Raw genomic sequence first — 1,153,433 nt, forward strand, 5'->3', positions numbered from 1 at the left:
GGTCTGGGAGCCGATCCTGGCCTCCCTCTCCTCTTGAGCTCCATCAAGGGGTTTTTGGGTGGCGGGTGTTATTCTTAGGGTCCATTCCCGGGGGGTGCGCCTGGCCTCTGGAGGATATAGTATTTCCAGCAGCTGGTTCCCCCTAGGCGTGGTCGTGTGTGGGGCACTCCTTGCTCTTTATTGCCGGTAAAAGTTTCCCTTCTGTGTGCTGGGTCCTGTGTCTTTGGCCGTTAGGGCGCTCTGCATCGACTGTGTGCTCCGCCGGGGAGCGGGCTCAGTCACGGTAGAGCTAGTCGTTATATGTTGAGCATGAGCGCTCTTTGTGTTCTGCTTTTCATGCTGGGGGTAGTTGATTATGCCCAAGGCTGAGCCCCACATGAGCTGGCAGCGCGGCTGCGTGTCTGTAGCACTAATGGGAGTCCCTGCTATGCGCCAGACTTACTTGTGAGCCTGGGGTTCCCGCCGCCTCTCCATGTCCTCTCCCCGGGGCAATGTCACTTTCTGAGGATCTTGGTGAACTGGAAGGGACAGCCCTGGAACGGGAAGGACAAAAGCGCTAGGAAGACACTGAAATAGGGGGGTTGTCCTACCCTCTAGAATTCAAATCACTGCAATCATTCAATGCAGGTATATTTAAACCCTTATGAACAAACGCATCAATGGGACAATGAACCATTTGTCCCATTGGAGGTTAACCTGGAAATACACAAGAACATTCTGTTGTATTCATACAGCTTTTATTATTTAGCTGTTTGACTTATTTAACGCAACATATTATATAAACAATTGTGCCCATGGTGTGATGGTGAAACAAACAGTTTTGGAGCATGGAAAAATGAACATACAAATGTAAAACACAACTTAACAATAGGTTCACATTAGTTGAGTGACAAGTAGTAAGTGTCCACTTTGCGTCAATTTGTTTGTCATTTTCGAAAGATTTTTCATGGAAAGCCTTATGAACTGTCTATTTAACTAACAAGGAGCTGCATTAAAGAAATATTGCACTGGTGCAATTTTGCAAAAATTGCCCTAGTGCAAGTGCAAAAGAAGTATTCTTTTCATGCAGGTTTGCACCAGGGCACAATTTGTCTTGGTGCTAACAGAGTATGGGATTAGGGAATTAGACCATTACTGCGACCTCCGAAAATTTCAACTTTTTTTCCCGACCCCCTTAACACCACATATGGGGGGAGGGGTAATGGCATATAATGCAAGTAGAGGGGGGTGGTCTCCCCCGGATATATATGTGGTATAATGGGGGTCGAAATAAAAAATAAAGCCTGCAATTTCGGGGTCGCAGTGATGGGGGTTGCATTAATCCTATAGATTCTGGGGTTAGTACTTTAGCAAACATTTCCCTTGTGCAAAATTGTGGTTTTGCCCTAGTGCGAATCGTCTACAGTCATTAACTTAACGCTGGTGCAAAGTTTCTGTAATTAGGCCTCTGTTGCTCTACATTTACACATGTATTCTAGCACCCTACTTTGCTGCTCTTTGTAACAATCTGTCCAGCTGTTCATCCTGCTGTGTACCACGAGTAAGCCACTCGCCCAAGCAACCTAATTATCCAAACCGCCTCTTACGATAACTTGAAAACCAGGCTGTTCCAATGGCGCAGCAAACGAGTAGCGCCAGGTTCGGGGCACGCAGCGCAACTTGGCTTCAGAAGTCATTGGCCCATGGCAGTGGTAGTCAGACTTTATTATGCTGACCTATAACCGCTTATATGTGCTATTAAAAACAGCCAGCTAATCCCTTTTTAAAGATCCTCTTGCCCCCTGCACAATCAGGCCCACAGTTTTAAGACTGCTGACCTAAGGTGTTCAGCGTGGTGATTGGAAGCAAGCTCAACCAATCAAGTCTCCTACCGCCTACAAGCAGATGGTGTGCCTAGTGGCGAGTCTTAGAATCGGAAATCCATTTTGCACTTGAATATTCAAACTGATTGTTCAAACCACAAACCTACAATAGGGGCCCATTGTGCTTTATTCTTACATTGTTTGACAATTGGGGGAATGTATTTAAATCTTTGAGGCACAGGAAGTTTTGTTCTTCTGAGGTGTTTCAGTGCTGCTTTGATGCACACTCTGAATCTTGTGAAGACAGGCATTCATTGGGTGATCATGAATGCCGAGCGGCCATCTTGTCTAGTGACGCATGTACGGCATGAAGTGGAAGAGTGCAAAATGGTTCCATTTCCTTTTTTCCCAGGGAGCCAAGATTCGTGTGGTGTGAAGTACGGCGTTCCTTCTCCAGTTGGCGATGCCGCCCTTGCCTTGTTTTGTTTGTTTCTACCCTCTGCCGTTACTTTTTCATGATGGATGAGAGTTCTAGAATCATGCTCTGCGAAAAAGAAAAGATTTGAGTAAATATAAGTACTACTTTTGAGTAATGCTAAGACATACTGTGTAAAGGAAACACATAAAAACATTGTTTAAATTCAACATGGTTGCCTTTTTCTAAAAGCTGCAGTCCTAAAAATGTATCTTCTAAAAGCCAGTTAATAAGTGTTGCAGGTATGTGGCTAATGGTAAGAACAAGTAGTATTTTAAGTAAGTGGTATTTTAATAGTAGGAGGTAGTTAAATTGTTTTGCTATGGCAGGTCTGTCTGTAAGCTACAGCCAATATAGAAACCAACTACCGTAACTATAATGCCTTTTGGCTACTAGAGTGACATAAACGTGTCCCTGCTTCTTTCCTTACTCTTTTCTTGCTTTGTTGCTCTCCTTCGACTGTTACTGAGACACAATCTACACACTATGCCCTGAGCCCTCAGCACACCTCATAACCTCCATATCACACAGCCGGTCAGGTATGCAACACTGTTGAGCCAGTTGGGCTTCAGATTCTCTCTTCAAATTCTGGTCAGGGGCCCAAGGGACTCCTCCCTACTTCAGAGCTGCCATTAGGAGGACGAGGATGTCGGTAATAAACAGTGTCCGGAACACTTCCCTCTCACCACTAATTCCAAGGTCAACTATCAATGATGACTGCTGGGGTGCCTGACAATAAAAGGGTTCGCTTTTTTGTAAAGATTCTAACTGTCTTAACATCCTGTGTAAGCAGAAGCTACGTGTTTGTGCCAAACAATGACTGCAGGTCGGTGAGCATATCACACTTTCTTTAGTTGTGTGTCTTGCATCCTGAAAGTAAAATGTTCAGACTGCCATTGCTTTGCGTTGTAGTGTTCCATTCAGGATGGGGAAATTAAGGGATCGTCATACTCTCTGTGCTTAACACGTTTCTATGAACGTGTATATGCTGCCAGTTGCATTGCGGTGAATTACATACTTTGCAAGAAGACTCTATGAAGTAGAGTATTGTTGTGATGAAAGAACCAAAACATAACCAATGTTTCTTTGTATTATTAATATACATATAGCCATCATTGACTTTGTATATGACACATTTAATACAACAAAATTACTTAAAACATAAAACCTAAAATGTCTTTTCATAATACAAAATTAATCAATCTATATAGTATGTCTATTTTTCAAGCACAATCTCTCAACACACAAATCAGCGTATCCCTGCTGATAATACTTCCTGAATCTAAGATTAACATTGTTGTCTTGCAATAGCAGCACCCATAAAGAGGACACGTCATCACAATTTGACACATTGCTGTATGATTTCATATATTTTGCTCTAATAGCCTTCCGACTGCTGCAATTGCACATGGTATGTTCAGCTGTTTCTATTACGATTTCACTGCACAAACGGCATAATCGCTCATACCGCGCGTGGTATGCCCACTCTTGCTCCTTCTATTCCGAGTACCTGTGTGCGATTACACTTCAACACAAGATAGCTTCTTATTAAGGCTTCAATGTATTTCGGGACCATTTTACGCCTTATCCTGTATTCGATAAAGGGGCCGCTGTTAACATAAGATGCCAAGCATACAAGATCATTTTCCTTATTCAGGTTGTATATTTTTTCTTGATCCAACCGTTCAGCTTGGCCTGTGTGCTACCTATGTTATCGAGTGCAGATGCTTTTGTCATCGTGCCATGTTTAGTCCACAAGCCACCAAGAGTGCCAAAGCTCACACTCATGTATAGCCCACTGGGCCATCATTACATCAACCATGATTGTTTCATTGTCAAGGTGTCTCAATTTCTCATAGCCCATTACAAGTTTGTATTCAGTTACTCCAGTTATTTTCATGATATCAAATTCTAACAGGATATTTTCACTTGACAGTGATTTGGGCATTCTGAATAACAATCGCAAGATTTTGGCCTCAAATTTATTTTGTTCAAATCTAAGTTTGGTTACCCACACTTCCACACCATATATCATACAGGGGACTATTTTAGATGTGTAGAACAATACTATAGTTTTAATACAACATCCGCCCTGTTTACTGATGGAGCAGCTCAGAGCGTGTGCGATTCTCATGCAGTTAGCCTTATTCTCTGTCCATTGATATGACCATTTCAACTAATTATCGATTACGACACCCGATTACTTATAGCACTTCATGCATTCAACCACATTCTCATCACGCTTCCAAACTGATTTAGTGTTTTTTACTCTTTGTTTTTCCCATGAATGCCACAATCTTTGTTTTTTCGATGTTGATGCGGAGGCTTTTGTCGCTGGCATACTTGCCCAGGGCATCTACCTTGAGTTTAAACCCTTTTGGAGTGTAATCAAGGAGAAAAAGATTGTCTGCATAGCTAAGCCTGGATGCAACCCTGTTTAACGCCAATGCGTCATTGAGAAAACGCCAGACACTCGCCCCTCCCTGTTCACCCTCAATCTAACCTGTGTGCTAGTATGTAGCTGCCTGATCATGTTTACCAGGCCATGAGGAAGGTTCCATGAAACAAGTTTGTTCCATAGTCTATTCCTCATGACCGTGTCAAACGCTGCGCTAAAATCAATGAATGCACCATAAACCCTCGATTGGCATCTATTGCAGGCATATTCAATGGTGGTTATCAAGGTCAGGAGATTGTGCGTAGTGCTGAATTTGGCTCGAAATCCTGTCTGATTTGAGGGGATGATCTTATTTTCGGTAATCCACTCATTCAATTCATTCAGCAATACTCTCACAAAGAGTTTCGCCGGTATATCCTGCATGGCCAGCATGTGGTAGTTAGAAGGGATATTACAACAACCTTTTTTATAGACGGTGAGGATAGTACTCTCTTTCCAGGAAGCATGCAACTCACCATGGGTCCCAATCGATACAAATAAGGGATGTAATGCATTGTCCTAAATACACGGGGATAACTTCAGAAGTCCATTACACGTGCCATTGGGGCCAATCAACTGAGTGATGTCAGTGACCATCGATTTACAGACCCAGCTCTGATTAATGTGCGGATGTACCTCATCGCTGGGTGTCGTAGCCCCCAATGTCTTCTTGATATGAGTACACCAGCACTCTTCAGGAGCACTGTTCATGGGTAGGTTTTTCTTAGCAGCCCCTCACAATGGACCAAATACCTATATTATTATTAGTCCTGGCATGATGTGCCAAGCGCGTCCACAATTCACACTTGCTCCTAGCGTGGTGTCTTCTCAACCACCCACAATACTTTGTTTTAAGGGCTTTAATATGTCTGGGGATGTCAACAGTCATCATCTCTCAGACTCCTCCACGCAATGCCTGGGCGATATCCGGCCTCAGTTGTTTTTTCGCCACCTGTACTGTTGTGGTCATACTGTCATACTGTCGACTACTATTGTGATCCCTAGTTCAGCGCTCACTCGGGTGCATATAGCTGCGGTTTTTCTGTGTGAGGACATTTCGACAACTACTTTACCTTTCTCTAAACTAACGGGTTCCAGTATGTTCGATTTGGACCCTCATTTATAAAAATGTCCCGTTCAGTTTGAAACGACTGCCACTCACGAATGCATTCAACAACACACAAACAGGAAATCAGTCACTTTCTTCTTGTGGCAGTATAGCCATGTCCTGTACAATGCCAAGCCCTACCTCATCAACAAATTCATAATCAAGAGTGGAGGCGCTCTTCCCACTAATGTGAGTATGTGCTTTTGCGGCATAACCAATATTTGTATCACCTAGAATTCGGCCAAGTGCCAAATTTGCAGAGTTGGTTTGAATCCCAACTTCACCACTAAGCCAAATTGTGTGAGCCTGCAAATACTTTGTTCTCACAGTGCTTTATCTGAAAAACTTGGCAGCCTATAGGAGTTCTTCAGTCCACACACTGCGCTGTTTCAAAAATGGTTCACTTATTGATTTGATTAATAATATATCATTTTGCTAAATATATAACAATAAGTGACTTTGTAAATTGAACAGCAAGTTATTTGTGTCTTGGATTCCTCACAGCACCACCATAAGAAACCATGGCCCTCTTCTGACTGAAAACTGAAATAAAGGCTATATCAGATTGTAAGTATTCATACCTCTAAAACAAAAGTTCCCCGAATCCAAGGCTCAAGTCGAGGGTACACGCAGGTGGGCAGAGGCCCCCCACATTTTTCAGAGGGCATCTTGTTATGCTAATTTCTGGTGACGCCACATTCAATTGGGAGGTTAATAAGGCCCCCCACTTTCTTTTTAGGACTTCACCCCTGCCTGAAATTATTATTCAATCTAATTTGTTTGTGTCTCTTAACCTTTGCTGGATGGGCATGGAAGGAGGCTCTAACATATTTGTATTTTATTTGTTATTTATATAGCACCTTATGCTAAATTGCTGTACATATGCCAATTTACAGTACAATAATAATGAATACAAAATGATAGTCCATCAAAGTAAAAGAAGAAATGTATGACATTGCCATAGAAAAGAAAAAAGACTACTATACACAATTAAGATTGAAGAAGATAGCTTTTCAAGGAGGAACGAAATGAAGACTAAGAAACAATAGATCGAAGAGAAAAGGGAAGAGCATTCCAGTGAAGCAGAGCAAGCAAAGACAAAGAATGAAAACGCGATTGAGCACAGGGAGGGTGAGGAACCACTATGTAGACGAGGGGAAGCATCAGAGCAAGCACCAGCCCATGAAACTGCAAAAGTGTGATTAGATAAGTAAGAGTGAAACCATGAAAGCACAGATCCAGAAAACCCAAAAGAAGAGAGAGACTGTAAATGTAACGCCTGATCCACTGTGTCAAAAGCAGCAGAGAGATCCAAGAGTATGAAAATAGACGAGGGTTTAGAGTAACGAGCAGTAAGCAATGAATCACAAACAGAGAGAAGAGCAGTTTCAGCAGAGTGAAGAGGACGAAACCTGGATTGAAAATGGGGAAGAATAGAATTTTCAGTGACAAAAGAAGAGACCTGATAGTAGACAAGCCGTTCCAGAAGATTAGAAAGGTAAGGAAGAAGGAAATAGGCCAAACATCTGAGGCAGAAGACAGACCTAAAGAAGTTTTTTTATCAGAATCAGAAGGATAGAAGCATGTTTGAATGAGGGGGTGGGGAGAGTGGAGCTACAAAGAGAAATATTGAAAAGACTAGTAAAATAACAATTCAGAGAAGGCTAGATTTTAGAAATAAGAGATGAGGGATGAGGTTGTTAGAAGATGCAGTAGGGTGAGCCCGTGAAAGAAGCAGATAAGTATCAGAATTAGAAATTGTAGAAAAAGAAGAGATAACCATTGATGATGAAAAAGATAGAGGAGAAACATGAGAAGAAATAGATGAAGAAGGAGTTGCTTAGAGAGTAGCCACTCTGGAAGAAAACTATCTAGCGAAATGGAGTGCAGTTAAAGTAGATGTAAGTAAATGGTCAAGAGAAAGAGGAAAAAGAAGATGAGATAATGATTGAAAAAGACATCTTGGGTGAGCAGATTGAGATTGAAGAAGATCAGAATAGTATGTAGCGCCTTATATACCATTGGTATGGTCTGAAGGCGCTGGTAGGTTGAACGCCCTTGGGAACAGAAGTTCAGATCAATAGAGAGAGTAGAGGGAGTCAAAAGGTGCGTGTGAGCAGCGGGAATGTGTGCAGCTCATGCGGTATTCGTGTAATAGCTGCTTCTTAGCGGTAGGTGTGGTGGTTGAGAGATCAGGAGTATGCGTTTGTTCTGGCAGGATTTATCCAGACCGGATGGATGTGGCTGCGTTAGGCCTGAGGAGAACGCCTGGCTGGGGTGTGTGTAACCAGCAGTGTTTACTTAGAATGATGTGAAGTGAGCGGCGGATGTTGGTATGAGAACAGTTATACCGAATGGCGTCATAGTATCTCTGTGTTCTAGTTGAGTGGTGATGTAAAGGAGAGAGTAAGCGTGGTGGTGTGATATGATGGGTTATATGCTCTTTCAAACATTCTCAGCATTCCAAACCATACTATATACGTCACGCAATTCTATGCGCTCCAGTCCATTCCATGCACTCCTATCCACTCCATGCACCCCAGTCTGCTCCATACACTCCGGTCTGCTCCATGCACTCATGCATTCCAGCCCGCCCCGCATGCTCAAGTCCGCCCCGCGCGCTCCAGTCTGCCCTGCGTACTCCAGTCTGCCCCACGCATGCATTTTTGTCTGCTCCACGCATGTACTATTGTCTGCCCCATGCATGCACTCTTGTCTGCCCCACGCATGCACTCTTGTCTGCCCCACGCATGCACTCTTGTCTGCCCCACGCATGCACTCTTGTCTGCCCCACGCATGCACTCCTGTATGCCCCATGCTCTACGCATTCAGCACTTCTACGCACTCATCTATTCTATGCACTCATCAGTACTGGATGCAATCTGTGCTCGTTCGTTCTACGTACTCGTCTGCTCTACGCAACACGTCCTTTCACTCTGGGCACTCGTTCGCTCCAGGCACTCGTTCGCTCTAGGCACTCATCCGCTTTATGCCCTCACACGTACTATGCATTCACCCCCTCTACGCACTCACCCCCTCTACGCACTCACCCCCTCTACGCACTCACCCCCTCTACGCACTCACCCCCTCTATGCACTCACCCCCTCTATCCACTCACCCCCTGTATGCACTCACCCCCTGTATGCACTCATCCCCTCTACGCACTCATCCCCTCTACTCACTCATTCCCTCTACGCTCATCCGCTCTATACACTCGTCCGCTCTATCTACTCGTCCGCTCTATCCACTCGTCCGCTCTATCCACTCGTCTGCTCTATACACTCATCTGCTCTATACATTTGCCCGGTCTGTACATTCTTCTGCTCCAGCGATCTACACACTCGCTTCACTTCCGTATTCATCCACTATCCACACTCATGCGCTCTACTTGCTTCTCCTGCGGATACCTGCAAATACAACCTGGAGCTGTCACATGCTCTACATACTCATCCGCTCCACATACTCATCTGTTCTACACACTCATCCGGTCTACGCTCATCCGTTCTGCACATTCATCTGTTTTACGCACTCCTGCATTCTACTCGCTTCTCTGTATTTATGCACTCATCCGCACTACACGCTTGCCCGCTCTACACACCCAGCCGCTCTACACACTCATCCGCTCAACATGTTCCTCCATTCTATACACTCATCTGATCTACTTATTCATTCGATTTCCACACTCATTCGAACTATATAGTTATCTGTTCTTCCACTCATGCATTCTTCCACTCCACGCATTCATCTGTCCTACCTGCTTCATCCATTGTAACTATATCATCCACGCCATTCACTTTGTTCACTCCTCCTGCATTCTGTCCCATTTCAGAAGTTTAACTCTCTTTACTGTTTCCGTATGATTTACTCTTATTAACCATTTCACTGCTTTGATCTACTTTATACGTTTAATTCTGTTTGTCCTTCTAGTTTATATTAGGGGTTATTTGCTGTGCAATTTCTCGCATCAGGTAGTTTGTTGGATTGGTGTCATTGAGTTGCTGTTAGACTGTTTGGGTTAGTTTGGTATGGGTTGGTTTTAGGGGAAGAGCCAGGTTTTCAGCAGTTTGCAGAAAGACGTTAAATCCTCAGTTAGACGGATGTGGGGTGGGAGTGAGTTCCATAGCGTGGGGGCCAAGGCTGAGAATGATGATCCGCCTAACCTGACTGAGTTTGTCTTCGGTATGACTAGGAGGCCAGCTGAGCTTGATCTTAGGGTGCGTGGGGGGTGATAGGGTTTTAGCTTGTCTTGAAGATATTGAGGTCCGGTTTTATGCAGTGCTCGATGGGAGATGCATAAGGTTTTGAAAGTCACCCTTTGGGTTACTGGAAGCCAGTGTAGCTTCTTAAGTGCTGGGGAGATGTGGTCTCTTGGGCCAAGCGCAAGTAGCAATTTGGCTGCCGCGTTTTGTGCCCTTTGGAGTTTATTCAATTGTTACGCGTGGACTCCGAGGTATAGGGGGTTTGCGTAGTCCAGTCTTTATATAACGATTGATTGGATCGCGGAGAGTCTGTTGGGAAAGGAGAAATATGGAAAGATGCGCCTAAGGGTTTTAAGGTGGTAGTGGCAGGACTTTGAGACGTTGTTGACTTGGCGCGAGAGTGTTAGGTCAGAGTCAAGGGTGCATCCAAGATTTTTCACTGATTTGGAGGGGGTCGGTGAGTTGCCCATGGCGGATGGCCATGGTAGTGGGTGCGGAAGAAGTTCGGAGCTGCCACATACCATGATTTCCGTTTTGGAGGGGTTTAACAGGAGGTGGATTTTGGTCATCCAGAGTTCTATGTGAAGGAGGCAGGAGGCCAGGTCAGGTCGGTAGTTGGGTTTTGAGGTCAGGAGTTTTAGAATTAGTTGAGTGTCGTCAGCGTAGTTGTAGCACAGGATGTTGTGTGAACAAATTATTGGTGGGAGGGTGATCAAGTAGAGATTGAACAGGAGGGCAGATAGGCATGCTCCTTGTGGGACTCCCGTGTCGACTGGTCAGGCTTGGGAGGTATAGGTGGAGAATATCGTTATTTGGTACCTATCTTTGAGGAATGAAGCTATCCATTTAAGAGGGGTTCCACGAATTCCTAGGGAGTGGAGGCGGTCTAGGAGGATTGAGTTATTGATCGTGTCAAAGGCAGCGGATAGTTCGAGAAGGATTAGTGTGGCGCATCCCGCGGAGTCTGCCGTCATTTTAAGTTCATCCCAGATTGAGGTTAGGGTGGTTTCAGTTCTGTGACAGGCTCTGAAACCTGATTTGGCGGGGTCTAGGAGATTGTTGGCTTCGACAAAGGCATTTAGTTTGGAGTAGGTGGTTCGGTCAATGAGTTTGGCAAGGAACCTGGTGTTTGAGATGGGGCAGTAGTTTTTGGGCTCAAGAGGGTCGAGCGAAGGTTTTTTAATTAGAGGTTTGACATGAACCGTTTTGAATGAAAAGGAGGGGAAAACAAAAAATATAACTAGGGGGAAAAATTGAGAAAAACAAAATATGGTGATCAGACGAATAGACAGGATGCACATAAACTGCATATGTAGACAAGGATGAAGTAAAAATAAAATCCAGATAGGAGCCAGAGACATGAGATGGAGGACTAGAAAGAACTGAAAGAGGATAGGAATCAAGAACGACTACAAATGGAATAGATACGTGAGTAATGGTAGATGTGAGGCAGGGGCGTTACTATCTGTTAATGGGCAGAAGGAGAGCCTACGGATGGTGGGCGGTAAGCCCACGGATGCCATTGGAATGTGACCCAGTCCTCAACATGTATAAATGAAGCGGTAAGGTGTATTATGGATGGGTGCTCATTTGCAATGCACACCACAAGCAGAATTTAATATAACTGCTTGAATTATAGGTGTTACTAACTGTCACGGATAGCACAGAAAACACGCTGACAGTTCAAGGGTTTTTATTTGACCTCTCACTCTCGCCTTGTCACAACCTTTCTCCCTAACCCAAGCATCTGTAACTCTCGGTTAGTACTACTAAATATTGCATCACCCACCCCCAAAACCCCCAACTGTCTAAGCTATGTCGTCTTCTACTGGTGGTTCCTTAATGCAATTTAGCTAAACTCCCTCAGAGACTTCCTAACTCTCCCTACTCTAGCCAAGGATAAGAGTTCTAATGGGAGTTATGATAGTTCCTTGGACTCACTCTTTTAGTTTCAGGCTGGTCCAGTCCTTCCCATTCACTCCTTCACCCACTTTTACTACTGCACCCCTCCTTCTTACTCCTCCCACCAGTCCTCCATCCTCTCCGATGTTTCAGTCCTCCTATTCCTCAGCTACACCCTTTGATGTTACATCTCCTCCCCCTCTTCACTACTTCTCCCCTCCTCCACACTACTACTTCCCTCCTCCACACCACTCCTTGCCTCCTTGCACCACTACTACTCTCCTCCTTCCACCACTAATACTCTCCTCCAGCCACTACCCAGGCACCTTCCTTCCACTCTGTCCCATTCACTTCACATTCACTCTCTTTACTCACAAACATACACACTCATACTGCAGAACTACTATCACTCCTAAGCTCCTCACTCGCAACACATTCTCCTCTACAAACCGCTGCTCCCTCCTGCCTCCTGCTGGTCTCTTGGTCATTCTCCACCTCCTCCTCTGCCCTCACTCGAAAAACCCACACTTTCTGATTCCTGTTTCCTGCTTAAGTATTCCTGCCCCGGTGAGGACTGGACTGTTTTCCCTTAACCAATCTGTTCCTTTCCTCCCCTCCTAGGGCGTGTATGTGTAGGGAAAAGTCTTACAAAGGGGGCTTCGGCCCACCCACTTTCTCCATGAGGGCTAGACGCATAATGAACATGGCAGCCTAAGAAGTCGAATGACCTAGATTGTGTTTCGTGGCCCGTTCCTTTGGGGAATCCCAGTAAGTTTCGGGTAAGGTTGCCCCAACACCCAAATTCCCCTTTGTCCCGGGTGGTCTAGGGGCCCTTTATTGTGGATGTAAGCTGTCCGGCTGAATCTGCCATGCTTGCGACGCAGGATTCCGCTCTGCTTTAATCTGCAGCGAGGGTGTCTATCTCTCTGGTTGGGTCTAGGCGGTGCTTTTTGGCTCTCCTCTCCAGTTCGCAGCGTGGCTCGCTGATATTGACCCTCTTGCTTGGCCTTCTCTGTTGCATCTCAGCGTCACTCTGGGGTTTCCTAAAAGTAAAACCAAAAGCTGGCCAGTATTGAGACTAAGAGGCAAGGCTGGAGGTAAGGTTCTGCAAACACAGATGGAGGCACAAGGCGGCGGGGAGGAATTGGGGCGCTCTTTGCTGGGTTTGCCCTCAAGGCTAGGGCTGACTCTGGATTCCACCCTATACCTCCCACCACCCATGGAGAAGGGTTCATAACCCCTTCTGACAAGGTCAAGGACTTGACCTTGTCACATAGCCTATACCTTGATACTCACTTCATCAACTATGGATGGGTAAAAGTCATAGCCAGTCAGTACTCAATGCTTACCAGCAGGTCTGTTAGATTTCCGAAGCTATTTGCCTTTGCAGCCAGTAGCCATATACCGCACATAATGGAACAGTGTGCATACGTTTTGTTATTGAACATAGGCTGGCCCCACTGCAATATTTAATCTTGGAATATTATCTTATGGTGTACTTACTGATGTCCCGTGCTGCGATCCACTTTTAATACTGTCACCTCCACGTATGCCTGATTCCCCCTCAAGGGGCACAGCTCTCTATGTATTGTGGCCAAAAGCTGGGTGAAAACACCTGATTGTGTTTTTGGTGGGTGAAAGCCCATTGACTTATATGGGTGGGTAGGGAGCTTGCGGTGAGAGAGCTGCTTGCAGGGCATGTGACGACTGCCAAAAGCTTGTAACTTGAGATATATGCAAGGGATATCGATACAAGTGGGAATTATGGGGCCCGCTTGTCTTTTGCTGAATTAGGCCTTGCAAATCCTAGGACAAGCCCAACCGAAATGCATAGCAGGCTGAGAGCTTGCTCCTGTGTTGTGATGGCTAGCATCTGGGATTCACTCGCATGTAAGAGGCTCAGAGAATTCACTGCGTGCCGCCTTCGTCAAACCTCTGTGGATTTGGAGCCGGGCACTACAGATAATCAGGGAGGAACGCTGATCTTTTCAATATGATTGGGTTGGCAGATTGACCCACGACATTGAAGTGAGCAGGGTGACTATAAATAAAACCTCTCACCAGGACAAGCAATTTCTTTATTCTTGGTTGCTCCAGCCCTAGCCACAACGTCACTTCCTGCCTGCTGCTTCCGGCCTACTTAACTCTCCCTTCAACCAATGCTTTCGATCCAATCAGTCAGTGAGTCCTCTCTTCCCTCACGACTTCACTCTGCTGCTCAAGTGGGGGGGGGAGGCATGGAGTTGGAGTGAAGGCGGAAATAAGAGTGGCAGTGGAGGAAGGAAGGGTGACAAAGCAAGAGGACAGGAGACAAGAAGGAAAAAAATACAAGTGATGCCTGGGAAGTGAGTTGGGAAAGAGGTGCAGGCGTACAAGGAGGGGAGAAGAAAAGGGAGGGCGGAAGAAAGAGAGGAGCTAGAAAGTGAGAGGGGAGATGAAGTGGCCTCAATCATTGTGAGGCATTGAGGAACCACCAGGAGGACAGTGGCATGTCCAGGGAGTGGCCTGAGGTGGCTCGTGCTACCCCTGGAATCCGAGTGGTGACCCCAGGTGCCACCCCAGTATCCTAAACTATGATAATTATGTGTTTGTGCTCGTACTTCATGCCACCTCTGCATAAGTCAGTGCCCCGCGTGCCACCCCAGTCAAAAGATTCTGGACACGCCACTGCAGGTGGAAGCACACGTTGAGGGGTGAGGGAAGACCATGACAGGAGACAGTAGAGACTCACAGATATTCCCTCTGGACTCTGTGTCCAAATATCCAATGCAGGCAAAGACTCTGGCAGAGTCTGACAAGCCCTCCTGGGCAAGGGACGCTACCCACTTGCACCCACTGAGGTCAGGCGTTGCCTGGCCCAGGCACGGAAGCAAGATCTGTAGCTGAGAGCCCCTGACTCAAGGCTGAAGGGACGTACCTCCTGATAAAACAACGATGGAGCGGAGCGACCACTCGGCCAAGACAAGAAAGATGTGCAGGGGACATTTGAAACCCCAAAGATTGTGAGTAACTTTTATTAGACCCACCCGAGGTGGAGACCAAAGGAAAAGAGGGAAGGAATGGTGGATTAAGGTCCTCGAGCAAGCCAGAACTGCTCATCTTTGGTTTACCCCCAGTCCTACATCCAGACCACCCTAGGCCCTTGGCACATTTGTGGTGTGAAAATAAAACCTTTTGAACTAATCTACATGAGCCTCAGGTTGTCTTCCCCTGCAACGACAGCACACAGATTGGAATGTGTCAAGTAAGGAGGTAACACTTTAAATGGTGAGGGAGGGTCTACCTTTAGTGAATCTGTGGGGTACAGGCAAGGCTCCAGATAAGATTTTGAGGTGGGAGTACTCCCTATTTTTTAACTTTGAGAGTAAATGTCATTTTAAGAGAGTAAAAATTACTTTTTCTCCTTTACAAGAGAGTAAAATGTATGCGACATCCAGCCGACGTGCAAAAACGGTATGGAAATCATTACTATGCGGCAGCTTTCTGCATTGTGACAGAATACACCTTTCAGTATTTCTCTAAGGTCTGGCCATTTGATCTCACCTGTATATATTTAAATATTGAAAACACAAAAACCTAGCCAATTACATAGTAAAGCAAACATGAATTGTATTGTGTGTTTTGAGGTTCGATAGCAGAATTGTCTTTTGATGTTTAATGAAAGTCCTCGTTTCCTGGAGTGATTACTACCTAATGGTATGATACAACAGTGCAGAGGCAAGGACTCCATGCTAAATTCTATATCTGATCTCATGGTTAAATGGTTATATAGTGCTGTTGGCAAAGCACTGTACATAGAACATATTTATCAGAATTATCACCAAACCAAAGACAGTACTGCTTTATCGACCTTGAAAGGATGAAAGGCTGAGTTGGCCTTGCTGGGATTGGAACTTGCAACCTACAGATCACACACAGATCACAACAACGAGTGCTCAACCGACTGAGCTATCTTATTGGCTAACATCCTTCAGAGGTCGGTTAACTGAGTATCGACTGAGGTATAACAATCACAGTGCCTAAATGTTGGACTAACCATGAAGCGCTACAAAAAGTTAAATACCTATCTGGGTTTTCACTGCGACCAGTTTTGCTGAGTTTCTATTTTAATTACAAATGTAACTTTAATTTGTTTGTTTTTGAACAGCGCTTGCACTTCCTCGAGAGTCAGGTTTTGGATGTTTTCATTGGGCCTCATTAAGAGGCTGGTGGTAGCTGTGCCTGTAGTACAGGCACGGCTGCCGCCGTTATTAATTTTTTTCCGGTGCCCAGAAAAGGGCAACTACCGGGTCATGACGACCTTGCTGGACCTGGTAATTGCCCTTTTCTGGGCGCTGGAAAACATTTTCCCCATTCCCATTTGAGCCCCATAGACCCTTGCAATAGTTTTCAGGCCTCTTCCTCAACTCAGCACCAGAGTGGTGTAACTGAATATTAGTGTGCACAACTCCTATTCGCCTCTTTCTTGTCCCAGTACTAGAGTGGTTTGACTGAGTGGAAATAAGAGGACAGGACTGGCAACAACCTGTGATGGGAGGGGGATGGGAGGATTATTTTTATCACAATGGAATGGGGATACTCTGCCTCGCTCCTAGACATCCTCCTATTTAACCTCTCCCTAGTATCACTACATTGATGGCATTTTCCAGGGTCATCCTGGAAGGAAGAGGAGGGGAAAAGGATAACATCCCATAAAGGCTGCAGGGACGGAAGGTTCATCATGGAATGGAAATGCGAGATACCGTGTCTCGCCCAAGGACATCCTCCTTCCATTCCCAAAGTCTCCTCTACCCGGGTGATCCTCCCTCGCATATCCACCCCCAGGGTCAGGATCCAAGAGCGATGACGCTTCCCTGGCCAGCTGAGCAGAGGATGTCGAGGAGGAGGAAGTGAGGACGCCCTCAGATTCCTCACATTACCCAGAGATGCAGTGAATATGTCCCTCTGATGAAGCGTCAAAACTTGCTTAGACCTCCTGTTGATCACTCTCAGCCTTGGAAACCTTCCTTCCTACTTTCCAGAGTGAGGCCTGGAACATTGCTCATCTCCTCAGTCTTGGCAGGACTACTTGGGCTAAATTCCCAAAAGCTAACTCCTCGCCTGTTCACCAGCCTAGACTAAGCATGTGATTTGCCCAGGGCCTCATTAGCGGTCCGAAAGAAAATGGATAAGAGTTGTGAAAATGTAATCAGTCACTGAAGAAGAGAGTACAGGAAATGAGCTGACTTTTAAAACTGTGCCTTGTGGAGGGCAGGGATATCTGGGCCCCAAGATGATCATGTTAAATTGGAGCTGCACCACAGGCTTCCTTTCTTGGGTTCTTTGGAGATCAAGAGTTGAGAGACAGATCTGGGTCTGCTGCATTCTAAGGCGAGAGCTCACGTCTTCCTGTTTGATCACTGAGGTCTGAGCACACCACCCGAAAATCGACTGAGCCATGGTCCTCCTTTTGGGTCCAGTGGTTTCCAAGTCAGCATTGATGGGGTAAACCTAACAATTCCTGAGGAACAGGGGTTGGCAGAATCTCCATTAGCAATATTTGGTCTGAGCCGGGGGCCTGCTCCCTGAGAGACATGAGAAGAAGCTGCCGCTTACTGGTACCAAGCAGTGTGCTACTTGTGGTCGGAAAACTGTGACACTGGGTGGAGCTGAGCCAGGGGTTAAGCATGGTGAGGCTGGGCAGCAGGCACATCCCTGCGTCTAACGGCAGGTTTCTTATCCCTACATTTCTGTCCTACCTACATCTGGTAAACATCTGGACGGCATGCAGTTGTGAATTCAGAACCCAGTTCTGCTCCCCTATTTGGGTGTATGCCTATGACACAGTCATAATGCCTTTCAGAGATGGCAAAGTGAGGCCTAAGAAAGACATCTTTTTTACCCGCGGACCTCTGCTATCATTGAGGATAATAACAGAGAATCTGCAGCGATGAGAGGTTTAGCACCAACAAATGCATCCCTCATGATGGAAACTCTAAGAGAGTGGCAGAAGACAACCCGACATATCCATACAGAAGTGGCCATTTTGGAAAGCCAAGATGGTGGCGCAAAAACCTTCCAAACAAAAAGGAGGTGCAAGTGGCTAGTTAAAGAGTAGCCTATCCAAAACAAAAATAACCTAATATCCGAGGTTCCAGGGAAGTGCAGTTTCTTTTACATGGTACAATTGGAAGAGAAAGGCAAGAGGCTTGAGAATTCAGCAAGGATTCCAATTCTGTGAATTTAGGGTGTGCCTACTCGTAAGGGTAACAGATTTGTCATGAGGAGGCACTTCACATCAATCCATTGTGAAGCCACGTCCATGGGGCTCATTACGGGTTTGTCGGTTACCCGCCAGTAATTCCGGCGGGTTACTGCGAAATCCGCCTTGCTATTATCAGTACCTAATATCCCGGTATTACCGGGATATTATGGGTGCTGGCCACAGGGGTAAGTTCCCATTGCATGGAGTCAGTTAGGACTCCATGGAATGAGTTTGCCACAATCATCGACACCGGTAGTACCAGTGCTGGTGACTGCAGCAATGATTTGCCAGCAGGGGCCTGAATTACTGGCAGGTCAGGCCTGCCGGTGGATCAGAGCCCCTACCCGCAAACTTAGAGGGTGCTGGTCTGTTAAAAATGCCAGATCTGGTATTACCGCCATTTTTACCGGACCGGCACACTCATAATGAGCCACCTGCAAAGCTGTCAAGCTACCAACCCGAGGACCTGGGTTCAAATACACAGAGGAGGTTACCTTAATGGAGGAATTGGGGAACACCAAGAGAAGGTCCTTAAAATGCTTGCTAAAAGAATAGATAACTTGTTTCCAGAAAAAAAGTGCTAATCTTTCTAAAAATGTGCATGGAGACCCAGAGGAGATGCAAGGAGTTAAGGATATTAATAAGGACTTGTGGAAAAAGCAGGCGAGTCATCCATTTGGTAAAAATCTGTAGGACTAAGAAAAGGAACGCCCCATGGCTTTGCAACATAGGAGAGAAATTAAAGAGCCAAGCAAGAATTCTAGAAACCAAGTGGCATAAACATTACCTTGCCGAGGACAAAATGCCCTAAAAACTTGCCTTAGCTCAATATCATTAAACGCTGTTAAAGGCAAAAGCAACTGTAAATACCACCCAAATAAGAGAAAATGCAAAGAGAGCACAGGACTTTTTAAAGAAGCACATGATCTTTTATCTCTGTCAACTACTTACAGACTCTTAACATTCAGAATTTACTTTTCAATAAAATCGGTAAAATAAGGCTTCTCCTTTCAACACTTGAAATCCAGAAGGACCCACAATAGTCAAACATCAGACATTTTCTTCAGATAAACTGTTCTTCTTCCATGAGGGCTCTATGTTTGTTTTACGACCTGTTTTTTCCGATGGAATTTATTTGGACAAAATTCCATTGAAAAAAAACTCTTCGATTTGTGTTTGTTATTATTATTATTTGGGTGTTTTCCCCCAAGACCCTTTCCCTATATTTTCTAAACTACCACAACCCCGTCCATATTACTTTTATCCCCTTGCCACCTCCTATAGATCGATGAGTTTTTGTACGTCAAAATTCCATTGAAGAAAAAAAAGTCAACAAAAAAACGACAGTAGATATCCATGCGGTTTCTAGCACCAAAGTTGAGACTAAACTATTAGCTGTTCAACCTTCAAATTCTCAAGCGGATTCCATACCAACTTCAGTTATTCGAAAAAATGTCTAAACTCGTTGTTCCTATATGACTCACATGACCAATTCCTCCTATCAGGAGCAGTTATTTCCAGACTGCCTCAACCATGCTTTAATTCGCCCACTTATCAAAAAAATCTCATGTGGACCCAATCAACCCAGCTACTTATCAACCTTTTGCGCATCTCGCAGCCCTGTCCCTGCTCTACTCCTCTATCTCCTCTACTCTTGATGATCCTGCCTGTGTCATGAGGATCCGTTTGAAGTCCAAAGCCAAGTGTAATTCCTGGTATGATGACTCTGGCCTAGCTACACTTAAAAGCAAGTGTAAGACATCTGAGAGGAAATGGAGGGCTTCCTGCTCATCCTCTGACAAACTGGCCCGCCGCCTGCTCCAAAGGCAATACCGTCTCGCTGACCACTCCAAAAAGCGAGCCCACATTCAAGCCTGTTTCTCTGCGGCATCTAATAACTCGGCCGAAGTATTTCAAATCTGCAAGGAGCTGACCAACCCTGCTGCAGTCTCCACCCCACCACTCGCCTCCCAGGCTCTTTGCAACGCTCTTGCCTCTCACTTTAATTCCAAAACCCAGGACATTTTATCCACCCTCTCCTCTGCCACCCCGCCTCTCCCCTCTCCCTCATGGCTTGTTGACCCTCCTTCAGCTACCCACCTCCCCCTTTCTCCTCCTTTCCTCTTTTCTCCCCGGATGAGGTTTCTAGACAAATCCGATCTATGAAAGCCTCATCAAAACAGGTCCACCCCTGTTGCTCTAAAAGCATAGAGGACCACATTGATACCCTTGCTCCGGCCCTCGCCGATTTCTGCAACCATTCTTTTGCCTCTGGATCTTTCCCTTCCCCCTTGAAGCACTCCCTTGTGCACCCTCTCCTCAAGAAACCCACAGCTGATCCCTCTTGTCTGGCTAACTACTGCTCAATTTCCATTACTCCCTTTTTGGGGAAGCTCCTGGAAATGCTGGCCATCTCCCAGCTTAACCTTCTTTCTGGCTCTCTCCATGATCATCAGTCTGGCTTCAGAGCTGCCAGAAGCACGGAAACTGCTCTCCTGAACAACCTTGAAGACCTGCTCTCTAACCTTGACTCCAACATTCCCTCCGTCCTTCTTGATCTCTCCTCTGCTTTCGACACAGTCAACCATACTATCCTACTCAATCGTCTCTGTGACAACCTGGGTATCACCGATCAGGCTCTGGCCTGGCTGACCTCTTTCCTTTCTGAACGACCCTCCGAGGTAACACTTGGGTCCTTCCTATCTGCTATCTCCCTCTCTACCTATGGTGTTCCCCAGTGGGTCTAACCTCTCGCCCTGGCAACTCCCGCCAACTGCATCTCCATTTTCTGCTCAAACTTCCAGTGCTATGCTGATGACACCCAACTCATTTTCAGGCTTCCTTCAGCCACCTCCTCGCCTTCCCTCATCTCTGATTGCCTATCCGCCATTCAAAATTGGTGTGCTGCCAACAATCTCTGTCTAAATGCCAACAAAACAGAGATCCTCCTCATTGGTACACCTTCACCATCCTTTCCCCTCAGCCTCTGTCCGGCCTCCCTTGGTCCTCCTCCTACCCCTACCTGCGAGGCTAAGAACCTCTGGGTCATCTTTCATTCCACACTTTCCTTCTCCCCTTCCCCCTACCTGCGAGGCTAAGAACCTCTGGGTCATCTTTCACTCCACACTTTCCTTCGCCCCTTCTCCGCACACATCTCTGATGTCTCTAAATAGTCAAACTTCTTACTACACCTCCTTAGAGGTACTCTGCCTTTCCTCTCCTTACCCCGGAAGCTCACTGCCTTCCAAGCTTTGGTTCTCTCCAGGTTGGACTATTGTAACAGCCTCTTTCTAAATCTACCTGCCTCCACTCTTCACCCTTTACAACTTATCCAGAACAGGACTGCAAGATTTGTCCTCGGCCTCAAGCCCTGGGATCGTATCCCTCTGGCTCGGAAATCCCTTAATTGGCTCCCAGTGAATGCAAGGATTAAATTCAAAGCCCTCTGCTTTGTCCACAAGGCTTTCGGGGGCCTGAGTTCAAAATACCTTCAACTATCTCTCTGTAAATACCTCCCTTCTCGAGCTCTTCGCTTCTCTACTTCTAATTCCCTCAGGGTCGGTCGTTTTTCAAAGAAACGAGCCAGTGGCAGATCTCTGTCTTCGGCTGCGGCCTCCCTTTGGAGCAACCTCCCGACCATCCTGAAACTTGAGGAGAACCATCTCCGGTTCTGGAAGCACCTCAGGAACTTCCTCTTCACTTCTGCCTTTGCCCTCTTCTCCCCTGCTGATCTTGCACTGTGCACCTGGCCACACTATGTCCTTCGGGTCCAGGTACCTGCTTACCCTGCCTCCCTCCTGCACTGCCTCCGGGCCACCCCTGGCACTGGGATCTGTATCTGTACCCATACAGCCCCCACTCTTCTTCTGACCCTATCTGACTAATCATGCACTTGCCACTTGCCTGGCTGCACTACCGTTTTCACTACATTTATTTATTTATTCCACTTATTATTTATTCTGTTTCTCTCCTCTGTTCCGCACTTTCCACTTCTCCCCTTCTACGCACTTTCCTCCTTTTTCCCTTTTACATGCACTTGCGCGTTCTTAAAGTCACTGGGCCGAGTAAGACCGTATTTTTGATCTCCCCTGTTCCCCTCCCTTTGCTTGGTCACGCTCTGGAACACTTGTGTATGAGCACAATATAAATAAAATATATCATATCATATCTCCTGTTGGCAGCCAAAGTCCTGAAAGCCTTTGCCACCAATCACATGCAGAACGTTGTACTCATCAACACATTCTAAATGGTCCTCAGTCTGGATTCCGTCTGCGACACAAGACTGGGTCCACCCTCCTATACATCTGGGACTCCGCTCCTGAAGCAACCAATCAGGGACACTGTTTGATTGTCTGTGTTGTAAGGAAGGCATGGTATCAAAGTAAGGCAGACACCAGTGGCCTCAGTTCAAGGGTGTTTATTGAACCTTATCATGGGTGTGATAAATGCCTATCTAAACCTAAATCTAAGATGGGAGCAAGCTACGACCATCAAATAATAATAATGCAGTCCTAATGGAGTCTCGTCAAAATAAAAGGGCCTATACTAAAAAACCTATAGCCAATCATTACCGCTAATTTAGTGTGGAGAAATGTTCATAAAAAGAAAGAAATGTTACAAAATGATAAGTCAGGATGTTCAGGCCATTGGCCTCCCTTCCCCATGTTTGCAGCACGGGACAAGGCGGTTCACTCAATCATAGCACACTCTTAGGACTGCGTCCTTGTGCCGAAGAAGTCAGTTAAAAGCATCAGGGCCTTCTATGCCCAAGTCTCTTACGTAACCAAATTCTATTGATTCAGAGGGCCTGAGAAAAATATCCCTTCCAAATATTCACATAGGTTGGTGCTCACGGTTCACCCCGGATCTCTCTGAGCCGGGCTCCGGTCCCCTTCTCAAAATTAGTCTCCTTCAGCTGGGCTCGGACCAATTATAGTTTGTATACTTTTTTTTGGGTGACTCACAGTTCAACCCGGATGCCCCTCAGCCAGGCTCAGATCCCCTTTTCCCAATTAGTGTCCCTCAGCCAGGCTCGGACCAATTGCAGTTTGCTTTAGCCATCAAAGACTTTCGAATGTGCACAGGGTTTGGCTTGACCTCATTGCAGGACCTCTTCGATTTCCCAGTTCACAGTTTTTACACTCTTTGTTGGCTACCGTACAGAGACTTTCAAATGGGCACCCACGTGGCACTGGACCACTCTGTATACAGTATCTGCCTTGGCTTATAAAAGTGCAGGTATTCTTTGGATATTCAATTACATTTTCGTCACTCACCCCGCACGCTTTGTAGTTTGTTCTTTGCAAATTTCTTCATACAATGTTGCCGCTTGCAACCTTGGTTCTAATACAGACCGGTCTGTTATCAGTCTCCCCAACTCACCGGCTGTGCTGACTCTACTGGAGCGGCTTTCTTGTCAGAGCTAAGGACAGCACAATGACGGCAATAGCTTCTCCCCGCCTCGGCTGTCGAAGCACCAAAGCCCCGGGTACCTTCGACACACAATGCACAAACACATTTCAGATTTATCTCTGGGTCTAATTTTTCTTATCCTCGAGGTTTCATGAAAGTAGTGGTTTCTTTCCTCTGAAAAGGCCAAGGGCAATCCCCTCCTTGCAACCCTATCTGGTTTCGTCATTTTTCTACTCGTATTAAACTGCCATCTCGGAACTGCTGCTTCCTCATGTGTTTTGCTTTGCTCAGAGAGTGCTTTCGTGCTACGCTTTTTATGTGTGTGGGGAAGTGTGATGGAAGTAAGGTGTGTGTAATTATCAGTAATGACCTGACTCTGCCTGACCCTTGTGTTGGGACATGTCAGGTATACGGCTCGGGTGTTAGTCTGTTGTAGCTCACAGTGACCTGTCTGTGAGAAAGTGTTTGTCTCATGAAAGGTGGGGGGGTGAATTCCTAGGTATCCTACCTGGTAGGATATGGGAAAAGGTCTTATTGAGAAGGGGATACCGCGTCTATCCCTCCGGTGTCCCACTGGCACTCCCCGAGGACTCCTCATCCAGGTGATCATCCCGCACTAGTCCACTCCCAGGAACTGGATCCAAAAGCAATGGCCGTGTCCTGGTCACTTGGATAACAGATCCTGGGGACTAGTGGGTGAGACACCTTCGGGTTTCTCACAGTGTGCTCAAGCTCTCAACAGCTTTTGATACAGTTGACCACAGAAACTTGATCAAGAGGTAGATCCTACACTTTACCTAAAAAAAAGGCAGATTTACAGTGCAGTAATTCCACTGGCAGGTAATCAGCCAAAAAAAAAAAACGTGGAGTCACATGAACTCCAACAATGGGGAATTACCACCAGTTGTAATTTCTGTGGTAACCCTGCAGGACTAAGTGGTAGTAACGGTAATCAAGTTTGGCAGTAATTCAGTTGATTTAACATTGAATTACCACCAAACTGGTAATGAGAACCATGATGCAAATGGTCTTCAAAGTCCAGGCACAAGAGGAAGGCAGGCTTTTAAGGGAAGCTGGTCCACCATGCCCATCCAAGTAGATGATGTGTAAAATAGCATGTGTGTATGTAACTATTTTGTAGACAATATGGCAACTCGTTTATTTGTACATATGTAATTTGAAGAATTCGGACTGCATGATAGAAAGGACTCTATAGAAGGATTGGCGTCAGGTGTGTGTGTGAGAGTTTTTATTGGCTGCCGTTGCTGTCACTGTTATAGAAAAAGCTATTCAGCCTTCCGACGATGGTCCCTGCCTAGCTCTGGGGACAACGGTATTGTACCAGAATACTGAGTGAAATAATTCTGAGGACGAAAATGCAGAATGTCGAGGGATGCATTTTGTTGCATGTATATATGCGAGGGGATAAGCGTAATAATAAATGTGGGAGGATATAGGGGAGGTTGTGGAGCAGTGGCTTAACAAAATTTGGGGTCCCCAATGCGAGCCATGCGTAGGGCCCCTCCCCAATTCGGCAACAAATCACAGGTCGCGCCAGCCACACTCTGGGCCGGTCTAGATTACCACGTTTGCACAATATGGAAAAACGTGATGCTGCAGGGGTATGCCAGACACTGCACTTGGAAAAAGATATAGATATGTGTTTTAATGCATTATACACGCACTTTTTGAGAAAAATTGGCTAAAAGGCTAGAGCGTTTGTAATTGTTTTGGACGGTAACACCAATCCAAAAATCCAATGCAACATGCAAGTCACCAACAGTGCACAGGAACATTAATGGTTTAATTAATGTAATGCTTTGCTAATAAAAATGCCATGCCACAATGAAAACATGTCCAACTGACTCCAGAATGTAGATCAGTCTAGACGCGTAATAACGTATTACAGTAAAGCATGCCAGGCCACCTTTAGACATACCTAGACTGGTTGCACCAAAATGCCATTTGAAGCAATAACACTTATCATGGTTATTTTATCACAGATGTCCAGAAAAATATACAATGCTGCAGTAAGAAATGGCTAGACTGGCAGCACCCAAATGCCAATCTAGCCAGGTAATTACACTTAACAGGACTGCTTTATAAGAGATGGCCAGTTAAAAAAAGTCAAGCCAAACTAAGAAAAGACTAGACTGGCTGAACCAAAATGCCTCGCTGGTGACTAATACCACATATCATGCCTGCTTAGCCTGGACATGGATGTCCATTATGATTTATCGCACAATCCCTGTCTCACCCCAACCCACCCCCCACACATCCTCTCTCCTGCCCAACCCCCAACATCAGCTTCTCAGCCCACAATTACCTCCATATCACGTTTCCTTGTCCCAGTGCTTACGTATGAGGCTCCTTGCCTCATAGGTAAGTACTGGGATGAGGAAGAGTGGGACTAGGAGTAATGAAGATTACAGGTAACTAAGCCAGGCATTACCTCCATGTCCCTCTAACTCATCCCAATACTTGTATATGAGTCAAAGTGCCTCATACACAAGTTCTGGGACGAGGAAGAATAGGGCTATGAGTAATGAAATTACCAATAAGTAACCATGGGATTAAACACAAGTAGTGGCGCAACACCATTGAGCTGACTGGGCTTCAGCCCTCCCCTCCATCTCACCTGGAAATGTAGGGCTATGTTGACTCGACCTAGAGCCGTTGCCGGACAGAGCAGGACACAGATGTTAAACAGCACCTGGGTTTCGCTGTTAACAAAGGCCCAGCAATTACTAATGAAAGCATTTCACTGTTAGTACCTGCATTCAAATTCATGATTATTTAGGCAATTGAAATCTTGATGTGGGTTAGGTACTTGCCTGCCAGGGATGTGATTGGAAGGGCAGAGAGGGGACAGGAGACTGCTTATTCTCACAGCAGTCCATAAGTGGGTGCTTTCAGACTTGAACGGATAGAGTTAACTGCTTGTAACATTGAGAGCTGCACTAGAATGCATGAAGAAGTTAGATGCCCCACACAAATAAGTTTGCCCCTCCCCCACTGCCTGTGAGGTTAGCACCTCTCACAACTTTCGAAGGGTTACCACCCCCCCAAATGTAGGTTTTGTTGTGCCCCTGAACACAAGCACACACACCATTCACCATACACACACACATGCACACACAGCCACCCATACATTTAAGTGTGTACCCTTTCACCATACAGATACTCCCAGGCAGCCACCCATACATTTAAGTGTGCACCTTTTCACCATACTGGCACACACACCCAGGCAGCCACACATACATTTAAGTACACCCTTTCACCATACTGGCACACACACCCAGGCAGCCACCCATACAATTAAGTGAACACCTTTTCACCAGACACTCACACAGGCAGCCACCTATACATTTAAGTGTGCACGCTTTCATCATGCAGGCACACCCAGGAAGCCACCCATACATTTAAGTGTGCACCCATTCACCATACACTCGACATGCACACCCAACCAACCATATTTAATTGTGCACCCTCTCACGATACACTGACAGAGGCAGCCACCTATACATTTAAGTGTGCACCCTTTCACCATACACTCACACAGGCAGCCACCTATACATTTAATTGTGCACCCTTTCACCATACAGGCACACACACGCAGTCACCCATACATTTAAATGTGCACTCTTTCATCATACACTCGACACCCACATCCATACATGTAATTGTGCACCCTGTGCACGCATCATGGGGTTGAGGGGAGCCATATTACTTCAAAATGCATTAAAAAAGAAAGAAATTTGGCTTTTACAAACTTTTAAGTTTTTCCCCCGACATAATCAAATAGATTCGGGACAACTAGAGAGGGTGACCAAGGTTGCAGGGTGCCTCCCCAAGCTGGTAGATGGTGGGCCCAGCAATGGTATGGGAAAAATGACCTTGGCCCCCCTCACTTAGTCCTGAATCAGGGCCGAGACAGCCACATGAGCCCCGTTCAGAACGCTGTCCCCTTAAAGGTAACATCTCCCAACACTGAGAATCTGAAACCATACAAAACCAGTAAAGGGCCTCTATCAGGCACCTGACATATTCCTGCAGGAGGGGGTCTACAAATGCTGCCCCTGCAATCAAATTGAACACTGCAAGTGAATGAAAGCATGTGGTGAAGAGAATACATCTCTTCGTCATCGGTAGCAAACACAGGCTCAGGCATCCGACAGAACGCCCCTTTTGGTCTGCAAGCCCTCTCAGCCACCAGGGGCATATCACATGTTCCTCTGCCACTCAGTGAGCCGCACAGCCATCTGGGGAAAAACACGTTTTCCTGTCATACGCACACAGCACATCCACTACGGACACCTAAGCTTTTAAAAAAATAAAACATGTATTTTATTGTTTAAAGTGGGGACCTAGCTCGAGAGCAGCGGAGCGCTGTACAGTGTGTGGGTAGCCAGCATTTGGGGTAGCATCTTTTAACAGTTGTGCAGTACTGTGAGGTCTGCGTGTCGATATGTGCATCTATTGGAATTAGTCCTTGGTCAGGTGTTGTTCAAAGAGCCATGTTTTGAGAGCAACGCTGCATTCGTTTATCTGCAGTACAAGCACAGAGAGCTCCTGCAGAGGAATGGCGGCACATTCGCAAATTAATTTCATCTGCTTACCTTTGAGTAAAATACCCATGGAGCCAGGGTACTTGCTCCATAATCTTTCTACACCAGGGTCACACCACGAGGAGCCCAGGCCAATACAGGTGAGGAAAGAGAAATCCGAAATGGTAGATCTGTCTTGAAAAGGGTTGGCTTAGAACCAAAGTCTCAAAGCATACACAGGTGAACCAACTAGGCGCAGCCAATCAGAGCCCTGCACTCATTCGCATCCACAGGTACAGATCTCCCCAGAAGCCAAAATCCAGAACAGGGGTCAGAGGGATATTGAAACCCAGTATCAGTCAAGCATTGTTGGTGTTTGAAGTAGGTACTAGGTGCAGGAGACCCAATTGGAAGGGGTCAAGATCATCATAGGGCCGTCGGGACTCTACAACACTGAGATGGCAAAGCCGTCTTAAGCTACCTTGTGGAAATTGGGGAAGCCAAGCACTGTAGGCTCCGTCCAAAAGCAGAGAAGTTCTAATTTCTACAATTCACAGCAGAGAGGCAGTTTTACCTGCAGGAACTAAAAGGGGAAGCAGAGGCGGTTGTAACAAGCTGAGACATGCTGGAAGAAGTTCCTGCGCATACTCATGAGTCGGTAGGTGACGGGAAAAGTACCCCGAAACCATGGGAATGTTGAAGGGCCTTTGACAGTAACAGGAGTTTTTGCCACAGTACAATTCATCGAAGGAGAACTCATCTAATTATTTTGACTGGATTTTGGCCCGAATATATGTGGGGGGTGGGTTTAGGTGAATAAGGAATGGTGGGGGGTCAAGTGGAGGATGTTGCAGGGGTCTCCCTCACATTTAATTGCACCAAGATCGATCAGTAAAAAAAAAAAAAGAAAAAAGGATACATTCTCCATCTAATTCTTTTCGATAAAATCACAAAGAACCCTTTGACGCTGGTGGAACTGAGAGGAAGCTATCCTGATACACAAGCATTGGGTTTGAGCCAGAAGACAACCTTAATTTGTTAAAAATAATGAATGTTTTAACCTATGTTTCGGTGCTCAGCCTCTTTTTGGATCTCACTTGCTAGATGACAGTATAAGACTCTTTAAATTAATTCCCTCCCTGACAGTTGAAATATATTCGCGGCACGTTAAAGGAATAGTGCAGTCAAAAATATTATTGTCCCAACAGATGGGCAATAATGAAAAACATGCATTAAACATAATTACGTAAACATTTGAGCAAACGAGGCTCAAAACGTTTACATGGGAGCATCCATTTTGACATTTCAGGCAGCCTCCTCCGCTCATGTTAAGCTCTGCCCTGGCAGCACTAAACAAGCAGCAAAAGCCCCCAACTGGGAGCTTTTGCTTACTGCAGCCAGAGCAGAGCTGTACATGAGCTTGGTAGGCTGCCTTCACTTTCATTTTACGTTTTTGGTGCTCCCCAAGCCCAGGGAAGCACAGAAAACATCAAATGAAAGGCAAAAAGCAAAGGCGCAGCAATTAGAAATAAAACGTTGTTGTATTTCTGATTGCCGTGGTTGGAAAATAACGGCAATCACAAATACACCAATGTTGTATTTCTGACTGCAGCGGCTTTCGCTTTGAGTCTCCTGTACTCCCCCTGGGTTGGGGGAGTCCAGGAGACACCAAGTGAAAGCTGCTACAGTCAGAAAAGAAATACAACGTTGGTGTATTTGTAAATGCTGCGTTTTTCTTTCTACGAATACCGCAGCATTTACAGATACAACAAAGTTGTATTTCTGACTGCGGCGGTCTTTGCTTTGAGTCTTCTCGGCTCCCGTGGGTCGGGGGAGTCCAGGAGACTCAAAGTGAAAGCGACCGCAGTCAGAAATACAACGTTGTTGTATTTTTAAATGCAGCGATATTTGGAAATACAACTCGTACATACGGAGGACTTCTTTGTACCAGGAGGGATTCATCCCTGTGAACTTCAGCACCTTTATGCATTATGCCGTGACTTATGAGCTATCTATATAGCCTGGATTCGATAAAGGCAGCTCTGCCGAAACACGTGTCATCCACAAAGGCTCTAACATCACAAAAATAAAAGGAATTTATTAATCATCACTACTTGCCATTCCATTATTTTTCGGCGCACTATAAAGGGATAGCTCAACACAACCATTAAATGTTGTATTTCTGACTGCGGCGGCTTTCCCTTTGAGTCTCCTGGGATCCCCCAGGTCGCGGGAGTCCAGTAGACTCAAAGTGAAAGCTGCTGCAGTCAGAAATACAACGTTGTTGTATTTCTAAATGCTGCAGTTTTTTTTCTACGTTTCTCAGGCTCTGGGAACCGTAGAAAGAAAACCACAGCATTTTTAAACACAACAACGTTGTATTTAGGTTTGCTGTGGCTTCAGCTTTGAGTCTCCTGGACTCCCCCGACCCGGGGATTCCAATTGTGTTTCCAAAATCTGTGTTACCAGTAAGTCAGGGTAGACGTGCTTTAGAATGTCAGGGTTTTCTTCCCCTGCCCCTTTTATATAGCTGTTTGGACAGAAAATTAACATAGCTTGCATGTCCTTTAAAACTAGAGAGTAACACGTTTTGTAAAATCAAACTACCACATGGCGATACTACCACCGTGGTTAACTGGAACAAATTAATGAGGTTGATGTTTCAAAAACTGTTGTACCCCTTACTGGACATGGCAGCAGAGCGTGTATTCTGTGCCCTGCCGATGTCATGGTGACCAGCTATAAAATAAATGAGGGCCCTAAAGCTGTCAGGTGCTTGAAAGTATCCCGCTTTCTTTTCTGTTTCCTGGGACCCCCCAGTCTCTTCACCCTGCACAAATATCCCGAATGCCCCTTCACTGACCCAGACTCATCCACCCTGTGCTGGGAAGTGGGAAACAGAGAGAGCAGGAGATTGGCTACTTCCTTCCCATGCTTCGCCTCCATCAGTCCCATGAGCAGTGGCCAACGTGCATGAGAGCGGTGCTCCTCCACTTTTTTTAATCACGTTTTACTGTTCGTATACTTTAATTTGAAGAATAAACCATTCCGTAATGTTTTCGTTATAAAATAAAAGTGTAGGAAGAAGTTGAAACGTGCACTTTGAGTGCACTACACTAAACGTTCCCTTAAACAGCCACCACAGGTGTTTGGGGGTTGTAATGTGCGTGGGAGGGGGCGTGACGATGGGGTTTGTTAGGAGAAGGGGCAGGCCAGTAGAGAACATAGTTCCACTACTTCTTTTCGTACATTTTGTCCACTGCCCATGAGATGCCAGGTAGACGTGGCATGCACTCTGATGCCCGCACCAAGGTTCTGACGGCACGCGCTAAACATTGCCATCTTGTTCCTGCCGGGGCTCTCGCCCCCTTCAGGTAGCCCTGTTGGATGGTACATTCTCTTGCATAGTGGCCTGCAGGAGCATCTGCCCCTGCCAGGACATGGACGCATGCCACAGAGTGCCTCCACCACACAAGTATTGATGGTGGGTGCCCTGTATGCGCAATGGCTGCCGGCACATACAGGGCACCTCAGACATACCCGGTCATCGCACATCAGAGTTGCAGCTTCCTGCAGTAAAGTCTATTAGTCATGCATTGTGGCAGGCGCCCCGCAGCCCCAACCTTTGTTTTGAAAACCCAACAGGGAGTGTGCGAAATTAAATGTCAATGACGCCCCACAAATTGTAATCAGGGGGCTCTTTCTTTGGTTCGTGTAGAAAAGCAGATTCCTTGGACACATCTGTCAGGTTCCACAGGTAAGCTTTATTCCAGTTACAAATGAAGATGTTAACAGTGAACCACTGGGTCCCATCACCCGGGCTAGGCTTCTCCAACTGCTGACTCCCGGAACCTTCAGGACAGTCATTCCTGAATTCCCACACAAACATTCTCTCAGGCACAGCACCATTCTCTCAGCATCATCATGCACCTGCCTGCATTCACTCCAAGCGCAATACAACAGTTCCGATTCAGAAATTGCTAGTAGGCGGTTGCGGCTCTCTTTGGGGCTGCCTGTGGTTACTTCATTATTGTTGAAAAACAAGAGGCCTGGGAGTGCCCCTTTCATGGGGTAACCCACCTGATTCCTAATGTAGACCTTGGTCTTTGACGCAGCCAGCTTTGGCGAAATGCACACCAAACTCCATTAAACTATTTATTTCTCTGATCACATAAGTGTTACTGGTGTGTCGCGTGCCAGTACAAAATGTGGCAACGTAAAGGCATTATTATGGCTTGCCAGCCCCCACAGTCTATGGATGGTTCAGTTTCACCCCATAATTCTGCAGCAACAAATGCCCAATCCCGAAATGCCGACATTCGGATGCCCCATTTCACTGCATATATATATGTGAAGGGATAGGTACAATTAATAAAGAATGTGGAAAGGTTTGGGGGGAGGGTCTGCAGGGGTCTCCCCCGCATATATATGAGGTGAAATGGGGAGAAAGAAAAAAAGAATCGGCATTTTGGGATTCTGTATTTTATTTTCGAAAATATCACATAGATCCGATGGTTCACCTTTTCTGCAACAGAATCTGTTCTGGTCCTGCCGTAAGGAACAACTCGAGCCAAGAGCATGGGTGGTTTCATTCAGATTTTTATTGAGTACAGTGCACTGTGGTTATGGCACACACGTAAAAAAGGTACATATTTCCCCCATTCAAACATCAACCGCAACAGTGGACAGGGACCATGGCCATCAGCACTTTCAGGGTCAGGCTGAGGGGTTTTAGACCCAGTGAGTGAAAGGGGCTACCCTCCCTGAAAATCCTTCCTTACAAGCCTGGTGACCGGTAACGTTCCAATAGCAGCAGCAGATCAGAGGCAAATAACTTGAAAGCGAGGTAGGACTACTGTGTTAGGTACCAAAATAGAGCATTGTGGTGGTGTTGTTTTTTGGTTAAAGCAGACTGCAATATGGGGACTTTACAGCAATGAGTCCTTTATTAGGCTAACTCCATATTCATGTCTGCTAGCTTTCAAGAGCACATGGGTCTCTTCCTCAGGCAGCAGCACCTGAGGAAGGCAGTTTACTGGGTCTCTTCCTCAGGCAGTGTGTCCTGAGAAAGGTATTTTATTGTGTCTCTTCCTTGGGTAGAAATGCCTGAGGAAGGTAGTTTACTGAGTGGTCTTGAAAGCTAGCAGACAAATAAACGTATCATTGCTGCAAGATCTGCTGTTGTAAATAACTGGTTAATGCTTTCAGAAAATGTTAGGAACAATGGCTGTGTGCCCCCCAATCCCCCAATCACACTTTAAACATGTTTCCAATCAAAGTCTTCAGTGAAGGTTTTAAAAACACACGCTTCTTGACTTTACACTCCGTGATCAAGACATGTCAAGCTAAGTGTTAGAAGCTAACTCGACTATAACTTACCAATCTAAACAGGTGAAGTGACTTAACCAAATTCTCTGTACAGGGTGAATATCATAGAACCTGCGACTGCTACTTCCACTTCACTTGACATGTATTTATTTATTGTTCACTTATTAGGCGCTTATACAGCAAGTACATACTGTTTCACAGCGCCCACAGGGCAAGGGAGGTAACAAGGGAGTGACACATATTGACTACACAACAGAGGAGGCGAAAGGGAAAGGACGTACCTACGATGCCTTATGAGCATTCAAAACGTGGAAGGGCAGCAAGGACGAGGGCAGAGGGGGTAGGTGCTGGAGTGTCCGTGCTCCTGAGTGAGCAACAGATGAAGTGCGTGGTGAGGTAAGTGCTACACGACCAGGTGCTGTGTTGGGTGTAAGTGTGAGCCTCCAAGGCGGAGGAGGCTTGGTCGTTGGACATGGCTTGGTCTTTGATTCCCAGGCAAAATGGCTCCGCTGATTGATATTGCGTACGAGCTTCTCACTTCCTCTTTCCCAATGACATGTGTGCATGACACAGAAATACAGTGGTTATACCACTTGCCACCTACACATAACAGACATTTGAGGACACGTGTGCATTATAACCAGTGTGCACTGTACTATTAAACCACCGTTAGACATCTGAGAATTTCTTTGTTGGCTTAAGCATTCTCAGATCCTGATGACGTGTTTTGTTCAATACAGAACTGGGCATTGCCCACATTTTGCCTATGAGCTCACTACTGTCTGCCTGACGTGGTTCGATGTTATTTCACCCCCAGTTATGTTTTCAATTCGTTTTTTGCCAGAAATTAATTAACTAAAAATCTTGCTGACATTTTTTTTTATATTTGGGGGCGAGGGGGTGTTGCCCCAGAACTCCCCTCCCCTATCATGTACCCCCTATTCCCCTACCCCACTATATTTTTGATTTGTTTTTTCATTGAAACATTTTCACCCAAAAACTCGCAGAAAAATATACTTGCGATGTAAAAACGTCGTACACCTGACCTGTGTGTGAAGATGGGCAGTCTGATAGAGCATGCTTACATTTTGCTCAAGGGAGTAAACAGTGTGGTATCACAGCCCTGGGGGAGAGGAATGGAACAGGGGGTATAACCCCCAAGGTAAGGGATGATAAGCCCTATTGCATGGCTCTCATCAGGGCTCGGACACCATTGTAATAAGACATAGGCTGAAAACAAAAGAAAGCAGTGGCAAGAGATGCTTGGAACCTTAGCACGAGCATTGCCCATGTGCAATGCTGACCCGGGGAGACACAGAACATTGATGCAGAGTGTTGGTAGAGTAAGGGCAGGCCTTGTAGCGGCGATTGATACCCAATTCGGATACATTGATTACAATGCCCAGCCTACATTTGAAATGTTATCATTTAGTGGTAAACCCCCAAGGGGCTTGCTGTACCAGCCAGTAATAGCGTGACAGCCCAAGAAGGCAGACCGCAGAAGGCGAGTGCCATTGCTGAAGGCTGCCATCTGTTACCCCCGGTAGAGCCCACAGCTGAGGGCTTTATAGCAAATATCTCCCACTGATACCATCCAAAGTGCTAAGTGCCATTATTTTAAGAAAAAACTATGAATAAGATGCCCCCCCCTAGAAATGATAGCAGAACCTCAGGAGGAACCCCTTTTCATTTCCATGGCAGTAAGGAGCAGAGCATATGCCAGGAGCGCCCATCATAAAGGAGCATTGGCAGAGGCCACAGACGTGAAGGGGCATTCGCAGTGGCCACAGACTGTGTTGTTTTTTTACATTTTTGAGAATGGGGCGAAAGCAAAAGGGAGCAGGCAGCAGCAGGGGGAGGCGGAAGGAGAAGGCCAGAAGCAAGTCAAGCAACCAACTGCTTGCTCAGAACAGGCTTGTGCCGTTATGCAAAGCCTGGGATCGGAATGCTATGATTGTTGGCTGGCCCCTTGCGCGTGATAATGATACACGTGGACTAATATACAGCTACTAATATGTCATAACTTACCGGCTCAACCGGACTGGTGAGAAAATGTCAACACGGTTTAATGTGCTTGGCGTTGTAGGTCTCTGGTTCTGTCCGGAGTGCCCATGAGCGCCCTCCCGCCTACAGAGCCACACGCACACAGATGTAGTTGGTTCGGGCTCCCCGGCCGCTCTGCGGCAGCCGGGAATGCCTCCTTTATTTATACTGCATGCTGTGGAGTGCAACGTCACTCCGCCGCATGTGTGTGCCCTTAAAGGGGCAGCGCCACACTCCTCCTTTTTCATTACAAAAACAACTAACAAAGGATTGCTACCTATTAACCATCAAAGCACACTGCACACAAAATGACGAAGCCCTTTAATTACAGCCACCCTCGTCCCACACATCAATTGCAGTCTACAGGGTGTTCCCTCCACTTCCGGGGTCCAAAACATAGTCGTTGATGTGGGCAGGCTTTCCCTTCCCTGTCCTCAGCGGATACCTCCTGTTCGCCTCCTGGATCAGGCCCTCCTCACCTGAGCTCTCCTGAACCAGAGAGCCTGGCAGAAGAACCTGGCCACTGCCCTCGTCCGGTACATCAGTCCTGTCCCTTCTCTGTGCCGCTTCCAGGCTGGCTTCTCCCAGCCTCTTGAAGAAACTGGCATTGTGAATCACAGAAGCAGTCCCATCAGATGCCGTCACCATTGACCCATGCACTGCCACCACGTCCAAGGGACCTGGCTCATAGGTCAATGACAGCTTTACTTGAGGGTGGCGATTCCTCACCAACACCTCCTCACCTGGGACAAAGTGCTGGGGGCGGAGCCCTCTTCGGATGTTTTCCTGCTCAGTCCTTCCTTTCCTCTCTCTTTCCACCTGCTCATCGTTGGTGACTGCGGGCTCACGCTTCTGGTAAGAGGCCCCGCAGACATCGCCTGAACATTGCCTCAGCGGGCACCACCCTGGTAGATTTATGGGGGGTGGCACGGTATTCACGCAGAAATCTGTACATGGCCCTCTGCAGACTCTGACCCTGTCCTTGAGCAATGCGGAACACCTTGTTTAATGTCCTCATCAAGCGCTCTGCCTCGCCATTCGCCCTGGGCCACAACAACGTGATCTTCCGTTGGTGGACTCCAGACTCTTCCATCATGTGGGCAAAACTCTCCCCCTGGAAAAGCACTCCATTATCTGAGCAGAGCACCTTGGGCAGTCCGTGAGTGGTGAAGATCTTCTCAACAGCAGCCACCACGTTCTCAAACACCACTGACTCGACAAACTCCACCTCAGGGTTCCTGGACCACTCATCAATGATCACCAGAATGTGGGTATCTCTGCCTGTAGAGCCAAAAGCGGCATGGACCACTTCCTATGGCCTGGTGCCTCATGGCATGGTCTCTATAACAAGCTCCTTCTGAGCTGGCGACGCCGCCTGGCACCACACGCAGGCCGCTATGAATTCCTCAACCTGCCTCTCCAGATCCAGGAACCACACCTTCTGGCGCAGTCGGGCCTTTGTCTTGGCAGTGCCCTCGTGTCCTGGGTGCGCCAGTTCGATGATCAGCGGTATCTTAGCTTGCGGGATCACGATCTGGTTGCCCCTAAGCAGTAGACCGGTCTCAGAGAATGCTAGCTCATCCTTGACCCTCCACAGCTGTTCCAACGTGGTCTTCGCCTCCTGAGTCCTCTGGGCCAAATTGCCCAGCACCGACCTCCACGAGCCCTGCTGCAGGGCCGCCTTGAGGATGAGGAAACACTCATCTTCCGCAGCAGCTTGTTCCAGTTCACTAACGGGCACTGAGTTGGGAGTGGCCGCCTCCACCACAAGCCTGACGTGTTCATCGGCCTCCTGTGCACTGATGTTCAGCGGTCCTTCTGGTTCCCCTCTCGGATGTCGGGAGAGTTAGTCGGCCGCATTGTTGTTGCCGGGCCGATATGCCAGAGATACCCCGTACTCCACTAGGGCCAACATCCACTGCCCGATCCTTGCCAGTGGCTTGGAGGATGACCCTGCCAGTATGGGCAACAGGGGCTTTTGGTTGGTGACCACCATCACTGGTCTCCTCAAAACGTACAACCGAAAATGACGACAGCACCACAGGACTGCCAGGGCCTCTCGTTCTATCTGCGAGTATCTCTGCTCCATTTCAGACAGGGCTTTGCTGGCGTATGCGACTGGCCGAACCTCCAAGTTTGCATCAATCTGGGTGAGTACGGACCCCAGTCCATTCACCACGATCTCAGATTGGAGAGAGGGATTGAAGAATGCCATAGTGTACTCAGCCGTCAAAGCCCCTTTTATGTCCTCAAAAGCGGCCTGCTTCATCGGCCCCACAGCCAGGTGATATCCTTCTTGGTGAGAGCCCGCAACGGCTCCAACCGGGAAGCGAGGTTCTTGATAATCCAGCCACAATATGTGACCATTCTCAGGAAGCTTCGAACTTCAGAGATGTTTTCTGGAGGCTGGGCCTCCATGATGTCTTTCACTTTCCGAGGATCCGGTGACACACCCCTTTCCTTAAATACGAAGCCGAAGAACTCAATCATAGTCTTTAGGACTTTGCACTTGTTTCTATGTACTGTTAGACCAAGTGACTGGAGCTGCTCAAATGTCTTTGCCAATTTGACCAAGTGGTCAGCCTCCATCTTAAAAAAACACCAAAATGTCATCGCTAATATTTAGCACTCATCCAGGTCAGCAAGGACGCCATGAATTATGTTCTGAAACACCTCAGCGGCCGATGACACCCCAAAACTCAACCGCTTGTAGTGATAAAGACCACAATTGGTGGTAAACGTGGAATTTATCGCGACTCAGGGTGTAGCACCACCTGATGGTGTCCTGCCCTCAGGTCCAGCTTCGAGAAGAAACAAGCTCCTTGCAACTCAGCGATTATGTCATCAATGGTGGGACTCAGATGGCATTCCCTCTTGATTGCTTTGTTCGGAAGGCGCATGTCCACACATATTCTGACTGATCCGGGCTGCTTTGGTTTCCTGGCGATAACAATCGGAGAGACCCACACGGTCGGGCCCTCCACCTTCTCAATAATGTCCAGTTTGACCAGATTCCCCAACTCTTGGTCGACCAAGTCTCTCAGATGGAACGGGGACCTTCGATGTTACAGGGCGATTGGTTAGACAGACTCATCGATGTGGAGGCTCACCGGGTCACCTGCCATACGTCCAATGCCCTCAAACAGGCAGCTATATTTCTCCAGCAGTGTCTGGATGTCTTCCACGTACACAGAGTAGGCAAAACTGACAATGCCCAAGGCCTCCGCTGCGGCACAGCTAAGCAGGGTGTTACTGCTCACTTTGGTCACATAGAAGCGTGCTCTGTTCAACACCTCCCCATGTACCACATTGGCCATCATGAATGCACCATCCAGCGGGATAGGTTGTACCCCACCAAACTTGAAGAGGCGTGCCTTGGGAGCCAACACCTTCGGCGGACACTCCATGGCATCATAGTGCTCACGCGCCTTGACATTCAGCGATGCCCCTGTGTCCACTAGCACGGGAACTGATGTCCCGTTCACCTCCACACAGGATACAAAGAACACATTCTCGTCCTCTTCTTCGTCCTCATCCTCCGGCACGGCACCATCTTCCCCTTGATCCACTTGGGCCGTGTTCGGCAGGTGCTGTTGTTGAAAGAACCCCACTCTGACCGGCCCCCTTGGGACCACAAGCGTCAGTGGGACCCGGCATATCTGGACATAGTGGTCCGATGCTACACAGTGGCCACATGCTTTCCCCAGCGCTGAGCACTCTGCCGGGTGTGGAAGGTCAAGCCACACTTCAAACATGTGTCCACTGACCTGGTGCCTATGTCCCGCTGGTTCCCATTTGGGCACCTGGTACCTCTACCACGCAGGCCACGGCCCACTGCACTGACTTCATCTGCTTTACCAGGGCGCACACCCGCCTCCATCCGGGATGCTCTCACTTCCAACACCTCCTGACACCAGGTTGAGAGGCAATGAGAGGCCGGGTTCCTGCAGCACCTGCCTGCACAACTTGCCTGGCGCACACCCTTGGATCAGTTGGTCCCAGATCATTGTGTCAGGATTGTCCCACGCACACGGCACAGCTAGCTGGCGCAACCGTCTGTAGAAAGTGTCCAAAGTTTCATTGTCCTATTGGCGAGTGGAGCGCATGACAAAATATTCGTAGTCAAGTGGCAGGAAGTAATCATGTAGAGCGGCATTCGCTGCATCATAAGAGTTATTGGGGGGTTAAAGAGAGTGAAAAGCCTCATGCACCACAGGCCCGGCAGAGTACAGCAGTGTTGCCAATTTGCTGTCATCATTGTTATCTATGGTGGCCCTAAAGTACATATCCAGCCTGTCAATCCACATTTTCCAACAGGGCCCCTGGCTGGACGGGGCACCCGAGATGTCGAACTCGGGCATCGGCTTCAGAGCTCCAGGTGGTCTCATTCCCGGCAGAGGTTCGGGCATCAGGGCTGGGGGGGATCTGCACAGTGGGCACAGGAAGTGCTGCTGCTGCTTAGTCATTGTTATTGCTCATGATGGTGAGCGCACAGGCACCCCACCTAAATTATATGGGGCCACAACTCACCACCCGCACCCAGACGATGAACGTGCCAAAATCTGTGAGGCAGTGATAAGTGACACACACTGGGCGATACTGTCCTCCTGTTGTCACCTGATGACTCCTTCAACCACCAATCAAGCAGCAGGCCAGTGCATTTCCAAAAGCACACCAGAAAATGTCCAGAATGTCAAAATTCAGGGGCACCAAGCATGTACCACAGTCCACAGTGCATAGGAATGGCAGATGTAGCTGACAAGGGACTACCAAGCCATTCCAGTGGCTCCAAAAATGATGTTGAGCTGGGTGGGCCCAGGGGAACAGAAAAAAGAAAATTGCAGGCCTCCCCTAGCTCCTCACCTCAAACTCGACGAAAAACTGCAGAAATAACTTTACAGGCACAGCACGTGCAGTATCAGCTGTTCCGCTCATGGGATTTCCAAAAATTAAGGCTGGATGGTGCACTTTACAGGCACAGCACGTGCAGTATCAGCTGTTCCGCTCATGGGATTTCCAAAAATTAAGGCTGGATGGTGCACAGGCACTCTATGAAAGAGGCACGACCATCCCACGCCTATCTTACAAAATGGCAGCCAAACCACGTGGTTCCTACCCTTTCGGCGGCATTCAAGACAGTGAAAATTCAATCAATGAAGAAAAACAATAACACTGTCTTCACCGCCGTGCCTGGGTGAACAATCGGATGCTCGTCACCACTGTTGTAGGTCTCCAGTTCTGTCTGGAGTGCTTGTGAGCCCCCTCCCACCTACAGAGCCACACGCACACAGTTGTAGTCGGTTCGGGCTCCCCGGTTGCTCTGCGGCGGCCGGGAATGCCCCCTTTATTAATACTGCTTGCGGCGGAGTGCAACGCCACTCCGCCGCGTGCGTGTGTCCTTAAAGGGGAAGCACCACCCTTGGCCTTATGGCATTGCTTGTACAGGCTATTGGGGTCAATGGACGCTAGAGAACATGTCAACTCTAAAAACAGAAATATGTATCTAAACAATGTCGGTTGGGTTTGTCAACGACATCCTATCGTGTTGCTCTGAGGCCCTAACCGAAGAAGAGGACAGTTTCAGGGGAGAGTTGAACTCCCATTTGTTGCCGCCTTCTCTTTTCTTGTTCCACTTCCTTGCCGTCCTGCCCCCTAACTTTCGCATTCTTCTAGGACTACCTGTACTGTAAAAGACAATTGAACAATGAGCAAAAAAAACAGATATTAAAAGAGCAGTTAACGGTGAGATTTCTTTATCAATTGATTTTGCAATGCTATATTTGTACAAACTCTACCGGTGCATGGTGCTGATTGCGCAGCGCTTAGATGACTTGCCCTTGCTTTATGAAAAGTTAAAATAAGATCAACGAGGATTTGGAAACCCGCGGTTCCCTGACTGTGGAGGGCCAGCAGCGGAAGGGATACATTAATAAACGCCAGGCATGGAGGGCCCTGACTCTTTTGCCCATTCCAGTGCCATCAAGCAGACCCTCTTGAAGCTCTCTTACCTTAGGGTAAATGGTTTTGCTGAGTGCATATGGGGGGCACACTGCCCCCACGGACTGTGGTCTCCTGTCACGTGTTGGGCAATGCCCAGAGTGCTAGAGATTGGTCAGTTTTCTGACATTATATCTGTCCGAGATAATTCTCAGCTCATTTGGGAGGTTATACCGCCTTTTTGCAACAAAATACTGTGCAACGATAATGAGCACCAGAACCTGGTGGTAGGTCAGTGGAGGATCACACGCGTGTGCGTGTGCGTGTGCGTGTGTGTGTGTAATACACACATGCATACGCCCACAAACAGGCAATCACATCTACACATGCAGCATATGCACCTACACTGAATGCCTCCTGAAACCTGCCCCCCCAGCCTTATATGCCCTGCATCTCTGGATGACCCTAATCCTCATACCCATGCCCTCACGTGTACTTGGTCCTCGGGTGGCCCCTAGCTCTGCATGGCCCTCACCCTGCATGCATTCCCAGACCTGCATGCACTGTAATCTTCAGATGTCATGAAGACCGACAAACCCTACTGCCCTGGTTGCTCCATGGCCTCGGATTCCTCAGCCTCAAATGCCATCCAACACTTCAGGCCCTTAAGTCCACCAGACATGCATGCCCCTATACCCTGATCGGCCCAGCCTCAAATGCCTGGCCGCAATCTCCATGCCACCAACACTACACTCCCTCAATCCTCAAAACCCCCAACCCCAAATGACTCCCAACCCTGAATGCCCGTGAACTTTAGTTGTCATCGTTACAGGCGTGACTCCAGCTCCACATCTTTCACTTCTCACATGCCTGCCACAGCACTGTATACACATTTCCCTCAGATGTTCCAGCCTCAAATATCTCTCCAGTCCTGCATGCTTCTGACCCTCAGATGACCCTAGCCCTGGTTTCTTCCCAGCCTCAAATATCTCTCCAGTCCTACATGCTTCCGACGCTCAGATGTCTCCAGCCCTGGTTGCTTCACAGCCTCAAATATCTCTCCAGTCCTGCATGCTTCCGACCCTCAGAGGTCGCCAGCCCTGGTTGCTTCCCAGCCTCAAATATCTCTCCAGTCCTGCATGCTTCTGACCCTCAGATGACTCTAGCCCTTGTTGCTTCCCAGCCTCAAATATCTCTCCAGTCCTGCATGCTTCTGACCCTCAGAGGTCCCAAGCCCTGGTTGCTTCCCAGCCTCAAATATCTCTCCAGTCCTGCATGATTCTGACCCTCTGATGACCCTAGCCCTGGTTGCTTCCCATCCTCAAATATCTCTCCAGTCCTGCATGCTTCTGACCAGGGGAGTTGCTAGGTCTGGAAAAGACCCGGGGCTAGGCTGATGTCGGAACTGTTGGGACTGGGGGCTAGCTAGTCTTTTGGCTGTAGCTCCTGAGATTCTATCCGGGGCTACAACCAAAAGATCAGGGGCTATAGCCCCCTTAGCCCCCCCCTAGCAACGCCCCTGCTTCTGACCCTCAGATGACTCTAGCCCTTGTTGCTTCCCAGCCTCAAATATCTCTCCAGTACTGCATGCTTACGACCCTCAGAGGTCCCCAGCCCTGGTTGCTTCCCAGCCTCAAATATCTCTCCAGTCCTGCATGATTCTGACCCTCAGACGATTCCAGCCCTTGTTGATTCCCAGCCTCAAATATCTCTCCAGTCCTGCATGCTTCCGACCCTCAGAGGTCCCCAGCCCTGGTTGCTTCCCAGCCTCAAATATCTCTCCAGTCCTGCATGATTCTGACCCTCTAATGACCCTAACCCTGGTTGCTTCCCAGCTTCAAATATCTCTCCAGTCCTGCATGCTTCGGACCCTCAGAGGTCGCCAGCCATGGTTACTTCCCAGCCTCAAATATCTCTCCAGTCCTGCATACTTCCGATGCTCAGATGCACACAGCCCTAGTTGCTTCCCAACCTCAACTATATCCCCAGTTCTGCATGCTTCCGACCCTCAGAGGTCCCCAGCACTGGTTGCTTCCCAGTATGTCAAATCTCTTCAGTCCTGCATGATTCTGACCCTCAGATGACCCTAGCCCTTGTTGCTTCTCAGCCTCAAATATCTCTCCAGTCCTGCATGCTTCCAACCCTCAGATGCCCACAGCCCTGGTTGCTTCCCAGCCTCAAATATCTCTCCAGTCTTGCATGCTTCCGACACTCAGATGCCCACAGCCCTGGTTGCTTCCCAGCCTCAAATATCTCTCCAGTCCTGCATGATTCTGACCCTCAGATGACCCTAGCTCTGGTTGCTTCCCAGCCTCAAATATCTCTCCAGTCCTGCATGCTTCCGACCCTCAGAGTTTGCCAGCCCTGGTTGCTTCCCAGCCTCAAATATCACTCCAATCCTACATGCTTCCGACTCTCAGATGTCCCACAGCCCTTGTTGCTTCCCAGCCTCAACTTCTCCCAGCATCAGTTGTCCACAAGGCCATCATGGCTAACACACTGCATGACCATCAGGTTTGCAAATACAATCCTCTGATCTCGCCAGCCTGAATAATACTTATGTGATATGCCACCGCTCTGCATACCCCCCAGCCTCAAGTGCCATCAACTCTGCATGCCATCCTCTAGTTGTGGATTACACCAAATCTACCCATGCCCTGCAGCTCTGGTTGCTATACAGCCTCGGGGATTTCCAACCTCAAAGGCCCTCAATCCCTGCATAATGATTGGCTGGAAGGACTCTCACACGCCCCCCTCCACTGGCCCTGCATGCAGAGCTCTCAGCGTGTGCCATGTGAGGCGGGAGTACTCCGGCCAATCTTGTGTTTTTCGTTATAGTGAAAACATCAAAATAAGAGCACCAAAGAGCAAGGGATTACACATTCAATGGATGGACAGTGCTTGCCTGGCATGGGGCAAGTTGTAAGGTCTGGATGCATGCTGGCCCCTCCTTAGGTATAAACCCCAAAGAATGTGAAGGAGTGGGCACCACTATAGTGACTCTGAAGACCTCCTGCACTAGAAGGGCAGGAGTAGATCGCTCATTAATTCTGGCGGGGTTCTTGTCAGAAACTGGGCGAGCCCATCCTGTACCCAGTGCTCGATGGAGTCATGCCCTTACCCACAGAACCTTCAGTCTCCACTGCTCCCGAGCCGCAGAAGATTGGTCCCCAGGAGCCCTCGTCCATGCATCCAGCCAATCCGGCAGGCTCCATCAACTCCAGTTGCCCACCAGTCTCAAATAACCTAAGATGTATGTGACCCCCACACCCCCCCTACCCTCTTCTTCAATCCTGCATGACCAGTGGTTCCAAGTGTCATGTCATCCGGTCTGGTTCACTGTGATGTGAAACTTGGAGGTTTGCATTTCTGATTATGAATCTAGTACTACAAGTTCCAGAATGCAAAGGGAAAAAACAGCAGTGCATGAGTTACTTGTGCATGACGTGGAACACCTTGGGAGCTCTGCATTCCCCAATCCTGAAACACACACCAGCCTAACAGGCAGATGGGGGTTTGAATGAGGGGGGGGGTGGAGCAGCCCCTAGTCTTGGTTTTCGATTGGCAGTGCCTATTCTTTGTGCATGTGTTGACATCTTTACTAACTAGTCCGCACATGTTTGGCATCCTGGTCCATGCAGGCCAATGGAATTTTACGGGGCACGTCTAAAATTCCACATTTTGCCCGAAATGCCCCTAAAATAGTTTTTGATTTAAGAGATAAGAATCGTAAAGCAGAAGAGCCTGAGGAATAAATAAAAATAAAATGTTCCTTCCCCAATTTAAACAAATGTCTGACAGGAGAAATTCCCTCTGAAGGCCAGTTGCAATGTCACAATACAGGCCCATTGTAGACTCGGGAGGATAGCTCAGGGGCAAGGTGCTCGCTCGCCTTGGAAGCAAGACATGGAGCACCACGGGTTCGATCCCTGGGTCCGCGCTTAGAAACCTCTGGGTAAGAAGCGCGTTATAAATAACTTATTATTGTAAGGAGGTGGAGACCCCCAGCAGTTGAGTGCCTGCCCTGGCACTGATTGCGTGCCATACATGCCAACATGCCCCCATTCAATTCGTGAGGCGATAGTGGGGTCCTGTTTGTTACTCTACACTATGGGACTGAATTAATAATGAAGAAACCCAGGACTACAAGTCCTAGAATCCAGACCAAAAAAACTACAGTCTCCTGACTATCAAGTAGAACAGCGTAACCCATAGTTGTTTGCCCTGTGGACCTAAAACAGTTAAGCACCTCATTCCAGCAAAGAAAGTGTCGCACAAGTCTACATTTCGGATTTTTTTACACATTTAAAAAACTTTCCAATTTAAAACCATGTTTTCAAAAATACTATTTCTATTGACCGTAGCGTGTACAGAAAAGCAGCAATATATTTTCCAATCAAGGTCCAATGTAGTTTCCAAATACCGAAAGGCTTGAAGAATGGAAAGCGCGAAGTCCTGAAATATCGCTAGGCTTCGTGTGATGTATGTTTTCACGTCTGCATCCAAGAAGGCGCCTTATGATGGGCACGTGTAGCACGGGACCTGAGCAACCCTTGCCTTTCTCATCCACTGCCACCCAGGTCTGTCTTGGGGACCCCCACCATTGCCCAAAATGAACAATTTCTTGACCTGAACTCCACAAGGCAAACTATAATCCTGGGAGCAAAGACGCATTGCATATAGGTGACTGCAAATATGATTGCACCCTTCCCCCGCCCAGTGGCCTCCCGCACTCCCTGCATCTTGCTCCCTCCTTCTTTACATATAACTTTTAAGGTTAGCCTCCTCTGTTGTTCATATACCTCTTTGGCCCCCTCCCAGCCGTGCAGTTGCTCCTGCCACCATTATTCTGCTGTTACTTTGCCCCTATGCTCTTGTCTCCTTGCTCTGCTGTTCTTCAATTCTCCTATCCAACACAGCGACACTTTTCCTATCCACTGGTACCACACTTGTTCGGCTGATAGCTGCCCTTTGGGCTAGTTCCCTTCTATGCGTTCATCCCCTGCCTCTGATAATGTGCTTGCTGATTGTCTCCACTAGGTTTTGCTCATTGCGTTCACTCGGCTTTCATCCTTTGTCGCCACTATTCTTTTGTCCATTTCCTCAACTATACTTTTATACACTTGTGTCCCCTGCCATTCTTTTGTCTACTGTCTCCATTATGCTTTGTCCATTTCCCCCACTAATCTTTTGTCCATTTCCCCCACTAATCTTTTGTCCATTGCCCCTACTATGCTTTTGTCCATTGCCGCCACTATGCTTTTGTCCATTGCCACCACTAGGCTTTTGTCCATTTCCCCCACTAAGCTTTTGTCCATTGCCGCCACTATGCTTTTGTCCATTGCCCCCACTAAGCTTTTGCCATTGCCCCCTATGCTTTTGTCCATTGCCCCCATTATGCTTTTGTCCATTGCCCCATTCTGCTTTTGTCCATTGCCCCCACTAAGCTTTTGTCCATTGCCCCACTAAGCTTTTGTCCGTTGCCCCCACTATGCTTTTGTCCATTGCCCCACTATGCTTTTGTCCACTGCCCCCACTAAACTTTTGTCCATTGCCTCCACTATGCGTTCATCCCCTGCCTCTGATAATGTGCTTGTGCATTGTCGCCACTAGGTTTCGCCCATTGTGTTCACTCGGCTTTCATCCTTTGCCTCTGCTATTCTTTTGTCCATTTCCTCAACTATACTTTTATATACTTGTGTCCCCTGCTATTCTTTTGTTTATTGTCTCCATTATGCTTTGTCCATTGCTCCACTATGCTTTTGTCCATTGCCCCCACTAAGCTTTTGTCCATTGCCTCATTATGCGTTCATCCACTTCCCCCACTATGCGTTCATCTGTGCCTCCCTTATTCTTTTGTCCATTTCCTCAACTATGCTTTTGTCCATTGCTTCCACTAAGCTTTTGCCCATTGCCTGCATTATGTTTGTGCCCCTTTGGCCATTTTATTCAATCTGCTTACACCCTCCGCCTTCGCTATTCTTTTGTCCATTTGCTCAATTTCCTCGACTATGCGTTTGTCCTGCCTCCACAATCTCTTGACTCTTGTCTCCTTTATGCTTTTGTCTATTGCCCCCACTATGCTTTTGTCCATTGGCCCCACTATGCTTTTGTCCATTGGCCCCACTATGCTTTTGTCCATTGGCCCCACTATGCTTTTGTCCATTGCCCCCACTATGCTTTGGTCCATTGCCCCCACTATGCTTTTGTCCATTGCCCCACTATGCTTTTGTCCATTGGCCCCACTAAGCGTTTGTCCATTGGCCCCACTATGCTTTTGTCCATTGCCCCCACTATGCTTTTGTCCATTGCCCCCACTATGCTTTTGTCCATTGGCCCCACTAAGCGTTTGTCCATTGGCCCCACTATGCTTTTGTCCATTGGCCCCACTATGCTTTTGTCCATTGCCCCCACTATGCTTTTGTTCATTGGCCCCAATAAGCGTTTGTCCATTGGCTCCACTATGCTTTTGTCCATTGCCCCCACTATGCTTTTGTCCATTGGCCCCACTATGCTTTTGTCCATTGGCCCCACTAAGCTTTTGTCCATTGGCCCCACGATGCGTTCATCCCCTGCCTCTGATAATGTGCTTGTGCATTGTCGCCACTAGGTTTCGCCCATTTCATTCACTCTGCTTTCATTATTTGCCTCCGCTATTCTTTTGTCCATTTTCTCAACTATGCTTTTGTCCCCTGCCTGCACCATTGCCTCCACTATTATTTTTCCCTTCACCCCCTCTGCTTTTGCAATCGAGGTCCACATTTTCTGATGTCATGGCCCCACGATTTCTGGCCTCTGGCTGCGCGGTGCTGCTGCTTTTGGCCCATCTAGTCTTTCACATTCTGTCAGCAATGTTCTAGTGCCCCTGGGCTCCACTCGTCTTCCTTTCCCGGGTTACAATATTGCTTTGTTCCCTGAATCCCCTCCTATTTTGGTTCCACTCTTCCTTTGTCCCATGATTCTACTGTCCCTTTGTCCACTGGCAGAGCTATTTGCACCCGGCAAGTGAAGGCAGGCAGCCCCCCAAACTCCCTTGCAAATTGGGGATCTCCGAAGGCATGCGCTAACACACAGTGCGGCCCGCCTTTGGAGCCCCCCTCCCTGAGCAGCAGGAGGGGGCCACCTTTCCTCTTGCGGTATCAGCACTGGCCTCCAGCGGCCGACTCCTGCCTTCCTCCCTCTTCAGTGGCCGCGACTCCTGCCTTCCTCCCTCTTCAGTGGCCGCGACTCCTGCCTTCCTCCCTCTCCAGTGGCCGCGACTCCTGGCCCCTCCCCACCAACACCTACCTGCTCCAACTCCGCCGAGGTGGCACAATCATTTCCCCGCGTTATTTATCTTGCATCTGAATCCACTATTCCTTTGTGGCATGGATGGCACCATGGCTTACTCGCACCTTTCCCTGCGAGCCTTTTGCACCCAACTCCAATGTTTCAGGGTTCCGTTTTCATTTGTTCCATAACTCACCTATCTATGCTTTTGTCCCCCACAATAGAAGTCTACATTTTGCCAGCTCTGCTCGTATTGGGACCACAACCTTTCTATACATTTTCTTACCCACGCTATGGTCCCCAAGTACTCCCACTGCCATGTCTTCGGTCTCACCCGTTGCTCATGTTTTTTTCGGATCTACTTAAAACAACGGGGGGAAAAACAGAGGATGAAAACACCGAATTTTTTAAAATCGAATTTCGGAAAAATATTCTTTTTTTGCACATTTTTCGAAATGTAATGCGGGGGGCGGGGGTGGAGAGACCCCACGCAGCCTCCCCGTCCCCACAATCCCGCTCCTTAATGTATTTCGTAGCCCAACTCCCTATCTATTTATTTTAGAAAGAATTAGCGAAAATATCGAAACATTCCAATTAAAAAACGGGTGTTTTCAGCCTCGTTATTTTCCAATTCGTTTTTTCAGGCGATACCGTTTTTCTGACCTCGCTTCCTTCCCGCTCACCTGCTTCTCTGAAGACTGAAGGAAATGTGTGTGAGGGCAGATCTGAGTCATGGATTTTCTGAAGGGACCGGGAATGTCCTGCAAGGCAGCCTTGATGAATCCAGCATGTGCCTCAACACCACTGCCCCTCCCTTCTACCACTTGGCCACATAAAAGGAGCATACGTGGCTTGAAGCTTTGGGATCTATTGGGATTGGGCACATGCTGACACCTACCAGTTGCTCCGTTATCCCTCCTAGTCTCTCCACCCTTGCCCCAAGTGTTTAATGGTAAGACCACAATGCAGAGTCTACCATTGCCCCAAGTGTTTAAAGGTAAGGTCACAATGCAGAGTCTACCACGGCCCCAAGTGTTTAAAGGTAAGGTCACAATGCAGAGTCTACCACGGCCCCAAGTGTTTAAAGGTAAGGTCACAATGCAGAGTCTACCACGGCCCCAAGTGTTTAAAGGTAAGGTCACAATGCAGAGTCTACCACTGCCCAATGTGTTTAAAGGTAAGCTCACAATGCATAGTCTAGCATTGCCCCAAGTATTTCAAGGTAAGGCCATGATGCAGACTCTACCAATGCCCTAAGTGTTTAAAGGTAAGGTCACAATGCATAGTCTAGCATTGCCCCAAGTATTTCAAGGTAAGGTCATGATGCAGACTCTACCAATGACCCAAGTGTTTAAAGGTAATGTAACAATACAGAGTCTGCCAATGCCCCAAGTGTTTAAAACTATGGTCATAACGCAGAGTGTACCATTTCCCAAAGTGTTTAAAGATAAGGTCACAATGCATAGTCTACCACTGCCCCAAGTGTTTAAAGGTAAGGTTACAGTGCATAGTCCATCCCTGTACCAAATGTTTAAAGGTAAGGTCACAATACAGATTGTACCATTTCCCCAAGTGTTTAAAGGTAGAATCATAGTGCAGGATCTACCACTGCCCCAAGTGTTTAAAAGTAAGGTCACAATACATAGTGTACAATTTCCCCAAGTGTTTAAAGGTAAGGTCACAATACAGAGTGTACCATTTCCCCAAGTGTTTAAAGGTAGAGTCATAATGCAGGGTCTACCAGTGCCCCAAGGGTTTAAAGGTAGAGCCATAATACAGGGCCTACCAGTGCCCCAAGTGTTTAAAGGTAAGGTCACAATACAGAGTGTACCATTTCCCCAAGTGTTTAAAGGAAGAGTCATAATGCAGAATCTTAATGGAATGCTATCTGCACAATAAGAGATTATGGAGGCATTGCAGTGTACCCCAAGCTGTCAGGGTAAAACTGTTAAATGGCGGAAGCTGGGTAATATATGCATACAGCCTCGCATACTATCGTATCAAAAGTTGCTCTTCAAGACATGCAAAAGTAATTAAATGAAATAAATGTTAATTGGAAAGACCAACGCAGCATCTATTGAAGGGGTAAAGGGTTTGGCTGCAAAGCGTAGGCCTGGTTGTGTACATGTATATCCCTGGAAAAAACATCCTCCTAGTGTGGGGATGACTTTACTGAATGTGAGGCAGCAGAGGAATGAGGTTTAGTGGCAAAATGGGTTGCAGACCACAACATCACATTCCAATATGCACGAACACAACTGTATATTGAGGGGGTACACGTATAACGCGGTTATTGGGGCACAAAGGGAGGGCACCACTCTGTTTCTACACAAGGAGCCTGTAAAGGGGGTTTGGCTTAGATTGCCAGGCTTTACTTGCCATTGACATTCTGCGTCCGGATGGGGGCGGAGGTGTGATGGGAGGGCTGTCATCTCGCCTCTTAGATTCCGACCCTGAGCCGTTCCTAGAGTCTGAGCTCTCCGGGTCGCTGGCCAGTCTACCCTCAGACAGTACTCGAGACATGAAGCTGGTTTTCCTGGTGGTCTGGCTGTTGAGTCCGCTATCCATAGAGTCCCTACGCCCTTCCTCCAATTCTCGGCAGCTGCTCACCCTGCTGTACTTGCGCAGAGCAGAGGGGATCTCCACGTGGCTGGAGTGCAAACACGATTTGAAGGGGTAGGCCGTATTTATTTTTGGTTGGTCAAGGGACTGTTCGCTTTTGAGGCAGCTTTTCGACCCCAGGCTAGTCTGCTGCGTCTTGTTGTGGGAGTCCTCACTACTGGAGGACAGATTTCGCTTCTGAAGGGCAGGCAGAGACTGTTCCCGCCGTTGCCCATGGTAGCGATCAGTTTGGTTGGCCAGTCTATGGCATTCTCCATAGGTCTGCTCAGGTTTACAGTGAAGGTGGAGCTGCCCGTGTGGTTGATCTCTGCTAGTCTGGTCCCAACTTAACCGCTTCCTATCATGGCCAAGACCATTTGCATATTGGCCGTGCTCACCAGTTCCCTGAGCCATCTTAAATCCTTGTGCTGGTGGGAGATACGCAGGAAGCCCGCTTTGATCCATCTGCTGGCAATAACCGTTGGGAGACAAAGGTATGGTCTTCTGTGGGGAGGAGTGTCCCATGATGCAATTCGGTTGAACCATTGAGCTTTTCTTGGATTTACAAATACTAATCTCATCTTCTGTGACCTCGCTCCTTGGCCTCCCATAGAGTCCTTGCCGTATTTTCCTCATTCCCAAATGAAAGATTTCGAGAACGTTCAAGAATAGTGACACTGCGGCAATGCTGTGCATGAAGATCATGAAGATGGTCTTCTCTGTGGGTCGAGAGACGAAACAATCCACAGCGTTCGGGCACGGGAGCCGGGCACATTTGTATAGAGGATCCAGTTTGAAACCATAGAGCGCATACTGGCCAATCACAAAACCGACTTCCACAACCGATCTTGTTAGGATATGCAAGACGTATGTGCGCAGAAGGGATCCTCTCAAGGGAGCCTTGTTGACTTTCTTCTGTTCCTCCAGCTTCCGAAGTTCTTTCTCCAGTCGCCTGTGCTCCTCCAACATGTGCTCCACTTCCTCTAGTTCGGCCCGCAGGTGGGCTCGTCGCCTCTGCCTCAGCTTCTCGAGGGCTCGGAGTCTATAGAGAGCATGGCCCATGTACACCAGGGACGGGGAGGACACAAAGATGACTTGCAAGACCCAGTAGCGTATGAGCGAGATGGGGAACGCTTTGTCGTAGCAGACGTTCCTGCAGCCAGGCTGCTCGGTGTTGCAGACAAACTCCGCTTGCTCGTCGTCCCATACATCCTCGGCAGCCACCCCCAGGACCAGCATCCTGAAGATGAAGAGGATGGTGAGCCAGATTTTGCCCACGATGGTGGAGTGGACGTGCACCTCTTCCAGGATGCTGCCCAGCAGGTTCCAGTCTCCCATCTTCAGAGGCTCATTTCTGCAACACAGCAATGCATGGGTTCAAGTTACAAAGGCATGGCCAACTTCCATTCAGCAAGAAACAGATTGGAGGGGTGGGTGGGTGGGTACACTTTTGTTATCTCTAAGTTACAAACGGTGTGAGAACCATGATGTTTACATGCAACGCCAAGGACTGCAACCGATGCGCTTACACGCGAACATAACCAGAATCCCCAGGCTTTCATTGGTCTGAAACAGCCTAGCTTGGAACCAGCCGTGGCCTGCCACATCCGCCTCCCCATTGCTCGCACGCGTTGCTATGTTGCTAATCGAGTGATCAGAGCGCCGTTTTATGACCCCCCTTTGTTCATGTGAAGAAGAAATAAGCTGCGTACACGAAATGGCTGCTTAAAAAATATGTACACTACACTACACACAGACCACTCCCTTCACCAAACCGTCAAACCGTGCGCTGCTCTCCTTCCCCTCATCGGACATTTAACTGCGCGATCAGTCCATTCAGTATAGAATTAATTATCTGACTAAGAAAGTGTCCCCGTGGCCAGAGCTGGCGCGCGCTTAGAACATCTGTACATTGGTCCAATGAAAAGAGGGATAACAACGTCCACAGTAAAACTGCAATTACAATAGAAATGAATTGCAAGGCTCGGTGCGTTGCTTGAAGTAAAACTAACCAGCGGTCACTCACCCCCACTTTCTCTTTTCCCATTATAGCCTCCCCGCAACTGGTACCCACAAATGTGTGTTCATTCGCACTTACCTCGCAAACAAATGCCACTGCTTTCAGGGGAGCCGAGCATGGCGGGGGTGTCACTGTCGCTGCATGCTGTAGGCGGGGGAGCCTGGTGCGAAATGGACACAGGGTCTCTCTTCCAAGAAGCAAAGAGATAACCCGCCCGTCTGCGAGCAGAAGCGGCCCCCTCACAGTTCTAGGAACACTGGGGCTGGTATTAAAAACCAGCATCGACCAGACAGGGCCTGCAGCCAGAACTATCGAGCAATTATTTCAGGCCCCAGTGGCTCCCACTAAACCAAGTACAGGACTAGGGCGCGAGCTCCAGACTGCTGGGCCATGGCTCCAGAAATAGTTATCGACACATGCGCCATTGCGCACCTTCCTTAACGCAACTAGGTACATGGATTGCTGTGTACAAAAAAAAAAAGCACATTCTGTTCTGGACGACACAGATGCTTCCGCTTTCCCCGGGCCTTAATTCCTCTAACAGCCAATCAATTTCCCCGGATCAATGGGTCATGTCCGATTTCACGGTCGGCTGTACTGCCGGGCACTCAGCCCTCTGCTATGAGCTGATAGCGTGGTCTGTGAGACTGCGGCCCACTGGCGACCCACACGTCAGCCCAGTGGCCACCCACACAGCAAGTAACTCCACTGTGCACCCAATCCCAGCGCTGGTCTATGGGCCGGCTCTTGCCGGTACGAGTTCCGGCTTCTGATGTCTGGCCGGCTCTCGGGCCGACCTGCCTCCGCCCTGGCAAGGCGTTACAGTGCCCCCAGCTTTGCAGAGGGAAGCCGGCTCGGTCATCTAATCTGCGCTCCCCTCCTTTCCCCAGCCGTCACTCTCGCGTTTTTGCAGGCCATATTTGCCCTGCCTGTTTCTCTCTTCTGGCCTAAAAGGGACACCAGGGGAATACATGGGCCATGACTATCACTGGGGTGGAGGCCATCGCTATTGTGTTCCAAAGGTGCATCTTACTCTTTCATAGGGATACAAAAAAATTATCTCCAAACTCAAATGCTGCTTCAACTGGTACTCACTAGTTTTCGTTGAAATGTGTTTCATTTTTTTCCCGACGGACAACCACACAAATACCCTCTCATTTTTGTGACCCTTCCCTTGTGTTTTATCACAGGTTATATTTATAAAGATGTTATATGCTTTTCAAACTTATTAATCACAAATAAATGTCTCTGTTGTGGTGACAACAGTTATTAGGAAAATAATCTGTGGGTTCAAGGGCGCCAACTTTAGATTTTCATTACAGGGGCAGAAATACCCCCCACCTCTGCCCTAAATATAAGAAAGCGACCAGCCCAACCCTTCCCCTGGCCAAACACATTTGATAGCACGTGTTTTTGTATAAGCAATTGCAAAAAGTCAAAAGATTGACAAGCAGTTTTTAATATATAACATCTCGGCAATGATACCTCAACCTGCTGAGCTACCCTGGTAACCGTCTATACTGTAGAGGGTGTCTATGGATCCCTCAATGTACTAACAATCAACGCATTAGCAACAGAATCTTGGGTGCACCACTCTCATGGAAGTGATTTCAAGGGGAATTGACATACAGTGTGGAGTATTGAAAGAAGCATCATGAAAGAAATAACCCTATTTTTAAACTATTATTTTGAACATTTGCTTTGAGCAGAGTTCGATTGCCAACTCCACCCCCACCCTGGCCCTTGTGCGACCTTCTTTACATTTTTTCCATTTCCACCACTGCGCCAATGCTGCGTAAATACACTTGCTTCGGACTAATGTAATATGTCTGCTGTGTCCCTACGCTCCGGTCAGTTGGTCACTGCCTTGGCCCCTTATTTATTTATTTATTTATTTATTTATTTAAATTTATATAGCGCGCAAGCAGCCCAGGGGCATTGAGGCGCTGTTACTTGCAATAACTTAGTTACATGGTACATATGATAGCGATTGTTGACACATTATGAGTAGTACAGGAAATCATACTGTTGTTACAAATATAGCATTTGGGCTATAATTACAAACCTAAATGATAAGTATTTGTGCTGATGTGTCGGTCCTTATGTGAAGAGGGTAGTTTTCAGTGTTTTGCGGAAGGTGGTGAGGGAGTCCTCGCCACGGATGGTGGGAGGTAGGGCATTCCAGAGGGTGGGCGCGAGGTAGGGGAAGCTGGACCCACCCGCTTTTACTCTTTTCACTAGTGGCACAGAGAGCATGTTGGTGTACGGGGATCTGGTTGGCCTGGTGGTGGAGACAGGGTGGATCCTTTGAGAAAGGTAGGCAGGAGCAGTGAAGTGAATGCACTTGTGGGTCAGTGTTAGGGCTTTGAATACGATCCTTTCTTTTATTGGGAGCCAGTGGGCTAGTTTCCTGGCTTCAGAGATGTGTTCTCTTTTAGCAATGCCTTGGGCTGCCCGGAGAGCATTGTTCTGTATTACTTGTAGTCTCGCTAAGTTTTTGTTGGAGGTTCCAAGAAAGAGTACATTGCAGTAGTCTAGCCTGGAGCCGGTGATGGCTCTGGCTATGTTGGTGCAGTTCTTAGGTCTGGCACTGGACTCACAATTGTCCTATTGACTATAGGTGCCATTTTTGTAAGTTGTTCTGGTGGCACACCCTGCACCCACAATAAATGTATACAAATACACCCCCACAGGATTTACGTCCTTACTACAAGTTTGGCGGTGCAGGGGAAAAAGTGGCGGTAATTCTGTTTCCACCACAGTCCTTGTGTGCCTCCAATGATCTCTGCCTCAATGCCAGCAAGACAGAGATCCTTCCAGTAGGGACTCCTGTCCCCTCTTTCTTCCCCTCTCTACAGCCACTCTCTATGGGCACTCCCCTTTCTCCCTCATCTGAAGCCAAAAACCTTGGAGTCATCTTCGACTCCTCTCTCTCCTCCCTCCCTCATATCCAGGAACATGCCAAGAAGGCCTACTTTCAACTCCACTTCCTCAAGAGAATCCTTCCTTTCCTCACTTTCCCCTAGAAGCTCAAAGTCGCCAGAGCTCTGGTACTCTCTAGGCTTGACTACTGCAATAGCCTCTTCCTTAATCTACCCTCTTCCTCTCTACGTCACCTCCAGCTAATCCAGAATTTATCCTTGGCCTCAAGCCAGGGACCGCATCTCTCCAGCCCTAAAAACACTCCACTGGCTCCCGGTTCCTGCATGATTACATTCCGTCTGCATCATCCAGAAGGCTGTCTGGGGCCATGGACCATGCCATCTACAACTGGCTCTCACTAAATACACTCCCTCTGACACCAACACTCTGCGTGTCAAGCGATTCGCTAAACAGCGAGCTGGTGGACGATCTCTTTCCTCGGCTGGCTCCCTCTCAAGGAGCAGCCTTCCTCTTCGTCTTGAGCCGGAACTCCTCAAATTCCATAAGATCCTCAAAACTTTCCTTTTCACCACCTCCTTCCCCTTCCCTCCTTTGCCAATCCCACAGTCGCTGATATTGGTAACTAGAGCCCTTATGTGTCCACCTGGGTCCTGGCCTCACACACCGCCAATCGCCTTCAGCCTGCGTCCACTCCCAGCACTTGCCTTAGGCACCCACTGGGCTGTGCTATCACAGACAGGCACTTATTGGCAGCTGGGGCAAGGTATAATTGCAGAAGCTTGGGAGATGGCCTAGAGGTCATAAAAGCAGCCATATATATGTAAGACTCTACCTCGTCAATTACTTGCTGACCTATAATCTACCTAAAACTACGCTGACAGCGTTTCGACAGCGTTTTCGCACCGTCAGGTTCTGGAGTACGGAAAGATGTTAGGCAAGACACATTTTCCTGAACCTCTTCCACAGTAATGGTAAATGCCGGGGTGAAGACTGGAGCAGGAAGACCAGGGTCAGAGAGATCAGGACTCACAGATTTATCATAGAGGGATTCTATGAATATCAGCCCCTGTTCTTCATTGATTGGATTAATGTCCTTATCATTCCTATTTTGGAATAATCTAAACACATTCCAGAATGTTTTACTGTCCTTTTTCTGAAGGACTTTATACATAATTAACCATCTAGCAATAAATGCAGAGTGCTTCTTAGACCACATCCAGCTGTTATACCCGGTGCAATGTAATGCAATATAGGTTTTCCCTTCGTCCTCATCCATATTGACTCTCTTAACCCTCTATTAACAATTTTAATAGTTTGGTGTAAGAGTCTCTTCTTCTCAGCCACAGAGTGATCAAAAATATTGTTTCTAGCATATTTAGGCACAGGATGTCCCTAAATCTCCTTAGAACCAAGACTGTAGGCCAGGCCAGAAATGACAGCAATCAGTGAATTGATATCAGTGCCAGTTAATGCCATAATAATTGTGGGGTTGTAACGTAATCTGTCATTTAACCTATCAATTTGCTGTTCCGACCATAGAATCCTATTGCCTTGTAGAGAAGACTCCTAGTGGCCCTCAAAAAGACAAGGGCAAGATTGGGTATCAATAAGACAAGCATTTTATGGTCACCACATTTAATTGTTTCCATGTCCAATAAAATAGAATGGCCTTCCCCACGACTTCTAGTATATCTATATATCACGTCTGCAGAAAGAGTCACCCGTCTTATAGACATATGATTGGACAATTCATACTAGACAATCCAAAATGTTATACACTTATGTTTATTCTATAGAACCGACAACTACAAAGACTGGAGACTCTTCCTCCAGACGTGACATAAGTACAAAGCAATACATTGCCCATCTAAGGTCCAACTTGTGATTTCTAACAGGGTGACTCTTGTTTACTTTATTGAATTTATTGAATTGGATGACTTTTTTTTAAATTAATAATTTATCTTTATTAATAACTGACACACTCCTTAGAACATTTAGCTTATTTTGTAGCTAGGAGTTGAAGTTTGAAAAATAACAATCTCCATGAATCATTTGCTCCTGATGAAGGGATTACACATCTCGAAACATGCCGAGCTCCATTTTTTTATTACATATGGATTTATTTCTTCTAACTTTCACCATTATCTGAATTTTTTGTACTAAGAAATGTGATGTAACATATTATAAAATTGATACAAGTTGACTTGATGAAATTGAATACACCACTTATAAATTATAAAGGAGAAGAATTCTTAACTCGAATAGGTTTTGACTGACTATATCGTCAGTACTTGACGTGTGTAGGGGCCGCGAGTGTCCACTACTTTGGGACACTTTCTTTTTCGTGATTATGGGTTTCAGTGTAACCAGCTGCCTTATGTAGCACAAGCAGTTTATGGGCACCTAGCTTTAAGTCTCAATTCATACATCTCAGTATTTAAATAGTTATAGTGCCATATTTAGTGTAGCGGGAAAAATGCTTGGCCTGATTGCATAATTGGCGGTGTGTAATATGCTCGTACTCTGAGGCGCTGGCAATGAGGGGTTAAGCCCCTGGAGATATCGCAGCCAGTATAGGGCATCTGATATTATGATTTGCTAGTTACATTAATGAACGCACAATAAAAGTTGTTGTGGCGCGTATACGTCAATATACATGTGTTAGTCCTGTGGTACGGTGTCAGATATGCCTGGCCAGGACCACTGTGGTTCCCTGTTCCCTGTTCTAGTGAATGATAAAATTCAGGTCCCAATATTATATGACCTACTCGGCATAATGGAGAGTAAAAACTCTTTTTGGATAGAGCGTTAATTTCTGATGCAGACACTTCTGAGCATCAGAGTTTAATATGATGGTCCATGCTACACAAAGGTTCATGGTGATGTTAGGACATCGGGTAACGGTGGGGCTATTATAGCCATCAGATGATTAATGTCTGGCCCCACAGACATATCTTGGAGGTTCTCTCAATAGATAGGCCATGTAGACAAACATTCGCTGAAATGAGTATAGGTGTTTGCTTTTTGTTAGGAAAAATACAGACTAGATGGTAGTGAGGGTTTACCAATTTATTGGCTCATTGAGTCCATGTTGGTCAGTTTTAAAATGGAAAATCCACCTATGTTCCCTCTTGAGTAAGTGGGAATGTATGTCTCCACCTCTGGGTGGAATTGTTACCCTTTTCCACAATGGTCCAAACTAAATCACTTTCCCTGTGGCCTTTTTGTTGAAAATGTGCCACTAGTGGGGCATTTAGTTTTTTTGTACGTATGCACGACTGAAGTTCCTGAATTGTTTTCTTGATGGGCCTCACCGTCATTTCAATGTATTTTAATTCACATGGACATGTGATCAAATAGATTACATTACTAGTGTTTCAGTTAGTGAATGTAATTTGTCTCCACAGAGTGTGTAGGCCCAAGTCCAGTGTGATGGGCCTTGAGGTACAGGGACATACAGAACATTGGCCACGTGGCAAATGATTGACCGGACGTGTTGACTGCTAGAGGGTAGGTTGTATGCTAGGCCCCTGTGATGCTGGAAATGAATCGGAGGGACAGGGTCTCCCTGTCCTTGTCCTGTAGTCCTTTTTCATATGTGTTCTGTATTGTTTTCTACCTGGGAATCCAGGTGGGACTCCTGGCAGTGCAGCCCTTCCTATTTTCGGTTTGGTGTACAGACCCTTGGGATACCCCTATGGCACCCATGGGTGGGGGTACAACCTTGTGCCCCTAGTGTATGTTTTTGGGCACCTGTGTGTGGCCCACAGAGCAGGGTATGGGCTGGTGGCAGCTGGAAATGAATCGGAGGGACAGGGCCTCCCTGTCCTTGTCCTGTAGTCCTTTTTCATGTGTGTTCTGTATTGTTTTCTACCTGGGAATCCAGGTGCGACTCCTGGCAGTGCAGCCCTTCCTATTTTTGGTTTGGTGTACAGACCCTTGGGATACCCCTATGGCACCCGTGGGTGGGGGTACAACCCTGTGCCCCTAGTGTATGTTTTTGGGCACCTGTGTGTGGCCCACAGAGCAGGGTATGGGCTGGTGGCAGCTCCATGATGAATTTGACAGGTGCTCTGAGTAGCCTCCATTTTGGGCCCTGCCATTGGAATCAGTTGATTCCTGATAGGAAACAAGATGGCCCCTGTGGCCTCTTGCTTTCTATTGCCTGTTACCTTGTTTTTCCCAAAGTCCTGTGAAGCCCTGCCTCTGTCCCTTCCCACTGACTGGCTGTTGGGTGGAAGTTCCATATATGGTATTGTGGGGAAGTCCAGGCCAGACTGGTATGTTGTGGGTACACCCTTGGGGTGGGACCTGGGTGAATGGAGTGGATGACCAATATTCAGTTCTTGTTATGGGTGTCTAGTTTCTGGTATGTGACACAAAGGGCCTCATTACGAGTCCGGCGGTAGCTGTGCCGGAAAAACCGTCAGGCTGCCGCCGGACCCGTAATACCATTCCACCTCCGTGATTGCCGGAATCACCGGGTCATTACAACCCCGGTGACCCGGTAATTTCCGGAGGCGGAATTCCGTAAATTCCCATTCCCATGGGGATGGGGACCATGGAAACACTGGTTCCGTCTATGACAGAGCCGGTGTTTCCATGTCCGCCTGCAGGCAGGTGGTGTTACTCCCGCCAAGTCAGACCTGGCGGGAGTGACACCTCCCGCCTGCAGGACTCGGAATCAGCCGGTCTGGAAACAACGGTGGCAGCGGATTTACCATCACCATTGTTTCCGGACCGGCTGACTTGTAATGAGGCCCAAAGACTGTGACAGCCCTGCCCGAAACTGGTATGAATGCAGTGTGTAGTGCTGAATGGCTGGGTACTTGTCCCAATACACATTCCTTGTTGTGAGTTTCTGAGACGGAGTAGAATGGCCTGAATGCACTATAAGCCTGATTGGCTGCCTGACTGCTGAATGCCCATCTGAGTGATTGGTTGCCTGAGTGTGACCCAGCAGAATGAATGAGAGACAGAACAGTATATCTGGGGGCCTCTCACTGCTAGAATTCGTTCAGAAGCTGAAGTCGAAACTGATGCTTGATCTCGACTGCCGAGCCCGAAGAAGAAGGTGGACTGCTGTTACCTTCACTGCAATCTGAAAGCCACTGTTATGTCGAGATTGATCCGAGAGAGGACCTGGCAAGGAGACCTCTTCCCGAGCTACGAGGGAACATTGTGCACCGCTAACCTTTGCCGAAGCTCCCTGGAAGTCAGACCCACGACAGGCTGCCGACCGGAGGCTGGGACCACCGAGGAGAACGAAGAGAAGCACCGGACATTCCGTCCACTGTCGTCGACCATGGTTCGCAGGTTTGCTATAACCGCTGGAGGCCCATCAAAGCTGTGTTGCCCAGAAGTGGGACCCGCTTGACGCCGAGCTGCCGACGAGCTGCCGACGACCTGAGCCAAAAAGCTCCATTGATTTAGACATTTGAATCCAAGGACACTCTTGCCGCACCCCCGACCGCTTTGTCCCGCCGGAGAGAGTCAAGGCCGCAGACGCGCCAAGGCGTATCCGCTGGTGGGTTTCCCGCCACCTGAAGACCGCAGAGATGCTGGAAGACTTGACGCCCTTGCTGGGCCAAAGTTCTTCATAGGCTCTTTGCGGTAACAAACTACCGTCATCAAGGTGCCGCGCACGCCTCGTCTTCGCAGGATGTCCACGACCGATCATCGACGAGCACCGCCAGGACCGAAGCTGCTGCCTCAACGCCGTTGTTCACCATTTCTTCAAGGGACCTCGACAATCTGTGGCTCCTGCCTTAGAGGGAGCCGCTCAAGAAGGATCCATCGATGACCCAATGTCTAACTCTGCTGTTCCAGGTACATTGGGGTTGTAGAACTATTTTAGAAGGAAATAAGACTAATATTGAACAATATATGGACTAGGCTTGTAGTATATCTGTATTTACAGGTTGCCCAGGTGGGGGGATCCTCATACAGAATTGTGCCTGGTGGTAGGGGGCCCAGTGTTCTGCCAATTGTTCTAACCAACTGCTTTCCTCATATGTCTATTGTTGGTTCCCTTTATTAATTGATTTATATGACATTTGACCAAAGTACAGTTGATGCACTTTAATGAAATCTGATAGTAATTGTGGTACCACGTATAACTGTATATATATTTGCCATTGTAGATTAACTCAGCACAAAGTGAGTTGTTGTGATTGTGTATATAACCTTGAATCTTAATTATATAAAGACTGTGTTTTCACTAATACAGTGTGTGGACATTCCTTTGTGGGTGCTTGGGGACTACACCGTACCTAAGAACCAGCCTGCATCACCTCCTGAGAGCTAGGCCTTGATTTCTCGCCCACGTTTTACCAAATAGAGAATCTTGGCTGGGGTCCTCTGTGCCTCTCCTCTTCCATATAGAGAGCAGGAGTACAGACACCCCCTTCAGTTTTTACAGCCCAAATCCTGGATAATAAGATCTTACATGGGAGTATCTGATGTGTCTCCATTTGATTGTGGATCGAGGTGGCGGTAGAGATGCTGTGCCTACATTCAGGATGGGCCACAACTTCAATATTTCTTTTTTGACTCTGTTGAATTGTGAGGTGTAGCTAAGTACTGCTGTTATGCGTTGCTCCTGTGCTGGTCTCATATTCTGCTCTAGAGTCATGTCTCGTGGGATGTTACATCCATGATTTTTAGTGTGTCTCAAATGTTTTCTTGGATGTCCCCTGGCTTTCAGTCTGTTTGTGAGTGCTGTTGCTTGTCCTTCATATTCAGCAATGTCAGAACAATTGCGGCGGAATCTGTGGTACAGTCCAAAGGGTATGTTTTTCTTGACTGTCTTGGGGTGGAAGCTATTAAATTGTAATAAAGAGTTTCTATCCATTGGTTTCCTGAACACAGTAGTGCAACGTTTGCCATTGCTTGCCTTGATTTTCAAGTCCAGAAAGTGTAATTCATCCTTACTACTGGTGTAGTTGAATTTCATGTACCTGTTGTTAAGCGAGGTGATGAAGGTGTCAAGGTGTTCCTGGTCTCCTGTATAGATCAGTAGTATGTTGTCTATATATCTATATCAAAGCGCAATCTGGCCAAGGAACTGGTTGTTGGTGTAGATGTGATCGAAGTCAGCCACATATAAGTTGGCCAATGGGGGCAAAGGTGGCCCACATTGCAGTACCCGACATCTGTTCATAAAATTCATCTTTGTACAGAAAGAAGTTCTTTGTTAGAACAATTTCAACTAGTTGTAACAGGAACAGCCGTGGTATCTCTAAGGGAGGTTGTTGTTTTCCAGGATTTTGTCAATCACCATAAGTGTCTCCATCTGAGGGATGGAGGTCTATAGGGACTCTACGGGCCTCATTCCGAGTTTGGAGGTAAGTAACCGTCCTTATCGGCATGGAGCAAATACTGTGTCCGTGTAGTAAAGAGCCCGCTAATAGAGGGCTATTACGAGTTCGTGTGCACGAGCGTTGCACCATGCCGGTAACAACATCATCGCCATGCCGCTAAAGTCCATAAAATGGCCCTTAGCGGCCTCATCCAAAGCGCAGACAGCACTACCGGCATTAATGAACGCAGCAGCATAAATATGAGGAACCGGAAGTAGCGTCATCGCACAGGAACGGGAAAGATCACAGCGGCCATCTTGAAAAACACAATCCATTGCAATCCTCCATACACAGGACTTGCATCATCACGACAGCAGCCCCAACTTCATATACCACTACATCACCATGGCCAAGGCCCTGAAGAAAGGTGCTGCACACCTGCGCAAGGGGTGTTTTTCACAGGAGGAGCTAAACATGCTCGCGGACACCCTTGCAGAAAATGCGGATGTCGTGTTTGCGGCAGATATGAGTCGACCTGCCAATATCAGGAAGAAAGAGATCTGGGAGGAGGCGGCACGTAAAGTCAGTGCGGTCGGTACCACCCCCGCACCGTGAAGGATGTGCGTAAGCGCTGGGACGACCTGCGCCTACCTGTCAGGAACATTCTGGCAGTTAACAGGAGCCAGGGCATGGCAACAGGTGGCGGAGCAAGCTCACCAATCAAGATGACTCGCTGGGATGAAACATGTGCCAGGACAATTGGGATGGAGTCAATTGAGGGAGTGGGAGAAATGGAGTGGGGAGCGCCGTCATCGGCAGATGGAGGTGAGTGTCCACACAAACCACTGTAATGCAAAGCATGATGATGTCCCACAAATGTGACAGTGAAATGAGCCAATGCATGGGCCATCACACACACATGTACACAACCCTGCCTAAGGACTCCACCTTCCCTCCCACAGCCCCAGCTCCCCCCCCCAGGCTTCCTGATTCCTCCTAGTCCCGCCCACCCCCCCCGATTGGCCCAACACTCGTGTGTGTTTTGTTGCCATCCACTGCACCCCGAGCGTTTTTCCCCAATTCCATTGCACCCATCTGGTGAGTAGATCTCGGATTTCTGACCATCCAACCTCCATTTTCAGGCCTAAGGACTCCTTCATCCTCCCTCCCACAGCCCCTGCTCCCCTCCAGGCTTCCTGATCCCTCCTAGTTCCCCCCAATCACCCCCTGATTGGCCCAGCACTAGTTTGTGTTTTGTTGCTTTTGCTTGACCTGAGCAGGTAAGTGCTGCCCCCTCTCCTACCTCCATTTGGCCCATATTTTTTTTTAAATTGGAAAGTTTCCCCAGTCCCTGTGCCTGCACCCCCCATTCTCCCCTTCCTGCTTCCCCTCCGTCCCGCCTCCCAACCACCCCCCCCTGCTCCCACTGGTCCTCTCGGCCTTCATCACCGGTTCTCCCAAGGCAGCTCTCTGCCTGTGCAGCCCCCACGGCTAAGGGCCCCTAGGCAAATGGTGGCTCTAACAGAGGCTGCTCCAAGAAGTGTCAGCATGTGTCCACAAGGGAAGCAAAGGAAGGTAGCAGTGAACAGACACCAACAAAACGGTAAGTGTGGCATGGGTGGGGTGTAGAGCAATTACTCTACTCCAGAAAGCCCTCGCCACTCTACCTTACCTCTCCATAACATTAACATTGAGTGTGCCCTAGTAGCATCACTGTGTTAAAGTTGAGCTTAGAAAGTGTGCCCTAATAGCGTAACTGTAGAAGGTATTCCAACATCATTTATTGTGCCCTAATAGCGTTTCTGTGTTAGATTTGAATTTAGAAAGTGTGCCCTAATAGCGTAACTGTAGAAGGTATTCCAACATCATTGAGTGTGCCCAAATAGCGTCACTGTGTTATAGTTGTACCTAGAAAGTGTGCCCTAATAGCATAGCTATAGAAGGTATTCCAACATCATTGAGTGTGCCCTAATAGCGTCACTGTGTTAAAGTTGAACTTAGAAAGTGTGCTCTAATAGCGTAACTGTAGAAGGTATTCCAATATCATTGAGTGTGCCCAAATACGTCACTGTGTTAGAGTTGAACTTAGAAAGTGTGCCCTAATAGCATCACTGTGTTAAAATTAAACTTAGAAAGTGTGTCCTAATAGCGTAACTGTAGAAGGTATTCCAACATCATTGAGTGTGCCCAAATAGCGTCACTGTGTTAGAGTTGAACTTAGAAAGTGTGCCCTAATAGCATCACTATGGTAAAGTTGAACTTAGAAAGTGTGCCCTAATAGCGTAACTGTAGAAGGTATTCCAACATCATTGAGTGTGCCCCAATAGCGTCACTGTGTTAAAGTTGAACTCAGAAAGTGTGCCCTAATAGCATCACTGTGTTAAAATTGAACTTAGAAGTTGTGCCTTAATAGCGTAACTGTAGAAGGTATTCCAACATCATTGAGTGTGCCCAAATAGCGTCACTGTCTTAGAGTTGAACTTAGAAAGTGTGCCCTAATAGCATCACTGTGTTAAAGTTGAACTTAGAAAGTGTGCCCTAATAGCGTAACTGTAGAAGGTATTCCAACATCATTGAGTGTACCCAAATAGCGTCACTGTGTTAAAGTTGAACCTAGAAAGTGTGCCCCAATAGCGTAACTATAGAAGGTATTCCAACATCATTGAGTCTGCCCTAATAGTGTCACTGTGTTAAAGTTGAACTTAGAAAGTGTGCACTAATAGCGTCACTGTGTTAAAAGTTGAATTTTGAAGGTATTCCCAACATCACTGTTTGTGCCTTGTCACATACACTTTACTGATTACCACAATATCACACTACTATGCTTACTCTCTCCTATACACCACCATTCAACTAGAACACAGCAGTACTATGACATATTCGGTAAAGCTGTTCTCATACTAACATGACTTATCAAACTACCCATCATCCTAATAAACCACTGCTAGCTAGCACATACCGGCTAGCTTAGGCGTCTCCTCAGGCCTAACGCAGCCAGAACTCAGTCTGGATGTCCACCCACCAGACTGAACACATTCTACTGACCTCCTCAGCACCACACTTACCTCTAAGAAGCAGCTATCATGCAACAACCACACCAGCTGCACACATACCTGTTACGCCCATGCACTTTACGAATCTCTCTCTCTCAACTGACTTGAACTGCGGTTCCCGAGGGCGTTCAACCTACCAGCGCCTTGAGATCATACCAATGGTACATAAGGCGCTATACAAATGCAAAATAACATAACATAACATAGGCTGTCCCCAGCACCATCACATCGACATGCATCCAGCGCCTCAAAGCCCTGCCTGACACACATCTCTCAAGCATGTAAACGTCATGTGTCACACTGCACGCATTGCACAACTGGAAGGCACGTCACACAGCATACACCACCTCATACATGTGTGACCCAGACGTATGCCTGCATGACCCACCCATATGGCAAGCAACCTGTATGTCACAGCTCCAAAACCAAATACCCTCAAATGTGTAGAACTGCAACAATACCAAAATATGCATGATGCATGTAGAACCATCACTGATGCTGTTCCTCTCTCTGTCCCCCACAGGCTCACAATCTGACAGCGAGGGCCAGGACTCCGCGGTGCAGGCCACAACACCCAGTAAGAAGGCAGGGGCATGGTAGGAGGCAACAGGCCTTCTACATCAAGAGGCACAGCCAAACCTGGACTGTCACAGAAGGCCAAAGCATCACAGGATGCACTGGTATCGGGGCGGTAAAGGGCCACTGACACTGCGAAAGTGCCCACACCAGCTGCTACCACCGCACAGGAGCCAGTGGCAGATGGGTCACTGTCTGCTGCCAACAGTTCTGCTGGTGAAGCAGCTGCCACGGCATCCCTGACAGACGATGAGATACACAGCCAAACATCCAGACCACATGGCACACCCAGGCCGCAGCTGTCACCCCACCTCACCCCACATAACGCCAGCAGCCATGAGCAGTCTGGAGGGGAGTCATGGCCAGGGAGCATGAGCCCCACAGAGAGCACACATGACGTGGGACCCTTGCCGCATGCTGCATCCACATCCACTGGTGTCAGGGACGGAGAGCTGAGAATGGCACTCATGGAACAGTGCCAGGAGGAGCTCCCAACGCTGGTCAGACAGCACGTGACCGAAGGTGCCCTGACAAGGCAGGAGTGCCGCGAACACACTGCGGCCATTAAAGTTGAGATAGAGGCGAGTACGATTCGCATCTGCGATGAGTTGTCTGCTGTGAGGCAGGTCCTCGGCCGTGTTGCACATGCCATGGAGGCCCAGTGTCCCGCACAGGGACTGGAGCAAGCGAGTATGTGCTCCTCTGCCAGCTCCACGCAGACCAGCCCCCTGCGCAGGTCTGCACGGACCTCGCGCCGGTCAGTCATGCCACCACCCGAGGCTGGTAGAGGACATGGAAAGTAGAGGCAGTCTGTTAATGGCAACTGTTGCAGACTCAAGCTGCATTGAAATGCACACCATGTGTGGGGTAGTTCTGGGGGGGTGGAGAGGGTGTGTGGGGTAGTTCTGGGGGTAAGGAAGAGGGAATGTGGGGTGGAGGGTTAGAGCACTTTGTATATACTTCATGTTTAATACACCCGCTGTGTCAAGAAAAATCACATGACTGGACATTGGTTATTGTGTATGTGTGCTTTATTGGTTAACAGGGCACAGTGTCCATGTCCCCCCCACACCCAGTGCCCCGAGTCCCACCTCCATGGCACCCTCTGCATCCATGTGTCTTAGAGATATTGGTCTATCACATTCTGGCGCACAGCACATCCCTCCTGTGCATCGCCACCTGCCCAACGTGCAACCCCATCTTCTTCCTCTTCCTCATCCTGACCCGGTGCATGCTGGTCAATGTCAGGTGGCTGTGGTACATTTCTCCGGATGCACATGTTGTGCAGCATGGCACAAACCATGGTGATCTTTCCCCCCTACTCAGGCCCGTAAAGGAGTGCGCAACCAGACCTTCTGAAGCAGCGAAACCGTGCCTTCAACAGGCCAAAGGTCTGCTCGATCACCACACGGGTACAGATATGGGCACAATTGTAGTCCTCTTCGTGCCTGTTCTGCGGGTTCCGGACAGGGGTGAAGAGCCACCTCTTCAAGGGATAGCCAGCATCACCTGCATGGGTGCAACATTGGGTATGTAGCCCACCGATATCTCTGGACCATTTGCCTCGAGTGTGCTCAAATCGTTCTGATGAGTGTTTTACTTTTAATTTTGGTGCCCCCTGCCATCTTGCCTCCATCCACCTTTCCCTAGCCCCACATCCACCTGATTTGTCCCCCGCAACCTCTTCCAGCTCCCCGCTTCCTGGTCTGCCACCACCCGCCTCCCGACCTGCCCACCATGCCCTGATTGGCCAGCAGGCTGTGTGTTTTGTACTAAGGGTCTGGTTCTTCCTCGAAGGCCCCATTTGCCTCGAGTGTGCACGAATCGTTCTGGTGAGTGTTTTACTTTTAATTTTGGTGCCCCCTGCCATCTTGCCCCCATCCACCTTTCCCTAGCCCCACATCCACCTGATTTGTCCACCGCAACCCCCTCCACCTCCCCGCTTCCTGGTCTCCCACCACCCGCTTCCCGCCCCGCCCACCGTTCCCTGATTGGCCAGCAGGCTGTGTGTTTTGTACTAAGGGTCTGGTTCTTCCTCGAAGGCCCCATTTGCCTCGAGTGTGCTCAAATCGTTCTGGTGAGTGTTTTACTTTTAATTTTGGTGCCCCCTGACATCTTGCCTCCATCCACCTTTCCCTAGCCCCATATCCACCTGATTTGTCCCCCACAACCCCTTCCAGCTCCCCGCTTCCTGGTCTCCCACCACCCGCCTCCCGACCCACCCACCGTGCCCTGATTGGTCCCTGGACCATCCTACCGTGGCCATTGGCGACCCTCCCAGGGCAGCGCTCTGCCCGGCAGCCCCATTGGCTAAAGACCCCATTGCAAAGGACGGCTCCAACGAGACAGACCCAGTTCGTATCTGCAGGTATCCGCAGGAGAAGCAAGAAGCCAAAAATAAGTAAGTGTGGCAAGGGCGGAGACAGAAGCAATTACTTCACGCCATAGTACCCTACCACTCAACCCCGGAAGCTGAACTGTTGTAAACTATTCCATCAGTGGTCTAGTTTGCTTTTAGAAAGTGTACCTAATATCAAATCTGTGGCTTAACTGCATTTAGAAAGTCTGCCTAATAGCATATCTGTGGTGTAGTTGCATTTAGAAAGTCTGCCTAATAGCATATCTGTGGTTTAACTGCATTTAGAAAGTTCGCCTAATAGCATATCTGTGGTGTAGTTGCATTTAGAAAGTCTGCCTAATAGCATATCTGTGGTTTAACTGCATTTAGAAAGTCTGCCTAATAGCATATCCGTGGTGTAGTTGCATTTAGAAAGTATACCTAATAGCATATCTGTGGTGTAGTTGCATTAGGCAGTCTCCCTAATAGCATATCTGTGGGTTAGTTGCATTTAGAAAGTCTGCCTAATAGCATATCTGTGGTTTAACTGCATTTAGAAAGTCTGCCTAATAGCATATCTGTGGTGTAGTTGCATTTAGAAAGTCTGCCTAATAGAATATCTGTGGTGTAGTTGCATTTAGAAAGTCTCCCTAATAGCATACTGTGGTGTAGTTGCATTTAGAAAGTCTGCCTAATTGCATATCTGATAAGTAAGTTGGTGAACGGATGATGTATGTGGATGAACGGATGACGAATGAACGGACGAAACTGGGTATATGAAACGGGTCAGGGAGGTGGATGGAAGATGCATAGAGAACAGATAACGTGGAAATGAGCAGACCGGATGATGAACGATAACATGTATAGATCGGACGAAGTGCATTTATTAGAAGGAATACATAGAACTGATCGAACTAATTGTTTGCTTAGAATTGAGCGAGTACATACAACATAGAATGGTGGGAGTGCATAGAATGGTGGGAGTGCATAGACTGGTGGGAGTGCATAGAATGGTGGGAGTGCTTGAAACGGCTGAAGTGCATGGAACTACTGGAGTGTGCTCGATCTCAAGATATAAACCACCTTATCACATCTCCACGCTTACTCTCTCCTTTACACCACCACTCAACTAGAACACAGCGATACTATAACACTATTCGGTATGGCTGTTCTCATACCATGCCCTGCCTCATACTCCCCATCATCCTATCTAAAACACAGCTGGTTACACACCCTCCAACGTAGGCGTTCTCCTCAGGCCTAACGCATCCAGAATCGGTCTGGATAACAACCTGCCAGAACGAACACATACTCTTGATCTCCCAACCACCACACCTACCGCTAAGAAGCAGCTATCACAGGAATGCAACACCGCTGCACACATATCCGGACTGCTCACACGCACCTTATGACTCTCTCTCTCTCTACTGACTTGAACTTCGGTTCCCGAGGGCATTCAACCTACCAGCGCCTTGAGATCATACCAATGGTACATAAGGCGCTATATAAATGCAAAATAACATAACATAACATAACATATGTGTAAGTGATTTCATGAAATGACACCTGTACTTATCACTCACATGCCTGCAGTTATTTGTTGTGCACATCCACATATCCCTGCATGAATGGAGACATTCCAGCTATCCAAAATGTGTGAAGTCACATGGTCCACAGGTGTGGGTTGCATCGCCAAGTTGATGCATGGTGTTCACTTCCTTGCCAGCGTTCATGCACTGTGGTTGCCTAGGGTAGTAGTTGCTATGACCTACGTGATGTGTAGTTAATCGTATGCATTCATTCTGGCACCGTTGCCACCAGTCTCATCATGATCTGCCATTCCATGCTTGATGTTCTCATGCTGGCATGCTGCGCTTCTGTGGTGGTGTGCCAGTGACAATCTGTGTATTGGCGTTGTGTGATTCATTTGTGCGCACTCATGGACGCATGTCCGGTGTAGTGCTGTTCAGCGGTCATTTGCACTGGGCATACTCACAGCATGTTGCTGCATTGTGTTGCAGAGGGTACGGTCTGATGATGTGCAGTGTATGTGTTGATGGATATGGCATGGTTGCAGTACTGGCATGTTGTCAGTGCAGCTTACGTCTTTCATATTGATTTCCGGTGTCAAATTCAGTCTGGGATGCTTTGCGGCACAGTGTATTGCAGTATGGACATTGTCCAGTCGCACACCCAATGCCACCCAGGTGGGGTATGCATCTCTACCCCCGCACCCAATCTCACCCAGGTGGAGTATGCATCTCTACCCCCATTACACTGCCATGTGCTTGCCATGCAACTCACCAAGCAGCCAGGCACGTCGTCCAGCATGTCGGTCCATGTAACATGGTATTGATAGTTCCGCAGGACCATTGAATCATGGATTTATCTGGGATATCGGGGACAACAATGTGTGCTGATCTTGGTTGGGTCACATTCCATTTGCACATTGATGTAGTGGTATTGCTTGTGATTACGGTACACCACCTCCATGACATTGTGGGACCACCAACTCCACATGGGTGCAGTCAAGGGCACCAATAGAATTTGGCATGCCTGCCAGTGCATGGAAGCCAACATTTGTATGAAATATCTCCTGGGGAGTCCGTGGTAGGGATATGTAGTCACTTGTGTGCTTCAGGAGGGCATCCTGCACTTGGTTGAGCATGCGAGAAAATAAGGGTTGTGATAGGCCATGCATGTGCACCACTGTGTGCTGGTAGGCGCCGGTGGCAAGGAAGTGGAGCACTGACACTACCTTCAGTAGAGGGGGGGATGGCAGTGTGTATTTCAAAGAGGCTGACAATGTCGTCATGTATCATGTCCATAATGGTGGTGATGCTGTCCCGATCCAGACGGTACAGGGTGTGGATCTTCTCAGGGGTTAGGTTTAATGGACTGGCTCTAATGCAAGGGATTGGGGGCTGCCTGCGTGGTACCACTGGCTGCACTGGTGGGGCATGCTGGGCCTGTCTCACCCTCCATCTCCTCCTGCGTCTCGTCTGTGGTGCCTGCTGTTGTAGTTGTTGATGCTAGTGTAGCAATGCAAGCATGTCCTCCAGCCCCAGTATTGCTACTACTAGTGGAATCCTTTTGGTGTGGGAAGGGGTGTGGTGTGTCGGTGTACTCCTTTTGTGCTGGCCCTGACTCCATTGCCTCCACCTGTGCTGATTGTGTGCACCTGTGGCAGTTGGGAACACTGCACATAGCAGTTTACGGGTGGTTTGTGATGCCGTATTGCCGGCATGCCGGTATCCCCTATTAGCGCCTTCATGATGCCGGTATTTGCATGTCCGCCTGACTTGTGATGTCCTCCTGTTAGGGGCATCCCGGTATTGCCGGCCTGAAGGCCCACCTGCCCGCGCCCTTGCCGCTATTAGAGGCACCGTTATTAGCGGTGACTCTAATACCGGGTTCTTAGGTCGGAATAGCCCGGAGCGGTATGCGAAGCCGGTAATACTTTACCGGCATCGTTTTTCCATTACCTCCAAACTCGGAATGAGGCCCTATATCTAAAGGTCACCAGTATCTGTGGATCAAACTGTATATCTTTTATCAGATTTAATACTGCCATGGTATCTTTAATATAAGACTCCATCTTTGGTATTTCAGGTTGTTTTATCGACAAACTGTGAAAGCGGTTCCAGGATGGAGTGAATTTCTATTATATGCTAAGTGTTACCTCCAGAGTCGCCCCAATGTACAGTGTGTACTATTGCCCTGTGTGCTCCCGACAGCCGGGAGCTTAAACACTAAATGCCCACTGAAAAGCTATTAATCCTCGTCAGCAAGGAGGACAAACTGCAGTTAAATCTTACAGAGGGAGGTGACACCATAAAAAGGCTCCAGCATATGCAGCTTGTAATGTGCACGCTGCAAAGTGCAAATTTAAAGTCCTGAAAGGCCCCAACACCGTTCCTCTCTGAAAGTATTAACATGAAACTAAGGGTACAACACTACAGCGGCAAGAAAGGAAACCCTCAGTGTAACCATTGCTATGCTTTCTCATCCAAGTACTACATCGCTTTCCTGCACTATGAGCTGGGGAATAGTAATTAGGGAGGAAGCCTCGTTTATAGCTATCCTAGAATCCAGGCCCTACACTTTCCCCTCAATAGACATGTTTTATTTTTTTCTGTTGAGCCCAACATTTTATGCAGGCTGCGTTTAATAGTTTTTCGCCATTGGTGAGCTTGCGGTTTCTAACTGCCTGGCCTGAAAGGACAAGCTCGAACTATCTTGTTCCTGCATGTGGCACTGCTGGGCCTTAATGTTACGCACATCACTCATATTAGGCTTTGCACACTTGCACCTACTCAGACTCTCATCACCAACAGTCGCTGAACTCTCACAACCTCACAATCATCCAGGTCCTACTGGAAGCAAGCTTCGAGATCCCAGGATCTATAAAAACATGTCATCATCCATATGGCTACAGAAGATAGTGCTGTATTTGACCCACCGCCAAAACGAATGTCCCCCCCCCACTCCACTGCTTTGCTGGGAACGCAGACCACAGGCTTGTGTTCCACCTCCATCTTACAGACTCACATTCACACCAAGGGCCAAACATCTACTGCGCTTCTTCAAACAGCTGTAAGTGATTTGGTCGAGATTATTTTGCCGAATTTGTCAAATGTATTTTTTCTTTTTTTACATTTGGCCACAAATATATGTGGGGGCGTCCCCCTATCTTAATTATCATGATTACCCACCCCCACATATATTTTCGGCCAGATTCGATTAAAACAATTAGACAAAATGTACTACGTTGTAATCTCCATATCCCTCTTCAAACATCGGTAGCCGATGAGCCACCGGTTTACTAGCTTCCCAATGGCCACTGAGCCTGTACATCCTCCAGCAGCACTGCCATCCCCTTCTTGAGCTCACGGTTTATGCTTGTGGGGTCACAGTTCCCACCTAGCTACTTCCCCATCCAACCTCAGGCAGCGCTGTGAAGCCACAGAGCCACGCTACTTCGCTTCCTGCAAGCATCTATTGTCTTGCTGCATGTCAACTGTTCCCTGCAAACACATGGGGTCCCCCAGAATTGAGCATGCGCCAGAACCCGGAAAAAAAGATAGCCACTCCAGTGCTCAGCTAGCTCAATCCACCCCCTCAAATTGTCCTTTTAATGCTCAGTTGAATGATATGTCTCTAGAGGTGCAGCATTCTTTTGTATGGCACATGCTTTGGTTCTTTGACCAATATTTACTTGAAAGGACAAGGTTAATCAAAAAGTAGTATAGATTCTGAAAATCATTGGACTTCTGATATATGTAACTCACTCATTCCCGGTAAGGACTTGGTATTTGTAGTATCTGGTCTTGCATATTGAAGTTTATCTGGTACGGTGCTTGGGTTGTACCACTGGTCCTTGATGCATATCAGTAGAATGCTGGTGAATGGCGATGAATGAGCTCCCAGAGAGAGTGTTGGGAAAAGTGTGATGTGTGTACAAACCATGTGTGTCAGGGGGAGCACAGCTGGTGTGCCAGAGAATAGACTGGTGGATGTATCCCATGTAATCATGTAACCTGAAGAATACATGTAGTGCTGCACATCTTTTATTTTTATTTTTTATTAATGAATACAGTTTTAGTTACAAAACTATTTTTTCATTTGTTGAATCCAAATATTATAGTTTAATAATCAAACAGGAAAGGGAAACATAAAAAGCTGGTAAAAAAAGCTGAACAATACAATTATGAAATTGAGTTGGAGGTGTGTCCAAAACGTTCAGTTTAAAGAAATGTTCAGAATTTCCTATTTCACATAGTGAAGTGTCTTCTTTAAATCTTAAGAGGGTACAGAGAGGGCTGGCAGTCATTCCCAAACTCGTGAGATCAGAATTGGACCATTCTGAAAGTCAACTTCATATTTGTGACCGTCATCAATGTTGGCCATCGTTCTTGGGGCGTCAGTTCTGCCAGTGCCGCTGGGAGCAGTGCCGCATATAGTCGTATTGCCTCGTTCAGAGATTTGAAGTCCATGATAATGTGTCGCAATGATTCGATTTCGTCTTTAATTTGGCAGAAGCGGCAGTCGGAGGAAGTCAGCCCATCTCGTTTCCTTAGGGCGAATACTTCGTTGGTCGGTAGTATGTTCAGCCTTTTTCTTAGGAAGAGGTCTTGTTTGTCGACAAGGAAACTGGGCGAGATATGTGGATTGCTGATTTAGTGTTCTGGTTTCAAGTACTAACTAAACCCTCATGGGTAGTTAGTGATAGGGCCAGTTTCTTGACCTCTCCCCTCACCCTAGATAAGCTGCCCATCAGCGCAACCTAGGATTAGTGATCCCATGAGGGTTTAGTTAGTTCTGTGGGAGGGCAAGACAAGTTAGGTGAGTGTTACACTTTCGGTAACAGTAAAAATCTAAAATAATTGTTAAACATAACCTGAGATCCTTGTGTGTGATACAAATATTAGGGGAATCGACAGGTGTGAACCCACCAGTGAGTCCAAAACATGTGTTTCTGGTTTCAAGTACTCCACGTAATGCAAGTTTGTTTAAAGATTTCTTCTCCATTGTTTCGATCCAATCCGATCTTTGAATTTTCTTTTTGACTTCCAATGGTCGCTGAATTAGTATGTCCTTTGAGCAGTCCAAGCCGTCCAGAATTGTACTGCAGGCTTCTTTCCATAATTTCAATAGGGAATTATGAGAGGAAGTTGTTCTGTCTCTTAGGATCGCCAAAGGTGTTGCAAATATGTAAGAAAAAAGCTACATCTTTTGATGCTTCCTGATTCCTGTGAATTCCATGCATGCATGCATAGCCCAGTCTATGCAGACAGCGTTGAGGAGGCTGTTGGTCACCTGACCGGGCCCTGCCCATCTGCTGCCTCGCCCCCACCATCAGTTCCCCACCTTCCCAGTGGATGCCTTAGAACTTCACGCCCAAAACGAGCAGACCGCATTGAGAAGGCTGCTGGTCACATGACCAGGCTCTGCATTTCCATTTCCTTTCCCACAACCAGCTTACCACCTTCCCAGTTGCTACATTAGGTCTCTAATCTAGTCCTAGGCAGGCAGCAGTGAGGCAACTGGTCACATGACCAGGACCTGCCACAGTGCTGCTATGCCTATCAACTCCTACATTAGTGCTCCAGTTTGGCTCCTAACAGCGTTAAGGAATTTGTTGGTCATGTGACCCGGTCCTGCCATTCCCTTGCTCCGCCCATCACCAGTTCTGTGGCTTTGCAGCAACATTAGGTCTCTAGCCCAACTCCAGACAGGCAGTATCAAGCAGGCTGCTGGTCCGGTTGTCTGCCTCTGCCAATCTGTTGCCCCCACCACCACCTATTTCATCAGTCCTCTTAGGCATTCACATCACTGATATCATCAGCAAGAGATGAACCTCAACTGTTTGTACTTGTTTAGACCTGATTGGGCCAAGAGGGAGTTATTGTACCCCTCAAAAACCAGCTAGAGATCACTTGACAAGAGCAAAGTATTATTCGAAGGAGTCAAACAATACACCAATCCAGTACTCGTCCCCAAGGTGCTGGATTTACAATTAAAATGTGGCAGAATAAATATCTTCTCCATAAGCAAAATTAACAAAATCAGAACTCTCATCAACACCTCCAAGTTAGACAAATGTCTGCTTTCCATCCCCTCGCCTGCACCCCTTAACCCCCTTGGACCAACTTCACCCTCCTCTCCCCCAATGTTCGCTCGGATGCACTTGCTTCCATCAAAACCGCTTACATGGACGATGTGATCACAGCCTCCATTATCAAACAATGCACTGGCCCAGCTCTCAATGCACTCCTCTGCATTGTGGATATAGCCCTCAATGAGGGCTCATTTCCAGATGCAATCAAAACAGGTCTCATGCAAACCTTCTCAAAGAAGCCTATACTATATACCCAGAGGATTTAACTAAATGCAGACCCATCAAAAGCCTCTAGTTCATTGATTGCACTCATAGAAAAAGTTGTCATAGCCTATTGACTTAAATGTAACAACACTACCTTGTCCATGACTACCAGTCTGGCTTCCACCCAAAATGCAGTAGAGACTAAAACCGGTGGATGGTGTCATGACCCTTGCCCCTGGCCCTCACTGGCAAGTCAGCCTTCTAGTTAGGGCCAGGTTAAAGGCCTTAAAACCTCATCCAAGACTCTCTTGGAGTCTGTCCTGGCGCCTTTGGCGCCAGGCTCATAACCATCATGAAGACCAACATTGGAATGGGACTATTTACTTGGGACTATTTAACTTGGGGGGGTTCAGCCAAGATGGAGGCACACACATAGCTCAGTTACAAGGAACTGAGCTATGCGGTCTAGTCTTTTGGGTGTGGCAGACCTGGAACTACTTTACCTGGACTACTTTGGGTGTGGCAGGCCTGGGACTATTTTACCTGGACTACTTTACCTGAGACTATTTAAACCACACCCAAACAGCAGAACATGCTTTGCGTTAAGCCAAGGACCGACAGAGAGAGAAAGAACACTACGAAACTTACCTGGAACAGTATCCTGTCTTCAATCCATTGCCGACTTCAGTTCCACTCACCTGAAGGTACGAACTCCATCATCCGGCACCGCATGCATCCTGGAATACCATAACCTGGAAAGAGGAGAAAGAAAGACAGCATTAGTAAGAGTTTACTCACGTTTCCTTCCGAATGAAGAAAGCCACACAATTCTTACCTGGGTAGTCATTTCCTGGTCAGTATCATTGCTGGAACATTACGGCGCTCGGCGAGGAACATCGCAACCTGCAAGGAGAGAAAAGACACAGGTTAGCAATATAAAAGGGGAAATAGCGCCGCGCATCGCGCATTACTCACCGGACAGCATCGCGCACACCACGCTTTCGCCTACAGGCCCATGTTCATCTTGAAACTGCATGACAACTCCAAAATACCTTTTCATACCTAAAAGGAAAGAAGCAAGACATTATTATTCGAACTAAGAGGAACATAAGAACTGCATATAAAGACTGTAAAGCAGCAAACCTACGGAGTCGCAGCAGGCCTGGATTCCCACATGGGGGGCTTGCACCAGTGAAGTAACTTGGTCGCTGCTCGCCTCCCACATCTACGCGCCCCTGCCACAAGGAGCAGGACGGAGAATCCACCTTCTACAATATTAAGGTGAGGAGAGGGCCCAAGGGGGAGGAAGGAGTTGAGGCCAAGGGAGGTGAAAAAACATAAAGACAATCTGGTATTGACTCCAGCTCTCCTATATTACAGACCCATCTTTAACCAGAGGCCTTACCAAGGGACCGGGAAAGGGTTCGATAGTGCAAATCATCCAACCAGGGCTGGGTGGCGTCACCATGGATACCAGGTGAGCGTAACAGATGGCCTCTTAGACATCTAGGCTGCATTCAACACTAGCGACCATTAGACACTCCTCGCTGACAGGATGGGCTTCTCTGGTACCAACCAAAATGGTTTGCTTCCTACCTAGAAAACACTATTGGGAGAGGAACTGTACATTTATGTATTCTTTATTGATTGCCGTTGTATCAATAATTGTTAAAAACACAAGTGAGTTTGCATAGAAAGGAAAGAAAGAAAATTAAAGAAAACAAGGTAAATCGTTAGCAACAGAAGAAAGATGCAAGTGGGTGAGAGTCTTCACTTGTAAATCTGTTTTCCCGGTTATTTAATCTGGTGCGTGTTTGTAACATTCACGTATCTGTTGCTAACAATTTACCTTGTTTTCCTTTATTTTCTTTCTTTCCTTTCTATACAAACTCTTTTTGCGTCTCGTGTTTTTAACAATTATTGATACAACGGCAATGAATAAAGAATGATATTAGACCAGTTGTTACTCAATAGGGATAACCTCTCCCTCTCTTTCACCTAAATAAGCAATCCATCACCACCGACTAGGGACAGTACACCCTCACACATAGGGAAAGTTAGAGTCTGTGCAGGAACAGCCAGCTGTTTGTTAGGCTTATTAAATAAAGTTGCAGTTCCTCTCTCAATAGTGTTTTCATGATACAATTAGGGCGTCAGAAAGGTTAATGTGCCCAGCCCTTCGGCCTCTAAGTTTGTTTTTCACCGCTTCCTACCTATCCAGCAAACACAAAGCTGTACAGATGGGTCCAGTGAGATCCAAATGACTCCCAGTCACATTTTGGGTCCCCCCCAAGGATCCATCCTCTTCCCAATCATCTTGAATCTCTAAATGGGACCTTTGAGAAAGATCCCAACATAAACTTCCATCAATAAACTTGAAAAACCTCACTGTTCCTCAAGGTCAACGGCCTCTAGAACATCACCTGGCCCTGTGAGTGCCTGGCCACCACCCACACCTGAATGTTGAGCACCTACCTTAAGCGTAACCCCACCAATACCAAATTCCTCCTCATCCATCCCCCTGTCAAACAACAGCACGTCCAAAAGTGGCTTGGTAATATGAAACTGGAAAGATTTCCCCAGCAGCTGTCGGACTCCGACAAGTCTCTAGGCCTCATTCTCGACAGCAGCATTTCCTTCCAAAAGCACATAGGCAAGAAAGACACAGACTGCAAGACGGCGCAAAATCAAACCCTTCATCACCCTGTACAACATCTGCATGGTGGTTCGGACTCTCGTGATCTCCCACAAATGCAGCCACATCTCTCCCTACGAGGATCCTATTCAAAACTACTTGCATTATGGCAGCTAAACTGCATACCGCTAGAGACCCTTGCACTGCCTGTAGCAAATCATTCAAAAAGTTTGAATCAAAGCTTGCCTGCAAAGAGATGAGACACAAACAGTCCTTCTCATGCCACACCTTGACCCTCTAGAATTCAATCCAGCTATCGGTCCAGAATGCTCTCCCCATCCACCAGTTACACAAAATACTAAATACGTTGCTCTTCTACCAATACTTCCTGCACAACTAAACCCAAGTTTCCCACCCTTTCTCCAACAGTACTACTTTACTGTCTAAAAATGGCATGCTGAACACTGGCTTCCACACATTGTAAAGTGCTCTGATGCTCTAGATCTAGGTTTGCGCTATTAAAAGTTGAAAAAAACCACACACACCTTCTGTTACCTACTTCAGAAGTGACTTCTTTTAAAATGGAAACTTGCAATTTTCTTTTATTTTTATTGTGATATGGTTTACAATAAAACTTACACAAAGTATCTTTTTTTAAAAACCTTTATTTAAGTTTCATAGTAGACACCATAAAGCATTAGTACAGCAGGTTAATGTTAGCACAGGTAGTATTATATAAACAGTATACAGGCACATAAGATTAAAGAGCATTTACACTGTTCCAATTTTACTATTATCTGTATCAGCTCTGTTGCTCAGGTATTGGCGGAAGCCCCCCTCACCCCATATATCTTTCGGCCTGCTGGTGCGGGGAAGTACGCTAGAGTATACTTCTTCCTGGTCATTCGCCCATACCATATCATTTACCCATTCCTCGGTTGTTGGGGGCGCCCCATTCTTCCACCTCATTAATATGGCGCACTTAGCCAGTAGCAGTCCAATATTAATAAGCTCGTCTTTCGCCGCATTCATATTAAGTAAACAACCCATTACACACATTGATTATTCCCAGTCTACAGGCATGCTCCAGCATAGCCTCTAGTGCCTCACAGACCCTACACCAGGATTCAGAGAGCTTCCCACATGACCATAACATGTGTCTCAGGTCGGCATCCTCGCTCCCGCATCTGGGGCATTTACCGTTAGCTATCGCTTACATTCTCCTCAAGCGAGCTGTGGTGAGGTGTACTCTATTTAGTATTTTAAAGTGGTACTTCTGCACTCCCCAGCTTCCCATGCACCAATACATATCTGCCATGGGCGTCACTTTCCATCACATAGTTTGTAAAGGGAAGCGACCTGTGAATAAGAATCATGACCCCTCTGGCCTTAGTAGAATAGGAGGTGTAGTAGCAGCGCTCCCCCCAACCAGGGGCAAACCTGCATGCATGGTGATCGAGGAAATGTGTTTCCTGCAAGTACAGTATCTGGGCCCCCTGCCGATTTGCATATGCGGGCACCTTGCATGCTTTCATAGGGATGCGCAGGCTCCTGACATTCCAACTCAGTAATTTAATCCCACTGAACTTGGTGTCAGCCATCTCCTCCTACATATCAACAATTGTGCTCCGTCAATTTGTGCTTCTCTACACTGTGGTCATTACCTGTTGTTTCCTGTTTCCTGTCTGTGCAATCTTTTAACTTTTTCACACCAACTTCCCACCAACCCCCCATGCCCCACCCTCATAGTACCCCAAACTTTGACTATGTGATGCCCACCATTGGTTACCCCCTTACCCTCCAGAACAAAACTAAATTATGCACTCGCATTGGGGACGACTGCTTCCGTGGCGTCCGGGACTCCCGGCTGCTCCTCTTACGAAGAAAATAACTTTTTCTGGGATTACCACCTTACCAGCATAGTCCTGCATTTCAAAAACACATCATGTTATGAGTTACAGAATTCTTCATACATGGATACATTTACCAAGAGTCGTATACAATCTTCTGCAACCCCCTACATACTTAATGATCTGGTCGCAGACTGCAGTTCAGTTACTACTTTAGCGTCCGCAAGGGTTCCTCACTGCTACAGTACATTCTATCTGAACCTGTTGAACGCCGCTGCCGATGGAGTGCGCCTTTGTCTCGCCCTCATTCCGTCTCTCCAGAAGGCTGAGTATCTGGCAAGTTGATATTGTCCTCTACAAACAAGGCTGCCTCCTCCGGAAATGTGAAAAAATAGGTCTTGTTCTTGAACTGCCTACATGATCTCACCGGGTATAACATAGCATAGGAAATACAGCGTTCTCCCAGCAATTTCTTCACCCCTACAAATGTTCATCTCTCCTGTTGGAGAGCCAGTGTGTAGTTCGGAAAAATATGTATTACGCTGGATCCCAGCCAGCGATCCTGCTTGTCCCTGGCCACCCTCAATACCAGGTCTCTGTCCCTGTAGTTCATTAAGCGAGCTATGATAGGCCAAGGGAACGCTCCCGGCTTAGGCCTCGCTACGAGCAATCTATGTGCTCGCTCAACAGCAAACATCCAAGACCATCCTGGGTCTCCCAGTGTGTTCTTCAGGAATTCTTCTACTGCTTGTTCCATGGGGCCTTTCAGGGCATCCTCAGGGACCCCCACGATGCATATGTTGTTTCTCCTCAACCTCACTTCTAAGTCTTCGCTTTTCAGCTTGATGGTGCCCAAGTCTTTCGCCATACTAGTCGCAGTGTTTTGTTGGGTTTCTTCGGTGTCTTCCACTGTATTAATCTGCATCGTGTTGATGTTGATATTGATATTAATGCCTTCCTAATCGTCCATCGCAGCAAATCCCTGTTGCATGACAGTGATGACCCCATGCAGGTCAGTGGGAGGTGCTGCCGTCGCCATCTCTTGTCTACCAGTGTCGTCGCCGTTAGCACTCGCTTGCTTGGGAGTAGGTCTATTGTTCCCCCTTTTTTGAGGGCGCACCTTTAGGCATTATACTGTGATGTGTGGAGGGCTTGCAGTGTTTGGGCCAATCCCGTAGTCGGAAGATGCACCAGAGGGTTCAGGCACAGGTGTTGTGGAAGCCTCGCTGGTTCCTTGATGGTGCACAGTACACTGTTCCTCAGTACACCCTTTCATTTAAGTGATATGCTGGTGGTCGGGGTTGTGGGCTGGAGGGTCCCTGTTCTGGTCAACCTGTTTGAGAGTATCTCATTGGGAACACTGGAGGTCTTTAGCAAGCAGTGGGGCGATTGTATCTCTTTTTGTCCCGGTGGGAGCCTGCCACCTCACCGCTCGCACAAGTTGTTTCTCCCTTGTGACTTGCTCTACAAGTGTAACTAACCGCATTACCAATGCAAATGTTGTATTTCACCCCACGCTCATACTATCAGTTACGCCGTTCTGTACCTTCATTGGGGTCTCTCTCTGCACTTTGCGGGATTCGTTATGAGGAACCTGCAGTTAGTGGGTGCAGTTTCGTTGGTGGGTCGTATATTAAGCGCTGCATCGCTTATCTGCCACGGGTGCCATTGTGCTATTTCACGGCATGCGTCCATGCGTTGCTCCTTTGCTTTGCAGTACTGTGTATGCCCTTGATGGTGTGCCCGCCAATCCAGGGCATCGTGGTGCAGACCCTGCGTGCAACGCGGGCCACACCACCCAGAAAGCCGGCGGGTGCCTCCAGTCAGGGGCTGCTAATGAGGGATATTGGGCCTATTCGGCTGGTGTTCCTCCTTGTGCTGGGCCCCAAACGCAATGAGCTTTATAAGTGGGCGACACTGTGCTCCCCCCGTTTCCGATGGCAGCGATCCCCTCAGGGGCGAGTGTCCTCTTCTCACCAGCGGGTCGGAGGTGAAAGCTACAGGAGCTGAGTGTTATTTTGTGGCAACTGGGGCGGAAGAGCGGGATGATGTGGCATGGAAGCGCCTGGGACTGTGATCTCTTGGGCGAATGGCAGGGCATCTGCACCCGCCGCCGCCACCTCCTCCTCCACCCTTGGGTGGCAGGCAGATCTGGCCTCCACACCCAGCCGTCAATAGGGGGGCATGCCGTCAATGTGGCCTAGTGCGCTCAGCGGTTTCCTTCTCCTTCCCGACCGTTACCTTCCTGCAGGATTCTCGCTGCTCAACATTGTGTGTGCCGCATAATTCTAAAGCGCTGTGTTGGGCGAATCCAGCAATCCTGTCTCCAGTCCGTCCATCAGTGCGTGTCCGACCAGGTGGATGCCTCTTCCCACCTCGTTGTGGTGCGCGGGGGTTGGGACCCCCAGACCAGCACTGAGTCATGAACAGCCCACCAGGGCTATGCCAGTCCTTTCTGAGTCTTCAGGACGGTAATCCGCCTCACTACCTCCCAGACGTAGGATGTGGGGGCCTCCCTTCAGATCAGTAGGAGCTTTGTGATAGGGGGTCAGGGCAGCCACCCTCACGCCTCCAGGTTGCTGTGGCCTCAGGAGCTTAGCCGTGACTTCCTTCGCGAGACCAGGCCCGCCCACACAGAGAGCCGTGCGGTTCCTGGCGAAGGGGACGGGTCTATTCCGTTGTTTTTCTCCGGTGCTGGCGGAGCTAAGTTCTTGATTTTTGATAAGGATGTGCCTGCCTACAAAGTTCATGACGCTCTCCTCTTATTTTGGTAGCAAACCGGACCGCTTTTATACAGATATTATGCTGGACTCCACAGACTGCCAACAGAGCTCACACAGAGGCTTGCATGCTGCTCAGTGCGCAACAGCGCCCCCCAACTTATGCAAAGTATCTAAAAAGACAAATATATATTAAAGAAGAAATGCACTTATCTTACAAATTGTTAAAAAATATATTAAAAATCCTATAAAAATGATTGAAGTACAATTTCAATATCAGTTAAGAAATGACATAATTGCAATAATTAGGGAATCATTTTCCCCCACACCAACCTTGATCAAAATAAGTATTTAGTAATGTCTGTGCCAAAGCAGTCCCAGTTTTTATAAACCATGTTATTCCTACTTAAAACGAGATTTGGACATTCGATGACCCAATGGCATAAGGTTTCCAACAAGTCAGGAGACTTGCAAAAGCAGCAGGTCGTTGTCTGCGAGATAAGTCCAATTCCAATATTTGATCTGTTCTCTCGTAGAAAGCTGATTGAGTTTAAAACGCATATATAATGCGCATAGTTTATTAAAGGGAAAAATTGTTAAATGTGTAGGGAATTGGTCTCTTTCCGAGGAAATTGGGCATAATCGGAGTACAGGGAATACATTTTAAGCAGATCAAGTGTAAGCATCCAATCTTGGATTTGGCACTTCCAGGATGGTTAGTCTACAATAGCTCCTGCATCTCAAGTTTAAAAATGATTTTAAAAGTGCACAGAGTAGTCATTCACCAGTTTAGTTATATCGCCGTAAAGCGAATTCTCTGGGGATTGTTGAAATTTGGTATAATTCAACAGCTGCCTCCATAGATAGCTGGCCTGTAAGGAGACTAAAGCCAGTTCATGGTGAATGATTGCATTCAGTACTGAGGGGCCAATCCCAATACCATTTTCCATAGTTGACCTTGAAGAACATTCAAGTAATCACCAAAGTCAATGATGTAAATGTCTATCCCAAACAGTCGGACTGGCTCGATCTTCAAGTGGTAATAGCTGAAAGCCGGTATAATAGAAAATGTGCACAATTTAGAGAACAGACATTTCATGTGAGAGATGTACGGACAAAGCTTCTGCTTCAAAGTAGCCTTTCACATTACAATAGAAGAAGTATTAACAAGATTGTAACCTAGGTATCTTAAGGAGGGTACACTATCTACTCTCTCACTGCCCAACAACCACCACATAGTTTTTGGGTTCACATTGCTCAAGAATATCACCACTTTAGATTTAGATCCATTAGCCTATAAATAATTTCATGCAGCATATTGATGGAACAAATTCAACTTGTGCTGTAAGCCCAAAGGGGTTCTGTCGAAAAATATCAAGTTGTCTGCAAATGCGAGCCAGTGTAACCTTAAGAGACCTAGCCTCACAGGAAAGATGTAATTCGCCTTCCACGGGTCATCTATGTTGCTCGGTATCCAGTTAATATGTTGAATGCATTTTTTCGAATGTCAATAATGTTGAAAACGTTTGGGCGAATTTTTTTTTCCGTTTTCCGAATGTTTTATTTTTTAATTTAATGTTTTTTTTGGTTTCGTGAGTAAAAAAAGTGTTAAAAAAAGGGGGTGAGGGGATGCCCCATTTCGAACAGAAAATTAAAAAAAAAGTCACTTGAATTTTTTTTTTTTCGCCCAAATGTTTTTGACATTATGGCATTCGAAAAAATGTAATTCGAAATACTGTAGGTAAACCATGTTGCTCACATACACATTGAAATGTGTAGGGGTTAGTATACATCCCTGTTTTAGACCAACTTCCGAGAGAATGGGTCTGGACATAGCACCTTCCCGGGTAAGACGGATCGTCATAGAAGAGTTCTTATGTAAAAGTGCAATGAGTTGAACCAATTTGGGAGGGATATTGAATTTCAGCAGTTTGGACCACAAGATAGAACGCACAACACAGTTGAATGTGCAGGACATATCCAATGAAGCCATATAAATCCGTCCTACACGTTGGTGTTTGATGTTGTGCAATAAGTGGGCCAAGGTGGTAGCATTAAGGGGAGCGGCCATGTTTTGTCGAAATCCCACTTGGAATCGGGAGAGGATGGCTGATTGTCGCATAGCTAAATTGAAATATCTTAATAAGAGTAGGGAAAAAACCTTTAAAAAATGGGAATGATAATCGGTTGAGGCCATGATGGAGGAATAATACATGTCTCAAAAATGTAGTCAAAGCATGGCTTTAAAAGTGTCGACCAAAAAAGCAGGAGCATTCTTTAAAACAAAAGGTGGTAAGCCATCAGGGCCGGGGGGCCCTAGATGGTTTAAATTTGGCAATGGCTCATGAAAGATCTTCCTCTGTCCATGGCCATTGGCCAAACACTATCGGGCCCTCAGATGGGTCCTGTAATCCTGTGAACACATTGGGTAAATAAAAAGTATTCTTAAAGAACTCAACCCAAATGGATTCAGAAATTGGGCAGTCCATACTCGGATAGATGGATCCTAAACTGTTGTTTATACAAGCCCAAAATTGACATACATTATTTGCCAAAAGATGCTTCAACATAATTTGATTATCGTTCATATATAGATTGAATATCACAGATTTTAGAAAATTCTTGTGCCGTTGACAAATTGCTTTTTTAATAATCGAATACTCATTAGGAGGTAAACCCCTAAGTTTTAGATATCTTATGCTATTGCGATTTAACCTCTTTGATGTTACAATTCTTACATCAAACTGAAGGGGAAATGTCTAATTTTTTTTAAAAACCATCACAGTCCAAAGTGATGCATTTTAGACAACCCATAATGATCACGTTTAGGTCCTCAAACCTCCCACGAGATGTCTAATGCATCTCACATGCCCGACCCAAATTATCAGCTGCATCCAACAAAAGATGTGTGAATTTTTAGCACATTCTTTTGTTCCATCTGATAGTAAGACCGCCTCTGTCAGAAGATACACATGGCAGGACTGGGTTCAACTCATGTGCGGAATGGCCAAATTGAACTGCAAAGTATATAACAAGATGGTCTCCTACATGTGGATCATAAAACTGAAAGGCCTGAATTTAGGTTTTAGTTGAGAGCATACAAAGTAATCGATCCACGAAAATGCCGAACCCCTGTGCGATGTGAAAATGGGGGATGCAGTATGGGGCACCCCTTTCAGTTGTGCTAGTTCCCAATCGGCCAAGAAGGCATCCCACGCAGCACCCCTGGTAAGGCTCATCTGAGATACATGAAGGATAACGGTAGATGCATTCAACTTGGACCCTTCTGCACAATTGCAGTTGAAGTCACCCCCTACAATTATGGCATGCTCCTGCCCCTCCAATAGCCAAGCCTCAAACAACTCAGACAAAACCAAATGTAAATATACCATAGTTTGTCTGGCTGGATTCTAATATACTTTTACTAAAAGTAATTTGGATTTTGTTGTGTTTGCAGTGAGATGTACGGCCATAACTCCTTCAGAAGTATGGATCAATGCAGATTCTAGATGTAAGGTATCCTCTATGGCTATCACCAAACCTCCACTGTGGACGACCCATTTCGGCTCGAGTGGCTGGTGAGGTATAGGTCAGATATCCCTTAAAATCAGAAGGTGCCACTGTTTCCTGAAGCATAAGAATGTTAGCCATTCTCATGAAGTCCGAATTACAGAACATTTTATTCAAATTCACAAGCCCACGTACATTCCATGAAAGCACCTTAATTGAGGTAAGGTTAGGGTTGGATCAGGCCCTGTATTAGAACGCCAAAGGTTTTCGTTGCCGGGTCAATGCAGGACCAGCCCTGTCCCTCTTTAAACATGTTCGAAATTTGAGCTACCGACGTGAGAGAGAGTTGGCTTCGGTGGTGTTAGAATGTAAATGTTTTGTAACACTTTTTATTGTTTTCAGTAAGTAAATACAACAAAACAGAAAGACAGCGGTTCAGAGAATCAGCCCCCACATCTTTCCCCCATACCATATCATAATCTTGTTCCCTGTTGTCATCAAACATTGCGCTTCCTCACTTTATTTTCCGATATTATAATATGCACAGGCATAATGCTCTCCCCAATAGGTATTCACTCTCCACCTATGCAACAAACGCACACCAAGCCTCTTCTCAAGCCCTGTCATTGTGCATGCAAGGCATCTCTTCTTCAGAGTAGGGCTCATTGCCTTGAACCTGTTGGATGAGATATTGTTTATAAGGGCCCCAGATATCCATAGGCCTGGCACAGGGGTGAACTATTCTCCCATATTCCATTCCCATTGTGTTACAAAATAGGATATCTTCTTTCCACTGCACCAATTTAGGACTTCTCGCTCTGCCCCACACCACTGCCACGCTTCGTTTAGCCAGAAGCAGCAATACCCCAGCCAGCTCCTGCACCCGCCCAGCGATCTGCTTTGTGTACCGGGCTAGCACCACTCTCGGGCCAAACAGCACCCTTTCCTCTATAATATCACACAGTTATTCAAACACATTGTCCCAAAACTGAACTATTGCAGGACATCCCCATGCAGCGTATATAAAATCTGGCGGTGACCTGGCACATATCGGGCGTATTCATCTAGGGTATCAGGAAACAGCTTAGCTGGGATATAATAGAATTGATGATGATATTTAAAATTAATTAAATGAAACCTGCTATTAATGGCAATCTCCCTCGTCTGTGCACAGCAATATCTCCACATTTCATCAGGCACTGTGCCTCCTAGAGAGACCTCCCAGAGTCGTTGGGATGATTCTGCCCACTCCAATCTAATTTCCTGTGGTTTAATGTAGAGGTTGGACACAATTTTACTGGCATCCACCCTGTCTATCGCTCCGTCCAGTGTCGCGGCTATCTCTGGTTCCTTCAGAAAGGTGGAGAAAAAGGCCCTTAAGGGTGTCCCTTAGCCTAAAGTACAGAAATAACCCCAAAGGTGTAATGACCCTCTTGCTCCGCAGCCCTTCCAGTTAGGAAAAATTCGGGAAAAAATACAAAAACATGTAACAACCAGCCTTTACATGCAAGTACACATCCAAGCTCACTAGTTAGCGGCACCCCTGGAATGTGAGTGACCCAGAGCTTGGGGGAGTAAAGAACCTCACCTCTCCACTTTCTCTCAATGAAATCCCATGATTTGCAAGATAGATCTACCATATTCGTTACTTTAGACAGCCTTCCAGGGGCTGTCAATATTACCGCCCTTACTAAAGATGGCACTGCAAGGGCCTTTTCAATTTCCACATGTAACCTTTCTGCCCTTCCATCAAACCAGTGTGCCAAAAATCCTGCTTGACCCGCCTCATAATACACCTCAAAATTGGTCAATGCTAAACCCCTTTTATCTAATGGAGCCACCAGTTTCTTCCATGATATATGTGCCTGTTTCTCCATCCGCCCAGATAAACCGAGAAACCTCAGACGGCACTTCACAAAAATACATCTTCGATACTGCTAATGGTACATTTAAAAACACAGACAAATATAGGGAGAAGGGCCATTTAAGCAGTGATATTCTTCCGTATAAATGAAATGGGAGGTTCATCCACCTCCTCTGCACCATTCAGGTGTGTTCTAATACATTTTCATAATTTTGTTGGCACAAAATCTCAGGTGAGCGAGCAATATCTATCCCCAGATACCAGGTATGGCTCATATGCCACTGAAATCCAAACCCATCAGGGAACTGCCATGTATAGTCTGTGAGTGGGAAAAGCACTGACTTCGCGACTTCGCTACATTCATTTATAGACCGGAGAAATCCCCAAATTCCAACACATCCTCCAATCTCAAATTAACTTGTGGGTTACTAGTGTAGAGGAGGAGCCAAATGCCTCTACTGGAAGTCCCGCCCCTATTTTGCCTAAATTTTGGAAGATGGAAATTGCGACACTCTTGATGCCAATAATGGTACCTATCCCACGAAGAATTCTCGAAACAAGTTATCTATTGAGAAAGCCCTACATGATGTACCCGCAGAGAAATTACAGTCTCTTAAAGGAGGTCCCCGAAGAATTGCGACGTGGCAAAGGCAAGAGACTTGTGACATCACATGAAGCAGAGGTGACGTACCAAGAAGAAATGCTGAGGAAGAGAGACCTTATAGAATCTGATGACGAAGTAAAGAATTGAGTAACATTTCATGTGCAAAATGAAGATTGCACGTGCGAAGAACACTGAAGAAAATGCTAAATCGCTGTATAACTGTACAGATGCTGTAACGCAAGTAGGATAAGTAACCATGAAGGCTGGCTATATGTAGTGAATAGACTGCAGGCAGTGCCGCCAATATCTATATATATATATATATTACACAGCCACAGTAGTGGCTGTGTAGTTATGGTTAAGTTGCTGTTTCCATACGAAGAGCACTTTTTGGGCGGCTTATAACTCAGCTCCCCCTGGACGGATCCACACCAAACTTTGCAAAAAAAATATATATCCCAATGTGAATTTTTTTGCAAAGTTTGGTGGGCGGGAAAAGTTAAAGGGGGGGTCCCAAAACGTATTTTTTTCCCATAGACTGAATGGGGGAAAAACTTTGCGCACGCCTACAGCCCAAACCGCTGGACGGATTTTCTCCATGTTTGCGGCAGGACCAGGAGCTTGGTCCCGAAAGCGTGCTTTTGTAAATTTGGCGTGAATCCAGTAGTTTTCTTTAAAACGGCCAGAAAGTGTGTCTCAAAAATTAGTGATATCTATGTCCGCTCCGCGGACGCACTTCCCTGTTCGCTCCGCGGACAAGATACCGATTGGCTAATCCGTAGCGTCATGTCCGCGGACATGTGGCAGCTTCACTGATTGGATGTTGAATGGCATGAAGTGCATCAGATTCTTTCTCTGCGTCCGCCATCTTTCATTTGTGTTTTGGTGTACGCAGAGATCGCCGCTAACACATATATAACAACACACCATTGCACTTGTAAACCTCATTAAATACTGTTTCGGAAGGTGAGGGTTAATGAGGCTGGGATGGGATGTGACAGCTGGAAGTTAAAAAGTGGGGTTTATTGTCAGCAAAGTCATACAGTAAATTGGAAGTTGCTCCTCAATATAGTGTCCACTAAGTACAGGCAAAGATTTACTGCGTCTGTGTTCCAATGTATTTAAAATAATATTGCAGTCAGACTGGCATCCAAGAGTTTGAAATCTGAGGCAGCCACCTGCACTGTTTGATGGAAATAGCGGGTCTACAAGTGTATGGGAGTACCAGTTCTCATGCATGCATTCAGATATGTTGTTTCAAAGTCAGAATGTATTTTCATTCTGAGTGAAGGTCACTTGGTTTGCTTTTTTGGTTGCGAGCTCAGTATGCCCACGCATCCGACTGAACCCATAAGGGTCAATTGTTTTTTCACCTTGAGCCAGAAGGAAAATTCAGTAAGAATGCAGGGAGTGAAAGTTTGGAAAAAATACCATTTGATAAGGTTATGTATTCAAAACGGTTGTACGACTCATGTAATATTAGTTCAAGGAGAATCTTTGGTGCAAGTACATTTAACGAAGACAATGGAGACGGTAAATATTGTGTAAGTTTATTTTTGACGACTCAACACTGGAACGAGTTTTAATTTTTTCTTAACACACTACTAATTTAGCATTGTAACTGAGGTACTATCTTTCTGTGTAGTTGTCATTTTTTTTTCTTACTTATGGAGAGTGCAGATTCTCGCCATTTGTACACTAACACTAGGTTCCCCCATGTTCAACGCTATTATTTCTTTAAAATGTCATTTACGACAACATCGATTTGTGTATCTGTTTCCACGTTATTTTTGTCCTTTTTGAAATTGTATGATTAAGGTTGGGTATTGATACGTATTTTCTGTTACGTTTTCCGAACAGCTACATTCTGCCGTACTGTGATTGCCATGGATTCCAAATGCCAAGTGAGAGTTTCTTTGCACGCCAGATGCACATACTGATCACCGGCTGCCTAACCATTATGGTTTTGTGGGAACCATTTGTCCATACGCTGGAGTGGCTATTCGGAGTAACATAACATGTTTTATGGTGGTGTAGGCCGATGTTCATGCTGACGTCTTGGAAATCACTGTCCGACCGAAGCGGTTGCTTTATCGAAAGCAAATACTTTGCGTATGCGAAAAGAACAACGTGTGCATCACGATTAACATTTTCTAAGACGACCCAAGAAACAAAGTTACTATTTGATTGAAAATGGGAATAGTCAGATGGTCTTCAACAGTTTATTGTTAAATAAAAGTACTTTACACAATCTAAAATGTTAATGTTTTATTTTACAAAGCAGTTCATTATTTCAAAATGTAACGTGGTACATTGTAGGTAGCTGTGTGTTAATTTTGAGGTTATGCGTCACGGCACGTAGTTTTGCTTTTTGCAGGCTGCCATGGAAAGTGAAGAGGGGCCATGTATGGAACAACCGCCTTCCCTTTATATGGTAGCCATCTTGGAAAAGGATTTTGTTTTGTAATCCGGGACGCTGCAGGCGGTCCGGATTATAACTTGAAATCCTATCTTTTAGTAGCACACGTTACTGCTTTGGAAATCTAGATTGTTAATGGTAAATCTTATTGTGTCTATGTCCTTTACAGAGAAATATAAAGTAGATGGAGTGTATGCAACTTTTTAAAAAAAATATGTTTACACTGTGAAGGTGGTTCTTAAAGGAACATTTACTTTGTTTACAGATGGCTTCTTTTTTTTTGGAAGGACAGTTAATAAGGAAATTTGCAAACAGAAATGAGGAAAGAGCCAAAAAACAGTAATATGGGGGGGTAGGTGGATGGCGGACAATGTTGCACATTTGTTATTTGTAAGGTAGGGGCAGTGTTTCTCATGCTCCATCATACAGCAGTGGTGCTGTTTCTTGGGGAGGAGGGATGCCTTAGCTCATGTCGTTTTCAGATAACTAGAACTTTTGCTAAAAGTATGTAATGTGTACTACATAGCTAATGGCTGACTACGAATATGTGTTGGAGCTGTGCAAGGGAAATGTTGAAGGTGGACGTTCCTACATCAATATAAAATGTATTTCCACACTGTCCACAAAGCATACATCTTATTGTTAAGTGTGTACGGATTATCGGACACATCACCGCACTGTACGCCAGCATATGGTCATGTGGCATTCTCCGCAAGGTGTGTAATTAAGTCAGCAGTTACTTTACAATATGGTTACGTGCCACTACTACAAACCGATGACCTTTAGCAAAAATACTTTGTTACAGGGACGGGATGGTTAAGTTGCCCTACTAAAAACCTGTGAAATTGAGTAAAAAGCTAAGCAACCAGAACTTGCGCCACCACCGTGCACTGCTAAGACTAACACCAAGGACATCAAAGATGACATCACAAATGTCATTGATGACATCACTAATGACATCAGATGTGTATGTACTTTTCATGAAATATGTGTACAAGGGATTCTTATTATAATGTTGTGAAACAAGTGTCAAGGATCATTGCAATAAATATCATACCCTAATTAGTGCATTGAACGATGCATTGATATAAATAGCATTCTATTATGGGGTTCTATCTAGTAAACTAAGCTACTCATACAGAAACATAACATTGTGGGCAGCGTACAAGATGAAGGTATAATATTCGTAATGTTAATATGTTGAATAATGAAATGATAATTGTTTTCTTAATAGATTTTTGTGTACTGTGAAATATGTAATACGTAGCTAATAAAACACATGTATTACATAATTGCATTACTATAGACAAAACACAAAGACACAAGAACACATACCAATATGGGTATATACAGGGAAAGTGAAGTTAGCAAAAAAGCACAAGTAGTAGCAGAAACAATTAATAACTTAACTGATTATTTTCATGCAAATAAATGATTGCTCTGTTTCAAAGCTGCTATTTACCCTATGTATATGTATCACTTGATGTGATTGGACCCAAAGGGAAAAGTACAGCCATAAAAAAAAAAACAACAGAACTATCAGAAAGTACTCATAAGTCTATTGATTATCTTTATGCACAAAAAGTATTGCTGTCTTTCAAGCTTGTGTCTTCCCGTATGTATATATTTCATATGATGTGACTGGACTCTAAGGGAATTACTGTAAGAACCTACTTGAAGGATACGTCTACAAATAAAATAAAATGTTTAGTTTCTGACTGTTACTGAAGAAAACCATGTGGCCTAGATATGTCAGCAAAAGAAAAAAGAGTGAGCCAGACATGTGATGTCATCAATGACATTTGTGATGTCATCTTTGATGTCCTGGGTGTTAGTCTTAGCAGTGCACGGTGGTGGCGCGAGTTATGGTTGCTTAGCTTACCATAACTGGCGAATTTCAAGGGTTTTCCGGTTTTACTTGGAACCATAACGTCCCTTTGACAACGTTTTTTCACTGAATTTCATAGGTTTTTAGTAGCGCAACTTAACCATAACGTCCCTTTAACAAAGTTTTTTCACTGAATTTCATAGGTTTTTAGTAGCGCAACTTAACCATAACGTCCCTTTAACAAAGTTTTTTCATTGAATTTCATAGGTTTTTATTAGGGCAACTTAACCATAACGTCCCTGTAACATTTTTTTTAAACTAAATTTTAAAGGGTTTTATTAGTGCAACGTCACCATAACATCCTTTTCAATAGATGAAGACCACTAACATCTTATGTCCTCAAAGTGGGAATGCCGGGTGGTAAAAAAAAACAAAAAGATTTTCCTTCCTACACCGGGACAACCTGCGGCGTCCCGGTGTAGGAAGGAAAATCCTTTACCAAGATGGCCACCATGGAAAGGGAAGGCGGGGTGTATAAAGAACACAACAGGGCATGAGCGGCGGGTGGGGGGGAACAGGGGAGACACATGGGCATGAGCGGGGGTGAGTGGGAACAGGGTACAAACGGGGCATGAGCATGGGGTGGGGGGAAAAGGAAGGAAAAACGGGCATGAGCGGTGGTGGGGGGAACACGAGAGAGACACGGGGCATGAGCAGCGGGAGGGGAGGAACATGAGGGAGACACGGGGTATGAGCAAGGGGTGGGGAGGAACACGAGGGAGACACGGGGCATGAGCGGGGGGGTACAGGGCACACACTGGACATGAGCGGGGTGGGGTGAAAGGAGAGAGAAAAGGGGCATGAGCGGGGGGTGGGGGGAACACGAGGGAGACACGGGGCATGAGCGGGGGGATGGGGGGTAACACGAGGGAAAGACAGGGCATGAGCGGGGGGTGGGGGGAACATGAGGGAAACACGGGCATGAGCGGGGGGTGGGGGGAACACGAGGGAGAAACGGGCATGAGCGGGGGGTGGGGGGAACAGGAGACAGACACGGGGCATAAGCGGGGGAACAGAAGACAGACACGGGGCATGAGCGGGGGAGTGGGGGGCAACAGGAGAGAGACACGGGGCATGAGCGGGTGGTGGGGGGTACAGGAGACAGACACAGGGCATGAGCGGGGGGGGCAACAGGAAAGAGACATGGGGCATGAGCGGGGGGTGGGGGTCAACAGGAGACAGATACGGGGCATGAGCAGGGGGTGGGGGCAACAGGAGACAGACACCAGGCATGGGCGGGGGGTGGGGGGAACAGGAGACAGACACGGAGCATGAGTGGGGGGTGGGGAGAACAGGAGACAGACACGGGGCGTGAGCGGGGGGTGGGGGGTAACAGGAGACAGACACGGGGCATGAGCGGAGGGCAACAGGAGAGATACGGGGCATGAGCGGGGTGTGGGGGCAACAGGAGAGACACGGGGCATGAACGGGGGGTGGGGAGAACAGGAGACAGACACAGGGCATGAGCGAGGGGTGGGGGGAACAGGAGACAGACACGGGGCATGAGCGGGGGTGGGGGGAACAACAGGCACGGGGCATGAGCGGGGGGTGGGGGGCAGCAGGAGAGACACAGGGCATGAGCGGGGGGTGGGGGGAACAGGAGACAGACACAGGGCATGAGCGAGGGGTGGGGGGAACAGGAGACAGACACGGGGCATGAGCGGGGGGTAGGGGGGAACAACAGACACGGGGCATGAGCGGGGGGTGGGGAGAACAGACACGGGGATGAGCGGGGGGTGGGGACAACAGGAGACAGACACGGGGCATGAGCGGGGGGTGGGAGGAACAGGAGACAGACGCGGGGCATGAGCGGGGGGTGGAGGGGTACAGGAGACAGACACAGGGCATGAGCGGGGGAGTGGGGGGCAACAGGTGACAGACACAGGGCATGAGCGGGGAATTGTGGGGGGCAACAGAAGAGAGACACGGGGCATGAGCGGGGGTGGGGGGGAACAGGAGACAGACACGGAGCATGAGCGGGGGTTGGGGGGCAACAGGAGACAGACAAGGGGCATGAGCAGGGGGTGGGGGGCAACAGGTGACAGACACAAGGCATGAGCGGGGAATTGTGGGGGGCAACAGAAGAGAGACACGGGGCATGAGCGGGGTGGGGGGAACAGGAGACAGACACGGAGCATGAGCGGGGGTGGGGAGAACAGGAGACAGACATGGGGCATGAGCAGGGGGGTGGGGGGCAACAGGAGACAGACACTGGGCATGAGCGGGGGGTGGGGAGCAACAGGAGAGACATGGGGCATGAGCGGGGGGTGGGGGGGCAACAGGAGGGACACGGGGCATGAGCGGAGGGTGGGGGGAACAGGAGACAGACACGGGGCATGAGCGAGGGGTGGGGGGAACAGGAGACAGACACGGGGCATGAGCGGGGGGTGGGGGGAACAACAGACACGGGGCATGAGCGGGGGGTGGGGAGAACAGACACGGGGCATGGGCGGGGGGGTGGGGGGCAACAGGAGACAGACACGGGCCATGAGCGGGGGGTGGGAGGAACAGGAGACAGACACGGGGCATGAGCAGGGGGTGGGGGGCAACAAGAGAGAGACACGGGGCATAAGCGGGTGGGGGAACAGGAGACAGAAACGGGGCATGAGCGGGTGGGGGAACAGGAGACAGACACGGGGCATGAGCAGGGGGTGGGGGGCAACAGGAGATAGACACGGGGCATGAGCGGGGGTTGGGGGGAACAGGACACAGACACGGGGCATGAGCGGCGGGTGGGGAGTACAGGAGACAGACACGGGGCATGAGCGGGGGGGTGTGGGGCAACAGGAGACAGACACGGCACATGAGGGGAACAGGAGACAGATACGGGGCATGAGCGCGGTGGGGGGAGGGAGAGAGACACACGGGGCATGAGCGGGGGGTGGGGGGAGGGAGACAGACACACGGGGGATGAGCAGGGGGTGGGGGAGGGAGACAGACACACGGGGCATGAGCGGGGTGTGCGCGGGAGGGAGAGAGAGACACATGGGGCATGAGTGGGGGGTGGGCGGCAGGGAGAGAGACACACGGGGCATGAGCAGGGGGTGGGCGGGAGGGAGAGAGACACACGGGGCATGAGTGGGGGGTGGGCGGTAGGGAGAGAGACACACGGGGCATGAGCGGGGGGTGGTCGGGAGGGAGAGAGACACACGGGGCATGAGCGGGGGTGGGCGGGAGGGCGAGAGACACACGGGGCATGAGCGGGGGTGGGGGTGGATGGAGAGAGACACAAGGGGCATGAGCGGGGGTGGGGGGAAGGGGAGAGAGACACACAGGGCATGAGCGGGGGTGGGGGGAGGGAGAGAGACACACACGGGGCATGAGCGGGGGGTGTGGGGAGGGAGAGAGACACACGGGGCATGAGCGGGAGGGGGAGAGACACACGGGGCAAGAGCGGGGGTGGGCGGGAGGACGAAAGACGGGGCAAGAGCAGGGGTGGGCGGGAGGGTGAAAGAGACACGGGGCATGAGCTGGGTGGGGGGAGGGAGAGAGCCACACGGGGCATGAGCGGGGGGTGGGGGGAGGGAGACAGACACACGGGGCATGAGCGGGGGGTGGGGGGAGGGAGACAGACACACGGGGCATGAGCGGGGGGTGCGCGGGAGGGAGAGAGAGACACATGGGGCATGAGCGGGGGGTGGGCGGCAGGGAGAGAGACACACGGGGCATGAGCGGGGGTTGGGCGGGAGGGAGAGAGACACACGGGGCATGAGCGGGGGTGGGCGGGAGGGAGAGAGACACACGGGGCATGAGTGGAGGGTGGGCGGGAGGGAGAGAGACACACGGGGCATGAGCGGGGGGTGGTCGGGAGGGAGAGAGACACACAGGGCATGAGCGGGGGTGGGCGGGAGGGAGAGAGACACACGGGGCATGAGCGGAGGTGGGGGGGAGGGAGAGAGACACACGGGTCATGAGGGGGGGGTGGGGGGAAGGGGAGAGAGACACACGGGGCATGAGCGGGGGGTGGGGGGAGGGAGAGAGACACACGGGGCATGAGCAGGGGGTGGGGGGGAGGGAGAGAGACACACGGGGCATGAGCAGGGGTTGGGGGGAGGGAGAGAGACACACGGGGCATGAGTGGAGGGTGGGCGGAGGGAGAGAAACACATGGGGCAGGGGGTGGGGAGGAGGGGGAAAGACAGGGGGAAAGAGCGGGGGTGGGCGGGAGGTGGAAAGAGACACGGGGCAAAAGCGGGGGTGGGTGGGATTTTGAAAGAGACACGGGGCAAGAGCGGGGGTGGGCGGGAGGGGGAAAGAGACAGGGGGCAAGAGGGTGGGTGGGCGGGAGGGGGTAAGAGACACGGGGCAAAAGCGGGGGTGGGTGGGAGGGGGAAAGAGACACGGGGCAAGAGCGGGGGTGTGGGGGAGGGAGAGAGAGACACACGAGGCATGAGCGGGGGTGGGGGGAAGGGGAGAGACACACGGACATGAGCAGGGGGTGGGTGGGAGGGGAGAGACACACGGACATGAGCGGGGGTGGGAGAGACACACAGGGCATGAGCGGGGGGTGAGCGGGTGGTAGGGACGAGCGGGGCACGAGCGGGGGGTGGGCGTGAGGGAGAAAGACACACGGACATGAGCGCGGGGTGGGCGGGAGGGCGAAAGACACACGGACATGAGCGGGGAGTGGGCGGGATGGAGAATAGACACACGGACATGAGCAGGGGATGGGCGGGTGGGAGAAAGGCTTTGTGTGCAGGCGGCAGATCCCACTCCTCAGCCCTCCGCTGGCCACCGTGTGCCGATGGCGTGAGCGGGGGGCTGGAGGAAAAGGGAAGACACGGAGCATGAGTGGGGGTGAAAAGAAGGACACACAGGGCATGAGCGGGGGGTGGGAGGAACAGGAGACAGACACGGGCATGAGCGGGGGTGGGGGGACTTACTGTGCAGGCGGGATACAAAGCCTCTCATGCGAGGAACAAAGATGGCGGGCGTCTCTGAAGCCAGACACACTGCACGCTTTCACCGCATCCAATGAGAGAGCACGTCAGATGTCCGCGGACATCACGCAAGCTGCTTGCCCAATCACCGTCCTGTCCGCGGAGCGAACAGGGAAGTGTGTCCGTGAAGCGAACACAGATATCACTAATTTTTTTCACTTACATTTTTGTCAATTTTTTAAAAACTACTGGACGGATTTACACCAAATAAAGCAAAGCACGCTTTCGGGACCAAGCCGCCGCTCCTGCCGCAAATTTGGTGTAAATCCGTACAGCGGTTTGGGCTGTAGGTGTGAGCAAAGTTTATTCCCATTATGTCTATAGGAAAAAAAAGTTTTGGTACCCCCCCCCCCTATAGCTTTGCCCCCCCTGGACGAATCCTCACCAAACTTTGCAAAACAATTCAGTGACCCAAATACTTTTTTTGCAAAGTTTGGTGAGGATTCGTCCAGGGAGAGCGAAGTTATAAGCCGCCCAAAAAGTGCTCTTCCTATGGAAACAGCAACTTAACCATAACTGCATGGCCACTACCGTGGCCATGTAATATGTATGTATATATATATATATATTACACAGCCCGCGGTAGCAGATGTGTAGTTATGGTTAAGTTGCTAAACTCATAGGAAGACCACTTTTTCGGTGGCTTATAACTTCGCTCCCCCTGGAGGAATCCTCACCAAACTTTGCAAAAAAAGTATATGATTTTTCTCTGCAAGTTTGGTGAGGTTTCGTGCAGGGGAGGCAAAGTTATAGGGGGGGGTGCCAAACATTTTATTTTTTTCCATAGACTGAATGGGGAAAAACTTTGCGCACGGCTACAGGCTGAACGGCAGGACGGATTTTCACAAAATTTGCGATTTGCGGCAGGAGCAGGGGCTTGGGTCAGAAAGCATGCTTTTGTGTGTTTGGTGGAAATCGGACCAGTACTTTTGTTTCAAAGAACTGAAATGGACGTCTCAAAAATTAGTGATATCTGGCTCTGCTCCGTGGACCCATTTCCCTGTTCGCTCCACGGACAGAAGGCTTATTGGCTTGCAGTATGCCGTGCTGTCGACGAACTTTGGACTCTGCCGGTGGTAGGCTGCAGAGAAGCGCGCTATGCATCAAAGCTATTTGGGAAATGCCGCCATGGTGTATCGGAGTATGGTGTTGTGGTGTCTGTGCCAAGCCCCTAAGGCATTGTGTTCATGGGCCTCTTGTATGTAACAGTGTGGCAACTAAAAGTAGTAATATCTGCCTCTACTCAGCATCCCATTTCCCTGTTCACCGTGCGGCCAAAACTTTGATTGCACTGCAGTGTGCAGTGACGTGTTATGCATCAATAGTTGTCGATAACGCCGGCATGTTGTATCCGAGGACAATGCAGCGGCGAAAGGGCTAGGAAAATATAGTTTATGGCATCTGGTGGTGGGTAGAAGGGATGGAAAGGCGTGGGGAGTGAGAAGTGGGTTATGTGATTTATCTCATTACAAGAAGACAGTGGTGTGCCAGCGGTCTCCGTGCATACAGCGCCAATTCATGGTTACCGCAGCAGGCAACAACCTTGTGTGGTGATTGCAGGCAGCCTTCATTGTGGCATGACAGCTCCAGTGGCAATCTCTTTGTATGATGAGTGGTGGCAGGTTGAATTGCAGAAGGGGAGTGCATTCCACATGACATGAACCTTTAAACCAAGCATGTACTATGGTGTGTTGTGTGTGGTAAGTCCATAGCCCCTTCGATGCATGGCTGGAGCTATGTCCACTGGGTGCAAGTAGATGCCACATTGTTCCTTTGTGTGTGAGATTTGGCTGTATTGCAGACATTGTTGGTTGCATGGGTGTGGTGATTGTTAGCACATCGTACAGTTGTCGGTGTATGGGTGGAGATGCTGCAGTGAGCAGTCGTGCAGTGTATCCACTGGGTGCGCTATTGGAATAGTGTACATATAGACGAAGTTACGGTTGAACTGGTTCTCATATGTGCCTGGGTAGTCTTCATTATGCAGATTAGTAAGTGTTCAAGTGCACTATGCAGTATTGCTTGTGTGCACGTAGTAGAGTGTGGAGAGCAGGACCAATGTTGTGAAGATTGTGTTTGGTTGGCATTATTACAATGGTTTCTGAATGGAAGTGGGTAGCAGTGCCAAACACAGTGGTATGTTTGTGCATTACGGTAAGTGGCACATGTGTGCTTGCATTCCTGCTTTAGGGTGCAGAGGTTGGTTAGAAGTGCTGGTGCCTATGTTGCCTTTCTGAATTGTGGCATATATCTACAGGTTCTCCTGCATGGCTTTGGTATGTTGTGGTGGGTGTGGGCAAGGCCTAGACTGTTGGGTGCATGGCCGAAGGCTGTAGGCCATGCACCCAATAGCCTGGGCCTTCACCACAGCCTCAACAATATAATGCAGTCATGCACTTGTCAGTCTGCATGTATGTCAGGTTGGTCACTTTTACGCAATGGTTGTGGAGGACATTGTAGACTTGGTAGAGCAGCAGAAGTGAGCTGCTATGCGTACATTAGCATACAGTGCACAACATTGCCCCTGTTGCATAATAAGGAGCCACATGTCACCATTTGCGTTTGCTATGGTTAGGCCCTTATACAACCTTTGCTTTAGGAAGTGCTGTAAAATATTGCAGCATGAAAGGACGTGCTCAGCAGCACACATGTAAAATATGGCCAATTTACACAGCCTCCTACATACCGTTCACCACACCTGCCTAGGCCTTCATCACAGCCTCGACAATATAATGCAGTCATGCACTAGTCAGTCTGCATGCATGTCAGGTTGGTGACTTTTACGCAATGGTTGTGGAGGACAGTGTAGACTTGGTAGACAAGCAGAAGTGAGCCGGTATGCGCAAATTAGCATATGGTGTACATCATTGCCCCTGTTGAACAATAGGGAGCCACATGCCATCATGTATATTTCCTATGGTTTAGCCCTTGTAAGCCCCTTGCTTTAGAGAGTGCTTTAAGATATTGCAGCATGAAAGGCCGTGCTCAGCAGCACACATGTAAACTATGGCTAATGTACACGGTCTCCTACATACCGTTCAGGGCACCCAACGCAAGGTTATGCAGCCATGCATGCAAATATGTGCCTTGGGTGAAACCTGGCAGGCTCAATTGCAGATGGGAAGTGCAATGCACATGATATGAGCATTTAAACATAGCATGTACTATGGTGTGTTTTCTGTGGTGAGGGCCTAGCGCCTTGCATGCATGGCTGGAGTAGATAGGGAAACAGGAGCGTCCCTGCTTTACTGAGGCGCGGCACTCACTGTAGCTGGAAACGCGCACGTGCCACATCCTGCCCTTTTAAGGATGGTGGGCATGGAAATGGAACAGTGCAATTTACCCAATCAGGTGTCGAGGGTGTGGTTGACAGGAAGGGGCGGTGATATCATTCCCCAAAAGTCGATGCAGTGAGGTTGGTAGAGATGGAGAGACGCAGAGTGCTCATCGTGGGTGATACCTTTGTGCAAGATCTGCACAGGTATGCCGTGGAAAGACGCTTTGCTGCTAACTTTTAGTTGGAAGGAGTGGAGGCTTTTCGGGGCACAGTTTATGAGTGGGGTTTCAGTGCAATGCTTCTCCTTTGTACATGTGTGGCCTCTGTCGGTACTGTTGATGTAGTCATCATGCAATATGGAGGCCTACATTTGGGGTACATGTCGTTCTCACGTTTCCTCCGTCACCTCAAGAAGTTGATGACAGCAGTGTATGCAGATTTTTCCCACTGCCAAGTTGATTTTCTCAGCCATACCACCAAAGAAGAATGGGACCATGCTGGTGTAATTTGTCTACAGCCAGAGGTCAGGAGGTGTTTCATAAACAGAAGCATGTGTGACTTTATGTGCAGTGTTGGGATGTTCTGCACCGACTGTGACAGCATTAACGAGCAAGAGTTGCAGTGGTTGCAAGGAAATGGTATTTTTTTACCTCCATTGGCAACATTGTTTTGTTTGCCACTATGCACGAAGCGTTGCAGAGAATCTTGCAGAAATGTCAGAGAAGCGTTCACCTTCAGTCGGTAGGAGAAGCAAACAGAAACGCATCGAAAGAGATAAAAAAAATGTAGGCAAGCACATACTTACCAGAAACAGGACAAAAAAAGAAGAAAAAAACCCACATCTTTTCAGACACCGTACTAAACATCCAACCTCCCCCCGATCTCCTAGCACAAAAACTCAGCGGATTCTGTAGTTTCAGAATTACACGTGCCACATCCAGCTATTTGCAGGATGGGAGCCATGGAAATGGGACTGTGGAGACTAAGGCATTGCTCAATAAGGTTTGGATGGGAGCCATGGAAATGGGACTGTGGAGACTAAGGCATTGCTCAATAAGGTTTGTGGTTGTAGTGTGTAAGCAAAACCTGTGGCAGAAGATCCCTTTGTATAAAGAAGTGCAGAAGCCTATGGCGGAAGTGTGCAAGGTAAGGGGCAGGAATCCTGTTGTTATGAATGCAATGTGTGCATGATATGATGTCAAATTGTATGATATGCCATTAACAGTGCGCCTATACACTAGCTGTGCAAGGTGCAACGAGGCAAGGGAGGGGGAACAGAGGGGAGACAGAGACAACAAACCTACTAGGCCAGTTGGCACTCAGATCGCCCAAGTGCATGGGGAGGGGGAGGCGAAGGTGCAGTACATGGGAAGAAGAAAAAATTATAAGAAGTGAAAATACGGCTTGATGGTGTCATGGCTTTAAGGGAGTTGGAGGCGGTGAGGGAAGAGCTCGAGCACGCACATATTTACGAAGTGACAGTTGCAGGTATTGAAGCCCCAGGGCCCAGAAGGCCATGTGCATTATGAAGAGGGTTTTCACCGTATTGCTCGCAGGTACTGGGAGCCAGTGCAGACATTTCAGTTCCAGAAAGTTACCATTCCTGGGCTTGAGGCCAAGGACAAGGTGCACATTCCGCTCCTGGTTGAGTTGCAGAGGGTCTAGAGTGGAAGGAGGCAAATTTAGACCGAGGCTGTTGCAATAGGGCAGCCTACAGAGAACCACAGCTGTGGAGACAGTGAGGCTTTCAGACCTTTCTTTACGTTGCTAATATACATTCAGTTTTGGTTTTGAAGCTACATTTTTGCAATTTCTGTAAAACATGGGTTAGTAGTGAAAAAAATGTGTACTGTTGTCGGAAGGAAAGAAGAGAGTTCATGTTACAATATAACAATGGGTGATATGGGTAAAAGGAATGCTGCAAGCATATGCAATTGATGTGGCACTTCAAGGCAGTGGATGGGAGAAAAAAACATTTTTACGAACGTAATGGACGCTCGATGGCACGTACCATGCGCACAGGAACTTATAACTGACTTGTACACATTTCGCAGAAATAATATTCGTACCTCCAGTTTGTGGTGATGGGTGATCACGTGGATGAATGTTGATGCACATATTTTGCATTATTTTATTGAACTTTCTACTGGACGTGCTTTACAATGACATGCCACATGGAGGCTTAATGTGCAACGGTACATGTGAAGTGTTGTACAGAAGGGACAGTGTACGATGCTAACGTCTTGAATGCCATTGGTGGATGCATGTGTGACTATTTAACAGTCCCCAATGAGGTAGTGATGGCCAAGAAATAGTGCAGAGGGAAGAAGGAGTCCTCCTGCTTTACTGGTATGCGGCCCTCGCGGTACTTGGCCAATCTTACGTGTCACATTCTGCGCTTCTCACCATGCTGGCCAATGAGAATGGAACTGTGGGCATTGTCCAATCAGGTGCTCAGGGTGTGCGTCACAGGCAAGGGCACCAATAGGGAGACGGACTCCTCCTGCTTCACTGGGGCGGTACTTGGGGAAGGTCACGTGCCACATTCTGCACTCCTCACCTTGCTGGCCAATGGAAATTGGACTGAGGGGATTGTCCAATCAGGTGCTCAGGGTGTGCGTCACAGGAAAGGGCGGCAATCATTTTTTTCATTACTTTGTGTAGTGCAGTTGGCAAACATGGCAAGACGCTCAGTTTTCGTCATGGGTGATGCCTTCGTGGAAGATCTGTTTGTGTATGCCCTCCAAAAAGGTTTTTGTGGCAATTTCAATTTGGAGGGAATGGAGGCTTTGTGGTGCAGTGTCGAAGCGTGCTGTTTCCGCGGAGTGCTTGTAGAATGTGGATGCATGGCCACTTCCGCAAATGTACATATTGTGGTTGTGCACTTTGGAGCCTTCTTTTTGGGTTCCATGCCTTGTTCCCGTGTGTATCGTCAACTGAAGAAGATGATGAAAGCAGTGCAGTGCATTTTTCCCACTGCCAAGGTGCTTTTCTCATGTATACCACCGAGAATAGTATGGGACTATTCCAATGAATTCTGTCACCAGCCAGAGGTCGGAAGGGGTCTCATCAACAGAAGCATGTGTGACTTCTTTTTTTAAAAACTTCTTTTTATTAGGTTTTTCAAACAAAGAAAACAGAGTGAGTACACATTAGCAGTAGGAGGCTTAGCAGCGAGAACATAACATAATACATGACATTACATTGGTAGTGCATCTCCCGGTATGTGGAAGGGCTTGGTTCGATGCTCCATACGGCCCTTCAAAGCGTCCGAGCTCCCCCAGTTTCTTGATACTTTACCTATTCCTCCCACTTTCCCCATATTTTCTGAAACTTCCAGGGGCACCCCCTTGCTGTATAGATGCGCCTCCCTGGAAAGGCGAATCTATCCATTTCATTGGACCATCGGTCAATGCTTATCTTGTCCGCTGAGCCCCAAGTGGTTGCCGTTAGTCTCTTCCCCACACTCAGAAATGTCTTTTCATGTTTAGTGAGTTCAGTTTCGCCCCCTATTCCCAATCGAATGAGTTTGGGGTCTCTTGGAATTGAGGCGCCTATTATTTTGGAGAGGCGCGATAAGCACGTTGTCCAAAATTCCTGCAGCACCCCACATTCCCAAATCATGTGGTAGAAGGTGCCCTCTGCCCTTTTACAACAGAGACAGGTCGCGTCCTCATATGCCTACCATCTGGACATTTGTGTTCTGGAGTAGTATGATCTGTGTAGGATTCGGAGCTGTATCAGTCGAATCTTGGTGTCTATGCCAATTTCTCGCAGGGACATCAGTGCCTCCGCCCATTCTTCAGCTTCTAGTGTTCCCAAGTCCTACTCCCATTTTTCTTTAAGGTGAGTGAGTTCCTTAGAACCAAAGGAGTTGATTGCTTGATAGAGGGTGGAAGTCACTTTGAAGGGATACAGTGTGGGAGAGTGTTTGTCTCCAGGGGGGAGCATGCAGGTATTTTGGTGTGGCTCTGAAATTGGGCACTGATAGCATGTATAAGTTGGAGGTACCTAAATCGGTCTATAGGCTGTGTGTTGTTCTCAGCACTTCAAAATCCATCAACCATCCATCATGAACAATGTCTGCCAGGGTGGTTATTCCTTTCCTTTCCCAGGTGTCAAAGTGCCCCATTCTCTGAATCTCGGGGAGGTATGCATTGTGCCATAAAGGTTGGATCAGGGTTGGTCTGCCCTCCCAGCCTATGTGTCTATGTATTTCCTTCCAGATTCGGTGGATGTGAAAGTACCCTCTCGGGACCCCCTTTAGATTCTTGTCATTGTACAGCATGCATAGGGGGGGCGGCATGCCTGTGTCTCTTGTTTGACCCGGATGTGTGGGAGTGTTGGGTCCCCATGCAGCCATTCGTTTGCCACTCCTGCCTGTGCAGCCCAGTAATATATCCAGATATCGGGCAGTCCTATGCCCCCCTCCCACACCGACGGGCGGAGTGTTCTGAGCGCGATGCAGGGTTGTTTCCCTCCCCAGAGTAAAGTATGTAGGGACTTATCAATGTCTGTGATGTTTGCAGCCGGGATTGGGAGTGGGGCGTTTTAGAGGACATACAGAAACCTTGGGAGTGCCAACATTTTGAAAATTGCCGCCCTGCCCAGTAGTGAGAGTGGGAGAGAATGCCAGTGGGAAACGTCGTTCACAAATGTATCCATTATCGGGTGCAGGTTTAGTTTGAGGAAGTCACCTGCTGTTGCACTTATCCGTATACCCAGGTAGCTAAAGCTCAGTATCGAGACAGAGTATGGACAGGGTTCTGGGATTGCTTTGTTCCCCCCTTAGACAGGGAAATATATCATTTTTTGTGTATTTACGCAAAGTCCCTCAAAGTGTTGGTATTCCTCCTGGGTCCTGGTCACTACCGGGAAGGAGATTGTTGGTTTGCTTAAGTAGATCAGGAGGTCGTCTGCATATAGTGAGATGCGTTCCTCGCCTCCCGTTGGCCAAGCGAACCCTGTGCATTGTTTATCAGTGCGTAGCCTGATTGCCAGAGGTCCAATGGCTAGAAGGAATAGTAGGGGCGAGAAGGGGCAGCCCTGTCTAGTCCCCCGGCCAAGTGGGAATGTTCTGGATGATTTCCCGTTGACCCGCACAGAAGCTATGGGGAGGGTGTAAAGAAGCTTGCCCCATGCCATGAATTGGTGCCCAAATCCCATACGGTCCATTATCTCCCATAGGGCATCCCACCCCACCGAATCGAAGCCATTTTCAAAATCGACCACAAGGAGGGCCAGTGGGGCTGGAATTTCCACCGCCCGGTCGAGGGCCACCCGGACCCTGCGGAGGTTCATTCGTGTAGATTTATCCGGCAGGAATCCGCACTGATCCGGGTGGACGAGGACCCGATCACCCTGAGCAGCCTGTTTGCCAGGACTTTGGCTAATATTTTGGCTTCCCCATTAATTAACGATATGGGCCTGTACGAGGCACAGCATTCTGGGGGCTTCCCTGCTTTGGGGATCACTACAATGTTCGTTCTTCGGAGATCCGGGGAGGGGGGCGGCCCTGTTCTCTACTGCGGAGGAACATGCTATGTATGTGTTTTGTCATTATTTCACTCAGTCTCTTCCAGATCTCTACCGGTAAGCCGTTGGGACCAGGGGTCTACCCGTCTGTAGCTGTGAGAGGGCTTTCCCTATTTCTTCTTCAGTGATGACTGTGTCTAGTCTTGCTATTTGTGATCTGGAGATTTGGGGGATCGTGATCAGATCTAAATAGTGTGGTCTGCTTGGTGTGGTTTCCTCTGCTGGTGGGGAGTATAGCTGTTCATAGTAGTTTGCGAAGGCCTCTGCTATATCGGAGTCGCCCGTTAGTATTTCCCCCGCCTGGGTTTGAATGGCCCGTACATGCCCCTTGCTCTGTTCTCGTCTTTCTAACCAGGCCAGGGTCTTGCCGGGCCTTATCCCCCCGCATATATATCTGGCTGCGAACCTGCCACTGGGCAGTTCAAGCATTGTCTAAGGCCCTGTCTTTCAGGATTGCTTGGGCTGTCACTAAGGCGTCTTGCGCCTCACGGGTTCCCTCTTCTAGCAGTTGTTCTTCCCGCCGGGTTACTTGGGTCTCTGCTTCAATGATTGCTTTATTGTGTCACCTGCGGTGAGCAGCTATCAATGAGATAGCCTCCCCGCGCAGAACTGTTTTGTATGCTTCCCACCTCACCGCTGGGCAGGAGACTGCCTCCTCATTAGGTCGAAGTATTCCGATGTTTTGTTGGTGAGTGTTACGCTCACCTGGTTCCCACGGGGGCGTCGACCGGAACTGGACCGCTGTTGTTTCCACCAGCGTGACGTGTACCGCCGAGATGACTGACTGGACTGGCCCGCTCAGCCTAGTTCGTCTGGCTCGCAGGAATATTCTTCTGCAAAGGAGAAGGGGAATTAACCACCCGTGGAATTGAGTGTTAACCCACCTTCCCCACTCCCGTTGTCTTCCCACAGATCACTCTTGATGTCCCCTCCTTAGTCTCACCTGATGGTTTGGAAGGATGAGCTCTCCATCCTCCGGCGACCGCAGGGGCGCGTTGATGACCAGTTACTTCACTGGCGTAGAGGAATTGGTGAGTTCCAGTATTGACTCTAAAGTCCAATTGTTCATAAGAGTTCAAATGTCTGATCTTCACTCTGTCCGATTCCTTGCAGGTTGCCGATTAATCCACTCGAAGATTTCCAAATGGCAATTGGTAAGATTCAGGTAAGTATATTGTGGTTTTCCCCTTAGGGGCCGGGGTACGGCGATGAAGCAGAGTTGACTGCGCCGACCCGAGATGAGGTGAGACCCCCGTGGTAAATCAGGTAAGTTTTGTGGGGGGTAACTTGCATTGTCTTTGCTTTCTCCCCTTAGGGGCTGGGGTACGGCGATGAAGCAGAGTTGACTGCGCCGACCCGAGATGAGGTGAGTACCCCCGTGGTAAACCAGGTAAGACCTTGGGGGTAGCTTGTATAGCCTTAGAGAGTCCCCTTGCTCACCTTGCTGTCTTTGTCTCCTTAGGTGTCGGAGGGCGGCCGCGAGATGGAGAGAGCGTGATGGAATGCTGAAGTACTGCCAAGCAGGTGAGTTTAGCGCGGCGCCGCAGGGATGTGAAGCGATGCTTCAAAGACTTCTGTCTTTCAGCTCCGTGGCGAGATGGATCAGGATTCAGGCAAGGATTAAAGCTAAAACTCCTGTTCTAACCTTTATCCTTCTTTTCTTCTTGTTTCAGGAGTCCCAGGACTGAAGCGGGCGTGGCTGAAGACTGGAGCTGCTGAAAACACGGTGAGCGTTACGCTGCAGCAAGCAGAATAACGCGAAGCACGTGTGGCTGTCCGGGCGTGGTTTAAATAGCCTTGCAAGAAGTTCCAGGTAAGTATTCTTCCACAGCCCCAACCAAGTAACAAAATAGTCCCTTCAGTAAAATAGTCCCTCCTAAGCCTCATTTGGCTTGAGTCTTCATGCAGCATGGTCTGTCTCAGGTGAGTATGCAGCATGGTCTGCTTCAGGTAAGTTATCAATAATGAGTCTGGCGCCCATGGTGCCAGGACTGACTTTATCTTTATGAGCCTGGCGCCATAGGCGCCAGGACTGCACCCAAACAGCCCCTAACTGGGGCTTTTGGGCATGCTCCAAGTGGCATGATGCAATATGGAGGCCTACATTTGGGGTACATGTCGTTCTCACGTTTCCTCCGTCACCTCAAGAAGTTGATGACAGCAGTGTATGCAGATTTTTCCCACTGCCAAGTTGATTTTCTCAGCCATACCACCAAAGAAGAATGGGACCACGCTGGTGTAATTTGTCTACAGCCAGAGGTCAGGAGGTGTTTCATAAACAGAAGCATGTGTGACTTTATGTGCAGTGTTGGGATGTTCTGCACCGACTGTGACAGCATTAACGAGCAAGAGTTGCAGTGGTTGCAAGGAAATGGTATTTTTTTACCTCCATTGGCAACATTGTTTTGTTTGCCACTATGCACGAAGCGTTGCAGAGAATCTTGCAGAAATGTCAGAGAAGCGTTCACCTTCAGTCGGTAGGAGAAGCAAACAGAAACGCATCGAAAGAGATAAAAAAAATGTAGGCAAGCACATACATACCAGAAACAGAACAAAAAAAGAAGAAAAAAACCCACATCTTTTCAGACACCGTACTAAACATCCAACCTCCCCCCGATCTCCTAGCACAAAAACTCAGCGGATTCTGTAGTTTCAGAATTACACGTGCCACATCCAGCTATTTGCAGGATGGGAGCCATGGAAATGGGACTGTGGAGACTAAGGCATTGCTCAATAAGGTTTGGATGGGAGCCATGGAAATGGGACTGTGGAGACTAAGGCATTGCTCAATAAGGTTTGTGGTTGTAGTGTGTAAGCAAAACCTGTGGCAGAAGATCCCTTTGTATAAAGAAGTGCAGAAGCCTATGCCGGAAGTGTGCAAGGTAAGGGGCAGGAATCCTGTTGTTATGAATGCAATGTGGGCATGATATGATGTCAAATTGTATGATATGCCATTAACAGTGCGCATATACACTAGCTGTGCAAGGTGCAACGAGGCAAGGGAGGGGGAACAGAGGGGAGACGGAGACAACAAACCTAGTAGGCCAGTTGGCACTCAGATCGCCCAAGTGCATGGGGAGGGGGAGACGAAGGTGCAGTACTTGGGAAGAAGAAAAAATTATAAGAAGTGAAAATACGGCTTGATGGTGTCATGGCTTTAAGGGAGTTGGAGGCGGTGAGGGAAGAGCTCGAGCACGCACATATTTACGAAGTGACAGTTGCAGGTATTGAAGCCCCAGGGCCCCAGGGCCCAGAAGGCCATGTGCATTATGAAGAGGGTTTTCACCGTATTGCTCGCAGGTACTGGGAGCCAGTGCAGACATTTCAGTCCCAGAGAGTTACCATTCCTGGGCTTGAGGCCAAGGACAAGGTGCACATTCCGCTCCTGGTTGAGTTGCAGAGGGTCTAGAGTGGAAGGAGGCAAATTTAGACCGAGGCTGTTGCAATAGGGCAGCCTACAGAGAACCACAGCTGTCGAGACAGTGAGGTTTTCAGACCTTTCTTTACGTTGCTAATATACATTCAGTTTTGGTTTTGAAGCTACATTTTTGCAATTTCTGTAAAACATGGGTTAGTAGTGAAAAAAATGTGTACTGTTGTCGGAAGGAAAGAAGAGAGTTCATGTTAGGATATAACAATGGATGATATGGGTAAAAGGAATGCTGCAAGCATATGCAATTGATGTGGCACTTCAAAGCAGTGGATGGGAGAAAAAAAACATTTTTACGAACGTAATGGACGCTCGATGGCACGTACCATGCGCACAGGAACTTATAACTGACTTGTACACATTTCGCAGAAATAATATTCGTACCTCCAGTTTGTGGTGATGGGTGATCACGTGGATGAATGTTGATGCACATATTTTGCATTATTTTATTGAACTTTCTACTGGACGTGCTTTACAATGACATGCCACATGGAGGCTTAATGTGCAACGGTACATGTGAAGTGTTGTACAGAAGGGACAGTGTACGATGCTAAAGTCTTGAATGCCATTGGTGGATGCATGTGTGACTATTTAACAGTCCCCAATGAGGTAGTGATGGCCAAGAAATAGTGCAGAGGGAAGAAGGAGTCCTCCTGCTTTACTGGTATGCGGCCCTCGCGGTACTTGGCCAATCTTACGTGTCACATTCTGCGCTTCTCACCATGCTGGCCAATGAGAATGGAACTGTGGGCATTGTCCAATCAGGTGCTCAGGGTGTGCGTCACAGGCAAGGGCACCAATAGGGAGACGGACTCCTCCTGCTTCACTGGGGCGGTACTTGGGGAAGGTCACGTGCCACATTCTGCACTCCTCACCTTGCTGGCCAATGGAAATTGGACTGAGGGGATTGTCCAATCAGGTGCTCAGGGTGTGCGTCACAGGAAAGGGCGGCAATCATTTTTTTCATTACTTTGTGTAGTGCAGTTGGCAAACATGGCAAGACGCACAGTTTTCGTCATGGGTGATGCCTTCGTGGAAGATCTGTTTGTGTATGCCCTCCAAAAAGGTTTTTGTGGCAATTTCAATTTGGAGGGAATGGAGGCTTTGTGGTGCAGTGTCGAAGCGTGCTGTTTCCGCGGAGTGCTTGTAGAATGTGGATGCATGGCCACTTCCGCAAATGTACATATTGTGGTTGTGCACTTTGGAGCCTTCTTTTTGGGTTCCATGCCTTGTTCCCGTGTGTATCGTCAACTGAAGAAGATGATGAAAGCAGTGCAGTGCATTTTTCCCACTGCCAAGGTGCTTTTCTCATGTATACCACCGAGAATAGTATGGGACTATTCCAATGAATTCTGTCACCAGCCAGAGGTCGGAAGGGGTCTCACCAACAGAAGCATGTGTGACTTCTTTTTTTAAAAACTTCTTTTTATTAGGTTTTTCAAACAAAGAAAACAGAGTGAGTACACATTAGCAGTAGGAGGCTTAGCAGCGAGAACATAACATAATACATGACATTACATTGGTAGTGCATCTCCCGGTATGTGGAAGGGCTTGGTTCGATGCTCCATACGGCCCTTCAAAGCGTCCGAGCTCCCCCAGTTTCTTGATACTTTACCTATTCCTCCCACTTTCCCCATATTTTCTGAAACTTCCAGGGGCACCCCCTTGCTGTATAGATGCGCCTCCCTGGAAAGGCGAATCTATCCATTTCATTGGACCATCGGTCAATGCTTATCTTGTCCGCTGAGCCCCAAGTGGTTGCCGTTAGTCTCTTCCCCACACTCAGAAATGTCTTTTCATGTTTAGTGAGTTCAGTTTCGCCCCCTATTCCCAATCGAATGAGTTTGGGGTCTCTTGGAATTGAGGCGCCTATTATTTTGGAGAGGCGCGATAAGCACGTTGTCCAAAATTCCTGCAGCACCCCACATTCCCAAATCATGTGGTAGAAGGTGCCCTCTGCCCTTTTACAACAGAGACAGGTCGCGTCCTCATATGCCTACCATCTGGACATTTGTGTTCTGGAGTAGTATGATCTGTGTAGGATTCGGAGCTGTATCAGTCGAATCTTGGTGTCTATGCCAATTTCTCGCAGGGACATCAGTGCCTCCGCCCATTCTTCAGCTTCTAGTGTTCCCAAGTCCTACTCCCATTTTTCTTTAAGGTGAGTGAGTTCCTTAGAACCAAAGGAGTTGATTGCTTGATAGAGGGTGGAAGTCACTTTGAAGGGATACAGTGTGGGAGAGTGTTTGTCTCCAGGGGGGAGCATGCAGGTATTTTGGTGTGGCTCTGAAATTGGGCACTGATAGCATGTATAAGTTGGAGGTACCTAAATCGGTCTATAGGATGTGTGTTGTTCTCAGCACTTCAAAATCCATCAACCGTCCATCATGAACAATGTCTGCCAGGGCGGTTATTCCTTTCCTTTCCCAGGTGTCAAAGTGCCCCATTCTCTGAATCTCGGGGAGGTATGCATTGTGCCATAAAGGTTGGATCAGGGTTGGTCTGCCCTCCCAGCCTATGTGTCTATGTATTTCCTTCCAGATTCGGTGGATGTGAAAGTACCCTCTCGGGACCCCCTTTAGATTCTTGTCATTGTACAGCATGCATAGGGGGGGCGGCATGCCTGTGTCTCTTGTTTGACCCGGATGTGTGGGAGTGTTGGGTCCCCATGCAGCCATTCGTTTGCCACTCCTGCCTGTGCAGCCCAGTAATATATCCAGATATCGGGCAGTCCTATGCCCCCCTCCCACACCGACGGGCGGAGTGTTCTGAGCGCGATGCAGGGTTGTTTCCCTCCCCAGAGTAAAGTATGTAGGGACTTATCAATGTCTGTGATGTTTGCAGCCGGGATTGGGAGTGGGGCGTTTTAGAGGACATACAGAAACCTTGGGAGTGCCAACATTTTGAAAATTGCCGCCCTGCCCAGTAGTGAGAGTGGGAGAGAATGCCAGTGGGAAACGTCGTTCACAAATGTATCCATTATCGGGTGCAGGTTTAGTTTGAGGAAGTCACCTGCTGTTGCACTTATCCGTATACCCAGGTAGCTAAAGCTCAGTATCGAGACAGAGTATGGACAGGGTTCTGGGATTGCTTTGTTCCCCCCTTAGACAGGGAAATATATCATTTTTTGTGTATTTACGCGGAGTCCCTCAAAGTGTTGGTATTCCTCCAGGGTCCTGGTCACTACCGGGAAGGAGATTGTTGGTTTGCTTAAGTAGATCAGGAGGTCGTCTGCATATAGTGAGATGCGTTCCTCGCCTCCCGTTGGCCAAGCGAACCCTGTGCATTGTTTATCAGTGCGTAGCCTGATTGCCAGAGGTCCAATGGCTAGAAGGAATAGTAGGGGCGAGAAGGGGCAGCCCTGTCTAGTCCCCCGGCCAAGTGGGAATGTTCTGGATGATTTCCCGTTGACCCGCACAGAAGCTATGGGGAGGGTGTAAAGAAGCTTGCCCCATGCCATGAATTGGTGCCCAAATCCCATACGGTCCATTATCTCCCATAGGGCATCCCACCCCACCGAATCGAAGCCATTTTCAAAATCGACCACAAGGAGGGCCAGTGGGGCTGGAATTTCCACCGCCCGGTCGAGGGCCACCCGGACCCTGCGGAGGTTCATTCGTGTAGATTTATCCGGCAGGAATCCGCACTGATCCGGGTGGACGAGGACCCGATCACCCTGAGCAGCCTGTTTGCCAGGACTTTGGCTAATATTTTGGCTTCCCCATTAATTAACGATATGGGCCTGTACGAGGCACAGCATTCTGGGGGCTTCCCTGCTTTGGGGATCACTACAATGTTCGTTCTTCGGAGATCCGGGGAGGGGGGCGGCCCTGTTCTCTACTGCGGAGGAACATGCTATGTATGTGTTTTGTCATTATTTCACTCAGTCTCTTCCAGATCTCTACCGGTAAGCCGTTGGGACCAGGGGTCTACCCGTCTGTAGCTGTGAGAGGGCTTTCCCTATTTCTTCTTCAGTGATGACTGTGTCTAGTCTTGCTATTTGTGATCTGGAGATTTGGGGGATCGTGATCAGATCTAAATAGTGTGGTCTGCTTGGTGTGGTTTCCTCTGCTGGTGGGGAGTATAGCTGTTCATAGTAGTTTGCGAAGGCCTCTGCTATATCGGAGTCGCCCGTTAGTATTTCCCCCGCCTGGGTTTGAATGGCCCGTACATGCCCCTTGCTCTGTTCTCGTCTTTCTAACCAGGCCAGGGTCTTGCCGGGCCTTATCCCCCCGCATATATATCTGGCTGCGAACCTGCCACTGGGCAGTTCAAGCATTGTCTAAGGCCCTGTCTTTCAGGATTGCTTGGGCTGTCACTAAGGCGTCTTGCGCCTCACGGGTTCCCTCTTCTAGCAGTTGTTCTTCCCGCCGGGTTACTTGGGTCTCTGCTTCAATGATTGCTTTATTGTGTCACCTGCGGTGAGCAGCTATCAATGAGATAGCCTCCCCGCGCAGAACTGTTTTGTATGCTTCCCACCTCACCGCTGGGCAGGAGACTGCCTCCTCATTAGGTCGAAATATTCCGATGTTTTGTTGGTGAGTGTTACGCTCACCTGGTTCCCACGGGGGCGTCGACCGGAACTGGACCGCTGTTGTTTCCACCAGCGTGACGTGTACCGCCGAGATGACTGACTGGACTGCCCCGCTCGGCCTAGTTCGTCTGGCTCGCAGGAATATTCTTCTGCAAAGGAGAAGGGGAATTAACCACCCGTGGAATTGAGTGTTAACCCACCTTCCCCACTCCCGTTGTCTTCCCACAGATCACTCTTGATGTCCCCTCCTTAGTCTCACCTGATGGTTTGGAAGGATGAGCTCTCCATCCTGCGGCGACCGCAGGGGCGCGTTGATGACCAGTTACTTCACTGGCGTAGAGGAATTGGTGAGTTCCAGTATTGACTCTAAAGTCCAATTGTTCATAAGAGTTCAAATGTCTGATCTTCACTCTGTCCGATTCCTTGCAGGTTGCCGATTAATCCACTCGAAGATTTCCAAATGGCAATTGGTAAGATTCAGGTAAGTATATTGTGGTTTTCCCCTTAGGGGCCGGGGTACGGCGATGAAGCAGAGTTGACTGCGCCGACCCGAGATGAGGTGAGACCCCCATGGTAAATCAGGTAAGTTTTGTGGGGGGTAACTTGCATTGTCTTTGCTTTCTCCCCTTAGGGGCTGGGGTACGGCGATGAAGCAGAGTTGACTGCGCCGACCCGAGATGAGGTGAGTACCCCCCGTGGTAAACCAGGTAAGACCTTGGGGGTAGCTTGTATAGCCTTAGAGAGTCCCCTTGCTCACCTTGCTGTCTTTGTCTCCTTAGGTGTCGGAGGGCGGCCGCGAGATGGAGAGAGCGTGATGGAATGCTGAAGTACCGCCAAGCAGGTGAGTTCAGCGCGGCGCCGCAGGGATGTGAAGCGATGCTTCAAAGACTTCTGTCTTTCAGCTCCGTGGCGAGATGGATCAGGATTCAGGCAAGGATTAAAGCTAAAACTCCTGTTCTAACCTTTATCCTTCTTTTCTTCTTGTTTCAGGAGTCCCAGGACTGAAGCGGGCGTGGCTGAAGACTGGAGCTGCTGAAAACACGGTGAGCGTTACGCTGCAGCAAGCAGAATAACGCGAAGCACGTGTGGCTGTCCGGGCGTGGTTTAAATAGCCTTGGAAGAAGTTCCAGGTAAGTATTCTTCCACAGCCCCAACCAAGTAACAAAATAGTCCCTTCAGTAAAATAGTCCCTCCTAAGCCTCATTTGGCTTGAGTCTTCATGCAGCATGGTCTGTCTCAGGTGAGTATGCAGCATGGTCTGCTTCAGGTAAGTTATCAATAATGAGTCTGGCGCCCATGGTGCCAGGACTGACTTTATCTTTATGAGCCTGGCGCCATAGGCGCCAGGACTGCACCCAAACAGCCCCTAACTGGGGCTTTTGGGCATGCTCCAAGTGGCATGATGCCTGTTTCCGGGGCTGCTGGGCCTGGTCTGGTCTTCCGGGGGCAGGCATCATGACAGTGAGCCCTTCCGGTATCCCCAGATAATAAGCATTTAAACGCCAGGAGGGTTCTCGCCTATGTTGTATCCCTTTAACTTTGATCAGTAGTGGGGAGTGATCCGAGATCCCTCTTGCCAGAAATTATGCAGATAGTAGTCGATGGGCCATAGTCTTCGGGGTAAAGATATAGTCAAGTCTGGAGAGGGATCTATGTGCGTTGGAGTAGAACGAGTAGCCCTTTTCTGATGTGTGGATTGTCCTCCATGTGTCAGATAGCCCCATTGCATCAGTGAAGGTTCGCAGCTTGGTTGGGGTGTCTGCAGCCCTGTTGCCCCTGTGTGTTCTATCCTGAGCGATCTCCTTGACCTTGTTAAAGTCCCCACCTATTGCCCACGAGTCCGCCCGCTCTTCTAGCATTATGGTTTGGAGCTCGGTGAGGAGCTCACCGTCAGCGTGGGGGGGGTGCACACTGCGATAAGGCCCCAGGTCTCCCCCCACAGCTCCCTGAGTACCACCACAAACCTGCCCCGAAGGTCTGATCTCACTCTTTTGGTCTCGAATGGGACTCGTTTATGCAAGAGGATCATGACTTCCGTGGAACCTCTAGAGAACCCCGCAAGATATGTGTGTGGGTAGTTGGATTTACTGAAGAAGCCGCTGGTAGTGCCTATTAGCTGTGTCTCCATGATAAATTCGACGTCTGGGGAGTGCCGGTTGAGGTATTGGAGTAACGGTTTTCGTTTTATACCCAACCCCAAGCCGTTCACATTCCAGGTCAGCTGGGAGATCTGTCTCATTTGTGTTAGGTCTGCGTGTTTCCTACTGTAGGGTGATTCTGGAGGATGTGGTGCGGCTTCAGTATCTCTGTCTTGTGTGGTGCCTTGCTTTGTTCCGGGCCATGGTGCCCCTTTGTTATCTCTCTCCCCGTATTTCCGCTTTGGTGTACTACATATGCAAACCATAAAACTGTGAACTTAAGGCCAGGTCAGTTTGAGTGTGAGTGGGAGTGCATAGCCCACTAAGGGTAGCCTTCCGACTCCTCTTACATCTGTTGCGAGGATAGTTGCGGTTTGTTATTCCCCTGGTCCGGGGTGCTTTTTGTGTCCTTGCGCCTTTTCCCTTGATAACTAGAACTCCTGAACTCCCCCCACCCTGCACTTCCCCCCAACCAGAAGCACCTGTCGCCCAAACCAAACAAACCATAAAACTAAATTGTGCAACCTTTAGCTGCTCTGGGTTTAGTAGAAAATCTCCCCTGAGAAAGAAAAAAGGAAAAAAGAGGTGGGGGTGGGAGTGCTACCTTCTCCTCATCCCCGCCAAGGGCCGCCCAACTTCAAAGTCTCTTTCCTGGTTGTTTTGGGCCTTGCTCTGTGTAGTCAGGTTTTCATGTTGGCTCCGTTTTCGGCCTGTATCCCGGTCATCCCGTTCATCCCGCGGGGTGGTGTGGGTTGCTCCAGGGGTTGACTGCCGCTTCTGTTGTTCTTGCGGGGTGTGCTACCTCTTGGGTTGTCGGGGCACGGGGCAGAGAGAACCTGTGTTTCAAGCCATACCCAGGTCTCCCGTGGGTTATGGAACACCTGGACCACCCCGTTGTAGTACAATTTGAAGGTTGCCGGGAAAAATAGTGCATACTTAATGCCCAAGGACGTCAGCTTCTTCTTGACAGAGTCATTTGATTGCCGTGATTTCTGGACCTCCCTCGTGTAGTCAGGGAAAAGGCCAATCTGGTTACCATTGTGGGTGATCGGGCCAGTCGCTCTCGCCATCTGGAGGACTGTATTCCGGTCTCTATAGTTCCTGAGTTTGGCAATCTCTGTGCGCAGGGGAGCCCCGGGAACCGGTCTGCCTGTCGGGACCCTGTGTGCTCTTTCAGTGGAGATGAATTTTGACAGTTTTTTAGGGGCCATCAGGTCTGCTAACCAGTCCTCCGGGAAGAGTTCCATGGAGGGCCCCGCTTCTTTCTCAGGGAGGCCAAGAATGAGAAGGTTGTTGCGGCGGGACCTTCCCTCGCTGTCCTCGGCTCTGTTTTCCAGGACAATGATTTTTCGTTCCATCTGTACCAGGCGGTCCCCTAGGTTTTTAACAGTGTCCTCCGTGTCGGATATTTGTTGTTCTGTGTCCCCTACCCTACATGTTAGATTCCTCAGGTCCTGTCTCAGGAATGACACTTCAGAGGTTAGGCCGTCTATTTTGGCCTCCACCAAGGTCTGGGAGTCGCTGATAGCTGCCATGATGTCTGTGAGCGACAGCGTCAGGCCGGTGCCCCCACTCATGGCATCGTCCTCCGTCTCCCTTATCGGTCTGGTGACCTTTGCTGGGGTACTCGTCGTGTATTTGTCGATTTTCTTCTGCATCGCCCCTCTGCGGGGTAGGTCCTTCCCCATTTTTGGTCCCACCGTAGTTTCTTCTCTCAAGTTGTTCTCCGGGCCGTAGGCCATTGTGTCCTGGCTCCCCTATGCTGTCTGGTCTGGTCTTTGCTTATCTTCTGTGTCCGGAGGGTTCCTCATTCAGGGTGTGTACCCTATCCGCAGGCCTGTTTTGCTGGTGTTTCCCCCGCCGGGCTGTTTGCAGGGCCGTAGGCCGTTATGTCCTGAATCCCAGAAGGGGGCGGGGGGTATGGTCTCTGCTTGGCTTCTGTGTCCCGAGGGTCCGGAGGGATCCCTGTTTGGGGTGTGCACCCTGTTTGGGGTCTGTTTTGCTGGTATTCCCCCCTTCGGGTAGTTTGTTGGGTACGGGTCGCTGTGTCCTGGTGTCCCCTGTGGGGTGTGGCCTCTGCCTTGTTTTGGTGTCTAGAGGGTTCCCTGTTCGGGGTGTGCCCCCTATCTGCAGGTCCGTATTGCTGGTGCCTGTGGCTGCGTGGGCTGATGGCTGCAGGTCCTCTCTTGTGTGAACGGGACCTGTCAGGGCCAGGGGCGGTGCGTCAGATTAGCCTATGCTGCTGGTATGTCAGACATGCGCTGCTGTGCGGTCCCCGGGTCGGCGTATCCAATGCCCCAGATTTGTGCCCTGTCTGGGGTGCAGACCACGTGTCCCACAGGTATGGGGTAGTCTTTTGCCCTTGTGGGTTACACCAATGTTTAGCCGCTGGGGCCCTGGGCCCAGTCCACTCCCCCCATGGTCACCCGTAGGTGTGGTTGGCCCCCTTGACGTACCTTCTCAGCTGTCAGTTGTGCCAGCGGGGCACCCCTCGACCCGGGCGCCCAACTCCTCGCACACAGCGCATACGTTAGTCCCCGGGGAGCCCTGTGTAGTGGCGGTCTGCTGAGGCTCGTGGGCTGATTGTAGCTCTGCAGTCCCGGGTTCCAACCCGTTTGTGGGCCTCTTAAGGGCCGGTTGTGGCTCTGCAGTCATGGGTCTGATGTGCCCCTCAAGGCTGCCGGTGGGGGGTGGGCAGCGCCGTCTGCTAGTTTGGTGTTCCTCTCTGGGGGTTGCGAGATCCTCCGATTTTGTCGGTGTGAGGGGGGTCGGGGGGGACACGTGCTTGTTGCCCTGGGCTGCTGCAGTCTGGCGCCGGATGGGTCGCTCTTAGTCGGACTGCGCCCTCCGAGTGTATTCGCCATTTTTCCCCTGTGTTTCTCACCTCTAGCCTCGGCGGATCTTGAGGACGGCGCCGGAGGCCTTAGGCGGGTCCGATTTTTGTCAGGGTTTCGTGGAGGAGGACGTGGGTACAGTCCCCTTCACAATTATGGTAATTTGAGCAGTTTCTGCTCCAGGAATACGGCAGGATATTAGAGGATGCGGGCGGCCCCGGCGGAGCGACAGAAAGTTAGACCAGCATCCAACGCCCCCTGGTGGCTCCTCCCATGTGTGACTTCTTGAGTGCTGCTGGGATGTTCTCCTGTGAGAATGAGAACATTGTTTCTCGATATATACATCTTTTCAAAGCAAATGGCATGTCTTTGCCGACCAGTGGCAATGAAATTTTGTTTCACAATCTACAGGCTGCACTGAAGACCCTATTGGAAGAATGTGAGCTGACGTCCAATACACAAAAAATACTTATGAAACACACAAAAAAAGGCATTTCTATGGAAGCACCTTTAAAAAAAAAAGGCTCTTTTCAGAGCCGCCACAACTAACGACGTCCCTGTTAGGGAGAATTCTCATTTCTGGCTGATATCCCTTGCCTACAGAGTCCCTCAGCAGCTTTGCTGGATTTCTGGGGTTTATTTTTTCCACCTGGTAAGAGTGTGAGCCTTTTTCCCACTCTTACAGTGTATTTTATTGTGTGTCTTGTACTTTTTGTGCTCATGGGCTATGGAGTGTCACCAACTCCCTAGGCATCATCTTTTTACTTGTGTGTCACACAGCTACTTTAGTGCAGTGACACAGGGATGTCTTTTAGGCTTCCCTTGTGAACTCCATTCCTGGGGATGACTACTGTCCCCCAGAAACATGTAAAGTCACCATTGGCTTTACTAGTCCTTTCAAATACAGATCCAGTACCAACCATCTTACAATGGAGTACTGGAGGGGAATATCCTTCCCCTGTCCTTCTGTACCTCAAGGGGCACTTTGTGTCCCCCTTCCCGACTCGGCATGGCTGGTGGCAGTGGTAACTATAATTTTAACATGGATTCTCGTGTTAGTGTTCTGGCTGTAGTGACAGACGTGGACATAAAACCTGCTACCCCATATCATTTTTATTTTGGGTCCTAGCGTGGTTTGTCGCCATTTCGTGTTGGAAAGGTCTTTCTTGTTGTTTGCTTTTCGCACCAAACCAGGTTTGGTTTTCTTGTTCTCCGTCCTTTGGCGGGCTTCTGTGAAGAAGCCCTCCTTTGGTGTCTGGGTGTCTAGGTGGGCTGAATGTGAGGGAGGGGTTTAGTCACCCCCTGCACAGGGTCTCCTTGGAGACCCAAGTCGCACTTTGTGTCGATTGGCTGAGGTGGTTGTCCGGGCTGGACAACCCCCCTGCTGTGTGATTGACAGCCAGGCTGTGTGAATTCGGGGAGTTTGGCATAAAAGGCAGGACTCTTGGGCTGGAAGTCAGAGTTGCCACTGGAAATACAAGAACCGAAGAGAAGTGGAGAGGAAGACGGCTGCTGCAACTCCTGTATTCCGGTGAAGCCCTGCTGCAGTCCTGAGCTATCTACCCTTCAACGTCAGAGAAGATCCAGTCCAGAGTCTTCTTCCCTTGAGCTTGGTGGGATCAACCAGCTAACCTTCTACAGCCAGAGAATCCTTTTGTGGGCCAAAATCACTGCACTGGTCTGTAGTGGTCCGGATAGCCATCAGAAGAGCCCTCTCCTGTTTTTAAGGAGCGCACCTTTTATTCCTCGTTGCTTTGCTGCTGCTGGCCTCATCCCTGGGTAGTGCAGATTGCTCCAGACGTCGTCCTTCTTGTCCCCACGACTGAAGCTTCAGGAACCGAGAGTCTGCAGGAACTACCAGGAACAACTGCCATAGCACCAGCTTTCTTCATCCGAATAAGGTACTGTGTCCATTTGGTCGTTCTCTATGTCCGACCTTGAGGAATCTGGGTGAATCCTTTTCCTTTCCGAAGGCTTGTCCTTTCTTTTGTCTTATACCTTTTGCCTCCCTTTGACAATATCCAGTACTCCTGGCAACGTTAATCTTGAGCTGTTCTTACTGTGTGATCCTCGACAACAGAGCCCCTGCTCCATTTGACACTGGCGCAGGCCTATTGACCTTTATCTGCCTCTTAGAACACGTCTTCTGATTCTATTGCCTTGACAAAAGTATTGCATATGATTTTTATCTATTATTCCCTTGTTTTATTCTATGTGCTAAGTGTGTTTGACTATGGTTACATTTCTTCCCGCGGGTACGCTTTTCTTTCGTAAAACCAAACTGTCATTACTGTCAAAAAGTGATTGCGTATTAACCCACGGTATCGTCTTTGTTTCAAAACACTGGTCTGTCAAATCCTAATGTACTTCCCTTGAATTGACCTAAACAAGAGGAATTGGTTGTGTGTAGTATATTTAGAGTGTGGTTTTATCTAATAGAAGTGAAGTGGTTTGTGAACAGATGGTTTCAAAATAAACGCACTTATATTTTTTAACCAGAAACCTTGAGTCAGTGTTTGCTTGAGTCACGGTAATTGTAGACCTTTGTGTACTTTGTGTAATCCCTACTACGGCTCATTTGCTCTTGAGATAAGTCTGGCTGCTCAGCCATCGCTACCACTTTACTGCGTAGTACAGGCTTGTACCAAAGGTGAAATTGTACTATCACTTGTAGTCTTAATGGTCTGTAGTGTTCCCAAAGGGTACTGCAGATGATTCTGCCTAACAGTCCCCTATCCTGGTTGAAAATGATTCCCCCCACTCCTGCGCACGCACAGCACCAAATGTCAGCGAATATCGCAATAGTTGCAGGGTGGCACCTGTTAGATATACCCCTTTTGCAGATGACAGCCATAGAAATGGGCCTGTAGAGGCTACGGGATTGGTCAATAAGGCTTCTGGGTGTGGTGTGTACGCACAGACTGTGGTACACAGTGTATTTGTCGACAGAAATGCAGAGGGTGCGGTTATGTCTGTGTGTTTCACGAGCTACAGCATGCAGGTTTTGGGGGAGTTTGAAATACATTCATTGAAAGTGAATGGAAAACACTGTGCAGTGGCTGCTCATTTTGGATTCTATCATGTGGAAGTGTAGTGCTATGGAGTACCTAAATGAAGTGACTGATTTTGGTTTGTCTGTGTGTCACTTTGGTGACGCGCAATCATGCCGGCATTATTGTTGTTCATTGTTGAGGGAAATTTGCACAGCATTTTACACGAGTTTCAGTGCCATTTGCGATGAAGGAGGCACTTGCCCGGGTCATTCGTCCGTTTCCGATCTTGTGCACAACTTTCTATCGAATTCCACAGACTCCGATGTGGCTGCATTATTTTTCATTTGGTCCGCAAATGGAGAAAGCACGGTACATTGCGAAGAAGTCTATTTGTGCCTTTCTACGACATGTGCCAATGGTGTACTTCACACACAGGAATATGACGTTTCACAGCACAAACAGTTTTCCCCAGCAATAACGTTCATCTTACTATGCCTTCCATCCCGATTTCTGCACATCCCATCCAAATTGCCTTGCTGCCCCTTTGAAAGTAGTGGAAGAATTTTTGTAGTAAGTGTTGCGCACTGAAACTCTTCAAAACGCTCTGCAACACGTAAAGAACCCTCTTTCTACAGTGAACCCCTTTCAACCTGATTCAACTACAGTGTTTTGCACAATGCCACGCCTCCCGCCCTGCATCAGTTCATTGGCAATTCCATTGTTCATCTCTGAAAGGTGCTTTCTTTATTTCCCTTTTTTCCTTTCCCAGTTCATTTCCATTTATTTTGGTCTTCTAACACATGCCACAGAAGGAACGGCAGGAAAAGCCTGGTATGGAAGGGGCAGCACCTGCTTGGATACCATAGGGGACGTGCCCAGTGACAGAATTATTGGGTGGCCCACACCTACATAGGTGCCAGTCATTGTCATGCTCTCAGACAGACCCTTCCCACGCACTTCCAAGTACCTTCCCACTGTAGAGTAGCGCGTTGCAGTACACGCACAATATAATACCCTTTGCCAGGTAAGGGTCTGTAGCGCGACATATGGTCTGCAAGGATGTTTTAAAGCTCTGCTGCCCTACAGGAGTGCCCCTGTTGTTGGTGCAGGAGATGTGGAAAATGATGTGCATGAAATTACCCTACTGCATTGTTGGAAGAGCAGTAGACTGCCCACTGGTCCCTTGTGTTTCCATTTCAGTTGTCGTCACATGCAGTACAAACACTTCCTGCTACACCATTAGCTGTAGGAGTAGCATTCACGGAGATGCATTCATTCTGGAATACAAGAATGTTTACAACAACGTGAAACACAGCTTCATTACGTGGAGCTGGAAGACAATTATTCAGCGCGACCCATGCAGCTACAGCACTTTTCTAACCACCACTGACATTGTTTGCGCTCTGAACATTCTGCTGTTTGCTTACTTGCCTTTACATGCACTAGTATGTGTGTGACCAAGCCGCACCAGCTTTGCCATTTTGCAGCCTCACTACAAACTGTCCCAACTGCAGTTACATGTTTTCTTCAACTCTATGACCTGCATGCGACCTCTTGACACTTTCCGTCATAGTGCTCAGTGCAGAGATGGTGTGTCTCTTTCACGGGCCATGGAAAGGCAAGCAGCACATCAATCAAATTAATGCACCATTTAACACGCCCACGTTACACTGCAGGTTGCTGTTCCTTGTTTACCAGTGGGCCTCATACAGCCAGGCGTGCTGCAGCCATACATTGGTAGGTTTGCAGAGCCACCCACGTAGTCGGCAGGAGTACTTGAAATGCGGTAGCCTACCACATGAATCCATAGGGCTGGCAACAGGGGCGGTATTACCAGCACACAGAATGCCCTACGCATGGGTACAGCTGTGCAACGGATACACGTGCACTCCCACAACTATTTAAAAGTGCATTAGAAGATGCGGATATGCAGCCACTAATGGAGTCCTATGGATACTTGCAGTTTGAATGCACATACGCTGGCCCAGTGCAGTCTCCCTAGGAAACATCCATATTGCTCACCTGCAGTCATCTCGGCCAGTACTGTGCGGCACAGATTCACCATGCAATGTTGACACAAAAGAGAAACCACTCAAACACTCACCAACACTTACCATGTACATCAGTAATTACTAAGATACACCAACACTATTAGGAAAAGGAAGGGGTAGCACAAATGGATACATACACCAGAGACTTTGGCCTTTCCGCACGCTCATCATGAGGGCAGCCAAGGAATCAGTGACAAACCGTTGTTAACGGGACGTTATGGTTCCGTTGCAGTACCAAACAGCTATCATCTTTACAGAAAACACTATGCTAAAGCAATGTTCCGGTTACAGTGCCCTACTAAAAACCTATGAAATTCACTAACAAAAAACATTGCTAAAGGTACGTTATGGTTAAGTTGCACTACTACAAACCTATCCCCTTTGCTGAAAAAAACTATGCTAAAGGAAGTGTCTGGTTACATTGGCCTATTAAATACCTATCAATTTCAGTGCAAACATGTTGGTGAAGGGACGTTATGCTTCAGTTGGCCTAGAAACAACCTAGCAACTTCAGTGCAAAAACATTTGTTACATGAATGTTACAGCTACTTTGCACTAACAACAACCTATCCATACTATGCTTACAAGTAAAACCGGAAAAAACCCAGAAATTCACCAGTTATGGTAAGCTAAGCAACCATAACTCGCGCCACCACTGTGCACTGCTAAGACTAACACCCATGTCATCACAAAGGTCATTGATGACATCACATGTGCATTTACCTTTCATGAAAAGCCTCCACAAGCGATTGTCAATATAATGTTGGGAGGAAACTATCAGAGGTCATTGGGAGAACTATCATGAGATGCATAATTCATTACACAGTGCATTGCTGTAAACACCATTTCAGTACAGAGTTCTTTCCAGTATAGGAAACAATAAATGAAGAAACATAGGCATTGTCTGCAGCATGCACCATAGAGGTGCAATAAGCAATGTTTTGCAATGTTGGATAGCAAAATGATGAATGCTTTAATGTCAGAGTTTTGCGTACTATGAAACATGTGATAAGTAGCTAATAACGCCTCACTTACTACAAATTTGCACTACTACACACACAACATAAAGAGGCCGCACCAGACACAAATAAGCCCATATACACGGAAAGTAAAATAGGTGAAACAGCAGCGGTATTACCAGAAAGTGTTCATAACCTAACTGCTTATCTTCATGCACACAAATGATTGCTGTGTTTCCGGCCCACTTCTTCCCTTTTCTATATGTATCATATGCTGTGACTGAACCCTTCGGAAAGTGTCTACAAACATAGTACCTTTTCAATGTTCACTTCCTGTCTGTCAGTGAAGAAAACCACCTGCCCTACATATGTCTGTGAACAAAAAAAGAGTGAGCCAGACATGTGATGTCATCAATGACATTTGTGATGTCATCTTTGATGTCATGGGTGTTAGTCTTAGCAGTGCACAATGGTGGCACGAGTTATGGGTGCTTAGCCTACCATAACTGGCAAATTTCTGGAGGGTTTCGGTTTTACTTGTAAACATAGTATGGATAGGTTGTTGTTAGTGCAAAGTAGCTGTAACGTTCCTGTAACAAACGTTTTTGCACTGAAGTTGCCAGGTTGTTCTTAGGGAAACTGAAGCATAACGTCCCTTCACCAACGTGGCTGTTCAACCAGTATCTGGCACTCCTTGGCCACCACATCGCCACTCTCTGCCCCAACTTTCAGTGCTATGCGGACGATACCCAGCTTATTTTCAGGCTACCCTCTGCCTCCTCCTCTCCTTCCCTCATCTCTGACTGTCTGTCTGCTATCCAGGAATGGTGTGCCGCCAATGACCTCTGCCTTAATGCCAGTAAGACTGAGATTCTACTCATCGGCACACCCACTCCCTCCTTCCCTGCAGCTCTCTGGCCAGCCTCTCTTGGCCCACTTCCTGCTCCTACTTGCAAGGCAAAAATCCTTGGGGTCATCTTTGACTCCACACTCTCCTTCTCTCCTCATATATCTGACGTCTCTAAGAAGTCACACTACCAGCTGCACCTCCTCAGAGGTGTTCTTCCCTTCCTCTCCTTCCCCCAGAAGCTCGGGGTCTCCAGAGCCCTGGTTCTCTCAAAGCTGGACTACTGTAAAAGCCTCTATCTTAATCTGCCTGCCTCCATTCTCCTCCCTCTGCAACTCATACAGAACAGGACTGCAAGACTTGTCCTGGGCCTCAAGCCCAGGGACCGTATCTCTCCAGGACTGAAATCTCTACACTGGCTCCCAGTGGCTGCAAGGATTAAGTTCAAAACCCTCTGCATTGTCCACAAGGCCTTCTAGGGTCTGGGGCCTAAATACCTTCAACTCTCTCTTCCTAAATATCTTCCTTCCCGAGCCCTTCGCTCATCTGTCTCCAACTCCGTCAGGGTCAGCCGCTTCTCGAAGCAACGAGCTGGGGGTCGATCTCTCTCTGCGGCAGGGGCCTCCCTCTGGAACAGCCTTCCTGCCTCCCTGAAACTTGAGGAGAACCATCTCCGGTTCCGGAAGCACCTCAAAACCTTCCTCTTTGCTTCTGCTTTCTCTCTCCCTCTCCCCTGCTTTCTCTATCCCTCTCCCCTGCTAAATTCTTCACTGAAACTGCACTGAACCTGCACCTGGTTCACTCTCACCGACCTCGATCCTTGGCCCAGCCACTCTGCACTTGCACTGCCTCCCTGGCAACCCCTGCACTGCGGGACTGTCTCTGTATCTCTACAGCCCCCCCCCTCCCTGCACTTGTCTGCACTTACCTTGCACTTTCCACCAGCTGTCCCTATTTATTTATTTTTTATTCTACTTACCCTGTTCTGCACTCCCCCCCTCCCCTTCCCCTTGCACTTTTCCCTTCCCCCTACCCCTGCACTTGCGTGATCTGAATGACACCTGGCCTAGGAGGATCATTGTCTGTCCTCCCCTTGTTCCCCCCTCCCCGCCTCGTCGCGCCTTGAAACACCTGTGTATAGGCGCGTTACAAATGCCATATCATATCATATCATAACGTGTTTGCACTGATGTTGATAGGTTTTTAGTAGGCCACTGTAACCAGACCCTTCCTTTAGCATAGTTTTTTCAGTAAAGGGGATAGGCTTGTAGTAGTGCAACTTAACCATAACGTCCCTTTAACAATGTTTTTTTGTTAGTGTGTATATATATATATATATGTATATATATATATATATATATATATTCACTAAAAAAAACTTTGTTAAGGGGATGTTATGGTTAAGTTGCGCTACTAAAAACCTGTGAAATTCACTAAAAAAAGGTTATAAACGTGACATTATGGTTCAAAGTAAACCGAAAAACCCCTGAAATTCACCAGTTATGGTAGGCTAAGCAACCATAACTGCCCACACCACTGTGCACTGCTAACACTAACACCCAGGACATTAAAGATGGCATCACAAATGTCATTGATGACATCACATGTGCATTTACTTTTCAGACGAGGGGTTGTGAATGTAATTTTAGCAAAAATGTATCAGGGATTATGGGGACATGTGTAATAAAGTACATACTTCATCACGCAATGTAGTGTTCTGAGGAAAATTCCATTGCAGTGTTATTTCTAGTACAGGAACCTACACATACAGAAATGTAGGTATTGGCTGCAGCATAGACCACAGAGGTGCTATGTTTGTACTTTCCAAAGTTGTATAATAAAAAGGTGAATGTTTCTGTATCACACTTTTCTGGTCTGTGAAACATGTACTAAGTTGCTAATAATGCATCACTTACCACATATTTCTACTAAAACACACAAAACATAAATAGACTGCAATGCATACAAATATGGGGCTTATATATGGAGAGTAAAGTAAGCATACAAGACGCAGTATCATTACCAACTATGTACAAGCTACATGATTGTATTTACGCACAAAAATGATTGCTGTGTTTCAGGCCTGCTTCTTCCCCTATATATGTACATCATATGATTTGATTAAATTGTAAGGAAAGTATTGTACGAACATGTGAGAATAGAAATATCTATAAATGTAATACCTTTTGAAAGTTTACTTTCTGACTGTCAGTAAATACACCCACCTGGCCTAGATATGGCAGTGAACAAAAACAAAGGGGCTACACATGTGATGTCATCAGTGATGTCATCAATGACATGTGTGATGCCATCTTTCATGTCCTGGGTGTTAGTGTTAGCAGTGCACAGTGGTGCGGGCAGTTATGGTTGCTTAGCCTACCATAACTGGCGAATTTCAGGGGTTTTTCGGTTTCACTTTGAACCATAATGTCACGTTTATAACGTTTTTTTAGTGAATTTCACAGGTTTTTAGTAGCGCAATTTAACCATAACGTCCCCTTAACAAAGTTTTTTTTTAGTGAATTTTACGGGTTTTTAGTAAGGCAACTTAACCAAAACGTCCCTTTCACAACATTTTTTTTACTGAATTTCACATATTTTTTGAAGGGGAACTTAATCATAACATCGCGTTAATAAAGTTTTTTTGCTGAATATACACTTTCATCATGTGATCTTAGGAGATATGTAGTATAATTTACTTACTTTACATACATGTAACATAGAACATACAGAACCCCCTCGCTATTGATATTTGAAAGGCACGGACTGAGCGCCTGTCTGCGGACTGGAGCGGACGAGGTCCACAGTACCCAAACAGTCAGGGGCTATCTGAAATTGTACTATTGTGTTACACAAAAAATGCTCAACTTTGAAAAAGGACACATAAAGACATTATAAGTACTAATAAATAAATAGGTAAACCTAAATGTCTGAAACAATAACCATGCATTTAATGACCATGTAGAATTAAATGGATTATACCATAACAAAAAAACGTATGCCTCCAACATAATTACCTCCCAGAAACTCTGCAGGACCGAGAGTAAACGCACGCAGTACAACGAAGACAAATTACAACAAAATAGTAAGTGAACTTCATTTTTCTTACATGTGTGTGTACTTTTTTTGTATAAGGGGCAGAAAAAATAATTTCTTTCTGTTGTTTTGACACAGAAATGTGCAGTACTTTGGAGTGGATGGAGGAGAATTTCCGCATGGGGAAATGTCCGAAGATAGCGATAATATTGGTACACACTGCTCTGCATAAGCAATATAATGGTCAGTATTTTATGGGCATTTAACATATATATATTTATTTTTAACAGACCAGGAAAAAAAAGAAGAAAGGCCAACAAACGACACAGAGGAAGACAGGCTGAAAAGGATAGAACTGAAAATGGACACACTTAATGACAATTTTAACAGTTTAAGGCAATTTGTGGAGGAATTTGTGAGAGAAAAAATACGTTATCACTGTCCCACCTGTACCTGCCCCCCTTCTCCATTTCCTACTGAACCATCCCCAAACCTTCAAGAAGAAAATAAACGTTTTGATGAAACGTCCATCCCTTCATCCCCTCACAAATCATCCCCTCACAACCAGCCCGTGTTAAACCCTAATTCCCCTATATTCGTGTCAGTATCTGCTTCCCCCTGTATTTCTGTTGATTGATGTGTGTGTGTGTTTTATGAAAGTTATTTTATATTAGTTGTAGTCGAAGGGTTTGAGGGATTTTTTTTTAAAAAGACTTAAAATGTCCGCGAACAGCGCGCCTGTTCGTGCTAGCCGTAAGCAATAGAATATGGATGTTCTAATGGCAATACACCTACCCGTACCAATGGCAACCAAGATGGAACTGATCGTAGAACGCACCATCTGTTCAAGTTGTGCGTATATGAACAGAATGGGGCATCCTAAGGACATTATACCTCTCCGTACTGCTCACAAACGAGATAAAACATGTTCTTAGTACACACCAGGTGTCTGGGATGTCTGTAAATGAGCAAATGGGAGTGTCCTAAGGACACTATACCTGTCCGTACCATCCGCAGCCAAGATGGAACCGTCCGTAGAGCAGGCACAGTGGCCGGCATGTTCGTAGTCAAACAAAATGGAGGTGTCCTAAGGACACTGTACCTGGCTGTACAGTCAGCAGATCATGTACGCACATGCGCAGTACACCCATAAGTACTGCAAACGTCGTGCCTGTCCCTAACTGTACGTCTGCACTTTTAATTAGTTTCAGGACCCGAACACTGTCCGTAGAACACTTGCGCGCATGCGCACCTTTGTTAGTCTGCATTTGCTGTCCAGCGGGCACCCATTTCCCTCGCGGATGTGTTCAGGACATCATCATGTGACCGCACCCACGCTGAGCGTGTGGACTAATTTGCTTAGTTTGTCTGCTTCCGCAACATTGCAAAAGAACTTATACACACATGGGAAATTATTTTACAGTATAAAATCACCATTTCACATGTCCCATACAATAGCTGTACTTGTGAACGTATTGTTTAGAATTTTTGAAACGCTTTTGAGTGATCAATATGGTCACGAGCCGCACCCCTCCACTCCTATAAATGGCCACACCCCCAAGCTCATCTTCATTGTGCTTCTAGCTATAGCAGATTGAGTTGTGCTGCCTTTACTGCCTTTACTGCTATAGCGGCCATTAGGCAACTAATACTTATGGCATCCATGGCTACTGTTGCTTCATTAGGGTCAGCACCACCCTAAACTCTCCACCGCCACCACCTCCCCAAGGGCCTGCAGAGGGATATACGGGTGAGGATGTAGAGATCAAGGAAGAAGAGGAAGAAGAGAATGAGGTGGAGGAACTCCGCACTACAAGCACTCGCCGGGAGTCATGGGTGTGGCGGTTGTTTTCCGTTTTTGGGAACGTACCAAAAGCACGTGCAAACCTGTTCAGGTGTAACCAGTGCCAGTTGGTGACGAGTCGCGGGAGACCTGGTGCGTACAGCTTTGGTATGACAACCATGAAGCGACACCTAACTTCGTTCCACAGTGCGGACATTCGCAAGGTGGTGCCATGTGAACAACGTAGTAGAATGAGTTCCTCCACAGCATCCTCTGTGTCCGATCCTCTCACCAAAAGAGACACTCCTGTGGGGGAGTGCATCCCTCCAGCTGCCTCACAAGCCATTCGCAATGCTGTTGACCCTTACCTTTCGAAGGTCACAATATTGTGTATGTACTGCGATGCAGTACTCTGCAGGGGGGAGAGTCTTCAAAGTACATTTGAGGCTACGGTCACGGAGCACCAGAAGAACTGCCCCTTTCCTAAGTAAAGCCCACCCTATATCTTTCTCTCTCCACCTGCCCCTTCTTATACCTGTGGTTGGTGTTTCTTCCTTACCCTCCTTTGCCCTCCTCTCCTAGTCTGTCGTGTGCTCAAAAGCAGTAAACTGGAAAACAACAAAAATTACAAAAAACGCTCTTTTCAGAGCCGCCTTTCTCAGTTTAACAATAGAACTATCAAGTGACCGTTGTAGCCCCCCACGCATTTTTCAAAAAGTCAGCGGACAGTCGTAGGACACACAAAAATGGAGGGTGCAAGCGTAGCAAAACCAATGGACCTTTCGCTGGGAGTAAGTGGTGGCTCTGAAAAGAGCCTTTTGGTGGTGTTTTGTGTGCTTCAAAAACTGTAGATTGGAAAAAACGGATTGTCAAATAGGTGACTATGAATCCAAATAAGGTCGCAATGCATTTTGTACATTGCGAAGAAAAATCTGATTGCTAGCATATGTGAGATGGACTCCATCTCTGCGAAAAATGAAAGAGCTGCGAAACAAAATGTTTTCATTGTGGAATGAGGACATGCCAACATCTCTTAGAAAGGCACAAACAGCCTTAATCCCATTGCGCCTCGCTTTCTCCATTTGTGGACCAAATGCAGAAGAACGCAGCCATATTTGTCTTTGTGCAATACGGGAAAAAACTATTTGGCAATTTGGGAACATGCCCATGACCTTCGCAAGTCCTTCCTTCATTGCAAATTGCAAAGAAATTCATTCCAGAGACATGGCCTAAACTGTTTACTCCGCAAAGAATGATAAGTATATCAGGTTGACGCTCTGTCTGTAAAGTAGCACAGAGAGGTACCAAGTCCAGCCACCTCATTCCATGCACGCCATGACAGTGCACTTCCACATGAGGAAATCCAAGACCTGCACATAGGCTGCAACTTTCTGCATGCACCTTCAACCAATGTATCCATGAGTCTCCTAAAATCCAGATAATCTGTTTTCGACCACACAGAGCCATGGCTGTCTGGTCTCTTGTCAGGGAGAAGACCTTCTCACTAAATTTCTCTGTTCAGAACACACCCACTGAACTTTACTGACCAATCCCTACCTTCCCACATTCTCATTTGCATGCATCTCTACCCCAGAATCCCTGTTGGTAATATGCGCTGCCTGCAAACTACCGCCATGTCCGCGAACACGTACAGGATCAGAGCGTGACGACTGTACATTTAAATATTATTCCCCTTTTCCCCTTTCGAAGGTGGGATCAGAAAAGAGGCATTTTTTTTTGGGACAGATGCCTTACAGACACCTGTTATTTTGTTTTTTAAAAATATTTTTTCTTCTTACTTTACTCCTACAACCATTACAGAACCTTCTCCAAAGCAAGCCTTACATTCCAAAAGAACATGGCATTTCCCAAAGAAGATAACGCAACACCATCTCCTTCAAAATAAGCCGTATTACTGGGAACAATGTTCTCGTGGCTGAAGAAAAACATACCAGCTCGTAACATGAAAGCATGCATGCTGCGATTGATGTTACACCTCCCAATACTTTGATCAGGACAGAAAACAGAACTGTTGTCCCATTTTCCTCTAGGGAGTAACCCAGAAAAAATTACTTTCGCAGTTGGAAAGATTTTCATGACTGCTTGAACCAACTGTTCCAAATCTTCCAACAAAGTACGTGAACTCAAGTAGCCCAAATGGCAAGCACCGTAGTGCAAAAGTACCGCATGAGGAGTGGTCATCGTACGCATGTCTCTGCAAACTTGGAGAATTGCTGTAACATTGCGATCAGTCTCAGCGCTCCACACCACCTCCACTCCTCTCACATCGAAATTGAGTGCCACATGCCTACTCTCGGCATTGTGCTGTAAACCATGGACAAAACTATCTCCAAGCACCAAAACCCTGACTCTCTCCACCTCTGCCATCTTCAGTATACGCACCGTCTTTTGACACAAAAGAACAATGTGAACATCTGATTGGCTGATGCCTACAGTCGCCTTTCCATGCTGGATTTGCTGTAGAAACCCGTATGAGACACGCCCTACCCGCGGACAAGCGTTGTGTACATGCGGCACGTAACTCTTAGCCAGTCCTTCTTCCCTTTCCACATCACTCGCAAATCCATTCCCTCATTGGACACAGCTAAGCAGTCACACAACCATCCACCAATCACATGCACATCTCTACATCTAACTCCGTCATCAAAATTTTGCACTTTAAATGTACTATTGATCACTCTGAATGCAAGTCGCATGTCATTGCAAAGCACCTACTTCAAAAACTACTGTGCAAGTGTCACGGATTTCTACGTACAGCTCCATGCATGCACACATAGATGAGTATAAAGTACAGGTATGCATATTTTAATCAGAGAACATGTGCAACCCTTATGATTTCATTTAAACAAATTAATGCCACTAAATGTGCATAGCCAATACATACCAACGCTCCCCCTTTAAGTGCAAGATGTCCGATTTTTCATTGACAAACCGCACTATTTCTTACTGTCTCCCGCCTAACCTATACATATGTAACAACCCTCCCTATTTAGCGCGAAACTCGATTTTCCATTACAAAATGTCACAATTTTTTACTGTGTATCGCCTACATTAATGCTACTTCCAATGCGATCGTATGAGAAAAATAAATGCTCCCGATTGCTGTGGTGACATCTCCCTCTGAGGGTCTCATGATTTTTCGGATTCGTACTTAAAATATGAAAGTAGTGACATTTTTCCCATCTACTATAATGACCTATCGCTTACAAACCTCTCTGCTATAGATAACACAGCTTAAAAAAAACAAGGCATTTTCACAACCTAAAAATTGGACTCATTTCTGAATCACGTGCAACTAACATACTGAAAATAACATACAAAGGCAGCACATAGTGAAGTGAAATGCACACATGCACTGTGTTGAAATGTCAAAGGAGAATACTCTGACGAAAGATGCAAAATTAACGTGTACAGTAACATCACTGCTTTAAACACATAAAGTTACTAACTTCTTCTTTTTACAATCGCAGTGAAAACTACTCTCCTGAAAATCAACAGCATCTACACTGCAAACGACATATCTGAAGAAACCTGGTCATTCCGCAAAAAAAGTAAGTACAGTACTACCTTTATATTCTAACTATTCCTCAAAGAGACTGTGTGGGTTATTTATTTAATTTGCGCACCAAAGCAAACATTGATTTCTGAACCATTCTACCCACAAATCCCCATTTATTAAACAAAGAATAACAGGCAGAATGGCTCACAAATCCCTGTGTGTTTGGAACTCAAATAACATACAGAAGCTTTAGAATCTTAGTACTAGAAAACAAATAGCTGTTTCAATGTTATGCCATTACGTTTACTATTAATGCTTCTCCTCACCACTAGCCCACTTTGTATTCTCATCTGAAGCACATTGTAGTAGCATACAAACAGAAAAATAGCCTTCCCAAATCATTATAAGAGGCCAATGCACATTCACACACCACCACAAAGAGCTTCCCCATCAATCTCATGCACGCGTGCACACAGCACACATACATTGTACAACAGACCAAACCATGCCTTCTTTTTTTCAACAGACCCCAAAGAATGCCTACCAAAAAGCAAGTCCATAGAAAGGAACGCAGAAGTAGAGCAAATCAAAATAAGTGTCCAACCTAAGCATCCATCTGTAGCAGAGTTTGTAGAGAACGTTGGAACAAAACAGCTAATACAGTCGTTTAGCAAAACATAGGAAGCTTCAACTACTGAAACGTTACCTCCTCCATCAAAATGGGGCACAACCACAAAGCTTTTCACAAACAATCGGCTACCAGTACTGCTAACAATGCTCCTATTAATGCTGATATAGTAACATGAACCCATAATAAAAAAAGTATTTTAGCAAAAATGTTTCGCCACAGTCCTTCAGAATCTAATAAGAAGAGGACCGAAATCATCCTCAACCCTTAAAACCTACCGTAGAAAATTAATCCTACAAGCTCTCATGGACAGTGCAATCCTTCTCCAAAGGAAGTTGTTTATATTAGTGTTAAATAGGATGAAACCACTAACAAAACTAAGTACCAAACTACAAAAGAAACTTATCAATAAACGGAATGTGAACAAAAATAACTTCTTACATATTTGTTGAGGTGAATGGAGTCACACAACAACCACAGAACCATATTTTAATGAAGAAGCATACAAACAAAATCAAACAAATACAATTGCCATCCATAGCAGTGGACGAGGGTATGAAAAAATTAATAATACCATAATGGAACAAGAAACACTGCTTAGAAAAGTATCCCCTGAAAACTCAGAATCACCTCTCGATTCGACTGAACCAGACCATCCAGTATACAAAAGGCTGTGCACGTAAATGTGTGCCATTCCTAACAAATCTTTCAAATCTTTACGTCAGTTCCTCAATCAGTATGTGAAAGGTAAAGACACATTTAAAATGAAAGTGCTGCAAAATATGGATATCTGTCCAGTGCGCAAATACACAGGACTACAAGGACATTCATTAGCCTGCATTTCAGGACCTATTTGCAAAAGCACCTTCCATGATATCAAAAGGATATCAATACATCATTCAAATGTAAGAAATCTAGTGTATAAAATATACTATGCTAAAAGTCCAGCTTCAGAATTAGCCAATTTAAATAACACTCTTCTGCATGGTACACCCAAATACCTACAAGAAGAAATTGACCGTATCCAGAGAAAATATTTTGGAAGTGAAAGCCACTTACAAAATGCAATAGTTTTAGAACAGACTAGCAACAATTCTGCACATAGCAACCTTCTATTAGACACATACAAAAAAGAAATACAAAAATTTAAAAGTGCATCGGCTGGAGTACCAAACCATGTGTGTGTGTGTTGCCGCAGAACGTTTTACAAAAGGAACACAAAAAATATAGACATGGCATACAAAATAGAAGACAATGAAGATTCCAAATAGTTTGAATTAGCTCTCTACCTTTTAACAGAAAACAAATATCAAATAAGTGAACCCCTAATATGTTGCAGTTACTGCACTACAAAACTGGACAACAACCAAACTCCTTCACGTGCTATCACAAATAATTTGGAATTGTTCCCACTACCAAAAACCCTATGACGACTCAATTTATATGAGAGCATCTTAATTCAAACAGTTTACCCATTTCAAGCAATTATACGCCTTCACCCAAAAACAGCAAAATTACCTCCCTCTGAATTGGTGAAAGGCATTCGTGGCAAAGTAGTTTATTTGCCATTAGATCTAACAGAAAATGTACACACTATAGGAGTGCAACGTTCAATAGAGCATTCTTTAATTGTCTTGGTAAATGGTGTACCAACAAAAGACAAAAAAATTTGGCAACAACTGGTGGACTTACATAAAGTTAGACAAGCTTTGCAATATCTAAAAGACAATAACGAACACTAGAAGGAAATAAATATTGAAGAAAGCTTAAGGGAAACAACTGAAATAATTCAAGAGTCATCAGAAACTGGAAAATTTGAACTTCTGGATACTGCTGCAGTATCCACTCTTTTGGACCAGTACACAATTCACCCATTGCATTCCAAAGAAAGCATAGATGATGCACTAGAAACTTACCAAATGCGACAAACCAAAAGTTCACCAATGAGCATATGGGAAAAAGTATAGAAGCATGTGCTTTTCCACTGCTATTTCCTACTGGCAAAGGTGGAAGATACGATGATAGACCCACTCAGATTACGGCATCAGAATGCCGCTAATTTCAAATGTATTCGCAAGATCCCAGATTTAGACAAAATGTGGAATACATATTCCACCTTCTCTTTTTGTTGCACACATTTTGAAATCTGGAACCCACTTTCAAAATATGTCAGCTACGCAATTAATACAAAAAGTACAAGAAAAAGATGAGGTTTTACAATCAAGTATAATAAATTTGTTTGCAAACATGCGTGGTACAAAAGAATACTGGTTCCGATGGCACGGAGACGTACGTTGTATGATCAAAACCTTGGACCACCGACTTGGTTTGTTACACTAAGTTGTGCAGAATATGCATGGGAAGATTTACATGAGTTCCTACGCATATCAAACAACAACATAACCAACGTAGATATATTAACACCTGGAGAACTTTGCTCTCTAGATCCAGTTAATGTGTCAAGATATTTCCATCATTGTTTCATTGTTATGCTACACTTTATTTTCAATAAAACTGTTCCTCCCCTCTGAGAAGTGCAACACTTCTTTTGGAGAAAAGAATACCAAGCGAGAGGAGCACCATATATTCACATGCTTTTATGGATCAAAGGTGCACCTAAATTTGGTCACGCCACTGATGCCACTGTTTTGCAGTTCATCCAAAAATATGTCACTTGTGAAATCCCTTCACAACGGACACATAGTGACCTGCATGGGCAGATTTTACAATTTCAAAGACACAAATGTGGCAAATATTGTCGTCGCAAATACAAAAACAAAGGGAAATACTACACCAAATGCCGCTTTGGTTTCCCTAGACCAGTTGCAGAAACAGGTGAAGTGAACAACTTCATGTCTTCAGTTCGACATAGTGTTAAAGGTAAATCACCTAAGAGCACGTATTACATAAAAAAAAACAGAAGAATCGAAATATATCAATGATTACAATGCAATCATTGCCCTCTTATAGAATGCAAACCTAGATGTGCAGTACATTGCAGACAATTCCACTACTGTTGCACATTATGTTACAGCATACTTAACAAAAGCAGAAAAAACAGAGCTTTAAGACCTCTGGGATGACCTATCATCAAACAAAACACTATCTCAGAAATTGTACAGCCTAGGCATAAAAATGCTCTCTCATAGAGAATGTGGCGCCTATGAAGCAGCAATTCGTTTAACCGGTACTGCTATGTATGGAAAATCAGACAACATAGTATGGCTAAGTCTTGGTCCTGCTAAATCTAGAAAAAGAGTTCTGAAATCATATGAGGACATAGAAACAATTGCCAGAAATGATACCAACAGCCAAGACATTTTAAAAAAACTATTTACTGGACACATACTATCTGAACAGGAGTAGCACTTTGGAAAGCATTTGTCTATACCACATAGCTCAAAACTTTGCATACAAAATAATATAAAACCCGATGAAAGCAAAGGTAGATATAGAGTGACAGATTGTGAAGGCAGCTTAGTAAAACTTACCAAACGAAGCTTAATTAATCATGTTAAATTGTCATTAAAAACTCCTCAACAGAAATAACTATATTACATGTCTCTGCTACAACATTTTAAAACATGGAGAAAAGAGGAAGAGATACTAGATAACTATGACTGCTATGAAGATGCTTTCAAAGCAAATGAAAGCGCTATCACCGATGTGAACTTTACGCAGTACAAAACAATGTTGCACAATGAAGAGCAACATGAAGAAGAACGTCAGGCCCAACTAGATAAGGACTCTTCTGACAGTAGTCCACCTTCTGTAACAGGAGGTCAATAACCACTAGGACAGCCACTAATAGCAAATGAGGCAGAATTAGCTATGACAGAAGTGGAAAAAACCATGGGCCTCATTACAAGTCAGGCGTTAAGGGTTTTACGGCGCCTTAACGCCTGATTACAAGGTCCCTTTACGAGATGGTGATTTTAACGCCTGCTTTTTGCAGGCGTTAAAAACCATGCCACAAAGGGACTTTGGTGCTAAGTACGGTGCCGCAATTTGCGGTACCGTACTTAGCGCCTTCCCCATTCCCATTATGCACTATGGGGCAAAAATGGGAATGGGGAAGGGGCCATTGGTGAATGGGGAATTACCGCCCCACTCACCTTGGAATGGGGCGGTAATTCCGCCATCCACCATGGCGGAGTTGGGACCTTAGCGGCATGGACCATGGTGGTAATAGCGCCATGGTCCTCCGCCAAGGTCGTAATGAAGCCCCATGTGTGACTATCAAGAAGATATAGAAGACTTAACTGTACAACAAGCAAAACTTAACAAAGATCAGCGCACCATTTTTGAAGACATAACAAAACAAATTGCACATGGTGTACAACATGAAAATAAAGAATGTACCTACCAACATTACAAACCTATACTGCTGTACGTCAGTGGTGAAGCTGGGTCAGGAAAAACATTCTTAATCAAAATCATCAGCAAGTTCCTTCAACAATTGACAAACAACAAACTGTCAGCTGTTGTAACTGCCCCCACAGGTTTAGCTGCCTACAACATAGGCGGTGTCACTTTACACCGATTACTACTCCTTCCAGTAGAACACCAAAACAAATCAGACTATTACAAACTTTCTGCAGAAGCTGCAATGGAACTATGCAGAGTATTAAAACAAATGAAAATGCTACTAATAGATAAAGTGAGCATGGTCTCCAACATAATGTTGGCTTTGATTCACCTCAAATTGCAAGAAGTACTTAAAACAAACTACGAAGAACTATTTGCAGGGAAACACATTATCGTTTTTGGAGATCTTCTACAATTGACACCAGTGAAAGGTGAACCTATTTTTAAAACCTTAGGACACAAACTCTGCCGTAAAACTGTTAGCAGCATAGGAAATGTCAACCGTTGGCAACATTTCCAATATAGAGAATTAACAGAAAACATGCGGCAATCTGCAGATCTCACTTATGCCAACATCTTAAAAAGTATTAGAGTTGGTGTACTATCTCAAGAAGCAAAGCAATATTGAAAAACCGGCAATTTCATGCACTTTATGGCGATAATGCATGTCCCACTGATGTTATGGAACAATTAGCGCACACAAATGTCAATTGTATGGCCTTAATGCCAACTCTTGCAAGCTGGTTCAAATTCAATGAAACAATGTTAAATAAAGGAATGCAACCAATAATGGAAATTTGCGTCACAGACAAACTAGACGTACATGGTATGACACTACCCATGTGTGAGCAAGCCACAACCAGACTAAATAGCTCAGAAAATTCAATCTCCAACACAGCTGGGTTGGAAAATATATTAAAATTATCCTTAAATTGTAGAGTAATGCTTAAACGTAACCTTGACGTGGAGCAAGGGCTAGGTAATGGGGCACTGGGTACAGTTGTTGGCTTTCAATCATACCCACGTGACAACATTCAGTTTGTCAATATTCGCTTTGACAAACTTTCAGAAGTGAAAAGGATAGGGCGCTCCACTGCTCGATTCCTTCTCTTCAAAGACATGTATGTACGTAGAAAACAATTTTCTCTAACTCTTGCATATGCAGTCACCATTCATAAATCCCAAGGTCTTACCCTAGACAAAGCATTGATAAATATAGGAAACACAGTCTTTAAAGAAGGCATGAGCTATGTAGCACTATCACGCTTATGTACACTTGACGGTCTATTTCTAATCAACTTTGATGCAAGTAAACTGAACGCTGATATTCCTTGCATTTTAGAATACAATAGACTGTGTTCACTGTACAACCCCCATCTGAAACAATATCCTGTTCCAGAAAAAGTAAAACGTGGTAAAAGAAACCTAATTCAAACAGAAATGCAACAGAATCTGACAGCAAATCCTTCAAAGAAAACAAAAGAAGCTAAAGCTTCATCAATTACCACAAGCAAAGAAGAACCTATTAGGGAAAGTAAACCAGGTACTTCTTCAAAGAAGGAACAGAAACTCTGAAAAAAGCACTCAGATACGTTCTATATCTGAGTGCTTTTTTCTGAGTTTCTGTCCATTCAAATTTTCAAATGAAACTTTTGTAAATTGCTATGCAAATGTAGCAATGAATATTCTATTTCAATTGGCACCAATTGTTAACAATATTTACTTACACAGTACAGACCAAATTTGTTTGCAAATGTTAGTTCTTCATAGAAACGCAATAAACAATCCTGACAACACTTAGTGTTCACAGAATAAGACAAGAATTGTACTGCTGTGCTGGAATGGTGAGATTCACTATAAACTCTCAAGAAGATCCACAAGAATTTCTAATGTAATTACTACTACAAGTACTGTAAAACAAAAGCATACCTATAAATTAAATCTTCCAGATTTCATACATGTGGAAAAATACATGCACTCTCTGTAGCAATGTGGTACAGGAACAAATTCCAAATGAGCGATTTGTGTATGTATCCATTCCATTTCAGCAACTTGTACAGAATGCAAACCGTGGCAGATTATGTACTATGTGCAATTCAGATAATCGCTCCACCTTACTGATACAAACACATAGTAACTACATAATACTTATGCTTCTATGTTATAATGCAGATGGTACCAAAAACAACTGCAAGCTGACTAGATTCACACACGGTCAAGTGTCACTTGGAAAGAAAACCTTTACAACAATAGGTATAATCTACCACGCAGGAGCTACAACCAATGCAAGTCACTACACTGCATACATTAAAAAAAAAATGTGGATGGTTGGAATACATATTTCAATGTATGGGTGTGAAGTGGCTCATAACTCCAGTGCTTGATCGATAATGAATACTACAGGTGTACCCATTGCTGTGACATGCTGCGGTGGTTGTGGCCAGGGCCTAGAGTCTTGGAAGTATGGCCTACGGCCTATGGCCATGCACCCAAGACTCTAGGCCCTGGCCACAACCACCACAGCATATTACACCCACGGTTGCTTATGAATCAGTAGCACACCCATTGAATGAAACATTGTAACTTTAGCATGTACTCAATTTGTACCCAAGACTCTAGGCCCTGCCGACACCTACCAGATACATAATCGATTGTATGGGTGTGATGTATGAATGTGATATGCTGCAGTGGTTGTGGGCAGTGTGTACATGCTTGGGTGTATGCCATACAGCCTGCCGCCATGCACCCAAAAGTCAACGTCTTGGCCACAACCACTGCACTATATAAAACCCATTTGGCTTATAAGGTAAAAGGTTATAACTTACTAATAACTAATAGCGTACAGGGCCTACCCACAACCACCTGGGTGATGTGTGATACTACGGGTGTATCTATAGGTGTGGTATGCTGCAGTGGGTGTGGCCTGAGTATAGACTCTTAGCTGTATGTCCATAGATATTGCAATGTATGGGTGTGCAGTAGCTTATAACTCTAGTGCTTACAACTTTGTTCTTGGATGCATGGCCTTTGGCCATGCACCCAAGGCTCTACACACTCTCCACAACCATCTGATCCATAAGCAATACTAGCGGTGTATCCATTGCTGTGAAATGCTGCGGTGGTTGTGGCCAGGGCCTAGAGTCTTGGAAGTATGGCCTACGGCCATGCACCCAAGACTCTAGGCCCTGGCCACAACCACCACAGCATATTACACCCATGGTCGCTTATACATCATTAACACACCCATACAATGAAACATTATAACTGTAGCATGTACTCAATTTGTACCCAGGACTCTAGGCCCTGCCCACACCTACCAGATACATAATCAAATGTATGGATGTGATATCCTGCAGTGCTTGTGGGCAGGGTCTACACTCTTCGGTGTATGGCCTACAGCCTGCAGCCATGCACCCAAAAGTCTACATCCTGCCCACAGCCACCGCACTATGTAACACCCATGTTGGCTTATAACTTTAGAGCTTATAAGTTTGTTCTTGGGTGCATGGCCTTTGGCCATGCACTGAAGAATGCAGGCCCTCCCCACAACCACCTGAGTGATGTACGGTAGTACAGGTGTATCAATAGGTCTGGTATGCTTCAGTGGTTCTGGCCAGAGGCTAGACTCCTAGCTGTATGTCCATAGATATTACAATGTATGGGTGTGCAGTGGCTTATACCTCCAGTGCTTATAACTTTGTTCTTGGGTGCATGGCCTTAGGCCATGCACCCAAAACTGTACACACTCCCCACAATCATCTAATCGATAATCAAGAACAAAGTTATGCCAGAAAAAGTCACGAGTCCACAGCGCTTATACAGTGATTAAGAAAATAAACATCAAGGCTGCGGGTATCTGGGCGGTGTGGGTGTACTGCCAATACACATCCACAGGAATAGTTGAAGAAAAACAAAGATGTTCCCAGTCTCACTGCGCCAAGAAATTACAATTTGTTGTTTGTGCAAAGAGAAGCCTTTATTGTTAGTGCGAAGAGAAGCCTGACAGGTGTTTCAAGCTGTGTACAGCTTTTCATCAGAGGCTTAGGTTGCAGCAATAAGAACTCCACATTTAGAGTAGGACAATGCCAGATACAGTTCTCGAAATGCCTCGCAGTTGCGGAAAGCTCAATGACCGTTTGTTTCAGTCTACTCGTGTTACCATTGCACCAATCAATACTACAGGTGTATCCATTGCTGTGACATGGTGCGGTGGTTGTGGCCAGGGCCTACAGTCTTGGAAGTATGGCCTTCGGCCTACGGCCTATGGCCATGCATCCAAGACTCTAGGCCCTGGCCACAACCACCGCAGCATGTCGCACCCATGGCGGCGTACTAATCAATAGCACACCCATAAGAAAAAATTATTTAATTACAACATGTACTCAATTTCAATGTTCGCTAACACCACGCGTGTCCTTAGAACAGTTTCAAGTTGCCTGCGCACAGCACGGACTGAAATACTGAAACATCCCGAACAAGGCGGGCATAGAGAATACATCATTAACACCTACCACTTGAACAAATATAGTTTTTCACCCATCTCTTACTGTCTGAACCTCCCCAAGCACTATGACACAGCAAAAGAGTTTTCAAAATAGCATGTTGCTGCTGGTCGCCGCTGCGCTGTCGGCGGATCCAAGATGTCGGGCGCATCCAAACAATCTGACGCAGAACACGTCTCACTGCAGCCAATCGGCAGAGACGTCGCGTGTCCGCGGTCATGATGCCAGCCCCTTAGCCTATCGGTATCTTGTCCGCGGAGCGAACAGGGAAGTGTGACTGCGGAACGGACATAGATCTCACTAATTTTTTTAGACCTACTTTTTGGTCATTTTAAAGAAAAGTACTGCACGGATTGTCACCAAATTACAAATATATATGTATAGAATCTGGATGTTCCATGGCGCATTTTAACAAACCAGGACCCCATGAGAAAAAAGGGCTGAAAGTGTGGCACAACAGAAAGAGACAGCTAACTTGGGGGGAAGAATTGAGAAGGCTTGTCTGGCCCAGTGTCAAGGGTTGAGGCAGCCAAGAAACTGGTTATCTATTCGAGAAGATACAATGAACGTGAGAAGCAAGGCAAGCTCCTGTTGAGGTGCAATGGAAAAACACTAGGAGTGCAAAGTTTTATTCATTTAATAGTATTAAATGCAAGGAAGGAGCTAAAACATGGTCTCCTGTCACATGGGGTAGATGGAATTAGACCTTGGCAAGCTACATCGAGACTGAAGATAAGAATGTGCTCTCACTCCCTTCTATTCTCAGGTGCAGTGATACTTTGCAAGGACGAGTTCAAAGACAATTTGAATGGCAGACACCACGAGTGATGATGGATGATGGGCTAATGGGTGGGAAGGCATGGTCAAGTCCACCCACAAACACCTGGGGTACCAGCTTGCGTGCTGCTAGCGAGTGGAATATTCCACAAGGGTACAAGCTTGCCAACCAATTGTAGAGGGCCACGTATCAAAGAGCCCTATAGTTTGAAAGCCAATGAAACGTTGTGTATTTGATGACAATGAAGATGACTTGCACTAGGGGTGGGCATATTTGTCCACCTGACTCTAGGGATCCAATCATAATCCTATCCCCCATAGAAAGTATACCTAGATGTTCCCCGTAGACCAACCACAACCCCAAGTAGGTTTTCTTACTTTGCCACGTAGTATGACGTCAATGATGATGAGTTTTTGCTATAAATGTGTATTTTTTCATGAAAAATATTGAGAGACTTGAGCGAACGTCCGTTGAGGTCTGATTTACTCCCTGTTTTAGACAATTGCAAATAAAACAGCTAAGTTTTGCCAACTTCCTGAGTTGGTCTTATTATTGGTGTAAGAGTAAATTCTGCATCCCGTTCCATTCACTAAAGCGCTACCTCGCTTAAAGGGCCTACAGGTTCACTAATGTATATCACCATATCATCTGCACATAGGGAGAACACTGCCCTATGTCTATACAATTGTATCCCTCTGTGTATATTCTTATCCCAGTAAAGTGTCTGTCAATGCCTTGTGCCTCTCTAGCAGAATTACCAATGCAAACTGGCCATTTACCCTGATTCTTGCACTGGACAAAGTGTATAGCAATAAGATTAAAGAGAGAAACTCCTTCCCCATCACCATTTTCCACAACACCACAAACAGATAGGGCCATTCTACTGAATAAAAGCACTGTTTTGACGTCCAACAGCTCTGCGACTATGGAATCCTCCAGCTGGACGGCTGGCATCAACCCAAATATTAGCCGCAAGCCCTAGGACATGGACCGTCCAGGAATGAATCCAGACTGATGGACTTCACACATTTATGCATCGGGGGTGCCAATCACATCGCTAATAATTTAGCCAAAATGTTGTTATCCAAGTTAATAAGTGAAATAGGTCGACATGAAGTGCACTCTTCAGCCCCCTTACCGGGGTTCAGCAGTACAGTGACCACCGCCTCCCTCATGGAGTCTGGTAGACTGCCATCCCGCAGTGACTTCTGAACACTTTTAGGAGATCTGGCGCCAGTTTCCCTGCAAAGCACTTATAAAACTCGGCTGTGAGGCCATCTGGTGCCAGAACATTCCCGGACGACAGTGATTTAATCACATGAGTACTTCCTGTTCTGTAATGGGTTCACATAGCTATTCCCTCTCCTCATCACTACACCAGTCCAGCACCACCCGATCAAGAAAACTACCTATCTCAGATCATGAAACCTGCATCTGTGTGTAGTAAACGCGTGTATAGAATACCCAAAATTCATGAAGGATATCTCCATCTGTAAACTTCAATTCCCTGTGCGCGTTTTTGATCGACAGGATATCTTCTCTAGGCACTCCAGCTTTGGGGGCTCACACCATAAATCTGCTAGGTGCTGACCCTCCCCATACTGCCAAAAGGCAGCCTTTCCCTGTATAAAAGTCACTTCCCTTTGTGTTTCAGTTTTAAATGTGTCCAACTCCTCCCTAATCTCCTTCTGTATATTGGGATCCGACATACATCCCCCAGCAGCCTGCAAGCCTTGAACACCTGCTTCGCTCTCCATTAGTTCCCTCCAAATCTGTCTCAGTATCTCAGATTCCCTCGAGATACACTCCCCTCTTGACACACATTTACAAGTTTCCCACAATGTTGAATAAAAAGCCACAGAATCCACATTTTCCCCAAAGAATTTATCAATCACCTGTTACCTCACTGCGGAACCCTATCTGAGATCAGAAAGTAATCCAATCTAGATGCGGGCTGGTGGAACATGGAAGTAAACTTGTAGCCCTTCACCAACTCATGCCTAGCTCTCCATATGTCAATCAACCCCCATGTCCAACATAGATCCTGCAGTGTCTGGGCTGATTTTAAATGCAATCTAGGTGTCCCCCTAGTTCTATCCTTATCTGGATTCAGCGCTGCATTGAAGTCATCAGCCCATATAATCATTCCCTGGGGGACTTTTTCAAGTTGCCGCGATATCCACTCCATTGTATCCACAGTATCTTGGTTAGGGCCATAATAATTAACCAAGGTAATTGCCTGACCATACAAGGCACCCATCACCAGCAGCACCCGCCCCTTCTGGTCCCAGACCACCTCTGTCAATTGGAAACCCACTGAGCTATGTATCAATATACAGACCCCTCTGGAGTACGAAGAATATGACGATAAATAACAGTGACAGCCACACCCTTGCCCAAATCGTGCCTCACTCGATTACGCTAGGTGCGTCTCCTGGAGAAATGCTATGTCAATATGATGCTGTTTCATGTACAGCAACACTTTGCGGGATTTGGAGGGGCAGTTCAAACCCCTAACATTTTCCATGTCATACTTCGGAGTGCTTTACCCATAGTCAGTTATATCATGCTCATTAACTTCCCAGTATTCTCCCATAAACCTAATTTCTCAGTGCATCTTTTGAACAGAACAACAGAAAACCAAAAATCAATCGAGGGCAATTCCCCGAATTACCATCCCCTCCCACACGAAACCTCAACATGCCAGCTATCCCCTCCCCAACCTGGTAACTCTCATATGCTTTCGCACAAGGGCTGCTTCTGTGCCCAACTGTCCCAGCCCCCCAATAAAAATATATATCCCTTCCCGCGATCACCAACACATCATCATATGACCAACATCCAATATCAGCTCATAACCATATTTCACGGGAAGTCCCCCCCCATGTTCATTATTTTCCTTGTGTCTCGTGGCTCTCAGCAGCGACTCAAGGAAGGTGCTGGCTTTGTCTGTGGTTTGGACAAATAGCACTCGCCCCTCATGCTCCACTGTGGGTTTAGCAGGAAAGAGCATGGGGTACTTCATGCCTCTCTCTCTCTCTCTCTCTCTCAGTCATTTCTTAACATCAATATATGTCTGTCTGGATGCCTGCACCTTATCCCAAAAGTGTGGAAAAAGCCAGATCGAGTTCCCTTTATATGTCAATGTTCCTTTCGCTCTGACTTTTCATAGGGCGAGGTCTCCGTCTCCCACCGGGGATTCGGGGCACTCCTTCTACAATGAATACTGCAGAGCAGTCCTCATCTTCAAGTGCTTAACGTAGGATGGACTTGACCAGGGGCTCCATAAGCCTCTGGTCCACAGACTCTGGGACACCCACTATCCTCAGGTTTTTCCATCTGGAGCGCGACTCAAGATCTGACTGCTTTGCAGCCAAATTCTTAAAAGTTTCTTAATCTGGGCAAGGTCGCAGTCGAGGATACATCCTCAACAGTCGAAACCCGGCCATCAATCTCATCTAGCTCTCCCATGCTTATCCAAGCACACCTGCATGTGGTCCACTTTACATGTCAGGGTGTCCATCCTCCCATCTAATGATTGTATACCAGCCTGGAGCTGGTTAAACATGGCCTTAATGTCATTAAATGCACCATTTGGGTCCAGAGATGAGGATTGAGAACTTCCAACAGGATATTCCTCCATAGCTTTATGTTTAGCTTGGCTGGGAGTCTCAAATTGCAATTGTGACTGTTGCTTCCCCCCGTTTATGCGATTTAGACATACTGCTGCGGCGGCGGTCTTGATCCTAAGCAGCTCTCTCACCGCTCACAGAGCACCTTGTGGCACTATTGCCAAAATATCCATCCAGCGTCAACTGTTGCTGCACCCCTGTGACTCGGCAGACCTAAATAGCTGACTGTTCAACTCCACCAGTGCCCCACTCCAACCATGGGGAGGGGGGTGATCAGGCAGTGCTTACCCAACATTAACCAGCACATCAGGTGACTATGGTTCTGTGACACAGCTTCTCTGTGCCGTTCAGAGTCTATTCCCACGTTCCCCACACCATAGGGGACACCGCCTAAAGACACCAATGTAGGCCTAGATGGTGTGGCCCCCTCCTTCAAGCCCCCCCATTGCGTAGACTGCTCTAATCTACCTCTGTGGCCTGAGCCCACTATGCATCCACAATGAATATTACAAATGCTACTGTACTGGCCCGCCCGTCCGGCAATCCTACGATAATGAGGGCTCAGCAGGGGTATCTAATCCACACAGGTTGCATAGTCAGTCTGCAGGATCTCTCACTTTAAAAAGGCCGTACTTCCAAATAAAACAACATTGTGGACGGACGTAGATACATAGATGGCTCACCTTCTACCCAGTGGTGCAGTTCATTGATCACTGCCAACTACTATAAATGTCCTGCATGGCTTTTCTTTTCCTCACAAGACCAATGGCAGCGCCTTCACCCACGTATATCGTAGTAACCAAGCTCAAATATTGCAGCAGCACTATAGTCACAGCTTGAGAGTGAACACTTGTATCATATGCAGCAGAACCCTGCTATTTGAACCCAAGAGCCTGCATTGTGTATTTCCCCTGGTGATCACTCTCGGTGAGTGTTAATTCAGTGCTTAACTGCCTGTGTAGGCACTGAGGGAGCCGGCGAGCCCATCATCACCTTCCCGAACTTGGATGCTTCCCTCTTCACACCAGGGGCTGCATCGCAGCCACCTCTCCTCCTGCACTGCGTCCCTCAGACACAGAGGCCACACACAGTTCCCCTCAGCACCAGCCCAGGAAGGGGAAGGAGGACTCTGAAGCCTCATTTGTGGCACCACGCCGAGACTTCTCAATCAGGGCCCGTTTTCACCACATTGCTCCGGCACCGCTCACATATCACCCCGAGCCTCCAAACTTGCCAGGGACTGCCCACTCTGCTTACCCAGCCAAAGAGCTGCAAGGTTCTGTACTGGTGCTGCAGTGGATACCAGGATTGCATCCAGATTGATGAGCTGGCTGGGAGCTCACAGCCATTTTGGTTGTGCGCGTTAGCGACCTCCGAGAATTTAAATTCCACCCCTAAGTCTGCATGGTCCACCACCACTGGCGGAAGGAAACCTGTGAGCAATCCGTTCACGGCTGGAGTAGATTGAGCGTCAGGAGGCGGACATGCACACCATGGCAGAAGAACAACTCTGTGACAATACGTGACTACATGCAGGGAAAGGCCTGCCACATGGCTCGCTCCCTGGGACATTCCACTGCTACTATGGTGATACTGGGCCAAAGTGTCTGTGAACACACAGATGCCACACCTGCTTCAGCACAGGCCGTTACCCAGGCCATGCAGTTGACCCTGCAGTACATACATGCACAGGGATCAGATCTCTCCACCTCAAACACACACTAAGGGCTCGTTGGAGAGCACACAAATGCACTGTTCAATGCGCCACCTCACCTCAAGGAAGCAGGAACAGGACGCAAAGCCAAAGTGTGCACATAAGTGAAGCATGGACACATTTGGGTGTAATTGTGCTATGCTGGGGTGAGTGATTGGGGAGGGTGTTGTTGGGGTGTTTGATTGGGGAGGGTGTTCTTGGGGTGGTTGATTGGGGAGGGTGGTGTTGGGGTGGGTGACTGGGGAGGGTGGTGTTGGGGTGGGTGACTGGGGAGGGTGTTGTTGAGGTGGGTAATTTGGGAGGGTGTTGTTGAGGTGGGTAATTGGGGAGAATGGGATGTTCATTCCATGTACAGTACGAGTTGCACTTACATAAATACTTATCACTTGCCGCAATGATTGGATATTCGTCATTGGGTGCATTTCTTTATTGTGTGAAATTACTAGTGAAGGGTGCATGGATAGAGATAGTGGTTGTCAACATCAGAAGAAGTTCTCAATGAGCTCCTGGTGAGCAAGTCGACCCAGCATGGCCTCTGTTCTCGCAGTGTGTTCATGTGTGCCACCCGCAGGCATATCGTCATCATCTTTAGGGAGTTAGGGGGGCATGCCCACATCTGGGGGCAGTGGTATGTTTGTTCGGATGCATATGTTGTGCAACATGGCGCATGCAAGCACAATCTTGCCCACCTTGTCCGGCCTGTACATTAGCACACCTCCCGTCCGAGGTAGAGAACTGAAGTGTGCCTTCCACAGGCCAAATGTGTGCTCAATTGCCATCCTGGTCCAGATGAGGGGCCCAATTGTATGCCACCTCCTGTGGCATCTGGGGATTCCTCAGAGGAGTTATCAACCAAGGGAGCTGTGGATATCCAGAGTCACCTGCAAGGGGGACAGACATGGAGCATGTCTTTGGGTACTGTGGATGAGTGCATCATTACAGCAGTTACACGATAGTCAGAGTTTCATGACATGCCACAGGTATCGTCCCACTACACCTATACATATTTTGGCCTTTGCATGTGGAGTGTACTATGTATTGGGGTGGGAGGGGCTACAGGCATGCCTAATCTTGTTCAGACCCACCAATAGTAGCAGCCAGGGGTGTGGCCTCACAGGACTGGTCTGGTACACATGCCATGTCCATTGCTACTGAGGGGTCCGTCTGTAGAAGTTCATCTGGTCAACATGTCATGTATGGCTGTGTGATGCACTCAATGACACAGTGTTCACCCCATGTGTTCGATTACCATTAGTGTGACGTGGGCCTATTCCTTACACGAGTCCATCCGCATGCACAATGGGTGTCTGGGGCTTGGCAGCCCATGATGATGTGCAGTATGCCATAAAGCAGATTAAATGACTTGTCAACAACTTTGATGTGTGCTTCTGCTTACTGTGTCCGGTGACATTGGTGCTTGGGTGTTCTGTTGCATGTCGATGGCCCTTGGCGCCCCAGTATACATACTTTGTACACACCTAGGCAACCATGCCAAACCCCTTTGCAGGCCATGCATTATGTGGGTTTTGCACTGCTGCATTATGGTACCTATGGTCCACTGTGTGTGTTCTGGTCTGTTGGGGTTGAATGCTTTGGCCATTCACTGCTGCTTTGTGTGTCCTATCCCATTACGGTGGCCAGCAGCCTCAGTGACTGTGTGGCCTTCTCATGGCATATATTATTGTTGTGCCAAAATCCCCCCAACCCCTATGCATGATGCCCAGTGTGCTGGGACTTGTACTCACCCAATTCCCAGGTACGTTGTCCTCTGTGCCCCTCAAGGAACGCTGGCAGCGTGCTGTTGCACAGGACCATGGGTTGAGCCAGGGAACCGGGCACAGCAGTGGGTGATCGGGAGGTCCACATCCCAGGTGACTTGGACGTTGAGTGAATGGTACTGCTTCCAGCTCCCTTAGACTTCCACCAGGGCTACAAGCGTGATGTGCGTGCAATCCAGGGCAGCTACCACCATTGGGCATGCCTGCAATGGCATAGAATCTTACCCTGGTGGTGTTCACCTGTACCATGGTCGTTAGGAGTGCAATATGCTGTCCCACATGCAGCAGGAGTGCGTCCAGCACCTCCAACATCAGTGTTGAAAATGTAGGCTGTGATAGGTTTACAGTGCTTTGGAATGTGCCTGTTGCATGGAAGTGCAGAACCGACACCCGCTTTACCAGTGAGAGTATGGCTGTACGGATGCCAATCCTTCTCACGATATCTTCCTGGATCATGCTAAGGACATATGCTATGCTCTCCCTATCAAGGCAGTACGTGGTTAGGGTTTACATGTCAGTAAAGGTCCATGGTGTGCCCGAACATGGGGTATGGGTGCAAGTCTTGCATGGTGCCTCCTCCTCACATTCCTCATCCTCCTGTCCACTGCCTCTTGAGCCCTCTACTCCAGCCTCTGCAGTGCTATGTTGGCCTGGAGCAGCTGCATGTCAATGCTGACTACAGGCAGTGGCAGCATGGTGGTGTTTGGAAGAGTGTCTGTTGAAGGTGTGGCCTTTTTCAGGCTCCTCCATGTTGCTATGGGTGCACTTGGATGCATTGGGTGCACCTGTGGCCTCATTTCCCACACCTGCAGGCATTTTCTGCAATTTACCACCTTTCAGGTGGAGGTTTCACCGCCTAGCATTTGCTGGTGTAACCAGCATTATTTTGGCAGCAATACAGGAAGGGACTGCCTCGTGATGTGCCGGTGTTGCCGCTGTGCTATTAATACCAGCCCAGGTTACGGCGGAATATGGTACTTTGCAGCGCCAGATTCACCAGTGCCTTTATTTGCAGATGTGTTTTTACCGGTGCCGGTGTATCCGGCGCTTGTGGTCCGCCTCACACATAGTTGGCTGGTCTGGTGTAAGTGCTGATATCCGTTAATGCCAGCACATTTTTACCAGACCGGCCGACTTATAATGAGGCCCATTGCTATTAATGTAACGTTGCATAATGGAGTCCAGCGAATAAGCCTTCCATGTGATTCAGCAGTAACTGCCATAAGGACTGTCCAAGAGCTATAGGCTGAATGCTGTAGGGCTGTTAACAAAAAAAGCCATGTCGTCACTGTGCAAAAGACAATGCCTCTTAGCATGGAGGAACAAGGTCGGCGTGCTGCGCTCTACATTGTGCTACCAAATAGTGCTGTCTTTTGAACTGTGGAGCTCAGGAACCCCCCTCTTCAAAGAATGGTTCCTCCCTAGCATATGGGTCCACACTCACTGCCCACCTAACCTCAGACTGGGTGATCTGCCCCCCACACTTGTTTTCTCCACTAGTTGCTTGTTGACCCCTTGCTGCCAAATTGCACGTCCTCACCCGTTTTAGCTCCGCCCTCCCTTCTTACTCTGCTTCCCTCACTGTGTACTTTGTCAATTTAATTGAAAAATACTCTGTTGCTTCCCGTAGCTGTTATATCCGCCTTGTGCCCCGCTACGCGTTGACGCAAGGCGTTCTCAATAAAAGCCCCGCCCCCGCTCCGCGCGAGCAGTTCAGGACAGGACACCAACCCACGTGTGTCTGTGTATCCCCTGCTCCCGCTGGAGCTGCGCAGCGGGGCCTTGCTGCCCAAGGCCTTCATCTCCATTCTTCCTATGGAAGCAGAACACGCAAAAGGAAACTGCAAAGGCGAAAATGCCAAGTAGCGATCCAAGGGCAAGACACGCAAATGACTATAGACACAGGGGCGTCCGTCAACGTCATGCCACTGACCGCATTCAGAAAACTACGGCCCCAACCTGCCCTGAAATCGACGGACACGCTACTGTTTGCATATGGGTGAGACTCCACTGCCCATAGTAGGCAGATTCCGAACCACACTCAGCAAGAGTGGAAAATCACTGCAATCAAAAATGTACGTGGTGAACGCAGGCATCGAGTGTCTTCTGAGCGGAGACGCAGCAGAGGACCTGGGACTGATAAGCTTCATATGCGAAGTGACCGACTCACAAGACGTCGACAACATTCTCAAGAAATACCCGAACCCCCTCAAAGGGATTGGATGCCTCAAAGGGAAGTCAATCAAGCTGCATATCGATGAGTCTGTCCAACCGCGAGCAGTGCGACACCGAAGAACGCCGTTCCACGTACGAAACCAGGTGGAAAAGGAGCTTTGGGCACTTGAGAAAGCGGACATCATCGAGGAGGTGACTGGGCCTACGCCGTGGGTGTCACCCATGGTTGTCACCAAGAAGCCCAAACAACCCGGGAAAGTGAGAATATGCATTGACATGCGCCTCCTCAACGTGGCGATAAAACGGGAGCGTCACATGACCCCGACCCTCAATGAAATAGTAGCAGACCTCACAGGATCCAGGATATTCTCAAAGGTTGACCTGAACGCCGGATATCACCAACTGAAACTACACGACATTCTCTACTCACATCGGCCTACGCAGATACAAACGGCTCAGCTTTGGAATCTCCTTGGCGGCCGAAGTTTTTCAGCAAACCATCCAGAAGGTGATACGCGACATTCCGGGGGTCCTAAGTGTCAGTGATGACATCCTCATTCATACAGAAAATAAGGAAGAACACGTACGAAGGCTTCACATGCTACTCAGCAGGTTAGAGAGTGCTGGTTTGACAATTCACAAAGAGAAATGCGAGTTCCTAAAGGAAGAGATCTCCTTTTTTGGGTACACTTTCAACAGCGCTGGCATTTCGGCGGACCCCCAAAAGTAGCGGACATCCAGGCTGCCTCACCCCCCACCACACCAACGGAGATTTGCAGTTTCCTAGGAATGGCTACCTACTGCGGAAGGTTCATCCCGAACCTGGCCACACTATCAGAACCCCTTCGAGAACTCACGAAGGCAAGCACGAAATGAATGGGCTTGGGGGCCGGCCTGCCAAGAAGCATTCAAACACATCAAGGCATCACTCTCGGCAGACACAACCATGGCATATTACGACCCTGCACTGGCAACCGAACTGTATGTTGACGCCAGCCCCGTGGGTCTGGGAGCCATCCTCATACAGGTGGCTAACACAGGAGAATCGATGCCAATTGCCTATGCATCCCGCGCACTGATACCGATGGAGCAACGGTACTCCCACATCGAAAAAGAAGCAATCACAGTACTGTGGGGCTGCCGCCATTTTCATCTATATCTATACGGCTGTAACCACTACTCCAGATCTTCACAGGCACTTCATCACATCCCCCTGCGAGGATTGCAAAGTGGCTGTTACATCTACAACAATATTACTTCGAGCTAGCATATCAGCCAGGCAGTGGTAACCCGGCGGACTTCCTGTCGAGACACCCAAGAGCGGCCACACCGGGGGAAATACACGTGGCGGAAGAGACGGAGGAACACATTTGCCAGGTGGTGCACACTATGAAGCCAAGAGCCATCGGAATAGAAGACATCGTAGAGGCCACGCAAAGTGACCCATGCTGTGATCTGGTGAAAGACAAGATCATCTCGGTTGATGGAAGTCTTTCCTACGAAAACATCCACAACAGAACAGCGGAAGCCAAAGAATTCCTCACGGGGATCTTCACAGTCAGACAGGACCTATCCATCACAGAAGAGGGGCTGATCCTACGAGGGACCAGGATTGTCATCCCTGCAAGCCTACAGGACAGTGTAGTGGCGCTGGCGCATGAAGGCCACCAGGGGATGGTGAGGACCAAGGCCTGGATAAGGCACCGCGTCTGGTTCCCCCACATAGATGGAAAAGTCAAGCAGCTAGTCAACACCTGCCTCCCATGCCAAATAATGAGGGCGCCGCCCAGTCCCGAACCCATCCTATCAGCGGAGCAAGGGTCCGCTAGATGGGACGCCATCAGCATAGAGTTCTGCAAACTACAGGAAGGCACATACCTATTGGTGGCTATCGATGACCACTCCAGGTACCGTGAGGTCGAAATCGTCAACTCCACGGCAGCGGAGGCAGTCATACCCGCAATCGAGAAAAGGTTCGCAACACATGGACTTCCAAGGAGGATTAGGAGTGACAGCGGCCCACCGTTCCAAGGCGAGGAATTCAAGAAATACCTTATGGAACTCAACATCCGCTTCACCACATAATGCCGATATGACCGCAGGCCAATGGCGACGTTGAACGTTTCATGCGAACAATGAACAAAGTCTTGCACCTGTCGAGCGTTAACGCAAGCCCCTGGAGAGTGGATTTATACCGATTCCTAAGGAACTGCAGGGTAACACCCCACAGCACAACGAGAATACCGCCAGCAGACATGATGCATGGAACGATCATCAACTCATCCATCCTGCTCCATCCAAGCATGAGCACAGACACGTTTGACCACGAACGCACCGAACTAAGGAGGACCGTGGCAAATGCACACATGAGTAACAAAAGGAATGCCAAGAGGTCCCACCACTGAGTTGGTGATCAAGTGGTCATGGTGAGGAACCCATCGAAATCTAAATTTGACACCCAATACGACGCCATCCCATGGACTGTAAGCCAGAGGCACGGCACCATGATAACAGCCAAGAGGGGACAAAGACAAGTAACGAGAAATGCGTCTTGGTTCAAGGCAGTACCAAAGGATCCATGAACGGACGGCAAGCCGCAACCGGAGGAAGAAGAGGACCCGCCCATGGGGGAGGGACATGACCACCTGGAAGATGAAGTGACCATGGACGACAGAATGGAGGAGCCGCCAAGTGAACCAGAACTGGGTGAGCTGAATGATGAAGGTGAGCAACCCGATGGGAGCCAGGGGTTTGCACCCAGGGGTGGACGATATAGTTTAAGAACTGCACCCCTGCCCCCGGCCAGACTCAGAGACTATGAGTGGTAGAAGACCCGACTGAGAGACTACCTAACTCCCTAGCTAGAACAGTTTGTCCAAGTAATGTTTATTGGTTAATGTTTTGTTTAAAATAAAGGAGGAATGTTATATCCGCCTTGCGCCCCGCTACGCAGTGACACAAGGTGTTCTCAATAAAAGCCCCGCTCCGCGTGAGCAGTTCCGGGCAGGACACCAACGCACGTGTGTCTGTGTATTCCCTGCTCCCGCTGAAGCTCCGCAGCGGGGCCTTGCTGCCCAAGTTCTTCATCTCCATTCACCCGCAGACACCTCGGTCGGGAGTTTGGAACACAACAGTAGCGAGGACTGCAGTCAATAAATACTATGAATGTAAAATAAGACAAAAGGGCTCAGGAGTTGTACTGGGAATGGACAAAGCAAGATAACTTTTAATATAGGCTTGCAAACCGCATACACAAATAGTACCCTATGAGGCCACTGCTCAAATCAACCCAACCTGCCTCCAAGTCACCTTGCCCTCATATTCCCTCATGGTCTGGCCTCTCATAATATCCTTCACATCCGCTTTACCTCCCCCTGCACCTCCAGGGTATACAATAGAATCAATTGTTTACATCCACAGTCCCTCTTTGGTTTCCCTGTCGTTATATGATCTTCCTCTTCTGGGTCGGTCGGTCTGTTCTGACAACATCCAGTGTAGTCCTAGTTTTCGTTTGCACAGGGAATTCTACTCTGACCTATATCTATCAATGGTCCAGTCCTGCTTTTCATTTGCGCATGCAAACAATTTACTTTCTCAGATTTACTTTTCAATACATACAGTCAGCATCAGGATTTTCAGACGTTTGCAACAATTTCCCAAGCTCCTGTTGCAGCAATTCACTTTCTTGGTGTATTTCTAAAATAACTAAGGCAGGGCTGAGGTCAGGGCCAGACCAAAGAGGAGGAGAGCTGGAGTTTTATATAACCATGGCTCCCGACTAGAAGAGAAAGTTTGGCGAGACATACTGTGGTGTTAATGTAAGGCTGATCAGAAACGTCCGTATTTACAGCACATAAAGCATCTCCCTCCATGCACACTGCGGCCGTTCGATGGGCCACCTCCAACGTTTGTTTTCCCTGTTATATAACGTCTCCAATACCTGCATGCCTTTTGGTCATATCCATCACATGTCCTACTGCCTCTTCTACTCTTCTACTACCTCTAAATCCTTGAATCTTTGTGGCACCAGTGTCGGCCACCCTCTTAAAAATTCTACAAACATATTTACCATCCTTTTCTCTATAGCGAGCCAGAAAACAGTGAACTGCTTAGTACTTGTATGAATAGTAAAATGTGCATCTGATTCTGGTGACGTTATTAACTCTACACATCAATCCTTTCCACAAAACAGCCTTCTCCCTACCAAGCTATATCTTGCTCCTTCACCTTCCCAACACACTATTTCCAACTAATACTATTTGACTCTGACTTAACCGTCAGGCATTGGACAGTGGGGGCTGTACAGGCCATAACTCCCAATTTGGCCCAATACTGAACCACAAATCAGGTGTCACCACCCGGGCAGAGATCAGGTATCTGGAGGCACTAGTAGGTAGTTTAATTTCCTATACACTAACACTCCCTCCGTCCTCATTCTCCTTGACCTCTCCTCTGCCATTGACACAGTCAACCACAACATCCTGATCGCACGTCTCCATGACACCCTGGGAATCACAGTTCAGGCACTGGTGTAGTTAACCTCCTTTCTCTCCGTCAGCCCATCCCAGGTGGAACTCGGAGGCTTTCTCTCGAATATAGCTCTTTCAACCTCTGGCGTTCCCCAGGGATCTAACCTATCCCCCTGGTTCTTCAACATCTATATGGCTGCCCTGGCATTTGTGAATGCCACTTTCACCTCTAACTTCCAGTGTTAGGCGGATGACACGCAACTATCCTTCAGAATACCCTCAGCCGCCTCCTCTTTCACACACATATCTGACTGTCTGTCCGCTATTCAGTCATGGTGCGCTGCAAACAACCTCTGCCTCAATGCCAGTAAGACTGAGATTGTTCGCATTGGGACCCCTGCTCCCGCTTTCCCACTTTCAGTCTGGCCGGCCTCCCTTGGCCCTGCACCCCACACCCACTTGCAAGGTTAAAAACCTTGGGGTCACCTTCGACTCCACTCTCTCCTTCTCCTCTCACATAAGGGAAATCTCTAAAATAAAATCTATCAGCTACACCTCCTCAGAGATACTCTACCTTTTCTTACTTTCCTCCAGTGGTTCACTGTCTCCAGAGCCCTGGTTCTCTCTAGGCTGGACTATTGCAACAGCCTCTTCCTCAACCTCCCTTCTTCTGCCCTGCGCCCTCTACATCTCATCCAGAACAGAACCGCAAGACTTATCCTTGGCCTCAAGCCCAGGGACCGCATCTCTCCGGTGCTGAAGTCCCTTCACTGGCTTCCTGTGGCTGCAGGGATCAAGTTTAAGACCCTCTGCATTGTCCACAAGGCTTTCTGGGGACTGAGAAACTACCTACCTGCAACCTTTGCCTACCTAAGTACTGTCTCTCACGAGCCCTCTGCTCATCTACCTCCAACCTTCTGCGAGTGAGCCGGTTCTCCAAGCAGAGTTTTGGTGGGAGATCCTTATCCTAAGCTGGTGCCTCCCTCTGGAATAGCCTCCCATGCCGCCCTCCGTCTTGTGCCTGATCTTCTTAAATTCCAGAAAATTCTCAAGACCTTCCTCTTCTCCTCTTCCTACTCTCTCCCTCTACCCTGCAAACCTAGCTCTCTGCTCTTTCCGTTCTCTCCCTCCTCCTCCTTACAGCTTGCTGACTGTCTGCCTGGTGTAGCTCAGAGTGTCACACGTCCCGGGCACCCCCGCCAGTCCTCTCTCGCACTTGCCTCGGGTCCCTACACCCCACCCACCTTCACTGCACTTAGAAATAACCCAATGAGAGTGGCTCTCTTTGCACTTACCCCAGTCTCCACCGACCGGGTACACTTGGGCCTCCCCCTCCCGGTGACCGTCTGTGCACTTGCACGATCCAAATGCACTATGCCTGAAGATCGTCTGTTTGTTCTCCGTCTTCACCCCCTAATTGCACTGGTAAAACTACAGAATCGCCGTCAAGCCTCATTGCTGTGTCTTCAACTGTTAAATGTATTATACGCACTTACTCTGCCTGTGCAGACTATTATCGTCTCAGAATTTCAAAGGCTCTGAGCGACTGCTGTCTTTTCCCCATGTTCCCACCCTCCTTAAGCGCTCTGAAACACTTGTCTGTGTATAGGCGCTTTATAAATAAACAATACCTACCATACCATACATCATGGTGAGTTATCCACACCCAGTTGCAACCTGCCAACGGCCTGGGCATTATTTTGCTGGCCAGTGCCCAAAGTCTTCTTATTGGCCCATATGCTGTAAACGAACACTCTTTGTCTTCACGATATCACCCGCTGTACTTCCAGATGTTTTTCCATTGCCATAGGCATTTAGGTATCCCAAAGTCATTCTTCAACAGCCGTGGCCAGCTGTTCTATTGCACATCTCCCCCATCAGTAGGGTATTCAGACAGTCTTGCCCCTTTTCGCATGCCATGTCCCATTCAAGTTTCGTCTGGCTTCCGACACACCGTCCATCATTTTCCATTTTCTGCAGGGCATCTTTAGCCAACTGACTCAAAACAATTATGTGATGCTCACCGATCTGTGCCTCAGTACCTGCCAACTCTGCCCCTAATTGACCTTCCAAAATTCTGCATTTATATATCGCCCACGTTGCAAGTGCTGTATTAGACCCACTCCACATTTTGTCTAATACTTCCCTTTTCTGTTGATCATCTGACAACTCCTCCTGTTGCTGAGCCAGTCACATGTCTGTCCCACGGCTCTATTTATGGTAGTGGTCGTCACCTAGAAGGCAGACAAAGGAACAGTTAACAAAACCGTCGCTAATGTTGCTTTTGATACCATATATCTCTATCAGAACTCCACACTGAATTGTACCATAGCCTCTTTGTATATTTAAAAAACATTTTCTACCTCCATCTCTGGTGATTGCAAATGCTGAATCATAGTACACGTTCTATTTTCTAAACACCCTGAAAACTGGAACAGGGCATTGGTAGAATTTGAACACACCTTTACTGACCTAGTACTATTCTTTGGATTCACTATTGTTAACAAATAACATTCCAGTCGCACTGGCCATTCCTTCCCTTTTCCTACAACACTAAGATCTTCCATTTTACAATGCCCTGGCACAACCACTCGGTGCACAGCCATGGGAAAGTTTAACAAGTCCCGAACCACACTTGCATTACCACCCTGTTCTATCTGTGTTGCCACCACAGTGGTTCCTGTCCATTTTTTTTATACCAACAGATGATTTTAGAAACCCTTTTGTTTCGTCTCCTAGAAATGGAACAGAATGACAATAACACATTAGATCAGATACATGTGACGGTTCTGGATACAATACCATCGGTTTATTAGTTACTGTCATAGGTATATTAGTGGCTGCACTAGTTTCTCCATTTCTAAGGTTAGGTACGATGTTCGCTGTGGCACTTCCCATTTAGAGTTCAGAACTTTCAGATAATCTTCACTCACCCAATTTGGTAGAGCCTCAAAGAGAGATGGTACTACCCCCACTGGACATTCAGTTGGCCACGGTATAAATCCCAACTAAAGGTCTATTCCACATTCCCAAGATCCATTTAGATCACATGGCCCCCTTTGCCAAAGCACAAAACTTTTTTTATACCATGGACGGGCCCTATGTCATAACGTTAGTCAAGTTTTTCATTGTTAAAATAGTGTGCACAAGAGTGTCTTGTCCCTCTACACATCCATTAGTGTAAGCCAATACACATAAACACATCAGTCAGCCCAGCCAATATTAACTGCACTGCTTGCAGTGGCTCACGTGCACCCATGTTGGGTGCCCCTGAACTTTAATAACCGAGTTAGGGGCCCCAACTCGTCCTACTCACCTCTTTCCCCTGGGGACCCGAGCCGTCTTTCTTTGGTGGACCATTATCAGGACACTGTCACCGGGCTGTAAGGAATGACCTGGAGAGTCTGTTTCCCTTGGCAGCTCAAACCCGATTGTGAATAAGACTGACAGAGGACATTAATGTCTTGACATATTGCAACACTCTTCAGTTAATTACAGGATTTCATACGGACTTAATCCAGTTTTCTTGGTAGGTGTACTCGTGCTAAACAAAACTAGTGGGAGGGCTTCTGGCCACTTCAACCCTGTTTCCTGACATAATTTGACCAATGTGTTTTTCAATACCCTGTTTCTTCTCTCCACTGCACCCGCTGACAGGGGGTGGTGAGGGCAATACAAATTATGCCGAACCTTCAGTGTGGACAACAGTGTTTTAATGATGTTATTAACAAAGTGGGATCCCTGGTCGCTGTTAATGCATACATGTATCCCAAATCTGGGTACTGTGACCAATTGAGGGAACTCGCCACTTGTCACCAATGGGGGAGCCCTTCCTGTGAGGCTAGGGAGGTGAGCCCGCTCTGCTATGCCCTCCCTATGGATAGAGGCAATTGAAACCTCACTGGGAGAGAGTCCCCCTTTGCGGACAAGGACTCCTGTTCCCATGAGGAATTCCACCCGGCTGCACGCATGGCCGACATGGGATGTGTTAAAACATAAGAACAAGGATGAAGAAACCCCTAAGGGATGTTGTTATCTGGAAAGAAATAGTTTGTTTCCCTTTAACAGAAGACGTCCACCCTACCAGGACGAGAGCGAAGAGAGAGAGGATCACGGACCTATGCAGTGGGAAGCCCAACTCCAACAACACTGAACGAGAAGGAGAAACAAGGAAACCACGAGTTTCAAACTCACATGCAGACGCTATTCAAGATGCTAACATTGCTGAGATCCAAGAGAACTAAAGGGCGGAAGACTAAACCAGAGTGAAGTGGTGTCGAGACCACAGAGGATCACAGACCGTTCGTGAAGCCAGGCAAGCACTGCGACCCTACGATTAGGAGAATACATACACCGGGGAGAAGACATCATCTGCAATACTGCAAGACTGTGAGAACCCCGAAAACCTCTGACAACGTCCCCCATAAGGACAGAAGATAATAGGGAGAATGGGACGCACTAGGAGATAAAAAGGAAGCAATGTAGCGGAACGCTAACTCGTTACAGTGGAAGACATGAAACAAATTTAGCTTCAAACCTAATCGAATATTAAGATTATGAAACAAGAGGAGACCATTATAACATACTGCTAACTCGCCACAGTAGTGACTATTAAAATATGTTAGCCATGAACCCAAATGACCATAAGGATTGTGAATCAAGAAAAAGTCTTTATAACCCTCAGTTAACTCAGAACAGTAGAGGAAATTAAACAGAGTTAACTTTGGAGAGAAACTGATACAGAGGTGGCAACGTAAGTGGAAGGGCCAAAGAAAACTTGAATAACAAGAAATAATCACTGAGAAAATACCCTGTGAAGGGCAAAAAACCGATTGCTATCCTGAACAAAAACAAGTTAGTGAAAAAGAAGAGGAAAGAAAGGGCGTTGACCCTATATATATGTATATAACCCAGAGGCAAAACCCTGTGAGGCAGGATACATTTAACTGGTGTAGTGTGAGAGGACAAATGCATGGAAAGTATACTCCTTTAAAAGGCTCCAACCAGGTAGGTGACCAAAATCATAAACCAAATAAGAGCAAACCAAGGAGAATATGGGAAGATGAGAAAAAGCGCAAGATCCCAATTGGGGAATTAAAAGAACTAATCAAGAAAGTCATGAGAGACTGTCTATGGATTGTATATTAAAAGGCTGGTACTAGCCGTACCCTCAGGAGAAGGGAGTCATTCTCCTGATTTAAGTTAGTTTTCGCTTATTGGTAAAGTCAGATAGGATGGATTTGGACAGTGCACTTGTTATTTTGGGCATTCACGACTGACATACAAGCACCTTAAATAGTAAAATAGGCAGGGACCACTGATAGTCATAGGGAATACTATACATCATTCAATAAAACAACATTATATGTTAAGGTCCACAAAAAATGGATCAACATTACCTCCTAAAAATCGAAAATGTTATAGAAAAAACATTTTAAAGTACCTGACAGCATCCCAACTAGCACATTTGACACACACTTAAAACCTGATTACTACAAGTGGTAATGATCCTCCTCCTAACGAATTTAACCAAACATTCTCAACCTCGATCCAGGCAAAATTATGAACACATTTCCCAAACATCAAAAAACATTGTGATTAAAATGTAGGGCATAACAATAAAAGATGTTTCAAATGTTCTAATACAACCATATTCTTGCAATATCTACAGAAGGCTAATTCCCTTGGTAGTCCACTTCGTATACATATAACCTCATTGGTTGCTAAAACATTAACATAGGGTTCAGCTACCCCCACTCTCTTCTGGAGTGGGTACAGATGTTATATAGTTTAAACGTCTTTAGCTGTTCACCCATAATTATCCAATCCCTAAGACGTACTTCCATTTTTACGTTCCCGGAATTTACAATCAAAGCTTTCATGGTTAGATCCAAAGTGGCTAACTGCCTCACAGAATATTCTGCAAACTCCCTCGCTGGGGATCCAGTAGATAACTTTGCTTTATTCCAGATGTAAAGGTACATCGAATCAGGGATAGAACACGGCAATTTGCAGAGAAAAGCTAACTCTCTCCACAATACTCTGCTCTGGAGTGATTGAAGATCCAGTTCCTGCGTAAAGCCACCAATGGAACACAATTTGGCAAACAGTATAAAATCTCATAAATATTATGGCTTTGAATTGTTATAATTCATTCATCAGCCAAGTGTGGGATGCCTTCATCCCATAATGCAACTTTGGGACGACCATTCCATTAAAAAACTTTATAGCGGCCTCTAAAGAGAATTTACTGTTTTTTCTGTCAATGTTTTTCATTTGTGCCGCTACAAACAGAGCATTCTTTTTTAAAAGATACTCATAAAAACGTTTAGATTGGTGTGCTAGAATCAGAAGACCCAAATATATGAGATTTTGAATCGTTTCTAGACGTACCCCATTGACAAACCAAGTCAATTTACACCTCTTACTTTTACAACTGAATTTAAGCACTTGTTATGCTCACCTGGTCTCTGCGGAGGCGTTGGAGCACGGTTGCAGCCCTCCCTAAACTTGAATCACCCCTTTCAGGCCTCTCCCTCAGTAGAAAAGCTGTGAGCGGTGGTACATGGTGATACTGCTCCTGCGTGTAGATAAGAGTGTGTGAGTGCGCCAATCTGTGATTGTTGTACCTCTCGAACCCTTCACCCCAAAAGTACGGTTTCTGTGAGCATACGCCGGCCCATAAAGCTCACCTGTGAATTATGGAAGATAAGCTCTCCGTCCTGCAACTTCTGGCTGGAGCGTGTCGAATGGGATCTAGTTCCTTCACTGATCCCTGATAAGGATTAGTCCAGTCCAGCTGCGACTATGCTTCTCCTTATGAGTGTGAGTGCGCCAATCTGTGATTGTTGTACCTCTCGAACCTTCACCCCAAAGTACGGTTTCTGTAAGCATACGCCGGCCCATAAAGCTCACCTGTGAATTATGGAAGATAAGCTCATCGTCCTGCTACTTCTGGCTGGGGCGTGTCGAATGGGATCTAGTTCCTTCACTGATCCCTGATAAGGATTAGTCCAGTCCAGCTGCGACTATGCTTCTCCTTATGATTGGTAAGTCTTTCCTGAGCTCTTGTGATGCTGTTTGTTCTGTTTAATGTCTTTATATGTTGCTCCTATTTATGAACGCAATAATGTCTCTCTTCTGTTTTCTTCCCTTAGATGGAAATGCGGCCTCAATGCAGCTGTGGGACGCGAGACGCGGCCGGATGGAAGATGGATGCTACGGCAATGTTTGACAGCAGGTAAGTGATGGTTTAAGGAAAAGCGCGAAGTATGGCGAGGCGCAACCTTAAACTGACAGATTTTTCGATGTCTAACCTTGGCTTCTGTTTTTCCTTGCAGGCGCTGCTGTCGACGATGGAGCGTTTCGTGCTGCGGTGCTAAGATAAAGATTTCGGCGTTCCGGAAAGTGTAAAGATGAATACTTGCTTTGCCAAAGAGATGTACAGGTAAGAACAGCTTCCCCCAGTTTGTAAGTACGCTGGCAGGAAGCAGGATGTCTAGGAAGCAGGATCTTCAAAGGTAAGTCTGACCTCAGACGACGGTGAGCGTTACGCTGCTTGCAAGTGCAGAATAACATGAAGCGTCTGTCTTGAGGATCGGGGCAGCTTATATAGCTGAGATCGTGGGTACGCCCATTAGGGCTGGCTTACCAGCCACTCCCTGCCACTCCTAGAGAGTGAGCATGTGCGAAGGCATTCCATTAGCAGCCACACCCAAGAATACACTTGGGGCTGCTTAATGGATGGAATGTTCAAGGTTAATGCATCCTGCATAATGGATGGAATGTTCAAGGTTAATGCATCTGAAGTGCTATGTCCATAATAAAAGCTTTCTGGTGTTAAATGGATGTTCTTGTTTACCTTTGTTCATGAACCTGGCGCCAAAGGCGCAAGGACAGTGTCCACCCAGGTCTCCTGTGCATGCGACCCCTGCATGCCTGTGCCCCTGACTTCATGACCATGACAGCACTTTTATCTTTAAGAGGCTAATTTTCAATTTAGGCCATTCCAGATGGAGGCACCTGCAGAAGAGAGAGATATACCCCTATGCTCTCTCCCTGGCCTCTCTGACTCTGGCCACCACCTACAGGCCCCCTGGCCAGGTCTCCCACGTCCTCTCTCAACGGGCAGACAGCACCTCCTCTTTTGTGACCTACCTCTCCAAGCTTCTCTTCAGTGGAGACTTCAATATTCACCTCGACTCCCATGATGCGGCCTCTGGGTCTTTCTGTAACCCCTGTGACTCTTTCCCTCTCCATTCTTCCCTCTGGTCTGACACACTCTGCCAGACACACCTTGGATGCTCTCATCTCCTCAGACCTCATCTCCAACCCTCTTGTTACTCCTCTCTCCTGGCCGTATGACGCCCACCTTTCCTCTCACCTGGACCTCGTTGGTCCTCTGGCTAAGCCTTCGCCCGCACTGCCAGCTTCCTCCTTCATTTGACCGATTAAGCGGGTGGTCAGCTGCCACTTTTGCCACTACCTTCATTCTCCCTCCTACTTCCTCCACTGACTCTCCCTCTGACTAAGTCCTCTCTAACCTTCAACTGTCCATCTCCAACACTCTGGATTTCCTTGCCCTTCTCAGTATCTGCCTGAAGCCTGCTTCCAAGTGCAACTCCTGGTATGACTCCACCTGGCAGCTCTGAAACGCAAGTGCAGAGTTGCTGAGCGGAAGTGTCAGGCTTCAAGCACATCATCTGACACACAGCGAGGACATCTAGGCCAAGGTCCTAAAGGAGATGGCAGATGTCAGAGGAATCTTTGACGGCAGAGCGAGAATTGAGGGTAGCTAAGTGGAGCAGGTTGCCACTTTTGAAGGTCTTTCGAGGGGGGATACCGGAGTGTGGTATACCCGATGGAGATGGCAGAGAAGCCAGAGGGATGACAGAGAGAGGAGAGGAGGGAGAGGGGAGGAGGAAGTTAGTGAATGCCTATCTAGAAGGAGGAGGTTGGGCTGAGAGCCCAGATCCATGACGGTGCCATTCTGATAAACATTGAGGAACCTGGAGGAAGTATGCCAGGAGTGCCTCCCAACAAGTGCCACCATTAGTGGGAGAGGAAGAGAAAGGGGAGAGTACAGAGACCATGTGAGTAATCCAAAGGGTCGGATAGGGAATGAAGAAGAGGATATCAGCGACTGTCTGCCTGGAAGAAGCATTGACATAGGTGTCAGCAATGGGCAGGCCAGGGTTGGAGACCAGGAAATCCTTCGTGAACTTTTTCATTCCAGTCTTAGACAGAGGGGTAGGATAGATGATGGAGAAACAGTTAGAGAAGATGGGGAGATTGAGAGCACCATTGTGGAGACTGGGGAAGAAAAGAGGGGCGGGAGAGGCACTGCAAAGCACTACCTGCAGGGCAATACAACGATCAGGCCAAGAGACAACTTTGATAGTCACATAGAAGAGGCAAGAGCATACTTTTTAAAACACAACCAGCAATTAGCAGATAGGCAGATTCAACTTTCCTACAGGCAAGTAGAGAGCATACTTTTTAAAACACAGCCAACAATAATAGGTGGGCAGATTTGACTTTTCCTACAGATGAGTAAAAAGAGCATGGATTTGCCTTCTAAAAAAGGTTGAAAAATAGGTTAAAAAAGGCCTAGCTTTTAACATATCTAAAAGTTTTTGGACACACAGATATGACATTCAAAGTAGAGGAGAAAAAACAACAATTTGAACACAGCAGACAATACGTGAGTGACACACAGCTAAATATTGCCAGCCTCAGTGACAAGTTACAAGCTGAGGTTAGGCAGCCAATGCAGAGGGAGGTAGGATAGACATAGGAACACTTAGATTACGTAGATTCAGGTAGCGTAGTGTGGAGAAAAAATAAAAAGTTCATATCAGGCCAGTAAACACACCGAGTGAGTGCAGACCAACAAAGGAGCATAGGAGCACTTTAGGCAAGAGAGGACAGGATGCAAAGTGATTTGTGGTAAGGTAATGGTTCTGCGCAGGTTGCTTTAGAAACAGAATGCTCGCATCCTGTGAGGTGCAGGGAGCGAGGTGAGGCTGCAGAGACGTGGTTGTTCAGTCAGGCGTAATATGAGCTCATGAATGAAGGAACATAAGGATTTCTGCAGTGGTGACGAGGGGTGAGCAAGATAGATTGTGGCGATGCCGGGGGTTCAAAGAAGACAGTGGCCGCATCCAAAAAGGATGGGGGAGCACTTTACAAGAGGATTTAGGCCTAGCCACAGGGGCTCTGTAACATACAGACAACACAGGCACATGGAGATTGGGGGGGCTTACCCATAGCCCACGGCCGATGGCAAGTGGAAGATCAGAATTCAGAGGTCGAAGCAGGGGGGCCCTCCCAGGCCTGGACAGGGCCAGACCGGGACAACACTGGCCCGTATATGAGGCCCTTCGATTGGGCCACCGTCGCCTGCCGGCTCCCATGCCGGATGGAGATAAAAAGCCTTAGCCCACCAATAAGGCGCACCTACCAGACTGTATCAGCTGGATTCTGTAATGCAGGCAGCCATGAGGGAGGCAGCCGTGCCGGCACTTACCATTGCAGCTCCACGTTCTGATCAGGAGCTCAGGGCAAGATGTTGCAGCCAAGGGTAACACTGTAGATCAGAGGGCCAGACAGGGAAAACACTGGCCCTTATAGGAGACCCTTCGAGGGGGCCAGCGTCAGCGGCCGGGTACCGGGATGGATGTTGATAAAAAGCCTTACCTCACTTAATAATAAAAAACACATAATTAAAGCATTAATGTTCCTGTGCACTGTTGGTGACTTGCATGTATTGGATTTTTGGATTAGTGTTACCCTACAAAACAATTGCCTACGCTCTAGTTTTTTAGCTAATTTTTCTCCGAAAATATGCTGTAAAAAGCATTAAAACACATTTATATCTTTCTCCTAGTGCGGAATGCAGCGTACCCCTGCAGCAGCACGTTGCAGCTAGCCCAGAGAGTGGCGTGACCCATGATCTGTTTCTGACCTGAAGGCATGGGTGGCCTACTCAGCATTGCTCGCAAAGGGGCCCCCCAAATTTTGTGCTGCGCCACTGCATGCTCAGCAGAAAAGTCTAAATGCCAATGAGTATCTGCTTCCACCACAAATTGTTCCTGTAACTCTCCATCTCTCCCACATAATTTGTGGAAGCGTTGCACCCATTCTGCCTCTGAAATCGCGTTCCACTGGACCTCTTCCTGTCGTACTTCCATATTGTTCACAATATCCCAGAAATTGGCTTCTGTCTTACTAAAAACTATTGCCAGCATAACTTCTCCATCCTGTTGTATACGCCAATGTCTATGGTCGTTGATGCAATTTCTCAACCTGTGTTTAGAAATTCTCATTGAGGTGCCACCAAGTCAATCTTCCTGAGATCTCTAATCACTTTCCTACTTTTCTTTTTCTGCTCTTGGATTATCTTGTCAAACCTATGCAAATGTTGTCTGTACACCAAAACTTTTACCTTACGTTGTGGCAGAGACTGTGTACACCTTTGTATGACATTACCTATGTCATTCACACTGAACAGATGTAGTCTCTCTTCTACAGTAGTGTTAATAAAAGTAAACTGTACTTGACTATTAAAAGAGACTTATGTAACAGTTCTCTTAGATTCTTGCCTTCTTGCTTTTCCTCTTTCTTCCTGTTCTCTCTCCCGACCCTTGCTCACTTTGACATCCTATTCTTTCCTTGGATATTTCTGTTACTGTTCTTGTCCTCAATTGTGGTTGTGTAATTTCTTTGTTCGGAGTTTGGCTGCTGGGTTTCCCAGCAGGCAATCTCTGCCCCTTTCCTATCTCACGTTTCAGTATTGTGCATTGTGCCAGATTGTTTACAGTGTGCTGGTTCCCATTTCAGGAGGAAGTCACTGTTTAGTTCCTGCTGGACCCATACAGGCTTCAGTCTTGTTAGTAATGTTTTCCTTGTTCATGCATTAGGTCCAGACACAGACACCCACTCCTGCTATTCCTTTCCATGAGCATTGAGAGTGGGACCCTGTAATAGTAACCAGGACAGAAGGCTAGAGTTTCCCCTCACCCTATGGGAAACTCTTTCCCCATTCTCTGTACACCACAACTGGGAACCTAACGTGTTTGTCATACTTGTACTCCCTGCCCCTTTCTATTCACTGCCTTTGTTGCCTGTCTGTGGTTAGTGCCTATCCTTTCTTGTCTGCAGGATTCCTTACACTCCTATCTCTTGTGCGCTTTACTCCTCTCGGCTTTTTGTGCACGTCTCTGCTCTCAAGACTGACAATCAGTATAAATGGTACTTTGTTGAGCCACCAGCTGGCAGGCTCATGTCAGAGCTACGAGTCTGGCCACCTGTGCTGATAACACTTGGGGCAACTTGCCAGTCTCCACCACTTATCTGGGTGCACACACCATATACCCTGAGACCACCTGCTCTTCCTGATGACTAAAACAAGACCTGTCAACAAAGTAGTCAGGATCTGGGTCTGACAGTGGTACATCAGAGAGGTCTGCGCGGGGCATCACCAAACAATCCGTTACACACAATTATGTGGGGCGGATTCCTGGTGTTCCCCCCCTCCTCTGGGGTGGGTAATAATGATATATGATACGATAGGTTATTTATAGCGTGCTTAATACCTAGAGGATTCTAAGCGCCGACCCAGGGATCGAACCTGTGGTGCTCCGTGTCGTCTTGTTTCCAAGGCGAGCACGTTGCCCCTGAGCTATCCTCCCAAGACTGGTAATTATGCTGGCTTTAGAACAGAGCATATAGTCAAAATAATGTTTGATGAATGATGTAACAGTATTTCATATTTACTACCTCTCGAGACCGGCATGTGCTGTGTTTTTGTTTTCAATAATGAGACCACGTGTTCTCAGTTTGTTCCACCACCAGAGCTGCAGCAGCTACAGATCACAGACAGGGCAGCCTTCCTGCTGCGGCTGGATCCAATTGTTTGCTATAATAGGCTACAAGTCTATGATCAATCTCGTGTTTCTGGGTAAGTACAGCTAAAGCAAAACCCTTTCTCTCATGTACAAGGTAAATCCATTTTTGTAATCTGGCAAACCCAATGCGGGTGTCTCAGCTAACATACTTTTTATTCTTGTGAATGCCTTTTCTACCTCTCGTGTCCACTGCAGTGGTTCGACAATGTTCAATGGGGTGTAATCATGGGGTGTAATTTTGGAGAGGTTTAACATTTTGGGCAAATTCAGTGATCCATTGCCAGCAGTAGCCTACTTCCGCTAGAAAAACTCAAATTTGGGTTATGTTCTGTGGTTTGAGCCTATTAGAAATTGTGTCCTTTCGAGAAGCCGATGTCAACTGACATCCCTTTGTAATATGTCCTAGGTAATACTGTAGCTTTATTTTCAAAGGCATGTGCCCTTTCTCTGCTAGTTCTGTTAGAAGGACCTTTGTGTCTTCCTTACAAGCGTGGAATGAGGGAGAGGCAAATACATTGTTGACGTAGTGTATTAAAACCAACTTCCCTGGCAATTATATATCATCCAAATATTTCTTTAATTGTTGTGAGAAGAGTGTTGGGGACTCTGTATAGCCCTGGGGCAAACGGGTCCACATGTACTGGACCTCCTTATGCAAGATTGCAAATATATAATGACTGTCTTTATGTATAGGAACTGAAAAGAAAGTCGAACACAAGTCAATCACTGTGAAATTCAAGGCTTCTGATGGAATACACAGCAGTTTAGTTGCCAGGTTCGGCACCATGGGAAAGGACGGTGTCACTACGGCATTAATAGCTCATAGGTCTTGAACAAAACAGTATACCTCCTTCCCTGGTTTCTTCACTGGAAAAATCAGAGTGTTGCATATGCTGCTGGTCTGGACTATTATTCCCTGACTTAGGAACAATTCGATGAACTGGAGTGCTCCCTGCCTCTGCTTCAGGGAGTATTGTGGTGTGCAGGGCAATCTTTTAAACAGATCGACTTTTATCTTTACTGGTGCAGCCAAGTGTATGCATCCCATCTCATTGTCGCTGGTAGACCACAGGCACCCGGGTATAGAATTGATCAATTCACATATGTCCTCCGACCATTGCTCATATAGAGGGTAATAATAATGTGGGGTGAGCATTTACCCAGTGCCTAGAAGCCCATCTCAGCTGTTGTGTGAACGTTTGCAGCAGTGAATGGAGACATAAGATTTGAAGCCTTGGAATTAGTGGGCTGCGGTTTGCCAGTTTGACATGTAGCATGCTCCTGAACTGCTGTTGCTACCATGGATGTAAAGTTGCACTCATGTTGGTCTGTGAAGGGGATGGCAGTGGTCTCTGTTATTGACAGTTGGCCTGGCTAAGGTGTGCCCGACTACTGTACACCTTGGAGCCCAGGAGCATCTGATGACCACAGGAACATTGTGGCTGAAGACAACAGATTTTTCTCTGGATGGTTCTGCTAAAATGGTGCGATGGTGAATAATGTTCTCTGTTACTGGGGGAAACAACGTTGTGGAACAGACTTACAGCTGATTGGTTGTGAGGGTTTCTGCACTAGATGACACTATATCCTGATAGACTGATCCAACATGGGCCAGGAATTTGTGACCAATACATCTGTATTCTTGCGCGTGTGATTGACGCCTGCACCTGTATAACACACATGGTGCGATGGGGGAAATCTGTGAGGATGTTTGTCCCTTGGACTAATTGTGAGAGGTTCTCTCATAGTACAAGAGTTTGGCCTGTCTGAGCCTTATTTTGTCAAAGGACATCGGAAGCACTTCTTTGGATTGTTCAAAGGCTGTAAACGACTATAGAGTCAGGGGCCATTTAGTGGTATAGTGATTATGGGCTACTTTGAGAACTTGCAGTGTGTTGAGATATGTTGTTTCACTGCCTAATTTAGTTTTAGAAAAGTGAATAGCGGTAGGCTCCATCCTTGATTGCTGTCAATTATATACTTATACACAATCAGTGGTATTTGGCCGACATCAGCTGACCGCATTTGCAGACTGAAGGTTTAAAGGATCAGAAAAAAAACACGGAAAACATCCCCAATGCTGAGGGTTCTTTCGCTGAAATCTGCTCCAATTATACATCCATGATATTGCTCTAAGAAGGCACAAGTTACTTACTTGTAACTCCTGCTCTCAAGCATTGGTATCTTTCATAGATTCACATGATGTTTGAATATTCCCTGTCGTCATGCTGGGTATCCTTGGTAACATAAAGGCAGTGAACATTTCAGTTTGAAACTGCATTCACGTTTGTGTTCTCTTAGAGTCGTTTTGGGTCATACTGTCCCACAGCCAATAAGCAGAGTCTTCCTTAGCTCCACCCCTGGAGGCCATAATTTAGCATATTGCAGGTGAACCTGCCAATATGAGACGAGAAGATTCATAAGAGTAGTAGGTGCGTGGGCTGCATGTGAATCTATGAAAGATACCAATGCTGCAGAACAGGAGTTACAGGTAAGTAACTCGTTCCTTCTCCAGCATCGGATCTTTCATAGATGCACATGCTATTTGAATAGACTATAAAGTAGTATACATATATGCATACAATGCAAGAACTGGGCATAGGCATCAAACTCACCTTCAGGAAAAGCTCACCTAATGCGAACAGATGATGGAGCACTGCTTGTCTGACCCTGGAGTACTCTGTGGAATCCCTGTCAACACAGTAGAATCTTGTGAAGCTGTGGGCAGAGCTCCAAATGGCAGCCTTGCATATATCCAACCGCGAGACACTGAGAGGAAGGCAGGAAACTGCTTTTAGAGTGCACCCGAGGCCGAACAGGAAGCAGCCTGTCAGGGATGCAGTGGCAGTAGGAGATGCACGTCGATAGCCATTGGGCAATGGAGGATTAGGAGAGCCCCTTGCAAACAAGTTGTCACTAGTCTCTCGCCTTCTCACCTGTTTTTGTTGTTTGCTTGAGACCTTCTTTGGTGACTTCTATCGCACGGTCCGGGATTTGTATAAACCCGTGGGCTGGTCTTTCGGATTCCAGCGTGAGGATAACAATCCTACTTCAGGATACGTTCAGATGTGTAGGACGAAGACCAGGAAGGAACAATGTCGGAGGTCGAAGATACAGAACGTCGTTACCCGCGCGCGGCGAAAATCCAGGAAAGTCAGAGGTAAGTGTTGAGGAAAAGAAGGAAGGAAGGGGGATTCAAGGAACCGGGAAACAGAATTCAGAAGGAAACCCCGAGCGAACTCCGGCAACAAACGTCCAACTACAGCAAGCGGTAGCGTTGAGACGCGCAAAGCTGCGGGGGCATGTCTGTTTAGTAGAACGTAGAGCATGGAGCACAAGGACTGGTAAGCAGCGTTCCGTATCAGGCGGCCATGTTGGAAGGATTACTGCATTCAATCCCCTATGGGTCAGGGACCACGAAGTCCAGAAAGGACGTAGGCGACGGTTCATGACACAAGTCATGAGACCAAAAGCCATGAACAACTGAGGGGACTTGCAGAGTTGCTTAGTGTGGGCGACATGATACTTCAAAACCCGCATGACACCCAATGAATGCAGCAAGCGTTCTGTGGTAGTAATAGGTGAGGCAAAAAAGACAGGCAGGATCAATGGTTCATTAAGATGGAAAGAAGAAGGCCCCATAGGCATGAAAGTAGGATTCCGCTGTAACACAACCTTGGACTTGTCGAACACCAGGTAGGGTGGATTGCATGATAAAGCCTGGATCTCCCAAACTAATCTAGCAGAAGTGATGGCGGCCATACAAGCAGTCTTCCAGGAGAGGAACCTCACATCCGCCCTGTGCAAGGGCTCGAAGGGAGGACCCAGGGTTTCAAAAGAACAGCATTCAACTCCCACACTGGGACCATTATCCGCACAGGGGGAAAGCCAGAAGAAAGACCTTTCAGAAATTCTTTAACAAGGCGATGGGACCGGAGAGATGGTGTGGCCAATGTGCGGTTAAACCTGGAGATCACTACCAGGTGGACTTTGATGGAGGAATGCAAAAGACCACTGCGGGCAAAGGACAGAAGGTATGGTCAAATGTCCCGAGGTAGAAAGCCAACAGGATCAACCTGATTGGCAGTACACCAAATCATGAAAAGCTTTCACTTGTGGTGAAAGCAAGAGGCCGTGGAGGGTGAGTGACCACTAGTCAGAAAGTGTCAGCAATACTGTGGCATAGGAGCGTGCCCAAACTCTAGGAAAGCAGAATCCAAGCTGCCAGGTTGAGGGAGGCTGTGTCGTGTTGCAGGACCACACCTTTTTCCCTGGAGAGAAGGATGAAGACAGGAAGGAGACAGATTGGAGGTGCAGATGAGAGGCTGAGTAGTTTTGAGTATCAGAATTGTCTCAGCCAGACCAGAGCTACCAGGATCAGTCTGCACTGCTGCTGTCTGTAAGCATGCTGGACCTTGGTGATCAGAGGCAACGGAGGGGATGTGTAGAGAAACCTGTCCATACATGGGAACGTGACAGCGTACCCAAGGCTTCCATCTTGGGGAATGCTGCTGGCGATTGCTATGCAGTTGGCATGCTTCCTGGTGGCAAAGAGGTCTATCTCTGGAACCCCCCACAACTGAATCTCGTGATGAATCGAGTCATGGAGGAGCTCCCACTCGTGGCAGCCATGCAGTTCCCTGCTCAGGGAGTCTGCAATCAAGATATGGATGGCTGGCAGATGAAAGGGGGAGGAAAGGAACATTCCGTGGGACAGGGCCCACTTCCAGAGGCAAGCGGCTTCTGCTAAGAGGAGAAGTGATCCGGTGCTGCCTTGTTTGCCTATGTAAAATGTTGTGGTGGTATTGTCCATGAAAACCTGAACCACCTTCCCCTGGAGAATGAGGCAAAAGGACTTAAGAGCCCAGAACAGAGCTCTCAGTTTGAGGATGTTGATGTACATCAATTTGTCAGATTGCGACTAGAGGCCTCTCGCATGATGGTTGCCGGTGTGCGCTCCCCAGTCGTCCAATGAAGTGTCAGTGGTGAATGTGACCAGGTATGTAGGAGGGTGGAATGAGGCACCCTGGATATGGTTGGCAGGCACTGACCAACAGAGCAGTGTGAGGCGGAAGGGACGTGTAAGTGATAACCTGTTGTCCCATTTGCCATCACTTGCTTCAACTGGTGTGGTATCAAGGAGATGCAGGAAGATATCATCCTGAGGAGAGATTTCAACGAGTGGACTGAGGCCTACTGTTTCTGAGAGAGCAAGTTGGCCTTTGACAGGGTGGTCACACCCCTGTCTGCAGACGAGGCAGCTATGCAGGAAACAGTGTCTAGTTGTATCCCTAGGAAGGCCATCTGCTGGGAGGGAGCAACGCAGGACTTGCTGGAATTGATGGAAAATCCAAGAGAGGAAAAACAGCACATTGTTGCTCTGGTGTAATGTATGGCCTGAGGAAGGGAAGGAGCCCTGATCAACCGATCATCGAGGTAGGGGTTTATGTGGATGGGCCCACACTAAAAGTGGGCCACCACATGGTCAAGGCATTTGGTCAAAGCACTGGGGGCAGTCTTGAAGCCAAAGGGTAGCACCTTGAACTGATAGTGCTGGCCTGCTGCTGTGAACCGGGGGAACTTCCTGTGGCACCGGTGGATTGAAACATGGTAGAATGCATCTTACAAATCAATTGAAGTCAAGAAATATCCCTATTGAAGTTGAGTAAGGATGTGTTGAAGTGTAATCATCCTGAAAGTCTGAACATATTAATTGGTATTCAATCGTCTGACTTATTCTGTACCAGGAAATATCTGGAATAGATGCTATGTCCCCAGTAGGCAAGAAGAACGTGTTCTATGGCTCCTTTGGAGAGGAGCGCACAGGTTTCATTTTGAAGTGCAGAAAGATGGCGTTCCACCTTATTGGTTAGAGGAATGTTGGGCAGTTTGCTTTAAAATTCCAGGTTGTGTCCATGCTGAAATAAGGGCAGTATCCATTTGTTCAGGGTGATGTCAGCCCACTCGGTGAGGAAGTGGGAAAGAGAACCTCCAGAGAGGTTTGGAAGTTGGGGGAGTGGGCTCACTGCCTTGTCGGGCTTGCTTACTGGCTTGACCACTTGTCATGGAAGAACTATGTCACAGCTGGTTGCTCATGTACGACTGGGACTTGTTTGTGTCAGTGTCTTTGGAGGGATACGTGTTGGAATTGATAAGACTGATCAATAAGACTCTCGATAGTCTCTGTTAGATCTTGAAAACCGAGACTTTCCTGAACGCATTGACTGCCAGTTTTACTGCAGGTGCCCAAAGACTGGGCAGAGTCAGTCTTGATGTTGCCTGGAGAGTGTCATCAAACATTTTGCTAAGGAGATCCTCACCATCAAAAGGCATGTCAATGATTTTAGCTTGCACTTTAAGCTGGAAGGGTTCTATGTGAAAATGTCTCCAGGAAAATGTAGTCATGTGAAAATATAGTCAGCAAAACATAGTTTGAAAATGTAGTCAAACAATAGAAGCAATCCAAAATGTGAAAATGTTGTCAGTAATAAGGTTGCCAAAAAAGCTATTTTTAGATACACAAAAGTCCAAGGCTGTAACCCTAAATAGGACCCAAACCTCTAACACAACCTTCACAATCACCCTAACTCCATTCCTAGATCTTCTCCTAACTCTAATTACAACCCTTATTCTACCTAAGACTACAAGCTAACACTATCTCTTCAGCGCTCAAAATAATTTTATTTGCATGCTAGTCAATACAAAAAAATAGAACATAAACCGTGAACATATCTCAAACCCCATAACCAACTCGCCGCAAAGTGCATAGCCCTTGCTCTAATACTAACCTTATCCTAAATGAAAAACTACCACTTACCCTAATGCTTGCTTTACCCTAACCACTAGGTTTATCCTAACCGCTATCCTACGCCAACATCATTAGCCATCTTCAACCTCCCTATCCCTTTATTTAACACTTACCCTCACCATTGCTATATTAGCCCTAGCCTTACAATAACCCCACCCTAACACTGACCCTGACACTTAATCTACCTTAATGACTAACCAAACCCCTATTTCTTTACTCTCACCCCTATCCTTACCCCAACCCCTACCCTCACCATAAACCAGGCAATCACAAGCCCACTAAACCCTCCTTAACCCTACAGTTTACCCTATACCCTAGCAGCATTACATTTTTTACTTCTTTTCAGCTACATTGATTGACTACTTTTTGCTTGGCAAGTTTTTCACTGCAGAGGTATTTTCACCACAACCTTTTCACCAACTACTTTTTTTGGCTACATTTTCACTGCATACCGCTGGAAGTTGGTAGCCTTCAACCATCCCAGTCGGTGTAGCACCACACCCATTTTCCAAAAACGGTTGTCAGCGATGTCCACTGCAACTGAGATGGCATTTTTGGAAGCAGCCTCACCCTCATGAAGAAGCATAAAAGCCTCCTCTGTCTTGTCGTTCAGCAAGAAATCCAGAACGGGGTCCAGCTTGTATCACATTTCTCTGTCATAGCAGGACAGAATGGCCAAGTTAGCGGCTTTAATCGTCAAGGATGGAGTAGAAATAATGAACTTACCAAAAGTGTATGGCTGCCTCCTTTATTTGTTGGGTGGAGCAGCACACGGAGTAGCCACGCAGACCACAGAATCCGGGCTGGGCTGAGTTCACAGTAATTTGTGGGAGCCATCTGGGTCCTTGTTTTTCTTTTTGAACCTGTCCTTTTTCGGAGGGGCTGTAAAGGGATTTTTCATATTTACAAGGCCATCCTGCCAGATGTCATTGAGCACAGTGATGGAGACACCTATCTTGCGTGACCGTTTCCTACGCTGGTACAGGAAACTTTCCTTCCTCTGTTCTTTAGGCAGCAGATAAAACATTCTGGTAGCCTTTAACATAAGAGAATGAAAAGTACCAATCTTTTCAGGTAGGGAAGCTCTGATGGGTTCCTCATCAGGTTCGCCATCCACTGGTACAAGGTCATCAAACTTATCAGTTCTAGTGTGAGTGTAGCCTCCACCTTGAGAAGCTTTGTCCTCAATCCTGTAATTGGAGATAACAACAGGAGGGTGGAAAGGTAACGGGGACATGGTTGCAGTGTCTAGGAGGAGCTAAGGGAGCAGGAAGCTCTCGTAAAAGTGGCAGGACCAACAGTACCCTGTGCTGCAATTCTGACACCAAAGTCTACAGCGTAGACAAGATGTCTAGTGGTAGTGAAACGGAGGCACGTTCTCTGAGGCCAGATACAAGCTGCGGAGTAGCTGGAGCATGAGAAGTACGTGACGGCTGCATGATGGCCGGTTGCATTGGTAGAGGCTGCATAGGCGGTAATGACAAAAAGTCTTCCTCCTCATATGAAAACAAGTGGGCCCTCAAAATCAGTCTCTATGACATGTTCCAGGATGTCCTGAGGGGGCACCTCAGAAGGGCCGGGTGGAACAAAAGGAGCCAGTGTAAACCGAGGCTGCTTGAATCAAAGGGAGACAAAAGAAATGGATGGAGCCCAGGGTCGGGTGTCAGCAGATGAAATGGCAGATTTCACGGTCAACGAAGTGGTGACTGTCGTCAATGGAGGTCTTTTTGTCATTGACGAGGTGGAAGTCTTGATCATCTACAAAGTAGTCCCAGACAAGACCATCAATGGAGTGGTGGACAGGGACATAGATGGAATGGATGCAGACTTGCTGCACTTTATCGACGATGGGAGCATCGACAGTCATCTTTGTGTACAAGAGTGTCTCAGGTGCTGAGGGTGTCACCGTCGGAGCCGCCATCTGCAAAGCCTTCACCGCAGCTTCTTAAATGGTGGCTTAGGTACCTTGACTGCCGCATCCTGGGCAGAATGAGTGTGGATGGCATGATCTCTCCTCGCCCTCATCCCATAGGAAACCTCCTCCTGGTACCTCTACCTGTTAGAAGAGAGACCACGCTCCTGGGGCCTGTTATGGCGGAGTGAAATGTGACTCCGAACAAAAGCAGAGTCTGAAGCCGCAGTACCCACATCAAGCAAAGTCACCAACCTTCTTTAACAGTCCCAAAAGGTTGTGTTCGAGAAAGAACAGTAAATGGACGCAGGTTCATGTCATGTTCTAGGTACAGGAAGTAGAACTACTCTACATGCTGGTCTTCCACGTAGATATTCTTAAAGTGATAGGTGGAGCATGCCTTGAAGAGACTTTTCTAAGCTAAGCGTTTGGTTCAGGATCAGCCATGGTGGGGTGCAGAGGAAGCTTCCAACAGGCCTCAGCTCTGAGGTGGCAATGGCTTGCCTAACAGGTAATCCCTATAGATGTAGTCAATGTCAATAAGAGTGACCACAGACTAATAATATGTTGTGCCACCCGTGTTTAGAATCGATGGAAACTATAGTCTATACATTCTGCATACCTGATGGTATTGGTTCTATCTTTCAGAGGAGGGATTTCTCTGCATAAAGGGTCACAACAAGACCTATCAAAAATGTTGACATATTTGTCATTTTATAAATGAAGAAGAAATAAATATTGTGTGACAATCTTGAAGCTGCTGAAGAGTGTAGGGCATCGGTCTAAACCCAATTCATGAAACATGATATGTCGAGCTAGAGGGCAACGGAAACTTCATTGCCTTAAATGTACACAACCTTTTAACTAACCCCATGGTGGGAGGCCTAGGACAGTGAAAAGAAATTGGTCATACCTTGTAATATATTAAGATTGACGGGTCACTTTGGTGCTGGAATCACGCACTTTAAGTACTAATACAAGCACTTAGTGTGTATGGTACTTTTACAAATGGTTTTTGATTGATTTTTGTATTTTTGTAATATCGTATTTTTTCATAAGTAAAAATGAATAAATAATTTAAACATTATTATTTAATTCTCCTTTTAAGGAAACAGCCAATCCACTCACTTTACTATATGTACTAGATAGTGTTTTTGAGTCCGGGGAAAGGTTGGAGGTTTCTGAGTGGCCCTCACTCAAAAGAACCCGGTATTCCCTAGAGGGTCTACACATTATATTAGTGGCAGCTGTTGTCACAGGAATCAAATCCAGTAAAGAAGGATCTGACAATAGAGCCCCCCCAATAAGCCACCTACTTACTGTATACTTGCCTCCATAAAATGGCGAAAGAGAGATTCTTTGCATATAGTGATGACTATGCGGCAGCCTTAATGGCTGCTGCATTTATCCTTACAGACAATTAAAATTCTCCATTTACGTCAACTCCTAATGATTAGGATGAAGTATTTCAACTCAGAAAAAGGCTCATCAGAACAGAGCTCCACAGGGCTTTCATGTTAGAGTACCTAAAAAAACAGTCCCTCCCAAAGGGATTAATAGTCAAAAATGAACCATGTCTTTATTTGGATGACTCCAAATTCAAACTGCAATGGAGCTATATTGCTAATAGATTTGGGAGGGACTGGTTAATTCTTATAAATCGACAGACCTAAAGAAACCTCACAAATAATCGAGATCAACCTACATAAAATAGACATTAAGAAATTGGTCTCTAATAGATGATGAAATGAAAGAATTTAAACAGGTCACAACAATGAAGAGGATAAAATGGATGAAAAAAGATTTGGCATCCTTTAAAGATGTTTCCCCTACATTCTTTTTGTGAAAAACAATAACATCACTATAAAAAAGGCTGACAAAGGAGGAAGTATTGTCATTCGAAATACCACATACTATATGGCTGAGTGCCTTAGACAACTTAATGATATTAATTGCTATGTGTTAATTTCTATTTCAGTGCAGTCGAACAAGAGCCATTCCAGCATCATGGGCCAAAGCAGTGGTGGTACCGATTTTCAAAAAAGGAAACAGGGAAGAACCAGACAACTACCGCCGCATTGCACTGCTTGATATAAAAGGAAAAATCTTTGCAACCCTCCTACTAGGCCACTTTCGTAATTGGGCCAGAATGTCACCAGCCAATAATCCATTCCAAAGGGGATTCCTAAAAAAGGGAAACACCACAGTCAACATCCTAATGCTAAACCTCATAAAATCAAAGGTCAAGCAAGGTTCCCCCACAGTCTTCCTGGCATTTGTAGACCAATCACAGGCCATTGACAGAGTGGACAGGCAAATACTGTGGACCAAAATGGAAAAATGGAAATGCCCGAGAGAAGTGCTTGACCCATTGATGGCCCTTCACACGAACACAAAGCTAAGAGTGCGTCTGAATAATCAAGGCCTCCTATCTAGAGAGATACCCTCGGAACGCGGAGTGAAGCAGGGCTGCCCTTTGGCCCCAGCGCTGTTCATTGCCTTTTTGGGGGACCTTAAAGAAGCTGAATTATCTATCAGATTGTTCTCGCCCAAGCTGGAAAATGTCAAAATATCACATCTATTATATGCAGATGATCTGATTCTCTTAGATCAGACCCAAATTGGCCTGCAACGCCAACTCACCAACTTGGCTCGATACATGGAACAGAACAATCTAATTATATACAAAACAAAAACCAAGATAATGATACTTGGAAAGCACCATTCGACAAACAAGACAAACTACAAGTGGGCTCTGGACAAAGTCAACATTGAAGTAGTACCGAACTTCAAATATTTAGGAGTGTTTATTGACCAGTCGGTGAACGAAGCAAAGTTGCAATCTGCACTATGGGAAAAAGCAAAAAACCTTGCAGCCCAAATGAAGACAATCGACAGAAAATATGGCACATTTTCAGTGACACCAGTGATACAGTACTACAAAGGAAAAGTAGTTCCAACACTTACCTACGGGATGGGAGCAACCCTGAACATGCCTACAACAATCTGGCAGAAACTAGAAGGTTACCTATGGAAATCTGTACTGGGTCTACCAAATTTGGCGTCGATGGAGAGCATTAGGCGAGAGCTAGGGCTGCTTTCCCTGCAAGCAACAGTGCTGAAAAGGGCAATGCAACTGTTCAGTAACACCCTTCTAGATGACACTCAGCCAATTTATAAGATCATTGCGAGAGAAATAGCATTCCGTCACTTGACCATTCTAAATGTCTGGGTAGATAAGCTAAGAGAAAAGCTGGCCGAGATTGCTTGCACGGAAGAGGACTTGAAAATAAACCCGGTAAGAGTAAAATCCAAAATGGAAGCTCAAGATTCACACTCTTGAGAAAGCACAGGCAAACAAACTTACCAAGCACCGCTCTCCAAGTTTTAACAGGTTAAAAGTGCCCCTGACCTACTGCATCAAATTTCTGAATAAACAGCTAAGGAAAACATATATGAGAGCACGCTTAAACCTGCTTCCAACGCGTGAAATACAGGCTATCAGGATGCAATCAAACACCAAAGAATGCAGACTATGTGGCCAGATAAATCAACCTGAAACAATAGGACATCTCCAGCTACAATGCTTAGAGCTAAGAGATGTAAGAGCCGCTTACCTGAACAGCCTGTGTACAGACTTTCTGGGAAAGACAGAAGAAGAAGAAGAAACAACATGGTGGAACAGGCTGATGTCGGGGGAAAAAACAAATTGGACAATAGCCACGGTCAAAATTCTAGAAAGCGCCTTTCAAAAGATTGCCACACAAACGGACACTTTGAACGACGGTCCAACAAGGCCGACGGCAGAAAGACAACATCTGAACTGATAGACCCTCCAGTAAGGGTGTCATTGTCTTTGACTTTCTCTGCATCTTCTTCCTGGCGTTTGCTTGGCGCATTTGGTCTTTTATGTCTCCACTATGCTTCTGCTTCTTCCTCTTTTCATCTTGTCCTCTTTTCCCCTTGGCTCTTTTAGCCCGACTTGCATCGTTCTTGTCAAAATTGCAAATGCAATTATATACAAGTAAAATAAAAGAATTATTAAAAAATAAATAAAATTAATTTCTATGTACAACTGGATACTGATCCCACCAACTCGCTTAAAGAAATAATAAAAACTAAGTTAGCAAAGCAGAAGAAGGAAAGTGGATAAGTAAACATGTAGCAGATTTCTTAATTAATGAAAAACCTGGAATTCCCAAATTTTACTACCTCCCACAGATCACAAAAATTTAGAAAGACCACTGGGATGACCAATAGTCTAGTCCCGGGTATAGCTTCAGTTCTAGAACTGCTATCTAAATTTGGTGACTATTATTTAAAAGGGTCTGCCATTGAAATGTTAGTATTGCGCTGAGTGAAAATGTTTTTCCTATCTTGAATGATCTACCTACATGCGAATGTGGCATTTGAGGTTATACGTACCCATTTCGCGTCATTTATTTATTTATTTATTTATTGCAATAGTTGTACGCCCAAACCCTGAGGTAGCACGGCATAGTTACAGACATCTTAATCATTATTTGGCAGAATTCAAAATACATACATATACAAGAAAATAACAGTAGTTTACTTATTAGGAGCCATTGGTTATAGTTGCATAGATCATGATGGCTAATTGCAGTCTGGTGGCGGTCCTCCTTTAATAAGTAGCCTACTAGGGCGGAAAGTGGCTGACTCTTGTTGGCTGTCTAAAATTGGTTAAAAAGCCAAGTTTTTAGGAGTTTTTTGAAACACTGGAAGGAGTCTTCATTTTTGATGTTTAAAGGGAGGGTGTTTCAGTGTTTCGGGGCCATGACTGTGAAGCTACTTCCCCCTGCTCTGGAGCTTTTGTACAGTGAGACCACAAGGAGTGAGCTTTTGTTAGATCTGAGTGTTCTGTTAGATTCTTTTTTGACTATTTAGTTATTGATGTATATAGGTGCTTTCTTGGCGAGACATTTATGGGTAACACACAATGATTTGAAGATTATTCTAGCCTTAATGGGTAACCAGTGGGTCTCCCTTCTGATGTTGGAAATGTGGTCTGACTTTTTCAGCCCTAGGGCTGCTCCTAGTGCTTTATTTTGCATAAGTTGTAGTTTGTCTAGGTTGGCGTTGGAGGTACCTAGTAGGAGTACGTTGCAGTAGTCTAGCTTGGATAATATCAGTGCCCTCGCTGCTGACTTGTAGGCATCTGATACTGTGTGTGCTGGCGAAAATGGTGTGTGCAGTCTACACCATGTCACTATCTCATGTGGACTGAGAAGATGTTCCCACCATGGCAGATTCCTTAAATAAAACAAGGCCAGCTGATGGAAGTGCATCCAATGTTTCCCCATTTCATTGCAAAGATTAGACAATCGAACTTTAAGAATTCCATTTAAACGCTCCACAATCCCGTTATCCAGAGCGTGGTACACCAAACACAACCTTTGCTTGATCCCCAAGAGCAAAGTGATCTATGAGAACAAGGCATTAAAGAAGTAGGTCCCATTATCAGACTTCACAAATTCCCCGCCGTGGAAACACTTCCCGCACCAAAAGCTTTGCTACAGACTTAGCATCAGGGTGTACACACAGGGACCAGCCTCACGCCATTGGAAAATGAGCTAACCACTACAAGATAACAAAAATGGCTGCACCTCTGTGTCCTATCCAAAAACCTATGTGGAGCTCACGAAAGGGCCTGAAAGGTAGAGGCAAAATTCCTCGTATTGTCTTCATTGTGTTCCCAGGGTTAAATGCTCTATATACTAATGTTCTCACCTGCTCTTGTACATTGGGTATAAATCAATCCTCCTGGAGCTCTGCTGTGATTTGTCGCTGTACAACGGGTAATGTAGTTGCTCCAGAGCCACAAGAAGTAGCTGTACAGGATCACTACCTTTCCCATAAGCCCCTGTCTTCACAGCAAATCCATGGGCAGGAGGGCACATCCCCTCTTTGCCTGGAGCTCCTTCTCATCTTTTAATGTTCTTTCCTGCATCTCTACAATTTGAAGCAAAGGGACCCCAGTAAACAAGGTTGGCAACTGTACCTGCTGTGGCACGGTTTCCATTTTCTGTGAATCTCTAAATGGCAAATATGCAGCTTCCTTTGCCGCTTTGTAAGCGGCATAGTTTTCCAGCACTATTGGGTCAGTACGGTGAGTATGTGCAGTTAATTTAACTATTCCCACCTCTGTTGACAGTGTTAATGCTTCGATTAGTCGGAATGACAGCGCAAGCCTGAATGCACAGTGGAGGTTACATATACAGAGTCAACGTGAATAGTGACCACCTTCCCTCTTGCCAATGCCTCTATGAGTGCTACTAATTCCACCACTTGCGAGGAATAATGTGAAGGTAACTGTTTCTACATCCTGAACAGGTATTCCCCATCCACGAGGCCCTCAATGGCTGCAACCGTATGCCTCTCACTACTGTCCTGATTAATTGTTGAGGAACCATCAACAGAGTACTTCATCTCCCTCCAAGGCATCCTCCTAAACATTTGTCCTCTCCTCCGCCTCTCCTTCGAAAGTTGCACAGTCATGGACAATATCGTCAGGTTTCACTGGTTCAACTACAAATGTCGCAGGACTGACTAGGTGACAACTTACTAGATGTATGGAAGCATTTGATAGAATAACTTCATACCCGGAGGTTCTCTGTGTTGTAAGAGTCGATTATGACTTTTCTAGAATCGCAAAAACTTCACGCTCTACATACAGTGTCACTGGGCAACCCATAGTAATGGTCGAAGACTTTTGTATCTGAAAAGCCACTGCAGCTAGAGCTTGCTCACACAGAAACTGGCCCTGCATAACTGGGTCTAGGCATCCACTGTAATAAGCCAAGGTTTTATGACCTAATGATGTTTTCTGGGTCAGGACCACTGTCATCACCTGGCCATCAAAATGCAAAAATAAATAAAATGGCTTTTTACAATCTGGGGTCGCCAAGACCGGAGCATTGTTGATCATAGCCTTGTGCTCCCAAAAACAGGTCACCATTTCTTCTGACCATTCAATCAGACCGTTCACCTTCTTTTCTCTCTTAAGTCCTTGCAGTAATGGCTTGTGTAACTAGAGTAGTCAAAGATCCATGATCTACAATAGTTACAGAGTCCAAAGAACTGCTGCATCTGTTTCACAGTAACAGATTGGGGAGTACTCTGAACTTCAGTGGCTCTCTCAGGCATTACCTTCCTTCCTGCAAGCGATATCACTTGCCCCAAATACACTACCTCTGTCTGGCAGTATTGCAATTTTTTTTTGTCCACTTTGGACAAAAGTGGTCAAGTGGCACAGCGAGTAGAGCGCTCGCTTTGACATCTGTACAGAGCCTGCGAACGCAGGTTCGAATCCCGGCAGGGCCAAACTCAGCCTTTCATCCTTCCGAGGTCGATAAATGAGCACCACACACCGTGGGTAATAATAAGCAGCACCCAGATACCTGAGGGTTTGTAGCGCTATATAAGTGCCAAATTACCTCTTCTCCACAAGCAGGGTGAGGAGTGTTATTGAATCTCCTTGACACTGCTCTTTTGTGATGCTACAAACAAATACATCATCCACGTAATGGATTACTGTACTGGACACATGTAAATTCCTCAAATCCATTTGAACCACCCTGTTGAAGATACTCAGAGATTCACAGGCTCAAATCTCAGATGACAATACGTGAACACAGTAGGGTACTGAGAATCGGGGCTTAAGGGGACAGAGAACAATTTCTTTTTCAAATCAATCACAGTAAAGCGGGTCGACCCAGTATGGATGTTACAGATAATGGTAGCGGGATGTAGCACCACTGAAAACTCCACCTCAACAATGTTATTCAAAGGTCACAAATCCTGAACCATCCTCAAATGGGACCCCTTTATTTTCTTTACAGGATAGATGGCCATATTACATGGAGACATGTAAGATTGTATTATGCCTTGCGTCCACAATGCCATAATGGTCTCATAAATCCCTTCACCAGACTCTCTGCACATGGAGTACTGTCTCACACATGAAAATATTGCACTAGGTTTCAATGTTATCTGCACTGCTCCAGTAATCTTTAATAACCCCACTTCATGAGGATTGCTGGTCGGCAAATGACCCAGCGCCTTCTATAGATCTTCCTTCCAATATGACGATGTAGTTTTAACAATAAACATAGTCTGTGGTACCTCCCTATGGCCTATCGTTATCTGGAAAGGCACCCCAATCTCATAAATCATTTCACCTGTGTCTTCGGCATCCTCAATCAATTGTTTGTTGGACACTTCCCTTAGTGAATAGGTTGGATCGATGCACAAGACTGTGCGCCACTCTCCGTCTTTCTCATCAGTGCCTGAGAGAACCCCCCGTCCTTTTTAATTACCACTGTTTCCAAAAGAATTGTAACCATAGTGCCTGGTGCCATCTCCTGTGACTCAGCAGACCAGAATGAAATTTCAATTGGTATCCGCCATGTCCGGTCTCTGATCCCCGGGACCCAACACAACCATCACTCCATAAAAGAACAAAGCTGAATGTACAGGCACCCCACCTTATCATGCTGTCATTATAATATGCACACAAAAGCGCTGATTCTCTCACTGGAGGCAAACTTGAAGTCATGCATACTATACCTTTCTCCGGAAAGCAATCATCATGTTCAATTTTCTTAGGAGATCTCAGCCCAAGAGATTCTCCGGGGTATCTGTGCACTACAACAAAGGAGCAGATACATTTTGTGTACCTACCTTAATACGTAGATCTTCGGTGTAAGAAACCAACATAATAGCCTCAAATAATCCCTGTGTGTCCATCGTTTTGCCTGAGAAGAGGAACTTATCTTCCTTGATGCAAAATTGTGTTGCTCTGGTATGAACCATGAATGAAAACATTCATTCACCTACCTTTATACCTATCCGGGGTTCCTCTCCCAGATCGGCAGTAACAGACTGGACAATTTAGAGATCTCTTTGGGTTGTCCTACTCCGGATACATGTTAGTACCTGGGAGCGGGAAAGGATTCCCTCCAAAAACACTTGCTCCAGTATAATGGAGTAAAGGATTCTTCTCCCATATTTGCACTGGTGCCTGCGCTGGCACAGTTGGCTGAAACGTGTTGGTCCATGCAGTCTCAGATGCTGGGTTCTTTCCAACCCGTACTTGCTGTGGTTGCACATATGCTGGGGCATATGGCATGGTCGAGGGTTGCATTTGCTGGGAAGGACTATATGGGAACCTATTTACTGGTTCACCTAGGTTAAAATACTGTGGCCTACTCTGACAATCTCGTGACACATGTCCCATTCTCCCATATGACCAACACTGGATTCCATACAGTTCTCCATAGTTACCTCCTATTGGCCTGCAAAACCAGGGCCTCATTCCTCGGAACCTGCCAAATGACCCACCCCCTCGCAGAAATCCTCCTCTTCTCACCGGAAATCCAATCATTTGCCGTTGATCACGGGCATACCCGCCCATACAACCCTGTGCCATACTTGGTTCAATATGTCCCGGTTGTTCCAATTGGAGCTGGTAATTACTGCTCCTTCTAAACTGATTTTAGAAAATTCTTTCTGAACAAGCTTTGCTTCCGCTTTTTGTGTCTGTTCAGTACTCTGCTTTTCCTGCCTTCTTTTACAAAAATGCACAATGTGCGTCTGAATTTTCGGGCAACCCTTGACCACCATTCCCACCATCTTATCCAAATCATGCTGAACTTCTTTGGGAAGTCTCTTTTTTAACACGTGGTAGAAAATAGCCCAATTTTTATCCAATGCTTCTTCTGTTTCTGTTCTCCACATTTCCTGAAACAACTGAATATGTGCATCAGGATCATCATCCAACTTCATTGTTTTAGCCAGATTTGAATTTATGTCTGGCATATCAGGATACACAGGGCTCCCCATACCTATGCCCTGTAGTTATTAAAGGGTCCCCCATCATGGGTATTTTTATCTAAGTGGATTCCCGAATACCCTGCTCGCCTCATCTGACCGTTCCCCCTTTAAAGCCGTGAATAAGCTTTTCATGTACCCTATGGCCATCATAACACTGGCACTCTGTTTTTCCAATGCATACATCTACTTCCCTGCCCCTGCAGTGAGTGAGGGGAGTATATTCATCAAATTATTCCGGTCCATGTGACATCATATGTTCTCCCATGTCCCTTCTGAAGCAAAGGAAATTGAGTTACTCTCGTTTTAACTGGGGCTTTCTCCATCTTTCCCTTACTTCTTACTACAGCCATATGAGCACCACAACATGGCCTAAGACCCCATGGTGTACTTTCTGTAGCCGCTGCTGCTGGAGCAGAAGGTGGGTCTATGCACCCTGTTCTCCCTGCTCAGTATCTGTTTCATATTTCTCCTCCTCGTTCTCTTCCCCTGCTATCACAGAAAAGACGATTAGACAAACTGCTTAGCTTGGGAGGCAGAGAGTTCCACAGCAAAGAGGCTGCAACCCAGAAGGCCCGGCCACCAATCCGGCTGAGTCTACAGCGAAGGACTAACAGCAAGCAAGCATCAGCAGAGCAAAGTGCATGGCCTGACACTTAAGGGTAGAATTTCTCCAGGAGATATTCCTCCCCCGGACCATAGTGTACGAGGCACCAAGCAAGTTGCTTTAAATTTAATAAGCTGGGAAACAAGCAGTCAGTGAACTTTGCGAAGTACTGGCATGATATGAATATAATGGAAGGAAGACATGGCTAAGCGGGCTGCGGAATTCTGAAGAACTTGGAGGCGCTGCAGAAGATAAGCAGGCTGTGCCAAGTACAGAGACTTGCAGTAATCGACAAAAGAGATCACCAAGGCCGATATCACCGGGGATCGAATCTTGACCGGAATTAAAAGAAGAACCTTTCAGAGGAGCTTCAGCTGGAAATAGCCCCATTGACATATGCCCCCTACCTGGGGCTCCATAGACAAAAAAGCAGATAGTTTCACACCCAGATTTTTTACAGTGGTTTTTACAGTGGTGGAAGGAATAGGCAGAAAACCTAGAGAAGGAGGCCAAAAAAGCAGCAGTCAAGAGAGAAGAAGCAGAAGGGGGGCCCACCACCAGCACCTCAGTCTTCTTACTGTTCAACTTGAGCCAATTAATGCCCATCCATTCCTCCACGGCCTCAATGCAGGCCCTGAACCTGGTGGCTGACTCAGTTACCATGAGATTGGTAAGACCAGGATCTGGATATCATCTGCATAAGAATCACAAACAAAGCCGTGGGAGAGGATGAGCTTGGTCAGAGGTTGAATGTAGATGTTAAACAAGATGGGCGAGATGCCGGACCCTTGAGGGATACTACAAGTGAGGGTCTTACCCTGAAAGTGGAAAGGGGCGAGAAATAACATTTTGTGATGATCAGAAAGAAAGGAAGAGAACCAGGCCAGGGTAGTCCCGGCAATACCGGCTCCGGACAGACACGTCCTCTATTCTAGTGGTAGGAGGCACGGTTCTTCCTTTTTCACCCATTCTCAACCCTTCAACTAACCTTTCTGTTGACGGCATCCCTCTCTCTCGCTCCTCCATCCTTAATCTCTCTGCTAGCCTAGCGGTTGGAGGAGTTATTCTTCTTTCACCCCCGTTCTCAATCTCTCGGTTACCCTAACCATTGAGGCAGTTACTCTTCCAGTTTCCTGAGTATCCCATCTTCCAGAAACTGTAGCTGAAGGAAACATTACCCATCTTTGTCTCGCAACCACTGGAGTAACCGCTGAGAATGATGGGGGTTTGAAGTTGGAGTTAGTATACCCCTCTGTAGGTGATAAAGAATAACATCCACATGGTGGAGGGATGGAAGGACTCTCTGCACCCTCCTTTCTTTGTTTTCTGCCCTTCTCATACATCCTCCATAATTCAAAATATTTAGGCATTTCTCTAACTTTGATCCCTTGTACCTAGTAACTAAAAAGGTATACTTGTTGTTCAACATTCCCAAATCATATGTCTCATCTTCAGGCCAAGAATGTAACATTTTATCCTTAGTTTTCCACACCCATTCTTAATGGTACTATGAAATCTTCACCCGATACCATGGAAGCACCTGACGCAAGTGATCAAGTGGAGTCTCCATACTCCAAACCAGTCTTTGTACACAACTCTAACAACCTTATTCTGGAAATCAACAATCTAAACACGGAAGCCGAACCCGCGGCACAACATTTTAAACCAAAAAAACACCTTTCCCCTCCCCAATTTCTTAAAACGTCCCCACAGCCACTCGCTTATTCACTTTCACCACGCTCACCTCACTAACTAATCACTAACTAATCACTTTTAATTATACTTTTAATTATACTTTCCACTCTTACACAAATAGACAGCATACCATCCAAAATAAAACACAATACCATGGTGCAAATCTTCTTTACTTCCCTCCTCATCACTTTTACAAACATGTTTACTACAATGTTGTCTTTTTCCGACTACAGAAAGATACCATTCACTACTAACCAAGAAAAGAGAATAATAAACAAGGTAAAAATATAGATCAAAAAGGACTTGCAATAACATCACAGTTAATCCACTCCTCCAGAAACACTCACCCTTAAAACCCACCTAACCTCATCTGACTCCACACACCTTATTAACCTGCCATAAAAATGCAAATCAAAGAAGACCCTCTTTCCCCCCCCCATCATCCTCTTGATTTTCCTACAAAGTGCACTCACGTAAAACATGCTCCTTCAACTCGCCCTTCACAGCTCGACCACGACACCAAGCTTTAGGGAGCAGACAGGCCTTTAAGCAATATGGTGCATGTACACTTCTACTTTGAGCATGCATGAAAGACTGGTCCCAGCAGAGAAGTGCCGAAGCCAATTGGTGTGGAGAGGGAACTTTCAGCGCCTCAGAAATCCTGGAGATCCCATCAGGGCTCCCAAATGTTAGCGCGGGCCTCATATCTCTTTACTCCACCTCTCAAAAAGTGAGTGCACATTTGTCAGTAAAGCAATTGGTGGGTGGGGGCAGGAGGCAAGACGACTCCTTAGAGACCGAACTAAACCACACTTTATATACATGTTTGCAACATTTAACGCACTCCTGCATATTTCGTTACAAAGTCATCTCCCCACATATGATTGGCTACCCCGTACAAGGAAATCTAATCCCCCTAGATTCCTATGCTCGCATCAGATACATTCACCTAACGACCATCCCCTTCAACGCACATTTGCATTAGCTCATATTTACAGTGAAACCCCTTTTTGGGCTATTTCCATAGTCGGTATTGACATCATCACATGATTACATATTTGCCTACGACAATCCTAATTTATTACAAGTTCCATCTGGTCGGGGACCTCTTAATCCCGGGAGTGATGCACATGGCTTTTACAAGAACACTTCATCAACATGAGGAGGGAGAGAAATAAACAAGCTTCCTTTGAACCTGTGACAAACATCGTATCCACCCAGACTTGCTAGCGTCCCTGGTATTTCTCGTTTCACAATAATCTATTACAACTACCATTTCAGCTCACATGGCCTCTGGCCACATCCTGGCCATTTCCCTGAGAACCTAATTTAAACCCATAAACTATTTGCCACCTCGGCCCTTAAGCACTGGGTTTATTACCTGGCCTCAAGTCGACCCTGCCGTGTGGCCAGACTTCCCTGGTAACTGAATAACAAACTCCTATGTTCCCAGGAAGATTAGATCTCTTAACCACAACAGCACCCCGTCATTAACCTATGACACACTAGCACATAATTTCGTCCTGGCTGCAACTGACCATTTCATATTATCGCAGCTGGCTGGATGCAGGGAGCCGCCTTCCCCCATCCTTCAACCTCGATCAACCAACTCTACAGGTCACCCAAAGTTTATCTCCCCCAAACCAGGTTTCTGCGGTCTAGACAAATCTCATCTATGAGGGATCACCAGTATACAACCTTACCATGTATTTGGGTATTCACCATTTACCCCTTATTCTCCAACTGTCCCAAACACATTTCCTTGAAAATCCCCAGTGTATATACGTCTATGCATGTGTGTTCAAGACTACCGCATCCCTTCACAGTGGCCTCCCCATCCACGAATATATGTTCTTGCGTGCGCGCAGAAAGCTCCTCACTTCCCATTTTTAGGCACTAAATTGCATACCACACAACTACATTGTGTTCACACTGTATCTGCATACTTGTCGATATGTTGCTACATGTATGCAAATCTAAAATGTTTCAACCATACATAAAATAACACTAGTAGTAACACTCACCCCATTCCCATTAACTATACTAGATACATACCAGATTGCAACATCGCATTAACATCCCGTCTACCTCTGTCACCAATATGGCGCACGCAACGCAAACCCTTCTTTCCCATTGAAACCATTATCGACCATCCCAACAGATGATGGTTTTGATAGTGGAACGTTGACAGCTTTTCAGTGAGTTACATGTTAGTTATGATTTGGAGCAAAGACAATTCCTGACATATGCAGCTTTGACTAACGTTGCTGGGAAACAGTGGCCGTCTCTGCCATCTCAACCTATGGCCCATGACTTATTGTCTAGGATGTGTCATGTAACAGACGAAGCAGGAGCGGCGATGCTTTCCCCACGCATTTAGATGTCGCTCACTTTGGGCTTCGATAAGTAGATTGTTTTTTTTTTTTATTTCGGAGGCCATCAGTAGAGCCGTGGAGAGCCCGTGTGATGGAAATTACAGGCTGTGGAAGAACTAATATGTGCCTTACAGGCTCAATGTTGGTGTAGGCCTGGTGATATTTAGTGCATCTGCTTGTATCTGGCCAATTATCTTGCAAGTAAGAGTGTTGCTGTTATTTCTAGTTCGGTTAGTGAGTTACGCGTGAAGCATTTAACACAAGGCGTTTATGAAAATAAATATATATTTAATATGCCCGATGGGTGTTTATGATTTATGATACTTTGCTTGTAATGTTAGGAAAGCTGGCCCTAGGATTTTTGTCATTGGTGCAATGGTGTATCTGCTGCTTGTGCTTGCCTGAGTGGCTTCCATTGCGGTGCAATCTGTGTTCCTCTGTTGATGAGTGGGGTACTTGGTTTTGTGGCTGCGAGTAGTGCATACCATACTTGTCAATGTCTATCTTTTGGTTGGTGTCAGGAGGCCGCCGTGTTTGGGGCGTTGCCTCTGGTCCAGCACCTCTGCTGTGTATGTCGGCAAGACCTTTCATGGGTGACTGATGGCCTGCTTGTTGCATTTGATCCGTATTCTGAGGTTGTTTTGTAGCCAAGTTTCTTCTAGAGTTTGCTGGTTCTGGGAGTATAGTTTCTTGCAGGTGTGAGTGCGGTCAGAGCAGTGGGCTGCCATGTTTGTTGTGGATCAGGAGGCTAACAGACGTCAGGGTTTAACGTGAGGTGGGCGTGGACATGATCTGTTGTGGTCTGGTGTTGCACACATCTGCTATTCTTTTCATGCTGGGGTTGGTTGAGGATGTTTTCCCCGTGCTTGCTGGATTGCCAAGGGACTCTGCTGTGCACACACGTGCCTGTACGCAACCCAGTGTGTGCACTGTCGTGACATTTGCTGTGCTTTGTTCTTAGAGCCAAACATCAACCTGCTTATTCTGCTGTCAATGTGTGCACGGGCGAGTGTCTGCTTTTGGTGCTCGTTGGTTGGTGGGGGTGCCTAACTCGTTTCAGTCTTGTAAAGGGAGGCAGCTGTGTTGTGTGGAATCTTGAGTGCTGCGGTGTATATGCTGTGTTGGTTGTATTGTCTCACTAGACCTGCATGTATCTCAGCGGAAGGTTGGTGAATGCGGATGCATGACAGCTCAAAGAATGTTGGGAGATTGTAATGTGTGTAAGATTCCATGAGTGTCAGTTCGAGCGGAGCAATGGACTGGTGGGTGTCTCTCCTGACATCATATAACCTAGGAAACATATGTCAGAAAAAAGATACATCTCTTGATACTTTCTGGCTCATGCTGGTACCTGCTTGAGAACATGATATTGCAGCACCGTACAAGGGTGAGACAGGGACAGGGCATGCACAGGCAACCCTAATCACCTGGCCATTGTTAGTCCCAATCATTACGTCAGAATCAGTTCTGTTACTCATGCTGACCAGGACCAGGAGTCCTGGTCCAGGAGCTGATAAGGTAGTATTGCTACCTAGACAGGTTTGAGGTATTCAAACTCTGGGCTGTGCCTGGGGTTGTTTGTGGAAAGGGTGGGGGGTCCTTTGAGTTGTTTTTGGAGCGTGTAGGGGAGCCCTACGGTTGTTTTTGGAGCAGGTGGGGGGACTGGGGTAATTTTTGGAGCGGGTGGGGGAGCTGTGGGGTTGTTTTTGGAGTGGGTGGGGGCCCTGAGATTGTTTTGAGAGTGGGTGGGGGAGGTCTGTGGTTATTTTTGGAGAGTGTGGGGGGCCCTGGGACTATGTAGGGTGTGGGTCAAGGGGAGCCCAGGGACTATGCAAGGAGTGGGGTAGGCAGGAGCAGGGCAGGGGTGGCTCATCCACAATGGGCGAGGGGGCATCGGCCCAGCGGTCCCCTCATCCATTGTGGAAGAGCCAGCCCAGTGAAACACTGAGCGCACCCGCAGCTGCTTTTTCCAGCTGAGGGAGAGCTCCAGGGCTGGCTGACCTGTCAAAGGGAAGTTCACTTCCCCAGCTGCACATGATCAATGAGCCATGCAAGGCTGGGGGGCGTTTTGCTTCACCAGCTTTGCATAGCTCATTGGACATGTGCAGCTGGGGAACTGCATGTCTATATGTGTGAAGGGGGAGCTCCTGCGCCTCCTCGCGCATACAGACAGAGCAGGCTGGAGCGGGATGTTTCAGCACCTACACTCAGGACCCTGCACGCATGTGCAGGAACCAGGAAGCTCTTGCTCCCTGATTCCTGTTTATAATGCAGGAGGTGGAGCGCTGGGGAGGAAACTTCAGGACCAGGGCAGAAGGTAAGTTTATGTTCATTTATTTTTTATTTAAATATGTGTGTGTATGCATGTTATTAGTAAGTGTATGATGAGTGCTTGCTCTGTGAATGTGTGTGTGAAGTCTGTGAGTGTGAAGTGTGTGTGTGAATGTGAAGTGTGAATTGTGCGAGTGTTGGTGTGTGTGTTGGTCCGTGGAGCTGATTTTGTCAAGTGGGAGGGGAGAGGAGGGTTGTACAACAATGGTATTTTAAAATGCCTTTGTTGCAGAATCCCCCTACCCACCTGCCAAAATCAGCTCTCCTTCTGAGGCGGTGTGGAATCCAGGGGACAGGGATAGTATTTATTTTATTGGACATCTATTATAGATGTCCAGTAAAAAAAAATACTGTGCTTTCCCTCTGGACCCCCGAGCACACTGCATACACACATAATCACTTTGATTGTGTGCATGTGTAGGCGCAGTGAGGCCCAGGGGAAGGGATGGCATCTTTTTAATGGACATCTATCATAGATGCCCAGTAAGAAAATACCATGCCTGCCCCCTGCGCCCCCCAGCTGCAAACTGTTTGGCTGTTTACCTGTGAACCCCTGCAAACTCCCCTTGATTGGTTCAGGCTCCCTGGCTACACTTGGTCGCTATAGCATATCTGGAGGAAATAGTTATGCCCCTCCACTTAAATTCACGAGCTGCCACTGGCCCTGGCACTGTGATGGGAGCAGGGTGCGGGAGCCCAGGGACTGTGGTGGGGAGAGGAGTGGGATGAGGGAACCCAGAGACTATGATGGGAGCAGGTGGGGGAGTCCAGGGCTATACTGGGAGTAGGGTGCAGTGACAGCGCGCAAAAGCTCATAGCCATTTGGACTTGCTGTCCATTTGGCATTTTGGGGGGCGGCCTACCCACATTTTGCTCAGGGGGGCCCGGGCCAAAAAAGTTTGAAGACCACTGCCCTATGATAAAGATGCGTGTAATAGCAGGTGCAGCGATGGAAGCCTATACTTAACTGCAAATGCAAAATCTATTTAAATTGAGGCACATTCATGAATGAGTCAAAATATACTGCGTCACACCTTGGATTCAGGTTACTAACGGTTGTACCAAGTCTATTGAAATGCAGATGTATTTCACACATAAATTGCATACATGCATTATTACAGGGCATGTATAATAACTACGGACACAGAAAATGAGGTTTCGGTTAATGTGCTTTCCACTTGCTCCATGCTGGAAATTTGATCAGGTGCTGAAAGGTATTAATTCACCATACACACCCCACAACCCTCCTTTCATTACAGATCCGCCAGAGCGCAGAGAGACCATGCACGTGGCGACAGTGCGCGGTACAAGACCCATTAACATTAGAAATACAGTGGGTGATGCAATTCCCTGGCCTATCACGTGAAACCTTCATGGCGGGCACCAACTGCTGTAGGCCAGGAATTCCCCTGTAACTCATAGCAAGTTGGCTTGTTCCTAATCCAAGAGGTATGACGTCATATAGGAGTCAGTCAGTCTTTCGCTCTCTCTCTTCACTGGGCCCTGTTCTAGGATGGCTGAACCGAAGGAGGTTGCCTTAGCCCTGGTTTCGTAGTCTAGGCTTTGCAATCAGACCTGCAGGCCCAGGGTCAGGAGCCCACAGTAAGTCTCGGGCTGCCCAGCCTGTGCATCCCTGCCAATGCTATGGAGTTGTCAGAGTAAAAAACCAGCGCCCAGGCTAAATGTTGGGTGCCACACGGTGTGCCTCTCCAGAGCCCTGATGCTCTGTGGCAACCCAGCCAGTCCAAGGTTGCGGATCCCGAAAACATGAAATCTACAAGAAAAGATTTCAAGTGAAAAATATGCATTGCATGTCATGGTTTATTCTAGTCAGATCCCACCAGAGGTTACAGCTCCTTGTAGTGAACCTATTTGTTCTGTCATGACTTTGAACTGTTGTTCTTCGCATAGGGCAGCGCACTGCTACATCTACGCTTCTCAGGGTCCGTAGTGCGATGCATTCTGGGATTTGCAATTCACAGAGTCCTTCACTAGAAGGAGTTTTCCCTGCATAGACCCTGACCAGGTTGAGTGGAGGCACTATAATCATTTTCTTTTAGAGTTGGCTACTAGGCATCATCTATAAACCAAAACTATTGCCTTAAAGTACAGCCAGAAGAAAGATGACATGTGAGGAAGGACACGCAGCTTGTGCTTGTTTGGTATTTAACGACCCATTCAATGCCTATGGTCTACTAGTCCCTATGACCATTCCAACCCACTACTTGTCTCTCCCTCACCCCCCACCCAAAACACACCATCCAGGGATCTCTTTAAGATAGCTTTATCAAACAGTAATATCAAACTTTGGCCTGCCAGTGTTCTTCAATCTGCCGAGAGTTAATGGCTGAACTGCAGTTATACATGCAGCACTGGTATAAGCAAAATGTCTTAACCAAGAGTTCCTTCAGCCACTTGATTTCTATCTGTCCCTTGGACTGAAGTCCTGTTAAAAACAAGCAATGTCAAAGTCAACAATTTTGGCATTTGTGTGGATATTAGACAGACATTAGGCAGACACAGCTATTGTATGCCCAGGTAATCTCAACATTTTCCAGCTGCTGCAATGTTATGGCCAGATAGTGCCATTGTGACAGTGCCTAGCAAATGCAAACGTAGAAGCCAAAACTGTTCGCTTTGACAATACTAATTTTTTCTTGTTGCGTAACTTTGGGTGCTATACACTGCAAGGATAATGCAAGCACACTCCAGTTCACCAAAGGTACAGCATCAACATGTGTTCCAATGTTACATCCCTGTGAATAAAAGGGTTGTATTTTTTTTTGTATTGTTAACTGTGTTTAATCGACTGATTTTTAAAAGGGTTATATTAAATATTCGTCCGCTACCTGGTGGCAGCCACCCCCACCTCTAAAGTCCTCCCGTAATCCTCCTCTCCACACATCAATTACTCAACCTAGCAACAGACTGACGTGCATTGTGATCAGTGCCAGATCTGTTGCAAAAAACTGCCACAACATTTATGACCTAAATTTGTCTGAAGGCCAGGGAATCGCCTTCATCTCTGAAACCTGGTCCTCCCAAGACTTCCGGCCCATCGCACACAAGGCCTTCACCTCTGGCTATACTCTTATTCTGCATAACAGAACCAGCAGGGCAAGCGGCATTGCTATCCAACACAAATCCCACATCTCCATTTTGCACTCTGAGTAACAAGTCCACAACTCAGACTGCAACTCCCTTCTAGTAACATTTCTCCTCGCCCCCACACACACTCACAGCTTTCTACTCATATACAGACCCCTAGATGCATGGACAGGAGTCCAGTCTAGTCGCATGATACGATCTGCATAACTTCATAGCAACTAGATATCAGCCTTGATTCACTGGTAAATATAACACTTCATCACAATGGAACTTAGCCGTATCCCTCCGGGGCACGGCCACTCACCCGCATACATCTGCAATAATTCACTACTCAACTTCATAATGCACATCAACTCTGCCATTAGAATGCAGCTGAGTCCCACAAAACAATTACGCCTACTCTTCTGACAGTCTATCACAGCACGTAGTTACAGCTCATATATCCATTGGTCGGCAGCAGGGATTTAGGCACCCCTACCTACCATCATGCTAGCTAAAGTGCACACACGCATTCTAAAATCCTCCTTCAAATCTCATGCCTCGGTCCTCCAAGGGCATTCCCCCCACAGGCATTTGAGGGCCTACCAATGGCAGTAGGCGCTATACAAATTGCATATAATATAACATATATACTACTTTGACAGAGATTTTAAAAAACGTTTTCTTTGCCCTGCAAATGCAACATGTGACGTCTTACTTTCAATCGCACTAAAATTGAGCAAACCATGTGTCTTTATTTTATCTGCTAACCTTTCTGAAAGTGAGTTTTGCTGAGGGCTTTTTGTCTAGTTACTTTTAAATTGCTGATCGCCACACAGTTTCTAGGATGCATGGTGCCTGCCTGCCTGCATACACACGTATAGTATCACAGTCTATCGCAGTGTTTTGTGGCGCAGTTCTGCAGTTTCCTTAAAGGCTGCCCAACATGTAAAAGTGTTATGGCATTGCACGAAAAATGTAAAAGATTACTGTTCCACACTGAGCCAGAGAAGAGGGGGACAAACCCAGAAGAGTCATCGTGGTTGAAGGCAGGGATGCACCACTTCTTTTGCTGGACGGCTGGTTGTACCACACAAGTTCCATACAATGGGACAGAATATCCATGGGAATGAGTTGGTGGTAGAGGCATCAGTGCACAAATTGGAGTTAAAAAAAAACACATGGGTTTTAAGGTGTACATTTTATGTTACTTTTCTACTGTAACACATCATACATAGCCGTTTAATTGTATTACCACTTTGATTTATTTGTATTATGGGGCTAAAATCATCTTCTTAAATAGAAGTAAAATTGCATGTATGTGACTGATTTCCATTTGGCAAGGGAGAAGGAGCCCTGGTTTGTTTTGCTTTTTACTCATTTAATACACTTATTCAGGTAATTCCACCTCTGAAAGGGAAATCGGCTGATCAGATTCCCATTTGATAAGCTCTGTGCCAAAAGCATAGTGTGCATTAGGCCATGCTGCATCAATACCCTGATCTGCAGCACCTGCTCTACCAGTGGCATGGAGCAGGTTCAGAGGTCGCAGGTGCCCATTTGACAACTGCAGTGACGACCAAGTCTCTGCAGCACAGGGGCTGTATTTTAGATATGCACGCTGACGTGTCATCATTACTCAGGTAAGTTGTTCTAGAGGTAAGGATGAGGCAGGAGGCGTGAAGTACAAAAGGAAACTTCTTTATTAAGTTGCAGGTTAAAATAAAGGTATTAAATAGGAGAGCTGCAGATGTAGGTGTTAGCATCCATCCAGTTTGGCTCGCTCCTGTAAAGTCCTTTCAACTGTCTCCCCTAGAACCTACATCACGGGTAGGCTCGATTATACACATAACATTCTAGTTATAGGAAAGACACTGCAATAAGTTGCAATAAGTGATGCGAATACTACACACACCTATTCCAAAACCCTATAATTATGAGTCTACCACCTCGTGGAAGAATAATCTTTAAAAATAAGACCTACATGAGTTCTGGTATGGTGGATGGTATAATTATTACAGCCACAGCAATTTGATATCACACATATGTCAGACCCGTGAGCCCATGCTTAGCTGTGGAAGGATTATGCATATTCTCCCCAGACAGGCTGAACTTTGCTACTCCAAGCAGGACTATAGCCTTGGGGATTGCCTCTCTCTTTACCTTTGTAAGGGTAGGTAAAGCCTTCCCAGAACACAGCCACTCCAGAGGAATCTGCCCAGGGAACAGGAATCAAAGGGCACACTCATTCATAAAAGGCTTGGCCTCACACCAGAGTGCTGCATTTCAAAGTGCCTTTGACCCTATTGGAAGGGAAGGGGGTGGGGTTAGTAGAGACCAGCTGACCTCTGCACAGATGAAGAATGATTCTGCCATCCTATTTCTGTCTACCTCTATCAGTCCTTCCTGACCCCTCCACTTCCTTCAGCACAAAGCATTTTGGGTGTGATGTTAAAAAGGGCTTGGTCTGTTTATTTTAAGAGCAGAGATTGGACACCTAAAGCAGGCTAGCTTTAGTCCAATCACCTGTGGACGTTTACCTTTAAAAGAAGGGGTCTCACACCACTTCTTTGATTACTCTGGAACAATACCTGGAAAGGATTCATTGGACATATTTTGGGAGAGTTGCACTTTTCAAAGCCCTCAACTGCTCGGGTAAAGGAGGAGCAGACCAATGCAGAGGAGAGATCTACCCAATCCCAGGGCACATTGGGGTTTACTTTATGTGATCCAGGCCATGCCACTCTGCACAAGAAGCTCCCAAAGTGGGGGTTGCAGGGGAGTTGGGGGTGAGACCCTGAAAGGACTTGCCCTGTCCTCGAGCCCCTGAAGGTGGGACTCACAGATCTGGATGCCCAGATCAGCTAAGACTCCCTGTTCTGCGGGACTGCAAATGGTCGAACTGCTATCAAAGCTGACCTTGATACCATTGAAGCAGAGGGATCCTGTTGATGCTGCTTCCTGGCACTCCTTCGAACCTTTGAACAAGTACCTGCATCTTGAGCCAGCTCAATGCTGCACCATTCTCTTTCTGAGCCTGTCAACTGCTAGGCTTGAATCAACTGCTTGAAACCAGGACCTGACTTGAACCACTGTAGAGTCACATGCCAACTCAAACCAGGGTTTATGCCATGACTCGACTAGATTCACTTTGGAATTATCGCTTTTCCGAACTGGACATCGGAGGAATAGGATAACTGTTTTGGCAACTGCCACCTGGAACCACTGAAGCATCACTCATCAACCTCAGCCAGTTATTGCAACTCGATTCCACCAGGCTTAAATCGGGCTAGCAGAGATAATGACGGGGTCAGCCAAGGCATTCAGGAGAGAAGGATACCCGAAGAACGTAGTCACGGATAATGGAGTACAGTTGGTCTCCAAAGAAATGAAGGAGTACCTGCAAAAGAATGACTTGAGTCATAAGAAGTCTCTGCTATATCACCCCCAAGGAAATGTACAGGTGGAAAGAATGAACCGCTATGTGGAAGTTATAAAACAAGCAGTATACAGAGGGGGATTGGCCTGTCATGAAGAAGTGAGTTAAAGTATAGCAGCACATCAGATGACTCCGAACAGCATCACAGTTGTATTGCTGTTCTATATGATAAGAAGGAGGTTGGCAAGTATGAGGTGGTCTTCGCAATGGATAAAGAATGAAAGACTGATAGAAAGGAAATTGAAAGAGGGAGAAATAAGAGTGAAGGAAATTCAAAAAAGCAGAAAGGAAGTGCATGATGCGAGGAAAAGCAGTCAACGGACATGGCATCAGGCGAGGAGATGGGTGAAGATTAGAATGCCACACAAAGACAAATGGACAATGTCCAAGTATAGTGCCCAGATAGAGGCCAAGAATGTACATGAGCAGTACATTCAGATGGTGGATGGAAAAAAATGGAACAGGGAACGAATTGCACTGTAAAGTCGAAAAGGAGATGAGGATGACTCGAAGGGAACCAAAGAAATCCTGGTGAGCGCCCTGACCTACTTCACCGAATGCTGCCTTCAACCTTCAAAGAGCTACCACATTCGAACCTGATTGATGCCCGCTTGCTGATTGGGCCCACAGATGATCCACCATACCCGAACTGAGCTTGATCCGCTCACACCACTGCTCAAAGCCAGGTTCTATGCCGTTGAACTGTGAAGAACCGCAAGAAATTAGTATTGACTATTAACTGCCATTGTGGTCCAGTTTTGGGCCCAAGAGACTGGTTAGGACACCAAATCCATTTTTTCATCCAAGAAACATATCCTTTTTAAGAACATTGTGGTTCTGACTTGCCTTACATCCCTGATTGATTACTTAGAGTGCTGCATTGTGCTAACTGTTCTTATTCTGTGTTCTTTTCACAGGGGTAGGTTTTGTATAGTTTTTTTAATTTAGTTATTTTGCAAATTGTGCATTTTTTATGAAAGTATATCTATTTTTATAGAACCTTGATTGGACACTCCCTTTATTTTGCACTGTTAGGCTTTGCTGTTTGGGTCACTACTGAATCACATCCCTATTGAGAGCATTGCCTTCCCTCTGCCCACATTACAACAACATTTAATGTACGTAAAGTGGTCTTACGTAGCGTTGCCCTGCCTATAATATTGGCCTCACTGTGCATGGCTCTGCAAGAAAGGAGGGCAGGGTGCGTTTGTCAGATAGGAGGAAGGCGAATGCAAAAACCATTGGTCTTGATGGAGGCATGTCGGAAGTACCGGTTACCTGTTTTCAGATATGAACATCTCAATGTTGTTTGTGGTTGGTACCAACTGGGCAGGTTAATCATGTGGGCAGGGTTTGGATTGTGGAGTGCAAACATTAGTAGCATGGTTGTTGAAAGACGATACATAAGGTCTGAATCGGTTACCTACACTAGCCCTAGGAGGTCGTCTGTAGATGTGTGGGAGGTGTAAGAATGCATGATTTTAGCGATGAGGAGTTAATTGAGGGATGAGGGAGGTGGAGAGGGGGCTGAGGGTGTGGTCACTTCCTGGCTCTTGGTGGTAGATTTCACTGAGATCAACGGTGCAGCCCATTGTCATGCAGGAGAGGTACCATGAGTCAGATTGGTTTCCTGCAGACGGTTGTGCCAAGAGTTTCGAAAAATGCGTGTTGTAAATCAGCACAATTTCTGGTGCACAGGTTTTGGTCGGTTGCTATTATTTATCATTTCTTTCAACATGGTTAGTCGAAAAGCCAAGTCTTGAGCTGTTTCCTGAAAGACAGGTGGTTCTCCTCCAAGTGGAGAGGTTTGGGTAGGGTGTTCCACAGTTTCATGGGCAGAACTGAAAAAGAGTATCCTCTTTGCCTTTTCTTGTTGAAGTTGGGTACTAGTACTAGCGCTGTATTGCTGGACCCAAGTGTTCTGGAAGGAGTGGTGTTGAAACCTGTTTCTGAAGGAGGAAGGGCCACCTCCATGGTATGACCGAAGGACGATGCTCAATGTTTTAAAATTAACCCATTGCTGATGGGTAGCCATTGGAGACTACATAGTGCTAGTGTGATGTGTTCAAATGGCTTCATTTTGAGAAGTTGTTTTGCTGCTGCATTTTTAAATCTTTAAGTTTCCTTATTTGGTAATCTGCAATTCCAGAATAAAGGCTGTTTTCATAGTCTAGTTTGGATAGTATTAGAGAAATTATGGCTATGGCTCTGTGGGTGAATGTTAAGTAAGGTAAGATGCAACCTAGCATGTGCAGCCGGGAGAAACAGCTTCCGATTATGGCTTTGACCTGTGGATCAAGAGTATGGGTGTTGTCCATTTTTGTTCCAAGATTTCTTACTATGGTTAACGGATTTGGGCAGGGGCCCAGCTCATTGGGACAAGTGATTGTGGTGGAGTTAGAACCAATAGGGTTACAGAGCATCCACTCGGTTTTGCTAGGGTTGAGTTTTAGCCTTTTTGCTGTCATCCATGTGTCCACCTGTGCAAGGCAGTTTTTAATGTCTGGGGAGTTTGGTGATAGGTGGTTCACAAATAGGTAGATTATTACCAGATTTATTGATGACGTCTGGTAGGGGTGTCATCTAGATGTTGACGAGTAGAGGCGAGAGCGCAGATCCTGGGTGTACTCTGCAAGTAAGTGGACAGGGCTGGGAATTGTAGGGGCCCAAGATTGTGGTTTCCATTCTACCCATGAAGAAGGAGGCGATCCATTGTAGAGCTGATTCTTTAATATCATTATCTTCCAGTCTTTTTAGGAGGATCTCATGACTGACGGTGTCAATAGCAGCTGAGATGTTTACCAGGATGAGTGCACGCTCTGAGTTTTCACCCGCATGGTTTTTAAGTGTATCCCAAATGGAGCACAGAGCAGATTCTCCACTTGTAGAAGCTCTACATCCATACTGTGCCTCATTCAGGAGTTGGATTGTTTCGATTAAGTCCCGGAGTTTGCAATAAAACATTATCCAGATGTTTTCCGATGAAATGCATGTTTGAGATGGAGCAATAGCTGGCTGGGTCATATAGTTCTGCTCTGGGCTTTTTGAGCAACGGCCTGATGTAAGCAGATTTCAACTGAGCTGCAATTCTTCCAGTGCTGATGGAGTCATTGACGGGGGAAAGGAAGATGGGCTCCAAGTCTGGAGATTTCATGATTGATTTGTAAAGAGCAAGGGGAGGCGGGAATGGATCACATGAGTCAATAGTAGCTTGTATGTCCTCTGCCGACAGAAGGCAGAAAGAAAATAGAGAGGAGGTGTTGGTGGGATCCCAGTGATGTGTGGGTGGGAGCATCCCTTATTGTCAATGTAGCTCTTCTGCGGGGGTAAAACAAAAAACAAAAGGTATCGGATAACCCGGTGCGAGAGCCGCACAGGAGATCCAGAAAAAAGGTTGGATTAAAGGACCTTCATGGGTGGTCATGCAATGTTTCTTTTACTCTTTGGGTGGGGTGCGTTGAGCCGGTGCGAGCGGAACACCGGGGACAACCGTTTCAACCCTCTACGGGTTTTAGAGGTGCTCCACTCAGCGCCCAGTTAACTGCACTGCCTGTAAGCACGCTCTTCACAGGCAGGGGAGTGCTTTGAGCAACGCCACCCCCGAGTGGCCACCAATCACCACCGGGCATGGTGCTCCCCAAAGCAGGGGAGCGCCCAATGTTTCCAGCACTCCTGGGCTGGATATAAGTAAAGGGGCCACCCCCTTGACAGTGGGCCATCAAGACTACCTGGGCCATAGCTGGCATATGTGGCCCAGGTGTAAAAAGGTTCTGCTCTCCCCACACTCTGCATCCGATTGCTGGGCTGCATCTTGCATATGCAGCCCACTTAAGGTTTTTGCCCCCCCCCCACACACATTGCTGCTGCTGTTGCCCACGGACTGCCAGGACCACCCTAAAAGAGTGTGAAGGCCGAGACCAAGAAGAACATTGATGGAAAAGCAGCAAAGACCTTGGGACAGCCCTTAGCAAGCTGTCTCAGAAGTAATGTGTTTATATATTGTTTTAGATGGACTTGGTGTGTACTTTTTAAAGACTCTTATAGTTATAATATTTAAAAGGACTTTTTAAATATTTTTTGTTTAGATACGCAGCTGCTTAGGATATTATACATAGTGTCTTGTGATTTCCCCTTTTTGTAAAAAAAAAATAAGGCATGAGGTGTATATCGGGCGCCCGCCTACACCAGTCTCCCAATAAGGAGCATAATACAATCACCCCGATACATCAAGGTGATCCTGGATGTCTAGAGTCTTTTGGCTGAAGTATGCAGCAATCTGGTCACAGAGCTTTTGTGCAGGGGTAAGGGTTGCATTTTTAATTCTCTGATTATCTTATACATTTCCATTTTGCTGTGATGCACCAAATCAATGCGTTTGGAGTAGTGTGCTTTCTTTGCTTTGAGTACTTCAGCCTTGTGAATGCAATATATTGCATAACTGTACCCGTTTTACCTTTATGGTTGTGTTGGCTCTTGGTTTGTAGCAGTGTGAGGCAGAGTGGGTATGTTGGCCTCTACTCTTCTTTGTACCTCCGCATGACAGAATCCAATTTTTCACAATGTATCATTAGACCAAGACAAAAACTGGACCGCAGAGGCTTCACACGCCTGACATGACAGACTTAGTGACTGACTGTAGGCCAGGCAACCCTTCATCATTAAACACATGTGACTTGGAAGGCCATAAATGATGTCCTGAAGGGCAGCATTGGGCCCACGAGTTGCATGCTGTGCACCACTAGTTCAGGGGGTCCTCGTGGAGTTGCCCACAATGCAGCTCGTAGTTACGCTACAACTAGTTAAAGATGAAACCAGCACCATTAAAGCTTTTAGAAGAGTTGATGATAGTTGCATGAGAATGTGGCAAGTTTTATACAATGAGACAAATGATGTTGATGAATCCTGTCTGCTCAAAAACATGTGTGGGTGAGGCAATCAGGAATAACTTTCCTAGTCAATAAGTGAGTTCCTTGTCAGACACAGGCAGCTGAAGAGAAAGACCTCACAGTAACCACTGTTGTAAATCCCCTTCATCTGGCAAGAAAATAACTGACCTCAACCTCCAGTGAACACAGTACCTATGCAAGGCTGAAGCCACTTTTCAGGGCAGCTGCATGTGCTGAAAGGAGAAGAGGCGATCAAGCTACCCACGTGTTAGGTCAGGGATCTGCGACCCTTTGCTCTTCAGATGTTTTGGACTACGACTCCCAACAGCCCTGGCCAACACAGGAAATGGCGAATGTAGGTGGCAGGAAAAAAGAAGCAGCTGGTGGCGAGTCTGCGGGTAGCTGCTTTGAAAATGGTCCACTCCAGCCTAATCCCTATTCATAGCCTGACATATCGGCTGATGGCGTAACAGACATTCTGGAAGGTGTTTTGGGCTTCACAGTCTGCGTTAGGAGCTTTCGATCAAAATCCCTGCCACTTGCCTAGAACCAGAAGAGAAGATTTTGTGGACCAAGTTCAATAGCTCCTGCGACTGGTGCATCAGAAAAGGAGTTGCTGACAGTGGCGTGAACGTCTACTGCCAGCACCAGGTTAGGAAAGGCACCAAATCCACACCATTGACTATTGTGCACCAAAGACACAACTGAAAGGACACCGCCCATCAAGGCTCTGGTGTATGAAATCAGAGTGCTTGAAGAAGATGGACATGAAGATCAGACTGCTATCACTAGGGAGCAATTGGGGAGGGCGCCCTCAAACCCTCAGGGGGGCCTCAACCATCAGATTAGTTTATTACAACAGCAGCAGGAAAAGAAAAAGGTTACTTAAACTGCACCAGAGCAAGGGTGAAGGAACAGGGGAAGAAGAGATGGTGAGACACAGATATTCTGCTGAACGATGGAACCGCACAATGCACAACTTCATGCTCGACTTCCTGGTTCCATACAACCATTGAGATTTTGCCTGGTGTAGTGTTGCAGATTAGCTGTGCCAAAAGAGTGAGGGACGCGGACTAGCCAGTCACTGCGCAACACACGTACAAGTGACTTCAATGCGCTGGGTGGGAAGGCAAAGCCCACGAGGAGATCATGGACGGCAAGGAGACCAGCTCCACTTCCGGCTGGGCCAAGGCATGTGTCTGCCCACACAGACACCTAGGGCACAGTATTATGGCTAACTGTAGCTTGTATGTAGAAGACCTTCCATAGTAAAAGAACCAATTGTGACTTCTGCCCGAGTGGTGTGAATGAATCCTTGACCCGAATTCCCACAATGGCGACAAGAACTCGCTAATTTGTTCAGCAGCTGAAGTTTAAGGTGAAGCAAGACAAAGCTGTTCCCTGGAGCCTAGCTGGAGGAAGAAGTCTGCTGCTGCATTTTGTTCAATTAATCCGAAAGCTGCTGTGTTCTTCAAAGGACTGATCCAAGAGAGGACCTGGTTAAGAGACCTCTTCCCAAGCTAAGAGGGACCATTGTGCACTGGCTACTCTTCTTCAGAAGTACCCTGGAAGCTAGTCTTATGTGCCTGCTGTCCAGAGAAGGGGTCTTCGTGAGTTCAGAAGAAGAGTGCTTGGACAGCTTGAGTCGAAGAAGTCCAGTTGTGTCACCCAGGGTTCAAAGAGGTGTTTGTGAGCGCTGGAAGCCACATTGCTGTTTACCGCCCAGAAGAGGGGGATACACTAGCATAGTGCTGCTTGACAACCAGCGCTGTGAAAGTTTCACCTGAACAAAGAATCTTTCAAGGGAAATCCCTGACACCACATTTGACCATGTTTTCCCACCCAAGATCCCATCGCTGTGGGCAGAGGAAGGTCTGCCGGTGGGTTTCCCACCACCAAAATCAGAAGAAGATATCCCGAGGGTCCATCCTTCATGAGGGTCCGTAGTCCAGTCCAGTGGTCCAGTCCAGGTCGCCAGAAGACATCCAAAGGTCTGTGCTGTGGCACCAAATATCCAAAAGTCGTGAACCATGAAATCCTGAAACCGACAAATACTTGTCTGCCACTGCACCTGTCACCACCGAAAGTCATCCAAGGTCTCCAGGGGTCTTCTTCAACCAGGCCTTTTCTAAGTCCATAGTAAGTTACACCTTCCTCTGTCCCCCATGACCGAAGTAACACCTGTTCAACGGAGACCACCACGAAGACCGAAACTGCTGCCTTTCCGAAAGCGCCTGGTTCCTCTTTTTCGCTTGGCCACGGCATCCCAGCGACTCCTTCTGGCAAAGGGGGCCCATCCTTCAGAGCTCCCGTCAAGTGAAACCAAGAAACTCTGCCACTTTGCCTGCCAAGGCACCAAAGGTAATGTGATGAGGAAGAGCATCTTCCAGCCTCAGGAGTCATCCTGGGTCCCAGGATCTTGGATAATGTTCTCCCATGGCTTTTCTGGTACATTTGGGGTGGAGGAGTTTTTTTTTAGACCCTGTAGACAGAAAGTAGAGCATTATTGAACATTTTTTGACTAGGCTGTAAAAGACAAGATAGGGTACCCCCTAACTTTTCAATTACAGGTTGCCCAGGTGTGGGGGGGGGGGGTCCTCATACAGTAGTACTATTTGATGTCTCATGGAAGTATACTGCCTATGTTCTGAAGCTAACCTGCCTTTCTTCCTTGATCTATGAAAGTATAACTTACTTGACAATTTACATGCCTGTTTAAAACTGTAAGCAGTTGGTGCATTTTTACTGAATTTAAATCTAGTGTGGTAACACAGAGTGTGTATATATTTGCCATTACTTGAATAGAACTCCCTGAGTACAAAGTGTCTCCTGACAGCTCAAGCCTTGGTTGCTCATCCATTGCTACCATGTAAAGAACCTTGGCCGGGGTGCTCTGTGCCTCTACCACAACCATATAGAAGGCAGAAGTACAGATGCCCCGTCCAGTCTTTACAGTAGAAACACCTGGATTTGGGGTACCTGGATAGAGGGAGAAATGCCCAAATGGGCACAAAAGTAAATGTAGAAATACCTATATTTAGGACAGCTGGATAAAGGGAGAAACGCCTGAAATGGGCGCACAACAGTACATGTAGAAACACCTAGATTTGGCATACCTGGATAGAGGGAGAAACACCTGAAATGGGGGCACAGCAGTAAATGTAGAAGCACCTAGATTTGAGAACGGTGCATAAGGTCGGGACCCAAGAGTTAATTGAATGGTACTTAACGGTTGGAGTGCAGCAGTGATAGGTCTATTACTTACCAGCTAGCAACCTTGGTAAGCTATGTTATGAAGCTGAGAAAGGCAGTAGAGCTTTAAGGAATACAGTAATTGCTGTATTTCCACCCAGACCACTCTTACCATGTCAGTTGCTGCTTCCGAGGCGAACATGGACAAACACGCTCTGCCAATGGGGGCGGGAAACAGGGACAAGGCAGGAAGCAGGGTAGAGGGCAGGATAAGAGAGAGAGAGGGGGGGGGGCAAAGGCCCAAATGGATGGAGAGCACTCACCTGAGGCAGGCCCAGGGACGGAGCAGCAGGGCTCGCTTTCACAGGCCTGCTGCACTGATATGGCTATCCTGGGCCTTGCAGAAGCAGGTAGTGTGGCTGCAAACCCAGGTGTACCATTCACGGGCAAGGGGAGTGGTGAGGGGGATCTGGGCGGCAAAGTCCATCGGGTGTGGGTTAGGGAGGCCGCCAAAGAAATGAGGAAAAGGAAGGCAAGGAAAAACAAAGAGGAGGAAGCCCTTAAGGATGATGGCAGTCTCAGGATCAGGACTCACCATAATTGCAGGGGAACAGTACGAACAGAGATGGAAAAAAGAGGTACCTATATTCAAGAAATAATGATCAAAACCAGGAGTCTACGGAGGTAAAGAATTAAGATACTATGATATTTTAAGACAGACATACAGTTCAAGGATAGAAAGATCATAGGAAGAAGATACCTCACGGATGTAGGCGACACACTCCTGAATGGCCGTTCCAAACTAAATTGGATATCAAGCTGGATCTCAACGCCAAAGAACAAGTGATGGCACTAACCCATACAGAGGAACAAGGCATACTAGAAAGACATGCAAAGATATTTGATGGCATGATAGAAACTCTAAAAGGGTACATGTACCATATCAAGTTTAGAGAAGGCGCCACCCGGTCATGGAATGGGTGAGACCAATGCCAGTCACACTGAGGGACGAACCGCAAGAGTTGTTGAAGAGACTTCTGGAAAAAGGCGTCATTAAAGCAGTTAAAGTCAAATAAGGTCAGACGAATGGTGCAGAGAATGAGAAGAGGATGAAAAGATAATGAAGGCGTTGGAGTATACTCAGAAAGGGTACCTAGGAGAAAGAACGCTAGTAACAGAGATGCCAAGGTACTGGAAGATACAAACCACACTACATGAGCAAAAAGGAGTCCTGATGAGAGGAAATGTGTTGAAAGCTCCCACCAGCCCCAGGGGCAATATAATATGGCTGGGTCATGAAGGAGACAGGAATGACATTCACCATAAGGGAACAATATTGGTGGCCTCAAATGGACACAAAACCGGGAGGACCCTAAAGCACTGCACCTTCTGCAAAGAAGGCAACAAGCAAACGGTGACAAGAGTAGCACCGCTGGGAAAAGTAGAATTGCCCAAAAAAGTGCGGGCCCAACTAGGAGTGGACTTCATAGGACCGATGGAGCATGTGCCAGCCAAGCACAAATGTTCTGCAGTCATGGTGGACTACGTGTCCAGGTGGTCAGAGGTTCACTTCATCGCGGAGGTAACAACCAGGTCAGCCATGACCTGCTTTGAAGAGGTATTCAGGAAAGAAGGATACCTTATGACCATAGTCACCAACAATGGAGTACAATTTGTCTCTGAAGAAATGGAGCAGTCCCTGCAAAAGACTGACGTGAGGCATAAGAAGTCCATGCTATATCATCCCTCAAGGAAATGGACAGGTGGAAAGAATGAACTGCTATGTGAAAGGTTTAATACAAGCAGCAGACAGGGGGATACTGTACTGTCATGAAGAAGTGAGTTAAAGGGATCTACGTGATCCGACCGCGGCTGATTTTACTGTGGCCGGAAAGTTAGAATGAGAAATGTGCGAACCACAAAAGATTTGCACATTTCCCATGCGAACACATGTTAAAAACCCCTACATACCCACACCCCCACCCATACCCACAACACACCCACATCACACCACCATCCCACACCCTCAACAAACCCCCATGCACACCCCCAACATAAACAACCCCTACTTACCTTTTTCTTCACGCTGAGTCACTGCAGCGCCAGTTCCCTTTCACATCCGTGATCGGGAACCGGCGTTGCAGGGTCTTTTTTTTTTACAGGGGCTGCAGGGGTTTCCCTGCTTACTATACTGTAAAGTATAGTGAGCAGGGTGTTGTGGGGGACACCCCCGCAGCCCCTGTTTTTATTTTTTCAGGGGTGTGCTGCGGGAGTGTCCCCCGCAACACCCTGCTCACTACACTGTACAGTATAGTGAGCGGGGTGTTGCTGGGGACACCCCCGCAGCTCCTGCAGTGTTTTTTGTTTTAAATGCATGCCACCAACGTTTTGAACTTCGGTGTTCGAACCTTTGGTGGCATGCATTTACAACCTTTTTGATAGGTCGGACTTTTTTATTCAATCATTTTGGCCTATAACGAGTTGGATCTACGTGATCCGACCGCAGCTGATCTTAAGTATAGCAGCACATCGGAGGACCCTGAACAGCATCACAGGAGTATCGCTGTTCTACATGATGAGAAGGAGATTAGCAAATAGAAGGCTGTCTCCACAATGGATAAAGAAGAATGCAAGACTGATCAGGAAATTGAGAGAGGCAAAAATAAGACTGAAGGCAACTCAAAGAAGGAGAAAGGAAGTGCATGATGCAAGGAAAACAGTGAAAAGATGGAATCAGGCGAGGAGATTATGTGGCATTTTAAGCTTCACCCAAAGACAAATAGACAATGTGCAAGTACAGGCCAAGAAGGTACATGAGCAGTACATTTAAATGGCGGAGTGAAAGAAATGGACCGGGGACATGGGTGAGGGTTAGCGACCAGCTGTCATATTTTATCCCATGCCAACGCCATGGTGGCCGCTGGATTGGGCACCCCAGGATCTTTCACCAGTGGGGTTGGTACCAAAGAGCGAATGTCACAGGGCCCAGTCAGGTGTCGCTCGATCTTTACATGTGGGAATGGAGGGCCCTCAGTAAACCACTAAGCTGCATATTTAGCTTGGGCCGCTAGTCAGTATTTCTCAAAGTCTGGGGCAGCCAGCCCTCCTCGGCTGTATGGTCTCGTAAGCGTGGCCCTTTAAGTTTAACCGCCCCAGCATGCCACAGAAAGACATTTACAGCGACCCTTAATGCATCAAACAGTGCTGCACCAGGCCATTTCGAGACATTTAGAAAGCGGTACAGTAGTTGCGGCAGTACAATTATCTTGAGGAGTGACAGGAAGTTTTGCCCAAATACGCACTGTTACCAAATGTTGTTGCAGGTAGGACCCAAAGTTTCGGTCATACAACGAGGCATGATGTCTCGTGATTATAATCCCGAGATACTTGATCTCAGTGGGAGACCAAGTGAACCCCATGCGGTCACAAGGGGCTGCAGTTGCGTCTGTCAAAGGAAACAGTTCGGACTTTCCACAGTTGACCCAGAGTCCAGATAGGAGCCCACAGCAGAGTATATCATGCATGATGGGAGCGAGATTATCCTCCGGATCTCTAACGCACAGCAATGCGTCGTCTGCATATAACAATATAATCTCGGGAGAGCCTGATTTCCTCCTATGTGCATGCTTTTGACGCATCAGGTCGGCCAGAGGCTCTATGACTACTGCAAAAATGAGTGGGGAAAACAGGCAGCCCTGTCTGGTCCCCCTGCAGATGTCAAATGGGGGCGAGGACAGGCTATTGGTGCAAACCCTGGCCGCAGACGACAACTTGTAAAGTAGCTGTATCCATGAGATGAATCGGGGGCCGAAATTGCACTTTTCGAGTACAGCCCAGAGGAAACGCCAGGATACCAAATCAAAGGCCTTCTGAGCGTCCAGTATCACAGCCACCGGCCCCACATATGGATCCACTTGGGCTACGATATTAAAAAGGTGCCTCAGGCTGAGGGCCATGGAGAGGCCAGCCACAAATCCAGACTGGTCAGGGTGTATAAGATGTGGTATATAGGGGGCGAGTCAGAGGGCCAGCACCTTTGCAAATATTTTAACATCGCTATTGATGAGTGAAAAGGGCGGTATGAGCCATAGTGTGTAGCAGGTTTACCGGGTTTGAGGAGCGCGGTTAACACCACCTCTCTTAGAGTGGGGAGTAGCACCCCCCTTGCACAGGATTTGTCCCATAAGGCAAACAAATGGGACGCAAGGCAGGGGCTTTAGTTTTTATAAAAGTCCATGGTGACACCATCCAGACCGGGCCTTGCCAGAGGGCAGAGCTTTGATGGCTCGCGAGATCTCCTCAACACACATCAGACAGTTGAGAGCCTTCCTAGCCTCGTCAGAAAGTACCGAAAGCGGAAGTCCATCTAGGAACGTGTCATAATGTGCTGCGGGTAAGGCATTGGTGCTGTGGAATCCTTAGTGAGTGGAATGTTGGTGTGGAGTGTGGAGCTTGGAGTGTAGAGGTTCCAGGGTGTCATTTGGTGATGGACAGTGAGCTGGGTGGATGGACCAGTGTTAGTTCCTCCTTAGTACTTGTGAGATTACCTGTACAACTGGCACAATAAACGACAAGTAACTTACCAGGTTCCTGTGTGCTGTGAAGGACCCCACTCAAGTTATATCACTGGCGACAAGGATTTGTCTGCAGGCCCAAGGAGCTGCTGTCGGGGTGCAGCGGATGGAAGACACTGCCCCAAAAGTTCCCATCCACCGGCTATCCCAGCTCAAGGTACCTCACAGGCCGGGCGGTGTAAGGAGGTGTGGATGGTCAAAGCAGGGTCTGCAGTCCCAGAGCACATGTCCTAGGTCCAAGGGGCACCGCAAGGACAAGACCAGCTGTGGTTGGCTGGTGCTATAAGAAGCAGGAGCGGTGCTAGGAGCAGCGCTGTGAAGGAATCTGTACAGCTATGGACCGGGTGGCGCTGCAGCAGGTTCCCCTGCATAATTTGGCGCTTTGTCATTTGTGGACAGTGTAGGGACACGGTGCCCATGTCAACAGGGTGGAGCCCTGTGTCCGGTGGCACAGTGGTGCAGAGGCAGCCTGTTCGGAGCCCAGTGACTGGGCGGTGCAGCGCCAGGATCCCCTGTTGTGTAGCTGGAGGTGCAGCAGCATTTCAGTAGTTTGGTGCAGGTGCCAAGCGGTGAGGAGGAGGAGTGACCTCGGTCCTAGAGGGCACATCAGGACTTGGCAGCAGATAGCGGGAGGTGTTGCATCTGCAGAGCCGGCAACTGTTGTGATGAGCTGAAGGGGCTGGAACGCAATGTTAGTTTGGAACACGTGTCTTCTGGTGGGTGAAGTGACTTGCAACATTGGAGCTTCGGGTCGTATGCGTAAGGAAAGCGCTTCACGACAGGTGGCAAAGGAGGCACTAAGTGTATCGATGGAGGAAGGAGGGTCTGGAACAGCAACGGTACATCCTGGTGTTGCTGTTTGGAGGTGCAATGTGGAGTGTGTGTGTGTGTGTGTGTGTGTGTCCCGTTGAAGGCGGTCACAGCAAGATCAGGAACTGCGAAGAATGGGGGAGCAGGTATTACAGCAAAGGCAGGAACTGCGATAGGTGGAAGAGGAGCGGTTATTGACACGGTGGAAGGGGCAGTGACAGCTGGGCCGGAAACTGCAACGGAGAGAGGAGCAGTTATGGATACAGGGGCAGTGACAGCAGGACCAGGAACAGCAGTGGATGGGGGAGCAGTTAAGGTTGCGTTGACAAGGGCTGCCACCGTAGGGTCTGCGCCATTGATGGCGGGATCTGGTATTGCATCAAGTCATTTAAAGGGTGCTCCTGGAGTGATTGTGTGTCCGAGGATGGCAGTATGGGTCATGGGAAAAGACAGCAGTGTGCATTCGAGGAAGTTTTGAGTGACGTTGTGTGCTCCATCTGCGCTGTGGGGGTGGTAGCCCAAGAGGAGTTTTGTGAAGGGTGCAACTGCGTGGTGAAAAACCTGATGGAGCTGGACCCGGATCTATGGGCTTTCTACATGCAGATCAAGGGCCTCACTTTGGCTTAAGACTGACTCGGGTAGGTGTTGGGGGAGGCCAGTGATTTTATGTTGTGGCATTTTGTGTTGTGGCCTCAGGGTTAGTGCTTGTGTGGGGGTGGTCGTAGTGGGTGGTCATGGGTTGATGTTGTATGGGCCGGTTGTTTGAGTATGAGTGCACATGTGGTGGCTTGGTTACCCCATATTGTGCCCACTAGGTTGTTTTGGGTATGGGGTTTATGCTTTGTTTTGCTAATGGAACATGTATTCCCCTTTAGGGTCTGGACATTTTACTGTATAGTATTGCCTGCAGGTGTTTTCTTGTTCATTTTGCATGTGGGGGAAGGGGAGCGTTCTTCATCTTGCGGGACAGTTGTAATGGGCTCCTGCATATGTTAACACAGTGTTTTTTTTTTTACAGGTGCACCCGGTTGGACTTGCAGGGGACGGGGTGGGGGGTTGGTGGGGTCGGAACATTGCAACCTTCCGGCAGTGACCTGCATTTTCTTGGTCATAGGGGAGCGGGATGTATTTGGGTCATTAGTGTTGATTATGTTTAATGTTAACTTTTTTTTTCAGGTGGGCAGTTTGGTCATGCATGTGGGGTGGGTGGTAGGGATATCCCATTGCTCCTTTTTTATGTATAGATCTGTTAGTTCTGTTTGTGAGAGTTGTGTGTGTGCGTAGTTGGCGTATAGGGACTGTTGGCTACTGTCAAGGTTTTGGCTGTTGGTCACAGTCAGTTGGTTGCTGTTGGTTACAGCAGGATTTGGGGCTGTTGGTATATAGCCAGGTTGTTGACTGATGGATACAGTCGGGGCATTTGCCTTGGGCCTTGTGAGGTGCATGGCACTGGTTGACTGTTGGTTACAGTCGGGGCATTTGGTATGGTGCCATGGCAGGTGCACAGTATCGTTTGACTGTTGATTACAGTCAGGCCATTTGGTATGGTGCCACAGGAGGTGTGTGGTGCCGGTTGACTGTTGGTTACAGTCGGGGCATTTGATATGGTGCCACAGGAGGTGAGTGGTTCCAGTTGACTGTTGGTTACAGTCGGGCATTTGCATTGGGCCGTGTGAGGTGGATGGTATCGGTTGACTGTTGGTTACAGTCGGGCATGTGCATTGGGTCGTGTGAGGTGCATGGTATCAGTTGACTGTTGGTTGCAGTCGGGGCATTTGCGTTAGGCCGTGTTAGGTGCATGGCATCGGTTGACTGTTGGATACAGTCGGGGCATGTGCATTGGGCTGTGTGCGGTGCATGGTATTGATTAACTGTTGGTTGCAGTCGGGGCATTTGCGTTGGGCTGTGTGAGGTGCCTGATATAGGTTGACTGTTGGTTGCAGTCAGAGAATTTGCGTTGGGCCGTGTTAGGTGCATGGTATCAGTTGACTGTTGGTTGCAGTCGGGGAATCGCATTGGGCTGTGTGAGGTGCATGGGGAAGGTGTTGGGGCCTGTTGGTTGTTGGCTGTTGTGGGGTGCATCTGAGGGGCGGCCAGTGTTTTTTTGTTGGGTGTAGTCAGTGAGAGAGTGTTGGTGTTGATATTGAGGGTGACTGCGGCTTGCTGTTGGTCACAGTGTAGGCGTTAAACTGGGATGCGTTGTTCATTGTTCATTCTGCTGGTAGCTGTGGTGGGCGTTTCTTTTGCGGTCAGTATATAGCGGTACCGATCGGAGAAGACGGGTTGTGCTGGGCAGCGTTGCATATCACCTTTTCTATTGCAAGGGTGTTTTGATGACAATTGGCAGTTCTGGCATATCTCTGGGTGTTTTAGTAGTTGTAGTGCAGGGTGTTCTGTGCATTTGTGTTTTCAGGCATTGGGGGATGCGTTGTTTCATTCTGCTGGTAGCTACTGTGCATGGGGCAGTGGGCTGTGTAATGGGGTGCCGTGGACGTGTGGTCTGAAGGTTTGCTTTGCTGGTTGCAGTCTGCGGGTTTGCTGGATGCAGTTTTGCATTCTGCGTGTTCAGGGGTTGCACTGTGTTCCTTATAGGTTATATTGGGTAAGCTGTGTATTGGGTGCGTTGGATGTTAAATTGGCGCATGCACTATGTTTAGGAGAGAGGATGGTGTAGGAGTTGTTTTGGATGGTGTAGGAGTTGTTTTCCGTGGAGGTGTGTATCTGGAAGGGTCGAATGTAGGGGTCGAGGTGTCGGTGTAGGAGTTGTTTGGATAGTGTAGGAGTTGTTTTCAATGGAGGTGTGCATCTGGAGGGGTTGAAGGTAGTCCAGGGTGTCGGTGTAGATGTTGTTTTCTGTGGAGGTGTGTCGGTTGGTGTAGGAGTTGTTTTCCGTGGAGGTGTAACTGGAGGGGACGAAGATAGTCTAGGGTGTCTCCATAGTTGTTTCCACTGTTGCTTGTAGTTGTGTAATGGTGTCCTGGGTGCAGTTTTAGGAACAGTGTGCGGGTTGTGACTTTTAGTGGTGTTGCCTTTGGGACACTGTTCCTGTTCTGTCCTCATTGTTGGGTTAACTAACGAGAGGAGAAGTGTCATAATGTGCTGGCGGTAAGGCATTGGTGCTGTGGAATCCTTAGTGAGTGGAATGTTGGTGTGGATGTAGAGGTTCCAGGGTGTCAGATGGTGATGGACAGTGAGCTGGGTGGATGGGCCAGTGTTAGCTCCTCCTTAGTACTTGTGAGTTTACCTGTACAACTGGCACAATAAACTCCAAGTAACTTAACAGGTTCCTGTTGCTGTGCTGTGAAGGACCCCACTGAAGTTACATCAGAACACTTCTGTGGCTGAGCCGGGTGCCACATCGTTATTGGCATAAAGTGTTGCATAAAAGGATCAAAACACCTCGTTTACATCTGGCACAGTGTGGACCAAGATAATATAATCACTTTTTCTCTGGCAATTCACCCCCCCCTCCTATGCAATGTAAGAAATGGAAGGAGAGCACACAGTCGTCAAGAATCCCAACAAAATGCAATACGAAACGCAGTTCCCCCCCCCCTAGCAAGCTTAGAGAAAAACAGGTATGATTTTAAAACACAGGCCCAAAATGCTTTGAATGTGGTGGCAATGAAGTGAAATGATGCTAAAATTGATTTTAATTCACTGTAGAGGTTCAGGGTGAGTGATAGCTAGTTGGTATTAGTTCAGGCTCACTTTAGCAATGCTCTATGAGTAACTAGCAGGTTAAAATTAATTTTAGCAAAGGAAAGCAAAGAGCTGCTGATTTTTACACGTGGCTGAAATTGTGCAAAATGCCAAATTGCGGCAAATTTAAACGCGCGCGTCAAGCGTAATTACGGAGGCACTATAAGGAGTAGCAAGTCGGTTCTAGGTTCGTTGGAAATTTCGCTCCTAGCACAAACGGTTCTGGAGATACGGCCGATTTAGTCAAGGTAGTTTTTCGGATTTGAAATTTTAAAGCTCAGAATGACAGATGACAGTTTTCAGTTTTAAAGATGACAGAATGACACGATTCTAGGAGGCAGTTCTAATAGGCTAAAATAGTTTGGATTAGATTATTTTAAACTAAGAGATTGGTTTTGCACAGTGAGTACTCACACTATATTTTTGAAATAAGCCGTCAAGGTCTGGTCAGGTTGGACGGGACTTCCGGCGGGTGGTTCTGAAGTCCCGGCTATATGGGTCAGCTCTGCTCTCTGGGTGTGTCAAGCACCGGTTCTGGTCTCTCTGGATCTCTGGTCTCTCTGGATCTCTGGTCTCTGGAGGTTGATGGATTTGAAGTCTGGAGTCTCCCGGCAAAGCGTCCCGCAAGAAAGTGGAAAGTGAATCTCCCCACCTGTCCTGCACTGTCTGCTTTTATGTGTTGAGAAAATGGGTGTGTGTGTGGCATAACTGAGCCTGCCCCTCTCTACTTGTCATTGGCCCACTTCTCCCCTCTCCCATGATTGGGGGAAGGAAATGGATTGTCATCATGATGAGGTCTGTTTATGGGTCAGAGGATCCTCCCCTGGTCAATTTGCCCACAAATCTATATTTGATTCAAATACATATTTCCCAGATACACAAGTGGTTGACATTACATGTACATATTACAGATGAATTAAGACAGGTCTGTGTTCAAGCCCCATGTTCCTGCGAGCTGGGATTCAGAAATGACAACATTTTGCGCTTTTTGGTTGGTTTACCAATATCGGACATTTACCAAAAATTACACAAATGTGCGCAAGGAGTATGGACATTAATTGATGAAGTGTCAGATTTTTAACATGCAGACATTTGGAGTAAGACCCTATTTTCTGCTAGCAACCCCCCAGAATATACCACAGGGTCCTAACACCTCTTAAAACGTGCACAGAAAAATCACAAGAAGAATGATATTACTTATATAATTTTGACCAGTCCGCACTAGGAGTTATCTAACCTTTTAAAATTATGCCCTGGTCAGAAAGGGGTGTGGCTTCCCACATCACATGGTGGAATAACTGGTTTATCCACTTCCCCCATGCTTAGCTTGCTAGCAGAGGCACTGCCCCTCCCATTTCCTTCCAAGAGGAAGCCATTTTACGACCCCCCTAATTTAACAATTGCCTGAGCCAAGGACAGGGCTTTGTTCAACCTCCTGCAGTCTGCAGGTACCCCTCCCTTAATTCAATCAGAGAGGCGTGATCTCCTTTTGGATTGGGCAGCAGGATGCAGCCAGGCCTGGGAAGAGTAGCTGAGCAGGTTTCTCCTGTCGGGGGTAGTTGCCAGGCAGAATTCAGCTAAATGTCACTTTAGCTCCCAGTTTTCTACATTCAAATCCAACTTACATGCAGCTATTTTTTATATATACATTAAATAATTACTTCCTTCAAGTCATTTCAGAATATAGTTTTACATTGTATCCACCTCTTAGCAAGTCTTTCCTTGGCCTGGTTTCGGTTCATTTGTTCAGTTTTACACAAAAGTCTGGTGGTTTTAAAACGCCGGCTTTCTGATAGTGGTGAGCACCAGTACTGCATCCATTTTTGACATTAAGAAAATTAATTCCCCACAGTTCTGGGTTGCTTTTGGCAATCAGCATTGCCATTCCCAATGGTTTCAGGCTACTGTGTGTGTAGCCCAATGGTGGTTTTAGGCAGTGCCCTCCTGTGCTCACAACATAGGCAAAAATGGGTGGCAGCCTATTCTTCATGTTTTCCCTGTGCACTCTCTGGGGAGTTCTGGCCATCATGATGTTTTCAATGCCAGTAACGCACAGTTTTATGGTAGGGCTTGGATGCATGGGTAAAAACATCCCACACGTTCCCTATCAGCGTGGCCTCTGAAACTGTCCAGTGCATCTTTTATTTCACCTATAGTGGGGGCAGCCGGGTTTGCTGCATATTGTGTTTCAAGTAACTTGAGAGAGGCTTCACTGTCTCGGATGTTTCAGCAGATGGCCTTAATGATCCCTGATTCTTTAGTCAGGGCCATGCCACGGATATAGGACTTAAAGGCATCCCAAAGGGTAGTAAGGGAATCCATGGTACCCACGTTTATTTTGAAATAGTTGTCAACACACTCGCCCAGCTCGGCCTCAAATACCAGATTTAGTAGTGCCTGAGGCTTAAGCCTCCAGAGGCATCCCGTGACTTGCCTCGCAACCCAAGCTAGAGACAGGGTGACTGAGGAATGATCCGAGTATGTCCTGGGCAGTATGTCTGCTCCCACCGTCCAGTTTATCCATGTCCCAGATACCAGCCACCGGTCGATCCTGGAGTGCGAATCATGCACTGTTGAATAAAAGTAGAACCCTCAAGACTGTGGGTGTAAATCTCCAGGCATACTCTGCCCGAGCCTGGTCTGTCCTTCAATTACGGTCCGGGGCGGCTCTAGACAGCTACCGTGCTCTGCTTCCGGACCTTTCTAGATTAAGATCAATGATGGCGTTAAAGTGCCCGACCCACAGGACAGGCACAAGAGGATACATTGCCAGTAGGTCTATCATCTGAGAGTAAAAGTCGGGGTCATCGATGTTGGGTCCATATATGTTCAGCATTACCACCTCTAGACCAAATAGTAAACCGTGCACCTGAACATAGCGCCCAAGGGGATCAACGCGAGTGGCCTTATGTACATATTGCAATGATTTGTGAATAAGGATCATGACACTGCAGCTTTGAGTGGAGTAGTGTGTGTAAAAACGATGCATACCCCAGCTTTTAGCAAACCTATCGCAGCCCGAAGTTAGTGCATGTCTTTCCTGTAAGAAGAGAATGCAGGCCTTGTGCTGTTCAGCATAAAGCTGTGGCTTCTGCATCTTAACGTGATTACCCAGAACCCTAATATTTCATCTCATGCACATCAGCATGTCAGCTGCCATCAGACCATTGCAAATAGTAGGTCATGTGCCCAATGCGGACCAGTAAGAAACACCTTACCACAAAATCTTCAAAGGGTGGTCACCCACCAATAGCCCTATCACACATGTCAAGCATTTTCTGTTTACATTTTCCCGGCCCCCCAAAGCCCTCCCAATCAGAGGAGTGAACAACCCAACCAAAAACATTTGCAATTTAGCATGGGGGTCTGTTCGCATCCTACAGCCCGGCCTTCAACACAGCAGTGTAGTATGTAGCAAGTGTTATATGCACAATACCAGATGGTTAGCACGGTCATAGGAGGTCAACAGTAGCCAAAGCTGGGTAAACCCTGGCACCAAAATGCATATAGGGTGTCCTGCGTAAGTGTCCTAACCACGGCATGTAGCAACAACCAACAGCAAACTGGAAGGATAAGCAGGTTCACCCAGGGAAGTGCTGATCCAGAAATGTCATTGCTTCTTCAGGGATCGTAAAGAAGTGAACTTTCTCAGAGTGTTCAACCCTGAGCTTGGCTGGAAACAGCATAGCGTACTTAAACCCAAGGTTGCAGAGTCTCCTCTTCACTGCCATGAAGGACCTCCGTTCCCTGCTGCATAGTGATGGAGAAATCGGGCTAGAGATGAATTCTGTTAGATCCCAGCAGCAACTCCACTTTGGCCCTGGCAGCATGCAGCAGTGCATCCTTGTCTCGGTAATTTGGAACCTGGGTAATAATTGGGCAAGGAGGAGCTTCTGGTTCAGGCTTTGTGGTCAGTGAGCGGAGAGCATGTTCTATAGCGTACTGGGGTGACAGCTTAGGACCATCCAGCAGGGAGGGGAGAGTGCCTTCGACAAAGTCTTCCATGGGCCCTCAGGAACAACAATTATGCGCAGGTTATTGTGCCAGGACTTTAAATCCTCATTTTTCTTGCCGACAGCCGGCACCTGCTTAGTGAGGGAAGTCAGCTTTGAGCGTGGTGATGTCCTCCGCCAGCACAATTCTGGTCTCATGCTTGGTGACCCAGGTGTCAATCTTTTCCATGCGGGCCTTTACAGCACTAATTGTGCCACTCGTGTCATCGAGTTTGGTATTGAGCGGTGTGAACCCCTCCGGCATGTAGTCCATCATTCACTGCATCTCTGTGGGTTCCCAAGCTGCAGGTGCGGAAGGGCCCACCCTAGACTCCTCTGCTTCCCCCCGGTTCTTTGGAGGCAGTCTTGGTAAATATGTCAATGGAGCTTTGTTTTTCTCCCCTCCTTTGGTCATGGCTGCACCCCATCCTTAGATGGCAGGTAGATGACAAAGTAATGCAATAGTTGTCGGTGAGAGGCTGGAGAAAGCAGCAGGTGTGGTGGGTGCTGTTTTCGGGGTTGCGCCCGCCAATTGGTGTTTAGCAGGAATATCTTGTGGTATCACTGCCTTAAATGGTGTTAATATATGGCCAAAAGCGCAGGGGACCACACAGGGCCATGCCTGGGAGTTTTCAATGCTCTCTTAGTGCGTGGAGGATTCAGCTCAGCTGGCGGCGCAATCCCAGCCGCGACACTGTGTTCGCTTCAATAAATGAACCACCGGGAGCGAGCACAAAAACAGGAAGAGAAGTTGACTACCTCTGGGCGTGCAACACAGTGGCTCAGTGATGTCAGGAGCAAGGTAGCCGCCAAGAGCGAAGTGCGTAGGAGGAGCAGGTAAGAGCAGCAAGACGGTATCGCAGGCAACAAGGGATAAGGGTGCATAAGCGCGCAGCAACCCACCAAGTTGGTGCTCACACAATGAGACGGTCTGCCCGGATAGCTCCGGGTCACAGAGCCCAGCAGGAGCCAGATAGTTCAGTGCGCACAGGCACCCACAGATGTCAACAGTAGCGGGCAAACCTCTGCGGCCCATGCACATGCCGCTCTTACGACGCCTATGTCTTCAGGCACCTCCGCCAGCCGAGTGCGCGGTGTAGGCGGGCAGGGCAGGGCACAGCAGTCATCGCACCGTCGGGCGGCAGACAAAACGCAGACCAGTTGCGGTATGAAGGGGCTGACAAAGCCCAGAATCGGCAAGGGAGGTGACGTACCCCTCAGGTTCAACAATTTGCCATTTTCGCTTCATGAAGTGCACACCAACGATGTGTGCGGGTCTCTGCGAAGGTCTCGAGCTGCAGAGCCACTGAATCAAGCAGCCATCTTGCTTTGCGCGCAACATCACCCCCCAGTCAGGCCAATCTTGACCTCCTGGCTGGTCCTAGAAGTGTGTCGATTTTCAGGGACCCTATGATGCCGATAACTGGGGCAGAGACTCCCAAGCACAGTACGGTGAACATGGAAGACAAACAGGCATTACATGTCCCCCATGGAATGGAGCGTAGTTGTGCTCTGTTCATGTGGTTACCTGAAAAATTGCACAGCATGCCCTCTCAATGTAGTTTGAAAGCTTCCTTTAAACAGATTCTAAGAATGAATCACGATTATCTAATGTCTGCACCTGCTAACATTGCCCACAAGATGGCAGTAGATATCTACTTTTAAATGACAACGGCAGTAACTTGTATTTCCATACAGGATTGTGACATTATCAGCGTACATTTACATTGTATGGCTTCTGCATCAAATGTTGGTAGTGAATCACAAGTTGACCCATGCCTGTGGTTAAAGTAAGTGTTAGGAATATTATATTCCTTTCGGAATGGATATGCCTAGAATGAAGCAAGACCGACCGCAAAGTAATGTACAGGGGGTGAATGTACCAAAATATCCTCATGAGAGATCTATTGTTTTCTTCCACTATCCAGCATTTTACCCACATGTTTTAGGATTGGAGTTTGCTTAAATAATCAAGATGGCAAAAGTCCTAGTCCTAGAATATGGTGAGATTGCAGTTTGCTAGGAGAACAAAAATGGACCGTTCGTGCCAACGATATATATTTAAACGATAAAATAACATGGAGAACCTTGGGGCTGTCAGTTCTCCAAAGGGGCAAAATGTTTAAGTTACTGACCTGTAACTCTTGTTCTCCAGCATGGATCTTGCATGGATTCACATGCTCATGAAGTTTCCCCGTCTGCAGGCTGGGAATCTTCAGTAAAAAGAAAGCTGTTGCGCTTTATTCTGATAACGGCTTGTCTCCTCTATACTCATTCTGCCCCTGGTGGCCATCTTCAGATTTGGCACAGCACGTAGAGTCTCAGTATGGACCAAGAAGAGCCAGAGGCGAAGGAGTGAGGATTTGCATGTGAATCCATGCAAGACCCATGCTGGAGAACAAGAGTTACAGGTACGTAACTTAAGCCTTCTCCAGCATGGGGTCTTGCGTGGATTCACATGCTCATAAATATGATTACACAGCTGTACATATAAACAACCAGGGCAGGTAGCAACAAGGCTCAAAACAAGCAACAAGCAATACACTTAAAGGCATGGTCTAGTAAAACATTTTATTTAAAAAATAGATAGGCAACATAAAAAAAAACTAGCATTCTCTTTTTTAAAACTTCCTATGTAAAAATTTGAGCTATTCAAGCTCAAAATTCGCAAAAGCAAGCACATGGGCGCATCCATTTTGTGAAATGGATGCCCTCCTGTGCTGGCTTTTGCTTTTGCGGCACTAATGAAGGAAAAGCCAGCCAGCTGTAGTAAACAAAAGCTACCGCTGGGTGGCTTTCCCTTCATTAGTGCTGTACGCGGAGGACGGGGACCGGAGACCAGAGCAAGAAAGCTGCAGCTGAATTAGAAACTCGGAAAGAAAAACCGCAGCGTTTTCCAACACAACCGCGTTGTGTTTCTGCCTGAATCTGCTTTCCCATTTGGGGCTCTCTGGCTCCCTTGAGAGCCCCAAATGGGAAAGCAGATTCAGGCAGAAACAACGCAGCATTTAGCATTTCCCATTTGGGGCTCTCCGAGAGCCCCAAATGGGAAATCAGCTGTAGGCAGAAACACTACGCGGCATGTAAACACAACCGCGTTGTGTTTCTGCCTGCTGTGGCTTTCACTTTGGGTCTCCGCTGCTCCCCTGGGAGCACCGGAGACCCAAAGTGAAAGCCACAGCAGGCAGAAATACAACGCGGTTGTGTTGGAAAACACTGCGGTTTTTCTTTCCGAGTTTCTCAGGCTCCTCCGAGCCAGAGGAACCTGAGAAACTTGGAAAGAAAAACCGCAGCGTTTTCCAACACGATAACGTTGTATTTATGTTTGCGGTCGCTTCAAAAGCGACCGCAAACATAAATACAACGTTTTTAAAGCTGCGGTTTTATTTCTAAGTTTTCCGGGCTCCTCCAGCCCGGAAAACGTAGAAAAAAAACCGCAGCTAGTGCTTATTTTTTTTTTTTAAATAAATAGCACTTACCGAGATTCAGCTGCAGCTTTCCTGCTCTGGTCTCCAGTCCCCGTCCTCCGCGTACAGCACTAATGAAGGGAAAGCCACCCAGCGGAAGCTTTTGTTTACTACAGCTGGCTGGCTTTTCCTTCATTAGTGCCGCAAAAGCAAAAGCCAGCACAGGAGGGCATCCATTTCACAAAATGGATGCGCCCATGTGCTTGCTTTTGCGAATTTTGAGCTTGAATAGCTCAAAATTTTACATAGGAAGTTTTAAAAAAGAGAATGCTAGTATTTTTTTTATGTTGCCTATCTATTTTTTAAATAAAATGTTTTACTAGACCATGCCTTTAACCCTGGAACAGAGTCACCTCAAAAAAACAGGTTGTGTACCACCGCTTGGCAGACCCCAGGACTCCTGCCTGGAATCGCTGTCAGTGCAGTAGAATCTCATGAAGGTGTGCATGGACCTCCACGTAGCAGCCTGGCAGATGTCGAGCAGGGGAATACCAGAGAGAAACGCTGTGGTTTCTGCAATGGCTCTGGTGGAGTGGGCTCTCTGCCAGCCTGGAAGAGGTCTGTTGGCCGTGCAATGACAGTGCATGATGTAGCCGAAGAACCACCTGGATATGGAAGCTTTAGACAGGGACTTCCCGTGTACCACAGGTCCATACACTGGCATTGGATGGCACATAATGTTGCACTTATCATGTGATGGCAGAAACTGGAACTGCCTCTTAATTGTTGTGACTGTCTCATGCATATGTGACATTAGCTGACATTAGGTGGCATTTCTCAGGTGTGTGGTGCTGCACCTGGCATTTAATAGCAGCATTTGCACATGTGAGGCTGAACTTCACATATGGTGACTATACCAGTGATATGAGACTTTAACTGGAATTTGATAACATGTCTGAGGAAATGGAGGTGGCACTTGACAATAGCACCTGTGCATGTGAAGCTGTACCTTGTATATTATTAGATTAGTATCATAATGGTATTAATTGAGCGTGTACCTAGCTTCGAGAAGCAACAGAGCGATTTACAGATATATGCACCAAAACAGATACATAACGGAGCGCTTTACAGAGGTGTACAACATTACGGATGCATAACGAAGCACTTTTCAGAGGTAACAACAGAACAGATATACAGCGGGGGTAGGATACAGGGGGGGACAGAGGAGAGGTACAGCTGTACCGGGTGGTAGGGAGCAGATAGGTGGGGGTGTCTAGAGAGTCAGGTGGCACGAGGGGCAACGTGATGGCCTAGGTGCTGAGGAGGACAGACTCCATGAAGAGGGGGGTCTTGAGTTAATTTCTGAATTGTAGGAGCATAGGGGCGAGTCTGATGCCGACGGGAAGAAGGTTCCATAATCTTGGGGCATAAGCAGAGAAGGCTTGTTTTCTGGTCCTTTCCTTTTTGCAGCAGCAGATTTCAAGTCTGCACGTGTCCTGGCTTCTGTGGTGCGCTGTATGCCAGAGACGCAGAGTTTCTTCATGTGGTAGCTGGGTGGCTTGAGGGTGACGGCCTTCTAGATGATGCAGCAAGACTTGAAGGTGATTTGAGTGTGCAGTGGGAGCCAGTGAAGGTCAAAGAGGGCCGGGGTGATGTGATCATATCTATGTAGACCCTTGATGCATATTGTGGCTAAACCAGTTATACAGTGCATAGAGTGGTGTTACTGGAGCATTTGATGCTACGCTTGGCATGCAATGACAGCACCTAGACTGGAGTCTTTTTTCTTTATATATTAAGATTATACTATGCTTGGAATTTGAGGTTACAACAGGCCTAATATGGTGGTATCCATACTTGGCATTTTATGGGAAGACGTGGGAATGTGGGTCTGTATTCAGCACATAAGAACTATACCTGGCATAAGATGGCACTGCTGATTTGAAGCTGTACTGGCCTATGAAGGCAGCGCCTCTGACAAGTGTACCGTTGTCATTTAGTGACCATACCCACAGCACATCAATGCAGCATCCTAGTTGAAATCTGAAAAATAAATAAAATAGTCTTTTGTCTGCTTTAATAACTATCTGCTACTCTATTTACTATTGGTATTGTTTTTCTTTTACATTTGCAACATAATGCATGTGATGTCACATGTCCTGACTTCCTGTGAAGTCATCGGGCTTATGATGTCACTTCTGGTGCCACTGGTATTTTAGTGAATTCAGAGGCCTGCGCACAAGACAAAGTGAAGATAGACTTTGTTTTTCCTTTGGATTGCATCAGTTGTACTGAATGACACAGGGAATTCCTTGTGCACCTGATACATTCCAAAACTTAATGGCAGAGCTATTGAGCAGCAGGATTTGACTTCTGAAGGTATTATATCATTTAAAATCCCAAGATCTTTACATGGGAAAAATGTCAGTTCTGCAGAAGCAGTGTGAAGTACATTGACCTCACTGCGTCTACTGACGCAAGCGGTTGATCCATCGAACTCCGAGCACTCTGTAATTGGCTAATGATTCAGACACTTAAAGAAGTGAGGGCGCAGCATTTAGGCTGCCTACGACCATGAGCAAGCGCAAAGATGGGTACTCCACATCAGGCTTAGCGATTGGTTTGTCTCATTGGGCCCACTCCCCACCCAGCAAAGAACTCCTAATTGTCATAGTTGGGCGTTCAGCTCCATGTGCCGAACATGGGACCAAGGCCACCAGTTGCCGTGGCATGAGTTTGCAAGGAAGGCAGGAAGAGGAAGAATAAAGCAACATTTTGAGAAGATTCCAGAATTTAAGGACGCCCAGCTCAAGCCTAAGAGTGGCAGGGAGGCTTCTCCAAAGAGAGGCACCAGCAGAACAGAGACTTGCCTACTGCTCTCCGTTTAAAGAAACGCTTCCCAAGCAGAGAATTCAAGTTACAGGACCAGGTGCTCTAACAAGGGAGTATTTAGGCAGACAAAGTTAGAAAAGCCTGGTCCGAGGCCCCAGAAATCCTTCTGTATGATGCACAGGGTCTTGCATTTCATCTTTGCGGCCACCAGAAGCCAGTGTAGAGATTTCAGGGCTCCAGAGATACTAGGGTTGAAGCCTAGAGAGGACGAGGGCTCTAGATACATTGAGCTTCTGGGGAAAGGCGAGGAAAGGTAGAATGCCTATAAGGAAGTGAAGCTAAAAGTGGGCATTTTTTACAACGTCCAAGATGCGAGCAGTGAAGGAAAGATAAGAGTCGAAAGTGACCCTAAGGTTTTTGGTCTCACAGGATGCTGACAGTAGAGGGCCTAAGGAGAGCGGTGGAGGGTATGAGGGAAACAGGGCACAAGTCTCCCAATAAAAAGGATCTTCATCTTACTGGCATTGACATAGAGATTGCTAGCCGCACACCATGCCTGGATTGGGGCCACACTATCTGGGATGACGCAGAGGAAGAAGTAGTACAGGGAAGTTTCAAGGAAAGCTTTGTGTCATCGGCATAACACTGCAAATGACCAGAGAATGAGATCAGGTGAGCAAGAGGGACGAGGTAGATATTAAAGAGCCACAGCAAAAGGATAGAACCCTGGGAAATGCTGCAAGTAGAGAGTGAGGTGGTGGAAGAGAAACAGCCCAGTTGCAGCTGGAAAGGACGGTTAATGATGGAAGAGATCAGCCAGTCCATTGCCTGGTCATTGATGCCATCGGTATCATGGAGCAATTTAATAAGGATAGAATGGTTGACCATGTCAAAGGCGAAAGAGAGATCGATGATCACTATCTTCAATTGTACTACAATCATAAATACCATATACACTTCAATTATATAATTCCACCATATTACAAATATGGTATACTCCCCTTATAGTTCCTATACAAGCAATACACATATTACTATAGTGCATCTGTTCAGTGGCCAGATTCTTGCGGGCATGGCCTATGGACTCACTCACACCCCCCAATCCCAATAACGTCCACAAACAGAAAAATTCACAGCACACACACCAGCACAACATTTATTCACCTACAAAAAGAGCTCTGTGTCAACTTTTTTTCTACTCCCCTTCACCCTTTCCAGGCCCCCTTTCATCAACAAAATAACCCCAAATATATTTTCCAGACTTCTTTTCGTCAATGCAATGTCCGCGGACAAAGGCAGACAAAAACCACGATCCGCCTGTCCAACATGGCCACCGTTTCAAAAATGACACAGCTCACGTTTTGAAACATCCAATCAGCATGCGCCTCTCTACAAAGTTTGGTAACCATTTGTCCAATGGCACCAAAGTTATAAGCTGGCCAAAAGATACTCTTTCTATAAGTTGAGTATCTTAAACAATAATATAATCACCATTCATTATATAAACATCACTCCGTTAAATCCCCCAATGACGACTGTATATAAATTCTCCCATTTGTGTCTCTCATTCTCATCCCCAATCACTTTGATAAATACATTTTTTATACTATAAATATCTTCTATACTATTCGGTTAAACTTTCCTTTTTTTTTAAACCCCGATTAATAGTCAGCGGACTGCACGACTATTTGGGGTCTGTTTACGAAATAGGATGTCTGCAGACATCACGTTGTGTATGCACATGTCCGGTATCACATGGCAATTTTAATTAGTCCACAGACAGCACGCTCATTTGCGGACATTCATGTGCAGACACCCGGCATTTGCCGCTGAACAGGTTCTGCGAACATCCTCTGCCGCCGCTGTTGGGAAGACATGGTATCACAAGTATTGACACTGACACAATGAATACAATTTGTAAAACCTTTATTGAAAATGAAGGGGTTGGAGAAACTCCTATTTTGCCCTATAACTAAGATGGGAGTAGTCTCAATCATCAAACGATAAACAAAACAGTCCTTGTGGAGTCTGTCAAATCAAAATGGCCTATGTTAACAAAATCCTAATTCCTGTCCTATTTCTTGTACAAAAAGTGTAAAAAGGAGAAATGTATGCAAAAGGAAAAATCAGTGTTCAAATGATAATGGGGCTGAACCAGCTCTCCTCCCCAAGTTAGGCCTCAATGGGTCAGGCGATCCTTGTAGGCAGGATGACACACTGTGGCTCGGTTTCCAACACAGTACACAGTGCAAACCTGTGGATCAAGGCCCGTCTGGCCTTCCACGTTAAAGTTCCTTTCTCTGACTTCCAAAATAATGTTTCAACCAAAACGTTCACAAAGGCCCCCCTCTCCCAGGCTTAGACCTTTCACCACACAGTTCTTGTAGGTCCCCCTCTGGCGGACTCAGACCTCTCACAATTCAGTTCAACACAAAGTTGCAAGGGGGGCTCCCTTTCCCAAGCTTAGTATACTAGGGGTCTCTCCCTCAATCTGGCTCGGACAACTTTCAGATAGAAAAATCTTTTGAATGTGCGTGGCTTTCTTTGCAGACCACCGCATGACCAATTCGAATCAACGTTCACTCTTTACTTTCACTCTTGCTGTTTGTTCGCCCTTTAGTGTCTAACAATGCACCTTTCACTGAGACTTTCGAATGGGCTTCTTCCTATCACCGGACTAGTGCGTTATGTAGTATTGCTGATCTCACAGCTACATGTTACTTTAAATTTCATTCACAGGTCTGCCTTTGTTCACGTCAAATACACATGCGTGCAGCCTTCACTAGTGATATGATGCTGTTACTTCATTCACTTTAACACACACCCGTCTCTCAGGTCGCTTGTCAACTCACCGGCTGTGTGCGCTTCTATCTTGTTTTGTGTTTTCTGACATTCAAGTCAAGGTTAGTACCACAGGTTTGACCACGCCTCCCCAACTCTGCTGTTCACCCGGGTGGGTCACTGGCATCCTTGAAACACAATGCAATCTTCACTTGTGGAATCTGGCATTCACCATGTGTTTTTGCGTTCTGTCTGAGGCAACAACCACCAGTAGGGAAGCCTTGGGGGTTTCAGCCTGTTGCTATCGTCCCTTGGCCTGTTGCTCTGCTCCAGTAGGTGTGCCTTCATCCCGGAAGTTCTGCTCATAGTCGTGTTCCGCCTTGCTCAGAATGTGTCTTTAGGTGTTGCCCTTAATTCGTGTGAGGAGAGCTAAGTGGTATCAGGTGCATGCACTTAGGGTAAAGTGCCTGACTTTGCCTGACCCAATTAACGGGACATGTCCAGTACGATATGAGAGAGATAGTCTGGTTGCTCTCAGTCATCCTCTTCCTCAGCCCAGTGTTTGTGTAAAAAGGGGGGAGTTGGGACTTTGGAAAATTCAAAAAAATAGGATGCGGTAGATGAACAAAAAAAGGGGGGGAATACCGCGTCTCACCATCAGCTATCTCACCCCCACTCCCGAAGACCCCTCACCCAGGTGATCCTCCCGCACTGGTCCATCCCCAGGAACTGGATTCAAAAGCGATGGCCGTGGCCTGGCCACCTGGATAGCAAGTCCCTGGGGACTAACGGGTGAGACACCCTTTGGTTTCTCACACCGCACACGTCCCTGGATGTCATCATGTGACCATGCCCGTGCGGCGTGATGGCATGCCCGCAGACGGTGTCCATCACTGCATACATTTTGAAAATAAACTGCAATTTTGGCCAATCTACAATGTTTCAAGTTGAAAGTTTACCCTTTCAGAGCTCATAGACGCATTCTTACTTGCTCTAACACATTTTTACAACTTTCCAAGGACTAGTCTCAGTTCAGTAGTCTGCGGACAGTTGCACAGTCCACAGACGGTTCCTATAAAAGGACCCACCCATTACTTTTAGTCATTCTTAATCGGGCACATCAGGAGAGAGCATCTTCCAGGAGAGCTACTTCCAAGAGACTAACAGAAGTTTGACAATGGCATCACTCATGGCCATCCCTCGTTCCCAGAGGCTACAACCACCACCAAGTGGAGGGCCTGGACAGGGCAACAGGCTCAGTGATTTGGATGATGGCGAGGAACATGAAGAGGAGGTAGAGGAAGTGCCTACCTCAAGTGCCCAGAGAGAATCATAGATGTGGCATGTTTTTACCGCTGCTGGGGGAGTACCGGAGGCTTGGGCTGCCCAGGTGAAATGAATTGAGTGCAGGGTTGTACTTAGTCATGGACAACCTGGCCAGGATTCCTCCGGGACCACATCCATGTGCCGCCACACCAGATCTAACCACTCGGGTGCTCTGAGAAAGTCTATTCCTTTCTCATGGAGAAGCAGTTAACGTCCTCTACCCAATCTTCCTCAACCACTCCTGCCACCACACAGGCTACTCCTGTGGGGCATAGGATCCCGCCGGCTTCCTCGCAGGCCATACAGGAGGCTGTGGGAACAATTCCATCAACTTTGAACATGTATTCTTCATTGTAAGCTGTAATGAAATTCTGGTGGCATAGCCCAAACTGTTGCCACCACAGTGAATTACAATGATGTCCGGATGCTTCAAAGTAACCATACTCTCACAAAATGGGAGCAATTCCTCCCACTTCACTCCTCAAAACTCCAAACCAGGAAACTTAAAATTCTTGAAATCCACAATTCCCAGGTAATCCACAATGCTCACAGTACACCTTAAGACAATGGACCCAATAATCACCCACCAACCAGACACAACTCAAAGCCATAGCCATCTTCACTGCACACAACAAAGATAACTCTTTCTGCCCAGTCTTCCTGTACACCATACCCACAAAACCAGTCCCTTTTCAATGCCTGGCATCCTTAAAAGACCCGGATGCCACGTGTGGTGTCCGCGGACTCCCGGAGTGTCTGCGGATGGCATTGTCAATTAAAGGGGTGGGTTTAAACCCAATTTAAATCATTTATTGTAGAATGGTGGCTCTTTAAAGGGTCTTTTTTGGGGGGGTCCAATTTTCTTTTGTTTTTCTCATTTTTGTGTCCTACTCCCACTAACAAATGCATTAGTATACACTCATCTTCCCTTTTAACTTGTTCACATGAACTTTTCCAAAGCATTTTGAACATTCCAAAGAAAATTCTGATTGCCAACATCAGTCAAATGCACTCCATCGCTCTGAAAAGTATTTACACCAACCAACTTGATATTTTCATTCTCAAAAAATGGCATCCCTAAATCATATTAAAAATGTACATACACCTTTAATGACATGGTGCCTAGCTTCTTCCATTTGTGGACAAAACCAATTTGGACATCTCCATATTTGCCTTGCATTGATTTGAGAACAAATAATCAGTTCCATTAGGCTTCTCAATATATCCTTCAGGGCAAGCTGCAAAGATACTGGAGTTATGTAACCCAAACTGTTGCCTCCACAATGCACAATAATAATATCTTTCAAGTGAGCCATACTCTCACAGAAGGGCAATAAGGTCGCCCAGTTTAACCCACAAACTGCATACCACAAAACCTCCACTTCTTCCAATCCAATTGTAGTATAGATGCCACAAGATTCAGTGTAACCCTCCAGTTAATGCATCCAGGAATCTCCCACCATCCACACACACTGTTTCCTCATAGCTATAAGTACAGACATCTTCACTGCACACAACCAAGAAAACACCTGCTACCCTCTCTTCCTGTACACTAAAACAACAGCACCTGATTGGATGATCCCCCGATGTCTGTGGACATCATGGCTGTCCGCTGTCTCCTTTCCATGCCTGGCATCCTTAAAGAACCCGGATGACACAGTCATGTTGTTTGCGGATACTGTAGCACGTTGCAGCAATTCTACCTACACTGGCCACAACCACCACAATATAATTAAACCATTTAACAAATACATAAAATACATATTCAAAGAACAAGACTCACCCTGGACCTCTCCACTCCCAGGGACAGTAAAAGTGACTGCGGACTCGGCAGCACCTGCATACCTTTTTCCACTTATATAAACAGCTCCATATCAACTTTATTCCACCCCCCCACCATTTCCAGGCAATCTTTTGGCCACCAAATAACACCAAATTTGTTTCCACACTTTTTGCTCACTGTGGTGTCTAAGGTTGGTGGCGGCTGTCCGCGGGTCCAACATGGCAACCGTTTAAAAAATATCTGATGCACCTCATGTTTTAATTGAACAATCACCGGGTATGTATGTTGTCAGCAGACATCACGCTGCCTCCTGATTGGTCCAGAGGCATCCATGGACTTTGAATCAGGAAATGAGTCCTGGGACCGGACCCAGATATCACACTTTTTTTAACCTATTTTTGGGGATTTTCTTTTTGAAACTACTCCATGGATTTACAGCAAATTTACAAAAGCGCGCTTTCGGGACCAAGCTGCCGCTCCTAGTGCAGATTTTGTAAGAATCCATCCAGTGGTTTGGGCTGTAAGCGCAAGCAAAATGTTTTTTCCATTGCACCTATGAGGATTTCCTCAAATTTTGGGACCATCCCTATAACTTTGCCCCCCCCCCCCTGTCGAAACTGCACAAAACTTTGCAAAATCATTTTGAGTTGGACATATACTTTTTTGTAAAGTTTGGTGAGGATTCGTCCAGGGGGTGGGGTGGGGAAGGAGGGAGCAAAGTTATAATCCGCTCAAAAAGTGCTCTATGAGCAGAGCAACTTAACCATAACTACAAGGCTGCTACCGCAGGTGCTGTAATAAAAATAAATATATATTACAGGGCCTGCTGTAGCGGCCCTGTAGTTATGGTTAAGTTGCTCAACCCATAGGAAGAGCCCATTTTCGTGTGGTTTATAACTTTGCCCCCCCACCCGGACGAATCCTTAGCAAACTTTGCAGGGAAAGTAAATGGCTGAAATGAAGCGAAGGGGTGTTCCTGTATAAATAAGGTTAGGCAGTTGATTAAGAGGCTGCCAGCAGTTATTTAACTGGTAGCTATCATGAATAAATCATACAATTTAATAAAAAAACAATATCACCTATCATACTTCGCTTGTGTCGTGTGAATTGTTGTTGACACAAACCACAAAGACACAATAGTACAGACAAAAATATAATTGTTTATAAGAAAGGAAAAAACAAATTGGTTGATCTTATATAAACAGTTTTTGATTACATCATTCCTTCTAGAGAAAATGATAAAGAATTTCACAGAAAAATGACAAATATTTACAAAACTTCGAACATAGAAATCACATCTTGGTAATACACAAATACATTTTTTTTAAAAAAAAAAACAGAGGGGGGGAAGAAAGAGAGAGAAAATGAGTTTAACCAATTACGCTCAGTATGACAGCAGCCTTGGTCTGTCTATAAGGCTTAATGTGCTGAATAGGAAATGAACCAGACTATAGTTAACTGTCCCTAGCTCAGTTTAGGCTAGTATATTTGGCCTTTTTATGTGGCTAAGTCACCCCAGAGTGTAAATGAAAACTGGGTGGGATTTAGTTGCAAAGCAAATGGCAGTTGAGTTATAAACCTATTCAAGTTAAGCAAGAAACTGAAGAATTGTACATAAGGCTGAAATAGAAAGTATATGGCCCCATCAAGTTGAATCTGCAAAGTTTGGTGAGTTTTCAACAAGGGGGATAAAGTTATAGGGGGGGCGCCTATAATGTCTGTTTTTTCCACAGGCGCAATGGAAATATAATTTTGCTCACATCTACAGTCCAAACCGCTGGATGGATTTTCACCAAATTTGAGGCAGGAGCGGCAAATTAGTCCCGAATCTGTGCTTTTGTCAATTTGGTGTAAATCCATCTGGTAGTTTTTTTAAACGGCCCAAAAGTAGGTAAAAAACAATTAGAGATATCTGGGTTCGGTCCGCGGTCTCACTTCCCTGTTCGGTCAGCAGACGGGCTGTGATTTGTCCAGAGGCCAATGTGAGGTCCGCGGACATCGGGCAATCACGTCGATTGGTTAATAAAAAAAACATGAGATGCTTCATATTTCCAGAAAGGCCCGCCATTGCGTGTTCTCAATGTCACTGGGCCTAGTAAGATCGCTGTTTTAGTCTCCCCTGTTCCCCTCCTTTGCCTTGCCTTGTCGCGCTCTGAAACACTTGTGTACGAGCACGGTAGAAATAAAATATCAATATCCGCGGACAGCCACAGTGACCGTAGATGGATTGGTGGGGGAATAAGCCTGGAAAACACACTTTGGATCATTTGGTGTTGGAAAGAGGGGCTGGGAAGGGTGGAGGAGTGGAAAAAAGATATGGGACTCTTTGTACAGGTAGAAAAAGGGTGTACAGGTGGTGCAGCAGTCTGCAGACTCTGCGGTAGTCTGCAGACAGAGTCTTGGGCAGACAGCTTGAGACACACTTTTGGGGTTATTTGATAACTGAAAGAGGGCTAGGGCAGTGGAGTCGAATATAGATGATATGAGGATGTTCTCATAGGTTGGCGGTCCATTTCGATGTCTGCAGATGTCATTTGAATTGGGAGGTTCAGGGCGAGTTGTGTTGTGGTGGTTGGCCACAACCATTACAATAATGTGTATAGAAATTGAATCTGGCCACTGGATACAACCATTATAATAATATGTGTATAGTAATTAAAGATAGTGTATGGGCAGTACACAATATTTGTAACATGGTGACATATTACAATTGTAGTGCAAATAGTAGTTATGATTGCTGTACCATTGGGGGGTACAGGTTGCGTTTGTTGGACATGGTAATGAAGGAGAAATATTTGCTTCTTTCTCTGTGGAAAAAACACAGTATAATATGTTAGGCAGCATAGTTTACAATGTCTTATTGCATACAATCTCACATATTCATGTACTTTTTAGACCCTCATAATCTGTACATTCTAAGTACTATGTTTGAAACAACACTACAGTGTGTTCTGCACAGTTGCTGTTTCTGTTTGCATAATCATTGGGTCATTGGGAGAAAAAAGTCAACACAGGATAAAACAAAAACCCACTAAATGTTTGTGAGTTTAAGTTTCACAGTATGTTTGTTTGAAGTGTGCAGTACTTAAGGGAATGTTTAAAGTGCTCAAATAAGTGTATTTGTCATTAGAAGCAGTGTTGCAGTAGGAAGAATCATAATGGTGTATTTGCAATGAACTGTACTGAAGGGTATTTCTGAAGTAGTTAAATACATGTAGGTGTATTCTAACTGTTTTCCTTTTCAAAAGTACTGTTGTACTCTTTTTTTGTTTTAAAGGTATTTTGAAGTACTTGGATATCTATTGGCGTAGTGAAACTTTTTTGCATTTCAAAAGCAGCACTGCAGTACTATAGATGTAGTTAGATACCAGTTGGCGTATTGTAACTGTTGATAGTTTTATAGTTCTGAAGGGTATTTTTTGAAGCAGTTCGATACCTGTTGGTGTATTCTAACTATTTTGCTATTCAAAAGTAGCAATGTAGTACCATGGATCCAGTTAGATACTAGTTGGCGTATTCTAACTGTTTATAGTTCTACAGGTCAGTGACTACACTTTGTAGACCCTCATAATCAGTACATTTTAAGTACTATGTGTGAAATATTACAATGTTATGCACAGTTGTTGTTTCTGTTTGCACAACCATTGGGGAAAAGAATATACAGCATTTAAACAAACGACTACATTTATATGAGTTTAACTTTCACAGTTTGTTTGTTTGAAGTGGGCAGGATTTAAGGGAATGTTTAAAGTGCACTAACTGGTGTTAGTTTCCCAGGTCAGTGACTAAATTTAGGTTTGAGGAATATTAAGTAAGCATTTGTTAGATTTGGTGGTAATCCCTGTTTTACAGTAACAAAGTGGCATTGCATTCAAACCAACCACATCTTTTTTAATGTATGCAGTATAGTGGCCTGCAGTGGTTGTGGCACCAGTGTGGTAGATTATGCCTACTGTTGTGAAGGTTTTCTTGCCAAGAGTTACTTGCCTGTGTGTGAAGCTAGTAAACTTGCAGTTGTTTTTGGTACCATCTTCGTTGTACCTTAAAAGCATTAGTATCAGATATTGGCAATGTGAGTTTATGTGCAAGGTGGAACGATTGTCTGAATTGCAAAAAGTGCATTATATGGCATGATTTGCATTTTGCCCCAGCTGATTAAATGGAATAAATTCACAATTTGGCACAGATACATACACAAATCGTTCATTAGGGATGTGCTCATGGATGCAGAGACTGCATGTATGTTTCCACGTGTATGATATCTGGAAGATTTCATTTATAGGTATGTTTTTGGTTTCCAGTACTTGCAATAAGTACATTAGACATTCTTATGGATCTTCCTATGTGTTTATGGTGAATTTCACCAGTCCTGCACAGTACTCCAATTCTTGCCTTATTCCTGAGACACTAAGTGTTGTCAGGATTATTTTTGGCACTTCTAAGAAGGACAAGCATTTGAAAACACAACTGGTCTGAGCCGTTCAAGGAAATGTTTTGAATAATTGGGAGCAATTGGAACAGACGATTCATTGCTACATTTGCATAGCAATTTACACGAGTTGTGTTGGAAAATTTAAATGGGCCAGAGAGTTCTGTCTCTGTCATTTGCTGGACCTCCACTTTTCCCAGAAGAAATATTTCTCTTTATATCTGCTGATGGATGTGCAGTTGTGTTTGCACTAGATAGTTTTGTGGTTGTACTGCTTGATGGAGTCGCAGTTGTTTTTTGTTTCTTTGGTGGTGCTGTTGGGCGATCGCTTATAAGTTCTGTTTGCATTAATTTTCTTTTTTAAACGTTACCTTTTTGAGGAACATGCTACATATGTTTATGGGGTGTGTAGAGTGCACCTACTCTGTTGTACTCTAGGATGCAAATAATGTCAGCCTTGACTTTGTTTGCATCAAAATTGACTAGAAACAGTCCTTCGAGTGTACGTAGACGTAAAAGTGCTACATAACTCATACCTTCTTTAAAGACTGTGCTGCCAATGTCAATCAATGCCTAATCTAGGGTTAGACCTTGCAATTTGTGAATAGTGACTGCATATGCAAGAGACAGAGAGAATTGTTCTCTGCGTAGATACATGTCTTTGAAAAGAAGGAATCGTGCTGTTGAGCATCCTATCCTTTTAAATTCTGAAAGTTTGTCAAAGTGGGTGCTGGCAAACTAAATGTTGTTGTCATGTGGATACGTCTGGAAGACAACAACTGTACCAATTGCTCCATTGACTAAACCTTGCTCCATGTCAAGGTTACGTTTCAGAATTACTTTGCAGTTTAAACACAACACACATTTTCTCCAATCCAGCTCTTTTGGAGATACATTTTTCTAAGCTATTTAGTCGTGCTGTCAGTTGTTGACACATAGGGAGTGTCATGTCATGCACTTCCAGTTTGTCAGTGGAGCAAATATGCAATATTGGTTGCATTTCTTTTTTCAACATTGTCTCATTAAATTGACTACAGCTTGCTAGGGTTGGCATTAGGTACATGCATTTTTAAAATATTTGTGCAAATTGTTCCATGACATCAGGAGCAGATGTGTTACGCCCATATAGCTCATGGATGAGTCTACTATTTATGATGGATTGTGCATATTAAAGCCCAGTTCAGATTCCAAGATGGCCGTCGACACTAGGTAGACGTGTAGCTGGCAGCTCCCGAGCACGGGCCAAGCACGAGGCGGTTCCACCACCCCTAGAATGCAGGCAGACCAACACTGAAGCAGAGTGGATGCCCGGGAGAGAACAGTGCAGGCAGGGAGAGCAGCGATGGCAAGGAGACAGTCAATGCCAGGCAAAAGGAAGCAAAGGTGCAGAGGCCACGAGACCCAGCGTGGCCAGGAAGGGGAGAACATGACCCGACCCAGTGAGGGTTGGAGAGCGGTGGCTGAAAGGTGTTAACTGGCAAGGAAGAGGAGGTCGCGATACGCCAAGAACAGGAGGACCGTGGGGGAAGCAGTGAGGCGCTCACCGGCTGAGAAAGGAGGAAGGCGAGCACCCGACCCAGCAACTACAAAGATCGGGCTGACACAGAGAGGCAGATGAGCTGGCCTGGAGGAGCAGCGTCAAGCAGATGGAAGAAGGGCCCCCGCAGTGGAATGCTAACATGGTGAGTGGGGGAGGGCATTTCCGAACCCAGTCCCAAGGGACCACAGCACAGAGTAGCGCCCTAAAAAAGGGGCATGCACAGTACCCCAGAGGCACAGGCCCGATCACCTCAAGCCCCCTACACAGGGAAAAATAGCAGAGAAGGAGGAGAGGAGAGACCAGGGCACCAGAACAGGACTGGGCCCCATCAGCAGAGGCCTCTCTAGACACCGCGGACAGGGGGCAGCTGGCCGCCTACACAGCAAAGGCACAGAGCCCTGAATTGGAGCGGAAGAACATACCAAGCCCCGGGCCCAGCCCCCAGGCATTAGAGAATGGTGCCGGGGGGCAGGTGAGAAAGAGGGCACAAGGATTGGTAAGAGAACTGGGCCAGGCCCACGCAGGCAGAGAACATACCGGAAGCCAGAGGACATCACTCCCAAGGCAGGAACGCCTAGGACCACAAAATAAACAGCCCAGAGACAGGGTGAAAGAAAAGGGACAAAGTAAAAGAGGGGGTGAAGGCCCTCACACTTTAAAGAGAAAGGGGAAACAACTGAAAACAGCATTGTCTACGAAGCCCACGGCCCAATCTAAAAGGATAACACAGGAAGGAAGTGGCAAGGCTCAGGGGCATAAATGACTTCCAAAGCAAAGGGCAGAGGTACGAAAGCGGCCCTCTCCATGGGGGACACACCGGACAACCTTCCAACAATCTGGCCAACCCTAGAAGCAAGTGACTTGAGAAAGAATAACCCAAACTGCCCGATAGAGCACAAGGAACCCACAACAGGAGAACTATCAGCACCGATATCCAGACAAGACTTCCATGGGGAAATGCTTTCCCTCCAGAAAACTTTGGCTAAAACATTTCAAGAACAATTCCAAATAATGCGTTCCGACCTCAACTCAACCCTGGTGGAATAGAGGCAGGATGTGGGCCAGCTAGGGGAAAGGAGGGACATACTTGAAAGAGGCCTGCAGGAGGTGGACAAAGAGACCACAGAAAATAGCGAGGCCATAGAATGCATAAACGTAGCAACGCAGAACTTGGAGTTGCAAATGAAGAACTGCTGTTGGTACAAGATAGAGAACTGAAGGAGGAGACACAGAGGATCTTTGCAGACTTGCTGGGAGGAGTAGACTCAGAGATAATTGAGCTGGATCAAATCCATAGGGTTGGCTGTCAAAATAAGGGCCCCAATGGGAGGCCCCGGGACGTCCTGGCAGCTTTCGTGAGGTACGGCCAATAAGAAGTCCTCCGAAGGGCAGCTAGGCTACAGGAGCCGGTACTCTATAAGGGCCATCAGATTTCATCATACCAAGACTTGGCAAATAGCACACTAATTAAGCGACGCCAGATGGGCCCAATTGTCAAGGATCTGACCAAACGAGGAATCAGGTACAAGTGGACCTTTCCCTTTGGACTGGTGTTCGAGTGGCAAGGGGAGACCTAGAGAATCAATTAAGGCATGTAGGGAACTGCTGGGAAGATTTGGAGAATGATCAGGTTTGCGGGTTAACCTCAACAAATCCAAATTGCTTAACTTAACGGTGGGGAGGGAAGACATTGCTGAGTTAAATGCATCATCACCCTTGATATGGAGTCCGGGGGGATCAAATACTTGGGGGTTAAAATAGCACCAGCATTGTCGGGGTGGTATGGGACCAACAATGGCAGCAGGACAGCAGCTACTCGACAGGTAATCCCATTTGAGACATTTTTGTTAACACATGATGGATCAAAAGGCCTTATATCAAACCTATATAGGATACTAGAGGACGCCTCCCCCCGAGCCACTTGGCCGTACATGGTGCATTGAGAGCAGATGGCGGGCAGGAAATTGGCAGAGAGGAGTGGGAAAGACTCTGGAGAAGAATACCCAAGGTGGCAAGGGCGACAACTTCAGGAAACATGGTATAAGATCTTATAAGGGTGGCACTACACTCCTGCCCACCTACACAGAATATACACAAAGCATTCAAGGACTGTTGGAGGAGGTGTGGGGAAGACGGTACGGCATCCCACATATGGTGGGAATGCCCTAAAATGGAGCCGTTCTGGAGGGAGGTGTTACAGGCACAAGCTCAAGCTTTTGTAGAAGAGGCCGGAAGACCCCCGGAAAGAGTGTTGCTGGAAATAAGTGAGGCAGGGGGAGAAGGGGACAGTAGGGGTTGAGGCAGGGCAAGGGTGGTATTGACATTGGCAGAAATGACCCTTATTGCCCAGAAATGGAAGGAAGCAATCATCCCCACGGTACAAGAGTGGCTCTGCAAGGTATGGGAATTGGTAGCGCTGGAATGAGCCACATATGCAATGAACAACAACTTGGAAAACTTTGCGAGGGACTGGGGCGGGACTCTGCAATTTCTGAAAGATGATCATAGGGCTCAATGGTGTCCCCAATGTCTAAAACATCTGGACCTGCACTAGAGGAACCCAGACAAGGAAACCACGCAGGAAGAAGGGCTTACAGGATCCCTGAGGGGGGAGCGGGAGGTGGTAGGGGGCTACGTTTAACTTGTTGTAAAAACAATAAAGACATTTCTTTTTTAAAAGAAAGAAGACCAGTTCTAATGCTTTTTAAAATGTTAGCATAGGTGAGGTCTGCAGACTGATGCATGTTTTCAGTTAGTTCTCTGTATTGGTATGGTATGGTAATGCTTATTTGTAAAGTGCCTATACACAAGGCAAGTGTTTCAAGGAGCTGAAGGAGGGAGGGAACAGGGGGGAAGAACAACAGTCATTCAGAGCCCTTGAGCTTCTGAACGATAACCAGTCTGCCCAGGCAGAGTAAGTGCCCATAATACAATTAACAGTGGAGATAATAATAAATAGGTCTGAAAACAATTTTTCCAGTTTTTCCACGAGCATAGAGGGGCCATCATACAGGAGGAGAGACAGGGAGGAAAAGATAGATGATCTTCAAGGCATGGTATGTTCAGACCGTGCAAGTGAACAGACAGTACAGAGGAAGGGAGGGGGAGGACGACGAGTGCAGGGTGTGGGGAATCCAGATGCCCCAGTTGGTCAGAAACTAGATAAGTGCTGAGAGATCCCATTCTCAATGGGTAATTGACCGAGTGCAATAGCAATGATGCAAGTGCAGGCCCTGAGGCAAGTGCTGGAGGACTGGCAAGGGTGCTGGGGACCTGTGAGACTCTGAGGTACTCCCGGCAGCCAGTCGGCATGCTGTGTGGAAAAGGAGGGAGAGAGGGATAGAGTGGAGAAGAGGTTAGCCAGGTAGAGGGGGAGAGAAGGAAGAGGAGAAGAGGAATGTCTTAAGGAGTTTATGGAACTCAAGGAGATCAGGCTCAAGACGGAGGGCAGCAGGGAGGCTATTCCAGATGGAGGCCTCTGCTGAGGATAACAATCTCCCTCCAAATCTCTGCTTAGAGAACCGGCTCACTTGCAGAAGGTTAGAGGTAGATGAGTGGAGGGCTCAGGATGGAAAGTATTTAGGAAGGCATCAGTGAAGATAGGTGGGTCCCAGTCCCGAGAAAGCCTTGTGGACAATGCAGAGGGTATTAAACTTTGTCCTTGCAATCATGGGGAGCCAGTGGAGGAATTTCAGTGCCATAGAGATGCAGTCCCTGGGCTTGAGGCCAAGGATAAATCTTGTGGTTCTGTTCTGGATGAGTTGCAGAGGCAGGGAGTTTCAGAAAGAGGCTGTTGCAGTAGTCAGCCCTTGAGAGAACCAGGGCTTCGGAGACAGTGAGCCTCTGGAGGAAGGTGAGAAAAGTAAGAGTTCCTCTGAGGAGGTGCAGCTGGTAGTTGGAGTTTTTAGAGAAGTCCGAAATGTGAGTGCAGAAGGAGAGAGTCGAGTCGAAGATGACCCCAAGGTTTTTTGCCTCGCATGTGGGTGCGAGTGTAGGGCCAAGGGAGGCCAGCCAGAGTGAGAGTGGGAAGGCGGGAGCAGGAGTCCCAATTCGAATGATCACATTCTTACTGGTGTAATTGAAGACAGTCTGATATGAGTGAGGTAGAGGAGGTGGCTGATTGTAGCCTGAAGGACATTTGCGTGTCATCCGCATAACATTGTAAATTAAAGGGGAAACTGGCAATCTCACGTGCCAGGGAAGCCATGTAGACATTGAAGAACCAGGGAAAAAGGTTGGAGCCCTGGGGGACACTGCAGGTTGAAAGAGTGATAGTGGAGAGAAAGGGCCCAAGTTCCACATGGGATGGGCGGTCAGACAGGGAGGAGGTTAACTACGCCAGAGCCTGACCCGTGATTCCTAGGGTGTCACAGAGACGTGTGAGCAGGATGTTGTGGTTTACTGTGTCAAAGGCAGAGGAGAGGTCAAGAAGAATGAGGACAGAGGGTTCCATATGATAATGTCCCCTCAAAAATATCACCATGCAAAAAAGAAAAATCGCTGAAAAATTGCTGTTTTTGTGGGGACATTATTACATGGAACATGCGGGGGACACCCATGCAAGCCCCAAACCCTTTTAAATTTTTCATGGGAAGCGGGGGACACTCCTGCTGCCCCTGTCCCTATATATATGGTCACCTATATGATGTCACCATGACATTTTCCCGGCGGCATTATATAGGGTGACCATATATATAGGGATATTATTACCTGATAACGGACAGAGGGAGTGTTAGTGTCAAGATTTGAAAGCAGATCTTCACGGGTGTTCAGAAGAGCAGCTACCGTGCCTCTGGATGCTCTAAAAACCAGACTGATGGTCGTGGATGCAACCAGCAGATTCAGTGTGGAGGGTGAGCTGAGAGACAGCCAGCTTCTCCAGGAGTTTGCCCAGGAAAGGGGTGATAGAGATGGGGCGGTAGTTTGCCGGAATGGAGGGGTCGGCAGAGGGTTTCTTTAGCAGAGGGTGCACAAGGGAGTGCTTAAGAGAAGTTGGGAAAATTACAGTGGCAAAAGAGAAATTGCAGAGATCAGCAAAGGCTGGGGAGAGAGAGTCAATGTTGTCAATGATTTTGGAGGGGGATGGGTCCACCTGTTTGATGAGGCCTTCATAGACCGGTCTTGTCGGGCGACCTCATCAGGTGTGATGGGAGTGAGAGAAAAGAGAAGTGGTGGAGGGGCCGAAGGAGGCTCCAGGGCTGTTGGTGTAAGATGCGGTGTGGAAGTGTGGGAGGAAATGATGTCATGGGTTTTTGCGGTGAGGTGAGAAGCCAGGGTCAAGCAAAGGTCCTGGGTGTCTGTGACAGAAGAGGAGGCTGCTGCAGAATTGGCCAGTTCCTTGTCGACTTTGAAAAGTTTGGTTGTGTTTGATGCCGCAGACTTCAATAAAAACTCTTTTCTTGGTGTGGATGCAAAGTCGATATTGCCTTAGAAGGAGGCGGGATGCCAGTTTGTCAAAGGGTCCGCCTGACACATTCCATTTCTGTTCAGCTGCCCTACACTTGCATTTAAGGGCAGCCAGATCAGAGTTGTAAAAAGAGTTGTACTTTTTGAAAGGCTTCAGTCGGACCCTCATGACAGGGGCAAGAATGTCAAGGGTGTTGGAGATAGAGAGAATGAGGTTAGCGAGGGCTCTGTCAGGGTGGGAGTCACCTGCAGGAGGAGGAGGCAGAGAGTAGGTGGCGGCAAAGGCAGCCACTGTCCCTCTTTTTATGGGTCTGGTGACTTTGAATCTGAGTGGCCGCGCCAGGTGTGCCGGTGGGAGAGGGGAGCTTTAAGTGTAAAGAGAGAAGAGAGTGGTCCATCCAAGAGAGAGAGGTAGTGAAAGGGATAGAGAGAGGGATGTCAGTAGAGATGAGAGCATCCAAAGTATGGCCCGCTATGTGCGTGGAGCCAGAAGGTAAGATAGAGAGGGAGATGGAATCGCATGGGTTGCGGAAATGTCCCGCGGAGTCGGGAGAGTCCAGGTGGATGTTGAGGTATCCCAACAGGAGGAGTTGAGAGGAGGAGTAGAGTAGAGAGGAGGCCAGATCAGCCCATTCTGAGAGGAAGACAGTGGATTGGAAATGTTGCCAGCGATTAACATTTCCTATGCTGCCAGGTGTGTTGCAGCACTGTTTGTGTCCTAAGGTTTTAAAAATAGGTTCACCTTTCACTGGTGTTACCTGTAGGAGATCTCCAAAAACAATAACGTGTTTTCCTCCAAAGAGTTGTTCGTAGTCTTTTTTTAGGACCTCTTGCAATCTGAGGTGAATTAAAGCCAACATTAGGTTGGAAACCATGCTTACCTCATCTATTAGGAGCATTTTCATTTGTTTCAGAATTCTGTGTACTTCAGCAGCAGCTTCTGCTGATAGTTTGTAGTATTCTAATTTGTTTTGGTGTTCCACTGGAAGGAGTAGTAGTCAGTGTAAATTAACACCTTCTATGTTGTAGGGAGCTAAACCCTTTTGGGGCTGTTACAACAGCTGAAAGGTTGTTGTTTGTTAAGTTTTGGAGGAATATGCTGATGATTTTAATTACAAATGTTTTTCCAGAACCAGCTTCACTACTTACATAGAGGAGCAGAGGTTTATAAAAATTAGTTATATATATATTTATTAGGTTTTACTTCAAAATACATTTTCAACATACATGGGTTCATTAACGTATCTCAATTATGATTTATCAAAAACAGTAATATCTTATTCTATCATAACTACAATACCATCTATGTAACTCCTTAACTATATCAAACCCACAATTTAAGATAACAACTTATTACAAATCCCATGTGAAAAAAGAAGAGATAAAAAAAACTATACTTCACACATGGACACAACAATAGACAAAAAAAAGGATCTCCCCTCCCCTTACTCATATAAAGCATTGAATGGACCCCATAGTGAAAGATATACATCTTCTTTACCTCTGCCCTTCAAAGAAATGTTTTCATATTTAGATAAGATATGTAGTTCTACTAGCCAATCATCCACACTGGGCTTCTTCCTAGTCTTCCAGACTCTACAAATCAGCTTAATTGATACCACCATGGCCTTATCAATCCAAGTATTATGTTTTCTTGCAGTTAAGCACCTCTCCATATGGATAATCAGAACTACATTGGCAGATGACCCCTGAATGGTTATACTAAAAATCATATAAATTCTGTCTATAACTTCTTTCCAAAAACCTTGTACCCTTGGACAACTCCAAAGCAGATGCAACAGAGTTCCCCTACCGTCACCACAGCTCCAGCATTCTTCATCCGTCATCAACTTCAACATCTACACAGGTGTCCAGTAAATCTACCCAACAACTTTCTGCCTTAACAAACGTAAACTCATATGCATTCCTGCACTCGCTCCAACCCTTAGAAGATCCCTCCATTCTTCATCCAATATAGTCATGTTAATGTCCCTAAACCAAGTATTTTTTAGCTTACTCCATGCCCCTATATAGCCCAACCCCATAGGCATAAAGTGCATATAAGAGCGTAAATTGTATTCTTGTCCGACTAACAGTTTGAAAATCTCTGGCCTTCCTTCCAATCCCTTATCAACCATATCTAATTTTTCACTCAATGAAATAAATTCTGTATACCGGCCTAGTTCTCTCCTCTCTAAACCAATCTTGCAACTCCTCAAAGCTCATTATCCTATCGCCATCTAACAAATCCCTTAATCTCAATATACCCCTCCTGATCCAACTCTGCCAATGTAAGCATCTGTTACACAATTGTAGTGCCTCATTATGCCATATTGATGCATCATAACTAAACCCAAAACATTGATCATTCTCCTTAAGCCATGTCATTAAAACCTGCCTAGTAGCCACTATCGATTGTATTTTTAATCTTTTTCCTGACAATTTTCCCTCCCATCGTATAGAGATTATCCAAGTGATAAGGGCTACAAATTTCTCTCTCTATCCGTAACCAAATAGGACCTTTGACATCATTATTATCAAAATAATGTGAACTCTTTTTAAGTCAAAATGCTCCATAGTATTTTATCAAATATGGATAGCCAAATCCACCTTCTTTAACATCTCGCAGCAGAACATATTTTGGGATATGCAGCCTCTTACTTACTCCCCACAAAAAAGATTCAAATACTTTATCAATTTTCTGCAATAATTTATTTGAAACTAGTAAAGGTAATGATTGTATAGTATATAGTACCTTAGGTAATAAAACCATTTTTATTGCGTTACATTTTTCCCATACATTTAAATGGAGCCTTTCCCATTTTTTAATAGTCATCATTATTTTGTCTATTGTTTTATCAATATTATATTGAACAATTTTTTTTAAATCTCTAATTATATGTATACCTAGATATTTTACTCCACTGGGGGACAAATTGCAATTCCAGGATTCTAATACATTCCTATCACATGTCCCGGATAGAGGAAAGATTTCAGTTTTGGCCCAATCTACTTTAAGTCCTGATAACCTACCAACTTCCTCAAGCATTTGTTTCAACAGTGGTCCACACACCTCCGGGTTTGAAAGAAGAATCATCATATCAATCGTATAAGTTAAAATCTTGACCTCAGTATTTCCAATACAAATTCCCTTAACTTCCACACACTGCCTTATATATGCCCCGCCAGTGGTTCCAAAGCTAAATTAAACAAAAATGGCGACAGTGGGCATCCTTGCCTGGTACCTTTTGACAATGGAAAGGATTTGGATATCAATCCATTAATTAACACCTTCGCTGTAATGTCCTTATGAATACAATCCACCATTTGCATAAATATAGGACCAAACCCCATTTTCCTCAATCTGTATTAAAGAAACGTCCAATTAACTCTGTCAAAGGCCTTTTCAGCATCAAAAAACCTATAACTGTGTCTGATCACCTATTGCTGTGCGCACCTATAACATCTAGTACCGTTCTAATGTTATCATACCCGAATCTTCCCGTAGGAAAACGTGCCTGTGATTCATCAATTAAGCCTTCCACACATTCCATCAACCTATTTGACCATATCTTAGTAAAAATGTTCAGCTACACATTCAACAATGATATCGGCCTATAGTTTCCACACTTCTTATGGTCCTTGTCTGGTTTTGGTATCACAACTATCGAGGCTTCTTTCATTGATTCACATAACGTCCCTGACATCAGAAAATCATTAAATACCTCACACAGAATTTGCAATGACTGAGCCACATACAATTTATAAAACTCAGAAATCCGGCCATCTGGCCCTGGTGACTTCCCATCATTCAGTTGTTGTATTGCATTCTGTATCTCATTAACATCCATCTTTGTTTCCATCTTAATTTTCCCTTCAGAAGATAATTCTGAGATATATTAATCTTACTAAAGAAGTGGTTTAGATCTTCATCACTAGGAGAAACTTCCTCTTTGTATAATCTTGAATATAAATCCAGGAAATAATCACATATTTTTACATTTTCAATTAAGGTTTCCCCTCCATCAGTTTGTATGGAAGTGATACATGTTTCAGTTGTTATTCCATTTGATCTATTGGCTAACATCTTACAATTTTTATATCCAAATTCTCACAATTTTTCGTTAGTTTAAAATATTCCTTTTTCTGTCATTGTATGTACTTGGTTCATCATTTCACCTTCCAACTTCCTATTATTTGACTCTATTTTAAAAATTGCACAAGTCATCTGCAACTCTGTAACATCCTCTTCCATCTTTTTAATAATCTCCAAGTTTTTCCCCTTAGCGTGTGCTGACCTACTGATCAGCTCTCCTCTCAACACCGCTTTAAAGCAATCCCATACAATTTTAATGTCTGCCGAGCCCTTGTTTTCATTAAAGAAATTCTTGTTTCTAGACCTGTAGTGACCGACTGATCTTTAAGTGCTCCTGCCTGTAATATCCATCTTTTGGATCTCTCCTTCATATCCTTCATATTTATTTGTATATCAAGTAATGCATATTGTCTGACTAACCAGTCTACTACTAACAAGCCAATAATCAATCCTGGAGTATGATTTGTGAACTGGGGAATAGAAAGTGTACTCTCTCTCTCCTTGATGCATTTCCCACCACACATCTACTAGCTTATATTTATATGCAAAATCACAAAACTCTTCACTAATTCTCTTACTGCCATATCCACAATCTGATCTTCAATCTAATTTACTATCCATTACCACATTACAATCCCCACTAAGATTATATTTTCTCCCCCATTTCATTCAGTAGATCACTCAACGTAGCAAAAAACGTACATTTGGAGAGCATGGAGCATACACATTTCCCACTGTCACCTTCTTACCATCACTAACAGATCTATTTGCAATATATGACCCTCATCATCCTTTATTATTTTCTCTACTTTGATTGGTAACCCCTTTCTAGTTAATATACTTGCTCCTCTCGATTTAGAGTCATAACAGTTAGATACAACTTGCGAAAACCTAGAGTTAGTTAAGATATTCAGATTGCCTATTTAAATGAGTTTCCTGAAGAAATATTATGTCCCCTCTATTCCTCCAGATCCTTGCCATAACTTTCCGTCACTTAAGAGCACAATGTATACCTTTCACATTCCACGAAACAAAATTCAGTGGTTTCATACTTTAGTGTTCTATATTGACTTGTCTATGAATATAGCTTGAGTATACACACATTTCCAATTTCACTAAACCAACTATCAATATGGTAAGGAAGGAGAGAAGAGAAAGAAAGGAAAATAAAATAAAAGCTAAGAAACCCCCCAAAAAGAAAGACAACAAACACAACACCTTCACACAAACAGTCAGAAATCCAAAACAATGTCAAAACCTGCAAAGTCAGAGAACCATCCAACCTTGAATGAGCACATTTATATACAACCAACACATCGTTCCGAACTATACTTACCAGTAGATCCATGCCCATTTAATACAATGTATTATCATCAGTACTTTCCCCATCTTTCACCTCAATTATTAATCCCCCCTTTTTAATCTCCTTCAATTCCTTCCAGCCTAGCCAATACCTCAACCACTGTCCTCACCAATACGTTCTAACTAACCTGGCCTAATACGTTTGTAGAAAGTCATTTCCATCCAAAATAAATATATATTTGCACATTCGGATATAATAACCATCTAATATGGAGCCCTGTCCCCAGTTTACATATAGTACATGTAATACATTGAACTAATACTATTCCTAATAAAGCCTATGTATTCTATTTCTTCTTCAACATTATACAAATATGACATAAACCTATTTAAGTTCTATACATCACATACACTAACCTATTTTAGATATTATTCCCTTCAACCATCATAACTCCCCCTGAACCCTTGTGCGCTATATCACAGCACATGTAGTCACGTTTAGCCCTAGCAGTAAATAACATATCATAAAGTGGCACCCCCCCATCCCTCTCTCCCCCAAACCCAAATTAAAATATCTCGTCCCTCCAATACATCAATGTATCAACATCTTGCTCAACATTAGACAAAAGGAAGAATTCATCATCAAAACAATTCAACAATTTTTAGTGTATACTCTCCCTCATAAGGAGTAAGAGTCATGTCCCATCTTCGCCTTCTCCAAGGATCATACCCCTTCCAAATGTCTGTGTCACATGTATATCCTCATGCTTGGCTGCAGTACAGAAAATGTGGTCAGTCAATATTGCAGTCTTATTCAAACTCACACTTCCTTCCCAATATTTTCAAAGGAAGCCCAATGGTGTACACTTCCCTCCACCACAAGCCAATACTGTCTCAATTCCAATTCCGCAATCCCAACCCTTTATCATATTCGTAACTTCCACCAGAAACCCATCATATCATTTAACCTTGAACCAAAATGTCATTCCTTCACAAAAAAAACACTAACGGTCTGGTTTTATTTGACTCCATCCGCTCCTTATATTCCCATCACAAACGCATCTAGCTAATGCTCCACACTAAAAAGGTCAAGCAATAATAAAGGCACAAGGGTAAAAAGCAATGTACACGTGCTGTAGCGACTTATGCAGAAGCATTCACCAAAGCCTTTACCAATTATTGTGGGGAGTTAGTCTCAACATGCTTCTCCTTATTGCACAGTATACATTCCAAGACAAGATCCTCTCCATGTGTATGGCCTGCATTGAAAAATCTGTTGCATATTGAATGCAATCCTATCTCACAGAGGGGCACAATTAGGGACATCCAGGCAGTGCCCTTTTTTCCAAAGTACCAAATCTCAAACAATAAATTGGAGGTGATAATTCACTAAATTAGCTTCGAGAAATATTCTCCTGGCCCAATTGTACACACAGAACGTTTTATTTCCTTGGCATTTTTCTTCAAAATTATTGTTATTGTGTGTTTTCAGAGGAGTAACATAACGTTCAGCGCCCGTGAATATGTTTTATTGGAGAGCACTCCCTGTATAACTTTATTGCATCTTGGCGAAATGGCAGTTTGGTGATTCCTCCAGGCTTTCCTGTGAGAACGGATTGGTCTTCAGTTTTTACCAAAAGACATTAGGTGAGTCTTGTGTCTTCCAGGGGGATAGTGAGGAGGCAGACAGTAGTTGCAAAGTAGTGCTGTTTGGTTTGGTCTTGCACGTTATGATGATGAATAAGCTTTCAAGGTCACTTTTTCCACACACAAAAACAGCGCTTCACACACAAAAGACGGAATTGCATCGTGTTGTCCGCACTGCATGAATTGGACTGAAGTGCACCCAGAGTCTTTGGTGCTGCAGAGGTCAGTAAAGCTGCTGGCATACGTGCTGCTGCTATAGAGGTTCACTGAGGTTTATAATTTTGACAGCTCCAAGTTTTACTTTCATGCTTCAAACCACGTTTACTTTCTTCAGTCACTCCTAGGTAAATGCTATATTGCTCATCATTTAGCTGTGATTTCGGCACTGACAAGTTTTCTTCTGATTGTTTAAATTGATACATGGTATTTTCTACTTCAGTCATGGCTGTTTCCGCTTCATTTAGAATGAGTGGCTCTCCAAGTGGTTCTCGCCTTCCTGTAATTGAAGGTTGACTGCCCTCAGAAGTGTCTTCATCTAATTGTGCTTGAACTTCTTCCTCTTGTTGCATTCATTGTCCACATTTTTTTTGTATTCCTTGAAATTGACATTTGTTATACTGCTTTCATTTGCATTGAATACAGCTTCAAATGAGCCATGGTTACCTAATAATTCCTCTTCCTTTCTCCATGGTTTAAAAGGTTGCCGTAGGTACATGTAATAAAGTTCTCTATGTTGAGAAGTTTTAAATGATAATTTTATATGATTAATTAGCCTCGGTTTGCTAAATGTGACGAGGCTTCCTTCACAAGCTGAGACCACATATTTTCCAGTTTTTCATCTGGTTTGACATTGTTTGTGTAGGAGTAGTTTTGGACTATGTGGTATAGGCACACGTTTTCCAAAGCAGTACTTCTGTTTGGGTAGAATGTGTCTAATAAATTGTTCTGCAGCTTCGTAGCATCCACATTCTCTAATGGAGAGCATTTTTATGCCAAAGCTGTACCATTTTTGTGACAGTGTTTTGTCAAATGATATGTCATTCCAGAGATCTTTTAGCTCTGTTTTCTCAGCTTTGGGGAACTCGGCTGTGACATATCTTGAAACAGCAGTGGAATTGTCTGCAATATATTGTATATCTTTGTTTGCATTCTACAAGAGGGCAATGATTGCATTGTAATCATTGATGTACTTTATAGCTTTGTTTCATTTAATGCTGTATGTGTTTGTAGGTGATTTGCCTTTCACACTGTGTCTAACAGAAGACATCAAGCTGTTTACTTATCCTTTTGCGAAACTGGTCTAGGGAAACCAAATCGGCATTTGCTGGAGTATTTACCTTTTGTTTGTTTTTATATCTCTGTCAGCAGTATTTGCCACTCTTAGGTTTCTGGAAGCGTAAAATGTGTGCCCGTAGCTCACTAGGTGTGGTTTCTTAAGGGATGTGGCAGGATATGTATTTGTGAGTAAACTGCAAAACAGTGGCATCATTGTCATGACCAAATTTAGGAGCATCTTGTATCCACAAAAGCATGTGGATGTGTGGTGCTCCTCTGGACTGATATTCTTTTCTCCAAAAGAAGTGTTCCACTTCTCCAAGGAGAGAGGTACTTTTATTGCAGATGAAGCGCAGCATGGCAATAAAAGCGGTGGTGAAAGTATCTTGATACATTTACAAGGTCAAGAGAAAAGAGTTCTCCTGGTGTTTTTATGTCTATTCCTTTTTTATTTTGTTTTGCTAATGCGTAAGAAGCCGTGCAAGTCATTTTATGCATATTCTGCACAACTTAAAGTAACAAACCATGTGGGTGGCCCGAGGTTCCTTACCATACAACGTACATCAGTGTGACGTCGGAAACCAGTATTCTTTTGTACCACACACGTTAGCCAAGAGATTGTGATACTTGACTGCAAAACATCATCTTTGTCTTTTACCTTTTGAAGCAGTTGGGTAACAGACATGTTAAAAAAATAAGAACCTGTTTTCAATGTGTGTGCAACTCAGTAACATAGAGTTGCTAGTTCACTTTCAAAAAGTCGGTGGAGTATGTATTCTACATTTTGCCTGAATCTGAGGTCTTCAGAATACATTTGTAAAGAACGATATTCTGATGCTATTATTTGTGTGGATCTTTCATCATATCTTACTCCTTTTCCTGTAGGAAAGAGTAGAGGAAAGGAACGTGCTTATACACTTTTCTTCCACATGCTGATTGGAGATCCTTTGGTTTGACACCTTTGATATGTTTCTAATGCATCATCTATGGTGTCTTTGGAGGGCAGTGGGTGAATTTTAAACTGATCCAAAATATTGTCTGCCGTAATAGGATCTATACATTCAAATTGGCCAGTTGGTGATGAATCCTGAATTATTTGGGTGGTTTCTCTTAATTTCTCTTCTATGTTTATATCTTTGTAGTACTCATTGTTTTCTTTTAGATATTGTAGGGCTTTTCTAACTTTGTTTAACTCTTCTAGTTTTTGCCACATGTTTTTGTCTTTTGTTAGTACCATTAACTATGATAATCAAAGATTGATCTATTGGCTGTTGCACTCCTAGAGTTTCTACATTTTTATTAAGATCTAATGGCAAATATACTACTTTGCCACGAAAGCCTTTTAATAATTCAGAAGGCGGCAATTTACCTGTTTTGGGTTGAAGGCATATTATAGCTTGAAATGGGTGTACTGTTTGGATTATAATGCTCTTATACAAATTAAGCTGTTTTAGAGCTTTTGGAAGTGGGAATATTTCCAAGTTAGTAGTGACAGCACGTGATGGCATTTGGTTATTATCAAGCTCTGTATTGTAGTATGTGCAAAGAATTGAGGGGTCACTTATTTTGTATTTATTTTCTGTTATACGATATAAAGCTAATTGGGACCATTGGGATTTCTCATTGTCCTCTGTTTTGTAAGTCATGTCTACAATTTTTGTGATCATTTTATAAAATATTCTGTGACAATAGACACATACTTGGTTTGGTACTTCAGCAGATGTGCTTTTAAACTTGACTATTTCTTTTTTGTATGTGTTTGTTAGAAGATTGGTGTTTGTAATGTTTTCTAAAGTTATTGAATTTTCTAAGTCATCTTCACTTCCATAATATTTACTTTGGGTGTGTTCTATTTGTTGAAGGAGTTCTTTGGCTGTTCCATGTAGGAGAATGTTATTAAAATGTTGCAGTTATAAAGCAGGACTTTGTGCATAGTACAAGTACAGTCTCTGCAGAGGATTCCGTATAGTGGAATGGTGTGTTCTTAACATTTTGGTGTGGTGGAAGGTGCTTTTGCAAGCAGTTCTCGAAAGGCAGGGTAATGAATGTCCTCACAGTCCAATGCATTTGCACACTGGACAGAAGTACATGGTTTGTAAAGCAGGTGCATCTTGTGAGGGTGATACAGGGGGCCTGTGTGATGGTCTATGTGTGAGTGGTGGATGAATGTGGTTTGGGTGCAAGGTCTATGTGGATGTGTGCAACCAGGTTGAAGGGGGGGGGGGCGCCAGCAAGGTTGTACTGGCGTTGGGCACAGCATACTTGACATGTTTGACTACTCTATTGGGCACAGGATACAAGGTGTATGATCTGACATTGGGGTTACGGGTACTCACCAGCCTCCTCCGATGTCACAGCTCCAGCCTCGGCTGGACCAACTCCCTCAATAGCCTCTAGGTGCAGTACGCTACTGCATGTCTCCTCCCATGGCTGCAGATGGATGGGAGATGCAGGGCCACCTCCTGTGGCCATGGCCTGGGTGCGCTGGGCCGACAGGAGGTTTTGCATGCGCAGATGTATGTCGTCCCACCTTTTGTGGCGGTCCCGGACTGTTCGGGGGTGTTGTCCCCACTGCCATGACCTTCTGGGCCACCTCCTCCCAGATTGGCTTCTTTCGCAACTGTGCCGGCCTTCTGAGGTCACTGATGAAAACTTCATCTGCATGCTCAACGAGGGTGTCAGCCAGCATGTTTAATTCAGCCTCGCTGAACCACGGCTTATGCCTCTGTGTTGCAGGTACCCTGGTAGACATGTCTCCTGTTAATAATCTGTGCTCGGGATGTGGCTGTCACTCCTGTGCACAGAGCATTGTAATGGATTGTGTTTTGTTAATGGCCGCCGGTACATTTGCTGTTCCGGCGATCATATTTCCGGTTACGGTAATAACGGCACCGTTGTTTCTGGTGCCGGTGAGTCCAGTAGCGTGGAGCTGGATTCAGAGTCACCGGCACCAAGGGTGCCGGTGTGTTTTTTTGGGGGGGGCAGGTTGGTGGTATTACCGGCATGCCGGTGCAACTGTATCTGGCCTGCGCATGCACGCTAACATGGAATCAACTGTTCATTCCGGCAGCACTGGCATGCTGGTAAATGCAATTTTTTTTTACCAGCGAGGAGTTGTTGGAAAGAAGTTAATAACATTGGGCCTCATTACGAGTATGGTGGTAACCCTGCCATTTCTGCAGATGGGTTGCCACCAGATTCCTAATACTTTTGGGCACCTAGCTTCCCGGTGCCACCAGGACATTATAAGTCCCGTTGGCCTGGAAAATCAGGTGCCGGAAAATGTTAGTCCCTATTCCCGTGAAGTCCCATAGGACTCTACGGGAATGTGGACATGGGAGCACTGACTCTGTTGCTAATGGGGCCATTGGTGACATAAGTATGCCTAATGGGGCTGCAGCAAGAAAGTGCAAAATTTGTATACAATGCAAAAACGAAAATGCAAGCGTTTAAAAAGCTGTCCTTTTGGGAGGCTGCACATGAAGGTTGAAAAATGGTTTTGTGGATTTATAGCAGCACTGCTTTCTTTTAATGAGCATTTTCATAACAGTTTCAAAACAGATATTTGCAGTTTCAGCAGCACTCTGTCTTTTTTTGCAAAAGAAAAGACAACCACATTTAAAACATTTCCACAGCAGGTTTAAGTGCCAGATCCTGTGTCAAAGTTCAATATAATACCAGTACATGCATACGTGTCAATATGACCCATTACAATCTACCAAGTGTTTTTTTTCATTCATTCTGTCACTTTTAAGACCACTTCTCCCACTAACAAAGTTAAACTAAAACTCCCACTAACAAAGTTAAACTAAAACTCCCACAATGTAAACTGAAAACGAAAACTGCATGTATGTTAACAAAGCATGGCATGTACATGGAATGAAAAATGGCAAAATGCAATGTGTTTACAAATATTTATTTCAGCACCATTTCAAGTAAAATAAATAAATGCATGTATACATTTACAAGTGTTGTGTGTAATTTTTAATAAATAAATGAAAGAAAATGGAAACTATGTCTCCAACATATTGCAATAGCACTCAGTGTGTGCAATTTCATTAACGTTTCCACACATGCATACTTGCTAACATTCCCCTTTGTTATCTGTACATGCTTATTGGCTCCTCGATTTTTCTCTTCATTCTGGGTCTTGTGCACCTTTTCTAATGCAAATAGTACAACCACAACTCCCATAATACAAACAAAAGAACCATCATTTAATAAGCAACTACACATTACAATGCATCCCATTCGCAAGTATACATGTACTGACAACACAACAAACCTTCACACAAGTGCCACTTAAAAGTGTTCAACAAATATTTTCCATCTCCATTTCTTTTTTCAAGAAAGAAGTTACACACACAGTGCTGCTATAAATCCACAAAACCATTTTTTAACTTTCATGTACAGCTGCCCAAAATGGACAGCTTTTTAAACACTCAGCATTTTCCATTTGAAATTGTATAAAAATGTCACACTTTCTTGCTACGGCCCCGTTGGGCATACTTATCATGGAACCACCGGCCCCATTAGCAACGCTGCCAGTGCTCCTGTGTCCCCATTCCCATAGAGTCCTATGCAACTACACAGAAATAGGGACTAACATTCTCTGGCACCTGACTTTCCAGGCCAACAGGACCTGTAATGTCCTGGTGGCACCAGGAAGCTAGCTGCCGAAAAACTATTAGGAATATTGTGGCAACCCGTCTGCAGCAATGGCAGGGTTACCACCATACTCGTAATGAGGCCCAATGTTTTTAACTCTTCTTCCCAACAACTCCTCCTACATTCAAAAAGAATGCCTTTATGTACTAAAATTACTTCACCATTAACAAACTTACCCACTAATTTTCTTCTTTCCCAATTTAGTGAAGAGCAACCTCCTGAAAGACAACCTGAAGAAAACTACTCTTCACATCCTACAAAGTAAGTGCATTGCTGTGGTAGTATCCTTTGTTACTCATACAGTACAGTGCAGACGCATAGTAGCCTACAAAATTACTTTCAAACAACATTTACTTCACACCTATTCATTCCACCTCTGCATGTACACTCTTTATATTCTCATCTGAACACCACTATCATAACACCCACTATTATCCTGAAAACATCATAATGTCCTTACCTATTCATTCACACTACCACTCTCTTACGCACTAACCCAAAACCCTTCACACACCTACACACGCAGCTACTCCTTACAACCTTCCCAACCGGAACTAGCAGCCCATTGCCAGGGACGTCATTTCACCAAAATGCCAGGGGTAGCGGAAGTGACATCACACAACCCTTGACCCCCTGATGACATCACAGGAAGTGAGGTCATTCAACCCCACCCCAAAGTGATATCGCGGGAAGCGATGGAACACGACCTTTCACCCGTTGACAAAACAGGAAGAGGCATCACATAGCATTGTACACTATGAAAAATATGGTTACGATATCACTATAATGTGATGCACATTTCATACAAGAATGGATCGCCATATGTATCATTAAGATCAGTGTGTATAGGCCCATATTACCAAATTACTGTGAATGCAAGCAGACGTCCATGACCAAATGGTAATGATGTGTTATTATATACCACTTACCCTTAAGCGCTTTGTATAGAAAAAATATGCACCCAATATCACCCAACCTGTGTTGGTACTCATTTATCGACCTCAGAAAGATGAAAGGCTGAGTTGAGGAGTTTCAGAACAGACTAAATCAGTGACTCACCCCCTGAAGTGTGCCTGAAATAAACCTTTAATTAGTCTAGTAATTATTGTATAGAATTCCAGAAAGACACTTTATTTGGTATTCCTATTCTTTCTTATTTAGGGTCAGTGCTGAAAGTGTAAGACTTGTGGCACTCCTCTTCTTATTTTTCTTCTTTTTTTTAAGGGGCTTGAACAAGAAAGCCAGCCACTCCAGAAGTAAAGAGTCACATGGCCACATGGTGCTGGCCACAGCCCAGGAGCTCGCATAAAAAAAAAACTTTCTTTATTTCTTTTTATTTTTTAGAGGTCGCAAGGGAGACCTCGGAGGTCGCAGTTGCGACCTCTGGCGACCCCTAAATGACGTCCCTGCCCATTGCACAATCACACAGCCCTACATTTATATCTGCCCTAATTTTCCCGCACTCGTGCACAATACTATTACACAACTTTCAAACCCACAATTTCCTTTTTTCTCCAACAGGCAGAACAGAATGCCCACTAAAAACCAACTCTGTAGAAAACAAAGAAAAAAAAGAGTAGATAAAAATAAAAGCATGCAAAATACTCATCCATCTCTAGCAGAATTTATAGCAAAAACTGCTAATACAGTCACTCAACAAAACTAAACCATCTAGCACTAAAAAAACTAGGGCCACTCTTCCAAAAAATAAAGAGATGTAAAAAGAAGAATAAAACTGCTAATAACCCTACCAGTATATCTACCAATGTTAACGTAGCCACAGTTAAGCAATCCAAAAAATTAATTTTACAAAAAATGTTCCACTGTCAAGTACTTCATAATTTTATGAAAACAGGGGAAGCTCTCATTGACATCGCAAATCTTCTCAAAAGAAAATTGTTATATTCATGTTAACCAGAATGAAACCACTAACAAAATTAATCAGTAAACTACGAAAAGAGCTTCTAAACATGCGCAATGTCAACATAGATACCTTTTGCAAACTTCTGTGAAGGTGAATGGATTCATACAACCAGCACAGAACCATATTTCAACGAAGAGGATAATGAACAAGAACAGAAAAACCCAATTGCCATACATCGTAATGGCCGAGGGTATGAAATGCTCCAAACACCATTATGGCACAAGAAACCCTTATTGAAAAAACGTCCCCAACAAACTTGCAATGAACTGTTCCTTCCACCCAACCAATCCCTCCAGTCTACAAGTGGCCATGCAGCTCAATGTATTACATATGGAAACAATCCTTCAAATCTTTACGACAATTCCTCATTCACTATGTGAAAGTAAAAGACAAAGCGCCCAATTCATAGAATCCAGCGCAGAAGTAGCGCAAGCACCGCACGCCAAGAAGGAACTTGTGCCACGCATGTGCCAGCCGTAGCACAAACCAGCAATTGCGCGGCACACATATTCATGGATTTTCCAGGGCCTCAGTAGATGTGGCACAATGAACACCAAGCAGCACCAGTAACGCCCCCAACACGCCCCGTGTGCAGGAAAAAGCCAGTGAAATGCCAAATATAGCGCAAGGCGCCGCGCCGCGCCATCCATGGCCCAGCACACAGCCCCCCCTCTGTAATCGCGTGAAGAATCAGAGCGTACCATGGTCGCACCAGCCAAATCCTGTGGAAAGGCCTACACGTACCTCGTCCGCACCCCTGCGTAATCGCGCACCCTGCTCGCAACAGCCGAATCGCGTGGAAAGGCCTGCGTGAACCCCATCACACCCCAGCGTAATCGCGTACCCCACTCGCACCAGCCAAATCGCATGTAAAGCCCTGTGCGTTCCCCGTCCGCACTCCAGCATAATCACGTACTCCGCTTGCATCAGCCAAATCGCATGGCAAGGCCAGCGCGAAACCCTGACCACACCCCAGCGTAATCACGTACCCCGCTCGCACCAGCCAAATCGCATGGAAAGGGCTGCGCGAACCCTGTCCGCACACCAGTGTAATGGTGTATCCCGTTCGCACCAGCCAAATCATGTGGAAAGGCCTGCAGATACCCCGTCCGCACCCCAGCGTGATTGCGTACCCTGGCTCACACCAGCCAAATTGCGAGGAAAGGCCTGCGTGATACACGCACAACACCCCTGGAAGCAGACGCCTCCTCACGGGACAGCCAGTCCCCAACAGCCATCACCCGTGGCCATACCCCGCAGGCAGCCCACACCACATGGCCCCCCATCACCGGTGACCATACCCTACAGGCAGCCCACACCACATGGGACCCCCCCACCACCCGTGTCCATACCCTGCAGGCAGCCCACACCACATGGCCCCCATCACCCGTGACCATATCCCGCAGGCAGCCCACACCACATGGCCCTCCATCACCCCTGACCATACCCCGCAGGCAGTCCACACCACATGGCCCCCCATCTTCCGTGTCCATACCCCGCAGGAAGCCCACACCACACAGCCCCCCTATCACCCATGAGCATACTCCGCAGGCAGCCCACACCACATGCCCCCCCATCACCCATGTCCATAACCCACAGGAAGCCTACACTACATGGCCCCCCATCACCCGTGACCATACCCCGCAAGCAGTCCACACCACACGGGATCCACACCATCATCCGTGAACATACCCCGCAGGCAGCCCACACCACATGGGCCACCCCATCACCCATGCCCATACCGCGCAGGCAGCCCACTCCACATGGCACCCCATCACCCGTGACCATACTGTGGGATATATTGACCCAACTCAGCTGTGCTTCCTCACATCACAAATCTGCATTTCAGCAGAATCAGCAAAATATCTGTGCTGTGCTGGCCTCTGTGAGCTCCATGGTCTCAAAACTGCATTTTGCAGCAACAAAAAGATGCCAAGCACACATTGGGCAGGATGGAACAAGGGGACACACTGAGGGAGCGTGCCAGTGTGCTCTGACAAATACAAATGGAATAAAGTGAAAAAGCAGCGTTGCTTTGCTACCAGCCCAAAATCCCCAGTAAAAAGGAAACTTTTTCACCTTTAAAATAATGCTGCTGACGCCATTTTCATCTGCTCTTCCTTAAACTACTGTTATTAATAAGGCCCTGCCATGCCCAGTATATCCCATTGTGCTTCAGCAAAACCAAGCATGATTTCTAATTGACAGGCCCTGTCAAACCAACTCCGTGAAAAATCAACCAAGGAACTTCACTTTTTACACACGGGAAAACGCATTAATTTTCTTCACAAAGGATCAAAGATCAGTAGTTCAAAGGAACGCCAGCTATCTGGGCCATGTCAATTTGAATGCATCTGTGCTTCAAACCAAACTCTGGCATACAAGAAAATTACTATGGCTGCAAAACAGTGTGGGAATCTGATGGAGATTAAAAACTGAATGAAAGCCTGCCATTACCTAGCCATGTGAAGGGGTTAGTTGCTGGTGAAAATACACACATGGGCTATTTTATTCCACAGGCTTGTTTTAATTCAGGACCAAATATAAGAAAATAAAGGTTTTAAACCGCTGGGCTGGGTTTTGCAAGCTCTCAAAAACAAGTTATTTCAGTTGGCCGAGCTAAGGCTTCCCCCAAATAAAGGGAACCACCATAAACTCTCAGCAGATACCAACACCCCAGTGTCATGGCCACTGGTCAGTAACCCCAGGTCACATCCCCTAAAGGGTCCAGTTGGACCCAGTCCTGGCGCCTTTGACGTCAGGCTCATAAGAAAGTGTATGAGCTCTGCACCCTTGGGCTCGTGTCATTCCATCTCACATCAGTCAACCACGTGCATTTGGGCCGGGCGTGGCCATAGGAATCAATGAAGCTGCAAGTGCTTCATCATTTGGGAGTGGCAGGGTGGAACCATCTAGCAGAGCAAGGGGGCCGCCTGTGAAGCATCTTACCTGTTTACCAGTGCAACCATCTCGGAGAAGCCTCTTACCTGTTTTCCAGCAAACCATCTCAGAGGAACATCTTACCTGTCGTCCAGCGAAACCATCGCGGGGAAGCAACTTACCTGTCATCCAGCGAAACCATTGTGGAGAAGCATTTTACCTGCATAGCCAGCCAAACCATGCGGAGGTGCTACTTACCCGTTTTCTCCATCTGAACCAGCTGAATCTTCGTTGAAGATACTCTTACTAGCTCGCATTGACTCCATCCACGTTCTTCCAGGGCGTACTTACCTGGCTCGTGGAATACAATCACCGACTGCACGCCTTACCTGACCTTCAGCTCGGACACCAACTCCGACGTTCTACACGGCCGGTTTCATCGCGGTCGCAGGCATCTTTCACACGCCGCCAGGACCACGCACCGCAACTCTTCTCCAAGCGCCGCCAGACAGCACCTGCAGGAGGAAAGAACAAATAAGGTTAGAAGCATAATAGAGACATTCGCTAAGGTCGCACTCCATCGCATCTAGCGCTTACCTTTGGATCCCAACTGGCTATCTTCTTGGGAACACTTTGAAGTCCTCCACCGGCGCAACGGCTCTGCTGGGCTGCCATCACCTATAAGAGAGAAAGAGACATTATTAAGAGTACAAACTTAAATTATGTGAAAGACATTAATACTTATATGAGCAATAATCATCATAAAGACTCCTACCTTCAAAGTTGTTCGGTCAAGCCGGCCTGGGCCACCACATCTACAGACCAGTGATGCAACTCGGTCTTCTTGAAGCACCCCTGCTGATGAGAAGCAGGACAGAGAGCTCACCCTAACTATATATCAGGTGAGCATATACGGGTAAACGCTTACTTAACTCATTTTGGCACGAAAGGTCCGAGGGGAGTGTCAATACCTCCACACTCTTCTCAGTGCCTCTCGTGTTCCTGCAGGAGCAGTACCAGCATCCAGAACAGTATACTTGGCAGCAGCTGGGGGTGAGAACCGATCTCAGGGAGCTGAATCCAGGGAGGGCTCCAACCATGCCCCAACGTCCCCGCAGAGACCAAGTGAGCGTAACACCCAGTGATAATTCCTAGGTTGGACAGAATCTGGTCTGGGTTGACGCCCCTGACAATGGAACTCCCAGGACAAGGAAGTGTGAAGTGAGGAAGAGGCAATAAACCTTCAATCAAGCTGGGAAACCCCCATCTAGCTCTGGAAGAAATTACAGTTGGTGGCAGTTGAAGAGAAAAGAAAATGGCCCAGTGACGGACAAAGGACTGCCATTTGTTTCCAAAGACTATTGATTAATAAAAATGTAAAGACTTATCTCTGCAGCAAGACTTTGCAAAAATGTAAACATTTTGCAGTTTAAAAGTGATTTTGTGGGGTATAATTTGAGACATTGTAGAATTCACTGATACCTTGGGTACAGAAATGGCAAATAATAGATAAGAAAAGTATCCATGATCCCATGGCGAATTTTCATACTTATTTTTCATACTTACCTCCCTTATGATAATCCACACACATGTATAAAGTTACAGAATTCTGGGCCAAATCTTTCATACTCAAAATTACCAAAAAGTATTAGAAGGGCATAACAATGTCTCACAGATTTCAGAGTTTGAGTGAAATGTTCTGCATAAAATTTGTAACCTGTTTATGTAAATTGCGAAGAGACTTCAACTGTATAAATGTACCATTTGTGCCAAAATCGGATTTTAGCTAAAGTAACTGTGGGAGGTTTTTGAACATTGTAAAACTCACATCATAAAACTGACATTCTGCCTTGAAATCCAACTAGTTTAGAGCGAGGCAGGGACTAGCACCCCGGACCAATCCAGTCGGTTAGAGGTGTGCTTAGTTAAGCCTGCCCAGCCATATACTTTGATGATGTCACTATGGATTATAAACAAGAGCCCCTGACAAGACTCTAGATAGACACTATTCCTGATTTTCCTGTGCCAGCGTTCCTGTTCCATTCATCCTGCTGAGTCCAAGTTCCAACTACAAGGCCTAAGCATTGCTGACCTTTCCAGAAAGGCCTCAATTCTAAAATCCCAAATAACCAAAAGGAGAAAGCTGTGGTATTCTTTGGGAAGTATACTGATACCACTAATTGCTGCCCACTAACTGCATCCAGCGGTACCTGTGCCATCCAGCGACCAGAATTACCATCCGGTGGCCCGAACTTGCCCAGCTGTCCTTTGCCCAGCTGTCCTTTGCCAGGCGTGTGGCAACCAGAACCTGTTGACGGTCCAAAAATCCCAAACTAAAAGTGGACTGTAAGTATAATCCATACCCCATAGAAATCCATAGTCTATCTTGTCTTGCATTTGTCCTTATCCCACACTCTCAGCCATCCTACCCTTATCCTCATAACTTGTTAAAACTGTCCTAATTATCCGTGCAACCCAGCCCTTGATTCTAGTGCTAGCAACATCTCTCTTTTCATTTTTGTCTGGTATAAACTGTAAACCCTTAGTTATATTTCGAGTAATCCAACTAATTTCCATATATTTTATTGTTGGGGTTGAGCACTGGTTTGGTACGGTTGACCGCGCGAATCAACCTTGGTGCTTACTGTGTTTCTCTTCAACAATATAGTCTAGCTAATTAATTTCAAGTAACATTTTCCTTTCTTTCAAAACTGAAGTCTTCATTTTGACCGCTTTGTTTTCAGAAAACTGAACTCCATTTCAACCTGAAAATCTCATTCAAAACTGCAGCTACCCCCATTCTTTCACTTCTGTAATATCCCTGTGATGTACCTCTGTTCCCCAGACTAAAAATCGCATCATGATTTGCAATATTTCACCCGTTTTTTTAAGAAACCGTTTGAGTAAATTTACACGGAAATTGAAAGGAAAGGCAACTTTTACACGTTTCATTTGGCTGAAATCCGTTTTGAACTTTCCACGCGTTTTTCGAATTGTATGCTCTTGGTAATCCATTGTTTGTGACTGTTAGCATCTTTGCATTGTTGCTTTAGTGAGGAATTGTATTTGTTTCAAGGTTTTTAACACACATTAATTATTGATTTGTCAATTTCCAACTGTCATTTCATAACATTGCAAGGGGTTTACAATTGCTTACATTCTCATTGTAATTATCACCCCATTGGTGATTGCTGCCCATATTAAAAATTGTATGATTTCTTTTGAATTTTAAAATAAATAAATACATATTGGATTTCACCAACCAGCCTGGTTCATGGTACATTGTGACCCGGGGTATTTGAAAAGGCGGTGTGATATGAGTTGTGTACCATCTCAAATTGAATCTTCATAAAATAAGGAGAAAAGCATCTCAGTTATGCGCTACATACTAGGCCGAGACCAAGGTGTGTGTTGCCTGATTGAAATCCTTAACAATGCCCCGCAGGCAGCTCACACCACATGGGGCCCCATCACCCGTGACCATACCCCGCAGGCAGCCTTCACCACAGGAGACCCCCATCACCCGTGAACATACCCTGTAGGCAGCCCACACCACATGGCCCCCCCCATCTCCCATGACCATACCCCGCAGGTAGCCATGCCACATGGGAACCCCACATCACCCGTGACCATACACCGCAAGTAGGACCCGCCTCATGTTGTCCCCCCCCACCTGTGACGGTAACCTGCAGGCAGGACCCGCCTCACGTTGTCCCCCCACCTCTGATGGGAAACTGCAGGCCGGCCCGCCTCATGTCCCCCCCACCTGTGGCAGTAACTGGCAGGCAGGCCCTGCCTCATGTAGCCCCCCTCGACCTGTGACGACAACCTGCAGTCAGGCCCTGCCACATGTCCGCACCCCCACCCCCAACACACTGTGGACCGATAGACATAAATGCAGCAGATGTGAAATGAAATGCCACCACACGCTGCACACTCAAGTGCAACTTAACACACATCCATTAGTCATGCACACCACAACATGCCACATGCCATTTGAAGTCAAACATGACACATGCATGCATGTGTGCACAAACATGAACAACATAGGCCAGCATCGTGGACATAGATCAGAGTAAGTAAGAGTGAATTTTGGCCGAAACCATCAAGACCAAACACCACTTTGATTTTCAATCAAAATATATATTGTGAAAACAGTAATGAAGTCATACTCATAAAACAAATAAATGAAATCAGCATCAAATGATCCAATAAATAAAATATCATCAAAAAGAAAAAAATGGTAAGTCAAACAAATTAAGATGAAAGTGAAGATGTGGTCCATGTCCATAAAGCAGTTCTATATGAAAACACAAATAAAAAGAAAACCATTACTCCATGGTGAACTGAAGATGATCCATTGAAAAGAGAACTATGTACAAAAAACAAGGGTCCATTGTCCCAAACCATGTCCAAAAATGATGAAGAATAAAAAGAACAAAGTACTATATACAAAACGTGGAGTAAAGTCCAAAAACTCCAAAGAAAAAAAAAACAAAAGGAAACTTACACCTAAATAACTATGTACAATGGCAGCGGGCTAGTCCTTTGACTCACCATTTCCCCCCAAGCTCTCGGCCAGGGCATCATCGAACTCTGCATCGATTTCCAATAGGTGGGCCTGTGTTCTCCCCTCGAGGGCTTGCACAAACTTCAATGTGCACCACTCAAACTCCCTGCAAGACTCCTTGAGTAACTTGTCCTGACGCAGGGTATTCTCTGCTCTGGCCATGGTGAGTCATGCCCCCTATGCCTGCTGCCGCTCTGCTCCGATCTGATCACCAAATTGCTCCAACACAGAAGACATCCTTGTTGAAAGGTCCACGGGTGTCTCCTGCCTGATGGCCGATACCTGCCTCCCCTCCATTGGAAGCCCTGAGTCCTGTTGCCTCAAATGCTGAGCCTGCTGGCGCCAAATAGCCCGGTGCCTGCGCCTCTGGGACAGCCTCTGGGATGATGACAACCCTCAGGGTTGTCGTGCATGTGCCCTGCTGCTTGGTGCCTGCTCTTCCACCATTGCCACATGTCCTGTCGCAGGACGGATCTCCGTGGTAACCACCTCTGCTGATCCTCAGACTCCCGATCCTGGCAGGGATGTGGTCTCCACCAGAATGGCTGCCGGGGATAGGGCAGGTACACAGGGGGCCCTCGTGGTATGTGGGCCGGAGGATGCCAGGGAGGACGACTGGCGCACAGAAGAGGCCGACAAGGAGGGGAGTCACATTAGTGGCCAGCCCATGCACCCATTGCGATACCAGGAAATGTGCTAGCCAGTTCACGAGACGGCAGATCTCCTCGTGATGACATGTAAGCCCCCGATTGAAAGCCTGCACATCATCACGGATGGAGTCTGCCCGCCTCGTGCTACCAGCCAGCTGGGTGGAAACATCCACCACCTGCGGATGAGTCTGGCCTGGGGCATGCCTGCAGGTGCATACTGGTTCAGTCACAGTAACCGGGACAGGATTAGGCACAGGCCCCTCCATGGTGACCTGCACTAGTCACGCCTACGTCATCACCCCACCGGGCCGCATGGGCTGGGCTGATGTGGCCGCCTCCTCCTCTCCCTCCCCCGCCAACCTGGATGCCTCCCCACTTTCTTATGCAGTATCTTGCCCCTGTGAGGGCTCACCTGTCCCTCTCACTGCTGAGGAGTCCTCCACCACCTTCATCCTCTTGGACATACCCACAGCAGCTGCGGCCATTGACTTGGTCACGGCACCAGTCTCCTCGCTCCCGGAGGATGGCAGTACCTGGGAGGCAGACTGGGCCTTCCGTCTACGCCTGATGGAGGCATCCCTGCTGCCGTGCTCCACAGCGCCTTCTCCGCCCTCTTCTCCCATCGTCACTGTGGATAGGGAAACATAGAGCACATACATCAGGGTACTGAACATATGTGTGTTTGTCACAATGCAAATGCACATCAGTGGCACTGTCAAAGGTCACAACCATCATCACTGTCCACTACACACAGGGAAGTGCCGTTCACACACATGCACAATCATGTCTGTAATTCACAACAGACATTCGCATCCTTGGACAAGGCACTGCCAGCTAATCAGAATTGTGTATTCAGCTCACACGCATCTTGGGAAATACACATCTCATTCACACACATCACCTGACAGTCATGAGGCAGGCCATGGAGTTATCACGTCAGAGTGCCCTCGAGATCAAATTGGCAGCGTGAGGCAATCAGACAATCAAAAGCTCAAGTAACATACATCACGGAGTGTTGTCCAGTCACACACTCACTACTCAGACACATGCACATGTACACCATGAATGTTCATGATGTTGGCCAAAGCACCCATGTCTCACACCTCTGGCATGCCATAGTCCAGACTCAGGGAAGCAAAAATGTACATGTCGTTACATGCTGGCGCGCATCAAGCATTTAAACACAGACAACATTGATGACGCACACACTTGAATGGACTCACATGCAACAGTGTCTGGGACATGCACACAGACATCTGTACAGGAGATATGCCAGACATGAGGCCAAGGTGCACCCTCCAGCCACACGTCAACATGCACATGCACTATGGTGGACAAGAACACATAGACACTTACCAGTCGACTCCAGATGAAGCACCAACTCCAAGACATGGGCGTACAGCGCTGGATAGAAGCACTCCAGGACCCGCATCTCATCGGTGATCAACCGGCCCTGGCGCCCCTTTGGTCATCACCAGCTTTGTGGAAGCGCCAGGCCTTGTTGTGGGTCCTAGATTTGAAGTCTTCCCAGCGCTTGTGGACATGTGTGTAGTCGCGGGGTGCCTCCCCCTCTGTGTTGATGGCACCCACAATGTCCGCCAAGATATTCTTCCCTCCTTCATTGCCGACTTGCGATGGTCCAAGGAAGAGGGCATCATAATGCTCCAGGACTTGCCCCACCAGGATGCCAACTTCCCTGGGTGAGAAGTTGACAGCCCTCTGCCTCTCTGCCGGGGGGTTGCCACTTGCCTCAGATGGTGCTGTGTCAGACATGGCAACCCCTGAGGCAGGTGTGGCTGGGCAAGGTGGTCCTGGGGCTGGGCTGTGGAGCGGTGGTATGGCAGTCGGGAGTCTTCAGGATCAGCAGAGGTGGTCACAATGACAGGCTCACTGGCAATGGCTGATGAGCAGGCACAAAAATGCAGGGCACGTGGGCAGCAGGCACACAGAGTGGGCAGGCAGCAGCAGATGGCTCGTAGGAGGCTGCTCGAGGCAGTTGGAGGCAGGTAAATTGGCTGGTAGGCAGGAGCGTGGGTCTTCCATGTTACTCACATGGCCAGTCGGAAACAGAGTGACTCTGCACGTGCAGAACCAGCGAGTTAGCGTGGATTCAGAGGAAAGGCCCTAAGCGCGTAACTTATGTGACACGCGCTGAACGTTGGGCATGGCATTCAGTAGCGGGATAAAGTAGTGCATAGGAGAGCGTCATACGCTTGCTGAGTTATAGCGGACGGATGTGTGGACTTCGTTTCCATGCAATCTCTTCACTGCATGCAAGCCTCGTCTTTTGGTGGGGGATTGCCTCCGCGCGTGTACTGTGGGTGCCCCTGTGTGTCGCGTAACCCCTTTTTTACATCACTGTAGCTTATGTGTCCTTCGCGCATGTATTTTTTGTGTTACTGCGTTAGGTTTTTTCTTTACATGTGGCCTGCAGAGGGGTCGTGTATATGTTTTTTTTCATATTTGGGGTGCCTGTGCGTTACGTGGCCCATTTATTTTTTTCCCCAGGGGTTACATTGAGCCTTGCTGGGGCACACTGGTACGTTTGACATCATGTACACTGCCCCCTCACTCAAATTGGCCAGGACAATCGATACCTGCACCTCCCATTGCACCAATCCATCTGTGCCATGACTGGGAAGGCAACTAGTGGGCAGGGAGGCAAAGGTGGCCGGGGTGGCGGAGGCGACCCAGGTGATGGAGGCGCCCCAGGTGGCAGAGGTGTGTCAGGTGGCAGAGGTGTCCAGCCCGTGCAGGGAGAGCCATTCCCCCACCCAACAGGGTCAGGAAGCTGCAGGGGCAGCTGTAGCAACCACCACCCAGCCTCCAGGTCACTCAGCCATGCCGGTGGTGCTCCCCGCCCCACAGGGATGCAGGGGCAGATGCTATGCGTGCATCGAGGGGGAAGGGACATGCTGTGCAGCGTCATGGCAGTGGCAACCAGGTACAGCCACCTGCAAGGGCACCTACAGTCACACCATCAGTGTGTGATGCCACAGCCCAGGCCATCAGTGCTCCAGTCCCTACTGAACCAAGTGGTCCCAGCCACTCTGGGTGTGCACAGTCTCATAAGAAGGTAAAGCTTTCATTAGGCAAACAGGCTCAGTCCTAAGGCACGGCACAGGAGACCTGCACGTTGAGGAAGAGGAGCTTTAGCAATGAGGAGCTCCAGGTCCTCGTGGACTACTTGCAGGTACACCAACGTGACATGCTTGTGCAGGCAGGGAGCACACATACGCCTGCCCAGCGTATGTCCCACTGGCAGTGTGTCATTGACCTTATTAACGCCTTGGGCCATGAGAGTCGCTCAGCTACAGACGCAATGAAGCATTGGTATGACCTGCGGTGCCGAGCCAAAGGTAAGATGGGTGCCAACTACGCCTCTACTCTGGTGACTGGAGGCGGGTTACCAGAAGAGGATGATTAACTCACTCCACAGAAGGAGATCATAGGTGCTATGATTGATGTGGAGCCGATCCAAGGTGTGGGAGACCTGCCAATCTATGAGGCAATGTCTGTTAAGTGGTGATGCGTGTGTGTCCAGGTCATTTGGATGAAGTGTGTTGGTTGTCTGGCAGTTCTAGCTGCATTTGCATTACTGCAATGGGTGAACCATGTCATGGTGGACTGACACATGCTCGCTGACCTGCAGACTGCATACGCACAATGTGCTGCACAGCGTGATGAACCCCATCACCACACCTGCTCACTCCTTCCATGCCACTCTGTCCAGGCTCTCTTGGCCCTCTTCCTGCTCCAACCTGTGATAGCGGATAGCCTGTGATAATCTTGCACTCCACACTGGCCTTCTCTCCGCACATCTCTGACGGATCACCCTGCCAGCTGCACCTCCTCACGGGGATTCCTCCTTTCCTCTGATTCCCCCAGTAGCTCAGTGTCTCCAGACGACTGGTCATACTTATGGTGGGGTAATGCAACCGCCTATACCCAGTTTCTGTGCCTCTACTCTCTTCCCTCTGCAACTCATCCTGACCTAGACAGTGGCGAGAGTCCTTTTGTCTTGGTGCCAGGCATTGTGTCTCCCTAGGACTGTGATGACGACACTGGCTACGACTGTTCAATGTCAATCGCTCTGCATTGTCCACAGGGCCTTATGGCTCCTGGTGCCGCAGTTCCTTCAACTCCATCTTCCCAATTTGCATCCTTCTCATGGTATTTGATCATCCCTTTCCTACTCCCTCTGGGTCAGTTACTTCTTAGAGCAATTTGTTTGTGGTTAATGTCTATCTTCGGCTGAGGCTTCCCTCTGCTACAGCCTCCCTGCCTCAATGGTACTGGAGGTGAACCTTCTCTGGGCCTGGGTGCTCTTATGATCCTTCCTCATGTGTTCCGCTTTCTCTACCTCCTCTCCCCAGCTGGAGTCCTGGATGACTGAGAGAATGCACTAGTCACCTGCCCACACTATGATCTCTGACACAGGACTCTGAGCCACCAGTTGTACCCATGCACTGCCTCCCTGCCATACTCCGCACTCGGTGGCTGTTAACTGTATCCCTACAACCCTCTAGCAGCTATTGACAGCTGATGTCTGCACATACACTTCCACCAGCACACCGCATTTTCATTGATGATAATGTAGTTGTATTTATTTGGTATGCCATTCCCATGTACGGCACTGCCCACTCCCACTTCCATTTCCATTTCCAACCACAGGTCTCACCTTCACCATGCCTATTCCCACACGTTATGTCAATGTGAGCTGGCCTCATGGGATGGGTGTGTCTGGCTTCACTCCATTCCATCACCCTTGCATCGTTGCACCGTTTGTGATTTATATGTCATGTCATATCCATTGTACATGGCTCTGGGACAGTAGTCAGCAAGTCACATCTAATGCAGTGTTACAGATCAGGCATGGCTATGGTACGTGGTATATGTGTTTTTGCTTCTGTGATGTTCGTGGATGAACTATGCCAGTCAGGTACTCATGTGTGTAGCAGGTGCTATGCACCATGCACTACAGGTTGTATTTAGCCCTTCCACACAGGTCCATGGATGCTTTAATGCTAGCCTTCACTTGCATTGACACTGCGTACGTGCAGGAGTTTGTGACATGGCAGGTTGATGTGTTACATGACGACATTGTGATGCCTATGTGTGCGGTCTATGATATTTACATGGCTATTCATTTTCTTGCTGTCCATGTGCAGGTGATGAGGCACTGGGTGCAGAGGAGGAGGTGGAGGAGGAACAGGATAGTGTGCCACGACCGAACCACCAGTGGAGGACCTGGTGTGGTAGCCCATGAAGTTCCACTGTTGCTTCAGGCCATCCTGGCCCAGACTTAGTCTGAGTCTGCCTCCGAGGAAGCCTTAGGCTGTGGTGGTGAATCAGATATGGATACCTCTGTGGTGTCGCAGGTGAGTATCGACTGTGGGTGCTGTTGCATCCCAAACTTCGGGAGTGGGGGGGGAGACCCCTCACAGGGCCAGTCAGTGTCAGGACATCCATCTGTGGTGGTTACAGTTGCAGGGTCACGCTCCACAGTATTGACTCCTGGTCCTGGGGCAGCAAATCAAGGGAGGGATGCAGTCCTGCAGCCACAGACAGTTTAATGACATCAAGGGCCAGGTACCCTTGGACTAGGCAGGCATGCAGTCCGCCAACACGGTGACCGTGTGTTAGCTAGCGATACTGTGTGGGAGCACTCTGTATGCTGTTCCACAACAGGCTGCTTCACATGAGATGTTGGCTCAGGGCATGGATATGGTTGGCAATTCCACGGTACCCCCAGCAAGACAGGTGGAGCACCAGCAGCAGCCATTGTGGTCCACATGCTACTCACACAGGCTGAATATGGTGGCCAGCAACAGGAGCCGTCCCTCAAGACTACACTGGCTGCACTCGAGGCAGCCAGCAGTAGATGGCCTGAACAGCAGATACCTCGTTCCATCATGGAGGAACTGCATGCATCCCGTGAGGTGTTGCATGGAGACCTCCAGGCCATCATGTTGTAGATGCAAGCATCTCACTCCCACATGGCCACTGCCATGGAGGACCAGACCAGGGATAGGTGTGGTTATTCTCCCTTTTCACTACCACATTCTGATTGTTAGGGAGAATTCTCTGTTAAGGCTAATTTCCCAAACCTAGTGAGTCCCCCAGCAGCTTTGCTGGATTTTTGGGGTTAATTTTTTTCTCTCCTGCTAAGAGTGAGACTCTTTTTCTCCCACTCTTAGGCATGATTTGAGGTGTTCCTTTGACTTTTAATGTGTTTTATGGGCTATGGGGTCCTTTACCCCATAGGGCTTCATGTGTTTTTCGTATGTGGGTCACACAGCACCCTCTGTGCAGTAACCCAGGGGTGTCATAGTGACCCCCAAACATAGACTCCATACCCTGGGACTGACTATTGTCTCCCAGGGCACATAAAGTCACCATTGGCTTTACTAGTCCCAAATTATGAACAGAAACCAGCACAAACCATCATATTGTGGACGTACTGGTCGGGGCAGTTCGATTGCCCCGGTGTCTGTTGTTCGAGGGGGCACGTCTCCATCCCCCCTAATCGAGTTTTGGCTGGTGGCAGTGGATACTACTTTTTATATTCGACCGCAAATATTTTCCTATGGGATTTTCCCATTGTTCAAGGCTACCACTTTTTAATATAGCCTCGAACATACCACCGGTTTATTAAATTAATATAAAATCACCGGTTGCCGAAACTCGGTTCCAAAATGGCATTTGTGTTCGCTTCTGTGACTCCAACCCAAGTCGGGCCCTTTGTTCCACTTTTTGGCGGGCTTCTCCACAGAAGCCCCCAAAAGTGGTGCCACTCTGTCTGGGTACCACAAGGAATGTGGGAAGGGGTTTAGGCACCCTGGACTGAGTTGCCTTGGCAACTCAAGTCTCACTCTTATGTGATTGGCCCAAGTGGTGAGCCGCTCAGCTCACCACTTAGCATGTTTGATTGACAGCTAGGCTGAATGAATGGGGTTTGCTGCATAAAAGCAGGGCTTTGGGGACTGGAACTTCAGAAGTCGCCACAGGACCTAAAGAATCCGAAGAGGGAGAAGCTGAGCTGACCTGCAACGATGACACCACCGGTGGAGCCGTGCTGAACCGTCTCACCACTTTTCCCGACGACAGAGGAGATCTCCAGCCCGGAGAGTCTTCTTCCTTTGACTGGTGGGGATAACCAGTTTGCCCGTCTTTTCGCCTTCCCGGATCATCTCATGGCCGCCTTGCCTGTGCCAAGCACCCCAGCAACCGGGATACCACGGTTTTTCCACTACCGCAAATAAAATGGTCTTACCTTTTAACTGGAGAACTCTGCGGCTGGTTTCTTCCCTGGCAGTGCAACGACCTTTAGCTTTCCTCCACGTCGAGACCATCTCTTCCTCTGGACGACGCCATGACTTGCACCTGCTGCCAGAAACACCTGCCCCTGCTGGAGGATCCTCTCCACTTTGAAGGTACTGTGTCCGCCTGGCCTCCCTCGCAACGGTCTGTGTGGGGTGACTCTTAAAGCCTTCACTTACCACTTGGGTTGGCCCTAGGTTGGCTAACTGAAATTTTCTGAGCTGACTTAATTCTTTTCTGAACTCCCAGCAAGACTTTTCAAGACTTTTTAGCTGTGTGATCTTGGGCGCATTGGTGCTCTGTTCTCTCTAAGAGGGAGCCTGGCCTCTGAACTTTTTGCTCACAAGTAGACTTGACTTTCCTGCCTTGTTGGGTGCTTCTAAAGTATTGTTTTTTGTGCTTTTCCTAACTTCTGCCTTTTCCCTCCCTTTTTCTTAACTTATTGGAGTGCCATCTTTAGTTAAGGGCTCACCTCTGTCTGGAAATAAGTGGTGTTAACTAAGACTTGTCTAATAAGGAATAAGGGATGTATATCTAGTAATAGTGACTGTGGGTTGAATTTACTTACCTCTTTTTGTGCTAGTGTAATTTACAAGTGTGTCTTTAAATAAATAATTATATACTTTTACACCAAAGCTCTGGTCAGTGTTTGCTTGTACTACTGTGTCTCTGTACCTATTGTGTATACTCTGCATACGGCCTAACTCATCTTGAGAGAAGTCTGACTGCTCAGCCACAGCTACCAGGTAAATCTGGGTGGTAGAGACTGCTACCAATTGGGTTTACTGCCAACCACCTGTAGCCCTAAATCTTTTGCAGTGGTCCCTAAGGAAACTGCACAGGTTTCTGCCTAAAACTGGTGGCAGCGGTGGGATTTGTATTGAGTGTACATTTTAGTGTGCTTACAGATACCTTAGTGCAACTAACCACAAAGCTTAGCACTAAAGAAGTTATTTTCTAAAACATGTCAACTATGGAAAGTTATAGTCAAGAGTCCCTTGCTACAAAAACTGCTGATTGTTTAAGAGTTCTCTGTAAGCATAAGAATCTCCTGACTAAAGGCAAGAAAATGGAGCTAATAGAAAGGTTGTTAGCAAACCAAAGTCTGGATGGTGGTTCAGAGGAACCTACCATTCCAGCAACTGTAGATAACAGCAAGGATATTGATATGAATGTTAGTATTGATAACTTTGAGTCAGAAGCAGAAGAGGAGGTGGAAGATGTTAGAGTTGTCTCCCCTGGGCCTCTACCTGCCCTGCCAGATGTACCTACTGGACCCTTACCAGGTCCCACACTTAATCCTCAATATATGGAACTAGAAAAAATGAAGCTTGAATTAGATTTCAAAAGAATTAATGCTCAAACAGAACAACGGCACCAAGAACTAAGGCTCAGAGAAATGGAGATCAACCATGAGCTAGAAATGAAAAGATTGTCTGTGGAAAGTGCTTCTCTCTCCGAATCCTCTAGGAGTTCCAGTCCCAAAAGGCCCCGGATGCATAAGGAATTGGTGGGTATGTATGAGCCTAAGTTGGATGTGTTGGACTGGTTGAGTTTGTATGAATATAATCATGGGCTCCAGAACATTACAGGAAATGAGTTAATTTCCTGGTTGTTCTCTAGGTTCCCCCCTGTTGCAACTGATGTGGTAATGGAGTTGGGGGAGGAGGATAAGAAGGATTATGAATGTGTGAAACTAGCTTTGATAGCTAGATTTGGGAAGACCCCTTCCCAGTACCTTAAGAGGTTTAGGACCCTCAAAAAGCATGATGATACCCTTTGGGCTACCTGGGTGAGTGAAAGTTTGAAGAACTTAGAGGGATGGATTAAGGGTTACAAAGTGAACACTTATGAGGGAATGAAGAATCTTGTGATGTTGGAGTCAATTTATGATGACTGCTCTCCTGAGCTCAGACAGAACTTGGCTGATTCAAAGGACTTAGATTCCAGAAAACTAGCTAAGGCTGCTGACTTGTGGGTTGCCAACAGGGCTACTCACAAGGACTCTGGGGTAACTCAGAAAAAGGATGAGGGGAAACAGCCAAAAAAGGACTCCCAAGAGAATTCTAATAATTCCAATCCCAAAGAGGGCCCCAAACAAAACACTAAGGGTAAACCACAAGGGAAACCAAATCAGAGTAGTGCACCTTCTGGCGGTAAACCAGGAGGAGGTCAGAGCAAACCACCATTCCAGAAAGCATTTGGTAAATGCTATGTTTGTGGCTCGCCTGACCATGTGAAAGGAGATCCCAGATGTAAGGGTAAACCTTCAGGGGTCTAGCTTGTCTCCTTAGCCTTTGCTCCAGAGGAGGAAGTACAAATGGCAAGTGGAAACTTTCTACTGCTGGCTGATGAACCCATTGGAGTCTCAGCCAGTGTTTCTTTATTGTCTCTGGGTCTGTGGGAACAACAGAATTTAGATGTCTATAACTCTATCCCAGATAATACTAAAGAGTATTATAAGGACAGGGTCCAGGTGAATGGTCAGGAGACTCCTGCCATTAGGGACACTGGGGCCAGCATAACTGTGGTAGATAAATCTTTTTTTCAGGCTGAGGTTGTTGCTAAGGCACCCAAACGCCTCACCAAGTTAGCTAGAGGGCCTGTGCAGATGCTTCCCCAACTACCAGTTCTCATCCAGTGTAATGACATGATTGTGAAGATACCTGTCAGCATACAAAGTGAGGTACCAGGAAGGGTTCTGTTGGGTAATGACCTGAAAACTCTTGGAGTAGTGTCACATACCCCCAGACCTCCTAGTAAAAGGTTACAGGAGCTCACCAGACCTGCAAGAGAGAGAACCATGAGAGGTACTCCCCAGGAGATGATGAAGAAAGATATCACTCCTACTCCACTGGAGTTACAACTTGCTATCACTGAACAAAGAGAAGCAAAGGGGAAACCCAAGGCTTCAAGGAAACAGCCAACAGTAAGCACTCCAGTACTTCCAACAAGGACTTCCCCTAGGTTGTCCAAAGTTACACCTGTAACTCCACCTCTTGTTGAGGCTGAGAGGGAGGTACAACCCTGTGTGGTTGAACTAGACTCTGAAGAGGAGCTAGTGGAAGGCCAAGAACTCATTGGAGATCTGGACCCTGTTGACCATCCTGAGCTGCAGTCTTTACTGGCAGAAGGTGGACCCAACAGGGCAGACTTCAGTAAGGGACAGAGAGAATGTCCAACTCTGGAAGGTCTTCATCAACAGGCAGCTTCTCAGGCTGATGGGCAAGAGCCTGGGAAGTATAGGTTGCACTGGGAAGATAGCCTCTTCTACAGTGAACCAACTGAGTCTGCACCTGGAGACTACAAGCGGCTTGTAGTACCCCAAGAAAACAGACAACAGTTCTTGCAGCTGGCCCATGAGATTCCTTTGGCTGGTCACTTGAGTTTCAAGAAGACCAAAGAAAGGCTCTCACTCTACTTTTATTGGCCAAAGATGGGGGCTGAGGTAGATAAGTTTTGCAAGAGTGCCATACCTGCCAGACTTCTGGTAAGGTTGGATCCAAGAATGTGGCACCTTTAGTGCCTCTCCCAGTTGTGGGAGTCCCATTTGAGAGGGTAGGGATTGACATTGTTGGTCCCCTTGATTCCCCAACCTCCTCAGGCAACAGGTTTATCCTTGTTGTAGTAGACCATGCTACTAGGTACCCTGAGGCAATTCCTACGAGGACTGTTACAGCTCAGGCTGTGGCTAAGGCCCTCCTTGGTATTTTTACCAGGGTTGGATTTCCTAAGGAAGTAATCTCTGACAGGGGGGCAAATTTTATGTCCCACTACATGAACGCCATGTGGAAAACCTGTGGAGTTACTTTCAAGTTCTCTACTGCCTACCACCCTCAGACAAATGGGTTGGTAGAAAGGTTCAACAGAACCATGAAGAGCATGATAGGTGCTTTAGAAGATCCCCTTAAAAGAAAGTGGGACCTTCTATTGCCATGCCTTCTCTTTGCTTATAGAGAAGTCCCTCAGGAGGGAGTAGGTTATTCTCCCTTTGAACTCCTTTATGGCCATCCAGTCAGAGGTCCATTGGCCCTGATTAAGGAGGGGTTGGAGAGTGCTCCTTCCCCCTAGCCAGTCAGAGTGACTGACTATGTGATAGGTCTCTGGAGGAGAATGTCACAAATGATGGCAGAAGCTAGTGATAACCTGAAAGCTGGACAAGCTTTGGTCAAGCATTGGCACGACCAAAAGGCTAACATGGTTGAGTTCACTCAAGACCAGCTAGTTCTAGTTATGATCCCAACAAGGCAGAGGGCCTTGCAAGATAAATGGATGGGACCCTTCAAGGTTGTGGGTAAACTTGGAGAGGTGAACTATCTGGTGGACTTGGGGACAGCATGACATACTCACTGCCAGTCAAAAGCAGAGGATATAGAATGTCAGAGAATGTAAGAACCCACATCAAAGGGGAGGTCAAGAAGATGCTTGATCTCGGGGTAATAGAGCCCTCTACTAGCCCATGGTCTAGCCCAGTTGTGTTAGTACCAAAGGCAGGATCCAAGGAGTTGAGATTCTGTGTGGACTACAGAGCTCTGAATGCAGTCACCAAGACTGATGCCCACCCTTTGCCAAGGACAAATGAGTTGGTGGATAGACTTGGGTCAGCCAAGTTCCACAGCACGTTTGACCTTACGTCAGGCTATTGGCAAATAGCCCTGACAGACCATGCCAAAGAGAAAACTGCATTTTCTACCCCAGTTGGCCTATACCAATTTAAGGTTATGCCTTTTGGACTGAAAAATGCACCTGCTACATTCCAAAGGATGGTGAACCAAGTTCTGAATGGGATGGAGAACTTCTGCATGGCATAAATGGATGACATTGCAGTATTCAGCCAAACCTGGGAAGAACATGTGAACCACTTAGGACATGTTTTGCAGGCTCTTGGACAAGCCAATCTGACCATAAAGGCAAGTAAATGCCAGATTGGACAGAGTAAGGTAGTCTACCTTGGGCATGAGGTAGGAGGTGGAGAAATAAGGCCTTTGCTCAGTAAGATTGAAGCTGTGCAAAATTGGACAACACCTACTACTCAAACCCAGGTGAGAGCCCTCCTAGGCCTCACTGGGTATTACAGGAATTTCATAGAGAACTATGGGACCATAGCTTCTCCACTGAATGTAATCTCCTCTCCAAAGTTCCCTAAGAAGGTCAAATGGAATGAGGAGTGCAATCAGCCCTTTGAAAACCTGAAGAAAGCTCTTTGCCAAGCACCAGTATTGAGAGCTCCTGACTACCACCAAACTTTCATTGTGCAGACAGATGCTTCTAATGTATGTATAGGTGCAGTTCTTAGCCAACTAGATGAGAAAGGTAGGGAGCACCCCATTTGCTTCATCAGCAGAAAGCTGAAGGATCCTGAGACAAGGTGGGCAACAATAGAAAGAGAATGTTTTGCTATTGTGTGGGCACTGAAGAAGTTTAGGCCATACTTGTATGGTTCTACTTTTGTCATTCAGACTGACCACCAACCCTTGAGATGGTTAATGCAAATGAAAGGGGAAAATCCAAAACTATTGAGATGGTAAATCTGCCTGCAAGGGTTTGATTTCACCATTGAGCACTGGTCAGGATGTCACCACCAAAATGCTGATGGTCTCTCTAGGATGTATGTCATCGACTAGAGTTATGAGATTCATCCAGGAGTGGATTATGCCCTTCCGTAGTCCCCTTTGGTTAGCAGTGCCATACGAATTTAGAAGGGTGGCATGCACAAGTCACGACACATTGAGGCACATGTGCATTTGGGTATGGTCACGGTCAGACAGATTAACTCTGGGGTCCTATGTTTCTGGTTTGTTGTACTGGCCAAATCATGTTCCTGTGTACATGATTATATTGATGAGTTATTTCTGGACTTTTTAGGTTGATGATTGCACGCTTTGTGACAGTAGTGTTATGTGTTGGCCATTTATTTCTCTGTTTAGACATTGCATGCCATGGCATGGTGTGTCAAGCAGGTGACATGAAGTGTGGGAGGGTTTAAGTGACATAGCAGCATTTAGATGTATACTTTGTCATACCGTTTCTGGCATACTCCATCTTCCATGTGTTCCTTTTGTGCACACCAGATTGATATACTTTTAGTACTAAGGGATGCACACAATGTAGCAGTTCTGAGGACACATTTTCAGTGTGTTAAGGTTCAGAAAGATGATTGTCCTTTTGTCATCATCGATTGTCACCTGGAATGTGCCAGGCCTGTGTGCACTCCGCAGGGTTTGGATTTTAGGTGACAAATTATGCCACAAGCTGGGTACAGGCAGCCTCGCCATGTGCCCTTTCCCCTCCCATGCGCAGCCGCAGTGCATGTGGTTGGGGACATGGGGGCACCACCATGTCCACCGGTAAGCCACGCCTGTCATGAACCGCTGAATTCGTCCATTTTGGACTTCATGGTCCATGACGCACCGCGGTATGAACTCTGTAATCCACCCAACATGGTCGACGGTTTAGAAACACTGGACACCAGCCCTTGCACGTTACGTTCGACTTCCTAGAAAACAGCCACACCACCGCAGCGCCGCATGTCTCAACGCTACTGCTTGGAGTAGTTAGACGTGTGTTGTCGCAGTCCGCTCCGTGCTCTTTTTGATTCCTTGTTTTTTTCCGCCTTCCTATTCCTGCTACCCGTTCATTTCCTTCCTTTCCTCCTTCCGTGGTTCATTCCTGGATTAATCTTGTGCTCGATCCTCTGACGCTTCGGTTCCTTCCAAGCCTGGACTCTATCTCCCTCCTGGTTCCACGTCCTGGATACTGAACGCTTGCTAGCAAAGGGCAAGCAAGAACTCACGCTGGAATCCGAAGACCCGCGCCCAGGCCTATACAAGTCTCAGACAGTACGAAAGAAGGAAGCCACTTCCAAGAAGGTCGCAAGTAAGGAGAAACCGGTGAGAAGGGGAGAAACTTGTGACAGATTGAGACGCCTCAAACCTGATACAAGGGCAGATATGGAAGCCGCAGTTCAGGACCTCATGAGACGTATGCTAGAATTAACTACTGAAGTCCAAAACCTCAAGGCTGAGAATGCGGCATTAAAGCAGTTAGTCTTATCTTGTGACTCTGCAGCCAAAGAAAGTGTCCTTTCAGGGAGAGTAGTGGACAAATACGACGGATCATCAAAAACCCTACGGGCCTTCCTTGATTCTTATTTAGTACATTTCACCTTCAAACCGTACTATTTTTCCACCCCACAAGCAAAGTTTGGATTCATGATATCTCATCTCAAGGGCAATTCCCTTAGTCAATGCGGGTGATGCTCTCCTGGATGATTACGATGGGTTTGTGGAAGCCCTTAAGGCCATGTTTGAACGCCCAGAACTCGTTTACAGTGCACAAGAAAGACTGCTTGAAATTCAACAAGGGACTCAGGATATGCTCACTTATGTGACTTGCTTTAAACAGCTAGTAAAAGAAGCTGATTGGTCCCAAGAAGCCAGCTTCACCCTCTTTCAAAGGGGTTTAAACAAAGAGATAAAGGATGAATAAGCTAGAGTAGCTCGCCCAAGTTCCTTCCAAGCTCTCATGGACCTCTCCCTACAGATTGGTTTCCGGATCCAGGAAAGAAAGGCAGAAAAAGGGAAGTCTAAGTCCACATCCCCAAAGACAGCCACAGGTTATCCCTGCGCAAATGAAACGCCTGTATCGCAATCCTCAGATCCAGAACCCATGCAACTAGGCGCCTTCCGAGGACCAATCTCTCCCCAAGAAAGGATCAGTCGCATTAATACAGGACTGTGCATGTATTGCACCTCTGATAAACACCCGGTAAGAGAATGTCCTATAGCGCCACCTCGGCGTTCGGGAAAATGCAGGCTCCCGATCCTAGGCGGAGCACAGCTTCGGGAGAAAGATGTCTGCTCCTCATCTCTTCCTTCCTTGACATCTCCAGGACAGAACACTCTTGTGATTCTACAGATATTCGTGTCCCCTTCCAAAGAAGAATCCTACCCCCATCCTGGCCTTAGTGGACTACGGTGCCATGGGCATTTTCATAGACCATGACTGGGTTGTCAACCATCACATACCTCGAGAAACCAAAGAGATAGTATAACCTGTTGAAGCCATTGATGGCAGACCTTTGTCTTCTGGACCCATAACTCACCATACCAAGGATTTACTACTTTCAATAAACAATCATCAGGAAATACTTAGATTTTACATCATTAAATCTGCTCACTACCCCATGGTTTTAGGCTTGCCATGGCTACAGAAACACAATCCCTACATCAATTGGGCAGCTGGGTCCTTGTTTCTCGGTTCAGAACATTGCATGTCCCATTGTTTATCTCTCGGCCCATTGCCAAATCCTTCAACGGACTTCCAGGAGCTGAAGCAACCATCCGTAACTGTCTCCAACATTTATCCAAATCCCACAGGCATACCAAACATACGCAGATGTGTTTTCAACAGCCATTGTTCAAGCTCTCCCACCTCTTGATACAGACCCATCTTCAGTGATTCCCTTCGGAAGAATGCTCATTTTGTCTGAACCAGAAAAGAAAGCTCTCCGAGAATATCTGGACACCAATTTGACAAACGGTACTTCCCTCTTCTTCGTTCCTAAAAATGACACCAAGGAACTTCGACCATGTCTGGATTACCATGGCCTCAACCAATGCACACTCAAGGACCTCTATCCATTACCACTTATTTCAGACATTCTGGAGGCAGTGAGGGGTGCTGTCATTTTCACTAAGCTTGATCTCACGGGTGCTTACCATCTCATTCGCATAAGGGACGGCGATGAGTGGAAAACAGCCTTCAGAACTCCCTCTGGCCACTTTGAGTATCTGGTAATGCCCTTTGGTCTCGCCAATGCCCCAGCAGTATTTAAACGCTTCATGGACCAGTTTTTTCTGACATGCTGTTCCTTTTTGTCATTGTACATCTGGACGATATACTAATTTACTCCAAGGAACCTCAGGCCCATCAAGAACATGTAAAAGCAGTTTTACAACGCCTACGTGAACACAAGCTCCTGGCCAAACCTGAAAAATGCCTTTTCCATGTATCAACCGTTCATTATCGTGGATTCGTACTTAGTTCCAAAGGTATCGGAATAGATCCTTCCAGTGTTGATTCCATCCTGTCCTGGCCTGCTCCCACTACTGTAAAAGAGATCCAATCCTTCCTGGGACTTGCTAATTTCTACAGAAAATTGATACCCGCGTTTTTTGACATATTACATCCTATCGTAACACTCTTAAAGCAGGACACTCCATCTCAATGGTCCTCGGCTCAAGAGACGGCCTTTCAACAACTGAAACAGGAATTCACTCGCGCTCCAATCCTAGCTCAACCTGATATAGATCGGCACTTCCTGGTAGAGACAGACGCATCCGACTATGCCATTGGAGCAGTCTTAAAACAAGAACTTGAGGGCAAGATGGAGCATCCTATTGCATATTTATCCCGCACCTTGACTCCCAGTGAGACTCATTATTCTGTCCTGGAAAAGGAGCTGTTAGCCATCCGTCAAGCCTTCACCGACTGGCGTCATCTTCTTTTGGGTGCCAAACACCCAGTACAAGTTCATACGGGCCATCGAAATTTACAAGTGCTACAATCCCTGGAGTGCAGAAACAGCCGTCAGGCCCATTAGGCCTTCTTTTTTGCCCAATATCAAATTCACCACTTTCCTGGAACACATAACATCATAGCTGATGCCTTGTCCAGACGTCCTGATTATGAGCCCCTCGAAGCACAGACCTTTCCTAAGATGTTTCCTAACACCATGTTTGTAGCTCAAGTGTCAGGAATAAGGGTGGGCACGGGAGATCTGGACCAAGGAAAAGGCAGAAATGATGGAAAAATGCAGAACGACTACATTTCCCAGCAGCACTTGGGAGATCGAGTAGTCTTTTGCCGTGCGCATGTGTGGCCAGGTGATCTTAAAGAACAACTGTTTATTTAGGGTCCTATGACGCACGGCAGGTCTGGCTTATTCAGTATCCAGGCGTATGCTGTGTCGGAGAAAGAGGAGCTGCTCGCTGAGGTACCAGCGGGCGTGATCAGGAGGAACAGGATTCGGCGGTGATTACATGCAACGTCCTTCAACGTCCGGGTAGGGGCTGGAGCCTCCCGGACCAAAGATAAGTGCGGGCTGGGGGCCGCAAAGGGGCATCCATGAGTCGCACGCATACTGAACTCAGATATTATCAGTGGGGAGCGAAAACAAATGCTGTAACTTCTGTGCAGGGAGGGGCCAGCTCCCGGGGAAAAATGAACTGGCTCTACGTTCTGGTGGGAACGAAAAGGCATTAAGGAATGTTATGAGAGGCCTCAGTTGTTTTGTTTTCCACATGCTAAAAACGGAATGCATCTGGGGACAAATGCATGTTTGAAGTAGGCTAAAGAGCCAAAATCTGTGTTTCATGTTACTGCTAATTCTATGTTCTGGTGTGTCAGTGTTGCTTACGCCAGCCCAGGGGGCCATGTGTCTTGTTTCTTCATAACGGGAGCATTTCCCGTTGTACGTTTCATTTTATGTGCTATGCATTCTGTTGGAGCTACATGTATTAAGGTGTCCTAGCATGTGTGCTATGTATTTTGTCTGGAGGGGCATGTAGTAAGGTGTCCTAACAAATCATGTGGTGAAGCTAACAAGGAGTGCTAGTGTGTAAGTTAAGGGTATCAAGGTATAAGCTATGCTAACAGAATACATACAAATTGTGGTGTTACAAGGTTCTAGTGAGTGCAGTTTTATTTTTCCTGTTTCATCCCCCAGTCCCATCCAAACTAGGCTCTCCCTCACCCTCTATCCGGTGTTCCTAATCTCCCCTACCCTGTCCACAACCTCTTCCTAACCCTCTTCCCCCCACTGGCTGCCACGTGGTGTCCTGTTCATCATATATCAGGTAACTGTGCCAACCACAGTTGGAGGGTCGACTTCATTCGGCTTCCGTGGTTCGGGGGAGAGTGTCAACCTCTCTTCCCCCCCATGATCGGTTGTATCTTGACATAATAAGCCACCCCCATATTGGGATACTTACAACCACCCAAGCCAAATGGAAGCGACTCCTCCGCCTTTGGCCGATGTGCTAAAGGCTCTCCAAGATATCCAGGTGGAATTAGCTCATGCTAGACAAGAATCTGATAACTTGGGGGGCGTGGCCAGTGGGTGTACGATGAGGACGTGATCATTCATCGCTCCCGGCCGCCAGCCTAATCGCACACCCATCCTACCTTCAAAAAGTATGTGAGATGCCTGAAAAATACTGCAGCGATGTACGAAACTCTGTCGCACCGAATCGAGACATAGTGGACCGGAACCGGTGGGGGTTTCGAAAGATACGGCTCCCAGCAGACTCAGGCAGCAGGCTGCGGAGGATATCTAAGATGGCTGCCGATAACATGTAGGAGGTGGAGAGCGCGGCAATCCTGTAAGGCTGCCAGCCTGAGGACAGAATTGATCGAGTGCAGCCGCCTACCCTGCAGCTGTGGAAAGGGGACAATCGACCGGACCCAACATACGCCCGCTCTCCCTTGTGCCGGGCCACTACGGCCGAGAGACAATGTGGAGATTACACCTCAGCGCACGGCCGAACAAAGAGACTCCTCCTCCGCACCCAAGCAGCGACGAAGGGCCGCCCACAGCAGGCATACAGAGCTTCATGCCCAGATACCCAACAGCATGATAGCAGTGAAAAGCCAGCGAGGAATCACCCTATCACTCCTGTGGTGCCTTAAGCTAGGAAAGAATCACCACTGCCCCCCGTGGGCAAAGTCAACGCAGTGCTGTGACCGGCCTGGACTGCTGCCTGATCTCACATCACGGTCGCGAGCGCTCCACTCTCGTAGAGCACCTGCTGGACCTTCGCCACTGCAGCGCCGGCACACACACCCGGAGCAAGCAGACAGAGCATTGCAGTAAGGAGAAAGGAAGGAGGGGGACGGGAGGTGGCGACAGTGGGCGCGGACCCTTGCCTGCCCTCCCGACACGTCAGCACAGCAGTAAAGACCCTGCGGGTCCCGCAGTGGCATCCAGAACAGCACAGCTGAGAGCGGGCACGGCGATACTCCAGAGCGCGGCTGCTTAAGCACCCCCCTGGGCCGTGCGGCGCGGCTTGGGTGAGGAGGGGACATCGCTAATAGTGGGTAGCAGGGGGGTACCCCTCAATTCTCGAACCTACAACACTGGGGCGAAGTGTTACGCTCACCTGTCTCCCACAGGGGCGTCGGTCGGACCCGGACAGCTGCGTTCTCCACTCACGTGATGCGCAGTGCAGCGATGACTGACTGGATCTGCCCTCCTAACCTTGTCTGGTTAACCCATAGAAATATTCTCCTGCAAGTGGAGAGATGGATTCAGCCACTTGTGGATTCAAGTGATGGCACCCCCACAGTCCTCCCCAACTAATCACCTCCGAAATGCCCTCACAGCAATCTTACCTTATATTCTTGAAAGATGAGCTCTCCATCCTGCGTGGATTTGCAGGGGCACGTCGATTCCAGTTACTTCACTGGTTTGAAGGCTCGGGAGAGTTCCGGAGAGTATTGACTCGGAGGTTCCTGGTGAGGACCAGTAAGTATTAAGTTCATAGAGTTCAATATGTCCAATGTTCACTCTTGTTCCCCCCTTCCTTTCTTGTCTTGCAGCTGGCTCGTGAAAAGATGCTCTTGTGGCAGCTGGTGGCGCTCAGGTAAGAGTCTGTATTACCCGGCGCTGTCCAGTAAATGTTGCACGTGGAAAACGTGTTGTTTTGTCTCTCTTTACAGATGCGGCACGTGAAAATATGGAGAGTCACAAAAGGATGCCTCCGGTGGTAAATCAGGTAAGTCTATAGTGGTAAGAATTATATTTGTTGGTTCCCTCGGCTCACCTTGTGGTTTTCTTTTGTCTCCTCGGTGAAGTTCGGCGAAGAAATGGCGGAGGCAGCGCCGACCCGAAGGATGCTGTGAAGACTGGCGAGTATGTCGCGGCGCTGCAGCTGGAGGTGCGGCGCGCGTAGAAATTATGTTCTTTACAGTTCCGGAGACGAGATGGATCCAGAATCAGGTGTGGAATAGAAATAAGTTTGTTTTCTAACCTTGTCCCTTTCTTTCCTCTTTGTTTTAGGAGCTCCGGATTCGAGGCGGGCGTGGCAGAAGACTGGGTGCAGGCTGCAGGCACGGTGAGCGTTACGCTGCTGGATGCAGAATAACGCGAAGCGTGTGTTGCTGGTCGGGCGTGGTTTAAATAGCCTCAAAAGTAGTCCCAGGTAATAAGTGCCTAGAACCACACCCGACTAAAAAATAGTCCCTGTTGAAAAATAGTCCCTTTCAGGCTTCATGTTGGATTGGAGTCATTTGCAGCATGGTCTGCCTGAGGTAAGTAATGACTATGAGACTGGCGCCTTAGGTGCCAGGACTGATTTCTACTATGAGCCTGGCGCCTAAGGCGCCAGGACTGAACCCAGATAGCCCCTAGCCGGGGCTGCTGAGGTTTTACTAAATGTCTAGATGCCTGCTCGCCGGGGCTGATGGGCTTGGTCCGGATGCCTGGGGGTAGGTATCATGACACGAAACGCGCGGGCGCCTGAGAGTGCCCCAGAGGAACGGACATAACTCGCAGCAGGGGCAAGAAACGACAGCAAAAGAAGCAGGGCCCTCCCAGCCCCCCACGGTGAGGAGTAGACGGGGGACTGCGCACTACAATTGCTCCACCTGCAGAGCCGGTGTCCCAATACTGCCGATTTCTGCGTGTGAATAATAGACTTATACCGCAGCATACCGAGAACACTCCAGACCTGCTCAAAACGAGTGAAGCATACATATGCGCACAAACATAGCAAGTACTGCGGCAAATGGAGACCTGCCTCTTGTAGTCACTCTTGTCAGCTGGAGGGTACAGTGGAGCGGAGGCTCACGCCGGGTGGTCCTGCAGTACCACCCCCTACTGGGCTCTACGTCTCAGGAGACAACAAACCTAACCTTCCTCGAGTGCCCTCACGCGCTAGCGTGGTCGCCCCTCCCCCCCAGAACTGAAGTAATCTCCCACGACTCCAAGATGTGCAGACAATATGGGGAAAGACAAGCCCAGGAAAACCTCCACACAGAGTAGGATAGAACAATACGCGACCACACCGATGTCCCGCTCTCCGGAGCGGTTGACATCAACGAACCCAGAACAGGTGGAGGATGACATCTCCCTCAGGGACGTGATGAGTGCCATTGCCATCTCCAGAACATCAATGGAGAAAAGAATGGACAGTATTGGCGCCGATGTATCATTACTGAGGCACAACCTCCAAAAGCTGACTTCACGCACTGGGGAGGCTGAGGCGTGCATCTCAGAGACTGAGGACAACCAACACATGGCTGGCATGCTGGACCGTATTAAGACCCTGGAAGCAAGAGTGGACAACATTGAGGGCAGATCCAGACGCAATAATATCTGCATACTCTGTATCCCGGAAAAAGCAGAAGGGGCAAGTATGGAGCTGTTCTTTGAACAATGGCTCACTGACATATACGAGGCAGAATCCTTCTCCAAGTTCTTTTCCATCGAGCAAGCGCACCGCATTCCAACGGGTAAAGTCATACCAGGTGCACCACTGCGCACAGTTATCGCAAGATTTTTAAACTACAGAGATAGGGACGCCGTGCTGCAGATGGCAAGAGCGAAAGGGCGCATCACCTTCGACGGATCTAAAATTGCCTTTTTTCCCCCCGACTTCATTAGAGAGGTGCAAAAAGCGCGCCAATCATTTGATCCACTCAAGAAAAAGCTACATTCAATGGGAGCTAAATACGGCCTAATCTTCCCTGCTCAACTCAAAATATTCCACAATGGCACGACGGTGCATTTCACAGACCCCAAAGAAGCATGGAACTGGGCAGAAAGACACATAGAGGGAGACTGGAATGCAAGAAAGAAACCAGGGGGGGAACGCAATAGACCACATCCAGAGCGACCACCAGACATCAGGCCCCAACAACTACAAGAAGAGAGGCCGCAACGGGGAAATGAATAATAGAGAACAGCAACGCCCAAAACCATCGTAATAGCTGTAAGCATAAATGCAATGGAGCCTCCGCTCCGAAAAGGAAACGTGAACCACAAAGCACTCAATGGCTGGCGGCCAAGCTGGAGTCGCCCCCCCGACGAAGAAACAAACACACAGCATCAAACAAGAGCACTAGACTGCTTAGCTTCAGTGTCGACACACAACGGCGAAGCTCAACTGGTGCAGAACCGATACATGCGATTTGAAGTTTAATTGTTTGACAAGTTAGGATGGGACGACAGATGCTTCAGTTGGGGTTGGAGTATAGGGAGGGGGGAGCTTGGGGAGAAAGTTTCTATTCACTGATTAGTGTACAGTGGCACCTATACAATTGCCACGGGTTTCTATTGTTTCTTGTTAGTTGGGGTTACAGCATGTCCAGACAGCATTCCAACCATCACCCTCGGCACGACCCACATCACAGCACCCAGAGCGGGGCCCTTGACCCCGCAGGTTCTCCGGCCAACCCCTAAATGGCACCGACTCAAACCCAGTCGCCATCGACTGATCACCCCAGGTCCCTCAAAGTGTTCACCTGGAATGTAAACGGGATGGTATCCGCGATTAAGAGACACCTCATTAAGCAACTACTGGGCAGACACTCCCCCGATGTGGCCCTGCTAACCAAAACACACCTAGTGGGAACACAATGTACCCTCTTCCAGAGAACGAACTACAGAGCCGTCTTCCACGACGGATACATTATGGGATCCAGGGGTACCCTCATTCTCATACATAAACGCATCCCATTCTCTCTGCAGACTCTAGAACAAGACCCTCGGGGCCGCTACGCTCCAATTTTGGGAACACTTTGGGGTGAAACACTAGCTTTCGTATCAATATACTCCCCACCAGGACTGGGGCAGGAGCTATTGGATGAACTAACTACCCTCATGGGCAAACATCAACCCGATAAGTGGTTTTTGGGTGGGGACTTTAACAACGTCATGTCCAACACCTTGGACCGTACCCACCTCAGACAACGCAACCTGAATGCATGGCATAACCCCCCTAAAACATGGAGACTAAACAATTACTATCTTGGGTTCCCAGAATGGTGGACCGCCTTACTGAAGCATCCACCGAATACTTTGAGATTAATAACATTGGGGTGAACAACCCGGTAACAATATGGGAGGCCTACAAAACTGTGCTGCGGGGAGAGATAATCTCCTGGATAGCAAACAAAAAGAGGGAAAGGCTCCGAGAGATAACAGAGGCAGAAGGGGAGGTGACCCGGTGGGAGAATAAACATATCCTAGACCCAACCCCCCAGACTCGGGGATCCCTCAAACGTGCCACTGAGCGCCTCGCAACTTAATGCTAGACAACGCCAAACAAGCTCACTGGGATTCCAGGGCGAGAATATCTGAGCTTGGGGATAAAGCCGGCAAAATGCTGGCTTGGCTGGAGAGGAGGGACGAGGGCCAGCACTGTGTCCGGGAGATCATTACCCGGGGGGGAGGCACCAGTCGGATGCAGAAATTGCCCTGTTCTATGCCACACTATACCAGGCCCCAACCTCCTCACTGGACCCGACCCTACTAGACTGTATAACATTCCCTTCCCTAACAGTGCAACAGCAAACGGAGCTAGACTCTGACCTCTCAGAAGCCGAAATTGCAGCAGCCCTAGCGCAACTACAAACAGGGAAAACACTGGGCCCCAAAGGGTTCCCGGTCGAAACCTGGCAAAAACTGGGTATGAACAACATGGGCCCCCCCCCCTTCATAAAATGCTGCTACACGCTCGGGAACAGGGCACCCTCCCATCAGATCTGTGCAAAGCTACCATTGTAGTTATTCCTAAATCCGACAAGCCCCCAGAGAGATGCACCAAGCTATTAGCTGTAACGCTCACCTGGCTCCCACGGAGGCGCTGGTCTGGGTTGCTGTGGCCTCTTCAAGCGTGATGCGCAGAATTCGGACCACCGATTGAACAGGACCCCCAAATCTTGCTTGTCTGGCCCATAGGAATATCCTTCTGCAGATGAGAAAGGGGATTAACTGTCTGCTGAATAGTGTGCTTGCTCCCCCCTTTCCCCCCTCGTTCTTCTCTGACTTCCTCCAAAACCCCCGGTTTAAGCTCACCTTATGGTTTGGATGGATGAACTCTCCATCCTGCTTCTGGTGCAGGGGCGCGCGTTCGTCCAGTTACTTCACTGGTTTTCAGAATGGCGCTGGCACATCCACTTGACTTTTCTGAGCGATACGCCGTAAGTATGAAGATGCAAAAGTTCAAGTGTGAGCCTCCTTTTATGTTGTTTTTTCTGTCCTTTATTTCAGGTGCAGAACAAAGGTGATGCGTTGAGGGGTTAAATTGCCGGTGGTAAATCAGGTGAGTTAGGGATGGGGGCGACCCCTCTAAATGTCTTTATAATTCCCCAGTAATGTCTTTTGTCCTTTCCCCATAGGGGCGGGGGTGCGGTACCTGCCAAAGATGCGGCGCCGACCCGAGATGTGGAATGATTCACCAAGAAAAGCCGGTAAGTGATATGGCTGAAAATTCAGCTTTCCTCTTGTGTTCCCTTGCGCACCTTTTGTCTCTTCTTCTCTCCCCTAGGTGCAGAGATGTGGCGACCGGTGCTGAGAGCCGCGATGGAGCCGGGCAGCGTCTCGGGAACAGGTGAGTGAAGCGCGGCGCTGCAGCGAGCAATGCAGTGCTTTTAAATGGAAGTCTTCCTTCAAGAATGCTGGCGTGAAGATTCCGGATGCAGGTAAGAAGGTTGAATAAGTTCTTGGTTTTCACCTTTCTCTTCTCTTATTCCCTTACAGGTGTTCCAGGTTCGAGGCGGGCGTGGCTGGAGTCCAGGTGCAGGCGCAGACACGGTGAGCGTTCAGCTGCTGGGAAGCAGAACAACGCGAAGCACGTGTGGCTGTCCGGGCGTGGCTTAAATAGCTTTGGAAGAAGTTCCAGGTGAGTATTCTTCCACAGCCCCACCCAAGTAACAAAATAGTTCCTTCAGAAAAATAGTCCCTCCTAAGCCTCATTTGGCTTGGTTCTTCATGCAGCATGGTCTGTATCAGGTGAGTGTGCAGCATGGTCTGCTTCAGGTAAGTGCACCAAACACTTCCCCTTATGAGCCTGGCGCCTATGGCGCCAGGACTGATGTCCAACATGAGCCTGGCGCCAATGGTGCCAGGACAGAGTCCAAAGAGCCCCTACAAAGGGCCGCTGGGCTTTTACCCGGGGGCGTGATGCCTGCTCCCAGGGGTGCTGGGCCTGGCCTCGTGCTCCGGGGGTAGGCATCATGACATTAGCCAACCGATTGCAACCGGTGGTCGACACTCTGATTCACCCGGACCAATGTGGCTTTATGCCACACAAGTCAACTCGAATGAATCTGCGTCGGCTTCATCTCGCACTAGAACGTGCCCCCATTATCGACACACCACTTGCCCTCTTGGCAATTGACTTTGAGAAGGCCTTCGACTCGATCAGATGGGACAGCCTTTGGGAAATCATGAGGCGTATGGGTTTTGGGGAGGGATTCCTGGGATGGGTTAAACTACTTTACACCAATATTCAGGCACAGGTCACGGTGAACGGGTGGACCTCCCGGCCCTTCCCTCTTGGCAGGGGTACGTGGCAGGGATGCCCCTTCTCTCCCCTTCTCTTCGCCCTCGCGATTGAACCACTAGCCCTGTGGCTTCATCAGAGTGCAACATGGGCGGGATTCAAATGGCCAGAAGGACACGAAGACCGAACCTCCCTATATGCGGATGATCTCCTGGTGTATCTAGGGGACCCAGCCCGGTCCTGTCCCATAGTGACACAGATTCTCGTCCGCTACGGTGGGTTTAGTGGGCTTAAAATTAATTGGGGAAAATCGGTCCTCTTTCCGGTGAAGGGTGGAGAGCTGGCTGACCCACTGGATTGCCCGTAGCGAACGGAGCGGCAGGGCTTCCGATACCTGGGAATTTGGATCACAGCAGACCTTACTAAATACGCAACACACAACCTCCAACCAATCATAGACCGCCTCGTCAGGGATGTTCACCACTGGAAGCTTCTCCTCCTGACGCTCATGGGTAGAGCTGCACTCTTTAAAATGATGGCTCTTCAACGACCCTCCTCAGGGAACTCATATCGGGTGGAGGCCAATCACGCATAGCACTGACCACACTTCAGAGATCGATCTGGGAGGGCGGGATAGGGGTGCCCCGCCTTCAAACTTACTACTGGGCCTCACAGCTTGCGGTAGTCAATTACCTGCTTCATGGGGATCGGGAGTTACCCCATATAAGGGCCGAGCTGGCCGCCTTGCATGACATGGACCCGCTACATATACTATACCAAAACCCCCGGAGACCCCCCCGTCCAACAACCGCGACCCATATCACTACGGTTTGGAGACAGGCACATGTGTTTGTGGGTTGGAAAAATAAAATAACTGCGGCGCAACCCTTATGGCACAACAATAACTTAGTGGAAACCGAGAAGCTCGAGCCATGGCCACGCTGGGAGAGGGTGGGGATCCTGAGAATAGAACACATCCTGAAGCAGGGAAACATAGCCTCTTTTGAAGACATGCAATCAAAATTTCAACTTCCAGGTACTGAACGGTACCACTATATGCAACTGACCCACGCCCTGAAGGCCAACATACCAACGGACACCAATATCCCGGATTTCACACCAATAGAACGTAACATGTTACCGACGTTCATTCCCACCAAATGTACTTCCATCCTATATAATGCCATTACATCCTTCGCCACTCCTGAACTGACGAGCCTGAAAGTTAAATGGGAGAGGGATGTAGGGCAGATAGACCCCGAGGACTGGATCCAAGTCTTAATGCACACACAGGAAGTAGCTATCTCCTCCAGGATCCGGCTGGTGCAACTCAAAATTCTGCATAGAGTGTACTACCCTAGAACATTGCTACACAGCTGGAAGAGGGCAACCAACTCAAACTCTCTCTGGTATGGCGAGGAAGAAGGAACGTTCTTTCATATCCTCTGGGCATGCCCCCGAATTCGCACCTTTTGGAACGCTTGCTGTGGTGAACTGGCTAGGATACTCACTCGTACTATACAACCAGATCCAAGAGTGTTAATCCTGGGTGTACCAGAAGAGAGTGATCCTAATAAGTGGGAAAAGCTGCTACTGAACACGGCGGCGGGCCTTATGAAGCGCAATGTTGCCCAAAAATGGGGAGTTCCAGAACCCCCAACGCTGGAACAATGGGCAATGGACATGGATGTCTGCGCTAGGATAGAACGTTGCATATACAATGCAAGAGGCTGCCCTACTAAAGCCTCTAAAATATGGGGGAGGTGGGAAGAGGGGGGATCCTAGCACCCACGCAGGTTGATGATGTGGGTCTGAACACTTGCCCAGACAGTTATGAGAAGCGTTATTTTTGATTGGTGATGATGGTATTGATATCAACTAAAAATGGGACATGCTGGTCCTCGATTGTTGGCTGTTGTGACTATGCTATAAAACAATAAAAAATGTTTTATAAAAAAAAAAGAATCCGATAACTTGAAAACACAGGTCCAGAGTTTGGTTGCACAAAGGACTCTGTTAGAAGGAACTAGTGCGATGGGAGCTTCTGCAAGTCAGAATCCTACGGTAATCGTCCAACCTCCCAGTAGTGTTCCGTTAGCAGCTCCAGAACGCTTTTCAGGGGATCCTAGGAAATACATGATGTTCCTTACCCAATGTAGATTACATTTTCTGTGTAAACACACAGCGTTAGAGACCATTCAGGCTAGGCCAGCCTTCGTGATTTCTTATTTGACGGGAGATGCAGCAGCATGGGCGATGCCATTGGTGCAAAAGCATGATCCTCTGCTATATAACTGGGACAGGTTTTTAGCAGAATTTGGCAGATTATTTGACCGACGAGAGGTGTCATTAGCACAGGATAAGGAATTACTAGGTTTAAAGCAAGGAGCTCGGGATTTGGTGACATATGTAACAGAGTTTAACAGACTGGTAAATGAGACTGAGTGGCTGGTGGCCAAACAAACAGTGTTATTTTATCAAGGTTTACGTGAGGAACTTAAAGATGGGATTGCTCAAGTGGAACCGCAGCCAAGAAACTGTACTGCCATGATAGATTTGGCCTTGAGGTTGAATCACAGAATGAATGAGAGGAAGGGCGATAAAAAGAGATCAGAAGCAGTGCCATTTATGCGCTTAGATAGACGTAGAGGAGGACAGACAAGTGAAGTGGAACCAATGCAGATTGGGAGCATAAGGGGACCATTGTCAGCAGCAGAAAAAGGGCAAGGCAAGATGAATAAGTTCTGTCTGTATTGTGGGCAAGCGGGGCACTTTATACGAACATGCCCCAGTACCACTCAGAAAGATGGGGGGGAGAAAAGAGTACGAAAGAAGCGGGAAAAGAGTTGGGCCGGCCTTAGGGGGAACACAGGTGACAGGCCCGAATGATGTAGGTTTCCCCAGATGGATTGCTAACACAGTGGGGGGTAAAATGTCACACTTATACATTCTGGTACTGTTGTGCTTTGCTTTGACAAAACGGGAAGTGAGGGCAATGGTGGATTTCCGGGCTACAGGGATTTTTGTGGATCTTACCCTTGCGGCCCAGTTAGGATTACCATTAGTGGATAAACAAAAAGTTGAAGGAGTACAGTTAGTAGACGGTTCACCATTGGTATCAGGACCCATACAGAAGCAGACTCAGAATTTGGAAATGATTTGTGTAGGTGCTCAGAGAGGACATTACTTTTGATCTGATTGCAGCACCTCAGTTTGGTCTGATTTTGGGGATGCTGTGGTTGAAAATACATAATCCCTGGATAGTTTGGGAAATGCAGACAGTATGGTTCGATGAGGAGAGGTGTCAGGAACACACATTCCCGGAGGTAGGCCCCGCTGCATTGTTACTTGAGAAGGGAGCGGTGGATCAGGTGGTGGGAGCATTGGGGGAAGGAAGCCCAGCACCATACAGGGAATTTGCTAGAGTGTTTGACAAAAGAGTTGCTGAGCAGTTACCCCCTCATCGGACTTATGATTGTGTAATTGAACTAGAAGAGGGAGCCAAATTACCATGCAGTAGAATTTATGCCCTTACGGAAAATGAAAATAAGCATTTGCGAGAGTATCTAGATGAGATGTTGGCTAAGGGATTTATTAGACACTCTACTTCCCCCGTTTCATCACCACTGTTTTTTGTTCCCAAGAAAGAAGGAACATTACGCACATGCATTGACTATCGTGCATTAAACAAGATCACCATAAAGAACAGATTTCCATTACCCTTGATTTCGGTCCTTTTAGATCAGGTGAGGGCGGCCAAGGTGTATACTAAATTGGATTTGAGGGGTGCTTACCACCTAATACAAGTAAAAGAGGGGGATGAATGGAAAACTGCATTCAGGGCGAAATTTGGGTTGTTTGAGTATCTTGTGATGTCTTTTGGTTTATGTAATGCCCCTGCAGCTTTTCAGTTTTTTATGCAAGAAGTATTGCATGAATTCATTGATGTTTTTGTCATCGTCTACATTGATGATATTTTGATTTGATTTCAGATTCCCTAGAACAACATGTAAAGCATGTTAGAGAGGTATTGAAGAGATTATACGAGTATCAATTGTGTGTTAAATTGGAGAAGTGTGCATTCCATGTGACGCAAGTGGAGTTTTTGGGATTCATATTGACTAACACAGGGATTGTGATGGATCCAAAAAAGTTCAGGCAGTGATGGACTGGCCTTCCCCTCAGTGTATAAAAGACATACAATCTTTCTTGGGGTTTGCCAACTTCTATAGGTGCTTTATCAGCAATTTCTCTAAAATTGTCACTCCTATCACACAATTGCTAAAAAAGGCGGTACGATTTACTTGGAGTGTCGAGGCAGAGAAAGCCTTTCAGGAGTTAAAGATAGCCTTCACTACTGTCCCGGTGTTAAAACATCCAAATACCGATCAAGCGTTTCAAGTAGAGACGGATGCAAGTAATGTGGCGATAGGAGCAATTTTATCGCAAAAGGATGAGAAGGGAATATGGCATCCGGTGCCATTTTACTCCAGGAAGTTGTCTGCTTGTGAACAGAATTATTCTGTCATTGATAAAGAATTGCTGGCCATTCGGTTAGCATTTTTAGAGTGGAGACATAATCTACTAGGAGCCAGGCATCAAGTGGTAGTGGTAACTGATCACAAAAACCTGCAGTATTTCAAGACAGCACAATCACTCAGTCCTAGACAACTACGCTGGTCACAGTATTTCAACGAATTTGATTTTGTGGGTACATTCTGACCTGGTAGCAAGAATGGAAAGGCGGATGCTTTATCCAGGCAACAAAATTTAGACACTGCAGTAGGTGAAGTAAAGGCTATCATTTCACCCGAAAGAATTATTGGTGCTATCACTAAGCAAGTTATTGATCTGGTCAAGAAAGCTTTACCCTTCCAACAATTGAAGGAGTGGCGGAAAAGTCACCCATCACGAACAGTACGAGAAGGACTGCCTTATCATCAGGGTCGATTATATTTGCCAACCAAGGAATTACATGATAAAGCTCTGTACTGGTGTCACAAGTCGCCACTAGCAGGACATGCAGGCCTGAGGAAAATGCAAATGATGTTGGAGAAATATTTCTGGTGGCCCACATTAAGACAAGATATGGAAATGTGTGTGGGGTTGTGTGAAAATTGTGCATGTAACAAGGCAGAGCATGTGAAGAAGAGGGGTTGTTACAACCATTACCCACCCCTGTTAAAGCATGGACTGATATTTCTATGGACTTTATCATGGAGTTGCCTCCTGATAAGCAATTTGATACCATTTGAGGAGTGGTGGAATTTTTGTCGAAACAAGCCCACTTTGTTCCTTGTGTTGGAATTCCGGGGGCAGGGAAGTTGGCAGAATTATTTTTACAACATGTAGTAAGGTTGCATGGGTTGCACAAAAGTATTGTCTCAGAAGGAGGCTCGCAATTTACCTTCAGATTTTGGCATGCTTTTTGTCAGATGCTGGGAATAAACTGTGCGCTCTCTATCAGTTATCACCCTCAAACAGATGGCCAGACAGAGCGAGTGAATCAAACACTCAAGCAATATTTACGAGGATATTTGGGTGATGGCAGAGATTCATGGGTGCAGGCATTATGGTTGGCGGAGTTTAGCTACAATAACACCTATCACACTTGCCTGGGAATGGCACCCAATGAATGTCTATATGGTCACGAACAAAATATGATACCGGAACATTTGCCAGAAGTAGAACACATGCCAGTGTTACAGGAGCGAAAACAGTTGCTTCTTGAGGTCTGACAAAAGGCACGGGCAAATTTGGAATGAGCCAAAAGACAGTATAAAGTCCAAGCGGATAAGCATCGACAGGAAGTAAGTATGAAGTGGGGAATAGGGAAATGAGAAATGTATCTGATAGGTCCACGAAAATGTTTACCTCGCTTTATTGGGCCATATGAGGTTATTAAAAAAGTGTCTACAACTGCTATGAAATTGCGTTTACCGAAAATGTTACCTATCCACCCGGTAGTCCATGTGTCTTTACTTAAACCCACAGCTCCGGGAATGATCCATAAGAGGCCTCCGGCGATCATGTAAGAAGGTCAGATGGAGTATGAAGTTAAAGGTATTCAAGACGCCAAGAGAATGAATCAACAACTATGGTATTTGATTCAATGGAAAGTCTATGGACCTGAGGATTGTTCTTGGGAACCGGCGGAGACGGTGCATGCTCCGAGGTTGGTCAGACAGTTTCATCTGCGACATCCGAGTAAAGCAGGTCCTGGGAAGGGCCCTGGGAGAGGAGGTAATGTCAGGAATAAGGGTGAGCGTGGGAGTTCTGGACCAAGGAAAAGGCAGAAATGAGGGAAAAATGCAGTACGACTACATTTCCCAGCAGCACTTGGGAGATCGACTAGTCTTTTGCCGTGCGCGCGTGTGGCCAGGTGATCTTAATGAACAACGGTTTATTTAGGGTGCTACGGTGTACGGCATGTGTGGCTTATTCAGTATCCAGGCGTATGCTGTGTTGGAGAAAGAGGAGCTGCTCCCTGAGGTACCAGCGGGCGTGATCAGGAGGAACAGGATTCGGCTGCGATTACATGCGACGTCCTTCAAAGTCCGGGTAGGCGCTGGAGCCTCCCGGACCAAAGATAAGTGCAGGCAGGGGTCTGGAAAGGCGCACGCATACTGAACTCAGATATTATCAGTGGGGAGCGAAAATGAACGCTGTAACTCTTCTGTGCAGGGAGGGGCCAGCTCCCAGGGAAAAAAGAACTGGCTCTAAGTTCTGGTGGGAACAAAAAGGCATTAAGGAATGTTATGAGAGCCCTCAGTTATTTTGTTTTCCAAATGCTAAAAATGGAATGTATCTGGGGACAAATGCATGTTTGAAGTAGGCTAAAGAGCCAAAATCTGGAGAAATATTACTGCTAATTCTATGTTCTGGCATGTCAGTGTTGCTTACGCCAGCCCAGGGGGCCATGTGTCTTGTTTCTTCATAACGGGAGCATTTCCCATTGTACGTTTCATTTTATGTGCTTGCATTCTGTTGGAGCTACATGTATTAAGGTGTCCTAACATGTGTGCTATGCATTTTGTCTGGAGGGGCATGTAGTAAGGTGTCCTAACAAATCATGTGGTGAAGCTAACAAGGAGTGCTAGTGTGTAAGTTAAGGGTATCAAGGTATGCCAAGGTATAAGCTATGCTATCAGAATACATACCAATTGTGGTGTTACAATCTAAGGAACCTTCTGATGAAGGTCGGATATCTCTTCAAGGGAACACGGCTGGCAATACCCACACAAGAACTGAGAAATAAGATTACAAACCTGTATGTAATCTGATGAAGGTATGCCATGATACCTTCCAATCAGGACATCGAGGCATCACCACCACCCTCCATTTTATACAGAGGCAGTTCTGGTGGCCAAGGATGAAAGACGACATAAGAACCTATGTCCAATCCTGTGCAGTTTGCAACCAGAATAAACATGATAACAGAAGACCAGCAGGTCTCTTACACCAACCAGCAATGCCAACATGACCTTGGGAAATCATTGCCACAGATTTTATCGTGGAATTGCCCCCATCTAGAGGATACACGACCATAATGGTTACCATCGATTTGTTTACACATATGGCTCACTTTACACCCTTGTTCAAGCTACCATCCTCATCTGAATTGGCTGAGATCTTCCTGGAACATATGTTTAGGCTTCATGGACTACCTTCCAAAATCATCTCCGACAGAGGACCCCAATACGTATCCCAGTTTTGGAAACAACTATGTCAAATATTGGGAATCCAGCGCGCGTTGTCCTCAGGATACCATCCACAAACCAATGGAGCAACTGAATGTGTCAACCAGACCCTAGAGCAGTACCTTCGTTGTTTCGCCACCAAAGTCCAGGATGATTGGTCACTTTTGATTCCTATAGCTGAATTCGCTTACAACAATTCGGATCATTCAGCCATCAAGACCAGTCCATTCTTTTGTAGTCAGGGATTTCATCCTTCAGTTCTACCATCTGTTCATCCACATCCTACTCCAGTCCCTGCAGTCGATTCCTGGATTGAAACACTGGTCAACGTACACAAAGACGCCAAGGAATGACTGGAAAAGGCCAGGAAAGTTGTCAAATGATATGCAGCCACCAAAAGAAGACCAATCCCTTCTTACGCAGTGGGAGATAAGATTTGGCTCTCTTCGAAACTTCTTCCTCGACATCTGCGACAAAATAAACTGGCCCCCAAGTATTATGGGCCCTTCTCCATAAAAGAAATCATTAATCCAGTGGCCTACCGACTCCAACTTCCAGAGTCCTGGAAAAGGATTCATCTAGTCTTTCACACTTTCTTGTGAAAACCGTTCATACAATCCACCCGAACTGCTCCAAGACCCACTCCAGTAATCATCAATAATCAACTTGAATTCGAGGTCTCCAGGATATCTGATTCCAGATACAGACGTGGTCAACTCCAGTATCTGGTTGAATGGAAAGGATATTCTCCCAGCGAGCGCACTTGGGAACCTGTCTCAAACATGAATGCCCCCCGTTTAATTCAAAGATATCATCGGACCCACCCAGGCAAACCCGGTGGTGTAGGGCTTAGGAGGAGGCATACTGTCATGAATCGCCAAATTCATCCATTTTGGACTTCATGGTCCATGATGCACCGCGGTATGAACTCTGTGATCCTCCCAACATGGCTGACAGTTTCAAAACACTGGACACCAGCCCTTGCATGTTACGTTTGACTTCCTAGAAAACAGCCATGCCCCCGCGGCGCCGCACGTCTCAACGCTACTGCTTGGAGTAGTTAGACGTGTGTTGTCGCAGTCCGCTCCGTGTCCTTTTTTGATTCCTTGTTTTTTTCAGCCTTCCTATTCCTGCTACCCGTTCATTTCCTTCCTTTCCTCCTTCTGTGGTTCATTCCTGGATTAATCTTGTGCTCGGTCCTCCGATGCTTCGGTTCCTTCCGAGCCTGGGCTCTATCTCCCTCCTGGTTCCACTTCCTGGATACTGAACGCTTTCTAGCGAAAGGCAACCAAGAACTCACGCTGGAATCCGAAGACCCGCGCCCAGGCCTATACATGTCTCGGACAGTACGAAAGAAGGAAGCCCCTTCCAAGAAGGTCACAAGTAAGGAGAAACAGGTGAGAAGGGGAGAAACTTGTGACAACGCCATGTTGCAACGCTGTGCAAGACAAATGCTGCCACAATGATCCTGCACCCTACTGGTGGCGCATATAGTAGCTCACCACCAGAGTGGTCAAGGGAGCGGAAGTGTGACTTTAGCACTCCGAATGTGTGCTCCACTATGCACCTAGTTGCAATATGAGCTGCGTTCTCTCTTACCTGGGGTGGTGTGGTGGGATTCCGTATTGGCGTCATCATGTAGGTGCTCAGAGGGTAGGCACTGTCCCTTGTAGAGGTGAGATGGGTTGTCAGTGGTGTGGCTTTGTCTGTGTGAGACATGCATGCATTTGCAGGGCCATTTGTACTCACCAATGAGCCATGTGTTGCCATGCCTCCCAGCTTCCAGGGCCCATTGTAGGGGTGACATTCTGAATATGAAACTATCATGGGTGGACCCTGGATAGTTGCCATATACAGAGGTGATGATTCCCTTGGCATTACATACAACCTGCACGTTGATGGGTGCACAGTGGGTGCAATCAATGGCACGAAGCACATTAGGGAAGTGCACCACCCTGTAAAAGTCCTGGACCATGGCCTGCCTTTCTGTGGGTGTTCTGGGCATGTATATGTGCCTGCGGACTGAGGGGCGTGCAGTCTTGATTGTCAACACCTGGTGTAGGCAGCGTGAATGCATGGCCTGTGAAATGCCCCCGACAATGGCAGTTGTCCGCTGAAATGACTCAGTGGCAAAAAAATGCAGTACATTGAGCACCTTTTCCAAGGGGCTCAGTGCTTGGGAGCACAGGGTGGGTGATGTGAGGTCATCTTCCCACTCCGTGACCAGGTCTAATATGATATGGGGTGGAAACCTATACCTGCCATAGACCTGGTCATCAGGCATCCCAAAAAGGCTGGCCCCGGGTAGAAAAATGCATGCCCTGCTTTCCTCCTCCTCCTCCTTCTCCTCCTCCTCCTCCTCCTCCTCCTCCTCCTCCTCCTCCTCCTCCTCCTTCTCCTCCTCCTTCTCCTCCTCATCCTCCTTCTCCTGTGGTGTCCTGCGATCACGGCTGTGAAAAATGGGACATTCATCGTAGCTGTATGGTACATTGGTTTTTCGTGCACCCTTTTTATGCATTGTTTTTGATGCGTGGTGACGCTTACGCCTGCTTTCGTTTGGCGGACATGTTTCCGGATTAGCGTGTCTTTTTCCACGTGCAGGAGAGCCCTGTTCAATTCCATGAATATGTGTTAGAGCACGTGTGGGTATTGCAAGTATTTTACTGTGGTACTTCCCACGTAACGCCCACATTTACGCTTGTTCCCCATTCCACGAGTTCCGCCCCCTTTTTAGGTGACTGCGCTAGACGGAATGTGCCTTCACTGGGCATCTCACGCAAGGTATTCGTGGTGTCGCAGTGACATGTTGGACACGCGCGGATTCAGCGCAAGTCTCCGGTAAGCCACGCGCTATGTGTTCCATGAATCAACAAACGGGTGCTTGCACACGTTTTGCACACCATTTTATTCTATGAATCAGGCCCAAAATTGGAATAAAAACTTTACAAACCATGGACTCCTCTCCAGGGTGCAACTACACTGGACTGCGAGGCATTAATTTGCCTACATTTCGGGACCTGCTTGCAAAAGCACCTTCCACTACATCAAAATGTTAGCAACTCACGATTCCACTATACGGAATCTTCCCCAGAGACTGTACTATGCAAAAAATCCTGCTTTACAAATGCAACATTTTAATATCATTCTCCTACATGGGGCAGCCAAAGAACTCCTCCAACAAATAGACCACATCCAAAGTAAATATTTTGGAACTGAAGATGACTTAGAAAATTCAATAACTTTAGGGAACATTAGCAAAAACCTTACAAACGCCAATCTTCTAATAAACACATACAAAAAAGAAATAGCAAAGTTTAAAAGCACATCTGCTGAAGTAACAAACCAAGTATGTGTGTGTTGTGGCAGAACTTTTTATAAAAAGAGCACACAAATTATAGATTTGACTTACAAAATAGAAGACAATGAGGAATCCTAATGGTTCCAATTAGCTCTATATCTTATAACAGAAAACAAATACAAAATAAGTGACCCCTCAATACTTTGCGCATACTGCAATACAAAGCTTGAAAATAACCAAACGGCTTCACATGCTGTCACTAATAACTTGGAAATATCACCACTTCCAAAACCTCTTTAACAGCTTAATTTGTATGAGAACATTATAATCCAAACAGTACACCCATTTCAAGTTATAATACGCCTTCAACCCAAAACAGCCAAGTTGCCTCTTTCTGAATTACTAAAAGGCATTTGTGGCAAAGTAGTTTATTTGCCATTCGATCTTAACGAAAATGTAGAAACACTAGGAGTGCAACGGCCAATAGCTCAATCTTTGATTATCCTAGTTAATGGTGTACCAACGAAAGACAACAACATTTGACAACAACTTGTAGACTTAAAGTTAGAAAAGCCCTACAATATCTAAAAGAAAACAATGCCTACTTCAAAGATACAAACATTGAACAGAACTAAAGGGAATCCACCCAAATAATTCAGGATTCATCACCAACTGGCCAATTTGAACATGTAGATCCGATTTCTGCATCCAATATTTTAGACTAGTATACAATTCACCCACTACACTCCAAAGACACCATAGATGATGCATAAGAAACATATCAAATGTGTCAAGCCAAAGGATCACCAATCAGCATATGAGAGAAAAGAGTAGAAGCACAAGCCTTTTATTTACTCTTTCCTACAGGAAAAGGGGGAAGATATGATGAAAGATCCACACAAATAACAGCATCAGAATACTGCTCTTTACGAATATATTCTGAAGACCTCAGATTTAGACAAAATGTTCAATACATGTTCCACCTCCCGTTTGAAAGTGAACTAGCAACTCTATGTTACAGAATTGCACACACATTGAAAACAGACTCCACTTTTTTTTAAACATGTCTGTTACCAAACTACTTCAAAAGATAAGACAAAGATTAAGTTTTGCAGTCAGTAATCACAAATCTCTTGGCAAACATCTGTGGTACAAAAGAATACTGGTTCCGACATCACGTTAATGTACGGTGTATGGTAAGGCCCACCCACATGGTTTGTTACTTTAAGTTGTGCAGAATATGCATGGGATGATTTGCACAACTTCCTACACATAGCAAACCGAAACAAACAATTAATAGACATAAAAACACCAGGAGAACTCTGCACTCTTGACCCTGTAAATGTATCAAGATAATTTCACCACCGCTTTATTGCCATGCTGCACTTCATCTGTAATAAAAATATCCTTCCCCTTGGAGAAGTGGAACACTCCTTTTGGAGAAAAGAATATCAATTTAGAGGAGCACGACACATCCACATGCTTTTGTGGATAAATGATGCTCCTAAATGTGGCCATGACAGTGATGCCACTGTTTTGCGGTTTAATCACAAATACATAACCTGCGATATCCCTTCAGAAACCACACACATTGAGCTACGTACGCAAATGTCATGCTTACAAAAACAAAAGTGTGGCAAATACTGCAGATGCAGATATAAAAACAAAAAGGTAAATACTACACCAAATGCTGCTTTGGTTTCCATAGGCCAGTTTCAGCAAAAGGACAAGTAAACAGCTTAATGTCTTCTGTTAGACACAGTGTGAAAGGCAAATCACCTAAAAACACATACAGCATTAAAATAAATGAAGCTTCAAAGTTCGATACAATGCAAACATTGCCCTCTTGGGGAATGCAAACATAGCTATACAATACATTGCAGACATTGCCACTGCTGTAGCAAGGTATGTCACAGCCTACCTAATCAAAGCTGAGAAAACAGAGCTAAAAGACATCTGGGGTGACATATCATCTGACAAAATACTGTCACAAAAAGTCTACAGCTTTGGCATAAAAATGCTCTCCCATAGAGAATGTGGATGCTATGAAGCTACAGACAGTTTATCAGGCACAGCCTTATATGGGAAATATAAGCCTTGGTCCAGCTGCATCCAGAACAAGGGTGCAGAAATCCTGCCAAGACATAGAAACAATAGCCAAAAATGATCCCAACAGCCAGGACATTTTACAAAACAATTTATTAGACACATACTACCCATACAGAAGTACTGCTTTGTAAAACATGTGCCTGTACCACACAGCCCAAAATGTCTCCTACAATAATCATGTGAAACCAGATGAAACATGTGGAAAATATGTGGTCTCAGTTTGTGAAGGGAGCCTCGTCAAACTTACCAAACCCAGCCTAATTAATCATATGAAGTTATCATTTAAAAGAAGTTATGATTTAAAACTCCTCAACATAGAGAACCTTACTACATGGCCCTACTGCAACTTTTTAAACCATGGAGAAAGGAAGAGGATTTATTAGGCAACCATGGCTCATTTGAAGCTGCATTCAATGCCAATGAAAGCAGTATAACAAATGTCAATTTCAAGCAATACAAAAACATGTTGTACAATGAATGCCAACAAGAGGCAGAAGTTCAAGCACAACTAAATGAAGACACTCCTGAGGGCAGTCAACCTTCTGTTAGAGGCAGCCAAGAACCACTTGGACAGCCACTCATAGTAAATGAAGCCGAATTAGCCATGACTGAAGTAGAGAACACCATGTATCAATATGAGCAATCAGAAGAAAACGTGGCATTGCTCAAATTGCAACTAAATGATGAGCAACTTAGCATTTTCCTAGAAATGACAAATGAAATTGAACATGGTTTGAAGCATGAAAGTGAAACTTGTATTGGTCTATATTATAAACCTCTACTCCTCTATATAAGTGGTAAAGCTGATGCTGGAAAAACATTCTTAATTAAAATCATCAGCAAATTCATACACCAGTTAACAAACAACAACCTTTCTGCTGTTGTAACAGCCCACACAGGTTTAGCTGGCCACAACATTGGAGGTGTTACTTTACACTGACTACTGCTCCTTCCAGTAGAACACCAAAACAAGTTAGAGTACTACAGACTATCAACAGAAGCTGCTACTGAAGAACACAGAATTCTGAAACATATGAAAATGCTCCTAATAGATGAGGTAAGGATGGTTTCCAACTTAATGTTGCCTTTAATTCACCTCAGATTACAAGAAGTCCTTAAAGCGGACCACGAAGAACTCTTTGGAGGAATACACATTATTGTGTTTGGAGATCTCCTACAGTTAACAGCAGTGAACGGTGTACCTATTTTTAAAACCTTAGGACACAAACAGTGTCGCAACACACTTAGCAGCACAGGAAATGCAAATCTCTGGTAACATATCCAATACAGAGAACTAACTCAAAACATGCATCAGTCTGCAGACCTCACCTATGCTAACATTTTAAAAAGCATTAGGACTGGTCTTCTTTCTAAAGATGCACAATCTATCTTAAATAGAAGACTCATCCATAAGATATATGGGCATGACACATCTGCTTATGATGTCATGGAACAATTTGCACACACACATTTAAAATATATGTCCTTTTTGGTGATTTCGGTATGTGGCCATTCAATGCCTTGTAACTTTTTTGTTACATGAGATATCTTGGCCAAATTTAATGCCTTTTTTCCCCCACATGTAGGTGGTCGTAACGCCACCCAGGAATTCTAGGTTGCTGTAGGGGGGTGAGAGAAAATAACCAAAAAGGGTGAAAATGTTGTGTTTTTTCAAAAAATGATGTACAAAGAAGCCTGCGGTTTTTTCCTTATAAGAGCTAGGAACAAATGGTTTGCTGTGCTGAATTCCCCGATTTCCTGGCTTTCAAGAACAGGTTGAGTGGAAACAAGAAAACATTATTTTGATGTGGTTATCAACCTTTTTGTGAGAGGTAGGCAATTTTGGAAATTTTTGTCAATTGGACATGCATGGATGGAATCAAAGAAAAGGGTAGGAAAGCCGAATTGGAGGACATAAAGGCATATATTTCTGAAAAGTAGACAAAATTCCAAGTTCAAGAAGGGGTGATTTGCGCAGGTCGGGCAACAACTAGGTAGGGTAAAATGCCATATATTGGGGGTGAAGTGGGAAAATGACTGAAAAAAAAGGCATGTGGTGGACATGGTTGGCTTGGTATGGCAGTAGCTTCTATGAATTTTGAGAAAAACAATGCTCCAATACATTCCCCCGACTCTTGCAGTTAGGAAAGCACACATTTTTTGTAGTGCTTCACAAAACAAGCAATACCACAAGCCAAACACTGAGCCATGGTACACAGGGGTTTTATGCTTACGGCCTGAACAGACGTACTTAGCATGTGTAAATCAGGAAAACCAATGTGGTGAGGAACGGCAAGCATACATTTTGAAATAGCACAGGCAGACCTTTTCATGGGTAAGTGACTTGTGCAGGTTACGAACGTGTATGGTGCCTAAAGCAGCGACTAAATGTAGGGCGCATTTGGGAAATGCAAGGGTTGTGTGACAAAGGGCACCATGAAATGGGTCAAAACTTTATGAAAATCACACAAACACAACAAATGTCCTACCTTTCTGCGTTCCCACACGTGTCCTGATAAAAATGGTACCGCACATGTGTGGGTGCACCTACCTGGGCGCCAAGGGGAACGCCTAAAACACAGGTAACCCCAAGTCTGTTCTGACAGCTGAATTTCACACTTTTTCCAGACGGGCACGCCATACAGATTTGGGTCTCGGGTGTCCAAGCCACCAAGGAAAGCAGGGAACCCCATGCATTTCCGTAAAGAGGACACCCGTGGGAATCCGCAGAGGTCTGACTTGCGCAAATCGGCCCAGAATTTATGACCCAGAAACCCTGGCAAATTCCGAAATTAGGTGAAAAAACACCCATTTTCTGCACATTTCACTCGGCTCACCCACCAAAACACAGCGCCACCAACACATGGCCTACCGTCCCACGTTCCCACAGGTGTCCTGATGAAAACGGTACCTCAATGTGTGGTTGCACCTACCTGGGCACCAAGAGGAAAGCCTAAAACACATGTAACCCCAAGTCTGTTCTGACAGCTGAATCTCACACTTTTTCCAGACGGGCACACCATACAGATATGGGCCTCGGGTGTCCAAGCCACCAAGGAAAACAGGAAACTCCATACATTTCTGAAAAGAGGACACCCGTGGGAATCCGCAGAGGTCTGACCTGCGCAAATCGGCCCAGAATTTAATACCCAGAAAACCCGGCAAAGTCTGAAATTAGGTGAAAAAACACCAATTTTCCGCATCTTTTCACTCGGCTCACCCACCAAAACACGCTGCCACCAACACATGGCCTACCGTCCAGCGTTCTCACAGGTGTCCCAATGAAAACAGTACCTCACATGTGTGGGTGCACCTACCTGGGCGCCTAATGGAAAGCCTAAAACAAAGGTAACTCCAAGTCTGTTCTGACGGCTGAATTTCACACTTTTTCCAGACGGGCACACCGTACAGATATGGGCCTCGGGTGTCCAAGCTACCAAGGAAAACAGGGAACCCCATGCATTTCCGAAAAGAGGACACCTGTGGGAATCCGCATAGGTCTGACTTGTGCAAATAGTTCCAGAATTTATTACCCAGAAAACCCGGTTTTAGGCTTTCCCCTTGGTGCCCAGGTAGGTGCACCCACACATGTGAGGTACCGTTTTCATCGGGACACCTATGGAAACGTGGGACGGTAGGCCATGTGTTGGCAGCATGTTTCGGTCGGTGAGCCCAGTGAAAAGTGCAGAAAATGCATTTTTTTGCCACATTTCGGACTTTGCTGTGGTATCTGGGTAATAAATTGTGGGCCGATTTGCACTAGTCAGACCTCTGCGGATTCCCACAGGTGTCCTCTTTTCGGAAATGCATGGGTTTCCCTGTTTTCCTTGGTGGCTTGGACAGGCTGGGCCCAAATCTGTAGGTTGTCCCCCCAAACCCTTTGGGGGTTCCAAGTGGTGTAGCCCTTTTCCTTTTGTGCCCCCGAAGGTGCACCCACACATGTGAGGTATCGTTTTCGTCAGGACACCTGTGGGAATGCGAAAGGTATGACATCTGTTGTTGGTGGCGTGTTTCGGTGGGTGAGCAGAGTGAAATGTCTGAAATTTGTGTTTATCCCCAAATTTAGACTTTGCTGGGGGTTCTGGGTATTAGATTCTAGGCCGATTTGCGCAAGTCAGAACCCTAGGCCCAGATCTGTAGGTTGCCCACATGAACAAAATGTGCTGTGCCGAAAGGCTTGGGGTTACCAGTGGGTTACCCTTTTCCTTTTGCGCCCCGGTAAGTGCACCCACACATATGAGGTGCCGTTTTCGTCGGGACACCTGTGGGAACGTGGGAAGGTATGACATCTGTTGTTGGCAACGTGTTTCGGTAAGTGGATAGAGGGAAATGTCTCTGAAATTGGCTGGAAATAAAGACAATTCTCAGACATTTTGCTATGGCTCACCAATGTGCCCCTCTGCGCCAAGGCAAGTTTAGTAAACAAAGAAAATAATTTAAAATGGCAGGCTGACCTTTAGCGGGGCTGAGGGGCCCCCTACCCCGCTGGGGAATTTTCTAATGTGAAAGGGGGGTGCACATCTGCACCCCCAACCCAATTGGAGGGGCAGCGCATCACATATAGCCCTCCCCGGGGGCAGTTAAGGGGGGACTGTCCTGCGCTCCTCCCTGGGCTCAGGCGTCCGTTCCTAGGAGCAGATATCTGATCCCAGGGAGGGCTGCAAGACATGGCACCCACTCCGTTGCAGGTGGGGGGAGTCAACGCCTCATCCCATTAGAAAATTCCCCATTGCTTTGGGGTAACCCAACTCCTCTTGGCGCAGAGGGGCACATTGGTGTGCCAATCTGGCCTCGGGGTTCCCAAACCTTACTGCCCCACCCACTGGGGGGGGCCTGTCCCACCATTTTTGGGGGCCCTCTCCCCCTTCACCCCAAATGGGTGGTGGGGGCACCTCATGCAGGCCTCCCTGGGCCTCCTACAAACGGCTGTGTGAGGTACAACCCCTCTCCATTTGGGGTGGGGGGAGAGGGCCACCAAAAATGTGTGGGACAGGCCCCCCGGGGGATGGGGCAATAAGGTTTGGGCACCCAGGGACCAGATTGGCACACCAATGTAAACAAAGGAAAAATGGACAATGGTACACTACACTTTTCTAATGTAATGGGGGGTGACCCTCTACCCCCCCCCCCACACCAAATACAGGGGGGCATCTCATGCAGCCCTCCCTGGGGTCAGATACCCCTTCCTAGGAGCAGATATCTGCCCCGAGGGAGGACTAAAAAGGGTGCCCCCATTTCCCCTTGGGGTGAGGGGGAGAGGGCCATCCCCCTTTTCTGTAAAATAAATCCCTGGTGGCTAGTGGCCCCCCACTCCCACCCAAAATTCCTTTTTGCAATTTATTTGTTTTAATTTTGCCCTCTTCCCTGGAGGCAGATGATCAGCGATCTAATCCCAGGGGGGCCCTAACCTGCAGGCCCCATCCTTTGGGGGACCTGCACACTTATTCCTGGTGGCCCTCCTCCCACCCCCCCAATTGGATGGGGGGCCACCTCATGTACAGCTGCCTGGGGGCATAAATCTGCCCCCAGGAAGGGCTACAAGGGGTGGTCCCCCCTTTTCACTTGGTGTGGGAGGGGGAGGGCCACCACCACCATTTCAGGGGGGCAAAAAAATCCTGGTCACCCTCCATCCCCCATCCCTGTTGATTTCCTTTTTTTTGCCCCCTTCCCTGGGCGCAGATGATCAGCTATCTGCCCCCAGGGTTATACACATGTGCGCCCATGCTTTGGGAGCCTGGGGGTGAGAGCTGCAGCCCTCACCTCCCCCCCGCATTCAAAGACATCCCTGGTGTCTAGTGGGCATTGCTGCCCGTGGATCAAGCGCCCTGCACCCAATCCGCAGGCAGCAATGCTGTCACAAAGGGTGTCGTTGGAAAGGGGAGAATCTCCCCTTTCCAACGACACCTCCCTCGATCTCCGGCTTGAAATACAGCCAGAGATCGAGGGGGAGAAAGGTGGACACTCAACTTTTATTTTCACCGCAGCAGCCCGAAATGGCTGCTGCGTTGAAAATTACTTTCACGTTGGCATGCTTTACGCACACCGATGTGAAACTGAAGGTAATCCAGCCCCCTGGCAGTGAGGGGGGACCTCCCCCTCACATAGCCAGGGGGTTGGATTACTGTTTTGAGCGATCCCTGCTTTGCAGGGATCGCTCAAAGCAGAGTGCCAAAAAGGATAAGCTATCTCGTCCTTGGCATTCTGGAGGGAATTCCGAGGATGAGATACCTCTCCCTTGGCACTTAAGGGGTTAATGCCAACCCTAGGAAGCTGTACGCAATTCAATGACACAATGTTAAAAAAAAACACAAGCAATAGCCCACATTAGCTCCACAAACAGGGAGTTCATGACGTGCACTTCTAATGTGTCAACAAGCAACAGCACGACTAAATATCTTAGAAAAATGTATCTCCAACACAGCTGATTTGGAGAAAATGTTTGTGTTGTGCTTAAACTGCAGAGTAATTCTGAAACGTAACCTTGACGTGGAGCAAGGTTTCGTCAATGGAGCAATTGGTACAGTTGTTGGCTTCCAGACGTATCCACATGACAACAACATTCAGTTTGTCAACATCCACTTTGACAAACTTTCACACGTTAAAAGGATAGGACACTCAACAACAGGATTCCTTCTTTTCAAAGACATGTATGTACGCACAGAGCAATTCTGTCTCTTGCATAGGCAGTCACTATTCATAAATCGCAAGGTCTAACCCTAGATCAGGCACTGATTGACATTGGCAGCACAGTCTTTAAAGAAGGTATGAGTTAAGTAGCACTTTCACATCTATGTACACTCGAAGGACTATTTCTAGTACATTGTTATGCAAACAAAGTCAAGGCTGACATTCCTTGCATCCTAGAGTAAAACAGACTATGTGCACTCTACACACCCCATCTCAATGTGTACCCTGTTTCTGAAAAAGGTTAAGTTTTGAAAAGAAGATTAATACAAACAGAACTTATAAGAGATATCTCAACAATACCACCAAAGAAACTAAAAACAACTGCCACTCCATCAAGTAGTACAACCACAAAACTACCTAGTGCAAATGCAAGTGCCCATCCATCAGCATATTTAAAGAGAAATATTGCTTCTTAAACAAGTGGAGGTTCAGCAAATGACACAGACGGAACTCCCCGGTCCATTTAAATTTAACAACACAACTTGTATAAAATGCTAAGCAAAAGTAGCAATCAATCTTCTGTTCCAATTGCCACCAACTGTTCAAAACATTTACTTGAACGGGTCAGACCAGTTGTGTTTACAAATGCTCGGCCTTCATAGAAATGCCACAAATAATCCTGACAACACAGTGTCTCAGGAATAAGGCAATAATTGGACTACTGCGCAGGAATGGTAAAATTCACCATAAACACACAGGAAGATCCAAAAGAATGTCTAATGTACTTACTGCAAGTACTGGAAACCAAAAACATACCTATAAATGAAATCTTACATTTTTCATACACATGGAAGCATACATGAAATCTCTGCAACCATGTTGCACAAGAGCACATCCCTAATGAACGATTTGTTTATGTATCTATACCAAATTGTGAATCTATTCCATTTCATCAGCTGGTGCAAAATGCAAATTATGCAATATTATGCACTGTTTGCAATTCAGACAATCGTTCCACCTTACACATAAACTCACATAGCCAATATGTAATACTAATACCTTTAAGGTACAACGGAGATGGTAACAAAAACGACTGCAAGCTTCCTAGCTTTACACACAGGCAAGTATCTCTTGGCAAGAAAATCTTCACAACAGTAGGCATAATCTACCACACTGGTGCCACAACCACTGCAGGTCACTATACTGCATACATTACAAAAAGATGTGGTTGGTTTGAATGCAACACCACTTCCATAACTCTAAAACAGGGATTACAAGAAAATCTAACAAATGTCTTCTTAATATTCCTTAAAGCTAAATTTTGTCACTGCCTTGTGAAACTATCAACAGTTATTGCACTTTAGACATTTGTGTAAGTACTGCACACTTCGAACAAACAACCTGTGAAAATATATTTCTATTTAATGCTGTATAGATTTTTTTCCCAATGACCCAATGATAATGCAAGCCGAAACAACTGTGCAAAACACACAGTAATATTGTTTCAACCATAGTACTTAGAACGTACTGGTTGAGGGTCTACAAAGTTTAGTCACTGACCTGTAGAACTATCAAGAGTTAGAATACACCAAATGGTATGTAACTGCAGCCAGACTACTCCAATGCGACTATTGAATAGCAAAATAGTTAGGATACACTAACAGGTATCGAACTGCTTCAAAAAATACCCTTCAGAACTATAAAACTATCAACAGTTAGAATACGCCAACTGGTATCTAACTACATCCATAGTACTGCAATGCTGTTTTTGAAATGGAAAACAGTTTCAATACGCCAACAGATATCTAAGTACTTCAACAATCCCTTAAATAAATAAATAAATAAATAAATAAATAAATAAAAAAGAGTCCACCAGCACTTTCGAAAAGCAAAACACTTACAATACACCAACAGGTATCCAACTACTTCAAAAATACCCTTCATTTCACTTCATTGTAAATACAGAATTACGATTCTTCCTACTGCAACACTGATTGTAACAACAAATACACTTATTTGTGCACCTTGAGCATTCCCTTGAGTACTGCACACTTCAAACAAACATACTGTGACACAACGTCAAATAAATGTAGTAATTTCTTTTGTAAATGTTGTATGGATTTATTTTTCCCAATGATTATGCAAACAAAAAGAGCAACTGTGCAAAACGCACAGTAATGTTTCAAACATAGTACTTACAATGTACTGATTATGAGGGTCTAAAAAGTACATGATTATGTGAGATTGTATGCAATGCTACATTGCAAACTATCCTATCTAACATATTATGCTATGTTTTTTCACAGAAAGAAAAGCAAAGATTTCTCCTGCATTACCATCTACAACCAACTCAACCTGTACCCCCAATGGTACATCAATGAAAAGTACCACTTCAATTATATTGTGTAACCATGTTACAAATACTATACACTGCCCACACACTATGTATAATTACTATATACATATTATTATAATGGTTGTTTTCAATGGCCGGATTCAATTTCTGTACACATATTATTACAATGTTTGTGGCCAGTTGCCAGATACTTGGGTGCATGGCCGTATTATGCTGTGGTGGTTGTTGCCAGTACCCAGATTCTTGGGTGCATGGCTGTAGGCCGTAGACCATGCACCCAAGAATCTAAGCACTGGCCAAAACTACCACAGCATAATATAGCCATACACCCAAGAATATGGCAACTGGTCACAACCACCACACAACTTGCGCTGACCTTCCCAATTCAAATTACATCTGCAGACATCTAAATAGACCGTCAACCCTACTTTTCACCTATGCAAATATCCCCAGATCATCTAGATTCCACTGCCCTACCCTGACCAAGCACTCTTGCAGTCCGCAAATAACCCCAAATGGGTTTCTCAAGCTGTCCACCCAAGCCCTCTTTCAGTCACCAAATAACCCCAAATGTGTTTCTCAAGCTGCCCGGCCAAGATTCTGTCCGCGGCTCTTCTTCCACCTAAACAAAGAACCCCATATCTTTTTTTCACAAAAAACCCCACCCTTACCAACCCCTCTTTCAAACACCAAATTACCCAAAATGTGTTTGCCCAGACTTTTTCCCCACAGCGGACAGTCGCTGCTGCCCACGGATATATCATGGCGGGCGTTTCGGGAAAACGTGACACACCTCACGCTTTTCACCATCAAATCACCTGGCGTGCCTGATGGTCGTAGACATCAGGTCAGCCTTGGGGCCAATCAAAGACCCGTCTGCGAAGCAAACCCAGCTATCACTAATTTTGTTTCACTTATTTTTCGCCTGTTTTAAAGAAAACTACTGGACAGAGTTACACCAAATTTACAAAAGTACGCTTTCGGGATCAAGCCACCACTCCTGCTGCAACTTTGGTGAAAATCGTCCAGCAGTTTGGGCTGTAGATGGGAGCAGCATTTTGTAGGGCAGGTGCTTTTCTTCACTAACAGTCAGGAACAAACTATTCAAAAGGTTCTATATTTGTGTCCGGCACACTTCTCATATGTTCTTACACTACTTTCCTCACATCATATGATACATATGCATATAGGGGGAGAGGAAAGTGTAAAACACAGCACTGGTTTCTGTGAATGAAGATAATCCGGTATGTTGTGAACAGTTTCTGGTAGTACTGCTCCTTTTTAGCTTACTTTAATTCCCTTGTATATGGTGATGTTTGTATGCATTGTGGTGTCTTTATGGTTTATGTGCAGTAGTGCAATTATGTAGTTATAAAGGCAATGGTAGCTACTTCTTACATGTTTTACAGTACCCGACACTCTAAAACGAATGCATTCATGACCAAACTGCCTACTCCCAAGTAAATGCCTTTGTCGAAGCCAACAATCAACTAGACCCCACCCAATCAGGTTACATAGCCCGTCACGGAACTGAAACCACCCTAACCTCAATCTGGGATGACCTTAAAATGACGGCAGACTCCGCGGGATGCGCCGCACTAATCCTTCTTGATCTATCCTCCACCTTTGACACAATCAATCACTCAATCCTACTAGACCGCCTCCACTCCCTAGGAATTTGTGGAACCGCTCTTAAATGGAGAGCTTCATTCATCAAAGATAGGTACCAAATAACGATACTCTCCACCTATACCTCCCAAGCCCGACCAGTCGACACGGGAGTCCCACAAAGAGCATGCCTATCCGCTCTCCTGTTCAATCTCTACTTGATCACCCTCCCACCAATAATTTGTTCACACAACATCCTGTGTTACAACTACGCCGACAACACTCAACTAATTCTAAAACCCCTGAACTCAAAACCCAACTCCCGACCTAACCTGGCCTCCTGCCTCCATGACATAGAACTCTGGATGACCCAAAGCCACCTCTTGTTAAACCCCTCCAAAATGGAAATCATGGTATGTGGCAACACCAAACTTCTTCCGCACCCACTACCCTGGCCATCTCCAACTCAGTGAAAAATCTTGGATGCACCCTCGACTCTGACCTAACACTCTCGCGCCAAGTCAACAACATCTCAAAGTCCTGCCACTACCACCTTAAAACCCTTAGGTGCATCTTTCCATACCTCTCCTTTCTGAACAGACTCTCTGCGGTCCAATCAATCGTTATATCAAGACTGGACTACACAAACCCCTTATACCTCGTAGTCCACGCGTACCAACTGAATAACCTCCAAAGGGCACAAAATGCGGCAGCCAAATTGCTACTTGCACTCGGACCAAGAGACCACATCTCCCCAGTCCTTAAGACGCTGCACTGGCTTCCAGTAGCGCGAAGGGTGACTTTCAAAACCTTATGCATCTCCCATCGAGCACTCCATAAAACAGGACCTCAATATATTCAAGACAATCTAAAACCCTATCACCCCCCATGCACCCTGAGATCAAGCGCAGCCGGCCTCCTAGTCATACCGAAAACAAACTCAGTCAGGTTAGGCGGATCATCATTCTCAGCCTTGGCCCCCACACTATGGAACTGAAACCCACCCCCCATCCGCCTAACTGAGGATTTAAGGTCTTTCCGCAAAGTGCTGAAAACCAGGCTCTTCCCCTAAAACCGTCCTGTACCAAACTAACCCAAACAGACTAACAGCATCTCAATAACATCAATCCAGCAAACTACCTGATGCAAGAAATTGACAGCTAATAACCCCTAATATAAACTACAATGACAACCAGAATTAAATGAGTAAAGTAGATCAAAGCAGTGAAATGGTTAATAAGAGTAAATCATACGGAAACAGTAAAGAGGTTTAAACTCCAGAAATGGACATAATGCATGTGGAGTGAACGAAGTGAATGGCGTGAATTAAATAGTTAGAATGGCTGAAGCATGAGGAATAGATGAATGCGCTGAGTGGAAGAACAGATGACTATACAGTTCGAATGAGTGTGTAAATCGAATGAGTATGTAGATCGGATGAGTGTATAGAAGGGATGAACATGTTGAGCGGATGAGTGTTTAGAGCGGCTGGGTGTGTAGAGCGGACGAGCATGTAGCGCGGATGAGTGCGTAAATACAGAGAAGCGAGTAGAACGCAGGAGTGCTCAACTGGACCCACCCTGATTGGGTGGGGTCTAGTTGATTGTTGGCTTCGACAAAGGCATTTAGTTGGGAGTAGGCGGTTCGGTCATGAATGCATTCGTTTTAGAGTGTCGGGTACTGTAAAACATGTAAGAAGTAGCTACCATTGCCTTTATAACTACATAATTGCACTACTGCACAGAAACCATAAAGACACCACAATGCATACAAACATGACCATATACAAGGGAATTAAAGTAAGCTAAAAAAGGAGCAGTATTACCAGAAACTGTTCACAACATAACTGATTATCTTCATTCACAGAAACCAGTGCTGTGTTTTACACTTTCCTCCCCCCCTATATGCATATGTATCATATGATGTGAGGAAAGTAGTGTAAGAACATATGAGAAGTGTGCCGGACACAAATATAGAACCTTTTGAATAGTTTGTTCCTGACTGTTAGTGAAGAAAAGCACCTGCCCTACAAAATGTTGCTCCCGTCTACAGCCCAAACCGCTGGACGATTTTCACCAAAATTGCAACAGGAGCGGTGGCTTGCTCCCGAAAGCGTGCTTTTGTAAATATGGTGCACCTCTGTCCAGTAGTTTTCTTTAAAATAGGCGAAAAATAAGTGAAACAAAATTAGTGATAGCTGGGTTTGCTTCGCAGACGGGTCTCTGATTGGCCCTAAGGCCGACCTGATGTCTACGGCCATCAGGCACGGCAGGTGATTTGATGGTGAAAAGCATGAGGTGTGTCACGTTTTCCCGAAACGCCCGCCATGATATAGAGAAGCGAGTAGAATGCAGGAGTGCGTAAAACAGATCAGTGTGTAAAACAGATGAGCATGCAGAGCGGATGAGTATATAGAGCGCATGTATAGATGAGTGTAAGGATGAGTGTATAGAGCGTACGAGTGTATGGAGCGGACGAGTGGACGAGTGTATAGAGCAGACGAGTGTATAGAGCAGAGGAAGGTATAGAACAGACGAGTGTAGAGATGAATATATAGAACAGGATATTGCGGTTGAATGCGTGGAAAGCACGAGTGCATAAAGCGGATGAGTGCGGGGAGCGGATGAGCGCGGGGAGCGGATGAGCATGGGGAGCGGATGAATGCGGAGAGCGGATGAGTGCGGAGAGCGGATGAGCGTGGAGAATGGATGAGGGTGGAGAGCGGATGAGGGTGGAGAGCGGATGAGGGTGGAGAGCGGATGCGCGGCGCGGGGAGCTGTTGAGTTCAGGGAGCAGGTGATTGCGTAAGTTTGGTGAATGCGTAGAGCAGATGAAGGTGTAGTGCACGCGAGGGGTTAAAGTGGACAAACGCCTAGAACGGATGGGTTACTTAGACCGGGTGAGTGCACAGAACGGATAAGCATGTAGAACGGGTGAGTGCAGAATGCATGCAAAGTGCGGGGAACGGATAGATGAGCGGAGCGGGATGGATGAGCTGAGCGGAAGAATGTGTAGAGTGGAGGACTGCATAGAACAGACTAGTGTGTAGGGCCGGCATATATATAGAACAGACGAGTGCATATGAGCGAATGACTGCATATGAAAAAAGGGGTACATAGAGGGGACGAGTGCGTAGAAGGGACGAGTGCGCAGAGGGGACGAGTGCGCAGAGGGGACGAGTGCGCAGAGGGGACGAGTGCGCAGAGGGGTTGAATGCATAGTATGTGTGAGGGCATAAAGTGGGTAGTTGCCTGGAGTGAAGGAATGCCTGGAGCGAAGGTGCGCCTGGAGTGAAGGAGTGCCTGGAGCGAAGGAGTGCCTGGAGCGAACGGACGTGCTGCGTAGAGCGGACGAGTGCGTAGAGCTGCTGAATGCGTAGAGCATGGTGCAGACAAGAGTCCATGCGGGGCCAGACTGGAGCGCGCAGGGCGGGCTCGAGTGCGCAAGGCGGACTGGAATGCATGAGTGCGAGGAGCAGACCAGAATGTGGGGAACAGACTCGGGTGCATGGAGTGGATAGGAGTGCATGGAACGGACTGGAGCACATAGAATTGCGTGACGTACATAGTATGGATTGGAATGCAGAGAACGTTCAAAAGACCATATAACCCATCATATCACACCACCACGCTTACTGTCTCCTTTACACCACCACTCAACTAGAACACAGAGATACTATGACACCATTCGGTATAACTGTTCTCATACCAACATCCACCGCATACTCCACATCATTCTAAGTAAACACTGCTGGTTACACCCCCCCCGCCCAGCCAGGCGTTCTCCTCAGGCCTAACACAGCCACATCCGGTCTGGATAAATCCTGCCAGAACCAACACATACTCCTGATTTCTTAACCACCACACCTACTGCTAAGAAGCAGCTATTACACGAATACTGCACCAGCTGCACACATACCCGGTGCTCACACGCACCTTTGACTCTCTGTACTCCCACTACTGATCTGAACTTCGATTCCCAAGGGCGTGCATAAATGCAAAATAACATAACCTAACATTTTACTATGTAACATGGCAAGATTTTCAAGGTTACACTTCCATAATGCATGGTGCAGACAATGGCTACATTTGCACACGAGTTCCTTCATGTACAGTGAAGAAGTGTGTAATACAATGGTGTGTATAGCAATGCATTCGTCCATGACCTACTTCTCTCATGATAGTTCTTCCAATAATCTTTGATAGTTTTCTGCCACCATTACAATAGCAATCCCTTGTGGAGACTTCCTATTAAAATTATATGCACATGTGATGTCATGAGTGATGTCATGAATGAGATTTGTGATGGCATCTTTGATGTCATGGGTGTTAGTCCTTGCAGTGCACACTAGTGCCACGAGTTATGGTTGCTTAGCTTACCATAACTGTCGAATTTCGGGGGGGTTTCGGTTTTACCTGTAACCATAACATCCCTGTAACAACATTTTTCCATTGAATTTCATAGATTTTTGCTAGTGCAGCTTAACCAGAACGTCCCTTTAACAATGTTTTTGTTAGTGAATTTCATAGGTTTTTAGTAGGGCACTGTAAGCAGAACGTTGCTTTAGCATAGCGTTTTCTGTAAAGAGGATAGGTATTTGGTAAGTGACGGAAAGTATCAAGCGGTCGCCTACCGGTCGTACAGTTCAATAAAACATGTAACTGAAGGTGGGACAGTTTGTAGTAAGTCTGCAAAATGGCAAAGCTGGTGCACCTTCCTCACGCACATATTAGTGCAGGTAAAGGCAAGTAAGGAAACAGCAGAATATGCTGAGCGTGAACAATGTTAGTGGTGGTTAGAAAAGCGCTGTAGCTGCATGGGTCGCACAGAATAAATGGCTTCCTGCTGCACGGAATGAAGCTGTGTTTCGCATTGGTGTAAACATTCTTGTATTCCACAATGTATGTATTTCCGGGAATGCTACCCCTAACACTAATGGCATAGCATAAAGTGTTTGTACTGCATGTGACAACAACTGAAATGAAAGCACAAGGGACCAGTGGACAGGCTACCCCCTTCCAACAATCACATAGAGTACTTTCATGTACAGTATTTGCCACACGTGCTGCGGGCAAGAAGAGGAGCACTCCTGTAGGACAGTGGAGCTGTAAAACAACCTTTGCAAACCATATGCTGCACTACAGACTCTTACCCGGCAAAGGGCATTGTATTGTGCATGTACTGCAATGTCCTACTGTACATAGGCAAGGTACTTGGAAGTGCGTGGGAACGGGCCTTACGGGAGCATTACAATGATTGCCGCCTATATAGGTGAGGGCCCCCAATAATTCCGTCTCTCGGCACGTCCCCTATAGTATCCAGGCAGGTCCTGCCCCTTCTGTACTGGATATTTCCTGCCGTTCCTTCTGTGACATGTGTGAGAACACCATAATAAATGAAAATGAACTGGGAAAGGAAAAAAGATAAAGAAAGCACCTTTCACAGATCAACAACGGAATTGCCAATGCACGCATGCAGGGCGAGAGGCGTGATGGTGTGGTGTGGTGTGGTAAACACTGTAGTTCAATCGGTCAGAAAGAAGGTTGCTGTACAAAGAGGTTTCTTTACGTGTTGCAGAGTGTTTTCAAGAGAGTCAGTGCGCAACACGTACAAAAATAAAATCTTTCAAGAAGCGCACCAAGCCAATTTAGATGTGGTGTGCAGAAATCGGGATGACTGGCATAGTAAGATGAACGTTATGGCCGGGGGAAGTGTTTGTGCTGTGAAACGTCATAGTCCCATGGGCGAAGTATGCCGTTGGCACATGTCGAACAAAGGCACAAATACACTTCTTTGCAATGTACTGCTCTGTCTGCATTCACAGCCCAAATAGAAAATGACGCTGCCACATCGGTGGCTGCACAATGCGATAGAAACGTATGCAAGAGATCGGAAACAAACACGTGAACTGGGCGATTGCCTCCTTCATTGCAAATGGCACTGAAACTTGTGTAACATGCTGTGCAATTTTCCCTGCACAATGAACAATCATATCAGCATGATTGCGTCTCGCCAAAGTGTCATGCAGAGAAACCAAAATCAGGCACTTCATTGTAGCTACTCCATAGCACTACACATGCACATGATGGATTGCGAAATGAGTAGCGACTGCACAGTGTTTTCCATTCACTTTCAATGTATGTCGGAATTCCCTAAAATCTGCACGATGTGCCTCGTGAAACACACAGCCATAACACACCCTCTGCATTTCAGTCGACAAACATACCATGTAGCACAGTCTGTCCGTACACACCCACAAACTTTATTGCCCAATCCCGCAGCCTCTGCAGGCCCAATTCTATGGCAGTCATCTGCAAAAGGGGCGTATGTAACATATGCCATCCTGCAACTAGCGCGGTAATCAGTGACTTTTCGTGCTGGCCACGCGCATGCAGGAGTGGGGGAATAACTTTATACCAGGGTATGGGGAGTTTGTGGTAAGGGGTGGCTCTTGAAAGAGCCTTTTTTTTAGATGCTTCTACAGAAAACACCTTTTTTCGGTCTTTATTCGTTTTTGCGTTTTCTTGTGCTCACATTAGTACAGTAAACTCTTCACCACATCCTGTAGATGAGCAAACAAAACTGCATTGCCAATGGGTGCCAACAAAATGCCATTTTCTTGGGGGAGGTTGGCAGGGTAAACAATATCAAACTGGATAGGGGATTCGGTGTTCCATCGTAGATGTATAAAGGTTCTCTTTCTTTTTTTTTGATGTGCGTGCTAGCAACTTTTTTTGTATTTTCTCTTTATATGCGTTTCTGTTTACCTCTCCTCTACTCACATTTTTACCACATTCTGGTCAATGCTTCTTGCACAGTGTAAAAGAAAACGGCATTGCCAATGGCGCTCAAATAAATGCCATCTCTACGGAACCATTGCATATTTTGCGACCTCATGATCTCATAGTGGGTGGAGAACATGCCAGCAGTCTGCATAAATTCACGCATAATTCTGTTCATAGCACACCTTCCGACCTCTGGCTGGGACAAAAAACACTGTCATGGACCCATACTCCTCGGTGTTATGCATGAGAAAAAGACCTTGGCAGAAGGAAAAATATGCATCACTGCGGTCAGCAACCTCTTCAGGTGACAGGTTAATCGTCCACATGACATGTAACCCAAATGTAGACTTCCATAATGCACCACTACAAAGTCAATGTTCGTGACGTAAGCCACATATCTGCAAAGGCGACCCATCCCACCGAAATTGCAGTCACCCTGACAGGCCCAGAAAGTGTCCACTCCTTCCAACCCGAAATTACCAGCAACGCCTTTTTGCACACAACACCTGTGAAGATGGTACACAAAGGTATCACCGACGATGATCACTGTGTGTCTGTCCATCTCGACCACCCTCACGACACAGTATTGGGATGAAATAGTACCACCCCTTCCAGTGAACCACACCCTAAACTCCTAATTGCCCATTTCCCACAATTCCATTTCCCTTTCCACCCTGCTCATAATGGCAGGATGTGGCACGTGCGCTAACCCATGTACAGTGAGAGCCACGGCCCAGTAAAGCGCACACAATACTTCTTCCTTTTGCACAGTCATTTTTGCAGCACTACCCCATTGGGTACTGTTAAATCTTCAAACACGCATCCAGCAATCACATACAAAACCTCTGCATTGCACACTGTCATTTCTATACACCACTCCATATTTACCGTTAAACACTCTCAGTACACGTTCCGTTTGATTGGAAAACCCCTCCACCAGAAACTTCTGCTAAAGAATACACGATTGCAGCATCCACAAACATCCTAAAACGCACCCAGCACACCTTTGGCCATGCACACAACAGTGCAGCCCTTTCCACACCCACCACTAGACTATATATCCACGCAAGCGACCGTGTGGGCACCTAACATTATGCACAAATGTAACATACATAGCTGCACTTCTACCCAACTCTCCCACACCATAAAACACCCATGGTGATGTGTCACACTTAGCAGCATCCACAAACATACCACAGTCTGCACCACCCCAACGCACTGCCATTCACAAAGTATTGGGTCACTGGCAACCTATGCACAACAGCTTCACAACATTGGGCCTACTTCAATAAATCTGCACACAGCAGAGTAACCAACCACATATAAGCTGCACTTCAACCATACCCACATCTATACTCACATTACGCACACACTGCACCCTGTGGCCACACTACACAACTTCACACTGCACCATTTCCTGCCACACACCAAATAATGTAACATGTTGCAACTTTCACCACAACCATGGAATGCATAATACACACTTTGCAACTCACTGGTGGTGCTGTAGCACGTCGACAATGCGCTCCACACCCATTCTCCAAAGATCACCACCCTGTGCCTCATGCACTGTCAAACCTGCATTGCTCCAGTGGGTGTGCTCCTTGCACACATTCCCTGCACCGTAATGCAAGCATGCATGTCAGTATGTCACAAACTACCACTATGCACATATGCACCACTGGCACCAGCACTCCTAACCAACCACCACACCGCAATGGACATGCACAGCATTACATGCAAAAGTTACCATAAAGTATAAATATTACACTGTCTCCGGCACCCCTACGCCCTTTCATTCACATACTATTGTCTTACCCACTTCTACTCAGAAAGTATTGTGTCAGTGCCAACTTAACCACAAAATGTTTACAACATTGCCCATACTGCAAGCATTGTGCACACAGCACACTATCCAAGCACATATAAGCTGCCCTTCAACCAGACCCTCTACCATACTGACAGTATGCAAAAACTGCACCCAGTGCCCACACTGCGTAACTTTTCACTGCAGCATCTCCAACCACAACGCACCGCCATGGAGCTATGCAGCAACAAATTGCAACAGTTACCATAATGTACAAACAAAACATTCTCTCCTGCACCCCTGTGCACTTTCAATCACATACTATGGGCGTACCCACTTCCATTCACAAAGTATTGTGCCACTGCCAACCTACCCACATTCTATTTGCAACACTGACCTATAACGGTTGAAATGTGCTCCACAACCATTCCTTACATGTCACTACCCTCTAACTGATGTAGTCAAAAATGCATTATTGCTGTGGGTGTCCTCAAGGCCTAGGCTCTTGAGTCCATGGCCTACAGCCTATGGCCATGCACCCAATAGTCTAGGCATTGAACACACCCACAGAAACGTAATGCCACCATGCATGTCACCATGTCAGCAACTACGACAATCCACATACACACCACTGCAACCAGCACTCCGACCCAACAGGTGCACCACCATGGAGCTATGCAGCAACAAATTGCAACAGTTAACATAACGCCCATGTGGGCAGGTAACATTATGCACAAACGTAACATATGTAGGTAGCGGCACTTCACCCCAACTCCCCTACACCATAAAACACCTCTTCACGAAAACAGGTTGCAATTAGCAGAATGCACAAACATACCAAAGCCTCCACCACCCCTACCCAAGCCATTCACAAAGTATTGTGTCACTAACCACAAAATGTTCACAACATTGGGCCTACTTCAACAAATCTGCACACAGCATAGGCCTTGAACACACCCACAGCAACGTGATGCCACCATGTAAGTCACCTACTATGATCATCCACATATACACCAATGCCACCAGCACTCCTACTCAACCTGCGCACCGCCATGGAGCTCTGCATTAACAAATTGCAACAGTTAACAAAATGTACAAACAAATCACTCTCTCCTGCACACCTGTGCACTTTCATTCACGTACTATGAGCGTACCCACTTCCATTCACAAAGTACTGTGTCACTGTCAACCTACCCACATTCTGTTCGCAACAATGACCCTCCTGCAACCAATCTGCACACACCACACTACAAGCATCACCCTCTACCGGATGCAGAGTCAAACATGCGTTCCTGAAATGGGTATATTGCAGCCCTACGCTCTTGAGTGCATGCCCTACAGCCTACTGCCTACGACCTTTGGCCAAGCACCCAATAGTCCAATCCTTCCACAGACCCACCGCACCTTCATTCATCCATGCATGCCACCATGTACCCAACTACCGCATTCCATCCGCAGCGCACAGCCACCCGCGCTCCCATCCAAGCTATGTCATGTGCAATTCACTCCCCTTCTGCAATTGACCTGCCACCACTCACCACGAAAAGAGGTCGCTGCAAACAGGCAGAGACAGAAGCTATGGGGCTGTTACGACAGCTGCCTCCAATCACCACACAAAGTACTCGCCTACATATGTCACATGAACCACTTCTCACTCCCCCATCCGCTCCCTCTCTTATTGCCGCCAACACGTTGCGTATGGTACATTTTCCAGACCCTTCCACCGCCGCACTGTCCTCCAATACACCATGCCGGCTTTCCCAAAAAATATTGACGCACAGCACGCTTCCCTCCAGCCAACCACCGGCTGCATCCAAACTTCTCTGACAGCACGCCGTACCGCGAGCCAATGACACTTCTGCCACGGAGCGCACACCCAGATAGCACACATTTTTGGGGACATGCATTTCAGTATTTTGCAAAAAATTACTGGTCGGATTTCCACCAAACACACAAAAGCACTCTTTCTGACCCAAGCCCCCGCTCCTGCCGCAAATCTGGTGAAAATCCATCCAGCCATTCGGCCTGTAGTTTTTCCCCATTCAGTCTATGAAAAAATTCAGAGCAGACCATATACTTTTTTTGCAAAGTTTGGCGAGGATTCGTCCAGGGGGAGCGAAGTTATAAGCCGCAGAAAAAGTGCTCTTTCCTATGAGCTTAACAATTTAACCATAACTACACGCCCGCTACCGCGGGCCGTGTAATATATGCACATATATATCTAGTTAGACTTTTCTTAAGAATGAGTTCTATAGTAAACTCTTAGATGATATACAGGTAAGTATGATATGATATGATATGGTATTTGTAACACGCCTATACACAAGTGTTTCAAGGCGCGACGAGGCAGGGAGGGAGGGAAACAAGGGGAAGACAGACAAACGATCCTACTAGGCCAGGTGTCATTCAGATCGCGCAAGTGCAGAGGTAAGGGGAAAAGGAGAAAGTGCTGGGGGGGGGGGAGGTGGGGGGGGAAAGTGCAGTACAAGGTAAGTAGCGTAAACAAAAAAAAAATAATAATAAATAATAAATAATAAATAAAAGGGCCAGCTGGTGGCAAGTGCGAGGTAAGTGCAGAGCAAGTGCTGGGAGGGGGGCTGTAGGGATACAGTGACAGTCCCACAGTGCAGGGGGAGCCAGGGAGGCAGTGCAAGTGGAGAGTGGCTGGGCCCTGACCGAGGTCGCTGAGAGTGGCCCAGATGCAGGTTTAGTGCAGAAATTCAGTGGGGAGTTAAGCAGGTTTAGCAGGGGAGAGGGAGAGAGAAGGCAGAAGCGAAGAGGAAGGTTTTGAGGTGCTTCCGGAACCGGAGATGGTTCTCCTCAAGTTTCAGGGAGGCAGGAAGGCTGTTCCAGAGGGAGGCCCCTGCTGCGGAGAGAGATCTACCCCCAGCTCGTTGCTTCAAGAAGCGGCTGACCATGAGGGAGTTGGAGACGGATGAGCGAATAGCTCGTGAAGGAAGATATTTAGGAAGAGAGAGTTGAAGGTATTTAGGCCCCAGGCCCCAGAAGGCCTTGTGGACAATGCAGAGGGTTTTGAACTTAATCCTCGCAGCCACTGGGAGCCAGTGAAGAGATTTCAGTCCTGGAGAGATACGGTCCCTGGGCTTGAGGCCAAGGACAAGTCTCGCAGTTCTGTTCTGGATAAGTTGCAGAGGGCGGAGAGTGGAGGCAGGCAGATTAAGATAGAGGCTGTTACAGTAGTCCAGCCTTGAGAGAACCAGGGCTCGGGAGACAGTGAGCTTCTGGGGGAAGGAGAGGAAGGGAAGAATACCTCTGAGGAGGTGCAGCTGGTAGTGTGACTTCTTAGAGACGTCAGATATATGAGGAGAGAAGGAGAGTGTGGAGTCGAAGATGACCCCGAGGTTTTTAGCCTTGCAGGTAGGGGCAGGAAGGGGGCCAAGGGAGGCCGGCCAGAGAGCTGCAGGGAAGGAGGGAGTGGGTGTGCCGATGAGTAGAATCTCGGTCTTACTGGCGTTAAGGCAGAGGTCATTGGCGGCACACCATTCCTGGATAGCAGACAGACAGTCGGAGATGAGGGAAGGAGAGGAGGAGGCCGAGGGTAGCCTGAAAATGAGCTGGGTATCGTCCGCATAGCACTGGAAGTAGGGGCAGAGAGCGGCGATGCGGTGGGCAAGGAGTGCCAGATACTGGTTGAAAAGCCAGGGAGAGAGGTTGGATCCCTGGGGGACACCACAGGTGGAGAAAAAGATGTCAGAGAGGAAGGAGCCCATTTGGACCTGGGAGGGTCGACCGGAAAGGAAAGAGGTCAGCCATGCCAGAGCCTGACCAGTGATACCCAGGTTATCACGGAGACGGTTGAGCAGGATGGCATGGTTGACAGTGTCAAAGGCAGAGGAGAGATCGAGCAGAATGAGAACACAGGGAGTGTTGGAATCGAGGTTCAGGAGCAAGTCCTCACGGATGTTCAGGAGAGCAGTTTCCGTGCTTCTGGCCGTTCTGAAGCCGGATTGATGGTCATGAAGATTAGATTGAGTAGCATTCAACTTTGGCAAACCACTTCTTATAACGAACATTTAAGGTAAGCAACACATAGACTGATGAGTACTTTTATGCAACCTATACTTTAGAAAGTCCAGCCTCATCTGGGAATGATATCTCAAAGTCAGTTGGGACACTGGGTGAACAAGGCTCATAGGCGAAAGAAAAAAGAAAGACAGACACTGACAAAGATGTCAAAATAGCAGGTTTCGTTTATGTTGCAGGTAGGTAAAATGTTTAGTTAAAAGGTGGTTCAGGGAGGTCAGGCAGACCCCTCTGGAGGATTGTAGACCAACGGACCAGTTTTCCTTAGGCCTGGGAGACCACAGTTGGGTTGTCCACCCCAATGTATCTCAGCTCAGGAGGGTATGAATTCAACACAGCAAGCACCCATGTAAGTACCTTGGAGCGGGACAGTAGCTTTTCGTGAAGAAAGAAGACTGTCACCGGCGGGTCCTCAGGCGAGGCGACAGCAGCTCCTGTTTGGATTCTTGTCCTGGAGGCTGAAGAAGGGTCAGCTTCTTGCAATGAGACGCCCAGCAGATCTTCACAATATTGGCTTGTTGGGACTCGACAGAGACTTTGGTTTAGAGATGGTTGTCACACGACAGGCTTCTCTCTGTTTCTCGGTCCCCAACTTGAAAGGGGAGACTTCTGAAAGCAGGAAAGAGTCACTGTAGGCCCAGCAGGATGCCCATGAAGTTCCAGCCTGAACCACGCTTCATGAGACGATGGAGAGCAAATTGTACCAGGTACCATGGTATTGGGAACTTGCAGCCCAGGGCGGTTGTAGCTCTTCGAGCGACGGCTCAAAATGCAGGTTGTCTAGACACTGGTTAGGCCCACCATTGCAGGGGATTAAGTCATCTGTTCTGGATCTTCCCTGTTGATCAGAAAAGGAGGTTGAAAAGGAAGAGAGGAGAAAAGGAGCAGCAGCGGTCCCTCAGCCGACGGTCGCTGAAGGTGGCTGCAGACGTCCTTCCTCAGATTCTTCTATCCATGGGTCAACTCTCTCCGATTCAAATCCAGGACCCTTGCCTTTACACAGGGACCCAGCCAATCAGCAGTTATGTCACATGCAAACTTTTGGGTGGTGGCTTTCCCAGGTGGGCAGCCAGCCTCTCAATCAGAACTGGATTCAAGCAGACATACTGGAGGACAAAGACCTGCAGAGTTTCAGTGTACTCCCAGCTTCTTGTCCTGCCCGACATGCTGGCACCCTCAGGCGGGCTTCCCAAAGGGAGCATAGCAAAGACAAAAGCATGAACAGGACCTCCCCACACCTATGATGGCAGAAGCAGGCTTAAGAAAGGACAAGTCATCAAGAGTTGGTGAAAAAAGAATCCAGGCACCATCATCCATGTGTCCTTTACCACAGCTGCAATAGCAGCCTGCGTTTAAAAATCACAAAAAGTCGGTAGAAAATATCCACTGCCACCAGCAACTCAGATTAACATTTCACTGCAACTAGAGAATTACAGGAGAAGTGAAAAAAGGGATACAGTGTGTCCTCTCAGCACTCCTGGGGGGTCTGGGGGAGGGTGATTCAACACAAAGTTATGTAGGATAAAAAGTATCCCCTATCCTTGGAAACAGTAGTTATCACAAGGAAAATAAGAAGGGTAGCTCAAAAAGTGCTGTGTGCGGCAATAATACATTGCGGATGCCTTAGAAGATTGAGGAAAGCAGGACTCCTAAAAAGATAAAACCAAAAGGGTTGAAAAAGGTTTCCAAAGGTAAAGTAAAAGACAGCAGGAGTGTGGAAAAAGGTTCCCACTCACTTAGAAAAACTGATCAAAAATCCAATAGTCCACCAAAAAGTGCTGGGGAACTCACAAGTGGGAAGAATTATGCACACACATGAAATTCTACCTCTCTCCCCTTGCCCATACCCTGAGAGAATGGGTTCAGGCCAATCTAGACAAGTGCTGCTCCCTCCTAAAGGGAGTCAAGCACACTTCATGTTTATGTGCAACTCGCCACAAACATGCAAGCACCTAGAACAATGGCATGAATATACATAAATCGAGTCATCTAGATATTTTCATGAGGAAGGCACATTTGATCTAGACAGAATATTGAACTTGTGGACAGCATTAGAGAAGAAGGGCTCATGTGTACACCAATGCCAGAGGGATAGCTACCTTGATTTGTATACTGAAGCCACTAAGAATAACCAAATGTAAGAGCCGGGCACTAAAAGACTTGCAGATGAAGTTCTAGGAGCAAATAAATTCCATGAAGAATGAATGTGCAAATCTGCAGGTCCAGACCCACAAAACCGGATATATCCAGTCCTCCAAGGAGGGCCCCCCCCCACAATAGAAAGCCTGAAGACATTCTGGAAACTCACAAACCAGCCACTTTGAACAACGCACGAAAGCAGCGAGTCGGTAGCCTTGATTCCTCACAACCGCCTACCTACCACCAATCCACACCCAGACAACCAATGGAGGGCCCATTCACCCCTGAAACGAGAGCTCAGATTTCTAGGTTATTTTACTGTCCTCTGGCACGTTCGAAGGCTTCATAGACTCTACAATAAACTCCAGCACTGGTGTATTACCACTGTAAGGAAGGCATGGTATCAACAGTAAGACAGACATAAGTGACCACAGTTCAAGGGGGTTTCAAATCTACAGATGCGAGCAAGCTACGACCATCAAATAATAACACAGTCCTAGTGGAGTCTTGTCAAAATAAAAGGGCCTATATTAAAAAACCTATTGCCAATCCTTACCGCTAAATAAAGTGTGGGGTAGTGTTCGTGAAAAAGAAAGAAATGTTCACAAAATGATATGTCAGGATGTTCAGGCCATTGGCCTCCCTTCCCCATGTTTTCAGCACGGGACAAGGCAGTTCACTTGAGCATAGCACACACTCTGGCTTCTTTGGCACAAGGATACAGTTCCATTACCAACATCAGGGCCTTCTGTGCCCAAGTCTCTTTACTTATCAAAGTCTCTCGATTCAGAGGGACTGATGTATCAAAACAAAACACAAAGTTCCTTTCCTCTATAATTACTCAATTCAGGTGATTCACCCTAGATCCTCAGCCGAGCTCAGATTCCATTATATCACAATTGTTACTGTGGATCCCCCTCTGGCAGGCTCAGATCCCCCTTTATACAATGTTCAGTGACTATTCATTCTTGGGTGACTCACGGTTCACCCCAGATCCCCCTCAGCCAGGCTCAGATCCTTCCTCTTATACAATTAGTCTCCCTCACCCGGGCTCGGACCAATTTCAGTTTGCATCAAACCATCAAAGACTTTCGAATGTGCAGAGGGTTTAGCTTGAACCGTTGCAATACCACTTCGATCTCAAAATTCCCTTCTCACAGTTGTCAACCAGTTTGATACCTTTCAGAGACCTTCGATTGAGCACCAAGATGACATCGGACCACTGTCTATGGTATCTTTCTTGGCCTCCAAAGTTCAATCACTCCTCTGGGTTTCAGTTATATTTGTGTCGTTCGTCACATACGTTTCACACACTGTTCTTTTTCGATTTCTTCATACAAGGTTGCTGCTTGCAACCTTGGTTCTTACAAAGGCTGGTCTGGTATCAGTCTCTCCAACTCACCAGCTGTACTGTCTTTACTGGCGCTGCTTTGTTGTTGGAGCCAAGGACAGTACCACAGCGGCAAACGTTCCTCCCAGCCTTGCTAATTGACGCAGGAGAGCCCCAGGTACCTCCGACACACAATGCAGGTTTCTTCAGCTTTAGTCCCAGGTCTTAGGTTTCTTACTTTCCATGGTTCACGAAAGTAACAGTATAAAAAGTGGAAGGGTACTTCCCTCCTTGCAACCCTTTCTGGTCTCGCTGTCTTTCTCCTTGTATTAAACTGCCATCTTGGAACTGCTGCTTCCTCGCGTGCCTTGCTCAGTGTGCTTTCGTGCTACGCCTTTTATCCGTGTGGGGAAGTGTGATGGGATTCAGGTATGTGTAATGATTTGTAATTGCCTGACCATTGTTTGGGGACATGTCAGGTATATGGCTCTGGTGTTAGTCCGTTTTCGCTCACGGTGAGCTGTCCGTAAAGTGTTCATGTCGGGACAGGAGGAAGAGGGGGAATTTGAGATCCTAAGTATAGGATGGGGAAAAGGTGTTACAGAGAAGGCGATACTGCATCACACCATCCGATGTCCCACTCCCACTTCGCAAAGACCCCTCATCCAGGTGATCCTCCCACACTGGTCCACCCCAGGAACTGGATCCAAAAGTGATGGCCATGTCCTGGCCACCAGAATGACAGATCCCCGGGGACTAGTGGGTGAGACACCTTCAGGTTTCTCGCACCATGCAGATAGCTCCCGGGAGGCAGCAACACCCTAGTCACAGTACAAGCCCCTTGGAGTGCCACTTACTTGTTTAACATGGTCCAGAGATTTCTCAAGATATGAGAAGACAACTGGAAGAGCTCCAAGTAATAATAGGCTGTTACCACCTCACTTGCGTAGACTTAAACTAGCTACTGCAAGCAGTGTTACCCCCGGACATGTTTGCTCTGCTTAAAGCATGGGCAGTTGCCCAGCTTCGCCCAGAGAGTTAAAGACCTCTAGTGGTAAACTGGTGCAAACCATGCTTCCAATTTGTCCTTGGAAAAAACTGATTTGGTCAAGATTAACTTGTGCAAACAGGCCAAGGGAGAACCCCCTGCGGAGTATCTTAAATGACAGAAACAATGTTTTGAACAACATTCAGGGATTGTGGATGCCGCGATTTCCACACCACAGGAAATAGTGACACAGTTCGTTATGGGGTTGCAACCCAAGGTAGCAGAAGGGATAAAGGCTGTAATGATTGGATGGGAAGGAAAGGGGTTGGTCGAGATTTTGTTGGCTACACAACTTTTTCATGAGCAGGTCAAAGGCAGAAATAAATGACAGATGCCAAACTTATGGCACTACAAATACAGAGCTTACAACCCTCTCAAGGAAGAGGAGGGTTGTGGGGCATGGTTGGGGGGCTCCACAGTCATTTTAGGGAGGACAAGCTGGCAAAGGATATTACCCAAACACAAACGTCAACCAGTGCATTTAACAGTCCGGGCACTGGAAAGCGGAGTGCCCAAATTGGCCTCAGTATAACGGTTGTGGTGGACAGACGAGCGCCCCAGGAGGGGCGGCATGAGGTCCAACCCTGCAGTCGCTACATATTACCAATGTATAGGATTGCCAAGGGGTCCCAGAGCTTGTTGCACGGCTTATTTCAATTGATCCTGCTGTCCCCTTTGTTGAATGTAAAGTGGCCGGCCAAAAGGTTTCATGTTTGGTGGATGCAGTGGTTTCACACGCCACTCCAAGAGCATGCAAGTTTGCTGAGGCACCCCATTCAGAAGAGACCGTAGATGCTGTGGGCATAGGAAGTACACCAATACCCCACCCAGTGTCCGCCCCCATGATGGTCACGTTAGGACCTATTTCCGAATGGCATGCATTTTTACTATGCCCCTGTTCTCCAGTGACTTTGTTTGGATTAGATGTGGTGTGTAAACCGAGTTGTACCCTTCATTGTTCCCCCGATGGTGTGTATTTGGATATCTGCGTTCATAGAGAACATGAGGTGATTGCTATGTTGCAAGAAGTAGCCCACTGGAAACTTGATGATCGGATCAATATCCCCTGTCTGGGCTAGGGGCTATTGGAACTGGTCATGACCTGATTATGGTCAACCCATGCAAATGACACTGGGAACATTTTGTTTGCGGAACCAGTTAAAATCACCTTATATCCTGGCAAACCATTGCCATGTGTGCCCCAGTCATTTCTCGACAAGCAGAAGAGAGCATTCACCTGGTAATAGAATCCTTGCTTCAACAGGGTATCATTGTGCCAACCCGCAGTCCCTGTAACACCCAGATACTGCCTGCGAAAAAGCCTGGGGAAAAAGTTTACTATTTTATTCAGGACCTGCGCACAGTGAATTGCACTGTGCAACCATCTTTTCCCATGTTACCCAATCTTGCTACAATCTTGACATGTATTCCCTACACCACCAAGTATTTCACTGTTGCAGATGTGTCCAGCATTTTTCTTTATACCATGCACCCAGAGAGTCAGTATCTTTGCGCTCACATGTAAAATGACACAATATACGTTCACTCATCTTCAATGGGTTATGTAGAGAGCCCCACACTGTTCTCCGAAATAAATAAAAAAATACCTTGATTAGGTGCAGTTCCCAGGAGGGCCGATGCTACCGCAGTAAGTAGATCTGCTCATAGCCTCGCCCTCCTTGGAAGCATGCGAGGTAGACACACTGGTTCAGTTCAAAGCATTTGCTGAGCAAGGTCACAAGGCATCTAAGGACAAGTTACAGTTATGTCTGCTGCAGGTGTGATACCTGGGCCATGATGTTTCTCTTTTTTTTTTTAATATGTTTATTTTAAATTAAGGCAGGGTGACAATGGTACAACATATTTCAAGATAGAGTGATCATCATATAACAAACCCATTCAATCCCCTCCCAGCATCCCTCCAATGACCGCCAGCTAGTGCTGACATTTTATTGGTCTGTGTTCTCTACGTCCAGTTCGGCCGATGTTCCCCTTGGAGGGATGCCCCATCACCCAGGGCCCATCTGCCATCTGGCGTTACGAGGCTTATAGGTTAGGGCTGGAAATTTTCGGTCATAGTCTAGAAACGGGGCCCAGATGTTCTAAAAGTGGTGAAGAAGCCCTTCCCTATCGGCTGTTATTTTTTCTGCAATCAATATGTCCCATATTTTCTCCCACCAGTGGAACATGAGGGGGCTGTCCGCAGATTTCTAAGAGCGGGCAATCGCTATTTTTCCTGCCAGAAGGCATTGCGTTAGCAGTTTGGCTTTGTTTCCGGAACGTGGATAGATTCCTGGGATCGGGGTACCCAAAAGGATAGGCTCAGGCTCTAATGGGAGCGCTGTCTGGGTGATCTGTTCAATGGTGGCTAGACATCGTCTCCAGAACTGTTGGATTCTAGAGCATGCCCACCACATGTGGAAAAAGAAGCCTGGCAGGCCACATCGTCTCCAGCAAGTGGGGTCAAGTGTCTGGTTCATGTGGTGGAGCCCGAGGGGAAGATAGTACCAATGTAGCAAGATTTTGTAAGCACATTCTCTATTGGTAACACAGAGGGATGATTTATGCGTTCGGGTCCATATATCCACCCAGGCCTGGCCCTCTATAGGATGTCCCAGATCTGCCTCCCAGTGAGCCATGGATAGAGTTTTTGAGGCCAGGAAGTCTCCTGGAAAGTGTTTGTATAAGGTGGAGGTCCTGCCTCGGGCTGGGAGATCACTGAGAGTCAATTCGAGGGATGTGAGATTGCGAGTGGCAGCCTGAAGAGTTTGAGGGTGAGAACACCAGTGGCATAGTTGGATGTAGGAGAATTGTCTCTTTCCTGCAGCTGAAAGGATTCCTTACATTGTTCAAAGGTGCGAGGTAGGCCTCCCACAAATAGTTGACCTAAGGTTTCAAGGCCTCCTGCAATCCAGTTCTTAGAGTTATGGGGGTTTGCTCCAGGTGAGAAAGTCGGGTTGAGGCAGACCGGGGATAGGGGGCCTAGCACCCTCAGGATTCTCTTATGTCTCAGGTTCCAATCCCAGGAGTTTATAGTGTGTTTAGTAGCTAACAGGAGTCCTTCCTATTGCCTTAGCAAGGGGGGGGGGGGGTGGAATGTATGGGAGAAACCGCAAGGGGAGGGGGAGGCGTGATTGTTCCAATTCAACCCATCTGGGACGGTTACCTGCCATGCTTGGACGTGTGCCAGTTGTGCTGCCACCTGATAGGCCTGGAAGTCAGGGACTCCCAGTACACCCAATCTTGCGCTACCTAGCATTGCCTTTTGGGGATCCTAGCTTTCTTCCCTCTCCAGATAAATTGGCGCATTTTCCTCTGCAGATTACGGAGGGCAAGAGCCGGGATTGCAACAGGGAGAGATGAACAGGCGTATAAAAATCTGGGGAGAGGGTTCATTTTACAGGCAGTAATACGTCCCATCAGTGAGATTTCCTGGGACGTCCAGCGTTTCAGATCACCTTCTAGTTCTTTGAGGAGCCTGGGCCATGATGTTTCTGCTGGGGAAAGACACCTATACCAGGATCAAATTTCCATGATCAAGAAAGTCCCTAAACCCTGAAGCAAAACAGATAAAGGGGTCCATCTGTGTGGTTTGTTACTATAGTCAATGGGTTCCCAGGTTTGTAGCCATCATGAAGACACTACACAACCTCATCCGAGCACCCCTGCTAGGGTCCCAGGAAGCCGAAGAGGCCTTTGTCACCATTAAGCCGGCAGCTCGCAACAGCTCCGGCTTTAGGTCTGCAGGATTATAGCAAGCCCTTTGTCTTATTTTGCGATTAATGCAATGGGTTTGCTCAAGGTGCGTTGCCCCAGTTGCACAGGGACAAGCATCAACCTGGATCTTACCACAGCATAGCCATCAGCCTTGCAGCCTTGGGGCTTCCAGCTTGTCTGCGGCTGCCGCATCTGCTGCCCTATTGAGAAAACAGACTCCCTGGTCCAACAGCATGCTGTTGCTTTTTCTGTCCCCTATGCTGTATTATCATTATTGCTAAAAGGTAAAACCCAGCATGTATCTAATTTCGTTTTACGAGACACTGCTCATTTCCACTACCAATGTGACCCTAAGTCGCTGTCCTGTCCTTTGCCCAGCCTCATTGTTGCCAATACCTGGAGATGGGGAGTCTCATGACTGTCAGGTGGTCATAGAAACACTGTCTTCTCACACTGATTTGGTGGATGTGCCCCTGTTGAATCCAGGGCCCATTGTCTTCGTGGATGGTTTGTGCACCTGCATTGCAGAGACCAGTGAGGTGTGCAATGCCGTATGCACGCCTCACTCAGTCCTATATGCCTACAGACGGCTCACTGAAAAGATGGCACAAGTAGCCGAGTTTGTGGCCCTCATCAGTGCGTAATGATCTACACTGACTCCAGGTACGCCCGCAGGGTGGTTCACGACTTCGGTGTCCTCTGGAAACAGCGTGGATACTCGACATCCACAGGTACCCCAATCCAGAAAGGAAGATATGTGGCAGTCCTTTTAGACACACTGCCCCTCCCTACGGCAGTAGCCATAATGAAATGCAGAGGGCAAGGCCCGTTGCAGTCATTTTCCTTTACCTCTTTAGGAAATGTGTTAGCTGAGATTGCAGCTCGCTCAGCGGCCCTCTGGCTCCTAAGGAATGTCTTCTTTGTGTTGCAGTTCCAGTCACCTATCACAGCCCTTGCAAGCCTAGCAATCCTCCAAGATCAAGCTTCAGAGAATGAGAAGGTGACCTGGACTCAGAGTAGGTATGCCATGGTGACAGACTCCTTCTGGTGCTCTCCAGACAGCCGCCTGGTGGCACCCAAAGTACTGCTCCCTTACCTAGTCTGCCATGGTAAAAACACCATGATCACGTTATATCAGAGAGACTGGATAGCACCAGGGTTCACTTTGGTGGCCCAGCACTATTGCACACACTGTGGGACATGTTTATCACATATATCGAGAGAGCAGTGCCCACGATGCTATATGCACGCCTGCACCAGAAGGCCGTTTTGCACGTGCAGATAGATTTCATACAACTCCCCGCCTGAATGACTTATCTGTACTGTTTAGTGTTAGTAGATGTGATTTGGGGGTTGGTGGACGTCTACCCGTGTAGAAAGGCAGATGCAATCACTGTAGTCAAGTAAATGATACCTCGGTTTGGACTGCCCCTTTGCATAGACAGCAACCGGGGTACCCACTTCACCGGTCACGTTATTCAGGAAGTATTGCAAGGTACTAACAATAGCACAGGAGTTGCATTGCGCGTACCACCCACATTCTAGTGTGCATGAAGAATGCTGCAACAGCGACCTTACATTGAGATTAAGCAAGGTTTGTAAAGAAACCAGGCTGAATTGTTCCCAGGCCCTCCCGTTAATCCTGTTGGCCATGAGAAATAATCCACAGCGGAAGTATAGACTTTCCGCACTTGAAATCCTGACAGTACGCCCAATGAGAATGGGAACTGCTCCACCCGCAGTTCACCATACCCGGAGTTGAAGGCTAGAGGATGAAACATTAATCCAGTACTGTCGCACATTGATTAAGACTGTTTGATGTCTCCATGCACAGGAAGACATTGCTTCAACCAAGGTAGCGTGGCCCCTACCAGATCCTCCTCAACATAAATTCTGCAGTGAAGTGTGATGGGATCCTGGCCTGGATCCATGCCACGAATTGCTGCATGGTCCCTTATCCATCCGATGACATCACCACCAAGACCACTGATCTTCCTCAGATAAGCTCTGGAACTGCCAAGATCACAGACACACCATCTGTGATGCCTCCAGCGCTGTGTCAGTATCAGAATTATCCTGTGTTTTTTTAGGAGACCGAACTGTACCGGCGAGCAAGAGCCCACCACATAATCAGCCAATACGTTCACGTGCTGAGGCAGAACCAGCAGATGCAGAGTCTTTTTCCCAAAATCAGGGTCCTGCTGGAGCTACTGCTAAAGCTCCTCCAGCAGGTGGTCACAGTGCCAGAGGGAATTACCCCAATACATGTTCCTGTGCTGGCTCACCACCTGTGCAGCACAACACCCCTGAATCTCACAACACAACCAGCCAGCGGTACGCTGTGTGATCCCAAAGAAGAATACCAGAGGTAACAAAGCTTTGAGCAAAGTTGTAACTGGACCGGATACTCACCAACAACGATCTAACTCGCCAACGACGATGAATCTGCTCTTATCGGCCGGGGCGGTTCCCGAACAGAGAGTAGATGTCATTGCAGCTATGGCCCCGGAATCTATGAGTTGTTGCCCCTGATCATATCACGTGTTGGTTATCTTCTTCGGGACCATGACCCTCCTCTTTGTCTGGCTCTGGTACTTACAAATGTTGTAGTGCAAGTACTGGTAGAAGTAGCCTGGAACTTTGGAACTGTTGAATTTTGGCACTTTGCCCCACTCTCAGCATTCACCTCAATGCATCTGTTATTCAGAGTAAAGACACTGGCCTTAACCACACCTCTCCTCCTGCACTCTGCCTCTCACCAGGCCTGACCAACGGAACAGGGACCCATCACCTCTAACTGGTCACCCGGAAGAGCCCGAAGGACCTCAGAGTCAGACGAGCCCACAGAAAGCCCCAGTGAGGTCACTATGTCTAGATATCTGTCCGTTATCGTAGTAATTTTAAGATTAACAATGGTATCCAATGTAAGTGTCTGATTCTTTCTGCACTTCTTGTCATAATAATGAGGGTCCCACTGCGCACCACTGAGCACACAGTGCAAACACCTACTTGCCCCTCTTGTGGCAGTATACCTGTATTTTCAACCTTACCGAATGTTGGGTGTGCGCTCACATGCCTCACAACATGACTGCCCAGTTTCTCATTGCCCCAATTCCTTTCTGTTAGGGAGAATTCTCTGTTTAGGCTGAATTTCCTAACCTAGTGAGTCCCCCAGCAGCTTTGCTGGATTTTTGGGGTTTATTTTTTTCTCCTGCCAAGAGTGAGACTCTTTTACCCTCACTCTTGGGCATGATTTGAGTGTGTTTCTTTGAATCTAGATGTGTTTAATGGGCTATGGGGTCTTTTACTCCATAGGGCTTCATGTGTCTTTGTGATGTGTGTTACCCAGCACCCTCAGTGCAGTGACACAGGGTTGTCATAGTGACCCCCCAGTAAAGACTCCATACCCTGGGACTGACTACTGTCTCCCAGGGCATGTAAAGACACCATTGCCTTTACTAGTCTTAAATTCTGAACAGAACCAGTACAAACCATCATATTGTGGACGTACTGGCTGGGGCAATTCAATTGCCCCGGGGTCTGTTAGTCGAGGGGGCACGTCTCTGTCCCCCCTGATCGAGTTTTGGCTGGTGGCAGTGGATACTACTTTTTATATTCAACCGCGAATATTTTCCTATGGGATTTCCCATTGTTTTAGGCTACTATCTTTATTTAATTATTTACGGTAGCCTCAAACATATCGCCCGTTTATTTAATTAATAGTAATTCTCGGGTTGGTATTTTTTGCCAAAACTTGATTCTAAAATGACGTTTGTGTTCTCTTCTGTGGCTCCAACCCAAGTCGAGCCCTTTGTTCCACTTTTTTGGCGGGCTTCCCCACAGAAGCCCTCCAAAGTGGTGCCACTCTGTCTGGGGTACTTAGGAGGGGTGGAGGGAAATTTAGGCACCCTGGACTGAGTTGCCTAGGCAACTCAAGTCCCACTCCATCCTGATTGGCCCAAGTGGTGAGCCGACCGGCTCACCACTTAGCATGTTTGAGTGACAGCTAGGCTAAGTGAATGGGGGTTTGCTGCATAAAAGCAGGGCTTTGGGGACTGGAACTTCAGAAGTCGCCACAGGACTTAAGAATCCGACGAGGGAGAAGCTGAGCCGACCTGCCACGACACCACGACCGGTGGAGCCCTGCTGGACCGTCTCACCACTTTTTCCCAACGACAGAGGAGATCTCCCGCCGGAGAGTCTTCTTCCTTTAACTGGTGGGGATAACCAGTTACACCGTCTTTTCGCTTCCCGACGTATCTCGTGGCCGCCTTGCCCGTGCCAAGCACCCCGGCAACCGGGATACCACGTTTTACCACAACCGCGAAACCAAGGTACCACCTTTAACCGGAAAACTCTGCGGCTGGTTTCTGCCCTGGTAGTGCAACGACCTTCATCTTTCCTCCAAGTCGAGATCTTCTCTTCCCCTGGATGACGACACAACTTGCACCCACTACCAGGAACAACTGCCACTGCTGGAGGATCCTTCCCACTTAAGGTACCGTGTCCCGCCTGGCTTCCCTTGCTACCGACTGTACAGGGTAGATTTAGCCCCCGGCTTTTGAACCTGGGTTAGCCTGGGACACCTTGGCTAAACTTTTCTAAGCCTCTCTAAACGCTTTTCTGAACCCTCTGCAAGACTTTCTAAGCCTTGTGTAACTGTGATCTTGGGCGCATTTGTGCTCTGCTCTCTCTAAGAGTGGGCCCAGCGTTTCGACTTTGGCTCACCAGTGACTTTTTGCTCTCTGCCTTGCTAACAGTGTTCTGGAATCGTAGAGTGGTGTACCTCTTCTTATTCTGTCTTTTTCCCTCCCTTTCTCACAAACTTATTAGAGTGCAACCTAGTTAAGCGCTCACCTCTGGATGAAAATAAGTGGCGTTTTACTGTGATTTTCTAATAGGGAAAAAGGGGTGTATATATCATAATAGTAACTGTGTTTAGAATATTTTACAATAAGAGTGCTGGAGTGTTTCAACTGTGTGTTTTTAAATAAATAATTATATACTTTGATACCAAAGCTCTGGTCAGTGTTTGCTTGTATTATTGTATTTGAGTGCCTATTGAGTATACTTTGCATACTGCCTAACTCTTCTTGAGGGAAGTCTGACTGCTCAGCCACAGCTACCAGGTAAATCTGGGTGGTACAGACTGCTACCAAGTGGGTTTACTGCCAACACCTGTAGTCTTAAATCTTTTGCAGTGGTCCCTAAGGGAACTGCACAGGTTTCTGCCTAACACTTTCCAGTGGGGACACCTCTGCCTGGACCTCAAGATGGCTACTCAGTCCTTAGGCCCCAGGCCCTCCCGGAATGCCTAGTCACACATGGGGTGCAAGTGGCTGCCAACATTTCCCACCCCAGAACAGCTACATACCAAACCCACTGCGATCTTCTTGTCCTCTATGGCAACTGGGCTCCTATGCTAAATAAATTAAGGGCCTTTGTATATAGGAATGAGCCATTTCAGCATTACAGGTCCATCCGTGCTTGTGTAGTAATCAATAATATTCAGGTTTGCGTTTGACCCCGGGTTCACATTCACTCAATCCAGGTACATAACATATTCCAAAACTTACTTCATTTGTGGGGATAAGGCTTATGCATGGTTGCTCATCAACTGGGGAGGGAGCTGTTACCTGGGATATATCAACCTACTGTGCACTGCACACCCACTTTCCCTGCTCAAGTAGAAGCACTGATTGGAAGTCTTTTGTTGCAGGAGTGGGGTACCCGATACCAGCCCTTGGGGTCAAAATAAACTGCAACCGCTTGACTCTGCTATCCCGGTTAGTGGAAGACATTGCCAATGCCACCACTGCATCCCTGTCTTTGCTGTACTGTGAACAGCTGTCCATCTGCAGGATGGTACTGCAGAACCGTATGGCTCTAGATATTATATTAGCCTCCCATGGGGGTACCTGCACAGTCGTAAAAATTGAGTGCTGTAACTTTACACCAGATTACGGTAGCAATATCACAGACATCTAAACGTACTTCCATAATACTGTAACAATCTTACACAGTGGCAACGAGTTTGCCTGGTCGTTTGGGTCATGGATTGAAGGATTAGTTGGTCAGTTAGTTGCGTCTATTGGACAGATCCTGCTCATAGCTGTGGTCATACTTCTAGGGTTGTCCTGTCTGTCCATGGCATGTAAATGCTTTTGTCAATCTGCTCCTGTAACGTACTGTCAGGTTACTGAAGATACAATTTGTTAGGACATGCCTGGATGCGAAATGTGCACGTTTAAAAATGTCTGTAATAAGACTGGAGTGAAGGTCTCATAAGAGGGGACTGTGAGGGGAAATTATATAAGGCATGATCATATAAGTACCGCCCTGTTACCCTGCTACTGTGTGACAGTATATACTGCTCGTCTTTACGCCATGTTTGAACCACTGCATCAGGCCTGCATGAAGGGTAAATGGTACACTGTGCATAGAACCCTTAGAAAAGTGCTTCTCATAACACAAGAATGCTCGCCTTCACTGTTCCCGCTTCCGACATATCCATTTTGGCATAGCTAAGCGTGGTCCCTGCTCTCGCCTTTTACTGAAAGGCTGCTTTAGCTGGCGGATGTCATATTACTAGACCTCTTGCCTACCTCAAGGCGAGTGTGAATTATTAGGGAATGGGAAGTTGAATTAAATTACCATATCAAAGGAAAGCAATTGTATGCACACATTTTTGGACATTGCTATGTATATGAAACTAGTCCACTGAAGTACACACTTGAATTGATTGCTCCTGAAGAAGAGGGACTAACTCAAGAAACGCGTTGAGCTCCTTTTTAGAATTTTTTGAATGTTGGAGCTTTTTTTTATTTTTTGGTATTTTGGAATTGCTTAAAGGAACAGTTTGTTCAATTGTTTGTGTTAAAATCTTTGATATCTTGTTTAAATTTCTTTAGAGTTTGAAATCAGATGGAAATTAAACTTTTGGTTTAAAGTGAACTTTATGAAAATAATGAGATCAATATAGAAATATGAAACCAAACTAGTAGGCTGCTTATTTCCTAAAAAAGTGATGGAAATTAAATTGTCAAAATAGTAATTCGTGAATGCACTGAACATTGAATCTATTTAATGAAACTATGATGCAAATATTGACTGGACATTATTGCCAGTATTTATAGGTGTGCAGGGGACGGGGGCACCCATAATTTATGGGTTCTCCACTCGCTTAATTAATCTTTTGACTTTTGATACCAGAGTCATTTTCTTCTCCCCCACACTCTTGATTTGTACCGACTACCAGTGAGCCTTTGGAGCTCCAAACACCATAACACTTCACGCTCCAAATTTGTTTAAATATATGGTGTGCTTGTGCTCTCCTCTGTCAAATAGAGTGTTTTGTTTAGTTCCAGGTTTCTTCATATGGTGGTCTTGTTGGCAGGTTTCCTTGCTGCTCTCAGGATGTGTGGTGTGCTCAGTAGGGTCCGTTTCATCATTATGCAGATCGGCAAGGTTTTGTATTGGGCTCCTGACTTCTTCCGATTCCTTTTCTGTATCTCGTTGCAGTTGCTGTAGGTGCCCTAGAGTTCTGGCGCTATATGGAGGGAGGGTGTCGTTTTCCCTCTTGTTCCTTCTGGGTGTTTCAGGTCTTTTCCACTGTGGTCTTGGTTTCTTGCTGGAGCATCTAGCATCGTTGGTGGTTGTGAATTGTTCTGGTTGGAGCTCCGTCGCAAGGTACTGTGTTAGGTATAAAGATTGTTCCTTTCTCTTGGAGTTTGTTCTATTTTCTGTCATGCTTTTGGGTGTGTCTTCTGTTGTCATGTCTGTGTTTATCGGAAGGGTGCCATTGTGTAGTTGCATTTGATTTATTCTTTCTTCTAGTTTTCTCACACATCATCCCATACTGTGTTTTGGCACATTGCAGTCCTTTGGAATCCATTAGTTTAGTGAGTTTGCATTATGCTGGTTGTTGAACCAGGGGTTGAAGGGTCCTTGCGATTTGGATGTTCACTGATATTTCCTTTGTGTTTCCGGTTTGGTTTTTGACGTTTACCTTGGGGTCCTTTTGGTTGTGGTTGTTGAACCAGGGTTAGTATACCCTCGCAGTTCGGTCGTTTGCAGGTACTTCCTTGCTGATACGTTTTTTTCACTTTGTTTTTTCTTCGGGGTCCTTTGGTTTATATTTTAGGAGGGGGGTTGTGCGGTAGCTAACCATTGAGTTGATAAAGACCTGGTGGTTTGAATGCAATGGGGGAAGGCGTATGGGATAGGGGGCACTGCCGATGGCTGAAAGGCATCCATACCGTGGATTTGCGTGAAATTACCGAATGGAAAAGTCTGAGTCACAAAAGTCTGCCCCCCCCCCCCATTTGTTTGCATATATATGTGGGGGAGACCCCCCCACAACCCCCACCTTACCCCTATACATTTTTATTAACTGTACCCCCTCACATTATATATATATATATATATATATATATATATATATATATATATATATATATATATAACAAATAGGGGTCAGACTTTCCCGCTTCAGACTTTTTGCCCTCTGTCATTTTGTCCTATTCCGGAACCGTACCTCCCACGGGAACGAGAATGTGTCACCCATGCTCCTCGGTTGAGGGAACCTGCTGGCGACCTTTGACAGAAAATCCACCTGGTCCTGGCCAAGTTCCCACTTGTGACAAGAATCCAGTTCCCAGTTGAGCGGGTCTGTGATGGTGTTCTCGACTCCTGCTAGGTGAAACGGAAAGAGGAACATGTCTTGATGAATGGCCCAGCGCCACAGGTCCTGGGCCTCCTTGGAAAGCGCTGTTGAGCGTGTCTCCTCTTGTTTCTGGATGTAGAACATGGTGGTGGTGTTGTCTGAAGATCCTCACCACCTTGCCTTTCAACAACGGGAGAAAAGACTTGACGGCCTAGAATACGGCACGAATTTTCAGGACGTTCATGTGCAGGTCCTTCTCCTCTGGTTGCCAGAGGCCTCTGGCGTGCAACTGTCTGGTGTGGGTGCCCCATCCCTCTAGAGAGGTGTCCGTGGTAAGGAGGAATCTGAAATGGAGCACCCTGGACGAGGTGTGGCCGTACACTCCACCACTGAAACGCCTGATGGAACTCCTCATTGTGCAAGATCTTGTCCGCAAAGTTCCCCGACACCTGCATCCACCTTGCATCCAGGAACACCTGGAGAAGTCTCATGTGAAGCCTGCACAGGCAAACAAGGTAGATGCAGGAGGTCATCATGCCCAGCAGCGACTTGATGGACCGAACTGTCACCCTCTGCACGGACGACAAGCGCTGTATTTTGTCCTGTATGGCTCTCACCCTCTCCTCTGAGGGCGATGTCACACACGTCACTGTGTTGAGCAAGGCACCTAAAAACAGCACATCCTGAGAGGGTGTCAAGCAAGACTTTGGGTAGTTTATGGAGAACCCCAACTCCGTCAGCAGATGTATGGTCTTCGATGTGCGTTTGAATGCCAGCACGCAGGAATGCACCAACTCGTCATCCAGTTAGGGGTATACGTGGATGCCATGTAGATGAAGATGCGCCGCCATCGGGCCAGGCACTTCGTAAACACCCTCGGGCGGATTTCAGGTTGAAAGGCAGAGCCCTGAAATTGTAATGTTGACCTTGAACTACGAACCGTAGGAACTTGCAGTGTTTCTTGTGAATGGGGATGTGGAAGTAGGCGTCCTCCAGATCCAACGTCGTCAGAAAATCTCCTTGCTCCAGCTGGCTGAGCACATGTTGCAAAGTGACCAGCCAGACCTTTTGGGAATTCCAAGTTCTTGTTAAGATGACAAAGATCCAGAATCGGCCTCCACCCCCCTCTTTCTTTCGAACCACAAAGTTTCTGGAGTATACTCCGGAGCCACTGAGAAGCTGGGGGACGGGTTCTATTGCCCCCTTCTGTAACATGACTCGCACCTCCTGTAGAAGTTGTTATCTGTGTTCTTGTCACTGAATCGGCAGAATACAAGGCCACCTGCTTTTGAACTCAAAGGTTTGCCCCTGTCAGAGCATCCAGCACACATGTCCGTGGTGGTCTTCTCCCACGTGCTGACGATCATCACCAGCAGGCCTCCCACCGGGGTGCCTAGGAGGGGGCCCAAGGCTACAGCCGGTTTAGGCCTGCTGGGGGGGTCGGAGCTCTAGCCTGCGGGTGGCACTGCTGCTGTCCTCCACTGCCTTGAATGCGACCCCTTTATGCTTCTTTGAGGAGGAGGAGTGTGGAGGCTGTCCGTACAGTGTATTATAACCTTTGAAGGGTCTTCCTGGTGTTCCTCTGGAAGAGTGAAAGGACAGCCGTCACAGCTGCAAAGTTCCCAAGAAGCGTGCCATCTCTGTGTCTGTCTTTATTGCTTGCAAAGACTCGTCAACCGCCTTTCCAAAGAGGTTCTCCCCGTCGAATGTCATCCAGTACCTTCATCTGAACGTCCGAGCAGAAGTTAGTTGCCTTCAACAAACCTTGACGACGTAGGGACACCCTGTTCCCCATCTGGCGGAAACCTGTGCCCGCGATGTTCACATCCACTCTGATGGCGTAATCCGCGGCCACTTCCCCTTCCTGCAAGAGTTGCAGTGCCTCAACCTTCTGTTCTTCAGGCAGGAAATCCAGAATAGGACCCAACGTGAACGATAGTTACCGGTCATAGCAGGACAAGATGGCTAGGGTGTTAGCTGCCTTGATGGTAGAGGCTGGCGTCTAAGGTATTCTCTTGCCCGTTGCATCCAGCTTCTTCCCCTCCTGGTCCGGAGGTACCATGGCTGGCGACAGGTTCAAAGATTGCTTTTTGGCTGCTGCAGAGACCACCAAATCGGACGAGGGCTGAGACCTTAAGCACCTGGGGGCTGAATCTGGAAACCTGTACTACTTCTACAGCCTGTCCCGCTTGGCCAGGCAGTATTTGGGTTTTTCATGAGCGCCAGGCCTTCCTCCCAGATGTCATCCAGGAAGGGAACAGACATGATTATCTATCTTCTCGACTTGCGCCGTTAGTATAGGAAGCCTTCTTTCTTGGTCTCCTCAGGGGCTAACTATAACAGTGCCGAGATCCTTGAAATGATGGAATGAAAAGATCCAACGTTGTCGGGAGGGGAGGCCCTTTCGGGCTAGTCCATGTGCAGCGTCTCCCAGTGGACCGCGATAAAGTCAATGCCCTCTGTGCCCATGGCAGCTGTGTCCATGCCTGTGTCCATGCGGGGTCTTTTCACGACAAGGTGGTGGTGGCGGAGGAGTCCGATGTTTAGGACCAGTGCCCCATTTGGCCTTGGGGGCTCCTGCATGTTCTGTGAAAGCATTTGTCCTGGATTTCGGTGACCGGTGTGTGCAGGGTCATTAGAATATCCAGACACACGTCCCTAGGTCTAGGGGCGAACAGAGCCAGCAGAGTAGGGTGTCTGCTGACGTGCCTCTCTTGCAAGCAGGAGAACCCTTGTGATCCATGTAGCAATCGTCCTGCAGATTATTGTCCTTGTCGATACTCGAGTAGTTCTGCTCCGATCTCGAACAGCCTGCTGGTCCACATACCGGGGGAGTTCCACCAGATGGACCATCTCTCTCTCCTTCTCAGGAGGGTGCTGGGTCTGTTAGGTCGCCGGGTCCATTCCGAGGGCCGAGTGGCCGCCGCCTTCGTCACTGCTTCAGCAGCCATATCTCACCTCGGGGGCGAGGACACCCGTGGAATGGCCGCCACCACCTATGCCCACCCACTCTCCTTCAGCGCGATCGCAGCAGTTATTGCTGACTTGGTCGACGATGAGCTTGTTGCCGCTTTTGTCGACTCCGTTGCCCTGGCATGCTGCGAGGTCCTTGCCAGCTCTGACTAGTCCTTTCTGGATTTATCCTTCGTCAGCTTATCCACAGACACACAGAATATTGCCGGGTTTGGAGACTTCCTCTTTCAAGGGGACCCTTTCGTTGGTAGGCTCACTGTAGAGGCCGATGGTGATAGCGATTGCCTTTTGCCCGACTCAGGACCTGCATCAGTGGCGACCCCAGCAGCGCGAGCGTCATGGAGTTTGGCCTTCTCTTGGAACCCCGTGAGTGGGGTGTCCTCAAAGGCTCTCAACCTCCTCCCGAGTGAGTTTTCTCCTTGGACCGGCCAGTCCTAGATGAGGCTTGACTCTACCCAGCGGCTGAGTCAGTGACCTTGCTCGACTTGAGGCACGCTGACAGTCTGTAGTAGCAGTCTTTTTTGGTTTTCTTTGAGAAACCATGGCACACCTCGCATCCCTCCTCATCGTGGTCCACATGCAGGCAATATAAGCATTTATGATGCCAATCTTCCACAAAGACATTCCTTAATCCAAACTTTGCGCAGAGTTTGAAAAGGCTTTGACTTTCCTTCTTCTCTTCACTCATGGTTCAAAGGCGTGAAGAATACCCAAGGCTGGGACCTTCTTGAAACTTCGATGACGATCCGACGGTGGATGAAGATCTTTGCGCTAGCGGATCCCTGTCGAAGCTAATTAAGGGGAAAAAAAAATGGTCAAACTATTTTGGATACAAATCCAAAACACACTAAATTAGCTTGGATAGGAACTGGAGGACTGCCAACACTAAAGCGTGCTGTGAAAATCTGAAGATGGTCACAAGGGGTGGAGCAAAGGGAGAGGACGGTCATTGGATGGGGGCAGTATGATTCAGAGCTGACAGATTGCTTTAGAGGAGAAATACAGTTTTTAAGTGAAACCGTTTTTTCTTTACCGAGGATTCCCAGCCTGACGACGGGGAATTTTCATGAGCATGTGAATCCATGCCAGACCCCACACTGGAGAATGTTTATTTCACTTATGCACTGCTTTGTTGTGCATTAAGGTTATTCTTTCCTTTGCCATCAGGCCCAGCACCAGAAGTGGAGGCAAAGATAGAGAACATTTGGCTTCTGCTGGGGTGAGCAAATGGTAGTCTCCCTAATAAACGAGTGGCAGGAAACAAACAAGCTAACTCTTTGTTGTGGTTGCGCTGTACGTGTTTATGGTGGGGAGTGATCATCTCTGATCCTTTCCACAGGTGAATCACACATTGGTCCCCAAATGTGGTACACAGACCATCTACACATTCATATTGTGAACCAGCGTTGTTTCTCAGGAGTGTTCACTGTCAAGTATTTTGTCTCTGACAGTTTCCAAGGGCTTAACAATATCACATCATCATCACCTTTGTCCTCCAGTCTCTTCTTTACCTCAACCCTCTGCTCCTTCAAGGCTCAACCATCTATGTTGTGTTGTGTTGTGCATATCCCTCCAAGTCACACTTCTAATCTTGCTCCATCACGGCTTTGTCTATGAAGGAGAGTAACCACACTGGTCCTTTGCTAAATGGACCATGTTCTGCTTCCAGTAGGTGCTGCAATGTTGATGTTCCTGGGAGTGGGACTGCAGTAGAAGTGCCATTAGGAAACAATGCCGCCAACACCCCCTTGGTACCTGGGAAAAAGGAAATATAGATGGCGGTTGGACTTTTCGGATGATCTACTGCTTTTGTCAGTAAATATTGTTGGCAATCTTCTAGGGTCATGTTATTTTTCGTTATCAAAAATGAAGAACAAGAGCATAAAGACACTGATTGAACTAGCACCGATTTTATAGTTATACTTGAGCGGTCTCTATTCTTTGTAACCACACGTGGAACAGAGCAGTGGTTGAATTGTAGCTGATGTAATGACAGAATGACAGAAATGTGAATGCTGGTGGTGGTCCCTTCGGAGGCAGTGACTTTTTCCATCACATTGGAAGGATGCCCTTCCGGTGTGGGATGTGCATTGATGTGAGGGGGGAAAAAAAACCCTTTCCAGGAGTTCATCATTTCGCCAGCGATGACCGGCTATTCACCCCCACTGAGAAACAAGGGGAGGAGGGGCACCGGCCCAAGTTTCTGCCAAAATCAGCTGGACCTATAACCCCAAGATGATCCTGACCAACAGTCATGTATTTTGCAGTACTGTCCCGCTTTGGAGGACTTTGCCCCCATGCGGCATGGGGAAAAGTCCCCACTCTGTTCATTACGCAGTCTCGACCCAGGCCTTCTGTGTGTGCGTGCAGATAGAGCGTGCTGCTGCAGCTTTGAAAAGTCCTGCCGATTGTTAATTCTCCAACACCCATTATCAGTCATTCACCAACTACTTAAAACCAATTCGGGAGGGCCAAAAGTGAATAATGCTATGACCTCATTGCCACCATCTGTGCAAGTGTCTGCAAAATTATGCTAGAAAGCTGCCCACCCCACTACATAATGACGTGGAGATCAGGTGGAGCGACCGTATGCCGAGCCTATAGAGGTAGCGGGTCGTAATACACCCGATTTATAGGACTATATTTGAAGTTTATACCCGCACATGGGGTCGTCTCTATCAGTTACATTGCCCCGATAATGACCTTCGTAGGTTCAAACACGTGTAGGCTGTCTTTGGAGCTTTAGTGAATCAATACACATAGCGACATTTCAAGAGACTGTTCTTTGCTCATCTTGGACCACAACATTAGCTATATATTCTACACAAACAGTGCATGGAGCACACCTTAGATTCTGCTAGTGCCTGGTGATGCAGGGCCACAGTCACTCTCAGTCTCCATCCCTGCAGCTTCTATCTTTCACTATTGCCTGGCGGCCCAGCTCGAGCCACGGAACAGCCCTCGTTGGTGACCTACCTACCACATCATAGTATATGCTAGAGTATGAGAGGTAGAAATGTATGCAGCACCACAGTGACATAACAGCACAGTGTGAGAGGCGACTAAAATCAAGCAGTAGTACCTGTGATTTGAATGACACCGTGCATGTATGGTAAAGGTTCAACAACCCGGAACCTCAGGGTGTACATTTATGAACTCCCTTTCAAGGCATGTTGCAGAGATCATCATCACAGACTAACCTTCTTATGCCAGATCATGCCCTTGTCCCATGGGAGGACTGGAAGCAAATGTTCAATCTCCATCTGACCGTTAGATGGATGTGAGGTATAATGACAGGAAATATGCGACGCTGATGACCTGTTCACCCACAGAAGGCTTCAATATTGCAAACAGATGCCTGAGAAGCAAGTGTCTCGTATCAACACAAGGCAAGGGAGATGCTAAAGAAACGATCTCAGCCTGAAAATGTCACAATAAGCTCCAGATGCATGATTGCCAGAAAGCAAATGTGGTGCTTGAGCATTACACAATGTTTTCCATTGCAGTGGGCAACGGAGTCTGTGGATCACATGGCAGTGGGCCTTTGGCCACCACTGGCTGAATGTCATTTCACGGGTCAGGAGGAACAGTACATTTCAGATCAGATCACGAGGAGGGTGTTGAACAAGAGAGAGTTTATGGTTGGCCAGGTGCAGGAGGCACGGACAATGGCGAGGTGTAGAGTTCGCCACTAAATACGTAACCGATTTTAGCATTAACTGTGCCAACGTGGCACACCTGTATACATCAGTGTTAAGGGCCAGACACCTGGGAACGGCGTGCAGGAAAAGGTGCTTCATGTAGGTCTTACTGGTGATAAACATGGGCTGTCAGGGGCATCTTGGCCAGACAGCATTGTCAAAAGTGGGCTTGGTCACCAAGGGTATATCCCAGACACACAAAGGGTGGGGCCATTATGCCCAGTTGTGCAAACGAGGAAAGAAAGAAGCAGAGAGAAAAATAAATAGTGACCATCACGTGTGACCAGGGAGAAGTCAGAGGATGCAGCCAAGTAGTTCTCCACAGTCACGGAGAGCATTTTAGAGCACATATGACAGACCTGCTAATTTAGGGCGACAAGACGTCTGAGTGTTGACAGGAGAATTTGGCTTCTGTCCCCCACCCCTGTGCCTAGAGTTTTGTTTATTCAAAAACCATGTCCTGGGTTTTGAGAAAAGTGAGGGTGAAAGTCCTAGGTTTTGAGGAAAGGCTGGGTGACAACTCTATTGCCAACAATTCTAAACTTAAAGGATATTTTCACAATGATGCCATCTGAGAATGGGTTTGAAACGCCAAACTCCAGCTACCATCCACATGCATTAACTGATTGTGGCACAAAGACTGACTGAGAAACCAATAACTATAGCAAGGCATGTAATCAGTGCTGAGCCGAGGAATGGCCAGATCGTGTAGTGTCCCACGGCCCTGTAAGCACCAGTATCTGCCTCAACTATACCAAGAATATTGTTTTAAGGGGGAATGTGCGGCTTCCATGTACTAAGCTTGCGTGAGGCCACAGTGTCGCCTCCCAACTTCTTGTGGCGCTCTAGAAACTAACACCCACTCCCAGCGGCCCAAAATCACTTTTTTTCCTTCAAGCAGAGCATTTCAAGTGAGGGCGATTTACAAGTGATAGCCCATTTAAGAGACCATTGTTCTGGAGGAGATGTTTGTAACATGTCTGTGTTAAGAAATATAAATAGGCATTGTCCTTCTAAAAGCGCACACAAAGCAGCAGTAATCTGCCTAACTCTACGCTCTCCTGCAAGTCAATTACAATATATCACACAAAACAGTTTTAAATGTTCAGATGTTCATATTTAACTAACCAAAAAGTGTTTATTTTTGGTAGAATGTGACATTTTCATCACATCATATATGAACTCTGCATTTGTCAAACACTGAAACAAACAGCTAACATTTTCACACATTGCATGTTATACGTCTTGAAAATACAAAGCCAATTCATTTATCTTTTGATGAATTGCATTCTGGTTTTTGCAGTGCGAGAAACCTAGGGGTATTCTTCCATGTAAGCCCCGAGAAACCCTCTATTCAGGTGGAATCGGGAGTCCGGGGTTGTTGTTCAGATGGATTTGTGACCGCTGACCTGGTGGGCAGAGGTTCAGAAGGCCAGCCTAGTTTCTTGGAACAGGGTAACTTTCTAGACAAGCCAGACCAATCAAGGTAGCACTGGCAGCGGTCAAGGTTAGGTCTCAGGAGGGGTGAGAGTGATCGAAAGTCCACAACAAGCACACACAGCAACACCACCACAAATGACTCTCAGTCAGGTGTCTATATCAAAAATACATATACATTTATCAAAGGCCTTCTAAATCAAACAAGTGAAACCACAGTAATATTAACAAAACCAACACAACACTATACTATGAAACATATACAGAAACTCTTTGCCTAAAGGAATATTGAACGAGTAGAGATCTACAACCTGAAACAGAAAGGGCTCACACAGTGCAAATATACTTTAGGCAGTCCAACAACTCAAACCCTAACTAATAGGCAGTCCAATCCCTAAGAAGTGTGGAGTCTTGTGCTCAAAAGCACGTTCTGTGCGGCAGCACTCGATCGTGCATTTAAAGTACACACAGGGTCTCTTCAAGGGGCTGTAGTGAAGCAGGAAGGGGGGTAAGGTGATGATGAATAAAGTTCCACTATTCAAGGAGGGTCTCCACAAGAGGGCAGAGCGATTTCCAGGAATCTGGAACAGGATGGTAGCGCAGGCTACCCTAACAAAGGAGAGTGGCCCTCAGGGGACACTCATGCGTAAAAGTATATGGATGCGCCAGGTGCCACTGGTAAGTGATGCAAGTACTCACCAACCCTCGGCGCACTTCGGACCAAACTTCGCCAGTGAAGTCCAGTTTGTTCGCAGGTTCGAATCCCGCAGTTGCGCGTCTCTTTGGCTTTCAGGGGCTGCGTTCCGGGACCTCAGTCTGTGGCGGGACAGTGACGATTTCTCAGCTTCTGGTGAAGGGATCAGGCCAATTCCACTGCAGCTTGTTTTAGGACTCGGGGGCACAGCAGCAAGGCATCCACGAAGATAGTCACCAAAATGGGGCTACATGGGAACTGCGTATGCTCGGGTTCAGGCAGACTCTCCTAATTCCAGAATTAGGAATGCTAGGTTTACGAAACTCAGCGGGAGAGTGCCTTCTATGAAGAGCTTACAGTCCCCAAAGGCTCCTGTCGAAACTATAGACGGCAGGGGTTCCAGAGCAAAGGTCCCGTACGAGCTGGTCAGTTCACTGGGCGATCCAGGAACACTTCCGAAAAGGCTCATTTGCAGGTTAAGCAGGATGGGCCAAGAATAGTTAGTCCCACTCCTCCAACGGGTTCAAGCGCCCTTGCAGGCATTCTGTGATCGAAGAGAAACAGGGGCTCTGATGGGACAACAGCGGGGTCAGGGTGCCAAACCTTCCAGCGGGTCACCAGCGGTTCCACGGATCTGCTTCTTCGGTTCCGGATACTTCGCTCGACATGGAATGGGTGTAAGGTACCTTCTCTTATTCAAAATCTCGTTCACGCCAAAACCAAGAGATCAGCTCACATTCAGCCATCCCAGACGTGGACCAATCCCGGTCCACGGTGGTCCCAGTCATCCCAGCACACCAGACATCCTGGCACCCAGGATGTGTATTGGAACTAGACGGCTCCAGACCACATCCTGGGCGCACACACAGAAGGCATGCAGAAGCCTGTGAAAGCTTCGGTTTGCGTGGGGGTCTGCATGACCAAATAAGGAAACTCCCAGGTCTGCTCGACCTGGGGAAGGCAAAGCGAGACAATGGCCAAAGGACAAAACAAAGGACCTCGTGGCATGGCCATTTTAGGCACTGGCCACTGCCCTGGGCCAACCGCGGTAAACATGGCTTGGACCATAGAAAAGAGTCAAAAAAGCTTTAAAAGTAACTGCTGCCACCAACTCTGTCCTGACTTGTACATTACCAAAAATCCTTTGAGGTTGTCTAGGACCTTAAAAATGAAAATGAGACACCAGAGCACTGTACTGGAAGGTACATTGTGCACTGATAAAATGTTGCTAAGAACTGGCAACATAGTGAAACACTAAGGGAAACAAAGTCTCCCAGTACTGACAGTCTAGAGGGCATGTCGGTTTCCCCATAACAAAATGAGCAAAAGCCGAGCGGAGTACAGCAGAAGTCTGGGCTCCACTGGTAAAAGTCAGGCTAGGATGGTCAGAAAAAAGCAAAAAAGTTGGGGGGTTCACAACTCGAGGGAAAATTACCCATAATGAAAATCTTTCCCAACACTTGTCCTAGTGGGAATATCCCAGACGAGATGCAGTATTCTGACGGGACAGCAGACGAGGGAGAGGAGGTCCCAAACGCCTTCATGGGATATGTTGATTCCTGCGACTCTTATCCAGGTGTCATGGCCTGTGATTCCAATCATATCATTTATGACCCAAGAGGGGGAAAGAAAGGAGTCAGGTGCCCAATATGGGGAAGGGCAAATAACCAAATAAAACAAGGACAGTGTTCTAAGGTTGAGATCCATGCATCCTCTACCTGTCCAGGATGCAGGGAATACCATCAGGGCCCCTTTTTGTATAATCAACCAGCAGCCATAAGGAAGGGGCAACCATCCTCTTAAGTAAAGACAAGATCAGGGGATTGTCATACAATCAATACCGACTGCCTAATAAAGTAACAGGAACTTAATCTAATCTCCAATCCTGCTACACCCCAAAACGTTCTCCCTCAACTTCCATTGGGTATTTCCAAACCCATTCCATCTCCACCCTCCCCATTTCCAACCAATAATGGGAGGAAGAGGCAACCAGGAGCAGTGAAGATTTCCCCATAGGAACAACATGGGGAGTGTAAGGGAAAGAGGCTAAACAAGGAACTCAAACTGTCCCACTGATAGTCAGGCATTTACTAATTATCACTTACACCCGACTCCACTTGTCTATGTTCACAACTATAAAATGTGTGAACCTTTTTCCAAAGAATGAGCGAGCTGGGGATGTTGTCTGGAACAGAAAGGCCAAGCAGCAGAGAGCAGCAGGACCTGAAACCTGGAGGAGAATGGTGTGCCGAGATGCTGGCCTGGTGTTTGGGGGCTGCAACGTGGCTAGGGAGCTGTGTCTCCAAGGAGCTGGAGCGAGGCACCTTGCACTCCGCTGTTGGCAGTTGGAAAAGTGCTTGTTCCCTTGGGACTTGTGCCCGTCTCAAGGGTGTCTGAGGGGCAGGTAGGGAGACCCCCGATCTCAACCCTGTGCATCCAGAGGGACTGCTCTTCAACGCGACGCTGCCCAGTGAGTTTCATGTCAGAGAGAGAGAAACTCGGGAGCGTGCTGGAGCGGAGCAGGTGAAAGACGCAGTTGGTAAAGCGGCACAGAGCGGAAAAGTGAAATAAGCCAGATAAAGCTTGTAAAACAGCATGGAGCACAAGTCAAAGAAGTGAGAGAAAGCTTGTAGAGCGGCAAGGAACAGAAAGAGAAAGGATAAGTAGTACAGAAAGTGTGAGAAACAACGGAAATAGGGAAAACAAAGAAGGAAAAGGCTCTAGCGGCGCTGAAGGGAAGTAAAGCAGAGTAAAGGCATGTGAAGTATGCAAGAGGTATGAGAAATAAGCAGACCGGTGCAAGTGCACACTATAAAGAAAGGAAAGTGTGCGAGAGGCACGATATAAAGACAAGAAACCAAAGGAAGGTGCCAGTGTGCATGGTGAAGAAAAGAGTGCAGGTGTGCACAGTGAAATAAAGGAGAGCAAGGAGTGCAAGAAGCACTTGAAGGTGAAAGGTTAAAAAGGAAGAGCAAGGAATAAAGAGAGGGGTTAAAGATCAGAGTGATCGTGCTTAGGAGGAGCAAAGAACCTAGCATTTTCGAAAGTCTCTGATGCTGCCACATGAAGTGAATATATGTGAAAGAACTGTATATGAGAGAAAGGTACATCCTGACCAGCTGAACTTGTGTTATAAACTGAAAAGGGCCTAAAGTTTGGGGAAGGGAACCCTGAAAGGCCTACCAAAGGTGAACGCCTATTTTGTGATATTGAAGGAATTGAAGCTCAGGGAAGAGGGGCCTGAGCTCGAGGAAGGGAACCCTGAGAGACATAACAAAGTTGAATACTTATTGGGTTTTGATGCTAAGGGGGTTAAAGCTTGGGAAAGGGAAACAAGATAAACTTGAACAAGAACTGTGCATATTTCTTTTGGTTATATTTTGAACTTGGAAGAGTTAAAGCTTGGGGAAGGGAATCCCAAGGAAATTAAGACATTGAACGTGTTTGAGACTGCTGTAAGAACTGTGGAGAAGTTCTTATGAACAGCCCTTTTTGATTGAACTAATTTTTGTGAAACTGTCCAACTTGCAGCTGTTGAGAAGACCACCTGAACCCAACCTTGCTTTCCTATTTTCTGTTGAATCACTATATTTTTCTTTTAAGAGGCTTCTCAACACTTTTTGTCAAAGAGTGAGGGCAAGCATAGGTTTAGACACGGGCAGATTTTTATTTAACATCAGTTAAGGGAATCACCCCTTCAGTGTTGGGGCCAGTTAGGCATTACACCAACCTAGGAACCTTAGTAAATAAAGGTTTTGAAAATAACATCTTTGAGTCTGTATCTCTTGATACCATGCCCGTCTCATAGTAGCCTCCCAGTGAAGATGTGGGAATAATGCCACAATTGTAAACTTTATGCTTAACATATTTCTGTCAAGATTTATATATTTGAGTAGGTACCTTACTAGGGTATGTGTACTTTTCAAGTCATCTTAATAAAGCAGACTATTGTTGAAAGCCAGACATTGTGTTGAGGAAGGCAAATGATGAGATGGCAAGTGAGTCCTGAATATTTGCCCAGGATGTGGCAAGAGAGGTTACAATCCTGGAGACGGGTGCAGTTATTTTTCCCTAATTGTTGCCATGTACTCTTTTTCAGGGCACACGTAAAGGATACATGTGGGTGGATAGTAACATTTTTCAGAGGGAGGATGCAAACCTGAGGTCTGCAAGCTTTCTCAAGCATTTGGCTACCAGGATTTCACCCAGGTTGTCATGTTTCCAGTGCAGACACATAAAATTATTGTTAGGGAGAATTCTCATTCTATGGCTAATTTCCCTTACCTATAGAGTGCCCCAGAGGCTTTGCTGGATTTGAAGGGTTGGTTTCTTTTTACCTGCTAAGAGTGCGGCTCTTTTTCCCACTCAGCCATTTTTGCTGTGTGTGTTCTAGGCTATTTTTGTGCTTAATGCCTATGGGATTTTCTCTTCCCATAGGAACCATCTTTATTCACATGTGTTACACAGCACCCTCAGTGCAGTGACGCAGGAGTGTCGCAGTGACACAGGAGTGTTGTAGCGACCCCCAAACATAGACTCCATACCCTGGGACTGACTACTGTCGCCGAGGGCATGTAAAGTCCCCATTGACTTTACTAGTCAAATCCTATCAAGTAAACCAGTACAACCCATCTTACTATGGAGGTACTGGGAGGGGTTAATAGTTTTTCCCCTATGTTCATTTTTGAGAGTGTACCCTACAGTACTTCTCTCAAAAGTTTCTGGATGGTGGCAGTGGTTACTACCATAAATATTTGACCGCAAATATTTTCCTATGGGATTTTCCCATTGTTTGAGGTTACCACTTTTCCTGACACCCTCTAACATACCGCTGGTGCATTTTAATATTAACTTTGCTCCGGTACGTTTTATTTGCCAGAACTTTAATATAACTTCATTCTCGTGTCTTTCTCTACAATCCTAACCCAGGTCGGGGATCCTTTGTTCGTCCGTTTGGCGGACTTCTGCCCAGAAGCCCTCCTTCCGGTGCCACTGAGTCTGGGGTGGGTCCATTGTGTGGGAGGGGGGAGTAGGACCCCTGGACAGGGTTGCCTCAGCAACCCATGTTGCACTCTATCCTGATAGGCTGGAGGGCCTCCCGCCAAGATGCCCACTCCACTGTGTGAGTGACAGCTTTGCTGTATGAATGGGAAACTTTTTGCATAAAAGCAGGGTCCTGAGGACTGGAAGAGCAAGACGTCGCCACTGGAACTAAGAAGCCGAAGAGGAGAGAAGCCAAAGACATCTGCAACGACTGAACCACCGGTGAAGCCCTGCTGCAGCGTCTCACCACTTTTCTCCACACGACGAGAGAAGAGCTTCACCTGCAAGAGCCTTCTTCCCTTGAGCTGGTGAGGCCAACCAGTTTGTCAATCGCCTTCCCGGACCTGCCTTGGTCGAATCTCCCATACCCTGTACTCGGAGGCTGGATAGCCAGGCACCAGTCCACCCGGACCGCGATTTAAAGGAGCGTACCTTTTATTCGTCGGGCAGCCCCGCGGCTGGTTTCATGCCTGGGTAGTGCAGTAACTCGAACCTTCCTCCACGACGAGAGCATCTCTTCCTCTGCTGGATCTCCCGAACTGCAGGAACTACCAGGAACAACGCCACCGCAGGAGCCACTTCTTCATATTAAGGTACATTGTTCCGCCAGGCCACCCTTTCTTCGCGGTAGTGCTAAAGGTGTTTTAAATCCTTTACCTACCTGTTGGGTTGGCTGCCCCTCTCTCTTAACATTGTCTTGTCAACCTTGGCAACCACCTTATCAAAAAGCGTTAACCAAAGACTTGACTGCAGCTACGAACATTTTGCTCCTGGGCCCTTGCCCTGTACCACTAACTCTGGCACAGGCCTATTGACTCTCGTCACATTTGTTAGACCTACCTTCTCGAGATTGATTCTCCATTCGAACTGTGTGGTGCACCCCTCTCTTATAACCACTCTTTCTTCCCACTGCATAATCATTGTGAAATGCCATTTTGCTCAGTTTTCATTCTAAGTATTGCTTACACTGATGCACTGCCTTGCTGAACTGGTTCACAACTGATGGGAAGTGTTTAGGGTGTATAAGAACCTATTTCTGAATAACTTGCGCTTTCTCTCCATTGTGAGGAATTTTTAGAGGATCCCTTGTGTGTCGTTTTCACTGTGCCGTTTTGCTCAGTTTTCATTCTGGTTCACTTGGTGTACAATTCATATAGGGACTGTGTATATTTTTCCTTGACTTAATTTAACTTGCTTGAGACTTGTGATACATGTGTTTTTTTTTTAAATGTGTTTATTTATAAATCAACACACAGGAGAAATTATACGAACGCATTACATGAGTCTTCTCAAATCGTGCAAACCCAGAGTCCCCTTCTCCCATCCCATGCTTTCCCCGGCGAGCATAGTTCTCAGGCCTTAATCGGACTGGTCTGGTGGCGGTAGTGGGTCGTCCATAGCGTGAAGGGCTCTTGCAATCAAGCGCCGTTTGTGGGTCAGGGCTGGGTAGTTCAGGTCATAGTCTAGTACTGGCGCCCAGATGTCTCGAAATCGGTGAAGCAGTCCCGATTTGGCCGCTGTGACCCTCTCGGCTATCAAAATATCCCAGAGTTTAACCCAGCAAAGGGCCATCAAGGGTCCGTCAGCAGTCTTCCAGGTGCGGGCCACCGTTATCTTAGCCGCTAACAAGAACTGGGACACCAGGGCAGCTCTTCTCCCCGACCGCGGGTATGAACCTGGCAGTGGAATCCCTAGGAGGACCTGTTCGGGCGTGAGCAGAATGGTCACCTGGGTGACATCCTTTATGGTAGCATGGCAAAGAGTCCAGAAATCCTTCACTCGGGGGCAGGTCCACCAAATGTGGAAGTAGGATCCTGGAAGGCCGCAAAGTCGCCAACAGTGGGGGTCTAGTGCCGGTTGGAAGTGGTGAAGGCGTAGAGGGGGATATTACCAGCGCAGGAGTATCTTATGGGCACACTCCCGGTTGGTAATGCGGCGGGATGTCGTCCGTGTTCTTGTCCAGATGTCCACCCACGTGTGGTCCTCAATGGTGTGTCCGAGGTCCGTTTCCCATTGAGACATGTAGGAAGGCCTAAACTGGAGGGGGTCCTCCTGCAGCAGTCTATATAGGGCAGAGACCCTTCCCCGGGCCGGTAGGTCGTTCACAGTCAGCTCTAGCAAGGTGAGGGGTCTCGTGGCCGCCGCACGGGTCTGCGGGTGAGAGAACCAGTGCCTAAGTTGGGCGTAGGAATACCTATCAGTTTCCGCTAACTGGAAAGTCATCTTGCAGCGTTCGAACGTTAGGGGAGAATTCCCCTCGAAGAGTTGTCCCAGAGTGGTGAGGGCCCCTGCGACCCAGTTTCTAAAGTTTTTGGGATGAGCTGGGTTGAGGAAGATTGGGGAGAGTGCACTCAGGTCTCCTGGGACACCCCGGTGTCTGCAAGCCCACTCCCAAGCCTTTATCGTTTGTTTTGTGGCTGTTAGAGTGCCCGGCCAACTTCGACGTAAGGCTGTAGGTAGGAACGGGAGGAAGCGAAGGGGGAGAGGGAGGCAGGATTGTTCGATTTCTACCCATTTCGGCCAAAATGTAGCAAGCCCCCAAGCTTGGAGGTGGGCTAGTTGCGCCGCCATATGGTATTTACAGAGGTCGGGTACCCCCAGGCCTCCCAGTCTCGTACTGGCCATCATTGTTCTCCGTGGGATGCGCATTTTCTTCCCCCTCCAGATGAAGTCCACTATCTTTCTTTGGAGACGCTGTAGGGGGGGGGGGAGCGGAATGGTGATCGGGAGGGCGGCTCAGGCATAGAGGAAACGAGGAAGTAAGTTTATTTTGCATGCCGTGATGCGGCCTAGGAGGGAGATCTCTTGTGATTGCCAGCCGGTCAGATCCTTTTCTAGTTCCTCGAAGAGTGACGGGAAGTTAGCCCGATAGACTTTCGTTGGATGTGCAGGGATCTGAACCCCCAGATGGGGGATCGATTTGATGCTCCACTGGAAAGGGCCTCTCTCCTCCAAGGACTCTCGTTCAGCCGGGGTCAAACCCACTCACAGCGCCGCTGACTTTTGGAAGTTAATCGCGAATCCCGAGACCATCCCAAAGTTATGGATTTCAGTTAAGGCCTCCCTCATGGATCCCTCAATGTTTGTAATGGTGAGCAGAGCATCATCTGCATAGAGGGCCACTTTATGTTGCGCAGAGCCAGTACTCAGGCCACTGATTCAGGGGTTTTTCCGGACTCGTTGAGCCAACGGCTCCATGGCCAAAGCAAAGAGCAAAGGGGACAGAGGACATCCCTGTCTCGTTCCGCACTTGAGGGAGATCGAGTCTGATAAGCGGCCGTTGATTCTCAGCCTAGTCCTAGGAGCCTGGTAGTTCGCAAAGATCATTTTCTGGAAGGTCGGGCCAAAGCTAAAGACCTCTAGAGTGAGGCGCAGACAAGACCAGTCCACCTTGTCGAACTCTTTGGTTGCGGCCAGCGCCAGTAAAGCTAGTTGTTGGGAGTCCCGAGTGGCAATCTCAATTCGGTCCAGAGCTCTGCGGATGTTATCTTTCGACGACCTATGGTGAATGAAGCCTGTTTGATCCGGGTCTATGATGTTCGGGAGGATAGGTGCTAGACGATTGGCCAGAATCTTGGAGTATATATTGGCATCCAGATTCAGCAAGGCAATGGTTCTATACGAGCTAATGTCGTGGGGGTCCTTCGCAGGCTTGGGGATAAGGACTGTGATAGATTCCTGCATTGTTGGGGTGACCGTTCCAGTGGCCACGAATGAGTTGTAGAGGCGGGCCAGGGGGGCCACCAATTGGGGCCGAAAGATTTTGTAGAAGTGAGTGGAGAATCCACCTGGACCTCTAGATTTTAGGCTCTTAATGGCTGCCTCCACCTCCTCGGTCGTAATCGGCGCTTCAAGGTCTTCCCTGGCCTCCGAGGACAGGTGCGGGAGGGCCGCCTCTCGATTGTATGAACGTTACTTGGTCGGATCCTTTGGGTCCGCCGTCATTATTTCCAAGTGGTGGGCGGTTGCCAAGCATACTTTCTCGTGGTCCGCATAGTGGATCACCCCATGCGGATCACGGAGCCCCAGGATGGCATTCCTACTCTTCACCTTTGCCAGTTTGTTCACCAAGAGTTTGTTGGCCTTATTGTTGTGGGCGTAGTACCATTGCTTGGTTCTGGTTAGCAGATTCGCCGTAGCCTCAGCGTAGTGAGCTACCAGCTTTTTCCTAGCCATTTGTAGGATCCTGTAAGATTTGGGGGCCCAGCCCTTCCTTTTGTGAGTAGCCTCAGCTTCACAGACCACAGCCTCCAGGACAGCTCGAGTCGCCTGCTTTCTTTTGTGGAATGCGGCACCTTGGGCGCTCAGCTCTCCTCTAAGGACTGCTTGCTACAATGCTACAATGTTCAGCATGCGAAATAGGTGGAGCAGGCCAGCGACCAACTTCAGGTCTCTGGGCGTCGGGGGTGGGACCTGTCCTTGAGGGGGTCCCGGGCCCCATTAAAGTCTCCTCCCATGACGACATGCCCTTCAATGAATGGAAGGAGGGAGTCCTCTAGGTCCTGGTAGAAGCCCTCCTGGTATTCGTTCGGAGCGTACACCGAGATGAGGGTATAGAGCTGGCCATGTGTGGTGCATTTGAGTGCAATGAAGCGACCATCTTGGCATCGTCGTGAGTCAAGGATCTGGCGCTTCAGGTCTTTCGCAAATAAAATAGCAGTGCCTCCCTTCTTAGTTCTGTTAGAGGCGAGGAATTGTAGCGGAAAGAATCTGCTTCGTAAGCGAGGAAAGTCTATCGGAATCAAATGTGTATCTTGCAAAAAGGCAATCAAGGTCCCGTCGTCCTGTACCTCTGTAGAATTGATTTCCTCTCCGAGGGGGTGGGGGGCTGGTGGAAGAGTTCAGGCACCTAACGTTCAAGGTGGTGAACTTAAGTTTCAGATGCGAAGGTTGGTCCGGACTATCCACTTGCTGGGGGGGACGGGTGTCGTGGGGGAGTTGGTCAGCCATGAATGTGAGAGCGTAGTCGTTTCGGGGTCTCCTGTGGTTGAGGGTTTTTAACTGGTCTAACTGGCCTCCAACGGGAGGAATTCACATTCACGAATGACCTCCAACGGGAGGTCCGAATTGCGGTCGGGGGGGGGGGTCGATTTAGAACTATCGACATGGCCCCTACGCGCCAAGGCTGTCATCTGACAGCGCCAACATGGTTGAAGGTGTCTCCAAAGGTAGAGTGATGGCATCCGCCTTGGAGGGGGTTATGGACCGCATGGGGTCCGCGGCTAGATGTAAAAGCTTCAGGCATTTCCAGTCCCATGTGTCTGGTGCAGGCATTATAGCGCTTTATTTAGGTTTGTGGTTCCTCTGCACCCTTGACCATGGGGTCCGTTTTGGCTTTGGGGAGGTTGTGTCTAAAGCCGGGCTTGTTCAGCTCGGAGCGGAGGGGTCTGAGGATCCAGGGGAGTCCGGACGAAGGATTGACGCTGCATCGTCAAGGTGGCTGATGGTGCGCGGGGTGCCCTTGTACAAGAATTTTAGAGCCGTAGGAAAAAGCCATCAATAACGGATATGCTGATCCTGGAGAAAAAGGCCGGAGCATCCTGCACTTCTGAAGAGTCAACGGGGAGAGGTCTTGGAAAATCTGTATCGGGATTCCCTGGAATGAGAGCTCGACCTTTGAACTGCCAATAGCTGCTATGGCCTCCTTGGTGGTGTAGAAGTGGACCCTAGTGATCACATCCGGGGGGGGGGGTCCGTGTCGATACCCTGGCAAGGGCGCAGCCCGTGGGTCCGACCCAGCAGGAGTTGGGTCTCATCCAAGTCTGGCAGGAGAGACTGAAAGAAGGTGCTGACATATTCAGGGAGCTCCCGATCGGAGATTGTAGCGGGCACCCCGCGGAGGCGCAGGTTGTTGCGGCGAGAGCGGTTTTCCAAGTCCTCCTGCTTATGTTCAAGGATTTCGGTTCTCGCCACTAGCGACTGGACGGCGTGTTGAATTTCCGTTAGCGAGGTGGAGTGGTCCGTGGTTAGGTCCTCAACCTCGCCAACCCTCTGTTCTATGCCGGCGACTCTTTGTTCTGTCTGTTCCAGTTTGGCGGCGAGTTCTGTCATGCAGGCTCTAAATTCCGATTTAATATCGCTCATGAAGGCTTGGAGATCCTCCTTGGTCGCAAGTGTCCCCCTGCCGTCGGCCGGCTTCTGGGGAGTAAGTTTGGGGGGGGGTCTGCTTTCTTACCCCTCTCCGAGGCTTGCAGCATGGTAGAGATGTCGTTCGATTTAGGGAGCTTTAGTGCTTTGGTGATGGCTCCGAGGGGACGTCGCCCAAGGGTGAGTCTCGTGTCCACGTTCCACGGAAGGCAGAAGAAGGCAGCAAATTAGATGTATGGAATGGGTAGGGCGTCCCAGGCGGTGGAGCTGAAAGGTTAAGTTTTCAGAGTCTCACGAAGCGGCACAGTTCCTTGTGATTGAGCAGTCCGGCAAGATGGGCGGCCGCCTAGGAAGATGGCGGCGGAGACCGGCACCCCCAGCAGGTGGCAAGGAGACATGGGCAGGGGCGCCCCAGGAAGTCGAAGGGGGTGACACACTCTGCATGGGGTCAGGGCTAGTGGGCTCGAGGGTCCTCTGACCAAGTGGGGTCTGGGAGGAACAGTAGGCTCACGGGGGGGGGGGGGTGTTGCAGTGGGCCCCAGAGCGACCCCGGGAGAGGGTGGGAGCAGGAATGCTGAGGGGCCGCCAATCTTACCTGGGCGATGTGCGTAGCCCCCACACGAGCCTGGGTCATGCTGTAGCTGGAGGGCCTCCGATGGTAGCCGGGGGAGACAGGGCCTCACCCCCGGGAGCAGCAGGCAGAAGGCGGGCAGGGGCGCCCACGAATCGAAGAGGGCGCTGGTGTAGGGCGGGGGAAAAGCCCCCGCAAGGGTCCCGCAGAGATAACAGGGACACCAGCGGGCGGTGGGTAAGCCTCCGGCTCCGAGATCAGTCCAAGGCCCACGGGGCTGCAGCCACTGGTGGTGCAGCAACGGGCAGGAAGTCCCCGGAGCTCCAGCAGCAGGCCTTGCAGCGTCAAGGATCAAGCCCAGGGGGTTGGGGCGTCCCGCAGCAGGATGTCGGGTGGTGCAGGCCTCATACGTGGGCCCCCGCTATCAGATGCGGCTCAGGGCTGATGATCAGTCCCAGCCGCCAGCTTGCGATGAGTCGCGGAGATGCGGCCGCCATTTTGGGCCATAGTACGGGTGCAGGCGTCCAAGCTCCTCGTCATGTTTTCACCGTTGACGAGAGCGTTATGCACTCAAAAAGCTGTCATCTGTAGTCTGGGACCTCAGCAGCTAAAGGATCCATGCGGAGGCCATCAAGGCGCTCCAGGCCACAACCCTCCGTGATACATGTGTTTTATTAGAAGTGTATAAAATCAATATATATATATATATACTTTTTAACTACAAAGCTTTGGTCAGCGTTTCCTTGTTCCATAGTCTAATGGGCCTAATGTGTAAACCCTGAATACTGCTCATCTCCCTCTTGAGATAAGTCTGACTGCTTAGCCACAGCTACCAACTAAATCTTTGTGGTACAGACTGATACCAAAGGGGATTTATTGCTCTCACCTGTAGTCCTAATCTGGTGTAGCGCTCCCTAAGGGAACTGCATTGGATTCTGCCTAACAATTATCATCAAAGCACATGCTCGTATTGGGATTTTGTTTTCCAGTGAATATTTCACTGCATATAGCTGGACTTAAAAGGGGAGTACCTTTCATACTTTACCAGCGTATCATTGGAAAATATCCTCTCTCATGTTATTTTTCTGGTGTTGGTTACATTTTTTGACAGGCCAATGTTCTTTTGTTGAGTGCACTTTCTTCTAAGGGGAAAAGCCAATTGAAGTAAATTTGTATCTTTCACTTTAAGATATGTTCATTTACTTTGCATATATTCTTGGGTGCTAGCTTTTGATTTTAGCTATAGAGGCAAAACTTCCTAAACTCAGTGAAGCAAGGGAGCTGTACTCATCCCCATGTCAAAACACCACATTTTACAGCACGTTACTGCAGCAATAGGAAAGAAGACATACAATTTAGAGGAAGGTCTTAACGTATAACATCTCAGCAACAGTCTCCTAACCAGCTCAGTTGCCTTTGTAACTTTCTGCTATAGGATTCCCTACTATTCTACACCGGGAAAACAGTTTTAGGCTGCTCACCCCCTCCAATCAAGGCTCAAGGGAAACATTAATGAGGCCCCCTTCTCATTTTGAAGTGAGCAGCACTTGATAAACAGTTATTTGCTCCCCTTTTTACAGTCAAAATAATCCTTATCTGTAGCTTCTGAAATAAAGGCATATTGCTAATTTGGACCCTATTTATTTTTCTATTTATTTTTACATGTAAAGCACACTAAGCCCGTAGGCATCTAGGCGCTTAACCAAATATACCCAAATATACACACAATGAAAATAAGAACAATCATGAAATTTCTGCAAAAACAGCAGTTGGTTTCAGTTGGGAAAACATAATCACCATATTTTTTAAAGGCCTTCCCCAGATAGTGTTTTCAAACCAAAGTTTCAAAAAGACGTTTTGCAAACCATTCTACCAATTACATCTGGGAAGAGGTGTGTTCAAGTTCCCGAATTGTAGACTGATCTCAAATCAGGGCTTCACTACTTAACCAAAGTGAATGCTACCAGGCAAATTCTTTTATTACACTATGCCTTATCTGCCAAAATTAGAAGTCTGTACAAGGTATTCAGCCGTCTACTACTTTAAAACAAATGCCTCACTCCTGATATTGCCACATTGACAATTCATATATTGGATGTCAGTGCATTTGTCTACTACCTTACGCGTGGCAACATGTTTCTAAGCTAACTTCCCATAATACTGGTGCGTATTAAAGACTCATTGTGAGATATCAGTGACGTCACTATTTATGCAAATTAGGGGGACCCACACATTTGTTGCCGCCCAGAACCTGCAAATCCTAGGGCCGGCCCTGCATCTAATGTCAAACGAAGCAACAGCTCTTTTGTCATTAACGTGTTTACAACCATAGACAAAACAAAAGATACTTTTGAATGGGGGGTTTGAAGGGTGAGGGAGGAGGGTCGGGTTAAAGGGAGGAGGGAATGGGATAGTCCTTTTTTGTTGGTTGTCCCATTTTCTTGTCTTGAAAATGTGGTCACCCTAGCTAACGGCCAAACAAAATCCAATGTTCTGGTGGACTCCCGAGTCAGCACACTGAATAATCCCTGCTGATGTTTATGAAAAGAGGTGTAATGGAAAATCAGGACACATCTAGTACACATTTAAATACAATAGCTCACATATGATGGGCAGAAAGTTCACATTTGCATCTCATGTGGAAGTTGGATTTGTGGTGTGCCATGTACCCAGTTCCTGACTCCCAGTAGCAGGTTTTCTCTCTGCTCATGGAATCATAATTTCAAACCCTGCATCTGCATATGGAGAGTTCCTATGAAAATGATGGTTCAAGGACAGAACAGAGGGAAAAGCATAGGTCTGTCTAAATGGGGTGAGTTTGCTAGGGTGGATCACCATGCTGAGTTGTGAATGGACATGAGGCAAGACATACAGGGCCAAGTACAGTGTGTGAATGAGGGGGCGAACCCTAGTGAGATGGGTGCATAGTAGCCTAAGGTCTTCACAACAACAATTGGGCAGCTGATGGGCTATCAGCATAGTATTATATTTAAATAGAACAATCAGCTCAGTGTTCATTAAGTTTGGTCCATTTCTAATTCTATAAAAGATACATTTAGGAGATCAGTTAAACAGGTTGAGTGCTGAAGAGGCTATCAAAACCACTGAGAAGTAAATGGCTGATGAAACCTGGTAAGTGCATTGGTTTGAATATTGACTTGAGGGATCAGAACAATGCCATATGGGTCAATCACCACACCCAATCCCAAACACTGATAAACCGTTAGTCATCAAAGGAAAGGCAAGATGATTTACAATCACCGATTTGCCATCCACTTACCAGCAGACTATTGCACGTGGAGTCATGTCCACTGACATTGTTTGTTGCCCTGGCGGGGACATATTGACAGTCAAATATGTTTTTCTGACTGGCATCTGCCTAAGCAATGTTCGAGCAGGCCCTGAAAATCGATTTGGGAGCCTAACAGAGGTGGTCAAGATGACATATCGTGTCATTTAACTATAGAGAAACACAAAGCTTTGTTTTATTATAAGATGATGAATCTGGAATTGGTAGGAAAGACAGTGAAAAGAGAAATGTCAACTCAAATTTCTCTACATATCTTATCTAGGCCAATGCAGCAACAGTAAAAGAGGGTTAAACCAAAACCTAATATGGTTCATGCAATGCTGGATGCCAGGGAACCTACCAATAAGGAACAGCTGCATTCATTCCTGCGTTTGGTGGAGTTATTTTATACGTTAGTAGAGAATTATGTTGAGAAAATAGTCCCTCTTAAAGAACCTCAGGCATAGTGTGAAATTGGCTTTGTCTAACGAGTCTGTGGTCATTTGGTGGCTTGAAGAGGGACCTATGCACAGTAACAACATGGCATGGCTTGGTGATGCAAGCCAAAACCCTTATGACAGATGCATGGGAGAATGGTGTTCTGACAAAACAACTGAATGATATTGAAGTCGCAGTCACCCCATGAACATATCACAAATTTAAATCGCAAACAGAGGCACAACACAACAGAACACCCAAAGTGAGGCAGGCACCACTTTGTGTCAGAGCACATCGATTTAACCAGAGAGCAGGAAAGTAACCAACCCGGGAAGACGCCTGCACCTGGAAAATACCGTAATCCAATTTCAAATCCAAAACTGAGGCTACGACTTACAACCCCAGCGAGGCAGACGCCACTGCGTATCGTAACACATTTACCTACCAATGACCTCAGGAAAGAAAGTCACCCAAGAAGGCACCCGCTCCTAGAATACACCACAAACCCAAATCCAGGACCAAGACCTCCAGACCACAAACACGCCACGATACAAGGAGGACAAAGAAACAAGAATGGAAAACAGAAGTAAGGAGGAAATCGCACCCCCGGGTACGGGAGCCACCTACCAGAATTCACAATACCTCAAAATCCTCACCAGCCACCACTAAACTGACTAAGGATACAGACCAAGACAAGAACAAAAACAGAATACATCTCCCGCTACCTCTCCACCTATGATCATACCTCAACAAAAAGCAACCCACAAGCAAGGACTCAAACAATCCTGGACACCAACAGACTAGAGGAGGTGGAAACGCAATAGCGCACAAAGACCACGCCACTTCCCCCAACTGGCATATAAGACGGCAAATCACACTTAAATCAACATCATTGTCCTGGGGGACTTCTACATATGGTTCGAAAGAAAAAAAGAACACCACAGCTAACTCCCTCAGCGTCCTACTAGAAAACCTCCACTCCAAACAATTTGTAAACTGGCTCACTCACTTTGCCGGTCACGCCTTACATGCAATGTTCTGCAGAGATGGACACTCTACCACTGCCACGGCAATACCAATCCTATGGAGTCATCACCACTTGATCCCATTCACCGTCAAAATCCCAAACCCATAATGCCCAAAAATGCAATACTCCACGCTACTAACAAAGAACAACAGGGAGAGTCTTGACCTGAAAACCCTAGCAGAGCTAATGGAATCAACCAAAACAAACAGCTCTCAGTTAAACACGACTTCGGCCTCAGTGAAAGAAAAACTTGACGCCTGGATCTCAGAAGCCCTTGACCAATTAGCACCTGCAAGGCTCTTCAGAGCCAATGCAAAAGAAACAGCAGCAAGATGGTTCACAGAAGAACTGAGGGAACAAAACAAAAATAAAAAGGAAAGAAAAACAATGGAGAAACCATTACAACCAATCAGACAAAAACAAATTCCAATGACAACTCTGAACATATAAATCAAAAATAAAAGCAATTCAACAAAGCGAGATTATCCTCATCGGCACACCTGCTCCCCCCTTTCCTGTCGCTCTCTGGCCGGCCTCTCTTGGCCCTCTTCCTGCTCCCACCTGTGAGGCTAAAAACCTTAGGGTCATCTTCAACTCCACACTTTCCTTCTCTCCTCACATCTCGAATGTCTCTAAGAAGTCACACAACCAGCTGCACCTTCTCAGAGGTATTCTTCCTTTCTTCTCCTTCCCCCAGAAGGTTACCGTCGTCAGATCCCTGGTTCTCTCTATGCTGGACTACTGCAACAGCCTCTTTCTAAATCTGCCGGCCTCTACTCTCCGTCCTCTGCAACTCATCTAAAACAGGACTGCGAGACGTGTCCTTGGCCTCAAGCCCAGGGATCATATCACTCCAGGACTGAAAACTCTGTACTGGCTCCCAGTAGCGGCAAGCATTAAGTTCAAAACCCTCTGCATTGTCCACAAGGCCTTCTGGGGACTGGGGTCTCAATACCTTTAACTCTCTCTTGCTAAATATCTTCTTTCTCGAGCTCTTGGCTCATCTGCCTCCAACTCCCTCAGGGCCAGTCGCTTCTCCACGCAACGAGTTGGTGGTAGATCTCTCTTCTGCTTGGGCCTCTCTCTGAAACTTGAGCAGAACCATCTCCGGTTCCAGAAGCACCTCAAGACCTTCCTCTTTGCTTCTGCTTTTGCTCCTCTCCCCTGCTGATCTCCTGGCTGAAAATAAAACTGCACTGGTTACCTGGCTACCCTCTGATCTCTGGCCCATCTCCACTCCCCGCCAGTTGCACACCTGCACTAACACCCTGGCAACCCTTGCACTCGGGGACTGTTTCTGTACCCGTACACCCCCTACCAGCACTTGACAACCGATGTCTGCACTTACCCTTGCACTTGCCACCAGCTAGTCGCACTTTTATTTATTGTCTTTTTTTATTTTACTGTTATCCTATTTACTGCACTGCCCTCTCCCCCACACTTTTCCCTTGCCCCTCTCCTGCGCAATCTCAATGTCACCTTGCCTAGTAAGATGGTTCTCCGTCTTCCCTCTGTTCCCCCTCCCTTGCCTCGTCGCGCTTTGAAACACTTGTGTATAGGCGCGTTATAAATGCCATATCATTGATGCAAGCCGCACTACGATAAACAAATCCAGAAGCGCCAGAAACCAGCGCACCACCAACCATCAAAACACTCGACCGATTCGAACTTATAAATGAAATTAACCTTCAACACACTAATAAAACACACCAACCTTGCTGGATCCCTTAGTGACTCATGCCCACCAGGCATCTTCAAATAAATACTCAACCACAGCAGACCAGCATCATTCTCCCGGCTTCTAATGAATCCATACCTAAACACAGGAATAGTAGCCAAAACTTTCAAATCGGCATACATCAAAAGCCCCTCCTAAAAAAGAAACAGGAAATGTGGAAGACCCAGGCAACTACATCGAACCTACCCTACCCAGTGAAACTTCCTCGAGAACCACATCTACAAAATACTACTCAACCATGTAGAAAGCAACTGAACAAATCAAAGAACAGAGCTGACTTACTGCAACCAAGACACAAGGGAGACAAAGAGGAGTATCCACTAATCTACCTATCTTAATACTCACAACAGTGTTTGCAAATTAGAAAAGTACCAACGAAAAAATGGAAAATTACAAGATTGGACCAACAATTGAGAGCACTATTCCCTAATCAACCGCTCATGGCATATAAGCGAGGGCGTAATCTGAGAGATTCTTTGGTAAAAGCAGAAAGAATAGAAAAGTCCAAACAATTGTTTCTTGCCAAACCCAAGAAAGGAACATTTCCCTGCTTGAACTGTTGCCATTGCAATAACGTACAAAAAGGCAAGCATATCAGACATCCATATACTGGACAGAAAATGGAGCTTCATGACTATGCAACATGGGAGAGCAAACTGGCAATCTATGCATTCTTCTGCCCATGTGGACAATACTATGTAGGGCAAACCACTAGGAGAGTAAAAGACAATCACAGAACATAAATCCAACATACGGACAAGAAATGAAAAATCTCCAGTGTCGAGACACTTTTTTTTTAACAAACATCAAACGATTTCTCAGTTAAGATTTGTAATCCCTGAATTAGTAACCAAACCACCACGAGGGGGGAATCTACAAAAGATCCTGTCTCGTAGAGAAATGTTCTGGATACACAAGCTAGAGTCCCTTGAACCACGAGGGATGAAGAATTTTCTTTGAATGTATTTTTTTGATGGATGTCATCAAATTACAAAGACATGTTGTGTGTTAATTGAACAGAATTTCACTGAGGATACAACCACTTGACCGTCAACGTCTAATTATATCTACCGTGTCGTGTTGATGTGAATAGCCTCTAGGAGGACCTAATGGTGATTGCAACAAGTATGTCCTTCAGTGATAAAGAGCAACCAATAGTGAATGCTTAGAAATTGTTTGACATCGCATCTCTCTAGAGAACTCATTGGCTGGAATGTAATTTCTGTTGGAACAACGCTAATTTGGATAATGCTGTTTTCGTGACATCAGTGTGGAATAATGGTTACAATATAGAATGCATAACCAGACATATTGCAATATTAATACACCTGAGCCATTTCTTTTCTAACATAATAATGGCCCTTTAGCACAAAATAAGGGTTCAAATATAATTACTGAAAAACATCTGCACGATCAGTCTCTCCCATCTATTGGATGGAGACGGATATTAACAAGATGGGATGACCAGAATGCTCGAGTGAGGAGTTTTAATCCACACAATCCTAGAGCCTCAGAGGTCAATATAACACAGAGCTCCATGAGTCTAGTAATCTAATTCACTACACTTCCCAAGAGTCTCCTCAATGAACGTGATCACGTCCGTCCAACTCGTACGCTGTGTATATAATGCTGTTGTTGCCTAGCAACAAGCATTTGTTTGCCATCGTCGGCAAGGCAGAGCAGTCCACTGGTGTAAAACACGAGTTCCTGAATTTACCTTGAGTAATATAAATGGACTGGTAACTTTAGGACACTAATTTGTGCGACCACGTAGTAATTACTATGCTCTTCCCCATAGAATGGGAAAGAATCTCACCACGATCGCTATTACAGTGTATGAACACAACTTGAATGAAGCGCAGGGTTTTACAATCTGTCACTAACCCGAAAACTACTCAGAGGTGAGCATTCTAAACAACTGCTTTCTTTATCAACTTGAATATACAGAGCATGCATCTCGTACTCACTATTAGCAATTACTTAATTGGTTTAGCAGATAAACGGACTGATCTAAATATGCGATTGTAATAAATTGTTATGCACAAATTGATATAAACAGGTATTGATGAACACATACCTGCATTACAGGACAAGGTTTCATCTTACATCAGCTAAATACGGCTTCCCTTATATGAAAGTTTGGACATCTTGAATTATTTATAACTTAGTGTTATTTGTATTAATTGCAGGGGACACCTCATTACTCCACAAGAAAAAGAATAACCATAACTTCACATTGGGACATGATCTTATGTTAAAGTGATGTTGGCATATGGAACCACTTCCACACAAGGAAAACTATAAATGAAATCATTGTTTTGAATTGCGTATAATAATGTGCTGCTCCTGAACAAGAGAGATGAACTCTCGAAACGCGTTGAGCTTTTCATTTTTGAATCTTTATAATCTTTGTATTGTGAACCAGATTGACAAAACCATTTTGTATTAGGAGTATGGTATGAGATATATGTATAAGAACAATACATACACATGTAACCAAACCGTGATGATCATTTCTAAAAATGTGTATTCAATGAATCCATCAAGGATAACTAATTAACCAGTGAAATACCTATTCAACTAATTCACTTTCGAACCAATTATGACTGGATATTATTGCCAGTGCTTATAGGTGTGCAGGGAACGGGTGTGCCCATATATTATGGTCACTTCACTTACCTCACTCCCAAGTTGGCGTCAGACTCATGAGAGGAACTGAATCTGCACTTCTATCCATGTGGGACAACCTAGAAATAAACAGACAACAGCACCCGATCGGCCCTCATACTAATAGATATATCAGCCACCCTTGACACAATTAGACACACAAAACTAATCCAAGAACTGGAGGAATGCAGCGGTTAGGGAGAATTCTCTGTTTAGGCTGAATTTCCTAACCTAGTGAGTCCCCCAGCAGCTTTGCTGGATTTTTGGGGTTTATTTTTTTCTCCTGCCAAGAGTGAGACTCTTTTACCCTCACTCTTGGACATGACGAGAGTGTTTCTGTGACTTGCTATGTGCTTATGGGCTATGGGGTATTTTTTCCCCATAGGCTATCATTGGTTTTTGAATGTGTGTTACACAGCACCCTCAGTGCAGTAACACAGGGGTGTCATAGTGACCCCCAAACATAGACTCCACACCCTGGGACTGACTACTGTCTCCCTGGGTCTGTAAAGTCGCCATTGACTTTACTAGTCTTAACTTAGGAACTTAAACAGTACAAACCATCATACTGTGGAAGTACTGGTAGGGGCAATTAGATTGGCCCTGGGTCTGTTGTCGAGGGGGTACTGTCCCGTCCCCCCTCGCCGAGTTTCTGGTTGGTGGCAGTGGATACCATGGAAATATTCCACCGGAATATTTCCCAATGGGATTTCCCATTGATTTTAATGCACCACTTTTTGGTGCAATGTTAAAGATACCGCCGGTTTATTTATTTAATATAAATTCACCGGTTGGGATTTTTTGCCAGAACTCGCCGCCAAAATGGCGTCTAGGTTCACTTCAGTAACCCTGAACCCGAGTCGAGCCTTTGTTCCACTTTTGGCGGGCTTCTGCACAGAAGCCCTCCAAAGTGGTTCCATTCTGTCTGGGTACCACAGGGGGTGTGGGAGGGGGTTTAGGCACCCTGGACTGAGTTGCCTTGCCAACTCATGTCGCACTCTGGTGTGATTGGCCCAAGTGGTGAGCCGCCCTGCTCACCACTTAGCATGTTCGAGTGACAGCTAGGCTGTATGAATGGGGGTTTGCTGCATAAAAGCAGGGTTTTTGGGACTGGCTCTTCAGAAGTCGCCACAGGACCTAAGAAGCCGAAGAGGGAGAAGCCGAGCCGACCTGCCAAGACAACACCACCGGTGGAGCCCTGCGGAACCGTCTCACCACTTTTCCCAACGACAGAGGAGATCTCCAGCCGGGAGAGTCTTCTTCCCTTGACTGGTGGGGACAACCAGTTTCTGCCTTCTTTTCGCCTCCCTGAAGCATCTCGTGGCTGCCTTGCCTGTGCCAAGCACCCCGGCAACCGGGATACCACTTTTTACCTCAACCGCGAAAGAGGGGTAACATTCTTTTAACCGGAAAACTCCACGGCTGGTTTCTTCCCTGGTAGTGCAACAACCTTCAGCTTTCCTCCACGTCGAGATCTTCTCTTCCTCTGGACGACGCCGCATCTTGCACCCACTACCAGGAACAACTGCCACCGCTGGAGGATCCTTTCCATTTTAAAGGTACCGTGTTCTGCCCGGCTTCCCTTGCCACCGATTGTACGGGGTAGATTTAGCCCTCGGCTCTCGAACCTGGGTAAGCCTGGGACACCCTAACTAAACTTTTCTAAACTTGGTAAAACCTTTCCTACTCACCTGTAAAGACTTGTGACATTGTGTGATCTTGGGCATCTTCTCGCCTGGCTTTCCCTAGAGTGGGCCTGGCAACCGAACTTCCTTGCTCCACAATAGACTGCCTTTCTAAACTTACCGTGAATCTCTGAAAAGTGTTTCACCTTGCTGTTTTCAGTACTTCTGCCTTTTCCCTCCCTTTTAACTAACTTGTTGGAGTGCCATCTAACGTTAAGCGCTCACCTCTGTTTGGAAATAAGTGGTGTTAACTTAGACTTGTCCAACAAATAACTAGGGATGTACATATAAGTAATAATGACTGTGTTTTGAGTTACTTACCTTTTCTGTGCTAGTGTAATTTATGAGTGTGTCTTTTAAATAAATAATTATATACTTTTACACCTAGCTATGGTCAGTGTTTGCTTGTACTACTGTGCCTCTGTACCTATTATGTATGCTCTATATACTGCCTAACTCTTCTTGAGGGAAGTCTGACTGCTCAGCCACAGCTACCAGGTAAATCTGGGTGGTACAGACTGCTACCAAGTGGGTTTACTGCCAAACACCTGTAGTCTTAAATCTTTTGCAGTGGTCCCAGAGGGAACTGCACAGGTTTCTGCCTAACAGCAGCATAAAAGGTTCAGCTCTCCAATGGCTAGAATCTTTACTCTCCAGCCGAAATGAAAGAACATACTTACCGCCATTTACATCTAACACCAAGAAAATTACGATGCAGCGTACCACAAGGATCTAGCCTCACCTCAATCTTCTTCAACATCTACATGTCCCCTACCTAATGAAACTTATTCAAACCCATGGACTGACCTCCTACAACTATGCAGACAATACCAAATTCATCTTCAAGATAACCTTAACCCAAGACCCAAACAACATCCTCACCTGGATGACAATCTCAAACTAAACTTGACCAAAACAGAAAAAATTATCCCCCCCCACCCCCCCAAGAGTATAATGCAACACACACAAGCCTAAGCTGGCCACCATGCCTGGGAACCCAACCGGAGGCATCTTTCATGATAAAAAGCCTGGGAATACTCATGTACAACAGACTCTCACTAGAACCACAAGTCAAAGCAATAGCAAAGAAATGCTTCTACCTTCTTTGACTAATTAGAGGGATACTCCCCTTCCTCTCCTTCCCGCATAGAACTCGCAAAACTATCTCCTTTGTATTGACGAGACTAGACCATGCAAACAGCCCCTACGTTGGAATGCCAGAGCGCCACACAAAAAAACTCCAATGCCTCCAAAATACTGCAGCAAGACTACTCCCGAGACTAAACAGAAGAGACCACATCACACCAGACCTGTGAAACCTACACTGGTTTCCAGTAAAAAAAAAAAAAAAAAAAAAAAAAAAAAAAATGCATTCACTTAAAAGTCCTCTGCATTACTCACAAATCACTTCACGGACAAAGGGCCAAATTACTCCAAGCCAAAATCAACTGCTTCCAACCAGGACAAATAAACCAAGATCAAGGAACGACGTCCAAATCGAAAAAACAAACACTACGAGAAAAGGAAATTCTGAGAAAACACATTCTCCCGTTTGATAGCCAAACTATGGAACTCGTTATCGATGGAAAGAACGACAGATGAACAATCAAATCTTCAGAAAACTACTGAAAGCCTGGCTATTCAAATCACTCAGACGGGCATTAAAACAGGCACCCCCCACAACTCATACCCAGGGCCCAAGGCAATCATGGGACAGTGTAGATCCTGGAATAGACGATAAAACAACCACACTACTAACTAATAACCACCCCTGCTCCTCTACCGCATACCTCACACGTACCACATGCCGCAAAGGGCTATCCTTACTACACAACACAGAAGTAACACATCCACCACAAGAATAAACAGCAGCAAACATCAAAATCTTGCGCACTAAAAGCACTCAGAAAGCCGACACACATGCCAGTTTCACCAGGTTCTGCAAGCTTTAACAGAAGAACACAACCTCTATCCTATCCATCTTCCCTCACTAACATACCCCACCCACTTCCTTACAGATCAACGTGAGCGCCTGGAGACTATGCAAATGGTAGCGGTGTGTGGTACAAACCACTATTGCATCAGATGGTCAGATATCAGGATACCCCGAATAGCCAGTTGGTTGGCAAACCTACAGGAATTCAATTTCAGGTTGGATTTTGTTGAAAATAGTTGCAATAATGTTGCTGATGGTCACACAAAACAATTCATTGCAAAGATGGAATGGCAGGGTGTAGTGCTAATGTGTGTGGCCAGCATGTAGGAAAAAAAATAAAAAATACAAAAAAAAATATGAGGCCAAGCATAGTGCAAGGAAAATTGAAGATATGGTTAAGTTAGAATTTGGCGTCCTCACAAGGCAGTCATGGGACAGTATTCATACCAACAAAGGAGACAAAGATTTTTGTTGAATGTGTCAGGTTGGAGGAGTGCAAACAACATGTCAGAAGGCGGCAGGCGTTGAGGAAAAATGGGTTAGCCAGGAGAGACAATGTTATGTTAGCTTGGGACACCTGACCACATTTTACCAATTCGCCTATATTCTGATTTATCTCATTTCGAGATGAGGGTGGCATTCTCATGGAAAACAATCTGTCTCTGATTAGCAAGTGTCTGTATGCAGCAGGAAGATAACATGTGTTTATGGTCACACAAACACACCTGTTTCATGCTGAACCGAAAGGAAACATTTAGAGCATGTACCCTGAAACCAGGCAGAGCCGGCCTTAGGGGGTGAGCCGGGCGACCGCCCGGGGCACCACGCACCCCAGGGCGCCATAAGCCCCCAATACGCCAGCTCGGGGGAGTCTTTCAAGGGCTCCCCTGAGCTGGCGTTGTGGGAAAAGGCCCGGGAGGCAGCATTTTGCTGCTGAAAATGCCCACCACCGCGGGTGCCTTTAACAGCAAAAAGGCACCATTGGCTCCCCACCACGCCAGCTCGGGGGAGTCTTTCAAAGGCTCCTCCGAGGTGGCAGAAGGCGTGGCAGGCGCCTCATTGTCATTGAAAGAACCCGCGGCGGCGGGCTCATTCAATGACAACGGGGTGCTAACGCGCCCTATTCACACGATTGCCTCCTCGCCGGAGCGAGGAGGTTTAGGGGAAAAAAAAGAAGAAAAAAAAAGTGGCCCCTCCTGGCCCTGCCCCCCTTCCGCCCCCTGCTAACTAGGGGCACGCAAAGGGCGAGGGGGGAGCGCCAATTCGCCCAGGGCGCTGCTGCCCTTAAGGCTGGCCCTGAAACCAGGTACCCATGTTTTGCCTATATGAAAGCAAGTGCTACGCACTCAAAGACGCACACCCATTTCTTCAAACACACAATCATTGTTCAAATATCTTCTGCTGCCAAAACCTTTCATTTAGTTCAGATAGGTACATGCTGGCAACTCCAAGCAGTAGAGAATAGCTTTGTAGAGCTTTGCAGCGTTTCCCTTATAGAGAGAACATTCTGAGCAGCAGGAAGTTCTACTAACCTATAGGACATTACCTGTACTTTAATGGTGATGTAAACTGGACATGCTACTACTGTGCAGCCTACTTCCAGACGTTCCTGAGGAGAATTAAAATGGACGGACCTTAATAAAAAAGAAATGTTAGTTTTACGGATAGCAATAAAAATAATTTGGAGGAGAAACCCGTTCTTGGCTGTACAAAGACATTGTTGTAAATGGAGAACGCTCTTTGCAAACAGTTTGAATTTTCACATGAGGTAACGCAAGTCAATGATCAATAATATATTTTACGAAATTTAAATAATTTGAACTAAAGCTGTATTTACAAATTGTTACGAAAATAATTCTAACTCAAAGCATATTTAACAATAGTTCAATCCCAAGAGGCTTGTTCAGTGACCACATCAAGTACTGGCTTCTACTCCCCACTGAAACCGAATAATGTGAAAGGTTTACGTTGGAAGACCTGTATGAATGTATTTACATCTTGCCTAATCAACTGGCAGACCTTTACAAATGTATTCACATTTTGTTTAATCAACTGAACTGAATGGTTCTTTTCATTTTTTCCCTTTTTGTTCTTGGTTTTCATTCGCAGATGTATCAAATGAAGTAAGTTTTTTGTTTTATTTGTCAATTTTATATCTTTGTTAAAAGCAATGAATTTTATGCACTTGATCAATATGCTCACCTTTGTGAAATAAATGAGCAAAACTCATGAGAAAAAAAGATGTTTTCAGTGTGCCACTATATTGCTCTATGCTTCTCATGGCTACCTTGGGTTGTTTTAAGTAAGAATAATCGGATATCCCGTATCGGATACCATGTGAATAGTTATCATAACTTTCTAAATTTAGTTTTTACAGCTTTTGAAACTTTGTTGTGTGAATATTCTACTCCCCACTGCACAGAGAATGACAACTAAACTAATGCTGGTGTATAAAGACTGCCTGACGTCACAGGAAAGAAGCATAGTGGCCTGGCAAGGACAGGCAGCGCTGTTGGGATGGAAAGGGAAATAAAAACATTCAAAAAATTCAGAGGCCACAGTTGAATTGTTGAAACATGAAAAAGATGTTATTCTGACAGTTTAAAACTGCTGCCGCGAGGTATGCTGTGAACTCTGCCTTGCGTTTCACGCCACGTCTTCCACCAGTATGTAAAACATCTGCTTTGAAAACAATGACTGCAAAATGATGGAAAATGCAAAAAACATCTTTATGATTTTTTTTTTAATCTTTGCATCACCATTACAGTAAGCAAACAGGTTATTTATACAAAATTAAACAGGCATTTGAAATGTACTATACAGTTCTCAAAATGTATTTCAAAAACAGTTATATACAGAAAAACGTGTTTTTTTTACAAAAAGAGCAACCTGTACACATATTTACACCGCGGGTTGCAAAAAGGAGCCCCTAGTGAACCCACAATTTGCAATCACGTGAGAATTCAAGGTGGAAGCAGAACAAGCAAAACGACAATATTAAAGACAACAGACACACATGAAAGAGAGGACATGAAAAAACAGGACAATGTAGAAAACCTGACAGTGTGTGGGCCCAGAGTACTGAAAATGGGGCTCACGAGGAGAGACCCGGATCAGTCCGTAGTACAAGAATGGCTCACTAGTAAATGGCCTCTTCCTGGTTATGCAATGGAAAATACATAGTGTGAGCTTATTCCCTTTACTTCAAGGCCAATCGGCATCTAGTTACAATATAAATACTATTTGATCAGAGTCTACAGTAAAAGGTTCAGGGAACCCTGGTAGTCACTGAGTTGCTAAGGATTATAGTGGGGTAGAGACCTAGCTCGATGGCTTACGGTTAGGGGGAAATGAAGCTAAGTGCACGGACATTGGATGGAGATTGAGGAGGACATAGCTGAAAACATTGGCTTTGATATGATCACGGAAACCCTGCAGACCTACGGATGCCCTGAGGAACTGGTTAACCACTGCATGATAATGAACGGTGTACGTCTTTAGGATATATCTTCCCATTTACATAGCGGGCAGAAGGGGATACATTTTCTAAATGTAACATAATACATCAAATGTATCGCATGTTATAAAAAACGAAAAGGGTCTCTCCAAAATAGGATCTATTTCAAAAGCCTAAAGCAGGAGACAGAAAACGTGTGTGGAAGAGCCCAACAAACATGGCAAGGGGAATGTCACACTGTGTACGCCAGCGGGGAATATCCGTAAATGACAAACCAAGTGTTATGCAGGTCAAGGAGCATGAACATTTTGACCTAGTTGGCTATGCCAGTGTATACGCGTCATGGTTTAAGGTGGAGCACAGAGTGGTGATTTATAAGGTAAAATTGTGACCCAACCCCCGAAGGGTCAATTTTATTTGAGAATCAAATAGACATTCTAACCCGAAACACCGCTTTGCAAATTACATCATCTTTCCGTTGTGTTGTTAGGCTCAATGCAACAACAAAAAACCCTGCTAGCCTCTGCCTTTTTGCAGTGTTTTAAGTTCCTTATCGTAAACCTCTAATGCCACAAGCATGTTGAAACGTGGGGAGCTTATATGAAGACTTTGCTGTTGACCATGATCATACACCAATTACAAACAAAAATGAGTTTGACCGAAGCATGCACAGTTAAAACAGCGACAAGCAGAAACTACACAAGTAACTGCTTAGTATGAACTGCCACTGCTCCCAAAAAAGGGTCGGTGTTCAGTAAATGTAACTGTAAAGACGAGTATATCTTACAAAAATAACAGGTTAGGAGGGACAAACAGTTCATGCACCAAGAAGAGGGTTAGTGCAAAAGTAAGGAAGCCTAATAGTACGGTGCAGCGGGGAGCGTGCACTGGCAATTCGCACGGGGCGGCTGCTCCATGAAAATAGCGGTTCCACTTTCTGGTGCGGATGTAAAACCTCGCAACTCCCACTAGCAACGCACACCAGTACATGCAATTGGTTGTCTTGCCGCTGCTGCGTTCCCTTGTACATATCTTGAGCCAGGACAGGTTTCAGAAGGAAGACTGTAAACAGTGACAATGGGGAGTGGGTTAATAAATTAAGTCACGTTTTCCAGTAGAAATGGGTTGCTTTCTAGTTACATTTTAAAACTATGATTTTTACACAGGTAAAACGCCAGTGCGTCTTAAAACGAAGGGTCAAACACCTTAAATAAACTGAAATGTCAAAAAGTGACGCAGGAAGGAACAAAGCTACACTTTACCTGGAGCACTGTGCAGATGTGGCCACTTGGTGGCAGTGCAGCGTGTGAAAACCTATGAAGTAAGGAACTCGCACTTTGCTTACAGTCGGCATTAAAATTCGTAACCCGACAGGAAGTTGTTTGAGTGGCAAATTTAAAACACATATCTAAAGGGTTATACCTCTTTTTCGGCCAAAGTTAATGGAATAACGACTGAAGGTGTGCATGCCGCCCTTAATTTAACCCCGCCACCCCCCCAGAACAAAGGTTCTAACATAAATGGTGAGAATGTGCTCTTAGGATCATCACGTTTAAAACAAGAGGAAGAAATAGAATTTGAAAGCAATTCTGAATAATATGTTTGGGCGTAATAACCCAACATTTGGATGCGTACTTTTAACAGCTGTTTATCACTAGACAGTGCGAAGTGTGCCATTTAAATACTTTTTCTAAAGGCAAGCAAACTACAATTATGCTGCCTTTTCAAAAAAATGAAATTTCGAGTAGACTATATACTATTTTACAGATCTTTTGAGTAAAGATTTCAATGTCCACAAAAAAGCTTTGTGTTCATGTTAGTATCACATGTCCTTCATAAAACAGCATTTTGATCCACACAAACCATACGCATTTTATCAGTTGTGCGAAGGCCTCTTGGGAACCATGCCATTCTGTAAGGAGGAGAGTTACATATCCCCCTCAAATCGCACCCATGCGCTTATTCAACAATTTGAAACAAAGAATATGCCCCCGTCCTTGGCTACCTGGATACCTAAGGATAAACTAACTTTATCCTTAGGTATCCAGGTTTGCCTCACACAGCAATAACGCACACCTGTTCGGTACTGATGGTTTTCACGTCAAAACTAACATGGGCAATAGGCCGTTGTTTAGTAGGGACAAGTAGAGGACGACTGCCAAAAATGCATCTGTTAAAATGGCAGCAGCCCACTGCGCCCGAGGTCCCAGTGGCAGTGGCAGTAAAGCAGTTTAGGCAGCGCGGCAGAAAGGTGGCAGTGTCTGTTGCTGTGTTTATCGGCCAGGAACTGCTTTCAGTGTAACTACTCTCGCATGTTTGCCAATTTGAAGAGTTACCATACACCCTAAGGTGGTTTGCCTGGATCGGGAAGGCACCACAGTCCCGTGACACAAAATGATGTTGCCGTCATCCAGTGGCCAGTTGATCGGCTTCATGCTTTAGATGCCAACCTGCACCCCTCACTCAGAAACAGGCAATTGTGTGAACGAGCAGAGAAGTTGGCCGAGTTCAAGGAGCTGTGGTCTTGACCCAAAGACTTAGGTACACATCTCGTAGTGAACTAAGTGCTGTGGCTCGTGGGGGCTGCAGTCCGTGTATACACATGTGTTTTCCCGCAGACGATGGCTGCAAACAGTTGATCCACCCTCAGCTACTTGTATTTGCAGATTTTTTGAACAACTTCATTAACAGTTGGAATCTTTGGGAAACCTGCACAGAAAGAAAGTCAGTCAGATTAGATGTTCAGCATATTGGCAGAAATGTCAACCAACTAAACAAACAATTCCAAGGAACAACATGTGATGAGACTTTTGTAGAACATCAATAGCAAGATTCACCAACATTTGGAATCCAGAGGGTTTGTGTAATTTCCTCCCCATATAAGAACAAACAGATTTAAAAGTATTTAACAAGGATGAATGGAGACCATGAGAGGCACTACTTTACGGCACTGGTTTTGAAAGTCATGTTCTAGAGTTAAAATCAAAGTTTTCATTTCAACAAAAAAAACATTTTAAAATAAGATGCATGACATAACAATCAAATCACAACATATATGTAATGTCTTCTACTTTCAGGTTCCAGAAGCTGATTTTGTTCAGTTCAATAGTCTGCTGCTACGGTACAATATTTACATACCTAATTTCTTGTTTAAAGAAGGGAACCTATGCAAGACCAAATTTCATTAATGTGGTCATTTATATGATTTTTCCTTTATAATTTTGTTAAACCATATAATTACTTTTTCCATTTTTTATCGGTAAGTACTTTGCTACCAATTTTGATCCATACAATTATTCTCCACCTCATGATGCATGCAGTAAGGGCATTATTAATAACACCCTCTGGACAGAAACAAGAGATCACAGACAAGCACATGATGAAAAACAGTACAGATTTAAAATGTAAACTGATCTTGGGGCCAGGATGCCTGGATTAGCCAGTCCTTTAAAGAAAAGGAGGCAAGATAGCTCAGTGAGTGAAGTATTCCCCATATGGGTCCCTTCTGAGCCTGCAGCATGCACCACAGGTTTAAATCCCAACAGGGCCGAATCAGCTCTTCACCCATCAGAGGGTGATAAACAGAGTACCATTAAATTGGATAATACCTATTGTTACAGCAGTTGGAAGAGGGTGAAATCCAGCACGAAGCGCAATGTAAAAAGTGAAACAAGGCTGCCCACTGGTCCCTGCACTTTTTCTGAGCTTCATAGGCGATTACAAGGAATCAGAGCACAAGGTTAGAGCCTTTCCACCGCAACTCGGAAAGGTTAAAATATCAAGAATCCTGCACGCGGATGATATTATTCTCGTTGATCAAACCGCCATTGGTCTACAGAGATAGCTAACCAACTTCGCCGAATACATCTCAGAAAACTGCCTCGAAATTAATAAGTCGAAAACTAAAATTCTATCCTTTGGAAAGGTGCGTGGAAAAGGAGACCGCTTTGCCTGGTACATGGAAGGCAAACGCATCGAGAAGGTGCCCGAGTTCAAGTACCGGGGCAATATGCTTGACAGCTCGCAACATGAAAGTGCCTTGCAAAAACACCTGCTAGCAAAAACAAAGTCTGACCTCACAGGCCAAAGCCATAGACAGGAAGTACGGCCGCTTTTCCTTAGCACCTGTCATAGATTACTACAAAGCCAAGGTTGTTCCATCACTTGTTTATGGTGCTGAAGCCATGCCAGGGATACCCAAAAAGATGTGGCTCACACTAGAAAGCTACTACTGGCGGAAAGTCCTGAACCTGCCCAATTCTACGCCTAGGACCATAATAAGACGTGAATTGAGCCATCTCTCACTACAATTGGTAGTTGAAAGAAACACTATGTTGTTGTTCAGGAAACTTTTGCTGGAACATCGGCCCGAGCTACTGGTAGCAGTTACTAACGAGCTGGAGGGAGGCCGATGTACCGTCCTAAATCAATGGTCTGCAGAAGAAGAAGCCAAATTGGAACTGATCCAATGCGCCAAAAAAGAGCTATTTGAAAATCCGACAAAGAAGATTCATAAAAAAATGAACAAACTCGACTGGGCTAGCACCTGTGATCAGGCAGCAACCTACAAACTGGTTTCGCACATCCCGCATGTGAATCATAAACTCCATGTTCTTCAACCATTTGTGGCAAAATACCCTAATCGGAAGCTGAGAAGTACCCTCCTAAGAGAACGTCTAAACCTGCTACATACCAATGAAATCCTGGCTATTCGAGGTATGGCAACCTCGAATAAATGCAGATTTTGCAAAAATCCAAATGAGATTTGAAACTAGGCATCTCCTATCATGTCTAGGAGTAGAAAAAAAAATCAGGAAGCTCTACTTGAAGTCCATCCTAGCTGCAGCCCATATTTTTGATGAGGGGGTTTGTTGGTCAAGACTAATTGCGGGTGGAAAAACAACTTGGGTAACGGCCACAGCGAAAATACTGGACTTGATCCTAACAACCACTGATAAAGAAAAGTAGACAAAGGATCTGAAAATCAAAGCAACAAAATCTTTTAAAAACCCTTCGGGTTAATAAAGTATTACATTTTTTTTTTAAGTGAAATTAAAAAAGGGGCAAAAGCCCATCTGGCTGTAACAGTATATTTGCAGCTTGCACATGTTACGGTGCACATGTGCATAGGCTGCCATCTTGTGGTTGGTCTGGAATATTACAACAGGTTTACAAATGCTCTTAAGGGGGGGAGCACAATCGGAAATAGTAGGAGTAACTAGAAGTCAGTAGGACATTCATGATCCTCCATCATTGCTACCGCAAATTTTATTGTAGTTGTCATTTATATAGTGCCCTTTACCATTATTATAGCCTCAATGCGCTATTGATGGGAACGCCCTCTGGGACCGAAGTCCCAAATGTGGGAAATTACAGAGTGGGTTCAGAATGCCAGTGCGCTTTTGGCGATAATGCTTAGGACGGCTGGCCGTGCTCCGGTAAAAGCAACCCAGGGGATCAGGCATGTGAATGGGTGCTGAGAGAAGTCAGGAGAAAGAGTGAGTGCAAGAGACTCGTAATGTGTTCAGCTGGCCGGAATTTGTCATAGGTCTTCGCTGCATACTGATGGCAGAGGTGTTGAGGCGAAGTCTGGTGTAGTGTACGTAGGCGGAACTATTGTGCCCAGCGAGACCACATTTGTTGTATTTGCTGTATTCTAATGTGTGCAGGTAGTCTGGCGTGTGGCCAGTGTCCACTGGAGTGGTGGGTTTATATTTACCTAGAAACTCGGATGGAGATTAGTTGTGGATGCACCGGTTTGATCAGGTAGTGCCATTCTCTGTTGATTCCCAGTGCAATATTTTTCATGTCCCAACAATCGATCTAACTGCAACACATTTTCTACCCCTAACAATCCATCCAAGTGCGATACATTTCATATCCTCACCTATGCATCTAACAGAGCAGACCCCAACCTGGCATCAATGTTACACAATGCTTAAACATGAGGTAAGTCGGAGGTAGTTCCCAAAACCCTATCTATCTCTGTGTGGAGCAGGTAATATATCCTAGATATATTACCTATCTCTGTGTGGAGCAGGAGGCCCATCTCTGAATGTGGCCGGGTGCAGTCAGAGAGTGTAAATACGACACACTGCTTATCAACTATTCCAGCAGGGAGCAGGACCCAACAATACAGATGTTACACAATGCCTACCTCAGGGCGCAGCAGGCAGCCTATGGCTAACTAACACAAATAGGCTATGAGGCAGACAGGTATATGATATTGGGTAATAAATAAGCTTGGTGGGTTTTTACTGGAGTACAGTAATGGCTGCAATCCCTGCCCGCACCACACATCTTTACTGTCGCTGTAGGTTGTCTGCGTCAGGCGTCCTGGGCTAACACTAGCAAACACGGAGTGGAGCTGCCCTTTGTCGCCACCCATAGCCAGCTACCCTGAGAGGACAACTGCAGCGAGCAGCGACCAATCAGGGAAAGGTAAGGGAGGGAAGGAGGGGAAGGTCAGGCACAAGGGGCTGGGAAAAAGCAAAAAGGTATAAGAAAGGAGAAAAAAAGGGGTTTAAAGGCCCCGAGGAGGACCAGGGAGCTTACTTGGCAACAATATGTTCATCTAAGAGGGCCGTGAGCAAAAGCAGCAACTAGATTCGGTATTCAGAATATATTATTTACAAGTACTAAAAGTATTTTGTTTTAAAACCAAAAAGTAGAATTGTACTCCATCTATATTTAGGAACATGCTACAGCTAATTGAAAAAATAATTTCTAAGGTTTACTATCTTCATACTGCAACAGTATGCTTTAAAAGGAAACAAAACTAAATGTTACCCCCTTCTTTTTCCAAAACAATGCCAACCACTCATCAAGATAGGGTAACGTGAATCTAAAACCAAAACAAGCTTTATAATTACTGTTACAGGCAAGTAATGTTTGCCTTTTACACTGTGAAGCTCTTTTTGATTCACAAGTTGTGTATAGAATATCCAACAGTCCAGTTTAGGGAGGTGGGTGCACATTTGGCATAGAAACACATTATTTAAATGTAGTCATAGGACTCTTTTCCACCAGTGACTATTTAGCTAGTGTGTAACATACATGGATGTAATGTAGTATACATCTAGTTAAAGTATTTCAAGAAGCAGACAACCAACCTTTGAACACTATAGGACACAAAATGGACTGGGTTTTCTAATCTCCTTTGTCATGTGCAAAGAATACGAGATCCCTTCTTCACAGGGACATATTGTGAATCTTGAAAGAACACTAACATGTCAATAATCTAGTTTAAATTAAATTTAGAAATCAATATAGGAAAGCAGCATTTGTGAATTCTAAATACCACTTTATGGTTATGACCGATTACAAAAAGCTTGGCAACTGACAAGGATTGTAATTCACTGCTCCTCCTCCTAGAAGTGAAGGCTATTAGGAAGGTTACCATTATGGATATATCAAAGGGTTGAAGCATTAGCCTATGTAATACGACACTATGGTGCTATTTTTGTTACAGGCAGGCTTAGTCTTTCAATCCGCTCCATAAATGCAACAACTACGGGTAATAGTAAAATAAACAATGGTTTGCAAGGTGAATCAAATAAAACAGTTTTGTGAGAGATAACGTAGAAAGAATGCAACTGTTCACTAGATTTAAAGACACCGTTTTTATATTGGCTAACACTAAGTATTTAGTTAGAGCATCAATTATGTGAAAGAAAAGAAATCAGTAAGGCAACACTGAGGGCTTATATTCGAGCAACACCCATGTAATCAAAATGGCTTTATTTGCAGTAAGTATACTGCTAAATGTCAATCTCCTCCCTCCTCCTCCTCCTCCTCCTCACCCCCCCTCCTGTCTGTGTTGGATAGTTGTGGTCGAAATCAAGTACAGGCGACCAGACCTCTAAGAACGTATCGAGTTGATTCTCCAGCAAAGCTGTCACTTTCTCCGCGACTACTATATCCCACTCTTTAGCCCATCATATTGCTACTAGCGGGCTGTCTTCGTCTTTCCAAAATCTAGCAATTGTGATTTGGGTCGCCACCAACAGGTAGTTCAGCAGTTTGGTGGCCACACCCTATTTCGGATATATGTCCTCACTAGGAGCCCCTTATAACACTATCATCAGATCCATCAGTAGTTGGACCCCAGTTAGGTCTGAGATGGCTGCTAAGATTTTCTCCCAAAAGGTTCAAATGAATGTACACTCCCACCAAATGTGAAAATATGAGCCACTAAGGCCGAGTTTACACCAGCAAGTAGGATCAATGGATTTCTTGATTCAATGTAATATAGTAGAGGTGGGGTAGAGGGGGGTTGCCATCTGTGTGTCAACTTAAAGATACATTCTCTGTTGGTAAAACACATCAAGGATGAGTGATTTTGGGGTCCATATATCTAGCCAGGTGTGATCTTCAATGGGGTGTCCCAAGTAAGTTTCCCAGGTCATCATGTAACTAGGCCTCGTCACCAGCAGGTCTATTCTCATAATCCTATACAATTTGGAAATGCATCCCGTCCCCCATAGTAAGCTCTAGGGCATTGGGAATACACAGCGCCGCCTTTTTAACCTCAGAAAGGACAAACCCAGTGCCCAATTATTGAGTATCTGAACCTTTCACTCTCTGAATTGAGCATTTTTCCCTATAGTCAACAAAGGTGAGGGGTTTAGTTTCTTTAAATAATTGTGAAATATATAGTAGCCCCCCACCTGTGACCAACTATTAAAAACCCTTGATCAAAGCCCCGGGGGAAAGTCTGGATTATTCAGAACGGGGGGATGACGGGCCCAGGCCTGCAGTGATTCTGTTGATTCTCAATGCTATACTCCAGTAAGTCTAATGTTATTTTTGTGAACAATAGTAGTGGGGACCAATGCACTCAGGCCATGTTTGACATGTATGAGAAGGCCTGCAAGGACACCTTCGCCCTAGTCTGTTCCAGTCGAACCCATTTAGTAGAGGGGCGGAATAGGGGAGCCGGGGCGGGGGGCTGGAGGGTCTGCAGTATTCCATTTAGGATCATACGATTTCCGTAGAGCTTGCACTTTGCGGCCTGTGACCACCGGAATTCTCTGCCAAACAGAAGCACGCCCTTTTCCCTAACCAGACGCAGAATAAGATCTCTGTCCCGATACTTAAGTAGTCTAGCCAGGATGGTGCGAGGGAGGCCCCTGGCTTGGGGACAGGAGCCAGAATTCTATGAGCCCTCTCCGCAAGGAAGTGTGATGAGAACTTTGAAGGATCAAACATCGATTTCAGCAGGTTTTCGACAAAAGGTTCCATCGGTCCCTTGCATGCCGCTTCTGGAATTCCAATTATAAGGATATTGTTCCGTCTGTAGCGTGACCCCAGGTCCTCGCACTTGTTAAAGATTTTATTGACCTCCTGCTGCAACTGCTCTATGTCGCAATCGTGTTTATCGACCTTGTCCTCCGTGCCACCAATCCTTGTTTCAGCTTCAGTTATGCAGGAATTAACCTTCTCCAATTTAGATTTCAGAGAGCCAATCGTGGACACGATATTGTCAAGTTTCATGTTGACTGCCATGAATATATTCTGCATTGCCTCTAATAAATGGTCATCTCTAGAAGCACACGAGGCTGAGGCTTGGTCATCAACTGGCGTTCAGTCCACAAACCCAGTGGACTTGGCGGGGGTATTAGTGTAAGAGTCCATAGGCCTCTTTCTTGCCACCAGAACACTTCATCATCTTGCCTCTCTGTGGCGTCGGATGGGAGACACTGTGCGCATAGGGACTGTAGTGAGATCCAGGGACAGATGGAAAGAGTCCTGAAACTAGGGGGTATGATGCCACAGTTAACCACCAGCAAGAGGTCACCCTATCTGCTTCTCAAGCGTTTAGTCCACTGGAATTCAATTGGGAGAGCTGTGTAGTCCGATCTTCGTACAGAGAGGGCACCAGTCCCTTAACAAGGCTAGGTAGCAGGCTGTGTCAGCGTTGCAGCAAAATGTTCTGGGCACGCACAGACGAAGGGGTCAAGGAGGAACCCAGTCATCCCCAGGCGCCAGCCCAGATGCGTATAATATGGTGGAGTACTGGAACAATATTGTCACAGGATCAGGCATCCCAGCTGACCACGCCAGTCACAGCACAGAACTCACTAGGCTCCAATGCGGGGGCCAGTCGCACATCACAGCGTAGGTATCGATGTCAGTGCCCCACGATGTTGTAACTGCTCCACCTCCACGGGCAGCAAGTAGGGTGAGCACAGCAAGCAGCATGAGCACAGCAAGCAGCGTGACTATATTGAGCCTGCAACTGGAGGCGCAGAAGCCTGTTGTCAGGATAGACCACAATCCGCGGGCCGCAGTTATTCATAGTGGCCCTAGAAATTCAGGGTCCCATCAGGGCGGTGAGCAAAAGGTCTGTCCAGCGCAGTGCCCAGCACACGCAGCCACATCCAGGTGCCCAACAGCAGAGGCATGCCAGGATAGCAGATGCCAATGTAGGGCCGCCCGAGTTTACGTATTAACAGCCCCGCGCAGCAGACCAAAGGCCATCCGGGTCCAACAAGGATCTGGGGCACACAGCACTCACCGGGTGCCTCACCGCAGAAGGGCGGCAATCTGCTGTTGGAGGTAGGCTGAAAGACAGGCAGCTGCTACGGCGGAGACGACCTCGTCCATGTGAGCAGCAGAAGGGCCAAGGAGGCACGTGTAGTGTAGTGGCATCCTGAAGTAGGGTAGTCGAAGGCCCAGCTGTCAAAGTTTCACCTCAGTCCACAATGGGGTCGGAACAGGGCATTCCCGTCAATAATGTAGGGCCCAGCCAGGAAATAGCCACGTAGTCCAGCCACACAGGCTACAGAGTGCACCTCCGGAAGGTGTGCAAGAGGGTCACGGAAGTGGAGCAGAGAGTAAGCACTGTGGAGGATGATTTGCAACTCCAAGAATCAGGTGGCGGATTTGGTGGGGCGACCAGACATTGGAATCCAGGGCGGAGGACGCAGAGGGACAATTGTGACGGTGTAATATCAGACTGGTGGGTATCCCAGAGAGAGGAGGGACCCAGTACGGAACTCTTTGTGGAACACCTTATCTTGGGCACCCTGGGAGTAAAGCGATTGTTGAAACTTCACGTTGGAATGCGCACATAGGGTACTGGGCAGAGCCCCACCCCCTGGAGGCCCACCGAGAGTCATAGTGGCGAAAATCCTAAACTTCAGAGACAGAGATGCCATCCTGCAGGAATCCCAAACAGTAGGCTAGTATGATGTGGGGAATACAAAGTTACGTATCTTCGTGGATTTCACACTGGAGGTGCAACCTCAACATAAGACCTATGATGCAGTGAGGCTACGCCTCGGGGAACTTAATATTAAATATATGACGTTATTCCCGGCCAAATTGAAGGTGATCACGGGTGGGAAGGGAATAGTTTCTTACCTGTAACTCCATTTCTCCAGCATTGGTATCTTTCATGGATTCACATGCTTAGAATATTCCCCGTCGTCAGGCTGGGAATCCCCGGTACATTATATAGACCCTTTCCCATAGGAAAACTTTTTCGACACTTATGCGTCCTATCCACCTCGTTTTGTATCATGCGTGCCCGCGCCATCAGGACGCCATGATATAAATACAGGACCCGCCCCCGCGCTCCCTCAGATTTCAGCCCCCAAAGTAGTGGGGGAACCAGTTTGCATGGCCAGGGGAGGCAGGCGGGCGCATGTGAATCCATGAAAGATACCAATGCTGGAGAAATGGAGTTACAGGTAAGAAACTATTCCCTTCTCCAGCATTGGATCTTTCATGGATTCACATGCTTAGAATAGATTACATAGCAGTACCATCCCGAAAAGAGGAGGCGTGCATGCAAACTCACATACTTTCCTCACAATGCCCGTTCCCTATGGTCGTGTACCCACAAGCAATTGTTAACATAGAAAACGAACAATATTCAGTCATAATTGCAACAAGATCTAACCCCTCAACCGGGGCTTACCTTATTGGAATAGGTGTCGAAGCACCGCCTGTCCCATCCGAGTATCTTCGGCATGTTGTTGTGACAGGCAGTAATGGCGGGTAAAAGTGTGTGTAGCCGCCCAGGTAGCCGCCATGCAGATGTCCCCCAGAGGGACTCCAGACCACAGCGCCGTCGATGATGCCGCCGCTCTAGATGAATGAGTTCTTGGGCGTCGCAGAAGAGGCTTTCCAGCCTTGGAATGGCAGTACGAAATGGTAGACGATACCCATCTTGACAGTCCTTGCTTTGAAATGGCTTTGCCTTTAGCACCCAAACCATAGGCCACGAACAATTGCCTGGTTTTCCTGAAAGGTTGCGTGCGATGAAGATAAAACTTGAGAGCCCTTTTCACGTCTAATGTGTGTAACGTGCGCTCCGCTCCCTAGCATGGCTCTGGAAAAAACGTAGGTAAAACAATAGAGGAATGTTTATGGAACACTGAAGGAGCTTTCGGTATGAACTGTGGGTTAGTGGCAAGGACCACCTTGTTCTTGAAAAATCTTAAGTATGGTGGGTCTACCATTAGAGCTTGGATTTCCGAAATACGTCGGGCTGAAGTGATGGCCACCAGGAAGGCCAATTTCCACGACAAAAACTTTAGAGACGATGATGACATTGGTTCAAAAGGAGGTTTCATAAGAGACGCTAACACCAGATTGAGGCTCCACACCGGAGGAAATCTCTTCTCGGGAGGGAAACTCCTTAACAAACCTTTAAGGAAGTGCTTAATCAGGCGGTCGCTGAATAATGGTGCGGAATGCCGTTGACGCGTAAACCTGGAGATGGCGGCCAGGTGTACTTTTATCGACGACACCGATAAGCCCTTTTGAGCTAAGAACAGCAAGTATGGAAGGAGCTGTTCCGGCGTAATCTACTGCGGAACCAAACCTGGTTGATCCACACACCACTGCCAGAAACTCCTCCATTTGTACGAGTATGAAGTGTTTGTGGAAGGTGCTCTTGCCGCTTGCAGAATACGACGATACTCCTCCGGAATCGTTAGCTGACCAAATTCGGCGAAGTCAGGAGCCAGGCCGTCAACTTGAGGCTGTCCGGGTCGTGATGCCAAACGGTACCCTCCTGTCGAGACAGAAGGTTGGGGATCTTCCTGAACCTCATTGGCTCCGCCGCCGCTATGTGCAGCAGGTCTGAAAACCACACCTGTCTGGCCCAATACGGGGCCACCAGAATCATCCGACATGGGTACTTGAGGATCCCTTGCAACGTCCTCCGGATAAGAGGAAATGGAGGGAATGCGTACAGGAATTTGTTCGTCCATGGGAAGGAGAACGCATCCCCCAGTGAGCCCTGTTGAGGCCATCTGCTTGCATACTGCAGGCATTTCCTGTTGTCCTTCGTCGCAAACAGATCGATGGAAGGATGTCCCCACTTCTTGAATACATGTTGAAGTTGCTGGTCGTTCAGCACCCATTCGTGAACTTCGTTCATTTCCCTGCTGAGGGCATCTGCCTCCACATTTCTCACACCTGGCAGGTGGAACGCCAAGATTAGCATGTTGTGTTGCAGGGCCCAATGCCAGATTTTCTGTGCCTCCCTCGACAGGGACCTGGAACGTGTTCCTCCTTGTTTCCTGAGGTAAAACATTGTAGTCGTGTTGTCCGTCATGACACGCACCACGGAGTCTCTCAGTTGAGGGAGAAAAGATTTTAGAGCCCACCGCACTGCCCTCAGTTCTAGTAGGTTGATATGCAGGGAGGACTCTTGTAACGACCACCAGCCTTGTACCTGTAACGTATCCAGATGAGCTCCCCATCCGCTCAGTGATGCATCCGTCACCACCGTCTTCTGGAACTCCGGTTCCACCAGAGGCATTCCTTTCGTTAAATGAGTAGAGACTCTCCACCAACAGAGTGCTTGTACCAGTTGTTCGTCGATGACCAGTCTGTCGGACCAGCGACCTTGGCTCTGCGCCCAACGATCCGCTAGAAATTCCTGGCAAGGCCTCATAAACAGACGGCAGTTGTTTATCAACGGAATGCAGGATGACATGGTCCCTAGCAGGGACATGTATTTGCGCACCGACACCCTGGTACCGCATCTCCATTCCGACGCCTTGCTTTGTAGCTTCTGTATTCTTTCGCTGGATGGTCTTACAAGGCTTGTGTGCGTATGAAACTCCGCTCCTAGAAAGACCAAGGTCCTCGAAGGCTCTACTGAGGACTTGCTGAAGTTTATCGCGAAGCCCAGTTCCTGTAAGAGGGACATCGTGGCCCCCAGACTGTTTCGTGTTTGTTCCATGGACGAACCTCTGACCAGCCAGTCGTCTAGATAGGGATAGACATGGTGACCGTCCTTCCTTAAATGGGCCGCTATAGGGGCCAAACACTTGGTGAACGTCCTGGGGGAGGACTTGAGACCGAACGGGAGGGCCTTGAACTGAAAATGCTTTCGCCCGACGACGAACCTTAAATATCTCCTGTGTCGTGGACGTATTGGGATATGAAAATATGCATCTTGAAGGTCTAGCGACGACAGATAATCCATGGGTTGCACTGACCTGATAACCTCCTGGAGCTTTAGCATTTTGAATTTTGAGCTCTTTAGCCATTTGTTGAGTACCCTCAGGTCGAGAATGGGCCTCCATTTTCCATTTGGCTTCTTGACAACGAAGAACCGGGAATAAACTCCTTTTCCTTCCTGTGCCACAGGAACCCGTTCTACCGCTCCTTTTTGCAGCATAAGTGCCACCTCTTGTCTTAGAACTCGAAGGTGGGGCTGGGTCGAAAACACTGGCGGAAGACTTGGAGGCTTGTTTTTGAATTGCAGCGCATGACCCATGCGAATCGTGTCCAGAACCCATCGATCTGTGGTGATGCATTTCCATTGGTCGATATGGAGAGACTCGACCCCCCAGGACGTTCCGAAGGCCGTCATTGGTTGCTGGTTTGCTTGTCCTTCGTCGACGAGGGACCCGAGCCGCGTCGTCTGGAGGCTTGATAATCTCTTCCTCTACGTGCCGACTGGGATGCCCGTCTGTAACCTTGTGAGGAGTATGAGGGCCTGTTAAACCCACGGTCCCTAGAGGCTCCAAAGCGGGAGTTTCCGGAAGCACCCCTGAAGGGGCGAAAAGAGCGAAAACTTCTACCTGTCTGGAGGGCGCCGAGAGACCTAGCGGTATCCGTGTCTTCCTTCATCCCCTTTAAGGCTTCATCTACCTTGTCTCCAAACTGATGTTCTCCTTCACATGTCATCTCTAGGACTTTGTACTGGACTTCAGGTCTAAAAGTAGTACATTTGAGCCACGCTTGTCGACGTAGAACTACGCCATGATTGATTTGTTTGAACCCAGACTCGCTAGGTCCACCGCAATATTAATTGCATGGTTCGAGGCCTCCTCACCATCTCGTACTAGCAGCATGGCTGCTTTTCGATGTTCTTCCGGCAGATGTTCTAGGATAGGGGCTAGTTTATGCCACATCTCCCTATCATATCGTGATACAATCGCCAAGGAGTTGGCTGCTCTTACCGTTGTGGCGCCGACTGAGAGCACCTTTTTTCCAAAGGCGTCCTGCCTCCTGGCCTCGCTTTCTGGTGGGGTTGAACATTTTTGCTGTACTCTGGCCTTCCTAGCCGCCGCCGCCGAAACCACAGAGTCTGACAGAGGCTGTGATGTTAGGCATTTTGGAGTGGACTCCGGAGCTTTAAACTTTTTCTCAGTACGCCCCTTAATAGCCGGTTCCGAGAACGGATGACGCATCGTCTTGAGGCCTTCTTGCCACACGTGGTCCAGGATTGGGATGGCAAATACCGATTTTCTCCTTTGACCCATGTGATCAAAAAGAAAACAGTCTTTCTTTTGCTCCTCAGGAATTAAGCCGAACTCGGAACACGCTTTTCCCATCATTGCATGGAAGGCTCCCACATCATCCGGAGGAGATGGTTGTTCCTGGCTCCTCGTAGACTCTACCTCTACATCCGAATTCCATGTTGGGTCTCTCGACGGTGACAGGGAAATGTCCGACCCTGAGTCACCTCGTATAGAATCGGACTCCGATAGCTCACCCTCCTCCTGCGCTCGAGGACGATCCTTCACCACCTGGGAGGCCGACGGGCTTTTGGTTGTCGAGCGAGCTGCTTGAGCTTGTTCGTCGACAGAAGGTGCAGAAAATACCAACGATGAAGTGCCAGGCTGAGGGATCTGCGTATCCAGACGCTGCAGGAGCTTCTGAAGTGTATTAAGCACATCCAGAGACAAAACCGTCTGGGGGGTCAGCAACGTCGAGGATAGAGGGACCACACCCCCACTCGCACTCGTCGTCGACATATTGGAAGGCCGTAAGCCCAAGTCCGACGGCTGCATAACCATGCCACATTCTCCTTCCACCGACGACACCGACAAGGCCGTATCTAGCTGCAGTAGGACCTCGGGGGGGGGGGGGGGGGGGGGCCGGGTCGCAAACCTCCGGCTGCCAGGCCATAGACTGAGTCACCGTCGACGAAGGAATCCCCACCGCTGCTGCCTGAATAGTAATAGGCATCGTCAGCGACACCGGGGTCGACGAGCAAGTAGCCGGCACCGAGCCTTTAGACTTCGTAGCTGATTTTATTGCCGACTTCCCTGCCGAAACGTCTCGACTCACGGAAGACCTAGGACGGTCCCCTGAGGAGGATTTTGATGCCGCTTGCCTCTCCGTCTTAGAGGAGGAGGAGGACTTTTTGTGTGATGAGGAAGACCCAGCATGCTTCCCCGTATGCTTGTCCGCAGGGCATTTTTCGACGGGCCGCACCTTCTTCGAGGGAGGTTCCGACTTGCTCCTGGAGGCCGTGGAGCCAACTTCTGATGCCGGATAGGCACCCGCTCCGTCGTTAAGCCAGTCGACCAACCTTCTTTTCCGGTCTTTAAGGGTTTTTTGGGAGAAACCCTGGCATATCTCGCATGTATCCGCCGTGTGGTGCGGGTGGAGACAGTAGATACAATCCATGTGGGCATCACCTTCATAGACTTTTTTGAGTCCACATGTCGCACAAGGACGAAATAAAGCTTTTCCGGACATATTTTTTCCAGAATGTAACGTCGCCGAAGCGACAATACAACCTAATTTCGATTAGCAGTAACCACGAGGATCCCACTACTTTGAAAGACGGTTGAAATCTGAGGGAGCGCGGGGGCGGGTCCTGTATTTATATCATGGCGTCCTGACGGCGCGGGCACGCATGATACAAAACGAGGTGGATAGGACGCATAAGCGTCGAAAAAGTTTTCCTACGGGAAAGGGTCTATATAATGTACCGGGGATTCCCAGCCTGACGACGGGGAATATTCTAAGCATGTGAATCCATGAAAGATCCAATGCTGGAGAAATCGTAGTTCTTTGCAATACCGCAAGAGGTGTGGCCTTGGCTGGATACGCAGTCGCAGGGGTTGAATTTTCAGGAAGAGGGGAAGAAGGAGACAGCGGTCAGGGGATTGAGACAGGAGAAGGGTAGGGGATTGTGAATGGCAAGAGGAGACCTAGAAAGAGGTATGACACCATCTTATGAATAAGGGTGGGAAAGTGAAACATGCTTTCATTGACCGGTGGGATGGAAGCTGTGTTAGGGAGAATTCTCATTCTATGGCTAATTTCCCTCACCTAGTGAGTCCCCCCAGCAGCCTTGCTGGATTTCTGGAGTTTATTTTTTCCACTTGGAAGGAGTGTGAGCCTTTTTCCCCACTCTGACATGTGTTTTGCTATGTGTATTTCTACTGTTTGTGCGATCCTGGGCTCTGGAGCACAGCACTCCATGAGACCCACTTTTATGTGTGTTACACAGCGCCCTCAGTGCAGTGACACAGGGTTGTCTTTTAGACCTCCCTCGGACTCCATTTTTCTGAGGCCGACTACTGTCCCCCCAGAAACAGGTAAAGTTGCCATTTACTTTATGTAGTCATTTAAAACTACAGACCCAGTACACCCCATCTTACATGGAGTACTGGAAAGGGTTAATTCCTATCCCTTTTTGTCTGTGCCTCTTTGAGCTTTGTTTCGCTCTTTTACCATTTAGACTTGGCTGGTGGCAGTGGCATCTACCCTAACCTTTCTACCACGATTATACTATATAAACGTGGTATTGTTCCAGGCTATTATAGTAGCCTCGAACATAAACCCGCTTGACCAAATACTCTTTCTTTAGGCTCCGGTCAGGTTTATTCGCCATTTCTTTTTGTTAAAGTCCTTCTTGTGTTTTACTTTGCGTGGCAAACCAGGTTTGCTTTCTTTGTTCACCGTCTTTTGGCGGGCTTCTGCCAAGAAGCCCTCCTCCTGGCGCCTGGGTGTCTAGGTGGGCTGAATGTGAGGGAGGGGTGTAGTCACCCCCTGCACAGGGTATCCTAGGAAACCCAAGTCACACTTTGCCATGATTGGCTGAGGTGGTTGTCCTGTCCAGACAATCCCCCTGCTGCGTGATTGACAGCCAGGCTGTGTGAACGGGGGATTTTCGCATACAAGGCAGGACTCTTGGGCTGGAAGTGAGAGTCGCCACTGGAACTGCAAGGAACCAAAGAGAAGCGGAGAAGAAGACAGCTGCTGCAACTACCGAGTCCCGGTGAAGCCCTGCTGCAGCCCTGAGCTATCTACCCTTCACCGACAAGAGAAGATCCAGTCCGGAGTCTTCTTCCCTTGAGCCTGGTGGGATCAACCAGCTCATCTTCCACAGGCAGAGGATCCTCTTCTTGGTCGAAATTGCTGCACCCTGCTGTAGTGGTCCGGATAGCCATCTGAAGAGCCTCTCCTGTTTTAAAGGAGCGCACCTTTTATTCACTGTTGCTGCTGCTGGCCTCATCCCTGCGTAGTGTAGCTCACTCCAGACGTTGTCCTTCTTGTCCCCACGACTGAAGCTCCAGGAACTGAGAGTCTGCAGGAAACTACCAGGAACAACTGCCGTGGCACCAGCTTCTTCAAAAAATAAGGTACTGTGTCCAGAATCGAGGAACTAGGGTGAACCCTTTCCTCCTCATCCAAGGCTTACCCTCGTCTTCCTTCCCTCTTATTAAATTTTACTTCCTCTGTTGACAATATCTAAGTACTCCTGGCAACGTTGAATCTTGAACTGTGACTGTGATCCTCGACAACAGGAACCGAGTTCCACTTGACATTGGCACAGGCCTATTGACTTATTTCCTGTCAGCAAGTCTTCTCTGATTTTGTCTGCCTTGACAAAAGTATTGCCTATGATTTTTGCCCCCAACTCTATTTTGTTAACTCAGGTGCTAAGTGAGTTTTTACCCCGGTAGCATTGCTTTCCGTGGATACGCGTATCTTTAGTAAGACCGAACTGTCCTTACTGTCAAAAAGTGATCGCATATGCATTCCCAGTAACGTCTTTTGTTTCACAACAACGGTCCGTCTAATCATAAGGTACTTTCCTTGAGTTGTCCTACACAAAGAGAATTGGTTGTGTGTAGTGAATTTTTCGTGTGATTTTAGTTTAATAGAAATTAAGTGTTTTACCAACAGATGGTCTAGAAATAAATGTACTTTTACTTTTCAACCAAAAACCTTGAGTCAGTGTTTGCTTGAGTCATAGTAATTGTGGTCCTGTGTGTAATTTCTACTACTGCTCATTTGCTCTTGAGATAAGTCTGGCTGCTCCGTTACTGCTACCACTTTAACAGTGTAGTCCCGGCTTGTACCAAAGGTGAACTTGTATTACCGCTTGTAGTCTTAATTGTGTGTAGTGGTCCCTAAGGGAACTGCACAGGATTCTGCCTAACAAGCTGCAGGGGGGAACTCCTACACCACCGGCAGTTCATCCACTGGGGGGAGAGGAGGGTGGGGAGGGGAGGGGATTGGTTTGAAGGTCAAGAGTTATGGGGAAAGGGGATACAGACCTTGGTTGGGAGAGGTCCAGGGGAGGGAATAGGGTACATGGGGGGAGGGAGCTGAGGGGTTAAGGTGGGGTGGGGGAAGACCTAGGAGGACAGATGGGAAAGATGAGGGGTCTAGACAGGAGTTTACAAAGGGGGGGGGTCTGGGAGGAGAGAGGAGGAATAGGGAGGAAAGAGGTTGGGGGAAATTGGGAGCGTTAACATTTTGGGCACAGTTGGTAAGGGTGGTAGAATGAATTGGAGCAGCATATACGGGACAGGGGAGTGGCGAGGCGGTGGAAAACGAACGGAGATGTCGATGTTGAAATGTCAATGGGTTGGGGGGTTTCTGAAATGTCAGGGGATACAGCAGGCCCCGATACAAGAAACCCATATGGTGCATAAAGATTTGGACTTACTTAAGAGATGGTGGAGGGGAACAGCAGTAGGTACATCTTATTCAAAATACGCAAGAGGGGTGTTGATTTGGGTTGAAGCAGGGATACCCCTACAGATAGGCAGGGTGGTAACTGATGAGGTCGGGAAAACAGTAGCACTCCAAGGTGTGCTGGAAGGTAGAGACATTTGTGTGATCAATTCTTATGGTCCCAATCTGGATAAGGATTACCTTCTATCAGCGATGTACTTGGTGGGAGGGTATCATTATGTTATGTTACGTGGCATTTATATAGGGCCTTATGTATCATTGGTATGATCTCAAAGCGCTGGTAGGTTGAACACGAGAGAGAGAGAGAGAGAGAGAGAGAGAGAGAGAGAGAGAGAGAGAGAGAGAGAGAGAGAGAGAGAGAGAGAGAGAGAGAGAGAGAGAGAGAGAGAGAGAGAGAGAGAGAGAGAGAGAGAGAGAGAGAGAGAGAGAGAGAGAGAGAGAGAGAGAGAGAGAGAGAGAGAGAGAGAGAGAGAGAGAGAGAGAGAGAGAGAGAGAGAGAGAGAGAGAGAGAGAGAGAGAGAGAGAGAGAGAGAGAGAGAGAGAGAGATAAGGTGCGTGGGTGCACCGGATATGTGTCGCTGTGTTCTAGATGAGTGGTGGTGTATAGGAGAGAGTAAGCGTGGTAGTGTGATATGGTGGTTATCAGTAAGGTGCTTGAGATTGAGCATTCCATCTGTACCATCCATTCTATCCGTTTTATTTACTCTGTCCATTCATTCCACTTCATCTGTACATCCATTTCGTCCATTTCATCCATTTAATCTACTAGTCCTTCCATCCACATGATCTACTCCATCCATTCCGTAGACCCATTTCATCCTTCCCATACGTTTAATGTGTTCTAACCGTTCCATCCTTCCTTCCTATTCATTCAATCAGTTCCATGTGTTCTACCCACTCATCTGTTCCAACCGGTCCATCCACTCCGCCCGTTCCATCCACTCCGCCCGTTCCGTCTACTGTGTCCGTTTCATCCACTGCATCTGTTCCATCAACTGGATTCATTCCATCTGTTCCATTCATTAAAACTACTCCTCCTTTCCATCCGTTCAATCCACTCATCCATTCTACCCGTGCCATCCCTACCATCTACTCCGTCTGATTTTTCCACTACGTCTGTTCATTAGGGATTGTTTATATGGGAGGGGATTTTAATTGCCTTCTACATCTCAATTTGGACAGCACAGGGAGCTCAGGTTTACTGAAACAACATGCACCGCCGTCACTGTGGAAGATAGAAGATTGGGGCCTGGTGGAGTTATGGAAGGGATCTCATGGGCAGGATCATGGTTACTCCTATTTCTAAGGGGTGCATGGAACTTACGACTGTATTATTTGTTCGTCGGGCAGAACATTTCTGCAGATTTATTGGTATGGAATACCTAGGAAGGATCCTCTCGGATCACTCACCCCTGGTAACAAACATAAGGTGGGGGATATGGAACAGACCCCTGCTGTATTCCTGGAGACTCTCAATCGTGGCTTTGGAAGATGGGGCATTTTAAGAGTCGCTAAAATAGGAGATGTTGAATTTCTATGAAAACGAGGGATTGGTGGACAGCTGGGGAATCCTATGGGAGGCGTTCAAAGACACGGTTAGGGGAATCAGTATAGCAAATCGATTGGGGTCAAGAGAACCCTTGAGGAATTTACGAAAATTGGAAGGGGAGAGGACTACCCTGGATCAGGAAGTGCTGACAAGGCAGGACAGGGGCATGGAATTAGCTGACATTTTGGCATTGCATCAGGAGACACAGGACTCGCTTTCAAGATTTGATGCAATTCAGAGGGACATACAGATTCAGGTGGAGGGAGATAAGGCAGGGCGATTATTGGCCTGGCTGATCCGGCGGGAGCAGCCCCGGCACACCTTTACGCAGATTAGAGGAGATTACAGGGACTTAACCGCCACCCAAGAAGGCATCAATGCAGCCTTTCAACATTTCTACCAATCCTTGTATACGAGTGAGGGGACATATTCAGAAGAGGACGAACGGGAACTCCTAGATATGACAGATTTCCTGGTCCTCACGGGCGAAGTCTGGGAAAAGCTAGATGGACCAATCGAAGAATAGAAAATACGAAGGTGTTACGGGTGCGGGTAATGGGTAAATCTCCAGGAGGGGATGGACTCCCGGTGGGGTTCTACTGTAGATTCGAGGAACTATTGGTCCCCCGGCTTAAGAAGGTCTACGACGAGGCCTTTGAGACAGGGATTCTCCCAGAATCAATGCAAGAAGCAATAACTGTCCTATTAAAGGAACATAGAGACCCCCTCGAGTGGGCATCCTATCGCCCGAATTCGTTATTAAATGTCGATGCAAAGATGCTGCGAAAGGTATTAGCTACCAGATTTTCCAGAGTGGATCCATGTCTGGTACACCCGGACCAGTGTGGGTTCGTAGGGGGGCAGAGCACCACAATGAATCTTCATTGGTTACATCATGTGACGGACCAGGTTAGGGACTCTCAAGAGGACATGGTGGTGGCCTCATTCGACACCATGAAGGGCTTTAACTCCGTGGAGTGGGAATGGCTGTTTTGGGAGCCTGTGCGTTGAGGGACATCATATGTCGCTGGTTGCGACTTCTGTGCAACAAACCAATGGCAAGAGTGAAAATAAATGACTGAGTGTCACAGCGATGGACATTAGGCAGAGGGACGTGGCAGGAGTGCCCAGTCTCGCAGATTTTGTTTGCGATGGTGCTGGAACCATTGGTAACATACCTCAGGAAAGAAATGGGGGATGCAGGCATCCTGGTGGGAGGGGTACGACGTGATCTCCTTATATGCTGATGATTTGTTGTTATACGTAGGGAATCCGTTGAACAACCTACCAATCCTACTAATACAACAACTTCCGAAAGTTATCGGGATATCACATCAATATAGAACAATCAGTGTTGTTTCCTTTGGGGGGTCTCCGCGATCGGGACCGGACGACCCTCCCGGACTGGGGACTCAGATGGGAGGGGGGACTAGTTTCGCTATTTGGGTATCCATACTTTTCAAAGTATCGAAGAGACTTTTGTATACAATAGAGGCAGAGCATTCTCGGGGATATGAGACTCAGTCCAGTTCTGGAAGACGTTATCGCTATCGCTGATGGGCAGAGTAGCTCTATGCAAAATGGTCATTCTCCCAAAACCCCTATTATTTTACCAACATCTCATATACAATTAAGAAAGTCTTCTTTAAGATGTTAGATGAACGAGTTGTTATTCTGGAATTCGGGGAGGAGAAAGGTCTCGCTAGCAACGAAGGGGATCTCAACCCACCAAACTATGAGCGATATTTTACGGCAGCTCAGCTACAGCCGATGTTAATGTGGGTGGATCCTGGGGGAGGGGGGGGGGACTGCTGACTGGCTACAGGGGAGTCACCCAGTTCATCAAAGTGGAGTGGAATTACTGTGGGGAGCCATCGGGGAACACAAATGTTTCACAGGATGTCTGGAAGAAGCTTTTCAGAAGTAGGCAGGTACTGGGCTCTATAGTGCAAACTTACCATGGAGTGCAGACTCTGGGCTCTGGTCGGCAGCACGGAGAATGGGGTTCTCAGGGATGGTGGAGAAGGGGTGCACTATGGTAGGGACTTTGTTTGAAAGAGGTAAAGTGATGCCATTTCAGGAATGAAGACAGTGATATGGGATTTCTAGGGGACAGTTTCTAGCTTACGGGTCAATGGTTAAGTGCTTAGCAAGAATATAGGGAGGACATCACACAGGAACCCGCTACAAATTTGTTAATGGAAGTGCTACTGAGGCAGGAGGAGAGACGACCCAGGATCTCTAGGATTTATCAGTCAATAGGTGAGCTGTTCCCGGGGGAGGAGCTAGCAGTTAAGGCCAAGTGGGGAGAGAGAGATGCAGGGGAACAGATACCGGAAATAGACTGGGTGACAATGTGGGACCAGATCTGGAAGACCTTGATACAATTTAATGTCCTACATGGAGTATATGTAACCCCTGTGAAACAACACGCAATGAACAATACTTCGAGTGCAGACTGTCCGAGATGTGGGACAGGGCAAGCAGGGATCTGGCACATGTTGTGGGGGTGCTCGTTGATTGCAGACTTCTGGCACGCAGTAGTATCAAAAATCAATGGGCTACTGGGCTCCAGTTTTGAATGTGTCCCAAACGTATTTTTATGGGGATTACTCCTGAGTGGGAAACACCCCAAAACGTGAAGGCGGCAGGCCCAATTTATGCTAGTAATGGCCAAAAGGAGAGTGGCTGTTGCATGGAAGAAACCCCAGGGTCGATCCTTGAGACAGTTGATGGATGACATCTGTAGGTGGGGGATGGCGGAAGTAGATATTCTAAGGAGGTAAAGAGAACCCGAGACCTGATGTTGGAAGATATGGTGGTGGCAGATTGGAGCCAGCTGTTAAATGAGTCACACTCCTCAACAGACTTGAAGCCCATGTGGGGAGGGGAAGAGATGACTGGTGAACTGGGGAGGGGGGGTACCTGAAGGGAGGGAGATAGGTGATGCGGGAACAGTCAAACAGGGTGTATGAGAGAGTGAAGAAACCGGGATGGGGAATATGCATGGGTGTGCCCCCACTGTGTCATGATGCCTACCCCCGGAGCACCAGGCCAGGCCCAGCACCCCCGGAAGCAGGCATCATGGCCTCGGGTAAAAGCCCAGCGGCCCCTTATAGGGGCTCTTTGGACTCAGTCCTGGCGCCATAGGCGCCAGGCTCATAAAGGGAGGTGTTTTGTGCACTTACCTGATGCAGACCATGCTGCACGCTTCAGGCCTCCCTGAGACCTGAAAGGGACTATTTTATCACTCGGGCGTGTCCAGGGAAGGATACATACCTAGTTGGGGAAGGATACATACCTGGGATTTCTTTGGAGGCTATTTAAGCCACGCCCAGACAGCAGCTCATGCTTCGCGTTGTTCTGCTTCCTGCAGCTTAACGCTCACCGTGTCTGCTCCTGGACTCCAGCCACGCCCGCCTCGAACCTGGAAGACCTGCAAGGAAGGAAGAGAAGAGAAAGGTGAAAACCAAGGACTATTTCAAACTTATTACCTGCATCCGGAATCTTCTCGCCAGCATCCGGAATCTTCTCGCCAGCATCCCTGAAGAAAGACTTCCATTTAAAAGCATCGCGTTGCTCGCTGCAGCGCCACACTTCACTCACCTGTCCTCGAGACATCTCCCGGCTCCATCGCGGCTGTCAGCATCGGACGCCACATCTCTGCACCTAGGGGAGAGAGGAAGAAACATAAGGTGAGCAGAAGAAACACAGAAGGAAAGCCTGATTAACAGCCATAATACTTACCAGCTTTTCTTCCACATTTCGGGTCGGCGCCGCCCCGTTGACAGGTACCGTACCTCGGCCCCTATGGGGAAAGGACAAGAGACATTTCTGGGGAATGATAAGGACATTTAGAGGGATCGCCCTCATCACTACTCACCTCGGCAGTTTAACCCCTCGATGCATCGCCTTCATTCTGCACCTGAAATAAAGGACAGATCACAGGTTAGAAAGACAACATAAAGGGGGCCTCACTTGAACTTTCATACTTACGGCGCATCGCTCAGTAAAGTCAAGTGGATTTTGCCAGCGCCATTCTGAAAACCAGTGAAGTAACTGGACGAACACGCGCCCCTGCACCAGAAGCAGGATGGAGAGTTCATCCTTCCAAACCATAAGGTGAGCTTAAACTGGGGTTTGGAGGAAGTTACAGAGGAACGAAGGGGGAAGGGGGAAAAGGGGGGCGCTAGCACACTATTCTGCAGACGGTTAATCCCCTTTCTCATCTGCAGAAGGATCTTCCTACAGGCCAGGCAAGCACGATTTGGAGGTCCTGTCCAATCGGTGTTCCGGGTCCTGCGCATCACGCTAGAAGAGGCCACAGCAATCCAGACTAGACCAGCGCCCCCGTGGGAACCAGGTGAGCGTTATACACTGGGCTTGTGTACCCTTGAACTAATGGCAATGTTTTGTGACTATTAACTTCAAATGGGGAACCCTCTCAGCCTTTACCCTGAAACTGTATACAGGCTGCTCTGCCTAGAGAAGGATATGGAATTGACAATCATGTTCTGCCGCATATGCTAAGTTATGTAATTTCTCAGATCTATGTTGCACTGGTTTGTACTATGTTAACCAGTTTAATTAAAAGATTTACAAAGAAAAATGTTCTGACTATCGATTAAAGGACCAGGATGCTACAATGACCACTATTCCGGAGTCAACAGCGACCTAAGTCACCTTTCAAGTACATTTCTTTTTTAATAATCCTTCAGATGCGACTATACAAAATATGCATTTGTTCAAGTTCCACCTAAAACATATTGATTATTGTTATGTATAATGTTAACTTTTAGGCTTCTTTGTCAATACCAACCTTTTTAATGTAATTCTTTTAGATTTTGCTTTCACATCTTACTTGTTTCAATTACCATTAAATAGCCGGTGCCTGGAACTTTGACAACGTGCTATTCGTCTACTGGAACCGGTGCAGAGTATGAGGTAAGAGAAGTGAAAATGTATTGATTTAAGCTAATGGTTATAGATTAACTATATGTTTTTGACATTTAAGTTGCCATGTTCTGGGGTGATTTGCAATACTGTCAGCAAATTGCAAAGCATTACATCAACAACCTTAATGTATTTATCGCAGAAATGCATGCAACAATAAAAGTAAACCTTCAGAAAAATGTACTTTGTCACTGAATAACAGAGCCTTTCACCATATTATTTGTGTTGGTTTTAGTTCATAAACTTTAGCTGCTTACCGAAAAATTGAATAGATGAAACAAAACAACATTACAATGCATTAAAGGGGATACAATTTAATCAATATGTTTTCCAGGGTGATCTCAAACCAACTCCCTGCGACATCTCTGAAAGTTATCAGATACAGTTTTCATATATGTCTTTTTAAAATTTTACAGATACACACACTGTTCGACTATGTTGTTATTAATTTAAAAATGTTAATCGAGGATGACACTTAATTTTTTAGATAGTTTAACTTATATTGCAAGGTCGACAATCATTAAAACTACTTTCTCAAGATGCACTTTGAGATCGAAAGGTTATAACAGGACATTGTTTAAAAATGTATTCAATGTTCTTTTAAATTATTATGTACAAGAACTGTGCTACTGAAGTGGTCGAAATTGAAGAGACACATGCACATATACGTATGCAGGTATACGCAACATTGTAAAATATAATTGATCATCCATTTGAAAAGTAATATAATAGTTAATATGTTTTAGTTTCTTCCGTAGTGACATTTTGTTATATTTGGATATAGGAATATATGATTCTTTAGGTAGAAGAGAACATTTTGACATTTATACAATTTAACAAAATGTTTTTCAGCTTGGTCTGGTGGTCGGCAAATCTAATTTGACAGTTTCAAGGAAAATCTGCAAAACAAGGGTACATAAAGGTGTTTTTTTAAAAAAATGATTTGTTTAGGACTTACTCCATTGATGTTACATTTTCAAATTGTTATTGATCTATTCTGTACGTGTGCTATAAATTAAGCATGTTTGTTTTTCTCATACATTAGAGGCCTAGGACGAAGAGGAGCATGAAGACTTAGCCAACTACAATAACCAATGATGTCTTTTGCCAAACAGACGTGACTTGAGAGCAGCTACTGTTGAGGCTGAACATGGTTCCCACAAGATTTAGTGTTGTGATGCAGCAGCCCAGTGGCCGGAAAATGATTGCCAGCAGTGACCCATGGAAAGTATGCCTGAATCTTTGTTACACCACACAACGTCAACCCAGAACCGACAGACGACACATCAGATGTTTCTGAATTGCTTGCAGAACCGCTCACACAAACAATACCCTTCAAATTCTTTATAGGAACCTGAAAATGTTCCCCATTTCCCCAATACATGTTGTGAGAAACCAATGGGTGTCTCACCCGCTAGTCCTCTGGGACTTGTCATGCAGGTGGCCAGGACACGTCCATTGGTTTTGAACCAGTGTGGGAGTATCACCTGGGTGAGGGGTCTTCGGAGAGTGGGGGTGAGACAGCAGACAGCGAGATGCAGTATTTCCCCCCATTTTGTTTATCCAACCCATCTTTTATTTTAGGATGCTCTCAAGTCCCAACTCCCCTTTATACACAAACACTGGGCCGAGGAAGAGGGTCTCCGAGTAACATTTTTTAAAAAAATGTTTTAAATTTGTATTAGTTTAGTACAAAACTTTTTAACAAAATGAAGAATCTTTTATTTTTAGTATACATTCGTCGTAGCCAAAGACAAAAGGTAAAAAAAAAAAAAAAAATGAACCATAAGAACTTGACGCGTCCGTCATTTCCAATAACTTAAAACCAAAGGATAAAAGGAGGGAAACAAAGGACAATCATATGCAGCATAGAAGCATTGCTTGATATCAAAATGAGGCCTGAACTGAGGGATCCGAGTTCGATATTTCAGTGTAAACAGTCATCAGTATATCAAAAGTCTATAAAGATAATCAACAGTGGGAGACATCAGCATATCATTGTGGCCAGATAGTAAGGTAAACCACCAATCGACCATGTTTCCGTTGATGGGGGCAAACTTTCCCAAAGCCACCATCCATTCTGCTTTTAAAGCGAAGCATTCTGCCACTAGATGTTGCAATGATTCAAAATACTCATCAGAAAACCAACATGAATTGTTGGTAGTGTCTTAATCATATTTTAGCAGAAGCATCTCTTTGGTCGGTAGCAGGTTTAGTCGCATTCGCATAAACTGGCCACAATGGTATCTTGAGGGAATTGTCGCAGGTACCTCGGGATTTGATTTACTGGACGCACGTCTCCAAATGTTGTTAAACAGGATTTCAGTTGCGAGCGATTATTGAGTGTCGAAATCCAATCTCACTGGCTAACTTTTTATTTATTTTTTATTTTTTTTTAACTGCACATTGATTTTTATGGAGCAGTTCGACAGAAGCACCCACATGGGGGTCAGGTTTTTTAGAATTGTCACGCAGACTTTTAGTAGTCCATTGTATGGTCTTTCAGGAATTTCTTTCAAAATTGTGTACTGGACGACATTATCGGAAATCGACATCTTTCTAAATAAGGCGAGAGATTTCCATAGTACTGTGGCGTCGAGTGATTGCAGCCCCAACTCATATCTAATTGCTGAAATTGAGACATTTGGCAGGAGGCAGAGAACTTTCCTCCAAAACTTACCTTCCAGCCGATTCCATATGTTGGAGTCGATATTTAGGCCTGCTTCACTGCCAAAGGTAATTGCTGCTGCTACTTTTGGTGCTAGAATTTTATCACCGGCAAGAGTGTGAATTTGCTGTATTTGCAATGTATCTTGGAGCCTTGTAGGGAGAGGTCAGTCATTTTTGCTTGCAGGTCTTTGATCCATTCCCACTCTTATCGACTTGTTGAATAGAATCCCCAGGTATTGTATGGTGTTTCCCTGATGCAAGCCATTTACATTTTTTCCCCTCGCTTCCCTAACTGGGTCCCAAAAACACCGACTTTTGATTTCTCAACGTTGATCGCCACACTGTTCGTCTTAAGATATTGATCCAATTTTGTTAGCAACTGCTGGAGGCCGATTTGCGCAGAGTCCATTAACACTACATCGTCCGCATACATCGCCCAGCTCAGATGATGACCATTAATTTTCGGTGGGAAGATATTACAATCCAAAAGGGCTTCAGGCATATCGGTGATGTAGAGCTTGAACATTAAGGCAGCCAGGGGGCATCCCTGCTTGACACCGCTTTCCGTCATGATCTATTTCGATAGGTCGCTGTTGGCGGTTAGTCAGACTTCCATAGAAGTGTTGGAATGGAGTTCAATTACCATCTGCAACAAGTCAGCAGGGCATTTCCATTTTATCAGTTTGTTCTATAAGGACGCCCTGTTAAGCCTAACGAATGCCTGGCGTAGATCTATGAATGCCAAGAAGAGAGGTTTGTTATTTTTCATGGCTTCAAGTTTTAGGAAGTTAAGCATGGTGAGATTCAATTCAACAACGACACCGCTTGTGAACCCGGTTTGTCGTTCGTCAATGATCCTTGCTTCACTGGCCCATTTGGACATTCGCTTCTGTATCTGCCAAGCAAAGATTTTCCCGATTACATCCAACAGGGCAATCGGACGGTAGTAGGCCGGATCTTCTCGGTTTCCTTTTCTGTATATAGGCACAACTACCGCATGCCATGAGGAAGGAATTTTTCTAGCATCAGCTATCTTCTGAAACAAGGTTTCAATGAAAGATGCCCACAGCGTTTTGTTCTTCTTGAGTGTCAAGTTCGTCAAACCGCCAGGCCCCGGTGCACCACAATTTTTAAGCTTAGTAATCAACGCCTCTGTCTCTGTTCTGCTGTATCTAAAATCCCAGGGCACAAAGGGGTTTATATATTGCACAGGGTAATAGACGGCAGTTGCTTTAAAGACCATTGAGAAATGATGTATCCAGACGTTTGTGCTTACGCCAACTGTCATGTTAGCCATCTGTGTTTCCGAACCAGCATTTGATGGCCCAGGTTTTGCGGCTCTTACGAGAGCAGATCAATCTCAACATGGTTTCTGCTTGTTCCTGTTCACGGAAACACTTAAATGCCATCAACCAGTTTCGGTATTGCTGTTGTAGTTTCTTCTCATTTTCCAGGAACGTAGCTGAATGGCAGGATCGCTTGAGCGACTTAAGGTCCGCCTGTAATTCTTTCTTCATATTGGCCGTTCTTTTGCTGAAGGGATGTTTGTGAGTTTGATGGATGGCACTAAAACCACTTCTGAACGAGACAAACTGGGACAATAAGGGAGTGTATTCGACAATAACGTTGCCGTCCAGAGAACCTATGCCCAGTTTCGTGGTAAACTCAGCAATCTCTGTGGGTCTAATGTTGATCCGGTTTAGCCCTTGATTTATCTCGAGAGGAGCATAGTACAGCAGGGTTTTTTGTGTTATTGTGGAGGTCCAGTGTAAATAGGTCCAGTGTAAATTTGCAGCTTTGTGGTCGCTATGTCGCAGTTTTAAAATTTCCAAGATCTTAATTTTTGCAACTAAGTTGCGGAAAGCCCATATAGAATCTAGTGTCTTGAAAGAGTCATTTCTTTGCCAGGTTGCACGGGCTGGTATATCACTGTGCGTTTGTCCGTTCAACATTACACAGTTCCTGCTCGCTAGTTCATCGGACCATCGCTTTGCCTGATCTGCTTAGATTCACATGCTGTGCATAGGTCCGACTTCCAGTGGTCACTGCGGAGTATTGCATTTTGTTTTTCGTAGTCGAAAAGGGGACGTTGACAAGGCGTGTCTAACACTATCCCTATAGTGACGTGCGTTGTACCCACAATCCCTCACACGTCGAGGTCCCTCTGTTTGTATTTTATCTGCCCTGAGGGAGCCTTCTATACGTGAGTGAGTACAGAAAAGAGATGTAGAAAGATGTCTATGTTCCTTCCATCCGAGCGGGGAGGAAGGGTGGGCGCATGTGAATCTAAGCAGATACAACCATCAGAAATGCTTTCACGGTAAGTAATGCATTGTCTTCTGATGTTTGTTAATCTGCTTAGAATCACATGCTGTGCATAGACTAGCAAGCAGTACCCGGAGTTGGCGGTGGGTTATGAGAAGGAACAGTAGAGAAAAGATGTCTTAATACTGCCTGTCCCACCTGGGAGTCAGATCTAGAGTGGGCATCTAGACAGTAGTGTTTTGTAAAGGTGTGCACAGAACTCCAGGTAGCCGCTTTGCAGATGGACTCAAGGGGAACATTTGCAATGAAAGCTATGGAAGCCCCAGTGCCTCGAGTAGAATGTGCTCTTGGCTTGAAGGGTATTTCTCTCTTAGCAAGAGTGTAACAGAGTGATGCATTGAACAATCCATCTAGATAGAGTGGACTTTGAGACTGCATCTCCTTCTCTTCTTGCTGCCACCGAGACAAAGAACTGATTAGTCTTTCTCAGTGGCCTGGTTCTTTCCTTGTAGAACATGACAGCTCTGCGTACATCCCGTGTATGCAGACTTTTTTCTCCCAAGTTGGAAGGGTTTTGGAAGAACGTTGGTAGTTCTATTGACTGGTTTACATGGAATTTCGAGATGAATTTCGGTGCAAACCTTGGGCGTGTATGTAGAACCACCTTATCTTTGTGAACTGTTAGGAAGGGGTCTAGAACAGAAAGAGCCTGTAGTTCACTTACTCTCCTAATGGAGGTGATAGCTATTAGGAAAGCAGTCTTAAGAGTGAGGTCTTTAAGAGTTGCCTTGTGCATGGGTTCAAATGGCGAGCCCATGAGTCTGGAAAGTACCACATTTAAGTCCCATCCGGGAGCTGGGTTAGCTATCGGAGGGTGTATTCTCTTTACCCCCTCCATGAAGGCCTTGATAACTGGTATCTTCCACCACGACACTTTGATTTGGGAAGTGGTGTATGCAGAAAGTGCCGCCAGGTGGACTTTAATGGAATTGAACACTGGACCTGAATCCAGTAAATGGGTCAAGTACAGAACAATATGTGTGGGAGAGCAGTCAACCGGGTTGATGCTCTTACCTCTACACCAGATGACAAATCTTCTCCACTTGCTAGAATAGCAGTGGCGAGTATTAGGTTTTCTGGCTTCCCGAGGATGTCCATACATCTCTGCGGAAGTTGTAGATGTCCAAATTCTATGATCTCAGGAGCCAGGCTGCTAAGTTCATGGTCTGAGGGCATGGATGCAGTGTCCTGCCCTTGTCCTGTGACAGCATGTTGTACGGGTAAGGAAGTTTCACTGGGGGAGATAGGGACATCTCCATCAAGTGAGCGAACCATGGCTGTCGGGCCCACATTGGGGCCACTAGTATCATGGTAACTTGTACCTGGTGCATCTTGTGCACAACTTTGTTGAGAAGGGGAGTCGGGGGGAAAGGTGTAAACAAATTTCCCTGACCATTGAATCGACAGACCGTTCCCCTTGGACTGGTTCTGGGGGTACCTGGAGGCGCAACTTTGGCATTGTGAGTTCTCCAGAGTTGCGAACAGGTCTATTTCCGGGAATCCCCATTGCGTGAAGGCGTCTAAGACGATGTCTTTGTGCAATCGCCATTCGTACTCTTCGGGCAGGGGGAAGTCTCTGCTGAGTTCGTCTGCTAGCAGATTGAGTTCCCCTGGTACGTGTTGTGACAGTAGGAACATGTTGTGTCTGAGAGCCCACTTCCATATATTCTGGGACAGCTTGGATAGTCCTGGAGAGTGGGTGGCCCCCTTCTTGTTGATGTAGTTCATGGCTGTGGTTCTGTCTGTAAGGACCATCACCGTCTTCCCTTGTAGGTGTTCCTGGAAGGCTTTTAGTGCTTTGAACACCGCCAGTAGCTCCAGTAGGTTTATGTGCTTGGATGCTACGCTCGGAGTCCACACTCCGTGAGCAGTCTGATGGGATAGGTGAGCCCCCCATCCTGTGAGGGATGCGTCCGTGGTTAGAGTGGCCTCCACCGCGGGTGTGGCAAAGTGTTTTCCTATTATCAGGTTTTCCTTTGACCACCACCGTAGCGAGAGAACCAAGGCCTGCGAGACCACCACTAGATCGTCCCATTGTGCGCTGGCCTGACACCACTGGCTGTTGAGCCACTCTTGCATTGGGCGCATGCGCAGGCGCGTGTGAGGTACCAAGTAAATACACAACGCCATCATTCCTAGCAAGCGCATCGCTTTGCGCAACGTCACCTCTCGACCTGCCATATATTGGGGGATCTGAAACAGCATGTTTTGGACCCTCTCGTTGGAGGGGAAGACAAGGCAGTCCTTTGTTCGAATTAGAGCCCCCAGGAATTGTTTGACTTGGCTGGGGTCTAAGCTGGACTTCTTCTCGTTGATGGAGAAGCCCAGTTGTAACAAAAGGTCTACAGTCGTTTGGGTGTTTGAGAAGCATGTCTCGTAAGAATCCCCTGTTATGAGCCAGTCGTCGAAGTAAGGGAATACTGGGATGGATAACCTGCGCAGGTGGGCCGCTGCCACTACTTTCGTGAATACCCTTGGTGCAGATGCTATGCCGAAGGGTAGCACTCTGAACGGGTAGTGTTTGCCCTCTATCATGAACCTGAGGTATTTTCTGTGCGCTGGCAACATTAGAATATGAAAGTATGCATCTTTCATGTCCAGTGTTGTCATGTAATCTCCCTGTGATAGCAGTGGGATCACGTCCTGTAAGGTCACCATACGAAACTTTTGGGGTTTGACAAACTTGTTCGCTGGGCGCAGATCTAATACAGGGCGCATGGTTAGATCCTTTTTGGGTACAAGGAAGTACACTGAATAAATACCTTCCATTACCTGAGATAGAGGCACGACCTCTATGGTTCCTTTTTCCAGCAGTTGGTCCACTTCTTGGAGAAGGATGGCAAGGTGTTCTGGTGTCATGCGGCGTCCCCTCGGGGGTCTGTATGTTGGGGAACTGTTCAGCTCTATACAGTAGCCGCGGGTTACGGTGGAAAGTACCAGGCGGTCTGATGTTATTCCCTCCCATGCTGGAAGAAAGGATGTTAACCGGCCCCGACCGGCGTTGCATGGGAGGGGACGCGAATCTTCACGTCACTTGGTGGTGTTGGTGGCTTGGGAGCCTCTGGGGGTGGAACCCCGGCCTCTTCCTTTGCCACAGCGTTGACCCCTCTGATTGTACAGGCTGCTATTACCCTGGTAGCTGCTGGCAGAATACTGTTGTTGGTTTTGTTGCTGGCGTCCACGAAAAAAGCGCTTATTACCAAATCCCCGCCTGTTAGGGGGTTTTGAAATTTGGTCTAAGGTCTTTATTGTGTCAAATTCTTTCTTCGCATTCTCCAGCGCGTCATCCACTGCTCTCCCAAAGAGGTTGGACTCCTCTATGGGTTTATTAATAAGGGAGGCTTGTGTTTCCGCCTTAAATCCGGAATTGCGAAGCCAGATGTGACGCTTCAGTAAAATTCCTTGTACCAAAGTGCGGCCAGCCGTCTCTGCTGCATCGAGGGTATTCTTGACGATGCTTTGATTGACCAGAGAGCCCTCGTTACCTGTAGCCAGTAAACGAGTCCTTAGGGGTTCGGGAACTTCTTCGATGTCCTGTTTGAGCTTAGCCCATTGAGCATCGGTATAGCTTGCCAATAGGGTATTATTGGCGATTCTGGTAGAGAATGCTGCAGAGGTGGTGATTCTCTTGGCTAGGGCATACAGCTTCTTCCCCTCTTTATCTGGGGGTGCCTCGCTGGTAGATAGTGGGACTCCTGCCCTTTTCCTGGTGTTGGTCACGACCAGGGAGTCCGCGATTGAGTGACCCTTAATATATAATGGGTCTGATTGAGAGGGAGACAACAGTTTCTCAATCCTCGGATTGACCCCTCTCACCAATGCAGGAGTGGAAAGAGAAGGTGTAATACGTCTCTTAACGGAGGCGAGGATGGGTATAATTTGGCTAGTGGGGGGGGGGGGGGGGGGTTCCTTGATAATCCTCTCCACAAAATCGGTGTCTGGGGTGACTTCCCCAGTTTCAATTTCGAAATGTGCTGCTGCCTTCTTCAGCAGTGCATTGAAGGTGGGTTGATCATCGACAGGCGAAGGGTTCCTGACTGGTGTAGTTTCAGTAGACCTGATGACTATACTGCTACTGCCTGTGTCTGTCGACCTAGCCGGTGACTGCCAGGGATTTGGGTCTCCCTCGCCTGTGTCCTCCTGGAATCCCTCCTCACATAGGTTAGTTTCCTCGTGAAAAGCTTCCTCTTCTTGTTGGTCTTCAACATAGATGAACTCATCTTCCTCCTGGAAGAAGGCATCTTCCTCAGTGGGATTGTGAGAGTATATGTCCTCCTGTATGGGGTCCTCCTGTATGGGGTTATAAAACTTCTGGTATTTAGCCCTTGGACTCTCCAGGGGTGCCTCCCTTGGTCTCTTGGGTGTCCTGGCTTCTGGGATGGACATGAACCTGTCTAGTTTATCCATACAGGTCTGGAACCTTTGAAAGGTCCACTGAGGTCGGCCAGGACGGTCTGGGAATGAAGAAGGAGTTTCTTCCTCCTGTAATTGTCTGGTTCTGTCCCATAACGTCGAAAGAGAGCCTTTGCCCTGGCTAGGGCCTTCTGTCGGCGTCGGGAACTGGCCTGATCTGTTTTCCGGCGCTTTCGTCGTATCTTTGGCCTTGTGTGCGGTTTTCGGCGTCTCACTCGCCTTACGTCTCTGGCCGTCCTTAGATGCTATGCGCGCGAGGCTCTCGGCGATCATTCTCTCTTCCGAGGGATCGGTCGCCGTTGCGCTATGTAACGTCGAGCCTTTGCTTGTCGAGTCCTTGCTTGTCGAGTCCTTGCTCGTCGAGTCCTTGCCCGTCGAGTCCTTGCCCGTCGAGTCCTTGTTGGCAACGTGAGCGTTCTTGCGATGCGCGTCGCCTGAGGTTTTGGTGTTAGCCCCCTTATTTTTAGAATGCCCAGTCGCCTGTTGCGGAAGCGGGGAGGGCTGACGACCCTTACGGTCGGCGGAAGACACCGGTGGGCCTGGCGTCCCCGTTGGCGCTATGGCTGCCTTCGTCTTTGACGAATGCGTGCCGGGGGTATGTGCTTTGGTGTTTTTCCGTGTGCGTCCTTGTCGCCGGGGTGTTCATCCCCATAAGCTGGGCGTGAGCCGGGCTTGTCGGGGAGCGTGAACGCTCCTTTGAGAGGTCTACAGACTCCGTTATGGGGGCCGTGTAGTCACTGTCCTCGTCACACTCGGCGGCGGTGGCAGCGGGCGAGGAGTCAGGCTTAGACATGGCGTAGGCCGCCCACCTTTTGACCCTGCGGTCTTTTAGAGTTTTGGGCTTTAGTAATTTACAGGCCGCACAGCCGCCGTCCTGGTGATCGAGGGGTAAGCAACGGTTGCACCGTTTGTGCTTATCCTTCCAGGTATATTTACCCTTGCAAAGCGGGCAAAACCTAAATGGCGTCCTCTCCATAGCTGAGGGCAATAAGTGTGACTACGACCTCGAAAGAGAGGCAGGGGAAAGAGAAAGGCATTCCTAAAGAGAAGAAAGAAAGACCACAAAACCCCACTCTCCCTACTGTGTATGGCCGGCGAGGCCTGGCCACGTGTTCGGCAGCGCCGAGGGATCCCCTCCGCTCGTCCTTCCGTCGAAGATCTTGCTCGGTGGAGAAACAGCTCTGCGTCGAGGGGGGGGGGGGGGATCTACGTTATTGATATTAATGACAAACGACCAAAGGTCGAAGAAACTATTTTGCAATGTCTCTCTAGGAGCTCCGCATAAAGGCGACCAGTAGCTGGGCGGAAAAAAACAATGAGGGACCTCGACGCATGCGGGATTGTGGGTACAATGCACGTCACTATAGGGATAGTGTTACAGACATGCCTTGTCGACGTCCCCTTTTCGACTACGAAAAACAAAATGCAATACTCCGCAGTGGTGACCACTGGATGTCGGACCTATGCACAGCATGTGATTCTAAGCAGATTAAAAAACATCAGATATATATATATATATATATATATATATATATATATATATATATGGGTTTTGGGGGGGTTTGGCATTGGGTGGGGGGTTGTGGGGGGTTTCCCCCCACATATATGTTACAATTGACCTTCACAATTCGGTCAATTGTGAAAAGGTCAATTGTAATTCGAACAGTTGTAAAACGAACAATTCGTATACAACCCAGAAAACGGACGACCAGACACATTTTTCAGGGTAGGAGTGAAGTTCCTAACAAATCCTTTGCATACTGGCACAGTTCTCATCCAAATTTCTTGGAGGCAGATTATGGTGTAATCAACCTTGTTCAACTCATTGTCTTGGAGTAAGTGCAGGAATCCTCTCGTGTTTCACGAAATTAGGGATCACTCTTGTGCTTGACTTTTGAAAAAGGGCTATTGGCACTTTGTCTGTGAATTTCTGTCCTGCGATGATCTTTTAGGCTCATTGTCCTCTCTGCCGTTCCCAAATTGCTTCTGCAAGAATTGTCTTCACATTTCACTAGCTGTAAGCAGACACTGCCCTTGCAGTTTTTCTGTAAAGGGCATCTTGTGAGATTTGGACTCCGGGCTTTTGTAGTCCGTCAGTTCATATCTGAATATTAACTGGGAATCAACGTGTAGTACAAACCAATATGAGCGCTGCTCAGGCATATTCAACCATTTTGATGTCGTCCGATTGGATGGTTCTGAGAGTTGGCACACAATTTCATGATGTTTCTTCGTTTCAAATTAACTCCATCGTTGTCTTGTAGTACATACTCAAGTTGGAGTTCTTTTTGTGTATCTTGTACTTTCAGCCATACTGCTGTCCACAGACTTGTCTAAATACCCAGTTCTTTTCTCCACCTGAGAGGTGATGTATTTCGGGTTCAACTTCGCCCCAGATGGTATAAGCTGCTTTTGCATTGGCTTCTTGCTGGTTTCGGTTTTCAAAGTCGAAGATCTTTTCTTCAAAGGACTTCCCACGTCTAGCATTTGCTTTGTTACTTTGGTCATGCGAGTTGCAGGGCCATCATTGTTCTGTGGTGATGGAGTGTTGCTAATAGACTCAAGAGTCTGAACTGAAGTTGCCTCTACCATTGGAGCAGATTCAGCGCAACTTTGGTTTTCTTCATCGTCAATCGAGTATGTGGAACGATTTGCCAAATCTTCAGAGTTGAAGGAGTCATTTTCTTCTTGTTCTTCATCTTTAAGTCTTGGTCGTTTGGTAGGGTGACTGGCCGTTTCCACTGTGTTGGCCATGGGTTGACTAGGTCTTGGTGGCATCTCGGGTGGAGCTTTTCTTGCTAGGCATTTAAAATGGCAATCAGAGGAGTTGTTAAGTTCCTAATGAAATTCTTCGCAGTATTGGATTTGTTCTTGCAACCTTTGCCTGCTCTCAGGTCTCCCGTTTTGGTGCTATCATTCATTTTCGTTTTCTTGTTTGTATGACCAGTGAAGCATTTTTACAATCCAAAAATACTCCAAAACATTCCAGTTTTAGATGTACTTTTAGAGTTGAGTGCAGAGGGCACTGGCACCTGAGGTTCTTTTGGGACCAAGCTGGTGAATATGAACCCGGGTGGAATTGTTGTGTCTAACATCTTCAGCTCTGAGTCTTTTGTGTGTTCTTCAGAGGTTTTTGTAGCACTTAGAAGTAGCACATCCTCATTCTCGACATCGGGTAGTGGCATCATTACTGCAGCTTCAAGTGCTGCAGTGGGGGTGCCCGTCCTTCGCGCTTTGTTTTTCAGCAGCTCATGAGGAGTCTTGAGGCCTCCATTTCCGGAGACCAATGGTGGCAGTCGACTCGATTCAGTGTCTTTAGTTGGAGTTCCCTTTGGCTTGTGAGGCATATGGCATTTACACTTCTCGGTAATACCAATTAGTGGTGGTTTGTGTTGTGGACATGGTGACACATCCATTTTGTGTATTCCAGCACCGCTTCCATGAGTTCATTGTTTTGCGCGAACTCCTTTCTTGTAATGTCACTCAGCCGATGTTACCATTTGGTAGAGGTCTCTGCTGCGTAATCGAGTTGTTTGTGGAGGTAAACTGACGGCGTCTCTAGCTCACTGATTTTAGTGTTAACAGCCGTTAGTAGAGCATTTTGGTCTTTTATTGTATCATGTAGAGATTTGTACAATTTCGTGAAGGGAATGAGGGCAGTCGAGAAGGCGACCAGCACATTATTATAAATCTGAAGGTCAGCTGCTACTAATAAGTGCTGTTTATTTGCCTGCTCGCTTCCAGTTTCAGCTTGAGATGTTATGTTGGCTGCTCTTGTTGAGTTATCAGGGTTGGAGTCTATCTCTCCACTTGATTGAATGATGTCATTCAAAGAGTCTTTGGACTGAGACGCAATTCCTTGAGTTGATTTTGAAAGCGTGGATAGTTTGCAAGTCCTAGGAGTACTAGTAAAGTCAATTGTTTTTTTTTTGTTTTTTATTTAATTTGTTTAGTCGTAAAACAACTTTTCAAATTATTTACACAGTACAAATTATCCTTTCTTTTCCTTTTTAAAAAAAAAACATTCTTTTCGAGTTCATGATACATATCATTTTCATTAACATCATCCATGATTAAGACAGAACATAAATATAAAATACCACATAATCACAAATTAGATTAATGAAAAACAGTTAATAATAATACTTCCTGATGAATCAACCAAACTAAAAAAAAACGAAAATACTAAAATATGAAATATGAAATCCTACATCAAAGGCAACACAGTTAACTCCCTCATCCCTAGAATGAAATTAAACCCCAACTGTCGTTTTATGATTTACAAAAAAACAGTTCTCATTCTCACTCAGGAGGGTGTCCGGCAATACCATGTCCAAAAATTGGACAACTGCTATTTGTATTGAGGTTCTTTGATTGGAGAAGAGTGTTTGGCATTTTTGAAATTGGGTTAGGTGATTCTGAAACATCAATTTATCCTTGAAGCATCCGCTTCTTGCCTCACCTACTGCTTCCCAATCTATCAGCAAATGTTGCATAGTTACAATCTGATATATGTTCTCACAGTACCGACAATAGTTTTGCTCATTTGAGATAATTTTCCTCCTACATAATATATGTCACAAGTAATGTGTAAATTTAACCTAAACCTCATATACTTCCTCCTAATGAGGGGGCACAGAATTTTTCAAGATAAGATGCCATTATCCCATGCTTTTTCAATCCAAACAGGAGGACATTGAAGTCTTTATGTTTTGTACATTTTATTATGGTTTCTGCCCAATCATACTGAAATACTTAAATTTTTTCTCGTTTGGGATTCCATATGAGTAAATCAATGGTTATGGCTGCGTCACTAAAAGCATCTAAAACATGATTACGCCATTTCCGTGGAAAGAGGTTGTTTGACGTAAGTAAATTGTGAGCTAAAAAAAAGCGCATTGTTTCTACACCACCTGTGAATAGAGAGATGTGAGGCCCAGCTCAAAGCAAATCAACTCTATGGGTGTGCAGTGTGGGAGTTGTATTACTTGCTTCCAATATGAGGACTCTATGCCATCCCAGAATATACGATCTTTAGGGAGGCAAGCTTCAACACCATATAATAAGACGGGTGTAACCTTCATCTTATAGAACATAATGAAGTGTTTCATTGAGAACTTCCCAAACTTGCGAAGAAGTATTCGCGATTGAGATACCAAAGACTGTAGCTTATTTCTTACTTCCCACTTATACTGTGCTAGTGACTTTTTGTGTTGTATAATTACACCTAGGTATCGATATTGATCAACAATATGAATTCTACACTGCTGCAGTTGCCATTTGTGATTGCCTACCTTAACATTTCTCTTTGGGTTGCAAATAACTATTTGAGTTTTATGTGTATTGATGTTTAGGTTATTAATCTGAGCATAACTGCCAAGTTGTTCTAGCATGTTTTACAGTCCTCTTGGTGTCTGTTATAGTAGAACTAAGTCGTCCGCATATAATAGTTACAGGACTTTTTGCACACACTTGGTCAAAAATTCACCGATTTCTACTATATAGAAATTAAAGTGGAAGGAGGCCATGGCACATCCCTGCTTTACGCCCCTTTGAGTGACTATCCTTGGTGATAGCATCCCATCAAGGGTTATGCGTACTTGCATTGATGTGTTTGAATGGAGCAGTGTTATTAAGGATATCAAGATGTGAGGACAATCATGTTCTCTGAGTTTGATAAAGAGACGCTCACGATCAATTGAGTCGAAAGCGGCTCTGAAATCAATAAATCCCAGATATAACAGTTGTCCTTGCGCTAGTTGTTGAGCTTGCACCATGGTAAGCGCAAAAATATTGGTGATAGCCCCTAAACCTCTCACAAAACCTGACTGGAACGGATCTCGCAAAGATTTCTTTTCAACTCACTCATTCAATTCTTTCAGTAAGATTCTACAGAAGATTTTTCCTGGGGCATCCAATAGTGAGATAGGGCGATAGCCGGTCACTCTTTTTATAAACTGGTACCGTTATTGCTTGAGTCCATGTAGATGAAAGTTTTTGATGATGATTGATCGCGGTAAAGATATGGAACAGAATGGATGCCCATAATTCAGGGTGCCTTTGCATGGCGAAATTGGACAAGCCATCCGGGCCAACTGCTTTGGACTTACTGGTAGTTGTTATAAGTTGAAATATCTCTGCCTCATCAAAAGAAAGGTTGAAGGGGGCTAAGCTGTCAGATATATGCGAGAGGGTACTATTAGTTGGTGCCACAGAGTTCACTGAAATGCGAAACCCATGTGTGTGTATCAACGGCAGAGGACTGAATACAGACCTGATGCTGTCCAAGAGCTTGGTTCAGAGTAGCCCACATCTTGGAGATGTTTTTACTAGCAAGTGTTTTTAACATTTCAGCTCCATCTTTCTGATAAAGCAATCCTTGATGACACTTGACCCAGTTTTTAAAGCAGTTGCGCAACTTCTTTGCCAAATTCGTTCTGATGGCGGGGGGATGCAAGACGAGCTTCCTTAACTCTGCCCGATAGGCAGTTTTCCTCATCCGTACCAAATTGTCAAATGTGTGCAAATGACACTGTTGCGAATTGGTGAGGCTTTTTGTCTGCTGAAATGTTTGGAGCATATTACTATACACAATGCCAGAGCTATCTGGCATGTTACCCTTGCTCATGTTTGACTCTTTAAGGAGCTTGTTGAAATACATTAAGGCATCCTCCGACCATCAGAGACGACAACTGCCTGAGTTTGTTACTAAACATCCCTTAGTTTTCTTTTCAACATGATCACATTGCATTTGAACATCTAATTCAGTGCTCAATATGTTATGGTCACTGGCTTCTGAAGTTATGACAGTAAAATCCTGAACATTTGGCCACAGAGCCGCATTTACATAGATATAATCTATAATTGACGACACAGGACCTCTGTGCCAAGTCGGAGCAGCTGGTATGTCAGATGTAAAAGCTCCATTCAAAACATGCAGACCTCTCTGTTGTACTTGTGATCTCCAGCATATATTTCTTTGACTAGCTTGCTCATTCACGCTTTCCAACCATCTTAAATTTAGATCACCAGCGAGGATGAGAAATCTAGTTTGCCGATCACCAGTCACAACGTCCAATAGGCCATTCAGATCTTTGAAAAAACAGTCATCACTTATTGCCTCCGAGTTCCAGTACAAATCTAGCACGGCATAGTTATCAACAGGAGTGCAAACTTTGATCAATATCATAAATTCATTGGGTATCGCCCACAGTTGTGAAGAAAGGTCATTTTTTTCCCCTAACAGCTGTGAGGAGTCCAGACATTGGCCTACCCATTGTCGTTTTAATAGCTGGATTCAAAAACACCTCATAACGATCCCAAATCGAAGGTGCAGTTAACCAGGTTTCTTGCAGAAGCACCAAGTCATAGCTGTTTAACTGATGTTGATCATTATTAGCTAGATGCTTGTGGCCCCTAGTATTCCAACTGACCAAGGTAAGCATCTGCACATTTTTTGGGCTTAGCTATCTTCGATCAGTATTGTACGAGCAGGAGCAAGGTATATTAAAAGTGACATTACCTTTTGTTTTATTGGGCATTGGATGTTTCGACTGATCCAAATTAGTTTGTGGTCTCTGAGGTAAGGGCGCATAGGGAAGTTGATTACTCTCAATTAAAGCTCCTTGTGAATTAGAGTGATCAATAGTAAGATCAAAACCCAGTGCAGCCAACTGCCAAATAAGATTTTGCACCACCCTGGATTGTATCCAGAGTCTCACTGTATTTAAATTCTTGTTCTCCACAAACTCCACCAGTGCTAAGTCGGCAGATACAATGTCTTCCAACTGTGGAATGAGAATATCGCCATCACCGCTCTCCGATTTCTATCGTATTGAGTGGTTGGGGAGGTTTACAGGCCAGGATTAACGAGTGAGGTGCTGGTGTCGCCTTAGTGGGAATACTTTTATCAGCCAAAGTCTTTTTACTGGATTTTTTAGTTTCAATTATCTCCTTACCCATTATGGGGGTAGATTGTAAGTTCCCCAGTGCACCCTCAATTAGTCATATGATGGCGCATGACAGATCATTTGAGGGCAATGCGTCATTCACTCGTGCATCAACCATAGAACATTCATCTGAACAGACATTTCCTTTTTAGAGGTCTCAAATGCTGTTTTGTTAGGATATGAGGGTAAGTTCATCTTGTCTAACATGGAGTATGACACCTGTTCCTGCACTGAATTCGAGTTGCTCTGACTCTGAGTAGCTCTACTCTCGATGCATTCATAGGCTCTCTTAGGTGTTTCAATTTGAGGTTGAACATGACTAGACATATAAGCATCAACCGCTTTCCTGATTTCCGATCTATCATGGCCAGCACTTGACATAGTCTTGCTATTAGAGTTCATACTCACGTTTGGTTTAGGATTATTAAAATTTACTAGGTCACATGGTGGAGGGGGGCAAGTTGTACTTTGAGACCCTAACGCCTGTAGGAGCTCATTCAAAGGAGGATAATTCAGTGCTTGAACAGGATGGAAATTGACTATCTCCATTTTCTTTTTAGTGTACATTTGCAGAGCATACTTTTTCTCAATAGCCTGAGAGGTGAGTATTTGGTTCTTTTTAGGGAGCGTAATAGCTTTCAAAAATTGTTTGGTGGCAGAGCCTCCCGTTGTTTTGTAGAGAATTCATTTTTAGATAACTTTAAATTTGCTTTCTTGGTTTTCTTAATACCCTTATTCACTGATTGAGGCAATGACTCCTCACAGGAAGTCATTGCTTTCATGTTTTTCTTATTTTTTTGTTTGCATACCTCTGGGATCCCCGGTGTAAACATCGGGTCTAATGAACATTTGGGAACCACATCTGATTTATTCAGTGGATCTGTATCTGTCTCTTTAGACAAATTCTAAATGTTTGCTGATGGGTCATATATAAAGCAATGTATGGTAAAACACTGGTTGTTCTTCCACTTTCACCATTCTCCACGGTAATCACACTGAGATTGCCTTGCTCAGAGACTATCGGTCTGGCATGCTCTAGAATTAGTGACGATCAATAGTGACAGACTCTTGTAGTTAAGAGCCACATGCAGTTGAGTTTCACTTTTTAGCAATTCATATGAGAACATTTTCTGCACAAGTGTTTCTTGCATTGTCATTCGATTATCTATGGTTTGATATAATTTCCATAGTGCCTGAATAGCTAAATTCATAGCCTGTTACGTAATGTTTATAGATGACTCACTTTTTTCCAAGCATATTGATGTATTAATTCCCTGTGAGTTGGTCTGTACGACACTTGTCTCTGATAAAGAGATGGAGGAAACAGTTTCTATGGAGGTGTGGGTCACCTCGGAAAACATTATAGGGGACTTAGATAGATTTTCAGACATCATTTTGTTGGAAAAAACCGAATCATTGAGATCCAGGTCAATTACCGCTACATCTTTAGCAGTCGGGGTCAGATCGATGGATGCAATGGGTTGGACAGTCGCAGGTATATTTTCAAGTAAAGCGGTGTCCAAGATAGATTGACTCGACAAGGATTTCAAGGGCTGCACTCTTGGTGTGCCTTCCAAGGCATCTGGTAACATAACCATTTTTTTAGGCACAGGGCCAGAGGATGCAGCACCAGGAACCTTCTTTTCCTCTGTAAGCTGTTCATTCTCCAATCTAGATTTTACTCTATGCGCTGATAGAAAACCACTACAAAACAACCGTATGTCCATATTGGGCAACCCCCCTTTGGTGCCTTTGGTTCTGATGGGTGTCGAGTTCAAATTCGAGGAGGTTTGCTGCAGACCTCCAAGATTTTCAATTGCCGTTGCTGTGCAGAGAGATGGCGGCATTCCAGTTTTTAAACTGAATGCTTTAATTGTTGCAAGCGTATCAATGGTGAGCTAGGCCACGCTACCCGCGCTCATTTGTACTATTTGTCTAGTTTGTACAAGATAACACTAAGAATTTAAGTACCAGAAGAAAAACCTCCAGCCTCGGCGACGAGGCAAAGAGGTACTTGTGGTACTTGCTTGGCATGCGCGCACGTCTGTATTTGTGTGGCAGGATAGTATTAGATGCCAAACAAGTAAATTTTCAGTGAAAGTCAGTAATATCCTCAGCGCTTGTACAAAGAGTTTTAGTTAGCAATAAGGCAGCAGGTGTCTCGAGGCGTGTGGGTGGACTGCCAATCCACTACCACGTTAATGAGATACAGAGTAAGAATTGTCAAGACACACTGCGCCAAAAGATGCAAGGATTTTTTATCAAAATACAGAATTGTATTTATTGAAATGTAGTAGTCAGCCTGACACGTGTTTCGAGCCAAACCCGGCTCTTCATCGGAGGCTGATAGACATTAGATTTAAGTAACGCATAATGCAACAAACAGTAACACAATAAATCAACCATTCATAATTATCATGGCAACAAAAACAAAACAGCACAGGGGGGAGTAAGTCAAACAAAGCAATTGAAATTTCAAATGAACATCAGGTACATGGATGTAATAATGCAACCAGCAAATTAAACAACAGATTGAGATACCATTGGTTGATCGATTCAAAGGCAAGGTTCAATTATAAAAGGATTCAGAAGAAGAAAAACGAATGGAGGGAAAAAGTGGGATAGACAAACAAGTAGGGAAAAGAAAAAAATATGAAAACAAAACAATCCATTAGTAAAGCATAAAAATACAGCGCGAGAAGTATCATTTAGTGCCAAGTACCCAAGAAATGTGAATAAGTAAAATGTCCAAGGTACCTTATTGGAGGAAGAATGAATCCATTCTTCTGCCACCAAACAATTATTGAAAGCTATTACGCTCCCTAAAAAGAACCAAATACTCACCTCTCAGGCTATTGAGAAAAATGAATCCATTCTTCCTCCAATAAGGTACCTATGACATTTTACTTTTTCACATTTCTTGGGTACTTGCCACTAAACGATACTGCTCGCGCTGTATTTTTATGCTTTACTAATGGATTGTTTTGTTTTCATATTTTTTTCTTTTCCCTACTTGTTTGTCTATCCCACTTTTTCCCTCCATTCGTTTTTCTTCTTCTGAATCCTTTTATAATTGAACCTTGCCTTTGAATTGATCAACCAATGGTATCTCAATCTGTTTAATTTGCTGGTTGCATTATTACATCCATGTACCTGATGTTCATTTGAAATTTCAATTGCTTTGTTTGACTTACTGCCCCCTGTGCTGTTTTGTTTTTGTTGCCATGATAATTATGAATGATATGATATATGATATGATGTGGCATTTATAACGTGCCTATACACAAGTGTTTCAAAGCGCGACGAGGCAAGGGAGGGGGAACAGAGGGAAGACAGACAACGATCTTACTAGGCCAAGTGTCATTCAGATCGTGCAAGTGCAAAGGAAGGGGGAGGGGGGAAAAGTGCTGTGCATGGGGTAATAGAACAACAAGATAAATAAATGGTCAGCAGGTGACAAGTGCAGAGTGAGTGCAGAAAATAAGTGCTAGTGGGGGGGGACTCTCGGGATACAGAAAACAGTCCACAGGTGCAAGGGTTGCCAGGGTGGCAGTGCAGGCGTGCAACTGGCAAGGCTAGGGCCCAAGATAAGATGGGTGGCCAGGTAACCAGTGCAGTTTCAGTAACAGCCAGGACATTAGCAGGGGAGAGGGGGAGAGAAAGCAGAAGCAAAGAGGAGGGTTTTCAGGTGCTTCCGGAACTGCAGGTGGTTCTCCTCAAGTTTCCGGGAGACTGTTCTAGAGGGATGCCCCAGCCGAAGAGAGAGATCTGCCACCAACGTGTTGCTTGGAGAAGCGACTGACCCTCAGGGAGTTGGAGGCGGATGAGCGAAGAGATCGGGAGGGAAGGTATCTAGGAAGAGAGTTTAAGGTATTGAGGCCCCAAATGGTTGATTTATTGTGTTACTGTTTGTTGCATTATGCGTTACTTATATCTAATGTCTATCAGCCTCAGATGAAGAGCTGGGTTTGGCTCGAAACACGTGTCAGGCTGACTACTACATTTCAATAAATACAATTCTGTATTTTGATACAAATCCTTGCATTCTTTTGGCGCAGTGTCTTGACAATTCTTACTCTGTAGTATTAGATGCCTGTCACGATTTTGCTCGTGAGGATTAAGGGATTGTCAAAAGGGCGAAATGGCCGACAATAGTGGCTTCAAAATCATCAGGTAGGTGAGTAAAAGGGTTAATACTGCATGATATTGATTATTTTATATTTAGAAAGTCGGCCTTTAAGGGTGCCGGAAGCCTCGCCTCCCGTGCAGCAGCATCCGCAAAATGAAATCTAAGCGATCCCACATCTGTTCCTCTTACTCCAGTAGATGCCCTTGACACCCAGTAGTCGCTAATGCGGTTTCCAAGAGTTCGAGCGCCACAAGCGCTCACACACTGAGGCTCTATACCGCCAGGTAGCAGATTCCCCAGCAGAGATCTTTTTCAGTCCCGTTTGTTCCATTTTTAACGCTCATAGGTATTTTTTGCTTTACAGAAATAGCGCTGTTTGCACACTTATTTGTTAGGTCGCCTTTAAGACTTTCAGCCTCAGTTTCCTTGCAAGAAATGTCTAACACTTTGTTGGGACAGAGTTACAGGCTGCAGACTCTGTGAGGTAGATTTCCTCGCCTCGAACAGTCTCAAGAGTCCCGTCAGCTTGGCCATCGTGATTGTATATTGACGCAGCCTTGGCTTTGCCTGAAATGTTTGTGGACTTTCCCAGTGGAGGTGCTTAGTCCTTCGTCGGGTTGGTCCAACTCTTCTTGGACATTATCAGAACAAGAAGACAAGTTGACACATTTACTGGATTCCAATAGTTCAGAGTCGGTGAGCTCCACCTGTGTTTCACCGTTCTTGCCAGAGCAGGGGGCTGCGATTTCAGGTGTGGTTAAGGAGTTGAGTAGCAGAGTATCGTGTTTCGGTCTGGTAGTTGCCACTTCAATTTGTAAGTCAGGCTCACATATGTTGACATCCGTGTCCTCAGCACTAATTATAAGTAGCCCCATAGTTTGTGTTCACCATCAACACCTTTATAGGAACACAGTCAGCCCTGGACAGTTTAGGGGTTTGAGAGTTGTTTTGGGGTGAACAGGGAGGGTGCAGGTTATTACAATTCGCAGCGCCGCCAGACTCACCTGGGATGCATGTCGGAAGGCGAGGCTAAGCCTGTGGTACTAACCTTGACTCGTGAATTGAAAATAACAAAACGAGAAAGAAGCGCATACAGCTGGTGAGTGGGCAAGTGACCTGAGAGACCAGTGTGCGTTAAAGCAAATTAAATAGTACCATTGTATCACAGGTGAGGGCTGCATGCCTGGCATGAGACGCAAAGAAAGGCAGACCTGTGAATGAACTTTGAAGTAAAAAGCAGCTGGGAGATCAAAAGTAAACAAGCCCATTCGAAAGACTCTGTGAAAGGTACATTGTTTGAAGCTATAAAGCAAACAGACAGTGAAAGCAAATTAAGCGACAGTAACCATGAATTTTGAATCAAAGTGGTCCTGCAGTGGTCTGGTAAAAGCGTCACACACATTCTAAAGTCTTCGAAAGGGGTCCAAGCCGGATTGAGGGAGACCTGAAGTACAATAAACTTGGGGAAGGGAGCCCCTTGCAAGTTTGTGTTGAACTGTGACGTGAGAAGTCTAAGCCCGGCAGAGGGGGACCTTCGTCAACTGTGCGCTGTAAGGTCTGAGCCCGGCAGAGGGAGACCTTTGTGAACTTGACGTTGGAAATATAATTTCCAGACTAAAAAAAAATACTTTAACGTGGAAGGGCAGGCTGGCCTCAATCCACGGTTTGGAACTGCTCAGTGTGTTAAAAACTGAGCCAGAGTGCGTCATCCTGCCTACAGGGACAGCCTTACTCCGGGAGGTGTAACGTGAGGAGGAGAGCTGGTTTAATTACCTTTATTCTTTTGAACATTGATTTTTTCCTTTTACATAATTTCCCCCTTTCTACACTTTTTGTATAGGAGATGAACAAGTTAGCTACCCCTGGTAACGTTCTTTCGACTGAATGTTCCTCCCACGTATTCCTCATCTTTGATATTCGATATCCAGCTTCAGTTGCTTTGGAATTTTTTTTTCAGTAGAGGGCGCTCTGCGTCAATGCAGTCGACTATGTCCCTCGAGGGCCTCTTTCTCAAGGATGATGTCATTGAAGGTATATATGGCACGCGCAGCGCCCGTTGTCTTCAGTTCTGTTTTTGTTACAGTAGAAACTATCCGCATAACCACAGGTTTGACCGTACTAAACTTTGAAGGAGCGAAAGCTGTAATAGCATGGGAAAATTCTACTGTGGGGTAGGCTGGGAGGGCAATGAGAAATATGTGGGAGGAACATCCAGTCAAAAGAACGTTACCAGGGGTAAGTAACTTGTTCTTAGAATGGTTTGTGTCCTCCCACATATTCCTCATCTTTGATAGACTCCTAAAGCAGTGTTTGCTTTTGGTGGAGGGAGTAAGAATTTAGTTTTCAATGGTTTTCATGAACCAAATGGAAGACAGCTTTTCCAAAGCTTCCATCCTAGCCGAGGGAAGAATCAAGGCAGTAATGTTTTGTGAAAGTGTGAATAGTAGACCACGTTGCTGCCTCACAAATGTTTTTGACCGGTACACCCCTTTGCAGGCTGTAGAGGTAGCCATGCCCCTAATGGAATGGGCACTTAATCCTTCTGAAAGATCCTTCCTCACCAGCCTGTAGCATTCCGAAATTGCCAGAATGATCAACCTAGATAAGTTCTGTTTCGTCACAGCATCACCCAGTTTGTGACCTGTATAGCCTATAAAAAGCTGATCGTCAATACGAAGCTTCGATAGTCTAGACATGTAAAAGCTTAGAGCTCTGCGTGGATCCAATCTACGTAATCTCTCCTCCTCTTTGCCAGGATGAGGTCGAGTATAGAACGTGGGCAATACCATTTTCTGCCCTACATGAAAATCAGAAATGATTTTGGGTAAAAATGTAGGCTTAACCCTCAGAACAACCCTATCCTTGTGGAAGATAGTAAAGGGTAGCTTGGATGATAGTGCCTGCAATTCACTCACTCTACGGGTTAAGGTAAATGCTACCAAGAGAATGGTTTTAAATGTTAACCTTAATGGACGTGAATGTAAAGGTTCAAAGGGTGCACACATGACACATTTTGTACCAGATTAAGGTCCCAAACTGGAACCTGCGACGGAGATTGGGGAGCAGGGACAATGGCGAGTCCCTTTAGGTATTGTGTCACCTGTGGGATTTTTAAATGTGAACATTATTCTGATGAGCGCTTCAAGATAGATGGCGCCGCCAAATAGCCCTTAATAGTTCCAACCCGGAGACCCAGATTGGTTACGGATAAAGATAACACTTCTGGTGTTTTGCATAGAAAACGGTCTACATTCTAGTCTTTGCACCAGCTGCAGAATTTGTTCCAACCGCAACGGTACAAGGAATATTTTGCTGGCAAAATCTCCATTACGTCATCCGGGAGTTCCCAATCCTTGTATCTCAGCCTTTCAGAAACCATGCGTGAACCTCTGGTTGGAGAACCTGACCCTCCTCTCGCGAGAGAAGATCCTCTCTTAGTGAAAGACGTATTGGAGGGCAGATGGACATGTCCAGAAAGTTCAGGTACCACATCCTCCTGGGCCAGTCTGGGGCAATTAGGATCATGTGTTTCCCGAACTTTGTCAACCTCCTGATCATGTGAGGAATAACGGAGACTGGAGGAAACGCGTACAGGAGTGGAAACTCCCAGTTCACTACGAACGCCTCCCCTAGAGCTCCTCTTGGGGGGGGAATTCCCTGGAGCAGTACAGTTTGCACTTCCTGTTGACACTGGTCGTGAACAGATCCACTTGTGGGGTTCCCCAAAGGGTGAAGATCTCTTGAAGGACTTCCTGAGCTAATTCCCACTCGTGTTCTGTTCTCCGGCTAGGTGCCTTGCCTCTCTGCACAGTGGTAGTGACCCTACACCACCTCCCTTGTTGAGGTAGTACATGGCCACTGTGTTGTCTATCATTATCAGGACATGCTTTCCCCACACATATGGCAGAACAGCCTTCAGCGCAAGTCTGATTGCCCTCAGCTCCAAATGATTGATGTGTAGTTTGGACTCAGATGGAGTCCAATGACTGCTGGTTGTCAGATCGTTGGCGTGGGCTCCCCACCTCATGAGCGAAGCGTCAGTCACTACTGTTCTCTCTGGCCAAGCATTAGTAGCACGTCCCACAAGGTAAACCTTCAAAGCAAGCCCCTGCCAGGCAGAGACCTAACGCAGGGGGATCGCAACAGACGAACTCAGCAGAAATATCCCCCGCGGACAGCGCAGCATGGAGGAGCGGCTGCCACGGAGCTCCAGCATGGACTCACAGGCAGCGGCTTCAGTACCGACAAACAAGCAGACATCGAGGACACCCCCGACACACCTCTGACACACACACTCTCAGGAAAAGAAGGGAAGGACAGAACGCATCCACAGAGCTGGACCGGTGAGCAGCAAAAAACGCAGAGATTCATGGAAAGTAGCCTCAAACATGCATCAAACCCCCCCAACCCCATCAGCGCATTTACGCTAAAACAGCGAAGCTGGGGATTATTGACCAGCAGCTTATAAAGGGGGCATATTCCATGGGGCAAGCACATCAACGGAACCCGCCAGTCATCCTTGACCCCTCACAGGAAGAGTGAATACGCAAGGCCTCTCAAGGCGACCCATTAGCAACGGAGCCGATTACCCCCAAGCACACACATAAAACGATAAGGGACTTACGCGCCAAGGCCCAAAATGCACCCAACAAGGGAAAGAAACAACCTCCTCTGGGTGAGGAGGCAAAGCGGGGACCCAGAAAATAAGAAAGGGGAACCTCCTAAGCTGTCAGAGGACACACAGAGGAAGGATTAGACCATACCTCCAGGCTCCCCCACACATCACCCTAACAAATGGAGAGAGGGTGAGTGCCCTCACGGTCGGAAGAACCTCTGGGAAAGGATGAGACGATAACCACAGGCCACTCCACGATCATCAGACAGGACTCCGACCCATGAATACAGAGCAACGTAGGCCCACACAGGGTGCTTGAGAAGCTCTGAGGGCGACCCAGGGTGGGGATAAGAGACCCCCTGAGACGCACAACACGATCAGGAATCAGGTCTAACGACATATCTAGGGGAGGTAGACCACACCCGCTGTAGACCCAGCACAGAACCAGGGCACACAGAGGTTCACCCTAGAAGCTAACGGAATCCACATGGTTGGCACACATGTCAAAATACAGGGGAAGACAGTCACAACCCGCTGCCACAGACATCACAGACAAGGCAGGAACCAAATATAGTACAACTCTGGGGAGCTGACCCCGTGACACAAGCAAAATGGAAATCACACACAGCCCGAAGCGCAAGTACAGACCCAGCAGACATTCCGGCAGAGATGGCCACAAAGGAGGCTATAAGGCATGGTTTGTGGAATTCCAGACTCAGTTTATGACCTCGATGCACACAATTTGAATGTATGAAAAGTGAAATAAAAATGGCGGTACATGAAATGAAAACAGAGGTGGTGAACCTGGGGGAAAGAACGGACACCCTGGAGAAAGATTGTGCAAAACACAGGAGGAGACACAACAAAGTGCAGAGATGCAGGAACACCTGGTCCGATTGACCCGCAACCTCGAACTGCAATGCGAGAACTTAGAAAGACCAGCCAGGAGATTGAAACATTAGGAAAAAAAATATGGTGGAATCAGTAGAGGACAAAGACCTTGAGGACGCAGTACCACAAGCGTTCAAAGACATTCTAGCTACAGAGGAAGAAACAGAGGTCCCTATAGACTGGATACACCGGGTGGGTCCGCGGAGAACGGGAGAACCGGGAACCCGCCCTCACGTTAATAATAATAATATCCTGGTGGCCCTCATTTCTACTCCCAAAAGGAGATGATCCTTCGGAAAGCAAGAACAATGGACCATATCTGGATGAATGGAGTGGACATATACCTCTACCAGGACTTGGCACGGTCGACACTGCAGAAATGGCGAGAAATGAGCCCAGTAATAAAAGAATAGCAAAACAAATTAGTTAGTAGTGGACCTTCCCCTTCGGTCTGCTCTTCTCGTGGGAGGGGAAACAACAAAGAATAACAACTTGTGAGGAGGGCGTACAGATAGTGAACAAGACGACCACCCGGGACACAGCAGAGAATGGGTAGGCATGAGGAAGACCCCTTGGGAATGGCAGACAATGAACAGACAGACAAGACGCCTAAACAAAAAGAAGTAGGATATACCAGACCCTTGGCTGACATCACTCAGGGGATAGAAACAACTCCAGCCTGACCCCCACCACCCCGAAGACGTCAGGCCACTAACGGAGCGAGAGTCCAGTAATCAGGTGAGGGGAGGGGGGACTCCACCCTGGACACCACTTGAGGAATCCACGTGGGGTTTAGGACTCCCCAAAAGGTTATCCCCGAGTATGAAGAGGGCATGGCGCAAAGGGCTCCACACCTGAGCGATTATAGGTTCCAGAGCCCTCCTCAGGGCAGTTATTGGGGGTAGGGGGGATTTCCAAGTTGGGGGTTGCGACGTTCACTAGAGGGGGATGAGCGGGGAGCGGGAGGGAATCCGGAAGTAAGCAGACCTCAGCACTTGGAGGCCGAGACACAATAGAGAACTCCCAATACACGAAGGAATGGGGATAAAAGTGTTAATATATAAAGTCCGAGGCATGAACTCCCCAGTAAAGAGAAAGGAGGATCTCTTCCTACAAAAAGGGAAATATGAAGTCATACTGCTCCAAGAAACATATATTAAGGGTAAGGAAAAAAGGGAAGGTGCGTCTAAAAGGTTACAACCAAATCATTCAGGCAAACAGACAAGAGAAAAGAGTGGCGGTCCTGATAGCATTCCATAACTCCCTAAACCTTCAAATTCACAACACGTACGCAGACAAACAAGGGAGATACCTCTTTGTGAACACCCAGATTGAGGGCTACCCCCTGACAATAGCAGCAATATACAGCCAAAACTCTGGATAAAATGGCTTCATAAGGGATTTCCTGGATAAGCTCGAAAGGTTTGCCACAGGGGAGGTGATTTGGGGGGGTGGGGGGATTTTAACATTGCATTGGAACCCCAATCTACATGGATCTGGCACCAGACCACAAGGACAAGGCACACCTTACGAGCTAAAATGGGAAACCAAGCACTAGAAGATGTGTGGCGGAGTGCCAACGGGTCACAACCGGGCTACACACATTTCTCACACGTCCACAACACAATGTCTAGAATAGACTATGTCTGGGTCTCCACAGGGCTCTTGGGGAGGATCCAACACACGGGGATCGGAGCGATGTCACTCTCCGATCATGCCCCACTTTGGGTGGAACTCTCGCTATCCCACCGTCAGACAGGGCTCTGGAGGTGGAGAATCCCATCAGAAATAATCCAAGACCCGATCCTGGGCAACTCAGTCAGGGAAAACATAGAATACGCCACCAGCAATAACCTCCCAGAGACATCTAGGGAGGCGCTATGGGAGGCATTTAAGGCAGTGACAAGGGGGCATCTTATCGCACTCAAAGCAAAGAGGGACAAACAAGACCGCCAATGGGAAGCAGAGCTAGAAGAGAAATTGACAGAGATACAAAAAGAGATGGTCCAGAAACAGAAACACAACTAAATTAAAGAAAGTGTTCAGACATGTCCAAGGCCAGCTAGAGGCCATCGGCACCAAAAGGGCAGAGATAAACCAGCTGCATCTGACACACTGGTATTATGTAAAGGCGAACAAAGCAGATAAATTCTTAGCCAGGCAACTCAAAGGGAAACAGTGAAAGGCCTCATAGATGATAATGGGCAAACGGAAACCCAAACAGCGGACATAGGGAAAACATTTTTAATGTTGTATCAGAACCTATACACCTCAGACCACCCCAATGGTGCGGCTCAAGAAACATATCTTGACAATATCTCCCTCCCGACAATTTCAGAAGAAGAAAAACAATACTTAGATGGGGGCAATAACCGAGGAGGAGGTAAAAAAAGCAATTTGTTAACCACCTATGAACAAAGCCCCAGGCCTGGACGGATACACCGCACTTTTCAACAAAACGTATCCAGACATCCTGTCCCCAGTCCTTACAGAGCTCTTCAGCACCTTTAAAGAACAAGGCAACATAACCCAATCCATGAATGAGGCTAAATTATCAGTCTTCCACAAACAGGGTAAGAACCCGGCGCTACCCAGCTCATACCGCCCGATAGCGCTAATCAACCTAGATGCTAAACTGTTTACGAAAATATTGGCCAATAGACTATCACAAGTCCTCCTGAAATGATCCACCAAGATCAGTCAGGATTTATCCCCAACATACAGACCCACGACAATATAAGGAGAATAATCGACCTGACAGAAAAGACAGGGATCACCCACTCACCGGCAATACTATTAACCCTTGACACAGAAAAAGCGTTTGACTGCATCGAGTGGACCCTTCTCTTCCGTAAATTGGGGAAAATGGGCATGGGGAAAGCCTTCATTGACATGATCTGGGCCAACTATAATTCTCCAAGCGTTTGAACAGTAGTGAACGGAGAGCTATCCGAAAGAGTCCGAATAGAGAGAGGGACAAAACAAGGGTGCCCCTTTATCCACTTCTTTATGCGATCTTCCTGGAACCCCTCCTTGGGTGAATAAGATACCCCAGCTATAATAGGCATAGATATGGCAGGTCATTCCCACAAATTACCGGCATACGCGGATGACATGCTAGTGCTACTGGGGAACCCGGAAAAGAATCTACTGCTACTAATACATGAGATTGAGACATTTAGGGCTATCTTGGGGCTAAAAATTAACACACAAAAATCAGAAATACTTATACTAGCGGGGAATAGGGACCAAATCCAACAGCAGGCCACTGCAATACATCTGAAGGTAGCAGACAATGGGGTCAAATACTTGGGAAATCCGCTAACTGGAGGGATTGATGAACTATATGGAGAAAACTATCTGCAACTACTAGAAAGGAACAAACGGGATGTGGAGAGATTAATCCCCATGTGGTGGGGCCGCATCACTGCGGTCAAAATGACCGTCCTACCCAGAGTCCTTTACCTGTTTCAGGCATTACCAATTAAAGCCCTGACTAAAATAATAATGGCTTACATATGGAAAAATAAGACCCCTAAAGTGTACAGATCAGTGCTCACGCCACCGAGACAGAACGCTGGCTGCGCACTTGCGTAAATATTACGAAGCATCTCAACTCTGGGTGCAGAAAGAGTGGATCCCAGAAGGGTCACAGAAAACAGAGCGGTAGCAACAACCCATCTTCAACATGTCCTCTGGGAAGGGAAACAACACAGACACCCTTCTCCTCAAATCAGCACGGTAATGAAAGTGACACTTGGTATATGGGACAAGGCTACGAAAGAAGAGACACTAACGAGAGACCCCGCCGCATTTAGGCCAATGTTTGGTAACCCAGAACTCCCCCCGTGCATGGAAAAAGAGTACATACCAGAAATGGGAAGAGGCCGGCAACAAGATAAGACATGTTCCAGGTCCATGAAATTAGGTCATATGAAGAATGCGTAGTACAGTTAGGACTAGCCCCCAAAGATAGATATGAATACGAACAGCTACATCATTGGCTATAATCCCCACAGATCGAACTAGCAGCGACAAGGGAGCTGACCCCATTCGAAACGTACATCACGACACACACAGGCACAAAGAAATTTGTCTCGTCGCCTATAAATTCCTAAATGCCCAGACAGAAGTTAAATGGCTATTTATGCAAAAATGGGAGAAAACCCTAGGGGGTACCTCTTTAAAAGAGCACTGGGAACACATATGGGAGGCAATACCCAAAGGCAAAGAGCAATTCAGACCGGGAAATGTGGACGATGGTCTTCGTACAATGGCACTACACCCTAGAGAGGCTCCACAATATGTACAAAACATCGAATAAATGCTGGAGGGAATGTGGAGTGGTGGCAGACTGGAGACACGTTTGGTGCGACTGCCCGTCTATACAGCAGTTCTGGGCGATGTCAAAACTCAAATACAGGAGATGTATGTGGGTACGGAGGGACTGGGGGAAGAAGTGTGGATGACCCCCGAGAAAAGGGAATGTCAAAGACACAGAAGCAGAATTTCATGGGGCTTCTGATAGCGGCATGGTTGGCGATAACCCAAAAATGGAAACAGAGATCCCCACCGCCAATATATGAATGGCTACAAAGAGTGTGGACACATGTCGCAATGGAACGGATGACCTACAATATTCAAGGGGAATGTCAGAAATTTAGGACGGACTGGGGCACAACCCTTAACTACCTACAGGGAGATGTCAGTCTAATGTTTCCTCCTCCTGAGTCTCCTCCCCGGGTCTTCTGTGGAGCTGTCCTGAATAAATGTCTTTTGTCTTCTCCTCCTGTCTTTCTTGGTGTTCTCTGGTTCGTCCTCTGCCTTTGAATTCTTTTGTTCGTAGAGATAGGGACAGTCTCCACCAGAGGCCACCTTGACTGTGATTAGGACAAACAGTCAGGGGAACTCGGGGGAGTCAGCCCCTTAAAACAGGGAAAAAGCCTATTGAGGCATAAAAAACCCTGCATGGTCGTAAGATGGAATCAAAGGACTAACCAAAAAGTTGAAGAGGCTGGTTGACCGTTGTAGCCCTGGTACCAAGATGAATGATCCAAAAGAAGAGTACTAGGACCACAGCGATCCCCTTGTAAATGTCGAAGTCCTTGCAGGTACGTATGGGATGGAATCAGAAGTTGCCTATAGATCCTTGGGGAATACTGGAGAAGCTGCAGCAACAAGCGGGGAACTCTAACAGAAATGGTATTGGCACAGAGAAGGATCCAGGTACGAAGCAGGCAGAGAAGGAGAAGGGACTCCTGTTCCTAAGGGTAAGAAAGACCAGAGTTATGTGACAGCAAGAGAGTAAGTGAGAGAGAGAGCGAAAGGATGAGAGCGAAGGAGAGGGCGAGTGTGTGAGCGAGAGAGAAGGAAAAAGAGCTCGAGGAAAGGCAGAGCACTTAACGGTGCGGTAGAGTAATCTGGTTCCACAGCGGCGAAAAAGGATGCAAAAGTGAAAGCACTACCACAGACAGAATAAGAAAAGGACGCAGAAATAGACCCACAACACAGAAAGATAAAGGTACAGAAAAGCAAGTATGATACCCGACACCGGTACCGGAAACACAGAGGAGGCGGAGTCAGGAACAATGACACAGGCTCCTGGGAGAGAGAGATAAGAACTGGAAAGGAAGAAAACAGCAGAGGACTTAACGAGGCTTGGAAATGGAGGAAAGCCGAGAAGGGAATTTACAGGAGGGTAGAGAAACAGAGGTAAGCCAGGCAGGATAATCACAGGAAGGGTAGCACTGCAACGCGAATGAGAGTCACAGAGACCAACAGTAGCAAGTTGCAACGTGACTCGCTGGGGGCGTGGGCTCCTTAAAAACCTACAGTCGAAATAGACTGGAGCGTTACACTGACCTGCTGCATGGTCCTAATAGAGCCTCCACAACTTCCACGGCTGCAGTGTGACAGGAGACTACATGGAACAATGGTGCCCACATAAAATAAGGATTCTCAACATGTTCAGTTAGAGGATACCGGGACGACGGTCAAGGCCTCTTGACAAGTATAGAGATACCTTCCACAAGGGGGGGAGGAGGTGGAGGCGGGTGGAAGGGAGACGAGATGTTGGGGATTTCAAAGTTGTAATTATATGTATGATGTAATGAAAACCCTAATAAAAACATGTTAAATACAATAAAAAGAATGTCCTTGGAGGCCCACCACACGAGAGCCTGTGCGACCCTGCTTGGAACCTGAAGTAGGTCTGACATGTTTCCTGAGAACTGGGACCACTGTGTCCTGAGGGCCCATTCAAGGGATCTCATTCTCAGGCGAGCCTCTGGCACCAGAAACATGCAGGAAGCCATGAGGCCAAGCAGCCTCTGAAAAACAAAGGCTGGGAGATGCTGGACACTCAGAAATTCGGAGACCATCTGTAGAATGTCTTGAGCCCTCGGGTGGTGAGCTCTTTCGCCAGGATGAATCCAGTCAACCCCGATGAACTGGAGATTTTGAGGAGGTGTCATATGGGACTGCTTGTAATTGAGGAAGAAGCCCAGTCTGTGAAGTGAGTAACAGGTGATGTTGAGATGATCCAGGACTTGTTTGGGAGAACGCGCCCTGATCAGCCAATCGTGCAGGTACGGGTAGATGTGAATCCCCCCCCCCTTTTCCTGAGACTCGCTGCCACCACCGCCATCAGTTTGGTGAAAACCCTTGTGCGGAGGATAGCCCGAATGGCAGAACTCTAAACTGATAATGGGAACCGCCAATGGAAAACCTCAGGGGCTGGGTGTTAGCAAGTGGCCACGGCTAGGAAGAAATATTTTGCCTGCCCTTTCCGGTGGGAGAAATATTAATTCCAGTCACTTGCTAGTACCCAGCCCCACAGTAGAATGGCATGCTGGCAGATCGCCTTTCAAATGTTCTTTCCTTCTCGTGATTCGCGAGAAGAAGGAATATTCGAAATGCCCTCCACAAGCAGGCTATGTTATTACTGCAGGCCTGGGGGCTTAGAAAGTGGCTGGAAATAATATTTCACCCGCCCGAACGGATGGGAAAAATATTATTTCTGCCATTTTCCAAGCACCCAGGCCTGCAGTAATAACGTAGCCTACTTGCAGAGGGCATTTTTAATTTTCTTTCAGTCTTGTGATTAAAAGCGCTTGTGGCACTTTTAATCACAAGACTAAAAGAACATTAAAAATGCCCTCTGCAAGCAGGCTATGTTATTACTGCAGGCCTGAGTGCTTGGAAAATAGAAGTATACAATATCTCACCCGCCCAAATGGGGGGAGAAATATTATTTACTGCCACTTTCTAAGCACTCAGGCCCGCACTAATAACAGCCTGCTATAGAAGGCACTTTGCATTTTTTTCAGTCTAGTGCTTAAAAGTGCCACAAGCGCTTTAATCACAAGACTGAAAGAATATTTAAAATACCCTCTGCAAGCAGGCTATGTTGTTGGCCTACAGTGACCAGACGTCCAGGTTTTGCCAGGACTGTCCCAGTATTTGGTGCTCTGTCCCCCTTTCTCAAGATTATATTCCCATTGGGAACTGCAGTGGTCTCGGTTTTTTGTAGTAGAGCTTTATAGCTTGCAGGCAGGAATGCATAATCTCGCACAGAAGAAATGCTTTACTTTACAAATTAAGATGGTGCTAGTTTGTAATACATTTATTACAATATGTGTTTCTTTGAACAGCAACACCCCCTTCTCCTCCAAACTCTACTGAAGTGTATTGCCTTGACAGCCACTTTCAAGAGTTAGTCCTACTTTTGTGTTAGTTGCCATGTCCCAGTTTTTTACTTTTTAAATTTGGTCACCCTATGGTGGCCTGATGGGCATTACAAAGACGTTCCATTACGGATCAGGGTGCAGTGGAACCCTGGCTTTCAGTCTCGTGATTAAAGTGCTTGTGGCACCTTAATCACAAGATTGAAGGATTATCTAAAGGCCCTCTGCAGCACCATGCTGTTATTAGTGCGGGGCCTGGGCGCTAAGAAAGTGGGTGAAAATAATTGCACTTTCTAAGCACCCAGGCCCGCACGAACAACAGCATGGTGCTACAGAGGGCCTTTAGATATTCCTTCAGTCTCGTGATTAAGGTGCCACGAGCATTTAATCACGAGACTGAAAGCCAGGGCTCCAGTGAAACCTGATCCATTTTGGAACGTCTTTGTATGTCAGATAACTGCAGTTTTAAAGCACACTGTTATTCATCTAGATAATCTGATAGAAGACTGACATGCCAACATTATGGGACCAGTTTCAAAAAGATTAAGTAGCATATGATGACATCACAGTAGATGCCACATCAATTTTACCCAATGAAATGACAAAGACATAATCTGGGGGGTTAACAGCCGCCGATTATCACTAAACGGCCAGGCAGCAGGAAGTTGAAACAATAATACCCAATGAAAAGCTATAAATCCTATATAAAGCCTATGTCAGCAAGTGCCTGCTGTGGAGGAACCCGTGTGAAAGGCGACTAGGTGTTAACACTTCTATATACAGCCAGAGGAAAGTGACGGCCGGAAGGGCTCCCGCAAATGCAGCTAAGGCATTAAGCCCCATAACAAAAGTATATATAAATTGCTGTGTTATTATACAACACTGCAAACTGGCAACATGGGGTATTTTCTGTGGACATTCCTGAGGCTCATGGCCCTTATCAAATGAAAAGGCTGAAAGGCCCGGATGCTCTCCCTGATTGCAGGGCTTATTGTTAGCAAGTGGCTGGCAGTAATATTTCTCCTACATGTTCCGGTGCGACACATTTCCAGCCACTTAAGCACATTGCTGTGGGTAATCAGTTGCACTGTGTCTGTTTTGTAGCCATTGGAATGTGTCTGTAGAGGACGATAACAGGAAAAAATGAACCTTCACACTGACAACAAACGAAGAGTCACCAGAGGTAAGAAAAGTGTAGCCCATCTTTTTATACTAAATAAACATCTTTTGTGTTGTTGCCATAGGCAGCGCCTTACTAGAATTGAACAATATTTAAAAGGCCTTTTGCAAGCAGGTTGTGTTAAGGGGCTGTCACTTGTAGTCTTATATTCAGGGTGGTGCAAATACTCCCCCAAAGGTGGTTGCTACGAGTGATTTGTGTTCTTTGCAAATAAACAACCATTTTGTGGTTCTTGAAACACAAAACAAATGTGTACTAATTAGAGCTTGGAAGGTATGTGGTAAGTTGCTGGCAAATTCTGGCTTCACTGCTTAACCAAACTGTGTGATCCTCGGCAAATCGTTAGATCCAACCCAGCCACACCAGTGTGCTGGCAAGAACAGAAATGTGCATTATTTATCCTTAGGCAGTGTTGGTGGCCTGATGGGCATTACATTGCACAATTTGCTGCTAACTTGCCACTCAGTACTTCAAACAATGCTGTGGAGTCACAAAATGCAGGGCCTGTGCGCCATAGGTTTAGAGAATAGATTTATGACCTCTTGGGCACCCTGATTTTTCTGTTGGCTTTTGGGTGTCTGGGTCGGCACTCCCTCTTCAGATCATTTATTTTGATCTTTTAAATCATCAGTTTTTGCTGTCTTGCAATAAACCAGACCACAAATGGATGATTACATGTTAACTTGCTGGGCCCATTTGTCTTTCAGATGAAACTTTATGGCCCTAGTAACTGGTAGGTGCTGCGTCAGGGCCTCAATGACCTGGGCGGACCAAGAGACTGGCACCTAGCCATTTGGTTCTGCAGAATAAGATAACTAATGTCCCCAATTTGTCAAACTCATTGTAGCTGCTGTCTTCATCTTGGGCAGTTGCTTGTGACTGTTTTATGCCAAACACTAGTTAAATGAAACTTGCTAATAAAATAAAAAGGACACATGCACAATTGAGTCTTTGTTGATGCCTTGTTGAGATGGACACTGCACTATGCACCACTAACTACTGCATGACCCAGCTGCACAGAGCCTTGAACTGAAAAATGTTCTTGGAGCTTTTTTTTTTTTAAATCAGATATATTTATGTAGTCCATTCATGCAGTGAACCTTTACATTTTACACTCATTGAACAAATGTATTACTTCAGAGGTACATAGAAATGCTGTATTCTTGCTAATTGTTTGTCTTTGGGTAAAACTAACTTCTGGTGACATTTAAAATAGGAGTACAAAATTGCTAATCAAATTGGTTTATTTGCTAACCAGAATTATTTTAATTAGCAAATTCTGCTAATAATTTTTTTAAAACTACTTTATACCTTGCAATCCTTCTTGGGTATTAGGAAATATGGAGCGTAGCATCCCTTGTTCCTCTCCGCTACAAGATCCGGTTCTATAGTGCCTTTCTCTAGCAGGGTCAAAATTTCCTGCACAAGGAGCGGATCTGTAACCCTCAAAGAGTGGCTCCCCGTGGGATGGTTGTGAGGTCTCTGAATGAAAGGAAGGCAGTGTGGAATACATGGGAGGACACAATCCATTTGAACGGGCAGGCAGTAGGTTTTGTTAGCATAGGCCATTATGATTTCACTGATGCCACTAGGGCTGTTTTGTTTATCGTTTGATGGTCGAGACTACTCCCATCTTAGTTATAGGGCAAATTAGGATTTTCCAATGTGGGCTATGGTTTCCATGCCGAAGCATCCGATGTCTCGCCATTCTTTAAGATGCTGAGAAAGTCTGCTTCCCACTGGTGTTTTGTGACTCAAGAACTCAGAGGTTTTGAGGCGGCTGATGCGGTGGCTGTTAAATTACCTCTGCTTGAGCAGGCTTTGCACCTCTGCCTCGTCCACCACGAGGGAATCTTCTTTGAGGCCTCTTTGACCAGCCATTCTTCTCGCTCTTCCAACCGCGGAGTAGTAGCGAAGGCTGTCAACTGGAGCGAAAAGGTTGAGGCTGCCTAATGGCGCACCTACGGATTTGGCTGCCACCCTTGAGGCCTGCAACTTCTCAAGGCTTTCATCAGCCTTGTTGCCAAAAAGGTGAGACCCGTCAAAAGGCATGTTGAGAAGTCTGGATTGCACATCCTCAACTACGCAAATCTGCATATTACAGTACTTGTTGCCATGGCTCTGGTGATGATGTCAGCAGAATACAGACCCGATAGAAGAGACTCACACATGGCTTTCTGCCTTCTCTAACAAAGGCCAAGAACCAGTCTTTTTCCTCTTTCCTCCCCCATCGGGAATGTGCTCTGCCACCATGGAAATACAGTACCATAGACTGAATGATAATTTTGCTAGGGCACATGTGGAGTTGGCTGATTTACGAGCCATGCTCCCAGCAGAAAATACTTTCTTGCCCATCCATCTACTCTCTTGTCATCCCTATGTGGAGGGGGTAGTTGGATAAACTGCCTGCTTGGAAGTTGCGGTAGCTGCCTGTACCACAGACTCTCTGTAGTGGGGTGTTTAGACAAGTAGTCATGGTCATTACTGGAAGGGCAGTATTTTTTGGTCAGGTTTTTGTTTTGTGTCGTATTAGTCTCTGGCGTCTCCCAATTTGCCACCACACTTTTCTGGCAAGCGATCTGAAATGGTAAAACAGGATCCATTTGCAGACCCTTATCAAGGATGTCTGTCAGATCATCCTGTTCAAAGGGAATGGTAGACCTACTCCACCCTATATAGTCAACAACGTTAGACATTAGTTGTCTATATGCAGCATCTGTATGCTCACCAGCTTCAGGTCTACCAACATCCAGCTCTGGTGAGGTGTCTACCCCACTGGCTGTTTGTAAATCATCATAAACGATCTTTCAATCTAGACTCTTCCAAAATAAAGCTCTCGGGCACATATGGCATACCAAATCGATGACCAAAAGGCGCATCATTGTCTGATGGCTCATTTTCCTCATCTAGTAGGATGAGAGATTTGAAATAATCTTCCCTTGGTAAAGGAATAAAGCTCTTGTCTGGGATAGGCATTGAAGGCTTAAGAAACTGAACTTGACGCTCGAGGAATCGTCGAAATCGTATTCGGCTTTGATAGAGCCATTGGTTTATATGGCGCAGTCGGGAGTTGACTGTACATCTGGTGTTGATGGTGCAACCGATGTCGAGGGCGTAGCTGCCATCGAGAGCGCAGCTGGCGTCAATAGCCTCGACTTAGGTCTGTATTTAGGCTCGAAGGATCAGTCGATGCTCTCGATGAGGATATGGCTTTTTGTCCCAGGCTTGAGGGTGCCCGGGATTTGGCTCGAGCCCTTTCCTTACTGGCTTCTTTGTAGGAGCATAGCTTGCCGAGGGTTTTTGTTTTTGAAATATTTTTAGCATTTCAGATCCAACTGCTTCCCATTCGGCAGGTGTGGAGCTTTTCGTGGGACAAGTTTCCCTCTCAGGGGAGGTGTCTGAAAACCAAGTCAAAGAAGGTGACCTGTGGTGCCGCTTTTTTGACTTCCTCGACAACGATGAGGAGTTGTGGGAGCAACTCCTCGACCTTGATCTTTTAACCTTTTTCCTTCGAGTAGAGTCACCTCTCGGTTCCGACCAAGGTTTCTTCGACAGGGTAGTCGATGGGGATTTCTTGGGGGTTTTTACCTACCGCCAATTTCCCAATTCGCTCTTTCAGAGCCTTTCTGGTCATTGACTGGCACTTCGAGCAGGCCAAGGTCTTATGCTCCACCCCGAGACACCACAGACAAACTTGGTGTGGGTCGGTAAACAACATATTGGAACCACAGACACAATACTTATTGAACCCGGTCTTCTGGGTAGTATGTGTCGAGGAACAAGACATTATTGCGAAGTCCAAAAGAAGCGTGCCATAGTTTCTCAAAGTGTTAGCTATCTCGGAAAACCAGAACTGAAGCCAACGGGTGCTGCGTGTGCCATTTATACCTTCGATGACATCATCCTCGACACAGAGGCCCTCGAGGGACATCGAGTCGACTGCATCGACGACGCACAACGCCACTTGCTGAAAAAAATAATTACAAACCAGCTGAAGCTCGAATATCAAAGATGTGGAATACGTGGGAGGACACAATCCATTCGAAAGGTCGGGCATTAGGTTTTGTTAGCATAGACCATTTTGATTTGACTGATGCCACTAGGAATGTTTTGATTATCGTTTGATGGTCGAGACTACTCCCATCTTAGTTATAGAGCAAATTAGGAGTTTCTCTGACTCCAACATTTTCAATAAAGGTTTTACAAATTGTATCCATTGTATCATTGTCATACTAGTGATACCATGCCTTCCCTACCATGTGGACATATCGGAAGTATCACACACAGAAATAACAAGCATCTTCGCCACTAATTGACGATTGTGCTTGTGATGTGGACTTCACCCTTTCTAGTGTTGAGAACTTATCCACCTCAATGGAATCGCTATCCACTGTACCTCTGGATGATTGGCTACTAAAGGAAGCAACATACATTGTATTCGACCGCTGCCTGATCAAAATCATGAAAATGGTTAAATGTGATCATGAATTGCGTTGGAGGATTTGTGGGGAGCCATTAGTGGAGTTTACTCATGTAGTTAAAGGCACCAACGTTCAGATAAAGGGTAGCTGTGTACACCACCATAGCTCATTTTCATGGTCTGCTCAACCTATACTTGGAAAAGTGTATGCCGGACATGCACTTTGCTCATCTGCATTGTTGTTTATTGGATCAACTTTCAGTACACTTTCAAGTTTTTCTAAATTTGTGGGACTCCAGTTCCTTTCAAAAACCCAATACTACAAATATCCTCGCTATTAGCCAGCCATGGACACTCTAAAAGTTGTCAATAGACAATGCTTTAGCTGGCAAAAGGCTCTGGCTGGCTGGTGATGGACAAAGCGACAGTCCAGTTTTTTCTGCTAAATACTGCACTTACCACTTCCAAGCCATGGAAACCAAAAAATAGTGAGTTTGGTGGTTGTGCAAGACTGAATGTACATCTTCTGTTGCCAAGGAAAAATACGCTTTCAACTAATCCATTCAACTTCTTCAATCGAGAGGAATGCACATAGACCTGATAGCCACTGACCGACACGTTTCAATTGCAAAGGCAATGCGACAGCAGTTCCCAGACAAAGCATCAATGTGATGTGCGGCACGTTGCAAAACCGATTTTTGAAAAACTTACAACTGCTGGAAAAATAAAAGGCCACAGAAAACATTTTAAATTGGCCACAGTCTATAGCAACCATTGTTGGTGGAGCTCAAAATCTTGTCAAGGATCTTTTGATTTTCTGCTTGAAAAATGGTATTCAGTGATGCACCATTGTTCCAACGGTTCCATGTCATTTCATCGTGGGATGTTTTTTCGTGGGGTTCTTTACCACAGATTTTTATTTTTTTATTTTTGGGGGGTTACCCCCCCAAACCCCCCCATCCCCTTTATTTTTATATCCCCGTAACACCCACACTCAATTTATATACTTTTTTTAACCCCCCCAAAAAATTCGATGATTTAAAGAAAAAAAATAATCTGCGATCAAAAAACCCTGCGAAAAAACATCCGGCGATGAAATGACATCGTACCGTTACAATGTAGAAGCAAAAACATTTCCATGAATGTGCACATTGAGCAGGAGCGTAAGAAAAGGTAGTTGCTTCCAGGCTTCCCTCCTCACACAGCACAAGAGAAGATGGTTTTCAACAAAACGCTTTCAAGAGACATGAGGGGACTCACCGAATTCTGCCACACCGGAGATTTTTAGATAGTCCACAATATGTGCCTAAAGTACAGGCTAGACGGTATGGGGGCCAAAACAAGACTGGCTGTACTTGCACACAACACGAACTTGGAAGGGAACAAGAAAAACTGCAGGCATTTTTGGGTTGCCTCGTTGCAACAAGGCATTTACCAAACAAAGCAAACAGTGGGTGGCAAAGCCAATGTACCAGCAGATGGATTTTGAATGTGCTGGCCATGCAAATGCATGGAATTGATCCCGATTTTGTTTCTAGCCCCAGACTGTGCCACGTAACATTGCAAAAGAGGTTTGCACTCCCAAACCTGAACTTGTGGAAAGGTTGACTGAGATTTAAATGAGGTGTGACACTCTTTAAAATGTTTAACAAAGGCAGTTTCAAGCTCTCGCATAGTGCCTGCAAAATTGTTTTCATTGTACAAAAAATGAAAAAGTATGTGACTTGAGATGCTATTGATTAAAAAAAATAGCTTTTTAATGATTTACTGTTGGTGAAGTAATGTCTCTAGATGGGCATAGAAATGTCAAATTTCGTTGCTTTTTCCATTTTTTAACCATCAAAATAAATGATTTATTTTTCAACAATAAAGGCTGGTATGGTTATTTCAAGTATTTCACTCAACTATACTCAATGCCAGCAAGTCTGAGATCCTTTCTACAAAATTAAAATAAAAAGGGGAATTTTTCCATGGTTCACCCCCACCCACCCTTCTACTACCCAAGTAGGATACTGCTCCAAAGTGAAGATACCTCTGTGTGGTTCGGACAGTGAAATACAAAAGTGCACATTTAGCTAATCTGTAGCTCAGTGTTGATCCCCCCCACCACACTTCAAGGGAGGGCAGACTTTGCACCAGTGTTGTGAGAAACCTGAAGATGTCTCACCCTCTAGTTCCGGGCATCTGACATCCAGGTGGCCAGGACACAGCCATCGCGCTTTTGGATCCAGTTCCTGGGGGTGGACCAGTGCAGGAGGATCACCTGAATGAGGGGTCTTCTGGGAGTGGGAGACCGGATGGTGAGATGCGGTATCCCCTTCCCTGTAAGACCCGATACTTAGGAGCTCAACCCCCCACACCCATTTCCTGATACTTTCTCAAATACATCTCACCATGAGTGAAAACGGACTAACACCAGAACTGTATACATGACATGTCCCAATACAATGTTCAGGCAATTACAGATCATCACACACACACCAGACTTCCATCCCACTTCCCCACACGGATAAAAGGCTGAGCACCAAAGCACACTGAGCAAGGCAAAGCATACTAGGAAGCAGCAGTTCCAAGATGGCCGTTTAATATGAGGAGAAAGAAAGCGAGACCAGAAAGAGTTGCAAGAAGGGCAATATCCTTGACCTTTTCAGACCATTACTTTTGTGAACCTTGGAAAATAAGAAACCTGCGACTAAAGCTGAAGAAACCTGCAGTGGGTGTCAGAGGTACCCGGGGCTCTCCCGCATCAATAACCAAGGCGGGGATGAGAGGCTGCTGCAGTGGTACTATCCTAGGCTTCTACAAGAAAGTAGAGCCAGTAAAGACAGCAGACCTGTTGAGTCCGAGAGACTGATACCAGACCAACATGTGTTAGAACCAGGGTTGCCAGCGGCAACAAGGTATGAAGAAATGTAAAGAAAACGGTATGTGAAACGTATGTGAAGAGCAACGCAAATGTAACTGGAAACCAGAGGAGTGACTGAACTTTGGAGGCCAAGAAAGATACAGTAGACAAGTGGTCCGGCACCACATGGGTGCTCACTCGAAGGTCTCTGTTAGGTATCCACAAAGCTGCTTTGCCACCTGCGTCAATAACTCAGAAAGAGAAGATATGGGAGTAGGTAGAAGAGAAAGCCTGAACCCTCTTCTCACCAAAGGCAGAGCTCAAGAGTACCTTCAAGCATGAATATTAGGGACTGGAGTAGAATGCTTACCAATAGTGGTTTGTAGGTGGTTTGTTTTGTTACTTTAAATATGAACATCAGGAGCAGGCAAAAGTCCTTGAAAAACTTCAATGTTTTATCTGCAACCTGGAGTGGCATTAATGTCCAAAAAAAAATCAAGGCTGCCAAGTGAGACACTGCCCTTGTCGGATATGAAGGGGTTGTGAGATACCTTGAGTGGAGGTTAGTTTTAAATAATGAAGAGCACTTTCTCAATGTATGGAACATATTGGCCCCACAACTCTCAATTTAGGTGTTCGAGAAAGAGCCCACACATCACAGTGGAGGACTACCACCTTTTCCAGAGTAAAAATAAAAGCGTGCATTTAAACAGACCTGCTTGCAGGCTGTCAATTCAGGCTTAATACTGGTGGTACCAACATGATTGCAGGCTGAAATCGACATGTGCATCTACACTTCTCAGCCATCTGCCAGTGTCCTTGATTATTCTCCTGGCAAGCAACAATTCAGAGAGGGTTCCATATACTTCTGCAGCCCTTGCAACATCCACTGAATGCATTTAGTGGGGGCTGCTACTGCGTTTGGCTCTCTTAAGAAAAGGGCATGGACTTGGTTAAATTTCGTCCTTCTAGAGACACAGGTTGTCTCATCCAAAGGTCTTGCAATCTGCTAACTATTTTCTCAGCAAACACGCCACGATAGACAATGAGCATAGATTATTCAAGGCATATGAACCTGCAGAGAAGCCTTTGAATGCTCCCTCTTCAGAGATCTGGTCATTAGTTTAGAGAAGAGAAGAGGAAACGCAAGAACTCCCTTAAGAAATTGGGAAATTGCAGAAAGAACCAGAAAAGGTCCAAGAATTTCTACTAGGAAAGAGAGGTATGTAATAAGTAACATACAGCGATACCCTTTGAGGGATGAGGGTGTGATTATATGTAAATAAAGATTTATACCTGATTGATTACTAATAGGGTGTCCTTTTTTGATTAACAGGGTACTCTCCCCTATCAAAGAAGATTTTAATATCGACACAAGACATACTCCCTGAAGAATGTCCTACATTATTGTATATCAAGGACAGAAACCTGTACAAGTCGGGTCCTTTTAACAGGAAATAGGCTGAAAGCAGTGAGGCATAGGAATCAGAGTGTTATTTCTTTACACATTTGAGATCCTTGAAAAATTATTGCAATGTGACTCTCACATTGTGTTTCTACTTGTGTTGTTTTAACATATTGTATGTGTTTTATGTACTATGATCATTTTTATGATTGTTTTATGAAATTGATTGATTTATGATTAACAACATTTTGTGATAATTGATTCCACTTGATGTGGGAAGAGTGTAAGGTGACAACGGATAGAATATAGGACTTTCTTCTTGTATATAGAACATATATGCTCACAGAGCAAGAAGTCTGTTGATCCCTACCTGTGATTTAGAACCGTTTTGAGAATACAGTTGATGTATGAAAATATTTATTAAGTTATTGTTATGTTGGTGAAAAACTGTCATTTGTGAAACAGCAGAGGTGAACAATTGCTCCAATTTGAAACGGAACAAAACGTCTTCTTCCAAGATTTCATATACGCGCTACTGAGCTGTGAAATCCCTACAATCTTCCATCCATTTTTACCAGAAAACTAATAGAAAGGCATACCTGATCAGAGTCCTTTTTAAGCTTTTTTGATAATGACGCAAATGCTTCTTCCGTCGGTCCTTGCTTTTGGCACTGCAGAAGAATTTCCCGGTCATCGTCTCTGTAAAAAAAGGCTAAGTGCATTAAACGTCAAGATAGCCCAACGTACAAACATGCAACAGATCAAAGTCACAGCAAAACAAATGTCTTTCAGCGAATAGGAATATATAATGATTTCTATGGAAGTCTAAATATATTAGATATCAACACAGATCCATTCTGACTAGGTTATGCGGAGGCTACATGTCTATTATGTATGAAAAAAGGGCAGTCATCAAATGAAAAAACATTAAACATGAAAGTAGGGGTAAGGTGGTTAGACGACCATACATACATCTCTACGATGTGGGTGCTGTTGAGTTATTTACCCTGGAATAGTAAGTGTACAAAACTGTCTGATCTTCAAATTCAGAGACTCAGGTTGTGTGCGTTACAGATAATGTTTTTAAAAGGGCCGAGAACAAAATACCCTAAACACTTTCAAGAAAACAACAACAAAAAAACAAATAAAGGTCTTTGTACAAGTTTTAACAAAAGCAGGTTTGCTGGTTGTACATTCTGTCAATATTCATATGCTCATTCACTGTATGAGTCTGTATACATCAGACAGAAATGCGCATCTAAGGGTGTTCCCTTTTATATGGGCTGAGGGCTTATCTACGGTCAGTAAAGTGGAAAGTTCCCCTAAACCCCACCACCTCTAACAGTGCTACTGCACTGCCTGGGAACTTGTTAGACGCATTCAATTTTACTACACTTCAGAGAAGAGAGTGTATCAGCACTGTAGAAAGACTCCAGCTTAAAGTCATCCATCAGCAGTTGTTCCTTCATCGGTCAGAACATGCAACAGCTTGCCCAGTATGCCAATATCCCTGTTCCTCGTGCTCCAAAGCGAGATTGCTGCATGAGGTAATTTGGCAAGGAATCAACCTTCACCCACCAGCCATGCACTGTACTCTCCAGTCACCGAGATGGGAAAAGGCAGACTGGCACAGACATTAATGATGGATAAGGGATGATGTGCCTTCCGTGTCATCGCAGAAGACTGGGGAATGTAACGCCCAGCACTTACTGACTCATTAGGGCATGAGGGAAGAGCCCATCAGCCGCACAAGAAAAAAATAAATTTTGTCTAGATCAAATTTACTGATTCACCTTGATGCCGCACCCCGCCAGCATTCGTGTTCTGGCTGCACCTGCACTCCTATAAAGGAGGCTGCATATTCCCAACATATTCCGTACATAGAAGAGAGTTACACTGGCTTCCTGTGGGAGCTAGAATTTGTTTTAAAATAAATACGACTGTACACAAGTGTTTATATGGAAAAGCCCTGCAATATATAAAAGACTGACCGTGGAAAATGTAACTAGAGTTACTCGATCTAAGGACTTGATGCGCCTGGCGCAACCAAGATGTAATAGAGCACCAGGCAATCAACAGGCTTTTGCCTCACAGGCAGGCCTAATGTGGAACAAACACCCTGTGGAGATGTGCCGGGAAGATTATCCGGTTGTTTTTAGGAAAAGCCCTAAGACATTATTGTTTGCCTAGACCGTTGTCCTCTGTTATTTTGTATTTGTTTTGTGTCTGCGCCATGATGCCTGCGGTCTCCGGCGCAACATAAGCCAATAAACATTGCTTTCACCCAGTAAGACTTCATTATGAAGTGTGCCTTCAGCTACTTTGTTTCTAACAAGTACAGCATTCAAGCACAGAATTAATGTACTTGGCTTATCTCGTTTTCTTTAATTTTGTAGAGCAGGATAAATAACAGCATTCCCCTGCTATTCATTTCATTTCATTGGGAGCATGTGTCGAAAATTGAAATGTACTTTTTTATTGTTCATGTGTCGTGATGCATGCCAAAGGTGGCCTCGGAGCGCAGGAGCAAGATAAGAACAGGAGGCATCAGAAAGAAAGTTTACAGAGGGAAGTGAAAGGCTTCAAGGGCCTTTCAGAATATAGCATGTTATGTTGCACATTCAGGATGATAGGAGGAGCATGAGGGCTCCTGAGTTTAGCGCCTAGGTAAGAGTGATTTTCTGGCTTTGGTTTTCTTATTGATTTATGGGAAGTGAAGTAGACCTGCTTTGGTAGGGCATAGAGTCCTTATGGGGGATTGGGTGGTAAACTTGGTGCTGAGAGGGGGTGGGGGTGCTAGAGAGCCTGCAGCCAAGATGGCTGCATCTTTGTGAACTCTGCATTGGACCTTGTATGAGTGGAGGAGGATCCGTGACCCATCGAGGACCATGTGAGTCAAAAAGCTGTTGAAACCCTGTAGGTCTACCCCACAGGCGATGGCCCGAGTTTGGTGACCAGGGGTGCTCCAGAACCATTGATAAGAGGCTAAGGCGTTGCAGGGGAGGGTGGCCTGGATGCTCAGCTCGGTGCAGTCTTTACGAGAGTGCCTGTGCGCAGCCCGGGAGCTGTGCCGGAGGCTGAAAATAATTTATGTCGGACGGGGAACCAAGGGAGAGGGATCGACCCACAGTCGAGAGGCACCCCTCCACTGAAGCGAGTCGGCGACTCCAAGGCAGCTGACGGAGCAACACGACAGCCCCGAAAGCAGGACCAACCTATGGAGAAAGTGCATGCCAGTGGAAGGAGAGAGGGTGGCTGGGGCTTGCGGCCCGTTGGAGGACTTAGGTAAGACTAGTCCGAAGTCCCCTAGAACAGCGAGGGAGCCTGGTGCCCTGATAGCTGAGGTGGGAGACAGGGTTGAGGCAGAGGGACAGCCCCACCCCCCGGTGTACTTTGCCGACACAGGTGGGACGGGAGCACTGCGCGGAGACTGGAATGCACCCGTTTGGCTCCCCTCCAAGTACAACGGCGCCAGCGGCCCCAGAGGGAGGGGATAACCCCCCCACCACGTTTGCAGTAGCGCTGCCAGCCCCCACCGGCACAGTGAGGGATAAGCGCTGCAGTCGGACGAGGTGAGGTGGGAAGCCAGAGGAGTCCCTGCATACTCAGCACAATAGCTAGCGTCTACTTTAATACCAGCGCCGGCCCCTTGTGACTACGAGGGAAGCAGTTGCCAACCACTTGAAGTACACTGGAGCCCTTCAGACAATTCCAATACTCAGAGGCCCCGTGAAGTGAAACTGGATGCCAGGAGAACAGTTCAATAAACAGCATAACGGTCTGTGCCCAAAGCCTGTCCGCCATTGCAACACAATTTCTCTGGCTCCTCAGAGACCACAAGGTGAGGTAGCAGCCAGCCATCCGAGCTGCGTGGGAGCCCAGCAACACCGCTGCTGGCGAGAATCCTGTTGGCCTCAAGGACATAATTCCATACTTGGCCTTAAAAAGCTCTGGCAGGAGGACTGAACACAGGAGGAGGGGACAAACCGCTGAAAGTCGGCGGGGACACTGCGGTTGGGGCTGCAACCCTGGGTACACATCGGGAGTCATCCAGAGAGGACCTGATAGACACCAACCTGAATCGCCCCGACAACACCAAGAGCTAAACGTAAATACAAACAGTAAAGACTGGCGTTCAAGGGAAAAACCTGGGACAAGGGGCTGAAGCAACTGGAGGCCGTGCACCTCTGTGGCACACGACAGCTCCCTGGGCTGCAACACGACCAGGTGAGGAGGCCGTGCTGGTGACATTACCAGAATCAAGCAAGAGGGAGAGTGTAGTGCTGTGCATAGTACAGAAAATATTCGAGAGAGGGCCCAGAGCCACACAGTGGCAATAGATAGGGACCTGACCCAGCTCTTGAAACAGCCCAGGTTGCGCCCCCCCCCCCCACTGCACGGAACCTGTGCCAGGGGGCAATTGAAGAGAACTCTATCAAAAGCTATACGACGAAGGAAAACAAGAGGCAGTCCCGCTTGCCATTTACTAAAGAAAAGAAGGACTACGCAAGGAAAGTAACAGACGACAGCGTCCCAAGAAGTTCCTGCTATGCTGTCCACAGAGCCCCAGGCAATGTGACTGCCGGACCAAGTGAGAGCACTCCAACGTCGGAGCTGGGTCAGGTGCTGGTGGAAATGCGATCGGGCTTCGCCTCCATTAACACACAACTGTACGGAATGGCATAGAAAGTCGACAGAATACAAGAACGCATACACAAGGAAAGCAGTAGAACCTCTGAGGTAGTGCTGCGGGTCAACGCATTTGAGGATGCCAGTAATGAAACGACACAGGCAATGCAGGAGCTGCATAGGGAGGTGAAGGCCGACAGACAAAAATGAAGGCGAGGTCAAGAAGAAGGAACAAGTTACTTACCTGTAACTGTTGATCTACAGCATGGATTCCCATGCTCATGAATATTCCCCGTCAGGCTGGGAATCCTCGGTAAAGAAAAATCAGTATCAGTTTCGTTTCTGATCTGTCTTTCGTAGTAGTAACCAATCACTGATCTCTGCGTCATACTGACCACAGCCAATGACTGCCATCTCCCTAAGCCCCGCCTCTGGCAGCCATCTTCAGATTTGGTAGCACGTGAAGTGGCAGTATGACCAAGTGAAGAGCCGCAGAGAGGTAGGCGGGAGGGTTCGCATGTGAATCCATGCCAGACCCATGCTGGAGAACAACAGTTACAGGTAAGTAACTTGTTCCTTCTCCAGCATGGGGTCTGGCATTGATTCACTTGCTCATGAATAAAAGAATTCATAGCAGTACACACATGCACAACCACGGGAGGTGGCAAAGGCCCAACATTAAGCATTACATCCAAAACTCAACATTAAGCAATTCTTACCTCCTCACCAGGCTCACCTTAGGCGAACAGGTTGCGCAGCACTGCTTGGCCGACCCTGGACTCCTCCCTGGAATCCCGATCGACGCAGTAGAATTTCGTGAAGGTGTGCGTCGACCTCCACATAGCAGCCCTGCAGATGTCCAGCAAGGGCACACCAGATAGGAACGCCGTGGTAGCTGCGATCGCTCTGGTGGAATGGGCTCTCGGGACGGCCAGGCAGCGGTCGGTTTGCCAACCGATGACAGTACATGATACAGCCGGAGAGCCATCTGGAAATGGAAGCCTTCGAGAGAGCCTTCCCCTGATTGACAGGTCCAAAGTTCACAAAACGTTTTGACGTCTTCCGAAAACTCTTTGTGCAGTCCATGTAGAACTTCAGCGCTCTAGCCCCATCCAGCGTGTCCAATTTCTTTCCCTCGCCGTCCGGTGGGGAGGTCGACGTAGAGGCCGAAGCCCCCCCCCCCCCGCTTTCTTCCTGGCCGCCGCGGAGACGACCAAGTCCGGGGTCGGCTGTGCCCGAAGGCACAAGGGGGCCGCGTCCGGGACCCGGTATTCTTCTCGTACCGATCCCTTCTCGCAGGCGTTGTGGATGGGTTCTTGAGGAGGGTGAGACCCTCATCCCAGATATCGTCCAGTAGAGGTACAGCGAGGACCGTCTTCCTCTTGGTCTTGCGCCGTTGATAAAGGAAACCTTCCTTCTTCTCTTCCGGGCAGAGCTGGAAAAGCTTGGATGCCCTGGCGATCATGGCATGAAACGATCCAATCTCGTCGGGCGGGGAGGCCCGGGGAGGAGGTGACGACAGAAGATACTCGTAAACCTTGTCGTCTGTATCCGTCGCGCCCGTGTCCACCCCCGTATCATCCCCACGGGTCGTGGACGGGGAGGAGGGCTGAGCAGGGCGCGATGGTTGAAAAGGAGGTGGAGGATGAATCCTTCTCTTAGGAGGAGGGCTCCCAGAAGCGCCTGGCTCTGGCTCCGTCGGGAGCGGTTCCTCCGTTGGTGGTAACGGCAATCTCGTCCTTATCTCCGAGCATAAGGACTGTATAGCCAACAAAATGGCAGCCGAGTTGTCTTGCGGCACTGGTTGAGAGGATTTAGACGGGCGGTCAGGAGCCTCGTCGGCACCCTCGACGTTCTAGTCGTCTCCTACGTCGGGATCCCTCCCGACGGGCTGGTCTTCTTCCACGCCAATGCCATGGCTTAAGACTTCGATCAGCTCCTCTTCATAGGTTGAGGCCCTCCTGCCCCCCCTTTTTCTTCTCCGTCGGAGATTTCACGGGGGTCCTGTCGATGGGCTTGAAAGAGGACTCCCTCCGTGGTGGCAGGGAGACTCTGAGCCCCGAAGTCGTCTCCACTGGTGTAGCCTCCACAGGCTGAGCCAGGGCCGCCGCGACTGTCTCGATAGAGGCCTTGGCAGGGTGGATCAAGGCTTTCACCACCTTAGGTGCGCTCACCGCCTTCTCCTTGGGGGGAGGGTCACCGCCTCTCTCCCCCTCCGATGGGGCCTTCGAGCTCGACCGGGGTCTCTCCAGGAGCGTCGCCGGGTCTCGGCCTTCCTCTAACCCGAGCCAGAGCGTTGGCTCGTGGTTGATGGCGCCGGGGAGGATGCGCCCTGCCTGGCAGCCGTAGAGCCCGACCGTTCGGCGCTCCCGGTGCCAGCGGACTCGCTGTGCTTGGCCTTCTGTTGGACCCCCGTCGCCGGGGCGCCCTCAAAGGTCTTAGAAGACCGCTCGGACTTTTTCTTCTTCTTGCCGGACGGGCTTTTACCTTCCAGCCAGTTGGCGAGACGCAGTTGGTGGTCCTTCATGGTCCGCTCTGACATATTGCCGCAAAACGCACAGTCCTTCTCCACGTGCGTCTTGTCCTCATGCAGGCAGTAGAGGCAAAGGGAGTGTTCGTCCTCCTTAAAGACATTCTGAAGCTGGCATCCAGGAAAGACCCTGAACAGCTTTCCGAGCGTCGAGCTTCCCTTCTCCTGGGCCATGACCGAGATGGGAATGAGAAACTTCTGGAGTCCTCCAAAAGCGTGGCTCGACGAAATCTTCACCCTTGGGGGGCGTAGAGGAATCCGACACGGGTCCCCGTTGATCGGATAAAGAAACGGTGGAGCTTGAGGCTCTTTTGACCGAAAAAAAAGAGAATTTTCATATGAAAAAGCGCGAAAACGCACTACAGCTCGAGAGCAATAGCACGAGGATCCCAACACATGAATGTGCGGTAAAAATCTGAAGATGGCTGCCAGAGGCGGGGCTTAGGGAGATGGCAGTCATTGGCCGTGGTCAGTATGACGCAGAGATCAGTGATTGGTTACTACTACGAAAGACAGATCAGAAACGAAACTGATACTTTTTCTTTACCGAGGATTCCCAGCCTGAGGACGGGGAATATTCATGAGCATGTGAATCCATGCCAGACCCCATGCTCGAGAAATAACATCCGAGTAGTGGGGATTCCGGAGTCAATCCTGCAACAAAACATGGAGGTCTTCATGGAGAATCTTATTGAGGAAGTGCTACAGGGGCCACCACTGTCTTCCCAATTCCTGGTGGAAAGGGCGCACCGGGTATCACAAATCACTCCAAGAGCAGGCCAGAACCCCAACCTAATAATCGCACAAATTCTGAATTATCGGGACGGAGATACTATACTTCGTAGAGCAAGGGAACTCTAGGACCTCACATACGAGAACGCTAGAGTGTCCTTTTACCTGGACTTCACCCCAGCAGTCCAGAAAGCTTGTCGGTCCTTCCTGGCGGCGAAAAGAGCGCTCTGAGACCGAGGGATACAATACTCAATGCAATACCCCTCCAAATTAAGAGTTCAGAACAATGGTCAGACCCAGTTCTTTACTGACCCTAGGGCAGTGCATGACATCCTCGAATCCCTGCCAAAGTGAACTGCTGGGGCTTGCAAAGCATGCACTTGGGAAAGGGCGATGAAGGGGCGCTGCTCCAGAGCTCTCCCAATCCTGGATCAAAATGGTTATTAGTCAAATAGATGCTGTATGCAGGATAACTGATGGGCTTTGAAGTTTTTTTGGCAGAAAATGTAATGAATAAGTCTGGCTGAATTTGTAAGAAATATTTTTGAGGTCCTTCCCTCGTGGTCCGAGGTGATGGAGGTCACGTGGGTGGCTTTCTCCAGCGCCCTGGTCCGTAGCCCGTGGTAACGTGGTTGTTGAGGGATATTAGGTGGGGGGGCTCGAGTTATTGCAGGTTGGGGGTGGGCAGTGTGGGTGGGGCGCGGTCAGGATGGGGTTTGTTGGGCCAGAAGAGGCAGGGGGAGGCGGGAAGTTATGGGGGCAGTTGGTTTAAGTTACTTGAAAAAGATTCCATGCATCATGGAATTGGTCAAAATTCAGATCTCCAGCTGGTTGAGCGGGTGGGGTGGAATTGCTTTTATTTATAGCCCTCACCCCAGCTATGGCGAATAAGGTAATTAGCTGGAATGTGCAGGGACTTAATCAGCGCAAGGCCCGTAAGGTAGTACAGTACTGTGGGCGACATGGGGCCAGAATAGTCATGCTACAAGAAACCCACCTTGTGGGGAAGGTGTTAGGCGATCCTCTGCACACCAGGCCACGACACATCAGAACACTGCTCACATTCCCCCAACATCTCCTCCCAAGCTTCGAGGCTCAAGTGATTCGGTGAAGCCACAGAACCGAAAGCTCCGTACCGTTGTACGGGCTCGATTGCAACCCTTTCTGCATTGGCAACTGCCTTGGAGAACGTATAGCAGAAAGGGCGGCCTTACGTCTCCACGCCGGTCACGTGATACGCTATGGCGTTCCCCATGTGATCTTGGTGGACGTCACATGATCCAGAGAAGTCATGTGACCCAGGGGCGATCAGTATAAAGGCCTGAGAGACAGAACGCTCATTGCTTCTCAGCTGGCTTCGGACACTGTTTGGCGTTACATCTTGCTCCTTGTTACCTTGATCACGGAACTCTATCTCGGACTCCCTTGGACACCCCTTGGTACTTTTGCTTGGAACTGTTTACCTGTTGCCGGATATTTGGACTGCACCTCGACTTGTCTTTGGATCATCCCTTGGTACCTTGCTGATCTTCTACGCCTTTTCCCTACTGGGGATTCAAGTCAAGCCCTGACTCCCACAGGTGGCTACCCTTCATCCACGCTAACCTGCGGTTCTACTATTCCAGGGACTGCCGCATCTAATGAGCCTCGAACCTCCCTACTAGGTTACCTGGGTCTCCCTTACACCAGATAGGTAAGACACTTTAGATTCTTTTGTTTACCTGCCTGTATTGTGATTGCCTGGTGCTTAACCTCCTTCCTTCTTGACAGCAGCATCGGTGTTCCAGAGGCTCCGTGGATCTGGGAAGACATCTCTCACCTGTGGCCTCAAGGGTCGCACAGCGGGTTTCTATTTCGTTCCCCTGTGCGTCACTTGGGGACGGAGGTCTCATCGGTCTACACGACACTCAAGTCAGAACAGAAGGGGAATGAGGGGGTTGTGTTACGCTAACCTTGTCTCTGCGGGGTCGTTGGGCGTGGAGCGTCTACTGGGATGCTGCACTGTCTGGGATGCTGCGTGCACTTCTGGGGATCAGCTCCTATGGCGGGGAAACAAGGGTGATTAGCGAGACTGCTGATTACATTCACCCTTAACCCCCCCCCCAGCTCCTTCAAGTGTGGGTCACCCTTGCGAGGTGCTCTCACCTGGGATTTTGGTTTGGTGGGTTCTCCTTCCAACGTAATTCCAGCAGGGACACACGTATTGCAGGATCCAGTTGCTTCACTGATTCCTGCGTGTCGAGTAGCCACCCAGGCCAGCTGTGGCAGCCTCGTGTTGCTCGGGCATTCTGCTTCCTGTGTGCAGTTCTGTCTGCCCTTGTTCGTTTTCTCCTTTGCTCTTTATCTCTTACTTTAATGTTTGTTTTATGGTCCTCCTATTGTCCATGGTCACATCACGTCACTCTGTTGTCCGTATTTGTTTTTTCCTCAATGTTCTTTTCTGTCTTTCCTTTCTATTATCTGTGCAGTTCGTTCCGGGGCGTGTGGGGAGAGAGCCGTGGGATTGGGAGCAGTGTCAGCGCGTAAGCAGCGCAAGCCCGGGTTGAATAAGGCTTACACTAACCTCCTGTTCTTTCATTTCTAGGTGCCCAAACGATCCACGGCAAGCGCTGTCAGGATGATGGCTGAACGCCGGGAGCCTGCAGCGATGTCTTTGTCCGTTGCTGAAGCCGGCGGGTGGTGGCTTGTGAGTTCCAGGTAGGTGTCTCAGGTAAGCGTTGGTTTCTTAATCTTCCCTTTGCAGTTGCAGATGTCTTGAAGATGAAAGCGGGTCGCGGGCAGGAGTTCCATGGGAGCGTTACGCTGCTAACTCAGCAGATTAATGCGAAGCATGCTTTCAAGCATGGGAGGGGTTTAGATTGCCAACAGGCCTGCCACACCTTGTTCATCCATGCCCAGTGCCTGATCATAGAAGCTAATGGCAGGATGCTTCTTCCAGTGATTTCTGAGCCTTACGTCATGAGCCTGGCGCCAGGACAGAGTCCAAGTGGTATTTCCTTGCCTACCCAGGGACTTGATCCAGCTAGGGCTACAAATCTGCCTCAAGGCCCCCAATGTTGTGCTGAGAGTAGATTTGCCCAGACTGGCAACACTAATCATGACAGGTCACCAGAAGCTGGTGGGATGACAAATACTATATACCTCATACTCGGCAGACGTAATGACACTGGTGCATAAGTCGTTGGGATTATGCCCAAACGATACAGTAGTCAACCCACAAGGAAGAATTGTTATTGTCTCAGGATGCTGGGGTAACACGATGTTCACATTCGTCAACATAAATGGTCCAAACGTGGACAATCCTGAGTTTAACACCCTGGTGAGGCAATGTCATAAATACTTACATACTAACATTGTGTGGGCGGGGGACCTCAACGTGATAATGGACCCAAGGAGAGACAAAACATTGGGGGTGTGGGGGGGCGGAGACGACGATCCAGGGCAGCGGAAGCGGTCCTGAGTGGCATGAGTGAAATAGGCTGGAGGATGTCTGGAGGCTGTTAAGGCCGGAAGGGAAGGAATTCTCACACCATTCAACAGCCCAGAACACCTTGTCCCGGTTAGATTATATTCTTGCCTGCCTGTATCTTGTACACTGGACGGATGACTGTGTGCTGCTCCCGAGGAGACACTCTGATCATTCCCCAGTGTTGTGGTCCCTGCAACTGGACCTGCTAACACTGCGCCCCCATTGGAGGTTTAAACCTGCGGCAATGTCAGATGTTAGGCAAGATTGTATGCAGTACCCTTTGGGAACACTACAACAATCCTGACTACAGACAATAGGAAACCCAACCTTTGGTATAAGCTTGTACTACACAGTTTTGGTAGCATGTTGAGCAGCCAGGCTCATCTCAAAAGGGGTCAAGATGAGCTGTAGGGGAGTTACACAGAGATTCACAGTGACAAGTGTTCAAATAAACTCTTACACACAAGGTTTCTTGAATGAACAACTATTAATGTATTTATCAGTCAGTTAGAATAAGCCTTCCTCAGATGGGAGCAATATAATAGTAACACAAATATACTCCAGTACTGTACACAATTAGTTTCTAAATCAGTAAAGACCCTTTTGGGATGGCCCACAAACACAACCTACACCCTCAGGTGAGTACAACAGCTAGGAAGCTGGGGACATTAATATCTTACGGTTGGCATTTAGAACACTCTTAAAGTTGGTAAAAGGAAAATATGATTAGAACAAATAAGAGACCACAAATATTCTTAAGCAGGCAAATACCTCTGGATCCCCTAAGCAGAGACATTCAGTATAATAGGCTAAGCCAAAGTCAACGGGCAAAAGTCTTAAATAGGATGAAGCACCTCTGGTAGGTAAGTAGAAAAAGTATTTGTATAATGTTTGAGAAGTCTTTGAAGAAAAGAAGAATCAAATGTAGGGCCACAAGCCGTTAGACTTGTGAGTAGTAGAAGATACAAGCAACTCTACAGCAAGAGGTAAGTTCTCTCAGACTTTTTACAGTACCTTTGTATTGAAGAACAAGTGCAGCAGATGACTTCTGTTCCTGAGCAGCTCTGCAGATCTCACTGTTCCTGGGCCTCAGTCGTGGGGACAAGCGGGAGAACTTCGGGGAACTCCTGCACTGCAATGGAACGGTCACCGCTCGCAACCGGCAATCTTTAAATCAGTGGCTGTTCAGTGTTTCAGCGCTCGCGTCTACCTCAAATAGCAACACTGCGGTTCCTGGCTTTCGAGATGGACTTTCCTTGCTTCTGGGCTCCCGCACTCTGAGGGGGCTCAGGCTCGGTCAGTCCTGCTTCCTGGGAGTCCGGATGATCTTCCTGGAACTCTAGGCCAGCTTAAAAGCAATGCACCCAATCTGGTGTTCGTCTCCCTGGCTATACGGTTTCCAGCAGCAACTCTGTGGAAATTCAACCAGCTCCAAGAAGGATATCCAGGTGGCTTACTTTAGAGTTGATTGCCCCTGCCAACTCAAGGGGAGAAGTCTTACTTGCAGGGGCTTCTCCGTTGATACGAATTTGGAGTTTCAGCAGGGCTTCACCGGGAAAATCAACAGCCCAGGAGTCGCAGCAGGCGTCCTCTTCACGTCGTTCTTCTATTCCTTCGTCCAGTGGTCGACTGCCTTCCAAGCCAAAAGCCTTGCATTTTATTCAGTTCTCTCCCATCCAGCCTAGCTATCAGTCACCCAGCAGGGTGGCTGTCCTTGCCAGACAGTCAGCCGGCCAACCACTACAGAGTGCATTTGGTTCTCCTAGGAGATTAAGCACAGAGTTTTGGGAACCTCCCTCACTTCCTGCCCACCCCAGACACCCCGGAGCCAGAGGCGGGCTTCACTCGTGAATCCCACCAAAGGCAAAGCGAACAAAGGAACCAAACCTGCTTTGGCACGCAGAGTAAATCTCAAGAAGGACCTTTTCACAAAGAAATGGTCAAAAAAGAAGACCGGGCCATTCTGACAAAAATGGCACTCTTGTGTGCTTTACAGCAGTTGCGAACACAGCCCGCGTTAAATACACACCACAGTAGTTAAAACTAAAACACTGCCACCAGCCATTCAGTGAGGAAAGGGTAAAATACAATTGTTACAGGAGAAGCTAGACATGGGGATACTAGGTAACCCCTCCAGCACCCTATAGTAAGATAGTGTGTCCTGGGTCTAGCAAGTTACAAATCTAAGTGATATGATATATGTTATGGCATTTGTAACGTGCCTATACACAAGTGTTTCAAGGCGCGATGAGGCGGGGGGGGGGGACAAGGGGAGAGACAACGATCCTACTAGGCCAGGTGTCATTCAGATCGCGCAAGTGCAAGGGTAGAGGGGAAGGGAAAAGTGCATGGGGGAAAGGGAGAGGGGAAAGTGCAGTACAGGGTTATTAGCATACAGGATAAATAACAAGGGCCAGCTGGTGGCAAGTGTGAGGTAAGTGCAGACAAGTGCTGGGAAGGGTGGCTGTAGGGATACAGACACAGTTCCGCAGTGCAGGGGTTGCCGGGGAGGCAGTGCAGGGGAGAAGTGGCTGGGCCAAGGACCGAAAATGGTGAGTGGCCCAGTTGCAGATTGCAGATTCAGTGCAGTTTCAGTAGTATTAGAATGGGAGAGGGGGAGAGAAAGCGGAGGCAAAGAGGAAGGTTTTGAGGTGCTTCCGGAACCGGAGATGGTTCTCCTCAAGTTTCAGGGAGGCAGGAAGGCTGTTCCTGAGGGAGGCCCCTGCAGCCGAGAGAGATCTGCCCCCAACTCGTTGTTTGGAGAAGCGGCTGACCCTGAGGGAGTTGGAGGCGGATGAGCGAAGAGCTTGAGAAGGAAGATATTTAGGAAGAGAGAGTTGAAGGTATTTTTGCCCAAGGCCCCAGACGGCCTTGTGGACAATGCAGAGAGTTTTGAACTTGATCCTCGCAGTCACTGGGAGCTAGTGTAGTGATTTCAGTCCTGGAGAGATACGGTCCCTGGGCTTGGGGCCAAGGACAAGTCTTGCAGTCCTGTTCTGGATGAGTTGCAAAGGGTGGAGAGTAGAGGTGGGCAGATTTAGATAGAGGCTATTACAGTAGTCCAGCTTCGAGAGAACCAGGGCTCTAGCGACAGTGAGCTTCTGGGGGAAGGAGAGGAAAGGAAAGATACCTCTGAGGAGGTGTAGCTGGTAGTGTGACTTCTTAGAGACGTCAGATATGTGAGGATGGTATGGTTGACAGTATCAAAGGCAGAAGAGAGATCAAACAAAATGAGGACACATGGAATGTTAGAGTCAAGGTTCGAGAGCAGGTCCTCACGGATGTTCAGGAGAGCAGTTTCCATGCTTCTGGCAGCTCTGAAGCCAGACTGATGGTCATGAAGACTACCAACAGATTCAGCATGGAGATTAAGCTGGGAGATGGCCAGTTTCTCCAGGAGCTTGCCCAGGAAGGGAGTGATAGAGATTTGGCGATAGTTAGCTGGGCAGGAAGGGTCGGAAGAGGGTTTCTTAAGAAGGGGGTGCACAAGGGAGTGCTTGAGAGGGGATGGGAAGACTCCAGAGGAGAAGGAGTGATTGCAGAAGTCAGCAAGGGCAGGAGCCAAGGAGTCGATGACGTCCTTGATAGTTTTGGAGGAATAGGGGTGGACCTGTTTTGACAAGACTTTCATAGATCGGACTTGTCTTGAAACCTAGTCAGCAGAAAAAAGGAAAAGGCAGAGAAGGAGAGAGGAGGGGTGGCTGCAGAAGGGCCAGAGGAAGGGCAGAGAATAGAGGGGGGGAGGTGATAGGAGAGTGAGGACAGGATGTCCTGAGTTTTTTAAATGAAGTGAGAGGCCAGTGCTGTGCAGAGGGCCTGGGAGGGGACAGGAGAGGTAGAGACTGCAGCAGGGTTGGCCAGCTCCTTGCAGATTTTAAAGAGTTCAGCCGAATTGTTAGATGCCTCAGAAATGCAGGCTTGGATAATGGCTCTCTTCTTGGTGAGAACGGAGAGCCAGTATTGCCTTTGGAGCAGGCGACAGGCCAGTTTGTCAGAGGATGAACATGAAGCACGCCATTTCCTCTCTGCCACCCTGCACTTGCTTTTAAGGGTGACGAGATCCGAGTCATACCAGGTGTTACATTTGGCTTTGGGCTTCAGGCGGATTCTCATGACAGGGGCAAGGATATCAAGAGTATCAGATATAGCAGAGTGGAGAGTGGAGAGGGCTGTGTCAGGGTTGGAGTCAGCCGAAGGGGGAAGAGGGGGCGAGAAGGTGGCAGCGAAAGCCTCAACTGACACGCGCTTCATGGGTCGGATGACTGAGAAGGAAGGTGGCAGTGACGGGGGTGGCTTTGCCTGTGGGGTAGGGAGGGTGAGGTGGGAGGAGAGGAGAAAGTGATCACTCCAGGAGAGAGGAGTGGAGAGAGGGACAGAGAGGGGAAGGTCAGAGGAGATCAGGGCATCAAGAGTGTGCCCAGCAGAATGAGTCGGCCCAGACGGGAGAATAGAGAGTGAGAGCGAGTCACAGAGGTCGCAAAAGAGTCCAGAGGGGGGACAGGAGGCATCCAGGTGGATGTTGAAGTCTCCAAGAAAGAGGAGTTGAGTGGTTGAGGACAGGAGTGAGGAGCAGAGGTCCACCCACTCGGAGAGGAAGCAGGAAATTTGACCAGGTGGCCGATAGATAGTAGCCACGGTAAAGGAATGGCTAGGAGAGAGAGAGCGAGTCGGCAGACAAGACATTCAAAAGAGAAGTAGGTCTGCGTGGGAGTAACAGTGGCAGGAATCCACTCAGGGAAGATAAGCGCCACACCCCCCCCCCAGCACGGTTGGGCCTGGGCACGGAGAGGATCTTGTAGCTGTCGGGTAGGAGTGTGACAAAGCTGGTGACAGAGCTGGCCGTGAACCATGTCTCAATGAGACCGAGTACGACAAGGTCAAGTTCCTCAAGAAGGCGGAAGATATCAGAGGAATGTTTGACGGCAGAGTTAAGGGTGGCAATGTGGAGAAGGTTGCCATCTTTGAAGGACTTCCGAGGAGGGGTACAGATCAGAGGTACACCCTGCGGAGGTGAAGGAGCATGAGAGGGGGTCGGGAGGGAGGGTAGAGGCAAAGTAGTCGAGGACAGAAGAGGGGGCACAGCAGGAGAGGAAAGGAAGTTGATGAGGCGCGGAAAGCGTCTATCGAAGAGGTGAAGGTTGACCTGAGGGCCTTGGACCAAGACGGTCCCATTAGCGTAGACATTAATGATGGCCTTAGAGGAGTGGAAGGGGGCCAAGAGGACATCCCAGCGGGTGCACCATTAATGGGAGAAGAGGAGAAAGGAGAGATCACAGAGACCATATGAAGGGTCCATAGGTCAGGTGAAGGCACGAAAAAGAGGATGTCAGTGAGTTTCCTTGGAGGAGGCACTAGTGTGGGTGTCAGCGATAGGGAGGCCTGGGTTGGAGATCAGGATTTCCTTTTTAAACTTTTTCCTACCAGATTTAGTGAGGAGAGCAGGATAGTCAATGGAGAAGTATTTAGAAAAGATCAATTTCACTTTACTGCTCTGGGAAAAAGTAGTTTATCCCAGAGAAGGTATTTAAACCTTGGGAAATCTGAAAGACTTCCCTGCGCCACTGCACTGAAGGTGCTGTGTAACATAATGTAAAGGATGATGCCTATGGAGTTTGTCAGGCTCCATATCAAAAAGAAACACAAAGCTCAGAAATCACATGGGAGAGGAGGAAAAAAGGGTCTCACTCTCTCCAGGTAAAACAATTAAGTCCTCAAAATCCAGCAAAGTTGCTGGGGGTCTCTAAGGTAGAGGGAATTTGCGCATTTCTAAGAATTCTCCCTAACAGATGTGCTGTTTAAGAGCGAAGTCCACAGCATGGTCAAGAACTACTTTTGCGAGAACTTGGGTACGGTATCCGAGATAGGCTCTGTGTGGGAGGCGTCTAAGGTGATGCTTCGTGGAGGTGTGCCTGTCCCTAGAGGGAGTGTTAAAACAGATACGGAGGCAGTTGAATGAAACCAAGCTTGAAGACAAAAGGTGGGAAGGGCCGGTAGACAGGGGAGACACACCGGGCTCACTCGCCAAACTAAGGGAAGAACTGGACCGCTTCAACACCATAGCTGAGCGGGAGGTCAAATATCTTGCCCGACCGGTAATGGCCTCTAGATATGGAGAGGAGGGAAGACCGGGCAGGCTTCCTGGTGGCAATGGTGAGGCACGAAAGAGGCTACAGGGAAATAACGGCGGTGAAAACGGCAGAAGGATAGGTGGTTGTGAAGCAGAGTGCGACTGCGGATGCTTTTCACCATTATTATGAGTCCCTGTATGCTTCACGGGGAACAATGCCGAAAGCGGAGCTCGAGGACTACGTTAGGGAATAGTTTCTTACCTGTAACTCCATTTCTCCAGCATTGGTATCTTTCATGGATTCACATGCTTAGAATATTCCCCGTCGTCAGACTGGGACCCTCGGTACACATATATAGCCTTTTCCTACAAGAAAACTTCTGACACTTTTGTGTCCTATCTACGTCCTTTTAGGACCCGCCTACGCATGCTCCGTAGGCCGTCCCAGTATAAGAGGCCCGCCCCCGCGGTTCCCCTTCAGATTTCGGCCCCTCCAAAGTAGGAAGGGTTAAACTTATCACGCAAATACATTGCATTCCGGGGAGGTTGGCGGGCGCATGTGAATCCATAAAAGATACCAATGCTGGAGAAATGGAGTTACAGGTAAGAAACTATTCCCTTCTCCAGCATTGGATCTTTCATGGATTCACATGCTTAGAATAGATTGTATAGCAGTAACACCTGAAACGGCGGTGAGAATGTAATGTAATATACCCTCACCATAATACACAATGCATATGTACAGCAGGAATAAGTTTACTCATATAACCTTTCCCACAAAGTATACTGTCATAAAAAGGTAGACAACAGACTCTCTACAGCGTGGAGCTTACCTTACTGAAACAGATGGCGCAGGACAGCTCTTCCCATCTGCACCTCGTCCGCATGCTGCCTGGCAAGGCAGTAGTGGCGGGTAAACGTGTGGGGCACTGACCATGCCGCAGCCTGGCATATATCCGTTAGCGGAATTCCTGCCCATAATGCTGCGGAGGAGGACGTTGATCTTGTAGAATGGGCTCTAGGATGCCCTTGCAGCGGCCTTCCGGCCTTGGAGTGGAAAAACGCAATCGTCGATGAGACCCATCGAGCCAATCCTTGTTTAGAGATCGCTTTTCCCCTCGTCGACGGACCATATGCGATGAACAGTTGTCGAGTAGACCCGAGTTCCTGTGTACGATGTAGGTAAAATTTCAGAGCCCTCTTAACGTCCAAGGTATGAAGAGCTTTTTCTGCTGCCGATGATGGGGTCGCGAAGAAAGTAGGTAGAACAATGGACGAGTGTTTGTGATACACTGTCGGAACTTTTGGGACGAACGTGGGATTAGTTGCCAGGACCACCTTGTCCTTAAAGAATCTTAAGTATGGTGGGTCTACGACCAGCGCTTGCAGTTCTGAGATTCTCCTAGCTGATGTGATGGCAATTAAGAATGCCAACTTCCACGATATGAATTTCATGTCCGACGTGGCCATAGGCTCAAAAGGTGGTTTCATTAAGCCTGCCAACACTGTGTTGAGACTCCAAGTTGGAGGGAAACGTTTTACCGGGGGAAAAGTTCGAAATAAACCCCCCATGAAGTGTTTCACAAGTCTGTCGCTGAATAGAGGAGATGACTGTCTCTTCCTCGTGAACCTCGAGATGGCCGCCAGGTGCACCTTTATCGATGTGAAGGATAAACCCCTCTCCGCCAAGAGAAGCAGGTAAGGTAGAACTTGTTCCGGCGTTACCGTCAACGGTTGTAGGCCTTGCTGTCCTCCACCAGTTATAGGTGTAAGATTTGTTGGTAGAAGGGGCTCGAGCCGCCTGCAGAATTTTTTGACAATCCTCCGAAATGTCTAACGCACCGAACTCCGAAAAGTCAGGAGCCAGGCTGCAAGGTTGAGACTGTCCGGGTCGTGATGCCACACCGTGCCTTTGTCCCGGGATAGTAGGTTCGGGACTCTCGGAAACGCTATTGGATGTTCCAGCGACAGGTGAAGCAGGTCGAGAACCACGGTTGCCGCGGCCAGTACGGTGCCACTAGAATTACCCGGCAACTGTATCTGCGTATCCACTGTACTGTCCTCCGTATGAGGGGGAACGGAGAAAAAGCATAAAGGAACATGTCCGTCCATGGGAAGGAGAATGCCTCCCCCATGGAACCCTCCTGAGGCCATCTGCTTGCGAATTGCTCGCATTTCTTGTTGTCCTTGGTTGCGAAAGCGTCCAAAGGGGGTGACCCCATTTCTCGAACACTTTCATCAGCTGAACTGTGTCCATTTCCCATTCGTGTATCTGGGCCACGCTTCTGCTGAGGGAATCTGCTTGCGAATTCCTCACTCCTGGGAGATGGTGAGCCACGATGGAAATCTCGTGCTTTAATGCCCAATGCCATGTTTTCTGGGCCTCTATGGAAAGAGTTCTTGATCGCACCCCTCCTTGTTTTCTCAAATAAAACATGGCCGTCATATTGTCGGTCAGTACTCGTACTCGCGATCCCTTGATGTGTGGTAGGAATGCCTTCAAGGCCCATCGTACTGCTCTGAGCTCTAACACGTTTATGTGTAGGAGTGACTCCGTTGGAGACCAGTGACCTTGCGTTTGAAGAGTACCCATGTGAGCTCCCCATCCGGTTAGGGACGCATCCGTGACTATGGTTCGCTGAAACTCCGGTTCCTGTAGGGGTACACCGTTGTTCAGATTGTGGAAACTCTGCCACCACTGAAGGGTCCGAAGCAGTTTGTCGTCGTCGATGGTTATCTTGTCTGACCACGATCCTTGGGCCTTCGTCCATCGGTCCGCGAGGAATTCCTGGACTGGCCTCATGAATAGGCGACAGTTTGCCACTAGAAGGATGCAGGCTGCCATGGCCCCTAGGACCGAAACGTATTTCCTCACTGAGAGCCTGTTGGTTTGTCGTAATCGGCTTGCCAGCTGTTGAGCTTTGAGGTTCTGTCGAGAGAAGGCTTCACTAGCCCTAACTGGGTCTCGAACTGTGCCCCCAGGAACGCCAACGTTCTTGATGGCCGCAGAGAGGATTTTTCGAAGTTTATGGCAAATCCCAGCTGTTGTAGAAGCTGCATGGTGGCTTGCAAACTTGTGTTGGTCGACGCTGGGGAGGATCCCCTTACCAGCCAGTCGTCGAGGTATCGGTATACGTGGTGGCCTTGCTTCCTTAGCCAGGCCGCTAATGGGGCCAGGCATTTTGTGAACATTCTGGGGGAGGTCTTGAGCCCAAAGGGAAGAACCGTGAACTGGTAGTGAGTCCGCCCTATTACAAATCTCAGGAATTTCCTGTGTTTCCGACGCATTGGAATATGGAAGTACGTGTCCTGTAAATCCAGGGACGCTAGAAAATCCCCTTCTTGAACGGCGCGGATCACTTCCTGCAGCGTGAGCATTTTGAATTTTAGGCTCTTTAAAGACTTGTTCAGATCGCGTAAGTCTAAAATGGGACGCCATTTGCCGTTCGGCTTTTTTACGACTAAGTATCTTGAGTAGACTCCTTGACCTCTTTGTGATGTTGGAACTAATTCTATCACACCCTTTGCTAACATGAGAGTTACCTCTTGTTGCAGTATCCTCAGATGGGAATGAGCGATGAACGCAGGTGGAATGTGCGGAGGGCTGTGCTTGAATTGTAGAGAGTGCCCGTTCCTTATAGTGTCCAGCACCCATTGATCCGCCGTTATTCGTTCCCATTCGTCGACATATGTTGACACTCTTCCCCCCCAGAACGGTGTGTTGTCTGTCAATGCTGATCTTTATTTTGCTTGTCTCTCGACGACGACGGATAGGATGGTCTCTTCCTGGACGTCTGGAAGTTCCGGCGTCGGTTTGCCGTTTGAGAAGCACGCCTGTATCCCTGGGAGGGGTAAGCCGACCTGCCAAAGGATCTGTTTCCAGACGCAGAGAATCTGGAATTACCTGAAGCCCCTCTAGAGGGACGAAAAGACTTGTAGCTTCGGCCACTCTGGAGGGCACCCAATGAACGTGCCGTGTCCGAGTCCTCTTTCATTCCCTTTAGGGCCTCGTCTACCTTCTCTCCGAATAGAAGGTCTCCCTCAAAAGGCATATCTAATACTTTGTATTGTACCTCTGGTCTGAAGTAGGTACACTTAAGCCATGACTGTCGTCGTAATACGACCCCATTATTGACTTGCTTGAAGCCTGACTCAGCGAGGTCCACCGCAATGTTTATTGCGTGATTGGAGGCTTCCTCACCCTCTCGGACAAGCAACATCGCTGCCTTCCTATGCTCTTCCGGAAGATGATCCAGCAACGGCGCTAGCCTGTGCCACATCTCTCTGTCGTACTTGGCTACAATAGCCAGAGAGTTTGCGGCCTTTACTGTGGTTGCTCCCACGGAGAGCACTTTTTTGCCAAAGGCATCCTGGCATCTTGCTTTGTTTTCAGGCGGAGTCGTGCACTAGTGCTGGGCCTTCGCCTTCCTCGCCGCTGCCACCGACACCACCGATTCCGGCGTTGGTTGGGAGGATAAACACTTGGGGGTAGACTCTGGAGCCTTAAACTTTTTCTCGAGGCGTCCTTTCACTGCCGGTTCCGAAAAGGGGCGACGCATTGTCTGCAACCCCTCCTTCCACACGTGGTCTAGTATTGGTATTGAGAATACAGACCTCCTTCTTTTACCCATGTGGTCAAACAAAAAACAGTCCTTTTTCTGTTCTTCCTGGGACAAACCAAATTCCTTACACGCCTTCTCCATCATAGAATGGAATGATGCAATGTCGTCCGGAGGGAAAGGTGAGCTGGTCTTCTAACTCCACCTCTGACTCCCAGGTTGGATCCCTGGAGGGGGATGAGATATCCGACATGGCTCCCCTGTCAGACTCCGAATCTGGCAGCTCACCTTCCTCTTGGGGTGCCAGTGCTGAGATTGGCGTGCGTAAGTGCGTCGGTGGACGGGACGGGCCCGGCTCGTCGACGGGTGATTGTGGCAGGTTTGCCTGAGGTAGTCTCTGGTCCAACGACTGCACCAAAGACTGAAGCGTGGACAGAATTTCCAACGACAAAACAGATTGAGAATTGAGAAGAGGGGCAGATACCGGTATAGCGGATCCCCTCGTCGACGACTTGTCAACCACTCGTAGCCCTAGGTCTGCCGGGCCAGCTATTCTCCCGCTCTCGTCCTCCCCCGAGGACAGCGACATAGCCTGTTCTTACAGTAAAGTATCCGGGGGGATCGGATCAAAAACTTCAGGCCTCCAGGCTTCCTGTAGAACCCCCGTTGACAAGGCCACCGTCGCAGTCGTTGACGGTGGGACGGTGGATACCACCTGCGTCAGTGGCAGGGTGGCCGATGACCGGACCGCCGTCGACGACGGTGACTTAGCAGGTGGTTTAGGCGGTCCCGCCTTTTCCACACTTGGCCTGCCTTTACTGGACTCTCGACTCGAAGTCGATCTATGGTGATCGCCCAAGGAGGATTTCGGCCTTTCCTTGTCATACTTTTTTGATGAAGACGATTTTTTCGACGAGGACTCTCTAGCTGAATGACTCTGAGATAACTCTTTTTCCGTCGCTTCGTCGGTGGTTCCGACGAGGCGGCGCGGTGTGATGTTTTCACCGATTGTGTGGAGCCTACCTCCAAGGGGGGTATGCCCCCGTGCTCCATCATTCAGCCATGCCACCAGCCGACGATTTCGGTCTTTGAGGGTCTTTTGAGAAAACTCTTTGCATATGTCGCAGTTATCAGCCGAATGATGAGGGTGGAGGCAGTATATACAATCCATATGTCCGTCCCCCTCGTAAACTTTTTTAAAGCCGCACGTCGCGCTTGGACGGAATAGCGCTTTTCCTGCCATGGGAAAAATTTTCCTCGAACTCCAACTCCAGGCACACAACCTTGTACAAAATAGTAAGACGACGCGAGGAGATCCCACTACTTTGGAGACGGTTGAAATCTGAAGGGGAACCGCGGGGGCGGGCCTCTTATACTGGGACGGCCTACGGAGCACGCGTAGGCGGGTCCTAAAAGGACGTAGATAGGACACAAAAGTGTCAGAAGTTTTCCTATAGGAAAAGGCTATATATGTGTACCGAGGGTCCCAGTCTGACGACGGGGAATATTCTAAGCATGTGAATCCATGAAAGATCCAATGCTGGAGAAGAGTGGCAACTCTTCCAAAACTTAGCAGTGAAGTGATAGAGGCCCTGGCAATACATGTTACGGTCGATGAGATTCTCTGTGCAATGCACGCCCTCCCCTCCTCTAAGGCGCCGGGCACAGACGGGATAACTGCAGAGTTTTACAAAGAGTGCGGCTCTGAGGTAGCCCAGCATATGCTTGCGAGCGTATGGGAGGACGGGCTGAGGGTGGGGCACCTCCCTCTGACGATGCGCGATGAGTGATAACATTGATCCTTAAGCCGGGTTAAGGACCCGCTTGAATACTCCTCGTATCACCCGATATCCTTGTTGAACCTTGAGACGAAAGTATTTGCAAAGGTCCTGGCGGACCGACTGCTCCCATACGTTTCGCATATAACACAAATGGACCAATCTGGGTTCATCCAAGGGAGGTCAACCTCCTTAAATCCCCAGCGACTGTTCGCAATACTAGCTCATATCGATCCTAAAACACAAGCAGTGGCAGCGTTGCTGGACATGGAAAAAGCATATGAATCTGTGGAATGGAGCTACTTATTCGAAGTGCTGTATCAGTCAGGGGTCCCAGACTATTATCTCTCAGCAGTGCAGCTTCTGTATGCAGGCTCAAGCGCCCAGATAAGCATTGACGGCACGCAATCTTGTATCTTCAAGCAGGGGAGGGGAACCAGACAAGCTGCTCGCTCTCGCCCTTTGCCATGGCAATCGAGGTGCTGGCAGCCCGACTGCATAGATTTCATTGTCATAGGGGCCTGGCGATGGGAGGGCCTAGGGAACTAATATCACTGTACTGTGACAACGCAATTGTATATATCAGAGATCCTGCATGCAACTTCGCTCTGCTGACAAGGAAGTCCCGAGGTTCGGAGAGGCCTCTGGCCTCAGAATCAACAGGGCCAAACCCTCCCTATTTCCCCTAAATGAGGGTACTGTGCAGCCTCCAAACACTGAAGGATACGGTCGGGACCAGCGTATGGTCATATAACAGGGGTTGCAGGTGAGTAGAGACGCTCAAACTCTGCTAGAAGACAACTCCAATAAATATCTGAAAGCCCTAAAAGCCAGCATGGCTAGGTGGTGCAGGCTTCCCCTCTCTCTCACGGGTAGGACTGCGGTTGCCAAAACGATAGTGGTCCCCAAGCATCTTTACATTTGCCAGAACATTCTGGTGTGGACAGGGGGGGTGGGGGAATGGGCTATTTCAGGGAGGTGCGATCCCTGCTGATTAACCTAGCCTGGCATCCGGAAGAGCCCTCGCATTAGTTGGATTAGTTGGGAGACACTGACCCTGCCCTGGGAGGGCAGGGGAGTCGGTGCACCTGACATTGAACTGTATTTTTAGACACTGACCCTGCCCTGGGAGGGGGGGGGAGTCGGTGCACCTGACATTGAACTGTATTTTTTGGCGGCACAACTGTTCTTTACAATGTTCTGGATGCCGGGAGCCTGAAGGACTCCTCATGTGCGCATAGAACGACGCTCAGTGTATCCGTCCTCTCTCCAGGGAGTGCTGATCTCTGGCAAGGTTCCGGACAAATGCAGACTTGACCCGGTTGTGTGTACAATGCACGCTTGGAAGAGAGCCCTGAAAAAACGAGGGGTGGACCGCCTGTTTGACCCGGGCATCTCACTCTGGAATATCGAGATCTTGGCGCCAACCTGTGATGAAGCTATCATTCAGGATTGGAGACGAGCGGGCATCACCCGTATGGAGGATATGTATCCGGATGAGACGTTTGTCACTCAGGAATTGGTTGTAGAAAAGATGGGAGGTGGATTTCAGCGCACACTGCAGTATTTTCGAATGAAATCGGCTTTTAGGGAGTGGTTCCCAGTGTTCCCGGAAATCCCCCACACTACTGTGCTGTTGCAACGCATTAGGTGGTTCACCCGGGTGTAAAGGGGTGGTCTCTGCACTCTATAAGCTAATTCAGACTGATTCACCCCGGGAAACCCTTAAGTGTAAGAATAAGTGGGAAGAAGACGACTCTGGGGTATCCCTCACAGACAAACAGTGGGCAGCGGTTGGCGGCACAACACACAGGGGGGCATTTAACTCTCGGCTACAACTAATTCAGCTCAAGACGCTGCACACAGCGTACATCTCCCCGGCACGCACGCACCAATACGACAACACGAGAACCGCTAAATTCCCCGAGATGCAACGCTGAGTCGGCTTATCTATTACACATGTTGTGGACATGTGTCAAATTGCGCTCTTTCTGGGAGGGAGTGGCAGGAATCATGTCACAGATGTTGGGGCAAGCAGTGCCTTGTAAATTACTGTGTGGTATGTTTGGGTGCCTCCCCCCCGGGGTTGCCGAAACAGTACCAAAGGTAACTCTTGACCTGCTTGATAGCTGCAAGGCGGTGTTTCTTGATGAAATGGACAAGTGCATCCCCCCACAGGGGTGAAAGTATGGCTGAAAGATCTGACTTGGTTAAGCGATACAGACAAAGAATATGCAAATCTCAGCGGGTTGCAGAATCGGCCAAAAAATATTTGGAACCCCTTCCCTGCATACTTACTAACCCGGGAGTACACCCCGGATTGACCCCTTGCTTGGGTGGAAGGTGTATTGGGATCCCTGGAGAGTGAAAGGTTCCTCCAGCGCACATTAATTTCCCTGCCATGCAAAACATGTCTCCACAATGTTCAATCGCTTGACTGTATGCTATCTCTGGCAATGTGAAAGTTTTAAGATGCAATCACCACACAGTACTCAATGTTGTATTGTAATGTAACCATGTTTGGCTAATGTGAAGAGACGCAAATCGCTCAATAAAGAGTTATAAAAAAAGTTTAAAAACTTGGTGCTGAGAAAGGTTGGACCAAAGCCATGGAGGGCTTTCTGAATGCAGGCAGCTTTGAATTGTATTCATTCTGTGACAGGGAGCCAATGAAGTGAATTGAGTGCATGGGGAATGTGATCTTGGTGGTTGAGGTGGAACACAAGTTGGCCTGCAGCATTTTGTATCCACAGTGGGGGCAGGGGGTGAGTTGGTTGGAGTTGAGGCCAAGGTAGAAGCTATTAAAGTAGTCTAAGAAAATGGAAATTAAAGAGTTCAAAGCAATTACTTAGCTGGGAAAAAAGAGAAAGGGGAGTGTGCAACGTAGGAGCATTAACTGGAAGAAGCATGTTTTGAAAACAGCAATGACTTGAAGTGAGAGGCAAAAGTTATGATCGACGAGGCCCAGATCCCTCCACTTGGATAAAGGGGGAGGAACATTTTTCAAGTGCTATCGGACAGTCGTGTTCACTCCGATGTTTAGGGCTATTTCCCAAGAGTAGGGTGCCTGTTTAAGGGGTTCAGCTTCAGCAAGTTTAGGCCCATACAAGTGTTTATAGCCTGAAGGCAAGTTACGGGTCCAAAGGAGATCATTTTTTATCTAGGCAGTGAAGGATCAGTGTGTCATCTACATACATGTCGGAATTGAGACCCAGTAAGCGAATGAGGCTAGTGGATGAAAGGGCTAATTAGTAGGGGACAAAAGACAGAAGCCTAAGGAACTATGCATTTTAATGGGTGAGGTTCTGAGAGGTAAGGAGAGAGTAAGACGTGTTAAGATGTTTCTTTAAGGAAAGATATGAGCCAAAGTAGGACAGTGTCTGGGGTGTCTGATGGATTGGAGTAGTTCTAATAGGATCTTATGGACGACTGTGTCAAAGACAGTCGAGAATTTGAGGAGTATTAGGGCGGGCGCCATCAACATAAACTGCCATGCATAGATGCAGTAGATATACCAGTACAGACTGTGTGCCCCTGCCTGGGAGGAGGTCCGCTTGGTGAGAGTCAAGAATCGAGTTGTTCTCAATGTGAGCTTGAAGTTATTCACAGGCAGAACATTCAAGTAATTTAGCTCGGAGTGGTAAACTAGAGATGGGTCTATAATTGGCTAGACCTGTGAGGTTTAGGTTTGGTTTCTTCAGCAAGAGGACGACTGTATCCTTCTGGGTAGATAGGATCAGGTCTGAAGAAAGGGGGTGGTTCACCAGGATTTTGATGGAAGAATGCACGCCATAAGATAAGAATATTCTTGAAGTTCAAGAGTCGATCTTAGAACTTGCATTTTGAAAGTAGCGATTCAGAGGTGAAGAGATGCTGATGGTAGAGTCTGGGGTAAAAGTGGAAATGAGGTTGCCAATATTTTGTATAATGGGAGGTTTTCTGTAAATAAGAATGAAGGCAGGTCAAATAATTTCAGTGACAGTGCACTGGAATTGACTGTCTACGGGTTTGGAGAGTTCAGCTGAAACATTTGAAGAGTTCTGCTTGAAGGCATATGGCAACAAAGATGCTTTCAGAATAGTATGTCTTCTTGTCTTGACGTGGTAATCTATAAAATCTGAAGAAAGAGGTAGCAGAGTTTGTCTTGCAAAAGCTGTGTTTTTCTCTAGCTTCTATCGAAGGCACAGCCTTTCCTTTTAAGGATTTGGAGTTGAACCATTGGGTTCAGGTATATGGTTTCAATTGGGAGTAGTTTGTCAAGAACAGATGTCAGCCAAGAGTAGATGTCCAGTGTGGGACCAGCGAGGATAGGGGTAGTTTCTGGGAAATGTTTTAGTAGGCGTTGAGTGTTGAGATTATTCCAGAGATGAAGTTTGTATGAAGGGGGTTTGGTAGCCTGGTTGACGGTAGGGGAGTCGAGGAATATTGTGAAAGGTATGGCGAAGTGGTCAGCCCATGCAACTGGGAAAGATTTGTTAAGTAGCACTTTGTCCTCTCGTGAGAGATCTAGGTCACTGACGTTGGGAAGCCTCTAGATAAGCAGAAAGCTGCAGCCATTATTTTCGCTTGGGCAGCATTTGTGAGAGAGATGTTCAAAGGAGAGAAAGGCCGAAATGTTGACTGGTAGATGATGGAGACCCCACCATCAGAAGGCTGCTTCCTATTTGTTCGAAGGATGCCATATCCTGGGAGAGTAAGATCTGCAAGGGCAAGTTTGTAGTTGGCAGTGACCCAGGTTTCGGTGAGGCAGAACATTTTTCTCTGTGGACAAGGTCAGCAAGGCAACTGCCATGTTTTACAGCAGATCTAGTGTTCAATAGCAGGCATTCAGGTGGGGGTGAGGATATCTTAGTTTGGAGCATGGACCGTCAGTATGCTGTATAGGTTTAGTTTCTTCATAACGTTTCGAGATAGTGTACTTTGTGGTGAGTCAAATGTGAGGAGGGCGTCAGGAGAGTAGATAAGCATGTTGTTAAGGAAAAAGATCCTGAGGGGAATGACTCGCTTTGAGAGGGCTAGGAGTGGCATAGAAATTAAACAGAAAGGTGTACCTGATTAAGGATTCCAGAGCCATAAAGTAATGAGTATGTTGGCACACTTTCAGTGGACAGGTGGGAAGGAAAAGTCCCAATGTGCAGAGAGACGAGATAAGTTAGAAAAGATAGGGGCCCATTCCAAGATGGCCGGCAATGTCCCCAATCAAAGATGGCCACCAGGACAGAGAAGAAAAAAAAGGTGCAGTGGAGAGTTGCCCTTAAGTGTTGTGAGAAACTTGTGAGGATGTGTTCATTCTCTTCATTTGGTCAGTTCACCAGGGAAGGGCCATCGCTCTGGGATCCCGACCCTGGGGACAAGAAAGGGAGGCTCACCTGAGTAGGTGGTCCTTGGGGAGTGAAAGGGGTATGTCTCAGCGTAGGAAACAATATCCACCCCTTCTCAATTATCCATCACCTTACTCTCCCTCGGCCTATATGGTTCACTACCATTCCTATCCCGTTCCCCACTCCCCATTTCCAACAAAGACTGAGACGAGGAAGATGCAAATAAGATCAGCGCAGATTTTCCATAGGAACAGCATGGGGAATACAAGGGAAAATAACCATAGAAACAACTGCCAATGTCCCACTAACGAAGTCAGGCATTGATTAAACAACACTTTCACCTCAATCCACTTGACTCTCTGTTCAGGACTAAAGAACAGGCATGTCTTGGTAATTGGAAGATTGGCGGTCTGGCAAACCCAAACCTGACCACACACCTGCAGCCCATTGATACACCACCAGGATATAAAAGGAGACTGCTGAGAGAGCACAGAGAGAAGCAGTTGGGAGAGCAGGAGGGGTGGGGGAGGCGGGGCTGCTGCATGGCTGAGTCCAGCAGGGTATCCCTTCTTAGTCGCAAGCCAGATTTTGAAGTCAGGGCAGAACAAGCTAGAGAGACATTTTGTACTAGAGGAGCCAAGGAGCAGGGAGCTGCTGCAGGAGAAGCCTGTGTGATCCGAAGGAGAACGGCGTGCCAAGAGGCTGGCTCCCGGCTGTGTGCGGGGCTGCAGTGTGGCTAGGGAGCCATGTCTCCAAATAGCCGGAGTAAGGCAAACTGTAGCCTGCTGGCTGTGTCTCAACAAATGCTCATTCCCTTTGGACGTATGCCGGTCCCAAGTGTCTGAGGGGCAGGTGCCGAGACCCTGACCTCGACCTAAAGCATTCCGGAGTAATTGTTTACCAGTGCTACACTACCCAGTGACCTTGTGACAGAGAAACTCCAGAGCGTGTGGGTGGCTGGAGCGGAAGAGGGAGGAGAAGCAAGATTGTTAAAACAGCAAGAAACAGAAAGCAAGTGATTGGTTATAAATACAGTCCTCTATTTGTCCATAAATAGAAGGGCATTGTGGGACTTGTAGGAGAAAGCCAAAGGGTTCTGGGACCCACGAGGTAAAGAAAACTATTAAAAAACAAGCATTGCCTCAGCAAAAAGGAAACCAGTATTGTTTCAGACAGGAGGCTATTTGATGCTGACAGAAAGCAAAGTGATTTAAAGAGCAGGCAAAGGGCCCACATGTAAAATTGAAAGCGGACACTAATGCCAAAGTAAAAGAAAGTGTGCAAGAGGCATAAGGGGAAAACAAGGAAGCACAGAGGGTGTCAGAGACATGAGGAGTAAGCAGAGTCCAATGTGCTAGAGGCATCGCAGCAACCGCAAGCCAGAAGAGAAGGGAGCCAAATATCAGAGTGATTGTGCATAGAAGAAGTAAAAAGATATGCGTTTTCAAAAGCCTTTGATACAGTCCCATTGTTACCTAAAAGAAAGCGGTAGCTCCCCTTGAAATGGGTGAAGTGGGAGCAAAATCCTTAAAGTGATACAAACGCTGTTCTTCCCTAAAGAGAAGAAACAGTTGAATTGTGTGCATCGTGAACGTTTGTGTGATATGAACTTGAAGTGAAACCATTTAGACTAGAGGGGTCACACCTTGGGGAAAGGAACCCAGAGAGGCCCATTGAAAAGTAGAACTATTTGAGTTTGTGAACTATTGATGATTTGGAAAGACAAGTGTACCAACAGAGACTTGGTAAAGCCTACAACCCATTGCTGCCCAGCGAGAAAGGCATTGTGGGAGTTGTAGTACAGAACCAGCCAGAAGGGTATGGTTGATTTGATATTGAGGAAAAGACAAAGTGTATGAACTTGGTGCTACCAAATCACGAGGAACTTGAGTGAAACTATTGGGAACCTAAGATAAATACTGTTCCACCCCTGGGAAAAGGGAGAGCCCAGAGGAGCTTGAGGCAAACTGTGATTAATGAACTGTAACAACTTTTTGAACTGTGAAGTTTCCCAAGTGACTCCTGTTACGGAGAATTCTCATATATGTGCTAATTCCATTTACCTTAGGGACCCCCAGCAACGTTGCTGGATTTTGAGGACTTGATTTTTTTACCTGGAGAGCGTGAGACCCTTTTTCCCCACTGTCTCATGTATTTTAATGTGATTGTTTTGTATTCTATGTTTCTTTTGGTTGTAGAGTCTGACAAACTCCATAGGCATCATCTTTTACATTGTGTCACAAAGCACCTTTAGTGCAGTGACACAGGGAAGTCTCTTAGATTTCCCAAGGTTTAACTACCTTCTCTGGGATGAACTACTGTTTCCCAGAGCAGTAAAGTGAAATTGACTTTACTTACCTTTGCAACTTTCTAGACCCAGCACACACTATCTTACAATAGGGTGCTGGAGGGGTAATCTAGTGTCCCCTTTGTCTAGCTTCTCAGGTAACATTTTTTATGTTACCCTTTCCTCACTGAATGGCTGGTGGCAGTGGTTTCGTTTTTTTACTACCGTGGTGTGCATTTACTCAGGGCTGTGTTCGCAGCTGCAGTAAAGCACCCAAGGGTGCCATTTTTATCAAAATGGCCCGGTCGTCTTTTTTGCCATTTCTTTGTGGAAAGGTCCTTCTTGAGATTTACTCTGCACGCCAAACCAGGTTTGGTCCCTTTGTTCGTTTTTCCTTTGCCGGGATTTACAAGTGAAGCACGTCTCTGGCTCCAGGGAGTCTGGGGTAGGCAGGAAGTGAGGGAGGTGCCCGAAACTCCATGTGCTTAATCTCCTAGGAGACTAAAATGCAATCTGTGATGATTGGCTGGCTGACTATCCTGCAAGGACAGCTAGGCTGGAATGAAAGGGAGAGAACTGTATAAAAGGCGAGTCTTGTGGCTTGGAAGGCAGAGTCGACCACTGGAAGAAGGAACCGAAGAACTTGAAGAGGACGCCTGCTGCAACTCCTGAACCGTTGTTTTGCCTGGTGAAGCCCTGCTGCAGTGCCGAAACGCCAAGTTCGCATCGACAGAGAAGCCCCTGCAAGGAAGACTTCTCCTCTTGAGTTGGTGGGACCAATCAACTCCAAAGTAAGCCACCTGGACATCCATCTCATAGCTGGTTGAATTTCCACAGAGTTGCTGCTGGAAACCGTAGAGCCAGGGAGAGGAACACCAGTTTGTGTGCGTTGCTTTTAAGTTGGCCAAGTGCTCCAGATCCTCCAGACTCCCAGGAAGCAGGACTGACCGAGCATGAGCCCCCTCAACAGAGTGAAGGACCCCAGAAGCAAGTTAAGTCCACCTAGACAGCCAGGAACTGCGGTGTTGCGATTTGCGGCAGACACGAGGAGCTGAAACACTGAACAGCCAATGAAAGTGAAGTTTGCCGGTTGCGAGTTTTTTTTGGTGTAACTTTCTTTATTGGCATTTCATATAAAGACAACTCCAACCCAACACCCACCCCAGCTCACCCCGCCACCCCTTACAGGCACGTGAATCAACCCTTCCCCATGAGTCGAACCCAAACGCAGGACCAGCAAACCACGTTATGCAATAATGAAAAGCGACCAGCATACAGCGACCAGTCATGGAAGTCCAAGCAGCCCAAAAAAAAAAAAAACAAACCAGGGGGGCACATCCCCATGTATGTCCTCTCTCTCCTCCAATGTTCCAATCCTCCGGGGACACAATTATAGTAAATGCCATGCAGCGTTTGGGCCATTCAGTCCGGCAACGACGGACTTGAGAGTTGCCGCGATAAGCAGGGGCCCAATGCTCCGCCACCTGATTGGTCGAGGAGGAGGTATGATGTATATGCATCCCACATTTTAGTATCACCCCATCCCCTCCCCTGCATAGCACCGCATCTCACTTCCTTATTATTGCAGTACAGGATGTCCTGAGACCATTGAGCAATCGTCGGGGCAATCCTCCTACCCCACCCCATAGCAACCCCGCACTTGGCAAGGATCAACAGCAGACTCCCCAACTTCCGGGACCTCTTTGGTACCTGAGCAGTATACCCTAGCAAGCCCATTACCGGATCCGGGGATAACCGTTGACCCACAATTCCGCCAATCACGGCAGACACCCTCCCCCACCCCCCAGAATTGGTCAAGCAGTGCACATTCCCACGCCACATGGAGAAATCATGCAGGCTCATACCCACATCTAATGCATACTGCAGACTTTTGAGGGAAGTACTGATGCAGCTGAACCGGGGAATAGTAATTTTGATGTAAGAATGTAAAATGCATGAGCATGGTGTTAATTGCCCCCTTTCTAATACCCTCACAACAGTACGTCCACACATCCGCCAGTACCTCCCTGCCCAACAGCTTTCCCCACTCCTCCCGTGATGACTTTGCAGTCGACAATTTATCCTCCAGGGCTATTGCATACAGCTTGGAGAGCAACCTCCGATCCAGGTCCCCCTTTACCACCTGGTCCAACAACCGTGCCACCGGGGGCTGCTCAGGGAAGGACGGGAAGAGCTGCTGCAGCGACACTCGCAGCCTGAAGTAAAAAAATACGTCCAGCGATGATAGGGCCCCCCTGTCTCTCAGCTGATCAACGGTGCTAAACGTACCACCCGGGAACAAATCTGCAAATTTGGTAATCCCCACCCGCTTCGTCATGGCAACGTAACCCGCCTCGCTGGTCACAGGTAACACAGGAATAAATATGACCGGGAGTTCAGGCAAAAAAAGTAAACTACCCCTAGGTTTACGTTCCAGAAGGGACCAAGCCCTACACGTCAACCCAACCATGGACCGGGCCCCCGGGGGGCAAACCCGAGCCGTCAGAATAACCGACCTCAGCAACGCCGGGGATGCTATTGACCGCTCTATCTCAACATGCCTGTGTCCAGCTGCCATCCCATACAAGTACCTTAGATAACTAGCTTGGGCCACATGGTAGTATAATTCAAAATCAGGCAGGGCCAGGCCTGCCCCCGGACAGGTGCAGTGAGCCTGTCCCACGAAACCCACGCCTGCTTTCTAGCCCAGAGAAACCGAAGCACTGCCGACCTAAGATCTTGAAAGTATTTTCTAGGTATCCGAAGGGGAACATTAAGAAACACATACAAGAACCGAGGGAGAATGGACATCTTAACTACCAAGACCCTGCCAAATAAATTAAGCGGAAGTGAAGTCCACCTCTGCATTGCTTCCTTGGCTAACTGGAGCACCACCCCATAATTACTGCGGAACGTATCCTGAAAGCGGACCTGGCTGTCCGTCAAGGGAAATATCACTGACTTCCCAACATTCACTTTTAGCCCCCAGAGCTCCCCAAATTGTTGAACATCTGGCATAACTGGGTCCAGATTAACCTCAGGGTGGCGCAGGAACATGACCATATCATCCGCATACAACGAAATCACCACTTTGTGGGTGAACAACTGAATCCCCCGATGAATATGTAGCTCCCGCACTCGCTCAGCCCAGGGCTCTATCGCCAGAGCAAACAATAAGGGGGACAAAGGACACCCCTGGCGCGCCCCCCTCTCAAGCGGAATTAATGCAGTCGTCTGCCCATTGATCCTCACCCTAGCAACCGGCTTATCATACAGAAGTGACACTAAGGACAAGAAACCCCCTCCCCTCCCCCCAGGCTCAACCTAGGCAAAACCACAAACAAAAACGGCCATTCAATAGAATCAAAAGCCTTAGCGGCATCTAACAAAACCCCAACAACCGGATCTGTCTCGGTAAGGCGGCTAGCAGCCCAAACATTCGCCTCAGGCCGAATGACGTCGACCGCCCAGGAATAAAGCCTGCCTGATCAGCCCTAACTAGCGTTGGCATCAACGGCATCAGGCGTGATGCCAAGATTTTGGCCAAGATCTTATTGTCCGAGTTGATCAGGGATATCGGGCGGTATGAGGAGCAATCTCCCTCCGGTTTCCCAGATTTCAACACCACCACCACCAAAGCCTCCCTAAGAGACTGCGGCAGCCGACCCTCAGTCACCGCCTCCTGATATACCCGCAGCATATAAGGCGCCAGTTTGTCAACAAAGCTCTTGTAAAATTCAGCAGTGAAGCCATCCGGACCCGGGGATTTCCCAATAGGTAAGGACTTTATGGCCTCCTTCACCTCCTCTAATGTCACCGGCCTGTTCAACCACTCCCTCTGTTCCTCCGAGCACCAAAACAGACCTACCTGATCGAGATAAGCTTCAATTTCCGCTTGTGCGGCGCGGAATTGGGTAGCATACAGGCGAGTATAAAATGTATGAAACTCGGAGTATCGCCTCATCCTCAAAATGGTCCGTCCCCCCCTCGTCCGTAATTACCGCCACCCTGTCACCCGAAACATTCAAACGCGTCATCCTGGCTAGTGAGCGGCCCGGAGCCTGACCCTCACCATTCTTCCGAGGGGCCGATCTATCCCACATGTACTTAATCTCCCGCTGAGCCAACGCATGGAATTCCTGAAGGCTCTTCATTATTTCGCCTTGTTGAGCTTTGGAAGGGACAGGAGCCGCCTCCTGCAAGGAGCGTATCTCTGCTTCTTTCTTCATTAAATCTTTGCGTATTCTCCTCAATATACCCGCCTCCTTAGCTATGCACTCCCCCCGCACTACACATTTAAAACCTTCCCATAGGGTGTCCGCCGAGGATACCGACCCCTCGTTCAGCTTAAAGTAACTATCGATGGCTTTCCCTAACTCCCCCCTAAAGACTGTGTCCCTGAGCTCATCACTCTTGAATCTCCACGGGGCACTTCCCCCGGACCGCCCCTTCAGGCGAATAGCTAATAAAACCGGGCCATAATCAGAAAGAGTACGGGCCAAAATCTCCACCTCAGTTGTCTGCCCCATAAGGTCTTCGGACACTAAAAAGGAATCCAAACGTGCGGCCGAGTTGTGCGGTGCCGTGTAATGTGTATATTGATTAACCATAGAGTTCCGCACCCTCCAGATGTCCGCCAACCGCCACACCACCATCATGCCCCAGAGTTTAACAGAGCTCTTACTACACAAAAGCGGATGAGGGCCCGTCCGTTCGCAAACAGGGTTTAGCACTGTGTTAAAATCCCCTGCCCACAAGATCTCCCCTGTAGGCATGCCCGCCAACTGCCTCTCCACCCACTCCAATGGCTCAGCCAAGTCCCGGTTAGGGCCGTAGTAGCAAATTAACGTATATAGCCTCCCTTGGATAACTCCCTGTACTATGAGCGCTCTCCCCTCCTGGTCCTTTAGTAACCTAATCATACGAAATCCCACTGAGCAATGCACTGAAATACCCATGCCCCTGGAAAAGGAAGAATACGAAGAAAAATACCTATGGCACCCCCAACATTTGCCAAACGTAGATTCCGAGTCCACCGTCAAATGGGTTTCCTGGAGGAAGGCCACCCCTATTTGGTGACGCCGCAAATATTGCAACACCTTTCGGCACGTCGGTGGACTATTAAGGCCCCTTACATTCCAGGGTAGAAATCTAAGTGCCGCCATCATAAAGTATCCCGAAGCCTACTGCCCGCGTACCAGTCCCCACCGAAGAGCCGCATTCCCCGTGCCATTAATCCAACACCCCCCCACCCCTACCAACAACTCCCCAACTTGTCAGGGCACCACCGCCCCTCTCCCTGACCCACCCCCCTGAGCGTCCACCCCGCACCCCCGCCGGCAACCCCAACTCTCCAGCCTCCTAAACACCCTCAACATGCACTCAACTAGCTTGCGCACTGGGGGTAGCTACCAGCCCGACCTTCCAGCACCCATCCCCGAGTATTCTGATAACTGCTCCAAGGATCAAAAACCAAAACATCCCACAGGACCCTGCCCGGGGCTTAGGCCCCATGCTCCTCCCCACATCAAGTGTCATTGTCACCCAGCTGCCTGGGTGACGCCGGCAACATATCCAAAAAGGATGCAGCCTCCTCTGGGGTCTGGAAGAAGAGCGATTTGCCTCTATGCTCCACCCGGAGTTTGGCCGGGTATAGCATCGCATATTTCAAATTTTTGTCCCTCATCTGCCTTTTCACATCCAGAAACGTCTTCCTGACTGCTTGCACCTTGTCTGAGAAGTCCGGGAAAAACTTAATAGTGTCCCCCTTATAAGCGACATTCCCCTTCTCCCTTGCCTTCCGGAGCACAGTGTCCCGGTCCCTGTAATTCAGCAGACGGGCTATCAACGGTCTTGGCGAGGCTCCAGGAGCCGGCCTCCTTCCACCGGGAATTCGATGCGCCCTCTCCACCACACACAAGGGGGAAAACCCCTCTGGGCCCAGTGCCTCCTTCAGGATTTCTTCTACCAGAGCCTCCTTATCTCTCTGATCCGCCGATTCTGCCAGGCCTAACATTCTAATATTATTTCTTCTTGACCTCGATTCGAGGTCCTCCAGCTTTTCCTTGAGATCATTCAAGGCCTTCCGCATTCTAGCCATTTCACCCGACACGGAGGCCGCCACATCCTCCACTCCGGATATACGACCAGCCACCTCATCCAAACGTTCCCCATGTTTATCCAGGCGGACCTGCACATGATCAACCTTACATGTCAGTGTGTCCAACTTCCCATCAAGAGACTGTATCCCAGCCTGTAACTGCGCAAACATGGCCGTAATATCCCGAAAAGCCACAACAGGATCCGACTCAGACTCCGGGGTTTGCAGCTTAGGTGCGTCCATTATCACCCCATAGGTTTTAGTCTGAGCAGACACGTTGAAATGCAGTTTAGACTGATGTTTGCCACTCTTACCCGCCTTCGACATGGTCCCCCGAGGCAAAAGAGGGGCAGAGGGCCCCAGGCACCACACAGCACTGGTAGGGAGAATTATCTGTTTAGGCTGAATTTCCTAACCTAGTGAGTCCCCCAGCAGCTTTCCTGGATTTGTGGGGTTTATTTTTTTCTCCTGCCAAGAGTGAGACTCTTTTACCCTCACTCATGGACATGATTTGAGTGTATTCCTTTGACTCTAGATGTGTTTAATGGGCTATGGGGTCTTTCACTCCATAGGGCTTCATGTGTTTTTGTGATGTGTGTTACACTGCACCCTCAGTGCAGTAACACATGGGTGTCATAGTGACCCCCCAGTTTAGACTCCATACCCTGGGACTGACTACTGTCTCCCAGGGCATGTAAAGTCACCATTGACTTTACTAGTCTTGAATTCTGAACAGAACCAGTACAAACCATCATATTGTGGACGTACTGGCTGGGGCAATTAGATTGCCCCGGGGTCTGTTAGTCGAGGGGGCACATCTCCGTCCCCCCCTGATTGAGTTTTGGCTGGTGGCAGTGGATACTACTTTTTATATTCAACCGTGAATATTTCTCTATGGGATTTTCCCATTGTTCGAGGCTACTATCTTTATTTATTTAATTACGATAGCCTCGAACCTACCGCCGGTTTATTTAATTATTATTAATTCGCTGGTTGGTATTTTTTGCCAAAATTCGGTTCTAAAATGGTGTTTGTGTTCTCTTCTGTGACTCCAACCCAAGTCGAGCCCTTTGTTCCACTTTTTGGCGGGCTTCTCCACAGAAGCCCTCCAAAGTGGTGCCACTCTGTCTGGGGTACTGGTGGAGGGGGATTTAGGCACCCCGGACTGAGTTGCCTAGGCAACTCAAGTCGCACTCCGTCCTGATTGGCCCAAGTGTTGAGCCGGCCGGCTCACCACTTAGCATGTTTGAGTGACAGCTAGGCTGAGTGAATGGGGGTTTTCTGCATAAAAGCAGGGCTTTGGGGACTGGAACTTCAGAAGTCGCCACAGGGCCTAAGAATCCGACGAGGGAGAAGCTGAGCCGACCTGCCACGACGACACCACCGGTGGAGCCCTGCTGGACCGTCTCACCACTTTTCCCAACGACAGAGGAGATCTCCCGCCGGAGAGTCTTCTTCCTTTAACTGGTGGGGATAACCAGTTACACCGTCTTTTCGCCTTCCCGACGCATCTCGTGGCCGCCTTGCCTGTGGCAAAGCACCCCGGCAACCGGAATACCACGTTACCATGACCGCGAAATAAAGGGTAATACCTTTAACCGGAAAACTCCGCGGCTGGTTTCTTCCCTGGCAGTGCAACGACCTTCATCTTTCCTCCAAGTCGAGATCTTCTCTTCCCCTGGACGACGCAGAGACTTGCACCCGCTGCCAAGAACAACTGCCACCGCTGGAGGATCCTTCCCACTTAAGGTACTGTGTTCCGCCTGGCTTCCCTTGCCACCGACTGTACGGGGTTTCGAACCTGGGTTAGCCTGGGACACCCTGGCTAAACTTTTCTGAGCCTCTCTTAACTCTTTTCAAACTCTCTGCAAGACTTTCAAAGCCTAGTGTAACTGTGATCTTGGGCACATTTGTGCTCTGCTCTCTCTAAGAGTGGGCCCAGCCTATGGACTTTGGCTCACAAGTGACTTTTGCTCTTCTGCCTTGCTAAAAGTGTTCCTAAATCTTAGAGTGGTGCATCTTCCCATATTCTGTCTTTTTCTCTCCCTTCCTCATGAACTTATTGGAGTGCCATCTATAGTTAAGCGCTCACCTCTGTCTGGAAATAAGTGGTGTTAACTAAGACTTGTCTGATAAGGAATAAGGGTTGTATATATTGTAATAGTAACTGTGTTTAGAGTGTTTTACAATAAGAGTGCTGGAGTGTTTCAAACAGTGTGTTTTTAAATAAGGAACAAGTTACTTACCTGTAACTGTTGTTCTCCAGCATGGGTCTGGCATGGATTCACATGCTCATGAATATTCCCCGTCGTCAGGCTGGGAATCCTCGGTAAAGAAAAAACCAGTATCGGTTTCGTTTCTGATCTGTCTTTCGTAGTAATAACCAATCACTGGTCTCTGCGTCATACTGACCACAGCCAATGACTGCCCTCTATCTAAGCACCACCTCTGGCAGCCATCTTCAGATTTGGAAGCACGTGAAGTGGCAGTATGACCAAGTGAAGAGCCGCAAAGGGGTAGGCGGGAGGGTTCGCATGTGAATCCATGCCAGACCCATGCTGGAGAACAACAGTTACAGGTAAGTAACTTGTTCCTTCTCCAGCATGGGGTCTGGCATGGATTCACATGCTCATGAATAAAGAATCCATAGCAGTACACACATGCACAACCACGGGAGGTGGCAAAGGCTCAACATTAAGCATTACATCAAACTCAACATTAAGCATCTTACCTCCTCACCAGGCTCACCTCAGGCGAACAGGTTGCGCAGCACTGCTTGGCCGACCCTGGACTCCTCCCTGGAATCCCGATCGACGCAGTAGAATTTCGTGAAGGTGTGCGTCGACCTCCACGTAGCAGCCCTGCATATGTCCAGCAGAGGCACACCAGAAAGGAACGCCGTGGTGGCTGCGATCGCTCTGGTGGAATGGGCTCTCGGACGGCCAGGCAGCGGTCCGTTTGCCAACCGATGACAGTACATGATACAGCCGGAGAGCAATCTGGAAATGGAAGCCTTCGAGAGAGCCTTCCCCTGATTGACAGGTCCAAAATTCACAAAGAGTTGTGACGTCTTCCGAAAACACTTCGTGCGGTCCACGTAGAACTTCAGCGCTCTAGCCACATCCAGCAAGTGCAAAGTCCTCTCAGCCGGCGACGAAGGCGACGGGAAGAACACAGGCAACACCAAGGGTTCGTTGAGATGGAAGTCCGACGGTACCTTGGGCATGAAGGAGGGGTGCGTCCTGAGCACTACCCTTGTGTCGTGAAAAGTCAAGTATGGGGCCTTGCAGGAAAGGGCCTGGATCTCTCCCACCCGTCGTGCGGAGGTGATGGCCACAGGAAACGCTGTTTTCCACGACAGAAACTTCAACGGGGCCGAGTGCAGAGGCTCGAACGGAGGTCCCATGAGCTTGGTCAGCACCACGTTGAGCTCCCACGCCGGGGCCGGAGCCTTCACCGGCGGGAACGATCTGAACAGTCCCTTCATGAACTCTTTCACCAGACGATGAGACCACATGGACGTCCGGCCCGTGGTCCTGGTGTATCGGGAGATCGCAGCAAGATGAATCTTGATGGACGCGTGTGCCAGTCCAGCTTTGGCTAGCATCAGCAGGTACGGCAGTACCTGGGGAGCCGTAATCCGTAGAGGGTTAATCTTCTGTGCGTGGCACCAGACAGAGAACCTCTTCCATTTGTGTCCATAGCATTTAAGAGTCGAGGACGCCCTGGCCTTTGCAAGAACCTCTCTGCAGTCGGCCGGTATGTTGTATCCTCCAAACTCTAGCGCTGCAGGAGCCAGGCCTGCAAGTTCAGCGATTTCGGGTCGTGGTGGAGGATGGCGCCTCCTTCCCTGGAGAGTAGGTCCGCGTCCACCGGCAGCCTGATTGGCGGGGACGCTGACAAGTCCAGAAGGTCCGGGAACCATATCTGCCTCGGCCACGCAGGTGCGACGAGGATCATCCTGCACCGTGACCTCTTGAGCTGGTTGACGAGCCGGATTAGCAGTGGCAAAGGAGGGAACGCGTAGAGGAACAGGCCCTCCCAGGGGAACGAGAAAGCATCGCCCATGCTCCTCGCCTGGGGAAACCTGCTGGCGAACCTCCGGCACTTGGAGTTCGTCGCCGTCGCAAACAGGTCGATCTGGGGTGTGCCCCACCGTCGGAAGAGGCGATCCACTAGATCCTGCCGTAGTTCCCACTCGTGGCACAAGCGCAGCTCCCTGCTGAGTGAGTCGGCGACGGTGTTTTTTATCCCTGCCAGATGAAACGGCACCAGAAACATCCTTTGGGCGACGGCCCAATGCCACAGGTCCTGCGCCTCCTTGGACAGTGCTGGGGACCTGGTTCCGCCCTGTTTCCTGATGTAAAACATGGTGGTGGTGTTGTCGGTGAAGATCCTCACCACCTTGCCCTTGAGGGACGGAAGGAAGGACCTGAGGGCCCAGAATACTGCACGGAGCTCCAGGACGTTGATATGGAGGGACTTCTCCGTCAGGAGCCACAGGCCTCTCGCGTGCAAATTTCCGGTGTGCGCTCCCCACCCTTCCAGGGAGGCATCCGTGGTCACTGTCTCCTGGTGGTCTGGGGTCTGGAAGTCCATGCCCGCCGTCAGATGCGCGCGGGTGCCCCACCACCGGACCGCTCGGCGGAAACTCTCGTTGAGTGTGATCCTCTCCTCGAAGCCGCCCGTCGTTTGGATCCAGCGCGCGTCCAGGAGCTCCTGCAACGGGCGCATCCGGAGCCTGCACATGGGAATGAGGTAGATGCAAGAAGACATCATTCCGAGGAGGGACTTGATGGACCTCACCTTGGCCGCGTCGGAAACCAACATCCGCTGTACCTTGCCCAGGATGGACCTGGTCCTTTCCTCCGACGGGGAGGCCAGAAGGGACACTGTGTCGAGCCTCGCTCCCAGAAACAGTGTGTTTTGCGCGGGTACCAGGTGGGACTTGGCGTAGTTCACGGAGAATCCCAGGTCCGTGAGAAGTTGGACGGTCCTTGCCGTGTGCTCCATGGCGAGCTCCCTCGTCTTGGCTCGGATGAGCCAGTCGTCCAGGTAGGGGTAGACGTGGATCCCCTCGCGGCGCAGCTGCGCCGCCACCGGTGCAAGGCACTTGGTAAATACCCTGGGTGCCGACCGTAGTCCGAAGGGGAGGGCTTTGAACTGGTAGTGACGCCCTTGGACCACAAACCTGAGGAATTTTCGGTGCCCCTTTAGGATGGGAATATGGAAGTAGGCATCCTCCAAATCCAACGACGACAGGAAGTCTCCTTCCTCCAGCTGCCCCAGGACGTGCTGGAGGGTGATCATCCGGAACTTCTGCGCCTTGATGAACTTGTTCAGCCGTCGCAGATCTAGGATGGGGCGCCATCCTCCCGTCTTCTTCTTCACGAGGAAGTATCTCGAGTAAACTCCGGAGCCCCGAAGCCTCTTTGGGACGAGTTTGATGACGCCCTTCCTGAGCATCGCCTTTACCTCCAGGAGAAGCTGAGGGACGTGAAGTTCTTTCCTGGCCACGCCGGGGACGCGCGGGCACCTTCTTTGAAACTCGAGCACGTGGCCCCGGGCTAAGGCGTCCAGCACCCAACGGTCGGTGGAGATGGACTCCCACACGCTGACGAAGCTCGCCAGCCGGCCTCCCACCGGGGTGCTTCGGTGGGGGCCCCACCCCACGGCCGGTTCAATCCTGTTTCGACGAGGCTTTGCCGCCTTGACCTCCTTGGCGACGACGGCGGGGTCTGCCAGACTTGCCTCGTCCTCTGTAGGCCTCCTGAGACGACGAGCGGGCCGCTTGACGGTAGGTGGAGAAACCGCCGCCGGAACCTTTGGGGGCGTCCTTGCCTCCGCTGCTCCGAAAGGGCGTCCGTCGTTGCAGAACCCAAAGGGCCCGGGCCGTCTCAGTGTCCGCTTTAATGGCCTGGAGGGAATCGTCCACTGTTTTCCCAAACAGGTTGTTCCCATCGAACGGCATGTCCAGGACTCTGGTCTGTACGTCTTGACGGAAGTCCGTAGCCTTGAGCCATCCACGCCGCCTAAGGCACACGCCGTTGCCCAACTGGCGAAACCCAGTGTCGGCGATGTCCGTGGCAATAGTGATGGCGTGGTCCGACGCCACCTCGCCTTCCTGTAGGATCTCCAGGGCATCCGCCCTCTTGTCGTCCGGTAGGAAGTCCAGCAGGGGAGCCAGTTTGTACCATAACTCCCTGTTGTAGCGGGCCACGATAGCCAAGGCGTTGGCCGCTTTAATCGTCGTCGCTGCCGACGAGATGACCCTGCGTCCCATAGCGTCCAATTTCTTTCCCTCGCCATCCGGTGGGGAAGTCGATGTGGAGGCCGCACCCCCCCCGCTTTCTTCCTGGCCGCCGCGGAGACGACGGAGTCCGGGGTAGGCTGCGCCCGGAGGCACAGGGGGGCCGCGTCCGGGACCCGGTACTTCTTCTCGTACCGGTCTCTTCTAGCTGGCGTCGTGGAAGGGTTCTTGAGGAGGGCGAGGCCCTCATCCCAAATGTCGTCCAGTAGAGGCACCGCGAGGACCGTCTTCCTCTTGGCCTCGCGCCGTTGATAAAGGAATCCTTCCTTTTTCTTCTCCTCAGGGCAAAGTTGGAAAAGCTCGGATGCCCTGGCGATCATGGAGTGGAACGATCCAATCTCGTCGGGCGGAGAAGCCCTGGTGGGAGGTGACGACGGTAGATCCTCGTCGTACACATCGTCGTCCGTACCCGTCGCTGCCATGTCAGTCCCCGTATCATCCCCTCGGGTGGACGGGGAGGAGGGCTGGACGGGGCGCGACGGCTGAAAAGGAGGTGGAGGGTGAATCCTTTTCTTGGGCGGGGGATCCCCCGACGGGAGAGGTTCCTCCGTCGGCAACGGTAGTCTCGTCCTTATCTCTGAACATAAGGACTGTATAGCCAACAAAATGGCCGCCGAGTTGTCTTGCGGCACTGGCAGAGGGGAATCCCACGGGCGATTAGGAGCCCCGTCGGCAACCTCGACAATGTCGTCGTCGCCTGCGTCGGGATCCATCCCGACGGGCCGGTCTTCTTCCACGCCAAGGCCGTGGCTTAAGACCTCAATCAGCTCTTCCTCTGAGGTTGAGGCCGAATCTACGACGACGCCCTGCCCCCCCTTTTTCTTCCCCGCCGGGGGTTTCACGGGGGTCCTATCGATGGGCACAAAAGAGGACTCCCTCCGAGGTGGCAGGGAGACTCTGAGCCCCGAGGTCGCCACCACTGGTGTAGCCTCCACAGGCTGAGCCAGGGCTGCCGCGACAGTATCGATAGAGGGCTTGGCCGGATGGATTAAGGCCTTCACCACCTTAGGTGCGCTCACCGCCTTATCCTTGAGGGGGGGGGGGGGGGACACTGCCTCGCTCCCCCTCCGATGGGGCCTTCGAGCTCGACCGGGGCCTCTCCAGGAGCTTCGCCGGGTGCTCGCCCTTCCTCTTACCCGACCCAGAGCGTTGGCTCGTGGCTGAAGGTGCCGGGGAGGGGGCGCCCTGCCTGGCGCCCGTAGAGCCCGACCGTTCGGCGCTCCCGGTGCCAGCGGACTCGCGGTGCTTGGCCTTGTGTTGGACCCCCGTCGCCGGGGCGTCCTCAAAGGTCTTAGAAGACCGCTCGGATTTCTTCCTCTTCTTCTCGCCTGACGGGCTCTTCCCTTCCAGCCAGTTGGCGAGACGTTGATGGCGGTCCTTCATGGTCCGCTCCGACATGTTGCCGCAAAACGCACAGTCCTTCTCCACGTGCGTCTTGTCCTCATGTAAGCAGTAGAGACAAAAGGAGTGTTCGTCCTCCTTAAAGACGTTCTGAAGCTGGCATCCAGGGCAGATCCTGAACAGCTTTCCGGGCGTCGAGCTTCCCTTCTCCTGGGCCATGTCCGGGCCTGAGAAACTTCTGGAGTCCTCCAAAAGCGTAGCTCGACGAAATCTTCACCCTTGAGGGGCGCAGACGAATCCGACACAGGTCCCCGTTGATCGGATGGAGAGTCGGTGGAGCCTGAAGCTCTTTTGACCGAAAAAAACCGAAGTTTTTGAGAAAAAACGTGAAAAAATAGCACTAACGCTCGAGAGCAATAGCACGAGGATCCCAACACATGAACGTGCGGTAAAAATCTGAAGATGGCTGCCAGAGGCGGTGCTTAGGTAGAGTGCAGTCATTGGCTGTGGTCAGTATGACGCAGAGACCAGTGATTGGTTATTACTACGAAAGACAGATCAGAAACGAAACTGATACTGGTTTTTCTTTACCGAGGATTCCCAGCCTGACGACAGGGAATATTCATGAGCATGTGAATCCATGCCAGACCCCATGCTGGAGAAATAATTAACTACTTTGATACCCAAGCTCTGGTCAGTGTTTGCTTGTGCTATTGTATCTGAGTCCCTATTGTGTATACTTTGCATACTGCCTAACTCTTCTTAAGGGAAGTCTGACTGCTCAGCCACAGCTACCAGGTAAATCTGGGTGGTACAGACTGCTACCAAGTGGGTTTACTGCTAAAACCTGTAGTCCTAAATCTTTTGCAGTGTTCCCAAAGGGAACTGCACAGGTTTCTGCCTAACAAGCACTACTCGCCCGGTAGCACAACCGCCTCCAATCTGCAGCTCCCCATATATCTGACTCCACTAACAGCAAGGAGCAGGGGCAGCATGGAGACCACAGTCAGACCAGCAGTGCCACAAACTTCCGGAAATATAGCGCTATCCCGCAAGTATGGCTCCGCCGCGCCGATCAGTAAGCAAGGTCCCCCTCCAAGGGACAGCACCAGGTCAACACCGCCACCGGCGCGGCCTCCGTGTCCCGTTGCCAATTCCTTAGCAGGGGATCTGGCTTCTTCCATTCCAGGTGTAGGAGACAACCAGAGGAAGTCCATAAATCACTGCCACAGCCTGAAAAGCATTATACATAAGGCACAGTATGTTCCGGAGTCCACACAGCAGAACGGGGCCCTCGCCGGTCCCCGCCCCAGTCACCTGGCAGGAATGCGTAGGCCAGTCCCCCTCCAGGCCGTGCGTCCCACTGCCTGCACAAGGACGCTGTCAGACCCCGAGCACCTCCGACTCGCGCCCGGCGTCACCTCCTCACTCTTCGGCAGCTCCAGCCCGCGGGGACTGCACAGGAAAGCACACGGGGAGCTCCATCACGGGCCAGCAGGTGCCCTCAGGAGACCGCCGCTCCTCCTCGGATCCTCCCAGCTCACCAGAGCTATGCTGCAGGAGCATCGCCACAGCCGTCCCACGGGGCCGCACCACCACACAGCCGCCGGGCGAGCTCCCCCCTCAGATCGAGCACCGGAGCCTCCCCACCAAGGGCTGCACACTCCTCACCGCTCCGCCGCTGGGGACAGCGAGCCCCCTGCCTCCGTGCCCCTTGCTCCTCCGGTCACCAGACCTCCGCTCTGCGGTCCAGCCCGCCGCTGAGGATCCCCTCCTCCACTCCACGCGGCGACTTACAGCTGCCGGGGATCACCGCCGCTTGTCCCCGGAGAGGCACCGCTTCACTCCCCCCGAGGCTCGGCACCATCCGAAACCAAGTCAGAGCAACAGATGGCTATTACAGAGCGATTATCTGCAGAGTAAATGTCCGAATATTCCCAGGCGCTGGAGAGCTTCACAGATCTACGGCCATATTGGTCAGGCTCTCTAGCGCCCCCCCGCCGGTTGTGAGTTTTGACCGTCCCTGTGCAGTGCAGGAGTCCCCCGACGTGATCCCTCTTGTCCTCACGACTGAGGCCCAGGAACAGTGAGATCTGCAGAGCTGCACAGGAAAAGGAGTCATCTGCTGCGTCTTTTCTTCATTTTAAAAGGTACTGTACAAAATCTAAGAACTTACCTGAGTTGTTTGAATCTTCTACTACTAACAAGTCTAACAGCATGTGGCCCTGTCATGGATTCATCTTTTTCTTCTAAGACTTCTGCAACAATGTGCAAAGACTTTTCTACCCATCTTCAAAGAAGTACTTCAGCCCATATAGACTCTTGCCTATTGACTTTGGCTTAGCCTGTTTTAACTGAATGACTCTTATTGGGGGATTTGAAAGTATTTGCCTGCTTAAGAAATATTTGTGGTATCTTGTTTGCTCTAATAATCTTTCCCTTTTTACTTGGTCGTAACTAATTGTGAATTCCAACAGGAATACGTTATTGTAAACATCACCCTAGCAATTGAAGTCACCCGAGGGTGTAGGTCTCTGCTATATGCCATCCCAAATGGGTATTTACTTATTCTGAACTAAGAGGTTGTGTAATTTTTAAGTATATTTGTGTGGTGTTTTAGAGTGCTCCCTTCTGAAGAAGGCTTATATTAACTGACTGGTAAATAAATTAATAATTGTTTTATCAAGAAACCCTGTGTGTAAGTGTCTGCTTGAATACTTGTCACTGTGAACATCTGCGTAACTCCCCTACAGCTCAAACTGACCCCTCTTGAGATAAGCCTGGCTGCTCGTCCATACTACCAACCTGTGTAGTACAGACGTATACCAAAGGTTGGGTTACTACTGCCAAGAGGTCAGGGTTGTTGTACTGCACCCTAAGGGTACTGCATCCAATCTTGCCTAACAGTAGTTTATTGACTGCGGGCGGTGCCGCCAACATATATGTATATAGAATTCTGAAGATTCGAGATCACAATGTTAGTAAGCGAGTCTCCATGAAGAAAGATGGATTGAGAGCTATGCGTGTGTCGCATCAAAGAATAGATTTGCACCAAAGAGGTTGTCTGGCTTGATGTCAAAGGCTGGAAGCAGCCAAGAACTGGTCATCAGCCTGCTTAGAACAGCATACCTGAAAAGCCGAGGAAACCCTTGCTAAGTTGCAAAGAAAGAACACCATGAGTGCCAAGGTTCTTCATTAAAGACGATTAAATGCTATAATATGGGCCGATTCACGGTCTCCGATCACGTGAGCTGAGGATGAAAATAGATGAAGAGCTCCCTTAAATTCCCAGAGACGAGAAACTACTACAAGGCTGAGTTCAAAGACAATGTGAATGAAAGACAGCATGAGTGATGAAAGATGTTGGGCTAATTGGGTGGGGAAGACATGGTCAAGTTAACCCACCATCACCTGGGGTACCAGCCTACGTGCTGCTAGGGAGTCGAATGTTCCAGAAGGGTACAAGCGTGCCAACCAATTGTAGAAGGCCGTATAACGAAGAGCCTTATAGTTTGAAAGCCAATGAAGTGTTGTCTTTCTAATTACTGTCGAAGAAGACTTGGACCAAGTGAGGGCATAAATTGCCCACTTGACTATAGAGACCCATTCACGATCCTATCCCATACAGAAAGTATACTTATATAGTACCCTTAGCCAAAGCACAATCTCCCGTAGGTTTTCTTAGTTTGCCACATAGTATGACATCACATATGACACATTTTTAGTATACAAATGTGATTTTTTATGAAATGCTTCCAGATTATGCTGTGCGACGTATGTTGATGTCTGTTGTACTCCCTGTTTTAGACAATTGAAAATAAAACAGTTATATAAACAGAGTCGGTTTTATTGCTTAAGTATGAGAGTTATCCTCCGTCCTATCCATAGTACGATGTGTTACCTTGATTAAAAGGGCCTTTAGGGTTCCCCCTTCTTTCAGCTAATTGTGGGGCAGCAAATATGGTTAGAGATTAATGAAGTTCAAGATGGGTCTCATGTTATGCAATCCTAATGATCAAACCAAGACAATCACCCACTGCAAAGTTTATTAGGAAACATTCTCCATTAAAAAGGTTGCACCACACAGCTGCCTCCAAACCAAAGTACTTTCCATATGCTGGACAGCGCACTGAATTTCGTCTTCTCCTTCTATATATTCTATTAACTGTAAAAAAAATAAAAATGTGTTCCTGCGATACAAAACTGCCCCAACTGAAATAGATTGTGCACAATAAAAATGCTTCATTGTTTCACTGCCATTTTGCCCATGTAATGCACTGAGCATTGATCTTGATCAATCACAAAACTAACAAGTTTGTTCTCCCCGATAAAATAGCAGACGGGGGGAATCTTCAATTCAGTGTGCTCAGTCAAAGTGCTGCTCATGGCAAAGGAGCTGATGGTTCAGAATCCCCGATTCATTCATGGCGATGGGCCATGAACAGAACTCAAATATGGTTTACGGACAGGAACGCTCTACAATGACAGGATAGAATGATTATAGGGTCACGGGCCCAACATCCATAAAGCACAGACCTTCACTGTTGTTCGGCAGGTAAGTATCAGTAGAAGTTATAGAACAGATTTTGCTTGAATAGCCCCTTCCTCACCAGCAGACTACTTACTGGGCAACCAAAATATAAGGACTGCTGCAGTTTGACGTCTCACCTACTGAGAACTTGCATATGGACTTCCAGTCGCGGATGATATATGACTGCAAGGTTACAAACACTCGTCCTGCTTTTGTAAAGGAATTTGAGGAATCCTGAAACAAAGTCTGAGCTTTAACATTGGCCTCATTTTGAGCATGGGTCCTACACCTACCATAGTTAACGGCTCAGTATCAGGACTAGTATCCAGCTACACACCCATCACATGTGTGTCCATTTCTTCCATATTTCAGTCCACCATGAGCCTAGAGGGTCTCCGCCGCCCCCGCCCCGCCAACATGCGTCCAGTCCCTGGGATAGCACATTGTCTGCTATCTCGCCTTCAAAACACACAGGAAAACAGGAAAGAAAACGCAGACAGATTGGTACCATTCTCCTTTGTGCATAACCAAGCTTTTCCTTCCAAACAATACAGGCCCCATGGCCTTTTTCACCCGGATAGAAAAAATGCCCCAATCATGGGCCTACCCACTTCCACCCTGGCACGAATAAGAAGCTTGCTGCATGCCACAGCGCTGTCTCATCAAATGATTCCACAAATGCAACAGTATGCCCACACTAAAACTCCATTGGTTGCCCTGACGAGCATGCATCGTCTTCCAGGCTATCCAGGTTAACCCTGCCTAGCTGACAAGGTCACCATCTGAGTCATGACTCGACGTGAAGAGGGCTGAAATAATAAACACAGGAAATAGGCATTCTCGGTCTATGGCTCCAGGCTGTGGAACCTCATACCCATCGACATTAGAACTACATCCACCCTTATGCAAGTCAGAAAGGATCTTAAGACCCTCTTCTTCCTTTTTCAATCACCTTAGACATCCCCAATCCTGCCTGTCAGTCGACCCCCACCTCACCCCTAAATGACTGCCCCTGTTCCTTAATTGCATGTAGCATGGCCCTCCCGAAACTTGTGCCCCCTTATCTGTACTCCTTATTAACCTGTTAAATAGTGTAAGGGGTCTGTGAAGCGTCCCCATAGATTGAGTCCTGAATGAGGGCTCCATAGTGGCCACTGGGCAGGGGTGAAGGGAGCACAGCATGAGCATTAGGCAGGCTGCCCAGGCGCATGACATGGAAGGAGGAGGTGTGGCAGCGCAGCAGCGGGAGAACGAGACTCGAAACAGGTGCGAGTACTAGTCAAGTGTGTTTTCATTCTTCCTTGACGGCTTCAGGGAAAACAGCAGGCGGAGACAGAGGATGTGACTGAGCAGAAGGGAACGGAGTAGAACACCAGAGAAGTGGCGTTTGTCTGGGCGTTTTGGAGAATCACGCGGGGACTCACACAGAGAGAGATCAGCAGCTGTAGGAAAGCCCGATTGCCTCCAACGTGTCAACAGGCAAAAATCAGTCGGGGCCGGCCTATCACAAAAGTAGGAATTAAGAACATTGGCGGTGGTACACTATTGAAAGACATGCTGACTAAAATGTGTATGTGTCACAAAATTGGAAAGGATTGACCAAAATTGCGAATTCCGGTCCTTTTATTGTCTCTTTTAGATTGGAGGCTTGAAAATAGTTATTTATCAGCCAAACATATGACTTCCTGCAGATTTAACGCTTGTCAGTTCAAATTTATGTATACTTTCACTTTCCATGTGATTGCGCCTTTATACTGGGAGTTACGGCAGATGAAAAAAACTTGTAACAGGCAAAAAGCACCTCTATTCTGTGAAATACAGTAAGATTAACAGCACAGGCCAAGATGTCCGGACGACATACATTGAAAGTAAACACAAGCAGGGTTAAAGGAAATCACTCACTTAATTGACCTTGACTGGCGTCGCTGGAAGTCGAGTTGATTGTAAGTGGAGCGGAGCGGCCACAGCTTTTATGACAGCTGCAGGGCCTGCTCACGCACATAAATCACGGCTGACAAAGCGAGCGTCGAAGATGGTAGACAGATTCAGGTAAAATGAAAGCCTGGGGCACACCAAGGGGCGGTGGGGCCTGAAGATCCTCGTCGCCACTTGAAGTGACCAAATACACGCAGGAAGACGTGATTGATTAATATGCTATTTATTTACATTAATAGCTAAGTGATAGTGATTTGGCCCCACCGACCGCGGAAAGCAACTGACATGAAGCGGGTTTGAAACTCGCATTCCAAACATACATCATTGTATTCTATTCACCCTTCCATCACGAGAGCTCGTGCAAGTTCTCGTGATGAAATGATGAAAGGATATTACAGCCACCATCAGGAGAGTGAAGCAAACCCTGGAGGATTTCCAGGCTCCGAAGTGCCGGTGAACATAAGGGGGCACGGGAGGTAACACAGAGCCTCCCTATGAACTGGGAGAGCTTAAAGGTGAAGCGGATCGCCACCCCGAGGGATTTCAAGGGAGCCTTGGAGTTTTACAGGCCCTGCAGGGCCACTGAGGAAGGAAACGGAAACACGAGAGGGGGATACCGAGCCTGCACTTTTCAATGAGGGGGAAGGGGAAAGACTTCACCACCCAAGCGGAACGCCGCCCACCAGGGAGCACCGGATAGTCTTCTTGTTTTTTAAATGTATGTTCCAGGACCGAAAGGGGCGTAAAAGTAACACAGCAAAGGGAAGACCGAGAAAGACTTTCCCTCACAAGCTGTGGATCTGACGGACTTCAGTGTTAAAAGACCAGAATTTCGGAGAGTAGTGGGGACTGAAGAGTCAGAGCTAGGGTGCAGTAACCACGGCCGTGACAGACGGAATTGTTTGGGTAAAGCTGTGTGAATGCAAGATGGTTATAAATAACCGCACCTCAAACTTACCTGACCGTGTCAGTGTGTTCCTTTTCCAATAACCCGCACTGGTGACAGGGGCGGAGTAAGGAGACCGACACTAGGTTAGTGGTTTCCCAAATGCTTTTATTTAATTAATAAAAAGGGATAGGAAAAATGCCTCCCTGCCTCAACAAAAATAACGAATGAGACCGTCAGGATGTCAAAATAATGTTCACTGTCCTGTGTCCAAAACCTAATCTCACCCTCACACTTTAAATACTATAAAATCTATTAAAAGGGTAAATAAAATGTACTTGGCTGTTTTCCTGCAGTCTTTCTCCACTTGGTCATGCCAAGTTCAAATTAGAAAGTCGAGCAACTGAGAATCCCAAAACAAAGTTTCACAAAGTTGTAAGATTGCCTTACTTGTCAGCTCGCTCATTGTTTGGGTAAGTGTCTTCCTTCCCTTCTAGTGGGTCTGTTAGGACCAGAGGGGAAATCCCCATACCCTGGTATTTCTTTTATAGCTTAATTAATGTTTTTTTTGTCTCGTGAAATAGTCAGGATTCTCCCCTTCCTTGGACAGACTTAAAGGAATAGTACGCTCAAATATATTATTGTCCCGAGCGTTCGGGCATGTGTTTTTAAGCATACGTTGATTGATCGCACAAACATTTCCTGGTGGCACTAAATCATATCCCCCGCCCCTGAGGCCGACATCATTAGATGCGTACGGCCCATTTCACAACGCCAATGCACGTCTCGTGTCAACGTTCTCTGTGCTCCTGCTAATGACATGTCTCCATGGAAATGGCAGGACTGGTCTTTCCTCAATAAGTATAAACAGACCGCTTCTCATCAGACAACATCAGATTTGCTTTTCCAATCGTTTCACCGTCTTTTTTTGTGTATCCTGTGGCTTGTTTCTGCTCAGTTCAGCTATCTTCGTTGCTCGTAGCCCATGCGAACAGATACTGGTACTATCATTACTATCCGTTTTAATTTCGTTGCATAATGGCAACAATACAGCCCTACCAGTACGAGCCAGTGTATTCTGAGGCAGAATTACTTGAAAGAGAAAGATGCGGAAACGATGGGGCTTCAGATGACAGTTGGGAGGACGAATCATCAGATCAAGAGCCTTAGCCTAGTCGCATGGACGATGTCTTCACCTGGTGTACCTGCATTTGGTGCAAGGTAATGCCAAACCGAGGAGGAGAACTGCTGCTGCCGAGAAAACTCTGCTTGTCCTACATATTGTAAGACGAGACACAGCTGCAATGAGTTACCGAGCTGCATGACTTCAGGGCAGCCTGCCTCACACGGTCCGTGTTGAGGATTAGGATGGTGCTTATGCACGAACTTCGCGCAACAGTTTGCCCTCGCAATCCGAGTAAGTGTACTCCAGATGTGAGGTCACTTAGGCCACTAACATTTCATGTTTTTCTCCTATATTGTCTTAACTTTGATCCATCACTGCCAAATTAATGTAGTCTGGCCATTCAAGACATCTCTCGCGATTTGGGGAAATCATAGTGGTCATTTTATGTGTCTTTCATGTACAACCAAGAAACAATATTTCTGTGTCCCAAATGTAATGGAATGCATAGTGCACTTTTGTAATGTGTCTACACTGTAAAGCCCAAGTTGATTGATCTGTGAAGTAACATTTGTACCGGCAACAATGCCAGAGGACACAGGATTGCATTTTCAACTAAGGTTTGATCCACGTATCCTGTTCATTTAAATACAGTTTGTATCTTTCTCTTCCACAGGTGGTTCTGGCTGGTGGCCTATCTTGCGTTTACATGGTGGCTTCATGGGAGGCTTGGACACAGCGTTCAACGAGTAATACCGCCTGTGTTGTTGGTGCCATTAGAGACACATTCCCCAGTGACAGCGGTCAGTACAGGGGATTTTCCCACACTGTGCTGCAACCCAAAGTATATAATGTGTAGTACATTTGTGCCATCAACATCAGCAAGTAAATAAAATACAACTGAACGTTTGTGAATGAATTGTTGTTTCAATTTTTCAGTCAATCAAGGACGCGCTCACTTGTCCTGGCAGGGCTGACTGTGTGGGAACAGCCGATGTGCCAAACACCATGTACACTTCAAAGGTATCTTCCGCGCAGGGGCCATTGTACACATGGCATAGCCAGACCCGGTGTCTCCAGGCAGGCTCCCCGGAAGCTGGCCGTGCCCCTGCAATCCACATAAGTGTGTCTCTCCCTTCAGCGGGGTTCCAGGCATAGTCTGCACACCTCATGCCCTTCCATCCCCTCTCCATTATCAACGGCAGTTCGCACCACTAGATGTGCGTTGTGAAGGGGGCTGGCAGGTATGGGAACGGTCAAGGTGCCAAACACCATGTACATTTCAAAGGTATCTTCTGCGCAGGGGCCATTGGTCACATGCCCCCCCCTGAGACCCAGTGCCTCCAGGCAGGCCCCCCTGAAGCAGGCCGTGCACCCTGCAATCCACATACGTCTCTCCATCGAGCAGTGTTCCGACCCTTTCCTGCATGCCTCTTGGCCGTCCACCCCCCCCTTTACCCTATCAATGGCAGTTCACACCTGTGTCCTTGCCTTCCCAAGAGGGCTCTCAGGGTGGGAACAGCCGAGGTGCCAAACACCATGTACACTTCCAAAAGGTATCTTCCGCGCAGGGGCCATTGTACACATGGCCTAGCGAGACCGAGTGTCTCCATGCAGGCTCCCCTGAAGCAGGCCGCGCCACTGCTATCCACATAAGACCACACCATATACACGTCACTCATTCACATACACACCCGCTTTTCTAATTCTTTATAAAACCCTTGATATTTATCGTGAGAAAATCTGTGAAAAATGTATGATCTAATTCCATCTTTCTCACGCATTCATGCAAAATAATTTTAACGATGTGGACTTTAACAGGTTTTTCAACAATGCCTGCTTGTATGGTTTACGGTTGCCGTTCTAAGAGCCATACCAAACCGAAAGGCACAATAATGCCAATATTCCAAGGAATATATATCTAATAAGAGAATGGGTCAGATATTGTGGATTTGCGCCGGAAGAGCTTGAAAGTAGAGCCCAAGATGTCTTGGGGGACTTGAGGGGTGATCAATTCTGCATCTGCAGCCTGCACTTTGGCACAAATATGTACGACAAATCGCAGTCCAGAAAGCAGCATTGACTCAGAACGTCTCGTAAATTGCTTCCAAATGCAATTCCAACTCTATTCATGCACACGCTGCCTCAGGTGAGTCACGGTTCATGATTTAGCTGTAGGCCTTGGGGTACTGAACAAGTACCTACATGGACGGATTGGTGTTTTAGGTGTAAATGTTTCTTACTAAACTTTGTATATTTACCAGATTGTATTGCTCTATAACTATACCCCATTTTGCTAGACATCTGTCCCTCATTTTAGGAGCATCATAGAAACTTATTTATGAACACAGAAAAACCATGCCATAGTGCCCTTCAAAATAAGTACAATCTTTTTGTAATCGGTTGCTTCACATGTCAATTTTTTGTAGGTGAGCATATTCATTGGAGCACAGGCTATCATCCACTATAACAATGATGAGCCATACAGACTTGTTGAAGTTCATATTCTTGCGAGTTGGATCTTCCCACATATCTAATGGAAATCTAAATGTTCCCTTTACCACTTCGTGACAATGCACTGAAAATGAAGGAGCAAGATTCTGCATCCATTTCTTTCCCGGAGTCAACAGCTTTGAGCGCCCATCAGGTAGTTTTATTTCGCTATTTGATTACGGAAATGTAATATGCATGGAATTTTAGATATGAAATAGTTTACGTATCCTGTTTGTTTACATAATGTTTCATTTATGGGTTTTTATTGATGTGTACCATTGACTACATCCGATTTTGTCTGTTCAAGTTCACTGTTTTCATCCATACTAAAACAAGTACTGTGTTACAGGGAGATACAGGGACTTTGACTACAATTACATCATCCTTTGGAGCTGGTCCAGAGCATGAGTTATGCATACTGACAGTTTCGTTGAATGAAAGAAAGTATATCATACATCTGATACCATTAGACAGTAACATCATTATAAACAAGCATCTTTTCAAACTTTTACCATTTCAGTTCTAACGTTACAATTCCTACCCTAATGCCGAATACAATGCAAAATGCTTGAGTGCAACATTACAAACAGTGGGTTTCGCAAAGTGATCTCTAATCAAGTACAATAGCCATCAATCAGTTGAAACATATATTTTGACTAAATGACGTACACATTTTACGAGGGTATGTAAGTAAGCGATTGTCATGGCCACAGGCGCCACAACACAAAAACCACACCATCTAGTTATGGGGGAAATGGGTCACTTGACTAAGTTATGTCCCTTTGGGACCTATAAACACAGGGGCCCTGGCTGGACTCAGTCCTGGTGCCTTTGGTGCCAGGCTCATGTAGAGATGTGAGTAGGAACACTTTATTTCAGTGCAGGAGTGCTTTTATTTTACAAGAACTTTTCCAGGAGGTGAAAGCCTTTTATTCCAGAGAACATCCTCATGTGCTGACTCATTGGGTGTGGCTCCCTAGGCCTGGTCTTCATGTGCTGACTCATCGGGTGTGGCAGGCAGGCTGAACCTGGTGTGCGTGGCTTCCGAAGCTCAGCTATATAAGCTGCTCCATTTTTAAGGCCCGTGCATCGCATTACTGTGCACTTGCGTGCAACGTGACGCTCACCGCCGCTTGGACCAGTTTACTTACCTTTGAAACCAGGCGTTCTACTGCATACTCACCTCCAGGAAACCGGTGCTTGATCGCTTCATCTGCAGACTCATCTCCTGACATCCAGTGATCTTGATTCCAACGCCGCAGCACCACACTCCGCATCCACAAACTCGGACCCTGTGAAGAAGAAAAACAAGGTTAAAACATCCGTCCTATGGCCGCGCCGCATATGAACCCTGCGCGCCCCCTAGTTAACACTTTACCAGCTACTGTACCACTGCAGCTTCGTTCCTCATTCCCTCCGGCTGTCGCCTCGAGCTACGCAGCTTCTGCCGGGCCGGCAACATCACCTGCAAGGGAAGAAAGCAAAAGAGCAAACATCAAAAGTGGAACGGACAGCAATACAAGACAACAAACATTACAATACAACAAAAACAGACGAACAAAGGCAAACAGGAACACTTACCTGAAGTATAGTGGCTTAGTCGCAGCAAGACTGGACTACCACGTGCAACGGACCATTGAAGGAACTCGGTCCAGATCATACAAGCGGCCCTGCCAGAAGCAGCAGGAAGGAGTGCTCGCCGAAACTAATCAACAGGTGAGCTTTCCAGGGACAGCGCATCCCACAGGTACCACGGTTTGGGAGAAGGGGTCTGGAAGGGGGATCAGGCGCACAAGCTGGCATACTCATGCCCCCTATTCTCCACACCGGAGCAGTCCCGAGCAGCATCACCTATTACCACCAGTCACCACATAAGTGCAGAGGGCGAAGTCGGACCCGAGCGACCTCACTGTTATGCTCACCTGGCTCCCACAGGGGCGTCAATCGGACCCGGACAGCTGCAACCTCCTCCAACGTGAAGCGTAGTGCAGAGATGACAGACTGGACCGCCTAATCTCGTCTGCTCGACCCGTAGAAGTATTCTCCTGCAAGTGGAGAAAGGGATTTAGCCACCCGTGGATTCTAGTAATGGCACCCCACTGTTCTCCCCACTAATCACCACCGATATTCACTTTCAGTAAGCTCACCTTATGTTTTTAAATGAGCCCTCCATCCTGCGTGGAATGCAGGGGCGCGTAGATACCAGTTACTTCACTGGTTTGAAGGCGTTGGAAGAGTTCCAGATGAATATTGACTCCGAGGTTCCAGGCGAGAACCCGTAAGTATAAGTTCAAAGAGTTCAATATGTCCAATGTTCACTCTTGTACATTCCTTTCTTGTGTTGCAGCTGGGTCCAAGGGAAGATTGTCTTGTGGCAGCTGATGGTGTTCAGGTAAGAGTCTGTATTACCCAACACTGTCCGGTAAAAGATGCGTGTATTTAAATTGCTGGTTTCTCTCTCCTTACAGGTGCGGCGTAAGAAGTTGCGGTTTGTTACAGAATAATGCCTCTGGTTGTTTTTATCGGGTAAGTCTATGGTGGAGAGGTTGTATTTGTTGGCTTTCTCGGCTCACCTTAGGTTTCTTTTGTCCCCTAGATGTTGGAATTCGGCAAAGAAAATGATGGAGGCTGCGCCGGATCGAAAAATGCTGCGAGAACTGGCGAGTATGGTGCGGTGCTGCAGCTGGCGATGCGACGCATGTAGAATAGTGTCCTTTTCATGTTCGAAGACGTGATGGATCCGGAATTCAGGTAAGGATTGAAATAATATCTCTGTTCTAACCTTTCCTTCTTTCTTCTTTTGCTAGGAGCTCTGGATTCGAGACGGGCGTGGCTGAAGACTAGCTGCTGACTGCAGGCACGGTGAGCGTTATGCTGCTAGATGCAGAATAACGCAAAGCAGGTGCTGCTGTTCGGGCGTGGTTTAAATAGCCTCCAAAGTAGTTCCAGGTAAGAAGTCCCTAGAACCACACCCGAGTAAAAAATAGTCCCTGTAGTAAAACAGTCCCAGCCAGGCCTCGCGTTGGCTTGGATTCATTTGCAGCATGGGCTGCATGAGGTAAGTAAAGTCTATGAGCCTGGCGTCTAAGGCGCCAGGACTGAACCCAGACAGCCCCCAGCCGGGGCTGCTGGGATTTTATTGAATATCTGGATGCCTGCTCCCGGGGCTGATGGGCTTGAACCGGATACCCGGGGGTAGGCATCATGACACTCATCCCGGGAGGGCTGCAACCGTGCCCCAACGCCTCCGCAGAGACCAGGTAGCTGAGCGTAACAGCGATTTGTGTGAGGAAAGAATTTGATTTAAAAAACAATTGACTTTTTTTAATGAATATTCTATTCAAGGGGTGTATACAAGGTTGGGAATTAGAAGAGGAGGCACATGGATCAGAGGTGGCGAACCAGCTTGCGGGTGCGGTTGTTACAGTGAAGATCACGGTTTCAGAGAAAATCAAGAGAACAAGGGTAACAAAATTTTGTTTACAAAAAGTGGTTTGTGCTGGTGTTGTCTTCATAACATGTTTTTAAAAAAAAATCTAAAGTGTTGTATACTGTATGTTGGACTTACATTGAATATGTTTTTACAACCCATCTCCTAGAGGCCCAGAAGAAAATGAAGTATGAAGACACAGACAACAAATGAAACCAAAGATGCTGCTTGCCAAACAGATTTCACCATGGGGACACTACTATTTGAGGCATGGCGTAGTCCAATCAATAAGCAGACTCGAGATGCTTATGCCCAATGGCCAGAAAATGAATGGAATGTATCCGGCGAAGCAAGCAAAGTGTTTTTGGACCATTACTACAATGTGAGAACTCGACAAGACGAAGAAACGGAATATAAGGAAGATGCTTTTGAATTACTCAGTGACCACTTCACACAATCTACAGCCGCACAAAAAAGACCACCCAATAAACAATCGACATGATGGTTTCTCCAATTTGTGTGCAAATAACACAAGCTGAAATAACAGACGCTGAAGCCTCAACGCAACTGACTGCGGAAATAGCCAAAGATCTCGACCTCAATGTGTCCCGTTCGGCCGATATGTCAACCACAGTTGAGTCACAAACCTCATTCATGCAGGACGATATTCAAAGAAACAAATACATTGTATTCGACAGCTGCCTGGTACAGATTATACTGATGCTGAAATGTGTCCATCCAGTGAAGGGGAAAGTATGCGGGGAGTCATTGGTGAATGTGACTCGTGTATCTCAAGGCACAAACCTGAAAATCCAAGCCACCTGTGCCCTGCTCCATGCTACATTTTCATGGTCAGCTCAACCAATGCTGGGCAAAGTGCCAGCTGGAAGTCTACTGTGTGCAGGAGCTTTACTTTTTTTAATAAGTTGTCCAGCTTGTGTCAATTTGTGGGACTTCAGTTATTTGCTAAAACGCAGTACTATAAATATCAAAGACATTTTATTCCCCGCTATTAGCAAAGCCTGTAAAATTGAACAAATGTCAACTGAAAGGACATTCTCCGACAAACGGTTCAGGCTAGATGGCGATGGACAGTGTGACAGGGCCGGATTTTCAGCAAAGTACTGCACATACCACTTTCAGGACATGGAAACTAAAAAAATTGCGATTTTGGTGGTCATGCAGGTGTCCGAATGTAAATCCTGAGTGGCCATGGAGAAACATGGTTTTATAAAATCCCTGGAAGATCTCCAATCGAGGGGATTGCAAATAGACGTCATAGCCACTGGCAGACATGTTTCAATAGCCAAGGCCATGCGAGAGCAGTTTCCAAACATCTTTGGTGGAGCTCCAAAAATAATTCTACTTGAACAATGGCGCTCATTGATGCACCACTGTTCCAACGTTCACTCATGGACAGAGAACCAACATTTTCACCAATGTGCACATGGACCTTTATGGGAGGAGCAGGAACGCAAGAAGAAGTGGTTGGTTCCATCTTCACCTCCACACAAAGCTATTGAGAAGATAGATTGTGTTGGATAAAACTATCAAGAGATCTGAAGGGACCCTCAGAATTCTGTCGCACAGGAGATTTGGAGGGGTTACACAATATGTCTCTAAAGTTCAGGCCCAAGAGATTGCATTTCGGCATAGACTGGATACAATATCAGACATTACTAGCACATAACGGGAGACGTAGGGAGAGAACAATCTAGGACTGCGGGAAACTTTGGGATGCTTCGTTACACAAAAGCCTTTACAAAAAGAAGCAAAAAATGGGTGGTCAAGCCAATATACCAGGAAATGGAATTCGATTTTGTGAAAGATCTCACTAGTCAGTGTTGGACATACATACTCATGGAATCGCTCATGATTTTGTTCCTAGGACACATACATTGCCTCAAAACAAAAGCAGACCTTGTGGAACAGGTCAGTTCCCGGTTCAAATGTTTAGCAACTATTTATTTGTTCAACAATGTTTATATAAAGTGTCCAAATAAAGCGTCCAATTTGTCTTTTGAAATGTATCCTCTTTTTTTTTTGCAAGAAGTTCCTTTTGGAGGATTCCATACAATGTAACGCTGTGCTTTAACACTTCTGTCGCGCTCTTGTGGGTCCTTCACTGATTGGGGGAGGGTCAGATGGATATCAGCATGAAAGCAACTTTGGGGTTCTGAAGTTGCCTTACCATGCACGTGTATAAATAGCGTAATAAATACGCGTCCCACAAAGGAATGAGACCTAGGCTACAGAAGAAACTTGCCATGCAAGAACTACAGACTGTAAGCAAAACAACGCATCAAAGTGGGTTGTTGGTGAGAAATAGGTGCATTCTGACCTATATTTTTATGGGGGCATGCGTCAGGGGTCGTTGCTATCGGATGCCTCATCAGAGGGGCCGATCTATGATTTGCAGCCTTCAGAGTCTTATTTCAAATGAAGTGGGGATAGGTGTCAGTGTCACCAAAATATATGACCACTCCTGATTAGGTATATGGGAGGTAAAGTTGAGGTGGTGCGGGGGTAGGTTCTGAGGACCAGATGCGTTCAAAGGGAACAGGGGTCGTGGATTCAGGGGACCACGGCCTGGCAGGAGGGGGTTGGAGATGGCATGAGTCAGTGAGCAGAGACGGATTGTGCACTAAGGTTGGAGCAGTGCCTGCTCTGACATTCTCGTGCGAGCACATTTTGTCAGGGCTCGAGACTCGCAAAAATGATTAGCTGATTTGCTTTGAGAACAGGAGACGGGCTGAGCCGACAGGTATTGGGTGCTTGCTGTGCGAGGCGCTGGGAGAGTGAGATGTTAGAGGGACACTAAAAATAAGACATTTGGAAGGAAACGAAATACCTGTTTTCATTTAAAAAGTAAATCACTAGAAATTTCACGCGGCATTGTTGGATGCCAGCAAACAATCTTTTTCAAAAATATTTCAGATGCCACTGTGGTCTGCAAGGCTATTCGCTCACATTGGAAGTGAAGGTCACAGCGTTTGAATTTTGCTTGTGAGCTGTGCACACCCACGCATCCTACACAGTATAAGGTTTGATTGTTTTTCGTCCTTGGAAGAAAGGGAGGATTCCGAATGAAAGAAGGTGTGTAATACCGTGAAATATGTTGAGGTTCACCATTCCAAAACTGGACAAAGGAACATGTAATTTCATTTTATGAAAATTAGTTGATCTGAACGGAGTCTCTGCGTTACGCCGAGAGAATGGAAATGGCGAATATTATCTAAGTGTTACTGTAGACGATTTTATAGACGAATGAGTCAAGGTTTCATTATCTGACTGTTATTGCTGGCTTATATTGTAATGGGTTGTTGATTGTGGCATATTGCAACAACACGCAAAACCAACCTGTGCATGTACTTGTCTTTGTCCTGCGCAAATGGGCAGTCCAGCACCAAAATGCACGTAGTCCAGATCGGGGTTCCCCCAGGTTCCACCAACACCAAATTCTATGCTTATATTCCGTTAAAATGCCGTCTATGTGTTCTTCGAATTCTTCCGTCAACTTCTGCATCCCATTGTGAGCTAAACATACTCCATAGCACCAACCTCAAGCACATCGTAGACTCCAACTTTCCTCAATGTTTTTTCTGTGTTTCCAACGTTTGTGTCCATCATTAGTTTTCACACGGTGCAGAATGGGTAAATCGATACATTTGACTAAAGAACGGCCACTGAGACACATTTCTGTTATGTTTTCTACACAGCTACATCCTGCCTTTCTGCGAATATCATCGATTCGACATACCAATTGATGGCATCTTTAGCCGGCAGCTGCAGATGCACTTAAATGGCTGAATCACAATGACGCTGTTATGGGCCGATCACCCCGGGCCGATATGCTCTTTCGCGGTACCAGCTATAAGGAGCAACCTGACATTGTTTACGGTTGTCTAGCGCCATGCTGATGTCGAAGCCTTGCAATTCACGGATGCGTCCAATGCGCTTCATATACCCAAAAGGAACACCGTGTGACTGCAATAAACATTTGTGGATCGAGAACAAAGAAAGAAATTACCAATGTGGTTGAATATGGCAATCGCCGGATGTTCTCAGAGCATTTATTGTGAAATAAAAGCACATTATAAATTGCAGAGTATTGCAGTTTCCTTTAAAAATGTTTTGTATTCAAAATTGAGACGCGCTGTGTTGCGAGAGGATTGTGTTGATATCCGGGTTCTGCGTCAACTGACGTGAACATGTAGGTGATATCTGGGTGCGTTTGGCTACGCTGCCAGGTAATGTCATGGAGATAGGCAGAGAATATCTATAGGAATGGTGATCTCAGCCTCAGGGGCTGGGGATATGATTTAGTGCGGCCAGGGTAATTCACCTTAGGGCGATGCGGCAACAGATAAGATTAGCACAAGATGGCTGCGCCATGCTGCCTGATTTCGCATGTGTAAAAGTGAGGAAAACTACAGTAAGGTACATAGGAAATGTTTGCACGATTGATCAACGTTTGCTTAAAAACACATGCCTGAACACTCAGGACAATAATATTTTTGAGCGCACTGCTCCTTTAATATCCTTGTCTGCCAAGTTCTGCCAACTGTTATTACAGAATCACTGGGACGAGGAAGAGTGGGGGTTGAAAGGGCTTAGGTATTTCTTTTTAAGTCTCTCTCACTTATTCCACTCACCTGCTAAACAATGTCTTGGTTTTTCTGATAGCATAACAGTCTGTTTTCTCCTTGCTGAAATACGGTTAGTTTTTTGTTCAGTTCATGGATACGAGCGTGGGATAATTATTTAGGTTTGTCAATACAATCTCGCCTATTCCCCACCACTTTCCAGTTATCTTTCTCTGCTTCACCACAGCACGCCTTGTATCGGGTTGTTCCTCGGTTACCAGCGTGTTTACTGGGAAGGTGGCTGCTTTCTCCCAGCCCTGCACTCTCCATACCAGCCAGGGAAGGATGTGTCTTCTGGGCTTATTGGGAAATCCCACAGCCTAGGAACCACGGCCACGCCTATGCGATCAACTCTCTCCGCCTGCCACGGCATCCCAATCTGCCAAGAATCACCGCCTGATCTATGATGTCAGCCCATTGGATAACGGTATGGTTGCCACTCGTTCTGCTAGGGAATTCCGCTCACACTTCCAGGTTGATAGTTCCTGTTTGCCTCCTTCCACAGCGTCCGGGTCCGCTAGGGAAGCAGTGGTCTCGCTGTATGAGCCCATGTTCCGTTGGGTCAGCGCAGGTGCTAGGTTCCCTGATTTGTAGTGTACAAAGAAGGCGGCGGCACCACTGAAGAAAACCCTGGTTTGTACCGGCTCTAGGGCTTCTCCAGTGTGTACACGCCGGTCTTTGGAATACTGTTTGTTTCGCTGGCTTTCCTTGTGCTCTGGTGAAACCCTTTAGCAGCGAGGCACCGGAAATCTGACCCGAGAGACGTTTCCTCTTCCACAGGTTGTGAACGCCACCTGCGTTCAAGGGGAAGCCTTCCGCGTTTCACAACTCTTGCGGGCTGCTTATCTCATGAATGCTATCTGCAATCAGGCAGGAGAAATTATTTAAACATTTTCCCACTTCCTCTTTCAGGATTTCTGGCTCCTTAATCTACTTATTGCTCCTCTGCCTTCGCGACTTCACCGCTTTCAATAATTAATGCTACTACTTCCACGACCAATGCTGCGGTTACGACTGCTACTACTACTACAACAACAGTATTCTAGTGCCTTCTTGCTTTTTATGTTCCGATTGCTTTCGGCCAACTCAGAACTAGACTGTTGAAAGTAGTTCCGTGCCCTCCTGTGGCCTCGTCGTTTCCGTGCCTCCTCCTGTGGCCTCATTTCCGTGCCTCTTTCTGTGGCCTCCTAGTCTCAGTACTATCTTCTCCTAGTACTGGGGCCGTGCTTAATTGCCAATAAAAATGGGTGATGCCTTCAGTTTCATCACAATAGCCAAATTAAAATAAATGAACTTTCCAAAGACATTGCATCCTAGTAGATAGAAAAAAAAACCTAACACACCCATAACTACAAGGCCACATTCTAAACTGCACCAACAGAAATGGCTTGTGCCCCAAAAACATTTACTTTTTTCTACTGAGCAACCATCTTGATAAGTGTGAATCACCCAAAAATAGCCGATGGGGAAATGTTTTTAGTTGTGCACTTTATTTAACAAGATCAGTGTAGTCTGTAAAAGGGTTGCCCATGGAACTGGCAGACTGTTCAGTAGACGTTATAATTCATTAGCAACTTTCGATCTGCCAAACTAGGTAACCAAAGCTCTTAGTTCACGTTTTGCTTTTTCAGTTTACATGAACATGGGTCAAGAAGACAGAATACCACTCAGACCTTTTGAAACCTTTTTTTTAGTTATAAACTATACAGTTATAATACCAGAGTGGGGGCGTTCCCTTATTTAGGGGAAAAGCTTAGTTATCAGGCACCTAATTAACAATTTATTAACCACTTGTTGGGTACGCTTTTAGAAAGTCCAGCTGATGTGGGACTTTGTTAGAACAGTTTTTCTGAAGTCCAACTAAGGGCCTAGTAAAACCATTCAGCTGAGACAGTAAAAGACGCCACTTTTAGTATAAGGCTGTACCACCTGAGTACATGGTAGAGTATACGTTTCTGACAAGTGAAACGCTCATTCAAGGAACAGTAGAAACCTATAACCACATTCAGGATAACAGTGTTATACTAGGCAAGTAAGACCTTTTGGTTTAATATACAATTACAGTTGCTTTTCAGCTCAGTGGAAAACAGACTAAGGTAAACAAGAACTCTACACTAATTAAGGATTGCACCAGGCAGACCAAGTTCATCTACCTCTTCAGAACACTTTTGAAGAATGGCACAGCTATTCTAGGCAGGTAAAACCTAATGTTGTAATATACTATTACAGTTGCTTTTCCGGTTAGTGGGACACCGACTAAAGTAAGCCATAACTTTCTAACGTATTCTAGGGTGGCCCAAGGGAAGTTGAACCCATATACTTTTTATAGGAGCTATCAGCAATTTAAAGGTAGGTATAAACCTAAGACTGTTTTAGCATCTTTAGAAATGACTCAATGTTATTCAAGGTAGGTCAAATCCAAGGAGGACTTAGCTTAGAAAGGCTATACAGCAAGGTCAGGGGAAGCAAGACCCATTTGGTGAACCTACACACTAATATTCTGGAAGAAATAGTTAAGTGAGGCCAACAGCATTACTTTTGGGAAGAGGCACAACCAATTCACAGGTGAGTAAAACAACCTTACATATACTTTTCAGAATGGCACAAGCACATATTCAAGGTAAGTACGAACATTTGTAACTGTTCACTCTCAGAGTTACAGTTACCAACTAACTCTTTCACACTTAAGTACACTTTTAAACATGTGTTATATTTTTCAAGGCAGAATCCTTTTCTTATCCAGTCCTTCCATATTCTATTGCATAAGTTCTCTCAGAGGCAGAAGAGGGACGCTAGTGGCCTAGGTACCATCTGTAGGCAGGGTGAGAGAGGGTTCAGTTGCAGAAACTTCAGATTTCCTGTGGAAGACTGTTCGAACAAGTAGTTCACTTTAGAGATATTTGGGGTTCAGGGACTTCTGAGAAGACACCCTAGGAGGATTCCAGTAGTGGGCCTGGGAAAACTGGATGAGAGGACTCCCAATCACAGGAAACACCCCAAAGGTGTTCGGGAAATCACACAAGCTTAAGGTAGGTAGATACCCCAGCCAACACAGTACCTCAGCACAGAAGTAGTCACAGTAGGAAGTCTTTAGGAACTGCAGCCAAAAACCCAGATGTTTTCCTTTGTCATGAAGATAGAAGACAAGGCTTTGGAAGGGAGGATTAACTGGGAAGGCTCAAGGCAATAGTTTCTTTGCGGCTGGATGCAGCTTTGTGGTTTTGGAGCCCTTTTCAGGAGCCAGAAGACGACAGAACATCACTGATTGGATTTGAGTTGCTAATCTGGTCCAGCACTCTGGTGACTGGACTTCAAGGACTGGAATCATGCCTCTGGTGGTCCAACAAGATGCCACCAAAGTTTTAGCTCGATTCAGAAGACCATTTACTGCACTATGGCTCGAGGTCCCAGGGTAATGGGGTATTGCAGCCCAGCAAGGTAGCAGCACAACATGGGATGCCTCAAAATTCATGTCTTCTTGTGTCTAGTGGATCTCAGCAGGCTCCGAGTCAGGGTCGTCGTTTTCAGAGTCCCCAGGTCGCTTGGAAAGAAGAGTAACAGCAGGCTCTTGTTACACAGCAGGCTCTTGTGTAGCTGGAAATCATCCCAGCCACGGTTTCTTCATCTTCCTCTTCGGATTCAGGTCCAGTGGTCAACTACCTCTTCAGCTCAGCTCAGCTCAGCTTCCAGGATCAGACTTTTAGGCAAGAACCCTGCCAATCAAACTTGGGGGGGGGTGGGGGGGTGTTGGCAGTCCATTCAGGATAGCCTGCCTCCCAGTTTGAACTGGATTCTAGCAGGCAGGCTGGAAGACAATGGGCTGTCGAGTTTTGTACTCATCCCTCGCTTCCTGCCTTCACAGACACTCTGGAGCCTGGGTGGGCTTGGCCGAGGTCTCCCGTCAAAGATAAAAATCACACACAAGAATTTCCCACCCTGGAGGGCAGGGAAAGATCTAAGAAAGGACAAGGAATGCTAAAAATGACTACAACAAAAAAGAAGACAGTGGCAATGTTGATCAAATGAGCACCCGTAGGTGCCTTTAATGCAGCTGTGAAAACAGCCTGTGGTAAAGGTGCACCGAATTAGTATAAAGGTGCACTGCCACCAGCCATTTAAGGTAAGCTTGTCCCTGTAACATAATTGTTACAATGCTAGTGAGAAAGGGGATTCACTATCCCCCCAGCACTCCACATAAGGTGGGGGGTGCTGGTTTTCACCTAACAAAATGTAGGAGGGATAGAAATATTATTTTTACCCATGGGAACTGTAGTTCTCACAAGGTTAGCTAGAGAAAGTAAAAGGGGAGCCCGAAGAGAAACCCTATAACAATAAAAATGTTATATACCAAAGGTTGTCAAAGAGGATAAAATTAAAAAGACACTTTGGTGAGTCTTAAAAATGACACCCATAAAAAGAATAACAATCTGTGAGTGTGGAAAGATGTTCCCACTCACTGAGGCATAGGAAAAAGTTATCTACCGGTCATCAAAACGTTGTGGGGTTCTCACAAGTGAGGTATGTGTAGCACCAAGGTTAAAATCTTACCTACCAGACTTCACAAGACATCTCTTGGTATTAGGGAACCAATGTTAGGGAGAATTTTCAGTTTAGTGCTAATTCCTCCCACCTTAGATCCCCAGCTCTTTTGCTGAACTTTGGGTGTGCACTTTTAATCCTATGTGTTTTTCTGTGTTTCTTTTGACTTTGGTTTTGGAGTCTGACAAACTCCATAACCATCATCTTTTTACATTGCGTCACCCAGCACCTTCAGTGCAGTGACACAGGGAAAACTTCCAGATTTCGCAAAGGTTTAAATACCATCTCTTGGTTAAACTACTATTTCCCAAGAGCAGTAAAGTGAAATTGGCTTTATTTACATTTTGTACGTTTCTAGACCCAGCACACACTATCTTACAATAGGGTGCTGGAGGGATTACTTAGTATCCCCTTTGTCTAGTTTCTCATAACATTTTTATGTTACCCTTTCTACAATTAATGGCTGGTGGCAGTGGTTTACTTTTTCCTACCATTGTGTGTTTCTAGCACGGACTGCAATTGCAGCTGGAGTAAAGCACCCATGGGTGCCCATTTTGTCAAAATGGCCCCAGTCTTCTTTTTCCACTATTTCTTGCTGGAAAGGTCCTTCTTGAGATTTACTCTGCGGGCCAAGCCAGGTTTGGTCCCTTTGTTCATTTTGTCTTTGGCGGGATTCACCAGTGAAGCCCGCCTCTGGCTCCAGCGTTTCTGGCAGGGCAGGAAGCAAAGAGGTGCCCAAAACTCCCTGTGCTTAGTCTCCTTGGTTACACGAATGCACCCAAAGGTGATTGGCTGGCTGTCTGTCTGTCTGTCCTCAGAGGACTGACACCCTGCTGTGTGATTGACAGCTAGGCTGCGAATGAATGGGAGAAACCTGAATAAAAGGCAAGGTCTTTTGCTTGGAAGGCAGAGTCGACCATTGGACAAAGGTATTCGAAGAAAAATTTGAGACGATCGCTGCAACTCCTGGACCGTTGCTTTGACCAGTGAAGTCCTGCTGCATTGCTGAAGCTCTGAATTCGCCTTGACTAGAGAAGCCCTGCAAAGGACGACTTCGCCCCTTGGGTTGGTGGGACCAATCGACCCCAAGACAAACTCATCTGGAAATCCTCTCGGATCCTCTAGGAGCTAGCTGTACTTTCATTGCTGCTGCAGGAACAGATTGCCAGGGAGAGGAACACCAGAATCGAATGTGTCGTCTTTAAGTCGGACCCGAGCTCGAGGAAGATCCTCCGGACTCCCATGAAGCATGACTGACCAAGCCTGAACCACCTCAACAGATGCGAGGAAAGTCCATAAGGTATCCGAGAACCGCAGTGGTGCTATTTGCGAGAAGCTGAAACCGCAAAGTGCTGCTGATCTAAAGTTTGTCCATTGCTGCCGCTGACCTTCAATTCGTAGTGCAGGAGTCAACAGAGGTCCTCCCTCTTGTCCCCAGGGCTGAGGCCCAAGAACAACAGGATCTGCCATACTATAACTGGAACAGAAGCCAGCTGGAACCAATTTTTTCAAGCCAAAAGGTACTGTAAAAATAAGGGTTTGCTTACCTCTTGTTGTGCAGCTTTGCCTAGCTCTCAGTTGAGACTTGTCTTGATTGCTCTTGCAGAGTTGCTTGCAGGCTTGCTCCTCACAAGCCTCCCAGCTTGTGGCCCAACAGTGATTTCATTTTCTACAAAGATTTCTAAAACATTGTGCAAGACTTTTTACTTAACTTAAAAAAATGCTTCAACTTACCTAGACTTTTGCTCAATTGACATTGGCTGTCCTGGCTCCCTGAAAGACACTTCTATCCTCTGACTTTGTGCTTCAACTATCCCTCAACAAAAGTCACACATTCCATAACTTGTGTAGCTGGGAAAGGGTTAAAAGTACTGTCCTGCTTTTAAGAATATTTGTTAACTATCGTTTTATTCCCTCATCTTTTCCTTTTGACACTAATCTCAGTATTGCTCTAAATGTGCCATTGATATATCAATGTCCACAGTGTCCTATTTATTTAAGTTATCTCCGGGTGTGGAAAGTATCTGTGTGCCATCCCAAATGGGTATCTACTGATTTATTGAAACTGAGAGTGTATTTTTTAAGTATATTATTGTTACATATTTTGCTCACGTCTAAGGAAGGCATATTCAACTGATTTAAATTAATAAATAATTGTTTAATCAAGAAACCTTGAGTGTAAGTTTATTGGGATACTTGTCACTGTGAATTTCTGTTACAACCCTACAGCTTACATTGATCCCTATTGAGATAAGCGTGGCTTCTCAGTCACTCTACCAACTTGTGTTTTACATGCTTATACCAAAGGTTGGGTTAACTATTGCCAAGAGGGCAAGGCTGGAGCAGTCTCCCACAGAGTACTGCATACAATCTTGCCTAGCACCCAACTTTTAATATAGGTCTCTACTAAACAAGTTGGTAGAATGGCTGAGCAGGCAGGCTTATTTTAGGAGGGAGTTACGTGAGCTGTAAAGCAGTACAAAGAAAATCAGTACATACAGAGACCCACAAAAACACTTACACACTTAAAGTTATATTAAAGTATTTACTTATATATACACAAAGCAAGATTCTAAAAAGCCAGTAACAAGAACATTGAATTAGAAATGAAATTAAATTATACATGGAACAATAATGCGGGTGAGCAACTTTTGGTTATACTTTTCATATCCAGCACACAGAGTGACATCAGTGAAGGTCAGTAATGCACGTATAAGTATCACCTTTGCTAAATTGAGGATGAAGGGAAATAAAGGTTATACAGTACATAGTTTAGCAACGGTTAATATCATGTACACTTTCTGAGGGATTATAGGCAGTTTGGATCCTAGCAATACAAGTTTTAACAATTAAAACCTATGGAGATCCCCGCATTGCCAAAGCCAGCAGGATCAGAACATGGATCTTTGGGGAACAAGTACAGCCAAAGTCAAATGGACAGTTCCAGTTCTGATGAAGATTTTCAGAGGAAAGGTTATTTAGACAGTCAATAGTTCATGAAGAAAATACATGAGCTCAAGGGGAGCCTACCTGAGAGTACACATGCTGCCAGGCCTGCACAGAGGAGTTGAGGTCAACCCTTACGAAGAAAACAGCACTTCCGAAGTCAGGAAGCACCAGAAATGGCACACAGTAATTACACACCAAGCCCCACAGTACCTTAAATATGAAAACATTGTAGCAGGCTTCCTTCTAGGTGCAATGTTGCAGACCCCAATTCATGCTCCTTGGTGGTGGTGACGAAAGGGGGACCTTGGGCAGGCTTGAGCGGCAGCACTCGGGCAAAGGGGTTGGCAGCAATGGATTCAGCTCACTTCAGCGAATCTCTAGTTTGTTGCCTTTTTCTCAGCGCCAAGTATAAACTAATCTCTCTGGTTGGATTCTCTTTGATTACTCGGTCCTGAACTCTGGTGAGGGAACTTTTGGTGAAGAATTCCTGCCTCTGGAGGTCCACACTGATGCCTCCAAAGTATCAACCAGATTCAATCATGGTCCAGGTACCCCGGGTATTTGTGTTCTGCTGCCCGGGAAAGTCGCAGGATGTCGGTGGATGGCCCACAATGAAGAAGGTCTTGAGGCTAGTTGGTCCCACCAGCCTAAGGGAGGAAGTCTTACCTGTCGATTTGAAAATGGGGTCAGCAAACCTGCAGGGCTTCACCTGTGCTTCTGCAGTCCTGGAAGGTACTGCTGGCGTATCTGCTAGTCTTCTACTTTGGATTCTTTCTTCCAGTGGTTGACTGACTGTTGTCCAAAAATCCTCACCTTATATCCTGCAACCCATCCATTCACTTCCATGCATCTGTCACTCACCTGGGGGGAGGCTGTCCTCTAGGACAGCCAGCTGCCCAGTTAGAACTGATTTCCGTCAGGCACACTTACAAAGGGGAGTGAAGCTTCGGGCTCCTTCCACACGCACTGGAGCCTGTGTAGGCTTATAGGATGAAGCCTGCCAAAGGCAAAACACACAAAGGACTCAAATCTACTCTAACGGGTACAAGAAAAGCCCAGAAGGAAATGACAAATGAAAAACGGCAAAAAAGACGACACAGGCCGTTTTGAGAAAATTGTCACCCATGGGTGCTGTGTACTGGAGCTGAGAAATCAGCAAACCTGCACAAAAGGTAGTAAAAAAGAGACCACTGCCACCAGCCATTTAAGTTAGTCAGTTGCAACACAAAGTTACATGAGGAGTGGGAGGAGTTACAATGTAACACCTGAGCAGCCCACATATGGTGGTGTGCACTGAACCTACAAAAAGAAAAAGGAATCTAATATATCTTACTATTTTTTGGGAACTGCAGTTCTCAAAAGAAACATTTAAATATAAAGAGAAGTCCAAGGACTACTCGGTGACACTGCACATAGAGTGCTGGGTGTTACCAGGCCAAAAGAAGATTACTGTATTCCCATATGGAGGTTACCAAACTCCATAAAACAGAGAATAAAAATCCCAGTCAGAGAAAAAGAATGACTGAGTGGCAAAAAGTGCCACTCACTCAGGAGTTTAAAATAAAAACAGTCCAGAGTCCAGTAAAAGTGCTCGGGGTCTCTCAGATTAAAGGGAATTGGCACAAAAACTGAAAAGCCTCCCTAACTCTGCAGCTAGGAAAGATTTCTCTTTACTGAAACTTTTCTTCCATTTTAATGGACCCCCAAACCTTTTGCATTTATTTTTTATCCCGACCGTACTTTTTACAGTGCCTGTCCTTTGCTCATCTGTTATGGGGAAACTGACATATCCTTCATGCTGTCAGTACTGGGAAACATGGTTTCCCTTAGTCTTGCGACTGTGTTACTACTTTTAGTAACCTATCACTTGTGGTAACTTTTTTAATCATTCTACAATGCATCTTACAAAGCAGTACAATGGGGTACACGTTTTGCCCTAGACTAAAAGGATTTTTGGTTACTCTAGGTGTGCTAAATGGACAAACTAGTGGCAGCAGTGACTTACCATTTTTTTTGGTGCTTTTCGTTTAAGCCTTACCACGTTTGGCTACTAACTGTGGCTAGTGTCCAAACATGGCTGTGCCACATGGTTTTTCGCTTGTCCTTTAGCCATCTTTTTCTTTAGCCTTCTTCCTGGCCTGTGAGGCCAGGAAAATCCTTATATGGACTTCTAGTGGCTGGGAAAGCAGATGCTTTTGGCGGGCTACTGGAGAGCTGTGTGTGTTTGCTTGCAGGATGTGGGCTAGTAGTGTCTGGTTCCAATCCACAAACTGGTTTCATTGTGTCTAAGTGGTATACACGAGTGTTCCCGCCAGTGGTCCGTATTGGACCACCCAGGGGGTTGTGTGTGTGGCTAGTCCTGCTATTGGCTAGTGGATGTTTCGCTCTTACTTGGCTATTAGGTTAAGAAGAGGACTGTGATGCTGGAAATGCATCTGAGGGACAGGGCCTCTGAATCCTTGTCCTTTTTCTGTTTTTACCGTGTGTTCTGTTATGTTTTCTGCCCCGGAGTCCATGTGGGACTCCTGGCAGTGCAGCTCTCTCTTCTTGGTTTGGTGAACAGACCCATGGGATACCCTTATGGCACCCATGGGTAGGGGTACAACCCTGTGCCCCTAGTGTATGTTTTTGGGCACCTGTGGGTGGCCCCAGAGCAGGGTATGGGCTGGTGGCAGCTCCGTGCTGAATTTGACAGGTGCTCCGGGTGTCCTCCATTTTGGGATACCCTGGCCCTGCCATTGGGATCTGTTGATTCCTGATAGGAAACAAGATGGCCCCTGTGGCCTCTTGCTTTCTATTGCCTGTTATCTTGTTTTCCCAAAGTCCTGGGAAGCCCTGTCTCTGTCCCTTCCCCCTGACTGGCTGTTGGGTGGAAGTTCCATGTATGGTATTGTTGTGAAGGCCCAGCTAGACTGACTGGAGCCTTCTCAGTGACTGTATGTTGTGGGTACCTCCTGTGGGTGGGACCGGGGTGAATGGAGTGTGTGACCAATATACACTTCTTGTTGTGGTTGTCTGGTTTCTGGCATGAGAGACAAAGACAGACAGCCCGGCCCGAAACTGGCCTGAATGCAGTGTGTAGTGTTGAATGGCTGGGTACTTGTCCCAATCCGCATTTCTTGTTGTGAGTGTCTGAAAGGGAGGAGTGTGGCCTGAATGCACTGTGTGCCTGATTGGCTGACGGACTGCATGAATGCCCTGCAGTATGATTGGCTGCTGAGTGTGTGCCAGCAGCGTGGATGAGAGAGAGGATAGTATATCTGGGGACCTCTCACCACTGGAAAAGTGTTCAGAAGGGACCTTTGGTTGAGAAGCGACCATTGTGCTCCTGAAGCAGCCAGGGAGCTGAGTCTCCACTGTACGAGTAACTGGAACTGCTGATCCTCGACGTCCAGCTGGAAGAAGAAGACTTGCTGTGGCATTTGCTTCGACCGATCTGAAGGCTGACGAGATCGTCGAGGGCTGACCCGAAAGAGGACCTGGTAAGGCACCCTCTTCCCGTGCTCCGAGGGATCATCGAGCACCGCTCCATCTTCGCCGAAGCGCCCTGGAAGGCAGACCCTCGAAAGGCTGTCGACCCGAGACGGGACCGCTGAGGAGATCGAAGTGAAGCACCCGGACATCGACGCCGTCGAAGTCCATTACCGTCGACCAGGGTTCACAGGTTTGTGAAACCGCCGGAGGCCCGTCGAAGTTGTGTTGCCCAGCCGTGGGAACCACTTGACGCCGTGCCGCCGACGACCGGAGCCGTCCGCTCCTTTGCCTAAGAACATTCAATCGAAGGACTCTCTCGACCGCCTCGTCGACCGCTTATCCTGCCGGAGAAAGTCAAGGCCGACCAACGCGCCGAGGAGAAACCTGCCGGTGGGTTTCCCGCCACCCGACGACCTCAAAGACTCGGACGACTCGACGCCCTTGCTGGGCCTCCGTCTCTACAATCTTTGCCGTCCAGAACTATTGTCATAGATGTGCCCCGCACACCTCCGCCTTGCAGGACGCCGACGCCCCGACGCCGACGAGCACCGCTCGGACGAAGCTGCCGCCTCTTCGACATCGTTATACCTCGTTTGTCGATGGACGTTCGACACCCCGTGCCTCCCGCTTGAAAGGGAAGGCATTCAAGAAGGGCCGTCGATTCCCCGTCGCCAAACAGCGAGTTCCTCGACGTTTGTCGACGCCTCTTCGAGGAGCTCGACTCCACCAGGTACATTGGGGGGGTAAAAACATTATGGGAGAGAATAAGACTTGCAGAGCAATATATGGACTGGGCTAGTGCTATATCTTTCTTTACAGGTTGCCCAGGTGGGGGGATCTCCACACAGAACTGTGTCCAGTGGTAGGGGCCAGTATTCTGCCTATTGCTCAACCATCTTATTTTCTCTCCTCTCTCTATTGCTGGTTTCGCTCTATTGGTCTGTGTGACATTGTACAGTATTGTTCATGCACTTCAATGAGATCTAGGGTGGTACCACTTTAGGATTGTAAATATTTGTCATTGTAGATTTTGCCAGAGTACAAAGTGAGTTATCATGATAAATGTACATAACCTTAACTCTTGATTATATAAAGACTGTGTTCTAACCAATACAGAGTGTGGATATTCCTTTGTGGGGGGGCTTGGGGGATACACTGTACTTAAGAACCAGCCTGCATCACCTCCTGAGAAGCTGGGCCTTGATTGCTCGACCATTGCTACCGAATAGAGAATCTTGGCTGGGGTCTCCTGTGCCTCTCCTCCACCATATAGGGAGCGGAAGTACAGACACCCCCCACCGGTCGTTGAGGCCCGTCTCTCACAAGGACCGCTGCACCCATTCTTCAGAGATCCTGGAAAGCCAAGAGTCCTGTCCAGCTGTGGAGCCCCGTCTTACTTGTGATCTTCAGCAGTCCTGCGATGGAGCTGCAACCCTTAGAGTGGAGGGAACATCCATTCCCGATGTCTGCTCGGTGCCCTGCGAAGAAGAGCCTTCGGAAAAGTCCCGGGACCGTCCTGTTGCTGACCAGCTCAGAGTTTGGGCTAGTGTGCTGCCGTCATAGCGTTCCGAGTTGCAACCTGCAACTTGGGGGATCCTCAGCTTGTAGCTTACCTCTGCGAAATTTCGGAGTCCTGGCTTCAAGGAGACCCGAGATAGGAGGGGGAAGTCTGACCACGACAAGTGTGGCCCTTTGTGTCACCATGCTGCGGTGATCACTGTTCGAAACAGCTTACCTGACCCACGTGCAGTCCCGAGAGGGGTCCTGCATCGCGTTTTGCTGCATTGCTCATCCGAGAGTCCTTGCACCAGCGAAAGACACCAACAGGAGATCAGCTCAACACTTGTGCATCGAGGACTGCGGCAGACAGTGGGAAAAGCAACCTCGGATCTTCTTCTATTGGCGTGCTAAGTGCTGGGGAGAATCCGAGTACAAGGGGTATAAGTTACTGTGGTTCTTACCTGCCGCTAGACTCCCTTTAAAGGTTTTCCTAACTTTTATTATACTTTGGTTTTACCATATCTTGCAAGCGCAAGCATTCCGGAAGTTGGGGACACTTCTATTAGTTAGAATACTCCGTCCTGTAACCCTTGGAACTGTTCACTGGACCCAGAGACCCTACTTCCATTTTTTTAAGCTTCACAAACTTTGTCTGAACTTTCCTGAACTTTTGGGCATAAGGCCCCAGACAACTTAGGGAAGGACCTTTGAAGTTGGGGTTAACTCTGTGGACCTTTGGTGCATAATATAATCTGTACTTTCTCTTACAGGGGTTAGATTTGTATTATGCCCTCGACCAGAGACTGTATATATGTAATCTATTATTAGCGTTTTGTGATATTTCTACCTGTTCGTAGCTATTGCTCATAGTGATATTTGGCCATAAATAACTATTTTATACATACTGTCTAAGTGTAATCTGAGAGTCCCATTGTGTGTACTCATGGTGCACCCTTTACAAGCTCACCACCTCTTGAGACTTAGCCTAGACCCTCGTCACTGCTACCTTGAACTGGTTTGGCGACAGCTCTCCAGAGCTGTCCCTGTCACAATATAGGTTGGCCTTCTATACATCTGTCGACCAGGCTACAGTATAGAAAATCAGTTCTAACAATTGCCATCTTCCATTTCCAGTAACATTAATGTTCCGCTAAGGGAAATGTTGGATATCTACGTTGTGAAGGCAGATTGAGGTTACAGATGTCTGAGTGCCAGTCAACAGAGCACAAGGCCAGGAAGCTTTGTTGCTCACCTTTTTTGCTCTGGTTTCTGGAACTTTGTCACAAGGTTACCCAGCAATCAGTTCCCAGCATATCTTATTATCTGGCACCATTTAGGTGCCCATTGTCCCGAAAACAGCTTTTATTGAATTCATGCATCACCCTGTATTCTTATATGCCCTGGTACTGTGAGAAACCAAGTGTATCTCACCTGCTAGTCACCAGGGGGGGGGGGGGGGGGGGGATATATATCTATATATCTATATATCTCTCTCCCTCTCCCTCTCCCTCTCCCTCTCCCCCCCTCTCCCTCTCCCCCCCTCTCCCCCCCCCCCTTCCCCCCCCCCCTGGGGGTGGACCAGTGCGATAGGATCACCTGGGTGAAACTGCTTCAGGGAATGGGGTGACAGTCGATGGGGAGATGCAGTATTCCTCCCTTTCCCGTACCCACGATCCCTCCTATTTCATAGAATTCTCTGATCCCACCTCTCTCCCCCCACCCACCTTTTCTACACAAACACTGGCAGAGGAAGAGGGTGACAGAGTAACAATGCTAAATCTTACACATCGCATTGGACATGTCCCGCTAATTGGGTCAGGCAAATACAGGAACTTGACTCCAAGTGCATACATCTGATACCGATTAGCTCTCTTCTAACGGATAAAAGGCAGAACATAAAGAGACACTCTGAGCAAGGTGGAACACGAGTAAGAGCAGAACTTCTGGGGAAACGTGAACCTACTGGAGCAGAGCAACAGACCGAGGGACGAGAGCCACGGGTGGAGTACCCCAGCAGTTCCCTGCAGGAGGTTGTTGCCTACAAAAGGCTGTGAAAGACATGCAGGGAAGGCCGAATCCCAAACGAGAAGGCTGCATTGTGTTTCAAGGAACCAGCGAGCCTCCTGGGTAAACAGCAGAGTTGGGAAGGTGAGGCTAAGCCTGTGGTACTAACCTTGGCTCGTAAACTGGAAAACAGTAAACAGTAGAAAGAAACGCACACCGCCAGTGAGATGGCAAGCGACATGAGAGATTGGTGTGTGCTAAAGAAAGATTGAAGTGGCAACATCATGTTGCACAATTGAAAGCTGCACATTTGTGGATGAGACCCGAAGGAAGGCAGACCTGCGAATGACCCTTGAACTAACGATGGCTGTAAATTCAGCGATACTGAATAATGGAATAGTTTGTCTAAAGAAAGTAGCCCAAACCAAAGCCTCTGTGAAAGGTGAACAGTTTGCAGTGATAGAGTGAATGAACTGTAAAAGTGAGGTAATTGAAAATAACCCCAAAAAAGGGGAGAGTAAAAAGGTGAAAGTTGAACTTTGGTGCATAATACAGTGAACTACCCAGACCAGAATGCACCGGGGCAAATAACACAGGAGTGTGAGTTGAAAGCAGGAAAGTCCAAGTGGTCCTGTGGAGGTCTGTTGAAAAAAGCCACGCACATTTGAAAGTCTTCGACATCAGGAAACAGTCCGAGCCCGACTGAGGGTGACCGGAGGTGTAATAAGTTAGGGGAAGGGAACCCTTAAAGGATGTGAGCTTTTGCTGTGAAAGGTCTGAGCAAGACTGAGGGAGAACGATGTGAACCTTTGCTTTAAGAGGTCTGACCTTGACAGAGGGGGACTGACGGGAACATTTTGGTGAACTGTGTTTTAGAAATTGGAAATTAAGACTTTAATGTGGAAGGCCAGGCGGGCCTTTAATCCACGTTTTGAACTGCCTTTGTGTTAAGAGCTCGAGCGTGTCATCTTGCCTACAGGGACCGCCTTACTCTGTGCTGTCCAACGTGGGGAGGAGAGCTGACTCAGCCACATTTATTCTTTATATTTGAACACTGACTTTCCTTTGCATACATATTTTCCTTTTCACACTTTACGTACAATATATAGGGCAGGCATTAGGTTTTTGTTAGTATAGGCCATTTTGATTTGACGGCCTCAACTGGGACTTTTTATTTATTATTTGATGGTGGAGACTACTCCCACCCTAGCTACTAGGCGAAGTAGGAGTTTCTTCAAACCCATTGAAACTTCAAAGGTTTTACAAATTGTACATTTTGTGTCTGTGTCATACTTGATACCATGCCTTAAGAGTTGACCTCGACTGTTTCACCCCCAACTACCACTAAGTGAGCCCAGGAAAGCTTCAGGATAACCAGTTTTCCTAGGTTGAGGGAGGTAACCACATATCCTGAACACAGGGCAGAAAGAATCCTCCAACTATAGTCTAGTTTGTAAACTTAGAATGAATATGAATATCAACATTTTTGTGTGTGCACACATACACACTTACTTCTATCTACCTTTAAAAAGGAAAATACTTAAAACTGTCAAAGCACAGTCTCAATCCTTACCTGGTCCATGCAACAACCACCTCCCCCTTTTTCTTAACCACATTTTTGGCATAGAGGTTTTGGGGCGAGGTGGACGAAGACCCAGCTTGAAGATCCATCTTTTCCGGGGATGCTTTTTTGCTGGATGATTTTCCTTTGACAAAGAACTCACTTTCTTCCGCCTTCCTGCTTCTTCTTCTCTGCCGTTTTGTTTCAATGACCAGCTCAGGACTAGGTTTTGATTTCTTTGGACAAACACCTGCTGTTGTGGCCTTTTTTCTCTTATTGCTGAGGTTAGCAAAGCCTACTGTCCCACAGTCCAAAGAAACAGATTTAGTTGCAGACTTTGTCTGAGAGTGACCATGATTTTGTTTACTTTCATCATCTGTCTCTTCAGTCAGATCCACAAACGAAGTTTCCGTAGAACTCACAGAGGTTTGGGGATTTGAAGACTGAAAACAAGCTGTATTACTGGAGGGAACGTCTGTGGCATTATTGTAGGTTTCAACAACAACTTCTGGTGCTTCTAACTCATTCACAAAGATTAGATCAGAAGAACTTTCGGTTGTATTACCACTGCAGCTGCTTTCCGGTTCTGAAGATTCCCCAGACGTCTCTAAGGAAGCAGGAGTAGACAAACCAGGAAGTAGGAAGCGAAGCCGAGAAGTGTTAGGGGATCCACAGACTAATCCAGTGGTCTTGGAGGGAACAGGAGATGATATATTCGAATCCGGTCTAGTATGCCGAGATTGAGCCCGACAAGGTCCACTTGGTTGAATAGAAACATTAGAAGATTTACTCCGGCGTGGAAAAGGTCTTTGGAGAGCCGGAGTAGGTTTTGGGGGCTCTTTGGGATTTGGAGTGGACTGAGCAGTGCAAGGTCCAGTTGGCCCAGGGGCAGCCACAGCAGCCTTTGGTGGCTTTGTGGATGATTCAGATAAGCATGGTGTAGTGGAAGCAGGAATAGGTTTAAATGCCTCAGGTGTGGTGCAATGAAATTGAGTTGGACAGGGGTCACAATGCTCTGGGGAATGGCAAGATGTTTTTGCTTGGCATTGTGCAGGTGCCTTAAGCGAAGCTGGGCCTCCTACTGTTTCTGGTGAAGTAGTGCAGGGTTGAGTCGGGTAGGGATCAAGTGGCTCTGGCGGACGATTATCTGGCTGAATCGGGTATGGTTCAGAGGGAACTGGGGGGGCTGGCTTAGTGTGAAATACCTCAAGGGGATCAACAGATGATTGAATCAAGTAAGGTCCAAGGGGTAGCGGGGAAGGTGGCAGAGAGTGGGTAGAGGCTGATCCCAGTGGCTCAGGTGGTGTTGGGGATGATTTTGCCAAGCCTGGGACAGGCATTTTACAGATTACGCTAGTCAGCTCAAGTGAAGCAGGGAAAGCTCTTTCAGTAGCCAGCTCAAATGCAGCAGAATGTGATGCAGCCTTATCAGGCAAATGTTTGGAACATCTTGCCTCTTCTTGGAGTTTATGAGGTAATCCACCTGCCTCAAGGTTGGGAGGAGTCTGTCTAGCCAACTGAGATGACATAGCGGATGATCCCTCTAGCTCAGGAGGAAGAGAGACCAGTTCTTTTAACAGGTGCTCATCAGCAGAGTTTTGTTTAGGTGAACAGGTTTTTGACTGAAACGCCCTCAGTGTAGCTGTGGAGTTTAGAGATTCTGCATCTGTCAGTGATATCTCGTCATCAGCAGAAGCAGCAGGCAATGCCCTCCTAATCTTGACAATGAAGTGATCATTTGACTTCTCCATGATTACTGCCTGCATTGGCTGTTTGGGATGATATTGGAAACCAGGCGGGACAGCCCTATTGGCCCACGAAGAAGAACAGCTAGAGTGGCTGCTTGAATTATCTGATTCTAAAGCCAGATGAATATCCTGCTCAGTAGCATCCTCTTCATCCAGAAGAGCATCTTCACTATAATGTGCATTAATAACCTCTTCAGGAGTTGGAGCCGTCCCAGTCTGTAAAAAACTAAGGTGACCATCAGACTTTAGTGGGGATGGGACAGTTAATGAAACAGCTAGATCTTCAGCAAGCAGCGAGATGTAGGATTTATCTCTTTCTTCAAAGCTTGCATTGTCCTTGTTGGCATATGAAAAGGTGGGAATCTCTAGCATACAGCTTTCATCTAATATATCTGGGTGAACGGGCATTTTCAGCATGGAGGATAACGACGGGGACTTTTTTAAGGGAGTCACTGGTGAGGAAGAGCCATCTGGTGTTCCTGACTGCAGAAAAGCCTCTTCCTGAACAGTGTCTGCTGCAACAGGCACACAGATAACATTTTGTACATTTACTGCGCTTGTTTTTTCTGATGCCACAGGTTCCAGCTCGCTTTTTTCCAGACTACTAGTGTTTTCTTCTATGAGATTTTGATCTTTTAACAATCTTCTAAATATTTCACCCATATGAGCATCACTCACTAAATCATATGTTAAGCTGGATGTTTGCTGGTCTCTAAGCAGTTCACTGGTAACATCAAACTTGTGAGCAGACCTTTCTTTCTTGAAAGCAGCCTCTTTCTCATAGCGCGTATCGAGTGCTTTATCTGAGCTGCTAGGACTATTGTCTTTTTCACACTGGGATAAATTAGTTGCAGATTCTTCTATCCTGTTCAATAGAGGCCTATCTGTTTTGAAAGTACTTTTTGATGCATCTTGTTTTTTACTATTTTGGAAAAGTGGAATTACTCGTTGACACTTCTCCGATTGCAAGTCTCTAATTTTGGGTGCAGAAGACTCTTCACCGTTCTGGGACTTGGTTTTGTAGACCTTTGTGGTGGCTTTCAGTATATCGCCCATATAAGTTATTGAGCGCTTCTGCTGCAAAATGGGAAAGCAGTCCTCACTCCCACTATCTCCTTTTGCTAGGTCACACAATTTAACCAACAACACTTTGATCTTTTCAAACAAATAATCAAGCTGATCGTCAACAAACTTCCACAACTTCTTTTTCATATCTAGTACATGCTGCCCAAAAATCCTATCCACAATGCCATTGCTCTTAACGTTCCCCAGTCTAAATTCTATTGTTTTAGAGAGTTTCTGTATCAGGCACTCTGAAGATGAACACATCCGGGACCAATCTACATCTTTAAGAAATAAGGTAAAATGCACAACGGAAGTTTCTATAAATCCATGAAACTGTCGAAGTGAAAACTGGACCTTAAACTTCATGTATTTTTTCCTTATGTCATTGCGGATTATTCTTAGCATCTGCATAACCTCACGCACAGTGAAAGGCACAGTCAATTTCTTAACTTCACCAGTGTCATGGCTAAGTACCATTTTAGCACTCCCCATTTCCTTGGGGGTTAACGAAATGTCTCTTGGTGCAATATTTGCCCTGGTCTTGCGTGCTGGACTCTTGGGAGAGGTCATTTTTGCACTCTTCTCTATTGGATGCGTTTGCGTCCTCCTCTTTTTCAGGTCCTGCTGGTGTTTGACCGAGGTATGCTCATCCGAGGAATCTTTTCTTTTAGATGTTCTTCTACCTGCATTATTGTTAGCTGAGCTCTCTGTGCTTGGCTTCTTCTCTTCATTGTCATCGCTACTTAGAATTTCCCCTTCCTCTAGCTCCTCAAGCAGCCCCGAAGTAGACTCTGCCTTTTCAGGCAGCCAAACAGGATTTTGGTTTTCTTTATTTAGTTCACTCAGTGTTTTAGAGGATACAGGAATAGCCGGAAGATCAAGCGATAAATCTGAAGTGCAGAAAAGAAAAAACATTAAGTATCTTATTCACACAGATTAGAGAAACGGTTGCATTGTTTCAGTAACCATGAAAAAAGCATCTCTCATAGTACAAGCATGCAAAATTCCACAATTATATTAAACTTAGTATAAAGGTTTCTTTGTGAATTATGCACATCAATCACTGTAAATGACATTATTAAATCCAGTATGAAAGATGCACAGTACACAACTATCCCCTGACCATGGAATGTACTCCACTGTAATTAAGAGTTTTGAAAAAAAAAGGTTCCACCTCATTCTGCTACTTCACTTGGTTAGAAGCGTAAAATAACAAATGGGGAAGAAATGTAGGTCTACCCTGCCCCATTACACAGAACAGCACCATGTAACACAACTGGTCAAATTATGTCGTAGTCTCTCCTGCGCATGATCCCTCATCCCCAATGCAACATGTATTGCTGTAAAAACAGAGCAAACAAATCAAGGCGGGCAATAAATCACAGTGGTATAACGTTTAGCAATGTTTCACAGACAACACTACCTTGTAAAATTGCATAAAATGACTAATCTCAAGTTAATGCACTGCACTCCTGCCCTCTGGTGTCTGCCATATGTAGACAAACAAGTCACGTTAATACAAGCAGTAACAATCACTTTTTTCTTGCCTATCAAAATCACCTTGAAAAAATGTCTGGCCTGCCACCACTGCAACTTTTCAGACAAATGCTTTCTCACACAAATAAAGAAAAAAAAACATGTCACGCAATGGACCACATGGTGCTTTTTAATTGTGCTGGGAATTTAGGTGTTAAGACTGAGTGTATGCTGCATCTCTTGCACAAATTGCAGGAGGATGTGGCACCAGGGAGTTGCTAATATGACCTTCTTTAGCTAGGGGACCTTTATCTCATCCAGACATGGTAGCTGGATGAGACTTTGAATGGGTGGGCCTGATGTACCCCTTAAGCCCCAAGCAAGGTTTCAGTCCAGAATCACGGAAGACAGGATGATGCGAACAGTCACTTTACAGAATGTGCTTCTTAGGCATGGCCTACCACATGAGGAGAAAAGACAACTGATTTAATGGTTTTGTTTGTTGGATTATCTCTAGGGTAAAGTCACCAAGAAAGATGAAATTGGAGCAGGACACCAACAGTTAATGAGGTGACAGAATTATGTTGTAGGTTCGGTCGTGTTGGGAGTGGGAGAAGGGATTATTGTGGACGTGAGGAAGAAGGTGCTTTATTGGTTGAGGAAGTAACAGGTAACAGCGGGAAAGGACTTCAAAGCAGTTTATGAAATAAATGCTAAGCGGGTAGACATATGGCTAAGCCAACCTTGTGTGTATGTTATCAGTCTTCTGTATTCCGCATGTCTGGAAAGGCATGCCCTTTCTTTTTTGCAATTCCGATTTCAAACCTGTCAATGTCCTGACTCCTGGCATTGTATTATCCTCCAGGGATGCCAAGTTCCTCTGCCAGGTAGCATGTTTTGAAGATAATGCAAGCCTGGGATGGTTTTTAAAGTAGAGAAATCAAGGTGAATGGTATTGAGATGGATTTCTAGAATCTGGCCTCGTGGACAGAATTTAGAAGGCCACCCTAACTGTAGTGAAAAGGGGAATCTGAGGTTAGCCAAAACCCAATCAAGGTAACAATGGAGAGCAGTAAGGAATGTGTGATTAGGGCCAGGGGCCTTCAATGAGTACACAGTATGGCGCACACACACATTCCATTTAGACAGTAGTACAAAGCATACCGTTATTTAATATAGTCTCATAAGACTGGGTCGCCGCACCTCCAGAGGTGGAGGTCTTGCTATAATTGTCAAGAACAATCCAACGTTAAGACTCTCCACACCCCATAATACAAACTCCTGTCTCCTGTGAATCCCTCACTTCCAAACTTACCATCTCCAATACTCAAACTATTACCATTCGCTTGATATACTGTCCACCAGGCCCTTTGGGTTCCTTTGAGGAAGACCTCACACACTTACTATCTGATAACTTTAAAAACTCATCACAATGCCTCATTTTAGGAGACTTCAACCTCGGATTCAGTGACCCACTTGACCCCAACGCTTCACAGATTAATAATTCCCTAGAGAAACTAGGATTTACCCAAAAGATCACAGAACCCACTCACAATAAAGGAAGGACCCTTGATTGGATTGCCGAACACAATTGCCCAAATATCATCACCTCTATATTTCCTCAGCCCTGGTCCGACCACTACTTGATATCCTTCACGTTAGAGCTCACATCTCCTACAACTACTACTAGCATAGCACCCGCCGTTCCCAACAGAAATAATAGAAATATTACCCCTGAAAATCTTATCGCCCTGATCCTTCCTACACTGAATTCCATCCCAGACCAGACTGACCCATCCACCATGATAGAAATGTACAACAAAGTGATGCTTGCATCTCTTGACGTTATTGCTCCATTGAAGATTAGAAAGAGCAAACCCCGCCAACATTTAAACACATGGTTTTCGCCTCACCTAAAAGCAATTAGACAAGAGAAACCTCTAAGATAAAAAAAAACCTGGAGATCAGACCCTTCAGACTTCAACAAAAATAACCTGAATAAACTAGCCACCCTCTACAAAAAAGAAATTATCTTAGCCAAACAAACTTCCTACAACCCCCGAACTTCCCAAGCCAAATCTAATAAAGAACTGTTTGCCATCCTTAAAGAAGTAGAATCACCAATTCAAGCTCCCGACTCCTGTCTTAAGGATAAAAAACTGGTGTACGAGCATTCAAAATGCCTTGGCCAACAAGATAACAACTCTCCAAGTGAAAATCAACAATAAAAAAAAGACACCCTTACTGCCTCCAAGACTGGCACCAATGCTACTATCTCCAAGACTGGTACGAACGTCATACCTCCACCTATACCAATGACCCCCTGTTTCGACTTTCACAAAGTATCTATTAAAGAAGTCGAAAAAGTTATCCTTACCCTCAAACCGTCTAACTGTCATGGTGACCCATGTCCAGCTCAAATCATAAAGGGCGCTGCCCGTGAACTGTCCCCCTTCATCACTAAACTCAAACGCCTCATTCACATTAGGCACCATACCTAGCAACCTGAAACACTCCTGTGTCCTCCCCCTTCTGAAAAAACAATCCCTCGACACATCCATCCCCACTAACTACCACCCCATTACCACAGTGGATAAAATAGCATACCCACAAATCCAGCATCATCTGGAAGAAAACCACTTACTAGGAGTTCGACAGTCTGGCTTTAGACCTCAACACGGTACTGAGACTGCGCTCAGACCTCAATGCAGAAATGGACTCACTGAGAGACGAAGGTAAGAGAGCACTCCTTCCACTCCTTGATCTCTCAGCCCTGTTTGCCTTGGTAGACCATTCTATACTTTGCAACCATATGGTCTCTGCGGCCCACTTCTCTCAGGAGGCAGTCGCCTGGATCCAGTCCTTTCTTGATAATAGGACAATGCGAGTTCTCTCCACTTGCAGCTGCGGACCCCACACCCATTTCGTGCGGTGTACTCCAGGGCTCCTGTGTTTCTCCTACTCCAACATCTTCACAAAGCCCCTTTACGATGATCTAGGTATCACCTACACAAATTACGCAGATGATACACAGATCCTCATCCCGTTGACGAGCGATTATGACAAGGATTTGGCCTTTGTGAACAGAGTATACCTCATCATCCAGGCATGGATGGCATCTCACGGTCTATGCCTGAATGATGATAAAACAGAACTTCTCATTCTAGGGACCCCATCTAACATCAAGAAATTAGGACCGTTCTACTCATCCTTCATAATTGAAAACAACAACATTACTGTGGCCAAGGTAGTTAAAACCCTAGGCTTCTACATAGATTCCACGCGTACCTTTGGTAAACAAGTAAATGCCATGGCCTCAGCCACCTCATACACCTGTAAGCTAATCAGAGCAGCCAAGCCCTTCCTCTCGCCCAACAACTGCATTACTCTAGCGAGAGCCTTTATCCTGCCCAAATTGGATTATTGCAATGCAGTCTATATAGGTGGCAACAAATACATCATGTCCAAAATTCAGACCCTTCAAAACAATGCCTTAAGAGCTGCTCTAAGCCTCCCCAAAAGTGCCCATTTATCTGACCTCAGGAGATCCGTCAACTGGCTCTCTACAAAAGACAAGATTCTCCTCAAAACTGCATCTTTGACACAAATGTCTCAACCAATCAGCTCCACAATACCTCATAACTAGATTCACTAGACAAACAGCCTCTCGACCCCTACGAAAAGTTCATTCTAATCTTCTACTAGTACCCACATTTAAGCGTACTAAATCCGGTGGGAGTAGCTTCCCCGTTAAAGCAGCAAAATACTGGAACTCCCTCCCCCCTGCCTTAATGGAAGATCTACCCTACCTACAATTTAGATCCTGTCTCATTCACCGGCTAAAGGAACAAGACATCTGACCTCTCCTCTCCTGCAACTTCCCAGTATTTATTGTATATATGTGACCCCAATGTTCTCGTTAGACATATGTGTCTCACACTTACTCTCTGTATTTATTGTACATACCTATCTGCCTTGCCTGTCGCTCATGCATAAATTATTGTAACCACAGCTGTATTTGTTATACTGTCTAATATGTAACCTAAGCTTAACAACCCTCTTTATGCCTTCGCGCCCGCATACCTTTGGGTCTGGTGCGCAATATAAATAATAAAACAAACAAAACCGTCCTTCTGAACACACTGGAAAAATTAATTTAACAGGTAGTATTATCCCACAATGCTGTATGATACAACTATATTCATTTACCATAGGTTCATAAAGATACTTATTCAGCAAGCAAGTAAGTAGACTAAATGCAGTAAATGATAGAGCCAAGTCATAAGTTAAAGCAGTCCAAACCCCAAGAACGATGTCTTGCGGCCAAAAATCACAGGAACCATAATGTTTCACCCCTGAGGGTAGTCTCTGCCAGTCAGTTGCAATTCACTTGTGCTGGTGATGGCTCCAAGAAGTTAGTCCAACCCCGATTCGAGGGATTTGCACATTGCATACTTGCCAACCTTTATGATATTAAGGAAGCCCCCCCTTTCTTCTCCCTCAGGGGTATGATCAGCTGCCTTCGCAATCACATCCCACAAAGTGTGGGTGAAGTTAGCCAGAGCACAATTGGCGTTCATCAATTTAAGGGCCATGGCCGAAAAAAATAACTTTTGCCAGGGTGTCACAGCGTTTGTCGGCCCAGTCGGAAGAATGGTAGAATGCACTGCTGCCCTAGAGGTGGATGTAGCAGCCTGCATAACTAGGCCGTCAGGTGTAGGAAGTCAGGTTCTATACTGGAAGGTTTGTACTTCCTTGTCAGATTTGTATTGATTGTTGGGTTAGTGTTATGTGACTCCCAATTTGCCACCACTCTCCTTTGTAATGCTGTATGACATGGCAAGATATGGTCTTTTTGTGGACCTTTTTCTAGTACCTCCATTAGGTCGCCCTGCTCATATGCAGTAGTTGATCTCCCCCACCAAAGGTATTCTGTGACCCTGTTCATTACTGCCTGCATGATGCTTCCCAATGCGCAGCAGGGTCAGATTCAGCAAAGTCAACCTCAGGGGAGGAGTCTAGTCCACTTGCGCTCTTCAAATTCGGATACAGATTTTCCATCCTGAACTCCTCATACACCAATGCCTCTGGGTCATTTGGTGCCCGGTACTCTAGGCCAAAATGCAGTGTGTATTAGTCTGAGGGCTCTGCCTCTTCAAAAATAGAAGACTGGAGTCATTTTTGACCAAGGGCTTATAACTCTTTTCCATTTCCTTCGAAGACTTTGATGGCTTTGACGTCAAAAGGTATGGACTTCGACGAGCTTGATGGAGTCGACCCACGACTCTGAGTCGTCAAGGGAAGAGGGACAGAACTCTCCTCCACGCCTCGACAACTTTCAGCTTGGGCTCAATGGCGCACAAGCTTTATCCTATTTGGATACCCTATCTGCCATAATAAGCGGAATGGAGTCGTGGCCTTTCAATGGTTCTTTCGAACAGGCCGAAACCATCTTATTGAAAATCATCATCTGAAGACCGCACGTCTCCCATTCAGCTTTAGAGGCTGACCTACCTGGGCAGGACACCCTGCGGTCGGGAGAGGAATCTGAGGAGGAAGACTGATCTATCATGCCTCTTTTTTGATCTTCTCCCCAACGACAAGTTGGAGTGACGAGAATCAGTCTGAGAGTGAGAGCGTTTTATAGTACGCTATCTCAGCTGTGACTCAACCCTCGAACTTGGTTCGTCCGATGATATTTTCTTCAATGGCGTCATCGAAGGGGACTTATGATGGTGCTTAACTGCTGCGAGTTCCCCCTTTCTTTCCTTTAGAGCCCTCCCTGTCATAGACTGACCGGAACTGCAGTCTGCTGTTTTATTTCCAATCCTGAGGTATCATAGGCAAACGCGGTGTCGGTTGGTGATGGACTTCTTCGACCCACACTCTACACACTTTTTAAACCCTGTCTGGGGGGTTAGGGGGTGGTCAACATTTTCGCAAAAACAGTCGAAACTCGCAAGAAACCGTACTGTATCCAAAGCAAAACCAGCGGAAAGACGGAATTGAAGTAACGAGCGCGGAGCGTGCTATATATGCCATGGGTGATGTCAGCCTCAAGAGCAGACGGAGGCCGTTGAGGGACAAGTCTACGACGCATGGCACCCCTAATGCAAAAAAAATGCCAAACATCTGACGCTGGAAGGAGATCTCACAAGATGAGGAATACGTGGGAGGACACAATCCATTTGAATGGTGGCGTTTCTCTCTGTTTTGCCATTATTAGTGTGCTTGTTCTTTCTTGTTCCTTCTACTGCCTTTCTGGGTGGGGGAAGTGGGTGAAGTTTTGTCTTTGTCAGGAACCCTTTGTGTAGACCGGCGAGGTTCCAGAGTGTCCCTGAAGGCAGTCTGGACTCTGCAGCCCTTTGTCTTCTGGTGTGCCTGAGTAAAACAAGTTCCTACCTGGGGGGGGGGGGGTCTGTCCTGAATGGACAGCCACCCACCCCTTTCTGTAAACTGCAGGAAGAGTTTGCAGAAGGTGTGTGTGTTCCTGTATAACTGTCCTATTCTGGAAGCTGAAGACAAGTTGACCACCAAGCTGAATCTGAACAGGAAAATGAAGAGAAAACTGGTGTAGCCGATTCCAGTGACCGGAGATGCCTGCTGTGTAACCAGAGCCTGTTCTGACCCTTTCCCTCCATGCGACCTGGGAGTCCCAAAGTTGACGATGGTGCCAACCCTTGGACTGGTGGGACCAACCTGTCTTGAAAAGTCCTACATTGCGAGCTATCCCACAACGAGCTGTGCTTTTCCTCGACTACAAACCGCAAATACCCAGGGACCTCAAGGCTCAGTGCTGTGCAACGTCTTCTGAAATCTGAGTCTCGCTGAAACTTGGGTGGACTCCTGCTGGACCTCCAGAAGCAAGATTACACTCCTTGAAGTCCCCTCACCAGAGTGCTGGACCGAGATAGCGAGGTGAATCAGATCGGTGATGAACGTTCTTCATCTGGTACATTGTTAAGGGCGCCAAATTCACAAAGCCGCGAGAAGCATCAAAACAATCCTGTTAGGAGCCTTTTCTGTCGACTGCCGCTGCAAGCACCGATCCAGAATCTGTTCTTTCGTCACCACGACTAAGCATCCAGAAACTGGGTCCTGTGCTGCTGCATCGTGAAGGCGCCTGTCTGCAAGCTCTTCTTCACTGCCGAGGTACTGTGTGGATGAGGGTAGTACTTACCAAACGTCTTGTGTAGCTGAGTGGGTGATTCATGTATTTGAGAGTTACCTCATACCGTTCGCTAGGCTCAACCTTCTTGTCCCTGAACACTTTCTACTATCTCCAAAGTCTGTACTTGTTGAATCAGAAATCCTCTGGAACTCAGACTTTCCTGCATCTGAGCCTCATCCAGACTGGCCTACTGTTGGGTCACTAGACCACTGGTGTGCTCTTTCTGCCTCTGAGAACACATGCCTTAGAATAGGGAAGGACTCAAAAAGATAAGGCCTTTGACTTGAAAATATAATAAGTGTTGCAAGTGCTTACTTGTAAAGATGTTAGTGTGTGACCGATTCCTGAAACAGAATAAGTTACAAAGTGTCACTAATTTCTCACTTATCCTAGAGTTGCATTCTGTGCCTCTGAAAAGTAGGCACAGTTCTTTACTTACCTTAGAACTGTGTTACACTCTTTGAAAAGTATCATTGGTTTAAGTACATATTCCTGTAATAGAAATAGTGTAAGAGTTTATGACCAATAAGATTGTACTCATCTTGAATAGATTAGTGCCTTTCTAAATGTGTATCCAGAGTTCTTACTTATCCAGGAGTAGCTTACAGACCCTATGGAAATTATATAAGTTATTTACTTACCTTTAAATTGTGTTCCACTATTCCAGAAAGTATTGTTAATGGTACTGTATCCATTCCTGACAGAGGAATAAGTTACATATGTTGCCAGGTGCTTAACTGTTTGGTAGTGCAAGTGTATTATTCCTGAAACAGAATAATGTATACAGTGGCCAGATTTACTTGCAATAGTGTTGGTATAATTATAGTATTCCTGAAACAGAATAACAATGTAGGTTATTACCAGTAGGGTCTACTTCCCTTTGTGTCATTGTATAAGTCTAACTACTGTGGTTTTACTCGCCATGAATAGCATTCTGCCATTCTAAATGTTTAACACTAGGTTTTACTCACCTTGAACTGTATACTGCTATTCTAATTAAGGTTTATACTTTGGTCTGCATACCATAAGTATTGTGTTGGTTTTTATAATTGTGTTTATGAATAATGATTGTACTTACCTTTCTAAAAAATTCTCTTTGCCTGTGTATATATAAAATAAACCATTCTTTTTACAATATACCAGTGTTTCATTGGAACATATGTATGCTAGAGGTTCTTTGTTCCCATCTACAGCCCTCACTCCCTCCATTATCTCAGGTGGTACAGCCTTATACCAAGTGTTGGAGCTTCTGTATTGCCCATGGTACAGTTTCATAAAGCCCCTGGGTGGACTTTAGAAAAACTGTCCCAACAGTCCTAGGCTCGCAAAACACCTGGTATACTCTCCTGCCAGGAATTTAGGTTGCAATCTCCGTTTCTCATTCAGTGCAAGGGAGTATGGGTCTTCCCCAAGTCACTTTTTGGAAAATTCCTGCGACTATGAAGATGATCGTGATTCCAATGAGGATTATTCTCTTCCCCACTCTGCTGCAATAAGTTCATTCTTTGAGGGTTTCTTTGCCTCAGTTTCAGCGCCCCCTCCTTTCCTCTGGGTTCACCGGCAACATACAGCCTTTCACTCCACTTGTATGTATTCGGGTACCCACCTCTTAGTATTCGCTGGATTTGAGCGGTTTTCCACAGTTAACGACACAGAGCATTCTTGCTCTGCGAGTCGAAAAGAAGCCAGCCCTGGCTTCCAATTCCCATCGTGACTTCCGTCTTCCGCAGGCGATTCTGCAGCCAACCAGCGCCGCTTCCCTACATGGCCATTCTGGCGGAGTTCACTTCTGCACTTCTCATCTCACCGGCAGTGCTCGGCAACCACGACTCGGTTCCCCTCTGCTTTCAGGTCTGCCCAACCGGCCAAGAATGCTTGGGTCAGCTCTCTCTCAACGCCTCTACTCGACTGCCTTCTGGGTTCCCTCCCAGATTTGGATGCCATCTGTTCCGCACCGCAACCTGCATCTCCCGTCAGTTTCCCAGTTGACCCTTGGAAAAGGGAGCGGTCTCATCTTTCAGCAGTGGCTGATTTAAATTCCCCGCTCGAGGCTGGGAAATATCTTGGGCCAATCACATTCTTCACAACTCTAGACTGTGCATTATGGATCACACTCTCTCATGGAAATCCTCTTCCACTCCTCAGTACATGTTATTTTACTAGGTGTAAAATGTTCATTAATTCTGTCGGAAGGTTTTGTATGTTGTGGAAGGGTGTTATCACAATATGCCATCAAGGCATGTGCAATGGAGGGCATATACCTTAAACGAAAGGGGGATAGCATGTCTCATCCAATGAAGCCTGTCCATCCCTCTGAGGGTCACCTTTCCTCATGTGATCCTCCCTCACATAGCCATCCCCAGGGTCAGTATTAGGTAGTGGCTGCCGACCCCATGCCACATGAGGAGAGGCTACCTCTGGAAAAGGAGTGGTGACATCAGATTCATCACACAACATTTAGTTTATCAGCATGTTTTATTGAAAGGCCCCCCCTGACTTCCTGCTGGCTATCAAAACATTTGCTTCTATTCCTCTCCTTAATCCATTGTCTTTAACTACCATTCCACCATTAATTCCTGTCTATAGCAGTTGTCTATTGTTTCCAACCTCTGCCTGTATATTTTTTAATAATCAATTAAATAATCAAATTAACAAGCTTAATAAACCAGAATAGTGTGATCAAAGGTGGCATTACAAGGTCTTCATAACACATCATCAAATGAGTTTCAAACTGAAAACAAAGAGCATGCAGCGTGGTCTTAAGAGAAATTGAATTACCCTGTACAAATTAATATTTAACTACAAAAAACATTACCTTTATTTAAACTTCTCACGACTGAAGCCATGGCGGAACTCTCCAACCTATGGATTTTCACCACCGGCCTTATAGGACTAGTTAATGGACTAATCACTTGCGGAATATTTCTCAAGTGGTTGAGGTCAACACTCAAAACTGAGCTTTCATCTTCAGAAGCTGGTATAGTTTCACTTTTACCAGTCTGTAAGCTGTTCACATTTTCACCCAGTGACGTTACTATATTTATCTCCGATTCAGTCAAGCTTGGTTTTAAGCTGGCAATGTTTACAGCAACATTTGCACTATGTGGCTTTGATTTTAACATACCCGCTTCACAAACCGTTTTGAAAACAGTTTGCACACCGGAAGAGTTGTCAGAGGTTTCCCTGTCAGTACAACCATTCCATAGGTCACTCTCCATAGAAGACCCCAATTTAGAGCCTCCTGTATCATCCACCATGCTACGGGAGTCAAGCTCCTCAGAACTTACAGTTTCCAAATCATCATCTATGGCTGTAATCAGACAATGGGCTTCCTGTAACACATTTGATGTATGGAGGTCTGTTCCGTTTTTGTCCATCTCTGTTGCTAGAACTATATCATCTGTGTTCTTAACTGATGATTTGAGAGGCCAGGTGCAAACCACACCTTTTTCCAAAGATTTAATTCTACTGGAAGATGCACCATTGGGTACCTCTTTTTCCAAGATTCTCTTTTCAATGCTCACAGGCTGAACTGTGCATTCAGTTTGTTCTTTTGAATCCGTAACATCTACCATGGGCACTGGCAACTTCTGTGCCCTCGTAGCACCTTCTTTCCGGGCCTTATGAAGAACGGCTTGGAGCTCCTCTATTTCAGCAATAGATTTTCGTTTTGTGGGTGAGAGGGTCAAATTTAACTTTTCCATGAAACTTAATTTTGGATCTCTGCACATGTTTTCCACATTCTGTGGGGAATGTAATGTGTCACACACCTCGATAACTGGAGAACCAAGTGCAGTAGTTTGTGAGTTTATAAAACCTTTCCCCGATTTGCCTTTTTCCTTTTCTGGAGGTTGCTCAGTTTCCTGCCTGTTTTGCAAATTATCACTGGTCTCTTTTCTTTCACTTCTAGAATGTCTAGTTTCTTCTCTAGTTTCTTTGTGTTTTTTGTTTTTGTCTTCACTTTTGTGCTTTTCTGATTTTCTTTCATGTTTGTTTCCACTCTGTTTGGGAGATGTGTGCCTATTCTCTCTGCTGCATGTAGAATGAGATTTTCCATCTTTAGAACTGTAATTCAATGATCTCCTTTTGCTTCGGTGCTCTTCTGCCTTCCAATTTCTGGAATCATTTGCAAGGCACTTAGTAAACTGATCAGGTGTCTTTGGGTCACTTCTTGAATGCAAACTGTTAACTCTACTTGATCGCCTTGGTTCTTCTTGCTCCTTTTCAATAGGTTTATCTTGATGTTCAAATATTTTCACTTCTTTTTCAGTAGGTTTGTCTGTAGTTTGAGATGTTTTAAACTCACTTTTGGCAGTTTTGTCCTTATATTCATTTTTTCTGGCCTCCTTTTCGATTGGTTTGTCTCTAGATCCATAGATCTTCTCTTTTTCCAAACGTTTCTCCTTCTGTTCAGACTTTCTCACCTCTTTTTCAGTACGTTTGTCCTTGTGTTCATACTTTTTGGGCTCTTTCTCAGTAGGTTTGTCTCTAGGTTCAGACTTTTTCACTTCTTTTTCAGAATTTTTTTCTTTAAGTTTAGAACTTTCTCCCACTTTTTCCATTGCACTGTCTCTAGACTTAGACCTTTTCTCCTCTCTTTCTGTTTGATAGTCTTTAGGTTCAGACTTTTGTGCCTCTTTTTCGTTAGTTTTACCTTTAGTTTCACATGTTCTTTTCTCTTTTTCGGTAGCTTTGTCACTGGTTGCTGACGTTTTTGCCTCTTTTTTGGTTGGTTTGTCTCTGGGGTCACACACTTTTGCGTCTTTTTCTTTAGGTTTGTCTTTAGCTTCACACCTATCATCTTTTTCAGTTGGTTTGTCACTGGTTGCACACTTTTCTGCCTCTTTTTTTGTTTGTCTGTCTCTGGGGTCACACACTTTTGCATCTTTTTCATTAGGTTTGTCTTTAGCTTCACACCAATCCTCTTTTTCGATTGGTTTGTCACTGGGTGCAGACTTTTTTGACTCTTTTTCATTTGGTGTGTCCATAGGTTCCGACATTTTTACCTCTTTTTCATTAGTTTTCTCGATGGTTTCAGACCTTCTCTCTTTTTCAGATGATTTGTCTGGAGTTTCAGATATTTTTGCCTCTTTTTCAAGAGGTTTAAATCTAGAGTCCAACTTTTGTACCTCTTTCTCTGAAGGTTTGTCCCTTGGTTTGATCATTTTCAATTCTTTGAGTGCTTGATGGTCTTTCTTGTTAACAGCGTCTGAGTAGTCACTTATTTTTGCTAATCTTTCTTCTTGATAGAATCCTCCCTGTGCTCGAGACCTTTCCTTACTTTCATTTAGTTTGCCATGGGTAGGGTCTTCCAAGTTATCACATGGATTGAAGCTGTTAATTTCTAAATTCTCTGAGCGGGGTCCTGCTGTATCAATACTCCCTGGTACCAAAGCCTTGCAATACTCAAGTCTTAGGTTACAATCAGTACGTTTTTCTATACACTTTTCATCCCTTTTCTGTTTGCCAACATTCTCCCCACTGTTACCAGCAACAACTTTTGTTGCTTGCCTTCCTCTTTTACCGTCCTCGCTTGAACAGTTCTCAGTTGCTAAACATGAGTGCACACGGTCAACGCAAAGCTTTTGATGGGAGATTTTAGTTAACTGCAAAGTACTGTCTTTTTCATGATCAGACGCTGTGCTCTTTTCTCCATTTTGAACCAAATTGGTGTGATGAACATCTTTGGAGAGGGTGGCTTGCTGTCGAATATCTGTCTTCGGGCTGTGATCAGTTTCCCTTGACTTCAAGTCTTTTGTTTTGGATACATTGTAGGGTTTCGCATGAATATAACTCTGCACATGATTCCTATTATGGTTACTTCGAACAGTCGGAAACCCTGTCATCCTGTTGTATTAAATGAAAAAAACACAACAGTATTGTTAATGATATGCATTACAGATCAAATCACTAACTTTTAAACCACTAATCTAACCAGGTAACAAGGTATAAAACAATATATTGGGGAAATAAAACCTGCCACATTGACAAATTTACAGATACAGCAAATCCTCACTTTTACATTCATGTTAAATTGTTGACATGCAAATTGGTGATATATTTGCCAAAAGTGAGAGACCCCCCTACTGAGAATAAATAAGACAAAATAACCTGTTTCATCGGATGGAGCCAACGCTGGAGTTTTACATTCTCCTCTGAACAACCCTTCACTAAACCGTTAAAGTATCAGCCTGCTAGTCATTCACAACCCACACCAACACTCAGTAAAAAGTAACTATTGCTCAGTAACAACTGGGAAATGGTTCATCACCAATGCTATTTTACTGATTATCTGGAAAAGGTACTTACCCCCTCCCGATTGTTAACTCAAAAGGGTGTCCTATTAGCTAAAATAGGTGAAGAACAGAGCTACATTGCAAGTTCCAGTTCATTTTCTGATGGCCCACTCAAAACCTGTATGCATATCATCCCAATTTAAAAATGTTTGTATATGGTTGAAAATAAATGGTCAAACAAATATGTGCATTGATAACAGTATTTATAAATGTGTGCATTTATAAAATGTGAGTGCAGCATGGACCCAGTGGTACTCCACATAATTATTGTGCCTACATTTCAGGAAATTGTTCGGTTCCGAGCACACACTACTCATTGTTAATAAAATGTCACAGAAATGCTTCCCAACAAATCAGAGGCAATTCTGGGCAAGAATTCCCAAAGACAATCCGTCAACCACACACCTTTGTTCCCATTACACTGCTGCCAAACTACATCATGTATCTGGAATTCAGTTGCTACAACTACCGGGAAGTATGATCAGCATGTGGCATTAACATTGCATATGTAATTGAGATAAATAAGTCACTTTGTGGGATTGTTTTACTTACAACCTCTGAAACCATTTGTCGCATGTGCATCCTACAAGATACCGAAGACGAGTGAGTGACATTGTAGAGTACATGCTAATTCCCCTTTTCTTCCTTTGCTCGAATCTTTTCACCTAATTACCCTACTCCCCATAACACAACTCTGGGTCTTTTCTTGACCTCATCTTTCCTTCTACTGCTAATGTACCTTTTATCAAAGCAACTTCATTTTACTCCCCTAAAAACTGTTTACGTTCCTCTTCCTTATCCCTGTGCCTCTTCCTACTGTTCTCAGTGTAATATCAAAACCTTTAACACTTCTACCTTCATCTCATATATAACCCCCCACTACCAACCCTCTCTCGCGTCCTAATCTTTTCTTTCAACCAACTCGCCACTCTGTCTTTAAAGTACCCTTTGTTCCACACTCTTGACTACCTCTAGTACTCTGCCCATTTTCTCCCTCAGACAAATCTTCTCCACCTTGGCACCACCCTCAACTTCGGTCCTCTATACGCGCGCTGATCAACGGTGGAAAAAAATGTCATTCCCTTTCTGAACTTAACCTATACTTTTCTCAGCATTCCTCTTTTGACTCCACTCTCATTGCGGACAAAAAATACTTTTCAAACTGGTCTCATATTCTGCTCACACCTGTTGACTCCACAAACTTAATAGTCTTAGATCTCTTCTTACCTCTGATCGTACGCATTCTTCCCAACTCCATCCCTGTGATCTTGCTATTTTTCCTCTAAAAATGTTCTCCAACTATGTGCCTACCTTTTCCCCCCTCTTTAAATTGCCCATTATCTGCCCATTATTTTACCGCTCAGTCTCTCTCCTCCTTTTCCCACTTATCTGATTCTGAAACTGCTCTTTCCCACTTGTGCCTATCCTATACCCTCTCCCTTGCATCATCTTTTTTCCTCTCTTGTCCCTATAGTTTTCCCCAGATCATATCTTTCTAGACCTATTTCTTCAATTCTTCACTTCCTAAATCCACCTCCACCCCTATTGATTTCAAACATGATGTTAATCTTTCCATCTTAAAAAAGCCTGCGAGCCCTCGCTTCCCTCTAGCTTCCATTGTATTTCCCGTCTTCCATTTCTACCTAAAGTATTTGAGCACAAGGCTTCACCTACCTTGACCATTGAAAAGCAGATTGATGTAGTGGGTGGAAAGAATTTTCCACCCACTACAATCAATCTGCTTTTCGTCCTTTACACGCCACCAAAACTGCTCTTCTCTAGGTGACATTCTTATTTATCCAATTGGCTTTTTCTGTCTGATGGGCCGGTGACCGTTCTTTGTCACATGTTTTTCAATGCCCCTGTGTGGTTTTAATATTTTCTGAATTACCTTTTCCCTATGCACGACATGTCAACATGTCACAGAAGAATGGTAGCTGACCAGCAGTTCTTTTCTTAGCAATTCAGTTTAGGGATTGGAACTATTTTCCAAAGGATCATGCATACAATGAACAGCCTAACGATAACAAAATTAATTTGTCAACCCTACCCACTCCGGAGGCCAGACTGCTGGAAATTCAATGATTGACAAAATAAACGTGGACATGTATACATTCATGTCCATAGGCAAAGTTCAAAACCAAACTAAAAGCCTACCTCCTCTCCTCCAAGTTACCTACTTACCTGCCTGCTAGCTAAAAATGTTCCCTCACCTAACTTGCCTCTGTCCCTTACTTCCTTTGACTCCTCTCTAACACTTCACCCATCATGGTCACATCAAAGCACAGCTGGCCGTACCGCCTAACTGCACTTAATAATGTGACTGTCCTTAATCTATGTATGTCCACTTCTGTATTGTCCCCGGTGACTGTTCTATTTCCCCCCTCCACAAACTGGTCAGAATGTCCCTCAAATTCAGACAACTCTAAGAAGCTCACTGCTTCCGGTCAGATCTAATTTCTTATCTATAGTAAGTTCTTTAGTAATCAAAAGAACATTGTTCCTCCGGTATATAAATAAATAAATAAATATCTTCTAGAAAAACACCAGGTGACCTGGGCATGCCAACTGTTCAGTAGATTGTCCATTTTTATGCCAAATCTCCTTCACCTGCGCGTCCCCCAACACTTTTTGCTGGAATCGTAGATTCTTTCTCTATGTTCCTGGCTGAGTGGGAACCTTTTCACCCACCCACCCATTTTACTCTGGCTATGGGAGTCCTTTTTGTGTTTCTACCCACTTTATTTTTGGAGTCATGCTTTCCTCCAACTCTTATAGGCATCTGTAATTTACTTTTGTAGCACTAAGCACTTTCTGTGCAGTGTTGCTGTGGAGGCCTTTGGGCTTACCTTTTTAGTTTATTTTCCTTGTAAGAACACATGTTCCCAAGAGTAGAGGGATACTTTTGATCCTTTCTATATTTTATATTGTGAGATCAGCACACATCACCTTATGTGGAGTGGTGAGGGGCTACATTGTATCCCCTTTCTCACTGCTCCTGTACATTTCTGTTAAAGTGACAAACATACTTGAATGGCTGGTGGCAGTGGATGTGTTCTACCGACTTTTGTGTCATTTATACTTGCAGGCTGTGCTCACAGCCGTGGTAATGCACAGAAGGGTCACCACTGACGCAAAATGGTGGCTATTCTTTTTTTGTCATTTCTTGTTTGCTTGTCCTTTCTTTGTACTTCTGGGTTTAGGAGGTCCTGGTTTTGCTTTTGTCCTCGGCAGGAATCCTTTGTGAAGCCTGCTAATGGGGTCGGGGGGAATGGAGAGGGGTGTGTGTTTGTGTGTGTACAAGAAACAGGGGAGGATCCCGAAGCTCCGCTGGTCTTTGTCTTCCAACATGCCTGCCTGGAACCAGTTCCAACTGGGAGGCTTGCTGTCCTGAAAAGACAGCAACCCCCCGAAAGTTTGAACGTGGCATGACTGCTGATTAGCTGGGTTCCTGGATAAGAGGCTGAATTCCTGGTGCACAGAGTCAACCACTGGAACTAAATCCAAAAGGGAAGAAGGGAAGATGCCAGCAGCTACTTCCAGGGACCGGAGATGCCTGCTGAGCGCCAACTGCTGTGCTGCCCCTTTCTTCCATGCGACAAAGGAACTCTGAAGATGACGACTCCGTCCTTTGGTTTGGTGGCCATAATCAGCCTTACGACAACCTGCATCTTGACGCATCTCAACAATCTGCGACATTCCTGACCTGCAAACCGCCAATACCCTGAATAGTCTAAAGATCAAATTCTCCCCCTTACCTCCCGAAACCTGCTGCACTCCTTCCGGATCTCCACAGACAAGATTCCACTCCTTGAAGTCCACTCACATGAGTGATAGACTGAGAAATCGAGGAGAATCGACCAGGCGCAAAAAACAACAGAGTCACGAGATGGTACTGTAAGGAACTCATGGTGGCAACAGTAAAGACCGACACAAGTGATCACAGGTCAAAGGTGTTTATTAAACTATATGAATGGGTGTGAAAAATGCCTAATCCAAAGCTAAGATGGGAGCAAGCTACAACCATCAAATAATAAGGCAGTCCTAGTGGCGCCTTGTCAAATAATAAAGGGCCTATATTAAAGGAATTTCACATAACATCCCGCAGTGCAGCTGAGAGAGCTTTAGCCCACCTTACTCAGGGAGAGCAGGGGGCAGTCTCTAGTCATAGACCAGCACCTGGTGCCCCCAGGCCACAGGGGCCAAGCGAACGAGGTAAAGGAAGTGCCAACAGGAAATTTGACATGAAGGGCAGATGGAGAGGAAAATGAGACGGATGGCATGTAGTGGTAGAATGTTGGTCGCTGCTAGAAAATGAAACGAGGAAGGTTTTAGACACTGCGCTTTAGGGTGATCCAGTGAATTAGGCCGATGGGATGATGCGGGTGACTGTAGAATTGAAGGCTTGGATAAAGAAAAGAGTATTGTGGGATCGGGCTTGGGGACAGCAAGAGATACCAGAGTGGCCCTGATTGAGTGTCAGGACATCTCAATAAGGGAGGGTTGGTTTTTTGGGAAAGGGGGAGGGCTGGGGAGAGGAGAGTTAGGGGGAAACAGGATGTTGGTGTCCATGTTGGACACATTTACAGCTTTGGATGATGTTTCACATGTTGGTATTGCTTTGGCTTTTTCAAAATTACATTGATCTCCTCCTGTTTAGTGGTGAAGGAAGTTTGCCATTCGGTGTACTAACACGCATCCTGTCACCCATATTGCAAAGGCCTAAATGGAAATGGGCAATGCTGACCACTATTTCATCAAGAACCATTACATGTGCTCTTTGTACATGAAAGGGTCTCGGTACCCTGGAAAAAAGGAGGAGTGGGTATATTACGTAAGAACCTCGGGTTGGTGGTGGAGCACGTAAAGTGATCTGAAAGGTTACTGGGCGGCAGCGAAATTCACAATTGGAAATCAATGCTTGACGGTTTGTGCAGTGTATGTCCCCAACACGCCTCAGATTGGGTTTTGCATGAACACCCTGGGGCGGATGTTGCATTGTAACACCAAAAAGGTCATCAACAGAGTAGGCTGGCAATTTATGTTTGCCACACTGAGGATAATGGAGATTGAGGTCCTGTATCGAGCACGCACGACTTTCAGTGAATGGTGTGTCATCGGATAAGTTTACTCTTGAGAGGGGAACGAGGCAAGGCTGCCCGCTCTCACCACTACTGTTTGCTCTATCAATAGAACCTTTAGAGTTAGCAATTGGAGGTAATAATGATCTTCAGAGATTTATGGTAGGAGACTGAGTAACAACTGTCCCTCTTTACGGATGCTATATTGGCATGCCTGAAGTGGCGGAAGATTAGTTGCTGAGATCAATGGGGTTATTTGAGTTATATTGGAAACTCCAGATTCAAAATACATTAGAATAAGTCACGAGCCTTACTGTTGGGAATAGTTCTGCAGCAGTTCTAGAACTGTTGTCAGAGACGCATATAAAAACATGCACGGCAAGGATTCACTATTTGGGGGTTAATATAACGAAAAAAAGAACCGACATGTATGAGGCTAGCTATCCTGATCTATGGTCCAGATTTGTAAACGACATGCAGTGATGGGGAACCCTTACCTTCTCCAGGGGTGGGAGGCTGCATACGATTACAATGAAAGTACTTCCCAGATTGGTATTCCTGTTCCAGATGTTACCGATATGGATCCCACTGGCATTCTTCAAAGAGATCAAAAGGACAATGATGATGTTCTTGTTGCAGGAGGAAAAAAGCTAGAATAGCTTTTAGCACTCTGACTTGTAGCAAAGAAAGAGGGGGGGGGGGGTGCTGGGCTCCTGCATATGGAAAACTATTTCAAGGCAGCACTTAAATGGAATCCTCAACCTAGCCTGCGTCATATCTACATAGAACTGTGAATGTTAGCATGTGCATACATGGGGGGAATTCTCAAACCTGGCATATGCCACATCTAGATGGAATTATGAATGTTAACAGGTGCCACACATAGATGGAATCCTCAACCTAGCCTGCGTTGCATCTAGACAGAATCACAAATGTTAGCATGTCCACACAGAGGGACTTCCGAAGCTTAGCATGCACCACATCTAGATAGAATTGTAAATGTTAGCATATGACGCACTTCGATGGAATCCTCAACCTAGCCTGCGTCGCACCTAGAAATATAATTCAATGATTGTTATACGACTCTCCTGCCAAGCTTGGAGCAAGCGTGCAATCATGAATCAATAACCAACCCACTAACAATTTCACTCCATACACCTCTCAAACTTGAACCAAACACAACCACAAGCCTTAAACGCAGCAAACCGCACAAACTTCACTACACTGCAACACCAAAACAAACCGCACATAGAATTGCACAACAGCACACGACGACTGCCGACCGTAAAACACCCCAAGCACAGCCAACGGACCCACCGGACTGAGGCTGCCAACAGCACAGCAATGCTATCTTGCACTTTTCCAGCTCATTCCCACTAACCACCCCCCACTCCCTCTTTCAGAGCCGCCAGAGCGCCATGGGACCACTGAGGTGGTTATAGTGCGCGGTACAGGTATCCTTTAACATTAAAATTAACAATTGAGGGTTCTGGTAAACCACATTAGGAATAACACCGAAAAGCAACTGGCATCACCAGAAAATTAGGTGCTGCAACCAGTGAGTGGGGCGGGAATGGCAATAGGTGCCTCAGGTACAGATCTCGAGGAAGATACGTAGTCACCCGGTCCTGGCAGCAATCTGGGTGGAGAGAGGGGGCATGAGAAGGGTGGCAACATGGCCATTGCGCCAGAGTTGTATATGGGCACCCCTTTAAGACTTGACTCACAAACCGCTAAGATTCCAACAATGGTACGAAAGTGGCCTTGTGAGAGGAGGTCAGTTGTGGAATGAGGCTAAATAGCTCTATTTTGCACAATTTCAGATGGGCTTAGACCGAGGCCCCTTATCCCCATTCATGCTTTTACAACTAAAGGGAGTAGACTAAGGGTGTTGATAGGATAATGACACAAGAGTAATAAAATGGTTGGTAGACTTATTTGACAACAAAAACAGTGTTTGAATAAAAGTCCTAACTTGCCACAAACCTGAGGGGTTTCTCTGCCTCAACAAAACTAACTAGTGTTAGTGTCAGAATGTCCAAAGTAAAGTCCTTTGCCCAGTGTCCAAATCCTAATCTGATCCTCACATGTTAAACACAAAATACATTGAAAAGGGAATTGTCTCAGCTGGCCACTCGCAACTCTTTCCACAGTTTCAACAAAGTTCCAAAAGAAAAGATGTGGAAAAAGATCCATAAGTATCAGGTGGTGTCTCCCTTCCCCGGAGTCTCTTCAGGTTTCTGATTGTTCACAATCAAAGGGGTATGGCACTTCCCTTGGGCTTTCTCAGGCTTTCAAAATTCGCAATGCCAAGCGATGTTGTTGGGTTTATTCACGTGCCAAGCACTATCTTTTTCCCAACCACTGGAACGAAGAAGAGTGGGGCTGGTATCCTGCATCGTTATCCAATTCTTCCTACAAGTCTCTCTGATGGCCTGGGTATACTCTCCTGCCTGGTTCCATCTGTCTTGTTCACCGTTGTCACAGATCTAAAAGGGGGGAGGTGGGGAGTTTGCCAGAGTCCCTCTCTGGGGTTTACATCACCCCCCCCCCCCCAAGATTCAGCCTGCACCCTTTCTAGTCCTCCTCTCTCCCCAGGTGAATACCTTTTTGGGGGTTCCTCTCGACCCTTTTCCTGGTATCCATTGGGCTCTGTGTTAGAGGGACCCGTGGGGCTCTGCCTTTTTCACATCGGCAGCAGCACCACCCAGCGATGCTCTGGGTACGAACACCTACCACGTCCTTCCAGGGGCCTTCCGTCTTCCCCCGGAGAACACAGACCGGCCTGCGTCTGCTTTACAGGGCTGATTGCCTTGTCTTGCTGCCGTCGGGCTACTGGGTCGCGTCATTTGCAAGGCTCTGGTGTCTCACCACGCGTCTACGAGGCCTCTACCTGAGCCCATTCCTTTAAGGAACGCCTTCTGTGTCTATACCCCAATCCCTCGTTTGTTTTGGAGACCACGAATCGAACAGAGAGGCTATGATTCATTTTGGGCATCTTTGTGGCGTTCCTCCAACTCTCTGCAGTGTGTCGCCTTTTACAACTCCTCTGCAGCTGACCACTTCTGCTCCCCGGGTCTAGTCCTTCCTCTTTTTATCCGGAGATTATTTTCAGTCATTGGGTAAAGACTAAAGCACCGCTCATGGTCCTCACGTTGACTCGTTGCATCCCCACAGAGCTTCCTCCTCTAAGTTGGATTACCTTTACTCTCCAAAGGATCTCCTCTGTTCTTCTTTGTCCCAGTCTTGTTTCCTTACATAAATGGCTCTGCCTTACTAAGATACATGGGTTTGTTTGTTATCGGAGTGGTTAAAGGCGGTGGAACTGGGGAAACGTTATAGTAATGCCCTGTCTTGCCCAGAGCAGAAGGGTTCCTCCCAACCCCCTCCCTATAAGAAAAGGGACTATATCCCCAGATTCGTGTCACAGAGATAAGATGGAAGGGAAAACTGGAAAGGCCTTTAACAGTTTTTGAGACGGTGCTGGACAAGCAGGTGGAAACGAAGGAGATGGTGTCGAACATATATAAAAAGCACTGTTGGAAGCTTGAAAGACTAAGACAGTATCTGCCAAAAATAGATTGGAAAGGTATATGCAGTCATACAGAATGGGAACAGATCTGCTCGAAGACCTGGAAGGGATAATTATCCATACAGTATAAAATGCACAATTACATACTGCTTAATAGGTGGCAATATGCGCCACAGAAACTGGTGAGAATGTATGTAGGGGTGAACCCAATGTGTTAGGGTGGCTGCAGTGAGACAGGGGCACACTCGCACATATAGTGGAGCTGCCTGAGTGTTCAAACGTACGGGAAAGAGGTGCTAGGCTGGATAAAGCAGGTAGATGGATTGGAGAGACCCTTAATGCCACTATTAGTACTGACTGGGGTGGAAAGAGATGAGGATAGCTTAGCGTTGAGGAACCGGTTAAACAGCGAGAGCGTGTCTCACCATACATTGGAAAAGGGCCCAGTTACCAATTTATAGGGAATGGGTGGGAAAGGCATATGAAATCTACAAAATGGAAAACCAAACCACCCTGCTGCAGGAAAGGTTCAATGTTTTGAATGGCTGACCTTTCTATAGAAGCATGCTGGAGGAGGCATGTGGAGAGATGTAGACAATGGTGAGGAGGCAGGAATTATATCTTAGTTAAATGGATGTCGAGCAGAGTTGAAGGTTTAATGTGACAGGGATAGGAGATTGTGGGCGGGGAATGAAGGGCGGGCTAAGTTGGGGTACTAGGATTCTGTAATATTTAAGTTGATACTCCACAGAAGGGGAGGGAAGGTGACAACGGGCTAAAATGTGTGTGTAACTGTGATGGCTGCAAAAGGTTGTCCCGCAAGTTATTATCAACCCTCTGTGAGGGGGCTGTTTTTTAATGTGAAGTGATTTATTATTGATGAAAACGTAATAAAAAGATGTTTTTTTAAAAAAAAGAAATTATTCAAAAGCTGAGCACAAAATCTACATGGATTACTTTTAAAACAATTTGAAATATTTTGGGCGTTTCCCCCCAAAAACCCTTTCCCCTCCCGATCCCCCTTTGACCCCTTACCCCACAAACATATGTAAATTTCAAAGTGTTTTTGGTGTAATTTCCACAAAGTAAATTACATCGAAATAATTTGCTTTGTGGAAACCATGGGATACCCTTCCACTGTAGTGATAAATGATTCTTCACGAGTAACAAATGGCGAGCTATGCGTATAATTGAGGTAGCAAGTGACAGCTGGCTAGTTGCTTGCCACTTGATATTTTGGTCTCCAGTCACTGGTTTTGTAATGGCAAATTAATTCCTGAATGTGCACTGTACATTTTTATGCAGTTAACAAGACGCAATGCATAAATTAATCTGGGCAAAGACATTACCTATAAAGTCCTTCAACTCTCTACCTCAGAAGGGGATTTACCGGTTCCATCCTTACAAAGATGCTCGATTGCCACCCAGATTAGCCAAGTAATGAGTGTCCTATTGACAAGGGTGGAAGGCAATTAAGCAGGAGAGATATGTGAAATCTTTGGCCCATCTGAATTTCTTGTCTAGAGGAGCAAGGTCGAAAGTGGGGAATGTAATTACACAAAACTCATTCGAATATTCGGCGGCTGCTTGTGGACAAATAAGCAAAAGGCGATGTAGAAGCCCATTTACCCCCACAACGCAAAATCCTGATTTTACCCCGTGCGAAGGTCATACATAAGCTGGGACACAAATCCTTGACCCTGGGCAAATTATACATGGGTGACTCCCCCCCCCCCCTTATTTACTCAATGCAAAAAACAGTTCCGGTTACGAGAGACGAACCAGTTACTTACCAAATGTAACGTTCTTTTGACTGGATGTTCCTCCCATGTATTACTCATCTTAGATATTCGCATCACCAGCTTGGCTGCTTCTGAAAAACAAATTCCAAACCAGAGGGTGTTATGCTCGATGTTGTGGCGTCGATGTCCCTCGAGTGCTGCCATAGAGAGTCAACGCCATTCGTAGTATAAATAACTCGAGCCGTGCCCGTTGGCTTCAGTTGTTTTTTTTCAATATCCTCAACTGAGGAGTTGATAAGGCATACCCTTAGACTGTAATCTCCTAGGAACAGAGAGTAAAATACGTAAACTGTACGGTGGGGTAGGTTGGGAGGGTCGATGAGGAATACGTGGGGGGAACATTCAATCGAAAGAACTTTACAGTTGGTAAGCTACTTGTTCTTCGAATGGATTGTGTCCTCCCACGTATTCCTCATCTTAGGTAGACCTCCAACGCAGTGAGAATTTGGAGCTGGGAGTACCAATTAAATTAGTAATGGCCCGTGTGTAGAACGGCGTTAGCAAAAAGATCTCCTTGGAATGAGGTAGAATATAAACAATAGTGTTTCACAAAAGTTTGTATAGACTACCAGGTAGCCGCTTCACAAATCTCTTGCACCAGGACACCCCTCTGAAGAGCTGTTGAAGTCGCCACGCCTCTAGTAAAATGAGCCCTTAGCCCATCTGGGGGTTATTTAACTGCCAACCTGTAACATTCAGCAATTGCCAGAATGATCCATCTGGATAAGGTCTGTTTTGTTACTGCCAGGCCCAATTTGTGTATATCCAATGAAAAGTTGGTCACTTTGCCGAAATTTTGCAAGTCTAGAAATATAAAAGCTGAGAGCCCTTTTTGGGTCCAGCCTGTGGAGTCCTTCCTCCTTACTTGCATGGGGGCGGGGGAGAGAGATAGAAAGATGGCAATGTGATCTTTTGAGACAGGTCAAAGTCAGGAACTATTTTTGGAAGAAATGAAGGTTTGACTTTAATTATAACTTTGTCTTTGTGGAAGATGGTGTGAGGAGGCTTACAAGAGAGCCTGTAACTCACTCAACCTGCGGGCTGATGTAATAGCCACTAGTAGGATTGTCTTCAAAGTGAGAAGCCTTAGCGGACAAAAAGGCAAAGTCTCGAAAGGAATGCATGTAAGATATTTTAATACTAAATTTAGATCCCAAATGGGGACTTGAAAAGGAACTGGAGGGTACACGTTAAGGAGACCCTTTAAAAACTGCACAATCAATGGAATTTTGAAGTAAGACACCTCTTCCGAGCAGCGCATAAAAATAGAAAGCGCTGCTAGGTATCCTTTTATTGTACTAATCTGGAGCCCCAGATTGGCTAAATGTAATAGGAAACAAAGTACCATAGGTGTACCACCTAGGAATGGATCCACATTCTTATCCTTCCACCAGTAACTGAACTCGTTCCAACAACACTGGTATAATGATTTAGTTGGTGGCCTTCTGGTCGAAAGCAAAATCTCCATTAAGTCGTCTGGGAGGTCCCAATCCTTATATCTCAGCCTCTCAGAAACCATGCATGAAGGCCGAGTGTCCTGACCTCTGGATGGAGAACCCGACATTCCTCTTGCGAGAGGAGATCCTCTCTTTGTGGAAGACGTATTGGAGGGCAGATGGACATGTCCAGAAGGTCCGGGTACCACGTTATGGGGTACATTTACCAGCCCAGGAAACTTCCCCTACATCACCAAACTACATTTTCAGCAGTTATAGAAATAATGGCTGCGCCGTGTCTGCGGAGCACATATTCGCTAGCACCAAAACTGCGTTTTGCAGTTACAAAAATAATGGCTGCACTGTCTCTGCCGAGCACATATGGGGCAAGATGGAAGCTGGAACACCCAGAGAATGGCTGCAAGTATTTTCTTCATGTGCACCAAAGAAAAGAATTCTAAGGCAGCACTGCTATGCTGCCAGCTCAAAACCTCCCACTGAAAAAGAAAATGTTCTGTGTTTAAAAGGACTTTGCACCGGTGCCATTTTCATCTTTTCAACATTACACAGTTTGGTTCCATTAAAAGACATTCATCCCCATCTATCTTCAGGATGAACACCATCAAAGGAGGGCAATTCCTCCCTAAAAGGCATTGTGTGTTGAGTAAAATCTAATTTCAGGCCGTACGGCAAGCGTTTACTCTTGCAACAATCTAACACAAGCCAAACTCTTCACGAGAAGCTCTCTCTCTCTCTCTCTCCTTTTGCTTAGGTCAGTTGAAAAGAGCCCTTGTGTTGAACCGATTCCTGTTTATTAGAAATTGACCAGGGCTATGGAAATGTTGAGAATAAAGATGCGAGGAAAACCGCATTTGTGAAGTGGCATCCAAGAAAAATTAACCCACGTGCAAAACAGTGCTTTTGCCAAGCAGGAAAATGCCTTTTGAAAATGAAATGTCAAAATGATGCCCTGTGCTTGCACCGAAATGTGATGGAAGATGGGGGTTTGCTCTAACATGTACATGATATTTATTCCCAAAAAGACTTGGTTTCTGTTTAAAGAAAGGGAAAAAAATAACAGAACAGGTTTGGCAGGCACTGACTTCAAAGGTGCCCTACCTCCCAAGGGAACAGAATTACGTTCCCCAAGTGGACCAGCCCCCGGGGCACATGAAAGGGGCCATTATGGAGAATCTAGCGGCTTCATCAGACTGACTGGCATTTCTTCAGCCAGGAACAATGGATCAGGCGAACTGGCCTAGTCACAGGCAAGTGTGAACTCCTCTGACACCTCTCCTCAGCTTCAACTGCCTAGGATCAAAAGCGAATCCAAGGCAACCCTGGGCAAAGCTGACCAGAGCATAACATTTGGCTGGGGGTTTGAAAGGACTGCCTACTTTTGGGAACAAAGCCGGCCCATACGATTGAAAAGACTTCATAAAAAGACATTTATTTCAGTAATCTAAAGAAGCAGTAATGTAATATTTTGACAGCTTGAATGTAATTTGTGCACCATTAAAATGAGACGAGGTGTGTTTTCCTAGCATGTGGGGGACGCGAATGACAGTAAAGTGACATTTTTGGAAAAAGCGTACATGACACGGTTATGAAACTTGAATGCAAATTAGGCTCATTTGTATCTATTTTTAGGATATTTGATAAAATATTTTCCATAGAAATTGCAAAAGAATGCCAGGAGAACAAAGCAATATCACACAAACTTTGCATTTGGACAGGAATATTCCTTGTGAAATATGGAATCTGCCCATCTAATTTTCCTGAAGATGACATTTGTGAATAAGCGTTTTGGGTCATAACTGATTTTGGAAAAGTAACTTTGGTAGAACAAGACACATTGTAAAAAAGACACCCACACTAAAACCGAGTCACTTCCTTCAGTCTTATTTGCTTACAGGGAAGGCAGCGACATCCATAGACTGGCCTATCCCTTCTTAGAGGTATGTCTAGCTTAGTTCTGCCCATATAATAAAATTCCTCTGATGTCATACGGTTTATAAAAGGAGGAACCTTAGGGGGCGGGGGAGTCCAGGCATTCAAAAATATCCAACATTCAAGAATCCTTCATTCAAAAATCAACATCCAGAGATCCAGACATTACACATTCACCCTGCAAGATTCCAGATTCCAGTGCCTGGCCAGAGGTAGCAGGTCCAGGCAGAACCACTGATCCAGAATTAAAACCCTACAAAATCCCAATCATTCAGGGAGAGCCCAGATGAAGCACCCAGTCTACTTTGACAAGGAACCGGTTGCCCCGCTGTGTCCCTAGAGAAGAGCCCAGCTGTTGCCCAAGTGACCAGATCTTTGTCCCTTGTCCTGAGGCCTGGCTGGCTGTCCAAACTACCCCATTCAAGTGCTTTTTATAAGTATTACCCCTTCCCCAATATCAAAACGCTGCATCCTTAGCTCTGTTGCCTTACAATTCGCCCAACCCTATAAGAAACCGTATAAAAAAAAAATCATATGAGTGTCCTAGTAACTTCTTTAAATTGTTAGAATCCTCTGTGTATCCTCTGTGTATCCTGGACTTAGAAAAACCTGAGTTAGGCTCTATGTGTTAGTGCAATTCTTTCCAACTTATTGAGTTATCTGTGTAAATCCCTAGTATTATAAAATAATCCAATAATAAGTTGAAAATTCACTTTCATTATTGTTGCTATTCAAAATAACAGTTTTGTCCACTGTTTTTACTAATTATAGTCATTGAAATGGTCACTAAAATAGTCTCGGTAAACAAATCATTTTGCTAACAAAACCGAGTTTGCCTACGAAATTGTTTCCCTTTTAAAAACTGATTTCCTTTCCTTTAAAGAAACCCATACTGTCACCCATCAAATGTCACCCTTTCACTTTCATATCATACCTGTTATGTGCCTTTGTACCTTAGAATGAAAACCACATTCTGATTTTGTCTGTTTAGCTCGTTTTTCAAGCCGTTTTGCTATTTTAAACCTGTGAAACAAAGCAATTGCAATTTGGCCATGTGTGATTCTTGCTGCACTGCTTTTCTTTCCAAAGTCCATTTCCTAAACTGTATGGCTGTGGTTTAGAACCTTGCCTTGTAGCTTGCAAGTTTTCTTGCTTCTTTGGTATAGCCACACACATTCTTGCCTTCTCAGTTCAACCGCACATGTAAAATCCCAATTCAGTAATTCCGAGTGCCAAATTTGCTCATTTTTCAAGGTAGCTTAATCCTTTTTACATAGTATATACCCGACTCCCTGCTACTCCTCTCCACACACAAAAAATGTGTGCAACAGAGGTTTGAGGGAGTGTTGCAGGGGGAATGCTTAACTGTTGTGCCATTTAAAAGCACTACCCAAATCTTGCTTTCATTAATTTGTGCATTGTGTATCTTATGCTAGAAGGTTAAACTAAGTGTATTCTAACATTTTACTGTGTAATTGCTGCCCTTTATTGAATGTGTTTGATTTGTATTCAAAATTAAAATAAATAAATATTTCAATATTACACACCGGCCTGGTTCATGGTCCATTGCGACACGGGGTGTACGTTAAGGGGTGTGTGATACGGGTTGGCTGCCTTCTGAAAGATTGAATCTGAATGAAAAACTTAAAAGCGTTTTAATTGTGCGCTGCATCCCTGGCCAGTATAAAGAGCCCTGGTCTGGAGGGTGCTGCATCTTTAAAATCCTTAACAATGTCCTCCTGGCCCAATCTGAGGCAATTAAGATCACGGTTGTCCTGAACTTTCTCAACCTCCTGATTACGTGAGGGGAGACTGTGCTCTGCCTGCTCACAGCGTCCGCCGCCATGTTTTTCTCTCCGGCTAGGTGAACTACCCATGGAGAGATTCCTTCTTGTAATGCCTAGAACCAGAGCTGCATTGCCTCTCTGCACAGTCGTAGTGATCCTACACCTCCTCCTTTGTTGAGGTAATACATGGCCACTGTGTTGTCTGTCATTATTAGGACATTCTTTCCCCGTACATATGGCAGGAAGGCTTTCAGCGCAAGTCTGATTGCCCTCAGCTCTAAAAGATTTATGTGTAGTTTGGACTCCGATGGAGACCAATGACCGCGGATTGTCAGATCGTTGGTGTGGGCTCCCCACCCTGTGAATGAGGCATCCGTCACTACTGTTATCTCCTGCCATGATTGCCAAAAAGATTCTCCCTTGAGAATATTGTCCTTGCAAGCCAACCAAACTAGGTCTTGAGCAACTCTGCTCGGAACTTGCAGGTGGTCCGACATATTCCCTGAAAATTGGGGCCATTGAGTCCTGAGAGCTCACTGGAAGGATCTCATTCTCAATCGGGCTTCGGGCACCAGGAAAATGCAGGATGCCATGAGGTTGAGCTGAATGTGTAGAGCTCTCACCTCGGGAGGCGAGGCTTTCCCTGAGGAAGTATCCAAGACCGCTCCAATGAACTGGAGTCTTTAAAATGGTATCATATGGGACTTCTTGTAATTGAGGGAGAAGCCCAGTCTGTGTAGGGAGTGGCAGGTGATGCTGAGATGTTCCTTGGCCTGCTCGGGTGAACGCGCCCTGATCAGCCAATCGTCCAGGTAAGGGTAGACGTGAATCCCCCCTCTCCTGAAACTCACTGCCACTACTGCCATCAGCTTGGTGAAAACCCTCAAGCGGTGGTCAGTCCGAATGGCAGAACACTAAACTGATTGTGAGAACTGCCAAGCGCAAATCTCAGGTACTTCCTGTGCTTGAGATGGATTGGCACATGAAAGTAAGCATCCTGATGGTCCAATGATACAAACCAGTCTTGGGAGTTGGAGAGCCTGAAGGATCTGAGAAAGGGTAACCATCTTGTACTTGTCCTTGTCCTTCCTGAGGAATTTGTTCAAATTTCTGAAGTCCAAGGTGGGTCTCAATCCTTCGTCCGTCCTTTGGGATGAGAAAGTAGGGGGAATACCAACCCTCGTTCCTCACTGCTACAGGTACATGTTCTATTGCACCTTTCTCCAGCAGGGTTTAATTTCCTGCAACAGGAGCGGATCTGGATTTTGACAGAGTTGTATCTCGGTGGATGGTCCCAAGGCCTTTTTTGAAAAGAAAAGCAGTAACCTTGAGCCACTGTTTCCAGTGACCAGGCATCTGAAGCAATGACCCGCCATTCGTTCAGATGCAGAGAGATCCTGCCTCCCACCGCGGTCTTGTGGGTCAAGGCCACAGAGTGGCTTAGAGGTGGCTGCAGCAGCAGCTGAGAGGACAGTTGCCGCTGCTGGGGCTGATCTAGCACCCTTTCCTCGTCCACCATGAGGACATTTTCTTTGTCCTCTTTGACTGGCCTGTCCTCTTCCTCTTCCAAATGAGGAATATAAACAAAAGGGACGACCCCTCCAGGAAGATGAGCCCGAGTCGGAGTGTTGTTGAGGTTGACGTATGGAGGCGCTAAGTGATTTAGCTGCCGTCTTAGGGGTCTGCAGCTACTCCAAGCTTTCATCCGCCTTGCTGCCGAACAACCACAAGCCATCAAATGGCATATATAATCTAGCTTGCACATCCGGTACAAAGCCTGATTAGCTCAGCCACGCAAATCTGCATAGCACTGTGCTAGAAGCCATGGACCTGCTTATGCTGTCAGCAGTGTCCAGTCCTGACTGGAGGCATTCGCCACAGCCTCCCTTCCATCTTTTACAATTGCCAGGAATCTGTCACGTTCCTCGCCCTCAGGAATGTGCTCAGCCGCCGCACTTATACAGTCTCACAGGGCATATGTAAACCTTGCAAGGGTGCAAGTCGCATTTGTTGACTTTAAAGCCATACTGTTCTTAGAAAAAATCTTGTGAGACCAGGTTTCAATTCTCTTATCCCATCCCTATCTGGGGGAATAGAGGGGTACACAGATTGTCTGGTGGATGTAACTGCCTGGACCACTAAGCTTTCAGGTGTATGATGCTTAGTTAAATACTCTGGATCAGAGGATGAGGGTCATTATTTTCTAGCAAAACCTTCGTTTACTGCTGGTCCAGTTTCATGCGGCCATAACCTTCCTCCAATGTGCTGTATGAAAGGGAAGAACAGGATCTTTTTGAGGACCTTGACTAAGAAAGACCGTCATGTCATCCTGTTCGTAGGTGGGTGAATTTCTGTTCCAGCCCATGAACTACCCCACCCCATTCATAATATTTCTATATGCTGCATCAGAATGATCAGCTGGGTCAGGTTTGTCTAATTTCAACTCAGGGGACGTGTGTATACCACTAGCTGTTTGGAGACAGTCATAGAGGTCAGACATTTTTGTCTCCGGGTCAATCAGTTCCTCGGGAACATTCTTTGTATCATATCTTATCCCAAAAGGGGAAGTCTCCTCCTCCGAAGATTGTTCTTCCTCATAATTAGAGGCCATAGAGTTGAAAAAGTATTTTCTTGGTACATGGATATACATTTTACCCGTGGATTGTGAACGCATCAACCTTGGTTTTGACAATAGCAACGATAATGGTGCCGGAATCAACAATGGCGTCAATGCGGTCGACGCTGGCTTCAATAAGGTCGAAGGAGCTTTACATGGAGGCGTTGTCGACAAAGGTGTTAATGCCACCTTCGACACTGGTGTCGAGGAAGTCTTCGACAGAGGTGTCGAGGAAATCTTCGACACAGGCTTCAATGAAGGTTTGGAACCTGACGCCATTTTGTTTGGTGCCGCCTTCGGTTTATACACCAATATGCCTGTCTTGCTCTTTTAATGAGGCATCAGAGGTTTCTCTCGACAACACCCTTGATAATTACTCATCGGATTTAGAGTGGTTAGACTCCGACTTTCCTGTCATCCGTAGAATGAGCTAAGGGATGGTCTTCACGTGATTTCTTCGAGGGGGTCGGGCAGCGTTCTCGAAGATTCACATCATTGAGGCTCTAAAAGCCTCCCATTTTCTAGGGGAATCATGTTTAGACGGACAATAGACAACCTCTTTATCAGAAGACAAAGATGATGATGAGGGAGATCACTGATGTCTCTTCTTCTTCGAAGAAGATTTTTTTGACCGACTCCTTGATCTAGCTTTCTTTCACTTACACCGGGACGAATCCCTAGACTCTGCTGTGTTTTTCTTCGAAGAGGCCTTCGAAGATTCCTCCCCACCGCCAATTTTCCTAGTCGTTCCCTGAGAGCTTTACCCGTCGTAGCTTGACAGGAACCGCATTAGTCAACTCTATGGTCGGTACCCAGGTAAAAGAGGCAAACTAGATGGGGATCAGTTATAGGCATTTTCTTTGCACAATTCTGGATTTTTTTAAGCCAGTTTTAGGAGAAGGATTAGATGATGATATCTCGAAAGATTGAAGTGCCGTTTTCATACACACGAAGCAAAAGTTTTTGGAAAAACGGAACTGAAGCCAACGGGCACAGCTCAAGCTATTTATACTACAGATGACGTTGACTCTCTACGGCAGCCCTCGAGGGACATGGACGCCATGACATCGAGCACAGCGCCCTCTGGTGTGGAATTCTTTTTTACGAAGCAGCAAAGCTGATGATACGAATATCTAAGATGAGTACGTGGGAGGACACAAGCCATTCGAATGAAAGATTTAGGAACCTACAAGTGAGACATTAGATAACAAACAGCAGTGAGGGAAATAAGCAACAGGACCCCCAAGTTACTAGAAACATTGGTAGTGTAGGGTATAGAAGTTAAGAAAATATCACTGGGTTATAAACTCCTAGACCCACTCAAAAGATACAAGCACATGGTACCAAATTTGGGACTGGATGCAAAGAACCTCTAAATGCACGACTTTAAAAGAAAGCGCATACAAAGTATGCTAGCGCCGGTACATCGGCTACATAAAATCTACCTTAACTCACTGTACCAATGCTTGTAGGGATGTGGGTAAATAGGAGATTTGATCCATATGTGGTGGCTATGTCCAAAGATGCAAACATACTGGAAAGAAATCCTTGCCAAAATTAAAGTCATAAGAGGAACGTAACACCCTCTAGATCCATTGTTGATCATTCAAGAAGCTACCGAAGAGGGGCCATGAACGAGTCTGATCACACACCTCCTAGATGCCGCCTGTCTGACCGTGGCAAGGTTCTGGTAAATCTCAGAGCGCTCGCCTACATGCTGTTGGTGGATGAAAGTGTGAGAAATACAAATGAATGGAGAGGACCACAGCCTTTCAATCAAACACTTGCGCCCAAGTGCACCTCAAGATCTGGTCCCGGTTTAACGAACATGTCAAAGAGCATGAATATGAACCTCTCCTTACTATAACTGGAAAAAGATGGGGGATACTCGCCCATAGACTAGCCAATTGCGGTTCCTGACGACTTTATGGTTTTAACAGAGGTTTCTGCCTATATGTATGATATGTACCTTGCTCCCAGACACTAGTATGTTATTTACAGCCAAGGTTATATGTGAATTTGACCAATTTGAAAAACGTAATCTCAGTCAATGCTATTTTAGGTTATTTAATTATTCTTATGTTGTTTACAATGTTTATATGAATTTTTAAAAAAAATGTTTTTAAAAGGTTTGGAAAATAAATCTTAATGCAATTAAATATTTATCCTTGGAGGCCTCCATGAGGTTCAGGCAAGAAGGCTGCCTGTTAGCCGAGCTTCGTGACCCTTCCTGAAACATGGTGGTGAGGCAGAGAGACTGGATTGCGACGAGTTTTGATGGCGGGGGAGTGGAGATGACACACAAGTGCATCCCAGAAGAACTGAGGGTGAAGCTTGCCTCCTGGATCCCAGTACGGAGCTCTGAATAGGAAGGCCGCCGGAGGGGTGGTGCGTCTGTGGTCACAAAGTGAGGATGGGGATGAGATGCAGACGAGGCCCAGGTGGAGACAGCCTTAAACAGCAGTGAAAGCAGGTGGGCTGTGGGGGGCGGGGGGAGGACAGTGATCTCCTCGCTGGACCCCCCGCCCCCTCCTGGACTTGTTCCAGGTGAAGATAGGCCTGGTTGTGTCAAGGGGAGAGCAGACAGAGGCGACCCATAGCACGGTGGAGAAAGGGCAGGGGCTCTCAGTGGTTCGTGCTGCGAGGAGGACGTGAAGGGCATCACAACCAATCACAGGCAGCTCAAGGAGTCGAGGGCACAGAGTGTGCAGCGCTGCTACCCCAGTCCAGGAAGCTCTGCCCTGGATGAGGAAGAGAAGGAAAGCTTGCAGGTCCAGCAGAGAGAAGCATCAACAAGAGGCACAGTTGGGGACCCCCATGAAGGGGACCTGGATGTGTAAGGATACCACGGATTGGCGCTTCCAAGGAAATAACCACAGTGGCAATAGAGGAGAGCCCAACAGTCATGTAATGGCACCCAACGGTATCCTCTGATGGTGAGAGAGGGGTAGGAGACTTCTTTACTTTACACCCCAGTCGAAGAGTTGAATGAGCTGGAGGGTTACGCTGCAACAGTATTGTTACCAATCTCAAGAAGCACTGGTAAAGGTAAAAGAAGACCAGGCCATGAGCTTTGCACCCAACACGGTGGAAGGGGCAAAGAGAGTGACATTAAGGCAATTTGAGGGAATTAGGGGCATGAGAGCCGACATCAGAACCAAAGTGGCAAAGCTCAATGAGAAAGCTGGGCGAATGAAAGCGATTGCTAGGACTGGAAAATAACCAATATTCGGTGGAAATCCTCAAAACCCAGATGGATATAAGACTCAGGTGGGGAGCAAGAGCTATGAACTACGCCTTAAGTTGGATGACATGGAAAATAGGGAGATGCGCAATAACCCAAGGTTCTTTGGAATATAAGAAAGGGAAGGAGAATCCCTGAGAACATTGAAAAGACTAATCAAGATATCCTCGCTCTTGTCTTCAAGGGAGAAGAAATACCAAGAAGTGTCATTGACAAGGCCCATAGAGCAGGCAGTGGAGGGAGGGGCCCCTGCCCTTTCCTGGTTTCATTATTACCCAGAGAAGACTTGGTTCCTGACGAACGCAAGCAGTCTCTGATTTTTTTTAATATGGTAACACCAAGGTTGTGATCTATCAAGACCTCTCTTCCTACACTGTTACGCATCAAACAGTGTGCAACCCTCACGCAATGGTTGAGAGCTAGAGGGACGAGATACAGGTGGGGCTACCCTTTTTGTTATCTTGAGAATGGGGAGGAATGAATTATCAACTTGTGACCGAGGATGCCATTCAAAGTGTTACGGAGGAACTGACAAGAGGGGGAGAGGGTTGGAAACTTCTCAGCATACAGCGGAAGGAAATGCCTAAGGAGAGTGGAAGTATGGAGACAAAATCCTGGGAATGAGGAAGTTTAAGAACCTGAATACACCACACCTAGAAAACAGAATCTGAAATGCCAGGGGAGTGCTATCCGTTAGCACATGGGTACTGTTCAAAGTTCATGGAAGCCTTAAAGAGGAGGGCGGGAGTTTGTGTTTGAGTTGGAGCCCTCAGGTTTGAAGGTAAGGGGTGGCTCTGTGTTGGAATAGGGTGTGGTAGGATTTAAAGCCTTCTCCGATGGTTGGACAATGGAGATCATAAGGAAGGGGTCTCAATCCGAGGTCTCAGAAGGCTGGATGGGGTAGGGGTTTTTATGCGTCAAGATCCCTCTCTTTGCTAAGCTCCTATGAGGACGTGCTATGTTGTTTCTAAGGGTGTAGGGAGTTGTTGGTTGTTGACAACGAGGGGGGAGTTTTACCTGGTGGTTCGTACCTGTAGGGTGGGGTGTAGACCTGTCCGAACGCCTTATGGAAAAAGTAGGGTATGCACGAACATGATGTTTTAAAGTTTTTTTGTTGCACAATAGTTTACTGGTTATAACTCTTGCTGTTTTTAGGTCTTCTCCTTGCCTGGTGTGTTCCCACTCTTTCGTTACGGGGGATGTTACGGGTTCAGAAATGATCAACCTGCAGGTTAAAAGGAGTGCTGGGGATAGAGTATGGTTGTGAGAATACGTGCCATTTGGAAACGACAGATTGGGGGATCACTGGTGGGAGGAGATCAAGTCAAATTCAATGTAATTATTGAGGCGTTGGCGTACGTAAGAGAGGCTGATGCCCAAACACATATGGGTGTACACCCCCGTCCCCCATTTACTTAGCATTCCGTATTGCACACGTCTTTCTCACATATTGTCATGGCCCATACCCCTGGCCTCCACTGGCTCAGCCTTCCAGTTAGGGCCAGGTCAAAGGCCTTAAAACCTCATCCAAGACTCTCTTGGAGTCAGTTTTGGCACCTTTGGCGCCAGGCTCATAACCTGTAACGCTCACCTGATTCCCACGGAGGCGCGGGTCTTGGCAGGAAGCTGTCTGTGACTCGAAAAGTGATGTGCAGGACTCGATTGGCTTCTGGGGTCGAACCTCTTCGCACTGTGTGTCGGACTCGAAGAGTGAGGTTTCTGCAGGTGAAAGAATATGGGGGTTAATGGTCTGGGTTGTTGAATGTCCCTCTCTCTCTCTCTCTCTCTCTCTCTCTCTTACCAGCTTTTTCGTAGAGCCCCCAGGTCAACGTGCTCACCTTATATAGGTGATTGCTGGGCTCTCCATCTGCGTCTGGTGCAGGGTGCCGTTGCCAGTTCCTTCACTGGTGAAACACAGGCCTCTTGAATTCAGAGGATGGTTACCGTCGTTATCTGCACGAGCGGTGAGTTTCTGGACACCTTTTGTCTTTATAGTCTTTACATGCGTGGCACGTTTATATGCAGACTCTGTATAATGCTTTTCCCTTATGTATTGCAGGGCTCTTGAGATGAAAGATGAAGTGAGGCGCCTTTTATTGCGACGAGCGTGATGGACGTAAGTAAATACCTGCTTAATGTCTTTTCTTTTGCCTTTCAGATGTTGGGTTGCAGCGCCGGAGTCCGCGGAATGCCAGTAAGTTGTTAACGATACTTTGTCTTCAAAGGCGGCGATGCAGAACAAAGAAATCCGGAATTCACAGCGTGCCGGTAAGTATGGCAATGCTTTTGTTTTTGCAGGTGGAGATGCGGCGTGAAGAAACGGCCGCAGCCGATGGATCAGGTAAGTAAGCACTGCGTGTAAAGTTCGCCTTGCTAACCTGTTGTTTCTGTTCTTTGCAGGTGCTGATGATGTCTGGATACTGAAATGGTAAGTAGGATTCTTGCAGGTCCAGGATCGTAAGAAGAAAGGCCGGAGCAGACTCGGTGAGCGTTCTGCTGCAGATGCAGAATAACGCGAAGCACGCTTCATCTATCGGGTGTGGTTTAAATAGCCTTGGAGTGATGAGGCGTCTTCTTCCACGGCCCCGCCTAGGTAAGAAAAGAGTTCCAGTTTCCAGAAGAGTTCCAGTGCTGTATCCAGGGAGTGGAGCTGCCCCACCCAGGTAAGAAAGTAGTTCCTGTTCTCAGATGGCTTCTAAGTGGCTGGTAAGTAAGCAGCATGGTCTGCTGCAGGTAAGTCCACCCAAGCATCTTCACACCTATTATGAGCCCGGCGCTTCCAGTGCCGGGACCAATGGTTTTGATGAGCCTGGTGCCACCGGCGCCAGGACAAGGTCTAAAAGGTCCCAGTGGGGACCGGCGGTGCTTAGGATTAGGGTTAGGGGCCTGCTTCCAAGGACGTTGGGCTGGTCCTGGCTCCTTGGAAGCAGTGATCATGACATAACCATCATGAAGACCAACATTAGAATGGGACTATTTACTTGCGACTATTTAACTTGGGGGGTTCAGCCAACATGGAGGCACACACATAGTTCAGTTACAAGGAACTGAGCTATGCGGTCTAGTCTTTTGGGTGTGGCTGGCCTGGGACTACTTTACCTGGACTACTTTACCTGAGATTATTTAAACCACACCCAAACAGCAGAACATGCTTCGCGTTATTCTGCTGTGGGCAGCGTAATGCTCACCGTGTCCAGTTCTTTGATGCCAGCTTACCTGAAACCAAGGACCTGCAGAGAGAGAAAGAACACTACGAAATTTACCTGGAACAGTATCCTGTCTTCAATCCATCGCTGACCTCAGTTCCACTCACCTGAAGGTACGATCTCCATCATTCGGCACCGCATGCATCCTGGAATACCATAACCTGGAAAGAGGAGAAAGAAAGACAGCATTACTAAGCGTTTACTCACGTTTGCTCCCGATCGAAGAAAGCCACACAATTCTTAACTGGGTAGTCCTCTCCTGGTGGTCAGTATCATCGCTGGAACATTACGGCGCTCAGCAAGGAACATCCCGACCTGCAAGGAGAGAAAAGACACAGGTTAGCAATATAAAAGGCGAAACAGCGCTGCACATCACGAATTACTCACCGGACAGCATCGCACACACCGTGCTTTCGCCTACCGGCCCATGCTCATCTTCAAACTGCATGACACCAAAATAACTTTCCATACCTAAAAGGAAAGAAGCAAGACATTATTATTCGAACTAAGAGGAACATAAGAACTGCATATAAAGACTGCAAAGCAGCAAACCTACAGAGTCGCAGTAGGCCTGGATTCCCACATGGAATCTGGCTTGCACCAGTGAAATAACTTGGTCGCTGCTCGCCCCCCACATCCACGCGCTCCCTGCCACGAGGAGCAGGACGGAGAATCCACCTTTTACAATATTAAGGTGAGAAGGCCCAAGGGGAGGAAGGAGTTGAGACCAAGGGAGGTGGGAAAACAAAGAATCTGGTATTGAATCCAGCTTTCCTATTTTACAGACCCATCTTTAACCAGAGGCCTTACCAAGGGACCGGGAGAGGGTTCGAGAGTGCAAATCATCCAACCAGGGCTGGGTGGAGTCCCCGTGGATACCAGGTGAGTAACATACATATACATTTGGTATTGGTGGACTCCAATAACCTTAAGTCGGGAAGACTTAAACAGGTTCCGTACCATGCTCAGATCACGATTTAGTAACGTCAGTGATAGGAGTTTGGGAGGAGAGAGTAAATAGGGCCAGTTGATATTGTAATGACTACCTGCTGAAGGATAAGGAAGTGGGATGGCCATTATCACAAAAATAAAGGAATACTTTGAATTCAAGGATACCGGTGGGGTCAGTTTAGCAAAGCTATGGGAGGGAGAATTGATTGAGATAGGCGCTCGAACAAAGCGCAACCACTTCTGTTAGGGAGAATTCTCAGAAATGTGCCAATTCCCTCTACCCTAGAGATTTTTTAGATCTGGAGAGAGCGAGACCCTTTTTCCCCACTCTGTCGTGTATTTTAATGTGATTTTTGTACACTTTCTTTTGGTTGTGGGGTCTGACAAACTCCATAAGCATTATCTTTTACATTGTGTCACACAGCACCTTTAGAGCAGTGACACAGGGACGTCTCTTAGATTTCCCAAGGTTGAAATACCTTCTTTTGGAAAAACTACTGTTTCCCAGAGCAGTAAAGTGAAATTGACTTTACTTACATTTGTAACTATTCTGGACCCAGCACACACTATCTTACAATACGGTGCTGGAGGGGTTACCTAGTATCCCCTTTTTCTAGCTTCTCAAGTAACATTTTTATGTTACCCTTTCCTCACTGAATGGCTGGTGGGAGTGGTTTCGTTTTTACTACCATGGTGTACATTTACCGTGGGATGCGTTCGCAGCTGCAGTAAAGCACCCCAGGGTGGCATTTTTGTCAAAATGGCCCCGGTCGTCTTTTTTCACTATTACTTTGTGGAAAGGTCCTTCTTGAGATTTACTCTGCGCACCAAACCAGGTTTGGTCCCTTTGTTCAGTTTGCCTTTGGGGTATTCACGAGTGAAGCCCGCCTCTGGCTCCAGAGTGTCTGGGGTAGGCAGGAAGTGAGGGAGGTGCCTGAAACTCTGCTTAGTTGTGATGCTGGGAAAGCATTGGAGGAACAGAGCCTCCCTGTCCTTGTCCTGTAGTCCTTTTTCATTTGTGTTCTGTATTGTTTTCTGCCCAGGAGTCTATGTGGGACTCCTGGCAGTGAGGCTCTTCCTGTTTTTGGTTTGGTGTACAGACCCATGGGATACCCTTATGTCACCCTTGGTTGGCGGTGCAACCCTGTGCCCCTAGTGTATGTTTTTGGGCACCTGTGGGTGACTCACAGAGCAGGGTATGGGCTGGTGGCAGCTCCATGCTGAATTTAACAGGTGCTCTGAGTAACCTCCATTTTGGGATACCCAGGCCCTGCCATTGGAATCAGTTGATTCCCGATAGGAAACAAGATGGCCCCTGTGGCCTCTTGCTTTCTATTGCCCGTTACCTTGTTTTCCCAAAGTCCTGGGAAGCCCGGACTATGTCCCTTCCCCCTGACTGGCTGTTGGGAGGAAGTTCGATATATGGTGGTGTTAGGGAGAATTCTCTCTTTAGGCCGCATTTCCTAACCTAGTGAGTCCCCCAGCAGCTTTGCTGGATTTCTGGAGTTTGTTTCTTTCTCCTGCCAACTCTTTCTCCCACTCTTGGACATGATTTATGGTGTTCCTTTGACTGTTAATGCGTTTTTAATGGGCTATGGGGTCCATTACTCCATAGGGTCTCGTGTTTTTACTATGTGTGTTACACAGCACCCTCCGTGCAGTGAGACAGGGGTGTCATAGTGACACCCCACCATAGACTCCATACCCTGGGACTGACTACTGTCTCCCAGGGCATGTAAAGTCACCAATGGCTTTACTAGTCCCAAATTATTAACAGAAACTGGTACAAACCATCATATTGTGGACGTACTGGTCGGGGCAATTCGATTGCCCCGGGGTCTGTTAGTCGAGGGGGCACGTCTCCGTCCCCCCTGATCGAGTTTTGGCTGGTGGCAGTGGATACTATTTTTATATTCGACCGCGAATATTTCCCTATGGGATTTTCCCATTGTTCGAGGCTACCAACTTTATTTAATTCTCATAGTCTCGAACATACATCCGGGTTTATTTATTTAATATTAATTCGCCGGTTGGTATTTTTTGCCAGGACTCGATTCTAAAATGGCGTTTGTATTCTCTTCTGTGACTCCAACCCAAGTCGAACCCTTTGTTCCACTTTTTGGCGGGCTTCTCCAAAGAAGCCTCCAAAAGTGGTGCCACTCTGTCTGGGTACCACAGGGGGTGTGGGAGGGGGTTTAGGCACCCTGGACTGAGTGGCCGGCTCACCACTTAGCATGTTTGATTGACAGCTAGGCTGAGTGAATGGGGTGTGCTGCATAAAAGCAGGGCTTTGGGGACTGGAACTTCAGAAGTAGCCACAGGACCTGAGAATCCGACGAGGGAGAAGCTGAGCCGACCTACCACGACGACACCACCGGTGGAGCCCTGCGGAACCGACTCACCACTTCCCGACGACAGAGAAGATCTCCCGGCTGGAGAGGCTTCTTCCCCTGACTGGTGGGCACAACCAGTTTACCTTCTTCTCTTCGCACCCCAGACCCGTTTGTGGTCGAATTGGCCATGCCAAGCACCCCGGCAACCGGATAGCCACTTGCCACTGGACTGCGAATCAACAGACCGCTCCTTTTACCTGAGACACTCCACGGCTTGTTTCTTCCCTGGCAGTGCAACAGACTCCGGTCTTCCTCCCCGACGAGATCCTCTCTTCCCCCGGACGAAGCACCGACTTGCATCCGCTGCCAGGAACAACTGCCCCCGCTGGAGTATTCTCACCACTTTAAGGTAGCGTGTCCGCCAGGCCTCCCTTTCTAAAGATTGCTACAAGGTAATAATAACCCCTTAACCTTCTGGACTGGGCTGGCCGCCATGACCGTCTAACTGGTCCCTTTCTTTGGTCCAACTCCTTTTTGAACCGTTACAAGACGTTTGTGCACTGCAACCGTGTGACCTTGGACACATTTCGTTTTGATCCTCTTAAAGCGGATCCGGCCTACTGACTCTAAACTCACGGTGTTACTTTGCCTCCCTCTCTTGTTGTGTTCGTGAAAAAGTGTTGGGATCTGTTTCAATTTATTCTCTGCTTTTCTCTCCCTTTTTAAAAATGAATTATTTGAGTGCCATCTACGTTAAGCGCTCACCGCTGTCTGAAAATAAGTGGGGCTTTACTGAAGACTTGTCCAATATTCTTCTAAGGGAGTGTATATCTTTTAGTGACCGTGTTTTTGAATTGCTTACTATTAGTGCCTGTGTGTTTTTCTAGATGTGGTTTTAAATAAATAATTATATCTCTTTTACACCAAGCCCTGGTCAGTGTTTACTTGTTCTATTGTGTTCTTTTGACCTATTGTGAATACTCTGTATACTGCCTAACTCTTCTTAAGGGAAGCCTGACTGCTCAGCCACAGCTACCAAGTGGATCTGTGTGGTACAGACTGCTACCAAGTGGGTTTACTGCCAAACACCTGTAGTCCTAAATCTTTTGCAGTGGTCCCAGAGGGAACTGCACAGGTTTCTGCCTAACAGGTGGTGTTGTGAAGTCCAGACCAGACTGGCTGGAGTCTTCCCAGTGACTGTATGTTGTGGGTACACCCTGTGGGTGGGACCTGGGTGAATGGAGTGTGTGACCAATATACACTTCTTGTTGTGGATGTCTGGTTTCTAGTGCTTGACACAATGACAGCACTGCCCGAAACTGGTATGATTGCAGTGTGTAGTGTTGAATGGCTGGGTACTTTTCCCAATACACATTCCTTGTTGTGAGTGTCTGAGAGGGAGGAGTATGGCCTGAATGCACTGTATGCATGATTGACTGCTGAACGCGCTTCTCAGTGATTGGTTGCCTGAGTGTGACCCAGCAGAATGAATGGGAGATCAACTAGTATATCTGGGGGCCTCTCACTGCTAGAAATCGTTCAGAAGCTGGAGTTGAAACTAACATTGAAACTGAATCTGAATCTCGAAGCCGAGCCTGAAGAAGGTTGACTGCCGTCTCCCTTCGCCGAAATACGAAAGAGGAAAGCCGTTGAGACTGATCCAAGAGCGGACCTTGTTAGGTGCCCTCTTCCTGTTCTCAGAGGGACCATCTAGCACAGCTAACCTTCGCCGAAGTGCCCTGGAAGTCAGACCCTCGAAAGGCTGCCGACCATAGACTGGGACCACCGAGGAGAAGGAAGATCAGCACCGGAACATTCCGTCCACCATCGTCGAGAAGGGTTCGCAAGTTTGCTGTAACTGCTAGAGGCTCGTCGAAGCTGTGTTGCCCAAAAAAGAGGGGACCGCTTGACGCTGTGCCGCCGACGACCAAAGTCGCACATTCCTTTGCCTAAGACTTTTGATTCACGGATGTGCTTGTCCGCACCGCCGCCCCCCTTATCCCGCCGGAGAAGGCCAGGCCGTTGTTAGGCAGAAACCTGTGCTGTTCCCTTGGGGACCAATGCAAAAGGCTTAAGACTACAGGTGTTAGCAGTAAACCCAATTGGTAGCAGTCTGCACCACCCAGATTTACCTGGTAGCTGTGGCTGAGCAGTCAGACCTCTCTCAAGATGAGTTAGGCAGTATATAGAGTATACACAATAGGTACAGAGATACAGTAGCACAAGCAAACACAGACCAGAGCTTTGGTGTAAAAGTATATAATTATTTATTTAAAGACAACTTGTAAATTACACTAGCACAAAAAGAGGTAAGTAAATTCAACACACAGTCACTATTATAGATATACAACCCTGATTACTTATTAGACAAGTCTTAGTGAGAAACACCACTTATTTTCAGACAGAGGTGAGCGCTTAACCTAAGATGGCACTCTAATAAGTTTAAGAAAAAGGGAGGGAAAAGGCAGAGTTATGAAAGCATACAATTTCAATACTTTTAATAGAACCACAGTGAGGCAGGTTAGGCAAAGTCTACTGGAGAGCAAGGAAGTTCAAATGCCAGGCCCATTCTTAGAGAGAGCAAGCGAAATGTGTCCCGGATCACACAGTGGGGTTATGCCCAAAGAGTCTTTGTAGATAGTTCAACAAAAGATGAGATCTAGTCAGAAAAAGTTAGTTAACAGGCCCCAGGCTAACCCAGGTTAGAAAGTCGAGGATTTACTGTCACCCCGAACGATCTGTCGCAAGGGAAGCCAGGCGGGACACAGTACCTGAAATGGGAAGAACGCTCCAGCGGGGGCAGTTGTTCCTGGCAGCGGGTGCAAGTCGGTCTTTCATCCAGGGGAAGAGGAGTTCTCAACGTGGAGGAAAGATGAAGGTCGTTGCACTGCCAGGGAAGAAACCAGCCGCGGAGTTCTCCGGTTGCAAGGTACTACCCTTTTCTTCGCGGTAGTGGTAAACCGTGGTATTCCAGTTGCCGTGGTGCTTGGCACAGGCAAGGCGGCCACGAGGTGTTCCAGGAAGGCGAAAAGACGGGCAAACTGGTTATTCCCACCAGTCAAAGGAAGAAGACTCTCCGGACTGGAGATCTCTGTCATCGGGAAAAGTGGTGAGACGGTTCAGCAAGCCTCCACCGGTGGTGTCGTCGTTGCAGGTCGGCTCAGCTTCTCCCTCCTCGGATCCTTTAGGTCCTGTGGCGACTTCTGAAGTTCCAGTCCCCAAAGCCCTGCTTTTATGCAGAAAACCCCCATTCATCAGTCCTAGCTGTCACTCAAACATGCAAAGTGGTGAGCCGGGCGGCTCACCACTGGGCCAATCACACAAGAGTGCGACTTGAGTTGCCTAGGCAACTCAGTCCAGGGTGCCTAAACCCCCCTCCGACATCCCCTGTGGTACCCAGACAGAGTGGCACCACTTTTGAAGGCTTCTGTGGAGAAGCCAGCCAAAAAATGGAACAAAGGGCTCGACTTGGGTTGGAGTCGTAGAAGCGATATAAACGCCATTTTGGAACCGAGTTTCGGCAAAAAATACCAACTGGTGTATTTATATTCATTTAATAAACCGGCGGTATGTTCGAGGCTATTTTAAAAAGTGGTAGCCTCGAACAATGGAAAAATCCCATAGGAATATATATCCACGGTCGAATATAAAAAGTAGTATCCACTGCCACCAGCCAAAACTCGGTCGGGGGGGACTGGACAGTGCCCCCTCGAACAACAGACCCCGGGGCAATCGAATTGCCCCGACCAGTACGTCCACAATATGATGGTTTGTACTGGTTCTGTTCACAATTTGAGACTAGTAAAGCCAATGGGGACTTTACATGCCCTGGGAGACAGTAGTCAGTCCCAGGGTATGGAGTCTATGTTTGGGGGTCACTACGACACCCCTGGGTTACTGCACGGAGGGTGCTGTGTAACCCACATACCAAAAACACATGAAGACCTATGGGGTAAAGGACTCCATAGCCCATAAAACACATACAAAGTCAAAGGATATCTCAAATCATGTATAAGAATGGGAGAAAGAGAGTCTCACTCTTAGCAGGAGAAAAAAATAAACCCCAAAAATCCAGCAAATCTGCTGGGGGACTCACTAGGTTTGGGAAATTAGCCTTAACAGAGAATTCTCCCTAACAGCCGTCGATGCGCCGAGGAGCATCCGCCGGTGGGTTTCCCGCCACCAAATGACCGTAGAGGCGCCGGACGACTCAACGCCCTTGCTGGGCCACAGTTCTTCAAACTCTTTGCAGTCCTGAACCATCGACATCGAGGTGCCCCGCACACCTCTTCCTTGTAGGACGTCTTTGAACCGTCGTCGACGAGCACCGCTAGGACCGAAGCTGCCGCCTCGATGCCGAGTTCACTTTCTTCTAGGAATCTCAACGATCCGTGGCTCCTGCTTTAAAGGGAGCTGCTCAAGAAGGATCCATCGATGACCCGACGGCAAACTCTGCTATTCCAGGTACATTGGGGTGGTAGAAACATTATAGAAGGTAATAAGACTTATAGAACAATATATTGACAGGGCTTGTGATATATCTTTATTTTACAGGTTGCCCAGGTGGGGGGGAATCTCCAAACAGAGCTGTGTCTAGGTAGCAGGGCCAGAATTCTGCCTATTGTTCTAACCAACTGCTTTCCTCCTATATCCATTGTTGGTTACCTTTAAGTGATTTGTGTGACATTTAACCAAAGTATAGTTAATGCACTTTAATGAGATCTAATAATAATTCTGGTACCACTTAGAATTGTATATATTTGCCATTGTAGATTAACTAAGCACCAAGTGAGTTATTGTGATTGTGTACATAACCTTGAACTTAATTATATAAAGACTGTTTTAACTAATACAGTATGCAACATTCCTTTGTGGGGGCTTGGGGACTACACTGTACTTAAGAACCAGCCTGCATCAACCACAGAGAAGCTAGGCCTTGATTGCTCGACTATGTTACCAATAATAGAGAATCTCATCTGGGGTCCTCTGTACCTCTCCTCTACCATATAGAGAGCAGAAGTACAGACCCCACCCTCCTGTCAAAATCGTCCTGATCTTTTTTCACCATTTCTTTGCCTCTGGCTCCAGGGTGTCTGGCGTAGGCAGGAAGTGAGGGGGGTGCCCGAAACTCTGTGCTTAGTCTCCTAGGATACCCAAATGCACTCTGTGATGATTGGCTGGCTGATTGTCCGGCAAGGACAGTCACCCTGCTGGGTGAGTGACAGCTGGGCTGGAATGAAAGGGAGAGAACTGGATAAAAGCAGAGTCTTTTGGCTCGGAAGGCAGAGTCGACCACTGGACGAAGGAACCGAAGAAGAACTTGAACGGAACGCCTTCTGCAACTCCCGGACCGTTGGCATGCCCGGTTTGCAGTGCCGAAACGCCAAGTTTGCATCGACAGAGAAGCCCCTGCAAGTTCAACTTCTCCCCTTGAGTTGGTGGGACCAATCAACTCCAAAGTAAGCCACCTGGACATCCATCTCGGAACTAGTCAAATTTCCACAGAGTTCCTGCTGGAAACCGTATAGGCAGGGAGAGAAACACCAGTTTGTGTGCGTTGCTTTTAAGTTGGCCAAGAGCTCCAGGAAGATCTTCCAGACTCCCCGGAAGCAGGACTGACCGAGCCTGAGCCCCCTCAACAGAGTGCAGGACCCCAGAAGCAAGGAAAGTCTATCTCGACAGCCAGGAACTGCATTGTTGCTATTTGCAGTAGACACAAGGAGCTTAAAACACTGAACAGCCACTGAAAGTGAAGTTTGCCGGTTGTGGATTTTGACCGTTCCAGTGCAGGAGTCCCCCGACGTCCTCCCTCTTGTCCCCACGACTGAGGCACAGGAAATGTGAGATCTGCAGAGCTGCACAGGAACAGGAGTCATCTGCTGCATCATTTCATTTTAAAAAGGTACTGTACAAAGTCTAAGAGAACTTACCTCTTGCTGTAGAGTTGCTTGCATCTTCTACTCTCAAGTCTAAACAGCTTGTGGTCCTACATCGATTCATCTTTTTCTTCAAAGACTTCTGAAACATTGTGCAAAGACTTTTCTACTTACCTACAAAGAAGTGCTTCAGCCTATCTAGACTCTTGCCTATGGACTTTGGCTTAGCCTGTTCTAACTGAATGACTCTTATTGGGGGACCTGAAAGTATTTGCCTGCTTAAGAAATGTTTTTGGTAACTGGTTTGCGCTAATAATCTTTTCCTTTTTACTTGCTCTTAACTAATTCTGAATGCCAACAGTAATACATCAATGTCAAAAGCACCCTAGCAATTGAGGTCCCCTGTGGGTGTAGGTCTGTGCTGTATGCCACCCCAAATGGGTATTTACTGATTCTGAACTAAGAGATTGTGTGGTTTTGAAGTACATTTGTGTGGTGTTTTACAGTGCTCCCTTCTAAAGACTTACATTAACTGACTGGTAAATAAATTAACAATTGTTTATCTAGAAACCCTGTGTGCGTTTGCTTGGATACTTGTCACTGTGAACCGCTGTTTAACTCCCCTACAGCTCACATTGACCCCTCTTGAGATAAGCCTGGCTACTCATCCACACTACCAACCTGTGTGGTACAGACCTATACCACAGGTTGGGTTACTACTGGCAAGAGGTCAGGGCTGTTGTAGTGCACCCTATGAGTACTGAATGCAATCTTGCCTAACAACTTCAAAAAAGGAAGTTCTCCGAGAGGGACGAACAAGAGGTTGCAACCAAAAGGGGGAATTAATACGAGTATTAGCGTTATGAGGTGTGTGAAATCCTGCAGAGTTATCACTTAAGTCTCCTCGCATGTGGCCAGCCGCTTCCCGATACTAACCCTGGGCGTGGCAACATTAGGGAGGATCATATGGGAGGAGACAGCTGCCACGAGGAAGTGGCGACTGTTAGGAGGGACGCAATATTCATCCTCTTCCGAGGACGAGATTACCCTTATACCAAAATATCTAATGACATGCTGTCAATGTACGGTTCCCTCTCCCAGATCCACCCAAAGCACAAAATATGAAAACTCTGCTAAACAGCCTAAGATTGATACATTGAGGGTACAGCATGTAAATATCACAACCTCTAATTATTATGAGTCTACCTTAGATAGAGGTCCAAAACCCAAGGTTAAATCATCAACTGTTAACCTCACATAAATTTGGCAACTCTCAGTTCACAAATCAGTTTAAATTAATCATGCTTTAAACGGTAAGGACTTCAGGCCCCATAATGCCTTTGATAATGAAATGCATAAGAGGGATTCAGAGTTTAAGTATCATGAGCGTTCCAGTTGTTGTATGGGACCTTTAAAAGTAGGAATGAGTTTCTGTTGTGGGAAGAAGGAAAAGCTGGCAGTGTAACAAAGGCGGCAGCAGGACTATATGCGTGAGAGTCTTGGGAAGCAGCAGCTGAGGCCACTGTGGTAGAAGAAGCGTGGCCATGCAGAGAATGCGCAGTTGGAAGCAGCTCTGAGGCAAGGCTCCCAACAAGCTGCGACTCTCTCCAGTGAAGAGGTTAAACCGGAGATCCCACAGAGCTGTCAGCGCCCTCCTAAAGGGCTACCCGTACCGCAGCAGTCAGACCGAAGCTTGCAGCAGTGCAGAGGGACGCAAGGAGTTACGCTGCAGCACCAGTGAGTCCAAAGGAGACGCAAAGTAAGACCCGCGAGTTGGCCGTAGCAGGTGACCACAGGACGCTCCGTAAAAAGAATGCTAGGCAGAACTGATTATGAATACCAAACTAATGAAACAAGGCAGACTGGGTGCAACTCTCCTAATAAGGGACACCAATTAGGGAGATAATTGTAACCCACATTGTCAAGGCCACAGAAGAGTGATAAAAGGGCATCCAGAGCGCAACTCGGATGTTCCGTTGATAGCAAGAAGAATCAGTGGAGCTTGAGGCATGAGAATTGACAGAAAAAATAAGAGTAAACTCTTTGAAAATACGCAGTAAAAGCTCAAGGACTCAACAGCGATTGGTCATTAGTAGAAATACAGTTCAGAAACAAACTGATTTTTTTCCTTAACCGAGGATTCCCAGCCTGACGGGGAATATTCATGAGCATGTGAATCCATGCCAGACCCCATGCTGGAGAAATGTGGTTTAGCTTTTTATGACAGAAGAAAAGGGTAAGCACAGCACATGAGACCTTGATGCTCCCTAAGGGGGGTGGGCTTGGCTTCCTGAATGCTTTTCTGTATTATAAGGCAGCCCAACTAGGGTAATGTTGGAACACATGTCGGAGAAGTTGAGAACCTATTGGACGTATATGGAAGATTGTGGGACATTTTATGATCACCAATCACACTCATCCCCCGGGAAGGTATGCGTACACCCCACTTTGGGAGTCCTGTGGGCATTGTGGAGGAACAATAGGCCGAATAGAGAACCTCTCCTCGAGGCCATCCCCCTTGAGTTCTTTATGGGGCCTCTCCGTTTGTGCTGTGCCAATTAGTGTTTAAAGGGACTGTGGTGAGTCAGAATTAAGTCAGACTCTGAGGTGACATTGTCAGGGTGATTGGTTGAACTGCCCTACTGGACCAGGTGGACGGTAGAGAGGGGGCTGAGATTGTGGAGATCTTGTATTTGAATATGAGAGAATCAGCAGGAAATAGGGCAATAGGAGAGATAGGAAGTTTGGAGGATGTAAACCGTGCTACACAAGGAAACCTGCCAGTGAAGGGAGGGGGGGTGAGTGAAGGTGTATTCAGGGTCATGAAGGGCAGAAAGGGTTACAGAGATCCAGGTTTCAGTAAGTGCAATGCGGTCGAGAATGAGTTAAAGGAGATTTTATTGCAGACAGACTGCATTTTAAAGAGCAATAGAAAGTGAGTGAGATATAGAAGCAGTTGATGTTAAGTCGGAGAAATAGAGGCGCTTTGGGGGAAGATGCGAGAAGAGCATGGTAACGGAAGTTAGGGTTGGAGTAGGCTTTGTAAATACCAAGAGTATTTGAGCGTGAAGAGTGCTGCAGTCGAGGAGAATAGATGATGGGGATGGGGAGTTAAGATGGTTCTGAGCACAGGAGAGTGAAGAGGGAAATAGAAGGGCAAGGAAGGATAGCATGAGAAGTGCACAGCAAGGGTGAAGCTGAGAAGAAGCATTTAAGGGTACTTACAGACCAGTAGAACAATGATACAATTAGTGTGTAAAGTAATTACTGATGTCACCAGGGAGGTCATCATTGTGGTCTGAGGGGGCGCAAAGTTAAGGTGACTTGCTTGAAACCAGAGTGCTGAATTTCGGAAGGGATGGGGGTTTTCTGCTTTAAATGCCATCACTTTAACTCTCTCTTAACCAAGGTTTTTTTACTGTGTGTATATGGCATGCATTACTCACCATAATCGTATTTATGATGCTTGTATCTGCTTGGATCACATGCTATGCATAGATTATCGAGAAGACCCTTGAGAAGGAGGTGGGTTGTGAGAAGGTACAGCGGCAAATGGATGTTTTAATACCGCTTGTCCCACCTGTGAATCTGCTTTAGAGTGTCTAGGCAGTAATGTTGAGTAAAGGTATGAATGGAGCTCCAAGTAGTAGGCATGCAAATTGCATCTAAAGGAACAGTTGCAATAAATGTTGAAGTAGTCCCTCCCTGTGCCTCGAGTAGAGTGGGCTCGTGGTGTAATGGGTAAAGTCTTCTTTTACAGTGAGTAACAAAGCTGGATGCATTTGTCTATCCATCTAGAGATCGCATTTTTAGAAACAATATACTTCTCTGCCAATAATTATGGAAAAAAAGTTGTTCAGTTTTCCTTAGCGGCTTAGTTTTGTTGATGTAGTACAAGAGCACCCTCCTTACATCTAGGGTATGAAGGCTTTTCTCTACTGAATTTGAAGGGTGTTGGAAAAAGTAAGAAGTTCAATAGATTGATATGAATTTTGGGGAAAAAGTAGCATGTGTTCCAAGAACCACCTCGTCTTTGTGAATGATAATGCAGTCTTGGACTGAAAGTGCTTGCAGATTTTACTGACTCGCCTTATAGAAATGATAACCTCTAGAAAAGCAGTCTTGTACGTTAAATGCTTCAGACTGGCTTTATGCATAGGTTCAAAGGGTCGACCCGTGAATTTTGCGAGTACAACATTGAGGTCCCAACCTGGTGGTGGATTATAAATGGGAGGATATAGTATTTTCACTACTTCCATGAATGCTTTGATAACTGGTACTTTTCACAATATTTTGTTTTGAGTTGTAGTGTAAGCAGACAGAGCTGCCAAGTGTACTTTGATGGAATTAAAGACTAAACTCAAGTCTAGTAGGTAAATCATACAGTGAAATGTGTGCAATGGAGAATGGTCAATTGGATGTATGTTTCGTGACCTGCACCAAATGATACATCTTTTCCACTTGTTAAAATAACTGTGTATAGTGTTAGGCTTTTATGCTTCTTTAAGGATGTCCATATACCTTTGTGGAAGATTTAAATGTCCAAACTCTAGGACTTCAGGAGCCAAGCTGCCAAGTTCAGAGTCTGAGGGCATGAATGGAATGTCGTCCCCTTGTGTTGGGACAGCATGTTGTTGGGCACGGAAGCTTGACTGGTTTGCACATGGCTAGTTGGAGTAGGTGTGTAAACCATGGTTGCTGAGCCCACATTGAACCATCAGAATTAGCATGACTTGTTCTTGGTGCATCTTGTGGACTATTTTGTTCAGGAGTGCTGGTCGGTGTAAAAGTGTAAGCAAATTTCCCTGACCAACTCATCCACTGGGCGTTCCCCTTAGATCCTGGTTGGGGAAACCTGGATGCGAAGTCTTCACATTGTTTTTGCTGTGTTGCAAACAAGTCTAGAGGTGGACGGCCCCCATTGGGTAAAGATATTCTTTAAAATATCTGTGAATTTCCCGCTCGTGTTCTGCGGGTTGCTGTAGATTTCTGCTCTGTGTGTCTGAATTTTGTTACCCTGGAACATTTTGTGACACTACTTAAATGATTAATTTGACAGACCACTTCCAAATCTTTTGGGCTAACCTGGACAGACTGGAGAGTGTGCTGTAAGGCATGGCATCAAGAGTAAGACAGACTCTAGTGAGCACAGTTGAAGAGGGTTTATTGAACTTCGAAAAGGGTTTGAAAAACACCCACCTAACCCCAAATCTAAAGATGGGAGCAAGCTACGACCATCAAATAATGTCCTAGTGGTGTCTTGACCAAATAAAAAGGGCCTATACTAATAAACCTATTGCCAAACCCTACTTCTAAATACAAATAGTGTGGGAAACAATGTTATGCAAAAGAAAAGTGTTCAAGAAATGATATGCCAGGATGTTCAGGCCGCTGGCCTCCCTTTTCAGCAAGGGACAAGGCGGTACCCTCGAGCTTAGCACAGTCTCTGGCTTCTCTAGCACGAGGATACAGTTCTATCATTAGCATCAGGACCTTCCGTGCTCAAGTCTCTTTGCTTTTCAAAGTCTACTCTTTGAGGGCCTGATGCAACAAACAATAAGTTATTTTCCTCTTAGGATTTCAAGTACTCAATTTCTCAGCCGATTCCCTATTCACCTCGGATCCCCCTCAGCCGGGCTCAGATCCTTTTAACAATGTTCAATTAGTCTCTCTCGCCAGGCTAGGACTAATTCAAATTATTTAACACAAACTTGCTTTAACCAAAAAGCTCAGCTGATCTCCCTCTGCCAGACATGGACCAACTTCAGTTTACTTTGTCATCAACTTTCTTTATACCATTACTATCAAAGACTTTCGAATGAGCACAGGGTTTTGCTTGACCTGTAGCAGGAGCACTTCGATTTCACAATTCTTAATCACTCTCCACGTTTGCCACCTTTCAGTTGGATATCCAACAGATACTTTCGAATGAGCGCACATGTGGTGCCAGACCACTGTAAGGTATTGCATCTTGGCTTCAAAGTTCAATCAATCACTCATCTGTTAAATTGTGTCTGCGTTGCTTGCCACACACGCTTCATACACTGTTCTCTTCAGCTTTCCCTATACAAAGTTGCCGCTTGCAACTTTGGCTTCAACACAGAATAGCCTGGTATCAGTCTCCCCAACTCACTGGCTGTGCCAACTTCACTGGTGCTGCTTTGTTTTAGGAGCCAAGGACATTATCACGGCGGCAACCGATCCTCCCCGCCTTGACTATCGACATGGGAGAGCCCCAGGTACCTCCGAGACACAATGCAGGATTATTCAGCCTTGATTCCTGGTCTTACTTTAATGACCCTTCAAGAATAAGAAATGTAACAGTATTTCGTTTAAAAGGTCAAGGGCACTTCGCTCCTTGCGATCTTCTTCGGTTTTGACGTCTTTCGTCTTAAACTGCCATCTTGGAACTGCTGCTTGCTCGTGTGCTTTGTCTTGCTCAGAGTGTGCTCTCGTGCTTCGCCTTTTATCAGTGTGGGGGAAGTGTAATGGAAGTCAGGTGTGTGTAATGGTCAGTAATTGCCCGACCCTGCCTGACCATTGTATTGGGACATGTTAGGTATACGGCTCAGGTGTTAATCCGTTTTTTCTCGTAGTCAGCTGTCCGTGAGGAAGTGTTCGTGTTGTGAAAGGGGGGGGGGGGGGGGTTGAGTTCTTAAGTATCCTGTCATGGTGTGTGCTCCAAACCCCTGTAGCTGTTGGGCCCGTTCCAGTCCCCGCCAACCAGAAGGACTTGGCAGGCCCCAAGGAAGTGCCTCAGAGTCTCATGGACTCAGTCCTGGCGCCGTTGGTGCCAGGCTCATGAAATGGGCTAAACCTATGGAACTACTTAAGCTGCCTAGTGAGGCTGAGCCTTCTGTTTAATCCAGGGTGTGGCAGAGGGACTATTTTTCCCGAGAGACAGGGTGTGGTAAAGGGACTACTTTACCTGGAACTACTTACAAGGCTATATAAGCCACGCCCTGCAAGCAGAACACGCTTCGCGTTATTCTGAACTCCTGCAGCGTAACGCTCACCTTGTCTGCTCTGCCCTCGAGCTTCTTCAGCCACGCCCGTTAGTGCTTTCCATCCATCGGTGCCTGGAACAAGATAAGGAGAAGAACAGGAGTTACTACGGCGACACGCCCTTACCTGCAATTCCGGCCATCGGTCTCATCTCTGGCTGGTTCTCTGATCGCCGCCCCTGTTGGAAAAGGACTTCCACGCAGATTCCCCGATACTCACCTGGGATTCTGCATTCCTCTGGGTTTCTTCGGAGCGGTTCTTCCATTCTTCATCTTGGGGCCGCCCCGTGTTTGCAAAAGGGAACAGAAAACTGCAGGATAGTCGTGCACCATACAAACAAACATTTACTCGGTCATCCAGCGCCACTCATTCGCACCTATACTCACCTGGAGGCAACCAGTTCAGCATCCAAGTAGGGCCGAATCTTCTCCCGAACGACGCATGAAACTGCATCTGCAAGAAAGACAAACACGTTTAAAGCCTTGGGATAATATGAGCATCTATACCAAGCTGTTATTGAGATATAGAGACTCACCTGATTGTCCAAGCATTCCGAAAAAGCAGCGACAGCACTCTGGAACAGTGAAGTAACTGCGCCCAGAGAAAGACTGAGCCTACCGCGCCCCTGCTGAAGGTCAAGCAGGACGGAGCGCCAACCTCACCAAACTCATAGGTGAGCAGGAGAGGAGTCGGGCGCTAGGTTGTGGCAGGTAGTGGGGCCAATCCAACCCACTCATAGCCAACTTCTTGTTTCAACATTACAGGCTAACGCCTTCTGGGGAGATAACAAGGGAGAGAACACCGCTATACCATCAACACTACGCCAGTGCAGTTCCCGGTCATACGACTACGTGCTATGCCCCCGTGAAGACCAGGTGAGCGTGACACCTACCTGGTGGGATGGGGTAAAAGTATTACAGGGAAGGGGATACCATGTCTCCCCATCCTGTGTCCCACTCCCCAAAAACCCCTCACCTAGGTGATCCTCCTGCACTGGTCCGCCCCCTCCACCCCCCACACCCCCAAGAAATGCATCCAAAACTGGATGACAGATCCCTGGGGACTAGCGGGTGAGACACTGTCAGGTTTCTTACAGTGTTCCGCCCTGTTTGTTCAGACAGAACATTGCAGCGGTGCTGTATGCGAGGACTAGAACTGTTTGCCCTGCTAAGTGTTGCTGAAAGGCTTGCAGGGCTGTGAGGCCTGCTAGCAATCCTAGTAGGTCTATGTGGTTTTTGGATGTTATGTCCACACGCTGTGTGCAGTATGAAGGTAATGAGGTCCCCATCCAGAGTGTGGTATCTGTTGTAAGAGCGGCCTGGTGGGCTGCAAAAAGGTTTCCTTTTTAACATGTCTCTTGTCCACCAGCGTATATAGATAGTACCAAGGTTTGCGAAACAACCAATATGTCGTCCCACTGACCACTTGCCCAAGACCATCGCCATACTAGCTACTCTTGCATCAGGCGCATGCGCTGCTGTGTGTGTGAATCAAGATGAATGCATGAAGCCATCATCCCAAGCAGGTGCATTACCTTGCGCACAGTTTTCACACAACTATGTAGTGAGGTATTTGAAATGGCATGTTTTGTACCCTCTTGTTTGAGGGTAAAAGCAACTCCTTGAGTTTTTATAATTGCTCCCAAGAAGTGTTTTACTTAAATGGGGACAAGACTATTTCTTTCTTGTTGATGGAGAACCCCAATTCAAACAGTAGATTGATTGTTCTTTGCGTGTTTTAGAAAATGTGTGGCGTTTCCCCTGTTATCAGCCAGTCGACGAGATAAGGATACAATGGAATTGATTCTCTGCGCAGGTGCGCTGCTACTACTGGTAGTACCTTTGTGAACACCCTTTACACTGATGAAATGCCAAAGAGGAGGATTTTGAATTGCTTGGTTTGAAATCTTCAAGCACAGGTATTTTCTGTGCGCTGGCAACATTGAAATATGAATGTACACATATTTCATGTCCAATGTTGCCATGAAATCCCCTTGTTTTAACAGCGGGATCACCTCATACAGTGTGGTTATGATGCTTGATATACATGTTTGCTGGCCGCAGCTCTAGTAAAGGGAAGTACACTCAATAGATACCCTTGTTTACCTGGTGTCCAAGGACTAGTTTGATTGTGCCTTTTTTGAAGCAGGGACTTGGATTTCTTCTAGAAGAATAATCCTAACTTGTGGCGACATCTTCTGGTGTTTTGGAGGATGTGTCTGGGGTTTGTCTAAAAATTCAATGGAGTATCCCCCCTGCCACTGTGGATAACACCCACTGATCGGATGAGATCCCCTCCCATGCATGGGTGAATTGGCAAATGCGACCTCCAACTGGAATTGCATGGGAGGGAACCTTTATTGGGCTATCATTGTTTGGAGGCAGGGGAGCCTCTTCTTGCTCTTTTATATCCTCTTTGAAAAGTGGGTTGATAACTGGTGGACTCACCCTGTGTATTGCCCCAGGAAGAGGATTGTCCTTGATTATATCCCATAGAGCATGGGTAACTTTACCCACGAAACGGGTGTCACTTATTGAACGCCCCAGTTGAATAAACGGTCGTTTGGTGATTTGGCCCAATGATTTTAATGTCTCATATTCCTCTTCAGCACTCTTTAGTGCATAATCGACTGCTTTCCCAAATAGCACATTGGGTTTTATTGGCATGTTTAGCAGGGTAGCCTGGTCTCTAATTTAAACCTGACTGACACAGTCATGTGTGCTGTTTTATCAGTGTGCCTTCTGCTACAATGAGTCTAGCATTATCTGCTGTGTCTACATTATTCTTTATGATGCAGCTTGCAACGCGTTTACCCTCTCAGATGGTTTTCATAAGCAGTGGCTTTAAGGGCTCAGGAACAGTGTCAATCTGTTTCTGTACTATGTCCCAGATATGGCAGCTGTAACTGGCTAGTCGGGTGGTATTATTGGCAATACGGGTTTGATATGTCACAGAAGTTGCTACCTTCCTTCTGAATGTATTTAGTTTTTTACTCTCCTTGTCTGGGGGTGCTTCCGCAGAATCTGTTCAATGCAAGGATTATCTGCTCTTATTAAAGTGGGAGTAACCAGGCACAGTTGGATTTATCTCTGCACAGATTGGAGTAAGGGAATACACTGTTACAGATTTGTGGTCTCCAAAAATGTCATCCACGAAGTCTGTATCTTGAAGTGCCTCTTGGGTATCAATTTTAAAGTGCTAGGCAGATTTAATGAGCTGTTCATTGTACTGCAGTTGATTATCAGTTGGGAAGTCAGCAATAGGCTGGTCCTGGTCTCTTGGGCATGGCATCATATCAATATCTGGATCATCATAGAATTGGTGTTGGGTTATATTTGTCATCTTGTGAGATCCGATTACCTTGATGGGAAGGGTCAATAATGTACAGGTCCATCTGAGGTGTCCCAAATGACTAACAAAAGCTTGGTTTGGGGGAAGTCTTAGGTTGAGAGCCGTCTAGTCTCTGTACCTTAGAAGGTGGTTCCCCACTTGCCTCACCACTGACCTGTGGTCTTCTAGTACCCGGTGGGTGTAAGAATTCCTCTGGGTGCCTGTCTGTAAAATCAACAAAGCATGATATTATTTTCATAACTTTCTGTGGTCCACTAGGAGGATCTTGAAAATGGGTCTGGTCCTGGGGTGAGGGTTCTGTGTGCGAGGCATGTTTACCATGGTGTAATGCTTCTGTTAATGTGTCTTGACTGTGTGTATAATGTTTCTTTAGTGGCCTCTCTTTCGGGCATCAAAATACTGGAAGATTTTGACATTTTCCCTTTAGGAAGTGTCTTGGAGACATGTTTAAGTCTTAACTTGCATTTTCTACAGGCCTTATGAGATGAATCTGTGACGATTCCACCAGAAAACCTGGCCTGGGACCCTATTCATGTGGCCACAGAAAGGCAAAGGCTTTCTGATCGCGACCCTGGGGTGGTGTTCTGCGGGAGGTTCACATGAGGAGGGGGGGGGCGGCTTCAGGAAATGACCCCCCCCCCCCCCCCAACTCCCCAACCTGCTAATGGCTTATTGCAAAACATTAGACGTTAGAAAAACAAGGTTTTCATTAGACATTTCAAGTCCCATAATTCCCAAAGTACTGGGGAAAAGAAGAGGGCTAAAGAGGAACAAGACTAAAGAGTGCAGCTTGTTAATGGGAATGAACCACACCGGAGGGAGACTTGAAGGCTCAAAAAAGTCCCTCAGGTGCAGGCCATAAGTGAGCAGGCAGAGCAGTGTAAGCTCGATACAGGTGTTTTCAGATTAGAAAACACGTGTGTGTGTGTGTGTGCGCGTGTAATTAATAACAAAGGCATTTTTTAATACCAAACTATCCGAAACCAGAGAAAACATTTTACTAAACTAAATGACTGTTTCTTTAAACAAGCAAATGTGTTTAGAACCCTGCAACAAGATGGGGCAAAACTCTTAAAAACCAATGCAGACAACCATTACCCAAGCCAAAAGAAAGCCAAAGCAAGACTATTTAAAACACAAAATATTGTCTAAGGCAGGAGGGGACTAAAGAAACTTCCAAAAGTTATGAAGCTTATTGCCCCCTTTTCAACAAGTACATAACCAAAGCTGGTGTAAACCCACATTGCCAAATCCAAGGAAGAAGCAGAAATAAACCATATCCTTGTCATTATTGGTTAATAACTCAGTGGGGTGAACAAGAGTCGCAAGAAGATTGCCCTTCGGGAAGAGGTGGTTCAGAAGGTGAGGAGCATAACTTGCAGAGGTTTTGGAAAATGCAAAAGAGTACTAAAAAGCACCCAAGGGAATTTTGCTTTCTCTGAAGAATCGCATAAAGCTCGATGTTGTAAAGTAATGAACACTGTAAAGCTTTTGTAAGTTAATATTAACCACAGAAAAACTTGTTTGTAAACCTACTGCTCGGGCAGAGAAGTATACCTGAACAGCGATCATTTGAAGAAGTAGGCCTGGCACGGAAGCAAAGCAGGTAGAAATTGATGTAGTGCTGTGAAGTGGTGTTGACAAATTATTCTGACAAACTTTCATTGATAAGTAAGAACGGTATAAAGCTGCTGTGTAAGTGTTATATCGCTTCAGAAATAATCAGTTGTTGCAAAATCATCCTGACAATTTGCATTAAAACTGGTGAAGGAACAAGTTACTTACCTGTAACTGTTGTTCCCCGGCATGGGTCTGGCATGGATTCCCATGCTCATGAATATTCCCCGTCAGGCTGGGAATACTCGGTAAAGAAAAAAAATCAGTTTCAGTTTCGTTTCTGAACTGTCTTTCTACTAGTAACCAATCACTGGTCCATGGGTCATACTGCCCCAAGCCAATGACTGCCCTCTACCTAAGCCCCTCCTCTGGCAGCCATCTTCAGATTTGGTAGCACGTAAATTGGCAGTAGGACTGTTAGGGAGAATTCTCTTATAAGGCTAATTTCCCAAACCTAGTGAGTCCCCCAGCAGCTTTGCTGGATTTTTGGGGTTTGTTTTTTTCTCCTGCTAAGAGTGAGACTCTTTTACTCCCACTCTTAGGCATGATTTGAGGTACGTCTTTGACTTGTTATGGGCTATGGGGTTTCTTTTTACTCCATAGGGTATCATCTGTTTTTCTGTATGTGTGGTACACGGCACCCTCAGTGCAGTACCACAGGGGTGTCAAAGTGACCCCCAAGCATAGACTCCATACCCTGGGACTGACTACTGCCTCCCAGGGCATGTAAAGTCACGATTGGCTTTACTAGTCCAAAATTGTGAACAGAACCATCACAAACCATCATATTGTGGAAGTACTGGTAAGGGGTAATTCGATTGCCCCTGGGTCTGTTTTCGAGGGGGCACTGTCCCGTCCCCACTCGTCGAGTTTCTGGCTGGTGGCAGTGGTTACCACGCAAAATATTCCACCGGAATATTCTCTATGGGATTTTCCCACTGATTCTAAACGCACCACTTTTTGGTGCAATGTTAAAGATACCGCCGGTTTATTTATTTAATATTAAATCACCGGTTGGGTCTTTTTGCCAGAACTCGATTCTAAAAATGGTATTTGTGTCCGTCTCTGTAACTCTGACCAAGGTCGAGCCCTTTGTTCCACTATTTTGGCAGGCTTCTCCACAGAAGCCCTCCAAATGGTGCCACTCTGTCTGGGCTCCACAGGAAGGGGGGGGGGGGGAATTGGCACCCTGGACTGCATTGCCTTAGCAACCCAAGTCGCACTCTACTGTGATTGGCCCAGTGGTGAGCCGCCCGGCTCACCACTTAGCATGTGTGATTGACAGCTAGGCTGATGAATGGGGGTTTTTCTGCATAAAAGCAGGGCCTTTGGGACTGGAACTTGAGAAGTTGCCACAGGATCTAAGAATCCGAAGAGGCAAGAGGCTGAGCCATCTGCAACGACGACACCACTGGTGAAGCCCTGCTGCAGCCACCTCACCACTTTCCCGACGCCAAGAGAAGATCTTCTGCTGGACAAGTCTTCTTCACCTGAGCTGGTGGGATCAACCAGTTCGCCCTTTTCGCCTTCCAAAGATGTCTCTTGGTCGAATCGCCCGTGCCAAGCTCCCCGGCGGCCGGATAGCCAAGCTCACTACTTTTGACCGCAAATAAAAGGCCGCACCTTTTAATCGGGAACTCCGCGGCTGGTTTCATCCCTGTGCAGTGCAACGACTCCACGTTTCCTGCTCGACGAGATCTTCTCTTCCCTTGGTCGGAACCACGAAATTCAACCACTGCCAGGAACAACTGTCCCCGCTGGAGCTTCCATTCTCTTTAAGGTACTGTTTCCTGCCTGGCCTCCCTTTCTACAGATTGCAAAAGGTGACCCTTAAATCCTTGGCTTCTAAACTGGGTTGGCTGCAGGCCTTCTAACTGTATCTTTTGAATCACCCCAACCTCTTTTGAACACTCTGCAAAGACTTTCAGTGCACTTTAAACCGTGTGATCCTGGGGACATTTCGCTTTGCTCCATTTAAAGTGGGCCTGGCCTATGAACTTTGGCTCTACACTATAACCTGCCTTTCTCCCCTTGCTCTGAACTCTTAAGTGTTGGGAACTGTTTCATTTCTATGCTTTGTCTTTTTCTCTCCCTTTAACTGCATTATCAGAGTGCCATCTTGTTAAGCGCTCATACCTGTTCTAACAAATAGTAGTGTTTTAACCCTGACTTGTCTGATAACTATTACGGGAGCTGTGTATACTTTACCTGCGTTTTAACTTGCTTTTGATTGAGAGTGCTAGTATATGCCATAAAGTGTGTTTTAAATAATTATATACTTTTTATACAAAGCTCTGGTCAGTGTTTGTTTGCTCTACTGTGTGTTGGCCCTATTGTGTATACTCTGCATACTGCCCTACTCTTCTTGAGAGAAGTCTGACTGCTCAGCCACAGCTACCAGGTAAATCTGGGTGGTGAAGACTGCTACCAGTTGAGTTTACTGCTTACTCCTGTAGTCTTAATCTTTTTGCAGTGTTCCCCAAGGGAACTGCACAGGATTCTGCCTAACAAGGACGAAGAGAAGAGCCGCAGAGGGGTAGGAGGGAGGGTTTGCATGTGTATCCATGCCAGACCCATGCTGGAGAACAGTTACAGGTAAGTAACTTGTTCCTTCTCCAGCATGAGGTCTGGCATGGATTCACATGCTCATGAATACAAGAATGCATAGCAGTACACACATGCACAACCACGGAGGTGGCAAGGCTCAACATTAAGCATCTCTTACCTCCGCCCCAGGCTCACCTTCAAGCGAACAGGTTGCGCAGCACTGCCTGGCCGACTCTGGACTCCTCCCTGGAATCCCAGTCGACGCAGTAGAATCTCGTGAAGGTGTGCATCGACCTCCACGTAGCAGCCGTGCAGACAAGAACGCCGTGGTAGCAGCGATTGCCCTCGTCGAAAGGGCTCTCGGACGGCCAGACAACGGTCGGTTTGCCAACCGGTGACAGAGCATGATGCAGCCAGAGAGCCATCGGAAATCCGGAAATGGAAGCCTTCGAGAGGGCCTTCCCTTGGTTCACAGGTCCAAAGTTTGCAAACAGCTGTGATGTCTTCCGAAGACTCTTTGTGCGGTCCACGTAGAACTTCAGAGCTCTAGCCACATCCAGTGAGTGCAAAGTCCTCTCAGCCGGCGACGAAGGTGACCGGTAGAAAACAGGTAACACCAAGGGCTCGTTGAGATGGAAGTCCGACGGCACCTTGGGCATGAAGGAGGGGTGCGTCCTCAGCACTATCCTCGTTTCGTGGAATGTCAGGTATGGAGGTTTACAGGAGAGGGCCTGGATCTCTCCCACTCGTCTTGCAGAGGTGATGGCCACAAGAAACACTGTCTTCAATGACAGGAACTTCAACAGTGCCGAATGCAGAAGCTCGAATGGTAGCCCCATGAGCCTGGTCAGCACCACGTTGAGCTCCCACGCTAGGGCCGGAGCCTTCACCAGCGGGAACAATCAGAACAGTCATTTCATGAACTCCTTCACCAGGAGATGAGACCACAGAGATGACCGCCCCGGAGTTCCGGTGTAGCGGGAGATAGCCGCCAGATGGATATTGATGGAGGCATGTGCCAGCCCCGCCTTGGCCAGCGATAACAAGTACGTCAGCACTCGAGGGGCCGTAATCCGCAGAGGGTTAATCTTCTGAGCACGGTACCAGACAGAGAACCTCTTCCATTTGTGTCCATAGCATTCGAGAGTCAAGGACGGCCTGGCCTTTGAAAGCACCTCCTTGCAGTCCGCCAGGGATATCGTACCCTCCGAACTGTAGTGCTGCAGGAGCCAGACCTACAGGTTCAGCGATCCTGGGTCCTTCCCTGGCGAGAAGATCCGCGTTCGTCGGCAGTTTGACCGGGGGGACGCGGACATGTCCAGAAGGTACGGAAACCAGATCTAACTCGGCCATGCCGGTGCAACGAGGATCATCCTGCACCGGAACCGTCCGAGTTGACTGATGAGTCGCAGCAGCAACAGGGGGGAACGCATACAGGAACAGGCCGTCCCAGGGGAATGAGAGGGTATCGCCCATGCTCCCCGGCTGGGAAAACCTGCTGGCGAACCTCCGGTACTTGGCGTTCGTCGCCGTCGCAAATAGGTCGATCTGGGATTGCCCCATCATCGGAATAGGAGATCCACTTGATCCTGCCGAAGTTCCCACTCATGGCACAAGCACAGCTCCCTGCTGAGTGAGTCAGCGATGGATTTCTTTATACCTGCCAGATGGAAGGGCACCAGGAACATCCCTTGGGCAATAGCCCAGTGCCACAGATCAAGTGCTTCCTTGGACAGGGCTGGGGATCTGGTGACCCCCTGCTTCCTGATGTACAACATTGTGGTGGTGTTGTCGGTGAAGACCCTTACCATCTTGCCCTTGAGGGACGGAAGGAACAACCCGAGGGCCCAGAACACTGCTCGGAGCTCCAGGACGTTGATTTGTAGTGACCTCTCCTCCGGGAGCCAAAGGCCTCTTGCGTGGAGATCTCTGGTGTGTGCTCCCCATCCTTCCAAGGAGGCGTCTGTCGTCACAGTTTCCTGATGTGCCGGGGTGTGAAAGTCCATGCCCGCCGCTAGTTGCGCGCGGGTGCCCTACCACCGGATCGCTTGGCGGAAAGTCTTGTTCAGTGAGATCCTGTCTTCGAAGCTGCCTGCCGCTTGCATCCAACGGGTGTCGAGGAACTCCTGCAGTGGTTGCTTCCGCAACCTGCATAGGCACACGAGGTAGATGCACGAGGACATCATGCCGAGTAGGGACTTGATGGACCTCACCCTGGCCACGTCCATGGTCAACAGCCGTTGTACCTTGCCCATGATGGCCTTCGCCCTTTCCTCCGATGGCGAAGCCAATAGCGCCACTGTGTCAAGACTGGGTCCCAGAAACAGGGCGTCTTTTAACGATACCAAGTGGGATTTCACGAAGTTGATCGAGAATCCCAGATCTGTACGCAGTTGGACGGTCTTCGTTGTGTGATCGACGGAGAGTTCCCTTGACTTTGCTCGGATGAGCCAATCGTCCAGGTAGGGGTCAACGTGGATGCCCTGCAGGCGCAGTCGCGCAGCCCCTGGTGCCAGGCACTTGGTGAAGACCCTGGGCACCAACTTCAATCCGAAGACAAGTGTTAAGCGGAAAGCTGTGCAGTTCCCTCTGGGACCACTGCAAAAGATTTAGGCCTACAGGTGTTTGGCAGTAAACCCGCTTGGTAGCAGTCTGTACCACACAGATTCACTTGGTAGCTGTGGCTGAGCAGTCAGACTTCCCTCAAGAAGAGTTAGGCAGTATGTGGAGTATACAAAATATGGCAATTTACACAGTAGAACAAGCAGACACGGAACAGAGCTTGGGTGTAAAGATATATAGTTATTTATTTATAAAAACACATCTATGAAAAACACACTGGCACTAATACGGAAAACAACTCCAATTACAATTACTATAAGTATCTCACTCCTCTAACAATATTTCGACAAGTCTATGTTCATCGGTACCACTTATTTGCAGACAGAGGTGAATGCTTTAACCGAGATGGCACTCTAATATTCGTTAGAACGGGAGAGAAAAGGCAGGGTATGAAACCAACTCGGTACCAACTCTTTTACAAAGCAAATGCAAGGCAAGTAAGGCAGGGTCTACTGTCGATCACAAAGTTCAGAGGCCAGGCCCACTCGGAGAGAGGCAAGGCAATATGTCCCACAAGTATCACAGTGGAAATGCACTTCGAGTCTTTGTAGCAAATTGTCACAGAAAGGTTGGACCAGTTTAGAACAAAAAGTTACGAAGGTCTGGAGGCGACCCAATGGAGAGGCAAGGATTAAGACACCTCACGCTAACCGTCACAAGGGAAGCCAGGCGGACACGGTACGTTGTATGTGGAGAGACAGCTCCGGCGGGGGCAGTTGTTCCTGGTGGTGGATGCAAGTCGAGGCTTTGCCAATAGATGATGAGATCTCGTCGTCTAAGGAAAGTTGAAGATCTTTGCACCACCAGGGAAGAGACCAGCCGCGGAGTGCTCCGTCACAAGGCACCACCTTTTGGTCGCGGTACGGGCTAGTGGCTATCCGGTTGCCGGGATGCTCAGCATGGGCAATTCGACCAATACGCCTTGGAAGCAAAGAAAAAGCAAAGGGACTGGTTGTTCCCACCAGTCAGGGGAAGAAGACTCTCCAGCCGGGAGATCTCCTCTGTCGTTGGGAAGTGGTGAGACGGTTCAGCAGGGCTCCACCGGAGGTGTCGTCGTTGCAGGTCGGCTCAGCTTTACCCTCATCGGATTCTTAGGTCCTGTGGCGACTTCTGAAAATCCAGTCCCAAAAGCCCTGCTTTTATGCAGCAAACCCCCATTCATTCAGCCTAGCTGTCAATCAAAACACGCTAAGTGGTGAGCGGGGTGGCTCACCACTTGATATGATATGATAAGGCATTTGTAACGCGCCTATACACAAGTGTTTCAAGGCGCAACGAGGCAGGGGGGGAACAAGGGGAGACAGACAACGATCTTACTAGGCCAGGTGTCATTCAGATCGCGCAAGGGTAGAGGGGAAGGGAAACGTGCATGGGGGAAAGGGAGAGGGGAAAGTGCAGTACAGGGTTCTAAGCATACAGCATACAGGATAAATAACAAGGGCCAGCTGGTGGAAAGTGCGAGGTAAGTGCAGACAAGTGCTGGGAAGGGGGGGCTGTATGGATACAGACACAGTCCCGTAGTGCAGGGGTTGCCGTGGAGGCAGTGCAGGGGAGAGTGGCTGGGCCGAGAACGGTGAATGGCCCAGTTGCAGATTCAGTGCAGTTTCAGTAGTATTAGCAGGGGAGAGGGGGAGAGAAAGCGGAGGCAAAGAGGAAGGTTTTGAGGTGCTTCCGGAACCGGAGGTGGTTCTCCTCAAGTTTCAGGGAGGTAGGAAGGCTGTTCCAGAGGAAGGCCCATGCAGTGGAAAGAGATCTGCCCCCAACTCGTTGTTTGGAGAAGCGGCTGACCCTGAGGGAGTTGGAGGCGGATGAGCGAAGAGCTCGAGAAGGAAGATATTTAGGAAGAGAGAGTTGAAGGTATTTTGGCCCAAGGCCCCAGACGGCCTTGTGGACAATGCAGAGGGTTTTGAACTTGATCCTCGCAGTCACTGGGAGCCAGTGTAGTGATTTCAGTCCTGGAGAGATACGGTCCCTGGGCTTGAGGCCAAGGACGAGTCTTGCAGTCCTGTTCTGGATGAGTTGCAAAGGGCGGAGAGTAGAGGCGGGCAGATTAAGATAAAGGCTGTTACAGTAGTCCAGTTTAGAGAGAACCAGGGCTCTAGAGACAGTGAGCTTCTGGGGGAAGGAGAGGAAAGGAAGGATACCTCTGAGGAGGTGTAGCTGGTAGTGTGACTTCTTAGATACGTCGGATATGTGAGGAGAGAAGGAGAGTGTGGAGTCGAAGATGACCCCCAAGGTTTTTTGCCTTGCAGGTAGGAGTAGGAAGAGGGCCCAGAGAGGCCAGCCAGAGAGCAGCAGGGAAGGAGGGAGTGGGAGTGCCGATGAGTAGAATCTCAGTCTTACTGGCATTAAGGCAGAGGTCGTTGGCGGCACACCATTCCTGGATAGCAGAAAGACAGTCAGAGATGAGGGAAGGAGAAGAGGAGGCCGAGGGTAGCCTGAAAATGAGTTGGGTATCATCCGCATAGCACTGAAAGTAGGGGCAGAGAGCGGCGATGTGGTGGGTGAGAAGTGCCAGATTGACTTGGGCCAATCACACCAGAGTGCGACTTGAGTTGGCAAGGCAGATCAGTCCAGGGTGCCTAAACCCCCTCGCACCCCCCCTCTGGTACCCAGACAGAATGGCAGCACTTTGGAGGGCTTCTGTGCAGAAGCCCGCCAAAAGTGGAAAAAAGGGCTCAACCTTTGGTTCGGAATTACAAAGGCGAACACAGACGCCATTTTAAAAACCGAGTTCTGGCAGAAAATACTGACCGGTAGATTTATCTAAGACAAATAAACCGGCGGTATGTTAGAGACTAACAGGAAAAAGTATTAGCCTCCAACAATGGGAATAATACCATAGAATTATATTCGGGGTCGAATATAACAAGTAGTTTCCACTGCCACCAGCCAAAACTCGAGGGGGGAACGGGACAGTGCCCCCTCGAATAACAGACCCAGGGGTAATCGAATTACCCCTACTAGTACGTCCACAATAGGATGGTTTGTACTAGTTCTGTTAGTAAATTTAGGTCTAGTAAAGCCAATGGTGACTTTACATGCCCTGGGAGACAGTAGTCAGTCCCAGGGTATGGAGTCTATGGTGGGGATCCTCTAGGACGCCCAAGTGTTACGGCACGGAGGGTGCAGTGTAACACACATAGACCCTATGGAGTAAAAGACCCCATAGCCCATAGAACACATTGACATTCAAAGGAATTAACCACATTCATGTCCAAGAGAGGGAGAGAAGAGTCTCACTCTTGGCAGGATGGACAAAAACAAACTCCAGAAATCCAGCAAAGCTGCTGGTGGACTCGCTAGGGTAGGAAATTCAGCCTAAACAGAGAATTCTCCCTAACACAGGGCTTTGAACCGATAGTGTCGCCTTTGGACCACGAATCGTAGGAACTTTCGATGTTCTTTGAGAATGGGGATGTAGAAGTAGGCCTCCTCCAAGTCCAACGACGATAGGAAGTCGCCTTCCTCCAGCTGTGCCAGCACGTGCTGGAGGGTGACCATCCGGAATTTCCGGGACATGATATATTTATTTAGACAACGAATGTCCAGGATCGGTCGCCAACCGCCGGTCTTCTTTCGAACGAGGAAGTACCACGAGTACACTCCAGTGCCCGGGAGCATCTTTGGGACGAGTTCTATCGCGTCCTTTTTCAGCATTGCTCGTACCTCCAGAAGTAGCTGTGGACGCGGTTTTCCTTCCTGGCCACAGGTGGTAGACGGGGACACTTTCTTTGGAATTCCAGAGTGTGCCTGTGGGCCAGTGCGTCCAGCACCCAATGGTCAGTGGAGATGGACTCCCACACACTAGCGAATTTCGCCAGCCAGCCTCCCACCGGGGTGCTTCGTTGGGGGCCCGATGCCACGGCCGGTTCAATCCCTCTTCGCCGAGGCCTTGGCGCCTTGGCCTCCTAGGCGACGGCGACGTCCTACGGCCTTGCTGCAGCCTCTGTAGGCCTCATGCGACGAAGAACGTGCCGCTTGGCGGTATGGGGAGGAAGCGCCATCAAATCCTTTGGAGGCACCTTGAGACTTGACTCCGGAGGTACGAAAGGGCGGCCGTTGTTGGTGGTGAGAACCCAAGGCCCGGGCCATCTCAGTATCCGCCTTAATGGCCTGAAGTGACTCGGCCACTGCCAGGTTGTTCCCGAAGGGCATGTCCAGTACCCTGGTCTGCACATCCTGACGGAAATAGGTGGCCTTAAGCCAACTGCGTCGGCGAAGGTAAACGCTGTTGCCCATCTGGCAAAAGCCGGTGTCGGCGATGTCCGTGCCCACCGTGATGGCGTGGTACAAAGCCACCTCGCCTTCCTGAAGGATTTCAAGGGCTTCCGCCCTCTTGTCATCTGGGAGGATGTCCAGGAGGGGACCGATCTTGAACCACAGCTCCCTGTCGTAGCGCGCCACTATAGCGAGGGCGTAGGCCGCTTTGATGGTCGTCGCCGCCGACGACATGACGACTCGTCGCCCCATGGTGTCCAGCTTCTTCCCCTTGCCGTCTGGTGGGGAAGTGGAAGTTGATCCCAGTCGCCCCTGACGATTACTTCTTGGCCGCTGCGTAGACCACCAAATCCGGGGACAGCTGAGCTCTGAGGCACATCGGGGCAGAATCTGGGACTCGTTACTACTTCTCATACCGGTCCCTCTTCGCAAGCGCTGTGGACGGGTTCTTGAGTAGCGACAGTCCTTCATCCCAGATGTCGTCTAGTAACGGTACTCAGAGGACGGTCTTCCTCTTGGCCTCCCGTCGCTGGTAGAGGAAACCCTCCTGTTCTTCGGGACAAAGTTGGAAGAGCTCCGAAGCCCTGGCGATCATGGCGTGGAAAGAGTCAATTTAGTCGGGAGGGGATGCTCGGGCACGAGGTGATGGGAGATACGTCCCGTCGTCATGACTATCGTCGTCCGTCCCCGTCTCTGTTCCCGTCTCATCCCTTGGTGGAGGGGAAGGAGGTGAAGGCTGGAAAGGAGGGGGGGGGAGGATGGATTTGCCTCTGCTTATTCGGTGGGCTTCCAGGCGGTCCAGGCGCCGCTGGATGGTCCGCTGGGGTTAAGGGCAACCTTGTCCTCATCTCCGTACACAGGGCCTGGATAGCCATCAAGATTGTTCATGAGTTGTCCTGTGGCATAGGCACCAGTTGCGACGGGAGCAACGGCTAGGGAGTAGGGTCCTCTGTCTCCTCCGCGGTCCGCGGCTCCTCGTCGGCTGTCGCTTTCTACGTCCGCCTCGTCGGGATCCCTCCCGTAGGACCGGACTTCCTCAAACCTCTTTGCGACGCCACCCAGCACATCTTCAGAGGTGGTATCTGTGTCCGTTATGGCTACCGTGCCCCCCCCCCACGTTTCTCCACCCGGGGGTCTTATCGATAGGCTGAAAAGAGGATTCCCTCTGGGGTGGCAGGGAAACTCTAGCCCTGGAAGTCGTCTCCACTGGGGTAGCCTCCACAGGCTTTGCCAGGGCCGCCACGACTCCTTCAATCGAGGCCTTAGCTGGGTGAATCAGGGCCTTCGTGACTTTGGGTGCGCCAGAGGCCTTCACCTTGGGGGGGTAGGGTCGCTGCCTTGCTCCCCCTCGGCTGCCGCCATCGGGATCGACCAGGGCTTCTCCCGAAGCATACCAAGATTCTCTGACTTCCTCTTCACCGAACCAGAGCGTTGGCTCGTGGTTGATGGCGTTGGTGACATCGCGCCCTGTCTGGCAGCAGAGGAGCCAGAACCATCAGTGCTCCCGGTGCCCGCAGACTTGTAGTGCTTTGCCTTTTGTTGGGCCCCCATCGCCGGGGCGCCCTCAAAGTTCTAAGAAGACCGCTCCGACTTCCTCTTCTCACCTGCTGCTGGGCTTTTCCCCTCCAGCCAGTTGGTGAGTCAGGTACGACGATCCCTCATTGTCCGCTCAGACATGTTCTTACAAAACGCACAATCCTTCTCCACGTGCAATTTGTCGTAGTGAAGGCAGTAGAGGCATCCAGAGCGCTCATCTTCCTTGAAGACATTCTGTAATCAGCATCCAGGGCAGCTCCTGAACAGCTTATATCCGGGTGTCGAGTTTCCTTTGTCCTGGGCCATGTCCACACGGGGTAGGCCTCTAAGATCTTCCAGAATCCTCCAAGAAGCGAAAACTCGCTGAAAATTCGGCCTTGAGGGGCATAGAAAATTCTGAAACGGGTCCCCGTTGATCAGAAGTAGAACCGGTGGAGCTTGAGGCTCGATTGACTGAAAAAAATAGTAAAATCTTCGAAAAAATCGCAAAACGCAGTAAAAGCTCGAGAGCTATAGCAGGAGGACTCCCAACACTTGAACGTGCGGTAAAAATCTGAAGATGGCTGCCAGAGGAGGGGCTTAGGAAGAGGGTAGTCATTGGCTGAGGGCAGTATGACCCAGAGACCAGTGATTGGTTACTAGTAGAAAGACAGTTCAGAAACTAAACAAACTGATTCTTTGTTTACCGATTATTCCCAGCCGGACGACGGGGAATATTCATGAAGATGTGAATCCATGCCAGACCCCATGTTGGAGAACTAAGGAAATAGTCACTGTGTATGTGAAGAAGATATTGCAGGAGGAAGAGAAAGAACCTTTTTTTGAACCCTGGATGGTTTTACATTTTTGTTGTCGGGTTGGCGTTAGAAAGTACTGTGTTGGAACTTTGTTGCAAACCAGGATTTTCTTGGTTCCATTTTTTGTTAAAATGGCCCTGGTCGTCTTTTTCCGCCATTTCTTGTTGGAAAGGTCCTTCTTGAGATTCACTCTGCGCGCCAAACCAGGTTTAGTTCCTTTGTTCGGTTTGTCTTTGGTGGGATTCACTGGTGAAGCCCGCCTCTGACTTCAGCATGTCAAGCAGGGGCAGGAAGTGAGGGAGGTGCCCGAAACTCCCTGTGCTTAATCCCCTTGGTTACGGGAATACACCCAAAGGTGATTGGCCGGCTGGCTGTCCTTTGAGGACAGCCAGCCTGCTGTGTGATTGAAAGCGAGGCTGCGATTTAATGGGAGAAACCTGCAAAAAAGGTGAGGCTTTTGGCTTGGAAGGCAGAGTCGACCACTGGACAAAGGAATCCAAAGAAGAACTTAAAAGAGACGCTTGCTGCAACTCCTTGACCGTTGGTTTGCCCGGTGAAGCCGTGCTGCATTGCTGAAGCTCTGACTTCGCTCAACTAGAGAAGCCCTGCAACGGACAACTTCTTCCCTTGGGTTGGTGGGACCAATCAATCCAAACGCAAACTTGTCTGGACATCCTCTCGGCGCTGGCTGTACTTCCATTGCTGCTGCAGGAACCGATTGCCAGGGAGAGGAACACCAGATCAAGTGCATCATTTTTAATTCGGACCGAACTCCAGGAAGATCCTCCGGACTCCCATGAACCAGGACGGAGCAAGCCTGAGCCACCTCAGAGTTCTTGGAGACTCTTCTTGCCTCTGACTCTGTGCCTTTATACTTTTCCGCCAGGAAAGGATTACATTTATTTGACATTGGAAGGTTTTTAAAAATACTTACCCGTTTATGAATTATTTGTTAACCTTTGTTTTATTCCCATATCTAACTTTTGCACCAAACCCTGTATTGCTATAAATGTAGCAGTGATAAATCAATGTCCACAGTGTCCTAGCTATTTAAGTCACCTGAGGGTATAGGAAGCGTCCGTGTGCCTTCCCAAATGGGTATAATCTGATTTAGAGAAACTAACAGTGTGTTTTGAAGTGTATTATAATTGTTACATGTTTTGCTTCCTTCTGAAGAAGGCTTATATAACTGACTGTTAAATTAATAATTGTTTAACCAAGAAACCTTGAGTGCAAGTGTTTATTTGAATACTTGTCACTGTGAAACTCTGTGTTACAAACCCTACTGCTCACATTGACCCCTCTTGAGATACGCCTGGCTGCTCAGCCACACTACCAACCTTTTTAGTACAGACTTGTACCTAAGATTGGGTTCCTATTGCCAAGAGGCAATGGTTGCTGTAGTGCACCCAAAGGATACTGCATACAATCTTGCCTAACACCCTGGGCTCATCCCTTAAGGCAGTGCAGTGTTGCTTCCCATTTAGGTTCACGCTTTATAAAGCCTAAACACACATGCCACCCATGGCTAATTAACCTGCTGTCAAAATCAATCTTTCAAGAGTCTACATTTCGTCTTAGTCTACATTTCTTCTTGCACCAGCTGATTAAAGGGCACAATTGAATTTCACACTTACAGCATTTAAAAACTTTTCGGAAATAGAAATGCTACATAAATGCCAATTGTATCAAATATATATCTTTCAATGACTGATACAGGCAAGAGAATGTGTGTGTTTCTTTTTATTGAAGACTAATGTATTGGCACCAAAAGGCCCACATTTGTCTCCACTATGCTCTTTACAAAGGTGCATGACAGACTACAAATATAGCATTATTGGGCCCCTCTGCACAACATAATACACCATATCCTCTGCATTAAAAAATACAAAGAAACAGGACTTTTCATAAACAAGGGGTTTTATTTTTCATGGAAAACATAATTCCACATCAGGCTGAGTAGCACAATAGTACCAAGATTCAGTAGTGATAACGTTGAATGTCAAAAGTTAAAATATGACCAAGCACACTAATAAAGAACATTGAAAAAAAAAATACTCATCATTGGAATTATGGTGAAGCAGCACTCTTGATGGTATTCAAGAAAAGATTATGTTCTTTGAGGAGAATGTCGCTGGTCCCCAATTTCCCCTGTATCCTTTGCAAAGCATCAACAAGTGCAAAAAGATACAAGAAAATGCAGTACCTTTGGCTAAGTTTGTTGATTTGTTCATCTTTTCGAGTGATTTCCACTCTGGCTGTTTTGATAAGTGCAGAGATATTCTTTTTCAGACATTGGTTCTCAGTCTGTAGGCCAGAGTTCTGTAACAAAAGCATACAAGAGATGTGCTTTGAAATGATATAAGTGGATGAAAAGGGGGTTAACAAATACATATATTGGATACATTACTCACCGTACTCTTATTTCTGATTCTTGAATCTGCTTAGATTCACATTCTTTAAATAGTCCTACATCTAGTGATAGTCACAGTATTACAAGATTTGTTTTCGAAACTAAAAAAAAGGATATCAACTGGGCGTGTTAGTAATACTATCCCTAGTATGTGACATCTACTGTACCCATGGTCCTTCACGCGTCGAGTTCCCTCAGATTGTTTGTTTCTGGCATGAGGTTGCATGAAGTGTAGCACGAGTACAGATATGATAAAGCAGATGACCATAAAGCCAGAAAGACATCTATGCACCTTCCACTCCAAGGGTGGAGGAAAAATGGACGCTTGTGAATCTAAGGAGATACAAGCATCAAAAATATAATTACGGTGAGTAATGTATCACTACTGAGGCTTGTGGATCTGCTTAGATCACATGCTCTGCACAGATTAGCAAGCAGTATCTGGAGAAGGCGGTGGGATGTGAGAAGGCATAGCTGCAAAGAGGTTGTTCAGCACAGCTTGTCTCACCTGTAAATCTGCTTTAGAGTGAGTTTCAATGCAATAATGATGTGTGAAGGTATGAATGGAACTCCATGTAGCTGCTATGCAAATAGCATGTAGGGGGAAGTTTGCTATGGAGGCTAAGCTAGCTCCTGTACCTCTGGTAGAACGAGCCCTGGGAGTAAAAGGTAAAGCTCTTCTTTTGGATAGGGAATAGCAGAGTTGTATGCATTTGACTATCCAACTGGAGATTACTGCTGCAGTGTGTAGCCCCATGATGAAGACTGTCCACATTGTTTGAAACTGGGGGAGTGTTGTGTGCCTCGTCCACGAAACCTCCTGAAGTTAGAGGAACCCCATTGAACTAAGGGGTGTTGGTTAACTGCCTGAGGGACTTTAAGAGTATAGTACTTCTCTTCGTACTTGATGGCATCTTCGACTGCCGTGCCAAAGAGGGCATTAGTTTCCACCAGCATGTTAAGCAGGGCGGCCTGAGTTTCCAATTTGAACCCAGACTGTCTAAGCCAGGCATGGCGTTTGATAAGGGTGCCCTCTGCAATAACACAACTTACATTATCTGCAGCATCAAGGTGGTTTTTAAGAAGGCAGCTAAATATCTGGTTGCCTTCTGAAATGGTGCTTAATAGATGGGACTTTAAAGGTTCTGGAACCACCTCAACCAGGTTTTCCAACTCGTCCTACTTAGGACAGCCATAACTAGCTAGTAGGGTGGTGTTATTAGCAATTCTTACCTGATGGGCTGCTGCTGAAGACACAACCTTTCTGCCGAAGGTGTATATCTTTTTACTTTCTTTATCTGGCAGGGGTTCAGCTGTTGCTAGAGGAGTGCCAGCTCTCTTTCCAGTAGTTGTGACAAGTGAGTTGGGTTTGAGCTGGCCCCTAATGTACAGGGGGTCTGTAGGCGCTGGCTTGAATAATTTTTCAGTGTGAGGGTCGACCACCTTTGTAAGGTTAGACATAAGCAGGGGAGGCTGGATATGCCTCTGGATGGATTATAAAAGGGGAATGAACTGTGTGGCAGACCTCTTGTCAATGAGAAAGACCTCCACAAAGCATTTGTCCACCTGAGTTTCAGCAGCAGATCATTATACTGTACTCGATTGTCTACTGGAGAGTCTGCTACTGGCTGGTCCTAGTGGTCAGGAGATTGGATGACCATTCCTCATTGGCTTCATCATAGTACTGATCTTGGCTGTATTGGTCTCTCTGATCTCCTAAAAAGCTGGAATCTTGATACGCTGAGAATTCGATAGTGTACATGTCCTGAGAGGGGCCTTGATAAAGGGAGGCTGGCAGGCCCTGGGACGAAGTGCTAGGCTGCGAGATGTCAAGACGTGGCTTCTTATCAGGCAGTGGTTGTTTTGTAGCCCATGTCTGAGAGGAGTGCCTAAGGGACTAAAGTTCTTCACAGTGACTGTCCATGAAATCTACAAAGCAGGACATCCTCTTCATTATTCTGTTGATTTGTTCAGGGGTTCACTCAGTGAAAATTTGTAAACCTGAGGGGGTAGATGTGTGTTGAGAGGGTCTCCGATTGTTGTGTTCTATTGTCCCTTGAGTGCATCTACAGGGGAGGAGGAACCAGCATCTTGCGAGACAGTGGGCTGGAGTGTCAAAGGCATAGACTTGGGAGGGCGATGATGCACCTTTCGTGCTTGGAAGTGTTTGTGCTTGGGCAGCCGAGTGTAGTCTCCGTCATAGAGCCGCGGCCTGCTTAGGAGTTGGGGGGGCCCGCACGTGGGGTTCTGACAAACCTCGGTGGCCTTTGGTGTCACTATGGACACTGATACTGCGCTCACTGTATTCCCCTGTCACGTCGATGGAGGCTTCACCCTGCATGACATGGACAGCCCAGTGCTTGGTTCGTTGGTGTTTTAGTGTATTAGAGCGGAAAGGTTTGCAGGACTTGCAGACCTTTTCTGGATGGTCCATAGGAAGGCAGTAGTTGCACACTCGATGCTTATCCTTCCAGGGAAATTTCCGATGACAAGTAGGACAAAATATAAAGGGGGTATTGTCCAAAATAAATAGAACAACAAGTTACTTCTTACCTTGTAACGTTCTTTCGACGGGATGTTCCTCCGATGTATTCCTCATCTTTGATACTACGTTTCCAGCTTGTTGGCCTCAGAATTTTTTTTCTTCTGTAGAGGGCGCTGCGCGTCGACGTCCGCCGAGTCGATGTCCCTCGACGGCCACCGTATCGGCACCAACGTCACCATGCTCATAAATAGCCACGCGCGGTGTCCGTTGCTCAGTTCCGTTTTGTAGCATAAGAAAAGTCATGCCTGAATGGTTATTGACCTTGAAGGAGCGTAAGCTGCAACCACAAGGGAAGTATTACTGCTGGGATGGATGGGAGGGGCGATAAGGAATACGTCGGAGGAACATCCCGTCGAAAGAACATTACAAGGTAAGAAGTAACTTGTTCTTCGAAGGGATTGTGTCCTCCGACGTATTCCTCATCTTTGATAGACTCCCATAGCAGTGGCATGTAATTGGAGGTGGGAGTAAGAATGTTATGTATCCCTTTAGGGATGGACCGAATGTAATACGGCCTTGCCAAATCTGGTCTCTTGACTAGTGGAGGAATCCAGGTTGTAACATTTTGTGAAGGTGTGTGCGGACGACCATGTGGCAGCTGCACATATGTCTCTGACCGGTACCCCTCTTTGGAGAGCCGAAGAGGCTGCAATACCCCTGGTTGAATGAGCCCTAAGATTTTGGGGTGGCTCTTTCCCTGCCAGTTTGTAACATTCCAGAATGGCCAAAATAACCCACCTGGAAATGGTTTGTTTTGTTATGGGTAGTCCCAACTTGTGACCCGAATATCCTACAAACAGTTGGTCTGCTTGCCTGATCCTAGCCATTCTGCTGATGTAAAAGCTGAGAGCTCGCCTTGGGTCCAGCCTATGTAACCTTTCTTCCTCTTTCCCTGGATGGGGAGAAGGGTATAGGGTATAACAAAGGTAAGGACATTTTCTGAGTAATATGAAATTCAGAAACCACCTTTGGGAGGAAATTAGGCTTCACCTGTAGGACAACTTTGTCCTTGTGGAAAATTATATGTGGGGGTTTACAGGAGAGAGCTTGTAGCTCGCTCACCCTCCTAGCAGATGTTAGTGCTACCAATAGAACAGTTTTAAGCGTGAGAAATCTCAGCAAACAAGAGTGAAGTGGTTCGAATGGAGTGCCCATTAGGAAGTTTAAGACTAAATTTAAGTCCCATAAGGGAACCTGGAATGGTTTTGGAGGATAAACATTAGTTAATCCTTTGAGAAATTGTATCACTGGAGGTAGTTTGAAATACAATGGTTCCTCCACAGTGCGCTTGAAGATAGAAAGCGCTGCGAGACAGCCTTTTACAGTGCCAACTTGAAGGCCTGAGTTTGCCAAGTAGAGTAGAAACGATAACACCGTTGGTGTACCACATGAAAAAGGGTTGGTATTCTCTTCCCTACACCAGCTGCAAAATTTGTTCCAACGGCAGCGGTATAAAGACTTTGTTGCTGGCCTTCTGGCCGAAAGCAACACCTCCATGACGTCATCAGGGAGATCCCAATCCTTGTTCCTCACCCTTTCAGAAGCCAAGCGTGAAGTTTGAGGGTTCTGGTGTCTGGATGGAGAACCTGACCTCCCTTCTGCCAGAGAAGATTCTCTTTGAGTGGAAGACGGATTGGAGGGCAGATTGACATATCTAGAGGTCCGGGTACCACGTTCTCCTGGCCCAGTCTGGGGCAATTAGGATCATGGTTTTCCGGAATCTTCTCAACCTCCTGGTCATTTGAGGAATAACAGGGGCTGGTAGGAACGTGTAAAGGAGTGGGAACTCCCAGTCCACTACGAACGCGTCTCCTAGAGCTCCTCTCGAGGGAAATTCCCTTGAACAGAACAGATCGCACTTCCTGTTGGTGCTTGTGGTGAACAGATCCACCTGAGGGGTTCCCCAAAGGGCGAAGATCTCTTGAAGGACTTCCTGAGCTAGCTCCCACTCGTGGGAGACTGCTCTGCCTGCTCAGAGCGTCCGCTGTCAAGTTCTTCTCTCCGGCTAGGTGGACTGCCAATAGAGAGATTCCTTCCCGAATTGCCCAAAACCAGAGCTGCATTGCCTCTCTACACAGTGGCAGTGATCCTGCGCCTCCTCTTTTGTTGAGGTAGTGCATGGCCACCGTGTTGTCCGTCATTATCAGGACATTTCTCCCCTGTACTGATGGCAGGAAAGCTTTCAGCGCTAGTCTGATCGCTCTCAGCTCCAATAGGTTGATGTGTAGTCTGGACTCCGATGGAGACCAACGACCGCTGATGGTCAAGTCGTTGGCATGGGCTCCCCACCCTGTGAGTGAGGCGTCTGTGACTACTGTTATCTCCAGCCATGGTTGCCAAAACACCATTGAAGGTCGCGGGCTACTTTGTCCGGAATCGGAGATCTGTCATTCTCCCTGAGAATTGCGACCACTGACTTCTCAGTGCCCACTGAAGAGACCTCATTCTCAGGCGAGCCTCTGGCACAAGGAAGATGCAGGATGCCATGAGGCCTACCAACCTCAAAAAGTCGAAGGCTGGGAGACGTTGGGCATTTTGAAACTTGTTGACCATCTGCAGAATATCTTGAGACCTCACCTCTGGCGGCAAGGCTTTTCCCAAGGAAGTGTCCATAACCGCTCCAATGAACTGGAATATCTGTGATGGTATCATCTGTGACTTCTTTAAATTGAGGGAGAAGCCCAGTTTGTGAAGGAAGTGGCAGACATAATCTAGCTGGGTCTGAGTTTGTTCCGAAGATACAGCCCTGATCAGCCAATCGTCTAGGTAGGGGTAGACGTGGATCCTTTCCCTCCTTAGACTCGCAGCCACTACCGACATTAGCTTGGTGAAGACCCTCGGGTCGGAGGTCAGCCCAAATGGCAGAACTCGAAATTGATAATGAGAGTCGCCAATTGCGAACCTCAGGTATTTCCTGTGTTTGGGATGGATTGGCACATGGAAATAAGTATCCCGAAGGTCCAGAGATACCAGCCAGTCCTGGAGCTGGAGGGCCTGAAGGATCTGAGAGAGAGTTACCATCTTGAACTTGTCCTTCCTGAGGAACTTGTTCAATTCTCGTAAGTCCAGGATGGGTCTCAGTCCTCCTTCCTTCTTTGGTATGAGAAAGTAGGGGGGGAGTACCAGCCCTTGTTCCTGTCTGCTACAGGTACCGGTTCTATGGCACCTTTCTCTAGCAGGTCTATAATTTCCTGCAAGAGGAGCGGATCTGGAACTTTTAGAGAGCTGTTCCCCGGTGGATGACTGAGGGATGTGTAGAAAGGGTAGGCAGTAACCCTGGGCAACTGTCTCCAATGCGCAAGCATCTGATGTTATAGCCTTCCATTCCGTCAGATGGTGAGTTAACCTGCCCCCTACAGGTGTCTTGTGTGGAAAGACCTCAGAGTCGTTTGGGGGCGGCTGATGCAGATGCCGAGGGTAAAGAGGCACCTGCTGCGGCTGCGGCCTTAGTACCTTTGACCCGTCCACCTCGGGTGGATCTCCTTTGGCCTCTGAGCCGGCTGTCCTCTGCCTTTCCCGAATGCGGAATAATAGCGAAAGGACTTTCCTCTCCCAGAGGTTCCTGAGGGGCGAAAAGGAGTTTGGCGGATAGCAGCTCCTAAAGATGTTGCTGCTGCTTTAGATGTCTGCAACTTTTCCAGACTGTCCTCAGCCTTTTTTCCGAATAATGAAGAGCCGTCAAAGGGCATATTCAAAAGTCTGGCCTGTACATCTGGAGCAAAGCCAGACTTTCGCAACCACACATGCCTGCGGATTGTTGTACTTGCCGCCATGGCCCTGCTGATACTGTCAGCGGAATCGATGCCAGTTTGAAGTGACTCGCACATGGCATCTTTGCCATCTTTAATAATGTTAAGGAAGGCTTCCTTTTCCTCTCCTTCGGGTATGCAGTCAGCCGCTGATTAAGCACACTCCCACAGTGTGTGACTGAACCTGGCGAGCGTACAGGTGGCGTTGATGGACTTCAACGCCATACTACAAGCAGAGAAGACTTTCTTTGCCATGGAATCGTACCTCTTGTCATCTCTATCCTGTGGTACAGTAGGTTAAGCGGTCCTGCTGCTTGATGAAGTTGCTGCTTGGACCACCAGGCTCTCTGGAGTCGGGTGTTTCGATAAGTATTCAGGGTCAGCAGCAGCTACCCTATACTTGGCTGATAATCTTTTATTGACAGCAGGGATAACCTCAGGAGTTTCCCAGTTAGAGGCAATTTTTCTTTGTAAGGCTGTATGGAAGGGGACCACAGGATCCTCCTGTGGACCTTTGTCTAATATGTCTGTCAGGTCATCCTGTTGAAAAACAGGCAAAGGTGCACACCAACCCATGAATTCAATAATTCTTGCCATCAGGGTTCTATAGGGTGTTTCGGCATGTTCCCCTGGGTCTGGCTTAACAAAATCCACTTCTGGGGAAGTGTCCAGCCCACTTGCCTCATGTAATGACTCGTGTAGGTCTTTCAACCTTCTTTCCTCAGAGGTGAAGTCCTCTGAAACAGGTAGTGTGGTCCTCTGCAACTCCAAGGTTTCCTGGTCAGAATCTTCCCCTTCTTCATAAATTGAAGATAATCCAGGGTACTCCGACCTCTGAAATGGTATAAAACCCATTTCTAAGGCAGAAGGAGCCAAATTCGTCATTATTGGGCGAGAAAACGTCAATGTCGTCGACGCCGATGTGACAGGCTTCGAAGGCGTCGAGAAAACCGGAAGAGGCCTCGAAGAACTCGAGAGGATCGGGATCCTACTCGAGGACATCGTTGGCGGTCTTGGCATCGTGTCGGAGGCTCTTGGAATCACCGTTGGCTGTGGAGTAGCCGTGGTCTTCTCTTTCATCGGCGTCGATGTTTGCGTCGACGATGGCGTCGAGCCGATCAAACGATGCGTTAAAGACCCTTCGACAACGGCGTCGATGGCGCCGATCCATGCATCGAAGGGATCTTCGCCGACGGCGTCGAAGACGGTGCCTTCTTACCCGATGGCCCGTGACGCTCTCGGGATAGAGTGTTTCGCCGGGTGCTGCGACTTGCGGCGTTTTGATTTTTTGGGTTTTTCACCTGGGGTATCACCCTCAGCTGTCTTCGAGGGGGACGAGGCCGCTTTCTCGAAGACTCAACATTTTCTTCCTGAATTCCTCCCACTCAGCCTGAGAGCTGTGTTTTGTGGGGCAGGAGACTCTTTCTGGGGAAACAGAAGACGAGGAAGGGGATCTTCGACGTCTCTTCTTTGAATGTCTTGATCTCGACGAATGGTGGGAGCTACTTCGCGATCTAGAATGGGAATGTTTGACGGCGAGGAGACGAATGCCTCGGCCGAAGAAACTTTCGAGAAGGTTTTGACTGACTTACCTCTCTCGAGCTTCCCCTTGCGCTCCTTCAAGGCTTTCGCCGTCATGGACATGCAGTCCTCACACTCCGAACAATGGTGCTCGGCTCCCAAGCACCACAAGCAGATCCTGTGTGGATCCGTTATCTGCATTTTTTTTACCGCAGTCTCGACATTTTTTGAAGCCGGATCGCAGCGTTGTCAGTTCCGATGAAGATGCCATCGAGAACGAGTTGGTATTCAAGTAAATGTAGATTAGATTATCTGACTGAACTGAGCAACGATGTTCCGAGGCCCCACGAAGCGCAGAAAAACGGAACTGAGCAACGGATGCCGCGCGTGGCTATTTATGGGCATGGTGACGTCGGCGCCGATAAGGTGGCCGTCGAGGTACATCGACTCGGCGGACGTCGACGCGCAGCACCCTCTACAGAAAAAAAAAATATTCTGAGGCCAGCAAGCTGGAAACGTATTATCAAAGATCAGGAATACGTCGGAGGACACAATCCCTTCGAAAGGGCAGTTCAGCGACAACAGGGAAACTAGGGTTGCAGAATAGGCATTCTCTAAAGGGATGAGACTACATGAAACCTTCCCCCACTCTCCCAATTGTAAGGGTTGAGGCCTGTGAAGGCTGCAGTGCCTTATCGTCAAGTCAGTCAGGCGTCACAGACGATGGGGCCGTCCGCCAAAGGGCGTTGAGCAGAAAAGATGCAGTGGCAACAGGCGGACGGTAAAGGATAGAAGAGAAAGTCTACGAATAAACTTTTAGTTAGTCAAAAGGCATCACTCTGCAACTTGCGACCGACCACAGCTAGCGGAAAGAAACAGTCTGAGGGACCTCGACACATGAAGGACCATGGGTACAGTAGACGTCACACTAGGGATAGTTTTACAAACACGCCCAGTCAACGTCCTTTTTGAGTTTTGAAAATAAATCTTGTAATACTCCGTGACTACCACTAGATGTTGGATCCAAGCAGATCCACAAGCCTCAGAAATAAATATATATATATATATATATATATATATATATATATATATATATATATATATATATATATATATAGATAAATAAAATGTGTGAACTTTGTTGTTGTCATTTTAGAAAGGATTTCAGTGCAAATACACATGTATGCAAGTGATAATACAATTTAAAAAAGGTACTTTAGTCTTGTTTTTATCTAAGAGAACAATGTTTATATTTGGAGCATTATTCTAAATTATTCTAACCACTAAACATAATGGGCATCTCTGTTTGAAAATTCACCCTTCTAGTTACAGCCTCAAAATGCGAATAAAAGGATATAAAAAGGGAGACGAGATCAAAACATACATTAGATTTTACATCGATGCTTGAAAACTGCTCTTTTCACTCAGACTGCATATTACTTCCATACTACTTGGAGCATGAAGCACATACTTACGCTAATTATAGGCAGCACGAATACCTTCAAAGTTTCTAGTTCGATTCCGAAAACTGAAAATGAAGCTCTGAAAAGGTAAACTATTCTTATGAAATACTCCAATGAGAAATAAGGTGTGTGTCTGCCATAACATTTTAAACCTAGCCCAAGTATGAAATGTACCCAATAATTAGGCATGAGTGATCCGGTTCAGGCAAAACTCTAATCTCCTGAATTTCACAGAACTCCATTAATTAATCATTCTAAAAATTCAAATGTATTTAAAAGGAAAATAAGTTCAAGCTGATAGAAAGAGTAATATGTTCAAAACTGGCATAACAACCGATAACCATCTGTGCTTAAACGCAGCAAAAACAGGTTATTAACTTGGGCATGAAAAGCCGTGTGCTTTCCCTTTTGTTAGGCAGAATTGCATGCAGTACCCTCTGGGACCAGCACATAAAATTAGGACTACAGGTGTAAGCAAAACCAACCTTTGGTATAAGTCTGTACTACACCGTTTTGTGGTAGCGAGCTGAGCAGCCAGGCTCATCTCAAGAGGGAATGTGAGCAGTACAAGAGGTTACACAGAGGTCTTAGAATTACAGTGGTTCAAGTAGACACACTGAATGTTTCTTGGAAAAACACTTATTAATTTATTACACAATCATTTAGAAAACATTCACTAACGAGGCAACTTATTATATACAAACACACTTCAATAATAAACCAATGAGTTTCTGAACAAATTAGGCTCCCCTAAAATAGAAGCAAAATGGCATTTCAGTTACTTTCAATGGGATTAAAAAGGCCCAAGTTAGCAGAATAGATCACAAATACTTTCTTAAGCATTGCAAATAGTTTTAGTTCACTAGAGGACTTGATTCAGTTCAATAGGCCTAGGCCAAAGTCAATGGACTAGTGTCTTGGATAGGAAAGAGCAGTTCTTGAAGTAAATGGTAAAGTCTTTGCAAAAGTTCTCAGAAGTAGTTTGTACGAAAAAGAATCATATGTTGGGTCACAAGCTGATTAGGCCTGCAAGTTGGGAAAGTTTTATGAATTTTCACCACGAGAGAGGCGTTCTCTCTATCAGTTTGGCACAGTACCTTAGTATGAAGCAAAATATGCAGCTGAAGATGTTGGTTCCTGGCAGTTCCTGCCCATCTCACTGTTCCTGAGCCTCGGTCGTGGGACAAGAGGGAGGACGTCGGGGGACTCCTGCACTGCACGGGATCGTCGGAAAACGCTGACAAAATGGAGTCACTTTAGTTCGAGTAGCTGTAATTCAAGCACACAAGCTGTTGTCCTTCCCCCTGGTTAATCCTAACCAGCTTTGAGAATGGTATCCAGGTGGCTTGCGAGTTGATTGGTCCCACCAACTCAAAGGGAGAAGCCATCCTTGAAGAAACTTCTCTGTTGAATGGAGTTTGGCAATTCGGACCTGCAGCAGGGCTTCACCGGGCAAACCAATGGTCCAGAAGTTGCAGCAGCTGTCCTCTTCAAGCTCGTGTTCGGTTCTCTCTTTCCTGTGGTCGACTCTGCTTTCCAGTCCGAGACTCGCCTTTTAAACAGTTTTCTCCCATTAATTCCAGCCTAGCTGCCACTCACCCAGCAGGGGGGCTGTCCTTGCCGGACAATCAGCCAGCCAGCCAATCACGCCAGAGTGCATTTGGGTCTCCTAGGAGACTAAGCACAGGGAGTTTCAGGCACCTCCCTCACTTCCTGCCCACCCCAGACACTCGGATGCCAGAGGCGGTCTTCAGTCCTGAAGCCTGCCAAAGGTATAGAAACAAAGGGACCAAACCTGGTTAGGCACGCAGAGACAAACACTTTGTTCCAAAAAGAAACGGCGAAAAAAGAAGACCGGGACCTCTTTTAAACAAATGGGCTTAAGGCGCCAGCTTAAAAAAACATGGCTCCCGCGATTTTTAGCTACCAGTGTTCGCGGTCGGAAAAATCATGGTAGTTCATTGTAAAACTACTGCCATCAGCCATTTCGATAGAAAAGGGTAGCATTTGACTGCTGCCTGAGTTTCTAGACGCAGGGGACACTAGGTAGCCCCTCCAGCACTATAGGAAGACTGTGTGCTGGGTCTAGGAATTTAAAAAGACTAGTAAAGTCAATTTAACCTTACATTCTCTGGGAAACAATATTTTATCCCAGAAAAGGTATTTAAACCTTTGGGAAGTCTAAAAAGACATCCCTGTGTCACTGCACTGATGGTGCTGTGTAACACATGAAAAGATGCCTTATGGAGTTATCTTAAAACTCCATAATCAGAGAACACAAGAGTAAAACGTACATCAAAATACATGAAAGTGGGAAAAAAGGCGCTCACTCTTTCCTGGTAAAAACATCAAGTCCTCAAAATCCAGCAAAGTTGCTGGGGGTCTCTAAGGTGAAGGGAATTAGCACATTTTTGAGAATTCTCCCTAACACTTTTCCTGGGCTACATTCCTAATCTAGATTCTGAATCTAAAGAAAAAAAGCAGGCATATTCTGCAACAAACTCTCCTCCTGCAGACAGGTCCTGGAACTGTCTAAAGCTTGGCTTTTCCATTTGCAGATGTTTACATGGATCCTGCCTTTCTTGAATATGCTCCATCTCCTACCCCACATCACTACATTCTGGCATATGTGGTAGGTCATAAGGAGGAGGCATACCAGGTTCTGGCATTCTAATAGTGATTTATTAAAAGAAAGAAAAGGCATTACAATCCCTAACTCTAGGATACGCTACCTAACAAAACAAACTAATGTGCTCGTCATCAATAGCAAAGTCTAAAAGTAATCAGTCAGTCCTCCGTCCCAAAGCTAATCTGTGCTGTCCCTACCACTAACAGAAAACTAAAGTCCAGCAGAAGGACTCCTGCCTACTTGATAGGCTCCCCCACCCTCAATAGATCTTCATATACTTCTTGGCTATTAATTGTACTAACTGTTTAATTGAAGGGGGCTCTTCCACCCTTAAGGTGCAACGGTCCTACGGTTTAACAAACTTCCTTTTAATGCTATTTCAGAGCTTAGCGCATGTAGATTTACACTCTCTTTTGAGGGCTCAACCCTCCTTTATAGTTCAGTCTATATACTGGGACAAGTCTGAGTAGCCCCAGAGTCTTCCTCACTCCTTGGTATTGTTATTTTGCATTTATATAGTGCCTTATATACCACTGGTATGGTCTGAAGGCGCTGGTAGGTTGAACACCCTTGGGAACCGAAGTTCTGATCAGTAGAGAGTCAAAAGGTGCGTGTGAGCACCGGGTATGTGTGCAGCTCGTGAGGGATCCGTGTGATAGCTGCTTCTTAGCGGTAGGTGTGGTTGTTGAGAGATCAGGAGTATGTGTTCGTTCTGGCAGGATTTATCCAGACCGGATGTGGCTGCGTTAGGCCTGAGGAGAACGCCTGGCTGGGGGGTGTGTAACCAGCAATGTTTACTTAGAATGATGTGGAGTGAGTGGCAGATGTTGCTATGAGAACAGTTATACCGAATGGTGTCATAGTATCTCTGTGTTCTATTTGAGTGGTGATGTAAAGGAGAGAGTAAGCATGGTGGTGAGATATGATGGGTTATATGCTCTTTCAAATGTTCTCTGCATTCCAAACGATACTATATACGACACGTAATTCTATGCACGCGGTCCGTTCCATGCACTCCTATCCACTCAGGCATCCCAGTCAGCTCCATACACTCCGGTCCGCTTCACGCATTCATGCATTCCTGCTCGCCCCGCATGCTTAAGAGTCCACTCCGCGCGCTCCAGTCCGCCATGCGTACTCCAGTCATTTCTCCACATGCACTCTTGTCTGACCCACGCATGCACACCTGCCTGCCCCATGCTCAAAGCATTCGGCAGCTCTACGTATTCATCCATTCTACACACTCATCAGTATTGGATGTAATCTGTGCTCATTCGTTCTACGTACTGGTCCTCTCAACGCGACACGTCCGTTCACTCTGGGTATTCGTTTGTCCCAGGCACTCGTTCGCTCCAGGCATTCCTCCGCTTTAAGTCCTCACATGTACGTTGCATTCACCTGTTTTACGCACTCATCCCCTCAACGCACTCACCCCCTCTATTAGTAGATGGAAGAATACTCATCCCCTCTACGCACTCATGTGCTCCTCGCACTCATCTTAAGCAATCGCGCTTTCACGCATTCAGCATCAGTATCAGTATCATGTTCTATATATTTATTTCTTCACTCCTCTGTACTATACCTTCATCCGCTCCATCCACTCGTCAGCTCTATCCGTTCTATCCGCTTCTATCCCCTCATCCGTTCTGTTCCCTCATCCGTTCTGTCCCCTCATCCGTTCTGTCCCCTCATCCGTTCTGTCCGTTCCATCCGTTCTGTCCGTTCCTATCCCCTCATCCGTTCTGTCCGTTCCTATCCCCTCATCCGTTCTGTCCGTTCCTATCCCCTCATCCATTCTATCCTCCTATCCCCCTCACCCGTTCTATCCCCCTCACCCGTTCTATCCCCCTCACCCGTTCTATCCCCTCACCCGTTCTATCCCCTCACCCGTTCTATCCCCTCACCCGTTCTATCCCCTCAATAATAATAATAATTTGGCATTTATATAGCGCTACAAACCCTCAGGTATCTGAGCGCTGCTTATTATTATTACCCACGGTGTGTGGTGCTCATTTATCGACCTCGAGGCCGAGTTTGGCCCCGCCGGGATTCGAACCTGCGTTAGCAGACTCTGCACCGATGTCAAAGCGAGCGCTCTACTCGCTGTGCCACTTGACCGGCTATCCACTCATCCATTCTATCCACTCATCCTCTCTATCCACTCATCCTCTCTGTACGATCCATACACTCCTCCGATCCATACACTCCTCCGATCCATACACTCCTCCGATCCATACACTCCTCCGATCCATACACTCCTCCGATCCATACACTCCTCCGATCCATACACTCCTCCGATCCGGCTAATTTCCCAAACCTAGTGAGTCCCCCAGCAGCTTTGCTGGATTTTTGGGGTTTATTTTTTTCTCCTGCTAAGAGTGAGACTCTTGTTCTCCCACTCTTAGACATGATTTGAGATATCCTTTGACTTTGTAATGTGTTTTATGGGCTATGGGGGTCTTTTACTCCATAGGGTCTCATGTATTTTTGGTAAGTGTGTTACACAGCACCCTCAGTGCAGTAGCACAGGGGTGTCATAGTGACCCCCCAAACATCGACTCCATACCCTGGGACTGACTACTGTCTCCCAGGGCATGTAAAGTCACCATTGACTTCACTAGTCTTAAATTGTGAACAGAACCAGTACAAACCATCATATTGTGGAAGTACTGGTAGGGGTAATTAGATTGCCCCTGGGTCTGTTTTTCGAGGGGGCACTGTGCTGTCCCCCCTCATCGAGTTTCTGGCTGGTGGCAGTGGTTACCACACGAAATATTCCACCGGAATATTTCCTATGGGATTTTCCCATTCATTTTAAACGCACCACTTTTTTTTGGTGCAATGTTAAAGATACCGCCGGGTTATTTATTTAATATATATTCCCCGGTTGGGTCTTTTTGCCAGGACTCCGTTTTAAAATGGCGTTTGTGTTCGCCTCTGTAACTCCAACCCAAGTCGAGCCCTTTGTTCCACTTTTTGGCGGGCTTCTGCACAGAAGCCTCCAAAAGTGGTGCCACTCTGGGTCTACAGGATGTGTGGGAGGGGGGTTTAAGGCACCCTGGACTGAGTTGCCTTGGCAACTCAAGTCACACTCTTGTGTGATTGGCCCACTGGTGAGCCGCCCGGCTTACAATTTAGCATGTTTGAGTGACAGCTAGGACTGATGAATGGGGGTTTTCTGCATAAAAGCAGGGCTTTGGGGACTGGAACTTGAGAAGTCGCCACAGGACCAAAGAATCCAAAGAGGGGAGAAGCTGAGCCGACCTGCAACGACGACACCACCGGTGGAGCCCTGCTGAACCATCTCACCACTTCCCAACGACAGAGAAGATCTTCATCCCGGAGAGTCTTCTTCCTCTGAACTGGTGGGGATAACCAGTTTGCCCTCTTTTTCGCTTCCTGGATCGTCTCGTGGTCGAATCGCCCATGCCAAGCACCCCGGCGGCCGGATAGCCACGCTTCAACACTACTGCAAATAAAAGGGTAGTACCTTTTAACCGGGAAACTCTGCGGTTGGTTTCTTCCCTGGCAGTGCAACGACCTCCAGCTTTCCTCCACGTCGAGATCTCCTCTTCCCCTGGACGAACCACCGACGTTGCACCCGCTGGCAGGAACAACTGCCCCCGCTGGAGCTTTCTCACCATTTCAGGTACTGTGTCCCGCCTGGTCTCCCTTGCAGCAGACTTTTCAAGGTGTCCCGTAAATCCTTGACTTTCTATCCTGGGGTTACTTGGGACCTGCAAACTAACTTTTCCTGACTTGATCCAACCCTTTTTGAACTATCCGCAAAGACTCTTTAAAGTACTATTCAACTGTGTGATCTTGGACACATTCCGCCTTGCTCTCTCCAAGAGTGAGCTTGGCCTATGACTTTATTGCTCCTCAGAAGACTCTGCCTTTTCTGACATGCTCTGGTTCTCTTAAAGTGTTGGTATTGTGTATTTTCCTAATTCTGCCTTTTTCCCTCCCTTTTTAATTAACTTATTGGAGTGCCATCTTAGATTAAGCTCTCACCGCCGTCTGAAAATAAGTGGTGTTTTAACTAAGACTTGTTCAATAAGTAATCAGGGATGTATATATATTCATAGTGACTGTCTTTGAACTTGCTTGCCATATTAGTGTTAGTGTATATTGCAAAGTGTGTTTTAAAATAAAGAATTATATACTTTTATACCCAAGCTCTGGTCAGTGTTTGCTTGCGCTACTTTATTTTGGTACCTATCTTGCATACTCTATATACTGTCTAACTCTTCTTGAGAGAAGTCTGGCTGCTCACCCACAGCTACCAGGTAAATCTGGGTGGTACAGACAGCTACCAATTGGGTTTACTGCCAACACCTGTAGTCCTAAGCTTTTTGCAGTGATCCCTAAGGGAACAGCACAGGTTTCTGCCTAACACCCACCCTATACACCCTATACAATCACACGCTCTGTTCATTCGCCAGGTCTGTACATTCATCTGTTCCAGCAGTCTACACACTCTCCGCACTTCCATATTCATCCGTTATCCACACTCATGTGCTCTACATACTCATCTGTTCAACACATTTATCTGGTTTACGCACATTCGTTGTGGACATTCATCTGTTTTACGTACTCTCGCGTTCTACTTGCTTCTCTGTATTTGCGCTCGTCCGTTCTACACATCCAGCCGCTCTACACACTCATCCACTCAATCTGTTCATCCATTCCATACATTCATCCGATCTACATATTCACACTATTTCCACTCATTCGAACTATATAGGTATCTGTTCTTCCACTCGTGCATTCTTCCACTCAGCGCATTCATTTGTTCCACCTGTTTTATCCATTCTAACTAATTCATCCACGCCATTCCCTTTGTTCACGCCACGTGCATTCTGTCTATTTCAGGAGTTTGAAACTCTTTACTGTTTCCTTATGATTTACTCTTATTAGCCATTTCACTGCTTTGATCTATTTTATTTGTTTAATTCTGTCTGTCCTAGTTTATATTAGGGGTTATAAGCTGTCAGTTTCTCGCATCAGGTGGTTTGATGGATTGGAGTCTTTGAGTTGCTGTTGGTCTGTTTGGGTTTAGTTTGGTACGGGTTGGTTTCAGGGGAAGAGCCAGGTTTTCAGCAGTTTGCGGAAAGATGTTAAATCCTCAGTTAGGCGGATGTGGGGTGGGAGTGAGTTACATAGCGTGGGGGCCAAGGCTGAGAATGATGATCCGCCTAATCTGCTTGAGTTGTCTTCGGTATGACCAGGAGGCCGGTTGAGCTTGATATTCGGGTGCGTGGGGGGTGGTAGGGTTTTAGTTTGTCTTGAAGATATTGAGGTCCGGGTTTGTGCAGTGCTCGATTGGAGATGCACAGGGTTTTGAAAGTCACCCTTCGGGCCACTGGAAGCCGGTGCAGCGTCTTAAGGGCTGGGGAGATGTGGTCTCTTGGGCCGAGCACAAGTAGCAATTTGGCTGCAGCGTTTTGTGCCCTTTGGAGTTTATTCAGTTGGTACGCGTGGACTCTGAGGTATAGGGGGTTTGCGTAGTCCAGTCTTGATATAACGATTGATTGGACCGCGGGGAGTTTGTTGGGAAAGGAGAGATATGGAAAGATGCGCCTAAGGGTTTTAAGGTGGTAGTGGCAGGACTTTGAGACGTTGTTGACTTGGCGTGAGAGTGTTAGGTCAGAGTCAAGGGTGCATCCAAGATTTTTCACAGAGTTGGAGGGGGTGGGTGATTCACACATGGCGGATGGCCAGGGTAGTGGGTGCGGAAGAAGTTCGGAGTTGCCACATACCATGATTTCCGTTTTGGAGGGGTTTAACAAGAGGTGGCTTTGGGTCATCCAGCGTTCTATGTCAGGGAGGCAGGAGGCCAGGTCAGGAGTTGGGTTTTGAGTTCAGGAGTTTTAGAATTAGTTGAGTGTCGGCGTAGTTGTAGCACAGGATGTTGTGCGAACGAATTATTGCTGGGAGGGTGATCAAGTAGAGATTGAACAGGAGGGCAGATAGGCATGCTCCTTGTGGGACTCCCGTGTCGACTGGTCGGGCTTGGGAGGTATAGGTGGAGAGTATCGTTATTTGTTGCCGATCTTTGAGGAATGACGCTATCCACTTAAGAGCGGTTCCACGAATTCCTAGGGAGTGGAGGCGGTCTAGGAGGATTGAGTGATTGTGTCAAAGGCGGCGGATAGGTCAAGAAGGATTAGTGCTGCGCATCCCGCGGAGTCTGCCGTCATTTTAAGGTCATCCCAAATTGAGGTTAGGGGGGTTTCAGTTCCGCGACGGGCTCTGAAACCTGATTGAGCGGGGTCTAGGAGATTGTTGGCTTCGACAAAGGCGTTTAGTTGGGAGTAGACGGTTCGGTCAATGAGTTTGGCAAGGAATCTGGTGTTTGAGATGGGGCGGTAGTTTTTGGGCTCGAGAGGGTTGTGCTAAAGTTTTTTAATTAGAGGTTTGACATGAACCGTTTTGAATGCGTCGGGAAAGATACCAGAGGAAAGGGAGGCATTTATGATGGATCTTGCGTGTTCTCCTGCGCAGGTGGAAGCAAACATTTCTTTGAGGGTTGTGGCTGGGCAAGGGTCCAGTGGCGAGCCAGATGGTTTGCAGGCAGATAAAAGTTTGAGAAATTGCTGTGGTGATATTGGACTAAAGGATTTGATCGTTGGTTGCGTAGTGGTTGCAGCTGATGAGCCGGCCGGTAGGGGGGGAGAATTGCTTGGTGGATGTAAGAGGGCCAGTTTGGTGGCTAGAGTATTTGTTCTTTCGAGAGCCGTGGTGTAAAAGTGGAGGGATGGTGAGTCGCACAGTGATTGTGAGGGAGTCGGGACAGTCGTGTTGTAAGTCGAATTGGTGAATTCGGAGATGATTTTGTCAAGTTCTTTGCTTGGGTTTTTGCAGTTTAGGATTCGGGAGTTGTAGTGGGCTTTTTTTGCTTTCCGGATTTCGGCCTTGTACCGATAGATGTGTCGGGCCAAGGTGACCCTGCTCTCCTGGGTTTTTTCTTTCTGCCATTTGCGTTCTAGGTATTTATATAGTTGTTTAGTGATCTTCAACTCAGGAGTGAACCATCTGAGGAAGATGCCACGGCGGGTTGATGTTTGCAAGGGGGTGTGAGCCGCATCAGAGATGCGTTGAGCCATGAGTCAAAGGCATCAGGGGTTAGTTGTTTGTTGAGTTGGCAGGTAGGTGGTGGAGACTGGAGGAGTGCGTCGGCTAGGTCCGGGACGATCATTAGTTTTTTCCAGCATTTGCGTAGATTCGGAGGTTCAGATTCGAGTGCGGGAAGGGAGTCAGGTGAGTGAATGGCAAACGAGAGAATGAAGTGATCGGACCAGATAATAGGGTTGGGGGGCTTTAAATGAATCAGGGTGTTGGAGCTAAAGATGGCATCAAGAGTGTGTCCTTTATAGTGAGTCGGACCCTTTATATGGGGTTGGAGGTTCATTGCGTCCAAACTGTCAACCAGAGAGTGTGTCATGGGGTTGGTGGGGATGTCGAGCCATATGTTGAAGTCTCCAAGAAAGGTGAAGTTGGGATGGTTTAGTTGAAGGGTGGCAATTGAGTCACAGAGGTTGTTTGCGAATTGTCTATCGTAGCCAGGGGGCCTGTAGACTATTAGGAAGCTATGTGAAAGCGACGGGGAGAGGGATAGTTTAACGGGGAGAGATTCGCAGGAAGGAGTGGAAGGTTGGTTGTCGATGATTGAGGTGTGGAAGAGAGACTTGAAGACGAATGCTACTCCTCCTCCTCTGGAGGGACGGTTCAGTGGGATGAGGGAGTAGTCAGGGGGGGAAGGCTTCATTAGTGATTGGGGCAAAGTCGTCGGAGAACCAAGTTTCGGTGATGAAAACCAGGTCTGGTTTGTCAGAGGCGAGGAGGTCAAAGATGCAGTGTCTGTTTTTTGCTACGTATCGGGCATTAAATAGGATGCAGTTCACATCGGCAAGTGAGATTGTCTCGGAGCGGAAGGGGGTGGTGGCGGAGAGAGTGGACACTGGGGAGGGAAGGGCTGGGGGGGTGGCGCTCGATGGGAATAGCGGGCGAGCAGAAAAAATGGCGGGTTTCGGGCGGGATTGGGTAGCTGAATGTGATAGGATGATCTGATTTGGTTCGGGGGATTTGAAGGTGGGGTGTGGGTGGTTAGGAGTTTCAGTTGCAGATGATGAGAAGTCGAGGGAGAGGGGTTTCAGGAAGGGTGAAGCCACGGGGGAAGGAGGTGATTGTGGGAATGAGGTGATGGGTCGAGATTGGGGAGGTGATGAGTGCTGAGAGATTGAGGGGGACCAGGTACGTTTCCTCTTTCGTTTCTTTGTAGCAATTGGAGTGTGAGAGTGGGTAGGGGGTTCAGAGGGAGAGAGGGATGCAGCTTCGGTTCTTGCTAGGGCTAGGCGTGCAGTTTTTAGGGAGGGGAAAGGGTGCGGTCGGGGGGGGGAAGGTGGTGGGGGTTTCTGGGCAAGGCAGGGGGTTGAGTGCTGGGCGGGGTGTGCCAGTTATGATAGTGAGGGGCGGGGCATGGATAACATTGGCTGGTCGGTGGTTGGGTTCGGGGGAGGAGTGGTCTTAGGGTGGTTGGCTCGCCATCGTGCCCCTCTGGCTTGGTGTTTGGAGAGGGGAATGGTGGGGAATGCAAAGGGGGGTGGGATGATTTGGGCAGGGAGGGAAGGCATATCGGGGAGTGGGGGCGGTCCACAGTGGTCGCTTCCGACAAACTCTGGTGGGGTGGGTGTACTCCTGCTTGGTACAAGCTTTAGGTGGATTTTAGGAGGGTTTTCTAATTGTAATTCTAAAATCAGTGGGGGCATGCTTTTCGGCACACGTCTAAGTTCAATTTGCACAGGGATGATATTAGACTATTAGGAGCACTTTTAGGTTTGTCTGTACACAGAGGTGATATTGGGCTATTAGGTCCTATTAGGCACACTTCTAGATTCAATTGTACACAGAGATGATAACAGGCTATTAGATACTATTAGGTACACTTCTAAATTCAACAGCACACAGGGATGGTATTGGGTCTACCTCCTGATTCAATTTTGTATAGTGTTATTAGGTCTATCTCTAGATTCAAATTTAATTTTTTTTTGTACAGGGGATATTAGACTATTAGGCACACTTCTGTCAATTCGACTTTATACAGGGAGGATATTGGGCGTGATTCTAAATCAACTTTGTATAGAGGCTCAATTAGGGAGATTAGTCAATTCAACTAGGCACGGTATTAGTCTAATAGGATATTGGGCCCACTTCCAATTCAACTTACACAAAGGGGCTATTGGGGCACTTCTAGATTCACAGAGGTTATTGGGCACACTTCCAAGTTCAACTTCTAGTGCACTTCTAAATTCAACTTTCACGGAGAGTCTATTGGGTGCACTTCTGAATTCGACCTTCGCATAGAGTCTATTGAGCACACTTCTAAATTCAACTTTTGACAGAGAGGCTATTGGTCACACTTCTAAATTCGGCTTTCACAGAGAGGCTATTGGGCACATATTCAAAATTCACACAGGGCTATTTGGCTCACTTCATGGGACGAGTGGAAGGAACTTCAGTGTACTCTTCAATATTGCATATCCTTAACCACGGACTGGGACAAGTATACGTAATCCCTGTATACTCTCTTCACATGTTTCATCCAAGGTCTCCCGCTGTTCCCTTTTCCCTTGGTCTGTAAGGGTATGTGTCACTGGGTCTGTGTGCCGGGTCGGGAGGACACTGGGAGCCTGAACGTCCTTGGCATTAACTCAATTGTTCCTTGCTTCTGCATAGTCCATGTTGTAGCGGGATCAGTGTAGTACAAGGGCTGCACAGCCCATGCCCCTTTTGAGTCACACCACGCTTTGCCTTTCTTCCTTCCTTCTCTTGGGGCCGACATCCCCTTGCACCGCTCAGCACCTTAGTCTCTCCATGCCTCCAGCCTCTTCCAGCAGGCTGGTTCTCGACGGAGGGTTTTCCGCTCTCCTTCAGCTTCTCCACCTAAGCCGATTTGAAACTGCTGGGTTTCAGGACTCTCTTCCTAGTCCATCTTCACTTTTTATATCGTTATTCGGCTGGTCCCTCCCCAGCGGACGCTCATAGACCTTTCTCTCTCATGAGCTATTGGTCGGCTGTTCTTTGTTACAGTGTTTTCCACATGTCGCACATTGGCGCTTATGTTACAATAACAAATAGCAGCTGGTTATTTCGGAGTCGCATGAAGCCCTGAGGTTAAAACTGGTCTAGGAAAAAGTGATGTAGAGCGTTCCTTCACAGAAAAGGAGGCGCTATCCCCAGAAAAAGACTCTTCCTATGAGGTCCCGCTTGCCGCCAACCCTAGGGGTAATGTTAAGTAGTGGGCTCACCTCTCCCTAGCCTCACAAGGAAAGGCCCCCCCCTTTGGGGAGAAGTGACTGAATCCCACAATTCATCACACCTATTACTCGGGCCATTACCACCAAGAACATCCAGGGAAGCCAGTTATTGCTTCAAATTAAGTCTGCAATGGCGGAAAAATCTGATCATGTGCATACAGATATGTAAATAGACATTGGTACACTGCGCAACTGGAAGCACCAAGAATTTTCAGTGAATCATGTTGTCCTTTCAGGATGGTATATTGATGACATTTTACGAATTTGGGCTGGAGACTTGTTGCATATTCATGAAAAGCAGGATCTGAGCAAACATGTGCAAAGGGAAATGCCATGCATTCGGGAAATGCCATGCATTCCAGAATTCCCAGACTTGCTTGCTGGACGGGATTTAGAATCTAAAAAGCAGCCTACATTTTTAGTTTCAGCGACTCCATTATGGATGGGGCCCAAGGAGGGGAGGGAACAGGGGTCTGCACATCCAAGATAATGGCACGTTTTTGATGCATTTAAGTATAGATTGCAATTATTGCTGTTAGCACACCAAGTTAACGTCATGGGATGCAAATAGCAACGTATTGGTTTTAAACAATGGGTTGTGCAACCCGATGTTTCAAAGAAATAATCAACATGGTCGCGATGGAAAACAATGCTGCGAATGGAGCCTCTCACCCATTTCCATGGCGGCATGAGAGGAGATGTGCGGGAAGGCCTAGAGGTAAGTGGGAGGTGGGAAGGGGAGAGATGGAAGCAGCAGGGAAACATAGGATGAAGGTGTGGGGTTGAGCAGCGGTGAGCTTGATCAGAAAGCAGGCTTGGATCATGTGATTCAGGCCACGATCCAAGCAAACTAGTTGGCTGCCTCTTGCCCCCAGTTGCTAATTGACCGTGTGTTCCATAATAAATACAGAAAATGTAAGACATTGGCATGGGTGCCCATCTAGAGTGAAGCGACAACAAGCTTCCCTAAACAAAAGTTGAGACAGTGGTATATTCTCATTACGACACAATGGGGGTAATTTCACTGCACACGTTTGCACGTAAATGCTGCTGGATCTCATGCATGGAATAATTTTCAACTTTTGCAAGGTCGTGTACAAATGTAAAGAGTAAAACCAGGTAAAATTGCCTTTACCCTTACTTTTACAATCCATCTTGTAAAAAAAGTAAATGCCAGTTGAGTCATGCGAGAATGGTTTACAGGCATCAACAGTGGACACCTGGGATTCCCTGCTGGCGAAAGGGGAGCTCTCGACGAACCCCTTTCCATTTAATTGTTTGTTTCAAAACCCAGTTTTCCCAGTGTTAGAGGGAGGTTCCTTTAGACAGTGGTAGATTGTAGGATGCCTTAAATTGAAGGACATGATGTAGGAGGCAGAGATCAAATCTTTTGAAGAATGTAAAAAGAAAATGGGGCTGGGAGAAACAGGATGACCTGCATTACTTACCGTAATAGCATTTCTAATGATTGTATCTGCTTAGATTCACATGCTGTGCATATGGTCCGACATCCAGTGGTAACCGCAGAGTATTGCATCTTGTCTTTCGGGGACGTCGGCATAGGCGTGTCTGTAACACTATCCCTTTTGTGACGTGTAGTGTACCCAAAATCCCTCACACAACAAGGTCCCTCCGATTGTATTTTTTCTGCCATGAGGGAGCCCAAGGCTATTGTGAGTGAGTACATGAAGAAGAGAGAAAGTAGAAAGACGTCTATGTTCCTTCCACCCCGAGCGGGGAGGTAGGGAGGGCGCAAGTGAATCTAAGCAGATACAAACATCAGAAATGCTATTATAGTAAGTAATGCGTGTCTTCTGATGCTTGTTGATCTGCTTAGAATCACATGCTGTGCATAGACTAGCGAGCAGTACCCGGTGTTGGAGGTGGGTTGTGAGAAGGAACAGTAGAGAAAAGATGTCTTAGTACTGCTTGTCCCACCTGAGAATCAGACCTAGAATGAGTGTCTAGGCAATAGTGTTTTGTAAAGGTGTGTATAGAACTCCAGGTGGCCACTTTGCAAATGGACTCAAGGGGAACATTTGCAATGAATGCTATGGAAGCCCCAGTGCCCCGAGTAGAATGTGCTCTAGGCTTGAAGGGCAGTTCTCTCTTAGCAAGAGTGTAATAGTGTGATGGATTTGACAATCCACCTTGAGATAGCTGATTTAGAGACAGGATACCCTTCTCTACCAGCTGCCACAAATGGAAAAATTGGTTTGTTTTCCTCAGTAGTTGTGTTCTTTCCAGGTAGAACATGACTGGCCAGCGCACATCTAGTGTGTGTAGGCTTCTTCCGGCCATGCTAGTGGGATTCTGGAAAAGGTAGGTAGTTCAATCGATTGGTTCACATGGAACTTCGAGATGAATTTGGGCGCAAATCCGGGGTGAGTGCGCAGAACTACCTTATCCCTGTGGACTGTAACAAAGGGGACTAGGACAGAAAGTGCCTGTAGTTCGCTAACCCTTCTAATAGAAGTGATAGCCACTAGGAAAGCCGTTTTATAGGTCAGGTCTTTCAGACTCGCTTTATGCATTGGCTCAAAGGGAGCTCCCATGAGCCTGGTCAAAACTAGATTTAGGTCCCACCGAGGAGCTGGGTGAGAAATGGGAGGATAAATCCTCTTAAGCCCTGCCATAAAGGCCTTAATCACTGGTATCTTCCACGACTACACCTTTTGTTGTGATGTGGTGTAGGCTAACAGAGCAGCCAGATGAACCTTTAGGGAATTGAAGACCAACCCAGTGTTCAACAGATGGGTTAGGTACAGCACAATGTGTGTGGGTGAGCAATCAATAGGATTGATGCCCTTAGAATTACACCAGATGACAAAACGTTTCCATTTGCTGGCATAGCAATAACGTGTGTTAGGTTTTCTAGCTTCCCTGAGTATGTCCATGCACCTCGAGGGACCTGTAGGTGTCCAAACTCTATGACCTCAGGAGCCAAACTGCTAAGTTAACAGTTTGTGGGCATGGGTGTAGGGTCTCCCCCTGTCCTGAGACAACATGTTGTATGGGCAGGGTAGTTTTTACTGGTGTCGAGAGGGACATTACCATCAGATGAGCGAACCAGAGTTGGCGATCCACATGGGGGCCACCAGTATCATGGTGACTGGTTCCTGGTGCAACTTGTGCACTATCTTGTTGAGAAGGGGGCATGGGGGGGAAGCGTAGACAAATTTCCAAGACCATGTTATCCACAGACTGTTCCCCTTGGAGCGGTTCTGGGGGTACCTGGAGGCGTAGTCTTGGCATTGGGCGTTCTCCTGAGTTACCAACAGGTCGATCTCTGGGAAGCCCCATTCTGCAAAGACGTTGGACACAATGTCTTCGTGCAGGCGCAATTCGTATTCTTCGAGCAGAGGAAAATCGATGCTGAGCACGTCTGCCAGAAGATTGAGTTTCCCTGGAATATGTTAGGACAACAGAAACATCTTGTTTCTGAGAGCCCATATCCAAATGTTTTGGGACAGCTTGGATAGCCTAGGAGAGTGAGTGCCCCCCTGTTTGTTCAGGTAATACATGGCTGTAGTGCTGTCTGTTAGAATCAGCACCATCTTACCTTGTAATTGCATCTGAAAGGCCTTTAATGCCTTGAACACTGAGCTCCAGTAAATTTATATGGTTGGACGCTAATTGAGGGGACCACACTCCATGTGCTGTCTGCTGAAGCAGGTGAGCCCCCCACCCCGTGAGAGATGCGTCTGTCGTGGGAGTGGCTTCCACTGCAGGGGTGGTGAAGGTCTTCCCTTTCAAGAGGGTTTTCTCTTGACCACCACTACAGAGAGAGAACGAGGGATGGCGAGACAACTACCAGTATATGCACCACGCCATCATTCCTAGCAAACGCATGGCTTTGCGCACCGTGACCTCCCGACTGGCTACATATGGAGGGATCTGAAAAAGCATGTTCTGAACCCTCTCGTTGGAGGAGAAAACGAGGCGGTCTTTCGTCCGGATTAGAGCTCCCAGAAATTGTTTTTTTTGACTGGGGACTAGACTGGATATTTTCTCGTTGATAGAGACCCCAGACTGAACAGAAGGTCTACGGTCTTTTGTGTGTTCAAAAACATGCGTCGTAAAAGTCCCCTTTTATGAGTCAGTCGTCGAGGTAAGGGTAAAACGGGAAAGATAAGCTGCGCAGGTGTGCTGCCACTACTGCCAGGACCTTTGTAAACACCCTTGGCGCTGAAGCGATGCCAAAAGGGAGTACCTTGAATTGGTAATGCCTGTCCTCTATCATGAACCTTAGATATTTCCTGTGCGCTGGCAACATTGAAATATGAAAGTATGCATCTTTCATGTCCAATGTTGCCATGTAGTCCCCCTGTTTCAACAATGGGATCACCTCTTGTAGCGTTACCATGCAAAAGTTTTGAGGTTTTATTAACTTGTTCGCTGGGCGCAGGTCTAGAACGGGGTGCATTGTGAGGTCCTTTTTGGGTACAAGGAAGTACACTGAATAAATACCCTTGTTTACCTGAAAAATAGGAACGGTTTCTATGGCGCCCTTTCCCAGCAGCACTTCCACCTCTTGATTCAGGATCTCCAGATGGTCTGGTGAAAGGCGCTGTCAGCGCGGTGGTCTGAATTGTGGAGGTCGGGCAAATTCTATGCAGTACCCGTGGGCAACCATTTTTATGACCCCACAGGTCTGAAGTTATCCCCTCCCATTCCGTGAGGAAAGATGTTAAGCGCCCCCCGACCGGGGTGACATGGGAGGGGACCTGGATCAGATGGTCATTTCTGACCGGAAGCTGCGGCTCCTCTAGGATTGGGGCCTCTACCTCTGGTTTTGCCACATCGCTGAACCCTTGGTGGGTAGTATGCAGGGCTTCCAGATGTTTGTCCAGTATTAAAGATTCCCATGCCACAGTTGTTCTGACTTGCACGGGACTGCCCTCAAAAGGACCGACGAGAATGATTTCCTCTCTGGGGGGGGAAGGTCTTTGAGTGATTTGTTGCAGGGACTTATGAGTCTCATGCTCTTTTTTGGCTGTTTCTAGGGCCTCATCGACCACTTTTCCGAAGAGCTTAGCTTCTTCAATTGGTTTATTGATGAGAGAGGCCTGTGTTTCAGGCTTAAACCCTGAGGTACGAAGCCAAGCGTGCCTTTTAAGTAAGGTTCCTTGGGCCAGAGATCTTCCTGCTGTTTCAGCCATGTCCAGAGTATTCTTTATTACATTCTGGTTCACTTGCCTGCCTTCAGCCACAATAGTGAGAAGCTTGGACCCGATGGGCTCTGGGACCTCTTGGAGACCTTGTACTAGGTTTCATTGAGCGTCAGCCTAACTCACCAGTAGCGTAGTGTTATTCGCTATGCGCGTAGTATATGCAGCAGCTGAGGTAGCCCGTTTACCTAGGGCATATAACCTTTTGGATTCTCTATCTGGAGGTGCCTACCCTGTAGCAAGGGGTACTCCTGCCCATTTCCAGGTGTTAGTCACTACCAGAGAATCTGGGGTGGCGTGCCCTATAGTGTATTGAGGTAACTTTTCAACTCTCGGATTCACTGCCCGGGTTTGAGCTGGTGACACTAGGGAAGGAGCCAATCTTCTCTTAATAGAATTAAGGAGGGGAATGGCCTGGCTAGAGGGAGGTTTCGCCTTAAGGATATCCTCTACAAAGTCCTGCTCAGGCACTGCTTCTTGCGTAGAGATTTGAAAATGCTCAGCTGCCTTCTTTAACATAGTATTGAAGGCCATTTGGTAGTCTATAGGCGATGCCTGGCGAGCCGGGGTGGAATCCAGGCACGATACATCAGTGACCTGATCTTGATGTGGAAGCGTCCATGGGTCTGTCCCCACTTGCTGGGTTTCTTCCCAATTGTCTTTGGCATCCGCCTGGTCCTCATCGTAATTCTGTAGTAAGGAAGGTTCTTCATCCTCACTGTTGATGTCCCTATAAGTATCCATCTGGACTTGTCTTCATGATTGACGGGGACAGAAGGCTGATCTTCTTGGAAATGTGAAGCAGATTGAAGAGTAGGCTCACCACGAGATCTTTTCGGGGAAGAATGGTCAGAAAAGTTGATAATTCTGGGTCCTCTAATTCTCATTTAGAGGACCCAGAAGGGCCTATGGGTGGAAAAGCGTTGTCTTCCGCCCTTCGGCGCAGAAAATTGTCTCTCAGGATGTTGGAAAGAGGCTCTTGACTGTCCTCATTAGTTATTGTGAGAATCGGGGCACCCTGACGTATCTAAATATTTGTCCGCGGCCTGCCCCATGATTTTTGGTGGAACAGGAATAAGCCCAACCGCCGAAGTAATGGCGATGCTCTGTTCGATTACTGCCTTCCGCAGCGTTAGAGGGCCTAGCGGTTGGGTTTTTCCCCTTGAGGCCTATATGTGATTTTTGAGCCTACCGCGGCCTTCGGAATCGTAGCGTCGGATTTACGCACTTCGACGTGTTTTAGGGATAGCGCCCTTCTTTGTCTTGGAATGCCCAGTCGCAAGACGCTGCTGTGGATGCAGGGAAGGCTTTGGATCTGAACGATTGAGGAATCCGCCGAAATTTTTGACGCCCCTGTGGGCGCTTTTACCTTCTCGAAGGAATCCGTCAAAATAGATGTAGGGGTTGTGTGCTCAATGTAATGCTCTTGTACGCCCCGGTCGCTGGGTGTTATCCCTGAAGCAAGACCAGAGTCGGGCCTTAAAGGATCGGGGACGGGCGTGGCAGACCTAGAAGTGTCTGCTTCGAGGTCTACCACATCCGCAACGGATGTTTGGTCATCGGAGGTGCCCCCGTCACTTTCGGCAGCTATGGCGGTAGGGGAAGGGGTTTCCACCCGCGACATACCGTACGCAGCCCACCGCTTTACACAGCGCTCCTTAAGGGTTTTAGGGCAAAGTAGTTTGCAAGACACACACCGTTTTTGTGATCTAAGGGGAGACAGGAGTTGCAGGTCCTTTGTTCGTCCTTCCTAGGGTATCTAGTCCTACACTTAGGACAGGACCTAAAAGGATTCCTTTCCATAGCCAAAGGGGAAGATGACCAGACCTATAGGGTAAGGAGGGGCAAAGGGGAAAGACATACGGGAAAATATGGCCACACCGACCCCACTCTCCCTACTGTAAAGGCCGGCCAGAAGGCCCGGCCACATGGATGCTTCAACCGCCAGATCGTAGGCACCTAACACCACCGCCGTAGACAAGTCCCCTGTAGTCTTCGACAAAGTTGTTATTTGCGTTGAAATTACTTTAGGGGGAAATAACCGATAAGTCAGTTAGCATAAACAATGTCTCTTAAATAAGAGCTCGGCTAAAGGGCGACCAGTTATCTGGGCGGAAAAAAACAATCTGAGGGACTTGAGGGACTTTGGGTACACAGCACGTCACGATGGGGATAGTGTTACAGACACACCTATGCCGACGTCCCCTTTCGGTCCCCGAAAGACAAGATGCAATACTCTGCGGTTACCACTGGATGTCGGACCATATGCACAGGATGTGATTCTAAGCAGATTAACAAGCATCAGAAACGATACTACCAACTGCATCAGAAACGATACTACCAACTGCATCACTGGCTGTCGGATTCTCTAATTAAAGCAGCGGGCAGTTAACCCCATTCAAACTGTTTATAACTATACAATTGGACTTGAGAAAATTGACCTCATCGCTATACAAGATTCTCACGCAAGAAGGGACACAAGAGCAATGGCCCTATATGAAAAATGGAGAGCATTGCTGAATTGTACGATACTTATAGAGGGATGGGAATATCTATGGGGTAATGAACCAAAACTGGCGCTATCTATCCAGATTAGGGATATGTGGTATACAATAATAATGCAATGAAACTACACTCAGGTGGCACTTCATGCTATGTTTCCCAATTCATCCCCAAGTGCTAATGATGGAGTTCAGGGAGAAGTGACTGGGCTCACATCTGGTGGGACTGTCTGGTGATCAGGCCTTTTTGGGAGAATGCAACTGCTTATCTAGGGGAGAGGCTCTCTGCGGTCAAGGGAGTGGGTATAAAAGTATTGCTATGCAGACTATGGGACCCAGTGACTAGCTTGCCATATAAAACTCGGATGAAAGCATACTTGACTTCTTATTGCAGCCTGCCTTGTTCTGACAATATCCACAGCCTCTGACAGAATTTGACAGGTTGCAAAAAGTTTGGAACTTTGTGGCTTTGGAGTGGGTAACGTACAGCTTGTAGGGGGATTGTGAAGGCATTATGAAGTAAGACAGACAACAAATTCAATGTCTAAATCAAATGGTTCATTTTTCTTTCATGTCAGGATGGAGTAAGGCCTAACTTGCCCTATGCGAAGGTGGGATTTCCCTACCTAAAGAAACTAAGGATAGTCTGTGCCAGTACCTATACTTGCCCTCACAACTAGAGATACAAAATGTGGAGGGATGTCAGCAATAGAAGAAATAGCGTTCAAAACAAAGTTCCAAGCTTCTTCCAGCTCTTGGCTTACTTTCCAGCTTCCCCTTGCGCAAGTTCAAAACAGTTCTAAAAGATTTTGGGGTTACCTTCCCCAAGAGTTCACCACAGTTCACAACTTCTCGGGTTTCCCTTTCCCAAGAAGTCAGTTCTTCCAACTTCAAAAGTACAATCAGTTCAAATCTCTTGGGTTTCAAAAACAGTTCCAGTTAAACTTTGTCATCTTCCAGGCTTTCCAAAAAGTTCATACAGATTGCTCTCTTTCTCAATCACTTCAGCAACCTGTGACAAAATACGGTTTCTGTAACGTTGCTTTTCTAGGCTCTTTCCAAGCAGGGGTCACTCGGTCTAGGCACAGTTGTCGGACCACACGGTCCACCCATTACAGATCACCCAACCGATAATCCTTGTCACTTTGTTATGCTTCTGAATTCGTTGGGCTTTCTTGCCAACACAGGTTTTCTTTCTTTGGACCTGTGTCATTTGACAACACCCCTTTAGGATTCTATGTCAAGACCGGAGGCAAGCATTATGCATAACGCTTCTCTTTCTTTTAACATTAACATAAATCACTCAGCAGCAAGACTTTAGCAGACTTGCTTGGTTGCTGAAATCCTTGAAGAAAAACGTTCCAAATCAACTGAAAACAACCTGGAGCTTTCTGAATTCCATTTCCCAAAGTCCTTAGTAACCATGAACTATAACCGCCAAACATGCAACCCAAACCAGCCAATCCTTATTCACATGGCCCCTTAAGTAACTGCAGCTCTCCCTGCACTTTCGTTGCTGCTCACAGCAAGAAAGGGATAAGGGCACTTTCATTTGTTTGCTGTATTTCTAGATAGCTAGTTTCTATGATTCTAGTGTTAAACACTATTGTATACTGCCAGATAGCATGTTGCTATAACAATACCATAGAGGAACAGGTTACTTACCCATGGTAACGTTTTTTCGACTGGATGTTCCACCCACATATTCCTCATTTTATGATATTGCCATATCCAGCTTCTGCTGCTTTGGAAATTTTTCCACCGGAGTGCGCTGCGCATTGATGCCCGTCGACTTAATATCCCTCGGAGGCCTCCGTCTCAATTTCGAGGTCACCGATGGTATAAAGCACCCACAGCGACTGTTGGCTCCAGTTCCGTTTTTAAAGCATGTATAGGAAAGCCTTCACAAGACAGTTACTTCTGAAAGAGCGAAGACTGCAATCACATTGAAAATTATACTGCAGGGCAGACTGAGAGGGGTGATGAGTACGTGTGAGGAACATCCAGTCGAAAGAACGTTACCATGGGTAAGTTAATTGTTCTTCGAATGGATTGTGTCCTCCCACGTATTCCTCATCATATGATAAACTCCCAAAGCAGTGCAAGTATTCCTGGAGGAGGGAGCCTGAATTTTTAGGCTCATAATAATTTAGGAGTTCCTTCATAGGTCTTTGTGCACAGAACGTAGCACTGCCTTTCCAAATAAACATTCTTGGCTTGAGGAAGATTCCAGATTGCCATGTTTGGTTAACGTTTGTACGGACGACCATGTGGCAGCCGCACAAATATCCCTAATTGGGATGCCCCTCTATAATGCAGAGGAGGTAGCAATGCCCCTGGATGAAGGAGCTCTTAGACCCGCCGGAGGATCTTTTCCTGCTAATCTGTAGCATTCAGTTATTCCCAAAATAATCCACCTGGACAAGGTTTGTTTTGAAATTGCCGTACCCAACTTGTGGCCCGTGTAACCTACAAAACGTTGGTCATGGTGTCTTAACTTGGACATCCTGGAGATGTAAAATGTTAGTGCACGCCTTGGATCAAGCCTGAGTAAGGAACAAGTTACTTACCTGTAACTGTTGTTCTCCAGCATGGGTCTGGCATGGATTCACATGCTCATGAATATTCCCCGTCGTCAGGCTGGGAATCCTCGGTAAAGAAAAAACCAGTATCAGTTTCGTTTCTGATCTGTCTTTCGTAGTAATAACCAATCACTGGTCTCTGCGTCATACTGACCACAGCCAATGACTGCCCTCTACCTAAGCACCGCCTCTGGCAGCCATCTTCAGATTTGGAAGCACGTGAAGTGGCAGTATGACCAAGTGAAGAGCCGCAGAGGGGTAGGCGGGAGGGTTCGCATGTGAATCCATGCCAGACCCATGCTGGAGAACAACAGTTACAGGTAAGTAACTTGTTCCTTCTCCAGCATGGGGTCTGGCATGGATTCACATGCTCATGAATAAAGAATACATAGCAGTACACACATGCACAACCACGGGAGGTGGCAAAGGCTCAACATTAAGCATCACATCAACTCAACATTAAGCATCTTACCTCCTCACCAGGCTCACCTCAGGCGAACAGGTTGCGCAGCACTGCTTGGCCGACCCTGGACTCCTCCCTGGAATCCCGGTCGACGCAGTAGAATTTCGTGAAGGTGTGCGTCGACCTCCACGTAGCAGCCCTGCATATGTCCAGCAGGGGCACACCAGATAGGAACGCCGTGGTAGCTGCGATCGCTCTGGTGGAATGGGCTCTCGGACGGCCAGGCAGCGGTCGGTTTGCCAACCGGTGACAGCACATGATACAGCCGGAGAGCCATCTGGAGATGGAAGCCTTCGAGAGAGCCTTCCCCTGATTGACAGGTCCAAAGTTCACAAAGAGTTGTGACGTCTTCCGAAAACCCTTCGTGCGGTCCACGTAGAACTTCAGCGCTCTAGCTACATCCAGCGAGTGCAAAGTCCTCTCAGCCGGCGACGAAGGCGACGGGAAGAACACAGGTAACACCAAGGGTTCGTTGAGATGGAAGTCCGACGGTACCTTGGGCATGAAGGAGGGGTGCGTCCTGAGCACTACCCTCGTGTCGTGGAAAGTCAAGTACGGGGCCTTACAGGAAAGGGCCTGGATCTCTCCCACTCGTCGTGCGGAGGTGATGGCCACGAGAAAAGCTGTTTTCCACGATAGAAACTTCAACGGGGCCGAGTGCAGAGGCTCGAACGGAGGTCCCATGAGCTTGGTCAGCACCACGTTGAGCTCCCACGCCGGGGCCGGGGCCTTCACCGGCGGGAACGATCTGAACAGTCCCTTCATGAACTCTTTCACCAGACGATGAGACCACAAGGACGTCCGCCCCGTGGTTCTGGTGTATCGGGAGATCGCAGCAAGATGAATCTTGATGGACGCGTGTGCCAGACCAGCTTTGGCCAGCGTCAGCAGGTACGGCAGTACTTGGGGAGCCGTAATCCGTAGAAGGTTAATCTTCTGTGCGTGGCACCAGACAGAGAACCTCTTCCATTTGTGTCCGTAGCATTTAAGAGTCGAGGACGCCCTGGCCTTTGCAAGAACCTCTCTGCAATCGGCCGGTATGTCGTATCCTCCAAACTCTAGCGCTGCAGGAGCCAGGCCTGCAAGTTCAGCGACTTCGGGTCGTGGTGGAGGATGGCGCCTCCTTCCCTGGAGAGTAGATCCGCGTCCGCCGGCAGCTTGATCGGCGGGGACGCTGACAAGTCCAGAAGGTCCGGGAACCATATCTGCCTCGGCCACGCAGGTGCGACGAGGATCATCCTGCACCGTGACCTCTTGAGCTGGTTGACGAGCCGGATTAGCAGAGGCAAGGGAGGGAACGCGTAGAGGAACAGGCCCTCCCAGGGGAACGAGAAAGCATCGCCCATGCTCCTCGTCTGGGGAAACCTGCTGGCGAACCTCCGGCACTTGGTGTTCGTCGCCGTCGCGAACAGGTTGATCTGGGGTGTGCCCCACCGTCGGAAGAGGCGATCCACCAGATCCTGCCGTAGTTCCCACTCGTGGCACGAGCGCAGCTCCCTGCTGAGTGAGTCGGCGATGGTGTTTTTTATCCCTGCCAGATGAAACGGCACCAGAAAAATCCCTTGGGCAACGGCCCAATGCCACAGGTCCTGCGCCTCCTTGGACAGCGCTGGGGACCTGGTTCCGCCCTGTTTCCTGATGTAAAACATGGTGGTGGTGTTGTCGGTGAAGATCCTCACCACCTTGCCCTTGAGGGACGGAAGGAAGGACCTGAGGGCCCAAAACACTGCACGGAGCTCCAGGACGTTGATATGCAGGGACTTCTCCGTCGGGAGCCAGAGTCCCCTTGCGTGCAGATTTTCGGTGTGCGCTCCCCACCCTTCCAGGGAGGCATCCGTGGTCACAGTCTCCTGGTGGGCTGGGGTCTGGAAGTCCATGCCCGCCGTCAGATGCGCGCGGGTGCCCCACCACCGTATCGCTCGTCGGAAACTCTCGTCGAGCTTGATCCTTTCCTCGAAGCTGCCCGTCGTCTGGATCCAGCGCGCATCCAGGAATTCTTGCAACGGGCGCATCCGGAGCCTGCACATGGGAATGAGGTAGATGCAGGAAGACATCATCCCGAGGAGGGACTTGATGGACCTCACTTTGGCCGCGTCGGCCACCAACATCCGTTGCACCTTGCCCAAGATGGTCCTGGTCCTTTCCTCCGATGGGGAGGCCAGAAGGGACACTGTGTCGAGCCTGGCTCCCAGAAACAGTGCGACTTGCGCGGGCACCAGGTGAGATTTGGCGTAGTTCACGGAGAATCCCAGGTCCGTGAGGAGTCGGACGGTCCTTGCCGTGTGGACCACGGCGAGCTCCCTCGTCTTGGCCCGGATGAGCCAGTCGTCCAGGTAGGGGTAGACGTGAATCCCCTCGCGGCGCAGCTGCGCCGCCACCGGCGCGAGGCACTTGGTGAATACCCTGGGTGCCGACCGTAGTCCGAAGGGAAGGGCTTTGAACTGGTAATGACGCCCTTGGACCACGAATCTGAGGAATTTGCGGTGCCCCTTTAGGATGGGAATGTGGAAGTAGGCATCCTCCAAATCCAACGACGATAGGAAGTCTCCTTCCTCCAGCTGACCCAGGACGTGCTGGAGGGTGACCATCCGGAACTTCTGCGCCTTGATGAACTTGTTCAGACGTCGCAGGTCTAGGATGGGGCGCCATCCTCCCGTCTTCTTCTTCACGAGGAAGTATCTCGAGTAGACTCCGGAGCCCCGAAGCCTCTTTGGGACGAGTTCGATGGCGCCCTTTCTGAGCATCGCCTTTACCTCCAGGAGAAGTTGAGGGACGTGAAGTTCTTTCCTGGCCACGGGGGGGACGCGCGGGCACCTTCTTTGAAACTCGAGCGCGTGGCCCCGGGCCAGGGCGTCCAGCACCCAACGGTCGGTGGAGATGGACTCCCACACGCTGACGAAGCCCGCCAGCCGGCCTCCCGACGGGGTGCTTCGGTGGGGGCCCGACCCCACGGCCGGTTCAATCCTGCTTGGACGCGGCCTTGCCGCCTTGACCTCCTTGGCGACGACGGCGGGGTCCGCTAGACTTGCCTCGTCCTCTGTAGGCCTCTTGCGACGACGAGCGGGCCGCTTGACGGTAGGAAGCGAAACCGCCGCCGGAACCTTTGGAGGCGCCCTTGCCTCCGCCGCTCCGAAAGGGCGTCCGTCGTTGCAGAACTCCGAGGGCCGGGGCCGTCTCAGTATCCGCCTTGATGGCCTGAAGGGAATCGTCCACTGTCTTCCCAAACAGGTTGTTCCCGTCGAAGGGCATGTCCAGGACTCTGGTCTGGACGTCCTGCCGGAAATCCGTAGCTTTGAGCCATCCACGACGTCGAAGGCAAACGCCGTTGCCCAGCTGGCGGAACCCGGTGTCGGCGATGTCCGTCGCCACGGTGATGGCGTGGTCCGAGGCCACCTCACCTTCCTGCAGGATCTCAAGGGCCTCCGCCCTCTTGTCGTCCGGCAGAAAATCCAGCAGGGGAGCTATCTTGTACCAGAGCTCCCTGTCATAGCGGGCCACGATAGCCAAGGCGTTGGCCGCTTTAATCGTCGTCGCTGCCGACGAGATGACTCTACGTCCCATAGCATCCAATTTCTTTCCCTCGCCGTCCGGCGGGGAAGTCGATGTGGAGGCCGCACCCCCCCCCGCTTTCTTCCTGGCTGCCGCGGAGACGACGGAGTCCGGGGTAGGCTGCGCCCGGAGGCACAGGGGGGCCGTGTCCGGGACCCGGTACTTTTTCTCGTACCGGTCTCTTCTAGCTGGCGTCGTGGAAGGGTTCTTGAGGAGGGAAAGGCCCTCATCCCAAATGTCGTCCAACAGAGGCACTGAGAGGACCGTCTTCCTCTTGGCCTCGCGCCGCTGATAAAGCAAGCCTTCCTTTTTCTTCTTCCTTTTTCTTCTCCTCAGGGCAGAGTTGGAAAAGCTCGGAAGCCCTGGAGATCATGGAGTGGAAAGATCCGATCTCGTCGGGCGGAGAAGCCCTGGTGGGAGGCGACGACGGAAAATCCTCGTCGTATGCCTCGTCGTCCGTACCCGTCGCTGCCGTGTCAGTCCCCGTATCATCCCCTCGGGTGGACGGGGAGGAGGGCTGGAAGGGGCGCGACGGTTGAAAAGGAGGTGGTGGGTGGATCCTTCTTTTCTTGGTAGGGGGAACACCAGAAGGTCCCGGTTCTGGATCCCCCGACGGGAGAGGTTCCTCCGTCGGTAACGGTAGCCTCGTCCTTATCTCGGAGCATAAGGACTGTATGGCCAACAAAATGGCCGCCGAGTTGTCTTGCGGCGCTGGCAGAGGGGAATCCGACGGGCGAGTAGGGGCCCCGTCGGTATCCTCGACGATGTCGTCGTCGTCACCTGCGTCGGGGTCCATTCCGACGGGCTGGCCTTCTTCCACGCCTAGGCCGTGGCTTAAGACCTCGATCAGCTCCTCTTCTGAGGTTGAGGCCGAATCTCCGACGACGCCCTGCCCCCCCTTCTTCTTCCCCACGGAGGGTTTCACGGGGGTCCTATCGATGGGCACAAAGGAAGACTCCCTCCGAGGAGGCAGGGAGATTCTGGGCCCTGAGGTCGCCACCACTGGTGCAGCCACCACAGGCTGAGCCAGGGCCGCCGCGACCGTTTCGATAGAGGGCTTGGTCGGATGGATCAAGGCCTTCACCACCTTAGGTGCGCTCACCGCCTTATCCTTGAGGGAGGGGGCACTGCCACGCTCCTCCTCTGCCTTAGAGCTCGACCGGGGCCTCTCCAGGAGCTTCGCCGGGTGCTCGGCCTTCCTCTTACCCGACCCAGAGCGTTGGCTCGTGGTTGATGGTGCCGGGGAGGGTGCGCCCTGCCTGGCGCCCGTAGAGCCCGACCGTTCGGCGCTCCCGGTGCCAGCGGACTCGCTGTGCTTGGCCTTATGTTGGGCCCCCGTCGCCGGGGCGCCCTCAAAGGTCTTAGAAGACCGCTCGGATTTCTTCTTCTTCTCGCCAGACGGGCTCTTACCCTCCAGCCAGTTGGCGAGACGTTGATGGCGGTCCTTCATGGTCCGTTCCGACATGTTGCCGCAAAACGCACAGTCCTTCTCCACGTGCGTCTTGTCCTCATGAAGGCAGTAAAGGCAGAAAGAGTGTTCGTCCTCCTTGAAGACGTTCTGCAGCTGGCATCCAGGGCAGACCCTGAACAGCTTTCCGGGCGTCGAGCTTCCCTTCTCCTGGGCCATCTCCGAGACCGGGCCTGAGAAGCTTCTGGATTCCTCCGAAGTGTAGCTCGACGAAATCTTCACCCTTGAGGGGCACAGATGAATCCGACACGGGTCCCCGTTGATCGGATGTAGGATCGGTGGAGCTTGAGGCTCTTTTGACCGAAAGAATCGAAGTTTTTTGTGAAAAAAAAGCACGAAAAATAGCACTAACGCTCGAGAGCAATAGCACGAGGATCCCAACACATGAACGTGCGGTAAAAATCTGAAGATGGCTGCCAGAGGCGGTGCTTAGGTAGAGGGCAGTCATTGGCTGTGGTCAGTATGACGCAGAGACCAGTGATTGGTTATTACTACGAAAGACAGACCAGAAACGAAACTGATACTGGTTTTTTCTTTACCGAGGATTCCCAGCCTGACGACGGGGAATATTCATGAGCATGTGAATCCATGCCAGACCCCATGCTGGAGAATCTCTCCTCATCCTTTCCAGGAGGAGGATAAAACAAAGATAGAATTATCTTCTCAGTTAAATGGAACTCAGACACTATCTTGGGCAAGAAGGTTTTTTTCACCTTAAGGACTCATCATAGAAGATTGTATAAGGAGGTTTGCAGGACAAGGCCTGAAACTCACTCTCCCTTTGGGCTGATGTAATGGCCACTAACAGGATAGTCTTTACGGTTAATAACCTTAAAAGGACAGGTATGTATAGGCTCAAGAGGAGCACACATTAGAAAGCTCAATACTAGGTTGAGGTCACAAGTTGGGACTTGGAATGGCACTGGTGGAAATGTATTAGTCAGTCCTTTTAAGAATTGTCTCACAAGGAGAATCTGCAAGATACCCCTTGATTGCACCGACCTGGAGCCCCAAGTTGGCCAGTTGTAATAAGAAAGGTAACACCATAAGTTCACCATATGTAATTGGATCTTCATTCTTATCCCTACACCAGCTGTAGAATTTATTCCAACGGCAGGGGTACAAGGACTTTGTTGCGGGCCGTCATGACCCCTGCCCCTGGCCCTAACAGGCAAGCCATCTGGGCTACACCATGGCCTTCCATCATGGCCCCAAGGGCCTTACCATTCCGCCCAAGGCTCTCCTGGAGTCAGTCCGGACGCCTTTGGCGCCAGGCTCGTATGTGAAGCCAGAGAACTTGAGAACTGGGACTTGCAATGGCCTTTGGGCAACATGGATGCCCCTGCATAGCTCAGTCCCAGATCTGAGCTATGCAGTCTAGTGTTTTAGGTGTGGTCAGACCTAGGGGCACCGGAGATACCCTGCAGGCTATATAAGCCACGCCCAAGCTGAGGAACATGCTTCGCGTTACTCGGCTAGCTGCAGCGTGACCATCACCACGTTCTGTTCAGATCCTCATCTGCATTCCTGAACCTGTTACCTGCAAGAACAAGATCATTAGAATACACTTACCTGCGAGCGAATCCTGCTTCTGTCCCCCGCTCCTGGGTCCTGAATATACACCAGCTCCGCGAACACTCCTTCGATCTCGAAAGCCGCACATGAGAAGAAAAGAGAACGGAAAAGCAGCATTAGTAAGCGTTTATGCTCCAATATAGAAAACAATCAAAATAAGCGCACGCTTACCTGGGGTTGACTCGTCCTTGGCCCACGTCCATTCCAGGCCATTTGAACGACCTGCAAGAGGGAACAAAACACTTATTAGCACACAAGAGATCAAGAAGGCAGCAAGTGCTACGCTTTACTCACCGCTCTTCATCTTCTCTGCAGCACCCATTCCAGGACATCGCAGCGGCCTGTAAGGAGAGAACAAACAGGTCAGCACAAGATCAGGCATAGCGCTTTCACTACCATCTCGAGCACAGCCCCAAGCAGCACGGCACCACCAGAACTCCATTCGCACCTAAGGAAGGAGGACACATTAATTGGGGCAATTTCAAAGTAAAGAACAAACTTCCAAACCAGCAGTCTTACTTGGACAAACAGGAGTCGCAGCAGGTCTGGACTCTGAGGGCCCGCACCAGTGAAGCAACTAGGTTGTGCCGCGCCCATCCAACAACACGCCCCTGCACAGAACAGCAGGACGGAGAGCACACCATATAATAAAACAAGGTGAGGAGAGCATCAAGGGGGTCGATGGGACCACAAGGGGGGTGGGCTTAGGGCCGGAAGAGACAAAGCTAAACCCAAATTCCTGTGTTTTCAGACCCGGTCCTCGGCCGAACAAGAGTCCAAGGGAGGGGGTCAAGGTTGGAAGTGGTTCAACCAGCCTGAGTGGCGTCTCCGTGGATATCAGGTGAGCGTTACAGAAAGCAAAGCCTCACAAACTATAATCCACCTGGGCTTCATGGAAATGTCGAAAACCGACCAGTTAGCTCAGATGCTGGGACAGTTACGTGCTGAGGTGCATTCAGCTAGACAGGAGACCAACGCCCTGCGGAGGGAATAGTGGCTAAGGAACGCACCGACGACTTGAGTAGACAACTCCTCCAGTCACAGGCCGGACAAGCCCCATTGCCTGGGAACGTCTCATCAATGCCAGCGCCACCAACCAATCCGGTACAGATCACCATGCCAGGAGCAGTTCCTTTAGACCCACCTGAGCGCTTCACGGGAGATCCTAAGAAGATCCTAAGTAGTATGCAACATTTATGAACCAATGTCGCCTCCATTTTCTTTGCAGACCTGGGGCCTTCCCTAATGATCAGTCGCAGGTTGCCTTCGTACTATCTTATCTGAGTGGCAGTGCTGCGGACTGGTCTGTACCTTTCGTTAGTCAGGATGATCCACTGCTACGTGACTGAGAGCTTCCAGCAGGAGATGGAAAAGATCTTTGCTCGTCGTTATCATGGACAGGCACTAGACAACAAGCTGTTCCTTCGTCAAGGAACCTGAGACTTATTAACATATATAGCGACCTTCAACAGGCTCATAGTCGAAGCAGGGTGGCCTGTGGAGAAGAGAACTACGCTATTCAGCCGGGGCCTACGGGGGGAGCTAAAAGATGTTCTTGCCCAAGTGGTTGATCCACCGAAAGACTGTGTAGAGTTTATTAACCTTGTGGTTCAACTAGATCACAGGTTGCAAGACCGAAGGGCAGATCGGGGTAGACCGGACACTCGCCCCATGTACATACGGTCAAGGGACAATGCGCCACGGGTGGCAAATAATTCGGTGGAACCAATGCAACCAGGAGGGGTAAGACCCCCTTTAACCAAAGCTGAAAGAGACAAGAGAAGAGAGCATCAGCTATGACTTTCCTGCGGAAAAGCAAGTCATTTCCTCAGGGAGTGTCCCGTAAAACCGCTGAGGAGAATCGTAGGAGCTACGGATAAGGAAAACACAAATGAAGAGCCGGAAAACTACCAAGCCTGGCAAATCTCGGGGTCGATTTGTCGAGCGAAGAAAGTGAACTACAGACCTCCCATTTTGCGTTGCCCGTGATCCTAATCAATCACCAGCAACCGTCTAGGATGCATACCGTAGAAGCATACATCAACAGCGCAGCAGTTGGGCATTATATGAACCAGGATCTTGCAGCACGGATGGGGCTTCCTCTGTGCCCCAAGTCAACCAGCGAAACAGTCACCACCATTGATGGTACGGAAATAGCTTTGGCCCAGTAACCCAATGCACAACAGTCTTAACCCTTCTGTGTCAGGATGGCCACCGAGAGTCTATTGCCTTCGACCTCATCAAAACGCCTCACTTCCGGTTGATCTTAGGGATGCCGTGGTTGGTCGCGCACAATCCGCATATCGATTGGCGTGCAAGAGAATTGGTCTTTTCCGAAGGCTGTACTCACACCTGTTACCATAAAGGAAGAAAGCCAACGAATACAAGCCCAGCTGCCCATGGAACAGTAACAATGACTCTGGGTGTGACCGGTACCTTACCAAGTGAATACCAGGACTTTCAAGATGTGTTTCAGAAGGTACAAGCTAATACCTTGCCACCGCAAAGGCCTTATGATTACCAGATCAACCTGGTACCTGGTGCACAAATACCTTGTGGTCAGATCATTGCACTCACAGAACCAGAGACCCAGCATTTGAAGTCCTACTTAGATCAATACCTGGCTAATGGATTCATCCGCCCCTCGAAGTCACCAGCAGCATCTCCCCTATTCTTCGTGCCGAAGAAGGAAGGAGATTTGAGGACTTGCATCGACTATCGCGCATTGAGCCAAATCACCATTAAAAATCGCTACCCCCGCCACTTATTCCAGAACTGTTAGACCAAGTCAAAGTTCCTCGGCTTCGTCCTCACCCCAAAAGGAATCTGAATGTATGTGCATAAGGTCGACGCCATTCTAAACTGGCCAGCCCCAAGCTTGTTCAAAGGAATCCAGAGCATGTTGGGTTTTGCAAATTTTTACCTCCAGTTTATTCCTGGATTTTCTCAAATCGTGCACCCGATCACATCACTATTGAGAAAGAGCAACAAGAGGTTCCAGTGGATGGAAGAGGCAGAAAAGGCCTTCCAAAAACTCAAGGTGAGGTTCACTTCCGCCCCAATCCTACGTCATCCTCGCCCAGATCTTCCATATGTGGTGGAAACAGATGCTTCGAGCATGGCGATGGGTGCTGTTCTCTCGCATAGGGACCCAAAAACCAGTCAGTTACATTCTGTAGCTTTCTGGTCGCGCAAGTTTTCACCACCTAAACTCAACTACGCTATCACGGACAAGGAGCTCCGAGCCATCAAATCAGCCTTTAAGGCCTGGCGACACTATCTTCTAGGGGCCAGTCACACTAGAAGATAGTGATAACTGACCATCGAAAACTACAATATCTAAAGACAGCAAAGGCTCAATCCTCACGTCAGCTACGTTGGGCCATTTCTTTGCAGAGTATTGATCATGTGATCATGTTTTGACCAAGAGTAAAAAAAACGGGAAAGCTGATGCCCTTTCCCGTATGAGTATTGATGAAAAGGTGTATACAACCCCTGACCCCATGGCCATCATCCCAAGTGACAAGCCCCTGGGCATCACAACCACGATGACTCAGGACGAACTACAACGAGAGATTTGACGTGTGATGATTCCCAAGCTGTTACAAGAATAGAATACACGGGGAAAACACTATACTATCAAGGAATAACTACCATATTTCAGGGATCGTTTATTCTTGCCCAAAAAGGAACTACAGGAACAGGTCATCTCTGGGTATCATGACTCTTTAATTGAAGGCCATCCTGGAATTGCTAAAACTCTAGCCAAGGTAAAACGAAGCTACTGGTGGCCAACGTGGCGTAAGGACGTCATTCAATTCACCCTCTCCTGCGGCATATGTGCGGAAAATAAATCAAAACAAAAACCAGCTGGACTCCTTAGACCATTGGAAATTCCACCGGTGCCCTGGCATACTTTATCTCTTGACTTTACCACCAATCTACCGCCCAGTCAAGGATACAATACCATTCTAGTGGTCGTGGACTTATTCTCTAAAAATGGGACACTTACTGCCGTTTAAAGGTCTCCCGAATGCATCTAGCCTGGCAAAGGTATTCCTTGAACATATCGTACTACTTCACGGATTCCCTTCGGTGCTAATCTCTGATCGAAGTACCCAATTTGTATCCAACTTCTGGAGAAACTGCTGTTACATGCCTCAAATCGATAGACTATCCACTAGCAACCACCCCCAAACGGATGGCCAAACTGAAAGGATGAACCAGACGCTCGAACAGTACCTGCGCTCTATGCTACATCAAGTGTAAGGAAGTTGGAAATACTTGCTGTGGATAGCTGAATAGGCCTACAATAATTCCTTACACAGCAGTAGGGGACAGACTCCGTTTTACACAATATATGGCAGACATCCACGCACCTCCGAACTGGACGTTCCCACTACTCTGGAAATGCCGGCCATTAAAACTTTGCACACCTTAATTACTCAGGCTTTCACAAAAGCAGTTGAACATTTACACCAGGCTAAAGATCGCCAAAAGAAATATGCTGACCAGCGCCGTGAACCGGCTCCCAACTACCAGGTTGGAGAAAAAGTCTGGTTAACATCAAAACATGTGCCTATAAAAGGAACCTGGACATTTTGCCCACGATATTTAGATCTTTTCGCCATTGAATCCATTATTAACTCAGTAGCAGTCAAACTGGCCTTGCCTTCCAATATGGACATTCATCCTGTGTTCCATGTGTCTCTTTTAAAACCTGTCCAACCTGGAACTCGAGTCAATTTACCACCCGAACCAGTAATGGTCAATGGAGAACCGGAATTCGAGATCAAGAACATTTTGGACTCAAAAGTATGTCAGAGCCAAACTATATGATTCAGTAGATTGGAAGGGATATGGCCCGCAGGACAGGACATGGGAACCCTGTGATTATATCCATGCACCACGTTTGATACAGCGTTCATCACGATCATCCCACCAAGCCAGGGCCAGACGGAAGAGCTACCCTGAGAGGGGCTTTGGGGGGGGGGGGGCGAGTGCTGTCATTACCCCTGCGTCTGGCCCAAACAGGCAAGCCATCTGGGCTACACCACGGCCTTCCATCATGGCCCCAAGGGCCTTACCATTCCGCCCAAGACTCTCCTGGAGTCAGTCCTGGCGCCTTTGGTGCCAGGCTCATATGTGAAGCCAGAGAACTTGAGAACTGGGACTTGCAATAGCCTTTGGGCAACATGGATGCCCCTGCATAGCTCAGTCCCAGAACTGAGCTATGCGGTCTAATAGTTTAGGTGTGGTCAGACCTAGGGGCACCTGTGATACCTGCAGGCTATATAAGCCACGGCCAAGCTGAGGAACGAGCTTCGCGTTACTCTGCTAGCTGCAGCGTGACGCTCACCACATTCTGTTTGGATCCTCGTCTGCATTCCTGAACCTGTTTCCTGCAAAAACATTGTTAGAATACACTTACCTGCGAGCAAATCCTGCTTCTGTCCTCTGCTCCTGGGTCCTGAATATACACCAGCTCGGCGAATGCTCCTTCGATTTGGAAAGCTGCACCTGAGAAGAAAAGAGAACGGAAAAGCAGCATTAGTAAGCGTTTATTCTCCAATATAGAAAACAATCAAAATAAGGGCACGCTTACCTGGGGTTGACTCTTCCTTGGCCCACGTCCATTCCAGGCCATTTTAATGACCTGCAAGAGGGAACAAAACACTGATTAGCACACAGAGATCAAGGCGACGGCACGTGCTACGCTTTACTCACCGCTCTTCATCTTCTGGGCAGCATCCATTCCGGGACATCGCAGCAGCCTGTAAGGAAAGAACAAACAGGTCAGCATATAAGGCACATAGCGCTGCGCATTGCGCTTTCACTTACCATCTCGTGCACAGCCCCAAGCAGCACAGCACCACCAAAACTCCATTTGCACCTAAGGAAGAAGGAGAGACGTTAATAGGGGTAAATGCAAAGTAAACAACAAACTGCCAAACAAGCAGTCTTACCTGGACAACCAGGAGTCGCAGCAGGTCTGGACTCCGAGAGCCCGCACCAGTGAAGCAACTAGTTTGCACCGTGCCCATCCAACAACGTGTCCCTGCACAGAACAGCAGGACGGAGAGCACACCATATAATAAAACAAGGTGAGGAGTGTATCAAGGGGGTCGTTGGGACCACAAGGGAGGTGGGCTTAGGGCCGGAAGAGACAATAAAACTAAACCCAAATTCCTGTGTTTTCAGACCCGGTCCTCGGCCGAACAAGAGTCCAAGGGACGGGGATCAAGGTCGGAAGTGGTCCAACCAGACTGAGTGGCGTCTCCGTGGATATCAGGTGAGCGTTACAGAAATTGAAATCTCCATTACATCTTCTGAGAGGTCGCAATCCTTGTATCGCAACCTCTCAGAAACTATGCGCGAAGATTGAGAGTCTTGACCTCTGGATGGAGAACCCGACCATTCTCTCTCTCGAGAAGGTCCCATCTTTGTGGCAGACGTATAGGAGGGCAGATGGACGTGTCTAGAAGGTCCAGGTACCACGTCCTCTTAGCCCAATCTAAAGCAATTAGGATAATGGATTTCCTGAACTTTCTCAACCTCCTGATGACTTGACTAATGCCAGTGATTGGAGCAAATACATACAGGAGAGGACACTCCCAGTCTACTACGAACGCACCGCCTAGAGCTCCTGTTAGGAGAAATTCCCTTGAGCAATTCCGTTCGCACTTCCGGTTGACACCGGTCGCGAACAGATCCACTTGAGGGGTTCCCCAAACGGTGACGCTCTCCTGAAAGACTTACTGAGCTAGTTTCCCACTCGTGGGAAACTGCTCTACCTGCTCAGAGCTTCCGCCGTCGTGTTCTCTTCCCCATCTTGGTGAACTGCTGATAAGGAGATTCCTTCTTGAATTGCCCAGAACTAGAGCTGCATTGCCTCTCTGCACAGTGGTAGTGACCCTACACCTCTCTTGTTGAGGTAGTACATGGTCACTGCGTTGTCTGTCATTATTGGAACGTTCTTCCCCCACACCGAGGTCAGAAAGGACTTCAGCACTAGTCTGATTGCCCTCAGCTCCAACAGGTGAATATGTAGTAGTTTGGACACCAATGGAGACCATGGACCGCCGATTGTCACGCCGTTGGTATGCGCTCACCCCACCCTGAGAGTCAGATGTCCGTTACTACCTTCATCACCGGCCATGGTTGCCAAAAAAGTTCTCACTTCAAAATGTTGTCCTCACAGGCCCACCACAGGAGACCCTGAGCGACTCTGCTTGGAACCTGAAGGAGATCTGACATCCTGCCTGAGAATTCAGACCATTGAGATCTCATTGTCAGGCGCGCCTCTGTCACCAGAAAAAGGCAGGATGCCATGAGGCCAAGAAACCTCAGAAAGTCGCAGGCCGGAGACGCTGGGCACTCCGTAATTTGGTGACCATCTGCAGAATGTTTTGAGCCCTCACCTCTGGTGGCAAAGCTTTTCCCAGGGATGCAGCTAGGACTGCTCCAATGAAAAGGAGCTTTTGAGACGGTATCATGTGAGACTTCTTGAAGTTGAGGGAGAAACCCAGTCTGTGAAGGGAGTGACAGGTGGGTCAGAGATGTTCCAGGGCCTGTTCAGGGGAATGTGCCCTGATCAGCTAATCGTCCAGGTAGGGGTAGTCGTGAATTCCCCCCCCCTCTCCCGAGGCTCGCTGCACCACTGCCACTAACTTGGTGAAAACCCTCGGGCTGAGATCAGCCCAAATGGCAGAACTTGAAACTGAGAATGAGAACCGCCAACAGTGAACCTCAGGTACCTTCTGTTCTTGTGATGGATTGGCACATGAAAGTAAGCATCCTGAAGGCCCAATGCTACCATCCAGTCCTGCAGCTGGAGGGCCTGAAGGATTTGAGAAAGGGTAACCATCTTGAACTTGTCCTTCCTGAGGAACTTGTTCAGGTTTCTAAAGTCCAAGATGGATCACAATCCTCCGTCCTTTTTTGGAATTAGAAAATACGGGGAGTACAAACCCTTGTTCCTCTCTGCTACAGGTACTGGTTCTATAGCACCTTTCTCCAGCTGGGTTAGTATTTCCTGCATAAGGAGCAGATCTGAGACTTTAAAAGAGCTGTTCCCCCGGTGGATGACTGAGGCTTTTTTAGAAAGGGAAGGCAGTAACCCTGGGCAATTGTTTCCAATGCCCATACATCAGAAGTAATGCCTCGCCATTCTTTCACATGCAGTGCGAGTCTGTCTCCCACTATGGGCCTTGTGAACTAAGACCTCAGAGGTTTTGAGGTGGCTGGGGTGTGGCTGATGGTAAAGCAGCCGCACTCTGGGTGGTTCTAGTCTCTCTTCTCCGTCCACGTCTTTCCTGACCTCTTTGATTGGACTGTCCCCTCCCCCTTCCAACTGAGGAGTAAAAGCAAAAGGACATACCCCTCCAAGGTGTGCCAGTTTTGCGTCGGTCTAATAGCAGCACCAAGAGATTTTGCAGCTGCTTTAGAGGTCTTTAGAGGTCTGTAATTTCTCCAGGCTCTCGTCAGCCTTGCTACCTAATAAATGTGTGCCATCATGGGGCATGTTAAGTTATCTGGATTGCACATCTGGACAAACCCAGATTTTCTTAACCAGGCAAATCTGCGCATAACTGTACTAGCCACCATGGACCTGAAGATGCTGTCAGCGGTGTCAAGACCGGTCTGTAGGGATTTGCACATTGCATCTTTCCAATCCTTGACTAGATTTAAAAATCTGTCCCTTTCCTCCCCTTCGGGGATATGATCACCCGCCATTGCTAGACATTCCCAGATAGTGTGAGTGAATCTGGCCAACGTGCATATTGCATTTGCTGACTTTAGGGCCATACTTCATGCAGAGAAAACCTTCTTGGCCCAAGCATTGTAACGCTTGTCATCTCTGTCTGGGGGACTAGTAAGTGCGGGTTTGTCACACAGTGTACATAATAGACCGCATACTTGATATAAGATCGATTATTTGTGTTCCACTACTCCTTTAGCTCCAGCACTTCACCCTCCTGGTTGTAGGTCTCCAATCTCATATTTTAACATTTTCCTTTTTTGTTGTTCTGTTTATTGTTACCAGTGACACTTTAAGTCCATGTGAATGATGTGCACTGATCGGCACTGTTATTCTATGCTTCTATGTGATCATTGCTCACTTGTGCTTTTGGATCATTGTGTTGATGGAAGGGTCTAATAAAACATTAATTGCAAAAATGCAAAAAAACGAAAATGTATATAGTTATTCTAGCTTCTGATAATGTACTTTGCTGAATAATACAAGTGTAACATTCTTATTATGACCAAAATATTCACTAGTAGGGTTCATTAGAAAATAACAGGCAATGTTTTAAAGAGAGACGCTTTTCAATATTCCTATTAAACAGCACAGTTTCACCGGTCAAACAGCTGTCAGCAACGGCTAGGGTGGGTGGCTATTGCAAACTCGCACCTGAAAACGTGACTCACCAACTGTTAGGTGGAATCCTGTGCAGTTCCCTTGGGGAAAACTACAGAAGATTAAGACTACAGGTATATGCAATAAATCCCCTTTGGTATCAGTCTGTACCACAAAGATTTAGTTGGTAGCTGTGGCTAAGCAGTCAGACTTATCTCAAGAGGGAGATGAGTAGTATTCAGGGTTTACACAATAGGACTACAATACTATGGTACACGGAAACACTGACCAAAGCTTTGTATTAAAAAGAATATATATATTTATTTTACACACTTCTAGTTCAACACATCAATCACTCTTATTAAAGCAAGTCAAAATAGTCAAGAAAAGTATACATAACTCCCTATTTAAATTGTAGACAAGTTTGAGCCATAGTGAAAACTGAGCAAAATGACAGTGTAAAGTGAGCAGAAATGGCACTCTAACAATTTCTCAAAAGGGAGGGAAAGTACAAGTTATACAGAGTTAACCTCTTAAACACTCTAGCAACACTTCCCAAGTGGATTGTGAACAAGTTAGGCAAGGTAGCACTTTAGCAATGGTCATACATTGGTGAAAACCGAGCAAAATGGCACTTCAACAATACTTAAGAGGGAAGGAAGAGTAGATATAAGAGTTTTTGGTGCACCAACACAGTTGAGGGTGAAAGGCAATCTAGTGAAGGCAGTTGTAACAGATTTAGCCAAAGTCAATAGACCTGTGCCAGAGTTAGTGGTACATGGCAATGTGCCCAGCATCAAAATGTTCTAGTAGCTGCAGTCAAGTCTTTGGTTTAACGATTCAAAAGGAGGGTGCAGAAGGTAAAAGATAATGTTAGTCGATAGGGGCGGCCAACCCAGGAGGTAGGTAAAGGATTTCAAACACCTTTAGTAGTACCCCGCAAAACGGGAGGCCTGGTGGAACAATGTACCTGAAAAAGTAGAAGGGGCTCCTGTGGTGGCCATGGTTCCTGGCAGTTCCTGCAGTTCGTGTTGTCCAGCGGAGGAGGAGAGGCTCTCGTCGTGGAGGAAGGTTCAAGTTACTGCACAGCCCAGGGAAGAAGCCAGCCGCAGTGATACCGAAACGGATTAAAAAAGGTACGCTCCTTTAAATTGCGGTTGTGGCGGACTGGTGCCTGGCTATCCAGTCTCCGAGTGCAGGGCACTGGCGATTCGACCAAGGCAGGTCCTGGAAGGCGATTGGCAAACTGCTTGGCCCCACCAGATCAAGGGAAGAAGGCTCTTGCAGATGAAGATCTTCTCTCGTTGTGTGGAGAAAAGTGGTGAGATGCTGCAGCAGGGCTTCACCAGGGGTTCAGTTGTTGCAGATGTCTTTGGCTTCTCTCTTCTTCAGCTTCTTAGTTCCAGTGGCGACGTCTTGCTCTTCCAGTCCTCAGGACCGGGCTTTTATGCAGAAAGACCCCCATTCATACAGCCTAGCTGTCACTCACACAGTGGAGTGGTCATCCTGGCGGGAGACCCTCCAGCCTATCAGGGCAGAGTGCGACTTGGGTTGCTTAGGCAAACCTGTCCAGGGGGCCTACTCCTCCTCCTACGCAATGGGTCTACCCCAGACTCAGTGGCGCCGAAAGGAGGGCTTCTTGGCAGAAGCCTGCGAAAAGGACGAAAAAAAACAATCCCCGACCTGGGTTAGGATCACAGAGAAAGACACGAGAAAGAATTATTATAAAAGTTCTGGCAAATAAAACCTACCGAAGTAAAGTTAATATAAAAAATAAACCAGCAGTATGTTAGAGGCTGTCAGTAAAAGTGGTAGCCTCGAACAATGGGAAAATCCCATAGGGAAATATTTGCAGTAGAATATTTTTGGTAGTAACCACTGCCACCAGCCAGAAACTTTTGAGAGGGGGACTGTACGGTACCCTCTCGAAAATGAACACCAGGGAAAAACTATTAGCCCTTCCCAGTACTTCCATAGTAAGTTGGGTTGTACTGCTTTAGTTCATAAAGATTGACTAGTAAAGTCAATAGGGACTTTACATGCCCTGGGAGACAGTAGTCAGTCCCACGGTATGGAGTCTATGTTTGGGGGTCACTAGGACACCCCTGTGTCACTGCACTGAGGGTGCTGTGTAACACACATGTAAAAAGATGATACCTATGAGGGTGAGAAAAACCCCATAGACCATGAGTACAAAAATAGCCTAAACCTCACATAGCAATCTGCCTAAGAGTGGGAAAAAGTCTCACTCTTAGCAGGAGAAAGAAACAAACCCTTCAAATCCAGCAAAGCTGCTGGGGGACTCTATAGGAAAGGGAAATTAGCCTTAGAATGGGAATTCTCCCGAACAACACCACAGTCTGCAGAAAGCAAAATAATGACAGGATAGAGCAGAAGATCATTTTATTATGCACTCAGTCATGCATCAGTAGCAATTTAAGGATTTGTGTCAAGCTTGAAAGACTATGCTTTGGGCAGCGCCTGCTCAATTGTATTAATCTCTTAATTTGTGCAGTTATTACCCTTTGCTGAAACCAGCCAAACGGTCAGTGGGGAAATGGGAAAAAAAAACATACCTGAGTTTGCAGTTCTTTCAGTTTATGGATTAAGTCTTTCAGTTGTCGTTGGCACTTTTCATATTGTTCATGCAACTATAAAAATAGGTGAACAGTGCATAAATAAACTAGAGCACAAAACTTTATCAGAAAATGCAATCCATGTCATTTTAATGCAAATCTTGCTGCAGCGTTAACCCAACATGACAAAGGGCATTCATGAGTGAAAACAAAACTCCCAACTATGTAAACATTTAAGTTATCCTGTCAAATACAATCCAGAATTTCCCTCTGTGCATAACAAGTTTTTCAACAGGGGAGCGTAAACTGTCTAAACACTAGGTGAACAAATCTTGGGTTGTAGCTGGCACCCTTCAATCAGAGCTGGAAAAAAATGAATTTTGGCAAATTAAGCCATCTAAAAGTTCCTGTTGAATGGGCCACTAGCACCCCCTTCCTCTGCCCGGAACTATGCTGATGGAGAAGTGCAATGAATGACGGGGGAGTGACGAAATAACAAAATCATACAGATTCTGCTCTCACCCTCCTTCCCTCCCTCACACACGTGCTACAATGTGAAAAATACTTTGGTTTCTTGCGACTTTCAAAATGCACAACTTATTCCGCCACTGAGCCTACTTTCCCAGTTCACCGTCAGACTTCTCAAACCCCCTCTAAAATACCCACTCGGGCCAAAAAATAATAATCATGTTATTTTAACTAGTTTAAAACAATGTATTTAAGCGCATTGGGTTAAAATAAATCCTTTTGCACTAAATAATCACTGTTTCCTAAGAAAAAACACATGCAAAAAGAACAGATTTATGTCAACATAAACATATCAAAAAATAATTCTTTTGTCTGAAATTTTGGGCCTTACAATCACCATACAAAAAGAATAAAAAGAAAAATGTAGCTAAAAACAGTAACAGATTAACAAAACATTTTGATTATTTAAGAATCAATACATTTTCATTAAAAGCCCGAACAAGAAGTAAACTACTTCAAATAAACGTATGTAAAATATCAATATCCAATATAAATAAAATGAGATCTAAAATTAAAGTGAGCTGTTGACCACTAAAAATAATCGCCCACACTTTCGCTTATGTTAAAATCACAAAGTTATTAAAATGCTTAACCAGATATTACTTTTAACTACTAAATTGGGACAAGATATCAATATATGTCTTAACGTTTCTGCCTCAGACCATTACATAAACGACAGTTCCTTTGAGAGATAGGCCAATTAGCTCTCGTACCCAACAACTCCTGTGTCGCACATACATTAAAAAGTCTCAAAAAACAATTCCATTATCTGTGACAGGGAAATTTCACAGGGACTACAATTAAACGCCTTATTCTCCCATTGAACATTAAAAAAAAAGTTTGGATCCAGTCATGTCACCACAATTTACACACTGCTCTGTCGAGTGTTAACATAAGAGAATCCATATGAACACTCGCAGCCTCCATCACCTGGTAGAAATCATCCCTCCATTTATGAGCCCATCGATTTGATTTAGCTGTAAAAGATCTGCTACAGTGGAGAAACTCCCATCGGTAATTACCAAAAAGCATTCCTTAGAAGAATCCAAGCTTGGCACCTCACCATCATAGCAAATGAAAGAAGGCACAGCTCATATCGAATAATTCGAATTGGGACGCCTGGAGCTAGGGCAAGTATCGTCTTCCAGCGAAGACCTTCAACTCTATTGCAGTTGATATCTGTCAGCAATAATTTAGTTTCTGCGCCATGTATCAACGTTGGGACTACTTTGTTTATAATACATAAAAGGAAGACACGAAATGGAACAAGTTACTTACCTATAACTTTGTTCTCAAGCAGGGGTCTGGCATGGATTCACATGCTCATAAATATTCCCAGTCAGGCTGGGAATCCTCGGTAAAGAAAATCTCAGTTCAGTTTCATCTCTGAACTGTCTTTCTCCCAACAACCAATCACTGAGCTCTGGGTCATACTGCCCACAGCCAATGACTGCCCTCTAAGTAAGCCCCATCTCTGGCAGCCATCTTCAGATTTGGTAGCACGTAAAGTGGCAGTAGGACCAAGACAAGAGCCGCAGAGGGGTATGATATGATATATTTTATTTATATCGCGCCCATACACAGGTGTTTCAGACCGCGACCAGGCAAAGGGAGGGGGAGCAGGGGAGAAAACAAAAACAAACAATCTTACTAGGCCCAGTGACATTGAGAACGTGCAAGTGCATGGGAAAGGGCAAGGGCAAGGGGGGAAAGTGCAACAGAAAAGGGAGGGTGGGGCAAAGAAGTGCAAGGCTTCGGCGGGAGGGTTCGCATGCAAATCCATGCCAGACCCATGCTGGAGAACAATAGTTAAAGGTAAGTAACTTGTTCCTTCTGAAGCATGGGGTCTGGCATGGATTCACATGCTCATGAATAAAGAATACATAGCAGTATACACATGCACAACAACGGAAGGGGGCATGGCTCAACATAAGCATCTCTTACCTCCTCACCAGGCTCACCTTCAAGCTAACAGTTTGCGCAGCACTGTTTGGCCGACTCTGGACTCCTCTCTGGAATACGTCAACGCAGTAGAATCTCGTCAAGGTGTGTGTCAACCTCCACGTAGCAGCCCTGCATATGTCCAGCAGGGGCACACCAGACAGGAACGCCGTAGTTGCAGTTATCGCTCTGGTCGAATGTGCTCTCAGGGAGTCAGGCAACTGTCGGTTTGCCAAACAGACAATGGGTGATGCAGCCGGAGAGCGACCTGGAAATGGAAGCCTTGGAGAGGGCCTTCCCATGGTCCACAGAACCAAAGTTCACAAAAAGTTGCAAAGTCTTCCGGAAACTCATTGTGCGGTCAACGCAGAACTTCAGCGCTCTAGCCACATCCAGCGAGTGCAAAGTCCTCTCAGCTGGCGTCAAAAAATAAATAAATAAATAAATAAAATCGGAAAAAATACAGGTAACACCAAGGGCTCGTTTAAATGAAAGTCAGACGGCACCTTGGGCATGAAACATCAAATAATGTGGCGTACAGGACAGGGCCTAAATCTCACCTACTCGTCGTGCAGAGGTGATGGCTACGAGCAGCGCTGTCTTCCACGACAAACTTCGGTGGGACTGTCTGCATAGGTTCAAATGGAGGGCCCATGAGCCTAGTAAGTACCACATCGAGTTCCCACGCCGGGGCTGGCACCTTCACCGGCAGGAATGAACGAAAAAGTACTTTTACAAACTCCTTAACCAGGCAGTATGACCATAACGACGAATAGCCACCATATGAACTTTGATGGAGGCATGGGCCAGTCCTGCTTTGGCCAACAGCAGCAAATACAGCAGCACATGCGGAGCCGTGACTCGTAGAGGGTCCATCTTCTGTGTACGGCACCAAAAAGCAAACCTCTTCCATTTGTCCGTAGCATTTAAGAGTAGCCTATGCGCTGGCCGTGGCAAGTACCTCCTTGCAGTCTGCTGGGAGATCATAAGCCCCGAACCCTAATGCTGCAGGGGCCAGTTCTTCAGGTTCAGCGATCCTGGGTGGTGGTGCAGAATTGCGCCTCCCTCCCTGGCGAGAAGATCTGCAACCACCGGAAGCTTGACTGGAGGTGACGCTGACATGTCTAGAAGGTCCGGGTACCAGATCTGCCTCACCCACGCCGGTGCAACGAGGATCATCCTGCACCGGGACCGACTGAGTTGATTGACTAGTCGAAGAAGCAATGGAGGGAACGCATACAGAAACAGGCCGTCCGAGGGGAATGAGAACGCGTCCCCCATGCTCCCCGACTGGGGAAACCTGCTGACGAATCTCCAGCACTTGGTGTTCGTTGCTGTCACAAATAGATCGATCTGGGGATTGCCCCATCTGCTGAACAGGGGATCCACTTGATCCTGCCGAAGTTCCCACTCATGGCAAGCGCGTAGCTCCCTGCTGAGGGAGTCAGCGACTGTTCTTCACTCCTTCACATTCTCTGTCCCCACAGGTCATCCCCACACTCTCTGGTCCCCCGTGTTGTTCCCTTGTGCCCCCCCCTTTCCCGCACACAGGAGTCTGTCCTGCTAGATTCTGGTTTCAGCATCACCGTCTTGTGGCCAATGCTGGATTTTACTTTTATGGACTTCATTGATTAATGGTGCGTTACCCTTTCTCAACTCTCATGCTTGACTTCCTTTGCATCTTGTACTCATGGTAACCCTGAATAATGTTGTTCCCATTTTCATCTTGTATCCTGGCTTTCAACATTATGTGTTACTACCGACTACTGCAGTTGTATTTGCCCTCCCCTCTTGCTTCTCCACTCTTTTTGACTGCTTACTCTCTGTTCTCTCCTCTCCTCTCCCTTTTCCCATCTCCTCCCATCCTCCCCTTACTTTCCTCTACGCACTTACTCCATCAGAATTGTCCATGGACTTAGTATGATAGCAACCTCGTCCATCGCTCCCCCATCCCCTTACCCCCCCCCCCCTGTCCCTCCAGCACTATCTGAAACGTTGTCAGGACTAGTACGGTAGTCACTTGTTTTGTTCCTCCTCTCCCTTTCTGCACCCCTCTCCCTCACCTTTTGTTTTTCTCCGGCTCTACCAGAAATGCCGTCAGGCCTAGTACTGGAGTCGCCATTCTGTTTCCATTTCCTTCCCACTCTCCCCCTCCCTTCCTTATCTATATCTTAGCTCTTGCACTATCTGAAATGTCATCAGGCCGAGTACGATAGTTAATTTCACATCCTTACTGTTCATGGCCTGTAAGAATGTCATTGTATTTTCCCTTGTTCCCTCCCTTGTCTTACATTGTGTATAGGCGCTATATAAATAACTATCATATCCTGCCAGATGAAACGGGATGAGGAACATCCCCTGGGCGACGGCCCAGTGCCATAGGTCATGCACTTCTCTGGAGAGCACTGGGGATCTGGTGCCCCCCCCTGCTTGCTGATGTAAAACATTGTGGTGACACGGGGGACAGGGACATGCCACTGTCGGGGAACATGGTCCACCTGAGCACACATCTGCTAACAGTGGCCAAAATAGCTCTCGCCCGACTTTGGAAGCACCCCGAAGGACCCTCTATCCCGCTATGGTGGGCTAAGTGCTGGGACGTCATCACAGCGGAAAAGATTACAGCACTTCGCATGGGCAACCTAAATCCCTTCCGAAACATCTTGGCACCATTCAGGACCTATGCAGAACATTACCCAGGACTCACTCACAAACCCCCAATCACCTGCTGGATGGATTGATTCCCGGGAGGATGCACTACCACCTGGCGGAGTGTTCCACATTCGCCGACGGCACCAGACGACACGTAAACCGAACTGTGCGATGCATCCTAGTCTGCTAATTCTGGCGTTGACTGTTTTATAGTTACTAAATGTAATACATTTCTATTGGGGGAGTATGCATAGATGAGGGACTGCGACTGTTACCACGCATGGATCGCATTTCCGCTGGGAGGGAGAGTCGCACTCACCCAACTCCTGAACAATCCGAGCGCCATGCCAAGCAGATAATGAATTGTGTCGTATTATGATTTGCCAAGGTCAGTGTTTGATGTCTACCATGTTTAAAAGCTCAATAAAGACACGCACCACCTTGCCCTTGAGGGACAAAAGGAAAAACGTGAGTGCCCAAAACAAAGCCAGCAGCTCCAACACATTGATGTGCAACAATTTCTCTTCCGGCAGCCACATGCCTTTTGCATGAAGACATCCAGTGTAAGCTCCCCATCCTTCCAGGGAGGCGTCCGTTGTGACAGTCTCCTGGTGTGGTGGGGTTGGGAAATCCACGCCTCCAGAAAGATGAGCGCAAACACCCCACCACCGTATCGCTCGACGGAAGCTCTTGTCGAGTGCAATCTTGTCCTGGAAGCTTTCCGACACTTGTATCCAACGGCATCGAGTAACTCATGTAGTGGACGCTTCCATAGCCTGCATAGTCCGATAAGGTAGATGCATGATGACATCATAACAAGCAGTGACTTGATGGACCTCACTGTGATGACGTTCAGGGCCAAACGCCGTTGTACCTTACCCAAGATGGCCGCTATCCTCTACTCCAACAGAGACGCCAGGCATGACACTGTGTTGAGTCAGGATCCCAGAAACAGCGCGTCCTGCGATGGAGTCAAGCAGGACTTTGCATAGTTCACCGAGAACCCCAGATCCGTCAGTAGGCGAACGGTCCTCGCTGTGTGGTCGACGGCAATGTACTTAGAATGAGCCAGTCATCCAGATAAGGGTAGACGTGGATTCCCGCAGTCACAGCTGCGCCGCTACCGGAGCCAGGCACCTGGTGAAAACCCTTGGCGCCGACTTCAATCCGAAGGGAAGGGCCTTGAATTGATAGTTCTTCCCTTGAAACACAAATCGCAGGAACTTGCGGTGCCCCTTGTGAATGGGAATGTGGAATTAGGCATCTTCAAGTCCAGCGACGACAGAAGTCCCCCCTCTTCCAGCTGTCCGAGCATGTGCTGAAGAGTGACCATCTGGAATTTTTGGGACTTGATGTACTTGTTTAGTCGACAAAGGATGGGCCTCCAGCCTCCGGTCGTCTTTTTCACGAGGAAGTACCCAGAGTACACTCTGGAGCCCAGGAGCCTCTTTGGGACGAGCTCCATCGAGCCTTTCCTTAACATGGCCCGCACCTCCAGCAGCAGGTGAGGGACATGGTTTTACTGCCGGGCCAACGGTGGTATTTGGGACACTTCTGTCGAAATTCCAGGGTGTGTCCGTGGGCGAGAGCGTCCAGCACTCAACGGTCGGTGGAGATGGTCTTCCACAAGCTGAATAAGTTTGCCAGCCAGCCTCCCACTGGGGTGCACGGGTGGGGGCCCAAGGCCACGGTCGGTTCATTCCTGCTTGGACATTGAGGATGGTCTTTTTCTTTGCCTCGTTGCTCTGATATAAGAAGCCACCGCCTGGGAGCCCAGGCCCTCGTCGCCTTGCTGCTCTTCCTCGACGGTGTCCTCACCATCATCACCTTCGTTGTCGCCTTCCTCAGCGCGCTCGCCGTGGGGCCTGCTTCCAACATTTTCCTCCTCCTGGATGGATTGCAGAACGGTGAGCTCCTCCTCAGAGGAGATATCTGTACCCTGGAGGCCCACCCCACCTCCCCCCAACCATCTTCACCTCCAGAGGGGAAGGCCTCGGGGAGATGACCGACTTCTTCTCTAGGGTTTTCTATATGGGCCGGAACACATCCTCCCTCCTGGGAGGAAGGGACACCCTCGTTTTCGGGGTCGCATCATATGAAGCCGTCTCGGCGGCCATTCGCAAGCGAAGCCGCCACACCCTCCATGGAAGGTTGGCCATTCGCCAGGTGTACCTGGGCCTTCACGGGCAGGGCCGGCACCTTCTCCTGCTTGGCATTCTCCTTAAGGGGTGGGGGGATCCGCGCCCCGCTCCCCCTTGGCCTTCTCCAGTAGGACGGGCTTGGACTTCTCCTCGAGTTTGCCCGGTAATCCAACTTTCTCTTGGCCAGTGATCCTGAGCTTTGACTGGTGACGGAGGCTGGAGACATTTATCGCACCCTGGCAGCCGAGGAGCCCGCCGCAACAGCACTCCCGGTGGCAGTGTACTTGCGGTGCTAAGCATTCTGTTAGACCCCCGCGGGAGGGGTGCCCTCAAAAGGTCTTAGAAGCCTGCTCAGACTTCTTGGAACTGCGAGAGGCATGCTGCTGGGACCCACCTAGCAAAACGCACAATCCTCCTGCTTGTGCGTCGGTTACAGGCAGTAGAGGCACTCTGAATGCTTGTCGTCCGAAAAGACATTCCGCAAGCCGCAGCAGGAACTAATCCTGAACAGGGGAGTTGAATCCTTATCCTCCGACATGGTCCACGCGGCGTAGGTCTGAGAATCTTTTGGAAGCATCCACGAAGAAACTCTGTGGAATCCACACTTGAGGGGCGCCGAAGAATATGAAAAACGGGTCCCTGTTAATCGATGGAGCACAAGGCCCGATTGACTGAAAAATAGAGTAATACTCTTCCAAAAAGCGCAAAACCCAGTAAAAGCTTGAGTGCTAAACACAAGGACTCCCAACACTTGAACGTGCAGTAAAAATCTGAAGATGGCTGCCAGAGGAGGGTCTTAGGAAGAGGGAAGTCATTGGCTGGGGGGGGGGGGGTTGGGGAGTATGACCCAGAGCTCAGTGATTGGTTGTTAGGAGAAAAACATTTCAGAAATTAAACTGATTTTTTTCTTTACCAAGGATTCCCAGCCTGACATGGGGAATATTCATGAGAATGTGAATCCATGCGATACGCCATTCTGGAGAACTTTCGTTATCTCCCATGTATAATTTGGCCGTGGGCAGCCGCTGTCTTTGCTTTCACTCTCAATTTCTCAATATAGGGGATCTCTCGAATACTGTCATTGGTACAGACCCACAAATATCTATACTTGTGTATAAGTCGCAAAGATGCCTTATTCAAGCCCAAGTAAATGATAGTCCCCCCCCTTGCTTTTTTGTGGATAAAGTCATAATATCCGATTTATTTACATTTACTGGAAAGCCATTTTTACCTGATCTAATAAAAACGAAATCATCTGCATATAAAAGCCACGCCAATGACAGACCACCCAGTCTTGGAGGGAAGGAGCGCACCGGGTTTAGATAATCACCTAAGTCAGCAATCAAGAGATTAAATAAAGTTGGGGCCAAAATGCACCCTTGCTTTAGTCCTCTATAGGTGGGAATAGATTTGCTGGTTCAGCCTCACCTGGATTGAGATTTCCGTATAAGATGCTTGTATTATGGGTAAAAGATTTAAAGGACAACCCCAGTTATTCAACTTGGTAAACAACAATGCTCGGTCTACTGACTACAAAGCCAATTTAAAATCTATAAATGCTAAATAGGCTGGTTGACCAGAGTTTAAGACTCTTCTTTATCGAGGAAAGGGCCATCAAATTAATAGAGGTCCTTACACCTGCCACAAAACCAGATTTTTTTAGAATCAAAGACTCCTTGTCCCATCCGAGCAGATCTCTCAGAAGTAGCCTGACCAAGATTTTGCCTGGGGCGTCCAGAAGGGCTATCTGGCGGCAACTATGTGGATCCTCTCAGACCTTTTTTGAAAATTTGAACATGTATTGATCTTTTCCTTGAGAGTGGCAAAGAGAGTGTTACAACTACCTTGGAAAACAGCAATTAGTATTTCTACTCAGGCCTCTGGTGGGACAAACATACGTTGGATAGACCATCAGGACCCGGGCTGTGGAATTAGCAGACATCTTAATAAAATACAGCAAATTCTCCCGGTCAAAGGATAACTCCCAAATACACAAGTCCGTCCACAAATTAGTTTCATCCGAAGATGTCAATACCAAAAGTATTAGAGAAGTAAGAGACCCAGCCTTCTCCGTCAATCGGGTTCATTTGCAGAGGCAGTTCATCAACCTTATTTGAATTCAGAATGGACCAGATTTCCACATTCTTTTTAGAACTTAGTGCCTGCAGCATTTTCTAAGCATCCCCGAGTACCAGCCTGGCACAGTGTCCTCTACAGGAATTCTTATATTTCTGTTTTAGTGACTAAAATTCACATGAAATCGATTGGCTGTTTCTAGCCAGCAAGGCCCTCATACATCTCAATTTACTTTTCTTGGATTGCACTTCAGCATCAAAAATACGCTTAATAGAAAATGCATTTTGAGAAAAGGGGACACTCTTCACTACAAAAAGATTAAGACAGGTAGTATAGTCTACATCGTCCTCAGTCATCACCCCTTGAGCATTTCGTCGCCCCTTGAGCATTTGAATATAGATTGATCATCAATGAGTGCAAGGCAGACAACGACCCCTGTGTCCACATAAAACGATTTCTCCCGGACAAGACAACACATACTGCTGATTGAAATCCCTTGTTTGAATTGGAGCTAGGTCAGCCCATCTAGTGACTGAAACTGTGATCACTATTTGTGGGGTTATAGAAAATTCAACCATTGTCAAAAACCCACAAGAAACAAAGAAATAGTCAATAATGGAAGAACCGGCCGAACACTGGCTTGTAGGGTGTGCCAGAATAACGCCCTTGATGTTTTTGTTCAACATGCGGAAAGCCCTGTCGTCCATTAAGGCTAACCACCTCTTAGCGCTTGGATTTAAGTTACGAGAGTCATCAGAAATACATCTTATATTGAGATACCCTGCTATAATCACCGCCAAGAAGTCCATGTCAGCAGTTCATATACTCAACCATTTTGTGACTGCCTCAAAAAAACGTTACATCACCTATACCCAAGTGATTCCAATAAACATTTAACAATGCATAGTACCATGGTGCCATACCCTGTTTGTTAAAAAGAAACAGTTTTGACAAATGAAAAAAAGGATTTGGTGCAACCAAAGTTCTCAAACTAAACCCACTTCCGCTCCTACATGACGTCAGCAAACAGAAGGAAGGACGGCCACTTCCCCCTTTGAGGCTGGATAGAGAATTAGCGAATACCCATTCCAGCTAGGGGTTGCCCTCAACCAGGTATCCTTCATAAAGAGCCCACAAAAGTCTTATCTTTCTTAGAAAAAAGATGCGAGGCCACAAGTGTTCCAAGAACCCATTGTAATTTGAGTAAATGCATAATTCAGAGTTGAGTATTGGTGAACAGATCTAGAAATGAGTGCTCCAGACAACCAGGCCCAATCATCCCCTGAATCAATCCAGGGTGTGGTTGTCATTACTTCAATGTCACAAGGCTTATTAAGGGACGACTAAACAAGTGACTCAGAGGCAAAAAAGTGGCTCGCCTCGTCTTTGAAGGAAAGTGGAGCACTGCCGTTCAACCCTGCAGAATACGCTGGGTTGTAGGAACTTCAGTCTATAACCCCCGAGACCCAAGTGGGTCTCTGGATGCCAACAATACTTGAATAACTAGATTAGATGGAACATGCAATCTCACTCAGTCCAGTTCCCATGGGGTAAGAAATTCAGCCTGGGCAATAACCCACAACGGTAAAGCCCTTAAGGATTGAATCAAATCAAATAGCCTCAATACATTTAGCCTATTCAGCGTAAACATATCCAGACAATCCCCAACCCTTTCCAACATAAGGGTTCGAGCTGACTCTCGCCCTCCTCCCAAAAGAGTCATTTTTAATGATCCCCACAGCCAGCTGAGCCAACTTCGGTCTAAAATCTGATCTTCCAATTGTCCGCTGCCGCCCCAATGAGGATAGATATATATGACCCCTTTCATTGTAAACTGGTTCTTTTCCAAAGCCATGTGCTCAAAAATCATTTGTCTGATGAGAATTCATAGAATAATGGGATTTACTACACATTAATCTCTTCTGTTCAAGAGTCTTAAAGTCAAAGACCTGTTGATCTTGGGCCTTATCTAGTATAATTGCTTTCTTTATACAGTGATCTATTGAAGCTAAAGGAACAGTATTAAGTGATTCCCTCCACAAGGGGGAGTCGATTCCACCGTCAGCCCACTTGTTTCAATCGGCTGATCATAATGATTAACCTCTGAATATACAGAAACATTCAGAAGTTATACATTATCAAATTAGTCATGAGTAGAGTCTAGAAGCGACAGACCAACCTCCTCCCGAAGGTCAGCAAGTTCAGTCATTACTGCTTTCACAGCAAGTTTCTTTTGAGCAGCCTTGTTCTTTTTCCAGGAGTAGAAAAGGTGCAGAAGAATTTCCTGGCGCCAAAGGTTTTAGCACCTGTTCCCACTTTGTTTTTTTTAGTTTTTCTCCAACTTTGGCTCTCCCCCTGCTTATGCCAGAAATCGTAAAAACTTGCTGAAGGGGATCATCGGCCAAAATGTATTCCGGTGCAACAACCTCATCCACTGCGACGTGTAACCCCTCTTCCTGCAGCTTAGAAAAAACATCAGGCACTAGAGATTCCTGCACTGAAAGGGGAGACTCTACTAGCGCAGCCACCAGTGACTGAGCCAGAAGGCTCAACAAGGCTTGCCTTGCAAAGTGTTCCGTTGATATCAAGTACCCCTCAATGTATACAACTTCCGTATTAAGAGACGCCAACAGGGAAACTTGATCCACAATCTTCGTGTTCAGAGATTCGTAGAGTTTTACTAGAACCAGCAACGTGGTGTGCATAGCTTAAAGTGTCTCGTAAGAGTGGCTACAGTCAGTAAGCCAAATGACCAACGCAAGGTCGGCTGAACAGAAGACCCTGAAGAATTAGTCAAGGAGTTTGGAGAATCCACATATAGAACTGGGGAGCCGGAAAGGTTCATGTCCATAGCCAAAGGCAAATCCTCATCAATGGGTTCTTTAACTATGACCCCCCCCACCTCACTCCCGAACCCCCCGTTAGGACAGTTTTTCTCAAGTTCAACTAAGGGTTTACTAAGATCATTCAACTGAGCCAGTACAAGACCACACTCTTAGTATAAGGCTGTACCACCCGAGTTCAGGGTAGCGTTGACAGAGCAGCCAGGCTTATCTTAGGAGGGAGAGCGGGCTGTAGAATCAATACAAAGACATTTTAAAACAAATGGTCCAAAAAAACACTGAAACCCTATGTATTGTAAAAAAAACGGTTTATTTAAATACAAGCAGGCCGAGATAATTCTTGGGCGAAATAAGTACCATCACAGATCATATGAACACATTATAGGAAACAACACTATTCTTGAAGTCACACAGACCAAAGCTTACAACCTTATTTGGAGCACCGAACAAGAGTTCCAGGGAAGTCAAACCAATAGTTACTTTTTGGATTACTTTCAGCAATATAAGGGTAGTAGACCCCTAGCAGTTGTACTGTGATACTCAGCAAGACATCACTTAGTAATCTCAACTACACAATATAGTTTGCAGAATAGTGACAAGCTTATTCTAGGAACAGTCAAAACCTATACATTATTTTGTGATAACCCACAGTTATACTAGGTGTGTTAAACCTAAGGATGTAATATTCTAGTACAGGTACTTTTGAGATCAGTAAAACACAGATTGAGATGAGGAATAACTCTTGTACCTCATTTTAGAATGGCAAACCGCTCCATCAAGGGAAGAAAAAAACCTTAACGCTTTTAAAAAGGAGCTACCAGCAACTTAAAGGCAGGTATAAACCTCAGACTGTTTGTGTGTCTGTCTAAAACAGACCAGAGAAAGCAAAACCCAGTGTTACACTTTATGAATGACTCAAGGTTATTCTAAGTAGGTAAAACCTCATGCAGACTTATTCTGGACAGGTTCACAGTATGTCTGGAAGCAAGACCGAGTTGGGAAACATATACACCTATTCTCTGAAGGAAATAGTTAGTGAAGCCAACAGCATTACTTTGGGAAAGAGGCACAGCCATTACAGGCGAGTAAAATAACCTTACATCTACTTTTCAGAATGGCTGAACTATTTCTAAGGTAAGTAATAACTTTTCTAACTGTTACAGTTACCAACAAACATTTTTGCAATTAAGTAACTTTTAAACACGTATTCTCTTTTCTAGGCAAATGGCCCAATCCTTAGAGGTCTTTCACTTATTCTTGGAGCATGATTTCTCAGTGGCAGAAAAGGGGGGGCAGGGGTCTCTAGAGTCTAGTGTCCAACGGGCAGGTCAGGAAAGGTTCTTAAGTAGCAAAAGTCAGAGATCATATGGAAGACTGTTAGAACAAGTACGTACTTTAGCGTTAGTTGTGGGTCCAGGGGCTTCCCAAGGAGGATTCCAGCAGTGGGACTGGGTGAAATGGACGAGAGGCCTCCCAATCACAGAAAAAAACCCATAACTATAAAGGAATCACAAGAGACTTAAGGTAAGTAAATACCCAAGCCAGCAAAGTACTGCAGCACAGAAGAAGATTTTGCAGCAGGAGACCTTCAGGATATGTAGCCGAAAACCTGGTTGTTGAATTCCTTCATTAAGGGGACAGGACACTGGAGGGACTTTTGCAGAAAGGATCACAGTGTCATGATCTCTGCTTCCAAAAGGTCAGGGTTTTCCCAACTCCCTTGGAAGCAGATCCATAACCCAGGTTCCGAGTGCCAACCAGTCCCAATTGGGACCTTTTGGACCCAGTCCTGGCGCCAGTGGCACCAGGCTCATAAATATGCCCAGTCCCAGCGCTGGAAGCGCCGGGCTCATAATGCTTGGGTGGACTTACCTGCAGCAGACCATGCTGCTTACTTGCCTGCCAGTTGAGCCTCTGATCCTCTTCTGTTTGGAACTACTTTTCCTGTTGGGTGGGGCAGGAGCCACTCCCTAGGTTCAGAACACTGGAACTCTTCTGGAAAGCAGGAACTCTTTTCTTACCTAGGCGTGGCTGTGGAAGGAGACACCTAAGCACTACAGGAGGCTATTTAAACCACACCCGATGGATGAATCTTGCTTTGCGTTATTCTGCATCCTCTGCAGCAGAACGCTCATCGTGTCTTCTGCATCTGATCCTGGGCCTAAGGAAAAAGGCTTACCATCCTGAATCCAGTCTTCAGCAACACCTATAAAGACAAGAAAGAACAGGTTAGCATTACGGTCTTCAGTGACAGCTCTTCACTTACCTGGTCCATCGGCTGTCACCAACGCCTCGCGCTGCATTCCGGCATCTGAAAGACAAAGGCTTACCTACTCTTCGTGCGCTCCGGAGGTCTTCACACTGCATTCCGGCATCTGAAAGACAAAAGCTTACCAACTCTTCGCACGCTCCGAGGCCTTCGGCGCTGCATCCCGCATCTGAAAGACAAAACAAGGTGCGTTTAAAGACATTGGGGAACTTTAATACTCACGTGCCATTACTCCTTTCCACATCTAACCCAGTGGGTATTCCGGCACCCTGCAGCCGCTCCGAACTTATACCTGCAAAATAAAAAGACAGAGTGCATCGTGAAGCAGGAAACAAGCGCTTACTTACGTGCTTCCAGGCGCTTCTATTCATCACACGGGCTCCATCTTCAACTCACTTCAGCCCGTCATCTGCCATCGCCGGAACCCTGCAAAACAAGAAACATCATTACTAAAGACTTTAAAGACATTAGAATTACTTGAAGCTTACCATTCGTGCAGTAAACGACGGACAGCAGTCCTCTGAAGTCAAGAGGCCTGCTCCCCTTATCCAGTGAAGAAACTGGTTACAGCACCCTGCCCCGCGGCAGATGGAGAGCACGGCGTTCACTTACCTAAGGTGAGAGTGTTAACCTTTGGGGTTCTACAGGAGAAGAGAAAGGGAAGAAGAGAGAGACATTCAAAAGCCCAGTTCCTTAATCCCATATTTTCTATCTGCAGACATCTTACCCTTCGTGTCAGATATACCGTGCACAGAGGTCCAGCCCAAAGAGCCAGCCGTGTGTTACACATCACCTGTGAAGATACGGTATACGCCCAGTCAAGACCGGCGCCTCTATGGGAATCAGGTGAGCGTTACACACAGAGAAGGTTCTAGACAAGGTTTTCCTCGCGGCTGGGTGCGGCTCTGTGGATTTGGTGCCTTTTTCAGGAGCACAGAAGACAGAATATCGCTGGTCGGATTCTCGTCGTTTGCAAGGCCGGCAGTCTGGTGAGGGGATTTTCCAGACTGGAATCATGCGGCTAGCAATCGAGCAGGATCTCCACAAAGTTTCTGCAAGATTCAGAATTTGGAAGACCCAGGTCCAAGGGTATTGCAGCCCTGCAAGTTCGAAGCACAGTGTGGCATGGCTCAAAATGCAGGTCTTCTTGAGTCTAGTGGGTCTCACCAGGCTCTGAGTAGGGGTCATCATTTTCAGAGTCCCCATGTCGATTGGAAGGAAGGGCTAAAGCAGGATCCGGTTACACAGCAGGCTCTTCGGTCGCTGGAAATCTATTCACCCGCAAATTCTTCATCTTCCTCTTTGAATTTGGTTCCAGTGGTCGATTACCTCTTCAGCTTCCAGGATAGACATTTTATGCAGGAACCAAGCCAATCAAACAGCCTTGCTATATTCAAAATTGGGAGGCTGGCAGTCCTTTCTGGACAGCCACCGTTCCAGTTCGAACTGGATTCTCGCAGTCAGGCTGGAAGACAAAAGGCTGCAGAGTTTTGGACTCCTCCCTCACTTGCTGCCTTCACACTCTGGAGCCTGGGCGGGGAGTACACAGGGCTCCAGCCGAACATAAAAATCACACAAGGAATTTCCATAAGGAATTTCTCGTCCTGGATGTCAGGGGAAGGAACAAGAACGGACAAGGAACTCTAAAAATGGCAGAAAAAGAAGACCAAGGGCATTTTGGTAAAAGCAAACCGAATTAATAAAAAGGTTCACTGCCACCAGCCATTAAAGATAAGTTTGTCCTTGTAACATAAATGTTACATTTAAAATGATAAAGGGGATACTCAGTATCTCTCTGCACTCTACCATAAGGTGGAGGGTTCAGGTCCCACCTAATACAATGTAATAGGGATCCAAAGATCTTTTCTACCCTTGGGAACTGCAGTTCTCACAAGGTTAGCCAGAGAAAGTTAAAAGTTGAGCCCGTAGGGCAACCCAGCAAAAATAGGCACTTATTGCCAAAAAGTTGTCAAAGAGGATAACTTTTAAAAGACACTATGGAGAGTCTTAAAAATGACGGCCATAAAAAGAGTAAACGATTCTCTTAGTGTGGAAAAAGGTACCCACTCAAAGAGGTATAAGGAAAGATAATCCACCAGTAAAAGCAAAATATTCTGGGGTTGACCCAGGTCAGGAAGATTTACCATTGCTATGAAAACCTTACCCAACACCCCCTCTGTGGGCGTCAGTTGAGATTATGCAGGATCAGAAATAGTATCCAGAATAATGTCCCTCAAGATGTTACAAGCCCCTTGTTCGTTCAACCGGGGGAAGAGACCCTGAATGAATAGGGTTTTCTGGAGAGAGGACATTATCTCGGTTATCCATAGATACCAATTCACCATCCAGTGAATGAACATGTGCGCTAATTCTAAAAGGCTCCACCGGGGGAGCGGACTGTCGATTTTGAAATGTTCAAATAGGCTGGTATGTCCAGGGGTCTGGGAGCTGTGATTGCTCTCCCGTGGCAGAGTCAAGGATGGAGGCTTATTGGATTTCCCCGCTTGGGACATCAGATAAGGCAGACCAGCTCCCTTGGGCATTTTAGATTTAAAAGTATAAGCATATGACATTGGATAGCCCATGTATAATCAAAACAAAGACTGCACAACTCGCCTGACGTCACCGCAAACAGCACTCTGTATGTACACCGTGAGGGCCCACGCACAAGTGCGCGTGAGGCTGGGATTTTATAGGACTTGCTGCCCCAGGTGGGAATAGGGGCTGCACAGCCAATGAAAAAGCAGTGAAAAGAGTCAAGTCTTCTAAGTCCAATAGAAATGTAGGAAGGAAACAAATAGTTTCAGTATTCTCGCAGCCTCGCCAAATAGCAGAATTCCCCACCCGCAAACAGCACTCTGTGTACACACTGAGTGCCAACAAATAAAAATATGGGATACATTACTCACCGTAATCGTATTTCTGATGCTTGTATCTGCTTAGATTCACATGCTGTGCATAGGGCGACATCTAGTGGAAGCTGCAGAGTATTACAGTTGTTTTCGAAACTCGAAAAGGGACGTCGACAGGGCATGCCAGTAATACTAACCCTAGTGCGACGTCCACTGTACCCATGATCCCTCACGCGTGTAGGTCCCTCAGATTGTATTTTTCTGACACGAGGTGTAGCTTGAGTACAGTTGTATACAAGCAGATACTTATCAGACACGCTCATAGGTATCCATGTGCCTTCTCTCAGAGGGGAAGAAGGGTGGGTCGCAAGTGAATCTAAGCAGATACAAGCATCAGAAATACAATTACGGCGAGTAATGTATCCCTTCTGAGGCTTGTGGAATCTGCTTGGATCACATGCTGTGCATAGATTAGCGAGCAGTGGAAGAAGCGGTGGGATGTGAAAAGGTTCATGAGTGAAGAAATGTCTTAGAACCGCTTGTCCCACTTGTGCATCGGTCTTGGAATGAGTGTCAATGCAGTAGTGCTGAGTGAAAGTATGTACAGACCTCCATATAGCTGCCTTGCAAATACTGTCTAAGGGGACATTTGCTATGAAAGCCAGAGTGGCTCCTGTACCTCTTGTGGAGTGAGCCCTGGGCATAAAAGGCAGTGTTTTATCTGATAGGGAATAGCACAGTTGGATACATCCGACTATCCACCTAGAGATGGCATTCTTAGAAATGTGGTCACCTTCTCTGCCTGTCGCTATGGAGACAAACAATTGATCTGTTTTTCTTAGCGGTCTGGTCTTGTCTACGTATTAGAGGACCGCTCTTCTCACATCTAGTGTGTGGAGTTTTACCTCAGCTGAGCTGTTGGGTTCATGGAAGAAAGCCGGTAGCTCAATTGACTAGTTTACATGAAATTTGGAGATGAATTTAGGTGAGAACCTAGGGCGAGTACGTAAAACCAGCTTGTCCTTGTGTACAACAAAGAAAGGATCCTGCACTGACAATGCTTGAATTTCACTGACCCTTCTTATGGAAATGATAGCCACTAAGAAGGCAGTTTTATAAGTCGGGTGTTTGAGACTAGACTTGTGCATAGGCTCGAAGGGGGGTCCCATGAGATTAGCGAGTACAACATTGAGGTCCCACACCGCCAGAGGGTTAGAAATCGGAGGGCGGAGTCTGTTTACTCCTTCCATAAATGCTCTGATGACTGGTACTTTCCACCATGAGACCTTATTATAAGAGCTCGTGTAGGCCGACAAAGCCGCTAGGTGGACCTTTAGGGAGTTCAAAACATTCTATGGGGTTGATTTGTTTAGTCTGACAGCAAATTACAAATCTTCTCCATTTGTCAAATTAACAGTGCCCTATGGTTTGGTTTTCTTGATTCTTTCAAGATATCCATGCATCTCTGTGGCAGATTGAGATGTCCGAACATTATGACCTCAGGAGCCATGCAGCCAAGTTCATTGAGTGCGGCTACGGGTGCACGGTTAGTCCCTTGTGCTGGGTGAGTAGGTTGTACTGGCACATGAGTTTGATGGGATCGCACATCGCCAGTCTGCGCAGATGTGGGTACCATGGTTGTCTTGCCCACATAGGACCAACTAGGATAAGCGTCATCGGTTGCTTGTGTATCTTGTTCACCACTTTCCTCATGAGAGGGGTTGGTGGAAAAGCATAGGTAAATATCCCTGACCAGTTAATCCTCATGAGAGGGGTTGGTGGAAAAGCATAGGTAAATATCCCTGACCAGTTAATCCATAGGGAGTTCCCCTTGGAGCCTGGCTGGCAGAACCTGGACGCGAAGTCTGGGCATTGACTGTTTTCGCTTGCGGTGAATAGGTCTATTGTGTGGAAACCCCACTGAGAGAAGAGGTGTTCTACGACGTCTTTGTGTAGTCACCATTCGTTCTCCGCTGGAAGGGGATCTCTGCTCAGAGAGTCTGCTAGCGAGTTGAGTTCCCCCGGAACATGTTGCGCTGACAGGTAAATCTTCCGTTTGAGTGCCCATTTCCAAATTTGTTGGTTCAAGCATGGACAGATTTTGAGAATGAGTGCCCCCGTTTGTTTATGTAAAACATTGCAGCTGTGCGGTCTGTAAGGACCTGCACTGACTGGTTCGATAAGAGGGGTTTGAATGCCCAGAGCGCTCTGAATACTGCTAGAAGTTCCAGCAGATTGATGTGGTTCTGAGCAACCTTGCGAGACCAGAGACCCTGAGCTGTGTGGTGAAGGTAGTGAGCTTCCCACCCTGTTAAGGAGACATCTGTTGTGACGACGACCGGAACCTCTGGGTCGTAGAAGGGTTTCCCTTTTGTTAGATTCTCTCTCGTCCACCAGCGAAGATTCTGTACTAGTGTTGGTGAAACGACCGCTAGATGGTCCCACTGACCACTTCCCCGAGACCACTGTTTCGCCAAGCAGTCCTGCATGGGTCGCATGCACAGGCACGCGTGCAGAACCAGGTAAATGCAAGACGCCATCATGCCTAGCTAATGCATTGCTTTGTGCACCCTTATTTGGCGATCGGGATGATATTGAGGAATTTGCAGTAACACATTTTGAATTCTTTCCTACGACGGGAATGCCAACCCCTCTTGAGTATTTAGGACAGCTCCTAGAAACTGTTTCAAGGTGCTTGGCACCAGGCTTGACATTTTCTCATTGATGGAAAAGCCCTATTGAAAGAGGAGGTTGATGGTTCTTTGGATGTTTTGTCTGCAAATTAGGGGGGACTCCCCTATAATGAGCCAGTCGTCCAGGTAAGGGTACACTGGGATTGCCTCCCCATGCAGGTACACTGTCACCACCCCCAGTACCTTGGTGAATACCCTTGGAGCGAGGCTATTCCAAAGGGCAGCACCTTGAATTGGTAGTGCTGGTTCGCTATTTTGAAACGCAAGAATCTTCTGTGCGCTGGGAACATTGAAATATGAAAATAGTCATCTTTCATATCCAGTGTTGCCATGTAATCCCCCCCCCGCCCCCCTTTTTAGTAAGGGTATTACCTCTTGTAGCGTAGTCATGCATAATTTTTGTGGCTTGACATACTTGTTTGCAGTGCGCAAATATAATACTGGGCGCATTGTGAGATATTTCTTTGGCACAAGGAAGTATGTTGAATAAATACCCGCATTTACCTGGTTGGCCGGGACAACCTCTATGGCGTCCTTTAACAGCAGAATGGCAATCTCCTCGAGGAGGATCAGCTGGTGTTCCCAAGAGTGTACTTTTTGCCGTGGAGGGTGGCCGCGGGAGCGCTTGAGTAATTCGATGCTGTAGCTGCCGGATACTGTGGACAGCACCCATCTGTCCGAGGTGATTCCCTCCCATGCGTGGGTGAAGTTGGTAATGCGCCCCCCTACTGGGGAAGCATGGGAGGGGACCTGAAGCGCGACGTCAATGTTTGGAAGGTGATGTACCACCTCTAGCGGGGCTGCCTCTTGCCCGCCCACAACCCCTGTGCTGCCCTCTCGAGTAGCCCTGGGAAGACTGATTAGTTATTCCCCCATGATGAGTTCCGATTCAGGCTATAGCTAGACCCTCTTTGGGAATTTTGGCCTCGAAAGCTCAGAAAATTACTGCTTCCCCTCTGTCCAGAGGGTTGGTTAGTGAGTTGACCAAGGGATTTTAAAGTGTCATACTCATCTTTCGCCGTTTTGAGGGCATTTTCAACAGCTTTGCCGAATAATACGTTAGGCTTGACCGCATTGTCCATCAGTGTTGCCCGAGTTTCAGGCTTAAATCCTGATTGTCTCAGCCATGCATGCGTTTTAATGATCGTACCCTCAGTGATTATTCTACCGGCATTATTAGCCGCGTCGAAGTTAGCCTTAAGGAGGCAGCCAGACACTGCCCTCTCTGTCAGCTACCACTTGAGCTAACTGGGTTTTTAAAGGTTCTGGTGCAGAGGAGAGTAAAGCAGAAACTTCCTCCGACTTGTGGCAATTATAGCTCGCCAAGAGGGTGGCACTGTTGGCTATCCTAGCAGAGGAGGCGACTTTCCTACCTAGGCCTTAAATCCTCTTGCTTTCTTTTTCCGGGTGGAGCTTCTGAGGAAGCAAGTGGGGTGCCCGCTCTCTTCCTCATGGTGGTGACAACTAGGGAATCTGGTTTTAGTTGTCCCCCAATATATAAAGGGTCAGAGGGAAAGGCACAAAATAACTTCTTAACACGTGGATTTACTGAACGTGTGAGGTTAGGGGTTTGTAGAGATGGCTGAATTCTGCGCCGAATAGATTTTAGTAGCAGGATGGACTGAGTTACTGCCTTCTTGTCCCCGAGGGTTTGCTCTGCAAAATCCTTGTCCTCTTGAACTTCACGAGTATCGATTTGGAAGTGTTCAGCAGCCTTGGCCAACACCTCGTTAAGGAGGGGTTGGTATCGACTGGAGAATCATTTAAAGGAGGGTCCTTAAGAATTAGGGAGTCTAAGGGTCAGCCTCATCTTCAGCCTCCTGGGAGGTGTAACCTTGGTTTTAGGGGCAGGTTGAGGTTCTTTAGATTTTATTTCAGCCTCGTCATCTCCTTGCTTCTCTTTAGGAGTGCGGGGATCTTTATGGTGTTTACGCCCTCACCCATGGCCAGAAGTGGTTTTTCCTGAATTTTTGGGGCCTTCCGGAGGCAGGATCCGATGCGGAGCATCGAATTTCGGATGTGGGATTAGATGCGGAGCGTCTAGTCGCGGAAGAGGGTTGGGACACGGCATCCTCGTCAGACGACCGGGTCTTGACGTTAGTTTTATGGACAACACCTTTTCCGTCCGAGGATGGCTGGGCCCTGTCGTGAGGCGACCGTGAGCAGGAACGCCCAGAGGACAGGGATTTGGTGGACTGCTCCCTAGGTGTCCATCGTTGCCGATCACTCAACGCGCGAGTCGAGTCCCGGCCGGGGCTAATGTGTTTGGTGGTGGGTGTACGTGTTGCACTCTTGCCGCAGGGTGTGGTCCTCACAACATGGCCGCCAGCATGTCCTACTGGGTCGGGGGCCTGCGCATGGGTAGCTGAAGCTGCCCAGTCGCCCTCGCCGTCCGATTCGGTGGAGTTGCTGCCATCGCTGAAAGCGCCCTCTACGTCCATGGCTTCGAGCTGCCTGGCGTAGTGGGCCAAGCTTTGTGGAGTGGTCCTTTAGGGTTTTAGGCTTGAAGAGCCTACAGGCCTGACAAGATGCCTCAATATGGTCTCGAGGGAGACACAGATTACAAGTTAAATGTTTATCTACCCAAGTGAACTTTATGTTACATTTGAGGCAGAATTTAAAACTCTCCATATGGTCAAAGCATGGCAGTGGGGCAAATAATATGTAGGAAAAGGGGAATATAATCTCTATGGCCTCCCCCCACTCTCCCTACTGACTGGGCCGAGGCCTGGCGTGGCCTTCCAAGGCCAAGGGTCCGTTGCAGCATTCTCCGACAGAGGTCTCTCCGATACTCACCGGCGTCGTTCTTCGGCATTCGGTGGACAAAGGATAGGAAGAAATCTAACGTAACTGAAAGTAGATAAAGGCTTTATGCCAAAAGGAACTCTGCACACATGCGTCCAACTAGTTTGGCGTAAAAAAACTATCTGAGGGAGCTACACGAGTGAGGGATCATGGGTACAGTGGACGTCACACTAGGGATAGTATTACTGGCACGCACTGTCGACGCCCCTTTTCGAGTTTCGAAAACAACAACTGTAATACTCGCAGCTTCCACTAGATGTCGGCCTATGCACAGCATGTGATCTAAGCAGATTCCACAAGCCTCAGAAATACATATATAGAATAAATACTCTGTCTACTGCAAGATGTGCCAAATTCATTGCATTAATATAAGGCACAGTATTAACATGTTCTAAAGTGCAGTGTCAAAAAGAAGTAAAACTTCTCTCCATACATAAGCTGCAATCACAATCACGAATAGGTCCGCTCCAAAAATCGTGCTCCAGAATTGGTGGGACTAAAATCCAGCCACATTGGTTATAAATTTCAAATAGCCCATCAGGTATTTAGTTTGCAGGCTGTGCACTGTGTCAATATGTGTCGAATTGTTTATAGTTCTGAATGACAAACTGAAGTCGTGTCCCAGGTGCAATACCGTCCCAAGATATTCATTGGTTGGCAGGATATTAAAACTGAGATATGTAATAAATCTCTGTAGCTTGGGAGGAAAGTATTTAATAAGATAGGAACAAAGTGTGATCCGTGAAGCCCTGGGCACGGTATTCTGCATACCGCTTCTCGACTTGGGAGTGCCCAGACTTGCACAACCGGCCTAATCCCCCGTTTTGTTTTTTATTATAATGTGCCCATTGGACAGAGTAAGTGCACGTTCGGCAAGTGCCGAATTGTGCAAGTCACAGATTAACAGATTTTTTGTATCCATAGCAAAGTGCAACGCTATCAAACCTAGCAGTGCATCTCCAGTAGTGCCCAATTGGAGAAGCCAGAGGTAGGATTTTGTACGCTGGAGCGACCTTCATGATTTAAGAGATTGTAACCCAAGCTCTAGACGTAGTGCCACCAAATAAACAGTTTTTTCTTTTATAGAGGATTCCCGGCCTGACAGGGAATATTCATGAGCTTGTGAATCCATGCCAGACCCCATGCTGGAGAAGTGTTAGCCTCTTTACACTCAGTCACCTTCTTCCTCGGCACAGTGTTAGTGTAGAAAGGGGGGGAGGGGAGGGTTAGTGGGCAGTTGGGAAATTGGAGAATCCTACTATAAATAGGATGGGGTATGGGCACAGGAAAGTGGGGAATACCACATCTCACCATCGGTTGTCTCACCCCCCCACTCCCTGAAGATCCCGCACCCAGGGGATCCTCCGGAACTGGTCCACCCCCAAGGACTGGATTCAAAGTCGATGGCCGTGCCATGGCCACCTGAGAGAGACATCCCCGGGGACTAGCAAGTGAGTCACCCTTTGGTTTCTCACAGAACACAATATCTTCAGGGTCTACACTTTCTTTTGCTATGTAATGACTTTGACAAAGGAGAAGTGGCTCTAGAATATTCTCAATCTTTTTGGGATGTTGCTATAGAAGTGGAGAGTTCTTAAGACCCTTCTGTGTGTTTTCACTTTGAAATAGCCTGGTTTGGGAATTCCGACTGTAGTTTCAACGTATGCGAAACAGGATCCGCTGGGGGGTTTAAATTGCACAGCAATCAACACCTTTTTGTATTTGACACTGCCATGAGCTGGATGCATGAGTGGAAGCGCAGCAGGCTTATGGCGTGTGGGTTGAGTAGGCCTCGAGATGCCTTCAGCTGACGTGTGGCTTTCTTCCACCTATCAGTTGAAGATCGGCTGGGGGATGTGTGTTTTGGATGTTTGTGCGCCCCATGAGAAATAAGTGAGGGTGTGCCTTCCATCCAAGGCTGGGGACAGACACGCAGAAGTCGGTTCACTCCGCCAAGTCGTTTGCCATCCTAAATCGAGCCATTGCTGCATTGGCCTTCTATATCCGAGTCGAAAGCGCCAGTGCGGTTCTGAGATTCGGCCATCATAGCGTGGCCCGCTCATCGTTTTGTCCTCTCTCTTTGAGCATTTTAGGCTTAAAGAGTTTGCACAACGCCTTTCAAGATAGGCATGGGGAAGGCAGTGGCTATACACTCGAATGCCTTTCCACGGAAATGTACAGTTACAGGAGGGGCAGAACTTAAAAGGAGTTCTTTCCATATTTGATCAAAAATGGAACGTTAGCCAGACGAAAGTAGTATAAAAAGTAAAAGGATGCATTCTCTAAAAGAGATAGTAATAATAATCAGTCCCCCCACACTCTATTGCAAGGCTGAGACCTTATGTAGGCCGAAGCCCATCATTTGTCGAGCCATTGAAGAAGTCGTAGAAGTTTAGCTGCTGCTGTAGAATACTGATCGAACAATGAATGTGCCTATGCAGAGGCACTGTGTTTGCACAACTATTGTAATTTGAATATTTAAGTAGCACACTCTGCATTAATAGAGACCGACTACGATGGTGGGAAAAAGCAATCTGAGGGACGTCGACGCGTAAAGGACCATGTGTATAGTCCAAGTCACACTAGCAATAGTATTACAAACACACCCAGTCAACGTCCCTTTTCGAACACGAAAACAAATCATGCAATACACCACATCTACCACTAGATGTCAGCTTATGCAAAGCATGATTCTAAGTGCCACAATGGAAATTAAATGGAAAAGGTCTATTTAGAACATAGCCATAAGCCAGCTTTGTCCAAGTTACACAAGTACACCATCCACAATAATATATACACTCTCATAGCAGTCCTACTTCAGTGTATGTATACCACCCATGGAAATAAATAAGGCAGCCATCTTACAATGGACAACACAATAACATGAAAATTGCAAAACCAACAATAAAATCACAAATACGAGTACAGATATCCATTCTAGCTACTACCATAGGAGTATTCTTTTTAAAGGTTTTTAAAAAGGGATTTTTTTTTTTAGGAATTCTTTGAGGAATTATTTGACCTCACAAAAAAGCACAGGGATAAATATAGAAATAAACACAATGAAGGTATGTATCATGACATCATTCTATAAGCATTTAAACATTTTCATATAGCCTCAAACTGCCCACAGCTTAATAGTGTTTAGACTTTGAGAGAGTGTGCCTCCCTGCTTGTTTATGTAGAACACGGTAGTGGTGTTGTCTCTAAGGACTTGCACTGTTTTACCTGTAAGATGTTGCTGAAAGGCTTGAAGAGCCTTGAGAATTGACAAAGGTTCCAGGAAGGTGATGTGTCTTTGGGCTGTAGCACGTGTCCACTGGTGGTGGGCTCTGTGGTGGAGGAAGGGAGCCTCCCCCCCCAATCAGGCAAGTGAGGCATCTATAGTTGGGATTGCTTGTGCTGGTGGAACGCAGAAGGGTTTTTCATTTAGCAGGTTGTCCCTGGACCACAAGCGAAGAGCCTGTACCAGGGTTAGTGAACGTCCCACTGACTGCTTGCCCGAGACCATTGTTTCACTAACCATTCCTGCAGTGGGCGCATACGCAGGCGCGCGTGTGGAACCAAGTGAATGCATGAAGCCATCACCCCGAGCACGCGCATTGCTTTGCGTACCGTTATCTGGTGACTTGCCTTGTAGTAAGGTACTTGGTAACAGCATGTTTGTACTCTCTCGTTTGACGGGATGGCCAGCTCCTATTTTTGTGTTTAGAATTGCTACCAGAAATTATTTTATTTGGCTGAGGACTAGACTATTTCTTTTTGTTGATGGAGAAACCCAAATTGAAAAGAAGGTCTATCGGCTTTTGTCTATTTTGTTTGCAAATTTGAGGCGATTCCCCAGTGATTAGCCAGTCATCCAGTTAAGGGTATCCAGGGATTGACTCTGCGCAGTTGTGCTGCCACTACTACGAACACCTTTGTGAATACTCTTGGCGCTGAGGCAATACCGAAGGGGAGTACCTTGAACTGGTAGTGAACTCCCGCTATCTTGAACCGCAGATATTTCCTGTGCGTCGGGAGCATTGAACTATGAAAGTATGCATCTTTCATATCCAATCTTGCCATGTAGTCCCCCCGCAACCCTGTTTTAATAGGGGAATTACCTCTTGAAGCGTGGACATGCGAAACCTTTGGGGCTGGTCATATTTGTTTGCATGGTGCAGATCTAGTACTGCGCCGGCGTATGGAAAGGTCTTTCTTTGGCACAAGTACGATGACTAAATACCCTTGTTTGCCAGTTTTGCTGGGACGATCTCTATGGCGTCCTTTTCCAGTAGTGCCTTTACTTCTTCTAACAGTATGCACCGCTTTTCTGGCGTCATTTTCCTGTGTATTGGGGGACGGATGGGTGGCTTTTGTAACAGTTCGATGCAATACCACGGTGGACAACATCCACTTATCTGACGTTATCCACTCCCATGCATGGGTGAAGTGTGAAATTTTACCTACTGGGGGGACCTGCAGCGGTGCGTCATTGTTGGGGAGGGGCTGGAGCCTCTCCCAGGTGAGATTGAGCCTCTTCCTCTGGATCTTTTATTTCCTCTTTGAAAGCCAGAAGAGGAAGGATTGTCCTTGAGATGCGCCCCAACTTAAAAACTGTCTGCCCTGAGTGTACCCGGAGGAGCGTTGTGAACCCTGACCCTGAAACTTTCTTGGTTTGAGGAGCACTGTTGTAAGTAGGGCTTGTTTGTTAATTGGCCGAGGGATTTGAGAGTGTTATAATCCTCCTTTGTCCTCTTGAGTGCGTCCTCGACAGCCTTACTGAAAAGTACATTGGGTTCCATCAGCATGTTAAGGAGGGTGGCCTGAGTTTCTAACTTAAAACCAGACTGTCTGAGCCAGGCGTGGCACTTGATGAGTGCCCGCTGCGATGATGTAGCCTGCATTGTCTGCTGCATCAAGATTATTTTTGAGGACGCAGTTTGATACCTGCTTGCCCTCTGCAATGGAGATTAATAATTGAGATTTTAGGGCTTCTGGAACTGCTTCAACCTGGTGTTCCAAGTCATCCGACTTGTGGCAGCCATAACTAGCTAACAGTGTATTGTTATTTACATTACTAGCTTGATATGCCACTGGGGCGGCAACCTTCCTTCGTAAATTGGAGATTTTATTTGCTTTCTTTGTCCGGCGGGGCTTCAGACGACGCCACAGGAGTGCCAGCCTTCTTTCTGGTGGTGGTGACGAGTGAATCAGGTTTTAGCTGACCCCTAATATACAGGGGGTCTGTGGGCGCTGGCCTGAATAATTTTTGATTTAAGGGTTCAATGCCCCTTGGAAGGTTAGGTGCAAGTAAGGAGGGCTGTATATGTCCTTGTATATACTAACAGTGGGATAAACAAGGTGGTGGACTTCCTGTCACCAAGAATGTCCCCCACAAAGTCCTCCTCTACTTGTGCCTCTTGAGTGGCAATACTAAAGTGACAGCAGTTCATTGTATTGTAGTTGGTTGTCTACCAGAGAATCTGCTACGGGCTGATCCCGATGGTCAGTCGACTGGAAAAGACAGATGTCATCATAGTATTGGTCCTGACTGTATGTGTCCCCTTGAGAGACGGGGTCTTGTGACCCTGAGAGATCCACACCATACATGTCCTAAGAGGGTTCTTGTTAAGTGGAAGCTGAGGGCCTAGGGCAGAAGTCCTTGGCTGTGTGTCAAGACAAGGTTTTTTTTGGCAGGGTGTTTATGTTTTGCAGCCCCTGGCTGTGAGGCGTCTAAGGGACGTTAGTTCCTCTGGATGCTAGCCTTCCTCTTTATAATTCTGTTAATTTGTTCAGGGGTATAGACACATGAAGGTGGGGGTAGGGATGGCTTGGGAGGGTGTCTGGTCCTTGTGATGCATAGCCCCTGAGAGTTTGTCTACAGGGGAGGAAAAATCCATAACCTGGGTGCTTTTGGAGGACAAAGGCATCAAAGATTACTATATTTTCTGTGACTATCTTTAACAGGGTAGCTGAGATGTGTTTATTTTAATTCGTTCTTGCATTTTTGGCGTGGGTTTAGGGGACGTTGATGCGCTGTTTGCCACCTGTTTTTCAGCACACAAAAGGATGGTTTTTTTGTGCTCTGTGTCCGAACCGACTTTGGGGGCAGGTTTCGGAGGCCTGTCTGGCGAACATGTAACCGATGGCTCAGGGGACCGGGAAGATCTAGAGTTTTTTTCCACAGACACTGCGTGGGCCTCGATGCTCGACCGTGGGCTATGTGCTATGCATGGGCCGACATCTACTGGTAGTCGCAGAGTATTACATCATTTGTTTTTGAAACTTGAAAAGTAACTTCGAGAGGGCGGGCCATTAATACTATCCCTAGTAGTACGTCCACTGTACCCATGGTCCTCCATGCGTCGAGGTCCCTCAGATTGTTTTGTTTCTGACATAAGGTAACATCAAGTGCAGCGGGAGTTCAGATGAAATAAAGATAAGAAGCGATAAAGCCAGAAAAACATCTGTGCACGTTCTACTCCAAGAGGGGAGGAAGGGTGGGCGCATTTGAATCTAAGCAGATACAAGCATCAGAAATAAGATTACAGCGAGTAATGTATCCATTCTGAGGCTTGTGTATCTGCTTACATCGCATGCTATGCATAGACTAGCAAGCGGTATCTGGAGAAGGAAGTGGGTTGTGAGAAGTTACAGCAGCAAATAGATGTTTTAGCACCGTTTGTCCCACTTGTGAATCTGCTTTAGAATGGGCGTCAATGCAGTAATGCTGAGTAAAGGTATGTATGGAACTCCATGTAGCTGCTTTGCAAATGGCGTCTAGAAGGACGTTTGCAATAAATGCCAAGTAGCTCCTGTACCTCTGGTAGAGTGAGCTCTTGGGGTGAAAGGCAGGGATTTCATTGATAGGGTATAGCAGAGCTGTATGCATTTCACTATCCATCTGGAGATGGTGTTCTTTGAAATGTGATTACCCTCCCTGCCGGGTGCTATGGAGACAAACCGTTGATCTGTTTTTCTTAGCGTTTTTTTTTTTTTGACATAGTAAAGCACTGGGTTCCCCTGGAACATGTTGGGACACTAGGAACATGTTCCGCTTGACTGCCCACTTTCACATTTTTTGGGTTAGCCTGGACAGACTTGGAGCCTGTGTGCCTCCCTGCTTGTTTATGTAGAACATGGCAGTGGTGCTATTGGTGAAGACTTGCACCGTTTGGCCGGTTAGATCCAGCTGTAAAGCGGCTTTCAGTACCTCTAGTATTTCCAAAAGGATGATGTGGCTCTGGGTTGTGATCTCTGTCCACAGGCCATGTGCTCTGTGGTGAAGGTAATGGGCTCCCCATCCAGGAGAGTGAGGCGTCTGTTGTAAATATCGCTTGGACTGGAGGATTGTGAAAGGGCTTTCCCCTTGAACAGATTTTCCTTTGACCTCCAGCGAAGTGCTTGTACTAGGGTTAGTGAAACAACCACTAGATCATCCCATTAACCGCTTGCCTGCGACCATTGTTTCGCTAACCACTCCTGCATTGGGGGCATGTGCAACCGTTCGTGTGGAACTAGATTAATGCATGAAGCAATCATCCCGAGCAGGCGCATTGCTTTGTGTACAGTTATTTGGCTACTGGCATAATGAGGTATTTGCAGCAGTATGTTCGGAACCCTTTCGTTTGAGGGGCAGACTAGCCCCTCAGTTGTTTTTATGATAGCTCCTAGGAACTGCTTGGTTTGACTTGGGACGAGGATTTTTTTCTCATTGATTGAAAACCCTAATTGGAACAGAAGGTTTACTGTTCTTTGTGTATTGTGCTTGCAAACTTGGGGGGAATCCCCTGTTATCAAGTCAGTCGTCCAGATAACACTGGGATTGATTCTCTGCGTAAGTGCACCACCACAAACACCAATACCTTGGTGAATACCATTGGAGGTGAGTCTATGCAGAAGGGCTGCACCTTCAATTAGTAGTGTAGATTTGCTATTATAAAGCGCAGGAATTTTCGGTGCGCTGGGAACATTGAAATATGAAAGTATGCATCTTTCATATCCAATGTTGCCATGTAGTCCCCTTGTTTTAGCAGTGGTGTTGGACAAGATTGTATGCCGCACCCTATGGGTGCACTACAACAACCCTGACCTCCTGGCAATAGGAACCCAACCTTTGGTATAAGTCTGTACTACACAGGTTCGTAGTATGTTGAGCAGCCATGCTTATCTCAAGAGGGGTCAATGTGAGCAGTAGGGGAGCTACACAGAGATTCAAAGTGACAGCTATTCAAATAAACACTTACACACAAGGTTTCTTGATTAGACAATTATTAATGTATTTAACAGTCAGTTTGAGTAAGCCTTCTTCAGAAGGGGGCAATATAATAGTAAGAAACAAACACTCCAAAATAAACACTCTTAGCTTCTCTAAATCAGCAAGTACCCATTTGGGATGGTACACAGACACTTCCTACACCCTCAGGTGACTTAAATAGCTAGGGCACTGTGGACATTAATATATTACTGTGGCATTTAGAGCAATACTTAGAGGAGTATGTCAAAGAAAAATGTTATTAGAACAAAACAATAGATCTCACAAATATTCTGAAGCAGGCAAGTACTTTTGGGAAACCCCCAATGCAAAGTAAGCCTGAAAAGGAAGGCAAAACACAGAGTCAGAGTGAAGAACAGTCATTCAGGGAGCCAGGCCAAATTCAATTGGGCAAAAGTCTAGGTGAGCTCAACCATTGAGCTGTAAGCTATATTCTTGCAGATAGGTAAAAGTCTTGCACAATGTTTTAGAAGTCTTTGTAAAAAAGACTACATCAAAGCAGGGCCAAAAGCCGATTAGACTTGTGAGGTAAAGATGCCGATAGCAACTCTACAGAAGCAACCAAGACATGTCTCCACTGAGAACAAGTGAGGTTACACAACAAGAGGTACGTTCTCTTCGATTTTACAGTACCTTTGGTTAGAAGAAAAACAGTTACAGCTGGCTTCTGTTCCTGTGCAGCTCTGCAGATCCTGTGTTCCTGGGCCTCAGTCGTGGGGACAAGAGGGAGGACGTCTGGAAGACTCCTGCACTGCAACAGGGCGGTCAGTGACAGAAAAGGACCTACTTCTATTCAGTACCACTTCGCGGTTTCCGCTTCTCACGTCTCAGCAAATAGCACCACTGTGGACTCTTGGCTGTTGAGATGGGCTTTCCTTGCACCAGGAGTCCAGCACTCTGTTGAGGAGGCTCAGGCTCGGTCAGTCCTGCTTCCTGGGAGTTCAGAGGATACTCCTGGAGCTCTTGGCCAACTTAAAAGCAACGCACACAATCTGGTGTTCCTCTCACCGGCTCTTCCGTTCCAGCAACAACTGCAGCGGAAATACAACCAGCTTTGAGGATGTCCAGGTGGCTTACTTTGGAGTTGATTGGTCCCACCAACTCAAGGGGAGAAGTCGTCCTTGCAGGGCTTCTCTAGTCGAGACGAATTCAGAGTTTCACGACAGCAGCAGGGCTTCATCGGGCAGCCCAACGGTCCAGGAGTTGCAGCAGGCATCTCTTCCAAGTTATTCTACGGATTCAGTGGTCGAATCTGCCTTCCAAGCCAAAAAGCCTCACCTTTTATGCAGGTTTCTCTCATTCATTCCAGCCTAGCTGTCAGTCACCCAGCAGGGTGGCTGTCCTTGAAGGACAGCCAGTCGGCCAATCACCTAGGAGTGCATTCCTGTAACCATGGGGATTAAGCACAGGGGGTTATTAAGCACACTGGGTTTTGGGCACCTCCCACACTTCCTGCCCCTGCCAGACATACTGGAGCCAGAGGCGGGCTTCACTCGTGAAAGCCGCCAAAGACAAAATGAACAAAGAGACCAAACCTGGTTTGGCACACAGAGTAAATCTCAAGAAGGACCTTTCCAACAGAAAATGGCGAAAAAGGAAGACAGTGCCATTTTGACAGGCACCCATGGGTGCCTTACGGTGGCTGCGAACGCAGCCTGTGGTAAAAACACACAATGGTAGTTAAAAGTAAACCACTGCCACCAGACATTAATTGGAGAAAGGACGTACATAAAAATGGTTCATGAGAAACTAGACAAAGGGGATACTAAGAAAACCCTCCAGTACCCTATTGTAAGATAGTGCGTGCTGGGTCTAGAAAGTTATAAAATGTAAGTAAAGTCATTTTCACTTCACTGCTCTTGGAAACAGTAGTTTCACCAATAGAAGGTATTTAAGCCTTTGGGGAATCTAATACTTCCCTGTGTCACTGCACTGAAGGTGTTATGTGACACCATGTAAAGATGATGCCTATGGTGTTTGTCAGACTCCAAAGTCAAAAGAAATAATAAATCACATTAAAATTACATGAGAGAGGGGGGCGTGGCTTGGAAGCCATGTGAGAGGACGCGCTCCTGGAAGAGCTCCTGAAGATCCTGCATTTATCCTGTGTAAAAGTGCATTGAGACTAACTTTCGCGAGTCAGGAACGAAGGAACCCATCCATGAATGTATGCTGCATAAATATTGAGGAGCTGAATCCTTCGTAAGCCCGGCAACAACAGAAAATTGCGATCGAAGATCCGGGAGTCACGGCCCGGACGGAGGGAAAATGGCGGCCATGCCGGACAACGGAGGAGATACATGCGGGGCGAAGAAGAGGCATTCTCGTAGTGATCGGTGGCAAAGTAAGCTGTGAAGTGTGAGAATGGCCTCTGGGAGAGAACCGGCGAGTCTCGGTGGGCACCGATTACTTATCAAGGGCTTTGGACAGTGACGGTCAGCGGTCGGCACTAGGACCCACCCGAGCTGACCAGTGAAACGGACCATCCACCTTAGGTGCCGGAGTATCGCGTGCTGGTCACGCGGCAGCCTTGGGACGGAGGGCCCACACTGTGTAGGAACTCGCTGGTAGGGACCCAGTCGAGTGGCGGAAGGAGTGGCTGCGGAGGTACACTTGGTGCGGGTGAAGCGACTCGCTCCATTGCGAGCGGAAGGTGGGCTCCTCTCTCCCGGGGTGGGGGTGAGGCGGGAGTGTACGGGCCCGCGACATACAGTGGTGGTGGAATGGCGAATAAATCCGTCAGACAGAAAGTGAAACAACCCACATTGGATGAGTTTACCAAGACACCACCAGGCCCAGAAAGTGCTCGGAGCAAGGAGAAGCCATCTGCAGGCGGCATGGCCGCCGCTAGCCCAAATCAGGACGTGTTAGTTGCGCTCGCAGAATTGAAAGCGGATTTGAAAACCGCTTGGGAAGCCAAGCTCGAAATGGTGGTGGCGGACCTGAAAACAGTGCTTGACCTCAAAGTGGGAGAAGTTCGGGAGGAGGTGAACCTACTTCGACAAGATATGAGGACTCTGTCGGAGCGCACGGAGAGCCTGGAAAAGGAGGGGAGCGCCAACACGGCAGATTGCGCCTCACACAAGGCCGACCTGCATGTCTTGGAACAGAAAGTGCGCAACCTGGAGAACAGGGCCGAAGAAGCAGAAGGGCGTGCCCGGAGGAATAATATCCGTGTAGTGGGCATCCCGGAAGGATTGGAGGGTCATAACCCCACGGACTTCATTGAGAATATGTTGCTCCAAGAGATCACTGGGGGTGCGCTGTCGCAGGGTTTTGCGGTGGAGCGAGCGCATAGAGCATTGGCCAGGAGGCCTCCGCCGGGCGGTCCGCCCAGGCCAATGATAGCCAAAATCCTTAACTACCGAGACAGAGAGAGGATTTTGGAGCATTTTCGCAAAGGAGGAACCATCAAGAGGGGGGAGGCCACCATAACGGCCTACCCAGACTACACCATGATGGTGCAGAGGAGTCGGATGAACTTTGCAGCGGTCAAAAGGAGACTTAGAGAGGCGGGGAAGAAGTATATGCTCCTCTACCCGGCCAAATTGAAGGTGATCCACAACAACAGATCCTTGTTTTTCGAGTCGCCTGAGGAAGCCATGGGTTGGTTGGACATGCAAGGCAGCCCCCAGGAGCCGGAGGTCCAGACTGATGAAGGTGGCAATAAGAGTTAAGTGCGCTACGACGATAAAGAGTGCAGCCAGAGACTATGGGACTTGAATATAGTTACTGTTATGGCCGGGGGAGGTCGGGCCTGGAACTGAATGATCAATGCACTGTTTGCACCGTACCTGTGGTTATACGAAGGAGCCTTTCGGGGCTAGTCCATTCACCCCCATTTAGTGTTTTTTAGTTAAGTGGCCGTTAGGGCGACTTTACCCTACTGGGCTCTGTGTGTAACAGCCAGAACTAGATGTGGGGGGGCCTGAGTTCCCGAGGTGGAGCTGGGCAACAGTTGGGGAGGGTGTTGGGGGGACGGGTGGGGGGAATGGGGGGTGTGGGGAAAGTTGGGGTGTACATAGCGTTGGGGAGTTTAAGTTTGACCGCGAGCCCTGGGAGTACATTTTGGATGAGATATCCGGACGGCACGGATGAGCGGGGTGGGTTGGGGGGGAGTGGGCAGGATACCAGTGAATTATGGGGGAGCTAAAATTGCTAACATGGAACGTCAGGGGTCTCAATAGCTATCTAAAACGGAATAAAGTCATGCTATACTTGAGAAGGCAAAAGATAGACATCGCATTGTTGCAAGAAACGCATTTGACCCGAGATAAACTGGAGCTGGTGAAGAAAAAGTGGGGTGGAACGGTGGTGGGATCCACGTACTCGGCTTATGCCAGAGGTGTACTGATCTGGGTGGCGCCACATGTCCCGTTTCAACTGAGGCAGGAAATCTTGGATACTGAGGGGCGCCTGGCTATGGTAAGAGGGACAATCGAGAATAAAGAGATGTGTGTAGTGAACACGTATGCCCCGAACCAGGGCACGGCAGAGTACTATCGGACCATGAGTGCCAGCCTGAGCCGGTGTGTTGGGAGTGCGGTGTTCTGGGGAGGGGATTTTAACTGTGTATTGGATCCGGGGATGGACAGATCCGACGATAAAGTGACTAGGCCCACCCCGGCAGCCCGGGCGCTGCGGACGCTGCTGCGAGACTTCGAGCTCGAGGATGTGTGGAGGACTAAGCACCCCAATGTGAGACAGTACTCACACTACTCGGCCCCGCAGCAGTTGCACACCAGGCTTGATTATATCTTTGCCACATCGGATGTCTTGATAGAGGTGTCCAGGGCGGAATATAAAGCGAGGGTCCTATCGGACCACTCGCCATTGGTGGTGGGTTGGCAATATGGCCGCCCCAGAGCGCGGATCCCGACGTGGCGTCTGCGCGCAGAGGCGCTTAAAGACCAGGTTTTCAGGGAAGATATGCGGGAGGAAATAGCCAGTTATTTCGATATCAATACTGGCAGCGTTGATTCGGCGGGAACTCTGTGGGAGGCTTTTAAGGTTGTGATGCGAGGGGTGGCGATTGCCAAATCGAAAGGCTTGCAGAATGGGGTCCTGGTTGATTTACAGAGGGCAGAAAGCGAGTTGGAACGGGCGTTGAAGAGCGAGCCCATAGACAACGAGCTGGTGCTTAAACTGCAACAGCAGTGTACGGAACATTGGGGGAGGCTCTGTAACCTAAACTATAAAAAATATATTGAGAGACAACACGCGGGAGGAGACAAAACGGGCCGTCTCCTGGCATGGCTATATAAGAAAGAAACCCCGAGACCCCCGATTAGGACGATTACTAGAGAGGATGGGAAACAGATAGATACCCAAGAGGGCATAAACGAACAATTTGTGAATTACTATAGGGAACTGTACGGGGATCCGGGGGGCGGTGACCGGGAGGATATGCTGGAGACCCTGCAAGATATTGGGCTGCCCAGGATAAGCACGGAAGAAAGAGAGGAATTAGATGCCCCGATAACATTGGAAGAGTTGGAGGCGGTTGTCCGGCAACTACCCACTAGCAAGACCCCAGGGACGGACGGCCTGCCCAGCGAATTTTACAAAACCTTTGGAGCGGAAGTGCTCCCCCCGATGCTTGATATGCTCAATGAGGCGTTCGAGACGGGGAGGTTGCCGGAATCGCTCAGAGAGGCGGTCATTGTACCGCTCCCTAAGCCCAATAAACCCGGGCATAGTTGTGGGTCGTACAGGCCAGTATCTATGCTGAATCAGGACAGCAAGATACTAACGGCTGTCCTGGCAAACAGACTGCGGAGGGTGATAGGCAAACTGGTACACCCGGACCAAACAGGGTATGTCCCGGGGAGGAATATTACCCAAAACCACAGACGCCTCCACCGGGTGATAGAGATGGGATCCATTAGCGACGAGGAAATGGCGATAGTGTCGTTGGATGCTGTAAAGGCCTTCGATTCGGTTAATTGGGGGTGGCTGCTGACGGCCTTGAGAGAATACGGACTGGGTCCAGGATACGTTAGATGGGCGGAGCTGCTGTATAGTGCTCCACTGGCCAGGGTCCGGACGGGGGCAATCATATCCGAGAGATGGCAACTCAGCAGAGGCACTAGACAGGGGTGTCCTTGGTCCCCGATGCTGTATATCCTGGCCCTGGAACCCCTGGCACTGTACCTGCGGCAGCAGTACGACATCGTGGGTATTGAGATTGGGAGGGAAAAGCATCTGATATCCCTGTATGCGGACGACTTGTTATTGTACCTGAGTCACCCGGAGGAGAATTTACAGTATATCCTGGACGTGATGGGGAGATATGCGAGGTTGTCAGGCATAGCGGTCAACCCCCAGAAGTCGAACATTTTCCCATTGGGCTGCTATAGGGGTGTCCCCATAGAGAGGCTGCCGGTGCTACAGGTGCCCTGGGCAGTTAACACGTTTCGTTACCTGGGAATAGATGTCTACCACACGGTAGAGAAAGAACATAAGTGTAACACTGAGATGGCTGTTGAGAAGATACGCGCATGCATGAGTTTCTGGCAGAAGTTGCCCCTGGCGATGATGGGGCGTGGAGCAATGATTAAAATGGTGGTTCTGCCTAGGCTGCTACACTACTTTAGTAACATCCCATACATGATCCCTAAGGGTTTTTTTGCTAAAATAAATGGGGTTTGCAGAGAGTTCCTGTGGCATGGCACTCGAAACAGAGTGGCACTCTGGAAGTTGCAGAACTCTCATGAAAAAGGGGGAGTTAGACTCCCAAACTTTGAGGCTTACTACATAGCGAGCCAACTACAGTTTGTATCCAAATGGCTTTCCGACGAAGAGACCCCAGAACTTAGATTATTCGGGCATGATTGTGCCCCATTTTTCCTGAAGGAAGTCATTTGGTTGCCCGAGACTGTTACGAGAAAGTACCCGGCGATGGTGAGGCTGGGATGGAAGGTGTGGAGACGAGCATGCAAACTGATGGGAGACCCACTTCCGTGTTCTCCGCAGATTCCACTGGTTGCCCTGGCGGGGGTAGACGGACAGCTAAGGGGGATTATTAGGACCTATTGGGAATCGGTGGGGTTGGTGACATTGGGTGATGTGTGGCAGGAGGGTGCCATCAGAGCGTTTGAGGAACTTAGCGGGGAGGTTGGATTACATGGTGGCCAATATGTAACATACCACAGATTGGGGAGGAAAATTCGGGAACTATGGCCTGAATTTACCTTGGCAGACGAATCGGAGGTTACGCTGGAAGGTATATACGACACGACGGAAGGGGGACATGAGATCTCTAGGCTGTATGAGATGGTGATGTTGAAGGTTGGGAAGGAATTGACAGGCCTACGATCGGAATGGGAGTGCGAGGTGGGGACCCAGATGGGAGATGGGATGTGGGAACGGGCTCTAAGATATCACAGGAAAGTATCTCGAAATGCCAGACTGCAGCAGGTACAGCTATATGTCACGCACAGAGCGTATATGACCCCACTGCGGATATCCAAATTCCGGAATGCGGGCAGACAGGCGTGCCCTAAATGCGACGAAGAAAATGCGGACATGACGCATATGTTCTGGGCATGCCCAGTGATCGAGGGGTTCTGGAGGGAGGTGGCACGCAAGCTAGGAGAGAAAGGGGTCACGCTTGCCATAGACACCGCCTGGGCATGCCTGCTGGGTGGGTTTTCCAGACCTAGGAAGCAGAAACATGTGTGTAAACTGAAAGACTTGGCGTATGTGCTGGCCAAACGGAGAATAGCCATGGGCTGGAAAAAATGTAGCAAGCCACGGGTTGAGGTGTGGTGGAATGACCTACAGAAATGGGCGGAGGCCGAGACAGCAGTGTGGCAGGAGGCGAGTTGTATGTCTTGGGAGGAGGAACTGGCCTCTTTGATGGCATGGAGGACTTTGATATCTTGCATATTTGGGACAGGGATGGCTTCGGGAGGGTCGGATGACAACGAGGCCCGCTCATGTGCGGCAGATACGGAATGTGACATGGAAACTGGCTCGCGAGGGGGGAGGGATCAGGGAGGTAGTGCGCACTAATGATTAAATGCTTTATTGTAATATTGTTAATTGCACTACGGTTTGGTTTGTAGTGTTGTTTGTGTTGAAAAATCAATAAACTTTTTTTAAAAAAAAAAAAAAATTACATGAGAGATAAAAAGTCTGAAAGTCCAGCAAAAGAGCTGCGGGTCTCTATGGTAGAAGGGAATTTGCACATTTCTGAGAATTCTCCCTAAAATGCGTGCTGGCACAAATAAATCCTCAAGCCAAGGCGGTGGCTACGTCATTCGATGCAACGAAAGATTTAGATTCTGTATCCTGGCGCTATCTATACCAGGTCCTCTGCCGATTTGGAATGGGCCTGTACTTTGCACAGTGTATCAAGTTGCTATACTCCAACCCATTGGCTAGGGTATGTAACAACAATAACCTTTCTGACTCATTTACACTTAGGCTTAGCAATCGGCAAGGTTTCCCAACTCTCCCCCTTGTTATTCCCACTCACGATTAAACTGCTTGCGGCATTGGTACGAACACTCGTGCAAATAGGGGGATAAGAATTGTGGGACCACCTCAATTGATCTCCTTGTATGCAGACGATGCACTGCTCTTTATCCGCGACCCTGATCACAACGTGGGCCAAATTATGCATGATGTTCACAGATTTGCACAATACTAAGGGTATAAAAACAATGCTAAATCCCTTCAACACCTACCACTGTACAACCTACTTATATTGGGGGATTTCGATGGACACCTCCGAGGTTTCGGTACCTGCGGATTGTGGGGACCATGGACCAAATGCACGCTATACGCAAACTCCATTTACAGCAACTGGCGGCTAAACTTCCTCTATGGGCCAAGCTCCCACTCTCCCTTTATGTGCGCACATCATTAATTAAGATGGTGGTTCTCGTTAAGTTATTTTTGTAATGTCCCTAAGGTGCAGATGCTAGCTTCGAGATTTATATTTTGGGGAGACAAGGGGGGTTGGGATTGCAAGGATAAGCAGGGACAAGATACCCGAACCATACAAGTGTGGTGGCCTTGCACCGCCACACTTCGAACTATTATCTGTCGGCCCAGTCCCATTTCGCTGCATATTGGTAGGATCCTGCTACAACGGCGGTACACCTACCGCTGTAGCATGCGTTACGGAGCATCCCCCACCGACCTCAGGTCGGTAATATTCTACGACCATCACAGATTAGAACCCATGTTAATACCTTGTCTAGGATGTTTCACAGGTTGGGAATTCAGATGCCCCATCATAATGCGGTGCCGCTCTGAAACTTCTCGGGCATTGCTCCTACTTTCTACAAGGACCTACAAAATGCTTGGGACCCAGCAAAGCAGCGGATGATGGGGGACATGTTCCCTGAGGGGAGATGTGTCTTGGGAGGCATTTCTCAGCAACTGGGTGGGGTTCCCCTCCGAATCCTCCAGTATCATTGTTTGCAGGGGGCGTTCCGAGTCGTTGGCCTTCCTTCCAAGTTAAACCGGAGTCACATGTGTGCAATGGTTTCTTCGGATGGGCCGTGCAGTGTCCAGATTATATGGTCTACTACAATCGCATATACAGTCATGCAATGTGTGAGGGCAGTATGGGAGACAGGCCTGGTTATCTGATTAGGGGATGAGCAATGGCAAAGATGCTGTCAGTTGACTAAAGATGTCTCCTTGAATGCTGGCTTCTACGGCTGATTCAATTTAAGATGCTCAAACCCTTACATTGCACGCAGGCCTGAATGTCCAAATTCTCCCAGGACACTAGTTCCAACTATGTGAAATGCAGAGGTGTACAGGCTGACGCCTTCCACATTTACGGACCTATACCCCTTGTTCTCGAGTGCTGGCGCAGGGTGGCTACAGAGCTCGATATTATGATGTATATTCCACCGTCCCTCTTGCCTATTAAGTACTTACTTGGGGATATAGGGAAAATGTCTAAAATCTCAGCACCTGTTTCATGTGTCGTGGCTAAGAAATCAAGGCACCCTCTTAACAGTGTGGAATGGCTATGTGTGCTTGTTAGTGTGAATGATCGAGAGGAGACTTGTGTGCAATCAGTACCGACGATGAGTCGCCCTAAGGACATCTGGGGCCCGCTGAGGTGCTATCTGGCAGACATCGACTCAGAAGACACCTGGGGTAAGGTGAAGGAACCGCTGGACTAGGCCCTGGCTGACAATTGATAGGGTGCAGGGCTATGTTGATTAACACTTGTTTCAGGGTACACTTGTATGTGCTCTTATAATCACACATTGTATCTTTTTGTGATGTACATGTATGTGATTGACCTTGTAAACTGATTGCACCATTGCTGGGTCATAAATAAAGGTTTTTAAAAAAACAAAAAAAATCAATAAGGGCTCTCAAAAGGATGACCTGGCAAGGTGGCACATGTGTTTCTGAATTAAGAATGGGGGGGCGGGGATGTGTGATACAATGGGCAGCAACCGGGAGAGGGATCCTTTTATGAGGGGGGAGGCAGCAGAGACGTTAGCAGCATGCGAATTTAAGGTACACAGGGGGCCTGTGGGGCGGGGTATAGTTTAAAAAGAGTGTGTCAGGTAGGGGTTTAGTCCAGGCAAAAGTCAAGGATGTGTGGGCAGTGTGTCAAGAAGAGGAGGGAGTCTGATTAGGGGCCCATAGAGCCCATGGCCAAGGTTGGGGAAGAGAAGTTGTTGAGGAGCACTGACCACCGACATCGATCTTTACAGGTGCTTGATTGGTAGGTGCAGGTAGTCCCTCCTCGATTTCTATCTTGAGGATTACATAGATGGCAAAAGATGTGCTGCCAACCAGCTTCCTTGTGTTCCACAGCATTGATTAGAACATCAGTCTACTTATGCTCCTTTCTACAAAGTTTTAAGAGACATTCATGGTTCCTTTGAAGGGGCAAAGGGCGCCTACAGCTGTAGTTTATAGTACATACAATGCATGCATGAGCAAGGCTTTGGGGGCAGCTGTGCAGGTCCCAAGCTCTTATTCAGACACACAAAATGACCTCTGCTGCATTGAAAACAACCTGCCGTGGTTTGGGGTTATCAATTTCTACGACCCCACACACACCCACACAGGTAGGCACATTTCTTCACGTTGTACGCAGTACAGTATGGTATGGTATGGTCGGATAGAACCTTACAAATATGCGGTGCATCAGCCATGTTTACTCCCCAACATAAAACATAGGAAGTAAACTTCCAAAAAGGCACAGGAAACTAAGGACACAGAGGCTACTGTCCCCTGGTTTTGCACACAGCTTCATGGATGCATTCATCAGAGTAGTGCCACAGTAAAGAGATCTAACATTATCAGAAGAGGACATTTGCAGTAAAGAAAAGCTTCATTTGTAGATGCTACTAAGTGCAAAGATATAAAGATTATAAAAAGGATACCCATTTTAGAGTTAAAATACAATTCTACCTGTATGAAAAATAACCTGTTTTGGCATGGAAATTACTTTTTAAAGTTCCTTTTAAAAAAAGAACATAAGATCTATAAATGCTCCCACTTCGAAATCTTATCTAGAACACTGACTTGGAGTGTACAGCAGGGAATGAGGGAAGAGGCAGGAAAGTTGCATACTTTACAAATGTGACTTTGTAAATACCATCCTCGGGGGCTGTAAAGACTGAGCGTTTTTAATTTATAGTCTATAAAATGATACTGGTAATTCTCAATCTCAAAGAGAGGCTTGCTGATCAAATACCCTTTGTTAGAACAGTTTTTCTTAAGTCCAACTAAGGGCTTAGTAAAAGCATTCAGCTGAGGCAGTACAAGACTCCACTCTTACTAGAAGGCTCGATCACCTGAGTTTATGGTAGCGTAGACAGAGCAGGCAGACCTATCTTAGGCAGGAGAGAGGGCTGTAGAATCCGTAAAAAATGAAATTGTAATACAAATGAACCACTGAAACACATGTATTAAAAAAAATGTGTTTTATTTAAATACAAGTAGGCCCAGACAAATCTTGGGGGAAATAAGTACTATCACATTATATATAACCACAATTATAAAAACACAACACTAGGCTTGAAGGTGCACAAACACATATAACCTTATTTTGAACACATAACAGGAGTTCTAGGGAAGTCAAAGCCAATAGTTACTTTTAGATTACTTTTAATAATACCAGGGTAGTAGAAACTATCAGTTGTACATTTGCTGCTCAGCAAGAAATCACATAGCAACTCCAACTGGACAATATACTTTACTGTTATAGTGAAACACAGATTCCAGGAACAGTATAAACCTTTAAATCTAATTCAGGATAAGTTTTTCTGGGGGGGGGGGGTGGGCCTTGGGTGTAATATTCAATTACAGTTGCTTTTCAGTGAACAGACTGAGGGAAGCAATAACTAACTTACTTTAGGATAACACAGTTATACTCAAGGTACGTAAAACCTATACACTTTTTACAGAGGCTGTAAGCAACTCAAGGCTGGTGTAAACCTAAGACTCTTTTTTGTCTGTCTAAAATAGACCAGGGAAAGCAAAACCCAATGTTACACTTTATGAATGACTCAAAAGTTATTCTAGGTAGGTAAAACCTAATGCAGACTTATTCTGGACAGGCTAGCAGCAAGTCAGGGGCAGCAAGACCCAGTTGGGAAACAAACACTTTTCTGAAAGAAATAGATAAGTCAAGCCAACAGCATTACTTTTGGCGAAGATGCACAACCAAATCCCAGGTGAGTAAAATAACCTTATATCTACTTTTCAGAATGGCAGAACATGTCTAAGGTAAGTAATAACTTTTGTAATTGTTCACTCAGAGTTACAGTTACCAACCAACTCTTTTACAAGTAAGGACATTTTAAACACGTATTCTCTTTTCTAGGCAAAAGGCCCAATCCTTTAATAGTTGTTCCCTTATTCTTGGAGCATGAGTGTTCTCAGTGGCAGAACGGGGGTCACTAGGGTCTAGTGTCCAAGACGCAGTGTCAGGATAAGTTCTTAAGTAGTAAAGGTCAGAGTTCCTAAGCAAGGCTGTTCAAACAGGTGAGTATTTTACTCTGGAGTTAGTTGAGGGTCCAGGGGCTTCACAGAAGACACCGTAGGAGGATTCAAGCAGTGGGCCTGGGTGAACTGGACGAAAGACCTCCCAACTGCAGTAAATACCCCAAAACTACACAAGAATCACAAGAGACTTAAGGTAAGTAAATACCCAAGCCAGCACAGTACCTCAGCACAGAAGATGATTTTGCAGCAGGACTACTTCAGGATCTGCAGCCAAAAACCCAGTCGGTAGTTCTCTCGTCGTGATGACTGAAAACAGGACCTTGGAAAGGACTTTGCAGCAGGGATCAACAGGGAAGGTTCTAGGCAAGGGTTCCCTCGCGGCTGTATGAGGCTCTGTGGATTGTGCACCTTTTCAGGAGCACAGAAGAAGACAATATAACGCTGGCTGGATTCTCGTTGTTACAAAGGTCCAGCACTCTGGTGAGGGGAGGTTTCAGACTTGAATCGTGTCTCTGGAGATCTATCAGGATGCCTGCCCACGAAGTTTCAGCCAGATTCGGAAGACTATGCATCGCACAATGGCTCAAGGTACCAGGGTATTGCAACCCCGCAAGGTCGCAGCGCGGTGTGCAATGGCTCAAGATGCAGGTCTTCTTGAGTCTAGTGGGTCTCACCAGGCTCAGGGTCGTCGTTTTCGGAGTCCCCAGGTTTATTGGAAGGAAGGGCTACAGCCGGCCTTCGTTATTACACAGCAGGCTCTCCAGTCGCTGGAAATCATATCAGCCGCAAATTCTTCACCTTCCTCTTTGTTTTGGTCCAAGTGGTCGACTACCTCTTCAACTTCCAGGTTCTGACTCTTATGCAGAAACCCAGCCAATCAAACAGCCTTGCAACATTCAAACTTGGGGGCTTGGCAATCCTTTCAGGACAGCCAGCCTTTCAGTTTGAACTGGAATCTCGCACTCAGGCTGGAAGACAAAGCGCTGCAGAGTTGTGGACGCCTCCCTCACTTCCTGCCTTCACCGGAATTCTAGAGCCTGGGCGGGGAGTCCACAGGACTCACGCCGAAGATAAAAATCACACCAAGGAATTTCCCACACTGGATGTCAGGGCAAGGAACAAGAAAGAACAAGGACCACAAATGGCGAAAAAACAAGACAGGGGTCATTTTGGTACAATGAGCACCCATGGTGCCTTTACCGGGGCGGTGCAAACAGCCCACGGTAAAGGTGCACCAAATTATTAAAAGGCATCAATGCCACCAGCCATTGAAAGCAAGTTTGACCTTGTAACATAATTATTACAGTGTTAGTGTGAAAGGAGACGCATTGTATCTCCACATAAGGTGGGGTGTGCTGGTTTCACCAAATACAAGGTAAAAAAGGGGACCGAAGAACCTTTCTACCATTGGGATTTGTAGTTCTGACAAGGTTAGCAAGAGAAAGTTAACAGGGGAGCCCCTAGGGCAACCCAGCAACAATAGGCACTTATTGTCAAAAAGGATCCTTTTTAAAACACTATGGAGTCTTAAAAATGACACCCATAAAAAGAGTAAAAGATTCTGTGAGTGTGGTAAAGGGTTCCCACTAACAGAGGTATAAGGGGAAAAATAATCCACCATAAAATCCAAAAGATCTGGGGTTGACACATGTCAGGAAGGTGTATCATTACTATGAAAATCTTTTCTAACACCCTTTCTTAAATGTGACCTGATAAAGCATAGTATACAGATGTGACGTGCTAGGGACAATCGCCTGCCAATGTCCAGTAACAGCTTTGAAGTGGCAAAGTGAAGGTCAAACGGTCATGTGTGTCAGGTAAAGTTTGTATGCAGTACCCTCTGGGAGCACTACACACAACTAGGACTACAGGTGTAAGCCAACCAATCTTTGGTATGAGTCTGTACTACACCGTTTTGGGAAAAATGCCATTTTGAGTATAGCATCAAAAAAGTATAGCATCAAAAAAAGATACATCAATACCAAATTCCTCTGTCCTGACGAAGGTCTGTTTTCTAACAAAAGGGAAGACCACTGCATGGATGTGGACTATCTCATTCTTAAAGGTCGAAACGCAGTGCGTCGACAACACTTTAGTTTATCCATTGTCTCACTCTAAGTGAAAAGGAGGGTGATAATCAATAAGCAACCCACGGGGACAGTGCTAGGTACCTAAAGAAGACTGTGGGAACACACAGACATTATAAAGCTCTAACAAACACAACTGTGAAGTGGTATCACAAATAATCCTGGTCCAGTAAGACTCAGGCAATAGTAGTAGATGTGATTCCATCTTTTGTTTTAGGGTACACTGTGTTACGACACCACTCCGAAAAAGAGGTTCTTACACCCACTTGAACCTCTATAAAAACAGATGTGAGGGTATGAAAAACCTCATGGTACAATACTGTAGGCCAAAAATGAACTAACCCAGAATGAATGTGATTGTGTACAATGTAGATTGATTTGTTTAAGTTTTTATATGTTTATGAAATAGTATGTATAGGCAACCAGAGTAACTATGATCTTTTTGAATAAAATATGTCTTTTGGATAAGAAACAGGTGTTTATTATGTAAAGTGGTTCATTTGGACTGGCAGTAGTTAGCAACTCCCGATGTATGTGTTTTGCTTGGATCTGACTATTAGTCATAAGAGCAACAGGAGCAGGAGGAAGCTTGTGGTTCATATTTTGTTCACCAATATTTTGAGTTCACCAGAAGAGTCAATTCATTAGGCTAGGCCAAAGTCAATGGGCTAAAGACTTGGATAGTATAAAGCGGTTCTGGTAGTTCAACAGAAAAATCTCTGCACAAGTTCTCAGAAGTACTTTGTAAAAAGAAGAAGAATCAGATGTTGGGCCACAAGCTGATTAGGCCTGCAAGTTGCAAAGGTTTCAAGCACTTTCACTGTCAGAATTAAGTACTTGCAGTAGGATTTCAAAGTACCTTACAATGAAGAAAAATATGCAGCTGGGGACTTCTGTTCCTGGCAGTTCCTGCAGATCTCGCTGTTCCTGGGCCTCAGTCTTGGGGACAAGAGGGAGGATGTCGGGGGGACTCCTGCACTGCACTGGGACTGGTCAAAAAGCTTGCAACTGTAAGTAATGCACACAAGCTGGTGTCCCTCTCCCTGGTTATACGGTTTCCTGCAGCACTCTGAGGAAAATGCAACCAGCTCCAAGATAGGTGTCCAGTTGGCTTACTGTTGAGTTGATTGGTCCCACCAACTCAAAGGGAGAAGTTATCCTTAGCAGGGCTTCTCTGTTGAGGTGAACTTGGCGATTCCGACCTGCAGCAGGGCTTCACCAGGCAAACCAACAGTCCAGGAGTTGCAGCAGACATCCTCTTCAAGCTCGTCTTCGGTTCTTTCGTTCCAGTGGTCGACTCTGCCTACCAGCCAAGAGACTCGCCTTTTATTCAGTTCTCTCCCATTCATTCCAGCCTAGCTGTCACTCACCCAGCAGAGTGGCTGTTCTTGCCGGTCAGCCAGCCAGCCAGCCAATCACACCAGAGTGCATTTGGGTCTCCTAGGAGACTAAGCACAGGGAGTTTCGAGCTCCTCCCTCACTTCTTGCCCACCCCAGACACTTGGGCGCCAGAGGCGGTCTTCACTCCTGGAGCCCACCAAAGGGAAATGAACAAAGGGACCAAACTAGGTTTGGCACGCAGAGACAAACTCTAGAAGGACCTTGCCACAAAGAAATGGCGAAAAAAGAAAACCGAGACCTGTTTTTACAGAGGGGGCTCAGGGGCCATGTTGAAAAACATGTCTCCCGTGATTTAATGTTACCGGAGCTACGAATAGTTCGCGGTCGGGAAAAATCATGGTAGTTCATTGTAAAACCACTGCCACCAGCCATTCTGAGAGGAAAGGGTAGCATTTGACTGCTACATGAGTCTCTAGACACAGGGGATACTAAGTAACCCCACCCCAGCATTCTATTGTAAGATAGGGTGTGCTGGGTCTAGGAATTTAAAAGACTAGTAAAGTCAATTTCACTTTACTTACTCTGGGAAAGAAGGTATTTAAACTTGGGGAAAGCCTAAAAGGCTTCCATGTGGCACTGCACTGAGGATGCTGTGTGACACACATGGAAAGATGATGCCTATACAGTTGTTTAGACTCCATAACCAAACAAAACACGACTAAAACACACATCAAAATACATGAGAGTGGGGAAAAGGGTCACACGCTCTCCAGGTAAAAAAAATAAATTCCTCAAAATCCAGCAAAGTTGCTGGGGGTCTCTAAGGTGAAGGGAATTAGCAGATTTTTGAGAATTCTCCCCAACAACGTGCATTCCCTGAATGTAGTCTGCTGCAGCCCATAATTCCAGCAGGTGAGGGGATCATATTTCTTCAAATTATCACGTTGTGCCCTTGTGGCATATTAATCTCCGAATACAAGCAGTGGTCTGGTTTGACAGAGTTGCTCAGAGGTTACAGTTACACAACCACCAAACTTTCATGTCATTTTAAATGATCAACGCGGTGACCAATGACTCATTCATTGCAATGTTTTGTGTGGATTCAGATCTAGGCTACGCTTCACAAATAATAAACCTTTTGGGTGTAGAAGGAAGCCTTCCCTTTAATTCCCCAGAGATGGTTTGTTGCATTCCTCTTGGGAACAGGATGTCTACCCAGGAAACAAGGCTTCAAATGCAGCCTGGCAGAATACAATGGGTATTCCTCACCAGAGTGCTGATTACCAGAGGCTCTTTGACATAGCCAGAAAGAAAAAGTGTGTGGATCTAGACAAGCGTGGGCGAAAGGCACAGTAACAGAAGGGTTCGACCACCTTGGATCTTGTGATTGCTTCTCAAACTTCCTGCCCTCTACCCCCACTTCTTGCAGACACTAATGTGGCCATAGCATCACAGGACAAAAGGACATTTGTCAGAGCAGGTCAGAGTGGTGAAAATCAGCTGTGGCATTTTGCATATAAGGCGGTGAGAACCTCCCCTTAGTGAATTCATCTTTCCACTCTCAGAAGATGAATTTACCGAAACCTGGTTGGGAGTAAAGGCTATTCCAAAGTCCTCGTCCAGAGAGGTGAAGACCAGAATCTGCAAAATAAGGCCTTCCTGCTGCTCCATCACTGGAACTAGGGTCCTGATCACGGAAGGTGAATTTAGCCAACTTACCTCGAGTTGAAGGGCATAATAAAGCACTTGCCTTGTGCCTGGAGACTCTGGAAAACGCCCTTCACCAACACAGATGTCGAGAAACTGGCCTGGTCCCCGTTTCCTGCCTCGAGCCGTTTGAGCTATATTGAATCAGACATCACCTACCTGAGCCAAGCTTCTTTGTGCCACATGCTGTTGCTACTAGTGAATAGCACTGTTCAAAACCCAGCCACCCAGCACACCAACCCACTGCCTCAAAAAGTGACTGGAGCCCTGACTTGAAGCTGTTGAGCCACAAGAACAAGACTAAAATATATGTGTAGTCATCCTGTAACCCTGGCCAACCATCAAAAGCATTAGTGAATGAAGATTCCACTGCCTTCCTAAATCCAAAGACATTCTTTATTCACAGATTGCTGCAGAACTGATTGCCTGTCACTAAAAAGGTGTGGTGTTCGTATTATTATTGCCCCACAATCGCATTCGCAGCATTTGACTTTGCCGTTATTTTCGGGAAACCAGCGTCTATGGCACAACCGTGAACGTAGCGATTACACAGCGCTTCTTTCATGCAGGAACATATTTGCAATGCAAGTCACCGCCCGGCTGTATTTCAAGCGGTCAACATGCTCAGCCCATTGCTAAACATTAGCGGCCAGTTAATGAGCACATTTCTAGCTCCTCGGCGTTTATGGCATAATCGTTTACCAGCGAATACACCACGTTACTTTATGCACGAACACATTTAAATGCTATTCACCGCACGGCTGTATTTGCGGACTTCACCACGTGAAATCCATTGTTACACACTGTCAGTCGGGTTATGAGCACACATTTTTCAGCGCTGCTGTACCCGCAGCCTTTTTGCTTGCACAATAGCCCATTCTTAACAAATGGTGCCTCTACTGTATCAAGACTAACATCAACTTTATAGTTATGTCTAAAAGAGTGATACTATAATTTAATCCAACCTTACATCAGATACTAGGAGTAAATCCCATGCTTTTCCACTGATGGCTAACTCGGGGTTTTGTGGTACCCTTTTTCAACAGGGGGATTCATCCCGTGACTGTTTTGTTTCAATAAATTGCAAATCTAGATTTGGAATATAGGTAAGGCCCACTACTTATATTAGTACTCTACAAAGGATCAATGATACCCTGCATGTAGGATATACATTTTTGTTTTGAAATAACTAATAACGTATTGTTTCTATCCCATTTTTCTACACTGCTCTTTTGTACTTGCCTTCAACCTCCTCCCAACTTTCTGTGATCATAACACACCATGATTATCTTATTTTCTATTATTATGCTTTGTGCTTATATGTGCTTTATTTCTACATGAATGATCTAAAATATATGCCTCTTTCTCTCTTTTCTTGTGAATTTCACAACATGAACAATACATTCATTTTGCTTGTGCTTTTGCTGTGCTATCAGCCCTGATTTGAAAAAGACACTGGTGTGTCAAAACACACGTTTTCCATAAAGGGCAATACAATAAAGATCAACTATCTCACCTGCATTAAAAATGTGGCGCAGTCTTCTAAAGTGTGGAGCAATACCGTAACGGTTTTCTCTAGGGGCTGAGGACTGAAAGCCCCTTTTCTGCCCCACACTAGCTGCGACATTTGTTTGAATTGCATGAAAAACCAGGCGAATGGAAACCTTTTCAGTTGGCACAAAACTCATCCCCAAACTTGTGGTATAACTTTGTATTATTCATTGCTCGCATTTATTTACTATAAAAAGGTTACTATTTTTTAGATCTTTCTTTGCACATTTTTATTTTGGGTCATTGTTCCATCGCTGTTTGGGTTGCTACTGTGTCAGCTCAGTGTGCCATGAGAGTGTAACCCGCACTCAATTTACACTACCCAAACAGGTATAGAAGGCATACAATTGTGAGCATTTTTCACATTTATGATTGGGATCACTTCTGAGTTAGTAGTAACATGAGGCTGAGTAAGCGCTTCAGTTACTACTCATCATTGTATGCCGATGGCGCAGTAATAATTTTTTCACAACAAACGAAAATTACTTTGCTCTTATAAGACCCTACTAAAACTTTTTCAATTTAGGGGACTTTGTTCTCAGTGGTCTTCCTTTTCAAGGTATTCACTTCATTTCCCAAACCCGATTTTTCGAACAACTTCCGCTGTTTGCATGTCATGGTAATCTTAAGTAAAGGTAAAGACCTTCTTTGCCTCCTTTTAGAGGTTGGTGGTGCTACCAGATTAGGTCTTGACAAACTGTGTTCAGACTTGAGCCTGCAGTGATGGGGCACTTTGGAATATTATCCTCATTTTATGTCACTAGAAGGTACCACTATCAATTTAGAAAGCCTTCCATCCAGCAAACTGTTGAATTTTGCATTGAAGGACTGTCAGGTTGCCAAGATACTGCAGGTGTATTCACCTTGAAGACACAGTGGAACGCTGTGCCCGTTAGGGAACATTGTGTCCAGTACCCTTTGGGAGACTACAGCAACCTTGACCTTCTGGCAATAGGAACCCAACCTTTGGTATAAGTCTGTACTACATAAGTTAGTAGTGTGGCTGAGCAGCCAGGCTTATCTCAAAAGGGGCCAATGTGAGCAGTAGGGTTGTAACACAGAGTTTCACAGTGACAGGTATTCAAATAAACACTTACACTCAAGGTTTCTTGATTAAACAATTCTTAATTTATTTCACAGTCCGTTATATAAGCCTTCTTCAGAAGGGAGCAAAAAGTGTAATAATTATAATTACTTCAAAACACACTCTTAGTTTCTCTCAATCAGATTATACCCACTGGGAATGGCACACAGACACTTCCTACAATGTCAGATGACTTAAATAGCTAGGACACTGTGGACATTGATTTATCATTGGTACATTCAGAGCAATACTGAGTTTGGGATGCAAACGATAGAATAGGGGAATGAAACAGTTAACAAATAATTCATAAACAGGCAAGTACTTTTTAAGCTTTCCAATGCAAAGTAAATTAACCCTTTCCTGGGGGAAAGGCAAAAGCACAAAGTCAGAGGTAGAAGAGTCTATCAGGGAGCCAGGACAATCAAAGTTAGTTGAACAAAGTCTAAGGGAGCTGAACAACTTTGCAGGTAAGTAAAAGTCTTGCACAATGTTTTTAGAAAAGTTTGTAGAAATAAGATTCACTTGAAGGGCCAAAAGCTGAGAGGCTTGTGAGGGGCAAAGCTGCAAGCAGCTCTACTGCAATGGCAACCAAGACAAGTCAACTGAGAACAAGCAAGGCTACACAACATGAGGCAAGTCCTCTAAGGTTTACAGTACCTTTGGTTATAAGAAATTGTTCCAGCTGGCTTCTGTTGCTGTGTGGCTCAGCAGATCCCACTGTTCCTGTACCTCAGTCGTTGGGACAAGAGTGAGGACTTCTGGGGACTCATGCAGCACAATGGGAAGGTCGGCTGCAGCAAAGGACAAACTTCAATTCAGCAGCACTTTGCGGTTTCAGCACCTTGCGTCTACAGCAAATAGCAACACTGCAGTTCTCTAACACCACTTCAGACTTTCCTCGCATCTGGGATCTCGCACTCTGTTGAGGTGGCTAAGGCTTGGTCAGTCCTGTTTCAGGGAAGTCCGGAGGCTCTTCCTGACGCTCTGGTTCCACTTAAAAGTGAAAAACTCAATCTGGTGTTCCTCTCCCTGGCACTTTGGGTTCCAGCAGCAGAAGTACAGCCAGCTTCGAGAGGACGTCCAGACGAGTTAACTTTGGGGTTGATTGGTTCCACCAACCCAAGGGGAGAAGTCATCCTTGCAGGGCTTCTCTAGTCGAGGCGAATTAAGAGCTTCAGCAGAGCAGCAGGGCTTCACTGGGCAAACCAACGGTCCAAGAGTTGCAGCCGTAGCCTCTTCTAAGTTCTTCTTCGGATTCCTTCCTCCAGTGGTCTACTCTGCCTTCCAAGCCAAAAAGCCTTGCCTTTTATACAGGTCTCTTCCATTCATTCCAGTATAGCTGTCAATCATACCGCAGGGTGGCTGTCCTCCAAGGACAGCCAGACGGCCAATCACCTTTGGGTGCATTCCTGTAACCAAGGGGATTAAGCACAGGGTGTTTCGGACACCTCCCTCACTTCTGGCTCCAGTCCTGCCAGACATACTGGATCCAGAGGCCGGCTTCACTCCTGAATCCCGCCAACGACCAAACAAAAAAAGGGACCAAACCTGGTTTGGCACGCGGAGTAAATCTCAAGGCGGACATTTCCAAGAAGAAATGGCGAAAAAAGAAGACCAGGGTCATTTTGACAAAATGGGCACCCATGGATGCCTTACTGCAGCTGCGAACGCAGTCTGCGGTAAAAACAAACAACGGTAGTAAAAAGCAAACCACTGCCACCAGCCATTAATTGTAGAAAGGGTAACAAAAATGTTACATGAGAAACTAGACAAAGGTGATACTAAGTTACCCCTCCAGCACCCTATGGTAAGATAGTGTGTGCTGGGACTAGAAAGTTACAAAATGTATTTAAAGTCAATTTCACTTCATTGCTCTTGGAAACAGTTTCACCAAGAAAAGGTATTTAAACCTTTGGGAAATCTAAGAGACTTTCGGGTGCCACTGCACTGAAGGTGCTGTGCGTCACAATGTAAAGATGATGCCTATGGAGTTTGTCAGACTACAAAGTAAAAGAAACTCACAGACCAAATCACAATAAAAATACATGAGAGGGTGAGAAAAAGGCCTCGCTCTCTCCAGGTTGAAAATTAAAAGTCCTAAAGTCCAGCAAAAGAGCTGGGGGTCTCTAAGGTAGAGGGAATTAGCACATTTCTGATAATTCTTCCTAGCAGTGCCAGTTGCAAATTCATGTCCACTTGGAATGCAAACACAAATACCAAGTGCTGTTGATGGTTGCTGTAGGAGAGTGGCAAAGTTCAACAAGAGGACCTGAAAACTCCTCTTCAAAGACCATCTCTCCAATTACGGATTGTTCTACTGAACTTCATTTGTCTCGCTCTGGGGTTTCCCTTCTCCCATATACCCATCCTAGCTGCTAACCCAGAGTCCTACTTGTAACCCCCATGGTGAAATTTCTTCCAGGAATCGTGCCAAAATATCTAAGAGTGCAAATCCAAAACATAGGGACTTGATCCTACGTTTCAGACTTAATATCTTAAGAACAAAGCAAAATTTAATGAAATATGGGCTGGTAAGCGACAACATATGCCGTCTATGTAATCAGGATGAAGAATCACTACGGCACCTGATCCTGTTCTGTAAGGAATTAAAAATGGAAAGAACAAAATTGTTACATAAAGGTGCTAACTCCATCTTGCACCTGGATTCGAATCTATGATGAGCAGCTGTGTATGACGACCCAAATCAGAAGACAATTAGAGCACTGGGCATCTTCCTAGAAACGTTGCTAAAGAGACTCTCAGGTGAAGATACAATAGTGAATATTGCTAAAATGAATGTGAAATCTTTTTATAGCGAAGCCTATCGCAATTTGCTTTAGTGTACCAATGAGATTTCCAAATGGGAAATCGAATAGAACAAAGACATTGGAATTTGGAATAGGATTTCTCGCAAGACTTGCTTGGTTTGGCTATGTTTTTAGGGTGGGAAATTCAAATGAAAAGTTTGCATATATTTACACTAAATGCTTATAAAAAAAAAATATCCCATACATAGGTGTGGGCATGTTACCTGCCTGGCCACATTAAACACTGGAAAGCAGGCAATTTAGTAAGAAAAGATATTAAATCAATAAGTGAAACAAAGGAAAAAGCAACCTTTTACAACAGTGCATACTAGACATTCACAAAGATAACCCAACCGGAACACTTAGTTAGGTAGATGGCCGGGGTGCTGTACTGGATTAATTACAAACTATCCCCTCCCTCAATCACTTGCACCATCTCCCAACATGCCCTATTCCATTCAGTCCAACAACTGCAACTTCCGATTAGCCCATTATAAAACCAGTACGTGCCAAATAAAGAATAAAACACAAACCAGAAACATCCACCGAATAATAGTTTGTGTAATATGGTTTGCAGAAAACAATATCTGTGTTGGTAGGTAGCCAAAAAGGGAAAGCAGCTGCAAATAGTGCAAAGGTGACTGCCTAAGGCTACCTAAGGGCTTTGATGCCTACTATACTGAACCATTCACTCAATCTCAGAAAAACCTTTCAGTAGCATTTTAATGATATTGGACAGAGTAAAAATATTCCTTTGAGTGTTGAAATACTGCACGTAGTCCTTGAGCAAGCTACAAGTCTTTCTTCTTGAGAGCTCCCATCGAGTACTGAACATGCCAGAGGCCCATTATACCAATACCATAAAATTCACATTCCAACAGGATATGAACGGCACCACATGCAATTGTTAACAGGCACACAATAACAGCTGTTACAAAGACACAGTTTTGAACACTGCTTTGCACGGGGGGATGCTTTGAAAAATGTCTTTTGCTTTCAGCCGCAAGCACTGCTCTGAATGTGTGGAGTGCATTTTGAGGCCTTTTGTTTTAACTAAGAAACCTAGTACTGGTACTGTTAAATCACTCAACGCATTCATTCATAAATGCCATGCCAAGAACAATGTTAAATGAGTGTGTTTTTACAAAGCCATTAAACAGACAATTCTTCATTTTACATATAACATGTTCTCCATTGATGTTGCAGTAATGAATTGCTAACAATGCATTACAAGACACAGCAGAATCAGGAAGCCAATCAAGTGATTGTGCTTAAAACAAAAATTGTGAACCAAGCATGTCAAGGTTAGGGGAGTTTTCACAAATCCCACTTGGAGGCAAGACTTTAGTGGTAATACGTTCAAAAGGCCACTTCTTAGTTGGTAGTTGCTGGGCGTGTACAATTGTTACAGGAGTGGACAGGTCTACCGTACGAACGGTAATAACACGCATCCACAAAGTAATATGGTAATTGCATTTAATCAGCATACACATAAAAAACAGTGATTTATGGGTAGGAAAACAGTTGGTTATTGTGATCCTAGCAGAGCTTCAGGAACTAGAGGCAGTTTCTATGCACAGCAGGTCTTAAAGTCCAAAACGCAACCTTGCTGAAAGGCAGTTTGGAGAGGCTTAAAGTCTTGAAAAGTAGCAGAAGCCAAATGTTCTTGTGGATACTTTCTAGTCTATAGGAAAGAAGATACAAGAAGAATTAACCAACGTTGGATGCCCTGTTAAAGGACACGTTAAAGGGACACAAGTAGCAGCTTGAGTCCGAGGTAAGAGGGGTTGCCTTGGACATCTCAACGTGCACTTCAACGCTCTGGAGCGACGCTCAGGGATAAAACGAGCAATACCTTTTCCCCCCACAGTACCTTAGGTTTGAAGAAAACGTTTGTGGTAGATTTAGGTAAGAATTGTGCAGTCCAACTGGTGTGGCACTACACAAGACTTAAGTCTTGGTATTAGGTAACACACCTTTTAATATCGGCCTCTACTACCCTAATTGGTAGTGTGACTGAGCAGCCAGGCTTACCTTAAAAGGGGTATTGTGAGCTGTAGAGCTGTACATGAAATCAGTGAACACAAGTATCCAATTAAACATTTAGTTATATAATACATTATTTATACACATCTATTTAAAGCATTCTTTAAAAAGCAGTAATTAGCTGTAACACTAATCCCAAGGTAGGATTCAATTAAAAAGTGAACAATAAAGCAGGTGAGTAATTCATTCATATGTTACACATGTTCCAACACCTGGAGGTGACGTCAGTTGAGGTCAGTATAGCATTTATATACTATGACCTTTGCAGTATTGAGTTATTTAAGGAAGGATAGGTTAGGGTTAGATCAGAACAAAGCGGTGGGTTATAAGAACAGTTAGATTCTCACAAAGGGATGCAGGCAGTCTATTATCCCAGCATTAAAGTGTTCAACAATTAAAACCTGTAAGGGAACAAGCACTGCCAAAGCCAAAGAGCCAGGACAGCCAAATTCAATGGTCAAAGTCAAAGTTCAGATGCTCTTCTTCTTAGAAAAAACATTCTTAAATAGTCAATGTTCAAAAGTGAAATCACAGCAACTCAAGAGGAGTCACCTTTAGGAAGCACAAGCTGTAAGGCAAATGCAGGTAACTGAGGTCAACTCAGTTTAGGGTTAAATCGCAATCCCAAAGACAGGAAGCACCCCAAATGGCAAAAGGATAAAATACCCCCGTTAGGGAGAATTTTAATTTCTCTGTTAATTCCCATCAACCTTAGAGACCCCACCCCTCGCTCACCGCTCTTTTGCTGGATTTAGGGCTTGTGATGTTTTTCCTCCTGAGTGAGTGGGGCCTTGTTCTCACTCCCTCAGGTATTTTTCCCCGACTATGATTTTGGTGTTTTCCTGTTTTATGGATTGTGACAAACTCCATGGGCATCTGCTTTTGCATGGTGACACACAGCACCTTAAGTGCAGTGCCACTAAGTAGTCCCTTGGACTTCTCTTAATGTTTAATTACATTCTCTTGGGTGAACTACAGTTCCCAAGAGTAGTAAGATGATCCCCGTCTTACTTACCTTTCTCTTTGAGACCAGGACACACCACCCTATGTGGAGTGCTTGTGGGTTACTTAGTAATTCCCTATCCCACTTCTCACGTGACTTTTTTTGTTAAACTAACATACTTTAAATGGCTGGTGGCAGTGGTTCCATTTTACTACCAGTGTGCATGTTTTACTGCAGGCTTAATCCTGAGCTGCAGTACAGCACTTATGGGTGAACATTTTCCCAAAATGGCCCATCTTCTTTTTTCGCCATTTCCTGTTTGTTAGTTTCTTCTTGGCTTTCACTCTGTTAGTTGAAACCGGTTTGAGTCCTTTGTGTTTTGCCTTTGGTGGGTTTCAGCTCTGAAACCTGCCTAGGCTCCAGTGTTTCTGGAAAATTGGCCGGCTAAGGCAGTCACCCTGCTGTGTGATTGACAGCATAGGCTGTGAATTAATGGGATAAATCACATAAAAAGCAAGGTTTTTGGGCATAGAGGCAGAGTCGACCACTGGAGAGGAACAACCGAAGACGACGTGACGAGATGCCAGCAGCACCACCCTGGACCGCAAAGTGCCCAGTGAACCCTGCCGCTGTGCTAACCCAGTTTTCAAATCAACTGGGAAGATCCATACGAGACAACTTCCTCCCTTAGGCTGGTGGAACCAACGAGCCTCCAGACAAGCTTTCTTTTGGCACAACCCCCTACTTGCTGTGCCACACCAGAGCTGCAGAATCCCAATTCCAGGGGTCCTGTGACCATTGAGGAGTACATCGTCTTGCGATGTCTGAATCCGTCCAGATCTTCGTGAGCATCCAGAGGACACCATCGAAGCAGGAAATCTTGATCCAGAGTCCCCTCACCTGAGTCCAAGACCGAGAGAGCAAGCTTCTTCCAACCAGAGTTTTCGTCCTTCACTGATGCTGAGGAGAAGGCACCAAACACAGAAGTACAGCTGAAACAAAAGAAATCCATTCCTGGGGAGGAGTACTTCTCCAGAGTAGTGCCACAGGAGCCCACCAGACGGCCTCCCTTTCGTCACCACAACCAAGATCCAGGAACAAGGGTCTGCCAAGCTGTAGCAAGGAGGAATCCAGCTGGCAAATGTTTCTTCAAATCACAGCTACTGTGGGGTTTGGAGTTTTCACCTTTAAGCCATAAATTGTGCTCCCTGTCTTGCAAAGTACTTTTTAGAGTTGATCTAAACTCACCTGCCCTGGTCTAACAGCTTGTGCTCTCTGCAAAGCAGCTCACTTGAGTTACAGTGATTTCTTCTGAACTTACTAACTTTCTCAAGACTTAATCTAAGAGGTGCATCAGAACTATTGGCTTCAGCCGTACTTGTTCCCTCATAGGTTATAATTGTTGACACGATTATTGCTGGGATAAATATTTACCTGCCTCCCTTTAGGAGATTGCAATTATTTTACAAACTGTTGAATGTATGTTCTAAATCTTATTCTAACCTTTCCTTCTACAACTCAATAACTGAATTGGTAACTGAAATACATGCAATACTGACCTTTCCTGAATAATGACCTTCCCTGAAGTCACTCCGTATGCTGGAACATGGGTTAGCATAACAAAAGTAATTACCAACTTTTATTGTCTTTTAAAAACTGAATCCAAACTTTGATTGAATGTTAATAGAAGATAAAGCTTTTAAATAATGCTTATTTAAATCTTGTGTATATTCAAAATAAATATGTATATATAACTTACTTGGCTACTTGTACTTACTGATTTCAATTGTACAGCTCTACAGTTCACATTACCCCTCTTCAGATAAGCCGGGCTGCTCAGTTACACTACCAATTTATGTAGTACAGGCCTATATTAAAAGGTGGGTTACCTAATACCAAGATAAGTCTTGTGTAGTCCTCACCAGTTGGACTCCACAAATTCTTACCCAACAACCCCCAAGGACCACAGTACCTTTGAAATGAAGGTTGTTCCAGCTGGATGCTTTCAGGATGCCATGCAGTAGACCCTTGTACCTGGTTCTTGGTTGTGGTGACAAAAGGGAGGACGTCTGGCGGGCTCCTGCGGCTGCACTCAAGAGAGGGACTCGGCAGTAATGGATTTCCATCGATTCGACAGCTCTTTGTGGTTTTGGCACCTTTTTCCCAGCACCAAAGCAGAATGAAATGCTCTGGTTACGATTTCCTTGATCCCTCGGACCTGGACTCTGGTGAGGGGACTCTGGACGCAGATTTCTTTTTATAGTGTCCTCTGGATGCCCATGAAGATTTGGCCGGATTCGGACTTCGGAAGACAATGCACTCACAGGTGGTCGAGATACCCCGGGTATTGGGTTTCTGCAGCCTTGGAAAAGCTGCAGCAAGTCGGGGGTTGCACCAAAATAGTTTGTCTCGTGGCTAGTTGGTCCCACCAGCTAGTCCTTTGTTGGTCTACCCTGTTGATTAAAAAAAATGGGGTCAGCACAGCTGCAGGGCTTCACCGGGAACTTTGCGGTCCAGGACGGTGCTGCTGGCGTCTTCTGCTTTCGGATGTTGTCCTCCTGTGGTCGACTCTGCTCTTAGTCCCAAAAACCTCACTTTTTATGCAATTTTCCACTCATTCACAGCCATAGGCTGTCAAATCACCCAGCAGGGTGGCTCTCAAGGACAGACAGCCGGCCAATTAGAACTGGTCTCACCAAGGCACACAGAGACTACGGACAGGGAAGGTTAGGGACCCCACCCTCAGTTCCTGCCTTTCCAGGCACACTGGAGCCTGGGCGGGATTCAGGGCTGAAGGCCACCAAAGCAAAGCGCACAAAGGACTCAAACCTGATGCAAACAAGAGTAAAAGCCTAGAAGAAACTAACAAGAAATGGTGAAAAAAAAGACAGGGACCATTTTGAGAAAATGGCCACCCTTGGGTCCTGGAATGCAGCTGAGGTGATCAGCCTGCAGATACATGTTACTAGTTAGTAAAAAAGAAACCACTGCCACCAGCCATGCAAGTGAGGTAGAGTAACAAAATGTTAGACGAGGAATGGGTTAAAGGAGTTACTATCTAAACCCCCCCCCCCCCGCCAGCACTCCACACAGGGTGGTGTGTGCTGGACCCATAAACTAAAGGTAAGTCAGACAGACAGGGATCATTTTACTATTCTTGGGAACAGTAGTTCATCCAAGAAAATGTTGTTAAACATGAAGTCCAAGAGACTTTTCAGTGGCACTGCACAAAAGGTGCAGTGTGTCACAATGCAAAAGCAGATGCCTATGGAGATTACCAGACTCCATAAAACAGTAAGGAACACAACAAATCATAATAAGGAAGGAGAGTGAGTGAGTGAGTGAGTGAGTGAGTGAGTGAGTGAGTGAGTGAGTGAGTGAGTGAGTAAAAGGTCCCACTCACTCAGGAATAAAAATGAAAAAAAAGTCCAGAGTCCTGCAAAAGAGGTTGGGGTCTTCAAGGTTAAAGGGAATTGGCACAGAAATGAAAATTCTCCCTAACAGCGGATACACTGCGATGTTGCAGCTCTAGACCAGAACTCCAGATTCCTTGGTCTGGTGCAGGACAATGGACAGTGTCTCTCAGCAGCAGTCTCGAGGAAGGACCTGCAGCACGACTTTCAGCAACTTCTTGGTTCACTCTGCGGCTTTGGCACCCAGGGCCGAACTGGGAACAGTGGCCCTGAAATTTTTTTTTCATATTGGCCCCATATTTCAGTAAACGAGCAAGCACAGTGCCTTAGCCCAACCATTCAATGAGGGGATTGGGAGTATCCCCTAAAAAATAATTTTGAATACAATTAGTCCACATTAGTGCATGTAAAGCATGTTTTTAACGTATGGATTAAAAAAGTAGGTTTTAAATAAATTCATGATCTCTCAAAGTAGCTCTTCAATGATGGAGCGATCTGGGACATTACACATTTTGCAGATGAGAAAAACAAATTCATCCATTATTAAAGGTGACCAGACAACATGCATCCCTAATCCATTTCATCATATTCCCATGCTGGGAAGGGTACACAGATAAAAAGGCATTCTTAAACAAGCATTGGCAATGCCAAAAGGTTTGCTTTTGTGTAGGCATGGGAAAGGCATTTGCCAGGCACTGCCATAGTGGTATTAACTGGATTGTAGCACCTGCAAAGTGGGGAGAGTACCTGGGCATATAATAGCAGTGCCTGGTGAATGCCTAATATTGATAAACAACCTCAAACTGCTGGCTTTGCCAATGCTTGTTTTTAACAGGACTTCAGTGAAGGATCGGCATAGTGCTTTTAAATTGAGTGGCTGAAGGCAGACCTGGTTGACATTTTTACTACAACAGTAGCACTTAGTCATTAACTCTCATAAGACAGCTTTGAGAAAGCACTGGCAGGCACTTCAAGCACAAAGTTTGACGGCAAGGCTTTAAACTAGCTAAAAAACATCCCAAGAGGATGTGCTTTTGGTGGGGAGGGGCAGAAAGCGGGTGGAAATGGCCACGGAGGTTAGCATGGCAATGGGCAGTCAATGCGTGGGTAAATAACCAAACAACATGTACAAGCTTTGTGTCCCAAAAGGCACCATAGAGTCAGAAAATGGACAGTAGGATTCAGGAAGTTGATGTTGGGAGGGTGAGAAGATCGGCCAGATAGGATCTGTGAATAACACTTAGAGGCAAACACAGTCATTTTAAATATATAAGAAATGCCATGGTACGCACACTGCACATCTCTACACATATATAATGGGCAACCACACAGTCCACAATGTAAATCTCAGTAACAAATATCTGAAATCAAGACTATTTTCAAATAAGGACTTATCCACCTACCAACTGTGAAATAATTGTCTCTCCACCAAGGTCCGGCACAGGCCGAACAATGCTACAATCATGGACACCACCAGTAGTTTTGGCCTTCGCCAGCCTGCTGAGCTAGGCCGTCCATGATGGACTATTGGCACAGGCTGGTAATGCAATGATGGCGGCAGAGGTTGGTTCAACCATGCAAGAGCAGCAAGACCACGGGGGATAAGCCCAAATATTATACATTTTCTAGCAGAGTGAGACTGCGCTTCACGGTTGACGAGAGACTGAATAAGAGAGAGCGAGAGTTCCGCAAACATCTCTACTATCCATTACAGATTTTTATATTTAAGCATTCTGCAACTCACAGAACCCTCCCTATGACTCATATTAAACATCATTATTTGATGTGCTTTATGCACCGTATATGATGCTTCATCGTTATAAACTTTTAGAAACATTCATTGCTCACTGCACTCTTCTCAGATACATATTATATATTTTTTTTAATAATCTTTCAGGCCCTCACTCAGCCACAGTGTGCGTTGCAACCAGGACACACTTCAGAGGGAACTTTGAAATTAATGTCAGTTCATTTGCGGGCAAACAAGCTCAGGGGGTTTAAGAGTTTGTGCCAGAAATCCGTATTCAGCCTGTTCAGAACTAGTAAGTGGCCCCTTCATCCTTCCTGAGTCACTACATCGATAAGTAGAGTGAAGCTCTCTATAAAAACACGAAGCTAGAGAAATTAAGCAGTATAAAACATAGGTTTTTATTGAAGGTGTGATATATATTCCATGAGTTGAAAATCATAGCAGGGGAAGGGGTTTAGGGGGTCGAGAAATGTAAGAGGGCACAAAGAAATGGGGCTACTGACCAATAGAGGCAAAACCAAAGAGTGCAAAATATATTTTTTAATACTTTCATATTTAAGAGCTCACTTAACCGCAGAGCCATTAACAGCCTGCAACCTCATTAGGTGAGATTGGCAATTTAATAGACAGTAGTCTATTTAATTGCCAATATCACCTAATCACACAGCCACTGTGCACCTCATATACAGGCACCTGGCCCGACCTCCTCCTTCATAGAGGACATATCATCTATCTTAGCCACTAGCACCAAGTATAATTCTCAAATTATTATACTGGGAGACCTCAATCTAGGCTACCAGAATGCAAATGATACTAAAGCCACTGACCTAGAAAGTGTCCTAGAGGACTTCGGCCTTATCGAACATGTCAGCAAGCCCACCCATATCATGGCCCGCACTCTTTACTGGATTGCAGACACGAACTGTGCACTCAACGTTACCTCTGCGTCTCCTTGTGCGTGGTCTGATCACCACAAAATATTCTCTATTAATGCCAGTCCACCTACAGATAAACCCAACCTTGCCCCTCCCACTTACACAGGCAACAAAAAGGATATTACGTCTGAGAAAATTCTCCCTCTTATCCTCCCCCTACTTAATCAAGTGTCTTCCCCTTGCACGGACCCCACTGTATTGGCAGATACTTATAACCGTGTTAAGTTAAAAGCCCTCAACTCCATCGCCCCCCTCAAATTGCGCAAACAAAAACCACGGCCCCACCTCAATTCATGGTTCACTCCACACCTACGCGACCTACATGAAGAGAAAAGAAAAGCTGAGGCTCACTGGAAAAGTTTACCCTCTCTATCCAACAAAAATAACCTTACCTTAGACTCATTACATACAAAGAAGCTATACTAGCTGCAAAAAAGGAATTTTATAATAAGAGGATCATTCAAGCCCAATCTAATACTAGGGAACTCTTCAGGATCCTCAAGGAACTAGAGTCCCCAGTTGCCCCACTCGTTACATGCACACCTGACGCTGAATGGTGCTCTAACATACAAAAGGCTCTGCTTGATAAAATTGCCATGCACCAAGCCAAAATTAACATTAAAAAAAATCATCTCATGGATTCAACTAGTAATCCCCCCCTCCTACAAAATTGCCTCACCCAAACATTCATTCAAACCCTTTCTGCTTCTCACCACAATGGAAGTTGAAAACATCATTACGAAGCTCAAACCTTCCAACTGCCATGGTGATGCATGTCCTGCACCGGTCATTAAGGATGCTGCACGTGATCTCGTCCCTTTCATTAGCTCATTCAACAATGCCTCCTTCGAATCGGGCACCGTACCCGACAACCTCAAGGATGCCTGGGTCATCCCCCTAATCAAAAAACCTACTCTTGATCCCAGTAATCAGTCTAACTACAGATCTATTACCACAGTGCCTTACCTCCTCAAAATTCTTGATCGAGCAGCCTATATCCAAATCCAGGCTTACCTTGAAACCAACAACCTACTAGGGCTCAGACAATCTGGATTCCGTCCTAGACACGGCACTGAGACAGCCTTAATTGATTTGAAAACCCAAATCGAGGTTCTTAAATACAAGGGCAAGCAGGCACTCCTGCTCCTCCTCGATCTTTCAGCAGCTTCTGATTTGGTCGATCATCAAATCCTCTGCCATCACCTCAAGAATGGTGCCCACTTTTCAGACACAGCCACATCTTGGGTCAGCTCATTCCTATCAAACAGAACTATGAGAGTTTTCTCCTCTCTAGCCGCAGCTGACCCGGCCCATGTCCCGTCCAGAGTCCCACAAGGTTCTTGTGCATCTCCCACTGTCTAACGTGTTTACCAAACCGCTTTTTGATATACTTGACTATCTGGGTGTCTCTTACACAAACTATGCAGATGACACCCAGATACCCATCCCTATCACTAGCGACTATGTAACCGACGCTAAAGCTCTCAATGCAGTCTACACCGTCATCCAGGCCTGGATGGCACATCATGGGCTCTGCCTCAATGATGAAAAAACACAGCTAGTCGTTCTAGGCTCTCAACCTAAACTCACAAAACTTGACCCTAAATACACATCCTTCACTATTGACGGGAACGATATCAAAATCTCCAACGTTACAAAAACTCTTGGAATATATCTAGACTCCACCTTATCTCTCAATCGACAAACCAACGCAGTTGTCTCGGCATGATCCTATAAGAGCAAATTGATTACAGCTTGCCGTCCCTTTTTGACACCTGGGAACTGTCTGATTCTCGCCAGAACCCTCATCATGTCTAAGATCGATTATTGCAAGGCCCTCTACCTAGGAACTAGTCACAGAAACCTTGATAAACTCCAGGTCACGCAGAATAACGCTAGAAGGGCAGCTCTTAACATACCCAGGCGCTCCCACATCTCCAACACCAGACGTAACCTACATTGGCTACCCATCACGCACCGTATATCCCTCAAAGTACTCAGCCTCACCCACAAGGCACAGAACGACGCAGCCCCTGCCTACCTATCCTCACGTTTCACACAACATACAGCAACCAGACCCCTGAGATCTGCTCAGGCTCACACACTGACTATTCCTAGCTTCAAGCTACGAACAGCAGGGGGGTCAAGCTTCCCAGTCCTCGCCGCCAAGCTTTGGAACTCCCTACCCAATGCTCTCAGAAACATTCCTTTCTTTCATTCCTTCAAAACTAAAACTAAACGGTGGTTACATGAACAGGATGCCTCATCCGCCTCTCTTTAATCCTACTATTGCTTTCTCACTCATACCAATTGTTCACTGTTTTGACTGTATACACTGTATATTTTGACCTGCGGCCTTCCTCATTATGCAAATATTTGGAAATGTAAATTTTATCCATTTCCTGTAAACTAAGTTTTCTTAAGCATGCGCCCAGATGTCCCGGGGCAAGGTGCGCACTACAAATAAAATAAATTCAAATATGTCTATTTTTATATATTCATACATTTCCAACTGTGTAGAATACAAAAGTGCCACCAAACCGTTGCTGTATTTCATGCTTTTATACTTTTTAACAACACTGGGGCATGGCTCACATGTATTGTTGCCACTGCATTGCCGAGTAACAATCCCTGCATTCCAGTGTGCCGCAAAGGGGGTTACAAGAGGCTGTGTCCAATGGTGCTAGACCATGTGTGCACCTGTGACCTGCAGTGGACAGCAAGTGATGGGGGGGCATGATTGCAGTTTAGGACCAGAGTGCTGAAGTTAACCACCACAGTAACACACTCAGTACGTCCCCCATTCCGCTGTTACCTCCATAAAGAATCATAACCAACAGTTCGGCATCTCCGACCACATACAGACAGGTGAAATCATTACCAGACAGAAAGCCTAAGCAAGTACAGAAAAAATGTAAAAAGTCGCACACAAAAACCCCAATCCAGATGCCACATGAACTTAATGTTCAATTTATTTGAGCATTGAAATAAACAACTACGTTCTAGCTGCGGCTCAAATGTGTACCATTTATTTATCACACTGTCATATCGGTCATTAAAAGGAATGCATCAGCACTGCACAATCATTGTTTCTCAAGCAGCTGCCAGGTGAGAGTGAAAGATTGATTAGCCCACCCATCGCAAAATGAAAAAAAAAGAAAATAATGGCACCTGAATAAGTGAATATATAGTAGCAGCAAGGGCAGAAAGCGCCTGAGCTTACCTCGCCCTCGGACTACGAGCACACTGTCTCAGCAGGTTGGCAGACTCGGCACGGGCTTCCAGCATGGTGCACATGCGCATGTCAGTTCACATGCAGAATGTTGATGCCCAGCCCGGGCCTTTCCCCACAAATACGCTGGTGCGAGCCACGGGCCGGCAGAGCCCAGGCCCCGCAGAAAGGCAGCAGGCTGAGCCAGCAGCAGGCTGCAGCCAGTTAAGAGCGAACCACCCAGGCTGTCCAAGATCCGCTTCAGTTTCCCCAATATATTCTTGTATCCTTCCGCAAAGAACCCCGCAAGCAAGAAAAGAGGCCCTTTACACAGAGGCCTAGCGGGGAACGTCCCGGTGTCCCGGTGGGCCTGTTCAGCCCTGTTGGCGCCTTTTCAGCAGCACCAACAAAGGACACGGATCGCCAGGTCAATCTTCTTCACTTCCTGCAGTCTGGCTTCAGAGCGGCCCGAACCACGGAAACTGTTCTCCCGACGACCTGCTCTCAAACCTTGACACCAACCATCCTTCTGTCCTCATCCTCCTCGATCTCTCTAATGCTTTTGATACCATCAAACATTCCATCCAGCTCAACCGGCTCCGTGACAACCTAGGTATCACTGATCCGGCCCTGGCTTGACTGACCTTTATTTCTGACCAATCCTCCCAGGTCCAACTCGGGTCCTACCTTTCCTCTATCGCTCTCTCTACCTGTCGTGTTCCCCAGGGGTCTAATCTATCTCCTTGCCTGTTCAACCACTACCTGGCACCTTTCACCCACCGCATAGCTGTTCTCTGCTCCAACTTTCAGTGCTACGCGGATGACTCCGCTTGCTTTCAGGCTCCCCCTCAGCCGCCTCTTCACCCTCTTTCATCCCAGATTGTCTGTCCGCAATCCAGGAGTGGTGTGCCAACAATGATCTCTGTCTTAATGCCAGTAAGGCGGGGATCCTCATCGGCTCGCCAGCACCTTCCTTTCCTCTCACTCCCTGGCCGCCCACTCTGGGCCCTCTCCTGCTCCTACCTGTGAGGCTAAGAACCTCGGGGTAATCTTCGACTCCACACACTCCTTTTCTTCTCACATCTCTGATGTCGCTAAGAAGTCAAACTATCTGCTGCACCTCCTCAGAGGTATTCTTCCTTTCCTCACTCCCTCCTGCCCTAGAAGCTCAGCATCTCCAGAGCTTTGGTTCTCTCTAGAATGGACTACTGCAACAGCCTCTTTCTAGATCTATCTACCTCTACTCTCCATCCTCTACAACTCATCCAGAACAGGACTGCAAGACTTGTCCTTGGCCTCAAGCCCAGGGATCATATCTCTCCACCACTGAAATCTCTTCACTGGCTCCCAGTGGCGTCAAGGATCAAGATGAAGACCCTCTGAATCGTCCACAAGGCTTTCTGGGGCCTGGGACCGCAATATCTCCAACTCGGTCTACCAAAATATCTTCCTACTCTAGCTCTTCGCTCCTCCACCATCAACTCCTTGAGGATCAGTCGCATCTCCAAGCAACACTTTGGGGGCAGATCTCTTTCCTCAGCTGGTGCCTCCCTCTGGAACAGCCTCCATACCTCTCTGAAACTTGAGCAGAACCATCTCTGGTTCCAGAAGCACCTCAAAACGTCCTCTTTGCATCTGCCTTCTCTCTTCCTCTCCCGGCTGATCTCCTGTCTGATACACGCACCTGGAAAACATCTGAATTCGGGCCCAGGCCCCTGCCTGTTGAGCTGCAAACCCGCACTGCCTCTTGGCACCCCCTGCACTTGTAGTCTGTATCTGTAACCCTACAGTTCCCTCTCCTGCACTTATTAGACACTTGCTGTCTGCACTTCTAACACCCACACTTGCCACCCGTTGGCTGCACTACTTGTTTCCTGATTCCTTGTCCTGCACTTGTCCATCCTCCCAAGCCCCCCCTCCCCTCCGCACTTCTCCCCTTCCCGATCCCTTTGCACTCGTGTGATCTCAATGTCACTAGGCCTAGTAAAATGTTGTGTTTGTCCTCCCTCCATTTCCCCTCCCTTGCCTTGTCGCATCTTGAAACACTTGTGTATAGGCGCGCTATAAATGTCATATCATAACACACTATGGTGAGGGGATCTGGATAGGACCTGTAGTTGGATAGGATCTCTGTAGTGTTGTTATGGTTTCAGCAAAGATTTTGACAGATTTGGCCTTTCCACGACGATGCACTCGAAATGGGGAGCAGCACTCGGACCTCGGAAGATGGCTTGTTTCAAAGTTCTTCTTAGGGCTGGTTTTTTCCCCACCAGCCAAAGGGAAGGGAGTAGTCTTCTTCGGAGCTCCTCTGTCGCATAGAAAACTTGGTCAGGACAGCAGTGGTCGCTTCATGGTCTTGCAAAGGGTCTGCCTGCAGGTGTCTGTGGTCGTCTTCTTCCGTTACTTCTGTTTCCTTTGGTCGACTTGCTTTACACTCCAGAAGCCTCACCTTTTATACAGCTTCAGCACACACTCCTCTGCAATCTTGCTCAGCATTTTACAGAAAGAGGCATTTGGTTGACCAATCAGGACAGCCAGACCCCGCCCTGTGGGAGCTGGACCCATTGAGGCACTCTGGCAGACAAAGGACAGGGGGGGTGGAAGAATCCTCCCCCACTTTCTGCCTGCCCAAACACTGAAGCCTAGACGGGGATACCTACTGGTTCCCGCTAAGGCAAAACACACACACACACAGACCTCCCCCTCTCTGAATGGTAGAAGGGCTAAAAAAAAAAAGAACAGCCACACTAGTAATGGTGGGAAAAAAAGGGAGGCCCCAAGTTGGTACTTGGGTGCCCCTGTTGTGCTCTACCGAGGCTATGGACATAGCCTGCGTAAGAGAAAATGCACAATAGTTGGGAGAACACGCCCTCTGCCACCAGCCATATTTAAGTGTTTGTCTATGTGACTAAAACATCACAGGAGCAGAGGGAAGGGAGAAACTAAACATCCCTTGGCACTCCACTGAAGGTGGAGTGTGCCAATCTCTCAGACTATAGAGTTTTGGTAGAGATACTAAGTATCTCTCTATCCTAAGAACGGTAGTTAATTGACGATATAGAAAAATAATATTAAATGAGGACCCTAAGGGTCCCCAGCAACACTGCCCCTAAGGTGCTGTGTGCTGCAGTAGTAAAACACAGATAGCTTTAAGAGGTATGGAGCAGACAGACTCCATATTACAGGTAGAATACGAATAATAGAGTTCCAAAAGACAGAGCCCCTAAGAATAAGTGGAGAAAAAACTACTCATTCAGAATTTAAAAAAAAGGTCCAGAAGTCCAGCAGAAGCTGCTGGTGGTGGTCTCAGTAGGAGAGGGGATGAAGCACAATAGCGATAAATCTCCCTAACACTGAGTGCCATCCTAAAATAAGTTCTTGCTTAGATTATTCTGTGTCCCACTGACCTGAAAAGCAACTGTAATAGTATATTACACCATTAGGTTTTACCTGCCTAGAACAGCTGTGTGCCATTCTGTAAAAGTGTACTAGAGGTGTAGCTGACCTTGTTCTGCCTGGTGCATCCTAAATGAGTGTAAACAGTTATTGCTTTCCTTAGTCTGGGTTCCACTGAGCTGAAAAGAAACTGCAATTGTATATTACAGCAATAGGTATTCCTCACCTAGTATAACTGTTATCCTGAATAACAGTAATAGGTTTTTACTGTTCCTTGAATGAGTGTTCCGCTGTTGAGAAAGGTATACTTTCAGGTTGGTTTACTGTGCGATTTATTTGCAGAGTGTCACTGCACAACTGACAGGGTCTACTACCCTTGACTTACTTTAAAGTAATCTAAAAGTAACTGATGGTTTTACTCCTCAAGAATAGGTGTGGCCTATACTAAATGTGTATGATGGTGTCCGACTTCCCTAGAATTACTGTTAGGTATTCTGAAGGTGGTTTATGATTTGGTCTGTGTACCTTTAAGCATTGTGTTGCGATTTTATAATGCGTTTTTGACTATGACAAAGTACTTAGCCCAAAACTTAACTTGTCCTAATTGCATCTATAATACACCTTTATTTTTTATAATACTTCTAGTTTTAAGTGTTTCTATTGAATCCTTGGTATACAACAGTTTCCATGTACTTTCCTACAGCCCGCTTTCCCTCCTAAAATAAGCCTGACTGCTCGGTCTACGCTAGCATATACTCTGGCGGTACAGCCTTATACTAAGAGTGGAGACTTGTACTGTCTCAGTTGAATGGTTTTGCTAAGCCCTTAGTTGGACTTCAGAAAAACTGTCCTAACACTACCAATAGCTAGTTGGAAAAAACTGGACTTTAGGGATGCCTGGTTTAGGGCAGAGGGATCCCACTGGTGAGTCAGAGAGGTAAGCCTATTAGTGGATCCCACAAATGCCCCGACATACACCCCGAGCAAAAAACAAACGATTGCTGTATTAATCTGAAAATAAACCATTGGTATTGAAAGCTTGGAGAGGTCCAAGTGGGTGCAGGTCTCCTCGGTGCATTTGATAGATGCATAACAGTTGATCTACATACAGATCCAGACATCTAGTTTGTGTTTTTAACTATTTGAATTGCTTCAAACCTTGTCTTGTGTAGCACAAGACAACACTTAAAATGTTGTGTACATATGTGAAAAGGCTATGTAACAGACTAGCATCCCTGTATTGCAAACTACGCGGCACGCTTGATCAAGAACCAGACAGATTTTGGACATTCATACACTTTTAACAAAAGGTAGTCAGGCGATTTGCTCAGGAGACTGGAGTACAGTATCAGCTTGGTTTTATACAGCCACTACTTGGTCTATGATCCATAAGGTGCAGCAAAGATCAGGCAGACACACAAATTGTTTAAAGGGTATGCTTGAAAGCAACAGGAAAGAAAACCATACAACCCCGGCCACAACATAATATTTTTCTCAAAAATGTCTCTCGAGATGGGCATCAACTGCATTAGTTTGGGAGATGAAGTGGTTTTTATTCTCTACCAAAACCGCCACAAGTTAAAACATTATTTCAATGTTGCAACCCAACTGCACTGCAATGACATATTTGCTATACACTTGCTTCATTGGCTGCACAATAGGTTAGCCATGTGAGATGTACTTTAATTAATCTTGTTAGTCTTGTAACTATCAGCTGTGTAGATACATACATTTTTAAATGAGGATTCCTTCGCAGCGCCCTCTTCAGTTAGAAGTTCCTCATAAAGATCTAAATCTCTGGATGGTGTGCTCTGCTTGGGAGTGTTACCTGGGGAAATAATCAATGCATCAATGAGGGCTTAGTCAATATTTCAAACAAAATTGCTCTTAACATTTCACCCTTTCAGTCTTAGTCTTAAACATAAAGAAGGGTAGGGGAGACAGTAGAATAGAAACAGATTTTAACAGCAGATAAAGATACCAGATCGCCCATTTAATGACTCCTGCTCTCCAGCATTACTAATTTATATGCTGTACAACAATAGACACAATTGGAAACAAACAATATAACATTTTTAAAAAGACAAGCAGGTTAATTCAAGTAAGTTTAATTAATCAGACATTACTCACCACGGTTCCATGTAATGTTGCCTAAAAAAATTACTTTGAGGTCATTTTTTTGTTTCCTCCCCATTGCCCCCTTCACCTACACTACTACCCCAAACCGATCTATAGCACACATTACTTACTGTAATCTTATTTCTGATGCTTGTATCTGATTATATTGACATGCTTTGCATAGACCGACATCTAGTGGTAGGTGTGGAGTATTGCACATGAAGTTCAAAAAGGGTTGTTGACTGGGCGTGTTAGGAAGGTTTTTCAGAAGTCCAACTAAGGGCTAAGTAAAACCATTCAACTGAAAACGTACAACACTTCACTGTTTTTTTTTTTTATAAGACTGCGCCACCTGAGTATATGGTAGCGTAGACAGAACAGCCAGGCTTATCTCAGGAGAAAGAGAGGTAGGAAGGTACAAAGAACTTGTAGTATACCAAGGGTTCAACAGAAACACTTACAACCAAAAGTATTATAAACATGAAAGGTTTATTATAAATAAAATTAAGCCAGGTTAAGTCTTGGGGTAAATACTTTGTCATAAGAGTCATAAACACATTATACAAACACAACACAATGCTTGAAGGTACACAGACCAAAGCATAAACATTCTTCAGAATACCCAACATTAATTCTAGGGAAGTCCGACCTTATCACACACATTTAATATAGGCCACAACTATTCTTGGGGAGTAAAACCATCAGTCACGTTGATTACTTTCACTAATACAAGGGTGGTAGACCCTAGCAGTTGTGCAGTGACACCTAGTTAAGAAATCACTTAGTAAACCAACCTGAATGTTTACTTTTCTGAATAGTGGAACACTCATTCAAGGAGAATTAGAAACCTATAACCACCTTCAGGATAACACACAGTTATACTAGGTGAGTAAGACCTTTTGGTGCAATATACAATTACAGTTGCTTTTCAGCTCAGTATAAACACAGACTAAGATAAGCAATAACTCTTTACACTAATCTAGGATTGCACAAGGCATACCAAGGTCAGCTACACCTATAGAACACATTTTAAGAATGGCACACAGCTATCCTAGGTACGTAAAACCTAATGTTGTAATATACTATTACAGTTGCTTTTCAGGTCAGTGGGACACAGACTAAGGTAACAAATAACTTTCTAACTTATTTTAGGATGACACAAGGCAGACCTAGGTTAGTAAAACCCACAGTGACTTATTTAAGAATTGCACACAGCTAGTCAAGGTAAGTAAGACCCCTATGCATTTAAAGGAGCTACCAGCAGCTTTAAGGTAGGTATAAACCTAAAACTGTTTTAGAAACTGTATAAAACAGACCTGGGAAAGCAAAGCCCAGTTAGTGAACTTACACGATAGTAGTCAGTGAAGCCAATAGCATTACTTTGCGGAAGAGGCACAACCAATTCACAGGTGAGTAAAACAACCTTAACAGAATGGCACAACACGCATTCAAGGTAAGTAAGAACCTTTGTAACTGCTCCCTCTCAGAGTTACAGTTACCAACTAACTCACAAGTAAGTACTTTTCAAACACGGAATTTTCTTCAAGACAGAATCTTATACTTATCCTGTCCTTCCCTAGTCTATTGCAGGAGTTCTCTCTGAGACACAAGAGGGATCCTAGTGGTCTAGCTGCCAGCTGTAGGTAGGGTGAGATAGGCTTCTGTTGTAAGTCAAAGTCAGAGTTCCTGTGGCAGACTGTTCAAACAAGTACGTAGTTCACTTTAAAGTTAGTCAGGGTCCAGTGACTTCTGAAAAGACACCCTAGGAGGACTCCAGCAGTGGGCTTGGGTGAACTGGATGAGAGGACTCCCAGGGACGTCATTTAGAGATCGCAACTGCGACCCCCTAGGTCTCCTTTGTTACCCCCAAAACAAAAGATATAAATAAATGTATTTTTAATGGACACTCCTGGGCTGTGGCCAGCGCCACGTGGCTCTTTGCTTCTGGAGTGGCTGGCTTTCTTGTTCAGGTCTCTCCAAATCATAATATTTTTAAAAAGAACAGGGGTCCCACAAGTGTAGCACTTTCAGCAGTGACCCTAAATAAAAAAAGAATAGGAATATAAAATAATGAGTCTTTCTGGAATTCTATACAATAATTGCTAGACTCAAAGGTTTATTTCAGGCACACTTCCGGGAGTGAGTCATTAATGTACTCTGTTCTTACACACCTCAACTCAGCCTTTCATCCCGCTAAGGTCGATAAATGAGTACCAACACACTTTATGATACATATGGCGACCCATTCTTGTATGATATGGGCATCACATTATAGTAATAGCGTAACCATATTTTTCAAACTTAGGAACAATATGTGATGCCACTTCCTGTTTTGTCAAGGGGTGAAAGGTCGTATTCCATCACTTCCTGCAATATCACTTCAGAGTGGGTTCAAATGACATCACTTCCTGTGATGCCACCAGAGGTCAAGGGTCATGTGAGGTCACTTCTGCTACCCTTGGTATTTTGGTGAAATGACGTCCCTGAGGACTCCCAATCACAGAAAATACCTCAAAAGCTTTACGGAAATCACACAGGCTTAAGGTAAGTACCCCAGCCAAAACAGTACCTCAGCACAGAAGATTTGCAGCAGGAAGTCATCAGGATCTGCAGCCAGAACCCAGTCAATGTATTCCTTTGTCATGAAGACAGGACTTTGGAAGGCTCCAGGCAAGAGTTTCTTCATGGCAGGATGTGGCTCTGTGGTTTTGGCACCCTTTTCAGGAGCCAGAAGACTGAATATTGCTGGTTAGATTCTCGTCACTTGCACCGTCCAGCACTCTGATGAGGGGACTTTTCGGACTCGATTCACATCTCTGGAGGTCCTGCAGGATGACACCAAAGTTTTAGCCTCATTCAGAATTGGGAAGACTGCACTGCACACTGGCTCGAGGTTGCAGGGTATTGCAGCCCGGCAAGGTTGCAGCACGATGTGGGATGGCTCAAAATGCATGTCCTTCGAGTCTAATGGATCTCAACAGGCTCTGGATCAGGGTCGTCCTTTTCTGGTTCCCCAGGTTGCTTGGAAGGAAAGCTTAGGCAGCAGGATCTGGTTACACAGCAGGCTCTCCATTCGCTGAAAATCACTAAAGAGGTCGTTTCTTAATCTTTCTCTTCAGTTTCAGCTCCAGTGTTCACTTGTCAGCAGCTTCCGGGTTCGGAGTATTTATCAGGAACTACAGCACAATTTCTGGATTTTCTCCCTGCATTTTACAGCCAGGGGTGGTCCGACTGTCCAATCAGGACAGCGTAGCTGCAACCCCCACTAGTTGTTCCTGTCAGGCAAGGTGAAAGAAAGGACTGCACAGTTTTGGACTCCTCCCTCGCTTCCTGTCTTTCCAGACACACTGGAGGCTGGGTGGGCAATACACAGAAATCCTGCAGAAGACAAAACAGCCACTGAGGTCGTTCCCGCCTAGAATGCCAGGGGGGGGGGGGGGGGGGGAGACCTCAGAAACAGCAAGCACACAAGAAATGGCGAAAAAAGAAGGGGGCCACCATATTAGCAAAATGATGGCCCTTCTGAGGCCAAATGAACAGCATGCGATAATGAAGACTAAAAAGTCATAAATGTAGTTACACTTGCAAGTTTCCTTGAATGGTTGGTGGCAGTGTTGCAAAATGTTACTAGGTAAGAAAGGGGATACATTGTATCCCCCTGCACGCCACTTAAGGTGGGATCTGCTGGCTTACTATATAACATGTAAATGGGGATGAAAATTCCTCTTTACTACTTGGAAACTGTAGTTCACCCAAGTACATGAAATAGAAATTAACAGGGGAGCAACCCAGCCTAAGCCCAAAAGTTGTAGGAAACTATAACTTCAACTATACTCTATGGAGAGACATAAAAAAGGGTTATTTCGATATTTGTGGGTCACCTAACCAAAAGACCGATTTTTTCCGGCGGCTTAGAAAAATGGAAATAATGACATTCTGCTTCCCCTGACTTCCTGTTAGCCTGTCCAGAATAAGTCTGCCTTAGGTTATACTTACCTCCAAGTTGCACATAGCTCCTTTTGAAAAGTGTATAGGTTTTTACTTACACTGTGTTAGCTTGTACCACCCTAAAACACGTTAGAGTTATTGCTTACCTTAATCTGTGTTGGACTGATCTAAAAATCGAACTGTAATAGTATATTACAACATGAGGTTTTATCTCCCTAGAATAGCCGTGTGCCATCCTTGAAGTGTTCTATAGGTGTAGCTAACCTTGGTCTGCCTTGAGCCATCCACAAATAGTGTAATAGTTCAGACAAATGTAAGTGTAATTGTATATTACACCCAACAACCCTAGAACAACTGTCATCCTGACTCAGAGTTATAGGTTTATACTGCTCCTGGAGCAGGTGCCCAACTATTCTGTAAAGTATAATGTCCAGTTGATTTACTATGTGATTTCTTGCTGAGAGTCATGGTACAACTGCTAGAGTCTACTACCCTGTATTACTGTAAGTAACCCAAAAGTAACTATTGGGTTTGACTTCCCAAGAACAAATGTTAGGTGTTCCAAATAAGGTTATATGCTTTGGTCTGTGTACCTTCAAGCCAAGTGTTGTGTTTTTGGTAATGTGTTTGTATGATCTGTGATAGTACTTATTCCCCCAAAGATTTAACTGGGCTGGCTTATATTTAAATAAACCGTTTATTTGTACAATACATTGTCTTTCCACCATATTTTTATTACAATTTATTTGTACTGATTCTACAGTCCTCTCTCCCTCCTAAGAGAAGCCTGGCTGCTCGGTCTACTACTACTACAGGTGGTACAGCCTTATACTAAGAGTGGAGTTTTGTACTATCTCAGTTGACCAGTTTCGCTAAATCCTTAGTTGGACTTCACAAAAGCTGTTCTCACAGGGATACATTGTGTCCCCTCAGCACTTCCCTTAGGTGAGGTGTGCGGATTCCACAATATAAAAGTCAGCATTAGGGAGAATTCTAATTTCTGTGCTAATTCCCTTCAGGCTCTTTTGCTGGAGTGTAGGACTTTAAATTTTTATCCTGGAATGACAGAGACCTTTTTCTCACCCTCATGTATTTTTTATCTGATTTGGACTCGTTCTTTTGGTTTTGAGGTCTGACAAACTCCATCGGCATCACCTTTTGTATTGTGACACACCGTACCTTCTTCAGTGCAGTGTCACAGCAAAGTCGTTTGGATTTCTCTTAAGGTTTAAACACCTTCTCTTGGGTGAACTATTGTTCCCAAGAGTAGTAAAGTGAAATTGACTTTACTTGTAGGTCCAGTACAGCCCATCTTAGGTGGAAGTACTGGGGTGTTAGTAGCCCCTTTTCCTACTTACTCGTGTAACATTTTTTATGTTACCCTCACTACTTTTAATGACTGGTGGCAGTAGTTTAATTTTCCTAGCACTGTCCATTTTTACCATAGCAGTATTGCAACCATGGGTTCTCTTGTCAAAATGACTGCAGTCTTCTTTTTTCGCCATTTCTTGCTTGCAAGGTATTTCTTGGCTTTTACTCTGCGTGCCAAACCAGGTTTAACCCTTTTGTTTGTTTTGCCTTTGGCGGGCTTCACTGCTGAAGCCCGCCTCTGGCTCCAGTGTGCCTGGCAGGCTAGGAAACAAGGGAGGTGCCTGAAACTCCCTGTCTTTAGTCTCCTTGGTTACATAACGCACCCAAAGGTGATTAGCTGGCTGTCCTTGGAGGACAGCCACCCACCTGTGTGAGTGACAGCTGGGCTGTGTTTGAATGGGAGAAACCTGCATAAAAGGCTAGGTCTCTTGAACAGAAGGCAGAGTCGACCACTAGACGAAACATCCGAAGAAAGAAACTGGAAGAGAAGCATGCTTCGCCCTCCTGGACCGTTGGTTTGCCCGGTGAAGCCCTGCTGCAGTGCTGAAGCTCCAAATTTCGTACTGACTAGAGAAGCCCAGAACAGACGACTTCTTACTTGGGTTGGTGGGACCAACTGACCCCAAGACGCACTTTGCTGGAACCCCTCTCACTGCAGGCTGTACTTCCTTGCTGCTGCTGGAATCGAGTGCCAGGGGTCAGTAACACCAGAAACGAGTGCATCGTCTTTAAGCCGGACCGGAGCTCCAGGAAGATCCCAAGGACCCTCTCAAAGCAGGACGACCCAAGCTTGAGCCATCTCAACAGAGTGCTGAACCCCAGAAGCAAGTGAAGCCCACCGCGGCTGAAATCGTGAAGTGCCGCTGATTTGGAAAGAGCCCATTGCCGCTGCTGGCCTTAAAACTGCAGTGCCGGAGTCCTCTAGACTTTCTAAAGAAGGCTGATTTAAAACGGACTGTTAAATAATTATTTTACTAGAAAAACTTGAGTAGAAGTGTTATTTGAATACTTGTATTTGTGAATCCCTATGCTACGTCTCTACGGCTCACATTTACCCCTCTTGAGATAAGTCTGGCTGCTCAGTCACTCCCAACATGTGTAGTACAGACCTACACCAATAGTTGGGTTACTTATTGCCAAGAGGACAAGACTGGTGTAGCCTCCCACAGGGTTACTCCATACAGTCTTACCTAACAGTCTGGTAGGATAAAAATTATCCCCCCCCGTCCTGGGTAGCATTTGTTATCACAAGGAGCTCCCAGCAATACCTCACAGAAAGTACTGTGTGCTGCAATAATACATTGTGAATGCCTTAAAGTTGGAGGAAAGCAAGACTCCAAAAAGATGCTACCAAAATGTCCAGCAAAAAGTGCTAGGGGACTCACAAGTGGGGGAAATTGCACCCAAAAAAGGAAATTCTACCTAACAGCTCCCACTAAAGTGTTTCACCGACTCCTTCAGATACCTTGGGGTAATGGTGAATGCAGACTTCCACTGGGTGTTTTTTATCAATCTAAAAAGCATGCTGCTTAAGCGAAGTATAACGGTTAAATTGTGGGCAAGCCTTCTGTTGTCTTCGATAGGCAGAATAGCAGCTGCAAAGATGGTGCTACTCCCCAGACTTGTATTTAACTTTCCGGTTAGACCCATAGATATACCGGCAACCTACTTCCAAACTTTAGAGTAGTTGCTACTGAAATAACTGCAGAACATCTACTGCAAATTGCTTTGGCTGCGCAAACTACAGATTGATGCTGGGGTGCTTGGCACACCAGACTTAACTACAGCACAGTTACAGTGGGTAATGGATGTGCAACAGATGCCAGATAGGATACTCCATAATAAGGATTCTCCACAATAGGTTAGGGGACTGCAGCTTGCCAACACACTCTAGTCAGGCACAAATGCATTTTAATCATTGCCCAGTCCATCATTAATATATGGGATGGAATTGGAGAATGGGACAAAGGTACAACCATAATGGCACATGACATAGCACCATGGGGAAATAAAGTTTCTTTTGGAGGCCCGCTAAGTGAGGTGCGACGCCGGGAGTGTGGCAGGCAGGGATGTAAAATTAAATTCTAAATCGACCTATATGATCAGGTACTGGTTATGCCTTTTCAGGCATTTTTTTTTACCGTGTGGCGGGTGATAAGTGGTTTCTAAAATATGCAGCCACCATCTCCATTTTTTGCAAGAGTTGGGCATGCTTCCTGGCTCTTCCCCTGAGAATAGCTTGGTTAGCACAATCTAATCATTAGCAGGGACGGGAAGAGAGTTTAACTATTGTTTAAAGCACTCAGTTCAGGTGACCTGTGGAGCACTGAAGGCTAAAGAAAAAGTGGAGAGAGTGAGATTTCGATGTATCAATATCTGATACACAATGGAGGCAATATTGTTTATACAACAATGCAGTCTCTACTAATGTCCGATTCAAACTGAATCAGTAAACATTTCTGCACAGGGTATATCTTATGCCCGTAGGAATCCATACATTTACATCAGAAAGGTCACCTTGTTGCCCCAAGTGTAATGCACAAAACGCAGATTTCATACATATGGTGTGGAGTATCCTTGCAGACTAACAGCAAGTCATGAAAAGTCTATCGAATCTGACAGAAAGGTCAGTGACTCTCGACCCTGTAGTATATGCCTGTGGGGCAAAGTACTGTCAAGGTAAGGTCCCCAGGTTCATTGCTCTGGGGTCAATTCTTATGAAACACCGCATAGCAATACATTTGGCGGGTACTACATGGCCATTTTACAATGACTGGAAACAGGATGTAGTAAGGTGGTCCACTGCCGAAAGACATTTATACCCAAAGGGCCATAAGAAACTGAGCTGTTAAATAACACTCAATTTGAGAGAAAGCTCTGTCTCAGAACGATTACACATCTGACATAAGTCCGCCTTGAGCTATATTTGTTTGTTAACAATTATTGCATGTTGTGCCTGTATTCTGGTGGAATATGTAGAGTCGATGTGTAGTACTTTTGTAGCCTCATTGCGATGGGACGGAATCATGTATACGTCCCTGGTTATGTAGAGTTGTTGTAAGCATTTATGTACTCCTGGTTAACTAGATTAACTAAGAGAAACTTTGGGTAAGTATACTCTAGGTCCTGTGAGGAATCCCAGGTCCATGCTCTTATGGGGAAGCCCCTTCCCATGAGGCCAGGGAGGTGGGGCATCTACCCGATAGTCCCCATGAGGGTGGTACTCAGCGTGTGGATCTCATGGGGAGGGAAACCCTCTATGGGACCAGTGACCTATCTTGGGAGAACATGGTATGCACCCCCTCCATCTGTGTCCCCTCACCCTACTCCATCCTCTATAGTTCCCCACAAGTCTATATATTTCTTTAAGACAGTAGAACCCATCTACACAGAACCTACTGGGACGATCAAGAATGGAAACTACCCAGATGGAGTGCCTTTACCTACTGACACGAAGATTGGGCAAAGAGGAAAAAGCCTGCACATGGAATCGCCATATGCGGTACAGTCAATCAGAGTGAAACTTAAAGATAAACATGTAAGGACTGTGTGGAGAGGCGAATCCTCCCTGGAGGAACCGAGAGCTGACTGGAGAACAGGGGAGACTGGCTGAGCCTCGCTTAACACATGCAGTGTTCAAAGCTGTCCTGCCTCGAGAATCGCAGGTCTGTGAGCAATGGGGAGCGGGACCATGTGGTAGTAAGAGATGTGAACCAAGAGGGACCAGACAGCGAGGCGACGCATAGCGCGCAGGAAGGTGCCCGGAAGCCCACAGCAAGCAGAGACGGTTCTGCAAAGTCACCCAAACATGTCAGTAATGCAGCAAAAGGTATCTGGGTTACAGTAGCGGGTGGCAGGGATTACGGAGAACGAAGGAGGCGGTTGGAGAAAGTCAAGGACCCCTTTTCCCTCGTGCCAGTACTTGGGGACATCTGCAAAGCGAACATATAAGAAACAGTGCCTGGCTAGGATACAGCTTTCATATATCAGAGGGGTCTAGGACCAATATGAAACCAGGGAAGCCTCACAAGAACAGTGCATCAGAGTCTGGGACCCACATGAAGTTGGAGAAGCCCCTCAAGAATAGTACAGAAGGGTCAGGGGCCCATTACAGTTTAAGGAAGCATGCAAATAAGGGGATGAGGTACACAGCAAGTAGGGAAATCCCTGGGGAATCCCAGAGACAGCATAAAGGGGACGGGACCCACATGAGAGAAGGCACGGAGCAAGACTGGGAGACCCCGAGATATCTAAGTGGGGTCTGGGAACCACACAAGAGAAAGAAAGCAATACAAGAAGCAGTAACAAAGTCGAGGGCACATTGCTAAAAGACAATACAACTTCTGGAGAAAAGACAGCAAGAGTTCCAATCAAGTCTATCATGAAAGTAGGGGCGTGGCTACGAGAGCCATGTAGGAGGACGCGTTCCAGCGGAGCTCCCGAGATCCTGAACAGATCCGGGCAAATCAGTGCAGTACGACTGCTTATTGAATACCGACGATATGCATGCCAGCGTGTGAAGGTGCTACCGAAGTACTGTGAACTTTTGGAGGTCATAGTAGCTACGACGGCTGAGATCGGAGAAGAAAAGTCGAGAGACGCTGAGAACAAAGGGCGACTCAAAATGGCCGACATAGACCTGAGACGGGATTGAAAAGAGTTGCGGGAAGACCTAACCAGGTCAGCGTGCAGTGCGCCCACTCATCATTCGGTAGACCTGCACATCCTCAGAACCATGTCCAGTAAGGCAGTGCGACCTAAGGCGAAACAGCCCACGCTGGATGACTTCACCAAAACGTCCCCGGGCTCGGACGCCACCAAGAATAAGGATGCACCGGCCGTGGGTAGCGCGACGACTTCGAGCTCTAACCAAGAAATCCTAGCAGCGATTGCGGACCTGAGAGCGGCCTGGGAGTCGAAATTAGAACAGGCTGTCTCTGAATTAAAAACGGCATTGGACCTCAAAGTTGGGGAGGTCCAGGAAGACGTCAATCTACTGAGACAAGACGTTAGGGTTCTGTCGGAGCGCACAGAGTCCCTAGAAAAAGAAGTTGGCCCGAATACGGCGGACTGTGCCACCCACAAGGCAAAACTGCACGCCCTAATCCAAAGGGTGGGCAACCTGGAAAGTAGAGCGGAGGAGGCTGAAGGACGGGCCCGTCGCAACAATATCCGCATTGTGGGCCTACCGGAGGGGACGGAGGGCCGTGACCCTACTGACTTCGTTGAGACCATGTTGCTGCAAGAGATATCCGGAGGGGCCTTATCCCAAGGCTTCGCAGTGGAGAGAGCACATAGAGCCCTAACGAGGAGGCCGCCTCCTGGAAACCCGCCCAGACCCATCATTGCCAAAATTCTTAACTATCGTGATCGGGAAAGAATATTAGAACATTTTCGAAAAGGAGGCACGATCAAGAGAGGAGCAGCAAACATCACGGCGTATCCGGATTACACCCTAGCTGTGCAGCGGAGCCGCATGAACTTTGGGACTGTGAAACGGAGGCTGAGGGAGGCAGGTTACAAATATATGTTGCTTTACCCTGCAAAACTGAAGGTCATACAGGCGCATAAAACTTTATTTTTCGAGACCCCAGAGGACGCCATGGAGTGGCTCGACGCACAAGGGTGCCCTCAAGAATCGGCGGACCGGCCCCAGAAGGACTCGGAGGAGCTGCGGAAGACGTAAAATGGCGTCGCAAGATGGCGCGACTCATGGACCCTAAGACTTGATTATAGTCGGTTCGGAACCTTCGGTATGGAAGGTCAGTTGGTTGTACTGTTTGCCACAAACATTGAGATTATTACTGAACGGGAGCCCCATGGAGCGATACTCTCTCCCCACAATAGCTTAGGTTAGGTGGCCATTAGGGCGACCTCACCCTACTGGGCTCCGTGCACGGACCGGTGTTTGCGGAACCAGATGTGGGGGTGCCTGAGCTCTTTTGTTGAAGCTGGGCAACAGTTGGGGTGTGTGGTGTTGGGGGGAGGGTGGGAGAGGGAGGGGAAAGGGGGTTGGAGTTTGGTTGTGTGTGTGGTTTGTTTGGGAATGAGCTTATTCGCGGAGTGGCTGCAGTGGGACGCTTTCTGTGTCATGAGAACTGCTGGAGGTTCCCGTAAGTGGGGTGGGAAGACACATAGCTGCCATGGGTGACCTCAAGATTGCCACCTGGAACGTCCGAGGCCTCAATAATTACCTGAAAAGAAATAAAGTCATGTTGTATCTTAAACGACAGAAGATCGACATTGCCCTGCTACAAGAAACGCACCTGGCCCAACATAAACTAGACCTTGTAAAGAAAAAATGGGGGGGTACAGTGGTGGGCTCCCCGTACTCGGCCTATGCCAGAGGTGTGCTGATCTGGGTGGCCCCGCATGTCCCACTTAGAATTGTACGAGAGGAGGTAGACACGGAGGGTAGGCTGGTAATACTGAGGGTACTGATTGAGAACAGAGGACTGAGTATTATTAATACATATGCCCCCAATCAGAATACTGCTGTATACTTCAGGACTCTATGTACACGCCTGGGCCCGTGCGCAGGGGAACCGATCATCTGGGGGGGGGACTTTAACTGTGTTCTTGACCCCAAGATAGATAGGTCCGACAGGAAAGTAGACAGGCCCACCCCAGCGGCCAGGGCTCTACGGGTACTATTAGACGACTATGGACTAGAAGATGTCTGGAGATTGAAACACCCCACGGCCTTGCAGTACTCTCATTATTCGGCCCCTCAACAGTTGCACACGAGACTAGATTATTTCTTTGCTACGCCAGAAGTGACGATAACAACTACACAGGTTGAATACAGAGCGAGGGTCCTGTCGGACCATTCGCCCTTGGTGATGGCCTGGCAATACGGCCGCCCCAGAGGGCGGATTCCAACATGGCGCCTTCGGGCGGAGGCGCTCAGAGACCCGGTCTTCAGAGAAGATATTAGAGAGACGATTACAAGGTATTTTGAGGAGAACACGGGCAGTGTGGATTCGGCTGGTACACTTTGGGAGGCCTTCAAGGTGGTAGTGAGGGGCGACGCTATTTCTAAATCAAAGGGCCTTCAGGGGGGGGTTTTAGCTGAGCTGGAGAAAGTGGAGAAAGAATTGGAGCGTGAATGTACCAGAGGGGGAGGGGACACAGACCTAGTACTCGAATTACAACAACGATGCTCAGAGCTTTGGGAGCGGCTTTGTGACCTCAATTACAGGAAATGCGTGGAGAGGCAACATGCAGGAGGTGACAAAACTGGTCGCCTACTGGCATGGCTTTATAAGAGGGAAACCCCCAGGGCCCCGGTCATGATGATAGAAAGGGAAGACGGAGAGGAGGCTCACACTCAGGAAGAGGTTAACGCTGCTTTCTTAGATTATTATAAAGCGCTGTATGAGGACAAAGGGGAAGATAATCTGGATAAAATCAGAGACACACTGGAAGATATAGAACTGCCCAGGATTAGTGCAGAGGAAAGGGAGGAGTTAGATGGCCCCATTACGCTAAACGAACTGGAAGAGGTGGTGAAACGGCTGCCTACTTGCAAGACCCCGGGCACTGATGGACTCCCGAGTGAGTTCTACAAAACGTATAGCGCAGAGATACTCCCCCCTATGCTGGAGATGTACAACGAATCATTCGAGGGAGGCCGATTGCCAGACACGCTCAGAGAAGCGCTGATCATACCACTGCCCAAGCCTAACAAGCCGAGACAACACTGTGGATCGTACAGACCGCTGTCGATGTTAAACCAAGACAATAAGATCCTGACAGCGGTCTTGGCGGATAGGCTGCGCAAGGTCATCGGCAGGCTGATACACTCGGATCAGACAGGTTATGTCCCTGGCAGGAATATAACTCATAATCACAGGCGGCTCCACCGAGTGATAGAAGAAGGGAACAGAAGAGATGAGGAAATGGCAGTGATCTCCCTAGACGCAGTTAAGGCGTTTGATTCGGTGAGGTGGCCATGGCTGTTTGCGGTCCTGAGGGAATATGGGTTTGGGCCAGGCTATATCAGATGGGCTAGACTACTGTATAGCCAGCCTACGGCTAGGGTGCGCACGGGATCAGTGATATCCGATAAGTTGCACCTAAGTAGGGGTACTAGGCAGGGATGTCCTTGGTCCCCGATGTTATACATACTGGCCTTGGAACCCTTAGCGGTATACCTTAGACAGCAATATGACCTGGTGGGCATCGAGGTGGGAGGAAAGAGCCATTTGATATCCTTATATGCCGATGACTTGCTGCTGTACCTAAAGTATCCGGAAGAGAACCTCCAGTATGTTTTGGAGGTCATGCAGAAGTATGCCGAATTGTCCGGCATAGCGGTTAATCCTGACAAGTCGAGCATGTTCCCCCTAGGGTACTATTCGAGGGTCCCCACGGAACGCTTACCGGTATTGCCCGTGCCTTGGGCAGCCGAGTCCTTCCGATACCTCGGAATAGACATATATCACACTGTGGGAAATGAACATCTGCATAACACCGAGGTTGCTGTGGATAAAATCCGTGCGTCTATGCGATTTTGGGAAAAGCTGCCGCTAGCGATGATAGGGCGAGGGGCGTTGCTTAAAATGGTTGTCTTGCCTAGACTGCTGCATTTCTTCAACAACATACCATACTTAATAGCTAGGAAGTTCTTTACCAAACTCGACAGTATGTGCAGGGACTTCCTATGGCACAGCACTCGCAACCGAGTGGCGCTGTGGAAGCTACAAAACTTCTACGATAAAGGAGGGATTAAATTACCACATTTTGAGGCCTATTATGTAGCGAGCCAATTGCAATATGTTACACAGTGGCTCTCTGATGAGGAATCTCCCGAGTCCAGGTTGGTTGGGACAGATTGCACCCCGTTTTATTTGAAGGAGATCATCTGGGTCCCTAGACAAGACTTAAATCTTTGCCCTGGTATGCTGTTACTTGGGTGGAAAATGTGGTGTAGAGCATGCCGGCTACTGGAAAGCCCGGATCCGTGTTCGCCGCAGGTGCCACTGGTTGCCTTGACTGCGGGGGATGGTCAACTTAGAAAATTGATCAGAATGTACTGGGAACCGGTTGGGTTGGCCACGTTGGGAGATATATGGCAAGATGGGGCCATCAAGGATTTTGCAGACTTAGAAGACGAAGCTGGGTTACATGGGGGCCAATATGTTACATACCTCAGGTTGGTACAGACTATCTGAAAATCTTGGCCTGAGACGGTGTTAGCGGAGGATCCGGACGCCCTGATTGATACAATATATGACATATCGGAGGGCGGACACGAGATCTCCAGATTGTACGAGGTGGTGATGTCCCGAGTGGGAAAGGACTTGACAGACTTGAGACTAGAATGGGAAATGGAGGTGGGGGTTCAGATGACTGATGGGATGTGGGAACGGGCTCTGGGATATCATAAAAAAGTGTCCAGAAATGCTAGATTACAGCAAATCCAACTATATATCACACACAGAGCGTATTTGACCCCCAAGAGAATAGCAAAGTTTGCGAACTCGGGCAGGCAGGCATGCCCGAAGTGTAACGAGGAGAATGCGGACATGACGCATATGTTCTGGTCCTGCCCAGTAATTGAGGTCTTCTGGGGAGAAGTGTCACAGAAGTTGGCTGACAAAGGGGTCCCGATAAGCATTGACACGACCTGGGCTTGCCTTCTAGGGGGGGTTCTCCAGACCAAAGAACACCAGACATCTGGGGAAACTGAGAGACCTAGCATATATACTCGCTAAGAGGAGGATAGCTATGAACTGGAAGCAATGCTACAAACCTAGGATAGAGATGTGGTGGAGGGATCTCCAAAAATGGGCGGAAGCCGAAACCATGGTCTGGCAAGAGGCATGCAGTAAATGCGGGGAGGAGGATGTGGGCAACCTAGTAGCCTGGAGGTCATTAGTCATTGGTCTGTTTGGGGTACGAGGAGAACCTACTGCCTCGGAGGAGGAAGCCACCCGGCCACACCAGGTCGATACGGAACTACCCTGTGGATGAGCTCTTGGGGGGGAGGGGGGGAGTGTAGTGTTGTGTTTTGTTAAGTGTTTATTGGTTTATTGTGTATAATGTCACAAGTTTGTTTATACTGTTTTCACTTAAAATAAAATAAAAATATATTTAAAAAAAAAAAAAAAAGTATCATGAAAGTAAACCAGACTTTTGTATTTTTTTAACAGATCATTTTTATTGAGTTTCCAAAACATGAACAGACACTTGTCATACAGTAAGACATCTTAACATTACCCCCATCCCCTACCCCCACACTCCCACTGCTGAATGCCCGGTCCCTCCTCAAACAATTCTGGTCCCTCACAGTTACTCTTTATTGATCCTCGCCTCTGCCTCCCGACCCACCCCCCTCTCCTTTCCTACCCCCTAGACTTCACCAACCAAACCCATCTGATCCCTCAGGGAGATTGTAGGTCCGGATTAAAGTTCAGTTTGTCCCATATCTCATGCCACACCATGTAGCCACCCTCCGTGTCCTCCCAATTGCTCAGTTGATCTTTCATGTCCCTTTCAGCCCTCACCCATTTATGCCAGGCCCTGCCCAGTCTCCCATTTTAGGTCCCTCCTGCACCTTCTAGGCCATTGCTACAGCCCTCCTGGCCAGTACCAGACCCATTGCCATAACCCTGCCCCCTACCCCTTGGCTCACCTACCCCTCCCCACAGTTGTCAGCCCTAGCTAGCACCGTTTGATCGAGGTCTGGACACTTGTTCCAACAAGTTCAGTCAACTCCGAGCAAACGTCACTCTAGAAACCGGTTCACCTGCTCGCACCCCCACCACATATGCAGGAATGTCCCAACCTCCTTTCTGCATCACCAACAGGTTAGATTAGCCCCCACCACCATCTTAGTCACCCTTATCGGCGTGATATATGCCCTCCAGACTAGTTTATACTGTATCCATTGAAACCGGGCGTTCCAACACACCCTCTTCGTATGTTCGAGAACCCGTGCCCACTCCCTATCCATAAGTTGTTCCCTCACATGAAGTGCTGCCGCTGTTGTGTCTCATTCCTCCCGGTTGGCTGCATAAAGTTGACACTCCCAACCCCAGTCGCAACAGTGTCACTTTCATGGCAGGCGTGCATGGCCACCCTGGAAATCCCTCCCAGGCTTCCCTCACCCCGCCATCAATGGTGAAAATTCCAGAAACGTCAAGCTGGCCGGGAGTGAGGAGGGGGTGTGGAGCCCCCCTAAATTCAGCATATGTGATTGCTCTGTCCTCCACATACAGTGCGTCTTGCGTCCCTCCTCCCCACAGTCACCCCAGGTCCCCACCAGCTGCCCCCAGTCACAACCTTCTGCCCCTCACAATCTGTTTCCCTCCACCATACCTTAAGGATTGTGTGTGCAGGCGAGAGAACATGCCGGAGCTCCCAGTGATTGCCCTCCCATTGCCCCAACATATACAGCACCACCTCTCTCTCTATACAATCCGTAATGTGATCCTCGTGCAGTTGGATAAACCAGTCCACCATATGTTGCATTATTGACACCCAATAGTATGCCCTGAAATCCGGTGCTCCAATACCCCCTTGCCTGCCGGTAACTGAAGCGTGGCCAAGGCGACCCTCGGAGTCCCATCTTGCCATAGAAGCCTGTTAAGTATGGTATGCAATGAATGATAACAAGGAGCTCCCAACCCCATAGGAACAGCCTGGAGCATGTATAACAGTCTTGGCAACATTACCATTTTTGCCAGGGCCAAGTGTCCCAGGCAGCAAGATGGGAAACCTGCGCCTAAACTGATCCGCAAAAGCTGTAATCAACCCTTTAACATTCTGGGCGTGCATTCAGGCCCAGTCCGGACTTACCAAAATGCCTAGGTATCAAAACCCTGCTACCGCCACCTCCATTCCCAACTGGTTCAGATTCACGCACGCACCGCCTACACCACCGATTTGGCCTTAGAATAGTAAACCAGACTTGATGCTACACTGGCGAACTTTGCTTTTTGGTGATTGTTAAAAGAAGAAGATCCATAGTCAAGTCTGGCAGGATAGTGTGATGAATCTTGAAGAATCCTCACAAAGACCCTACCTAGAGTCTCCTCCCAAGTGGCCAGGGAAAGGCAGACACTTCCTGACCCTAGGGGTGCTATTAGCAGGATGTAGTACCTAGGAGGAGAAGTAGTCCAGGGCAAAGGGAGGACTCCGTTGGATGAGACACAGTATTTGTCTTTCTCTAAGGTAGAAATATCAGAAATACCAAATTATGTAATGGCTCAATGTCGGAGAGAGCTGTTAACTTCTCAAGTTGAATATCTTAATGTGGGTGAAAACATTCATAACCACTTACAAATTGGGAGAAAAGATTACCCTTTTATAACTATGGAGATTTATAACGAGGAAAGCTCTACTGATTCCCAAAGGAAGTTTAATGATAAGTCTGTAAATAACACCAATTTATACTCTATAGATCTTTTTTCTCTATAGAACCAAGTATTTCAATCAATTCTTATATTCCTTTAGGAAATGCAATTAAGGAAAGAAATTAGCATATTAATATTCACATGAGTAAATCGGATTCTTACATTATGGACTCCCATCATCCCCAAGGTACTGGGAAGAAGAAGAGGACTGAAGAGGCACGAAATTGCAGAGTGCAGTTTATTAGTGGAAATGACACACACCTGAGGGAGACTGGAGGCGTAAAAGGCCCCCCCGCAGGTGCAGGCCATGAGAAAGCAGTAGGAGCAGAGCAGTAGTCGTAGTTGGAGTTATGTACGCTCCACGTTGCAGCAGAAGCAGAATCTGGAGAGTGAAGAAGACTGGTACCACTTTCGAGTGTTGAGCAGTTAGGCAGTCCCAACAGGGTCGATTAGGCAAAGTTTGTATGCAGTACTCTCTGGGACCACTACACACAACTCTGACTACGGGTATAGGAAACCCAACCTTTGGTATAAGCTTGTACTACACAGTTTTGGTAGCGTGGTGAGCAGCCAGGCTTATCTCAAGAGGGGTCAATGTGAACTGTAGTGGAATTACAAAGATTTACAGTTACAGGTATTCAAATAAACTCTTACACTCAAGGTTTCTTACATAAACAATTATTAATGTCTCAGTCAGTTAGAATAAGCCTTTTTCAGAAGAGAGCAATATAATAGTAACACACAAATACACTTCAATACTGTACACCCTTAGTTTCTAAACCAGTAAATATTGTTTTGGGATGGCCCACAGACAACCTAAACCCACAGGTGACTTCAATAACTTGGGTGCTGGGACATTAATATCTTACTGTTGCAATTTAGAATACTCTCAGAAGTTGGCAAAAGGAAAAGGTTATTAAAACAACAAGAGACCACAAATATTCTTAAGCAGGCAAATACTTTTAGATCTTCCAAGAAGAGTCATACAATTCAAAAGGCTAAGCCAAAGTCGATGGGCAAAAGTCTTGGATAGGATGAAGCACTTCTGGTAAGTAAATGGAAAAGTCTTTGCACACGTTCTTAAGAGTCTTTGATGACAGGAGTCAAATGTGGGGCCACAAGCTGATTAGACTTGGGAGTTGTAGAAGTTGTAAGCACTCTACATTAAGAGGGAAGTTCTCTCAGACTTTTTACAGTACCTTAGAAATGAAGAAAAAGATGCAGCCAATTTCTGTTCCTGAGCCTCAGTCGTGGGGACAAGAGGCAGGACGTCTGGAGGACTCTTGCACTGCAATGGGACAGTCAGCGACAGAAAAGGACCAAATTCTATTCAGTGGCACTTTGCGGTTTCAGCCCCTCACGTCTCAGCAAATAGCATCACTGTGGACTCCTGGCTGTTGAGATGGGTTTTCCTTGCATCTGGGGCCCAGCAACCCATTGAGGAGGCTCAGGCTCGGTCAGTCCTGCTTCCTGGGAGTCCGGAGGATCTTCCTAGAGCTCTAGGCCAGCTTAAAAGCAACGCACACAATCTGGTGTTCCTCTCCCTGGCTATACGGTTTCCAGCAGCAACTCTGTGGAAATTCAACCAGCTCCAAGGAGGACGTCCAGGTGGCTTACTTTGGAGTTGATTGGTCCCACCAACTGAAGGGGAGAAGTCGTCCTTGCAGGGGATTCTCTATCAATGCGAACTTGGTGTTTCGGCACTGCAACAGGGGTTCACTGGACAAACCAACGGTCCAGGAGTTGCAGCAGCCGTCCTCTTCAAGTTCTTCTTCGGTTCCTTCGTCCAGTGGTCGACTCTGCCTTCCAAGCCAAAAGACTCACCTTTTATTCAGTTCTCTCCTAACGCTTACCTCTGGAGCCCTGTAGGAGTGCCTGGTCCGGTCTGTCGGTGATCACTGGTCCGATCTGTGGTCTTCGTGGAATGTCCAGAAGCACTCCCTCCTCTCTGCCCAATGACGGCTTAATTACCCAATGGGCAGAGAGAGGGGAGTGATTTGAATTATTGTAGGTTCCATGTCCCTGGGCGTTGCTGGGTCCCTTGAATCCTGTGGGCTATTGCCCTTTATTGTCTTTCCAGTTCCTTCACTGGAGGTAGGCGGGTCTTCAATACTAGTCCAAGTTCCTTCACTGGTGCCAGGTGGCCCAAGCCTGCTGCAGCGCACCTACCTGCCTTGGCGGCACACACTTACTGAGGATGCAGGTTGGTGTTGGTAGTGTGCCTCTTAGTGGCACTGATGAGTGTCTCTATGGTCCCTGAGGGTTTATCAGGGCACCAAAACCACTACACGTTCTGTATGGGGGTAACTTCTCCTTGGTCGACTTCTGCTTGTATTCTTGCAGATTTTGTGATGAAGAGTCTGCACACTAGTCTGCTGTAGGAGCAGAGCGTATCTAGGTGAGTTGCTACTGGAGGGACACGGTCTTGTTTAGTGTCTCTGCTTACCCCGTATGTTTTTATCTTGACAGGAGGATGGGGCTGGGAAAACCGATGCAGGAGGCGCCAACGAGCTGATCAGAGCTGATTAGCTGTTGGAGTCCCGCGAAGCGAAGATCAGCAGGAGTCCCGCGATGCAGATGGAGCCGACAAATGGATCAGCTGCTGGAGTTTTCCGCGTGCAGAATAAGCCGTTCCCTTTAGCTTGCTGTGGAGTTCGGAGGGGCCGCTGCATATGCAGAAGCTGGACCGTGACAGGGAAGCGTCACGCTGCTGAGCAGGAGAAAACGCTAAGCGCTGGGTCTGGCCCAGGGTGGGGTTTATATAGCCCTGGGCCCATCCAGCACTGCAAGACCACCATGGATGTTCATGTTGCAGGCTGTTTTGGGGGCCATGTTGAATTCCATTACCGGAGCCAACCCGGGGGCCATTTTGGAAGGGGCAGCTGTTTGAGGCACGCACAGTAGTCTGTTCCCACGCCACGCAGCCATCCTTCTAGTCCAGATTTCCCCAATGTTATTGACTGGAGCTTGCGTGGTCATGACATCTCCCATTAATTCCAGCCTAGCTGTCAGTCACACAGCAGGGTGGCTGTCCTTGCCGGACGGTCAGCCCGCCAATCACCACAGAGTGCATTTGGGTCTCCTAGGAGACTAAGCACATGGAATTCCGGCCACCTCCCTCACTTCCTGCCTACTCCAGACGCTCTGGAGCCAGAGGCGAGCTTCACTCGTGAATCCCGCCAAAGTCAAAATGAACAAAGAGACCAAACCTGATTTGACGTGCAGAGTAAATCTCAAGAAGGACCTTTCCACAAAGAAAAAAGAAGAACGGGGGCCATTTTGACAAAGATGGCTCGCGGGGAGCTTTACTGTAGCTGCGAACGCAGCCTGTGGTAAATGCACACCATGGTAGTTCAAACGAAACCACTGCCACCAGCCATTCAGTGAGAAAAGGGTAACATAAAAAAATGTTACATGAGAAGCTAGACAAAGGGGATACTAGGTAACCCCTCCAGCACTCTATTGTAAGATAGTGTGTGCTGGGTCTAGAAAGTTACAATGGTAAAGTCAATTTCACTTTACTGCTCTGGGAAACAGTAGTTTATCCCAGAGAAGGTAGTTAAACCTTTGGGAAATCTGGAAGACTTCCCTGTGTCACTGCACTGATGGTGCTGTGTGACACAACGTAAAAGATGATGCCTATGGAGTTTGTGAGACTCCACAACCAAAATAAACAGTGTACATAATCACATTAAAATACACGAGAGAGTGGGGAAAAAAGGGTCAAACTCACTCCAGGTTAAAGAAAATCAAGTCCTCAAAATCCAGCAGAGTTGCTGGGGGTCTCTAAGGAGGAGGGAAGTAGCAAATTTCTGAGAATTTTTCCCAACAGGGTCTTTGCCTCCAGAAGTCTTAACTGCACAAGTCGCGCAGCGGGAAGACTCTGAGAAGGACGGTTTATACTGGTGAACTGGACTACAAAGACGGTGCAGCGAGAAGCAAAGTTTTAGAAAGCTTGCTCCATGCTAAGGCTGTATCCGGTGGCAGGTGAGCAACGGAGAGCCTTTGGAGGAGAGAAAGCTCAGTGTGCGAGCGGTGCGGGCCGCAGAACACAGATAGCAGCCAGTGGCCGGATCACGAGAAGCAGCTGAGGCAGAGGACCTGGGAGTAGCGAGGCGACGGCAGACCAAGTGAGTTTACTAAGATATTGTGATACCAGAGTACTCCGTAACCGCCTGCTCGCTCAGGCCAGTGCTTTAAACACAAACATGCATAGAGGGAAATACAAGAAGAAAATTACTTTTGAATAACAAACTGACAGAAAGCAGATAAAGCAGTATTTTGTAAACCAAAATGACTTTGAAGGGAGCAAGTGGAAGTATAAGAGTTTGATTATCAGACCAAAGAGGTGCGAGTACATGCATGTGGGGCAATTTAAAAGCCAGCAACAATATAGAGCAATAATTGCAGAACTTAATACAAACTACCAATGCCAAAGCCAAAAGAAAGTTATAAGAATGCAATTTGAAAACAACAACCATTGTCAAAGTCAAGAGGTGGCAAATGAGAATCCAAATGTTTTTAAAACCTTTTGCCCAGGTTTGAATAAGTGCATAAAAGGAACTAGTTGAAACCCACACTGCCAAAGACAAAGAAGAGTCAGGAGGAGATAGAATTAATGTCAGTATCTGTTTGATAAAGAAGTGGGTAAACAAGAGTGCCAAGAAGGCTGCCCCTCTGGTAAAGGATATTCAGAGGGAGTGGAGCATAACTCGCAGTGTGTGGAAATCACAACTGTCTAATAAATAGCAACAATGTGAACCTTGTTTTCTTTGAAGAAATCCTCAAATGTCATGTTGTGAAGCAAGAGACATTGCTACATTATTGGAAGCTGATATTTGCCACAGAGGTACTGGTGGTTGACAGTTTGTTCTGTTCTGGCATGAGAGTACACCAGTACAGAGATCATTGAATTAGTAGGCCTTGGGGTAAACCAGGTGGAAGTTGATGTAGTACTGTGACGTACTGCTGACAAGACGTAAAGAAGAAGTAGTACAACCAGTAATATGTTTTGGTGAAATATTATAGAATCCTCCTGACAAGCTTTCAGTGCTGAAGAAAATGTTGTGTAAACTGCTGCATAAGTGTTTAACATTTTCAGAACAAGTACGTTGTTGCAGAAAAATCCTAATACTATTTATGTTAATCCTGATGAACTAAGGAAGCGTTCTTGGTTTATGCAAAGAAGGTTTTTTTATTTCTTAATATCACAAGTGGAAGAAAAAGAAATCTTGTTGAACAATTCTAAAGTGTGGAAACCTTTGTCGTCAAGTTGGAATCAACAGGAACTGCATTGGAACTTGTTACAAGACAGGATTTCCTTATTCTTTTGGAACTGTTGAACAGAATCCTGCTGGAATCTGGGGGAAGGGGTCGTAGGGAGAATCCTCAGTTCTGTGCCAATTCCCTTCAACCTTAGAGACTACAGCTCTTTCGCTGGACTTTGTGTGTTTCCTTTGTTTTTGGAGTCTTATATAAGCATCTACTTTTTGTACGGTGACAAACAGCACCTTCAGTGCAGTGCGACAGGGAAATCCTTTAGATTGCTCTGGAGGTTTAAATACCTTTTATTGGATGAACTACAGTTCCCCAAGAATAGTAAAGTGAATTTGACTTTACTTACCTTTTTCTCTTTGTAGATCCAGCACACCCCATCTTATGTGGCGTGCTGGGGGGGTTATGATATGATATGTTATTTATAATGCGCTTAACACCGAGGTTTCTAAACGCAGACCCAGGAATCGAACCTGTGGTGCTCTGTGTCGTCTTGCTTCCAAGGCGAGCACGTTGCTGTTGAGCTATCCTCCCGAGAGGGTTACCTAGTAGCCCCTATTCCTACTTACTCATGTAAACATTTGTATGTAACCCTCACTACTTTAAATAGGTGGTCGCAGTGGTTCAATTGTACTAGCATTGTTCTCTTCAACCGCAGGCTGAATCCTCCGCTGCGGTCTTCTTTTTTCGACATTTGTTTGTGAGGTCTTTCTTGGGATTTACTTTGCGTGCCAAACCAGGTTTAGCCCATTTGTTCATTTTGCCTTTCGCAGGCTTCAGTACTGAAAACCGCCTCTGGCTCCAGTGTGTCTGGCACAGCAGGAAGTGAGGGAGGTGCCTGAAAGTCTGCTGTCCTTAGTCTCCAGGGTTACCTGAATGCACCCAGTCCCGATTGGCTTGCTGTCCTTGCAGGACAGCCACACTGCTGTGTGAGTGACAGCCAGCTAGGCTTTGCATGAATGGGAGAAACCTGCATAAAAGGCGAGGCTTCTTGGACTGAAGACAAAGTCGACCACTGGGAACAACACCCCGACGAAGAAACCGTGAACAAAGCTTGCTGCATTCTCCTGGACCGTTGAACTGCCTGGTGAAACCCTGCTGCTGTGCTGAAACTCCTGTTTCTAATCAACAAAAGAGAAGTTCCAAAAAGGACGACTTCTTCCCTTGGGTTAGTGGGACCAACTAACCCCAAGACGAAATTTTCTGGAAGGCCTTCCCCCAACTGGCTGTACTTCTTTGCTGCTGCTGGAAGAGTGCCAGGGGTCGACAAATCCGTAGTCGAGTGCCATGTCGGTAAACCGGCGAAAAGCTCCAGGAGTCTCCTGAGGAACCTCACGAGTAGGATGACCCAAGCTCGAGATTCCTGCTGGACTCAACGTGTGAACGAAGCCCAACCAGCGTCCAAGTTTGCAGTGGTACCATTTACTGCGCGCTGAAACCACGAAGTGCCGCTGATCCGAAGAACGCCCGTAGCTGCCGCAGACCGTTGATTTGTTGTGCAGGAGTCCTCCAGACGACCTCCCTCTTGTCCTCATGACTGAAGCCCAGAAACACAGGATCTGCATCACTGCAAGCAGACAGAAGCCAGCTGGATCCCCTTCTTTTAACAGAAATGTAATGTGCCGACTTTGGGGTACTTATCTCTTTGTCTGTAGTTCTGCTCTTCTAAGTTGAGACTTGCAGTAACTGCTTTTCTAGAGTTGAGTTCAGCTCTAACTTTCACAAGAGTAACAGCTTGTGAACCTACAGTGATTTTTCTACAAACAACTCTCTAATTTTGCGCAAGACTTTTTACTATCTAAGAAATGCCTCAGCTCAATAGACTTAGCCAAAGTCAATTAGAGCAGTCCTGGCTCCCTGCAGACTCTTCTGGTCCATTGACTGATTCTTACTGTCCCTCATAGGTGATGCATTGATTTTCACTATTATTGCTGGGAAAGGGTTTTATCTAGACTTAATTGGCAGATTTAAAAGTGCTCACATGCTGTGAGAACCGGTTTAACCTTTTTCCTTCCTTTAACCCTTCCTTTCTATCAACCACAGAATTTTACAAAGTACAAAAGTGATATATAAATGCCAATACTTACTAATTAGTGAAGTCACCTCAGGGTGTAGGAAGTGTGTATGAAGCATCTGTAACAAGATTATCAACTTGCTTTGCCTGGATTCTGATAAAGTATTTTGAGGTGTATTTTTATTGTTGAACATTGCCCTTTTAAAGAAAATGCATATTTAAAACTGGCCGTAAAATAAATAAATATTTTTTTTACTAGAAAACCACAAGTGTAGGTGTTATTTGGATACTTGTATTGGTGAATTTCAATGCTACAGCTCACATGTACCCCTCTTGAGATATGTCTGGCTGCTCAGTCACACTACCAACTTGTGTAGGACAGACCTATACCAATTGGTGGGTTACCTAATACCAAGAGGCCAAGAGTTGTGTAGCCTCAGACAGGGTTGCTACATAAATTCTTGCCTAACAAGGGAATTCACCCAGATTATAAGGAGAAATTATTATCATACTGGGGACGTAAATGTTACATGTGTTGCTTTTGAACAGCCATATATATTATCTTTTTGAATTATTGTAAGTATAAGTGAGGGACATAAAACTTTTGTTAGGGTAGTTTAGGCAGAGAAAATCTCATCCGGGTAGGGATAGTGAGTCATTTATCCAACCATTTGAGTTAATAAAATGGCATCTTTTGAAAAACCTTCACAAAGTGGTCCTCCTCACATTTCTGACCCCTCACAATAGTGAGCCAGAATTCTAAGACATTTGTGAAGTGGAGGAAGAACAAGGGAAGGGACCCCACCACCCCTCCAACTTTGATACTTGGGAACTGTGTTTTTCTCTACAAGAATTGAACATTAAGAATTTAACATTTTAGTTGGAATCCAGAGAGGAGCCTCCTTCTGGATCAACAAGACCCCAGGTTTCCTTAATTAATATAAGGTGTAGGGGTCGCGGAAATAGGTTTGGACACAAGACGGTGGACACTTGTTATCGGACATCCTGACAGTCCTTAGTGTTTTGCGGTGGTAGGGAAACCCCTCTTAGAAATAGAGCCGGATAGGTTTTCTTTTTCCTTTACTTTTAATAAAGGTCTTTGCCAACAAATATGCCTCCTCTGTGGCATTAGGCAGAATTGCAAACAGTACCCTCTGGGAACACCACATACAATTAGGACTACAGGCGTAAGCAAAAACCAACCTTTGGTATAAGTTTGTACTACACAGTTTTGTGGTAGTGAGCTGAGCAGCCAGGCTCATCTCAAGAGGGAATGTGAGCAGTACAAGAAGTTACACAGAGGTCTTACAATCACAGTGGTTCAAGTAGACACTTGCACTCAAGGTTTCTTGGTAAAACACTTATACATTTATTACACAATCATTTAGAAAACATTCACTAGAAGGAGGCAACTTAATATTATACACCAATATACTTCAACACAAAACCAATACGTTTCTTAACAATTTAAGCTCCCCTGAAATAGGAGCCAAAGGTAATTTCAGTCCCTTTGAATGGAAAGGCAAAGGCGCACGTTAATAGAATAGATCACGAATACTTTCTTAGGCAGTGCAAATAGTTATAGTTCACTAGAGGACTCAATTCAGTTCAATAGGCATAGGCCAAAGTCAATGGACTAGTGTCTTGGATAGGAAAGAGCAGTTCCTGAAGTAAACAGTAAAGTCTTTGCCATAGTTCTCAAAAGTAGTTTGTATGAAAAAGAATCATATGTTGGGTCACAAGCTGATTAGGCCTGTAAGTTGGGAATGTTCCACAAACTTTCACCGCAAGAGAAGCGTTCTCTCAATCGGGTTGGAACAGTACCTTCGTCTGAAGCAAAAGATGCAGCTGAAGATGTTGGTTCCTGGCAGTTCCTGCAGATCTCACTGTCCCCGAGTCTCAGTCGTGAGGACAAGAGGGAGGACGTCGGGGGACTCCTGCACGGGATTGTCGGAAAACGCTGACAAAATGGAGTCACTTCAGTTCAAGTAGCTGTAATTCAAGCACACAAGCTGGTGTCCTTCCCCCTGGTTAATCCTAACCAGCTTCGAGAATGGTATCTAGGTGGCTTACGAGTTGATTGGTCCCACCAACTCAAAGGAAGAAGTCGTCCTTGAAGGGTCTTCTCTGTCGAGATGAACTTGGCAATTCGGACCCGCAGCAGGGCTTCACCGGACAAACCAATGGTCCAGGAGTTGCAGTAGCTGTCCTCTTACAGCTCGTCTTCAGTTCTTTCGTTCCAGTGGTCGACTCTGCTTTCCAGTCCAGGAGACTCGCCTTTTAAACAATTTTCTCCCATTCATTCCAGCCTAGCTGCCACTCACCCAGCAGGGTGGCTGTCCTTGCCGGACAGTCAGCCAGCCAATCATGCCAGAGTGCATTTGGGTCTCCTAGGAGACTAAGCACAGGGAGTTTCGGGCACCTCCCTCACTTCATGCCTACCCCAGCCACTTGGGCGCCAGAGGTGGTCTTCAGTCCTGAAGCCTGCCAAAGGCATGGAAACCTGGTTTGGTATGCAGAGAAACACTAGAAGGACCTATCCAAAAAAGAAATGGCGAAAAAAGAAGACCAGGACCCGTTTAAACAAAGGGGCTTACGGCGCCATATTGAAAATAGTGAAAAACATGGCTTCAACGATTTTCAGCTACCGGTGTTCGCGGTCGGGTAGTTTGTTCTAAAACCACTGCCACCAGCCATTTTGATAGAAAAGGGTAGCATTTGACTGCTACATGCGTTTCTAGACACAGGGGATACTAGGGAACCCTTCCAGCACTCTACAGGAAGATAGTGTGTGATGGGTCTAGGAATTTAAAAAGACTAGTAAAGTCAATTTAACCTTACATTCTCTGGGAAACAGTAGTTTATCCCAGAGAAGGTATTTAAACATTCGGGAAGTCTAAACAAGACATCCCTGTGTCACTGCACTGAGGATGCTGTGTAACACACATGAAAAGATGCCTATGGAGTCATCTTAAAACTCCATAAAGAACAGAAGAGTAAAACACACATCAAAATACATGAGAGTGGGAAAAAAGGCTCACACTCTTTCCAGGTAAAAAAAACCAAGTCCTCAAAATCCAGCAAAGTTGCTGGGGGTCTCTAAGGTGAAGGGAATTAGCACATTTATGAGAATTCTCCCCAACACGTGTCACTCGTACTTTTACACCCTTACAGTACTTACAAAGTGTGTTCAAAAGATGAAAAAAACAAGATACAAATCTGTATCAAGAAAACAGTATGAATAAAGCTTGATGACGAAAGGGGAAGACTTAAAACCACAATAAAACACAGCAAATCATAAAATGTTGGTCTAATTTAATTAGGTTACTTGAAAATCCACATACCAGACTTCATTTATATACTAGTTTAGTTTATTAATTTGATAATGCGCACCAAACCCTTGGGTAGCTGGGCGCAGCAGTACAAGAAGTCTCAAAGCTTAGTTACAGTGCAGCAGAACAAGAATTATTATGCAAACGATTGCGGATTGTGCCAAAATATGGGCCCATGTAATGTTTTATTCTTTAATAACCTTTAATAAGTAAAAAAAGAAAATCCACATGATGTAATCGGTCAACTTACCTGACACATATTGGACACTGTCTAAACCGTCATATATATCCACCGAGTTATCGTCATCTGCCTTAACAGGGGAATCTGTCAACATAAACAGAAAACAGGTTTGAACACAGACCGGCCTGGTTAAGCGCCTAATAATGCTTTAAGGTTGAAAGATGAAGTACCATTAAATGAAACCAAGTTAATACAACGCTTGGAAGCAGGGAGAATCTGGCATGAAGAGCTACATAATAGCATGATATTATTACTAGCACTATTACGATTTGGAATATTTTTTCATGTAGCAAGTAGGAAGTTGTGAATAGACTCCAAGCTCCAGTTAAGACTCTCACAGCCTCTATTCTTTTACATGAACAAACCATTTTCAATGGGCATAGCTATAAAGACCTCACTCATGGACAACTTGTTCCCATTTTATGTTTCCCCTTGAACAGGCTGGGGTGATGGATTCCAACGTCTCTGTGCATATGTGTTAACAAGTAATCCAGATCACTATGCCTGAACACACAAAGATATTAAAACAACGTCTCTGGGGGCAGGAAGGTCAGAAATTGTGAAATTCCTACAAGCCTCTGGCGAATGATAATTCACACTTCACGACCAAGAAATAGTATTTTCAATTGATGTGGATAATGGGCATTCATGTCAGGGGGTTTGTAGTTTATATGCCTGGCTAGTGGCTTGGCTTGCAATTTCACATTTTTCACTGCAGGACAGGGGAAGGTTGTCATACAGCCACCCTCCAAAATGGCTACATAGCTGACCCATGATCTTGCAGCCAATTCTTCTTTTGCAATTGTTATAATAGCTCTCCTAAACCGATCCAGGTGGCTGTTGGTACCTCCTATGGAAGCTTACTGTGTAATTCACATCTTCACATTCCATGATGCTATGCTACAGCATTCCTGCCTCCCGGTACTTCTAAAGACTCTGCCACCACACTGGTGGCTGGGGAGCCTGGAGTAGCATGGGCTGTTTTCCTGTGCTCCAGATATCGATGCACTTTTCACCATTGTTAGGACTGATTTTCTATACTGGAGGTGGTGGACAGGTGTATAGAAGGTCAACCTATATTGTGACTGGTACAACTCTGGGAGCTGTAGCCAAACCAGTTCAAGGTAGCAGTGACGAGAGGTCTAGGCTAAAGTCTCAAAAGATGTTGAGCTTGTAAAGGGTCCACAAAGAGTACAAACAATGGGAATCACAGATTACACTTAGAAAGCATGTATACAAATACAGTTATTTATGGCCAAATATCACTATGAAAAATGACTAACAGGTAGCAGTATCACACAACACTAATAATCGATTACATATATACAGTAGGGTGTTAAGAGGAGTTTTCTTAAAGTCCTACTGGAAGTAAGACTTTAGTAAGCTATCCCAGTGGTTTGTTGATCCAACTATTAGTATCAGTCTGTACTAGCTCAGGACCTTGGTAGATTGGCAAAGCAGTCAGGCTTATGTTGAAAGGAAGTGTGAGCTGTAGGTTAGTACAATCATAGCTAGCCAGGCACAACAAAGAAGCACTTAAACTTATAGTTATATAAAAAGTATATATTTATTATATTTACACCAGGATCACTTTAAATACTTCAGACGTTTATAGTAAAACACTTAGGATTACTTGATAATACACGTCAAAGGGCACTTTCACTTTTGTGCTTGTTCGCGGTTACATTTGTAGCAATGCTAGAAAGGGAAAAGACAATGTTATTGTATTATCGGTTATTACGCACTCATGCAGTTCAACGGTTTATACAGTAATACATTTACTCTGCAAACACATAGTAAAGTCACTTAAAGGAAAGAACATGGTTAGTGCAACATTATTAGTTCAAGGTTCTAGAGACGGTTCCTTCGCCTAGTAAGTATTTCAAGTCCAAAAACACAACCCTAGCTAAAGGCGGTTCAGAAAGGAGCTGAAGTCTTGACAAGCAGCAAATTACTAGGTGAGGATACCTAGGGGTTCCCGCCAAAGGGGACACACACACACAAACACACACAAACCCCTCCCCCTCCGGGAGTGGTAGAAGAAGGGCTATCAAAGAACATCCATGCTAGAAATGGCGAAAAAAAGAAGTAAGGCCCCAAGTTGGTACTTCAGTCCGCCTATTGTGCACTATTGGGGCTATGGACATAGCCTGCGGTATTCAAAATACATAAAAGATGGTAGAACACGTCCCACTGCCACCATCCCTAGCTAGGGGATTGTCTATGTGACTAAAGTCACAGGAGCAGAGATAAGGGGGATACTAGGTATTCCTGTGGCACTCCAATGAAGGTGGTGTGTGCCAATCTCTCAGACTATAGTGTTTTGGGAGAGATACAAAGTAGTTACTTTAGGATATAGAAAATGAATGTTAAAGGAGGACCTTAAGGGTCCCCAGCAACACTGCCCATAAGGAGCTGTGTGCTGCAGTAGGAAAAACACAGATGCCTTTAAGAGGTATGGCGCAGACAGACTCCATAGTACAGGTAGAATACGAAGAATAGAGTTCCAAAAGACAGAGCCCAAATGAATGAATGAGAGAAAAAAGGGTCCACTCATTAAGTATTGAAAGAAAAAGGTCCATAAATCCAGCAAAAATTGATGGGGGTCTCACTAGGAGAGAGGGTGAAGCATGAAAATGATAAATCTTGGCAACCTAGGCCATAATACAAATAAAACCCCTGCAAAACAAAGTAAAGATTAGTTTATGAACTACAGATCCACAGAGAATTAACCCTCGCTTCAAAAGTCCTTCTGTAAATTGTCTGGGGCCTTATGCCCAAAAGTGCAGGAAAGTATCTGACAGTTTGCGATGCAGGAAAAAAACAACTTTCGGAAGGCTTGCCTGAGAAAGCAATACCAAATCCAAAGTATAGTCAAAGTTTTATAAAAGTAAGCAAAATATTGAAGGGAGTTTAGGGGCAGGTAAGAACCACTGTAACTCACCCCCCGCCCTCCCGTTCTTAGATTCTTCACAGGACTTGGCAGGTCAATGGAAGAAGGTCAGAGGTTGCTTTTCCCACCTTCAGCCTCAGTCCTTGATTCGCAGGTTTGAGCAGATCTCCGGTCGGTGTCTTTAGCTGGTGCAAGGACTCTCGGATGAAGAATGGGGAAAAACAATGCAGGATCGCTGTGGAAAAACAATGCAGGATCGCTCTCAGGACTGGACTCAACTCAGGTAAACTGTTTCGGATGGTGGTCACTGCAGCACGGCGACGCAAAGGGACTCACTTGTCGCGGTCAGACTCCACTCCCATCTCGGACCCCTTGATGCTAGGTCTCTGAATTTCTGCTGATGTTAGCCTTGTACGACAAGCTGGAGATCCCCCAAGTTGCAGGCATCAACGTAGAACGGCGGCGTCGGCAGCGTGGTAGCCCCAACTCGGAGCTGGTCAGCCACAGGATGGTCCCGCAACACTTCCGACGGCACTTCTTCGCAGGGTACCGAACAGATGTCAGGAATGGATGTTCCCTCCACTGCACAGGTCGCAGCTCCCTCCTCACAATCCTGCTGAAGATCAATAGTAAGACAGGGCTGCCTTCTACAATGATAACAAGTAACTAGATGTTATGTAACCTTTTGGAGACTACACCAGCCTTGTCCGCTTGGCAATACGTAACCCAACCTTTGGTATAAGTCTGTAATACACAAGTTGGTAGAACGACTGAGCAGCCAGGCTTATCTGTGAGTTTAAGGGTTGCAACAGAGTTTGAGTGACAAGTATTCAAATAAAACTTCTACACAAGCTTTCTTGATTAAATAATGATTTATTAATTTAACAATCAGTTTTAAAATAAGCATTCTTTAGAAGCGAGCAATTGGCAACAATAAAAACACACTTCTTCAGTTCAATAAAGTAAGTAGATACCCTTTTGGGACAGCACACAGATATTCCTACACCCTGAGGTGACTTCAATTGCTAGGACTCTGTGGACATTAATATATCACTTTTCACACTTAAATGGTAATGCTGAAGTTGTGGCAAAGAGCAAAAGGTTAGGGAAGGAATCAATGGTGAACATGTTTCTCAAACAGGTAAGCACTTTTGAACCCCCAAATGCAATGTAGATTAATCCTTTCCCAACTATCCAAGTAAGGTATGTATTACTTTTTGGAATTAAAGTTAAAACACAAAGTCAGAGGTTAGAAGAGTCTTCAGGGAGCCAGGACAGCCAATGTCACTTGAACAAAGTCTAGGGGAGCTGAGGCACTTCTTCAAGGTAGGCAAAATCTTGCACAATGTTAAAGAGACTTTTGTTAGAGAATTCAGTGTTGGGCCACAAGCTGGGAGGCTTGTGAAGGGCAGAGCTGTAAGCAACTCTGCAAAGGGCAGCCACTGTAAGTCTCAACTGAGAGCAAGCGAGCTACACACACAAGATGCAAGTACCCCTTAGTTCACAGTACCTTAGGTCTGAAGAAATTGTTCCAGTTGGCTTCTGTTCCTGTTGTAGTTACTGCAGATCCTACTGTTCCTGGGCCTCAGTTGTGGGAACAAGAGGGAGGATACGATTCAAAGGTTGGCGGCAGCAATGGGCAAAGTCCAGATCAGCAGCACTTCGTGGTTTCAGCTTCTCGCAAATAGCACCACTGTGGTTCTTTGACACCTTGTGGACTTTACTTGCTTCTGGGGTCCAGCACTCTGTTGAGGTGGCTCAGGCTTGGTCAGCCCTGCTTCGAGGGAGTCCGGAGAATATTCCTGGAGCTCGGGTCCGGTTTAAAACCGATGCACTGGATTCTGGTGTTCGTGTCCCCTTGGACTCAGTTAATGCAGCAGCAATGGAAGTATAGCCAGCAGAGAGGGGTTTCAGTCGAGTTTGTCTTGGGTCGATTGGTCCTACCAACCCAAAGGGCGAAGTCATCCTTTCCGGGCTTCTCTAGTCTATTTCGAACTAGGAGCTTCAGCACTGCAGCAGGGCTTCACCGGGTCCATGAGTTGCAGCAAGCTTCTCTTCCAGCTTCCTTCTTCGGTTCCTTCGTCCATTGGTCGACTCCGCCTTCCTTGCAAAAGACCTCACCTTTTATGCAAGTCGTTCACATTCATAAGCAGCTTAGTTGTCACTCACAGCAGGGTGGCTGTCGGTGGCTGTCCTCGAAGGACAGCCAGCCGGCTAATCACCTTTGGGTCCATTCCTGTAACCAAGGAGACTAAGCACGGAGTTTCGGGAACCTCCCTGGTTTCCTGTCCTGCTAGACACGCTGGAGCCAGAGGCGGGCTTAACCAGTGAACCCTGCCAAACATAAAACAAACAAAGGGACCAAACCTGGGTTGGCGCGCAGAGTAAATCTCAAGGACGACCTTTCCAACATGAAACGGAAAAAAAAGAAGACCGGGCCATTTTGACAAAATGGGCACCCATGGGTGCTATACAGCAGCTGCGAACGCAACCCGCCGTAAAAACACACAATGGTAGGAAAAAGTAAACCACTGCCACCAGCACCCTATATTAAGATTAAGATAGTGTGTGCTGGGCCTATAAGGAAAATGTAAGCAAAGTACATTTCACTTTACTACTCTTGCAAACAGTAGTTATCCAAGAGAAGGTGTTTAAAAGGCATGGTCTAGTAAACATTTTTATTGTCCCTACGGGTCGGCCATGTTTTTTTAAGCCTAAGTGGCTCAATTTTAGAAAACTTTCCTATGGACCTTACCCGAGTTTTCGTCCATTAAACGCACGCGAAAACAAGCACCAGGGAGCTGACATTTTGTGATAATCCGATCACTTGCCCCATCGCCCTGGCTGACCTGCTTCTGCGGCACTAAATCAAATCCCCCGCCCCTGAGCCTGTCATCAGCAGACTCGTACCGCCCATTTCCCAACGCCAAAGCACGTCTCGTGTCAACAATCGCTGCGCCTCAGCTAATGACGTGTCGCCATGGAAATAGCAGGACGCCTCTTTCCTCAATAAGTATAAACAGACCGTTTCCCAACACACAGCAGCAGATTTTCGATTCCATTCCTCTCTCTGTGTTACTTTGAGTATTCTGTGACTCGTTTCTGTGCTCTGGTCAGCTACCTTCACCGCTTGTAGCCCGTGTGAACACCTGTACCATCTCTGTAAATTATTTTACTTTGTTTACCACACAATGGTTACAATAATGCCCAACATGTACGAACCCGAGTACACTGAGGAACTACTACTGGAAAGGGAAGCACGCGAAAACGATGGGGATTCGGGCAGCAGTTGGGAGGACGATTCAACAGATGAAGAGCCTGGGCCTAGTCGCATGGACAGCGTCTCCACCTGGTGCACATGCAATCGGTGCAAGCTAATGCCAACCGAGGACGAGAACTGCTGCTGCCAAGAAAACTTGGGATGCCTGGCCTACATTTCGGAAGGCGAGCCACGACCGCAATGCATCACCGAGCTGCCAGACTTTAGGGCAGCCTGCCTCACACGGGCTGTGTTGAGAATAATGATGGTGCTTATGCACGAACCTTGCGCAACTGTTCGTCCTCGTAATCCGAGTAACGAGTAAGTATACTCTGCTTGTCATGCCACTCCTATTTCATGTTCTTCTACTATATCCAAAATTATATATTCATATCATAGTAACGCATGAAAGTCGTTCAATAGTGTGCATGGTCTAGATAGCATTTGTCCGTGCAGAATGCCATTAGTTACAAGAATTGTCATTGACAACAAACGTTTATTAAACTTATCTTGGTCATTTAAAAACAGTTTGTTTCATTCCTTTTCACAGGTGGTACAGGCTGGTGGCCTATCGTTCCTTTACATGGTGGCTCCACGGGAGGCTTGGACACCGCGTTCGAAGAGTGATACCCGCCTGCGCCGTTCGTGCCATAAGAGAAACGTTCCCGAGTGACAGCGGTACAGGGGATTTTCTCTCGCTGTGCTGCAACCTGACCTGTATAATCTTTAAAGTCTTGTATTTTTGTGTCATGAAAATAAGATACAAAATAAAACACCACATATATTTTAACAACGGTTGTTTCGATTTTTTAAATTAATCAAGTGTGTCTCCATTCAAGGATGGACGTCGGACATCTGTGCTCCGAATGGGTGAAGGTCTGGTCGCTGTGAAGCAGGGTGGTCACTATCTATCTAAGCTAACATAAAATATTCTCGATAATGCATGCACTAAATAACACTTGTTCAAAGTCTTTCAGTAGGTTATGTCTCTATAAAAGTCACACACATATATATATATATACGAACAATTACCATTGGATTATACAGGCCTTAGGTTAAGGGTCTTAACCACTATAATACACAGGTTGAAGTGTGGGTCTGTGCTCACAAGAATCTCCGGTACGTGGCATTTGTTATTGATAACAACGATATACTATCAAAGGCGTTTCGCACCCGGGGATGAGCCAAGGTGCCAAACAGCATGTACACTTCAAAAGGTATCCCACGCCCAGGGGTCATCGCTCACATGGTCTCCTCAGACCCCCTGTCTCCAGCCAGGCCTCCCCTTGAAGCAGGCCGCCCCCCTAAAACCACGACATACATACGTCATTCATTCACAAACACACCCCTGTTTCTAATACTTTATAAACCACTTGATATGTCTCATGAGAACATCTTTGTGCTTTGCAAGTCACCTCCTGAACGTGCTACCTGGCAACCACCGAGATCTACGCTAATTTGCTAGTCGTCGTGCTATCCGTGAACTTCTGTGACCGCTTAGAGCAAACCCATCAGTGTGCTACCTGTGGCCACCAACCTATTCTCCTGCAACATACTGCTCTGCTTGATGAATCCAACTGTTTGTTAGTCAAGGTAAGGCCATGTATCCTAATCATATTTCACAGATTTTTAAATTTCTATCTATTTGCGAGTAGAGTACACAATAGTGCTATGTTCATTGGTCTCATTGCTATTGACTTGAGTTTCCATTGCTATGCTATCAATAGATCTATTTATTTTCATCTTTGTCTATTGTTATCGAATTGCATCCGTCGGGGGTCCAGTCTATAATGTAAGCATGTTTCCTTCTCGTGCAAGACAGAACATCCAAGGGACGAGTCACATGTTCAGATTTTAGTCACATCATTTATACATTTCTGCAACTTATGCAAATACTAAGCCGCACATAATGAACTGGTATAGTTCCTGCGACCAAAACAAACCTTGCATTGATCATTGTATGATTCATTTACTTTTGTATCAAATCTTTATTCATGAAGATTGTATAATAATGTCGATATTTACTTTTCAGATGTATCAACAATGCCTGCCTGTTCGATTAGCGGTTGCCCTTCGAAGACCCATGAGAAATCTGAAGGCACTACAATGCATGTATTCCCGAAAACTGTTGATCTAATAAGAGAATGGGTCAGACATTGCGGATATCCACTGGATGAGCTGGAAAGTAGAGTCCAACAAGTCTTACAGGACAAGAGGGTGATCGATACCGCATCTGCAGCCGGCACTTTTCCTTGGACATGTACACATCTTGGGTAACAAAGAAGAATAAATGGCGAACAACAAGGAAATTGCTCGAAAATGCTTTTTCCACTCTATTCGTCCACATTCCGCCACCGGTGAGTCAAGTGTCCGGATTTAGCTTTAGGCCTTGCGGTAGTGTGTAGGTAGCCGAATGGATTAATTTATATTGTAGGTGTTCTATCCCTTGTAATAATTTCGATGTTGATATGAGTGTATAGCTTTTTGAATAATGACATTTATCAATATATTCTTTTTCGATTTCATAACCCACAAACGAAATGTATATATATGGGAACAGGGAACTGTGCTGTATTGGGCATTTTTCAAGTATTCTGTCGCCTTACATGGCTATTTTTAATATTGGCATTTCATTATCAATCATTAATTTACCTTTACAACTTCTTGACTATCCCTTGAATCTGAAGCAAGAACATTCTACATCCTTGACGTGGTCGCAGTTGTCAACCTCTTCTAGCGCGTATCAGGTAATCTTACTAGGCTAATCCGCTACAGACTTGTTTTATGCATGTCAAGTAATAGTTTTATTCTATCGTGTAATTATTTTACCGAATGTTTGGTTAGTGCTTTCCAATTGATATACACCTTAGTTATCGTCCACTGGTGTTTGTTTTCAGTTATAATTAGTGATATCCATACTAATGCAAGTACTGTCTATCAGGGAGATGCTGAAGTGTCCGCCACATCTACAACATTTCTAGATGTTCTTCACCAGCAGGAGGTATGTATACTGAACGCTCCATCGAGCGTCATCATCAGAGCTGGAATTCTTGTTGCTTGATTGTTCTACACAATGTTTCATTCGTGGTTAGCCGTTGATATGTACCTGTGCCGTCGACCCCAGGTGTGTGTTATGTTTTCACTATTGTAATCCTCACTAATGCAAGTACTATGTTTCAGGCAGTTGATGAGCGTCAACCCCTGCACTTGATGCGGAGCCTGACATTCAAGTAATTCCAGGGGAAGTGGAAGCGGGACCATGCGTATACGAATCGGCGCAACAGCTTTCGGAAGTGCGCACTACATTTGCAACATCCATAGATATTCTTCAGCAGCACGAGGTATGGATACTGACAGTTCCCTCATGCGTGATCATATAACGTGTCTCCATTTGCTATACTTTCTTCCCTATTAACACAAGTGCTGTGTTTCAGGGAGACGACGGAGCTTCCACTACAATCACAACATCCCATTTAGATGATGCAGATGTAAATAAATCGGAGAAATAAGTCGATGAAATGTGATCATATTTAGATTTTCCTTGATTCTTTTACACAATGCATCATTTGTGGTTATCTCTTTATATGTACCTGTGCCGTCAACCCCAAGTGTGTGTTATGTTTCCAATATTGAAAACCATACTAATGCAAGTACTGTATTTCAGGGAGATGCTGATGCCTCCTCTCCAATACAACCATTCATGGCAGTCCATGCAGAGCCAGAGGTATGGATACTGACAGTTCCATCGAAATAGATCATCACAGGTCGAATGCTTGTCGTTTGATTGTTTAACACAATGTTTAAATTGTGTTTGGCTATTGAGATGTACCTGTGTGTTCGTCCTCACGTGTGTTTTATGCTAACAATATTTTGATACATAGTAATGAAAGTACTATGTTTCAGGGAGACGATGGAGCCTCATTCCGTGCTGTCTATGCGAATACAGAAAATATAGTCGTTGCAGCGCAAGAGGAAGGGAGGACATGCGGAAACGAATCAGAGCTACAGCTTGCAGATGTCGAAGGTCGAGTCAAAAAAGTTGCAAAGAAAAAAAAACAAAAAAAGGTTACAAACAGTTCATAACTTTAAAAAAATGTTTGTGCTGGGGACTATTTTATGTTTTTTTCCAGTCAATTGTACTACACTTTATCTTGTGTTTAAATTGAACATCCCTTTTCTAATCTCTCCTCTAGTTAGCCGTGGGTGTCAGAACTATACATACACAGACAGTAAAGCGAATGAGAGATGTTGCTTGCCAGACCATGTACACTATGGAGGAACTATTAATTGAGGCGAGGCGTGTTCAGGCTCGAGATGCTCATGTCCAATGCCAGAACATGAATTAACTGTGTTTGGAGGATACAGCAAAGTTGCATTGGACCATTGCTACAGTGCGACCGTACCACCACAAGAAGATGATATTGAATGTATTGAAGATAACTCAGAAGTAGTTGCAGATCAATTCACACAATCTACACCCGCCATAAATTGCCACCCAAAAACATGTCGACATTGTGTTCTCCCATCAATGTTGAAGTAGCAGATGTCGAAATGGCAGAATGAACCAGCCGCAGCATTCATAGACGCATCAGAACTTGATAGCAGCGATATTACTTTCCAATGTGTTGAAATCTCCGCAACGTCACAGGCCGAAACAACGTTGACGCAGGATGACAGTCTAATGAAAGAGAGCAAATACATTGTATTCGACAGTTGTTTGATGGATATTATAAATATGCTGAAATGTGGACATTCAGGTAGAGGGAAAGTATGTGGGAAGCCATTGATTAATGTGACTCGTCAAATAAAAGGCAGTAACGTCAAAATAAATGCCGCCTTTCGATTAAATCATAGGTTCTCATGGTCTGCACAAACTATGCTGGGGAAAATGCCAGCAGGCAATCTACTGTGTGCAGCTGCATCACTTTTTAGTGGCTCCAGTTTTAGAAAGTTAGAGGCTTTCTTTCAGTTTGTGGGACTCCATTTAATTTCTAAATCGCTGTACTACATATACCAACGTGATTATCTGTTTCCGGCCATTAGTGATGCTTGGAAAATTGAACAATTGTCTCTAGCAAGTAAATTCGAAGGGAAACGTTTCAGGCTAGCCGGTGATGGACAGTGCAACAGCTCTGGATTTTCTGCCAAGTACTGCACCTACCACTTTCAGGACATGGATATTAAGAAAATTGTGAGTTTGGTGGTCGTGCAGGTAACACAATGTACATCCTCAGTGGCCATGGAGAAACTAGGATTTATAAAATCAGTGGAATATCTACAATCAAGGGGAATGCATCGACCTCATAGCCACGGACAGACACGTTTCAATTGCCAAGACAATTAGAGAGCAGTTCCCGCTTATTAATTATCAATTTGACGTATGGCATCTTGCTAAATCAATCAGTAAGAAAATCTCGGCTGCAGGGAAAAAAAAAAAAGGTTTTGAAAGTATTTTGCAGTGGTCCCAGTCTATCACCAACCATCTTTGGTGGAGCTCAAAAACTTGTGAAGGGTCAGTGGAAATTCTACTTGAAAAATGGCGGTCACGGATGCACCACTGTACCAACTTTCACCGCTGGTCAGAAAACCTACATTTTCACCAATGTGAACATGACCCTTTGTCCCCAGAGGAGGCAAGGAAGAAGAAGTGGTTGATTCCATCTTCACCGACACACAAAGCCATTGAGAAGATTGTTTTCGACAAAACTATCAAGAGATTTGAGAGGACTGACAGAATTCTGTCACACAGGAGATTTGGAGGTGTTCCACAATATGTGCCTAAAGTACAGGCCAAAGCGCTTGCATTTTAGCTTTCGGGGCATGAAACATCGCACTCTACTAGCATGCTTGGACCATAACAGCAATGTCGGACGTGAACAATCTAGGACTAGGGGTAAAGTAAGGATGCCTCGCTACACTAAGGTGTTTTCAAAACGAAGTAAGCAATGGGTGATCAAACCAGTCTATGATGAAATGCAGTTCGGCTTTGTGAAAGGCCTCATTGTTGCTGTGTTAGAGAAGGAACAAGTTACTTACCTGTAACTGTTGTTCTCCAGCATGGGTCTGTCATGGATTCACATGCTCATGAATATTCCCCGTCGTCAGGCTGGGAATCCTCGGTAAAGAAAAAACCAGTATCAGTTTCGTTTCTGATCTGTCTTTCGTAGTAATAACCAATCACTGGTCTCTGCGTCATACTGACCACAGCCAATGACTGCCCTCTACCTAAGCACCGCCTCTGGCAGCCATCTTCAGATTTGGAAGCACGTGAAGTGGCAGTATGACCAAGTGAAGAGCCGCAGAGGGGTAGGCGGGAGGGTTCGCATGTGAATCCATGCCAGACCCATGCTGGAGAACAATAGTTACAGGTAAGTAACTTGTTCCTTCTCCAGCATGGGGTCTGGCATGGATTCACATGCTCATGAATAAAGAATACATAGCAGTATACACATGCACAACCACGGGAGGTGGCAAAGGCTCAACATTAAGCATAGCATCAAACTCAACATTAAGCATCTTACCTCCTCACCAGGCTCACCTCAGGCGAACAGGTTGCGCAGCACTGCTTGGCCGACCCTGGACTCCTCCCTGGAATCCCGATCGACGCAGTAGAACTTCGTGAAGGTGTGCGTCGACCTCCACGTAGCAGCCCTGCATATGTCCAGCAGGGGCACACCAGAAAGGAACGCCGTGGTAGCTGCGATCGCTCTGGTGGAATGGGCTCTCGGACGGCCGGGCAGAGGTCGGTTTGCCAAACGATGACAGTACATGATACAGCCGGAGAGCCATCTGGAAATGGAAGCCTTAGAGAGAGCCTTCCCCTGATTGACAGGTCCAAAGTTCACAAAGAGTTGTGACGTCTTCCGAAAACACTTCGTGCGGTCCACGTAGAACTTCAGCGCTCTAGCTACATCCAGCGAGTGCAAAGTCCTCTCAGCCGGCGACGAAGGCGACGGGAAGAATACAGGCAACACCAAGGGTTCGTTGAGATGGAAGTCGGACGGTACCTTGGGCATGAAGGAGGGGTGCGTCCTGAGCACTACCCTCGTGTCGTGGAAAGTCAAGTACGGGGCCTTGCAGGAAAGGGCCTGGATCTCTCCCACTCGTCGTGCGGAGGTGATGGCCACAAGAAAAGCAGTTTTCCACGATAGAAACTTCAACGGAGCCGAGTGCAGAGGCTCGAACGGAGGTCCCATGAGCTTGGTCAGCACCACGTTGAGCTCCCACGCCGGGGCCGGAGCCTTCACCGGCGGGAACGATCTGAACAGTCCCTTCATGAACTCTTTCACCAGGCGATGAGACCACAAGGACGTCCGCCCCGTGGTTCTGGTGTATCGGGAGATCGCAGCAAGATGAATCTTGATGGACGCGTGTGCCAGGCCAGCTTTGGCCAGCGTCAGCAGGTACGGCACTACTTGGGGAGCCGTAATCCGTAGAGGGTTAATCTTCTGTGCGTGGCACCAGACAGAGAACCTCTTCCATTTGTGTCCGTAGCATTTAAGAGTCGAGGACGCCCTGGCCTTTGCAAGAACCTCTCTGCAGTCGGCCGGTATGTCGTATCCTCCAAACTCTAGCGCTGCAGGAGCCAGGCCTGCAAGTTCAGCGACTTCGGGTCGTGGTGGAGGATGGCGCCTCCTTCCCTGGAGAGTAGATCCGCGTCCGCCGGCAGCTTGATCGGCGGGGACGCTGACAAGTCCAGAAGGTCCGGGAACCATATCTGCCTCGGCCACGAGGGTGCGACGAGGATCATCCTGCACCGTGACCTCTTGAGCAGGTTGACTAGCCGGATTAGCAGAGGCAAGGGAGGGAACGCGTAGAGGAACAGGCCCTCCCAGGGGAACGAGAAAGCATCGCCCATGCTCCTCGTCTGGGGAAACCTGCTGGCGAACCTCCGGCACTTGGTGTTCGTCGCCGTCGCGAACAGGTCGATCTGGGGTGTGCCCCACCGTCGGAAGAGGCGATCCACCAGATCCTGCCGTAGTTCCCACTCGTGGCACGAGCGCAGCTCCCTGCTGAGTGAGTCGGCGATGGTGTTTTTTATCCCTGCCAGATGAAACGGCACCAGAAAAATCCTTTGGGCGACGGCCCAATGCCACAGGTCCTGCGCCTCCTTGGACAGCGCTGGGGACCTGGTTCCGCCCTGTTTCCTGATGTAAAACATGGTGGTGGTGTTGTCGGTGAAGATCCTCACCACCTTGCCCTTGAGGGACGGAAGGAAAGACCTGAGGGCCCAAAACACTGCACGGAGCTCCAGGACGTTGATATGCAGGGACTTCTCCGTCGGGAGCCAGAGTCCCTTTGCGTGCAGATTTTCGGTGTGCGCTCCCCACCCTTCCAGGGAGGCATCCGTAGTCACAGTCTCCTGGTGGGCTGGGGTCTGGAAGTCCATGCCCGCCGTCAGATGCGCTCGGGTGCCCCACCACCGTATCGCTCGTCGGAAGTTCTCGTCGAGCTTGATCCTTTCCTCGAAGCTGCCCGTCGTCTGGATCCAGCGCGCATCCAGGAATTCTTGCAACGGGCGCATCCGGAGCCTGCACATGGGAATGAGGTAGATGCAGGAAGACATCATCCCGAGGAGGGACTTGATGGACCTCACTTTGGCCGCGTCGGCCACCAACATCCGTTGCACCTTGCCCAAGATGGTCCTGGTCCTCTCCTCCGACGGGGAGGCCAGAAGGGACACTGTGTCGAGCCTCGCTCCCAGAAACAGTGCGACTTGCGCGGGCACCAGGTGGGATTTGGCGTAGTTCACGGAGAATCCCAGGTCCGTGAGGAGTTGGACGGTCCTTGCCGTGTGAACCACGGCGAGCTCCCTCGTCTTGGCGCGGATGAGCCAGTCGTCCAGGTAGGGGTAGACGTGGATCCCCTCGCGGCGCAGCTGCGCCGCCACCGGTGCGAGGCACTTGGTGAATACCCTGGGTGCCGACCGTAGTCCGAAGGGGAGGGCTCTGAACTGGTAATGACGCCCTTGGACCACGAACCTGAGGAATTTTCGGTGCCCCTTTAGGATGGGAATGTGGAAGTAGGCATCCTCCAAATCCAACGACGATAGGAAATCCCCTTCCTCCAGCTGGCCCAGGACGTGCTGGAGGGTGACCATCCGGAACTTCTGCGCCTTGATGAACTTGTTCAGACGTCGGAGGTCTAGGATGGGGCGCCATCCTCCCGTCTTCTTCTTCACGAGGAAGTATCTCGAGTAAACTCCGGAGCCCCGAAGCCTCTTTGGGACGATTTCGATGGCGCCCTTCCTGAGCATCGCCTTTACCTCCAGGAGAAGTTGAGGGACGTGAAGTTCTTTCCTGGCCACGGGGGGGACGCGCGGGCACCTTCTTTGAAACTCGAGCGCGTGGCCCCGGGCCAGGGCGTCCAGCACCCAACGGTCGGTGGAGATGGACTCCCACACGCTGACGAAGCCCGCCAGCCGGCCTCCCACCGGGGTGCTCCGGTGGGGGCCCGACCCCACAGCCGGTTCAATCCTGCTTGGACGCGGCCTTGCCGCCTTGACCTCCTGGGCGACGACGGCGGGGTCCGCTAGACTTGCCTCGTCCTCTGTAGGCCTCTTGCGACGACGAGCGGGCCGCTTGACGGTAGGAAGCGAAACCGCCGCCGGAACCTCTGGAGGCGCCCTTGCCTCCGCTGCTCCGAAAGGGCGTCCGACGTTGCTGCAGAACTCCGAGGGCCCGGGCCGTCTCAGTATCCGCCTTGATGGCCTGAAGGGAATCGTCCACTGTCTTCCCAAACAGGTTGTTCCCGTCGAAGGGCATGTCCAGGACTCTGGTCTGGACGTCCTGCCGGAAGTCCGTAGCTTTGAGCCATCCACGACGTCGAAGGCAAACGCCGTTGCCCAGCTGGCGGAACCCAGTGTCGGCGATGTCCGTCGCCACGGTGATGGCGTGGTCCGAGGCCACCTCACCTTCCTGCAGGATCTCCAGGGCCTCCGCCCTCTTGTCGTCCGGCAGAAAATCCAGCAGGGGAGCTATCTTGTACCAGAGCTCCCTGTCGTAGCGAGCCACGATAGCCAAGGCGTTGGCCGCTTTAATCGTCGTCGCTGCCGACGAGATGACTCTACGTCCCATAGCATCCAATTTCTTTCCCTCGCCGTCCGGCGGGGAAGTCGATGTGGAGGCCGCACCCCCCCCCCGCTTTCTTCCTGGCTGCCGCGGAGACGACGGAATCCGGGGTAGGCTGCGCCCGGAGGCACAGGGGGGCCGTGTCCGGGACCCGGTACTTTTTCTCGTACCGGTCTCTTCTAGCTGGCGTCGTGGAAGGGTTCTTGAGGAGGGAAAGGCCCTCATCCCAAATGTCGTCCAACAGAGGCACTGCGAGGACCGTCTTCCTCTTGGCCTCGCGCCGCTGATAAAGGAAGCCTTCCTTTTTCTTCTCCTCAGGCCAGAGTTGGAAAAGCTCGGAAGCCCTGGAGATCATGGAGTGGAAAGATCCGATCTCGTCGGGCGGAGAAGCCCTGGCGGGAGGCGACGACGGAATTGGATCCTTCTTTTCTTGGTAGGGGGAACACCAGAAGGTCCCGGTTCTGGATCCCCCGACGGGAGAGGTTCCTCCGTCGGTAACGGTAGCCTCGTCCTTATCTCGGAGCATAAGGACTGTATGGCCAACAAAATGGCCGCCGAGTTGTCTTGCGGCGCTGGCAGAAGGGAATCCGACGGGCGAGCAGGGGCCCCGTCGGTATCCTCGACGATGTCGTCGTCGTCACCTGCGTCGGGGTCCATTCCGACGGGCTGGCCTTCTTCCACGCCTAGGCCGTGGCTTAAGACCTCGATCAGCTCCTCTTCTGAGGTTGAGGCCGAATCTACGACGACGCCCTGCCCCCACTTCTTCTTCCCCACGGAGGGTTTCACGGGGGTCCTATCGATGGGCACAAAAGAAGACTCCCTCCGAGGAGGCAGGGAGATTCTGGGCCCCGAGGTCGCCACCACTGGCGCAGCCTCCACAGGCTGAGCCAGGGCCGCCGCGACCGTTTCGATAGAGGGCTTGGTCGGATGGATCAAGGCCTTCACCACCTTAGGTGCGCTCACCGCCTTATCCTTGAGGGAGGGGGCACTGCCACGCTCCTCCTCTGTCTTAGAGCTCGACCGGGGCCTCTCCAGGAGTTTCGCCGGGTGCTCGGCCTTCCTCTTACCCGACCCAGAGCGTTGGCTCGTGGTTGATGGTGCCGGGGAGGGTGCGCCCTGCCTGGCGCCCGTAGAGCCCGACCGTTCGGCGCTCCCGGTGCCAGCGGACTCGCGGTGCTTAGCCTTATGTTGGGCCCCCGTCGCCGGGGCGCCCTCAAAGTTCTTAGAAGACCGCTCGGATTTCTTCTTCTTCTCGCCAGACGGGCTCTTACCCTCCAGCCAGTTGGCGAGACGTTGATGGCGGTCCTTCATGGTCCGTTCCGACATGTTGCCGCAAAACGCACAGTCCTTCTCCACGTGCGTCTTGTCCTCATGAAGGCAGTAAAGGCAGAAAGAGTGTTCGTCCTCCTTAAAGACGTTCTGCAGCTGGCATCCAGGGCAGACCCTGAACAGCTTTCCGGGCGTCGAGCTTCCCTTCTCCTGGGCCATCTCCGAGACCGGGCCTGAGAAGCTTCTGGAGTCCTCTGAAGTGTAGCTCGACGAAATCTTCACCCTTGAGGGGCGCAGACGAATCCGACACGGGTCCCCGTTGATCGGATGTAGGATCGGTGGAGCTTGAGGCTCTTTTGACCGAAAGAATCGAAGTTTTTGTGAAAAAAGCGCGAAAAATAGCACTAACGCTCGAGAGCAATAGCACGAGGATCCCAACACATGAACGTGCGGTAAAAATCTGAAGATGGCTGCCAGAGGCGGTGCTTAGGTAGAGGGCAGTCATTGGCTGTGGTCAGTATGACGCAGAGACCAGTGATTGGTTATTACTACGAAAGACAGATCAGAAACGAAACTGATACTGGTTTTTTCTTTACCGAGGATTCCCAGCCTGACGACGGGGAATATTCATGAGCATGTGAATCCATGCCAGACCCCATGCTGGAGAAGCACAGATATGGAATTTTGGACGTTTCTGTGAAGAGCAGTGATCCATTGCAACTGTGCCATGTCCACCCGAAGCACAGCTGTGAAGTACAAATCCCGGTTTAAATAATTGCAATACGATTGTCTTTTTGTAAATAAATGTTATTGTACAGTGTACCTGTAACCCTAACCCCTACCTTCACCATCATGGGTGGCGAACAAGCTGGGCGTCATCTTTGAATTCTCTCTATTCACCTCATATATGTGTAGGTATATATTTTTCTCATGTCTCATCTCATGTAAATGTACATGTTGCGCACTGTTAACGGAGGGGAGGCTTGCGTATTGCAAATAATAAAACAATAAATCTCACTTTTAACTCAACTCTTGTGGTACTTTATACTTTCCCTGACCTTCCGGCAAAAATTAAATGTCTCCCTAGTTCTGATTCTTTGGGGCTGCAAAGCTCGCAGACAACGGGGACAAAATTGGGGGCCTTAGAACGCGCCAAGCGGGCCGTGACATTTGGGAGAGAAGCCAGTTTGCATTTGCACATTGTGGCGCACTACATAGAGGGATTCTAAGTTCTCTCAGATGCCTTTACTACGGGATGTTGCAAATAAAGAATGCGAAGGACAGCGGCTTTGATTTTCAGCTCGCGCCCAGAAGAGGCCCACAAGTCGCACTGGAAGTATAAGGGTCTATTGTTTTTTGACCTTGAGACAGGGACCATGCCGAAAGAACTTCATTTGAAGGGGGTGCGCTATAACGTAAGACGATAAGGCAGAAAATTCAGAAACTATACCGAGTTTCATTTTAGTTCAGTATACGAAAAATCGTTGTCAAGAGCACAGTCGGATTTACAGACTGCATTACACAGAGACACAATGGAAATTTCAAATATAATGTGAGTAAATCTTTAGACGCTTTTATACCGGAATGAAGAATTAATGAATGGATGCATGAATAAATGAATGAAGAGCTAGGAAAAGCAAGGAAAACGTGTTCGTAGTGGGCACATGGGCATGCAGGTCCACAAGTCTCACCGATCTCAGTCCTTGGCCCAGCCACCTTTCCCTGCACTGCCTACACTTACGGACTGTCTGTATCATTCAGCCCCTTCTCCCGGCATTTACCTTGCACTTGCCACCAGCTGGCCCTATTATTTATCTTGTATTCTACTAACCATGTACAGCACTTTTACCCCCCTATCCACTTCCCCTTGCGTGATCTGAAAGACACCTGGCCTAGTAGGATCGTTGTCTGTCTGCCCTTGTTCCCCCCCTGCCTCGTCACGCCTTGAAACACGTGTATAGGCGCGTTACAAATGCCATATCATATATCATATCATTCCACACGCATGTAGACAAACTGTCGTTTCTCATTGTGTGTTGGCCTCGATTTATTTTGTTACTTTTCGCATTGATTTTAGAGCCGAACATACTCCATTGAACTATCCTTGCAAGCAAATAGTTTCTGATCGGCCGTAATAAATAAAATAATTTTTTTGTTTTCATAACAGGTATTTGATCCCGTTCTGCTACGGTCATCGGTTTGAGACACCGGCAGATGGTTTTTTCAACAGACACCTGCAGCTTCGTGTGAACAACTGGAGCACACTGACAATTTTATGGGACGATCGCCAAGGGCCCACATGCCCTTACACTGTACTAGGGCTTGAAGCAACATATCAACCTTTACGATGGACTAGTGCCTAGTTGATGGAACAGCCTTGCGGTTCACCGTGCTTCCAAAGTGCTTCTTTTAACAAAAACCAACACCCTGTGTACCATAAAGGAACAGCGCGTGACTCAATATAAACTTATACGTATTTGCGGATACAGATAAAAGAAAATAAATGGCTTTCGGAGTTCATACGGCAATTGCTGAATATTCTCTGACCATTTAATGTCAAATAAATGTACTTTACCAAATGTACTGTGTTGCTGTTTGATTTTAAAGTACAGTTTCAAATTCCGAATTGTGGCGCGCTGTGTTGTGAGATGGTCTGTGTTGGTTTCCGGGTTCTGTGTGGAGTTGCGTATAAGACGACTGGGCGCGTTTGCCTACACAGCACAGTAACGTCACGGAGGGAGGCGGGGAATATGAATGTTTTGATAATGTCAGGCTCAGGGGCGGGGTATTTGATTTAGTGCCGCAGAAGCAGATCAGCCAGGGCGATGCGTCAAGTGATAGGATTATCACAAAATGGCAGCTCCCTGGTGCCCGTTTTCGCGTGCGTTTAATGGACGAAAACTCCGGTAAGGTCCATAGGAAAGTTTTCTAAAATCGAGCCACTTAGGCTTAAAAAAACATGGCCGACCCAGAGGGACGATAAAATTTTTTACTAGACCATGCCTTTAAACCTTAGCAGAAATCCAAAGGAGTTCTCTGCGACACTTCACTGAGGGTGCTGTGTGCCACAATGTGAAATGATGATGCCTATGAGTTTATCAGACTCCAAAACCAAAAGAAACGCAGTGTTCAAGTCAAATAAAAATGCATGAAAGAGTGGGGGGAAAAAGGTCTCTCTCTTCAGGATAAAAATGTAAAGTCCTAAAGTCCAGCAAAAGAGTTGGTTGTCTCTAAGGTAGAAGGGAATTACACACATTTCTGAGAATTTTCCATAACACTAGACTAAGGGAAACAATGTTTCCCAGTACTGACAGCCAGCAGGACATGTAGTTTCCCCACAATAGATGAGCAACAGACAGTGTTGTAGTGAAGCTTAAGGCTTGACTGCACTGTAAAACGTACAGGCCAGGATCAAAAATAAAAGCAAAAAGTTTGGGGGTCCATAAAAATGGAAGTAAAGGTGCAGTAAAGAGAATTCTTTCCCAACAACCATCACAGAGCAAACCGCTGTTAGGAAGATTTATAATTTCTATGCTTTACCCGCTCTCCTAGGGAGACCCACAGGAATTTTTTCTGGACCTTTTTCTGAAATACTGAATTCCACTCATTCATTTTCATGGGCTGTCTTTTGGAACTCTAATCTTTGTATTTGTTCCAGTCCTATGGAGTCTATTTTCCTCCTTAACACTTCAAGGAATCTGAATTTTACTATTGTAGCACAGAGCTCCTTAGAGCAAGTATGGCTGGGTACCGTTGGGGTCCTCCATTGAGACGCTTTCCTTTATTCCTTGAGTAACTACAGTTACTCAGTATAGAGAGATACTTGGTACCTATCCCAAAAACGTTATTGTCTGAGACTCTGGCACAAACCACCTTATGTGGAGTGCCAAAAGGATACTTCGCTTCCCCCTTCTGGTAAGAGGGGAGTGGGAGGAAAGGGGGCGGGTGTGTGTGGGTTTTTTTTGCCTTCAGCGGGAACCCTTGGGTGTCCCAGCCTAGGTTCCAGAGTGTCTGGGAGGGCATGAAGGGATGGAGGAATTTTCCACCCCCCTGTCCTTTGTCTACCAGAGTGCCTGAATGGGACCAGCTTCCATTGGGGGTCTGGCTCTCCTGATTGGACAGCCAAATGGCCCCTTCTGTAAACTGCTGAGGAAGATTGCAGAGGATAGAGGGCTGGAACTGTATACAAGATGAGGCTCCTGGAGTAAAAAGCAAGTCGGCCATTGGGAGCTCAAGTAACCGGCGAAGACGACCGAGACGCCTGCAGACACTTTGCAACACCGTGAAGCGACCACTACTGTCCTGATCCCATTTTCTGTGTGAAAGAGGGACTCCAAAGAGGACGATGCCTTCCCTTTGACTGGTGGTAACAACCAGTCCCAAGACTTAACTTTGATTTGAGGTCCGGCGAGTTTCCAGCGCTGCGGAACCCCAATACCAGGAGACCTGCTGCCCATTTCGAGTGCATCGTCGTGGAAAGGCTGAATCAGTCCAAATCTTTGCCGAGCCCTCAAGGATACTCCAGAGATCCGATCCAGCTCACCCAGACCCACTCAGCAGAGTGTGGGACTGTAGAAATTGACTGGGCCAATCATATCCTTTGTTGGTGCTGCAGAAAAGGTGCCAAAACTGCAGAGTGACCAGAGAAATTGATGAAAGCTGTGCCAGAGGTCCTCCCTCGAGACTGCTGAGAGATACCATCTATGGTCTTAGCTTTCTTAATCAGACCAAGGAATCTGGAGGTCAGGTGCAGAGCTGCAAAATCTCAGAGCATCCAGCACAAACATGTTCTTCAAACCTAAGGTAGTGTGGGGGAAAAGGGTATTGCTCACCTTATTCCAGAAAGTCGCTGCAAAGCATTGCAGTGCACGTAGAGATGTCCAGGGCAACCCCCCTCTTAACTCTGGCACAAGCCGCTGCTTGTGTGCTATTAGCAAGTCTTTTATCAGGGTCTCCAACGTTGGTTAATCCTTCTTGTATCTTCTTCTCTAGAGACTAGTAAGTATCCACAGGAACTTTTGACTTCTGCTGCTTTTCCAAGACTTTAAGCCTCTCCAATATGCCTTTTAGCTAGGGTTGCGTTTTGGACTTTAGAAGACTTGCGTTGCAGGCAGGGAACCTGCGACTAGAACGTAAAGCTCTGGTAGGACAATCCTAACCAACGGTTTTCCTTCACAAATATCACTATCTTAAATGTGTATGCTGACTAAATGCAATTACTGTATTACTCTGTCGGTGCGCACTATTAACGATAGCACGGTAGACCTGTCAAACACCTGTAACAATTGTGCACTTTCAGCAACTACCAACTAAGACGTGGCCTTTTGAAAGTACTGCAAAGTATACCGGTGTGTTGGTTTATTGTGCTAAGTATTTAACAATGACTCTTTTGTAAATATATATTTTTCTATCAATGTATGTGCACGTGTTCTTTGGTGTGCATTACTAACTAGGCTAAGTGTTCTTACCTACAGCTCACATCTTCCTCTTAAGATAAGCGCCTGACTGACGACTCTGCCACTCTACCAAAGTCTCCGAGTAGTATAGACTGATACTAAGAGTTGGGCGGTATAGAAACCACTGGGATAGCTTACTAAAGTCTTACCTCCAAGTTGGACTTTAGGAAAACTCCCTTAACAACCGCCAGAAATGTCAGAGGTGGAGATGTGGTTCGCTCTACTGCACAGGCACACTCTACATTACTTTGAGGAGAGTTGTGCTGGCGGTGACCCCTGCAGGAAAGATGTTGCAGGCTAGCTCAGTGTTGCACCCTCCAATCTCCTTACCGCTAGGTGTTCAAGCTGTTTATGGATTCTCAAAGGTGGGACTGTTGGGTACATTTGTAGAGTCCAACTGGTGTGAAACTAAGACTTATCTCTTGGTATTAGGTAAACCACCTTTTTGTATAAGCCTGTACTACACAAGTTGGTAGTGTGACTGAGCAGCCAGGCTTATCATGAGAGGTAATGTGAGCTGTAGAGCTGTTCAATGAAATCAGTAATTACAGGTATTAAGACAGTTTTTCCTAAGCCCACAACTAAGGGCTTAGTAAAACCATTCAACTGAGGCAGTACAAGACTCCACTCTTAGTATAAGGCTGTACCACCTGAGTACATGGTAGCGTAGACAGAGCAGCCAGGCTCATCTTAGGAGGGAGAGAGGGCTGTAGAATCAGTATACATGAAATTGTAATACAAATGGTCCAAAGAAACACTGAACACTTTGTATGTAAAAATAAAGGATTTATTTAAATACAGGTAGGCCCAGATAAATTTAGGGGTAAATAAGCACTAACACATTAGATGAAATCACAATTATAAAAAAACACAATACTATACTTGAAGGTACACAGACCAAAGTATAAACCTTATTTGGAACAGCCAACAGTAGATCTAGGGAAAACATTTTCATACACTTTAAGTATAGTTCACACCTATTATTGGGGAGTAAAAACCAATGGTTACTTTCACAATTACTTTCAGTAATGCAAGGGCAGTAGACTACCAGTAATACAATGACTCAGTACAAATCACTTAATCGGTCAATCGGACAATATACTTTCTGTGAATAGCGGAACACTTCTTCCAGGTGCAGTAAGAACCTATAACTACTTTTGTCCCAACACAAGTTATTCCAAGTGAATACAACCTAAGGATGTGATATTCAATTACAGGTGCTTTTGAGATCAGTGAACCACAGAGATAAGCAGTAACTCTTGCAACTTCTATTTGGGAAGGCACACAGCGATCTCAAGTTAAGTAAAATCCATATTCTGTTTATATTTCACAAGCAGTCCAGGTTAGATCTTTCCCAGCCAGAAGGATAACTGAAGTATGACTTATCAGGGACAGTTAGAACCACAGACTCTAGGTTAGATAGCACAGGGAAAGTAAAACCCAATGTTACACTTTACTGAATGACTCAAAAGTTATTCTAAGTAGGCAACAACCTAATAAAGACTTATTCTGGGCAGGCTAACAGCAAGTCAAGGGAAGCAAGACCCAGTTGGGGGACACTCATACAATTATCCTCAAAGGACTAATCTGGTGATACCAAAGGTTGGAGGACATTCATACAATTATACTGCAGGAATAATATGGTGATACCAATACTTTACTTTTGGGAAGAGGCACAACCTAATCACAGGAGAGTAATTTAACTTCACATCTACTTTCTATTAGACTGGAAAATCAGTTTCTAAGAAAGAAAATATGTTAACCATACTTTTTAAGAATAGTGCATCACACATCCAAGTTAGGTAAGAACTTTAACTGTTCACTCTTGAAGTTACAGTTACCAACCAACAAATAAGGAACAAGTTACTTACCTGTAACTGTTGTTCTCCAGCATGGGTCTGGCATGGATTCACATTCTGATGAATATTCCCAGTCGTCAGGCCGGGAATCCTCGGTATAGAAAAAAATCAGTATCAGTTTCGTTTCTGATCTGTCTTTCTTAGTAGTAACCAATCACTGGTCTCTGGGTCATACTGCCCCCAGCCAATGACTGCCCTCTCCCTAAGCCCCGCCCCTGGCAGCCATCCTCAGATTTAGTAGCACGTAAAGTGGCAGTATGACCAAGTGAAGATCCGCAGAGGGGTAGGCGGGAGGGTTCGCATGTGAATCCATGCCAGATCCATGCTGGAGAACAACAGTTACAGGTAAGTAACTTGTTCCTTCTCCAGCATGGGGTCTGGCATGGATTCACATGCTCATGAATAAAGAATACATAGCAGTACACACATGCACAACCACGGGAGGTGGCAAAAAGGCTCAATATTAAGTAATACAACAACTCAACATTAAGCAACTCTTACCTCCTCACCAGGCTCACCTTAGGCCAGAGGTCTTCAATCTGTGGGGCGCGCCCCCCTTGGGGGGGCGCGTGATGCCTTCCAAAAGAAAAGAAAACGCTTTTTTTTTTTTGGCCGCACTGAACTGAGCATGTGCAATGGGGAGCCACTGGCTCCCATGCACATGCTCAGCCAGTGCGATGTGGTGGGGGCGTGGCCATGGAAACAGGAAATAAACGCAGCCTGGACGCGCGCTTTCCTGCATTTGGATCGCGCGTCCAGGCTGCGTTGTGGTGTCCTTTGTTCCCTGTTGTTGTTGCTGCTGCTGCCGCCGCCGCCGAGTCCGAGGTAAGTGACTCGTTCCGCTTTATGTTTAACACGGCTCCCCCGTGGCAATCTGCCATGGGGGAGCCGCGTTATTAATGCAGCACCGGTCCCCCTGCGCCCCTCTCTCCCTGCATCCCCCACATTGGGGGGCATGCATGGGGGAGAGGAGGCGAGCGGGGGACCGGAACTGCTCTGTTGGTGTTTTTTTTTTACAACGCGGCTCCCCCATGGCAGATTGCTGGAGCCCAGCAATCTGCCATGGGGGAGCCGCGTTGTTAATGCAGCACCGGTCCCCCTGCGCCCCTCTCTCCCTGCATCCCCCACAGTGGGGGGCATGCATGGACGAGAGGAGGCGAGCGGGGGACCGGAACTGCTCTGCTGGTGTTTTTTTTTTTACAACGCGGCTCCCCCATGGCAGATTGCTGGAGCCCAGCAATCTGCCATGGGGGAGCCGCGTTGTTAATGCAGCACCGGTCCTGCTTCATTTGCCATGGCTGTGTTTCCAGTCATCCATTGGATCCCTAGCTTGCGCAATGCTCCTCGTTCTGGAAAAAATGTGTTGGCTCTCAACCTTCACCCGCCAATAGCGAGTGATCATGGGGAGTATATATATGGTGTGCATTTGGCGAATTGAAGTGGTGAGTGACTTCTCATGCCTGGTAGTAACTTGCAGCTTGAAATTTATTTCTCTGGATATGAAGTCAGGTTCGTTTTCAGTGTTGGTCCTGTTTGACAGATGATTTACTGACTTTTGGAGAATGTTTTTCAACTTTTGGTGGTACCTTTTTTCTTTCCCAATTCTGAGGTTGATACTCCTTTCGGCAAAGCCTCTCCTACAAACTGATGGCACTTGGCCATAACTAAGGTTCTTGGCTCTAGGGAAAATCCCCAAATGGTATGTAATACCACATCTGTCACTACTGCAAATTCAACTACTACACTAAGCTCATTTCCTTTCTCCTCCCCTAAACGCAAGCTATCTATGGACCCCTAGTCAATGCTTGCCCTCCTCGTTCCTGCTCAGATTGCGCTACCGTTCCATTTTTCCCAAAACTGAGAGCTCCGCCATCCACCACCACCACCCCTTGCCGGTATGGATTTCACAAGGCCCCATTTTCTTCATGCCGTATGCCACCTCTCACTGCAAACCCATCTCCTTTGGATTCTCATATCCTGTATTTGTGGGTAAAGCTCCAATCTGCTTTTAGTTGCCTGACCTCCCCACAAAGCTGTCCTCTTGCACTACTAACTGCCCATCTGATTTCTATCACTGTATGGCGCTGCATTGCTTGATGCCACATCACGGGTGACCGGGGGGACGGGACATACGCATCATCAAGGCCAACCCAGGGGGGGGGGGCACATTATCACCTGCAACCTAGTCCGGGGCCACACTGCAAAAAGAAATTAGAACTGGGCCTGCATGATCTGAATAGTAATTCTTCTGAGACTTGTACCAATGTATTTTATCCAACCAGTGTTTCGGACCCATTTTTGTGTGGGGTTTCCCTCCCCCACTCCCAAGCTTTTCAGAACGTTTTTTGTTGAATTTTTGCTTTTTTAAAATCTCCCCTCCTTTTTTCCCCACCCCATATTTCTGACCCTTTTTTGCATGGGGTGTTTCCCACCAACCCCAACATTTTCACATGGCTCAGTTCAACTCTTTGCAAGTGGTGTTTGCCATGTTTATGCTTTTTTTGGGGTGCATTTCTACTTTTTTAAAACCGTTTGAAATGTTTCGACAGGTTCAGGCTCCTTTTCTCGATGGATCGTTTTCTAGTGCCCAAAGATGGTAGGGATCTGAAACGTAAAGCGGAAGGAGAGGTGGGAACATACACAAGAAATGCAAAAACACGGAAATATGATCACTCTTATTTGGACTTTGGGTTCACATGCATCACAGTCGCTGGGGAAGTGAAGCCGCAGTGTGTGATTTGTTCACAAATATTTGTCCTCATCTGATTTGAATCATTGCAAGCAATGATTTTGAAACAACGTGGTGTGTGGCATGCACTCCTTCGTTGGGGGCACCATTATACTCCAGCGCGCGATAACCGTTCGCAACCGAGTAACATTTTGGAGTACATGTGTATAGGGGGGGCCTGGGCCGGAGACATTTTTCTTGGGGGGGGGGGGGCTCGGGGTCAAAAAGTTTGAAGACCACTGCCTTAGGCCAACCGGTTGCGCAGCACTGCCTGGCCGACTCTGGACTCCTCCCTGGAATCCTGGTCGACGCAGTAGAATCTCGTGAAGGTGTGCGTCGACCTCCACGTAGCAGCCCTGCAGATGTCGAGCAGGGGCACACCAGACAGGAACGACGTGGTAGCAGCGATGGCCCTGGTCGAATGGGCTCTCGGACGGCCTGGCAACGGTCGGTTTGCCAACCGGTGACAGTGCATGATGCAGCCGCAGAGCCATCTGGAAATGGAAGTCTTCGAGAGCGCCTTCCCCTTGATTCACAGGTCCAAAGTTCACAAACAGCTGTGATGTCTTCCGAAAACTCTTTGTGCGGTCCACATAGAACTTCAGCGCTCCAGCTACATCGAGTGAGTGCAGAGTCCTCTCAGCCGGTGACGAAGGCGACGGGAAGAAAACTGGCAACACCAAGGGCTCGTTGAGGTGGAAGTCCGACGGCAACTTGGGTATGAAGGAGGGGTGTGTCCTCAGCACCACCCTCGTGTCGTGAAAAGTCAAGTATGGAGGCTTGCAAGATTGGGCCTGGATCTCTCCCACTCGTCGTGCAGAGGTGATGGCCACGAGGAATGCTGTCTTCCACGACAGAAACTTCAACGGAACTGAATGCATAGGCTCGAATGGGGGCCCCCCCATGAGCCTAGTCAGCACCACGTTGAGCTCCCACGCCGGGGCAGCGGCCTTCACCGGCGGGAACAATCGGAACAGTCCTTTCATAAATTCATTCACCAGCCGATGAGACAACAAGGACACCCGTCCTGTAGTTCTGGTGTAACGTGAGACGGCAGCCAGTTGCACCTTGATGGAAGCGTGAGATAGGCCAGCCTTAGCCAAGGACAGTAGGTACGGCAATACTTGAGGGGCCGTAATCCGCAGAGGGTTAATCTTCTGTGCACAGCACCAGACAGAGAACCTCTTCCATTTATGTCCGTAGCACTGAGTTGAGGATGCCCTGGCCTTTGCAAGAACCTCTCTGCAGTCGGCCGGGATGTCGTATCCTCCAAACTCTAGTGCTGCAGGAGCCCGGCCTGCAAGTTCAGCGACCCTGGTTCCTGATGAGGAATGGCGCCTCCTTCTCTGGAGAGAAGATCCGCGTCCGTCGGCAGCTTGACTGGTGTGGACGCTGACAAGTCCAGAAGGTCCGGGAACCAGATCTGTCTCGGCCACGCCGGGGCGACGAGGATCATCCTGCACCGGGACCTCTTGAGCTGGTTGACGAGCCGGAGTAGCAACGGCAGGAACGCATAAAGGAATAGGCCGTCCCAGGGGAACGAGAAAGCATCGCCCATGCTCCGCGGCTGGGGAAACCCGCTGGCGAACCTCCGGCACTTGGAGTTCGCCGCCGTCGCGAAGAGGTCGATCTGGGGTTCACCCCATCGTCGGAAGAGTGGATCCACTTGATCCTGGCGCAGTTCACACTCGTGGCACGAGCGCAGCTCTCTGCTGAGAGCGTCGGCGATGGTGTTTTTTATCCCTGCCAGATGAAAGGGTACCAAAACATCCCCTGGGCGACGGCCCAATGCCGCAGATCCTGGGCTTCCTTGGATAGGGCAGGGGATCTGGTCCCGCCCTGCTTCCGAATGTAAAACATTGTGGTGGTGTTGTCGGTGAAGATCCTCACCACCTTGCCCTTGAGGGACGGGAGGAAAGACCTGAGGGCCCGGAGCACTGCACGGAGCTCCAAGACGTGGATGTGGAGTGTCTTCTCCTCCGGGGGCCAAAGGCCTCTGGCATGGAGATCCCCGGTGTGCACTCCCCAACCTTCCAGGGAGGCATCCGTCGTCACCGTCACCTGGTGGGCCGGGGCTAGGAAACCTGTTCCCGCCGTCAGATGAGAGCGGGAACCCCACCATCGTATCGCCTGACGGAATGCTTAGTCGAGCGGGATCCTGTCCTCGAAGCTGCCCGTCGACTGGATCCAGTGGGCATCGAGGAATTCTTGCAAGGGCGCATCCGAAGTCTGCAGTGGCGCACAAGATAAATGCAGGAGGACATCATTCTGAGGAGGGACTTGATAGACCTCACTCTGGCCACGTCCGTGGCCAGCAGACATTGCACCTTTCCCAGGATGGTCCTGATCCTTACCTCTGACGGAGAGGCCTGTCGCGCCACTGTGTCGAGCTGTGCTCCCAGAAACAGGGCGACTTGCGACAGGACCAGGTGGGATTTTAGAAAGTTGATGGAGAATCCCAGGTCCGTGAGCAGCTGGACGGTCTTCACAGTACGTTCTACGGCGAGTTCCCTTGTCCTTATGAGCCAGTCGTCCAGGTAGGGGTAGACGTGGATCCCCTGTAGGCGCAGCCGCGCCGCCACCGGTGCTAGGCACTTGGTGAACACCCTGAGCGCCGATTTTAATCCGAACGGGAGGGCCTTGAATTGGTAGTGCCTCCCTTGGACCACGAATCTGAGGAACTTTCAGTGTCTCTTTGGAATCGGGATGTGAAAGTACGCATCCTCCAAGTCCAACGACGACAGGAAATCGCCCTCCTCCAGCTGTCCCAGCACGTGCTGGAGGGTGACCATCCAGAACTTCTGTGCCTTGATGTACCTGTTCAGTCGTCGCAGGTCCAGGATGGGACGCCATCCTCCTGTCTTCTTTACGAGGAAGTACCTTGAGTAAACTACGGAGCCCCGAAGCCTCTTTGGAACAAGCTCGATGACACCTTTTCTGAGCATCGCCCTTACTTCCAACAGCACTTGAGGGACGCGATTCTCCTTCCTGGCCACTGGAGGAAAGCAGGGGCACTTCTTCTGGAACTCGAGGGCGTACCCCAGGGCCAGGGCATCCAGCACCCAACGGTCGGTGGAGATTGACTCCCACACGCCGACGAACTTCGTCAGCTGGCCTCCCACCGGGGTGCTTCGGCGGGGGCCCGACCCGACGGTCGGTTTAATCCTGCTTGTAGGCCGCCTTGCCTCTTTGACCACCTTGGCGACGACGGCAGGATCCACCTGACTTGCCGCGTCCCCTGTAGGCCTCCTGCGACAAAGATCTTGCCGCTTGACGGTACGTAGAGGAGCTACTGCCGGCTCCCTTGGAGTCACCCCCGTCTGCCTCCGGAGCACCGAAAGCACGGCCGTCGCTGTTGGAGCACACCCAGTGCACGGGCCGTCTCCGTGTCCGTCTTGATCGCCTGAAGGGACTCATCAACCGCCTTGCAAACAGGTTGTTCCCATCGAAGGGCATGTCCAAAACCTTGCTCTGTACATCTTGGCGGAAATCCGTCGCCTTGAGCCATCCTCGTCGTCTCAGGCAAACGCTGTTGCCCAACTCGCGGAAACCGGTGTCGGCGATGTCCATAGCCACCATAATGGCGTGGTCCGAAGCAATCTCACCTTCCTGTAAGATTTCCAGGGCCTCAGCCCTCTTGGCGTCCGGAAGTCAGTCCAACAGAGGGGCGATCTTGAACTACAACGCCCTGTCGTAGCAGGCTACGATGGCCAGGGCGTTGGCCACCTCGATGGTCGTCGCTGAAGATGAGATGACCCGTCGTCCCATCGCATCCAGCTTCCTACCCTCGCCGTCCGGCGGGGAGGTTGAAGTCGAGGCCGATGCCCCCCCCCCCGCTTTCTTCTTGGCCGCCGAATCCGGGGTAGGTTTCTTCTCGTATCGGTCCCTCTTTGCAGGCGCCGTGGCAGGGTTCTTGAGGAGGGCGAGCCCCTCATCCCAGATGTCATCAAGAAGCGGTACGGCGAGGACCGTGTTCCTTTTAGCCTCGCGCCGTTGGTAAAGGAACCCTTCCTTCTTCTTTTCTTCGGGGCAGAGCTGGAAGAGCTTGGATGCCCTGGAAATCATGGCATGGAAGGATCCAATCTCGTCGGGCGGGGACGCCCGGGCAGGGGGTTACGGGGGACACATCCCGTCGTCGCCTCCGTGTCATCCGTACCTGTCGTAGTCGTGTCCATGCCTGTATCCTCCCTGTGGGTAGTAGACCGGGGGGAAGGCAGAGAAGGCCGCAGAGGCGGGAGAGGTGGCCTAGGATGCGTCGTCCTCCTCTTATGCAGTGGACTCTCCGAAGGTCCTGGCTCCGGTTCCCCAGTCGGGTCTGGCTCAGGTACCTCTGTCGGGGGAAGGGGCAACCTAGTCCTTATCTCTGAGCATAAGGACTGAATGGCTGACAAAATGGCCCCCGAGGTGTCCTGCGGCGCCGGAAACGACGGGAGAGAGGGCTCTTGAGGAGCCTCGTCTGCGACACCGTCGCTCTCGTCGTCGGGATCCCTCCCAATGGGCTGGGCCTCTTCCACGACTTGGGAGGAGCTCCTCTTCAGAGGTCGTGTCCGTATCCACGATGGCCACCAGCCCCTCCCCCACCCTTTCCAACGAGGACTTCGTGGGGGTCTTCTCGATGGGCCTGAAAGATGACTCCCTCCGCGGTGGCAGGGAGACTCTGGCTCCTGAGGGCGCCTCCACTGGTGTAGCCTCCACAGGCTGAGCCAGGGCCGCGCGACATCCTCAATCGAGGTCTTAGCAGGGTGAATTAAGGCCCATGTCACCTTCTGTACGCCTGGGGCCTTCACCTTGGGGGGAGGGTCCGAGCCTCGCTCCCCCTCTGCCGGGATCTTCGAGATCGACCGGGGCCTCTCCAGAAGCCTCGCCGGGTTCTCGGACTTCCTCTTACCCGAGCCAGAGTGTTGGCTCGTGGATGATGGTGCTGGGGAGGGTGCGCCCTGCCTGGCAGCCAAGGAGCCCGACCGTTTGGCGCTCCCGGTGCCCGCGGACTCGCAGTGCTTAGCCTTTTGTTGGGCCCCTGTCGCCGGGGCACCCTCACAGGACTTAGAAGACCGCTCGGACTTCTTTTTCTTCTTCTCGACCGACGGGCTCTTCCCCTCCAGCCAGTTGGCGAGACGGAGGTGATGATCCTTCATGGTCCGCTCCGACATGTTCCCACAAAACGCGCAGTCCTCCTTGTGCGTCTTGTCCTCATGGAGACAGTAGAGGCATAACGAATGTGGTCCTCCTTGAAAACGTTCTGAAGCTGGCATCCAGGGCAGGTCCTGAACAGCTTCCCTGGCGTCGAGCTTCCTTTCTCCTGGGCCATGACCGGGGTAGGCCTCGGAACTTCTGGAAATCTCCAAAAGCGTAACGACGCAAACTTCACCCTTGAGGGGCGTAGAAACTCCGAAATGGATCCCCATTGATCGGATGTAGACACGGTGGAGCTTGAGGCTCTATTTAACCGGAAAATGAGAAAATCTCCTGAAAAAAGCACGAAAACGCAGCAAAAGCTCGAGAGCTACAGCACGAGGACTCCCAACACTTGAACGTGCAGTAAAAATCTGAGGATGGCTGCCAGGGGCGGGGCTTAGGGAGAGGGCAGTCATTGGCTGGGGGCAGTATGACCCAGAGACCAGTGATTGGTTACTACTAAGAAAGACAGATCAGAAACGGCCTGACAGGGAATATTCATGAGCATGTGAATCCATGCCAGACCCTATGCTGGAGAACTTTTAAACACTTATTTTATTTTGCAGGCAAAAGTCTCAGTCCCTTAAAAGTCTTTCCCTTATTCCTGGAGCATGAGTGTTCTCAGAGGCAAAAGCGGGGTCACTAGGATCTAGTGACCAACAGGCAGTGTCATGAGAGGTTCATTAGTAGCAAAAGTCAAAGTTCCTTAGGAAGGCCGGACAAACAGGTGAGTACTTTACTTCTGAGTTAGAAGAGGGTCATGGGGCTTCGCAGAAGACACCCTAGCAGGATTCTAGCAGTGAGATTGGGTGCACTGGATGAGAGGCCTCCCCATCACAGAAAACACCCCACAGCTACACAGAAATCCGAACAGACTTAAGGTAAGTACATACCCTAGCCAACACAGTACCTCAGCATTAAAGAAGATTTTGCAGCAGGACTACTTCACGATCTACAGCTAAAAACGCAGTCAGTGGATTACTGGTCGTTGTGACTGAAAACAGGACCTCGGAAGGAACTTTGCAGCAGGTCTTCTTGAGCCTAATGGGTCTCACCCGGCTCTGGGTCGGGGTCGTCGGTTTCGGAGTCCCCAGGTCGATTGGAAGGAAGGGCTACAGTAGGCCGCAGTTACACAGCAAGCTCTCTGGTTGCTGGAAATCGTCTCAGCCGCTTTTCCTTTATCACCCTCTTCGGGTTCGGTTACAGTGGTCGACTTCTATTCCGCTTCCAGGTTCACAGTATTTAACAGGAACTACAGCACAACCTCCTGGGCAGCCAGCCGGCCAATCAGAACTGGTTTCACTCAGGCAAACAGAGACAAAGGACAGGGAAGTTTAAAGACCCTCCCTCACTTCCTGCCTTTCCAGACACACTGGAGCCTGGGCGGACTTTGTGGCTGAAGCCCGCTAAAGGCAAAATGCACAAAGGACTCAAACCCGATTCAAACGAGTAAAGGCCCAGAAGGAACTGACAAAAAAAATGTCAAAAAAAAAAAAAAGACGGGGGCCATTTTGAGAAAATGGTCACCCTTGAGTGCTGTACTGCAGATGAGGAATCAGACTGCAGCTATACGGCATAAGGTAGTAAAAAAGAAACCACTGCCACCAACCATTCAAGTTAGTGTAACAGAATGTTACTTAAAAAGTGGGATGAAGCAGTTACTATGTAATCCCCCCAGCACTCGACATGGGGGGTGAGGGGGTCGTGTGCTGGACACACAAAGGTAAAATAAGACAGGAGACATCTTACTATTCTCGGGAACAGTAGTTCACCCACGAAAATGTAGTTAAATATTAAGAGAAGTCCAAAGGACTTCTCAGTGACACAGCACAAAAGGTGCTGTGTGTCACAATGCAAAAAGCAGATGCCTATGGAGTTTAGCAGACTCCATTTAACGGTAAGAAACACCAAAAATCCTAGTCAGAAAAAACACATGAGTTTAAAAAAGTGAGCGAGTGAGAAAGCACTGAGTCGAGCAAAAGAACTGGTGGTCTCCAAGGTTAAAGGAAATTGCCACAGAAGAACAAGTTACTAACCAACTGGTAATGTTCTTTCGACTGGATGTTCCTCGTACGTATTGCTCATCTATGATATTCTTATCTCACCAGCTTTGCAGCTTTGGAAAAAAAATGTCTCGCCAGATGGCGCTGTGCACAAGGTCGTGGCATCGATGTCCCTCGACAGTCTCTGTAGCGTGTCAATGTCACCAGCATTATAAGTAGCTTGTGCCGCGCCCGTTGGCTTCAGTTCTGTTTTTCTATATTATCAACTAATCATTCAGTCGTGCCCCAGACAGTACGCTCTTCGTGAAACGCATAGCGTAAATTGTACAGTGGGCTAGGATGGGAGGGGCTGTTAGGAATACGTGGGAGGAACATCCAGTCGAAAGAACGTTACCAGTTGGGAAGTAACTTGTTCTTCGAATGGATTGTGTCCTTCCAAGTATTCCTCATCTATGATAGACTCCCATAGCAGTGATAATTTAGGGGGTGGGAGAACTGTTTAGTTTTATCATGGATAGAATGAAGTACAGCTTTTGCAAACAATCCCTCATGGGAAGAAGGTGTCTAAGCAGTAATGCTGAACAAAAGTATGTATTGATGCCCAAGTTGCAGCTGAACAGATATGAACTACAGGGACTCCCCTCTGAAGAGCCGCGGAAGTTGCCATACCCCTTGCGGAATGGGCACAAAGCCCTTCCGGTGGGTCTTTCCCGGCTAAACTATAACACTCCACAATAGCCAAAGTAATCCAGCGGGATAAAGTTTGTTTAGTCACCGCTAATCCCAGTTTATGACCGGTAGAACCCACAAAAAGTTGGTCAGTGTGGCGTAATTTTGAAATTCTTGCTATATAAAAACTCAGAGCCCTTTTTGTGTCCAGTCTGTGTAACCTCCCCTCTTTGCCCAAATCAGGAGGAGGGTAGAAGGTTGGGAGTGTTATTTTTTGTGACAAGTGAAAGTCAGAAACTACTTTTGGCAAGAAAGAAGGTTTAACTCTAGACCTTGTGAAAGGTAGTATACTGAGGTTTGCATGAGAGAGCCTGTAACTCACTACGGCTGATGTTAAAACTACAAGAGGGGCAGTTTTAAGTGTTAAAAGTCTTAAAGGACAGGAATGTAAAGGCTCAAATGGTATACAAGTAAGGAATTTCAACACAAGATTCAAATCCCAAGCAGGAACATGAAATGGTACTGGAGGGTACATGTTGGTGAGCCCTTTCGAAAATTGGATAATCAATGGAATCTTGAAATAGGAAAACTCTTCCGAGGAGCGCTTACAAATGGAAAGCACTGCCAGGTATCCTTTTATTGTTCCTACCTGGAGCCTTAGATTGGCCAAATATCTCAGAAAAGATAGCAGCATAGGAGTGCCACATTGAAAATAGTCCACATTCTTATGCTTGCACCAGTTACTGAATTTATTCCAACAACACTGGTACAAGGATTTATTTGCTGGCCTTCTATCTCAACCTCTCAGAAACCATGCCTGAAGGCTGAGTATCTTGACCTCTGGATGGAGAACCCGACCTTCCTCTTGCGAGAGAAGATCTGCTCTTCGTGGAAGACGTATTGGAGGGCAGATGGACATGTCCAGAAGCTCCAGGTACCACGCCCTCCAGGGCCAATCCGGGGCAATTAGGATCATGGTTTTGAACTTTTTCAACCTCCTGATTACGTGAGGAATCATGGGGACTGGAGGAAACGCGTGCAGAAATGGAAACTCCCAGTCCACCACAAACGCGTCTCCTGGAGCTACTCAGAGGAAATTCCCTCGAGCAGTACAGTGCGCACTTCTGGTTGGCACCGGTCGCGAACAGATCCACGTGAGGGTTTCCCCAAAGGGTGACGATCTCTTGGAAGGACTTCCCGAGCTAGTTCCCACTCGTGGGAGACTGTGCTCTGCCTGCTCAGAGAGTCCGCCTCGGTGTTCTGCTCTCCCGCTAGATGAACTGCCGACAGAGATTCCTTCTTGTATTGCCCAGAACCAGAGCTGCATTGCCTCTCTGCACAGTGGTAGTAACCCAACTCCTCCTCTCTTGATGAGGTAGTACATGGCCACCGTGTTGTCCGTAATTCTCAGGATATTCTTTCCCCATACAGAGGGCACGAAGGCCTTCGGCACTAGTCTGATTGCCCTCGGCTCCAAAAGGTTGAGGTGTAGTTTGCACTCCGATGGCAACCAAGGACTGCGGATTGTCAGATCGTTGATGTGGAATCCCCACCCCATGAATGAGGTGTCCGTCACTACTGTTATCTCCGGCCATGGTTGACAAAAAGATTCTATTTTGAGGATATTATCATTGCAAGCCCACCATAGAAGGTCCTGAGCAACTGTGTTTGGAACTTGCAGAAGATCCGACATATTCCCTGAGAATTGGAACCACTGAGTCCTGAGGGCCCATTGAAGGGATCTCATCCTCAATCGGGCCTGTGGCACCTGAAAAATGCAGGAGGCAATGAGACCGAGCAACCTCAGAAAATCGAAGGCCGGCAGATGCTGGGCATTCTGGAACTATGTTACCATCTGCAGAATGTGATTAGCTCTTACCTCGGGAGGCGAGGCTTTGCCCGAGGAAGTATCCAGGACTGCGCCGATAAATTGTAGTCTTTGGAATGGTACCATATGGAACTTCTTGTAATTGAGGGAGAAGCCCAATATGTGTAGGGAGTGGCAGGTGATATAGATGTTCCTGAGCTTGTTCTGGGGAACAAGCCCTGATCAACCAATTGTCCAGGTAGGGGTAGACGTGAATTCCCTCCCCCTCCTGAAATTTGCTGCCACAACCACCATCAGCTTGGTGAAAACCCTCGGGCGGAGGTCAGCCCAAATAGCAGAACTCGAAACTGAAAATGAGAACCGCCAACCGCGAACCCGTGGTACTTTCTGTGCTTGAGATGGATTGGCACATGAAAGTAAGCATCCTGATGGTCCAATGATACCAACCAGTCTTGGAGTTGGAGAGCCTGAAGGATCTGAGAAAGTGTTACCATCTTGAACTTGTCCTTGTCCTTCACCAAGGAACTTGTTCAAGGTCTCAGTCCTCCGTCCTTCTTTGGGACGAGAAAGTAAGGGGAGTACCAACCCTTGTTCCTTTCCCCTACATGTACATGTTCTATGTCGCCTTTCTCTAGCAGGGTTAACATTTCCTGCACAAGGAACAGATCTGGAATTTTTACAGAGTTGGTTCCCGGTGGATGGTACCAAGGCCTTTGTAGGAAGGGAAGGCAGTAACCTTGAGCTACTGTTTCCAGTGCCAGTGGATAATGAGATTCCGCCTTCCATCAGGGTCTTGTGTGACAAGGTCTCAGAGTGACTTGTAGGCGGCTGCAGGAACAGCTGAGGGCAAATATGCCGCTGGTGAGGCTGATTTCGCACCTCTTCCTCGTCCACCACTAGGGAACTTTCTGTGGCCTTTCTGCACAGCCTGTCCTCTTCCTCTACCAAATGAGGAGTAGTATCGAAAATAACGACCTCTCCAGGAAGAGGAGCCCCAATAAGATTTTTGAGGCTGTCACATCGGCTTTCTGGGGCCCGGGTCCAAAATACCTTCAGCCATCCCTCTGCAAATACCTCCCCTCCAGAGCTCTTCGCTCCTCTACCTCCAACTCCCTCAGGGTCAGTCGTTTTTCAAAGAAACAAGCTGGGGGTAGATCTCTGTCTTCGGCTGGGGCCTCCCTCTGGAACAGCCTCCCTGCCACTCTAAAACTTGAGGAGAATCATCTCTGGAAGCACCTCAAGACCTTCTTTTCTTCTGCCTTCGCTCCCCTCTCCCCTGCTGATCTGTTCTCTCTTGGCACTGTGCACTTGGCCAGCATCTGTATTTTGGGTCAAGGTACCTGCTCACCCTGCCACCCTCCCGCACTGCCTCCGGCCCACACCTTGCACTGGGGTCTGTACCCATATAGGCCCCCCCCTTTCTTCCTGCACTTATCAGACCTACCCCGTCTACTGCCTTAAACCTAGCATTTGCAAATTGCTGGCTGCACTACCACCGTTTGTTGCCTTTATTATTTATTGTTATTTATCTGTTTCTCCTCTGCCTCACACTTTCCACTTCTCCCCCCTTCCATGCACTTTTCCCCTCCCCCTCTCCCATGCACTTGTGCGTTCTCAATGTCACTGGGCCTAGTAAGATCGCCGTTTTATTCTCCCTCGTTTCCCTTGCCTTGTCGCGCTCTGAAACACTTGTGTACGAGCGCAATAGAAATAAAATATCAATATCAATAGTGGCGCGAAGGGACTTAATCGCCACTTTGGAGATCTGCAGTTTCTCTAAGATCTCATCAGCTTTACTGTTGAACAGCCTTGAGCCGTCAAAAGGCATGTTGAGTAGCCTGGCTTGCACGTCCGGTGCAAAACCTGACTTCCTCAACCACGCAAATCTGTGCAGTACTGTGCTGTGAGCAGTATCCAGTCCTGATTGGAGACACTCTCACATTGCCTCCTTGCCATCTTCAACAATATTCAGAAAGCCTTCCCTTTCTTCGCCTTCTGGAATATGTTCTGCCGCCGCTCATCACAATCCCACAGGGTATGGGTGAACCTATGTAACATTAGTCGATTTAAGGGCCATACTGCCCGAGGTAAACACCTTGCGAGCCCAAGCGCCCACTTTGTTTATCATCTCTATCCGGGGGGGGATAGATGTATAGGCTGACTGTCTTGTGGAAGTTGCCGCCAGGACCACTATACTCTCAGGCATAGCATGCTTACTAAGATAATCACTGTCACAGCTTGATGGTCTATACTTTTTGGGAAAATTCTAAATTTGCCTCGAGGGAATCAAAGGAATCTTCGAAGGCGTCGATGACGTCTTCGGTAATGGAGTCAATGTCTTCTTTGGCTTTGAAGCAATTGGCGCCGACAGTGTCGAACTCTAATGCTTTGACGGTTTATGCTTCTTAGCCGGTGTCAGAGAATCACTCGACTCTCGAGGAACCTTTGACGTTTTAACGTCGGGTCAAGAATGTCGAATTTCGACCTTACTACTGGTCTTAGCCGAAGTCGTTTCTGCCCTTCCTGCATCGTCCAAAGGAGCGACCGGGGTCTGGCTCTTCTGAGGTTTCTTTAAGGGGGTCGGGCTGCATTCTCAAAGACCTTTATCACGTGCACTCTAAATTCTTCCCATTTTCTAGGGGAATCCGACCTAGTCGGACATCGTACAACCTCGGTAGAGGTATCCGACGAAGAAGAGGGAACAAGAAGAAGGTCTCGATCTACTCCCAGAACGAGACCGCTTCGAGTGCTTATGTCGATCTGAGTCTTTCGACTCCCCAGACTTCCTATGCTTCTTCGAAGAGGCCTTCGAAGCTTTCCACCCCACCACCAATTTACCTTTTCATTCACAAAGAGCTTTCGGCGTCATCGATTGACGGGCCTTTCAGTCGCCGGTCAGATGTTCCGAACTTAAACACCAAAAGGCAGACACAGTGAGGGTCTGTGATCGACATTTTTGAACCGCAGTCAATACACTTTTTAAACCCAGTCTTAGGAGTGAAAGGGGTCGAAGATGATGACATTTTCCTGGGGAAAATGCAAAGTGCGCCGTTAACACGACTGCAAAGCTATCGGAAAAACAGGACTGAAGCCAACGGGGTAGGCACAAGCTACTTATACTGCTGGTGACATGGACACACTACGGAGACTGTCTAGGGACATCGACTCCACAACCTCATGCACAGCGCCCTCTGCCGAGAAAATTATTTTCCGAAGCAGTGAAGCTGCCGAGATACGAATATAGATAAGGAATACGTGGGAGGATACAATCCATTCGAAATGAAAATTCTCCCCAACAGGGACAGAGGGGTGCTTGGTGACCAACTGGGTGTCCCAATTCCCATCCCCTCCCTCCAACATTTGCTTATACATCCAGTGCAGCCGGCCATGTGGTGCTAAGCTTTCCGCCCCTCTATCTGAGGCACAGGCTTTGTTGATAGAAATTAGAGGGGTGTCACCTCTAGCAAGCCGTAATGCCATTGCACATTTGTCGATCAGCTCTGCCTCTCCTAAACTACACCTTCCCGCTGCGCATTCCTCACCTATCTGGCCCACTTGCCTTTAGAGACTATTGGGTGGGAGACACTCTACTCCTCCCTCACACTTATCTTAACCCGCCCATCCACCCCTGCTACCTAAACTTGGCTTGGTGCCTACATCAAAGCTGCTGTCCTTGTGGGGTGTATTGCAATATACTTTTTTCCCAGCACTCCATTGCTTTAGATGATAGTCCTTTGTCTTTATGAGAAGTGGGAAGAGGAAGATTCACAGGGTTCCCTAAGAAGATAATTCCTGGATCCCAGCCAGTGGGTCTGCGCAGGGATGCCCCCAATCAGTGTCTCGAAGGTAGCGCTCTGTACACTTCGGACATGATTAAGATACTTACCCAGATGAAGGTTGAGTTTGATGGAGTAAACTTTAAGATGAATAACCTGGTGTTTAATGTAGATGTCTTTCAAGCTAGAATACCCAGCACCGGTAGATCACAGACCGCAGAACTAGTTTGCTGGAGGACTAAGAGGGCATTGCAGTCTCGACTAGAGAACAGAATGGCTATTGTGAAATAAGTCCAAGTTAAAAAAAAAAAAAGACTTGGAAACTAGGTTATGGCATAGCATCAGATTCCTGGGATACACAAATGAACTCGCACCACTACAATGGAAGCAGTTATCGAGGATCGCGGTTTTTCTATTTTTTTTTATTTGCAAAGATTTGTTAAAAAAGAAGAAGTATTATGCAAATTCACCAAAAAACATGTTATCCATGAAAGCAAGCGTTAGGGAGTATTCTCAGAAGTGTGGTAACTCCCTTCTACCTCAGAGACACCCAGCTCTTTTTGCTGCACTTTAGTTTCTAACCTGGAGGGAGAGACTTTTTCCCCACTCTCTCATGTATTTTTCTGTGATTTCTTTTGACTTTGGAGTCTGACAATCTCCATAGGCATCATCTTTACATTGTGACACACAGCACCTTCGGTGCAGTGACACAGGGAAGACTCTTAGATTTCCAAAAGGTTTAAATACCTTCTCTTGGATAAACTACTGTTTCCAAGAGCAGTGAAGTGACATTGACTTTACTTATATTTTGTAACTTTCTAGACCCAGTGCACACTATCTTACAATAGGGTGCTGGAGGCATTACTTAGTATCCCCTTTGTCTAGTTACTCATGTAACATTTTTGATATTATTTCTACAATTAATGGCTGGTGGCAGTGGTTTACTTTTTCCTACCATTGTGTGTTTTTTGCACGGACTGCAATTGCAGCAAGGCACCCATGGGTGCCCATTTTGTCAAAATGGCGCGGACTTCTTTTTTCGCCATTTGTTGGAAAGGTCCTTCTTGAGATTTACTCTGCGCGCCAAACCAGGTTTGGTCCCTTTCTTTGTTTTGTCTTTGGGGGGATTCACTGGTGAAGCCCGCCTCTGGCTCCAGCATGTCTGGCAGGGGCAGGAAGTGAGGGAGGTGCCCGAACCTCCATGTGCTTATCCCTAGGGAGGCTGGGAGGCCAGTTTTTGGGGATAACGGGAAACCCCGGTTAAGATTTAAAATTTCTCAGGGGACTCCAATAAACCCCGTATTTCATGGTGCTGGGAGCGGGATTCGAAACCATGGTGCCTTGTTTCCAAGACACACACGTTACCAGTGAGCTATCCTAGCAGCTCTGTTAAAGCATTGTCTATTGGAACTGACATTGCTACTAACGCTGCAATGATAATTTATTATCCCATATTGCCACCTTGTGGCCAAATGCCGATTTGACTGCCTAGTCATAAGGACCTCACATTGCAAACTGCAATGCTGGACAATCGGGAAACTCTGGTTTCGGTTGAGCGTTAAGCGTTGTGTCCCTCTCCCAGCTTTGGCATTGTTCTTGGGAGGGAAACATTAGCAGGACTGCAGGGGGCATGCTCCTGTTGATGTGTGCATCTCTGTCAGGGGGAGGGCTAATCTACCCCCTCCAGTCATGACCTCTGAGGCCTGCATGGGTAATTAGGCTGCACGTACATGTTTGCCCGGGAAATCTTACCCCATATAAGCAGCGTCACTTGTTCGAGCCATTCACTGCTCCCTGAACCTGCTGAATGGTATTTTCCAGTGTTTCCTTTGCTTTTGCTCAGCTGGACGTGTTGGACCCTTTGTAAGGTAAGTTGTATGTATATTTGTGTGTGTGTGATGCCGACGTGGTAGGGGTTTGATTTACACACATTTTAAAACACAAGGATTCCTGGGCCATTTCTAGCGAGCTCGGAACTGGCACAACCCGTGCCCTTGATCCGAGGTGCCATAATGCCTTTCTGAGATAAGACCACACTGGCTGGCAACGGGCACCCAAGCACAACAACTTGGCAGTTCCAGACCCCAGGTCTGCCCATGCCCTGTGTGCGCTAGCACACATCTAATCACGTGGAGATACTTGTGTGTCTGCAGTGGCCCTGCCCAGTCAGAAAAATTAACATGTGTATGTGTGAGTGGTATTTTACCGACGACGTACTACTTGAGGTAAAGTTTTACTGCCAGAGAAATTCGCGAAGCTGCAGCCTATGCTGAGAAATAGGCGTTTAGCTGGTGCACATTTTTCCACTAGCGCTAATTGGCAATTACCTATTTCCGGACAGTGTAATCTGAACTGTAATTTTACGCACTAATCGTTGAACAGGAATACCGTAGTTAATGTTTTTTTTACCTTTTGTGGAGCTGAATTTACCGAATGGGCCCCTATATCTTTTACATTTAGTGCCTCGTTAAGATTTAGGTGCTAGTGGCGACAACAAGCGGCAATACAGTACCCTCCTGTTTGACCACTCAAACCGATTATGGGTTTGAAAACCAAAAGGACAAAAATACACACGACTTTTAGTGGAGGTATTACCTCTGATGTGGTAATGGTTATTATGGCAGTGTTGCTGTAAGGCCCCAATTCCCCAACAGAGTCCTATAGGGCTTTTGAATCGGGAGTAACTATTACTCATGCTGTGTTACAGGATTGCTGTCTGGCAATATGTGGTGGTGGCTGGGCCCACACCCCTGAGGCTCGAGGGCCCTTTCCATGGAGAAAGTAGAAAGGCTCCAGCGCCGTCCTTGGGAGTGGTAATTTAGGGGAAGAACAATGGATTTTCTCAGTGAAAAACACAGGTGCAGACAACAGAATAAGAGCAAGTGGTGTTAGTGAAAAGTGAGGGTGACAGGAGCGAGGGACATGCGGCAGGTAGCTAGCTGTTGGTTTTCTATTAGTAGTACACTTTATGTGTTTCATTGCATGGGTTGACGCGCGCGCAGAACCCCTCCAACTAATTGAACAATTTTCATTTATTGAGACACGCGAGGTAAACTTATTTAGTCCACGTTGGGTGTGAATGTGTGACGCAGTGCTAAATGAGGAATTGAACATTTGGCCGGATTTGGCAGAGAGAGGAAGGGAAATGGCGGTCAGTGAACACGCCGCTTGTTTGCTCAGCAACAGCTGCCTTCCCGCCGAGCCGCTGCACGGTCCAATTATGGCAGCAGGCTGATGCCATAGAATGTAAGCGCGAGGGAGAGTCACCACGGGCGCGGACTCTCCCCTGTGTTCCATATGTCCGCCTGTGCCTCGAGATGCTTTTGTGACCGTGTCAGTGTGCCTTACCCAACAGGCTCGCATATATGTATGCGACTTCCCGTGGGATCACGTGTTCCCTGCCCTCCAAGCCCCTATTGTTATCACCCAAAAATGGGCCTCTTGTGCCCTCCAGATGATGGTCTGTGCCATGTTGGAGCCTGTCGATGCCCCACGCTGTGCTTGCCCTTTATCACTGTCTGCATAACTCCCCTATAAGACCACCTTACTAAGCGCGTGCCTGTCGGTGCTCTATTTCCACTTGAGTGCTCTTTCCCATGGGCATTTGAGTGCCATTTCCCCGGGTGTTTCTCATGAGCACGTGAGTCCTCTATTACCATTTGCATGTGTGCCTCTTTGCCGTGCGCACGTGAGTGATATATTCCAATGCACGTTTAAGTACCTTTTCCCGTGTGCATGCGAGTGCCCCTTTCCCATCTGCATGTGAATGCCATTGCCCGTGTGCATTTGAGTGCTCTCTTAATACGTGCATGTGTGCCCTTTTGCCGTTTGGGAGTGCCCTATTCCCATGAACGTGTGAGTACCCTTTTCCCGCGTGCAAGTGAGTGAAAGTGAGTGAACTCTTTCCCATGTTCTTGCGAGTGCACTTGTCCCATGTGAGTGCTCTTTTCCCCCCCCCCATGTACGTGAAGGTGCTATGGGGATGTCAGAACTTCGGGGGGGAGGGAGGGGGTCGTAGGGCAGCGCTTGCTGCAACCACTACCACTACAGCAGGCTGTGCGGCCCAGGTGTGCGGGGTGTGTGATTGGGGGGGTGGGGGAGCTTGTGGAAAATGCTATTTGTATTTGGGTGCAGGGCAGTTCGGTTCTGCAGCAGTTGCTAGACCACAGGCTTCTCTGTTAAAGGTCGGCAGAGGCTCTTGAGATTACCCTACATATGCACGCAATGAAGCAATCAAAGAACATTTCTGTGTTTACACCTGAAAAAACAAAGTTGTCTGCGATTTTTTGAAAGGGGCAAACAGAAAAACACTAATAAACACAGATTCTGAAATGTTTTGAAAACACTGGAGAAACACCCCCGGAAGTAAAAAAAAAAACAGCTTGCGGCGGGACAAGTTTCCTTTCAGATGGGGTCGCTGCGGGTGAATCCTCACAGCAGCTAGTCTATCCCAGTAGCTCAACAGCTTGCGGTGGGACAAGTTTCCTTTCAGAGGGAGGAAGGGAAATGGCGGTCAGTGAACACGCCGCTTGTTTACTCAGCAACAGCTGCCTTCCCGCCGAGTCGCTGCACGGCCCAATTATGGCAGCAGGCTGATGCCGTAGAATGTAAGCGCGAGGGAGAGTCACCACGGGCGCGGACTCTCCCCTGTGTTCCATATGTCCGCCTGTGCCTCAAGATGCTTTTGTGACCGTGTCAGTGTGCCTTACCCAACAGGCTCGCATATATGTATGCGCCATTTCCCCGGGTGTTTCTCATGTGCATGCGAGTCCTCTATTACCATTTGCATGTGATCCTCTTTGCCGTGCGCACGTGAGTGATATATTCCAATGCACGTTTAAGTACCCTTTCCCATCTGCATGTGAATGCCATTGCCCGTGTGCATTTGAGTGCTCTCTTAACACGTGCATGTGTGCCCTTTTGCCGTTTGGGAGTGCCCTATTCCCATGAACATGTGAGTACCCTTTTCCCGTGTGCAAGTGAGTGAAAGTGAGTGAACCCTTTCCCATGTTCATGCGAGTGCTGTGCTCTTTTCCCCCCCATGTACGTGAAGGTGCTATGGGGATGTCAGAACTTCGGGTGGGGGAGGGGTCGTAGGGCAGCGCTTGCTGCAACCACTACAGCAGGCTGTGCGGCCCAGGTGTGCGGGGTGTGTGATTGGGGGTGGGGGAGCTGGTGGAAAATGCCATTTGTATTTGGGTGCAGGGCAGTTCGTTTCTGCAGCAGTTGCTAGACCACAGGCTTCTCTGTTAAAGGTCAGCAGAGGCTCTTGAGATTACCCTACATATGCACGCAATAAAGCAATCAAAGAACATTTCTGTGTTTACACCTGAAAAAACAGTTGTCTGCGATTTTTTGAAAGGGGCAAACGGGAAAACACTAACAAACACAGATTCTGAAATGTTTTGAAAACACTGGAGAAACACCCCCCGGAAGTAAAAAAAAAAAAAAAATTAAAAAAATAAACCCCCGAAACAGGAAACCCTATTAATCCCCCAGGTTACAGGAATAAACCCAAAGGTGATTGACTGGCTGGGTGTCCTCTGAGGACAGCCACCCTACTGTGTGATTGACAGCTAGACTGCAAATGAATGGGTGAAACCTGCATACAAGACAAGGCTTGTTGCTTGGAAGGCAGTCGACCACTGGACGATGGAATCCGTAGAACTTGGAAGAGACGCTTGCTGCAACTCCTGGACCATTGGTTTGCCTGGTGAAGCCCTGCTGTACTGCTGAAGCTCTGAATTCGCCTCGACTAGAGAAGCCCTGTTGGTGGGTCCAATCAACCCCAAAACAAACATGTCTGGACATCCTCTCGGAGCTGGCTGTACTTCCATTGCTGCTGCAGGAACCGATTGCCAGGGAGATGAACACCAGATCAAGTGCATCGTTTTTAAGTCAGACCTGAGCTCCAGGGAGATCCTCTGGGCTGCCATGAAGCAGGGCTGACCAAGCGTGAGCCACCTCAAAAGAGTGCAGGACCCCAGATGCGAGGAAAGTCCATAGTGGTATCCGAGATCCGCAGTGGTGCTATTTGCGAGAGTCGTGAGAAGCTGAAACCGCAAAGTGCTGCTCATCTGAAGTTTGCCCATTTCTGCCGCCGACCTTCAATTCGTAGTGCAGGAGTCCCCAGACGTCCTCCCTCTTGTCCACACGACTGAAGCCCAGGAACAACAGGATCGGCAGACCTACACAGTAACAGAAGCCAGCTGGATCCAGTTTCTTCTAACCAAAAGGAACTGTAAAACTAAGGGGACTTACCTCTTGTCATGTTGCCTTGCTAGCTCTCTGTTGAGACTTGTCTTGGTTGTATTTGCAGAGTTGCTTGCAGCTTTGCCACTCACAAACCTTCCAACTTGTGGCCCTACAGCAATTTAATTTTTCATACGAAAACTTCTGAACCATTGTGCAAGACTTTTTATCTACCTACAAGAAGTGCTTCAGCTCACCTAGACTTTTTCCTCAACCAACATTGGCTGTCCTGGCTCCCTGAAAGACTCTTCTTACCTCTGACTTTGTGCTTTGCCTTTCCGCCAGAAAGAGTTAACAATTAGCATTGGAGAGTTCAAAAAGTACTTCCCTGCGTAAGAATATTTTTTAACTATTGTTTTATTCCATCAACAACTTCTTTTGACACTAACCTCAGTATGGCTCTAAATGTACCAGTGATATATTCATGTCCACAGTGTCCTAGTTATTTAAGTCACCTCAGGGTATAGAAAGAATTTGTGTGCCATCCCAAATGGTTATTTTCAGATTTAAAGAAACTGAGAGGGTGTATTTTGAAGTATATGTTTGTGTTACATATATATGGCTCCCTTCTAAAGAAGGCTTTTTCAAACTGACTTTTAAATAAATTAATAATTGTTTAATCAAGAAACCTGGAGAATAAGTGTTTATTTGGATACTTGTCACTGTGAATCTGTGTGATAACCATACAGCTCACATTAACCCCTCCTGAGATAAGCATGGTTGGTCAGTCACTCTACCAACTTGTGTAGTGCATGCTTATAACAAAGATTGGGTTAACTATTGCCAGGGGGGGCGCTGTTGTGCGAACAGCAAGAGGGCTGCGTTCGTGTGAGCTCTGTGTGCGCCGTGAACTGTCCAGCAGAAACCTTGCTGTTTCTGTGAAGGGCCGAACGCAATAAAAAAATAAATTTAAATCGCATGAGAGAAACATGAAAGCACCATACGAGTACTGACGAGTCCCAGGAAAATTGATTTGACAACGTTGGAAATAATGGGCCCAAGCGAAGCACATATGCAGATATGCACTTCGGCTTCCGGGATGTGTCTTCACCGGAGCTGGCCTGGAAGAGGGAGGACAACATCTTAGACACGCTGAGGTTTCAGCACGCCCAGAAAGGAGGTATGCAAACCCGCCAGGTCGTGGATACAGTATGCGATAAAATAAGTGACATGCCCGAGTCTCAACACCCTGCGCAGAGAGAAGCAGAGGGAGTGCCCCACGCTACAGCCGACAGACCCATTAGAGGAGGTGCCATAGGGGTCGTGAGTGAGTGGGGAGGCCCGCCTCACTCAATGGCCTGCAACATCACGCAGAACATGTGGTGCATAGTTATGACCGGGGGTCAACACTGCCGGCGGAGCAGGACAGCGGGTGATATATGGCAGCCACCGTGGGCCGACCGGTCCAGCTCGAGGTACAAGCAAAATAATATTAGCAGCGAGGCATCCCGTCGTCGTGGTGAACTGTAAAACCCCCGGATTATATCACCAGAAAGAAGAATAAGAGGCAAAGTAGGGGGGCGTGGCTTAATGTCTGCATGAGAGGACGTTTCCTGAAGGAGCTCCTGAAGATCCGTTATTGATTCGTGTGAAAAATGATGGTTTTTGGTGGAAATGCACATCCACAGCACACCTGAAGAAGCATGAAGATCGGGGGTATGCACCGAGCGTAAAAACAGCCCGATTGACAGCAGGACGGAGAAACCAGAGCTGCTGAACGAAACAAAGTGCCCGTGACTGGGAAGACCACAAGATGGCCGAGGGTGGACAAAGGGCCATAAACTGATCTCAACACCGTGGCAGATCTGGCCAGTCAGCGCAGCACAAATCACGCCAACAACGGATGTCCAAGATACAAGGCATCCGGCTCGGGAGTTGCCTGGAGGACTTGGGTGGAGGAGGGTCCTGCCGGACCAGAGAGCGAGACAGCGGCCCGTGACACGAAGAGGAGCGACAGAGGATTTCGGCCCGCACAGCCTGTGTGTAAGCGCGAGGCCGCGGAGCATCGCCCCCGAACGTACTGCAGACCGCGGCGCGGTTTGCATTCAGGCAGCAAAAGCCCAAAACAGCGACACTCGAACTTGGGACCCTGGGAAGGACAGAGGCCCGCGCATCTCCCGAGTCGGGGGGGGGTGGTGTGGACGAAACGGGTGGCGCCGCATTGTCACAGCATAGGATGCCGCCCTGGAGCCCAGGGGGAGCAGCAGCGTGCTGGGCCAGGACCACAGGACCAGAGGCGCCCAAGACCCGCTGCGCTGGGGCGCACTAAGCCCCGGAGGCAGTATCCCACCTGGCATCGTAGGGCTTGGCGGACAGCGGCTTTGCTCATAACGTCCTCAATACAGGTATGAACGCCTAAAGCGAGAGGCCACAAAGGTGGGCACAGACCCAAATACCACGATATCTGAGGCAACCAATAGGTAGCTGCATAAACACTGGCGGAAACGTAGATCTGAGCGCTGGGACTGGAAACATAACAGAGGCACTGGGGCTAGCAACGCTGGGCACTAGATGCTAAATCACACCTGAAGGTTCGGCTCTTAACAGGAGACACGGACGTCAATAACACAGTGTAAGTGTCTACACACAACAAGCTGGGAAGAACAGATGAGGCAACGGACCGTTGCGAAGAGGCCCCAGACCTGAGGAACTCACACTGCCTCATGGATGTGGCAGTGGCGGATGCGCCGAAACCCGGCGTGCGCAGGAGCGAGCTGAGTGGAGGGCAGAGGCACCCGTGAGTTGCTGTGCCAGAGCGCTGAAGTCCCGAGGGTAGCACTCCACCAGGCGCTGAGGGACCTAGTGGAGAGCGGCGTTGCCCCGAACGATTGCGCAAGGTGGTCCCCCAGCACTTGTGTGTGCCTCCAGCGAGAAGCCACAGGTGAGGGCATGGACCCATATGTTAGGATGTTGGCGGCGAAAGAGGAAGGGTGGCTATAAACATTGGCGGAAAGGGCAGACCTGGGCGCTAGTACGGGGGACAAAGTGGAGTGGCACCGGGGCCAACAATGCTGTATATTGGACGCTGAGGCACGCCTGAGGGCTCGGCCCCTCACTGGAGCTCTGGATACTGTTAACACGGAGTTAGCGGCCCCACACCAGGCTAGGAAGAGCGGACAAGCCAACGGGCCGCTGGAAGGGGGCCCCAGTCCTGAGGAACCCACATCGCTCACGGAACGGGGCAGAACAACACAGCCCACCTCTGGGCCTACTCTCAATACTTGGAGGCACGCCTGAAGCAGCTTGCACACGCATGGAGAGCAGTGAAACTGCCATGGGCAGCACTGCCGGATGAGCAGCCGTGGGGCCTAATCGGAGCCCGTAGCTGGTGAGTGCAGAGCCATCTGACGTGTCGGGGCACGAGTGCCCGGAAGAATACGGCTTAAAGCCCCAGTGAACCAGCTGAGTCCGCAGCAGCACGCGTGGGGACAGGCCCACCCCAGAAGGGCCACAAGCAACCAGCACACACCCCCAACACGGCCGAGTTGGTTCCACACACCGGGCACTGCTCAATACGGAGCGGGACTGTAGGAGGGGGGCGATTGTGTCGGCCCACACTTGGTCGGAACAGCACAATGTCTAACAAGACCATAAGACCAAAGGGCAAGCAGCCCACGCTGGACGACTATGCCAAGATATCGCCAGGGGCAGATGGTGCCAGGAGTAAAGATAAATCTGCCGTAGGGAGCGCAGAGGCACCGGGCACAATCCAGGAAGTGCTGGCCGCGATTGCGGACTTGAAAGTCGCCTAGGAAACTAAATTGGAACTGGCCATGAATGAACTTAAAGTGGCACTGGACCTTAAGGTTGGGGCGGTTCAGGAAGAAGTAAACCTCCTCAGGCAAGACGTTAGGACACTGGCAGAGTGCACCAGAGACCTGGAAAAGAAGATGGCGCCAAACACAGCAGATTGCGCTGCCCACAAATCGCAACTTCATGCCCTGGTGCAGCGAGTGGGCAACCTGGAAAGCAGGGCGGAGGAGGCAGAAGGACATGCCAGACGGAACAACATCCGCAGTATAGGCTTGCCTGAGGGAGCCAAAGGGCCCAACCCAATGGAATACGTCGAAACTATGTTACTCCAAGAAATAACTGGAGGGGTGCTGTCCCAGGGGTGCGCCGTGCAGAGGGCGCATAGAGCTCTGATGAGGAAGCCACCACCGGGTACCCCCTCCCAGGCTGATATTTGCGAAGATCCTAAATTACCGAGATCGGGAAAGGATACTTTAATTCTTCTGGAAGGGCGGAACAATTGAAAGGGGGACAGCGAAGATAACTGCATACCTGGATTACACCTTGCAGGTGCAGCGCAGCAGGATGAACTTTGGGGCAGTGAAAAGTAGACTGCTAGAAACAGGTCACAAATATATGCTGCTTTTCCCGGCCAAACTGAAGGTGTTTCACGGGAACATAACCCTTTTCTTTGAAACCCCGGAGGATGCCATCGGGTGGCTGGATATGCAGAGCAGCCCCCAAGAATCAGGTATCCAGACAGGAGGCGAAGAAGGATAAGTAATATGCAGCAGTGGCACCTAGGGTGGCGTTGTGCAAGACACTGGGACTGGAATATAGACAGGGAAGGTGTTGCTTGGGATGAAAATGCATGTAGGATCCGTTTGCATGGAATAATCCTAAATACAAAACGCGGGAGCTACTGGGAGCTAACCCTTGTACCCCCATAGCATTAAGCGTAGTTAGGTCACTGGTAGTTCGGTGACACCCTGCTGGGTTCTTGTCCTTGGGAATTCTGAGGCGGGACCAAACACGGGTGGGCCTGAGATCCAGGGATGGAGCTGGGTATTTGTTGGGGCGGGGTGGAGAGGGGGGAGGGTAAGGGTTGTGTGCAGTGGGGTGTAGTTGTGGAAGAGAGGGTGGGAGGCGGTTGGGAGTGTTAGGAGCCAGACTCAGTGTTATCAGGAGCAGAAAGGGAAGCTAAAAGGAGAGGCAGGATACCATGTCCATGGCGTCGGGTAATCTCAGGGTGGTGACCCGGAATGTGCGGGGCCTCAATAATTACCTGAAACGGAATAAAGTGATGATGTACCTCAGAAGGATGAGAGTCGACATCACTTTATTACAGGAAACTCACCTCACTAAAGAAAAACTGGAGGTGGTTAAGAGAAAATGGAGGGGAAGCGTCATGGGAGCGACATACTCCGCAAACGCGAGAGGAGTTGTTATATGGGTGGCACCGCATGTGCTGTTTCAGCTGCTTAGGTCCACTATAGATCCGGAGGGGAGAATGTTGGTGGCGGAGGGGATTCTGGAGAATCGAGAAGTGAACATCATAAACCTATGTGCCCCTAACCAGGACACAGCGGCTTTGTGTAGGTCTTTATATGGAAAAATCTACCCCCTGCTGGGAGGAGCGATACTGTAGGGGGGCTATTTCAATTGCATCCTGAACCCCAGGGTGGACAGGTCAGATGGTAAACCGGACAAACCAACCCCAGCAGCCGAAGCACTCGGGGCATTGTTCTCAGACCTCCGACTGGTGGATGTATGAAGGAGGTTGCACCCAACAGATAGGCAGTACTCGCATTACGCAGTGCCGCACGACCTGCACACTAGGCTGGATTATGTATTCGCTCCCGAGGAGGTAGCGGGAGAAATGGTGCGAGCAGAATATAAGGCCAGGGTGCTCTCTGACCATTCCCCCCTGGTCCAGGAGTGGCGATATCACCCTCCCAGAGTGCGTATCCCGACGTGGAGGCTTAGAGCTGAGGCCCTACAGGACTCAGGATTCAGAGAGGACCTAAGGGAGGCCATCACAGAATACTTCGTCATTAACACTGGTAGTGTGCAATCAGTGGGAATGCTATGGGAGGCATTCAAAGTGGTGGTGCGAGGGGTGGCCATATCTAAATCCAGGGGGCTACAAGGGGGTATTGAACGGGAGTTACAGGATACGGAAAGGGAGCTAGAGGATCTGATGCGTAGAGGGGGGGACCGTCCGGGAAGATGGGATAAGGATGTTGCAGGGGGCTAGCGGAGAGCTCTGGGACAGGCTGTGCAAGTTGAATTATAAGAAATATGTGGAGAGGCAACATGCGGGCAGGGACAAGCCGGGAAGATTGCTGGCCTCGTTATATAAAAATGAGGCACCCCGGTCAGTGATTAGAGTAGTTAGGGGGGAGGATGATCAGTTTTATGATACCCAGGACAGCGTGAATGAAGAGTTCCTCAGGTATTATAAACACTTGTACGAGGATACAGGTGGAGATATGGGCCAAGAAATTTTGAAACACTAGAGGATATGTGCCTGCCCACCCTAGACAACCTGGAACGAGCAAGCCTAGAGGCCCCAATCACCACGGACAAACTCGGCGCAGTGATCCAGCATCTGCCCACGTGTAAGGTGCCTCCGTCAGATGGACTGCCCAGCGAATTGTACAAAGAGTACAGGCAGGAGCTGCTCCAGCCGCTGCTGGCCATGTTCAACGAGGCCTACGAGCGGGAGGAGCTGCCAGAGACCCTGAGAGAAGCGGTGATCATCCCGCTCCTAAAACCAGGCAAGCCGGAATCAAACTGTGGGTCGTATAGGCCCTTATCGATGCTCAACCAGGATAGTAAAATACTTAAAGCGGTGCTCGCTAATAGGCTCAAGCTGGTGATTGGCAAACTGATAGACCCAGACCAAACAGGTTACGTCCCCGGCAGAAACATTACTGACAATCATAGGAGGCTACACCATATCATTGACCAAACAGATAGTGATCAGGGCGAAAAGGCCATTGTGTCATTGGATGCGGTCAAGGCCTTCGATTCAGTTAGGAGGACATGGTTGATGGCGACCCTGAGAGGTCGCGGGATGGGGCCGGGGTACTTCAGTTGGGTTAAGATATTATACAGTTCCCAGATTGCTAGGGTAAAAATAGGCACCATGATCTCAGACAAATGGCAACTCAGTAGAGGTATACACAAAGGGTGAGTCCCTATTTTTTGTTTTATGGGGATTGTGCTAACAACGGGACTAGATACTGAAAGGAAAAGTAACAAAAGCTCAATTCCCCTCTTTTTGTCCTCCTTGCAAAAGGGTCAGGGACCAAGGGATTTTTTGATAGAAATCTTTCTGATCTATCTAGGGGTCGCATAGAAACATATCATTGTCCAGAGAGCATTCGAAGTACAAAACATAATATTTTAATAGATTAAATTACACACTTCTATAAATGGTCGGTGCTTTCCACAAGGCACCTCCAGACTTTAGAAACAAATTAGAACACAAAGTTAAAAAGTCCAGCACAAACACACACATATTCTATTTGTGGTGTCTAGGGTTAGTAAAGTGACAGTTTTTATGAAACACCTTTCCAAAAACAATTGTGTAAGTTTCTGATTCTGTTCGGGGAAACCAAGGCATTAAATGCGCAGCATGAGAATTTTAATGTTGCAACAAAAGGCACATCTATTTTTGTGTTTCGGCAACAATTTGCTTCAACACCATCCCTGGTGTTCTGCTGTTTTAGTTGTGGCCCTCTTCAGGACAGGTTGCTGTTTTTTAGGTTGATATAAATTCAGAAAACCCCAGGTATTCACTTTATTTTCCAATGCTTTATATGCTTTTATGGTCGGACTCCTTAGTTTCTGTCTATCTTCATGCTATAAATTCCTTCTTTGGTATTTCGTCTGTAAACCAATTTTAGTCTTTATGTCGAGATACTTCAAACTTTAGACCTGGTAGTTAATATCTAGGTCCTCTGATTTCGATTGCACGCTGACTCTTATGACCGTTGCACGTTTCTGCTATGAATAGTATTTGAAAGGTATCGTCTGTTTCTTTTGTTTAGTTAACCTTTTGAGTTGTTCCGCAGGTCATTCTTCCTTGTTCATAGTGCAGCAACTCTCAGTGTTCGCGCGGGGAGCCGGCAATGATATGTTTCTATGCGACCCCTAGATAGATAAAGATTTCTATCAAAAAATCCCTTGGTCCCTGACCCTTTTGCAAGGAGGACAAAAAGAGGGGTAATTGAGCTTTTGTTACTTTTCAACTCAGTAGAGGGACCAGACAGGGATGCCCATGGTCGCCCATGTTGTATATCCTTGCGCTGGAGCCATTGGCAGTTTGCCTTAGGCAACAATATGGGGAGGAGGGGATCCAAACGATGGGAGGGACACACTTGATATCGCTGTATGCTGATGACATGCTCCTCTACCTGCGCTTCCCGGAAGAGAATCTGCAATATGTCCTGGAGGTGATGGATCGCTATGCCACCCTCTCGGGCATATCGGTAAACCCAGGGAAGTCCAGCGTGTTCCCCTTGGGGAGATACAGGGGCATTCCACCAGATAAATTGCCCATCTTGCAGATACCCTGGCAGACCGAGACGTTCCGGTACCCAGGCGTAAATGTATACCACAGTATAGAGGCAGAGCACAAACACAACACGGAGAAGGCGATTGAAGGCATCAGGAACAGTATGGTGTTCTGGTCTAGATTGCCCCTGGCCATGATGGGACGAGCAGCTTTGCTTAAGATGGTTGTGTTGCCCAGACTGTTACACTTTTTCGTGAATGTTCCGTATCTGATTCCCAAACGCTTTTTTGTTAAACTTCACAGCAAGTGCAGGGGCTTCATATGGCACAACTCCAGGAACAGGGTGGCCCTCTGGAAATTACAAAACTCGAGTGAAAAGGGGGGTATCAACCTGCCAAACATTGAACTTTATTACCTGGCGGGACAGCTATTATACGTGGCCAGGTGGTTGTCGGAAAATGAGTCGGCAGAAGTCAGGCTTTTGCGGGGAGACCTGGCTGCGTATTTCCTTAGGGAGACAGTGTGGTTGCCCAAGGCGAAGGAGGCGGGGAGGGGGAAGGTTGCTGGTGCTGGGCTGGGAGGTCTGGCGCTGAGCGTGGTAACCTGTGGGTGACCCGTAGCCGCTTTCTCAACAGTTCCTGTTGGTGGTGCTATGTGGGGGAGACTCCCAGTTGGTAAAAGGGGTTCGCACATACTGGGAACCGGTGGGCCTGGCCACCCTGGGTGACATATGGCAGGAGGGGGAGGCAGTAGGATTCCAGAGATTGAAGGAGGAGACCAGGGTGCATAAAGTCCAACATATAACGTACACTAGACTTATGAAACGGGTGAGGGAAAGGTGGCCCGAAACAATACTTGCAGAACAACCTGACGCCACCGTAGAAATGATGTATGATGTTTGGGAGGGTGGGCATGAAATATCCCGGATATATGAGTTACTGGGCACGAAGGCGGGAAGGGAGCTGCTCCAGCTGAGGCACGATTGGGAGAACCCATGACAGACGGCCAATGGGACAGAGCCCAGAGGTACAAGGTGTTCCGGAATGCGAGACCTCAGCAGATTCAGCTATACGTCACCCATAGGGCATACTTGACCCCCGGCAGAATAGCTAGGTTTGGGGGCTCGACTGTACAGAAATGTCCCAGGTGTGGAGAGGAGGGGGCTGGGCTGCTGCATATGTTCTGGGCCTGCCAGGAAGTGAGCAGATTCTGGATAGAATTGAAAACGAGACTGGCTAGCAGTGGGGTGGTGCTCGACATTGGATCTGCTTGGGCATGCATGCTCTGGAGCTTTCCTAGGCCCCGTAACCTAAAGCATATTAGTAAAATGAGGGATCTGGCTTATATTCTGGCCAAGCGCAGAATTGCAATGGGCTGGAAGGCAGCCCACCGGCCCAGATTGGAGATGTGGTGGGCGTACCTCCTGAAGTGGGCAGAGGCAGAATCGGTAACCTGGTATGAAGCAGCCACTAGAGGAGGGGAGGAGGAGGTAGGTCCCCTGATGGCTTGGAGACAACTGTTGGCTTCAATGGTTAACTCCCACCAGACCGAGGGTGATGCAGAGGACGTGGATGAGATGATGTCAGAGATACATGAGGAAGCTCAGGAGGATGACACTGGTGGAACGGCTCAAGTTAATGGGTGGAGGGAGGAGGACTGTAAAGTGTATTTAACAATGGAACACTTTAATATTGATTGTAAAGGTCCTAAATGTTTGGAGTGTTTGGTTAAAAAAATAAAAAAGTGTTTTAAAAAAATAATAACTATTTTCCAACGACATCCAACAAGGCAATTGGACGGTAGTTGTTTGGGTCTGTGTGGTCACCCTTTTTAAAAATAGGAACAACTACCCCCGGTTGCCAAGTTGTAGGAATCAATTTCACCTCTGAGATCTGTGCAAAAAGGGTTGCAATAAAGATAGACCACTGATCAATAAAAAAAAAAAAAGGCGAAGTAGGCGTGCGGTAAGGCCGTCTGTGTGTGGGCAGCGTGGGACCCGTATTCGATGGAGAGAGCAGCCAGCAGCCCTGATATCGTGCTGCGTACCATAGTGGTAAAATTGCAGTGTATGCGTTTGTGCTCAACATATTAATACGTTCATTGTGGGCACACAGAACCAGTAAGGGGACAAGGAACACAGGAGAGTGGGGGGTGGGGGGGGCAGCTCGACAAAACGATTGTGGGCTACTAACTCTCCAGATAAGTAAAAGTGATATGTGAGGCAAACCCTGAAATCCGCCATCCCACAGCACAGTGCCCTAACTGAAGGCTGCTGCGGGGGGACAGGGAACCACTTCAAGGTTTCACGAGCGGACACTATGCTGTGAACGTTGGTCTCTCCCTGCATCACAGTGAAGCACCACATTGTTGCTGGAAACAACCAGGAGCCCTGATTAAAATCATAACCTCGAGAAGGGGTGAACACCATGATCTCCTTTGCCATGCCCGCACAGAGAGAACGGCTTGCTGCAACCAAACCCGTGGCCAATTTTAGTTATATCTGAGGCAAGGACAGTGGTTGGACCTCATGGCGCAGGGAATTGCGGTATTGGCGACCCACGCCAAGGCTAGGCAGCCTCCTCAGTAAGCCGATTTACTCAATTACCCTTCTGTTGACAACACATGACCCACTGAATGTAACGAAGATCAGATCTTGGCAGCGGGGGACAACCTGACCATTCTGCAAATTCGATACGCACACGCGGATCCCCGGGCCCCCACCCACTTCCCACCTCGGGCTGTAGGACTTGGGCTGCCCTGTTGTGCTATCATCTGTGCCAAGGATGATGGAAACATTGAAATAAACCAGGTGGGGTGTACAGTAGACGCAGCGAGATCTATAGTGGCAGATATGACAACTTTCCTGACAACAGCAGGGGGAACCCCCAGGCGAGCTTGGCATAGGTTCACTGTCAACTGCAGAAGAAATGTGGTATGCTCCACCGACGCTTCAGGGCACACTGTGTTGCACTCTGGAGATACATCAGTAGCCTAGTATAATGCCTAAAGTGCCAGCCCCCTAAAAAAAGTGGCACCATGGACAAGTTCACCAAACCCGCTGCTAAGCAAATGGACACCAGTAATGAAGGATCGAGTGGCCTGCAATGACCCCAGTGTCACCTCCTGCTGATTTACAAGGTATGGTGGCAATTCTGCAACAAGGATGTTCAACCATAGACGACAAGCTGGATGGCATTACTGTCAATGTCTTCACGATCAGAGCACAGTTGGAAAAAGCCACACACCGTATTACTGAGACGTGAATAGGCACAGCAGAGGATGCCATAGAATCACTGCAGAACACAGTCACGACGATGGCGAAGGGCCTGGGGAGCATCAAGATGAAGCGCAAGGACCTGGAGGCGAGATTGCGGCAGAACAATATCCGCATTATAGGAGTGCCGAAGGATGCTTTGAAAGGCCCCTAGGAAATGGCTGTGGAAGGTCTGTTAAAAGACTTGCTAGGGGACCCAGGTTGGTCCCTAATGTTTGTGGTAGAACGAGCAGACATGTCTCTGGTGGCAAAGCCGAAGCCAGGGGCATTTCCACGGTCTATCATTGCGATGTTGATGAACTACCGTGAACAAGACATGGCGTTGAAAGCAGCACAGGAAAAGCAAGATCTGAGACTGGGCTTGAGCGTGATTTGCATTTGGTACAACAGGAGAGGCGCTCATTTGTTGGAGTCAAGAAATTGTTGAGGGAACGTCAGATACCCTATACAATGCTATACCCAGCCAGACTGCGCATTCAATTTAAAAACACAACCTACTTCTTTACGTTCCCGGAGGAGGCGTCGGCTTCGTTTGTAGACGCCAACATTCCCGTACCAGGGAAACAGCCGTTGGAAGAAGGGCAGTGACAATGGGGAGTGCCACAGCATGCTTATGAAGATACTCAATACGTTAGTAATGTGGCACTGTACCAATGAATGTGAAATTTGTATTGTATCCTTAACAATGCTTGATTGAAAGTTATTTAATGCTCTGTGTTATGGCGGGTGCTAAGGTGAGACCGGGACAGAGTTAGACAGTACATTCATGTTGACCGAGTGTGGGCTAAGCTGGTCCTCACCAGAGACCACGCAATTCATAATGTGTTTTGGTAACGTGGGTTTTAAATACTCACGTGGGTTCAAGCCCGGTTTAAGATTTTTAACACTGGGCAAGCTGAGAGTTCCAGACACCACGGAAGCAGTCGTCCCCAATGCGAGTGCATATTTTGGTTAAATGTGACAGGGAGGGAGGAGGGGGGAGGAGACCAGGGGACAACATAGTCAAAGTTCGGGCACAATGAGGGTGGGGAGGGGGATTCTGGGGAAAGTTAGGGTGAAACAGTTTTGAAAATGCACAGATTGATCACAGCATGCTATTGCCTAATCGGGAGACGGTGTAGGAATGTGATGGATGCACAGAGACACATAGGCGATGATGGCTGGTACTGATCCAACTGGGGTGAAGTTAGAATGTAAAGGGGCTGGGCTCACCCATAAAGATGTGCAAGGCAATAGGGTATGTGAATAGGCAAGGGGCCCAGTTCTTACAGGAGACGCACTTGCTGGAACCCCAGACACAGAAAGTGGCCCCTGACTGGGGAGGGCAGCGACATTATACCTTGTATTCAACTAAAGCCGGAGGGGTTATGATCTTGGACCACAGGTTGCTACCATTGACACACTACACGATAGAAAGCAACGAATGTGGTGGATACGTGATTGTGCATGGGAAACTGGGGAGTGCTGAAGTTTTATTGATCCATGTGTACGACCCCAATATAAATGACTCCGTTCTATAAAGCAGTGTTTCAAAAGTGTGCCAAATATCCCACTGCATTGGTAATCAGCAGCGGCGACTTCAATACCATTCTTGACACTGTTTTAGATCGCACATCAGCATCGACCAGAAACTTAACGAATGCAGCACACATTGTAGATTTGGGATTGAAGGATGTATGGCGCTCGCTGCATGGGTATAAACTACTGGCTGATGTCACAGAGGAGATTGGGTAGGGTAGCCGAATCCCGAATACTCCCCAGAACATATCCGCTCATTCCTCGGTGACACTCACACTGAACATCCCTGAGGCGGCCACCCAGAAACCTCAATGGTGATTTAAGGCCGCATCCTGTTGGATACACTATTCCGGTCAAGTATGGCACAACCCATTGCCGATTTCATTGAGAATAATGAGGGATCTGTGGACATGCAAGCTCTTTTGTGCAAGCTTTTAAACTTTAAATGCGGAAGGTTCGCGATGTCTACAGAATTTGGCGTTTGAGATATCAGGGAGGAGCTAAAAGACGGCAAGAGGGCTTATTGAAACTGCAGATGCAGTATGCAAGTGGCCCTGCACCACACAACTACTGAGAAATTTAAATAAAGCTAGATGAGTATCGTGAAGTAGCAGATAGGGAACTACACTACTTTGATAGGCCGGCAGCAGCACGTAGATATGGGGAACAAGAGAGGCTAGGGAAGCTGTTGGCACAGACGGTCTGTAGTGAGAGGGCTAAGGTTAGGCAAGATTGTATGCAGTACCCTTTGGATGCACTACGATAACCCGGACCTCCTGGCAATAGGGACCCAACCTTTGGCATAAGTCTGAACTGCACAGGTTGGTAGTGTGACTTAGCAGACAGGCTTATCTCAAGATGGGTCCATGTGAGCAGTAATGTTGTGACACAGTTTCAAAGTACAGTCATTCAAACAAACACACTCAAGGTTTCTTGATAAAACTATTATTAATTTATTTCACAGTCAGTTATATAAGCCTTCTTCAGAAGGGAACAAAACATGCAACACTAAAATATACTTCAGAACACACTCTTAGTTTCTCTAAATCAGATGATACCCACTGGGCATGGCACACAGACACTTCCTACACCCTCAGGTGACTTAAATAGCTAGGACACTGTGGACATTGAATTATCACTGGTACATTTTGAGCAATACTGTGTTTGGTGCAAAGGTTAGATAGGGGAATAAAACAAAGGTTAACAAATAATTCATAAACAGATAAGTACTTTTGAAACCTTCCAATGTTCAGTAAATTAACCCTTTCCTGGGGAAAAGACAAAGCACAGAGTCAGCGGTAAGAAGAGTCACGCAGGGAGCCAGGACAGCCAATGTTAATTGCATAATGTCTATGGGAACTGAAGATCTTCTTTGCGAGTAGGTAAAAAGTCTTGCACAATGTTTTTAGAAAAGTTTGTAGAAAATAGAACACTTGAAGGGCCACAAGCTGGGAGGCTTGTGAGGGGCAAAGCTATAGCAACTCTGCAAGGTAACCAAGACGGGTCTCAACTGAGAGCAAGCAAGGCTACACAACAAGAGGCAAGTTCTCTTAGACTTTACAGTACCTCTGGTCAGAAGAAATGGTTCTAGCTGGCTTCTGTTCCTATACAGCTCTGCAGGCCCTGTTCCTGAGCCTCAGTCATGGGGACAACAGGGAGGACGTCTGGGGACTCCTGCTCTGCAATGGGAAGGTCAGCAATGGCCAAACTTCAATTCAGTGGTCCTTCATTGTTTCAGCTCCTCACGTCTGACAACAAATAGCAACACCACGTTTCTCGGATACCACTTCAGACTTTCCTTGCTTCTGGGGTCCAGTACTCTGTTGAGGTGTCTCAGGCTTGGTCAGTCCTGCATCAGGGAAGTCCGGAAGATATTCCTAGCGCTTGGGTCGGACTTAAAAGCGGTCCACTTGATTTGGTGTTCCTCTGACTGGCACTTCGGTTCCAGCAGCAGTGGAAATACAGCCTGCTTCCAGAAGATGTCCTAACAAGTTCACTTGGAGTTCATTGGTCCCACCAACTCAAGGGGAGAAGTCGTCCTTGCAGGGCTTCTCTAGTCGATGCGAATTCGGAGCTACAGCACAGCGGCAGGGCTTCACCGGGCAAACAAACGGTCCAGGAGTTGCAGCAGGCGCCATTTCCAAGTTCTTCTTCGGATTCCTTCGTCCAGTGGTCGACTCTGCCTTCCAAGCCAAAAAGCCTTGCCTTTTATGCAGGTTTCTCTCATTCATTCCAGCCTAGCTGTCAATCGCACAGCACGTTGGCTGTCCTTGCCAGACAGCCAGCCAGCCGGCCAATCACCTTTCGGAGAGTCCAGCCAAAGTGCTGGGGTCCCCCAGGGTAGAGAGGAATTAGAACATTTCTGAGAATTCTCCCTAACACAGGTGTTGTCCACCAAATGAAAATAAAGCAGTCCTAGTGGCGTTAGGTCAAATAAAAGGACCTATACTAAGAAAATCTATTGGCAATTCCTTTACGCTAAATACAAAAGGTGTGAGATTAAGTTTCAAGAAAGAAAGAAGTGTTCTCAAATAATAAGTCATGTGGCGGTAGCCCAAGTCTCCCTTCCCCACGGTTTGAGCACAGGATGAGCTTGGAGCTTGTAGCACAGTATGGTCTCGGGCTTCTACACAACAAGACAACAGGTCCAATGGCAGTTCTCAGGACCGTCGATGGCCAAGTCTTGCTTCCTCTGAAAGTCTCTTGCCTTCTGGGTCTGATGTGTTTAAGCAACAAAACTAAAAGTTCCTTTAACAAATGAAAGTTTGCTTGGGTGGAAACGGTTCACCCCTGGGTCCCCCTCTTCCGGACCGGACTCTCTTAATAGCAAACTTTGGGTGATCACTTAACTTCTTGGATCTCCTTCGTTTGGGCTCAGACCTACTGCCAGCCCTTGGGTGACGGTTTCACCCTAGATCTCCCTCATTCGGGCTCAGATCCTTCTCTGTTCTTTGACTCCCTCCTCCGGGTTCACAATGGCTTTATAAAAAAAATGTTCACGGGATTCACGTCCCTTTCTTTCATTCAGAATGTAGGATTCACTTCCCTTACTTTTAGCCAACTTACGGATCAAATTCTTTTGACTGTAGGGGGCGTTGACACGACCTTCCTATGGCCTTCTGGTTTCTGTAGTTTCTCAATATGGGGCTCAACCAGAGTCTCTATAGTTGGCACCAGCGTGGCGCTGGTTTCTCTCTTCAGCTGGCCTCACCTTAACTACATTTTACAGTTTAAACAAAGTTCAATAGCTTTGGTTCGAAGCTTGTCACTCTTGCAATTGTCACTCAACACAGCCAGGTTCTGATTTGTTCTCCCCTCGACTCACCAGTTGTGATGAACCGCTTGGCTTTTGGCTTCTCAGGATTCAAGGCCGGTACCATGGGTGCAGGAGTCTCCTCTGCTCTGCCTTATCAGCATAGGCTTGCCCCGTGTACCGTTGTCATCTGTAGCAGGACGCTTGTGCTATTGTTTGTGGTCTTAGGCTCTCATCATTGAAGGCTCTGTGGGTCTGGGATGACAAGGACAAGGTTATTTTCGGCCTTGCCACCCTCTCACTTTCCGCCGCCTTTTTCCTCCTTTTGAACTGCTGCTTGGTAGCCATCTCCTTGTGATGGCTGCTATGCCCGCCTTTCTCAACTTGCTTGTCTTGTGCTCTTTTGCTCCACCTTTTATCCCGGTGGGGAAAGGAAAGGGCCGTCAGGTGTGTATGGTTTAAGTCAATTGCCTGACCTCGCCTGACCATTGGGTTGGGACATGTCAGTTACACAGAGTCCACATTAGTCCGTTGTCTATTGTGATGTGAAAGAAGGTTCGTGTGGGAAAAGGATGGGGTTGGCATGTCAAAATAGCCCACAGGACGAAATAGGGAAGGTTGGGGCCATGGACGAAAATAACGGGGATGGAGAAGGGAAGATTGTGGTATTTCGGTACAAGGGTAGTTAGAGGGACAGGAATAACAGATCATAAAATAGTCCAGGGGGGTTATGGGAACTGTAGTATGTTACCTGAGCAGGTGGGGATTGCGGGAAAGAATAATCAAAGGTGTAGGAAGAAGAATGTTTGGGAGTATTAGGATAGTGAACCGGGTGACAGGGTTTTTGGGAGAGACGGTTTCTGAACATGACAGGGTTTGAGATCCTAGGGGATTGGTTCCGCCTGGAGGGGTTAGTGGGTTTGGGCAAGAGAGTTTAACAGGAGGAGGTGAGGCAGATAGTAGCCTATAAAGGCCTCAGATCTCCTATGCCTCTCCTTCCTTTGCATAATATTGCGTCTCACCTGGGGCCTGGGGCCTGCAGGATATTGCCTCCAACGCCGCACACAGCAGTACCCCTGTGTGCATCGAGCATACCTTTGGCCTCCTGAAGGCACATTTCCACTGCCTCGACCGTACTGGTGGATCCTTGATGTACGCACCAGAGAAAGTGGGTTAAATTTTGCTTGTGTGTGCCATGCTGAAAAATATCTGCCCAAGGAGAAATGTCCCAATACCCCCCCGACGTGGACATGCTACCCCCAGAGGATGAGGAAGCAGTGGCTGTGACTGGGGCAAATGCACTCATTGCAAGAGATGACTTGAGGGATGGGAGAAATGGGACGCCAGGGACCGATAGACAATTTCTTTTGAGACTTTCACATGGCACAAGTCATGCACCACTGTGTGACACCACCCAAACAATAAACACTATAATGAAAATTCGGAATGTCCTTGCATTGAAGTATTATGATTTCTATGACATGAAGTGCCCCAGCTATCCCTCTTTCCACCTCACACAAACCCCCCTCCCACCAACTCCCCCAGCATGGCCACTCATGGCAATCAGTGTCACATATACCTTCACAGACTGGGTCTCCCCATCCCCCGCCGACCCCTTGTGATTTTGGGTGCAGAAGGCGCAGTGACTGTCGCTGCGGCGTGCCCTGCTGTGACCCCCCTCTATTGGTGTGATGGAGGACGGTACGGAGCCTATCCCCAGGGTCTGCTGCCGAGGCAGTTCTGTGCTCTGTCGGATGTCTTCTGCTAGTGCAGATACACCTTTTGTCATTTCCCTGTTGGCGGTCATCTCGGCCCTGTTCTGTGCCATGGCACGCAAAACCCTCCGGGTAGCCCCATGGATACTGTCCCGAATGGCCAGCAGGTGTGCGCAGGGAGTGTGGCCAATCTCCTCAATCTCCTGCTGTCTGCGCTCCATGTCCTCAAGCCTCCCCAACAGCATGCTGCGCATTGGACTGCACTTTGGGGGTGAGGGTCTCTGCACTTGCCCAGGGCTAAATGCATTGGAGCCACATGACCAACTGTCGGCATCCGGTGTCAGCATGGAGGGCTTGGAGGGCTCTCTGGGGAGTGTGAACCTTCAGCAGGTGGCAACGCTGGACCGGTGTCCCCCTGTGGCTCCTTCGTCACCCTGCCAGTAGGTGGAGACTCAGTGTCTGCCCGTACGGCTTGCTCCATTGCACTGTCATGGCTATATGGGGCATTGCTGTGCAGCCAGCAGGGCTGGACTGTGGTGCACATTGATTGGCAGGCTGGGCATATGTTGGTGTGTGGGACTTGTGCTTCCCCGTGGTTTATCTGCCATGCCGTCATCGGGCGGGCATACTGTAAAGATAGTGGAAAGTGCGGCACAGAGGAGAGAAGACATAAAAATGTATTAAATTAAATTATAATAAGGGAGATAAACCTTGGTAGTGCAGCCAGCAAGTGGCAGGTGAAAGTTAGTCAGAACGGTATATCTGATAAGTGCAGAGGAAAAGTGGGAGGGGGGGGCTGTATGGGTACAGATACAGAACCCTAGTGCAGAGGGTGGCCTGGAGGCAGTGCAGGAGGATGGCAGGGTGAGCAGGTACCTGGGCCCGAATGACAGAGGGTGGCCAGGTGCACAATGCCAAGAGAGGAAACAGATCAACAGGGGAGAAGGGGGGAAAAGCAGAGGCAAAGAGGATGGTCTTGAGATGCTTCCGGAACTGGAGATGGTTTTCTTCAAGTTTCAAGGTGGCCGGGAGGGCTGTTCCAAAGGGAGGCCCCAGCCAAAGACAGGTCTACCCCCAGCTCATTTCTTTGTAAAACGACTAACCCTGAGAAGTAGAGGAGCGAAGGGCTTAAGAGGGGGGGTATTTACGGGGGGATAGTTGAAGGTATTTTGGACCCAGCCCCCAGAAAGTCTTGTGGACAATGCAGAGGGTTTTAAATTTAATGCTCGCAACCACTGGGAGCCAATGAAGGTATTTCAGGACTGGAGAGATATGATCCCATGGCTTGGGCCAAGGACAAGTCTTGCAGTCTTATTCTGGATTAGGTGTAGATGGCAGAGAGTGGAGGCAGGTAGATTTAGAAAGGGGCTATTACAGTAGTCCAGTCTGGAAAGAACCAGAGCTTGGGAGACTGAGCTTTTGAGGGAAGGAGAGGAATGGCAGAGTACCTCTATGGAGGAGAAGTAAAAAGTTTGACTTTTTGGAGACATCAGAGATGTGTGCGGGGAAGCAAAGTGTAGAGTCAAAGATAACCCCAAGGTTCTTAGCCCCGCAAGTGGGGGTAGGAGCAGGGCCAAAGGAGGCCAGCCAGAGGGTGAGAGGAAAGGATGGAGATGGTGTACCAATAAGGAGGATCTCAGATTGTTGGCAATTAAACAGAACGTTGACAGCACATCAGTTTTGAATGGGGATTAGACAATCCGAGAGGAGAGGAGGCGGCTGAAGGAAGCCTGAAAATGAGTTGGGTGTCATCAGCATAGCACTGGAAGGTTGAGCAGAAAATGGAGATGCAGTAAACGAGAGTTTCCAGGCATTGGTTGAAAAGCCAGGGCGACAGGTTAGACCCCTGGGGGACACACATGTGGAGAGGGAGATCGAAGATAGGAAGGACCTGTTGTACCTGGGAGGGTTGAACAAAGAGAAAGAGGTCAGCTAGGCCAGCCAGGCATGACATATTTTGGACAGTCGGTTTCTTGCCTTCCCTTCGGTACTCTGGAATTCTGCATAAGAAAAAGACACTTATTTGAACCAAGATAAGCAACATAATCTAGAGGGTCCTCCGTAGGATTGTCATCTTTAGGATGTTATTGTATTGTTGTATTGTTAATTTATAGAGCGCACCTGCCGTTAAGCAACTAGGCGCTTGCAATAAAAATCTTAAGTTACAGGTACATACATATATTACATTTCTTATGTTACAGGATCATATATCAAGCATTCCTTATGTTACAATGTCTTTCAAGTATTTTACAATAAATGTACAGAGTATTTAGTACAGTTGAGGCTTTTAGTAGTCGTTGGGTGTGAAGCCAAAGTTTGGCGTTAGCTTTGAACACATGGAAGGAGGGGGTGGCTCTGAGTGCGTCAGGGATGGAGTTCCAGAGATGAGCTGCTAGAACTGGGAAGCTGGACCCACCAGTTCTTTTCAGTTTAAAGTTGGGGATTTTGATGCTGTTTAAGTGGGTCTTTCTGATGGGTCGTTCAGAAGTGTAGTTTGTGAATTTTTCTGTGAGGTATGCAGGTGCTTTATTGTTCAGACAATTATGTGCAATGTTCAGAGTTTTAAATTTGATACTATCATTGATGGCCAGCCAATTGACGGCTCTTCTTTGGATAGATATGTGTTGCCCTTCGGGAATTCCCGAGACAGTTCTAAGGGCGTTGTTCTGCAGGGTTTGGAGTTTGTTGATGTTTTGTTTACTGGTGCCTAGGTACAGTGCATTGCAGTAGTCTAATTTGGAGAGAATGAGGGCTCGCGCTATGGTGGTACAGCTGTCTGTGGATAGGTATGGTTTACAGGCGTGAATACGTTTGCAGGTGTAAAGGTTGCTGAGGCTGTAGCATTTACTTGCTTGTCGAGGGTGAGAGCTGAGTCTAAGTAGAATCCCAAGGTTTTAACTTCCTTGGCTACCTTGATTTTGACGCCATCAATAGGGATGGAATTGTACAAATGGGGTAATTAGTTGAGTTTACTGGTAGACCCGATGATTAAGAGCTTGGTCCTGTCGTCGTTAGGACATAGGCCATGTGTGGCCATCCAGGTTTGGATGATTTGGCATATTTTATTTATGAGGTTGGTGTCCTTGTCATAGTCACCCTGGATTGGGATGAGAATCTGGGTGTCATCAGCATAGTTGGTATATGAGACCCCTAGTTTGTCCAATATATCAAAGAGAGGCTTTGTAAAAATATTGTACAAAGTGGGGAAAAAACATGACCCTTGAGGGACTCCACAGGGGATGGGGACTGGATCCGCTGCTGATGTAGGTGAGAAGACTCTTATGGTTTTCTGGTCAAAGAATGAGCTTATCCACGCCGTGGCTTCTATAGAGAAGTTGTCCGCCGATTTGAGGTGATTACAGAGTACCTTGTGATCTACCAGGTCGAAGGCAGCTGATAGGTCTAGGAGTAGGAGAATAGAGATGTCTCCTCTATCTTTGCATTCGTCTAGTTGGTTTTTAAGATCAAGGAGAGCCGTTTCGGTTCCATGTCTCGGTCTAAATCCTGATTGTCTTGTCCCTAGTAGATTGTTGATCTCCAGATAAGATTGGATCTGTAGATATGCAGGTTTATCTAAGATTCTGAGGAGGAAAGGAACAGTTATAGGCCTATAGTTCGTTGGGACATTGGGGTCCAGGTTAGCTTTTTTTTTTAGGAGAGGTAATATCCAGGCATCTTTAAGGTTGGTTGCACAGAGCATGATTTGAATGATGAGTTGATAAATGATGTGACGAAGGGGGCTAGTTCACGTGCAGCCTCTTTAATAATTGGGGCTGGACAGGTGTCACCAAGGCATCGAGACGGTTTAAGAGACACGACGATGTTCTTAGTTTCCACAATAGAAATGGCTCTAAAAATGAATTGGTTAGGAGGTTTAGTTTGGGTGGCGGCAAGTTCCTGAAGGATGGTTTCTTGCGTGGAGATGGCAATGTTGTGGAAGGAGGATTTTTTCGCTGATATTTTGTCTTGTAACATTGTGATTTTGTTGCATAAGGCTTTTCGAATGTTTGTGCACCAGACTTTTGTCTTTGGTACAAGAGTCTATGGGTGCAATTGGGGATTCTAATTCTCTCAGGATGGAGAAGATTTCCCTGGTATTTGAATTCGCTTTTTTGATTCTGTCATTAAAGGTCTCTTTTAGCCTGAATAATTTGTTTTTTGTAGCTGTTTGTAAGGGCAGTGAGGACGTTTTTGTTATGGGGAGAAGGGTTTTTTCTCCAGCAGGCTTCTGTGTGTCGTTTCTCTTTACATAGGGCTTTTAGCGTGGGAGTGAACTAGGTGTTAAGATGGGCAAAGGTTTTAGATATGGTGAGTTTCAGCGGCGCAATGGCATCAATCGCTGAGTTAATGGTGTTATTATACAGGTCAGCTAGATCGTTAGGGTTAGAGATCAGGCTAGAGTGATTAGTGATAGGATGGATCAGAGGGAGAAGATTCGAGAGAGCTATTTTTTTTGCAGCGGGCGAGGGCAGGAGGAGCATGTGGTTTAGTAGATTTAGGTTGGGGAAGGTCTGAAATGGTCAATGAGATCAGATAGTGATCAGTCCATATGCAGGGTTCAATTGCCGTTATGAGGGGAAACGCAGTTGATGTCTGCGACCCAGTCCAATGTGCGGCCTTTAGAGTGCGTGGGGCCGTTATTCCTTATAGTGAGGCCTGCTTCCACAATAGTGTTGGCTATGGTAGAGGCATGGAGTCTTTTAGGTCCTTATAGCCTAAGTTAAAATCGCCTAGTAGAATGATTTGTGTTCCCGGTTTGGCATTAGTGTTTAAGAGGGTGGTTAAGGCTTCTTCAAAGGTGCCAAGTGCACCAGGGGGTCTGTAGATAAGGTGAACCGTGATAGTACGTGCGGCGGAGATTTCTAATTTTAGGGAGAGTAGTTCAGCTGATGGCATAGTAATGCTGTCTATTTCTTTGATGGTGAGGTTGGCTCTGCAGGTAAGAGCTATGCCTCCTCCTTTGGAAGTTCCCCTGTCTTTTCTGAAGATGGTAAAGTTTGGGGGTATGGCTAGCATAAGGGCAGGGCCAGCAGCTTTGTGTAGCCAAGTTTCAGTAACTGCTAGGAAGTCGAGTTGGTTACAGGTGATGATGTCGGCAATTTCAGAGGTGTGGGCTATTAGAGATCTGGCGTTGATGAGACCTCCCTTGAGGTTTTGTGTTATTTTAGTGTTATTGCTAATGCGGACCTTGTTGGGCAAGGTTTCAGAGGATTTGGTACAGGGTATTTGATTGCAGCTAGGTTTCATTTTGTGCGTGTTTCGCCTGGCGTGTATAAGCTCCTTCTTTGGGTGACTGTGAGGTGGGTGTGCACATGGTGGTTTGGGAAGTCTAGTGCCTAGTCTAAGGTTCTTTAGTCCGGTAGGACAAGCCCGATTTGGTTGGGGCTGGGTAAAAGGAGCAGGCTGTTGGGGTGGTAGCTGTGTGTACATCTTTCTGGTTGGTTCCCTTTCTGTAGGCAGATTGTGGTGGGGGGCTACCATAACGGCAAAGGCAGTAAGTGTAGAGAGTATGGCTAGGTAGCATATAGATGTGTCAGACATGGGAGATGTCATAACAGTGTTTGTTGGTAGGTTGGCCTGTAGTAGTCTGGTGCCTAGTAGTAGTATGATCTAAGTGTGCAGAGTGCAGATGTGTTCGCCTAGATTCAAGATTCACAATATGAGCTAAAATGCATGACTTAGAGTAGTTAGCAACGTGCAGGGCAAGCGACCAAAGGGTCTCAAATAAGTCACAGGGTGCAATGGTAGGCGACCATGTTTATAAAATAGGTGGTAAAATACACACTGTTCGGGGCTGCTCAGCGGGTGTACTTGCAGGCAGTCAGGGTCTGTCCTTGAGGATAAAGCACAGGCGAAAGGTGGGCATCAAATAGTCCTGATGATGTAAAGGAGCTAGGTCGAGGAGCAGAGATTTTGGCCCTGGCCTCTGTCAACTCTGGACAGGCTCGGGACAGGCAAGAGCCTTAGAAGGTGAGCCTTTGAAGGGGTGGGCCGGTTTCCACCTGCCGGTGGAAATTTGGTGCATATGATCCACACGGCGACCGATCCGTAGGTAAGGAGGCGGTCTCGGGGCTCACCGGCAAGATGGTGTAGCTTCGTCGGCAGGAGCGGCCATGTTTGGCAGATGAACTCCTTGTGGCTGCTAATGGTGGCCAGTGCACGAGATGCACTCCGGTGCACAAGGCAAGAGAATAAAGGCACATCAAACATTTACATGAAATGCCACAGCAATGTCAGCACGTTCCACTGAGCTGCATGAAAATAAAGCTGTGCATCAGCTGTTGGTCGGGAGAAGCCCTCGGGCTTCGGTCGCAGAATCAGATGGCATGGAGATTTCCTCAGAGTAGGGGGCACTGCTCCAGCAGTGTTTTGGGGCTCCAGCTATGCCCCCCAAATATCCAGTTAGTGAGTTTTATTGTTCACAATGAATTTTAACGTCTCACAAGAGAGGGTTTGTGTTTAAAGAGATATACTCGTTGAGAACCTACTGAGGGAGATATATTGTGACCTACCATTTTTACTTCAAATCCTCATTGCGAGAGCTAATTGATCCCTTTCACCCTATGCCCCAAACACAGGCAAGCCCTGCAGACCCATGACCGAGAAGCATTTTACCAATAGGAACAGCAACTTGATTCTACATAAGGCACGAGAACTGGGATTCCCCAAGCTGGACCTTGTACCCCTTGCCTTATTTTCATAAGGGCTGAAGAGTACCAACAATTACCAGATCACCTTCATGGTTGCCGAGGCCTATGTAGATGGTCCAAGGGCATGTGGAGCTATCATTTAATCATTAACTGATTTCCTTCACCATAGATAGAAAGATATCTCATCACCACTATACCCAGTTATGTCTCTTAATTTGGTATTCTCTGTGCAGTGGTGCTGAGGATGCTTTAAGTCTAATGGTCACTGAGCAGCTCCCAAACTGGTTCTTGGTTTTCAAGAATGCTTCCAACAAAGGAAAATACATTGTCTTTCAATGGTTCTTTGGTTCAAATACTGGTCTCGTCGGGTAATCCACAGGGTCCATGGTTTATCCCTTCTCCTGGGAAGAGTTCTCTTGATCTGGACAGGTCGGTAATTACAAAAATAACAAAGTTCACTCATTATTCCTACTGGTTTGGTCACAATCTTAGCCTCTGGTAGGCACTCTCACCCCTTCACGAGGATTCATCTTTTCAACTCTGTGTAGACTTCGGGCTCCTTTAGCCCAGTTGTGCAGGTGCTTCCATCTCCCACTCCTGGGATATTCATGCCGTCAGCCTTGTGTGGGCTTCATGCCTGCCAAGCTTTGTGCCCTCTGTTGCTTTTCTCCTCCCGCGCCCCCCCCTCGCAGGATGGGCTTGGTTTGGAGCCTAGCCATCACCCAGTGGCACCTTGGATGCTGTTGCATGCCTGTATTACAGCAGCACTGCTCTGTAATGGAGGTGGTATCTCTGGAACATGCAGATCTGCATCCGCACCCTCTGCTGTTCCACATTGCCTCTCCCTTCTCCGGGCTCCGGAGTAGGACACTGGGGCGTCCAGTTTTATTTGGTTGTGCTTTGTTCGTTCTTCCCTGGTCCCAGACTTTTCGGGACTACCGCCTTCTCTGAAGCACAGGCTACCTTGCAGCTCCACCTGCCACGCCGACTGAGTTGTTGCCTGCACCTCTTGTGCTAAAGTATCTCCCTCTGCTGTGCGTTTGCGCATGCCAGCGTCTTTGGTTCCCCAGCTGATTCGACCTTCCTCTGTTGGTGTATGGCAGCCTTTACGTTCCTCCCTAGAACGGAGAAAGGATTCCATTGGTCCTGATCTTCCTCACTAACAAATATGTCAGAAACCAAGCCATCCATTTGAAGGGGTCCTTGACCTGCTTGCAATGCTCAATTCCCATATACCCAACAGACATGGATGGAATCTTTACTGGGGGCATTCCTTTGGAGATTAAACTTGCCTTGAAACCTAAAGAGGGTATTGTGTAGCGGGCTCACCTCTCCAATCCCAAAAAGGGTGGCTGAATGGGGAGCCAGGACGAATTCCCTGGATTCATCACAGGATCTAATTCAGGGCTCAAGAGAAAGGACATTAGAGAAATCAAGAGGGGGCTTCCAAAGACGTGTAGTTACACTGGCTCATTTAAACAAAAAGGGACTGTACTCTTTGAAAGTTGAACAAACTTTAGAAAAAACAAGGACAGAGTTGGCACATGGTTTCAGAAATCTATTCTAAGCATCCAGAGGGCACTCTGACGAGATGAATCTGGTAGAATGGTATATTTGTTGTGATGACTGTATAGGCCTAAAAGGAAGTGTAAATATAATTCAGCAAATTAGGAACTCATACCTCAGTGGCTATTTTAGCAATCCAACGATGCTGGATAGGATTAGTAGGCAGTGATTTGGTCACACAGAGGCGCCGGTAATATGGTCATGGAAAAAGCAAGAAAAACAGGAGCAGCAAGTTAAGACTGCAGATGCAGCAAAACCAACTTCCCTTGAAAACTACTACTTCATTTGCCACTGTTACTTTTACATTCTTCTCCTTTGCCTACATTGTGTGCCTAAATTCCCTAACATCTATAAAACCACCAGCCCCAATACACAGTTACTCACTACATGGTGGAATAGCACAATTTTAATATTCCATGGAACGGGAAACTCTAAATCTATCAAAATAGAAAGTGGAGTAAGACAGGGTTGCTTAGTAGCCCCATTTCTGTTTAATCTAGATCTATCAGACTTGGGCCTATGGTTACAAAATTCGACCTTGGCGAGTCCGAAAATAGGAATTAAAGTTAATTGGTTGGCATACGCCAACGATATTGTGATGTTGGATCATACGCAGATTGGTCTGCAACGGTTACTCAATGCACTCCAAGAATTTGTGAAGTCAAATGATCTAAAAATAAACCCTGAAAGTCAGAAATCGTGATTTTTAAACTTCTTTTGAGAATCACTAAACCATAATGCTGGTGTTTGCACAACCGAAGCATTCCTATTGCAAGGGAGGCAATGTATGTAGACTCCCAGGTCAGAGCTTTTCCAACAAAGGGGCAGATAACTTCGAGTTTGGAGGTAAAAATCTTGAATTCAGGCAACACAAATGAAGCTTCTATAGACTGTAAATTCTCAATTGTCCCAGTCATTAAACTTTACATCAGCAAAATGATTCCAACATTGCTTTATGGTTTTGACACTAAGCCGCAATCATTTGCAACCGACAGGGACAGAATAGAGGGGAAGTTGTGGAGACGAGTCCTGGGTCACCCTTATTGCGTCCCAATTGCGTGTGTACGATGCAAACTGGGTCTCACCTCATTAAGGGCATAACTGGAGAGGAAATGTGATTGATTATCGACCCTCCATTGCCCTCCCTTTATGAAGATGTGGCTGTGTCACTACAGGGGCCCTCAAACATATATTTAAATACCTTGAAAGACAAATGTATTAACATCTTGCTATGGTCGGACAGTATCCGAGAAACACGGATCCAAAATCCTCTGAAGGTTAAGGAATCCATAAAAAGGATGGATTGATTAGAACTATTGAATCAATGAGATCAGCTAAAATCTCTGCCTCTATGACCCAAACTGACAAATCAAGGGCATTTTTACCCAACTATTTAAGGAAGTCTCCAGATCCGGTCACCAGAGCGGACGTCCTGAGATTCCGATTAAATCTGCTGCCAACTCTAGAAATACAACACAAGAGATGCAGCAGAGACTTCTTCCAACATTTGTCCAAGATGTGATAAGTCTGAAATATAGTCCCTAAAACATCTGTTGCTTATGTGTCCATGAACACTGAACCTGAGGGTTCATAGGCTACACAGATTTGTTCATCACGCCTGGTTATTGGAAACAGAATGCTTTTGGAAAAGAAAAGCCGGCGGGAACTACTTTTTTCTAACATGTGAAGTAGTAAGGCTACTGAAAGAGTAAAACTTGATAAGATAGCAATATGTGCTAGACTATGTTAGGCCCAGAAAAGATCGGGGCCCTAGATGGGGCATTGCTGGGATATATCTACGGTATTTTAGATTTAGTCTACCGTTTTGGTAAGAGAGCAATTTTGTGAGTGAGATGTTGGGGTATGCACTGTTCTGCATTTCTTTTTCCTTGTTGTTTTAACTAATCTGTTTTTACGGGATAGTGAATATTTCTATAATTTGTTTGTATTCATAATTATTATATGTATATTGAAAATGATTTGAAGCTTTGACCGATTTCTTTATTTGTAATTTTGCATTTGTGAAAAGTAAATTATATTTGACTATAACAATAAAAAAATAATAAATAAAATAAGTCATGTAGTTCTGGAAAATTAGCCCTCCAAAACATCCATAAAAAAAGTTCAAATGTACTACATAACTTTCATTGTAAACAAAGGCGCAATTTGCAAACAAGGAACTCCATAGTTGATATTTGTAGATGGACACACCACTCATTTTTAGGGAGGAATTTTCAGTTTTGTGCTAAATTCCTCCCACCTTACAGACCCCCAAGCTCTTTTGCTGAACTTTGGGATTTTGTAACTTTAATTCTATGAGTGGTCTGTGTTTCTTTTGACTCTGGAGTCTGACAAACTCCATAGGCATCATCTTTACATTGTGACACACAGCACCTTCGGTGCAGTGACACAGGCAAGTCTGTTGATTTCCCAAAGGTTTAAATACCTTCTCTTGGTAAAAATACTGTTTCCAAGAGCAGTGAAGGGAAATTGACTTTACTTACATTTTATAACTTTCTAGACCCAGTACACACTATCTTACAATAGGGTGCTGGAGGGGTTACTTAGTATCCCGATTGTCTAGTTTCTCATGTAACATTTTTATGTTACCCTTTCCACGATTAATGGATGGTGGCAGTGGTTTACATTTTCCTACCATTGTGTGTTTCTACCGCAGGCTGCAATTGAAGCTGCAGTAAAGAACTCCTGGGTGCCCATTTTGTCATAAAGGCCAGGTCTTTTTTGTTTCGCCATTTTTTGTTGGAAAGGTCTGTCTTCAGATTTACTCGGCGCGCCAAACCAGGTTTGGTCCCTTGGTTTATTTTGTCTTTGGCAGGATTCACAAGTGAAGCCCACCTCTGGCTCCAGCGTGTCTAGCAGGGCAGGAAGCGAGAGAACTCCCTGTGCTTAGTTTCCTTGGTTACAGGAAGGCACCCAGGGGTGTTTGGCTGAAGGGCTGTCCTTGGAGGACAGCCACCCTGCTGTGTGAGTGACAACTAGGCTGCGCATGAATGAGAGAAACCTGCATAAAAGGCATGGCATTTGGCTTGAAAGGCAGAGTTGACCACTGGATGAAGGAATCCGAAGAAGAACTTTAAAGAGACGCCAGCTGCAACTCCTGGACCGTTGGTTTGCCCGGTGAAGCCCTGCTGCAGTGCTGAAGCTCTGAATTTGCATCAACTAGAGAAGTCCTGCAAAGGACAACTCCTCCCCTTGGGTTGGTGGGACCAATTGACTGCAAGACAAGCTCATCTGGAAATCCTCTCTGAGCTGGCTGTACTTCCATTGCTGCTGCAGGAACCAAAGTGCCAGGGAGAGGAACAAAAGAATCAAGTGAGTGTCTTTAAGTCGGACCCGAGCTCCAGGAAGATCCTCTGGACTCCCAGGAAGCAGGACTGAAAGCCTGAGCCCCCTCAACAGAGGGCTGGTCCCCAGATGTGAGTAAAGTCCATAGTGGTATCCGAGAATCGCAGTGGTGCTATCTGCGAGAGCGGCAACGAGCTGAAACCGCAATAGTGCCGCAGATCTGAAGCTTGCCCATTGCTGCCACCGAACTTCAGTTCATTGTGCAGGAGTCCCCAGACGTCCTCCCTCTTGTCCCCACAACTGAGGCCCAGGAGCAACACGATCTGCAGACCTACACAGGAACAGAAGCCAGCTGGAACCAATTTCTTCTAAGCAAAGGTACTATAAAACTAAGAGGACTTAACTCTTGTCGTGTAGCCTTGCTTGTTCAGAGTTGAGACTTGTCTTGGTTGCTTTGCAGAGTTGCTTGCAGCTTTGCCCCTCACAAGCCTCCCATTTTGTGGCCATACAGTGACTATTTTTCTACACATGTTTATGTATTTATACCACGCTTCAATGACCCGAGGGCTTACGAGCGCCAACAATATCAAGACAGTAACAGAGAGGCAGATCAAACATGGCCCCAAAAGCCTATATAACCATGAATACAACTTCAAGCTTATCCAGACAAAACAGGCTAGTAAAAGAGAAATGTTTTCAGTTTCTTTTTAAAACTTTCCACTGACTTTATTTCCCGGAGATCTGCCGGAAGGGCATTCCGAGCCCTGGGGGCGGCATTAGCAAAAGAACCTTGAAAGGATTTGGTAGTTTTACAGCATGGGACCTTTAGTTGTCTGGTATTGTTAGATTATAAAAGCTCACACATTGTGTTCAAGGGCCAGGCGCTCTATTAAATAGGAGAGCATGAGTTCAAGGCAGAATTTTTGGGTGATCAGGATAAGCCTGAGCGGGATTCTGGCCCTCGCCAGAAGCCAATGCAAGTGTTGCCTTGCGTCCGAGACAAGGTCTCTATACTTGAGTCCAGTAACTACCCCAACCACGCTGTTTTTATCACCTGGAATCACAGTCAGTTTGTGCACTGCCAATAAGCAAGCTGCAACAGTTTAGATCGGATGATTGCAAGTGCAATTGACTCCGCATTCTCCTGTAAAATAAGGGGTCTAAGTGACGCCTAAAGTTTAATATAGTAGGAGGAGGAAGAAGATACCAGCCCACTTCTCTGTGCCCTCATATTGTGGTTCTGGTCAAGAATAATGCCAAGAGTTTTAACTTTCCTCTGTACCTCAATTTTAGCATCCGTGATGCAGAAGCATTTATAGAGAGATCCTAAATTGGGGATTTTCTTCGATGTACCAACCACCATAAGCTCAGTTTTCTCTTTGTTAAGAGCCAGGCCATTTTGGATCATCCATGACCGGATGATGTCACAGACCATATTCATTTTGCGCTCATCGTACTCAGATTCCAGAAAGCGGGATGACACATTGCATATCATCCGCGTAATTCATGAATGTGATGCCATAACTTGCAAACATGTCAAAAAAAGAAACCATGAACAAATCATACAATGAGGGCGAAACACGGCTCACTGTTATACACCATAAAGTAGAATAAAAGGTTTTGCCTCTGCATCTCCACTCACAAGCATGCATTGCCTATTGCTTAGAAAATAATCTATCCACAGCGTAGCATCATATGAGAAATTAGCTACTCGCCTCAACCTGGTGGACAATAGTGAGTGATCCACCAGGTCGAAGGCAGCATAAAGATCCAAAACCATGAGGAGGGATGCTTGTCCCTTATCCATGGCATCCAGTAATTTAGCCTTTAAATCAAGAAGGGCAGTTTCCGTCCCGTGATGCCGTCTGAAGCCGGATTGCAAGTTGTTTGAAATTTGATGTTGGTTAAGATATTCCGAAATTTGTTATAGGCGACCATAGTCAGGATTCTTAACAAAAATTGAGTATTTGTGATGGGTCTATAATTACTTGCAGTCAGAGGGCAAAGACGAGATTTCTTTACCAATGGTAGAATCCATGCCTTTTTTAAAAATGTCAGGAACAGAGTTTTCAGCAGAGGATGTGTTGACAAATTTACAGATAGCCGGTAAGAGTTGCATTGGGCAGGTTGTAATCATCATAGACGATCCAGAGTCACCATTGCATCTGGAGCTTTTAAGCTTAGTGATAACCTTCAGTAGATCTAGTTCTAAAATAGGGCAGAATCTGAACGGCTTAAAGCCAAAACTGCGCTGCAACTGCTTTGTAGAAGGATCGGGTGACAGATGTAGCTTTTTGATCCTCAATTCCTTGTTTAATTCGCAAATGTTTCCCTACCATAGCATCATGAATGTTATTACAACAGGTCTCATCTTTACATATAATTTCTCTTACCCTTTAGGGGTTTCTTGTTCTCTCAGGATCTTAAATAGTTCCTTACTCTCTAAACAGGCATTAGAAATGTGTTCGTTCATGGACTCCGCACAATATTTGGGGCACTCCATATCTGACCACGCGCCATTACAGGTACAATGGAATGTAACGGGCCCCAGAACCCCCCATACCACTGTGGCGAATGCCGACCGAGGCCCTGAAAGATCCGCCATTTAAAAGCGACCTCCAGGACTCTTCGGAGAAATATGTTGAGGAAAACAAGGGCAGTGTGGAAAGGGTGGGCACAGTTTGGGAGGCCATTAAAGTAGTAATTCGGGGGGTGGGGGTCATTGCAAAAGCCTGCGGTATCAGAAAACTACTGCAAAATGAATTAGAACAGTGTGAAGACGAAATCAAAAAGGCGGAGTCCATCTCCCCTAGCACACACCAAGACGAGAAGACATTGCGTCAGTTACGAGGTAAATGCAGAGATACATGGAGCAGATTGGCCAAGTTCGACTACACGGCCAGAACTACTAGGGCACACACAGAGGCCGACAGACCGGGCCGCCTCTTGGCCTGGCTCGGCAAAAAGGAGCATCCCAAACACCCCACGACCACATTAAAGGGGGCGGATGGCACCCTACTCCAGACACAGCAGGACATCAATGACGCGTTCAAGTTTTTCTAAACCCAATTTTATTCACACGACACCCCCATACCACATGAGAAAATCCTAGACACACTAGACAAAATTGGTCTACCCAAATTGACAACTGCACAAAGGGATGCCTTGGACGCAGAAATCACGGCTGAAGACATCACAGAGGCTATAAAATCTTTTGCCACCCCTAAAACCCCAGGCACTGACGGGTTGCCCCTAGAGTTTAACAAAAACATATGAATCACCCCTCACACCATTACTACTCAAGGTGTTCCAGGAAGCAAATGAACTAGTGACCCTGCCCGAGAGCATGAGGGAAACACATTATCCCGATGCTCGAACCCAGAAAACCAACTGATGAGTGCGACTCCTACCGCCCACTTGCAATGCTCAATTATGATGTTAAGCTATTGACCACAATTCTGGCCTCCAGGCTCTCTAGACAGATTGGTGAGTTAGTACATAACGATCAGAACAACTTTATACCCGGCTGTAACACTACGGCAAATCTTCACAGGCTCCAGCACATTATAGCCCAGACCGACCAACATGAGGGCCCTTATGCGCTACCATCGTTGGAGGCCATAAAGGCGTTCAACTCCATCTATTGGGAATGGTTACTGGCCACGCTCAGGGAATTGGCCGGCTTTATTAAGTGGGTGAAAATTCTATACACCAATCCCAAAGGAAGAGCGAAGTCCGGCAGACTTGTGTCATCGATATGGGTCATAGGCAGGGGTAACAGACAGGGCTTCCCACTGTCCCCTTTGCTGTATATATTAGGTCTGGAACCAATTGCAATCTACTTTAGGAAGCAATTCTTCGATGCCGGCATTCAGGTTGGGTGGGGAGTATCACATAATATAATTTTACGCGGACGATGTACTCCTTTACGTCAGAGAGCCCCATTTAAATGTGCCCTGCATGTTGGAGGTTCTGGACAATTTTTCTGCTGTCTCAGGTGGTTTAGTAGACAAAAATCCTACCTTTTCCCGTTAGCAGGCCTTAAGGGTGTGAATATGGAGGATCTTCCGGAGGTGGGAGTTCAATGGCAACCAATCTCATTCAGGTACCTGGGAGTCACTGTGATACATACCCTAGAGCTGATGCATGAACATAACACTGTAGCCGCACTGAAAGCCTTGCGCAAGTCAATTGGCTTCTGGCCCAAACTCCCCATATCAGTAACAGGCAGAGCGTCAATTATCAAAATGATGATCCTCCCCAGATTTCTTTACCACTTTCAAAACGTCTACTACTACTAAATTAAACCCTCATTCTTTCGCTTACTTGAAACTATTTTCAGAGGCTTTCTATGGGGGTCCAGCAGGCACAGGTTAGCGCTGTCCACACTAACATTGCCCTACGGGGCAGGTGGCATTCAACTCCCAGATTTGGAGCGATATTACTTGGCTGCACAACTAAGTTTTGTGGCCCGATGGTTGTCAAACGACACCACAGCAGAAACCAGACTAATTCAGCATCTAATCAGCCCCCTGAACTTGAAAGAACTTATCTGGGCACCACAAATATGCCTAAGTAATGCACCCATGCTGGCGGTCCTAGGTCGGCAAATATGGCTCAGAACCAGGGCATTACTACACCTAAAACACTCATACTCCCTTGAGGTCCCGATGATCTCAGACTTATGCAAATCTAGCACTGATCTGGCACAGATTCTGGGAAAAAAATGGGGTCTACACATGGGGGGGACTTATACAAAGAAGGCAACTTCAGGGACTTTCCATCGCTCCAAGTGGCAGATTGTATGCCGAGCGGGTAATTCTTATGGTACCAGCAAGTCAGGTGGACTACACGCACGAAGTGGGGTGAATGGCCTGAAGAGACCGATGCACACCCCATTCTGACATTGCTGTACATCCTGGTGGACGGCTAGAGACTTGTATCCCAGATAAACAGCCAACTCATGGACAGACCCCAAACCCTGCAGCACAGATCTGAAAACCAGATGGGAACAGGATATAGGACAAGAGATCACAGACAAAGAATGGGAGAGGGCTTTAGCGTTCCCAAGGAAGTATCCAGAAATGGCAGGTTTAGGCTGATACAACTTAACGTGCTATATCACACATATGACTCCACACAGAATAGCCAATTCAGCAGGCAGGCCCCCTACAGATGTATGTGGTGTAATGGAGATGCCCCAGGGTATGCCACCTCTGGTCCAAAGTGTAGCAAACATGATGGACAGTCGGCATGACCAGGTACGACTGGTCTCCCAACGAATGCTCGTTGGGCACATACCCTCGTCTAGCCAAGATAAAACATGTAACGGAACTCATGGACCTGGCCTGCGTGCTAACGAAAAGAACTATATCAATGGCCTGGAAGCGGACGAAAGACCCACAATACTTAACATGGCATCTGGAAATGAAATGATGGGTGGAAGCAGAAACCCAGGGCTGGGAAGATTGAGTCCTCAGATTCCCCAGACGACGCAAGCGGGGCACTGGACACATGGAAAACCCTAACACAAGATTTGTTTCACCCTTCGGATGATAAACCGCCTTGAGCAAATAACTCTGCAGATGACCAGCGCCCCAACCTCAGGATAGCTCTCCTGGGAAAGGCGACATAAGGACAACCACACTTCCCCGTTTGCTTCCTCTCCCCACCACCCCCACTCCCTACTCCCCGACATCCTGCTTGTGCCCTCCAGGCACCCACCGCATCCACTCAGCTAGATCAAGAACTATTCACCGGAGACCACCGCAGTTTATTTTTTATTGTTTGGTTATATGTTGTGTTCAAATGTTATCATTGGTATGCAATTCTCACGAGATGCTGTGACTAACAATAAAAAATGCCAATAAACAAATTTAACGAAAACATTTCTAATTTATTTTTAAACATTTCTTTTTTGCAGCGATCAGCGCCATTTTATAGTCCTTAGCTGCTGACCTATATCTAGTCAGACTAGGGGTATCCTGGTTCTTTCAACAATCATAGAACAATTTCTATTTAGCCGATTTCAGTTTGTGGAGGACTGAATTAAACCAGGAGAGACAGGTTTTTTCTGGAGATGAGCCAGAGTGTCATGTGTCTCTTGAACTGGTCTAAAGATTTGAATAGCCAAATCTTGCAATTCATCTGATAACATAATTTTGGGAACCGCAGTCAAGAGCAAGGGCGTTATCGAGTCAGATGTAATTTCTTTTCCAATTTCTCACCATAATAGAGTCCCTACTTTAACACGATTTCCTATGAGTAGACGGCTTGTGGATTTTAAAATGAATAAAAGAATGATCTGACCAACGGCATGGAAGAATTTCTAGATCCAAGACCTCTAGCTCATAGGTGGCTACCCAATCCAGGATATGACCCTTCACACGTGTGGGCTTTCTAACCTGCATCTGAAAGACAAGGAGAACCAAGACATCTTCAAAGGCAGCTGCAGTGTGATCCTCTTTCGAAACCAACCAAAAATTAAAATCGCCCATCAGGACAAACTAAGAATTAGGTTTGAGCATTGGGAGTAACCTCTGGCTGACTCTCATACTAACACAGCCATTTCCAAGCCCTACTCCTCTATCTCCGATACTCTGTATATTCTTGCCTCTGTCAAGAGGATCCGTTTGAAGCCCAAAGCCAAGTGCAACTCATGGTACGACTCCAACCTAGCTACCCTTAAACAGGAGTGTAGGGTGGCCAAGAGGAAATGGCGGGCTTCTAACAAAATTGCCTGCCACCTCCTCCAAAAGCAATACCGCCCGATTGTCCCAACTAAGAAGAGAGCCCACATCCAAGCACGTGTTTATGCGGCATCTAACAACTCGCCAAACTCTAAGATCTGCAAAGAGTTGGCCAACCCTGCTGCAGTCTCTACCTCTCCTGTCGCCTCCCAGGCCCTTTGCTCGGCCCTTGCTTCTCATTTCATCTCAAAAACCCAGGACATCCTGTCCACCCGCTCTTCCTCTTGCCCTCTGCTAACTCTGGCCCTCCAGCAGCTGCCCCCTCCCCTCCTTCTTTCTCTTCCTTTTCCTAGGTTCTCCCCTGATGAGGTTTCGAGACAAGTCCGATCTATGAAAGTCTCGTCAAAACAGGTTCTTCCCTGTTCATCTAACACCATCAAGGACCACATTGACACCCTTGTTCCTGCTCTGGCCGACTTCTGCAACCTCTCCTTCGCCTCTGGAACCTTCCCTTCCCCTCTGAAGCACTCTTGTGCACCCTCTTCTCAAGAAACCCACAGCCGACCCCCTCATGTCCAGCTAACTATCACCCAATCTCCATCACTACTTTCCTATGCAAACTCCTGGAAAAGCTGGCCATCTCCCAGCTTATTCTTCACACTGATTCTGAATGTTGTCTCCATGACCATCAGTCTGGCTTTAGAGCTGCCAGAAGCACGGAAACTGCTCTCCTAAACATCCGTGAAGACCTGCTCCCCAACCTTGACTCAAACATCTCTTCTGTTCCCATCCTACTCTATCTATCCTCTGACTTTGATACAGTCAACCATGCTATCCTGCTCAACCGTCTGCATGATAACCTTGGTATCACCAATCATGGCCTGGCCGACCTCTTTCCACTCTGATCGACCCTCCCAGGTCCAACTTGGGTCCTTCCTTTCCGCCATCTCACTCTCTACCTGTGGTGTTCCCCAGGGTCTAACCTCTCTCCCTGGCACCCCTTAGCCAACACATTGCCGCTCTCTGCTCCAACTTTCAGTGCTATGCGGATGACACTCAGCTCGTTTTCAGGCTTCCCTCCGCCACCTCTACTCTCCTCTCTGACTGTCTGCTATCCAGGAGTGGTGTGTCGACAATCTCTGCCTTAATGCTGGTAAAACTGAGATTCTCCTCATCAGCACACCTGACCCCTCCTTTCCTGTCAGTCTCTGGCCGGCCACCATTGGCCTCTTCCTGCTCTCACTTGTGAGGCTAAAAAACTTGGGTTCATCTTCGACTCCACACGCTAAATTTCTCCTCACATCTCTGACGTCTCTAAAAAGTCAAACTACCAATTGCACCTCCTCAGATATTCTTCCTTTCCTCTGCTTCCCCTAGAAGCTTACTGTCTTTAGAGCTCTGGTTCTCTCTAGGCTGCACTACTGCAACAGCCTCTTTCTGAATCTGCCTGCTTCTACTCTGTGCCCTCTGCAACTCATCCAGAGCAAGACCGGGAGACATGACCTTGGGCCTCAAGCCCCAGGATCTTATCTCTTTAGCCCTGAAATCTCTTAATTGGTTCCCAGTGGCTGCAAGGATTAAATTCCATAAACTTTGCATGGTCCAAAAGGATTTCTGGGGCCAGAGTCCAAAATACCTTCAACTCTCCCTCCATAAATAACTTCCCACTCGGGATCTTCGCTCTTCCACCTCCAACTCCCTCAGGGTCAGTCGCTTGTCCAGGCAACGAGTTGGGGTAGATCTCTTTCCTCGGATGGGGCCTCCCTCTGGAACAGCCTCCCCGTCACTCTGAAACTTGAGGAGAAACATCTCTGGTTCCGGAAGCACCTCAAGACCTTCCTCTTTGCTTCTGCCTTCGCTCTTCCTCTCCCCTGCTGATCTGTCTGCTTCAGCACTGTGCACCTGTTTACCTTCCGATTTTGGACCCAGGTCTCTGCCCACCCAGCCAAACACCCACACTGCCTTCAGGCAACCCTTGCACTTGCGTCTGTATCTGTAACCCTACAGTCACCTTACTTGCACTTATCAGACACCAATTATCTGCGCTTTAAACCTTGCACTTTTCACCTTGCTGGCTGCTCTACCAGTTATTGTTTTTTTATCCCTTGCTCAGCACTTTCACTTCTCCCCTGCCCTTGCACTTTACCCCCCTTCCCAATGTCACTGGGCCTAGTAAGATCGTTGTTTTGTCCTCCCTTGTACCCCTCCCTTGCCTCGATGCGCTCTGAAACACTTGTGTATGAGCGCAATACAAATAAAATATATCATTATAAAACATATATATAGCCATATTACAGGTTCTTAGAAATGCTTTCAATAACTTAATCAACAAAAGAAGGTAAGTGATGCAGTTCGGTGGAACCAAGTCACTAGAAATAAGCCCTAACCTCAGAAGTCCAATCCCTATGATCAGTGGTGCCTTCTGGCCAAACGTCACAATGATTCTGCCCAGAAAGTGTCTGATGTATATAAAGTTCTTGTATTGAGGATAGGTTCCTGGTAGGTAAAAATGTGTTCATCTGTCAGGTACAACTGCTTTAGACTACATCAAAAAAACAGTGAAACGGAATACCTCAGGTTTTATCCTAAGGTTCGTTCTAAGGACAGGTAGGGACAAATGCTAAGACTCTACTTACCCTGCTGACTCTAGTTGTCCAAGAGGAATGGATGGGTCGACTGGAGTGGGTACAGGGGTTTCGTTCGAGGTAGGTTTTCCTGCTGTTTGTTCTAGTGAGAGGTGCCCAGGAGCTGCGGGTACATGGATTCTTCTCGTCGATTCCAGGAGCAGAGTGCAACCCTTGAGGATGAAGAAATGCATAAGGCACCCATTCAGATTTCTTTTGGACACTTTTCCAGACTCGGGAAGGAGTTGCAGCGACTGCCACCACACACAGACAGCAGGTGTCCTTCCAGTCACAGTTGAAGACCTTCCAGAGCATGATCACTTGAAGCTGGGAGGTTGAAATTCAGCAGGAAGGAGACTTACACCACAAGCCGGCAGCCACCTAAGTGTCGGGGATGAATGCAGAGCGGCTACGGTTCTAGAGAGGTAGCCTACTGGAGAGCTGGTCAGTCCACCGGGTAGTTGAGGGACACTACCGAAGGCTCAGGATGGCTGGATCCACAGGGCTGATTGTTCCCACCAGTCCAAGGATTGAAGAATCGCTCTGGGCCTTCGCAGATTATGTAGTCCTGCAGGGCTTCATCCGGCCTAATGCAGGAAGGGATGCTGGGCCTCATCGGTAGTCATCCACGGATCTACAGTCAGCTGCTCTTCTACACAGGATACTTGGATCCAAAGCTGATCTGAAGACATGTCTGCCGGCGTCCTCATCTTATCTAAGATTCTGCCTGGAAGAAAGTCCAAGCCCACCAAAGGTAAGAATCTGCACCATTCAAACAGCCAGCAGTGGACCAATAAGGGACCACTGTGGGTTTCACTCATGCCACACACCTAAACCTTCGGGCACCAAGGATGTGGAATGGGACCAGACATTGCCACACCCTTCCTGGGCCACACACATAACACAAAGGCATCACTATCCTGCAAAAGCAGCAGTTTTTCTGGGCAAGTGCAGGACCTTTTATCAGATATCCTGACTTGGCAAGGCAGGAAGAAGGCCAAACAATAATATGCTTAAAGAACAAGTGAAAATCTCAGGGCGTGGCCATTTTAGGGAACTAGCCACATTCAGTAGCGATACGTAGTAAACATGAATGCACACACTCGAAATAACGTAAACATATGTTTGCTGCCACCCGCTCGTCTTCAGGCACATATAAAGTAACACAAAATCCCAAGTGAAGACTAGGGCAATACAAAAAAGTATCCCCACTACACTGCATTGTTATAAAACATTTTTTTAAATGGTAAAAGCCACACGAGAGCTCTTTCCTAACACTGTCACTTTATCATTGATATGTGGCCGCAACCAGAAATCTTGAGACATTATGCAGTCATTACAATAGTAATCCCACTGATTTATAGAAATATGTGTTTGGTTAAAAGATATGCAGCATAATAGTCAATAAGCTTAAGGCCATAGCAGTTGACATTCAGGGGTGTTGTTAAGATTAATACATTCCTCAAGATTTTAATGCATTCAGTCTAATGTGACTAGTTTATTGGGATTGTTAAGCAAAAGGGTTGTTGAATAAGTGTCTCTTGTTGCTGTGCATGACTATAGTGGAATTGGAAGAAATTACTGAATCCAAAGGTCCGACCTGACCAAAAGTCCAAAAATACATAAGTTTTGAACGCAAAAAGTTTGAACCTTTGGTGGTATGCATTTATGGTAGGTTAAAAAAAAAACTGCATGGGCTGCAGGGGTGTCCCCCGCAACACCCCGTTCACTGTACTCTTTAGTATAGTGTGCGGGGGAAACCCCTGCAGCTGCCCAAAAAAAAGACCCTGCAGCGCTGGTTCCCGATCACTGAAGTGAAAGGGAACTGGCGCTGCAGGGACACAAGGCGTCTTAAAAGCTAAGTAGGGTTTGGTAATGTTGGGGGTGTGGGTGTGTTGATGGTGGGGTTGTAGGTATGTAGGGTTTTGAAATGTATGTTCACATGGGAAATGTACAAACCTTTTGTGGTGCGTACATTTCCCATGCAAACTTTTCCGTCGCTGACTTTTCCATGACGGAAAAATCACGCAGATCCGACTATAGTAGTACTATTCATATTTTCTTTACTCACAACGAACCAAGAAATGATAAACAATGTTACCTTTGTATGAAGTGTGTGTAGTTTTATTGCATACAAGACGCTGAAAGAATAAAACTGATAACTTATGGTTTATAATAAAACTGTTGGCTATGCATTGCAGAAATGGTCAAATGTGCAGCTAGCTGATTTTTTCAAAGGGTGACCACTGCATTTCACTTCTTGGTCATGCCCTGTCCTTTGTGTATTTTCTGTTTTTAACAGACAATCAAGTGTTTTGATAACACCAACCAATCATAAGCAACCAATATAGATTAACAGACTGCACCTAAACCATGATCAGCGCAACCCACTAGATTACTTTGTGGTCAGGTGATTGCAAGGGACACCTAAGCTAATGCAATATTATGTTAATATTATTGTAGCCAATTGCCTACAAAGTTATACTATTCGCTATGTTGGAGGCGGTTCTCATTTCCTGTTCTCTTTTAGTGTTACCCTGATTGATTGCAGGTCACCACATGCAAATCGGAACCGTATTGCATGCACAGTCACCTGATTGGCAATGTCCGACTACAGTATACCAAATAGCTAGATACATGCATCACTGCATGCTCAGAGAGCACAAAAGTCCTACGATTCAGACACACCAGTAGCAAAGAAATACTTTATGAATTCCACTAAAGATTTTTTTTAATTATTTATAGTGTTACAGCCATATATACAAAAAGAACAAAAACAAATATACACAATGAATGACTTTTAACACTCTATAGAACCACATAGCATACAATCAATAATAAAATCCTAAACAGATCACTAAAAGAAAACCACAGAGGGAAGAACAGAAAAATAAAAAGAAGAAAAGATTTTAATAATATAAAATAAAAGTCTACCCACTAATAGGCCGGTGTGCTTATCCTAAAATGAACCAGTTCATAAAATTAAGTTGTCTTCCAATTTTAAATCTGTCCGCCCTAAACCTAACTCTTTTAAAACAGCCACTACTTCAAAGATCAAAAAAATGTCATTGCCATGTGATAATCTTTCCCAAAAAGCCACCTCACATCATGCACAAATCTCTGAAGTCTAGACACTCTCAATGCCCATGTAACTGGACATTTTGAAAGTAGATGATATAGAGACCGAGTTACCTTGTCGTCACACTCATCACACATAGCAGTCGGATACTCCTCATTATATCTTAACAACATTTCCCGCGTGAGAAGTAGATTTAATCTAAATCTAAAAAAAAAAATAGATCTAATAGCTGAATCAGAAGATCTATAAGTATTTTGGCAAAAAGGATCTCAATGTGTTAGTTTTGTTATGCGATGCTGATAACTTTACTTGCCTCATTTTGTCAATTGTCTTAATCCAATCTGCTCGAAACTTAAGAGTTTTGACCTTCATAGGATTTTGAATGAGCAATTCTACTTAACAATCTGAGTCAAGCAGTATATCTTGACATCTCATTCTGCTAATGCTGAGAGTAGTCGGAGACCGACCTGCGAGTGGTCAAAGACCACCCCGTCATCAGCATAAGCCAACCAATTTATTTTACTGTCTCCATCTTTTGGAGAAGTGAGGCCCTTGTCATGCAACCATAGGCTTAAATCAGATATGAAAATAATGAAAAGAAGGGGGCAATCAAGCACCCCTGTCGGACTCCTTGTTTGATCTTAATTGGAGCTGACAGAGCGCCTTCTCTTGATAGCCTAACATACATTGTTGAATTATGGTGAAGTTCAATAAGAATAGATAGGAGAATGGGCGCTCAATTTCTTCCAAAGAAGGTTTCTATTAATAGTATTGAACGCCTGGGAAAGATCGATCCACCCTCCAAACAGGGGAGACACACCCTTCCCTAAGGCCTGCGCACTGAGACAACTCAGAACTAAACCATTTAGAGAAGTTGATAAACCACTTCTAAACCCTGTTTGCTGTTTAGGAATAAGGCCTTGCGAGTTGGCCCAAACTTCCATCTCTGCCAAAATCAAACCCACAACAATCTTACTATCAGCGTCTAGTAGAGATCCGGGATGATAATTTGAGGCTGCTAACCTGTCCCCCCCTTTTATATATCGGGATTACCATTGATGATCTCCAAGATTCTGGGAGTTCCTTAGACTGCAATATGTTTTTGAATAGATGTTTTAGGACTCTAGCCCAAAGGGCAGGATTCCTTTTTAGGATGGAGTTGACCAGCCCATTTGGACCGGCCACTCTAGAGGTAGACGGTCTTCAATAGACTCACAGGAAAAGGATACAGACCATGCCCCTCTCACCACAGTCTAGGAACTATAGTATCCTAGTGCCCATAGACCTCAGAAGTGCCTGGCCCAGACCTCCTCCTGTAGTATCGTTTCCTGACCATCTAGGGATTTATAATTCAAAGAAACTAATAAAGCCCAGAAATGTCTCCAATTTCTTAAGGCTAGACTACTTAACATGTCTTTTGCCACCCTGTTGGTATATGTGGTGCCTGTGTGAACAAACCAAATTCTAGGTCAAGAACGGAGGCTCACATTATGCTTCTCTTTCTTTTATTACACATACGAAAAGAAGCTGAGCAGCAAGTATTTTCGGCACCTGAGCAAGGAACATAAACATAACACAATGGTACAGTAAAATAATAACAAAAACCACAATAAACCAACTATTAGTCCATATAACAGACTCTGAAGAAGAAAAACTCCATTACCCAAGAGCCTTAGTCATAGTTCAAGTAGGTCATCAAAACATGTGACCTCAGTCCACCAATAGTAGAGTAGATGTCCCTCCAAATAGACATAAGGATGATGTAACTTCCTTTCTTTGCTGCTCACAGCAACAGAAGTTCATTCATGCCTTATGTCTTTCATGATTAGCTTATGACGTATCTTTTCATATTTATCTGAACGTTATATTATATTGGACTGTTATTTTGATATCCATTTAGTACGCTACGTTCATTGAGTAGCCATTATCACATAATTGCGTTTTTTCCTCTTCAGACTGTAGAACGCGTAATACGTGTTACCTTTTCATTACGCTGCCTCCGACGTCAGCTGTTTTACTGGCGTAGGAAGCCTCTGCAGCTGAACCAGCCCTCGCGCTTGCGAGAGCGCCTATTGCAGAGATGTATTGTCTCGTCTGTTTCCAGACATTCGCGCTTGCCTCCCCGGCCCTTGCTTCCTGAAGCTCGGTGGGACTGCACTGAGCTTTTTACGAGCTTTTCTTGGCCGCGGTTCTTACTGCTCCTTAAGTCCTTTCGTCTGCTGCTCACGCTCGCATTTCCGTTAACTTTTCATAACGGATTTCGAGCGTGAGCAATAGCAGAAGCGTACAAAGCCCCTTTCAAACATGGATTTCACTAGTGCTTTCATCAAAATAAATAAATAAACCAAAGAAAATCGTAATAAAAGGGGATTGATAAGCAGACAGGAGAAGAAACTGTTCCAAGCACACACACACACCCCTTTTTTGGCTAGACTACAGTGGGCTTGAGAGAAAAGTCTGTGACCCACAGAATATATACAAAAACATTTTTTTAAATAAAAAAAAAAAAATAATAAAAAGGAGGTGAGAGAAAGGTGCAATAAAGTGTATTAAGCATTATGGCAGCACAGTACTCCCCTCAGACAGACCAGGATTGGTCTCAGGAGGAGGTCTATCAGATTGATTAGGTGGCGATGGCAAACAGCCTCAAAAAAGGTACTGGGATCCTCTGTTAAGACCAGCATCAAGAGGGACGTGTCAGAGATGCTCCTGCCTATTCAGCAGCGCCTATTCAGCAGCACCTAGACAGCATGGAGGAACATCTGCAAGAGACCTCTCCACCAGGGAGGAAAAGGACACAATAGAGAAAGCACCTTTCTAATGGGGGACGTATTCCGGCTCGTAAGAGTAAAGCCTCTCCAACAACCCCTCCCCCCCCCCCCGAGCCAGCCAGAACCAGCCACTGCTGCCGAATCAGACGCCTTCTCCAGGCTGAAAAAGGCCTTTTGAACAGGAAGGAACCCCCTTCCCTCGATGGACCCTCTCACCCTGAGGAAGACAACAGGGGTCCTAGACCCTCAAGCCCGGAGGGATATAGACAGGGCATGGACGACAAAGACAAAAGGGTCTACGACATCGATGAACAGTCCCTTTCCTCCTCTGAAGAGGACGTTCAGACCACAGGGTCACGACCCTCAACCTCAGGGATTGTGGCAGCCCCCATCCCCAAGAAGACAGCCGGGGAACAGTCTCCTATTAGGGGGATGTTTATGCCGGAAGATCTAGTGCACCCCAGATCTACCGACTGGGAACAGTCATCAAGAACAACGGAATACATCAAGACTGGGCTGCATAAGCCTCTGGATAAGGAGGTTGGAGCCAGACCAAGATCAGAATGCCCACGCCCTGAGATTCCGGGGAACGTGGATCTAACCCCGGATTTAGACTCCAAGATGATCACATTTCTGGGAAAGAATTTCAAAGATCCAAGGAAAGGCATTGACCGTGCCTGAAAGTCCTGCCAGGACAGAGTCGTGGATGTCACTGGTCCCCTGGCGAAGATAATGGACCTATCTGAAGCAGCTATTGATTCTGGCGACTCCATTGATCCGGTGATTCTTTCGGGTTGGGCTCAGTGAGCACTCTGTCTTCTAGGTAACGCCAGCTGTGCCATATTGGCTGAGCGCCGGAAGGGCATCCTGTTCAAGATTGATGCTAAACTGGGGGAGTGCTAAACTGGGGGAGTTAAGACACTGAATCAGGAGCAGCAGCCCAAGGCTTGCTTTTCGGGGATCCATTTATGAAAGAAATTACAAAGTTTGTTGGCACCTTTACTGCCTTGGACAAGGCTCAGGTCTCCATTAAGAGGGTCTTCGCTACCAAAATTTCCTCCATGGCCGGACGAGGCAGAGGTCGCTCCTCCGGCGGCTTCTCATTTGATAGAAGACCTCAACACTCCAGGGACCAGCACAACGCTTGGCAAGACCACTCGAACACCTTCCCATCAAGAGAGCAGGGAAGAGGTTGTGGCTGGAGAAGAGGAGCAAGATTACCAGCCCAGCAACAATCCACAGGTCAGTGTACCCATAGCAGCGCCCGTGCCACTAACGCCCATAGGAGGGAGATTAGCTCTCTTTGCGCGAGCATGGGATTCTTTGTCAGGATGCGCCTGGGTCAGGGACGCAGCTTGCGCTTAGAGTTTTTCACTCAACCCTTTCAGGCCCGCCGCCCCACCCATATAATAATGTCAGAACAGGACATGCTAGCGCTAGACAGCGAAATACATAGCTTGTACCTGAAACAGGGGTTTTGCCCCTCAAGCCAGGGCGGCTTCTTCAGCCCCATATTCTTGGTTTGCAGGAAGCAGAAGGTACGCCCAGTGATAAATCTAAGGCCGCTCAATGATTTCATAGTCTACCATCACTTCAAGATGGAGGATTAACCAGGTTACTCACCGTAGTGACCACCTTAATCCTAGTCCATAGTCCCCTTTCGTTCATACTTATGGGACATTCCTCCGTCCTGTGGGACATGACCTGAGCACTTTGTAAAACCATCCAAAATTTTGCAAAAATGTTAGTCCTTCCTCTCTTTCTACGCAGGGCCCGCACCGCGGCCGTAGCCCCGCCCATCTCTGCTCTACCCCGCGCATTGCCCATCAGTCCTTTTCTATTGCCAGGTCAGAGACCTTTTAGCAATAACAGAGGAACCTTATTAGAGGGACGGAGGGCAGGCGTATGGGGAAAGGGGACTATGGACTAGGAGTAAGGCGGTCACTGCGGTGAGTAACCTGGTTATACTCCTACGTCCCGTCCCCTTTCCTCCATACTTATGGGAGATTCCCAAGCACTCCTTACAGGAACTATGGGTGGATGGAAACAGGTTCTTCAGCACAGCCCGACCAAACTGAGCATCAGATCTTGAGCTCAGGTCTAGACAATAATGCTTACAGAAAGCAGATGGAGAGGCCCAAGTAGGCTGCCTTTGCGATGGTCTCCCAGGGGACATATTTTTGAAAGGCAACTGCGGCTGCCTTGCCCCACACCAGGTGTGCATGAATACCTTTAAGAGGCTTCAGTCCTTGGACGGTGTAAGACTCTGTAATGCAGGGAGCGATCCATCAGGAGATAGTCGCCTTAGAGGCCTGCTTACCTTGTGGATTGCCAAAGGTCACCAACAGTTAAGAGCTCCTAAATTTGGAAGTTCTGTCCAGATAGAACTTAAGAGCCTTTCTAACATCCAGGAAATGCAGAACCCTTTCCACCTCTGAAGCGGGGTTCGGAAAGAAGACCGGCAGGGAGATTGACTGGTTCAGATGGAAATCAGAGACCACCTCCGGCAGAAAAGCAGGGTTTGTCCGTAGGACCACCTTATCCTTGTGAAAAAGGGATGCTCCACCGACAAAGCCTGGAGCTCACTCACGCGCCTTGCTGAAGTAACATCAACCAAAAAGGACACCTTCCACGACGGGTGCTTGAGGTCCACCGTGGCCATTGGTTCGAAAGGTTTATAGCATAACGCCGTCAGGACCACATTTAGATCCCACGACGGGTGCGGTCTACGAATCGGAGGATAAAGGCGCGTCAAGCCTGCAAAATGTCTCTTAACCACTGGATTAGACAGAGAGTAAGAGCATTGGTCCGTAGATAGGTAGGCGGATACCGCCGAAATATAAGTACTGCATGACAGAACATGAATTCCTGACTCTGCTAGGTGGGATACAAAGGACAGTACCATGTCAATTGTAGCCGCCCTTGGGTCCAGTCGTTGGTTTAAACACCAATGACAGAACCTGAGCCATTTGCTTCTGTACTGGGACCTAGTCGAGGGTTTCCTGGTTGGCTGACTAATACGCATGTTATCCGCAGACGCCAAGCTGAGCGATTTGTGGGGGGGGGGGGTGCCACAGCTGTTGCTCCCCCTGGTGAAGAAGATCGGGGCTCATCGGTAACTTGATCGGCGGATACACCGACAGGTGTTGAAGTTCTGAGAACCATAACCTGATCGGCCACCACGGGGCTATGAGTAGAATGGAACCGTTCACCGTGTTCTTCAGTTTGCAAATCGTCCGATGAACCAGGGGCGGGAAAGCATAAGCCCTCATGTTGTGCCATGGAATCTCAAGAGCATCCCTCAGAGAGGAGGCTCCCAGTCCGTTTCTTGAGGCATACAGAGGAAGTTTCTTGTTTGTCGCCGTAGCGAAGAGGTCCACTTCCGGAGTGCCCCAGCGCAGTAAAATCCATGAGAGGACCTCCGCCTTCAATTCCCACTCGTAGCTGACCATCGTCCGCCGACAGAGTGCATCTGCCGTGACATTCAGCTGCCCCGGAATGTGTACTGCAAGTAGCCAGACACCATGACGAACCGCCCACTCCCAAATCTGGATGCACAGGTCCACGAGAGGGGGTGACTTGGTGCCCCCTTGCTTGTTGATGTAATACATCGACACCACATTGTCCGTGCGGATGCGGACCACTTTGTTGGCAATGGTCGGTTTGAACGCCTTGAGCGCTAGGAAGATCGCCAGAAGCTCCAGACGATTTATGTGGAGGAGCTTGTCTTGAGGCGACCAAAGATCCGAGACCTGAAGGAGTCCGTCGTGACCGTTACCATAGGGACTGGGTCCTGAAAACCCACCCCCACAGACAGGTTGCTGAGAAACGACCACCACTCTAGGTCCTCTCTCTGGAATCCGGAATCATCATCAACTTGGAGTCTGGATCCACAGCCTGACGCCAAGAACTCCGAAGAGCCATCTGAGTCCGCCTCATCTTGAAACGAGTTAGAGTAAGAGCCAACATGCACGAGGCCATGAGGCCCAGAAGCCTCTGGAACCACCAGGCTGACATGCTCTCCGACTGCGCAAACATCTGACACGTGACCAACAGATCCACCATTCTGTCCCAGGTCAGGTACACTCTGCAGTCGATCAGGTTCCAGCGAAAACCCAGGACAATCAAGTCCTGCGAGACCGTCATGGAAGATTTCCGCCAGTTCACCGACAGCCCAAGATTTAACAGGAGCTGAAGGAGAGACTGAAGATTGCACACAGCTTTCAACGGGTAAGGGCTGCGTAAGAGCCAGTCGTCCAAATACGGATACACATGGATACCCTGCAGACGAAGATAGGCCGCAATCACCGACATCTTAGTGGAGACACGTGGTGCCGAGCTGAGGCCAAAAGGAAGCACTCGAAACTGGAAGTGCTCCTCTCCCACAGAGAAACGGAGATATCTCCTGTGTGGATTCCAGATCAGAATATGCATATACGCATCCTGATGGTCCACCTCGCTGAGCCAATCGCCCATCTGCAAGGAGGACCGTATCTGGCCGAGCGTGATCATCTTGAATTTCTCTTGGGGGAGGAAAAAATTGAACTGGGAAAGGTCTAGGATGGTGCGCAGGCCAGCCTGGTTGGGTTTGGGCACCGTAAACAGCCGGGAGTAGAAGCCCTCCCCTCGCTCCCCAAAGGGAACGGGTTCCACAGCTCTGAGGTCTAGCAGTTTCTGAACCTCGGCTTTTAGGGAGGACGACCCCGACTGCTGGAAAGGAGGGTTGAAGGGTGGGGTAAGGGTAAGCGGAAGCCTGCACGAGCGACTGACAAGACCCACCTGTCCTCAGTGATGGTCTGCCACGCCTCCCAATGAGACGCAATGCGTCCTCCCACCGGGGTCTCGTGTGAGCGCGGAGAACCTAATTTGGCAGGTTTTTCGGTGGTATTACTACCTGAACCTGAGGAGGAGGCTGAGGAGCAGGAGAAAAACCGAGTCAGTTGCTATTACCCGAAGGGGTATCCACTCTGCGGGATTTCCGATCTAGAAACCCTCTGAAACCAGAGAAAGGCCGGCTTTGCGACAACCGTCTCTAGGTTCTAAAAGGAGTTTTAACCAGGACGGACAAGGACTTAGCTGTCTGGGTGCTGTCCTTTGTTTTAGTCAGCTCCACATCCATTGTGGAATGAAAAAGCTCCTTACCGTCAAACGGCAGGTCCTACACATTGTCCTGCACCTCCTTTGAGAATTTGGTGGCATGAAACCACGCCTGTCGAGAAGCATCAACTCCCAGCATCAGGCCTCGAGCTGAAGTGTCGACGTGAGGAGCCGCGGCCTCAAGCAGATCCTGCGCTAAGACCCTGGCATCCGATAAACTCACCTTAAAGTCTTACAGCTTCTCGACCGGAATGAACTCCTCGAACTCCGACAGACCTTTCCGCATCCTCATATTCGACCCCGCTAACACCAGTTCCGCATTAGCCTGCCGGAGCTGCAAGGCCGGATTAGCGAAAATCTTCCTCCCAAGCGAGTCGAGGAGCTTGTCCCTCCTTCCCCAGAACCTGGGTAGCCGTCATAGAAGAGGATGGTGCAGGCCTGGACTGTAAAGTGGCCGCAGCCACCCCTGTGGAGGAGGGGGGTGGGACAAGATGACAGGGCCACCTCTTCCGACAAATGCAACCTGTATTGCGCGTCAATTTTCTCATTGACGAAATGTCCAGACTGGTTTTTCCCAGATCCTACGGCCACTGCCAAAAGGTCCTTCTGCAAGAACAGGCCGTTACGCTCCGAAGGAGACGGGGTGAACGCCCCCGAAAGCACACCCTCCTGCGGAGTGGGTGCCTCGGGCACTGAGCATCCAATAGGCACATCATGTGCAGTAGGCGGTCATGAAAAGCTCCAATAGAGCGGGGCTGGTCTTTGCTGTCCTGATCGCCCTGCGCATCATCTGACAGGTCAGGATCCTGCTGAACCGTGTCAGGCACTGCCTTGTCCACAGGGGACAATGGAGGCAAGGGCGGAAGGGTCGGGGGAGGCACCGTAGGCAAGGGCGGAGCCGGCGGGGCCACCGGAGGAGCAGGTAGAGCCGGAGGCGCAGGTGGGCATATCTCCCTAAAAAGACCCTTGAAATACTCTCTCATGGGTTCGCTGCGCATGAGCGTCTGAAATTTGCCAAAAAAAGGCGTCCTCCGGAGATGGTTTTGGAGATACCGCAGGAGACCTCATGAGGAGGATAATTCCAAGGACGTAAAGGGGAGGGTTGCCACACATCCCATCCCCCGAAGTGTCGACAAAAATCAAGGGTGCCAAACCCACAGGCAATGAGACATTGTGCGGAAGTAAAATGGGCGAAACGGATGCACACAAGGAATTTTATGTTCACCCACAGAACCAACTCCTACACCTGAGGTCGATGGCGTAGTTGTAGGGGGAAGCGCCCAAAATGGCCACCATGGTCGTGGCAGGAACGGCCGCGATTTTGCCATCACCTGAGGGGAACTGCGGCACGCGAGGAAGTGAGGCAGGGGTCCCCGTCGATGGATCAGGGGGTCTATTTTAGCATTTACATAAGGAACCTCGGCCGAGCCGGTACTATGAGGCCTGGAATGTTTCTGTGACATACCAATAGCCAAACTAGCCTTCACAGGAAGGACCTCGGCACTGGGAGGAACTTCCACTCCCTGCCCCCTCTACAGTTCTGGCGTCGCCACAAGAGCGGGAACGGTGAGAAACAACTTTCACCGATAAGGCCTTGCCAGGCCTCTCAGAAATGTTGGTTACTTTAGCTTCGGTACAAGGAACCTCAGACCTAGGACCGGTAAAAGCCTTACTACCACGGGCCTCGAACATCCGTTCAGTAACACCAAGCCCAACCAAGGACTCGGGGCGCACGCCGGTACTTTTGAGGTAAACTGATAAAGAGGCCTCAGAGCGATCTCCGATACCCCACGACTCAGTAGAACTGAGTCTACAAGCAGCCCCCACAAGAGGGGCCTCGGAGCGTACTCTGGTATCCACAGGCTCCTTACGGAGACCCTCAGAGAAAACTCTGGTACAATTATTAGGCCCAAAAGGCACCTCGGGGCAATCCCCGGTGACAGAGCGGCTGACGCTCCTCCAGGCTCGGGAAGAGCCCGGAAAGGTATCTCCTGGCTGGGGTGCTCTGAAAAATAAAGAACTTATCAGGCGCATCTTTTCGTCAATAAAAGCTTGAAAATGCAAAGGAGGAGTACGCTGAAACACCTCCACCCACCGCTCCAACCGACGTTGAAATGCCCGGACCGAAAGGGAATCGCAATAAAAACAGGAGTCCCGACGGTGGTCCGGACCCAAAAACTCTAAACAAAGAGGATGGGGATAGAAGCGCCGGTGACACGAGAAACAATGTGGAAAGTCTAGTTTGAACGACATAGGGAGCGAGAGCCAGAGACGAGGAAATAATGGAAGAAGGTCTTCCGTGGATGCAAGTGCGTCCAGTCCCGAACGAGCGGAGAAGAGGACTGACAGGCGGCGCGGAGCAGAGATGGGCGGGGCTACGGCTGCGGGCCCTGCGTAGAAAGAGAGGAAGGACAAAAAATTTAGCAACATTTTTGATGCTGTTACAAAGTGCTACGGTCCCGTCCCACAGGACGGAGGACTGTCCCATAAGATAATAAAGAGGACAGGACATAGGAGTAATACACATGCTCAGGCACATCTTGAGACCAAACGACTGGCTTGTCCGCCTGGATCTGAAGGACGCTTACCTTGCAGTTTCCATACACCAGGCGCACGTAAGCTATCTGAGGTTCTACTGGAAAAACAGTGTGAGTGCATGAGTTAACCTTTCGGGCTCTCCTCAGCACCTTGGGCATTTACCAAACTTACCAAAAGGCCCGTAGTAGCTCATTTAAGAGAGCAGGGTGTCAGACTAATAGTCTACTTAGACAACATCATCTTCATGGCCCACTCTCAAGCCCTGGTAGAGCAGCCAGCCAGGCTGGCCATAGATTTGCTACACAGTCTCGGCTTCCTCATAAATTGGGAGTAATCGATCCTCTGTCCATCCAAGAATCTGGAATTTCTTGGGTTCGTGGTAGACACTTGCAGCTCCATCTCCCCTTAGCCAAGATACACTCGACCTGATGGGAGATTCGCAGACTTCTGCAGAGGAACATCATATCTCTTCGAGAACTAGCAAGAGTAATAGGCCTCCTATCCTCTTCCATCCAATCAATCTTTCCCGGTCCTCTTCATTACCGAGAATTGCAGAGGCTGAAAGGTCAGCACCTGAGACGGAGCCTCTGCTACTCTCAGCGTCTAATACTCTCGCCTCCCGCGAGAATGGAACTCAACTGGTGTCTCACGCACATGGAAGCCTGGAATGGCATAGCCATCTTCGGATACACCCCAGATATAGTAATCGAATCAGACGCCAGCCTATCCTGTTGGGGGAGCGAGATGCGGTTCAGTCGCCACTGGAGGAACTTGGTCTCCTCAGGAGCTGGAAATGCATATAAACTGCCTGGAGCTCCTCGTGGTGCGCTCCTTTGTACGAGGCAGAGCGAGTTGCTGTATCTTGCTGAAAATTGACAACATTTCCGCAGTAAGGTACATCAATCATCTGGGTGGCACCAAATCAAGGCCTCTAGCGGAGTTGGCGAAAGACTTTTGGTGTTTCTTGTGACAGAGACCCGGTGTTTCTGAGAGAGAGTATCTCCTAGGTCTCAGAAACGTGGTAGCGGACTGGCACTCCCACCATTTTACAGATTACAGCGATTGGATGCTCAGAGATTTTTCTCCGCCTCCAACGAGTTTGGGGTCCCATGTCCATAGACCTCTGTGTGTCCTGCCTCAACACCCAGAGTTTTACAGCTGGAGGCCGGATCCAGCAGCAGCTGTGACAGATGCATTTCTGCAGCATTGGACCCAGGAGATCCTTTATGCCTCCCCCACCCCCACCATTTGCTATGATAGCGAGGACCTTGGCGAAGGCCGTCAGGAACGTACAGAGCTGGTCCTCATAGCCCCGGTCTGGACCTCTCAGACCCGGTATCCAGTTCTTCTGGAGCTTTCTTCAGATTTTCCAATCATTCTACCCCATTTTCTAGATCTCCTAGTGGATCCGTCAGGGCAAAGCCATCCACTTCTCCTCAGCGGATCTCTGATCCTAACAGCCTGGAGGATTTCAGGTCAAGACGGAGAGTTCCCGGCATGTCGCGCAGGGCAGTCAGCCTCATCGAGGAAAGCAGGGCCCCTGCTACTCTCAGGAGGTACTCCCAACTCTTGGAGCGCCTGGAGGACCTGGTGCCGAAACAGAGGGTTTCATCCAGTTTCAGCCGCTATAGAGGAGATTGTAAATTTCTTAGCCTCATTAGTTGAAAGAGGTCTTGCGTACAGGACAGTAAAAGCCTACCGCTCTGCAATTTCTGCCGGCCACGACCTCGTTTAGGGGCTTCCAGCAGGAGAGCATCACCTTGTTTGCAGATTACTCAAGGGTATCAGGCTTACAGTAGCTTGGGACGTTAAATGCTCAATCTTTTTCTGTCATGGCTGCATAATGAGGAGTTATGCCTTACTGCCCTGTCCGGTAAACTTACTACGCTGCTCTGCCTGGTCTCCTGCAGGAGGGTCTCTGACGTCAGAGCTCTCGACCTAGCGGGCAAGACCTTTCCTCCTGATGGTATCGTGTTTTATATACAAAGGAGGACAAAATGCAATTCAATGGCGATTTCTTACCCTGCTTTTAGAGAGCAGCCCAAGCTTTGCTTGGTCAGATGCTTGAAGGTTTAATAGGAAGTAACAGCCCCAACATTAGCACACTGGGTGCTGTGGATTGTAACGCAGGCAGGAGTAGATACTCTTCACTTTGGTGCCCACTCTGAAAAGTGCCATGGCCTCCAAAGCCTTTCAGGTTGGAGTTCGTTTGGAGGACATCATGAGGATGGCGGATTGGGAAAGCGAGTCGATTTTCAAGCAATTCTACCTGAAACCGATAGAACAGCCTGCATCCATTGTGGTAAGCTTTAAACAAGCATATTGTGAGCCTCCGGTCTTGACATAGAATAAAGATTTTCCATAATAACTTACTAGAAAGTCTTAATTCTATTTAAGACACGAAGGCGAGCATTATCCCGACCATTTAGAGAAATACCGGCATAAAATACGCTTGAGTACATTTTTTCAATGTCAATGCATTTGGTTAAACTGTTTTTCTACAAGCTATGCGACCTTTATAATAACACAATGATGTCTCTCCCACCCTCGCATGAGGAATAGGGCTGTTATATAACACTAGTAATTTGTCTTTTTTGACAGGGCTTACAGACAAGTCCACCTGATCGGCGGATCTGCTCTTATTACGTTTCGTTATACGCCTCAAGTTACGGCCGCCTTTTCATGGTTCGGACAGCCGAGTTTGCAGCCTCGAAAGAGGAAGTTACATCCGCCTTATGGCTATTTGGAGGGAACTCTAGGCTACTATTGGTGGGCTGAGGTCACATGTTTTGATGACCTACTTGAACTTTGACTAAGACTCCTGGGTAATGGAGTTTTTCTTCTTCAGAGACTGTTATATGGACTAATAGTTCTAGTTTAATGTGGTTTTTGTGATTATTTTACAGCACCATTGTCTTATATTTATGTTCCTTGCTCAGGTGTAGAAAATACTTGCTGCTGAGCTTTTTCATATGTGGAATAAAAGAAAGCAGCATAATGCTCGCCTCCGTGTCTTAAGACTTTCTAGTAAGTTATGGAAAATCTTTATTCCTATACGCATTATTCAGAGCATCTAGATTTTCTTTCAAAATGTCCTTATCGAGGCCCATTTTTTTCAGCCTTACTCTGTGGTGCCTTTTCAGTCTTTTTTGTTCCTGAATTTGAATATCAAATGAGTGCCTATGCAACAGATTGAGGACTTAGGTCCCACAGGTAAGGCTAAAACCTAGCTGTCTTAAAACATAAAGAGCTGACCGTCCGACAACTGATCAACCCGGTTACTCAAATTGTCAACTAGAATCGATCCCCCCTTTGTTAAATTTTCTTAAACGTTTACCAGCTAAGTTTACTGAGACCTCATCCAGGGAGATAGATGGAGCCTTCACTGCTCCTCGAGACAACGTAGCTATCAGCATGTCATGGTCATCTCGATTTCCTTCAGACACTACAAAATTCAAACAATTATCAAAGATACTTTTGGTTACAAAAAAATTATCTATGGTAGAGAAAGATCCCCCCTGTGCCAAGTAGGTACACTCAAGAGGTGCTACCTCACATTTCCGTTCAGCAACCAAAGATCCCAATCCCACATACATTTCAACCAGATTTTTCTATTTTTAGTGCAATATTTCAAATTTCTAGTTGCCCGATACCTTATCCTGGACATCAACACATTGAGAGTTCAGGTCTCCCGCTATTATGATTTGATCAAAGGGGAACATAGAGACACATTTAACCAGATTGTCAGACAGATCTTGTAAAAAATCCAATAACTTGAAGGAATGAGAGTTCCAATATAAGTTAACCACCTACCAGCACATATCCACCTATCACCAGACAGACCCACTCTTACTATCAAAATGCCCTGTATCTCTTTAAAGAGCAATTCAGAGTGCACAAAAACATAATTTTTACAGGCAATAAGCAAACCCCCTGCAGGCCTTCCCCCCTCGTAGTTGAACAGCCATCTGTTGGTATTTTGTGAATCCATCAATTCCTATTGAAAAAGACTTAATCCTACTCCTGGGAACGTGTTTGACTAAGTGCTGAAAAGTTAATAACTTCACACTATTTGAGGTGAAAGAAAGAAATCCCCTAGAAGTCCAGGAAAGTAATTTGAGATAGGGGTCAATTACAGTCTCTGTTGCTGGCTACCCATTTTAAGAAAAATCTGAGAGATGATCTCCGGAACCAGCTCCCATGAATTCAAAGCGACGGGGATAGAACCGGCTTGTCCCAGGGAGGGTATCTTATCACCGTGGGTCAACGGTATCGATGGATAGGATACAAGGGACTGGGGACATTATTTCGATACCAACATGCCCCTCTCATCCTAGGCCTCAGACGCCCCCATAATTGTTTCTTGGCCGAGTCTCGAAGTTAACGTTAATTCAACTATGTTGTTGTTTGGGCTAAATGGAAAGCTCACCAGTTGGATATTCCACTAAACATTAACAATGACATGAACAAATAAATTACCAATAAGACCGTCGAAAAACGTCATATCATCTTTGTCATCTGTGGCCATGGTAAATAATCCTTAGGGTTGTTCCATGTCTGCAAAGAAGAAAAGCGTGATTACTATTAGTGAAACAAAGCACAAAGTCCAATCCATTACTTTCACTCCGATGTCCGAAGGCCCTTTACAATGGAAGCTCTCTTCCTTAAGTGCTAAAGCAGAGGGAAACTATTTACCGGAACACGGACTATAGTTTCACTGAGGGGGAAATGACAAAGGAAAGGTACTCTTTTCGTGAAGTCCTGGAAGTTACCTTGCATTACCTTGCATTACCACTTCATGGTTCACAGACAAGAGCTTATAAAATATCAAAAGGAATGCATAAATGGCAGTAATATTAAACAAGAGTAATCCTAAATGTTAAAGGAGAGCCAAAGATCTGAGCAGATACCCATCTTCTGTCCTTTGCTCTAGTAATGGAACGGTTAGATTAGCTATAAACATATCTAGTTAACGCATACTGTGGAATTAACCAGATGTTGCGCTCAGGGTCTTCAATTAAGATGTAACATTGCGTTATTAGTCTTTTGTACTGTGCACATGTCCACTGTAGAGGTCATAAAACTCCGACCTCCTCCTTTGCATCTTCCCACCGATTTCAGTTTGCACTGTGTGCTTGACTTCCCATCCATGGCACAACAAGGTAAGATGGCATTGCCATTTGCTCACTTCGTTAGCTTGTGCTCTCCCGGTTCATTGCTTCCGCTGCACTATTCCACTTGCTGTCCCATCCTCTTACCGTGTTCACCAGTCCTGCATTATTGTTGCACACCCATTCCCCTTTCCCCCTGCCCCCTAGTGCTCCTGGCCTACCGGATGGTTTACTGTCCCCTCATCTCCTACTTTTCAACACTTCGGATACTCAGACGTTCCCTGCCTCGAACAGCAACCTGAAACAGTTCCTTGAAATCGATTACCATTTACTTTGCAATGCATCAGAGTGCTTTCATGGTCACCTGAATCATGCTGTTCTCTCATCTTGGCACCAACCCATCTCTCAATGCACTGAGCTCTCATGGACTTGAATCATGTTTCTCAACGCAGCATCCCCCGTCTGGCACTTCACTCTTATGCTCTCTCACTCAATTTCTTTTCCGTCCTCCCCTTATTCTTACACTTTCCACTGCTACCCCTCTCCCTCCTATTTGTTCACAGCACTTCCCTTTCCACCCATTGCCTGTTCATCTCTCCTTACCCTACCCCAGCTCTCCACTTTTATGTATAGCTCTTGCATTATTGAAACGACCATCAGATACGTACAGTAGATTTTGTCTTAGGTTTTACAGCTTGTATGCCTTTTGTTTCCATGCCTCCAAGCATTTAGCACTTGGCCATTCTGAATGTCCCAATGCCTACTAAGAATGTCAATCCTGTTGATCTACTTTACCCTCCCTGCATTGGAGCGCTTTGAAACACTGAAGTGTATAGGCGCTATATAAATGGCCAATAAATAAATGGACCCTCTTTTGGGAGATAGAAACCAACGACGGAATGTCCCAGGTGTCATCTTGGTCATTACAAGCCCCCTCAATATCCGTCAGGGGCTCTATCTGTAAATTCAGATGCCCAATCAAAATGATTGGACAGTTTAAGCCCTCTTGTATCCCCCTGGGTTCTACAAGTCTTCATATCAATTCAATGGCAGGGGTAGATTGTTTTTTGTCCACTCGATTGTATATATTTAACAAGACGATGGGTTGGACACCCGGACAGACTGGTATCAAATGCTGTACATCTTAGCATCTTGATTCAGTGCTTGAAACCTGCCAATCAAGGCCAGTATCAATCCATATGGCCAGACTGCCCGATGGTCTTCCTTTATTGCCCTTTACCGCTGGTATTGGGACAACTCCTACCCTTGAAAGTCTATTATACCCAGTTTGCAGGTTTCCTGGGGGCATACTATATCATGTCGCCAGATGAAGTTGCACCAATCAGGGCCTTCCAGATGTTTTTCTGGCCCTTCAATATACCAAGAAACTATTCAGATGGCCGTGCCCCTTCAATTACACTCCACCTCAGGGTCCAAGAAACACCAGTTTACTTCTTCCAGGCTGATGCCAGCCTGGGTCGTGCCTGGAACCTGCTTAGCATTGTTGGGCATCTGTAATGTTAATCGGGCATGATGCAAGTCAGATTTTGTATTCAGGGCATCTTGGGTAATGATTGATGTTGGATGGCCGAATTGATATTTTAGTCCTGGTGGTGCGTATACTCGATGCTTGATGGCTAATAATCCTTCCATTGGAAAATCAATTTGCAGATGAATCACGACTATGTCGTCCTTGCTATGTGGTTGATAGGGGGCTGCTGTGGGTGAGGAAGACTGAATACAGACAAATCAGATACCACAGCTAGCTACCCTGCCTCCAAACACACAAGGTAGTGGGTAAATCAAAAACCATATAGCACACAGAGGCTGTCAATCAATGTATAAGAAGCCATTTACCTGGTAGAATTAGAAAACATTTTAATTTGCATATAAACTATAAAAACACATTTGCAAAGATGATGTTATTCCATCATGTTTTGAAGAAAGCATACAATATGCAAACCTCTGGTACATAAACAGGATCAAAGAAGTCAATTAGATCCAATTAAGTGATGTTAGTAAGAAGAGTGACAACTAAAATCAAACTCCATGTATAGAACTTTTCTCATGAGGTGTCAACACGCATTGGTTTTTCTGGGTGTTAAAGAGAACACTGGTGTAGATTTGATCTTTATGTCAGTGTATCTTCAAGACCCATCTTCAGGACGCTAACACAGTGGGTATCAAGGCAAATTCATACTTTTGCTTCGAAGGCCTTGTGCAACAAACACCAAAACCAGAAGAAATGACAACAGCCACTTTAGGGGCCTGGTAAATAAAGTGCACGTCTTATAACTTTAAACGTGGTGTGCGCATAGATAGATTACACTCAACAACTAACCTTATTGAAGACTTTGCAAAGCGTGTGAAGTGATTTTTCTAGATGATTTTTCCGCTCAGGGGTAAGTCTGCGGGGGTTGCCTCAATTGCAACTGCAAGGGAGAGGGGCGAATATTACTTTAGAACTCGCCTAATTAAAGCAGGTCATTAACCACATTTCATGACCTCTTTTAATCATTGTTTCATTGTGGGGACTCTAGTATTTCTTCTGAGTCTCACAGATATTTAAAATCATCTCCCTTTGTTAATAACACTTGGTGATAGGAAAAATTAGGAAAGCTTGTTTACCTGCAGGATGTCTCAGGAATTATATATTACATCTGGAGGTGCTGAAAAGAGCTTCTCTCGCGTATTCCTGTCAATAATTGCTGGACGGAGTATTTATTTCAGAGTCATTTGGTGCCCTGTGTTCCTAACAATGCTGCTCATGATGCCGACTACCCTATAGCACTGGCAGATGGTCTAGAAGGGGATAGAGAGAGGAGCGTTAGTCTCTATCAAGTACGAGTAGATGTTACTAAAGCGGGACACCGATGCCCTATTGTGTGTCGTGGGAGAACACTTACTAGTTCAACCGAACGTTATTGCCTCCAAATGGTCACCGCGACTTGTGCTGCCAAACAGACAGTACCTCACGGGATAGTCTCTTTTGTTTCTCGTTACCCAGACATGTGTCATCGCGGTTAGCGCGCCGTGTTTCAGCATTTTATGAGAGAAAGATACCGCCAGCTTGTATGGTCTTCTGTACTTAATGCGCTACCTGAGTTTGTGACTTCTGCATCAGGGAGCATTACACAGAACTAGTAGAAGCATATCATGTAATGGATGTACATTATTTAGAAGGGTGGTATCTGAAGTGTGTTGAAGCGTATTTTTGATGGTAAACTGGCCATGATGCTCATCAAATAAAAAGGAGATCCTACCGGTCAGCACCAGGTTAATTTATAGGATAGAGCAGATGAGTGAGTCGAAGCAGCCTCTACATACTGCACCAAAATCGATAGTGCAACATATGTGTGGCTGACTAGTGGATACATGAATTCCATTTGGTGAAGATGTTGGAAGCAAAGCTCACTATGTCCCAATTAATTAGAACAATCTAGTACAGACTAATGAGTGTAAGCAGGGTGTACCCTCCTATTTTTAAATGGTGGGCTAGTGGATAGAATAAATTCCACTCGATTGAGATATTAGGACCCAATCTCACTGTGTCCAGATAAAAAAATCAATTTTTGTTCCAATTTTTTGAGAGCTAGATCACCACCACAAGGGTGGGCTCTCACCGTTTGGAGGACAAACCAGTAGATGTCATTATGTGTATGCTTAGCTTAGTGCGCCACCAGGGGCTTATCTGTAGTTTCATTCCTCACAGCTGACCGATGTTCACATATTCGCCGTTTGATTGCCCTTTTCCTATTCCCAATATATAGTAGACCGTAGGGACACTTAATATCATACACCGTCCATTTAGTTGAACAGTTAAAAGTCCTGAGGTACCATGTGCGACCATTCAAATCAACTTGTTTGATATTGCTTGTTAAGTGACACACTGAACAGTAGCCACATTTGAAGTGACCACACACCGGTGGAAGCTGCCACAATGTATTCTGCGTAAGCTGTTGATCTGGTTTGGCTACATGGGTGTACTAGTTTGTCTTTAAGGTTTGGCATTCTTTTGGACGGAATCTGGGGGTGTTCAATTTAAAGTCATCCGTCTCAGTCATCTTCCAATGTTTAAGAATGACTCTTCTCAGGTCGTTACTTACTGGTGAAAAAGATGTGACGCAGGTTATTTTTTCTTCTTGGATTTTCTTATGTTTGGTTAAACATATTTCACAATTGATGTTACGGGCCCGTTTCATGGACCTTCTAATGGTGTGCGGTGGATATCGGCGGTTTCTTAAGTTTCAAACTCAGTTCTTTACTGTTAGATTTATAATCATCCACTTGGTTGCAGTTACGTCTAATATGTAAAAAAAAACTGCCCAAAGGGTAAGTTTTCACGTAGGCTCTGAGGATGCAAACTGCTATATAAGAGGAAAGAGTTGTCAGTGGGTTTTTTTATACAGAGTAGTACCCAATTTGTTATCAAATGTTCTAAATAGTTGCAGATCCAGAAACGCTATTTTATCGTTATCTAATGCCATTGTGAATTTAATCGAGGGTACTTGAGAGTTGAGCCAAGTGAGACAGATGGTCAGTAATTTACTATTGCCATTCCACAACATAAAAACATCATCTATATAGCGATGCCAGGATGTTATCTGGTTTTGGAAGGGATTGGTGTCTGCATATATTTTAAGATGTTCAAAGTGGCCCATAAACAGATTTGCCAGGTCGGGGGCAAAATTAGCCCCCATGCGGGACCCGTGTAATTGTTGAAAGTAAATATTGTCACATAGGAAAATAAATGTGGGGAGAGCCAACCTTATACACTCGGCAATAAAGTCGTATGGAACCGATCGATCTTCCCTCTTTTCTAGATATTGGTGCATTATTTCAATGCATGTGGTTTGAGGTATGTTAGTGTAAAGAGACTTGACGTTCCGTTTCACAAAGATGTAATTGGGGATGATCTGTAGGTGGTCTATGATGTTAATCATAGAGGTTGTGTCTTGTATGTAAGACCACATTGTGAGAACCCACTACCTTGTGTGTTTGGAAGCAGGGTAGCTAGCTGTGGTATCTGCTTTGTCTGTACTCTGTCTCACACAGCATACAATATCACTTCTAATTATGGATACACACCCTCTTACATGCCTCAGATAGTGTGTGCAGTTATGGGACTCTTGCATTTCATAGTGTTCAATTTGGATTCTGGGATCATTGTGTAAAGTTACTGATAAATTGTTCTGTCCATACCCAGGCACTTAATGGATATTCCAACAAGCAACTTCATGTCTCATTTAATCTATCACGATGTTGTGCAAAATGGAAGCAAGCTTTACAAATCCCATGTAACCCAACAGAACGCCTGTCAAACACTGACACTGCCTTTCATTGAAATCTGCAGAAAAACAGATACAAAGTTACGTATACACAAATTGCCCCCTGTGGTGTTCATAATGTGGCTTAACTGACATTTTCCCCGTTAAAATCTTTGAAGAGTTATATGGAATCACAAAAAGTGAAAACGCGCCTGTGTGGGAGGATACAGCTTTAACTATGTGCCGTAATAGAGGCTTAAAAAACATGCATTTCCCTGGGAAAAGACTGTGGTAATCCCACAGGTCTGCAAGCCACATATTTTCAATTAGTCGTTTGAAATAGAAGCCTACTGTGTGTTGCATGACATTTTTCAAATCCTGCCCCATCCAAAGAGTTTGATGCTTTGTTCCATAATTTGAAGGACTTTGGTATGATTTTACCTTTGTAGAACGAGACTGCTGAAATCTATTCATTACAGAGCACAACAAGAGGACAAACAACCAGAAACAAAACATTTCCTGAGATTTAGGTTTAATGGCTTAATGGCGGGAGGAGGAGGAGGAGGAGGAGGAGGAGGAGGAGGAGGAGGGCGGGAGGGGGGAAAATCACATCCACTTTCTGCAGGTGGCTGTAACTGCCAGGAAAAGCAAAGGTGATGTTGAATACATGCCCTAGGATTCCTAGTGCCCTATAGTGTCACTCCACTTCAGGCGAAAATCACTCACCCATTTCCTGTCAGAGGATGGATGTGTCGCTGGAGTCCAATACAAGGTGCTGGAAGCTGTGGGACAGCAGACTTTGGTATACAGACTCTGGAGCAGAGTACAAGGGTGCCATCAACCATTCCAGGTTAATAGATTGTGGTAGCTCGGCAGGACATGACGGCATGGCAAACTCAATTGATTTGCTGGTGCTCCCTTGTCTGCTGGTGCAGCTATCTCAGCTATCCAGCCCTACATCATATGGTTCTTTCCGTGGCACCTGGGCTACATCTGATAAGGTATTTGGGCACGCAGCGGTCCCCTCCAAGTTAGTTGCCATCCTTTACAAGTAGCAAGAACTTTCTGCTTTAATCCCCAACAGAACATGGAATACGGGCACTTTATAGTTCAAGTAACCTTAAAGTTATGGTAACCTTAATCATATTGTAAAAAGGTGTCAAGTTTCAACCGGACTAGTTTACTTTCACAAGTTTGTTTACCACTTTAGACTATTTTATTTTTACTACCTATTTTCCAGTACCTTGCACCTCTTGATTGTCTGTTTTCTGATAGTCCACCGTTTTATCCTATTCTCAAACCACTAAAGCTCTTACCAGGACATTCCCCACTGGGCTTTCGGTCATCTTTTACAAGCTCCTTCATTTCACTTTACTTTGCCCATGAATTCTAAAGTCTCTACAAGGTCCCCATAATTTATTCAGAGGACGGCAAGGCAGCTTTAAACAAAGGCGTCTCTGATTTTACTAAAAAAATAAAAAGTAAAAAATAAAAATAAAAAATAAAAACACAAGGGCAAGTAAGAGTTCATTCCTTGACAGACATCTATAGCATGCTTGTCCGACTGCCTGTGTTCATGGTACTACACACTTATGAGATGTGAGATAAATTCATGGCCCCTTCAATGGTGTAGCTCTATAAGAAGTCCTGGCATCCCTATTGCTGTTTTATTTTAAAGGCAACTCTTCCGTTTGGTAATAAATATCAAGTCCAGCCCATTTTCGCTGAACGCACGTATGATTCGTAAGTTTTCATGATGTAACCATGCTTCTAGTTTGAATGCTCGTTGTCTTAGGTGGGGGGTGGGGTGTGGGTGGCTGGGGTGATGAATAAACAGCTCTGTGGTACAAATGTTGCTGCATGCTACTAGCCATGCTTAAAAAGTCACTCTCCCCATAATTATCCACGTACACAGCAAACCATTACAGACTCTGCAAAAGTCTGTAAACACTAGCCAGTGGCTAGTGGCGAGAGCACATTTTCAGGTCTACACAGACGATGGGAATCTGGGTCTTGCTGGTAACATGAAAGAAGAAAAAAGGCTAAGCTGGCAGCAGCAGGGTTTTTTTAGGATGATTCGCACCCTGTCGTCCCGACCAAGGAAAAGAAAGTAACCAGCATCCACGCCTGTTCACAAAATGCTGAACGTGCATGCTTGATGTAGCGGGGAAACGGCATATGCCAATTATTACTTCCAAATATCAAGAAACATGCCTCACCGCACACACACATAATCCAAAGCTCTACGCCTCCACCACCCCAGTGGCAACCTAGTACTTCACACATTCCAAAAAACATTAACAATGATATGAAAAAACTAAAATTACCAATAAGACTGTTGAAAAACGTCATATCATCTTTGTCATCTGTGGCCATGGTAAATATTCCTTAGGGTTGTTCCATCTCTGCAAAGAAGAAAACAACAGTGATTACCATTAATGAAACAAAGCACAAAGTCCAATCCATTACTTTCACTCTGATGTTGGTGGCACCATTACAACGCGAGCGCTCTTCCTAAAGAACGAAAGCCGAGAGAAACTATTTACCAGAACACGTACTATAGTTGCATGGATGTGAAACTGTCCAAGAGGAAAAGTACTCTCTTCATGAAGCCCTGGTAATTGCCTTACATAACCACTTTATGGTTTGCAGATCTTGTAAATTATTAAAATGAAAGCACCAATTCCAATAATAAAAGAAACAAACCATAAAAATAAATAATTATTCAATGTTTCACCAATAATCAAAGGGATTTATCAAAAGCTAACTATCAAAGGCGGGTCAAGGATCTGAGCTGATATCTTCTACCCTTTGCCTCTCTTAATGGAATGGTTGGATTAATTATGAACATATCTAGTTAATCCATAATGTGGGATTAACTAGATTGTGTGCCTAGGGTCCTCAATTGAGATGTAACATTGTGTTATTAGTCTTGTATACTGTGCGCATCTCCACCAAGATCAGATTTGGCCAAAGTTTTTTTTTTTAAGGCTTGTTCAAGTAAGACACAGCCCTCCAATAGGAGACATTGATTCTTAAAACATTACATACATGAAGGCACATCAAAACAAAATAATACACATGCAAACAAGACCAACTGGTAAAAGAAAAAGGAAAAAGAAACAGAAACACACTGGTGAGGCTTGTCAAACATTATTCAGATTTCAATATAGGGATTATCTGGACATAATTACTGACATACGGTTGGCACAGGAGGGGGCGGGAGGTAACACCCTCTACAGGGTAGCCAGCATCCTACAAAACAGTCAATGATGCAAGGTAACACAAGTTGACCTGGAACAATTGGAGTACGATTAACCAACATTTTTTGTGTGTGTATTTTGTTGGGAATCTGGAGTTGACACTCTTGCCTAGCGCTAGGTGAGTGAACAGTCTGAAGTCTTTTTTATCACATTTTCATTGAACACACAAAGTATAGGCACACACAAATATCTACACACACACACACACACACACAACCCAGGTGCCAACAAATCTCCACAGTTCTATCATTGGATACAATCAATAAAAGGGTGCAAAACGTGCACTTGCTACTAGCCATTGATAAATATCACTAACTGGAATAGCTAGTGCACCGACTCTTGGCGAGTAATAAATGGTTTGCTGTGGGTATGTAAAGAATGGAGGAGGCAAATTACTTTTTTATGACTGGCTAATAACTTGCAGCTTGAATGTTTGCCCCCTGATCAATTATATATGAAAACAAACGTTCCACCCCACAACAATGACCATACAATAAGGGGGCTATGCTCCAAGCCCAAGCGAGCAAACTCCAAGGAGACAAGAATAATCAGCATCAGTATTTAGAGAGAAAATTAGGTAACTAGGACGGGAAGAGAAAGAAGAACAGCACATTCCTTTGCAGAGTTAGACACTAGACAAAACAACAACACAAAATGTCAACGGCAGAGGATAAAGCTAGGAATATAGGACAAGGAAAAAAAAAAAAAAAAAAAAAGGCAGGCGACCAGCAAAGTTACAGGCCCTGTAAAACATCCTGCACATCTAGAAGGAATCTCTTAATATAAGAGATCTTTTCCCTTGGGGGGGGGGGGGGGGACAGTAGTGACAGTCCATTCTTCCAGTCCTCCCACATGGATCTTTGAATGATTTCTGTATATAAAGAATCTCCTACTTAGCCACAATCAAGGCTCACTAGGTCCACATTTTGCACCCTTGAATAAGTTCAGGGAGCATGGAAAGGTGCCCGGAAATGTCACCCTCAGTTCTGTGGGAATGCTGTGGCCAAGTCAGCCATTTGAAGAACATGAACGCAAAAATGCACCACTCTCGCATTCCCAAAACATATGGACATGCATCCCCTTTATTTCAAGCCCACCAAATGACCTCAGCTTACACAGCAACATCCTTGAAGTCGACCAATAGAACTGTGACACATTCAGGGAATTCATCACTTATCCACAGGGGTAGCCACCGCCTTTAAGGCTAGGGTGGTGAGCCTGCTCAGCAAAACCCTCCTTGGGGGTTTGGGAAAGCTGTGGGGTTTGGGAAAGCTGTACTCTATAAACATTCCAACAGCCCACTACAGGCAAGACATTGCTCACCACTCAACCCATAATATATTAATATTGCAGTTAAGATATAAACACAACTCCACCTCAAAAAATATCAAGCAATTCAGTTCATCTCACTTTGGCAGGCTCAGTCCCAGCCAGTTTTCCTTGGTTCCACACGCTACCTTGTTTCGTGACCATGGCATCCTCATACGCACATTCCACTCTCTCTCTGCCCTCTCGAATCTACTAACCCCCCCTCCCCCCGATCCCCCAGTCCACCCTTCGGGATCAAACTATCCTTCCTAACATGCACTAGCTCCCCTTACCGGAATTCTTGCTTCTGCACAATGCTGATCCAGTGCTTGAAATTGAGATTCAATGAGCAGGAGCTAAAACCAGCTCCTAGGTTTCCGGCATCAACCAGTAGGCAGGAGCTATTGCTACAGAACCAGGAGTGAGAAAACAATGCACTGTAAACCCAATTTCCACATGAGATGCACACTAACTTTTGCCCATTATGGATGATCCATTATAGTTAGATATGTCCTAATTCTTTATTTACTTTCTAAAAGAAAAGTTAACGTACCATTTTCAGGTCTGTAAGCCATCAGTTGACCTGGGGCGCTTAAGGTAGTGCCTGGTAACTGGGTTTTAAGATAACCAGGCTCCGCTAGGGTAGAAACAGGAGCTAAATTGCTCCCAACTCCCAGCAATTACGAACCCTGCTGATCATACCCAACTTTCATCTTTTCCGCCTTGACCATCACCTCCAGCTCGTCCCACTCCACAAATTGGGGCCACCAGAACCAAGGGGGGCACACACAGCAGTGTGTGCCTTCCTTCTTCACAACAGAACAAAATGGCACTAAAAGTCTCACCTGAGACCCCCAGCATCCACCTTGGTTTTCGTGATACAAAGATGCCATTCGTGTCTGGACTCCAGTACTCTCCTTTCTATCCCTACCAGGGGCACTTGTCGCCCTTTTACATAAGAATCATCCTCCGTACTCCAATCCTCCAAAAACGTCCAAAACTAAATGAAAATGTTCTCCTCCCCACCCCATGTTTGGTCCATCCTTGTTCATTACCTCTTTGAGCTCCTCGTCCTCCCGCATGGCCTCTTCCTACTGCTGCTTGCTTACAACTCAACCACACATCAGGAAAACTTGATCACTCATCTTCCTTGCCTCAATCATCCTCAACAGCACCCATCATTGTGACTTGCTCTGGATAAATAAGCAGAAACCACATTTTCCTTTCCAGGAACAAGTTCCACCAAGAAATCGGGTCCTTGTAACAAGGTACCCCATCTCATGCTGCGGGCTATCCCCCACCCCCATTCCACAGTTCATGAATATTACCACTAGGGGCCTGTGAGCCATGTCAATATAGAACACCCATGCCAATATAAAAAGGAAACTGCCCAAACCACACAACTCCTCCTTCTCATTAACAAAACATTTTACCTCTGCTTCCTTCAATATCCCAGAGGTCGAACGCCCCTAGCAGCTCCATCCCACTCTGCCTCTGTAACAGTACAACCCCTATACCTGTCTCACTTGCATCGATCATCATCCACGTGTCCCAATTGATATCAAAATGTATTTAAGTGGGAGCTTTTGCTGTTGCCTCCTTAACATCCATAAGCTCTTTCTCACATCGCTGTTCCACTTAACTCCAGCCCGTTTTTATTTCACAATCCCCTAATATTCTTACACCCAACAGCAAAATGTCTGACAAACTTAGCATAGAACTCTAGTATAAGTAACCCAGTTGAGACTAACAACAGTACGGAGACGAAGAAGAGGCAGAGAGTAATAAAGAATACCCTGCGGAACCAAGACGAGCGTTCTAGTCAACAAGGACAATCTGTAAATCAGTGAAACATAAAAAGGGAAGAAGGGCTGAAACGAGCACCAGTCCTTCCCTGGAGGCTCCATAAGCAAGTCTTCCATTTCACAACCGGAGAAGGAGAAGCTGCTGATCAGGACACCGGTAAAGCAGAAACGGCGTGCCAAGCAGGTTCGAGTCAAAGGAACTTACCTGAAGGCTGGAAAAGTAGGAGTCCGGTTCCGCGAGAGAGGAGAACCAGACAACTGCAGGGAGCCAAGTACGGCAGAGATGCCGCAGACAAGGAGAAGACCACAGACGTCTAGGGAAGCCCGGAGCAAAAAGCAACAGCCAGGAGAGACCGGAACCCTCACGCACCAAGTCGGAACATACGCAGGATTACCAGGAATGCTACAGGGATACTCTGCAAGGCTGTGGTTTACATGGGAGAACGCCTGAGGCGAGAGGCCTCAAGAGGCTGGAAGAGGAGTCCCCTGCCCCGCCTCACCCCAAGTCGACCGGAATAAATGGGAGAAGCCCAGAAGGGGAGTTCCTAACAAGGGGTCCAGGAAAGACCCCAACAAGACAGGGATCCCAAAGGGGAAGACCAGGAGCTGTCTTCCTCGTCCCAATTGAGCACGGAAATTGGGAACAAGAATAACAGGTGAAAACCTACCAAGGACATAACAGATTCTTTAGGGCCAACCATACTTGCCAGGTTAGTGAACACAGTTGGTGAAAGCCTACGAGAAAGCAAGGGGAAGGGAATCATTCCCCCTGGCATTGTGAAAACTTAAGAAGATACCCGAGAAGGGCCAGAGGAAGGGGTCATTTCCCTAGAACTGTGAGAAACCTAAGAAAGACCAGGGGAAGAGAGTAATTCCCCCTGCGATTGCAACATTGTGAAAACAAGACCATACTTGGCAGGCTAGTGAATCAAGTTGGTACAAGTCTGGGGAAGAGTCATTCCCCCAACCTGTGCGAATTCTGGCAAAGAGCCCAAGAGGAGTCTGCGGAAGGAAGTCAGTCCCCCAGCCTTTGTAAACTGTGGAAGAGGGCCTGAGAAGGGTCTGGGGAAAGTCATCCCCCCCTACTAAGATGAAACTACAAACCAAGAGATATCAAGGGAAGAGAACCATACCCCCTGGGAGTGGTCTACTGCAAAGCAAAGCCAAGGAAAGCCTGGGCAAGTGAGTTATTCCCCTGGCACTATGACTGTTGATCTTTTGGAGCATTGTTTATAAGTGAGCTGAGACTTTCACGTTGGAATTTTGTGTTGTGGCTGTGAAAGGGATCGAGACCTGGGAAAGGGAGACATTCCCTCAGGAGATAGTCCATCCTTACCACTGTAACATAGACTGCACTCCAGAAGAAGGGAGCCATTCGTCTGCACCAGGAAGACTTGCCAATCTTTTAGTTTAGTTATAGATGTGAGGGAAGGAAAGGGGTTTTGACATAGGGCGGTGAACATTACAGTTACGGAAATTCCGACACATCTTTAGTATTTGGTTGAGGCTGAGAAACAGTGCTTAAAAGATAGGGAAAGTTAGGGTTTTCTCTTTAATTTTCTCACAAATAAAAGTCTTTAGCAACAGTCAAGCCACCTGCCTGTGTGTCCATCACCCCCTTCCACACCCCTACAATAGAGACTGGATTGTTGTGAGAGGAGAGGTAGAAGGGGGAGTTACATTATGTTAGTGATCAGGAAGTGTTTGTTCAACCATTTACCCAATAGTTCTGTGAAATGTATCTTGTTAAGAGTTTTCTTAATTGCAAACTTTGATGCTCGAGGAAATAAAATAATGAGTATAATAATTTGCCTGCGTCTTTAATAGACGTTCATTAATGCTACTATGGGCAATCTGTATTTTACATTTATTGTACATAGCCACAAATGAAAGTGCTCTTACATCCGAGAGAGCAAGACATCAAGTGTTATATGGCATGAGAGTGATTGTGACCATTATAATAAAATACCCTATATATTTTTATTTTATTTTAAAGGTATTTTCAAGTTTACCACAAACCTTAAACAGTGCAACATTTGCTATACAAGTGCTACACTCAGATTTAGATTTAGTATCCTACAATGAGTTATGTCAGGGTGCAAAATTGCAATTGCCACTAGCCATTGGCTAGTAATATGTGACTCTTGGTGAGTACAAAATGGTGTGCTGTGTTTATGTATCGAATTGAGGTGGGAAGTTACTTTTTTATGGCTTGCTAGGTTAGCAGCTTGAACTTTAATTTTTGGCCCCTGTTTATGGTTTACCATGCCATGTGTGGCAAACCAAAAGGACTCAAACCACTGACTGACATTTTATTATTTTATTCAGATCTTTATTTAAAAGTAAAAGGACAACACCTAAGTTGCCCTTTTTCTAGGAGGGAGGTTACCTGACTAAACTAAAAACAAAATGGAGCTCGTAGAAAAAAAGAAGAAAAAGAAGAAGAAAAAAAATAAACACACACCAGTCCATGGTCCAAAATCCTAGCCAACTACTCTGCCCCTACCACTTAGGAAAACTGAACTAAAAAGAGACGCTGCAGCCGTTACCGCTTTCTTCGGCTTCTGCCAGTCCCAATCATTCGGGTGGTCTGTTGATAGTTCCCAGTTAGTTATTATCAAACAAAAAACAAGTTCACAGCGGTCTCAGACTTGTTAGCCCAAATAAAAAAGGTCCTCCTTATGGGTCACTCTTCATGAGGAAAAAGGGGTTTTCTCAAGACCTCTTCATGGTCCCTTTTAACACAGTTCTCTTTTTTTTTTTTTAAAAAAAAAAAAGGTTGTTTATGCCTCTGGCACTCCTGAAAAGTCCTACGGCGTACTAATAGACTTTCGTTCTCTCAATTCACCTCATTCACACAGGGTGCTTCCCCACTCAGGATTTCGTAGACTCCCACAATCTTTTCGGTTTTCCGAAACTTGACATAGTGTTCGTATATCTTTCACACTGATTCACAAAGGGAGTTTCATTTTCCCCATTCACAGTTCCTCTACTGCTTAAGTAGGTCATCACAAACAACAAAGGTGTGTCCGTCTTCCGTGTCTTTGGCACTCAGATGAAATCCAGCATGGCCATAAACCAACAGGATGAAGTGGTTGACATGGGTTGGAGTAATCAAAGCAGGAATAAAAGTAGGTTATAACAGTCCCATGCAGGCAGACAATGTATTCCAGACTGGGGGTCCTTTTCCCAGAGAGGGGAGTCACCCCCAGTGAGGCCTGTGAGAAACCAAAGGGTGTCTCACTTGCAAATTGATAGGTAAGAATTAGTGCAGTCCAACTGGTGTGGGACTACACAAGACTTATCTCTTGGTATGAGATCACATTACCCCTCTTAAAATAAGCCTGGCTGCTCAATCACACTACCACCTTGTGTAGTACAGGCCTATATTAAAAGGTGGGTTACCTAATACCAATCAAAGTAGTTTTACACCAGTTGGACTGCACTCATTCTTAACCAACACTAGTCCCCGCAGATCTCTCTCAGGTGGCCAGGGCACAGCCATCGCCTTTGGATCCAGACCCTTGGGAAGGACCAGTGCAGGAGGATCACCTGGGATCGCCCCTTCATACATAAACACTGGGCCGAGGAAGAGGACGACAGAGTAAAGAGGCGAACACATCTATATCTCAGTGGACATGTCCGGTTAATCAGGTCAGGCCAAGTCATGCACTTGACCGTACGCACACACATCCGATACCCCTTAGCTCCTCTCACATGGATAAAAAGGCAGAACATGGAGCAAATACGAAGCAACTGGAGCAGGATGAACGATTGCGAGACCAGAGCGAAGGTTAGGGAAACCCTGAAGATACCTGCAGCAGGTTGTGGCCTCTGGGAAACCGCAAAGGATACGCGGAGAAAGCCAAATCCCAGACAAGAAGAAACCTGCATTGTGTTTCAAGGACGCCAGCGACCCTCCTGGGTGAACGACAGAGTTGGGGAGGAGAGGCCAAGCCTGCGGTATCAACCTTGACTCGTGAATCAAAGCTGCAGAAACAAGAAAGGAATGCACACAAAGAAAGGAATGCACACAACCGGTGAGTGAGCGAAAGACATGAAAGGCCGGTTTGTGTCGAGGAAAGATTGAAGCCGCAACAGTAGCTCACAATTGAGGGTTGCGTACATGCCGATGAGACGCAAAAGAAAGCAAACCAGAAGTGAACTTTCAAGTTGCTGTTAACAGTGAAGCCAGTGATACAGAGTAGCAGAGTGGACCGGCGAAAGGAAACAGCCCACTCTAAAGTATCCACGAAAAGTTTGCTGTCTTGTTATACAACCTAATCACATGCCCTATTCATTTGAGGAACACTAAACTTGGATCCCGTCTGAACATGCCTAACATCAGCAGTTTGGACCTCCCTTGTCCTGTGCCTCTAAGAAATGCTAGACTAAGTTCTCGTACCAGTCACATGCATACACCCCAGAGAAGTCTTACAGTACATTTAGGGGACCCAAATTTGCCACCGCCTGCTCTCCCGGCATCACACACTGTCAACGCCAACGACCCTATCCCACCATCACCTTTTGATCTCCGACATGACAATGCAGAGGCCCTTGCTACCACTACGATCAAAGGTGCACTCATCAACACATGTTCTCTAGTAGCCCATGCTCTGGATATCGCAGATGTGATCACAGCTAACAATTTAGACTTCCTTGCTGTAATAGAAACTTGGTTACATGCCGCTGCCAGACCATCCCTGAACCAAATAGCACCACTAAAACTAAGAAAGATCAAGCCAACTGACTATGTGAATAAATGGTTCTTGGCAGAACTAAAAGCACTCCGCGACCTCAAAAGAACAACTGAATCTAGCTGGAGGAAAGCCCCTTCATTGGCCACCAGAGAAAAATTCTCTTCAACAGCAGCTACATACAAAACCGCTATCACAAACACTGAAAAAAAGAGATCTTCAATACTAGAATCCACACCACCAAATCCGGCAAGAATTAGAATCTCCCGTGTCCCCCACTGATGATTGCATCAAGGACAAAACCTGGTGCAATAACATCCAACTAGCTCTTAAGAATAAAATAGCCCTCCTGCAAACCCCAAAAGAGAATCCAAAAAAGCCAATCTCGCCACCACAGACCATACTAACCACACACTCAGCTCACACCATACTAACTGCCCTCTCTTCCACTTCTCGCCAATCACAGAGGACGAAGTCATTAATATAATTGCCAGCCTAAAACCATCTAACTATCTAGGCGACCTATGCCTTGCATCAGCTATTAAGGATGGTGCTAAAGAACTAGCCCCATTTATTACCACCTTGATCAAACTACTCCTTCAAAAATTCGGTAGTTCCACACAAACTCAAAGAGGCCTGGGTCCTACCTTTACTCAAAAAGCCTAATCTTGACCCCAAAACGCCTACGAACTAAAGACCCATCAACTGTCCCCTTTCTTCTAAAAATAATAGACAGAGTAGCTTACCTCCAAATACATTTGGAAGACAACAGCCTTCTAGACCTACGACAATCTGGCTTTAGACCCAGGCACGGGACTGAAACAGCCCTCCTGGACCTAAAAATCCAAATGGACGAAGCCAAAGACAAGAGCAATCTGGCCATCTTGCTCCTGTTAGATTGGTCCACAGCCTTCGACTTAGTCGACCACCAAATGCTCACCAAACACCTCTCCTCGGCTGCTGCATTCTCCCAGGATGCCACCAATTGGATTCGATACTTCCTCTCGGACAGAACAACCAGGGTCTTTGCCCGATCAGGCAGGGCCGCGGCGGACCCTGTCCCGATCCAATGTGGAGTCCCTCAAGGTTCTTGCATCTCCCCTACACTTTACAATATCTTCACTAAGCTCCTCTTTGACCGCCTTGATGACCTGGGAGTCACATATACCAACTATGCTGACGACACCTAGGTCCTCATCGCGCTCTCGGGATGCTATGATGAGGATGTTGCAAAGCTAAATGAGATCTACCTTGAAATCCAAGCATGGATGGCCACCCATAGCCTCTGCTTAAACGATGACAAGACGGAACTGCTGATAGTTGGATCACAGGCCCGTCTCAAACTCGACCCCAGATACCAATCTTTTGTCATTGATGGCAACATCACAAGTCTCTAAAAAAGTCAAAACATTGGGTGTGTATCTCGACTCTACCCTCTCCCTCAAAAAACAAAAACACCACCACCATCTCATCCACAGCCTATACAAATAAACATATCAACGCCTGCAAACCTTTCTTGTCCACCAATGGTCGCCTCACTTTAGCCACAGCCCTTATATTATTCAAATTGGACTACTGCAACACACTATTCCTTGGCTCCACAAACCACAACTTGACCAGACTACAAATGCTCCTGAACAACGCTCTTAGATGCGCTCTTAATCTACCACGCTAAGCCAACATCTCCACTGCCATAAAGGAATTTCACTGGCTCCCTATCCGTGAGAGAACTGAACTTCCAGCACTGGTCATCACATAAACACCTTTACCCGTCGGCCCCACGCTACTTATCAGACAAATTCACGAGACAGAACTCCTCCAAACCAACAAGATCTCCATATCTACACCAACTTATCATTCCAAGGTTCAATTTGAAAACAGCGGGGGGGAGCTAGCTTTCCGGTACTAGCAGCTAAAACCTGGAACGCTCTACCTATGACAATCAAGGTAAAAGAATTACTCACAACTCAACAATAGATTGTTAACTGCACTTAGCTAAATTTTGCGTCCGGATCTCTTTATACTTATGTTTCATTGTATATAAAATGCCTCTATAAGTAGGATACTCAGCTCAATGTATCCTTGTATCCTACATATGTCTGTCTGACCACTTTGTAACCTGGTCTCTCTCACCTTCGACCACTTTGTTCAATGGTCTCTCACACTTTCTATTGCACTGTATCACCTTACGATTTTGACTGTATGTGCAACTATCTGTAACATTGCCGCTTCTAAGACAATGCGTCCATTTACCTCAGGGTTCAGCTGCGCTCTATAAGTAAACAAACTAAACTAAAACAGCAGCAAAGTGAACTGCAGAATGGTAAAGATTAACCTCTACGAAAGGGGAAGTTAAAAGGTGATTGCTTTAAGAGGAAGATTTCTTTGAACTTTTCTGATTGTGGTATTGAACAACCAAGACCAAGAAACACTGGGGTAAATAGCATACGGGAGAGCTAAAGTGAAAGTTGAAAAGGACCTGTGGAGGTCTATGGTAAAAGCCTTGCACATTCGAAAGTCTGACATCAGTAAAAGATTTTGTTTAAAGTTCCGAGCCCGACTGAGGGAGACCAGAAACATGAAATATGTTAGGAGAAGGGAACCCCTAATGAATGGGAATAAAGGTTGGAGAAGGGAACCCCTGCAAATGCTGTAATTACGAGGTCTGAGTCCAGCTGAGGGAGATCTGTGAACTATTGATGCCTTGAGAGGTCCGAGCCCAACAGAGGGAGACCTATGTGAACTTTTGTTGGACTGTATAAGAACTTGTAGAAAACTGAATTTCACTTTAACATGGAAGGCCAAGCAGGCCTCGACCTACGTTTTGAGCTCTTTTTTTTATGACCCGAGCCAGAGCGCGTCATCCTGTTTACGCGGGCCACCTTACTCCGTGCTGTCCACCGTGGGGAGGAGAGCTGACTCAGCCACCTTGATCCTTTATGCTAACAGTGACTTTCCTTTGCATACACATTCCCCTTTACACACTTTGTGCATAAGAGATAGGGCAGGCATTGGGTTTTGTTAGTATAGGCCATTTTGATTTGACAAAGACTGACTAAGACTGTGTTTTCTTTATTATTTGATGATATAGACTACTCCCATCATAGCTATAGGGCAAGGTGACATGCAACGCATTCCTACCTGGTGTCTGTGGCCCCGATTCCGATTACGCACGTCCTAATTCCTGTCACGTTATTCACATCACGTCCACTTGACGGTCTAGTCTTTCTCCGTTTAGCGAACGTGGCGTTATTTAAGCCACACCCTATCTTCCTTCTGTGCATTGCAACCCTTCCCGTCAGCTTTGTTTTCTTTTGCTGCCGCGGTTTGCTGTACGCTGTGTTCTGCTCCGCTGAGCTTTCCTCTCTCTACTCCTCCTCCTCGTCCTTTCAGGTTCCGATTCTCGGGACCGTTCCCTATTTTTCTTCTTATTCTTTGGTTCATTAACCATTCTGTTTTGCTTGCCATTTTTTCTGTTTTACTTGTTGTGGGAGCTATGCATTTCCTACACTTCCTGTTTCATGTTATTCCTTCTTCGCTTTCTATTACGGAGTATTGCTGATTTCCGTTGATTTCAACTGCTACAACCTCATCAGGATTCCCACCTGCCGTTGTGATTTCCTGGGGTTTTTGCCTTCACTTGGCTTTTTTCCCCTTTCCGGTCTCTCCCGGGAGGGGGTCACGGTCAGGGCGTTCCTATCGTTCTCACTGTGGCTTCTTCTCGTGGGAGATATCCGTCACAAAAAAAAAGAGAAAAGGACTACAGGGCGCATCGAACTCTCAGATCTATTGAAGAGGACTCTGATTCAACAGGTGAGGAGGTTGAAGAGGGAAGCGGGGATATTGACATTGAGATTGTTGACAGTTTGCAACGCCACCAAACATCAAGAATGGCTACTCTTAAGCAAGTGCAAGAGTTAATAGCTGTGGTGAAAAATCTTTCTCTCGAAATGCAAAACATGAAAGCTAAAAATAACCTTTTGAAACAAATGGTGTCGGCACGCGAACCACCCACAACAGATCTACCTCCTATGTCTTTGTCCTCTGGGAAGTACGATGGGTCTCCTAAGACCATAAAATAATTCCTTGATGCTTGCAGGGTGTATTTTTCATTTAGAACCCGTACTTATGCTTCTGATCATGTCAAAGTCGGGTTTCTAATATCAAACATAACAGGGAATGCTCTTGCTTGGGCTACCCCTCTAGTCACAGGAACCGACCCAATTCTTCAAAATTTCGATAACTTTGTGGATCTAGTAAAACACACATTCGAGAGACCAGAAATATCTATGGCAACAGGGGAAGACCTGCTAGACATTCGCCAGGGCCAAGCTGATGTGTTGTCTTACTTTTCCTCTTTCAAAAAACTGGCATTGGAGACTGGTTGGTCGGAGCAATCTCAATTTATATTATTTCGCCGAGGCCTCAGAGAGGAACTTAAAGACGAATTGGCTCATTTTCCTCGTCCTGCCTCGTTACCGGATCTGATGACTGCCGCGCTTCAGATGGAATTCAGGATGCAAGAAAGGCGGCAAGAGAGACGCAAGACACACCCCTCTTTTACAAGAACCTCCTCACCTGCTTCAGCTTCACTCAAATTTCGGGACGAACCCATGCAAATCGGAGCTACTCGTCGGTCCCTGACCTCTGAAGAAAGGAAAAGGAGAAGGGAACTTGGCCTATGTGCTTATTGTGCTTCGGATCGTCATTCAGTACATAATTGTAAAGAATTGCCTCAGAAACCGGCAGAAAACGCAAACCCTCGTACCTAAAAGGGACGGGTTATCGAGGGCAATCTTCCAGTCCCTATATGACTATGTCAATTGATTCTTCAGATCCCTCAGAAGATTCACGGCTTATGGTATTGACAGTAAAAGTTACCATTCATGGCAATCAACTGGAGACTCTGGCATTTTTAGATTGTGGTGCGGCAGGAAATTTTGCTGATACACTCTGGGTGGACAAAGTTGGAGCAAAGCGAGTTGATCGCAGACACGGCCAAAAGGTTGAGGGGGTAGACGGTACACTATTGAGTTCTGGACTCATTGTGCAAACAACTGAACCTCTGCCTCTCACCATTTTTCAACATTCAGAAGTCATTACATTCGACATTATCAGGGCAGCCCATTTTCCTCTGATCTTGGGGATTTCCTGGTTACATCAACATAATCCCAACATTGACTGGAAATCCGACAGTTTGCATTTCAACTCTAATTTTTGTCAAGCACACTGTTTCAAGGACACACCTTATCAGAAGGTAAAGATCCATCCCACACTCTTCAGATGACCGTTGGAGTACACTCTCTTAAAGTTTTGGAGGATTACCAATCAGTATTTGCAGAAGCTGCTCCCATGTCTTTACCTCCTCACAGACCTGAGGACTGCGCCATTGACCTGGCTCCCAACGCTCTCGTACCCTTTGGCAGGATGTTTGCGTTATCAAAAACTGAAAAGGAAGTACTACGGAAATACTTGGACGATAACCTGTGTAATGGTCTCATTAGACCTTCAAAGTCCCCGGCAGGTGCTCCTTTGTTCTTTATCCCCAAACGGGATTCCAAAGACCTCAGACCATGCATTGATTATAGGGGACTTAACAAAGTAACTCCCAAGGACAGATACCCCATGCCGCTGATCCCAGACAGCTTAGAATCCGTACAAGGAGCAACGGTTTTCTTAAAGTTGGATCTGCGTAACGCTTATCATTTACTCAGAGTACGTTCCTGAGATGAATGGAAGACTGCGTTCAGAACACCATTTGGCCTATATGAATACTACGTGATGCCCTTCAGACTATTGAATGCTCCTGCGATTTTTCAAAGGTTTATCGACCGTATCTTCTCAGATTTGTTATTTGTGTTGGTTGTCGTTTACCTTGACGACATACTGGTTTTCTCTCAGACCATGCCAGAACATCTAATACATCTCAAAGAAGTACTGGAACGACTAAAAAGGCATAAACTACTAGCCAAAAAGGAAAAGTGTGTATTTGGTGTTTCTTCTGTACCCTACTTGGGATTTATTCTTTCAGCTCAAGGAATTGAAATGGACCAAAAGAAGGTCGATTCCATTCTACAATGGCCAACTCCTTCATCTGTTAAAGATATTCAGCGATTCCTGGGCTTGGCAAATTTATACAGGCGATTTATACCAGGGTTCTCGAACATCGTTCTACCCATCACCAGTCTACTTAAGAAGTCAGCCACGCCCTTTTTCTGGGACACTCAGCCTGAAGACAGTTCTCAACTCTTGAAGAAAAGTTTCTGTAGTGCTCCCATCCTGCGTCAGCCAAATCAAAGGTAACCTTTTATCCTCGAGACCGATGCTTCAGCTGCAGCCATAGGAGCAGTTTTGTTACAGGAACACGACAATACAGAACATCCAATAGCCTATTTGTCTAAGACTCTTACAACAAGCCAACAGAATTATTCTGTTATTGAAAGAGAACTCTTAGCTATGAAAAAGGCTTGCGAAATTTGGAGACATCTTCTACAAGGGAGTTGCCACCCCTTCACAATTCGAACTGATCACAAAAATGTACAGGTGTTACAGTCAATGGATTGCATAGACTCCAGACAAGCAAGATGGGCACATTTTTTTTCACAATACGATTTCCAGATTACTCACATCCCCGGAAGTCAGAATACCTTGGCTGATGCTATATCCAGAAAGACACTTGCCTCCCAGACAGTCTCTTCCTACCCTGAAAGACTGTTCCCAAGGAATAGTGGCTACCATCACCTCATTTTTTCCAACAGATTAGAGAAGCTGCTTCCTGTCAACTGGAGTCCGTTCCATGGCATGACTGAATGTGATGGCTTGTTCTTCAAAGACAAAAAGATATGGGTACCATCCAAGACCCTCCAGAAAGACATCTTGTCTTGGTGCCATTATCACAAAACAGCAGGCCATAGAGGGCAAGCCAGTACTTTAGACTTGATAAGAAGAACTTTCTATTGGCAGGATTTGCCTGAGGATGTTAAACGATATGTCAGGACCTGCAAAATCTGTTGTCAGAGCACAAACAGTACTACAAGGCCCCTTGGATTGTTGCAACAAGACAACATTCCTGATCGCCCGTGGAGTCATATATCCACAGATTTCATTGTGGATTTACCACCCTCACAGGGACACACATGTATAATGGTGACTATCGATTCTCTCACCAAGATGGCCCATTTTTCTCCGCTACCAGGTCTTCCAACGACTGACAGCATGGCATTGGTTTTCATAAAAGACATTTTTAGACTCCATGGTCTCCCAGACAAAATAATATCAGACCGGGGGAGTCAATAGGTCTCTAAATTCTGGAAATCGCTTTGTGCTGCTCTTAACATTCAGCTGCTTTATCGTCTGGATTTCATCCCCACACAAATGGCCAGACAGAACGCTTGAATGCCACCTTGGAACAATACTTACGCAGTTACACGAACTTGGAACAAGACAACTGGGTGGAACTTTTGCCAACGCCGGAATTCGCCTATAACAATGCCAGACATTCAGCAAGTGGGATGTTTCCTTTCTACTGTTCATATGGTTTTCAACCCCGAGCCATTATTCCTCTCTCGACCTTTCAACCTATCCTTCCGGCGGTTGCTGAAACACTGTCCTGGTTAAAAGATACCCAAGAAAAGGCAAAGGTAAACCTGAATGACAGTTTAAAAGACTATAAGAACCAAGCAAATCGACACCGGCAGGTGGTTCCGGATTGGAAAGTGGGATCTAAAGTGTGCTTATCCACTAAATACCTCCCAAGATGGTCTCGTCCGTCTAAACTCTCCCCTCGGTTCATTGGACCTTCTTATCACTGAGAAAATCAATCCAATGGCATTCCGTCTAAAATGACAACATGCATTGAGACAGATCCACCCAGTGTTTCATGCTTCACTTCTTAAGAGTGCCGATCAGTCTCACAAGGCTCGATCTTTACCTATTTCTTCTCACTCCCCTGATTCATCTGAATACAAGGTTTCCCAGTTGTTGGATTCTAGGTATCGCAAAGGGCGCCTGGAATACCTGGTCCATTGGAAAGGTTTTTCTCATACGGAGGACTCTTGGGAACCTCGTTCACATATTCATGCCCCAATACTTCTAAGAAAGTTCCATCGATTGCATCCTGATAAACCGGGAAGTCTGTGTCTTGGAAGGGGGCATACTGTCATGCAACGCTTTCCTACCTGGCATCTGTGGACCCGATTCAGATTACGCACTTCCTAATTCCTGTCACGTTATTCATGTCACGTCCACTTGACGGTTTAGTCTTTCTCCGTTTAGCGAATGTGGCATTATTTAAGCCACACCCTATCTTTCTTATGTGCGTTGCAACCCTTCCGGTCAGCTTTGTTTTCTTTAGCTGCCGCGGTTTTCTGTACGCTGTGTTCTGCTCCGCTGAGTTTTCCTCTCTCTACTCCTCCTCGTCCTTTCAGGTTCCGATTCTCGGGACCGTTCTCTCTATTTTTCTTCTTATTCTTTGGTTCATTAACCATTCCGTTTAGCTTGCCATTTTTTTCGTTTTACTTGTTGTGGGAGTTATGCATTTCCTACACTTCCTGTTTCATGTTATTCCTTTCTCGCTTTCTATTACTGAGCATTGCTGATTTCTGTTTATTTCAAATGCCTCAACCTCCATCAGGAATCCCACCTGCCGTTGTGATTTCCTGGGGTTTTTGCCTTCACTTGGCTTTTTTCCCCCTTTCCGGTCTCTCCCGGGAGGGGGTCACGGTCAGGGCGTTCCCATCGTTCTCACTATGGCTTCTTCTCGTGGGTGATATCCGCCACAAAGAAAAAAAAAGAAAAGGACTACAGAGCGCATCGAACTCTCAGATCTATTGAAGAGGACTCCGATTCAACATGTGAGGAGGTTGAAGAGGGAAGCGGGGATATTGGCATCGAGATTGTTGACACAAGGTAGGAGTTTTTCCAAACCCCAAGAATTTAATAAAGGTTTTGAAACCTGTAACTCTTGTGTCAGTGTCATACATGTGTTACCATGCCTCCCTTACAGGTCCCACTTGCGCGGACCCATAGTGAGGGTCTTGCTGAGCGGGCTCACCTTCCTAGCCTCACAAGGGTTGGATCCCCTCTGGGGAGAAGGAACAAATTGGCCAGACTTGTCACACATGTCATGTTTTAAGCTGTAGAGACATGTTGTGTAATGACTCGTTCTAATGGGATCAATGTGCTCTTTTCCCAAAGCTAAATGCATGTTAACTAGAGTGTACATGAGTGCTATTGTATGTACTCATTCACTCCTTCGGGAAGGGGATGGAATATGATGTTGGTTTCCATTCATGGGGATGGAATATGATGTTGGTTTCCATTCATACTAGCTGGACAGTCATGTTATATTATAAAAGCTATACAAATGCAAGATAACCCAACATGCAATTTTAAAAACGGGTTCATCATACACACACCAATTCAATATATCCAACGGAACCACTCAAGCACAATCCATAAATCTTACAAGATCAAGGCAACATATATGTGCCAACAAACATACAAATCCATAAGCCTAATAGCCTCAATCCAAGATTCACCACTAATGTCATCCAACCAAAATATTAATTTTTACAGCTTTGAACAAATTAAACTATTAATAACTGTAAACCTTGTATTAAAATTGTAGACTTTGTAAAATTCTGTGACAGATTCTCCAAACCAGGAAAGCTGCCAACATGTCTTAATTTAGAAATTCTGGGCTTGCAACAACAGAGTGCCCATGTATGGATTCAGCTGCCCACCTCTGCTTACAAAGCAAGCCGAGTATACTATATATCCAAGGAACTGCTGCGAGAGAAGTTGGCGCACTAGCCGTTCATATTTAGCCCGGGGTCAAAGACCTTTGTAAGACTACACCAACTGTACAATGTTTAAATGCTCTCCTTGTGAATGGGGACAGCAGACAGAGACTAGAGAGGAAAGGTGGTAGAATTAAACACAATTCCGTTCTGTTGTTTCATTTTGTCTAAAGGTTATTTTCTGAACACAGCAGCAATACAAATAAGCATTTTCCAACAATTGGCACCACCAGATAGGATCTCACTGCAGTTAAGATCCAGATGGACTAAAAGCTGCCACGGTAGGAGAACGGGCAAAGGTGGGAGTCGGGAGAGGGACGCACTGTTATCGGGACAAGAACGTTTCCTTGCAGCCACACCTTCACTCACCAGCTGACCCCTTAGACACGATTTATCCCTGCAAGTGAAGATCCCAGTCGGTGTGAGGAAAAGGGATTTACATTCCTGGTGAAGCACTGGCACTGAATACTGCAGAAAATTAGGTGAGACTGTTCTATAATGATATTTATTGGTTTGATTTTATGAAAATGAGATGTTGTAGTCCCTGTGGAAAGCATACTGTTAATGAGCCATAGGGAAATATGCTTAGAAATGTAATGACGTGTTGTTATGTTAAAGGATATTTATACCATGCACTATCACCACTGGAGTGCGCACTCTGGCGGATTTGAAAGGGAACAAGGGTGGGGTGCGTTAGTAGGGCTAGGCGGGGTAAGAGCAAGAGAGCTGTGATGTGTTGTTGACAGCATCAGTTTGGTTAACAGTGTTCGCTGAGCTTAAGTGTGCTTTTCAGTTGGTTCCCATCATGTGCTGTTGTGCGAGACGATGTGTGGTTTGTTTAATTGTTGTTGCAGTGTAGTGAAGTGTGTGCGGTTTGTTGTGCTTGGAGGAATGAATACGTTTGGTTCGAGTATGGGAGGTGTATGCAGAGGGGTGAGATTTTTACTAGGGTTGGTTAATGGCATCACCATCTAGATGCAGCGCATGCTAAACTTCCCAATTCTATCTAGATGTGACTCATGCTAATCTCCACAATTCGGTCTAGATGTGACGCAAGGTTATCTTCACAGTTCAGAGGCCAAAGGACAAGTAAAAACCATGCGGTGCAGCCACATTTGGACACAAGCAATGTTCCCTCCAATTATTTTTCCCTTAGTGCAGAAATGCTTAGCTTTCGTGCGCAACTTTTCCATGTGCGCAACTAAATTACGTGGAAAGCTAGTTTGTGAGCATGCGTAGATGGTGAGCAACCATCTCCAAAGAGGTTGGAACAGAATTTCTCCTTCTCAACCACTGCAATTCTTTATGAGTCCGTGTAAAAGGTGCATCTTGAAACACCTTTTCCCAACATATAGGCTTAAGAAAAACAAATATTTTATGTGGTTATAAGGAGAGCTCATCAACCAGTTCAAAACTTCAAGATAAGTCAGTTCCTTACAAAAATTACTCCTGTGCAGAGAAAACAAATGTGTATGCACAAAAAAAGTTGTATGGTCGGGATAAACAATAGGTTTAGTTGTGGATATTCATTTGTCGACACTGCTTCGCGACTCTGAACAAAGTGTGTAAAACCATTTGTAAATGAATCGTCATGTTTATTACAAAAAAGCAAATATCACTTATCACTGATGTGGCTGTCAAAAAATTCAGACAGGATAACATTTTTGCAAATGAAATAATGGCAACTAAAAGGAATGTGTTAGAAAACATACAAAAAGGAATTCATGTGACACTAAGTAATTCAAGGGTCAGGAGAACATGCTTCAAAATGTGTGCAAGGACTATAATTTCACCACAGAATATTATGATCAGAATTCCAGAATTCCTGGGCCTCCGCTTGCTATCCACATTACGTGGTCCTGTGAGCTGTGACATTTTCTCAAAACCAGCCTTACAGCTAAGAGGCATGTACACGGTCCATTGTTACTCCCTAAAAACAGGAAAATGTGCCCAACAAAAACAGGAAACCATGAACATAGGAACCTACCCCCTGCTTCGACCCACAAAGTTCCACTGATAGTATTTTGAATCAGTGATCTGCAGAGCCAGTGGCATTGGTAGAAACTCAAATAATGCTACTGCCCAATCTCAAGAGAAATTTAAGGGGAAAGAACATTTTAATAAACATGACATATCCCTACTGGCAAAGCTAATTACTTTCTTACAACCTGTAAAACCATTTGATTCGGAGTAGGGAGTAACTTCATATCAGAGCCCTCCTTGTAAGCCAGACGTAGGAAGTGATGTGACAGGATACATAATACAGCTTACAGTTTTGCCCACTCTTTCTCACCAGAGCCTAGACACAATTGCACTAGAGTCTTACTGAGGTTTCGTCTGGAGCACTGTTGAAGTAAATAACGTACATTTGCCTTTTAAGTCAATAGCAACAATGTTCATAGGTAGAACAGATCGAGTGCTTTCTTCTTTAACTAGGGTCCCTCTTATGAAATTCTCTATTATCAGTTGGACAAGATACATCGGGGTGCTAGAGGAAATAAAAGCAAACACCTTATTATATTGAAAAGCCCTCAGCAGCTGAGCACAGATTTATTTTTATTTATTTTTTATTTATTTTTTTTCAATCGAAGGCACAGTTTCCTAGACTCTTACTAGAGTATCCTATCTTTCAGAAAACAGACACATTTCCTTCACTGTACTGCCCTGCCAAAATGTCCGATTTGGTTTTTGAACGTAACCCATTTTTATTTTTCACCCAAAGGAGTGTTCCCCTGTGTCCTTCCATCTGTACCCCCACCCTGACTACTGTGCTAGCCTCCAATACCAGTTGTCAGCGCTCTGTAAAAGGTGAGGGAATGTAGCAGTAAAACATTAACTGGGGCAGTTGCATTCCCACAATACTTTGTTAGGCAAAACATGTTTAAAACCTGACATGATATTATGTGCAGTTTAAGTGAATGCCTTGACTGTAAGTGCACAACTATTATGAATTGTATACAAGATTGATTGCAACATACCCCACCTTTAAAGTGATGGGTATGATTATAAAAATGCTCCGTGAAACTGTTTTTGTATATCAGCAAGTAAGCATATCATTTGCTAAGGTGTATACCCGATGGAACTTTGAAAACTTGGAAAGGTGGCAGATTGTATGAAAAGCATTCTGGTAATCTGAAGGAACAAGTTACTTACCTGTAACTGTTGTTCTCCAGCATGGGTCTGGCATGGATTCACATGCTCATGAATATTCCCCGTCGTCAGGCTGGGAATCCTCGGTAAGAAAAATCAGTATCAGTTTCATTTCTGATCTGTCTTTCGTAGTAGTAGCCAATCACTGATCTCTGCGTCATACTGACCACAGCCAATGACTGCCATCTCCCTAAGCCCCGCCTCTGGCAGCCATCTTCAGATTTGGTAGCACATGAAGTGGCAGTATGACCAAGTGAAGAGCCGCAGAGGGGTAGGCGGGAGGGTTCGCATGTGAATCCATGCCAGACCCATGCTGGAGAACAACAGTTACAGGTAAGTAACTTGTTCCTTCTCCAGCATGGGGTCTGGCATGGATTCACATGCTCATGAATAAAAGAATACATAGCAGTATACACATGCACAACCACGGGAGGTGGCAAATGCTCAACATTAAGCATTACATCCAAAACATTAAGCAATTCTTACCTCCTCACCAGGCTCACCCTAGGCGAACAGGTTGCGCAGCACTGCTTGGCCGACCCTGGACTCCTCCCTGGAATCCCGATCGACGCAGTAGAATTTCGTGAAGGTGTGCGTCGACCTTCACGTAGCAGCCCTGCAGATGTCCAGCAAGGGCACACCAGATAGGAACGCCGTGGTAGCTGCGATCGCTCTGGTGGAATGGGCTCTCGGACGGCCAGGCAGCGGTCTGTTTGCCAACCGATGACAGTACATGATACAGCCGGAGAGCGATCTGGAAATGGAAGCCTTCGAGAGAGCCTTCCCCTGATTGACAGGTCCAAAGTTCACAAAAAGTTGTGATGTCTTCCGAAAACTCTTCGTGCGGGCCAAGTAGAACTTCAGCGCTCTAGCCACATCCAGCGAGTGCAAAGTCCTTTCAGCCGGCGACGAAGGCGACGGGAAGAAAACAGGCAACACCAAGGGTTCGTTAAGGTGGAAGTCCGATGGCACCTTGGGCATGAAGGAGGGGTGCGTCCTGAGCACCACCCTCGTGTCGTGAAAAGTCAAGTACGGGGGCTTGCAGGAGAGGGCCTGGATCTCTCCCACCCGTCGTGCGGAGGTGATGGCCAAAAGAAACACTGTTTTCCACGACAAGAACTTCAACTGAGCTGAGTGCAGAGGCTCGAACGGAGGTCCCATGAGCTTGGTCAGCACCACGTTGAGCTCCCACGCCGGGGCCGGTGCCTTCACCGGCGGGAACGATCTCAACAGTCTCTTCATGAATTCTTTCACCAGACGATGAGACCACAAAGACGTCCGTACCGTGGTTCTGGTGTATCGGGAGATCACAGCAAGATGAATCTTGATGGAAGCGTGCGCCACTCCAGCCTTGGCCAGCGTCAGCAGGTACGGCAGTACTTAAGGAGCTGTAATCCGTAGAGGGTTAATCTTCTGTCCGTGGCACCAGACAGAGAACCTCTTCCATTTGTGTCCGTAGCATTTAAGAGTTGAGGACACCCTGGCCTTTGCAAGAACCTCTCTGCAGTCGGCCGGTATGTCGTAACCTCCAAACTCTAACGCTGCAGGTGCCAGGCCTGCAAGTTCAGCGACTTCGGGTCGTGATGGAGGATGGCGCCTCCTTCCCTGGAGAGAAGATCCGCGTCTACTGGCAGCTTGATTGACGGGGACGCTGACAAGTCCAGAAGGTCCGGGAACCATATCTGCCTCGGCCACGCAGGTGCGACGAGGATCATCCTGCACCGTAACCTCTTGAGCTGGTTGATGAGCTGGATCAGCAGTGGCAATGGAGGGAACGCATATAGGAACAGACCCTCCCAGGGGAACGAGAAAGCATCGCCCATGCTCCTCGGGTGATGAAACCTGCTGGAGAACCTCGTGAACAGATCGATCTGGGGTGTGCCCCACCGTCGGAAGAGGCGGTTCACTAGATCCTGTCGTAGTTCCCACTCATGGCACGAGCGCAGCTCTCTGCTGAGCGAGTCGGCGATGGTGTTTTTTATCCCTGCCAGATGAAACGGCACCAGAAACATCCCTTGGGCGACGGCCCAATGCCACAGATCCTGAGCCTCCTTGGACAGGGCTGGGGATCTGGTACCGCCCTGCTTCCTGATGTAGAACATGGTGGTGGTGTTGTCGGTGAAGATCCTCACCACCTTGCCCTTGAGGGACGGAAGAAAGGACCTGAGGGCCCAAAACACTGCACGGAGTTCCAGGACGTTGATATGGAGGGACTTCTCCGTCGGCAGCCAAAGGCCTCTCGCGTGCAGATTTTCAGTGTGCGCTCCCCACCCTTCCAGGGAGGCACCCGTGGTCACTGTCTTCTGGTGGCCTGGGGTCTGGAAATCCATGCCCGCCGTCAGATGCGCGCGGGTGCCCCACCACCGGATCGCTCGTCGGAAGCTCTCGTCGAGTGTGATCCTGTCCTCGAAGCTGCCCGTCGTCTGGATCCAGCGAGCATCCAGGAACTCCTGCAACGGGCGCATCGGAAGCCTGCACAGGCGGATGAGATAAATGCAAGAAGACATTCCGAGGAGGGATTTGAAGGACCTCACCCTGGCCGCGTCCGCAACCAGCATCTGCTGCACCTTGCCCAAGATGGCCCTCGTCCTTTCCTCCGACGGAGAGGCCAGAAGCGCCACTGTGTCGAGTTTCGCTCCCAGAAACAGCGCATCTTCTGCGGGCACCAGGTGGGACTTGGCGTAGTTTATGGAGAATCCCAGGTCCGTGAGTAGTTGGACGGTCCTCGCCATGTGCTCCGCGGCGAGCTCCTTGGTCTTTGCTCGGATGAGCCAGTCGTCCAGGTAGGGGTAGACGTGGATCCCCTCCAGGCGCAGCCGCGCCGCCACCGGTGCGAGGCACTTGGTGAACACCCTGGGTGCCGACCTCAATCCGAAGGGAAGGGCTCTGAACTGGTAGTGACGCCCTTGGACCACGAATCTGAGAAACTTTCGGTGTCCCTTTAGGATGGGGATATGGAAGTAGGCATCCTCCAAATCCAACGACGACAGGAAACCGCCCTCCTCCAGTTGACCCAGGACGTGCTGGAGGGTGACCATCCGGAACTTCTGTGCCCTGATGAATTTGTTCAGTTGTCGTAGGTCCAGGATGGGACGCCATCCTCCCGTCTTCTTCTTCACGAGGAAGTATCTTGAGTAAACTCCGGAGCCCCGAAGCCTCTTTGGGACGAGCTCGATGGCGCCTTTCTTGAGCATCGCCTTTACCTCCAAGAGAAGTTGAGGGACGTGATGTTCCTTCCTTGCCACGGGGGGGGGGACGCGCGGGCACTTCTTTAGAAACTCGAGCGCGTGACCCTGGGTGAGGGCGTCCAGCACCCAACGGTCAGTGGAGATGGACTCCCACACGCTGACGAAGTTCGCCAGCCGGCCTCCCACCGGGGTGCTTCGGTGGGGGCCCGACCCCACGGCCGGTTCAGTCCTGCTTCGACGAGGCTTTGCCGCCTTGTCCTCCTTGGCGACGACGGGGGGGTCCGCCCGACTTGCCTCGTCCCCTGTAGGCTTCCTGTGACAACGAACGGGCCGCTTGACAATAGGTGGAAAATCCGCCGCCGGAACCTTTGGAGGCACCCTGCTTGCCTCCGCCGCTCCGAAAGGGTGGCCGTCTTTGCTGGAGAACACCAAGAGCCCGGGCCGTCTCCGTGTCCGTCTTGATGGCTTGTAGGGAATCGTCCACTGTTTTCCCAAACAGGTTGCTCCCGTCGAACGGCATGTCCAAGACTCTGGTCTGCACGTCCTGACGGAAGTCAGTTGCCTTGAGCCATCCACGCCGTCTAAGGCACACGCCGTTGCCCAACTGGCGAAATTCAGTGTCAGCGATGTCCGTCCCCATCGTAATGGCGTGGTCCGACGCCACTTCTCATTCCTGCAAGATCTCTAGGGCCTCCGCCCTCTTGTCTTGTAGGAAATCCAGCAGGGGGGCGATTTTGTACCACAACTCCCTGTCGTAGCGGGCTACGATAGCCAAGGCGTTAGCAGCCTTAATTGTCGTCGCTGCCGTTGAGATGACTCTGGGTCCCATCGTGTCCAACTTCTTTCCCTCGCCGTCCAGGTTGACGTAGAGGCCGAGGCCCCCCCCCCGCTTTCTTCCTGGCCGCCGCGGAGACGACCGAAGGCACAAGGGGGCCGTGTCCGGGACCCGGTAATTCTTCTCGTACCGATCTCTTCTCGCAGGCTTTGTGGTTGGGTTCTTGAGGAGGGCGAGACCCTCATCCCAGATATCGTCCAGTAGAGGTACAGCGAGGACCGTCTTCCTCTGGGTCTTGTGCCGTTGATAAAGGAAACCTTCCTTCTTCTTCTCTTCCGGGCAGAGCTGGAAAAGCTCGGATGCCCTGTCGATCATGGCATGAAACGATCCAATCTCGTCGGGCGGGGAAGCCCGGGGAGGAGGTGACGACAGGAGATCCTCGTCGTAAACCTCGTTGTCTGTGCCCGTCGCGGCCGTGTCAGTCCCCGTATCATCCCCACGGGTCGTGGACGGGGAGGAGGGCTGAGCAGGGCGCGATGGTTGAAAAGGAGGTGGAGGATGAATCCTTCTTCTCTTAGGAGGAGGGCTCCCAGAAGGGCCTGGCTCCGGGTCCCCTGTCGGGAGAGGTTCCTCCGTTGGTGGTAACGGCAATCTCGTCCTCATCTCCGAGCATAAGGACTGTATAGCCAACAAAATGGCCGCCGAGTTGTCTTGCGACACTGGTGGAGGGGAGTCCGACGGGTGGTCAGGAGCCCCGTCGGCACCCTCGACGTTCTCGTCATCTCCTACATCGGGGTCCCTCCCGACAGGCTGGTCTTCTTCCACGCCAACGCCGTGGCTTAAGACTTCGATCAGCTCCTCCTCAGAGGTTGAGGCCGAATCCACGACGACCTCCTGCCCCCCCTTTTTCTTCTCCGTCGGAGGTTTCACGGGGGTCCTGTCGATGGGCATGAAAGAGGACTCGCTCCGCGGTGGCAGGGAGACCCTGGGCCCAGAGGTCGCCACCACTGGTGTAGCCTCCACAGGCTGAGCCAGGGCCGCCGCGACTGTCTCGGTAGAGGCCTTGGCCGGATGGATTAAGGCTTTCACCACCTTAGGTGCGCTCACCGCCTTCTCCTTGGGAGGAGGGTCACCGCCTCGCTCCCCCTCCGATGGGGCCTTCGAGCTGGACCAGGGTGCTCGGCCTTCCTCTTACCCGAGCCAGAGCGTTGGCTCGTGGTTGATGGCGCCGGGGAGAATGAACCCTGCCTGGCGCCCGTAGAGCCCGACCGTTCGGCGCTCCCGGTGCCAGCGGACTTGTGGTGCTTGGCCTTCTGTTGGACCCCCGTCGCCGGGGCACCCTCAAAGGTCTTAGAATACCGCTCGGACGACTTCTTCTCGCCTGACGGGCTCTTCCCCTCCAGCCAGTTGGCGAGACGCAGATGGCAGTCCTTCATGGTCCGCTCTGACATATTGCCGCAAAACGCACAGTCCTTCTCCACGTGCGTCTTGTCCTCATGCAGGCAGTAGAGGCAAAGGGAGTGTTCGTCCTCCTTAAAGACATTCTGAAGCTGGCAACCAGGGCAGACCCTGAACAGCTTTCCGGGCATCGAGCTTCCCTTCTCCTGGGCCATGATCGAGATGGGCCTGAGAAACTTCTGGAGTCCTCCAAAAGCGTGGCTCGACGAAATCTTCACCCTTGAGGGGCGTAGAAGAATCCGACACAGGTCCCCGTTGATCGGATAAAGAAACGGTGGAGCTTGAGGCTCTTTTGACCGAAAAAGAGAACATTTTCCTAAGAAAAAGCGCGAAAAAAGCACTAAAGCTCGAGAGCAATAGCACGAGGATCCCAACACTTGAACGGGCGGTAAAAATCTGAAGAAGGCTGCAAGAGGCGGGGCTTAGGGAGATGGCAGTCATTGGCTCTAGTCAGTATGACACAGAGATCAGTGATTGGTTACTACTACGCAAGACAGATCAGAAACGAAACTGATACTGATTTTTCTTACCGAGGATTCCCAGCCTGACGATGGGGAATATTCATGAGCATGTGAATCCATGCCAGACCCCATGCTGGAGAATATCCGTTTCCCTAATACTATATACAAATAATGGCAGGCATAGTCCATACCGATTATCCCATGCAGGCTAGGTAAATGATAATGCAATGTTGCTCTTTGCTTATAAAGTAAACATGACATTTGCCTCCTCAAAATCTTTAGAGGGCAAATTAATACAGGAGTTTCAGAATGTATTAACTTGCAAGGGGGGCCGCTTCAAACTACTTGTGACATATGTTCAAAGAATAGAAATCATGGGCTGAGGTTACACATTCAAGTAGCCTGGTTACTTGCACTCAGTATCTGATATTTCAGCTGACAGTTGGGCTACATAGTCTGGGTGACGCTTTTGCTAAGGCGCCATGAGTAACAGAAATCCTTGTGCTTAAACGTCATTCATATTAGAAACATAAAACAAGTGGATGTAGGTACAAGTCTGGTAACCATTTCATGTGTCTAATATACATGTGTAATACAAAGGACTGCATGGTTGCCTTTGCAATTTGGTCAACAAAAGCATTACTTTAAATTCATCGTATCGGAGGGATAGCAGGATTTAGAGTATCACAACGCTATATGGTGATGTTTGGAGCCAATAACGTCGGTTCATATCTTATAAACGTGACATTTGTCAGGTGTATTTTCGTTTCATTCAAAAGAAAATATCAATTGCATGTGGCACAAACAATGTAACTTGGTGTCTTGATATTATGGCATCGGCCTCCTTCATAGAAAGGGCTGTAGCCGCTACACCCCGTATACAATTCAGAAGTACTTTTGCCACTGGTTCCGATGTAGAAGAAAATTATGCACACAGTCTGTTTTTCCCTCTTGCTTTTGAGTTAGCACCAACAACCTTAATCAGGCGTGCCTAAAAGCAGGTGAATTACATAAAGCAGATTTGTAAAACATCAAAACTCTGGCAGAGCAGCATTCCATGGCAAGGGAACTAGGGTGAGTTGCATGCAAATGTCAGAAAATCCATTCCTAACACATTTAAAACTCATTTTATTAGTGACCACAAGCTGAGCCATGCACGATATAAGATAAATAAGGTTACATTTACCTCTGTAGCATTGAAAACCTAAGATTAACTGGGAGGGAGAGTAGGGATGACCTTAGAAAGATCTCCCTGGAAGACACTGGGACGAGGAAGAGTATGGATGACTTTAGAAAGGCTGCCCTGGAAGGTACTGGGACAAGATGAACACGTGGAGCAATAAGGAGTCCCCAATAGAACGTACATATGGGTGCTAGTTGTTTTACTAGTTGAAAGATAAAAACTAGATGAAGGACTTACCAAAGGGAGAAGCCCTCCCAGGAGAAACCACAGGGAAGGAAGTGATTCGAAGGAGTAGAAGCTGGTGACTCGAGCAAGAGAAAGGCCAGGAAGGCACTGTTCGGTCTCCCAAGGCAGAACCAAACGGAAAACCGGCAGACAGAACGTCTAGGTGTGTGGGATGCCTGGACGGTGCGCCCTGGGGCAGAAAAGAACATAGAGCGAAGAACCACTGCAGCCAGCCAGAAGATCAGAGAACCTGGGGGAGGACCGAAGTCCGGAGAACCCCAGACCAACCGGAGGAAGCTAGCAGGAACCCAAAAGGTATCTGGGTGATTGGGAAGGTTGGTGAGGGTGTAACAAAGTTGTGGAAAACTCCCAAGAATACTGAGCAGGGGTGAGGAGGGCAACCCTGGGAAAGAGAAACCTATACGGTCTGCGACCTGAAGCGAGAAGAATCGTCCAACTCATCTTCGTGGCAGTACCTGGCAGGAGAGTTAACAAGGTCTGCCAAAACCCAGAGGAACTTTTGTGGCAGTGCATGATTGGGAAAGGCCAGGGGAAGGGAGTCATTCTCCCTGGTATTGTGAAATGTGAAAGTGAAAGCCAAGAACGTGTGAGAACATAGCCAGGAGAAAGGAGTCATTCTCCTGGTGCTCTGGCCCACATGTAAAAAGAGTGCAAGGGAAGGGAGAAGAAATACTGAAGGTCAGACACCTGGAGGAGGGAGTCATTCTCCAGGAACCCAATAGTGAAAAAGCAACTATGGGCAGTAAGGGATGTTGATGTTTGAACTGGAACTTTACCCTTTGAATTGAACTGCGAAAGCTACTGTTTGCTGGCATTTCAACCTGGAACTTTGCTTTGTAGCATGGAAAGGGACTGAGACCTGGGGAAGGGAGTCATTGCCTCAGGTAAAGGTCCCAGCCACAGTTGGAACTGTAATTCATTGTCCAGAACCAGCGAGTCATTTTGGTGGACCAAGAAAATCCACTACCTTTAGTTTTAAGTGTAAGGGACAGAACTAGGGTTTTGGACACAGGAGGTTAGACTTTTTCCAGGGGTCGAAATTAAGATTCAATAAGCAGGAGAAACAGGTAGCTTCTGGGTATCCAGCATAAATCAGTCACCAGGAGCTACCATTCGGGATCAAGGAGCTAGGTCATAACGTTCCGGAAGTCTAACTTTCATATAAGATGCAAATTTATCTTTTTGTCCATTATTTATACCTTATGTTTTAAATGTTGTCCAGATGTGACCTAATGTTCATTTATAGATGCACAGAGATAAATTCACATAGTCAAAAGTCAAACTTCCTACTGCACCTCCTCAGAGGTACTCTGCCTTTCCTCTCCTTCCGTCAAAAGCTTGCAGTCTCCCAAGCTCTGGTTCTCTCTAGGTTGGACTACTGTAATAGCCTCTTTCTAAATCTACATGCCTCTGCTCTCGGCCCTCTGCAACTTATCCAGAACAGGACTGCAAGACTTGTCCTTGGCCTCAAGCCCTGGCATCGTATCTCTCCACCTCTGAAATCTCTCCATTGGCTCCCAGTAGATGCAAGGAATAAATTCAAAACCCTCTGCAATGTCCACAAGGCTTTCTGGGGCATGGGTCCAAAATACCTTCAGCTATCCCTCCGCAAATGCCTTCCCTCTCTAGCTCTTAGCTCCTCTAACTCCCTCCGGATCAATCGTTTTTCAAAGAAACAAGCTGGGGGTAGATCTCCATCTTCGGCTGGGGCCTCCCTCTGAACAGCCTCCCTACCACTCTAAAACTTTGAGAACCATCTCCGGAAGCACCTCAAGACCTTACTCTTTGCTTCTGCCTTCGCCCCCCCTCTCTCCTGCTGATCTGCTCTCTCTTGGCACTGTGCACCTGGCCACCCTCTGTCCCCTGGGCCCAGGTACCTGCTCACCCTGCCACCCTCCTGCACTGCCTCCTGGCCACCCCTTGCACTGAGGACTGCATCTGTACCCATAGAGCCCCGCCCCCATGTTTCTTCTTTTTCTGCACTTATCAGACTTACCCAGTCTGCTGCCTTAAAAACAGCACTTGCCACTTGCTGGCTGCACTACCACTTATTGCCTCCATTTTCTATTTACTTTTATTATTATTTATCTGCTCTCTGCTCCTCACTTTCCACTCTCCCCATTCCATGAACTGTTTTACTTTTTCCCTTTCCCATGCACTTATGCGTTCTCAATGTGACTGGGCCTAGTAAGTTGTTGTGTTCTCCCTGTTCCCATCCCTTGCCTGGTCGCGCTCTGAAACACTTGTGTACGAACACGATACAAATAAAATATCATATATCATATCATAGGTGCGTTTGTTAGGCCTCAGTTGGCCAGAGGAGCCCAAAAGGAGCTCCTGGTAGCTGTTGGTGTCAAGCTAGCCAGGCTCTTCTAGGCTACAAAGCAGGAGCGAAATAGCTCCCAGCTCCTCACAATTTCAAAACCTGAAAAAAAAGAAATAGTAGTTTAGTTAAGGTAGGGAACCCTCCCCCCACTTTAGAGTTAAGGAGAGGTAGTGTTTCTCTTTATTTTCTGGTATAATAATGGTTTATGCTAACAACCATGCCACCTGTGTGTCAGTCTCCTCCTTCTGCACCCTTACAGCTTCCAAGAAAGAGAATCTTAATACGTACGATGTTACGATTGCACTGCATACTGCGCATTGTGAATTTTTGAAATAATTTGAAACTTAAATGTTTGCCGTTTCCACATGAGACCTATAGGTATAAAGCACCATCATGCAAATCACTTAAGCACGATCCTTAGGATTTAATTGTTTTTATATAACACGCTTAATGCCAGAGTTCCGTTTCTAAGCACAGATCCAGGATTCAAACCTCAAGTTGCTCTGCATGGTCTTGCTTCCAAGACCAGCACGTTGCCCCTGTGCTATCCTCCAATCATGATATATAGGTGTTGACAAATCCAAATATTAATGTATGCAGGAGTTTTTCCATTACATTCAGAAGGAGAAAACTATATGGATAACTTGGGGGCGTTGCTTGGTGGCCATGCGATAGAGATGCAACTCCTCAGAGCTCCCGCATGATCAGACAAGCGGATGCGTTCAGCTGGCAAGATATAGAACAGAAACTCACACCAAGAGGAAAAAAGGGTGTATGATGTCTGGGAGCCCATAGACGAAGCCTACACGAAACCGGAGGACAGGAGAAAGCCCGAGACGAGAGCCGCATGAGCCCTCAATGCAGCGGCCTGTGAAGCAGTGTTGCTAGGAAGAGGACGGGCGGGGCGAGGCGAGAGACACGCAACACCAGCGCGAGAGAGGTATCGCCAGCAGGATCAGACCCCGAGTGGGTGAGGAAGGGGACCATTGGAAGCTGTGCGTTGGCCAGCGTTGACCGGACTGAAGCGGAGGGAGGAGCAGTGCGGACAAGAGCTGCGGAACAATGATAGCGAGGCAGAAGGACCACTGCAGCAGGCATCGGACGAACGAGGCCTGGGAAGCAGGGCCGCAGCAGAGAGGTCAAGGGGGAAGGCAGTGATAGAAGCCCTGGCCCTGTGGCTCCGCAAAGCTAGTGTGCCGGGAGCACAGGGGCACCGTGCAGCAATAAGGAAGTTGCGGACCAGTACCCTGCAGGAGGTGGGAAGAGCCTGCCAGGAACCGACAGCAGGCCCGCTGAGACATGTCGCAACCAGAGGACACACCGGGCTCACGGCAAACCTCCCGAGGCTCACCCGCTGCACGACTCCAGAACCCAGGGAGACAGGCAAAAAGGCGGGAAGCTGGAAGGCGGCCTAAAACAGCACCAGGAGAGCGTGACAAACCAAGGACGATCGAGCATACAGGAAGCTACCGAGAATGCTCATGGGGGTCCCCCCCTTTTAGCTACTGGCAACCATACACTCATGGGACCCACAGAACTTTAAAGGGTGCAGGAGCACCCGAATGAAACTACGGAGGAACCTGGGAGGTAGACAATGCGGCTGAGGCAGCAGGTAGGAGGAGCACATAGGTTACCAGCAGACGCCGAAAGTCACAAATGGACCCAGCCACCGACTAGCGCAAAGGACCCATAGCACTACGGCTATTGGCCAGGAAGGGGCCCTCGGCCTGAACCAATAAGGGCACCACTCGGACCTGATAAGTGGCGTGCGAATCGGCGAGCGCTGGGGCCCTCACATCAAGCAGGCTGCCGCACGAAAGGCAACAAAGCATTGGACTGGGATAGCTTGGTCTACCCCACAAAGGAACGTGTGTGGGAGAGTACAGCCCATTGGCCATAAAACCACGGACGCCTGGCACTGCGGCGGGCAACGAGTACTGGCACTGAGTCACCGCAAACTCAGGACACTTGGGGGAACACACCCCACGGGTGCATAGCACTACAACCATATGCCTCTGTGAAGGGGCACTAGCCCAAACAGGGTTGGGGCATAAGAGACACACTCACCCAGGGCAAGCACAGACAGCACAGACATAAACAGAGGCAGCCCTGAAACAGCACGCAAATAACTGGCGAGAGACGCAGCTGCACAAGAAAGGGCCGGCACAGGATTTATGACCTGCAGCATAAATAAGCTCTACAAGTGAGACAACGCGGTCTAACGAACATTAACCTGCATGCCGTCCATCAATATAGAAAACGGCGGACACCCACCACAGAGGGAGGGTAGAGGAGGGTCACAACCCCAATAACCAAGGACATAGAGACAAAGCAAACGAGGTGAACACAGGGCAGCCCAGACGCAAATGAGGGTCGGGCTAGGCACAGAGCGCAGAGCCTGGCATATACACAAAGCAGCAAGGGGGTGCACCACACCTTGCACGGTGCCAGCGTATACTGAACCATCATAGCACCCAGTGCAGGACCAGAGGGAGCAGGGGCCCGGTGCAAGCAAAGCAGCCGCCGCAAAGGGAGACACAGACGCGAAGGTGCATGGACATAAGAAGCCAGTCACAAGCAGCGGAACGTGGCACTATTTAATTGCAAACAAAGTCTCCTTGCAGCAGAGGGGGCCATATCCGAACTGGTACAGATAGGCACTTCACAGGGGAGACGAGAATAGGACTCGATAGCTGGACGGCAGCAGCAGGAGCAAAACAGCGAGTAGGGGTCCCAGCAGACAATCAGCCATTAGCAAGCAGCCGGCGGTTCACACCTGTGGGTGAGGTTGACCAGCATTGCATAAGCAAGACAAACCAAATTACGTGGTAAGCCTCAGTCCACTGGCATACAATCACGCAACCACTAACCGCGAAAGGGAGGGCCGGGACTCAAATAGACACTGTCAAGAAAGCACAAATACCTCTATTAAAGACTTACATAAGAGGAGGCCCAGCCTATGCAACCAGAGCACCACAGTACTCGCTGCAAGGGGAGCCTGGACCAGGTACAGGGAAGCAAAGGGCGGAAGCGGCCCACAGCATCGACTACAGGTGCCACGTTATAGCTACCCTTCACGAACAGGGCCCTGACCAGACCTGGAGAATAGGGCCACGGTAGAAACAAGGAGAGGCAGGGTGACGAGAGCTGCAACCAGAGAAGATCGGAGCTCCACGGTGACGCCACGTCAAAGGGGGCCACATCAGTAGGCAGAGAGCTGCACCAGGACACCGGCCAGACACATAGCAGTGGCAGAGAGGAAGTGTGACTGGGGCCCCGACGCAAAAGACAAAGCGCCACCAGCACAAACATGTTGGAGAAGCAAAAAGGAGGGAAAGGAAAACAAACCAGCATGGAGGCATTTGCCTGGAAAAACTAAACGCCCCAGACGGAGACACCAGAAGCGGGCTCCAGCACATCAGACACCACACAGGCTGAGAAGGGAAATGAGGAGAGACGCATACTCGAAGCTATCACGGTGCTGAAAACGTCAATCAAATACAAGATGGAGATGGTAGACGTGGGACTCCTAAGGCAAGATGTGAGGAACCTGTCAGATAGGGTCAACACCACAGAGCAGCAAGTGCAGAGTAACACAGTGAACATAAATACCACACAAAGTCAAATGAAAGAGGCGTTAGACCGCATACATACCCTGGAGCAAAGGGCGGAGGACGCAGAAGGAAGAGCCAGTCGCAACAACATGCATATATTAGGGCTGCCGGAGGGTGAAGAAGGCAGAGACCCCACAGGTTTCATAGAGAATCTACTGCTCCAGGAGGTGGGGGCAGGGAATGTATCCCAGGGCTTTGTGTTGGAGAGATGTAACGCTCACCTGATTCCCACGGAGGCGCTGGTCTTGGCAGGAAGGTGTCTGCGATTCGAAAAGTGATGTGCAAGATTCGATTGGCTTCTAGGGTCGAACCTCTTCTCCCTGTTTGTCCAACCCGAAGGGTGAGGTTTCTCCAGGTGAAAGAATATGGGGGTTAAGGGTCTGGGTTGTTGAATGTCCCTCTCTCCCTCCCTCTCTTCCTAGCTTCTCCGCAGAGCCCCCAGGTCAACGTGCTCTCCTTAGATAGGTGAATGCTGGACTCTCCATCTGCGTCTGGTGCAGGGTGCCGTTGCCAGTTCCTTCACTGGTGAAACATAGGCCTCTTGAACTCAGAGGATCGCTACCGTCGTTAACTGCACGAGCGGTGAGTTTCCGGACACCTTTTTAGTCTTTATAGTCTTTAGGTGCGTGGCACGTTAATATTGAACAGGACTCTGTATAATGCTTTTCCCCTTTTTGTCTTGCAGGCCTCTGGAGATGGAAGATGGAGTGAAGCGCCTGGAAATGAGTAAGTAAATGCAAGCGCTCAAACTGTCTTTTTCCCTTGCTGCTTAGTTCATGCTGAAGAAACGCCGGAGTATTTGCAGGCGTTCTATTGTGACGAGCGCGATGGACGTAAGTAAATACCTGTCTAATGTCTCTTCCTTTGTTTTCACAGGCGGCGATGCAGCGTGAAGAAATCCGGAATTCGCGGAGTGCCGGTAAGTAATAACAATGCTTTTGTCTTCACAGGCGGTGGTGCAGCGTGAAGAAATCCGGAATTCGCGGAGTGCCGGTAAGTAATAACAATGCTTTTGTCTTCACAGGCGGAGGTGCAGCGTGAAGAAATGGCCGCAGCCGATGGATCAGGTGAGTAAGCACTGCGTGTAACGGTTGCCTTGCTAACCTGTTGTTTCTCGTCTTTGCAGGTGCTGTTGCTGACTGGATACAGGAATGGTAAGTATAATTCTTGCAGGTTCAGGATCGAAAGAAGAAAGGCTGGAACAGACTCGGTGAGCGTTCTGCTGCAGATGCAGAATAACGCGAAGCACGTTTCATCTATCGGGTGTGGTTTAAATAGCCTTGGAGTGATGAGACGTCTTCCTCCACGGCCCCGCCTAGGTAAGAAAAGAGTTCCAGTTCCAGAAGAGTTCCAGTGCTGTATCCAGGGAGTGGAGCTTGCCCCACCCAGGTAATAGAGTAGTTCCTGTTCACAGAGGACTTCTAAGTGGCTGGTAAGTAAGCAGCATGGTCTGCTGCAGGTAAGTCCACCCAAGCATCGTCATACATAATATGAGCCCGGCGCTTCCAGTGCCAAGACCGATGACTTTGATGAGCCTGGTGCCACTGGCGCCAGGACAAGGTCCAAAAGGTCCCAGTGGGGACCGGCTGGTGCCTAAGATAACGGTTAGGGGCCTGCTTCCAAGGATGTTGGGCTGTTCCTGACTCCTTGGAAGCAGTGATCATGACAAGAGAGCACACAGAGCAACCCCCCCAAAAGCCCCACGATAGCAAAGATTATGAACTTCAAAGACAGGGAAAAGATTTTGACATTCTCGAGAGAGGGTAGGGCAATAACAAGAAACGCTGCCAGAATAGCTATCTATCCAGATTTTACGGCGCAAGTGCAGAGGCAAAGAGCGCAATTTTGGCCAACAAAGGAACGCCTCAGGGATGCCATGGTGCGAATCATGCTTCTTTACCCGGCCAAATGGAAATGTTAGATGTGTATATAATGGCAGATCACACATCTTCGAGACTACGACTGTAGCCCAGGACTGGATGGACGAAGGCTGAGCAGAACAATGGGGACGCGCCCCGATGAAACATGAAGGAGCGAACAGATAAGTTACAGCACAGAGACTTGTACCAGCAGTTTGAAAAGCGGGAGCGCGCTGTTTCCGAGAGCAGTCCGCCAAGACCCACAGACGCGACCCTGCGGAACGACAGAACTTGTGATGCCAGTTTCAAGGCACCACGCCGCAACGAGTGCACCCACAAAATGGAGGGAGGCACCTGGAAAGCGGAGGAGCCCGTGCAGGGGGGGGTGGCTAGGCATTGGTTAACAGTTATAGTAGTTGTGTGGCTAGGTTTGTTAGGTGAAGGCACGAGTGGAGGAAGAAGCATCAAACGACAAGGACATGGTAGAGGCAAAAAGGGAGAGCAATCAGAGCTATGTCCAAACACAGAGATCCAGAGAAGTACACCAGGGGTGAGGGCCTGCACAGAACAGACGCAGGTAGAGTTCAACAGGGTGCAGAGGGTCCAACACCACCCCAACGGACCGGGAATAGTGAGGGTGGGCCCGGAAGCAGCGAACATCAGAAGAAAAACAGCATACAAGCCCATGGGAACAGGCGGGCCGCCGGACTCAGCGAACAAATGGGCCAGGAATGTAGTAACATGGAATTTCAGAGGACTAAATGCCTACGTCAAGAGGCTAAGGGTCTATGCCTGGTTGAATAGAGCCAAGGTCCACATTGCAAAGCTGCAGGAGACACCTGATGGCCGAAAGGCAAACCAAGCTAGCCAAGAAGTGGTTAGGCCAAATCTACAGCTCGACGTACTATAAATACGCATGGGGAGTGTTGACGTGGATTGCCCCAGGGACCCCGCTCTAACTTGTAAAACAGGAAAGGGATGCGAAAGGCAGAGTACTGATTATTCAGGGAATGTTGGAGAACCGGGAGGTGTGCCTAGTAAAAACGTACGCCCCCAAACACGATGCAACAGAGTTTTTCAGGACACTTACGCCCCGGCTGGCCCCATATAGGGAAGCGTGGATCATCTGGGCCGGCGACTAACTGCACACTGCACCCTCGACTGGCTAGGTCGGATACCAAGCACAAGCCGCCAGCGCCACCGGCCAGAGCACTACGGAACCAGCTCGAACTGGAAGACATCTGGAGGAAGGTACACATAGGCATAGGGGATACACACACTATAGCACCCTGCATGGGACATTCACTCGAATAGAATATCTGTTCACGGGCAAGGAGACACTGGGGGAATTCACCTCAGCACACATTCACACACAAATATAGGAAGGCCCCCATTCCCACATGGCGAATGAGGGCAGAGGCATTGATGGATGGGGTCTTCCATGAGTATATCCAGGGCACAATAGATGACTATTTTGAACACAATGCGGGAGTGTGGACAGCACTGGAACGGTCTGGGAAACCCTTAAGGTGGTGGTTAGGGGGAGCAGCAATAGGGAAGACTGGAGGACTCAGGGGAAGCATTCTGGCTGAACCAGACGAAGTAGAAAGGGAGGTTTAACGGGCTGAAGCACAAGCAGGCAAGATGGGAGAGGAACCGGGAGATCTCACTACTCTGAGGCTGCAGTGTATAGCAATCTGGGAGAGGCTAGGGAAGCTGGATTATGGGAAGTATATACAGAGGCTACATGCAGCGGGGAATAAGCCCAGCAGGCTGAAAGCCTGGCTAACTAAACAGGAGGGCAGACGGGAACCGATAAATGCAATTAAAGATGAGCAGGAAGAGGAGATCGGGACCCAGGACGGCATCAACAAGGTTTTCTCGCGATTCTATGAGAAACTGTACTCCCGGGTCCAGGAGGCAGAGGTGGGAGATATAGCCTATGCTCTGGTGGAGGCCAACTTTCTCCAACTAACAGGAGCAAGCTCAGGTGCTAGACGCACCCCCTCACAGTGGAGGAACTGTCGGCAGTCATAGCTGATCTTCCAACAGTTAAGTCCCCGGGACCTGATGGGTTACCCAGTGAATTCTACAAGACATACAAGGATAGCCTGGCCCTGAGACTGTTGGAGACACTAGATGAGGCATACGAGAGGGGTCTGCTCCCAAGGAGTATGTCGGAATCTATAATTGTACCTTTGTTAAAACCAGGGAAACTGCCTCTAGAGTGCGGTTCCTACAGACCAATTTCCCTGATAAACCAGCCTTCCAAAATCCTGACAGGGGCTCTGACCAGCCGACTCAAAGGTCATACCCTCGATGGTACACCCAGACCAAACGGGATATATGCAGTCAAGGAATACAACGTGGAATCTCCGCAGACTCCACCACGTCATAGACAACACGAATCAGAGAGGGGGAGAATGTGCAGTAATATCACTGGATGCTATAAAGGCTTTTGACTTGGTAAACTGGGACTGGCTGCTGGGAGTGCTCGCCCACTTCGGGATAGGTGAGGGGTTCCTACATTGATCAAGCTCCTGTACAAAGATCCAAGGGTTAGGGTAAAGACGGGCAGGCACATCTCGGAGGAGTGGGAGAGTGCACGGGGTACAAAGCAGGGATATGCCCACTGTCCCCCGATGTTATGTATCCTGGCCCTGGAACCATTTGCAGCTTTTCTCAGGGCTGCGCACAGGGACACAGGAATAATGATAGATGGGGTAGTGCATCAAATATCAATGTATGCCGACGACATGCTTCTCCAGGTCGAGAACCCACGGACACACTTGCCGGACCTGCTCGAAGCCCTGGGAGCATTCGCCAGACTGTCTGTAATCACTATTAATAAGGGAAAATCTTCGCTATTCCCTCTGGCGGACCTGAGAGGAGCGACCCCAAACCAGTTACCGGACATAGGCCTCACATGGACGCCACTCACTTTCAGATATCTAGGAGTGGACATATATCATGACACTAAATACACACACAAGGCCAACACTCAGGTGGCCCTAGACAAAGTAGTGGGCGGCGTTGTTGAAGATGACGGTACTACCCCCATCTCCTGTATTATTTCACCAACATTCCTTACAACATCCCTAGGTCGTTCTTTAAACTATTTCACACTATGTCAAGGGAGTTCCTGTGGGGAGGAGGGAGAAACAGGGTAGCACCAAGTACACTACAAACAGACTATGAATGGTGGGGCATCAGGCTCCCAGACTTCGAACGATACTATTTGGTGGGTCAACTTCAATTTGTGGTACAGTGGATGGGCGAAGACACATCTATAGACTCAATACTTTTTCAGCCGGCGGTGCAGTGACATTACTTGACGGAGCTCCTCTGGATAGACAAAACCTCAGCCAAAACACTCCCCCACACGGTCAAGCTGGGCCTTGCCCTATGGAAAAGAGCGTGGAAAGTCCAACGGATAAGTGAACCCTGCTCCAGGCAAATCCCTCTTGCGTGATTAGAGGATGCCTGCATTGTAACCCTGGCAACGTATAGAACACAGTGGGAAGACAAGGGGGTAGCTCAGATTGGGGACTTATGGCAGGATGGACACTGGGTGGACTTTCAGACCTTGGTAGAAGAGCAGTGCATACATAATGGCCAATTCCTATTGTACAACAACATGGTCCGAACGATCAGGAATAGATGGGAGACCTTACCGAGTAGGATGATGATGCAGGAGGGGCACTGGATTCATGGTTTGATATCTCAGAGGGGGGGGGAGGTGGACACACAGTGTCCAGACTTTATTAACAACTACTGAGCGCCAACAATACGAGAGAATTACAAGCACAAGCTAAAGGGGAGGAAGAGCTCCAGAAACCCTTCACGGATGATCTGGGCCCTCCGATAAGCAAAAAAAAAAAAAAGAAGTCTACAGGAACTCAAGGTTCAGACAGATGTAGCTCTATCCCATACACAGAGCATATCTCACGCCTAAAAGAATGTCGACCATGGGGAGTAGACAAACCCGGAGCTGCCCGCGCTGCGCGGGAGAGTTGGCAGATATGTTGCATATGTTCTAGACATGCCCAATGATAATGTACTTCTGGGACTCTATCAAGGAAAGAGCGTTGAAGGCGGGAATCCAAATGCAGGCATAGTCACCAGAGTCTTACCTGCTGGGCCTGTTCCCGAGAGGGGGTAAACAGAGGACACACTTGGCAAAAATGAAAGACTTGATGACAATATTGGTGAATTGCTGCATAGCAATGGCGTGGAACACAAGCATGGGACCGTCGATAGAGAGATGGTGGCCGGACCTGCAAAAAATGGGCGATAGCCGAAACATCAGTATGGACAATGGCGCTGCAAAGGGGGCAGGGGGGGAGGGGGTGAAAGCGGGTCTGAGGTATTAGCAGGGAACACCCTTGTGCAAGACCTGTTCAGAAGCTATGATGGAGACAGCATAGGCGACCCTAGAGGCCCGGAGGAGGACTAACCAGAAGACGGAGAAAGCTTGGCAAATAAGAGACTAAATGAGTCGGGCTGGTCACGACTTCACCCTGGTGCTATACACCGAGAAGGGCATGAACATTGTAGACAGAGGAAGAGGAGGCCTCGCCGTAAATCGAGCAGATAAGGAAACATTGTAAACTCCAACTTAAATGTGCCAGTAGAAATGTGATGTATGTTGTTGTTTAAAGTGGTTATATGTTATGTTTTGTGTTGGAAATGCAAATAAAAAAGGTTTTTAAAAAAATACAAATAACACTATATGGATAGCTTTCTACAAGTTATTAAAGATAGATTGAGGATTATTTCTTCTTTAGTATGAATAAGATGGCGAATTTCAACAGTGCACCGACGCTTGAACTCAAACTATTAGTAAGACCCTGCTACAATTTCCTAAGTAAGTAATTTCCAATTCACCATGCAGCCATAAAACAAAGTATTTGCAAAAACAAAAATGCAAGATGTGCTGGGTTTAATTTGTGATATGAAAGTCCCAATCAAATTTAAGTTTTGAAATTCCATTTATTGTAGCCATAAGTTATACCTAGCTATTATACCATGGATGTGCTCCTGCTGTCCTCTTAGCATTAAGCAAGTAAAAAATACTTATGCATAAACTACATGCCTAAACACAAACCAAATGCTGACACAAGCCTATTGGTGCACGTGAATTGTGTTTCACCCCACCTGGGTTTTGTCAAGACAATCACTTGGTCACTACAACATTTTTCTGAAAAAACCAACACGTGATGTTTCTAAATATTCTCTATTTAACAAACGTCAGTAAATTGACAAAAACAAAATATATTAAACAAACATTGGTCGTGCTAATTATAGACATCTATGTCATACAAGAGCCTTAGGTCATTCCTATCCCTGATTGGGCTCTTCCTTCATATGTACGTTCCACGTTAGACAATTTTCTGTGTATATTGGTATTTGTCCAACCTCTCAAATGGCACTCCAAATTGGACACATTAGTACAAAAGGATAGTTAATCCTAAAAATCTGTCCCAGTAGTGAATAACTTATACTTGATGGGATTTAAGAATCATAGGATTTCTTTCAATTTTGCAGTATTCCGTATGTGCGAATATTTGTTCTTTACCGCCGATTCCCTTGTTAATAAGCTCAATAGTTTGCATCACTTTTTTTTTTTTTTTTAATACAAGGGTTCCCACTTTGCAAAGGAAAGAAGCAATTTTCTGGGTGGGGGTGGAGTATAAACTATATGTTAATATTAAAACATGGCTCCAGCTCTTCCAAATCAAATGGTTAAAATCTGGTTTTGAGTTAGCAAGGAAGATGTATGGGTAAGTCAGTCACCCAATTCCCAGATACCGGACAAACTGTTCCTTAGAATGTATTAATGAGGATTCTAGAAGGTCAGCTCCAGGGATGGCTGCATGAAAGCTGAGCTCCTGTTCCTGAACTTTACACTCATGGCTGATTCAAACACTACTGATTCAATCCAGCCAGCGAAAAGGCAAAAGGGAAGTGGAGAAGAGACTTCAGATGATAGAGAAGAGAAGCTATTGGAACTTTTGACTAAGGTGACTTTGGTTGTGGCCGAGATAAAGAAGAAGATATGCAAAGCTGAAGAGAGATATGTTGAGCTGACTACAAGTATCAACAGAGTTGAAACACACCTTTCTGAAATGGATGATCAGGTGTTGAGAATGGAGGATCAGTTAAAGGATTTGCAGTTAAGAAATGATAAGTTACTTCTGAAGATCTCTGAACAGGAAAACTTTTCACAAAGAAACAATGTTAGGATTGCTGCTATCCCGTAAAATATTGAGAAAGACAACCCTATTGATTGAAGGCTCCAATTACTTCGCTTAAACTGGATCCCAACGTGGGACTGGGGATGGAAAGAGCACATAAGAGTTTGTGACCCAAACCAGCGCCTGACCAGAGACCAAGGCACTTTGTGCTCACATTTCTGAGATGTCCAGTTAAGGAAATGATTTTGAAGAAAGCCTGTGAACTAGGTGACCTCTCGTGGGAGGTCATAGAGTCATGATTTTTGGGGACTTGAGCCGTGATGTTTTAGTTAAAAGGAAGGAATTCAATGTAGCTAAAGATAAAGCAAGAAGCAAGAATCTCAAGTACCACATGATTTATCCAGCTATCTTTCGTGTTGATAAGGATGACCAGTTGTTTTCCTTCAGTGATTGTAAAAGAACTCAGGCTTTCTTGAGATATCTGGAGAATGAGCAGGAATCCATGGAGGTATCCAGTGTTTCACAAAGCAGCATGCCATCAAAGAAGAAAAGATAGAAGCTGCTGTTTGGCTACTTTAATACTAAATGGGCCATCTGGTTTGCGCATTTCACATTTATTTCTATTGTTTTCATCATTATTATACAATATATATACATTTTAAACCAATGGTAAAATATGGATCCTGGAAACCGTTAATTAACGTTTCCTAATTGTTTGTGCTCTGTGGGCTCAGAGTCATTAGAGTAAAGAACTCTAAAGAACGTGGCCTCACGTCATCAGGAAGTGGATGGATTGTGTTGCAGTACGGAAACATTACGCAGCTTTATGATGACAGCCAGATTTATGGCTTGCATTCCGCTCTGCTGAGGGTTAGAGGAAGGAACCTCTGATATATGCAAGGTTGCGATGGCGCTCGAAGGGGTTGGGCCAGAGACCAACATTATCGAAATTCCCCCTAAGTGAGCACTGCACGCCGCTGCAGTAAGATTCATCATGCGATCCCACTAAACCACAGGTATGCACAGATCTGGCAGAAATGCCCATACCAACAATCCTGCTGAGTAAGAAATGCAGCAAATGCTACAAGGTATAGCCTTTAAGCACAGATCGACTGCGCATTGCAAGCTGGGTCAGTAGTTTACCCTGCAGTTCTTCCTCCTTGCCAGCACATGTGCTTACGGCTAGCTGCCAACTAGTTCTTGCCCTTAGAGACCTGCGACTTAGCCTGTACTCTGCAGGTCAGTTACAGGTCGTTGACTATTTGTTTAGTTACAGCTTTTTTCGGAGCCCAGCACAACATTTGGCAGTTCTCCCAGGCTATCATGACAACCTCGCGGGCAAGCACAAAAGCAGACTGTGGCCTTCTGGGCTGGTAATGACTTAGCCCCCAATGTGGCAGGAGAAAGCTTGAAAAATCTTGAAGAAAAACGGGCTGGAAGCATGTGTCTTGAACAAACAGAAAGATAGACTGACTGCGATTCAATCCCGTAAAAGGGTTAGATTTATTGAATGGGGTCTGCCGTTACTGTAAGCTGACAGAATTCCATGCTTTAAGAAACATGGCTAGGAATGGGAGAAGCAGTCATTGTACTATTGTGCTGGACATGTTTTAATTACTCTTTGTAATGGCAATACGCGTTGCGGGGCTCATTGGCAGGATATATTGGATTGTTAGATCTTGTACAGCAGAATGTGGTTGTCTGGGTATTAGTGCATGAAGACTGCCTATTTACATTTATATATACTGGTGAAGATATACAAATAAATTGCCTAATGTCACTTGATGTTAAGCTAGTTTGAGGATAAGTGGCTACAAATACATGCAGGCTTGAGGCATGTAATGTGTGCATTCATGAGGCATATAGTATGTGCGTATGTGTGATATTATGGGCTGGATATGTTAACTGTGCTTACACTATCCAAGCTTGGAAGGAGAATAATGTATGTAATGTGCATAATACATAAGTCAGGCTGTATTATAGACTCATGGCCTGCTTGAGGGGAAGTTGGTAGGGGTTACCCAGCGGACAAGATTAATCAATGGAGTGCTGGAACAATGAAATTCCCAAGTGGCCTAACTGATTTCTCAAGAACACTCTGAAATTAGTTACAGCCTGCTGTACTGTGAATCGGTTATTGTGTGTGGGAAGGGGGGGGGGGGGAGTTGTAATAAAAAGGTTACCTGTTATGTGCCTGGCTTGGCCAGGGTACACATGCTTACATCTTTGGGAATTGCTTTCATATCTACATGCTGGGATAGGCATGAATACCTAGATGATCAAGTTGTGGTATTCTACTGTAACCCAGGATGAGGTTAGGGGTTATCTAGGATGACCTTTGTAGGGGGATTAAGATAACTCTGATAAGATGATGGTTCTATTGCTACCTGGGGGGTAGGAGGGTTATTTCAGGATTGTTGGAGTCGGTGTAACCGAAGGGACAGGCCATACAAGCTTTAAATTGTCTGTAGTTATACTTAGGAGTGAAGTCACATCAGACGTAGGCAACGGATTGTGGGTATATGAAATCATCTAAAGGTTTTCTAATTCCGTTTTGGCATTCTACTGTCATAATATGGTGACATTCGGCGAAGTGTGTGCTACACTGCAAAGGTTAATTGGGCATAGATTGGAATAAGAACATGTTTGCTTAGTATGGAGTGAAATGTTACTGGATGATTCATCAAAGAAGATATTCTACACGATTAGAGGGTGATCAGTTTGCTGTGGGTAGGAATGTAAAGTGGCATAAATCCAGTATGATATTGAATATTGTTAGGAAATGACTAGAGGTATTGGGGAAAGGAATGCCTGGGAAGAATTGGGGTAGGGGGCGAGTAATTTATGTATGGGTAATAGATGTTACTAATACATTTTAGAGGGAAACTGATAACACGTGGCAACTAATGTCGGTTGAAATCTCATTTTATAACCAACATTGTGATTTACAAGTAATAGAACAATAAATAGTCTGTTAAGACGGTTAATTATAGGGCTGATTTAGATTGTATTAATGATAGGACCCAAATATGTTGTTATTAGTTAAGGTAGTAAGTATGGGTGGAAACTAACTTGTTGTAGTGTTAATAAAAAGGGGACGGGGTAGGTGCTTGTGTATAGAGATAATAAATGTAGGCATAGACGGGGGGTGGTTGGGAGGGGGCAGTATAGTTCTGAACAAATGTTAGGATGTAAATATGTTATGTTACTTGGCATTTATATAGCGCTCCATATACCATTGGTATGATCTCAAAGCGCTGGTATATGGAATGCCCTTGGGAACCGCAGTTCTGGTCAGTAGAGAGAGAGATAGTGTTGTAGGGTGCACCAGATGTGTGCAGCTGATGTAATTGCCGGATGGTAGCTGCATCCTAGCGTTATATCAGTTGGATGTGTGCAGTCTGGTGGGTGGACACACAGACTGGGTCCTGGCAGCATTAGGCCTGAGGGACGCTTATGGGAGCAACTAGGCCAGAACATTATCAGCTAGCTGCGTTTTATTAGGTTGATGAGATGTTCATGGGGTAGTATTCGTATGTGAACAGCTAGGCCAAATATGTCAGGGCTATAGCTGTGTTCTAGTTGTCTGATGGTGTATAGTAGAGAGTAAGCGTAGTGATGTGATATGATTGTTATCTTCAAAGCGCCCGAGACCAGGCACATGAGCAGGATGGCAGGGAACACAGCGATACACGGACACACAGTGACAGGGGGCTGGGCTTATAGCGACAGGAGGGGGGCATACGGATATATAGCAACAGCATGGGGAAGAGGAAAGCAGGGTACACAGTGACATACGTGTGGGGCATTCTAACATTTGCATTTCTATCTAGTTGCGACTCAGGCTAATGTTCACGATTTCATCTAGGTGTGGCACATACTGCCATTCACAATTCCATCTAGGTGCGGGACATGCTAACATTTACAATTCCATCTAAGTGTTGGACATGCTACCAATTCCATCTATGTATTGGACATGCTACCGTTCACAATTCCACCTAAGTGTTGGACATGCTGATATTTACAGTTCCATCTAAGTGTTGGACATGCTACCATTCACAATTCCATCTAATAGGATAGCTCAAAATTATTCTGTGGTAGTGCAGAATGTTAATGGGAAAACGTTATGGGAGTTATGTTTGTATGTTTGAGTTTTTTATGTTGTCCTTTGTGTGATGTATGTGTGTCATATAAATGCGTATCACGTCAGAAATGGGTAAATGTAAGGATGCGACTAGTTTTGGCTTGGTTCCTTAATCAGAACATAATGAGTACAATTATTATCGTGCATCGCCTGGGCCAAAATGGAACTTTAAGTTTTCTGTTGTCCAAGGGGAGGAGAGAGTTATAAAATGGAAGAAATAAAAAGGTAGTAGGAGCAGGTAGCATGAGTGAGTTGACATACTGTTCATGGAATGTGAGGGGTTTAAATAATCCCCGGAAGAGGAAGGAGCTAATGCTGAGATTAAGGAGGGAAAATGTGAAATTTCTTTTTATTTATTTTTTAACAAGAAACCTATTTATTGGTAGAGTCAAAAAGTTTGATGAGTAACACAAGATATAATAAGGTGTTGCAAAATTGTTATATTTCAAAATCAAGAGTAGTGGGAGTGTTATTTCGCTGAGGATTAAATAGGAGTGTGGAGAGGGTGAACATGGACGATTAAGGAAGAGTAATTTTGGTTGATATAAAGTATGAAAGCAATGTTATTAAAATAAGTTCGATCAATGGTGCCTGTGCTGCAGAGAGCATTTTGTTTTAGGAAAATAACATCGATGTTGCAGAGTATGCATGGAGAACACGTTATATTGGAGAGGAGGGGGGTAAATTGTGTGCTGAATCATAAATTGGATCGATTGGCGCAGTGCCGGTATATGGCAGAGAGAACAAGTAGAGCGTTTGATGATTTTCTGAGTTTTTTGGACTTAGTTGTAATATGGAGAATTTTACATCCAGGGGACAGGAAGTTTTCTTTCTTTTCACCAGTGCATAAAAAAATAATATAGCCTAGAAAATTAATTATCTCCGAGAGGCTTATTGGTAAAACGGTTGAAGCAAATACATTGGAGCGTAGCCTATCGGAACACTCAATGATTAAGTTAGAGTTAGATGGTTCAAGGTCGGCAACTCCATGATGGCGTTTAAAGACGTATATTTTAAAGGATCAAAATGTGCTGGCGTCTTTGAAATAATTTGTTGAGTCCTTTTATGAAATAGAGGCTTGGCTGGTGAATTAGTAGTCTGGGATAGTTTTAAGGCAGTGGTTAGGGGGAGCTGTTGAATACTACATCTTGCACGAGGAAAACGGGGATGGTGGAATTGAGGCGTTTCAAGAGTAGGTTAGGGGAGCTACAGAGGAAATTCCAATTGACTAGGAGTAAGGCGGAGATGGAGAAGGCGAGGGATTTTTTAAAACAGTGAAATGGATATGCAGAGTGAGAAAGGTTTATATATATGAAAGAGGTATTGGGAACAGGGAGATATGGGTGGCAAGTTATTAGCTAACAAATTGGAGGGTTTCATAGATAAGGCATTTGTGCAAAAATCAGTGAACGAACAGGGAGTTCCAATAGTAAAAAGGGAAGATATATGCAATAGTTTTAAGAAAGGCTACTCTTCATTATATGCTGAAACTCAATTTCTAACATCACACCAATTGGAGGATTTTTTTAGAAATTTTGATCTGCCAAAACCGACTAATGAGCAAGCAATAACGATGGATCAGCCAATTAAGGAAGATGAGGTACGAAGAGCTACTGATCAACTTAATATAGGTAAATCCCAGGATCTAGATGGTCTACCAGTTGAGTTCTACAGAGCTATTGGACCAGTATTAGCACCATTGTTATGTAGTTTACCTAATAGTTTCATGACAGAAGGATTTATGTGTCCAACAACGCAGGTGGCATGTATTACAGTAATCCCGAAAACCGGTAAGGATCATACAAAGTGTGAGAATTATAGGCCAATATAATTACTTTTGATGCAAGATATTTACCAGGATACTGGCCAATCGATTGAACATGTGCATTGGTAGATTGATTGAGCATTTGCAGGTTGGATTTATGCGTGGGAGGCATGGATATGATCATATAAGAACAATTATAGATTTGATGGGGCTTCCTAGGGAAGAAGTGATGAATATTCTGTTGATCTTTATGGACGCTGAGAAAGCATTCAGTAGAGTTACCTGGGGCTTTCTGGGCGACACACTAAAGAAGATGGCCTTTGGTAGTACATTCCTGAAGACTAAAGCTTTGCACTCCTCGATTAGTGCAAGAATATGGGTGAATGGAGAACTGTCCACTTCATTTCCATTGACCAGGGGCACTAGACAGGGGTGTCCGTTATCACTCCTGCTCTTTAATATGGTGTTAGAGCCCTTGTTAACTTATTTATTTTTCCATTTGTATAGCGCTCAGGCAGTCCTTGGGCATCGTGGCGCTGTTACTTGTGCAGAACTTAGTTACGGTTACAAGTCATAATACATTGGCTTATATCAGGCAAGTAAAGGAAATAAGGGGGCTCAGAGTAGGGGACAGTTAAATCAAAGTACTATGTTATGCGGATGATATGACTATAACGTTAGCTAATCCAAGAGACGGTGGTACTAAACTTAAATGTATAAATGAGGAGGTGGGTTGTCTGTCGGGTCATAGGATCAATTGGGAGAAATCAATGGTTTTCGCATTGGATAGTACTCAGCCACGTAGTGACTTGAGTTAATGGAATGGTCAGTGGGCTATAGAAAGTGATATATTTGGGGGTCTATCTAGTTCGTGATTTGAAAAAGATGGTGGAATTTAATTTGGCCAGGATAATTTAGGTAATTCGGAGGGATATATAGAAATGGGATCATTTAACAATCAGTATTTGGGCTAAGGTCAAAGCAATAAAAATGGTGCTCCTATCCAAGGTGCTTTATATCATCCAATCGATTCAGCTTGAATTTACTAAGGTTATTAGGCGCAGTGATAACATTTTTCAAGTTTTTTTCTGGGGTGAAGGCAAAAAACCTAGAATCCCACAATATGTTTGGACTCGGTCATTGTGGGGGGAGGGGCTTGGGCAACCCGATTCTGGTGGATTACTGCAAAGGGTTTGTGCTGAAGAAAGCTGCATTATATTTTAATGAAGGGAATAATGGTATGCCATTGGGGATGATTATAGACAAGCATACATTTCTGCTGCCATACTCATTGCAAGATGCGTACACAATGGGGAAAATGCCGCGTTTGTTTGTTAAATTGCCTACAACAAAAGTAACTGGAGAGGCATTGTGATCTTTTATGAACAATCAAGAAGAGAATATATGGATTCATTAAGATGCATCATTATGGCACAACTTAGGTTTGCAGATTGGAAATAAGACTCTATGCTGGGCGAGTTGGTTAAAGAGAGGTATTTTGAGGGCATCTGATGTGTGGAAAGATGGACACATGGTCCCATTTGGCATGCTCAGAACAAAATTTGGTTTAGGAAAAAGAACATGGTCGTTTTGTAGAACTGGAATCTCTGATCACACAAAGGCAGGGAATGTTAAGCAATCCTATGAAGGAGAGGCTGACAGCTTGTAGTTTATGTTAATCATCCGCATGTATGGTCTCGACCTATCTGATGTTGTTGGAATTCGTGGGAGAATCTACGACAGGCATGGGTGAAGGAGGAGGGCAAGGATATAACTAAAAAGGATTGGGACAATTTAATAAGAATTAGCACCAATTCTAAAATGGATCTGAATTTATGATACATACGTCAAAGGATTTTGTGCCGTTTGTATTGGTCACCTGGTAGGATGGCTAATTTAGGCCTGATTAATGATGATTTATGTTGGTGCTGCAGTCAAAAAGGGGGCACTGTTACATATACATTTACTTTATTTACTGAATTGCATAGTAGATATAGTCCACACGTTTTGCTTTAGATACCATTGTGGTTAATTGAATTTTTATTGTTCACCATGAGTGCCGACACATGTTTCGACCTTTAGCGGGTCTTTATCAAGGCTGCAGTCATTAACAGGTTGTATGGGAGTATCATTTTCAAAACAAACCATTGTTGTGACAAGTGCAGTCTGATAGGTGATTCAGTGCAAAGCGTGAAAGCAAGAGTTTATAAATCATGTTATATTTAGAAGTAAAACGGTTGGCCCAATAGGTAATTCGAGCAAATGTATCCACATAATAAAGCAGTGTTATTGTCAATGCATATCAAATTGGTATAAGAAAATATACACATACATCATAATTGTATTGTTAACAGAAGGCATTTTTCCATTTGGAGCATACATCACAATTGTGTTAGCGAGAGAAGAGATAGGTGCACAAGGGAAGAAAGGAGAGGAGATTGGGTTAGCTGGGTTTATGGGATGCATACTATAGGTTACATAATGCATATGGGTTAGCCAAGTGGTAGAACAATGCTCACCTAGGGTTATGGTGCGGCTTGGGTGGTAAGATTATGGAGGGCGTGTGGCCAAGTTCCGGAAATCACTTCCTGGTTAGGCACATCTGTGAAGAAGTTGGTATAGGTTTGATGGTGTGACAGTGGTGCATTTGAATAGCGTTGCTGGGGTTGGGTTAGGTAGGACAGAGGTGGGAGGTGCCTAAGTGCTGTGGATCTGTGCCAGGGATTTGGAAAATCCATGTGAATCAAGCTGGGGGTCGAGTAGAATGTGGTGCCTGTAATTGCTCACGTGCAGGGCCCTGTGTGGTCTAAATCATGCATGTGTGTGCAGATCAAGGGTTGCTGATGTAGGCATTGGAGTGGGGTGCAAGCATGGATGCATGTCATCCCGCTAGCGCTGCTGTGCTGGGGGCTGCACGTGAGGTGGGTTGGGTGCTAGAGGCCTGGTATGTTGGCCGGCGTAAGTGCTAAAGATCCCGGTGGCAATTAAAATGAGGGTGCGGTACCTGTGCTGGTCGCAGTGTATCAGGTGACTACTCCATCTAACAGGATCAAGGGCGCGAGTGCCCGGTACCCCCCCCCCCCGCTGGTACTACTAAGAATGCGAATTGCAGAGGGTCCAATGCGAATAGGAGCCAAACGTCTCCCGTGGCTGAGGCAGGGACGGAGAGTCCAGGGTAGGGTTGGCATCCCGCTTACCTTATAAGTGCGGTGTTGTTTAATTCCATGGCATGTTCTGCCGGTCGTTCGGTTTGGCTAGAGTTCCTAGTCTCATTTATGTAAGGAGCTGTCCGATTAGCTCAACCAAGTGGACGTGGATAGGCTAAGGTGTCAGGACCAGGGATTGATCAGAACTGACATGCGATCTCTCCTTGGGCCAACCGTTTTACTTCTAAATAGAACATAATTTATAAACTCTTGTTTTCACGCTTTGCACTGAATCACCTATCACACTGCACTTGTCACAACAATGGTTTGTTTTGAAAATGATACTCCCACACAACCTGTTAAGGACTGCAGCCTTGATAAAGACCCGCTAAAGGTTGAAACATGTGTCGGCACTCATGGTGAACAATAAAAATTCAATAAACCACAATGGTATCTAAAGCAAAACGTGTGGCCTATACCTACTAAGCAATTCAGTGAGTAAAGTGAATATATATAAAATGTGCACAAGCGGCAAACTAGAAACAAAACAAAACTTGCATAGACCTATATCATGAGCACCAAGAGCACGGACCCTATGGTTTCTACCAACCGGCTGCATGTACAACTAAACCAGTGAGAATACAAGGAGTAAGACGCGGCAACCACTCGTTCCGAGTGCTCTCATTTTTTCCTGGACTCTTGTTACATATGCAGTGGGACTGTCCGAGAGTGGATGGATTTTGGAGTGAGGGTCTGGATAGGTTGGATATGATATTGGAAGTAGAGTTACTTAGATCACCATACTCAACAATTTTGCTTTCAAACGCTGGGAGGTGTAGGATAGCTAGAAAACATGGTGGGTGAATTAACAATGTTTTGGTCGTAGCTGCTAAGCAAATTCTGAGGCTTTGGAAATCACGGAAAAAGCCAGATGTGGAGGGTTGGTTATCGGATGTGCGAATCCTGGCCCGTTATGGGAGTTATGTTGAGAAAACAGGAACAGGGAGGCAAATATCTAGAGATTTGGGGACCATGTGATGAATTGTATAGTTGAAGCAAACGCCTTTATAATGAAGGATTGGTAGGACGTGAAGGATAGAGCAATATTAGGGGGCATTGTCTTTTTGTCTGTTAGTGTTTGTTATGCATTTATTGTCTAGCTTTGATATCTCTACTATTGGGTTATGCTGATGTATTCAACTGGTTATTAATAAGATAATGAAATGTTATGATTAGTATATTATTTAGATGGGTTGATGTCGCAAACATTGGTGGTGGGAAACATTAAATGAATTATGAATGTTTTTATTGTATTTCTTTAAATTGACAAAAAGTTTTTAAAAAAAAGAAAATTCATGAAAACGGTACAGGTTTTCTATTGGGGCACACAAAAATGGATTGAAAAAGGTTTTAACTGTCTTTTTCCAACAAATAATCTAATGTTTATATTACATATTGTTTTTGGTGTAAAATGTATTTTATATTAGAAGGCACCTAATAAAAAAAAAATGTAAAAAAAAATATTCGAAAAAGTTTCTTAGAATGTCCATGCATAATTTAGAAACGTCAACATTTTCTCCCATAAAGTGCTGCATTAATATTGAAACAAATGTTTGGTCAACTTTTTTGCAACACTCGTGTTAATAAAAGGCAATGTGAAGGGTGGGTGAACTTTTTGTAAACTGTTTTCCCATGCTACTTGGGACCCTATTGGGAAGCAGAAAAGTACAACCTATCAACACACAGATATGGAGGAGGAAGCGAAAAAAAAAGACCTGTTCCACAACACTGTTTGCCAAATTTCAATGGACTCTCAAGGCAAACTAATAATGCATCAAGGTTCGAAATTAAGCTTCAGTGAGCAGGAGCTAAAACCAGCTTCTGGGTGTCAGGCATTACCAAATAGTCAGGAGCTACTGCTGGGGAACCAGAAGCGAGTACAGAGCACACCACAAATCAAACTTCCACAGGAGAGGAAAACTTGACATGTTGTCCATTATGTATCACCCAATAGGTTTAAATGCATTCTAGGTGTGTACTAATTCTTCTTTATTAACATTCTCAAATAAAATAAATACTCAAAATTAACCTCACATGTGTATGTTTGTATGGCACCAGTCCCCCCGAAGAGCCAAACGTAGCTCTTGGTAGCTGTTGATTTCAAGTTCTTATAGGCTAAACGCAAGAGCTAAATAACATACAGCAATTTCGAACTGTGACAGATACTCCCTAACCTGACACTTGGGATCTTTCCCCGCCAATTACACCACCACCACAGCATTAGGAATGCAAAAGGTTTGTAATTGTTCCATAAAATGCACATAGCTCATGATACTATCAACTGTAACGCGAACACAATTGCTAGGGCACACGTTTTTCATTATAGGGGTGTGTGGCAGAAGGATTTGTATGTAACCTACCTTGATCTGTTTGTTTTTTCAATGTATCCAGAGGGGCGCCTGCTACCTTTTTGAAACATTATTTATAACAGCAGGAGATACTCCTCATCCACACCTGCTCCCTCCTTTCCTGTCGCCCTCTGGCAGGCCTCTCTTGGCCATCTTCCTGTGAGGCTAAAAACATTGGGGTCATCTTCGACTCCACTCTCTCCTCTGCTCACATCTCCAAGTAGTCACACTTCCAGGTGTACCTCCTCAGAGGTATTCTTCCTTTCCTCTCCTTCCCCCAGAAGTTCACCGTCTCCAGAGCTCTGGTTCTCTCTAGGCTGAACTACTGCAACAGCCTCTTTCCAAGTCTTCCTGCTCCTACTCTCCGCAACTCATCCAGAACAGGACTGCAAGACTTGTCCTTGGCCTCAAGCCCAGGGATCGTATCTCTCCAGGAGTGAAATCTCTGCACTGGCTCCCAGTGGCAGCGAGGATTAAGTTCCAAACCCTCTGCATTGTCCACAAGGCCTTCTGTGGCATGGGGCCTCAATACCTCCAACTCTCTCTTGCTACATATCTTCCTTCCCAAGCTATTTGCTCATCTGCCTCCAATTCCCTCAGGGTCAGTCACTTCTCCAAGCAACGAGTTGGTGGTAGATCTCTTCCTTCAGCTGGGGCCTCCCTCTGGAACAGCCTCCCTGGCTCCCTGAAACTTGAAGAGAACCATCTCTGGTTCCGGAAGCACCTCAAGACCTTCCTCTTTGCTTCCGCTTTGTCTCCTCCTCTCCCCGGCTGAACTCTTGACTGAAACTGCACTGGTCACCTGGCTACCCCCTGATCTCATGCCCAAGTCGCCTCTCCCGCCAGCTGCACACCTGCAATGCCGCCCGTGCAACCCCTGCACTTAGGTGCTGTTTCTGTATCCCTACAGTCCCCACCCACTCTTGACACTTGATGTCTGCACTTACCCCTGCACTTGCCACAAGCAGGCTGCACTTTTTACCTAATGTTTATTTACGGTTGATCCTATGTATTGCAGTGCCCCACTCTGTACTTTCGCCTTTCCCCTCCTCTGCACTTGCGCGATCTCAATGTCACCTGGCCTAGTAAGATCGTTGTCTTTGTCTTCCCTCTGTTCCCCCTCCCTTGTCTCATCGCGCCTTGAAACACGTGTGTATGGTCGCGTTACAAATACCATATCATAGCAATGATTACAGCTGGGTCAAGGATAACCAGACTATAATACCAAGTTCCTGCTTTTTGAGAATATTCGTACAGCTCATAAAACCCAATATCTGCAAAGTAATGCTATCGAAATAAGCTTGATAAATCAATCCCGATTCCAACATTTGCATCGAGTGCCAATTTCTTTTGTAAACTCATTCACTATATTTTCCCTTACATGCCTTTCTACCGACATACACTGGTCAGATGTAAATAAGCCGAACATCATTGATTCAACAAAAACCATACAATACTAAATACACTATAAAGCGGAATACGGTACAAACAGGACACCACATTCTTAGGGTAAACATGGTTTAACATGGGGAAGTACCATTGAAAACGTTTTTTTGTAAATCAGGCCCTTAAAGTCAATCAATTTAATTATATGCTACCTGTAGCAGCGTTCCCCATTTATAGTGGTCCGTCCGTTGCCTACCAGATATGTTTGCTCTTCAATTTCGTACAGTACAGACAGAATCTGTCACCAATGAAAAGATACTAGACCTGGACAGAGTCCTTGCTCAGACAACAAATGAATTTACTTTCGAGCCATGACCAAAGATAGACGATAGATGCATCATGAAGGTAAATATCAGTGTTGTAATCCACCACCCCGTAATACAATATCTTAAGTATTGCTCATTTAGTATCCCACGTGGTAATGCACCACGCGAGCATATGTTCGCACATAGATGACAAAAATGTGTAGACAGTTCACAACCTGTGTTCTGAAAGTCTGCGCTAACAATTTATGAGAGGAATCAAGGGGTCTTCCTATCACATATCTCAAAACTGGGAACCCAAACGTGCAACACCTTATACGCTTGATTTGGCACTGTTTGGTTTTACCATACATTAAAATAGTTCACCTCTAGTAGCAAACAAGGTATTGCAGCCTGGTCCCGCATCTTCACAGTGCATTCTTCTTCTTGTTTAGGATGACCCCAGAAATCTGGAGCTGGCGATTTCCATCTATTTAGATGATGTTCGCCAAAAAGAGCACCAATCAGCCATCAGCCTTCACTAGATCTCATCCCACTTCCCAGTCTCCCGCACAAACTGAAGCAGGAGCCTACACTGTTCCTTCACCACCCTCTTTTCCAACTGAACAGATCAGATAACCCTTGTACAACTACCCCAATGCCACTCATCCGGACTCTGAGTAATTCTCGCTGCACATAGAACTTCACACAATCCATCATATAAATGAAGCACAATCTCTGGGCACCCACAAGCCTCACACGCCGCTGATGTAACTCTACCCATCAGACACTTCCATCCCGCCAACCCCGCATGACCCACCCTAAGGCAATTCAAAATAGTTTCCTCTCTTCGTGTCAGCTCTACCCCCCCCAAACGCCCGAACCCGCACTTCCCTGCACACAACTGCCATCCCTTTGAACTCATATCCCATTGATCCTGCCACATATCCTTAATTTTTCAACGCACCATCCCCTGTAGCTCAACCACACTCAATAGAACTTTCACATCCACCTCCCCCCGCAACGTGGCCCCATACGCAGCCCGATCCACCAACTTATTACCCAAGACCCCACAATGACTGGGAACCCAAACCAACTCCGCCATGGTACCCCCTGTAACACACTCCTCAAATCGCTGTCTAATGAGCACAACTATATCTCTCCGATCACAATTCCCCTCCTTGATAGCCAACAACGCACTCATCGAATCCAAACCACCACCACCCTAGCTAACTGTTTCCCTATAATCCGAAGCACCGCCATATTAATAGGCATTAATTCAGTCGTGCAGATGGATACATCATCCGACAACCTAGCCAACCAAAACTCATCTGCCTGAAAATAGCATGCCATACCAATCCTGTTCCTCTCTGGATCCCTGGAACCATCCATATATACATGAGCGCCAACCTTACCCTCCACATACTGCACCGCCAATCTCTTAATCACTCCTCTATCACCACCTTTCTTGGTCACCACCTTGGCCAGATCCAAACAAACAAGTGGATCATGTTGCATCCAAATCGGTCCTATAACCCTATCCACCTCTTCCACCATACACAACCCCGCCACCCTCAATTGTTTCAACAGTCTGTCTGCATGGAATCCAAAAGTCCCCCCTTTCCTCTCCCAACTCGCACTCTTATAAGCATGCATCCAATTAACCTCCAGACATTTCTTCACAGCCACACACTGAGGGACTTACAACACAGCCAATACCTAGCACTCAGCGCCTCCCTTCTCAAAACCATTGGCAACATCCCTGCCAACACTTGCACGGCCTCTGTGGGGGAGGACCAGACAGTCCCAGTCACAATTCTCATTGCCCTTGCCTGAACACCGTCCAACACATTAAGCTGAGTTCTACTATAACTGCACTGCAGCTGAACTCCGAACTCCAGCACACTCCTGACCAACCCCACATACAACATCCTCATACTCCTCTGCCCTCTACCCCACTCCTGACCCGACACTGCCTTCAACAAATTAAGACGCTGTTTACACTTTGCCACCGTATTTTCCACTTGCAACTTCCATGTCAGATGCTGATCCAAGAGCCCACCAATATACCGAAATTCTGTCACCCGAACCACCTCATACCCGCTGTACTTGAGATCCAAACCGACACCACCACGTCGTCTGTTGAACAACATACATACCGTTTTAGAGGAGGACACCTTAAATCCCCAATCCTGACACCACCTTTCCATTACCCCCAAAGCCTCCTGAAACTTTTCTTGAATCAGTCCTCCCACCTTACCCCTAACCCAAATAACTCCATCATCTGCATAGAATCCCACCTGACAACCACACTCCCAAACTCGCTCTACAAGGCCATCTACCGCTACAAGAGACAAAATAGAGCTGATAACACTACCCTGAGGTGTCCCATTTTCCATCAAAAACTCTTGGGACAGCGCGTCCCCAACACGCACTCGAAACGCCCTATTCATCAGAAAATTCTTAATCCAGAAAAACATCTTCCCCTCAACACCTTTCTTTTGCAACACAAATAGCAACCCATCCCTCCATACCATATCATACACCTTCTCCATTATCAACAAAGATTGCCCCCACCATTTCCCGACAGGACAATGCCTCCTCCACATCTGTTGTCAATGCCATAACTGCATCCATCACGGATCTAGATTTACGAAACCCATGCTGATACACACTCAGTCGCTGCTCCGACTCCAGAAAGTGCTCCAGACGGCCACACACCATTTTTCCATCACCTTGCACAACACGGATGTCAGAGCAATGGGTCGATAGGACCCGCGCAAACCGGCTGGCTTCCCCCAATTTCAGAATCGGAAGGATGACAGCCCTCTTCCACCCATTAGGCAATGTACCGTGATCCCACACAATATCAAACAGCCGCAACACCTCCAGCAAGCAAACATCCGGCAAATGCTGCAAATAAACATACCATACCCCATCTTCCACCGGACTTGAATCCTGTCGGCCCCTTAGCACAGCCCGCAACTCACTCAAAGTGAAGGACATATCCATACTGGATGTCCATTTGTCTACAACATTCAGCGCACCCTGATTAACAGCCAAGAACTCTGCCATTTTCCGTCTGGACACAAGGGAATAATTTTCCGTGCTGAGCACACCTGCAAAATACTTTCCCAATGCCTCCGCTTTACCACCATCATCCACCATGTCACACCCCTCATCTGTGATCACTGGAATCCGATTGCCGCCTCTCGCCTGCCCGGACATATGCCGAAACCTTGCCCCACCTTTTATAAACATATATCACTAGAGAGAGTACTACAGAAATGTCTCCAATACATCAGCTTATGACATCGAATCACCCTCTGCACCAGTGCCCTAGCCTTTTTATATGCGACAATGTCCGCCACTGCTTTAGTACGCATGGCCTTCCTCCGCTTCCTTTTCCTATCCTGAACTACCGCTGTACATTCTGACGACCACCACGTGACTTCAGGTTTCTGGAAGATCTTACCTCGAGCCGGGGCCAATTCTGCCATAACACTCCGAAAGATATCTTGCAGAGCCAAATCCATTATCCACAGTGGGTGGCACCCCCACCCCCTGAGCATCACCCAAACCCATCATACACATCAACCTGCTACACCCCTCTCCAAACATCGCCCAATCCAAATTACTGAAGTTACACCCCCTCGGGGGTGAACTTGCTGACTTCACCACCGTGACACCTACCTCTACGGATATAGACCCGTGATCACTCCCCATCTCCCCATCTGTCCTCAATTTCCAAACACACTTAGAAACCATAGATGCTGATACCCATGTCAAATCCAAACAAGATCCTATACCGGAATGAATGTCAGTCCTGGTATGCCCTGGCAAGTTCAGTAAAACAAGTCCACACTCATCAGCCATCACCTCCAAATTAGCCCCATTAACATCTGTCACATCACTATTCCACAACGTATTGTGACAGTTAACATCTCCACAAAGAAAATATTTATCACGCTGCCCCAAGACCTGCTGCAAAGCCCCCACGTCAAGAGGTCTACACGGATTGTAGAAATTCAAAATCACCAACACATCAGAACCTGTATATAACCTCACTCGAATCAATTCCAACTCCCCTCCAAACTCAAGGACAGAACATTGAATACCGATCTTCACCAGAATGCATACCCCTCCCCCACGACCCGCCACTCTATCTTTCCTAAACTACACATATCCCGAAAAACTAAAATTAATACCCTCTTTTAACCATGTCTCCTGAACACATACAATGTCAACATCACCCACTTTCAACAACTCCTTCTTCAACTCCTGCCCATTTGCCAAAAATCTCCTCGCATTCCATTGCCACAACCTCAGACCCCTGAACCGTCGCGGAGAACATCACCACCACTCCTCATCTTATTTACATCCTTATCTGTGACATTTCCAATTCTTAAATACATCTTTGCTGCCTTCACCACCGCCTGTAACCTGTCCGATTTCGACTGACAACCAGCTGTCATGTTAATAGTTGCGATAATAAAACACAACTAATCTGCCATTCTGATAGTAGCACCCCCTCCAATCACTCTCTCAACCCCCAAAGGATGAGCCTCCCCTACTGCCACCGCTTCACCACTGCAGGACTACCCACCACCATCACCTGTTCCTCCCGTACCTGCTGAACTGCTGCTGCATAACTGATATTTTGACTCACCTTAGTGCTGACAACCTTACAGGCCTCCACCTGTGCAATACATCCCCTAAAAGAGGCAACATGATCTCCACCACAATTGCAACACTTCGGTGTACAATCCGTCACACACTCCTTAATATCGTGGGGCCCCCCACACCTCCTCTCCTTTCTACAAGACCGTGCTACGTGACCATACTCCTGACAATTATAGCACCTAAGGGGGGCTGGGACATATGGCTTCACCCAAAAACACTGAAACCCCAAAAACTCATGCTCCGGTACCTCACTCCCCCTAAACCAAATAGCCATAGTTGTAGAAATTACACCGCCATCAGGATCTTTGCTCCCCAACAGCCACACCTCCAATACCCCCACCTCCTGCAAGGAATTCACCATTTCCTTACAAAGAGGTACTCCATAAATCACTCCCTTACATACCGCACCACCCTGTTCTGACACAGTAACAGGATGTCTTCCGAAACATCCCAAATCCAACGCCTTGTTCCTGGTCACCTTACCCACACCCTTAACCAACAAGCGTCCCCCACTAATTACCTGAACAGACTGTACAGCACCAATTCCTTTCCGCACCCACTCTAGATACTACAAAAGGGGTAACACCACTAATACCTTGATCGGGCTTCGCCGCCTTTATGACCACCTGCCACCCTGACTCTGCCTCCATGGATTCAACTGCAGCCTCATTACTACTCACATGCTGCTGTCCACCACCACAACCCCCAGTGCCCTCCACCCTCCGATCCACAGGGGACCTACTCCGAAGCAGTGCCCCACTGTCATCCCCAAGAGACACCAACTTCCTCCTCCTAACATCAACACTCCTCCCAGCATCAACACCAACTCCTGCCAAACCCTCCATCAGAGACTGGTGACCACCACCTGTACCCAACTTCCCTTTCCCACATCACTCTTTTCCATTCTTCTTCCCACCTTTCCCCCCTGAATTCCTAAGGGCCCCCTTGTCAGTGGCACCACCACCAACCCCTGTAGACCCATGGGTCCCCTTAGCGCTCAATGTATCACTCTTCCCAGGCGCAGGACATATGCCATCTTGCACCCCCCACCCGCAGCGGCTGTCTCCAGAGTATTCCCCTGCCCACTCATAACGGCAGGCAGGGCCACCCACCACGCATGTATCAACCACCAACTATCGTTTCACTCTCAACCTCCCCAACACCAGTCACACACAGCCCCTCTAGCAAAAAAGCACGCCGCTTTTTCCAACATGCACCTTACCCTTCGTCCTCAAAGTGCTCCCTCCTCCTCCCGTGCCCGATTGTCTTCCCTTCTCTGCAAACTTCAGCCTCCTCCTCCCGCGCTCCCAGATCCAGTGAAATCAGGCTTCCCTTCAAGTTCCTCTCTCGTGCTAAGGACTCTAGTGTCTCTCCAGCAGTGTTCTGGCACATAGGCTCCGGGTAGTGGCTCCCCCGTGTCTCGCCGGAGGGGGGGGGCGCCACTGGCTGCTTCTCCCAGCACTCGCGTTTGTGTCTAGTTTCCACCCGAGAAACGGGCCATCCCTATAGCGTGTTCCTTTGGTGAAGCTGAGGGCTGTGCGTACACGTGATTAGGTTCTCCCAATCAGGTGCTCTGTAACATCCGCGCAATGAGCCGCCCGACGCCACAAGAGCAGCGCCTCTCTTCTGTAACATTTGGTATCCCATACCAATCCGGTATCCCCTGGTCTTCGGCTGATTGGCTGCATTGAGCCTGAGCAGCGCCCCACCCCCCCTTCCGAGCTGTCACAAACATAAGCAGCAAAGCACCCGCGAGCGGCCCCCGTTGCTGTAATAGACAAAACTCTGAGAGAAAGCTTTGCATTAAAACGCGAGGCTGTCTTTGAGGAAGCCGCTGATGTAAAGCTTTCTGTCAGAATAATAAACAGTGATTAATTATCTATACCCACAACGGAACGAAGCTCGGCATTGCATAAACTTTAACTTGTCATTAAAATACGAGGCTTCGACTGAAGCCATTAATGACTCGTTACAGTTCATGAAATGTCGAGCTGCGCTTTGTGGTAATAACAAGACAGTTACATCTTATGAAAAGCCTCCCTATATTATCCTGTATTCAGCATTGCAAGATGTGGTGTGGGGGGCAGCCACGGTGAAAGTCCTGCTACTTTCCCCTCAAATGCAGTGCACGCAATTCAAGCAACAGCATGATATATGAAAGCTTTGAAATGAATCACTTACAGAGCTGCATATAAGACACATTCTGATTACATGGTCTGCCCAAGATCAGACACTTTGGTTAAATGGTGAAACTGGGATGTGGACAATTTAAGCAACTGAGCACATCTTCACAGTTTTAGTTTATATGTACTGGGACTGCCAGATATAACAAGAAAATACTAAAGTTAGCAGAGTGGAACGAAAAAGCCTGGAGCGATTTCTCGGACGTAAAGGGTCTGATCGTCAATAATGTTGTTCCTTTACAAGAAGATGAGCATTCCTGCTGTAACCGTTTTAAGCAACATTTTCCTCACTTGTTTTCAACCGAAAATGAATGCATAATTATTTGGGGATTGCCTTCTTAGCTGCTTTGAAATGTTGCTGTTTACGTGGATGAACTATTAACAACTGGCAACGAGCGATTTTAATGCGAGATCGCTGTAGCCGTAGACAGGGCAGTAAGAACTACGTTGTATTTGGCATGCATAGCTATTGATCTGCTTGCACAGAGACCGTATTGGGGTACGGCGTATCCGCTGATAACAGTGGGTGAACTAAATCATGATTTTGACCGCTCTTGTACTGTGAAAACCAGGGGACTGCCAGCCAGACATGCTCCTATAAGGAGGAGTTGTTGCTCTGCTGAACGGCCCTCCCAGCCAAGGAGAATGCCCTGCAGTTGGAGAGTGTTGGATCCCCCTCGCCATTGCGACACCGGGATGCTCACCCACTCGCGGAAGTTCTCTACACTTGTCGCCGCGTACGGCGGCACGCCCCGTTTCTCCTCCTTTGACCGTTCCTCCGGCGAACACCACTCTTTGCACCTCCCGTTTTTCCCGGGCTACGATCTCGCGGGCTCCGCTGGTAGCAGTTTTTCCAGGCCGCTCGCTCTCATCCAATCAGAAGAGGTGCTGCTGCAGTGACGTGTGAGGTTCGTGTGGTGTCAGGACAGGAGGTAGGCGGGACGTAAGCCCCCGAGTGTTGCGTGGAAAGCAGGAGCCCGTGTTGATGCTGCTACCCTAACATTAGCACAATAGCACGTAGCATGCAGCTTTGTCAGTCAGGGCAACGCGTATTTGAGTACAACGCGTTGTTCCCTGGACCCTGCTTTAGAACCAAGCCGCAACAATGGTAGCTTGAGGGAGGCATTGTTCGGCAATCTTCGGAGCCACGCTCACTTGGATGCCCCGCCCACCCACAGATGGCTACAGCCATACAACAGCTCAAAATGAAAAATGAGAAAACACAGCGGCATAGCCCGCCCTCTGACAGCTCCCTTCCTGGGATTGGCCAGTTATGTCTTTGTAGCTCCGCCCCTGCCCATTCCTGTCATCTGTAAGGGATGCAGAATATCACACAAACCGAGAGCGCAATGAAATGTAAGCTGCTAACAGTTCAAAGGATCAGCATGTTTCTGGACCATCTACTATCTGCTCGACTCATCAAGCACTGCTCCACTCATTGAGCACTACCCGTTTCCCAGCGTCACAGCCCCCCCTGTGAAACACAGTAATAAACCCGACAACACGTTTCTTGTATCATGAGCAGCAAAGGCTTTCTTATGCATGATGGTGACTTTCTAACTGAAAGACCCACAGTCACCGTGCAAATATGTGAGTTTTAAAGTGAGCAACACAATTAAGCACCATTTGAAAATGTTTTCACCCATAACGTCTAATAGCTTTATATCCCAAAACGAGGCTTTCTAGTCCATGATGGTGACTTTCCATCTGAAAGACCCCCAGTCACAGTGCAAATCTGTGACATTTAAAGCGTGCAACACAATAAAGCACCATTTGAAAATATTTTCACCCATAACGTCTAATAGCTTTATATCCCATATCCCAAAACGTAATGTGCTTTCATGTCCTTAGTTGAATTTTCTTAAAACCATGACAACACGCTGGAGGTTTGTGACAAATCTCCAAACTTAAGTGAGTTTTTTACGCCTTTTTTATTGTGTGTCTGAAAGCGCTGAAAATAAAGTTGGTAAATGGATATTTTGTCTTTGGCGTCTTATAGTTTTCCATTCAGGATGTGGAAAATAAAGGTGCACTGATATTATTTTGGCCTAACACGCTACTATAAAGTTTTACAGGTTGTCATGATGGTTTACTATGCAATTTGTGGATTTTACAAGTAAACTCTATAGGACCGTATTATTGTAGGTCTTGACACCCAAAACTTAAATATTTGTTCCAAGTAAAGCGCAGAAGAAGGTGGCCATGCCCAAATTTCACAGTGGTTTAAAATCCCTGCTTCGCTGTTTAGCGAAAGTGTGTGACCCTGGGGAAATATGTAATCTCACACTGGGCATCTTTACAAGTCCAGCGGTAACCCTGCCGTGCTGCCGCGGGTTGCCGTCGGACTTGCAAAATTTACCGTCACCTGGCTTGCCATAAACACCAGCGAATTACCACCCCAGTTTTCCGGGAAGTCAGGCGTCGGTAAATGGTAAATCCTGTGGGAATTCTGTGGGACGACAGAAGCACCGGCTTCTGTGAAAGTCTGCAGGCGGGTGCCTTTCGCCCGCCAGATCAAACACTGGCGGGCCGGATTGCACCCGCAGACTCGTAGTGTGCCGGTCCGGTAACAACTATGCCGGTAGGCTTATCAGTACCATTGTTACCGGACCGGCACACACATAATGAGGCCCACTGACTTCAACTGCAAAAATTGGAGTGCTCATAAGTGATTACGTTTACACCCTTACAATATGACAGTTTTAATAAGTATAGGGACAAATTAGTTTACCCTGGTGCTCCTCTGCTAGTGGCCCCAATACTGTCACATAGAATTGCATTATTGCTGCACTGGCCCTCCCCCAGTCTTGTATCACTTGATTTGACAGGCAGACATAGGGCCTCATTATGAGTCTGGCGGTAGTCGTGCCGGTAAAAACGGCACGGCTGCCGCCAAAGTAATTTTTGTTCCAGTGCCCGGGAATGGGGACTTACCGGGGCATTACGGCCCTGGCAGTCCCTACGGCAGGGCGCCGGAAAATGGGGAGGACGGATGCACCGGCACTGTTTGTAACAGTGCCGGTGCATCCGTCAAGGTCTGCGAGCGGGTGACCCTCTCGAAGTTTGCCGGTCTGAAAACAACGGTACCGGCAAGCTTACCGGTACCATTGTTTCCGGACTGGCAAACTTGTAATGAGGCCCATAGTCTCAACAGCCAGTAACAGTGGTAGAACCAACATTACATGTTCTCCCCTGATGCTCCCAGCCACTGAAGTTGCTCAAGCCCTCCAGAATACTGCCCCATGCTCGGCTATGTCCTGTTATGCAAGGATATTGAGCCTCTAAGAGTAGGACCAAACATTGGGAGCAAAGGTGCCAGGATTAGCCCTTCAAAACAACCAGTTTAGTTTAGTTTAGTTTAGTTTAGTTCCAGTGCGCAGGAACTAGAACATTACATCTGCACGTAACACCTTTTACTTAAACTTTGCAAGCTAGTCTTGGAGGAAAGATGGGGGCACCAAGCAAGCTCTGCATCAACACAATCTACTGCCAAACATCCACATCCAGGCCATTGGAAGAGTTGTATTTAGCTCAGCTTGGACTTGTGTATTTATAAACCAGTTATGAACTTATCGTTTTATCTTAACAGGACTCTGCGGCTGTATAGCCCTGGTGCGTAGCTGCTAGGTTCTTCCCAGCCATGTTTGCTGTATACTTTGCTAGTAAGCAACAAGGACAGCACATTAGCAGAGAATCATGGACGGCGGCAGGGCCTTTCAACTTTTTCAAATGAAAGGGTCCTCGAGCCTCAGGGGGCCGCCAGCAACAGCCTCCATATTGCCACTCAGCAGTATAATAACACAGCAATATATTCCTTTATATATTGCTCACTTTCTGGGTTTTACAGTGTGTGCTTTGCAGTGCCCTCCTTGCAAGCTGCTGCTGGAGCCCCATTGAGGAAAACAGAAATATGATCACCTACTTTCAACACTGTTTCCTCCACGTCAGCCACCAGCCACTTTCTTATGAAGAAGGATCATTCACAACTATTCAGCGGTCATTCAGTGTTTTCAGCTCCCTGCTGCCTCGTGATAATTGGCGGCTATTAACCTTATTTTTACCTCCATTATAATGTATGCCCTCCACCCTACAGGAGCCTCAGACTGATTTCTGCTCTAAGCAAGGGGAGCCCCCACCATCATGTTGAAATGGTCCCCAGACATCTTCACCCGGGCCTGCAGAGAATATTCCATTATGTTAAGAGAGGACATTTTATCAGACCTATGTGCACCACTACATCAAAACTGTTTTGCCCTGACATACCACACGTCATAACGTTGAATACTATGCACATGTACCAGAGGTGCAGCATTCATACACTTGCAAGAACAGTATAAACAGTTTTGATAGTGGGGGGTGCAAGATATCACAGCGTGAACGGACCTACAGTAATTCGTATCCCCTGACTCGCTGAGGTTAATTCACACTAACACAAGTGGTCACCCTGTTTTATATTTACTCAGGTCCCATGCCTTACCGCATCTATCGTAATTCACATCCCCTGCCTTCCTATGGTTAATTTACAGTGCCACAAAGTGGTCATCCTGTTTTGTGTTTATTCTGATCCTAACCAATGTAGAAGCACCATCTAGCCCCTCCCGGAATACCCCAATACCTTTTGATTGCGGGGGGTGCAAGATACCATGGCCTGAACGCACCTATGGTAATTCGCATCCCCTGCCTTCCTGTAGTTAATTTACAGTGTCACAAGTGGTCAGCCTGTTTTGAGTTTACTCTGGTTCTAACCAATGTAGAGGCACCATCTAGCCCCTCCCGGAACACCCCAATACCTTTTGATTGTGGGGGGTGCAAGATACCATGGCCTGAACACACCTATGGTAATTCGCATCTCTTGCCTTCCTGTGGTTAATTTACAGTGACACAAGTGGTCATCCTGTTTTGTGTTTGCTCTGGTCCTAACCGATGTAGAGGCACCATCTAGCCCCTCCCTGGATAACCCAATACCTTCTGATTGTGGGGGTGCAAGATACCATGGCCAGAACGCACCTATGGTAATTCGCATCCCCTGCCTTCCTGTGGTTAATTTACAGTGACACAAGTGGTCATTGTGTTTTGTGTTTATTCTGGTCCCAACCAATGTAGAGGTACCATATAGCCCCTCCCTGGACACCCCAGACCTTTTGAGTGTGGAGGTGCAAGATATCATGATCTAATTGTACCTATGGTAATTTGCATCCTCTATTTCTCTTGGGGTAATTCTCACTAACACAAGCGGTCATCCTATTTTAGATTGACTCTGGTTCCCCCCAGCGATGTATATGCATCCACTAGCCCCAAATCCTTTTGATCAGTGAGGTGCACAGAAGGTTGAACCAAGTGCTAAATAATCTGTGGATGACTTGTGTGCACTCTGTGTGGGAGTGGTAACCAGTGACTCCAGAGGGAGCTGTGTATGTGAGTTGGGGTGGTAGTGTTGTGGTGTGCAGGATGTAGAAGAGGGGTAGGTGAAGAGTGTAGATGTCGAAGGAGTCAAGATGGTTAAAGTGGAAATGAGAGGTGAGTGGTAGAGTGAGAGAGTAGTGAGTGGTAGAGAGGGCAAAGGATATGGAGGAGTTGTAGAGGGGCATGAACGCCTGGTTGTCGGAGCTCAAGATGGAGGGGCCCACTCCGGCAAAGGATATTAGGCACCATAAAGAGACACAAAAGTGATCACATTAGCGCAGTCATTCCTCATTCTCCTCTTCCCATAAAAAGAAATGGTGTCATTGACGAGTGTAGGATTCTGGTTCCTCTGATGTATGCGTTAAATCAGCTTCAGGGCCTATATCTAGGACAGAGTGGGAGGTTTTTAAAGAGCAAATGCTCAACATGTTTAAGAAAGCAACTGCAGGTACGGGTGTGTAATGGATCACTATGATCAGGAGTTAGGTTAACGAAAATTTGTCTTTATTGACTTCAAAAATCGTAACAAAAAAATTAAGTTGGGTAAGAACCCCTGTTTAGAGTCCAAAGTTCGTTATCAGCATGCTTGGTTAGAGCATAAGGGGAAAACCTTAGTTCAGTCTTCATATGCCCACTGGAACCTCTCGGCTGCTTCCTCACTCTCTGCTGACCTCTGCAACAGAAAGGAAACAAATCTGTCAGTTTTTCCTTTTCTCCTCCCTTATATAGGGGCTTGGACAATTCCACCCAATCAGGATGCTTCCCCGCCCGAAAGTTTGAAAAGCCCTTCCAAGCCCCGCCCCCTTCCCTGGAGGATCCTGGTCGCCATAATGCAGCCCGCACTGGTGCCTCGTGGAGAACACTGCTTTTCATTGAAAAAGTACACGGTAAGTTCTGTGATTTCATAATGCTGTTTTCTACAGTTTTCTGTGGCGCGCTCTTTCGTTTTCATGATCCAGCACTGTTTTATTTTCTGTCTCTTGTCCCCACCAACCCTCCTTTGGGTTTTCCGTGTCTGGCGCTTCTGTCAGGTTGGTGTCTGGTGCATCTGTAAGGTTGTCACATACACCCCCTCTGGTATAACCTTCGATAATAACCCACGAAACCTAAGAAGGCTCTTATCTGCTTTCGGTTGCAGAGTATGGGTAGTCTCATGATGGCCTTCACTTTTTCGATTTGTGGTTTGATGAACCCTTGTCCAACAAGGTAACCCAAGTATTTAGTTTCTTTGGCCGCCAAAATGGTTTTCTTTGGATTGATATGTAATCCTGCTTTTCCCAACGCGGTGACCACTGCTGTTAGGTGACTAAGATGTTCGTATGGTTTTCTGTTCCGGTCATTATAACTGCGGTTTGACTTCGAAAGGAAATTGCCAACCTTACTCCGGAAACAAGTTTTTTCCTCGGCTGCCTGAGCCAGTGCTTTTATCAAGTCTGTACTTGTACGGCCGCAGCCGTGAATATCAGGGCCTGGGTGTGTTTCGTTTTCATGATCCAGCACTGTTTTATTTTCTGTCTCTTGTCCCCACCAACCCTCCTTTGGGTTTTCCGTGTCTGGCGCTTCTGTCAGGTTGGTGTCTGGTGCATCTGTAAGGTTGTCACATACACCCCCTCTGGTATAAAACCGATCGGGCTGCTCTAGACTCTGTGACAAATAATCAGGCACAACCTGGAACGCAGCCGGTTTGTGTACAGTTTTGAAACAGTAAGCTTCGAGTGTCAGAAACCATCTCAGAACCCTTTGATTTGAGTCCTTATGTACGGCTAGCCACTGCAAGGGGGGCATGGTCTGTGAACGCTGTGAAGTGTCTTCCCAGTAGATAATAGCATAGACTTTCAATTGCCCATTTTATAGCTAGACATTCTTTTTCCAGTATTGAATAGGCCATTTCGTGTGGTAACAGTTTACGACTAATAAATGCTACCGGAAATAAATCATCTTCGGTCCCTTGTGAGAGAACGGCCCCCAAACCTGTTCCTGATGCATCTGTTTGTACGTAAAATTCCTTTTCAAAATCAGGACATCTCAAGACCGGAAGTGAGGCTATGTGTTTTTTTAAGTTCCAGAAAGCCATTTTTGCGGACAGATTCTGTGATACATCTTCTTTATAGGAAGACTTCAGGGCCTCTGTAAATGGACTGGTGATGCTGGAGAACAATGGGGTAAACCTTCGATAATAACCCACGAAACCTAAGAAGGCTCTTATCTGCTTTCAGTTGCAGAGTATGGGTAGTCTCATGATGGCCTTCACTTTTTCGATTTGTGGTTTGATGAACCCTTGTCCAACAAGGTAACCCAAGTATTTAGTTTCTTTGGCCGCCAAAATGGTTTTCTTTGGATTGATATGTAATCCTGCTTTTCCCAACGCGGTGACCACTGCTGTTAGGTGACTAAGATGTTCTTCCCATGTTTTGCTAAATACAATGATGTCATCCAGGTATTCTGAACTGAATTCTTTGTGGGGAGCTAAGACCCGGTTCATCAAGGCTTGGAAGGTAGCCGGGTCCCTGTGTAACCCAAAAGGTAATACGGTAAATTGGTACAATCCTGAAGGTGTAGAAAATGCGGTTTTAATTTTGTCCTCTTCTCGTAGTGGGATCTGCCAGTACCCTTTTGTTAAGTCAATGGTACTGATGTAGTGTGCTGTGCTTAGTTGGTCTATTAATTCATCGATTCTGGGCATGGGATAAGCTTGATAGGTTGAAATTGCATTCAATTTCCTATAATCCATGCAGAATCGGATGCTTCCATCCGGCTTAGGCACCAAGACGAAGGGTGATGACCAGTGACTGTCTGAGGGTTCGATTACTCCCAATCGTAACATCTCTTTTACCTCTTTTTGAACTGCTGCCCTCTTTGCTTCAGGTAGTCTATAAGGTCTGACTCTCACAGTTTGAGAGGGATCCGTGTTGATGACATGTTCTACTAGATGTGTTTTTCTGGAAAGAACGAGAAAACGTTTTCTAATGGTTGTAGATGGACCTCCAGTTCTTTCTTCTGGTTTGGACTGATTTGGGGTCCCCATTGAACTGCCTGCATGGCTGAGTCTGTTCCAGTTATTTTTAGGATGTTCATGTTGGCAGTCTCGGCCCCCTTCCATTCTTTCAAGAGGTTTACATGATAGTTTTGCTGGTTCTCTCTTCTGTCTGGCTGCCCCACCAAATAATTCACAGGACCTAGAAGTCGTATGATTTTGTAAGGTCCCCTCCACTGTGCCAACATTTTATTGGATGACGTGGGCAACAAAAACAACACCATATCACCCTCTTGGAACTTCCTAGCTCTAGCACTATTGTTGTAGTAATGAGCTTGGGATGTTTGGGCTCTCCCCAGATTTTGGCCATCTCCCTTAGTTTGTTTAGATGTTCTCTCATATCCAGAACATAGTCGGTAAGGTGAGTTTCCTTCTCTTGTTCTTCCCATTCTTTCTTGGCTATTGTCACACCCCCGCCGAACCGCAGGCGTGATTGGCGGCTTTGGAAGGTCTGGCGCTGGCACCGCCATTAGAATGTTCCATTCTACCTCTCACTTCCTGGTTATCGCTCTAGTCTCTTGTCCTATCTCATCCTCTATTTAATCCCGCCCCTGTTTCCGGTTCGGTGCGTTGCAACTTCGCTTTCTGTTGTTGCCGTGCTCTGCTTAGTTTCCTGCTTCCTGGTACCCGCTCTCTGCCCTTTGGACCTAGCTTCCTCGCTGAGTTCCGCTTTCAGAGATCACCCTAGGCGGCTTTCGTTCCGCCTATTTTTGCATTATTCTTTTGTCTCCTCCTCTGTCCTTCTCCCGTAGTTTTCTTTCCCTTTCCTTTCTGTGTCTTTTTGCCCTTTTTGTTTTTTTTTCTCCGGTAGCGGCTCTGCCCCTCGGATCACTACCGGCTTCCTCCAGGTTCTTACCTTCTTTTTTTGGAGTTTCTTTCTGCTGCTGTTAGCGTTTCCGCTCCTCGGATCGCAATCGACATCTTCCTGGTTCTACCCGGTTCACTGGAGATTTCCTTGCTGCAGTTCTGGTTCCGCTTTGTCAGCTACTCTCTTCAGACTCTTTACCTGAGGCTTAATCAACCTGTTCCACGCCTTTGCTCCTCGTGGTCCTGGAACATCTGACCTCGCCACACACCAGTGCTTCATTCCAAGAGAAGAGGTTTTTTTAAGCTTTGGCTTTTTTCCTCTTCGTTTGGTTTCTGCGCAGGGGGTCCCCAGCTTCCCTGTTTTTTTAGGGAATCGGGGTGGCTTCCTACCGCGGAAGACCGTTTCTCTTCACGAAAAAGAAGAGGATCGAAAGAAGACCCCATCAACACGGAAACTCTCCCGAAGAAACAGGTGAGGAGGAGGGGGAGGTGGAATTGGACATAACCGATACACAGTCGGCTACAGCTGAGTCTGACAGCTATATCCAGGACTGTTTTGGGTTTATGACCTAATAACAACTCAAAAGGAGAAAATCCCGTAGACGATTGAGGTGTGTCCCTCAGTATCATTAATACCCATGGTAAGACTCTGTCCCAATTTTTTCCTGTTGGTGCCGTGACTCTTTTGAGCATCATTTTGAGGGTTGTACTATATCGCTCCACCAAACCATCGGTTTGAGGGTGGTATATTGATGTACGTATCTGTCGGATATTTAGCTGTTCGCAAACCTTCTTCATCACTCCTGAGATAAAGTTGCGTCCCTGGTCCGTTACTATTTCTGTGGGCAAGCCAACTCTTGAAGAAAATGGAACTAATTGGTTGCATACCTGTGTAGCGCTAATGCCCTTCATAGGAAATGCCTCCGGGTATCTTGTGGCGTAGTCTACTATCACCATGATGTATGAATATCCATGACTACCGGGTTCTAATGGTCCAACCATATCTATCCCAATTCTGGAAAAAGGCTCCTTTATAAGTGGCATGGGTTGTAAGGGAGCTTTTTTTGGTTTTTGTGGGCTGGTTTTCTGACATTAAGGACACTCTTCGCAATATTTGGCCACTTCTCGGTATATTCCGGGCCAAAAGAACCTTTTGAGTAATTTCTCCTGTGTTTTCTCCTTCCCCAAGTGTCCTCCTACAGCATCATCATGTGCTATTCGTAGAATGGTTTCTCTAAAGACCAACGGTACTAGTAACTGTTCCAATTCTTCCTTCTTTTGATTCAAAGTTACTCGATATGCCAGATCGTTCTTTTACTTGAACCACGGATAGACTCCTTCCTTGTTATCTGATATTGCTTGAACTCGAGCATGTTTTAAAGTTGGGTCTAACATCAGTTCACTCCGGAAGGACCTGGTCCCTGATTCTGGTAGCCAATTTATTATTCCTACATATCTACGACTTTCATGCCACAATTTTTGTTTTTCTCTGACTTCTCTTTTTGTCTTCTTAGGTCTGGGATGTGACTCATCTTCGATCTCAGTTTGAGCATAGGGCGCGGTATGCAGCCACTCTTGATCACGTAGACATTCCTCAAATAAAGGTAGGTCTTTACCTACTAGCACTTGTGCCGGTAAATGGGGCATTATGGCGACCTTCATCCTCGTGCTAACCCCCTTTACCTCAAGATCTACTTCCTGGGAGGGATATGCCTTGGTGTCCCCATGCACACACGTAATAGGAATAGTTCCTCTACCCTTCCCCGCCAAGCCACTTACTTCCGGTATTATGGCGGTCTGCTCACTTCCTGAATCCAGCAGGGCTTGTCTCGGTTTTCCATCCAGTCGTACTTCCATCAGATACGGATCCTTCCTTCTTCGGTAGTCTTGTTTTTGGGCATATCTGATTTCCATTGGCTCTGGCTTTGGTTTTCGTGGACAATACCAGGCAATATGTCCCCATTCGCCACAGTCAAAACATTGTGGTTGTCTGGTCGTCGTGTTCCAACCATTTCCTTGGCCTAGTTGACTGGTCTTTACCTCGGGTAGGGCTGTTCTTTTGGGTACCAATTTGATGGGGTCTACCAACGGTGGTCGGGTAGCACCTGTTTTCTGAAACGCTGTTGCAATATCAATGGCCTCCTCTAGAGTGGGCCTATGATGTTGACGTACCCATCTTTGCATCGTGGAGGGTAAAGCCTCTATGAATTGTTCAAGTTTAACTTTCTCCATTATTTCCTGTACTGATCTGGAGGCTGGTTTTAACCATTTGTCACAGAGATCGTGTATTCGATAATACAGTTGTCCGGGGGTCTCACCGGTTCTTAGGCGGGCATCCCTTAGTCTGGCTCTGTAGGCCTCATCGTCGACCCCCATTCGTTCTAATATGGTTTTCCTGATCTCCGCGTAAGTAACATCTCCTGTTGGATTTGCCGCCTCATATGCTCCTTGTAAGGGACCAGTCAACAATGGAGCAATGAAGTGGCCCCATTTCTCCACCGGCCACTGCGAATTTCTTGCCACTCTCTCGAAGTTGGTAAAAAAATAGCCTGGATCTTCACCTTACTGATATTTTTGTAGTACATTAGTTGGGGATATGGAATTAGCCCTTGTAGCTGTCATAGTCTCTGTGATGTGCTTGATGGCATCTTGCGTGGCTGCCTGTATCTGTAGAGCCTGCTGTAACGCCTGTCGGTCCATTTGCGCTTGATGCGACTGCACCTGCATTGCCTGTTGCAGTTGTTGCTGACCATTTGTGAGTGCTTTGATTATGGCCTCCATAGCGTTCTCGATCCAACCGCTGCCACCCCTGATGTAATGGATCACCATGAACAGGAGTTAAGTTAACGAAAATTTGTCTTTATTGACTTCAAAAATCGTAACAAAAAAATTAAGTTGGGTAAGAACCCCTGTTTAGAGTCCAAAGTTTGTTATCAGCAGACTTGGTTAGAGCATAAGGGGAAACCCTTAGTTCAGTCTTCCTATGCCCACTGGAACCACTCGGCTGCTTCCTCACTCTCTGCTGACCTCTGCAACAGAAAGGAAACGAATCTGTCAGTTTTTCCTTTTCTCCTCCCTTATATAGGGGCTTGGACAATTCCACCCAATCAGGATGCTTCCCCGCCCAAAAGTTTGAAAAGCCCCTCCAAGCCCCGCCCCCTTCCCTGGAGTATCCTGGTCGCCATAATGGAGCCCGCACTGGTGCCTCGTGGAGAACACTGGTTTTCATTGAAAAAGTACACGGTACGTTCTGTGATACCGTAATGCTGTTTTGTACAGTTTTCTGTGGCGCGCTCTTTCATTTATTAACACGCTCATATGGTTTTCTGTTCCAGTCATTATAACTGCGGTTTGACTTCGAAAGGAACTTGCCAACCTTACTCTGGAAACAAGTTTTTTCCTTGGCTGCCTGAGCCAGTGCTTTTATTAAGTCTGTACTTGTACGGCCGCAGCCGTGAATATCAGGGCCTGGGTATGTTTCGATTTCATGATCCAGCACTGTTTTATTTTCTGTCTCTTGTCCCCACCAACCCTCCTTTGGGTTTTCCGTGTCTGGCGCTTCTGTCAGGTTGGTGTCTGGTGCTTCTGTCAGGTTGTCACAGGGTGACTCCTCTAAGCAGCACCCTCCATCGGCTCTAGTGGTGCCTGGCCCCAAGGAAACTGTCTATAAAATAAGGCAGGGAACCCTCTTTTTTTCTAAGGGGGCTTGACTCCAGAGAGTAAGGCAACAATTAGGAAAGTAATCGGAGTCAACAGCTACCCTAGTCATTGACGCTTTCAGTAGGAAAAAGATCACAGTGGGGCTAACTTAACACATATCAGTTAGCTCATAACATAAACACCAAAAGATCAAGATATCTTTTTCAAACATTGAAGAATGCGATTTATTAGATTTACACAATTGAAAACCTTTACAAGAGTCGAAAGGTAAAGTATACCATCCTTGGCACAAGAAAACCAATAAGTTTGTACAAAGTTATGCAGTAATTGTACGCATGGGTGGGTTAGTACAACAATGGTGATTATGATTACATATACTGCCAATGTTATGGCAGTATGAAAACTTGTCGACACACACAAAGTTCAGGTGTTTCTGGTACGGTGAGTAGATGGAAAAACCAGCGGAGAAGGTTGTGGAAACTGCTGGTAGTTTCACCGGACTGTCTTCAGGACTGGGGGATTTATTTAAAAAAGAAAACACAAAGTGGTTGGTGAAGTGCCAGGCTCCTGAAATGGGTGAGACAAAGGATGGTGAGGTTACAAACTAGAAAATAAGATTAAAAGGGGAGTGTTTTGGAAACACTGTGAAAAAAGGACCTACCTAGGGTAGTTGAGGCGTCATGACTAACATGGTATATTTAGTATAGGGCCACAATCTGGATGAGTCTCAGGCCGGTGGATTTTGTCCAAAATTTGGACAGAAGGTCTCTGAAACAAGTGAAAAGACCGAGTTGTAATTGATAAGATGGGTTTACGATGTCGAAAAAAGGGGTTTAATAATCATTTAATAATCATTTACCTGGTCTGGTTCACAAATGAGTCCCAGGTTGTTAGAGATGAGAGTTGATTTCTATCTAGGATGCTGGGTAACCGCGGTCTGTAATAGACAAGGAGGAAGGTTGTTGTAAACGTTTGTGTAGCACGCATCGAGATATCGTGCTTGAAAACGTACTGACAGTGCCTGAATGGAAATACAGTGATAGTGATAAATTCAGTAGGTGGTGGATAAAGGCGGTCTCTATTTTAGGATAGAGTGACTGTGTGTTTTTGTTTCAGCGTGCCTACACTGTAAACTATCATTGCACCGTGATCGATTTAAAAAAATGGCGGAATATAACTCGAGCAAAGGTCAGTGCCGATATAGTCTATCTCACATAGTGTTGGCGCAGTGAGCGGAGGCTTAATTCTGGGAGCACCGAAGCTGATCGGTCTAGTAACTAGTAGGAAAAAGTTGGCCGGGAGGGCTTACCTCTGTAATCGAGCTATGTTTATGGCTGCCGGGGTAGTTAGTAGCTTGCGCATGCGTATATATGTCAAGCAGTGGTCTGGATGACATGCGTGGGGAGAATAGTGTTCATGATTACTTAGCCAATGTGAGTGTTCATAGACATGCGCACGCGTTTAAAGATAGAATGAACGTGCGTGAAGAGTGAGTAGTGTCACTGCATCTGCATGTATTGAGTAGAGAAGGGGACTGAATTTCATGACGTCAATCAACATAGAGAAAATAATATATAATCTATTATCAACTGATTCGCCAAATACAGAAACATAATATTATGACAGGAAAAACACAAACGTAAAATGCCTACATTTTTGTTGAAAGAAACATTTTTAAACACGAGTGATCAAGACGTATTGTTATAAACATACATTTGTAAGTCATTTTTTTTTTTTTTGTGGCAGACGGACAATCAGTGGATTAGTTTCAAGAATATTATCATGCGTGAGGAAATGATAAGCTTAATTTTTAGAGATATGTCATAAAAGGGGTCTTCCATTAATAGAAATGCAGAACTATATGAGATATTACTTGTCTGCTATTCTAGGGTGATGTGGGGCATCCAGAGTCAAGGCAGCGCTCAAGGGAGATTGTTAGAAAAAAGGGGATTGAGTTATTTGTTGAAGAAGAGATTCCACTCGATGGATATATTTAAACCATTTTTGACAGAGTCCAGACGATAGATCCATTTTTGCTCAAGTTTTCGGAGCGCTAGGTCACGATCACCTCCACGAAAAGGGTTTTGGACAGTCTGTAAGATGACCCAGAAAATGTCATTATGGCTGTGTTTTTTCTGCTTAAAATGAGCTACAAGTGGTTTGTCTTCGACGAGGTTTTTGACACAGGAGCGATGTTCACAAATTCTCTGTTTAATTTCCCTTTTGCATTTACCGATGTATATCAGGTCGCAAGGACATTTTATGGCATATATTGACCATTTTGTTTTGCAGTTGGTGAAGTTTGGAAAAGTCCATCTAGTTTCTTTTAAGTCGATGGGCCTCATTACACGGTAGGCGGTGATCCATGGCGCTATTAGCGCCATGGCTCATGCCGGTAAAATACCGGCACCGCCTTGGCGGAAAGGGGATTTACCGCCCCATTCCAAGATTGGAGGGGCGGTAAATCCCCTTTCTGCCATTGCCCTTCCCCATTCCCATTTTTGCCCCATAGGGCATAATGGGGATGGGGAAGGCGCTAATTACGGCACCGTAAATTACGGTTGCCGTAATTAGCTCTGAGGTCCCTTAGCGGGTTGGATTTTAACGCCTGCAAGAAGCAGGCGTTAAATCCTCCAACCCGCAAAGGGACCTCGTGGTACGGCGGTAAGGGTTAACGGTCACCGTTGCCATTAACGGTGACCGTTAACCCTTACCGTCGTCCGTGTAATGAGGTCCGATGTATCTGATGTTTTTTGTTAAACTACACACTGAGCAATTTCCGCATTGAAAATTTCCTTTCACGCTCGGAAGATCCCACAATGTGGTTTGTCTTGTCTTTGCTTTTGTCCTATCTTCATAGGTATGCACTAGGCGATCTTTTAAGTTCTTATTGCGTTTGAACGCAAATCTAGGTTTTTCTGGTTTGAAAACATCTGTGTTCAATATGTCCCAGTTGGTAAGAATGATCTTTTTTATGCGATTGCTGAAAGACGTGAAGGTGGTTACGCATGTCATTCTTGTTGTTTGTATTTGTTTTGCTGTAGGAGTGAGACATTGTTCCCTGTCGGTGTGTTTTGCTCTCCTACGAGCTTGACGAATAACGTGTCCGGGATAGCCTCGTTCTTTAAGACGTGTACTGAGGTCACTGCTCGTGGAGTCATATTCGTTAATGGTACTGCAGTTTCTCCGTAGTCTGAGAAATTGACCGAAGGGTAGGTTCATTTTTAGGCCTTTGGGGTGGAAACTGCTGTAGTCCAAAAGGGTATTTTTGGATGTAGACTTTCTGTATAGGGTCGTGGCTAGGCCATTGTTGTGGTCTTTGTAGATGTAAAGATCTAGGAAGGGTATTTTATTTCGGTTTTGCTCGCAGGTGAATTGGATGCAGGGGTTGCATTTGTTGAGCCAGTCTAGAAAAATTAACAATTGATCCTCCGTATCTTTCCAGATCATGAAAACATCGTCGATGTACCTACACCAGCAGCCGATAGAATTCTTGAAGGGATTGGAGATATGGTAAATGGAGTGTTGTTCAAAAGAATCCATAAAGAGATTCGCCACATCTGGGGCAAAAGTTGCACCCATACTTGTCCCGTGACATTGCTGATAGAAAGGTTCTTCAAAAATGAAGTAATTTTCTGTTAGTGCTATCCTTAAGCATTCTAACAGAAAAGAAGTGGGTGGGTCTAGGCGTGTTCTTTTATCCAAATAGGAGGCCAAGGCTTCAATGCATTCCATTTGTGGAATGCTGGTGTAGAGTGACTCTACATCAAGTGTCACTAGTAGATCATTGCTGTCTATAGTCAAGGTTCTTAACTTTTTTATCATGGCAGTGGTGTCTTGTATGTAGGATGGCATGCAACTGATGAAAGGTCTTAGAAAATGATCGATGTAAATCGATAGAGGTTCTAATATCGAGCCAATTCCGGCTACTATGGGTCGTCCTGGTGGGTTCTCTGCGTTTTTATGTATTTTGGGAAGCAGGTAAAAAGCTGGAATAATAGGATGATGGTTGACCAGGAATGCTTTTTCGTCGTCATCTATCCAACCTTCTTGCCAAGCGTGGCACATTAGGCTTTCGATTTCAGCTAGTAATCAGGTGGTTGGATTTGCTGGAATTTGTCTGTAGAACTTAGTGTTGGACAGTTGTCTAGTCACTTCATTATTGTAGAGGAGGCGACTCCAAAGGACAATTCCTCCCCCTTTATCAGCTGGTTTTATCAGGAAGTTGTGATCACCTTCTAGTGATTTTAAAGCTTCTCGTTGTGATTTAGTGAGGTTGTCCTTATAACGTATGGTATTTGATTTGAACATTTCTCTCATCTCAAGTAGAATGCGGTTTTCAAAACTAAGTATCTCTGGGCATACCATCGATGATAAAGGTGTAAAGGTTGATGGAGGTTTTAGGCCGGTTGTTTCTGGTGGATCTTTTTCAGGGCTATCTCTGAAGAAATATCGAAGGCGGATGGTTCTAAAAAATTTTCTAAGTTCTACTTCTGTGCTGAACTGATCGGGTTTTGTGTTCGGTATAAAACTAAGACCTTTACTGAGGAGATTGATTTCATCTGACGATAGAATGTGTTCACTTAGATTGAAAATAGGAATTACCATGTTTGCGGCGGCGGCACCCATTGTCGGGTTCGCATTTGGTGTGGTCCTTGATATCTTGGTCGTCCGCGTTTGCCTCTCCCTTGAAAAAATTGTTGCTGCTGTGGTTGGTTGGTTCCTTGGTTTGCCTCTGCTTGTCCGCTTGTAGTAGAATCAGAGTCGCTACTATGGGAGCTGTTCGAGAATGTTACAAATTTTTTATTCCTTCTTTGGTATTGTCTACTGTTTGATGTTCGGTTTTGTTGGTCGTAGAAACGGGGTACCAGATACGGATAGGTTTTTTCTTCTTTATAATTTTTTGTATCGTTTTGTAACTTCCAAAGTTTTTTATCAATTGTACATTTTTTGAATTTTGCAATCTCCTCTTCAATTTTCTCAAGGTGGGTTTTTATTTCTGTAATTACGCAGTCTGTTTTTATTTTTTCCTCAAGGGTTTTCAGTTCTTCTTGTTGGTTCTTACTTTCCTCTTCTGCTGTCTCGATCACTAAAATAATCCAGTCGCGTGAACATTTGTTGCCGACACCGCTAAATTTCTTCATGAATCGGGGGTTGTCCAGGAAAACTCGTGGAATATTCTTAACCTGTAGACCATCAGGTATCACGCCTGCTTTTAGATACTCAAGCATCAGTTGGCCATGGGACTCTGTCCTGATTAGTTTTTTCTTTTTTTGTAATAGGGTATCTAAATCATTTGAGACAGGATTATTGACTGGTCCTGACGGTGTTTTAGTAATACCTAAAAGTGATGGAGTGTCTAATAGTTTTTTATAAAGTTCGTCAGAGAAACTAACGATATTGACATTCTCCATTGAGTGTTATTTTATCAATGAATGAGCCCAACAACCAAAGGGTTGTCCAATAAAGTCTATAAAATAAGGCAGGGAACCCTCTTAGGGGGCTTGACTCCAGAGGGTAAGGCAACAATTAGGAAAGTAATCGGAGTCAACAGCTACCCTAGTCATTGACGCTTTCAGTAGGAAAAAGATCACAGTGGGGCTAACTTAACACATATCAGTTAGCTCATAACATAAACACCAAAAGATCAAGATATCTTTTTCAAACATTGAAGAATGTGATTTATTAGATTTACACAATTGAAAACCTTTACAAGAGTCGAAAGGTAAAGTATACCATCCTTGGCACAAGAAAACCAATAAGTTTGTACAAAGTTATGCAGTAATTGTACGCATGGGTGGGTTAGTACAACAATGGTGATTATGATTACATATACTGCCAATGTTATTGCAGTATGAAAACTTGTCGACACACACAAAGTTCAGGTGTTTCTGGTACGGTGAGTAGATGGAAAAACCAGAGGAGAAGGTTGTGGAAACTGCTGGTAGTTTCACCGGACTGTCTTCAGGACTGGGGGATTTATTTCAAAAAGAAAACACAAAGTGGTTGGTGAAGTGCCAGGCTCCTGAAATGGGTGAGACAAAGGATGGTGAGGTTACAAACTAGAAAATAAGATTAAAAGGGGAGTGTTTTGGAAACATTGTGAAAAAAGGACCTACCTAGGGTAGTTGAGGCGTCATGACTAACATGGTATATTTTGTATAGGGCCACAATCTGGATGAGTCTCAGGCCGGTGGATTTTGTCCAAAATTTGGACAGAAGGTCTCTGAAACAAGTGAAAGACCGAGTTCTAATTGATAAGATGGGTTTACGATGTCGAAAAAAGGGGTTTAATAATCATTTAATAATCATTTACCTGGTCTGGTTCACAAATGAGTCCCAGGTTGTTAGAGATGAGAGTTGATTTCTTTCTAGGATGCTGGGTAACCGCGGTCTGTAATAGACAAGGAGGAAGGTTGTTGTAAACGTTTGTGTAGCACGCATCGAGATATTGTGCTTGAAAACGTACTGACAGTGCCTGAATGGAAATACAGTGATAGTGATAAATTCAGTAGGTGGTGGATAAAGGCGGTCTCTATTTTAGGATAGAGTGACTGTGTGTTTTTGTTTCAGCGTGCCTACACTGTAAACTATCATTGCACCGTGATCGATTTTAAAAAATGGCGGAATATAACTTCCTTGGCTGCCTGAGCCAGTGCTTTTATTAAGTCTGTACTTGTACGGCCGCAGCCGTGAATATCAGGGCCTGGGTATGTTTCGATTTCATGATCCAGCACTGTTTTATTTTCTGTCTCTTGTCCCCACCAACCCTCCTTTGGGTTTTCCGTGTCTGGCGCTTCTGTCATGTTGGTGTCTGGTGCTTCTGTCAGGTTGTCACAGGGTGACTCCTCTAAGCAGCACCCTCCATCGGCTCTAGTGGTGCCTGGCCCCAAGGAAACTGTGTCAGCATGTGAGCCCTCGGTCTCGGCGCCGGGAGACCGAGGGCTCACATGCTGGCTAGGTGTTGACGCAGCTATCATTGCCATCTGGTGTGGATCCGTCGGCGTCAATGTCTGACTGATCGTACATGCCTCAGTGCCGATCTGCTTTTTTTTCGGCACTATGACTTTGATTTTCGGTGACGATGTCCACGAGCCGTTTGACGTTCATCTTGCAAATTCAGGCAATGGAGGCAAATATCTTTTCTCAGATGTGGCTGATTTGATGGCTGTGGCAGACGGGCTTTGAGATGCAAGTGGGTTGGACACTTCCTCTGATGTGGAGACTCAGCAAGCCCACCCCTATGGTCATGCAAGTGCAAAGTATCGTTCCACAGTGGACACGGGAGTGGATGCACTAGGTTGCAGTGCCCCAGCCAGAACCTGGTCAGGATATGATCTGACTGACATTTTGGATGAGGGAGCCTCTACGGAAAAAGCCATGCCTTTCAATATGGCCATTTCTGACCCCTTCACCACCTTGTGGCAGAAGTCGTGTACCACAGCACCTGAGAATTCTTTCTTCACAAAGAAGTATAAGCTGGCAAGAGGGGATCTAATATACCTCCCCTCTCATCCTAACCCTGAGGGGCTGGTCATACAAGCATCCACTGTTAATACTAGACCATCCACGTCAACTTCCATTCTCCCTACGGACGAAGGTAAGGTGGAGAGTGTCAGTCCCTTCACTGCGGCCAAACAGTGCTCGTTCCCATGGATGAAAGTACAAGTCCAGGGGTGCCTGAGGGGCTAAAAAAAAGAGCGCTGTGACCGGTGAGTTTCAGAGAATGTGAGAAACCCGGTGCATGTATGAAAGTTGCTGAGTTGCATTGTATTGGAGTGGTCGCATGCGATCGACATGTTCTCGAAAGCCTCTGATCAAAGCAGAAGAACGAAATGATTGCAATGTTAGAAGTGGATTTTGTAGAAACAACATATCAGAGCGGTCACGTCTGAAGGAAGTATACCTGTCCAAAAGTCTCTGATCAATCAAGGATACTAAGAAAGTAATATGAACTGTTAATGCTATGAAAACAAGAATGAAAGCCGTGAACGAACAGCCGAGGGGAGCCAATGAAGTGTGAGCAAAATGCTGAAAGAGCAAAAGTAAGCTGAACAAGTGGAAGTAAAGGCTGCAAATGAAAGCCAATAAAGTGGAATTTGGAAAAGAGAGCCAAAGAAGTGCCAAGAAAGAGAAATCAATAATCTATGAACTTTGAGCTTCTGAATTGGTCGTGAACCACCAAACCAATCTAAACCAAGGTGGCAGAAAGCTGGGGCAAGTGTAACTGGTTGCGTGACCGCTAATGGGTGGGCCGTGCAGCCTGTCAACTGCACCTAGACCAGGAAACCCCAACAAGTCCAGGACAATTGTGAACACAACCCTGAAACAAGATAAAGCTGAACATTGTGAGGTTGTTTTGTGAACCAGTGCTTGAAGCTTGAGGAAGGGAACCCTGAGCTCCTTTTGAACTTTGTATAGTGAAATCAAGTGTTCTTGAAACTTGGGTAAGAGAAACCCAAGTCCAGACAGAACATTTGAAACCCATAATTGTTGGAACTGTATCCTGAAGGGCGCTAGAGACCGCTCCAGACCTTGGGCCTCATCACAAGTTGGGTGCCAATACCGTTCCGCCGGATCACTAGTACAAATCCTGCCGGCGCAATTATGGTACTACAGCCGGCTGTAATAGTGCCGGCTGTAATAGCGCAGTCACCCAATCGCGCTATTGCAGAGTCATCACGAGTCCGGCGTAGGTGCTATTAACGCCAGAAACCCAGTGGAAAATCTGCCGAAAATACCCCTAGCCAAATGCTGGAGGTAAAAGAACACAGGAGACAGCAAAAAGTGCCCAGGTGAAACCAATGCACATCAGAGGCCTACACAAGACCCACCCATGCACAACACACCCTCCGCAACACCATTACACCAGCAGGAGCAGGGACGAGACAGCAAAAAAGTGCCCAGGTGAAACCAATGCACATCAGAGGCCTACACAGGACCCACCCATGCACAGCACACCCTCCACAACACCATTACACCAGCAGGAGCAGGGACGAGACAGCAAAAAGTGCCCGGGTGAAACCAATGCACATCAGAGGCCTACACAGGATCCACCCATGCACAACACACCCTCCCCAACACCATTAAACCAGCAGGAGCAGGGAGGAGACAGCAAAAAGTGCCCAGGTGAAACCAATGCACATCAGAGGCCTACAAAGGACCCACCCATGCACAACACACCCTTCCCAACAGCATGTTGCCATTTGCAGCCGGGAGCCTTGATGATGACATCTACTTGCTGCACCTGGAGCTGCTGAGGCCTGCCAACCAGCCCAGGGCCCTGGGAGCACAGGGGGTATTGGGGATAAGGAGAAGGCGGAGGAGACCAGCACCAGTAAGGCGGCCAGCCATCTCCAGGGTCAGACCAACACACTGGAACCTGACTGAAGGGCAGCTGGTGACAAGTACAGGCTGGACAGGGCCACCATCATGCAGTTGCTGGACACAATCCAGGCTGACATAAGCAGCCGCATAGCCATCAGCACTGCTGTGCCCCCATTTGTCAAGCTCTTGTCGGTACTACAGAACCAGGGGACTGGCAGCTACCAGCACACCGTTGGCATGATGCACGGCATGGCCCAGTCCACCTTCAGTGGCGTGTTGGGACAGGTGCTGGATGCACTGCTGCTCCCTGTCAATGAGCAAATTGCATTGTCAGCCACACAGGCCCAGGTCACCCAGCTCAAGGGCCAGTTCAATGCCATTGTGCAAGTCTCGAACATCATAGCAGCCCTGGAACGCACACACGTAGCACTAGTAGCCTCCCGGCAACATGAGGCAGCCTACCGGAACCGTAAGAATTACCATTCAATGAATGTGCAGATGATGTGTAGCCCTGACCTCACCTTCACCCACTGCTGTGCCCGCTACCCAGGATCCACTCACGACTCCATGGTCCTGCGCAACAGTGCCCTGCCAGCCTACATGGAGAGGCACCAAGGCCAAAACACATTAATGTTGGGTGAGTACAAAACTAGCCTCAAATGCTTACGAAATTTCATCTGCTGCAGGGGCATACACAGAGGAATCCCTGCATGCCAGCATGCAACACAGGCAGCAAAAGCACTGCAACATTCCCATGGCAGAGCCTCGCACGTGAAACCTTGCACACATTCAACACAGCAGAACACAGTCTGAATGTCACATACCTGTGAAAGCACAGTCACATATGGAAGCACAACTACCACTGAGCATCTTGTGTGTCGCAGTGCTGCACCCCACCCTGATACAGAAGAGACATTCCACCATGACCACTAGACAGACATGCAAATAGAGTCCTAATGTAGGCAAAGCCACCATACACGAGTAGTTGGAATCATAACCATCCCTGAGATACTCACCCCTGATTTGGCAATCACATGTCTGGCCAAATGTACATGACCGTACCAAGTAGAAAACGCAACACCAGCCATAGCGAATGCCAAGACACATGGCCTAACAATGTGTTACATGAACATGCAGACATAAGGGTACCCCCATCCAGTGATAATGGACAGAGTACTGGGGCATTTCGACACTGGGGTTGTGCATGCAGTAAATGGTCCATTGATTGATTGTTGCACCTTGCACAACACACACCACAATGAAAGTAACCAAATAGGAACTAACGTGCGTGTACAACATGAGATTGACACACAAAGGAAACCACATATCAATTGATACACTGCTGCATGTAAACCTCAGGCCATGCACGTCTCAGAAGGTGAAGGATGTATGCCAACATTTCACTGAGATAGCAGGAACCTTCACAACGCATACTTGATTGTGCTGCCAATGTCACTGATGACCGAGCCTTGTACACCCACTGAACCAACCTTGCCCTAATGTGCACATTCTCTCCCGTGCAGGTGAGACCAAGGTCCAAGGAGAGCATTCCTTGTTATGACCCCACCTTCTCTCGAAAATGCTAAGATCTTTTCTCGGTCCTTAAAGTTCATAATCTTTGCAATCATATGGCTTGGGGTGCTCCTGTGCAAGGTTTCCTGGTCAGGGCTCTATGCGCTCTCTCAACCACAAATCCCTGGGATAAGTTCCCTGCCCCCACCATCTGGAGCAGTAGATTCTCTATGTAGTTTGGGGGTTCACTGCTTTCCTCACCCTCCAGCAGCCCCACTATAGGCTCATTGTTACGCCTGGCTCTTCCTTCTGCATCCTCGGCCCTTTGCTCCAGGGTGCGTATACGATCTAGCGCCTCCTTCATTTCGCTTTGGGTGGTAGTTAAGTTTGCTGTATTACTCTGCACTTGCTGTTCTGCGGTGTTGACCCTCTCTGACAGGTTCCTTACATTTTGCCTCAGAAGTCCAACATCCACCATCACTGCGTCCATCTTATATTCAAGTGATGTTTTCAGCGCCGCTATGGCTTTGTGTATGCGGCCCTCCTCTTTTCCCTTCTCGAACTGCGTGGGGGCGATTGCACTAGAACCAGCTTCTCTGGTGTCTCCGTCTGGGGCGCCTCGTTCTTCCAGGTGAAGGCCTCCATGCTAGTTTGTTTTCCTTTCCCTCCTTTCTGCTTCTCCGACATGCCTTTGCCGGTGGCACTTTTCCGTTTGCATCGGGGCCCCAGTCTCACTTCCTCTCTGCCGCCGCTTTCGTTTCCAGCGGGTGTCCTGGAGCAGCTCCCTCCCTATCAGTGTGGCCTCCTTTGTCGTGGGATGCTCGTGTCGCTCCAGTCCTCTCTGCTTCTTCTGTGTCCATGCCCTACCAGGTCCGGTCAGGGCCCCGTTTGTGAAAAGAGACTATGGCGTGACAGCTGTGGTTATTGCTGTGGCTCGCCTTCACGCCTTGCTTGCCTGTCTCTGGTCCAGGCTCCCCTTGTGGCGAGTACCGTGGTGCCCTGGCTGCTGGACTTGGCCTCCCATTACATAGTCATTATTGGGGTTGTTTATGCTCCCGTGTCCATTTGAGTCAAGGCCCTCCCTTTTGCGGCTAGTGAGTGTGAGATTATGTGCCAATGGACTGTGGCCTACCTTGTAATATAGCTTGTTCTTGCTATACGATATTGGTCCTCCTTGTCTACTGGTGTGAGCCGCCGGCCACATGCTGATTGTCCGTGGCTTCTGGGTCCCTTTCGTTATGTCTTGCCCTCACTTCTGCCGTTGAGCCTCATCCTCCTGTCCCCCGTGAGGGGTCTATCAGGGCTGGTTCGGGGATGGCCCCCCGCTGCAGCAAGGAACTGCGGTGATGTGACCGGAGGACTGTGTCTACCCTCCTGTGCGGGGTGTCATCAAGCGCCCCAGGCGGTCTCTGCCCAACACTATGCTGCAGGCGGCCTGCTATTGGGCTATTACTGCTGGCGTGAGAAGCCTCAGTGTTCGCCGGTCTGCCCCCCTCTCCTCTCTCTTCAAATCATGTTTGTGCTGGTTTGGACCAAGGTCCCTCCTTGTGAGCGGCCATGATGCCACAGTTCCCTGGGCTGACCTCTCTCATGCGGGGTGATGTCCGGTGGTAATTTGCCCCACTAGATCATACTGAGTCGTGGCACTCCTTGTTCCCCCTCCTCTCTCTTGCCTCCGATCACCTTGCGGGCCGCTGCCACTCAGGTCCCCCCCGCAATGTCTTGTGGGTGCCCCTGTGCCCACTAGATCTTCCTCTTTTCCCTGGGGGCTGTTTGTTACTGATAGTTCCCAGGGGGTGTCCCTCCACCAATGTAGTGCTTACTGTGTCTTGGTTTTTTGATGCACCTCGCAGCCCGATGCAGCCTGGCCCGTGGCTTCTAGTCCTCCCTGCTGTCTTCGTACGCAGTAGCACTCAGTCTGTTCGCTTTGGCACTGGGGCTGTACCCAGCTTAAGTGTTCACCCAAGGATAATGCGGTGGGCGTGCTTGAAGAGCCTGTGTACTCTTGGATTCCAGCTCGCCCGGGCGGGTCCGCCATCCAGGTTCCTGCAGGTTCGCCTTCTCGAGCTGCTCGGTGGCGTTCTGTGCCCTGCTTGGTGATGGTGAAGAGTCTCTAGGGTGCCTTCTGCCTACCCACCTTTCCGGAGTCCCGACACTGGGGGCCCTGCTCTCCCCTCTCTCTCTCTCCTTACTCCTTGGCTCTATTTGTTACAGCCTCTTCTCATGGGCTTCACTCGCCCGGTGTCCTTCGTTGCGGGTCCTCCTTCCAGCTCTCAATCCGGTGCTGCGGAGATCTGGTCCCACTTGTGCATGCAGTAGTGCGATCCCGGTCCGCCAGCCACCCTGGGGTGTTTTCGGATCACCTTCTTCCAGATAAGGGTCCGATTTCGGTGTTGAAGTGCCCCTCTGTGCCGGCGCAAGGCGTCTGGTATCTCTCTTGTCCACCACGATGCCACTCGCAGGGATAATCGAGCAAGGGCTCACCCACTTGATGTTGCATCCGCCATTTTGTGAGGCAGTGGAAGTCTTGTTTTGGGCTCTCTCCTGGCCTTTCGGTGTTCCGTTTTCTCCCTGGCATCTCCCCAACTGTGCCTCAGACCTTTAAACACCCTTTCTTCGAGTTGGCTAGGGTTGCCGTTGCGTTTTGTGCCAGCCTGTCAGATCGGCTTGCCGGATCATGCAGGAGCTCTAGTAAGCTGCGTCTCTATCTCATGGCCGCCAAACAATGTCCCCTACAATGCATTTGTTATGCTCAATTGTAAGTGTTTATGCAGTTCGGTATTCATGATGCACTTATTATATGTGGTTTCAAGTTTCTGCTCGGTTTGGTATTCAATATGCACATATTGTATTTGTTTCAAAGACCGATAACATTTCTGGTATGTTCGGAGCGCCCCAGTGCTCAAGTGTTCTCTCTGACACTCACCGGCTGATGGCAGCTCCCTCTGACGGCCCTCGCAGCTTCTCTCTAGACGCAAGGCCGTCGGGCCTTCTGATGCAAGCCCTGCTCGCCTGCCGGGCAGTCTTCCCTGCACTCAGAGGCTTCTCTCTCTCTTCTCCCACACCCCCTGCTGCTCGCACTCTGCATTGGATGCTCCCACACCTGTGCCACCACACGGCCCACTTGCCTTGGGCCACACAAGTCCTTCAGAGTCTCTGCCGGCGACCTGGCTCCTGCGCTGGTCCCACCACAGCTGCCTCCATACATAAGGGTTCTTCTGCTGGTCTCTCCCGCGCAGCCTCCCTGTTGTGCTTCTTTAACCCTCATTATATACACCTGCAACCAGTAAACAGGTTGCAGGTGTGTGTCTTTACCTGGGTTTGCCTGACCATGAATAAAGGGACATGCCTGACTCTTTGCAGGCATCTTCTTCGTCCCAGTACCAGAGTGGTAAAAGGAAGGTATAGTGTTTACTATCTCAGTCTCCTCTTCCTTGTCCCAGAACATTTAACAGTCAAATGTGGGGAAATGAGGGGAGCAGTCTTGTAGTAGCCCATAAAGGCTGGGGGAGGGTTAGTTAGGTCATTTTTAGGCAAAGGGGGATACCATATCCCTCCTAAGGGTACCCCAATTTAAAACCCTTCCCTTTTCCCCAACCTCCTGCTGCCTCTAGACTGGCAAAATCTTTTATCATTTTCTTTGTCTATGGGATAGGGGTAAAAATATCCCATGATTGCGTTTGGGATAGGGGATTTTTTGAGAGAAGGGAGTGTGGAATACTGTCCCACCTGAGGACATCTCATCTCCAATTCCTAAGTATTCTCCACCAAGGTGCTCCTCCCTCGCTTCTCTGCCCCCATGGTTGTGATCCAAGATTGATGGCCTTTCCCTGGCCACCTGAGAAGAGGTTCCAAGAGAATTACATGTAAGGACGCCCTCAGGTTTCTCGCAGTACCTAATAAAGCTGATACACAGACCCATCAGATGATAGCGGGTCTGCCACTTATGTTCTTGTCACAGTCTGTACACAGAGCTATCACATGTCAGCGCATATGTCTGCTCTGTGCCAATCGCATTTTATACACAGAGCCATCCCAAGCAAGTGAGTCCGTCTACTATGTGCCTATCACAGGTGATACACAGAGTGATCACAGGTCAGTGACAATGTGTGCTGTGTGCCTATCACGGGAGATACACAGAGCCCTCACATGTCAATGAATATGCCTGCTCTCTGCCTGTCACATTTTCTACAGAACCATCATATGCGAGTGAGTCTGTCAGTTATGTGCTTAGGACACATTATACACAAAGCCATCCCATGTCCGCAAGTCTTTCTGCTCCATGCCTATCACAGGTGGTACACAAAGCCCTCACATTGTAGCTGCACTGTCACCAGTGGGCTTATCACATGTGATGCACGGACTCCTAATATGTCAGTGAGTCTGTCTGATGTGCCCCTTTCACATGTGAAATGCAGAGCTGTCAGGTCAGTGAGTCTGTGCCTATACTGGATGACACACAGAGCCATTACATTAGTGAATCTGCTGTGTATTTATCATACACAGAGCCATCAGCGAGTCTGTCTGCTGTGCTCCTCGCATGTTATGCACAGATCTATCACATGGCATTGAGCCTGTCTGACAGGCCAATACCATACCCCATACCATCCAACAGGTCCTCCTTGGGCACCTGGGAGTCAATCTGATCAGAACCTAACAAGGTTTATACATGTGTCTGTGGGGCTGTGTAAGGAAGGCATGGTATCAAACAGTAAGACCAACGCAAGTGATCACAGTTCAAGGGTGTTTATTGAACTTTAATTGGGTTTGGAAAATGCCTATCTAAACCTAAATTTAAAAATGGGAACAAGCTACGACCATTAAATAATAATAACCCAGTCCTAGTCGAGTCTGTGAAAATAAAAGGGCCTATACTAAGAAACCTATTGCCAATCCTTGCCTCTGAATACAAATAGTGTAAGAAACAATGTTATGCAAAAGAAAAGTGTTCAAGAAATGATATGTCAGGATATTCAAACCATTCGCTTTCCTTCCCCACATTTCAGCACGGGACAAGGCGTCACACTCGAGCTTAGCACACTCTCTGGGTTCTCTAGCACGAGGATGCAGTCAAAACTTCAACATCATGGCCTTCTGTGCCAAAGTCTTTTTGTCATTCAAAATCTTTTATTTCAGATGGCCTGATCAAACACAACAAACATTAAAGTTCCTTACTTCTTAGGATTTCACATATACAACTTCTCGAGTGATTTACTGTTCACCCCGGGTCTTCCTCCGCCGCACTCAGACCCACTTTGACACACAATCTACAATTGGTATCCCTCTGCAGGGTCTTGACCAAATATTCCACATATACAACTTCTCTACTTCTTCAAAATTGAAGACTTTCGACAGTGCACAGGATTCTACTTGGCATATCGCAGGACCACTTAGATTCACAATTACTAGTTATCTTCTTGATATAAAATGTTTCTCACTTTCACTTTTGCCACTCCTCAGCTCAATACCTTACAGAGACCTTCGGTTGAGCACCCACACAGTGGCGGGCCACTCTGACAATGTTCGTTCCAGCGCTCGCCATACAATGTTGCTGCTTGCAATGTTGGCTTCAACACAGAACGGTCTTGTATCAGTCTCCCCAACTCGCTGGCTGTGTTGATTTCACTCGCGCTGCTTTGTTCTTGGAGCCAAGGATAGTACCACAGCGGCTGGTGATTCTCCCCACTTTGGTTATTGACGCGGGAGGGCCCCAGGTGTCCCTGACACACAATGCAGGATTCTTCAGCCTGGTTTCCTGGTCTTACACTTTCTATTCTCAAGGTTCCTGGAAAGTAATAGTTCCTTGTCGAAAAGCTTGCAACTAACCAAGCACTGGAATATCCCACCACCCGTGGCCTGGCTGGGCCTGCTGAAAACACACGGGAGGCACACAGAAAAAGAAGAAACACACCAAGAAGAGAAATGAGCGAAACAGACGCTCTCAATTCCACATATCACAAAAACACAAGGACATCTCCCCCAAATACAACAAAATATAGAAGTAGAAGCAGAAGAAATCAGCAACCCAATAATTAATCTAACAGACCAATTCAATGAAGAAACAGTTCATACTGAACACCCACCACATCCGGAGAGCAACATGGAAGCATACTGACATAACAAGCACGACACAAAGCCAATATTAAAAATGAAAATAAACTGTATCAAATGATCCACTGCAACCTAATCAACACAACATCGATGTCCAAACATGCCACAGAGATATACAACCTACTGTGCGACCGAGGTATCGACATCCTATTCATTACAGAAACATGGCTAGATCCCAACTACAAAATCACACTACACAGCTGCCTTCCCGACAACTTCAAGTTCTCACAGATAAACAGGAAAGACAAAAGAGGTGGAGGACTTGCAATGGCATACAAAGAGCATCTGAAAATAAAAACAGACAAACCACTAAACATCGTAAACTGTGAATCCCTAAGCCTTCACCTGACAATGGACCTCAAAACAAATATAAAATTCATTCTGGTTTACAGACCACCAACATAAGACGCAGCTTTCTTGTACAGCTTCACAGATGCCATCACCAACCTGGCCATCGAACACGAACACCTGATAATCCTCTGGGATTAACATCTGGTTTTAAGAAGAAAATGCAAACTTGCAAAATTTGCTAGTCAAGCATCTCAAAACAATGAGATTACCTTAGCTGGTTAAAGAAGTAACACACGCAGCAGGACACACAGTTGACACAATCTTCTCTAACAGAAACCTTATCACCATGGCACCGCCAATACAGATACTCTGGAGCGACCACCTCATCATTCCATTTGTGATCAGGCAACCTGCCAAACAACCCAATAAACTTCTGACTGTCATGAGAAGAAACCATAAAAGATACTAACTTATTAGAACAACTCGAACTCACAATACCATCAACCATGAACCTCGACTAAATCGAACTCGATAGACAGAAAGAAAAACTTCATAAATGCATCACCGAAACAATCAACAATATCTCCAAGGAAAAACCCTTCACCCCATCACACAAGAGAACAATGGCAAAATGGTTTACTCCCAATCATAATTTCAACGACAAATCCGCTCATACAGAAAGGAAATCCAAAAGGCAAAAAAGAAATACTACGACAACCGAATCACCAAAGCCACAAACACCCAAAAAGAACTGTTCAACATCATGAACGAAATGAGGAACCCAATTGGATGCAACAAAACCCCAGTGCCTTCAGTGAAACTATGCAACAACCACACAGACCACTTCAAAATCAGTGTCATCCACCAAATCATACAAAGCAGACCAGTCAACCAAAATACACAACCCACTCCCCCAACCGAGCAACCGAGGATCCCCAGAACAAACTCCAAAGCTTCCCCCAAATATCAGTAGAGACTTTCGTGAAGCTGGTAAGAAATATCAAAAAAGCAGGCTCGCCATTGTACCCCTGCCCTACAGACATATACAAATGAATCCTCACACAAGGTACACCCTTGGAATGTTACAGAAACCTCTTAAACCAATCACTCACAACAGGGAAAGTGCTGTATTCTTTCAAATCGGTCTACATCAAACCGCTGCTCAAGAAGACGGTAGGCCACGTGGAAGACCTCTCCAACTACAGACCTATCTCGAACATCCCGTACCCAGCAAAACTACTTGAAACCTACGTCTATGGTCTAACACAGGAACATATAGAAAAATACCACCTGCTGGACCAGGCCCAAGTTGGGTTTAGACCTAAGAGAGGAACTGTGACGGCACTCTGCTCAATCTGTGATGATCTAAAGACAAATGCAGACTCTGATACAAGTTCAGCTCTGATACTTCTGGACCTCTCTGCAACGTTCGACACAGTCAGACATGACTTCCTCATTAAGACACTCGAGGAAACAGGAATCACCGGCCTGGCCCTACTCTGGATTAAATAATTCCTAACAGACAGAACGGAAACCATCTGGAATAAACCTTTCATATCCACTCCAAGAGACACCAACTGTGGAGTACCACAAGGATCATCCCTAGCCCCACTGCTCTTCAATATCTATCTTACTCCACTAATCAAGCTCATTAAAAAACACGGATTTACATGCTACAACTATGCAGACGACACACAAATCATCTACAAAATAGAAGACGCAAAAGAAAAAAACTCAATGATGGAAGGATACCTACAAGAACTCTATGAATGGGTTAACACTCTGCAACTCATCCAAAACAGGGCTGCAAGACTTGTCCTTGGCCTCAAGCCCAGAGATCGTATCTCTCCAGGACTGAAATCACTGCACTAGCTCCCGGTGGCTGTGAGGATTAAGCTCAAAACCCTGTGCATTTTCCACAAGGCCTTCTGGGATCTGGGACCTCAATACCTTCAACTCTCTCTTCCTAAATATCTTCCTTCTCGAGCTCTCCGCTCATCCACCTCCAACTCCCTCAGGGTCAGTCGCTTTGCCAAGCAGCAAGTCGGTGGTAGAGCTCTCTCGTCTGCTGGGGCCTCCCTCTGGAACAGCCTCCCGGCCCCTCTAAAACTTGGGGAGAACCAACTCTGGTTCCGGAAGTACCTCAAGACCTTCCTCTTTGCTTCTGCTTTCTCTCCTCCTCTTCCCTGCTGATCTCCTGACTGAATCTGAAACTGCACTGGTTACCTGGCTACCCTCTGATCTCAGACCCAGGTCCCCTCCCCGCCAGTTACACACCTGCACTGCCTTCCGGACAACCCTTGCAATCAGGGACTGTTTCGTTATCCCTACAGCCCCGACTAGCACTTGACACCTAATGGCTGCACTTATTTATTTATTTATTGCCTTTATTTATTTTGCTGTTATCCTATGTACTGCACTATCCCCTCCCCTTTCCCTCTGCACTTTTCCCCCTCCCCCTCCCCTGCACTTGCGCAATCTCAATGTGACCTGGCCTAGTAGGATTGCTGTCTTTGTCTTCCCTCTGTTTCCCCTCCCAGGCCTCATTGCGCCTTGAAACACTTGTGTATAGATGTGTTATAAATGCCATATCATATCATATATCATATCATGGGTCAGGGCTTTGGCATTTCTTTGTCCTGTAGACTGTAGTGTGTGTCTATGTGTGTCAATGGGGAGACATAACTAAACAGAATCCAAAGGCATACAAAGCAATGCCAGGACTGGCGTTCTTAAATCTTAAACCCTCCATGGGAGTATCTACCTTACTCGAGGGGCAGGACACCCTTTTGACACAATAAATAGTCTGTTGTTAGCACAGCAGGGTTTGGTTAAACTATCCGAAAGGGCAGTTCAAGAGAACAATTTGTTTCTACCCCAAACCCGCAATGGTAATTTCTGTTATGTTAAGTCTGTCCACTCACTGACCATTTGTGTCTAAAGCTCACCAGGGCTATGCTATCCCTAGGTGGATGCAGAAACACTCCACCTCTTCAAGGACTTTGCTCATGAATTAATGAGCCATACAAGCATTGCATATCTGCACCAATAGTTGTAAGAAAGGGGCGTCCCTCTACAATACCTAAATGAGTTGCCTCCCCTGAAATGTAGAAATAAAACAATGCCTTGTGCAAGCATATAGGTATGGGCAGTCTTTCCGGAACAACTTATAACTGAGCATTCTGCTCACTTCTGCACTGAAACAAGCCTTGCCAGAAAAAAACCTGCAAAATAATGTACTCTGACAGGTCACTGCAGCTGTCAGTCAACCTCCCGGGGTATGTGATGACAGCAGGTAAAGCTTTGCAATTACAGTTGACCTAAGTATTCTCTGAAAAAACAACCCACCCCACTGGGCTTCATGTGTTCTACCTACAGGGTCCCAAAATCCAAATCCTAACCCACATTTTCTAGAGAGAAATAGTACATATCCTCCTAGAATATTCAAGGGTAAAAGGACACACATATCTATCTAAGGATTGTTTGTATAGCGCAGCTCGCCCAAAGGCCTCTCCAGTGGTTTTAATTTAGTCTTCTTACTTCATAATAAAGAACATTTTAAAATGTGTTTGCAATATGCCCCCAGGGTGTCAAGGCCCCCAGGGGCACTAGTGAGAGAACACTTGGTATTGTGCCTCTGCTATCTGCAAGGATGAATGTTGTATCACCTTTCTCTCAGCTGACCAACAAGATGGACCACTACTTGCCACTACGAAGCTCCAAGAGGAAACACTTGAAAGAAAAACATATATTGTTATGTTCTATCCTCTGACTCATCAGGTCACATAATGAAGGTATTCCCAGACAGATAACTACAAAAATTACTTTTTCATTTTCCTTTAATCCCTTATTCAGATATACGCCCCTGCCTCCCTTGCCTCTACTTGGGTTTTCTGCCTCAGAGATAGCTTTGAGACTGTGATCAAGCTTTCAAATGGACCAACATAAATATAAAGCAGGATGACCACTTGTGTCATTGTGAGTTAACCCCAGGGAGACAGGGGATGCGAATTACCGTAGGTGTGTCCAGGCCATGATATCATGCACCCCCACAATTAAAAGGTATGAGGGTGTTCTCGGGAGGGGCTAGATGAGCCGCCATATTGGTTGGGACCAGATTAAACATAAAACAGGATGACCATGTGTTTCATTGTGAGTTAACCCTAGGGAGACAGGGGATGCAAATTACCATAGGTGTGTTCAGGCCATGATACATTGCACCCACTCCCCACAATCAAAAGGTCTGAGGGTATCCAGGGAAGGGCTAGATGGTACTTCTACTTCGGTGTGTCCAGGCCATGATATCTTACACCCCCACAATCAAAAGTTATGGGGTGTCCAAGGAGGAGATAGATAGTGCTGATACATTAGTTGAGACCTGAGTAAATCTAAAACAGGATGACAAGCTGTGTTAGTGTGAATTACCGCAAGAGAATTAGGGGACGCAAATTACCACGGGTGCAATCAAGCCATGATATCTTGCACCCCCATAATCAAATGGTATGGGGTGTCCCGTGAGGGGCTAGATGAGCCACCATATTGGTTGGGACCAGATTAAACATAAAACAGGATGACCATGTGTGTCATTGTGAGTTAACCCCAGGGAGACAGGGGATGCGAATTACTGTAGGTGTGTCCAGGCCATGATATCTTGCACCCCCACAATCAAAAGGTGTGGGGTATCCAGGGAGGGGCTAGATGGTACCTCTACTTCGGTTGGGACCAGATTAAACATAAAACAGGATGACCACTTGTGTTAGTGTGAGTTAACCCCAGGGAGGCAGGGGATGCAAATTACCATAGGTGCGCTCAGGCCATGATATCTTGCACCCCACACAATCAAAAGGTATTGGGGTGTTTTGGATGGGGCTAGATGGTGCCTATAGATTTGTTAGGAGCAGAGTAAACAAAACAGGATCACCACTGTGTCAGTGTAAATTACTGCAAGAGAATTTGGGGATGCAAATGACCATGGTTGCAATCAGGCCATTATATCTTGCACCCCCCACAATCAAAAGGTATGGGGGTGTCCCGGGAAGGGCTAGATGGTGCCCCTATATCATTTGGAACCAGAGTAAACATAAAACAGGATGACCCCTTGTGCCAGTGTGAGTTAACCCCAGAAAAACAGGGTATGTTAATTTACTATAGGTGCGTTCAGGCCATGATATCATGCACCCCCACAGTGAAAAGGTATGGGGGTGTCCAGGGAGGAGAGAGATAGTGCTGATACATTGGTTGGGACCTGAGTAAATATAAAACAGGATGACCAGTTGTGTTAGTGTGAATTACCGCAAGAGAATTAGGGGACGCAAATTACCACGGGTGCAATCAAGCCATGATATCTTGCACCCCCATAATCAAAAGGTATGGGGGTGTCCCGTGAGGGGCTAGATGAGCCACCATATTGGTTGGGACCAGTTAAAACATAAAACAGGATGACCATGTTTGTCATTGTGAGTTAACCCCAGGGAGACGGGATGCAAATTACCGTAGGTGTGTCCAGGCCATGATATCTTGCACCCCCCACAATCAAAAGGTATGGGGTGTCCAGGGAGGGGCTAGATGATACCTCTACTTCGGTTGGGACCAGATTAAACATAAAACAGGATGACAACTTGTGTTAGTGTGAGTTAACCCCAGGGAGGCAGGGGATGCAAATTACCATAGGTGCGTTCAGGCCATGATATCTTGCACCCCTCACAATCAAAAAGTATGGGGGTGTCCTGGGAGGGGCTAAATGAGCCTCCATATTGTTTGGGACCAGATTAAACATAAAACAGGGTGACCACTTGTGTCAGTATAAATTAACCTCAGGAAGTCAGGGATGCAAATTACTGTAGGTTGTTCAGGCCATGATATCTTGCACCCCCCACAATCAAAAGGTATTGGAGTGTTCCGGGAGGGGCTAGATGGAGCCTCTACATTGATTGGGACCAGAATAAACATAAAACAGGATGACCACTTGTTTCATTGTGAGTTAACCCCAGGGAGACAGGGGATGCGAGTTACCGTAGGTGTGTCCAGGCCATGATATATTGCACCCCCCACAATCAAAACGTATGGGGGTGTCCAAGGAGGGGTTAGATGCTTCCTCTACATTTGTTAGGACCAGAGTAAACGCAAAACAGGATAACCACTTTTGTCAGCGTAAATTAACCACAGAAAGGTAGGGGATGCAAATTACCATAGGTGAGTTCAGACCATGATATCTTGCACTCCCACAACCAAAAGGCATGGAGGTGTCCAGGGAGGGGCTAGATGGTGCCCTTCCATCATTTGAGACCAGAATAAACATTAAACAGGATGACCACTTGTGCCATTGTGAGTTAACCCCAGGGAGAGAGGGGATGCAAATCACCATAGGTGCAATCAGGCCATGATATCTTGCACCCCGCACAATCAAAAGGTATGGGGGTGTCCTGGGAGGGGCTAAATGAGCCTCCATATTGTTTGGGACCAGATTAAACATAAAACAGGGTGACCACTTGTGTCAGTATAAATTAACCTCAGGAAGTCAGGGATGCAAATTACTGTATGTTGTTCAGGCCATGATATCTTGCACCCCCCGCTATCAAAATTGTACTGTTCTTGTAAGTGTATGAATGCTGCACCTCTGGTACATGTGCATAGTATTCAACGTTATGACGTGCGGTATCTCAGGGCAAAATAGTTTTGATGTAGTGGTGCACATAGGTCTGATATTATGTCCTCTCTTAACATAATGGAATATTCTCTGCAGGCATGGGTGAAGATGTGTGGGGGACCATTTCAACATGATGGTGGGGGCTCCCCTTGCTTAGAGCAGAAATCAGTCTGAGGCTCCTGTGGGGTGGAGGGCATACATTATAATGGAGGTAAAACTAATGTTAATAGCTGCCAATTATCACGAGCTAGCAGGGAGCTGAAACACCGAATGACCGCTGAATAGTTGAGAATGATCCTTCTTCATATGAAAGTGGCTGACGTGGAGGAAACAGTGTTGAAAGTAGGTGATAATATTTCTGTTTTCCTCAATGGGGCTCCAGCAGCAGCTTGTAAGGTCAGCACTGCAAAGCACACACTGTAAGACCCAGAAGGTGAGCAATATATAAAGGAATATATTGCTGTGTTATTATACTGCTGAGTGGCAATATGGAGGCTGTTGTTAGCGGCCCCCTGAGGCTTGAGGTCCCTTTCGTTTGAAAAAGCTGAAAGGCCCTGCCGCCGTCCCTGATTCTCTGCTAATGTGATGTCCTTGTTGCTTACTAGCAAAGTATACAGCAAACATGGCTGGGAAGAACCTAGCACCTACGCACCAGGGCTATACAGCCGCAGAGTCCTGTTAACATAAAACGATAAGTTCATAACTGGTTTATAAATACACAAGTCCAAGCTAAGCTAAATACAACTCTTCCAATGGCCTGGATGTGGACGTTTGGCAGTAGATTGTGTTGCTGCAGAACTTGCTTGGTGCCCCCATCTTTTCTACAAGACTAGCTTGCAGAGTTTAATTAAAAGGTGTTACGTGCAGACGTAATGTTCTAGTTCCTGCACACTGGTTGTTTTGAAGGGCTATTCCTGGCACCTTTGCTCTCAATGGTTGGTCCAACTCTTAGAGGCTCAATATCCTTGCATAACAGGATATAGCCGAGCATGGGGCAGTATACTGGAGGGCTCGAGCAACTTCAGTGGCTGGGAGCAACAGTAGAGAACATGTAATGTTGGTTCTACCACAGTTACTGGCTGGTGAGACTATGGGCCTCATTACAAGTTTGCCAGTCCGGAAACAATGGCACCGGTAAACTTGCAGGTACCGTTGTTTTCAGATCGGCAAACTACGAGTGGATCACCCACTCGCAGACCTTGATGGATGCACCGGCACTGTTGCACAGAGTGCCGGTGCATCCGTCCTCCCCATTTTCCAGCGCCCTGCCGTACGGACCGCGATGACCGTAAGGCCCCAGTAAGTCCCCATTGCCGGGCACTGGAACAAAAATGACTCTGGCGGCAGCCATGCCGTTTTTACCGGCACGGCTACCGCCAGACTCAAAATGAGGGCCTATGTCTGCCTGTCATATCAAGTGATACAAGACTGGGGGAGGGCCAGTGCAGCAATAATGCAATTCTATGTGACAGTTTTGGGGCCACTAGAAGAGGAGCACCAGGGTAAACTAATTTGTCCCTATTCTTATTAAAACTGTCAAATTGTAAGGGTGTAAACGTAATCACTTATGAGCACTCCAATTATTGCAATTGAAGTCAGTGGGCCTCATTACGAGTGTGCCGGTCTGGTATCAATGGTACCGGTAAGCCTACCGGCATAGTTGTTACTGTACCGGCACACTACGAGTCTGCAGGCGGGTACAATCCGGCCTGCCAGGGTCAGACCTGGCGGGCAGAAAGGCACCCGCCTGCAGACCTTCACAGAAGGCGGTGCTTCCGTCATCCCCATTCCCATTGAGTCCTATGGGACTCAAATGGGAATGGATATTTACCATTTACCGGCGCCTGACTTCCCGGAACACCGGGGTCATAATTCCCTGGTGTTTATGGCAAGCCAGGTGCCGGTAAATTTTGCAACTACAACGGCAACCCGCCGGTAGCACAGCAGGGTTACCGCCAGACTTGTAATGAGGCCCAGTGTGAGATTACATTATTTGCCCAGGATCACACACTTTTGCTAAGCAGGGATTTTAAACCACTGTGCAATTTGGGCACGGCCATCTTCTTCTGCACTTTACTTGGAACAAATATTTAAGTTTTGGGTGTCAAGACCTACAAAAATACTGTCCTATAGAGTTTACTTGTAAAATCCACAAATTGCATAGTAAATCATCATGACTACCTGTAAATCTTTATAGTAGCATGTTAGGCCAAAATAATATCAGTGCACCTTTATTTTCCACATCCTGAATGGAATACTATAAGATGCCAAAGGCAAAATATCCATTTACCCACTTTATTTTCAGTAATTTCAGACACACAATAAAAAAGGCGTAAAAAACTCACTTAGGTTTGGAGATTTGTCACAAACCTCCAGCGTGTTGTCATGTATGGTTTTAAGAAAATTCAACTAAGGACATGAAAGCATACTTTACGTTTTAAGATATAAAGCTATTAGACTTATGGGTGTGAAAACATTTTCAAATGGTGCTTTATTGTGTTGCTCCCTTTAAATGTCACAGATTTGCACGTGACTGGGACCTTTCAATTGGAAAGTCACCATCATGCATAAGTAAGCCTCTGCTGCTTATGATACAAGAAACGTGTTGTGGGGTTTATTACACAGCCTGTGTGTTTCAGGGGGGCTGTGACACTGGGAAACGGGTAGTGCTTGATGAGTTGAACTGTTCCCAGCTAACATTTTGTTGCCTCTTGGTTTGTGTGATATTCTGCATCCCCTACAGATGACAGGAATGGGCAGGGGCGGAGTTACAAAGACATCACTGGCCAATCCCAGGAAGGGAGCTGTCGGAAGGCGGGCTATGCCGCTGTGTTTTCTCATTTTTCATTTTGAGCTGTTTGTATGGCTGTAGCCATCTGTGGGTGGGCGGGGCATCCAAGTGAGCGTGGCTCCGAAGATTGCCGAACAATGCCTCCCTTAAGCTACGGTGGGAGGAAGGATAGCATACAACACCTGTTCCCTATTTACGCGTTGGCCCCAACATGGAACAAGCCCTTAGTGGTGCAGCGACCCTTGTCGCTCTAACAGGAAGCAACATTACACCGCTCACATCTACCCTGTCCAAATTTTCTGGAAATAAAGCAATCCGCAGTGTACACAAGGAATATACCATTTCCCGGAGCTAACCAATAACCATCCTCTTCGATCCTATTTTTCTCGCAAACTACCATCTGCAGATAGGCCGACGTCATTTCCGATTGAAAAGCCTTCTGAATTTCCTTGGAAACAAAACGTAAGGAAGCTCAAGCAGTGTTGTGTCTAACGATCTAATCTCAGCTGCAGCTTAGTTCTACCCAAACCACCTGGCACCCACTAAACACCTTTTGGGCTCTTTGTGTTCTGTAAAGTTGATACAGAACATCGCTCGGCCGTTGAGTACGTCACGAGCTGCTCGGTGTCCTGTCTAGGTGGAGCGGGTACTTTAAAACTGCACTGCTGCGTTCCCACAAACAGCAATGGTACTATCTGTGTTCTGTCGACGGACTATTTATTTATTTGTTTTTTGCTGCGCTGCTTTGCTTTACCGACTCCCTTTTGGCTGCAAATCATTCGCAGTGGTTCTGTTACATATCTTAAGGGAATGTTTTCCCACATTCTACAGATCTTGTGAAGAGCAGCGCATGACGCGCACAACTCCATCTAAGCGCAGGCAGCGAGGAGGGGCTGTCTATAGTTAATCACATATATATATTTTTTTAATTAAGTGTTACGGTTGAATAATTAACTTTTAATAATGCCTTAATTGACATGATTCATCGATAAAAAGGAAATATTGATCCATTACATTAGAAAGTAATTGCATCCATTAGTACCCGGCACGCACGGTGCAACGGGAATACAGTGTAGTGATTGGCTTATTTACGAGCCATACACACGGTATTCCCTTTTGCGCCGTGCGTGCCGGGTTCTCTGTTCCCGGCAAGGGGCGTGGTGGTCCCTCAGCAAATGAGGAGGCTCGAAATGGGGCAATCCCTGTTCCAAGCCTCCCCATGCCTGGAGGCTTCCGTTGCCGTGCGTGCCGGGTTCTCTGTTCCCGGCGAGGGCGTGGTGGTCCCTCAGCAAATGAGGAGGCTCGAAATGGGACAATCCCTGTTCCAAGCCTCCCCATGCCTGGAGGCTTCCGTTGGCCCCTGCCGGGGACTCAGGTAAGACATTTTTTTAGTTTGTTTCCCCTTTCCTCCTCCCACCCCACTTACCTTCTATCCCGCAGTCTCTCGCGGGGGACGATGGAAACCTCCAGCCGTGTGGAGACTCGGAGCAGGGCCATCCCCGCTCCAAACCTCCACACGGCTGGATGCTTCCATCATCCCCCCCGCCGAAGAGCGCGGTATGTTTTGAAATTTTTTCTTCCTTCCCCACCCCACTTACCTTCTTTTTTCTTCTTTTCTCAGGAGCGCACGCGTACTGGGAACAGAGTGTTCCCAGTGCGCCAGCTCCCGATTGCCGCCATGTAAAGGGAAAACAGACTATGTTTTCCCTTTCCCGGCGTGCATTTTTTTGACTTTTTTTTTTTTGGAACAGAAAAAAAAGCAATTAGTACCCGGGTCTAACCGTGCCGGGATACTAATGGCAATAAGCCCCTCAACTGCGGGCCAATACCGCCCGAGGTAATTGCTATGCTCGGGCCTGTAACTACGGCCCCGGGGCATTACCTGGGGCGGTATTGGCCCGCAGTCTCGTGGCTTATTGCCACAATAGTAAAAACGACACATTCAACACTTAACAATTGGAGTATGAGGCATGAAATGTCAAATTATACAGTTAGTGAACATTTTTTATCAAACTTGAAAACAACCTAATTGAGAATTTAAAATCATTTCTAAAATTCTTGAGGCGGGCAATCAATTACATCCAGAATTTGTTGTTTAAACAAAAATGTCCTTCAATTATTCAAGATCTAAGGAAACAATGAATTTTTACAATTGCAATTTGGACCATAATTAGTTTAGTGTGAAAGAGTTGGTGCCACAAATCTTCTGCTGTAAGAGTTCTACATTCTTTGAAATAGGGTCTGTTAGGGAGAATTCTCATTCTATAGCTAATTTCCCTTAACTAAAGGGTCCCCCACCAGCTTTGCTGGATTTGAAGGGTTTGTTTATTTCTCCTGCTAAGAGCGTGACTCTTTTTTCCACTCTTAGGCATATTTGCTATGTGTGTTCTAGGCTGTTTATTTGTGTTTAATGTCTATGGGGTTTATCTCACCTCCATAGGAACCATCTTTATCCACGTGTTACACAGCACCCTCCGTGCAGTGACACAGGGGTGTCGTAGCGACCCCCAAACATAGTCTCCATACTCTGGGACTGACTACTGTCTCCCAGGGCATGTAAAGTCTCAATTGACTTTACTAGTCAATCTTTATGAACAAAACCAGTACAACCCATCTTAGTATGGAGGTACTGCCAAGGGTTAATAATCGTTCCCTTATGTTCATTTTGGAGAGGGTACTACTGTACAGTCCCTCTCTCAAATGTTTCTGGCTGGTGGCAGTGGTTCTACCAAAAATATTCGACCGCGAATATTTCCCTATGGGATTTTCCCATTGTTCGAGGCTACCACATTTACTGACAGCCTCTAACATACCGCCAGTTTATTTTTATATTAACTTTACTCCAGTAGGTTTTATTTGCCAGAACTTTGATATAAATTCTTTCTCATGTCTTTCTCTAAACTCCTAACCCAGTTCGGGGATCCTTTGTTCGTCCTTTTGGCGGGCTTCTGCCAAGAAGCCCTCCTTTCGGTGCCACTGAGTCTGGGGTGGATCCATTGTGTGGGAGTGGGAGTAGGACCCCTGGACAGGGTTGCCTCAGCAACCCATGTCGCACTCTGCCCTGATAGGCTGGAGGGTCTCCCGCCAGGATGACCACTCCACTGTGTGAGTGACAGCTAGGCTGCATCAATGGGGATCTTTTTGCATAAGAGCAGGGTCCTGAGGACTGGAAGAGCAAGACGTCGCCACTGGAACTAAGAAGCCGAAAAGGGGAGAAGCCAAAGAACTCTGCAACGACCGAACCACCGGTGAAGCCCTGCTGCAGCGTTTCACCACTTTTCTCCACACGACGAGAGAAGATCTTCCTCTGCAAGAGCCTTCTTCCCTTGAGCTGGTGGGCCAACCAGTTTGCCAATCACTTTCCTGGACCTGCCTTGGTCGAATCGCCAGTACCCTGTACTCGGAGACCGGATAGCCAGCCACCCGTCCACCTGGACCGCGATTTAAAGGAGCGTACCTTTTATTCGTTGGGCAGCACCGCGGCTGGTTTCATCCTTGGGCAGTGCAGTAACTCGAACCTTTCTCCATGACGAGAGTCTCTCTTCCTCTGCTGGATATCCCAAACTGCAGGAACTGCCAGGAACAACCGCCACTGCAGGAGCCTCTTCTACATTTCAAGGTACATTGTGCGCCAGGCCGCCCTTTTCGCATGGTAGTGCTAAAGGTGTTTTAAATCCTTTACCTACCTGTAGGGATGGCCGCCCCTATCCTCTAACATTGTCTTTCACCTTCTGCATCCACCTTTTCGTATCGTTTAACAAAGACTTGACTGCAGCTACAAGAACATTTTGCTCCTGGGCTCTTTGCCCCGTACCACTGACTCTGGCACAGGCCTATTGACTCTGGCTGAATTTGTTAGAACTACCTTCTCTAGATTGCTTCTCAACTAGAACTGTGTTGGTGCACCTACTTCTTATAACCACCTTTTCCTTCCCACTTTTATAACCTGTGAAGTGCCATTTTGCTCGGTTTTCATTTCAGTATTCTTTATGCTAAAGTACTGCCTTGCCTAAACGTGTTCACAAACTTATGGGAAGTGTTGCTAGGGTGTGTAAGAAGATATTTCTGTATAACTTGTGCTTTCCTTCCCTTGTGAGAAATTGTCAGAGTGCCATTTGTGTTTTGTTTTCACTGTGCCGTTTTGCTCAGTTTTCACTGTTGCTCAAACTTGTCTACAATTTAACTAGGGAGTTGTGTATACTTTTCTTGACTGAATTTAACTTGCTTAATAACTGTGATAAATGTGTTTAACTAGAAGTGTATAAAATAAATATATATATTCTTTTTACTACAAGCTTTGGTCAGTGTTTCCTTGTGCCATAGTACTGTAGCCCTATTGTGTAAACCCTGAATACTGCTCATCTCCCTCTTGAGATAAGTCTGACTTCTCAGCCACAGCTACCAACTAAATCTTTGTGGTACAGACTGATACCAAAGGGGATTTATTGCTCTCACCTGTAGTCCTAATCTTCTGTAGGTCTCCCTAAGGGAACTGCACAGGATTCTGCCTAACACTCCCTGTACCAAGATCTCGCCTCCAGCACACTTCTGAAAAGGAAAGCACTAAAGCCAGTCATGGAGTGGCTAAGAGAAAAAGGCACACCATACCACTGGGACTTCCCCACTGCCTTAATCTTCACCTGGAACAGAAGTGTCCGCCATATATACAAAGTGCAGGAAGCAGATAAACTATTGAACCCAGAAGCGAGAAAGGGAAGTAACAATGAGGATGACCTCTGCGAACAGCAAGGACCACAGGAGCCTAACCACTCATGGTCACGCGGGGAGAGGCGACACAGGAGAATCAGGGGCCCTCCACTCAAAGGTAGACGCCCAGGTAAAGTCGGCTAAAGGACCAAACAAGAAACTCCAAACTCCAGTCGAGAACTGCAACCGCAAACCACATATAGTTCCCCTGAACCAAAGTAATGCAGCAAAGCTTCAGGCAATTATCACCGCCAGACAGCAGAGGCCCAAGAGCCCCACTCGCAGCAAGATGCGTTGGCCCAGCCGGAGTCCCCAGTGGTCGAAGGCTGGCCCAGACGCCCAAACTTTGTTCTACGTGGGGGGGAAATGAGGTGGACCCCCCGAAGGGGACACAACTCATCAGTGCAGAACCCAAAGCAAACAAGGGCCGCCCTAGCGGGCTGGGGATAGATTGAGCTTAACAGCTCCCATCATCCGCACCCAGATCATCCCTAAAAGGGTACAACCATAAAAAATGTAACTATGGCCACCTGGAACGTCCAGGGCTTAAACTCTCCCAGAAAACAGAAGTCTTTGGAACACCGCCTGTCCCAACTAGAGGCAGATATAGTCTGCCTACAGGAAACCCACCTCCTGGCAACGGACGAGCAACACGTCAAATACCAAAGATTTCCGAAGAAATATTTTGCATCCTCTGGTCAGAAGAGAGGAGGAGTAGCAATCCTGCTCAGTCAAACAGCGATCCTATCAAGGGTCACAGTCAAGCGGGACCCTGATGGAAGGTTTTTGCTAATCAAGGGCCTCATGGTTGACCTCCCAATAACCATCCTAGCAATCTACTGCCCAAACGAAGCCCAGGAATGCTTCCTGCGTCGGATTCTCCCAGTAATAACATCCTTCGCGGAAGGCAACTTGCTAATCGGAGGGTACTTCAACCTCACCCCGGACCCATCTACGGACAAAACCCTTCCAACCTCTGGATCAGACTTTTCGAAAGCACTGGGTTTTGCAGAGTTTCTGATAGAGACGGGAACAGTGGATGCCTGGAGGCTGGCCCATGATAAAGATTGTGACTACACCTTCTTCTCGCATGTCCATAGAGGCTTTTCCAGGATAGACCTTTTACTCGTATCAAGCATATTATTCCCCTGCATCGCTGACATTCACATTGGGTTAAGGGTGATCTCCGACAATGCCCCAGTAGTAGCACAACTCCAAACAGAAGGCCTACCAGCACCACGGTATAGGACCTGGAAACTTCAAGACTACCTCCTCGCGGACATGGCGGATAGCCAAGAACTAGCGGAAACTTTAACCAACTATTTTGTGGAGAATTTGGGCAAAGGACCTGCGGAAGCCACAGTTTGGGACGCCATGAAGCCGGTGATCCAGGGGGGTGGCCATGAATTACGCAGCGGCACACCAGCACAGATTAGAAGCACTAGAAGTGGAGGTGGCTCAGAAGGAATCAAACCACAAAAAGCGCCTATCGACAATGGAACGAGCTTCGCAAAGCTAATGTAATCCTGGAAATGCACCTTGCAGGCCAAACAGCCCGAGCACTAACATACACGAAGCAGTACTACTATCTGAACAGCAACAAGGCCAACCGACTGCTGGCACATAAGCTTAAGAAAGTTCACACCAGAAAACATCACATCCCTGCGGGATCGAGATGGGACCCCCGCCCTGCTCAGACCCAGAGAAAATGGCCATCATGTCTGAATACCACAGAAACGTGATGTCGGAGTAACCCACAGAGGCAACCGCACACATGGCCTACCTGAGTAAGGTCCCAAGCCCGGCACGCCATCCACAGATCCACTCCCTGGAAGACCCCATAACCCCAGAAGAGTTAGCGGAAGTAATCCGTTCATTGAAGAACACAGCCCCTGGCCCCGACAGACTTCCGGCACCTTTCTCCAAAAAGTTAACCACATCCTGGCCCTCCACTTGGCCTCACTCTTCAATTCGTTTCTGGAAACGGGAACTACCACCCCCTCAATGGAGGACTCAATCACGATCCTGATTCCGAAACCTGGTGGGAACCCAGAACTCTGCTCGTCATGCCGCCCCATTGCCTTAATGAACGTGGACTCTAAAATCTTCTCGAAACTACTAGCAAGCAGGCTCGCAAGGCTTCTCCCAGACCTTATTCACCCAGACCAGACGAGCTTCATCCCGGGACGTAACACCATGGTCAACAGCAGATGCACCTTGAACATCATCGAGACAGCCAACAGAACTGGAAGGGAACTAGCAATAGTATCGCTCAATGCACATAAGGCGTTTAATATGCTAGACTGGAGATATATAGGGGAAACACTGAAAAATTATGGGCTGGGGCCAAGATTCCAGAAATGGACGTTGGCAAATTATCAACACCCCTCCACAAACCTGAGAATCAATGGAGCCATGTCCCCTAGGATCGAAATCACCAGAGGCACCCGCCAGGGCTGCCCCCTATTGCCCCTCATCTTTGCCCTATCAATGGGACCATTTGCAGCCAGGATTCGACAAAACACTGCAATCCAGGGTCTCAAGTTCAAGAACGACAATTATAAAGTAGCCCTGTATGCCGATGATGTGTTGTTAACATTAGAGCACCCAGACATATCCCTGAAAGCACTATGGAAAGAGCTGAGCCACTTCAAAGAAACATTGGGGTTCTCATTCAATCCTAAAAAGTCTGTAGCACTGGGTATCAATATCCCAAAAACAACACTAGACTCGTTAGCAGCTAACCTCCCGATCCCATGGGTCAAATCACACCTGAACTATCTAGGCGTCCGCCTACCCAAACACGCAGAATGCACCTATAAACTGAATTTTCCGGCCCTACTGAAAGACCTGCAAGCAGACATGGCCTGTTGGCAAGAACAAGAGATATTCTGGTTGGGGAGGATCACAACGCTCAAGATGAACTTGATCCACAGACTGTTATATCACTGCCAGGTTCTCCCAGTAACATTCCCTAAAAAAGCCAAACAGAAGCTGCAAGCAAATATGCAAAAATATGTCTGGGGGGTAAGAAACCCTGAGTAACTAGGAAGGTCCTGCTCAGAAGCCCTGGGTCCGGAGGCATGGGAGTCCCTGAGGTCGAGAGGTACTGCCTGTCTGCTCAGCTCGCAGCAGCATTCATGTGGCAACAGGGAGACAGTAAACCCTGCTGGTTGAAACTGGAAGAGGACTGGAGCCAACACCCTCTAGAATCCCTCCCACACATCAGATGGCCTAAATATCCCCCAAACGCTGGGCCACTATCAACCACGAGGAATACAGTATACAGCTGGAAGCAGGCAGCAAGGAAGTGGAAGTGCAGAAGTACGACAGGCCCGCTTTCACCAATCTGGGAGAACCCAGACTTTACCCCAGGCCAGGGGCAAAATGTCTTCTCCAGATGGAAGGCGGGGGGCTGAAGCACGTGGCGGACTTCTACGAAGGGGACTCCCTACTTACGTTCGAGGACTGCAAAAGGAAATTTCAGATACTAGAGACCGATAGGTTCCGATACGCCCAGCTCCGATACTGGTTATCCCACGCCACGATGCGGATGCACAGAAACAGAGTACTCACGGCACTGGAACACACATTAACGTCAACCACGCACAAAGGTAAGATCGCAACCCAGTACAGGCTACTGGACAGGACAGACCCAGAATCCAAGGAACCCTATATGAAGCGGTGGGAGAGAGACCTGGGTAGGGAACTGGACTTGACCAGCTGGACCCACATCTGGGCAAGAACTCACAAGGCCCCCAGATGTGTAACGAACAAAGAAGGAGCCATTAAGGTCTGCTACAGGTGGTACATGACCCCCCGAAATTTTACACAAATGCAACCCAGCTATTCCACCCCAATGCTGGCGAGGCTGCAAAGGCACAGGCTCGCTGTTCCACCTCCTCTGGACATGCCCGAAAGTGGAAAGATTCTGGAGGGAGGTCCTGGAACAGATTCGACAGATCACAGGCCCATCAATCCTATGGGACCCAGGCATTATCCTACTAGGAGACACAGGAGCAGAACAATTTCCATTGACCGGCAACTTGGCAGTCCTCTGCACACACCTACTGACAGCAGCCAAATTTTCAATGGCCAAACTATGGAAACTCCCTGAAGGTCCAGCAATCCCGGTGTGGTTGGTAAAATGTTGGGACATCGCCGCAGCCGAGAAAATCACTGCCATCCGTCAGGGAAACAGGAACAAGTTCCACAACACCCGGGACCCATTTTTTGACTTTGTACAGAAATTTCCAGGCATAGCCAGACAACCACCATCACTCAGATGGCTGACGAAGATGGACTAACAAGCTGGGGCGCCCCAGCCCAGGCACACAGTTGTCCCCCCAACCGCGACCAGTAAACTGAGGCTCTGTAACACTGAAACGAGTCGGTGGCAATCCCCTCCGGTCCACCCCAGAACACCCACCCCATTTATGTGTATGTTTATGTTAGCCTCAGTTGAGGCGATATTGCTGTTATATTTAACTTATTATGTTCTTAATAGCAGGTCATAAAGATGAATAAAGCTTCTGTTATTCAAAAATGCAAATACACTACCATGTTGAAAAAAAAAGTATCAGTTGTATACCTAACAGAGACTTTCGGATGAGCACCCACGTTGCGCCAGACCACTCTGTATGACCTACCAAAAGTTCAATCAGTCTTGATAGCTATCAATTATATTTGTGTCGCTCATCGCAAATGCCTCTCACACAGTTCTCTTTATACAAAGTTGCCACTTGCAACCATGGTTCGAAACACAAGCTGGTTTGATACCAGTTTCCCTGACTCACCAGCTGTGCTGTCTTTTCTGACGCTGCTTTGTTGTAGGAGCCAAGTAGCGCTCCTCCCCATCTGGGTTATCAACCGGGTTAGCCCTGGGTACCTCTGACGCACTGTACAGTTTTGATCAGCCTTTGTTCCTGTTCTTCAGTCTCTTACTTTCCAAAGTTCACGAAACTAACAGTCTTTAGAATTCAAGGGTTCTTCCCTTCTTGTGACCCTCTCTGGTCTGGCCGTCATTTTCCTTGTATTAAACTGCCATCTTGGAACTGCTGTCCCCTCATGTGTTTTGCCTCACTCAGAGTGTGTTTGCGTGCTCCGCCGTTTATCCATGTGGGGAAGTGTAATGGAAGTCATGTGTGTGTAATGATCCATAATTGTCTTATCTTGCCTGACAATGGTGTTGGGACAGGTCAGGTATGCAGCTCTGGTGTTAGTCCGTTGTTGCTCACGGTGGGCTGTCCATGAGAAAATGTTTGTGTCGGAAAAGAGATGGTTGTGGGGGAGTTGATTTCCTAGGTATCGTACCTGGTAGGATGGGGAATAGGTGTTATAAGGAAGGGGATACCACGTCTCACCCTTCGGTGTGTCACTTCCACTCCCCAAATAGCCCTCATCCAGGTGATCCTCCAGCACTGGTCCACCCCCAGGATCTGGATCCAAAATCGATGGCTGTGTCCTGGCCATCTGGATGACAGATCCCCAGGGACTAGCGGGTGAGACACCATCAGGTGTCTCACAGACATGACCCTGTGAGCCCTGGGGTGTAGGGGTGCTGTGTCACATTGCTGGACGATGCACTGGTGATTCGGTAAGAGCGTGAACCTCTCTACCTTTTGTCTGATTGGACGACTGGACTGCAGGTAGTGTGGTGTGTGGCCCACTGTGTGCCTACCTCTTACTGCTTGGAGAAACTTGGCTAGTCCCTCATGAAACCGCTTGTAATCAGCCCACTATTGGTGCTGTGTAAGGCCGTATAACTGCTGGAGGTGATGCATAAGGCATATCCAAATGAGTACAGGTGATCACTGGTGAATTACTGGTAATTTAAACGTGAGATTTTTCTAGTTTGTTTGAGTTTGGCACCCTGCACCTAGTGAGACCATGGAGTCATACTGCATTGTCACACCTTCTGGCAACTCTTGTGCTTTTCACTGCTTGCCGTGGGAAGGGGGATAGCCTAACAAAGCCCAGTGTGACCAAGCACTGCTTAAAACCAGGTATGCTGGCATTAGTGGCACTGATGGTGCCTGAGTACATCCAGGTTGCGAAACGCAGACAAAAAGACTCTTCGGAAACTATTGCACTCTAGCAGTTAAAAAGGTTCCAAAGTCTAGGAAGGCTCTCAAAATGGTGGCCAAACTTCGCATTCGCAAAGTTTCGAAGGTTCCAAAAGCGGGTGCCCCAAAGGCTGCCAAAGCTAAAGAGCCGTTGAGACAGCCAAAGCAATCAACTATTGACTGGGTGTCCTTTAGAAGTCGTTGGATTGTGGAAGTCCCAACAATCTCAGCAAATCTGGAAGAGGAGGGGGGGAAGAAGCCAGACGGAAGAGTTTATAGTTGGGGGCCCAAATCCAGAGCATAGCAGCATGGAGGCTCCGTCTGTGGAAGAATATGACCTGTATGGATGTGCTGGAGGAACTGCCGATCAGGCTCCAGCAGTGCGCTCTAGTCTTTCATCTGCAGTAGCTATAATTACCGGTTTAGGAGAGCACCTGTGTGTTGCAACTTTCGTGCTTTGTCCATGAGTTCTGCCCAACGCTCCTTCACGCTATCCGTTGCCTCTCATTGCTACCTGTCTTTCCTCGTTTCTTTCCGTGACCGCTCTCACGCGGTTTCCCCTTGTCCTACTCTGCTATCGAACACCTTGTTACAGCCTCCGGCTGTTATGCAGCGCTTCTCGCTGCTCCCTTGTTTGCCTTCAGTCCACGGCGCCTCCCCTTTCTATCGGGTGGCTTGTCCTTACCGCGTGTTGCTGCTAGCACGCATTTTGGACATCAGAGATTCCGGCTTGGTTCTACAGAGCCATATCCGGATTTGCTCGCATAGGGTTGCGAGCCAATTCAACCTAATTGACTGGTATTATTCTTTCTTCTGCTGCTGCTACTTTACCAGTGCATGCTGGGAACTAAAGTCCACTACTCTACTTACCAGTGCATGCTGAAAACCTAAGTCTACTCCAACTACTGGAACATTCCACGGACTACCACAGCCTAGCTCAACAAGACCTACCAGGGTTTTTCAGCAAGGCCTTTCCCTGGTTTGGGGTGAGCTCCCCGGAGACCGCGCTGCCGGGCTAATAGCTTTACAGGCATAGTGGCCTTTGTGGGAGCCCATCCCTATCTCTTTAAGCAGAAGGGCAAGACCATCAGGAAGAAGTCAAAGACAGCTTGGAAGGAGAAGAAGGTGGGAGAGTTCATCCGACGAATCTGCGAAGTTCCACACAAACAGAATCATCAGCTGAGGAGTGGGCAAGTGGTAAGGACACTGTGATTGATAAACCTGTTGAACCTGAGAATGGGCAGGAACAGATCGGAGCACCTAGGGGGCACTTCTAACTGGCCACACCCTTACGTCTGGCGTGGTTTCTCTGGAATTGCCGGAGCACAGGTCTAGAGCTGTCAGTAGACCGAAGGTCACAAGTAGCAGAAGTGCCAATGCTGACTGATTGTCCAGAGCGTCTTTAGAGGCACTTAAACATTCCATCAATTGTTATTATGCGGAGAACTGCATTCCTGGCCGGATTGAGCAGGACCTAAGCGATCCATCCAACCCTGGTGCTTTTTGCCATGGACGACCAACAGGGAACCTCTGGGGATTTAGTGGACTGTAATAGTACACATGAATCTTGTTATTCAGAGCTGATGGGGTGTTTGTCAGGCCTGGATGCCAATCCCCGAATGCAGGAAGCATGTCAATTTAGCATGCTTCAGTACCTCTCTGTAGTGGTTAGGGATCATGGCAGCCCCCAACCTGAATTCCCGCAATCTCGACCGCTAGAACAGCAAACCGGTGTTCAGCAAGTGGTATCCTGCTTTTCGAATTCCGGAGTGGGACTTGGAGCTGCCGATTCCTTGTCAGGCCCAAGCACAGCCCAGGCATCTCTTCTCATTTGCCATTTTAACATCTTTACCTCAGCTTTTTCGGAACTAAAGATGCAATTCGGGTCTCTCAAAGACCGATATGAAAAGGATCCAGGGAGACTGGATTCCTGTTTGGAGATGATAAGTGTGCTAGCAAAGCTGGTGGTTGCTGGTGCTGTGGTGCCCAAAGCTTCTGTGGCCCTGGAGGTTGTTGCTGGCCATTCTGACCACTCTGATTTGGGAGATATGGGTAATCGAACCAAGAGGCTTAAGGGACCCAGTACTGGCCTTCGCACTGGTCTGGCATACTCGGATATAGAGGCCTAGAAGCGTAAGTGATGGAGTGCTGGCCGCAGCGACTTCGAGATCCTCCAGAGGAACACGACTAATTTCAACACAGCCCAGTGGCCCAGTGGCAGACTCTTCGGCGTTCCACATATTTGGAATCTTGATGCAGTGATTATGCAATATGTCACTGAGACTCAGATGAGCTTTGATGTAATGTTGCAGGGCACTGGAGGATCAAATTATCATGACGCTGCAATCCCACCGGTCTCTCAGGCTGCTCTTAGCACCGTACTTTGCCATAGAGGTGCAGAGGAGGATCCCCTGAGAGGCTGGCAGGATCAACATTTGATCTGTTGCTTTAAGGGCCTGACACATGGCAGTAAAAATGCCTACAAAAGATTATTAGTGCAGGGTTTGAAGGAAGTATTGGGGGTGATTGATATCTCTTTTAAATTGTTCCCAGTTGTATGCATTTTATCAGACTGTATGTTTTGCAAGGGGTGCAACGTTTGCTTTTCTTTCAGCACTTTCAACTTCCGCACCTGTATTTGGAATTGTCGTGAGGCCCTTGCCTCCAATGGGATTGATGTCTTCGAAGACATCAGGGCGGAGTTCTGTCATTTCCATGATTCTTGATATCACTGGAAGAATGAGGGGGGAGCTGTCAGTGGTGCATTTTGCTTTGGACCCACAGTTGTGTATCATCAATGTTTCAAGCGCACTGACAACCCTGAGCCTTAAGTCGATCATACCTCATTATTGATCTGGCTAGACCTGAACTAGAGGCGAGGCTAAGGCAGCCCCCTCTAACATCCTTCAAAATCACACAGCAGACAAGGGATATGCCTCTGTCACTTGGGCCCCAATGACAAAGCAACAGCAGGGAGTTCACGGCCATTGCTGCAAGGTAGCCCATGAATTGTCCTGGCATTGACTTATTTAACATGACCACCTGCTCTGTTGTTGAGACGCCCGTGGTGTCTCCTGGCCACAAAGCCATGGAAACCTTGGTTTTTATGGCCTGGAATGTGGCAGGCATTAAGTCCAAATTGGGTTATCTGAAGTCTCTGCTGCTGCGCGAAGGTATGGATATTGCCTTAATACAGGAATCCTGAGCTGTGGAAGATATAGCTGTTTCGGAATTTACAGCCCACTCCATACCAGCCCTGAGTGGGCCAAGGGGGATCATGGTAGGTTAGGCATATTGGTCAAGCTCCCTCTTGTGAGTAAAGCTATCCATGTTGAGTCTTCTCACCCCTTCTTGCAAGGGGTGAGAATAGGTAAGAGGGGTGGCCAAAGCATGCTGGTGATTAACTTCTATAACAGCCCATATGCCCAATTTGGCAAAAAGTTAGTTTCCACCTTAACATTAGCAATGGAGGGTTTAGTGAGTTGGGTGGCCACTAATGAGGCACTTCTTGTTTTGGCAGGGGATTTTAATGCCAAATTGGGTGATGAAGCAGGCGCTAATTTGTGTAACCCGGCTGAAGACGATCTGACAGACGCGCCGCCTCTTGTGATGAAAGATGCCAGAACTTAAAGGGAGGGGACTAGTTTTGGGACGCTTCTTTATGGGTGGCGATTGCGCTCAGTCAATGGCCGTTTTACAGAGGATATTCCAGGGTACTTTTTTTTCAGCATTGGGACATTCGACCATTGATTATGTTTGTGAACGAAGTAAAGTTCTGGAGCCGTATCCGTGGGTTTTAAAGAACTTGATGATCTAGGAAGCGACCACTTTCCTATTCGGCTTGAAATGAGATCTCATTCTAGGCCGTCCTTGGTGGGTTCAGGTGGTTCTCAGGGAATGCCTTTTAATACCCCGCATTGCAAGGTTAAATGGCAATCAGTGAACCCTCAGCAGCTGCAGAGTATGGTTGTTAGAAATAATTGGCAGATTTTGGAAAGATTACTTGGTGGGGGTATGGCACAGGAGAATCTAGGGGCGGATTTTGTGTTACTTCTGTCCAATCTTTCTGCCACATTGAATCTGGGTGAGGGCAGAAGGAGGGCTAGTCCTCACCCTAGATGGTTGAACTCAGAATGTGCAAAACAGAAGACCTCTCTGTTAAGCATTCTGAAGAATCCCCTATCCACAAAGTTGAATATGAAGGTGGCTTGCGCAGAATATAGAAAAGCCATTAAATGCAGAAGCAGGAAATAGAGAGACATGGGAGGACTGGATTAACCCAGCAGCCTTTAATAATCCCAAATTGTTTTGGAAGACTGTGAGTAAGGGACCGTTCTATAAATATAGGACATGTGGGCAACCTGCAGTGGTCTTGGAACAGTCATGGGTAGCCCATTATACTTCCCTATTTGGTGGTGATTGTGCGACCATGCATGGGGACAGTTGGTCTGCCCGTGTTATTGAGTTGCCGATTTGCACTCAGATGGCCGACGATACTCCAAAGCTTAATCTCTTATACCTGAACAATCCTAGGTGCGTCGAAAACGGGGTGATATATCTTGATGAGCGATGAAATTCAAGCTGATGATAGCCTTTATTCAAATCTAATTTTGAAAATATGGTGGCCCTGTGCAGTAAGTGCATCATGCGTGGGCATAAGTGTTGTTCCCTTTCAATGGCTACATTCGGGGTGCGCATGTCAACACAGATGCGTATTCTTGATGTGCTGTCTTTCTTGGGTACAGGCACAACTGGTGAGACCCTGGGTGTTGGGCCGGACGCCGGCTCAATGATGTCCTGTTGTAGTAGTGACTGTATTTCATCCTCAACCTGTTTTTGTATGTTGAGCGGAATGCCTCGATAGTGTTGAGCTATCGGCGGTATATGTGGGTTGATGTGTAGTTTGATTTGCCTGTCCTTTAAACGACCTAGTCCTTTGAACAAGGCTGGAAACATCTTTTGAATCATGTCCTTTGCGCTGGAAGTGTAGGTGGACATGATTTGATATATAATGTGGATGAGTCCCATTTGAATGCTTGTTTTCTCTCTCCGCTGGACGATGATGATCTAGCGTTTCTTCTGTCTTGTGACTCGTCCAGGTATCTGCACCTTTGCCTCGGTTTTCGATGGGGAGAATGATGTTGGCTGTTGCGATGACTAGATGTGTCTCTCCTTCTTTCCCGCCACCCGGTGGATGAGGTGTGCTCTCTTGATGAACTGGGCGAGCGCCGCCTGTTGGATGTGGCGGAGTGGTTTGTGTATTTGCGTGGGCTTTCCTTTTCCCGCCTCGAGCCTCTGCCGTGTTGTCTTCCTGGCTCTCTGTTAACCTCAGTGCTTTGGAAGAATTTAATGTTTTTGCAGACTGACTGGAAGTGGGCTCCCCCCCCCACATTTGTCGCAGTGGTGCCCTATGGCAGGACACGGTCCCATATGAGGAAATCGAAAACTGCATCTGTAGCATTTCTTTTGATCTGACGAGTCATTCGGGGTGCGAATTGGGCAAACAGTTGCTGCATTTGCAGTCTGCATGATGGTGATGTTTCCTAGTGACTCAGTCTGTAGCATTAGTGCTGCATCAGCCCTTGCTATTTGAAGTATTTCTTCTAGGGTTCTGCTTTTCTGTAACAATTTTTTGCGGAATTCAGGGGATCCACAGCCTGCAATGGCTTGAGATTTGAGTGCCTCATCCGTGGAATATTTATCAAAATCGCAATATTTGGCTCTTTTTCTTAGTCTCATGACAAAAGTATCCATGGTTTCATTTTTGTCCTGGGTGGTTGTGTGAAATATATGTCTCTCATTATCAACATTTCTCAAAGGCGCAAAATATGTGTTCAGTGAGTCAATTATGCCTTGGAATGAGTCAGTGCTGGAATCAGGCATTTCAAAGACAATATCACGTACCGTGGGACCCAGTGAGTGGAGCAGGATGGCTCTCAGGCGGCGTTCCTCTCTCACTCCGCAGGCATCAATGTAAATGTGGAGCTCTTTTAGCCACCTGGCCCACCTGGGCGCCAGACTATTGGTGTCTGTCATGTCAACATGTGGCACCGCTTGTAGCTGCAGAGATTCGGAGCTGCCTTCTTCTTTGTTGCTGGCAGGTCTGGGAGTGGAGCTGGTCTGAGGGCTTTGGAGGCCGCTCTCTAGATTGTCCTCTGACATGCCTGCAGGCACGTGAACTATAATGATTTACTTGGTTGTCGGGCAAGTCTCTCTCTGCAGTGCAGGACGGGGTGTTTTTAATAGGAGCATAGAAAGGTCCACAGCGCTGTTTTTATGGTCCGTGTCACATGCTGTGTTTACTCCATAGCGGTGGACTGATTGATGTGCCTGTGCGCGCGGATGAGCACTGTGCTCCGCGTCACAGCTGCCGCCAGCGTGTGAGCGATTTCTCGTTTTTATAATATCGGAATAACGGAATGTTGTGAGGGCAGTAAGTGCGGCTCTCGCACCTTACCACAGAATGAACAAATGGGTTCAGTCGGGCGCGACAGCCCGGTCAGGAGATCCTCGTCGCCATTGGTATATTCAGACTCTCATCTGAATCGAAGGAATAATGCAATGAGGCCGGCCCAATCAATCTAGCAAATAAGACGCGGGAGCCGGGGCTGTATGCTTCTTATCTCTTTATTCACCGGCGCGAAACTAGCCTGAGGCGGTAACCCCGCCTCTTCCCTTCTACGTGAGATGCAGCCCACGTCAACATCTTGACATAACCAGCAACTGAAATGGGACTTAGTTCCCAACAAACAATAATGGGTATGGAAAGGGGACACAACAGTTACCTCTCGATTTCTCCTTCTCTTGAACTGCTGTGCTGAGTTAGCTCTCGCGTTGTGTGGTCTGCCTTGCTCGTATTGTGCTCTGGTGCTCCAGTTTTTATCCCTGTGGGGAAGGGAATGGACTGTCAGGTGTGTGTGATTTAGGTTAATTGCCTGTATTTGCCTGACCCTTGCGTTGGGACATGTCAGGTAAATGGCCCTGGTGTTTGTCCATCGTCTCTCGCGGTGTGCGCAAGTGTTCGTGTCGGAAAAAAGGAGAGGTAAAGTTTCTGCATGATAGGATGTGGAGGAGGTATTATAAGAAGTGGAAATTGCATTCTTCGGTAGGTGATTTCGGAAGGCTAGGTCTGGTAGGGCTTGTGAAATGAATAGGAGGGATTTTGGGAACAGAAGTGTTTTGTTAATATTGACTGGATGTTCGGAAAATAATAACCAGAAGGATGTGGAAAAGAATGTCCTGGAGTGTTTGGGTAGGTTACAGGACAGGAAAACAGGGATTCTGGGAGAGATGATTTTTGGGTGCAGCCGGGTTTGGGATCCTAGAGGATTGTATATATATATATATATATTTATGACTTCATTCCCCTCACCTTCTTCCTCGGTATAATACTGTGTCTCCCTTTGGCCATTCCCCTGAGCATAATCCAGGGTTCCCCTACCCTGGTGATCCTCCCTTGCTCGTCTACCCCTGGGGTTGGTATCTGAGTGGGCAAGTTCGTGCCTGGCCACTCAAGACAAATGAGGAGGTCTATGAGAGGGGCATGCTCCCTGCTAGAATGAGGGAGGCAATAATGGTTCCTTTACCTAAGCCTGGAAAACCACCCATTAGCAATGCCAAATCTGGATTTCAAAATATTAACAGCGTTGCTAGCCAGCAGACCTACGAAGATGATCGCCTTACTGATACATAGACACCAGTCGGGGTTTGTCCCTGGACATAACACCAATACGAATCTCAGACGGCTACAACATATTGTAGACCAGACCAATACAAGTGAGTCCCCGCTTGCGGTGGCGTCAGTAGATGCCACCAAGGCCTTTGACTCTGTATACTGGGAGTGGATGCTGACGGCAATGGAAAATGTCGTTATTGGGCAGGGTTTCATTAAGTGGGTCTGGATGATATACATGAAACCTGTGGCCAGAGTGAAGACAGGGAAATGGATCTCTGAGACTTGGGAAGTTCAGCGGGGCACAAGACAAAGATGTCCGCTGCCGCCCATATTATATATCCTGGCCCTTGAACCATTGGCAGTATACTTCAGACAGGAGTTCATGGACGCTGGGGAGGGGGTGGGTGGGATGACCCACCTAATCTCGTTGTAGGCAGATGACGTTCTTTTATATGTGAGCGAATCAGAGCATAACTTGCCAATGATGCTAGAAGTGTTGGATAACTTTGCAAAACTTTCTGGACTATCCTTTAACCAACAGAAATCATATCTATTACCGCTGGCGGGACTGAAACACTGCAATCCTAGAGATCTGCCAGAACTTGGGCTGAAGTGGGAATGGGATATGTTTCAAAATCTTGGGATATATATATAGCGCACACTCATGAGAAAATGCATGCACAGAACACAGCGAGGACTTTGAAAGGGATAAAACGATCAATGAGGTTCTGGGGGAAACTGCGACTGTCGTAAATGGGAAGGTCAGCACTGATTAAAATGATTATGCTACCAAGATTGCTTTACTAATTCTCTAATCTGCACTTTTATATGCTAGTTGTGTTTTGTCGCAGCCTGTATTCATTGCTTAGGGAGTTCCTGTGTGGGAATGGTAGACAGAAAATAGCCCTGAAGACGTTTTGCATGCAATAAGAGGACGAGAGTGTGCAGATGCCACGCTTTGAGATGTATTACTTAGCTGCACAATTGCAATGTGTGACATACTGGCTGTCTGACGAGGTCACAGCTGAGATGGACCTGCTACAAGCATTAGTTAAACCGGTCCTAATGAAAGAAGTCCTCTGGATGAGTGGGCGGTTGGTGGGTGGCAAGGCACTACTCATAGAGGTGGGAAGAAGGGTGTGGAAGAGAGTGACAAAATCAATAAAGGTCCGTAACACGTACTCCACGCTAGCACCTATGGCACCAGATGCTTGCACGGGAGTTGAAGAGCTGGCAGTGGCTAGGAAATGGGAGGAATATGGGCTTAGTGCATGGGGAGACATGTATAAGGAGGGAGGATATAGGGAGCTCACAGACCTACTTAACGCGGAGGGACTGCTCAGAGGCCAATTTTTGGTGGTATAGGAGGCTGACCGCGATAGCAAAAAAGAAATGGCCAGCCTGGCCGGGAGAACCAGAAATGAGCCCACTATTGCAACTGGTATATGAGTTGGAAGACGTATGGCCCCTAGTGTCGAGGGTATACGATTGCATGCAGAAATTAGTGAGTGATGCAAAACATAGGACTGAAAGAGAAATGTGAAAAAGACCTGGGTGGGGAAGTGAGTGATAACCAGTGGAATAGTGCCTTGCTTTTCACCAAAAAGGTCTCCCATAGCGCACAGTTTGGTCTTCTGAGAATACAAGTTTTGTATAGAACATATATAACCCCACTCCGAATAGTGGCATTTGACCCAACTAGGACCTATGATTGTCTGTGGTGTGGTGGGGGGAAGAGGGGCAGGCGCCATACATATGTTCTGGACATGTATACATGTACAATCCTTTCGGCATCAGATTAAAGCGGCATGCAACGAGGCGGGAATAACACGCTTCAACTGGGCGCTTCTGGGGGGCCTGCTTGGAGCATATCCCACACCCGAAAAATATAGGCATGCTATCAAATTCACTGACCTGGCATGTATACTGGCCAAGAGGCGCATGGGGATGTCCTGGAGAGACAATAGAGGGCCGCAATATACAGCATGGTACAAAGACTTTTTGAGATGGAGTACGGCCAAAACTACAGCTTGGTGCAGAGCCTTGAAAGCAAATGCCTTGGAACCCACAGAGAACATCACAGCATGGCACACCCTTATAGAAGCAATATTCAGGCCCTCCGATGACAAACCCCTGTGACACTGTGTGCAATGTTTATGGACAATCCTGTTGTTTCATAATGTAGTGATCTTCAGGAAAAACAAGGATGGTTACCTCAGCTTTGCAAAATTAAAAGAGATGTAATAAACTGGGAATTCTGAAACTAAGGGATTTGTATTACCGCCACTACCAAGATAGGACATGTTGACATGTTACATGGCTTGGTTGTGTTTTGTTGTTGTTATGTAGTGTTAGTTTATATTAATGTCAAGTTTAAGCTGCACTGCTGTTTAATAACTTGAATGTCATGGACGCTAATGATTGCAACATGGATCTTTTATATGTGCTATAACGTGCTAATAACATGAATATCAATGAAAAGTATTTAAAAATAAACGGAATTGTGGGAGTAACAGTGGTTACTCTGTTGATAATTCTAGAAGGTCCGGGAACCACACCGGACTCTTCCAGTCTGGCGTCATCAGAAAAAAGGTTACTTGCTGTCTCCTGACCTGAGTTCGCATTCTTGCAATCATTGCAAACTGAGGGAAAGTGTTCTCTCTCTCCGGACCTCACTTCTGTAGAAATGCGCCCATCGCTTGCGCGGCTGGGTCTGGTCTCCAGCTGAAGAAAAGGGTTAGTTGAGTATTCAGCCTGGATGCAAATAGGTATGTCTTGCATGGTCCCCTCATCTCTATTATGGTCTGAAATACCAGTCTGTTTAGTTGCCAATCGATGGCATCCCTCAAATGCCTCGAATTCCAGTGTGCCACTTTGTTTTGCAGACCTGGGAGATATATTCTGCTGTCATGCTGATTCGGTTCTGTAGCACATGTGCCAGAAATCCTTTGCTAGCTCTGCTAGCATCTTGGACTTCGTCCCACCTAACCTGTTTATGTGGTGTACTGCGGAGACGTTGTCATTTTCTGTAACACGCAACAGTTTGCTCTGTCTTGGGTCCAGCACCTCCCCACGAAGGGCCCCGCCATTAGCTCTGGGCAATTGATGTGGAGCTCTAACTCCTTCCCTGACTATCTGACTCTCGTTGTCATCTCTCCGGAACGGGCTCCCCAGCCCCACCAGCCGGCATCCGATTCTATGATGAGGTCCGGGGATGAGCCAAATATCGCTCTCCCATTCTAGGCCTCCATTTGTCTGAACTATCAACATAGTTCTGTCATCGCCTCTATGGAGATCAGTACTTTCTGTGCGTACGATAATCCTCTCCGTAGGTGCTGAAAATGTAGGCGCTGCAGTGCCATGTAGTATAGGGGCCCCGGGAAGATCGCTTGAATGGATGATGCTAGTCTCCCTACCAATCTGGCCACTTCTCTCAATAACTCTTCCCTCGCTAGTATATCCCTGATCTTTTTCTTGATCAGATTCACTTTTGCTATTGGTAAGATGAGTGTAGCTGCTCTCGTGTCTATCACAAAGCCCAGGAACTCTAGCGATTGAGTCAGTTTCAATTTGGATTTCTCCCAATTTATTAAAAAGCCCAAACTCTGTAACAGTAGGATTGTTACTTTGTCTTGTTGCATCAGACAGAAGTCCTCTAAGTATACTATCAGCCTGATGCCTTGATCTCTCAGGTGACAGACCACTGTCCACATCAGTTTCGTAAATGCTCATGGTGATGATGCTAACCCTAATGGGAGGAAGGTGAATTCCTACTTTTGTCCTCCCCAGAAGAATTGAAGGAACCTCTGATGTTCCCTTGCGATTGGGATCATTAAATAGGCAACTTGAAGGTCTATCCTCACCAGCCAATGCCCTGATTGTAATATGTCTCTCAAAAGGTGTATTCCTTCCATCTTGAAATGCTTGTATATGATGAATGTGTTTAAACCCCTGAGGGTTATCACAGGTCTCTGCTTCCTTTTGCCCTTTACCAATAGCATATTGCTTATGAACCCTATCAAGGATTTATCTGCCTGTTTGATGCCCTTTTCCTCTCTAGGTCTAAAATCTATTTGGCTAATATAACTCTGTCTTCGTTGTTGAACATTATAGGTCTCAGGTATACCGTTTGCACTGTTTTTTGATAGAATTCTAATTGGAATCCCTGTACCGTCTGTTCTACCGATGCATCTCCTGATAATTCTCCACCTTTCTAAGAATAATGCTGTCCTCCCCCCTATCGCTGGAGTCTCTGGTTATGCAGGGAAATTTGGCGCTTCTGCATTTTTCTCACCTGTATTTGTTTGTTGGCCTCTGCTTCTGCCTCTCCAGCCTCTGCCTCTACCCCTTCCTCTCGATTGAAAGAAGGGGTTGGGTTTGCGCTCCTCGTGGTCTCTCCAGTCACCCCTGTTAGTGTAATTAGACCTGTATGATGAGTAGCGGTTGGCCGAGCGGCCTCTTCCTCCACCAGCCCTTCCAAAAACCTTCTGCCCAAACACTCTTTTCAGTGATGCCTGGGCTTTGTCGATATTGGCATAAGTATTGGCAAATTTCGTCATCTCTTTCATGAAAGCATCCCCAAAGAGCTTGCCTTTGCTGTCTGATGCTGACTCTGCGGTGGCCAGTTCACTCATGTTGGGGTCTACTTTAACCAAGATATATCTGTGCCTTTCTGTTGTTAGTGCGTTGTTGCTGTTGCCTAGTAGGCATATTTCCCTCTGTGCCCATCTGGCTAGCATCTCAGGGTCTACTTTCTGCTCCAGCTGTTTCGCCTCTTGAGCCATCTGCCAGATTTTTGTTAGAGGGCCTAGAATATCTAATACATCATCTTGGTATGATCACCAGAACCTATCAATGGCTTTCTTAATGTCTCTGCGTAACTTCCCATGAAGGATTAAAACATTTTGTCGATCTCTGGCGTTTCCGCCGCACTGTCTGGCACCTGTAGTCTGGGGCATTCTGTACAGAGTTTGCACCTGGCCTCTTTTGATAGAGGTTTTCAAATCCTCCTCTTAATATGATTGGCAATCTTGGTGGGCGGCTCCCACTCCACCGAACTGGGATGGACGAGTGTGTCTGGGTCGAAAACCTCTCCCATCTCTTTCTCGTCCATTTGCCTTTTCCTTTTCTTGGCAGCTTTATGTTTTGTTGGAGGGCTCAGGGAATGAGGATTTGCTTCTCGGAGCTTTCTCTGGACATCTCACCCCACTTTTCATCGTACAGTTCCTCAGAATTGGACTTCTCATCCGTGTAACCTCTGTCTCTCCTTGCCCACAACCTCACTCTTTTTTTCCACCACCCTTCTTTCTGCGTGGAGTGCTGGTTGCTGCGTGCTTTTTGGGCTTTCTTTCTTCCCCCTTTCCCCCCATGGTATCTTTCCAGGGCTTCTCCTCTCAGAACTTTCATCCCCTGGGAGAATGATATTAAGTCCTCCACCAAGCTCCTGCCCTGGGCCAATGAACCCAGGCCTGCGTGCAGGACCTTTAGTACTGCCTGTGCCCTGCCGGGATCTGTCCATTTTCTGCTGACATGTGGCTCCTCATATTCATCGCTGGAGCTGTGCATCATTGACACTCTGGTGGGTCACCACAGGAATCTTGGGCCTGCCCCCATCAATATGCAGCTCAACGTGTATCTAGGGTCTATCTTTCAGGTTCAGTTTGGCTTTGGTCTCTGCCCATCTGCTGCTATGCACACTCACTGTCTTTCTTTCAGCTGCTGGCTCCTTGCTCTTAATGCAGGTAATTTGTTTCTTGAAACAACTTAATAATATACACCACTAGGTGGCGCTAGCTTGCTTCAATCCGATCTCTCTTCACTGCTGTGGGTACCGAGTGGTTGGTCTCACCCTTGTTCTGCGACGTAGGAACTCTGGTACTGTCTACACCCTGCTATGTAGCTAGGTCAGTTTCTAACGATCTATTGAACGCTGCACTGTTGTAACTCTCTGAGACGCTCCTCGTACGGAAATGACAACGGTGCAGCGCCAGAATTAGAATCCCATCGCGCTGCTTTGTCTTCCGTTCGAGAGCACCCACTTCAAATGTAGGATATCAGTGCCGGACCTTCTCTTGGCCCGTCGCGCCTACAGTGCTCTGGAGTTACACAGATATGTTCCATCGTAAGCCCCCCTAGATATATTTGTGTGCACTCTGTGAGAAACCTGAGGGTATTTTCCCAAGTAGACCTCAGGAAGCCCCAATTCAGATGTCCAGGGAAAGGCTGGCGCTCACAGATCCCAACCCGGGGTTGGACATGTGAGGGAGGATCACCTGGGTAGGGGAGAATGGGGTTATGCTCGGGAATGCCCCAGGTGAGACGCGGTACTATACCGGGGAAAGGTATGAGGAAGAAGAGGTCCTTGAGGCTTTTACGGGCTGTATCAACCTCCCTTCCACCCAATGAACCTCCTTTGCGAGAATCCACCATCCCCTCTGCATCTGGTGAATCCATTAGACACCCTGTTCAGATCACGACAAAAACTCTGGTCATTTTCGTTCATTCTACAACCCCTACCAATCTCACTCTTCCGAAATTACCCAAACCCCTAGGACGAGAACTATAATTCCACATTACGATCCTGAAGGTGTCATGACCCTTACCCCTGACCCTCACTGGTAAGTCAACCTCCCAGCTAAGGCCAGGTTCCGGGCCTCCACTATGGCCTCCAGAGTCTTTGCACCTCATCCAAGACTCTCTTGGAGACAGTCCTGGTGCCTTCGGCGCCAGGCTCATAATCATTATGGCGACCAACATTAGGATGAGACTATTTTACATGGGACTACTTTATTCGGGAACTTCAGCCCACATGGAGGCACACACATAGCTCAGGTGCTAAGAACTGAGCTATGCGGTATCGTGTTTAGGGTGTGGCTGGGCCTGGGACTACTTTACCTGAGACTATTTAAACCACACCCAAACAGCAGAACACGCTTTGTGTTATTCTGCTGTTTGCAGCGTGCCACTCACTGTGTCTCCAGTGTTCCTTGATGCCCGCTTATCCTGACACCACGAACCTGAAGAGAAAGAGAACATTGTTAACATAATCTTAACTGTGAATAACCTCCTGTCTTGAACAACTCGCCGGTAGCAGATCCCGCTTACCTGAAGAAACTCGATCCAGAGAACTCCATCATTCCGGCACCGCATGTCTTATAAACACAACAACCTGGAAAGAAGAGAGAACAAGACAGCATTATAGAGCATCTAATCACATTCGCTCCCGAACGACGAAAACCACAAGATCCTTACCTGGTGAGTCGTCTCCTGGTCAGCACCATTTCGGAACTTCACAGCGCTCAACGAAGAACGCTTCGCATCGCGCATTACTTACCGGATAGCATCGCGCTCACCACGCCTTCACTAGTTGGCTCGTGCTCATCACCAATCTGCACGCCAATGCCAAAACATCCTCCATACCTAAAAGGAAGAGAAGGGAACAGACATTATTCTAAAAAAAAAAATAAAAAATAAAAAAAAAATAAATAAAGAAGGACAAGAAAGAAAGCACTAATTACAAAGACAGTAAAGCAACAAACCTACCTTGTCAAAACAGAGTCGCAGCAAGCCTGGACTCCGGCAGGGCTCGCACCAGTGAAGCAACTTGGTCACTGCACGCCCTCCACAACTACGCGCCCCTGTCACAAGGAGCAGAACGGAGAACGCACCTTATAAAGAATCAAGGTGAGGAGCAGACCCCGGGGGAGGTTTCGAATCCAAGGGAGGTGGGAAGACACACTACAGGAGACAGTCAAGTCTTGAACCCAGTTCTCCTGTATTTCAGGCCTCACCTTCATCTGAGACATTAACCAGGGATCGGGGAGAGGGTTTGAGGTCCCACCAGGGCTGAGTGGCGTCCCCATGGATATCAGCTGAGCGTAACAGTAGGATACTTGGAAACTATAGCACCTTCCTTTTTCAGACACAAACACTTTCGCACGCTACAGGCAACGGACTAACACCCGAGCCGTTCACCTGACATGTCCCAATGTAAGGGTCAGGCAAAGTCAGGCAATTGACCAGAACCACACACACCTGACGGCCCTTTCCTTTCCCCACAGGGTTTAAGGTGGAGCACGAGAGCAAAGTACGAGCAAGGCAGACCGCTCAACATGAGAGCTAACTCAGCACGGCAGTTCAAGAAGAGGAGAAAGACGGCGCATACTGAGAGAGTGACAAGGAGAGAAGCGACCTTGCCCTTTCCGATCAAGGCCTGTGAAACCGCAGGAGAAGAAATCGTAAGACCGCAAACAAAGCAAGCATGTGTTATAGCAGATGTCAATGGTCCACGAGACCCTCCTCCCTTAATAACCAAGCCGGGGAGAGACGTTGACTTGAAAGAGAAAGAAAGCCAAGCATTTCATAACAACCAGTGAGTCTGGGGAGTATAGATAAGAAACCGAACTCTGTTGAACGAAAAGTAGCAAGCGGCAAATTGAACTGTGAAAGCATAAGGAGCTATTGATGCTAGAAGGGAGTAAACCAGCAACAGAGGAGTCTGGCAACACGTGGATGCTTACTCAGGAAACTCTGGTCGATTACCCGATTGTTGAAACTGCCATAACCAGAAGGCCTTGGGAAAAGGCAAAAAGGGGGTTAAAGTGCTCATTCAAGGGGCTTGTAAAATCCTCTGTACAGTCGCAAGTCTTTGACCGACAGATGATTGTGAAATTAAGGGAAGTGAATCCTGCATCGTAAGATTTGGGGAAGTGAATCCCGCATCATAAGAATTTAATGAGAAAGGCACGATTGTTAAAGTTGGCAAGAGTGAACCCGGTAGAGGGATGCTAACAAAAAGGGGCAGAGCTTGAAATTCCTATGAACAGTGTGTTGACAGTAGTGAACTCGACCAAGTGATGTCCACAGTGAACTGTTTAGCAAATGTTGGCAAGAGTGAACCCAGCAAAGGGATGTCGACAGTAAGGGCCGGAGCCTGAAGAATTGTTTAAAAAGACAGTAAGATTTGTGAATGCACGAAAAGCCATAGTGAACCCAAAGGAGGGAGGCTGACGTCTGAGAGGGGTCCGACCCTGAAAGAGGGAGATCCATGGGTGGAAATGTATCATCCAAAATCCATTGAGAAAGGAACTCTTTATTTGGTTTGTTGACTACGATTCGTAAGGGGTCTGCTGCCGGAAGGGGGGGGACCAGGGGTGAAGCCATCACCCAACATATATGTGGAACAGAACTTTTTGTTTGTTTGTGGAATACATCAGGCCCTTGAAGGCAAGAGACTTTTTTTTTAAAGAGACTTAACCATCGAAGAACCCGATAGCTGGTACGGAACTATCGGCTCATGCTGGGAAAGCTTGGGTGCATGCTGTGCCCAGGAGATCCACTTTGTCCCGTGCTCAGAACGTGGGGAAGGGAGACCCGGGCAATCACATCCTGACTTATTATTTGTGAACACTTCTTTCTTTATTGAAAACCCTATTCCATACTCTTACTGTAATTAGTTGTAAGGATTTGGCAATAGTTATCTTTAGAGCAAGAATCCACAAATCGTACGGATCCAGGTCTGCTAGTTAAAGATAACGCTTGGTGTACACTTATCCAGCATGCCATGCAGAATAAGCTCAATACCATTCGGGCTGACATTGCTACTAAACTAGTTAATCTAGTGAGTGCATCTGCCCACAGTCCAGCTTGGGTTTTTGAGAGGTGTCCTTCTATTCCTTTGTTTAACTTTTCTACTATATCGCTAGCTGAATTGGAGACAATTATTACACAGCTAAAGGCTTCTAAATGTAAGAATGACTCCTCAGCAGCTATGATCATTAAAACCTGTTCTCCTCTGCTGATGTTAATTTGCAACTTTATCAATGCATCTTTGAAAATTGGGTGGTTCTTCAAGTCTTGAAAAAAGATCTGGGTTAAACCCATATTAAAAAAGCCAGGACTATCCACGGACATTCCAAACAATTTTAGGTCTATTACGAATACCCCTTTTTTATAGAAAATTCTTGATCAAGTGGCTTATAGACAGATAGCGGCTCACCTGAAAAAGTTTCCTGTCCTGAATGAGCGTCAGTTGGGCTTTCGGGGCGGCTTTGGCACAGAGACAGCATTACTAGAGTTAAAATCCAGGCCCCTGAACCGCACGGACAATAATGAAGCCTCGATGCTAATGCTTTTGGACTTGTCTGCAGCCTTCGACCTGGTGGACCATCATATACTGGGCACCAGGTTGTGGGAGGTTGCACATTTTTCTCCTTTAGCAATGCAGTGGATTGTGTCCTTTCTTAGTAACCGAGTAAGTAGTGTTTTCTCTCATGAGGCGGAAGCCTCTTCGATTAATATTAATCTTGGAGTACCCCAGAGCTCCTGTACTTCGCCCTGTTTGTACAATCCTTTCACAGTGCCTTTTTTTGCCATGTTAGCCCACGAGGGGGTGATTTTCACTAATTATGCGGATGATACGCAATGTATCATCCCCTTGCTGGGCAATCATAATGCAGATGAGGCTATGATTAGTAAAATATACCTACTGATTGAGACTTGGATGGTGCAGAATACATTGGCCCTGAATAAAGAAAAAACTGAGCTGTTGGTGGTTGGTTCCCCCAACATGATTCGTAAATTGGGGCCTGCATATGAGTGCTTTTATATTGGAGCAGCTAAGATCATTCCTCTCAAGAAAGCAAAAATGCTGGGTGTTATTTTGGACCAACACCTCAGCATGAAGTCTCATGTCTGCAGTGTGGTCTCTTCTTGTGCCTACTATAACAAACTACTGGCTCATCACAGACCACTGATACCCCAGGATAATGCTGAGACAATCGCTACAGCGATTGTGGGCACAAAGATTGATTACTGCTCCAGCCTTTTAGTAGGCATCAATAAAACTATCTGCAGACGGCAGGTTATTCAAAATGGAGCAGTCAGGGTGGTGTTGGGTCGCTTTCGTAGAGATCATGTCTCGGCAGCAAGGCGGATGCTCTACTGGCTTCCTGTAGAATCCAGAATTCTGTTTCGTTTACTGGTTATGACACAAAAGTGTAGACAAGGAAAGATGCCTATGTATCTCCAAGTTTTACTGTCTAACAAATGTCATGGCAGAACTTTGAGGTCCTGCAATCGGGATCTTCTTATGATCCCAAGGTGTAGGACCGAGAAGGCGTCTATGGGAGCCTTTTATGCCATTGCGCCCAGGGCCTGGAATGACTTACCTCTGTAGCTTAGAAGCATTGACTCTATTGAGGTATTTAAAAAGAAGTTGAAGACCTTGCTGTTTGCATAAGCTTAACTCTTCTGTACCCTTTTCCTTCCACTATGCATTTTGCCTTTGCCCCTTTTATGTTCTTTGTTGTCTCTGTGTTCTGCGCCCTTAAGCCTATGGGTCCACGTGTGCACATTATAAATTGTTTAAAGTAAAGTAAAGTATAGGCCTTTTACTTTGACAAGACGCGACAAGGACTGCCTTATTTTTCATTTGATGGTCGAAGCTTGCTCCCATCTTAGATGTAGGTTTAGGTTAGGGTTTTTTTCCACCCTGCACTTACAGTTTAATGAACACCCTAGAACTGTGATCACTTGTGTCTGTCTTTACTATTTCCACCATGAGTTCCTTACAGCGTGCAGTCTCTTAATATGTATCAGCTATAACAACAACGTCAATATTACTTCACATCAGTCATTATTATAAGAAGAAATAAATGAGTACTTAACTGCTGCCGAGCAAAGGGAGCACAAGGGAAAGAAGAGAGTGTTATGGACGTGCAGCGAGAGGATTGGCTAAGCTTCTGTTTCAAGTTAACATATCAAAAATGGACTACAAAAAAGGACTATTTCTTGGGAAATGTATTTCTTTATTTGTGTTGAATTCTTAATATATTGTTAATTTTTATAATGCTGCTTGAGTTTAAAGTAAAGGAAGAAGAGCATAATCTGAGCCTCCAGTCTTGACATAGAATTGTACTTTTCCCAATTTATTTATGTTTGGAACTCATGGTGGCAACAAGTAAGACAGACACGAGTGATCACAGTTCAAGGGTGTTTATTGAACAATTCATTTTGTATGCAGGTTGGAAAAACGCCTATTCTGAACCTGAATATATGATGGGAGCAAGCGTCGACCATCAAATGAAAAATAAGGCAGACCTAGTGGCGTTGTGTCAAGATAAAAAGGCCTATTCTAAGAAACCTATTTCCAAACCTCACAACTAATAAAAAAAGGGATGTGGCATAGTTCAAGAAAAGAAAGACGTGTTCTCAAATTAGATGTCAGGATGTGGTAACCTGGACCTTCCTACCCCAAGTTCTGAGGGTTTTGTACGATCGGACCGAAAAAAAGGTCCGACCGTACAAAACGACCGAAAAATACTACCACCAAACGTTCGCACACCAAAAGTTCGAACCTTTGGTGGTAGCATTGCAGTTAAGTAAAAAAAAAAAGACTGTGGGGGCTGCGGCGGTGTCCCCCGCAACACCCTGCTCACTATACTGTGTGGCATAGTGAGCGGGGTGTTGCGGGGGAGACCCCGCAGCACACCCGCAAAAAATAAAATTAAACAGGGGCTGCAGGGGTCTCCCCCGCAACACTCCGCTCACTATACTTTGCAGTATAGTGAGCGGGGGTTTCGGGGGAAACCCCTGCAGCCCCCGTAGCATGTAAGTGTGTTCGCATGAGAAAGGTGCAAACTTTTGGTAGTTCGCACCTTTCTCATGCGAACATTCCGGCCTTGGCAAAATCAGCCGCGTCCGGATCACTTAGAATCGTTCTGAGCATGGGGCAAGGTGGGATCTTGGAGCACAGTACAGTCTTGGGCTTCCCTAGCACGAGACGACCGTTCTAATGGCAGCTCTCGGGACACTCTCTAGGGCTTTCAGCTATCGGGGCCGTCAATGGCCAAGTCTCATTTCATTTGAAAGTCTCTTGCCTTCGAGGACCTATTGTGTTAAAAAAAAAAAAAAAGTTCCTTTAACAAATGAAAAGTTTGTTTCCAATGTTCGCTGGGTGATGGGTTCCCCTCTGGGTCGTCCTCTTCTGGGTGCTGACCCTTCTCACATACGTCATTCCACAACTGATATGACAGTTCTTTTTCCATGAACCTTCGGGAAAAAGCTTCACCCTTGGATCACCCTCCATCAGCTTGGTTCTTAGAGTTTTCCCTTTCGACTCACCGGATGTGATGAACCGCTTGGCTTTTCTTCTTCATTGGAGTAAAGGCTGGTACCCCGGTCGCGGGAGCTTCCCTCACTCCTGCTTATCGGCCAAGGTGTGCCCTGTGTACTGTTGACATCTGCTGCCAGACACTTGTGCTATTGTTCGCGGCCTTAGGCTCTCTTTCAGGAAGGTTCCACGGGCCTGGGAGGAAAAGGGCAAGGTCACTTCTCTCCTCGCCACCCCCTCGATTCCTGCAGCCTTTCTCCTTTGCTTAAACTGCTGCGCCTGATTAACCGTCTAGTTGTGCTATCTGCCGTGCTCGTACTGTGCTCTCCGGGTCCACCTTTTATCCCTGTGTGGTAAGGAAAGGGCCGTCAGGTGTGTGTGATTCTGATCAATTGCCTGACTTTGCCTGACCGTTGTATTGAGACATGTCAGGTAAATGGCTCTGGTGTTAATCTGTTGCCCTTTGTGTTGTGCGAAAGTGTATGTGTCAGAAAAGGGGGGTTGTGGCAGTCGTTTCGAATGTTCTATGTAAGAAGAGGGGGATAAGATGTCAAAGGTAGGGGAATACCGCATCTCTCCCGTCAGTGTCTCACTCCCCACTCCCAAGGACGCCCCAATCCAGGTGATCCTCCCTCACTGGTCCACCCCCAGGAACTGGATCCAATAGCGATGGCCGTGTCCTGGCCACCTGGATGACAGATCCTCGAGGGTTAAACAGGGAGACACCTTCAGGTTTCTCACATTTAGTATACAAAAGAAGATACACTTGATCATTCCGCATAAACTCACGATCTGTCTGCAAAGACAGAGTGCTCCTTCTGCATAAACTCAATTCTAGATCTGGAGGGTGAGGACAGTGACTTCTTTGTGCCATGTCCAACCATTTAACACATGTTGACACGGTTGTTATTCAGTTATAAAGGTTAAATAAAAGTAGATAGTCTATCTCCTCAGGGGCACAAGAAAATTGGAATGGGGACTCTTCAAATGGTGGGGTAAGGGTTACCTTCAGAGAGTGTGTGGGGGCAAAATTAGTTGTAGGGGGTTGTTCTCTGTCAAAGAATATTTGTGGAAACTAGTGTCAAGTTAGTAGCAAATGAGCCGGTTGCTTCCGGCAATCTTCATTACTCCTATTCCTCGTCTTCCTCATCACAGTTAGTACTTATTTGTGAGGTCCCAAACTCCCCGTCAGAATTCCAATCAATTTTTTTTAATATATATACCATACATGCCCCACTCCTCTCTACTAAGAGTATAAATAAGACTCTCGGCCACCACGACATGTCAGTTCAATACCTCCTAACTGAAATGAAAACGCATCCAGCCATTGGTAAGTCACAAAGGCCCTCATTACGACCCTTGCGGAAATCAACCGACCGGACCGCCATAGCGTAAATAGCTTTTCCGCCATTGCACGATGGAGCAAAGTGCGGCTCATTCCGACCCATCGGGCACGAGCACCACGCCATGGCGGAAGTGCAAAGTCCGCGATGGCGGAAATGACCCCAAAACGGCCCACACCGCCGCCGTACGGCGCCCTAGGTGCAATACCGCCACCCATCGCAGCGGACACCGCAGTGAGCGCCAACCGGAAAGTACGGTGACCGTAAATATACGGAAACGGAAGTAAAAGCATGGTCCCGGAACGGGAAACATCCCGCCGTACACCTATAAAACCACAAATTCCAGACAACCATTAAAAATACTACCCTGAGACACATCCCAACCCGTCATCCACCCTAGTGAAACCAAGAAAAATGGGAAAAGTAGCGAAGAAAGCGTGCGACCGCAAGCGGCAGGTCCACTTCTCCCGTGAGGAACTCACCGTGCTCACAGAGACCCTCCAGGAGAATGCTGCCGCCGTCTTCTCCATGCAAATGACCAGGACGGCACTTGCGAACAAGAAGGCCATATGGGCCCTGGTGGCACAGCGGGTAAGTGCGGTGGGGACCGCACCCCGCAACCCACAGCAATGCAGAAAGCGATGGGACGACCTGCGGATACGCGTCCGTAGCATACTTTCTGCCAACCGCAACATTGCCACAGCTACCGGGGGAGGATCGGAATCACCCATCAAGTTGACCCCCTGGGAAGAAATCTGTGCCTCCACCATTGGAATGGAGAGCATAGAGGGAGTCGGAGGGATGGAGAAAGGAGTGCAGACATCCGAAGATTCAGGTAGGTGTCCCAAATAAAACAATGCCAAAACCACAATGTCCAATCATGTGAAGTACCACGTGCCCACATAGTGCAACAGGAACACATGTCCAGGAGAACGTCCACATACATAGGCCTGATAGCACACTTTAAAACTCACATCAAATACATAAATAATTAAAAATCCTAAAAACACCCTCTACACGTGCAGCAGGCACACCCTAACTGCAGGCTGCCAAACAACTGCACCCTCACTCCACACACAAATGAAACCACCTCCAAGGCCCCGACCCAAATCACCCTCAGGTACCACCCCAATGCATGTGATACATTGCCATTCCAATTCCCACAGACCCATTAATAACGCTCGCCCTCCTTTACTCCACCACAGGGTCCGATCCAAACGACGAGCTCCAGGACACCCCTACCAGCACACCTGCAAAGAGGGCCAAGACCAACGGCCAAAGACCCTCCACCTCAGCTGCACGCATCAAGACACGGCAGCAGCACAAATCAAGTGGCAGCACAGAGGAGGGAACTCCAACAGGCACCCCAGCAGCCAGCATGCCCACAACAACACCACCACAGGTCCCCCCAATGGATGCCACAGTAGGCACTGCTTCTGGTGGCAGCAGCACCATAGGTGATACTGCATTAATGGCAGCATGCTCCGACACAGAAAACGGGGATGTCGAAGTTAGATCCATCCATGACCTGTCTCAATCCCCCTGTCTGTTCCATCCCGTACACCATGAGGATACCACGCAGGGGCACCCACAAGACGACGACTGGCCATCCCCCACAAGCCCTGTGGCAAGGCAACATGAGGTGATCAGCCACTCTGTGACACCACCGCAAATGGCCATGGCCCAGCAGAGGCAACAGTCCCTCGACCAGGTAATCGTGCAACAGCAGCAACTGGCCACGCTCCTCAAGGACCATGCCGATGAATGTGGGGGCACTAAGGCAGACATAGAAACATCAACTGAGACACTTAGGGCAGAAATGGAGAGAAGTACAGAGACACTAAGGGCACAAATGGAGAGTAGCACCGAGAGCCTGAGAGTAGAAATGGAGAGAAGCACCGAGAGCCTGAGAGTACAAATGGAGAGAAGCACCGAGAGCCTGAGGGGGGAACTGCATGCGACGTCCAAAGACGTATGTGCCGAACTTGCCGCAGTGCGCCGTGTGCTCACTGAGCTCTCACAAACCCTTAGGGACATGCATGGACGTGAGCAGGCAGAGACATCATCCGTTGCAAGTTCCGTCCAGGGCAGCCCCCAACGTAGATCTGGGAGGAACCTGCGCTCCACAGGCAGGGGTGCCCCTGATACCCGCAGAGGGGGCTTGCAATAGCGACTGCCCACTGACAATGAGCATCTTTGGACACTGGTGTTCGGGGGGGAGGTAGGAGGGTGGAGGGGGTGTGTTGGGCTCACTTGGGTGGCGGGTCGATAGGGTGTTTAACATGATATCACATATGCCATAAACAATGCACGATCATCCAATGAGATGTGTGGACATTGATCTTTGTGTACGAGGCCATTATAGGCGTACAGTCCATATTGTGCATGTTCCAGACACACACAGTGCCACGAGTCCCGTGTCCATGTATCAGCCACCAGGCGTGAGTGCTAGAAGCATGCATCTATGAGATGCTGACGAATGTCACGGCCCTCCTGTGCCTCGCAGACTCCTTGAGGTGCTGCCACTTCCCCACCCTCATCATGACCATCATCAGGTGCTTGCAGTTCTGCGTCAGGGGGCATGGGCACATTTCTACGTACGCACATGTTGTGGAGCATGACACATGCCATGACCATCTTTGCAACCTTCACATGGCGGTACAGGAGTGCCCCGCCAGATCTGCTGAGGCAGCGGAAACGAGTCTTCAGTAGGCCGAATGCCTGTTCTATGACTACACGGGTACGTGAGTGGGCATGGTTGTAGTCCTCCTCATGCTGGTCCCGTGGGTTCCGGACTGGTGTGAGGAGCCATCTCTTCAGTGGATACCCGGCATCACCTGTATGTGGACAATAAAGGAATTTTGAGGAATGCCATTGCTACGTACGCACCCCCCCCCCTTCCTGCCAGGTCATTGCCGCATCACATACCCCACATCATCATGCATGAAATGAGACTCACCGAGTAGCCAGGATCTGTTCCCTGCGTGTCGCTCCATGTAGCGTGGTATAGTAGAGTTCCTCAAGACCATAGAATCATGGGTTGATCCAGGGAATCTGGCACAACAATGTGTAATGATCCTGTTGGAGTCGCACACCATTTGTACATTCAGAGAATGAAATTGTTTTCGGTTGCGGTACTGGGCCTCCATGGCATGTGGGACGACCAATTCCACATGGGTGCAGTCGATGGCACCAATGCAACCCGGTATGCCGGCAAGTGCATGGAATCCCACTTTTGTGTTGGTAATTTCCTGCTCCGAGCGTGGTAGAGAGATGTAGTCGTCTGCGTGCTTCAGGAGGGCATCGAGCACTTGCAATAGTGTCCGTGAGAACAGTGGCTGTGATATGCCATGCAACTGTCCGACTGTGTGCTGGTAGGTGCCTGTGGCCAGGAAGTGGAGTACAGACACCACCTTCAGTAGGGGTGGGATGGCGGTTGGGCTATCTATCATGCTGACAAGGTCAGCCTGTGTCATGTCCACAATGGCGGTTATGGTGTCCCGGTCCAAACGGTAGAGGGTGTGGATCTGCTCATCAGTGAGGTTGAACGGATGTGCTCGGAGGCGTGGGATTGCGGGCTGCCTGCGTGGTGGTAGTGGCTGTGCTGGCGGCCCTTGCTGGCCCTGCCTTGCCCTCCTCCTCCTCCTGCGTCTCCGCCGTGCGGCCGGTTGTAGTTGGTGTTCATCTTCTTCTTGAAGTTGGAGTACTTGCAGTGCTATCAGGTCCCCCAGGGCCAACATAGCTAGTCCTGCCGGTAGCATTTCGGAGTGGGTGTGGTTGTGGGAGGAGACTGGGTGTGCAATTTATGTGTTTTCAGGCTGTATGGCCTCCACCTGTGGTGATTCATTCCACCTGTGCAAGCTGCTCTCCCCTTTGGGCGAGCACGTCCCGCACACAACGCTGCAATTCGACGAATGGCATCTTGCTATTACAATCATGTATTTGTACCCGATGGCAGTGTAACATTGGTTGATATGTTCATTCGGCTATGGTCCCATTGTTTCACATACTATCTTTGCAGTCGCGAACAGACTTGTGAAGGGTCAGTGGAACGTAGTACTCGAGTAACGGTGGACCCTCATGCAACACTGTACCGAGCTTCACCGACGGGCGGGGCGTCCCATTTGTGAGTGAAGGCAGTTGCCATTTTCACACACAGCCGCACTAGATGGATTAATTTGTGAATTCAAGCGGCCACAGATGCCTTTTCGACGTGATGTTGCAAATGAGGAATTTCGAAGGGCGGCGCTTTCGGTTTTCAGCTAGCGGCGAGGAGATGCCCACAGGTCTGACTGCAAATATAACGTTCTATTGTTCAATGTCCTTGGGACAGGGGCCATGGCGAGGATGCAATGATTGATATGAATAGTTTGGGATGCGCAATAGCGACGTGGGCGATGAGGCCGGACGTTCCCAAATACATGTTACTTCACAACACAGGAATTACGGGCTGGGGCACAGTGGATTTTGCAGGCTGCATAACGCACAGACTCAATGGAAATTTCACATGTTATGTGAGTATGGAAACAGGCGTTTTCATTACGGGATGAGGGAATGATGTATGGATGAATGGACAGATGATTTGATACAGAGTTTGCCATGTACAGGGCTTCTTGGAATCTATCCGCCTCCCCTGCGCTATGTGATGCAGGGCTGCCATAGTGGGACCATCGTCTATCTGGCCTTGTTGAGCCCTCCCTGTCTCGACGCGCCTTCAGACACTTGTGTCTATGCACGTTACCAATCCCATCTGATGGATTCTGTTTTAACAGACGCATGCACAGGTACACTCGTTTGTGATAGTGTTTTCACCTCGATATAGATAGTTATGATTCGCAAGTGGTTTTTGGGTGGTGATGATCCTTTGGAGTGGGCTAGCATGCATATGGCTGTGGATTTGGTGTGATCATTGAAGTGAGTAATTCAAATGTAGTTCTGATGGCCATACTATTCTTTTTCATTTCATTTGGTTGACGGGTATCTCCTCCCCTTTTGCCACTGCCATCTGTATGCCACTCCTGCAGATGGATTTTACTCCCGACACCTGCTGCTTCGTGTTAATCAGTGGAGCAGCATTACGATCTTATGGGACGATCGCCAATGGGCCACATGCCCTTACGCAGTACTAGTGGCTAGGAGCAATATTTCGGCCTTTCAGCTGGACTAGTGCCTCCCTATTGGGACGGCCCTGCGGTTCTAGGCGCTTCCATGTTGCCTTTTCGTACGAGAATGTAGCCCCTGTGTACCATGAAGGAACAGGGCGTCACACAAGAAGTAGCTGGTCATTTATTGCGGATGCAGCCCACAATGGTGAAATGTATTTTGGAGTTCATGGCCTAATGGCTGTATGGGCTTGGAGAATTTGTTGTGCATTAAATTTCTATTCTGATATGAACCGTGTAGCGTTCTTCTTTGCAAGTGATGTGGCATATTACTATTTGGGGAGCGATGTATTGTGAGGAGATCTGCATTGGGTTCCAGCTTCGGGGTATAGTTGCGTGGTACTGTGCTGGGCGCGTTTGCCTACGAAGCCCAGTGAGGTCAGGGATAAGGGCTGCCATTATGACTGTTTTGATGATGTCATGCTCAGGGGCGGGGGATTAGCTTTTGTGTAACAGATGCCGGTCAGCCAGTTGGATTGGTGGAATGATGTGATTATCGGAATATTGCTGGTCACAGGTGCCTGTGTTTGCGTGCGTTTCTTGGTGGGAGACTGAGGTCATGTCCATTTGTATAGCTTCTGTATTCGTGCCATCTGTGCCCTGCAGCTCCCATTGGGCCCTCTTGAGATTCATTTGTTCGTTGGCAGGCATGGATGACTAGTACATTTCACTGGTTGCATTGTGTGACTTCATTGCACCTACGGGGGGTTGTACAATGTGGCCAGGGAGCGGTGTACAGGCACTCAGTAGGGCCGTTTACGGTTGGTTCGCGATGCCGTACTTCTCACCATGGCGGAATGGTACTTTCCGCCGTGCTTGATGGCGTTAGGTGCATGTCCGCTAGGGTCGGAATTCGCGTACCGTTGCGCCATGGTGGTAATTACGGTTTGGCATGGCGCGCGCGTACTTGGTGCAGTTAGCGTTGGCGTTCACTACAGTGTCGCTAATGGCATCGTACTTTGCGGTGACGGGTCATGATCGCACCGAGCGCTATTCGATGGCGGTATTGCATTTCCGCCATCGTTTTTCGATTTCCGCCAGGGTCGTAATGAGGCCCAAAGTATTTATTCACAATAAATCATATTGTTGCAGCCCCAGCTGTCCAGCACTATCTGTCCACCACCAACAGCCTTTTCTGGAACCCATCCACATAACTGATGACAGCCCCACTCCACATTCCACCAGTCCAAACATTCCTAACCAGATGATGACCGAAGATACCACACACCTCGCTTCCTTCCCTACCCCTTACCATTGCCACATCTAGACCTCTCACTTTTGCCACCCTCCCTAAATTCCACACCTGTCCACCTCTGATACTCACAGCACCTCTCATCACTTTATCCACTGTCACAGGCTCACTATACAAATGTTTTCCATTCCTTTTTATAACACATTTTTTTATGCTCACCCAATCCCAACACTTATTTCCGTAACTTTACAACCGTTCTTTTCATGGGTGTGCTTAAGTAACACCTCTTTCCTACAATTTACGCTCCTCGTCACATCTTCAACAACAACCTCTGATGCTGTGGCCCTTGCAAGCCACGGGGGACATATTCTTGTATTTCTCTTCCTTCCCTCATCTCAAATGGGCTCACACCCATCATTGTGTGAGGCGACATCCTGAGAGCACATGTCCGTTCCTTCACTGCCTCTTTCCTAGCATCCATACTGCACCTGTTTACTCTCTCTACGACTTAATTGCTCTCAGGATGATATAGCGTTGTCCTCTTGTGCACAGTTCCACACTTCTTCGAATACTCTGATCACCTTTCCCACAAACTGACTCCCATAATCGGTGAGTATACTCGCCGGGGTATCCATTCTTTCAAAAATCCCTTCTAATATGTTAATCACATGTGACACACTTGCTTCCCTCACAATTTTAAATTCGATCCACCTCAACGAAAGATCCAACACCACCACAATACATTTCCCTTGACCACCATCACCACCATCCACTGGACCTAACACATCCCTTGCCAACTCATCCCATACACCCGTTGGCACTTTTACCTTGATCAAAGGTTGGGCAATGGCCTTCACATTCTTACATGCCCTCTCACATCATACAAAGTTTTTCAACTCTTCTCTATCCTATCAAAACCCGGCTACCAATAGTCTAATCTCAACACTGCCTTTGTCCTTGTAATCCCTATAGGCCCTGCATGTGCTGTATCCACCAGTCTCGCCCTTAACACCTTAGGTACAACTACCCTACCCCACCTGTATACTAATCCTCCCTCAACACTTAGCTCTTCTCTTACCTGCCAATATGCTCTACCCTCTCCCACTACTCTCAATTTTTTTAATTTTTTTTTATTGGTTTTACAACGTATTACTTATAACTTTTGCAACTTCCCCCTTGTTCCCCCCCTCCAACCTCCCAGAAATGTCCATGTCTTCCTGTCTTCCTGTCCGAGGTATGCTGTATTCCTTGTTAACTGAACATGTCCAAAATCTTTATCTTGTGTGGGCACCATTGTTCCATATAGTCACTTTGGAGATATTCCAGGGTTTCACCCCAGTCATCTCTGAATTTCTGGTGGGCCCCTTGTAAGTTATAGGTTATATGTTCCATTGCCATGTGTGCCCATACTCTCCTTATCCAGTCTATGGCCATGGGCAGGTGTTTCTGTTTCCATTTATGGGCTATTTTGAGCCATCTGCCTATCAATACCCCCATAAGATTCTGTTTCTGCCTCTTGGTGAGTTGTTTGTCCTTTGGATCCCACATCCCGCACATCCATACCTCTTCTCTTATAGTTCCCATTTCTTGTGTGCCTTGACCTCTTCCCAGTATTGCTGTATGTTTGGGCAATCCCACCATATATGTCGCCAATTCCCGACTCCTCCACAGCCCCTCCAGCATTTATTTGGGGTGTTCCGAAACATTTGATTGGGTCTTATAGTGCCATTGCAGAAGAATTTTCATCCACATCTCTTTTATTTGTATCGCATTTGTACGTTTTGGAATCATTTTCCAAATATATTCCCAGTGACCTTTAGAGATGGTTTTCTTTAGGGTCTGTTCCCATCTTTAGATGTAGGTCCATTTCACTTCTTCTTCAGAGGTGTTTATGAATTTACAGGTGGTTGAGACAAATTTCTCTGCGCCGGTGTTTGTCATTATGTACTTTTCAAACCGAGTTAGTTCCCTTATCACTGCTTCTTTTATTCTCAGAGTTTCAAACCAGTGATATAATTGGTCGTACCTGTATTTGTCTTTACTGCTGAGGTTTAGCAGGGTTGTACACTCCACAAATGTTCTTATGCTTTGATCTTGGTGCATGTCTCCAACCTTCCTACATCCCGCCAACTCTCATTTCTGGAAGGCCCCTTTCTCCAGCCCTGGTGGGAATTTGGGGTTTCTGAGGAGGGGCATAAAAGGAGCCGGATCTTTTGTTAATGACCCTTTCAGTGTGGCCTTATCCCAAATCTCCAGTGTTGCCTTCATGATTTCGCTGATTTGTACATTTGAGTGTCTGTATTTCTTCCCTATCCAGCGCAGATGACCGGTGGGCGTTGTCGCCACTACCCTGTCTTGGGCCGCCCATATTTTCTGGGAGTTGTCTGCTATCCATTCTTTCAATACACACAGCTGGGCTGCCTCATAGTACTTTTTAAAGTGTGGGAGTGCACATCCTCCTTCGCTTCTCGGGGTGGTGAGAACAGCCTTTGATACTCTCTGGGTTTTCCCTTGCCATATATAGGTCATAATAGTTTTTGTTAAAGCTCTGAAGAAGAACGATGGGATTCTAATTGGTAGAGCTTGGAATAAGTATAGCAGTCTTGGGAGTATAGTCATTTTAATTGCCATTATCCTGCCCCACCATGATATCGACAGGGGGTTCCATCTTGTTGTTTCCCGTTTTATTTGTTGCAGGATTGTGGGGTAATTTTGTGAGAATTAGTCCTGTATTTTCCTTGTCAAAGTTATTCCCAGGTATTTCACCCCAGTTTTCGCTACATTGAACTGTAGTGCCCCAGCTATTCTGTGGATTTGTGCGGTGTCTCCTGCCAGTGCTAAGAGTTCCTGTCATTACCCATAGAACTTACCCCTTCTGGACTTCCTGGTCCTTATCGCGACGGGGCTTGTATTCCTTGTTACTCCCAACATGGCAGTGCCAAGTGACTTGCCTCGCACCAGCCTTCACGTTGCACATGGCACGTTCTATAAATTGGCCGCGGCCCCGCGCGTCTCAACGCTATCATTAAGTAGTGACTTGACGTGTGTGTGCTGTTCGGCGAATCCACTATTCCTAGTTTCCTGGTTGCTTCTTCCTTCCTTTCACCCCTTCCCATCTAATTCTGCTCCCGGAATCCTCATCCCTAGCGACCGCTACCTTTTTCGTGGACATCCTGGAACTGCGACCTTCCCGGAACTCTGAACGCGCTCTGCAGCCGGACGAGACTCGAGCGAGCCTATACAAGACCCGATCCGTCCACAAGAGGAATCCTCCCGCAGAACAGAGCAAGAAGCGATCCCAGGTGAGACGGGGGGAGATTTACGACAGTTTGAGACGCCAAACGACCGACACTGATACTGCTATGGAGAAAGCAGTCGAGGACCTTATGCGTGGCATGCAAGAACCCACAACTTAAGTACAGAACTTAAAAGCTGAGAATGCTGCGTCAAAATAGCTTGTTTTGTCTCGCGACCCCGCTACCAAGGACAGCGTGTTACTGGGTGGAGTGGTAGACAAATATGATGGCTCGGCAAAATCCTTACGTGGATTCCTGGATTCCTGCTTGGTGCATTTTACTTTTAAGTCCTATTATTTTTCAACTTACAGGGCGAAGGTGGGCTTCATAATCTCGCATCTCACAGGGAACGCGTTGACCTGGGCCACTCCCTTAGTCAACTCAGGAGATTCCCTCCTGGATGATTATGATGGATTCATTCAGGCACTCAAGACTATGTTTGACCGCCCAGAACAGGTTTTTAGTGCTCAGGAATGGTTACTTGATTTCCCACAGGGTTCTCAGGATATGCTAACGTACATTACTAGATTCAAACAACTGGCCAAGGAAGCGGATTGGTCCTCAGAAGCAAGTTTCACTCTATTTCGCAGGGGTCTAAACAAGGATATTAAGGACGAATTAGCCACGGTGGCTCGTCCTAGCTCATTCCAGGCTCTTATGGATCTAGCCATGCAAATAGACTTCCGAATCCAGGAAAGAAAGGCTGAAAGAAGAAAGACCAAGATACCCTTTCAAAAGAATTCCCTTGAGACTTCTGTAAAGACCGATCCTGCCTCAACCCCTGACATAGATCCGGAACCCATGCAAATAGGAGCCTTCCGTCAGCCTATTTCCCCACAAGAAAGGATGAGAAGGATCCACACAGGCCTGTGCATGTATTGTGCCTCGGATAAACACCTTGTTAGAGAATGCCCTCTAGCCCCTCCTCGACGTTCGGGAAACGCCAGCTCCCGATCCTAGATGGAGCGAGGTGTCGGGAGAGAGATGTTTGCTCCACATCAATTCCATCGTTGAACTCTCCTGGACAAAACAATTTGGTGATACTACAGGCCTTCCTGTCGCCCTCCAAGAACAAGACCTATCCCATTCTGGCCTTGGTGGACTGCGGAGCTATGGGAATTTTCATTGATCAAGACTGGGTTGTTAGTCATATTCCATACGAGACACGAAACACCATGCAGCCGGTGGATGCAATTGACGGAAGACCCCTCTCTTCAGGACCCATAAGCCTGCAGACTAAAGAGATCCAACTTTCCATAAACCATCAACAAGAGCGGATTACATTCGACATCATTAAGTCAGCTCATTACCCCATGGTTTTGGGTATGCCCTGGTTACAAAAGCACAATCCGTATATCAATTGGACAGCAGGATCATTATTCCTGAGCTCAGAGTTCTGTATGCCCCACTGTCTATCCCTGGCTCCCTCCTCGACACCTCCTAAAGAACCATCAAGAGACCTAAAAACACCACTCATGGTTTCCAATATCATACAAGTTCCAGAGGCCTATCAGGGATATGCTGATGTATTTTCTACTGCCATAGTCCAAGCCTTACCCCCTCACAGGCCCGAAGACTGTGCCATAGATACAGATCCCTGAGCAGTAATTCCCTTCGGCAGAATGTTCATTCTTTCCGAACCTGAGAAAAAGGCCCTTTGGGAATACCTAGACACCAATCTTGAAAACGGCACCATAACACCCTTGAAATCTCCAGCGGGTGCTTCGTTGTTCTTCGTTCCCAAGAAGGATACCAAGAAACTCAGACCTTGCCTCGACTATCGAGGCTTAAATCAATGCACCCTCAAAGATCGGTACCCACTGCCCCTGATCTCGGATATCCTGGAAGCTGTGAGAGGTGCCGTAATATTCACGAAGTTGGATCTCCGGGGTGCCTACCACTTAATCCGTGTCCGGGATGGAGACGAATGGAAAACAGCCTTTAGAACACCCTTTGGTCACTATGAATATCTAGTCATGCCCTTTGGACTAGCTAATGCTCCCGCAGTCTTTCAGTGTTTTATGGATAGGGTGTTCTCTGATATGTTGTTCCTCTTTGTCATTGTCTATCTGGATGACATATTGATTTTTTCCAAGGATCCTCTAAAGCATGAAGAACATGTAAAGGCAGTACTACAACGACTTTGTGAACACAAACTTTTAGCCAAACCCGAAAAATGCTTGTTTCACGTTACCTCTGTTCACTACCTAGGATTCATCCTTAGCCCAGAAGGAATTGGTATGGACCCTTCAAAGGTAAAGGCCATACTGGCTTGGCCCGCTTCCACATCTGTGAAACAAGTTCAATCCTTCCTGGGGCTCGCCAACTTTTACCGGAAGTTTATTTCTACCTTTTCCGAGATCAATCAGCCGATCGTTGCTCTCTTGAAGAAAGACACCCCCTTTATATTGTCTACATCGCAAGATAAAGCATTCCAACGATTGAAGACAGAGTTCACGCAAGCACCCATCCTGGCCCAACCTGACATAAATCACCCATTCCTAGTGGAAACGGATGCCTCTAACTACGCCATAGGAGCGGTCTTGAAACAGGAACTTGAGGATAAACTGGAACACCGCATTGCTTACCTGTTATGAACCCTGACTCCCAACGAGACACACTATTCCGTCCTGGAGAAGGAACTGTTGGCCATCCGCCAAGCCTTCACTGAATGGCGACACCTACTTCTGGGTGCTAAATATCCAGTTCAGGTCCACACAGACCATCAGAATCTCCAAATTCTACAGACGTTGGAGTGCAGAAACAGTCGTCAGGCGCGTTGGGCCTACTTCTTTGCCCAGTACCAATTCCAAATCACTCATGTTCCCGGATCACAAAACATGATTTCTGACGCCTTATCTCGACGTCCTGACTACGTAGCCACTGAAGACAAGGCCTATCCTAAGATGTTTCCCCACACTATCTTTGTAGCTCAAGCAGTCAACCTCCTGGAAGAAATCCGAGTGCAAACCCAGTCCTCTGACCTCTGGAAGGATATTTCAAGGAAGAATCCATGGTATCTAAGAGTTAAGGAAGGATATTTATTCAAGGACAATGCACTGGTCATTCCTACACAGAAATTACAACAAAGGATAATAAACCTCTGCCATGATACCCTTCACTCCGGTCATCGTGGTATAACTAACACCCTCCGTCTTATACAAAGACAGTTTTGGTGGCCTCGAATGAAGACCAACGTACAACAGTACATCAAGGCTTGTGCTATCTGCGGTCAAAACAAACATGATAACAAGAGACCGGCGGGTCTTCTATTGCAACCATCGCTGCCAACAAGACCATGGGAAATTATTGCTACAGACTTCATTGTGGAATTACCACCTTCCCGAGGATACACGACCATCATGGTAACCATAGACTTGTTCACTCATATGGCTCATTTAAAACCTTTGTATAAACTACCATCCTCCTCAGAACTTGCTGGAATCTTCCTGGAACACATTTTCCGTCTTCATGGACTTCCTTCCAAGATCATATCGGACCGAGGACCTCAGTACGTCTCACAATTCTGGAAACATCTGTGTCGTATTGTAGGGATCCAATGCGCTCTCTCATCAGGTTATCACCCACAAACCAACGGAGCCACGGAACGTGTAAATCAAACTCTGGAGCAATATCTTCGTTGTTTTGCCACCAAGGTTCAGGATGACTGGTCTCTCCTCATACCCCTGGCTGAGTTTGCCTGCAGCAATTCCGATCACTCAGCACTCAAGGTCAGCCCTTTCTATTGCAGTCAAGGTTTTCACCTGTCCGTTTTACCTTCTGTTCTTCCACATCCCACTCCAGTACCTACTCTCGACTCATGGATTCAGACTCTCATCAACATACACAAGGAAGCCAAGGAACAATTGAAAGAGGCCCAGACATGCTTTAAATCCAGCCATGCCAAACTCACTGAAGTCCAGATTCATGGGAGGTGCAATGATGCCTGACAGGGTTAACACAACACATCAACAGAAGACTGCCTACAGGCAGTTCTGACTTCCACCTTGTACACATGCAGTATGTACACCCTTTCTGTAGGCACCCACATGCCTCCATGCTTCTACCACCTAAAAGTGAGACAACCTTTATGTCACTGCCTCCAATGTGCAACATCTAGAAATCAATATGAATACAGTCATCACAATGACTGCTCAATGTCCGCAGACCCATCAATAACTCTTTCCCCCCTTTGCTCCACCATAGGCTCTCATTCGGACAGTGACGAGGAAGACCCTGCCACCACACCTGCCAAGAAGGCCAGGCCCGATGTCCCCACACACACCAACCCTCCACCTCTGCTGGAAAAAGCAAAATCCATCCGCAGCCGAAATCTACAACCACGACACAGGCCAGGGCACAGATGCGCATCAAGCCAAGCACCATGTTACCACCAGCAACAAACATCCAGCAAGTGGTGTCCACCGAAGGCACTGGGTCTGCCGGAAGCAGCATAATAGGCGAGACTGCTGCCACTGCAGCTGGCTCGGGCGATGATGCAGGGGATGCTGATGTTGTTGTGGGTCCCCCCCACTGCCCACCTTCATTCCCCCTACCTTTCCCCATGCAGCCAGCATGATGAAGGCATACAGGGGCAATCCCCTGATGACTTTTGGCCAGCCACTCCATGCCCAGTGGAAGATTTGCAGGAGGTGGGCAGCACATTCGACACGCCACTGGCATTATCCTTAGTCCAGAAAAACCAGGAGTCGATGGAACAAATCATCATGCGCCAACAACTGTCCTCACTCATGAATCAGCATGTGGCTGAATGTGAAAGTACAAGGGCGGAAATGCAACAATGTGCAGAAACTGTGAAGGCAGCAATCGTATCCACCTCCAAGGATATCTGTGCAGAATTAGCCGTGGTGCGGCACGTGCTCTCGGACCTTGTTCAGACCTTGAGGGACATGCGTCCTTGCGAGCAGCCAAGTACCTCCTCGGCTGCCAGGTCTGCCCCATCCAGCCCCGTCCGCAGATCGGCCAGGAACCTGCGGAGTACAGGCAGGGGTGCCCCGGGTGCAGGGAGAGGGGGGTGCCAATAGAGTCCGCCCAGTGAAACTATTCCACATGATGCACTTGACCACAGGCATCCACACACTTTTGTGGGGAGTTGGGGGGGTGGGGGGATGGGGTGGGTTGTGGAGTTGAGGGGGGAGGGGGGATGGGGTGTGTTGGGGAGTTGAGGGGGGAGGGCGGATGGGGTGTGTTGGGGAGTTGAGGGGGGAGAGGGGATGGGGTGTGTTGGGGAGTTGAGAGGGTAGGGGGGATGGGGTGTGTTCATTCAAATCACAAAATCAATACACTTTTCGGTTATGCACAAATCACATGTGTGGACATTGCTCATTGTGTACGTGTGCTTTATTGGTGAACAGTCCACAGTGTGCATGTCCCAGACACACACAGTGCCCCAAGTGCCATCTCCATGTGACACCCACCGTCCATGTGTGCTAGAAGCATTGGTTAATGAAAGTCTGACGCATGGCACGTCCCTCCTGTGCATCGCTTCCTCCCTGAGGTGCTGCCCCATCCCCACCCTCCTCATCCTCATCGTCAGGTGGTTGCAGTTCAGCGTCAGGGGGCAGGGGCACATTCCGTCTGATGCACATATTGTATAGCATTACACATGCCATGACGATCTTTGCAACCTTCTCATGGTGGTACAGGAGTGCCCCACCAGACCTGCTGAGGCAGCGAAACCGTGCCTTTAAGAGGCCAAATGTCTGCTCAATCACCACACGGGTTCGTGTATGTGCACGATTAAAGTCCTCTTCGTGCCGGTTCTGTGGGTTCCGGACTGGGGTAAGGAGCCACCTCTTCAAGGGATAGCCTGCATCACATGTATGTGGGCAACAATGTAAGTGTCAGTCATGACATCAGATTTCAAATCATGACGTGACACCATGGCATGCATTCATCTCTTACTTTGAACCCCATTTCCATGCACGAATGGAGTCACACGATGTGACCGCTATATGTGTATTTCTCTTATGGACTGTTTTGCATGCCATCAACCAGTGTATGCAGGGGGGTCCAGTACCTTATGAGTGCCCATCCACTGTGTTAGTACATGGCGGTTGTTTAAGTGATCTGGCCGATGTCCATGTGATTTCAATGCTCTCATCATGGCACCATTGCTGTCAGCCACATGATGACCTCACTGAGCACTACAAATGTTGTTATGCAATTTATTTGGGCCTCTGTGTCAGTGTAGTGGTGTATTGATGTTTACGTCCGTCATGTGACTCCTTTGTGCACAGTTATGGGGACTGGCATTTCAGTTGATGGTGTTTGGTGCTGTGTATTAGCTGAAGTCATTGCATGTATGTGCATTTCGTTGAGGTGGATGCGGTCTGATTTGGTACAGTGCACATGCAGATGGTTGTGTCATGGTTGGGACACATCTTCATTCACATGGTAGGGCTGCTTACATCTGGCATTATGTGGTCAGGTGTCAGCTAAAGTCTGGGCTGCTTTACGGTATGAGCTGGCTCCATTACCTCTGGTACTCGCAGCCAGGTAAAGTATGCATCTCTACCGCTCCCCCATTTCAGCCAGGTAAAGTATGCATCTCTCCCACCCATGTCAGCCAGGTGAAGTATGCATCTCTCCCGCCCATGTAAGCCAGGTGAAGTATGCATCTCCCCCCCCCCATGTCAGCCAGGTAAAGTATGCATCTAGCCCCCCCTCATGTCAGCCAGGTGAAGTATGCATCTTTCCCCCCCCAATGTCAGCCAGGTGAAGTATGCATCTTTCCCCCCCCATGTCAGCCAGGTAAAGTATGCATCTCCCCCCCACCCCATGTCAGCCAGGTGAAGTATGCATCTCTTCCCCTCCCCATGTCAGCCAGGTAAAGTATGCATCTCTTCCCCCCCCCCCATGTCAGCCAGGTAAAGTATGGATTGGTACGTCAATCACCTACCCACTTCACATTTCCATGGCCATGACATGAGATTCACCGAGTAGCCAGGATCTCGGCCCTGCATGTCGCTCTATGTAGCGTGGTATTGTGGAGTTACGCATGACCCTTGAATCATGGGTTGATCCGGGGAATCGGGCACAACAATGTGTGATGCTCTTGTTTGAATCACATACCATTTGTACGTTGATTGAGTGGAATAGCTTACGGTTGCGGTACACTACCTCCATGGCATGTGGGACCACCAATTCCACATGGGTGCAGTCGATGGCACCAATACAACCAGGTATGCAGGCCAGTGCATGGAAACCCACTTTGGTGTTTGCGATCTCCTGGGCAGACCGTGGTAATGAAATGTAGTTGTCTGTGTGCTTGAGGAGGGCATTGAGCACTTGGTTCAGCGTACGTGAGAATAATGGTTGTGAAATGCCATACAAGTGCCCCACTGTGTGCTGGTAGGTGCCTCTGGCCAGGAAGTGGAGCACGGACACTACCTTCAGTAGGGGGGGATGGCGGTGGGTGTTTCAATCATGCTGACGATGTCGTTGTGTATCATGTCCACGATGGTGGTGATGGTGTCCCGGTCCAAATGGTGTGGATCTGCTCAGCGGTGAGGTTGAATGGACTGGCTCTGATGCGTGGGATTGGGGGCTGCCTGCGTGGTGGCACTGGCTGTGCTGGTGGGGCTTGCTGGCCCTGCCTTGCCCTCCTTCTCCTCCTGCGTCTCCTCTGTGCTGCCTGTTGTTGTAGTTGTTGTTGTTGTTGTTGTTGCTGTGGCACTTCCATTGCAATCAGGTCCTCCAGCCCCAACATTGCTAGTCATATTGGAATCATTGTGGAGTGTGACTTGGTGTGGGAAGCGGTGGGGTGTGCTCCTTTTGTACTTGGCCACTCTGTATTGCCTCCACCTGTGCTGATTGTGTGCACCTTTGGCAGCTGGGAACACTGCACATGGCCATTTACGGTTGGTCCGCGATGGCGGTATTAGCTCCATGGCGGTAAGGTACTTTACGGCCTTTGCAAGGGTGTTAAGAGCATGTCCGCTTGACTTGTGATATTCCCCACTTTGCGCCATGCCGGTATTTACGGCATGGGAGGTCGCGTGCCCGCGCGCTTGGTGCTGTTAGCGGCACCGTTAACTACGGTGCCGCTAATTGCACTTTTTGGGGTCATAATCGGACCTAGCGGTAAGCGATGCCGGTAATCCGGGGTCGTAATGAGGCCCCAAGTCTGGTTGTCCTCGAAACTATTACCGCGACATCTAAGGCCAAACAAACTAGCCCCTCGGTACTATGGACCATTTTCCATAAAGGAAATCGTCAATCCTGTCTCATTCCGACTCAAGCTACCTGACTCCTGGAAGAAAATACACCCAGTCTTTCACACTTCCCTATTGAAACCCTACATCCAATCCACCCGAAAATCCTGCAGACCCAGTCCTGTTGTTGTGGACGATCAGCTGGAATACGAAGTGTCCAGAATATGCGATTCCAGATATAAAGGGAGTCGACTTCAATACCTGGTTGAATGGAAGGGATATCCTCCTAGCGAGAGAACCTGGGAACCAGCTTCTAACTTAAATACCCCTCGATTGCTTAGAAGATTCCATCTCATACACCCGGCAAACCTGGTGGAACAGGTCTTCGGAGGAGGCATGCTGTCATGACCCATAGAACTTGCCCCTTCTTGTCATGATCTCTGCTTCCAAAAGGTCAGGGTTTTCCCAACTCCCTTGGAAGCAGATCCATAACCCAGGTTCCGAGTGCCAACCAGTCCCAATTGGGACCTTTTGGACCCAGTCCTGGCGCCAGTGACACCAGGCTCATAAATATGCCCAGTCCCAGCGCTGGAAGCGCCGGGCTCATAATGCTTGGGTGGACTTACCTGCAGCAGACCATGCTGCTTACTTGCCTGCCAGTTGAGCCTCTGATCCTCTTCTGTTTGGAACTACTTTTCCTGTTGGGTGGGGCTGGAGCCACTCCCTAGATTTAGAACACTGGAACTCTTCTGGAAGGCAGGAACTCTTTTCTTACCAGGAACTCTTTTCTTACTTAGGCGTGGCTGTGGAAGGAGACACCTAAGCACTACAGGAGGCTATTTAAACCACACCCAGTGGATGAATCTTGCTTTGCGTTATTCTGCACCCTCTGCAGCAGGACGCTCATCGTGTCTTCTGCATCCAGTCCTGGGCCTAAGGAAAAAGGCTTACCATCCTGAATCCAGTCTTCAGCAACACCTATAAAGACAAGAAAGAACAGGTTAGCATTCCGGCATCTGAAAGGCAAAGGCTTACCTACTCTTTGTGCGCTCCGGAGGTCTTCATACTGCATTCCGGCATCTGAAAGACAAAAGCTTACCAACTCTTCGCACGCTCCGGAGGCCTTCGGCGCTGCATCCGCATCTGAAAGACAAAACAAGGTGCGTTTAAAGACATTGGGGAACTTTAATACTCACATGCCATTACTCCTTTCCACATCTAATCCAGTGGGTATTCCGGCACCCTGCAGCCGCTCCGAACTCGTACCTGCAAAATAAAAAGACAGTTAGAGCGCATCGTGAAACAGGCAACAAGCGCTTCCTCACGTGCTTCCAGGCGCTTCTATTCATCACACGGGCTCCATCTTCAACTCACTTCAGCCCGTCATCCGCCATCGCCGGAACCCTGCAAAACAAGAGACATCATTACTAAAGACTTTAAAAAGACATTTGAATGACTCGAAACTTACCGTTCGTGCAGTAAACGACGGACAGCAGTCCTCTGAAGTCAAGAGGCCTGTGCTACCTATCCAGTGAAGAAACTGGCTACAGCACCCTGCCCCGAGGCAGATGGAGAGCTTGGCATTCACTTACCTAAGGTGAGAGCGTTAACCTTTGGGGGTCTACAGGAGAGGAGAAGAGGAAAGAGATAGTGACACCCCAATAACCCCAGTTCATTAACCCCATATTTTCTATCTGCAGACATCTTACTCTACACGTCAGGCATACAGTGCACAGAGGTCCAGCCCAAAGAGCCAACCGGGTGCTACACATCACCTTTGAAGATACGGTAGTCGCCCAGTCAAGACCGGCGCCTCTGCGAGAATCAGGTGAGCGTTACAGAACGCAAAGCCTACCGCAAAACTCTCGCCCAGGCGCTATGGAAACCTCGGATACTGACCCCCTAGCCCGGTTACTTGGGGAACTAATTATTTCCAAGGAGAGAACAGACAATCTTGCTAGACAAGTGCTACAGTCACAAGCCGGACAGACCCCGTTACCCGCATCAGGGGCAAATCTTCCTTCAACATCCTCTATGAATCCAGTGCAGATCAACCTACCTGGGAATGTACCTCTGGCCCCGCCCGAGCGATTTTCTGGTGACCCAAAGAGGTTTGCAGTATTTATCAATCAGTGCCGGTTGCACTTCTTATGCCGGCCAGCAGCCTTTCCAACTGATCAAGCTAAAGTAGCTTTTGTACTTTCGTACCTGTAACACTCTAATCTGATAGTCCAGAATGAGATATAAAACTCCACTAACCTGGTCGGAACGCCGGAACCGGGACAGCAGCGGCGGAATTGAAAAGCCTCCCTGAGAGTCCTGAGACCCCTACTCTGCTGGAAGGGAAGAAAGAAACTTCAACAGGAAGAGGCAGGACCCCCAGGGAAACCCTCAAGGGGGAAAAAACCCTAGGTGTGTTGTCGGAGATCCTTGCAGACAGGTGGTTTATCCAAGGCGCAGACCTCCCGATTTGATGGCTGTATCACAGGTTCTAACGGGAGAAAACAACAGGTGAATATAGGAGGACAGCGGAATGATAGAATCGATTGGGAGAAGAGAGGGGTTTCTTACGGATGGATTTGGAGGAATCTAGTTGTTGCTGAGAGGTGGAGGGTTCTCGGAGTGAAAGGTAGAGATGGTTGGAAGGAAGCGCTGGAAGGGCACACTATAAGGTAAGAGAGAAAAAGGAATGGTAGATACCATGCAAGATTGAATACACTAGAATAGGGAGAGCCTAGAGTTCGAACTTACGGAGCGTCCTGAAATACAGAAGCGACGCGCGAAGGCGAAAGCCTTCGGTTCTGATATAGCGTCACATGACATGTCGTAATAGTCAGCTGGTTGCGTGGAAGAATCATGTGACCTGTCATTGACGTGCACTGATGACGTGGAACCACAGTACCGCTAGAACTGGTGGTATTGACAGAAATAGATCGCGCATCTGCACAACAAAGCGCGGAACTGCACATTTTCCACCTATGTAAGTGTACAAAGCAGCGATGACGAAAAGGTGTAACAGTATGCCCTCTCTTCCTGGGGGGCGATCCGGGCTTCCCCGGGTGTAAACGAAAGAAACGTTGAATCAAAAGGGGAGAGTGAACACCAGAAGCAGGTTCCCACGTTCTTTCAGCCGGAGAATACCCCTTCCAGTCAATAAGAAATTGTAGTTGACCCCTGCGGTAGCGGGAGTCACATATACCGGCCACCTCATATTCTGTCCCGGTATCAGTGATCACCGGAGGTGGAATGGTCTTTGTGGAGCGTTGGAAACGATCAGCTACAGTTGGTTTCACTTGAGATAGATGAAAAACAGGATGAATGCGAAACCAGGCCGCCGGGAGAGCCAGTCGAACTGCTGCCGAGCCTACTTTAGATACCAACTTGAAAGGACCAAAGAACCTAGGAGATAATTTAGAAGGGAAGTGTTTCGGAAGAAACCGAGAGGCCAACCAAACCTTGTCCCCTACTTGTAGTTCTGGAAATTTGCGTCGATGTTGGTCTGCATACCGCTTGGCTCGATCCTGAGCTTCTTGAAGGGCCAACCGAGCCTTCTTTTGGCCAGACTGGATGATGTCTATCAAACAGTCCACCCCTGGTAATTTAGAGGGGGAGGGAGTAATGGTAGGGACAAAAGAAGGGTGAAACCCGTATGAACAGAAGAAGGGGCTAGTCTTAAGGGCAGTGTGCTTGGCATTGTTGTAAGCAAATTCTGCGATAGACAACAGTTCAGACCAATTATCCTGCGCTGCTGAGACGTAACAGCGGAGGTATCCTTCTAGAGTTTGGTTAAGACGCTCCGTCTGCCCGTTGGTCTGGGGATGGTAACCCGAACTGAGTGCCCTCTTAATGCCTAGGAAGTGACAGACTCCTTTCCAATATTGAGAAGTGTATTGTGGCCCTCTGTCAGAGACTATGACTTCAGGTAGGCCGTGTCTGGAAAACACTTCAGAAATGAAGATCCTAGCCATTTGGGCTGCCCCTGGCAATTTGACTAAGGGAATGAATTGGGCCATCTTGGTCAAGTAGTCAATGGTGACCATTATTGTCGTGTAACCTGAGGAAGGGGGAAGATCCACTATAAAATCAGTGGAGATGATTTGCCAAGGTTTCTCGGGAATCGGCATGCGGGAAAGTAAGCCAAAGGGAGGAGCTCGTGAAGCCTTAGACTGGATACATGTTGTACAGGAATTTACATAATCTTGAACATCGACCTGAAGGTTTGGCCACCAGAAATAACGTTGTATCAAATCCAGAGTAGTCTGTATTCCCCGGTGACCTGCAGCTCGGGAGTCATGGCACATCCGAAGAACCTCAGATTGAAGAACACTAGAAGGAATTAGGACCTGTGTTGCGTGGAAATACAATCCTTGATCCTTTGTAAGATGGTGGGTATAAAGAAGATTCTCACATTCAGATTGATTCTTAATGGTATCCAGCTTTAGTAGCTGAAGAAAGTCGGAAATGACTGCCACAAATCTTGCTTGAGGAAACATCTTCTCTGAGCTGAATTGCGAAACCTGTGGTTTCTTTCGAGATAAGGCATCGGCTCTGAGATTCTGGCTTCCTGGGAGAAAGGTGAATTCGATTCGGTAAGGCAGAAAGAAATACGCCCACCGTGCTTGTCTACTATTGGTGGTTTGAGCCTGCTGTAGTACTTTCAAGTTCTGATGGTCTGTACGGACCACAATGGTATGGGGAGATCCTAGTAGAAGATGTCTCCATTCTTCGAAAGCCTTCTTTATGGCCAATAACTCTTTTTCAAGAACAGAGTAGTGTAGTTCTGAGGAGGTAAACGTCTTTGACAGATAGGCCACCGGTCTCTCCTCCCCCGAATCAGTTGTTTGTAGAAGGACAGCTCCTAGAGCGTGATGAGAAGCGTCTGTCTCAAGGATGAATTGGCGGGATTGATCCGGGTTGAGTAAGACCCTGGCGGAGATGAATAAACCCTTTAAGGTCTCAAAGGCTTGTTGGGCAGAAGGATTCCAAGAGAAGACGATCCCCTTCTTGAGTAGTCGAGTAATGGGTAGAATAGTCTCAGAATAACAAGGAATGAACTTCCGATAGAAATTTGCGAATCCGAGAAATCGCTGAACCTCCTTGACGGTGGAAGGAGCTGGCCAATCTAGCACGGCAGAAACCTTTCTGGGATCCATAGAGATCCCATTTGCAGAGATGACAAATCCAAGATAGGTTATCTGAGCTTGATGGAACTCACACTTCTCTGCCTTACAATACAAATGGTTCGTCTGCAAACGACTCAGAACTAGATTAACATGTTGGATGTGGTCTTCAAGAGTGTCTGAGAATATCAAAATGTCATCGAGGTAAATGACGACACAATGAAGCAGCAAATCGGCGAAAAGGTGATCCATAAACCGTTGAAACACAGCCGGCGCATTAACCAGGCCAAAGGGCATTACTTGGTACTGGAAGTGTCCAAAAGGGGTTCGAAAGGCCGTTTTCCATTCGTCATTCGGAGCGATTCTGATGAGATGATAGGCTCCCCTGAGATCTAATTTAGTGTAGAGAGTAGCTCCACGGACGGCTTCAAGAATGTCTTTAATCAATGGCATGGGATACTTGTCAGGAATAGTGATCTTATTGAGCCCTCTATAATCTATGCACGGTCTCAATTCTTCTGTATCTTTCTTTGGAATAAAAAATAAAGAAGCTCCAGCGGGAGATTTAGATTCGGTAATGAGACCGTTCTGAATATTAGCATGGAGATACTCTCGAAGGGCACTCTTCTCCCGTTGGGACAAAACATACATTCGTCCAAACGGAACCGGTTGATCTGGAAGCAGGTCTATATGACAATCATCCCTTCGATGAGGCGGAAGTGTTGGAAACTGGGGAGTTGAGAACACCCTGAGAAAGTGTTGATGACATTTGGGAATCATACTCAAATGACCGATGGAAGGCAATTCGGTGGTAGGAGGAGACTCTGATGGAATATATAGGCCTACCGAATTGCGTGAAAGACAATGTGTGACACAGTACTCCGAGCCCAAAAAAAGTGTTCCTGCCTTCCAATTTATGTAGGGGTTGTGTAATCGCAACCAAGGCAGACCAAGAATAATGGGGAAGTGAGCCGCTCTGATTAAATCGAACACCAATGACTCTTTATGAGAGGCGATCAAACAAGTTAGCTGTTTGGTCTGTTCTCGTATAGGTCCCGAGCTTAATGGACTACCATCGACTCCTAAGATAGGTGTAGAAAAGGGTTTAGGAGTTCTGCCTATCCCGTTCTTAGCTGCCCATTTATCATCAATGAAGTTTCCAGCGGCTCCGCAGTCGAGCAGAGCTGGTATGTCCATCAAGTTACGGTCAGGCAACAAGATGGTCAATGAAAGTACAACCATGGAGGGGTTATTAGCCAATGGTTCAAAAGTGGACTCTTCTTCTATCGGGGAACCCTGAAGTTGTACTCCTACCGTGGTTCCCCTTACGGTAGGGGCTTGGCGTTTCCCGACGGCAAAGGTCTGGATCTGCGAGGAGGGACAACAGGACAATCTCGTAACAAATGGGAAGAAGACCCACAATACATACACAGGTTCAAGGCCTTCCGTCGTTCTCTCTCTATGGCTGAAATAGGACCTCTAACAGATCCTATCTGCATGGGTTCCTCAGAAGGAGTGGTCTTATGTTGTAGGGCCAAGATATCAGGGTTGAGACGAGGACCTTTCCCTTTCTTCCTTTCGATAGAACGCTCTTGAAGGCGGTAGTCTATTTGCATAGTCAAAGATATCATCTCCGCCAGATTCGCTGGCCGTGGGATCTTGGACACCTCATCCTTCAAATCCTCCGCAAGTCCTCGTCGAAAGAGAGTGAGTAGTCCGTCATCAGGCCAACCGGTTTCTGAAGATAACTGTTTAAATCGAGTAATATAGGACATAAGGTCCTTCTGACCTTGCCTGAGATCAAGAAGCCTTTCCTGCGTGGCTACCGAAATCTCTTGTCGACCAAACATGGACCTGAGACTGTTGGAGAACGCTGGATAGGAATCCAATACAGCGTTTCCGGAAGTGACTAACGGAGTAGCCCAAGCAAGGGCAGGACCCGTTAGGTGTGAAATGAGAAATCCTACCTTGTCCTTATCCGTGGGAAAGAATCGAGATTTGAACGTAAACTGAATGATGCAACTATCAAGAAATTCTTTCAACTTATGTGGGTCACCATCATACTTGCCCAAGGAGAGAGTAACGGGAGGGGTTTCAGAAAAGGCCCGAGTCAACTGTTGTTTTAATTGAGCATTGTCCTGTTTAAGACTCTGCATTTCAATAGACATAGACTGCATAGCAGCCATTAGCTGCTGCATTTGTTGTTCCATCCCTGCACCGCCGCTCCGACCAAGCTAGAGAGTTTCTTTTTAAGGCGTCGCTTACTGTAACACTCTAATCTGATAGTCCAGAATGAGATATAAAACTCCACTAACCTGGTCGGAACGCCGGAACCGGGACAGCAGCGGCGGAATTGAAAAGCCTCCCTGAGAGTCCTGAGACCCCTACTCTGCTGGAAGGGAAGAAAGAAACTTCAACAGGAAGAGGCAGGACCCCCAGGGAAACCCTCAAGGGGGAAAAAACCCTAGGTGTGTTGTCGGAGATCCTTGCAGACAGGTGGTTTATCCAAGGCGCAGACCTCCCGATTTGATGGCTGTATCACAGGTTCTAACGGGAGAAAACAACAGGTGAATATAGGAGGACAGCGGAATGATAGAATCGATTGGGAGAAGAGAGGGGTTTCTTACGGATGGATTTGGAGGAATCTAGTTGTTGCTGAGAGGTGGAGGGTTCTCGGAGTGAAAGGTAGAGATGGTTGGAAGGAAGCGCTGGAAGGGCACACTATAAGGTAAGAGAGAAAAAGGAATGGTAGATACCATGCAAGATTGAATACACTAGAATAGGGAGAGCCTAGAGTTCGAACTTACGGAGCGTCCTGAAATACAGAAGCGACGCGCGAAAGCCTTCGGTTCTGATATAGCGTCACATGACATGTCGTAATAGTCAGCTGGTTGCGTGGAAGAATCATGTGACCTGTCCTTGACGTGCACTGATGACGTGGAACCACAGTACCGCTAGAACTGGTGGTATTGACAGAAATAGATTGCGCATCTGCACAACAAAGCGCGGAACTGCACATTTTCCACCTATGTAAGTGTACAAAGCAGCGATGACGAAAAGGTGTAACAGTACCTTAGTGGCAATGCGGCAGACTGGTCGATCCCTCTAGTTCATCAAGATGATCCGGTTCTCCATGATTTTCAAGCCTTTCAGCTTAGTATGGAAAAACTGTTCGCAAGACATTCACAGGGGCAGGCCTTGGACAATGAGCTTCTTTCGTTGCGACAGGGTAATCAAGACCTTTTGGCTTATATTGCATCTTTCAATAGACTAATAGTGGAAACTCAATGGCCTGAGGACAAAAGGATTACGCTGTTTTATAGAGGTCTACGTGGAGAGCTCAAAGACGTTTTAGCCCAAGTAGTGAATCCCCCACAAGACTGTTCGGATTACATAGACTTGGTCGTTCAAATAGATCACAGGCTGCAGAACAGGAAGGCCGATCGTTCCAAGTTTGATGCTCGAGTATTTTCCAAACCGCCAACTCCTTCCAAAGGAGTAGACTCCGGGGAACCCATGCAAATAGGGGGTCTGAAAGGTCCTCTAACACAACGGGAGCGGGATAGGAGGAAACAGTTGCAATTATGCCTATATTGCGGAAACTCAGGGCACTTTCTTCGAGACTGTCCGGTGAAACCTGCCAAGAAGGCAGTAGGAGCTGCAGTTACCAAAGTTACAAACTCTGAGCAGGGAAACAACCTCGCCCGACAAGAATAGAGGTCCTCTTGCCGAGCGTAAAAACCAGTTCCGTGACCTCGCATTTCGTGATACCTATGGTCCTCATTAGCCCTGATAATCCGGATCGATTACATGCAATTGAAGCTTACGTCGACAGCGGTGCCATCGGCAATTATGTGGATCATGAAATGGTTTTGAGGATGAATCTAACTCTTTGTCCCAAGGCTGTAAAGGACGTCATTACTACGGTGGATGGTACGGAGATAGCCTCCGGGCCAGTAACGCATACCACTCAAGAAGTGACGCTAGTAAGTCAAGATGGACACCATGAGAAGATCGTGTTCGATGTGATCAAGGCCCCTCAGTTTCAGATTATTCTAGGAATACCTTGGTTAGAGAAACACAATCCTCTGATCGATTGGCGAGCAAGAACGGTCCAGTTTCCAGAATGTGTCTCTACTTGTCACCCTCCACCTGGTGTTGCACTGGCCGCAATTTCTTCAGAGACTCCCCAGTTACCTCCCGAATACCTAGAATACCAAGATGTTTTCCGGAAGGATCAGGCTAACTCTCTACCTCCTCATAGGTCTTATGACTGCCAGATAGACCTGATACCTGGATCTACTCCTCCTTGTAGTAGAATTTATGCCCTCACCGAGCCTGAGAACCTTCACCTTCGACAATACCTGGATCAATACCTGGCAAATGGGTTTATTCGTCCTTCCAAGTCCCCTGCTTCTTCAGCTTTGTTCTTCGTTCCAAAAAAGGAAGGAGACCTTAGAACTTGTATCGATTATCGCTCCCTGAACCAGATCACCGTTAAGAATAGATATCCGTTACCTTTGATCCCTGAACTCCTGGACCAAGTCAGAAAAGCATGCATATATACAAAGCTGGATCTTAGAGGAGCTTACCACTTGGTACGAGTAAAAGAGGGCGATGAATGGAAGACGGCCTTCCGCACCAAGTATGGGCTATTTGAATATCAGGTCATGCCCTTCGGACTTTGCAATGCCCCGGCCGCCTTTCAATATTTTATGAACGATGTCCTCAGAGAGCTCATAGATGTATGTGTTGTTGTTTACATTGACGACATCCTCGTTTATTCTTCATCGGAATCTGAACATCGGAAACACGTGAAAATGGTCCTCGAAAGATTGCGTCAACACAAACTTTTCGCTAAGTTGGAAAAATGTGTTTTCAACGTGACTGAAGTTGAATTCTTGGGATTCATATTATCACCTGGCGGAGTGCGTATGGATTCAAAGAAGGTCGATGCAGTTCTCAAATGGCCATCACCATCCTCCGTAAAAGGTGTGCAAAGCATGTTAGGCTTCGCTAACTTTTACCGCAGGTTTATCCCCGAGTTCTCTCGAATAGTCCAGCCCATCACTGCCTTGTTAAAGAAAAACAAACGTTTTGAATGGTCTACCGAGGCGGAACAAGCTTTCCAGGATTTGAAGACTAAATTTATCTCTGCACCAATCTTAAAACACCCTCGCCCCGAACTCCCCTACATCGTGGAAACTGATGCTTCAAGCCTTGCCATGGGGGCAGTTCTATCACAAAAGGACCCGGTAACCAATCAGTTGCATCCCGTGGCATTTTGGTCCCGCAAATTCTCGCCTCCTGAAGTCAATTACACGATTACTGACAAGGAACTTCTGGCTATCAAGTCTGCCTTTAAGGCTTGGCGGCATTATCTGCTGGGGGCCCGACACACCGTTACTGTGATTACGGATCACCGAAACCTGCAATATTTGAAAACCGCAAAAGCCCAATCCTCTAGACAACTCCGTTGGGCATTATTTTTTGCCGAGTTTGACTTCATAATTACCTATCGACCTGGTACAAAGAACGGTAAAGCCGATGCCCTTTCTCGGATGGGAGTGGAAGAACACTTGATCAACCCTAAACCTGTACCAATCATTCCCGAACAAAAAATTCTGGGTGTAATCGCCACAGAATCCATAGAGGAAGTTAAGGATAAAGCCAGGCAACTTGTAACTCCAGCAGATATACAGAATTGGCATCTGCAGGGAAAGGACTTTGCAGTAAAGGACAACTTATTGTATTTCCAAGAACGATTATACCTACCCAGCACAGATTTACAGAAAAAAGTAATCTCTTGTTATCACGACTCTTTAATGGAAGGTCATCCCGGTATAGCCAAGACCTCAGAAAAGATCAAGCGCTACTTCTGGTGGCCGTCTTGGAAAAAAGATATCAGAGACTTTATAATGTCCTGTGGAGTATGCGCCCAAAACAAGAGTCAAAATGAAAGACCAGCAGGCCTCTTACGCCCTATTGACATCCCACCTCGCCCTTGGCATACGCTTTCTATGGACTTCATCACCGATCTACCTCCATGCTCCAGATACAATACGATTCTAGTAATCGTGGACTTATTCTCCAAGATGGCGCATTTCATTCCGCTCAAAGGCTTGCCAACAGCAGCAACTCCGGCCCGAGAATTTCTCGAAAACATCGTCCGACTGCACGGTTTTCCTTCGGTTCTAATTTCGGATCGAGGTAGTCAATTTATTTCTCATTTTTGGCGAAGTTGCTGTCGGTCGGCTCAAATTGATGTGAGACTATCGACCAGTCACCACCCTCAGACCGACGGACAAACCGAGAGGACCAATCAAACTCTGGAACAGTATTTACGTTGCATGCTGCAACAAACTGAAAAAACTTGGAAAGATATCCTTTGGATAGCCGAGTATGCCTACAATAACTCTGTCCATTCGGGAACTGGGAAAACCCCGTTTTTTCTTTTGTACGGCAGTCACCCTCGAACCTCGGAGTTGGATCCCCTCCAAGATCTTGAAACACCAGCAGTAGACTACCTGCATTCTACAATCACCCAAGCCTTTAAGGAAGCTGTTTCTCACCTTCAAAGGGCTAAAGAACAATACAAGAAAGGAGCAGATCAACATCGGAAGGAAGCCCCTCACTATCAAGTAGGGGATCAAGTCTGGTTATCCACCAAATATCTATCTCTAAAAGGGCCACGCACATTCAACCCAAGATACCTTGGTCCCTATTCCATCACTACCATAGTAAACCCAGTAGCGGTCAAGTTGGACTTGCCCCCGCACATGAAGATACATCCGGTCTTCCACGTCTCTCTATTAAAACCCGTGCAACCTCAAACCCGACTAACCAAATCTCCAAAACCTATCCTAGTGGATGGAGAACTCGAGTTTGAAGTCAAAAGCATTCTGGACTCCAAGATCTCCAAATCTAAACTATTCTACCTAGTTGACTGGAAAGGCTACGGCCCCCAAGAGAGATCCTGGGAACCTGCTGAATATGTCCACGCTCCTCGCCTAATCAAAAGATTTCACCGAACATTTCCTGACAAGCCAAAACCCCCGGAGAAGCCCGGTTTGGGAGGGGCCTTGAGGGGGGGTACTGTCATGATCTCTGCTTCCAAAAGGTCAGGGTTTTCCCAACTCCCTTGGAAGCAGATCCATAACCCAGGTTCCGAGTGCCAACCAGTCCCAATTGGGACCTTTTGGACCCAGTCCTGGCGCCAGTGGCACCAGGCTCATAAATATGCCCAGTCCCAGCGCTGGAAGCGCCGGGCTCATAATGCTTGGGTGGACTTACCTGCAGCAGACCATGCTGCTTACTTGCCTGCCAGTTGAGCCTCTGATCCTCTTCTGTTTGGAACTACTTTTCCTGTTGGGTGGGGCTGGAGCCACTCCCTAGATTTAGAACACTGGAACTCTTCTGGAAGGCAGGAACTCTTTTCTTACCAGGAACTCTTTTCTTACTTAGGCGTGGCTGTGGAAGGAGACACCTAAGCACTACAGGAGGCTATTTAAACCACACCCGGTGGATGAATCTTGCTTTGCGTTATTCTGCACCCTCTGCAGCAGGACGCTCATCGTGTCTTCTGCATCCAGTCCTGGGCCTAAGGAAAAAGGCTTACCATCCTGAATCCAGTCTTCAGCAACACCTATAAAGACAAGAAAGAACAGGTTAGCATTCCGGCATCTGAAAGGCAAAGGCTTACCTACTCTTCGTGCGCTCCGGAGGTCTTCATACTGCATTCCGGCATCTGAAAGACAAAAGCTTACCAACTCTTCGCACGTTCCGGAGGCCTTCGGCGCTGCATCCACATCTGAAAGACAAAACAAGGTGCGTTTAAAGACATTGGGGAACTTTAATACTCACGTGCCATTACTCCTTTCCACATCTAATCCAGTGGGTATTCCGGCACCCTGCAGCCGCTCCGAACTCGTACCTGCAAAATAAAAAGAGCGCATCGTGAAACAGGCAACAAGCGCTTACTCACGTGCTTCCAGGCGCTTCTATTCATCACACGGGCTCCATCTTCAACTCACTTCAGCCCGTCATCCGCCATCGCCGGAACCCTGCAAAACAAGAGACATCATTACTAAAGACTTTAAAAAGACATTTGAATGACTCGAAACTTACCGTTCGTGCAGTAAACGACGGACAGCAGTCCTCTGAAGTCAAGAGGCCTGTGCTACCTATCCAGTGAAGAAACTGGCTACAGCACCCTGCCCCGAGGCAGATGGAGAGCTTGGCATTCACTTACCTAAGGTGAGAGCGTTAACCTTTGGGGGTCTACAGGAGAGGAGAAGAGGAAAGAGATAGGGACACCCCAATAACCCCAGTTCATTAACCCCATATTTTCTATCTGCAGACATCTTACTCTACACGTCAGGCATACAGTGCACAGAGGTCCAGCCCAAAGAGCCAACCGGGTGCTACACATCACCTTTGAAGATACGGTAGTCGCCCAGTCAAGACCGGCGCCTCTGCGAGAATCAGGTGAGCGTTACACTTCTGGACTTCCTGGTCCTTATCGCGACGGGGCTTGTATTCCTTGTTACTCCCAACATGGCGTGCCAAGTGACTTGCCTCGCACCAGCCTTCACGTCGCACATGGCACGTTCTATAAATTGGCCACGCCCCCGCGGCCCCGCGCGTCTCAACACTATCATTAGGTAGTGACTTGACGTGTGTGTGCTGTTCGGCGAATCCACTATTCCTAGTTTCCTGGTTGCTTCTTCCTTCCTTTCACCCCTTCCCATCTAATTCTGCTCCCGGAATCCTCATCCCTAGCGACCGCTACCTTTTTCGTGGACATCCTGGAACTGCGACCTTCCCGGAACTCTCAACGCGCTCTGCAGCCGGACGAGACTCGAGCGAGCCTATACAAGACCCGATCCGTCCACAAGAGGAATCCTCCCGTAGAACAGAGCAAGAAGCGATCCCAGGTGAGACGGGGGAGATTTACGACAGTTTGAGACGCCAAACGACCGACACTGATACTGCTATGGAGAAAGCAGTCGAGGACCTTATGCGTGGCATGCAAGAACCCACAACTTAGTACAGAACTTAAAAGCTGAGAATGCTGCGTCAAAATAGCTTGTTTTGTCTCGCGACCCCGCTACCAAGGACAGCGTGTTACTGGGTGGAGTGGTAGACAAATATGATGGCTCGGCAAAATCCTTACGTGGATTCCTGGATTCCTGCTTGGTGCATTTTACTTTTAAGTCCTATTATTTTTCAATTTACAGGGCGAAGGTGGGCTTCATAATCTCGCATCTCACAGGGAACGCGTTGACCTGGGCCACTCCCTTAGTCAACTCAGGAGATTCCCTCCTGGATGATTATGATGGATTCATTCAGGCACTCAAGACTATGTTTGACCGCCCAGAACAGGTTTTTAGTGCTCAGGAATGGTTACTTGATTTCCCACAGGGTTCTCAGGATATGCTAACGTACATTACTAGATTCAAACAACTGGCCAAGGAAGCGGATTGGTCCTCAGAAGCAAGTTTCACTCTATTTCGCAGGGGTCTAAACAAGGATATTAAGGACGAATTAGCCACGGTGGCTCGTCCTAGCTCATTCCAGGCTCTTATGGATCTAGCCATGCAAATAGACTTCCGAATCCAGGAAAGAAAGGCTGAAAGAAGAAAGACCAAGATACCCTTTCAAAAGAATTCCCTTGAGACTTCTGTAAAGACCGATCCTGCCTCAACCCCTGACATAGATCCGGAACCCATGCAAATAGGAGCCTTCCGTCAGCCTATTTCCCCACAAGAAAGGATGAGAAGGATCCACACAGGCCTGTGCATGTATTGTGCCTCGGATAAACACCTTGTTAGAGAATGCCCTCTAGCCCCTCCTCGACGTTCGGGAAACGCCAGCTCCCGATCCTAGATGGAGCGAGGTGTCGGGAGAGAGATGTTTGCTCCACATCAATTCCATCGTTGAACTCTCCTGGACAAAACAATTTGGTGATACTACAGGCCTTCCTGTCGCCCTCCAAGAACAAGACCTATCCCATTCTGGCCTTGGTGGACTGCGGAGCTATGGGAATTTTCATTGATCAAGACTCTGAACTCTGAACGCGCTCTGCAGCCGGACGAGACTCGAGCGAGCCTATACAAGACCCGATCCGTCCACAAGAGGAATCTTCCCGCAGAACAGAGCAAGAAGCGATCCTAGGTGAGACGGGGGGAGATTTACGACAGTTCCGATTTCTGTCTGTTAATTTTCAGGCCCGATAGTGATCCGAATGTGTCGATTTCTTGCATTAAGATTGGGAGAGAGTTCTCTGGATTCCCCAGGGTCACTAGCATATCGTCAGCATATGCTGCTATTTTGTGGGAGTGTCCTGCCATGTCTATGCACCTAATAGACATGCCCCTAATGCCCCTAATATCGTTATTGGCCCTTATCCATGCCAGTAGTGGTTCTAGGAATATGGCGTATAGGAGAGGGGAGAGCGGGCACCCTTGTTTCATCCCCCTCTTAATTTGAATCGTGTTTGATAGGCTCCCATTCACTGCTACTCGTATGTTGGGGGATTTGTAATTTGCCTTTACCATCTTTATATATGACTCTCCCACCCCCATCTTCCTTAGTATGTTAAATAGGAGTGGCCATTCTATCCGTCAAACGCTTTCTCTGCGTCTAGGGCAAGCACTATCGCTGGGGATTGTGTTATTCTGTTTTTTCTACCAAGTGGATTACCCTCCTGATATTATCATGTGTTTGTCTACCTGGGACAAACCCCACTTGATCCTGATGTATCAGTTTCGGGAGTACTTTTCTGTGCCTAGAGGCTAGTATTTTAGTGTATAGCTTTGCATCCTGATTTATCAGAGCTGTGGGGTGGTATGAACTGGAGAGTTGTGGGTCTTTTCCTGGTTTATGGAGAACCAGCATTTTTGCCTCGTTCATGGATTTGGTGACGTTCCCTTTATCCCTGAAGGAGTTGAATAAGTTCCTTAGGGTCGGGGCAAGTGTGTCTCTGTACGACTTATAGAATTGTGCGATAAAGCCGTCTGGGCCTGGGGCCTTATTCCTTGGGAGGTCCCTAATGGCTAGCATGACTTCTTCTTGTGTTATTTCCTCGCCTAGCGTTTGTCTGTCTAATTCCAATACTGTTGGGAGATCTATTCCATCTAAGTAGGGTGTTTGTAGCCTCTCCTCTGGTAGGTCAGATGTATAAAGGCGCTGATACAATTGTTCAAATATGTGACCTATCTCTTCTGTTTGCGTCTTTCTTTCCCCTTTATCATACACCAGCGCTTTTACCGTCCGATCCTGTTTCTTCCCTTTAAGTTGCCTGGCCAAGAACGTGTCTGCTTTATTACCCTTTACATAGTACCAGTGTTTCATTCTTAACAGGTGCCTTTCCGCTTTTTTTGTGCGAAGGGAATCTAATTGGCCGTGGATGTGTCTGAGTGCCTTATGCAGCTTTGGGGTGGATTTCTGCATGAGTTCTGCCTGGATCTTTGCTATGTTATTCTCTAATTCTCTTTCCCATTGGGCGTTTTGTTTCTCCCTTTGGTTCTTTAGTGCTATTAAGTGTCCCCGGGTGACCGCCTTTAGGGCTTCCCCAGGGACGTCATTTGGGGGTCACCAGAAGTCGCAACTGCGACCTCTGAGGTCTCCCTTGCGACCTCTGTGGTCTCCCTTGCGACCTCTAAAAAAAAAAAAAGTACATGAGGGCCACAAGTCTTTCAGCACTAAACCTAAATAAGAAAGAATAGGAATGCCAAAAAATGTGTCTTTCTGGAATTCTATACAATAATTGCTAGACTCATTAAAGGTTTATTTCAGGCACACTTCAGGGGGTGAGTCACTGATTTAATCTGTTCTCAAACGCCTCAACTCAACCTTTCATCCTTCTGAGGTCGATAAATGGATACCAACACAGGTTGGGTGATATTGGGTGTATATTTCTTCTATGTAAAGCGCTTAAGCTTAAGTGCTATATAATAACACATCAATATCATTTGGTCATGGACGTCTGCTTGCAATCACAGTAATTTGGTATTATGGGCCTATACACACTGATCTTAACGATACATATGGCGATCCATTCAGGTATGAAATGTACATCACATTATAGTGATATCGTAACCATATTTTTTGTAGTGTACAATGCTATGTGATGCCACTTCCTGTTTTGTCAACGGGTGAAAGGTTGTGTTCCATCGCTTCCCGCGATATCACTTTGGGGTGCAGTCAAATGACATCACTTCCTGTGATGTCATCAGGGGTCAAGGGTTGTGTGGTGTCACTTCCGCTACTCCAGGCATTTTGGTGAAATGACGTCCCTGGGCTTCCCATTGTGTTTCTATGGAGATTTCTGGCAAATTGTTTAGCTCTAGGTATTCTGTAATGTGATCCCGCAATGTGTTTCCTAGCACTGGGTCCCTGATTATTTCCTCCGGGATCCGCCATTTCCACAGACACGGTGCTTTCGGAAGCAGGGCTATCTCTACGCATAGGGGGGCATGGTCCAATATTGAAATGGACCCTATTTCTGACTTGCGTACTTTACCCAGCAGGCCCGTCGTAACCCAGAGGAAGTCTATCCTGGACATTGTGCCATGTACATACGAGAAGTATGTGAATCCTTGCTGTGTGGTGTTGATTTGTCTCCATATGTCGTCCAGGGCTAGATTGGACATTTTCTGTTTTAATGCATTTGACGGGGTCCCCTGTCCCAGTTGTCTGGGCCCGGATCTGTCCCGATTCGGATCCCATGCTATGTTCAGGTCTCCTCCCATTATGATTTCCCCCACTGCGGATTTTTCTAATCTATCTAAAGTGTCTTTAAGTAATCCATCCAGTCCTGAATTGGGGGCATATATGTTTGCTAAGGTGATGGGGAATCCGTCAATTTTTGTGTTGAGGAGTAGATATCTCCCCTGTTTATTCCCTTCTGTATGGAGTATCTGTGGATTCAGGGAGTCACGGATGGCTATCATGACTCCTGCTCTTTTATCCTGTGCGTTCGCCTGCAGTATCAGATTATATTCTTTCAGCCTGATTTTGTTCTTATCCTGGCCCCTTATGTGTGTTTCTTGGAGCATGAGTATGTCATACTTCCCTTGTCTTAGAACATTTTCCACTTTCTTCCTTTTGACTGGGGAGTTTAGACCTCGAATGTCATTCCCGTGAGTGTAACTTCCCCCAACCTGAGCAACCCCCAACTTGCTTGAACGTGGTTCCCCTTCCCCCCTCTGCCCCCCTGAACTACCCTGAGGTGAATTCTGGTTCCTATGACCGCTCTGGCGTTGCGACGTCCGCGCCATGCCCGCAATGTCTCAGGGATAACCTGTGGGGTATCCTAAAAGCCCTCTGGGTTCCAAGTGGTGACCCAAATCCTCCCCACCCCCCTCCCCGGCCGCAACTGTTAAAGTGTTGGTCTCGCTCCTCCCGATACTGGTGATCAATTTCTTGGGCGGATCGAAGTGTGTCTGGATCTGTGAAGTTCCGTGAGTCTTGCATTTCTGGTTGCTTCGACTGGCTTCTCACTCTTTTGGTTGCAGCCCTTTTAGTTTTCTGTCAGTTCTCTTCCACTCCCATTCTGATCTTTTCTGGGTGAGTTTTTCTCTCTGTCCTCTTTGGCTGGGTTCTTCCTGGTCCTGTAGTCCCAATATTTGTTTCCCTTCGTCGCAGGACGTTACCCTTCTTTGTTTACCTTCTCACGTGAAAAGCAAACCAAATGGGAAAGTCCACTTGTATCTAATTTGTTTCGACGTTAGTTCCTTTACCACTGGGCCCATTTCCCTCTGTTTCTGCAGTATGGACTGTGCCAGGTCCTGATAGAGTTTTATGTCTTCACCATTCATTCGAATGTGGGCCATAGTCCGGGCTCACCGAAGAATTTGTTCCTTTTGAGGGTTGAAGGTTAGTGCCACCAAAATGTCACAGGGTCTTGCACCCGGTTCTTCTGTCCTCTTGGGCACCACTCGATGTATCCTGTCTATTGCGATTTCCTCTTACTCACTCCCGTCAAGGATATCCCTGAATACCTGCTGGACAGCTTCTTTCAGATCTCTTTCTTCCACCGTTTCTGTCATGTTCTTAATTCTTACGTTCAACCTCCTTGAGCGGTTTTCTAAATCTTCACATTGCAATTCTAGGTTGTGAGTCCGCCTCAGCAGCTGTTCTTGGATTTCTGCCTGCTGTTGCGCCTCTTCGTCCAGATTTTGCGTGATTTTCTCTAGGGTGTCTGTTCTTTCCCCACAGAGAAAATTTCAGTCTTGAGTTCTTGCACCATTGTTTTCATATCTGTTTTTATAGTTTCAATTTGGGACTGCATATTGGCCATAAACTGGGCTTGGAATTCCGCAAACCATTTTTTCATGTCTTCTCTTGATGCCATTTCTCCGGGCTCAGTCCCTATTCCCGCCTTGGCGGTCTGCCCATCTTGGTTCTTTTTTCTCGTTGAGCCTGCGGGGGTGCCTGTTTCTGCTCCCCACAATTGCGGGAGGCGCTGATCTTGCTTCCCCTGGGGTGACGATTGGGGTAATTGCGTAGGTTTTGCCCTAGATTTGGACATAGGTGCTATTCTCTACTTTGATCACCCTGCTTCCGTGGTCCCACCGTTTACTCCTAGAATGCTTCCCAGGTGCGTATACAGTCTGTACTGTGAGCGCTGTGGGCAATTTGGTTTCCACTGACTCTTATGGGGCTTTCGGGGTCTCATGTTTGCCGTCCCCGGATCTTTCATGGGTCCGCTGTGAGGCGTTAAGTGCTCAGTGTCCCAGGTGTTGTCTGCTGCGCTGTTAGGTGCAGCAGCTAGTTAGAGGACTGCTCTCCCGTGGGACTGCGGAGTTAGTGGGGTATCCTCAGCCCCACAGTGCTGGTGCGCTTGTGATTCTCTCCCCCCCTGGGGTTTCTGCCTTTTCCTTAGAATGTCTTGAGTTTCTTATGCCCCCTCTCATGGGATTTTATTGTTATCCCTGATTCCTCTCTTTTCTCCTCTCTTTTCTCCCCTTCCGCCCCCTCTGCTTTGCCCCTCAGGCCTGTCCTTGAGTTTTGACCCTTTATTAGCAGGGGTGCATTTGTTTCCCTTCGTGAGGTGGTGTCTCTGGCCTTGTGTGCTTCTCTGCTCCGTGCCCGGGTGCCCCGTTGCTTCTTTTCCCACTGGAGTCTGCTGTTCGGGTTCTCCTGAGTCTGTGTATGTTCGGCAGCGTCCTTTTCAATCTTTGGTCTCTCGGCGGCGCTCCTCCGATTCCCATACTCTTCTGTGTAGCTTGTGGACTCTATGGGTTCTTCTCGGAATGCTCATCTGTATGTGGTTCTGTCCCCACGGGGCCCGCCCGAGTGCCTGATGGAGTCCCACAGCGCAATGGCAGCCGTTGGTGCTCCTCCTCACTTTCCCGTTAGAGGGGGCCCGGAGGGTCCCACTGCTTGCTCTATGAGTTTCGGGGGAGCCACGCCGGCTCAAACTGCTGTCTCTGAGCCCCCTGGAGTGGGTTATTCTTGTTGTGGGGTTTGGGCCTCGACCTCGCTAGTCTGCGTCCGCATCCTCCGATGCCGTTTACTGCCTATTGGTTCCGTCTGACGCCGGGGGCCGTTCTCCACCGCTCTTACTCACTGTACTACCTGTGGTTCTTTGCCAGACCCAATTTCGGTGCCCTCCGACTGTGTTCAGTTTCTCAAACCTGTCGGGAGGTTGCGAGGACCGTTTCAAGCGTTGCTGATGGGCTTTATTGTTGCGGCCGGTGGGTGAGAGGATGGAGCCCTCCTCACACGTCCTTCCCAGGCTGCCGCCATCTTGGAATCCCTCTCAATTTTTGTGACCACCCAGACTCCACTCACTGCACCGCACACGTAATGTTCATATCCTCCTTCATTGCCTGTTCTCACTCACCCTACCAATAACACCATTGTGTGTCAAAGACACCTGATCAGTAATCTCATCTCAACCCATTTCTTCCCTTCCAACTAAGGGGGAGAAGAGGTCTGCCAACCCCCTAGAATAATTTCCATTATAAACGCATGACTCTGGATCCTTGCTACCCAACCAGCTACTCGCCTTGACACTTTATCTAAACCTTTTGATTCAAGTATTGCCTTTCAAGGTCTATGATCGGTTCTCAAAACAAACTCAGAGCCCCATACAAAATTGCAAAGCCTCTCTGCAGACCAATGGCATGCTAATGCTTCCTTTTCCAAAGCTGATTATCTCTTTTCTGGACTTTGCAAGACTCTTGAAGCATGGGCAATATCCTTCTCTTCACCTCCTCTAACAATTTGTGTAAGAAACTGCCCCAATACCCACATCACTTGCGGCTAGCATTATTTCAGCCTTCCTATTTTTATCAAATTGTTCCAAAACTTCTGCCATTTCGATGTCCCTCTCTATTTCACGAAATTCCCTTTCACATTTACTGTTCTATATAAACTCCTCGCCTTTCTTCTGTAATGTCCCAATTTCTTCAACCTTATCTGCAAAGTTGTTCCCACATTTCTGGTAAAACTCTATAATTCCTAAAAATGATTGCAATTCACCTTTTGATTGTGGGGGCACAACTTTTCTTGGGTCCCACGCCATCCATAGTAATCTCATGCCCTAAATATTCCGCAGATTTCTTACGTAAAATACATTTTTCCTTTCTTAGCGTCATTCCTCTCTCTTCCAATATATCCCATACCTTTACTAGTATTCTCTCTTCCTCCTCAAAAGTCTCTCCGCAAATCAAAATGTCACCATGGGAGCTGTGAATATTCTTTATCTCGTCAAACAATTTATACATAACTTTCTGAAATACGGAAGAGTCGAAAAGCAACCGAAAAGTGAAAACTAAAATATGCCTTCATGTTCCACAAATGCAATAAACTTTTGCGACTGTGGTTCCAACTCCACTTGATAGTACGCGGACGCTAGGTCTAGATTTGTAAAAACCTTCCCTCTTCCTATCATTGACAACATCTCAGACATATTTGGCAAAGGGTGTCTCTCAACCACAACACATATATTAAGTTGCCGAAGGTTCCCACAAAGGCGCTATTCACCAGTCTGTTTGTTGACAACAACCAAGGGGCGACACCCACTCAACACTATTGGTCCGTTCTATTATACCCATAGTGCATAATTTGTTCAATTCTTCCTTCACTCAGTTGCAAAAAACCCAATGGAATTGGAAGCAGTTTTGCCGCAACAGGCATGCTGCCCTCCTTTAAAAGAATTTGGTGGCTCGTCCTTTTGACTTTTCCTACCTTCGACACGAAAACTGACCAATAGCTTTCCACATCTCTTACGTAATTCGTTAGACCCAAATGGAGGACCTGATCATTTGTGTTTGGATACAACGATATAAAAACGTATTTTGCTCATCCCATCCTAATAGTGTTGTTCTTTCGTAGTCACATATACCTCACCTTCTGCCTTCCTACCTTTTGAACTCCAAATATGCCACAAAAAAGTAACACAAAAGTTCTGTCTGATCCATGTTATATACCACCGGCCTTATGTCAGGCGGTATCAAAGTCTACACTCTTCCCAGTATCACTTTTTCAAAAATGTATCTTGACATAAGAGACACCTTTGCACCTAAATCTGCCATCATCTTCACAAGTCTCCCATTCACACATATTTAAATGTCTGGGCTTTTGCAGTTGTGAGAAACCTGAAGGTATCTCCCGAGCTAGTCCCCAGGGATCTGTCATCCCGGCGGCTAGGACACGGCCATTGCTATTGGATCCAGTTCCTGGGGGTGCACCAGTGAGGGAGGATCACCTAGATTGGGGTCCTCGGGGAGTGGGAATGGGACACCGACGAGTGAGACACAGGGCCTCATTACACGGATGGCGGTAAGGATTTACCGGTACCGGTAAAATACAAGTACCGGTAAATCCTTACCGCCTTACTACGAGGTCCCTTTGCGGGTTGGGGGATTTAACGCCTGCTTTTTGCAGGCGTTAAAATCCAACCCGCTAAGGGACCTCGGAGCTAATTACGGCAGCGCAAAATTGCGGTGCCGTAATTAGCGCCTTCCCCATTCCCATAGAGCCCTGTGGGGCAGAAATGGGAATGGGGAAGGGCAATGGTGGAAGGGGGATTTACCGCCCCTCCAACCTTGGAATGGGGCGGTAAATCCCCTTTCCACCAAGGCGGTGCCGGTATTTTACCGGCATGAGCCATGGTGCTAATAGCGCCATGGCTCACCGCCTACCGTGTAATGAGGCCCACAGTATCCCCCTTCCTTTTAAACCTTTTCCCCATCCTCTCATGGAGGACATTCCAAACACTGCCCCCTCCCTTCTAACTCTAACAATTTTGCACAACACAAAGGACAATAAACTAACACCATAGCCGTTTACCTGACATGTCTCAATACAAGGGTCAAGCAATGGATCAGAATTAGACACACCTGACGGCCCTTTCCCTTCCCCACAGATATAAAAGGTTAAGCCAGAGAGCACAGTATGAAAAAGGCGAGCACGGCAGACAGCACAATGAGAAGGCTACCACGCAGCAGTTCAAGAGAAGGAGAAAGGCGGCAGGAATCAAGAGGGTGGCGAGAAGTGACCTTGTCCTTTTAGTCCCAGACCCGGAGAAGCTTCATGGAAGAGAGCCTAAGACCACGAACAATAGCACGAATTTCCTGTAGCAGATGTCCACAGTACACAGAGCATGGTTATGCCGATAGGCAGGAGCGAGGGAAGCTCCCGTGCCAATGGTACAGCCTTGTCTCCAGAGAAGCCAACATCTAAGTAGTTTATCACAGCTGGTGAGTCGAGGGGAGAACCTATAAGAACTGGGCTGTGTTGAGTGAACATCGCAAAGTAGCAAGTTTTGAACCAAAACTGATAAACTTTGAATGAACTGTAAAAGTTAGAAGGGAGACCAGCTGCAGAGGGAAACTGGTACCACGTGTCAGGCTGAGACTTGAAAAGCTGTCCGCAGAAGCTGCTGAACCCCACAGTCCCTCCAGAGTGTCATGCCCTCAACTAGCACACTCCAGGGGAAAAGGGGAAGTGGATAAAATAATAAAATCCCAGATCTTCTTCAACTCCTTCTTGTGGATCTGTAGAAGAAAGAAGGAAACGAGATCATGGCTTGCTAATTACTACATTCATACATATATTCCAGGCCCCTACTTCCCCTGACCCCTTAGAAAATAATAAAAAATAAAATACCTGGTACTCCTGCAAACTGCCCAGAGGAAGTCTTTATTCCTTGTCTGTTCCTTTTAATAAACTTGTAACTTGTTAACTTAACATGAAAGTTTGATGTTCTTGAAAAACCTTGAAAAGAGTTGGCTGATTCACTAATGTAATTTAGTTGAACTCTACATGTTTTAGTTTTAAACTGAAAAAAGCATTCAGATTCAGTGCTCCATAAGCACTGTCTCTGAAATCCTCCTGAGGCTTGAGTTGCAGGTTTGAAGTGAACCTGAGTTGTTAGAAGAAGTTCCCTGTTTCCAAAGCCTCTAATGCCAGTCGCCGCACTACCAGCGCCCTGCTGTCTCCAATTAAATAATTATTGAAGCAAAGTCACTGCGCAACCCGCGCTTTAAAAGATGCATACATGAATGTCAATTACCAAAGTATCTGTGCAGACCATGCTGGGAATCATGTTCTTTTCCCAACATGAAACAATATTTGGGAAAATAATTGAAATATAAACAGGGCAAGCTGCCACACAACAAAAAAATGAAACCTAATTAAAAAAGTAGAAATATATTACTTTTTCCTGACGGTGAGTGAGTGCTGTCAAGAATGTGCTGGCACCAGTCCTGCAAACCACTTAATGGTTTTCTAAAGTAAAATTGAAACCTCCTGTGTAGAAAGGCAGACTCCCATGTGCACATTGCTTAACAACAGAACGTGGCACAGAGCTGACTTTCCTTTTAATGCGTTTGTTTTTTCAAAAACACGAACAAAACTGTCATGATCCCAGTCAGTGAGCATAGCCCTCATTTAGGCCTTAAGGTTAGGCTGGGAACATGAAATCAGTCAGCAGGTCAAAGGTGGGTGTTAGCCTGGCACAGATGGCATTTACAAAATTCACAGTATCCACTTCCATAGACTCCCATGAGGTTCAACAGTAATTTCCTATACTTAACGTGGCCGCAGCAAAATCCATTTACACGTAGCAGCACTGTTCTATTCATATTTGTAGAGGGAGCGACTTAAGCCCCGCCTCCGCTGGAACACACACTTCATGTCTTCTCCGCTGACAGCGGGTAACACTACCAGTGTTTCTCCTCACAGAACCTGTCAAAGAAAGAAGATATTAGAGACATTAGTTTTACGAATATTTACAGAATACCTTAGTTGATAGAATAGACTTACCTATCTGAAGTTATCTCCAACGCGGTATCTTCGGTAAGAAAATGTATTCGCACAGTCAGCATCTTCCGTCAGAGGTTTCACTCACGGCCACAGCATCTTCAGTCAGCAGTGTTTTTGCTCGCTGTCACGCTCACCTGGTCTCCAATGGGGCGTAGCACGTAGTCGTATGACCGGGAACTGCAGTGGCGTAGTTTTGATGGTATAGCGGTGTCCTCTCCCTTGTTATCTCCCCAGAAGGCGTTAGCCTGTAATGTTGAAACAAAAAGTTAGCTATGAGTGGGTTGGATTGGCCCCACTACCTGCCACCTCCTGGTGCCCGACTCCTCTCCTGCTCATCTATGAGTTTGGTGAGGTTGGCGCTACGTCCTGCTTGACCTTCACCAGGGGCGCGGGAGGCTCAGTCTTTCTCTGGGCGCAGTTACTTCACTGTTCCAGAGTGCTGTTGCTGCTTTTTCGGAATGCTTGGATAATCAGGTGAGTCTCTATCTCAATAACAGCTTGGTATAGATGCTCATATTGTCCCAAGGCTTTAAACGTGTTTGTCTTTCTTGCAGATGCAGTTTCGTACATCGTCCGGGAGAAGATTCGGCCCTCCTCGATTGCTGAACTGGTTGCCTCCAGGTGAGTATAGGTGTGAATGAGTGGCGCTGGATGACAGAGTAAATGCTCGTTTGTATGGTGCGCGACTAACCTGCTGTTTTCTGTTCCCTTTTGCAGGCGCGGCGCGACCCCAAGATGAAGAATGGAAGAACCGCTCCAAAGAAACCCGGAGGAATGCAGAATCCCATGTGAGGATCGGGAATCTGCGTGGAAGTCCTTTTCCAACAGGGGCGGTGATCAGAGAACCAGCCGCAGATGAGACCGATGGCCGGGATTGCAGGTAAGGGCTTGTCGCTGTAGTAACTCCTGTTCTTCTCCTTATCTTGTTCCAGGCACCGATGGATGGAAAGCACTAACAGGCGTGGCTGAAGAAGCTCGAGGGCAGAGCAGACACGGGGAGCGTAACGCTGCAGGAGTGCAGAATAACGCGAAGCGTGTTCTGCTTGCAGGGTGTGGCTTATATAGCCTTGTAAGTAGTTCCAGGTAAAGTAGTCCCTTTACCACACCCTGTCTCTCAGGAAAAATAGTCCCTCTGCCACACCCCAGATTAAACAGAAGGCTCAGCCTCACCAGGCAAATTAAGTAGTTCCATAAGTTCAGCCCATTTCATGAGCCTGGCGCCAACGACGCCAGGACTGAGTCCATGAGACTCTGGGGCACTTCCTTGGGACCTGCCAAGTCCTTCTGGTTGGCGGGGACTGGGATGGGCCCAACAGCTCCAGGGGTTTTGGAGCCCCCACCATGGCACTCGCAGCCGCAGCATCTTCAGTCAGAAGTTTCTTCCAAAGCCACTGCATCTTCCGAAGAGTTTTTCCTCAGCTTTCCGAAAACCTGCAGACAACACAAGAGGTATTTATGTTAAATAACGAACTTAACAGTTTAACCGAAAAGACGTTTTATAAGCGGTTACATACCTGAAGGATTTTCAGGTTTTCACCTCAAAATTGTTACCGCGCTTCACCTAGAAGGCTGCAGTTACTCCGTATTGGCGAACTTATATTCTTTAAAGACGTTTTCTCATCTGGAGTAACTCCGCAGCCATCCGCAGCCCTAATTTTTCCCTGAATTCCTAGAACCTACAAAAAAGAGAAAGATAAAAATAATTAGAAAGAGAGATCTCTCCAACGTAGGAATCAATTCAAACCCTAAAGGATTACAGTATATTCATCTGTTTACTTAACAAAAAAAACAAAATCCCCAAAGAATAGACATTTCAAAGCAAGAAGCTCTAGAGTTCAACAGCAACCCAAGTTACCACTGTTTCCCCATCTCAACACGCCCCTATAGAAAAGCAGGATGGAGAGCTCCACAATAATAAAACACAGGTGAGAAAGTAGTGATTTAAGGGAATACACATCTCATGTAGTATTATCTTAGTTAATAGGTGCTATAGCATTTCTATTGCTGTCATTTGTTTGTTCAAACAGAAAAAGAGTTTCAAAGGCTCCAAGGTATCAGATCCACAGGCTGGGAAGGTGTTACGCTCCCGAGGGGTCCAGATAAGCGCTACGGAACGCGAAGCCATACTTAAAATACTCCAACTGAGCGTAATGGAAAACACATAGACAATTTATCCCAGATTTTGTGGGAGTTAAGAGCAGAAGTCCATGCAGCTGTCAGAAACCAATTCTCAGGAGAGAGTTGGTGGTAACAAAGAACGCACTGATGAATTGGGTCACCAATTATTGCAGTCCCAAGCAGGTCAAACACCACTTCCATGTGGTGTCCCACAGGGTTAAGTTTCCACTCCCAGTCCTCCTCTACAGGTGGTTTTACCAGGGAACATTCCACTAGCAGCTCCAGAAAGGTTTATGGGGGATCCAAAGTGTTTTGCAGACTTCATGAACCAATGTAATTTACACTTCCTGTGTAGACCTGGTGTCAGGGCTGGGCCACGTGTTGGGGCCAAAAAGCAGATTGCAGCCACTGTGGGGGCTGCAGAAGGGGTGTTAGCCCCCCTAAAAAGCCCTACCCAGTACTCAAGGCGGGTTCTCCATCCCTTTTGCAGAAAGAAGTCCCTGGGATGGAGAGCCGCCTTGGAACTACATTTCCCAGCAGGCCGTGCCTTGCACGAGCCTGCTGTCAGGAAATGCCACGCCCGCGCTAATGCGCATGCGCGAGCCGCGCCATCGGGACGACGCTCGCAATTCCGGACGCAGAGGAGAGAAGACGTGTTTCATCCGAGCTCCGGCAGGCACGCCTACGCGGGGCATAAGCTCCCGCCTGAACACCCCAGGCCCCGCGCACAACCAAAGATAAGTTTCTCTTTTTGAAGCACTTGTTGTCGGCTGTACTTTCGGCTGGGATTGTCGGTTTAGTACCGAACCGCGAACTGGGGTAGAGGCACGAGAAGCATCGCGCACGAGTCCCCTGTAAACTGGGAATCCATACATAGACCCTGCATGATTTGGGCAATGCCGTGACTAATTGCCCACGCACTGAATGCGGGGAAAACATTCCTGAGGCAACTCGGAGTGAAGTCAACTACGAGTTGTTTTCGCCCGCACTGACAATGTGTTTTGGTATTTTGCAGTGAAAGCTGAGCGTACTTCGGCTGAGCGTACTTTGGCTAAGCACACAAACAAGTCAGGAGGATCGGAGGCACCAGCCAGCAATCAGAGCTAAGTGCAGTTTTTGGTGCATGAGAATAATGCGAGGGGGTTGGTGTTCACGCACATGATTTGGGAAAGCGTGCTGCATGAGTTAATGTCGGTGTGCTTAATGTTGCTGCTACACTGGTCAGCACTTTAATGTCATAGTGTCCTGCTGCACTGGTCAGCACTTTAATGTCATAGTGTCCTACTGCACTGGTCAGCACTTTAAGGTCAGTGTCCTACTGCACTGGTCAGCACTTAAATGTCATAGTGTCCTGGTTCAGGAGCTCCAGTACAAAGGCTCCCTTCGAAGGGCACACAGTGTGGGTGAGGTGCATGAGTGCATGGGCAGAGTATGTCCATCGGAGCGGCGCACAGGAGCCGAGGAGTATGTTTCCCTAAAGAACCCCCACCTATCCATAACAACTTCCTAACCCTCTTTCCGGTTATCCTGAACTCCCTCTACCCATCCAAACCAACGGACCCTAACCCTCTTTCCCCGGCGGGTCAAGGTGGCCTGTGGTTTTTACATTCCAGGTGCTAAGACCCAACGGGGAGGCAGGTGTTTGTGCTGCCTCTGCGCCAGACAACAGGAGCCTGACACCTGGGGTCTTCCTTCAGATCAGGCTATGGTGGCGCTTGTGTTATCATATTTGGCTGGACATGCTGACAGGTCCATTCTCTTAGTCAATCGAGATGACCCATTATTAAGGAACTTCCCTAGTTTTCGGCAGGAGTTAGAGAAACTCTTTGCCTGTCATGCTCAGGGACAGGCTTTAGATAATGAGCTGCTCTCTTTACACCAAGGTAACAAAGAATTGTTAGCTTACTTAGCTTCTTTTAATCAACTGGTAGCTGAGACTAATTGGCCTGAGGAGAAGAGAACAACACTCTTTTATCGAGGATTACGAGGAGAACCCAAGGACATATTGGTGCAAGTAGTGAACCCTCCTACAGGTTGTGCCGAATTCATTGACCTAACTATACAATTGGATCATCGGTTGCAGGACCGGCGCACTGATCGGGCCAGATCAGAGACTAGGTCACTCAAAAGACAGTGGACCTCGTCAAGTGACTGAAAGTCACTCTGAGCCAATGCAGTTAGGAGGTGTTCAGGGTCCAATTTCTAAAGAAGAAAGAGACAAAAGAAGAGAGCAGAATTTATGCCTCTATTCTGGTTCAGTCGGTCATCACCTTCGTAATTGTCCAGTGAAACCCCTGTGGAAACCAATGGGAGCCGTAGACAAGACAGATAGGAATATTATAAAGAATAAACTGACGGAAAACTCCAACGCCTGACAAGTCTAGAGATCGACTTGTCGAGCCAGAAGAGGGAAATTCAGATCTCTCATTTCCTTGTTCCCGCTATCTTAAGTAGTGACCTTCAATCTTCCAAAATAAATGCTTTGGAAGCATATGTGGACAGTGGTGCAATTGGAAACTACATGGATTACGAACTAGCAGGCAAGATGGGTATTGGTATACACCCAAAGGCTGTGGTGGAAAATGTCACTGCAGTGGATGGTACTCAACTGATATCCGGACCAGTGATGAAGTGTACTGAAGTTTGCCCCTTGCTTTGCCAGGAGGGACATCGAGAAAATATCTTGTTTGACCTAATCAGTGCTCCACAGTTTAAAGTAATCTTAGGTATTCCATGGTTAGAGAAACATAATCCACGGATTGATTGGCGTGCCAGAACCTTAGTATTTACTGAGGAATGTAAACACTCCTGCTATGTTCAAGGTCGGAACCTTTGGGAAAGAAGTTCAAGTGATTTCAAGAGAAGAACCCACCTTAGGATTAATAGGAACCCTACCTCCAGAGTATCAAGATTTTCAGGAAGTTTTTGAAGAAGAACATGCCAACGTGTTGCCTCCACACCGGTCGTATGATTGTCAAATTTATATAATCCCTAGTTCCAAAACCCCATGTAGTAGAATTTATGCTTTAACCGAACAAGAAAATATGAATTTGAAGACGTATTTGGATAATTACCTAGCCAATGGTTTTATTCGGCCTTCTAAGTCCCCTATGGTGTCTCCTCTGTTCTTCGTGCCCAAGAAGGAAGGGGACCTTCATACTTGCATAGACTATCGAGCCTTAAATCAGATCACAGTTAAGAACAGGTACCCCCTTCCACTCCTTCCAGTGTTAATGGACCAAGTTAAGGATGCCAAAGTTTTTTACCAAACTGGACCTTCAGTGAGCCTACCACTTAGTGAGAATCAAAGAAGGGGATGAATGGAAAACTGCCTTCCATACAAAATACGGCTTATACGAGTATCAAGTTATGCCTTTCGGATTATGCAATGCTCCAGTAGCTTTTCAGAACTTTATGAATGATGTTTTACGTGAATTGCTCGAGGTATGTGCTATAGTGTACCTCGATCACATTCTAATTTATTCAAGTTCGGCCCAAGAGCACATAACTCATCTAAGGGCAGTACTCATGAAACTACGACGACACAAGTTATTTGTTAAACTGGAGAAATGCTAATTTCATGCGACCTCAGTGGAAATTTTGGGATTCATCCTGTCACCAATGGGAATTCAAATGGACAATCGAAAGGTTGAAGCAGTTTTGAATTGGCCTTCCCCTATTTCAGTGAAAGGAGTCCAAAGTTTTCTAGAATTTGCCAATTTGTATAGACGCTTTGTTGCAGGTTTTTCCCAACTAGTCCATCTGATAACTTTGTTATTGAGAAAGCACAAGGCATTCTCCTGGACCAAGGAAGCGGAAGAGGCTTTCCAGACCTTGAAAAAACATTTTACCACAGCTCCCATTTTGAGACACCCACAACCAGAGCTATCGTTTGTAGTAGAAACTGACGCGTCCAGTGCTGCAATGGGAGCTGTTTTATCCCAAAAAGATACAGAAACCGGACAGCTGCATCCAGTGGCCTTCTGGTCAAAGAAGTTTTCAACAGTAGAACTAAATTTCAGTATCACAGATAAGGAATTACTAGCATTAAAACACGCTTTCAAGGAATGGAGACACCATTTATTGGGGGCCTGGCATACCATCACAGTTCTCACAGACCACCGAAACCTGCAATATTTATGCAATGCAAAGGCTCAATCATCCCGACAACTCCACTGGGCAGTGTTTTTTGTGGAATACGTTTTTATTATAGCTTACTGCCCAGTAGTACGTAATGGTAAAGCGGATGCCTTGTCACGTATTGGAGAGAAGGAAGTGGTCCAAGGTACTTCGGATCCAGTAAGCATCATTCCAGAAGAGAAGGTGTTGGGAGTCACTGGATCTTCAGAAGAAGACCTAAAGTCACAGATTCTACTGAGCATAACCACTTCAGAGTTAGAGGCCTGGAAGTCAAAAGGACCAAAGTGTTTCATTCAAGGAGGTTTACCTTATTTCCAGGGTCGTCTTTACCTACCAAATCAGGAGCTACAACAGAAGGTCATGGCAGATTACCATGGAGCACCACTAGAAGGTTAACCTGGGATCGCTAAGACAACAGCCAAGATCAAAGACATTTTTGGTGGCCAACATGGTGCAAGGATATCATAGATTACATTCAAACCTGTGCTATTTGTGCTCAAAACAAAAGCTCAAAGCAGAAACCAGCAGGACTTCTTCAACCGTTACCTGTTCCACCAGCACCATGGCATACCATTTCTATGGACTTTATTACTGACTTACCCCTTTGTTCGGGTTATTATACAATCCTTCTAGTAGTGGACTTGTTTTCCAAGATGGCTTATTTCATTGCCCTCAAAGGACTTCCCACGTCATCAGTTTTAGCAAAGGTGTTGCTCGAACAAATTGTACGTCTTCATGGATTGCCATCAGCAGTGATCTCTGATAGAGGGAGTCAGTTTGTCTCCCAATTCTGGAGGAAGTGTTGTGAATGGGCTAAAGTTGAAGTACGCTTATCTACTAGCCACCACCCACAAACTGACAGTCAAACTGAGAGAACCAATCAAACCCTAGAACAATACCTTCGATGTCTTCTCAACCAAATAGATTGTTCTTGGGTGGATATCGTCTGCGTAGCAGAGTATGCTTACAATAACTCTGAACACACCTCAACAGGGTATACCCCTTTTTACATCCTAAACGGTTCACATCCTTGGACCTCTACTTTTGATCCAAAAGAATCCTTACAGATTCCAGCAGTACAAAATCTTCATGAAAACATTACCCAGGTACAGAAAGAGGTCCTGAGACATTTAACTAAAGCAAAGGAAAGTCAAAAGAAATTTGCAGATACACTTCGACGAAAATCTCCAGATTATGAAGTGGGAGACAAGGTATGGTTGTCTTCTAAACACATTGCACTTAAGGGCCCACATAAATTCCAGCCTAGGTTTCTGGGAGCATTCTCTGTGAAAGCTATTGTCAATCCTGTAGCAGTAAGGTTAAACCTACCATCTCACATGCAAATTCATCCTGTATTCCATGTTTCCTTGTTAAAACCAATGAACCCGAGGACCAGACTACAAGAATCACTCAAACCCATGATTATAGAAGGTGAACCAGAATTCTTAGTGAAAGAAATCTTAGATTCCAAGATTTTCAAAAGGGAATTGTTCTACTTAGTGGATTGGAAAGGGTTTGGTCCGCAGGACAGAACTTGGGAACCTAGTTCCAATATTCATGCCCCCAAATTGCTGCAGAGGTTTCATCAGAATCACCCCACTAAGCCAGGGCCAGAGGGTCCATCCTTGGGAGGGGTATTGGGGGGGGGGACTGTCATGATCCCAGTCAGTGAGCATAGTCCTCATTCAGGCATTCAGGCTAGGCAGGGAACATTAAATCAGTCAGCAGGTCAAAGGTGGGTGTTAGCCTGGCACAGAAGGCATTTACACCATTCACAGTATCACATTATCCACTTCCATAGGCTCCCATGAGGTTCAACAGTAATTTCCTACACTTAACATGGCCGCCGCAAAATCCATTTACACGTAGCCACACTGTTCTATTCATATTTTAAGAGGGAGCTACTTAAAGGAATAGTGCGCTCAGAAATATTATTGTCCCAAGGGTTCGGGCATGTGTTTTTAAGCACACGTTGATCGATCGCACAAACATTTCCAATACACCTTTCCGTAGTTTTCCTCTTTTTGTACATATGCAAAATAAGGCAGCAGGGCGCGGCCATCTTGTGATAATCTGATCAGTTGCTGAATCGCCCAAGCAGGACTGCCCTTGCAGCACTAAATCATATCCCCCGCCCCTGAGCCTGACATCACTAGACGGATACCGCCCATTTCACAACGCCAAAGCGCATCTCGTGTCAACATTCTCTGCGCCTCAGCTCATGACGTGTCGCCATGGAAATGGCAGGACGCCTCTTTCCTCAATAAGTATAAACAGATCACTTCACAACAGACAACATCAGATTTTCTTTTCCATTCCTCTCAATGTATTTCTTTGAGTATACTGTGCCTCGTTTATGTGCTCTGGTCAGCTACCTTCGTTGCTTGTAGTCCGTGCAATTTAGTATTGCAATTCTCTAATAATATTCGTAATAGTCGTTCAATATTGTACAATGTCTAGGTAGCATTTGCACTGGCAACAATGCCATTGGATACAAGAATTGTCATTGGCAACTAAGGTTTAATACACTTATCTGGGTCATTTAAAAACAGTTTGTATCTTTCTCTTTCACAGGTGGTACAGGCTGGTGGCCTATCGTTCATACACATGGTGGCTTCATGGGAGGCTTGGACACCGCATTCGACGAGTAATACCCCCCTTTGCCGTTGGTGCCATTAGCGACACATTCTTCAGTGACAGCGGTCAATACAGGGGATTTCCATCCCTGTGCTTCAACCTGAACTTTATAATGTGTAGTACATTTATGCCATAAAATTAAAAAACAAAATAAAGTACTACAGAATTTTTATCAATGGTTGTTTCAGTTTTTCAGTGAATCAATTGTGTCTCCATTCAGCAGTGTTCCAGCCCTTGTCTGCATGCCTCAGGCCGATCCATCCCCCTTCCATTATCAAAGGCAGTTAGCACCAGTGGATGTGCGCTGCCAAAGGGGGCTGCCAGGGGCAGGAATGGCCAAGGTGCCAAACACCATTTACACTTCAAAGGTATATTCCGCACAGGGGCCATTCTACACATGGCCTATACAGACCCCGTGTCTCCAGGCAGGATCCCCTGAAGTAGGCCGCGCCCCTGCAATCCACATAAGACCACAACATATACACGTCATTCATTCACATACACACCCGCTTTTCTAATTCTTTAAAAACCACTTGTTATTTATCATGAGAGCATCTTTGAGCACTGCAAGTCAACTTGTGAACGTGCTACCTGAGAACCTCTGTGACCACTGCGAATCTGCTCTTTGTCGTGCTACCTGAGAACTTCTGTGACCACTGCGACTCTACTCGTCGTTGTGCAACCTGTGAACATCTCCCTGTTCTTCTGCCACTAACTATGATCTCTAAATTTCTATCTATTTCGAGCGAAAGTACCCAGTAGTGTTATGTTCATTCGTCTCATTGCCATTGACTTAAGATTAATTTGTTATGTTATCGATATATCAATTGTCATCAGTGTCAATTGGCATCGAATTGCATCCTTGGCGGACCATGTCAATATTATAAGCATGTTTCCTTTAGATGCACGACAGTAAATCAAGGGACGAGTAACATGTTCTGATTTTCGTCGCATCAAAGAATTGTTTATGAAAGTTATACTATAATACAGCCGCCCACACTACACTTGTTTTGCTGTGGTGACCACAACATACCTTGCATAGAAGAATTTTCGGTATTATCCTTCTTTCTCACGTTTTTATGGAAAGTAATTTTCGAATAATATTGACCTTTTTTTTGTTGCAGAATTTACAATGCCTGCATGTGCGAATTTCGGTTGCCCTTCTAAGAACCATGAGAAATCTGAAGGCACTACAATGCATGTATTCCCAAAGACTGTTGATCGAATAAGAGAATGGGTCAGATATTGCGGATATGCACTGGAAGAGCTTGAAAGTGGAGTCAAAGATGTCTTGGAGGACAAGAGGGGTGATCGATTCTGCATCTGCAGCCTGCACTTTACCCAGAATATGTACGACCCATCCATGTACACAAAGAAGAATCAACTCAGAACGACTCGAAAATTGCTTCCAAATGCAATATCGACTCTATTAGTTCACATGACGCCTCAGGTGAGTCACAGTTCCGGATTTAGCTGTAGCCCTTGGGGTCATGAACAGGTAACTAAATGGACGGATTGGTGTTTTAGGTGTTTTTGTCCCTTATAATACTTTTCATATTAGTAAGATTGTATTGCTTTTTAAATAAAGACCATTTTGCTAAACATCTGTCCTTGGTTTTAGAAGCCTCATAGAAAACTGATTTATGGGCACAGATAACTATGCTATAGTGTCCTTTGAAATACGCATAATGTTTTCGTAATATGTCTACTTACATGCCAATTTTTAAGATTAGCATTTCTAAATCAAATAATATTTTCCCTTTACAACTCCATGACTATGCATTGAATATGAAGGAGCAAGATTCAGCATCCATGTCTTGCCTGGAGTCAACAACCACTTCGAGCACGTATCAGGTAGTCTTACTTAGCTATTCAGTTCCCGGAATTGTTTTATGCATGGAATTTGAGATAATCTGATCATATTTACGTACCGTGTCATTCGTTTACACAATGTTTCCTTCGTGGATTGCTATTGATATGTACCAATGTCTGTGTCACAATGTGTGTGTTCAGTTTCAATTGTTTTATCCATACTAATACAAGTACTGTGTTTCAGGGAGATGCTGAAGCTTCAACTACAATTACATCATCACTTGTAGTTGATCCAGAGCCAGAAGTATGCGTACTGACAGTTCCCTCCAATGAAAGAAAGTTGGTCCTAGATCTCATACTATTAGACAGTGACAATATTAGAAACAAGCAGTTTTTTTCAAATGATTTGCTTGCAATATTTCGAACAATTTGTGATAATCTGATCATATATACGTACCGTGTCATTCGTTTACACAATGTTTCATTTGTGGATTGCTATTGATATGTACCAATGTCTGCGTCACAATGTGTGTGTTCAATCCATACTAATACAAGTACTGTGTTTCAGGGAGATGCTGAAGCTTTGACTACAATTACATCATCCCTTGTAGTTGATCCAGAGCCAGAGGTATGCGTACTGACATTTCCCTCGAATGATAGAAAGTCAGTCCTAAATCTGATACTATTAGACAGTGAGAGTATTAGAAACAAGAAGTTTTTGCACTTTGCTTGAGTGCAACATTTCGAAGAGTGTGCTTTGGACAGTCAACTTTGATTGAGTAAACTAGCCATCAATCATGTGAAATCCCAAATGTATATTTTGACTAAATGACGTACATGATGTACGGGTTTATTTGTCTAAGCCATGTGTGTGAAGGAATAATTTGATTTCAAATACAAATGACTTGATAAATGACTTATTTTAAATGGATACTCTTTTTCTAGGGATGTATACAAGATCCATATATATATAGAAGAGGAGGCACGTGGATCCAAGTCGGTGTACCAGCTTGCTGTTGCTGATGTTACAGTAAAGAAGGTTTCAACGAAAAGCAAGAAAAATAAGGTAATTTACAAACAATTTCAATTTTTAACCAGTGTTTTGTGCTGGGGCCTTCATAATAGGCTTTTTTTAAATGTAAACTGTCAAATACTGTATGTTGGATTTACATTGAACATCTTTTTCCAACCTGTCTTCTAGTTGCCCGATGGTGTACGGACTATGCAGACACAGACAGCAACACAAATGAGAGATGCTGCTTGCCAAACTGATTTCACCATGGAGCAACTATTAATTGAGGTGTGGCACATTCAGACTCGAGATGCATTTGCCCAATGGCCAGAAAATGAATTTAATGTGACAGGCGAAGCCAGCAAAGTGTTTTTGGACTATTGCTACAATGCGTCTGCTCCACCAGATGAAGTTGAAACTGAATGTATTGAAGATGCTTTTGAATTAATCGCAGACCACTTGACACAATCCACACCCGCCAAAAAAGGTCCACCTTAAAACCAGTCGACATTGATGTTTTCTCTGATTCAGGTTCAAGTAACAGACGCTGAAATGACAGAGACTGAAGCATCAATACAATTGGCCGAGGAACTAGACAAAGGTCTCGACTACAGTATGTCCAGTTTGGCTGATATGTCCACCACAGTTCAGTCAGAAACAACAGTAATGCAGGATGACAGTCTAATAAAGGAGGCCAAATACATAGCATTCGACAGCAGCTTGATGGAGATTATAAAGATGCTGAAATGTGTACATTCATTGAGAGGGGAAATATGTGGGAAGCCATTGGTGAATGTGACTCGTGTATCACAAGGCAGTAACCTCAAAATACATGCCACCTATGAAATGTTCCATGAAAAATGTTCATGGTCCGCTCAACCAATACTGGGGAAACTGCCAGCTAGCAATCTACTGTGTGCAGCAGCTTTACTTTTCAGTGGCTCTAGTTTCATGACGTTGTCCAGTTTCTGTCAATTTGTGGGACTCCATTTCATTTCTAAAACGCAGTACTACAAATATCAATGTCAATATCTATTCCCTGCTATTATTGAAGCTTGGAAAATTGAACAATTGTCTTTTCAAAGTACATTCTCCGAAAAAACGGTTCAGGCTAGCTGGCGATGGACAGTGTGACAGCCCCGGATTTTCAGCAAAGTACTGCACATACCACTTTCAGGACATGGAAAGTAAAATAAATCATGAGTTCGGTGGTCGTGCAGGTGTCCGAGTGTAAATCCTCAGTGGCCATGGAGAAACTTGGTTTTCCGAAATCACTGGAAGATCTACAATCGAGGGGAATGCAGATCAACTGCATAGGCTATTGAAATTTCAATAGCCAAGACAATGAGAGAGCAGTTTCCAAATATTTGCCATCAATTTGATGTATGGCACGTTGCCAAATCCATCAATAAAAAAAAATCTAAGCTGCAGGGGAAAAAAAAGGTTCTGAAAGTATTTCACAGTGGTCCCAGTCTTTCAGCAACCATCTTTGGTGGAGCTCCAAAACTTGTGATGGGTCTGTGGAAATTCTACTAGACAAATTGCGGTCACTGATGCACCACTGTTCCAATGTTCACTCTTGGACAGAAAACCAACATTTCCACCAATGTGAACATGGCCCTTTGTTGCCGGAGCAGGAACGGAAGAAGAAGTGGTTGATTCCATCTTTGCCTCCACACAAAGCCCTTGAGAAGATTGTGTTTGATAAAACTCTATCAAGAGATCTGAAGGGACTCACAGCATTCTGTCACACGGGAGATTTGGAGGTGTTCCACAATATGTGCCTAAAGTACAGGCCAAAGAGATTGCATTTTGGCATTCAAGGGATGAAATATAGGACATTCCTAGCGGTATTAGTGCATATCGAGAATTTAGGCCGTGAACAATCGAGGACTGCAGGAAACCTTGGGATGCTTTGATACATTATGGCCTTTACAAAAAGAAGCAAAAAATGGGTGGTAAAGCCAGTATATGAGGAAATGGAATTTGATTTTGTAAAATATCTTATTAATGTTTTGGAGATGCATAATCATAGAATTGCGCGTACACATACATTGCCACAAAACATTGCCAACGTGCCCTGTCCACCTAAAGCAGAGCTTGTGGAACAGTTCAAATCCAGGTACAAATGATTACCATCTGTTTTTTTGATCAACAATGTTTTTATGAAGTGTCCAAATAAAGCATCTAATTTGTCTGTTAAAATGTATCCTCTTTGTTAAAAAAAATTTCAACTAGTGCAGTTTTTACAATTGCCTTACAATGTAACACTGTGCTTTCCCAGTTCACAGTTTCGTTGAGCTACTTTGGGACCTTCACTGATCGTGGGAGGGCCAGATGGATAATAGTGTGAAAGAAACTTTGCGGTTCGACAGTTGCCTTACCATACAGTTGCTCAAATAGCTGAATAACTGCTTGTCCCACAAAAGGGATGAGACCTAGGCTACATAATGGAAGGAGGCTGTGACATGAGCAGAGGTGGGGCTATTGCTAGACACACTTTGACTCCATTTTGTGTACCCTCAACTCCAATTTTGTAGTAGGGCGCATTCTGTCATTGCCAAGTTTCCCCTACCCCTCAGCAGCGCCACAAACATCGAGCAAGGACAGCCCCCACATTTTTCCTCCTATGCCCGTGCTTCACAATTCCAGTTCTCATGGATGCGGTGAGCCAAGATGTTGCAAACTAAGAATGTATCTTCATTCTGAGTGAAGGTCGCCAGCTTTGAATGTTTGCTTGCGAGCTGAGGAAGCCCACGCATCGAACACACAGTATAACGTTCAATAGTTTTTTGACCTTCACAGAAAGGGACCATTCCGAAAGGAATTGAATTAAAAGAGGGGTGTAATAACGTAAGATATGATAAGGTTCTCAATTCCAAAACTGGACTAAGGAACATGTAAGTTCAGTTTATGAAAAATCGGTGATGCGAACGGAGTCTGCGTTACGGTCTGTGTTATGCCAAGAGAATGGAAATGCAGAATATAATGTAAGTTTGACTTTCGACGATTTTATACCCGAACGAGCATCAACTTACCATTAGCCAAACGTTATTGCTGGGTTACATTGTACTCATTTGTTCTGTGTGGCAAATTGCAATGAAACACAGGTACAACCTTTGTGTGTACTGTTCTTTCTACTGGGCACATGGGCAGTCCAGCATAAAGAAGCATGTAGTCCACCACTCGGTTCCCCCAGTTTCAACGCTAATATTTCATTAAAATGCCATCCATGAGCACCTCGAATTGTAGCATCAGCTTCTGCATCCTGTTTAGAACTGAACATACTCCATAGCACTATCCTCGGAAGCAAATTGCGTAGTACTTTGTCACGTTGTTTTCTCTCTGTTCACATTGTTTTACGTCTGTGATAATCGTTAGTTTTAACTCGATGCTGAATTAATAAGTAAAATGATAAATTGTAATAAAGATCAGCTAGTGAGACACATTTCTATTATGTTTTCCAAACAGGTACATCCTGCCATTCTGCGATTGTCATCGATTCCAGATACCAACTGATTGGTTCTTCAACCGGAAGCTGCGGATACATGTCAATAACTGGATATATTTGACTCTTTTTTGGGACGATCGCCAATGGCCGATATGCCCTTACGCGGTCCCAGCCATTAGGAGCAACATAACAACCTTTATGGTTTTCTAGCCCCAAGTTGATGCACAAGCCCTGCAATTCACTGTGCGACCAAAGTGCTTCTGTTACCCAAAACAAACACCTTGTGTACCAAATTGGAACACCGCGTGACTCACAATAAACATTTTCGGATCGAGAGCAAAGAAACAAATGTCCAATTTGATTGAATATGGCAATAGCCGGATGTTCTCGGAGCGTTTATTGTGAAATAAAAGTACTTTACAAATTGTACAGTCTTGCTGTTTCCTTTTAAAGTACAGTTTTATATTCCGAATTGTGAGGCGCTTTGTTGTGAAACGATGTGTGTTGATTTCCGGGTTCTGCATCACGTCACGTAGGTGATGACTGGGTGCATTTGGCTACGCTGCCCAGTAACGTCACGGAGAAAGGCGGAGAATATCACTAGGTTTGGTGATGTCAGACTTAGTGGCGGGGGATATGATTTAGTGCCGCAAGGGCAGTCCTGCTTGGGCGAAGCAGCAACTGATCAGATTATCACAAGATGGCCGCGCCCTGCTGTCTGATTTTGCATGTGTACAAAAGAGGAAAACTACGGTACGGTGCATTGGAAATGTTTGTGCGATCGATCAACGTATGCTTAAAAACACATGCCCGAACCCTCGGGACAATAATATTTCTGAGGGCACTATTCCTATAAGCCCCTCCTCCGCTGGAACACTTGCATCGCGTCTTCTCCGCTGACAGCGGGTAACGCTACCAGCGTTTCTCCTGACAGAACTTGTCAAAGAAAGAAGATATTAGAGACATTAGCTTTACGAATAGTTACAGAATACTTTAGTTCATAGAATAGACTTACCTAACTGAAGTTATCTCTGACGCGGTTATCTTCGGTAAGAACATTTATTCGCTCAGTCAGCATCTTCCTTCAGAAGTTTCACTCACAGCCGCAGCATCTTCAGTCAGCAGTTTTTTCGCTCGCAGCCGCAGTATCTTCAGTCAGAAGTTTCTTCTGCATCCACTGCATCTTCCGAAGGGTTTTTCCTCAGCTTTCCGAAAACCTGCAGACAACACAAGAGGTATTTAAGTTAAATAACAAACTTAATAGTTTAACCGAAAAGACCTTTTATACGCGTTTGCGTACCTGAAGGATTTTCAGGTTTTCACCTCACAATTGTTACCGCGCTTCACCTAGAAGGCTGCAGTTACTCCGAATTGGCGAACTCATGTTCTTTAAAGACGTTTTCTCATCCTGAGTAATTCCACAGCCATCTGCAGCCCTAATTCCTTCCCGAATTCCTAGAACCTGCAAAAAAGAGAAAGAAGATAAAAATAATTAGAAAGAGAGATCTCTCCAATTTAGAAATCAATTCAAGCCCTAAAGGATTACAGTATATTCACCTGTTTACTTAGCCAAAAAAACTAATTCTCCAAAGAATAGACATTTCAAAGCAAGAAGCTTTAGAGTTCAACAGCAACCCAGGTTAACACTGTTTCAACGCACCCCTGTAGAAAAGCAGGATGGAGAGCTCCACAATAATAAAACACAGGTGAGAAGGGAGTGATTTAAGGGAATACACATCTGATGTAGTATTATCTTAGTTAATAGATGCTATAGCATTTCTATTGTTGTCATTTGTTTGTTCAAACAGAAAAAGAGTTCCAAATGTTCCAAGGTATCAGGTCCACAGTGTGGGAAGCCGTTACGCTCCCGAGGAGTCCAGGCAAGCGTTACAGAAACGTAACAAACATGAAAGGCAGTTTATTTTCACTTGAACACTATTCAGATAACTCTTCTGCGCTAAAATTATACTAAAACCCAAGCTTAAGTTATTTTATAAGGCAGTTCCACATCTTTATTTAAAATAAAGGCAAGCTTTCCACAAACTGAATCAGACAGTCTATCCAGAACATTAGCAGTAGAACACTTAGCCCATGCTGGAAACTTGATGGCTTAAACCGCTGCCTGCCTTTCTCCTCTGCTCCAGACCTAAAGACTTTAACTTCATAATTCCAAAAGATGGCCCAAAGTTATTTGGCCTAAAGTAATGGAGATTCTGATAGTAGGTCTTCTCAGCTGGGCTGATGACAATGAAAGGCAGTTTAGAATGCCCAGCCACTACCCTTTGTCTCTCTCCAGCCTATCAGGCTGCCAGATGTGAACCACCATCTTGGCTTGGGAGACTGTCCACACACGGCAGATAAAAGGTAAGGTCAACCAAACCCAACCACAGAGAAAACATATATTACAGGAACCCGGGAAAACCCTGACAACACATGGGTGCTAACTCAAGAGACTGGTAGAGCCCCATATGAGAGAATCTACAGATACCAGAAGGCCGGCGGAATAGGTCAAAGTGGTCATACAGAGGGTGAAGCAAAATTCCTGTACAATCGAAAGACTTTGATCTACCAACAGTGTGAGAGAAAGGGAAGTGAATCCCACAGTAAGAGAAAACATTGAGAAACCAAGGGAAAATAAATCCTGCAAAAGGCAAGAGGGGTCCGAGCCTGACTGAAGTTGATCCATGGGTGAAGCGGCCACCCAAAGTTGACTGATAGAGGAACAGTGATATCTTTTGGAATACGATTGAGAATAGTCAGCGCCCATAAGAGGGGGACCTAGGGGTGAACCCATCACCTAGCGAACATTGGATAAGAACTTTCATTTGTTGAAGGAACTTTTGGTTTGTTGTTTGAACACATCAAGAGGTCGATTCATGGAAATAATGTGCGCTGAAATTTTCGGCGCAAGCGTGCGAAAGCGTGCGAATGGCAGTGCCAGTGCGAAAATCGCAGCGAAACCCGCGCACAGCGATTCATGCAAGTCTGTGCGTGAGGAAATTCCAGGATGAGCGCCAAAATACTGCATGGCGCACGCTGGCGCACACGTCTTCAAACCGCGTGCGCTAAGCGCACAGCGAAAGCGCACATAGCGCAGCGCACACAACAAAGGTAGGCGTAACACGGGGCGTGACACGCGGAATGGGGAACAACGCGTACAGGAGTACAGGAGGCAAGTGCGCGGAATGCCCACACGCTCGCCTACAACACGTATTCATGGAATCGAATAGGGCAAACCAGCGCACGGGCAAAGAAGCGCACAGGCCTAAACACGTCCGCCACACGAGGACAGGCGGTAGCGTCCCTGCGCATGAAAGAAATGTGCGCCAAAATGTACGCTAACAAAAAGGACGTATATACAGCCATGATGAATATCCCATACTGTGGCCCTCTAGGACAAATGACGTGCAAAGGGGTACGCGACAAACAGTGACACCCGCTGTGTGAAAAATAGCATCTGCGTGTATTTCGGGGGTGCGCGGGAAGTTTCACACGCGATAGGCCTTGGGCGAGTGGGGTATGTGTATTTCAGGGGTTCGCGTGAAGTTTCACACGCGATTGGCCTTGGGCGAGCGGGGTACGTGTAAATCTGGGGTGCGCAGGAAGTTTCACACGCGATTGGCCTGGGTACGTGTATTTCAGGGGTGCGCGGGAAGTTTCACACGCGATTTTGCTGTCAGAGCGGGGAACGTGTATTTCGGGGGTGCGCGGGGAGTCTTACACGTGAATTGGCAGTGTGGGTCCCCCCAGGTGTCCCCTCTACCCCCTCCACGACCCCTGCAGGCAGCCCACACCACAGAGGACTACCCTGCACCCCTGGTCATGTCCCGCAGGCAGCCCATCCACCATGGGCATGCCCCCCAGCCAAGGCACATGTCACCTTGCAATATGATCAACAACTTATGTCCCCCTGCACCCCCACTGCCCAGCAGTCAGGGGCCCCTGCCAGTAGGCCCCCACTCATGTCCCATTCATGTCCCCCTTGCACCCCCATCCCTCAGCAGTCAGGGGCCCCTGCCAGCAGGCCCCCACTCATGTCCCCTTGCACCCCCACCCCCCAGCAGTCAGGGGCCCCTGCCAGCAGGCCCCCCCTCATGTCCCACTCATGTCCCCCTGCACCCCCACCCCCCAGCAGTCAGGGGCACCTGGCAGCAGGCCCCCACTCATGTCCCCCTGCAACCCCACCCCCCAGCAGTGAAATGGCGATTCCATGACACAAACCAAAAGTCTACTATGTACATCAACACATGTCCCCACACGAAGGCAGGCGGTAGCGCCCCTGCACATTAAAAAAATGTGCGCTATCAAAAAGCACGTATATACAGCTCTGATGAATTTCCCATACTGTGGCCATCCAGGACAAATGACGTGCAAAGGGGTACGCGACAAACACAGACACCCGCTGTGTCAACAATAGCGTGTATTTCGTGGGTGCACGGGAAGTTTCACACGCGATTGTGCCTGGGCGAGTGGGGTAGGTGTACTTCAGGGGCTCGCGGGAAGTTGGGCTTGCGGGAAGTTGGGCTCGAGTGAAGTTTTACACGTGATTGGGCCTGTGCGAGAGGGGTACGTGTAAATCTGGGGTGGGCGGGGAAGTACAGGAAGCAAATGCGTGGAACGCCCACACGCACGCGCCAAGACGCGCTAATTCCGGAAACACGTACGCCAGCAGGAAGCAGGCGTACGTGTACCCGCGCAGCATAAAATTGCGCGCAAACAACAAGCAAGCTCAGACGCCAGGATGAACATACCGTTCCTAGCAGCAGTGGTTGTGGGATATCGCAGGAGGAGGAGGAGGATAGTCAGGCCCAGGATTTTCACACCCAGAACAAGCCTTTTTGGCATGCCTGATGACCAGGTGTATGGGAGGTACAGGTTTCCACCTCACATAATACTCGACCTGGTCAGTGAGTGGGAGGATGACCTCACATCACCCACCCTCTGCTCCCAAGCACTCAGCCCCCTGGAGAAGGTCCTCAATGTACTGCACTTTTTGGCCACCAGATCATTTCAGCTGACAAGTGCCATAGTGGGGGGGGGGGTGTCACAGGCCACACAGTCACGCTGCCTACACCAGGTCTTGGCCATCATGACTGCACACCCATCAGTGCGCAGGCACATATACCTGCCCAGAACACCTGCAGAAAGGCAGGCTGTCATCCAGGATTTCTACGGGGTGGCACAATTCCCCAAAGTCCTAGGTGCCATTGATTGCACCCATGTGGCCCTACGTCCCCCCAGGGCATCAGAGCACATCTATAGAAACCGCAAGCACTGGCATTCCATCAACGTGCAGGTAGTATGTGATGCCAAGGGAATCATCACCTCAGTATATGCCAACTGTCCAGGGTCCACCCACGACAGTTTCATTTACAGAATGTCAACCCTAAACCGGGACCTAGAAGCAGGGCGGCATGGCGATACATGGCTGCTTGGTGAGTATAAATGCCACAGCACATGCATGCATGCCAGATACTGAGTAATGTCACAACCCCACTAATGATACCCATCACCACCTCCCCAGGGGACAGTGCCTACCCTCTGAGCACCCACATGATGACGCCAATTCGGAACCCCACCACGCCACCCGAGGTAAGATACAACACAGCCCATATTGCAACCCGGGGCATAGTGGAGCGCACATTCGGAGTGCTCAAGTCACGCTTTCGCTCCCTTGACCGTTCCGGTGGGCAGCTGTTATACGCTCCCCCAGTAGTGTGCATGATCATAGTGGCAGAATGTGTCCTGCACAACGTTGCAACACGCCAGGGCCTGCCAGTGGACATGGTGGTGCCCCCCCACATCCCCAACCAAATGCACGCCTGCTGCGCATGGGAGGGGAAAGGGCATGGGGTGAGGCAGCCCGAACACAGCTGGTGGCTAATTACTTCACTTAGAATCACACCCCTGTGGAGTGCACACAGCCCTGCCATATACCAGCTGACAATCAATGAAGATGACATGAGGGACAGTCAACTGTCACAACCATACCATCCTGAGATTGGTCACCTGGAAGTGTCACAATGTGTGCATCCCTACCTACAGAAACACCACCAATGCTGTGTCATTAAAAGACACATATGCTGCTAAATGCATTAGCCCCTTGCAAAATACAACATGAGAACAGTGCCATGTCACCCAACCCCTCCTTAGCACCGCCACCCAACACACCATGGCATGTCATGCTATGTGAGAGCAAACAAAGCAATCCCAAAAACCTGACACAAGTGTCACAAAGTACAGTGTCCCTAATAGAAACTGGCCACACACAATATGCTCCTAGTAATGTTGAACTAACAACACACATGACCAAATACTTACCAACTAAACAATGCATCTAGACAAGTTCAAACATTTCTAAAACATGACAGTACTAAGCTAAAGTAGTCGTAGTCATAAAACCTGAATATGCCACCACATCGCTCCCTTCAAACTGTAGTCTTGCAGCCTTCAAAATTGGTCTGTGTACTGCATACAACATGAAATCTATCTCCAAAGTAGACGGCCTTGTGAAGACATGAGGAATGAACCTGCAAATTCAGAGGGAGACATGGAAGCAAAATCATACATTAATACACCATGCAGTGTACAATACAACAACAATTTACACAAGGAATGTCTACACAGTATTGACTACAGACTGCCCACACAGCTCATGGGAGCCCAACGTCACTGTGTACATCACTGTCACTTGGTTACACCCTTTGCAAGCCCATGGAAACAGGAAGCAGGAGGGGTGTGTGTCTGTAACGCTCACCTGGCTCCCACGGAGGCGCTGACCTGGTCTGGATTGCTGTGACCTCTTCAAGCGTGATGCGCAGGATTCGAAACACCGACTGAACTGGACCCCCAAATCTGGCTTGTCTGGCCCGTAGAAAAAACTTTCTGTAGGTGGAGAAAGGGGATTAACTGACTGCAGAGTATTGTGATTGCTTCCCACCTCCCCTTTGCTCTTTTCTGTCCAACTCCGAAATCCCCAATTAAGGCTCACCTTAATGTTTGAATGGATGAGCTCTCCATCCTGCTTCTGGTGCAGGGGTCCGTATTTGACCAGTTACTTCACTGGTTTCGGAAGGCGAAATGCCGTAAGTATGCAGTTTAAAAAGTTCCAGAGTAGAGTCTTCTCTTTGTTTGCTTTTCTTAACCTGCGATCTGTCCTTATTTTCAGGTGCAGAGTGGAAGTGATGCTTCGAGGGATATTGCCAGAGATCAACTCAGGTGAGTTTGTGATGAAATGATCCCTTTAAATGTCTTTGAATCCCTCTAGTAATGTCTTTCTTTTTTCCCCTTAGGGGCTGGGGTGCGGTACCAGGCCAAGAAGTGGCGCCAACCCGAAATGAGGAGTGGTTCCGTCAAATATGGCCAGGTAAGTCTTGTGACGGAAAATCAGGCTTTCCTCATTTGTTCCTCGCTCACCTTTTGTCTCTTCTTCTCCCCTGCAGGTGCAGAGATGTGGCGGAATGCCCAGAAGGTCGCGGTGGATAGTGAAGAGCCCACGAGGCAGGTGAGTGATGCGCGGCGCTGCTACAAGTAGCGCGATGCTTTTAAAGAATGCCTATCTTCAGGATCGCTGGCGTGATGAATTCCGGAGACAGGTAGGAAATTAGATTAAGTTCTTGGTTTTCACCTTTTCTTTTCCCTTCCTTCCTTTCAGGTATCCCAAGAACGAGGCGGGCGTGGCTGGAGGCAAGATGCAGGAGCAGGCACGGTGAGCGTTCAGCTGCTAGATGCAGAGCAACGCGAAGCACGTGTGGCAGTCCGGGTGTGGTTTAAATAGCCTTGGAAGAAGTTCCAAGTAAGTATTCTTCCACGGTCCCCACCCAAGTAAAATAGTTCCTTTGATAAAATAGTCCCTCCTAAGCCTCATTTGGCTTGAGGCTTCATGCAGCATGGTCTGCGTCAGGTAAGTGCACCAAACACCCTCTTTTATGAGCCTGGCGCCTATGGCCTATTAGGGGCCGCTGGACTTTTACCCGAGGGCATGATGCCTGCTCCCGGGGGTGCTGGGCCTGTCCTGGTGCTCCAGGGGTGGGCATCATGACAGTGTCTCATGAACCCAAGCATCTAACCCAAACTCAGGACAAGCCTCCATGTGCCCAGCCGGAATACAGTGGATGCCCACGGGAGCCACACAAAGCAACACACTGTCAAATTATTTTTTTTTTAAAAATCAAAAATCAAAAATGGCCATGTGGGGGCCAGGGGGAGGGGGGCACCCAGGAGGTCCGAGGACAGGGTGCGCACCAACAGCCACCTGTGTGGATGTTGGGGAAAAAAAAACACCTCCATCGGCTCATGGCCTGCACGGCTATGCCAATGTGGGAGAACTGCTGCCGTCGCTCTCATGACCCTCTGCTGCTGCATCAGGAGGTGGTGGTGCTATGGGAGGTAGCCCATGCAAAGCCCTGGTATGGTCCTCCATGGCAGCAAGCATGCTGGTGTGGAAGGTCTCGTTCTGGAGGATTATAGTGCGGAGATCCCCATGCAACACCTGACGTGATGCTCGGATCTCCTCCCGAGTTGCCCGCATCTCAGCTGAGAGTGTACTTGTGAGGTGCTCCAGCTGCTGTTCTGCCCTAAAATTAGCGGAAGTCTCAAGCTCAAGAAGAGTCTGCCTGAGGTTATGGAGTTCTTCACTCAGGGCTTCCCTGTGGGCCTGGGACTCTATTGAGATGGATTGGCGCAGAGTCTCCAGTGCCGCCCGTCGGTCCCTGTTGGACGCCAACATGTCTTCCCTGTGTGATTGGCAAATGGAGTCTGTTGCCTGCTGTAGTTGCTCCATCTGCCTTTCAGGGGGGATAATGGAAGTGGCCACCCTCTCCATTGCCTGAGCCATCATTTCAACTGATGCTGACTGTTGGGTTGCCATAGCGTACATGGAGTTCTCCCATACGCTATTGCCTGGTGGCGTACGGCCACCGCGTCGACGGGCACCACACCTGTTTGGGGCAAGGCGATGTGCACCTTGCTGTGCTGGCAACACCTGAGGCTGCAGGACTGCATTCCCCCTCTGATCTGCTGGCCCAGGAACAGGATCAGATGCTGTGGAGTGTGACCCTGCAACCGTAACCGCCAAAGGCGCCTCTACCAACACTGACATCCCCATAGAGGGATCTACCCCTGGTGCAGGTGGGTTGGCCAGAACAGAATCCCTGCCAGAAACACTTACCTGTGACGGCACATAGGTCTCATCATCCGAATCAGCACCCGAATAGAGGTCTGGGGAGGTTCACCCAGAGACACCCCTGGAAAGTATGGTCTGCAGGAGGATTAGGTTCTCTGCCACCACCACACCACGTCCCCCGCTGGTGCCTGGTCGTGCCTGGGATTCCTCCTGGGTCTGCACCATCTCCTCAACCTCAACAGCATCAAGTGCGTCATCCCCTGCAAAAACATGAAATAGAAAAAATGGAAACACGCATTTGCACCATAGCACACAAATAGGCCTGTCAAGCTACAGAACCAGTACATGATTCACACATGTCCCACATGACTATAACCCTCCCATGCCTGCACTGTCACTGAGTAGTAAGGGGAGGCAAAAGGCAGACACTGATGACACCAATATGGGAGAGCAACACATTTGCTGCATGCTGGGTAGCACTGCCATCACACATTGGCCTGTGAGTGGCATGTCCAATACACATACATGACACATGGCAGCACACAGATGGCATTTAGCATAGCCATGGTACATTTGACAAGTACAGCCATATGTCAGTGATTGAGTACTGTCACCCATCCATGTGAGATGGACATGATGACATGAAAAATGCTGCATACTGTGACTAAGTACACATGTGCCACTCACTGCAACACATGCAAGGTACAAGAATACAGTAATAGTTGGCTGATCTATTTTTCGTCACATTGACATCGCAGGAAACATCTGTCATTTTCCACATGCAAACAGGCACTCATCTAAACATTTGTGCTGGCCAATACTCCATCAGCCTGAATGGTCTCATTGTGTACATACTCAGGTAAAGCATTGCCCCAGTGTGGCCAGTAAACAATGACCGAAGCTTATCACATATGTCACAATATGGTTGATAAATGTCTAGCAAAAAAGGGGAGAGTGGAAAATATTATCCTGAAGGCACACTTACAAATTCTGACCAATGTAGTTGCAAGATGACAGTACAAGGTCAACTGCACAATTGTGGACCTAATAGGATACTGTGGGCAGAAGGGATGCAGTCATAGCCAAATACAAGGCACGTGATCCCATGTGAGGAAGGAAATGGGTGACACATAACACTCTGGAGTCACACCCTCACCTGGCACTCAATCAGAACCCGTCACCCAAAATACATACACATGCACTAAACACACACATGGGCACTCACCGGACAATGCTTCGTAATCAGGTAGTTCTCCCACACCTCGGATCTGTTCCTCTGTGACGAAGGTCCCAGCAACAGACTCATGTTCAGTGAGTTTGTTGTCCTCTTGTGGAGACCCACCGCCAGTCACTAGAGTAGCGGCATGATTTGAGGCCAGCTTGTCCTTTGCTCTGCGTTTCAGGTCGTTCCACCGCTTGTAGCAATCATCAGCTGAGTGCCTCACAAAGCCAAGGGCACTTATGTGGTTGGCGATGGTCTGCCAGTGTGCCTTACGTTGACCAGGTGTGGTCTTGGACCCTGCAGTCACCACCATTTCATGGCTATGTTGTGACACATAGCTCACAAGTGCATTAAGCTCCGCGTCATTAAAGCAAGGCTTCCTTGAAGTGCCGGAGTGTGTAGCTGTGCCTGGGGTCTCAGCCTGTCGTGCCAGAGCACCCTTCTTCCTCTTTTAGAAGGTGGAGCGGAGCCAGAGTGGCTACCGCCGCTCTGGTCAGTAGGGGCAGAATAACCAGTGGACTCGGTTGTTGGAGTGTGCGAATGCACTTTGACCATAGGACTTGGTGCAGGCATTGTCTGAAGTGTGATGTTGGCAGGGGGAACATCAGTATGATGGACCAGGACCAACACTGTCCTGGCTGGGAGAGTCAGAGTTGGGGCGGATGGAGCTGCAGCTGCCCCTGCAGCCTCACCACACTGCATACTTGGGGCAGCAGATGGCATAGCTGCCCCAGATCCACGTGCCTTGGTGACAACTTGCACCGCCACACGTGGCTTAGACTTGCTGACCAGGAAGTCAGCCAGGGAGTCCTCCTGTGCCAGGTCAGGTGCCACAATGGGCTGGTCCAACAGGGGCTGAGCTGGGATGGTCTCAGCCACGTTTCCCTCAACCATAGGGGGGGGAGCATGGGTGTCCCTGATTGGTCCTCCACACATGGGGGTCTAGGGGCACCCTGCAAATCCTGGCCACGTCCCCTACCGCGCCCACCACGTCCACCTTTTGAAGGTCGGCCACCTTTGCCTCCCTTACCGCTTGGTCGCCTCCCAACCATGGCACTGATGTTGTTGTGCGTATGGGAGGAGCAGTAAACTATTGTCCTGGGCAATTGGGGGTCAAAGGGGTAGGGTACTAGATGGAATTCGTACCCTAGTGCTCTAACAAGGCTGTCTGTGACCCCTGGGGGAAGATGACAGGTCACGCAACGCACAGGCAGCCCAAAAACAAAAATAAACGTGCACGCAACCCCTCGTAGACCACGTGCGTGGAAAAATGAACCCGCACTATGCTGTGGCACCCAGAAACACAAAAATAGGCGTACACGTAATACACACAGCCTACAATGACCTCTGAAAGGGAGTGCTCTGTCATCACGTGCTATGAGGGAAACACCTGCGCGTGTCACGTCACAGACACGCTTACGCGCTAAGGGCCTTTGGTCCAATGAAATCGCGTACGTGTGCTGACGCGCTTACGCGCTAAGGGCCTTTCCTCGAATTACACCACCACCATTTCGTGGCTATGTTGCGACACATAGCTCACAAGTGCATTAAGCTCCGCGTCATTAAAGCAAGGCTTCCTTGACGTGCCGGAGTGTGTAGCTGTGCCTGGGGTCTCAGCCTGTCGTGCCAGAGCACCCTTCTTCCTCTTTTTAGAAGGTGGAGCGGAGCCAGAGTGGCTAACGCCGCTCTGGTCAGTAGGGGCAGAATAACCGGTGGACTCGGTTGTTGGAGTGTGCGAATGCACATTGACCATAGGACTTGGTGCAGGCATTGTCTGAAGTGTGATGTTGGCAGGGGGAACATCAGTATGATGGACCAGGACCAACACTGTCCTGGCTGGGAGAGTCAGAGCTGGGGCGGATGGAGCTGCAGCTGCCCCTGCAGCCTCACCACACTGAATACTTGGGGCAGCAGATGACATAGCTGCCCCAGATCCACGTGCCTTGGTGACAACTTGCACCGCCACACGTGGCCTAGACTTGCTGACCAGGAAGTCAGCCAGGGAGTCATCCTGTGCCAGGTCAGGTGCCACAATGGGCTGGTCCAACAGGGGCTGAGCTGGGATGGTCTCAGCCACGTTTCCCTCAACCAAGGGGGGGAGCATGGGTGTCCCTGATTGGTCCTCCACACATGGGGGTCTAGGGGCACCCTGCAAATCCTGGCCATGTCCCCTACCGCGCCCACCACGTCCACCTTTTGAAGGTCGGCCACCTTTGCCTCCCTTACTGCTTGGTCGCCTCCCAACCAAGGCACTGATGTTGTTGTGCGTATGGGAGGAGCAGTAAACTATTGTCCTGGGCAATTGGGGGTCAAAGGGGTAGGGTACTAGATGGAATTCGTACCCTAGTGCTCTAACAAGGCTGTCTGTGACCCCTGGGGGAAGATGACGGGTCACGCAACGCACAGGCAGCCCAAAACCAAAAATAAACGTGCACGCAACCCCTCGTAGACCACGTGCGTGGAAAAATGAACCCGCACTACGCTGTGGCACCCAGAAACACAAAAATAAGCGTACGCGTAATACACACAGCCTACAATGACCTCTAAAGGGGAGTGCCCTGTCATCACGTGCTATGAGGGAAACACCTGCGCGCGTCACGTCACAGACACGCTTACGCGCTAAGGGCCTTTGGTCCAATGAAATTGTGTATGTGTGCTGACGCGCTTACGCGCTAAGGGCCTTTCCTCGAATTACACGTTGACGTGCAAGATTTTCACGTGCCAAATCACTCCGTATCAAGCTGGCCACGCGTTCACACACGGAAGACCATGCCCAGAAGGCCGAATTACTGCCCCCAGAGCCCCGAGCATGCTCCCACCTGCCATCTGCTGCTGCCTGATTGCCTGCTGCCCACGTGCCCTGCTATTTTTCCCTTGGATTTGCTTTGTTGGACTGTGACTTTTGACACCTTTCCTTTGGATTATGATTTCCTGTTTTTCATTATTTTATGGACACGCAGCTTTTCTTTTTTTATTCCCATTGTTGTTTGTTTGATTTTAATTCCATTCATGTTGCTTTTAATACATTTTTTTCTTCATTTCTTCATACTTCGATGTGTGGTATTATCTCATTGGTTTCATGCATGTCATGATATGGGTTTTGACATTCACTTGCACCCATTGTGTGTGTGTGACGGACATGTGTTCATTTACATACTTGCCATTAGGGTTGTATCATGTAATTGGCATTTCTATGTGGGTGGATGCAATACTTGGGTGGGTCTTTGGCATGTGGAGGCTGGCCATAAGGGCCAGGGATCTAGATTGTGATGATGTGTTGCTGGGGGACATGTGTCGGGGCCTGCTGGCAGGTGCCCTGCACTGCTGGAGGGTGGGGGTGCAAGGGGACATGAGTGGGGGCCTGCTGGCAGGTGCCCTACACTGCTGGGGGGTGGGGGTGCAAGGGGACATGAGTGGGACATGAGTGGGGGCCTGCTGGCAGGTGCCCTGCACTGCTGGGGGGTGGGGGTGCAAGGGGACATGAGTGGGACATGAGTGGGGGCCTGCTGGCAGGTGCCCTGCACTGCTTGGTGGGTGTGCAAGGGGACATGAGTGGGGGCCTGCAGGCAGGTGCCCTGCACTGCTGGGGGGTGGGGGTGCTGGGGGACATGAGTCTGGGCCTGCTGGCAGGTGCCCCACACCCCTGGGGGGTGGGTGTGCAAGGGGACATGAGTGGGACATGAGTGGGGGCCTGCTGGCAGGTGTCCCGCACTGCTGGGGGGTGGGTGTGCAAGGGGACATGAGTGGGGGCCTGCTGACAGGTGCCCTGCACTGCTGGGTCGTGGGGGTGCAAGGGGACATGAGTGGGGGCCTGCTGGCAGGTGCCCTGCACTGCTTGGGGGGTGGGTGTGCAAGGGGACATGAGTGGGGGCCTACTGGCAGGTGCCCTGCACTGCTGGGGGGTGGGGGTGCAAGGGGACATGAGTGGGGGCCTGCTGGCAGGTGCCCCTGACTGCTGGGGGCGTGGGGGTACAGGGGGACATGAGTTGGTGATCAGTGGTGCAAGCGGACAGGGGGCTTGGCTGGGGTGCAGGGCCATGGTGGATGGGCTGCCTGCGGGACATGACCAGGGGTTGCGGGGTAGTCCCCTGTGGTGGGGTCTGCCTGCAGGGGCCGTGGAGGTGTAGAGGGAACACCTGGGAGGACCCACACTGCCAATTCACATGTAGGACTCCCCACGCACCCCCGAAATTCACGTACCCCGCTCTGACAGCTAAATCGCATGTGAAACTTCCCGCGAACCCCTGAAATACACGTACCCCACTCGCACAGGGCCTATCGCGGGTGAAACTTCCTGCGAACACCAGTAATACACGTACCCCACTCGCACATGGCCTATTGCATGTGAAACTTCACGCGAACCCCAGGAATATTGGCCCTGTGCGAGCAAGCGGGGTACGTGTAGTTCTGGGGTACAGCGTGAAGTTTTACACGCGAAAGGGCCCTGTTGAGCGGAGTACGTGTATTCCTGGGGTTTGCATGCAGTTTCACCCGCAATTTCAGCAGGGTACGTGTATTCCTGGGGTTCGCGTGCAGTTTCACCCGCGATTTCAGAAGGGTACGTGTATTCCTGGGGTTCGCGTGAAGTTTCACCCGCGATTTCAGCAGGGTACGTGTATTACGGGGTTCGCGTGAAATTTCACCCGCGATTTCAGCAGGGTACGTGTATTACGGGGTTCGCGTGAAGTTTCACACGCGAAAGGGCCCTGGTCGAGGGAGTACGTGAATTTCAGGGGTGCGCGGCAAGTTTTACATGCGAAAGGGCAACGCCCGTGCACAATACGTCACAGACGCGCTTACGCGCTAAGGGCCTTTGGTCCAATGATATCGCGTACGTGTGCTGACGCGCTTACGCGCTAAGGGCCTTTCCTCGAATTACACGCTGACGTGCAAGATTTTCACGTGCCAAATCACTTCGTATCAAGCTGGCCACGCGTACACACACGGAAGACCACGCTCCTGCCCTGAAGGCCATTTTCCTGCCCCCCAGAGCCCCGAGCACGCTCCTACCAGCCATCTGCTGCTGCCTGTCTGCCTGCTGCCCACGTGCCCTGCTATTTGGTGCCTGCACGTCAGCCATCTGCAGGGGTCCAGTTGCTGTGTCCAACCCTGCTGGAACAGAAGACTCCCGACTGGGATTCCATCGCTCCACAGCCCAGCCCCAGGACCCAGTTGCCCACCCACTCCTGCCTCTGGGGTTGCCATGTCAGGCACATCTCCATCTGGCACCACTGGCAACCCCCAGCCAGAGAGGCAGAGGGCCACCAGCTTCACTGCCACCGAAGTTGGTGTCCTGGTAGAGCATGTCCTGGGGCATTATGATGCCCTCTTCAGAACAAGACGCGCCAACAAGGAAGGAAGGACCAGGATCTGGACGGACATCGTGACTGCCATCAACGCAGAGGGGGTGGCAGTCCGCGAATTCCATCATGTCAAGAAGCGCTGGGAGGACTTCAGGTCCAGGACCCTCAACAAGGCCCGGCGCCTCGCGGAGGGGGGCCGGGTCAGCCTGAGCAACATCCAGATGAGGGTCCTGGAACGCGTAGGCCCAGCGCTCCACGCCCAGATCCTTCGGAGGCAGACACGTCTGGAGTTGAGCGGTAAGTGGCCAAGCATTGCTGTGTGAGACAGGGCATGTTGCAGTGTGCTGGTAGTCTGATACTTGCCTGTATGTGTGACATAGGCCATGTATGGATATGTGTGTGTGCAGGGACATCATGGTCATGCATGTGGGACCAGTTATGTGTGAACCACATGGTAGGTGCATGTGTTTTCATGCAACATGGGGACCTCTATGCAGAATGCACACCTGAAAGCATGCCAGTCTCTGTTCCTGGACATGGAGGGGGGATGAGGAATGGGTGCTGATGTCATATACATGTATGGTGCACGTGTGTGTGTGTGTGTGTGTGCTCCAGAGAAGTGTGTGTTTCACTTTGAAACGCCATGGATGCATGTGACTTTGAAGGCAACATCTTGGTTTACAGGGGCCCTTGTACATGGGTGTTGATGTTGATTGCAGGCGCCGGGAGTGTTTCTGCATGTGTGTTGCATGCATTGACCCATGTGTTGTGGAAAGACAGGATGGAAGTGACATTTGACAGTGCCACTCATGTGTTATTGCTTCTTGTCTAGGGTATTTTGTTCTGTACCCTGATGCTTGTGTTCTATGTCTCCCTCTACGCAGCATCAAGTGAAGAAGAGGGCGGAGACGGCGCTGTGGAGCCAAGCGGCGGGGATGCCTCCCAGCCACCCTCCTAGGAATTACCATGTCAGGAATAAGGGCCTGTGGTGCAGGAGGAAGCAGCTACGGCATATCTAAAAACTACAATTCCCAGCAGGCATGGGGAAATGTGTAGTTCCTTGGGCCTGTTGGTACTCAGCTGCCGGCACTTTGCAATTAGGGATTGGGCTCTTAACGGCCGCCCGCCCGTGCTCATGTGCTGTTGATTAATGTTGGAGAGCATGGGCGGCGGCGGCGACGGTGGCAGGAGCGAAGCAGGAACGCTGAAGGTGTAAGCGAGTGGCGGGAAGGAATCACGCCGGTCATGTCGCAAGGCATCTTTATATCCCGGGGTGCGGCGGCACACGCTCCCTAATCTGCTCCAGAGCTACAGGTCCGGGTCAGCCGCAGTAGGCTCCCGGACCATCAGTTAAGTGTTTCTATGTTTGTTCACTTGGCCGGTTTACGGCATTAACACGGAGTAATCAAAAGCTTCAAGAATTTATGTCCGGACGTCTCAGGAAAACGTCTGGACCAAAAGTTAAGTGCAGGCACATAAGTTCTTGGTTTTTGGGCAAAATAAATGCCAGTTTGGTAGCCAGCACATTGCTTCCTCGTGTTCTAAGCACCAGGGAAAATTCAACTCTTCTAATCCGCATTTCCCGTATTAAGTTTTTTCTATGTGCAGTGTAATATGTTAATTCATGTTCTGGTGAGGCATGTGAACGTCTCAATGTTCTCTGTTCATTATCAGTGTATTATGGTTCTAAGTCATTTCTAGTTAAAGCGCCTTTCTATGTGCATTATGTTGTGCTAATCCATGTTTGCTCACGATTTGTGTAAGATGGCGTGTTATGTGTTAATTAATTACTGAAGATTGAGTCAGGTCAGGTTGCAGGAGTATTAAGCTATCTAGTCAGGAATTGTAGGGGTCTTTTGTCGTTTTATGTCTTGTTGTCTTCCCTTCCTTCCCTTTATTGGTCCATCCCTTTTCCCTAACTCCTTCTTCCCCCCATTGGCTGCCACGTGGCTACCTGTAATTCGAACATCCAGGCGCCCGTGCCAACCACGGTGGGAGGGGTCGATCCATTCGGCTTCTGTGGTTCGGGAGAGGGGATTGAAATCCTCCTCCCTTAAGTTCAGTTGTGACAGAATCAACAGCCCCCGATTTCGGGATTACTGAACCACCCATTAGCGGAAGTGCTAAAGGCACTTCAGGAGATTCAGGTGGAATTGATACATGTCAGACAGGAATCTAGTACTCTGAAGAATCAAGTACAAGGATTGGTAGCACAAGGGACTCCTTTGGAGGAAGCAGGGTCTTCTACCAGTAGAGCAGGAACAAGAACGCCCACTGTGGTGGTTCAAGCTCCCAGTAGTGTACCATTGGCTGCGCCTGAAAGATTTTCTGGGGATCCAAAAAAGTACATGACGTTCTTGACCCAGTGTAGGTTACATTTCCTGTGTAAACCATCGGCCTTTGAGACTATTCAAGCAAGAACTGCCTTTGTGATTTCATATCTAACAGGAGATGCGGCCGCTTGGGCAATGCCATTGGTACAGAAAGATGATCCATTATTGTATTATTGGGATAATTTTCTGGCAGAATTTGGTCGATTATTTGACCGAAGGGAAGTGTCATTGGCACAAGACAAGGAGTTATTGGCACTAAAACAGGGTACCAGGGATTTGGTTTCTTATGTGACACACTTCAATAGACTGGTAATTGAAACAGATTGGCCAGAAAATAAACGGACAGTTTTATTCTATCACGGATTGAAAGAAGAATTAAAAGACGCTATGGCACAGGTGGAACCTCAGCCCAACACATGTACATCTATGATTGATTTGGCATTAAGGTTGGACCATAGGATGAATGAACGAAAAGGAGATAGGAAAAAAACAGAGGTGGTACCTTTTGTACGATTGGATAGAGGAAGGGTGAACAGAAACGGTGAAGGGGAACCTATGCAGATTGGAGGGGTGAGGGGACCTTTATCGGCTATAGAAAAGGAGCAGAGGAAGGTTAATAATTTGTGTTTGTACTGTGGTCAACCTGGACATTATATTCGTACTTGTCCAAATACCCCCAAGAAGATAGTTGGTGGAGATAAGAGCAAAAGCGAGTTAGGAAAAGGATTGGGCCGGCCTTAGGAGGAACACAGGTGTCGGGCTCAGTGGTTGAAATGTTCCCCACTTGGGTAGCAAATACTTCACGAAAAGGTAATTCTCATTTGTATATCTTGGTAACTTTATTTTTTGCTTGTACAAAACAGATGGTGTCAGCCATGATAGATTCAGGGGCAGCTGGATACTTTATTGACATTGATTTGGCCAAAAGACTGGGGTTACCATTGTGAGAAAAGACTCAGGTGGAAGGGGTGCAGTCGGTGGATGGGTCGCCTTTAATTTCAGGACCCATTTGTCAACAAACTCAAACCATAGAAATGAGGTGTCAGTCTGGACATGTGGAGGACATTGTACTGGATCTAATTGCAGCTCCCCAATTTGGTCTTATTTTAGGAATTCCTTGGTTGACTCAGCATAATCCAAGAATTGATTGGGTAGCTAGAGAGATTTTTTTTGAGAATCCAGAATGCATTGGTCACATTGAGGAGGAGGTGAGTCCTGCATTGTTTTTGGCAGATCAGCCACGGGCAGTGCAAGTGGTGGGGGCTGTGGGGTTACAGGTTCCGGCTCAATATCAAGAGTTTGCAAATGTGTTTGACAAAGGAGGAGCGGAACAATTGCCTCCCCATAGACCATATGACTGTGTTATAGAGTTAGAACCCGGGGCTAAACTGCCATGTAGCAGAATCTATGCATTAACAGAAACCGAAAACCACCATCTGAGTGAGTATTTGGATGATATGTTAAAGAAAGGATTAATTCGACATTCCACATCACCAGTCTCATCTCCATTGTTTTTTGTGCCTAAAAAAGAAGGTACGTTGAGGACATATATTGATTATCGTGCCTTGAACAAAATGACAGTAAAAAACAAATATCCACTCCCTTTAATTTCTGGATTGCTGGATCAAGTGAAAACAGCAGTGGTATACACAAAACTTGATTTACGTGGAGCTTATCATTTGATTCGTGTCAAAAAAGGTGATGAGTGGAAGACTGCATTTAGAACTAAGTTTGGACTGTTTGAATATTTGTTTATGCCTTTTGGTTTGTGTAATGCTCCTGCGGCATTTCAATTTTTTATGCAGGAGGTTTTGAGTGAGTTTTTGGACATTTTTGTTATTGTATATATTGATGACATTCTAATTTATTCCAATTCACAAGAACCGCATGTGAACCATGTAAGGGCAGTGTTAAAGAAATTGCAAGAACATCAGTTATATGTGAAATTGGAAAAATGTGCCTTTCATGTGAAAAGAGTGGAGTTTTTGGGTTTCATTTTGACCCCGGAAGGGATAATTATGGACAAAAGCAAGGTGCAAGCAGTCCTGGACTGACCAAAACCCCAGTGTGTCAAAGATATTCAATCTTTTTTGGGGTTCGCCAATTTCTATAGACGATTCATTACTAATTTTTCTCAGATTGTGGCACCGATAACAAGGTTATTAAGAAAAGCAACAAGTTTTTGTTGGGATGTGGGGGCGGAGAAGGCTTTTCAAGAACTAAAAATGGCATTTACCACAGCTCCAGTATTACGACATCCAGATTTGGATAGGATGTTTCAAGTAGAAACTGATGCGTCCAATGTGGCCATAGGAGCAGTATTATCTCAGAAGGATCTAGAAGGGAGTTGGCATCCAGTAGCCTATTATTCACGAAAGCTCACTCAATGTGAACAAAATTATTCCATCACTGATAAAGAATTGTTAGCTATCAGGGCAGCTTTCTTGGAATGGAGACATTATTTACTGGGGGCTAAACATCAGGTGGTGGTAGTGACAGACCATAAAAACCTACAGTACTTTAAGACGGCTCACACATTGAGTCCTAGACAACTACGGTGGTCTCAATTTTTCAACGAATTTGATTTTGTGGTGACCTTCCGCCCGGGAAAAAGAAATGGAAAAGCAGATGCCTTATCACGCCAACAAAACATGGACAACATGGTAGCGGAAACTAAATCTATAATTCCGGCAGAGAAGGTGGTAGGAGCCGTAGTCTCTAAGTTGATGAAGCAGGTGAAACAGGCAATGAGGAATCAAAAGAATCAGAGTTGGGGAGTGAATAACCCTTTGGAAACATTTAAAGAGAATCTCCCTTATTATGATGGCAGATTATATTTGCCCACTTTGGAACTCCAAACGAAGGCTATGCATTGGTGCCATAATTCCCCTCTGGCTGGACATTCAGGGAGTAAAAAGACACAGGCCCTCATTACGACCGTGGCGGAAATCGAAAAACGATGGCGGAAATGCAATACCACCATCGAATAGCGCTCGGTGCGATTATGACCCGTCACCGTAAAGTACGATGCCATTAGCGACACCGTAGTGAACGCCAACGCTAACTGCACCAAGTACGCGCACGCGCGCCATGCCAAACCGTAATTACCACCATGGCGCAACGGTACGCGAATTCTGACCCTAGCGGACATGTACCTAACGCCATCAAGCATGGCGGAAAGTACCATTCCGCCATGGTGAGAAGTACGGCATCGCGAATCAACCGTAAACGGCCCTACTGAGTGCCTGTACACCACTCCCTGGCCACATTGCACAACTCCTCGTAGGTGCAATGAAGTCACACAATGCAACCAGTGAAATGTACAAGTCACCCATGCATGCCAACGAACAAATGAATCTAGGGGCTCCAAGTGCCTTGTGAGTGGCCATCCATATTTGCCATGGCACCATTGCCGCACTGATGCAGCACAGGCATGTGAAGGTTCAAGTCCAGCAACATGAACTGAAATATGAGACAAACAAAAACAGGCCCCCCCATCGACTGACACCAGTGTAAGGCAACATTCAAAGCAGTATCCTGAGGGAGACTGCACCAGCCCTGTACTCCTGCCAGTAAACAAACCAACCATCAGCATAAGCATGTACCACACAAGTTGGCAGAGTGACTGAGCAGCCAGGCTCATCTCAAGAGGGGCCAATGGGAGCTGCAGGGCACAGATGGCACGAATACAGAAGCTATTCCAATGGACATGACCTCAGTCTCCCTCCAAGAAACGCACGCAAACACAGGCACTTGTGACCAGCCATATTCTGATAATCACATCATTCCACCAATCCACCTGGCTGACCGGCATCTGTTACACAAAAGCTAATCCCCCGCCCCTGAGCATGACATCATTAAAACAGTCATAATGGTAGCCCCTATCCCTGACCACACTGGGCTTCGTAGGCAAACGCGCCCAGTACAGTACCACGCAACTATACTCAGAAGCCGGAACCCAATGCAGATCTTCTCACAATACATCGCTCCACAAATAGGGATATGCTACATTACTTGCAAAGAAGAACGCTACACGGTTAATATCAGAATAGAAATTTAATGCACCACAAAATCACCAAGCCCATACAGCCATTAGGTCATGAACTCCAAAATATATTTCATTATTGTGGGCTGCATCCGCAATAAATGACCAGCTTCTTCTTGTGTGACGCCCTGTTCCTTCATGGTACACAGGGGCTACATTCACGTTCAAAAAGCCAACATGGAAGCGCCTAGAACCGCAGGGCCGTCCCATTAGGTAGGCACTAGTCCAGCTGAAAGGTCGAAATGTTGCTCCTAGCCACTAGTACTGCGTAAGGGCATGTGGCCCATTGGCGATCGTCCCATAAGATCGTAATGGTGCTCCACTGATTAACTCGAAGCAGCAGGTGTCGGGAGTAAAAGCCATCTGCAGGAGTGGCATACAGATGGCAGCGGCAAAAGGGGAGGAGATACCTGTCACCCAAATGAAATGAAAAAGAATAGTATGGCCATCAGAACTTGATTTGTATTACTCACTTCAATGATCACACTAAATCTACAGCCATATGCATGCTAGCCCACTCCAAAGGATTATTCCCACCCAAAAATCACTTGCGAATCATAACTATAAAAATCGAGGTGAAAACACTATTACAAACGAGTGTTTGTGTGCATGCGTCTGTCAAAACAGAATCCATTCGATGGGATTAGTAACGTGCATAGACACAAGTGTTTGAAGGCGCGTCGAGACAGGGAGGGTTCAACAAGGGCAGATAGACGATGGTCCCACTATGGCAGCTCTGCATCACATAGCGCAGGGGAGGTGGATAGATTCCAAAAAGCCCTGTACATGGCAAACTCTCTATTAAATCATCTGTCCATGCATCCATACATCATTCCCTCAGCCCGGTATGAAAACGCCTGATTATTCACTCACATAACATGTGAAATTTCCATTGAGTCTGTGCGTAATGCAGTCTGCAAAATCCACTGTGCTCCAGCCCGGAATTCCAGTGTTGTGAAGTAACATGTATTTGGGAACGTCCTGCCTTATCGTCCACTACGCTATTGCGCATCCCATACTATTCATATCAATCATTGCATTCTCGCCATGGCCCCTGTCCCAAGGACATTAAACAATAGAACGTAATATTTGCAGTCAGACCTGTGGGCGTCTCCTCGCCGCTAGCTGAAGACCGAAAGCGCCGTCCATCGAATTCCTCATTTGCAACATCACGTCGAAAAGGCATCTGTGACCGCTTGAAATCACAAATTCATCCATGTAGTGCGGCAATGTGTGAAAATGCAAACTGGCTTCACTCACAAATGGGTCGCCCCGCCCGTCGGTGAACCGAGCTACAGTGCTGAATGAGGGTCCACCGTTAATCGAGTACTACATTCCACTGACCCTTCACAAGTTTGTTCGCGACTGCAAAGATAGTATGTGAAACAATGGGACCATAGCAGAATGAACATATGAACCAATATTTCACTGCCATCGGGATCAAATACATGATTGTAATAGCAAGATGGCATGCGTCAAATTGCAGCGTTGTGTGCGGGACGTGCTCGCCCAAAGTGGATTGCAGCTTGCACAGGTGGAATGAATCACCACAGGTGGAGGCACTACAGCTTGAAAACACATAAATTGCACACCCAACCCCCTCCCACAACCACACCCACTCCAAAATGCTACCGGCAGGACTAGCGATGTTGGCCCTGGGGGACCTGATAGCACTGCAAGTACTCCAACTTCAAGAAGAAGACGAACACCAACTACTACAACAACCGGCCGCACAGAGGAGACGCAGGAGGAGGTGGAGGGCAAGGCAGGGCCAGCAAGGCCCGCCAGCACAGCCACTACCACCACGCAGGCAGCCCGCAATCCCACGCCTCAGAGCTCATCCGTTCAACCTCACTGATGAGCAGATCCACACCCTCTACCGTTTGGACCGAGACACCATAACCGCCATTGTGGACATGACATAGGCTGACCTTGTCAGCATGATAGATAGCCCAACCGCCATCCCACCCCTACTGAAGGTGGTGTCTGTACTCCACTTCCTGGCCACAGGCACCTACCAGCACACAGTCGGACAGTTGCATGGCATTTCACAGCCGGTGTTGTCACTGACACTATTGCAAGTGCTCGATGCCCTCCTGAAGCACGCAGACGACTACATCTCTCTACCACGCTCGGAGCAGGAAATTACGAACACAAAAGTGGGATTCCATGCACTTGGCGGCATACCGGGTTGCATTGGTGCCATCGACTGCACCCATGTGGAATTGGTCGTCCCACATGCCATGGAGGCCCAGTACCGCAACCGAAAACAATTTCATTCCCTCAATGTACAAATGGTGTGTGACTCCAACAGGATCATTACACATTGTTGTGCCCGATTTCCTGGATCAACCCATGATTCTATGGTCTTGAGGAACTCTACAATACCACGCTACATGGAGCGACACGCAGGGAACAGATCCTGGCTACTCGGTGAGTCTCATTTCATGCATGATAATGTGGGGTATGTGATGCGGCAATGACCTGGCAGGAAGGGGGGGGGTGCGTACGTAGCAATGTCATTCCACAAACATCCTTTATTGTCCACATACAGGTGATGCCGGGTATCCACTGAAGAGATGGCTCCTTACACCACTCAGGAACCCACAGAACCAGCATGAGGAGGACTACAACCATGCCCACTCACGTACCCGTGTAGTCATAGAACAGGCATTCGGCCTACTGAAGACTCGTTTCCGCTGCCTCAGCAGGTCTGGCGGGGCACTCCTGTACCGCCATGAGAAGGTTGCAAAGATGGTCATGGCATGTGTCATGCTACACAACATGTGCGTACGTAGAAATGTGCCCATGCCCCCGACGCAGAACTGCAAGCACCTGAAGATGGTCATGATGAGGGTGGGGATGTGGCAGCACCTCAAGGAGTCTGCGAGGCACAGGAGGGCCGTGAAATTCGTCAGATTCTCATAGATTCATGCTTCTAGCACTCACGCCTGGTGGCTGATACATGGACACGGGACTTGTGGCACTGTGTGTGTCTGGAACATGCACAATATGGACTGTACGCCTATAAAGGCCTCGTACACAAAGATCAATGTCCACACATCTCATTCGATGATTGTGCAATGTTTATAGCATATGTGAAATTATGTTACACACCCCATCGACCCGCCACCCAAGTGAGCCCAACACACCCCCTCCACCCTCCTACCTCCCCCCCGAACACCAGTGTCCAAAGATGCTCATTGTCAGTGGGCAGACGCTATTGCAAGCCCCCTCTCCGGGTATCAGGGGCACCCCTGCCTGTGGAGCGCAGGTTCCTCCCAGATCTACGTTGGGGGCTGCCCTGGACGGAACTTGCAACGGATGATGTCTCTGCCTGCTCACGTCCATGCATGTCTCTAAGGGTTTGTGAGAGCTCAGTGAGCACACGGCGCACAGCGGCAAGTTCAGCACATACGTCTTTGGACGTCGCATGTAGTTCCCCCCTCAGGCTCTCGGTGCTTCTCTCCATTTGTACTCTCAGGCTCTCGGTGCTTCTCTCCATTTGTACTCTCAGGCTCTCGGTGCTTCTCTCCATTTCTGCCCTAAGTGTCTCAGTTGATGTTTCTATGGCTGCCTTAGTACCCCCACATTCATCAGCATGGTCCTTGAGGAGCGTGGCCAGTTGCTGCTGTTGCACGATCACCTGGTCGAGGGACTGTTGCCTCTGCTGTGCCATGGCCATTTGCGGTGGTGTCACAGAGGGGCTGGTCACCTCATGTTGCCTTGCCACAGGGCTTGTGGGGGATGGCCAGTCGTCGTCTTGTGGGTGCCCCTGCGTGGTATCCTCCTGGTGTACGGGATGAAACAAACAGGGGGATTGAGACAAATCATGGATGGATCTTACTTCGACATCCCCGTTTTCTGTGTCGGAGCATGCTGCCATTAATGCAGTGTCACCTATGGTGCTGCTGCCACCAGAAGCAGTGCCTTCTGTGGCATCCATTGGGGGGACCTGTGGTGGTGCTGTTGTGGGCATGCTGGCTGCTGGGGTGCCTGTTGAAGTTCCCTCCTGTGTGCTGCCACTTGATTTGTGCAGCTGCCGTGTCTTGATGCGTGCAGCTGAGGTGGAGGGTCTTTGGCCGTTGGTCTTGGCCCTCTTTGCAGGTGTGCTGGTAGGGGTGCCCTGGAGCTCGTCGTTTGAATCGGACCCTGTGGTGGAGTAAAGGAGGGCGAGCGTTATTAATGGGTCTGTGGAAATTGGAATGGCAATGTATCACATGCATTGGGGTGGTACCTGAGGGTGATTTGGGTCGGGGCCTTGGAGGTGGTTTCATTTTTGTGTGGATTGAGGATGCAGTTGTTTTGCAGCCTGCAGTTAGGGTGTGCCTGCTGCACGTGTAGAGGGTGTTTTTAGGATTTTTAATTATTTATGTATTTAATGTGAGTTTTAAAGTGCGCTATCAGGCCAATGTATGTGGACGTTCTCCTGGACATGTGTTACTGTTGCACTATGTGGACACATGGTTCTTCACATGATTGGACATTGTGGATTTAGCATTGTTGTATTTGGGCCACCTACCTGATTCTTCGGATGTCTGCACTCCTTTATCCATCCCTCCGACTCCCTCTATACTCTCCATTCCAATGGTGGAGGCACAGATTTCTTCCCAGGGGGTCAACTTGATGGGTGATTCCGATCCTCCCCCGGTAGCTGTGGCAATGTTACGGTTGGCGGATAGTATGCTCCGTACGGGTATCCGCAGGTCGTCCCATCGCTTTCTGCATTGCTGTGGGTTGCGGGGTGCGGTCCCCACCGCACTTACCCGCTGTGCCACCAGGGCCCATATGGCCTTCTTGTTCGCAAGTACCGTCCTGGTCATTTGCGTCGAGAAGACGACGGCAGCATTCTCCTGGAGGGTCTCTGTGAGCACGGTGAGTTCCTCACGGGAGAAGTGGACCTGCCGCTTGCGGTCGCACGCTTTTTTCGCTACTTTTCCCATTTTTATTGCTTTCACTAGGGTGGATGACGGGTTGGGATGTGTCTCAGGGTAGTATTTTTTATGGTTGTGTGGGAATTCTGATTTTATAGGTGTACGGCGTGCTGTTTCCCGTTCCGGGACCATGTTTTTACTTCCGTTTCCGTATATTTACGGTCACCGTACTTTCCGATTGCCGCTCATTACGGTGACCGCTAAGATGGGTGGCGGAATTGCACCTAGGGCGCCGTACGACGGCGGTGAGGGGCGTTTTGGGGACATTTCCGCCATCGCGGACTTTGCACTTCCGCCATGGCGTAGTGCTCGTGCCCGATGGGTCGGAATGAGCCGCACTTTGCTCCGTCGTGCAATGGCGGAAACGCTATTTACGCTATGGCGGTCAGGTCAGTCACTTTCCACCAGGGTCGTAATGAGGGCCACAGACTTTAGTGGAAAGATACTTTTGGTGGCCCAATATGAAACAAGAGATACTCAAGTACGTGCAGGAATGTGAAACATGCGTACGAAGTAAAGCTGATCACACCAAGAAGTCAGGGTTACTTAAACCTTTGCCCACTCCCACCAAAATATGGACACACATATCAATGGACTTTATTACAGACTTACCACCGGATGATCAGTATGATACGATTTGGGTGGTAGTAGATTATTTGTCTAAACAGGCTCACTTTGTGCCTTGTAGAGGCATTCCAGGAGCAGGTGAATTGGCAGAATTGTTTTTGCAACATGTGGTTCGCCTGCACGGACTACCACGTACTATTGTGTCTGATAGAGGACCGCAGTTTACATCAAGGTTTTGGCGTGCTTTCTGTCAGATGTTAGGAATCAATTGTGCCCTGTCTACTAGTTACCATCCCCAGACGGATGGGCAAACTGAAAGAGTTAACCAGTTGCTGGAGCAATATTTGCGCTGTTATTTACATGAAGGAATGGAGTCGTGGGTTCAAGCCTTATGGTTAGCGGAATTCACTTATAATAACGCATAACATGCTTCCCTGGGTATGGCTCCCAATGAGTGCTTGTATGGGCAGGTACAGGAAATGTTACCGAACAGCTACCAAATGTTGAGAATTTTCCAACACTCCAAAACAGAAAACAATTGCTTCTAACCATCAGACAGAAGGCGGGAGATAATTTGGAATATGCAAAAACTCAATATAAGTTGTACGCAGACAGAAAGAGAAGGGAGGCTCCGCAGTACAAGGTGGGGGATAAGGTATGGCTATCCATACTCAATTTGCCTTTAATTGGATCTCAAAAATTTGCTCCCAAATTTATTGGACCCTATGAAATAGTAAAAATTGTGTCAGAGGTTGCTGTGAAACTGTGTTTGCCTAAATCTCTGAGAATCCACCCGGTATTCCATGTGTGTCTGCTTAAACCCGCAGCGCCTGGAACACGCGTGCAGAGACCTCCAGCTATCCACAAAGAGGGTCATGCGGAATATGAAGTAAAGCAGATCTTGGACTCAAAAAGGAGAAGACAAGTGTTATGGTATTTGATCCGGTGGGCTGGTTATGGATTGGAAGATTGCTCCTGGGAACCTGCTAGTGCAGTGCATGCACCTCGTCTGGTAAGAATGTTTCATGCAAAGTACCCGGAAAAGGCAGGTCCTGGGAAGAGCCCTGGAAGGGGAGGTATTGTCAGGAATAAGGGCCTGTGGTGCAGGAGGAAGCAGGTACGGCATATCTAAAAACTACAATTCCCAGCAGGCATGGGGAAATGTGTAGTTCCTTGGGCCTGTCGGTACTCAGCTGCCGGCACTTTGCAATTAGGGATTGGGCTCTTAACGGCCGCCCGCCTGTGCTCATGTGCTGTTGATTAATGTTGGAGAGCATGGGCGGCGGCGGCGACGGCGGCAGGAGCGAAGCAGGAACACTGAAGGTGTAAGCGAGTAGCGGGAAGGAATCACGCCGGTCATGTCGCAAGGCATCTTTATATCCCGGGGTGCGGTGGCACACGCTCCCTAATCTGCTCCAGAGCTACACATCCGGGTCAGCCGCAGTAGGCTCCCGGACCATCAGTTAAGTGTTTCTATGTTTGTTCACTTGGCCGGTTTACGGCATTAACATGGAGTAATCAAAAGCTTCAAGAATTTATGTCCGGACGTCTCAGGAAAACGTCCGGACCAAAAGTTAAGTGCAGGCACATAAGTTCTTGGTTTTTGGGCAAGATAAATGCCAGTTTGGTAGCCAGCACATTGCTTCCTCATGTTCTAAGCACCAGGGAAAATTCAACTCTTCTAATCCGCATTTCCCGTATTAAGTTTTTTCTATGTGCAGTGTAATATGTTAATTCATGTTTTGGTGAGGCATGTGAACGTCTCAATGTTCTCTGTTCATTATCAGTGTATTATGGTTCTAAGTCATTTCTAGTTAAAGCGCCTTTCTATGTGCATTATGTTGTGCTAATCCATGTTTGCTCACCATTTGTGTAAGATGGCGTGTTATGTGTTTATTAATTACTGAAGATTGAGTCAGGTCAGGTTGCAGGAGTATTAAGCTATCTAGTCAGGAATTGTAGGGGTCTTTTGTCGTTTTATGTCTTGTTGTCCTCCCTTCCTTCCCTTTATTGGTCCATCCCTTTTCCCTAACTCCTTCTTCCCCCCATTGGCTGCCACGTGGCTACCTGTAATTCGAACATCCAGGCGCCCGTGCCAACCACGGTGGGAGGGGTCGATCCATTCGGCTTCTGTGGTTCGGGAGAGGGGATTGAAATCCTCCTCCCTTAAGTTCAGTTGTGACATACCATCATCCGGGAGCGAGGGGGCTGGTGCCGCGTCTGCCACAACGGCTGTGGCGGAAGGGCCGGGTGAGCCCCCACAGGGGCTTCCAATGGCGGAAGACTGTGTGGAGACATCCAGGTTGGTGGTCTCCACAGAGGAGGAGGAGCCCGCTACTGATCCGCACATGGGGCCTGGTGGGGGTAGTACCACTGGTGCAAGTGGTGCAGCCCAGGGCCAGGGTCAGGAGGCAGCACAGGTCACCGCGGAGGGGCCTGTGCATGTCGCTGTCCTTGACCCTGTGACTGCACCATCATGCACCAGCAGGGAGGCCCTGTCCCAGGGCCGTCCGCAGGTAGGGGAGGGTGCCATATCACCTGCCTCTCCACTACCTGTGGGCGAGGGGTCCCGCGACCGTATGGGATCCGTCCTTGTGGGTGTCACGTTGCGCACGCGTGTTATTCGTGATGACGTGCGTTCTTCCTGGGCGGAGAACGCATGCCATTACGAAGATCAGCGTTGTGACTTGGCACTGCTGGGAGGGGCTCTGGTCGGTGGGTTCCTACATGTAACGCGCACTCTGGCGGACCTCTCCTCCTCTGTGGAGGCTATGCGCCGGTCGTTCTCCACATCATCTTCCGGCCCAGATTCCACCAGGGCCCCCTGTGGACCTGGCCTGACCACCACAGCCAGCTTGGTGGAGATCCCATCCCTGCCACAGTCGGGAGTTGGCGGTCCAGCAGGGGTGGACACCACAACTGCAGACCAGCAGATGGAGGATGTGCAGGCACCATCGGACAGGGCACATGGACAGCAGCAGCAGGAGCAGGCTGTAGGTGGGAGCAATGATGGCTCGGGCCATCAACATCGGAGGGGCAGGCATCGGCCGGAGGGCAGGAGGACCCTGGACGGGAAGTGTCTTCCGTGTGGCAGCGGTTGGGCCATGCGATAGATGCGGAACGGCAGCGGGCGGAAGAGGCACGGCTCACAATGGTCAGGGCGGAGAACTCCATGCGTAGGGCCCTGAGGCGGGCCGAGTGCCTCGAGGCCATTCGCAGGGACCTGGAGTTCCAGATGTCATTGTCACTGCGAACCCTCGGGGCCATGCAAGCGGACCGCCTCTGGGACATCGAGCAGGAGTTCGATGATGCCCTGGCCCGGGACATCAACATGTGAGCCGTTGGACTTGCCCGCTGCCCTTGTAAATAGTTAGTTAGTTACTATTAGGTTTCCTTTAGATTTTTCTTTATTTTGGACCGCTTGGACAATGGACCACATTTTTGTATATAGTTTTTTTATTAGGTAGTTTTTGGTAGCTTTAATTTCTTAAGTTGGGCTCATGGACCCTGGATTCTTCAATTGTACATAGTTCTACATTGGATTAATCTTTTTTAATATTTTTTTTGTGTTCACCATGGAGCAATGGTTTTTAGTTTTTATTTTCCCTTGGATTTGATTTTTTGAACTGTGACTTTGGACAACATTTCTTTTTGAATTTATTTTGCTTATGTTTTCTTGATTTTCATAATTTATCAGACATGGACCATTTCTTTTGTTATTCCCATTGTTTTGTGTTTAATTTGATTTACGTTCATGTTATATTTAATATATATTTTTTTATACTTCCATTTGTGGTATCATCTCATTGGTTTCATGCATGTCATGATATGGGTTTTGACATTCACTTGCACCCATTGTGTGTGTGTGACGGACATGTGTTCATTTACATACTTGCCATTGGGGTTGTATCGTGTAATTGGCATTTCTATGTGGGTGGATGCAATACTTGGGTGGGTCTTTGGCATGTGGAGGCTGGCCATAAGGGCCAGGGATCTAGATTGTGATGACGTGTTGGCTGGGGGACATGTGTCGGGGCCTGCTGGCAGGTGCCCCTCAGTGCTGGGGGGTGGGAGTGCAAGGGGACATGAGTGGGACATGAGTGTGGGCCTGCAGGCAGGTGCCCTGCACTGCTGGGGGGTGGGGGTGCAAGGGGACATGAGTGGGGGCCTGCTTGCAGGTGCCCCTGACTGCTGGGGGGTGGGGGTGCTGGGGGACATGAGTGGGGGCCTGCTGGCAGGTGCCCCTCAGTGCTGGGGTGTGGGAGTGCAAGGGGACATGAGTGTGGGCCTGCAGGCAGGTGCCCTGCACTGCTGGGGGGTGGGGGTGCAAGGGGACATGAGTGGGGGCCTGCTTGCAGGTGCCCCTGACTGCTGGGGGGTGGGGGTGCTGGGGGACATGAGTGGGGGCCTGCAGGCAGGTGCCCTGCACTGCTGGGGGGTGGGGGTGCTGGGGGACATGAGTGGGGGCCTGCTGGCAGGTGCCCTGCACTGCTTGGGGGGTGGGGGTGCAAGGGGACATGAGTGGGGGCCTGCTGGCAGGTGCCCCGCACTGCTGGGGGGTGGGTGTGCAAGGGGACATGAGTGTGGGCCTGCTGGCAGGTGCCCTGCACTGCTGGGGGGTGGGTGTGCAAGGGGACATGAGTGGGGGCCTGCTGGCAGGTGTCCTGCACTGTTTGGGGGGTGGGGGTGCTGGGGGACATGAGTGGGGGCCTGCTGGCAGGTGCCCTGCACTGCTGGGGGGTGGGGGTGCAAGGGGGTAATGCGTTGGTTATCACTAGTGCAAGGTGACATGTGGCTTGGCTGGGGGGGTATGCCCATGGTGGATGGGCTGCATGCGGGACATGACAAGGGGTGCAGGGTAGTCCCCTGTGGTGTGGTCTGCCTGCAGGGTCCGTGGAGGGTGTAGAGGGAACACCTGGGAGGACCCACACTACCAATTCACGTGTAGGACTCCCCTGCACCCCCAAAATACACGTACCCCACTCGCACAGGGCCTATCGCGTGTGGAACTTTCCACGCACCCCAGTAATACACGTACCCTGCGGAAATAGCGTGTTACACTTCCCCGCACCATAGAAATACACGTACCCTGCTGAAATCGCATGTGGAACTTCCTGCGCACCCCAGTAATACACGTTCCCTGCTCGGCGTTTGCTGTTTGGCAGCCCTGTATACTGGTCCAGGGTTAGCGCAGCCCTTTGCGCTGAATTGGGAATTATGATGGCTTTTCCTTGCGCGAGGGCGTTCTTGGGGGCGTAACTGGCGCTGCTGCAGGGTCGCTGCGCCACTCTGCGCCACGGCTGGTTTTGGAGGCTAAAATCCATGAATACGCTGTGCGCGGAAATCGATTTTAGCGCACGCGGCTGGTGCAGACATTCACACGCGCACACTGTGCGCCAGCCGCGTGCGCCACTTTTGTGCGAAATTCTATGAATTACCCTGTATGTGTTTTCATTGAGTTTGTCAAATAATTTCCCCGGCTTTCCCAGGTGAAAACAAATGCAGGTTAAGATCCCCAACCAACAGTGTATGAGCCACATCTGGGAGCAAGGTAACATAGTCCAGCAAACAGTCAAGATCATTAAAAAATGTTGAATCATCAATGCCCTGCCAGTTCCAATAAATGTTAACCAATGCAAACAGCGATGATCTGATGGAAATTATGGTCAATTGCAAAAAGGGATTCAGTGAAAAAAGTAGTGATCATTGGACTGGTTTTAATACAAGTGATCAACCCAGCCATAGGACGACCTTTATCCCTGCATATGGCGGGAGTAAAATGCATAATGTGATCATGCCAAATTGGAGACACAGTCAACCACGTTTCTTGCAACAAGATGATGTCATAAAAATTTATATTGGAGTTTGGATTGTTAAACAAATGAGAGTGCCCTCGTGTATTCCACGAGGCAAGCTTTATCACATCATTATCACACTGTTGCGTTAGTTAACTTTTGGCCATACAGTTGCAGACACATTGGGATTGCACAGTCTGAGCACAATCCGTGATGTTACTTTGGAATGACTTAGGGATGGAGCATTTCTCATAGTCTTCACCCTCAGCTGGACCCAGTAATAAGATGAAGCCCAACTCAAATAATTTGTTCTCAGCTGCCCAAATGATGTTACGTACCAACCTAGATCATAGTTTCAAACAAATGATGGTTAACACATTCTCATTCAAAAATTTGATTTGTTCAATATCTGCTGATCCTATATCCTCAAGTTGATGTATATCGGAAAACATTTCCAGTATGCTATGCCTCTTTAGCAAGTATTGTGGATGAGGATCAGGTCTGCACCCCAGAATTAATGTATTTGAATGTGTATTTTGTTTGGAGTTCAGCATTGGCTTTTTAAGAGGCTGCTTGCGAGGTTGTACTTTAAGTTCCTCAGGCATTGCGACTTTTGGTGTTGGTTTGGGAAGAAGGGCTTGAAGTAATTGGGCTATTTCATCGCCCCTCCCCTCAAAGGAATCAGAACTGGGCTTCCCCAGTGCCGTGGAGCCTTCTTGCTTTTGAATGCGGCAATGATGATTTTGTACATCTGATTGGGGGCTCTGCCTCAACACCCCTTTTGGATGGATCTCAATCTCGTCCAAACATGTGACCTTTGATTTAAGACCTGAGGCACATGTCCCCACGGACCCAAATGACACTGTTTTAAGCGAGGTTTTAGGGGCACCTATGTTCGGCAATTGCACAAACCTGGACATATACGCGTCCACTTCCCTTCTGATTTCTTCCCACCTGTCACCAGTACTTGTCAGCGTATTAGTGTGCTTAGACGCTGGGAGAACAGTCTTAGCCCCTTCTTCCAAATTTGGAGTCTGGGATCATGGGCGTAATTTTAGGGGGGGACAGGGGTGTTTGTCCCCCCAACTTTCATGGCACACCCTTTTGTCCCCATTCATTTGGCTGGGGCATCTTTTCTTCAGATGTCATGTCCTCCCCAACTTTTTCAGCAAAGTTACTCCACTATCTGGGATGGATTGGGTTCAAGCTGTAGCGCCTCCACAAGATTATCCAGAGGAGCATACGCCTCTTGAACAGTTTTTTGGTTAGCCACCCTCGCTTTAATCCTTTTTAGTTGGTTTAGTTCCATATATTTTCTTTTCACAACTTCTGCAGTAACTGCAGAAGCGCTTTTAGATGGAATATTCAAAGCTTTGATACATTGTTTAGTGGAACCAGAATTTAAATTCTTCTTCGATTTAACATTCTTGGATTTTTGAACAGGGTCAGCACCAATTTCACAACCGAGTTTCTTTGAACCCAGATTTCTTTCCATGGGACATCCAGATGCTCCTTTAAAGGGTTTTGCAAAAATGGTATATATTTGTCTTTCAGGTTTAGTTGACGAATGAGAAGACGAATTTACAGCATCATTATCAGACACAAAGGGATTGATGATAACTTCTGTGAATAAAGGGACAGCAGAATTCTCGGCCGCGGTCGAACAGGGCCATGAAAAGGCTGTGGGAACAGTATGCCTTATAGGAGAAGTGGCTGAATCAATAGCCGAAGCCCTGATTGGAGACAAAGCTGCTGTTTTTTGCTTACCACACTCATTTCCTCTCAGAGCTCCAGGCAAGGCCTACCAAGCCACAATAGATGCCAACTGCGCACTCTGCGCTGAGATCCTGTCGTTCAAGGATTCAAAGAGTTTAACTAAAGTGTTCATTGTAGTGTTCATGGCTTCAAAAGCCAGATTCACCACTTTGCTTCCTCTGGGAGAGGGTGATCCATCTTCTCCTTGCCTAGCTTGCCTGGGCGTAGAAACTAAGAAGGAAGCAGAGAGGCTAGACCTGGACGGACTAACCACCGGACACATATTTGGTGAAAATTATATTTTTTCGGACATAGTTTGAGAAGAATAGTCTGTATGCATAGAGTCCAAATTGATTACAGCAACATCGTTGGAAACCATAACAAAACTCTCAGCAATTGAGGTGGCAACTGATGTCACGCACACACCCCGTGACACCGTACAGTCTACTAGTGTTCCAATCATAGGTTTCACAACATTATTACAATCCACCCCCACACTCCCACTAACGGTTCACACTTGATTTACAGGGCAAACCGTGGGAGGGGGAGTGTCAGGCACCTTTGCCACATTTACTGAAAAGAAACCACGAATGTCTGGGCCACCTGACCCCTTTAAAGAATTCACGGCAGTTTTAGAGGCTGCCACCAAAAATCGTTTCGAAGTAGAACAATTATTTTCATCAAAAAAGCTTTTATGAGAGGTTGTAAATTTTTTTTGGATCAAGCCTTGAATTCTCACACATGTTGGGCGGCGGGATGGGCATACCCGTCCGCAGCGTCTAAATGGGCAGATTCATACTAAACAAAAAATAAACACAAAGAAAAACACACACCCGAGGGCACCAGCTAGGTCGACTTCCTCCCCCACAAAGCGGGTGCCTCAAGGAATGTAAACGAGGGAAAACACTTACTCGGAGGCACTGGCTCGATCAGAGTCCAAACCCGCAAAGCAGGCATATCGGGAGATGTAAACAGGAAGACCAGAAATGTTAGTCAGGCACTGGTGCCGCAACGCCGCAGCGAAGCGGCAAAGCGGTGCTTCACCGGTGCTACTTCCTGGTGCATGCGCGCTGGTGCACGCGGCTTCCTCAATATGTAGCGACGCCTCAAAGGGGGCGGGGCTTCCAAGTTAAAGTGACTAAAGAAGAAGTATAAAGAGAAAATATGAGTCGTAGTATATACTACGCATGGTAAATAGTATTTAAACAGTCACTGGGGCAATGAAGTTGTAATACCAGCAGGATTATAACACAAATCCACCAAGTCCAATAAGCAGCGTTCAGGGTCTGGTGCAAAGCGGTGTTTCACCGGTGCTTCTTCCTGGTGCGCGCGCTGGTGTGCGCGGCTTCCTCAATATGTAGCGATGCCTCAAAGGGGGCGGGGCTTCCAAGTTAAAGTGACAGCAGGATTATAACACAAATCCACCAAGTCCAATAAGCAGCGTTCAGGGTCCGGTGCAAAGCGGTGCTTCACCGGTACTTCTTCCTGGTGCGGGCGCCAGGTGGTTTTATTTACTGACAGTCAGAAACTTAACATTCAAAAGGTATTACATTTATAGATGTTGCTATTCTCACATGTTCTTACACTATTTTCCTTAGAATTTAATCGCATCTTATGATGAACATATATAGGGGAAGAAGCAGACCTGAAACACAGCAATCATTTTTGTGCGTGAATACAATCATGTAGATTATACACAGTTGCTAATGATACTGCCTCTTGTTTGCTTACTTTACTCTCCATATATAAGCCCCATATTTGTATGCATTGTAGTCTATTTATGTTTTGTGTATATTAGTAGAAATATGTAGTAAGTGATGCATTATTAACTACTTAGTACATGTTTCACAGTACGGAAAAGTCTGATACAGAAACATTCACCGGTTTATTATATAGCTTTGGAAAATTACAAATATTGCACCTCTATGGTGTATGCTGCAGCCAATACCTATTTTGTGTATGAGTAGGTTCCTGTACTAGAAAGAACACTTCAATGGAATGTTCTTTAGAACACTACATTGTGTAAGGAAGTATGTAGTTTATTACACATCTCCCGATAATCCCTGATACTTTTTTTGCCAACATTACATTCACAAACCCTTATATGAAAAGTAAATGCACATGTGATGTTATCAGTGATGTCATCAATGATATTTGTGATGTCATCTTTGATGTCCTGGGTGTTAGTCTAAGCAGTGCACGGTGGTGGCACAAGTTATGGTTGCTTAGCTTACCATAACTGGCGAATTTCAGGGGTTTTTCGATTTTACTTGTAACCATAACGTCCTTTTAACGTTTCTTTTTACTGAATTGAATTCATAGGTTTTTAGTAGCACACCTTAACCATAACGTCCCTTTAACAAAGTTTTTTCATTGAATTTCATGGGTTTTTACCAGTGTGTGCTATTTTCCTACAACTTACTAATATCATACTTACCCAATATAGCAATATTTGTGTCCGATTTACAAAGTGTCACCTTAAAGCTCTGCCGGATGGCCTTTCCAATCAGATGCTGAAAAAGAACATCGAAGAGTGGACTGAGTTCTGTGACACCCTGTTTAAAAATATAATACAGGAAGCCCGAATACCATCTACGTGGAAAGAGGGCATAATAGTACCCATATTCAAAAAAGGGTGCCGAATGGATCCAACAAATTATCGGCCGATAGCCCTATTAGATGTGGTGGGGAAGATATTCGCAAGCCTGTTATTAGAGAAACTATCTGCCTGGATAAGAACAAATGAAGCAATGGACGTAAGACAAACGGGGTTTGTAAAGGGAGTAGGGTGTAGCCTAAATCTACTCTTGCTTAACCTCTTATAAATGGAGGCCATCCGTGCAGGCCGGAAAGTATACCTGGCTCTAATCGACCTGGCTCACGCGTTTGATGGCGTGGATCGTGAAATCCTATGGTCGAACTTAAAAAAGCGTGGTTGTCCAGTTAGTTTGACACTGGCCATTAAAGAACTGTACTCACAAACCAACGTAAAGATCCGCCTAGACAATGAAGGTCATCTCTCCAAGGCAATACCAACATAGCCCGAGGCATAAAACAAGGCTGCCCATTGGGAGCGACGTTATTCAACTTCTACATTTCAGAAGTCGGAGAAGCCATAGAGGGTGTAAGATCTGCACCACCAGCGTTGAACTGCACACAAATCAGCTGGATCCTATATGCGGACGACATTGTGTTGTTAGACCTGACCCCAATGGGGCTGCAACGAAAACTAAATGCACTAAAGTCCTTTACCGAGAAGAACGAGTTAGAAATTAACACTGCAAAATCAGAGATCCTGGTATTAGAAAAATTAAAAGGAAGGTCCGCCAAAAAGGGAAAATTTTTTTGGACTCTAGGTGAGCAGCAGTTAAGGCAAGTTGAGTGCTGTAGGTACTAGGGCGTTTACATCAACTCAAGTATAAGTGATGAACCAATGATAAATAAAACGCTAAGCAATGCAAACAACTGACAGCACAAGCGACAGTAATACAAAGAAGATATGGGAAATTCTCATATAAGCCCGTAATAAACTTTTATAAGAGTAAGGTTGTACCATCATTAATCTTCGGTGCAGAAAGCATGTTTGGCTGCTCACATAAGATCTGGTTGCGGTGTGAGGGCATGTTTTGGAAACAAATACTGCGAATACCACTAGGCTGCCCAACTGCTTGTGTCCTATATGAAGTAGGCATGCCAACCCTAAATGCCAGAATCACGTGGAACATGCTAACGTTATACGGCAAAACGATTGAAACTTCGGCGCCTCAATTCGAGATATTAGTGGAGCAAGAAACAAAGAGGAATTAGCCTATTCTCCAACAATGGAGACAAACTTGCTGAGATATCCTACATCACATAGGGACGAAGGACAAGATGTTAACAGTGAACCCAAACGCAGTAAAAAAGAAGTTACTGGAAAACGATTGGATTGAAACATCGGAGAAAAGCAGGTCTTATAAATGCATGGATAGCTCTCCGGTGGAAGCAAAAAGATTCAATAGCATACCGCAATATATGGAAGTGTTTCCGTGCAAATTTCTAAGGAGAAACTTAGGCTGAATTTATATGAAACCAGAGAAATCCAAAGACATAGAAGGAGTCTCTTAGTAGGCGACATCAAATGCCATTTCTGCAAAAAAGAAGATGAAACACTGAAATATTTGGTATTGTTCTGCGTTGCACTGAAAGACCAAACAATGAAATATTTGGGCCAAGAGATGAGCCTCGGCTTGACACTCACTGCTGAGGAATGGTGGTCACGTATGCATAGCAATACCCACAAAAAGTTGACACTTGCGCTCGCACTATTCTTGAAACAGCTAGAAAGCAAGTTGATGGAAATGGACTGATGAATTGTTTGAATGAAGAACACAACTAGCTCCTATGTTGCAACATGAAAAGTTAAAAAAAAAAACCTATATCTTTTGGGCGACATGAATGAAAAGTGATGTGTAAACAGAGTGGGCCTCATTACGAGGTATGCCGGTAAGGGAAAAATGATGCCGGTATGTAAATACCAGCATCATTTAACGTTCTGTAGCATTCTGACCCACAAACCCGGTATTAACGGCACCGTTATTTACTGTGCCGCAAATAGCGGCATAGGCGCGTACACGCGCCTCTTCAGGCAGGAAATACCGGCATGCCGGTAATAGGTGCCAATTACAACCCACGCAAACATGCAAATACCGGCATCGCGAACCCGGTAATAACGGGCTGCATGATGCCGGCAAAACAGGCATCGCGGACCACCCGCAAACAGCAACCAAGATATAAGGCAGCTGCCACAGGTGCACACAATCCCCACAGGTGGAGTCAATGGAGGCTGTGCCGTATGAACTGAGCACACCCACACACCACAACCCCCCCACAGGTGTAGGCAATGTAGAGTGGCCCAGTACAAAAGGAGCACACCTACACACCACACCCCTTCCTACACCACTAGCATTTGCAATCATGGCGCAGGAGGACATGCCTATACTGCTACAACTACAGCAACAACAGCAACAACAACTACAGCAGCAAGAACAGGCAGCACAGAGGAGACGCAGGAGGAGAAGGAGGGTGAGACAGGGCCAGCAATTACCACCAGCGCAGACACCAGTGCCTTGTAGGCAGCCACCAATCCCTTGCACCAGACCCAGCCCATCCAACCAAACCCCTGGCACATCCACACCCTATACTGGTTGGACTGTGACACCATCACCACCATAGTGTACATGATACATTTTCATCATATAAATACGCACTGCCATCCCCCCACCACCAAGGGTGCTGTCTGTGCTACACTACCTGTCCGCAGGCACCTACGGGCCAGCTGCATGGCAGTTCACAACCACCATCTACACGTATGCTGAACCAAGTGCACGATGCTCTCATGAAGCACACAGGCAGCCATGAATCCCCATCACGGACTGGCCAGGATATACCCAAAACCAAAGTATGCTTCCATGCACTGCCATGCATGCCCAAATTCATAGGTGCCATCGACTGCACCCATGTAGAATAGTAATATACCCATAACATAGAGGCTGTGTCCCGCAATCGCAAGCAATACCACTCCCTCAATGTGCAAATGGCATGTGACTCAAGCAAGATCATCACCCATTGCTGTCCCCAAATCCCTGAATCCACACATGATGCCATGGTACTGCGCAGGTCAACCCTACACCATCACATGCCGCAACATGCTGGACCACGTGCCTGGCAGCTTGCTGAGTCGAACCACAAGGCCATGGCCATGCTGTGGGGTACTGATGTGTGCGGATGCATTAGGGGGGTTGGCCCACTGCACCAGGGTGGGAAAGGTGTGTGTGCGAAAGCACACTAGTGCGCCAATAGCCACTGACTTGGGAATGCATGCAGAGGCAAACACTCCTCACATGAACCAGCCGAACGGAACAGGACACATCACTGTGCCACACATCCCAAATGATGCATACGGATGAAAATACGTAAGAGGCACAACCAGGGCAGCATGGTGCTGGCAAGCAAGGCATGACTGAATGGGATGGCAACTACGGCAATGCGGCTAGTCTGAGCATGCATAGCAAACAATATCCCTCATGAATCTCCAGACTACACATTGTCGCAATACCGCAGCATATGACCCTCAGCATGCAGGAATAGACCCTGTATCTTCCATTCAATCCCATCCAGCGTACCACATCCCATTACAGTATACATTGCATCTAGGTGACCATTTCCTACACGTACTGGGACATGTGCATTCCCACATCAAGTAGCTGCTGACATGACTGTGCTCCCTGAAGGTGGTAGTTCTGAGCAACACATACCGATTCGTCTCCACCTGCAGGTGATGGAGGACATCCCTTGAAGCTTGGATACTTACCCCTGTGCGTAACCCGCAGAACTGCCATGAAGAGGAGTACAGTTGTGTGCACACTCGTACCCGTGTAGACATTGAGCCGGCCTTTGGCCTGCTGAAGGTGCGTTTCCGCAGCATAACCAGGCCTGGTGGGGCACTCCCATGTAGGCCGGAGAAGGTGGCACAGATCACCATGGCCTGTGTCATGCTGCACAACATGTGCGTCTGAAGGAATGTAACACTGCCACCTCACATTCACAGGCATGGCCTGGGTGAGGATGAAGGGGATGGAGACAGGGGCGAAGGAGTCCCCCTGCCAGTACGTGCTGCACGGGATAGACATGCTGTACGCCAATGCAAAATATACACAATCCATAGAAACGCATGGACGATGTGAGTAATGTGTCTATGACACACTGAATCAGGACATGCACACCTTGATGTTCCCAATTGGCCCACTGTACACCAAACAAAATGAATGCACATGTCTGAAAAGAATGAAGTCCAAACAATGATATGCTTGCACACTACGGTGTATTTCAATCAAACGTGATGTGGCGGACATAATACCCTCAAAACACCCCTGTGAACTCCCTCTCCCACCCCACAAACCCTCAAACCACCCCTGTGAACTCCCTCTCCCACCCCACAGATGCAAATTGTCCCCATATGTGCAACAAACAGTGCTCCCTTCCCCAATGTGGTTCTCCACAATGTCATTGTCCGTACATTCACTTCTTTGGAGGTTTTGGTTCGGGGGTGCCATGGCCGACCGTCGTGCGCTCCTCCTCATCAGACGCACTGGACTGGATTGCGACGAGGTGGTAGGGGTAGTTGTTGCGGAGGTATCTATTGTCAATCCACTGTCTGTGGCAAGGTGTGGCCGCTGCATCTGAGCATTACCTGCAAGGAGGGCCTCTGTCAGTGACCCCATGCACTCCCCGAAGGCACACGTATGTGCCTCCACTGCAGCAGTATTGGCTGCAATAGCCGTTACAATGGCACTCATGGCCTCTTTCCCTGCTTCTACCTGCTGGTGCATGATTTGGAGCATGGACTCCTGCCGGGCCTCTACCCTTGTCAGGCGGGACTCCAACGAGGTGTCGTCCGCAGGTGTGCTGGTTGCTGGCCGAGTGGAGGAATGCAGAGTGGTGGCTTGCAGAGTGGTGGCTGGCAGGGTGGTGGCTGGCAGGGTGGTGGCTGGCAGGGTGGAGGAAGGCAGAGTGGTGGCTTGCAGAGTGGTGGCTGGCAAGGTGGTGGCTGGCAAGGTGGTGGCTGGCAGGGTGGTGGCTGGCAAGGTGGTGGAAGGCGCCTGCGCGGAGCCCTCGTCCGGGGCACTGTCCTCAAACAGCGCATAGTCTGATTCCCCAAGGTCGGAGTCATGTAGACAGGGATCATTGAGGCACTCAGACTCCGCAAGAGGTTGGGGGCTGGCAATGTGGCTTGTGGTGGGTGTGCCAGACATCAAATCTGCATCATCTTCCACCTCTGTGGACACAACGTCCCTGGTGGCTGGCGGCACGGCTCCCTCTGTTGTGGTTCTCTGTTGTTGTACAGTGGGTGCAGGTGTCCCCTGCAGGGTTGGTGCCTTGCGTGGCACACTGGCTTTGGCAGATGTCATTTCCTTGGCCTGGTGGGTTGTGGTGGCCCTGGTCCCCTTGCGTGCACTGGACGTGCTTGCACCCCTGTCCAGTGGTCCACCTTCATCATCGGTACCTGGGGGATAGAAGAGATGCAGGTCACCAGTGATGTTGTCAAATGGCAGCTATGATGAATTGCGGTGGGATATGTTCATGCATTCAGCCATCATTTCATTTCTGGGTTGTTGCTTTAGGTGTACTGAGGGGGTATGTGGGGAATCAATGCATGGCTGGTGGGGTAGCATTAGTTTGGTCTCTGTGTGGTGGGTGCATGGGCATGGTTGGGTCATGTGGCACCTCTGTTGGGATTGGGGTCGTCACTCAGCGTCCATGTGGTGCAGGGAGTGACAATGATTATTCTATGGATATGTTGATGCATCACCTTGCCCACTCTAACTTCCCCATCAGTTGGGCCACATCATGTGTCGTAATACGTGGTTGTGATGGTACACTCACCTTCCTCTGTGGTGATTGCTGCGCCGGCCTCCTGATCTCCGATCCCCTCAATGGATTCAGGGTCGATGAAACCACTTGCCGTCTCCTCCCATGGCATCAATTTGACTGGGGAGTGTGGGCCACCGCCTGTCGCCATTGCGGCATTCCGGTTCTCCGACAGGATCCTCCGGACACGGAGGCGGAGGTCGTCCCAGCGCTTCCGGCAGTCACGCACACTCCTTGGGGCGCTCCCCACTGCTGACACCCTCTGAGCGACCTCAAGCCAGACCTCTTTTTTGCGGGTTTGGGCTGCATGCTTTAGGTATGTGCTGCGGATTATGTCAGCATGCTCTTCCAGGGTGTTGGCGAGCATGGTGAGCTCAGCGTCCGAGAAACGCTGCTTCCTCTTCCTCTGGGTGGATTTCCTGCTGGCCTTGGACATGATGATGCTATTCTGACACACAACGACACGGGAGGAGTGGTGGTTGTGGAGGATTGCAATGGATTGTGTTTTTAAAGATGGCCGCCGCCCCATTTCCCGTTCCTGCGCGATGACGTAATTTCCGGGTCTGGTTTTGCGAACACGGTGATTCCGTGCCGGAGTTACTGTGCCGGTTTTTAGTGGTTCATTGAAGGCGGTTACGGAGTGGACGCAAGCCACAATGCCGGTATAGGGGGGTTGGTGGGCCGTTACCGGGATGGCGGTTTTTCCACTACCGGCATGGGGGGACGCGCGTGCTCGCGCACTCGTGATCGGCCGCTGTTAGCGGGTTCTTGAGTGCACGGACACGCACTTCCCGCCATGCCGGTAATTGAGCCGGATTTTCCGGCCAACTCGTAATGAGGCCCAGTATGTTTTAATGTTTAGTTTAAATGTTTCTTTTTTCAAAAGTTTGTACAAACTAAAGGAAAAATAAATGTAAAAAAAACTCTGCCATTTCCCACCTTCTAGAATCATATTTAACACTTCTATACACTTTTTGCAACTATTTCAACTAGTTTTGCATCCGTGGAGATCTACGAACATCTGACTTCATTGCGGAACAGTGCCACATGACCATACGCTTGCACGCGGCATGATGACATGTCCGAGAACCCGTCCGCGCTTCACGATAAGATCTGTGCTTCGCGGACAGTTTGGAATTGCATTTTCTACTGATTTAGGAACTTTCAACTTCAAAATTTCCCTTGCACAGCTCCAACACCTATTCCTACTCATTATCCATTAACAATCTAGTACATAGTACATACTTTTAGCAAAACTGCTATTTATCTTAAAATGGCATCAGCTGTTGCCATCCCTCCTCCCCAAGAGCCACCAACACTGCTTTAATGAAGGAGCATGAGAAACACTGCCCCCTACCTTAGAAATAACACACGCTCAACATTTTCCCTGTCCACTTACGCCTCCCTATTAGTGTTTGGAGCCTCTTCCCTCCTTTCCTCCCCACATTTCGTTCTTAGCTCTCCTGCCAAAAAAAATAAATACATCCAAAAACAACAAAAGAAATGTTCCTTTCGGAAACCACCTTTCACAGTTAAAAAAGAACTAAAAAAACAATTATAGACTCCATCTACTTTATATTTCTCAGTAAAGTACATAGACTCAATAAGATTTTCCAACATTTCCATTTTGTGTTATGCTAATGGGAATATTGTGGCGTTCATCCTCCGTTCCAGGGCTGGAACGGTGGATACCGGCCTGGCAGCCCAATTTATCAGCCCAAGCAAATCAAGGGTGGATAATGAGGTATATGTACCATTATCCCCCCCATTCCACCCATTCCAGCCCCTGTAATGGGGGATGAAGGCCATTAGCACCCTAGGTTCCCAAAGCGGGAACCCGGGCTGCTGATAAAAAGGATTTTCCTTCCTACACCGAGGCGCCTGCTGTGTTCCGGTGTAGGAAGGAAAATCCTTTTCCAAGATGGCCACCTTCAAAAGAGAAGGCGGGGTTCCATATAGGACCCCTCTTCACTTTCCATGGAAGCCTGTAGAAGGTGAAAAGAGAACCCTATGACCTTATTGCCATGAGCACATTTTTCTTGCCTTTCAAATCTATCCCAATTTCGAATAACTTGGCCAGTACCCATATTGTCCGGATCATGACCTTATTCCATGACCTGGACAATCTGGCCACTGCCCATGGCCACAGGCTACACCTCAGTCACCAAAGATATATCACTATTTTTTGTACCTACATTATGACACTTGTCAAAAAATAAAACACGGGCACATTTGCAAAACCATGCTTCCAGGTCCTTGCCAATGCTCCTTACACAAGTTTGCTGGAAATTCACCCATATTTTATTTTTTCTAAAGTGTCAAATGTATGCACATGCAATCGTCATATAACCTAGCCCCCACTTGACAAAATCCGTTCAGACTTTACGAAAACATTTATATCTAGATCTATAATCTTTTTGCAAACCTTTGTATAGATTTGTCAAATGGCACCACATTTATAAGCCTTTACAATATTTTGGGACCCCCCTCTAATTCTGCTCCATCTTGACAAAATCCTACCAAACTTTGCAAAAACATTTATATCTAGATCTATTATCAGTTTGCCAAATTAAGTGTAGATTCGACAAATGGCACCTCATTTGTAAGCCTTTACATTATTTTGGGACCCCCCTCTAATTTTGCCCCCTCTTGACAAAATCCCACCAAACTTCACAAAAACATTTATATCCATATGTATTATCAGTTTACCAAATTAAGTGTAGATTTGTCAAATGACACCTCATTTATAATCCTTTACATAATTTTGGGACCCCCCCCTCTAGTTTTGCCCCTCTTGACAGAATCCCACCAAACTTTGCAAACTCATTCGGGATCAGGTCAGGAATATAATTGCAAAATTTCATGCATTTTCATTAAGTAGGGCCAAAGTTATAAGCCATCCAAAAACTGGCCCCAAACATCTGAAGTGTCCCTGAACTTCTCAGGACTGTTCGCGAACATCCGAACTGTTCGTGGACTTTCACGGCACAAACCACCTGTATATTTGCTTCTTGCAGGCATATTGCATCCCATCCTCATAACCCCTCACCTCCCCAGAGATTATTTGATAAGTTTGACAAGTGCAATGTTGTGTTTTTTTAATCTGTTTTTACCGCAATGTCCGCCGACACCGGCCGATGTTCGCGAATCCAAGATGACAGGTGTTTCCAAAAATCTGACGCACCTCATGCTTCACGCCAACCAATCAGCGAACACGTTTTATGTCCGCGGACATGACGCAAGTCTATTAGCCAATCGGTGTCCTGTCCGCGTAGCGATCAGGGCAGTGTGTCTGCGGAGCGGACATAGATATCAATCATTTTTTTGCCTTACATTTTGGTCATTTAAAAAAAACTACTGGACGGATTTACACCAAATTAACAAAAGCAGGCTTTCAGGATGAAGCCGCTGCTCCTGTCGCAGATTTGGTGAAAATCCGCCCAGCTGTTTGGGCTGTAGGAGTGAGCAAAGTTTTTTCCCATTATGTCAATGGGAAAAAAAAGTTGGCCATATACTTTTTTTGCCACGTTTGGTGAGGATTCGTCCAGGGGGAGCAAAGTTATAAGCAGCCCAAAAAGTGCTCTTCCCATGGGATTAGCAACTTAACCATAACTACATGGCCACTACCGCAGGCCATGTAATGACGACCTGTGAATGACGAGAAGAGACGAAACACCATGGATAAGTGATATCCTGAGCCTAGAGTGAAATAATTGATGTCAAGATGTCAGAAATTATGCCACATGCACGATGAAGATATTCAGTTAGTTTAAACGTGTACATATGCAAGGAACCGCAAGAAGCAAGAAATCGTGAGGCTTGCTTATGCTTAGTAGTAAAATAGATTGCGGCAAGTGCCACCTATACATATCTACCTCAAAAGGAGCACTTTATAAAAGTATACTTCCACTATGAACAAGAGCAGAATCAACCAAAGGTTACTAAAGGTCTCAAGAGGAAAACTTGCAGCCCACAAATCGAGAATTAAAGACAGAGAGAAACTCAGACGAAGGCAAATCGTGCCAAGAAGCCAAGGACGTATCGGCTGAAATAGACCAACAGTGGATACAATTTATGAAAAGAAGAACAGAGTATCCTGTTCAGAAAGGTCAAGATAAGCCACAGATGGCAGATGGCTGGCAGAATTAAATCAAATACACAAATTGCATGAAGAATAAGACGATTTCGCGGTGTCGAAATCACGTGACCAGACGAGCAAGAAGGGATGAAACTTTCACACCTACTGTCAAAACTTGCAACCCTGGTTCCCCTTTCCAACTCCTCCTCACCTGAATCTCCAGCGGAATCTTCTCGGAGTTCCGCCTTCTCTTTGCTTCATGTTTTTCTGATTTCTTTACTCCTTCCTTGATGCAAGTACGGGCGTGACTCCCCGGAGGCCACCGTGACCGGATAGGAACCAAATCCCAGGAGCTTCCCAGGAGCCAACCCGCTGCTCCAGGAAAAAAGCCGTAAGCTGAAAAAACCCTGTGTGAATGGTCTTCTTCAGGTGGGATAGATGAGTAGAAGCGAGTTCAGTTCCTTCTTCGGTGTAGTATGATCGAAGGTACTGAGAATTCGTGTCCAAAAGGCAGTTTATAGTAGCCGGTGGTGCCGAAGGAACTGAGGCACAATAGGAGCACAGGAAAATGGCCGGAAGGTAGAAGAACGCCAAGGCAGCGAACCAACAAACTGATGATTAGTAGCCTAGAGTAGCCTAGAACGTTAGACTGTAACTAGAGAGAAGAAACTCCAGGCGGAAGAAATGGAGTAAGTTGAAAAGAAATGGTAGTCAGGACGAAAGTAAAACAAGGTACGTAGCAGGAAGGATAGATACAGAGACTGAGGAGTTAAAGAACAAACCTCAAAGTGCGATTAGCAGGGATCAAACCGTATAAAGGAAAGCTACCCAAAAATAGTACGTTTACCTCTGTGTAAGATAGTGGAAGAAGAGAGAGGTATAAGCAACAGGTAGCAATAATGGGTAGCGAGATATTCAGAAACACAGCGCTGGTAAGATACGAAAGTACTTTGATACAACGCATCGGAGCACTGGTGCGTTGTGTGTAAATACGTGCTGGCGGCCATCTTGGATGATGCATAGACCACAACATGAAGTTTCCAGCATCCATGTTAGGTGTACTTCCATCGGTTCCAAACCTTCCAAGGTCGATGCATTACACCTACGCATGGACCTGTGCCATGCACAGATGTCTTAACTTTTCCAGACCAAGAAGCAGTCTCGAGGCCAACCACAAAGAAATAATTGACACATGACCACTGAGGTGATGATTGATTGTAGCAATAATTGGAGGGAAGCTGGAGGTGCAGACAAACTCCCTGCACCTGGCCGGCTATTCTGCATGCTGCTAAGCAAGTGGAAAAGTATGAGTGGGGTTGATGCCAACCCAATTATAGTGGACCAAATAATCTAGTGTCCTATAGTTAGTAGAACCAATGAGACGACATACTTTTAATGACGTTTACAGTAGTCATCTTGAAGGAAGGGCTTAGATGCTCCACCTGACAGTGTTTATCCAATCCCCAATCCCTGTTACCATATACGTATATAGTGCCTATATTAAAATTACCTTCCTAGAAACAATAGAGTTGCATGCCAAAGTTTTAAGAGTTACACGTCAGTGAGGATGAGTTTTTGGTATAAATGATGTGTTTTTTCTGAAATTAAATGGAGTTGTTGAAGCGAGAAGGAAGATCGAGCGATTGCTGATATTCATGAACTCCCTGTTTTTTTAACTTGTCATCAAACGGACTTCCTTTGCCAAACTATCGAGTTGTCATATTTATAGTAGCCGGTGGTGCCGAAGGAACTGAGGCACAATAGGAGCACAGGAAAATGGCGGAAGGTAGAAGAACGCCAAGGCAGCGAACCAACGAACTGATGATTAGTAGCCTAGAAGGTTAGACTGTAACTAGAGAGAGGAAACTCCAGGCGGAAGAAACGGAGTAAGTTGAAAAGAAACGGTAGTCAGGAAGAAAGTAAAACAAGGTACGTAGCAGGAAGGATAGATACAGAGACTGAGGAGTTAAAGAACAAACCTCAAAGTGCGATTAACAGGGATCAAACCGTATAAAGGAAAGCTACCCAAAAATAGTAAGTTTACCTCTGTGTAAGATAGTGGAAGAAGAGAGAGGTATAAGCAACAGGTAGCAATAATGGGTAGCGAGATATTCGGAAACACAGTGCTGGTAAGATACGAAAGTACTTTGATACAAAGCATCGGAGCACTGGTGCGTTGTGCCTAAATACGTGCTGGCGGCCATCTTGGATGATGCATAGACCGCAACACAAAGTTTCCAGCATCCATGTTAGGTGTACTTCCATCGGTTCCAAACCTTCCAAGGTCGATGCATTACAGTATGCCCCCTTCGATGTCGGACACCACCTGGCTTACTCTGTCACACCTCGGCACCGTTCCACACTACGACCCCGTACTTCATACTTACCTCAGGGCTGACAGTGGAAAAAGACATCTGCCAAAACTATTGCGCTTCGCCGTTCTGTTCGGCATTCTGCAGGGCCATTCTTGACAAAGTGGAGAATGCCCTGGAGGCTAGCGACTACTGCACCAGCCAGACAGTTTCAAACTACGATTCCCATGAAACCTAAGGGAATTCGTAGTCCATAACATCACGTGTTCCTCCCCTCACTTGGCTCCACCTCCTCATTGATTTAAGCTGCTGCAGCCCAGAGGACGCTGCTTCTGTTTGAATGTTACAGCCGGCGCTTAAGTTCCGTCTTCATTGCCTTGTTTCTGAAGCTCCTCTTTACAGTTTCCAGTCTGCGCAACAGAATTCTGTTTCCTGCTCCTTGTTTCCGTCTTCCCGTGTACCGAACCCTCATTTGAACAAAGGATTGCCTGTCTGCCGTTTATAGCCTTCTTGCTCACCCGTGTACCGACTTGAGGATTGATTTAAGGACTGCCTGCCTGCTGATTCTGTTACCTTATTGCTCGCCCGTGTGCCGACTCGAGTATTGATTTAAGGACTGCCTGCCTGCTGATTCTATTACCCTCTTGCTCGCCTGTTTACCGAATTGGACATCTGCCTAACGGACTGCCTTAGCACTTTTTCTCAAAGTTCTAAGTATTTGTTTTTTGTGTGCCTTCTCCACGCGCCCTACTCCCATCTGCACTCCTCCTCTCGTTTGTTTTGGAATCTTTCCATTTGGCTCCACTGTTAAAGGACGCTTGCTGTTACGGATTCTACCTGGTTCCGCCCTATAAGTGAACTTTGGGGACGCCTTGCAGTTGTGAACCCACCCGGATCTAGTGTGTCCCTCGTTCCGCCCGGGACTAGCTACCCAACTAACATTCCCCGTTTATTATTTTGCACTGTTGTTGTGTTCTGCATCCTGGAGTACAAGAAAACTCTGACTTCCTAGGGTAAGACTTTCAGTCTCTTTTCTTTTCTCCTTGTTACTTACACTACTCAGAATAGTTCTAATTCCTTGTCTATAATTTCAGGGGATACCAGGGCATTGTGGTTTCAGTATCCAGGGACTGGGTTGTTCAGGTACTATTCTGTCTTATTCCCACCTATTGGTAGTTGCAGTTATTCCAAGTGATTAACCATGTGTTGTTTCTTGCAGCTGGGTCCGTGGCGGTGTGTTTCTCCCTGCTCTTTCGGGTGATCGGTCCCTCTGTCTGGCACACCTATCAGCAGTGGGTCATATCATCAGAAAGGTCATTTTCCCTCATAGAGAGGAGGCTCGGGTGGAGGCTCCAACCCGAGCTCTTCAATCAACGCACAGTCTCGCTGGTCAGGCCTCCTGTCTTGTCTACTCCCGTTCGGTGAGTAACAAAAACAGAAGCCATGGAAGAAATGGACCCTCTGGCTGCTCTGGTCCATTTGGTATCTGACCTACGGTCGGATATGACGGCAGCACATGATGCCTTGCACCACCGAATTGATGGTTTGCAATGCTTCCCGCCTTCCCACACACTGGGGGTTGACACGTCTGGTGCCACTGCTTCAGGTTCCGGTGTCTCTTCGGCCTCCACGTCGGGATTTACGGCAGCCCCTGTTCTCATGGCTACACAGTTTCCATTGGCCCCGCCGGAACGCTTCACTGGCGATCCACAGCATTATCGGACATTTATCAATCAATGCAAACTGCACTTTCTTTGCCGCCCCACAGCCTTTCCCAACTCGACCACGAAGGCGGCTTTTGTCCTCTCACATCTAAGGGGGACGGCTGCAGCCTGGGCCAATCCGTTACTCGAAGCAAACAGCTTTGTCTTGTATGACTGTGGTGCTCTCATCACCGCCATGAACAGGGTTTTTGATACCCGTTATAAATCCCAAGCTACAGACCTAGAGTTCCTGAACTTACGTCAGGGTACATCTTATCTGTTCACTTATCTTACCAGGTTCAATCAACTCGCTGCTGAGACAGACTGGCCCGAAGAAAAGAAGTCAGCAGTTTCTATAAAGGGTTGTCAGAAGAGCTGAAGGACAGCCTAGCCACGGTACCAGTAGTTCCTACCATATTCGGTGAACTCCTGGACTTGGTATTACAGATAGATGCTAGAAGAGCTGAAAGGAAAGGAGAACGCAAGTCAACCACACCAATACCCCCTCCCTTGGATTCCGTCAGTCTTCCTTCCTCTGTTCCGGAACCTATGCAGGTGGGGGCCGTCCGAGGCCCTTTAACACCTGCGCAACGGGAACACAGGCGATCACACAATTTATGTATGTATTGTGGATCGGCCAAACATCTGCTAAAAGACTGTCCAAAAAGACCCAACAAAAAGGCGGGAAATGCCAGAACCCGGCGATAGATGGAGTCCCTACGCCGGGGGTACACTCTTTGGACTCTCACGGGGTCGCTTCCGCCCCAGTCAGTCTGCCGGTAGTCTTTACCGTGACCCCTGACACTTCATTTTCATCCCTTGCCATTATTGATTCTGGGGCCACTGGTAATTATATAAAGACTACGATTATGCTGTAAAGAACAACGTACCAGTCCTATCCAAAGCCCAACCCGAAACTCTCCATGCAGATGACGGTACATCCTTGATCTCCGGTCTGGTTACCCAAAATACGTCTTTGGTCCGGATGCAGACAGAGGAGGGGCATGTGGAGACCTTATCGTTTGATTTGATCAAAGCTCCTCATTTTCGGGTCATATTGGGAATCCCTTGGCTACGACATCATAATCCCGCTATCGACTGCGCAAACAGGGTGGTTCAGTTTCCTTCCCCCATGTGCAATGAAAAATGCTTTCAGAACACAAGTGTGTGCCCAGAATCGTCCTCTCAGGCGTTGGTAGCGTCCATGGCAGTCATCGGGGCCGTTTCTACCACTATGCACATTCCTCCGGAATACCTCTCCTTTTGGGATGTGTTTGACAAAGGTGGGGCGGATCATCTACCGCCTCACAGACCATATGACTGTCCTATTTATCTGGTGCCGGGATCTAAAATCCCGGTTGGGAGAGTGTATTCTCTTACCATACCCGAGGACAAGGTACTGAGGAGTACATCGACAAATCTTTGGTCACTGGGTTTATCAGACCCTCTAAGTATCCTGCAGCGTCTCCTCTCTTTTTTGTCCCAAAGAAGGAGCGAGACCTCCGTCCTTGTATTGATTATAGAGCATTGAATGCTATTACGATAAAAAATCAGTACCCCCTTCCATTGATTTCGGACCTTTTGGATCAACTTGGTTCTTCTGTTATCTTTACCAAATTGGATCTCCGGGGCGCCTACAATCTCGTCAGAATGCGTGAAGGGGACGAGTGGAAAACGGCATTCAAAACCCGGTATGGACTGTTCGAGTATCTAGTGATGCCCTTCGGACTCTGCAATGCTCCGGCCACTTTTCAGGCCTTTATGAATGACCTCTTTCATGACTGTCTTGACCAGCTTGTTGTTGTTTACCTAGACAACATTCTGATATACTCACCCTCCAGCGAACAACACACTGAACATGTATGCTTTGTCTTACAACGACTTAGGGAAAACCATCTATTTGTCAAAGCAGAGAAGTGTGTATTCAACTCTACCGAGGTTGAATTCCTCGGTTATGACCTTACCAACCAGGGCATAAGAATGAGTCGTTCCAAAGTTAAGGCGGTACTTGAATGGCCTGTCCCTACCTCAACCAAAGCCTTGCAGTCCTTTCTAGGATTTGCGAATTTCTACAGACGTTTTATCCACTTGTTTTCGTCCATTTCAGCTCCCCTCACGGCTCTGACAAGCTCTAAAAAACCATATCGATGGAATGAGGAGGCACAGAACGCCTTTGAGGCTTTGAAAGCCACGTTCTCCACCGCTCCGGTGTTACAACATCCTAATCCTCATTTACCCTTTCTAGTGGAGGCTGATGCTTCTGGTTCCGCCATTGGGGCGGTTCTGTCTCAGCGTTGTCCTGACTCAGGGGAGATTCATCCAGTTGCATATTATTCCAGAAAACTAACCCAATATGAGCGCAACTACCCCATCACTGAAAGAGAACTCTTGACCATTAAGGACGCCTTCTCAGAATGGAGGCACCATTTACTGGGTGCACGTCATCTGGTCACAGTCTTCTCTGACCATCGGAGTCTCCTGGTGTTTAAATCAATGAAATGCCTCACCGCTCGGCAGGCCTGCTGGCATCTCTTCTTTTCCCAGTTCAACTTCACCATCACCTTCCGACCGGCTCGGCTCAACACATGTGCCGACCCATTGTCACGTCTGGATCACAACCCGGGCAGCTCTGCATCAGACCATTCTCTATTGTTGCCTTGCAGGGTGGTTTGTGGTTGCACACCTCAGCCTTCGCTTCGCTCCCTGGTCTCGGACTGGGTTTCCTCACACGCAGAGGAATGCATGGCCCTCAATCTCGATGTAGTACAGGGATTGCCATACATTCAGGGTCGTTTATACCTGCCGCCTGGGGAGGCGCGTCTCCGCGCCCTGGAATGGTCTCATGACTCATTGATAGTGGCCCACCAGGGTCAACAAAAAACTCTGGACTCCTTGCGTCGCTGGGCATGGTGGCCCTCTATGTCTAGGGATGTGGTTGACTATCTGGCCGCTTGTTCTGTGTGTGCCCAATGCAAAATATCACGTTCCAAACCAGCGGGTTTATTGCAACCACTTCCGGTGCCGCACAAGCCGTGGTATATGGTCTTCATGGACTTCATAGTGGATCTGCCTCCGGTGGACGGTTTCGATACTATCTGGGTCGTCATTGACTATTTCACCAAAATGGTACTCTTTATTCCATGCATGGGTCTGCCTACAGCACCAGTTTTGGCATCTTTATTCCTCAAGAATATCTTCTGTTTCTTTGGCCTACCGTCCATCGTGGTGTCAGATCGCGGCCCACAGTTTACCTCGCGTTTTTGGAGAGCCTTAACTGCATCTTTACGCATTGACGATCGGTACAGCACTGCCTATCATCCCCAGACAGATGGGCAGACTGAGAGAGTCAATGCTACTCTCGAGCAGTTCCTGCGTTGTCTGTGCTTACGCTTTCAGTCTTCCTGGTTGGCGATGTTGTTACCAGCCGAATTTGCCTATAATAACTCTTTGCACTCGGCTTCTGGTGTGTCACCTTTCTACGCCATGTATGGGCAGCACCCACGGTCGTTGCCCTTGGATCCTTCTGTTCCCTTGGACAATCCGGCAGCTCAGGCATGCGTTCGGGACATCAAATCCATCCACATGGCAGTTCGTTTGCATCTCCTTACTGCCCAGAATAGGGCCAAGAAATATGCTGATCAGCGTCGGATTCCTGCGCCGACATACAAGGTGGGCATGAAGGTCTGGTTGTCAACACGCAACCTGAAAATCCCTGGTAAACGCATGCTTCTGCCCAAATTTGTGGGTCCCTATTCTATCACTGATGTGGTTAGTCCTGTGGCGGTGCGGCTTTCTCTACCCGCCTCATGGAAATTGCATCGGTTTTTCATGTATGCCTCCTGAAGCCCTGTCCTCCTGCTACTCGGTTGCCACTCCGCCCTTCTCCCAGCCGGGTGCAGGGCGATGTTGAATACGAAGTGGCGGATATCCTGGACTTCCGACTATGCAGGGGTCGCCCGTTCTACCTAGTTGACTGGAAGGGCTACGGTCCTGAAGATAGATCTTGGGAACCGCGGCATAATATTTATTCTCCTAGGCTTCTGCGCCGCTTCCATGCGCACAGGGGGTTGGTGCCGCCTTTGGGGGTGGATGCTGTCACACCTCGGCGCTGTTCCATACTACGACCCCGTGCTTCATACTTACCTCAGGGCCGACAGTGGAAAAAGACATCTGCCAAAACTATTGCGCTTCGCTGTTCTGTTCGGCATTCTGCAGCGCCATTCTTGACAAAGTGGAGAATGCCCTGGAGGCTAGCGACTACTGCACCAGCCAGATGGTTTCAAACTACGATTCCCATGAAACCTAAGGGAATTCGTAGTCCATAACATCACGTGTTCCTCCCCTCACTTGGCTCCACCTCCTCATTGATTTAAGCTGCTGCAGCCCGGAGGACGCTGCTTCTGTTTGAATGTTACAGCCGGCGATTAAGTTCCGTCCTCATCGCCTTGTTTCTGAAGCTCCTCTTTACAGTTTCCAGTCTGCTCAACGGAATTCTGTTTCCTGCTCCTTGTTTCCGTCTTCCCGTGTACCGAACCCTCGTTTGAACAAAGGACTGCCTGTCTGCCGTTTATAGCCTTCTTGCTCACCCGTGTACCGACTTGAGGATTGATTTAAGGACTGCCTGCCTGCTGATTCTGTTACCTTATTGCTCGCCCATGTGCCGACTCGAGTATTGATTTAAGGACTGCCTGCCTGCTGATTCTATTACCCTCTTGCTCGCCTGTTTACCGAATTGGAAATCTGCCTAATGGACTGCCTTATCACTTTTTCTCAAAGTTCTAAGTATGTGTTTTTTGTGTTCCTTCTCCACACGCCCTACTCCCATCTGCACTCCTCCTCTCGTTTGTTTTGGAATCTTTCCATTTGGCTCCACTGTTAAAGGACGCTTGCTGTTACGGATTCTACCTGGTTCCGCCCTATAAGTGCACTTTGGGGACGCCTTGCAGTTGTGCACCCACCCGGATCTAGTGCGTCCCTCGTTCCGCCCGGGACTAGCTACCCAACTAACATTCCCCGTTTATTATTTTGCACTGTCGTTGTGTTCTGCATCCTGGAGTACAAGAAAACTCTGACTTCCTAGGGTAAGACTTTCAGTCTCTTTTCTTTTCTCCTTGTTACTTACACTACTCAGGATAGTTCTAATTCCTTGTCTATAATTTCAGGGGGATACCAGGGCATTGTGGTTTCAGAATCCAGGGACTGGGTTGTTCAGGTACTATTCTGTCTTATTCCCACCAATTGGTAGTTGCAGTTATTCAAAGTGATTAACCGTGTGTTGTTTCTTGCAGCTGGGTCCGTGGCGGTGTGTTTCTCCCCGCTCTTTCGGGTGATCGGTCCCTCTGTCTGGCACACCTATCAACAGTGGGTCATATCATCAGAAAGGTCATTTTCCCTCATAGAGAGGAGGCTCAGGTGGAGGCTCCAACCCAAGCTCTTCAATCAACGCACAGTCTCGCAGGTCAGGCCTCCTGTCTTGTCTACTCCCGTTCGGTGAGTAACATACTTGGGTACAACCTGTGAAATTTCTGAACAAGTCTTGGAGCACTTATATGGGTTTTGGGCTCCCAGGTTCTCTCTGATCTGGGATATCCCTTCCAGTGTACCAGATACTGCAAGATACCCTGTCGTTAACGTGAATCAACCAATCTGTCCACGTCGTACTCCTTGGTTTCTTTGGGATCTATTACACTTGTCTTCTTAATACTCCTCTGATAGGGATCTTCCACATAAGCCTTTAGTAAGGAAGTATGGAATACTGGGTGTATTCTCTTGAATCGAGGTGGTAGCTTCAACTTGTAAGCGACAGGATTGATCTTAGCCTCGATCTTGTATGGACCGATATATCTTGGAGAAAATGTGCCCATACGTGTCCAGCGAGGTAAGTACCCGGTGGATAGCCATACCATTGAACCAGGGCCCCATTGAGGATTGGGTCTTCTCTTAGCATTGGCTAATCTCTTGTAGTTCCTTCTGCTCTCCTCAAGAGTCTGCAAAGCCAATTGATGGGTTTGTTGGATTTTGAACACTGACTCGTCTACTGCCGGAGCCTTGGTACTTCCGGCTGTATTGGTGGGTAGAAAATGCGGATGATAACCATAGGTACACTGAAAAGGACTCATACCAATAGCTGTACTGTGCTGTGTATGTACTGTGTTGTTATATGTTCCTTGTTACAGAAACACCGCAGATACTCCTCCAGTGTGGCATTTAGTCTCTCCGTTTGTCCATTGGATTGAGGGTGGTATCCTGATGATAATGCTCTATGGATACCTAGTTCCTTACACAAAATGGACCAGAATTTAGAGGTGAAATGTACTCCTCTTTACGAGACGATCACTCGAGGAAACCCGTGCAGTCTTATGATGTCTCGTAGGAACACAGAAGCTGTCTCAGAAGCGGAAGACACTCCTGTTAAAAAGGAAAAATGAGCCTGCTTGGAAAAGGAATCAACAGTAACCATAATAGCTGTCTTCCCTTGGGAAGGAGGTAGATCTACGATAAAGTCCATAGATAGATTCTCCCAGGGACGAGAAGGTAAATCAGCTTGCTGGAGAAGTCCTAAAGGCCTCTGTCTAGAGACCTTTGCACTAGCACATACCGAACAGGAGTTAACGTATGAGTTAACATCAGCTCTCATCGAAGGACACCAAAAACTTCCGGCCAATAGTTCGTAGGTGGCCTTTTGTCCCCTTGACCAGCTAATGGGAGATCATGACAAAAATGTAGCGCCTTGGCTTGAAGTTGTGAAGAAGGTAGAAAGAGAGACGAATTGTAGAACCATAATCCACCTCTTTCTTGAAGACCTTTAGACATTAGCTTCTGTCTAGTCCATGTCTTGTATTCCTTCCTAACCTTCTGAAGAAAGCAGTTGATCACTGCTATAAATCTTGTGGTATGCAACATCCTTTCCTTCTCAGTAGGTATGACCTCTATACCTTGTTCTTCCGACCAGCTTCTAGAAAGGGCTTCAGCTACTCCATTTCGTGAGCCTGGTATATATGTTATCTGGAAATCAAAGTTGGAGAAATAGTATGCCCATCTGGCATGACGGGAATTGCAGCATTCCATCTGCTGGAGAACCCACAGATTCCTGTGGTCAGTGTGAATTAGAAATTGATGCATGGCCCCTTGTAGTAAATGTCTCCACACCTCGCAAGCTCTTCTTATTGCTAATAGTTCTCGCTCAAGTACAGAATAGTTTTGTTCACTGACTGTAAGAGTATGTGAATAGTAGGCGATGGGATGTTCTACTCCTTCATTATTTTCTTGTAACAACACAGCTCTGAGGGCTCCGCCTGAAGCATCGGCTTCCACGATAAAGGGTTTTGACTGATCCGGTTGAATAAGTACCGGAGCTGTGGTAAACAGTCTCTTGAGGTCCGAAAAGGCTGATTGTGCGGTAGGATTCCATTCGAAAACACTTCCCTTCTTGAGAAGCATTGTCAGAGGAAGTACCATCTCCGAGAAGTGAGGAATGAAACGACGGTAGAAATTAGCCAGGCCAGGAAATCTTTGAATATCCTTAGGAGAAGATGGTTCAGGCCACCTGAGAATGGCCTTTACCTTATCCGGATCCATCCGTATTCCATTAGAGAATAAGATGAAGCCGAGGTAAGGTACTTCGCTAGCCTCAAAGATACACTTTTCGACCTTAGCATACTGTCATGATCTCTGCTTCGAAAAGGTCAGGGTTTTCCCAACTCCCTTGGAAGCAGATCCATAACCCAGGTTCTGAGGGCCAACCAGTCCCAATTGGGACCTTTTGGACCCAGTCCTGGCGCCAGTGGCACCAGGCTCATAAATGTGCCCAGTCCCAGCGCTGGAAGCACCGGGCTCATAATGCTTGGGTGGACTTACCTGCAGCAGACCATGCTGCTTACTTGCCTGCCAGCTGAGCCTCTGATCCTCTTCTGTTTGGAACTACTTTTCCTGTTGGGTGGGGCAGGAGCCACTCCCTAGATTCAGAACACTGGAACTCTTCTGGAAAGCAGGAACTCTTTTCTTACCTAGGCGTGGCTGTGGAAGAAGACACCTAAGCACTACAGGAGGCTATTTAAACCACACCCGGTGGATGAATCTTGCTTTGCGTTATTCTGCATCCTCTGCAGCAGAACGCTCATCGTGTCTTCTGCATCGGATCCTGGGCCTAAGGAAAAAGGCTTACCATCCTGAATCCAGTCTTCAGCAACACCTATAAAGACAAGAAAGAACAGGTTAGCATTCCGGCATCTGAAAGACAAAGGCTTACCTACTCTTCGCACGCTCCGGAGGCCTTCGGCGCTGCATCCTGCATTTGAAAGACAAAACAAGGTGCGTTTAAAGACATTGGGGAACTTTAATACTCACGTACCATTACTCCTTTCCACATCAACCCCAGTGGGTATTCCGGCACCCTGCAGCCGCTCCGAACTCGTACCTGCAAAATAAAAGACAGTTAGAGCGCATCGTGAAGCAGGCAACAAGCGCTTACTTAGTGCTTCCAGGCGCTTCTATTCATCATACGGACTCCATCTTCAACTCACTTCAGCCCGTCATCCGCCATCGCCGGAACCTGCAAAACAAGAGACATCATTGCTAAAGACTTTAAAGACAATAGAATTACTCGAAACTTACCGTTCGTGCAGTAAACGACGGACAGCAGTCCTCTGAAGTCAAGAGGCCTGCGCTACCGATCCAGTGAAGAAACTGGTTACAGCACCCTGCCCCGAGGCAGATGGAGAGCTCGGCATTCACTTACCTAAGGTGAGAGCGTTAACCTTTGGGGATCTACAGGAGAGCAAAAAAGGGAAGAGATAGGGACACCCCAATAACCCCAGTTCATTAATCCCATATTTTCTGTCTGCAGACATCTTACTCTTGAAGTCAAGCATACAGTGCACAGAGGTCCAGCCCAAAGAGCCAACCGGGTGCTACACATCACCTTTGAAGATACAGTAGTCGCCCAGTCAAGACTGGCGCCTCTGCGAGAATCAGGTGAGCGTTACAGAACGCAAAGCCTACCGCAAAACTCTCGCCCAGGCGCTATGGAAACCTCGGATACTGACCACCTAGCCCGGTTACTTGGGGAACTAAGGGCAGAAGTGCATGCAGCTCGTCAGGAAACGAATGCTCTAAGAAGGGAACTAATTATTTCCAAGGAGAGAACAGACGGTCTTGCTAGACAATTGCTACAGTCACAAGCCGGACAAACCCCGTTACCCGCATCAGGGGCAAATCTTCCTTCAACATCCTCTATGAATCCAGTGCAGATCAACCTACCTGGGAATGTACCTCTGGCTCCGCCCGAACGATTTTCTGGTGACCCAAAGAGGTTTGCAGTATTTATCAATCAGTGCCGGTTGCACTTCTTATGCCGGCCAGCAGCCTTTCCAACTGATCAAGCTAAAGTAGCTTTTGTACTTTCGTACCTTAGTGGCAATGCGGCAGACTGGTCGATCCCTCTAGTTAATCAAGATGATCCGGTTCTCCATGATTTTCAAGCCTTTCAGCTTAGTATGGAAAAACTGTTCGCAAGACATTCACAGGGGCAGGCCTTGGACAATGAGCTTCTTTCGTTGCGACAGGGTAATCAAGACCTTTTGGCTTATATTGCATCTTTCAATAGACTAATAGTGGAAACTCAATGGCCTGAGGACAAAAGGATTACGCTGTTTTACAGAGGTCTACGTAGAGAGCTCAAAGACGTTTTAGCCCAAGTAGTGAATCCCCCACAAGACTGTTCGGATTATATAGACTTGGTCGTTCAAATAGATCATAGACTGCAGAACAGGAAGGCCGACCGTTCCAAGTTTGATGCTCGAGTATTTTCCAAACCGCCAACTCTTTCCAAAGGAGGAGACTCCGGGGAACCCATGCAAATTGGGGGTCTGAAAGGTCCTCTAACACAAAAGGAGCGGGAAAGGAGAAAACAGTTGCAATTATGCCTATATTGCGGAAACTCAGGGCACTTTCTTCGAGACTGTCCGGTGAAACCTGCCAAGAAGGCAGTAGGAGCTGCAGTTACCAAAGTTACAAACTCTGAGCAGGGAAACGACCTCGCCCGACAAGAATAGAGGTCCTCTTGCCGAGCGTGAAAACCAGTTCCGTGACCTCGCATTTCGTGATACCTATGGTCCTCATTAGCCCTGATAATCCGGATCGATTACATGCAATTGAAGCTTACGTCGACAGCGGTGCCATCAGCAATTATGTGGATCATGAAATGGTTTTGAGGATGAATCTAACTCTTTGTCCCAAGGCTGTAAAGGACGTCATTACTACAGTGGATGGTACGGAGATAGCCTCCGGGCCAGTAACGCATACCACTCAAGAGGTGACGCTAGTAAGTCAAGATGGACACCATGAGAAGATCGTGTTCGATGTGATCAAGGCCCCTCAGTTTCAGATTATTCTAGGAATACCTTGGTTAGAGAAACACAATCCTCTGATCGATTGGCGAGCAAGAACGGTCCAGTTTCCAGAATGTGTCTCTACTTGTCACCTTCCACCTGGTGTTGCACTGGCAGCAATTTCTTCAGAGACTCCCCAGTTACCTCCCGAATACCTTGAATACCAAGATGTTTTCCGGAAGGATCAGGCTAACACTCTACCTCCTCATAGGTCTTATGACTGCCAGATAGACCTGATACCTGGATCTACTCCTCCTTGTAGTAGAATTTACGCTCTCACCGAGCCTGAGACCCTTCACCTTCGACAATACCTGGATCAATACCTGGCGAATGGGTTTATTCGTCCTTCCTAGTCCCCTGCTTCTTCAGCTTTGTTCTTCGTTCCAAAAAAGGAAGGAGACCTTAGAACTTGTATCAATTATCGCTCCCTGAACCAGATCACCGTTAAGAATAGATATCTGTTACCTTTGATCCCTGAACTCCTGGACCAAGTCAGAAAAGCATGCATATATACAAAGCTGGATCTTAGAGGAGCTTACCACTTGGTACGAGTAAAAGAGGGCGATGAATGGAAGACTGCCTTCCGCACCAAGTATGGGCTATTTGAATATCAGGTCATGCCCTTCGGACTTTGCAATGCCCCGGCCGCCTTTCAATATTTTATGAACGATGTCCTCAGAGAGCTCATAGATGTGTGTGTTGTTGTTTACATTGACGACATCCTCGTTTACTCTTCATCGGAATCTGAACATCGGAAACACGTGAAAATGGTCCTCGAAAGATTGCGTCAACACAAACTTTTCGCTAAGTTGGAAAAATGTGTTTTCAACGTGACTGAAGTTGAATTCTTGGGATTCATATTATCACCTGGCGGAGTACGTATGGATTCAAAGAAGGTCGATGCAGTTCTCAAATGGCCATCACCATCCTCCGTAAAAGGTGTGCAAAGCATGTTAGGCTTCGCTAACTTTTACCGCAGGTTTATCCCCGAATTCTCTCGAATAGTCCAGCCCATCACTGCCTTGTTAAAGAAAAACAAACGTTTTGAATGGTCTACCGAGGCTGAACAAGCTTTCCAGGATTTGAAGACTAAATTTATCTCTGCACCAATCTTAAAACACCCTCGCCCCGAACTCCCCTACATCGTGGAAACTGATGCTTCAAGCCTTGCCATGGGGGCAGTTCTATCACAAAAGGACCCGGTAACCAATCAGTTGCATCCCGTGGCATTTTGGTCCCGCAAATTCTCGCCTCCTGAAATCAATTACACGATTACTGACAAGGAACTTCTGGCTATCAAGTCTGCCTTTAAGGCTTGGCGGCATTATCTGCTGGGGGCCTGACACACCGTTACTGTGATTACGGATCACCGAAACCTGCAATATTTGAAAACCGCAAAAGCCCAATCCTCTAGACAACTCCGTTGGGCATTATTCTTTGCCGAGTTTGACTTCATAATTACCTATCGACCTGGTACAAAGAACGGTAAAGCTGATGCCCTTTCTCGGATGGGAGTGGAAGAACACTTGATCAACCCTAAACCTGTACCAATCATTCCCGAACAAAGAATTCTGGGTGTAATCGCCACAGAATCCATAGAGGAAGTTAAGGATAAAGCCAGGCAACTTGTAACTCCAGCAGACATACAGAATTGGCATCTGCAGGGAAAGGACTTTGCAGTAAAGGACAACTTATTGTATTTCCAAGAACGATTATACCTACCCAGCACAGATTTACAGAAAAAAGTAATCTACTGTTATCACGATTCTTTAATGGAAGGTCATCCCGGTATGGCCAAGACCTCAGAAAAGATCAAGCGCTACTTCTGGTGGCCGTCTTGGAAAAAAGATATCAGAGACTTTATAATGTCTTGTGGAGTATGCGCCCAAAACAAGAGTCAAAAGGAAAGACCAGCAGGCCTCTTACGCCCTATTGACATCCCACCTCGCCCTTGGCATACGCTTTCTATGGACTTCATCACCGATCTACCTCCATGCTCCGGATACAATACGATTCTAGTAATCGTGGACTTATTCTCCAAGATGGCGCATTTCATTCCGCTCAAAGGCTTGCCAACAGCAGCAACTCTGGCCCGAGAATTCCTCGAAAACATCGTCCGACTACACGGTTTTCCTTCGGTTCTAATTTCGGATCGAGGTAGTCAATTTATTTCTCATTTTTGGCAAAGTTGCTGTCGGTCGGCTCAAATTGATGTGAGACTATCGACCAGTCACCACCCTCAGACCGACGGACAAACCGAGAGGACCAATCAAACTCTGGAACAGTATTTACGCTGCATGCTGCAACAAACTGAAAAAATTTGGAAAGACATCCTTTGGATAGCCGAATATGCCTACAATAACTCTGTCCATTCGGGAACTGGGAAAACACTGTTTTTTCTTTTGTACGGCAGTCACCCTCGAACCTCGGAGTTGGATCCCCTCCAAGATCTTGAAACACCAGCAGTAGACTACCTGCATTCTACAATCACCCAAGCCTTTAAGGAAGCTGTTTCTCACCTTCAAAGGGCTAAAGAACAATACAATAAAGGAGCAGATCAACATCGGAAGGAAGCCCCTCAATATCAAGTAGGGGACCAAGTCTGGTTATCCACCAAATATCTACCTCTAAAAGGGCCACGCACATTCAACCCAAGATACCTTGGTCCCTATTCCATCACTACCATAGTAAACCCAGTAGCGGTCAAGTTGGACTTGCCCCCTCACATGAAGATACATCCGGTCTTCCACATCTCTCTATTAAAACCCGTGCAACCTCAAACCCGACTAACTAAATCTCCAAAACCCATCCTAGTTGATGGAGAACTCGAGTTTGAAGTCAAAAGCATTCTGGACTCCAAGATCTCCAAATCTAAACTATTTTACCTAATTGACTGGAAAGGCTACGGCCCCCAAGAGAGATCCTGGGAACCTGCTGAATATGTCCACGCTCCTCGCCTAATCAAAAGATTTCACCGAACATTTCCTGACAAGCCAAAACCCCCGGAGAAGCCCGGTTTGGGAGGGGCCTTGAGGGGGGGTACTGTCATGATCTCTGCTTCCAAAAGGTCAGGGTTTTCCCAACTCCCTTGGAAGCAGATCCATAACCCAGGTTCCGAGGGCCAACCAGTCCCAATTGGGACCTTTTGGACCCAGTCCTGGCGCCAGTGGCACCAGGCTCATAAATGTGCCCAGTCCCAGCGCTGGAAGCACCGGGCTCATAATGCTTGGGTGGATTTACCTGCAGCAGACCATGCTGCTTACTTGCCTGCCAGCTGAGCCTCTGATCCTCTTCTGTTTGGAACTACTTTTCCTGTTGGGTGGGGCAGGAGCCACTCCCTAGATTCAGAACACTGGAACTCTTCTGGAAAGCAGGAACTCTTTTCTTACCTAGGCGTGGCTGTGGAAGAAGACACCTAAGCACTACAGGAGGCTATTTAAACCACACCCGGTGGATGAATCTTGCTTTGCGTTATTCTGCATCCTCTGCAGCAGAACGCTCATCGTGTCTTCTGCATCGGATCCTGGGCCTAAGGAAAAAGGCTTACCATCCTGAATCCAGTCTTCAGCAACACCTATAAAGACAAGAAAGAACAGGTTAGCATTCCGGCATCTGAAAGACAAAGGCTTACCTACTCTTCGTGCGCTCCGGAGGTCTTCACACTGCATTCCGGCATCTGAAAGACAAAAGCTTACCGACTCTTCGCACGCTCCGGAGGCCTTCGGCGCTGCATCCTGCATTTGAAAGACAAAACAAGGTGCGTTTAAAGACATTGGGGAACTTTAATACTCACGTACCATTACTCCTTTCCACATCAACCCCAGTGGGTATTCCGGCACCCTGCAGCCGCTCCGAACTCGTACCTGCAAAATAAAAGACAGTTAGAGCGCATCGTGAAGCAGGCAACAAGCGCTTACTTACGTGCTTCCAGGCGCTTCTATTCATCATACGGACTCCATCTTCAACTCACTTCAGCCCGTCATCCGCCATCGCCGGAACCTGCAAAACAAGAGACATCATTGCTAAAGACTTTAAAGACAATAGAATTACTCGAAACTTACCGTTCGTGCAGTAAACGACGGACAGCAGTCCTCTGAAGTCAAGAGGCCTGCGCTACCGATCCAGTGAAGAAACTGGTTACAGCACCCTGCCCCGAGGCAGATGGAGAGCTCGGCATTCACTTACCTAAGGTGAGAGCGTTAACCTTTGGGGATCTACAGGAGAGCAAAAAAGGGAAGAGATAGGGACACCCCAATAACCCCAGTTCATTAATCCCATATTTTCTGTCTGCAGACATCTTACTCTTGAAGTCAAGCATACAGTGCACAGAGGTCCAGCTCAAAGAGCCAACCGGGTGCTACACATCACCTTTGAAGATACGGTAGTCGCCCAGTCAAGACCGGCGCCTCTGCGAGAATCAGGTGAGCGTTACACATACAGACGATTGCCCTTGAGCCTCTGCAGTACTTCCTTAACAAGGGTTCGATGTTCAGTTAGAGTGGAAGAGTAGATCAAAATATCATCTAAGTACACTACTACAGACGTTCCTAGCATATCAGCAAAAATGTGGTCCATGAACCGCTGAACAAAGATGGGGCGTTGACTAATCCAAACGGCATCACACAATACTCGAACAACCCCAACGGTGTTCGGAAAGCGATCTTCCATTCATCGCCTGCATGGATCCTGAGTAGGTGGTAGGCCCTGCGTGGATCGATCTTAGTGAAGATCTTGGAGTCCTTAACAGCTTCAAGAATGTCCCTTATCAAGGGCATGGGATAACGATCCCGGACAGTAATTCTGTTTAGTTCTCGATAGTCTATACATGGACGTAGTTCTTTCGTTCCCTTCTTTGCTACAAAGAAAAGTGATGCACCTCCGGAGGATCTTGACTTCTGAATCAGACCGTACTGAAGATTGGAGTCCAGATATTCTTTCAAGACAGTCCGTTCCTGCTGGGACTACGGATACATCCTACCGAAAGGTAGTGAGACTTCTTCCTTTAAGTCTATCCTGCAATCTTCAGGTCGGTGAGGTGGGAGGAGTTTGGGAACAACATCTTCAAAAACCTCTTTGTACTCTTGATACTGGATGGGAATGGCAGAAATAGAAACTGTAGACTGGTCGATAGGGCAAGCAGAGACTTCAACCCGTTGCTCCTTGATGCAATTCCTTCCACAGAAATCTGAGTTACAACTCAGTCGATTAGCACTCCAGTCAATAGAAGGGTTGTGAAGTCTCAACCAAGAAATTTCAAGTATTACTGGAAAATGAGCAGCCCTGATAGTGTCAAAGATTATCTCTTCAGTATGATTCTTCATGGTTATCTGTAAGGGTAATGTTTCCATAGTAACAGGTCCTGACAAAAATGGACGTCCATCAACACCTTCCACAGGAATGGGCTTCCTCTTCTGCCTGAGCGGAATTCCCTTGTCTTGTGCCCATGAGGAGTCTATAAAGTTGCCTGCAGCACCGCAGTCCAACATGGCTAATACCGGAATCGAGGTTCCATTAGTAGAGTTCAATGATACTTGAAATATCATCAGTCGGTTGTCTTCTCCTGTGTTAGTGGTGTTGCAAGGGTTTGTGCCACCTTCCCCGTAATCTCCCTTGCGTAGACTCGGGGTTGCGCGTTTCCCGAACGCCGAGATGGAATCACTGTACAATCTTTCAACTGATGATCTGAAGACCCACAATACATGCACAAATTGTGTTCTCTCCTTCGGCTTCTCTCATTAGAAGACAGGGGCCCTCTGGTTGCACCAATCTGCATTGGTTCCTCTGCAGAAACACAATCCTTAAGTTGTGCACCAGTTTGGTGGTTCCATTGGAGTCCTCGACCTTTCCGTTTCTCCTGGCGTCTCTCATGCAACCTGAAATCTATCCGGAGTACCAAGGACACCAGATCGGAGAACGTCTCGGGTCTTTCGACCCGTGCCAACTCATCCTTTATATCTTCGTGCAACCCTCTTCGAAATATGGTCTGCTGCGCAGTGTCTGGCCATCCTGCTAAGCTTGCCAAACCTTGGAAGTGAGAAATATAAGTCTGTACGTCTTGGTTCCCTTGCTTTACGTCCATAAGGGCCTCATATGTAGAGTACTGAACCTCAGGTCTTTCGAACCTAGTCTTGAAATTGCAAACAAATAAGTCGTAATCATTTACCGAAGGATCATCAGAGGTAACTAGAGGTGTTGCCCACTTTAATGCGCTACCCGTTAGGTTAGCTATCAGGAATCCAACCCGTGATCTACCTGACTCAAAATTCCTCCTTCTGAAAGAGAAATACACGGTACAAGCGTTGAGAAATTCCTTCATTCCCTTAGGGTCACCATCATATTTGTTAATGGACAGGGGCATCGGTGGTAGTTCACCTCTTCCTTCATCTCGAGTTGCTATTTGCTGACGAAGAGCTTGATTTTCAGCCTGTAGATTCTGCATATCGACTCGTAGCGCTTGAATGGCGTTACACATTTCTTAAACCTGTTCTGGAGTAGCCATTCTTTTTGTCCTTGGGCGTTGTATACTGTCAAAACTTGCAACCCTGGTTCCCCTTTCCAACTCCTCCTCACCTGAATCTCCGGCGGAATCTTCTCGGAGTTAAGTCTTCTCTTTCCTTCGTGTTTTTCTGATTTTTTTACTCCTTCCTTGATGCAAGTACGTGCGTGACTCCCCGCAGGCCACCGTGACCGGATAGGAACCAAATCCCAGGAGCTTCCCAGGAGCCAACTCGCTGTTCCAGGGAAAAAGCCGTAAGCTGAAAAAACCCTGTGTGAATGGTCTTCTTCAGATTGGATAGATGAGTAGAAGCGAGTCCAGTTCCTTCTTCGGTGTAGTATGATCGAAGGTACTGAGAATTTGTGTCCAAAAGGCAGTTTATAGTAGCCGGTGGTGCCGAAGGAACTGAGGCACAATAGGAGCACAGGAAAATGGCCGGAAGGTAGAAGAACGCCAAGGCAGCGAACCAACGAACTGACGATTAGTAGCCTAGAGTAGCCTAGAACGTTAGACTGTAACTAGAGAGAAGAAACTCCAGGCGGAAGAAACGGAGTAAGTTGAAAAGAAATGGTAGTCAGGACGAAAGTAAAACAAGGTACGTAGCAGGAAGGATAGATACAGAGACTGAGGAGTTAAAGAACAAACCTCAAAGTGCGATTAGCAGGGATCAAACCGTATAAAGGAAAGCTACCCAAAAATAGTACGTTTACCTCTGTGTAAGATAGTGGAAGAAGAGAGAGGTATAAGCAACAGGTAGCAATAATGGGTAGCGAGATATTCAGAAACACAGCGCTGGTAAGATACGAAAGTACTTTGATACAACGCATCGGAGCACTGGTGCGTTGTGTGTAAATACGTGCTGGCGGCCATCTTGGATGATGCATAGACCACAACATGAAGTTTCCAGCATCCATGTTAGGTGTACTTCCATCGGTTCCAAACCTTCCAAGGTCGATGCATTACACCTACGCATGGACCTGTGCCATGCACAGATGTCTTAACTTTTCCAGACCAAGAAGCAGTCTCGAGGCCAACCACAAAGAAATAATTGACACATGACCACTGAGGTGATGATTGATTGTAGCAATAATTGGAGGGAAGCTGGAGGTGCAGACAAACTCCCTGCACCTGGCCGGCTATTCTGCATGCTGCTAAGCAAGTGGAAAAGTATGAGTGGGGTTGATGCCAACCCAATTATAGTGGACCAAATAATCTAGTGTCCTATAGTTAGTAGAACCAATGAGACGACATACTTTTAATGACGTTTACAGTAGTCATCTTGAAGGAAGGGCTTAGATGCTCCACCTGACAGTGTTTATCCAATCCCCAATCCCTGTTACCATATACGTATATAGTGCCTATATTAAAATTACCTTCCTAGAAACAATAGAGTTGCATGCCAAAGTTTTAAGAGTTACACGTCAGTGAGGATGAGTTTTTGGTATAAATGATGTGTTTTTTCTGAAATTAAATGGAGTTGTTGAAGCGAGAAGGAAGATCGAGCGATTGCTGATATTCATGAACTCCCCGTTTTTTTAACTTGTCATCAAACGGACTTCCTTTGCCAAACTATCGAGTTGTCATTATTGATTTGATGCGAGAGTATTAATCTGCATCCCCATCCATCTCCAGGGTGCTGCTACTCATCTTAAAGTGCTGTTGGGAAACCCCCAGCGTTATGGGCCGGCTGGGGTCCTACTGCACACTGGGTTCCATGACCAATTGTCACTTGTTTCTTTTCACTCAGCATTATCATATGCCCATTTACGGCCCCAGGAGTGCCCCAGTAGGAGTGTTCCCTTTATTCCACTCACCGGTATGCGGCTGCTCCTCCAGGTGTTCTCTCTCTTCTCTCTGGTTTCTTTTCGCTCTGCATACACTTCTCGGGAGCGCAGTGAGAAACGCTTCCCCTCTTCAGACCTTGATGCTTTTTTTTGGTAGCTCCGCTTTTCCCTCGCAGCCTCTACCAGTGGCTTGTATTGCTTGGGAGCCTTCAGTGCCCCACATCTCCGGCTGTGGGCACGAGGCAAAGGAGGCTGCAGGTCTCTCAACTCTCTCATGTCCCACTCTGACACCGGCGTCACTTTCTACCTCCTGCAGCACCCGGCGTCCTTCCTGCCGGCCCCTCTCCAGCCTGCTTCACGATCATCCGTGTCCTGTCTTCCAGGCAGCTCTCTTCCAAGCAGGTTTCTCCTCCTCTGTTGGTGGTCCTTCTTTTTATGCACCTGTGACCTGTTAACTGGTTACAGGTGAAAGTCCTTGGTTTCAATTCCCTGACCATAATTACTCCTATTTGCTGGACATGCCTGACTCTTGTAATGGTACTCTTCTGCAGTCCTCTTCCTCCTATCAGTACCAGAGCGGTGTGAATGAATGAGAGTGTATACACCTCCTAGTTGCCTCTTCTTCGTCCCAGTACCAAAGTGGTGTGAATAAGTGGAGGTATTGTAAGGAAGGCATGATATCAAACAGTAACACACACACACGTGACCAAAGTTCAAGGGTGTTTATTGAACTTCAATTGGGTTTGAATAAATGCCTATCTAAACCTAACTCTAAAGATGGGAGCAAGCTACAACCATCAAATAATAATAACACAGTCCTAGTCGAGTCTGTCAAAATAAAAGGGCCTATACTAATAAACCTATTGCCAATCCATACTTCTAAATACTAATATTGTGGCAAACAATGTTATGCAAAAGAAAAGTGTTCAGGAAATGATATGTCAGGATATTCAACCCGTTGCGTTCCCTTCTCCATGTTTTCAGCACAGGATAAGGCAGCACACTCGAGCTTAGTACAGTCTCTGGCTTCTCTAGCACAAGGGTTCAGTTCAAAAGTTCACCATCATGGCCTTCTGTGGCAGTCTTTTTGCCATTCAAAGTCTATTTTCCAGAGGGCCTGATGCAATACGACAAACAGCAAATTTCCTTTCTACTTAGGATTTCACACGTAGACATTCTCGGGTGATTTTCTGTTCACCCGGCCCCCCTCCACCGGCTCAGACCCACCTTCTTAGGATTTCACACGTACAAATTCTCAGGTGATTTTCTGTTCACCCTAGGACCCCCTCTGCCGGGCTCAGACCCACTTCAACACAAAACCTTCTCGGGTGATTTTTGCTTCACCCCATATCCCCCTCCTCTGGGCTCATACCCACTTTAACACAAAGCTTTCAATTGATCTCCCTCTGCCGGGTTCGCACCAACTTTAATAACTTTACCACAAATGTTCTTTACTGTATCAACATTGAAGACTTTGGATTGTGCGCAGAGTTTTGCTTGACCCATCGCAGGACCACTTCGATTCACAATTATTTACAACTCTTTCACTTTTTAGCTGGATACCTTACAGAGATCTTTGATTGAGCACCACGTGGTGCCGGACCACTCTGTCAAAGGTATAGTATCTTCGTTTCAAAGTTCAATCACTCATCAGCAGTTCAACTTTACTTGCGTCTTTTATTACATGCATTTTAAACAATGTTTGTTCGAGCGCTCACCATACAATGTTGCCGCTAGCAACCTTGGTTTCAACACAGACTGCTCTTATATCGGTCTCCCCAACTCACTGGCTGTGTTGATATCACTGACGCTGCATTTTTCTTGGAGCCGAGGACAGTACCACGGTGGCTGGTAATTCTCTGCGCCCTGATTCTTGACGTGGGAGGGCCCTGGGTATCTCCAACACACAATGCTGGATTCTTCAGCCTGTTTTGATCTGATGGTTTCCAGTCTCGAGGGCTCAAGAAAGCAATGGTTCCTTGTCGAAAAGGTCAAGGGAACTTCCCTCCTTGCAATCCCCTTCTGTTTTGCTGTCTTTCTCCTCTTTTTAACCTGCCATCTTGGAACTGCTGTTTCCTCATATGCTTTGCCTCGCTCTGAGTGTGCTCTCATGCTCCGCCTTTTATCCGTGTGGGGAAGCTTAATGGAAGTCAGGTGTGTGTGATGGGCAGTAATTGCCTGACCATCGTATTGGGACATGTCAGATATACGGCTCAGGTGTTAGTGTGTTTTCTCTCATAGCGGGCTGTCCGTGAGAAAGTGTTTGTGTTGTAAAGGGAGGGGGGGGTTGGAGTTCCTAAATATCCTACTTGGTAGGATGGGGTAGAGATGTTATAAGGAAGGGTTTACGCGTCTCACCATCCGTTGTCCCACTCCCTGAAGACCCCTCAACCAGGTGATCCTCCAGCACTGGTACACCCCCAGGAACTGGTTCCAAAAGTGATGGCTGTGTCCTGGCCACCTGGATGACAGATCCCAGGGGACTAGTGGGTGAGACACCTTCTTGTTTCTCACAGTATGTAAAACTCCCAGTTGTTTCATCCCTGCTTTGGTATTGACTTTGATTTTCCCTGAGACCACAATAGGGGGCTGATGCATGTTCACCCTATCCAAATAAGGAAGTGTCCTCCTAGTTGACCTTTTCGTTGTCCCAATATAATGATGGCATTCCCAAGGGTCATCTTGAAATGAAGAAAAGCGGAAAGGATGACAATAACCTGTAAAGGCTGCTGGGACTGAGGGTTCATTGTGAAAAGGGAATGGGGATAACATGTCTCATCCAAGGATGTCCTCTCCCCACTCCCCAATTCTCCTCAACGCAGGTGATCCTCCCTCCATATCCCACCAGGGTCGGGATCCAAAAGCGATGGCCTTTCCCTGGCAATCTGAGCAGAGGACGTCAGGGGAAAAGAAAGTGAGGATGTCCTCAGGTTCCTCACATGTGTCAGTAATGTGAGGCAGACAAATGCTTGTAGTTTTCTCAGTATTTGACATTTTACTATAAACAAAAATTGTGAAAAAACCAAACTAAGCTTACTCTACCAGAGGATTCCCTACCTAGTCTAGGATATAAGGGTAAATCTCCTAGCATGCACAAAACTGACCCTCACACTAAACAACAAAACAAAGCATAAGCAACAGGGGCGTAGGAGACCCATAAAATCTGGGGGGGACAGGGGACACCTTGGGGACTTGGGCGAGGAGAGGCAGGAATTGCCTGCTCGCAGATACTCCTTTACATCTTTCCCTGTCACTGACATATGCAGTAGATTGTAAAGGAGCTTACCCAAATGTATGGAAATACTTTGTTCTTAATAATGTTCCCCCCACAGGCCTTGTTTTTCTCTTCCACCTCAGTTGGTGTGATGATCCGTTTCACTTCTTGTGTTTCTCCAGGTCTCCCAGCGATGGACCTTTAGAGAGATCTTTTATAAAACTCTCACCTGCACTTTAAGTGCAGATGCTTTATGGAGTTTCGCCAACCCTTCCTATCCTATTCCACTTGAACCCTCAATGATGGAACATCAGTGTGCCCCTTTACAGTAGATTATGAGCTGCAATCATACCTCGGCACAAGGGTATTCACTGGATTTACATGGATAGCGGAACAAGTGCTGTTGTGAATCTCGAGGCTCTGCTTTATTTTTTTCTGGGTCACCCAGATGGCTTATGGTGGCCTCTATTAAAACTTGTCTAAGACTCATTAGTCAGCTTGTGGTGGGTACCAGAAATTCAGTTGCATCCCTATTTTGAAACAAGCATTGGCAAAGCCAACCGTTTGGGTTTTAATGTAGGCATGGAAAAGACACTTGCCGGGAACCGCCACAGTGGTATTAGGTACCCTCTGATGGTAGCAGCTGCAAAATGGCGCAAGTACCTGGACATTTAATGGCAGTGCCTGGAAAATGCCCAATACGTATACACAAGCAAACATTTGCCATTGCTGGTTTTTAGCAGGACTTCAGTGAAGGAAATGCAAAGTACTAATAGAGTGGCTGAAGGCATCCCTGGATAAGACATTTGTATTACACCAGTAGTATGTTCCCAGCCCAATTAAGTTATTAACTACACAGGGCTTTGTAGTATGATATGATATGGCATTTATAACACGCCTATACACAAGTGTTACAAGGCGCAACGAGGCAAGGGAGGGGGAACAGAGGGAAGACAGACAACAATCCTACTAGGCCAGGTGTCATTCAGATTGCGCAAGTGCATGGGAAGGGGAAGGAGGAAAGAGCGGAGGGGGATGGGACAGTGCCGTACATGGGATAATAAGATAAATAAACAAAGTAAAAGTAAGGCTAGCAGGTGGCAAATGCAAGGTTAAGTGCGGACAACAGGTGTCAAGTGCTGGTAGTGGGACTGTAGGGATACAGAAAACAGTCCCCAAGTGCGTGGGTTGCCAGGAAGGCAGTGCAGGAGTGCGTCTGGCGGAGGAGGTGTCCTGGGTCCGAGATCAGAGGGTGGCCAGATAACCAGTGCAGTTTCAGTATCAGCCAGGAAGTCAGCAGGGGAGAGGAGGAGAAAAAGCAGAAGCAAAGAGAAAGGTTATGAGGTGCTTCCGGAACCGGAGATGGTTCTCCTCATGTTTCAAGGAGGCAGGGAGGCAGGGAGGCTGTTCCAGAGGGAGGCCCTAGCCGAAGAAAGAGATCTACCACCAACTTGTTGCATGGAGGAGCGTCTGATCCAGAGGGATTAGGAGGTGGATGAGCGAAGAGCTTGAGAAGGAACATATTTAAGAAGAGAGAGTTGAAGCTATTGAGGCCCCAAGCCCCAGAAGGCCTTATGGACAATGCAGAGGGTTTTGAACTTAATCCTCACAGCCACTGGGAGCCAATTCTGGGATTTCAGTCCTGGAGGGATACAATCCCTGGGCTTGAGGCCAAGGACAGAGGGCAGAGAGTAGCAGGCAGATTTAGAAAGAGGTTGTTACAACAGTCCAGCCTAGAGAGAACCAGAGCTCTGGAGATAGTGAGCTTCTGGAGGAAGGAGAAAAATGGAAGAATTCCTCTGAGGAGGGGTAGCTGGTAGTGAGACTTCTTAGAGATGTCAGAGATGTGAGGAGAGAAGGAGAGTGCAGAGTCGAAGATGACGCCAAGGTTTTTGGCCTCACAGGTGGGAGCAGGAAGAGGGCCAAGAAAGGCTGGCCAGAGAGTGACAGGAAAGGAGGGAGCGGGTGTGCCGATGAGGCGAATCTCGGTCTTACTTGCATTAAGGCAGAGATCATTGGCGGTGCACCACTCCTGTATGGCGGGCAGACAGTAAGAGATGAGAGAGGGAGAAGAGGTGGCTGAGGGTAGCCTGAAAGTGAGCTGAGTGTCATCTGCATAGCACTGGAAGTTGGGGCAGAGTGCGGCAATGCAGTGGGCAAGAAGTGCCAGGTATTGGTTGAACAGCCAGGGAGAGGGGTTAGACCCCTGGGGAACACCACATGTAGAGATAGGGATATAGATAGAGGAGAGGAAGGACCCAAGTTGAACCTGGGAGGGTCGATCAGAGAGGAAAGAAGTCAGCCACGCCAGGGCCTGACCGGTGATCCCCAGGTTATCACAGAAACGGTTGAGTGGGATGACATGGTTGACTCTGTCAAAGGCAGAAGAGAGATCAAGTAAGATGAGGACACAGGGGGTGTTGGAATCAAGGTTGTAGAGCAGGTCTTAATGGATGTTCAGGAGAGCAGTTTCCATGCTTCTGGCAGCTCTGAAGCCAGACTGATGATCATGGAGACAAACCATCACATTCAGTGTGAAGATTGAGCTGGCAGATGGCCAGCTTTTCCAAGAGTTTGCCCAGGAAAGGAGTGATGGAGATTGGGCGATAGTTAGCCGGGCAAGACGGGTCGGCAGAGGGTTTCTTAAGGAGAAGGTGCACAAGGGAGTGCTTCAGGGTTGAAGGGAAGACTCTAGTGGCGAAGGAGTGGTTGCAGAAGTCGGCCAGGGCAGGAGCCAGGGAGTCAATTTGGTCCTTGATGGCTTTGGAGGAACAGGGATGAACCTGTTTTGATGAGCCTTTTCTAGAAACCTCGTCTGGGGAGAACAGTGGAAAGGCAGAGAAGGAGGGGGAGAGGTGGCTGAAGAAGGGTCAGAGGAAGAGCAGGGAGTAGAGTGAGGAAGGTGAGAGGAGGAGAGAGAGGACAGGATGTCCTGAGTTTTAGAGATGAAATGAGAAGCCAGTGTCGTGCAGTGCAAACATCCCTAAGTCAATGCCTTTATCTAAACCCGAAGCACATCCTATGCCATTTCTGCCCTACACCAATCTCCCTGTGTTCTGGTCTTTCCTGAATCCC

General features: G+C 47.2%; 2 protein-coding genes across 6 annotated transcripts; both read right to left on the bottom strand.

Annotated features, from left to right (window-relative positions):
* Positions 1 to 741: 741 nt before the first annotated feature.
* GJA10 (gap junction protein alpha 10) lies at positions 742 to 53,694 on the bottom strand. Of its 2 annotated transcripts, XM_069606476.1 has the most exons (3): positions 53,403 to 53,693; positions 51,083 to 52,658; positions 742 to 2,346 (listed from the first exon to the last, which is right to left on the bottom strand). In XM_069606476.1, exons 2-3 carry the CDS (start codon positions 52,640 to 52,642, stop codon positions 2,308 to 2,310), a joined length of 1,599 nt encoding a protein of 532 aa, XP_069462577.1. In that variant the 5' UTR covers positions 52,643 to 52,658; positions 53,403 to 53,693; the 3' UTR covers positions 742 to 2,307. The 2 variants fall into 2 exon arrangements, with proteins under 2 accessions (XP_069462577.1, XP_069462576.1); XM_069606475.1 differs by lacking the exon at positions 742 to 2,346 and having other exon boundaries at positions 50,768 to 52,658; positions 53,403 to 53,694.
* Positions 53,695 to 388,454: 334,760 nt separating this feature from the next.
* Positions 388,455 to 947,122, bottom strand: CASP8AP2 (caspase 8 associated protein 2). Of its 4 annotated transcripts, none has more exons than XM_069606480.1 (13): positions 946,718 to 947,122; positions 882,994 to 883,071; positions 878,028 to 878,201; positions 877,741 to 877,831; positions 874,768 to 874,845; positions 770,724 to 770,798; positions 741,785 to 741,882; positions 669,779 to 669,853; positions 618,100 to 618,215; positions 554,902 to 557,933; positions 540,639 to 544,329; positions 461,032 to 461,131; positions 388,455 to 391,910 (listed from the first exon to the last, which is right to left on the bottom strand). In XM_069606480.1, exons 5-13 carry the CDS (start codon positions 874,814 to 874,816, stop codon positions 391,848 to 391,850), a joined length of 7,299 nt encoding a protein of 2,432 aa, XP_069462581.1. In that variant the 5' UTR covers positions 874,817 to 874,845; positions 877,741 to 877,831; positions 878,028 to 878,201; positions 882,994 to 883,071; positions 946,718 to 947,122; the 3' UTR covers positions 388,455 to 391,847. The 4 variants fall into 4 exon arrangements, with proteins under 4 accessions (XP_069462581.1, XP_069462580.1, XP_069462579.1 ...); XM_069606479.1 differs by lacking the exon at positions 946,718 to 947,122 and adding an exon at positions 945,053 to 945,393; XM_069606478.1 differs by lacking the exons at positions 877,741 to 877,831; positions 878,028 to 878,201.
* Between the last annotated feature and the right edge of the window lie 206,311 nt (positions 947,123 to 1,153,433).

Source organism: Ambystoma mexicanum, chromosome 4p (assembly GCF_040938575.1).
Source record: "Ambystoma mexicanum isolate Mex_15411 chromosome 4p, UKY_AmexF1_1, whole genome shotgun sequence".
NCBI classification, from domain to species: domain Eukaryota; kingdom Metazoa; phylum Chordata; class Amphibia; order Caudata; family Ambystomatidae; genus Ambystoma; species Ambystoma mexicanum.

What these genes read in the sequence shown, in the direction of transcription:
- GJA10 (XM_069606475.1), bottom strand. Translation starts at nt 52,642, where the DNA reads ATGGGAGACTGGAACCTGCTGGGCAGCATCCTGGAAGAGGTGCACGTC.
- CASP8AP2 (XM_069606478.1), bottom strand. Translation starts at nt 874,816, where the DNA reads ATGGCCACAGATGACAAAGATGATATGACGTTTTTCGACGGTCTTATT. An exon ending in TGAAAGAACTGCAAACTCAG is followed by an intron (nt 618,216 to 669,778) that starts GTATGTTTTTTT and finishes CTTTTGTTACAG; the next exon opens with AACTCTGGCCTACAGACTGA. An exon ending in CGTGAGAAGTTTAAATAAAG is followed by an intron (nt 544,330 to 554,901) that starts GTAATGTTTTTT and finishes TCTGCACTTCAG; the next exon opens with ATTTATCGCTTGATCTTCCG.